Source organism: Hypanus sabinus, chromosome 2, assembly GCF_030144855.1.
Source record: "Hypanus sabinus isolate sHypSab1 chromosome 2, sHypSab1.hap1, whole genome shotgun sequence".
Lineage (NCBI taxonomy): Eukaryota > Metazoa > Chordata > Chondrichthyes > Myliobatiformes > Dasyatidae > Hypanus > Hypanus sabinus.
Window position 1 is genome coordinate 70,808,656 of NC_082707.1, and position 903,429 is coordinate 71,712,084.

At 40.3% G+C, this 903,429-nt stretch overlaps 4 protein-coding genes, 1 long non-coding RNA gene and 1 other non-coding gene across 8 annotated transcripts; 2 read left to right on the forward strand and 4 right to left on the reverse strand.

Annotated features, from left to right (window-relative positions):
* Positions 1–76,477: 76,477 nt before the first annotated feature.
* LOC132403577 (general transcription factor II-I repeat domain-containing protein 2A-like) lies at positions 76,478–87,500 on the reverse strand. Its single transcript, XM_059986996.1, has 2 exons — positions 86,647–87,500; positions 76,478–76,851 (listed from the first exon to the last, which is right to left on the reverse strand). The coding sequence occupies exons 1-2, from the start codon at positions 87,407–87,409 to the stop codon at positions 76,478–76,480; spliced, it is 1,137 nt and encodes a 378-aa protein (XP_059842979.1). The 5' UTR covers positions 87,410–87,500.
* Positions 87,501–101,104: 13,604 nt separating this feature from the next.
* LOC132404877 (retinol-binding protein 2-like) lies at positions 101,105–158,841 on the reverse strand. Its single transcript, XM_059989442.1, has 5 exons — positions 158,702–158,841; positions 143,767–143,853; positions 108,679–108,857; positions 102,894–102,995; positions 101,105–101,238 (listed from the first exon to the last, which is right to left on the reverse strand). The coding sequence occupies exons 2-5, from the start codon at positions 143,837–143,839 to the stop codon at positions 101,188–101,190; spliced, it is 405 nt and encodes a 134-aa protein (XP_059845425.1). The 5' UTR covers positions 143,840–143,853; positions 158,702–158,841; the 3' UTR covers positions 101,105–101,187.
* A 1,887-nt stretch (positions 158,842–160,728) lies between these two features.
* On the reverse strand, positions 160,729–175,085 carry rbp1.1 (retinol binding protein 1, cellular, tandem duplicate 1). Its single transcript, XM_059989449.1, has 4 exons — positions 175,013–175,085; positions 172,502–172,680; positions 165,520–165,621; positions 160,729–160,858 (listed from the first exon to the last, which is right to left on the reverse strand). The coding sequence occupies exons 1-4, from the start codon at positions 175,083–175,085 to the stop codon at positions 160,805–160,807; spliced, it is 408 nt and encodes a 135-aa protein (XP_059845432.1). The 3' UTR covers positions 160,729–160,804.
* Positions 175,086–270,291: 95,206 nt separating this feature from the next.
* Positions 270,292–293,029, reverse strand: LOC132404889 (uncharacterized). 2 transcript variants are annotated; one of them, XR_009515699.1, is made up of 4 exons: positions 292,212–293,029; positions 272,844–272,949; positions 272,604–272,660; positions 270,292–271,197 (listed from the first exon to the last, which is right to left on the reverse strand). It is a non-coding gene; the product is annotated as an uncharacterized LOC132404889 (long non-coding RNA). The 2 variants fall into 2 exon arrangements; XR_009515698.1 differs by having other exon boundaries at positions 272,604–272,949.
* Positions 293,030–348,455: 55,426 nt separating this feature from the next.
* On the forward strand, positions 348,456–886,039 carry clstn2a (calsyntenin 2a). Of its 2 annotated transcripts, XM_059948013.1 has the most exons (18): positions 348,456–348,722; positions 479,762–479,797; positions 610,843–610,965; positions 769,664–769,859; positions 772,081–772,289; positions 774,412–774,561; positions 776,904–777,089; positions 791,825–792,082; positions 795,074–795,195; positions 820,958–821,120; positions 850,874–851,040; positions 851,457–851,605; positions 855,576–855,784; positions 860,705–860,875; positions 861,603–861,748; positions 861,945–862,077; positions 873,211–873,395; positions 883,552–886,039. In XM_059948013.1, the coding sequence occupies exons 1-18, from the start codon at positions 348,641–348,643 to the stop codon at positions 883,744–883,746; spliced, it is 2,880 nt and encodes a 959-aa protein (XP_059803996.1). In that variant the 5' UTR covers positions 348,456–348,640; the 3' UTR covers positions 883,747–886,039. The 2 variants fall into 2 exon arrangements, with proteins under 2 accessions (XP_059803996.1, XP_059804000.1); XM_059948017.1 differs by lacking the exons at positions 348,456–348,722; positions 479,762–479,797; positions 610,843–610,965 and adding an exon at positions 671,656–672,028.
* Positions 802,880–802,986, forward strand: LOC132390638 (U6 spliceosomal RNA). The gene has a single exon (XR_009510958.1). It is a non-coding gene; the product is annotated as a U6 spliceosomal RNA (small nuclear RNA).
* Positions 886,040–903,429: the final 17,390 nt, after the last annotated feature.

Here is a 903,429-nt window from a genome sequence, read left to right on the forward strand (position 1 = left end):
TAAAAATACTGATTTATATACAGATCAATACATTACAACTGTTTTTTGAGGTAATAAGAGAATGCAGAATAAAGAGTTACAGAGAAACTGCAATGTGGGAAGGCAGTAAGGTACAAGGTCATAAAGAGAACATTTAGTTCTAAATGTTGCTGTATTATGTTCACAGTACAGCAAAGCTCATTTCAGCTGGTTTGGTTGAAGCAGCCACACATCTAAGCAAACAATATGGTTTCCAGCTATTAGACTCAGCAGCACTGGTGCTCATTTCTTATTGGCAGTTCCATTTGCTTTAAAATACTGTTCAATGTGTTCAGTGTACACCGTCCAATTATCTGTTGTGCAATCAATTGCATTTATATTTCCAACGTTCCAATACTTTTTAAAATATTTATTATTATTATCACCCAGCACTCACTGTTTATGAGCCTATGGTCATACCTGTTGCTTGTTAACTTCTTCCTTTTTTCTGCCTCTTTTAACTCAAATATATCTCTCTCTCTCTCTCCTTCCAAGAAAATGTGCTGCAATTTGTTTTTAACTCAAACTTCTCCCCTTTTGAAGAAAAATGTGCTGCGCCTTTTTTTTTTTAACTCAAGTGTCTCCCCTTCTGAAGAAAAATGTGCTGTGGGGGTAGTTGTCTCAGGTTCATTTTAAAACTACCTCATCACAATTGTTCTGTTTTCTACTTCCACAAACTACTTGAAAGAAAAAACACGGGAGCTGGGATGAGTGTGCTTAAATTCTTTTTCTTTAAGTGAGGCACACACATATGAAGTGGTGGCATAATGATGTATGCCTTTCACGTACTTCTTAGATCTATAATGAAATATGTAAATGAACAAAGAATGCTTAATCAATAATTATATTTACAATATTACTCAGATATTACAGAAATATTGAATACACAACTGAGTCCTCATAAAGGAGAAGGACAAGAAGAACAGGCAAATACAAGGAGATGCCATCTCAATGGCTCTTCACTGAACCTTGGAACATCTTAACAGAAACAATGCATCAGGATTTTCTTTATCGACTACAGCTCAGCATTCAATAACATCATCCCCTCAAAACCAGACTATAAGCCTCAATACTTCCTTGTGCAATTAAACCCTCAGTTTCTTCACTTGTAGACCCCAGTCAGGTCAGATTGGGAGCAATGTTTCCTCCTGAATCTCCATCAGCACAGATGCACCACAAGGCCGTCTGCTTAGCTCCCTGCTCTAATCCTATATACTTATGATTATATGGCTAAGCATAGCTCCACTGCCATATTCAATTATGCTGATAGCACCTCTGTTGTAGACCGAATCAAAGGTGGTGATGAATCAGTTTATAGGAGGCAGATTGAGAGCCTGGCTGAATGGTACCACAGCAACAATCTCTTTATCAATGTCAGCAGGACCAACGAACTTGTCAGTGACTTCAGGAGAAGGAAACTTCAGGGATGGAGAGGTTCAGTAACTTTAAGCTCCTTGGTGTTATTTTGGAGGCCCTGTTCTGGGCCCAGCACATTAGTGCAATTACAAAGAAAGCACAGAAGTGCACGTAGTTCCTTGGGAGTTTGCGAAGATTCAGCATTACATCTAAAACTTTGACAAACTTCTAGAGATGTGTGATGGAAGGTATATTTACTGGCTGCATCACAGCCTGGTATGAAAATGAAAAGTCCTACAAAAAAATAGTGGATACGGTCTCGTCCATCACGGGTAAAGTCCTTCCTACCATCGAGCACATCTACACAGAGTGGTCTCTCAGGAAAGCAGCATCCATCATCAGAGACCCCCCACCATCCAGATCATGCACTGTTCTTGCTGCTGCCATCAGGAAGAAGGTACAGGAGCTTCAGGGCTCACACCACCAGATTCAGGAACAGTTATAATTCCTCAATGATCAGGCTCTTGAACAAAGGGGATAACTGCACTCAACTTCATTAAAATATTCCCAAAACCTATGGACTCACTTTCAAGGACTGTTCCTTTATGTTCTGAATATTTATCGCCCAGTTGCTTCTTATTATTTCTTTTTGTATTTGCACAGTTTGGTGTCTTTTCCACACTGGTTGAATGCCCAAGTTGGTGTAGTCTTTCGTTGATTCTATTATGGCTATTATTCTATGATTAATTTATTGAGTATTGAGTATTAATTTGTTGAGCAAGATAATGTATAAGGTGACATAATAAATTTACTTTGAACTTTGAGATAGCATTGGGTCTCTTAAAGAACATTAAAGTGATTAAGTCCCCGGGAATTGATAGGATATACATTAGGTTATTAAGAGAGGCAAGAGACAAGATTGCTAGAACCTTGGCCAATATCTCAGATGACTGCCAAGTAGCTAATGTTGTTCTATTACTCAAGAACAGAAACAGTTATAATCCCAGAAACTGTCACAACCACGGATTCGGCAGCGCAGCAGATTTGGCAAATGTGCTTGTCAATATGCACATGTCAGCTAATTATTATTTCAATGTGATAGAATTTAACTGTATTCGTTCTGTCATAGTGTTTGTCGATACTTGAACCCAGGACACAGCAACACCTCGCTGCCTGCATTCTGCCTTGCTTGAGAAATTGCACTGTTGAGTCAACCATATCTGAGGACTAGCGACATTTGTTTAATTCTTAGTTCCTCTTTTCACCCACAGTGTAGGCTTTGGTTTCTATTTGAGAGTTTTAGTTAACGGCCCTGTTTGGCCTAGCATTTATTTTTTTCTTTTCCCTTTAACACTAGAGTCTGTGATCTATCGACCTGCTTCAGTGTCTCTCACTCCACACTTGGGCCATATCTGAACCTGGTGACAGGAACACTAGATAAGTGAGCCATATGTCAGTGGTTGGGAAGTTATTGGAAAGGATGCCTATGGATAGAATTTATGAGCAATTGGAAAACTATGGCCTTATTATAGGATATCAGAATAGCTTTGTGCAGGGCAAGTCATGTCTAACCAACTTGATCGTATTTTTTCAATATTGGTAAGGAGGATGATCAATTAAGGTCAATATGTGCATGTCTACATGGATTTTAGTAAAGCATTTGACAAGATCCCTCATCGGAGGCTCATCCAGAAACTAAAAGATGTATGGGATCCACTCTGAATCGATCACTTGGATTCAGAATCAGTTTACCCATAGAAGACAGAAGGTAATGGTCGATTCTGGCTGGAGATCTGTTACAAACAGTTCTCTGCAGGGATCCATACTCAGACTGATGCATGCATTATACATAAATAACCTGGATGAAAATGTAGATGGGTAGGTTAGTAAGTTTGCAAATGACACAAAGATTGGCAGTGTCGTGGATACAGCAAGATATAGATCTGGTGCAGATATGAGCAGACAAATTGCAGATGAAGTTTAACCTGGCCAAACATGAAATGTTGCACCTTGGGAGATTAAATGTGAAGAGACAGTACTCTGTTACCAGCAAGGCCCTTAACAGTGCTGAAGAGCAGAGGGATCTTGGGGTCCCTGAAAATGGTGACACAATGTGACAGGGTGATAAAGAAGGCATATGGCATGACTGTCTTTATTTGTGGAGGAATTGATTTCAAGAGTTGAGAAGGTATGATGCAGCTTTATATAACTAGTTGAGCTGCATCTGGCGTATTCCATACAATTCTGGTCACGCCATTATAGGTATGAGGTGGAGCCTTTTGCAGAGGGTGCAGGAGAGTTTATCAGGGTGATGCACGGTTTGGAGGGCATGGAAGGAGAGGTTGGGGAGGCAGAGACAGAGAGGAGATCTGACAGAGCTTTATAAGATAATGAGAGACATACATAGAGTAGACAACCAGTATCTTCTTCTCAGGGTTGAGATGTTTAATACCAGAGGTCGTGCAGTTAAGCTGAGAAGGAGTAAGTTCAAAGCAGCTGTACAGGGCAAGTTCTCTGCACAGTGAATGGTGGATATTCGCATTGCCCTGCCTAGGATGTATGTAGAGTGAACTTCTTACACAAACACCACTTACCTTCAGTGAAATATGTCCATTGAACTGTGATCAGGTTATTTTTGAGCAAGTATAACAAGCCTACTGCAAAGAATTGGATATATCCACAGTCAGGAGAAGTCAAATCAAACATTTTATCTGAATTAATTGAGTATTTGAAATGTTTCCAATTGTTCTTAAGTGTTTTGTTTTTAAATTAATATAATCATTTTAATAACAAGTGCTTTGACGCTTTTTAACAAGCTCCTGTGACTCTGGACTCAGCCCAACACTGCCATGGACTTCACCATCATCCAGCCTGTCCTCCGGATCACAGCAGATTGGCGATGCTGATCCAGAGGTATACAGCCCTTGATCTCAGTTCAGCTGATGCCCTTCCCTCTGTGCTGCCCCTGCTGTAACCACGCTTCTCCAAATTAGAACAATACAATTTGACATTGTGTTGCAAACAAAATGTTAAACTCATCAAAATTGCACCTCGAGATTCCAATAACGTGATTCCAAAATAGCTGAAATGCTGTGAAGGAGAAATATTATATTGTGGGTTCCCAATAGTATTCTCTTTGCTGCTGTGGAATTACTTTCCAATTTTTGCTCCCCATGTAGATACTGATTTTCACCAATACTTGCATTTATCAGTGACGTGCTCACCTCCTCTTTGTAAATCCAATGTTCTGTTGATCACGGTCTGTAAGTCTAAAGGAATAAGTCTAATCTAGTCAATGAACTGAATTGAGTTTTTTTTGTGTTTAACATGAAATATAAATATGTGAGAGATACATATGCTAAGTCCTTCTACAGAGGACAAGGAGGAGGTCTGGCGCCTGGTCATTGGTGTGTGGACACGCTCTGGTGCTCGTGAACCAGATGCCCCAGCTATGGGTAAATAGTCCCACTGCCTTTTGGGCAGCCTCAGGAAAGACAAAAGGCTACGGGAGTAAACCCAAACAGCAAATTTGGAGTGGAGCCCTTAGGTGCTGGATATCATTGAACATCCTTCAGCCATTGAACATCATTGCAGCTCCTGCAGCCTGCAGCCAAACGTACTGGTTCATAAGCTTTTCTTTGGACTACAGTGGTGAGGCCGAGAGGGGAATCTTGACAACTGAACACCTCAGGATCTCTATACATTTCACCCAGGTTGTGATGATGGTTATCATCACCCATCGTCCTTCGGAACAGACTAATGCCAACCTCAGCCACATATGTTAAGACCACAGGTGACTGTTGTTATGTATGCTCACACTGACTAACACAAAACAAAGTGCTAGTGGGGAATGTGGCTTGTTTCTAACATGTTTTAGTCCTTTGTGATATTCAGCATCCTCCCAGAATTGCATTGAAGTGCCAACCTGAATTACATGATCAAACTATCAAAGTGAAACTCAAGCCCATGACATTGCAATTCAGAAGTGAGAGGTGATATTGCAGATGGATTTTCAGAAAGAGGAGGGATAGCATCTGGATGGACGAGCGGCCTCTTGTGCCACACCAAGATGAAGAAGAGGGTCATGGAAAGAGATACCATCTAGGCCTCCATAAAATTAATCTTCTGTCGTTCTTCAAAAAGTAGCTTTTGTTGGAACAGAGTTTTAGAGATTGCCATGTGAGCCAAATGATGATTGATGTCATTAGCTGCTTGTGTGAATCAGGGAAGTAACAGATTATAGTGAAAGTAGTGTCAAGCTTGAGTTTATTGTCATATGCACACATACATTTTGCATATGCGAAATGGAAAACTTAATTGCAGCAGTGTCACAGGCACATTATCATCATTTTAGCAGCAATCCAAGAAAAGTGTAAATTAGCCATAAATTATACACAATGTTTACAATAAAGGTACCATTAGACAAAAAAAAAACATGCTATGCTGTGATGGTGATTAGGGTAGTACAGGATAGTTGAAAGGTAGTAGCTGTACTTGAACCTGGTGGTGAGGGACATCAAGCATCTGTACTTGATGCCAAGTGGCAGCTGTGAGAAGGTGGCATGGTCCGGATGATAGAGGTTGCCTCATGTAGATACACAGTGAGGGATGTGCTCATGAGTCCCCTACTCTCTGCAGCTTTGATGATAGAGGTTGCCTCATGTAGATACACGGTGAGGGATGTGCTCATGAGTCCCCTACTCTCTGCAGCTTTGATGATAGAGGTTGCCTCATGTAGATACACGGTGAGGGATGTGCTCATGAGTCCCCTACTCTCTGCAGCTTTGATGATAGAGGTTGCCTCATGTAGATACACGGTGAGGGATGTGCTCATGAGTCCCCTACTCTCTGCAGCTTTGATGATAGAGGTTGCCTCATGTAGATACACGGTGAGGGATGTGCTCATGAGTCCCCTACTCTCTGCAGCTTTGATGATAGAGGTTGCCTCATGTAGATACACGGTGAGGGATGTGCTCATGAGTCCCCTACTCTCTGCAGCTTTGATGATAGAGGTTGCCTCATGTAGATACACGGTGAGGGATGTGCTCATGAGTCCCCTACTCTCTGCAGCTTTGATGATAGAGGTTGCCTCATGTAGATACACGGTGAGGGATGTGCTCATGAGTCCCCTACTCTCTGCAGCTTTGATGATAGAGGTTGCCTCATGTAGATACACGGTCAGGGATGTGCTCATGAGTCCCCTACTCTCTGCAGCTTTGATGATAGAGGTTGCCTCATGTAGATACACGGTGAGGGATGTGCTCATGAGTCCCCTACTCTCTGCAGCTTTGATGATAGAGGTTGCCTCATGTAGATACACGGTGAGGGATGTGCTCATGAGTCCCCTACTCTCTGCAGCTTTGTTGCACATTCAAGTTGCCATAGCAGCCCGTGATGCAAACAGTCAGGATACATTCAAGACTACATCTAGAGAAGTTTTAGAGTATTAGGTGACATTTTGAATCTCCTTAACCCTCTAAGGAAGTAGTGACATTGGAGTGTGTTCCTGCAGTTGCATCTGTTCATCGAAGATGTCACTTTCACTTCCGTGATTGATGTAATTTCACCTGGAGGTGACCAGTAACCTAATTTGCTCTGGATTTTGGACCGCACCTCACTGGAAAACATTTGTCACCATAAAGGTTGTGGCAACCTCTTAAAGGAGACCAAGACCTCCCTAATTTGCTTTCATGACCCTGGGTTCTCTTCAGGTAGGTTTCCAGTGGTCACTTTGTCCTGAAATGTGTTCAGTTGTGAAGTGCTCAGTGTGGTAAAGGCACCTACAAGTAATACTTAAATCATGAAACTGCCTCCAGATGCAATGTATCTTGGTAATATTAATAACTGAAATTCCCACCAAAAATAATTGGAGCATACTAAATATCTATCCAAAATATGATATTGTGGCAACCCACTTCCCAGCGCACTCGAACCGGCTCGCAAAGTGGCATGCACCGGCATTGAGGCCGGTACCAAAGAGGGCGCCAAGCCTTCTACACCAGCAAGGGGAAAAGCCCGCATGCGGGATGGGACTGTGAATATTCCTGCCCGGTGAGGGCGGGAACAGGAAGGCTTTAAAGCGAGGCCACGAAGTTGGAATAAATCACTTTTTTGCAACTGCAACTCACCGACTGCGTGTCATTATTTCAGCGCTGCGTGTAGCACACCGCGACAATTGGTGACCCCGACGGCCCAAACGATATTTGGACCGGAGATGAATGACACCGCGTCTGTTCATGCAGTTTTGTTAAAACTACCAAGCTTCTGGACGCTGCGACCTCACCTATGGTTCCAGCAAGCAGAGGCCAAATTCCACATTTGGCAGATAACCTCGGATGCCACACGTTACTACTACGTGGTGAGCTCCCTCGACCAGGAGACAGCTGCCCGGGTTGAGGAGTTCATACAGTCGCCCCTAGAGGACGGCAAATACAGAGAATTCAAAGCCCTGCTCATAAGGACTTTCGGACTCTCATGCCGTGAGCGAGCTGCCTGTTTACTGCACCTGGATGGTTTGGGGTTCAGACTGCCATTGGCTTTGATGAACGAGATGCTGTCCCTGGCCAGAGGACACAAGCCCTGTCTCATGTTTGAGCAGGCGTTCCTGGAGCAGCTGCCCGAGGACATACACCTGCTGCTTCCCCTGGAAGGTGGCGGCCCGGGCAGAAGTGCTGTGGAAAGCCAAGAAGGAGAGTGGGGCATCCGTCGCACAGATCACCAGGCCACGCTCCCAGCAGCAAACCAGACCAGGCCCGGCCGCAGAGCCTGCTAACCCCAGAAGCAGGGGTAGGGAGACCAACGAACAATGGTGCTTCTACCACCAGAGGTGGGGCGCAGAAGCCCGCCGCTGTAGCCGGCCCTGCAAGTTCCCGGGAAACGTCAGGGCCAGCCGCCGCTGATGGCTAGGATAGCCTCCTGTATGTCTGGGACAAGCAGTCAGGACACTGCCTTTTGGTCTACACCGGTGCTGAGATCAGTGTCTTACCTCCAACGAGTTACGACACCCACAACAGAGAACCGGGTCCCACCCTGAGGGCCAAGAACAGCAGCACAGTAAGGACCTATGGCACCCGTACGGTGCGGCTACAGTTCAGCTCCAGCCAGCTCACGTGGGGCTTCACACTGGCCGCCGTAGCCCAACCGCTCCTGGGAGCGGATTTTTTGCGGGCTCACAGCCTACTGGTCGACCTGCAAGGTAAGAGACTGGTCCACGCCGAGACCTTTCAAACATTCTCCCTGGGTGAAGCCCAGTTGCCAGCCCCTCACCTCGACTCCATCACGCTGTCCGACAACAACTTCACCAGAGTCCTGGCGGATTTCCCATCGGTTCTGACACCACAGTTCAGGGCAGCCATGCCCAGAAACGGCGTTCAGCACCACATCCCGACACAGGGACCACCCCTCCACGCCCGTGCTCGAAGGCTTCCCCTGGACAAGCTCCGGCTGGCGAAGGAGGAGTTCAAGAGGATGGAGGAATTGGGGATCATACGGCGGTCCGACAGCCCATGGGCCTCCCCCCCTGCACATGGTGCCCAAAGCAACAGGGGGCTGGAGACCATGCAGCGTTTACCGCAGGCTGAAAGAGGCTACAACACTGGACCACTACCCTGTGCCGCACATTCAGGACTTTGCAGTAAACCTGCACGGCACACGGATCTTCTCCAAGGTAGACCTTGTCCGGGGATACCATCAAATCCCGATGCATCCAGACAACTTCCCCAAAACGACACTCATCACCGCTTTTGGCCTTTTCGAGTTCCTCTGCGTGCTGTTCGGCCTGAAGAATGCCGTACAGACGTTCCAGCGGTTAATGGACGCGGTGGGATGCAACCTGGACTTCGCTTTCATCTATTTGGACAACATCCTCATAGCTAACAGTAGTTGTCAGGAGCATCTGTCCCACCTCCATCAACTCTACGCCCAACTGAGTGAATACGGTCTTACAATCAACCCCGCCAAATGCCAGTTCGGGCTCAACACCATCGACTTCCTGGGCCACAGGATCACTACAGATGGGGCAACCCCTCTGCCCGCTAAGGTAGACGCAGTCTGCCATTTCCCCCGACCCAACACAATCAAAGGCCTTCAGGAATTCGTGGGTATGGTGAATTTCTACCACCGCTTCCTCTCCTCAGCAGCCCGAATTATGCGCCCCCTGTTCGCCCTGATGTTGGGTAAGGGCAAGGTCATTACCTGGGATGAGGAGTCCGCCTCCGCTTTCATTAAAACCAAAGAAGCCTTGGCAAACGCCGCGATGCTAGTGCACCCCAGAATTGACGTCCCTACCGCCCTCACAGTGGACGCATCCAACACGGCAGTCGGTGGAGTGCTGGAACAACTCATCAAGGGTCGCTGGCAACCCCTGGCGTTCTTCAGCAAACACCTGCGACCACCCGAGCTCAAATACAGTGCTTTCAACCGGGAACTGTTGGCGCTCTACCTGGCAATCCGGCATTTCAGGTACTTCTTAGAAGATAGGCCCTTCACCGCGTTCACGGATCACAAACCGCTTACCTTTGCGTTCACTAAAGCATCCGATACCTGGTCGTCCCGCCAGCAGCGCCATCTGTCCTACATCTCTGAATACACGACGGATGACCGGCACGTCTCGGGTAAGGACAATGTCGTGGCGGACGCCCTCTCCCGCCCAAACATCCAAGCCCTGTCCCAGGGGGTAGACTATGAGGCGCTGGCGGAGGCGCAGCAGGCAGATGAGGAGATCCCTAGTTACAGAACTGCAGTCTCCGGTTTGCAGCTCCAGGACCTCCCCGTAGGCGCAGGTGAGAGGACCCTACTCTGTGACATCACCACCGGCCAACCCCGCCCCATCGTCCTGGCAGCCTGGCAGCGGCGCGTTTTTGACTCCATTCACAATTTAGCTCACCCCTCCATCAGGACAACCGTCCGGAACAACAAGTTCATTTGGCACGGACTCCGCAAGCAGGTCAGTGAATGGGCCAAAACGTGCATGCACTGCCAAACAGCCAAGGTGCAGCGGCACACCAAAGCCCTGCCGCAGCAGTTCCACCCCACCCACCAGCGTTTCGACCACATTCATGTGGATATCGTGGGCCCCCTGCCAGTGTCGCGAGGAGCGCGGTACCTCCTAACTATCGTGGACCAGTTCACAAGATGGCCAGAGGCGGTCACGCTCACCGACACCACCTCCGAATCTTGTGCCCGGGCACTGATCGCAACCTGGGTATCTCGCTTTGGTGTACTGGCCCACATTACCTCCAATAGAGGCACCCAGTTCACCTCCAACCTGTGGTCAGCTATGGCCAGCCTTTTGGGGACACAGCTGCACCACACAACTGCCTACCACCCACAGTCAAACAGAGTAGTGGAGTGTTTCCACCGTCAGCTGAAGTTGGCTCTCATGGCCCGCCTCAAAGGGCCTAACTGGGTGGACGAGCTTCCCTGGGTCCTGCTCGGAATCCGCACGGCACCCAAAGAGGATCTGCACACCTCGTCGGCTGAGTTGGTGTACGGCGCACCCCTGGTCGTCCCTGGGGAGTTCATACCAGCCCCAAGGGGGTAAGGGGAAGAACCCGCAGCAGTCCTGGACAGACTACATGAGAGGCTGGGTAACCTGGCCCCTATACCCACTTCGCAGCATGGACAGAACCTGACCTGCGTACCCAAAGACCTGCAGAACTGGAAGTTTGTTTTTGTATGACGGGGCAGTCACCAGACACCGCTACAACGGCCCTATGAGGGGCCGTTTATGGTGATCAGAAACAACAGGTCCACATGTGGACTTGGCGCAGCCAGTCGAGATTCAGGCACTGCGGCACAGAGGCAGACCTCCCAAACAGAGACCAACCCAGACTGAAGACAGTGGGGGGTGTATCGCCGGTTCTGGGAGGGGTTATGTGGCGACCCACTTCCCAGCGCACTCCAACCGCCTCACAAAGTGGCGCGCGCTGGCATTGAGGCCGGTCCCAAAAAGGGCGCCAGGCTTTCTTCACCAGCAAGGGGAAAAGCCTGCATGCGGGACTGGACTGTGAATATGCGTCCCTACAGCATTCCCGCCCAGGGAGGGCAAGAACAGGAAGGTTTTAAAGCGAGGCCGCGAAGTTGGAATAAATCTCTTTTTTGCAACTGCAACTCACCGACTATGTGTTGTTATTTCAGCGCTGCGTGTGGCACACAGAATATATTACTTTGAAGAATAAGATTTAACATTCTCTCTGATTGTAACAAATGCATTTTCTCCTGATATATCTCCTCATTTAAGAAAATTATTTTCTGTGAAACAGTTGGGACATTTCCTTCATAATTGAACTGTATGTGACTATTTCTGTAGACTCACAATGTACAGGAAACACTGAAGGCTTGCCAGTAAGAATTGCTCAGAGCTGCTAGTTGATGTACTACCACTGTCAACCAGGAAGGGGATCTGTTTTCCAGTGCATTCTGAATTATGCAGCTGCAGTCCACCAAAACACTGCTGATACTGTACATTATCAAATAGAAGTAAAGGTTAGCTCTGGGTTACATTTTATTCTCACCTATTTGTGCCTTGGTAGAGATAAGTAATCATGCTGGTTATTGGTTTTAAAATATTTAGAACTGGTAAACAAATTCCCATGTTATATTTGAATTAGTTAGCAGTTCAAATTTACTTAAAGTCTTTCTTGTTTGCTCATTTTTAATTCAAATTAACCAATGCATATGATCAAGTTCCTCTTACATTCTTCTTTCAAAATTAGGTCCATGGAAGTCGACTGATCTCAATTTTAGAAATGTGTGCCTACTTACTGTATACAACTAAGGTTTTAATCCAATGCCATCTTAAATTTGTCTTCAACTTTTAAAGAAAGATCTAACTGACCTCTTTAATGTCCTCATAGAGGGATTGGAAGTGGAAAGAGGAAGCAATTTCACATTCCTGGGTGTCAATATCTCCGAGGATCTTTACTAGACTCAACAACATCAGCTATATTTTGTTAGGAGTTTGAAGTTATTTGGCATGTCACCAAAGATGCTCACAAATTTCTACATATGTACTGTGGAGGGCATTCTGACTGGCTGCAACACCATCTAGTACGGGGTGGAAGGGGAGCTGCTACTGCAAATGATCAAAATAAGGAGCAAAGAGATGTAAACTTAGTCATCTCCATCATGGGCACTAGACTCCATAGTATCCAGGACATCTTTGAGGAGTGATGCCTTAAAAAGGTGGCATCCATCATTAAGGACCCCCATCACACAGGTCATTCCTAGTTGTCACTGCTAGCATCAGGTAGGAGGTACAGAAGCCTGAAGGCACACAGTCAGGGATTCAGGAACAGCTTCTTCGCCTCTGCCATCTGATTTCTGAGTGGTCATTGAATCTGTGAACACTACCTCACTACTTTTTTTATTTCCAGAGATGCAGATTGCACAATGATTCTAACAGTGTTAGAGTAAGAGAAAATAAAACACCATATAATCTGGGGTAACCTGAATATATATCCCTAGAGAAAAAAATATTTGGGTTTTGGGATATTTGGGATACAGTTACATCCTGTGCATTTTTGTTTCCTGCTATTACAGTGAATTGTTTTATTAATTGGTTGTACCTACTTCTCCATCCATCCACCACAGTCTAAAACGTTTCACCTCTGCTCCAGGGTTTACAGGAATCTACTCTAAAGAATCTAAAATTTGAACTCATATTTGAGATCACCTTTATCTGGTTTCCAGATCAAGACCTCAGATGTCTTCAATCCCTTTGTTTCAATGTTGATTATGCTGGCCATCATTTACCCCGTTAACAAACCTGCACATGTGATTTATCCAACTCTACCTTCTGATTTAATTGGCAAAGGGTCCAAGTGAAACAACAAACAAAACTTATGGCACTGAGCTATTTTTATCTGTATGTAGAATATATGCTGAGGGAAATATGACTTTAAATCTGTTAAATGTTTTGAACAGTCAGATGAAAATTCAACAGAGGGATTATGATTCAGATGTGCTGCTTTTGAGTGACAAATAATTCAAGTGCATCAGCAGGACAGCAAAGCCAAGGAGAAGAAGATCAAAAGATCAAAAGGAAACTTGCATGACAATAACATGATGGAAACAAAAACTCATTTTCTTTCTCCACAGTTGCTGCATGCCCTGCTGAGCATTTCCAGCAATTTCTGTTTTTTATTTCATATTTCCAGCATCTGCAGTTTCTTTAATATTCAATGAAAACAGCAGGACTGGATGCAATCACTCTCCCATGATGAAAAGTTTTCAGAATTATTATGCATAAGAGTAAAACTGAACTTCACATAAAAGAAAATGGTGAATAATCTGCATAAAACAGATATGTTTAAATTCTTTTATCTAGGAATTTAACATAGAGACAACAAAATACTGTGTCAAGTAACAATTTGCCCCATTCAGTTTGTTCTGGTGTTTGTAATCTTTACAAACCTCCTTCCACGTTATTTTTCAACATACTTTTCTAATCCATCTTCTCCCTTATGCGGAAGTATTTTCCTTTTAAAATCTCTGATGTAGTAGGTTTTACATTCTAACCACTTTGGCAAAAATCTGGGTTTATAAATATTGGTAGCTTTTATCTATGGGTTCTTCCACATGGAAATGCTTCCCCCACGTTTTCTCAATCCAACCATTGCTTAATTTTAAAGAAATATATTATGTCACTTCTCCTTTCACCATTGTGCTCAGTAATTCACGTGCAACCTGACCTTAGTCCTTTGTAAGTCTATCACAGAAATATATAATAGCTTCTAATTTCAATACTGAATGTATCCCTTAGTAGTACACAGCTAGCAAGTGCTTTCTCATTTGAGAACTTAAATAGATGTCACTAGCAAGGTGGCTCATTCAGTTGCTCATGAATTTGCTGTTTATTTTATGGTTTTTTACGAGATACTGTTGCTGCCCCGTGTGCTTTGCTTGAGTCAAAGTCCAATGCTCCTGTGTTGTCAGTAAAATAATCTAAATGAGGCAAGAGCAGTTTTGCCGCAGAGAAAATTATTTAGTCATCACATTAACTGAAATATTATCGATGACTCTGGAATGAGCAATGATTTTTATAATCGTTGTCATCAAGGTACTTATGATAAGAAGTTGTAATGATCATGGTTCAGTTGGTACCAGCCTCGTCATCAAGACAGATGTTCAATAGTCAGGGGAAGAGACAGGAGATTCTGTGGACATGAATGGGACACGTGACTGGTATGTTGCCTCCCCGGTGCCAGGGTCAGGAATGTCTCGAATCGCATTCACAGGGAGAGAAGCTAGATGTCATGGTACATATTGGCATAGGAAGGAAAAGCAAAGAGGTCCTGAAAACAGAATTTAGAGAGCTAGGCAGAAAGCTGAGAAGAAGGACCTCCAGGGTAGTAATTTCTGGATTGTTGACTGTGTCACACGCCGGGATGGTTTGACAGATTAATGCGTGGCAGAGAAGCTGGTATAGGAGGCAGGGCTTCAGGCTCTTGGATCATTGTGATCACTTCCGGGGTGGGGGGGGGGGGGGGGTATGACCTGTACTAAAGGGACAGGCTGCACCTGAAACTGAGGTTGACAAATATTCTCACAGGCTGGTTTGGTAGAGCTGGGGAGGGTTTAAACTAATTTGTCAGGGGGATGGGAACCAGAGTAAAGGGACTCAGGATAGGACGGATGGTTAAAAAAAAGTAAAGATAGCGTGCAGTCAGACTGTCAGAAAGGGTAGACAGATAATACGACAAAATTGCAGCCAGCAGATTGGATATCAGGGCATCAGGGATGCAGGATCAAAAAGATGAGCAAACACTGTGCTCGAAGTGTCATATCTCAATGCATGGAGTATAAGAAATAACGTGGTTGATCTTGTTGCACTTTTACAGATTGTCTGGTATGATGTTGTGGCCATTACTGTATCATGGCTGAAGGATGGTTGTAGTTGGGAGCTGAATGTCCAAAGTTATATGTTATATCGGAGGGAGGTAGGCAGAGGGGGTGGCGTGGCTCTGCTGGTAAAGAATGGCATCAAATCCATAGAGAGATGTGACATAAGATCACAAGGTGTTAAATCCCTGTGGGTGGAGTTAAGAAACTGCGAGGGTAAAAGGACTCTGATGGCAGTTATATACAGGCTTCCCAATAGTAGCTGAGATGTGGTGGCATCTGTTAGTCTCGCAAGACCATGGATCTGCGCCTGGAATGGTTTCCAGGTGGCAGGCCTGGGCAAGGTTGTATGGAAGATCAGCAGTTGCCCATGCAGCAAGTCTCCCCTCTCCATGACACCGATGTTGGCCAAGGGAAGGGCAAGGGACGATACAGCTTGGCACCGGTGACATCGCAGGAGTTGCCAGAACGAGGGTGAAGGCAACATCGGACTGCCTTCAGGACTCCAGCTCCGGATTTGTCCTCAGGGTTTACTCCTGAAGCCTTTCCCATAAGTGGGTATGGCCGCAAGGCAGCGGAGGTTTGAAATCAGAGTTTTCCCTCTCTTAGATGGACTGCCTTCCCAGGCTGTCAGGCTCCACCTACCCAATGTGGATCCTGCTGGGGTGTGGACAGATTACAAGAGGAAATAGAAAAGGTATGTCAAAGGGCAATATTATGATAGTCATGGGAGATTTCAGCATGACGGTTGATTGGGAAAATCAGGTTGGTAATGAATCTCAAGTGAGTTTGTTGAATGCCTATGAGATGGCTTTTTAGAGCTGTCTGTTGTTGAGCCTATTAGGGGATCAGCTATTCTAAATTGGCTGTTATGTAATGAATCAGATGTGATAAGGGAGCTTAAGGTAAAAGAACCCTGCGGAGAAAGTGATCACAAAATGATTAGGTTCAACTTGAAATCTGATAGGGAGAAAGTAAAGTCGGACATAGCAATATTTCAGTGCAGTAAAAGGAATTACAGTGTTATAAAAAAGGAGTTCGAAGTAAATTGGAAGGAGAATTTGGTAGCAGAGCAGCAACGGTGTGAGTTTCTTGGAAAAGTGAGGGAGGTGCAGGACAGATGTATTCCAAAAATGAAGAAATACTCAAATGGCAACATAGTACAACCATGGCTAACAAAGGAAGTCAAAGCAAATGTAAAAGCAACAGAGTCCATACAACAAAGCAAAAATTTGCAGGAAGGTAGAGGATTGGGAAGCTTTTAAAAAGCTACAGAGAACAAAGAAAATAATCATTAGAAGGGAAAAAGTGAAATATGAAAGCAAGCTAGCAAACAATATGAAAGTGGATAGTAAAATCTTTTTCAAGTATGCAAAAAGTAAAAGAGAGATGAGAGTGGATATAGGACTGCTAGAAAATGAGGCCAGAGAAATAATAACTGGGGACAAGGAGATGGCAGATGAACTAAATGAGTATTTTGTATCAACCTTCGCTGTGGAAGACACCAGCAGTGTGCCAGATATTGAAGGGTGTGAGAGAAGAGAAGTGAGTACAGTTACTATTGCAAGAGAGAAGGTGCTCAAAAATCTGAAAGACTTAGAGTACATAAGTCACCCGGACCAGACGAACTGCAACTTTGGGTTCTGAAAGATGTAGCAGTAGAGATTGTGGAGACATTGCTAATCATCTTTTAAAATTATTGGACTCTGGCATGGTGCCAGAGGAATGGAAAATTGCAAATACCACTCCACTCTTTGAGAAAGGAGGAAGGCAGCAGAGTGGAAATTTTAGATCAGTTAGCCTGATCTCAGTGGTTGGGAAGATGTTGGATTCAATTGTTAACGATGAGATTATGGAGTACTTTGTGACACAGGACAAAATAGGGCAAAATCAGCAGGGTTTCCTTAGGGAAAAATCTTGCCTAATAAACCTGTTTGAATTCTTTGAGGCGGTGATAAATAGCATAGGTAAGGGGGATACGGTGGATATTGTGCATTTGGATTTTCAGAAGGCCGTATATAAGGTGCCACACATGAGGCTGCTTGCCAAGTTAAGAGCCCGTGGTTTTACAGGAAAATTACTGGCATGATTAGAGCATTGGCTGATTGGTAGGAAGCAGTAAGTGGAAATAAAAGGATCCTTGTCTGGTTCGTTGCCGGTGAGTTAAGGTGTTCCACGGGGTCCATGTTGGGACCACATCTTTTTATGCTTTATATCAATGATTTAGATGATGGAATAGATGGCTTTGCTGCCAAGTTTGCAAATGATATGAAAATTGGTGGAATGGCAGTGTTGAGGAAACAGGTAGACTGCAGAAGGACTTAGATAAATTAGGAGAATGAAAAAGAAAGCGGCAAATGAAATACAATGTTGGAAAATGCATGGTCATCCACTTTGATAGTAGAAATACATGTGCAGCCTATTTTCTACTTGGAGAGAAAATCCAAAAATCTGAGATGCAGAGGGACTTGGGAGTCATTGTGCAGAACACCATAAAGGTTAGCTTGCAGGTTGAGTCAATGGGAGGAAGGCAGATGGATGTTAGCATTCATTTCTAGAGGTCTCAAATAACAGAGCAGGGATGTGGTGCTGAGGCTTTATAAGGCACTGGTGAGGCCTGGCCTTAAGTATTGTGAACAGTTTTGGGCTCCTCACTGAAGAAATGATGTACTGGTATTGGAGAGGGTTCAGAGGAGGTTCGCAAGGATGATTCCAGGAATGAAAGGGTTATCATGCAAGAAAAGTTTGGTATTTCTAGGGCTGTACTCACTAGAATTAAGAAGAATGAGCGGGGGGCGGGGGGGGATCTCATTGAAATCTTTCAAATGTTGGAAGGCCTAGAGAGAGTAGAGGTGGAAAGGATGATTCCCATGGTGGGGGAGCCCAGGACAAAGGGCGCAGCCTCAGGATAGGGGGTGTTTATTTAAAAGAGAGATGTGAGAAATTTCTTCAGCTAGAGTGTGGTGAATTTGTGGAATTTGTTACCACAGGCAGCTCAGTTTGTCCGGGCCCTACAGACACTCATGCGGGCCTGTGGTTGCTGGGGGCTGATGGACGAGCAGCATGCGGAGCTCCTGGTAAGAGATGCCTTCGTCACAGGGATCAGGTTAGTGTATGTGTGCCAGCGGCTGCTGGAACATGCCGATCTTACCTTATGTTCGGCAATTAAGCTGGCCGACACTCTGGAGGCCGCTCTGCACAACACTGATGCTCTCCAGGTGCGCGATCTCCCGCCGGCCTCGTGGACGCCGCAGACCCCGCAACCAGCCAGCGAATCGACCACGGCTGCTGCCAGTCACAAGACCACAAAGTATTACTTCTGCGGACTTGAGAAGCACCCCCGAAAATGCTGCCTGGCCCAAGAAGCTACCTGCTCCAGCTGCAGAAAGAAGGGCCACTTTGCCAAGGCCTGTAAGTCCAAACTGCGAGCAGAGTCGAGCAGCGCCACGTGCAAGGCATGGGGGCGGCCATCTTGGTTGGTGCCACCTGGCACTGCCTATGACCCACGGGTGCTTACCGGGCACCCTACTGCGCCGGACCAAGATGGCAATTCAACTCTGGCCTCTGTGACCCTTGACCAAAGCGCCCCACACCAGTTTGCAAGGTCAATGATGGACATCCTGGTGGAGGGGCACAGGACTAGCTGCCTGTTTGACATGGGCAGCACTGAGAGTTTTATTCACCCGGACACGGTGCAACGCTGCGGACTTGTGACACGACCAGTAAGCCAAAGGGTCACTATGGCTTCTAGGTCGCATACAACAGACATCCAGGGGAGTTGTGTCGCGACACTAGTGATGCAGGACACAGAATATCGGGACTTTGCGTTACTGGTGATGCCTCAACTGTGTGCCCCTGTGCTATTGGGGCTGGACTTCCAGAGCCACCTAAAAACTGTGACAATGGAGTATGATGGGCCCCTCCCATCAATCACTGTCAGAAATCCCCAGTTCTGTGGGAATTCGTCATATACCCCGCTACTGACCACATGCACACATCAACCTGCACATCCAACCCAGCACCATGCCAACATTCGCACTACGGACACCACTTGATCCCCCCCCCCCCCCCCCCCACCGCTGTTCACCAACCTGACCCCTGACTGTAAACCTGTGGCAACTAAAAGCAGGAGGTACAGCGTGGGGGACAGGGCCTTCATTCAGTCAGAGGTGCAGCGGCTGCTCAGGGTGGGGATCATTGAGCCAAGCACAAGTCCTTGGAGGGCCCAGGTGGTCATTGTTCGGAACAGGCAGAAAAATAGGATGGTTGTGGACTATAGCCAGACCAACAATAGGTTCACGCAGCTTGACGCGTACCCCCTACCCCGCATCGCGGATATGGTCAACCAGATAGCTCAGTACAAGGTGTACTTGACCATAGACCTGAAATCCGCTTACCATCAGCTCCCCATCTGCCCGGAGGACCGCCCCTACACCATCTTCGAGGCGGGCGGCAGGCTCTATCACTTCCTGTGCATCCCCTTCAGTGTCACGAATGGTGTTGCAATATCTTTTAATGCAAACACTTGGGGGATGAAATTCATTAACCGTTCCATCCCGGTTTCATCTCTCAGTCAGGCAAGCAGAATAGAATGTGAAAATATTAGAATGGGAATCTACTCTCAGCTTGTAGTTAGTGATTCCTACACACCTATATTAGCGCTGGAGGAAAGAGAATCATTCCAAACACATCTCAGTGAATACGATGCAGATTTTTCACATGCTTATTCTTTTAATGCAGGCATCACTCCCAATTTGTGCTCTCTACATAAGACATAAACCCCAGTGTTCAGTGTCTGTGACCCTCAGCAGAATCACAATTTTAGAAGTGACAAGTACAAGTTAAAACTAGACTTCAGTACATAAAGCCAACCTACATCTCTTTATGGGCAGTTGCAGGGTGGGACTTTCAAGTATAGTACAATGTTATGGAACATGAGTCCTGATCCTGCACTCAAAGAATAGCATACAGAGAAAACAGACGTAGCTTTGTGCATAGGGTTTGCATTGAACGAGCAAGTGAGAGAAGATGCAGTATGTGCAGAGCTGATTGCATGAGCTTTGACTCCTTGCATGAAGTGATTATAAGTACAATGATCTTACATCTATGATCAATGTCAGTGAATGTATCTTCAGAGACCTTAACCTCATCCCAGTGATAACTTCAGTGTATGTGAAAAAGTTGTACTGTAATGCTTCAATAAATGCAAGTGACAAGAGTAATTACTAAAAAGTCAGGAGAACAGCTGAGCCAAAACATTTCATCACTGTGGATGAAACTGCTACTGGATGATAGACATTGAGGAAGATCACCACATTCTTCTTAGGCACCAGCATAATTGAAATAGGCGGGTGTTATGACACACACCCAACAATGCCAGATTCTGGGGTTTAGACGCTTTAACTCTGTGGTATATGGATAGCTGGCATGGCCCATTTGAAGACCCAGGCTCACCTCACTAATTGGCGATCATGTCTTGGTGCCAGGATTTTAATATTTAAAGACCATCTGAACTGAGGTTTGGTGATCAATCATCAGCTTAACTTTGAATTCTTGTCTGGAGTCTACTTTAGAATCTTGCCTTTGTTTCAGTCTCATATCGTATCTCGATTCTACTCTCAGATACTCCAGCCCCATGGGTCCTTACTATCCTCACCTAGGCCTCTTGTCACAGGACGACTGAGCCTAATATGGACCCAGCAGTGTATCAGAGGCAGCCACAATGAGAAAACTTCAAGACAGAGCCAGGAGGTACATGGTTTGCAGGTCACCACGCACCAACTGCCAATAGGAGGAAGCCAGCATCGCTCAGGTGAGTCAGTCCATCTTGTGGAAAGAGATTTGGTGGTGACCTGGGCCCTTATCATGGCTTCCACACTCAGTGATTATTAGTGTTTTGAAATCCAGCTGTCCCAGTTCTCTACAGAGCATGGGAAGGTGTCCTTCATCAGGAGTGTCCTGGCCTGGGCCACCATGTATTGCAAGTGGAAGTTGGAGATCTCCCAGGATTTGGAGACATTCATGGCTGCCATGAAGATGGCGTTCCATATCCAGCTGCAGCAAACAGAGCCTCGGACCGTCTGACGAAGGTGTGTTAGGGCAGTTAGTCAGCAGCCGACTACGCTACCGAGTTTCAGACTTTGGCCGAGGACAGCGGCTGGAACAGGGAGGCCTGGGCCATCCATAACACTGCAGACTCTGAGGCGAACTAAAGGAGTCCCTTGCCTTGTGAGAGCTGTTGGAGGACTCAGAGGCTCTGCTCAATCGGTCCATCCGCCTCAATAATCACCTGGTGGATCGAAAGTGGCATACTTCAGGAGGACAAAGATGGCAAGCCTGAGCTTGGCCTCAACGCATCGTCATTCCACTTCCTGACCTTGGACAATGACCAACCCGTCTGCTGCTCAAGATCCTGTCCAGCCCCTGCAAATCGGTTGCACAAGACTCTCCGCTGATGAGAGGCCCTGGCTTCAGAGTTAGGACTGCTCCTGTTACTGCAGGTCACCTACAGGCCGAATATCCAAAGCTGCAGCTGCTAGGATCGTCCAGATTCGGGGGACCGTGACGATAGCAGCCACTTCCCCCAAAACTACCGACTCTGGTGTCACGCTGAAGGCTGCGAAACCGGCGAATGCTGTTATGGGCAGCTGGTAATTTCCTGGATGTGGGAACCTCCCGTTGGCTCTGCAGGAGTTGAGCCAGCCGATGTCCACAACTGCCCTTGGTGGTCATCCTCTTGTTTCTGGGCAGAACCTGAAGCATACATCAGTTTTGCAGGTAGAGGAACATGTCGAGAACATTTGTTTCTATATTCTCGATTCTCCTCACATACCCCTGATCCTCGGGCACCCTTGGCTGTCCCAGCATAACCCTTCTGTGAACTGGAAGGAAGGGAGTATCATTGCATGGTCTAGTCAATGCAAGAGGGAATGTTTTTGGCTTGGTGTTCTGACCCTTAGACTCTCCTGAAAAATGGCCGATGAGGAAGCAGACTTATGTTCGGGGTAACCTAGAGCCTTTGGGAGACTCAGTCCTGACTCCAGGAGCAAGCAAGCCAGCTCCTGTCAACAGGACCATATGAGTCCCGACCCAGTTTAATCAAGGATGCACTGGAACAAGTGAGGAAGGGTGTCTGGTTCAGGAGCAAGCCAAGAAGGTGCCCAAGCAGCCTGGAGCTCTAGCAGCCAAGCCTATGTGATCCAATTTCCAGCTCCCGTCAAAGGGAAAAGCTCCTAAACGTAAATCCTTGGAGCCTAGTCCCAGGAACACAAAGACCATTTGTAGTGCCTTGTTGCTGTTGCCTGACGATACAGATCATGATTTGAGACTCTGATTTGGTCTGTTTCAACAAGAACCAATAGAGCAGACTCTGATGTGTGCTGAATCACCCCACCCCCGCTACCTAAGGAGCCCCAGGAGTCGTCCTTGGAAGGGTGTTTGTGGGTAGTTGCAACACACAAGTCAGTTAAAATCCCTTCTGTCTACAAGGATTTGGAAGAAGTCTTTAGCAAGGAAAAGGCCTGAATTCTCCCAACACACTTTACCTACAACTGTGCAATAGATCTACTGTCTGGTACTTGTCCTCCATGGGGTTGAGTGTACATGCCCTCAGGCCCAGAGAGAGGCGCTAAGGAGGAGAGGCACTAAAGAAAGCTCTTGCCATGGGATTCATTCAGCTCTCTACCTCACCAGCCAGCACAGACTTCTTCTTCACACAGAAAAGGGACGGGAGCCTGCAGCTATGCATTGATTACAGAGAGTGAATCACATCATGTTTAAGAATCATTACCTCCTTCCATTCATGAACACTGTCTTTGGGATTCTCCAAGGGGCAAGAGTGTTCTTGAAACTCGACTTGTGGAGTGTGTACAATCTGGTCTCGTAAAGGAGGGCAACGAGTGGAAAACTGAAATCAAAAACTGACAAGACACTGAGTACGTGGTCATGTCCTTCAATGCTGCAAATGGACCTGCAATTTTCCAGGCCTTTATAAATGATATGCTCCAGGATGATCTCCATAAGTATGCCTTCATCTACTTGGATGATATCCTAATCTTCTCGAAGTCCATGGAGGAGCGTTTTGCTCACATCACAGATTTCTTAAACAAACTTGTAGATCATGGGCTTTATGCCAAGCTGGAGAAATCTGAATTTCATGTAAACACTGTTTCATTTTTGAGTTCTATCATCTCTAATGACAATCTCAAGACGAACCCTACTAAGTCAGAGAATGACAACACCCATCCAATATGAAACAAATCCAACAATTCCTGGGATTTGCCTACTTTTACAGGAAGTTCCTCAGGAACCCCAGCTCAGTGGCAGCTCCACTGACAGCACTAAGAGACCCACTGGCCCTTTTGTTTGGACTACCATAGTGAAGACTGTTTTTCGCAGAGCTCAAATAATGGCTCACGACAGCTCCCGTTTTGGTTTCACCTACCCTGGACCTTCCCTTCATCGTGGAGTTTGACATCTCAGATGTTAGAGTGGGTGCAGTGTTGTCTTAACAGGCCCCTTCGGACAATAAACTGCATCTGCGTGCATTCACCAGATGGCTATCCCCTGTAGAAGTGAACTATGACATTGGGAATAGAGAGCTGCTTGCAGCCAAGTTGGAGGAATGGTCTTATTGGCTTAAGGGGGCCAAGGACCCTTTTATTGCATGGACAGACCACAAGAGCCTAGCTTATATTCAGGAGACCAGGAGACTGAATTCCAGGCAGGCCAGGTGGTTTCTTTTCTTTAACCGCTTCAATTTCATCCTGACCTATCGACCAACGTCAAGGAATCAGAAACCAGATGCCTTGTCTCGTCAGTTCAATGAACCCAATCAGTAGAAGCATCTGACCACCATTTTGTCACAAGCTAAGATGATATCGCCAGTTCATTGAGGAATTGATGCACTTGTTTGCAAGGCCCAGGCTCAAGGGGAGATTCCTCAGAATGATCCTCGCAAGTTCTGTCAGGTCTCAGATACCTCAGTGGGGACCTGTATCAAGAAAGACCGCTCACCCAGGCATTGACAGGACCCTTGAGTTCATTAAGAGAAGATGCTGGTGGCATGGAATGGTGAGAGACATCCAACGATTCACGTAGGCATGTGGAGTGTGCGCCCAGAATAAGGAGACCTGCACTCAACCTCAAGGGCGCCTTCAACCTCGACCTTTTCCAGACAGACCATGTGTGCACATCTCCAAAGACTTTATCACCAGTCTTCCACCCTCCAAGTCATCATGGTAAATGTAGATTGTTTTATGAAGGGTTGCAATTTCATTGCCTGGGACAAATTACCATCGGTGGGGGAGATGGCTGAAATTGTCCCTCACCAGGTCTTCAGGATCCATGGATTTCTGGTGGAAATTGTTTTGGAAAGCAGACCTCAATTCATGTCACATTTCTGGAGGTATACTGGGGGAACAGAGAGTCTTTCCTCTGGTTTCACCCACAGTCCAATGGCCAGACGTTGTGGACGAACCAGGATATGGAACGAATTCTAAGATGCCTGGCCTCAGTAAAAACATATCAGTGGTGTTACCATTTGAGGAGAGCAGAGGTCACCCACAACACTTTACAGCATTCTGCTCATGGGACATCCCTGTTGAAATGCCACCACTCTTCCCTGAGTAGGAGGCCAAGGTTGGGGTTCTGGTGGTCGAAGATCTCAGCCAACTCTGCAAGGAAAAATGGATTAGGGTAAGGGAGATTTTGTCAGCCTTTACTCAGAAGGCTGAAACAAAGGCTAACGACAAAAGAACACAGGAGCCAGCTTTGCAGCCTGGGCAACTGGTCTGACTGTCTACTCTAGATTTGCCTCTCTGGGTGGAGTCCAGGCAGTTGGCACCCAAGTTCATTGGACCTTTCAAGGTTCCAAAGTAAGTAAACCTGGCAGCTTACACCTTGCAGCTCCCCAAGACCTTCAAGATCAATTTCGCCTTCCGCATTTCCAAATTAGAACCTGTGAACACCAGTCCACTACCTCCAAGACCATCAGTCCCACTACCACCCAGGATTGTTGATGGGGAACAGGTCTTCACAATAAAAAGAATGTTGGATTCACAAACTGGGGTGTTCAACAATACCTCATGGACTGGGAAGGATTTGGACCCAAGGAACGGTGCTAGAGTTTCTGAAAGGGATATCTTGGATCACAAAAAAGATTCCAGAGTTAAATGGCTTGTCATATGAAGAGCATTTGATGGCTCTGGGCCTATATTGATGGGAATTTAGACAATTGAGGGGTGACCTCATTGAAACCCATCAAATGGTGAAAGGCCTTGATAGAATGGATGTGGGGAGGACGTTTCTTATGGTGGGAGAGTCTAAGACCAGAGGACACAGCCTCAGAACAGAGGGCCATTCTTTTAGAATGAAGATGAGGGGGAAATTCTTTAGACAGAGGGTGATGAATCTGTGGAACTCCTTGCTGCAGACACCCGTGGAGGCCACAATCCTATGTATGTTTAAAGCAGAGATTAATAGGTTCTTGATTGTTCATGGCATGAAGGGATATGGGGGAACACAAGAGATTGGGCTGAGAGGAAAAATGGATCAACCATGATGAAATTACAGAGCAAACTCGATGGGACAAAAGGCCTAAATTTGCTCCTATATTTTATAGTCTTATGATCAAATAGTCAGCACCTTTATGCACAGAAACACATTGTATTCAATAAAAGTTAATTTCTTGTTTCACAAAATTCCTATGTGATTCAAGTAGGCTGAAATTATATTTGTGTTCAGCTTGAAGCTGTCTATCATATGCACAAAATAATTTTGAAGAACCAACACTTTTGAAAAAAATTGATGTGCAAAGAATATAGTTGGAAGTTTAGCTTACTCAGGAACAATTCTTTGATTCCTACAAGATTTAGCTGCTATTTTAGAAAGCTTAACTTGGCAGAAAAGGTCCCATGCCTTGGGCAGTGAATATTGATCATTGCGTTAAATGAGAAATGTCATATTTTTAAACAGTCACCTTAATATTAAATTCTTCATACAGAAGAAGGGTCACATCCTGAAATGTCAACTATTTATTCATTTCCACAGATGGTGCCTGGCCTGCCAAGTTACTCCAACATTTTGTATGTGAAACTCTCTCTACTTTCACTATGTCGGAAAACCCAGGATCTCATACATTTCGATGGCTCTCTGTCATTCTTCTAAACTCCACAGGCACAAATCTAAATTGTCCAACATTTTATCATAAGTCAACCTGCCCTTTCAGTTTTGAAAACTTCTCTGAACTGCTTCCAAAACATTTACATCCTCCATAAATGAGATAAACACTAATCTCAGGACTCCAGATCTGGACTCGCCAACCCTTTCCACAACTGAAGCTTAACCTCCCTATCTGTACATTGAGATCTTCAAACAGTAAACAGTAGCATATGTTATTTTTCAAATCCCTTGCTGTATGTGCATGCATACTAGCTTTTTGTGCATCATGAGCCAAGAAACCAAGGTCCCTCTGCCTTTCTGTATTCTATAATTTCTCACCATTTAGGTAATATGTTTCATGATTATATTTTGCTTACCAGAATAGAGAATTTTACACCTTACCATATTAAATTCAGTTTTCTAGGTTTTAGTTCATTCTGTCTCCCTTTGTAACCAACTTTATTTCTTCTTCACAACTGATTTCCCTTCTTATTTCTATGTCATCAGTAAATATTGCTTCATAGAGGGAGCAGAGCTATGATGATGTAATGGGCTATGATGGATAGGCTAAGTGACTACCTATATGGTGCCAAGTTTGAGGTGAAGACAGACAACAACAAATTAACTTATTTCCTGACCTTGGCATAATTGGATGCCGCAGGCCATTGGTAGTTGGTGGCGTTGTCTGCCTATGAATTCAGCCTATAGTACCGGCCGATGTGTTGTCCCAATATGCACATGAAGGGTTGGACAGGGATGGAGTGTGGAAGAGTGTTCCTGCCCCTGGAGTCAATGCCATGTGCCAGTTTTCCTTCACAGCGAAAGCAGAGGGAAGGCAAGAGCAGAATTGAGCGGTAGATCATTTGGGAACTTACGCTGATGCCATTCCACAAACTTACTGCAACCTTTGAAGACAAAGCAGTTTCCAGAGTTGAACCCTGGACATGTGGCAACTGCTCAGCGAGATGACCCATATATTGGTACTGTTTGGTCAGCAGTTGCGAACGGGGACATGGCCCAAGCAGACAAGATGAAACACTCTGTGCTGTCTCTACCATTGAGAGAATGGCCCAGGTTGGAGTTGAAGAACCAGATCATATACCAGGTCATGTCACCACTGGACTGGCCTCGACATTCCCTATTGGTTCTGCCCGGGAAGTATCAGAGGATTGTGTTGAAGTCACCTCACAGCCATTCTGGCTATTTGAGGGTTGACAATACCTATGGATTGGTCAGAGATCGGTTCTACTGGCTCTGAATGGAGCCAAGGCCAAAGAGTACTGCAAGTCGTGCACTTGATGTATACGGAGGAAGACACTGCTACAAAGGTCGTTCCGTTGTCTCACTTGACCTGGTGTGTATGGATTTCCTGTCAACAGAGCCAGATGCCAGTGACATGGCAAGTGTCTTGGTCATTATGGATTGCTACTCCAGAAATGCACAAGCCTTCCCTACAGAGGATCAGCGGGCACCCACTGTGGCTGAAGCATTATGGGAGAAGTATTTAATGTATCATGGCCTCCCCAGATGGATAGATAGCGATCAGGGACGGGATTTTGAGAGTCGGCTCATACATGAGTTACTAAGTATACTTGGAGTTGAGAAGTCGAGGAATACACCTTATCACCCGTGGGGCGATCCCCAGCACAAGAGGTTCAATTGGACCTTGCTATGCATGATCAGAACCTTGGAGATCAGCAAAAAGTGGAGTCAACATATTGGACGTCTGGTCTACTGCTATAACTGGACACAGAATGAAATTACTGGATACTTGCCATATTATCTGATGTTTGGGCATGAGGCAAGGTTGCCCATTGACCTCTGTTTTGGTACTGGTGAGGAAGATCTACCGCAGAAGACTTATCTGAAGTATGTATCTGAAATGAGAAGGGAGCTGAAAAAGGTTTAAGAGTTAGCTGAGATCTCAGCTACTAAGCAGAATCAAGGAAATAAGAGGAGGAATGATCAAAAGGTTAGATTCTCCCAGGAGACCCAATCCTCATTAAAAATTTGGGGCTACCTGGGAAGCATAAGTTGGCTGACTGTGGGTGTTACACCCTATGTAGTTCAAAGTCAGATGCCAAAGGTACCAGTTTTCTGGGTGAAACTAATGGATGGGAAAGGGCCTGTCAAGATTTTCCATTCAAACCACCTTCTACCTCTGGGACAAAAGTGCTTGTTCACCCGGAGCCTGACCTCAAACTTACACATTATAAGCGGACTCCATGGCAACATGGGGAGACTGAAGGACTAGCAACAGGAAAGATTAGACTGGTCCTTGTCCCTGAATGGCATACGGACTCGGAGGATGAGGCGATGGGGGTGTGGTATATGTTGCCTTTCGCTAACTCCCGACTAGTTGAGGAAGAGATTCCCAACCCTTCTCACACTGAGGCAGGTGGAATGGGGTGGAGGGGCTGGTAAACTAGCAGTGGACAGGCAGGCATACAGCTGCACCATTAAGGGGAGATAGATTCTAAAGTATTTTAGAATGAAACTGAGCTCAGCCAAGTGGCAGAGGGACTTGTGTAATAGACCGGGGGAGGCCTTGCTATGTAGACCAGAACAATCCCAAGGATTGTCTGAAACTGAAGCCGTAGGTGACGGGATACAAGGTATCAAAGAGTCAGGAGACGCCCAGATAGGCTGGACTATGTAGTACCAAGGGAACAGAGTGTTACAACTATCCCCTATTGAGATATGTCACTATTTACAAATGGAATAGATGTTCTGACGTCACAAAATTCCTTTGAAAACAGTGTTATTCATGATGAGATGACAAATTATTTACTAGTCATGAGGACATGACTATTTTGGTGTGGGGAATGTGTCATGCCCTGGTTCATATTTTTACTGTTATGCTGTATGTATTTTATTTAGCTGTTCTGTTAGAGCATTCTGCTCTGCTGTCAGCCATTTTGGGTTATTATTGAAGATAAGGGATGATGAGGAATGTGTGCCATCTAATTAGGATGGTAGAATTAGGGCGAAGTTTTCTAGGTGAGGGATACTAAGGTTGGTCTTGGGGTTTTCTTTTGGTTTGGTGGGAGATGAAGAGAGAAGACACTGGGGAGAACCAGTTGTAGGATACGACGCGGTGGGCGACCCGTTTGTTCGAGATGGATTGCGAGTGACGTTTGGAAGATGGCATGTGCTTTCATGCTGACGGAGGGCCCGGCATGTAAGTGACAGAGAAGTTCAAGATGAGCTTCAACTTTTGCCCATTTGAGTGTTTAATTAAAATGGGCTCTTTTCTATTTGTTTTTCTTTACTAACCCTTCAGTTAAGTTAAGATTCACAAGTGTATTGTCTGTAATTTTGTGGCAATAAGTTGTAATAGGGTAGCAAATTACACAGAATATATGCAAACCGGGGTTTGGGGTGGAAGAACAGTCTCAGTCTCATGAGTTTGGAGGGACCCAAGAGTGTTTTCCCGAGACTTACGCAGCCAAGGAAAGCAGGGGGTTTCATATTTATGTAGAAACTCCTACTACGCATTTTAACTTTCCTAGCAGGCATTATTTCTAATTTGTATCTCCTAAGCAGGAAACTGAGCATTTTTCATTAGCAAAACATTTAAGGACAGGAGGAGCAGGACAGATGGCATCCTGAGCTATTATAAAATTTTGCCCGATATCTGAAAGCCAGATGGAGACTGTGATTGTTTAAAGTCAGTCCATTAAATGGCCAGAAGCCAGAAAGATCAGAACATTTCGAAATTAGCCGAAGAATTGAGACAACAGCTGTGGAAAGTGAAACAGTATTAATACTTCAGCATGATGAACTTTAATCAGAACAGGACCGTAGAAGAAAATAAGACTATAAGACATAAGAGCAGAATTAGGCCATTCAGCCCATTAAGTCTCCACGACCATTCTATCATGGTTGATCCATTATCCCTCTCAACTTCATCTCCTGTTTTCTCCCCATAACATTTGACACCCTTACTAATGAAGAAACTATTAACCTATTAAATAACCTATTAACTATTAACTATTAACCTATTAAATAACCTATTAACTATTAACTATTAAATATAGCCAATGACTTGGCCTCCATAGTCATCCATGGCATTTGTGATCACTGCCCAGGTCTGGGGGACCTTTTTGCTAAGCTCAGCTTTCCAACAGCAGCTGACACTTCTGGAGATCGATGAGTCATTTTTGTGTAGCTTAAACTTGTTATCAATATTCTTTGTTCAGCTTCTTGCTATAAACGGGAACCACTCTTCAGTTTTTAATGTAAATTACAACCAATAACAGTCTGAACTTAACAAGACAGATTTACAGACAAATAGCACTATCTATAGAGCACAGACTACTGGCCCACAGCACAGAGATAACTACTCAAGAGATGCAGTGTAAGACACTGAGGTTATCTTAATTGGGCTGGTATCAAATCAGACAACACAGAAGTGGGCAGAGTTAAGATGGTGCCAAGAGGCTGGCTTTTCAAGCTCATCTACAGAAAAGGCTTAAATCCCTCTGTGTAACATCTCTGTTTTTCTTTTTTCAAGGTGGTTGGGTTTCTATCGAGGCTCTGATCTGTAAGTGGCACTCAAACTCTGGTTTATTTTTGCTGGGTAAGTTCTCGTTCCTGAAACGCATTAGCCGGCTGTTTTCTGACATTCTCCAGGCATGGCTTGGAAGATGGTGCCTCTGGTGCAGCCCTGTGGACACCTGATTCCAGGCCGGTTTTGCCAACTGAGGCAGTAAGAGAGATGGAACATCAGGCGGATGTATGGATTGAGATAATTGTAGTTGAGCAGTTGCAAACTCTCTCTCTCTTTCTCTCAATGGGAGGAGAGTTTGCTGTCGATTCTCGGGTCAGGATTCTCAGAATAAAAAACAACATTGCAGACTGTAACACCATAACAGCAACTGTTAGTCTCCCCTTTCATTGTAAAAGTGTGAAATTGGGTGATATCTCTCTGTCCCTTGTTAGTGAGTGAGACGGGGGGGGGGGGTGTGTGTGAGAGAGAGAGAGAGTGTTTGTGGGATGTTGAACTGTCGGGTAAACAGGAGTTTTTGTTGACTGCAGGTCCTGGTCTCTCTTTGAGTGCTTTGCTGTTGCTGGATAGGTGGTGGGTGCAGATGTGTTTTGCTGAACGGAGGAGCAGGGCTTTGGGGTTCAAATTTTTATCTGTCATTCATTCTTTCTGGGTTCCTTTTTTTGTGGATGTGTGCAAAGACAAAAATCACATGTATGTGATAGAATCATTTAGTACATCAAATAGCTGATCTATTAATAATTGCAAGATTTGTGTACTCAGAGTCAGCATTCACAGCAATAATTTTGAGTGTCAGGGATATCTGTCCCCAGAAGTTTTTAGATCATCTATGTGAAAAGTTACCTGAAAAAACATGTATGTGAAGTCACCAAGCTGCAAAAGTGTAGTATAAATATAAGAGAGTAGCCAGGCTTGTAAGGAAAGATAAAGGAACATCAAGAAGAACGACAGAAAGATGGGGTGAACTACAATCCATTCCTCTGTCTTTGATTTTTGCAATGGACTCATTTGTCTGCAACTTATTGTAATGTCATTTTAGCTTATAGAAATCATTTGTAAGTTGGAAATCTTCTACAAGATATAAATTCTCTGTGAATTTTAAATGCATTTTAATAATTTTATCTAAATGTATGTTTCTCACTAAAAAAAATGAACTCTGTTAGCTGGAGTTACTTCCTTCTTGGTAGGGAGAAGAACCAACCACTGAAATAGTTGGTGTTGCAGCTAAACTCACCATGGAAGATAAAGATAGAAGTAAATTAGCTTTTGAAGAGTAGGTAACTATAGTACAACCTACCTTTTGTGAGGTTACCCATAACTATTTATTTCATATAGGGCTTCATTTCTTATTTTGAATTTGGAGCTTCGCAGTCCGCAAACTCAATATCATCACACAACAAATTTCACAGATTTGCCGCCCTCTGGCTAAAGAAATTCCTCCTCATCTCTGTTCTAAAGGGACCTCCTTCTCTTCTGAGGCTGTGCCTTCTTGTCATAGACTCACCCACTATATGTTACATCCACACTCCCAATGAGCTCCCTCTTCATTCTTCTAAATTCTAGTGAATACAAGCCCAGAACCATTAAATTCTCCTCATACATTAACTTTTTCATTCCCAGGATCATTCTCATGAACCTCCTCTGTACCCTCTTCAATTCTAGCACATCCTTTCTTAGATAATGGGCCAAAACTGCTCATAATACACCAAGAGTGGTCTTACCAGTTTCAGTATTACAACCCTGCTTTTATATTCTAGCTGTTTTGCATTTGCCTTCCTTGCCAAGTTAACATTTATCGAATCTTGCACAAGGATCCTCAAGTCCCTTTGCACCTCTGATTTCAGAATTTTCTCTCCATTTAGAAAGTTGTCCATGCCTTTATTCTTTCTATCAAAGTGCATGACTATACAATTTCCTACTGTGTATTCCATCTGCTAATTTTTGCTAATTCTCTTAATTGGTCAAGTCCTTCTGCAGACTCCTTGCTTTCTCAACACTACCTGCTCCTCCACCTGTCTTTGTATCATCTGCAAACTTGGCCACAAAGCCACCAATTCTGTCATCCAAATATTGACATATAACATGAAGAGAAGTGATCTCAACACCAACTCCTGTAGAACCCTACTAGTTACCAGCAGCCAACCAGAGAAGGCCTCCTTTATTCCCATTCTTCCCCTCCTACCAGTAGCCATTCTTCTATCCATGCTAGTATCTTTCCAGCAATGCCATGGGGTCTTACCATGCTTAGTAGCATTAAGTGTGGCACCTTGTCAAAGGCCTTTTGAAAATCCAAGTAAGCAATATCCACTGACAAACCTTTATCAATCCTGCTTGTTATTTCCTCAAAGAATTTCAACAGATTTGTCACACAAGGTTCCCCCTTAAGAAAACCATGATAACCTATTTATCATGTGCCTTCAAGTACCTAGAAACTTCATCCTTAATAATGGACCCTTTCATCTTGCTGATCAATGAATTAAGGCTAACTGGATTCCCTTCTTAAAGAGTGGAATGAGTGGAATAAATTTGCAATTTTCCCCAGCTTCTGGAAGTATTCCAGAATCTAGTGATTTTTGAAATATCACTAGTAATGTTTCCACAATCTCTTCGGCTATCTGTGTCAATAACCTTGGGGTGTAGTCCATCTGGTCCAGGTGACTTATCTTCCTCCAGACCTTACAGTTGGCACAGATACCTCTTAAATTTATGAGGATATCTGCCTTCATAGTCTTCTGGAACAGTGTGTTTCAGACTTCAAGCATTCTCAGACTGTAAAATAAATCCTCCTTTCTAAGCCTCTTACTGCTCACTTAAGCCTATGCTCATGCATCTTCAACATCACTGTGAGGGAAAAATGTTTCTTATTATGTCTATAATTGATTCTCAGAGTTTTGTACACCTCTGTCAGGTCAGCCTCAGCCTCCTCTACTTCACAGAAAACAAACTCAGGCTATCCAGTCCCTCCAGGCAACGTTCAGGCCAGACTTCTCTGTACTCTCTCTTGTGTAATCACTTCCTTCCTATAGCATGGCAACTGGAACTGCTCCAATATTCCAGCTGTGGCCTAACCGATGTTTTATAAATGTATAGCAAGGCTTCTCTGCTCTTATATTCTATGTCTTGCTAAAGAAGAAAAGCATCCCCTATAGTTTCATTGCCACCCTATCTGCTTTCCCACATTTGGGGATCCTTCAACATTTACACCAAGGCCCCTTTGTCCTTTAATACTCCCTTGGGCCCTAACCTTTATGATGTATATCCTATTATTATTTGACCCTTTAAACTGCATCAGCTCACACTTGTTAGAAGTGAAAACAGTGCAGAAGTAAAAGATTAGCTATGTTCTTTTAGAATGATAAAGCTGAATAGATCACTTCTTCCATTTAATATTATCAAGTTGCTCCTCTTTTTCCTGACGTTTCATATTCCTTGTGATTTGAATATTTTAAGTCTGTCTTGGCCTCAATGAATTGCAAAAAGATAGTATGTTACAATAAGGTAGTGTATGAATTGCATGCTGAGTGTTTACTATTTTGCAAGATATCCACATTTCTGTATGATTGCATTGAAATCAAAATGACACAGATTACTAAATTCTGAAAATTAATAAGAAACATTGTGGACTTGAATTAAAATGCCTCTTGAAGTCTTTTAATGATATGAATGAATTCAATTCTATTTGAAGAACCACACAGTTAATTAACAACTCTTGCATCCCTATCTAAAACAAGTAGGAGGTAGCAAGTTATGCTAAAGGAAGAGCTTGGAAAGACTTTGATAAGAAAACATACAACCATGCACAATAAGGTTGAAAATGCAAGCATAAAGACGACAGAAGCAGAGTTTTCAGCCACTGACATAGATTCATTAGGTATGGGCAATGGGATTTCAGCAGTCCCAATAGCTTTCCAGTTGACTAATCAGTTTTCCATTTGCACTGCTCCCTTCATAGCAGGACTCAATTATGAACGAAACAGACATTTTATGACAATCAAATAATAAAAGAATTGACAATCTATAATCATGTTATCATTGCAGAACTTAATAAAATGTTCATACCCAACAGTCTTCTAGCACAGTAATAACAAATGTTTCTAATCACTAAAACCTAATTAAAGTGCGTAGTGGCTGGAATATCCATCTTCAACATTTGGAAGTTACACTGCAATGGACTGTGGAAGCATTAAGCTCTCTATAGATTTCTTAAGAGTATTTGACAACTCTCAATGACAAGCTTCTTATAGCTCTCAGCTAATTTGGTTCTTGTATCTATACCATGCCCTAGTTACTGACAAAACTGACAATTCAATGCAAATGAAGAGCAAGGCAAATGGGCTTTGGACAGGATTACTTCATGTCATAAACTTTATCATTTTTTTGCCCTTGGATCTGTAAATCTAAGTTATCACCCAATAAGCTTTCAGTATCTCATAATATTAGCTAATTAATAAGTTCGCTGCTATATAATATAAATCATTAGTGTGATGTTGTGATTCTGAAAATGTATTCTCATTGTATGATTCTCATTGTATTTCTGATGCTTCTATCCTTCTTTAGAAGTCTCCTTGTCTCTCTTAGGACTGGTCTCTTCTTAGTTGGGAAATTCTCTATATTTATTCTCTTTTTGACATAATTGTTAGAAGAAAAAAGTGATTGGGAGGAGTGTGTAACCTGAAAAGCAAGAGTGTAATGACAGCAAACCAGATCCTTTTACAGATAGAGAATCCTGTGCTTAAATTGGAGGATTGTAGTGTGATGGATTTCCACTTCCTGGCCCATGGGCCCCTTGGTATTTTGCAAAGCTTGCTTTCTAAGTGCAGCAGTCGCCACTTGTGAGATAAAACATATGTAAGCAAACTTCCAATTAAAAGTTTTTTTTTTAACTTTTTGTCTTAAATAGGGCTGGCTGATAGTGCTAAAGATGGGTTAGTTGGTTTACAGAGATAGTGTGTAGTCAGATTGCTAGCAAAGTAAGACAGATGACAGGGCAAAATTGCTGTGAACAGGATGAGCTGTAATGTAAGAGGGAAAAAATCGAAAAGGGTGATGAATACAGCACTGGGGCTGCTCTCTTTGAATGACGCATTATACAGAATAAAGTAGATGTAGCATAGTTAAAGACTGGTAGGTATGACGTTGTGGCTGAATCATAGCTGAAAAAAGATTATAGCTGGCACCTTAACGCCCAAGGATATGCATCATATTGAAAGGACAGGCAGGTATGCCAAGGGGGTGATGTGGCTCTGTTGGTAAAAAAAAATCAAATCATTAGAAAGAAGTGGTATAAGATCAGAAAGTGTAGAATCATTATGGGTAGAGCTAAGAAACTGTAAGGGTAAAAATACCCTGATGGATGTTGCATGCAGTCCACCAAACAGTAGGGAAGATGTAGTCTACAGATTACAACGGGAGATAGAGAATACACATCAAAAGGAAATGTTATGATAGTCATGGGGGATTTCATTAAGCAGGTAGATTGGGAAAATCAGATTTGTGCTGGAGCCCAAGAGTGGTAATTTGTAGAATGCCGGAGTTGACTTTTTTTTTGGTAATGATGGATAACCATATAACCATATAACAATCACAGCACGGAAACAGGCCATCTTGGCCCTCCTAGTCCGTGCCGAACCCTTAATCTCACCTAGTCCCACCTACCCGCACTCAGCCCATAACCCTCCACTCCTTTCCTGTCCATATACCTATCCAATTTTACCTTAAATGACACAACTGAACTGGCCTCTACTACTTCTACAGGAAGCTCATTCCACACAGCTATCACTCTTTGAGTAAAGAAATACCCCCTCGTGTTTCCCTTAAACTTCTGCCCCCTAACTCTCAAATCATGTCCTCTAGTTTGAATCTCCCCTACTCTCAATGGAAACAGCCTGTTCACGTCAACTCTATCTATCCCTCTCAAAATTTTAAATACCTCGATCAAATCCCCCCTCAACCTTCTATGCTCCAATGAATAGAGACCTAACTTGTTCAACCTTTCTTTGTAACTTAATTGCTGAAGCCCAGGTAACATCCTAGTAAATCGTCTCTGCACTCTCTCTTTTTAGAGCAACTTGTGGTTGATCTCGCTAGGGGCTCAGCTATTATGGATTGGGTATTGTGCAATGAACTAGAACTGATTAGAGAGTTTAAGGTAAAGGAATCCTTAGGACAAGTTATCATGATATGATTGAATTCTCCCTGAAATTTGAGAAGGAGAAGGAAAAGTTTTACAGCATAGTAAAAGGAATTACAAAGGCACAAGAAAGGAGCTGGCCAAAATTGATTGGGAGGGAACACTAGCAGGGAGGAAAGCACAGCAGCAATTTCTGGAATTTCTGGGAGAAATTCGGAAGGTGAAGGATAGATACATCCCAAAGAAGCAGTAGTCTGAATGCATGATGAAGTATCCGCGGCTGACAAGAAAAGTCAACATAAAAGCCAAAGACAGGGCATATAATAAAGCAAAAATTACTAGAAGATTACTATAAGATTGAGAAGCTTTTAAAAACTAGAAGAAGACAACTAAAAAAATCACTAAGAAGGAAAAGAATGGAATATGAAGGTAAGCTAGCTAATAATATTAAGGGGGAGAGAAAAAGTTTCTTCAGATATATAAAGTGTAAAATTTTTAAGGCCTTCTGATGGGGGAACAGAAGAGTATAGGAACTGAACATCCATTATAAAAATAAGGTAGTCAGGGTATTAAAAGTTAGTGAGGAGGTCGTGAGCATTTAAGTTCGAAGGAACTGAACTAAGGGGGACAGATTGGAGTCAAGGTATGAGGATGCGAGTTCAGTGGCAAAATGCTATGCCTCAAATAACTTAACCCTACTTTAGAACAATCTTACAATGGTATTCTGTACACTTATTGCAATAAGGCTATTGTAAGGGGACAAAGCAATTATGATACAAATAGCTTGTGGCTTTGAAAAGTGATGGCAAATTATTTTACAAGGTAGCACCTTAAGGTGGGAATACGTTCCTAAGTCCTGTGAGTTACAATCCTTGCCTGTCACAGAAGATGCAGGACCATCTTCTCCATGACCACATGAATAAGAAAAGTGATGATCATGTTAATAGGATTATGTTATAGACAACCCAACAGTTCGCAGGATTTAAAAGATAAATTTGTAGAGAGATCACAGACTGTTGCAAGAAACAAAAGGTTGTGGTAGTAGGTGATATTAACTTTCCACATATTGACTGGGACTCCCATACTGTAAAAGGGCTGGATGAGAAAGAGGTTGTCAAATGTGTTCAGTCGAGTTTCCTTAATCACTACAGAAAAGTCTCAACTAGAGTGAGTGTGATACAAGATCTCCTGTTAGGGAATGAGACAGGGCAAGTGACAGGAGCTTGTGTGGAGGAACACTTTGCACCTAGTGATCATAATGCCATTAGTTTCAATATCATTATGGAAAAGGATAGGCCTGGTCCTCAGGCCCATAGTCTAAATTGGAGAAAGGCCGATTTTGATGGTATCAGAAAGATTTTGGCATGAGTCAGCCGCTGATTGTAAGGAGCTTTTACACTTACCCTGCGACTGTCTGAATTTTTTCCGGGTGCTCTGGTTTTCTCCCACAGTCCAAACGCTTACTAGTTGGTAGGTTATTGGTGATTGGAAATTGTCCTGTGATTAGGCTCAGGTTAAATCAGGGATTGTTGGGTGGTACGGTTTGAGGGGCCAGAGGGGCCTATTCTGTGCAGTACCTCAATAATAAAGAAATAAAAGTGTGGATCGGGACAGACTGTTTTTTGGTAATTGGGACGCCTACATAAGTAAAGATTTGAGAGTACACAGATTTTAAGTTCCTGTCAGAATAAAAGACAAGGTTAACAGGTTTAGCGAACCTTGGTCTTTGAGAGGTATTGAGGCCCTGGTAAAGAAAAAGAAGGTAAAGAGCAGGTATGAACAGGCAGGAACAAATGAGGTACTTAAGGAGTATAAAACACAAGAGAACACTTCAGCAGGAAATCAGGAGGACTAAAAGAAGACGAGGTTGTTCTAGCTGACAAGATGAAGCAGAATCCTAAGGGATTCTGATCCTAAGAGCAAAAGGATAGCAAGGGACAAAATTGGTCCTCTGGAAGATCAGAGTGGTCATCTATGTCTGGAGCTGACAGAGATGGGGGAGAAGTTGCTGATTTTTTGCATCTGTATTTACTTGGTAGATGACCCAGAGTCTATAGAATTGAGGGAATGAAGCAGCAAGGTTTTGGACATAATGCAGATTACAGAGGAGGGGGTCTTTGCTGTCTTGTGGCAAATTAGGCTCAATAAATTTATTTATTTGTTTATTTAGAGACGTATAGTTCAGAGCAATCTCTTCTAGCTGTGCTGCCCAGCAATCCCCTAATTTCAATCCTAGCCTAATCACAGGACAATTTATAATGACCAATGACCCTACCAACCGGTATATCTTTGGATTGCAGGAGGAATGTGTAGCATCCAGCAGAAACCCATGGGATCCCAGGGAGAACATACAAATTCCTTACAGGCAGCGGTAGGAATTGAACCCAGGTCACCGGTACTGTAAGGTGTTGTGCTAAGTAGTACAATACCGTGCCGTCCCAGGACCTGACAATATGTTCGCTTGGAACCTGTGATAGGCTAGTACAAAATGTAGGGGCCAAAGCAGATATATTTAAAAGATCGTTAGCCATGGGTGAGGTGCCAGATGATTGGAGGATAGCTGATGTTTTCCTTTGTTTAAGAAATGCTAGAAATAGGAAAGCCATAGGAAAGTATTTTAGGGGACTGGCTACATAAATATTTGGGTAGACATGGACCGATTTGGTTAGCCAACATGACTTTGTGTGTGGTAGATTGTGTCTAACCAATCTTATAGTGTTTTTCAAAGAATTTATCAGGAAAGTTGATGAAGACAAGGCAGTGGATATTGTCTACATGGACTTTAACAAGATCTTACATGGGAGGTTGGTCAAGAAGGTTCAGTGGCTTGGCATTCAAGATGAATAGGATTAGACATTGGTTTTGTGGGAGAAGCCAGAGAGGTATTAGATGGTTGCTTCTCTGACTGGAGGCATGGGGCTAGTGGTGTGCCACCTTCATCACTGCTGGGTTTTGATGCTATTTATCATCTATATCAATGATCTGGATGATGATGTGGTGAACTGAATCAGCAAATTTGCTGACAACAAGATTGGGAACGTAGTGGAGAGCGAGGAGGGCTTTCAAAGATTGCAGTGGGATCTGGATCAGCTGGAAAAATAAGCTGAAGAATGGCAGATGGAATTTAATACAGAGAAGTATGAGGTATTGCACTTTGGGAGTACAAACATGGTGAGTGGTTGTTGCACTGAGGGGTGCAGTAGAACAGAGGGATCTGAGAAAACAGATCCATTATTTCTTGAAGGAGATGTCACAGGCAGATAGGGCCGTAAAGAAAGCTTTTGTCACATTGGCCTTCATAAATCAAAGTACTGAGTACAGGAGTTGGGATGTTATGTTGAAATTGTTTAAGGAATTGGTGGGGCCTAATTTGGAGTGTTGTGTGTAGCTTTGGTCACCTACCTACAGGGAAGACATAAATAAGATTGAAAGATTGCAGATAAAATTGATAAGGTTGTTGCCAGGACTTGAGGACCTGAGTTACAGGGGAAAAGTTATATAGGTGGGACTTAACAGGACTTATGGGGTTGAGTGGGATCTGGGATCAGCCATGATGAAATGGTGGAACCTACTTGAAGCTCCTATTTCTTATGGTCTTTATTCCCTAGAATGTAGAAGGGGAGATTTAATAGAGGTATACAAATTTATGAGCAGTAAACATTGGGTAAATGCAAGCAGGTTTTTTTCATTGAAGTTGGGTGAGAGAACAACTAGAGGTTAAGAGAGAAAGGTGAAATGCTTAAGGGCAACTTGAGGGAGAACTTCTTCACAGAGAGTGAGAGTGTGGAAGGAATTGCCAGTGAAAGTGGTGGTGTGGGTTTAATTTCAAAGTTTAAGAGAAATTTGGATAGATACATGGAGAAGGGTGTTGAGAGCTGTGGTCCAGGTGCAGGTTGATGAGACTAGACAGTTTACTGGTTTGGCATGGACTAGATGGGCTGGAGGACTTGTTTCTGTGCTGTATTGTTCTATGACTCTATGACTATGCACCCTAATATACCATGACATCCTTCAGAGAAGTATTTTTAAAAATCCATTCAGAATGATGAATTAATTCAATTATAATCCCTGCTCCTGATTATAAAATAAAATTATTATCAGAAAGTGAATTCAAACCTCTTAGTTGCAAGCGCATCCTTTAGGGAATCATACTGCTCAATTGCAGAGGCTTAATCCCTAGAATTATGTCTAAAGCAAGTAAATACAATTAAGCTAATCTTGATATGTACTGACTCAAATTAATGTTAGGAATACTGTAGAAAGAAATCTCCCATTTGGTCAACAACCAGATGGAGAACACACAGAGGTAAACTGCTTCTGCATTTGTCCACATGGAAGAATATTTATGAATTATTATTGACTAGACCAATAGTTGAGGTGTTACATGTCCTGGGACTTACTGCAGGCCACTTATGCAGCCATGGTAATAAACTAAATAATAAACAAGTAAAACAAGCTGTTGGGATGGACTTTACTATGATAAAGGTGGCCAGGGTTTTGGTAGTAACTAAATAATAAATAAGAAATAATCAGGATGATGTTTTATGAATTCTCTTTGATACTACTTAGGAGCCAGAAGGTAATGTTGCAGCTATATAGGACCCTGGTCAGACCCCACTTGGAGTACTGTACTCAGTTCTGGTTGCCTCACTACAGGAAGGATGAGGAAAGGATGCAAAGGAGATTTACCTGGATTGGGGGGCATACCTTATGAGAATAGGTTGAGTGAACTCAGCCTTTTTTCCTTGGAGCAATGGAGGATGAGAAGTGACCCAATAGAGGTGTATAAGATGTTGAGAGGCATTGATCATGTGGATAGGCAGAAGCTTTTTCTCAGGGCTGAAATGGTTGCCACAAAAGGACACAGATTTAAGGTGCTTGGGAGCAGGTGCAGAGGAGATATCAGGGGTAAGTTTTTTACTCAGAGACTGGTGAGTGCATGGAATGGGCTGCCGGCAACGGTGGTGGAGGTGGATACGATAGGGTCTTTTAAGAGATTTTTGGATAGGTACATGGAGCTTAGAAAAACAGAGGGCTATAGGTAAGCCTAGTAATTTCTAGGGTAGGGACATGTGTGGCACAGCCTTGTGGGCAGAAGGGCCTGTATTGTGCTGTAGGTTTTCTATGTTTCTGTGTTTCTACTTCTAAAGGCATTCCAACATAGCACAAATATGAAGCTGATGGTGAAGGTAAGGTTTAAGTATGCTGCTCTAAAAATACATCCTGCTCACAAACAGGACACACTGATTCAAGAAGGCCAACAAGATTCGGACATAGTCATGATGACAGACAAGCTGCTCATGTGAAATTAGCTATGTTATACTTTTGACCTTACATGTTGAATGATTGTAAGCAATTCACTGCAAATGGTGAAGAATATCTGGCCCTTTTACAAAAGTTCAGTAACAGGACAGCCTCCTATAAGACAAACAAAACCAACTGCACAAATGCAGGTGCAGAACTTAATTAAATAAACCTATTTCTGTCATTCTAAGGCAAGCTAGTCTATTGGAAACTGAATACGTATATTCTTGTGATAATTGACCTTTGTCTAGGATTACACATGGCTCATCTCCATAACTTCTTGTAGTGCAACCACAACTGGCACAGCACTCCAAAACTCGATACTCCCATATGCTGGCACTCCTTCTTGTATACATGCTGACCAAGGATCTTCTTTCAGTAGAAAAGGCTATCAAGACTTGTGTGAGCAAACAGGCAAACAAGCGGAATAGACCACTCAATTCTAGACCCAATTAAGTAGCATGGTTGAATGAAGGAATCGAGAGATTCTGCAGGCTTGGCAAATCTGGTCTACTTTAGAGGCAAAGTAAGCTACACTTGTTCCTGAAGTGCCAGGTGTGCAAATAGAAGTACACAAGAATGTTACACGTTAGTTCTTAATGTAAAATGTCCACCAACAGTAAATACACCCTAATCACTAACTCAAGCTGGCCATAATGTACACTCAATAGACAATAGACAATAGGTGCAGAATTAGACCATTCGGCCCCTCGAGTCTGCACTGCCATTCCGAGATCATGGCTGATCATTCAATACCCAGTCCCTGCTTTGTCCCCATATCCCTTGATTCCTCTATTCATCAGATATCTATCTAGCTCCTTCTTGAAAGCATCCAGAGAATTGGCCTCCACCGTCTTCCGAGGCAGTGCATTCCACACCTCCACAACTCTCTGGGAGAAGAAGCTCTTCCTCAACTCTGTTTTAAATAACTGACCTCTTATTCTCAAATATTCTTATTCTTATTCTCTTATTCTTCAAGGAATTGAGAGAGTTTATGGGAATTTAAGAGAAAGCTAGATAGTTTGGAGACCACAGAAAAGGGACTGGATCCAAGAAAAATGATTCCAATCCCAGTTTCCATCCTAGCTGATAACTTCTTGTCTCATTATCCAGGTTACAAATGACGGAACTGGTAATAGAGCCTGGAAGGAAAAACAAGACTGTAAGTAAAATTGTCTCGATAGATCACATCAAATCTTTCCCAGCAGGATATAATCCCCTCCCCAGAATGAGTGGAACCCTTATATTAGTTTGGTACATGGGTCCAGCATGGAACTCTTATAGCCCTATAGAAGTTGGAGGGGCGGGGGGTGGTGGTGTTGTCTAATTACAAGACCAAACACATGTAGATCTAAAAAGCAACTAGAAAATTCCTGTTCGCTTGAGGATGATCTCATGGATACATTGCCAAGAATGCATTGTTGTTTTCAAAGTACGACAAACTCCAAGAAGAAATGCTGCTTTTAGACCATAAGACATAGGAACAGAATTAGGCCTTTTGGCCCATCGAGCCATTTCAAAATGGCTGATTTAATAGACCTCTCAATCACATGTCTTCTTCCTGTATCCCTTCGGGATCAGTCAATAATCTATCAACCTCTGCCTTAAATATACATAAAGACTAGGCCTCCCTGCAGCAAGACTTCCACAGATTCACTACTCTCTGGCAAAAGAAATTCCTACTCATCTATGTTATAAAAGGACACCCTGATCAAGGTCTCCAATCTATCAAGGTCTTGAATTATTTGATGGGTTTCAATAAGGTCATCCCATATTCATCTGAATTCCAATGAATACAGGCCCAGAGCCATCAGATTTTCTTCATTCAATCCTGGAATCATTTTTGTGAACCTTCTTTGAATATTCTTTCTAAGATAAGGAACCCAAAACTACTGACAATACTCCAACTGGTGCCTCACTGGTGCTTTATAAAGTATCAACATTACATCATTCCTTTTATATTATAGTCCTCTTGAAATGATTGCTAGCATCATATTTGCCCTCATCACCATAGGCTTATCCTGTAAATTAACCTTGAAGGAATCCTGCACAAGGAATTGAAGGTGCCTCAGTTTTTCGTATTTTATCTCCTTTTAGAAAATAGTCAATCCTTTCATGTCTTCTACAAAGTGTAAGGCAACACTACACTCCATCTACCATTTTATTTTCCCATTCTCTTACATATGTCTGCCCTCTACTTCCTCAAATCTACCTGTTCCTCTCCCATCTTCATATCATCTGCAAACTTTGCTTCAAAGTCATCAATTCCAACATCCAATTCTTTGACATATGCTGTAAAAAGAACTGGTCCCAACACAAGTCCCTGTGGAACAGCACTAGTCTCTGGCAGCCAGCCAGAAAAGGCTCCCTTTATTCCCACTCTTTGCCTCCTGTCAATCACACACTGCTTTAACTATGCTGGAATCTTTTCTGTAATACCATGGGCTTCTAGCTTGCTAAGCAACCTCATGGGTGGTATTTTGTAAAAGGCCTTCTGAAAATCCAAGTACTGTACACAACATCAATAGATTCTCCTTTTTCTACCTGCTTGTTATTTCTTCAAAGAATTCTACCAGATTTGTTAGGCTGGATTTTCGTATTTCATCCTGATCTTCTTAATGACCTTTTTAGTTGTCTTCTGTTGGTTTTTAAAAGCTTCCCAATCCTCTCACTTTGCACTAATTTTAGCTCTACTATATGCCCCCTCTTTGGGTTTTGCTGTATTTTTCTTTTCATATTTGTGCTTATAATAATATTGTTCACTTCTGCTTTACTTAACATTTGTTTTTAAACAGATGAAGTTGCACTTACTAAGAAAATTGTCTCATCTAGCTCAGACACCCCTAGGACTTAATGACTCAATGAATATTAGATTAAAGGGATCTGTAAACAAGGATGACTCTAAATATCACTGAATTCCGCTTACCTCTTGGTCTGATGATTAACAGTATCCTAGCAAAATGGAAAGATTCCCCCCTAGATATTAAAGGTAGACTAATGGAGGAGTCCCTTGACATAGATCTTTCTGCTCTTGAGGAAAAGTAGACATTGTCATGACATTGAATGATCCCACTCGTGGAAACAGGACATTGAAATCAATAGACTAGAACATTATGAAAGACCTAATTTTTAATAAAGACTTCTACATTGGACAGATACCTTATTGCATTTTCCCTTTATTGCCAACATGTATGACATACTTACTATGAAGATGTTACATGTTCCATTTCTCAAATTATGGCCATTATTCCACTCCATTGTTCAATGTCATGTTAACAGGACAATTATATGCTTTTCTGGGTTATGTTCTAAATGGGTCAGTGAAGCCTTGATCTGGTTTTTGCTTGAGAAGATAAGATGGAAAGATGCATTGAAGCAGAAGCAAAAATAAAATGTTTTTTTTTTCTCCCTGGTCAAATAAAACTGATAAATCCAAGCAATACACACAACATGCTGGAGGAACTCAGCAAGCCAGGCAGCATCTATGGAAAAGAGTACAGTCAAAGCTTTGGTCTGAGCCCCTTCAGCAGGACTGGAGAGAATAAAAAAGAGAAGTAGAGTTAAAAGGTGGGGGTAGGTAGGGCAGGAAGAAAAGCAAAGTAATAGGTGAAGCCAGGAGAGGGAGGGGTGAAGTAAAGAGCTGGGGAGTTGATTGGTGAAAAAGATACAGGTCTGGAGAAGGTGGAATCTAATGGGAAAGGCCATGGAAGAAAGAAAAGGGGACAGAAGCAGCAGAGGGAGGTGATGGGCAGGCAAGCAGATAAGGTGAGAGAGGGAAAAGGGAATGGGGAATGGGGAATGGTTCTATTATGATTTCTTTGAAAATAGAGATGTTTTCCTAAGACCTCGGAGGTTTACAAAGTGTTATATGGTTCCAAGATAGAACTGTTTGAAAGTAATTTACTCAGTATTTGTGTATGAACAGACATTGCGCATCTGACACTCCTACAATGCAACACATAGGACCACTACGTCTATTAATATTGCTATTTGTGTTATATTTAATGTTAGCTACTTTGGAATAATTGTATATATGGTTGATAAAATCCCATGCTTCATTTTCTGGGAAAATACAAAAGTTGGGAAGATATGTCAATTCTTCTCAGTTTTGTGCAATCCTTAACAAAGTAAACGGACAAGACCTGAACAGTTAGACCAAGAGTTCAGAATCACTAAAAGAGGAAGAAACTTATACAGATGGTATGGTTGGTATCAGACTGTTAAGTTACAGCACACCAATAGGTACTCACTCCCTTGTGAACGACTTAACCAATCCTTATGTTCTGACATCTGTTACACTTTGTAACTCCAAAACATAAAGCTAATTAAAGACAAAAACACAGAAACATATCTCATTTCATTTTTTCTTTAAGTAAGGCACACACATATGACCTTGTAGTATCATCATATATGCAATTTGCTTTTTTAAAAACTTATAACCTGTAACAAATTATTTAAATGAACAGGAATGCTTTATCAAACAATATATTTACAAGAGAGTCTTGACGAAGGGTCTCAGCCTGAAACGTTGACGGTATTTTTTTCCATAGATGCTACCTGGCCTGTTAAGTTCCTACAGCATTTTGTGTGTGTTGCCAATATATTTACAATATTACTCAAATACCACTGAGATATTAAATATAAAACACTCCTCCCTGCTTAGCTATAAACTCCAAATCAATATAGAATGCATCTCAACAATATACATACACAGTTTACTATTTAATTCAAATACTAGACAGACATCCAGAACATAGTAAATTTTAAATTGTCCCATTCAGGCCTAAAGATTTAATTGCTGTGGAGATTTTCTTACTTTTGTGAGATACTGTCTTTCCTGACAAGGAGGTTCACTTTGCTTGGCAAGTGATACTTGTGGCTGTGAAACAATCTCAGGTGCTTGAGGCTCCTGCATAGTGGTTGTTAGAATTGACTTGGGGACTGCAGGAGGTGGTTCTGACAGCTCTAGAGACTTTTATTTTCTAACAATTGATTCTCCTCTCTTCAACTAATTGATACATTGTCTCCAGGTGATACCAGTTGCCATCTCCACTCTATAGGAGAGAGGTCCAATTCTGTCCTTAATTTTGCCGAGCGCCCACTTTTGATCTCCTCTCTAGTCCATCACCAGGACTGCTTGTCCAGGAGTGAAACATCAAGCCTCTTGAATTGAGGAGCCTTCAATTTGTCTCAGCTGTTTGCCCTGCATACTCCTTCTGAGATTGGGTTTGAGAAGATCCAAGTGTGAGTGGAAGGGACAACCCATGAACGGCATAGATGATGAGTTGTTGGTTGTGGAATGTACTACATTGTAATATGCAAGGAGGAAATTGGCAAGCTTCCGATTCAATGTCAATGCAGTATGTTCTGTTGATACTGTTCAAAATGCATTCTTTAGACGTTGGATAAACCCTTCTGCCAAGCCACTTTTAGCTTGATGGCATGATGCAGATGTAATAGGTTTCATTACAATAATTTTCACAAATGACTGAAACTGTTCTGCAACAAAGTTGGTCCATTGTTCTGGATCTGTGTTCTGGATCAACAGTCCTTGAGAAGAGGCTTCTTAACACATCATCGATGTGCAAGGCTCTAGTGCAGGTTATTGAGAATCCTTATGACCACTTTGTAGCTGCATCCACTACTACTAAGAAATTTGTGCCCATGAATGGCCCGACAAAATTGACACGAATTCTCTGCCAGACCAATGCAGACCTTTCCCAGGTATGTAGAGGTGCTCATCTTGGCAGCTTCTGGACGTGTTGCATCCCAGCAGTACATGCCAAGTCACATTGAGCCAGCATTGTGCATATCCAAGTTGCTGAGCCATTTGATTGGAGATCCATCCACCATTTGCATCCCACATCCACTTTAAAAGAGTCAACTGAAAGCAAATTAAAAAGGTACTGGATAATGCCACAGCAGTGCTTTTGGATGGCACAGGAAAACACAAATATATCAAAGGTAAATTTGTCTTAAATGCAAATCCCACACCCAATTTTTTCAAAGCCTGTCTGTGAGCTAGGCTGCATGGACATGAAGGCTGAAGGAATTCGTGCCAAGGTTGAGTGGAGCCCATGGGCAATGTCAGTGGATGCAATAGCCAAAAAGAATGGGTCTGTCAGGATCTTTGCTGATTTTAAAGTCACCATCAATTTAGTACTGAAAGCAGATCAATAACCTTTTTCCCAGGACAGAGGATGTCTTTGCAAACCTTTCTGAAAGAACACACTTCAACAAAACAGACAGCTGAGGCTTACTTGCAGATGGAGATGGAAGAAAGTCCAAAGGTTTTCTCACCATGAACACTCACATAAGGTTTTACTGCTGTAATAGGATTATTTTTGAAGCAACATCTGCACCTGCACTCTTGCAGAAAGCTGTGGGCCAGATGCTGCAAGGTTGCCCAGGCCTTCAGTATTACCTGGATGACATCACTGTTACAGATACAGATGACAAGGTCATCTCCAAAATCTCAAGACAATGTAAAAAAAAAAGATGTAAAATAAGATTCTGGGCTTCGAGCACAACGTTTCAAGTGTGAGTTTTTTAATGCAAGCATCACTTAATGTGGTTGCAATGACACACAAGAATTGTACAAGTGTAATGAGAAAATTCAAGCAGTGGTGGATGTCCCTAAACCAAAGGACGTGTCACAGTTTTGTCAATTACTACAACAGATTAGTGCCATTGCACCAGTGAATTTGTCCTTTTCTGTTTTTTTTTAACTCAGTTATCTCTGTTGCCTTTACTGAAGATGCACATGCTGTGCTGCATTTTTTTTAACTTGAACCGCTCCCTGTGCTTCGTTAGATAGGTAGTCATCTTGTGTTCATTTAAATCTTACTAATTGCCACTGATATGCTTTGTAACTCCAAAACAAAGCTAATTAACTGTGAAGACAGAGAGCAGGAAATAATGTGTCTAGTTTTGTTTTTACTTTAAGCCCGTATGATGTGTTATATAAATTCACTTCTATTTACATATAAACAATAATGAATTATTTAAGTGAACAAGAATGCTTAATCAAACAGTATATTTACAATGGCACTCAGATATTAAATACAAAACAACATCTTTTTCTAGGGAGCCAGGTTTAGGCAGAACCTTCAGCAGGAGAACTGTACTTTTCCTTACTTTTGTAAATAATTCATTTTTACTTATTTTATTATATTGTGAAATCATATAATTGAAGGATATAATTTTCTGTAACTAAGTTATAACATTACTAAGCCTTAGGCAAAAAAGGCAGCAATGCACAATCAGTAATTTGTTTAGAAGACTTGTTTTCAGGAAAGCTGAGTAAAATCATGAACTTCATTAAAAGAAATATGAACTCCCCATGAAAGAAATTAACTACCTTTAGCTTATTGAGAGAGATTGCCAGTTGACCTGATGAACTAATAGCGACAGAGACAGCGAATCGAACTTGCATTAAGGAAATGGCAAGAACTGTTTTAGGGAAGAAGATTTTAAAGATGTACTCATAATAATTTGTAATATAGACATTGACATGTCATTGCCGTGTCTTTATGGAAAATTATAATGGTAATGTTTTCATGAGGCGTGGAAGTGTGTGCAGTTGCGTCTGAGGAAATGAGCACTCTAAAGAGAAAACATACAGAACCCCTACAGGGAGAAGTGCTCAATGAGTTCTTTGAGCACCAGATCAGAGGGAGCCTTTTGAGGACCTGTAAACCTACAGAAACAGATAGAAGAGAAATAGTCTATTCCCAGGAAGACTTTTGGCAGGAGTCTTGATCTCAAAGCTGTTGTCCATAGGAAGAAGCTGGGTCATAAATCTTAACTTAGCAAGAGAGCTGTGTGATGGATATTCCCTTCTTGGCCAGTGGGATTTTGTAAAGATTACTTTCTAAGCACAGGAGCTGCCATTTGTAAGATAACATGGTTGTAAGTAAACTTTCAAATAATGGTTTCTTTAACTTTTGATCATACATAAATGGGAGTCAGTCTTCAGTTTTTAAAACGTTAATGGAAAGCATTAATTGTAATCAGTTCGAAGTCAAAACAAAGTTTTTGATGCTGCATGGCCTGCTGAATTCCACCAGCATTTTGTGTGTGTTGCTTGAATTTCCAGCATCTGCAGATTTCCTCCTGTTTGCTATTACTTTTAGAGTAGCTTTGTGTATGCTCTGTCTGTTGTACCAAATGCTAGCTCACAACAGCAGCTTTATTGCTGCTCAAGAGTAGTGTATAAGGCAATGGGTTGTTTAATTTGTCTTTTATAAACAGACCATCTGAGTATAATTTGCCTAGTTCAAAGAAGCTTGCAGACCAAATAGATAATATTGTTTAGTAGATCAAATAAGTGATCCATTAATGTCAAGGAAATTCACTTTACAGCATTTGCTTGTGTGGTGAACTATGTGCCTGTCGGGACACGCCCCTGCTGACTGCTCCTGTGGCTCCTCCCACAGGCCCCTGTATAAAGGAGACCTGCGGCCTGACGCTCGGCCTCAGTCTCCAGGACCTTGTATGATAGACACTCACTCCTGGTTCCTTCTTCCAGTCAATAAAAGCCGATATCTCGCCTACGTCTCAGTGTGAGTTATTGATGGTGCATCAATTTTATTGACTGGAAGTTTTAAAACATGGAACCCGTTTTGCGTCCGGACCGGTTGGATTTGGACCCTCAAGACCCTGACGCAGCTCTCGCTTTTGAACACTGGCTTGCATGCTTCCAATCGTACTTGGCGGAGCTTCGTGCGACTGAACCCGCCGTTATGCACAGAATCCTACTCTCGAGGGTCTCCTCCAAAGTTTACTCCTTTATCCGGGACCTGCCGACCTACGAAGGGGCACTGGACGCCCTCAAACGACAGTACCTGCGGCCGGTGAACACCGTCTACGCAAGACATCGCTTAGCTACCCGGCAACAGCGGCCTGGCGAATCGTGCGCTGAGTTTCTCCGAGCACTACAGACACTCGTCCGAGCTTGTGACTGCAAGACGCTCACGGCAGAACAGCATGCGGAGCTGCTGGTGCGAGACGCCTTTGTGACGGGACTGAGGTCAGTGTACATGCGCCAGCGGCTGCTGGAGAACTCGGATCTTACCTTAAGCTCGGCGATAGAGAAGGCCAACGCTCTAGAAGCTGCGCGGCATAACGCCGACGCTGTCCAGTCGCGCGATTCCCCGCCGGTTTCGTGGACGCCTCAGACCCCGCCACCGCCGGCTCCCGGGAGCGAATTCGCCAACGCCGCCGCCAGTCGCCATTCCACGAGCTCCCCGACCCAGACCACGGCTGTGGCCCGTAAGAAACTCGGGCCTTGTTATTTCTGTGGCCAAAAGAAACATCCTCGACAACGCTGTCCAGCGCGAGAAGCGACCTGCTCCAGCTGCGGAAAGCGGGGCCACTTCGCCAAGGTCTGTAAGTCTCAACCTCGAGCGGAGTGCAGCGCTGCGGGTGAAACGTGGAGGCCGCCATCTTGCATGCCGGGATGTGGGCGGCCATCTTTGTCGACGTCAGCACGCCCCGCCCCCGATCCTCGGATGCTGGCCGGGTACCCCGACGGCGATCCAACTCTGGCCACTGTGACTCTCGACCAAAGCGCCCCACACCAGCTTGCAAGGTCCATGATGGACATCCAGGTGCAGGGGCATTGGACTGGATGCCTGTTTGACACGGGCAGCACTGGGAGTTTTATTCACCCGGACACAGTGCAACGCTGCGGACTTGCTACGCGGCCGGTCAGTCGGAGGTTCCATTTGGCCTCTGGGTCGCAGTCCGCAGACATCCGGGCGGGTTGTGTAGCGACTTTGGTGGTGCAAGGCACAGTATATCGGGACTTTGAACTGCTGGTCATGCCTAATCTGTGTGCACCTGTGCTATTGGGGCTGGACTTCCAGAGCCATCTCGAAAGTGTGACTATGGTATACGACGGGCCCCTCCCACCACTCACTGTCAAGAATCCTCAGTTTTGTGGGACTTCTTCACATACCCCGCTACTGACCACACACACACACGGACACACACATCCCATCCAGAACCAGGCCAACAGCTGCGCTACCGACACTTGCAGCCTCTCCACTCTCAAGATCCCTCCCCCACCGCTGTTCGCCAACCTGACCCCCGACTGTAAACCTGTGGCAACCAAAAGCAGGAGGTACAGCGCGGGGGACCGGGCCTTCATTCGGTCGGAGGTGCAGCGGCTGCTCAGGGAGGGGATCATTGAGCCGAGCACAAGCCCTTGGAGGGCCCAGGTGGTTGTTGTTCGGACTGGGCAGAAAAATAGGATGGTGGTGGACTATAGTCAAACCATCAATAGGTTTACGCAGCTTGACGCATACCCCCTACCCCGCATCGCGGATATGGTCAACCAGATTGCTCAGTATAAGGTGTACTCGACTATAGATCTGAAATCCGCTTATCACCAGCTCCCCATCTGCCCAGAGGACCGCCCCTACACCGCCTTCGAGGCGGGCGGCCGGCTCTATCACTTCCTGCGCGTCCCTTTCGGTGTCACGAATGGTGTCTCTGTCTTCCAGAGGGAAATGGACCGGATGGTGGACCAGTACCAACTGCAGGCCACATTTCCCTATCTGGATAACATCACCATCTGTGGTCATGACAGGCCAGATCACGACGCCAACCTCCAACGGTTTCTCCAAGTGGCCGCAGCTCTGAACCTTACTTATAACAGGGACAAGTGTGTTTTTGGTACCACCCGCCTTGCTATACTTGGGTATGTCGTGGAAAACGGGGTTATTGGGCCTGATCCCGAACGTATGCGCCCCCTGTTAGAGCTCCCTCTTCCCACCACTCTCAAGGCCCTCAGACGGTGCCTGGGGTTTTTTTCCTATTACGCCCAATGGGTCCCCCATTACGCAGACAAGGCTCGCCCCCTGGTCAAGTCTACCTCGTTTCCCCTCTCTGCTGAGGCCTGCGCGGCCTTCAACTGCATTAAAGCGGACATTGCCAAAGCTACGATGCATGCAGTGGACGAGACCGCTCCCTTCCAAGTGGAGTGTGATGCCTCCGATTTCGCTCTGGCTGCTACCCTTAATCAGGAAGGCAGACCAGTAGCATTCTTTTCTCGCACCCTCCAAGGCTCTGAAATTCGGCACTCCGCGGTGGAGAAAGAAGCCCAGGCCATAGTGGAGGCTGTTAGGCACTGGAGGCACTATCTTGCTGGCAAAAGATTCACTGTGCTGACCGACCAGCGCTCGGTTGCGTTCCTGTTCAGCAACCAACAGCGGGGCAAGATCAAAAATGATAAGATTTTGCGGTGGAGGATAGAACTCTCCACCTACACCTATGATATCCTGTACCGGCCTGGCAGTCTCAATGAGCCCCCTGATGCCCTATCCCGGGGAACATGTGCTAGCACACAGCTCGACCAGCTGTACGCCCTTCATGCTCAACTTTGCCATCCGGGGGTCACCCGATTTTACCATTTTGTGAAAGCTCGGAACCTGCCGTACTCCCTGGAGGACATCAGGACGATGACCAGGGACTGCCAAATTTGTGCCGAGTGCAAACCGCACTTCTACTGTCCTGACACGGCACAACTTGTCAAGGCCACCCGCCCTTTTGAACGCCTGAGTGTTGACTTTAAGGGCCCCCTTCCCTCCACTGACCGCAATGTCTATTTTCTCAGTGTTATTGACGAGTTCTCACGGTTCCCCTTTGCCATCCCCTGCCCCGACACCACTGCCACGTCCGTCATAAAAGCCCTGCGCCAGCTCTTCACTCTGTTCGGGTATCCCTGCTATATCCACAGTGATAGAGGGTCCTCCTTTATGAGTGAAGAGCTGCGCCAGTACTTGCTAGCTAGGGGCATTGCTACCAGTCGGACCACGAGTTATAATCCCCGGGGTAATGGCCAGGTAGAGCGGGAGAATGCCACAGTGTGGAAGGCCACACTTTTAGCCCTCAAGTCCAAAGGGTTGCCGGTCTCTCGATGGCAGGAGGTCCTCCCTGAGGCACTGCACTCTATCCGCTCTCTGTTATGTACGTCCACCAATGCCACCCCTCACGAACGCCTATTCTCTTTTCCCAGGAAGTCTGTCACTGGGACCACCCTACCAGTTTGGCTGACGTCCCCGGGGCCAGTGCTGCTCCGGAAACATGTGAGGAGCAATAAATACTCCCCGCTGGTGGAGAGGGTTCACCTTCTCCATGCGAACCCCCAGTATGCTTACGTGGTCTTACCTGATGGGCGGGAGGACACGGTCTCCATCCGCGACCTGGCACCCGCAGGTGCAGCAGACCACTACCCTGAAGGCTCTCCGGTAACTGTGAACCCTGCACCAGAGGTGACACCGTACGCACCAGGCCCTACACAGACTCCTCACGACACTTGTATACCGGGCGTTTCGTACGCGTTTATACCAGGCGCCTCGCACATGCATGAGGGATCACCGGCGCCTAGTGGGCAAGAACACGCGCAACCCCCGTCCCCTGTGCAATCGCCAATGTTGCCGGCACCTATGGGGTCACAGCCGGTGCTACGTAGATCGCAGCGACAGATTCGACCGCCTGATCGGCTTGACTTGTAAGAACCTTCGCTACATGAGGACTTTTTCAAACGAAGGGGGGGTGAATGTGGTGAACTATGTGCCTGTCGGGACACGCCCCTGCTGACTGCTCCTGTGGCTCCTCCCACAGGCCCCTGTATAAAGGAGACCTGCGGCCTGACGCTCGGCCTCAGTCTCCAGGACCTTGTATGATAGACACTCACTCCTGGTTCCTTCTTCCAGTCAATAAAAGCCGATATCTCGCCTACGTCTCAGTGTGAGTTATTGATGGTGCATCAGCTTGTAACTTCAAGATTATTTTAGATCATTTGTATTAAAAATGGCTTTTGAGGAAATATTGTATGTGTGTGAAGTCACCCAAGTGGATGAATAGTATAAATACAGAGAGCAGTTCAGGCTTATCAGCAATGTGTAAGGAACATCAAGAAACAATGGAAGAATCACGAGGTGAACTAGAGAACATTCCTCTGGCTTTGATTTCTGTGAAAGATGATTTAATTGTCTGAAACTCTTTGGTTCAGTATGTTTTTTTTAGTTTATAGAAATTATGCCTGTGTTTTGGAAAACCTTTATGCTTTGTGTATTGGAAATTCTTTGTGGTTTGTGTTTTAACAATGAGTTGTGATTTGGAGATGTTTAAGATAGAAATCCTCTGCGAGAATTAAATGTGTTTTAGGAGTGTTGTTTGGATGTAAATGTGTGAATAATCTGAAAATAAATGAACTGTGTTTTAAACTACTTTGTTAGTTGGAACTATCTTCTCCTTGGTAGAGAAAGGAGAACGTGGTGAATTACATATACCTGTCTGGACATGCCCCCCCTGCTGACTGTTCCTGTGGCTCCTCCCACAGACCCCTGTATAAAGGCGATTGGAGGCACTGCTCCTCCCTCAGGATGTTGTGTGGTGGTCGCTTGCTGCTAATCGTGGTCTCTTGCAGCTAATAAAAGCCTATTGTTCGCCTCCAGTCTCCAAGAGTTATTGATGATGCATCAATTTAATTAGCTGCAATTTTAAAACATAGAGAGCAATTTACGACCAGACAAATTGGACATTGATCCGCAATCTCCTGAAGCAGCCATTGCTTTTGATCTCTGACTTGCATGCTTCCAATCGTACCTGGAAGAGATTCGCGTGACTAAGTCTGCTATCATGCACAGAGTTTTCCTCTCCAGGGTCAGTCCGTGGGTTTTCTCCCTAATGAGGGATCTGCCGACCTACCAAGGGGCACTGGATGCCCTCAAAAGTCAGTACCTGCGGCTGGTGAACACCGTCTACGCAAGACATTGCATAGCGATGCGGCGGCAGCGGGCCGGAGAGTCGAGCGCTGAGTTTGCCTGGGCCCTACAGACACTCATGCGACTGCAGGGGACTGACGGCGGAACAGCATGCGGAGCTGCTCGTACGAGATGCCTTCGTTACGGGGATCAGGTCAATGTACGTGCGCCGGCGGCTGCTGGAAAATGCCGCTTACCTTACAGTCGGTGATCGAGCTGGCCAACACACTGGTGGCTGCTCTGCACAATGCTGACGCTGTCCAGCTGCACGATCTCCCGCCAGTCCCATGGACACTGCAGACCCCCACCACCCACCGGCGAATTGACCACAGCTGCTGCCACGCACTAGTCTGTGCAGTGTTGCTCCTGTGGACTCGAAAAGCACCCCCGAAAACACTGCCCAGTCTGAGAAGCTACCTGCTCCAGCTGCGGAAAGAAGGGCCACTTCGCCAAGGCCTGTAAGTCCAAACCACGAGCGGGGTCGAGCAGCGCCACGTGCGAGGCATAGGGGTCACCATTTTGGATGCCGCCATCTTGCCTGCCCGCCTCGTGTGAGGCATGGGGCAGCCATCTTTGTTGGCGCCACCTTGCCCTGCCTCCGACCCACAGGTGCTTTCTGGACACCAAGATAGCGGTTCAACTCTGGCCTCCATAACCCTCGACCAAAGTGCTCCACGCCAGCTTGCAAGATCAATGATGGACATCATGATGGAGGAGCACAGGACTAGCTGCCTGTTTGACATGGGCAGCACTGAGAGTTTTATTCACCCAGACACGGTGCAATGCTGCGGACTCATGACACAGCCGGTAAGCCAGACGGTCATCATGGCTTCTGGGTCGCATTCCACAGACATCCGGGGTGGTTGTGTAGTGACATCGGTGGTGCAGGGCACAGAATATCGGGACTTTGTGTTACTGGTGATGCCTCAACTGTGCGCGCCTGTGCTATTGGGGCTCGACTTCCAGAGTCACCTGAAAAATGTGACTATGGAGTATGACGGGCCCCTCCCACCAATCACTGTCAGAAATCCTCAGTTTTGTGGGGTTTCATCATATACCCCACTACTGACCACACACACACACACACCAACCCACACATCCCACCCAGCTCCATGCCAACAGCCGCGCTACTGACACCACTTACAGCCTCTCCACCCTCAAGATCCCTCCCCCACTGCTGTTCACCAACCGGACCCCCGACTGTAAATCTGTGGCAACTAAAAGCAGGAGGTACAGCGTGGGGGACAGGGCCTTCATTAAATCGGAGGTGCAGTGGCTGCTCAGGGAGGGGATCATTGAGCCAAGCACAAGTCCTTGGAGGGCCCAGGTGGTCATTGTTCAGACAGGACAGAACAATAGGATGATCGTGGACTATAGCCAGATCATCAATAGGTTCACGCAGCTTGGCGCGTACCCCATACCCCGCATCGCGGATATGGTCAACCAGATAGCTCAGTACAAGGTGTACTTGACCATAGAACTGAAATCCGCTTACCATCAGCTCCTCTTTAGCCTGGTGGACCACCGCTACACGGCCTTCGAGGCAGGCAGCAGGCTCTATCACTTCCTGCGCATCCCCTTCAGTGTCACGAATGGTGTTTCTGTCTTCCAGAGGGAAATGGACCAGATGGTGGACCGGTGCCAACTGAAGGCCACGTTCCCATATCTGGATAACATCACCATCTGCAGTCACGACTGGCAGGATCACGACACCAACCTCCAACGATTTTTCCAAGCAGCCAAAGCACTTAACCTCACCTATAACAGGGACAAGTGTGTGTTCGGAACCACCCGACTTGATATTCTTGGGTATGTCGTGGAGAATGGGGCATTGGCCCTGACCCCGACCGTATGCGCCCCCTGTTAGAACTCCCTCTTCCCACCACCCTCAGAGCCCTCAGACGGTGCCTGTGCTTCTTTTCCTATTATGCCCAATGGGTCCCCCATTACAAGACAAGGCCTGCCCCCTGGTCAAGTCTACCACTTTTTCCCTCTCTGCCAAGGCCTGCGCGGCCTTCAGCTGCATTAAAGGGGACATTGCCAAAGCAAAGATGCATGCGGTGGATGAGACCATTCCCTTCCAAGTAGAGAGTGACGCCTCCAACTTCACGCTGGCTGCTACCCTCAATCAGGCAGGAAGGCCAGTAGCATTCTTCTCTCGTACCCTTCAAGGCCCTGAAATTCGGCACTCCGCGGTGGAGAAAGAAGCCCAGGCCATAGTGGAAGCTACTAAGCACTGGAGGCACTATCTCACTGGCAAAAGGTTCACCTTGCTGATCGACCAGTGCTCAGTTGCATTCATGTTTAGCAACCAACAGCGGGGCAAAATCAAAAATGATACAATTTTGCGGTGGAGAATGGAACTCTCCACCTACAACTGTGATATCCTGTACCAGCCTGGAAGGCTCAATGAGCCCCCTGATGCCCTATTCCGGGGAGCGTGTGCCAGCGTGCAGTTCGACAGGCTATACGCCCTTCATGCAGATCTTTGCCACCTGGGGGTCACCCGATTTTACCATTTCGTGAAAGTCCGGAACCTGCCGTACTCCCTTGAGGACATCAGGACGATGACCAGGGACTGCCAAGTCTACACGGAGTGCAAACCACACTTCTACCGTCCTGAAGAGGCACATCTTATCAAAGCCACCCGCCCCTTTGAGTGACTGAGTGTCGACTTTAAGGGCCCCCTTCCCTCCACCGACCGCAATGTCTACTTTCTCAACATAATTGATGAGTACTCGCGGTTCCCCTTTGCCATCCCCTGCCCCGACACCACTGCCACGTCCGTCATAAAAGCCTGTGCCAGCTCTTCACTCTGTTTGAATATCCCTGCTATATCTACAGTGATAGAGGGTCCTCCTTTATGAGTGATGAGCTGCACCAGTACCTGCTGGCTAGAGGTATTGCTACTCGTAGGACCACGAGCTATAATCCCCGGGGAAATGGACAGGTGGCGAGGGAGAATGCCACAGTTTGGAAGGCCTTAGGTCAAAGGGACTGCCGGTCTCTCACTGGCAGGAGGTCCTCCCCGAGGCACTCCACTCCATCCGCTCCCTGTTATGTACATCCACCAATGCCACCCCTCACGAGCGCCTATTCTCTTTTCCCAGGAAGTCTGCCACTGGGACCACCCTACCAGCTTGGCTGACGTCCCCAGGGCCAGTGCTGCTCTGGAAACATGCGAAGAGCAATAAATACTCCCCGATGATAGAGAGGGTTCACCGACTTCATGCGAACCACCAGTATGCCTACGTGGTCTTATCTGATGGGCGGGAGGACACGGTCTCCGTCCGCGACCTGGCACCTGCTGGAGTAGCGGACCACTACCCCGAACACCTCACGGTGACTATGAATCCCATACCCACCGGGGTGTATACCCACAAGACACAGCGTACACCAAGCCCTACACAGACTCCTCACGGCACTCCCATACTGGGCGCCTCACACGTGCATGAGGGATCACTGACGCCTAATGGGCTGACACCTCAAGTCAGGCCGGAACCAGCACAACCACCGTCACTGGTGCAATCACCACCGGCACTGGTGCTACGTAAATCGCAGCGACAGATTCGACCGCCTGATAGACTTAACCTGTAAATATACTTGTAAGAAACTTCGCCCCATGGGGACCCTCTTTTAAAACAAAGGGGAGGTGAATGTGGTGAACTACATATACCTGTCTGGACACGCCCCCCTCCTGCTGACTGCTCCTGTGGCTCCTCCCACAGACCCCAGTATAAAGGTGGTTGGAGGCACTGCTCCTCCCTCAGTCTCCAGGATGTTGTGTGGTGGTCTCTTGCAGCTAATAAAAGCCTATTGTTCGCCTCCCATCTCCGAGAGTTATTGATGGTGCATCAGAGACCCACTGCTCAAATAGTAGGTACTGGCAGCTAAAATCTCCATGTAGAATAAATGGGAAGTGAACTAGTCTTTGAAGATAGGATAATTAGAGAATACTCCCCCTTTAGTGAGAGTGTTTGTGGCTAATTACTATATCTGATAGGGCATAAGGTCTTCATTTGAGTTTAGAACTTCATGGTCAGCAAGCACAGTACTATCACAGGAGTTTCGCACTGTCACCACACTTGCTATCTGCTGCACATCACCAGAGGGACTCTGCCATGCATTCATGTAATTCAAATCTCTGCACGCATTTTTCTTCTAACAGGAGCTTTGGAATCTTTGCCCACTGTCAATAGTCTATCTTTTTTGTAATTTGCTCAACTGAATTGTTCTTTAACTCCTGTAACATCTTTAAGTAGTGCATTTGTGATGATAGCCATTGCAGTAGACTTTGTACTCCAGACTTCTTACAGGTATATCTGATATGATGATTGCAATGCTTTCATGAACTCTGACAATTTATTGATAGTGGAGTGAAGCAAGCATGAAATAGCTTATCTAAGGTAACAGGCATTATCAGATTTTCTATAAACATTTCTATATAATCAAAAATTGAAAAATACAAAAACAGTAATTAAATTTTATCATCTTATCAGTAACCTCAAAGGTCATAAACAAATAAGTGAAGTTAATGACATGAAGAGTCATCAACTAATATCATGGATGGTCTGGTTTCCAGATTACAAAAAATAAATCCAGGCTTTGGAAAAGGCAAATAAAAAGGCTTGCAAGGATGATATCAGAAAAGAAGAAAGATTGCAACTATTAGAGCAGATGGGGCATTCCAGGACGTGTTACCTTGAGGATTAGATGGCTGAGAGAAGACTTGTTGACCAGGTTTAATGGGATATTTGTGGGGAAAGTGTTTCTCCTTCCTGAATAATTCAAATCTAAGATTTGGGCATTAAAATGTAGATAGTAGCTAAAAACTAGTAATATGCATTATAAAAAGTTCAAAAAAAAAATACCCTATCCAGAAAGTAATTGTTGTGCTTTCTTTTTATTTCTTCATTTTCTTTTTTTTTCAGAATTCATTTTCAGGATCAGAACATCAATAAGAAGCCCATCATTACTGGATATGCAGAATTTCCCTTCAGAAACTGATAGTGGGCCATCTTCTTGAACTATTGCAATCTTTTTGATGAACATGGTAGGGGATGGAATTGCAAGACTTGCTGAGGAGGGTGTGTGACTTGGAGGGGAATCTGCAGGGGGGCGTGTTCTCCAAGGTTTGGTACCTTTGTCCTTTTTGGTGGGGGAAGTCTGTTTCGGAAAATGCTCTCTGAGAGCCTAGATGACCAACTACTATTGATTTTATTAGCAATGTACAAACTTCAGTTACTGAGATCCAGTGGTGGGGGAATGAATGTTTGGAATGGTGAGAAGGGTTCAGACAAGTGGGCTACTTTGTTCTGGATCATGTCAAACTTCTTGGACGTAGTGACATGAACATTCATTTTTCTTTGTGGAGATAGAAAGACTTTGGAATGTAATGGAAAATATACCAAAGCATGGAATATCTAGGCCAATAGTATGAATACTGGATTAATCAGACTAAATTATTCGAGTGTTCAGGAGATGTGGCAATAAGCATACAAGCACAACAAAGTAACTTAAGTCTAATTTATTTTCCTAAAACAGCGCAAATAAACTGCACAAAATACTACATAGCAAGTCACAAGGATTTCCTGGGTTATGGTTTCTTCACCACTTGATTATTGTTGTTAGGGGGGACACTGATTTCTGACTCATGAAACAACCCCTGAGACTCCATTACTCATTGTGATCCCATTCTCGGTGAAGTCCAAATAAAATCCAAAAAGTAGCCCAATATATCTACAAGCTTCAAGAGCAGAGAGACAGACAATTCTTTGTTCTTGTCCATCAACACAGTCTGGTTACTTTTATTCAAACAATACCTATTAGGACAATATTCAGCATACCCTCATAGATCAATTACACATTTTAATGGTTACTCCTCATCACCTCAGAGCCCACAACATCCCTTAATCTCTCAGTATCTGGACCCTATCCAGAAAGTAATTTTTGTGCTTTCTTTTTATTTGTTCATTTTCTTTTTTTTTCAGAATTCATTTTCAGGAACAGAACATCAATACGAAGCCCATCATTACTGGATATGCAGAATTTCCCTTCAGAAACTGATAGTGGGCCATCTTCTTGAACCACTGCAATCTTTCTGATGAACATGGTAGGGGATGGAATTTTCCTTGGACTTACAAAATACATTAATGTTTACATATAAGCAATAAACCTGAGAAGAAAGGATCCATCAATCCAGCTATCAAAACACTTGTCAAACCTTCTGTGTTTACTTACTATTAGTTATTTAGTCTCTAACAAACCTACAAACTTCATGAGCTATGAGTCAGAAAGAGCTAAATTGTCATTCAACCTGACAGACATTCAGTCATTATTTACAAATCTTATGTGCTACAAATGCAATCAAAGTAAAGCTAAACAAGTGTATTTGGGTTAAAGGAATAGAAGAACTTACTTAATGATTAACGATGTCCGTTAGGAAAAAAGCTGATATGGTGTACATAATCAGTCAGAATCAGAATCTAAATCAGGTTTATTATCACTTCCTAATAATTTTTACTAGATTATATGCTCTCCCTTTTGCTTTATGCTGTTTTTACCTTCCTTTATTGGCCAGTTGTTTCATCCTTTCTTTAGAATACCCCTCCATTTTTGAATTGTACCTTTCCTGTGCCTTCTGAATTGCTTCCAGAAACTCCAGCCATTGCCGTTTTTCCATCATCCCTGCTAGTGTCCCCTTCCAATCAATTTTGTAGCTTCTCTCTCATGCCTCATAAATTCCCTTTACTTAACTGTAATACTGATACATCTAATTTCAGTTTCTCCTTCAGAAAATGCATGGTGAATTCTATCATATTATGATCATTGTCTCCTTTACTGTAAACTCCTGAATCAAATTGGGATCATTGCATAACACCCAGTTAAGATTTGCTGTTCCCATAAGTAGGGCTCTAAAAAGCCAGCTTGAAAACATTCTACAAATTTGATATCTTCTGATCATATGTCACCTCTTCCTAAGGATTTGGTTTCATTTTTACCAGCGATGCCACTCTATCTCCACTGTCCAGCTGCCCATCCTGTTGATACAATATGTACCCTTGGACGTTAAGCTCTCAACTGCAAACTTCTCTCAGCCGTGACTCAGTGATGTCCACAGCATCATGCCTGCCAAGCTCTAACTTTGCTATAAAATCTAACCTTATATGGTATACAGTGTCCATTCAAATACGACACCTTAAGTAATGCGGTCATCACCCTTTTCAATTCTGCCCCCCGTTAAATTTTAACTCATCCCACTGACTGCAATTTTGCTCTATCATCAGCCTGTCCTCCCTCACAGTCTCACTACACACTGCATCAATTTATATATCAACTGCCCCATCCTCAGTTCCCATCCCCCTGACAAATTAGTTTGAACCCTCTCCAACAACCACAGCAGACCTGCCCATGAGAATACTGGTTCCCCTCATACGTTGTGTTTAGGTGTAACCTGTCCTTTCTGTACATGTCACATATTCCCAAGAAAAGATCCAATGACCCAGAAATCTGAAACCCTGCCCCCTGCATCAATTCTTCAGCAATGCATTCATCTGCCAAATTATCCTTTTTTTTAACCCTCACTGATACACAGCACAGCAGCAATCCAGAGATAACAATCCTGGAGATTCTGTATTTCAGCTTTCTACCTAACTCCCTCTATTCTCTTTTCAGGACCTCCTCCATCTTCCTGCCTTTGTCGTTGGTACCAACATTTACCAGGATTTCCGGCTGTTCTCTAACTCCATTTAGAAAGCTGTGGACCTGATCCAAGACATCCTTGACCCTGCTACCTGGGAGGCAACTTACCATCTTGGTGTTTCTTTCACATCCAAAGAATCTGCTGTCTGCTCCTCTAACTATGGAGCCCCCTACCCGCACTGGACTCCTCTGCTCTCTCCTTCCCTACCGAGCCATAGAGGCAGACTCGTGTCATAGATCAAGTTTCTGTGGCTTTACTCTGATAGATCATCCCTCCCAACAGAATCCAAGGTTGTATACTTATTATTGAGGGGAACTCTACGCTGGCTGACTATACCCTTTCCTTCTTATGATAATCATCCAGGTACCAACCTCCTGCAACTTAGGGAGGATTTAAATTATTATCTCTCTGTAGCTCCTATCTATCACCTCCTTATTTTCCCATGTAAGCCGAAGTTCACCCATCTGCATCTCAGTGCACTTTGTACAGATATTGTTATCAGGGAGACTGGGAGGTTTCACAACATTCCCACATCTTACACAAGGAAGATACGACTAACTCTGGACCCATTTTCAGTGCACTAGCTATGTACTAACAGAGAAAAAAACTTACTAGAAACTTAATTAGAGCTTCCACCTGTGCTTACCCAAGCCAGTTCTCACATAAGCCTGTTGGCCAAACCCTAACCACTCTAACACTGCCCACTCACACAATGGGCACTCCCACAGTGGCTGGTCCACTTCACCCTTTTGAGTGCCTAACAGATCACCGTGATTGAAGTCCACTGCAAAGTCCTGAAAGCACTTGAGCTCTTTATTAAGCCTCACACTTCATCACCAACAAGCAAACCCTCACACTGATTGCACACCATCAAAAATTTAGATGTATCGATATGTTGGGCCCAAGATAGATCCTCAGAGAAGTTGACAACCAAGATCTTTAAACTGTTCACCCTTTCCACTTCTTTTCCCTCGATGAGGACTAGTGTGTGTTCTGTTGACTTCTCTTTCCTGAAGTCCACAATTCCTTAGTCTTACTGACATTGAGTGCAAGATTGTTGCTGCAACATCACTCAATCAACTGATCTATCTCAGTCCAGTATGCCTCCTCATCACCATCTGAAAATCCGAAATTAGCTGTTCCTAAAATGTGGGTCTTCAACCTCCTGTACCTCACCCTGATGGCAGTAATGAGAAGTCCTGAATGGTGATGGACCTTACTGAACCCTTCTTTAGGTCCAGCCTCTTGAAAATGTCCTTGTTGGTGGGGAGGCTTGTGTTTATGATAGAGCTGACTGTGGTCACAACCCTCTGGAGCCTCTTTCCGTCCTATACATACAGGTAATGATGCAATCAGTCAGGATGCTATCCATGGTATGTCTGTGAAAAATTTGCTAGAACCTTTGGTGACTTAACAAACCTTCTCAAATTCCTAATTAAGCAGAACTGCAGTCATGTCTTCTTCATGATTGCATTAATGTGTTGGGACTAAAATAGGTTTTCTGAGATGTTGATGCCCAGGAACTTGAAGCTTCTCAACCTTGATCTCCTTAAGTTCGTAATGAAACGAGGTTGGATCAATCAAGGCAAATATCCTGTTCCTCTGTTGTAACACTTATGCCATCTTATTAAATGACTAAGTTAATATACTCGTATTTATTGACATGTAAAGCTGAAGTCAATAGCAATCATGGAGTAAATGCTCCTTTAGCTGAGAAAGCTCTGAAAAAGTTGACCTAAATAATTAACAAACAATGAACAGAGTATTTTCACACCTGGACCTTTCCCTATTCATGGCTTTGACTATATAAATCTCTCTTATTTGGATTCCAATCCAATCACTACCAAATATGATACGCTGCACATTGGGAATTCAAATTTGAATTAAGATACAGATTCAAGTTTATTTGTCTTGTGTGCATCAAAATACACTGTACAGTGAAATGTGTCAATTTTATTAACAACCAACATATTCAAGAATGTGCTGTTGGCTGTCCATAAGTGTCACTATACACTTTGGTGCCAACATAGCATGCACACAGTATCCAACAAAACAACACAAGCATTAAAAAGAGCAATAACAACAGTATAAGACAACAAATGCTAAAAAAAAATACCCCTCTCACTTTCTCAACCATTCATCCACACACTTCTAACCCTAGGTCAGGCTGCCTTTGGGCCTCCAGTCCTCAGCCCCGTACACTGACTCACCGATCATGGATTTGATCTTCAGGCCTCGACCTCAAGACCTACCAATCATGGGGTGACCACCAGACTGCATGGACCTCTGGCCCCAGTGACTTTGGAGTAAGGAGCATCACCAATTCTCATGACTCCTGTCTGTACAAGCATCTGACCCAGGGCAAGTTTGTCAACAGGCTGCATGGCTCACAAATATCTGCTGAGCAAATCCGAACAACAAGATGTTCACCAACCCAGATTATGCTGATGAAGGTAACCTGGTAGACACGTTGCTTGGAAAATTTCCCCTTTGGCTCTTGAGGAAATATGGTCTGCCTCAGGAATTGCTGCTGCAGTTCTATACTGCAGTCATTGAGTCTGTCCTGTGCACCTCCATCACTGTGTGGTTTGGAGCCGCCACCAAGCAGGATAGAACCAGACTACAGCGCACAGTGAGGACTGCCGAGCGCATCATTGGAGCCTCCCTGCCCTCTATTGTGGACCTGTGCTCTTCCAGGTTGAAGAAGAGGGCGGGGAACATCATAAAGGACTCCTTCCATCCTGCGCACGGACTGTTTGAACTGCTTCCGTCTGGTAGGCGCTTCAGATCCCTCCAGACTAAGACTAATAGGCACTGGAGAAGTTTTTTCCCTACTGCAGTCACTTTGCTGAACAGTTAACTGCCGCTTAACTGTCGGCTAACTATTACTTGGATTGCACTACTTGTATGTATAATCTATATTTTCATTTATATTTATCATTATTATTGTTATGAGCAGAGAGACAACACCTGCCGGAAGTAAATTCCTTGTCTGTGCACAGGTACTTGGCGATTAAAGTCTGATTCTGATACGAGGGGTGATTGATAAGTTTGTGGCCTAAGGTAGAAGGAGTCAATTTTAGAAAACCTAGCACATTTATTTTTCAACATAGTCCCCTCCTACATTTACACATTTAGTCCAGCAATCGTGGTGCATACGGTTCTTGGACCTCCCGAAAGTGTCCACAGCAGGGGTGATTGATAAGTTTGTGGCCTAAGGTAGAAGGAGGTGAGTTATACAGCTCTCGTTACATGTACATTCAGGTCAACTCTTTGAGTGATTATGCAGAAAGTTTGAAGTTGATACCTCATCTCCTTCTACTGTAGGCCATGAACTTATCAATTACCTGATGAGTTATTAACTGATGTGTTATTAACTTCAATCTTTCTGCATAATCTCTCAAAGAGTTGAACTGTACGTGCATGTAGCAAGAGCTGTATAGCTCATCTCCTTCTATCTTAGGCCATTAACTTATCAATCACCCCATGCTGTGGACATTTTCTGGAGGTCCAAGATCCATATGCTCCATGACCGCTGGACTAAATGTGGGAGGGGACTATGTTGAAAAGTAATTGTACTAGCTTTTCTAAAATTGACTCCTTCTACCTTAGGCCACAAACTTATCAATCACCCCTTGTATGTAAATTCAGTTAAAGCCTGACAGCTTCACTCAAAAACAGATACAGAGCAAAATGTCAAAGTGGTAAAGTCATTCACTTCCCTTGGCTGCGACCTATAGCATACTAGCAGTAAGGCAGAAATGGATAAAAATGAATATCTGTTGTGCGTGGCTGCATTAAAAACTTCAATCAATACATCTGGTCATCCAGTTTCACCTCAGCAATAAAGATCAGCATGTACAACATGCACATCCTTTTGGTTTTGTTGTTCAAGGGCCAGGTCAATGATAGTGCCTCTGAGCAGAAATCAGTATGCTTTCAACTTATAGTGTCTGTGACAAATAAAGCTGATTCACTTCAAAGAGCACATCACAAGCACAGAATTTCATCAGCAAATGGTGTGCCTGGCAGTGTCTGGAACAGTCAGGGATTTGGACACAGTGTCTGATGATCACCCTAGAGCCCTGTACAGTATTACCATAATCCCGCCATAAGAGTAGAGCTACCCAGAGGGCAAAATATAGTTAATACGGGCACACACAATTGAGGCTGCCTCCACAACACTATACTGCGAAGAAAGAGTTGCCTGACTCTATTGGGAATATTATGTTGTGGAATCATACTGGGCAGGAAGATAAGACGAGACAATAAGATCCGCTTTGGTTATTCCATAAGACATTGGAACCTTAATGCAATTCGGCCTCAGGTTCCACCATTTGATTATGGCTGATCCATTTCCCTCTCAATCCAATTCTTCACCATTCTTCCCATAATCTTCCATGCCCTAACATCGAAAATCTGTTAATAACTGCCTTAAATACTCTCAATACCCCACAGATGCCTATGGTAAAACAAATTCTACATATTCACCACCATCTGGTTAAAGATATTCTTCCTCATCTCTGTTCTAAATGGACATCCCTTTATCCTGATGTTATGCCCTCTGGTCCTAGCCTTCTCCACTACAGGAAACATCCTCTCCACATACGTATATTCTTTTGAGGTCTTTCAGCATTTGATAGGTTTCAATGTGATTTCCCCAATTTTCTAAATTCCAGTAGATACAGGCACCAAGTGGCCAAATTCTCCTCATATAATTACGTTATTCAGCCTTTCAATCCCGAAATCATTTTCGCAGAACTCCTTTGAACCCTCTCCAATATCTACACATTTTTTCTTAGACATGGAGCCCAAAACTGCCTCACCAGTGACTTATAAAGCCTTAGCATTCCACCTTTATTTTTATATTCTAGGCCTCTCTAAATGAAAATATGGCAAGATGGAACTTGATTCCTTTTTTTCAGTCGCAGTTCAAGGATTGAGTCTATTAAAATGAATATACTGCCCAGACTGTTATATCTCTTTCAGATCCTACCAATAGAGATTAATCAAAATCAATTCAATGAATGGAACAAGATGTTATCAAGGTATATTTGGCAGGGTAAAAGGCCTAGAGTTCATCTCAAAACTTTGCAATTAGCAAAGGAAAAGGGAGGATGGGGATTACCTTCTCTTAGAGATTATTATTTTGCAGCACAGTTGAGAGCTGTGATGTGGTGGTGCAACCCATCATATGACGCGCAATGAAAAAACATTGAGGAGCGGGTACTTCCCATCCCCATACAAGCAATTTTGGCTGATAACAACCTGCAAAGGTACATAAATATTATTGATAACCCATGGGTGAAATTGACGCTTAAAATATGGAAAACTACTATAAAAGAATATAATCTAGAGGGAAATATTGCAATTCTTAAATGGTGTGCATATGACTCGGATTTCACACCAAATAAATTGGATGCTAGATTTAAGGACTGGACAGCTAAAGGAATAAAAGTTCTTTGCAACATAATGAAAGAAGGAACACTGTTCAGTTTTGAAATGCTTAAAGAGAAACACTTCTTAGAAAAACAAGATTTTTATCGGTATTTACAGATGCAACAATACGTCAATAAGACGCTTGAAAATGTAACCAAGGCAAGTACATGCTTGATAGAGCTATTTAGAAAAGCATATAATTCAGATAACGGTAGTAGAATCATTTCAAGCATGTATAAGGGTTTGTCAAATTTTAAAACACATTCGACTTCATACATTAAAACAAAATGGGAGAAGGAAGGAGGGATAATTATATCTGAGGAAGAATGGACTTTATTCTTCATTATTTCCTCATTCTTAGAATGAGGAAGAATCTGAGGAAGTAAGGAGGTATCAACGGAAGTGTACCAGTTCACAGAAATGGAGGGAGTTTGGATGGAAAAACTTGATAAGATATTTTATTACTCCCCCCAAGCTTTTTTTATTTTATCTAAAAAGTCTTGTCTAGAATCAATCAACAAGTTATAGATACCGGTAATAGAACCATTAACAAAAGGTTTTACATTTAAAAGATCGTCCAGTAAATTTTCATCAGGACCTATAAGAAATGTAGTTAATTGGAAACGTAAGCAATCTCTAATTTGAAGGTATCTGTAAAAATGTGTTTTTGGGAGTGCAAATTTAATTGACAATTGGTCAAATGAAGCAAGAGATCCTGAGATAAACAGGTCCCAAAAGCACTTAACACCTAGTACATCCCAATCTTTAAAGACTTTGTCAGTCATGGAAGGGATAAAAAATAATTAAGGAGAATGGGAGATGATAATGAAAAACTCACTAAACCAAAACATTTCCTAAATTGAGACCAAATCCTTAAAGTTTACTTAACAATTATGTTATCTGTTATTTTATTTGCTGAAAAAGAAGAGTATGATCCAAGAAGAGAGACAATAGAGGAATTTTTTACAGAATTAACTTCTAAGGAGACCTATGATAAAACTTTTTAGATAAAAAAAAAAGCTTGGGAGGATGACCTAAATTGTCAGATTTCTGATGACAGATGGAATAAAATTCTTAAATGGGTTAATAAATCATCTCTCTGTGCTCATCATTCTCTTCTACAATTTAAACTGGTTCATAGAGCTTACATTTCTAAACAGAAGCTGTCCAGTTTTTATCCGAATGTTTCTCCACTTTGTAATAAATGCAACTCTATTGATGCCTCTTTAATTCATATGTTTTCGTTTTGCCCTAAAATTGAAAAGTTTTGGCGGGAAGTATTCCATACCTTCTCACAACTTTTTAGGGTCCAATTTGACCCAAATCCTCTTACTGCCTTGTTTGGTTTTATTGCAAATGAAGATATAACTTTAAATACTCCTAACCTACAGGTTTTAGTTTTTACCTCTCTTTTGGCAAGAAGAGCAATCTTGCTTAAATGGAGGGAGTCTACCCCTCCTACACATCTTCAATGGCTACGTGATATTATGTCTTATTTAAATTTAGAAAAGATCCGCTGCTCAGTCTTAAATTCAAAACAATCTTTTTATGATATCTGGGGACCTTTCCTAAATTACTTTTCCAATTTATAAAGTTTAACAGTGCACAGACTTTTATATATATTTTTATCTTCTCTTCTTAAGTGAATATGTTTTTTATCTAATTATCCATTATCATCCATCAGCTTTTTCTTTGGTAGTTGGTAGGGGGTTGACTTTTTTTTTAAATATAAAAAATTTCTTTTATGATGTATGACCTATCTCTAAATTTTTGATTACAGAGTGGTATACCTTTATGTGTTATGTTATGACATTTTGATCAATTTTATTACAATATATGAATGTACACAAGTTATGTTGAGATGTATCTATGTGTTGCACTCTGTAAATCTTGTTTTTTTCTTCTGAATAAAAATATTGTAAAAAGAAAAAAATATTTTATTACACCCTCTCAGAAATCCCATTATGATAGAATTGTGGAAATCAAAATGCAAATTATTATCATATTTTTTGGGACTGCTCTGTTATCAAAGACTATTGGAGGGGAATACACAATGTCCTATATCTTTAAATGTGAAATACCCTTAGAGAGTAAGATCATATATTTTGGATACAAACCTCAAGAATGGTTGAAAAGAGATAAATATTTAAAGAATATACTGTTGGTGGCTGGTAAAAAGACTCTTACTAGGAAATGGTTATCACAGGAGAGCCCAACTTTGAATGCATGGATGGAAATTACAATGGACATTTACAAAATGGAGAAGATAACAGCATCTGTTAATCATAAGCTGGAACAATTTGATTCATACTGGGAAAAATGGTTTAAGTACATAATGCCTCATAGGCCTGACTTTATTCTCACAAATCAATGAATCTGTTGTAAAAAAAAATCACATCCTACTTGTACATAGTTTTTTCTTTTGCTTGTTTTTTCTTTCCACTCTTTTCTATAAGTGTATACCTCAGATAAGTACTTTGTGGAGATTTGTGACATATATGATTATATGATATATATGTACAATGTCTGAAATACATTATGGACTTATACTTATGGAAATGTTTGTTTGATGATGAACCTCAATAAAAAAAATTGCAAAAAAAAGAATGCTAGCATACATTTTCTTGCTGATCACTGACTCAACCTGCAAGTTAACCTTCAAGGACTATCAAGTCTCTTTGCACTTCGGGTTTTTAAAACTTTCTCCCTGTTTAGAAAATAGTATAAGCTTTTATTCCTTCTACCAAAGTGCATGACCATACACTTCCTGACTCTGTGTTCCATATGCCACTTCTTTGGCCACTCTCCTTCTGCAGCCTCCCTGCTTCAGCATGACTTGTCCCACCATCTGGCATACTGCTAGTGTCATCCACAGTAAAGACTGAAGCAAAATACTTATTTAGTTCATCCACTATTTCCTTGCCCCCCATTACTACCTCTCCAGCATCATGTTCCAGCAGTTGATATCTACTCTCAGCGCTATTTTACTAATTATATATCTGAAAAAAAATTTGGTATCCTCTTTGTTATTATGGGCTGGTGTACTATCATATTTCATCTTTTGGCTGCTCATGGATTTTTTAGTTGCCTTCTGTTGGTTTTAAAAACTTCCCAATCCTCTAACTCCCCACTAATTTTTGCTCTATTATATGCCCTCTGTATTTATGTTGGCTTTGACAAACATTGTCAGCCATGGTTGTGTCATCCTACCTTTAGAATACTTCTTCTTTGGGATGTATCTGTCCTGCAACTACCGAATTGCTCCCAGAACCTGCAGCTTTTGCTGCTCTGCTGTCATCCCCACCAGTGTTCACTTCCAATCAACTTTGGCCAACTCCCCTCTCATACCTCTGTAATCCCCTTACTCCACTGTAACACAGATACACCAGACTCCTCCCTCTCAAATTGCCAGGTGAATTCTATCATATTACGATTATGGCTCCTGAAGCTCCCTTTATCTTAAGCTCCATATTCAAATCTGGTTCATTACAAAGCACCCAGTCCAATATAATTGATCCCCAAGAGGGCTTAACCACAAGCTCCTCTAAAAAAAAAGCAATCTACAAATTCTCTCTCTTGGGATCCAAAATCAGCTCAACCTGATTTTCCCAATCGACCTACATATTGAAATTCCCCATGACTACTGTAGCCCATTTAAAATTATATCCCACATCCTGTCTACCATTCAGGGGTCTGTATACAACTCCCATCTTTTTACCCTTGCAGTTTCTTGACTCTACCCACAGCAATTCTATATCTTCCAATCCTATGTCACATCTATCTAAGGATTTTATTTTATTACCAATTGAGCCATGCCACCCCTCTGCCTACCCGCCTGTCCATTCAATACAATGTGCATGCTTGGATGTTAAGCTCCCAACTATGATCTTTCTTCAGCCACAACTCAGTGATGTCCACAGTGTCATACCTGCCAATCCTTAACTGCAGTACCAGATCATCTACCTTAACATGCATACTGTGTGCATTCAAATATAACACCTTCAATCCCGTATTCATCACCTTTTTCAATGTTGTCCCCGTTTCACTGCAACTAATTGCACTGACTGCAATTTTGCCCTATCATCTGCCTGTTCCTCCTGACTACCTCACTGCCCCTGCTTGTATACCAACTGTCTCATCCTCATCCCTATCACTCAGTTTCACATTTGCCTGACAAATTAGTTTATACCTTTCCCAACAGTTCTAGCAAACTTGCCACAATGATAGTGGTTCCTCCTTGAATACAGGTATAACACAAAGGTTTTGAAAAGGTCATACCTTCCCCAGAAGAGATCCCAATGACCCAGAAATCTGAAATCCTGTGTCCTACACCATTTCCTTAGCCATACATTCATCTGCCAAGTTATACTTCTCTTACCCTCACTGGTGCATGGCAGAAGCAGCAATCCAGAGATTATTACCCTGGTAGTCCTGCTTTTCAGCTTTCTATCTAGCTTTCTAAATTCCCTCTTGAGAACCACCTCCCTATGTCATTGTGTCAATATGTACCAAGACTTATTGTCCTTATTGTCTTTCATCCGCTGTTTAAGAAGGGCACCAAGGACAAACAAGGAAATTAAAGGCCAATAAACCTCATATTAGTGTTAAGGAAATTATTGGAGAAGATTCTGATGATAAGATTTACACATTTAGAAAAGTATAGATTTATTATTGATTTTTGGTGGCATCGGCATGAGGAGTGTGTGTTGGAGACAGAGCCCTAAGGAAGTCAGGTGAGAGAAGATAAAAGAAGCAGATTTGGGGAAGGGCACTCTTTTTGGGCTGCACAGGCATGGAAAGTATCAGTTGCAAATAAAAGCAGGGGAGGCTCAAGTGGAGTGGCCATTGCTAGAGTGTGTCTGTGATAGAAGGTGAAGGCTTTGTCAAGAACAGGCGGAGACACAGTTAAGGAGAGGTAAGCCTATTTCTTTTTTTTTTGGTATAGAGTAGTCAGCATGGAATGTTCCTCCTGTCAGACATGGGAATTCAGGATACTTGCCGATTTGCCCAATGATTAAATCTGTGGGAAGTGCACCCAACTGACCAGGTCAAGGAGTTGGAGCTGGAGTCAGATGTACTCAGGATCATTCAGGAGGCTGAAGATATTATAGTTGAGACTTTTGAGGAAGCGGTCACTGCCAGATTACAGGCTTTGGACATTAGCTGGGCGACCACCAGGAGAGGTAAGGGAAGCAAGAAGTCTGAGCAGGGTTCCCCTGTGGCCATTACCCTCAGCAACAAGAATATCTGCTGGGGGAATGACCCATCAGTTCACCACAGAAGCTTCCAGGCTAATGGCACTGTGGCCCACTCTGAAGCTCAACAGGGAAGGGTAAAATCAGGCAGTGTAGCAGTTACAGGGGACTCAGTAGTTAATGGGACAGAAAAGAAATTCAGAGGCTTCAAAAGAAGCACCAGGGTGGTCTGTTGTCTCCTGGGTGCTGGGATCCATAATGTATCACAGCGGCTGCAGGATATCTTCAAGGAGGAGGGTACCAGCCAGAGATACAGCCATCGGTCCTTGTTGGCAGAAAAGGGGAAGAGGTCCTACACAGTGAGCATATAGAGTTAGGAAAGAGACTGAAGAGAAGGACCTCCATGGTTGTAATTTCTGGCCTACACCCTGTGCCGTAGGCTGATAGCACGGATGAATGAGTGGCTACAGAGTTGGTGCAGGGGGCAGAGTTTCAAGTTCTTGGATCATTGCAACTTTTTCTGGGGAAGGGGTGACCCGTACAAGAGGGACAGGTTGCACCTGAACTCAAGGGGAACCAACATCATGGCTGTGAGGTTTGCTGATGCTACTCAGGAGAGTTTAAACCAGTCTTGCAGGGCATTGGGAACTGGAGCCCCAGGTCAGTAATGAAAGGATCAGATGTCAAGGGAGTTTTTAAAATGCACAATCAAAATAACAGGTATAATGGGTCAGATAGTTTGAAGTGTGTATATTTTAATGCTTGGAGTATTATGGATAAGTGTAATGAACTTAGAGCATAGAACAGTACATGGAACTACAATGTTATGGCCATTACTGAGACTTGGTTGAGAGAGGGGCTGGAATCAGTGATTAATGTACCATGTTTTTGAAGTTTTAGAAAAGGTAGAAGAGGGGTAAAAGAGGGGTTGGATTTGCATTTTTAATCAGGGACAATATCACTGCTGCACTCAGAGGAGATATAATGGAGGGATTAAACATTTGGGTGGAACTCAGGAATAGGAAGAGAGCAATCACACTGATGGGATTGTACTACAGATCCCAGATTCCCACAGGGACATTGAGGAGCAGATATGTCATCAGATTAAGAAATGTGTAAAAATAATAGGGTTGCTGCCATGGGGGATTTCTTCTTCCCAAATGTAAACAGTGATCTTCTTAGTGTAAGGGATTTAGATGGGGCTAAATTTGTTAAGTGAATCCAGGAAGATTTCTTAAATCAATATGTAGATGGTCCAATGAATGGAGGGGCTGTAGTGGACCCGGTGTAGGATAATGAGCCTGCCCAGGTGACTAACCTTTCAGTGGGTGAACAGTTAGGGATAGTGACCACAACTCCTTAACTTTCAGGATAGCTCTTGATAAGGATAGGCATGGTCCTTGTGGGAGTGTTTTAAATTGAATAGGGCAAAGTAAGTTGTGGGCAGGTTGTGAGGGCAGGAGAGAGGAAAGAGATGGAATAATAGAGCCACAGGGATAAGGGAAAATAGCAGGAGGAAAAGAGGGAAGTCTCCCACCTCCAGAGACAGGGTATCTACCGACATCCTTTACAAACCCACTGGTCCCACTGCTATTTTGCCAACACCTCTTACTGTCACTTACAAAGATTCTATTTCCTTCTCTCAGTTTCTCCATCTTCACTGCTCTTGATATCATGATGGGACTTTCCATTCTAGCACATTCTGTTGTTTCAGAAAGCGGTGTTTCCCCACTCCTGCTACCAATGCAGCTATCAACTTCATCTCCTGAAATTTCTTGCATGTTTGCCCTCTCACCATTCCCCCCTCCCTCACATTACTGAGATAAGATTCCCTTAGATGCTGCCTGAATGTTGAGTTCCTCCAGTATTTTGTCTATATTGATAAGGTTCCCACATTCCCAACTACCACCTCACTAGCCTTCCAATCCAACTCATCATTCTCAGCAAGTTTTGCCATCCCCAATGGGGTTCCACTACCAAGCACATTTCCCCCTCCTTTTCTCTGCTTTCTGTAGGTAATACTTTCTCCATGACTCTCTTGTCCACTCATCCTTCCCCATCGATCACTCTCCAGGCATTTATCCCTACAACCATGTTAACTGTTACACTTGCCCCTGCACCTGCTCCCTCACCACTATTCAGGGCTCCAAACAGTTCTTCCAGATGAGGCAGTGCTTCATATGAAAAGCCATTGGTGTAATTTATTGTATTTGGTGCTTCTAGTGTGGCACCCTTGATATCAGTAAGACTCGACACAGATTGGAGGGGTACTTTGTGAAGCACGTTCATCCCATTTGCTGCAAACTGCAGTATCTCACAGTGGCCAAACATTTTAATTCCTGCACTGACTAGTCTGTCCATAGCTTCCTCCAGATGCATATTGGAATAAGAGGCCATATTCTCTTTCGACAGTCTCCAAACTGTTGGCATCAACATCAATTTCTCTAATTTCCAGTAATCACTCCCCTCTTGATCCACTATTCCTTCTCCCCAACACCCCAGGAACCACCATTTTCCCTAATCCCTGTTTTCCTGATATCCATCATCTGCACTTTCACCCGTGTCTCTGTGGAGGAAGATCTAAGATCAGAGTTTCCATACTTAGACACTTGGCACTGAAAGCCACCCAAGATGGAGAACTTAAGGACTACTGAGAGGCTGGATGTGGAGAAGTGTAGATATCTGATATGACTCGGGGCCAGATGCAGGGAATGGTAAGTCTATAGGAGGGAATGAAAGCAAGTGTGAGTAATCTAAATATAGATGCTTTGTTTAACCGTCACCCAATGGAAGTCATTAAACAAACAGCTGATGTTAAACAAGACATACAAGTTAGGGTACAGGCAATGACCTGAAATTTATACAATGAAGAGAATTTATTGCAACAAGTCATCCTAGAGAAACTTGATGAGAACATAATCTCAGGCAAGAGCAGAGGTGGGTGAAATAATAGAGGTGGTCTAACTGAAAGTGTAAACACAAGAGATTCTCTGGAAATCCAGATCAACACACACAAAAAGAAACCTGGAGGAACTTAGCAGGTCAGACAGCATCTATGGAGAGGCACAAACAGTCAAAAATTTGGGTCATGTTTATTTCTCTTCATGGATGCGGCCTGGCCTGCTAAGTTCCTCTAGCATTGTGTGTGTATTGCTTGGAATTCCGGCACCAGAAGATTTTCTCTTGTTTGTAATGTATAAATGGACATGGGAGTAGCAAGCATGCATGCAATAACTGATGCTTTGTCATTGGATGATTTTGTTGTAGACTGCATATAGATGAGAATTGGAATTTGGTCAAGGATAGATTCTGGAGGGATAGCGACATAAGTACAAGTGAATCTAAAGATATAATTGGATTAATAAAGTATTGGACAAAGCAGAATCTGTACCACACAGCAAGACAACATTGGGAGTCAGCATTTTTGTAAAATATATCAGCACCTATTATGCCTGTTTCCTTTAATGATCTGCAAGAATCATCCACAATAAATTCATTCACCAAAGAATTATCGACATGTGAGTCTCACATCTGTTATTTTGAAATTCCTTGCATCCATAATTAAGGACTGAATATCTTGAAGCTTTTCAGCTGCACTCTGAGATCCAGCATGAAGTTTTAAGGGTAAGTGACAGGTGACAATCCTGATTGATTTAAAAAAAAATATATATATATGAAGATTTTTGATTAAATACCTCGGAAGAGATTGTCAGCTAAATTTGCTTATAAAACTGTAGGGAAATTATTGACATGCTTCAAAAATTGGCTGAGTGACAAAAGACAAAATTTAGTGATAACTGTCAGTTATTTTAATTAACAACATATGACAATTGACCTTTCAATGCAACCTGTGGTCTGGGCTCATCTAATCACAATATTTATTAATAACCTAGATGATGAACTAGAAAATCCATAAATAAGTTTGCTAATGATGAAAGACAGAAATAGAAGATGGATACATAAATATATCGGTTGATATCAATGTCTTTGTTTTGCCTTCTCCATAATTACTTCTATCTCATTTGTTGTCTCCCTATTTCCTGTTGAGATATTGATAGCATCCTCTTTGCTTATAAAAGCAAAGTGCTAATTAAATATTTCTGCCTTGCTTTTGCCTCTATACATAAATTACTTTCTTGGTCCCTAAGTAGCTCCTCAATTGCCTTAATTAATGTTCACATGCCTATGGAAGGCTTATGTATTTCCTGATTATATTAGCCATGACTTATTCAGACATTCACTCTTTACTTATCAATTTCCCTTTCACCTTTACTTGTAGCTCACTATAGACATCCTGATTCTCATCTGAGTTATTTATCAGATATGAACTTTAAATATCCATTTCTTGGCATCACTACATTCTCTACCAAATTTGTCATCCAGAGAGCTCGTGTTTTGTTTTCCCTTTTTACCTTGGGATTTTCCATTATTAGCTCATTGAAGCTAGCCCTCCTCCAATAAAGATTGACTCTTCCTCTTCTACTTCATAGTCTAAAAGTTACAGTATGACGATTATGGTTCCTCACTGACATTTGCTCCACTTGGGCAATTTCATTTTCCAGGACAAGATTAAACAATGTCTCCTTCCTTGTTAAGCTAAAATGTACTGATTAAAGAGGTTCTGTTGACCACTCTTCAGGAATTCCTCCCATTCACTTCTATTGACCATAACAATATCATATCAACACTGGAGTAATTGAAGTTCCAGTCTTTATGATTCCCCTGCAGATATGCCCCTCTATCTCTGTCTCAGTATCTTGTGAGCTCTAGGATACCCCTAGTTATGTGTTTCTTAATTCTTATTCCCAGTCAGCTTGATTTGTCCTCGTCCAACCTAGGAGAGTTACACTCTGTAACTTTACTAGTACTTCATCCCACCCCTATTAATGTTTTCTGTGTTTTCTGAACATCTGGTATTCATTAATGTACTCTACATGGTCTTCCTTGCCTGTTTTAAAAACAATGTTGCAGGCACTTCTTGTTTTCATGAGGAATAATCTCATTTGTGGTGTACCCAGTGGGATATAGATGGCCAGTCGTAGTTTTCATCTTGAGTTCCCAGCTGCATGGATTTAGTGGTCAGCCAATGAGGAACAAGAAAGGCAGAACTCACTGGATGCTATTCTTTTTGAGTTCCTGTTATATATACAACATCACCAACAGGCAGCACAGTCAATAATCCTCCTGATCCAGGGTTGAGTGCAGCATTGATGAATGAATCACTTTCAATGACAGTGAGCAGTCAATAGATAGAGGTGTGCTGCTAGATTCAAATGCATACAGAAGTAAATAATTTGAGTTTGAACATGATGATTTCAATGTAGATTTAGAGAAATGCCACCTATTTACAATCTAAATATTAGTCATTAACCTGACAATAATGTACATTTTTTAAATTGTTGTAGCCTATCAAGTGGATAGGTTTACTTCATTTTAATCCTTCACGTTACTGCCAAAAACATTACTCAACAATTGCCTATGATTTGTTTTATTTTCCAGTATCATTATTGGCTTTGTATCTTCTTCAAAAGGATGTGATATTGAATCCTTACACGGGTCCATTGTGTTACATTATGAACAAATTATAGAAATGATGTCATAGTAATTTAGGGCAGACTTTTGCTCTTTCACCCTCATCGTGTAAACTACGATAATCATTCACACCAGGATGCATCACCAAGGAAATAATCTTCGTAAGTTTAATCTGTGTTTCCAGGTAGAATAAGAACTATTTGTCCTCTGCCATCATTGTGAAGAACTTAAATCAATATGAGTCAGTTCAAAGCCATCATCCAGCCATTAAGGTTCACTTATCTGGCTATTGTAATTTGCTACATTTTCGTCATGACAGTTGACTTAATATAAAATAAACCAGTGTTACAAGGTGTGAGCTGCTAAGCAAATAAATCAAAACTTCTGATTTTATATCAGTTTCCACTATTTGAGTAAAAGCCATCCATCATCAAATTATGAATGACAGATTTTGCTATAAACTAGAAGAAGTGTACAACTTCACCCCATTAAGCAATTCCATTCATATTTGTTCAATTTGGCAGGACCATCTACTATCCTGCATGATGGTTAGATAATTCAATGAATCATATAATCATTCCAGTGCAGAAGGAGACCTTCATTTTGTAAGAGCAATCGCAATGCAATAAAACTCCAATAATCTGACTGCTCTAGTCTTTGATAATACCAGTCCTGCAGAATTTTCAGACAGTTGAATATTATTTCCATTCATATTCCAACGCACCTTTAATTTACTCATTTTAGCTGTTAAAACTATTATAATTTTTTTTTCTGGTAAGTCAGCTTGATTTAAAGGGAGGACAGAAATAGAATCCCAGTGATTCTGAAGGTACAAGGGAGCATAGGTAACCTGGCCTTGGTGAGACAGAGCATGAAACACTGGAATTTCAGAACAAATACAATTATTGAAGTTTTATTGTGAACTTAATCTTTTGCTCTTTTTCCCTCCCCTTCATTTCTTCTTCAAGGGTTAATGATTTCTGATATTGGAGGTGCATGTATCTTGTGTCCTATTAGGTTATCTCCACCCTGAATATCTCTCCCAATGCCCAAGAAAAACACATAGTAATAGATCAATCAAACTTTCCTGATAAGGATTGATGCTTGAGAATTTCTGATATGTGAGAGAATGCAAAGAAAACATCTTGCTCCCAACTTTGAACCTACTGTATGATTTATGCACACAATACCCAGGACGGTGCATTGCAATGACATTCCCTCACAATCTTTGTAAAACCGGAAGGTAGCACCACTTCAATGCATATTTTTTATGTTAAACATTTTTTGGCCTATTTTTGACATATATGCAGTTACATAAGCTTTCACAATCCAGACATAAGAAATGTCATTATTCAAAAAGGCAATAGTAATCAAAGTACTGTTCTTTGTTATAACAATCAATCTGCTGAAATAATTCAGTGGGTTGCGTTTGTTGCTCCAAATTCCAGCATTTGCAGTCCCTTGTGTGTCATGGTTTTAGTTTTAGTTTTCTGCTTATACACAGGAAAATGTCAGCAGCCTTCTGCAAAAATCAGGACCAATGTAAGTAAAGGGAATACTTAGACTATTGAGTGGTGAAGAGTCCAAGGCCTTGTATTTCACAAAAAAGCAAATGTAACATGAAGAAAAACTATTTGACTTAGGTAACTAAGTCATTAGGATCTGACATACTTATAGAATCACAATGACAGAAGCTTGAGAAAGAAGCCTCTGCCATTGACCAAAATGACAGTAACTTTAACCAGGCTGAATACATACATATTCATCATTGGATTTATATTCATTAAAACTGTAAAGTTGACCAGAAGCAAGATCCAACCCATCAATTTCTATTTAATTTGCTCACATTTTAAATTCCATCTGTAAATCTTTCTGTCTGACTGTCTCTTTTTACTCTTTTACAATGCCTTCTTGCAATCTGTCTCTGACCATCCTTTGGTTATCTGTCCCTCCATTTCAGTTGCTTGATGTAAAACTTTGTTTGATATAACTGTTGTAAAACTATATGGGATACTTTCTAGGATAATGATGGAAAATAACTATATGCTCTTTTTAGAATATTGAATGTTATGAGAAGCTGAGTGCTCCAATTGTTCAACAATATCTGATGAAATGGCAACGTTGGACAGCTGAGTTGGAAGCCTACATGAGACTTACTCATCCTTCCAAATTCCAAAATGTAATAGTTTTTGAAAATGTTGATCTAAAAATTTGAACTATTCTTTATCATATCCTATAAATGTTCCCAATGCAAGCTACAATAGGTAAATAACTTGGCAAACTTGTAATGTTGGCTGAAATCTTTCACAGTCTCAAATGTTTTTTGGCTCCATCAGTAGAAGTAAAATATGCTACTGAAGAAAACTTGATTTGAATTTCTTGATTCCCTGCCTCTGAAAATAGACTGACCAAAATACAAATTATCTCTGCCTTTGGCTTACTACTTTACTATCTGGTGTGGCATCTCATGTCACAAAGTAATGTGCAGATGAGAATGCAATTAATGGCATAGTGTGTTGCGGGGAAACTTGTAATTCTAGCAAAAAGATGCACTGTTTCTGATAAGAGGAACAATGTTGTTTGTTCCCTTTGAATATTGACCTATTTAATGCAACAGTGATAGCAAACTGGAATGCTGTGGCCTGAATGAAACCCAATGCATACAAAATGTATTATAAAAGGCATCAACAGAACCCTGATAGTGTCTTTCACCTGAAATGTTAACTCTATTTTTCACTATCCAGAGATCCTGCTAGACATTTTGAATAGTTCTTCTATTTTCTGGTTACATTTTCAATTTACAGCATCTACATTTTACGATACTTTCACCGAGACAGCCACTGGCATTGAGATTACTTTCCTGATGTGGAGCTCAGTTTAGACTCTTGCAGGCAGCAGACTTCAGTGGAGATGTGATTAAGGAAGTGTAAATACTGTGCTTCACTGAGGCTCATGATGAACAATTCTTCTCTGAATAATCTATTCCAAAACTAGGATCCCACTTTGAACTATTTTACCCTTCCCATCCCCCATCACACTGACCCTTTGTCTTCAAGCCACTTACACCGTCTATTCTCCCAGTACTTCTCCAAAGAAAATCCTTACTAATGCACACAAGTCTGAGAGACATTGGTTTGTACAAATGCCTTGAAGTTGGCACAATTTCCCTCAGTAATTGAAACAATATTCCTCTTAGACCTGCAGCCTGAAACAACTGTAGCAAGCACTGAAAAATTATAACCACAGTGGGAACAAAACAGCCAGCGTCTGTCCATTAGATAACACAAATTCCTTAAGTTGTGTTGTTGAGCAGATCTTTCCTGCTGCTGAATGTCACCAGCAGGGAAGGTTAAGCGAGTTCATTAGCTAGAGCTTTGAGTTCAAAAATGGTAGTGACAGCGCCAGATCAGTGTTGCACTCTGAATAACACTGTGATCTATCTAGTATGCTTCTAATTGGTATATATTGTAAGTGTGTATGTTAATGCATTCACATAATGTGTCTTCTGGTGCTATTTCACCACAAGCCAGTTCATACAACAGGCACCAGTGTTGTTAATTTATTTTTACTAATCACCCATTGTTATCCAGATAGAAGATACATAAAATCATGAGGCCTCAATAAAAAGAAATTACTACAATTTTCATGCATGTGGAAACTTCAATGGACTGTCAAATTTGATCTCATCTGTCAGAATATTTAATCAAGGGATTCAGAATGGGTTATTACTTTCAGAAAGTCTTTTTCAACTGTGATACAGGCAAGAACTTTTCTTGATCTAGGTCCAAGGTACCAAAACTATTAACTGTATTAACATTAAATTCCATACTTCCTCTTCAGAGCTGTTACTTATACATATAATTACAAGTTACTTAAAACATGCTAGGAGAAGAAATCTTTAAGCAGAACTCAACCTTGTCATAGGGCTTAGAGGCTTGAATGACCTGGAAAGCTACGTTGGCTGGAGTAAGAGCCTTGTGGTTTGGCTCTAGGTAGGGTCACCCATGCTAAACAGGTCAAATGGTAAAGGCCAGACTAAGAGTGCTCCATCGGTCCTCCAGGTTTGAGGGTTCAGCTCAGGGCTAACAACACTGACTGGTCAAAAAAATTGCTGCAGAAGCAGCATTGAAGAATCCTTCTATGTCTCTGTGCAACGGTATGGACAAACAGAGGTGGAGGACCTTCATTGCTGCCTTAAGTACCAGCGGTGTAGTGGGCAGTACGTAAGTAAGGAGAAAAATCCCAGAAGATAATCCCCGTCATAGAAAAAAAAAGTGAACTAATGACTCTGCCTTTGATCAGTTTCTATGTCCTAAGCCATGATTAGGTGTTCATCATCTATTCTAATCTAAAACTAAACAGTATCAAAGACAAAATATTTTAGATGCTAGTAATGCAGAAAATAAACAGAAGATGCCAATAATACTTAGCAGGATAGGCAGTAACCGTAAAAAGACTAACAAAATTATACAGTTGATCTTGTCATTAAATGTCATCAGTTCAATGGTGAATTATATCCTATTAAGTGCCAATGCATTTAAGATTACTGTGTATGTGCATGCAATTGCAGAGGTCATGTGCTTGTTGACAGATTTCAGCTGGTTAACCTATCAGCACACTCCTTTGCTGGTCTCCACATGGAGGCCAATGTCAGAAAACAAATTCACTAAGATCTCACAGCACTTAGTCAGGGGAATCAGGTCACAGTCTCTGTGCCAGGCTAAACTTAGTGCACCATCCCTGAGCCCATTAATTACAATGAAGATTTTATCCTGTGAGGAGGAAAGATAAGTTATATTTTAATCATTTATGTGTGCAGTAGTGTTTTTTTTAATTATTTAAGTGTTTTAAAAGATTTTATATTGCTTTAGCAATATTTTTAGAAAAGTAATGTCTTCCTTCAATTTAATAGATTTGATTGCCTCTGGCATTCGATTGGGTGCCATGGAAGCATAATGGTTAGCGCTGTGCTATTGCAGCTCAGAGCCTTCTGCAGTTCAGAGCTCAATTCCAGCACCATCCTGCAATGGATTTGTACAGTACATTCTCCCCAGGGAATGGGTAGGTTTTCCCCGGCTATTCCGGTTTCCTCTCACAGTCCAACCATGTTCTGGTTAGTAGATTAATTGGTCATTGTGAATTGTCCCGTGATTAGGTTAGAGTTAATTTGGGGTTGCTATGACATTGTGCTTCAAAGGGCTGTAAGGGTCTACTCCACACTGCATTGCTAAATTAAAACGAATAAATAACTCTGACGGATTGCAGAGATGGTGGTGGGGGAGGAGGGCTTGGGAAAATTGTCTTATCATCTGTCTTAGACTTTTTCATCAGTTTTTGGGAAGGGCATGTTCTGATGAATAGATTTTTAAAATGCCCTCCAGTTCCTTGGCTTACCCTTGGCATATTTTAAAATGTATAATTTAAGTGAGCTTACCAATCTTTATCCAGTAGCCTTGCTTTGACTCTTTTTCAGTTACTTTTTGTACTTTATACAATTTTACTGGATATTTAACAAAATCTTGCTCCTAATATTTGCCATACTCTTCTTTCTGTGATACATTACTTGAAATTTCTTTGTAATTGACAATGCACTAACTTGGCACTGTGATTCAGAAGGCAGTCTAGCCCAGGGGTGGGCAAACTTTTTGACTTGTGGGCCACAAAGGGTTCTAAAATTTGACAGGGGGGCCGGACCAGGAGCAGATGGACGGAGCGTTTTGGTAATACACCTCATAAGAGAAAATAAAATATCATGGGATATGTAGAAAACATGTGCTTTAATTTCAATTGAAAATGAACAAATGCATTACAACAAAATATCTGTCTTTGAAGTCCCATGGTATTTAGCTATTTATTGAAATGACTTTTAAAACACTGAAAATTAAATGAATAAAACACAGCTTTTTTAAATAGTAACAGTTATTATTTTAAAGCACTGAAAATTCTGTTATCCTTCAAGATATTATCATCATCACTCTCCTCCTGACTGTCTTTATTTCAAAAATGGTAGGAGATGCAGGTCTACTTGTCCTGCTCCTTCTTATTCAATTGTCCCCTGTGCCAAAACTCAACAACAACCTGCACAATGACAGAACAATGAGAGCGCGCCAGTATGCGGAGCGCGTTTTTTATTTTGAGAACGTACGTGCACCTGCGCACTACTCATGTCCATCACTTAACAGAAATGACATGTAACATGTAAGGCTTATTGAAAAAAATATTTTCAAATGCATTTTTTACATAACACAACGAAGAAACTTATTTTTAATTTCAGTGGGAACAGTGTTGTTGGTCTCCCTTTTTAGCCAGCGCATCAAAGTCTGGATTTAGTTTTGTTGTGGCGATTCTCAGGATGGATCTGAGGTGTTGGTCAGTTAACTTGGATCTGTGGCTGGCTTTGTTGATGTTCATGACGCTGAACGCCTGTTCACACAAACAGGTCGAGCCGAACAACGCCAGCATTTTCTGTGCCGTCCTCCGGAGGTTTGGAAACACCTCTTTACCAAGTGAAGCATAAAAGTCATTCAGTTTAAGAGAGTTGAACTTCTCTTTTAAGACGGGGTCAGACTGAAGGTTGATCAGTTCCAGCTGTAGCTCCTCTGGTGCTGTTTCAGGATCTTGTGACAGGGGACAGGCCACCAACTGAAGTGACTTGTCAATTTTTTCAAAATCAGAAAAGCGACGGCAGAATTCTCTGTGCAGCGCATCCAGTGACTCGCTGTATTTTTGCACATTTGCGCCGGCCTCTTCCAGCGTGGCTAGTGTGGGAAAATGAGTGAATAACTTATTCGAAATTTGCCTGGAGAAAAAAGCCAGCTTGGATTTAAAGGCTTTCACGTTTGTGTACATGTCATGCACAAACTGATCCTTCCCCTGTAGCTTCACGTTCAGTTCATTCATGTGTGAAAATATATCCACAGCAAACGCAAAGTCACAAAGCCAGCTCTTGTTGCTCAGCTCAGGAAATTCGCCGGCCTTCCTCAGTAACTCCAAAAATGCACCGATCTCCTCTTTGAGCTCCCATACTCGTTGAAACACTTTGCCCAAACTTAACCAGCGGACACGGGAGTGATAAAGTAGGTCCTGGTGATCCGCATCAGTTTCCTCCAGGAACGTGATGAACTGACGGTGCTGAAGTCCCCTTGCACGTATAAAGTTGACAAGTTTTACGACAGGATTCACAACATGATTCAGCTGTAATACCGATTTACATAGAGGTTCCTGGTGGATGATGCAGTGAAGGAAAATAACATCCTGGTCAGGATTTTCATCTTTCACTTTATTCTGTATTCTCCTCAGCAGGCCGACATTTTTCCCCGTCAAATTAGGAGATCCATCTGTGGTGACGTTGATAAGTTTACTCCAAGGGAGCTTCATATTTTCGATGACAGCAGACACCCAGTCATACAAGTCCTCTCCCCGTGTTTTTCCTTTCAGAGACTCCATTGTCAAAAACTCCTCTGTTATTCCAAAAGTATTGTTAATTCCTCGGATAAAAATGAGGAGCTGAGCAGTGTCTTTTACATCGTTGCTTTCATCCAGTGCTAATGAATATAACGTGAACGACTCTGCCTTTTTATTTAAGTCGCTGGTTATATCTTCATCTATCAGTTCCACACGGCGAGTCACTGTTCTGCATGATAAACTGATTTTTTCAAATTTGTCTTTGCTCTCCGGACACAACACACCTGCTGTCTCCACCATACATTCTTTTAAAAACTCGCCTTCAGACAGAGGCTTGCTGGCCTTTGCTAATTTGAATGACAGCATAAAACTCGCCTTGGTACTTGACTCATGAATGGCAGTTTGACGGTGAAAAAAATTTTGTTGAGCCTGTAAATTAGCTGCCAACCTCTGAGCATTAGCTTCCCGTTCTTTCGTTGACTGGTCGCTAGCATAGTTGGCATGTTTTGTGGCAAAGTGACGGCTGATATTATATTCTTTAAAAACTGCCACAGTCTCTTGGCATATCAGGCATACAGCAGTTGATCGGTGTTCAGTAAAAAGATATTTAGTTGTCCACTCCTTGTTAAACACCCGACATTCTCTATCCACTTTTCTTTTCTTAGCTCCACTCATCATTACAGAAGGGGTGAGAGGTTGTAGCAGTGTGCTACACGCAGCGCTAAAATTATGACACGGAGTCGGTAACTGCAGTCGAAGGAAAAAACTTTATTCGAAATCCCCAGCCTCACTTTTAAGCATCCCTCAACCTGCCCCCCATGGCGCAGAGGCTCCAAAGCTCTGTGCTCGCAAATCCCCACAGGCTATTTCCCTTAGCCAGAACGCTGGCTAATTGTGAGCCGGTTCGGATGTGCCAGGAAATGGGTCGTCACAAGATTACAAAGTAAAACGCAAATGTGGAGTAATACGCTGCACCTCAACAAAGGTCAATGTATATAGAGTGTGTCATCTATTGGGAAAACGCCAGAATTGCGGGGAAAAAAACGTTAACAAGTTTTATTAATATAATTTCATCAAGTTCTGCGGGCTGGATTAAAAAGCTTAACAGGCTTCATATGGCCTGCGGGCCGTAGTTTGCCCATGCCTGGTCTAGCCCATTAAATTAACTGTTTCTATGGTCAGGGACAAGAGGGTGTGACTGTGAGTGAGGCAGGTAGGGGGATCCAAGGGGTAGTGCTGGAGGAGAATCTGCCCTTGACTTTGTCCAATAGTTCTGATTTTTGCTCCCTGTGCAGGTAAAATTGGTGGCTGTTAAAATAATGAGTAGCTTAACAATGACGTTATGGTTTAGGGAGCCATTTAAGAGGGAGGAGAGAAGAGAAATGTAGTTGTAATTGAGAAAAAGACTTAATGCACTTAATGCTTTGTTATGGGGATTAAGCGTCCCCAAGGCTCTGTTACTTGCTTAGTGCTTGAGTTTGGAGCATCTTATATAACTTGCAGAGGAATTTAGAGTGGGAGGGGAAAAATAAACATGAGTGTCCTGTGGGGGGGGGGTGGTGTTGGCTTATTCTGATCATCCTGATAATTGAAAGTTATTTCAGTTGTGATTGCTTAGAAACTGCTACTGCTTTTATAATTAGATAGCAGCCTGGTGTCACTTTCAAGTATCCTGGGTATGTAGAGAGAAAGTGTGGGAGGTTCTGTCTCTCTTCTTTTGTTTAAGGCAATAACCATTGGGAGGTATGCACTTTTAACTATGTATGTTTGTTGAATATTCAGCTTTGTAGTGTCTGTAACTTGGGGAATATGGATGTGTGGTTGTATTATCACTGTTTGTAAATAAATGACTAATATAGTTATTTGAAATCAATGCATTTTCTCTCACTTGCAAGATCTACAAACCTGATTCAACATTACATTTAGTACTGCTTTGAGCAGCGTCTGGCTTTTTGAGCAAAAATGCATTTCTCTAAAAGGTTTTTTTGAAAAGGTAGGTGCCTCCATTTGAGAGATGCAGAATCTGAGGTTAGGCAGATAATAGTGAGGGCTTTGGAAGTCTCGCTAACCAACTGATGGTTTATGGAATGCTAGACCTGTTAGATTTAGCCAGGGTTGAAGTAAGACACCACATTGTTTCCATACTTAAATTGTTGGGTTTTTCCAGGAAAAAGAATAGTCAGCAGGATGCTTTCTGAATGTTTACAGCAGTTATAGGACATCAGTATAAAACAATAGGAAGTCTTAGGAATGAATGGAAAATCTCTGTCAGCTCAATATTATTCTGAGAGATTCGCCATTGTAGGCGAATTAGCAGAATTGGCAGAGTAGGGCTTCAAATATAAAGGATACAATTATGCAGAGAGCTTGTCAACTATTGAAGCTACAGCACTTAGATGCTGCACGACAAGTTGGTTAGCAGCCCGCCCCTGTTAAAGTTCGAGCCATGATGAGGTGGGCCAGTGATTCTGCTGTGGGGCTGGGGGAAGGGGATGTCTGGTGGATAATGAAAAGAGGGAGAGAGGGCAGTGCAGACACCTTGAAATCTTAGCTCTGTTCCTTGCTTTGTCTTTTGTGTTCAAATCAGTTACTTAGTTTCCTATGTATATCTAGTTAGTTACTTTGTTTTTTGGGGATTTTTATTTTGTTAATCTGTTACATGTCTATTGTGCTTTGTTACATTTCCCCATGCAATCGATTTTAGGGATGACTCACTTTTCATACTGCCCACGTGAAATTTAAGTTGAAATTTGGTAGAAATTTATGCAACGTTATTCCAGATATGAGATGCCCACAATTCAGAGGGAATTGAGCACTTGGGGAGTAATTTCAGTAGTTCTGTTGTTTCTGTGTTTTCAAAATATCAGGTGACTAATCAAGGGCAAGTGCATTTGTATCTCCCTGCATTAGAGAATGGCAAAGTGGTGGATGCTGACTTGTGGTGGGAGATCCTGTGATACATTCCTGGGGATATCATTTGAATGTTCACATTGGATAATTTCATATTTCTGAAGTTGTATGAATTTCTATATGATGGAAGAGATACCTCTGATATTAATCCCTTTGATGATATCCAGCTTTTTAAGTTTGGGCATTCTGTTTTGGGGGAGCAGGGAGGGAGTGGTATATTCTTGTCAACCTCAACACAATGTATGTTAACAGCTTTAAGGGATTTGAGCCTTAATAACCCTGGTGGATTAAGTGCTTTAAGGGCTGGTATTTCCCTACTTACCATTTGTTTAATTGGAAGGTGGAGAATATTTGTGATTTCCCCACCTGATAGAGAGTGTTGGTGTAGATGACATGTTGAGTACAGGTACAATGTACAAGGTGGATGGCAAATGTGAGTAGAAAATGGTTGTCTCTACGTCAAATGGTGTTGTAAATGTGGGCACATGTTGGACACTGAATGGCACTTACTGAATAAGTAGTACCTAGTCTGTGGTTTCCACAGGTGGTGCAGTTGACATGTGGTACCATACATATGCCACCCAGTGCCCTGGAAGAACACCTTGCTAATGCTCATTGGTAAGAGGGCTATTACAAAGGAAGAAAGGTTTTTAATGATAGCCTTTCTCAGCATGGTATGGTCAGATTGTCACAAGAACTGATTTTAATAGCCTTGAAAAACCTGCTCACAAAGGAAGGTGACACTTGTACTGTTATTGGTCAAGAACACTTCAACTAAAGTCCAGGTGTGTCAGGTAACACCATGCACCTCAGAATCAGTGTATAAGATTAAGTGGGGTCCAGCTCATAAACTATTACACTCTGGGGTGGGTCTGGTGGCTTTTTGGTAAATTTAGCTGCCTGGTGTTCAGTTTCAAATATCCTAGGTATATAGAGAACACATATGGGAGGTTCTGTCTCCTTTTGTATAAGGCAAGTGGTACACATAGCCATTGGAAAGGTATGCTTTGTATGCATTTTAGCTATGTATGTTCGTTGAATATTCAGCTTTGTAGTATCTGTATCTTGGGAAACATGAATGTTTGGTTGAATTTTTACTCTTTGTAAATAAATGACTAATATATTTATTCAAAGTCAGTGTGCTTCCTGTCTCAGTTGTCAGATCTGTGAATCTGATTCAATAGTACAAGAAGAAATTCTGCAGATACTGGAAAATGGGGAACAGAAGAAGAGGAGAGGAGGAGGGATTTTTCTTTACCAGAAAGAGAAGTAAGTATTTATGCCATCAGACAGAAAATAATCTGCCATTCCTCCACCCTAAGGGTGGCTTTGTTGTGGCAGAAGAGGAGGCTATGGACTGACATGTCACGGCTTCCACATCCAGCAGATCATTCTTCACAACTTTCACCGTCTTCAAAGGGATCCTACCAACAAAAATATCTTATATGAATAGTTACATGAACAGAAAACCCAAGCAGAGAGACATGCTAAAGTGAAGCATAGAGGTTTCACAGCAGGAGAGAGAGTACTTGTCTGGAATTACATCTTCAGAACAACGTAAATACCTGTGAATTTGGTGGCATGAAGTAGTCCTGTGTTGTGCACAGCAGAAACTAGTAATGGCATCTGGCGAATGCATGTTGATCAGCTGTTGCCTACTTCTGAGGCTACTGAAAACCAACACAAACTGACCAGGCTAGATCTTGTTGTAGAAATGGGACTGGATTCTCAGACAATGACAGAACCTCCATTAAGACAAAATGACACAATCAGTGCTTTCTAAAGTGTCTTCTACTGAAAATGCAGTACCCAGGCTAAGATCTATACATACACCACCCAGAGATAGCCTCACAGGAACATGGAGCAGAATGATTCCTAGGATTTTGTGTGGGAATAGAGGCAGCCTACCCCCTCTCCATAGCTTAGAAAAATTATTTTTGTTGTTAGTTGAATTTGATAATTACTCTATTGAATGTTAATAGTTCAGCTGCTCGTCCGTGTATGGGAGTGGGGAAAATACTTTAAAATAAAGGGGAGGGATATGATATACGTACTCATGTATATTTTAACCCTTACAGATTGCTGTCAAGCTTCCTTGTATGTTTTGTACTGAATTTAATGTAAAAGGGCATTCTGGGGAGATGATTTATAGGCAAAATAAACAGCACCACATTTGTTCCTTACCTCTCCATCTCTTGGGTGTGATATTCACGGTCACCCAGCTTCCCAGTGTCACACACACAACACAAGAATCATTGGGGACTTCAATATACAAATAGACTAGGAAAATCAGATTTGCACCGGATCCCAAGAGAAAGAATTTGGAGAATGCCTACAATATGTTTTTTTTTAGAGGAGATTGTTGTTGAGCCCACTAGAGATAAGACAATTGCTGTTCTGCAATTGAGAAATTAAGGTAAAGGAACCCTTTGGAGGCAGTGATCACAAAATGATAGAATTCACCCTGCAGTTTGAGAAGGAGAAATTAAAATAAGATGTATCAATATTACAGTGGAATAAAGGAAACTACAGAGGCATGACTAAGGAACAGGCCAAAGATGGTTGGAAGGAGACACTAGCAGAGATGATGGTGGAGCAGTAATGGCAGGAATTACTGCAAGCATTTTGGAAGCTACAGGATAGATACATCCCAAAGATGAAGAAGTATTCTAAGGAGAAGATGAGGCAACCATGGCTGACAATGAAAGTCAAAGACAACATAAAAGCAAAGAGAAGGCTTAGAATATAGCAAAAATTACAGAAGTTACAGGATTCAGAAACTTTTAAAAGTCAACAGAAAGCAACTAAAGAAGCCATAAGGAGAGAAAAGATAAAATATGAAGGTAAGCTAGCCAATAATATAAAAGCTTTTGCAGATGTAGAAAAAGCAAGAGAAGTAAGCGTGGACTCTGACTGGTTGAAAATAATGCTGGAGAGGTAGTAATGGGAAATAATGAAATGGCGGTTGGACTAAATAAGTATTTTAGATCAGTCTTAATTGTGGAATGCACTAGTAGTATAGCAGAAATTTGAGAGAGCAAGATCAGAAATTATAGTAGGAGAAGGTCCTTGGGAAGTGGGAAGGTCTGAAGCTGGATGTCGATAAATCACCGGTACCAGATGGATCACAAACGCAGGGTTCTGAAAGAGTAACTGAAAGGATTGTAGAGGTGTCAGTCGTGATCTTTCAAGAGTCACTAAATTCCAGAATGGTTCCAGAGGACTGGAAAAATCGTAAATATAAATCCACTCTTTAAGAAGGGCAAGATGTGAAAGACAAGAATTTATAGGCCAGTTAACCCAAATAAGGGGTTGGTAAGATTTAACAGTCCAGTTTTGGGGCACCTAGAGGCACATGATAAAATATTTTGGAGTCAGCTTGGCTTCTTTAAAGGGAAATCTTGCCTGACAGATCTGTTGGAATTCTTTCAAGATGTAGCAAGCACGTTAGACAAAGAAGTGTCAGTGGATGTAGTTTATTTGTACTTCTGAAGTCCTTTGGCCTCACATTAACTACTAAACAAGATAGAAGCCCTTGGTATTATGGGAAAGGTAGTATTGTAGCGGTGTGCTACACACAGCGCTAAAATTACGACACGGAGTCGGTAACTGCAGTCGAAGGAAAAAACTTTATTCGAAATCCTCAGCCTCACTTTTAAGCCTCCCTCAACCTGCCCCCCCATGGCGCAGAGGCTCCAAAGCTCTGTGCTTGCAAACCCCCGTAGGCTATCTAATTGTGAGCCGGTTCGGATGTGCCAGGAAATGGGTCGCCACAGTATCATAGACTGAAGATTGGCTGATGGGCAGAAGGCAATGAGTGGGAATGAATGGGTGCTTTTCACTTGTCTTCCAATGACTAGTGGTGTTCCATGGGGGTCGTGTTGGGACCACTACCTTTCATGTTATATGTAAATGATTTGGGTGACAAAACAGATGGCTTCAGATGGTACAAAGATACTTGGAGGGGTAGGTAGTATTGAGGAATCAGGGAGTCTGCAGAAGGACTTGAGTAGGTTGGGAAAATGGCCAGAGAAGAGTCAGATGGAGTATAGTGCAGGGAAGTAAATGGTCATATACCATGGTAGAAGGAATAGAGGCAGAAATTACTGTGTTTTATAAATAGAGAGAGAATTATGAAAAGGTGCAGAGTTGGAATACTGTGAGCAGTTTTGAAACCCATTTCTGAGGAAGGATGTGCTGGCTTTGAAGAGGGACAAGACAAAGTTTATGAGAATGATGCTAGAGATGAGAGGGTTAACATATGTAACACCCTGGGAAAGGTTTCACTGCTAATATAATGATTTTTCTGTAGAAGCAGTGTTTGGGTTATGGTTAGGTATAATGGGTGCTTTGGAATGTGAGCTGTCCAATGAGGGGAATGTATTTTGTGCCTTGCGCCTGACACTGGGGTGATTTGGGTTTTTGTTTGGTGGGAGATGAAGGGAGAAGCCGGAGGGAGAGATTATAGTACTCAACCCAGAGTGGTCCGACGAAGACAAGGAGATTGAAGGGAGAGTGGCGAAGGGAAAACCATGAACTCCAACTTGTGTACATTAGACAGTTTCATTAAAATGGGCCCTTTCCGTTTTTAGCATTTTCTTTACAAATTCTTTAGCCAAATTGAGAATTATAAGTGTAAATTGTGTAATTGTATATGGTCTGTTGTCTATTATTTCATGGTACTGATTTGTAACAGGGTAACACATCACACAGCATCTAGCAAATCTTACCTCAATCTCCCACGTTTGACGGGCCCAGAGATTGTCTTCCCTAGACTTACACACCCAACAGAACCTGAGAGTTTCACATATCCGGATCATTTGATGTTTCTAGGTTTAGCAGGATTGAACCCTACTAAATATGTTACACTTGGGTAGAGTGGATATGGACAAGATACTTCCAGTAGTGGGAGAGTCTAGAACCAGTGGGCCTAGCCTAAGAATAAAAGTTTGTTGCTTTAGAACAGAGATGAGGAGGAATATATTTAGCTAGAAGGTGGTGAATCTGTAGAATTCATTGCCACAGAAGGCTGCAGTGGACATTATTAGGTTTCCTTAAAACGAAGCTTGGTAAGTTCTTGATTAGTAAGGGTGTCAAAGGTTATGAGGAGAAGTCAGGAGAATAGGGTTGAGAGGGAAAAACGAATCAGCCATAATCAAATGGAGGAGCAAATTTGATGGAACAGATGGCCTAATTTTGCTCCTATGTCTTCTGATCTAACTTTAGTCATTTGCTTTTACTTGTTAAAGAAGTTTACTTACTTCATATCTGAACTTTTTCTTCCCAGAAAGCCATTTACTGCACTGTAACCAACCTATACTGTAATCACTATATTCTGTCTATCTCTGCTATAAAACTCTGAAATAATATTTGTTTTAATTTCCTGTGTTTACCTCAAACATTTTCTGGCTTCCAAAGGGACATCCAAATTAGGGGCAGGAGTAGGCGGCCTGGGGAATAGAAGGTGGGAACTTGAAGAAGTAATTTTGCTCTGCCTAGCAGAGGAAATGAGGGAAGGGCTACGGGAAATAGATGAGATGAAACCAAGAGAGCCATAAATCATGTAGAAAAAGTGTTAGAAACATTTGGCAGGTAGCCAGTGGAAACAAAATAAACAGTAAATAGGAATAGATCATGGAAAAATGTTAACAGGCTACATTTAAAGGCACTATATGTATGTCAAAATGTTCACAGTAAGTGCAAGAATGTAATGGAAAAGTGACATTAAGGGCTATAAATGGATATGATCTACTAGTCTTTAGAGAAATGTGGCTGCAGCGTGACCAAATCTGGGAATTAGATGTTCTAAGATTACATATTTAAGCAATACAGGCAGGAAAAACGATGAGGAGGGAAAGTACTAGAGACCTTTTTAAGAAGGAATTGCATCAGGATGATATAGGAAGGGTCTTGGAATATTGGAAAATGATAGAGAATTGTACTGTCCTTGATGTGATGGAGGTAGGAGACAGTATGGAGCAAAAAAATTTGTGAGCAGTTGTCTGTGGGTTTCTTAATGGTAATTATGATGCAAGACACAATATAAATATCATGGAATGGAATAATGTCATAATCATGAGGGACTTTAATTCACAAATAAACTAGACAAATCAAGCTCATTTTAATGATGCAGGAATGAATTCTTGGTATGAACATGAGATCGAATCCTAGATCAGAATGTTAACGAATTGACTAAGGAAGATGATGTTTTAGACCATAAGGCAGAGGAACAGAATTAGGTGATCCGGCCCATCGAATCTGCTCCGCCATTCAATCATGGCTAATCTTTTTTTCTTTTCATCCTCAACCCCAGTTCCCAGCCTTCTCCCTGTAACCTCTACCACCATGTCCAATAATGAATCTATCAATTTCTACCTTAAATACACCCAATGACCTGGACTCCACAAATTCACCGCACTTTAGCTAAAGAAATTTTTACACATCTCTATTCTGAAAGGACACCACTCTGTCCTGAGGCTGTGCCTTCTTGTCCGAGGCTCCCCTACCATGGAAAACATCCTTTCCCCATCTACTCTGTCTAGGCCTTTCAATATTTGGAAGTTTTCAATAAAATTCCCCCTCATCCTTCTGAATTCCAGTGAGTTCAGACACATAGTCATCAAACTTTCCTCGTATGGTACCCTTTTCATTCCTGGAATCAGCCTTGTGAACCTCCTCTGGACCTTCTCCAAAGCCAGCACATCTTTTCTAAGATGAGGAGCCCAAAACTGTTCACAATACTCAAGGTGAAGCCTCACCAGTTCCTTATAAATCCTCAGCATCACATCTTTGCTCTTGTATTCTGGACCTCTTGAAATGAATGCAAACATGGCATTTACCTTCCTCACCGCTGATCAACCTGCAAGTTAACCTTTAATGTATTCTACACAAGGACTCCCAAGTCCCTTTGCATCTCAGAATTTTGGATTTTCTTCCTGTTTAGAAAATAGTCTACACATTTATTTTTACTACTGAAGTGCATGACCATGCATGCATTTTCCAATATCGTATTTAATTTACCACTTTCTTGCCCATTCTCCAAATCTGTCTAAGTCTCTCTGCAGCTTACCTGTTTCCTCAACACTACCTGCCCCTCCACCAATCTTTGTGTCACCTGAAAACTTGGCAACAAAGCCATCTACCCATCATCTAAATCATTTACATACAGCATAAAAAATGTGGTCCCAACATCGACCCCTGTGGAACACCATTAGTCACTGGCATCCAACCAGACAAGGATCCTTTTATTCCCACTTGCTGCCTCCTACCAATCAGCTAATACTCTAACCATATTAGTAACTTTCCTGTAATACCATGGGCTCTTAACCTGGTATGCAGCCTCATGTGTGGCACCCTGTTAAAGGCCTTCTGAAAGTCCAAATATACAACATCCACTGCATCCCCTTTATCTATCATAATCTCCTCTCAGAATTCCAATAGGTTTGTCAGGCAGGATTATCCCTGAGGAAACCATGCTGACTTTGTACTATCTTGTCCTGTGTCACCAAGTATTCCATAACAATTGATTCTAACATCTTCTAACCACTGAGGTCAAGCTAACTGGTCTATAATTTCTTTTCTGCTGCCATCCTCCTTTCTTAAAGACTGGAGTGACATTTGCATGTTTTAAATTTAATACTGTAGAAAAAGAAAGGATTAATTAGTTGAAATTCGAAGCTTTATTTGAAAGTAAAGTAGTGATTCAATTATCAAAGGAAGCAATGAAGTATGGAAGCAGTTTGGCTTTAGTAGACCAGGAAACTACAAACTTCCTTAAGAGTAGGAAGAGACAATCTATTCCCTCAATCCTTCTCCACCATTCAATAGGATCATAACTGGTCTGGAATTCTTAGATCAAATTTCCTGCCTTTCCCACCTAACCCTTGATTTGCTTACATATTGGAAACCTGTCTATCCCAACATTAAATATATCTGAGGAACCTGCCTCCACAGCACTCCAAGACAAAGTGTTCCAATGACTCACAATCCTCTGAGGTACGACATTGTTGTTCTTCTTAACTTGAAATGGTACCTCCTTATTGTGGGACCATGCTCTCTGGTTCTGTGTCCTCCCATAAGAAGAAACGTTCTCTCAGAATTTAAGGGACATTAATAAACTGAAGGGGCTGAAATTTGAAATTGAAACAGAAAATGCTAGAGTTTCAACTAAGTGACAAAAAATGCCACCTGTCCCCTAATTATTGAATCCCTGATTCCCAATTTTCTCTCATTGTTGTTAGTCTACAACAGCTGAGATATTAGAAGTGTTAGATTTTTGGGTCTGGTTGCACTTTTCTGAGTATGAAGATTAAAGATTAGCAATGAACAATATGACGCATATAAAGTGCTGGAGGATCTCAACATCTATAGAGGGGCATGACCAGTCAACATTTCAGTCTGAGGCACTTCAGCAGAACTCATGTCTTGGTCTGAAACATTCTCTGTTCCTATGCCTTCACAGATGCTGCCTAACCTGCTGATCCCCTCCAGCATTTTGCATGTGTCAATCCAGATTTCCAACATCTGCAGACTCTGTTGTGTTTCTAATGAACAATGCTAGGGCATATTCTAGAGATGTGGTATATAGCAATTACTAATTTAAACAGCAAACAGTTGTCAAATCTGAATGCGGACTGTGGATTGAATTTAAATTGCAGATCTGTACAGTGGTCTTCCTGGAGCTGCAGGCTGGGGTTGTTTGCAAACCAGGAAACACACATTCACTTGAGATATCTGGATATGCATGAATGTATCTAGAGAGACATTCAGTCTAGGGTGTCTGGAGTGTGGGTGTGACGATGGAGGTGTTATTAAATTTTAGTTAATTCAAAGGAATAATTGTGGCTATATTGTAACTGTAGAATTGTCCTGCTGTCACCTTTGATCTTTAATATATAAAAATATCAAGTAATGTTGGGCCAGGCAAGCCTTTTCTTCTAAAAGTGTCTTGAGTATAATGCCTGCTGCTTGGTTAGCTGAATGAAGACTTCTATGTCCACCAGCTTCAGTGTGTCTCTGGTGACTTCCTTCACTGTCACAACTAGCAACAGAGTATTTGCCTTCCTGCTACTTCTAAGTACCTTCTCCCTCCCAGTGAACTCTGTGAACTCTGAAGCTGCAGCGGGTGTGCCTTTCTAACCAGAAAGTCCTCAGCTTCAGAAGTGAGTCACTGTGAGGAGTGAGAGGAGCAAGCTGGATGACACTACACTGCGGAATAAAAAAAGATGCCTGAGTAAGTAGGTTTCTGGCCAAGTATGTGATGCGAATAACACACATAAAATGCTTGAGGAACTCAGCAGGATAGGCAGTATCCATAGAAAAGAGTAAACATTGATGTTTTGGGCCGAGACCCCTCATCAAGACAGATAAAGGGTCTCGGCCTAAAACATCAACTGTTCCTCTTTTCCAAGGTGCTGCCTGGCCTGCTGAGTTCCTCCAGCATTTTGTGCGTGTTGCGTGGATTTCCAGCATCCATAGATTTTCTCCTGTTTGTACTGATGCAAGTAATAGAGCTGGTTGAGAGAAAGCTTTACATTGTGTATTGGGCTGACAGTGCAAAATAAACCAGCACAGATGTACATAGTGATAACTCATTGGCCTCAAGGGCAGAGAAATGTACCACATCATAAAACCCTCAAATGAGACCCTGAAGAATGCATTAAATGCATCACAAGCACATTGCTACCTACTCACAAATTAATCAGTAGACTGTTGTTTTATTTCCAGAATCAGGATGCGAGAATTTTCTGATACTCCCTTAACAGAGCTAAGGCTGTGAGCAATGACCTGCAGCATTGCAGATTTGTGAAACTAGCTTACTTGAGATCAAGTTTTTTTTTTGTATTGTGATTATGAGATCTTCGTTCCCCTGGCTCAGCTGGCTCTGCCAACAACTGTGCTGTGGGTTCAGCCTTGCCGCAGACATTCCCTTCATTCCCTCCATTTCTCTCACTTTTCTGCAATTTAATTTTTATTTTTGATCCCTAACAGTTTCCATTTCTGATGAAAGTTTGTCGATCTGAAATCTTAACTCTGGTTCTCTCTCTACATGTGCTGCCTGACATGTGGCTATTTTCTCTGTTTATTTCAGATTTCCAGGATCTGTATGCTTCTGATTTTCAAATGAGATCTTAGCTCTGCTTTTCATTCCACACCTATGCTGATCTTTTCCAGCCCTTCCTGTTTTAAAATAAATATTTTTGATGGGAACCATGCTCAGTAAGAGTGATATTCCTGAGGTAAAAGAATGTTGGTAGAACTGAGAGATTGTTATGGTTTGCTAGTGTTCAATATGCATAAAATAAGCTAAGTTTTTGTTTTATTGACTATGTTCCTGAGCTATTTTTCCAGTTGGTCAGAAAAAAAACAAATGGTTGTACTTATTGCTTTTGTTGTGAATTATTATAATACCATACCGTCTTACCTAGTATTAAATGTTTAATAATCATGCAACCTCAGCATAAAATTAGAAATCCAGAAGTCGTAAAATATCTTTTCCTTCCTGAGTTCTCTTATGCAATGTTTAATCCCTTTGCCTTGAAAGAAAGAAGATTTATTTTTCTCTCTGAGAGGTCTGATGGAGCTTTCCTCTGAGGAAAAGCCAAAGAAAGAAGTGTTTGCCTTAGGCAAATACGGATGAATCTGAGTCCTGGTGATGCATTATTGACAGTAAAACATTAAAGATAATACGCTGTCCCTTTGGAAACAACCACTGGGAGCTAAAGATAGAAGGTTCCTAATGTAATGCTTTTATTCTACATGATGTGCAATACAAATACATTTACTGTAAATTAAATCACTATTCATTCTCTAAGGACAAACACTTTTATTGTGATACCACAGCACACATTCAGTGATGCTGAGCATAGAAATGCCACATATAAGAACCATTTAAGTCCACATTCAACTGTTTACTTTTTCTTGAAAACTTGATGGCAGACCTGGTCATTGCACGTTAGTTCCTGCAAGGAAAGAAAAATAAATTAAAATATAATTATCACACATGACTGGAATAGCTAATTCACAGGATCGGGGTTGGTTCAGAACACCATATGATAGATTTCAATCTGAGCAAGGTATTGTTTGACTGCTTGTGCAAACGCCGTACGTTCCTTTAGGAGAGAACAGTAAGTAAAAGAAAATCCAAAGATACAGTATAACCTACAAAACAAAATTTACAGAATTACTCTTAGCACATAGTTTGGGCAATTGGCTAAACAAGGAGACAAGAAGTTCTAGTTGAAGACTGGGTGGAACAAAACTTAGGAGTTGGGGGGGGGGGGTTGTAAAGCATCAGAAGGGCTCAGAAGACTCTTGTGAGTGGGATTTGTGTGAACCTAAGCAGCCGAGGCAAAGTTGCTTTCTGGGACCTAAAGAAATGCCCCTACTGCTTCAAAAATGCAAAGTAATCACTGATATTCTTGGACTGATGACCCTGGCCAGAGATGACCCCATTCAGCCAGTTGCACCATCACTAGGGTCCAATGTGGTTAAAAGAACATAACTCCTTCTGTCTCGATAAAACTTGTTTGCCCAGTTGAGAAAGTGCTGTTGGAGTAAGGCTGAAATTGTACAGTGGGAAATTAACTAAATTTACCACTTACTGTATATTTTAAGTCCCTGCCCAATTTTTGTTAGGAAGTGTGTTTTTTTTTCACTTTCACATTTTCCACGTCATTACCATTGACACTCTGGCCATTTTCATCTTGCAAGCCCTTTTAATAAACACACCAAAGCCCACCATGCCAGCTCACATTTAAAATCTGCAAGCAATTGCCACACCATTTATGGGCACTTAAGCCAGCTGCAGAACAAACTTGGCTACTGTCCTCTAGTAAAATACTTTAACAAGACTCATTCCTGTACTTTTCTCATAGCCTACGTATCTCCTTCCTTTTGGCATACAGCCACCAAATGATATGTCAATTAATGCTAAAATTACAATGATCTTATACTATCACTTTAGTGACATGTAATAAAAAAAATACTGTAACCAAAAGAGTCATTATGGCTGGACTGAAATATAGTGCACAAGTTTAATTCTATTAATCTGATTTTTTATATTAAAGTCACACTTGTGCTAAAAAGGAAATTCACTTCAGCTTCTAGGAGTGTTTGACATGAAGCAGTAGAGGGTGCTGGTAAGAGGGTGGTAAGAATGGTTGGTGAAGATATCCAGGCAAAACTAGCAAGGCTGATTTTTTTTACATTGCAAGTCTCTTCATTGTTCTTAAAATATGGTGTTGGGCTTCCAGATGAAACCATGTTTGCCAAGTGATCCACTGTTGTGTCAACTGCAATCAAGTCTAAATGAAATTCATAGTCCCAACGAACACTTACTTAACTAATGAAATGGAGGTACTACATCAAAAAAAGAAGCAGAAAGCAGAACTGCGGCATTGCATTCTTTACATACACGTGCAGGCAACAGCACGTTGTGTCACCCAGTTGTGTTTTATACTCAGACTAAAAGGTTGGGACGTTAATATGAAAGCAATTATTCATACAGATTTCATCATATTATCAGTTTTTATTGTCAATTAGATCCCAGATTTCACTTAAATAATTATTAATCACATTATTGGCACAGCTTAAATGAGGGCACAGTGTGACCTACCAGGTGTAGTTCATCACCCTCAATCCATTGCTTCCAGCCTCTGTTGGGCTTCTCACCCTTCTGAACGCAGACCATCTTGTCCCCATCCCATTGCACCAGTGTCTGCAGACAAACACATAGACTTGTCATGAACTTGACCAATGAACTTGATTGCTTACTATAACTAGGCAATCCAAGCGAGATAGGCCAGGGTTTAAAATGAACCATCTAACCTCAGATGGATTAACACAATTGACCACTTTCTTCCTGGGGATCAGCCAGGTTGTCTGTTCCTGCCTGATTAGTATCCTTCAGTGCAACCAAGCACCTGATCATTGGTGAGGATTTGAACAGAATCAGATCTGATGTCCTCCATTCAAGTAGTCCTTGATCATTTATCTAGCTCCCTCTGATACTTTGGCTATTTAGATGGAGACAGAGCAGTCATGAGACCATACCTCATCATCCCTAGAGCAAAGCCCAAGAAATTATCTATCAAAATATTCAGATTTCTGAATGATATAAAACTAATCTAATTCAATCCATTATTAACTTGGCTCAGGATATCATTTACTGCAATACCATTAAAGTGATGCAAACATAACTTTACTTGGTCAGAAAAATTCATGTTAGTTTCTAGATATTGATATATAAAATATTGGTAATGATCAAATCATTGAATATGTTTGGAATTAGTTTTGTCATCCCCATTAAAAAGCCAAGAGGTAATGTTACAGCTATATAGACCCTGATCAGACCCCACTTGAAGTACTGTGCTCAGTTCTGGTCACCTCACTACAGGAAGGATGTGGAAACTATAGAAAGGCTGCAGAGGAGATTTACAAGGATGTTGCCTGGATTGGGGAGCATGCCTTATGTGAACTTGGCCTTTAAGAGGCATTGATTGTGTGGATTAGGAACATACAGAAACGTTAAAAAAAAATAGAAAACCTACAGTATAATACAGGCCCTTCAGCCCACAAAGCTTTGCTGAACATGTCCTTACCTTAGAAATTACTTAGGGTTACCCATAGCCCTCTATTTTTCTAAGCTCCATGTACCTATCCAGGAGTCTCTTAAAAGACCCTATTGTATTCGCCCCTACCACCATCACCAGCCCATTCCACACACTCACCACTTTGTGTAAAAAAAAACTTACCTCTGACAACTCCTCTGTGTCTGCTTCCAAGCACCTGAAAACCATGCCCCTTAGTGCTAGCTATTTCAGCCCTAGGGAAAAAGCCTCTGACAATCTACACGATCCATGCCTTTCATCATCTTATACATGGAGAACCTTATCAAATGCCTTGTTGAAATATATATACACCACATTTACTGTTCTACCTTCATCAACATGTTTAGTCACATCCTTAAAAAACTCAATCAGCCTCATAAGGCACAACCTACCTTTGTCAAAGCCATGCTGACTATTCCTAATCATATTATGCCTCTCCAAGTGTTCATAAATCCTGCCTCTCAGGATCTTCTCCATCAACTTACCATCCACTGAAGTAAGACTCACTGGTCTATAGTTCCCTGGGCTATCTCTACTCCCTTTCATGAATAAGGGAACAACATCCACAACCCTCCAATCCTCTAGATTCTCTCCCATCCACATTGATGAGGCAAAGATCATTGCCAGAGGCTCAGCAATCTCCTCCCTTCCCTCCCACAGTAGCCTGGGGTACACCTTATCTGGTCCCTGTGACTTATCCAACTTGATGCTTTCCAAAAGCTCCAGCACATCCTCTTCCTTAATATCTACATGCTCAAGCTTTTCAGTCCACTGTAAGTCATCCCTACAATCACGAAGATCCTTTTCCGTAGTGAATACTGAAGCAAAATATTCATTAAGTACTTCTGCTATCTCCTACTGTTCTATACACACTTTTTTACTGCGACACTTGATTGGTCCTATTCTCTCATGTCTTAGATGCTATTTACATATTCTCTCACGCTCTTCACATATTTGTAGAATGCCTTGGTGTTTTCCTTAATCCTGTCTGCCAAGGTCTTCTCATGGCCCCTTCTGGCTCTCCTAATTTCATTCTTAAAATCCTTCCTGCTAGCCTTATAATCTTTTAAGTCTCTATCATTATAAAGTTTTTTGAACCTTTCGTAAGCTTTTCTTTTCTACTTGACCAGATTTAAAACAGCCTTTGTACACCATTGTCTGAGGCTTTTTACCAGGGCTGAAATGGCTAACATGGGCACAGTTTTAAGGTGCTTGGAAGTATGTACAGAGGAGTTGTCAGGGTTAAGTTCTTTTACACCGAGCATGGTAGAATGGGTTGCCAACGACAAGGGTGGAGGCGGAAATGATAGGGTCTTTTAAGAGACTCCTGGTTGTGTACATAGAGCTTAGAAAAATAGAGGGCTATGGGTAACCCTAGATAACTTCTAAAGTAATTATATGTTTGGCACAGCATTGTGGGCTTAAGGGCTTGTATTATGCTGTAGGTTTTTGATGTTTCTATATTTCTATGTTTCTAAAAAAGAATTTGGTTTGATACTGAATGGGTAGAGAACCTGTTCATTTAGGTCCTCAATCATAGTGGTTCTTTTACATGCCCCTGCATTTATGTACATGACATCTTCTGCATTGGATTGGGTTTTTGGCAATTCTGAAGCACAGAAATGGAATATGAAAGGCACCATATTGACCAAGTTACTCTATCAAAGTAATATGTCATTTGCACTGGGTGCATACACACTGAAGGGAAAAGATTGTAACTACTTACATTACTAGAAAACATTAAAAGAATTAAAGAAGTATAAGATGATATGAATTCTGCATTAGTCGTTAACAGACTCTTGCAGAGTCTGAAAAGCAACTATAACCACTGCTGATGTTCCCAATGTGCCAGTGGGGTCCTGCCATAGATAGGCATGGCATGTATGGAAACTATATATTCCTGGAATAATCTTGGAATGTTTACGTTTGACCAAACTGCTATCAAGGGATAAGTGCTCTATTGGGAATTATACCTCATATGGAGTTGAAGACTGGAGAATTTTATCAATCTCTCAGCTGACATTTTTTTTTTGGTTTTCAATATTTATCTAAAATTGGTAAATTGGTTTATTATTGTCTCGTATAGTGAGGTATAGAGAAAAACTTCATTTTGCATGCATTCATGCAGATAATTTCATCACTTCAGTATATTGAGATAGTACAGATAAAATAATAACAGAATGTAAAATAAAGTGTTCCAGTTACAGAGAAATTGCAAGTCAGGCAGACAATAAGGTGTAAGGCCATGACAAAGTAGATTGCAAGTTCCATAAGATCATAAGACCAAAATATATAGCAGTAGAATTTTGCCATTCAGCCCATGGAGTCTGCTCCTCTAGTCTATCATAGTTGATTTATTACCCCTCTCAACCTCACTCTTCTGTCTTCTCCGCATAACCTTTGATGACCTGAAAAATCAAGAATCTATCAACTTCCTCCTTTAATATACCCAATGATTTGGCCAGCACAATTGTCTGTGGTAATGAATTCCACAGATTCACCACCCTAAGGCGAAAGAAAGTTTTCCTCATCTCTTTTCCAAATGGATGTCCCTCCGTTCTGAGGCTGTGTCTTCTGGTCCTAGACTATCCCACTGTTGGAAACATTCTCTCCACATCCACTCTATCTAGGCCTTTCAATATTTGATAGGTTTCAATGAGATCCTCCCTCAATCCTCGAAACTCTAGCAAGTATAGTCCCAGAGCTCCTCATATGTTAACCCTTTCATTCATGAGATTATTCTTGTGAACATCCTCTCCAATGCCAGCACAGCTTTTCTTGGGTTACTGGCCCAAAACTGCTGACAGTACTCCACACTGTCTAACCAATGCCTTATAAAGCCACAGCATTACATTCTTGCTTGAGGGATGTCCATTTAGAACAGAGATGAGATCAAGAATTCATTCTTATCATTTTCTGTTTGGGGAAATGGTGGCCAAGCAGTATCCTCATACAACTCCAAAGAAATGTACAATTAAAAATAGGCTTAATCTGACAATGTCTGGACTTTGACTGATTTCTGACAGGATTTTCAACAACTGTAGAAGTTCTGAGAGTATTTAAACCAATCCAGGTCCCCCAAAATTTTGCTGTTTAAAGTATGACCTTTATGGCATCCTCAAATACAGGTGATGGAACTGCTTTGTCCATGTAGCTCACAATCATGAACAATATTAACTCAGAGGCAGCAGGATCATTCCAGTTTGCTACCAATTTCTGCTGTATTTGACTAGTGCACACTGCTACTTTCAGGATTTACCCAAGCACCATGCTCCAAATGAAAAGGGAAGTGGTGGAGCAGGCACAGGGATTTCCCACCACTGTAATCTATTTAAAATTCAGGCATTTATTGAATGCATTCATAGAGTATTACTAAATATTCCACACAGAACTCCATGACAGCCTCCTCCCAAAAACACGTGACTATAACCCTAGTTATTTCCAAAACCCCCTTCACAAACGATGTGCCTCATATGGGTACTGTTCTTCTCTACCAAAATACAAAAATGCCAGAAATTCCATGGAGCAACCATGGAAAGAAAAACAGAGCTAACACTGTTAAGTTGGAACGCTCTCATCTGAATCTTCTGAAACATTAACTTCAACCCGTCCTCTTTCCAGAGATGATGCCCAACCCGCTAAATGTTCCCAAAATTTCCTGATTTTGTTTCAGATTTCCAGCAGGCTTTTGTTTCAATTTTAATTTTGCAGTCGCTCTCTACAGAAGGACTGAGTTTAAATGGTCACTCTCCTCATTGCTGATGGAGGATACTTCTGAAATTCTGAGATTCATGTGATTCTTGGTGTGGACTGTAGTCTCCTTCAGTTTTCCATATTATCTTTCTTATTGCTGATTGGTGGGTTGGGGGTTTGGGGTTTGAGGGTCTGATAGTCCTTGTTGCCATTTTCTGAGTGGGCGATAAATGAGATTTTTTGTGTGAGGGAGGGGTTGGGGATTTAGGGTCTGAGGTTTTTCCGTACGGGTGGTCTGTTAGTTTTTGTGTGCAAGGAAGTGTATTGGGGGTTTGATGCACTTGTCACTGTTTCTTTTTGCAAGGGATGGGATTGACGGTGTTGGGGGTTTGGGGTTTGATGTTCTAGCTGTCGTTTTAAGGGTGAGCGATCTGTCAGTATTTGTGTGAGGGAAGTTTTTTGTTTCTTTTTCCTTTTTTTGTGGGCTTGTAGTCTTTTCCTTTCTTACGACTACTTCCATGGCTATTTGGAGAAGACAAATCACAGAGTTGTATTCTGCATACATGCATTGATAACAAAATGAAACTTTAAAACTTTGAACCTTTCTCCAGCCAGAGAGTTTCCTTTGATATTTTAGGAACACATTCCTTTCCTACCTGTGTATCTGTAGCAACAATTCTTAAAATGGTACAATTTCCTAATTATCAGAATTTGAAATATCAGAATGTCTCCTTAAAGTTTTTTTGATGCAACCACAGTTGCAGGTTTAAGTGCTGGCCCCAATAAGATCTTGCAAAAATTAATTTCTATATTGTCTGGGGAATGCAATGCATCAGTGTTACATGAGGATGCTGTTCTGGAAACCAGCCAGTTGAAATCCTCATGGGACATTGAAAGCAAATTCCTAGGAATTAATTTGGACACTCCACAGTACAAACAGCTGATTGAAAGATAAATTAATGGCAGCCTGGAAACTGGCCATGCAACCTTTCTTTTAGTTTCATGGTGGTAGGCCAAGCAAATTAAGTGCAGAATGCAGCAAGAAAAACACAGAGGCATGGAAATATCTCAGTGAAAAAGAAATCGACATGCACTTACCTTTACCACTCTATTATCTAATCCTTTTGTGTGTTCCTCAAATTCTTCTCCAATTTTGAAATCCACGTTGTAGTTTCTGAATGTACTTAGAGTTTTAGTGAAAAAGCTGTCCCCTTCCTGCTTGATTTCTTTTGTTTGAGTGAGATGAATTGCAATCTTTCTGGTGGCAAAATCTATGTCTGCATCGAGGAGAAGAGAGTCAATTCAGCATGAAAATTCTGAAGAGTTTTTGTTACAGTTTAATTTAAGCTCATTGTCTGCTTGAAATGTTATTGCTTGTTATCAGGATGAAGCATTTATATCTGAGCTTTAAACCTAGTGATGACATTATATACAAATAGGAATGACATTTCAGGCCTGCAGAGCTAAGTTTTTTTCTCCTGAGGGAAGTGATTAAGATTGTATTTTGTGAGAACATTATTACACAGTTGAGGTCCCTTCAGCATGATATGACAGTTACAGCTGGAAAATTGCAGTTAATATTTGTTTCAATTTATCTGTGAGCTTTTCGATAGGAAGCATTTTTGCCTAGCCTGACTCTATGATTGGTTCCATGCATGTCTATACCATGAAATTTACAGTGAAGTGGTTGTGTTTAAGGCCTTAGCTGATATTACATTGAAGAGTGTCACCAGCAGATGTCAGACAATTGGCAATAATGAAAAAAAAACAACTGTCTTATATGCTGAAGGTTGTTATTCAATCATACTTGGTAGTCTAATTGAAGACTATAATAATTGGGAATCTTGTGCCTCTGGGCTATAATTATGATTGTGTGCAACTGTCTACTAACTAACCTACTGCTGTTGGTACAGCAGAACTAGAAGCATGCTGTGCTGATTGACATTTGAGCTGCAGAAACACATAAACATAACAAGATACAAATTGTTACCCTGAATCCATACAAAGAAATTTACCTGATGGCCAAGACGTTATAATAAAAAATATTCCCAAACCTCAGTTGCTTCTGAATAATTTTCAAACCACTTGGTTTAAAAGAAGTCAAAAACTCAGAAGTATTTTATTAAATAAAACAAATAAAACTGATAAATTATTACAAAACAGAAGTCCAAGCTACATTAGATATTAAGATTAAAGTATGTGCTGCATAGATTGGGAAACTGAATATCAAAGTCTTTAGTCTTGTCCGTAATTGTTTTATATCTAGAGTTTTATTTTTCATTTTGAAAATTTTGGTCTAATCAATGTCTTGTGCCAGTTAATTATATTTTGGTAATGCATGATGCTTTCAGGAATTAACAATTAGGTAAGAATAAAGAATCTGACCTCGGCTTGTCATTTCTTATTAGGAAATTCTATGGCAAGTCTATCTCACGGCAGAATAAATCATGATCACTTCTGGTTCAGTTGTCAGTAAAATCAAAAGCACAGAAATCCATTGCCTAATTACTGAGCAAAGGCTCTCCAGACATTGCCCTTCACATCAATGCCATTGCTGTAATTTTGCATGCTTGCTCTGAGTGCTTTAAATACACAGTAAAATATTATTGTCTCACCGTGTTTCCTCATGCAAAATTGGTTGATTCCTTCTCTTTGTATATTTAGCTTCATTATGAAAAGATTTGCTCAGTGAACTAATGGGCAGAAATATAATTTACTGGCTAGAAGCAGGAAGGCTTTTGGGTACAGGAGATATGAAATTCTCTTTAATTTTTTTCAGAATTAATTCAGTCATATCCAGTAATATATAATTTCCAAGTTCCTGGACTGATTAGGCTAAGCTTCCAGCATGACAATGCATGCAATCCCATTTCAGACCTACAATTTGACATCTTGCTGCAAAGTATTATATTAAAAGGACACAGAAGCTGACTGCACCTGAAAGGAAGAGAGAGGACTAGGCAGCAAATAAGTTAACTCTGTCCCATGATTCAGTGATGCATCTCTGGATATTGTCATGCTATGAGATATAAGACCCCCAGGCAGTGCTTTTTCTTCTCTTTTGATAGTAGCTTGTCAGTGCCACAAAGTAGGCATCGAAGGCTGCTTCATGAATGTACTTCCTCCTTCTGAACTCAGCATTGCAAGAAGTTTATTGACCTCATCAGATCAGGAAAGGTAATTGTTGTGTATTTAATATTTCAGCAAGATCTGAGCATTTTTGTATATATATTGTTAGATTAAGCATGTTTGTTTATTTAAATAATTCATTATGAGTTTTATGTATAAATATGTGAATTGCATATATCATCACACTTCCACATGACATGTGTGCACCTCAGTTAAAGTAAACCTGGTTAGACCCACATTTTGGATTCCTTTGAAATAGTTTAATGTGTTGAACTTTAAAAAAAATAACAGTAATCACAGCAACCAGTCACCTACATCTACTGTGTGCACAACCCCCCTCCTCACACCCTGCTCTTTTATCTCGACTCTGGCACATGGCTCCTCACATTCACTTCTTTGTTAATTGCTAATCACTCTTCATTGATGCACTTGGTCACATCTGCCATTGCTCGGTGACATTTGACTTCATCACTTTGCAATCTTTTGATTCTTCCTCATAATCATCATCCACAAATATCCTACATTCACTCAGCATATGCACATGCTCACTTAATATCAATCCCATCTTCACTGGGATAACAGCCTCAACCATTTGATGCCCCACCGTTAGGAGCAGTTTACTGTTTTCAGAGAAGTGTGGGAGGACCATGAAATGTTGATGATGAGTGTGGAATTAGCACTCTGATCAATGTCTCTCAGATCCTTTCTCACCGGTTACTCTCTCCCCCCTCAGTCAGAATCCTACGTCCTGTTGAGTATCTTGAGACCCTGCACGGCTGCATTTGCTGTTTCAGGTCAAAACCCTGCATCAAGTTGCTCTTAATGATGACAATGATCATCAAATGCCTGTTACACTGCTGGCATTTAGAATAGCAATGCAGGTCCTCGATCTCTGTCTGTCCTGAACCATCTTCTCTATTGTGTCCCAGGTGTGGTTCAAGGTCCTCACTTCTACCTCTACTGTACAGAGCCCGGTTGTCTTTGGTGTTCTGCCTTTCGTTCAGGGGTCCAATGAAGTGCTTCATTGATGATGGAGTTGTCCTCTCTTCTCATATCTTAGCAGTGTTCAGGGCTTCCTTCATCGTGCCAGTAGCTTCCTCTTGGTTTTTACCATTGTCAGTCATATAAATCCCCGTGGAGACTCAGGAATACTGTCGCACAAATATAGGATTCTTCATTGCTGATTCTGTGACATTTTTTTTCTCTTTTAATCAGTCAGGGTAGTTAGCCCTGAGCTGAACCCCCAAACCTGGAGAGTCAGTGGACCCTTCTTAGTCTGACCTCTACCCTTTGACCTGTTTGACATGGGTGACCCTACCAAGAGTCAAAGCTCAAGGCCCTGACTTCAGACAACACTGCTGCCAGGTAATTGAGGCAGTTGAGTCTCCAAACCCTGTGACCAGGCTGTGGTCCTCTTGGAGGGGTTCTTAATGAGCAACTACTATAATGGAATTGCTTGGGTATTTCTTAACTGCAGTCTTATAGGCTTAGGTTTCAGCAAGTTAATAAGTTGTTTCCAGTATTCAATATGTAATCAGCTTTTGTGGATACAAAGTCCCACCTGTTCCAAAAAATAGCCAACCAGCCCTTAAAATCCTAACCCACCATACATACTATAGTTCTTTCCAACCAGGTACTGTATGCTGATGTAACCTTCAGCTAAGCTGCGCTGATGATTTATCACTGCTGCGTAGTCTTTTTTTTGATGTTTGAAACAGTAACTTCCATCTGTCACCAGCAGTGTCCACTTCAGTACGCTAATAAATTTACCTCTGACCATGAGGTGCTAGGACAGTTCCTTGAATTGTTGGAGAAATGGTGATGATTCAGCACAGAGATATTGTTGTCACAGTGCTGAGGATTGATTAAAAAATGCAAAGAAAATGAGATCAAAGGCATTTCATGATTTAATCTTTTTTCTTTACTCTCCTAAGGTCATTGATTCTTTATTAGTGTGCAGTTCCAGATAAATACAAAAGGCTTTCTTCATTCTGTCTGTGTAAATATTTTCTCAATCATACTTCGTGAAAACATAAGAAATAAAAGTAGGATTAGACAATTCTGCCCCTTGTGTCTGACTTTTCATTTAGTGAAATCTTTAGACTAAGTGTTAAGGCTGATTTATACTTCTGCATAGGCTTTATGCCATAGCCTACGCAATTGGCCTACGCTGTTGTGTGTATTGTGCATTGGTGTGTCTGTGTCACTGCCAAAACGCTAGTTGGCGGTGGGGTTTCTATGCCACTGTGTTGAGTTTCTTTGTGTACTTCAAACAATGGCGACTGAAACTGAGTGCATCATGTTGGAGATGGAGCTAATAAATGATGAACAAGAGTTACTTTTATTGAAATTACTACAACGCAGAAAAGAGAGAAGACATCGGAGGAGATGGTGTGTACGACCATTGAACAGATTCAGGCATCAGGAAGGTGAATTTTCTGTGCTTGTCTGGCCACTGAGAGACATGGACGAGGAAATACATTTCAAATATTGGTGGAGAAGAAGAAGCAACCGGAAATGGGTAGGAGGAAATGCGATGCTACCAGGCGGGTCAATCACAGTTGTTGTGGTGCATAGTTACATTTTTGGGGAGATGCACGTCAGCCTACGGCATAGGGTATGCAGCTATACCGTACCTATGGCGCAGATTCAATGCAGAAGTATAACTTTGCCTTTAATTTCATGCACTAACTCTTTTTTCCCTTGCTGAAGAGGCAGGAACAGGGGCCAACAAAAACAGTGGACAAACTTAACAAGTATTCTGTGTCAGTCTTCACTGTGAAAGATGCCAGCAGTGTGCCAGAAATTCAAGAGTTTCAAGGGACAGAAGTGAGCGCAGTTATTATTACCAAGGAGAAGGTGCTTGGGAAGTTGAAAAGGCTGAAGGTAGATAAGTCTACAGCCCAAGGTTCTGAAAAAGATAAATGAAAAGATTGTGGAGGCATTAGTAATGAACTGTCAAGAATCATCAGATTCTGTAATTGTTCCTGAGGACAGGAAAATTGTAAATGCCACTTCACTCTAGTGGCTTTTCTTTCCCACATGTTGAGGCTGCTTAACAAACTACAAGTCCATAGTATTGTAGGAAAGATTCTAGCATGGAATAAGCAGTGTCTGATTGGCAGGAGGCAAACAGTGGGAATAAAGAGAGCCTTTTCTGGTGACTAGTGGTGTTCCACTGGGGTCTCTCTTGGGACCGATTCTTTTTACGTTATATGACCATGATTTGGATCACGGCATTGATAGGTTTATTGCAAAGTTTGCAGATGATATGAAGATAGGTAAAGGGGCAGGTAGATTTGAGAAAATAGGGAGGCTACAGAAGGACTTAGACAGATATGGAGAATGGGCAAAGAAGTGGCAGATGGAATACAGTGTCAGAAAGTATATGGACATGCACTTTGGTAGAAGACAGTAAAGGATTGATTATTTTCTAAATGGAGAGAAAATATGAAAATCTGAGGTGCAAAGGGAGTTGGGAGTCCTTGTGCGGGATTCCCTGAAGGTTAATTTGCAGTTTGACTGTGGTGAGGAAGGCAAATGCGATGTATGCAGTCATTTCAAAAGAGTACTAGAACATAAAAGCAAGGATGCAATGTTCAGACTTTATAAGGAACTGTTGAGGCCTTACTTGAAATATTGTGAGTAATTCTGTGCCTGTTACCTTAGAAAGGATGCGCTGAAAATCCTGGAGAGGGATCAAAGGAGGTTCATGAAAATAATTCCGGGATTAAATGGCTTGTCATATGAAGAGCATTTGATGGTTCTGGGTCTGTATTCACTGGAATTCAGAAGAATGAGGGTTGACCGCACTGAAACCTATTGAATGGTGAAAAGCCTTGAAAGAGTGGATGTGGAGAGGATGAAGATCTTTGTCAAAAGCGCCACACATGAGGCTACTTAGCAAGATATGAGCTGATGGTGGAACATGAAAGATACTAGCATGGATAGAGGACTGGCTCACCAGCGGGAGACAAAGACTGGGAATAAAGGGGGCATTTCTAGTTGGCTGCCAGTCATTAGTGGTGTTTTGCAGCGGTCAGCGTTGGGACAGCTTCTTTTCATGTAATATGTTAATGACATGGATGAAAAGAATGATGGTATTGAGGCCAGGTTTGCAGATGATACAATTATATGTGGAGGGGCAGGTAGTGTTACAAAAGCAGGAAGTCTGTAGAAGAACTTAGACAGATTAGGAGAACTAGAAAAGCAGTGGCAGATAGAATATAGCCGAGGAAGTGTATGGTCATGCACTTTAGTGGAAGGAATAGGCATAGGCTGTTTTCTAAATGAGGAGAAGATTCAGAAATCATAGATGAAAGGGAAATTGGGAGTCCTCAGGGATAATTACATAGAAACATAGAAAACTTACAACACAATACAGGCCCTTCATCCCACAAAACTGTGCCGAACATGTCCTTACCTGAGAAATTACCTAGGGTTACCCATAGTTCTCTATTTTTCTGAGCTCCATGTACCTGCCCAAGAATCTCTTAAAAGACCCTATCATATATGCTTCCACCACTGTCGCTGGCAGGCCATTCCACGCACTCACCACTCTCTGCATAAAAACAAACTTAACCCTGACATCTCCTCTGTACCTACTTCCAAACACCTTAAAACTGTGCCCTCTCATGCTAGCCATTTCAGACCTGGGAAAAAGCTTCTGCTTATCCACACGGTCAATACCTCTCATCATCTTATACACCTCTATCAGGTCACCTCTCATCCTCTGTTGCTCTAAGGAAAAAAGGCCGAGTTCACACAACCTATTCTCATAAGCAACTTTGAGTGTCCTATGGACTCAGACCTCAGGATCCCTTTGATCTTCCACACTGCAAAGAGTCTTACCACTAATACGAAATTCTGACATCATATTTGACCTACCAAAATGATCCACCTCACATGCACATGGAGTTTAGAAAAACAGAGGGCTGTGGGTAACCCTAGGTAATTTCTAAGGTAAAGACATGTTCAGCACAGCTTTGTGGGCCGAAGGGCTGTATTATGCTGTAGGTTTTCTATTTTTTTATGTTTCTCTATGTTTCTAATCCACACGATCAATGCCTCTTAAAGGCCAAGTTCACATAAGGCATGCTCCCCAATCCAGGCAACATCCTTGTAAATCTTCTCTGCACCCTTTCTATGGTTTCCACATCCTTCCTGTAGTGAGACAACCAGAACTGAGCACAGTACTTCAAGTGGGGTCCAACCAGGGTCCTATATAGCTACAACATTACCTCTCAGAAACTCAATTCCATGATTGATGAAGGTCAATACACCGTATGCCTTCTTAACCACAGAGTCAACCTGGTGATGCTAACATTACCTGACAGTTAACTTGCAGGTTGAGTCACTGGTAAGGAAGGCAAAAGCTATGTTAGCACTCATTTTGAGAGGATTAGGATATAAGAAACAAGGATGCAATGCTGAGGCTTTATAATGCATTGGTTATACCACACTTGGAGTACTTTGAGCAGTTTTGGGCTCCTTATCAAAGAATTGATGTGCAGGCATTGGAAAGGGTCCAGAGGAGGTTCATGAGAGTGATACCAGGAATGAGAGGGTTAACATATGAGGAGTGTTTGGTGTAAAGGCTCTGGGACTGTTCTTGCTGGAGTTTAGAAGAATAATGGGAGAATCTTATGAAACCTATCAATTATTAAAATGTCTAGATAACATAGACATGGAGAGGATGTTTCTGAAAGTGGGGGAGTCAAGGACAAGTCGGCACAGCCTTGGTATAGAAGAATGTCCCTTTAAAACAGAGATGACGAGCAAGTTCTTTAGCCAGATGGAGGTGACTCTGTGGAATTCATTGCCACTGATGGCTATGTGGGTCAAGTCATTGGATATATTTAAAGCACAATTTGATAGGTTCTTGATTATTCTGGGTGTCAAATGTTACAGGGAGAAGGCTGGAAAATGGGACTGGGAGGGAAAATGTATCAGCTGTGAAGCAGCCATGGTGGAGCAGGCTCATTCGGCTAAATGGCCTAATTCTGCTCCAGTGTCTTATGGTTATTTGGTCTTATGACCTGATTCGCTTTATATACCTGAATTTATATTCAATGAACCCAATTTTTGGACGGAGATGATCATGTCAGGTTACCCATTCAGAATAATTTGTTTTACAGATGTATCCTATCCTGTTGTTATGGAGTACAGGTAGCCAGTACTTCCCTTCTTTAACTTAATAACTGTATAAGGACAAAATACTAAACAATCATCAGACTGTAAATCACATTATTACAAAATGTTGTGCATCTAAGGGGAGTTTTACAGATCCTAGCAGTAACAACCATAGCAATAAATACTTGCATTTTAAGAAAAACATCTTAAGAACTGATTTGCTGATGATATAACTGTTGATGGCAAGATCTCAGATTGTGACATGGAGGACTGAGATAGATTGGCTGGTTGAGTAGTGTTACAAAAATAACTTTGCACTAAACGTCAGTAAGACAAATTGACTATGGACTTCAGGAAGGGCAAGTTGAGAGAACACATACCAGTTTCATTGAGGAGGCAGCATTGGAAAGGGTGAGCAGTTTCAAGTTCCTGGGTCTCAACATCTCAGAGGATCAACCCTGGGCTCAACATATTGATACAATTACAAAGAAGGCATACCAGGAGCTCTGCTTTGTTAGGAATTGGAGGAGATTTGGTATGTTACCAAAGCCTATAGATGCAAATTTCTACAGACATACCATGGAGATCATTCTGACTGGTTGCATCACCATCTGGTAAGAAGGCAACAATTCACAGGATCTGTAAAAAAACAGCTGCAGAATTTGTAGGCTGAGCCATCATGGGCACTAGTTTCCCCTCCATCAAGGACATCTTCGGAAAGGGATGCTTCTAGAAGGTGGCATGCACCATGAAGAACCCTTACCATCTCGTTTCATTGCTCTTTTTTCATTGCTACTGTCAGAAAGGAGGTACAGGAGCCTAAGAGGACTCATTCAACATTTTGAGAAAGTTTTTTTCCTTTATGCTGTTAGATTTCTGAATGGTCCATAAATTTCTGAGCACTACCTCTCTACATTGCTGTCATTTTGCACTATATATTTTTTAAATTATATATTATCATTGTAAATTTATTTTTTTTTATGTATTACACTCTACTGCCACTGCAAAGCATTCTCCCCTTGACCGCGTGTGTTTCCTCTGGGTTCTCCAGTTTTCTCCTACAGTCCAAAGACGTAAAGGTTGGTAGGTTAATTGGTCATTGTAAATTGTCCTGTACTAGGGTTAAATCGGGGGTTGCGGAGCAGCGTAGCTCGAAGATACGGAAAGACCTATTCCATGCTCTATCTCAAAAAAATAAAAAAATCATGACAAATGTCAGTGATAAAGTACCTGATTCTGAGTCTGATTGTGCCATTCAACATTAAAAATACACCCTCTAAAGGTAAATAATAGAAATATTTTGATCCTTAAAAGACTGATAATTTGTGAAATGTACTTTAATGGGGTAAATTGTTAAGCTCTGTTCTGAATTCGTTGCCCCTCAGCAGACAATTTGCATTCAGCTTTCTGTTGTTAACGGTGTTTTTATTTTTGGCCCGTTTATTAATACAAGGAATTGCACACTTAAAATTTTGCTAGCAGTGAGAAAGGCAGAGGAGAGCAAAGCAAAATAAAGAGAGGAAAGGGTGAAGCAAAGTGATTGCTGTAAAGAACTTTTAACTTTGGAAATCAATTTTCTATAATTTACAAACAGAACAATATATAACACTGAAAGGAAAAATCTTCCTATCCAAAATTCCAGCATATGTGGACTTCCTCATGTCTATGATCTCCATGGCCTTTATATCTGCCAATAATACCCACAAGATGATTTTTACCTTTATGAATCTGAGAAGTTGAACAGAGTTTGAAGGACAACTTTCCATAGAAATCTTGAATTTTCACAGAAAGCAAATTAAGACATGCATTTAAAATAAGATGATGCCAGGTCTACTATAGATCTGGCATTATCAGCATTTCCATTGATTCTTTCCTAATTACTTCAATTTCCAGAAGAAAAAACGGCTAAAACAATGAAGTTATTCATCATTTCTGCCTGACTCCTTCTGTAATTGAATGAAATTCTGTATTACCCAAAAAAGTCACAGCTTGTGCTTTTCTGCTACTGCCATACACTCTCCTTTCATTGTCTCAGATATTGCTACCTTCAACAGGGTAAAGATTCATATAAAATTCAGGGCAAAGAAAATATGGATATCCACATCTCCACATTTATCTGGACATCATCTTCTTCCTTTTCTGAGAAAAGCCAGTCACTGCATTTGATCTATTCAAACTCCTAATCTTTGAGCTACTTGAATACAGGATGTGTATTATAACTTTAAAGGGAAATATAGCAAAAACTGAAGTGCCAGACTGAAATTTGGACCAGTTATGACAACTTTGAAAGAAAACAGTGTAGTTGGGTAATGGCTACACAACCACAAGGCTGGGCACTCTTTGCACAGGTGGACAAAATCACAAGTATGGCTGCTTGGAGGTAATTTATATTATACTGCATTCAGTGTTGAATTTTACTTCTATATATTTTCCTGAGCTTTATCCCTACCAAGAGATGCATCTTCTAGATGTAACTGATGCTGAATTGGTTCCATGTATAGCATATTGTACACATGACAGCACTTAAGGCCTGAATTGCACTGGTTGCTAAACTGGTGAGAAAATTACCTCATTTAACTGAAGGACACTTAGTAAGCAGATTGGGTGGTCAACATGTATCATTAATTAGAACTAGCAGCTGCTAAATTGTAGCTCAATGTTCCAATTAGTATCTTCTTTTAATCTTTTATCGCTGAACATATTTTAGCAGTTGGAAGAACATGACTCCATCCTTCTCCCCTCCAGCACTATTTAAAGCAACCTTCAATTTGGTTGTCTGTCAATTTCCAATGCCTAATGTTCCAATTTGACCATATACTTTTCACTGGTTATATAAGTTACACAAAGGACTGAATTTGAAGAGTTTGAACTCTATTTCAAGGTCATGCTCAACCCAGACATGCATGCATTAATAGGTATTCCTTTCATATTAGACTCCTTCTTCATAAGACATTTACCTCTTCTACTTATCACCTGCCAGCTTGTAATCTTCCTCCTCCTTCAATCCCTTCCCTCCACCTACTTATTCTGGCTCTTACCTCCTTCCTTTCCATTCCTACTAAGGGGTCTCAGCCTGAAATTTTGACTCTTCATTTTCCTCCATTGATACTGCCTAACCTGCAGAGTTCCTCCAGCAGTTTCTGTGTGTTGCTTAATAGGTATGTATTCCCTTTGATGTAGAGTAAACTGGGAGACTTGTTAGAATGCATGTAGGTGAAGACAATGTTTCTACAAGTTTCTGAGAAGATTCTAAAATGTCAAAAGCAATAGAGCTTTCAGTTCAAGATGGTGCTACCATACCTGTGTGACAGCTCACTGGTACTTTAAAATACAAGAAATTTGACTAAAAATATTACTAATAAGACCTTTTCTGAAGTAAATTGTAGTAAATAATCACCACAAACAACGAAGAGGTGAGCAAAGGTGAAGTGAATTCAAGGATGAACCATGCTGGTACATTGCAGAATCGATGCAGATGGAGTGTGTCACTTAGAGAGGAGAAGTTGAGGTAGAGGAGTTCCAATGCAATGAAACTGGCCTGGGTACGAGGCTGAATCGCACTGAGTGATGAGCCAATTTAGAGAAACTGAGAGCACTTCGGTTGGTTGGTGAAATCTGGGCCTGGAGCGAGTCACTGGGGCAACATGTTTTAGGCCCGAAGCCTTTCACTGCAATGGTGCCTGGATCCTGGTGTGAGGTACGATGCACTGTTTGGACAATTTAAACAATCTACTGAAAAGACAGGGCTTCAGGATCGGAAGTGAGAGTTGATTTTGCTCACTCTCCTGTGTTGTTTGCTCCTTCTCCATGGCGCTGAGGCTTTGAAGACTGCCCCTGGCTGCTGTACTCTGTGCCCGCTAATATGATGGACTGATACCAAGGCTTTGAGCCTACTCTGGGCTGCACCAGGGTTTGGATCTATGGACTCATTTTGGTTGGGAATGTTGATGCTTGCTTCAATTACTTGCATGATTTGTGGCTTTTTTCCCTTTCTCTGCACATTGGGTGTAGGTCTTTTTTTTAATTGGGTTCTTTTGGGTTTCTTGCTTTGTGGCTGCCTGTAAGCAAACAAATCTCAAGTTTGCATAATTTATATGTTCTTTAGTAATAAATGTACTTTTGAACTTTGAAGTCCTGAGCTATAACTGTACACAATCTCAGCTATTTTACTGGTGAAGGGTTCTGTTGGAACTTTATAGATCCTAAATATTAAGTCTCTTACTCTGCTTCTGCATATGTTTCTTGACCTGTGAATTATTGATTTATTTAGGGATGCAGTGCAGAAAAGGCCCTCCTGGCCCTTTGAGCCGCGCAGCCAGCAACCCACCTATTTAACTCTCATCTCACACGGGACGATTTACAATGACCAAATACCCTACTAACCAGTACACCTTTGGACAGCAGAAGAAAGCTGGAGAACCCGTAGGAAACCCATACATTCCACCGGGAGTACATGCAAACTCCTCTCTGAATTCTGAACAATGCCTCAAGCTGTAATAGAGTCATTCTAACTGCTACCTTAACTGCAAAAACAATTTCAACTGCTAGGTAATAAGAACAATCTATGTCGTGATTGCACTGTCTGGTTTCACAAGCTCTTTGTGAATTTAGTAACTGTGATTTTAGTTTCTGAGTTTATTACCCTTGACTCTAACAATAAAACTCAGTTGTTTTGCTCCATGATACTTTAAATATCACTAATGCTCTAGTGATCCAATCTAACCAAGAAATTTAACTGTTGCAGTTAGAATAACTAGTGTTGCACCAACAGAATATTGCAATGACTAAGTATAAACCTGCTTTGCACACCGTACTGGGAAAGTCAGAACCAGCTGTTAATCTTTCACCAGCTGAGAAAGATTATTTTGTGTACACAAGTAGAACTTCTCTGGTGTCTGGCTCACCTGCACCAGGGGCGGTGTAACACACACAATCGCTCCTAGTACTATTTTGTCGCACATCCTAAGTAACTAATACAGTTCAGTGCTGGAAGAACCTGCTTTACATAAAACTGAATGTCCAAAAGTAACATTTTTAAAGGAGTGTGAGGTATTACTTCCACAGTTATATCCAAAACAATTCTCAAGTAGACAGGTTCAGGCTGGAAGACCAGTCATGTGATCTTATTACAATTAACTGGGAAAGAAAGAAAATGGTAGCATAAGTGATGAATTCTTAAAATATTAATTCTTAGAACTTTTTCTCAGCAGTTTATAACAATTATAGTGAGGGAAATTCAGGAAGCTAGTTAGATAGGCAAAAAAAATATGTTTGGAAAAGCATTAGCATTGTTGATGATAATGCAGTTGTTATGAAAAAATAGGAAGGTAGGCAAGAATAAAATTTCTAAAATGCAGTGAGTCCATTTCACTAGGCTAAGATTTAACAATGCCAAAGTTGATAGCTTAAAGAATATCAATAAATATTTTTAGTGAAATCAAGGAAATGCCAATGATATTTAAATGCATGAAGTACAATGGGGGACTATTAGTGACCAAGAAGAATATCTGTGCATGGTGACAGAAAAAGGGGCATGACTCCGAGTTCTGTACTTCAATCATCTTCAAAAGGTATGGATGATGCAGACGCTGCACCTAAGGAGTAAATATAAAATGCAGGTACAGTATGACAGATGTAAAGGGAGAAAATATTAATGATCTCTGTGAAATTAAATGTTTTGTTTCATTTTGTTTATTCATTTTTCAAGATGAAAATGCCAATGGCAAAACCAACATTTATTGCCCATCTTTAACTAAGCTTGCAACAATTTTTTACATTGTTCTGTTCCAAAACATAGGAGTTATCATTCCACAAAACAGTTTTTAGGTGATCTCAGAGGCCAACACATTTCTGTGGACCCAGCGTCAGACGTAGTCTGGATTAGCTGAGGATAGCTTTCTCAAATAAGGACTTTTGATGAATCAAATGATTTTTGTTAACCTCATACCAGTATTTCCCAGTCATGAGCTAGCCGATGCTGCTATTTAAAAGAAAAGCTCTCAATCATCCTTAACTGAGTTTAAAATCCCATGGTTGTCAGGGTGGGGTTTGAGTTTTCAGCTCAGGATACTTAGTCCATGCCTTTGAGTTACAATCCAGTAATTTAGCCACCTCATGATGAAATCGTAATTTGTGGATGAGGGGTTAATAGAAATGAAAGTATGGTAGACATCTAGCCAGCATTCCAGGGGACTGACACAAGTCAGGAATGTGCAAAAATTCTCTCCACTTGCCTAAATGGATGCAGTGTCAACAAAATCCAAGACAAAAGCTTCTCATTTTTAATGGAACCTCATCCGCCATCTTAAACATTCATTCCCTTCACCACTAGTGCACAGTGAGTCAGTGTGTACTATGCATAAATCCACTACATTTGCTTTCTTCTGCCTTGTTACCTGTACAAAGGCAGCCCTTTGGGAACACCATCACTTGCAGATTCCTCTCCAAGTGATACAACTTTTATCAGTATGTGATACTTGCATTGTTGTTAAGTGTGTGACCTATTAGTGGTCCTGCATCCATGACCTCAAGTTGGCTCCTGCCTTGGACCATTCTGTTTTGTCCTCCCACTGTCTTGTATTTACCTGCCTGGCATGCCTTCTGGTTTCCTGTCAATAAAGAACAGTTCACATTCTTTATCTTCTTCACCAAAGTGCCAGCTTAAAGCAATGAATCCCTCTCTCTCCCAAGATGTGCCTTTCTTTGATGGTACTCAGTATGATTTCCACAATATATTCCACCCCCTTTAGGAAATGCAGGTTGTTTTAAAAGTACTATTAGCCACTCAACAGCTGTTTAGTACACAATGTTAATCTAAACAAGTAGCTAACATGAACTTCTGATTCTGCTGCCTTTGCCATCAATAGGCAGAATCTAAGCACAACACTATTTCCAATGTCAGGTACTACACCCCATGGTTCACAAGGTAAAGACAATGTGTAACTGACCCAGATGGAAAATAAAGATTCTTCAGGCAATTGAAGTTTTACAATTGTCCTCAGTAATCAGGTATGAAGAGACAAAAGAGAAGCAAGATTTCCATTTCAGATGTCCTTGCTAAAAAGAAACGATTAAAGACTTCCCATGATCAAATCACTAAAATTCTTAATAGTGTAGAAGCAGAGAAGGTATAGCTGGTATGCACAGAACCACACTCAGAGAGACTTCTTCTGGCTAACCTGAAGGGAATAAATTGGTGAGAAGATGCCTCTTTGACTGGAATACAAATCACTATCTTTGAAGACTGTGTGGATTAGATTTTAAAATTAAGATTCAATTAATGTGTTCTTGTGCATGAGCAAACCACTCTTAATCCAGTAAATAAAATGCTGAGAAAATCAGTTATAGCAGTTATCCTATTGCTTTAATTTTCCTGGCAGAAATATTGTACTCATTTCAATATTAGTTGCTCTTGGACCTCCAAGATGAAGTACAATGCATTCAAATTTAACGTGATGCCAATTTCAACCACAAATGCCTTGTGGAATAGGTTTGCAGCAGCATTAGTTCAGATGGATTTCACTCCCTTTTGGCTGTAAAGGATGCCAAGTCTTCTTTCAAAATTTTGTTTCTCAGAGTGGATTCCTCTGGCTTTAATTAAAAAAAGTAAAGCTGTAATATTTCAACTACATGCAAATCAAAGAAACACAAGTACCCCAGTTTCTCTGCAGCTGAAACCTTGATCAATGATATTATTTCCTTTTAATTGGACTCCTCTGATCACCTTCCCATCTGATACATTCCATAAACTCAAAATCATCCAAAGGTTCGATGATACTTTCTAAAATCACACCAAATTTCACGCACCATTTGACTCTTTGCTTGATGATATAAAGCAATGAATCAATTGTAAAATCTACCTCCATGTTTGCAAATCTTTTTAATGGCCTCACCTCTTTCTGCCTCTGTAATCTTCAACAGCAATGCAAGCCTTCAGGTCTGAGAACTCCTCCAGTTCTTGCATATCATTGGTACCAATAACATCATCGACACTTGCCAAGTTCCCTTGGTGAAGCTTTTATCCTCTCTGCCTTCAAGATACTCCTTAAATCTTATCTCTATAGCCACTTTTGGTCACATCTTCTGAATGGAGTCAGTATTAAATTTTATCTCATAATATCGTAGTGAGATGTTTGAGCTGTTTTACTGCATTAAGAGTAAATACTGAATGCAAGTTGCTCTTTGTTATAAATAAACTGAATAAATGGTAAAGTGCCTCATTTTAAGAAGAGAATCAATAGCAGTTGGGGTAAGGCAGATTGGATGGATTATTGTTATTCTTAAATCAACACTGACTCTGATTTAAAGTGCTAAGAGCTACAGTGATGTAAGTGCCATCATTTATCGAGGGCTAAACAAGATAATACTGTGTTAGATATGGAAACATGCAATACCAAATGTTTCCCCGGTCATTCCAAGTGTATCTCGTGACTTAGTAAATTCTGTTATTTCTAAATGCAATTTTTTATCTTGTTGATTGTTCAGACCATGTCTACAAGCACAGTGACCAATTTATTAGGTAGACCTGTACATATACAAATATCTAATCAACCAATTGTGTGGCAGCAACTCAAAGCATGAAAACATGCAGAGGTTTAGTTGTTGCTCTGACCAAACATCAGAATGGGGAAGGAAGTGATTTTGACCACGGAATAATTGTTGGTGGTTTGAGTATCTCAAAAATTGCTAATCTCCTGGGAGTTTCACATTCAACACTCTCTAGAATTTATGGAGAACAATGCAAAAAAAAAACAACAAAGCAAAATCCAGTGAGCGGCAGTTCTGTGGGTGAAAACCTTGTTAATGAGAGGTCAGAGGAGAATGGCCAAACAGGTTCAAGCTGACAGGAAGGCAGCAATAACTCAAATAATGTTACAACAGTGGTATGCAGAGAGCAACTCTGAATGTACAACACTTTGAACCTTGAATGGATGGACTACAGAAAACCACAAACATATACTCAGAGGCCACTTTATTAGGTACAGAATAAAGAGGCCATTGAGCCTATAAACTGTACTGTTAAATTTCCCAGGAATCTAACTTCAAAAGAATTAAATGTTAAATATTGATCTTGAGAAATGTTCTGTGATTAATAAAATAGCCACTGATTCTGCAAAGGTACAGTTGACTTTCAGCTTCATATTTATAAGAGATTTTATTTTCAGTTTGCACAGTGCCAATATTGCTAATAGTCCAATGCTCCAAACTTTCAGCCATGTGCCAACAACCTATCATGATTTTTCATCTTGAGAATCTTTGCAAGGTTAACTAACAATGTGGTAGTTATAATCTGCATTTTCCCTCCATTATTAAAAATAGTTCAAACTAAAGGTTTGCTGACATGAGTTTCCTTGACAGCCCCACTACTTCAGGATTAAGTGTAGAGAGTATCCTGACTGGTTGCATCACAGCCTGGTATGGAAACACCAATGCCAGGAACAGAAATGTTTGCAAGAGTTGGTTGATAGAGTACAGTCCATCACAAGCAAAGCCCTCATCATCAGTGAGCGTGATTACAGGGAGTGCTGCCACAGAAAAATCAGCATCCATCAACAAGAACTACCCCCAACCATCCAGGCCATGCTATTCTCTTGGTGCTGCCATTAGGAAGAAGGTACAGGAGCCACCAGGATCAGGAACAGTTACTACCCCTCAACCATCAGGCTCCTGAGCCAGTGTGAATAACTTCACTCATCCCAACACTGAACTGACTGCACAAGCCATGGATTCACTTTCAAGAACTCTACAACTCATGTTCTCAGTATTATCTATTTACGTTTTAAAGTTTATTATTTGCCAGTTCTGTCCTCTTTTGCACATTGGTTGTCTTTGTTATGTATGGTTTTTCATGAACTCCATTGTAATTTTTTTAAATTTTCCTGTAAGTGCTTGAGAGAAAATAAATGTCAGGATAGTATATGGTGACATATATGTATATTGTTAAGACATTTACTTTCAACTTTGAACTTTGATTTTGCATTGATTTACATAACGTATGAGAGAGGCTTACACATAAAGGGTAAGAGGTGGATAGATATGCTGTTTTGAGTGCAATCAGCCCCAAGGGTAAAAACTGCTTAAACATTTACACATTTTTTTTTGCTTATCACCAAATGTAGGAATAAGCTAGGAATGTCAAATGAGCCAGGAATGAGCATAATTAAACAAAATTTTAGAATGCAAACATGAGGAAATCTGCAGAAGCTGGAAATTCAAGCAACACACACAAAAATGCTGGTGGAACACAGCAGACCAGGCAGCATCTATAGGGAGAAGCGCTGTCGACGTTTCGGGCTGATTCCCTTCGTCAGGACTAACTGAAAAGGAAAGATAGTAAGAGATTTGAAAGTAGTGGGGGGCGGGGGAAGTGCAAAATGATAGGAGAAGACTGGAGGGGGTGGGGTGAAGCTGAGAGCCGGAGAGGTGATTGGCAAAAGGGATACAGAGCTGGAGAAGGGAAAGGGTCATGGGATGGGAGGCTTAGGGAGAAAGAAAGGGGAAGGAGAGCACCAGAGGGAGATGGAGAACAGTCAGAGTGATGGCCAGACAGAGAGAGAGAAAAAAAAGAGGAGAGGGGGAAAAAACTAAATATGTCAGGGATGGGGTAAGGAGGGGCATTAACGGAAGTTAGAGAAGTCAATGTTCATGCCATCAGGTTGGAGGCTACCCAGCCGGTATATAAAGTGTTGTTCCTCCAACCTGAGTGTGGCTTCATCTTGACAGTAGAGGAGGCCATGGATAGACATATCAGAATAGGAATAGGATGTGGAATTGAAATGCATGGCCACTGGGAGATCTTGCTTTCTCTGGCAGACAGAGCGTAGGTGTTTAGCGAAATGGTCTCCCAGACTTCTTTTTTTCAATTTTTCTTTGAAAACTATTAAAATATTTGAAATAGCTTGGTACTGTTTAATTACAAATGGTTGAAAATAGGTACAGTGAAAAAAATAACTGTATTGATGTTCACTGGAATTTATCCACTTAAATATGTGATGTATTTAGTCCCAATGCCCAATTGTGAACCCCCAAAATTGATTAAATTTACCTTTAAAAATTGTTGGCTAGTTTTTCCCCATTTTGGTGAGTGAAAGTGGGGCCTACATGAATGCATTGGCAGTTGGCTGTGGAGACTGCAATGGCCTCATTGATCCTATAAGACAACTTTGGCAGCAGGTTGTAACCTTAAAGCATCCTCTCCATGAAAGACACATCAACTATACAAGAGGCTGCTGTGGAGTAAAAGAAAAGCAAAACTGGCTGGTGGGCATAAGTCTACTCTGTTTTATAAAACTATATTTTGTTCATAAAATTTTGAAGTACAATGAAACCGTGGTGGTCCAACACCCTCAGGACTTTGATGTCCTGGACAAGCAGATATTCCAGACGGTTGGATATCATTTCTACTTCTACTCAAACACACTTTTAATTTACTTCTATTTTGATGTTATATAGTTGTAGAATGAATTTTCAAGCTAAGCAGGTTAGGTTAAGGGGAACATGGTAATGAAGTCCAGTGAGTCTGAAATGTACATGGTAACAAAGCCCAGTAACTTTCAAAGGAGAGTGGGAATGGGAACCCAGGAATGAAGGAACCATGGCTATCAAGATATGGAAAACAGAACTAGGTGACCAGATATTAGTCAATCGGGATTTCCAAACAATAGGATGATGAATTATCAGGATGTGTAATGCATTTCATACATTTTCATATGTCAGCATTCTCAGTACAAGCCATGTCAATCCACTGACTTATGCCATCAGCATGCTATTGACTTTTCCTTTACAGACAATGTGTTTCAGTGTGTTCCTCAGCATGTGGTCCTGGAATTTGGAAATGTTTTGACATGGACTGATGCATAAACAACATGATTCAGGCAGTCCAGAGGGTGCCTTGAGCTGATAATGCTCTTATTTATCACACTATACAGCCTGGTGCTACACATCTCTGCATGATGAATCTCGATAATAAACACTGCACCATTTCCAGATCAATGTTCCAGAAAGAGATAGCTGGCTGTCTCATTCCCACGTTGCTGCTCTGATGGCAGCAGAAGGAGCAATGAGGCTCTGGCTGTACACAAAAGATCTGATGAGAAAGACCGATCTCATCATCAGTCAAACAGATTATAAGTTCTTTCATTGATGCTTCAAAGGAGGTTCAGGAAAATGATTCCAGGGTTAAACGACTTGTCATATGAAGAGTATTTGATGGCTCTGGGCCTATATTCACTAGAATTCAGAAGAATGAGCAGTAACCTCATTGAAATCTATCGACAACTGAAAGGCCTTGATAGAGTGCATGTGGAGATGATGTTTCCTGTGGTGGGAGCATCTAAGGCCAGAGGACGCAGCCTCAGATAGAGAGGCACTCTTTTAAAATGGAGATGACAAGGAATTTCTTTAGCCAGAGGATGGTGAATCTGTGGAATTCTGTTTCCACAGGCTGCTGTGGGAGCCAAGTCTTTATATATATTTGAGGCAGAGGTTGATAGATTCTTGATTGGTCAGAGTATGAAGAGATACGGGCAGAAGGTAGGAGATTGGGGCTGAGAAAAAATTGCATCAGCTATGATGAAATGGCAGAGCAGACCCAATGGGCCAAATGGCCTAATTCAACTCTAATATCTTATGGTCTTATGATGTATTGTACTTCCAGCTTAAAATGGCACTACCAAAGATGTGCAACAGCTCACTTGCAAATCATAAGGCAAGACATTCGACTAAAAACATTACTTATAACATCTTTTGTGAAGCAAATTGCTGCAGACAGTGAGGAGGCAGGTGGAGGCGAGGTTGGTTCGGGGGATGAGCCGTGAGGGGGTACTGCAAGGTGCAATGTGATTGAGCCCCAGATGGAGATGGAATTTGTAATGCTACTGGAGATGGAGTGAGCGATTTGGAGAGGAGTTGACACGGGTAATTTTCAACACCCATTCACCCAGCCTGGCTGTGAGGTTGCATCGTTTTAAGCACCAAGCTAATTTGGTGAAATCAAGAACAGCTTCAGGCTGGGTGGCCCAGGTGTATTGGGGTGCCTGGATCCAAGTCCTGCAACGTGGCACTACTGGTTGCTTGCACAATTTAAACACTGGCACAGATAGGCTGGAAGCCTGAGTGTCGGGTACGGAGGTGAGGTTTGGGCTGATTTTGCTTAATCTGGCACCGAAGTTTATTCCTTTCTCCTCAGCGCCAAGGCTGTGAACTGATCAGGCTGCTGCTCATTTCTGCTCCACTGGTGTGAAAAATGGCAACCAAAGCTTGATCTGGGCCTACTTTGGCTGCTCTGAGAGTGGATCTGGAAACACAGTCTGGTTCGGGATGCTGTTGGCTTGCTTGTATTGTTTACATGATGTGTGTTTTTTTCTCTCTCTCTCTCACACACACACACACATGAAACATCGTCTCCACATGCACACTATCAAGGCCTTTCAGTAGTCAATAGATTTCAAAGAGGTTACTGCCCATTCTTCTGAATTCTAGTGAATATAGGCCCAGAGCCATCAAAAATTCTTCATATGACATTTAACCCTGGAATCATTTTCCTGAACCTCCTTTGAAACATCAATGAAAGAATTTATAATCTGTTTGACTGATGATGAGATCGGTTTTTCTCATCAGATCTTTTGTGTTTTTGGTCTTTTTTTAAATTGGGTTATTAGAGTTTCTGGCTTTGTAGTTGCCTATAAGCAGTCAAATTTCAAGGTGTATAATTTTTCCATTCTTTGATAATAAATGTGCTTTGAATTTGAATTCAATTGAAATGACTTTGACAATCTATTTGGAGAATTATCCAACTATCTCCTTTTCATACAGGGTCTTGAGCATCCTGTACAAAGCACAGCCTGATTTACTAGTAGAAAAAGGTTGCTTCTGCACAATGGTCAGGTGACGCAGTGCAAACGACTGAAAGGAACATTCACTGGCCATGTTGCCTGACCCATCTCTCACTGCATCTCAGCACATGTTGGTAATTGTAACCCCAAGTTCTGAGCACAACATGAATTGGACACACACAAGGACAGCCAGCAGGACAAAGGCCACAGTGGCTGCATTTCTTCCTTCCCCACCCTCCATCTCTTTTCTGCAGATGTACACATATTGTCTCAGGCAACGTGATCCATTTTCCATCAATAGGTCAGATGGGAGATAGATCCAATAGCAGCACAGCATGAGCAGGGCATGGGTGGGGCACATCAGCAATGCTGAGGGCATTCCTTCTCATAACTGAAATGAAGCATCACTTTCACAATCCCCAGACCCAATTCACCCTGGATGTACCATCCTCTAGCTATTTAATGTCCTGTCTCCTCTAAACAGTATTCCTGGCCCCAATCTGATGTTTAAGGGAACAAAGAACATTTCTAAGGAGCACAAAAAGGTAAGAGGTAGACACAGGATTATACCATTCAGCTCTTTAACCCTGCTTCACCATTCAACAAGATCATGACTGAACTCTAGCTCAATAGCTTTTTCCTGCATGTTAGACATATTCATTGATTCTTCTAATATCCAGAAGCCCATCAGTCTTGATTTTGATCGCAGTCAAGAACTAATTCTTCACACCACTCTGAGACTACATCTTGAGTCAGTTTACCATGTATATCCAGTCAGTTGTGATCTATTGAGAATGCTTTGTACCATTGACAGTTGACCAATGAGATCATAGTATGTAATAACCTCCTTTACAACTTTAGGCCGGCACGGTAGCACAGCAGTTAGCGTGATGCTATTACCGCATCACTGACCTGAGTTCAATTCCTGCCACTATTTGTGAGCAGTTTGCATGTTTTTCCTGTGATCACATAGGTCTCCTCTTTGAGCTTTCGTTCCCTGCCGCGTTCCAAAGATGTACAGGTTAGTAAGATTACTAGTCAATTGGGTATAATTGGGTGGTGCAGGCTCATGGGTAGGAAGGGCCTGTTACTTTGCTGTATCTCAATAAAATAAAATGGAATGGATTCAGTACTCCAGAGGTGTACTAAGGAGATGGTACAGCCTTGTGTGATAGCAGCCTGCAAAGGGGATGCACCAACTGCAATTTCAGTGTTTTTGTTTTTGGTTGTATCTTTATTTATTTCTGAATAATTTATTGACAAAAATTGACTTTATTTTCAAAGTAGCAGGCTATTTGTTGAATTTTATACTCAGTTTTCTTTAAATTCAATTCTGCTTTAGTAGCAGCTGCACAATCTCCTCTGTTTCCAAAGTCTGGTTATGCTAGCCTTGGTATATACGTATTTTTGTACTATATGCCAGGTGCTGCTGTACAGCAGGTTTAACACTACTCTGTTGGACTGAATTGCAAGGCACAGATGCACCACAAGGATGCATGTTTATCCCCCTGCTCTGCTTGCTTTACACCTCTGACTGAACAGCTAAGTACAGATTCAACGGCATTTTTAAGTTTGTAGATGAAACGACCATTGTTGGCCAAGTCAAAGATAGTGATGAATTGACATATAGGAGGGAGATTGAAAATCTGGTTGAATGGTGCCACAACAACAAACTCTCATTCAATGGCAGCAAACCTAAAGAGCAGATTATTGACTACAGGAGGAAGAAATTGGAGGCCAGTCTTTCATTAGGGTATTGGCAGTGCAGAGGGTCAGTAACTTTAAAGTCCTTGGTGTTATCATGTCAGGGGATCTGTCCTGGGTCCACAACATAAGTACTATCACAAACAAGGCATGATAGCCCCTCTAATTTCTTAGACACTTCTGCAGAGTCAGTATTGACAAGGTATGGCCAGGTATGGAAACTCCAAAGCCTGAGAATGGAAATGTCTCCAAAGACTGATGGATACAGCCCCACTTCATCACATTTGAAGTTATCCTCACCATTGAGCACATCTACAAGGAGAACTGCCACAAAAAAGGCAGCATCTATCATCAAGGACCCCCACCATCCAGACCATGCTCTACTCTTGTTGCTGCCATCAAGGAGGAGCCCTGGGCCTCAAACCACCAGGTTCAGGAACAGTTATTGCTCTTCAACCATCAAGCTCCTGAACCAGTGTGGACTCTACAACTCATGTTCTCAGTATTATTTGTTTATTTATGTATTTATTACAGTTTCTCCTTCTTTTGCTCATGGGCTGTTTTTGTTTGCAATTTTTCATTGTCTCTATTGTATTTTTTGCTTTTACTGTAAACAACTGCAAGAAATGAATCTCAAAGTAGTTTATGGTGCAGTATATGTAATTTGATATTTAACTAACCTTGAATTTTGAACTTTTATTTTATTATTCAGTATAATCTAACAATGCTAACATTGAACTTTTATTTGTTTCTTTCCCTTGTACTTATCCAATTACTGTATGGGGTGTCTGTTGTCCATTCATCATAGTTCAATGTGGAAGAAACCTACACCTGATTCACTAAAAAAAGAAAAATGAATTTAATCCCTCAGATCAAGCAAATCTACATGTCAAAATGCACTAATATTAGAATGTACAGTTCAGTCCATTAAGGAGAGCTGCATTGTGGTTGGTTTAAAATAAATAAAGCATATATAAGTAAATTGATTGACAGCATACTCTTACATTGTTTCAATGACAATATTCATCAGTGAATACCTCAACTTCAATACTCTTTCACTGCATGTTCTTAGCAAAGTATAGTCTAGTTATTTGTACAATTGTCATTTGATACGCACTATTATTCAGAGAGAGAGAAACTCACAAGCCTTATTAAGTGACTAAATTACTTGGTTTGCTGTATTAGTCTTGAAAGAAACAGGTTTGTGGAAAACCTCAGAGAACTACAGGGTAGAATTGTGTTGACATTGTCAGTTGGAAACATGCATAGGATAAATCAGAAATAAATGACTGATTATAAATTCTGATTTAAATTAACGCCATCCTGCTTTGAAGTTTGACATTTTTTTTTCTGGAGCATGTACTTCAGAGCAGTGGGAATCATACAGCCAGCAGCAACCCCAGAATAATTTATCAGACTTGCTAACACTGTCTGCTGGGGAAGCATTTATTTCATTTAATAAGCTTGCTGGCCAGCCTTAGCAAATCCAGCAATTTATTCATATCTTAAGGTACAATAGCTCAAAAAATCTCACTAAAGGTTTTGTCCTATTTCTTTCCCAGCCACATTTGCTGAAATCATCTGTGATTAAAGTGAATGTCTTACTTGCCTAGGAAAGACGGCAGACGTTCATCAGATTAAATGTTAATCATTATTTTACTAAATCAATAGCAAATTCTGTCAGTTCTGGGATGGAGTTATGGTTATAAAATTTCATTGAACGTCAGGAAGGTCTTCAATAGATCCCCCACCTAGAACCCACGGTAATTCTGTGGCATAAGACCGCAATCTTTATATTAAGTGATTGGGTAGAATCAGTGGAACGATAAACAGACCTACCATTTGTTCTGCTATTGCCTGACTTGCTGGCATTTTCTGTTTTTGTTTCAGATTTCTCACTTCTGTTGTTTGTCAAGAATTTTGTGTTTAGTGATTATTTGGAAGTGGGCAGTTATAGAGAAACTAATGGAGTTATGGGATGAGGTGAAGTTGGTGGGTGTGCAGCAGTCATCATGTGGGGATTGGTTACAAAGTTGGGGCAATGTTTACTAGCAGCTCCTCTAGGCCTATAACTAGGACCAAAAGACTTTAGATATAGGAGCAAAATTAGGCCATTCACTCATTAATTATGTTCTGCCATTCAACCATTGTTTAAGTTTAAGTTTAGTCAACCCCATCCTCCTGCCTTCTCTGCGTACCACTATCTTCTGTGAGAGATATAACCGAGGATGCACCAGGTTATTCAGTGTATAATCATGAGCTTTGGGTCTATGTGTAACTCATGTTCCTACTATTCCACAAATGGATCAACGTCATCAGAACTAGGCTCAAAATACTAAAAATGACTCTCTGAACTCCTTTTTTGTACTTAACCTGTTTATATTCTGCTTATAACTTAACTCTTTGTTTATGCTTTTGGATACTTTCTAACATTTCTTCCATTGTCTCCTTATCAATTTTCATCTCATTATGTCTACGTGGATAACTCCAGGTCATTTTGTCTGCATGAAGTAAAAGGCTTCTTTAGTGGCCAAATTATAAATGTCGGTTTAACATGGTGGGTTACAGTTAATTCTAACAACACATTTTACACTTAAAAATAGATACTAGCTCATATTATTTAGACTCTTCTAGCTGAAATATAGCCTCATTAAGGTTGCCGTAACCATGTATTCATCACATTGAATACTTGACGCCCAGCTCAGTTATAATTGGAAGGAGGGCTTTTAATCTCGTTGGGGAGGCACCCCTATATGGATGTGGAATATTGCCATGCTTGGTCACAGCAATTCCTCGCAGGTTGAGCACCTAGCAGTTTCTTTTCTTGCTCATATTTGGGCTGTCCAAGCTCTATAGATGTCTGCTCAAGACTGGGTCTCCCAAAAGTAATTTTATCTCCTCTATAACCCTTAGATGTTCAGATATTTAATTCAATTGGCACAAAAAACAGAAAATATTTCCCTGTTTTACATTCACTTAACATATTGCTGTTCTGTAAGTGTGGGCTCTCTCTGTTGGTAGTGGGTAGAACCCACAATGTAGCAATGAGATGATATCCTGTGTACCTTATCCTGACGCACCAGAGTGGAAGTGATTGTGTAAAGTGGGTTACTTCACTCATGTTTCATTTCTAAAATGCCCCCAATATAGTTGTATGCTGGATGCAAAGATCTTTCCTATATTTTCCATATTGCTATGACTTAATTATGACCTTATTTGCATGATTATTATTAAGGTAGTTTAATATGAAATTCCCTTCTCACTATTAAGTGGATAACGATTGCAAAAATTTGTGACCTGCCACTGATTGTTCAAATTTGCCCTTTAATCAGCGATTTAGGCACAGTTCACTTTAGTCTGTCCCAGAATTCCCTGGATGGAAAGGTTCTCATTAAACAAGAATTTTTATTTGTAGATGAAGTGAAATCACCCTCTTTTACTTTTGATCAGATTTCCTTGGCTACTGTTCAGTGTGCTACATTTCAAATTGCAATTTATATAATGTTAATTTTCATATTAATGAGAAGGTCAAATTATTATTTTATGAGGAATAAAGGGAAATGACATTAATGGTGAAAAAATTAAACATATTCTTAATAATTGCTCTCAGAGGTCACTCGACCTTGCAGCGGTAAAAAAAAACTTCAGAGTAATTTGGCTTATGAAGGAAGCCAATCCGTTACTCCAATATTTGTTTATTTCCATGGTGACCATAGTAAAGGATTACGGTTCAAGGCCATACTTCATATTGGCAACTCAATACTGGGATATTCAGACTGTAGTCATTATAGATGTGACATTGAAATAGGAAAACACTAATCTCCACTTTGATCCAATGCTTCCCACAGATCTCAACCAAATGATATGGGGATGAGACATCACATGAGACCTGATGTGTTAACTTGTGTGCTAACCCAACTCTAAAGATGCTATGGAAAAATAATAGACATCTTCGTGCAATAAAAATAAAATAACTGCATATGCTGGGAAGATAAAATGAAAACAAAATAGCTGGAAACACTCAGTACATTGGACTAGATTGGCAAAAAGAGATGCAAAGTCAATGCTTCATGTTGAAAAAAGTTCATCAGAAGTCATGAAAGATCTTCATTGTTTCCACTTCTGACAAGGCACTTTCAACCTGAAATCTGTACTCTGTTTCTCTTTCCGTCGGTGCTGTGTGACCTGCTGAATGGCTCTAACTGGGTAAATGTTCATGCATAAGCTCAGAAAACAGTCTTCAAACCACATGTATGGTGTTAAATCAAATTGCTACAACATTACATGATATTGTGAACTTTCCCATCAGTGCAATCAAATTTAGTACACTGAGATAATAGACAATAGACAATAGGTGCAGAAGTAGACCATTCGGCCCCTCGAGTCTGCACCGCCATTCTGAGATCATGGCTGATCATTCACTATCAATACCCAGTCCCTGCCTTGTCCCCATATCCCTTGATTCCCCTATCCATCAGATATCTATCTAGCTCCTTCTTGAAAGCATCCAGAGAATTGGCCTCCACCGTCTTCCGAGGCAGTGCATTCCACACCTCCACAACTCTCTGGGAGAAGAAGCTCTTCCTCAACTCTGTTTTAAATAACTGACCTCTTATTCTCAATCCATGCCCTCTGGTACTGGACTCTCCCAACATCTGGAACATATTTCCTGCCTCAATCCTATCAAATCCTTTAATTATCTTAAATGTTTCAATCAGATCCCCTCTCAATCTCCTCAATTCCAGTGTGTACAAGCCCAATCTCTCCAATCTCTCTGCGTAAGACAGCCCTGCCATCCCAGGAATCAACCTAGTGAATCTACGCTGCACTTCCTCAATTGCCAGAATGTCCTTCCTTAAACCTGGAGACCAAAACTGTACACAATATTCCAGGTGTGGTCTCACCAGGGCCCTGTACAAATGCAAAAGGACATCCTTGCTCTTGTACTCAATTCCCCTTGTAACAAAGGCCAACATTCCATTTGCCCTCTTCACTGCCTGTTGCACTTGCTCATTCACCTTCATTGACTGGTGAACTAGGACTCCTAGGTCTCTTTGCATTTCTCCCTTACCTAACTCTACACCGTTCAGACAATACTCTGCCCTCTTGTTCCTGCTTCCAAAGTGGATAACTTCACATTTATTCACATTGAATGACATCTGCCAAGTATCTGCTCACTCACCCAGCCTATCCAAGTCTCCCTGTATTCTCCTAACGTCCTCTTCGCATGTCACACTGCCACCCAGTTTAGTATCGTCAGCAAACTTGCTGATATAGTTTTCAATGCCCTCTTCTAAATCGTTGACATAAATTGTAAAGAGCTGTGGTCCCAATACAGAGCCCTGTGGTACCCCACTAGTCACCTCCAGCCAGTCCGAGAAACACCCATTCACTGCTACCCTTTGCTTTCTATCTGCCAACCAGTTTCCTATCCATGTTGAAACCCTGCCCCCAATGCCATGAGCTCTGATTTTACTCACCAATCTCCTATGTGGCACCTTATCGAATGCCTTCTGAAAATCTAGGTACACAACATCCACTGGCTTACCCTCGTCTAACATCCTTGTTACACCCTCAAAAAACTCCAACAGATTAGTCAAGCATGATTTGCCCTTGGTAAATCCATGCTGGCTCGGCCTAATCCTATTTCTGCCATCAAGATGTGCCACTGTTTCGTCCTTAATAATGGACTCAAGCATCTTCCCCACGACTGACGTTAGGCTAACAGCGATAGTTCTCCGTTTTTTCCTTCCCTCCCTTCTTGAAAAGTGGGATAACATTAGCCACTCTCCAATCTTCAGGAACTGATCCTGAATCTAAGGAACATTGGAAAATGATTACCAATGCATCCGCAATTTCCTGAGCCACCTCTTTTAGAACCCTTGGATGCAGACCATCTGGACCCGGGGATTTATTAGCCTTCAGTCCTACCAGTCTACTCATCACAGTTTCTTTCCTAACGTCAATCTGTCTCAATTCCTCTGATATCTTATGACCCTGGCCCATCCATACATCTGGGAGATTGCTTGTGTCCTCCCTGGTGAAGACAGATCTAAAGTACACATTAAATTCTGTTGCCATTTCCCTGTTTCCCATAACAATTTCTCCCAATTCATTCTTCAAGGAGCCAACATTGTTCTTAACTATCTTCTTTCTCTTCACATAGCTAAAAAAAACTTTTGCTATCCCCTTTTATATTCCTGGCTAGACTGAGCTCATACCTGATTTTTTTCTCTCCGTATTGCTTTTTTTAGTTAAGATCTGCTGTTCCTTAAAACTTTCCCAATCATCTGTATTCCCACTCATCTTAGCCCTGTCATACTTCTTTTTCTTTAATGCTATACAATCTCTGACTTCCTTTGTCAACCACTGTGGCCCCTTCCCCCTCTTTGAATCCTTCCTTCTCATTGGAATGAACTGCTTTTGCATCTTTTGTATTATGCCCAAGAATATCTGCCACTGCTGATCCACTGTCTTTCCTGCCAGGGCATCTGCCCATTTAACTTTGGCCAGCTCTTCCCTCATGGCTCCGTAGTCTCCTTTATTTAATTGCAACACTGACACCTCTGATCTGCCCTTATCCCTCTCAAATTGTAGATAAAAACTTATCATGTTATGATCACTTCTTTTTAATGGCTCCTTTACTTCAAGATCACTTATCAATTCCTGTTCATTACACATCACCAAGTCCAAAATAGCCTCATTCCTGGTTGGCTCAAGCACAAGCTGTTCCAAAAATACATCCCTTAGACACTCCACAAACTCCCTATCCTGGGGTCCAGCACCTACCTGATTCTCCCAGTTCACCTGCATGTTGAAATCTCCCATAACGACTGCATTACCTTTAGCACATGCCAATGTTAACTCCCTAATCAACTTGTACCCAATATCCACGCTACTGTTTGGGGGCCTGTACACAACACCCATTAGGGTCTTTTTATCCTTACTGTTCCTCAGCTCAATCCACACAGACTCTACTTTCCCTGTTCCCAAGTCACCTCTTGCTGAATCTCATTCCTCACCAACAGGGCCACCCCACCCCCTCTTCCCATATTTCTGTCTCTACGATAGCACGTATACCCTGGTACACTCAATTCCCAGGCCTGATCCCCTTGCAGCCATGTCTCCGTTATCCCAACAATATCGTAGTTCCCCATTTTCATCTGAGCTTCAAGCTCATCTGTCTTATTTCTGACACTATGCGCATTCAAGTATAGAATTCTTAGCCCATTCCTCCTCTCTTTGCTTAAAACACTGTCTACTGTACCTAACCCAGCTCCTTGAACTTCCATCGGGCTAATTGCACCCTGAATTTTGATGACCTTCTCAAGATCACACAAACCTTCTACACATTTAATCCCATGCTCCTTCTGACCAACCTTCTGGATCTGGATCCCTGCCCCCTGCACATCTAGTTTAACCCCCCCCCCCCCCCCCCGAGCAGCACTGGCAAACACTCCTGCAAGAATGTTAATACCCCTCCGGTTCAGATGTAGACCGTCCCTTCGAAACAGATCCCAATGTCCCTGGAACAAAGACCAATTGTCCAGAAACCTGAACCCTTCCTTCCTGCACCATGCTCTCAGCCTCGTATTAATGTGCATAATTATTCTATTCTTCACCTCACTTGCACGTGGCACAGGTAGCAATCCCGAGAGTGTCACCCTGGAGGTCCTGCCTTCAGCTTCACTCCTAACTCCCTGAACTCTCTAAGCAGGACCCCCTCACTCACCTTACCTACATCATTGGTCCCTACATGGACCACTACATCTGGGTTCATGCCCTCGTTCTCAAGAATAGCCTGCACCTGATCTGAGATGCCCCGGATCCTGGCACCAGGGAGGCAACATACCATCTGAGACTCCCAATCTGCCCCACAAAATCTCCTATCTGCCCCCCTAACTATAGAATCCCCTAAAACTATCGCTCTCTTCTCTCGTTGAGGGTTCAACCTCTGTGCCAGGGGCAGGACCACTACAACTCATTCCTGGTAAGTCATCCCCATCAACAGTATCCAGTACGGTATACTTATTGTTAATGGGAATGGTCTTGATAATGAGTCTACATATCACATGAGAAAAAAAGCAAGTTATGAATCATAAAAATAGGATCTATTGATTAATCTTGAATAGATCTTGACAATTATGGGCTCATATTTCAAGGGGTATAACCATTGATTAAATAAAGACAGAATTGTTGTTTTGTTATATCATTATAGGGAAGACATGTAGCAAATACCGGTACAACATTTTGGAAAATGGTTTATTCATGTATTTTCAATCCTTATAAGCTGAAATCAGGTTGAGAACTCCTTTACTAACTAACAACTTGTCACTGTTGACACAAATTATCACACCTCCACATACATGCAATCTTCACAGCCCACTTCTCCTGTGAAATAGGCCTGCTGCCACTGATGCTTCTAAAGGGCTTAACATGCTCAAAATATAATGTACATTACAGCATGGGAGAAATGAGCATGGAGAAAAGGAACTCACCATGTCCCTTTTCAAATAATGATCTGATTCCACTTCTGCTCAGTGTTCATTGCAGACAAAAGATGAAAAAGTACGATCGATTTACTTAAAAATATACATTTGATTGAGCAATTTATTGTCATTAGAGAACATTTAGGAGATGAAGCAGTAGTTAGTGAATATCTTTTGCATTGTTGTTATAATGTCAAGTCTATCAATACAACTTGGCTCCCTGTTTGAAATCAGTTAATCCGGAGAGAAAAACAATGCAAAATGGGGCATTTTAGTCAATAGAAGCATTGTGTGTATTCAGAATGAATTCTCTTCTCAAATAAGCATAGGTTAACACTTTTAATTTGCTTTAAAAACAGCTTATTTTCATTATGGGAAACTGTTAGAATTATTTGCATTCAGCGCACACAAAATGCCGGAGGAAGCCAGCAGTGGTCTCAGCCCAAAACGTCCACTGTACTTTTTTCCATAGATGCCGCCTGGCCTGCTAAGATCCCCCAGCACTTTGTGTGTGTTGCTCAGATTTCCAGCATCTGCAGATGTTCTCTTGTTTGTGATTAAATCATTTGCATTTATATTCTGATGGGTTAGGACGAACATTGACTAATCAATTTAGGCATGTTACAAGCTGGACATGAAGTTGAATGGTTAGCCCAAAAATCTGCAAAGGCAACCTGAAGTGGTGCCTTAACACGGACACAGCCTTGTATTAATGACTGTTCAAGTTTAGAATCAGAAGTAGGTTTAATATCAATGGCACATATATATCATGAAACTTGCTGTTTTGCAATGACAGTACAGTGCAATATATAATAAAAAGTGTGAATTATAGCGAATATATATAAAAAAAAGAAAATTGAATGAGTAAGTAGTGCAGAAAGAGAGGGTAAAATATTGAGGTAGCCTTCATGGATTCATTATTCAGAAATCTGATAGAGGAGGGAAAGAAGAAGAAGAATTTTGAGTGTGCATCTTCAAGCTCCTGTACCTCCTCCTTAGCAATGAGAAGAGGGCATGTCCTGGATGATGGGGTCCTTAAAATCGGATGTTGCATTTTTAAGATACCCTGGATGCTAGGGAGCTGGTGCTCATCATGGAGTTGGCAGAGTTTACAGCTTTTTCTGATCCTGTGCAGTGGCCCCTCCATACCAGATGGTGGTGCGATCATTTAGAATGCTCTCCACAGTACATCCGTAGAAATTTTCAAGTGTCTTTGGTGACAAACTAATTCTTCTCAAACTTTTAATGAAATATAGCTGTTGTCATGCATTCTTGTAATTGCATCAATATGTTGGGCTCAGGATCAATCCTCAGAGATGTTGACACCCAGAAACTTGAAACTGCTCACTCTTTGCACTTCTGATCCCTCAATAAAGACTGGTATGTGTTCCCTCAACTTCTCTTTCCTAAAGTCCACTATCAATTCCTTGGTCTTACTGATGTTAAATGTAAGGATTTTGCTGGAACACCATCAATCAGCTGATCTATCTTGTTCCTGTATACCTCCTCATCACCAGCTGAAATTCTGCCTGCAACAGCTGTGTCATTGTTAAATGTATTGATGGCATTTGAGCTGTGCCTAGCCAGACATTTGTGAGTGCAGAGAGAGTAGATGAGTGAACTAAGCAAGCATCCCTGAGGTTAATGCTATATCATGCAAAACAACAGAGTAACAGATCTTCAGAAACCAACAAAAAAATCAGATAAAGTTAAAACTGGATCCACGTTATGGGGGCACAGTAATGATTTTAGCCTTTTTAGGTTATTCAGGCCAGGACTTCCCGATTATTTTGTATTTCATTAATTAATTATACTGTAAGAATTTCTTTTTATTTAAAAAATGTTAACATTATATTTGTACTTTCAACAGATTAAACACACCATCACTTGCAAAATGTTTAGTTCAGCATTAGTATTTCCTCATCTACCACACCTTGAAGCTTTACACTTCTGCCACAATTCTCAAAGATAACAAACTTATCTATCTACAGACAAGAGAAAATCTGCAGATGCTGGAAATCTGAGCAACACAACAAAATGCTGGAGGAACTCAGCGGACAAGGTAGCACCGATGGAAAAGAGTACAGTCGACATTTTGGGCCGAGACCCTTCAACAGAACTGGAGAAAAAAAGATGAGGAATAGATTTAAAAGGTGAGGGGATGGGGCTATCTAACTACCTTGCCACAGATCCATTTCTTAAATTTCATCACATCTAACTCCCCACCTTTATTGCAGGCACAGTTGCACTTCCTCTAACCTCAAAACAATAATGTTCCCTTTTCCCTTCATTTTCATCAGGATCACATTCTTCCCCCTCAAGCAGAAATTACTTGCAGTCTGAACTCAAGCATCAGTGAAAAGGAAAGCATATTCTCACTCCGCAGAGGGCTGTGTATGGATTTGTTTACCAAATGTTAAGAATTGAACTATATTAATTCGGTGTTGTGTTAATATTTTGTCAGAATATCTTTTACTTGGCTGGAAAACACAGAAAGCAACGCACACCAGCATGTTTCAACAAACAGTAAGTGATATAAATAATATATAGATGCATAATCTCAAATCCAATTTAAACACTAACAAACATATTACAGAAACCAAATAACATACTTGCTATTATATGTGTTACCTTACAAAATTACAAACCATTATCCCTCCACTTGCATGGGTAGGCTATCAAATACATTGGGTGTAGCAAAAACTAAGGGAACTTTTATTATAGGCATTAAACAAAGTTGGTGTCAGTCATCACTTATCTTCACACGCAGGTCCCAGGTTATCCTACCCCTTTTTTATAATAGCTTATATCTTACAGTTCCATTACTACGTGCACGTTCCTTATGCAGGAAAATAAAAAAATCATTTCCAATAAATGATTATAGAGCAGTTAAAACTTACCCAGAGCTTTCATGTAACCCTCAAAATTCTTATTTTCTGTCATCTCCCATGTACCATTGTAATCTGCAGGCATTTTGTCAGTATTCCCTCAAAAAAAGAGATTCAAGGAAAAGAAATTTTTCAGAGGATCTACTTGTAAGCTATAGTATGTGCTCTTGCTCTTATATTGTTCATAGTTTTATCATGAAAGTCCATAGTTCAACAGATTAGATAATATTATCACATAAAATAGTGACAAGACTTTTACCTATTGCATAATCTTTTTTAGTCTTTGATTAAATAGCAAATTCATTAACTAGCCCTACTAACAAAGGCAGGCCTAAAAATTAAATCTGAAGAGTTGTTTTGTTATCAGCAGTTAGAATTTGTAATGGTTCTATGAGGAAGGACTACAATTTAAGACACTCCTACCATTGCACACTGAAGGTCTGGAATCTGTGTAAAACTCTTTCAGACATTGCTCATGGAATTTTGATGACAAGTAAAGTAGGCTGACTTAATGTAAATCTTGTCAGCAAGTACAAAGAAATGTCTTGCACCATGAATGTTGACATTTGAATCCACAGTGTCATGTATTTGCAAATTTTGTTAAAAAAAACTTTTCTGGAAAAGAAAATACAATCCAGTGCTGTATTTACAACTTAGCAGAGGCTCTTTATTTAAGAACAAGAAAATGCATCCTCCTTTTCTTGAACAGCAGGCAGCACACAGCACATGAATTGGCCAAGTTAACAAGCTTTCCTTGAGCTCAGAGACTGAGGATAACAAATAAATCAAGATGAATGTGAAGAAGAAATGCAGCCACATCAGAAAATGACAGGGCTCTTTTAACTTTGAGGTGGCTTGCTGCATCTGCCATATATCAGCTGCTGCGCTAGAACTGCAGGGTGGCATTTGTTGGGGAGAATTTACCCACTGAATCCTGGGCTCCTCAGTCCTCTTATTACTGGGGAAGGCAGTTACAACATGCAGGTGAGACAAGTGGGAACAGTGCAAGCAGCCTTCAGGTTCTTCAAGAAGAGATTTAGGTGATCAGTCAGATCAACTTTAGAGAGGTTTTAATGTACTGCAGTCTCCACATTTTCACAAAAGTAAGGGCCAATACTTGACTGTTACTTGGCAGCACTGGAGGATTTGGCAGAAGAAGAGCAAGGCGGGCAGCATTCTAAAGACACACTCTGAGGTGCTGATAGGACATGCCTATGTACACCTGGGAATACACTCTACAGAACATAGGCCCAAAGAGACAAGCACAGCCCAAGTCTGATAAGACCTTTCCCATATTCAGATATGGCAACATGTCACAAACCATCCAACAATTTCTTCTTAGAAAATAAACAACATTACTAAAGCCTAGCCTGCACAGTTAGCATCCTGGGTGCCTGCAATGAATGGGAAACTACCCGAATCTGATGATAAAATATCTTGTCACAGGACATGTCCTGCCGACCAATGCTTTCTGCTTTCCTCTACGAGAGCAGTCTGAAACACACAGAGCGAAGCATCACATATGGCTGACAGTGGCAGCCTCTGTCATCAGCACCCACTTCCTTCCAACATGTGTTTAAATTGGCATCCTCAAAGCCATTGCTAGTATTGGAACAGCCTCCATGTCTACAGGGTAAAGTAAAACACTGCAACCAGCTCATTGTTTACAACTTCAAGGTGGATTACAAGCATATGTCATTTCTGATTCAGAAATATGCATTTGCGTATAATGCTAATGATAGGATTCTTTGCAGTGTGGAGGATCAGAGGGATCTTGGGATTCACATCCATAGATCTGTCAAAGTTGATGGGCAAATTGATAAGGTGTTGAAGAATATTGGGCTTTCATGGGGGGGGGGGAATTGAGTCCAAGAGCTACAAGCTAATGGTGTGTGCGCATGCGCGCATGCTAGCCCTTAACTCCTGGTGGAGGAGTCGGGCACTGTCATGACAAGCGTTTTACACCAATCTCTTTGGTGATTGCTTATCATACAGTGTGTCTTGGGCATCTGAAACCTGCCAGAGCCCATCCCTCTCCAGGATTTTTTGGAGCTGGCTGGATTCGAACTCAGGATGCCACTACGCCACCAGCTAATGTTGTAGGTCTATAAATCACTGCTTGGATAACACCTGGGTATTGTGTTCAGATTTGGTTTCCTCAATATAGGAAAGATGTAGAGGAGGTTTTCCAAAATGTTGTCTGGATTAACAACAATGTCTTAAGTGAGAAGAGGTTGAGTAAGCTTAGGCTTTTCTAATTGGAGAAAAAGAAAATGAGTGGTGACTTGAAAGAGGTGGATTTGTCGATAAGAGGCAATGATAGGGTGGGCAGCCAGACACCTCCTCCCAGGGGAACTGGCTAATAAAAGAGGATGTAATTTTAAAGTGATTGGTGGAAAGAACAGGGACAATGTCAGAGATAGTTTTTTTCACAGAGTAGTAGGCCTGCCAGGTCTCATGGTAGAGACAGATGTATTAGGGACATATAAGAGATGCTTAAAAAGGCACATGGATTAAATAAAAAGTGAAGGGTTACGTGGAAAGGAAGTATCAGATTGATCTTAGAGTAGGTAGACAACATCATGGACTGATGGATTTGTACCATGCTGTATTGAGGAATGATCTCAACAACTCTGGGTCCAGCTGATCCAGTTTCAGACATCTCATCATCAGTAGCTGGTTGATGGGCAATAGAAAAGAAGTGCTGAGGCGAAGGAGGTCAGGAGTAGGGCAGTTTAATTGCAATGAGGACCGAGCATGCACCACGGTCAGTTGCATCTTTAGCTGTTGAGCAAGATCCTGAAATTCCAACCTAAAGCCTTTCTTCCACTATATTTTGTTTTCTCACTTTGACACTCCTTAAAAAATACACTTTTGACCAAGTTTATGACCATTTCATTTTGGTAATGCTCCTGTGAATATTTTTGGGTGATTTTACAATGCTGACAGTGCACTATCAATGTAAGTAGATGTGGAAGGATGTATGAAACTTCCTGTTCTCCAATCCTTTGATTACACCTTCCCTCCCAATTCTGGTGAGTTGAAGTGAATTGGAAGAAATTGACTGGATTTTTTTGATGAGGAGGGCTTCATTACTCTGTTCAGAAGTGCACTGAAGATTTAGATCTACTGCAGGTAGATCTTGAGAAGAGAAGCTGCAGAAAGGATTCAGCATTTTGGCAATAACTGGCTCAACAGGTCTTGTTGCTGAAGATTGCAGAAGACTGCACCTTCATGGCTAAAGGTAAATCGAGTCCAGGTTCACCTTTGATTTAAACCCTATGGGTTGGATACAGCTTCCGCCAGCAGCTTCCACATACCCCTCCCCTCCCTCCACTACAGCTGTTCTTCCTGAATGTTGAAGCTGGTGCTGGTCATTGAGTGTCTCACTCTCGTCATCCCATCTAAAGTGGATATAATAGCACTTGCAATAAGTTCTTCGTGCTTAGTCATGGTACATAAAACAAAACACATCAGAATTAAAAAGCTGGAAGCTAGAATTTCTCCCAGCAGACCAAACAGCAGAACCGGTCTCATATCCTTATTGTTCACTATAGTGGCTCTTCAATTAATCCTTCCAGAGTCTTTGAAACCAACATAAACACAATTTTATATACAGCAAGTGCACTATTGTGATTTTGAATTCCTGTCACACTGCAGACCTGATGGCAACATTGTGCTCAAAATTTCCATGTATTCCAGAGGGCTCGACATTGGTTCTATTGGGCACCCTGGTTGATTAAACAAAGATCTGAGCAGAAAATGGAAGTCAGCAGGACATCTGTGGGAACAAAAGCTAAATACTCAAAGCAATTTTTGTAGCAGTTCCAGCTCCGTGCTTGTTGGTTAGACTGGGTTAAACTCACTCTTCTAGAACTGCTTATTTCAATATAAAGAGAATAAACATATTCATCTTGAGCATATGAATTGATGTTTGGTTCTTATTGGGCACTATTGCCTTATGTGCAATAAATCTTCCCTTTTCAATTTGATTTTCTCGTGAAAAACTAGTCTACAAACATCTATATTAACTAAAACGTACTACCACATGGTTAGTTCCTTGAGATCCATATATCAAGAGATTTTCTTTAAGTCCTAGGAAACTTTTAAACTATACAAGTTATATTAGAATTTGTAGGGAAAAATAGATAACTGGGGATTAAATTGAAGATTAATTTGTAACATCATGACAAAATCTTGTTTACCAATGCCGTAAAGACTATTGTACAATGCAAGAATTCCATTTACGTAAGCATCGATTTTACTCATGAAACTGCTAGATATTTTAGTCCCATTTTGGGTTAAATACATGTAGACATTACAACACTATCAACATATCAATTTATTGTTCTAAATGTGACATATTTTACTGATACAATAAAAACTTAGCAGCAATATGCCATACAATACCTTAAAACTTCTCTACCATGAATGCCATTAGAGCTCTTCAACATTAATCCACTTTTCTGCCATATCCTCATGTACCTTGTTTATACCTACTGCTCTCATTTGTAAACCCAGTAACAAAGTATCACAGCTGGAGCTTCCCAAAAGTTTAAAAGACTCTAAGTGAACAAATTTTGCATCATTTTGGTCCTGGCTGTAACTTAATAGGCTTATGGATAGGTGCAACCAGAAATCTTTAATGGTACTGAGTGAATGTGCATCATTGAGGTTCTGTGAGGACTTCAGAAAGGGTAAGTCAAGAGAACACAAACAGTCCTCACAGGGGGGGTCAGGAGTAGAGACAGGAGTGAAATATACCAGCTAGTTGAGTGGTGACACTCAATGTCAGGAAGGCCAAAGAGCTGATTGTGGACTTCAGAAAGAGTAAGACAAGGGAACACACACTAATCCTCATGGAGGGATCAGAATTGGACAGAGTGAGCAACTTCAAGTTCCCAAGTGTTAATATATTTGAGGACCTAATCTGGCCCTAACATATCAATGCATCTATAAAGAAGGCAAGGCAGTGGTTATATTTCATAAGGAGTTTGAGGGAATTTGGTATGTCACCTAAAACTGTTGAAAATTTCTGCAGATGTACCATGGAGAGCATTCCTAACAGCTGTATTACTGTCTGGTATGGAGGTTATTGTACAGGGTCTAAGTAAACTGCAGCGAATTTTAAAATTAGTCACTTCCATCATGGGTACTAGACTCAGTAGTATCAAAAACATCTTCAATGAACGGTGCCTCAAGAAAGTGGTTCTTCCTTAACGATCCATATCACCCAAGACATGACCTCTTCACATTGTTACTGTCAGAAAGGAGGTACAGAAACCTGAAGGCACACACTTAGCATTCAGGAACAGCTTCTTCCCCTCTACCATCAGATTTCTGAATGGACATTGAATCCACAAACACTATCTCACTATTTATTTTATTTCTGTATTTGTACTACTTATTTAATTGAACTATTTGATATACTTATATATTCTTACTGTAATTCACATTTTATTCTATACTATCAAGTAATGCATTGTACTGTTGCTGCAAAGTTAACAAATGTCATGACAAATGCCGACAATATTAAACCCAATTCCGATAAACCTTCATCTTCTTGCTTTTCAAGAAGCTCAAACTATGAGAGCTTCAAGGAGTGGAAACATTCACTGTATTGTAGTGGTGTGCTACACGCAGCGCTAAAATAACAACACGGAGTTGGTAAACTGCAGTTAAAGAAGATTTTATTCGAACTTCGCGGCTTTGCTTTAAAGCCTCTCTGATCCCGCCCTCCCCGGGCGCGGATGCTGTAGGGGGCACATATTCACAGACCTGCGCGAGCTTTTCCCTTTGTTCGTGAAGCAGACCTGGTGCCCTTTTGGGACTGGCCTTTATGGCGGCGCGCTGGCTATTTGTGAGCCGGTTCGAGTGCGCTAGGAAGTGGGTCGCCACATAACCCCCCCCCCACAGAACCGGCGATACACCCCTCAATGTCCACAGTCTGGGCTGGACCCTGTTTGGGAGGTCGGCCCCTGCGCTGCGGTGCCGGGAAATTGACCGGTTGCGCCATGTCCACATGGGCTGGTTTGAGGTGGTCCACCGTGAAAACCTCCTCTCTCCCCCCAACATCCAGCATGAATGTGGACCCATTGTTCCTGAGCACCGTAAATGGCCCCTCGTAGGGCCGTTGCAGCGGTGGCCGATGCCCGCCCCTTTGTACAAACACAAACTTACAGTTCTGCAGGTCTCTGGGTACGCAGGTCGGGTTCTGCCCATGCTGCGAAGTGGGTATGGGGGCCAGGTTGCCGAGCCTCTCGCGTAGTCTGCCCAGGACTGCTGCGGGTTCTTCGTCGTGCCCCCTTGGGGCTGGTATGAACTCCCCAGGGACAACCAGGTGTGCGCCATACACCAACTCGGCTGACGAGGCGTGCAGATCGTCTTTGGGCGCCGTGCGGATGCCAAGTAGGACCCAGGGAAGCTCGTCGACCCAGGGAAGCTCGTCCACCCAGTTAGCTCCTCGCAGGTGGGCCATGAGAGCGGACTTTAGGTGACGGTGGAAACGCTCCACCAGGCCATTCGACTGTGGGTGGTGGGCAGTTGTGTGGTGCAGCTGTGTCCCCAAAAGGCTGGCCATAGCTGACCACAGGCTGGAGGTGAACTGGGCACCTCTGTCGGGAGGTAATGTGGGCCGGTACACCAAAGCAGGACACCCAGGTGGCGATCAGTGCCCGGGCACAAGATTTGGAGGTGGTGTCGGTGAGCGGGATCGCCTCTGGTCATCTTGTGAACTGATCCACGATAGTCAGGAGTTGCCGCGCTCCACACGACACTGGCAGGGGGCCCACGGTATCCACTTGAATGTGGTCGAAATGCCGGTGGGTGGGGTGGAACTGCTGCAGCAGAGCTTTGGTGTGCCGCTGCACCTTGGCCGTCTGGCAGTGCATGCACGTTTTGGCCCATTCACTGACCTGCTTGCGGAGACCGTGACAAACAAACCCGCTGGAGACCATCTGGACAGTTGTCCTGATGGAGGGGTGCGCTAAGTTATGAATGGAGTCGAAAACACGGCGCCGCCAGTATGCCGGGACAACGGGACGGGGCTGGCCGGTGGCGATGTCACAGAGTAGGGTCCTCTCACCTGGGCCTACGGGGAGGTCCTGGAGCTGCAAACCGGAGACTGCGGTTCTGTAACTCGGGATCTCCTCGTCTGCCTGCTGCGCCTCTGCCAGCGCCTCAAAGTCTACCCCTTGGGAAAGGGCATGAATGTTAGGGTGAGAGAGTGCATCCACCACGACATTGTCCTTACCCGAGACGTGCCGGACATCCGTTGTGTATTCAGAGATGTAGGACAGATGGCGCCACTGGCGGGATGACCAGAGGTCGGACACCTTCGTGAACGTAAAGGTAAGCGGCTTGTGGTCCGTGAACGCGGTGAAGGGCCTACCTTCCAAGAAGTACCTGAAATGCCGGATTGCCAGGTATAGCGCCAACAGTTCCCGGTCGAAAGCACTGTATTTGAGCTCGGGCGGTCACAGGTGTTTGCTGAAAAACGCCAGGGGTTGCCAGCGACCCGCGATGAGTTGCTCCAGTACCCCACTGTCTGCCGTGTTGGATGCGTCCACTGTGAGGGCGGTAGGGACGTCCATTCTGGGGTGCACTAGCATTGCGGCGTCAGCCAAAGCTTCCTTCGTTTGAACGAAAGCGGCGGCGGACTCCTCGTCCCAGGTAATGTCCTTGCCCGGACCCGACATCAGGGCGAACAGGGGGCGCAAGATTCAGGCAGCTGAAGGTAGGAAGCGGTGGTAGAAATTGACCATACCCACGAATTCCTGAAGGCCTTTGATTGTGGTGGGTCGGGGAAAATGGCAGACTGCGTCTACCTTAGCGGGCAGAGGGGTTGCCCCGTCTTTAGTAATCCTGTGGCCCAGGAAGTCGATGGTGTCAAGCCCAAACTGGCATTTGGCTGGGTTGATTGTTAGACCGTACTCACTCAGTCGGGCATAGAGTTGACGGAGGTGGGACAGATGCTCCTGACGACTGCTGCTGGCTATGAGGATGTCATCCAAATAGATGAAAGCGAAGTGCAGGTCGTGTCCCACCCCGTCCATTAACCGCTGGATCGTCTGTGCGGCATTCTTCAGGCCGAACGGCATGCGGAGGAACTCGAAAAGGCCGAACGGGATGATGAGTGCCGTTTTGGGGACGTCGTCCAGATGCATCGGGATTTGATGGTATCCCCGGAAAAGGTCTACCTTGGAGAAGATCCGTGCTCCATGCAGGTGTGCTGCAAAGTCCTGAATGTGCGGCACAGGGTAGCGGTCCGGTGTGGTAGCCTCGTTCAGCCTGTGGTAGTCGCCGCACGGTCTCCAGCCTCCCGTCGCTTTGGGCACCATGTGCAGGGGGGAGGCCCATGGGCTGTCGGACCGCCGGATGATCCCCAATTCCTCCATCCTCTTGAACTCCTCCTTCACCAGTCGGAGCTTGTCCGGGGGAAGCGGGCGTGGAGGGGTGGTCCCTGGGTCGGGATGTGGTGCTGTACGCCGTGTCGGGGCATGGCTGCCGTGAACTGCAGTGCCAGAACCGATGAGAAATCCGCCAGGACCCTGGTGAAGTCGTTGTCGGACAGCGTGATGGAGTCGAGGTGAGGGGCTGGCAACTGGGCTTCACCCAGGGAGAACGTTTGAAAGGTCTCGGCGTGGACCAGTCTCTTCCTGGGCAGGTCGACCAGTAGGCTGTGAGCCTGCAAAAAATCCGCACCCGGAAGCGGTTGGGCTACGGAGGCCAGTGTGAAGTCCCATGTGAACTGGCTGGAGCCGAACTGTAGTTGCACCATACGGGTGCCATAGGTCCTTACTGTACTGCCGTTCACGGCCCTCAGGAGGGAACCCTGTGCCCTTTTGCGGGTGTTGTAACTCGTCGGAGGTAAGACGCTGATCTCAGCACTGGTGTCGACCAAAAAACAGCATCCCGACCACTTGTCCCACACATACAGGAGGCTATCCCGATGGCCAGCCGCCGTAGCCATCAGTGGCAGCTGGCCCTGGCATTTCCCGGGAACTTGCAGGGTGGGCTACAGTGGCAGGCTTCTGCGCCCCACCGCTGGTGGTAGAAGCACCATTGTTCGTTGGTCTCCTCACTCCGACCTCTAGGGTTAGCGGGCTCTGTGGCCGGGCCGGGTCTGGTTTGCTGCTGGGAGCGTGACCTGGTGATCTGTGCGACAGACGCCACACTCTCCTTCTTGGCTTTCCACAGCAAGTCCGCCTGGGCTGCCACCTTCTGGGGATCGCTGAAATCCGCGTCAGATAGCAGCAGGCGTATGTCCTCTGGCATCTGCTCCAGGAATGCCTGCTCAAACATAAGGGAGGGCTTGTGTCCTCCGGCCAGAGACAACATCTCATTCATTAAAGCCGATGGAGGTCTGTCCCCCAAACCATCCAGGTGCAGTAAACGGGCAGCCCGCTCGCGGCGTGAAAGTCCAAAAGTCCTTATGAGCAGGCTTTGAATTCCGTGTACTTGCGGTCCGCTGGGGGAGACTGTACGAACTCCGCAACCTGGACCGCTGTGTCCTGGTCAAGGGAGCTCACAACATAGTAGTAGCGGGTGTCTTCTGAGGTTATCTGCCGAATGTGGAATTGGGCTTCTGCTTGCTGGAACCATAGGTGAGGTCGCAGCGTCCAGAAGCTTGGCAGTTTCAACAAAACCACATGAACAAGTGCAGCGTCGTTCATCTCTGGTCCAAATATCATTTGGACCGTCAGGGTCACCAATTGTAGCGGTGTGCTACACGCAGCACTAAAATAATGACACAGAGTCGGTAAACTGCAGTTAAAGAAGATTTTATTCGAACTTCGTGGCTTCGCTTTAAAGCCTCCCTGATCCCGCCCTCCCCGGGCGCGGATGCTGTAGGGGGCATGTATTCACAGTCCCACGCGAGCTTTTCCCTTTGCTGGTGAAGCAGACCTGGCACCCCTTTGGGACTGGCCTTTATGCCGGCGCGCTGGCTATTTGTGAGCCGGTTCGAGTGCGCTAGGAAGTGGGTCGCCACAGTATCCTTATTTTTAAATAATTCTCCAGTTCTAGGTTCCCATACAAGATGATGAATTCTCTCCACATCTACCATGTCAAGACCCTCAGAATATTACAGGTTTCAGTCACGTAAATTTTGATTTTTCAAAACTCCAGCACATGCAGTCTGGGCCTTTCCAATCATTCTTTTTAACATAACCTATTCATTCCAGGTTTTAGTCTAATAAATATGTTTCCAACATATTTGTTTAAATGAAGAGACCAATAGTCATATACCATATTCCAGTTGAGCTCTTACCAGTATGCTATATGACTGCAGTATAACCTACCAACTTTTGTATTTAATTCTCCTTGCAATAAAAAGTGAAATTCTATTAGTGTGGTGAACCACATATACCTGTCTGGACATGCCCCCCCTGCTGACTGCTCCTGTGGCTCCTCCCACAGACCCCTGTATAAAGGCGATTGGAGGCACTGCTCCTCCCTCAGTCTCCAGGATGTTGTATGGTGATCTCTTGCTGCTGACTGCTCTCTTCCAGCGAATAAAAGCCTATATCTCACCTCATGTCTCTGAGAGTTATTGATGGAGCATCAATTTTATTTGCTGGAAGTTTTAAAACATGGAGAGTATTTTACGTCCAGAAAAATTGGACTTGGACCCTTAAGCTCCAGAAGCAGCTCTTGCCTTTGAACTCTGGCTTGCATGCTTCCATTCAAACTTGGAAGAGATTCTCGTGACTGAGCCTGCCACAAGCACAAAATCCTCCTTTCCAGAGTCAGCCCGAAAGTATTCTCCCTTATCAGGGACCTGCCGAACTACCAAGGGGCACTGGACACCCTCAAAAGAAAGTACCTGTGGCCGGTAAACACCGTCTATGCAAGACATCGCTTAGCGACGCTGCGGCAGCAGACCGGAGAGTCAATGCTGAGTTTGCCCAGGCCCTACAGACACTCATGCAGGCCTGTGACTGCAAGGGACTGATGGCAGAACAGCATGCAGAGTTCCTGGTACGAGATGCCTTCGTTACGGGGATCAGGTCAGTGTACGTGCGCCAGCGGCTGCTGGAAAACGCCGATCTTACCTTACGTTCGGCGATCGAGATGGCCAACACACTGGAGGCTGCTCTGCACAACGCTGACACTGACGCGGGTTCCCGCCAGTCCCATGGACGCTGCAGACCCTGCCACTCGCGAGTCCGTGCAGTGTTACTTCTGCAGACTCGAAACACACTCCTGAAAATGCTGCCCAGTCGGAGAAGCTACCTGCTCCAGCTACAGAAAGAAGGGCCATTTCGCCAAGGTCTGTAAGTCTGAACCACGAGCGGGGTCGAGCAGTGCCGTGTGTGAGGCATGGGGGCTGCCTTATTGGTTGCCGCCATCTTGCCTGCCTGCCTCGTGCAAGACATGGGGGTGGCCATCTTTGTTGGCGCCACCTCTCCCTGCCTCCGACCCATGGGTGCTTACCGGACACCAAGATGGCGATTCAACTCTGGCCTCCGTAACCCTCCACCAAAGCACCCCACAACAGCTTGCAAGGTCAATGATAGACATTCTGGTGGAGGGGCACAGGACTAGCTACCTGTTTGACACGGGCAGCACTGAGAGTTTTATTCACCTGGACACGGTGCAACGCTGCAGACTCATGACACAGCCCGTAAGCCAGAGGGTCGCCATGGCTTCTGGGTCGCATTCCACAGACATCAGGCGGGGTTGTATAGTGACATTGATGGTGCAGGACACAGAATATTGGGACTTTGTGCTACTGGTCATGCCTCAACTGTGCGCACCTGTGCTATTGGGGCTGGACTTCCAGAGCCACCTACAAAGTGTGACAATGGCATATGACAGGCCCCTCCCACCAATTACTGTCAGGAATCCTCAGTTTTGTAAGGCTTCATCATATACCCCACTACTGACCAGACACACACACCGACCCGCACATCCCACCCAGCACCATGCCAACAGCCGCGCTACTGACACCACTTGCAGCCTCTCCACCCTCAAGATCCCTCCCCCACCACTGTTCACCAAACTGACAGCCAACTGTAAACCGGTGGCAACTAAAAGCAGGAGGTACAGCGCGGGGGACAGGGCCTTCATTCAGTCAGAGGTGCAGCGGCCGCTCAGGGAGGGGATCATTGAGCCAAGCACAAGTCCTTGGAGGGCCCAGGTGGTTGTTGTTCGGACCGGGCAGAAAAATAGGATGGTCGTGGACTATAGCCAGACCATCAATAGGTTCACGCAGCTTGACGCATACCCCCTACCCCGCATCGCGGATATGGTCAACCAGATAGCTCAGTACAAGGTGTACTCGACCATAGATCTGAAATCTGCTTACCACCAGCTCCCCATCCGCCTGGAGGACCACCCTTACACCACCTTCGAGGCGGGTAGCAGGCTCTATCACTTCCTGCGTGTCCCCTTCAGTGTCACGAATGGTGTTTCTGTCTTCCAGAGGGAAATGGACCGGATGGTGGACCAGTGCCAACTGAAGGCCACATTTCCCTATCTGGATAACATCACCATCTGCGGTCACGACTGGCCGGATCACAATGCCAACCTCCAATGATTTTTCCAAGTGGCCAAAGCCCTGAACCTTACTTATAATAGGGACAAATGTGTGCTTGGAACCACCCGACTGGCTATCCTTCGGTATATCGTGGAGAACGGGGTCATTGGCCCTGATCCTGACCATATGCGCCCCCTGTTAGAACTCCCTCTTCCCACCACCCTCAGAACCCTCAGACGGTGCCTGGGCTTCTTTTCCTATTACGCCCAATGGGTCCCTCCTGGTCAAGTCCACTACATCTCCCCTCTCTGCCGAGGCCTGCGCGGCCTTCAGCCACATTAAAGGGGACATTGCCAAAGCAGCGATGCATGTGGTGGACGAGACCATTCCCTTCCAAGTAGAGAGTGACGCCTCTGACTTCATGCTGGCTGCTACCCTCAATCAGGCAGGCAGGCCAGTAGCATTCTTCTCTCGTATCCTTCAAGGCCCTGAAATTCGGCACTCTGCGGTGAAGAAAGAAGCCCAGGCCATAGTGGAAGCTATTAGGCACTGGAGGCACTATCTCACCGGCAAAAGGTTCACCTTGCTGACCGACTAGCGCTCAATTGCATTCATGTTTAGCAACCAACAGTGGGGCAAAATCAAAAATGATAAAATTTTGTGGTGGAGAATAGAACTTTCCACCTACAACTATGACATCCTGTACTGGCCTGGAAGGCTCAATGAGCCCCCTGATGCCCTATCCCGGGGAGCGTGTGCCAGCGCACAGCTCAACCAGCTATATGCCCTCCATGCAGATTTTTGCCACCCAGGGGTCACCTGATTTTACCATTTTGTGAAAGCCCGGAACCTGCTGTACTCCCTTGAGGACATCAGGACGATGACCAGGGACTGCCAAGTCTGCGCTGAGTGCAAACTGCACTTCTACCGTCCTGAACAGGTGCATCTTACCAAGGCCACCCGCCCCTTTGAGCGACTGAGTGTTGACTTTAAGGGCCCCCTTCCCTCCACCGACCACAATGTCTACTTTCTCAACATTATCGACGAGTACTCGCGGTTCCCCTTTGCAATCCCCTGCCCCGACACCACTGCCACGTCCGTCATAAAAGCCCTGTGCCAGCTCTTCACTCTGTTCGGATATCCCTGCTATATCCACAGTGACAGAGGGTCCTCCTTTATGAGTGATGAGCTGCGCCAGTACCTGCTGGCTAGAGGTATTGCTACTAGTAGGACCACGAGTTATAATCCCCGGGGAAATGGACAGGTGGAGAGGGAGAATGCCACTGTGTGGAAGGCCACACTTTTAGCCCTTAAGTCAAAGGGGTTGCCGGTCTCTCACTGGCAGGAGGTCCTCCCTGAGGCACTCCACTCTATCCGCTCTCTGTTATGTATGTCCACCAATGCCACCCCTTATGAGCAACTCTTTTCTCTTCCCACGGTCTGCCACTGGGACCACCCTACCGGCTTGGCTGACGTCCCCAGGGCCAGTGCTGCTCCGGAAACATGCGTGGAGCAATAAATACTCCCCGCTGGTCGAGAGGGTTCAACTAATACATGCTAACCCCCAGTATGCCTACGTGGTCTTACCTGATGGGCGGGAGGACATGGTCTCCGTCTGCGACCTGGCACCCGCAGGAGCAGCAGACCACTACCCTGAATACTCCACGGTAACTATGAACCCCGTACCCACCAAGGTGTATACCCACCTGATACCGCGCACACCAAGCCCTACACAGACTCCTCACGACACTCCCATACCGGGCGCCTCGCACACGCATGAGGGATTACTGACGCCTAATGGGCCGGCACCTCAAGTCAGGCCGGAACCAGCACAACCACCATCTCTGGTGCAATCACCACCGGCACCGGTGCTACGTAGATCGCAGCGACAGATTCGACCACCTGATAGACTTAACCTGTAAGTATACTTTTAACCTGTAAATATACTTGTAAGAAACTTCGCCTCATGTGGACTCTCTTTTAAAACAAAAGGGGAGTGTGAATGTGGTGAACTACATATACCTGTCTGGACACCCCCCCCCCCCCCCCCGCTGACTGCTCCTGTGGCTCCTCCCACAGACCCCGGTATAAAGGTGATTGGAGGCACTGCTCCTCCCTCAGTCTCCAGGATGTTGTATGGTGATCTCTTGCTGTTGACTGCTATCTTCCAGCGAATAAAAGCCTATCTCTCACCTCATGTCTCCGAGAGTTATTGATGGTGCATCAATTAGGTTTCCTAATTTTTTTTTTTTGTTTTACTGAAAGGGCCCTTTTGGAATACTATTTCAAAGAGAGGCTGCCATGCGGTACCCCAACTGTTTTGCAGATTTCTGTATATGGGATCATTGTTAAGCTTCTAACTACAAGATTGAGAAGGATACAGTTTTGCAACATCAAAGATAATATCTAGTTACTGGAACAGCATTTGGTAATCAAAAGAAAAGAAACTGGATTAGTTTCCATTACCTGCTATCAATATAGTTCAGTAGTTAGTCAGGTTGCCATGAGTGCAGAAGCAAAAAAGAAATATAGAGGCTCCCTTGATTTGGATTACTTTGATCATTGCCGATTGAAGGAAGGAAATTTTGACATAGCCACGTTGCCAACAGTGGTAGAAAAGCAAAGCCAAAGTTCAGTTCAACAAAAATGACTGCAGTAAATGTGTAACTTCTGCGGACTTTAAACCAAGCGGTATTGAGTTCCGCCATTAATTCTTGCATAAATAGAAATACATTTTTTGTGATAGTTTTAAACAGGGTTTTGAAGAAAGCAACTTCAATAAATTAATTTACTTGTCATATGGGTTCACTACAAACCCCTTTGTATTTAAACAGATCCATCAAAACACTTATATCAATTCACTTAATATCACTTATTGTTTTCCAAAAGTTTTTATCAAATGGGAATAATATTTGACTACAAATAGATGTGCAGATCTGGTTTAAGCATGAAATTTCATTGCACTAAGCCATTTTCTGTCTTTATATACAATTCCCATTTCATCAAATTATTTCAATATGCAATTCCAATCAAAGAATAAAATATTCCCCAGTTATTCACAATTGCAGATTTTAATTGACTAGAACCAAGTTTACCATTCATGCAGATCAGACCAGATTTAATTTTATGTCTTCTGTCAATAGTAGGGCCCCTGAAAATCCATTCAGAGGGTTCAATGTGGATTTTAGTGCTACTGCAGGATAGCCTCATTCAGTTTTAATCTTCTACCAGTAGACTTCAATTTGCTTCAATGCATAGCTGAACTTCTCCGCAATGTTACTTCGTGTTTGCCACAGTTTTATCGCCAGCAATGTTGGAAAGCAAATAATTCCAAACTATTAATTCACTCTTGGGATCGACATGATGTGATGTGGTTTGCAAGTAAGATTTTTGTTACTCCTGTGCGTACATGTACTTGTGCCTATGACATTAAACTCAAACCTGACTTCGATAGAATAAAGACCTTGCATCATTTCTGCCCTGTATTTACTTTTACTCAAATTTACCAATTCAAAAAGCTCATTCGAAAAGACAAAAGCATGCATTGTTTTGAAAGCTTATTACTAACATGTTCCCTGCAAGGCTGGTGATATTTTGTTCTACTCCTCGTCCCTTCTATACTTGTACATAATACAATATAATAACCTTGCTTTTCCTTCTGAGACCACAATTAATATAATGTTTTGTGGTGGATTATAAAATTAGTGGCTTGAAGCATATTTGGCAGTGATCACAAAATGCAAATACAATGAAGGTTTTTGAAGAGCTATCTACAGAAAGATGAAATTTTATGATTCAGTTGGATTAAGGCATAATTCCATATATTAGTCTCTAAATGACTAAAAATAATTCTGAGCAAGTATTATATTACCTTGATATGGACTGTAGCAACATTCAATAAGTTCAAAATTCAGGTGCTGAACTAATGCTATTGAAATATGCTGACCAGTAACATACAGTATATTTAATTACAATGTATTTATCTTGTAAGGTTAAAGTCACAGAAATAGGGGAATTCCAACTCTAAGGATAAAGTGCACTGCATTGGCACATAGGGGTGAAGATCATGTTTCCCAATAATGTAATTCTAGTAAATGATCTACATTAACTGGAACAGAGTGAGGAGAACAACACCAAGGTATAGGAAAAATATTGAATGAGATAGAAAAGGAAGGATATAAAAAGTGATAGAAATAGAGAAAAGAAGACAAAAGAAAATAACGAAAGGTCATACAGCACGGAAAAATAGCTGCAACTACAAACTTACTGAGCTGGTTGCTGTCAGTGAGCTGCTAGCTATAGAAGGACAAAATTAGATTCAAAATACATACAGTGCTAAGTCATCAATCAAAGAGAAATACTGTAGGAAATGACTCTACTGGTGCAAAAATTTATTTGAGTGATTTGTACTCAATATCTCATTTTTTGTAACATTTGAACAGGTATAAGATTATTGTTTCCACTGACAATATCAACAGACTTAGCCTTTAGAATTTAGGTCTCTGAGGTGTTGAGGTCTCTGGTTTAAGGCAAAATTTCCTCTTTCATTTTTGCCTCTGGTCAAGTTCTTCATTCCACTTTCTTAAAGACTTGTTTGCTTATGACACCTTCAACGCGTAGCTCCTGGAAAGAAAACAGAGCAGAAGAGAAAATAAAAAGGTCAAATTAATTGAGGCACAAGAGACTACAGAAGCTGGGATCTGGAACAATGAACAGAATGCCAGAGGAACTCAGCAAGTCAGGCAACATCTGTGGAGGGGAATGGACTGTCAAATTTTTGGGTCAGTCCGTATGAAGAGTTTCAACCTGAAATGTCAGCTGATCATTTCCCCCCAGAGATGCTGTCTGACCCAGTGAGTTCCTCCAGTTTTTTGTTTGCTGCTGTAGTTGAACTAATTGATTTCTTTGAGGATTAATAAAGCATATTTGGAAGATCTTCTAATATAGAATATTGATGGTGCTTTTTAATTCCATTATTTTAGGCTGTTTCATTGGTGCCCAAGAGGATGAATACATTGCCTGATGCCCTTATGAAGAGAATTCGGGATTCATAATTTGTGCAAAGATCAAAGTAAATGTACGATTATTGAAGTATAGATATGTCACCCTGAGATTCATTTGCTTGCAGGCATTCACAGTAGAACATGGAAATACAATAGAATCAATAAAAACTTACGCATAAACAAGGACTAACAACCAATGTGCAGACAGACAAACCGTGAAAATATAAATAAATAAATAAATTCTATGAACATGAGCTCTAGAGTTCTTGAAAATTAGTCCATAGATAGTGGAATCTGTTCAGAGTTGAGCTGAATGAATTTATCCCTGCTGGTTCAGGGGTCTTTTGGTTGAAGGGCAATAACTGTTCCTGAACTTCCTGGTGTGGGACCCAAGGCTCCTGACCCTCCTTCCTGATGACAGCAGCCAGAAGAAAGCATTGCATGGATGGCAGGGGTCTTTGATGATGGGTGATGCTTTCTTGCACAGCACGACTTGCAGATGTGCTCAGTGATGGGACGGGCTGTTCCTGTGATGGTCTGGGCTGTATCCATCACTTTTTGTAAGCTTTCCCGTTCTTGAGCATCCGTGTTTCTACACCAGGCTGCGATGCATTGCAATCCATTGTTAGTAGCAAATAGAGTAGTGAAAACAGAAACTAAGTGAGTTGGGACTTTGACAAATGACTTAATGAGGGAACAGTATGATAACAATAGAATCCAGTTATATTCATACAGTTTAGATGGGTCATAGCTTTGTTTCCAGCTCTCTGCTTAATAATTTAATTACAACAAGCTATATTTCCCTTTTCCCTGGGATGAGGAAAGATAAAGAAGATATAATGAGCCTGTGTACTTGCTCCTAATCTTAATCCAGTTATTCCGGGATACTACATCGATAGGCACTTGGTGAATAAAGATTTAGTCTCAAATTATGTATATTTTGAAACTAATTAATAACTCCTTGATATGGCATCATATAAATGTCAGAAATATCTACTAGTGTTAGGGACAGGGCAAAAAATGTAAAAAAATTAAATGTATTTTTGAATATCAAACATAAAGGTCAATAAAATGTTTATGGATACAAATTTTAAAATTGGTATATCTGGCTCCAGTTTTAATTTCAGTCATGATTTAGATGAATGGCTAATAAGTAGTCCTGACGAAGGGTCTGGGCCCGAAACGTCGACAGTGCTTCTCCTTATAGATGCTGCCTGGCCTGCTGTGTTCCACCAGCATTTTGTGTGTGTTGTTTGAATTTCCAGCATCTGCAGATTTCCTCGTGTTGGCTAATAAGGTGAACTGGATATTCATCTGCTACTCCAGAAATAACATCTGATCTTATTCATAATCCTTTCACTGAATTTAATTTGGAAAAAATTGTAAGAAATCACTTAGGTTATCCTACTGTCACTGTACTCTTCAACAATATATAAACATTCAACTTGCTTAGATTAATTTTCAGGATCTGATAACTGTTGCCAAGGCCAATGTTTTATTTCCCCTCCCTATTTGCCTTTCGGACTTCTTAGCAGTAAGGCCACAGTTAGTCTGTGGGGGCAGCAACATCTCTAGTCCCACTAGGCTGAGCACTGCTGCTTCCAGGGTTTGTGTGCCCCGGCCATTGCTGTTCAGGTTGCTGATGCATGACTGTGTCACAGGATTCAGGCCAATCGTGTCATTAAGTTTGCAGATGGCGCAACATTGGCTGTTCTCATCAACAACAATGATGAAGTGGAGTACACTGATGAAGTGGAGCAACTGGTGGATTGGTGTGAGAAGAACAACGTGGAGAAAACCAAAGGAATCATTGTGGACTTCAGGAAGTTGCAAGCCAATCACCCCCTCTGCGAATACATGTCTCCTCTGTAGAGAGAGTTAAATGCATCAAATTCCTGGGAGTTCATATCATGGGTGACTTCACCTGGTCTCTCAAAAACACCTCACTGCGCAAGAAGGTACAGCAGTGCCTCCATTTCCAAAGGAGATTGAGGCAAGTAAGGCTTCCCCCCCCAGCCCCCCATCTTAACTGAATTGTACAGGAGCACTATTGAGAATGTCCTGACAAACTTCATCTCCATCTGGCTTGGGAGCAGCCAAGCATCGAACCAGAAGCCCCTACAAAAGACAGGGAGAATGGCTCCCTACCGTCCATTGGGAACAGTTATCAAGAGTGCAGCATACCCAGTGCCATTAGTATTATCAAGGTTCCCACCCATCCATCCAGCGTCCCCTTTGACTTTCTACCATCAGACAGGAGACCACAATGCATATAAACAAGAACAATCTGGATGAGAAACAGTCTTTTCCCTCAGGTCATTAGGATCCTGAACTCCCTGCCCATTGCATTTGAAGTGTCACCAGTTAATCTGTTCTGTACTTTACAATATTTAATTTATGCACCTTACCATGCATATTCATGTGTAATTCATTTGTAGGTTTTATCCTTACTTTCCTAAACTTTTGTGTTATGTGCACTATTGTGCTTTACACCCTGGTTCGGAGAAACGTTGTCTGATTTGACGATATGCATGTATATAATTAAATGATAATAAACTTGATTGGGGAAAGTGAACATCTTGAACATCTGTAGTCTTTCTGCTGAAAGTATTCCCACAATACCTCTGGGGGTTGCACAATTTAGCCTCAACAATAATGAAAAACTGACAATATACAGATCTAGACAGGGAGGTGAATAGCTAGTAGGGAACTTCAAGGTGATGGTGTTCTTATATGCTTGTTGTCCTTGACCTCACCCCAGCATAACCTGGCCTCTCACCTGCTTTTGTAGCCATGGTAATTTTGTGGCTGCTCTAGATGAGTTTCTGTTCAGTAGTATCCTACATAAGATACTGATGAACCATTAAATATTGAGGGTACGTGGTTAGATTGTCTCTAGGCGGAAGTGGTAACTTCTTGTTATTTTTGTGGCATGAGAATTACTTGCTTCTAATTAGCTTGAGTTTGCACAGGTCTCTAAGGAATTATGAATGGAATGGAATCATCAGTCAATATCTAAACATCCCCACCTCTGAGTTCCTGATGAAAGGAAGGCAAAGGATGAGGCAGACGAGGATGTTTGGCCTAAGGCACTGTTCTGAGGAAGCACTGAGAGATATCCCTGGCAGAGACGATTGATCTGGTATAGTCACAAACATCTTCCTGTATTCAGATAAGATTCAGATTCATTTATTTATCACATGTACATTGCAACATACAATGTTTGTGTTAACAACGAATGTAAGCTAAGGATGTGTTGTGGGCAGCTGCAAGAGTCACCCCACATTCTGGCACTAACTGAACATGGCCACAATATTCAGCAGAATAACAGTAACAAAACAACAGCAGCAAAAATGCCCATTTCCACTCTACCATCTACCCTCCCACTTGGTCATACACACAGACAGTTCTCCGACCCCAGGATAGGCCACCTCCGGCACCTTTGTTATGCAAACACTGACACCAGCCATTGGAATGTTTTCTCCTTTGATATCTATTGACCTACTGGGTTCCATCCACAATTCCATCTACCTATTTTACTTGAGAGCTACATTGTCAGGCAAACACAATATTGTGGCTGAGGCTTAATAAGAGATTGAACATCTAGATGTAAAGGAGAACCATTCTAGCTTTAGATAAGTGACCATGCTCTTTACTAATAGTTAGTTCAAATTCAGCAGTGGGAGTTGTTGGTAGCTTTCCTACTCAGAAGTAACGATTGATTTTAACTGCTGATTCAGGGAGTTTAGGACAAGTGGGTGCAGTTAAAGTTGCCCTTTCATGCTGTTTTTTCCAAGGTCCCATTAATATTAGGGGTTTTTAAACTAGGAAATGTTTAAGATTACAACTTGTTCAAAAACATTTGACCATTTGCCAGATCCAAGACATTTCTCTTGAACTTACTAATTTATAAAGACAAAAATACTTATTTTCTGCTTCACGAACAGCCATTATGATGAATTAATGTGATTAGAATTCTGTATCAATCTTAAATTCCTATTGAAAAATTATAAAAATAGGGAGATTATAAAAATGGCTTTATTTGTAATATTTAGTGTTGACAGACAAGACATCTGTTCCCTTTACTGGCAATGATGAATTTATGTACAGTAATAACTCTTAGGCTCTCAACATAAAAGGAAAAATGATCTGCCAATTATTTTTCTGCAGCTCGAAACACTAACAAGGTTATTTTATAGTTGAGTGTGCTATATTCAAAATTGTAAAATTTCAAACTCTTTGAAAATACAAATAGTCTACAAATACCAATTAGTTGCGTACCAGGTGTAGCTCATCACCCTCTATCCAGTGAGTCCAACCGCGACCTTCTTTCTCTCCTTTTTGTACACACACAAGTCTATCTCCATCCCAACTCACGGTAGTCTAAGAAAATAAAATCAAATGCATGGAATAAAAATAAGATAGGTTGCACATTGAGATGATTCAAATGCTGGCCAAAAGAGAGACATTTTTCTTCTTATTAATTTATTCCATTATGGATTCTGCATGCATTTATATCACTAATTACAAAATCATGAATCATAATCTGCTGAAGTACCCAGTATTTTAATTCAGCTAATAATCAAACAACATTTTCACAATGTTAAAACAGCTACAGTGGAACTCCAGTAAATGAATGAATCTTGAAAAATTAATTAGGTACTTAAATACTCCCTTTGTTCCAAGCAGTCATTTGTAAATATTTTCCAGATGTTCTTAACTTTATCTGGATTTTCTATCTTTTATCTCATTCCAACAACAAAGCACATTTTAATGATACTTAAACAATCATTATCATGGAATGTAACATTCTGAGTTTTGTACTGGCAATAAATGATTAATAATAAATCATTGAAATTCAATTTCCACACAACTCAAATGCTTATAATTGTAAGAGGCATGTGAACAAAAGCTTTTTACCCAACCATATGATTGTAGAACTTAGGACCAGCTTTATCAATTTAAAAAGAGGGATTTGGTTGATACAATCCACAAAGTTAATCTCTTCGTAACCTGGTGGCTCCAGGTTTATCTGTCAGATGTTCTAACAAAAGGCCAACATCTGAAATGTTAACTCAGTTCCTTTTTTCATGGGCACTGCCTAGATGTTGAATATTTTAGAATGTGTTCTGCGTTTTTAATTTCTAATGTCCCTTGATATTTTTCCAGACTTTTTGAATAGTTGAAGTGTTCCTGTGGGAGGGAAGGAAAAATCCTTTCTTAATGCAAACTCAGATTTCAGGAAATGTTCAAAATCTGAAATTAATGGGATAATCTGATAAGACACAAGAAAGTTGTAAACTTTGTCGGTTCGTCGTGGGCACTTCATTCCCCACCATCCAGGACTTCAAGGAGCAATGTCTCAAAAAGTTGGCATCCATCATTAAGGACCCTCATCGCCTTGGACACCCCTCGTCTCTTCTCATCAGGGAGGAGGTATAGGAGGTACAGGAGCCTGAAAGCACACACTCAACAATTCAGAAACAGCTTCTTCCCCTCTGCCATCTGACTTCTGAATGGACATTAAACCCATGAACTCTACCTCACTATTGTATTTGTACACACACACACACACACACACACACACACACACACACATATATATATATATAAAACTGCAATTCACAGTTTTTATTATTATTTATTGCAATATACTGCTGCCACATAACAACAAATTTCATCACCTATGCCAGTTATATTAAACCTGATTCTGATTTTGACTGGGATAGAAATAGATAATTAACGCAGTTGCAGGAAAATAATATTTGTCCATGATGGAGTCACAGTTCCTTGGGGGAATGTGCAGCTGTGGAATATGTCTGCCTTCAGCATAATCTCACTGAATCTGAGCCTTTTCTGCTTATTGCTGACTGACCTCCAGAAATGAAAAAACATCTAAAGCCATCCGTGCCAGAAGGGTGATTTATTAGCATTGTTTGGATGCCATATTCAGCACCTACAATTCATTACAATCAATGGACCAAAATTTCAAGCAAAATACAACATGTATACATTACCATATTTATTAAATATTGAGGGCAAATTATAGCCCCAGGTTGCCTCACTGCCCAGCATCCTACACCTTAATGAGAAGCAGCATCACCTAATCAATTTTAAAATACAAGCTAAGTTAAAAGCTATTACACAGTACTTTCACACATAACAAATCCAGCAATAGTAACTGATATTAGTTGATAAATTATTAGCTTAGTGAAATGACAGCAGTATTCCGTCACCAGTTCAGCACATGCGTACAATTACAACTGCAACCATTGGTTTACAGGAGCTTGTATGAAATTTAAAAATACTGCTGATGCTGGAAATGATAGATATATGCAGCAACTCAGGTAACAAAAAAAAACAGAGATAATGTTCCAGAGATAATGAACCTTTGTCAGAATTACACAATCCCTTTCTCAATCTTACCAATTCCAATACTTTATTTCAGTTACTTCTGAAAAAGACAAAAAATTGCAACCAATTTTCAAACAGCAGGTTTCTCCTAACAACAATTAAACAAATAGACTGGACGAAGCTGCAGAAGATCATGAACACAGGCCAGCAGATCACACAAACCAATCTTCCATCCTTGGACTCACTTTACATCGCACGCTGTCAGAGCAGTGCTGCCAGGATAATCAAGAACACGACCCACCCAGCCAAAACATGTTTTGTCCCTCTTCCCTCTGGGAGAAGGTTCCGGAGCTTGAAGACTCATAAGGCCAGATTTGGGAACAGCTTCTTTCCAACTGTGATAAGACTGCTGAACAGATCCTGACCCGGATCTAGGCCATACCTTCCAAATATCCGGACCTGACTTGCACTACCTTACTTTTTATTTTCTATTTATGATTTATAATTTAAATTTTTATTATATTTACTATTGATTTGTACTTCAGAGAGCACAAAGTGCAGAATCAAATATCGCTGTGATGATTGTACGCTGTAGTATCAATTGTTTGGTGACAATAAAGTAATAATCTAATCCTTTGAACTGCTGTAACTTAATCACTTAAATGTAGGCAGGAACACTGGTCTTTGAAAACTGCCAGTGGATATTTGTGAGAAGATTCAGTTTCAGATGTAGTGACAATACAGCACACAATCAGAACGATACAGGAGTGCCAGATGGTGTGCTGAATGGCTTAACTCAGCTTCTCTGTCTTAAGATATTGTACTGTATGCTTAAGCTCTTTCACCCTTCAGCTTTAAAAAACTTTATTCACTACCTTTCTGAAAGTTTGTTGATAACAGCAGAATATGAGAAAAAAGGACACTGAGGACCTAATGAATGGTCTCAGCCCAAAATGTTGACTGTTCATTTTCCTTCATAGATGGTTCCTCCAGCAGATCTGAATTGAGATTAGATAGGTGGGAACCATGGTTGATGTGGATTCAATGGACCGAAGGGCCTGTATCCATGCTGAATTGCTCTATAATTCTGAGCAATTTAAAGAACTTAATGACTGAAACTCAATATCCAAATTCTAGTGCCAAAGGCATAGATTGGCATACATTAACATGACTCATGTGAAAGAGGACATAAAGACACCATTACACATCATAAATCATTACATTAAATTTTATACACATCTATCAATCAAATAAAATTCTCACATAATTACAAGCTTGTCTAGTGTAGCAGATGCAAAATATAACTTGTTAACAGTAGAATGCAGAATTTTTGGATATTTCTATTTAACTCTGCACCTGCCCTTGTTTAAAACATCAGTACTATCTGCACATAATCATTATTGAAAAGAATTAGAAATGGAATCAGAAATAAAAAGTAAAAGACAATGTGTTGGAAACACTTAACAAGTTGTGTAGTGCATGTGGAAGAATGTATAGTTATTGCTTTGGGATCAGGAACTTTTATCAAAACTTTATCTGAGAAATCTGAGAAGTTGGTGGGGGTCAAACATGGATGTTATGTCCTCGCTGTCTACATTCAGTCAAAATGCAAACCAGGTCAGTATGTACGGAAAGCAAGCTGTTACCCATGCAGTAGGCTCCCCCTCTCCACCCAGCTGATGAATCCAAGGGAACATCAAAGACCAATTCAGTTTGGTACCAGCAATGTCACAGTAGTTGCCAGTCAGCATTGAACTCAACATAGCTCTGCTTTCGGGACTCTAGGTCTGGATATTTTCTTGGTTGTACTCCCAAAGCCTTCTTCTTGAGTGAGTATAGCCACGAGGCAGTGGAGGTTTGAGATCAGAGTTTTCCTTCTCCTAGATGAGCTACCAACCACAGCTAACAAGCGCCATCTGCTGAAGCGACTGGTTTTATTGTACCAGTAATCCACCTTTGTCCCTTCTCCTTTCATTGGAAATAGCTCCGCTAGGCTTTGTAGCTAAAACACATGTGAAGGTCAGTAGCTGGACTAGGTAGTCAGAGGCTATTTGAGATGCATGCCATTTAATAGGTAGTGGAAGCTCATCCCCACTGACATCCCCCACCCCTTACCCCTGGCTATGACAGAGTTATGGAGCCAAAACACTGTCTACTCTATCAATTTCCCTCATTCTGTAACCTTAACTTGCTAAATTTCAAGGAGAAAAAATACTGAGTTGGTGCAATCTCATACTTCAAATCTCAGAGTCCAGGACCTATCATGTTGTTTTCTCTTCGATGTATCTTTTCTATTACATGGTGCCTTTTCTGAAAGTAACCTTTCTACTTTTCCATGATATTTTCATAGCCTTGTAGCTTGTTCCTTCCTTTTGTTTGAGGGCACTGTTTTCAGCTTTACATTGATTAGAGACAAGTATGAATTGTCATTTATTTTTGTGTGTGAACTCAATGTCTATTCCCCATAAAAAAGTATTTTCTGCAGTTTGCCCATTTATTTAAAATATATTTGCAATATTTTGCTTTCATCTGCTCTCATTGATGTCCGTCTTTGTATATTGAATAAACTTAGCACCTTATTTCATCATCTGAATTGTTTCTCAATGAGGTGATACCACAGCTCCAGTTTGAGGAATTATCCATTTTTTGCTGTTTTCTAATTCCTACACCAATGTTGGAATGTGAAACTTATTTCAACAAGTAAATGGATTATGGATTCACAGAAGGCTACAAAGCAAGTGTTGGTAAGTGGGATTAACGTATATGAGGGGTGATTGATAAGTACGTGGCCTAAGGTAGAGGGAGTCAATTTTAGAAAACCTAGCACGTTTATTTTTCAATATAGTCCCCTCCTACATTTACACACTTAGTCCAACGGTTGTGGAGCATTCAGATCTTGAACCTCCAGAAAGTGTCAACATTCGGGGTGATTGATAAGTTCATGGCCCAAAGTAGAAGGAGATGAGTTTTACAGCTCTCGTTACGTGCACGTGCAGTTCAACTCGTTGAGTGATTATGCAGAAAGTTTGAAGTTAATACCTCATCCGTTAATAACTCATCAGGGGTGATTAATAAGTTCGTGGCCTAAGTTAGAAGGAGATGAGTTATTAACTTCAAACTTTCTGAATAATCACTCAAAGAGTTGAACTGCATGTGCATGTATCAAGAGCTGTATAACTCATATCTTTCTACCTTTGCCCATTTGCAATTTTTCCCAATTTACGCCAGGTCATTTCTATCTTATCTGGTTGAAGTTAACTCTGTGTAAAACTTACATTGGCTAATATTCGCCATTTTCTCTTTTGAATGCAATATGGAATCTGATCATATTACTCCTTGAAGAATGTTTTGCTTTATTAACTTGTTAGCAATATTTGTCTCATTATTCATTGTTAAACCAAATATTGCCTGTCACTCTGTTTTTACAGAAAATTATGCTGAATGCCCAACACACCACTATTAGCTACTCAGCACATCCCAACACGCATGGAAGTTTAAGTCCCTAAATATAATGATTCCAACTTGCCATATGCCCCCGTACTTTCAACAGTAATACATCCTGCCACTTCAAACTTCTGCCAAGGGTCCAGATATATCTTGTATTTTTCTAGTTCTTACTTCCATCATTGTATGCTTAGCTCTCAATATATCTTCTTTTTTATTGACATTAAAGGTACCTTTAATGACCAAAATAGTCATTATTCCTCTCCATTTTCCTTTCCTTGTTTCCCAGTTGTTTCCCAGGTCCTGACCTAGTTTTAGCTGTATCTAGATATCAGCTACAGAGCCACATAGTTAAATCTGTGCTAGTAATTATTTCTGTTTCTTACCATATACATGCTAAACCTGCTCTAGTATTTTCCCCTCACATATGCCTTACTTCTTCTTATTTAATTCCCTTAAAGAATCCCCTTACTGAAAGATGGGATTGTGCTCATGCAAAAGTCAGCGCTGCTGTCTCACAGCTCCAGATGCCCAGCTTTGACTCTAACCTCATGTTTTTTCCATGAGTGTGTCTCTGTCAGATGCTCTGGTTTCCTCCTACATCCCAAACATGTGTGGATAGATTATTTTGTTGCTTTACATGATCCCTTGATGTAGATTGATGGTAAAAGGAATCAAAGGTGAGTTGATGGGCATGTGCAAGAGAGGGTACTGTAAAGGGTTAATCTTGATGCTTGTTGAATGTCTCAGCACCACAGCAGCCTTGAATGTAACAGAGCTGGCTTTGATTTTGACTGTGGGAACAGCATGAAAGTTAGCTGAACACAGGGATGGAACTCAGCTAGAGCGATAACTGGTGATGAAAGGTTCTAATTCGGTGGTTTGAGATGGTGCTATGTTTTGGCCCACCTACTGCAACAATTCATATCAGTGTGAAGGGTATCAAGGGGCTTGGGCTAGTTCATCAAGGCCACTTTGGTGGGATGGTCATGAACCAGCGCTGTAGATCAGGAGGCCTGCTTCAATGACAGGGGCCCATGCATACCTGGATAGGTATTTTAATGATTGCTCTGGTCTGTCCTTATAAATGTAGTTTTGTAGTTTTAAGTAGATAATTGGTGTTGGGAGTTTTTGTCTCATCAAGTTCGATCTGAGAATCTATTGTTTTAACAAACAGAGTGATATAGAGAGGCTGTGAAAAGCAATTGAATTAATGGAATTACTCCTCTGGGAGCCATCATGGGCCAAATGGCCTCTCCTGTGTCAAAAAATCCTCTTTCAGTTTTCCCCTTTTCTCCAGAGATTCAACCAAAATGTCATTGTCTACATGGCACTAATTGGCCAGTGCTTAATTCTCGCAACCTTTCTAATATTTATTCACAATAATTAGCTGCAAATCCATCCTGATCAGGAGCTTAACAAGATCCTCTTAGACCACATGATACCATGACTGCACAATGCTTACCATACATTTGCGATCGTCTATTCCAGATAAATCCTCAGGAAACTCCTTGCCAATATCGAATTCCATGATATAATTACGGAGGCTGCTGATGGTTTTAATGACCATGTGGTCTCCCTTATGAGTAATATCTTTGTCCGCTTTCAGCAACACTGCAATTTTCCTCAAAGCAATGTTAACATCTGTAGCCAAAGAAAACATTGTTTGTACTGAACCAGAGCAAGATGGCACTCTTTATTTTTCTTCTTTTTTTATTCATAATGCAAGGTGAAAATTAGTTTAACATGAAAAGATTAATTAACACTTAATAAACATTCTCGTGTATTGTATTTTATCTGGTCTTAATGCAATCACATTCATTGACTGTACTGTATCTCTGGCCATCAGTGTAAAAATGACAGAAATATCCACTTCAGATAAATATCAGGATCTACGATCCAGCATTGCTATTAACTTAATGTTCTGCACTCCCTTAGAGCCATGGAGTCATAGAGTAATAAAACATGGAAATGGGCCCTTCTGCCCAAATTGTTCTTGCCGATCATAGCATCCTCCCTGCTAACCCCAATGGCCCACATTCATCCCTTAACTCTCCAAGCCCCTCTCCTCCATGTACCTAAACAAAAGGCTCTTAAATGTTGTAATTGTACCTGCTTCAAACACTTCCTCTGGCACCTGTTCCAAGTTCTCACTGTCTTCTGGGTGAAGAGGTTGCCTCTCAGGATTTTTAAGTCTCTCCCCTCTCATTTTGAATCTAGACATCTTTCCAATGCCTTTCCCCTGTCTTATATACAACCCTCCAGGGGTGTCCTCACCAACAACTTGTATAACTACAATATAACATCCCAACTCCTAAAAATAATGCCCTGACTGATGAAGACCAGCATGCTGAAAGCTTTCTTTACACTCTGCCTTCGTGCACAGCTGCTTTCACCCAACTGTGCACTCGTACTACCAGGTTCCCCCCTACCACAACACTCATCAGTGTACCCTTCACTGTACGTCCGACTCTGGCTTTACTGTCCAAAATACATCACCTCACTCTCACCCAAGTTGAAATCCATTTGCCATTCCTCAGCCCAAGTCCCTCACCAATCACAATCTCTTTGCAATTCATTGTAACCTGCCTCGCTATCAACAACATCCCTAATTTAGTATCCTCAGCAAACTTGCTAATTCACTTGCTAAATCCGAGTAAATTCACATCCAAATCATTTACATAAAAAGAGATCCCAACATTAACCTCTCTGTCACCCCACAAGTTACAGATTCCCAGTCACAGAATTGACGCTCAGTCATCAATCCCTGTTTCCTATCACCAAGCCGATTCTGAATCCAACTCCTGTGTTCAATTCGAATCCCATGCAGTCTAAATTTCCAGATCAGCCTGCTATGCGAGACCTTGTCAAAGGCCTTACATATGCCCCATAGACAACATCTATCCCTTAGTTACTTCTCTGGAAATCTTCAACAGATTCATCAAATGTGGCTACCCATGGGCAAAACCGCGCTGATTATTTTGACCATCCAAATGACGGTAGATTTCATCCCCCAGAATTCCCCCCAATAAGTTACCTACACTTGGAATCAGGCTCACCAACATATAGTTCCCTGCCCTATCCTTGCTACACTTCTTGAACAATGGAAGACATAGCCACTTTCTAGTCTTCTGGAGCTTTGCTGGTGATTAATGATGAAGCAAATCTCTCTGCAAGTGCCTCCACAATTTCTTCCCTGGCTCATGTGAGATATAGGCATAGACTTGTTTAGGGATGAGAGTGTGCCCACCTTAATGTCCTTCAATACTACCGATACCTCTTCCTTTCTAATATGCACATGATCTAAGATCTCGCTATCTGTTACACTCATTTATTTGGTATCTGAGTTAGTTTTCTTAATAAACAAAGAAGAGAAATAGACATTAGAAGTCTTAGCTATCTCCTGTGGCTCCATACATAGGTAACCCTGATGGCCCTTAGGAGGACCTGGTCTCTCCTTGGTCATCTTTTACTGATAATATAACTGAAGAACTGCTTGGAATTATCTTTAACCCTGCCCATCAAATCTATCTCACACCATTGTTTTCCTCTTGATTTACCTCATAAGCCTGATCTTAAATATTCTATATTTGTTGAGGGATTTATTGGTATCCAACTGCCTATATTCAATATATGCTTTCAATTTTTTACCTTACCAGAGCCTTGATATCTCTCATCAGCCAGTGTTCATGAATTAACATTGTAATTTCACTACCTTGGCATGTTTTAAAACACTTTGCGAACAATGAAATATTTTTTAATTGGTTTACCAAAACTTTTATGAAATGCCATCAAAAACCTCCTTCTAAAAATGTAAACCTCACTTAAATTGGTAATTAGGAGCACTCACGTTATGAACAAGCTTACACACTATTGAAAAATTACAATGATTTCAAATGAATCATATTGTTAATTCTATAAGGATCAGTTTAATTTACCAAGTACAAGACTTCAAACTTCTGACTAAAATCCTTACCTAGTGCTTTCAGGTACTCCTCAAAATTCTCATTGGCTATCATTTTCCAGTATCCGCTGTAATCAATTGGCATCTCCAACTCTTTAGAAACAGACGGCGATTTAAGTTAGACTTCACTTTGCAGGTCCGTCTTCTCTGTGTTCAAAAACTTGCAGCAACTGTTGCCACTGACCTATATTAATTTGTTTAAGAATGAGAGCTGTTTGATCCGATTATTTGGAAAATGCTAGAATGAATGCTCAGAACAGGCTAAGAAATCTCTTTAGCTGAAATCAGTTGCATTTATTAAATATCTGTCTTTTATGGTCTTCATATTTTAAAACAAACTGAGTACATACCTTGATTACCTACCCCCACTCCCCTTGAAAGCAGTAGGTTTTAAATGTTATTTAATTAAGAATTCCAGATGGTCTGCAAAATCATAAAAGTGTGACACAACAACAAAACAAAATGAGAGCCAATCGAAGATGTTTCTGTTGAGTTGGCAGGCTCTTCCATTTCACTGTCAACAAGTCTAATTTAAGTACATTAAGTATATTTCCTTTAATTTACATGTTAATTTCTGATTGTAATTTTCATGCAGAAAAAGGGGATTTGAACAATTTGTCCTCTTTACTCACAGTTTATGATTGTAAAGTTAACTAACCTGAAATGGAGCTCAGATTGTAAATTAGCAAATTGCAAAGTGTTGCCCAATTTGCATACTCTAATTTATAATTTTCTTTCTAAAGTATGCAAATTATGGTAATATTATGGAAATAGGTTTTGCTTTGTTTAACTTATAAAGAGCTTTCATTTTAAAACTTCTCATCTACAGTACCTCGATACTATCAGACTGACGAAAAAAATATTGTCAAAGTTTTTTCCCTCTTAATAACTCAAGCCTCATTTGTTATATCTTGGCAAATCTTTACTGCATTCTTTGTCCATTGATCTTACTCAGAAGGCCCACAATGAACAAATTAACACAGAAATTAGAAGCAGTCACTCAAATCCTTGAGCTTGTCCTGCTTTTGAAATGGATCATAGATAATCAGTAATAATAACTACATGTATCCATAATCCTTAAAACCATTATGAAATTTTATTATTTCCAGTTTTAGTTTTCTCAACAGAACATTTTGCACCAATACAGCATTGCACACAATACGAATGAAGATACATATATTGTGTTTTTAATTATTAGAGCTACAGATTGACATTGAGGGTAAATTTAATCAGAACAGGAAATTATAGACCAGTGAGTCTTACTTCAGTGGCTGGTAAATTGATGGAGAAGATCCTCAGAGGCAGGATTTATGAACAGTCAGAGAGGTATAATATGATTAGGAATAGTCAGCATGGCTTTGTCAAAGGCAGGTCATGCCTTAAGAGCATGTTTGAATTTTCTGAGGATGTGACTAAACACATTGATGAAGGTAGAGCAGTAGATGTAGTGTATATGGATTTCGGCAAGGCATTTGATATGGTACCCATGCAAGGCTTATTGAGAAAGTAAGGAGGAATGGGATCCAAGGGGACGTTACTTTGTTGATCCAGAACTGGCTTGCTCAAGAAGGCAAAGTGTGGTTGGAGACATGTCATATTCTGCATGGAGGTCGGTGACTAGTGGTGTGTCTCAGGGGTCTGTTCTTGGACCGCTATTCTTCGTGATTTTTATAAATGACCTGGATGAGGAAGTGGAGGGATTGGTTAGTAAGTTTGCTGATGACACAAAGTTCGGGGGTGTTGTGGATAGTGTGGAGGACTGTCAGAAGTTACAATGGGACATTGATAGGATGCAAAATTGGGCAGATGGAGTTCAACCCAGATAAGTGTGAGGTGGTGCATTTTAGTAGGTAAAATATATATGGCCAAATACAGTATTAATGGTAAGAGTCTTGGCAGTTTAGAGGATCAGAGGGATCTTGGGAGCCAAGTCCATAGGACACTCAAAGCTGCTGAGCAGGTTGACTCTGTAGTTAAGAAGGTATATGGTGCATTAGTCTTCATCAACCATGGGATTGGGTTTAAGAGTTGAGAGGTAATGTTGCAGCTATTTAGGACCCTGGTCAGACACCACTTGGAGTACTGTGTTCATTTCTGGTTGCTTCACTACAGGACGGACGTGGAAACCATAGGAAGGGTGCAGAGGAGGTCAACAAGGATGTTGCCTGGATTGGGGTGCATGCCTTATGAGAACAGGTTGAGCGAACTTGGCCTTTTCTCCTTGGAGCAATGGAGGATGAGAGGTGACCTGATAGAGGTGTACAAGATAATGAGAGGCATTGATAGTGTTGATAGTCAGAGGCTTTCTCTCAGGACTGAGGTGGCTAGCACACGAGGATACAGTTTTAAGGTGCTTGGAAGTAGGTAAAGAGGAGGTGTCGGGGTAAGTTATTTTACGCAGAGAGTGGTGAGTGTTTGGAATGGGCTGCCGGCAGCGTCGGTGGAGGCAGAAACAATAAGGTCTTTTAAGAAACTCCTGGATAGGTACACGGAGCTTAGAAAAATAGAGGGCTATGGGTAAGCCTAGGTAGTTCTATGGTAAGGACATATTCGATATAGCTTTGTGGGCTGACAGGCCTGTGCTGTGCTGTAGGTTTTCTATGTTTCTAATTGGTGCTTCAGTTGTGAAAACCATTTTTACAAATTTGCTCCTCAATGCCTTGATCTGCATTTTTGCTAATATTACGAGGAGCTGAGGAAATATACATTAATGTATTCAAGTTTCTTGGCAGAACTGTACACAAACAGTAACTAATATAAGTGAAAGGACTGAGGCAACTAGCCAGGTGACTGACCTTTCAGCAAGTGAACAATGAGGGAATTGTGATCACAACTTCTTAAGTTTTAAGATAGCTATAATAAGGGCAAGTATGGAACTTGCAGTAGTGTCTTAACTTGGATCAGGGCAAATTGTGAGAGCATTAGGCAGGAACTAGGATTAATCGGTGACAGCTTGTTATGTTCATGGCACTAGGAAGTTGTGTGACCGTGAATAACACACACGAGAGATGGAGAGGTGAGGGCCAAATGTGCCATTGTTTATTTTGTATGCAGATTCATCTACCCAGAATGCCCTTTCATATTATGTTCAGTACGTAACCCAGAAGAAAGATTGACAGCAAACCTTAAGGGTCAAAATATGCATGAATACATAACATGGGTGCTTTGGTGGAAGGTGTTAGAAATCTAACTACACAGAGTAGAGAACATTAATGTTCCGGTAAGGAGGAGGGACAAGGATGGCAAGGTAAGAGAACCTTGGGTGTCAACTGTGGTGGTGAATTAAATCAAGAAGTAAAAGGAAAAGTACATAAGACTTAGGAAACTAAAATCAAACAGAATTTTTGTAGATCATAAAGAAGCCAAAAAAGAACTCTAGAAAGTAATTAGGAATGCCAGGAAAGGCCAGGAAATGTCCTTGGCAAGTTGGATTACAGAGAATCCCAAGGCATTCTGTACATACAACAAGAGCAAGAGGATAACTGGGGAGAGGGTGCGGCCACAGAAAGATAAAGGAGGGAGAATTTGCTTGGACGTGGAGGATGTTGGTGAGGTTTTAATGTGTACTTTACAACAGTACTTAACATAGAGAAGGGCATGGAGAACTGGGAGATAAGTGCCTAGTATATTAATCTGCTAGGGCATTTCGAGATAATCAGGAGATAACTTTGGGTCTCTTTAAAGTGCATTAAGGTGGATATGTCCTCAGGGCCTGATGCAATATATATATCAGGTTATTGAGAGATGCAAGAGAAGAAACTGCTGAGGCCCTCACCAATATCTTTGTGTCCTCCCTTGCTGCTGGTGAATAGCTAATGTTGGCCCATTATTCAAGAAGGGAATCAGGGATAATCCTGGAAACCAAAGACCAGTGAATCTCACATCAGTAATAGATAGTTGTCTGGATATAAATTTTAGGGATAGCATTTATAAGTATTTGGAAAAGCATGGGCTAATGGTAAGACAGCTAACGTGGCTTTGCACAGGGCAAGTTGTGTCTTATTGAATTCTAGGACATCTGCTGTTTGTGATGCATGTAAATGACCGGGATGAAAATGTAGATGGGTACGTTAGTAAGTCTGCAGATGATATGAAGATTGGTATTTAAACCATGGTAAAGAATACAATAGGATATATATCAGTTGTAGATATGGGCAGAAAAAAGGCAGATGGAATTTAACCTGGCCAATTGTGAAGTGTTGCATCTTGGTAGGTTAAATCTGAAGAGACAGTGCATTGTTAAGGGCAAGATCCTTAACAGTGGTGATGAGCAGAGAGATCATAGGGGCCAAGTTCATAGCTCCCTGGAAATGTCTGCACAGGTTGATATGGTGGCAAAGAAAAGCATTTGAAATGCTTAACCTTACTTGTGGAGGCATTGAGTTCAAATGTCAGAAAGTTATGTGGCAGTTTTATAAAACTCTAGTTGGGCCGCATCTGGAATATTGCATACAGTTCTGGTCACCCCAGTATGGGAAGGATGTCAAACTTTGGAGAGAGTGCAGAGGAGGTTCACCAGGATTTTGCCTGGATCGGAGAGCATGCGCTATAATGAGAAGCTGGACAAACTTAGGTTGTTTTCTCTGAAATGGCAAAGGCTGAGGGGAGATCAGATAGAAGTCTATAAGGTTAGGAGAGGCACAGATAGAGTACACAGAAAATATCTTGTACCAAAAGTTGAAATAACTAATACCAGAGGTCATGCATTTAAGGTGAAGTGGGTTATTTCAAAGGAGATGTGAGGAGCAGGGTTTTTTTTTTGAGAGTGGTGGGTGCCTGGAATGCGCTGTCTGGGGTGGTGGTAGAGGCAGAAACATTCGAGATTTTAAATAACTTTTAGATAAACACATGAATGTAAGGAATATGGCATAGATATGGACGTTTTCTAGGCAGAAGTGACTAGATTAGATAGTCATAGATAGAAAGATGGATACTTCATTGATCCCAAAGGAAATTACTATATCACAGTTACATTAAGACAGACAGACATACTTTATTGATCCCGAGGGAAATTGGGTTTCATTACAGTTGCATCAGCCAAGAATAGAGTAAAAATATAGCAAAATAAAAACCAGAAATAATTAAATAATAATAAGTAAATTATGCCAAGTGTGAATAAATCCAGGACCAGCCTATTGGCGCAGGATGCCTGACACTCTGAGGGAAGATTGTAAAGTTTGATGGCCACAGGCAGGAATGACTTCCTTTGATGCTCAGTGTTGCATCTTGGTGGAATGAGTCTCTGGATGAATGTACTCCTGTGCCTAACCAGTACATTATGGAGTGGATGGGAGACATTGTCGAAGATGGCATGCAACTTGGACAGCATCCTCTTTTCAGACACCACTGTCAGAGAGTCCAGTTCCACCCCCACAACATCCCTGGCCTTGCGAATGAGTTTGTTAATTCTGTTGGCATCTGCTACCCTCAGCCTGCTGTCCCAGCACACAACATGATAGCACTGGCCACCACAGATTTGTAGAACATCCTCAGCATCATCCGGCAGATGTTAAAGGACCTCAGTCTCCTCAGGAAATAGAGTGGGAAAGAATAGAGAATAGGAAAGTGCACAGATATAGTAGTAGAAGAGAAGTAAGAAAGAATAAAATATGTTACCACAAACAGTCTAACGGGAAGGAGTCATCACTTTCCCAGCTATAGATTGACTCATTATAGACCCTCATGGCAGAGGGTAAGAATGACCTCATATAACACTTTTTGGAGCTGTGCAGTTGTCTTAGTCTATTTCTGAAAGTTCAGCCAAGGTGGCATGCATAGGATGAGAAACATTATCCAGAATTACCAAGATTTTCTGTAGAGCCCTTTGTTCTAACATAGCTTGCCTTGTGTCCAGTTTGACGCCTATAACAGAGCCAGCCTTTCTAATCAGTTTATTGAGCCCATTGGCTTTACCTGTGTTGATTTACTTACTCCAGGACACCAAGGGTTACTTATTTAATTGATTCAGCACAACATTGTGTGCCAAAGCAACACACACAAAATGCTGGAGGAACTCAGCAGGCCAGGCAGCATCTATGGAAAAGAGTAAACCGTCAATGTTTCAGGCCGAGGCTCTTCATCAAGAGGTCCAATTAAATAAGTTCCTCCAGCATTTTGTGAGTATTACTTTGATATCCAGTATCGGTAGATATTCTCTCAATTGTGGACTGAAGGGCTTGACTCCTATGTGGTACTCTTCTATGTTTGTGTTCTATGCATTTCTATTGCTTGTTTGTTCTTAGGATGTTCCAGCTATTTTGGAGAATCAACAAGATATAATATAGTGTGCATTTTATTTTCACTTTTATCTTAGTCATTTGGATTCAGAACAGATCATCACAGCAAACAATTTTGACCTATCTGCAGTTAATGAGTTTCACAAACAACTGGCTTTGTTCAAAGCATTCAGACTCCAGCATATCTGCACATTCTTGGAGACGTTTTTCCATTACATCAAAGTTTCTGATCCATGGGACAGAGAGCTCAATAGTCTTTCTCATCAAATCTATTTTTGTTGTCACCCCAATGTCCAAAAGGCAGATATGATGACCTGACAGAATTTGACTCCTACTTGTTGATCTAGATGAAGGTATGATTTATTATCCTTCAGCTGGGCATCTAGTTATTGTGAAAGTACCCTGAAGGGGAGTTTGAATAGGACTCCATCCAGAAAGTTCAATCACTGTTTGCAAATCCATATATGATTTTGCTGTTGGCTGATCTCTGCAAAAGAAGTCATTTACATTTTCAATGCTTTCAAAGTGGTCTTGGTCAGTGACTATTCAGGACAATGGGAAGCCCGATTTCACTGTGCTCAACTGTATTCTTTCTTTTTGTCATTTTGCCATTTTTTTGCACTGTAAATGTTTTTCACCTCTGGCACGTCATAAGCAGCTTTGCACTGAACGTGTAATTGTGGCCTGCTGTCTGATTTTTAAAGTCCTCACCTTCATAAGGGCACACGACCATCATCAAAACCCATCATGCGACATCAACACAACATGAAAACAATTATAGCAATTATCCAGCCCAAAACTCCAGAAGTTGCAACCCTTAGCAAAATCAAAGTTACCCCTGTCAAATACTTGCAGTGAGTGAGTAGAGCAGAGGCTGTTGGAAACAATGAAGTCGGAACCTGGAGAAATGGCAATTGAAGATGCTTGGGCAATGGCACATTCTTCCTTATATAAGAGGCTAACAGAAGAGGAGAAAAGGGGTCAGTCCCACAAGAGTCCTCTGCGAGCCACATTCTTACATCTGTCTGTTCAAAGAGTCAGCAAGTCACCTCCTGCCAGTGTATAGCCATACACACTAGTAGAAATGAAGGGATTATTGTTGCAAACTTTTTATCCAAGAGATCATTTGAGGGGGCAGTGACTAATGCCTCATAGTTGGAATTTACAGCTGGATACATGAGAATTGCTCCAGGTAGCGTAGACATGCAGATCTGGCCTGACTTCTGGCTTGACAAACGATGCATGAGTAACAGATAACACCATCATAGTGCAAAAGAGCTTCAATGTCAACCCAGAGATCTTCAAACCAATTGAAAACTCTATCATTCCCTTAACATGCAGATGCTGTGTGAGCATTCAAATGCTCAATTTATGTGTATGGAACCAATTATGACTTTTTAATCCTAAGGCATTTTGGTGTTGTGAAATTGCTGCTAATTACAAAATGCTGCATTTTTGAAGAACATGGACGTCCAGACCCAAGCAGAACTAGCATGGAAACAAGTTATTAAGAAGACAAAATGAATGTTAGCCTTTGTTTATAGAAACAAATAAAACTGGAGCTATTGGAAATGAAACAAAAAAGGAAAATGCTGGAAGAACCCATCCAGGCAGGCAGCATCTGTGGTAGGAGAACCAGTTCATGCTTAAGGTCAGGGATCCCATCTCAGAAATCAAATGAGGATGTCTTGTACATGGCTCTGATGAAACAACAGTTGGGCAACATTAACTGCTGCTGTTTTAGTTTCTTATTTAGAGAAGAATAAACCTTGCCTTTTAGGTAGTTCAGAGAAAGTTCAACCTGAAATACAGGTTGTGCTGTGTGAAAAGCTTGCACATTTAGGCCAGTACTCTAAATATGAACTTCTGAGAGGCTTGTTAGGACAGATACCGAGACTTGTGAAGGAATTAAGCACTTAGGAATGCTTCTTTGGAACAAAGACTGTTCATTCAGGAGGAAGCTCTTCTCTCAGGGAAATGAATCTTTGGAATTCCCTAACCCAGAGAGTTTGGAGACTGAATAATTATATTCATGGCCACAAAAGGGAGAATTTTGGATCAGATTTTGGAGTCAACATGTATGGAAAATAGGCAATGAATTGAATCTGCAACCAAGATTGGACTAGCCATTCTGTTATTGAATGGGGGACCAAATTCAACAGGTCATTTGTCCTGCTCCTGCTTTTCTAATGTCGGGGGAGGGATGAGGGAGTAGGGAGCGGTAATCAAATTCTTAGAGCATAGGATTGGAAGAGTCCTTGTGGATAGAATTAAGAAACTGCAAGGATAAAAAGATCCTGATGGGCGTTCTATACAGGCTTCTAAATGGAAACCCAGATGTGGGATACAAATTATGATAGGAGATAGAAAAGGAATGTAAAATGGGCAATCTTATGTCAGAAATGGGGGAAATTCAATAAGCAGGTAGATTGGAAACATCATGCTGGTACTGACCCCAAAAGATGGGATTTGTAGAATGTCTATGAGGTGGATTTTGAGAGTAGCCTGTGGTTGAGCCCATTAGGCAAATGGCAATTCTGGATTGGGTGTTGTGAAATGAACCAGATTTGATTAGGGAGCTGAAGTTAAAGGAACTCTTAGGAGGCAGTGATTATACTATGATAGAATTAACCATGCAGTTTGAGAGAGAGAAGATGAAATCAGATGTATCAGTATTACATTGGAGTAAAGGGAATTGCAGGAGCATGAGTGAGGATTTGATTGGAAGGGGACACTAGCAGGAATGATGGCAGAATTGCAATGGCTGGAGTTTCGCAGGGCAATTGAGAAGGTGCAGGATAGAGACATCCCAGACATGAAGAAGTATTGTGAAAAGAGATTGAGGCAACCATGGTTGCCGGGTGAGGTCAAAGACAGTATAAAAGCAAACGATAGAGCATATAATATAGCAAAAATTAGTGGGAAGGTAGAAGATTGGAAAGCTTTAAAAACCAACCGAAGGCAACTAAATAGCCATGAAGAGAGAAAAGATGAAATATGAAAGTAAGAAAGGCAATAATATCAAAGAGGATACCAAAACTTTTTTTCCAAATATATAAAGAATAAAAATGAGATAAGTGTAGATATCAGACCTCTGGAAAATGATGCTGGAAGGGTAGCAATTGGGGACAAAGAAATGGCAAATAAAATTAATAAGTCTTTTGTATTAGTCTTCACAATAGAAGACCCTAGCAATATACCAGAAATTCAGGAGATTCAAGAGACAGAAGAGAGTTTTACTGCTATTTATAAAGAGAAAGTGGACAGGAAGCTGAAATGTCTGAAGGTCACCTACACCAGATGAACTACATCCCAGAGTTCTGAAAAAGGTAACTGAAAAGATTGTGGAATCACTAGTAATAATCTTTCACGAATCCAGAGAACTGGAAAATTGCAAATGCCACTCAAGTCTTTAAGAAAGGAGGAAGGCAGAAGAAAGGAAATAATAGGCCAGTTAGCCTGACTTCAGTGGTTGGCAAGATGTTGAAATCCATTATTTAATGTGAGGTTTTGGGGTAACTGAAGGCACATGATAAAACAGGCTAAAGTCAGTATGCTTTCCTTAAGGGGAAATCTTGACTGACAAATCTGTTGGAATTCATTGATGAAGTAACAGACAAGATAGACATATATGAGTCTGGATTTCTACTTGGATTTTCAGAAGGTCTTTGACAAGGTGCCACACAAGAGGCTGCTTAACAAGTTAAGAGTCTATGGTATTACAGAAAAGATAGCAGCATGGATAGAATATTGGCTAACTGGCAGGTGGCTAAGAGTGGGAATAAAGGGAGCTTTTTCTGGTTGGCTACCAATGGTTAGTGGTGTTCCACAGGTAAGCTGGGACTGCTTCTTTCCACATTGTATGTCAATGATTTGGATGATATACTTAATGGCCTTGTGGCCAGATTTTCAAACAATACAGAGATAAGGTGGAGAGGCTATAGCACTGAGGAAGCAGGGATTCAGCAGAAGGAATTGGACAGATTGGGAGATAGAATATGTTCATACACTTTGGTAGAAGGAATAAAGGCAGAGATTATTTTCTAAATGGGGAGAAAATTCAAAAATCAATGGTGCAAAGGAACTTGGGAGTCCTTATGCAGAATTCCCTAAATGTTAACTTGCTGGTTGAGTTGGTGGTAAGGATGGCAAATGCAATGTTAGCATTCATTTCGACTGTTAGCATAGAATATAAGAGCAAGGACATAATGCTGAGGCTTTATAAGGCATTGATCAGACTGCATGGAGTATTATGAGCAGTTTTGAGTCCTATTAAACATTGAAAATTCAGGATGGATGGATGTTGGGGGGGATATTGCTTATAATGAGTGAGTCTAGGACCAGAGGGCACAGACTCAGATTAGAGGGATGTCCAATTAGAACAGAGATAAGGAGGAATTTATTTAGGCCAATGGTAGTGAGTCTGTGGAATTCATCGTCACTGGCAACTGGAAGCCCAAGTCAATGAGTATATTTAAAGCAGGGGTTGATAGTCTCATGATCGGTCTAAGCATCAACAGGAGAAAGCAAATAAGAAGGATAATAAATCAAACATGGTGGAATAGAAGAGCAGACTTGATTGGCTGAATGGCATAATTCTACTCCCATGTCTTATGATCTAAGTACTTAAACATGCAATGAGTGGTAGAGGTTTGGAAATTTAAAAAAAAACATATAGAAATATTCTACATTTTCAAAAGTTCTGACAATCAGTGAAGTTGGTGTGGTGAGCTGTCTATGATATCTCTTTTAACAGCTTCCTTCCCCATGATGCTATTGCGTCAAGGTTTTGTCACTCTGCATGTGTTGCTATTAGCAGATGGAGACAACTTCTTTATGCAAGGTTTAGAGGCAAATCTCTTGAGGCAACTAAAGCAAATATAGGTGCTTCACTACTAATCAAAAATCCTTTTGCAGTTGGACATTCTCTCTGAATGCCATCAAATAGGAAATTTAGTGGCATAAGTAAGAAAAGACAATATATTTCTGAATCTCATGGTCAAATCCGTAGTGCAGGTAACTGTATTTTCCAGTTTCACTGATCCACAGCTTAAAGCAGTCTAGAATTTAGACAAGTGTAGGACTGGTTGCATCACATTTGTTCTGCGGCTCTTCTTTCTACCCGTTTCTCTGTAGTCAGTATTGAGACAAGACTCTCTAATTGGACCCAATGGATTTTAATTGACTGCCTAGATAAAAATAGAGAAGAAATTTGAATTAAAATGCAACGTAGTTTCTTCAACACCTTCATGACATTGCTTTTTATCATGAATAACAATGTATTTGTTGACCTCACAAATTGAATTACTTTATGATAATTATCTCTTTCATCATTTAGCATTTACTATCATGCTGCTTTGGGATTTTAGTAGCTGTAAGATTTAATTAATATTCTTCTTCCTTTCTGCAGTATAAATATTGTGCTATGCAGTTTACTCATTGACATTTTCCGGGAGCAGATATTCTACACCATTTCCTTTCTGCAAAGCATGGTGTGCCTCGCTATGTAAATGTTGTGTTTATATTTAAAGATGATTTCAGACTCATAAATAAATCCCTGCAGGTCTACATCCCTGCAGCTAATACATACCAGAGCAAATTTCTCAACGATTTCTTCAATGTGTTCTTCCTTCCACAGATTAGAAATGTGAAGCGTTTTCAAAACATCTGCTCCACAAAGTAATTTAAACCTTGTACAACTACAGGGCGATAAGCACAATATTCAACTCATCAATGAATGTGTCAAATGCGTGTGATGAAAAGCTTTATCTGGAAGCCAATCTGTTAAAGGCTGATAAGCAGATTCTATTATAACACAGTATATTATACAACACTATGAAACAAATAAAAGCAACGATTAATGTATGTGGTTAATGATTTCACCAAGGCTTCTTGGGAGCTGAGTTATCACAATGTTCTCAATGTGTAACAATTCCTTAAGAGATCAATGAACGGAAAATGACGTGATTTTTTTTGGATGGGTTACTTAAGTTGTGGAGTGGGTCATTTCTACAGAAGTGTGTCCCCTATCCACCCAGTCTCCTCAGCTTCACTGGGCGCTTCTGCCAAAAATATCAGTGTAAAGCCGCATATATGGAGTGTCTGGTACATTGCAAATAAAGTGAATAAGCCATCTAACTTATCTTCCATCAACTGTGTCAGAAAAGCATCAAATTCTTGAGCTCCTGCAGCACCTCACCTGACCAGAGGCAATAGAGGGCCAGGTACCTTTGGAGGACCAACGCTGGATTCAATTGGGAACCTTCTAATTTCAGTCCTTCCTGGAGAATTTTGCCAGGCAGCAGAGAGGCTGCTAGCCAAAGTACGCTACAGCAAACTGCCACTCTCTTAGATCCCATCCTACAGAAATTGCTCTGGCCCTGTAGTCTGCTGAGGTTAATGGAGTTCCTGCAGCTCCAAAAATTCCCACAGAAAATAGAAGCTGGTGCATGAGTGAATTAGACGGGTGAGAAATATATAAAGATATCCATTCAGCATTGGACAACTGAGTTAGATGGAGGTAGTTACTCAGCCAATTCAGATTGTGTTACCATATTAAGAGATTGTAGGTAACATCCTATTCAACTCTCTATACCTGTCCTTGACTTATATCACCTAATAGATTAGTAAAAGACACTACAACAACAACCAGTGTGTGCAGAAAACATGTAAAACAGTTCTTCACTTTTGGAAGCATACAGAAATCATAATGAAAGTCTTTCAACTTTTGAAAATTTAAAACACACCGAACTCCCAACCAGTGAAACACTTTATTTATGCAAAGACGAAGACACTGAAAACTTCAGATCTCTTTCTCGGAGTGTTAGAAATGACAAACTTTGTAACTGTAATGAAGATATGTTCGCATTAGCCACTGTAATATATTCTCTTGATTCAACAGTGACTAAAGGGACTGCTGCAGGTTAGTCCAAAAGAACCATTTTAATCCAGGTACATAGCCTTTAAATTGCAATTATTACTGATTGAGCCTTGTTTACAACATCACATACATCCTCAGCAAAAGCTTTTTAATTTTATCCATCACCTGCCCGATTTTCCTTCATCCTGGAATATCTGAACCTCATCCTACTGTGCTCCCACTAAGTATTTGTCTGTCATCTACAGCTCATGATCCTTACCCCAAATTGATGTTCACACTTCAAGCACAAGATTACGGACAAACATTGTTTATACCCCATGCAAAACATGGGCTTCATGGATGGTAAAATATCAAACCAGTTGTTTAGGATTGCATCCCTTCAGCATGTCTAAGTCAAGAATTGAAGTGGACTAGGCCTTGGTTTGGATGCTCCAGTCCTGATTGTTTTTCCACTGCGACTTCCATTATTTGACTTTTTTTACACCCTCCCCACTGTCCCCAATCCACTGTGTACTTTTGAATGATACTTCACCATCAAACCCTAGAAGTGATTACAGAAGCTAGACCAATGACAGGCTTTGGCCCAAAATATTGACTGTAAATGAAAGGCAACCAGAAGAAAAAATCATGGTTCAGCAGAGAGTAGAAAATAGACTAGCAGCAGAAATACTGCACAAAGACTGTCTCTGGCCCACTCAGCCCGAATTCATTTATTTATTCAAGTCGGGTCTCCTCGCATATTTTCTTATTAAATTTATCATCATAATCCTCCATTCCAGTCTGATATTTTACTTATATTGCTTCCTTTTAAATACATTTATGCTGTTCACCAGAACCACCTCTTGGACATCAGAAAAATTAATCTATTCTCAGCATGAGGAATTGGTGTCCTGATATGCACTGGACATGACTGAGCACAACTGTGCATGAGCATGCACCTTTATCTGTTGGCATTCTAAAGTTTAGGAGCAATACAATGATCTTCACAACCCTTGTATTAAGTATTGATAGCATTCTGATAAAAATTTTAATATGTAACACACAAGTACCACAAGTTATGTGATGGATAAGACCCAGAGAAAGATTTAGAAAATTCGTCAAAACCTTTCATAATGTCATACACCTCAATTACATCACTATCTGCTACTTTTTGTTTCAACAGAAAAGCATCACAATCTGCTTATCCATTCCTCAAAAAGTTTTAACCTCGCTTCTCCTGCATCATTCAAGTGAATCTTCTTTACAGCCTCTCAAACAGATTGAAGAAACTGCATCATATTGTTACTTAAGAAATGCCTGTGTAGAGAATTTCATGATGGTTTCCACATAGAAATTTTTAGTAAGAGATCTTCACAGTATGTTCTAATATAAAATTGTTGTTTGATTTTTTTTCTCTCTCAAGTTGCAATCAAAATTGACTGTATGAAGTGGGTCAAGGAAATATGACCATCAAGCTATGCAGTGTTAGTGTGTTAGCTCTTAAAACATCCTCAAGAAAGTAAAGCTAAAATAATTGTTTACAAAACACTTTGTCTTAACACTATCTCAAACACTTTACAAACTAAACTATGGTTTGGAGCAATTGCTGTTTGTTACACAACATTCTGCACAATCAATACACCCATAAAATTAATAAACAGATCAGGAAAGAGAATAATGCTGGGCCAAAATTTATTCTTCTTCAGATAATCCTACAGGATGGTGAGTGTTCACTTGAGCCGGTAAATTAAGGACATTTCTCCTGGATTACAAACTCATCTAAAGGAAAAAGTACTTAATAAGACTGGAAGGGCAGCTCAGCATATAAACACAGATTCTAGGGGAATAAATAAAATCAGGAGATGCTAGAAACTGTAGTGGATGAGACAGCTGGAGATGAAGGGTTTCTTTCGGCAGTTTCTACCTGATCTGCTAGCTGTTTCATCTTCTGATTTCATTTCAAGTTTTCATAATCTGCAGTACTTCCTGCTTTTGTGCTTGAGTCACATCCTTCTTTTAGAGGTTGGTGAGGGTGGGAGAGAGAGAAAGGATTATTAGAGACAGAAAGAGAGAAACAAAGACAGAGAAAGAGAAGAATCCTACTTTGTATTCAAGCAAGTACCCAGAAGGAAGGAAGGAGAACCAAAGAGGACCCTCTACTTATCCATGGATAACTATTTACAGTACAGAACAACATTAGTAAAATTCTGACAGCAAATTCATGCTCACTGCTCAGACAAGGAATATCCATGACATCAGATGTGCTGCCTGTGCAGGAAAGGAGAAATGGCAGAAGGTACTGGAGGCACAAAAAAGGGCACAGTTGAGACTTCATCCATAGGAAATGCTATGGGGAAGGTGGTATTGTAAAATAACTTGATAATGATGCATGAACAAACAATTTGCTGAAGGAAGTCAGAGTTGACTGAATCTGTGAAAGGAACTGCCAACATTTTAGGTCACAATGCTACATCAGGACTGAGAGTCGAAAGATGAGATGACCACTGTACTCTACCCCTTCTCCCCTCCACTCCCCTTCCTGGTACAATCTGCTTGTTATCTTTCTATGAGGTTTGAGGTTGCATAAACAGTTACTTGTGGAAGAGAGATATGGCAGATTTAAGAAGTGAGTGGGCCCCGTTGAAACTTTCTGTAGAGTTTGAGATCTCATGGGTTATTAAGCAATTGGCAAGGCCCAATAGAAAGATGTTAGGTTTAAGCAGAGCATCCGTTGTCACAGTGGGCCTGGGTAGGACGGTGGGTGAGTGGGTAGGTCCCTACACCCATCCCTCCCTTCCTTCCTCCCTACCTTCTTTCTTTCCCAGTTACAGCAGAAGCAATGACAATCAGAATAATGAAGTGGTGCTCTTCTGGGATGTGGGAAGACAGGGAGGCCTTCCGTATCCCTGATGACAGCACCTACGAGAAGTACATCCAGCTTCTTACAGGCTGTGTTAGGGAACTGGAGCTGGAACTGGAAGACCTTCAGCTCATTTGGAAGATGGGGGGGCTGATTCACAGGAAACAGAGAGAAGTAGTTAAACTTAATTTGCATCACACAGGCAACTGGGTGACTGTCAAGAGAGGAAAGGGGATTAGCATCCAGTGCAGGACAACCTGTGGCCATAACACTCATTAACAAGTATAGTGATTTGGATATTATCAGGGTGGGGAGAAAGCCTAGCAGAGGCAAGCCACAGCATTCGAGGCTCTGACACTGAATCTGTTTCACTGACACAGAAGGTAAGGGGAGAAAAGAGGTGAGCATTATTGATAATGGGTTAATTGGTTAGGGGAAAAGGCAGGAGGTCCTGTGATCAGAATGGGATTGCCAGATGATGTGATGACTCCTAGGTGCCAGACTCAGGGACTTCTTGGACTGAGTCCACAGCATTGTTAAGTAGGAGGGTGAGCATCCAGAGGTCATGGTTGATGACAGTAACAATGACAATGACAGGAAAAGTGATGACGTCCTGAAAAGTGAGTTCAAGGAATTAAGAGCTAACTTAATGGATAGGACATCTAGAGTTGTGATTTCAGGATTGCTCCCTATGCCACATGTTAGTGAGGCTAGGAATAGGAAGATAATACTGTTTATTACATGACTAAGGAGATTGTGCAGATGGGAGGGCTTCAGATGTTTGCATCATTGGTCTTCCTCCTTCCAGGGAAGTTGGGACGTACAAATGGGACAGTTTGCACCTGAATTGAAGAGGACCAAAGTTTTGTTAATGCTGCTCTGGGGTCGGAGTGGGGGGTGTTGTTGGGAGGGTGGGTGGTTCAACTACACTCTGGAAAAAATCCAGAGTGCCAGGGCAGCTAGTGGAGTAGTTGTGCGGAAGCATATTGCTCAGCCTACATAGAAAGACAGGAAGTGAAAGGTTGAACATTGTGAGACTAATGTTCTGAGTTGCATATTTTTCAATGGAGGAGTATAGTAGGCAATTCTGTCAGCTCAATGTTCTGGAGTTGCTTTGTTTTAGATAGAGGGGAAGGTTTTAAAGGGGAAGGGTTGGTTTTATTCATCAGGGAAAATATCATGATAGTACTCAGACAGAACAGACTGGAGAGCCCATCTACTGAGGCTATATGGGTGGAACTGAGAAACAGGAAAGGAATGATCAGAGTCAGTGGGATTTAGAGGAGCAAATCTCTAGAGAGATAGCAGGCAGTTGCAAGATAAAAAGGTAATAGTAAGTGATTTTAACTTTCTAAGTATTGACTGGAAGTCCCAGACTTGAAAAGGACTAAATTGCATTTAGTTTGTCAAATGTCTTCAAGAAAGTTTCCTTAAAAAATATAGAAGTAACAAATAGAGAGAGTTCCATGCCATGCCTGGACCACATTTCAGGAAGTCTGATCACCTGGCTGTCCTCTTCCTACCTGCATATAGGCAGAGTCTAAACAGCAAGGTTCCAAGAGCAAGGACAACGAAGAGGGGCTTGCAGGAAGTAGATGCGTGGCTATGGTATTGCTTCGAGTTGGTGGACTGGACCATGTTCATGAACTTATTGAAAAGGATTTGAATGAATATAGCACGGCTGTCATTATAAAAATGAACAGGTCCTCAAAAAATCATTCAGAGTCTGACTTAACCAGAATCCCGAGATGAACCATAAGATCCACAACCTGCTGAGGTCCAGTGGCATTTAGGTCTGATGACCAAGTTAAATATCAGAGGTCCTAAAACGATCTACAGAAAGGCTTCTCGGATGTGAAGTTGCAATTCGGCAACAAACTTGAATTACTGTACGATGCCCAGCACCTGCGGCAGGTAAAGGTTACACAGGCAGAAAAGGAAGGGGTGGCCACTAGACAGTCAAGCAGTAGGCAGGTAGTGCAGGAGTCCCCTGAGGTCATCTCCCTCCTAAACAGATATACTGTTTTGGATACTGTTGGGGGAGATGTCTCATCAGGGGAAGGCAGCAGCAGCCGAGTTCATTGCACCATGGGTGGCTCTGAGGCACAGGAGGGAAGGAAAAGGAGTGAGAGAGCTATAGTGATAGGGGATTCGATTGTAAGGGGAATAGATAGGCGCTTCTGCGGCTGCAAACGAGACGCCAGGATGGTATGTTGCCTCCCTGGTGCAAGGGTCAAGGATGTCTCTGAGCAGCTGCAGGACATTCTGGAATGGGAGGGTGAACAGCCAGTGGTCGTGGTGCACATAGGTACCAAAGGTATAGGGAAAAAACGGGATGAGGTCCTACAAGGTGAATTCAGGGAGTTAGGAGATAAACTAAAAAGTAGGATCACAAAGGTAATAATCTCTGGATTACTACCAGTGCCACGTGCTAGTCAGAGTAAAAATAGGAGGATATTTCAGTTGAATACGTGCCTTGAAAAATGGTGCAAGGGGGAGGGATTCAAATTTCTGGGGCATTGGAACCAGTTCTGGGGGAGGTGGGACTGGTATAAACAGGACGGTCTGCACCTGGGCTGGACTGGAACCAATGTCCTACGGGGAGCGTTTGCTACTGCTGTTCAGGAGGCTTTAAACTAATGTGGCAGGGGGATGGGAACAAGTGCAGAGAGACAGAGGGTGTAAAATGAGGGTAGAAGCAAAAAGTAGTAAGGTGAAGAGTAAAAGTGGCAGACAGGCAAATCCAGGGCAAAATGCAAAAAGAGTCACTTTTCAACATAATTGTATAAGGGCTAAGAGTGTTGTAAAAACAAGCCTGAAGGCTTTGTGTGTCAATGCAAGGAGCATTCGTAACAAGGTGGATGAATTGAATGTGCAGATAGTTATTAATGAATATGATATAGTTGGGATCACAGAGACATGGCTCCAGGGTGACCAAGGATGGGAGCTCAACATCCAGGGATATTCAATATTCAGGAGGGATAGACAGGAAAGAAAAGGAGGTGGGGTAGCATTGCTGGTTAGAGAGGAGATTAACACAATAGAAAGGAAGGACATTAGCCTGGAGGATGTGGAATCGATATGGATAGAGCTGCATAACACTAAGGGGCAGAAAACGCTGGTGGGAGTTGTGTACAGGCCACCTAACAGTAGTAGTGAGTTTGGGGATGGCATAAAACAGGAAATTAGAAATGTGTGCAATAAAGGAACAGTAGTTATAATGGGTGACTTCAATCTACATATAGATTTGGTGAATCAAATTGGTAAGGGTGTTGAGGAAGAGGATTTCTTGGAATGTATGTGGGATGGTTTTCTGAACCAACATGTCGAGGAACCAACTATAGAGCAGGCCATTCTAGATTGGGTATTGAGCAATGAGGAAGGGTTAGTTAGCAATCTTGTCATGCGAGGCCCTTTGGGTAAGAGCGACCATAATATGGTGGAATTCTTCATTAAGATGGAGAGTGACATAGTTAATTCAGAAACAAAGGTTCCGAACTTAAAGAAGGGTAACTTTGAAGGTATGAGACATGAATTAGCTAAGATAGACTGGCAAATGATACTTCAAGAGTTGACGGTGGATATGCAATGGCAAGCATTTAAAGATCGCATGGATGAACTACAACAATTGTTCATCCCAGTTTGGCAAAAGAATAAACCAGGGAAGGTAGTGCACCCGTGGCTGACAAGGGAAATTAGAGATAGTATCAAGTCCAAAGAAGAAACATAAAAATTAGCCAAAAAAAGCGGCACACCTGAGGACTGGGAGAAATTCAGAGACCAGCAGAGGAGGACAAAGGGCTTAATTAGGAAAGGGAAAAAAGATTATTAGAGAAAGCTGGCAGGGAACATAAAAACTGATTGTAAAAGCTTTTACAGATATGTGAAAAGAAAAAGATTGGTCAAAACAAATGTAGGCCCTTTACAGTCAGAAACAGGTGAATTGATCATAGGGAACAAGGACATGGCAGACCAATTGAATAACTACTTTGGTTCTGTCTTCACTAAGGAGGATATAAATAATCTTCCAGAAATAGTAGGGGACCGAGGGCCTAGTGAGATGGAGGAACTGAGGGAAATACATGTTAGTAGGGAAGTGGTGTTAGGTAAATTGAAGGAATTAAACACAGATAAATCCCTAGGGCCAGATGGTTTGCATCCCAGAGTGCTTAAGGAAGTAGCCCAAGAAATAGTGGATGTATTAGTGATAAATTTTCATAACTCCTTAGATTCTGGATTAGTTCCTGAGGATTCGAGGGTGGCTAATGTAACCCCACTTTTTAAAAAAGGAGGGAGAGAAAAACCGGCAAATTATAGACCGGTGAGTCTGACATCGGTGGTGGGGAAAATGCTAGAGTCAGTTATCAAAGATGTGATAACAGCACGTTTGGAAAAAGGTGAAATCATCGGACAAAGTCAGCATGGATTTGTGAAAGGAAGATCATGTCTGACGAATCTTGTAGAATTTTTTGAAGATGTAACTAGTAGAGTGGATAGGGGAGAGCCAGTGGATGTGGTATATTTAGATTTTCAAAAGGCTTTTGACAAGGTCCCACACAGGAGATTAGTGTGCAAACTTAAAGCATACGGTATTGGAGGTATGGTATTGATGTGGATAGAGAATTGGTTGGCAGACAGGAAGCAAAGAGTGGGAGTAAACAGGACCTTTTCAGAATGGCAGGCAGTGACTAGTAGGGTACTGCAAGGCTCAGTGCTGGGACCCCAGTTGTTTACAATATATATTAATGATTTAGACGAGGGAATTAAATGCAGCATCTCCAAGTTTGCGGATGACACGAAGCTGGGTGGCGGTGTTAGCTGTGAGGAGGATGTTAAGAGGATGCAGGGTGACTTGGATAGGTTAGGTGAGTGGGCAAATTCATGGCAGATGCAATTTAATGTGAATAAATGTGAGGTTATCCACTTCGGTTGTAAGAACAGGAAAACAGATTATTATCTGAATGGTAGCCGAATAGGAAAAGGGGAGGTGCAATGAGGCCTGGGTGTCATTGTACAACAGTCATTGAAGGTGGGCATGCAGTAACAGCAGGCAGTGAAAAAGGCAAATGGTATGTTGGCATTCATAGCAAAAGGATTTGAGTGCAGGAGCAGGGAGGTTCCACTGCAGTTGTACAAGGCCTTGGTGAGACCGCACCTAGAGTATTGTGTGCAGTTTTGGTCCCCTAATCTGAGGAAAGACATTCTTGCCATAGAGGGAGTACAAAGAAGGTTCATGGGATGGCAGGACTTTCATATGAAGAAAGACTGGATCGACTAGGCTTATACTCACTGGAATTTAGAAGATTGAGGGGGGATCTTATTGAAACGCATAAAATTCTAAAGGGATTGGACAGGCTAGATACAGGAAGATTGTTTCTGATGTTGGGGAAGTCCAGAACAAGGGGTCACAGTTTAAGTCTAAAGGGGAAGCCTTTTAGGACTGAGATGAGGAAAAACTTCTTCACACAGAGAGTGGTGAATCTGTGGAATTCTCTGCCACAGGAAACAGTTGAGGCCGGTTCATTAGCTATATTTAAGAGGAAGTTAGATATGGCCCTTGTGACTAAAAGGATCAGGGGGTATGGGGAGAAAGCAGGTACAGGTTTCTGAGTTGGATGATCAGCCATGATCGTACTGAATGGTGGTGCAGGCTCAAAGGGCCAAATGGCCTACTCCTGCACCTATTTTCTATGTTTCTATGTTTCTATGACTTGAGTAATACCCTACAAAGTGAAACCAAGCAACACAGGTGGCAACGTTATTTCTCCCAGATGAGCTCAATGCCTTTGATGCTCACTTTGACCGTCAACAGTATGAGGCAACTTCATGAACTCCCACAGCCCCCGATGACCCTGTGATTTCAGTCTCTGAGGCTGTTGTGAGAGCATCCTTCAGGAGAGTGAAGCTACAGAAAGAATCTGGCCCAGACGGGGTGCCTGGTCGAGTGAGAAAGATTGGTGCTGATCAACTGGCTGGAGTGTTCCAACCTCTCGATTCAGCAATCTGAAGTACCCACCTGCTTCAGGAAACCTTCAATTAACCCAGTGCCTAAAGAGCAATATGGTAACCTGCCTCAATGACTATTGTCAGCAGCATTTGCATCCACTGCAATGAAGTGCTTTGAGAGGATGGTTATGAAACATTTCTACTCCTGCCCGAGAAGTGACTTGGAGCCTCTTCAATTTGCCACGGGTCAATCGCAGGTACCATTTCATTGGCTCTTCACTCAACCCCGGGATTGTACGAGGCCTATCAGCGGTGTCAACAGAGCTCTACCAAGAGACATTTCTCACAGGTCAGTGGCGGTTATCTAGACAGGGAGCTTCGAGAGCGTTTGTCCATTGTATGTGGCCTAACAGTGATGTCAACAGAGCTCTATGAATTAAATAAAAGTACAGAAGGGATAAGCGAAGCGGCCATTGTCGAGGCAACCATTGTACGGGAGTAGGCCAGAGGCGAGAGTAGAAGCATCAAGCTTTGGCTCAAAGGAGGCTTCAGCTCGGAAGAGGCGTCGGCTCTGTGTGGAGCATCTGTTAAGGTTTCCTTTTTGTATTTTTCTCCCTCTCTTACTGTACTAATTAAATGGCTGTAGTGTGCTCTTCATGCTGGATGTTGGAGTCTCCTAGCGAACTATATCTGCATTAAGTGCATCCGGCTGCAGCTCCTTGAAGACCATGTTAGGGATCTGGAGCAGCAAATGGATAACCTTCGGCTTGTATGGGAGACCGAGGATATACTTGATCAAAGTTACAGGGAACTAGTCACCCCAAAGGTACGGGAGGCGAGTAGCTTGGTAACTGTCAGGAGAAATGGAAATAGGCAGTTAGAGCAGAGCACCCCTCTGGCCATTTCCTTCAAAAACAAGTATACTGCTTTGGATACTTTTGTGGGGGATGACCTCCCAGGAGAATGCCACAGCGACTGGGTTACAGACACCGAGCATGGGTCCGTGATGCAGAAGGGAAAGAGAGCAGAAGGGAGTGGTAGTGACAGGGCACTCAATAGTGAGGGGAACAGACAGGAGATTCTGTGGATGTGAATGAGGCACCTGGATGGTATGTTGACTCCCAGGTGCCAAGGTCAGGGATGTCTCAGATAGTGTCCACAACATTTTGGAGAGGGATGGGGAACAGCCAGATATCTTGGTACATATTGGTACCAATGACATAGGAAGGAAAAGCAATGAGGTCCTGAAAAGTGAATTTAAAGAGTTAGGTAGAAAGCTGAGAAGCAGGATAGTAGTTTCTGGATTGCTGCCTGTGCCACTTGCTGGTGAGGGTAAAAAACAGGATGATTTGGCAGATAAATGCGTGGCTGAGAAGCTGGTGCCAGGGGCAGGACTTCAGGTTCTTTGATAATTGGGATCTCTTCTGGGGGAGGTATGACCTGCTCAAAAGTGACGGGTTGCACCTGAACCCAAGTGGAAGCAATGTTCTCGCGGGTAGGTTTGTTAGAGCTGTTGGAGAGAATTTTAATTAACTTGGCAGGGGGATGGGAACTGGAGTGAAGGGACTCAGGATAGGACGGATGGTAAAAAAGTAAAGATAGTGTGCAGTCGATTGTCAGGAAGTGTAGGCAGGCGATGGGCCTTAGTTGCAGCCAACAGGCTCAGTATCAAATCATTAGGGATGCAGAGTTAGAAAGGACAACAAATACAGTACTTAAGGTGTATCTGAGTGCATGTAGTATCAGAAATAAGGTGGATAATCTTGTTGCAGTATTGCAGATTGCCAGGAATGATGTTGTGGTCATCACTGAATTGTGGCTGAAGGATGGTTGTAGTTGGGAGCTGAATGTCCAATGTTACACATTATAATGGAGGAATAGGAAGGTAGGCAGTGGGAGTGGTGTGGCTCTACTGGAAAAGAATGGCATCAAATCAGTAGAAAGAGGTGACTTTGTCCTTGTGGGTTGAGTTAAGAAACTGCAAGGGTACAAGGATGTTGATGGCAGTTATATACAGGCCTCCCAACAGTGGCTGGGAGGTGGAGCACAGATTACAGCAGGAAGTAGAAAAGGTGAGTCAAAAAGGCAATGCTCGTCATGGGAGATTTTAACATGCTTCTTCTTTGGCTGTCCATCGATTTTCAATGATAACTGAGGCCTGGGCAAGGTTGTATGGAAGATCTGCAGTTGCCCATGCTGCAAGTCTCCTCGCTCCATGCCACCGATGTTGACCAAGGGAAGGGCATTAGGACCTATACAAGTTGGCACCGGTGTCGTTACCAAGCAATGTGTGGTTAAGTGCCTTGCTCAAGGATACAACACGCTGTCTCAGCTATGGCATGAACTAGCGACCTTCAGGTCACTAGATGGATGCCTTATCCACTTGGCCACGCGCCACACAACATGTGGTTAATTGGGAAAATCAGATAGGTAATGGATCTCAAGAGTGTGAGTTTGTTGAGTGCCTAAGTGATAGCTTTTTAGAGTAGTTTGTTGTTGAGCCTACTAGGGGATCATCTATACTGGATTGGGTGTTATGCAAAAGGGAAATTAGGGAACTTTAGGGAAAAGATCCCTTAGGCACCAGTGATCACAATATAATTGTGTTCAACTTGAAATTTGATAGTAAGAAAGAAAAGTCTGATATAGCAGTATTTCAATGGAATAAGGGAATTACAATGGTGTGAGAGAGGAGTTGGCCAAAGTAATTGGAGGGAGCTGCTGGCAGCGATGTCAGCAGAGCAGCAACAGTGTGCATTTTTGGGAAGAATAAGAAAGGTGCAAAACATGTGTATTCCAAAAATAAAGAAATGCTCAAAAGGTAAAATAGTACAACTGTGGCTGACAAGGGAAGTCAAAGGTATTGTAAAAGCAAAAGAAAGGGCATTCAACAAAGCAAACATTAGTGGGAAGATAGAGTATTAGGAAGCTTAAAAAAAACCTTCAGAGAGGAACTAAAAAAATAATTAGAAGGGAACAGATGAAATATGAAAGCAAGCTAGCAAATAGTATCAAGGTGGGTAGTAAAAGTTTTTTGAAGTATGCTAAAAATAAAAGAGAAATGAGAGTGGACATAGGACTGCTAGACAATGAGGCAGGAGAAATAATAACAGGGAACAAGGAGACAGCTGCTGAATTAAATGAGTATTTTATATCAGTCTTCACTGTGGAAGACACTACTGTAGCAGTATGCCTGAGTTTGTAGTGTGTGAAGGAAGAGAAGTGGGTACAGTTTCTGTTACAGGAGAGAAGGTGCTCAAAAAGATGAGTGACCTAAAGGTACGTAAGTCGCCCGGACCAGAGGAACTGCACCCTCGGGTTCTGAAAGATGTAGTGTTAGAGATTGTGGTAGCTTTAGAAATGATCTATCAAAAATCATTGGACTCTGACATGGTGCCAGAAGACTGGAAGATTGCAAATGTTATTCCAGTATTTAAGAAAGGAGGAAGGCAGCAGAAAGGAAATTATAGACCAGTTAGCCTGACCTCAATGGTTGGGAAGATGATGGGGTCAATTGTTAAGGATGAGGTGATGGAGTACTTGGTGACACAGGACAAAATATTACAAAGTCAGCATGGTTTCCTTCAGCGAAAATACTGCCTAAGAAACCTGTGGGAATTCTTTGAGGGGATTATAAGCAGGATAGATAAAGGGGATGTAGTGGATGTTGTATATTTGGATTTTCAGAAGGCCTTTGACAAGGTGCCACACATGAGGCTGCTTACCATGTTAAGAGCCCATGGTGTTACAGGAACATTATGAGCATTGGCTGATTGGCAGGAGGCAGCGAGTGAGAGTAAAAGGATCTTTTTCTGGTTGGCTGCCGGTGACTAGTGGTGTTCCACAGGGGTCGGTGTTGAGTCCACTTCTTTTTATGCTGTAGATAAATAATTTAGATGATGGAATAGTGGCTTTGTGGTTTACAGATGATACGAAGATTGGTAGAGGGACATGTAGTATTATGGAAAAAGGTAGGCTGCAGAAGGACTTAGACAGATTAGGAGAAAAGGCAAGAAAGTGGCAAATGGAATACAATGTTGGAAAATGCATGGTCATGCACTTCGGTAGTAGAAATAAATGTGAGGACTATTTTCTAAACGGGGAGAAAATCCAGACATCTGCAGAGGGATCTGGGAGTCCTTGTGCAGAACACTCTGGAAGTTAACTTGCATGTTGAGTCAGTGGTGAGGAAGGCAAATGACATGTTAGCATTCATTTCAAGAGCTCTAGAATAAAAGAGCAAGGATGTGATGCTGAGGATCATAAGGCACAGGTGAGGCCCCAGTTTGATTATTGTGAGCCACATCTTAGAAAAGATGTGCTGGCATTGGAGAGGGTCCAGAGGAGGTTCACAAGGATGATTCCAGGAATGAAAGTGTTATCTTACGAGGAACGTTTGATGGCTCTAGGTCTGTACCCGCTAGAATTCAGATGGATGAGGGGGGATCTCATTGAAACCTTTCAAATGTTAAAAGGCCTAGACAGAGTAGATGCTGAAAGGATGTTTCCCATGGTGGGAGAGTCTAGGACAAGAGGGCATAGCCTAAGGTTAGAGGGTGCCCTTTCAAAACAGTGATGTGGAGAAATTTCTTTAGCCAAAGGGTGGTGAATTTGTGGAATTTATTGCCATATGCAGCTGTGGAAGCCAGGTCGTTGGTTGTATTTAAGGCAGAGATTGATAGGTTCTTGATTTGACATGGCATCAAGGGTTAGCAAATTATAGGAAAGATGTCAACAAAATAGAGAGAGTATAGAGGAGATTTACTGGAATGTCACCTGGGTTTCAGCACCTAAGTTACAGAGAAAGGTTGAACAAGTTAGGTCTTTATTCTTTGGAGCGTAGAAATTTGAGGGAGGACTTGGTACAGGTATTTAAAATTATGAGGGGGATAGATAGAGTTGTCGTGGATAGACTTTTTCCATTGAGAGTAGGGGAGATTCAAACAAGAGGACATGAGTTGAGAGTTAAGGGGCAAAAGTTTATGGGTAACATGAAGGGAAACTTCTTTACTCAGCGAGTGGTAGCTGTGTGGGACAAGCTTCCAGTAGAAGTGGTAGAGGCAGGTTCGATTTTGTCATTTAAAAAAACATTGGATAGGTAAATGGACAGGAAAGGAATGGAGAGTTATGGGCTGAGTGCAGGTAGGTGGGATTAGGTGAGAGTAAGTATTCGGCACGGACTAGAAAGGCTGAGATGGCCTGTTCCCGTGTTGTAATGGTTATATGGTTATATATGGTTATGGGGAGAAGGCCGGGAACTGGGATTGAGGAGGAGAAAGGGAAAACGGGTCCACCAAGATTGAATGGTGGAGCAGACTTAATGGGCCAGATGGCCTAATTCTGCTCCTATGTCTTATGGACATCTGGACAGCAAAGATGCAGTCAAATCTTTACATTAACTAGAGCTCAGCATTCAATACTGCCATGCCCTCAAAACTAATCAATATGCTTCTAGACCTAGACCTCAATGTCTCCTTGTGGACTTGGATCCTTGATTTCCTCACTTGCAGACCCCAGTCAGTTTGGATTGGCAACAACATCTCCATGATCTCCATCAGCACAGGTACACCACAAGGCAGTGAGCTTAACCTCCTGTTCTACTCACAATTATGACTGTGAGACTAAGCACAGCTCCAATGCCATACATAAGTTTGCTGACGACACCACTGTCGTTGGCTGAATCAAAAGTGAATCAGCATATAGGTGGGAGATTGAAAGTCTGGCCGAGTGGTGCCAGAAAGACAACCTCTCACTCAGTGTCAGCAAAATTAAACAGATGTTTATTGACTTCAGAGGAGAATATTGGAAGTCCATGAGCTAGTACTTTTTGGAAGATCAGATGTGGAGAGGGTCAGCAACTTTAAATTCTTTGGTGTTATCATTTAAGAGGATCTATTCTGGCTTCTGCATGTAAGTGCCATTATGAAGAAAGCACGGCAGCACTTCTGTTTTCTTAGAAGTTTGCGAAGATTCAGCATGCTATCTAAAACTTTGACAGACTTCTGTAGTTGTGTGACGGAGTGTATATTCAGTGGCTGTATCACAGCCTGGTATGGGAATGCCAATGCCCTTCTACGGAAAAGCCTACAAAAAGCAATGGATACAGCCCAGTCTATCACAGGTAAAGCCCTCCCCACCAATGAGCTCAACTATATGGAGCAGCCTTACAAGAAAGCAATATCCAATATTGAGCACTCCCAACATCCAAGCCATGTTCTCTTCTCACTGCTGCTATCAGGAAGAAAGCGCAGGATTCAGGAACAGTTATTACCCCTCAACCATTTTGAACCAGAGGGGATAACTTCACTCAACTTCATCCATCGTGGATAAATTATTGGAGAGTATTCCAAGTGACTGGATAAATATAAGTATTTGGATATACAGGGCCTGATTAGAGATAGTCAACAAGGCTTGGTGTGCAGTAGGTTGTATCTAAGGTATCATATAAAGTTTTTTCTAGGAGTTTACCAGGAAAGTTGATGGAAGAAAGGCAATGGACATTCCTACATGGACAAAGCAAGGCCTTTGATGATTTCCGACATGTGAGGCTTGTCCAGAAGGGTCAGTCATCTGGCATTCAGGATGATGTGGTAAATTGGATTCAACGTTGGTTTAGTGGGAGAAGCCAAAGAGTGGTAGTAGATAGTTGCTCCTCTGGTTGGAAGCATGTGACTAGTTGTGTGCCACAGAGATCAGTGCTGGATCTGTTGTTGTTTGTCATCTATATTAATGATTTGTATGAGAATGATGTGGTAAACTGCAATAGCAAATTTGTGGATGACACCATGACTGGAAAAATAGTGGACAACAAAAAAGCCTAATGAAGCTTGCAGCAGGACCTGGACCTGCTGGTGAAATAGGCAGAAAATAGTAGATTGAATTTAATGCAGACAAATGACAGGTGTTGCACTTTGCGAAGACAAGCCAGGGTAGGACTTACATAGTGGATGGTAGGGCACTGAGGAGCGCAGTAGAACAGTGGGATTTGGGAGGTCAGATCCATAAGACCTTGAAGGTGGAATCACAGGTAAATAGGGTCATAAAGGAGAGCTTTTGGCACATTGGCCTTTACATATTGGAGTACTAAGTACAGGTGTTCTATTGCTATTACATAATAATAATAACTATTATTATTTAATTGTTGTTATTTATTGTTATTATTTAACTTATTATGTTTTAATTATTTATGGTATTATATTGCCATATTTCTTCACTATTCTTGGTGCGGCTGTAATGAAACCCAAGTTCCCTCGGGATCAATAAAGTATGTCTGTCTGTCTGTCTGTCTATCTATCTGTTATGTCGACATCATAGACGATGTCGGTAAGGGAAAATTTGGAGTATTGTGTGCAATTTTGGACATCTACATGCAGATGTGTACAAAGAAAATTTAAAAGAATTTTGTCGAGACCTAATGGCCTGTGTTATATGGAAATGTTGAATGGGTTAGGACTGTATTCTCTGGAGCGTAGGTGGATGATGGGAGATTTGGAAGGGATGTACAAAATTATGAGAGGTATAGACAGGGTAAATGCAAGCAGGCTTTTTGCACTAAGATTGGGTGAGAGTAGAAATAGAAGTCATAGCTTAAGTGTGAAGTGTGAAATTTTTAAGGGGAATATGAGGGGAAACATCTTCACTTGAAGGGTGCTGTGAGTGTAGAACGAACTGCCAGTGGAATAGTAAGAAGTGTCTGAGCTAAAGCTGCCATGCAAGTGGATTTGATGAGTTAGTTTAAATAACTGAAATAGTTTTTCCAAGGTTTACATCTCTTTGTTTATCTTAATGTTTAGCAGCAAAACTAAATGCAAACTTATTAAAGAGCAGAGCACCTATAAAGTCTTTGGATTGCAGAAGATTAGACTGTTCGAGGAAATCCATTGTAGTGGTTTCTAATGGACCATTCAAATAAGATAATATAACAAGCCCTGCACTGATTTCATTTAACCGCACTACAATATGTTTTGTTCAATTTTTGTCTTCTTTGAGAATATATCTGGAAGATAATTAAGTGGAAGTTATGGTTGCTACCTATGCTTGATCAAGTGACAGCTGCAGGTGGTATAGATAGTAAGGAAATTTGACTAAGACTACAGCCATGATATGAACTGCATTTATTTTGATGCAATTAATTTGATAAGCAAGACAGAGGATTACAGGGCATGGATTGCTTTGTGGGACTGTAATATTATGGCTGAGGGAGGACAGAACTGGCAGCTCAATGTTCCAGATTACAGACGTGACAGGCACGATAGAAGTGGAAGTAAGTGATTTCCAACACCATCACACTGAGTACGGGAGCCCCCCAGGGCTGTGTGCTCAGTCCACAGCTGTTCACTCTGCTGACCCATGACTGTGCTGCAACACACAGCTCGAACCACATCATCAAGTTCACAGATGACACGACGGTGGTGGGTCTCATCAGCAAGAACGACAAGTCAGCTTACAGAGAGGAGGTGCGGAGGCTAACGGACTGGTGCAGAGTCCAGAACCTGCCTCTGAATGTGAACAAAACAAAAAGAGATGTTTGTTGACTTCTGGAGGGCACTGAGCAACCACTCCCTGCTGAACATCGACGGCTCCTCGGTAGAGATCGTTAACAGCACCAAATTTCTTGGTGTTCACCTGGCGGAGAAACTCACCTGGTCCCTCAACACCAGCTCCATAGCGAAGAAAGCTCAGCAGCGTCTCTACTTTCTGTGAAGGCTGAGGAAAGTCCATCTCCCACTTCCCCCATCCTCATCACATTCTACAGTGGTTGTATTGAGAGCATCCTGAGCAACTGCATCACTGCCTGGTTCGGAAATTGCACCACCTCGGATCCCAAGACCTTGCAGCGGATAGTGAGATCAGCTGAGAAGATCATCGGAGTATCTCTTCCCACCATCACAGATATTTACACTACATGCTGCATCCACAAAGGAAACAGCATTATGAAGGACCCCACACACTCCTCAAACAAACTCTTCTCCCTCCTGCCACCTGAGAAAAGGCACCGAAGTATTTGGGCTCTCATGACCAGACTACGTAACAGTTTCTTCCCCCAAGCCATCAGACTCCTCAATACCGAGAGTCTGGACTGACACCAACCTACTGCCCTCTACTGTGCCTATTGTCCTGTTTATTATTTACTGTAATGCTTGCACTGTTTTGTGCACTTTATGCAGTCCTGTGTAGGTCTGAAGTCTGGTGTAGTTTTTTCTGTGTTGTTTTTATGTAGTTCAGTGTTGTTTTTGTACTGTTTCATGTAGCACCATGGTCCTGAAAATGTGTACTGTACCAGCAGTTTTGGTCGAAATGACAATAAAAGGTGACTTGACTTGACTTGACTTGTCTTGAAAGCTGCATGTTTGAACAGGGAGAACATCAGAGCAGTACTTAGGGAGGACACTCTTACGTGCATGTCCAGTGAAAGTATATGGGTGGAACTTGGAAATAAGAAGGGGATGATCAACTTGAAGGGATTGTATTGCAGAAATTAGAGCAGGGAACAGGTGGCAGATAGCTGTAAGAATATCAGGATTGTAATAGTAAGTGATTTTTCTTCCTTCATATTGACTAGGACTGCTTTAGTGCAAAAGGATTGAATGGGATGGCATTTGTAAAATGTGTCCAAGAAAGTTTTCTTAAACACTGCATAGATTACCCTAGAGGAGTCTGAACTGAATCTCATTTTGGAAATTGAGGCAAGCCAAGTGTCTAAGTTGTCAGTTGAGGAACCATTTGGGACCAATGACCATAATTCTAGTAAATTTTAAAATAGTTGTGGAAAAAGAAAGAAATGGTCCAGAAAGTTCTAAATTAGAGCAAGATAAACTTTGAAAACACTAGATTTGCAACAAAGATTGATTGGGGGAGGCTGTTAGCATGTGATGGAACATCAATAAAGTGGAAGGCTTTAAAGTGTTAGATAGGGAGAATTTAGGGCTAGGGTCTTTGAGCTAGACTGATGGTCAAGGCTGGCAGAATTCAGGGATATGTGGATAATAAGGGATATTGAGACATTGCCAAAGTTAGGCATATGTCAGGTATCTGCAACTGGAATCAAACAAATCTCTTGAAAAGTATAAGAGATATAAAGGCACTCTTTAGAAAAGAATCAGATGAGCAAGTAGGGGACATGAGATAGCTTTGGCCAATAAAATGAAAGAGAATTCTAAGATATTCTTCATGTAAAGAGCAAAAGGCGAACTAGAGAGTGAGTTTAAGATCAATGTGGTCATTATCACGTGGAGCTACAGGAAATGGAGGAGTTGTTAAATAATCATTGTTAATAAATAATAATTTTTATCTGCATTTATTATTGGGAAGGTCATGCAGGCTAAGGAATTAAGGGTGTGGATTAGTGGTGTATTGGAATATGCCCACATTACAAAAAAAAAAGGTGCTGGTGGTTCTGAGGCATATTAAGGTGAATAAATCCCCAGACCCTGATTGTCTATTCAAGGAAATAAATTGCAGGCACCCTGGCAGGAATTTTTGCAACATTTCTACTCATGTGTGAGGCACCAGAAGACAAGAGGATGGCAAATGCTATACCCTATTTAGACATCTGTAAGGACAAGCCAGGGAATCACAGACCCATGAACCAAGCATCAGTCATGGGAAAGTTACTGGAGAGGATTCTTAGGGATAGGATCTACCAGTATTTGGAAAGGAAGGAATGATTATCAATTGTCAGTGTGGTTTTGTGCATAAGAAATCATGTCTCACAAATTTGATTGAGGTTTTTGAAGAAGCAATGAAGAGGAGTAACGAGAGCGGGGCAGTGGACTTTTTCTGTTTGCACATTAATATTATCTTTGACAAGGTCCTACATGGTAGACTCATTGAAAGGTTAGTTCACAAGGCATCCAGGGTGAGCTTGTTAACTGAATACAAAATTGGCTTAGTGGAAATAGTCATAGGGTAGTAATGGAGAACTGTTTTTCAGGTTGTTACAGTGAAATGTGGCAGGATCGGTGCTAAGTCCACTGTTGTTTGGATGACACTGTTGTCTGTGGATGACATTAAATTGGTGGTGTAGTGGAAAGTAAAGAAATTTATCTGAGATTACAACAGGATCTAGATGAACTGTGGAAGTGGGCCAAGGAAACACAACTCGTTTGGTATTGCCTTTTAATCAGTTAAATCAGTTAGGACTTGATCAGAAAATGGTTGAAATAAGTAGTGAGACCACAATTGATAGAGGCAGATACTCCCACAACATTTAAGAAGCATCGAGATAAAACCTTCAATCACTGGGTAGAGAATGGACCAAATTTAGGAATATGGGATTGGATTTAATGGAAGAGGTGGGCCAACGAGTCCAATTCTGTACTCTATGATTTTGTAACTCTACTTCAGTCTGTATATTATACCAGGTGCTAGTACTCAGAAATATCATTTTCAGATTATATTTTCCTACATTATGTGCAAAAATATCTAACTTCACAATGTTGATCTAGTGCATCATTAGACCTACTAACCAATACATCTTTGTAATGAGGGAGGAAACTGGAGCATACAGAGGAAACCCATGTCTACCCCTCATTTCTTCTGGATGAGCAAGGACCTCAACTGAGAGACATTTCACAGCACAGAATGGATCCCAACCATCAAGAAGGCCCTGACACACTTAGAAAACTATTGAAATAATGCTATCTGATTGTAAAATTAGATTAGGTCACCATGGTAACGAAGAAGTTAGCATAATGCTGTTGCAGCTCAGGACATTTGAGTTCGGAGTTCAGTCTATAAGGATTTTGTAAGTCCACCCCATTAACACATGGGCTTCTCCAGATGCTCCAGTTTCCAAAGACACACTGGTTAACAGGTTAATTGGTCATAGTAAATTGGCCTGTGATTAGGCTAGGGATAAATAAGAGTGTTGCTGGATGGTGCGGCACAACTTGAACTACGACAGTATTGTCACAAAACAAAGTAAGTGAAGCTCACATCAATAAAATGATGGATCTAGTTGCTGGCTAGGTTTCCTGTTCTGATAACTTACTTTTTCTTTACAAAACTACAGACAGCTAACTTTTAAAACCAATTTACTAATGTGCTGTAAATACAGAAATTAATCTCTGGCCAGCTCTGGAAATTCAACTGCAACATGATCTTTTTCTCAGTTATAAATAAAGTACAGAAAATGATCGTGGAAATCAAAGCACTCAAATGCAGAAATGTGTGACCTGGAAAGTAATTTGCTCCTCATGTGAATACAGATGGAATACAGTGTTGGGAAATGTATGGTCATGCACTTTGATAGAAGGAACAAAAGCAAAGATTTGTTTCTAAATGGACAGAAAATTCAAAAATCTGTTGTGCAAGGGACTTGGGAGTCCTTGTGCAGGATTCCCTAAAAGTTAACTTGCAAGTTGAGTTGACTGTCAGGAAGGTAAATGGGTAATCAGTTTTCCCCTTCAATCAGACGAATGATTGCTTTTGTAACATTAATGGCCAGAAGGTCTATATTACAAAATTGGAAAGAAGTAAATCCTCCTACCACGTTTCAGTGGCTTTCTCAAACTATTTCTTATCTGAGCCTGGAAAAAATTAGAAGCACTATTTTTGACTCATCAATTAAATTTGAAGAAACTTGGAGACTGTTTATTCGACATTTTCATATGAATTAATTTGGCCTTTTCCAGACCTTCTTTCTGCTTATTCATGTTCAGGTATGGAGTTCTGGAGTTTTTTTGACACTATCATATACTTGTAAGCTATTACTATTGCCCATGTTAGTTTAGTTTAGTGTTTTATTTTTCTTAATATATACTTTTTTCACATATTTTCAAATTTTTTCTTCTTTTAATGGTTATTTTTGTTTTTTTTCATATGTAATCATATGGACTTGATTGATTAAGGTATTTTTTTCTGCTGATGTTTAATAGGATATTGTTATCTTATTATCAACGTGACTTCAAGTCCATTGTATTCATAATTTACTCATTATTATGTTATGTTTTTTTATATGTATATATGAAAATCAATAAAAAAATTGAATAAGAAAGAAAAGGAAGGTAAATGTAATATAATGTATATAGAAATGAGACATTTCTTTGAACCAGGGTGTAAAGCACACAAATCACATAACACACATTAACTTATGAAAGTAAGGATAAAATCTACTGATAAAGTATACAAAAATAACAAACTAGGTGCATTATAAGGAACGAAACAGCAGTGACACTTGGAATACTATGTAGCCAGGCGTTCAGAAGCCTAATGGCCTGGGGGGGGGGGGTGGGGTCATCCTGACCATTCTTGTTCTTATGCATTGTAGTCTCCAGACTGATGGTAGAAAGTCAAAGAGGATGCTGGATGGATGAGTACTATCCTTAATAATATTAAGGGCCCTGTGTATGCAGTGCTCCTGATAAGTGTCCCTAATGGATGGTAGGATGTCCCTTATGAATCTCTCCACTGTTCTCACAGTCCTTTGTAGAGACTTCTGGTCTGATGCTTGACTGTTCTCATACCAGATGGAGATGCAACTTGTCAGGATTCTCTCAATGGTGGTCCTGCAAAACGCAATTAAGATAGGGGGTGGAAGCTTTGCTTGCCTCAATCTTCTTGAGAAGTGGAGGATATAAGAGTATGGATGTAATACTGAGGCCTTTTAAGATGCTGATCAGACTTCACTTGGAGTACTGTGAGCAGTTCTGAGCTCCTTATCTAAAAAAAAAGTAAGGTGCTGAAATTGGAGAGGGTTCAGAAGAGATTCACAAGAATGACTCCAGAAATGAAAGGGTTATTCTATGGAGAGCAATTTTCAGTTGCCATCTAGACCTGTGACAGTGTGAACTCTTATCTGATTTCCCTTTGGATCATCTCTGCCATAATAGGGATAGTTTCAACTTGCAATAGGGAGAATACATGAAGAGGAGTATCCTCTTTTGTAAATTTTTCAGATCTTTCTTTTTCCAAGGGAAAATGGAACAATCCATCAGCATTTCCTTGATTAATTATTCTCATGAATTCAATTTGTGCTCTAGAGACAGAGTCCATCTCTGCATTTATGCTGCTACTATTAGAAGAACCCTCTTCTGTGGATTGAAAATGGACCCTAGTGGTCGATGATCAGCAATGAGGGCAAACGCGCTCTCAAAAAGTACTGGTTGAAATATTTTACACCCCAAATCAGACTCAAGTCCTCTTTGTCAATATGTGCATAGTTTTTCTCTGCAGCAGTTGGGGAACATGATGCAAAGGCCATAGGGCATTCACTTCTATCACTCATAACATGCGATATGGCTGCACCTATACCATAAGGTAAAGCATCACAGGCAAGCTACACTGGAAGAAATGGATCAGCATGTGTGTGTACAGTGTCTGGTGCCACCATTTCCTTAGACTTTTAGAAATCTACCTCCTACTGCTTTGTCCATTGCCATTTCTTCCCAATCTGTAATAATGAGTTCAAGGGGTTGAGTATAGGTTTGGCAGGAACCTTTTATAGTAGTTAACAAATCTTGTAAAGGACTGCAACTGTGATATTTCCTTTGAACATCCATCACTGCTTGAATTTTCTCAGCACACTTGCATAAAGCTTGTGCATCGATGCTGTGACCACAGTAAGTGATGCTTGGTTTAAAGCATTCACACTTGTGTTGTGCTCTGAGCCAATAATCTTACAATCTTTTTAACACTGTCTTGAGATTTTGAAGATGTTCTTTGTCATCCTCACTGGTAACAATGATGTTATCCAGGTAACACTGAGTGCCTGGGCACCTGGTCCATATTTCCTGCCAGAGTGCAGGTGCAGATGCCTCTCCAAAATTAAGTTTATTATAGCAATAAAGCCCTTTGTGAGTGTTTATGGTGAGAAACACTTTGGGATTCTTCTTCCATCTCCATCTGTAGGTCGGACTCAGCCAAGTCCACTTTGCTGAAGTGCTTTCTCTAGAATGATTTGCAAAGACATCCTCTATCCTGGGTGGAGAGATTGATCTACTTTCAATACTGGGTTGGTGGTGGCTTTAAAATCACCACTTTGTAAAACTTAGGTGTGGCATTTTCATTTAACACTATTTTTCCCATGATATGTTTGAGTATTCCAATGTCATCCCTGAACATTGTAGTAGCATCATCCAGTACCTTTCTTAATTCATGACTGTGAAGATTTGTAACTCCAAAACATAAAACTAATCAAAAGATTATTTTGATTATTTGGTAAACTTCTTTTTTTCTTTTAGTGAGGGCACACACCTATTACACGGTGGCATGATGCCATTTATGTACTTTTACATATAACCTGTAATGTGTTAGGTAAACAACAAAGAATGCTTAATCAAACAATATATTTAAAATATTACTCAAATATTAATTACTGAAATGTAAATACACAATAATCAATCAAACCTTCTGTCTGAATATGAACAGATACACTTTGCCATTTGTAGTTTCAACATTTCTTTGTCCTTTTCCAATTTATTTCAAATGTTTTAAAATGGCTTTCTGATCATTTTTAAATAATTTTGTTTTTAATATGTTTAAATAATGCTTTTGAGTTTTTAAGTAATAACAGAGAAATTACTACAGACAGCTATAATTTGCCCTCTAATTAAAGTCTAAGAATCTACATGGCTAGATTAAAAGACTCCAGACTAGTGAACATTTACAAGTATTAAATTTCTCAATTGCTACTGAAAAATAGCACAAGTAAAAAGAGAAAATGTACAAAGAGAAAAAGCAAACATATAAAACTTATGGAAAACACAAAAAAATGAGAACCATGGTAACTGGCCATAGCTTAATAAAATCTGTGACAACAAGAAACATGACAACTGAATCAAAGACAGTCAAGTTCTAAAGATAAGGCCAAACTAATATTTTATCAACATAAAGAAATGAATGCACTGATTGGAGATACAGTGTCAAGGACAGGAAAACAGAAAGGTAAGAAATATTAATGTTATTTTGCTGGCCTATCATGGGAATCATAGTCATAGTCAAATGATTGCAGGTCTGATACATATGGTTGTTCTGAGGCATTCTTAGGAATAAAATGGGACAAAATAAAATAACTGATATCAGACATAAATGAAATGAAATCTGTAATGACTCTCTAAGACAATTATCCGAATAAGAAATGGTCCAACAATAAAATGTGACAATGATTATTTTGGATCATTTTGTATCACTGGGTATTTTTGGATTAAAATAATCCTTATACCTTTACCCAATTTCCTGATCAGGATGCATGGAACATTATTTCCAGAACAATGTTCATTTCTATGAAGCATTACAAGGGGAATATGGGCCATGCTGCCTAAGGTTTGACCACTTTTTGGCAATGCTTGGACAACTTGGCCTTCCCATGGCAGCACTGGATGGAAATATCTAGCAGGCAAGTTAAAAACTAACCTTCACACTACAGAAAGTGGACACTATTTCCCTACCCTCTTAATACACTACAAAATACACAGATCCCAGTTCTAAATTTCCAGTCTTAGAAACATAGAAACATAGAAAATAGGTGCAGGTGTAGGCCATTCGGCCCTTCGAGCCTGCAACGCCATTCAGTATGATCATGGCTGATCATCCAACTCAGAACCCTGTACCTGCTTTTTCTCCATACCCCCTGATCCCTTTAGCCACAAGGGCCACATCTAATTTCCTCTTAAATATAGCCTATGAACTGGTCTCAGCTGTTTCCTGTGGCAGAGAATTCCACAGATTCACCACTCTCTGTGTGAAGAAGTTTTTCCTCATCTCAGTCCTGAAAGGCTTCCCCTTTACCCTTAAACTGTGACCCCTCATTCTGGACTTCCCCAACATCTGAAACAATCTTCCTGCATCTAGCCTGTCCAATCCCTTTAGAATTTTATACATTTCAATAAGATCCCCCCTCAAACTTCTAAATTCCAGTGAGTATAAGCCTAGTCGATCCAGTCTTTCTTCATATGAAAGTCCTGCCATCCCATGAACCTTCTTTGTACTCCCTCTATGGCAAGAATGTCTTTCTTCAGATTAGGGGACCAAAACTGCACACAATACTCTAGGTGCAGTCTCACCAAGGCCTTGTACAACTGCAGTAGAACCTCCCTGCTCCTGTACTCAAATCCTTTTGCTATGAACGCCAACATACCATTTGCCTTTTTCACCGCCTGCTGTACCTGCATGCCCACCTTCAATGACTGGTGTACAATGACACCCAGGTCTCGTTGCACCTCCCCTTTTCCTAATCGGCCACCGTTCAAATAATAATCTGTTTTCCTGTTCTTGCAACCAAAGTGGATAACCTCATATCTATCCACATTAAATTGCATCTGCCATGAATTTGCCCACTCACCTAATCTATCCAAGTCTTGTGATTGTATATTGTAGGTTTGTCATTGCTCCCATCTGAAAAGCAAGCTTGATTCCTCCTCTGAAACAGACCATACAACCAAACTTCTCCAGACACCACAAGAGAACCAGCTGACAATGTGGTGCTGAAATGAATATCATCTGTTACATGATCTTAGCTTCAGGTGGCATTACAGTTTTCAATAATGAGTCAGAGATCTAACAATCACTGGGCTCATGAAAAAATTCTTTGTGAACTTTCATTTGTAAGAATCCTTAACATTAATTGATTGAGGATACATGTTGCTGTTTGTCCCTGTTATCAAAGAGAGTGCTGATAGTCTTTGACAGATAGCTGCTATTCATAGACATTGGGTCAAACCTAGCTTAAAGATGCATTCAGTTTTAAGACCAGCTTTTTCTCTGCAAGGACAGTGCAGTGGTACTCCTAACAGCATTGTCATGAACACTGAAAACAATGTCAAGTAGTGATGGCTCACTCACCTCCTGCTGAATTCTAGCTGACAGCATTGTCATTCAGGCGCAGGTACTGGGTCACTGCTAAAAATCATTCTTGATTGAAGATATCAGGTATGGCAGCATAATTATTAAGTTACTGGACCAGTAGGCAGAGGCTTAAATAATTCAGCTGAAGGCATAACCTTGAATCCAACCAATGGTAATAACAGATCAACATTTTTCATTTCTTCTTCTATTGATTTTAATTTTGCAGTGCTGATTCCCGACCCTGTAATCAATTCCAGTTGTAGAACCCTCTCAGGTTCTCTATGGTCCGCAGTATAGGCTTTTGTGTTCCTCACTTCCTTTATTTCATTCAAGATAGCCATTGATTTGGACTTCTATCCCCATGCACAGGAATTCCTCCATTATTGTATTCATTCTCCTCCATCCTCAAGGCATCTTTTAAAATCTATTTTTTCTGATCTTGCTGTTGGCACCTTGTTCACATTTTAAATTTGCACCTGTGAAGAACTTAGGTGACAGCTTTGGAAAAATGTACCTAGAATTTATCTTATCATTTTAATCCAATTATATACACCAGAGTGCTTTGACATTTATTTTCTGTGGACATACATGCTTTGGCATTTGCCACAGGCAAAGTTACTTGGCTGCTTTTTTACTTGCCAAGTGGTGAGTATTCAACTTTTCAAATCTCCTTCTGCTAATTTGTGAGCCCAAGACACATTTTATAAGACTCAACAGCTTATGGACAAGTGCCATTCACAAACCAAAAATTAATGACTACTTCATAGTGAATATTGTATCAATTCAATTAAATTAGCAATCAAAAGACCAACTAAACTAATCCCTTCAACCTACACAATGTCCATATCCATCCATTTCCTTCACATTCATCTGTCTATCTAAACACCGATTAAAAGTATCTAATGTATCTGCTTCACCCACCACTGCGCCCATCACTTTGTGCAAAAAAATTTGCCTCTCACATCTCCTTTTAGCTTACCTCCCCACACTTTAAATGCATGCCCTCTGGTATTAGACATTTCAACCCTGGGAAAAAGTTATTGTCTGCCCACTCAATTTATGCCTCTCATAATCTTATAAACCTTTGTTCAGATTTTTCCTCTGCACTACCACTCCTGATAAAACAAACCAAGTTTGCCAAAACTCACACTATTGTATGTGCCCTCTAATCCAGGCAGCATCCTGGGAAAACTCTTCTGCACCCTCTCCAAAGCTTCAACATCCTTCATGTACGCAATACTCCAGATGCAACCTAACTGGAGATTTATAAAGCAGCAACATAATCTCCGGACTTTTAAGCTCAATACCTCAACTAATATGCCATATGCCTTCTTGGCCACCCTAGCAAACTGCGTAGCTATGTTCAGGGAGCTACGAACTTGGACCCCAAGATCCCTCTGCTCATCAACAGTGATAAGGAACTTGCCCTTAACAATGCAATGTCTTTTCACATTAAACATACTAAGGTGTGTCACTTCATATTTAGCTAGGTTAAACACCACATGCCATTTCTCTGCCCCTTTCTGCAATTGATTCATATCTCAAGGTCTTAGCTATCAGCAATAACACCAATCTTTGTATCATCTGCATACTTACTAACCCACCTATCTATATTTTCATCCTGATCATTTATACACATCACCAACAGCAGGCATCCTATTAAAAATCCCTGCAGAACACCACTAACTACAGACCTTCAGCTAGGATAAGTCCCATCTGCCACTAACCTTTGTCTTCTATGGGCAAGCCAGTTCTGAATCCAAACAACCAGTTCACTACAGATAACATGCATCTTAATCTTCTGGATGAGCCTCCCATGAGGGACCTTGTCAAATGCCTTACTAAGTTTAATGTATATAACATCCACAGCTGTACTTTCATCAATCATTTTCATCACCTCATCAAAAAACTCAGTCAAGTTAGTAAGACATGATTTCCCTCACATAAAGCCAAGCTGGCTCTCCCTAATTAGGGAATGGTTTTCCAAATGCTCATAAATCCTATCCATAAGAATTCTCTCTAGCAACTTCCCTACCACTGATGTGAAACTCACTGATCTACAGTTTCTTGGATTATCCCTGGTTCCTTTCTTGATTGATGGAACAACATTAGCTACTTACCAGTCCTCTGGGACCTCACCTCTGCTTGAGAAAACATGAAGAGCCTCTCTCAATAACTTCACAACTTATCCACCATAATGCTCTTTAAGAGACCTAATACTATCTCCTCCTTTACCTAAAAATGCCCTCGCATATCCATACTCTCAGCACTAATCTTCCTATCCTCCATACCCTTCTCCTGAGTAAATACTGATGTAAAGTACTCATTAAGGACCACACATACATCCTTTGCATCCAAGCCAATTTGATCCCTTTATCCTTGAGTGGTCCTTCCCTCTCCCTAGTTCTGCTCTTGCTCTTGTATATATCAAATTCCTTGGGATTCACTTTAATCCTCCTTGCCAAGAACTTTACATGGCTTCTCCGGGCTTTCCTAATTCCCTTCTTGAGTTCTTTTCTCACTTCTTTATAATCCTCAAGGGCTCCGTTTGATTGTAGCTTCATAAGCTTTACATACTTTTCCTTTTTCTTCTTGACTAAATTCATCACCTCTCTCAATTTGGTTACCTTGCCATCCTTGTAATTTCTGTGCAGTTGATCATTAAGCACCCTCCAGGTAGTAGATGTAGACTTTCCAACACAGCTGTTTCCAATTAATTCTCCCCATTTTCTGTTAACATTCTTGTAATTTGTCCTGCTCCAATTTAATACTCTTCTGCAAGGTCCATACTTACTCTTCTCTATAGCTATCTTAAAACTTAAGGAGTTGTGGTCACTGTTCCTAACTGCTCACCCATTGAATGGTCCATGAACCTGGCCAGGCTCACTACACAACAACACGTCCAGTATAGCCCGTCTTTTTGGTGGACTATCTACATATTGATTTAAGAAAAACTCCAGAATGTACCTAACAAATTCTACCCCTTCTATACTTCTTGCACAAAGAAGATCCCAGTTTATATTATGGAAGTTGATGTCCTCCATGACAACAACCCTATTGTTATTACACCTTTCCTTAATCTGTCGGCATTCTATTCCTCAATGTCTTGGTAGGTATTCGGGGATCTGTAGTACAATCCCATCAGAGTGATTACACCTTTCCTATTTTTAAGTTATAAAATTATAGACTCAGTGGACAGGCCTTCCAATTATGTCCCCTTGGAGTGCAGCTGCAATATTGTCCCTGATAAGTAGTGTAATCCCCCACCCCTTTTGCTTTCCTCTCTATCTTTTCTAAAACATCAAAACCTTGGGACATTAAGTGCCCATTCCTGTACCTCTCTCAGTTAAGTCTATGTAATGGCCACAGCATCATAGTTTCACGCATTGATCCATGTTCCAAGTTCATCATCTTTACCCATAATACTCCTAGCATTAAAATACTCACACTTCACACTATCTGTCCTATCATATCTATTACTTTGCTCCTGCCTGTTTTTACTGGCACTGGTAGCTACTTTCCTCCCCATCCTTCCACTTTCTGACCTGGTGCTCTGCTTCCCATCCCCCCCAAACCAGTTTAAGACCTTCTGATTAGCACAATTGATCCTCCTGGCCAGGATATTGTCTCCCCTCTGGTTTCTGTTCAATAGCAGCTCTGTTTTGAAATGTTATAATTTGATTTGTTAGTTGTACAAAAAACCTTGAGAAGTGTTGATGAACATTTCAGATGATAATTACAACATTTTCTTGAGCAGAAGTCAATGTGAAATAGACTAAGCACATGTTGAACTCAGATTAACCAAAAGGTAAGAGATAGGCCACTAATTGTTGAGCACATAGTGTAAAGATCTGCTGTATGGTTTAGATTCAGTAAAGCAGTAGACTGACTACAACAGTAGAAAAATTAGTCTGCTTTAAATTATTTATTATTCATCATTATTTATTGAAAACTTCATTCTTCAGTGAAAAGCCGGTTGGTAAATGTGCTACATATGTCTTTGAGATTGAGTTTGAGCTTGAAGACAGAATCAGGACTGCTTTTTATTTGAATAGACAAAGTAATTCAAAACATTTGGGAGCTAAGTAATACTTTAGTAGCAATGATTATCGTGAAATGGAAAATGGAGAGATATTAATTTCATATATTAGGAACATTTGTGTATTAACTGATTTCACTGACTTACCACAATGCATCTTACATTATTAACTAGACTACATATGGTTAGAAAGGCACTAAAGTATAGCTGAAAATTTAAAAATAGGCTGGAAAATTGAACAGGCAGTAAAACTCGACATAGTTTAAATAATTGAAAGCAGAGCACAGTGTGGTTATTTGCTGAAGCTTGTCATCTGCACTGGAAGGAACATTAGCTTGCCACAGAAATTCATTCAAGTTAGCTGAAGCTTCAAGACAAATGTAAGCAAAAGACACAATCTGCAAGTTGTCTCCACAAAGTCTATATCTTGATGATACTAAGTACCAATTGCTGCATGATAGTATACTAGTATACATGATAGTATACAATTACTATCACCCATTATATAAGGAACGGCAGAAAAAGTGATGGCAGTGCATATCAGAAGTAGGCAGACCTTCATATCAACATTAGGCAACAGTGATTTAACACCAAGGCTGCATAATGAACCTCAATAATACTGTGCATGCCACTTATCCCGCTGTATAAACAACCCATTGTTTAGTATTAGCAGCAAAGGTGACATCATCGTCACTTGCCAGCTTATTTGAGACTGGTTGAAATAAAGGTTGAGTTAGCCTTTTGCTCAACATTGGATGTTCTGTTGATCTAAACTGGTGGATTTTTCAGAATGAGTACACTTGAGTATTGAACCTGACCTCAGGTACTGTCTGTGTGCAACTTTGCATATTCTCCCTATGGTTGCATAGATTTTATCCATTCCCTGGTTTTCTCCCACATCCCAAAGCCCCTGTAGATTGGTAGGTATAATAGCTATTATAAATAGTTCCTAATGTGTATGATGAATGGTGCAATCTGTTGGAAGTTGTTCTGAATATGAGGAGAATGGCCTGCTTCTATGCTGTCTATTGTGAATCTGCAACTGTGCAAGATGAAGACTGAAAATGAGTAAAGTGTGGGCAAAATTCTGTTGGGTTATAGCCCAGAAAATTGAATAAAAGGATGAAAAATTGCATAGCAGTGGTACTATTCAGCATGGGGATTTAGAGAGTATCTTTATCTTCAATTCAACTCAGTATGCTGCTAAGAATGAGGGGATGATACTTTACTATGGATTCATGTTAAATGTGGCTGCCACGGACTAGGGCTTGAACTGTATTGCCAATGGCTACAGAGGTCAGAACGCTGTTAGGATGGCTCTGCACACTGTCACATGGAATGGTGGGGGTGAGAGGGGATGATAAATGTTTCGCACAGTGGAACAGAAGAAATCATAATTTTTTGCCTTGAATGCTGCAGGCAGATGGCTAAACTTTTGCTGCCCAGTGTTGCTGATTGCATTCACATTTTGCATATTTGAACATACAACTTCAAACAGATGCAATTACTTCTACTTCTTAACATGGAGATGGTCAGTAACATAACCAGAATATTAAAATGGTCACTGTTCAGTACCCTACCATAAGCAGAAATGGAGTATTTTGACCAATTTAATGTCTCCTTCATCTTTGAGTCACTACACTAGGCCAAAAGGATGGTTACTGTCAGACAACGGCTGTACTGTCTTCCTGCTTTCCTCTCCAGTGAAAAAGCCTCATATAAAAACAGCATGTGGCTGCAACAGAAGCAGTGCTACCATTAGCATCTGCCTTTCTGAAAGAAATTTCTTTTGCTTGGATTGCCCTGTGGTGCCTTGGAGAATACAGAGGAGTGAATTTTCCTTTTTCATGGCATCCTTTTGCAGCCTGCCAAGAGTGAGAATTCAAATCAGAAGCCAACAGTTGCAGAGTGAGCATAAAGGGGAACTTGGTGATGGGGGGGGGGGGGTTGGATTGGAAGAAAAAGATGGCAGTATATTGTAGAAAAGGAAGACGAGAGGAGACAACATTCAGATTGTCTTTTTAGCCCGGCTGTCATAGACGGACAGATTGCACTGCCATTTCAAGGATCATTTCCCTTTCCTCTGCTGCTGATCAGTTTGGTATCCATACCCAGAATGGTAAATTATAACCAAATCTCCTTTCTAATGTACAGTATCAGCTATCTACTTGTGTGCCACTCTTCTGCATGTCACTATCTATTCTACAGTTTCTTTTCAGAACGTTTGTAAAAGGTCATTGAGCTTGTTGTAAGAGTGCAACCACATCCTGGCTCTGTGAACAGAGTACAGGTGCAATCTCCTCTCAGAGAACAGAGTGTAGGAACTTCAGATATAGAGGATAGTGGAAAGAGTATTATGTGGTGAACTACATATACCTGTCTGGACACGCACCCTGCTGACTACTCCTGAGGCTCCTCCCACTGACCCTGGTATAAAGGCGATTGAGGCCTGAGCCCGGCCTCTCAGTCTCCAGGCTGTAGTATGGTGGTCAACTACTGCTTGTTCCTTCTTCCAGTCAATAAAAGCCGATATCTCGCCTTTACGTCTCAGAGTGAGTTATTGATGGTGCATCAGTATAAGAACCCTTTTCTCCTCACCATCTTGTCCACTAAAGAATCCAATGCTGCATCAGAAATCTGGATGAGCCATAATCATGACAAGTTCCCAAAGCTCCATTGACTGTGCTGAGCAAAGACATCCTCAAAAGTAGCAGGCAGATATTGATCAGTGCTGTCTAACTTCAATTACAGCGAGCCACACATAAAACTGATCTCACTCAAGAATCTCAGGTAATATAGTTAGTATTGACAGATCACTTAAATCAGAGTCACGAACACTATGTGCATCCTATAAGGCCATAAGATATAGTAGCAGAATAAGGCAATTCGGCCCATTGACTCAACCTGAAAGTTAATCTTTATGAAATCCTGCACTAGGACTCCTAAGTCCATTGGCACTTCCAATTTCTGCTCCCAATTTAGAAAATAGTTGGCTTCTTTATTCCTTCTATCAAGTGCACGGCTATACACTGCATTCCGCCTGCTATTTTGTTCACCATTCTATTCATCTGTCTAAGTCCTTCTGCAGACTCCCAGCTTCCTCATCACTACCTGCCCCTCCACCTATCTTTGTATCATCTGCAGATTTGACCACAGATCCTACATCTGTGCTCACTCATTCTCATGTGGAAATACTTCAGCAATCTGGTGAACAATAGGTGTTACAATATTCTATCTCCGAGTTGTTGGAAATTTTGCAGCTGATGCACCATCAATAAATCACTCTGAGACGTAAAGGCGAGACATCGGCTTTTATTGACTGGAAGAAGGAACCAGCAGTGAGTGGCCACCATACTACATCCTGGAGACTGAGAGGTCTGGCCCAGGCTAAGATCGCCTTTATACAGGGGTCTGTGGGAGGAGCCAAAGGAGCAGTCAGCAGGGGGCGCGTCCAGACAGGCACATGTAGTTCACCACAACAGCATTTCATTATTAACAATGGAAATATGAGTGCTCATCCCTGTAAGTTCATGAAAATACTACTTAGTGTTTTTAAATAACAGAATTTCCTTAATGTGGACATTAATGCTTTTGCAATGTTTTTGTTTTCACTGTTCTGGATAGGGAACAGCAATTTGTACTTGGGGGCCACTTTGTCAGAAGTTGTAAAAACACAGATTTATTGAGAAAGATTTGTGAAATTAAATATCTTTAATGGATATTTTCCTCCTTTTCCATTGTTTTAAAATCATATTGAAGTTTTTCTTCACTATTTATTTACATAAATTTATATTCTCCTGTTTTCCTTTCCCTAATCTTTAAATCTCCAAATCACTTTTTCAAAATTCAAAGTATATTAATTATCAATGTATGTATTCCTTATACAACCATGAGATTTGTCTTCTTACAGATAGCCACAAAACAAAGAAACCTAAAAGAACCCCTTTTAAAAAAGACCATCATGCACCCGAAGTGCAGAGAAAAGAACCCAAATCGTGCACAGAGTAAAAGTAAGCAAATAGCATTCAGAATTGAAGTTTGCTGAGGAGAGCCTGTCCACAGACACAAAGCCACAGCTTCAGTTTAGTGCAGAATAGAGTAAATGTTGCAGAGCAGCAGACTGAACTGGCCCATCCGTCACCTCTGGCCACCGCACCCTGACCTTTTCAATCTGGCCCAGCGCTGAAATTTTCAACTATATACCAGATGCCCTTTTATCCCTATCAGCTTGGACTTTTAGCAGCTTATGCTTTGGTACCTTCTTGATTTAAAGAAGAAAATAATATAACTCACAAGGCGAGGTCAAGCAATCTTGAGCTCATGTTTGCTCAGAGAAAAAAATATCAATATTCCATCAAAATGTGTTAACTGTAGTTCTCATCAGTAGAAAACTAAATTGTTACAACCAGGTCTTGCACCAGTGATTTTAGCACACACTTCAGTGTGAAAAGTGAGATCCATGTTTCTACCTCTCATTCAGTAATGTCAGCTACTGCTTTATCAATTATTGATTTTGACATTCGATATTGATAGCCTTATTTTAATCAAAGATATTGACTAATATGGTGCAAAATACATGCATGTACAATTAGGTCGCATATCAGGAATCAGAGAATGTCAATGGCCTCCATTTGTATTCCATTCATGCAAGTCTGGTCTGAAAAGATGAAACCATAATCAAATCTTCAGTGTATGGTTAAATTTGATAACTATTCCTGTTAATTGTGTAACTGATCCTCGTTGGGACTCAAAACCGCTCTCTACATTTGGATCTTGGACTTCTTGATGGAAAGAACCAGTCAGAGCAAATTGGCAACTACATCTTAGGCTCCATCATACTGAGCTCTGGTGCCCCCAAGGATTTGTGTTCAGTCTGCCACTGTTCACACTGCTGACTCAGGACTGTAGCGCCAGATCCAGCTCAAACAGTATCATCAAGTTTGCAGGTGGTACTACAGTGGTTGACCTCAACAGCAACAATGATGAGCTGGAATATTGAGAGAAGGTAGAGAGGCTTTTCAAGCGGTGTGAAAACAACAACCTGAGTCTCAACGTGGATGAAACAAGAGAGATGACCAGTCTCCATTGCACAACAAGGGCTCTGCCCTGGAGAGAGTGAGGATCACAAATCTCCTTGGTATGCAGATAAAGGATATCTAACCTCTTCTCAATAGTCAAGAAGGCACAACAGAATTCTTTGAGGCTTTGTATTCCACACAGAATTCTATCAACAAGCACATCAAAATGAACCCAGTTTAAATCCCACTTCAGCATCAAGTCATCAATCCAGAGTCAAGAGCCATTTCACACCTGATCGCACGCATCAGTCAATGAGGACGACATTAACATAACGGTCAACTAACTCAACCTGGACAACAATTATCACCTAACTGGATTTTAATGAACCAGTAATGGATCACATAATTGGTAACCAATAGAAATGGCACATATACCCACACACACAAAAACAGACTAATCACAGGACACAAAAAAGATGAACAATTACCAACATTTCATTCGAAGATGCACTGATGATGTTGCCTAGCTGGGTAATGAAAAATCTGCAAGCTAAAAAACCAGTTCAGCGAGCTACTCAACAACAGCAATGTCCACACTTTCTGGGGAGACTCCCCAGCCCCATTCTAACAACTTTCTACAGGAGCACCACTGAGAGTTCTGTCTGGTTGCATCAGCGCGTGGTATGGAAGCCGCAAGGCATCGGATTGCAAGACACTACAGAGAATAATAAAAACTGGCAAGAGATTCACCAGGGTTTCCCTCCTCCTTATTTGTGACATTTACTGTGAGTGTTGTATATGACAGACCTGAAGATTTGTTGAGGATCCCTGTCACAATATCCTTGACCCACTACCATTAGGAAGGAGGTACAGGAACATCAGGACTGAGAGTGCCAGACTGGGCAACAGCTTCTTCTCTCAGGCAGTGAGACTAATGAATACCCTGCCACCACCGACATCTCATCACTGGAATAGTGAGCTGTTCACATTTCTGTTTACTATTTTACTGTTAACCTATGCTGTACACTCTATGCACTTTGAATTATATTTTATTAACTTACTTGTTGTAATATTTTGTTTTATGTATTGTATATGATATATGTTTTGTAAATGCACTGTGACCTTGAGCAACTTTGTTATGTTTGGTTGTAGAAATGTCTTCGGCACACACATATAGCTAGGGTGCTTAAGACTTTGCACAGTACTGTAGACATTTTATGTAATGCACTGTACTACTGCTGCTGCTGCAAAAAAAACAAATTTCATGAAATACGTGAGTGATGATAAACGTGATTCAGACATGGGTAACTATTGTGGAATGATAGTGGAAGGGGGCTGGGAGAGGTGAATCATGGCTGGAAAAAGGGGAAGGAAGAGGAGCAGGAGCAGGAAGCACCAGAGACTCATTTGGTAATGATCAATAAACTAACTGGAATCAAATGACCTTGCCTGGTGTCTCAGGGTTGGGTATGTCTGCAACTGTGCCACCCCCTGCCCCTGGCACTCCCTCTCTGCCACCTGACCCACACCCATCCTGTGGCACTCCACCCTCACTGGTCCCAACATCCCTTGCTCCTGCCAGATTTAGAAATTCACTCTCCGTTCCACATCAACAAATACAGTACTGTACAAAAATCCCTAGCTATATACATATACTTGCTTCAGACTTTAGCACAGTACGAGATGTACAGTCAGATGACAATAAATTTCAACTTGAACAAAATAGTTCCTATCATTGACTAAGATGGATCAATCAATGACTGGTAAATACAAACTCCACATCATTCCCATTCAAAATGTGATCATTAACAAATAGCAGAAAATGAAGAACTAAAATCTGTCTTTAGAAAACTGATTCAGTTCTAGTTTCTCATGGAAGTTTTACCACCTTTCCCCTCTGAACATGTTTAATGCTCTCTGGCAATCACATCTGAATACCTTAGTAACATAACATATCAGTAACCAAACTGAAGCCTTAGTCAAATGGGTATTTACCCTTTCCAGTCCTGATGAAGGGTCTTGGCCCAAAATATTGACTGTTTACTCTTTTCCATACATGCTGCCAGGCCTACTGATTTCCTCCAGCATTTTGTGTGTATGACATTTACTTCTTTGTTGTGTTTAGTTCAGCAAGGGGGTGCCCTTATAGTTTTCACCTGTGATTCGGAAAACCACATACTGAATTTTGTTTTTCATTCAAGAAATGCATCAACTTTTAGTTTCGATAAAAGTGCGACTAAATCAACAGTTATAATAAGAGCAATAACAAATTGGTTCTGGGTTGACTTCTATTATTTCTGCAACAATACATTTTATTTCCTTCCCATCACTTCTGACATCTTCTGTTTTTAATCTTCTTTTCTTATTTATTTTACCAGCTTTAACAAAAAAAAATCAAGCCTACTAATAACACACACAAAAAGCTGGTGGAACACAGCAGGCCAGGCAGCATCTATACGAGAAGCACTGTTGACATTTCGGGCCGAGACCCTTCGTGCTGCCTGGCCTGCTGTGTTCCACCAGCATTTTGTGTGTGTTGTTTGAATTTCCAGCATCTGCAGATTTCCTCGTGTTAAGCCTACTAATAAGCTTGATTGACACTTTCATCAAATTACCTTTATTTAGAACGTTAGTTGAAACAAAACTAATTTTCTGTTCTGCATTTCATTAATAATAACAAAAACCTGGATTTTATGACCAGGGGCCCATTGACCATACTTACCCACTCATCCAAATATACTTACCACTCATCCACTCATCCAAATATAGTTCAGCACATCTTGGGCCAAAGTGCTTGTTCTTGTGCTATACTGTCCACTCTGGCAAAGCCCTCAGTTGCAGCAGGACCTTCGAAGACATAATGGAATGAGAATCCACAGAACACTTCAGAAAGCCTTTTAGCAACTGGCATTGTCCAGATCCAACTCTGACACTTAGAAAAACTTTACAACTAAAATACAAAATTGGTTTTTGAAAAATTCAAAAAACATCAAACGATTCAGAAATAATTAAAATGGAACTTGATTCATTTTATTTTCTCTCCCATAACCCTACATCGCCAATGGAATCTAGGCTTGCAGATCCTGCACTAGGCGCAACCTTGCAGAAGATCAGAGCGTAGATTTCCCAGTATCATTACTGGATATCTCAAAGAGATCCAGCTCTGTCACTGGGCTTCACAGGGAGTGCAGGCAGCACATGACCTGTCAGCAGTCAACCATAAGTTTTGTAACTTCCCTTTAGTGCTGCAATGCTAAAGCTATTGGCACTTAAGGGAGTGCATATTTGACAGCAAAATCCAAACTAATATATATATTACCTTTCCAAAATGGACTTAGAACAAAGAACAGTACAACAACCCCTTTCACCCACAGTACCTGTGCTAAACACAAGGTATAGATAGGAGCAGAATTAGGCCATTTGGCCCATCAAATCTGCTTCACCATTTCATCATGGCTAATCCATTTTCCCTCTTAGCCCCAGCCTCCTGCCTTCTCCCTATATCCCTTCATGCCCTAACCAATTAAGAATTTATCAGCCTCTGCCTTAAATATATCCAATGATTTGGCCTCCACATCCACATGTGACAATGAATTCCACAGATTCACTACGCTCTGGTTAAAGGTAATGCCAAGTTAAACTAAATTTCTTCTTGTCTGCACATAATTCATATCCCTCCATTCCTGCTTCCACTGCAGTTCAAGGTGCTTGCTACTCTGTGAAAAAAACTTGCTCTCCACACCTTCTTCAAATGTTCTCTTTTCAACTCAAATGCATGTCTTCTAGATGAACTTACTAACATTCCACCTATGCAAAAGCCAAGTTTTATTTCCTTTAATAATATTTAGAATTGATGTCATACTGCTCATGTCTAGCTTTAAAAAACAATTATTCCATGATTAATTTAATTCATGGGGAAATTTTGTCTTTATACGCCATATGATGTCCTATTTATAAGCAGAAAATATCCATGGGAATAAGCCATGGTAACTTACAACATAGTAAATCATCCCAAGTTACCAAAGTAGAAAAATATGCAACAGAATAAAATTCTGGGCAGGTGACAGAAGGATTGGTCTCTGAGGGATTTTATGGAATGTTTTAACGGATGGAGAGAATTCCAGAGTTTAGGTCATGGGCACAATTGGTAGAGTAATTAAAATATTCAGGCGCATTATCAGTTTTTATTTGACACTGTCGGAATTCTATTTTTCTGATGACAGGCAGCGGATTACTCTAATGGTAATTCTAATACCCTCTTTTGTTTGCAAACAGTGTCATCAGTTAAACAAAGTGATAAAGCCTTTGGCTAATTATGGAAGCAACTATATTTCTCTTCGCCTCCGAAGAATTCTGTTTTAAATGGCTTGTTCTCTTGGTGCACTGCCAAAGTAAAGCATCCGACAGATATCTCAAGGCTGCACGCGATTGATTATTCACACCTTCAGTTGCACTGCTCCTGTCACTGTTTGTTTCAAATTCTCCATGTGCCATAGAAACTCGAATAAGGTTGCCCCAAAGCTTTCCTGCTTGGTACTAATTCAGCAACTCTTTGAACCTCTGAGCCAATAAAACTTTAATTTGCATTTGGATCAAAACTTGGTTCTGCAGTTCCAGTTTTCTCATTCAAAATAAAAAAAGCAGCTCATAAAATATAATTACTAAGCACATGCAAGCAAATGTGTTTATCACCTCATTCAAAGGCCGGGATTCCAATCTAGTGTCTGCACCAACACCACCAGCCAGAAAAAATAGTTTACTCAGCTTATCAGTACATTAATAATCAGAAAATCAAGGAACAAATCATAAAACATTTAAATTCTAGCTCCATATGGAACATCATGTTTGTCCGATGTGCAGGGTAGATTCATTGTGGCATTATAGTCAAAATTTAACTGCCATTTTTAAAATGGCAATGCAGCAATGCTGGAAATGTTACAAATTTCCATTCTATAATTGTACAGTCCTGATCCAGAAACAAAAACATTCCAATTACATGAGTGCTCATTATTGAATATAATTAAATGTCACTCCTGAATAAAGTATCACTTCAGTTTTGACATGTCCTCGTGGAGTGTTGCTATTGGAATGAGTCATGAGAGTCAACATTCTTCCAGAACTGACATTTTCTCCTAGGTTAGGTGCTGAGTTTCTCATGCTGCTGGACTGCGCAGATCAAACAAAAAGGTTCTGAATTCATACCAAGCCTTTCACAATCTCAGACCTTTTAAACCATGAAAGAAGAATGCTGAGCAGTGGTTCAACATCAACCTCCGCAGGAGAAAAAACATTGAAGATAGAGTAACACTGGACTAATTCAACTTAATCAGAACATATAACAGAACAGAACAGGGTCCTCGGCACACGATGTTATGCAAACCTACTTACATACTCCAAGATAAATCTAACACTTCCCTCCCACACAGCCCTCCAGTTTACTTTCATCTACTTGCCTAACTAAGACTCTTGAATATCCCTAATGTAACTGTCCCTAACACACCCGATGGCAGTGCATTTCATGCACTCACCACTCTGTAAAAAACGTATCTCTCACATCTCCTTATACTTTTCTTCAATCGTCTTAGAATTATGCCTTCTCATCTTAGCCATTTCCAGCCCGAGGAAAAGGTTTTGGCTGTCCTCTCCATCTTTGCCTGTTATCTTATACATCCCTATCTATCAAGTTTCCGCTCATCCTCCTTCACTCCAAAGAGAAAAAGCAGAGCTCTGTCAACCTTTTCCCATAAGACATGCTTCCTAATCTTGATAAATCTTTGTTGGACTCTCTCTAAGTCTTCTACACCTTTCCTATAATGAGACCAACGGCATTGAACACAATACTTCAGGTTTGGTCTAAATGTAGTTCTATAGATCTACAATATTAATGCTCACTCTTAAACATAGTCCCCCATCTAATGAAGGCCACCACTCCTTATGCCTTCTTAATCTCCCTATCAACCTGCATGGCAACTTTGAACGTTCTTGGCATGGACCCCAAGATCCCTCCTCCACTCTACAAAATATTCTGCTATTAACCCTGTACTCTGTCTTTAAGTTTAACCTTACAAAGTGTATCACTCTACACTTTACACCATCTGCCACTTCTCAGCCCAGCTCCGCATCCTATCAATGTCTGTAGATGCTTTTGACAACCTTCTACACTATCGACAACACCACCAACCTTTGTGTCATCTGCAAACTCATTAACCCATACTTCCACTTCCCGAGCCAAGCTATTTTTAAAAGCCAAAAAGATCATCCTACCATCCTTTTCCTGCCTCAATGAGATAAACTGATCTGGAACCACATGCAAGCAATTCTTAAAAAACAGTTCAGATAAGTATTTCCCTGAATGTATCTGTTACCAATTTATGGTCCCAAGTTCCAGCCAAATAACATCATAAATCACCCTCCTCCATTAAATAATTTTCCATTCCATTTGCTCCTATCCCTGTCTAAGGCTGTGGAAAAGGTTAGGGTCACTGAAATGCTCACACTGTGACAAGAATGGCTTGGACTCAAATGCTGGAGTATCTGAGGCTAAGATCGAGACACGGTTTCAAACTGGATCAAGAATCGGAGCATAAAACAAACACGAGACAAAATCACGAGTAGGCTTATGATTGAACACCGATCCTTGTTCAGGTGCTCCTTAAACACTCCATTCTTGGCACCCAAAACGTGGTTGCCAATTAGCAGGGGAGTTCTGTATCTTTTAGAGGCCGCACCAGCTATTCGTACTCTGGGGATTTAGAGTGTCTGAAGCTGGCATGGATGGGTGTGGGTCCTAACAGGAACCCCTGCTCTAAGGCTGACTCCTGAGGCCCTGGCACCTCAGAAAGATGATGATTGTAGTCTTGAATGAGAGCCAGAGCCAAGATGCCCCTTTCAGGAACCCAGCCACCTCTCCTCCGGTCCCAGTCTTTCCCAGTCCATAAGATATTACCAAATGCCTCATATAGCATGCAAGTCCAAAATTCATTTCACAGTGAAAACAGTCTATTCTCCATCAACAAGCCTGGGTGTCGGCGGGCTGATGATGGGCTAACGGGCTGGTGTTCACAAGCTTTAACCTGGAAACATGGAAAGTGGGATTGACCTTGTGGATTTTGGGGAGCTGCAAGGTTAGGCCATTGGGTTTACTTTCCTGAGAATCCTGAAGAGCCTAATAAACTTGGGCTCCAATTTCCAGGACTCCACTTGGAGTGGCAAATCCTGAGTTGACAGCCAAACCTGTTGCCCAGGCTGCAAAACTGGTCCCTGTATTCTCTTGCAGGTAGCCTTTATTTCAGCCTTTTGGGTGGAGGCTCACAAAATCTCCCTTGCCCTAGTTCATCTCTCCTTGCAACATCGGACAAGATCTTCAGCCTCAGGAACCCTAACCTCTGCCCCCTGCTCAGGGAAGAGTATTGGAGGAGAATACCCAAATTGGCATTCGAAAGGAGACATCCCATGAGCTGAATGCCATAAAGTGTTGTGGGCAACCTCTGCTCACATCAGCTGACTGTACTATTGGTCTGGTCTTTCACAAGCCAGGCATCTTTGGGTACATTCCATATATTGGTTCACCTGCTCTGTCTGGATGTTGGACTGCAGGTGAAGCCCAGAGGAAAGACTTCCTGTTGCTCCAATCAGTTTGCAAAACACTCTCCAAAAACGTGATGCAAATTGCAGACTGCTATCCAACTCAACATTCACTGGAAAACTGTGGATCCTAAATACCTGCTGCAGGACAATCTTGGCTGTCTCCTCCACAGACACAAGTCTGCCCAAGGCAAAGTATTTACAGGCCTTCAAAAAATGACCCACAATTACCATAATAACGGTCTGCCCCTTGGAAGGAGGATTCCAGTGAGATGTGAGCCCAAGGTTTTTCTGGAATAGGCAGAGGGTGAAGGTCCTTGAGGGTATGTGCAGGGGTTCTTGTTCCAGGCACACACCTCGCATGCCAACACATATTGACAGATCTTCCTCGCCACTCCAGGCCACCAATATCTTCTCTTATTGAACAGAGGGTTCTGGCAATCCCTGGGTGAGATGTCAATCTTGATACATATCCCCCATTGAAGAACCAGAGACTGTATAGGACTAGGAATGAACAGACTACCCGAAGGGTTGTTCTGAGGAATCTCCCCTTGCATCTAGGCCTTGCAAACAAGTGTGTTGATTCCCCCAATGAATTGGCGCTATCACCTCTGCTTCAGGCAAAATGATGGTATGCTGCTTTTCTCGTTCAGGTTCATCAAACTGACAGGACAAGGCATCTGTCTTCTGGTTCTTAGATCCTGGTCAATAAGTCAGGATGAAACTAAAATGGTTAAAGAAAAGAGAATACCTGGCCTGCCTGGAATTTAGTCTCTTGGTTTCCTGAACATAAGTCATTGTTATCTTCTGTCCATATGATAAAAGAGTTTTTGTCCCCCTTGAGCCAGTGACACCGTTCCTCCAGAGCCAACTTGACCACGAAAGTTCTCTATTCTCAATGTTGTAATTCACCTCTAACAGAGAAAGTCGCCTGGAAAAGAACACCCACATGTACAGTCTGTTGTCCGAAGGTGTCCATTGAGACAACACTGCACCCGCTACTACATCCAAGGCATCCACTTCAATGACAAAGGGAAGGTCTGGGTTAGGTGTAACCAAAATGGGGGCTGTCATGAACCTATGCTTGAGCTCTGCAGAAGTAGCTGCCATCTTGGTAGTCCAAACAAAACGGCCCATGGATTTCTTGGTTAATGCCATCAGTGGACTCACTCCTGAGCTGAAGTTCTTGATAAACTTTTGATAAAAGTTGACAAATCCCAGGAACCATTGGAGTTGCTTCACACTGGATGATTATGGCCAATCTCTGACTACCTGGGTCTTAATAGGGTCCATCATGAGATTGCCTTTAGAAGTAATGCAGCCCAAAAGAGAAATAGTGGTTAGACTTCTCCAGCTTGATGTAAAGTCCATGATCAAGCAGCCTCTTTAGGATGTCGCTTCGATGAGCAATGAGGATATTAGGATGTCTTCTAAGTATACAAAGGCATACTGATGGAGAGCATCCCAGAGATCACCATTTATAAGGGCCTGGAAAACTGCTGGCATGATCAAAAGGCTGAAGGGTATGACCACGGACTCATAGTACCCTGTCAGTGTTTTAAATGGCATCTTCCACTCATCACCCTCCTTTATGTGAACCTGGTTGTATGCATTCCACAAGTCTAGCTTCGAGAATACTCTTGCACCTTGGAGAAACTTGCATGTTGAGGATTGGAAAGGGGGAACAATTCTTGACCATTTCACGATTCATCCTTGTATATTCAATGCAAGGCTGCAGACTCCCATTCTTCTGTACGAAAAAGAAACCAGCTTGGGAGGTTGAGGGCTGAATGAATTCCAGGGAAAGAACTTTCTAAATATACTCCCACTTCTCTCTGGTCCTCAGAGCATGAATAATTAACCCCATAGAGGACAGGTATTTGGCAGTAGATCTATTGCACAGTCATAGGGTCAGTGCAGTGGAAGAGTCGAGACCTTTCCCATACTGAAAACCTCTTCCGAATCCTTGTAGACAGAAGAGATTTCTATTGGCTTGGGTGTCACAATTACCCTTGAACCTTCCTCTGAGGTTGACTCCTGAGATTCCATTGGTAGCGGGGGCACTTCGTCTGATCCCAGAGCCTCCCCCAAAGGTCCATAAGAGTCTTTAGTGAAAACAGAAGCAAAATCACAGTCCAAGTTCTCGTTCATCTCCTCAAACATCAGCAGTGAGGTGCAACAAATGGTCCTTCTGCTCCTGGGACCAGGTTCCAAGGATCTCCACTTTGGAACCTTCCCCTTGAATGGTACTTGGCAACTGGAGCCCTTTACCTTTCCTACTAGAGTTCCACATTGCTTGGGCACTTCTTGGTTTACTCTTGATCTTGAGCTCTCATTCCAGTGCACCCCCGACTGGACTGTGTCAGGACTCATACAGGGCTAATTGGCTGGAGCCAACTTATCTTCCCTTGAAGGCAGGACTGAGTTTCCTGAAGGCTCCATGTGTTACCCTCAGCAGAAGTCTGTCCCCTCATTGGCTGCTGGTCTCAGGAGAGTCTGGGAGGTCAGAATACCAAGCAAAAAATAAACCCTCTTACAATTGCTGGGCCAAGCAGTGATTCTTCCTTTCCCTCCAGTCCACAGGTGGGTTATGCTGAGACAGCCAAAGATATGCAGGCTTCTGGGGTATGAGTGGAGAAACTAATGTCTTCCATATGATCCCCTATTCTCATCTGCAACACCTCAGTCTGTTGCTGGATCTGACTGGAACCTAGTGGGTGACTGTCCAAGACACTTGAGGCAAGGACGAACTCAATTCTTGCAGCTGTATGTTGAACCAACAGGCAGTTCCTCTATCCAGAAAATTACCTGCTGTCCCAGAGTCCACAAAAGCCCTCAGCTGCCTCAGGTTTTTACCCCAGGTAAACTCTGCCTTCAGCACAAAACCAGATTCTGTGGGGTTTGGAATAGTGGCTACTATCCCCACAACATTTGGACAGTCTCAGCAGTTCCCTGGGTGACTGCAGCCATGGACACTCAGCCTGCAGGTGGCCTGCTTCCCCACAGCGAAAGCAGCAGCCTTGACTCCGGCACTGGGACCTCTCATCAACAGACTCTAGGGCAACCAATCTGCATTGGTTCAACTGGATCTTGAGCAGGTGACAGGCTGATCATGATCCTAAGTTGCAGAAATTGGACAATGAAGGGAGTCAAGGCTAAGGCTAGCCTTCCTCAACCTCATGATAGAGTCCCATTGATACTCTGCCAAATGATTATCGAGATGGATGGAATAGTTGATGAGAAACTTTAAGTTCTCTTCTGGCTCTCGGAAGTTGAGGGCATCCTTCAGTTTATCTTGGAGCCTGTGGCTGTGGAGCTGTGGAGCCATGGCCAAGGCTTTCCCCTTCCAACCATTCGCCTGGGCCAAGGCCTGAAATTCAATCACGTGACCTCCACCCCCCACCCTCTGTCAAACCTTCATCTGGTCTGAGGCTCAGCCTTCTCCAGTGGGGTGATGAAACATGTCCCTCATGGCGGCCATGATTCCTCCAATCCAAGCAAACCTCTGACCTGCATTCGCAATGAAAGTCACCCTTCTGTGATCCAATGGAAACCAGGATGGCTGGAGCTCAAACTCTAGGGAGCACTGGATGAGGAAGTTGTGGCAGGAAGCCAAGTTACCATTGAGTCTCCAGGGTTGGATGATGTACTGGCTTCAGAGTGGGACCAGCTGGTTCTCCCATATAGCTCTGGCCTCCTCCTTGCAAAAGTTGACCAATTGTTGCCTGGAGGTCATGTATCTCCAGGCTCTGTAGGGAAATATCTTTGCTATGGCAGATGAAAGGCACTGATACCCCACTGGATCTATATTGGATCAATCATACTGTGAAGAGTCTGTGATGAAAATGGCTTGGACCCAAATGCGGGAGTATCGGAGGCTAGGGTCAAGACACAGCTTCAAACTAGATCAAACAAACACTAGGCAAAATCACGAGTAGGCTTACAATTGAGCTCTGAACCTCAGTTCAGCTGCTCCTTAAATGCTCAACCCTTGGTGCCCAAAACATGATTGCGGTTTAGCGGGACTGTCCTGACTCTTTAAAGGAACCATACCAGCTATCCGTACTCCAAAGAGTTAGAACGTCTAAACCTCAGAAGCTGGTGCAGAGGGGTGAGTGTTGTAACACATGCACCAAGAGATCTGTCAACTGACTCGGTTTAATTGCGTAGCATCAGATCAAATATGACCTGTCCTCTAGTCGGCCTGTCTACATATTATGACAGAAATCCTTCCTAGACTCATCTAAGAAATTCCTTTTGCACCCAAAATCTGTCAATCAATATTAGGGAAGTTGAAGTCACCTATGACAACAGCCCTGTTATTTATATACCTTTCCAAGATCTGCTACCCAATCTGCTCTATTAATGCCTGTTGTTATTGAAGGGGCTATAGAATACTCCTAATAGAGAAATTACTCCCTTCCTGTTTCTGATTTCAACCCACACTCAGTAAATTATCCCTCTACAACATTCTCCCTTTCTGTAGCTTTGAGACTACCCCTTGTTAGCAATGTCATACCCCCTCCCTTTACCTCCTGCTCTGACCCTTTTGAAACATCAAACCTCCGGAACATCCAGCAGTCATTCCTGCAATTCTGATAGCCAAGGCACTTACAGCCAGACTTCATTGTTCCATGTACTGATCTATGCTCAAAGTTCAACACACTTGTTCCTGATACAAATTAAAATAGACACATTTCAACTAAACCAGCTGACTGCAATTACTGCCTATTATTCCTCAGTCTCTCCAAACATTGCATCTACCTTTATATCAACTGCTCCATCTTCTAATCGAATCCTCTCATTCCCATTTACCTGCCAATCTACAAACTTTGTAGTTTAAACCTGCCTCCCATGGACCTAGCAAACCTACCCTCAAGGACATTGGTCCTCCTTACATTAGGACATAATCTATCACTTTTGTGAAGGTTATACTTTCCATAGAAGAGGTTGCAGTGATCCACAAATCTGAAACCTTGCCACCCTGCATCAATTCTTCAGCCACATATTCATCTGCCATATCATCTTATTCTTACTCTCAATGGCACGTGGCACAGGCAGCGATCCAGAGATTACCACCTGTGAGGTCCTGCTTTTTAGTTTCTGACTTAGCTCCCCATAATCACTCTACAAGTCTTAATCCTTTCTCCCACCTATGTCATTGTACCAATGTGTATCATGACTTCTGGCTGCTCACCCTTTGCCTGAAGAATGTTGTGGACCCAATATGAGATGTACCTGGCCCTGGCATCAGGGAGTCTCTTTTATGCTCACTGAATCTCTTATCTGTTCCTCTAACTAACCAAAATACCATAAGATATAAAAGCAGAGTTACACTATTCAGCCCATCGAGCCTGCTCTGCCTTTCTATCATGGCTGATTTATTATCCTTCTCTACTCCATTCTCTTGCCTTCTCCACATATTCTTTGATGCCCTTACAAATCAAGAACCTACCAATCTCCATTTTATATATACCCAATGAGTTGGCCCTTACAGCCTCTGTGGCAATGAGTTTCACAGATTCACCATCATCTGAATAAAGAAATTCCTCCTTACCTGTGTTCTAAAGGTACGCCCTTCTATTTTGAGGCTGTACCCATTGGTCATAGAATCCCCCACTATAGGAAATATCCTCTCCATGTCCACTCTATCTAGGCCTTTCAATATTTGATAGGCTTCAATGAGATGGCCTCCTCATTCTTCTAAACTTCAGCAAGTACAGGTTCAGAGCCAACAAATACTCTTATCTTATTCTTCTCATTCTTGGGATCATTCTTGTGACCCTCCTCTGGACACTTTCCAACCTCAGCACATACTTTGTTAGAAATGGAGCCCAAGTGTGGCCTGAGCAATGCCTTATAAAAGCATTACATTACATCCTTGCTTTTATATTCTAGTCCTCATGGAGTGAATGGTAATATTGTATTGGTCTTCTTTACCACTGACTCAATCTGCAAATTAACTTCTAGGGAATCCTGCACAAGGACTCCCAAATCAACTTGTACCTTTGATTTCTGAATTTGTTCACTGTTTAGAAAATAGTCTAGGCCTTTAATCCTTCTACCAAAGCTCATGACCATGCAATTCCCTACATTGTATTCCATCTGCCAATTCCCTACATTGTATTCCATCTGCCACTTCTTTGTCCATTCTCCTAATTAGTCTATATCCTTCTGCAGACTCCCTGCTTCCTCAACACTATCTGTCCCTCCACCTATCATTATATCATCTGCAAACCTGGTCATAAAGCCATCAATTCCATCTTCCAAATCATTGACCTATAACATGGAAAGAAGTTGTCCCAATGTTGACCCTTGTGCAACACCATGAGTCAATCAGAAAAGCCCCCCTTTATTCCCATTATTTGCTTCCTGCCAGTCAGCTAGTCTCCTATCCATGCCTGGATCCTTCCTGTAATACCATGGGTTCCTTGCAATACCCACAGAAATGCTGGAGGAGCTCAGCAGGCCAGGCAGCATCTATGGAAAAAAGTACAGCTGACATTTCAGACTGTGACCCTTCAGCAGGACAGGGGAAAAAAAAAGATGAGGGGTAGATTTAAAAAGTGGGGGAGGGGAGAGAGAATCACATGGTGATAGGTAAAACTGGGAAGGGGGGAAGGATGAAGTAAAGAGCTGGGATGTAGATTGGTGAAAATGATACAATGCTGGAGAAGGGGGAGAGCAATAGGAGAGAACAGGAGGACATGGAAGGAAGAATAAGGGGGAGGAGCACCAGAGGGAGGTGCTGGGCAGGCAAGGAGATAAGGAGAGAGAGGGAAGAGCGGTGGGGACTGGTGAAGCTGTGGGCAGGGGTAGGGGTAATTACTGGAAGTTTGAGAAATCGATGTTCATGCCATCAGTTTGGAGGCTACCCGGATGGAATATAATGTGTTGTTCCATCAACTTGAGTGTGGCCTTATCGCGACAGTAGAGGAGGCCATGGATAGACATATCAGAATGGGACTGGGAAGTGGAATTAAAATGGGTGGTCACTGGGAGATACTGCTTCCTCTGGCAGACAGAGCGTAGGTGCTCAGTGAAATGATCTTCCAATCCGCATCGGGTTTCTCTGATGTACAGGAGGCCACACCAGGAGCACCGGACATTGTATATGGCCCCAACATACTCACCCATGAGGTGTCGCCTCACCTGGAAGAACTGTTTTGGACCCTGATTGGTAGAGAGGAAGGAACCATGAGTTCCTTTCTTGTTTAACAGCCTCATATGCAGTACCTTGTGAAAGGCCTTCTAAAAATTCAAGTAAACAACATCCTCTACTCTCCTTTACCTGTACTGCATGTTATTTCCTCAAAGAATTCCAACAGACTAGACAGTCAAGGTATCTTTGTCAGGAACCCATGCTGAATTAATCTTTTTTTTATCATGAGCCTGTCATATTACACCTGTCAGTTTATAACTGCACTACAAGATCAACTTCCTTATTCCATTTACTGCATGCATTCAAATATAATACTTACAGTCCTGCATTCATCGACCTTTTCAATTTTGCCTCTATGTTACCATCAATTAATATTCTTAACATATTTGGAACTGTTTAAAATTTATTCTGGACACTTTTGTATCCTCTCCTACATACTACATTAATATCACCCTTCTCTTCTCCTCCCTTCCCTTCTGAGCCACAGAGCCATACTCCGTGCCAGGGGCCTGGTAGGGCATTCATATCAACAGTCTTCAAAGTGGTTTTGAGTGGAATAGACACAGCGGTACTCTGTGCCGATTGCCTGTTTTCCTTCCCTCTTCTGACAGTCACCCAGATATCTCCTTACATTCCTGTGTGATTGCATTCCTGTAGCTCTTCTTGATCAACTCCATATTCTTCCAAATAATCCATAGGTGATTCATCTCCTGCTCCAGATCCCTAAAATGGTTTGCAACGATTTGCAACCTGATGTACTTTTTCACAGATACAGCATTTAGGAATCATGGAGATCTTCCAGACCTTCCACATGATGCAAAAGGGCCACACCACTGCCTTTGGATTTGTTTGTGGTTCTCCAGCTGAGCACCGATAAAGAAAGAAACAGAAGCTCAACAGTAACTTCAACTTAGTCTCAGGATCTTCTTCCTGAAGCCTCTTGAGTCAAAGCCTCAGTTTCCCACTCTAATTCTCTCTGCTCACCCTATGGCCACTCTGACTGAACCTAACTTCATTTTGTTGACTCTTGTTAATTACCTAATAACCCAAATGATAGACTATGTTGAGATACAAGGGATATAAAAGAGACACAAAAAGAGATACAAGGTATAGAAAATGAAGTATAAGGGTGAGCTTCAAAATTAAATCTAATTTTTCTCCCCTCCCATCATAGAAGCTGGTAATCCTAAATGTTAATATTTTAAGGACCACAAGTATTCTGCCCAAGTTGGCATCCAAGGTCATCCGTTAAATCTATATTAACAGAACTGTAATTAAATCTATAATGCTGCATTTTATATTTCTTGGGCACCAGTTCCATGTCTTTCTCCCTAAACCATCTATGTCTAAACTAGATCCTTCACAACCTTGTTATTATATGTTCTGTAATGATGGGCTCCAAACTCATGTCTGTTTCATCACAAAGAATATCTCCTCTATGACATCCTCCCCAGGATCACACTTCACTACTGCTGGAAATCTCAGTCATGACTTTGTTATCCCTTGGTTTGTTCCCCAGTCACTCTCTCACCCTCATTAATATTTCTTTCTCATTAACTTGAGATCACACAACATTCTCCTTACCATGCACTGCCTTGAGTTTCCTCTTCTCGTACACTGTCTCACACAAAATTCCATTCATTCATCATTGTTTTACTTTCTGACCTTCAATGACAACATGTAGGGCAACATTATATTCTTAAATTCTCCTCTTTATTTTCAGTTCCTTTCCTAGGGTTGTCTTCTATTACCATAAACAAGAATCCACCGCAATTTCTGCTCTCCTCCTATTCTGGCTTCTTTAAACTCCTGCTCCCCAATCCTAAAACAATCTCTAATAGTAGTAGGAGTTCACTTCTAGGGATTGTACTTTCCTACTGAAGGAGAAACCATTGCATAATTCCCTTCCTATATATGTCCTCTCTACCTCTCAGTCTCTCATCTTCTTATGGACATTTTTAAACCTTTCTCCTTGCCAAGATTTCTGGTCATTTTCCCATTATGCATAATGCATATGGTGTCAAACTTGTTAACATTCCTGTGAAAAGACTTGGAATATCTTAGTACATAGAAAGCACTATATATACTAGAGCAAGTCATTGCTCTGCCTAGGGTGCAAATTCAAAGAAGTGAAATTATGGGCATATGAGAGAGAATGTAGTAAGTGGAGTGGTGGGACTGATAGGAATGCTCTGAAATTTTCCATAGACTTGTTGGGCAAAATGGCCTCCTCCTATGTTGTAAGAAAACACAAGGATATGAAAAAAAATGTGAGATTGACTTTCCATGTGCCATTAATTAGGCTAACACTTGTGGATTAATTCCATTTCTGAGGACAAAAGAAGGATAATGAGCCTTAAAGGGATGTACTACAGGGAACCGAAGATAGTTGTAAAGATACACTGTGTAATTGATCTTTTCACAGTGAAACATGGGAGATTGAGAGGAGAATCCAATAAAATGAAGGTCATCGCTTTAAGACAGAGCAAGCTGTTAGATAACCTCATTCTCACAAAGGGTTCATAGAACACATATTACAATAAAACCAATAACTATTTGGAAAGTTTAAAACGGAATTACATTAGTGTTTGATAAAAACATCATTCAAGGATGCTAGGGTACATAGGTTAAGGTTACATAGCTTAGCCTGAGGAGGTAGTAGGTATTAGCAGATCATTGTCATGGTCATTCAGCACAGAAATAGGCCTTGTGGACCCCCCAGGCCCAGGCTAACCCATAAATGGCAATCCTATTTTTCCTCTTGCACCCTCAACAACGGTATAAACACACACACACCGGCACATCGATCCATTACACTGGGAGTAGTTTACAGTAGCCAATTAAGCTAACAACCAGCTCATCTTCAGCAATTGAGAAGCGATCTAGTGAACCCTGGAACGATCCATTGTTTGCAGGGAAATGTGCAACCTCCAGACAGACAGTACCTAGGGTCGGGATTGAACCCATCTCTCTGGAGCGGTGAGACAGCACCACTAATTGTGATGTTGCTTTGCTGTCCATACTGCCACTTCTATGGTTTCATTGTCTGGATTAACAGGAACATTACACATTGAAAATGCCCAGGAAGGGCTCGAAGAATCTATTTTTAGAAACTGGTTACTTCTGGTTTCCAAGTACTAGTATTTCATACCCTACTTTTGTTGTAGCTTAATTTCAAGTTTAATTTTTTTATTATGTTTGTACAACAGAAAAGCTCAGAAAACTTCAAAATAACTACTGCTTAAGCCTCATCACTGCAATGCACTGCAGTAACTACTACAAATGTCAACAATGCATGCTTGAATCAAATATGTACATAACATTAGAATGAGCAAGCCATTATATGCTGAGATCTACGTAAAATTGCTATTCAGCCACTGTTGGAGTTTCTACGTTGTATCAGACTTACAGGTCTGAATGTTAATATTCAGTTGTTAAATTTCAGAGACCGTCACCTATTCTAATGTGCTTCTCCCTTTATAAAACTAAAGCACAGTCTGTCATAATGCATATAAATTAATCTGGAAGAGTCAAAATATATACTGGAAAGTGGAAATGCAAATCGTTGTGAAGTTGTTGATAAATGAAGTATAACTGCTATTTTCTGAGATCTCAGGCAATAATTTCCTATACTATTTTATTGTGGATTGATCTGTAACTAAACCAGCTAAATGAAAGCACAGCACAATTCCAATATAAAAGAGGGTGAAGTGTGCACTTTTCCTCAACACTATAAAAACCCCCACCACTGTTCTTGCTAACTCTCCTAAGTTTCTGCTATTATCCATTCAGACATCTGCAAGCTCACTAAGCAATATAATACTTCGCTCCCACCAATCCTTTCTTCCTATATCTGTAATTTTCTGGGGAAAATATGCCCTTAATGACTTTGCAGACCACTGAAGTCATGAAACTGAGTTCGTGTCATGCATTGAATGTTTCCCCAAAACTTAGAATCACTTAGCTTTTAGTTGATTAATTCTCTGAGTGTTCTTGAAGCAAGTTTTCAGATTTTAATTTTGTTCATCTCATCCATCTTTGTAGCAGTATGAAAAAGTAAATATTATTTTCAACCCATTTAGCACTTCTTAAGTTCTTCTGAGAAGTATTGTTTTAAAAAAGACAGCAGCATTGTAGTAAGTAAATCATAATTGGGATGGATACATCTGACATCTGAACTCCAGCTCTGAAATCATAACCTTTTAAAGAAGTTTCATTTGGTAAGTAATTAATAGAAATGTCAAAGTCATAATAATCCCTGACCTCATTCAACTTTGCCGATCGAACCTGATCTCACTACTTAGGTAATTTCCTTTTGTGCTTTACCATCATAATGATATCAAAATGGCCATGAGGTGCCATAAGTGATACAGCAGAAAAGAAACATAACTCATTGTAAATTTGGTGATTCCAAAACTATGCTTTGTTTCATTGATCCTTCTATACATTGTATAAAATGGAGGAAAACTCAAAATCCAGCACAGCTTTGGTCTCAGCTGTTCTACATTGTTGGATATGAGACTTATAAGAGAATTGCAGGAATGTGATCTCTCATACTGTGCTTGTTTCCCCATGCAATATTGCTTTTATTTACCAAGAAGAAAGACAAATAATTCTGCACATCTCCTTAAATTGAGCTGCATGCACAGCTCAGGGGAATTTACTCATATATTTTCCATAACATTTACTTCAGGATTTTTTATTTTATTATTTTTTATTTATTTAGAAATACGTTGTGGAACAGGATTTTCCAGCCAAACAAGCCACACAGCCCAGCAATCCCCCTAATTAAACCCAGCACAAACAAGAGAAAATCCCCAGAGGCTGGAAATCCAAGCAACACACACAAAATATATTTAACCCAGAGAAGAGTTGGATAATGCATTTGTGGAAGTGAAAAAAGACAAGGAAAAATATAATAAATGTCAGGTTGTAGAGTGGTGTTGAGGAACTAAAGGATCTTCAAATATGTGTCAACCATATCCAAAAATGGTAGGAAATGTTCTAAAGGTTGTTAAATAGACAAACAAGATATTTTCTTTTATTAGGCAAAGATAAAAGCAAGAAGTTATGTAAGAAATGTGTACACCTTGTGTTGGACTATAGCAAATGTACCATGCACAATTTTGGTCACATTATGAAAGAAATGCGATTACACTGGAGGTTCAAAGATAGGATTGTCTTTTTCCAAAGCTGCATTTATTCCCCAAGATATTTCTGTTTTTTCTCCCTTGCTGATCACTTTGAAATAGATGACTGGAGACTAGGACAATAATGGAAAGCATGCTTGCACATCTTCACTCAGTGACCACACGTACCTACTAGAGTGATCACTGAGTGTACATTTCTGCTCTTCCACTGCTGTAGCCTACCCACTTCAAGGTTCGACTTGTTGTGTATTCAAAGATGCTCTTCTGCACACCTTTATCGTAACACATGATTATTTGAGTAACTGTTGCCTTCCTGTCAGCTTGGACCAGTCTAACCATTCTCCACTTCTAACCTCTCTCAGTCACAAGGCATTTTCATCCACAGAACTGCTGAAGTGAAGAGCTGGGAAGTTGATTGGTGGAAAAGCTACAAGTCTGGAGAAGGGGGACACTAATAGGAGATGACAGAAGGCAATTGGACTTCCAGTAATGACACCCCTCCCTCCCTTTACCATTCGTCATCGCCTTTTCCCTCTTTCACCTTATCTCCTTGCCTGCACTCTCTGGTGCTTCCCCCCCCCCCCTTTTCTTTCTTTCATGGCCTTCTGCCCGCTCCCTTTAGATACTCCCTTCTCCAGCCCTGTATCCCCTTCACTAATCAGCTTCCCAGCTATTTATTTCACCTCTCCCCCCTCCAAGTTTAACCTATCACCTCAAGTTTCTTCCTGTCCTCAGCCCACCTTCTAACTCTGACTCCACATCTTTTTCTCTCCTGTTCTGATGAGGGATCTCCGCCCAAAACTTTGATTATACTCTTTTCCATGCATACTTCCTGGCCAGCTGAGTTCTTCCAGCATATTGCGTGTGTTACTTAACTCTAGCATTGTCACAGGACAATTTACTGTGACCAATTAACCAACTAACCAGTCTGTCTCTGGACTGTAAAATGAAACTGGAGTACATAGAGGAAACCCACATGCTTCACAGGAAGGATGTATAAGTTTCTTACAGACAGAGTCAGAATTTAAATCCAAACTCCAATGTCCAAGCTGTTATAATGTCGGGCTTACCACTATGCTACTGTGGTGCCCATATTCTAATGATAAATTGCAAGCATGCTCTTGCTGTCTAGCACCCATCCCCGCTGAAATGCTCACACATCTTGAATGAAACTGAAGATCTCATGCATAAGGAATGTGTCTACAAATTGACACACCAACACAAACACAGCTTGTGGACAAGAATGCACATGAAATATCTATCCTAATTAATGTTTTTTTTTCCATTTTTTTCAGGTATCCTTTATAAAAATGAGCCTCCATATGGGCGGACATGTAAACATATCAATTTATCTAAATTAAACCTGGTTCCCTGAATGTACAAATAAATCACACCTGTATTTGAATAAAATTTCCCCTCTATTTAAACTGTAGAAGTGTAGGTCCCAATTCAGTATCAACCATCACACTTGAGGTTTGGAACATAATAATGAGTCAAAAAGAGCAAATTTATCTTCTTGCACTGTTGAGTATTGCCATTAAATGTAAATACCACAACGTGATTACTTTACCTTTTGGACAGGAACAGTACTGCATATTGACTCCACTTATTGAAAATGAAAAACCAACCAAGTGTAACTTTGACATTAACATTAGAAACAAAACACTCAATAGAATGGGAAAAGATCTACTAAAAAGCAAAAACTAACCATCACTGCACGAACAACAAATACTTAAATGTTAAAATCAAATCATCAAATTGTGAATTATGAGAGAAGAAGTCTATTATCATTGCTAGTTTCTCATCTCTTCACACTAAGCTTTCAGTATGATCCTGCAGGTAAGTCAAAGTAGCCTGGTGTTCAAGGCATATTGCAATCGCTGCTCTGCAGAAAACATCTCAAGATTTCATCATGATGCTTCATAGAACACAAGAACACAACAACACAAGAACAAAAAGGTGCTGGGAGTGAATACGAAAACAGAAAATGCAGGAAAGTTATAGCAGTCTGCAGCTATGAAAGAAAAAGAGATCAGTCAATATTTTGAATATAACATCATTTTCTCACTATCTTTTTATCCAATTCTATTGGGGAAAAAATCCTATCATTCAGTTTTGAGTTCTGACAGTGTTAGATCTAAATCATCTGTCTGTTTCTTATCTTTATAAATGTTCGCTGACCTCCTGTGCATTTATTATGCTTCTTGCTTTTGTGAAAAGTGGATGGTTAGTTCATAGAGAAGTCATTTTTATCCATCACTGAACTCATGTTACAGGATATGAGCTAGACAGCTCCCTACTGCTGATCACTTGGTTATGAATTGCACACTTAGGTAACGTAACTTATTAAAATTGGTTGGCAAGTGCTTAGGGCTGGAAATCACCAGGGAAATATAATACTTGTACCTCTGGCTTCACATAATTTTTTTAACCAAAGGGAAAAAAGACTTTTCACTGCCTCTATGGACGACAGCAGTAGATAATAGTTTTCAAGTGGCCTTTGCTCTGGTGTTTACAGACAGTACCATCACCACATTGATGATGAACAGCACAGACTGGTTAGTTATGCTTGATGTGATATTTTGCTTCTATGTTTATGATCATGTTCTTCTTGTAATGCTGTATAACTGAAGCATTCAAAAGATGGACATTGCAAAAACTTGTCTCTGGAGATTACACAGGGAGGGATTGGCTACATTATAAGATTCTCATGGGTAAATAAAGGAGAATGTTTAAGAAAAATAAAGTATGGATGATTCACAAGGGACTTAGAGATATACACCAATTCTCCTTATCGCTAGTTTGTTCTGAAAGCAGTACTCCATCACAAAACAAATTCAATATTCTTTGCTAGGAATCTTTTCATCAACCTCCAAGGTTATCTGAAGCTCCCTGTTTGTGTTATCACTGCACAGAGAAAAACAAAAGCTTTATGCCTCCTTAATTACAAAAATTGTGATAATGTTGCTGCCATTACTGTGGAACACCATAAAGCATCTATGTTCATACTTACTTCCCTATTTCTATATGTCTGTCCAAACAACTGTAAGATTTATCAGGTCATCATCATCATCATCGTGTGCCATACTCTGCCAGAGCCTCGGCGACCACTTTCTTCCACTGCAATCTGTCGGCGGTCAAACCTCTTGCATCTCTGGTGGTGAAGCTGGTCCACTTCTTGATATTGTCGATCCATTTTGTCCCCAGTCTGTCTCGGGAGTGGCTTCCATCTACTCTGCCTTCAAGCACAGTGCGTTCCAGTGTGTCATCAGTTCTTGAAATGTGTCCAAAGTAACAAAGTTTCCTCTGGATAACGGTTTCCTGAAGTATTGGTTTCGTGCCATTCTTTTCTAGGATTAAATTATTGGATCTCCTTTCAATGTATAATACCCTGAGAATCCGTCTGTATGTCCACATCTCAAATGCTGTCAACTTCTTTTCATAAGCTGCTTTTAGGGACCATGTTTCACAGCCATATAGGGTTACTGGCCAGACAAGGCTCTTGAAGAGGCGTATCTTGGTGTCAGTGGTCACAGATTTATCTTTCCACATGTTCCAGAGTTTGCTAGTTCTTGTGCGTGCCATTGCTGGCCTTGGCCTTATCTTCTTGCTGCATTCATTTGTGTCATTTAGTTCTGCACCAAGGTAGATAAAGGAGGGCACTTGTCCAAACTTGCCATTTCCATTGTAGATGTCAGCTTGAATTGCAGTTTTGCTTATCACCGTAACTTTGGTCTTTTTGCCATTTATCAGCAATCCGAATTCAGCAGAGACTCTTGAAACATTATTGAGTAGTGCTGGTCAGTCTTCTTCTGTTGTGGCTAGCAGGGCTATGTCATCTGCTTATCTGTTTATCAGGTAGCAAACACTAAAATTTCTTTTATAAATAGAACATAGTTCAGATTCCGTGAAGTCAGAAATATTCTCTTCAGCATACAACTACAACTTTTGGGGCACAGACTCCATTTTGGTGTATAAGGATAATTTAACATCATGAAAAGCACGATAAAATTGCATTTTTCGCCAAAGTCATGGTTTACATAATTGATAATGAAACTGCAATCAAAATTCTCCTCTGGCTGTAAAGAGTTGCATTCCCCAGTTGCTATTGAACTGTAGACGATGAATGTTCTGAAGATCGTGATGATTTTTCATTTGCAGATCCTTGTATAATAGAATACACAAATAAAGGTCTTGACAGAGGCTTGTATTCTGTGGCTGGAATAGTGGCAAAACATCTCCAACATTACTATCATTAGACTGGAAAGCAATTGCAAATTTCTGGAGTTTGCATATGGTTAATTGGACATTAAAATTCAGAAGCTTCATTCACAGGGTGCATCATAAGTCTTCACAAAAGGAAATTCATTATATTTTAACTTTCTGAGTTATTTTTGTGTAAACCCTCGAAATACAAGTCCTTTAGAAAGAAGCACAATTGAAATTTTTACAGTGTACCCAGCCATTGTTATAGCTGAACATCTCACCAGCTCTCCAAAGCTGATCTTATGTAGTCCAATTACCTGAAGATAAATATTTCAAAGTTCCTGTTGAAAATAATTGAATTTTTAAAAAAATCAATGAGTTTTCAATTTCTATCTGAATCTCATGTGTGGTTCCATTTTATTGAATTTCTTCTTAGATAATTAAAGATGTTCACATTTCAGTATGACTAATGCTTAACCTGATTGATATCATCAATGTTGTTTGATGCTGACTCTGATGAAGGGAAAATCCAAGATTGCCATTGAGTGTCATTTTGGAGTCAAAGGAATCCTTAATATTTCAATGAAAATAAGCCTTGCTAGTCGGGTTAGTTGGGCTAGTTAGGTGGAGGTTATATCAGGATGAGAGGTGAGAAAGCTTAAATATTTGTCACTTCCTATATTTCATGTTATTTTAAAATTGGACAAATTTGGATTTGAACTCACATCTATGAATTATTAACCCATTTCTCATTCAGTACTATAACCACTGCAGAACTGCTGTAACCCATGTAAAACCAGTTCTGTAATGCCATCTGCATCGGACACTACCTTAACCCTCTATATTGCCTGGTTATAACCATATAACAATTACAACACGGAAACAGGCCATCTTGGCCCTTCTAGTCCGTGCCGACGCTTACACTCACCTTGTCCCACTGACCTGCACTCAGTCCATAACCCTCCATTCCTTTCCTGTCCATATACCTATCCAATTTTACTTTAAATGACAATACCGAACCTGCCTCTACCATTTCTACTGGAAGCTCATTCCACACACAGTTACTACTCACTGAGTAAAGAAATTCCCCCTCATGTTACCCTTAAACTTTTGCCCCCTAACTCTCAAATCATGTCCTCTTGTTTGAATCTCCCTTAGTCTCAATGGAAAAAGCCTATCCACGTCAACTCGATCTATCCCCCTCATTATTTTAGTTTAGGTTTAGGTTAGTTCCTTACATCTGTATTATCATTTCCATCAGTCCCAATCCCAGTTGAAACCACTTCCACACCTTCATGCCTTCATCTGTCCAAGCATCAGTTGTCAAGGACGCACCTTACCAGCCCCTGGACGTCCCTAGAAAAAGATAAATCACCTATCCAGGACACAAATGTCAGACCCTTATCTCATATTCCCCCAGATCACCAATCACAACTGCTTTGAAAGTTGTGGGATGTCAATTTAATTTTATAACGGAGCTTTGCTGCTTGATGCTAATACCTCAGGAATATGCAAGCCAGATCAGCTAATACTGTAAAACATACATAAACTGGTCCTCTGCAGAACCTGAAATCATTATTCAAAGTTTATGATAGAAAGCGTTACAAAGAAACATTTTTTGATGGCTAAATAGGTTGACATAATGGTATCAACCTTCCATTTAGAAAAAGATTCAGAAGCTGGTCAATGTATAAAATATTACCAATCTTCGACATTATGATAACATTTTCACTTTATGTTTGGCATGTACGGCCCTACAACATACAAAGGCAGGGTAAGTTACCACTGCACAAAGGGCGCAGAATTAAAATGGACATTCCTGCCAAATGGTAACCATGGGGATTAGATTGATATTTATGCTGGGGGTGTGAATTAATAATGTTGCAGTGAACATGTTGGAATTCCCAAAGGGCAACTACTTACTTTACAGAAAAATAATTTATCATAATTTATGGTAACTCTGCTTCTATGGAACTCCAGGGTTCACTGCTGTGTAGCATCTCCATTTCTAATTCTTTAGAGAAGAGGGGGGTGGGCGAGATACAACTACCTAAAGTCAGCATTGCTAATAATTTTTTTGAAATTGGAATTATGAAATTTGGAAAGACGATTTCATAATGTGCAGAAAGAAAATGGTCAGAAAGTGATTAATATTTCAACTAGAAATATGAGCTTACCAGCTATCTGGAGAGTAGAAGCATAGATGGACACTGATTTAGAACTTTTCAGTCTTCAAGATGAATTCCCAGGAATGAGAATGACAAATCTATACTTCCAAAATCTATACCTACAATGATTGTTCACCTTTTGAACAATAAACACTGTTATGTTATAATGAAATATGATTTTTGTAACTTTATATTAATTCTCATGATTTTCAGGTTTTATCTCCTCTTCATAGGTAAAACTTAGACATTAAATAAATATATTTTTTAAATGCTGATAAACAGAAAACTTGAGTAATATCAATAAAAGTACTGGGAATGGCAAGCAGATAACTATCCATAGGGAATAAATGTTATCATATTAATCTAATACCATTAGCAAAATATACCTGAAAGATTGTTCAGCTATCCACTGAATGCCCAGTGGCATTAAAGTTTAAAGGTGATTGTTTTACATCAAACAATTGAAAGTAATAGGGTGTACTACATTAGAATCATTACAACAAACAGAATGAGAGGTAAATTTGAGCACCTTTTCTTAATGATTGAAGAATAATCCAACAGAGGCTTTTAAAATTCCGACAGGTTTTAAACAACACAGCAGAGATACAGAAACGTTGGCATGAATTGATTGGGTCAAATGTTTGTACAATGCAAATGATTTGATTGGGTTTAAACCGCTTTATCTTAATACCTAAAAGGTGGCAATTTGGACTGCAGTATTATTCTTTTAAATAGTTCAAGCCTGAGAAAAAGTTTACAGGTTTAGAAATGATGCAAGGAGGAAAGTTAACAGAAACATGACAAAACTGAAGTAGGGAAATGGGAGGCACTGAATTGCAGTGTGCTCAAATAACACATCTGATCACTGATAAAATTCCATTAATTTCCCACACATAAAACATTAAAACTGATGATGGAATTTGGACAAAGCCTTCCACAACATTTTGAGGAGAAGTGAAGGATGAGCATGAAATGTTCCCTTTGCTAGTGGCACTTCCATCACTGGAAGATTAAAAACATAAATTAACAGTATATTCTTTGTTTCCGTCTGGATTGGGATCATTATTTCCAGGAGGAAAGATCAGTTCAATGAATGAAATATTCAACTTCTTTGCTAAAGGCCTTTTAAAAGTTATTTTCCAATTAAAGTCACAATGAATAAGGATTAAATGCCAATGATGCCTATTGACACTTGATTTACTTTTCCATTGACCAATGGACCTGTGTTAATAGAAAACTGAGCTTTTAAATTCTACATATCCGCCAGGAGTACATTTAAACTCTGCAATAATGCTCATGATGAAAGAAGGCACACCCTCACTTCACGTTTAGGATGTACTGTAGATCTGATCCACCTGTCAAATGAAACAAACAAACACTGTGTAACAGATCAACACACACAAAATGCTGAAGGAACTCAACAGGTCAGAGAGATCTATGAAAATGAATAAACAGTCCATGTTTCGGGCTGAGACCCTTCATCAATTACAGTTCTGACAAAGGGTCTCAGTCTGAAATGTTGACTTTTTATTCATTTCCACAGTTAATGCCTGACCTGCTGATTTCCTTCAGCATTTTGTACATGTTGCTCTTGCTCTCCAGCATCTGCAGAATCTTTTGTGCTGTGGACAGATTTTATAGTACAATTATGTCATCTTAGTCTTATTGTTACTGAGTCTTTGCAATATCATTTGTTGACCATTTACAATCATGGTTTTGGTCTTGAGCCTGAAACCACTGACTATCGTTTGACCACGTAGTCTTAATAATACTTTACATAACTCTGACACCAAGCTCCTATGAACTACTATTCAACTCAGAAGAATTTGCTAATTAAGCTTCTTCAGTTGAAAATTTAACACGAACATATGTGCATTATACTCAGTCTTACAACTAATGAGGTCTTTCCATAAAATTCAGCCCTGGGAATTAATGCATATAGCAGCCCAGATCATATACTTTTAGTCACTCATAAGTTATTAATTGTTTCTTTTTTTTGAAAATTAAATTAATTGCAAGCATCCTGATGAGAAATTCAATGGGTACCAGTATTCTGAGCTTGGCAGCCAAATACAACTTTACAGAGAAAAGAAAACTCTCAGTTGCCATAATTTCTTGCCATTACATATCAAACATTGGTGAGATATTGTGGTGAGCTACATATACCTGTCTGGACATGCCCCCCCCCCCCCCCACTGCTGACTGCTCCTGTGGCTCCTCCCACAGACCCCTGTATAAAGGCAATTGGTGACACTGCTCCTCCCTCCGTCTCCAGGATGTTGTGTGGTGGTCTCTTGCTGCTGGCGGTGCTTTCTTCCAGCCAATAAAAGTCTACCTTGACTCATGACTCCAAGAGTTATTGATGGTGCATCAGATATTTCCCATTTATTATGGGCCTTGGGTGGTATTTCATAATGTGAGACAATAGTCAAATCAGGACAGCAAACCACCTTTCCTGAAGAACACAGGTGAATAAAATGGATTATTACAAAAATTTAATTCTCAATATGTTCTTGTTGCAAAATTACTAATGACTTAGTTTATTTTCACAATTGGTCATAATGAGGTTCAGACCCACAGCCACTGAAGGTATGAGTCCCAGACCCTAACTATTCACTGCCATACCCTATATATGTAAAGTAGTTTCAGGGTGTTCAGGACTAGAGCAGATCTTGGAAACCATGTTGAAGACATGATCTTTGTCATCGTTAAGAAATCCAAGTAAAACCATAGACCACAGAAATCTACAACAACATAATAGGCCCTTTGGCCCACAATGTTGTGTCCACAATGTAACCTACTCTAGAAACTGCCCAGAATTATCCAAGCCCATAGCCCTCTATTTTTCTAAACTCCATGTACCTATTTAAGAGTCTCTTAAAAAACCCTATTGTGTTTACCTCCACCACCATTGCCGGCAGCCCATTCCACACACCTACTGCTCTCTGTGCAAAAAACTTACCTCTGACATCCCCCCCTTGTACCTACTTCCAAGCACCTTAAAATTATATCCCCTCGTGTTAGCCATTTTAGCCCCGGGAAATAGCCTCTGACTATCCACACAATCAATGCCCCTCATCTTCTTAATCTTATTCACCTCTACCAGGTCATCTCTCATCCTTCTCCACTCCAAGAAGAGAAGCCCAAGTTCCCTTAACCTATTCTTATAAGGCATGTTCTCCAGTCCAGGCAACATCACTGCAAATCTCCTCTGCACTCTCTCCATAGTATTCACATCCTTCCTGTTGTGAGGTGAACAGAACTGAACACAATCTCGACCAATGGCCTACTCTTGTGCCAAAACGGGCCACTGTGTATAAAAGAAAGATGTGGTATTAGCGCGTAAAACAGCCCTGTATCATTATTAATCATAGAGCAGCCAGAATAGCATGCATACAAAATGCAGCACAGCATTAGTCTCTTCTGGGCTGTCATCTCTCATCAGACAAATACAAACTTACAATAAGTCATGAAATAATCAGTTAATTGCCATCTACTCTACACCCTCTGATTAAGGAGCACTCTCAGTCAGTTTTCACATGTCCATATTCATTTTAAAAAGCAGCATCACTTTCAATTGAATCTCCTTGAAATAACATAAGACATGTTCAATATTTCATTTTGCCTTGTGGCCATTTTAAAACCACACCTATTACAGTATCACTTAAAGCTACAAAAACACTTTCCCTTTTGACGAAGATGATCTCTGGCAAGTTCAAATGTGTGAATATGTGTATTTGATGGTGATAAAGAAGTCACCAGTGACTGATACAACTAGAGTTCCGTTAATCGTTTTAGCAAGCAATGGTGTAGTGGATTCACCATCATCAGAATTAAAGCTTAAAGGAAAGAAAATAGAGTAATTGAATTAATAGGATTCACTTAATCCAAATGGTTCTCAAGATGATTCAGAGTATGAAATTTAACATGGGAAGACATGCAAAATAAGAAAAAAAATATACAGCAAGTTTAGGATAAAATATAAAATATCCACAGATAGGGTGGTGTGAATATAAGCAGATTATAATGATTTCACCTGCAGTAGTGATGGGTAATGGAGATGTTATGGGTCTTGAATGTTTTTAAATTCTGCAGGAATCAAAGCATTTATTCACAATTCTAGAATTCAGATTGTAAACATTAGTTATATATTACTTTCAAATAGTCATCAAATCTTGCCTTAAGAATAGAAATAGACATAGAAAATAGGTGCAGGAGTAGGCCATTTGGCTCTTTGAGCCTGCACTGCCATTCAGTATGATCATGGCTGATCATCCAACTCAGAAACCTGTACCTGCTTTCTCTCCATACCCCCTGATCCTTTTAGTCACAAGTGCCATATCGAACTTCCTCTTAAATATAGCCAATGAACCGGCCTCAACTGTTTCCTGTGGCAGAGAATTCCACAGATTCACCACTCTCTGTGTGAAGAAGTTTTTCCTCATCTCAGTCCTAAAAGGCTTCCCCTTTAGACTTAAACTGTGACCCCCTCGTTCTGGACTTCCCCAACATCAGAAACAATCTTCCTGCATCTAGCCTGTCCAATCCATTTAGAATTTTATACGTTTCAATAAGATCCCCCCTCAATCTTCTAAATTCCAGTGAGTATAAGCCTAGTCGATCCAGTCTTTCTTGATATGAAAGTCCTGCCATCCCTGAACCTTCTTTGTACTCCCTCTATGGCAAGAATGTCTTTCCTAAGATTAGGGGACCAAAACTGCACACAATACTCTAGGTGCGGTCTCACCAAGGCCTTGTACAACTGCAGTAGAACCTCCCTGCTCCTGTACTCAAATCCTTTTGCTATGAATGCCAACATACCATTTGCCTTTTTCATCGCCTGCTGTTACTGCATGCCCACCTTCAATGACTGTTGTACAATGACACCCAGGTCTCGTTGCACCTCCCCTTTTCCTAATTGGCTACCATTCAGATAATAATCAGTTTTCCTGTTCTTGCAACCAAAGTGGATAACCTCATACTTATCCACATTAAATTGCATCTGCCATGAATTTGCCCACTCACCTAACCTATCCAAGTCACCCTGCATCCTCTTAACATCCTCCTCACAGCTAACACCGCCACCCAGCTTCGTGTCATCCGCAAACTTGGAGATGCTGCATTTAATTCCCTCGTCTAAATCATTAATATATATATTGTAAACAACTGGGGTCCCAGCACTGAGCCTTGCAGTACCCTACTAGTCACTGCCTGCCATTCTGAAAAGGTCCTGTTTACTCCCACTCTTTGCTTCCTGTCTGCCAACCAATTCTCTATCCACATCAATACCATACCTCCAATACCGTGTGCTTTAAGTTTGCACACTAATCTCCTGTGTGGGACCTTGTCAAAAGCCTTTTGAAAATCTAAATATACCACATCCACTGGCTCTCCCCTATCTACTCTACTAGTTACATCTTCAAAAAATTCTATAAGATTCGTCAGACATGATTTTCCTTTCACAAATGCATTCTGACTTTGTCCGATGATTTCACCTCTTTCCAAAAGTGCTGTTATCACATCTTTGATAACCGACTCTAGCATTTTCCCCACCACATATGTCAGACTAACAGGTCTATAATTCCCCGGTTTCTCTCTCCCTCCTTTTTTAAAACATGGGGTTACATTAGCCACCCTCCAATCCTCAGGAACTAATCCAGAATCTAAGGAGTTTTGAAAAATTATCACTAATGCATCCACTATTTCTTGGGCTACTTCCTTAAGCACTCTGGGATGCAGACCATCTGGCCCTGGGGATTTATCTGCCTTTAATCCCTTCAATTTACCTAACACCACTTCCCTACCAACATATATTTCCCTCAGTTCCTCCATCTCATTGGACCCTTGGTCCCTTACTATTTCCAGAAGATTATTTATGTCCTCCTTAGTGAAGACAGAACCAAAGTAGTTATTCAATAGGTCTGCCATGTCTTTCTTCCCTATGATCAATTCACCTGTTTCTGACTGTAAAAGGACCTACATTTGTCTTGACCAATCTTTTTCTTTTCACATATCTATAAAAGCTTTTACAGTCAGTTCTTATGTTCCCTGCCAGCTATATCTCTCATAATCTTTTTTACCTTTCCTAATTAAGCCCTTTGTCCTCCTCTGCTGGTCTCTGAATTTCTCCCAGTCCTCAGGTGTGCTGCTTTTTTCTTGCTAATTTATATGTTTCTTCTTTGGACTTGATACTATCTCTAATTTCCCTTGTCAGCCACGGGTGCACTACCTTCCCTGGTTTATTCTTTTGCCAAACTGGGATGAACAATTGTTGTAGTTCATCCATGCGATCTTTAAATGCTTGCCATTGCATATCCACCGTCAACTCTTGAAGTATCATTTGCCAGTCTATCTTAGCTAATTCATGTCTCATACCTTCAAAGTTACCCTTCTTTAAGTTCAGAACCTTTGTTTCTGAATTAACTATGTCACTCTCCATCTTAATGAAGAATTCCACCATATTATGGTCACTCTTACCCAAGGGGCCTCGCACGACAAGATTGCTAACTAACCCTTCCTCATTGCTCAATACCCAATCTAGAATGGCCTGCTCTATAGTTGGTTCCTCAACATGTTTGTTCAGAAAACCATCCCACATACATTCCAAGAAATCCTCTTCCTCAGCACCCTTACCAATTTGGTTTATCCAATCTATATGTAGATTGAAGTCACCCATTATAACTACTGTTCCTTTATTGCACGCATTTCTAACTTCCTGTTTAATGCCATCCCCAACCTCACTACTACAGTTAGGTGGCCCGTACACAACTCCCACCAGCATTTTCTGCCCCTTAGTGTTATGCAGCTCTACCCATATCGATTCCATATCCTCCAGGCTTATGTCCTTCCTTTCTATTGTGTTAATCTCCGCTCTAACCAGCAAAGCTACCCCACCTCCTTTTTTTTCCGGTCTATCCTTCCTGAATACTGAATATTCCTGGTTGTTGAGCTCCCATCCTTGGTCACCCTGGAGCCATGTCTCTGTGATCCCAACTATATCATATTCATTAATAACTATCTGCACATTCAATTCATCCACCTTGTTACGAATGCTCCTTGCATTGACACACAAAGCCTTCAGGCTTGTTTTTACAACACTCTTAGCCCTTATACAATTATGTTGAAAAGTGACTCTTTTTGCATTTTGCCCTGGATTTGCCTGTCTGCCACTTTTACTCTTCACCTTACTACTTTTTGCTTCTACCCTCATTTTACACCCTCTGTCTCTCTGCACTTGTTCCCATCCCCCTGCCACATTAGTTTAAAGCCTCCTGAACAGCAGTAGCAAACGCTCCCCCTAGGACATTGGTTCCAGTCCAGCCCAGGTGCAGACCATCCTGTTTATACCGATCCCACCTCCCCCAGAACTGGTTCCAATGCCCCAGATATTTGAATCCCTCCATTTTTGCACCATTTTTCAAGCCATGTATTCAATTGAAATATCCTCCTATTTCTACTCTGACTAGCACATGGCACTGGTAGTAATCCAGAGATTATTACCTTTGTGGTCCTACTTTTTAGTTTATCTCCTAACTCCCTAAATTCACCTTGTAGGACCTCATCTCGTTTTTTACCTATATCGTTGCTACCTATGTGCACCACGATCACTGGCTGTTCACCCTCCCATTCCAGAATGTCCTGCAGCCGCTCAGAGACATCCTTGACCCTTGCACCAGGGAGGCAACATACCATCCTGGCGTCTCATTTGCGGCTGCAGAAACGCCTATCTATTCCCCTTACAATTGGATCCCCCATCTCTATAGCTCTCCCACTCCTTTTCCTTCCCTCCTGTGCCGCAGAGCCACCCATGGTGCAATGAACTCGGCTGCTGCTGCCTTCCCCTGATGAGACATCTCCCCCAACAGTATCCAAAACAGTATATCTGTTTAGGAGGGAGATGACCCAGGGGCTCCTGCACTACCTGCCTACTGCTATGCTGTCTAGTGGCCACCCCTTCCTTTTCTGCCTGTGTAGCCTTTACCTGCGGTGTGGCCAACTCACTGAATATGCTATTCACGACTTTCTCAGCATCGTGGATGCTCCAGTTTTATATATATAAAAGTCAAACAGAAAGCAGAATCAGAATCAGGTTTATTATCACCGCATGTCGTGAAATTTCTTAACTTAGCAGCAGCAAGTCAATGCAATACAAAGTACAGAAGGGAAAAAAATCAATCAATTTAAGTATATATCTATTAAATAGATTAAAAATCAGGCAAAAGCAGAAATAATATATATTAAAACAGTGAGGAAGTGTTCATGGGTTAAATGTCCATTTTGGAATCGGATAGCAGAAGGGAAGAAGCTGTTTCTGAATCACTGAGTGTGTGCCTTCAGGCTTCTGTACCTCCTACCTGATGGTAACAGTGAGAAAAGGGCACACCCTGGGTATTGGGGGTCCTTAATAATGGACGTTGCCTTTTTGAGACTCTGCTCCTTGAAGATGTGATTTATGGATTTGGTTGGGTGAGGGAATTTGCTGGCTTCTGTGACACCTCAGCTGATTTGTTGATAGTAGCTTGAGTTGGTGGTCCTAGTTTTAGGCAAGAGCAAAGTTTGAGTATGAGAGCTGATATAATCCTGTATGTGGAGGTTAACTGGAAATTCAAGAATGTGCCTTTGGATTCAGATTGTTTTGTTGTCTTGGGGAAGTCATGTCTGGAATGAAGGGAAAATATGTGCTGGTTAAAGTGGGGGGGGGGAGTAGGGTGTCAGAGACGCGTCAGTTTTATGGGCTGGGTTTTGTGAAGGGGAGAATGTTTGAAACATGTTCATGGTAGTTAATCTAAAATTGTCAGTGTTTTTGTATGTATTCACTTTGTAGAACCCATAGAACTGCACAGCCTATAGAACCCACTAAAGGTGTATATGATCCCACTGTCAAACTTTTTAAGCTCCTATGCAGGGGTTCCCAACCTTTTTTTATGCCATGGACCCCTATCATAACTGAGGGGTCCGTGGACCCCTGATTTAGAGTAATTTGAGCAAGTTCAGAGAAATCAACATATTATTGGCTACTGAAATAACTCTATTTTTTAAATGATAGGTAAAGGGAACGTGTACCTTTAGGTAAGTCCCAAACCACTACCCTCATTCTTGAGTCTAGGTTGTCAATATTAATATGAATCAGAATCAGAATCAGATTTATTATCACTGGCATATGTCATGAAATTCGTTAAATTGGTAGCAGCAGTTCAATGCAATACAAAATATGGAAGAAGAAAAATAAAATTAATAATAAAAAATAAATAAATAAGTAACAGTATATGTATATTGAATAGATTAAAAATTGTGCAAAAACAGAAATAATATATATTAAAAAAGTGAAGTAATGCTCATGTCCATTTGGGAATCGGATGGCAGGGGGGAAGAAGCTGTTCCTGAATCTCTGAGTGTGTGCCTTCAGGCTTCTGTGCCTCCTACCTGATGGTAACAGTGAGAAGGGGGCATGCCCTGGGTGCTGGAGGTCATTAATAATGGACGCTGCCTTTCTGAGACACCGTTCCCTGAAGATATCTTGGGTACTTTGTAGGTCCATGATGGAGTAGACTAAAATTGTGACCCTCTGCAGCTTCTTTCAGTCCTGTGCAGTAGTCCCCCATACCAGACAGTGATGCCGCCTGTCAGAATGCTCTCCACGGTACCTCTATAGGAGTTTTGGAGTGCTTTTGTTGACATACCAAATCTCTTCAAACTCCTAATAAAGTATAGATGCTGCCTTGCCTTTTTTGTAGCTGCATCAATGTGCTGGGACCAGGTTAGATTCTCAGAGATCTTGACACTTAGGAACTTGAAACTGGTCACTCTCTCCACTTCTGATCCCTTACGAGGATTGGTATGTGTTCCTTCGTTTTACCCTTCCTGAAGTCCACAATCAGCTCTTTTGTCTTACTGACGTTGAGTGCAAGGTTGTTGCTGTGACACTATTCCATTAGTTGGTATATCTCACGCCTGTATGCCCTTTCGTCTCCATCTGAGATTCTACCAACAATGGTTGTATCATCAGCAAATTTATAGATGGTATTTGAGCTATGCCTAACCACACAGTCATGGGTGTGGAGAGAGGAGAGCAGTGGGCTAAGCACACACCCCTGAGGTGTACCAGTGTTGATCGTCAGCGAGGAGGAGGTACTATCACCAATTCGCACAGATTGTGGTCTTCCGGTTAGGATCCAATTGTAGAGGGAGGTACAGAGGTCCAGGTTCTATAACTTATCACTCAGGATTGTGGGAATGACAGTGTTAAATGCTGAGCTATAGAAGATGAACAGCATCCTGACATAGGTATTTATATTCTCCAGGTGGTCTAAGGCCTTGTGAAGAGCCATTGAGATTGCGTCTGCCATTGACCTATTGTGGCAATAGGCAAATTGCAATGGGTCCAGGTACTTGCTGAGGCAAGAGTTCAGTCTAGTCATGACCAAACTCTCAAAGCATTTCATCATTGTCGATGTGAATGCTACTGGGTGATAGTCATTAAGGCAGCTCACATTATTCTTCTTAGGCACTATTCAATACAAGAAAAAACCCTTCAATGTTCTTCATGCTTTCATCCATTTTGACAAAGGTATTCTAGGATGCACTATTTAAAACCATCTAATAACAACAACAAGTTATCATTTAAATTTTAAATACCAGCATAATGCAATGTAAGAATGATATCCCAGGAGTGTCCCATGATTGGCACTTCTGGGACAACATGGCCTAATTTTTCCACAAGAAATGACTACAATTGATGCAAGCACGATAGGGAAAAGATCAGTTGAATTTCCACAGTGACAAGGGGAAAGGTTGTTAAGGCATTTTTTACTTCCACAGTGATGTGAGGAAAGGTTGTTAAGGTATTACTTTCTGGGGAAAAGTAGATTCGCCTTCACTAAAATAAACTGTGCTATGCATTCAAATTTATGCTGTGTGTAGGTAAAGCAATTCAGGGAGCATCAACAGGGAGTAGCTTCCTCTCAGCCAAGCACCACAGGGGGAAGAAGTGGGGGAGGCAGACGGTGAAAATAGTGGTCATTGTAGGAAAACATTTGTGCAATACAACATCAACTGTTCAGTGAAGAGGATTGCTGAAATTTTGCTTTATTAATGCTTTCAGCGACTGTTTCAGCAGGTGGGCTAAAAGTCCTCTTGGTGCTGCCAAAATCATTTTCTGTTGCTAAAACTGTGAGATCCCTACTGCCAGTCAGAACTGGCCAATTTTAAGCCCCGGGGCACAGTGGCGTAACGGTTCGTGTCAAACCTTCCAGCTCCAACAATTGGGTTCAATGTTGGCCACTGTCTATAATTCTCCCCGCAACCACATGTGTTTCTTCCAGGTGCTCCAGTTTCCTCCAGCCTTCCAAAGACCAATGGGTTAGGGTTAGTGAGTTGTGGGCATGTTATTTTGGCACTGGAAGCATGACAACACACGGCTGCCCCCAGCATATTCTCAGACTGTGCCGGTCATTGACACAAACAGCATACTTCATTGTGTTCTTTGGTGTTTCAATGTACTGAACATTTGACAAATAAAGCTAATCTCGGATCTTAATTTTAATGACTCTTCCCTTGCTGTTTGAGCTTATAAGTGTATTGTTATGCCTCTCACACTCACTTCTGGCTTTCAGGTTTGTGTGTTCAAGTCTCACCACGGAGACTCAAACATAATGGAAGTTGATATTTCAGTGCATGATTGAGAGAGTGCTGCAATGCCAGAGGTGCTGTCATTCTTATGAAATACTAAAGTGAATTCTTGTCCTTTCTCAAGGGAAATTTAAAATCTCATGACACTGCTTGTAGAAGAGCATGAACATTTTCCTTGGTACTATAGCCAATATTAATCCCTAAATCATTCTCACCTAAAAGAAATGTTATCTAATTTCTTCAGTGTTTTTTTGTTGCTTTCCCCCATTACAACAATGCTAGCAATTTAGAAGTGTTCTGTCATTGCAAAGAGTGAAATGAAGAGTACTTCATTCCTTTGATGTTTTACTGAGGTGTATATGCCAGAAATGATCCTTTATGTTTTGAGTTCTTTTAACTGGCATAACTAACAATACTCGGTATGAAAAGACCTTCTCAGAAGTTCTGGTTCTGAATTAGACAAGTAATCCTTATGACATGCTTGAGAAATGGCAGATGGAACTTAACCCAGATAAATGTGAGGCATTGCACCTTACAAGGACAAGATCCTTAACAGTGTTGCTGAGCAGAGACGTATTGGAATCCAAGTTCACAGCTCCTTGAAAATGGCTCCACAAGTCGATAAGGTGGTTAAGAAGAATTATGGAATGCTTGCTTTTATCCGTTGAGGCACTGAGTTCAAAAGTCAGGAGATAATGATGCAAGTTTATAAAATTCTGGTCAGGCCTCATCTGGAGTATTGCATGCAGTTCTGGTCGCCCATAATAGGAAGGATGTTGAGGCTTTGGAGAGGCTGCAGAGAAGTTTATCAGGATGCTGCCTGGTTTGGAGGGTGAGCACTATCATGAGAGGCTGGACAAACTGGGGTTGCCTTCTCTGAAGCTTCGGAGGATGTGGGGAAATCTGACAGAGGTTTACAAGATTATGAAAGACACAGATAGAGTGGACAGAGAGTATCTGTTTCCCAGGGGTGATTGTCTCATACCAGAAGGCATGCATTGAAGGGTGAAGGGGGTAGGTTTAAAGGGGATGTGAGGGGTTAGTTTTTTACTCAGAGAGTGGTGGGTGCTTGGAATGCGCTGCCTGGTGTGGTGGTAGAAGCAAATACATTAGAGCCTTTTAAGAGATGCTTGGATAGGCACATGGATGTAAGGAAGATGAAGGGATGTGGATATTGTGTAGGTCAGAGGGATTAGTGTTTTGGTGTTTTTGATTTGCTATTTAGGGTTTCAGCCCACATATTGTACTGTATTCTTTGATGTTCTATGTTCATTCTGCCAGTCACTCACATACAAGGAACAACTACCAATGGGAAATTAAACTACCAATCCTCCATAAGATTGTAACCACACCTTTTTGTAAATGTAAACAGAACTTCACTTTGTCCTTCAGCTCCTTATAAAAACCAACAGCATTTCTGCTTTCTGTGCTGATGCTTGCATCTGCTAGTTGTTATTGCAGATGAATTAAAAACATTTCCAAGAAAGAAGGAAAGAAATATTAAGTTGGGATAAAAAGACGTTCTGATAATATCGCCAAATACTGTAAAAGCATTAGCTGGGAGAAGATCTAAAATCGACATGGTCATTTACATAGGGGGTACAGTGATGCAGATTGGAGAGTTACTGTCTCACTGTGCCTGTGTCCTGCATTCCATCCTGATCTCTTGTGCTGTCTGTACGTATGTTGTCTCAATGGCCATCAAGGTTTCCTCTGGATAATCTAATTTTCTCCAGAATCTCAAGAACATCTGGTTTGGTAGGATAATTAACCATTGTAAGTCATACCTACTGCCTGGGTAAATGTTAGCTTCTGTGCAGAGTCGATCAAGGATTTAGGCTACGTCCACACTAGTCCGGATAATTTTGAAAACGCTGGTTTCGCGAAAAAACGATAGGCGTCCACACCAAGCATTTTTGAAAATACCTCTGTCCACATTAAAATGGGTATTTGGGCAAATCTCCTCCTACTGGGCATGCGCAGGACACATCTACAGAAAACAAGTGACATGTTTGATGTCGAATCTCGCTGTGAAAGTGTGCATTAGTGCAGTTACAGACTAGAAAGACTTAAAAGGAAATTGCAAACAACGGACAGCTGTTGGCTCTTGCGCAGGAGGACTTAAAACTAAAAAAAAGCAAATACTGGAGCGTATGGAGGCAACAAACAGGGAGTTCATGGACAGTATGACCCGGCTAATGATAAACTTTGAAAAACTGACTAACTCTGTTGCATTAATAAAGCCCTTGTTAAATGTGTAAAACATGCCTTCATCAGTGTTATCTTGTATTTCCATACAATGTTACATTAGGCTGTTACACATCTATTGTCAGAGAAGTACTTGCACAAATAGGTAAACCACCCTCATTCAAGCAAGGACAGAAAACAGGGCAAAATGAGTATACTTATTTATTCAGTAAGTTATGGGTCAAAGTATTTGGTGAGTACATTTCTAACTTTTATAACTTCAGTCTCGCTGTCTGTTCTGAAACTGTTAGGGTGTGTGGGGTGTTGCATTCAAGAAAACAGTGAAATGCTGCACTGCCGTCACCATCTGTTCCGGCACGTCATGACAGCGTTTTTAGAAATCTACAGTTACTACACCCACCTTACTCTGGCCAATCAGTATTTTCAAATTTACACACTCTGGAGGGTGTTTTAGAAAAGCTCCATTTTCAGGGGAGGAAAATGCTGTTTCAATATGGGCGGAGGGTCAAAACAAAGAGAAAAAAGCTTCGGTTACAGATTTATCCAGTCTAGTGTGAATGTAGCCTTAAAGAAATTAGGCCTCAGGGAAAATCAGCAGGAAAACAGGATTTCTTTGAATTTACATTAACTCACATGGCAAAATGGCCTTCTATATTGTAAGGAAGTTTGGGAATTGAATAAGATGAAAGACAAGTCATATATTCGAAGTGTTCTAATTATTTTAGGGACATGCAGTTAGGTATTTTTCAAACAGCAAGATGACAGATTGACAAGGAAAGTGGCTGGTTAATCAATGTTCTTACTAAGGGAGCAATGATAATTGTGACAAGTTTTCATCTGGAATTAGAACTCATCACCTGGGCTGTATAAAAAAGTCTTGGTGGATCATCATGTCCAACAACACAATCCAAAGGCCAGACCCAAGACAAGAATCCTTAACCTACAACAAATGAAATGGTTAAGGAGTTCTAATGAAATGGTTAAGGAGTTCTCAAGCTAAATTTTCTCTATACAGACAAGTGAATGAAAGTGGACTGTAGGTGAGATTAGATTTCCAGTTTGCCTCCCTGATGAGAGTCCTGTTCTACACTACATTCAATAAGCTGCCAAATTCAGCTGAGCTCATGTTTTAGTTCAGTGTTATTACAGTATCAGACATAAGCAAATGTAATAAGAAATAAATGAAGGCACTGAAAGGCCATGAAAGGATGATTGTAAACATCACTCTGAAATCTACTGCTCCACTAATTTAACAGACACATTTTATTTAAACTGATTCAGATTTGAGCTAATCTTGCAGTATGAACTTCCAAAAGGAATCGATAAATGTTCATGTACTTTTCCCACAGGATAATTTCAAAGTTTATATTTATTAAAACTTGAGAAATTGCAGCTATTATCAAAGGACTTACAGTTACTTTTCTGTTTCATTTGTAGCTAACACTGGTAGCTCAGATGCATGAGGTCTGGGAGCCAGAAGGTCTTTTGCTTTGAATATGAGATCTCTGAGGACCTAACCCAGTTCAAACATATTGATGCAGCTGTAAAGAAGGCAAGATAGTGACTATACTCCATCTCACCAGAATCTTAAACCTCCCTCCCACACCAACCATCTTCAAGCTGCCCTAACCACAAGCTGCTACATGCCCTGCCTTCAGCCACTAGTTGAAAATGCAGTCCCCCAACTGTTCAACTCCAAGCCATACTCCTCAGCACACCAACTGGCTATTACCCTCAAGCCCAAACCACCATTTCTCCCACAACCTCATGCTTTAGTAGTATAGCCCCACCAACCACTCCCTACCTATTCTCTTTCACCAATTTCCGTTTGCCCACCAGTATCCCCAGCTCCATCACGTCACTCTGCACCCACAGCTCCCTTTATTCCTCTCATGGACCCACCAATTCATTGACCTTTGCAGCATAGTTCCCCTTATTGCACCTAACCCTTCCTTCCTGGGCACCCACAATGTTACCTTTCCTTCCTGTCTGGGTTGCCAGTGTCTGCTCCATCTTCCAGATGCCCTCCAACATCCTTCCCATTCCCCTCACATTCCCTCCTCCTCCATCTCCCTTCCCCTTCACCCCCTCCCCTTCCCCTCCCCACTCCCTTACCTCTCTCCCCTCTTCCCCTCGACATCTGTTTACCCTTCCCAGAAGCCATCCATCACCTCTCCCCTCCCGTACCTGCTCTATCACCTTTCCCTCCTAGACATTCCCTCCTCACCACCCCCTCCTCCCCAGGATACCCTCTAACTACCCTCAGCATTCTTCCTCAGCCCTCTGCTGGTGAGGTAGTAATAGGGGACAAAGAAATAACAGATAAATTTAATGGGTACTTTGCATCTGTCTTCGTTCCGTAAGACACTAGCAGTGTGCCAGAGGTCCGTAAGTTTCAGGGAGCAGGAGTGAGTCCCATTGCTATTACAAAGGAAAAAGTGCTAGGCAAACTCAAAGGCCTTAAGGTGGATAAATCACATGGACCAGATGGACTACTTCCCAAAGTCCTGAGAGAGGTTGCTGAGGAGGTAACGGATGTATTGATCATGATCTTTCAAGAGTCACCTGATTCTGGCATGGTCCCAGAGGAATGGAAGATTGTAAATGTCACTCCACTCTTTAAGAAGGGAGGAAAGCAAAGGAAAGGAAATTATGGGCTAGTTTGCCTAACCTCAGTGGTTGGGGAAGTGTTGGAGTTATAAAATAATCCAAGAGATTTAATGAATCAGAAATTGGTTGCAAAATGAGGGAAGCCCATTTAGCTCATCAACTCCATACCTAGTCCATGTTAAAGCTACCCAGCTTTATTCTTTATATCAGATACATTTATAACTCCTTTCCAATTACTCAATTGAACTAACTCCTATAGCATGTTTCAGACATCACCCACTTGCAAGTGAGCAAAAGGAGCACTGGTAATAGAGTGCCAGGGAGCAAATCTTGCATGGGAAATGAAGTCCCATCGAGCTTGAAAGGTGTGGAAACACAGTTGCATTGAATTTAAGTGGAGCAGAAAAGGCAGTCCAAGTGAGCAAATATGGGATGTGAACACAGTTTAAAGGCAATATGGGAAAATGACCATCACTGAAAATGGAAATAAAGTAACATTGAATTTAAAATGGCCATGAAAATATCAAAGGTTTTATTTGGGGGTGAGGGATCAAGGGACATGCAGTCCCCGTGAGTAAAGGAACTGTGGGAAACCAAGTCCCTTTTCTCAGCATTCAGAAAAGCATTGCTGATGAATAAACAGAGAGCAGGAAAGAAATTTGCTGTGATAAAACATAGAATAAGAAGAGCACCAAGCAAACAGTTAGTGAATTTAAATGAGTTATCAAATCACTTCTTTTATTTATTGAGATTCAGTGTGGGATAGGTTCTTCTAGGCCTTCAAGCAACACTGTCTAGCATTCCCCCGACGTAATCCTAGCTTAATCGTGGAACAACTTACAATGACAAATTAACCTACCAACCGATAGGTCTTTGGACTTTGATAGGAAGCCAGAGACCCTGAAGTAAAACCCATACAATCACAGGGGGAAACGTACGACTCAGACTCAGAATCAGAATCTGGTGTTATATCATTGGTGTATGTCGTAAAATTTGTTAACTTTACAGCGACAGTACAATGAAATACATGATAAATAAATGTAGCAAAAAATGTAATTACAGCATGCATTTATATATAATAGTTAAAATTAGTGCAAAAAAAACAGAAAATAGTACAAAAAAAGTAGTGAGGTAGTGTTCATGGGTTCAGTGCCTATTTAGAAATCGGATGGCAGAGGGGAAGAAGCTTTTCCTGAATTGTTGAGTGTGTGCTTTTAGGTTTTTGTACCTCCTTCCCGATGGTAACAATGAGAAGAGGTGGTCCTGGGTGACGGGGGTCCTTAATGATGGACACTGCCTTCCTAAGGCACCGCTCTTTGAAGATGTCTTGGATACAACAGAGGCTGGTACCCTTGATGGGCTGACTAATTTTATATGTTTCTCTAACTTACTACCACCTTGTGCCCACAGGCAACTCCTTACAGGCAGCAGTGGGAACTGAACCCAGGTCATCTGTTGTGTCTGTACACAACTACATACATATTAAATAAAAGCACGCACATGGGAGATGGCTTTAACTATTAACATTGCAGTAGAAGATAGAGAACAATGTGCATATGTAGACAACAGATCAATACATTGTGCTAAGGAGGGGAGGGGGGTCATTGCTTTAAAAGAAATAGATGCATACATTATGTTTCCTCCCCTTTTAGATTAATTCAACATAAAACAGTACATGTCCAAAATATTCAATTTCCCTTTCACTGCTCATAATCCAAATATGTAAACATGCTTTCAAAATAACAGTCCATAACTAACTTCACAGTTCTAAAGATTCAGACTTTTGAGTGGCACTCTGTTTCTTTCAGGATAGCACCTCTGGACCTGTGGAGTGGCATCAGGTTTGGCATATGTCTTATCAACAACAATATTCTTGTCGCACCTCTGCACCTATGGAGTGGTAGCAGGTTTGGTAGGTGTCTTCTCTAAGGCAACGTTCTCAGTTTCCCATGTCATGTTGCTGTCAGTGACATCATCACTGAGAGACAAGTCGGGTGACTGTAATGTGTCCACTTTGCTGGATGTGCTTGACTTAGGTGTGTTCTTTGGTTGAGCATCCAGTATCTGGTCTGCATGACGTCTCCATGTCTGATCTCCAAAACCCACTGTGCACCTCAGTACTCCATTTCTTGGAGCTATCTTACCGGGTGTTGACTTGTCTTCTCAATAATCACACGCTAAGACTTCCTATCCAATCTCGAAGCTCCTTGTTGCTTCACTTAGCAACCGGCTGAACTTTTTATTCTGCACTTCCATCTGTCGATCTGGTCTCAGGTGGTCTATGCAAGATCTCAGATTACTGTTAGTGAACAGCTTTTCAGGTATTTGATTTGTTGTTGCATGAACAGAGTTCCAATACACAAAAAGGAAATTGTCCACCTTGTGCTGTAGAGAAATGTCCTCCTTATCCATCACTTTAATGGACTTCTTGGTTTGGATAAACCTTTCAGCTAACCCAATCATTGCTTGGTGGTGAAGAGCTGACTCGAAATGACTGATGCCCTTTTTCTTCCTGAACAGTTGGAATTCTTCTGACATGTATTATGGTCCAAGGTCACTCACAATTTGTCCAGATAAGCCATATCTGGTGAAGATAGTCCTCAGCGATGACTTCATTGGTATAACCTCCAGCCATTTCGAATGAGCATCCACATCAGGAACATGGGAGTCCATCAATGAAGACGGCCATTCCCATGGGTGAAACGGTGCCCGAGGGGATGCATTTCGAACCTCTTAGCATCCCGAACAGCTTATGGCTAAGTTTTCAATCTGTTTATCTATTCAGCCAGCACACATAGCTCCGGGCTCCTCACCTTTACTGTACCCTGGTGTCCTTCATGCAGATTTTCTAACACTCTGATGCACAGTTTAAAGGCAACCACAACACAAGATCCACACATCAGCGTTCTTTGACATACCAACAGTTGGTCTTGTCTCTCTGAGAACTCTGGAAGCATAGGGTTACCATGAGTTGGCCATCTTTACATGGTGATTTCATAGACTTCTGACAATGTCGGGTCATTCCTTGTTTTCCTTTGTATTTCAGAATTTGTTACTGGCAACTGGTTTATCAATGCAGTGTGAAACACTTCTGTTGGTCACAGTATGAAGAATTTTCTTCTTCAGTTGCCAATAGTGGAAGATGTGTCAAGCCATTACCATCGCTGTGTTGTTTGGTACCTTTGAACTCTATGTCATAAGAGTGGGCTCCTTAGAACAGTGCCCAACATCGTAAACAGGCAGTAGCCATCACTGGAATTCCATTCCTCAGGTTGATGATCTGTCACTAGCGTAAATTTTTGTCTATAGAGGTACTGTTCAAACTTCTTTATTCCCAATACTAGACTAAGGGCCTCTCAGTCAATCTATGCATAGTTAAACTCTATGCTCATCAGTGATCTTGAAGCAAACACAATTGGGAGTTCAGATCCAACTCTTATAATGTGTAACAACATGTCTCCAAAGCCAAAAGGGGACGCATTGCATGCCAGTCTGATTGGCAGGGATGCGTCATAATGGTTGAGCAGTTCATCAGATATTATTAGTCTCTGTGTTTTCTTGAATACTATTTCTCATCTTTCTGAGCATTCCCACTTTGTTCCCATCTGTAACAGTGCGTTCACTGGATGCAGCACTGTAACAAAGTTTAGGAGAATCCGGTGGTAGAAGTTTACAAGGCCAAGGTATGACCTGAATTGTGACACACTTTTCAGTTTGGGTAGCGCTGCTTCAATCTTCTGTTGTGACTGAAGTAAGCCATGCTTGTCAATGACATGCCCACAACATTTCTCTTTCTTTGCACACAGACCATACTCACTCAGCTTGGTCAGCACTTTACCAAGGTTCTGGAGGTGCTCTTCATCATTTTTGCCAGTCACAATGATTTTGTCAACGTAACGTTGTCTTCCTGAGATATCTTCTAGCGCTTGGTCCATTTCTCTTTGCAAAATTGCTGGAGCTGATGTGAGGCTAAAGTTTGTACTCGAACAGTCCCTTGTGAGTGTTGATTGTGAGGAACTTTCTGCTTGACTCCTCAATCTCCATTTTCAGATGCGCCTGTAACAAGTCAATCTTTGAAAACTTCTCCCCACCTGCCAAAGATGCAAAACTGTGTTTTATTCGTGGCAGGGGATACTGCACAGAACGCAATACCGGGTTGATGCTCACCTTGAAATCCCCACATATGCGAATGGCTCCAGCCTTCCCTTTCTTGATCACTGGGACAATGAGTACAGCCCAATTCCTGCAGATAACCTTGGAGAGAACTCCAGATGCCTCCAAGCTCTGTAGTTCAGTATTCACTTTCGGATGTAGTGCATAACGCACTGGATGCACTTTGTGGAACCCTGGTGTTGCTGCTTCATTCAATTCAATTCTGGCCTTCATGCCTTTGAGTTTACCGATCCCCTTCTCAAGCACCTTCTCATTAGCATTAAGCAGCTGTGACAGTCTCTGGTTAGTGCTATGGTTTGGTCTACTGTTGCCTGTTGATGCCACACCCAGTGCCTTGATTGAGTGCTGGTCTAGTTGGATTTCTTCTCAATCATCCACGTCCGAAAAGCATTGGCCCTCAACTTTTCAATATATAAAGCTCTAATTGCTGCATTTGGCCTCCATACATCATATTCACCTTCAGTTTGCCTTTGGGAGACACTTTTTCACCTGTGTATGTCTTTAGCATCACTGAGGTCTTCTCTAGTGGTACAACATCTTAGAAAGCAATCTGTTGTAGTCAGCCCCTGGAAGTATAGACAAACCTGACCCTGTATCAAGCTCCATTTTCAGTTTTAAGCCAAACACATCTATTGTGATCCATATTATATTGTGATCTGCTTCTGTAATACTATGCTGTTCTATGTAGGCATGACAGTTCACCTTTGTTAGATTCTATGTTGTCTGATTCTGTCTTACATTTGGTAACTCTATGAATTTGTTTAGTTTTGTGATTGAGACTTTTCACTCAGTTGTGCTTTCTGTCTGCCTTGCACACTCTCTCTGTGTGACCTTGTCTGCGACATTTTTCTGCAGACATTTCCTTCGACCAACGGTCACTTGCATTGAGGGAGGATTTTCCACATCAATAACATCTTTTGCTTTTTGCACCATTTAGGGACATTTTGTGCATTTCACCTTCTAACCTCCTTTTCTGTAGTTCTGCTGCATTCTCTAACAATATTGTAAAGGTCAGTGCCCATTCTAAGGTTATGTCTCTTTCTACCAGTAGCCTCGTTTGAGTTCTTTAACTATGCATACCACAAACTAACATGTCCCTTGATATATCAGAAAGTCCAGCTCTAACATCACAGCACAAGCAGAATTTGCACAGTTCTGCAATTATTCAGAAAGGCCCTCATCTTTTGTCAGGTTCCTTTTGTAAAATCTAAATCTCAGCTATTGCCAGTGGTTTAAGGCTCAAGTGATTTTGGAAAATTGTAACAATTTCGTCCAACGTCTTGCTTGCTGGCTTTGCAGATGTTACTAAGGTGTGTAAGAGACTGTATGTTCTTGGGCCCATTAAGCTAAGAAGTTTGGGAGCCTTCTTTTGCTCCTCCACATTGTTTGCATTACAATACAGTTCAATCCTCTCGACATACAACTCACAACCTTCACTAATGCTATCAAATTTGTCATCTTTCCTGACTGAAGCCATTGCCACATTATTTTCACTTTAAGTTCAGCGTGCATTTCACTGTTAGTCATGGGTCCTTCAGGTTTCTTGTGCTGTTTAACTCTCACTCTTTTGTCCTGTAATTGCTGTTGCAGTTTGTGATACTTTCTGACATTCAGGCTCACACTCATCTCCAATTTGTTGTATCTATACACATATTAAGTAAAAGCAGACATTGCAGCGAGAGAGAGAGAGAGAGAACAATGCACATGCATCAATGCATCGTGGTAAGGAAGAGATCCGTACATTACATCACCTGTACTGTAGATAGATAGATAGATAGATAGATACTTTATTCATCCCCAAGAGGAAATTCAACATTTTTCCAGTGTCCCATACACTTATTGTAGCAAAACTAATTACATACAGTATTTAACTCAGTATAAATATGATTTGCATCTAAAATCACCCTCCCAAAAAGCATTAATAAATAGCTTTTAAAAAGCATTGTAAAGCATTGTGCTAACTGCTACATACCATGCTGTTGGTTAAAGAAGTGCAAGAAGCAGAGTCCCAATGAGTGAATGTATTTGGCTGAAATAAGATACGAACAATGCTTTTTAAAAAATTTCATTTGAGGTAAGCAAAACAAGAAACTGTTACAAGAAATTACTTGTAATAGCCATTTAAGTACATTCTTTACCTGTTAATTGAATTAATCCAAGTAAGTAAAGACATGGTAGGTCTCATCAGAACCAAGCAATGGGTATTCCATACCTTGAGAGAATTTCGGAGATAAGGACATGCCATCAGCTGGAAAAGCTCAAGATCTTGATTTTGGAGCTTGAGAAGCAGCTGGTGTTACTGTGGTCCATCTGTGAGACTAAGTGAAGTGTGAATAGGTTGTAGTTGCTCTGCATTTCAAGAGAATATACTGTAGGCAGAGAGGGAGCATATGACCTGACTACCAAGGAAGATCTGGCAGGTACTATATTTCAGGAGACCCTTGTGGACACCTTGCTGTTTAACCAGTATCAAAGAGAAAATGCAGCCAGAGTTGAGACCATTGCACTACAGCTGTTTCAGCAGTGTGGGAGGAAAAGAGAAAGGTCACCGAGGGCAATACTTAAGGGGGATTCCACTTTAGGAGGAGGAGAACTAGTAGGTTGTCTCTGCAGAAACATAAAAACGTAGAAAACCTACAGGCCCTTCAGCCCACAAAATTGTGCCAAACATGTCCCTACCTTCGAAATTGCTATGCTTACCCATAGCCCTCTATTTTTCTAAGCTCCATGTACCAATCCAAAAGTCTCTTAAAAGACCCTATCGTATCCGCCTCCACCACCGTTGCTGGCAGCCGATTCCACGCACTCACCACTCTCTGAGTAAAAAACTTACCCCTGACATCTCCTTTGTACCTCTGCAAATAATCTCATACTTGTATATGTAATTCCAGAAAATCTACCGCCTACCTATGGTTGAGGATATCACCAGGTACTGCTGTAAACTTTGAAGTAAGTGATGAGCAAAGGGCCATTCTCTGAATTGGAAGCAATAACAAAGGTAGAAAAAAAAGAGGAGAGATCTTGCAGACAGATTTTTAAATTTGGCAGAGGAAATAGTAAGCAGGATCTCACCGTATTACTCCCTCTGAGGATAACATATGGCTTCAGAAATGCTTCAGAAATCCTGGAAAATAGGGATCATTTCTGGGGCAGGTAGGAGCTCTGCAGGCTGAATAAATTGTACTCCAACAGAACTGGCATTTATATTTTAATGAGGAGTTGTGCCAGTATTGTGGAGAGATGTTTGAACTAATTTGATCGAGGTAGGTAGAAGAAGATGGAACTGAAAAAGGAGAGCAGGCATAAAAAGAATTGGGAAAGATAAATACACCAGGATATTTTGTATATATAGAATATATAATAGGACTCAGCTAAGATAACGTAGGAAATCCTTTTCAGGTTTATAGGAGGTGTATTTAAATCCAAAAAACATTTAACAAGGTTGATAACTCAAAAAAACCATCTGGAATTATTATTATGTTTTGGCTAAAAAAGAGACCTATCCAAAAAAACAGGTTTGGAATGTTTTCTAAGCATGCTGGACACAGATGCTCGGGAACAAAAGGAAATTATAGAAAGGTATGGTAGTAATGATTTAAAAGAAGATCACAGTGGCAGAACAGGGAGATGTACTGGAAAGACTAAGGACATAATCTTCTTAGAATAGAGAAAGAAAATCGGGATGTGATTATACAGCTGGGTTAATGTACAGAGTGCCAAGCAGTGGGAAAGATGTTGAGGAACAGTTTTGCAGGGAAGTGATGTAGTTGTGCAAAAAGTCATATCATGATGATGGGAGATTTCAACCATCTGAAAAGAGACTAGGGTAGCAATAACCTAAAAGGCATAGAGGGATGAGACTTTCTGAAGTAGGTTTAGAAGAACCTTCTTGATCAGTGTATTTTGGACATGATCAGGATGGAGGCATTGCAGGCCTTGGTTATAGGAGATGAGACTGGCCAACTGGTTCTGACAAAAGGTCATCAACCCAATGTATTGGTTGTTTCTCTTTGCACAGTTGCTGCGTGACCTGTTGAGATTTTCCAGATTTTTCTTTTGTTTTATTTCATATTTCCAGCATCTGCAGTCTTTTTTAATTTCTAAAGAAATTATGGACTGGACCCCATCATGTTCAGTTTCCCATTAAATTCTGTGCCTGCTACAGGATGGCAAAGGCAGAAGTAAAATTACTTAGACATAGATGTAATTCAGAATCACTTTTTAGCTATTTCAACACTATTATTCATTTTTCTTTTTGATGTGCAATATTTCCTCATTTCTACATTACATTTAAATTCCAATTATGCAGCTGGCTAACTGTTTAGCCTATTCTTTAGTTTATCAATGGCCTCATTTTATTTCACTGCACCAATAGATCAGTAAAATTTGAAAGTCTAAATTGCCATTACCTCCAGAATCTAAATTAGGTATAAAATTTTGGCCAGAAGAAACTACAGTCTGATTAAGGACAGGGGAAGAGTCAAGCAAGTTGTCTTTGTTTTCCCCCATTTTGTAGACTCTAAACTGATTCTTGCTCTTGGATAATCTAATCAGAGCAACTGAATGTGGACACAGGGAGCTTCAGGTAATGTTCTGCTAAACCTGGAAACATTCTCAAACAAGCAGCCATTTGTTATGTAAAGGACACGGACTCTGAACTGATTCTTGACTCTGGGATGATTTAATCAGAGCAATAAACCTGAGACCATTCTCAGAGGAGTAGCTACTTGTTATGGAAAATGCCAGACCTACCAAGGAGGCAATCTGTAATCTTGTTAGACTCTGTCTGAGTTGCCTCATTCAACTGGTTTGGGCCTATTGAGTGGAAAGGCACAAATGCACAAGACTGGGTTGGGCAGAGCCATGAAACAATGTTGGTTGTAGCCCTGTACAATGACCAGTAAGAAGGTAACCCAGGTAGGTCAGGTGACCTTGAGCCAATGGGATGGCGATCCAATGGTTCAATTGATGAGGAACGGTATAAGACTCAGGAGCTTCAAATACGCGGGGGTGACAACTCTCCAGCAGCCAGAGACCAACCATCATGGATAAGGAGGATGCCACAGACATGTAGAGATCAGGACTCCAATGATACGTGGAGATCGGGACCCCAATGACACATGGAGATCGGGACCCCAATGACACGTGGTGATCAGGACCCCAATGACACATGGAGATCGGGACCCCAATGACACGTGGTGATCAGGACCCCAATGACACATGGAGATCGGGGCCAGTGTAATACCTTTTCTCTTCATTGACTGTTCATGGAGTATCAGGGTTTCTAGCAGGGAGCACACAGGTGGATAAGATTGTGAACCCATGTTGAAATAATAAAAGTTACTTGTCAGTAAATACAGATTCTCTGTACCTCACTGATCATTCTTTCAAGTGGCAATTCTTGTAACAAAATCAAAAACAGTACAGATCCCAACCCTGGGACACCAAAACATGACGTTGTTCCTCTGACCAGGATGTCCGTTTATCTATCCTTCACTCATTTTTGAAAATTCATATGATGGCCTTGAGTCCTTACCGTTTAATTAGTATTCATTCATGTGGAACTTTAATAAATGGCTTTTGAAAGTCTGTATGTTGACTGCTGTTAACTAGATTGTTGTACAGATTAGCCGCAGGTTTATTTTAATCAGTGGAATTGTAGTGAAACCAATTGATACATGGAAACCTGTTTCTCTTGTTTGTCATCTTTTCCAAGAGAGCATATGTCTAATTCAGTGCTGTTGTACATTGATTGTCAGTGCCCTTGCAATTTCCCTTTTTAAACTCTCGCTAGATTCTGGAAGTAAATTCAACATTTTTGATACATTTAAAGCAAATGATACCTTGCATTAATCCCCAGCACCTTTAAAAATGTTTATATTTTGACATGCTTACACTTCTTACTGTCATTTCTCCCACTATACAGTATCATGAGAATATTTTCCATTACATTTCTCCTCAGCACGTTGTTTTATTTTCAGGTCTCATGGCCTTTGATAGCATGTTCTTGCAAATAATTATAGAATACTACAACACAAAAGGAGAATGTTTGATTTATCACACCTATCCCAGCTCCTTGCTAGAATTATCTGGTCTCCACGTAAACCTTTGCAAATTCTTCATCCTTATTCCAAACTCCTTTTGGAATTGGAATTGCTTTATTACTGTCACACGTACCAAGGTACAGGGAAAAGCTCATCTTGCAACCTATTGATACAGATCAATTCATTACACAGTGTTTCATGGTAAAACAAGATGAAACAAAGCCGAATGAAAACAAAGTACAACAGAAATAAAAAGTGCAGTGCAGGTAGAAAATAAGGTAGGTTGCATGGACAAGAGTTCATCTTAATTTACTAAGGAATCATTCAATAGGAGGAGGAGCTTAGGAGACAGCGGCACCTAACGGCGACTCCTTTGCATGCATCTTCAGAAGCAGCTCTATTTCTATCTTTAATGTCTCTATTTTTCTCTTTCAGGGTTCTTTTGAAGACCCTGACCTGGAGTTACCAGCTGACTGGTTCTTTGTGGGAATGGGACCCACTCTTGGTGTCTCATGACTGGCCGCTATTCGATATAGCAAGGACGCGGCCTAGAAGATTAGCATGCTTTCAGGGTTCAGTGCTTTTGTGGCTCTGGAGGTGGGCGGACTCAAGGTCGGTGCCTCTGCAGGAAATTGGTGTGTCATGGAAGACGGAACATCGAAAGCAGCAAGCTGGCTGCTGGCTGCGTGCCTAGAGACCCGAGGTCTTTGGGCACAGGGCTTGGAAAAAGCGATGCAACGGACTTTTAACATCGTAAATCAGCCAGTTGTTTATTATGTCTCCCCTCTCACTGTGAAATGGAGACACCTCTTTTTCCCTTATTAGAGAGGGAGTGAGCCTGTGGTATGTTGAATTACTGGGTGAATAAGTAGTCTTTGGGGTACTGCAACTCTGTGTTTTTATTGATGCTTTGCTGCACGCTTCAGTGCTTGGTAGGGGGGGGCGCCAATGCTTTTTTTTTGCTGGTGGGGGAGGAGGGGATTGTTGCTATGCTGCAGCTTACACGTGGGGGGGAGCTGGAGGGGACTTTTGGGTTCAAATATTTAACTATCATTAACTGTCATTCATTCTTTGGGGCACTCCTCTGTATTCATGGATGGCTGCGAAGATAAAGAATGTCAGGATGTATATTGTATACATTTCTCTGACATTAAATATACCTCTGAAACCAATAGTCTTATAACAGCAGGGTGAAATCTGCCCTTGAGCCTGGTGGTGTGTGGTTTCAGTCCTGAATACTCTGCATAATGGCAGAGGGGTGAAGAGAGGGGGACGGGGTGGATTCTTTGATTATGCTGGCTGCTTTACTGAGATAGCGAGAAGTATAGTCATGAGCTCATAGAGGGGAGTTTGTATTCTGTGATGTGCTGAGCAGTGTTCCAGAGTCTCTGAAGTCTCTCGCAAAGCAGTGGCCATTCCAAGCTACTATGCATCCAAACAGAATGCTTTCTATGGTATATTGATAAAAATGGGTGAAGGTCAATGGGAACATGTCAAATTTCTTCAACTTCTTGAGGAAGTAGAGGCATTGGTAAACTTTCTTGGTCATGGGTATCTACATTTGAAAGTTACTGTTGGAATTGCTTCCACTCACAATCTACAGACTCACTTTCAAGGACTCGTTATAACTCATGCTGTCAGTATTATTTTTATTTGAACAGCTTGTCCTCTTTTGCACAATGGTTCTCTATCAGTCTTTGCCTGCTTATGTATAGTTTTCCATAAAATTCGATTGTATTTCCCTTTTTCTCTAAATGTCTGCAATAAAATGAATCAAGGTAGTATATAATCACATATCTGTACTTCGATAATAAATTTACTTTGAACTTTGACCATCTTCAAGAAGCACAATCCTTGCCATATACAAATTGTTTCCTCATGCTTCCTCTGATTCCTTTGTGAATCTTCTTGAATCTGTGATAACACATCTTTCAACCACTGCATATGATTTCTATTTATATATGCTATTAAAAGTCCACCTTTATTTTGAATGCCTCTTTCAAATTTCCTGCTAATTTACTCTGCTTTCAGGACAGCAACCCAGCGTCTACAGTCGTTCCACATAATTTATCTCTGGTACTATTCCAATAAATTGCTTTTCTAAATAAGAATATAAGAAATAAAAATAAAGAGTAATAAAGAATAATAAATAAAGACTATAAGAAAAGTAGGCAATCTGATTCATCGAGCTTGCTCTGCCAATCAGTAAGATCATAGCTGATCTGGCCATGCACTCAGCTCCACCTTTTCCCGATACAATGCAAAAATCCTGTCTGTGTCTGACATGTAAAATACATGTTGCTAATGAGATAGCCTCTACTACTACCCTAGGCAAAAAATTCCACAGCTTCATCACTCACTGGAAAATGCAGTTTCACTCATCTGTGTGCTAGATCTAATCTTTTGAATCTTGAGGTTATGTCTCTTAGTTTGAAAAACACCTACAGTACCAATGGAAACAGCTTTCCCTCTTCTCCCTTATCTATCCTTCGTCAGACTTCATCAGTCTTTCGGGTCTCGGCCCGAAACATCAACAGTGCTTCTCCCTATAGATGCTGCCTGGCCTGCTGTGTTCCACCAGCATTTTGTGTGTGTTGTTGTTTGAATTTCCAGCATCTGCAGATTTCCTCGTGTTAACGCCTCCCTCAACTTGTTTTAGTCTCCTTTGTTTAAGCATACTGGTTTTAGATCAAACTATTGCACCCTGCATTTGTATGAGAAATTTAATCAAACTATGATGACTCCTTCCAAGATGATCTCTAACAACTAGATTGTTTATTTTGCTTGTCTCATTGCACGGTACAAGATCTAACATGGTAGCTTCCCTTGTAGTTTCAATAACTGTGATATATATCCATTCCTTAGTTTTCTGCTAAGCTTCTTTCCCAAATAGTAGCATAGTAGCTGCCATTTGAAAGGTCACAAACAGATCTAAGTAACTCCAACTAACAGTTTGCTTGATTTCTGGTCATAAAAGGATGCCAATCTTCAGTTCTTAAAATGTAAATAAAGAGCAGTAATCAGCTCGAAGTTAGACCATAAGACATAGGAGCAGAATAAGGCCATTTGACCCATTGAGTCTGATCTGCTATTCAATCATGGCCGATCCTTTTTTTCTCCTCCTCAACCCCGGTTCCCAGCCTTCTCCCTGTAACGTTTGATGCCTTGTCCAGTCAAGAAACTAACAATCTCTGCCTTAAATACACCCAATGACTCAGCCTCCACAGCTGCATGTGGCAACAAATTCCACAAATTCACCACCCTTCGGCTAAAGAAATTTCTCTTCATCTCTGTTTTGAAAGGACGCCCCTCTATCCTAAGGCTGTGCCTTCTTGTCCTAGACTTTCCCACCATGGGAAACCTCCTTTCCATATCTATTCTGTCTAGGCCTTTCAACATTTGAAAGGTTTCAATGAGATCTCCCCTCATCCACCTGAATTCCTGTGAGTACAGACCCAGAGCTATCAAACGTTCCTCATATGATAACCATTCATTCCTGGAATTTCCCTTGGACTCTCTCCAATGCCAGCTCATCTTTTATAAGATGAGGGGCCCAAACTGTTCACCAGTGCCTTATAAAACCTCATTATCGCATCCTTGCTCTTGTATTCTAGAGCTCTTGAAATTAATGCTAACATGGCATTTGCCTTCCTCAACACCGACTCGACCTACAAGTTAATCTTTAGATTGTTCTGCACAAGGACTCCCACGTATCTCTGTATCTCAGATTCCTGGATTTTTTCCCCGTTTAGAAAATAGTCCACACATTTATTTCTACTACCAAAGTGCATGTCCATGCATTTTCCAACATTGCATTTCTCTTGCCACTATCATGCACATTCTCCTAATCTATCTAAGTCTTTCTGTATCCTACCTGTTTCATCAACACTACCTGCCCCTCCACCAATCTTCATACCATTAAGGCCCTCTATTCCATCATCTAAATCATTGATATACAGCATAAAAAGAAGTGGTCCCAACACTGACCTCTGCAGAACACTACTAGTCACTGGCAGCCAACCAGAAAAGGATCCTTTTATTCTCACTCACTGCCTCCTACCAATCAACCAATGTTTGTAACTTTCCTGTAATACTAAGCTTTTAACTTGGTATGTAGCCTCATGTGTGGCACCTTGTCAAAGGCCTTCTGAAAGTCCAAATATACAACATCCACTGAATTTCCTTTATCTATTTTACTTGTAATCTCCGCAAAGAATTCCAACAGGTTCGTCAGGCAGGATTTTCCCTGAAGGAAAACATGCTGACTTTGTACTATTTTGTCCTGTGTCACCAAGTACTCCATCACCTTATCCTTAACAATTAACTCTAACATCTTCCCATTGAAGTCAGGCTAATTAGTCTATAATTTCCTTTCTGCTGCCTTCCTCCTTCCGTTCTTAAAGAGTGGAGTGACATTTGCAGTTTTCCAGTCCTCTGGCACCATGCCAGTGTCTAATTATTTTTGAAAGATCATTTCTAATGCCAGCACAATCTCTAACACTACATCTTTCAGAACACTCAGGTGTTCTAAGTTAAAAACACAGCTTTGCGAACAAGCTTTGTAAGTTGAAGATGCTCTATCTGTGCAGAAGCAAATGACTAATACTGCTCCTGCTTTACTGCTGGAAATATTGCAGCAGAAGACAATGGATTGTTTAACTTATGTTGTTTCAAACAGACAAGCTGACTCTTAAGTTGCTTAGTTCAAGGAAGCTTGCAGAACAGATGGGTAATATCCTTTAGCATATCAATAACTGATGGTTTATAGTTGACACTTATAGAAAGATTTATAGCATTAATGGTAGCTAGCTAAGATCTTTATCTCCAAAAATGCTTTTAGGCTATTTGTGCTAAAAGGATATCTGAGGAAATACCTTACATGTATGAAGTCACATAAGTGGTAGAAAAAGTGTATAAATGTAGAGAGCATTTCAGGCTTATTAGGAATCAGGTTAGGAACATCAAGAATAGTAGAAGAAATACAGGGCAAATGAGAATCTATTCCTCCAGCTTTGATTTCCGAGACATACAGTTCATTTGTCAATGACTCTTGGATATGTCTTTTTAGTTTACAGGGATTGTACCCATGTTTTGGAAATCCTTTGCATTTAAAAATACTTTGTATTTTGAAAATGGATTGAGTTTTGGAAATGGTTTGTGTTTTGAAAATGATTTGTGTTTTGGAAATGGTTTGTAATTTGGAAGTGTTTTATAATGTTTCAAGATTCAAGATAATGATTTAATGATTCAAGGTAAGATAGAAATATGATTTGAATTCAGAAATATTTAAAATAGAAATTCTCTGTGAGTTTTAAATGTGTTTTAAGAAGTTAGTTTGGATTTAAGTATATTTCACTGAAAATATATGAACTGTGTTTTAAACTATTTTGTATCTTCTCCTTGCTATCGAGAGGGGTTCCACCAGTCAAATAGAGGGTGCTGTCAGGAGAGCTTGCTGTGAAGAATAAGCAGGGAAGTAATTTAGGCTTTGAAGTTAGGGTGGTTTAGTGACTTGTGCTTATTTGGTGTATATCTAATAGGACTTAATGCCTTTGTCCAACTTTAGATCTTTGTAGCCAGCAAATGCCATCACGTAACATATTATTCAAGAAAGCTATCATGGAAACCTTTTAAGGTATCCTCTTCAAGACTGCCTCAAACAATTTGATTCACCCAATCCTGTACCGGTCAAACTCCTCATGGCCACTGCCATTCCATTCTTATACGTGTCAGATATCTGTTTGGTTTATTGCCTGTGCCATCATAATATGGCCTTTGGACCACTCACACCAGTGATTTTTGTGTTCCTTTACTATTCCTAACCTCTACTCAGATGGATTAAACATTCTGCTCCTTAGATCTTACATCATCTCTCACTATCATCTGATCTTGGAACTATGCTTGATGGTTCCATTGATGTTCAGGAGGGATGAAGCCATTTGCTCCAGTCCAAGTCAATATTCATGTTCAACTCAAGCCTTCTGTCACTGCACAGCTAAAGTGTTGGTCAGACCATACTTGGATTATCACATTTTGATATGGGAAATTTTTAGGTTTATATCAATGGAATGATATGCTGGCATTGGAGAGGAACCAAATGATCCAGAATGAGGCCAGGGTTAACATATGAGGAGCATTGATGGCTCTAGACCTGTATTTGCTGTAGTTTAGAAGGTTGGGGTGGGTGGGGGAATATCATTGAAACCTAACTAATATTGAAAGGCCTGGATAAAATGGACCTGGAGAAGATGTTTCTAGTTTCCAGTTGTGGGAGAGTCAATGACCAGAGGGTACAGCCTCAGAATAAAAGGATGACCCTTTAGAACAGAGATGAGCAGGAAGGAGTTGCCTGAGCCAGTGGGTGGTGAATCATTGGAATTCATTGCCACAGAAAGCTGTAATTTTCAAGTCTTTGGATGGATCTATTTAACTGAAGGTTGATTGATAGGTTCTTGATTGGTAAGGATGTTAAAGGTAGTGAGGAGAAGACAGGAGAATAGGGTTGAAATGAATTACTGTATTAATCATGATTGAATAGTGGATCAGTTTAGATGGGCCATGTGGCCTAATTCTGCTTTTAGGTCTAATGGACTTATATCTATCAGCCTAACTCTTGAATCCTTTTTCTACTTTATACTTGTCCAGCTTTTGCCTAAGTACATCTATACCCCTTGCTTCAACTACTCCCCGTGACAGCAATTCCGAAGTCTTTGGGTAATGAACTTTTGCTGCATTACTAATTAGAGTTTATAACGACTGTCTTATATTGATGACCTCAGGAAACATTCACTCTATATTAAGTCCATCAAAACCTTATCCTCTATTTCAAAGCGTATCTTTCAAAAGAAGCTCAGCTCTCCCAGGTAAGACACAGACTTATGTGTACCGCTTATTAGCCCAGGAAGTACAGAGGAACAATTTGTCACTCTGTGCTGCTGCTAGTCAGCAGGAGGAGTTCAACAGCAGAGCTTAGTCACGATGGGCGCCCTGAATGTTTTGTCATTAAAAGTAGTTTATTAATCCCATGAGAATCCCATGGGTTTGGAAATTGGTCATACTTATCTTCATTACTCCAAGTTTGTGTGGTGAACTACATATACCTGTCTGGACACGCCTCCTGCTGACTGTTCCTGTGGCTCCTCCCACAGACCCCTGTATAAAGGTGATTGAGGCCTAAACCCGGCCTCTCAGTCTCCAGGATGTCGTATGGTGGTCAACCACTGCTTGTTCCTTCTTCCAGTCAATAAAAGCCAATATCTTGCCTTTACGTCTCAGAGTGAGTTATTGATGGTGCATCAGTTTGCTAATGATTAATTGGGTGAGTTCACACTATGGAGGAAGGTTCTTAGCCTGGACATTAGAATAGAAAAGGTTCTTCTTGTCCTTTATCTACATTATTTTAATATTTTATGTTTTTTTTCTATTGGTTTGAGATTTTAATTCTATTACTTACTTTGGAATTAAAGCAAATTTAATCCTTTTTATATGTCATTGAGTATCAGGCATTTAAAAACTGTAAGTAAAAAGTACCTCTCACTGGGCTTTCCTGTCAATGGCTCTCAGACTATTCCAGCATCAGAATCGCAGCAAAATAAAAGTCTACTCACAAGTGAAGCTTTGCTGCCTCTCCCTGCACATCAGTAGGTATGGAGAATCACTCAATTGGCCCATTGAAGGTAAGTGTGGGGGAACCAGAAGTTCAAAGTAAATTTATCATCAAAGTACATATTTGTCAGCATATACTATCTTGAGATTCATTTTCCTGAAGGCAGTCACAGTAGAACAAAGAAACACAGTAGAACTAATGAAAAACTACACACAAAGACTAACAACCAATGTGAAAAAGAACACAAATTGTCCAAATACAAAAGAATAATATTAATAAATTAGTTAGTAAATAAATAATACAGAGAACATGAATTGTAGAGTCTTTGAAAGTGAGTCCATAGGTTGTGGATTCAGTTCAGAGTTGAGGTGAGTGAAATTATCCAAACTGGTTCAGGAGCCTGATGGTTGAGGGGTAATAACTGTTCCTGAACCTGGTGGAGTGGGACCTAAGGCTCCTGTACCTCCTTTCTGAAGGCAGCAGTGAGAAGATAACATGGCTTGGATGGTGAACGGTTCTTAATGATGAATGCTCCTTATAGATGTGCTCAGAGGAGGGGAAGTCGAATAGTGGATGAAATGAAGTTTGACCCAATATCTCTTTGTAATTTTGTTCATCCACCCTCACTACTTTAGTTGCTGTTTATCTCTAAGCAAGGAGTAAACTTGGATATGTGGCTTTACCTGCAATCATTTTAACTGTAAATAATGGAGAAAATAGTTAGATACAGCTTGTCCAATTGTTTATTATCCCTTCTCTTTATCAACAACCCTCAACCAGTGCCTCATCAGGTCACTACACCAGAATCAGAATAAGATGTAATATCACTGGCATATGTTGTGAGATTTGTTGTCTTTGTGGCAATAGCACAATGCAATACATAGAGACATAATATGAAGTACAGTAAGTATATATGTATTAAATAGTTAAATTAAGTAAGTAGAGCAAAATAAAAATAAAGTAGTGAAATTGTGTTCTTGGGTTCAATGTCCATTCAGAAATTGGATGGCAGAGGGGAAGAAGCTGTTCCTGAATCACTGAGCGTGTGTCTTTAGGCTTCTGCACCTCCTTCCTGATGGTAGCAATGAAAACGGGGCATTCCCTGAGTGGTCGGGCATACTAAATCTCCTCAAACTCCTAAAGAAATATAGGCACTGTCAATTCCATGTGATCTTATTGAATATCTTCCCAATCCACACAAGCAGCAGCCTTATATTTTAGGCCCTACTAAGTCAATTATATTAACACCATGCCTCTAAACTGATGCTGATTTTCTCTGATTAACCAAATATTTCATACGTGTTGGCCATTCTATCTGTAAATATTGACTATAGCAATTTCCCAGAATAGACATCAAGCTAATGGATCCATAAATCTGACTTTCATCACTTATATTCTTTAGGCAGCTATAAGATGTGTGCAATCTAATAAATGACTTCAATTGAGTGAATAATATTTTACCACCACTAAGTAAGCTTTCTAATACCCCAATATGCATTGCATGTATCAACTCTTATGCTGAGCAACTTGGCTTGTTGGGTTGAGTAAAATGAACCCTTTTCTTAAAATAAATGTCCTTTCCTTGAGCATTCTTTAAAGTACATTTGTTCTCTGCCTTCTGTTAATGTCATAGTTGGTGTTTATTTTTAGTTTATTAAATTGGATAACATTTTAAAGCACAGGCACAGAGATTACAGCCTGTACTATTGATTAAAATGCAGTAATGTCTTCTACTTTTACTTAGCTTCTCATTTCAATGATTGCAACAGACAACGTTTGCTTTGTTTTCTACTTACTGTTTGCACGTATCAGTGTGCCAAATATTATGCATTATTATGTATTTTGAGCAGATTAAACAGATTAGCTTGATTTGTCACATGTACATCGAAGCATACAGTGAAATGTGTAATTTTCATCAAGTCAAATTGAGTATTGTGCTGGGCAACTCACAGGTGTCACTACATTTCCTGTGCCGACATAGCAGTCCCCACACTCACTAATCCTAATCTGCATGTCTGTAAAATGTGGGATGAAAGTGCAGCAACTGGAGGAAACTCACATGGTCACGGGGAGAACATAAAAAACTCCTGACAGACAGAGCTGGGAACCAAAGCATGATCAATAATCACTGGCTTATTTATTTATTAAAATAAATAAATCTATTTGAAACTAGCTAGACTTCTTAAAGGGAAGATGCAGAATGGAGATGTATGCTGTTGAGTGGGGGGAGGGGGTTCTCAACCTGGGGTCCACGGACCCATCAGTTAATGGTAGGGGTCCAGGGCATTAAAAAGTTTGTAAACCCCTGCTGTAGACTCTGTAGTCCAAGAGGCACTCGAGATGCAAATACAGAGGACATTAAGAACAGCAGGTAAAATTAATCTCAGGAATTTAGCACTAATAATCTAGGTAGAATGAGGCTATGGTTCTTCATGAATAGCCAAGGTCAATATATCTCAAGTGCCACATTTTATGAATAAAGACACCAATTTCAGTCTTCACTATTCCCTGCATAAAAACACTTATATTTTCACAGGGATCTCTATTAACTGAGATTATACTCAATAGTTATGAGACTTGCTTCTATGTTGCATTCCTTGCACTGCAGCACAACACCTCAAATCACAACAGCCCTCACTGGCACTCTTACTAGCTACAGAAAAAGCAGGTGTACAGTAGGAAAAAGCAGGAATTAATGAAATGGGGGGGGGGGGGGGGGGAAACAAGTCTGAGTGCACTTAACCATTGATACCTCGGCATCTGCTGTAGGGAAGAGGAACATTGCTGACATAAGTATGCAATTATGAAAAATTGTGACAAAAACAAGGAGAAATGCTTCAGGTATCAAACTTGCAAATGGTTGTTGTCGTCTATAAATAATGCTTGTTGAGAGTCTTCATGCTATTTAATATTGGCTGTGCAAGGTTAAGGGTAGGATGGTGAGGCACAGAGTTCACTCCTTTTGACCCTGCATTCCATTTTGTTCATAATCAGGCTAATTTTTGCTGTCTCCCCCATATATCCATTTAACTGATTTGGGATCACTACTTAATGATCATCATATGCCTTTTTACTTGATTCAGGAAGAATTTGAACCATCATTCTTTTTCTTCCAAAAATGCTCTCTGTTTGTATTATTTGACAACTAACTGTCGGCTATTTCAAAAGATCTTTAATTTAATCATTTCACAAATATTGGAAAAGCTGTTAATATTTGTATTTCTCATCCTTGAGAAGCAATGCAGTGTGGCAGAAATGTTTGTAGAAAGTCTAAATCACTGAGTTTCAAATAAACAACATGCAATGTGCTCTTCCTGTCTGTCCTTTATTCACTGTTATCTTCTTTAGCTTCATTTCACCATTCTTTGCCTACTATTTCCAACTTGTATGTTACCCTAAACAAGAATCCTCTGCAGCCATCATTTCCCTGTGACCTACATACTGTGAACAAGCTGTTCCCTGTGGCTTTCAGGCTCATTTTTCTTCTTTCAGAATTATGTTTTCTTCTGTGGCATTAAACGGTGACTAGAATCAATTTATTGCAAGAATCTCATGGATATTCTTTATGCATTTCTTAGCAATCTTTTTTTTCTCTGTGATATGTACAATCTGTACAATAACCCTTGTTTACTCACTATGAAGAATTTAAACAATAGCTGGGTATGGTGGACCCTGGCCCTATTTCCCAGTATTTTTAAAAGTCTACAGGTTATTGACCTATCATTGCTTTTTCATCAAAAGCCTCGATATCACCAGCAAACTGATTCATATTGTTGGATATGGTAAGTGCCTTTATTTAATGCCAAATGCTTTATTTTCATGCAAACATTTTATTTTAACAGCCTTATTTTGAACAACAGATTGCATGTATGTAGCGACATTAAGTTTAGGAAATTAAAAGGTGAAAGACTTCAGGAATGGCCCAAATTGGTGGGTAGCTAACCCCTCAGAGAGGCTGCATGCAAATTAGAAATGCGGAAGAGCAGAGAATAGATACAGTATTTGGAAATGGGTAGGGTGTTCACCAGATCTAATTGTGTGGGAGGAAGAAGAGGAACATGTCAAGAGAAACACTTTCTACAAATAAGGGTCCACCACCAGACATATCTTCTCCCTTTTCAGCATTTCCTTCTTGATTCTCAGGTCTTCCCTTCTGTCCCTAACAACCTCTACCCATCTAATGGCATATTCCTGCACAACTGCACAAGATGCAAAACATACGATTTCACTTCTTCCTTTTGCATCATCCAGGGACCGAGAACAGTCTTTCCAGGTGAAGCAGCAATTCTCTTGCACTTCTTCCAATTTTGTGTACTGCATTCAGTCCCTTCGATGTGGTTTCTTCTGTGCTCGAGAACCCAACTTCCAATGGGGCCACAGTTTTAAGAAGCATCTGTGTTCAATCTGCAGGGACCACTTGGAATATCCCGTTGCTTGCTATTTCAAATCTCCATCCCATTCCCACTTTGACCAATCTGTTTAGAGATACAAGACCTGGTGCAAGTTTGGGGAACAACAGCTCATCTTCCTTCTGGGCATGTTACTGATTTCTGAGCTCAACGTGGAACTCTACAGTTTCAGATAATTCTCTTTCTCACAAAATCAAAAATAGCTTCACCCATATGTTATATTGTCGCAGTTCCCCTATGCATTATCACAGCCTGATTTGCTGCACATGTTTTACAGACCTGCATTTTGCAATATTTTCCATTTCGTTGCCTGGATCATCACTGTGGATGCTGCTATCAACTTCAAGTCAACTACAAACCAATCCCGGCCTTAGCCTTTCACAGATGATTCCTATATCCTACCCATTGCTCCCTAACATACCATCTCCACAATCCCGCCCCACTTTCTCTGCACTTAAAACTAATTTGTCTTTCCCTTTTTTCCACTTCTAATGAAAGTCATTCAATTTGAAACGTTGGACCGTGGAAGGAATTTCAGTCTTTCCCTCTAGATGCCCTTCCTTTTGTGTAACCAATGGAGGCTTCATTATCATGAATTTCCACTCAAAGTTTGCTGACTCTCTCTCCTCTCCCTTCTTGTTTTTTGTCCTTCATGCAGCCTTCCATATGTAAAAGGGAGCCAAGCAACCAATCAGGTTAGCTTTTGATTAGGAAACATGTTTAAAGTCAATAGGCACCTGGAGTAGAACCTTAATATGTTTCTGGAAATCATTCCCTCATCTGCAGGGCCAGTTTTCTCCAGTTAAGTATTTTCTATAGCATTATGTCATTATCTATGCTGCTAAGTTTTCGACTTTCCTGCTTCAACTAAATATTCAACCATAGAAAAGTGCACTTCAATTGGAAAGTTACCATTAGAGTTATAATAAATGTTGCTCATGGATGAAGATTGGCAGACCAGAAAAAATATGTTTAGGTTGCAAAATGTCAATATCAATTCATTCAGTTTATTAATCTCTCAAAGAAAGGCCATTGCATTTGATTGACTGCCTGTGTGCAGATCTCTCTTTCCAGTATGATTTAATAGATGATTAAATCAGTAGCAGTTTAATGATTTCTGATTTGAGGCAAATGTACAGATTGTTTCTGAAGAAACAAAGAGCCAAAAGTTGTAACATACTTGAAATAATATATTAAATCATTGCTGACCAGGGAACCATCTCCAGCTTTTTGCAAGGCTATGGACAGAATATTCTGTCTTGTTCAAGGCCTAAGGTGAAGTGTGCACTTGAATAAGGTTTGCATGCCTAACCACCGACAGGTCCTGCCATTAGAAAGAGTGGAGCTTACTGTGTGATGAGATAATGCAGAGAAAGAAGATTAAAGCAAAGTCAAGGTTGGTGATGGGGATAGGAAATTGAGGAGAGGGAAGGAGAATTGGGGAAAGAAAGAGGATGATTTAGAGAGAGAAAAAGTGGGATTGAGAGGAAAGGGAATAGTGATTTGGTATAGAGGGGGGTAAAGGGGATTTGAGGAAGATTGAAGGACAGGAGTCAACAAAGAGAGGAATGAAAGAAAGAGGGAGTGAAAGGGTTGGAGAAAGAAAGAATGAGAGGAGGAAGAGAGAAGGATTGAGAAAAGTTTTGAAAAATGAGTAGTTGAGAGTGAGGAGAGATGAGAGAGGGATTATGGGAGAAGTGTGGAGAAGTGAAGACCATAGTCGAGCTTACTGTCATATGTACAAGTACACGTGCCTGCATGGGTGTAGAGAAAAATTACTTGCAGTAACATGGTGTCAAATACACAACATACACATGAAAAACAGAATTAAGCAATTACCAGAAAGAGTACCATTAGAAAAACAGAAAAACAAAGTCTGTTCTAGTACAAAGAGATCATGGTGTTGCAAATGTGTAGTAATCAGGGTTTTGCCAGTTGATTCAAGAAATGAATGGTTGAAAGGAAGTTGCTGTTCTTGAACCAACAGTGTGGGACTATAGGCTTCAGTACCTCTTGCCTGATGATAACTGTGAAAAGATGGCATGGCCCAGATTCAGGGGATCTTTACCAAATGTTGCCTTCTTGAGGGAGAAAAGGTGGGAGAATAGAAAGGAAAGTAGGATTGGAGTGGGTGAGAGAGACAGCCAGACAGACAATAAGTGGGAGAGGGAATATTAGGAAGAAGAGGGAATAAGTGGAATGATGCACAGTGAGAGGTTTGAGGTGGGCGAGATAGGGAAAGAGAGGATAAAGAGTTAGTGTGCAAGATGATCATGGTGGGAACAGCGCCAGTTACCAATCTGTGATGGAGAAGATGGCTACTGGAGAATGTTTGAATGGGGCGTGGAATTAGGCGTAGGGGAAATCAGAGAGAAGTCAAAATGATCAAGCATCAGGTTTGAATGACATCAAGGCAGTGCTCAAATCTCTTTGGTTCAGGACTGCCTCACAATGGGAGGGCTGTGTTTGTTTTACAGATCTCAACTGGATAGTAAGTATTTGTGGGTGTTCCAAGAAGCACTGACAAGCGTTTAGTATCCCTGAGTTCTCACAGCAGGCTCCATTGGTATTCCCATCAAGTCCATGGGGAGCCCCAGACAAAAATCCAGAACTGTGTTACAAGCATGCTCACAATCAATAGAGATTTGGATGAAATTCTATCTGGTAGTTCATAAACGAATGAAGATTTATCTTAGAATTTCCAGGCCTGATTATTTGATTAACACTCTATTTGGGTATTAATTCATATTAAACAAATACAAGCCTGAATGCACGTCATTGTGTAAGTATTGCTAAGGAAGAATTTTTTTAATAATGGGCTTCAAAAAAACGATTCTCTTATAATAGGTATAGTATATGCAAGAATACTATACTGCACTACCTTAGCTGTTTGGTAATTTCCTAGTTAAATTCATCCCAATCTGTTGTTGTATTTCAGCTTCCCTCAGGCAAACTCTTTGAAGTACTTCAGTTTCTATGATTTTGCTACACATATTTTATCGCTTTCTATAAATTTTCAAGGATTAGATAACTCATGAGAAAAGGGGGAAACAAAATGGAAAATGGAAACCAAAATCAGAGCTCAATAAAATAAATTGATTAAGTTTTCATATGCATAGAGTATATACATATATGAATGAGTAAATAGGTCTTATTCTGGCTGGAGGTCTCTGACAAGTGGCGTTCTGCAGGGCCTCATATGGGGATCTCTGCTGTTCATATATATAAATTGTTGGGTATTTAATATATCAGTATATATCTGAGTAATATTGTAAATGCTAAATATTGTTTGACTAACCATTCTTTATTGTTTAAAAGATTATGGCTATATGTACTAAGTATATGAATTGCATACATTATGAGGCTACCATGTATTACGTGTGTGGCTCACTTAAAGTAAAAACAAACCTGGACTTACATTTCGCAAGCCCATACTTCTTTCAATTGGTTTAAAGTTTTGGAGTTACAAAACAACAGTGACAGTGAGGTATTTTTGAAATGAACCTGAGATGACTACTTACCTGTCAACTGCAGCAAGACACAGTCGAGTATAAAACAGCAGCACAGCACATACATCTTCGGGAATGGACAAGAGACTGTTGAGTTAAAAAAGGAAGATAATGGAAGAATTCATGAGTTCATAAACAGTGAGTACCAAATGATAATAATCATAAAAAATAAAGAGCAGAAATGGCTGGCTACATCAAAATGATTGACACCACAGATAAATGGATATCCATGTAAAATGGATTGAGCAGAATTTTAAAGCAAATGGAATAGCCAATGAGAAAGAAGTACCATTTTTGCTGAGAGCATTGGATTAAAGACATACAGTTCACTTATGTGTTTGACTACTCCTATCAAATCAGCCAAAATAAATTTTGCTGATAATGTGAGAGTAACGCAGGATCATCTAGAACTGAAACCATTGTTGTTTGTGCAATGAATTAGGTTTCATAAGCAGAATCAATAGGAAGAGAAGTCCATTTTAGTATATGTGTTGCTGAATTGAGGAAGTTGTTTGAGCATTGTTAGTTCAGTAATGGGCTTAATGATGCACATAAACATCACTTAGTTTGTGGAATCTTACAGGAAAGCACTTGAAAAATGGCTCCTAATTGAAGCACAACTTAAATTTAAGAGAACAGTTGAAATGGCTGTAACAATGGAAACACAGACACAATACAGATGCAGTCAGGAATGAAAGAGGGCATAAACAAAATTGTAACTTCTAAATGTAAACTGGTTGCAGCAGAGGCTCCCATGCACCAGGCTAATGCAGGTTTAAAGGTGAATCTAACAAAAAATGCACTGAAACAGGACACATACAAAGAGTATGTCAGGCAGACAAAAATAAATAGACTGCACAGGGAAGGTGAAAAGTCAAGTTGAAGTTTCCAAAAGAGCACTTATCTGAATACTGTTGATGAAATATCCAGAAATGATGAGAGTGACACTGTACTGTGCAGCCTAACTTGGATTGATTAATCCATCCTCCCATCCTCCAATTGCGTGCCACATCCCCTGCAATAGTCAATTGAAAGTGAATTAGGAAAGGTGCTAGATAGCATTTGAATATTCAAATATATCAAGGGTTAAATAGTGTTAAATGAAAATGCCTAACCTAAGTTTTGCAAAGCCCATCCAATTCCTTTAAAAATCTGTGATAAAGTAGCCTGTGAGCTGGATCACATGGTGGCTAAAGGAATTCTTTCCAAAGTTGAGTGAAGTCCATGGGCATTGCCCATGGTCCCAGTAGCCAAGAAGAATGGATCTGTCTGGATCTGTGGTGATTTTAAGATCACCATCAATCTACACTGAAAGTAGATCAATGCCCTCTACCTAGGATAGAGGATATCTTCACAAACCTCTCTGGGAGAGAAAAACAGTTCAGCAAACTTGATTTAGCTGAGGCCTAGATGGAAATTGCAGAGGTGTCCAAAGTGTTTCTCATCATAAACACTCACAAAGGGTATTATCACTATAATAGGCTTATTTTTGGAGTAGCATCTGCACCTGGACTCTGGCAGAAATCTATGAACCACGTGCTCCAAGGCTGTCCAGGCATTCAGAGTTACCTGGATGACATTATTGTTACCAGTAAGGAAGACAAAGAACATCTCTAAAGTCTCATGGCAGCATTAAAAAGATTAGAAGATTATGAGAGCACAACAGAACAAGCACAAATTGTTTAATCCAGGCATTACCTACTGTGGTCGCACTATCAACACTCAAGAATTACATTTATGTGTTGTGAAGGTTCAGGCAGTGGTGGATGCCCCAAGCTCAAAGGATGAGTCACAGTTGCAGTCCTGTACAGGATTTGTTAAGTTGTTTGCCAACCATGCTCCTTGAATTCATTACTGCAGACCGTGAAGAAATAGCAATGGGCAAAGCAGTGTGAGATGGTTTTCAAAAAGGTAAAGGAAACGGTGATGTCAGACACTGTACTCACACATTATAATCCACATCGTCCAGTGAACTTGCCTGTGATGCCTCACCTTATGGTGTAGGTGCATTCATGTCACACGTTTCAGTGATGGAAATGAGCACCCCATATTTTTTCATTACATTCCCTCAGTGCTGTGGAGAAAAATTACACACATTAATAGAGTCGTTGAGTCTGGTTTAGGGTGTATCTAGGTCTTGTATGGGACAGACATTACCCTCATTTCTGATAATCAACCCCTTGTGTCCATGTTAAATCCACAGAAGTGTGTTCCATCAACAACAGCAACACAAATGCAGAGATGGACTCTCTTTCTTGGAGGACACACTTACAAGATTGAGTTTAAGAGTTTGACTAATCATGGAAATACTGATGGATTGTCACATTTACCAAAGGAAAAAGAAATACCTGAAAAAATTGCAAAAGAGGACACTCTTCTTGATGTATTCCCATAACACTGGTCGAATATCTCCTTATTACGGCAGATATGATCCAGAGGGAAACCAGAAGAGTCCCCATACTATCTCATATTTACATGGCCACCCAAAATGGCTGGAATATGCCACAGAATCTCCTGTTCCCTGATTTCTACCTTACCCTTTATGGAGGTTGCATTATGTAGGGATTGAGTGTTCTTGTACCACCCAAGCTGAGATCTAAATTGTTGAAGGAACTACAAGCTGGTCAGCTAGGCTTGCCTAAAATGAAAGTGTTGGCTCATAGCTTTGCCTGGTGGTTTGGGCTAGATCAGCAGATCAATCAGCTTGCCGTGCACTGTGTGGGATTTGAACATGTCCAGAAGTTGCCAAGAGCTCTCCATCTGTCTGAATAGCCTGCATCGCCCTGAAAGAGGATTTATGTTGATTTTGCCTGATCATTCATGGGCACGTTTCTTGGTAGTAGTAGATGCAACTGTAAAATGGTCAGAGGTGTCTCCAATAGCCTCCACAACAGCCTCGCACACTGTTGATGTGCTCAGAAACCTCTTTGCAATGTCTGGTGTTGCAGAACACTTTGTCAGTGACTATAGACACAGTTTCTGATGGAACAGTTTCAGTCATTCCTGAAAAAGAATGGAATAAGACATCATGCATCTGCACCATATCACCCAGCTACAAATGGCTTGGTGGAGAGGTTCGTCCAGAGTCTAAAGATCACACTGCAAGCAATGTCAGCAGAACACACTGCATTAACACTAAATCAGAAACTCACCAATTTCCTCCTTGCCTATCATAATGTAGCACACTCCATAAACAACAACTCACTGTTCCTGGGTCATCCCTTGTGTTCAGGCTTGGATCTCCTCAAACCCAATCTCAGAGGGAGTAGACAAGACAAACAGCTGAAACAAATTGAGGGTTTCTCAAACAAGGAGTTTTGGTGTTTCATCCTTGGATAAGCAGTCCTGGCAAGGGAATGCAGGTGTGATCAAAAGAGAATACTTGGAAAGATTAAGGACAGAAATGGAAAATTCTCCTACACAGTGAAAATTGCATCTGATATTATCTGGAGATGAGACATTGATCAGTTGAGGAGAGCAGTGGCAAATGTTAGGGAAGAAAATGGCCAGAACTTTCTGCACTTCCTGCAGTCCCAGAGTCACTCCTACAACCACCACGGAGTTGGCCTCAGAACCTGAGATAGTTTCACAGCCAGAAGTTTCACCCTTCAAGAAGAGTGATGACCCCTTGTCATGAAAGACGTTATCCCACAAGAGGAAGAAAGCCTCTACAGTGATTAAATCTTTGGGCCTGAATGGGACGATTACAAAATGTACTATGCTGTGGATGTCTATATAGTATTTGTATTATATTGTATACTGTATATAGCGTATGTATATAAGTTGAAATGCATCCTGTATTTAGTTGGAGTTTATGGCTGAGCAAGGAGATTTGTGTATTTAATATATCACTAATATTTAAGTAATTTTGTGCATACTGTAGATTGTTTAATTAAGAATTTTTAATTGCTTTAATGATCCATTATGGTTATATGTACTAAATATGTAATTTGCCTTCATCATGACTCTGCCACCTGAGACTTGTGTGCCTTGCTTAAAGTAAAAATGAAGTTAGACTCACATTTTGGACTCCCATCTTTTCTTTTCAATTAGTTTACTGTTTTGGAGTTTAAAAACACATAAATGACCTTTGCTCGTCTTTGTTGTTCAAGGAATTGAGCTCAAGTGTTGGGAATATATGTTGCAGTTTTACAAAACTCTGGTTAGGCCACATCTGGAGCATTGCATTCAGTCCTGGTCACTCCATTATAGGAAGAATGTGGACACCAACTATTATTTCCTGTGCTCCAGAAGAAATGTTGTGGAAATGAAGAGATCCAGAATTGTGAACCCAGAACTAGGGATTTGTTATGTGAATCATCTAAACAGAGTAGTAAACATTTTGGTGAGAACAAGAACCGGGATCTAAAGTAATGAATGTGTACAGTAACCAAGGGCAACACCACATGAATAAGCAACTAATCAAAATATTGCAGCAGATCTATTGATAATAAAATTAACAAATGACATATTTTTAATGTTAAGAGGTTCAATTTGTATTAAATAAAATTTCAGAGTAAGTTCTATTTCTATAATAAATAAGACAAGGTTAAACCCACTGAATGAGATCTGATAAATATAAGGACTTAAACAAAATGAAAGAGCAAATGAAGCTCGTTGCCTGGCATTCACTGAAATACCTAAATTCTTACTTGTTCCGGATAACTACATAAATTGTGTTTTCACATTTCTTAAACACTGGTTCAGGGCACCTGTGGTGGAAGAGTAGCTGGATTTATTACAGGATTTATGGAGGAATCAAGATTTGCTGGAGTGCTTGTTCCAAGAAACAGTCATGACTCATGAGCTGTTACAGAGAATTCAGGAAAAAAATGCATTTGGCTGTTTGCTACATTAGGAAGAGGCAATGAGATAGAGATTAGTCAAGAAATCATTGAATAGAAAAGTTATGTAAACCTGTATTGTACCTTGATTAGATGACATTTCATATATTAATCGTAAATTCATTCTTGGTCTCTAAATTACAAAAGGGAAGTAGAGATGCTGGAAAGGGCACACAGAAAATTTTTAAGGAATGCCTGAAATGTGAGATTATGTGTAACAGGAAGTAATGAAGAGATTGAGTCCCTTATTTTCCTTGAGTAAAAAACCTAGTGCCTTTACAATTGAGAATTTGATAGACTACATGCAAAAAGAATGTTTCCACTTTTGGGAAATAGAGATACTAGAGCCACTAAGGAACTCAAAAGGGAATTGGGAACATGTTTTTTTTTTATACAAAGAATTGTGAGAATGTTAAATTTGCTACCAAGAGAATGGGTAAAGCAAAGAGCATAGATACATTTAAGGAGAAGTTGGAGGCAAATGAGAAAGAAGGGAATAGAGAATTATGCTGATGGAATTATATGAGGAATGACAGCAGGAGACTATTTAGATGCTGGCTTTGACTGGTTAGATTCTGCAAGCTCTTATAAAGTAACATTCTATCACTTCTTTATTCAATTATTCAGAAATTCTGATGATTCTGTATTTGCCTCACTGGATGCACTCATTCTACACACCATTTAAAACACTGGCGATCTGGTTCTTGCATTTGCTTTAAACTCAGTAGGGTGCACACTCCCTTTAAGTTTGGAATAAAAGGATATTATTTTCAAATATTATTTGGAATAATATTGAATAGTCTGGAAAATCTGCCAGTTCTGCCAGTATTATATATAAATAATGCTGAGTACATGCATTATAGATTCCTTGAAAGTGAGCCCATATAAGTTGTTGAATCAGTTCAGTATTGAGGTGAATGAAGTTATCCACTCTGGTTTATGAGCCTGAGGGTAATAACTGTTCCTGATCCTGGTGGTATGGGACCTAAGGCTCCTGTACCTTCCTCTCAATGGCAGCAAGAAGAGAGCATGGTGTGGATAGTGGGTGGGGGTCCTTGATGATGAATGCTGCTTTCTTGTGGCAACACTCCTTGTGCTCAATAATGGGGAGGGATTTTCCTGTGATGACCTAGGCCAGAGGTGGCCAACCTTTTACATTCCATGCATCAATTTTTTCACATGAGTTCAGATGTGCCATACAAGACTTGTATCCCAATTCAATTCTAGTAAAAATGTTAATATAGACATATTTATCATTTTTACATGATATATTGATTTAATATAAAAACAAAATAAACATTATCTACCTTAATGAGACTTTTAATATATTTTGTCTTATTTTGATTTCTTCCTTTTTCTTAATTACATATTCTTTCCATAACTCAGACCCAAGCACTAGCTTCAGTTTTCCTTCTATTTCAGTCTGATGTGTTTTGTAGTGTCTATTAAGATCATGTATTCTATTATGTGAGAAAGTGTTTTCACAAACAATGCACAATGGTTTTCCTGATGGACCTGTTATAAATAAGAACTCATTTTCCCACTGTTCATTGAATTCACACTTGTTATCACTTTCTGCTTTTCTTTTGCTCATTTTCTTTTGCACTGTGATGGGTAACTGATGGGTAACAAAAGTCCTTCTTTCCTAGTTTAACTCATTGAACATTTTTTTTAAATTGAGAACAGATTAGTGTGAAAAAAGATAACATTTGCCAGAAGGTGTGCACAAAATAATAAAATCCCTAAAAATAATTGTTAAGTTTTAGATTCACTCTCAGTAAAACCCATTTCTAACTCTAAGCTGCTTGAATTCCTGTTACAGATTTTTTTTCTACAAATCAGTTTTTGGTTAATACTTTTTGCATGAGTAGGTTTACTTTTTTTTATTATTGTCACTGGGGTGCAATGCACCACTTCTGATCATCCAATGCGCCACTTTTGGCACATGTGCCATAGGTTGGCCATCCCTGGCCTATGCTGTATCCACTACTGCAAAAATATAAAGGTAAGCATAAATAGTTGGACCAAAGGGAAACATACAGATTCTCTCCTAAGGCTTATTGCTGGGGTTTCTGCTCCTTTTTAATATTAATAACCTGGACTTAAGTTTGAAAATAACATGAAATTTATAATTATAGGATATCCTAGGAATTTTAGTGAAAAACTTTTGTAGGGCATATGGTCTTGTGAAACAGCAGATGTACAACAGATGAAACTGAGTAAAGCAAGGAGATTTATTTCTGTAAGAAATCAGAAGCATATTTTAAATAAGTGATCTTATTTTGAAAAATCCATAGGAGCAGAGATCAGTGGGTGCATATAAACTGTCTTAAATGTGCCTGGCCATGTTCATAATATCTATGGAACCTTTATTTTTACTAATAGAACTAGAGAATACAGGAAGTACTCATGATACTTTCACAAAGTAACTGCAGTCTGGTAACCAGTCCTGTATGCCATACATTGATGAGACTTAGCATAGTAGTTTATCACTTAGTATTACCGCTTCACTCCTTGAAGGATGCAAGTTCGATTCTGTCATGAATGCTGGGGTTTGCATGTTACCAAGTGGATTTCTGCAGTATGCTCTGATCCCCTTCCACATTCCAAAGATGTTGGTGGGTTAACTAGTGACTGATTTCTCCATCATATAGCAAATTATCAAAAAGAAACAAGAATGGAAGCTGGCAGGCAGGTGAGAAAGGACAAGATGCAGGTCCACAGAGGAATAAAAGCAGGGGGTGTGGTGGGGGTGATGAGATTGCTTAGCTTGGAGCCAGCACACATTTGAAAGCCTGAAAAGCCATTTTCAGTGTCATGATAGTTTTGTGACATATGATAGCTCAGGACATGGCAAAAGGTGCAGTAGAGGTTATCTGAGAAGTTCCAGCAATGAGAACTTTTATTTATGTGGGAAAGAAAGCTACAGAAATAGTGACAAAGAAGGGAAAGAATGCTTTAAATAGGAGTGTTCAAAATCCTGAAGTGGATTGATAGCAAAATGAAGATAAAAGTTTTACCAGTGATTGAAGGGGGCATGAGGGGGAAAATGATGCATTACATTGCTGTGATCTGGACTATGTTAGAAGCAGATTCAAAAATTACTACATTAAAAAGAAATGCAAGGCCATGGAAAAGAGCTGGAGAGTAGAACAATGGATATTCATAAAACTGGAACCAGTATAATGGACCTAATGTCCTCTTCATGCACTCCATTAAACTTAAGTATAGAATCAATAAAAAAATCAGAATCAGAATCAGACTTTAATCGCCAAGTACCTGTGCACATACAAGGAATTTACTTCCGGCAGATGTTGTCTCTCTGCTCATAACAATAATAATGATAAATATAAATGAAAATATAGATTATACAAACAGGTAGTGCAATCCAAGTAATAGTTAGCCGACAGTTAACCAGCAGTTAACTGTTCAGCAAAGTGACCGCAGTAGGGAAAAAACTTCTCCAGTGCCTATTAGTCTCAGTCTGGAGGGATCTGAAGCGCCTACCAGACGGAAGCAGTTCAAACAGTCCGTGCGCAGGATGGAAGGAGTCCTTTATGATGTTCCCCGCCCTCTTCTTCAACCTGGAAGAGTACAGGTCTACAATGGTATCTTCCAGCTAAGAGTAGAAGAGGCACCCAGAATCAGATATTATTGATGCCTATCGGTGAATAATATTTGCCTTATTTGATTAAGTAGATGTTGTCTAGCTCAGGGCATTATCTAAATGAGCAGTGATTCTAATTGTTTTGATTGAATCAGTTACTGCAGAATTTCCATCCAAGCTTTTTGTTGACTTAATCACCAGATCAACTTAACACCAGTAGAAGTCTTTAACCAACTATTTGCTTCATATTTTTGTTATAGTTATTAACATATAGTTATTTTTGTACATTCTTCTTGCAGGAAACCACTGGATTTGACCGCTACTAAAAGTCAGAAGAAGTAGACGATGACAGCTTAGCAAATTAGAAGCTAAGGGGTTGGTGGGGTTAACAATTAGGGGATTATGGCAAGACTGTGGGATAATGGGTACAAGTAGAGACATCTTTACAGAAAACAGTACACAAAACTGTTAGATTGATGGGAGAAAGGGGTAAAACAAGAAGGAAAGTAATTTTCTTACCTTGACTTAGAATTGAGCATACTATGCATAATTATTTGTATATCTTATTGGAAAACATCACTGTGCATTGTCCAGGTTTTGTCATCATTATGAACCGGTTGAACACATTCTATTACAGTGAGAAGCATATAAGGTTGAAAGAAATCAAATGCAGGCTTCACTACTATTTTTGGGGGTTGACAGTTTTCATTTAAAAACTTTATTAAGTTATGGAAGTGACTTTGATTTAATTCACGATATTGTCTTTCACTATTTACAATCTACTGGGCTTTTTAGGGTTACTTAGTTTTCATTTGCTAAAGAACCAGTAAAGGCTTTATTTCCTAACTCTCTACACCACACTCCAGTCCAGTTGTATTAATGCAGTCCAGTGGCAGCCACCGTTAAAAGTCAGAAGACGAAGAAGATGAGCACTGGATTCAGTGAGATTCCTGTGCACTTTTATGGCAATCTGACACCGTATGCAGTCAGCATCATGTTGGCTCACTTCTACTGAGAACAGTTAGAAAGGAGGCAGAAAGTGGCTGCTGAAATCCAGAGCATCCAGTGATTCTCAGTACTTCAGAAAATGTGGGGAAGGAAGTTCCCTGATGGTTCTTGTGGTAGGGTAGAAAGGGAAATGAACTATGGCATAATTTTTTTCAAGGGGATTGAATGAACATGCACTGCTCAATCCAAAGCTGATCACTATTACATTCATCATTGGATTTAAATAAACATTAATAACTATAAAATCTTCATTATATTTATGTTGGCATTGCTGCCAAGGGCAGCATTGATTGCTTATCCCTAACTCCCTTGAGAAACTGATGGCACTTTTCCTCACTGCAGCTTTGCATTTCTTTGGGGATAGGAGCTCCCATAGCACAGTACCCAGCAGAACTTGTGGTGAGTAGCCTCTGGCAATGCATTTCAAAGTCAGAGTAACATACGGTAATGTTGCTGATGCACCTTCTGCCCTTGTCCTGACGTGGTGGTAGTATTCACAGGACTTGATGTTGCAATATCTATGATGAGTAAAAACATTGTATGTGGAGAAAGCACAGAGTCTGGTCATTGTATCCAATGATTGGAGAAAATGAACAGTTATTGTGATTGATGGGGTGCCCATCAAATCAACTGCTTTGTGTGGGATGGTATCCAGCTTCTTAAAAATTGGTGGTGCTGCACTCATCCTGGCAAGTAGAGAGTGTTCCTTCATACTCCAACATTGCAGATGGTGGAGAGGCCATGGTATGTGATGTGATTAGTCCCTTGTCACCGGATACCCAGCCTCTGATCTCCAGTTATAGTTACAGTATTGAGTTTCTAGTGAATGCTTACCCCTTATTTGGCTTAGTCTTTTGCATGGTATACTGTAGTTTTATATCGTCCTTTTTATGTTTGTCTGGTGCGTATCATAGCAAGCTCCTCTCCACGACTCATGGCGACGGCAGGCACTTGCTGATCCAGGAAGTTGCACAATTTAGTGGTGTAGATTGCAATTGTTGTTGGTAGTTCACTGCCCGTCTGATGCATCATTTTCAACTGCAGGGTCTGTTCTGAACTTTTCCTATTTAGTACATTTGTAGTATCATCAATGTGAAAATGAGTCCTTATTTTTACCAGGTCAGCATAGGCATGGTGGGCCAAAGGGCCTGCTTCTTTGCTGTATGATAAAGGCTCTACAGCCGTCACTTCTTCCAAAGACATTGTGAACAAATTTATCTGCTGGAGGCAGATTAGTGAGGATAAGGATAAGAACTTAAAATAAGAAACAGGAAGTTTCTTGCACTTTAGGCAAGTAACTGGACATTGTAACCATCCACAGCTATAGTTCCATTTGGGCAGGCATTGTTAAACCCCCTCCCTTCCACCACCATCACAATGATGCCCCAGCATAAGAACACAAACAATTTCAATTTAATCAAACCCTGTGCAGCTCTCACAGTTTGAGCCTAGCTTGAATTACAACAACTGCAGTACTCGATATCCAGCCTAAAATCGTGGAGTCATAGAAGTACAATCCTTGAACCACCAAGTCCACATCAGCTATTAACCATCAACCCCATTCTGACTCCCTCCACATTCTTATCAGCTTTGCCCAGATTCCACCAATAACCCATGCAATAGAGCAATTTGCAACAGCCTATTGATCTACCAACCCACATCTCTGGGACGGGTGAGAAAACCAGAGCATTTGGAGGAAGCCCACACAGTCATAGGGAAAGGTAAAAAGTCCACACAAACAAAACTGAGATCATGATTGAACCCAAGTGTTTCTTAGCACTGTGAAGTGGCTCTATCAGCTCTGTCATTGTACTGTCCTCGTTTGAGCAAAACCTTTCTGAGATTTTGACATTTAACCAAACATTTTTTTTGAAATGGGGAATCCTGTTCTGCTGGTGGCTGATGTTATGTATCCAGAACATTTTATATTATTGATGGCAGAGTCAACCCTGGGAAAAGCCAGTTGGCTGCTTTCCATGCACTTTGAATCCAGTGGTTGTAGAAATGTAAGCAGGAACACCAGCATCTCCATTTACAGATCTCCCTCTCCCATCGTAGAGTGCCCTCCTGCATCAAACAGCCACCATTGTTCCTATACCTAAAAAGACAAAGGTAACATGTCTGAATGACTGACGTCCTATTGCACTCATCTCAATAATAAGCAAATGCTTTGAGAGTCTGGTTAAGGACTATACCTGCAGCATGCAACCATCCTACCCCACCCCCCGACTGGACCCCCTCCAATTTACCTACCAACACAGCTGATCAACAGATGATGCAATAGCCACAGATCTTCCCACTGTCTTCAAACCCGGAGAAGAGGGGTGCTAATGTGAGAGTGCTGTTCTAGGACTACAGTACAACATTCAACATCATAATTCCCTCCAGGCTCGACAAGAAGCTCAGAGACCTCAGCTTTCACCCTGCCTTGTGTAGCTGGATCCTGAACTTCCCGACAGATCGCCGGCAGGTGGTAAGAGTGGGGTCCCTCACCTCTACCCCTCTGATCCTCAACACAGGTGCCCCAGGGCTGTGTCCTAAGTCCCCTTCTTTACACTCTGTATGTCTATGACTGTGTTGCCACCCACACTTCCAATCTGCCAATTAAATTTGCTGCTGATACTACACTAATTGGACTAATCTCAAATAATAATGAAGCAACCCACAGAGAAGAAGTCATCAGCCTGACACAGTGGTGTCAAGAAAACAACCTCTCTCTCAATGTCGCAAAATAAAGGAGCTGATTGTGGACTACAGGAGGAATGGATACAGGCTAACACCTATAGACATCAATGGATCTGGGGTTGAGAGTGTGAACAAATTTAAGTTCCTCGGCATAAACATCACTGAAGATCTCACGTGGTCTGTAAATACCGGCTGTGTGGTGAAAAGGGCACAACAGCGCCTCTTTCACCTCAGATCACAAGACAAAGGAGCAGAAGTAGGCCATTTGGCCTATCATGTCTGCTCCGGCACTCCACCATGAGCTAAACTATTCTCCCATCCAGTTCCAATTTCTGGCTTTTTCCCCATATTCCTTGGTACCCTTACTAATTAGATACCTATCAATCTCCTCGTTAAACGGCCTCAATGATTGGGCCTCCACAGCTGTATGTGGCAACGAATTCCATAAATCTATGACCCTCTGGCTAAAAAAAAATTCTCCTCATCTCTGTTTTAAATGGGTACCCTCTAAATCTAAGACTGTGACCTCTTGTCCTGGACTCACCCACCAAGGGAAACAGCCTTTCCACATCTACTCTGTCCACCCCTTTCAACATACAATCCCTTCATGGTTGAAGATGTTTGGTATGGGCCTCCAAATCCCAAGAACTTTCTACAGGGGCACAACTGAGAACATCCTGACTGGCTGCATCACTACCTGGTGAGGGAGCTGTACTTCCCTCAATCGCAGGATTCTGCAGAGAGGTATTTGTATTTCTGTATAATATTGACTGTCCTGTTGTACATAATCTTTATTATAAATTACTATAAACTGTACTTTGCACATTTTGACAGAGATGTAATGTAAAAGATTTTTGCTCCATGTATTTGAAGGATGTTAGTAATAAAGTCAATTCAGTTAATTCAATAATCAATCAAAAGCAATAAAAATTATGTTTGATCAAGATCATTAGCAGAGATACAGAGAACCAGGAAAGAACAACTTGATATAAAGTCAAATGAACATTGAGTTAAAATTAATGTGCCTCACACATATCATCACAGAAACCTATCTGTTTTGTTGAGATTGGAGCACAGACTGAGGTTATATTTGTGATTCAATGAAGGTTGAATAAGGACCTCTACTGAAGTAAGAACAGGTTGAATTTGAAAAGTAACTGGAATTATAAAAAGTATTATATAATAATATTGCTAACCTGATAATTTATCTAGATGTTTCATTTTAAAAGAAGAAATAATGTAAAACTTTGTAAAACATTGCTGCACCATAAGATAACAAATTTCACAAGGTATGCCAATGATTTTTTTCCAGAACATCTGCAATCACAGTGTGAACAGTCAGTTTAAAAAACTAATTGCCCAAGCAGAAAATTTATCCTTGGAGCACCATTATCCATAGATATGTGGTCAGTCACATTAGGTCACCAAGATTCAGCAAACAAAAATATTTGCTTCAGTGCTATCTATTTTTGAGTGATATATATGCCTTAAGAGCTCCAAAATTTAGTCCGCAGCATGTACGCAGATTTCTGATAAATTGCACTAGACATTATATTGGTGAGGGTGGTTTCAGGAAGGAGGAGTGGGAACAGAGTAAATATGTGTCAGAAATTTGCAGAGCAGGATAATGAGATCAATCTGTATATATTGATGATTTAAGACAATGCTGTAGATCAGTATTCCATTACTGCCCTCACTTGAGCTCACATGGGAGATCTTACACTAATCAGCAGGAAGGAATCACCCATTAGTGATATTACAAAGCAGTCATCAGTCATTTTGGGAAGTTGCTGATTGTTTCTGTAGCTAGCACAATTTTATAAGTGTTTCTCGGATTCTGTGAAATTGCTAAAATCTATGTGGAGTCTATAATGAAATGACCTTTTCCTGACTTCAAAGACTTCATGAAAAGGGTCAAGCTGTTGAAAAAGAGAAGTGGACAGGAAAAAAATTGTAGATGACAACATTTACTTAGGATCTCAGAAAGCCGCTCTCCCACTTCAGTCTCAATAGGGGAAAAAAGACTAGATTATACTCAATGTGACCCATCCCTTGTGTTTGCCCCCTGCGCTACCCCATGCCACACACTATCCTTCAAATAGCCCTGAATCTCTCTGTGACCTCTCGGCCATTGCTGCATGAGCAGACAATTTTTCATCAGGTTCTATCTCTAGTGCATCCCTGGGAATCATTGACAGATCTACTTATCAATAGCATTTAAATCAATTCAATTGGAAAAGAGAAAAGCTGATAAAATAAGTACATTAAAGTATGCTGAATTACTTTAACTTAATTAATAATATAAATAAACGGAGAAATAAACTTCTAAGTTTAACAAAATCTTTTGAATGAATATAGCCTCATTTAATGTATTATATCTGGCCCACAGCTCTGAACTTTGCAGAATGTTCCTAGACTGAACCGAGAGTCTTGGGGCAGAACAAGAAGTCAGCAACATCATCTGAACTCAGTGTAGGAAACATCTGCCTTCCGTAAGTATGAATCCTTAGTTATAACTGCTATCTGCTACATGTACAACTGCAACCTTAGAACAGGGCAAAGATTTTAAAGTAGATTTTAAAGTAAGGCAAATGAACTGTTATATACAGTACCTTACTCATTTTAGGCTAGAAGGAAGAGATGTAAAGGGGACCTTTGGAATAAGTTTTCAACTCAGAAGTCAGTGAATGTATAGAAGAAGCTGTCAGTAAAAGTGGTAGAAGTGGCTAGCCTTACATATGGAGCTCGAGGAATGGACAATGTACTAAACAAATGATTGCATTGGTGTTTGCTAAGGAGAAGAACACAGTGAGATCAGGAAGGAATATACCGATATATTTTTATGATTATATACTGATATATAATATACTGATAAGTATTTATTTAACCAGGAGGATCTATTAGGTCTCTTGAAGAAGATGGAGAAGTCCAAGTCCCAAAGACCCAATGGTATCTATCCCAGGTTCTTGGAAAAGTCAAGAGAGGAGATTGCTGGGGCTTTGTATCCTTTTAAGCCAAGTGCAAAGTCCCAACTAGTATTGCTTCACTGTTTAAAATTCAAAGTAAATGTTATTATCAACGTACATATATATCACCTTATACAAACCTGAGATTCATTTTCTTGTAGGCATACTTAATAAATCTAGAGAATAATAACCATAACAGCATCAATGATGGGCAATTGAAGTTACCCCCTTTGCCTCAAGAGCCTGATGGTTGAGTGGTCGTAACTGTTCCTGGTGGTGTGAGCCTATCTTTCCTGGACCTTCTTCCTGATGGAAGCAGTAAGAAGAGAGCATATCCTGGGCAGTGGGAGTTCCTGATGATGGATGCTGCTTTCCTGTGACAGTGTTTTATGTAGATATGCTCAGTGGTAGGGAGGGCTTTATCCGAGACGTACTGGGCCATATTCACTACTTATTGTAGGAATTTTCATTACAGGCTTTGATACTGCCATACCAGACTATAATACACTATTTGTACTATATATCCCGATAAGATACACTCTTTAGTCCAGGCAGCATCCTGGTACTTCAATGCCCTCTCTAAAGCTTCCCTTTCCTTCCTCAAATGAGGTGGCTAGAACTGATCATAATATTCCAAGTATAGTCTCGCCAGAGCAACTTTGAGGGTTCCAGTGTTGTGAACTCCCAGATCCCTCTGTTCCTCCCATACTGTTAAGAATCCTGCCTTTAACCCTATACTGTGCCTTCAAATTCAACCCTCCAAAGTGAATTACTTCACACTTTTCTGGAATGAATTCTATCTGCCACTTCTCAGCCCAGCTCTGCATCCTGTCAATGTTCCACTGGAACCTACGACAACCTTCCACATTATTCATAATTCCAGCAATCTTCATGTCATCTGCAATCTTACTAACCCAAATTTCCACTTCCTCATCCAAGTCATTTCTAAATTTCGCAAAGAACAGTGGTCCCAGAACAGATCCCTATGGCACCCCTCCTGACCTCCTGGACCCTGACACTGACCTCCTGGTAGCATACAATCTATCTACTACCACCCGCTGGGTTCTATGAGCAAATTAATTCAGTATCCACACATCCAAGTTTCCTGGACCCCATGCTTCCCGATGTCTGAATGAGCCAACAAAGGAAACATATCAAACACCTTGCATGCATGATGGCATCCGTCAATCTTGCAGGACCATGGATCTGTGCCTGTAAAGTCCTGCTTCAGTCTGTGTTGGCAGAGCAGCATCTGTTGTGGCTGAAGAGGGCCACACGGGAGTGACAGTCTCAGCTGCAGCGACCGCACTTGAAGGCGCTGTCCTCCGGTGTGGTCTTGGTGCTGTTTTCTTGGCGAGTGCACTTTTCTTCAGCAGCAAACCTCAGCTTCTCTTCTCTTTTTAGACCTCTGCATAGTTCCAGCCTCCAGCGAGAGTGATCACTTGCAATATCCTCCCACCTCTCGACGTTCATGTTCAGTGACTTCATGTCTCTCTTGCAGACATCAACGAAGATGGGGCTGCCCATATGCTCTCTAGCTGGAGGCCAGTTCCCTGTACAGCAGGTCTTTCGGGATCCTCCCGTCTGACATGCGGTGTTTGTGGCCCAGCCAGTGGAGATGGCGTTGCTGGAGCAGGGTTAAGAGGCTGGGTATCTGGGCTTGGGCCAGGACCTCATCGTTGGTGACTCAGTCAGTCCACTTGATATCCAGGATGCGTCTCAAGCTGTGAAGGTGTAATGCGTTGAGACGCCGCTCTTGCCTGGAGTAGGGGATCCAGGTCTCACTGCCGTAAAGCAGTGTGCTGAGGATGCAGGCCCTGTAGACTGCAATCTTAGTGTGCATCATCAGCTTTCTGTTCTCCCAGACTCTGTTTGTCAGCCTGGCGAATGTTGAGGCTGCTCATCCGATCTGTCTGTTGATCTCGGGGTCTAGGGAGAGACTGTCCGTGATGGTGGAGCCAAGGTATGTAGACTCGTCCTGGCTGAGGCTGAAGACCAAGGTTTGTGAAGTACTCATCGGGGGCGTGTTGTTTGCAGATGACGCGGCACTGGCAACACACTCTGAAGAGCAACTGCAATGCCTCATGGACAGCTTCTCATGAGCCTGTCAGGACTTCAGCTTGACCATCAGCCTGAAGAAGACCACTGTGTTGAGCACCCCCCTGCCATTACTATCAAACACTTTATTAAAATCCATGTACACCACATTCATCCTCTACCTTCATCAATGTGCCTTGTCACATCCTCAAAGAATCCATTCAGGCTTGTGAGGCATGACCTGCCCCTCACAATGACATGTTGACTATCACTTATTAAACTATGCTTCTCTAAACACTTGAAAATTATGTCCCTGAGACTCTTCTTTAATAATTTGCCCAGCACTGAAGTAAGACTCACTGATCTATAATACCCAAAGTTATCCCTACTCCATTTCTTGAACAGAAAAATAACTTTTGACAACCTCCAATCATCTGGTTCTACTCCTGTAGCCAGTGAGGAGATGAGGACCATCACCAAAGGCACAGCAATTTCTTCCCTTGCTTTGCAGCGTTACCTGGGGTATATGTCATCCAGCCCCAGGGACTTATCTATACTAATATATGTAAGATGCCATTGTGTTTTCTTCATTTAGCAGCTTCATTTCAATTCTCAGAGCAAAATAGAGGCTAAATTCCAGGTGACTAAGATTTTAGTCCAGTGACTTATCCACTATGCTACCATGCCACAAGTTATTCCATCAAGTGTCATTTGGTAGCATCTACACTGAACAACCAGCTAAATCCTGAACTACCAGACTGGATCTACAAAACATAGTGAGAGAGCCAATGCATAGAAAGATAATTTTGACCTCATCCTCACCAATTTATCTTTTTGCAGTATTTTTGGTTTTAAAATTTACTGATATTGAATGATAGAATCATGGAGTGCTATAGCACAGAAATAGGCCCGTCAGCCCACACCAAAAGGTTTTTCTGTCTAGTCCCTTCTACCTGCATCCAGACCATAACCCTCCATACCTCTCCTATTCAAAACTATCTTAAATGTTGCAATTGAATGTGCATCCACCTCTTTTCACTGGCAATTCATCCCACACTCATACCACCCTCCAAGTGAAAACATTCTCTTGCCTTTCACCCTACCTCTATCACTTCAAGTTTCTGTCTCATCTGACCTCAGTGGGAAAAACATGCATGCATTTACCATGTTTATACTTTTAGACATGTTCCTATAAGATGTCCCCTTACTTTCCCACATTCTACTTATTTACAGTCGACCCTCCTTATCCGCGAGGGATTGGTTCCGGGACCCCTCGCGGATGCCTAAATCTTGGATGCTCAAGTCCCTTATTCAACCTGTTTCTTTTTTTAAAAACATATTTTTATTAAATTTTTAAGAGAATTACATACAATGAATAGAATAATAGAGTAATGAAAATTAATATTAGCCCTCCCCCTCTCCTTAACTCTTCCCCCCTTAACATCCCTGTCTAAAAAAAAGAAAAAAGAAAAAAAAGAAAGAAAGGAGAATTGCCTGGATATCGGAGGATCCCCGTATGCAGCATGGAGTTCAAAATAACTTTAGTATATATCTTTATTTTTTCCCCAAATAACTAATAATTTTATCTTCAAAGGACCTATATATTTAATCCTATCTTTTGTAGATAGGGGTGCCAAATTTTCAAAAATGTATCATATTCATTTCTTAAATTATATGTAATTTTTTCAAGTGGAATGCAGCTATATATTTCATTATTCCAACGGTCCATAGTTAAGTATGAATCTGATTTCCAAGTAACTGCAATAGCTTTTTTGGCTACTGCCAATGCAATTTTTATAAATTTTTTCTGATATTTATTCAATTTAGGTTTTGGTATTATCCCTTCAATATCGTCTAATAAAAATAATGTTGGGCTATGTGGAAGTTGTATTCCAATAATCTGTTCCAGTCAAAGTCTTAGATATATCCAAAAAGGTTGAATTTTAAAACAAGACCAAGTAGAGTGCAAATAAGTACCAATTTCTTGATTACATCAGAAACATTGGTCAGATAAATTTGGGTTTAATCTATTTATTTTTTGTGGTATAATATATAATTGATGTAAAAAATTGTATTGTACTAATCTAAGTCAGACATTTACTGTATTTGTCATACTATCAAGCCATAGTCTTGACCAATTTTTTTCATCAATTTTAATATTCAAATCAGTTTCCCATTTTTGTCTTGAATTATGAATTCCTGGTTTAATTGTCTGTTTTTGAATCAAATTATACATACAAGATGTAAATTTTTTAATTTTTCCTTTTTGATTTGAAGTTTCTATTTCATTAGGTTTTGGCACTAACATTGTTTGACCCAGTTTATCTCTTAAATAGGCCTTTAATTGAAAATAACAGAAAAGAGTGTTATTTGATATTTTATATTTATTCTTTAATTGTTCAAACGACATCAATATACCTCCTTCAAAACAGTCACCTATATATCTGATCTCTTTTTGAAACCAGGTTCAACCTGTTTCAATGCGGTGGACCTTAGGACTCTAAATCCGCAGTGTTTCTGTTCACAAAAATAATCACGATCGCGATTGAAAGTAAATTGGAAATAACAGAGCGATCAGAAAGAGGTGAAACGCCATCGGACACTGTAAAAGCATTAGGCTACGCCGGTCAACGATCAGAACTATTTTAAAGGATAACATGAGAAAGGCCCTACCCCGATGAAAGCTACAATTATTACTAAGCAACGCAGTGGTTTAATTATTGGATTTTGGGGTTTTGAGTTTTTGAACCTCCACATCAACCCGGAGATCAACAGATCAACACATCAACAGGTGGAGAGTGCACTTGAAAGCGATGTGTCAGTGGATCAACCCGAACCCGGCGCTGAAACATACATACTTAAGCGTTTTATATGCTTAGCAAGATAAAATATACACTATATACTAAGACAAATATTTGACTATCTGACACTAAATAATACCAGATATACCCGTTCTGAATTACTTAGTAAGAGAGCTTCCAATTTTTTTCGATCCCATCCACGATAACCGACGCACATCCTCCAGTATACTTTAAATCATCTCTAGATTACTTATAATACTTAATACATTGTAAATGCTATGTAAAATACTTGTTATACTGCATTGTTTAGGGAATAATGACAAGAAAAAAAAGTCTGTACATGCTCGAACAACAAGTGCCAGAAGAGCACTTCTGGGTTTTCGCGATTCGTGGTTGGTTGAATTCGCGGAATAGGAGGGTTGACTGTATTCTCAAAAATGTCTTTCTATAATGAAGGCAAACTTGGCATGTTATGCAGCATGATTACTGTGCTAAATGGGATATATTCAGTACTGACTTGTCAACTCAAAACAGCTCCAGTGGCAGCACCGGAATCATACATATATAAACAATCTGTTCACTCACTCCATTATTACTATCGAGCCAGAGGGTCAATCTCATAAGTGTAGAAGGACATGTCAGCAAATGCATCAGCTAAACATAAGAATGAGGTGTTAATGTGACAAAAAAGTGATATAGGACCATATGCATGCTAAACAGTATAAGTGCCAAGCACTCAGCGAAGTTCAGTGACTTGGCAACCAACAGATTAAATCAAAACCCTGCAGTCTAGTCATGAATGGTGTAGGACCGATATACTGTTAAAGAGAAGAGAAATCTCAAAAAAGAACATCAATGATGGTGAAGCTCAGCAGATGAAAAAAAGACAAAGACAAGATTGAAACATCTATAGTTATCTTTAGCTAGATATATTGAATGGAGAACCTCTCTCAGGCACTTTCAGAATGTCCTCTTTCACAGAAATCAGTATTCCAACTCACTTAATTTACAGTAACGGAGAGCAGAAATAACTGGGTGTACAAAATGTAGCAAAAGCCATACTAGTACTTTCAGCAAAAGCAAAAGCTATGAAATCTAGCCATCAATGTGGAAGACTGCCCAGGTATCTATATGTTCACAAGCAGTGTATATGTAATTACCACCTGTCAGTGAACTCTCAATCATCGGCAAAATGATGACAGTATTCAAAGTTCAAAGTAAGTTTATTATCAAAGTACATATGTCACCATATACCACCCTGAGACTCATTTTCTTGCAGGCATTCACAGTACAACAAGGAAATACAATAGAATCAATGAAAAACTGCACTCAAAGAAGGACAACCAACTAATGTGCAAAAGGAGGCAAGTTGTGTAAATACAACTAATAATAATGAATAGCAAGCACAACAATAGTACTGAGAACATTAGTTGTAGCGTCTTTGGATGCAAGTTCATATGTTGTGAAATCATCATGGTTTTGAGGTGAGTGAACTTAACCATGCTGATTCAGGAGCCTGGTGGCTAAAGGGTAATAACTGTTCCTGAGCATGGTGGTGTGGGGCCCAAGGCTTGCATTGTCCCATTCAGGCCTTCCTGATGACAGCAGCAAGAAGAGAGCATGGCCTGGATGGTGGCGTTGGGGTCTTTGATGATGGATGTTGCTCCATGGAGGGGAGGGTTTTTCCTGTGATGGAGCGGGCTGTATCCATCAGTTTTTGTAGGGTTTTCCATTCTTGGGCATTGGCGTTTTCTTGCCAAGATGCAACCAGTCTTGGCACTCTCCATTGTGCATCTATAGAAGTTTGTTAAAGTTTTTGATGAATACCGAATCTGTGCAAACTTCTACGTAAGTTGAGGCTGTGCTATTCCTTCTTTGTCCAGCCCTTATGTGCTGGTCCCCAACAGATCCTCTGAAGTGATAATACAAAGGAACTTAAAGTTACTGACTTTCTCCACCTCTGATCCCCTAATGAGGACTTGACCTTCAGATTCTTCCTCCTGTAATCAATAATCAACTCTTTGGTTTTACTGACATAGAATGAGAGGTTGTTGTTATGGCACCACCTAACCAGACTTTCAATCTCTCTCCTATATGTTGATTCATCACCACTCCTGATTTGGCCAACAACTGTGGTGTTGTCTGCAAATATGGCATTGGAACTGCATCGAGCTTCACAGTCATAAATATAAAGCAACTAAACCTGGGGACTAAGCACACAGTTGTGTGGTACTTCTGTGCTGATGGTTATTGCAGAGAGGATGTTGTTGTCAATCTGAACTGACTGGGGTCTGCAAGTGAGGAATTTGAGGATCCAGTTACACAAGGAGGTATTGAAGTCTAAGTCTTGGAGCTTATTCATTAGTTTTGAGGGGATGTTACTGTTGAAAGATGAGCTGTAGTTAATGAAAAGCATTCTGATGTATGCATCTTCACCATACAGATGTTCCAAAGCTAAATGAAGAGCCAATGAAATGGCATCTGATGTTGAGCTGTTGTGAAGGCAGACAAATTCACACCTCAGGCAGGAGTTGATATGCTTCATGACCAACCTCTCAAAGCACCAGTGCTATCAAATAGCACTTATTCACCAATAATCTGCTCACTGGTGTACAGTTTACATTTTGCCAAATTCATGTGTCATGTTTTGTAACTCTAGAAAGAAAAACATGGGAACAGGAAAACGTGCTTAGTTTTCTTTCTTTATTGAGGCACTCACATATGTCTTGGTGGCATAATGACGTATGCCATTCACATACTTCTTTCATATAACCCATAATGAATTATCTAAAAAATGCTTAGTCAAACAATGGGCACCAGCGGCGGATGATCAGTAATGAAGGAAGACACTCTCCCATACAGGTACTGGTAGAAATGTTTTACAGCCTAAACCAGACTCAAGGCCTCTATGTCAATCTGTATGTAAATTTTCTCTGCAGTGGTAAAGGGAACATGATGCTAAGACTATCATTTGATTCTTAATTCTGGAATTCACTGGCCAACTGCACTGCAGAGTTGTTTTCATCTCAAAACAGTGGCTTACATGAAAGGTGGCCCTTTGAAAGCTACACTGTCCACTTGTTAAAATCTTCTTTCTAATGGATCGCACAGGCTTAGTCTTACTTATAAATCTGAAATCGAATTTCAATTGGGACACTCCTCAACAATTTGGGCTGTACAATACATGTTGGCTTCACTCCTGCTGACACCTCATAAATGCACAATAAAAATGTTGGGTTTTGTTTCGAGCTCGCACACTGAAATATTACAGGTGTCTTAGTAGTAAACCAACTTGCTCATCAAGAATGACTTTCTCATGCAATATTATCCTTAAAATACAAAATTAATAAAATTTACATTTTTGCTTAATAAACATGTATTTTATAAATGCAGCATAATATTAATATTAAGTGAAATCTTATTCATATTTGTGTTACCTATAAGGTCTACCAAAGCAATATTTATTTTCTAATTTAACTACAATATCTGAAACAATGCAGATAATTCTGCATTAGAGTAGAAAATGTTGGAAACACTTTAATGTCTAGCAGCATCTGAGGAAATAGGATTAACGTTTTAGGTCAAAGACCCAAATCAGAATTGACAAAAAAGAAAAAACACTGTTGCAGAAAGGGTAAGGTTTGGTGTGGGAAGGACAAGAAGATTTCCTCTGCAGGTTGAGGCATGGGTGGCTGCACCCAAAGGCATTTGAAGGATTCTTGGATTGATAGGTTAATGAGGATGGTTACAGTGAATGAATGCAAATGAAGAAATTTGTGAATACTTTACACTACCACAGGAAGTTCATAAAGCATCAGTGTTTTATGAAATGTTCAAACGCTCTGTGTGTGAACCGTGTAACAATCTCAAAGCAGTATGGCAGAAGGATCTTGGAAGTGATATTGAAGATATCAAATGTTTTATCAAATGTGGATAGACATATTAGGGAAGTGAGAGGAAAATTTATTCAGCATAAGATAGTACATAGATATTATTGGACACCAACTAGACTCTACAAAATGAGGATTCTTGATAATTATTTATGCTGGAAATGTAAAAATGAGGTGGGCACATATTTTCACATGATTTGGGTGTGTTCCATGGTTCGTCCATTTTGGTGTAAAGTTCTTGATTTGTTGGGGAATTGGTCGGGTCCTACACTGCCCTTATGCCCACGGCTTTGTCTCCTGGGTGATAGGACAATGGTACCTAATGTAAACACTGACAGATTTACTATTTTAAAGGTGGGTCTCATCACAGCTGCAAGAATTATATTGTAAAACTGGAAAAAACCCAGATGTCCCACTGTGAGGGAATGGACTGAGGAGATGGTTAAGATTTCATCATACGAACACATGTTGGGAAGAATTACCAGTGAGGGAAAAGTGCAAGACACATGGGTTTAATTTTGGTTCTATGTTAATTTAAACAAATTATAAGTTTTTTTCTGTTTCTTAGTGTTATATGTTTTCCTGTCAAGGGATGGCTGTGTAAATATGCTGTACTGTATCTGCTCTATGATATGCTGTGCTGCTTTGTAAAATAAGAATAAATAATAATAAAAATTTGAATTATAAAAAAATAAATAAAAGCTATGAAATACAGAGGTGCGAGAATTGTCCTGCAGGTCAGAGTTTAATAATATAGAGAGAAACGGTGACTTAATAATCCAATTGGATATACCACTGCAGAACAAGCCAGTTATTAGAGAGCTACATCCTAATATTTATTGTATCCTGCAAAAATGCGAAATACCATATTCCTTTAAATTTATGTTATCATTTATCAATTCTGTTGCTCTTTAAGATGGTTCTTCCTCCATGTTCTTCCCATATCTGCCAATGCTTGTATGATCTGAAGAATACAGGATCTTATTTTTTTATTTCATGTAATTAATATAATCCTGAATAGTCAACTAAAACTATAACTTTAACTGGGTTTAAATTTAATTACTTTTGAATGAACCTAAATTCATTAGTATTTTGGATTATCTAACAATTTTTAACAATGTCCCCCATTTCAAAAAATAACATTGTTTTGCCGATTCAGAAACCATTTAAGGATGTAAAAGTCAGTGTTATTTGGTAAACAGTTTTTTTATATATTAACTTCCAGTGTTAAGCCGACAATCCTAGATGGATTTTATGGTTTGTATTTGAAGAAGTTTATACAAAAAAGAGAAGAGTTGCTTCAAATAATTGTAATTGGGCAATGAGTCTAATAATCCTTGTTCAAGCCATAAATTACTTAATGATCTTTTACAAAAAAGTGCGAAATTGGCAATAGCAATTTGTAATTGGCTGCAATTGCACATTTAGAAAATTTGAATAGACTTTGAAATCAGTGTACATTAAGTGAGATAGAAACAACATATGCCTTTCCTCATATATATGGCATTATTCACTCAAATACTTTTGCAAAAAAAATATTTAAATTAATGTTTAGATTGATCTCATTAACTGCTTTAAGTGATCATCAGCTTGTTTTAAAAGACTTTATATTTTAAGAATTTATATGCTGTGAGATTTTGCTTCACTGAGAGTACACATTATATTTTTTATGTGTTTGTGGAGAAGTTTGAGTTCTTACATTGTTGTACATTATATTGAAAGATGGTTAGTGACGAAGTTGTATCAAGTGTCTCGGGATCTGACTGGGGTTGCGTACGAAGGGTTTGTTTGTACCTTGCCCAAGTCATCTTGTGCTACTTGCAGAATATGATTTGCAGAAATGTGGCCTCTTCTTGGCATGTTCTGCACTCAATATACCCAATTTCTTTCATTTGTTGGTGCAGAGCAAATGAAGGAAAGGGGGTATATTGAGGACAGATATTTAAAAGTGTGAGAGATCCAGGGGTGGAGAAATGGTCACAGTGCCACAGTTTTCCATGTACTAGCATAAATGGTCATTGGTCTGAAATTGGTGGTGTGGAGGTGGGAAATGATGGGGTGTAGTGTCTAACGGAGTTATTGAATTTGGAGATTGAAGGGCTGAGTGAGGATTATGAAAATGAGAAAAGAAAATTCAGATAAGAAAACTAGGTACTGTACTTGAATGAGATTCCCAATGCACAGACTCTAATTGTGAATGTCATTCATTTAGAACAGAGATAAGGAGAAATTCCCTTAGCCAGGAGATGGTGAACCTGGGGAATTCATTGCCACAGATGGCTGTGCAGGCCAAATCAGTGAATATACTTAAGGTGGAGATTTATGAATTCTTGAGTAATCAGGGCATCAAAATTTGCAGGGAGAAGGCAAGATAATTGGTTTAAAAGGGATCATAAATCATAGAAAACATAGAAAACCTACAGCACAATAGAGGCCCTTTGGCCCTCAAAGTTGTGCTGAACATGTCCCTACCTTAGAAATTACTAGGCTTACCCATAGCCATCTATTTTTCTACGCTCTGTGTACCTATCCAAAAATCACTTAAAAGACCCTATCATATCTGCCTCTACCACCATTGCTGGCAGCCCATTCCACACACTCACCACTCTCTGAGTAAAAAACTTACCCCTGACATCTCCTCTGTACCTACTCCCCAGCACCTTAAACCTGTGTCCTCTTGTGACATCCATTTCAGCCCTGGGAAAAAGCCTCTGACTATCCACACAATCGATGCCTCTCATCATCTTATACACCTCTATCAGGTCACCTCTCATCCTTCACCACTCCAAGGAGAAAAGACCGAGTTCACTCAATCTATTCTCATTTGCATGCTCCCCAATCCAGTCAACATCCTTGTAAATCTCCTCTGCACCCCTTCGATGGTTTCCACATCCTTCTGTAGTGAGGCGACCAGAACTGAGCACAGTACTTCAAGTGGGATCTGACCAGGGTCCTATATAGTTGCAATATTACCTCTCGGCTCCTAAATTCAATTCCGCGACTGATGAAGGCCAATATACCACATATCTTCTTAACCACAGAGTCAATCTGTACATCTGCTTTAAGCAGATCCAGTGGACTCGGACCTCAAGATCCCTCTGATCCTTCACACTGCCAAGAGTCTTACCATTAATACTATATTCTGCTATTCTATTTCACCTACCAAAATGAACCACTTCACAGTTATCTGGGTTGAAATCCATCTGCCACTTCTCAGCCCAGTTTTGCATCCTATCAATGTCCTGCTGTAACCTCTAACAGCCCTCCACACTATCCACAACACCTCTAACCTTAGTGTCATCAGCAAACTTACTAACCCATCCCTCCACTTCCTCATCCAGGTCATTTATGAAAATCACAAAGAGTAAGGGTCCCAGAAAGAGATCCCTGAGCCACACCTCTGTTCACTGACCTCCTTGCAGAATATGACCCATATACAACTGCTCTTTGCCTTCTGTGGACAAGCCAGTTCTGGATCCACAAAGCAATGTCCCCTTCGATCCCATGCCTCCTTACTTTCTCAATAAGCCTTTCATGGGGTACCTTTTCAAATGTCTTGCTGAAATCCATATACACTACACCTACTGTTCTTCCTTCATCAATGTGTTTAGTCACATCCTCAGAAAATTCAAACAAGCTCTTAAGGCATGACCTGCCCTTGACAAAGCCACCATGACTATACCTAATCATATTATACCTCTCCAAATGTTCATAAATCCTACCTCTCAGGATCTTCTCCATCAACTTACCAACCACTGATGTAAGACTCACTGGTCTATAATTTCCTAGGCTATCTCTACTCCTTTTCTTGAATAAAGGCACAACATTCATAACCCTCCAATCATCCAGAGCCTATGATGATGCAAAGATCATCGCCAGAGACTCAGCAATGACCTCTCTTGTCACCCACAGTAGCCTGGGGTACATCTCATCTGGTCCCAGCGACATATCCAACTTGATGCTTTCCAAAAGCTCCAGCACATCTTCTTTCTTAATATCTACATGCTCAAGCTTTTCGGTCTGCAGCGAGTCATCACTACAATCACCAAGATCCTTTTCCATAGTGAATACTGAAGCAAAGTATTCATTAAGTTCCTCTGCTATTTCCTCCGGTTCCATGCACACTTTCCCTCTGTCACACTTGATAGGTCCTATTGTTTCACATCTTATCCTCTTCCTCTTCACATACTTGTAGAATGCCTTGGGGTTTTTCCTAATCCTGCCCACCAAGGCCTTCTCATGGCCTTTTCTGGCTCTCCTAATTTCTCTCTTAAGCTCCTTCCTGTTAGCCTTATAATCTTCTAGATCTCTAACAATGCCTAGCTCGTTGAAACTTCTGTAAGGTTTTCTTTTCTTCTTGACTAGATTTATTACAGCCTTTGTACACCACGGTTCCTGTACCCTACCATAAGTTCCCTGTCTAATTGGAATGTACCTATGCAGAGCTCCACACAAATATCCCCTGAACATTTGCCACATTTCTTCCGTACTCTTCCCTGAGAACATCTGTTTCCAGTTTAAACTTCCAATTTCCTGCCTGATAGCCTCATAGCTTCCCTTATTCCAATTAAATACTTTTCTAACTTGTCTGTTCCTATCTCTCTCCAATGTTATTGTAAAGGAGATAGAATTATGATCACTATATCCAAAATGCTCTCCCACTAAGAGATCTGACACCTGACCAGGTTCATTTCCCAATACCAAATCAAGTACAGCCTCTCCTCTTGTAGGCCTATCTATATACTGTGTCAGGAAACCTTCCTGAACACACCTAACAAACTCCACCCCATCTAAACTCCTTGCTCTAGGGAGATGCCAATCGATATTTAGGAAATTAAAATCTCCCATTACAACAACTCTGTTATTATTATACCTTTCCAGTATACGTTTCCCTATCTGCTCCTCGATATCCCTGGGCGGCCTATAAAAAACACCCAGTAAAGTTATTGACTTCTTCCTGTTCCTAATCTCCACTCACAGAGACTTCGTAGACAATCCCTCCATGGTGTTCACCTTTTCTGCAGCCGTGACAATATCTCTGATCAACAGTGCCACGCCCCACCTCTTTTGCACCCTTCCCTGTCCTTTCTGAAACATCTAAAGCCTGGCACTCTATGCAGCCATTCCCGTCCCTGTGCCATCCAAATCTCTGTAATGGCTACCACATCATATCTCCAAGTACTGATCCATACTCTAAGCTCATCCGCTTTGTTCACAACACTCCTTGCGTTAAAATAGACACATCTCAAAACTTTGGTCTGAGCGCGTCCCTTCTCTATCACCTATCCATCCTCCCTCACGCACTCTCCAAGCTTTCTCTATTTGTGAGCCAGCCGCCTCTTCTCCAATCTCTTCAATTTGGTTCCCACCCCCCAACAATTCTAGTTTAAACTCTCCCCAGTAGCCTTAGTGAACCTCCCCACCAGGATATTGGTTCCCTTCCGATTCAAGTGCAACCCGTCCTTCTTGTACAGGTCACACTTACCCCTAAAGAGGTCCCAATGATCCAGGTCTGAATCCCTGTCTCTTGCTCTAATCCCTTAGCTACTCATTTATCCTCCACGTCATTCTATTCCTATTCTCACTGTCACGTGGCACAGGCAGTAATCTCAAGATTACTACCTTTGCAGTCCTGCTTCTCAGCTTCCTTCCTAACTACCTGGTGTCTTTTTTCAGGACCTCTTCCCTTTTCCTACCTATGTCATTGGTACCAATATGTGCCACAACCTCTGGCTGTTCTCCCTTCCACTGCAGGATATGTTGGATGGAATCTGAAAAAATCCTGGACCCTGGCACTTGGGAGGCAAACTACCATCCGAGTGTTTTTCCTACATCCACAGGATCACCTGTCTGAACTCCTAACTATAGTCCCCTATCACTACTACCTTCCTCTTCCCTTCCCTACCCTTCTGAGCCACAGGGTCAGACTCTGTGCCAGATGCGTGACCACTGTTGCTTCCCCCACGTAGACTGTCCTCCCCAACAGTACTCAAACAGGAGTACTTATTGTCAAGGGGTACAGCTACAGGGGTACTCTCTAGTACCTGACCCTTCCCCTTCCCTCTCCTGATGGTTACCCACTTGTCTGTCACCCGTGGTTCCGGGATCAGCCATGTTGAGCAGACCTGGAGGAGCAAATGTCCTAATTCTGCTCATGTGTCTTGTGTCCTATGTCCTCTTTAAAGCTCACAGTAAATCCTCTAAGTGGTACTCAGAAATGCATTATACAATGTTAGACATGATTGTGCATGTTGGAATCACCTATGCATAAAGCCTAGAGTGATGGACATATCTGAATGAAAATAAAAGCTTTTGTACAGCTTACTCAAAGACCTTGATTATTATTGGTGTATTGTTTTTCAATAAAATTACAATGCCTAACATTGCAAAACAGTCTAGTTTCTAGGCCTTTGAAAGGATGAAGTTTGCTTCTGTCTTGAAGCATGATATTTTGGGAGAGTATTATTCCTAAGCACTGGTTATGGTTTCCTGTTTGTGAATCTAGTGGCCTTTTCACTGTTGCCTTGCAAATTTTTCTTCACTCTACATATGTAACTATCTCTTGAACATAATGTTTGGACCTGCCAAGCTAATGATGCTCTACAGATTTAAACCACAAACTACATAAAAAAGATGCTGCAAAGATTTCCTCATGTAACTTTTAATTCTCTTCTTTATTTTACACCTGTAACCTCTTATCTTTGACACTCTACTCAAGGGAACAATCTCACATTATCTTCTCTGTTCAGACCCCTCGTAATTTTACATTCTTCAATCAAGTGTTGCCTCAGCTCCAAAATGTTGTCCAGACTCTCTAATCCATCTTTTTAAATGTTGTCTCTCTTCTCTGGAACAATGCTTGTAAATCTTTTCTGCACCTTGTCAATACCTTCACATCCTTCCCACAATGTTGTGACTGGAATTTAAGACAGTATTCCATTTGAGACCAAACCATTTCTTTTTGTAAATGAAGATTCAGCATAACTTCCCTTCTTTTATAATTCATGCCTCTATTGATAAAGCTCAGTATTAGTTACTGACTGCCAATTACACCATTTGTGTTTAGGGCAGCAAGGAAGGTCCTCCATATTTACCTGGCCTTGGGCGTCTTCTCTATTGTGCACAACGTGTGGTTAGGGTCCTGACGAAGGGTCTCAGCCCAAAACGTCAACTGTACCTCTCCCTATAGATGCTGTCTGGCCTGCTGCGTTCCACCAGCATTTTGTGTGCGTTGCTTGAATTTCCAGCATCTGCAGATTTCCTCGCGTGTGGTTAGGGTCCTCATTTCTGCCTCTGTGGAACAGTGCCAAGTTGTCTTCGGTCTCCTTCATTTCCTCTTTCCTCTGCCCTCTAGGGACCAGTGAAGTACTGTTTTGTTGATGGAACTGGCCTCTCCTCTCATCACATGCCCAATTCATCTCCAATTTTTCCGCATTTTGATTGTTACCATGTTCTCTTGTTGACACTGACGGAGTCAAAATCAGAATCAGAATCAGGTTTATTATCATCGGCTTATGTTGTGAAATTTGTTAACTTTGCAGGTGTAGTACAATACAATACATGATATTTGAATTACAGTAAGTATGTATAGCAAATAGTTAAATAACTAGTGTAAAAACATAAATTAAAAAATAGTGAGGTGGTGTTGATGGGTTCAATGTCCTTTCAGGAATTGGATGGCAGAGGGGAAGAAGCTGTTCCTGAATCACTGAGTGTCGGCCTTCGGGCTCCTGTACCTCCTGCCTGATGGTAACAGTGAGAAGAGGGCTGACTAATTTTACAACTTTCTGCAGTTATTTTAATCCTGTGCAGTAGCACACACCTCCCCTCACCCCACCCCCATCAGTAGTGGACGATGATGCAGCAAGTCAGAATGCTCTCCATGGTACATCTGTAGAAATATTTGAATGTTTTAGATGGCATTACAAATCTCATCAAACTCCTAATAAAATATAGCCACTGTCTTGCCTTCTATATAGCTGCATCGATTTGCTGGATCAGTTTAGGTCCTCTGAGATATTAACAACCAGGAACTTGAAATTACTCACTTTCTCCACTTCTGCTTCCTGTATAAGGATTGGTGTGTTCACTTGTTTTACCCTTTTTGAAGTCCACAATCAGCTGTTTGATCAGTACAGTGCAAGGTTGTTGTGGTGACAATTCTCAACTAACAGGTATACTTTGCTCTTGTATGCCTTCTCTTCACCATCTGAGATTCTGCCAACAATGCTTCTATCATCACCAAATCTACAGATAGCATTTAAGGGCATGTTTGGAGATTTTTCTTGGCCAGGAGATACAGGTTAAACAATATTGCCAACATCACACAGCCTTGCCTGGCTCCTGTCTTGACTTCAAAGCTCTAGTTGCCGTCTCTAACTGTGCAAGTGAAGTTAGCATAGAAACTATGGATGAGTGGGAAGATTTTGGAAGGGATCTCCAATGATCTGAGAAATCGTCAGAGGCTCTCCCTGTGTCTGTTGTCAAAAGCCTTTACAAATTCCATGAGATTTACATATTGTTGTCTCTGCCACTTTGTGCACTGCCCTATGATGTGAAGATGTGGTCAGCGCAGCCTCTGTTCTTCCTGAAGCCAGCCTGCTCCTTCCTCAAGCACATATCAACAACATTTGTATTCCATTGTGCAATGACTTTGGCAAGAATCTTGCTGGACACTAACAAACCTGTGCCACACCAGTTGTTGCAATCACTTAGCACTCCTTTCTTGGAGATCCTAACAATGACTCCCTTTGTCTATTCCTGGGGTAGTCGTGTCTGCTTCCATATCATAGTAAACAGTGGTTTCAGGATGGCTGCTGCAAATTTTGGTGCAACTTTGAACAGTTTGGCATTCAAACTGTTCTGTAGCTTTGCTGTTCTTTAGAGATTTAATCACAGCAATAATCTCTTCATTCTTTTTTTTTAAACTTTTTTTATTGCATTTTTAAATGGTTACAAAGTATGAAAAAAACAATGTATATAACCCTTACCCCCTCCCCTTAACCCCTCCCCCCTAACTGCCCTATAGAAAAAAGAAAGAAAGAAAGAAAGAAAGAAAGAAAGAAAGAAAGAAAGAAAGAAAGAAAGAAAGAAAGAAAGAAAGAAAGAAAGAAAGAAAGAAAGAAAGAAAGAAAGAAAGAAAGAAAGAAAGAATGCCTGGTTGTTGGAAGATCTCCACATGCTCCATGGAATTCGTAACAACTTTAATATGTATATTTATTTCTTTCCCCTAATAACCAATTGTTTCATCTTCAGAGCATCTATATATTTAATCCTGTCTTTTGTAAATAAGGGCTCCAAATTTTCAGAAATGTTTCATATTTATCTCTTAAATTATAAGTAATTTTTTCTAATGGAATACAACCATAGATTTCTTTCTTCCAAGAATCTATACTTAAATGTGTATCCGATTTCCAAGTAACTGCAATAGCTTTTTTGGCTACTGCCAGTGCAATTTTTATAAATTCTTTCTGATACTTATTTAGTTTGAGTTTCGGTTATATCCCTTCAATATCACCTAGTAAAAATAATATTGGATTATGAGGAAGTTGTGTTCCTGTAATTTGTTCCAGTAAAAGTCTTAAATTTGTCCAAAAAGGTTGAATTTTAGAGCAAGACCATGTCGAATGTAAAAAAGTACCAGTTTCCTGGTTACATCAGAAACACTGATCCGATAAATTTGGATTTAATTTTTTTATTTTTTGTGGTGTAATATATAATTGATGTAGAAAATTATACTGCACTAATCTTAACCGAACATTTATTGTATTTGTCATACTATCAAGACATAGTCTTGACCAATTTGTTTCTTCAATTTTAATATTCAAATAAAAAATTTGACAATGTATAATTAAATATCTTCCTGCCGAATCAATTAATACATTTTGTATTTTAATTGGTAAATTTTTATTAACCAAAATTGCAACTCCTCTTGCCTTTGAGTTAAATGAAGCTGCAATAACATTTCCAACCCAGTCTCTTTTTAATTTCTGATGTTCTATATCCGTTAAATGAGTTTCTTGTAAGAAAGCTATATCTATTTTCATTTTTTTAATGTATGTTAAAATTCTTTTTCTTTTTATTGGTCCATTAAGCCCATTAACATTAAAACAAAAAATTCAATAAATTAGTCATTATTTTTATTTATGTTACTCCAATCTATAATAATACCTAATCCTTCAACTTTCATTGTATCCTGGGAAATCTTTTTAAAAGTCTCCATGTTGCTATGTGTGTCCCCACCAATCATCCAGGCAAAAGAATAGAAGAAAAATAGAAAATAAAGAAAAAAACAAAATACCCCCCTACTAACGTTGTGAAAGAAAGGAAACACAACGTTACCCCCCTCTATTGTACGGGTCATGGCAATCGCCATGATTACACACGTGAATCCCGTAGTAACCGATTCAAAGCTCCCCAGCCCCCCCGCAACATAAAAAATATACATATAAAAAAACATACTATTCTCAATTAATATTTCTAAAATATTACTTTTCTCCCTTATATCGTCCTTAAATGTCCATCAGTTCCATTTGCTTTCTCTGTCTTCGTCTTTAACCATTACATTTAGAAATCTCTACTTTTAATTAACGAAGAGATGAAAGTTTTTGTGCAAACACCTCCGCATCTTGATAATCAGAAAAAAATCTTTTTCCTTCCTCCAAAAAAATTATCAGTGTTGTTGGGTGACGCATTAAAAACTTATAACCTTTTTCCCACAAAACATTTTTAACTGGATTAAATTCTTTCTTTCTCTTCAAAAGGTTATAACTTATATCAGGATAAAAAAGAACTGGTTTCTCAGCTATCATCAACGGACCTTTTCTTCTTTTAGCACCTTGGGCAGCCGCCCTCAAAATCTTTTCTTTATCCTGGTATCTTAAACATCTTATCAAAATTGATCGCGGATTTTGATCATCTTGAGATCTTGGTCTTAAGGCTCTGTGCACCCTTTCAATCTCAATTAAAGTTTCTTCTCCCATTTCCAATTTTTCAGGAATCCATTTTTGAAAAAAAATTTATTGGGTCTTCTCCTTCGGTACCTTCTTTAAGTCCAACAATTTTAATATTATTGCATCTACTAAAATTTTCAAGTTTATCAATTTTTCCCACGAGTTGTTTTCTTTCTGATGTCCAGGCATCATTATCATCTTCCATCCTCTTCATTCTTCCCTCCATTTCTTCCATTTTGACGTCCAAATCTGTAATTTTCTTTTCCATTTTTTCCTGTTTCTTTGTCATTTTATCAAACATAGCCTCCATATTTGTTATTTTTTCTGTAATTACTTTTTGGTTACTTTTAATTACTTTTAATGCATTTAATTTTTCTAATTTATGCATTATTTGCCTCAAAATCTTTTTTGTATTTTCAGAGGAACTTTCATCTTGATCTCCATCTTCGTCTGATTTTTCCAGAGAGTCTGTCTCTCTCTCAGACTCACTTTCACTGTCGGTTTCAGTCGTTGCTGGGTTTTGTAGTTCTGGTTGCTCTCTTTTGCGCATGCTCATTCCTTTACGCTTGCGCAGTTCTCGTTGATCTTTCCCTTTAGAAATGGCCGATGCTGCCGCAGTCTCCTTTTCTGTTTCTGTTTCTGTGTGTTGTACCTGAGTCCGCGGTTCTTCGGTAGATGTAGGCCTTGATTCTGTTCCAACTTGAGCGGTCTTCGCGGTAGCAGTTTTCTTCGTCCTCTGTTTATGAGGCATAGCTTAAAACAATCCAGAGTAGTTTATAAGTAACCTTAAAAAAGTATTAATTAACTTTTCTTCACTTAAACATTAATTTATTAACTTTTTTATGGGAGGGCTGGATTCCAGCGTCTCGATCCTACGTCATCACGTGACGTCCCCCCCAATCTCTTCATTCTTGTATGGATCTGTGTTAATATCATGGTCCTCTGCTATTTCTTGATATTAGGTTCTTAATTGGTTGTGTTCTCCAAAATATCACTCACAGTATTGCTGGATCTGGCCTGTAACTTACTACATGCCAATTTTGAAATCTTGTTTACATTTCCCTAGTCACTTTGATTGGCAACTTCTTCAACCTCCACTGCAAGGTCTTTCACGTAGACTCTCTTCTCCTTTCTTATGAATCTCTTCACTTTCTTGTTAACTTCAGTATATTCTATTTGCAGTTTCACCTTAAGCACATTGAATTTGCATCTTGTACTTTCTTCTTAGTTTTACACTTTTCTTCTAAAGCTCTGTTTCCCTCTGATTCATTCTTTATTCTTCTTTCCAGCTTTATATCCTAGACAAGCCTTGCTGCTCTACTTAAAGACTGAGGTATCCATTTCCTCATTGTGTCGATCTTGTCAGCTGGCACATCCTCTTCAAAGTCTTTCAAGGCCTGAAATCTATTCTTAAGCTGAATGGTAAATGCAGATCTCATACTGATGGCCTTGAGATTCTCAATATCAAAAAGTCTTTGCACATGCATTCTGATCTTAGTGCTTCTTAACATCATTTTCATCACTGCAACAACAAGGAGGTGATCACTCCTGTAACTCGATATAGTGAATGGTTAACTGCTTCTCATCTTGCCTTGGAACTTTCAGTGATCCACAGTGGAGCTATGTCCTTCGCACTTCGCTCAACCCAGGAACATCTGGACAGCAAAAATGCATACACCAGGACACTCTTTATCAACCACAGCTTGGCATTCAATACCATCATTCCCTCAATGAGCTTCAAAACTTTGGCCTCAATACTTCCTTGTGCAATTAAATCATTGAATCCTCACTTGCAGACCCCATTCAGTTTGGATTGGCAACAATATCTCCTCCACAATCTCTGTCAACGCAAGTACACTACATGGCTCTGTGCTTAATTCCCTGCTCTACTTACTTTACACTTGTGACTGTGTGGCTGAGCACAGCTTCAATGCCATATTTAAGTTTGCAGATGACAACACTGTCGTAGGCTAAATCAAAGGTGATGAATCAGCATATAGGAAGGAGATTGAAAGTCGGGTTGAGAGGTGCTGTAACAACAACCTCTCACACAATGTCAGCCAGACCAAGGAGCTGATTACAGACTTTAGGAGAAGGAAACTAAGGTCCATGATCAGAGGATCAGCGGTGGAGAGGGTTAGCAACTTTAAATTCCTAGATGTTATTATTTGGGAGGATCTGTCCTGGGCTCAGCACATAAGTGTAATTGTGAAGAAAGCACGGTAACTCCTCTACTTCCTTAGGAGTATGTGGAGATTCAGCATGACATCAAAAACATTGACAAACTTCTATAGACAGGTAGTGGAGAGTATATTGACTGGCTGAGTGGAAAATCCTACAAAAAGTAGTGGATACAGCCCAGTCCATCACAGGTAAAGCCCTCCCAAACACGGAGAAGATCTACATAAAATGCTGTTGCAGGAATGCAACAATAATTATCAGGGGCCCATCACACAGGACGTGCTCTCTCCTTGCTGCAAGAGATTTACACCACCAGCTTCACAAACAGTTATTACCCTGCCACCATCAGGGTCTTTAGCCAAAGTGGAGGGATAACTTCCTTCACCTTCAAATGCCCTATCATTGAAATATTCCCTCAACCTATGGATTCACTTTCAAGAACTTAGCAATAATTACTCCTGTTTGGGTTCTGTTGTGGGGGGTGGGGGGGGGGGACCTAACTGGAGAAAATAACAGTGTCCGCGCATCTAGCACAGAGTCCGGCCCTGTAGCCCTTCAATCCTTGAAGGGTAGGGAAAGGAAGAGGATGGCAGCAGTGAGAGGGAAGTCTATAGTTAGGGGGTCAGACAGGTGATTCTGTGGATGCAAGAAAGAAACACAGATGGTAGCTTGCCTCCCAGGTGCTGGGATCTAGGATGTTTCTGATCATGTTCATGATATCCTGAGGTGGAAATGTGAACAGCCAAAGGTCATGGTACATATTGGTACCAACGACACAGGTAGGAAAAGGGAGGAGGTCCTGAAAACAGGTGACAGGGATTTAAGAAAGCTGTTGAGAAGAAGGACCTCAAAGATAGTAATCTCGGGATTACTGCCTGTGCCACGCAACTGTGAGTATAAGAATAGAGAGAGGTGAAGGATAAATGCATGACTGAGGGATTGGAGCAGGGGGCAGGGATTCAGATTTCTGGATCATTGGGACCTCTTTTGGGCAGGCAACACAATTGCAATAAGGATGGGTTGCACTTGAATCTGACGGGGTCCAATTTCCTGGCAGGGAGGTTTGCTGAGGCTATTGGGGAGAATTTAAACTAGAATTGCAGGGGGGTGGGAACCAAACTGAAGAGACGGAAGAAGAGTCGGTTGGCTCTCAAATAGAGAAAGCTTAGAGACAGTGCGGGAGGGAGGATAGGCAGGTGATAGAGAAGGGATGTGCTCGACTGATGTTTGAGAAGTGTCTATTTTAATGCAAGGAGTATCATGAATAAAGTGGATGAGCTTAGAGAGTGGATCAGTACTTGGAGCTATGATGTTGTGGCCATTACAGAAACATGGATGGCTCAGGGGCAGGAATAGCTACTTAGAGTGCTAGGCTTTAGATGCTTCAGAAAGGACAGGGAGGGGGGCAAAAGAGGTGGGGGCGTGGCACTGCTAATCAGAGATAGTGTCACTGCTGCAGAAAAGGAGGAAGACAAGGAGGGATTGTCTACTGAGTCTCTGTGGGTGGAAGTTAGAAACAGGAAGGGGTCAATAACTCTACTGGGTGTTTCTTATAGACCACTTAATAGTAACAGAGATATTGAGAAGCAGATAGGGAGACCAGTTCAGGAATAGTGCAATAATAACAGGGTTGTCGTGATGGGAGATTTTAATTTCCCCAATATTGATTGGCATCTCCGTAGAGGCAGGGGTTTAGATGGGGTGGGGTATGTTAGATGTGTTCAGGAAGGTTTCTTGACACAGTATGTAGATAAGCCTACAGGAGGAGAGGCTGTACTTGATCTGGTATTGGGAAATGAACCTGGTCAGGTGTCAGGTCTCTCAGTGGGTGAGCATTTTGGAGATAATGATCACAATTCTATCTCCTTTACTATAGCATTGGAGAGGGATGAGAGCAGAAAATGTTTAGGAAAATGTTTAATTGGAGTAAGGGGAAATATGATGCTGTCAGGCAGGGAAGCATAAATTGGGAGCAAGTATTCTCAGGGAAATGTACGGCAGAAATGTGGCAAATGTTCAGGTGATATTTGCATGATGTTCTGCATTGGTACGTTCCAGTGAGACAGGGAAAGGATGGTAGGGTACATGTATCATAGTGTACAAAGGCTGTTGAAAATCTAGTCAAGAAGAAAAGAAAAGCTTATGAAAGTTTCAAAAAACTAGGTAATGATAGAGATTTAAAAAATTATAAGGCTAGTAGGAAGTAGCTTAAGGATGAAATTAGGAGAGGCAGAACAGGCCATGAGAAGGCCTTGGTGGACAGGATTAAGGAAAACCCCAAGACATTCTACAAGTATGTGAAGAGCAAAAGGACAAGACATAAAAGAATAGGACCAAACAAGTGTGTCAGTGGAAGTGTGTGTATGGAACTGGAGGAGACAGCGGAGGTACTTAATGAATACTTTACTTCAGTATTCACTATGGAAAAGGACCTTGGCGATTGTAGGGATGACTTTTCGTGACTGAAAAGCTTGAACATATCAACATTAAGAAAGAGGATGTGCTGGAACTTTTGGAAAGCATCAAGTTGGATAAGTCACCGGGAACAGGCAAGATATATCCCAGGCTACTGTGGGAGGTGAGGGAGGAGACTGCTGACCTTTTGGCAATGATCTTTGTAGCATCAATGGGGACAGGAGAGGTTCCAGAGTATTGGAGGGTTGCAGATGTTGTTCCCTCATTCAAGAAAGGGAGTAGAGATAGCCAGGAATTTATAGACCAGTGAGTCTTATTTTGGTGGTTGGTAAGTTGATGGACAAGATCCTGAGGGGCCGGGTTTATGAACATTTGGAGAGGCATAATATGATTAGGAATAGTCAACATGGCTTTGTCAAAGGCAGGTCATGCCTTAAGAGCCTGTCTGAATTTTCTGAGGATGTGACTAAACACATTGATGAAAGCAGAGCAGTAGATGTAGTGTATATGGATTTCAGCAAGGCATTTGATAAGGTACCCCATGCAAGGCTTATTGAGAAAGTAAGGAGGCATGGGATCCAAGGGGACATTGCTTTGTGGATCCAGAACTGTCTTGCCCACAGAAGGAAAATGGGGTTGTAGATAGGTCATATTCTGCAAGGAGGTCAGTGACCAGTGGTGTGCCTCAGGGATCTGTTCTGGGACCCCTTCTCTTTGTGATTTTCATAAATGACCTGGATGAGGTAGTGGAAGGATGGGTTAGTAAATTTGCTGATGACACAAAGGTTGGGGGTGTTGTGGATAGTGTGGAGGGCTGTCAGAGGTTACAACGGGACATTGATAAGATTTAAAACTAGGCTGAGAAGTGGCAGATGGAGTTCAATCCAGATAAGTGTGAGGTGGTTCAATTTGGTAGGTCAAATATGATGGCCGAATATAGTATTAATGGTAAGACTCTTGGCAGTGTGGAGGATCAATGGGATCTTGGGGTCTGAGTCCATAGGTCACTCAAAGCTGCTTATGAGAATAGGTTGAGTAAACTTGGCCTTTTCTCCTTCAAGCGACAGAGGTGACCTGATAGAGGTGAACAAGATGATGACTGGCATTGATTGTGTGGCTAGTTAGGGGTTTGTTCCCAGGGCTGAAATGGCCAACATGAGAGGGCACAGTTTTAAGGTGCTTGGAGGTAGGTACAGAGGAGATGTCAGGCATAAGTTTTTTTATGTAGACAGTGGTGAGTGTGTGGAGTGGACTGCCAGCAACACTGGTGGATGCAGATACAATATAGTCTTTTACGTGACTCTTGGATAGGTACATGGAGCTTAGAAAAATAGAGGGCTCTGGTAACCCTAGATATTTTCTAAAGTAAGTATAGTTTTGGCACAGCATTGTGGGCCAAAAGGCCTGTATTGGTCTGTAGGGTTTCTAAGTTTTCATTAAGCTTTTTATAGTAATTTTTGGTCCATTAATGCACAGAGAGATGTACTGAAACAGTATGAAAATGAGAGAAAAGCAACTTTATGCTCTGTTTGTGTTATTTGAGGAAGTATCTATAGTTTTGGGCATGGAAATTTAGCTTTTCATAGCATTCACAACTCAAATTTTAGCTAGAGCATTAAACTGTAGAAGCAAGTAACATGCTATCCTTAGTCCCTCTACTGGAAATTTCAGTTGCAGCTTGTTACCTAGCTGAAAATAGTTACATGAAGATTGAAGCTAAACCCTATTCTGGACAACCTGTTTTCTCAACCCATCCTAGTTTCTCCACCTGCTCAATCCTAAGAAAATTTGTAACCTATAGTATGTTTACTTCTATATTTTACTTCTTTCACATTCTGTAGTGATTACATCTGAGGGTATTTGTTAAGTGGTTTTTAAAATCATTGCAGAGCCACAGCTATTTTTCTTTCAACACAACATGATAGTGTCAGTGCAAGTGTAGTATTTTTCAAGAAGTGATGATGTTCCGTTTCAGTTTGAGAGAGTATTTTTGGTGATTTCTGCTCACGAAGTGTCTTAGGATCAAATTGTTGAAGCAATCATCTTCCAATTGTGTGCTTTGCTTAAGCACCTTGTTTGGTTTTGGTTCCATAGTTCAGGAAAGATACAGTGGATTTGGAAGGTTTTTAAATTTACAAAACAATTATTGCATTTAAATTATTAACTTACCAGGTCAAGTTGCATAAATCTGCTGGACTCTCCTTGAATATGAATGATCAAATATGATGTGGTTGGTGTGTAAATAATAGTAAAGCAGGATCAGCAGGTTCAGAATCAGAATTAGGTTTATATCACCAGCGTGCAGTGGCGTATCTAAGGTATGGCAGGTATGGTATGTGCCCTGGGCGCCACTGAACTGTTTCTATTAAAGTCAGACAAGCCATCCTCGGATAGTGAAAAAAGAATTTTCTTCAGATGTCTTTGATTATCATGGGTGAGAAGCATGAGGATGGCCTTATTTGAGAGCATTGTGTAAGAAGACAATGAAACGTTTCTTCATGACGAAGAAGGAAAGTGGAGCTGAAATATGGAAGAGATGAAGTTGGAGGCAGAGGAAGCCAAGAAGTCAAGCAAGTTCTTTATGCCCTTCCTTGAAAAGCCCGGAACAAGTAGTTCGACACGTTCCATGGAGTCGTCTGCACCTGCTACAAGTTTGTTAGAATACGAAGGTGGATCTAAAAAGTCTACATTTTGTATCTGCTGTCTTCTCTATTCCCAGTAAGACCATCAATCCTCATTGGAGCAGAATAGTGGATTCAACCAGTGGAAAGCACCTGAAAGGATCAGAGTTCATGAAAATGCCAAGAATCTTTGGGAATGCTTCACACAGTTGAAAGAAATGGAAAGAAATTTAGCTGGAAACAGAGGAGATATTGATGCGATATTTCAGTCACAGATTGAGAAAGAAAAGCAGAAGTGGTGTGATACCTTGATGAGAATCCTTCACTGCATAAAATTCCTTGCAACTCAGATCCTGGCTTTGTGAGGACACAGGGAGTCACTTCAGCTGGACGCTGACTCCAATGTGGGAAATTTCCTTGGCTTACTGAAACTACTGGCCATCTTTGACCCTGTCATAAAAGAACACCTCATTCATTTGGAAAGTCATCCTGGATCCACATCTTATCTTTCACTGGGTGTCCAGAATGAATTCATCCACATGATGGCATCCACTGTTCACCAGAGTTTACTGAGAAGTGTTTGTAAAGTCAAGTACTATGGTCTCATGTTCGACTCAACTCCTGATCAGGCACAGCGTGAGCAGATGTCAGAAGCAGTGAGGAATATGGAAGTTGATTTTGAGAGGAAAACGGTCCATGTTAGTGAGTCCTTCCTTGGTTTTATCCAGATAAACCAGAAGGATGCTGAGAGCTTGGTTGAAGACATCTTGAAACAGCTAGGGAAGGATAAAAGGGAGCTACAAGATTGTCGGTCACAGTGCTACGACAACGCTGCTGTGATGGCTTGTCACAGAAGTGGTGTTCGTGAAAAAATAAGTGAGAAAAACAACCTGGCAGTGCTTGTGAATTGCAACAATCATTCACTCAACTTGGTGGTTGTACATGCAGCCAAGCAGGCTACGATGATGGTCACGTTTTTGGGAACCATCGAAGCTCTCGACATGTTTTTCTCTCATTCAACACAGCACTGGGAAAAACTCAAAAATGTTGTGCCTATGGTTGTTAAGTCAGAGTCCTAAACCAGGTGGAGTGCAAGGACAGAAGCAGTGAAGCTCATCAACAAGTACCTTGAGGAGATACTTCAAGTTCTCAAGGACAAGATAGACAATGAAAACAAGACCAGTGAAACGAGAAGTGATGCAAGGAAGCTGTACAACTGCATTCTGAGTTACAATTTTCTCATTTTGCTAGGATTTTGGAACTAAGTACTCATTTGCATTGACCGTATTCAAAAGAGGCTGCAGGATCCTAGCATGAACTTCCATGATGCTGCCGTGGATTTAAAAGCCCTCTGCGATCATTTTTGTGATGGAAAAAAAAGTGTTGGTCAGTGAGTTACTTGAAGAAGGAGTCGGTCTCTGTCAAGAATGGAATATTGAAGTTGAAAGACGTCAAAGACGAAAGAAACAAATGTCTGATGGGAACTCGAGAGACGTTGGGTTAGCAGCTAAAGAGCAACTGGAAAGTATCATAAAGGGAACACTCGACCATCTTCACAGAGAAGTGGATAAAAGGTTTGCTTGTTTGCACGACACTGACGCCAAGTTGGGGTTTCCTTCTCAATGTTGAGGGACTGTGTTACAGCACCGACAGTAACGACCTAAAGAAGAAGTGTAAAAATTTGGGCGAATTGTACAGCTCTGATGTTGATGGACAGCAGCTATATGAAGAAATTTTGGATTGCAGAATGTTGCTATCAAGGCAGGTCAACATGAAAATATCAAGACCTGAAGAGCTTCTTGAATTTATTGTTCAGTATGGAGATGAGAGCGTTTTCCCCAATCTTCACATTGCGATTCAGGTAATGCTAACCATCACAGTTTCCATCGCCAGCTGTGAGAGATCATTCAGCAAGTTAAAACTAATACTTTCGTATTTGGGAGCCTCCATGGGTCAAGGCAGACTCTGTGATCTTGCTCTGCTGAGTGTAGAAAGAGAAGAAACTGAAAAAAACTGACATCATAGACCAACTTGCATCAGTGAAAGCAAGGAAGGTGCAGTTATAATTTTCATGTAGTGCCATAATTTGTTAATTAAAAGATTAATGAGCTTGACTTGTATTATTGAGCTGATATTATGGTAAAGTTATCTAAAAGATGGGTGTCAGATGTTTCAGGGGTCAGGGGTGCAATTTCAGTGCTTGCTATAGGCACTATTTTCCATACATATGCCCCTGCTGGCATGTTTTGTGAAACTTGTTAACTTATTACTTTGTTAATCTGTTTAATACAGAGAAGGAATATACTCCAATAGGGATATCAATAATGAAGGGAGAAGATAATGGAATTCAATAATGGGAAGTGACCAGTGAGTTGGTGGGCCAGTGAAGGAGTGGAGACTTGAGGCTTTGACTTGAGAGGCTTCAACGAGAAGAGGCTGAGGACGAGCTTCACTCCAAGTAAGGTAAGGCTGGGAAAGTTCCTTTCAAAAGAGAAAGTTTCAAAAGTTGAGGCAAGTATTAGGTAGGTCATGGCAGCTGAGATCGGCCCTGTGGTTTGTTCAGCCTGCAGCATGTGGGAAATCAGGGATACTTCCAGTGTCCCTGACGACTATGTGTGCAGGAAGTGTGAACAAATGCAGCTTCTGGCAGAACGCATTGGGCGTCTGGAGCTGCGAATGGATTCATACCGGAGCATCCATGATGCCGAGAAAGTCGTGAATAGCACGTTCAGTGAGTTGGCCACACCGCAGGTAAAGGCTACACAGGCAGAAAGGGAAGGGGTGGCCACTAGACAGTGTAGCAGTAGGCAGGTAGTGCAGGAGTCCCCTGGGTCATCTCCCTCCTAAACAGATATAGTGTTTTGGATACTGTTGGGGGCGATGTCTCATCAGGGGAAGGCAGCAGCAGCCGAGTTCATTGCACCATGGGTAGCTCTGCGGCACAGGAGGGAAGGAAAAGGAGTGGGAGAGCTATAGTGATAGGGGATTCGATTGTAAGGGGAACAGATAGGCGTTTCTGCGGCCTATCATTTCTGCAAACGAGACTCCAGGATGGTATGTTGCCTCCCTGGTGCAAGGGTCAAGGATGTCTCTGAGTGGCTGCAGGACATTCTGGAATGGGAGGGTTAACAGCCAGTGGTCGTGGTGCACATAGGTACCAAAGATATAGGTAAAAAATGGGATGAGGTCCTACAAGGTGAATTTAGGGAGTTAGGAGATAAACTAAAAAGTAGAACCACAAAGGTAATAATCTCTGGATTACTACCAGTGCCACGTGCTAGTCAGAGTAGAAATAGAAGGATATTTCAGTTGAATACGTGGCTTGAAAAATAGTTCAAGGGGGAGGGATTCAAATTTCTGAGGCATTGGAACCAGTTCTGGGGGAGGTGGGACCAGTAAAAAACAGGACGGTCTGCACCTGGGCTGGACTGGAACCAATGTCCTGGGGGGAGTTTTTGCTACTGCTGTTCAGGAGGCTTTAAACTAATGTGGCAGGGGGATGGGAACAAGTGCAGAGAGACAGAGGGGTGTAAAATGAGGTAGAAGCAAAAAGTAGTAAGGTTAAAAGTAAAAGTGGCAGGCAAAGCCAGAGCAAAAAGCAAAAAGAGCCACTTTTCAACATAATTGTATAAGGGCTAAGAGTGTTGTAAAAACAAGCCTGAAGGCTTTGTGTGTTAATGCAAGGAGCATTCGTAACAAGGTGGATGAATTGAATGTGCAGATAGTTATTAATGAATATGATATAGTTGGGATCACAGAGACATGGCTCCAGGGTGACCAAGGATGGGAACTCAACATCCAGGGATATTCAATATTCAGGAGGGATAGACAGGAAAGAAAAGGAGGTGGGGTAGCATTGCTGGTTAGAGAGGAGATTAATGCAATAGAAAGGAAGGACATTAGCCTAGAGGATGTGGAATCGATATGGGTAGAGCTGCATAACACTAAGGGGCAGAAAACGCTGGTGGTAGTTGTGTACCGGACACCTAACAGTAGTAATGAGGTTGGGGATGGCATTAAATAGGAAATTAGAAATGCGTGCAACAAAGGAACAGTAGTTATAATGGGTGACTTCAGTTTACATATAGATTGGGTGAACCAATTTGGTAAGGGTGCTGAGGAAGAGGATTTCTTGGAATGTATGCGGGATGGTTTTCTGAACCAACATGTCGAGGAACCAATTAGAGAGCAGGCCATTCTAGATTGGGTATTAAGCAATGAGGAAGAGTTAGTTAGCAATTTTGGGAAGGTAGTGCATCCGTGGCTGACAAGGGAAATTTGGGTTAGTATCAAGACCAAAGAAGAAACATATAAATTAGCCAGAAAAAGCGGCACACCTGAGGACTGGGAGAAATTCAGAGAACAGCAGAAGAGGACAAAGGGCTTAATTAGGAAAGGGAAAAAAGATTATGAGAGAAAGCTGGCAGGGAACATAAAAACTGACTGTAAAAACTTTTATAGATATGTGAAAAGAAAAAGACTGGTCAAGACAAATGTAGGTCCTTTACAGTCAGAAACAGGTGAATTGATCATAGGGAACAAAGACATGGCAGACCAATTGAATAACTACTTTGGTTCTGTCTTCACTAAGGAGGACATAAAAAATCTTCCGGAAATAGTAAGTGACCAAGGGTTTAGTGAGATGGAGGAACTGAGGGAAATACATGTTAGTAGGGAAGTGGTGTTAGGTAAATTGAAGGGATTAAAGGCAGATAAATCCCCAGGGCCAGATGGTCTGCATCCCGGAGTGCTTAAGGAAGTAGCCCAAGAAATAGTGGATGCATTAGTGATAATTTTTCAAAACTCCTTAGATTCTGGATTAGTTCCTGAGGTTTGGAGGGTGGCTAATGTAACCCCACTTTTTAAAAAAGGAGGGAGAGAGAAACCGGGGAATTATAGACCTGTTAGTCTGACATCAGTGGTGGGGAAGATGCTAGAGTCTGTTATCAAAGATGTGATAACAGTACATTTGGAAAGCGGTGAAATCATCGGACAAAGTCAGTATGGATTTGTGAAAGGAAAATCATGTCTGATGAATCTTATAGAATTTTTTGAAGATGTAACTGGTAGAGTGGATAGGGGAGAGCCAGTGGATGTGGTATATTTAGATTTTCAAAAGGCTTTTGATAAGGTCCCACACAGGAGATTAGTGTGCAAACTTAAAGCACACGGTATTGGGGGTATGGTATTGATGTGGATAGAGAATTGGTTGGCAGACAGGAAGCAAAGAGTGGGAGTAATCGGGACCTTTTCAGAATGGCAGGCAGTGATTAGTGGGGTACCTCAAGGCTTAGTGCTTGGACCCCAGTTGTTTACAAGATATATTAATGATTTAGACAAGGGAATTAAATGCAGCATCTCCAAGTTTGTGGATGAAACGAAGCTGGGTGGCGGTGTTAGCTGTGAGGAGGATGCTAAGAGAATGCAGGGTGACTTGGATAGGTTAGGTGAGTGGGCAAATTCATGGCAGATGCAATTTAATGTGGATAAATGTGAGGTTCTCCACTTTGGTTGCAAAAACAGGAAAACAGATTATTATCTGAACGGTGGCCGATTAGTAAAAGGGGAGGAGCAACGGGACTTGGGTGTCATTGTACACCAGTCATTGAAGGTGGGCATGCAGGTACAGCAGGCGGTGAAAAAGGCAAATGGTATGTTGGCATTCATAGCAAAAGGATTTGAGTACAGGAGCAGGGAGGTTCTACTGCAGTTGTACAAGGCCTTGGTGAGACTGCACCTAGAGTATTGTGTGCAGTTTTGGTCCCCTAATCTTAGGAAAGACATTCTTGCCATAGAGCGAGTACAAAGAAGGTTCATGGGATGGCAGGACTTTCATATCAAGAAAGACTGGATCGACTAGGCTTATACTCACTGGCATTTAGAAGATTGAGGGGGGATCTTCTTGAAACATATAAAATTCTGAAGGGATTGGACAGGCTAGATGCAGTAAGATTGTTACCGATGTTGGGGAAGTCCAGAATGAGGGGTCACAGTTTAAGGATAAAGGGGAATCCTTTTAGGAACGTGATGAGGAAAAACTTCTTCACACAGAGAGTGGTGAATCTGTGGAATTCTCTGCCACAGGAAACAGTTGAGGCCGGTTCATTGGCTATATTTAAGAGGAAGTTAGATGTGGCCCTTGTGGCTAAAGGGATCAGGGGTATGGAGAGAAAGCAGATACAGGTTTCTGAGTTGGATGATCAGCCATGATCATACTGAATGGTGGTTCAGGCTCAAAGGGCCGAATGGCCTACACCTGCACCTATTTTCTATGTTTCTATGTTTCTAAGATCCTAATATTAGAGAAATAGCAAACAGGAGCCCAGCCGTTGATTCTAGGTTTCCCATTCCGTATTATCATCTTTTTTTTAAAACTTTTTTTATTGTATTTCAAGTAGTTACAAAATAAAAGTGGAAAAAAATTATATTACCCATCCCCCCCTCCCCTTAACCCCTCCCCCCTGGCATCCCTATAGAAAAAAAAGAGAAATAAATAAAGAAAAAAAGAGAAAGAAGGAGTGCCTGGATATTGGAAGATCCCCACATGCTCCATGGAGTTCGTAATAACTTTAGTATATATATTTATTTCTTTCCCCAAATAACCAATTATTTCATCTTCGGAGCACCTATATATTTAATCCTGTCTTTTGTAAATAAGGGCGCCAAATTTTCAAAAATGTTTCATATTTATCTCTTAAATTATAAGTAATTTTTTCAAGTGGAATACAGCTATAAATTTCTTTCTTCCAACGATCTATACTTAAATATGTATCCGATTTCCAAATAACTGCAATAGCCTTTTTGGCTACTGCCAGTACAATTTTTATAAATTTTTTCTGATATTTATTCAATTTGGGTATCGGTTTTATCCCTTCAATATCACCTAATAAAAATAATATTGGATTATGTGGAAGTTGTATTCCAATAATTTGTTCCAATAAAAAAGGTTGAATTTTAGAACAAGACCTATTAGAATGTAAAGAAGTACCAATTTCTTGGTTACATCAGAAACACTGATCGGATAAATTTTGGTTTAATTTATTTATTTTTTGTGGTGTAATATATAATTGATGTAAAAAGTTATATTGCACTAATCTTAACCAGACATTTATTGTATTTGTCATACTCTCAAGACGTATTGACCAATTTTTTTCTTCAATTTTAATATTCAAGTCACTTTCCCATTTTTGTCTTGACTTATGGACTCCTTGTTTAATTGCCTGTTTTTGAATCAAATTATACATACAAGAAATGAATTTTTTAATCTTTCCTTTTGGAATTAAAGTTTCTATTTCATTAGATTTCGGCAATAACGTTGTTTGACCTAATTTTTCTCTTAAATAAGCCCTTAGTTGAAAGTAACAAAAAAGAGTGTTGTATGATACTTTATATTTATTCTTTAATTGATCAAATGACATTAATGTACCTCCTTCAAAACAATTACCTATATATCTAATCCCTTTTTGAAACCAATTATATAAAAGTTGATTATCCATTGTAAAAGGAATAAGTCTATTTTGAACTAAAGATCTCTTTGCTAATAAGGATTTCTTTATCTCATCATCAACACTTATCTTATTCCATAAGTCATTCAAATGTTTTAATATAGGAGATTCTTTCTTTTCCCGTATCCATTTAGATTCCCATTTATATATAAAATCTTCTGGTATATTTTCTCCTATTTTATCTAGTTCTATTCTAATCCATGCCGGTTTATCTTTCTCAAAAAAAGATGCAATAAAGCTAAGTTGATTTGCTTTATAATAATTCTTAAAATTTGGAAGTTGTAACCCTCCTAGATCAAATTTCCACATCATCATCTTCATTGCATGCATCACTTGGAAATCCAAACCTAGTCCACTCAAAGTGTTTCTTTACAGGACAAAATCCTTAACCCAGAACCAGTCAGGTGAACCATTAAGTATATCCTTATTTAAGTTAAGGAAATTAAAACTATACTTTGGAGATAGTTTCACTTAGGTCCAATCTAATTGGTAGTAGAACAGCTTTTACAAAAGTTAAATAAAGGATGAATTTGCATCTTGACGTGATTCAGTACAGAACACTTAGCTTGGCTGCAGTTTCAAAAACATTATAGCTAGATATTTTTTTGATGCAACATTTAAAATTAACTTGATAATGCAAAGAACAACACTGAAAATGTAATATTGCTATTAGCAATCCAGACACTTGCCGCTGAGATTATTTGTAGCGTGTATCCCATAACAGTGACATGTTGGCATTGAGCCAGATGTTCCCAATCTCCCCTACAGGGATCACTTAATGTTCATTTTTTCCACTTGGATCCTAAATCAGAATTATTTTCTCAGTATTGTACATGCAAATGAAATCCATGTGCATGGCTACTGATGGATGACTGATGTCTTGCTCATTGACAATTGCAGCCTCTATATAATCATTTATTAATGAAATTATATTTCAGAGAAGATAAAGCAGATGTAGTATTATAATATCACTGTTTTGACAATGAGAAGGTATTAGTCATTGCCAACAACTTGCGATTGCTACTTTGCTCTATACAGATGGTGAAAACATGTTCAAAATTTGCTACAGAAGCCAGCAGTCTGAAATCTGACAAATGTTTAAAATATACTTTACAGAAGCTCTTACAACACAATGGACAGATAGACCAGTGTTTGAAGCAGACTTTAAAAAACCTCCATTGTATTCTCTCATATATCTACATTGATGAAATTTATTAGAATGTGTATTCTGAAATGCCTTTAGTAGAGAATTGCTTGCTTCTCTACTGAATGCCTTCTGTAGAAAAGCAAGCAGAGCCTATAATTTCATGGGAAATTGTACAATGAAAGAGAATATAATGAATTAATGGTCAAAAGAACTGTCGATTTTAATTAATGACCGTAACTTGATCAAATGAGACAAGCAGAGATGGTAAAACAGACATTAATTTTGTGCTAACATGCAAGAGGGGCTGCATGTTGGGTTTAAAGATGTGCATTCACTTGTGAGAAAATCTTTTGGGAAAATAGACAAGTCTTAAAATCCCATTCTAGGACAACCTATCTTGTCTACAGTATGTCTTTTTGCAAATTGATCCAGTCATGAGACAAAAGGGTTAAATTATGCTCATAGTGTAAGGAAACTGAACAAGAAGAGACAATTGCTTCATAATTGCACTTGCCTAGAAATTGTACTTTACTTTTTTTGGTATCCTAATAAATTGTTAATTGTTGTATCAATGTAAAATCAGGTCTAATCCAAAATATGATGAAAATAGCAGCAATCAAGTAAGATGTGATTTTAGTATGATATGGGAGAGAGAGAGAGAGAGAGAGAGAGAGAGAGAGAGAGAGAGAGAGAGAGAGAGAGAGAGAGAGAGAGAGAGAGAGAGAGAGAGAGAGAGAGAGAGAGAGAGAGAGAGAGAGAGAGAGAGAGAGAGATACTCACTAAGCACGCCATAGAGACAGCACCAAGGTTTCATGCTCTTGGAGAGAGCCCATATACAATGGGCAATACCAGAAAAATAATCATGTTGTTATTAGATAATTTAGGTGGCTTCTGTTAGCATTATAAATTGATCTTCATTGTCATACTAGCAGACATTAAGACACAAGCACACATGCATTTCCTCTTTCTTATATTCTTCAAAATCTGTTAGCTTGAGCATGGTGAGTGCACCTTGGATGATCTGAACATTTTTTTTGGATATTTGAGCTTGGAAACTGTCCCAGTCTGAGCCAGGTAACACAATGGAATCTGCTTTGCTTTTGTAACTTCCTGTTTATGTGTTGTACATTGACATTATTAGATGCATTTCCAATATTAGGAAAAGGCCAAAAGAGCTTGTGTGTATTTTATCCAGAAGTGCCCAGACCAATGTAATGATTGGTGCAATTTCATCTCAACATAATTAAAAACATGATTCATATGAGGTTATATAGATATTGAAATACACAACTCAAGAAAATCATTGCCATGCAACTTAATTCTGAGTCAATAATGTCAGAATTTTAAAAATGTAGAAAAATGTAATGTTGCAGATCTTCCATTGGTTGGTTAGATACTCACTGGTTGTTTGCCTTTAAACAAGATTTTCTTTCAGAAGGCTCCAGGGTGCAGGCATCCTTATGGTGTTACATTAAGGGCAGTCTGCAAAATCCAATATTCTGGGAAGATTGATCCTGCATTCTCGCTGTCTGTCAAAATTCTGAATTAATCCTAAATCATTATTAAAGATTTTAATATTCACAATAAGAGAACTAGCTTTTAAAAGATTGGTTTAATTATTGATTTGTACAATTGCAACATAACTTCCCAACTCTTGTACTCAATGCTTAGGCCAATGAAGGTAAATGTGACAAATATCTTCCTTACCATTTTCCTGTGTTCCCATTTTCAGAGAATTATATATTTGTACCTCTAGGTCTATCTGTTCAACAAATTTCCCCAGGCCCCTGCCTTTCAACTTTTAGTCTCTATGCATTACAACTAGATCAATATACTGTAAGTAGCAACTACAAACTACTTCAGGCTACATCTTTGTGGTGAACTATGTGCCTGTCTGGACACGCTCCCTTCTGACTGCTCCTGTGGCTCCTCCCACAGGCCCCTGGCGATCGAGGTCTGATCCTCTGCCTCATTCTCCAGGATGTAATATGATGGTCACTTACTGCTGGTTCCTTCTTCAGTCAATAAAAGCCGATATCTCGCCTTACGTCTCAGAGTGAGTTATTGATGGTGCATCAATCTTAAATCATCTTAAAAAAATTGTTTTCCTTCATGTATTTTCAATCAGTTTTCATTGCTTCATTGAGCACCTCCGCATCATCCACCATAAGTGAGACATCTTAGTGGGCAACCATTTTCATTCCAATTCCAATTCCCATTCCTGAATTGATGTGTCAATCCATGACCTCCTCTTTTGTCAAGAATAGGCTATCCTCAAGGTATAGAAGCAACACCTAATATTCTGTCTGGGTTGTCTCCAATCTGATCGCATAAATATCAATTTCTCCCTTTAGTAAACATGTTCCTCCAGCATTTTGCACGCGTTACTTTGTATCCTGACGAAGGGTCTCGGCCTGAGATGTCGACAGTGCTTCTCCTTATAGATGCTGCCTGGCCTGCTGTGTTCTACCAGCATTTTGTGTGTGTTGTTGTTTGCTTTGTATCCAACTGTTTTAGTACAACTGAAACAATCCTATATTTCTGACAAAGTAGAAAACTGCCCACTTAAGAACTTTTCACACAGACCAGAACAAATCAAATTTGGCGAATTAGCATCCATTAGATTGTCCTCATCATCAGAGTGGTACCAATTGTCACCTCATTAACAAAAATGAAATGTTCACAGTTGCTAGGTTTGGATTCTATCGCTCAGCTCTGGACACACTTGGTGAAATACAGACTGAAGAGCTGAATTCCAATGATGAGCCAAGAATGACCTCACCACTGTTTGACAACAAGGCAACATTTTGAGTGAATGTGGAATCAAGCAGCACAAATGTAATGGGTATCAAATGGAGAAGTCATCAGCTGGAATCACGTCATCCACGTAGAATTGGTGCAAGATTTCTTTAAGGACTATCTTAACCTAACCGTCTTCAGCTTCAACGGTAATATTGTCACCAATGTAATGCCAGAAGTGGAGCTGGTGGTTGCATAGTGTTCATGTTCATTTTAATTTGCCATTCTTCAGGTTATTGAACTGAGAAAATAGGAGTGTGTTTTTTGGTCCTCTGAGACTTTTCCACTATTCAATATATTTGTGGTGATCATCTATCTCAATGTCATATTTACACTTCATTCCTATATCCTCCATTGCCTTTTGCATATGGAAATATATTCAGCTCATTCTAATATATATTCAGTAACAGTCTCCAGAGCTGTCTGCAATACAGAATTGTAGGTAGCCCACCCTAGAGTAAAGAAATGCCGTCTCATCCCAGACATACATCTCCTGTTGAGACTGTGAACCATTGTTCCAAAAACCTCAGCCAAGGGAAATATTCTTCCCGCATCTGGTGTGTCTGGCTCTGTCATAACTTTGTATGTTGCAATTAGATCACTCGTTCTAAATACCAGTGATATCAAACTTAGTCATCTAAGTCTTGATGCCCCATTTGATCCAAAACATCAACATTTTCTGACACCCCGTCTCCCCCACTTATGTTGCTTGGCCCATTGAGCTCACGCAGCAGAGTTATTGTCACTAGTCAAGTTATTCTCTCATCCTAAAGCAGTGCTATCCTAAAATCAGTCTGGTGAATGATTGTTGTACTCCTGTTAGGTATATTTTAAGTAAGAAGGCTTAAATAATAAGACAATATGGTCTCACAAAGATCCTGATAACTGTAGCAAGGCACCAGTGTTTCTCTATTTAAATCCTGTTCATATGAATATCATCGCACCGTTGATCTATTAACTGTTTATTATACCATATTGCTTGCTTTCTGAGATTATTGTACAAGAACACTTTGTATCTTTGTATGAAATACTTCTCACTCTAATGACATGTAAATAATGTACTGCATCTTTGTTCTTCCTCATTGTATGTTTATTGACATTATTACTGTATTTGTGTGTGTATGCCCACCTTGTCAATCTAAGTGTCCTTGAAGCCTCTTTGTATCCTTGTTTCAATTCATCATCTCAACTGCAAACTGGTTCCTTCTCTCAAATCATTGATTAATATTGTGAATAGCCAAAGCCAAAGCACCAAAACCCATTAATTACAGACTCCCATCTCAATATATTTATTCCTTTTCTTTGTTTCCTAGTGATCAACCAATTTTCATTCCAGGGCATACATTAGCCCCAAAGCTCTGTGCTTTAATTTTGTATTCTGAACATTTATGTGGGGTTTTAATCAAATGTTCTGAGAAGAATGTATACTGTACCTACTGCTTCATCATTTGTTCTGCTAAACTAAATAAAGTCTTCAGTAGATTTTTCAAAATTTAAATTAATTTTCAAAATTTAAAATGTAAAATTCACCTTCCCCATATGCAACAAGATTAGAATAAGATCCAGGTTGGAACTGGTTAGTAACACATAGCAGTAGTATCTCACAAGTCGATTGGCCATCATCAACAAGAGAGATTAACTACCATCCATTAGCTTTTCCATTAGATAAATGATACAACATTAAGAGCGTGGTGGGAAGGAGGTTGTTCACTGGGAGTGGTATCACCTCTGACCAAAAGGTTAATTGAATCAGATGTAAATATTTTAGCTGCAAGATCAAGACAGAGGCAGGATATTCTGCAGCAAATGATACATCATTTAGTTCTCAAAGCCACAGACGAGTCAGGAATGTGTGTGTGAAATACTACTGTCCCGTTTGTCTAAATAAGTACTACTCCAACACCGAACGGGGTAATCACCCGCCTTCCTAAACCATTCATTCACCTCATCTGTCGGACATCATATTTACAGCTGTGGCCCTGATACGATGAAGTGTAGCAGGCAATCGAGACTTCTTCCACAAATCACGATTGCTGAAAATGATAAGCGGACCAAGCATTTGGAAACAGCATCATCCGCTGTTCCTCTCCAAATAATGCACCAACCTGACTTGCAAGTACAATGTCGATTCTTCATTGCTGACAAATCCGTGAATGCACTGGTCGGCAACTCACGGGCTATAATGGTTCTAGATGGTGTCTCACCATCGCCGCAAGAATGATAAGAACTTTGAAAGGCCCTGAATGAATGAAAGTAGTCGAGAACCCGCTGGGACTCCTAGTCACTCCTAAAACTTCATTGGTCTGGAGCTAGTTTGTTAGCACATTGCGTTCTTCTGAAGTCTTTCTAATGATGTACTCGGGAAGAGGCTCTGTGAAAATGTAAATTGCTGTAGCCTAGTCTTCGTTGTTGAAAATGAATACTCTTCTCGGGAGCATTATAATTACAATTTCTCGGTTAGAACAGATTAATATTTAGCGTCGGGGATGCAGCCCAGTGTAGCAAAGCTGGGTCTCAACGCTCTCCAACTTCAAACTTATATCTGTACAGGAAATAGTCTGTGTGACAAGGAACGGAAGATTAATGCAGGGTTGATTCGGAGTTATTATAGACTTGAAGGCGAAGGAAGTAACAGAGAACAGGTTAGGATGTAGAAGTAAAGCTGCAAGGGGTTTGGGGAGTGCGGTAAATTAGGAGACACCGACTGCCCTATCGACTAGGAGTGACAGGAGTTTGGAACTTGATGCTACCAATGAATATGCATGAACCTCCAGCTCTCTTCTCCGTGACGTCGCCGTGGTCCCGGGCTGCGCTGTGCTGTGCTTCGCTCTGCCTTTAATACAGCGGGTACTGGCTGGTTTTTAACATCGGCCGGCGCTGAGTTCTTGCTGATAACCTTAAACCAGCGTCCGTCTCCATATCGATTCAGCGTCAGATAAGGATCGTGAAGAAAAGGGGGGGAAAGTATCAACGAGTGACGGTCATGCAGCTGAGAATATCGTGCGCCCAGAAAAGCTCGTTTATTTTGGTGACCGCCTGGCTTTGCAGCGTCCTTGCAACCAGAGGTGGGTTAGTAAAACTCCCGGTCAGCGGGCACCGGGCAAGACCCTCGGTCGTGCTGGTATAGCCAAGACAACTCGGCACGAAAGAGTGCACCGTAACCTTGCAAATATTGATTTGCTGTTAATTAAAAAAAAACACTGACGATAGCAGTAGCGATAATATCCGAGACGACTTGGTAGACATACTTTAGTTTAATTGTAGGGTTGCTAAGTCCCCGCTATGAAACTCTATGGGTGATATTTTATTACAAGGTTTGCTACCCGGAAACGTTCAAACTTACGTAATGCGCGTTATTGTATGTTACAATCTGGCATGATGGACTAATCAGTCTCTTCCCGTGAACTCTTGCACAGAAGGGGATTATGAACATAAGCGCATTTCAGGTTGTTGTACATTGACACAGGGTGCTCGCCGGTTTCCCGGGACGAGATGAGCTCTCACCCGCACAGCAACTTAAAATGCCTCTTCGCAAGCCGCGTTCCTCTTTCAATAAGTAGAACATCGGGTTATTTGGAGAGTAAATAAACAAAACGTTGTTTGCGATTAAAATGCAAAAATAAAACCATCAGGCGCTTGTGAGATTGTTGCGGCACTGTGTACAAAACGCGGCAGCGGATCTTGTGCCCGTCATTTGGGATAATGAATCTTCCTCGGATATTGATTATTTTCTCGGGCTGTTAAAATACCTGTGAGACTGATTTGACGAGAGCGTTTTTTTGGTCACATATGTTACAGTCACATTAGTTTTCCCCCAAGCCCTTAACACTATACCGGACACCCAAAGGGCAAAACAGTGAACAGCGTGTAGAGACTTGTCAGAGTTTAAATCTGTGTATGCTGAGAATTGCAAGGTGTATACTTGAAGTTGTATAGGTTGCATAAATAATACTAAACGCTGAGGACGGCGTCACTGTCATTGTGAAAAAGAGGAATGTATGGGTTAATTGGCGCATTTCCCGAGCCCCCCAGCTCTGCGCATCTCTAACTTTGGTTATCAGGGTGCTACAGGTAGACGCGAATATTTGCTTCAGCGGGGCACCTTAACCTGCAGTGGGATGTGAAAAGTGTGAGAAATAACGCGTGTACATGGGAAATATTGGGGAATTTAGCACAATCGGGTGTACGGGTCTAGCGCCGCCACGACCCACAAGTATTGAACTGCGCACTTCCGTGTAGAAAATGCCAGAATAGGAGTTGAAAGTGGCAAGGATTGTCTTAAATTACTCCGAACCCTTCAGCTTTCTATTGCGCCTTGGAAAGAAAGGACAGTGAGCTAGCTTGACTAATGGGCTTCGCGCTGCATTAGTTTTCAATCACTTGCTCAAAAGAAAAGCAAGTAAAGGACGACAGGACCTGGTGATAATGTGCATGACATTCACTTGTACGCGTAATATTCATTGAACCATCTCAATTTGACGTGAATTAACAAAATCTGGCACTTCAGTGTGGTCTGGATTGACTTCAGCGCCCCTCCAGGAACCTTGAGGACATTCTTGCGCCAGAAGCCTACTGTACAATAAGTGCCGTGTTAGGGAGAACATTGAGAAGTCAGTTTAGCTTTTGGAAACGACGGACTCTACCAAAAATTCAGCTCTCTCGCCCACAGATTATTTTTATGTTCAAAGCTAGCCGTTTTTAAAGGAAGATAATTATCCTACAGTCTTGTTTCTCCTTGTGTATGCGCGCGCGCATCTGAGTGAATGAATTTTCACGATGCAATTTTCCACAATTTGCTTAATGTATATTTTACTTCAGTGGTTGTCTTTGAACTTCAAGACAGTTCTGCTTAATAACATTAATGCGAAACTACTTCGATTTGCATAAATATATGATTGGCGTAGTGAGGTGGCAGATATGAAGTTTAACAGCGAGAGGCTGAGTTGAACTTGCACACCATTACGGTTACAATGGACAGCATCAGGATGACCACAAAACCTGGCATAGCAGCTGCACCAGTCATTTTATTGATGCATGATTTATGCACGACCTTTGAAAACTGTACAGACGAAACATAGGTGCATAAATCCCAGCTAAGAGAGCGCAGTCATACAATGCGGGTTTAATGTTCGAAATACAATGGACCATTTGGTTTTATGTTTCAAAGTTTTATTTCACTTCGCTTTAAACGCGCCAGATTGGGGGCGATATATAAAAACAATCTGACGGTCGACTGAATTTTTCCTTTAAGTTTCCCATTTTTCTGCTGAAGATTTACGAAGTGATCGTAAATCAGAAACAAGGCGGAATTCATCACATGGGCTATTAAACTCTGCTGGTACGTGAGAGAGAGAATCTGTGCAGACTCCCACTGGGTCACGGGACTCTATTTACAACAGTAAGCAATTAATGAGACGAAGGTCCGCTGCCTTCTGAGATGCCATTCCTTCGGATTTAACAATGGGATATTTTGGTTAAAGTTTAAACATTGGACAGTTTCACGAAGGTATTGCTCTCGAGGGTTAATGCAGTGAAGGTTTCTGTTTTGTTGATTCGGGTTATAATTATTGATGACCTTCCACTGTGAGATAGATGGCGCGCGCCCGTTCTAGTGAAGATGCAATTTAATGTCTTGAACGGGGGAAAAAAAGACGAGAAAAGGCAACCTGAATTTCTGAGACAAACGGTGAGCCACGGCAACACGCAAACCGCTGAAAAATCTGCCTAATGGCTACTCCAAAAGCGACAGGGTAATGAGTATGACCCGGGAAGTAGTTCATTTAATTTTGAATGCATGTGGATGATTAAAGATTCGGTGGTATTTCGAATTCCACCTCCCGCCCCGCCTCCTTCTGTCTCCCGCGGTGTTCATTGCCGTCAGCTGCATTATAAATAACAGCCTTGGGCTTGTGCATTATTGTCTGAAACTATATAGAGGAGGCTGTTCCACATGGCTCACCCTTGCTTCAGGTTAAGATCTTCTGTACTATTTTCTCTGACTGTAAAAAGCTCAGAGGGACATCGGTGCTGCTTGCACGGGAGGTGTCACCACTAGGCTCCACCCAGTCCAGATGAAAGTCGAAATTTAAAACTTGGACGGGCCCTTACCTTGCATAGCTGCTGCCTGACCCGCATGTGCTGCGCTGCTGCAGTGGTGCAGGAAGGTGCTCGCCAGATCGCACTGTCTTTTGCCCATCCCGACACATAAAGGACACGCTCCCTACGAAGTGCCATCTCCAATCGAAGTGCAGGGACCTCAACACCCATTGACAAGAAAAAAACGAGATGGAATGTGGAACGTCATTCTCCAATGTGGCCTCCATCAATTACAAATGTCCTCACTTTCCCAGGTGCATACTCTGAATTCTGTCATGGCTGTTTGCCAAGGAAAATAACCAAAAGTGTTCTTAAAATCCTTTTTGAAATAGTTGGACGTTCCACCAACTGATGGAAACCCTTGGGCTCAGTTCCCTCATGTAGGAAACGATTTGACAGGACTTATCCACCTGCTCCCTGGTGCATTCTTCTGCTGTTTTGGTGGCAGAGTTTGTAGGTCTTGCATTAGTCCCATTAGATTTTCAGAAGCCTCCAAAATTGGAGTAAAGACAGTTTAATGCCCAAAAGGACTGCTTCAGAGCCAGAATTCCATCCCATGCAAAATGACAAGGCCATATACATATCATTGTGCGTTGACATGACATTGAAAGCTATTGAGAATGCCTCAGTAAGTGAATGGCAGGAGCCACCCAATCAATATTTTAATCAAGATTTTAACCGCATCTTTGGATTTCAGATTTTTATTAGGGAATGATTCACTCACTTTTAGTTTCCTTGCCCCAGAGTATAATAATTTGTGACATACCCATTAGAGTGTATTTCAAAGACCTTGTTGATAATCACTTGTGAAGATAACCCTCTGAGTTGTGTAGCAACAATGGTAACTTGTTGAATAGCAGCAAAAGTTACTGTAAATAAAATTCTGCAGATGTTGGACATCTGAAGTAAAAACAGAAAATGTATGAACTTGACAGGTCATCTGTTGCAGAATTATCAAGTAATATTCCAGATCAATGGCCCTTCATTGGAAGCAAAAATATAATACTAGGTAAACATATACTGCACTTCAAGAGGAGCTCTGTAAATGGCTTATAACAGCATTGGTTTGTTTGTGAACCTGATGCTAGATACAGGCTAAGAGTTTAAGTAATCTGGGACTTAAAGTAATTCAGTTCAATTAACTTCATGTCTCTCCGCTGAATGCCATTTGACCTGAAACATGATCTTATTTCTCTTTCCACATATGTTGCTTCTCCTGTTAAGTGTTTTGGCATTCACGCAATAGTAAATAGTACTTAGTACAAACTATCTAAGAGCCAAAGGGTTTTGGCCTGAATCGTCGACTGTACTCTTTTCCTAGATGCTGCCTGGCCTGCTGAGTTCCTCCGGGATTTTGTGTGTGTTGCTTGGATTTCCAGCATCTGAGGATTTTCTGTTGTTTATCTAAGAGCTTGTCCTGAACATACACAAACAAAACTTGAGTCACACAAAGAAAAGTGATTGTGGTTGACCATAATTCTGATTAATATATCTTGAAGGTAGGTAGGTAGAGGGGTTTTAGGAGAGAACATGTAGAATGCCATAAATCAGGCATACCCAACTATTTTACCTTGCATCTCTGATTTCGTACTGCAGTGTTTCAGTTCATTTAAGGAATGGGTGATTGAATTAATATCACCAAAAGTTCATAATCATCAAGGTGAAAATAAACTCCATAGATCTTAAATGGCTATTTCCATTACTGTCTATGCTGCCGATAGAATGAAATCTTTGATAAATTGCACGGCAAAAAACATCAGGATAACAACTAAAGAATAGCCATTTGTGAACCTCCAGGACTAAATAAGATAGATCAACAATTGTTCAACTTATCTTCAAGGGCTGGATAATCAAGGCTATGTTGCAGTTGGTTCTTGGTTCAATACCTGAGCAATCCTAGGATAACCATCTCTTGTTCAAAATTGCTATTGGCCTACTATAATTATTTCATACTTTTAGTGTGCCATTAGTTCATGTTATCAACTGAAATTGCTTTTCCTCACAACTTTGCTGAAAATCCTCACTGTTAAATATTTTATGATTCTTTATAATCAGACAAGTTGTAAATCAACTTTGCTTTTTATGTAAACTAGCTCTGTCTTTACAGTAAAATAATTGTAGCATTAGGTAAGCTAGATAAGTTTACTAAAAATCACATGAACACTTTCCTCAGCATACCACGATCTTTTCTTTGAAGATCTGACCTCATATGAGAAGTCTACATTTCATATAAAGATAATGGAAACCCTATAGAGTCAACCAGAGCAGATATTTGGTTGCTGAAATTCAACGCGCAGTTTTGTTACATATGTTTAATTATCATGTTCATTGTACCTTCATTATTTAGCTTTGGAAGAATATAATAACATATAAATGAGAAATGTAAACAGAAAACTGGATCACTCTCTGCTTTTCAATTCCTCTTTCAGTACACTTCTAAAAACCAATGTTGTCCAACAGTTTTTCAGTCATTTGCCCTTATATTTTGTCATCTGCCACTACATTCTTTTTTTTTTGAGAATGTTCCTGTGAAACACCTTGTTCTGCAACATAAAAGACTGTGTAAATGTAAGATGTTGTAAATAAGCTCCTAAATATTGAAAAGGTTATTATCTAAATTAGTAGTCATGTAGATTTTCACAGGTATGAGATGAATGACAATCTGTCGTTGAGAATACAGTCGGCAAAGTTAACATTATTATGTGATTATCTGAAATATTTTATTTACTGTGGAGGTTAGAAACATTTTAAACATTTGAAGTATTAATGGACTTATTCTTCCCAGCTCCTCACCCAACAATTAGAATGTTATATTATAATTTACAACACATGTAGACAAGTATTTATTTTTATATTTTTTAACTATATTATTTCCTGGGTTAGATCATTAACTAAACAGAATGGTCATATATACAGACAGCTTTTCAGAATAAATGTATTGGGTTGAACTGGTTGCCATATTCCGAAGATTTCATACATTTGCTGGACAAAACAAAGTTAAGCTACCATAATTGGGAAGAACTGACAAGTACATTGATAACACGGATGGTGTGAAGATTTGTATACAAGCAAGATTGATGCTTTAGATACAGTTGGCAGGGGCCAAGAAGGACTAGAATTAGCAAAAGTGATAACAGCCTGGATAATTAGGAGAATTAGATCATTGTGAGACCCAAATGATAACTTGTGTCCCATCATTTAAAACTACCTAGGTTAATCCACTTAATGTAGTTTTATTGGATTTCAAATAGATCAAGGTAAAAAAAATGGAGTGATCAGACTTGACAATTTTAAAAAGCTGGATCAGAGAAGATGGGGTTGCTCTGCCAAGAGTAAAGAAGGTTGCAAGGTTACTTGATTGAGATGTCATCAAAAAGGAATTCAATTAGTTCTGGAGAGATGATGATCTGCAGGTTGTGGGATGAGAACAGGGGCAGGGAGCTGATAGGTTTGTTCTATTCAGAGGTGACATGCCAAAAATCTGTCCTCTATGCTATAGCCTCATTGTGTCAGGGAAATCCCAGCTGAGCCCAGTAACATTGTGGAGAAGAATTTTCAAAATGGTTTACACATACAGTAGAGACTATAGGATGACCATGATAACCTTACTTGAATTCAGCTAATGGGGTTTTGGCTTTGAGATGAGGGGGAGGGATGATGTAGATGGCATAGTGCGGGTATGGTTGGAGGCTGCAAAATCTCATTGTCATAGGATCAGTAGTGGTGGGTCCATTGAAACCTCTGAAGTTGGAATTTTAAGACAATCCAGAACTATTAGTTTGGACATAAATTGCTCCCGAACATTAGGAAGCAGAAAAGCCATCTTACAGATGTCAACCACAATCAAATTCGCAAGCCTGGCTTGCGTTATTAAAAAATAAAAGATTCTGATTGAAATAGTCAAGATGATTTTGTTGCAATATGCACAAGTCTGTGTATGTGTAGAACATACTTGAAGCAGCATTATAGACACACAACAGTCAGATGAAAGAAACATAAATTAAACATAAATTATATAAGAAAATACCAGGATTAGAAGCAGAAAATAGAGCCAAGTTCCTCATAATACAAAGTAGTCATAGCTGAGGTAATGATTAGTGTTGTGCAGATAGTTCAAGAACCAGCTGGTTGAAGGGAAATACAGATAGCTTTTCTTAAATCTGGTGGAGTGGGAAACAATAACAAACACAATCTCTGGAAAATATGTGTTGTATCTCTGGGCAGCATACAGCCTGTATTCTGAAGGGAAACATGAAGTAAGGGCCAGATTTGAATCTTACAGGGTAATTTATTAACAGTGGTGGGAACAACAAGACATGATCCAATGGCAGTGCTCTGGGGGAGTGAAATTCTGTACCATGTAAATGATGTTCTAAATGTGACTCTTCAAATGAAAGCAACACTAACCTGGGATAATTACATGTATGGATAGTGTGAAAGCTAGCTGTGGTAATTGTATGGTACCATGTCATTCAACAATTTTCATAAAGGCACAATGATGAATAGGATTGTAGCTGTATTGTTTTCTGGAAGGGAGAATAAAACTGGATATTTTCAATGGTTTAAGGTAAGAGAGCAAGAGAACAAAAGTTCAGATAAGATCTTAGAGCATTTCCTTTTGCCTCTGGATTCATAGACAACATGCTACAAAGCCTGAGGCAGGTGCCAGGCAAGAAGTTCGACAATTTCCTTTGCAAGTCTTAGAAACACAGAGAGTAAATGAAAATTCAAGTAAATAGATGTAAGTTTAGGTGACTAACCTCTTCTGGGAGATGGGCAGAAAGCTTTGATTGGGAAGGAGAAATTTGTGATCTCTGTAGATACAGTGAGAATGCAGGAAGCCACAAGTAGACTGATTAAAACACAGATTCCCAAACTATTCATTCAGCAAACCTTTGGGATCAGAATTAGGTTTGATGCAGTTAGACAGCAGAAACAAAATAATGAAAAGCTGACTGTAAGAAAACTCTCCAGCATTTGCCAGTAGTCATTAGTTGACAGGTAAATTCTCCAGTATCCAGATCTAGATTACATGGTAAGCTTAATCAGTGGGAAAAGATACTGAAATCAGAGGTATAAATGTAGAATGGAAATGCCCAAAGGTGGAATAAAAGTATGAATGTAAAGAAACAAATCAGAATTCCTCTGCCATTGATGATGATTGAGAGTTTGAGGACATATTGGATATTGGACCAATTCATCTTCATAGGGTGACTGGATATGACAGCTCCTAGAGAAATGAAGTTCTCAGTAGAGCAAAGGCACCATCATCAATCTCAAGCTAATACTGGATACAGGAACACAAAGTAATGGTATGCCACTCAGATTATCCCTAAATTTATTCCCTGGAAAAAGAGAAGTATCGATTTGCTAACTGAACCAGCAGATTAAGTGATAACACCAAGAACAAAGGCTATGTGCTATTTATGTGCCTCTAATAAGAAACAGAATAGACCTAATTTGTGGACCCAGACTGTCATGTTGAAACATTTGAGTGCTTTGCATCTCACTTTACTGTGAACTTCCAAGTGAAACTGGTGAAAATACCCATTGTATGAAGTACTAACGCCATTGAAAAGAAAGATCAAAACAGGAAATCCAATAGACAGCAGAAAGGGAAGCAAGTTGAAGCTTTGGGACACTCATTTGTAGAGGGAGAACTGAATGGATGTTGAATAATCCATCCAGACCTAGAGACTTGAATTAAGAGGAGCTACTCCCTAACTCTGGAAGAAATCAAACTATAGGTGACAGAGGACAATGCTTGCAACAAATGTGATATCAAAAACAGTTAATGGAATGTGAAGTCTGAAGAAAGTCCATTGTTGATTTTATATAGCACATTGTCATTTGTATGATACACATTTTAAACATCTAAATTTGGTTTTGGGGTAAGCCAGTACATGTTTCAGCAAAAGTAGACAAACTGTAGAATATATAGGAAACATAGATGTACAGACAATATCCTAATCTATGGAATGGATGACAGCCCAAAATTGTCATCTCCAAGAGTTGATAGATAAAGAACAGAGAAGTTTGGTTTGAGCTCAGTCCTGTGAATACAGGAAAGCTCAGGAAAGAGATAGAACAGAGTTAAATCCATCCCAGAAATATGTATTTATTTATTTAGAGATATAGTACAGCACAGAACAGGCTCTTCTGCCCCAACAAGCTGCACTGCCTAGCAAACAAATTATTTAACCCCAAGCAATCACAGGATAATTTATAATGACCAATTAACCAAAGAACAAGAAAGAACTGCAGCTGATCCAAACTCTAAATGTTTTTGTTCCTAACTTGTCAGAACCTACCATACGTGTGTGAGCACTAAAGAAAGAAGATGACAAATACTAGTATAAACTATCATTTGATGTATGTTGAGGTTCTGTGGATTGATACAGTAGTAGGCAGTTGTTGATCCCAGGGGATCATGGGTTTGTGCCTCTGGTTGACTGTGTCCTCTCCAGGGCACAAGCCTGGGTGGGAAGATTTGAAGAACTGGCTATGAAGCCCATGCAGCGGGTTCCCCCTCTCCACATCACTGATGTTGTCCAAGGGAAGGGCAAGTGCCGATACAGCTTGGTACCGGTGTCGCCACAGGCGTTGTTAGAGTGAAGTACAACATCAAATTGCCTCAAGGACCCCGGCTCCAGATTTCTTCCTTGGGGTTTACTCCCGAAGCCTTTCCCATGGGTGGGTATAGCTGCAAGGCAGCGGAGGTTTAAAATCAGAGGTTTCCTTTTCTTAGGCGGGCTGCCACACAAGGCTGATGAACCCTACCTGTTTGAAGCAAGTAGTTTTGAGGCGCCAATGGTCCACCTTTACCCTTTCCCTTGTCAGTAGAAACAGTTCTGTTGGACTTAGTAGAGCTAAGCCATACCTAAAGGCCAAGTGTTGGAATTGGTTGTCAGAGGCTGTTAGAGATGCACGCCATTTTGAGCACTTTATAGGTAGTGGGAGCTTATGCCCTCTACCACCCCTGGCTATGACAACCTTAGGGCAACTGATACTGATGAAGCCTCAATTAAATGCAGGTAATACCTAGTTGGCTTGTTGATAGCTTTGCATCCAAAGCACTCTCACCATCAGAAATAAAAGTTCTGCACATATCAATATAGAAGGAAATTTTGTAGTAGAAAGTGATTATCAACCTCTAGAGCAAATCCAGAGGAAAAGCCTGCACAGCACATCAGCAAGACTGCAGAAATTACTCTTAGGTCTGAGAGTTGTGATTACACTGCAGTACAAACCAGGAAAATAAATAGGAGTTACCACCAACATATCTTTCACCACAGGAGATATTTATGATGAGAGATCTTGATGAGAAAATACATTATTGAGTAAAAGTGACTAAGATCAGAAACTGCCAAGGATGAGAAGATATAGACACTTTCTTAGCAAGTGATTCAGTGAAGAAGTGAAGAGGCAAGTGCAGCAGCAATGTTATTATTGATTAATCATAGATTACGGATGATTATTCCAAGCTCCTATTCTGTGATGACTTCTTACTGGAAAATAATTTTACTTGCTGGAACCAGAGTATTCATTCCCAAAGAGAATCACTGTGGAACAAGCTTGATGGCCAGATAGGTGAAATGTCTTCTGCGAGTGAAAACTGGATCAGTTGTATCCTGGGTGGACATCATCTGAGGTAGGGCAAGGATGTTGTCAATATGTCGTGAACATCAGAAGTACAGCAATTCACTGCTGAACTAACAGTGGGTGTTGACTATTACCACATAAATCAGGTGGATGGAAGAATTGAGAGTTTCAACAATTGCTAAATTAGTGCTGTTTCCTGAGCATGCGATTCCCAAGCAACTGGTGTGTGAACATGAAATGCAAATTGCTTCTCGAGATCCAGATGAGGAGGGAGAAGGATATGGATCCCTCATCTTGACCTTACCCTAATAATATCATGGGGATATAGTTCCATTGACAGACGTGTCCAAGAAGTTAAAAGGGACTCTTATCTAATTAAGGGAGTTGAAGGAGAATCTAAATCTTATATAATTTGACTCTGGTCAATATTAAGACCATATTATTTGCTATTCAGTGGCAGAGAATATAAGGCAAATTTGGCAAACAATATACACAAAACGAAGCAGCAAGGCAATGGCAATCTAACCCGCAAATAAAGTCAGACTTCAGTAACTATGCCAATCACTACTGGTGTTGTTGAGAGGGCAAATGCAGGTTCTAGTTATGAAACTCAGGAATTAACTTAATGAGCAAGTTGATACCCCATATCATTGTAACCAATAGGAAGTCAGCAGTTAAGAGAGAATCTATTCTGGCCTGAAAGGGAACTGATAAAATAGAGTATTAGTAGCAGCAGCACCGTCAACATTGCTACAAAAGGAGTGACAGGCAGTGCATCACTGACATGACACACCAGTTCATCACCGTGAGAGAGATGACTTTATGCTTGCATAGAATATGAATGCAACCTCTTACCAGCTAAGCAATAATAATGTAGACAAATAATCGTATATCTCATGTTCAAAAGACATGTACAAGTTAAGTTTTAAGGAAACAGACTGAAAATTAAAGGAAACATAATGTTATATTATTGTACAAGCCTACTATTTGTATTTTTTACCATCATTCTCCTGCACACTATATTCTGGATGGGAGAACAAGTGGCTCTCAGAATAATATCGGTGTCCTCTGAAATTTGAGCCATAGGAAGCAACTAGATCTGGGAAGTCCATGAGGGTTGAGTTGGTGATCAGTAATTGAAAGATTTTTTTGCCTTTGTTGGATTATTTGGGTTGAGAGAGTTCACTTGCTTTCCACTGGATTGATACTGTTCTTGTGTAATATGTTAACCAACAAGAATGGTGAGAATCTCCCAAATCCACATTGTATACTTTCTTGGATTTAAGCTCCTTCATTAAAACTTGAATATTCTGAATGCATATTGAACAGCCCGAGTATGGCTTTGCCCACAGAAACATGAGCAATGTAACCTCTTATTCATTTGAATATCAGCACCCATGCTGTTTACCTGTGGCTTAACTTTGGCCTGAGTCGACATAGCAGTAGTAACCCACAGAAGCATACAGAGTCATAGACAACTACAGCACAGAAATGGGCCATTTAGCCTGTTTAGTCCATACTGGCCTGGTTTATGGCCTAGTACCATTTATCTGAACTAGACCATATTTCTCCATACTCCTCTCATCCAAGTACCTATCCATACCTCCCTTCATTGTTACAATTGAACCAGCACCTATCACTTCCGCTAGCAGTGTGTTCCACACTTGCACCACTCTCTCAGTGAAGAAAATCCCCCTCAGATTCCCCTTAACTATTTTGCCTTTCACCTTAAACCTATGATCTCTAGTTCTAGTCTCACACAATCAGAGGGCACAAAAAACTTTCAAACATTCGTCCTACCTGACCCTCATCATTTTGTCTACCCCTATACAAACACCCCTTATTCTTCTTCGCTCCAGGGAATAAAGTCCTAACCTATTCAACCTTTTTCCCTGTAACTCAGAGTCGTGGCAACAGCTGTATACATTTTCCCTGCACGCCTTCAAACTTATTGATATCATTTCTGTAGGTCGGTAGCCAGAGCTGCACACAATAGATAAATTGTACTTGGCTCTTAATTCTGCAAAAATAAAGTCAATTCTGAATTGAGTAAAGAGATGGGGAGAAAGTTACCAGCGACCAGTGGATTATATCATTTCCTCAAGGGTAATTTAATCCCTAAGTGTGCAATTTCAGACTTATTCACCGTCCCCGCCACAAAGTCCGCTGGGTTTTACTTTTTCTTACTACCTCAGCACATTAGGATTTCTCTCTTAGTTTTCTGATTTGGGATCTATCTTCCTTCATAGGGCAGAACTTCAGAATCGCTTGTCTGGCCTTTCAACTTGTGAAGTTCTCCTGCAGAATCCATGAATTACTCTTTATACCTGAAACCTAATTTGCAAACAAGGAATAGCAAATCTTAAAAGATAACAATACTTTGCTTGCTTATTCATTGAAGCATACTGTTTTGTTTATTTTGCAATTAAATATTTCTGAATAATAATCAAGAATCATATTTCATCTGTTTCTCTGATTATCATTTTAATGGAAATTATTATTTAATAATCAAATCAGGGTTATTGTAAGTATCCATAAAGCTGAAGGTGCTCATACATGAAAGAGATGGTAATATCCATTCAGAATAAAACATTTATTTATGAAAGTATCTGATGAATGATGTGGCCTTCATAGCCTGTTAGTGCTTCATTGGATGCTTTTCAAGATTATAGAGTTACAGGTTGGAGATGTTGACTTCCTATTACCATAAAAACATTTTTAATAAAATTTTGTATTATTTCTCTTTGTTTAAATAATGGACAGGAAATAGTTATGACAACAAAAGTTGATTTGAACAGCACAAAGATATCTGAATGCTCTTTATTTTGCACAGCTCAATTCACAACTACTTCTTTTAATCATCAGTAGAATAATAATTTATGACATGAAATGTTTTTGCTATACCAGTGCCTTGAAGTCAGTGAAATATCTTTGAAATCTAATGTAGGTGACCATGGCTGGTACCTTCAGTAAGCCTGATGTCACATGAAGCAACATAAAACTCATGTGATCTATTCATGTGATGGAAGTTGCATGTGGCCTCAGCATGGCAAAATTTTTTGATGTCCTTTAATATCATGCGATCTTTTGAGCCTGCAAAGGCAAATGAGGAGTCAGCGTTCATCTGAAAGAAAGCACAGATAATGTGGAATTCTGTCATTACTGCTTTCATTTTAATTCATTATATACTCATTATATTCAAATTCGAAAGAGAGACTGAGGCAATGTGGCCAAAAGCTTCAGGAATTCTGGTTATACTTTCTGTTTCCCATGCATGTTAAAAAGCTTGCTTAATTAATCCCACTCTTTTCATTCACTGCTCTTGAATTTAAAGTTTTCTTTATGTATCTTGTTTAATATTCTCTGAGTCTACCCTCAGTGACCACTTTATTAGGGACAAGGTTATTAGGAACTATCTGTACCTAATAAACTGGGCATTGGGTGTATGTTTGTGGTCTTTTCCTGCTGTAGCCCATCAACTTCAAGGTTTGACGTGTTGTGCATTCTTAGATGCTCCTCGGCACTCCACTGTTGGCAATGCATATTTATTTGAGTTACTGCTGCCTCCCAGTCAGCTTGAACCGGTCTGGTCACTCCATTCTGATCTCTCATTAACAAGGCATGCTCACTCACAGAGCTGCTGCTGACTGGATGTTTTTTTTATTGTTTTTCACACCATACTCTCTAAACTCGAGAGACTGTGATGCATGAAATTTCCCAGAGATCAGTAGTTTCTGAGTTACTCAAACCACCCTCTGTGGCAACAAAAAACATTCCACTGTCAAAGTTACTTAGATCACATTTCTCCCCCGTTCTAATGTTTGGTCTGAGTAACAACTGAACCTCTGGACCACGTCTGCATGGTTTTATGCATTGAGTTCCTGCCATATGATTAGCTGATTAGGTATTTTCACTGGTGTATAGGTGTACCTGTACTGAGTTTATGCTCATATTTATCATCAATGTTAACATTTTGCGCATTGAAAAAATTATATCATGTTTCAGAAATGAAACAGTCAATGCAGGAAATACTCAGCAGATTAGGAGTTAATGTTTCAGGTTGGTAAATTCATCAGAACAGCTTAAAGGTTGTTTCCTCATCTGTTAACTGTGTTTCTGTCTTCCCAAATGTTGTCTGATCATTTAGGTATTTGCAATGCTTTCTTTTTTTATTTCTGATTTTGATTGAAATCTTAACCCTATTAATTTCAAAGTTTTTTAACATTCTATTTGAAACATGAGATACAGTATTTTGCCATTGTTGTTACTAAGAACTATTTTAGTTTAAGCAAGTAAGGAACAAGTTTTTCTGAGTCAGCGAGCTATTAAGCATGATTTGATAATACTGTAAATGTGTTTAAAATCTTTTTGCTTAATAGCACCCTATCAGCCCTGCAGTGTCTTAAATAATGAGCAGAGACCCACCTCCAGAATTGTCTTGCTCTCTAAGAATAAGTGTGGCAATTTGAGTTCATGTCTTTTGTGTTCATTGAAAAAAGGCAGAGAGAATTACTTGCATGGAAAAATTATTTACTTTAAAGTCAGAATTTAATGTTTTGGTTACAATTCTGAGATGGACAATTATTGGAAAACATTTGAAAGAAAAACAGATTAAAAAAAAATTACAAATGCCTTACTGCAGAAACCACTCCAGAAATTTAAATTGCTTTTGGAGACCTTCATACTTGTATAACCACTTCTCATTCTTTCTCTCTTTTCTGCATTGTTCCATTGTGTTTGGAACAAATGGTTCGGTATGCCACTTAAAATCAGGGACATATTTAACCTGACCAGATCTGACAGGTGAATTGGTACCAGTTTTTCCATTGAAAGGCAGTTGGTGTCATGATTGTTTTCCAGCATTCAAAACACATTTTAATATTATACAGAATATTTTAATACCATTTTATACATTTGAGCATTTTCAATGTCCCCAAGGTCTCATTCGACCTATTACGTTGTGATTTCGAATCTACATTTGTTCCAGCAATGCCTCAATTTTTACATGCATACTTTTATTTTTAAGTCAGTCCATCGCTTCCTTTCACAGTAAACTTTTGGAGTCTTCCAAGAACATTATGATAGTCTGAACATACCAAGTGTCCTTCACTCTGTCTCTGAGTTTTGCCTTTAGTTGTTTAGACAGAGACATCTGAAAATTCATCCCATAGTCACTCTCCCTATCTTAGTTTTCTCTATTCAGTTGGTCCTTAAAGCCTACTACTTTGAATAAACTGAGGTTATCCATCCTAATATTTACTGTTGTTGCACAGTGTCACTTAGTCTGGTGATGGTCATGTGTAAATCCTTGAAATATAAAACTGTTCAAGGTGCCACTGGTGATAAGGTGAACTCTGAAGATGGGCAAATAATCAGTATTAGAACCAATAGCAAGTTGAAATGAAGAAGAAAATTCATGGTTAACGGACTACACTCAGAGGCACTTTATTAGGTATAATGATATGTCTTCAAATTTTTAATCAGCAAATCAGTACATAAATACTCAAGAGATTCTGTTGTTTTTCAGACCAAACATCAGAATGGGGAAGAAATATGATCAAAGTGACTTTGACTGTGAAATGATTGTTGGTGCCAGACGGGATGGCTTGAGTATCTCAAAAACTGCTGACCTCCTGAGATTTTCATGCCTAATGGTCTCTAGAGTTTACAAAGAATGGTGCGAAAAACAAAATAAAAATTCAGTGAGCAGCAGTCCTATGGGTGAAAATGCCTTGTTGCTGAAGAAGGTCACTGGAGAATAGCCAAACTAGTTCAAGCTGATACCAAGGCAAGAGTAAGTCAAATAACTACACGATACAACAGTGGTGTGCAGAGAAGCACCTCTGAATGCACAACATGTCGAACCTTGAAGTGGATGCGTTACAGCAGCATAAGACTATGAACATACACTCAGTGGCCACTTTATTAGGTACTTCCCATACTTAATGAGGTGGCTACTAATTGTTGCACTAGAGAATGTTGAGTAGCTTTATTTTTAAATGGATACTCAGAATGCATCTCTCAATGCAAGCATTTAAAACAATTCACTTAGGTGTAACACACAAAACATTCTGGAGGGCCTCAGCAGCTCAAAAAGCATCCAAGATGAGGAATAAACAATCGATGTTTTGGGTGGAGACCTGAGGTGTAAAACAGATTCTGATTCAGATTAGATTATTGTATATACACCAGAGTGCAATAAAACACTGCTCGTGTGATGCTCACAGGGTGAACAATGTACACACATGCATGCATGCATGCATGCTCGCTCTCTCTCTCTCTCTCTCTCTCTCTCTCTCTCTGTCTCTCACACACACACACTTTATAGTGTCAACGACTTGACTTTGCCAATATTTAAAACTGCATCATTCAGCACTCAATACAATTAATACATTGTGCTTCTTTTGAAGTAGGTAATTAATCAGCTGGATTCCATACCTCTTAATTTCAAACAGATGTCAAATATGACCCCCTGATGTTTGCTGTTGACAATTGATGTGACTAGTCTGTGTTATTATTAAATTACAGCTGGTGTAAGTGAGTTTTACTAATTTAGAATCTCATTCAATCATTACATTTTGTTTTTTCTAACCATCTGGATGGCAAGCAAGGAGACAGAGCCATATATAAGGGTCAGTATCTGTTGAGTTTGTGATCATTTGGTAGAGCATCTGTTCAGTTTATTTACAGGTATTCCATTGCCACTAACCAGATATATGACAAATACTTTAAAAGTTCCTGAATTAAATTAAATAGAAATTTGGCCTTCAAATGTGCCAGTAACTGCATTTGAATCAGGGGTCATTCACTAGAGGACTAGTAACACTGGCGGACCAAGAGCCAAGAGGAAGGCCTCTGGTGTTACTGAAAAGAAGCGATACACTTTTGTAGCTGATAATGTGCCTTCTGCAATCCGATTTGATTTTCAGGGTATTGGGAAGGCAGTGGGCAGAAGGGGAAAGAGAGAGGCGACCGGAGGCCTTCAGTAGAGGCCCAAGGAAAAAGACAAGAGATGGTATTCTGTGAATGAGGATGGAGCCGGGGGTGGGGAGGCGGTAAGAGAATGAAGGTGATCAAGCTGGTGGCTGGTGGGTTATGTGAAAATTGTGGTTTTTGTCAGTGTGTTCAGCCTTAGGCTGCGATTTGGGGTAGGTAGTAAGATCAAGGATTCAATGCCTGAACAACCAGGAGTGGGTTGTTTAGCACCTTGTGGCAGGAGAAGCTTGAAAGGCTTACATTAGAGTGGTCGTGTTGACAGTGCTGATTATTATTAAGTGTACAAATATGAATTTTACCAAAAACAACCATGGAATAAGTTAAGAAATGACCAGAAATATTTGTGGTTCCTTTTATTTCTGGGATAAACTGATTTCTGTCATCCAATGCTAATAAAAAATAAACATACTTCTAGGTAAACATACTTATCAAAAGAAAAAAGCCATCTTGGTTAATATGAATTAGCAGCCTGGATGGGTATTTTGAAGTTTGTGGATAGCATTAATTTTATAAATGCAGTAAGAGGAGGGGATGGTAATTGGCATCAAAAAGACATGGACTGCTGGACTGAACAGGCATGTATGGAAGGGAACTTCAAAGGTATAAGAAACTACATGAGGAGATTGATGTTTTTCTCTTTAAAGCAGGCAAGTGTTTTAGATCATGAACAGGTTTGATATAGTAAAAAGAAAAGGAGAAATGTGAAGACACAATGAAGAAATATTTATAGTGTACTTGGTATCCTTCATCTGGAAATTTGAACAAAACAAATTTAAAAGATGCCTTTAGAGGACAACTGGACAGATACTGGAAAGAAACTTGAGAAAGGGCAAGCAAGCACAATAACTTGATAAATATACTGAAGAGCTTGCAGAGGAAATGTGAATATGTTGCATTCTTCTCTGCAATGTCATTTGCTATGGTTGCATGATAATGCTTAGGGACATTTGGATTTCTGTGAGTATTTGCAAATATGTGTTTGGGGATAATAAGCCCCAATTGGCATGCATGCTTGGAAATAATAAGCCCTCATGGTTATCAAATTCCCTCCATTTCATCTGCCCATGAATAATTACAAGCTTGAAATCTAATTAAAAGGGCCATATGTTATTCAAAAAGCTGACTATATTCACAAATTTAATTTGTATCTCATGAGACATTTACCACATTGAAATTGCTACCAAATATGTTTGAGGTTATAACATAGGTGTAGGGAAAATCATCCATCAGTGGAGGGAGTAATTATCGCAAGTTTCATGCCTTTGTTTGCTGAGATCCATAGTTAAAGTTTAGCAAAATGAAATACTATGCTGATGGTAGGCATATTAAGTGTTGTTCCACAATACAAGATTATTAAGCCACATTAAGGTAAATACAATTTTCAGTGGATGGAAATTGATTGCAATTTATTTTAGAAATAAAGATGATTTCAATTGTTTTGGTAACTGCTGTTTGATATGTATGATATTTAATTGTCACGATAAAGGTCAGCATTTAAAGATGAACACTCAGAAACACACTTTCAGTTGCATGAGGAAGCTGCATAATGTTTGGAGAATTAATATAAAAGAAACAGAGGATGCATGAAATATGGGTTCAAAAATCACTCGAAGGAAGAAAAGCAGAGAGCATGTTCAGTATTATCAACCCTTTGTTAAACCACACCTAAAGGTAATCTACACCGCTATAGACTGCCCTAGGCATGATAGAACTGTACACTGACTGACCAGCGCTTTATAAAGTGGAGTATATCTCTCCTGGCCTTATATTAATGCACCAAGTAATGAAGACAGGTGACCTATATGGTATCTATACTACTTAGCATTAGAGGTTAGGAAAAATCATATTTATATGATTGGTTTAACTGAGCTTCTGGTTAATGATGAATCCCTAATGGTTGATAGTGGAATACTTGATGATGCTTGATAAACTCATTAAATACATAGGGTAGCTGAAAAAACTTGCCTGGCTAGAAATCGGCATTGCTAATCACTTTTGTGGTTCAAATATTCTTTCCTTTTATTAATTAATGCCCAAATACTCTTTATTGTGTATGAGGGCATGGGTTGCTTCATTCACTGAAATATATTTTAGATGTATTAACTTAATTTAAATTTTAAGTGAAGAGATGGTGCTACTTTTTCCTGGGGAGACTAAAAGTAGTATCCATAGTATAATTGAGTCCCAAATAAAACCTTTGCAAATTCACATGAGACTTCTTTATCTAGACAACAGTTAAAATCTGGAATCATTTCTCAAAGAGTGGTTGAGATAAAAAGCATGGATTTATGGAAGGTAAATATATCCACGAGAGAGAAGGAGAAAGAAGTATGTTCGATAAATTTGGGTAAGCAATGGTGAGAGGAAATATTGTAGATACCCAACATGAACACCATCAGAAACCATGTTTCTGTACTCCAGGTGATCCTGTGTAAACTATTGATGATGTTTAAGTATCCAAAAATGTTTAATTTTATGATACTCAAAATAAAGAATGTTAAAGAATGAAACCTTTTTCTATATAGTGTGGGCTGTATTAACAACATGCACAGCATGTGGTACAGATCAAGTACCGTTGACTTTTTCATACAGTCTTCCAAAAATCTGTCTTCATAGAGCACAGTATAGTAGAGTAAGAAGATTGATTCATTCACAAAGATGCTACAGGTATGTATTGAAGTCATTTGATGCAGGTTTCCAAACTCCTCTCCTCTGGACAGATTATTAGCTCATCCAATAATTATCCTGTTTCATTCCAGAAACAAACCATCTTCATCCTGATAAGATATTTTGATGGTTCGACAATGCTCCTCTAAGATATTTTTGGCTAATCTTGTCTACTTCCTGATAAAAATTACTAATTAAGCAAACTACCTGCATTTTGAAAAGAGTTGCGTGAATGGCAATTAATGTACGAAGGAAAATTTGAGTTATGAGAATTACCTGTTACCCATCATACTTAATTGCAAAGATTGCCCAATCTTCACAACTACAAGGAGTAAATTAATGAACTTTCAGGATAATTTTTAATAATATTTCTACAGTCTAGGCAGCAAAGAAAAATGTTGTTAGCTAAAGGACTATGTTAATGACACTGTGAATAATGTTCCTGTTATTACCATTAATGGATATCCACTGAGATAAGTATGTTTTAACACTGGCCTGTTTGACGTGATGGAAAGGAGTTCTTTCTGTTCATTTGAAGGAGATGGTTTAAAAGGGTGGTACTTTGCAAATAAATAATTTAAGAACAGTAAGTCTTTCCAGTATGTTCTGCCGTTGATAAAGATTGAGGGTGATGTCCACTTTTCCCCACCATCTGCATTCTTTTAATGACCAAGAATCTGCTGATTTCAGCCTTGAATGTTTGAAACAAGTGAGTATTCTCAGCTCACAAGTAGAGAGTTTTAAAAATTCACAAGGCTTTGAGTGAAGTAGAATAAAATAGCCTTGCTTCAGATTGAAATAGATCTCTTCATTTTGAGAGGTTAATGATTTAGGCCATGACCGTCCATTTCAAATAAAGAGTTTTGCTTTTGCGCCACTTTAAAACTTGCTCCTGAACTTCATGAAAAGATGCATAAAAATGTTTAATAGTTTGTTAATTAATTAGACACCTGCACTCTTAAATTGCTTGCATTATGATATAATCTGTTGTATTGAAACTTTAGATGGTAAGAATTAGAGGCCGTAGACCACACTACAACTTGAGGTTGCTTCACTATTTAATACTATGGCTGGTCTGGTTATTGGTTTCAAAGTTATTTTGTATGATTACCATAGCACTCAATTCCCTGTTGTCCAAAAAATCTATCAGTCGTGGCTTTGAATGTAATGATTCAGTCCTCACACTTTCCCGGAATAGAAAATTTCAGTGATTCTCAACTTTTGAAGAGAAAGAAGTCCACTTCATCTCAGTCTCTTAGTGTGAAAATGCCCTCTAGGGAAACATTCTGAGAGGATCATATCTGTTAAGCCCCCTCACAATTTTATGTCTGTCAGTACAATAATTTCTCATCCATTTGAACTCTAGAAAGTAAGGCCCAATTGACTCAAATTTTCCTCAAATGGAAACTATTTTATCCCAGGAGTAAATCTGGTCAACTATCTCTTTGTTGTTTCCAAGGCAACTGTAAATTCATTTAAGTGAAGAACCTAAGACTGTGCCAGTGCTGCAGGTGCAGTCTTGCCGTTATAGTTGCATTTCTTTCCCACTTTTTTGTGTCATCTTTGCAATAAAGCTGACATTCCATTTCCTTTTTAATTGTTTCTTGTACTTGCATAATCACTTTCTGGTTTTCTTATGAGGCCATTCAAAGTTCTCTGAATGCCAGCATTTAAATAAAATTCTGCTAAGCAATTTCTCCTACCGAAGTGGATAACCTCATTAACATTTATGATTGTCATGTTGTATTATTCAATCAGGTTTTCAGGTCCAGGAAGTGAGACAGTAAATGCACTGACTTTGAATTGAATATTAGTAATTTATTTACGAACAGTAGCGTTCGACCAAAAATTCATGTTCCTCAAGTTACTGACACTACAAAGCTGAATATTCAATAAACATACCTACATTCAACAAACATACTTAGTTAAAAGTGCATGCAGAGCATACCTTCCAATTGTCACATGCATCCTTGCCTTAAACAAAGGAAGAAGAGAGCAAGTCCCTTCCATGTGCTATTTTATATACCCAGGATATTTGAAACTGGTCACCAGGCAGCTTTCCAATGGGAACAGCAGCTGCAGTTTCTAAACTAACCAATCACAACAGAAGTGAATTTCGATGATCAGCATAAGGCACGCTACCACAGGATACGTGCACCAAGATATAATACAAAAATGTTTGTGCTGTTTAGGCAGATCATGCCATACAAAAGTACATTGAGATAGCAAAAAAGAAGGAAGTAATACAGAAGACAGTTTTACAACTACAGAGAAAGTTCAGTGCAGTTAGACAAAGTACAACGAGGTTGTTCAGAAGATGAAGAATTAAGCTTTAACGTATGATGAAATAATCTGTTTTTCTTTTGTGTAATTTTTTCAGACCTCCACACAATTGACTTTGTGTCTGATCTATTACCACATGGATTAATAAACATATCTTCTCTTCATTGAATTTACACCTGATAGATGAATCACTGTATTGTATTCAGAAATGATGTGCAAGTACTGTATTTTTATCATTATGTTTGGGTGAGTTTACCAAAAAAAAAAATTCACTGTACAACAACATATCTGCCAGTGAAGGAGTACTGAAATTTGGAATTATCTTGCATTGTGTTCATTATATCAACTGCACTGGGAGTCATGTTTGTCTATTGTCATTTTCATAAGAGCTAGGTCATATATTTGCTTTAATCATGGAAGATCTATTAAAATCAACTTAATACTTAATATCATTGGCAGTTGTCATAGTTGCATACATCAGTTGATTAAAATCTAGAATGACCTTGAACTTAAGAGTTAATATTGTTTTTGATCAGATATGATCTACCCCAGTCTAAGCTGTGTACGTTTATCTGTTTGTCTGTGTGCACATATTTGCTACTGTACATAAATCTGCAGGTTAAAAATAAACATATTATGGATTTGTTTTAAAACATGTCTTTCACTAAGACTTGCAAATTGAAATTATAGATCTACAGGATATCTATTTAATCCTCGTCATCTGATCTGAGTATGTATGGTTTTTTAAAATCCAAATATTATGACTTTCAACTTGCTCTCTTATAAGTAAGCAGTTTTACTTAGAGGCAGTGACAAGGGATCACTGTAGGTCAACACTGAAGGTGGGAGAAAATACTAAGAATGCCTATTCTCTGTTATGCTCAAGAACAAAGAAATGTTGTGTTGCTTCTGCTAGAATTTAACCAAAATCATGGAAGTAACTGGGGATACAATTTTAAGACATTTAATAAATAATAGTAAGTGCAATGATGTAAAATTTTCATGTACTGTAATAATATTAAATCATATTGGGCACCACAGTATTGTGGCAGTTAGCCTGACACAATTACAGCCTTGGGTATCACAGAGTTTGGAGTTTAATTCCAGCACCATTTTATAAGGAGTCTCTGTATGTACTCCCCATGGAATGTGTGTTTTTCCTCTAGGTGGTCTGGTTTCCTCTCACAGTCCAAAGACGTATCAGGTTGATTAATTGGTCATTGTAAATTGTCCCATGATTAGGTTAGGGTAAATCAGGGTTGAGGGTTTGCTGGGCTGACACGGATCGAAGGATCAGAAGGGCATATTCCATACCATATTGCTAAATAAATAAATAAGTCAGAAACAGGATCTTAAAAGACAACTCCACCAAGGTTGGCATTCAGTTTTTCAGCAACATAGCACAGGCATTTCTCTGAAATGGGTGTTAATAATTCAGCATTGATAGAATATTTTGAATTGCTCACTGCATAGTAGTATCTGTTAATTTATCACAGAATATGGATGGCCACAAAAATAATACTATTGCTGTTAGACAAATTTAATTGCATGATTTGTATTTGCATGATTTGTTAGACTGTCCAGATAAAACAGGCCCAAGCTTAATGCATTTAAAGCAAAATAAAAGCATCCCATTTTGCCACAACTTCTCAATTTCTGTAATCAGTAACTAAGTATTTCTCATTAAGCAGTAGACAGCAAATTTGTGACTCTGTAATGCTGTAGTTATATTATTAAGTGAATATTTCTTTGCTCCATTGGACTACAAATTATTTGGCATTGATATCTGGTAATCTATTTATTAATCCATTTACTTGTATTAATATTTAAAAGAAAATGTAGCTAGTCTTCATGGTGAGTGAACTAATGAAGAATCCTCTCCCACCCCACCAACTTCAAGCTATGTACAAGATATAGAAATTGGTCAACTTGAAAATGTGACAGTAGTGTTGAAAGTTAGATTGCAAAAAGTAACTAATGTGAAACCAATTTGCCAGACGGTAATACCAAATATTGGAATACAGCCATTTAAACTGTATCATTCTGCTCTTATTAACTCTTGCTACTGAATCACATTCTTACAGGAATTATCAATGGCAATATATAACACCAGTTATAGTAAAAGCATTAATAATCCACTTTGGTGTTAGCCTGGCAGACTTTCTGGACTATTGGATGTTACCTATCCACCTTTACAGTTATAGAGAGAGAGCACAGAAACAGGTTCACATCCACCAGGTATTTTTACTTTAGTCCCATGCTAACCTGCTTTATTCTCCCCATGTACACACCAAATCACCAGATTTTACCATTCATCTGGATCGGGAGTTCTCAAAAATGTTAATGCCATGGAGCCTTACCATTAACTGAGGGGTCTGTGGACCCCAGGTTGGGAACCCTTGATCGAGACATTAGAGGCAACTTGCAGTGACACACTTCTGGTTTGCTGGAGGAAATTGAAGTACTCAAGAACACCACTCAGTCATGGAATACATGTGAACTTGACATTGGAGTTAAGGACTGAATCTAGACCAGTGGTGATGTGAGGCAGTAGCTCTACCAGTTGTGCCACTGCCACACACATACATTTATGGTAGATGTTATAAAGTATTAACTTTCTGTTGAACCTGATCATTGGGAAGGGGCATAAGAAATATCGCCTGGTAAGCCAGACGCTGAGCCATCAAGATTTTTGAATAGTTGGACAGTAGATTATTTGACTTTGACGTGTATTGATTGATTTTAATTTTTGTGTTGTGTCACAGAATGTGTTGATTTGGGATATGGTAATAAGTATACAATGTTGTGTTAATGACAGTGTCACCAAATTAGACCTTAACAATTTTTTTTTTCTGGAACACCCAATCACTGGCAATAGGATGCTTAGCATCTATATCTTCCACCAACACTTTCTGCCCCTGATCCAAAATCTGGGAAGCTTTTTACTTCTTATTGATAGAGGACCTCTTGGCTCCAATAAAAACCTAGTAGTCACTCTTTCCCCATTTTCAGCAAGGTCTGAGGACCTATGCAGTGACGATCACCGCCAATGCCGTCTGTGAAACACACCACCCTTTTAGAGATGATCAGCTTTGGGCACCTTGAACCAATGCTTGCTGCTTAGGAAGTTATAGTGATTCACAAAGCCATGTGGTTATTGCTAAAAGTGGAGCAGGCATCCTGTTGTTTTGTTGTGTGCCACCTGTCTTGGTGCAAATGGGCATGGTCTAATGACACATTATCATTACCGATATTCACGTTCCCACTTTTGTTGAAGGCTTTGGGACCAGATAGCATCCAAGTACCAATGCCATGGGTAATGTGAATGCAGGTAAATGCCCACATCCCAGCAGGTAAATTTAAAATAATCGTAGAGTCATACAGTCATGAATAAAACCATTTAGTCTGTATGCCACCACCAGTTAAAGCAGTGCACTCTCATTTCACATCCCAAGACTTGGACTCGAACAGATGAAATGTGGATTCAAGTATTTTTTTAAGTGCTGTATCTCGCTGTCTTAAGGCTCTTGAATGGACTTCTTGGATGTTGAAGGTGTGTCTTTGCCCTCACAGTCTACCTCATCATTACCTTGGCATTTTACTGTTTACCTGAACCGCAGGCTGTCTGTAGCTATAATACTATATTCAGCATTCTAATACTGGTTTCCCTTCACGCTGACTCAACAAACATCTGTATGGATGTCCAATAAAACACTTCTTATTGCATCTTGGCACACGTTACAATAATAAACTAATACTATTACTATAATCTTTCCAGCTTCAATCACCCATTTTGACAATGCGTTCCTGACTCCCACCACCCCATTGGGTAAATATATTCTGCTCATTTCCTTTCAATCCTTTCAAGAAATTAACTTAAATAAATGTTCCTTGACTATTGAGAGTGCAGAATTTTTCCCACAAAGTCTGTATAGGCTTTTCATAATCTTGTATACCCAGTGTAATCTCTCCATATTTCTTGTCTTCCGAAGAAGACAACCCCAACCTATCCAGTCTTTACAGGTATCTAAACTTGGCAGCATCTTTGTAAATCCTCAGTATATATCTCAATTGCCATCATTTTCTGCAATCCTGTGACCAGAACTTTAATTTATTCTTAAACATAGTCTAGAATTTCGCACAAATCTAGCACATTCTCTCAGCTCTTGTATGATATGCTTTGGCAAATGAAAAGATCTTGTGTGCTTTTATAATCAACTGATCAACAAAAACTGCATCACATTAATTTTAATGCATTTTAAGCTTTTAACATTTTCCTGATGTTACATTAGCACTTTTGGTCTTGCTCTATAAACCCAGTAACTGAACTGTCGGAAGATGAAGTTTTGAGATTCATTTTCTGTGAATTCAAAGTTGGTATTAGGTTATCAATTTTCAAGAAAAAATTGCAGCAATTTGTTTTATCCACAGAATGATGAAATATACCATCTACACTGCTTTCCTCATCTCCCCCACAAAGCCCCAATGCTAAATCATCTGTTTTGTGCTAATTGGAACTTTAAAAGAAGATAACTTAATATTTAATGAGCTGCAATTTATGTATACAAGGAACATTTCAGACATTGGAATCTTTCAAATTGCCTCAAAAGATTGAATTGAGGATATTTTGTTTTTAGGCAGAATTAGGTTAAATTTGTGACTGGAAAGTTGATGTTTCAACAGAAAAGGTTGATATTTGTTACTATCCCTATTCTGGTAAGTGTCTTAAATACCTTGTTTCTCTCTTTTGGCTGAACATGAGGTGTAGAGCAGCCACCCACTGGCAAGCTACCACACCATTTATTTTCAGTTGAATTAAAGCTATCTCTCTATTTTTGTCTTTGCTTTACTTATCTTCAGCACAGTCTCCCTAGCGACAGAAGATTAGAAATTTTGGTTGTCTGCTTTCATACTCCATTGCTAAATTTGATGCAGATGCTGGTTTAATGAATGTGTTAATCTATTTATTTCACATAATGCATTTGTGAGTTTCGAGTAATCCTGTCCAGCAATTATACATGAGATTCACCTTCTGAAAATTCTGGTACAGGCTTTGTTTTTTTTCCATGGAGGGCCAACAATGGTTTCTACACTTTGTAGTACCTGGGATGCAACTAAATCCTCTGCCTATTAAACTACAGAAAATATCAATTTTTGTTCTGCTGATACTTTGGTGACATTTTTTTGTATTAAATTTTAAGTCATCAAAGTAATTACAGGTTCTGACATGAGGCAGCTCTGTGGGATTTTTTCGCTTTTGTTCAGCTGTCCATCTTTCTCCTTTTCCTTCCAGCCTTCTCCAACTTCTGCAGCAATATCTGTCCTTCAGTCTTTCGTCCCTTTCTAATCAACATTTTGTACCTTCCGACCTTTAGTACCCCATTTACACACCTCACTTGCCCTTCAGCCTCCCGTTTCTACCTCCTTTTAACCTTCCCTCCTCTAATCCTCTCTTCCCTCCAATCTTCTTGTACTTTCAGCTATAACTGGTCGCTCCTTCTTTGCCTAATTATGGCAAACCTGGAAGTGGAAGCTACTTGAAAAAAAGAGTAAAAGAAATGTTTAAGTCCTGTATGTGAAATGCCTGTCAAGAACGAGGTCTTTTGCATTGGGGAAGACAAGCGGATCTGCCAAGCCCATCAGTGCCTGCCAGAAGGCAGTTGTCTCCCCTAGGAATAAGGAAATCTACAGAAGGCAGCAATGTAGAAAAGAAGTTAGTGATCTCAAGGTTTGCCTAATTGATCTGTATAAGCTACTCACTTATAAAAGCACTCTTATACACATATGACATGCACATACACATTCATACACTTACAGATAGTCACACGTGCACACACAGTGTTACATACAAACCGTCCAAATATCCCACTAACTCCTTTAAAACCTCCCACCCTGCTTCCTTGAATGTTAAAGGTGTACTTTCTACAACTTCACACAAATTTCAGAACTCACCAAGGTCCAGATTATGAAAAGTTTAGTGGTTCTATTGAGTTAAAGACAGTTGTTGGAGAGAGGTACCACACTGGAGAGAGGGGTGTTGTGGTGTGGAGAGGAAGGAGGGAGGTCTCCTGTGAATTCAGAATTCAGTTAATCACCAGGGATGGGGATAACTATCCTCCTCCAAATGGTGAGAGTGCCCATAAAGGAGAGCAGAGATCACCTCTTCTTAGGCAGAGGTTGGCTTGCAATAATGCAACAATGCTTACAAATAAAGATTAATTGTGACTTCTAAACACTGTTTTTTATCAACAGGTGCCACCTTTGCTACCTCCTGTGGTGTGGTAACACCTCAAAGGAGTTTTGGTACATCAGCGCTTCTTCAAAAAGTGCAATATCTTTTTTGTTTTGTTTCCTCAAACCATTTCTATATTGCAAAATTTGCAGCTCACCACACATCAGCAAACTCTCCCAACATCCTACCAGCAAATAAATATTCCCTCTTTTTCCTCTTTTCTTTAGTTGAGGAGGAGGTGGTACCTCTAGCATTTGATTCTGACAGTGATGCTGACATCCCATGAGATCAGGTAGTAATTAGCTTCAGTCATCTGACTTCATGGGCTCCCTTTAAAACTTCAGACATTTGCTGCAGTTTCGCACAGGAAGACTGTGAACATACCCACTCTGCACATAGGATTGCGTGGCAGTGGGTGAAAATAGAACGGCATACTCGAATTTCTAGGCTGATCTCTTTGTTTCTTTGACTCTCTCATAAACCTTTCCACAGTCACTCTTCTGAGCCATCTTTTACTTGCACTAAAAATGTTTTAAGGCATCAGGTTTCTTTTCATTTGTGCTTGTTGCTGGTCACCCATTTCCTTTTATCTTATACCTCCTTTAGTGCTGTCTATTTCATTCCTCTATTCAGGACACTTAGAGCAGCTGATGTGTAAAAAGGGCCTAGAGGATCATTAAGGACCCCAACCACAAATTGTTTCAGCTGCTTCTGTCTGGCAAACAATACCGCAGCATTAAGACCAAGACCAACAGGCTCTGGGACAGCTACTTTCACCAGACCATCTGATTTAGCAATACACATTGATCTGACTGTACATACATTCACACAACACAGTTACCTAAACAATCTTAGTATTTGGACAATATCCTCCCACATTTTAACCACTGCAATGGTTCAAGAGGCAGTCATCACTACCTTCTCAAGGGCAACTAAGGATGGGCAATAAATGCTGGCTTAGCTGGCAACCCTCACATTCTGTAAATAAATAAAAATTCCCTTCCTTACTGGTTGTACTTGCAACGGATATGCAACATAAAGATTTTAACTCCCTCATGTTGTGAGATGGATGTAAAAAGTAAAATTCTAAATCAAGTCCTATTTGTAATATCTCCGGCTTTCTACAAATGAATTATACTTGGCACATTAATTCTAATGCTATCTCCACGTCTGTTGTTCTGGGTTTCCAGCACTTTACCTTGTACATCCAGTCTTTGCAGTTTCTTGTCATTGGTTTCCCTGGTCAGCTTGCCTGCTGTGACTTGAAGCCTTTGGGGCTGGTAGTCTGAAATCACAAATCAATATGGTTAACATGATTTACAAGACCTGTGGTCCTTCTAGAGATTTTATCTTCTGAAGAATATTTTGCTAACTCTTCCAGTGGTAGTTGTGTACTTCTTACAGCATGAAGCACCTGTTTCGTGATAAAATCATGTTAATTCCTTTAAGCTCTACTAATACTTGTATCTGGTTCTGCGTAAAAGCAATAGATTAGCAGAGACCTGACTTTGTACTGGTGAACAATTTACATAGTTTTCCAGTATATGCACTAACTTGTAGAATCTGCAATGTGTTAATAATCAATATTGTAAAGAAAATCATTTGGTGAAATTTTCTACCAATTTGCTACAAGGGCATCAAAGCACACAGTCTAGTTCAGATTGAGATGATTCATGAACTCACACCAGACCTATTAAATTGAACTTGCTCCCCATTCATTCTGGGAATAAGAGAAGATTTTTTGAAAGTTCCTTCTTGACAAGTGGGAGTTAACTATTGATATGTAGGGATTTTGTGGTGGTTATGGTATGAGCAAGACTTCCAAATTATCAAGATCATGAAGGGAAATGGAACTAAGGAATAGGTGGAAAGGTACCGATGGCTGTTGGAGAGGGGGCTGACCTTGTTACAGAAAGTGCACTGGCCAACCTAGACACACCTGCATTAGAAAGAGCTGTTAAGAGTTTCTCTTAATTGGGATTGTAAAGCATTCTGCACTCATTTAAAGGAGATAACATTTATTTGATGTGAGATTTGCTTAACAGTATTTAAATAAAAACCACTGCATGTGCCCTTCCCTTTCAAACATATTTCAGCCATCCATCTGGAAGACTGGAGTAATCCTAATGAGGGTACAATTGAGGGTCACTACAACTAGTTCAGATCATTGAGGATGCATGTCCTTGATAACACAGTTAGAGATTGACTGACTTCTGAAGGTTCTGTGCTAAGTGTTTTGTGTGCCCATTTTACCCAAGAAGAATATTTAATGTAAATCTGAAATTAAATGTTGTTCTAAAAGGATTTCTCTTTACGGATGAAGCTAATCTGCTTGCTGAATGTGAAACATGCTGTGAGAATGGTTTTGTTTATGCATTTGGGTAATCAGCAAAACCATGCAGACTTGTTTAGATTAGCTGGAGGAGGTGTAGAGAGAGTGGAATGCATATAGGTGACAGAATGCAAACCAGAGTTGTCCAGGTAACAATTTTGAAAACAGCAGTTAGAGGCAGGGAAAAGGAATCATATTTAAACAAGGATAAAAAAAAACCTTTCTGGAGAGAAGGAAAGGGTTTAATCTCTGAAAATTGTGAGTTCAGTATTAAGAGATACAATATGCCCAGAGAGAGGATGAGGTGCTTACTTTGACCATTATTGGAACATTTTTAGTGAATTGAATTGAATGATCTTTATTGTCATTATACATAGGTATAATGAAACTCTGTTTAACTTCCTCTTAGGCAATTAAATAAAGTGGTAGATAAAAACAAACCAGTAATAAAAAAAACAGTATTAAAGCAGTATTAAATGTATGTTGTACTTGGTGCCCATAATGTGGTCTTCTCCTCTTTGGAGAAAACAAATGTAGATTGGTTAGCTGTTTTGTGGATTATCTCAATTTAGTCTGCAATGACAGTGAGCTTTCAATTATCTGTCATTTTAATTCTCCATCCCACTCCCATCCTTTCCTCTCATTCTTCAACCTCCTACAAAACCCAAGCTTGAACAATAGCACCTCACTTTCTGTCCGAGCATATTGTCGCCTTAAAGGTATATTATGAGTTTAACAATTTCAAGTAACCAACTCTTGTCTCTTTGCATAGATGTGTTGGACCATTCTGTTTCAACTTTTTTCATTTTCTGACTCTAGCTGCTGGTTTTTAAGGTACCTGTCAATTGACAACATCAGTCCACACTGTATCACAGATATTCCCTCAGCTCTTTCCTCAGTATTCTCTTGAATTTATGACAAGCTTATTCCAATGAAGGGTACTTGCCCTGAAATATTGTTCATCTCTATTTTTCACCTCACTGATCTGACTTGACATTTTGAATGCTTGTATCATTTTTTTGTTTTTGATTAAGATTTTCCACATGACGTATTTCATTCACAAGTAAGCCTCAAATAAAAAGAATCAGAGCATGAATATACTGCAATTGGATTCACTTTTTAAATGTTGTAGGCTAAAGCAATGTTTCTCCTTGTATTTTACAAATTAGCTGTAAAGCAAAACATCCTTTTGTATAGTTGCTTGAATAGCTTTATAGACAACTTTTTGTTTACCTCACCATATTAAGGCAGTTAATATCACTCACTTCTGCATTACTGGGAAACTTACAAATCTATACAAAAGCAATAGATTCATGATGTGATTAAAGTTGACATGAATGCCCATGTGCATACATCTGATAACTGTTCAGGGTCAGAACATAATAGCTATTGCATTGCCTATTCGGTCTAACATGTCTTATTTTGTACACAACGTAATACAGCTGCAAAATTTTGGAGCATAATTTGCTACAAGATGCCAAATGGCACTTAAGGGACACATGGTGCCAACAAAAAAAATTAATCTTGGCTTGTTGAGATTCAGAGATTATTAAATGAGTGGAGAGTACTCCTTGGTTCTTCATTGTATTGGCAGCTGCTTGACTTGTGATGCTGATCATGCAAATAGACATTATGAGCTGAGTAAGTTATTCTGCTGCAATAGGCTGACAGGGAACTATTAATTGATTCAGAGCACAACATTGTGTATAACCTTGCCTAAAACAAACACAGCTGGCAATATCATACTCACTCCAAGATATAAATTTAGCCATGACAGAACTTTTTAGCCAAGGTTACCAAGAGTCAAGTTTGCCAAAGTAATAACTTTTTTTTCATTGTTTGTCTTAGTGCTTGCAGTGTGCAGTTTATAATGAAGGAGAAAGAACATTCTGATGCAGGATTTCAACTACTTGTCTGCTCAGGGTGAATTTGTGCTCTCTTTTGCAGAGATAGACAACTGAGTTGCCCAAGGTGTAAAAGCAAATAATGCCAGTACTCAAGGTATATGTCAGGTAGCATAAAACTTCCTGCAGGCAAAAAAAGTAAATGAAGCATGAGAATAAATATTCAAGGAGTGAAAGGAATCAGTCTTCCCAACTGGAAGGCATTTTGTGAGGCTAGTGGTGGTCATTTTGCACCTGTTTAGGGTTGTTTTAATTGCATCAAGGTTTTGCCACTGGGTTTCAGAATGGACTTCTGCATCTCCTTGATAATTCATTTGTTATTCTTTTGAAGTGAAATTGTTAGGTGTGAAAAACTGAAATTTCTTCTTCACAGCTTAGTAAACCATTTTTATTTTCCATGTTTGCACTGAAGGTTTTCTGCTTCCCTTGTTCCAATGTTATTAATCCATAAGAAAGGAAGTCATAACCGATCAACTGCTGAGCAAAACAGTTCTCCTCCAATCAACTCACTTCCATCTCCACTGATCCTACTTGACCTGCTGCATGCTGCCAGCGTTTTCTATTTTGTTTTAGATTTCCAGTGTCTGTGGTTTTTTGTTTTGCATCGTATACCCTGTAGTCATAACTTGTTAGTAGTAAGGGGTCTGTAGCAATTCTCCTTGGTTGAGTTCGTTCTCAGTAGAGGCAACCATAGCTGTTTGTATCAATCACTTTAGACTGCTCTTACATTCATTTTCTAGCCATTGTATCCTGAGCTGACGGAATCCTGCAGTGACTAGTGGGATTAGGCAAGGGTCAGTGCTGGGACCCCAGTTGTTTACAATATATATTAATGATTTAGACGAGGGAATTAAATGCAGCTTCTCCAAGTTTGCAGATGACATGAAGCTGGGCAGCAGTGTTAGCTGTGAGGAGGATGCTAAGAGGATGCAGGGTGACTTGGATAGGTTAGGTGAGTGGGCAAATTCATGGCAGATGCAATCTAATATGGATAAATGTGAGGTTATCCACTTTGGTTGTAAGAACAGGAAAACAGATTATTATCTGAACGGTGGCCGATTAGGAAAAGGGGAGGTGCAACAAGACCTGGGTGTCATTGTACACCAGTCATTGAAGGTGGGTATGCAGGTACAGCAGGCGGTGAAACAGGCAAATGGTATGTTGGCGTTCATAGCAAAAGGATTTGAGTGCAGGAGCAGGGAGGTTCTACTGCAGTTGTACAAGGCCTTGGTGAGACTGCACCTAAAGTATTGTGTGCAGTTTTGGTCCCCTAATCTGAGGAAAGACATTCTTGCCATAGAGGGAGTACAAAGAAGGTTGATGGGATGGCAGGGCTTTCATATGAAGAAAGACTGGATCAACTAGGCTTGTACTCACTGGAATTTAGAAGATTGAAGAGGGATCTTATTGAAACGTATAAAATTCTAAAGGGATTGGATAGGCTAGATGCAGGAAGATTGTTTCTGATGTTGGGGAAGTCCAGAACGAGGAGTTGCAGTTTTGAGGATAAAGGGGAAGCCTTTTAGGTCCAAGATGAGGAAAAACTTCTTCACACAGATAGTAGTGAATCTGTGGAATTCTCTGCCACAGGAAACAGTTGAGGCCGGTTCATTGGCTATATTTAAGAGGAAGTTAGATATGGCCCTTGTGGCTAAAGGGATCAGGGAGTATGGAGAGAAAGCAGGTACAGGGTTCTGAGTTGGATGATCAGCCATGATCATACTGAATGGCGGTGCAGGCTCGAAGGGCCAAATGGCCTACTCCTGCATCTATTTTCTATGTTTCTAAACCTGGGAAGAGTCATTTTGTTATCAGCTGTGCAAGAATATTGAATCTGTATGGATGATTTATAATAACATATAAAACTCCAGAAACCTAAAAAGTATGAGAACATTTTAATCATTGTTATTATCACTGCAATGGATGTGATCTGCAGACTTTATTTTCTTAATTTTCCTGTCCATTTCAGACAATGTATTTCTAAGGTCAGCCTCTCATACTTTTTTAATCCACTACTTTTACTTTTTGTAACAAAGCCAGTATGAACTGATTTGGGTTTAAAATCATGGTTGATCCAGGTCAGTAAAGGGCTGAGCATAGCCCAGGTGTGTGGACCATTTCTTACTCAATGTGTATATTGACATTTACGCATGTGCATCCCAGAAAGATTTGTGCCCTTTTGAATTATCAGTCTTCTTTCATTATGCAATAGTATGGCAGTTTGGTTTAGCAATTTATTGGTAGATAAAAATTTAGCTTTCTTTAATTTAATCTCACTGTTGTTACATTCAGAAGTGTATATTGGTGAATAATGAGTAATAGTCATTTGGACGCTGTTTGAAAGAAGATGTTATGCTTTGCTTGGATATCCCCATTTTATAAAGTCTCTTTATACATTTGCTTCCTTTAATTGTGTACAAAACATGCTTAGTATTCACCATAATTAGTTGAAGAATTCAAAAGTTGCAAGCTGTGAAGATGAGAAAGGGAAGAAGGCACTTGGTGAAAGTGTAGAACAGGGTGTAACACACAGGCAGTCTTTTCCAATTTTTGCTTCTATTAAGTCAAAAAAAAGACTTTAGGGCACTTCTGTGAGTGGCTGACAGTTATTATCTTGTACAGACTATTGTCTTAAGTAGAGTTATATAGCGCAAAAACAGGCTGTGCAGCACACCATGTCCATTCCCCCAATCAAGTGTTCATAAACTAATCCCATTGCGGCACCTTCTGTGCCTTGGCAGGTCTAGTGCTTCCCTGCTTACTTATGAAGTATTACTGGGCAGTGTTCTCTATTGGAAACTCTGGCTAAAAAGAAATCCTTTAACCTTCTCTAACTCTTCATCTTAAATTCATGCTGGCTGGTTTTAGATGTCTCTTATGGGGTAAAATTTCTCACTATCCACCTATCTATGTATCTCATAATTTTGTATACTTCTGTCAGCTTTCTCCTTCAGATTCTTCCTCTGCCAAGAAAAACAATCACAACACTTTAGTCACTTCTCATAATTGAAATGTTTCATCACAGGCAACATTGTGACCACTGTAGGCAGATCTCATCACCGCACAACAGCAGGGATAAAATTGTACTTTAGAAGGACACCTTCTAAAGTACAATTTTATCCCTGCTGTTGTGCGGTGATGAGATCTGCCTACAGTGGTCCGTCCAGCTGTGGCCTAACAAAAGTCTTATAACGTTGTACTACGATGTCCATACTCTTATATTCTGTTCCCTGGCTCACGAAGGCCAATATTCTCTATGTGTTTTTCATGATCTTAGCTATCTTTGCTGCCGTCTTTAAGGATCTGTGGGCTTGTACACTGTGGTCTGTCCTGTTCTTCACTGCTCCCTTCAGTTCTACCATTCATAATGTATATGTTACCTTTATTAGACCTCCTAAGATGTGTCTCCTAAAAGTTGCTCCCTTTCACTCTGCAATCCTTATTTTCTTTTTTGCAAGGTTTTGTAAAGCTATTTCTTATGGTTATATACTCTAATTACATTGGTAATCTGTTGTTTGACTCCAATTTTGACTGCAACCTATTATCCTCCCTATAATCCCGTCAGCTCCTCCCAGTCTGTGCCACTCACCTGTAAACCAGGGGTATTTTACAGTTGGCAGATAGACTACCAGTTTTGCACATTGTTGGGGTGTGGGTGCAAATTGGTGTACCCGGGAGCAATCCATGTAATTACAGTGAGAATATGCAAACTCAGCACCAGAGGTTAAGTTTGAAGCTTAACCACTGAGGTTGTCTTCTTCTAATACAGTTTTATTTGTACTGCTACTTGTAAAAAGTAGTTTTGTCTTTTCAGTACCTTAGAGTGATGGAATTAGCATGTATTTCTGCAACTATAAAGCAACTTATTCTGTCACCAAATAATCCCATGGGTGAGTTATGATTTGGCTTTTTGCAACATGAAGCATAATGTATCTAATCTAAATTACTGTAAGTGTCTGCATCCAACTGGAAACTTTACTAGATTGTTCAAATGAATCACCGAAGGGTGTCTGCTGCTGTCACTAAGTGAAGAATTTGCTGCCTCTGGATGAACAGTTTTAATTTTTTGCTTTGAGAAATGTTAGGTGACCAACTATAAACAGAAAATACACAAGAGAATATGTAGTTGAAATACAGAAACCTGTGCTGATCAGTGTAGAGATTTATTTATGAAGACATTTAGTGAATATTGGAATATTTTAATACTCAGTGCACTACTTACTATATGTGATTTGCAAGATGGAGTGCAGCAAAGCAGCAAAAAAAAACATTGCAAGTCTTGTTTTGAGATAAGCTTTGCTCTCCAGCCAAAAAGAACAAATTTTGACACATTTTCCAGACATTTCATGAGGCTTTCTTCTTACTTCTAATTATGGTCTTGCCCTGTTAGTCAGCTGACCCTTGAGGTCCGACTGCATGCCAGCTCAAACTAACTACACCCCTTCAGATACCAACTTCACTTCACATCACGGAAACTGGCATAAGCACCGGCCTGATGAACCTATAAGGCTCGGGGCAGACTTTAACTAACTTAACCAGGATACCAACTTCCCTCCTCCTTCCGCCTCACCAAACATAAAGCCAATTGTGCAATGAATGGGAAGCCGTTGAATGTGTAAGGTTTGTAAAGTTGCAGACATGTCTTTGAATTATTGCGCATTAGAATTTTGCTGCAGTGTGTCTTTGCAAAAATGGATGTGTTGCATGTAATGCATTTTGAACTGCTCAAGACACTGAAGAATTTATAGGTATTTATCTCAAAATAATTTATTGTTCCTTGTGGAATGAGAAAATATTTCAAAGGCTATGTCTTGCATGACATAGATGTTCAGATGTGGGCCATGGTTAGTTTGAGTTTATAGGTCAGAAGGAAGAAGAAGGTCAATGCATTGGAACCAGGATCTAATTGAATGCTATAAGGTGGAGATCTGCCATACCTGGCAAGATGAAACTGATTACACTCAGTAGATAAAATGAAGCAGTGGTGGATGGTTCTTTCAAAAGATCATTATAATCAGATTTGAGGAATAAAGTGAGGCAAATTGATTGGCTTTCTTTTAATGAGACAAGTGTGGATGTAGAGATGATGATTCCAATAGTGGGGGAGTCTAAAATCAGTGGACTCAGCCTCAGAATAGAATGGTATCCTTTTAGAACAGAGATGAGGAAACATTTCTTCAGCCTTAGAGTGGTGAACCTGTGGAACTCATTGCCACAGGTGGCTGTGGAGGCCAAGTCATTAGGTATATTTAGGTAGAGGTTGACAGATCCTTGATTATGGGCATGAAGGGATGAAGGGGGAAGGTAAGATATTGGGGCTGAGAGGGAAAATGGATCAGCCATGATGAAATGTCAGAGCAGTCTCAGTGAGCCAAATGGCGTAATTCTACCCCCATATCTTATGGTCTTAAGGTCTTATAAGCAAAGTATCATTTAGGACACAAAGTAAATGTCATAACAGTTATGATGCTGTACTTTAAAGTAAGTCTGGAAAGAGCAGCTGTTTGGGCCAGGAGGACTGTAATTGAAGCTCTCCTTGAATAATGTAGCAATTGATATTCTGATTGACAGAAGTTAGGAGCAGAGATGAAGTTAGTTTGAAATGTTTTGAGCTGATCAAAATAACAAATGTCACTGGCAGGGCTTTCACCAAGGATACTAGCATGGAAAACATGATCAGTCCAAGTAGCATCTGCCACATTTTAAGAAAGGGCGAGCTGAGGTTTTAAAATCACAACTAATTTCATTGGTATAGATGGAAGGCTGAAAATTATGCATTATTGAAACATGGTGAAGGAAGATAGAATTTATGATTTACAGCCCTGAATTATATTTCTAAGTATAATCTTTGTTATAATGTTGGATAATCAGCTTTGGAGATGGTCACAGTATGATTGAGTGCTTACAAGCATTCCCCCTCCCAGCCCTTACCCCTGCAAGTGGCCTAAGTGCTACACCTGCCAATACACCTTGTCCTTCACCTCCATTCAGGGCCCCAGGCAGGCCCTCCTACATAGTGTATCTCTTCACCTAGGGTTGTCTATTGTATCTGGTGCTCCCGAAGCAGCGGCCTCTACATTGGTGAGACCCATCATGAATTGGGGAACTGCTTTGTTGAGCGCCTCCACTCCATCCTCCACAAGTGAAACATCCCAGAGGCCAAACATTTTAATTCCGATTCTCATTCTTGCTCCAACGTATCAGTCCATGGCCTTCTCTTGTGCCAAGATGAGGCCTCCCTCAGTGAGGAGGAGCAACACCATCTGGGTGGCCTCCAACCTAATGGCATAAATATTGATTCCTCCTTCCAGGAAACAAATTTCTCTCCCCATTCCTTCCTCTATTCCTCTCTGTGACCTTTTACCTCTTCCCACTGATGTGTTTCTTCCCCTTGGGACCCCCCCTCCTTCCCTTTCTCCTATGGTCCACTATATTTTTATTCTGGCATCTTCAGCCTTCTGAGTCTGAAGAATGGTCTTGGCTTAAAATATCATGCAGTCATAGAGACATAAAGCACAGAAAAGAACGACCCATTGGCATATTTAGTCCATGCTAATACCAGTTAAACTGCCTACTTCCATCAACCTGCACCACACTATAGCCCTCCTTACCCCTGCTATCTGGGTACCTTTCCAAACTTCTCTTAAATGTTGAAACTGAGCTCACATCCACCACTGTTGGCAGCTCATTCCACGCACTCATAGCCCTCCAAGTGTAAAAGTTTTCCCTCATGTTCACCTTTCACCCATGACCTCTGATTGTACCCAACCTCAGTGGAAAATGCCTGCTTGCATTATCCCTATGTATACCCCTCATAATTTTGTAAATCTCTATCAATTTTTTCCCGAATCCTTTACATTCTAAGGAAAACAGTCCTAACCTATTCAATCTTTCCTTATAACTCAGGTCCTCCAGACCCGGCAACATACTTGTAAATTTTCTCTGCACTCTTTCAACCTTGTTTACATCTTTCCTGCAGGTAGGTGATTAAAACTGCACACAATACTCCTAATTAGGCCTCACCAATGTCTTAAACAACTTCAACATAACATCCTATCTCCTGTACTCAATACATTCATTTATGAAGGCCAATGTGCTAAAAGCTTTCTTTATGACATATGTCATCTGTCAATTCATTTCCATAAATGCTGCCTGAACAGCTGAGTTCCTCCAGCATTTTGAGTGTGTTGCTTTGGATTTCCAGTATCTGCAGACTTCATCGTGTTTAAAGTAATAAAGGAACCACTTGGTCATTTGTTTCTAGATTGGCTTTAGATACTGCTTTCCAATCAGTTCCATTGACCCTTTATTTCTCCGCAGCACAACACTGATTAATATTCCTTCAGAGATTATAAATGGCACAACAGAAATAATATGACAGCACCAGCAACCCAAGTTCCATTCCTCTGCTGTTGATAAGGAGTCTATACGTTCACCCCATGATCACTTGGGTTTCCTTTGGGTGCAGCGGATTTCTCAAACATTCCAAAGATGTATGGGTCAGTAGGTTAATTGGTCACATGCGTGTACTTGGGTAGCCTGAGCTCGTTGGTCTGGAAGTCCCCATTACTTCTATACCTCTAAATAAATAAATTCATTCAGTTACTTAGAAGTCTCTGCTGGATTCATGTCCTCCACATTTCCAGACTGTGGACTCCAGATCGATCAGAACAATTTGTCGATTGTGTATATGTACAAGTACTTGACATTAGTGTCCTGTGCTTATTGACTCATTGAAATGGAAGTAGATTTTCCTGATATAGTGTGAACTCATCTCTGCACCATCTCTGAATAATCTCAGATTTCAAACTCTAATCACCCCTCCTTGCATCCCTTGTCTGAAGTCCCCTTCCAGTGATTCCCTTCATGCACTTAACAAATCTTAGCATCTCCTAAAGATCAGGCTTAGAATTAAACAAAATTGGGTCTGAACGGACTTTCATAAAGGCTTCATATAACTTCATTGCTTGTGCACACCTTTCCCTCTGTTAAAAAGCTAAGGCGCTTTGATGTTACCTTCACAATTTTCTCAATTTGTTTTGCTGTCCTTCAAGACTTGAGTGCATAAATCCTCAGCAACCCCTATACTTGTAAGACACACAAGAATATCTAATTACGTTTGTACAGCCTCTCCTCATACTTCTTAACTAAAGGTGGATTATAGAAATTTAATAGAATGTGTGCAAAATAGTAGAAATTTACTTGAAGCAGAAACGCAAAAAGATAATTAAAAGCTGAATTATAATCTTAAAAAACCTTATTAGATTCACTATGTGTGACACACTTTAAATGGGCAGAGTATTGCCTACACCTTTGACATGTACAAGGGAAACTGCATATTTACTTTAAATTATCTAGGTTGTACTATGCATACTGATTGTTGAACTCAATCATGGATAGTGAACTCTGTTGGTTCTCATCATTTGTTTTTGAGTATTCTGAAATATTTTTGCACTATTTACATATACCAGGGACCTACTGTGGAATTTGTTAAGCTGGAGAAGCAAATTTTGGTAATCACGTTCCAAAGATCAGGGAGACCTACTGGTCAATCAAATTTTGTCCAAGTGCTGAAGATGAAAACCTTCATCAAAGCTGCAATATAATTGGCAAAACAAGAGAGAATCTGCAGATGCTGGAAATCCAAGCAACACACAAAAATGCTAAAAAAAAACTCAACAGGCCTGGCAGCATCTATGGAAAAAAGTACAGTCCACATTTCAGGCCGAGACACTTCGGGAGGACTGGAGGTGGTGGTGTACCTGACACTGGGCCATGATTGTTCTCTGTTGTGATCTTTGGTGCAGTCCTCTGCTAAGTTCTACATTGCAGCACATTGGTGGGGTGTAGACCAGTATAGAGCTTTTACAGCATTAGGAAAGGACTGCATGTGTATTTTGGCCTTCACGGCCGATGAAGTTCCCAGGCTATCAGAGCTGTCGCTGAAATTGAAAGTTTGTGAATATCTTTTGGTTTTGCATTAATTCAGATATTTGAGAGCCATATGAGTTCTGTAAGGTTGTTACAGCCAAGGGTCGTAATGGGGACAAGCTCCCACTTATCTATTAAATGCTCCCAATGGTGTGTGCCTCAGTTAGTCTCTGACAACCAAGTTCAGATCCTGTCCTTTAAGTGTGGCTTAGCCACTAAACCTGACAGAGCCATTTTTGCTGACGGGAGAAGGGGCAAAGGGAAGTTACTGGCACCTGCTTCAGGCAGGTGGGGCTCAATAGACGTGGTTGGCAGCTCATCTAGGAGAAGGAAAACTCTGATTTCAAACCTCAGCTGCCTTGCAGCTATACCCACTCATGCGGAAGGCTTCGGGAGTAAACCCTGAGGGAAAAATCTGGATCTGGAGTCCCTAAGAATCAGAATCAGAGTCAGAATCAGAATCTTTTATTATCACCAAGTCTGAGGACACACACAGGGAATTTGATGCCGGTTTCCCTGAGCTCTCTCTGTACAGAATTAAAAGCAAACAAAACAATAGTGCAAATAATCATAAACTATATACAATGAGGTCCATCTCATTGAATGTACAGGTGGACTTGATTTATAATAGACTAAAATTCAAGTGTTCATAAGACTGATGGCATATGGAAAGAAACTGTTCTTGTACCTATTTGTCCTGGCAGACAGTGATCTAAAGCGCCTACCAGAAGGAAGGAGTTGGAACAGGTGATGTCCAGGGTGTGATGGGTCTACAATAATGCTGCTTGCTCGCTTCCTGACTCCAGATGCATATAAACATCTAGAGTCAGGAAGGCAGTGTTACATTGAGTTTAGGGTTGACTACCAACTCTTATGACACTACTGGTACCAAACTGTATTGATCTCTGCCATTCCTTTGGGTTCGTCAGATGCGTGGAGAGGAGGAGCTTGCTACACAGGCAACAGTTTGCTCTCCATATCGTACTGCCCAGGCTTGTGTATCTAGACAGCTAGGATGCAATCTCCATGGTCAATTCTGTCCAAAGGAGGCCCTTACCTCATAGGAAATAAAAATAAATGTTTTCTAAATTAGCGCATTATGAAACAGACACATACTAAAACAAAATTTAAAAATGCCTCTTGCAATAGATTTCTCTAATTTAATGGGACTGCCGTGTTTGCAGTAGGAGAGCTGAAAATACTACAGAAATTTGTGCTGCCTGGTTGGGCTGCCATGAGGAATTTATCTGTGTATGTTAGAGTGGCTTATGTGACAAGCATCAAAGCAAAAGGTGCAAGTCCTGCCTTAAGGACCACCCCCACCGCAGTTGCTTCCACAGCATTGGATTCTGATGCTGTTAATCCAATGTTCTTCTGGAAGTCAGGACAGAGGCATAAAACTTGTTGATTCAATGGAACAAAGGAAACTGAAAATGGACAGTAACAGGGCAGAAACTAGTTGTGGAAGAGAGAGAAGATGCACTGATGGCAGTGTCACATTGTTAGCTGCTTTTATACCCCATAGATGAGAAACATGCCATTCAAATTCATGGCTATGAGTTAACCAATCAGATAGTCCCTATTCAAATAATGCAATACCAAGAGAACTTTACAGAATTTGTAAAGAATTGTAATCACTAGGGGCACACTGATAAACTACATATACATGGTGTAGCCACTAGGAAGCATACCAAACAGTTCCATGTATGTCAGTAGTTATAAAAAATGCCAGCAGGCATAAATTGTTAAACAAAAAAAAAGACAATTAAATTGCCTAATCCAACAATACTCCTTTGATTCTAAATCACATATAGAATCATCACATCTGAAAATTCAGAGGTAGCAAAAAATATTTCTGTTAAGTATAAAATAATGAAAAACTGCCTCAGTATTATCAAAGGTATATACAGTATTCTTCAAAGTATTCATGGGATTTTGTCACGGTTAGGTAGATCAGTAGCCACACTTTCATGAGTTTGAACTATTCTATTAAAGATAGCCATTAAACAAGTAAAACAGATATAAATTATGATAAGGCATATTAGTACACATTGTTAGCAGAAGGAATTAGCTAAACTATGATGACAATTAATATTAGAATACATTTCATAATGTCCAGTAGCTTTATCAACTTGTTTGAAGCCTTCTGGCTGGTTAGTGATTTGCTGATTGAGGCCCAGCAGCGTAGGCACTTTGTCAGAGGTTACAAGCCGGTTAATCACAACAGTTGTCCTTGCCGGGTACTACTTCAGCTTGCTTGTAGTGCTTGGCATGTACCCACTTACTTTACCTTCTACCTCCACTGCTGAGTTAGTAATTAACAGCACTTGATAAGGACCCTCCCATCGAGGTCCCAGTGGTTCCTTAATATACCTCCCAAAATAAATTGAAAGTGGACAGTAACCAGAGTGGAGGCTAATAGCAAAAGGGAGAGAAGAAGTAAAAAGATAGCAGAGCAGCATGGTCAGCTCTTTTTATACCCCATAGTTAAAAAAAAATTCCATTCAAACTTGTAGGTAAGAGTTAACCAATCAGATAGCCCTGTTCATATAATGCAGCACCAGAGAAGCTTCCAGCATTCTTCAGAACATTACAAAAAACTGTAGTAACTGGGGACATACTGAACAACAGCATACTGTGGCATGAGGAAACAAACAGTTACACGTACACTATATAAGTTAGTATGTAAAAAATACTAGCAGGTAATCCCAGTGGTTCCTTAATCAGGATCCATTCATCGGGAATCAAAATATGTCCTTCTGATAGATCACTGCAGGCAGCAGAAACCTGCAGAGAAGCAGACTGGACAGCTTGGGTTAATTTCACACAATAGTTAATTTAACTGTCTCCCCTAATGGTTTTTGCAGCCTCTCTGAGATTGAGTGCTCCTGGCAGGGACATAGATGGCACCTCAAATGGACTTAATATTTTCTTGTTTGGGGTTTCTCTGATGCTACACAAGAGTCATAGGCCATGGTATGCCTTCTTGCCTTCTTCATGTTACTTAGTCAGTCATTGGTTGATGGTTCCATTCATTTGTTGACTTCTCCTGATGACTCAGGATGATGTGGACAATGAAAAGACCACTCAATGTTCATTAGTTGACATAGGTCCAGACAAACACTCCCAGTGAAATGTGTCCCTTGGTCAGAGTCAATGTAACATGGCAATCCCCATCTAGGAATATAGTTCTTAATCAGAATTTTTTGCTCTGTGTGTGGCAGTAGCCATCCTTGTTGGAATAGCTTCCATCCATCTTGAAAACTTGTCCACTATTAGCAGAGCATCCCAGTACTGTTGACACTTTGGCAAAGTTATATTGTCCACTTGAAAGTGTTAAAATGGACCAGGTGTGGTAGGAACACTTAATTGTGGTAGCTTTTCCATTGCTCCAGGATTCATTTTTCGGCATGTCATGTAACTTTCAAGTGTTTGTCATGCTTGTGCCCTGAACTTTGGATTCCACCACCATTGTGTCGATCATCTTTTCCACTCCATTGTGTCCTAGGGAGTGTGTCTTCTGTGTCAGGTAAGGAAGCAGTGTAACTGGAGCTACAATGTCTGTGACTAGTGCCATATCTCCATGCTCCATCACTGCTTAACTTCCCACTATTCTCCATCCACAACCACTTTTCCTGGTTAGAGCATTCAGGTTGTATCTTTTGATAATCTTGTATGTTCATCTGTGAGACAGTGTTCAACTTTGTTTTCATAATTCCAGTTAACAGGTTCAATGCACATTTACTTGGAATTTCTTCTTCTTTTGTTTCCTTTGCTGTGTTGCTCTTTCTGCAATTTCATCTGTGAATACACTCCCACAGCTTTCCATTGTAGCCATTTGGAGTGGCTTTTACATTTTAGTACAGCAACTTCTGATGGCAATTGTATGACATCCATCATTTCTTGTACTAGTTGGCCATTCTTGATTGAGGTTCCTCTTCAGCTAAAGATACCCTCATCAGCTCCGTAAGTTTCCAAAATCATGAATAATTGCAAAGGTATATCGAGAATCAGTGTAGATATTAGCTGATCTTCCTCCTGCCAACTTACAGGCTTCAAAGCTTTTAAATCTGCCCTTTGCGCAGAGTTACCAGCAGCCATGCTTCCTGATGCCAGCACTTCAGGTCCAGAAATAATGGCCCACCTGGCTATTCAAATTCTTCTCTCAATTGTTGAGGAGCCATCAGTGTATAGTATCATATTTGGGTTCCACAAAAACATTTCTTTGTAATAATTTGCATCCTCATGGCAGGTTATTGGTTCAGCACAGTATTGGTCATCAGAATCTTCAATGTCTAACAGTAACAGTGTAGCTGGGTCACACATAATGCTAGAAACAGCCATGATTACCAGATAGGTTGACTGCACTGCCCATAAATGTATGCCCCAACCTCCTGCTACATTATGCAATTTAACAGAGTAATAACCAACAGGACACGTAGGTCTCCATGTTCTTGAGTTCAGATTGCCATCAGGTAGTATGCTTCTCAATCAATGGAGGTGCACTGTACAATGTCACCTTTAAAGTTTGAAACGCTTTCAGTTGTTCTTCATTAAGAGTCACGGGGTCATCTGAGCACTTACTGCCCTTCAGCAGATTGTTGAGCAATTTCAGTGCATGAGTCAACCCTGGCTCAGTTGTTGTTGTGCAAACCCAGAAATAACCAGAGTGGCTGGTCTGTTATAGGTGGCTTTGCTGACTTAACAACTTTTGCATGATCCTCAGTGGTTTCCCAAGGAAATTTTCTATCCCAAGAAAATTACTTCTTGTTGCAATTGTACCTTGTGTCACTTAACTTTGTGACCTTTGGAGGATAGATAATCAAGCAAATAAAGCACACCATGTTCAAGTTGGTCTGCAGCTTTGGATGCAATCAGAACATCATCCACATATTGTATGATGGTTGAATCAATGGCTGGTAAGTCCCACAGATGTTGTCTCAAAGCCAGTCGGACTGTTGTAGAGCCCTTGTGTTAGATTCATGCACTGGTGTTGTTCATTAACTGTAAAAGCCAACCATGGTTGTCATTCAGACACCAGTGGCACTGACCAGACCCACTATCCATATCAATATGGGTAAACCACTTGTGTAAGCGGTTCAGAGCTTTAGGAATGCTTGATGGATCTGCCGCCAAAGAGGCTGGACTGTCAATGTATTGATTAGCTATCCAGTAATCACTGTTGGTCTTCAGGTACCATTCACTTTCTTACAAGCCAGAATGGACTATTAGATGGGCTGTGAATCTTAACCAAATTCCCTCGCTCCTCCAGTTGGTTGACAAAATATTCTACTCTGAGGTTACTGCTTGGTACAAAATGGTATCTTTCCAGCAAACTCAATAGGATTCATTTCCAGCAGGTCACATAGTTTATTTTTTGACCATGTGGAATGATTGGTGAATTCAGATTTGGCCAACTGCATAAGATTCCAAACCCTCTACCCTTTACCCTCTACCAATTCGGGGGTGGAGTTTAAAGCTTAAAAAAATCCTTTCCAAGAGGAGTTTGTGAGACATCTCTTACCCAGAAATGTGCTTCTTGTAGTTGAGGATCAAGTTGTACCTTGACTGGTTTGCTTTTGGTTATTATACATGGTAGGCCAGAACCTGCATCTTATAAGAATTCAGCATTCTCATTTTCAATAAGTTAACATCTAATTTTTGCTCTTTCAAGGTAAGCAAGAACTGCAGGGAAGGGCCTAGTTATTATCTTGTCCATGACGGTGCATGCATTATATCTAACATTTTTTCTTGAAAATCATGCTGTCAAATCAGAATTTTCTGTACTTTGAGAAGCAAGGGATTCTGGTTGTAGTCCTACCAAATTTCACTGGAGAAAGCCAGCTTCTATTTACCCATTGTATACCCCTCATAATTTTGTATACCTTTATCAGGTCTCTGTCTTCTATGTTCTAAGAAATAAAAGGTTCAAAGGTTCACTTGTTATCAAAGCATGTATCAATATACAACTTGAAATTTGTATTCTCCAGGTGACCACAAAAACAAAGGAAGAATGAATCATTCTGAGAGAAACATCAAACCCACCCCCCCTGTACAAAAATGAATGACATTCTGATCATCAAGCACACTCCTCCACACACAAAATGGAACAGGAACATTGGTCCCCAAAAAGTAACCCTCCCTCACACTGATAATTAACAGAACATTAACCCCAAATGCCCTCCCCTCGCACAACAAAACGGAAAGGAATGGGTGATAAAGAACACAGAATATGTAAACCATTAGTCTGAAAAAGCCCACAGTCCTTAAACGCAATAGTCCAATCCATAAACGCAGAAACACAATACCATCCTGCACCATCATTGACATTGATTGAAAGAGAAGAGAAGGACAGTACACAAGGCAGAAAGGCTTACCCGCCTGTCACAGACAGCCTCACAGCGACAGGCTACTCAAAAGGAAGGCACCCGGTGTCGAAACTCTTGCTCACTTCCACATTCGCCTCGATGTTTCAGTCTGCTTCGAAGCTTTAATCGGTGAATACTGGACACTTTAAATGATGAAATGAAGTCGAACATTGACTTGTACCCCATTCCAAAGTTCCTTCACAATGAGGCCATCCCAGTGCACGCTCGCTTCCTGGAATCTTCTTGGAGACAGCGAAGAGCTAGATCATGCAAATGTTCTTCAAGCTGTAAATTGCAGGCTCTAACTCCAACAGTCGTGGGAACATACTTAAGGTGAAAAACAAATGTAAAAGAAGTAAAATGAATATTTTTGTGAGTTATCAGGAAGATGTCGACCTAGATGTTGTATGCTGGCGTCATCTTGACCAGATAAAAGTCATAACATATTCAACCTTTTCTTGTTACTCAGGTCCTCCAGACCCAGCAATATCCTTTCAAATTTTCTGTGTACTCTTTCAAACTTATTTACATCTTTCCTGTAGGTGGGTGACCATGATAATCCAGAAAAGGCCTGAACAATGTCTTCTATATCTTCAGCGTAGCATCCCATCTCCTGTACTCCAGTACTTTGATGGCCAATGTGCCGAAGTTTTCATCAACACCCTATCTACCTGTTACAAACAAGAAAAAAGATCTACAGATGTTGGAAATCTGAGCAGCAACCACAAAATGATGGAGGAACTCAGCAGGCCAGGCGGCATCTATGGAAAAGAGTATAGTTGATGTTTCAGGCCATAATGATTCAGCAGGACAGCAGGAATATCTACTTGTTATGCCACTATCAATGAATTATGGACCTGTATTCCCAGATCACTTGGTTCTACCATATTCCTCGGTCCCTACTGTTCACTGTGTAAGACCTACCCTGGCTGGTCCTACAGAAGTACGCCTTACACTTGTCTGCAATGAATTCTTTCTGCAATTTTTCCAACTGATCCAGATCCCTCTACAAGCCATGGTAGCCTTCCTCGATGTACACTATATCCTCAATTTTTGTATCACCTGCAAATTTACTGATCCAGTTAACCACACTCATCCAGATCGTTCACATAGTTGACAAACAACAACGGACCCAGAACTGATCCCTATGGCACAGCACTCATCACAGGTCTCCAGTCAGAGAGGCAACCATCTACTATCACAGTCTCTGGCTTCTCCCACAAAGCCAACGTGTAATCTAATTTACTACCTCATCTTGAATGCTGAGTGACTGAACCTTCTTGACCAATTTCTCCTGGTGGGACCTTGTCAAATGCCTTGCTAAAGTCTATGTCGACAACATCCTTGCCGTCATCCAAAAAACTCGAGATTGGTTAGACAAGATCTACCACAACAAAGCCATGTGGACAGCCCTTAACCATGTCATGTCTACTACGCAAGTACGTATATATCTGGTCCCTTAAAATATCTTCCAATAACTTTCCCACACTGAGGTCAGTCTCACCGGCCTATAATTTTCTGGTTTATGCTTAGAGCCTTTCTTAAACAGCAGAACAGCATTGGCTATCCGCCAATCCTCTGGTACTTCTCCTGTCACCAAGGATGATTTAAATATCCCTATTAGGGCACTTAACTCTTGCAGGATTTCAGGGGACACCTTGTCAAGCCTGGGGATTTATCCCTCCTGATTTGCCACAGGGTAGCAAGCACCTCCTCCTCTGTAATCTGTTCAGGGTCGGTGAAGTTGATGTTGTTTTGCCTTACTTCTATAGACTCTGTGTCCATCTCCTGAGTGAAAGCAGATGCAAAAGAATTATTTAAAATCTCCCCCATCTCTTTTGACTCTACACATGGATTTCCATTCTGATCTTACAGAGGACCAAGTTTATCCTTTGAAATCCTTTTGCTCAAAACATATCTGTAGAATCCCTTAGGGCAACTTCATACCTTATTTAGCCCTCCTGATTTCTTCCATAAGCGTCTCTTGCATTTCTTGTACTCCATAAGCATCTCATTTGTTCCTACCTGCCTCTACCTCTAGGCACCTTTTTTTTAATAACTAGGGCTTCAATATCTTGAAAACTAAGTTTCTCTTATACAAGCTACCTTTATCTTTTATTCTGACAATTATATGAAAGCTTTGTACTCTCATTAATTTCACTTTTGAAGGCCCCCCACTTATCAAGTACTCCTTTGCCGGAAGACAGCCTGGCCCAATCCACAGTTGCCAGATCATTTCTGATAGCATCAAAATTGGCCTTTCTCCAATTTAGAATCTCAACCCATGGACCAGACCTCTTTTCATATATTTACTTCAAAACTAATGGCATTGTGGTCAATGGATGCAAAGTGTTCCCCTACACAAACTTTTGTTATTTGCCCTGTCTCATTCCCTAATAGCGGATCAAACATTGCTTACTCACTTGTTAGGACTTCCACATACTGATTAAGGAAACTTCCCTGAACACATTTGAGAAACTCTGTCCCATCTGATCTTTTATTGTATGGCAGTCCCAGTCAATATGTAGAAAGTTAAAATCACCAACTGTATCTACCTTATGCTTCTTGCAACTATCTGTAATCTCTCTACAAATTTGTTCCCCTAAATTGCTAAGACTGTTGGGTGGTCTGTAATATAGCCCCATTGATGTGGTCATACCTTTCTTATTTCTCATTTCCACTCACAATGCCTCACTAGTTCTCCAGTCTGTCCTGATGGAGCACTGCCATGATATTTTCCCCAACTAATAATAACACCTCTCCTCTTTTAATCCCTTTCGCTCTGTCACATCTAAGGCAATGGAACCCCGGAATACTGAGCTGCCAGTTCTGCCCCCTCCTGCAGCCAAGTCTCATTATGTCATAATTGCAGGTATTGATCCATGCCGTAAGTTCATTTGTCTTTCTTACGATACTTCTTGCATTGAAATATACGCAGCTAAGGACACTGGTCACACCATGTGCAACCTTTTGATTCCTGACTTTGAAGCCTGACCAGCATCTGTCTCCACAACCTCTCCTCTGTCTGTTCAGGCACTCTGGTTCCCATCCGCCAAATGTTGTGTCTGTAATTCATCTTGTCTCTTCTTTCCTGAATTGATGAGTTATTTACTTGCTTAGTTAACTCACAAATTTGATTCTCAAGCTGACAGTATGTTGGCTTAAGCTGTTCTTCTGACCCAGTGCGTTTATGCTTTTTTAACTACTTTAAAATTGCTGTCACGGGGGTGGTCTTTTTTGCTTGAAGTTATTTTCTGGATCTTATTCCATAGTTGCACATATTATATAAGAGCTATATTTCATTAGACTCAACATCAATGGTATATTTTGTCTGGAGTTTTTCAGTAAATGTATCAAACTGGAATGTTTTAATCAAATAAGACCTCAAACCCTCAGTTATCTGTTCACATGTAATGGGAGATTCTGTAATTGGTTTCGGGAAATTGGCCATTGTCACAATTCCATCTCATTACACTTAATTCGTACATACTTTGACTGTGATCTCGGAGTATTAATAGGTTGTCCTGCAACCCAAAGTTTACTCAATTACTCCCCTAACCTGTACGTATTGTGCCCCATGGCTTGTAAGTATTTAATTTCTTTCACACTCCACCGGTTTACACATATTCATGCTCCATCACTTATGCATATTTGATTATCTTTGTGCTCCTCCGGCTTTTCAGATCAGTTTCTTTTTCAACATAACAACTTTTCAAAATCATCTTCTCAATTCTACTTCCATCCAATGATGCATTGAAGCCAGGACTAGGTTTTCTTTCAGACAATTTGTAATTAGAAGAAACTCTTATCTCACTTGTTGCATGCTGAATAAGTTACACTTCCTTTGTGATTCTTCCAAACCCTTAAGTCTTCGCAACTATCCTGCTGACTATGCCAACTTATTGGATTTTGATGTTTTTAATCCAAGGTTCTTTTGGAAGTTGGGAAAGAGGCATAAAGCTTGTTGCTTCCTGATCATTTTACTAAGTGTTAGTAGAACAAAGAAAATTGAAAACAAGCAGTAACCTTAGCAGAGTTTTCAAACAATCCTTTAGCTTTCCATTTCCTTCTTTGTAGAAGTGTAAGATTTTGGTCAACTTAATAACTACAGGTACTTTGGGAATTATGAAACTACTATTTAACATGCCATAAATTTAGAATTCATAGAGTACACTGTCACAAAAAATAAGTTATTGACCCTTTTATTAATCTTTGGATCAATCTTTTTCTTCGGTATTCATTTATTTTTGAAATGTGGATGAATGCCTCTGTTAGATTACTGAGCAATGCATACATTAGGAATATGCAGGGTATTTCTTTATTAATGTTGAATTACCTTCCAGCCTTCTAAGTCAAATGATGCATCCTGGAACAGACTGGATCTTCAGTGCACACCATATCTCAGGCTTCAGCTAATTTTGTAATCCATTAGTCAAGTCTGTAGCCTTTTAACCAGCAGCTTAATTTCAATTTGATTGAAATTAATAACTACATTAGTGCAAACCATTTCCATTTCTTTTGAAAGAAATTCTTTGAAGGAAGTGCAAAATCTGTAAATTCATTTCTTTTACAAATAATTTAATGAAGAACAATCCACAGTGATAATGTTGAATGAACTGGAAAATTGATAACTTAGAGGCCATTAAAAGGTGGCTTCTTTTTTCTTTCCTTTCTTTTCATAATATCAAACAACTTTTAAAAGGCAGTTGTGGACAATACATGGATTGAAGGAGCAAATGCAGACAAGTGTGTCTAGTTTGGATGGGCATCTTGGTTAGTATGGGCCATTTGGGCTGAAGGGCCTGCTTCCTGCTTAATAACTCTATGATAACTTTAAAGATAATTTAAGGAAGACTACTCAAATGTCACATTCTTTCTGTAAATAAAGTAATATGATACAACTCATAATAGAAATGAAGCAAAGGGTGAGCATATTACTGTGGACCTTTTACTTTAACACACTGCAGATAGGAAGATTTCATAGTATGTTATACAATGGGATCAGCAGTTGAGCATTCAGTAATTTGGTGAGAAAATGCCACAAGAAAATATAACTGGGTATTCAGTGCTGTGATGCAGACAAATTAAGATAATTTTGAAATATTAACATGAAGACTGTCAGCTGTTGAGGAGTTTAGGATGTTGTGATGATGCTTTTAAATGGGTTGAGCTATTACGTGAGTTCCAGTTCTGGTGCCATCTTCAGTTTAGTATTTAATTCATACCCCTGCCCCACAACCATCTCACTAAAATTGGATTGCTTTTATCTTAGATGTAATAATATTTTGAAATGTTTTTGCTTTCTAGTGTGCCAGAGCATTAGCAGCCAGCTGGTATGATCCATCTGAGAAAAATACTTATGACTGAAGAATAATCTGAAATAGACAATGCTTTATACTCAATGTGGTTTAAAGAAGAATTTCCTTTAACAGATTGAACCTGGCAGATTTGTAAGTGAACAGTACCAACCTTGTACTCGAGTACAGACTGAAGCTTTAAATGTTTCTTCCATTTAATTTGCTTTGAGCTTTATTGGTAGATTCAATTGAGAAGACTGAATTGTATTAACTTAAATTGAGCCTTGTGCTGTCATAGCAAGCAGCTCTGCAGCATTTCTGATATCTCTAGAATTTAATTTCTGTGCGTTCGACACTTTGGGGGCTATGCATCAAAATAAAACTGCCATCAGCAAATAAAGTTTTTTAAATTGTGTGAAGGAGGCATGGTAATTAACTTAGACAAATAATAATTGCAGTGAGAGTGTTGAAATTATGTTATTGCCAGGAGGCCTGAAGATATGTTGGTCACAGTATAAATTTGAATCTATTGTAAAAATCTGCAATTCCGACAAAAGCTAATGTCCCTATTCAATTGACTTTCTTCCTTCAGGCCTTCATTTCATTCCATTGAGTGGTAAAATTATTGTCTCCTATTTAGTTCATAAGTCATAGGAGCAGAAACAGGCCATTCAGCCCATCAAGTCTGCTCCATCATTCCATCATGGCTGATTTATTATGCATATCAATCCTGTTTGCCTGTCTTCTCCTCATAACCTTTGACACCCTTATTAATCAAGAACCTATCAACCTCCTCTATACATTTACACAATGACTTGGCCTCCACAGCTGTCTGTTGCAAATAATTCCACAGATTTGCCATCCCCTGGTTAAATAAATTCCTCCTTATCTCTGCCCTACGGGAAGGCCTTCTGAAGCTGTGGTCTCTATTCCTAGGCTCCCCAACTATAGGAAACATCCTCTTTATATTCACTCTATCTAGACTTTTGTATATTTGATATGCTTCAATGAGATCCTTCCTCATTCTTCTACACTCCAGTGAGTACAGGCCCAGAGCCATCAAACATTCTTCATACATTAACCCTTTTATTCTCCGGAATATTCATTGGGCCTTCTCCAGTGACAGATTCTTCTTAGGGAAGGGGTCCAAAACTACTCATAATACTCCATGTGCAGTTGAGATATCTGAGTGGATGAAGAGATGGATCTACCCTTTTTGATTCTTCCAAAAATGTTGTTGATTTCTTTGCAAGCAAATGCATTTGTCATCCTAGAGCAGGCAGAGTGATGCTCAGAATGGGTGTTGGAGCAGGATCCTAACATTCATTTCATTTGTGGGCCTATCTGTAAATTGCTGTGGCACTTTTGGGTGCTATTATTATACTTTACATTTACACATTGTAAAATATGCTGCTCTGGATTGAGGCTGAGCCTGAATGTTCACAGGGGAGATGGGTAGATGTGATAATGAGAGGAAAAAAAGCCCTGTGGATGCAATTGAGTGTAAGTTGCCAAGGAAGGTAGGGTGTGCTGAGTTTTGGAGGGTGCATATCTTCCATAATGATTAGGTGGAAGATCATTGATTAGGTGGAAATAGGAGTCGGGTATAGTGTTCGGATAAGAATGAAGGGTTGGAAGGAAGGGTTGCAGTGAGGTACATGTGGAGTAGTAATCATGCGTTCATCACAGAATCGGTGTTTCAGAATCTCAGGGACTGGATGAAGTGAAGGTTCAGCAGCATCAGAAATTCAGTTTGGGAGCCCTGAGCAGACAGAGGATTATGACTCACTCCATTCTCTCCGCACCCAATCCTCACCCACTTTGCCTTTGTTTGATTCTGTACTTGATTAAACCAGTACCATCTGAAACATTATGGTGTTGATGAAAGATTATTAAACAAAAATGTTAACTATCTCTTTGCAGCTATTTCCTGACTTGTTGAATGTTTCCTGTATTTTCTTTCCCTAACAGTAATAAACTAACTTGCTTATATCCTGTTTTGATTATGTATTTGAATTTCAATCAATTTTATTCACATTTTTAATGCTGTTAATATACAGTAAATTACTTCCACAACTTAAGGATTTTGACATTGACTGTTGGACAGGTATACAGGACCGGAATGTGTCACCACACAGATATCAACAGCTAGCAGTATCCCACGGAACCACCATCAACACAATATGGTCTCTTTTCTTTGCACAGGTGTTGACAGATTCCAAAATACTTGTATTTTGCTTGGCTTTTATTTTTCCATTACTCAAGATATTTTTTATTGTGAGTTACACTGTGCTTTCAGAATTAATCTCAAAGTCTGTCAGTTCCAGTTATTTGTTAGAGGATGCTGAGAAAGTTTCTCGCTGATGAAGAGGAAACTTCCATACAGAGTGAGGGGGTATAGACAACTTACCCTTGGATGTTCGATGCAATTATCTTTAAAATGACAGCTTGAATCATGATGGTTGTCTCAGAATGATATGAGGCTTGGAAGTTAAAGAGAGGAAGAAAAATAATTTGAAAGAAAATAGTGGAAAGATATTGCAGTGTTATTAACATGAAAATCAATGCCCACTTTCCTATTGGAAACAAAAACCTCGACCTGAAATCCAATAAAGATGTGAACTATTTAATACGTGCTGGATTAGAGAGGTGACTAGTTTCAGTTGGAGATGAGAGTTGACAGGACGGTAAATTGCATTTTAATGAAAAGACTTTGTGCAATAAATCCACCTCTAATACGTGTTATGCTGCTGAAAGGCCAACCTAAAGTCACCAGAGCCTAGCTGTGCTGGGTCTATTGTGTATTCTATTATGGCAGAGATGTTATGTTTGGATAAACTGAACACAGTTATCCATGGGCAAGTTAAAACATCAACATTTGGGTCACAGCAATGGGATCTTAAAAGTATAAAACCCTTCATGGAACTGAACCAATGTTGGAGAAATTGCCAAGTATATTTGGTAATCAGGATGATATGTTCAGAAGGTTTGTTAACTTTGTTTGAAGTGTTGCCACTTGTATATTAATTTAGTGAAATAGATATGATTGTAATATAAATCAGATTTACAAAGTCATGTTGCAGTATGGATGCCAAGTGGAGTATGCTACTGGAAAGTAAATAAGCATGCATCTGTATCACTAGTGGATGCTTCTTTGGGGCTACATTTGCACATTGAATCTGTCAGAATTGTCTACAAATTGTGTTGATGTCACACTAGTGTGGACACATGCAAATGTCTACTGGAAGTATGCAGGACAGGCACATCATGATGTTAATCAGAATGTAGCACTGATTTGAAACCAGTATTTTCATTATGGGGCTCAACTATTAAGATAAAGTCCCATTTTAACCTTATACAGTTGAATACATATGAAGCATCAAAAAAGATTGCCCTTCAGGGAACTTCAAAGGAATCATCAGCTCTTTTAGGTTTGTTGCTGGTAGACTTCTTCTGGCTGTTGGCACAATTCTACATGTTTGTTGTTTACTATTCTTGCTTCAAGCAGATGAAGTCTTCAGGGAACAGTATGGCTGATGCTGAAGAACCATTTGCTCACTTCAGGGTTTCTGCACAAACAATTTGCCCCAAGGCAGGTGTGCATTTTTGAGTATTCCAGGCAGCATGGCTGGGAGAATGAGGAGAGAACATGTGGAGCAGGTCAAGTTGCTGAAAATCAGCGGAGAAGGACCTTGATGACATTGAGCGTCCTGGTGCAATTTTCAAACTTGAACTTTGGGAAGGAATATTGAAACATCCACATTTCAATAAACTTTGCACTTTCTGTAGTCAAAGGGGCAAAATCTGAGTGGGTTTGAACATGGCTGTGGTTGGTGGGTGGCTGAATATTCACCGTTCCATGAGGGTGGTCAATGAAGCCCTTTGTTCAAAGAATTATAAATTCATACAGTTTAGAAACAGGCCCTTCAGCCAACTGAGTCCATGTAGCACTCTTATGAACCCAAGACTAATTATGTTTTCATTCACTCCACCTTCCCTTCAATTTCCTCCAGATTCTACTGCTCATCTTCATGCTAAGAGTTGTTGGAGTAAATCCATACTGTCGCAGGAGAATTTCTTGAATTCCATATGCACAGTGCCCCAGTTCAAGGTCAAGCCCCATTTGCTGGAGCTGTGAACAGCAGCTCTCTCAGCTATGCCTCTGAGCTATGCTTAGAAAATTGATTATCTTAACCCTTTCATCAAATTCCAGAATCTGCAACCCTTTGCTATCTCCACTTACCACCTTCCACCCTCTGCCTCTACCTTCACACACATATTCCCCAACTAGTTCAAATGGCCATTGTCACTCACTTCGCCTGGTTCTGCCCATCGCCTGCCAGGTCCTGCCTCATCCCTCCCTCTCCTCTATACTGTCTATCTCTTCTCTCTGCTCTCAGTCCTGTTGCAGGGTCTTGGCCCAAAATTCTCGACTATCCTCGTCCCACCACAGATGCTGCCTGATCTGTTGCATTCCTCCAGCAGTTTGTTTTTTGCTTCTGACATCATTCATTTATTGTTGATGGAGAAGAATAGGTGAAGAGACTGCATGGTTTTGGAAAGACTGGCGTATTCTCCAGAGTGCAGCTGGCTGCATGTTCCTCACCTTTCCTTGTACCAGAGACGAAAATAATTCCATTCCCCAGGTTTAGTGCAACCACAACCAGTCAGATGTACCTTCTACCCTGTAATAGGACTATTGAGCGGACGTATTTTATGAGAAGATGGACTCTTGATCTCACAATCTAATTTATTGTGGCCTTGCAGCTTGATGCCTGCCTGCATGGCATGTACATTGTACCCGTAACGCTATATTTTGCGTTTTGCTATTGTTTCCCTTTGATACTACCTCAATGTAGTGATGCAATGAAATGATCTTTGTGGGTAGCGTGCAAAACAGTTGTTCACTGTACCTTGGTACTGGTGACTGTAGCAGGCCAATAAACAATCTGACTTTGTCCCAGGACATCAAGCCAAAAAATGAAGCAAGATGTTTTCACAGGTCTCAAATCTATTGGGGAACAGTGGGCATGCAGTGCTCAAAACATGCATGGGTAGAGCACTGATAAGCCCAAAACTCTTATCCAGTTCCTGAGATGCTGTGAAGGAGTTCTCCATCAATCTTCCCATTGGTTAAGTGTATGTATGTGACTTCACAAGTGTATGTATGTATGTGTTTACTATTCCTTACTACCATTCGTACACTGGACTGAAGAGAAAGGTAAGTGAAATTTGGCCAATCCCATTCTGTGATGAAGTTGTTGTCACTGCTCTCAGTAAATGCAGCCTCTGTTTCCTATTGATCAGCTGTTTCCAGTTTATCCTGTCAATGAGAGTTGAACAAAGTGGCTGGAACACTGGTTACCTTTGTTGAATAACTGGCAGCAGATGAGAATTTTGGGTGTGAAGTTTTAAACAATTCACGTGTCTGGTGGAATTATGAATGTTTAATGCAAGTGCTGATTGGTAGAGGATTTTGATGGATTATAATGGCACACTGAGTGATAGAGTTATGCCATTGGTTGGAAATGGTAATTGATACTACATTCACTGCCCCTAAGCTCTTTGAAATTCTTGAAGTACAACATCCAGATCTTTGTGCCTTGTCTCCTGGCACTGGCCACCAGAATCTTCTTCTGCAGTCTCTGGGGGAATATCAGGAGTGCACTCAGCCACCTTGTGAACATTTCTTGACATCTTCACCTTCCTCCTTAGTGAAGTGCAGCATCCAAAAAAACATAGTGGAGCCTGTGCTTTTTGATCTTGCACCCTGAATTCTTTGGCAAGACACAGCCAACTTGGTGATGGCTCTTTCGATTCAAGATGTGCAGTCTAATTTGAAACAGTACATCTACCATAAACTGATTCTAACTGCTCATTAAATTGGCTTCTTTTCTTACTGGGTACATAAGCATCTGATCAGTTCAGTTAACAATGTGAGGATGCTGATACTTTTGCTATAAACAGGTTATTGCCTGCGGTCATGCAATAAAATTTTTGCATGTTTTGTGAGATCATCAAATCTACCTGCTTTGATTTTAACTAATTGTTCAAATGACATTTTGACAAAGCAAAACTCTATGCAATATCTTCAGTACAGTTATCTTTGTAGATGTAATGGAAATATGCAATGAATCTGAGAAGATAAACCACTGACATGAAATTTGTAGCAATTTGTTTTAATATTTTCATCACTCCTGGATAGATGCAATTTACCCTGAAACATTTCTTTGGATGAAGTGTCTTTGTCAACATTTCAATTCTGGACAATATAGTGATGAGGGTCTTCAGTGACATTTCTTCAGTGCATTCCTTCTGTAATTATGTATTAAACTGAACAGTGTATGGGTTAACTGTAATTTTAGCAATATTATTAGGAACTCAAATGAAAAGCTGTCAGTGGAATCTAATAGAAGATTAAATCTGACTTGGCCTGCTCATAAATTGAATATGGGAAGATGTCATGCAGCACAAATCCATGACTGAACATCAGTTGTCAGGCATTTACTGGCATTGTGCTAGTGTAAAAGAAAAATCTTCGACAGGGTAATAAATTGACCTTGTGAGAAAAGGCTGGGGGCACTCAATTGACCTGCAGGAAGAAATCTTCAATCTTATTCCAGCAGGTATAACTATATTGGAACATTTTGAGTGTGTTGATGAGAATTTAGAAGTATGTTTGTTTATCAGTAAAGTTGTAAGAAGATCCTAATAGGGTGCAGAAAAGATAAATAAGCAATACTGAATGGGTGTTGAGCCATGCGGCTGGTTGGAACTTTAACTTCTAGTCTGCTTTGTTAGCAAATTTCTTTCGCATTTCCCCCTCCCCCCACTACTTTCAAATCTCTTGCTGTCTTTCCTTTCGGTTAGTCCTGATGAAGGGTCTCGGCCTGAAACGTCGACAGTGCTTCTCCCTATAGATGCTGCCTAGCCTGCTGTGTTCTACCAGCATTTTGTGTGTGTTGTTGTTTGAATTTCCAGCATCTGCAGATTTCCTTGTGTTAGCAAATTTCTTGCAAGGTGCGGATGAGCAAAATTAACTCAATCTTAAGTGGCTGCAGTATCCAGTGCTAAGAAAATAGAAAAGGGTAGTGGCCAGTTTTTCATCATCATTCAATAAAATGCTGGTCAAAAAAGTCTCCCTCAAATGAAGATTGTACGCTTTGTGCAGTGCCAGGTAATATGTGATTTTCTTTTCCGCTTTTCTCGGTCCTATACGTGTATAAAACGCCCTAATTCTGGGTATATAGAGGGCACAGTACCTGGTGTGATATCAGCTACAAACATAAATGACATACAGTCATCCACATTAGGAGGAAGGGCACATGGTCTCAATCCTATTTTGCTTTTTCATTATCCCAACTATGCAGTCCACAAAGTTCAAAGGAAATTTATTATCAGAATACGTAAATGTCATAATATACTACCCTGAGATTCATTTTCTTGCAGGCATTCACAGCAGATACAAAGAAACATACTAGGATCAATGAAAAACTGCATGCAAACATAGACGTCAAACACCAACGTGCATAAGAAAGCAAACTGTGCAATTACAAAATACAAATAATATTGGGAACTTGAGTTGCAGAGCCCTTGAAGTTGAGTCCATAATTTGTAGAATAGTACAGTGTTGAGTTAATTATTCACACTGTCTCTGGAGCCTAATAGTTGAAGGGTAGTAACTGTTCCTGAGGCTGGTGGTGTGGGACCTAAGTCTTATGCTGGCACCTCAGTGACCTTTCACCCATTGGTTATCACAAATCTTATCTATCTCAGCTTCAGATAATTCAATGACTCTGCTTCCACTGGCCCTTTTAAGGTTCAAAGATCCAATTTAACATCAGAGAAATGTATACAATATACATCCTGAAATGCTTTTTCTTCACAAACATCCATGAAAACAGAAAAGTGCCCCAAAGAATGAATGACAGTTAAATGTGAGAACCCTAAATCCACCCCCCATTCCCCCCCACATGTAAATGGCAGCAAGCAGAAATCTCCCCTCCCCCACTGGCAAAAAAAAGCGAGCATCAGCACCACCACCGAGCGCAAGCGTGAGCAAGGCAACAGCAAAGACACAGACTTGCAGATACCCCAAAGACTTCGCATTTCATCCAGCATTCAGCAAACCACAGGTTCTCTCTCTCCCTAAGAATGGAGAGGGAGGTATCTCCCATTTTCACAACGAGCAGGAGACATATCAACAACCCGCCAGTTTACGATGTTAAAAGTCCATTTTATAGCTTTTTATGAGCTCTGTGCCTGAAGGTCGCAAAGATTTCGGGTCTTTGGGCCCACAGTGAAAGATTTTCTGGCCTCTCCGATGACACGTGAGTCTCCTGCCATGACACCAAACCTCGATTTGCCCGTCTCCAGAGCCCCAAGATCTTAGGCTTCCGAATATGAGTGAGGCTCTCAGGCTGAACCCTTGGTATGTCGGATAATGGCCAGTCCTGAAGATATTACAGATGGAAATAGAGCTATTTCTGATGATGCAAGCAAAGAAGTCTCTGTTAACTCTGCCTCCACATCTGGTTGCCAAGGAAGAAAAGTTCCAAAGACTTGTAACCCTACACAGAAGAACTGTTACCCCTTATTTGTCTTAATTTTGATTGTAAACTCTAGTTCTAAATTCTCTCACAACATGTTCTCTACATTTACCTTATTATGATTCATTCATATCTTTTAACTTTTAATCAAAAGACCTTTCACCTGTCTCTTCTCTACTAATTTCTCTTCTTAGGGTCACCAGCCCATATCAGGCACCAGAGTTTCTCCAGCTTTCTGTGTGTGCTGCCTCAGATTTCCACCATTGTACCTTTAAATCCATTGCATTTCGGTAAAACTGATATTTGTTTCCCTTTGGCTAATTGATTTGCTTTAAAATGCTGCTCAACTTGCTCAATCGCGATCCTCCTTTCAGCCTTCTGGAGCGGGTCCTATCCAAGCACATTGAAGAATGCCTGTCCAGGCTACATAGTTGTGTGCAACTCCTCAGGCTTTGTGCGTCACTTTATTTTGCAACAAATTCTTGACAGAATATCTGTTAGCCAACTGTAAATTATCCTTTAGTTTGCCTTTGGAGGCATCATTCAGTAGTTCTTGGGCACTTTAGGTTGAGTCCAAAAATACTGTTACATTTTGCTTTCTTTTTTGCCTCTCAGTCCAGTACAATGCGAACTCTCACTCTGCTAAAGAAAAGTCCCAAGAATAGCAACCACACCAGATACTGGCAGACTTTCATTGGAATAAATGGCAGCATGAATTACCCTCTTCCATAAATAAAGACATTCTGGTTATGTATTAATTTCACTTCCCTTTAATTATTCTGTGAATGACATTCATTTCATAAGATTAGTGCTTCTTCATCTCTTGGAAAAAAAAACAAATACAGCATGTTGAATATATAACTGGCATCTGGATAATTCCTGCTTCTAGTTCTATAATAAGGTTACTGTACATGTCTGGATATACGATTAGCAGATTTCTAAATTAAGGATCATCTAAGTTGACCAGCCCATTTTATATGCATGACTTCACATTTTTTCCAAAATGTATTTAGCTCTTGTTTTTAATAAGTGGCTGTGCACTGCCTAGTGAGGAATATCTATCTTGGGAAAATTATGAACAAGTTTCACTTGTTCGGTAGTCAGTGCTAAGAGGACAACTCCCAAACTGGGCTGATGGATGGATTGCTGAACAGAAAGTTGCCCTTCTCACAAATGATGTCCAGGCAGGTTCCCTGTTGAATTAAACTGGAGCATATTGATGTGGTTTCCTGAAGATGATATCTGACAGGGATCTGATCAGGAAAAGATCTGATCAGGGATCAGGAAAAATCTGACCTCATTGCCAATATCAGTTCAGGAGGTGGGTTATTGGGCATTGAAGGTGAAGATGCCTCTCTGAATTGAGGATGTAATAGAAAAAGGAGTAGGTTAATGACAAGCAAAGGAGCTGCAAATGCTGGGAACCTGAAATAAAAACAAAAACTGCAGGAAACTCTGAGCAGGCCAGTAGCACCTGTGGAAAACAAAATATGAACAAATGTTTCAGGTCCAAGACCCCGCTTCAGAACTAGAAGGGAGAGAGAAAAAACAAGTTGGTTTTTGCTAACTACACCACTGCTTAAAAGAGCAGAAAAATCTTTCACAGTTCTAACAAAGGAATTTGGACTTGAAGCATTATCCATTTCCTTTCCAAATATGTTGTATGAGCTACTAAGTGTATCTGGCACTTTCTGTTCTTTTTCTTTTAAGCCTTAAGCAAATTTGGAGATGCAAGTAAGATGCTTATCAATGTGCACTGCTGTCGCCATGACCTCCTGAAAGTAAAAATAGTATCAAACTAATTAAATAACAACATGAATAAGAACTCAACCAATACTGCAGTGAAACAGCTCCATCTGTTTACATTTGCTAACTCCCTTAACTTGTAGTTGCTTGCTCTTTCCAGATTTAACACCTCACTTTCTACTACTGCTAGAATCATGGTGATAACTTAGATTAAAGTATGTATTTCAACAAATCAATAGGCATGAAATAGAGGTATTTATAGCTATTTTCTATTCTCTTCGTTGAAAGGAACATTATCTGCTATTTCACAATGACATTCCATTATACCAAGAACAAGCAAAGTAGTAACCTACTGCTAAAATGTAATTGTAACTTATTTCATGGTCAACATTCCAAGTGAGTTCTACTTTTTATTAAATATATTATTTTGCAGCCTAAATTTTCTGGTTAATTAATGGCTTTCTCCATTGACCCTGGTGAAAGAGCCTCTGCAACATTGCTTTTGTTTCCCTCATGTGACATCCTAACAGGTGCCAGCAAAGAAGGGTTTGTTTTATTTGACAAGCGATGTCACAAAAGTATTCTGAAAGGCCAATCAGAATAAGAACGTCTCTCATATAGCAAAAATAAATCCCAAACTACTTTCATGTTTTATTAATTTTGCAGGAAGTGAAACACAGACTGGGAATAAATACTGAAATATCAGCGAAATTAAAAATGAAAAATAAAGACCATCATCTGCAAAATGAACAGTTTAAATTAGGTTTTAATGGCCAAACATGTTACTCAGTAGTTGCTAAAAGTTAGTTTGCAGTTTATAATCACTTGCATTTATTCAACATTTTTAATTGTTTATACAAGGAAATTTGTGTTTAAGAAGTTAAAAATATTCTCTAATCATTGCTTCTCTGGTGTTTGCATTTGTGTGTTTGACATTAGCTTGATAATTTAGCACATTCTATTCTCCTGCCAGTTCTATGACCATTTCTAACATAAAAATGTCATTCCTGCCTATGTTTGACATTTAGTAACACAGAAACAGCCCATCTAGTCTGTGCCAGCCTGGTCAATGGTCAAAAGATAATGGGTGCATAGGTACTTTACCATCTGCTGGTTTCCTTCTAAACCACAGAGTATCTCCATTTTCATGTCATTTGTGCTAAATCCTGAAATCCATTATGTAACAGCAGATAATTTTACCCTATAGACACATGGAAGGCAGCTTGTCCCATTGTACCATTAGGCATTTAGGGGTTCTCATTAAGTGCGGGTCTATGCCATTATTGCCCCGTACTCCTGACTGAAGGGAAAGGTAGTGATATCCATGGAAAACCCGATACCACGAAGAGTAGACACTGGTTTTCCTGTTTGCAGGTGGCAGGAGTTGCTCTTTGTATAACTGTGTTGGTGAAGCTGAAAGTATTGGCAACATTGCAATTTCAGAGAGACTTTAAAAATAGAAGCCCTCTTTGTTTTCAAAACCTCTAATCATGTGATTGTTTAATTTTGTAGTTTAGATTGCACCTCTTTGTTAAATCATAAACATTCTTCTCCAAGTGTTGCATTTATCTTCTTTCTTTAGTAACATTACAAACTCCCAAAGCCAATGAAGTATTTTTGAAGAGCCAATTCTGTTTATTATAAAAGGTACAGCAGACAGTTTTCACTTAACTCCCACAAGCCCAATGTGATATTGGCTTGATAAACTGTTTTAGTAATTGTTTAGAAACACAACCGTTGGCCAAGGCACCTGGAATAATAACCCTGATATGGAATTTTTATGTTCATCTTGCAGAATATGTGGGCTTGGCATAATGATTCATTGGGAAGTCTATGCCTTCAAATGCTTCTTTAGGTCAGCCCTCAAGTTATCAAAGATTTTGCTGCTGCAGTATCTGGAGTTGGTCTAGAAACCTGAAAAATGTAACTCAGGAGTAATAACTACCTGCCATGGTCTGGTGCATGTGAGTTAACACATTGATCTAAGATTGAGGTTGCTACATTTTTTAAGTAAATATTTATGATCTTTTCATTTGACAATGATAGTATAACAAAACCCTGCAAATTTTTAAAGGATGTTTAAAATGTTCACCATTCAAAGTGTAGTGAAGCAATACGTAGTTTTCTAAAACCTTCCACTCTGTTGTAATCAACATACATAAAATGCCGACGGAAATCAACAGGTCAGACAGCAACGATGGAAGTGGATAAACAGTTGATGTTTGGGGCCGAGATCCTTTATCAATAGACAATAGGTGCAGAAGTAGACCATTCGGCCCTTCGAGCCTGCACCACCGTTCTGAGATTGTGGCTGATCATCTACTATCAATACCCGGTTCCTGCCTTGTCCCCATATCCCTTGATTCCCTTATCCATAAGATACCTATCTAGCTCCTTCTTGAAAGCATCCAGAGAATTGGCCTCCACTGCCTTCTGAGGCAATGCATTCCAGACCCCCACACCTCTCTGGGAGAAGGTTTTTCCTTAACTCTGTCCTAAATGACCTACCCCTTATTCTCAAACCATGCCCTCTGGTACTGGACTCTCCCAGCATCTGGAACATATTTCCTGCCTCTATCTTGTCCAATCCCTTCTTATATCCAATCTTATATGTTGCAATCAGATGCCCTCTCAATCTCCTTAATTCCAGCATGTACAAGCCCAGTCTTTCTAACCTCTCTGCGTAAGACAGTCCAGACATCCCAGGAATTAACCTCGTGAATCTGCGCTGCACTTTCCTGTACAGCCAGGATGTCCTTCCTTAACCCTGGAGACCAAAACTGTACACAGTACTCCAGGTGTAGTCTCACCAGGGCCCTGTACAAATGCAAAAGGATTTCCTTGCTCTTGTACTCAATTCCCTTTGTAATAAAGGCCAACATTCCATTAGCTTTCTTCACTGTCTGCTGCACCTGCTCATTCACCTTCAGTGACTGATGAACAAGGACTCCGAGATCTCTTTGTATTTCTCCCTTACCTAACTCTACACTGTTCAGATAATAATCTGCCTTCCTGTTCTTACTCCCAAAGTGGATAACCTCATACTTATTCACATTAAACGTCATCTGCCAAGTATCTGCCCACTCACCCAGCCTATCCAAGTCACCCTGAATTCTCCTAACATCCTCATCACATGTCACACTGCCACCCAGCTTAGCATCATCAGCAAACTTGCTGATGTTATTCTCAATGCCTTCATTGAAATTGTTGATGTAAATTGTAAACATCTGTGGTCCCAATACCGAGCCCTGTGGCACCCCACTAGTCACCACCTGCCATTCCGAGAAACACCCATTCACCGTTACCCTTTGCTTTCTATCTGCCAACCAGTTTTCTATCCATGTCAATATCTTCCCCCCAATGCCATGAGCTCTGATTTTACCCATCAATCTCCTATGTGGGTCTGAGAAGGAAGGGGTAAGAAGGCAGGATAAGAAGGTGGGGGAAGGGCAGTAGGAAAAGTTGGAAGGTGATAGGCGAAGTCAGTTGGGTAGGGGAGGGGAGATGAAGTAAGAAGTTAGATGGTAAATGGAAAAGGCAAAGGACTGGAGAGGAAGGAATGTGACTGGAGAGGAGAGTGGTAATGGGAGAAAGGGAAGAAGGAGAGGCACCAGGGGCAGGTGATAAGCAGGTGAGGAGAAGAGATAAGAAACCAAGTGGGGAAATGAAGGAGAGGGAAGGAGGAAGAGAAAACATTGCTGAAAGTTGGAAAAATTGATGTTCGTGCCTTCAGGTTGGAGGCTGCCTTGACAGAGTATGAAGTTGTTGCTCCTCTAACCTGAGAATGGCCTCGTCATGGCAGAGGAGGCGGCCATGGACCAACATGTCAGAATGAGAATGCAGATGAGAATTGAAATGGTTGGCCACCAGGAAATTCTGCTTTTTGCTGAATTCTGATCTCAGGTGTATTGCATTGAAACTGTGCTTTGGCAGGGTATGTTTTTTCCAGAGTTATCAAGAGAATGAACCATCACTAGGCTCATTCATGTGTTGTAACAACTAGGTCAGAAGAAAAATTGCTAGATACTAAGAAAAACTTATTTAAATTGTTGCATCTATTTAAAGCAATCTTCTTGATGTTTGTGCATGTGAGAATTCTTGAAGTAAAGGGACCGGGACATTTTTTAACAGTACTTTATAAAAGGACTGCAAATAATCACATGAACTACAAAAGGTGAGCAAACTTTGAACCATTAAACATTTTTCAACAATATCCTGAACTTTATTGATACCTTTCAAGTTTTGAATATTCAGGAAACCACATTAAAACTGCCCTGCTGTGTGTTTAACTGATAAAGTCTTGAAGTGTAGGATGTTAAGAGATTTAAAATGGAAAGTGAATTTCTGTTGGGCTTTTGCCTTAAATCTTAATCTTGTATGCTCTTAAGAGTTGTACCATGAAGGTAATTGATAACTCAAGTGTTTACAAATGCACAGAATAGACGTGGAACAATCATTTGAAATAAAAGTAGGTTTTTCAACACTATCTTTAGAACTTGAAGAAGGCCTCCATGCAACCGGATTTGCTCTCCACTTGGCCTTGGATCACCTGGATAATAGTAATAGCTGTGTCAGGCTGGTGTTAATTGACTACAACTCAGCATTCAACACAAACATGCCCTCATGCAACTCAGGACATGCTCTCTTCTCATTATTGCTATCAAGGAGACAGTAGAGGAAGCTGAAGACGCACATTCAATGTTTCAGGAATAGCTTCTTGTCCCCTCTGCAACCAGATTTATGAATGGATGACGAACCCCTGAAAACGAACCTGAGTATTTCTTTTACCTTTCTTCTGGGACTACTTACTTAATTTATATATATATATGTGTGTATTTATGTATTTATTGTAATTTATAGATTTTATAGTTATATATTGCAATATGCTGCTGCCGCAAAACATCAAATTTCACAACTTATACCAGTGATTTTAAACCTGATCCTCGTTCTGAAGTGTGAGAGGATTAAAAAATGCATCAGAAAGTGCATTGTTTAATTAAAATTTGCTATTTTTGATTTTGACCTCAGAATTGTACTTAAACAATGTAATTGTCTGTAGTTTATTTGTGTAATTACTTTGGTGAAATACATCATTCTTTAGCAAGCAAGTAATAGATTACAAATTATAAATTGCCATCTGGCATGTACAAAAATAGTATAAAGTTGAAAAGCTGAACTCTTAATATTAATCTTAATGGGCTTTGAACACATATCAAAAGTGTCTTCCATCACAGGTGAATGCCTTTAATTAGACTGTGTGCTTAAAGGAAAATCTAAGGCACTTACTGCACATTATGCTAATATGTGGTAAACGCCTTAGTTGGCAAAGCAATAGAAATACAATGGTCTGGCTCAGAGAAAAGTGGTAGCTTACCAATTAGCCATAGAGAACAAGTACCTTGCATGGCCATAACCAAGGGTCCTTCAGTGTTAAACTTAAACTAAACTTTATTATAAAAGTATACACGTTCCCATGTACAATCTTGAGATTCAATTTTTGCATTTATTTACAAAAATCTTAACATAACTAAGATGACAAACAATGTGCAAAAGAAGACAAAGTAAAAATATGCAAATAAAAAAATAATATGATTAAAATAATAAATATAATAATAAAATAATAAATAATAATAAAGATGAATTGTTAAAAGTCTTTGAAAGTGAGTCTGTAGGCTGAGTTGTGGTGAGTAAAATAATCCAGACTGGTTCAGGAGCTTGATGGTTAAAATGTGTTAAATGTTCCTGAACCTGGTGGGGTGGAGTCTAAGGTTTCTGTATCTCCTGCCTGATAGTAGCAGCAAGAAAAGAGAAAGGTCAAGGTTGAACTGGGATAGCTGGAACTACCTTCTGCATCTGCCACTTTCATATAGGGCAGTGATGTGGGACACACCAGGATGTGGCCACAGAAGTGAATTGAGGTTTGCGATGTAAAGCTGGTGATGAATTAAATGATACCATCAGACAATCGGCTTTCCATAGAAATGATTTTCAAAGAATTCAAAATAAATTCTCTCATTAGCTCAGTGCAATCTCTTTAATCATTAAGTTTGGTCTCAGCTATGATATAACTCAAAATTATTGTAGGCAGCTGTTATGACTGACGATGCCCAGGGCCTGATTCTGCATGGTTTGGATTTGTGGCCCAAAGCAAATTAAACCAATGATAAATCTTCCTAAATGGTTAAATTTAGAGCTTGTGAACATTGAGCCATACATCTGGAATACCAAATTACTCATTTTTAGGTTGACTGCTGTGAGAAACTGAAGCAAGAAATACCAAGGTAGAAACATAGAAAATAGGTGCAGGAGTAGGCCATTTGGCCCTTCGAGCCTGCACCGCTGTTCAGTATGATCATGGCTGATCATCCAACTCAGAACCCTGTACTTGCTTTCTTTACATACCCCCGATCCCCTTAGCCACAAGGGCCATATCTAACTCCCTCTTACATATAGCCAATGAACTGACTTCAACTGTTTCCTGTGGCAGAGCATTCCACAGATTCACCACTCTCTGTGTGAAGAAATTTTTCCTCATCTCGGTCCTAAAAGGCTTCCCCTTTATCCTCAAAACTGCGACTCCTCGTTCTGGACTTCCCCAACATCAGAAACAATCTTCCTGCATCTAGCCTATCCAATCCCTTTAGAATCTTATACGTTTCAATAAGATCCCTCTTCAATCTTCTAAATTCCAGTGAGTATAAGCCTAGTCGATCCAGTCTTTCTTCATATGAAAGTCCTGCCATCTCAGGAATCAATCTGGTGAACCTTCTTTGTACTCCCTCTATGGCAGAAAATGTCTTTCCTCAGATTAGGGGACCAAATCTGTACACAATACTCCAACTGTGGTCTCACCAAGGCCTTGTACAACTGCAGTAGAAACTCCCTGCTCCTGTACTCGAATCCTCTTGCTATGAATGCCAACATACTATTTGCCTTTTTCACCGCCTGCTGTACCTGCATGCCGACTTTCAATGACTGGTGTACAATGACACCCAGGTCTCATTGCACCTCCCCTTTTCCTAATCGGCCACCATTCAGATAATAATCTGTTTTCCTGTTCTGGCAACCAAAGTGGATAACCTCACATTTATCCATATTAGATTGCATCTGCCATGAATTTGCTCACTCACCTAACCTATCCAAGTCACCAGAAGGCATTTGATAAAGTGCACCATCAAAAGTTATTGCAGAAAAACAAAGCTTATGGTGTTGGAAGTAACATTTTGGCATTGATAGACTGGTGAGCAAGAAGTAGAAGAGGCACAAGTTGGTCTTTTATCTAGCAGTCAAATGTAACATGTGTTGTAGCATCATGTTCGGCCTACATCTCTATAAATGATAATAGTTACACAACATATGATTGCTAAATTTGCAGATGACACTAACAAATGTGGTCAAGTTAACTGTGAGGAGAATGTATTTGTGAATATCAATGCAGATAGGTGAAATGTGTGGGCAAAAATCTGGCAAATGAAGAATAATGTGGGAACATTCAAAATTGTCCCACATTTTGGCAGCAAAATAAGGGACAAGTATCTTCTCAATCATGAGAGTGCTGAGCTTTCTGAGGAATCTGTGTGCATGATTTATATAAAAAAAGCAAGTAATTAGGAAAGCTAACAGAATAATATTTATTGTAAAGGGAATTGAATTTAAGCGTTGAAGGTTATGTTCTATTGAATGAGGGCATTGTTGAGATAGCTGGAGCACTGTGCATAATATTGTATCTTTATTTAAGGAAGGTTGTTAATAGATTAGAATCAATTCAGACAAGGTCTACGAGACTAAAGCTTTCTTTATATTTCCTTCCCAGTGTCGTTATTGAAATAAGTATGTAATTTTGTCCTAGAAATCAAAAGGAAATGAACAAGGATGGACATCAAATTTCTACTTTATTTTTACAGCAGCAAGGCATGGCTAAACACATGTTATTATATTTTGAATGATGTATTCAATTAACAGTACAGGAAATAACAGGAAATAATAATAATGTTACTTAATTGAAAGCAATGAAAGTGTAATTATTATTTAAAGCAAGTTTAGATTTGTATTTATTTGTACCATTGTTTCAAATGGGTGGTAGTATTTTTAATAAAAGATAAACTAACACAAATATAAGTTGTTTAATGAAAAAGTCTGAGCTACTTTACATCACAGTAATTGTGAATAATTAAATGTTTACCATTCTGAATATAAAAACAGGTTTCAAGACCAGGTTTGTTGGATGGCTAAGGTTATTATACAGTAGTTATAACCAGTGAGTCATTATGCTGTGAAGTACATTTTCCTATAAAGTTGGCATCCAAGACCATTCCTCTAAATGGTTATGACCATTTGGCAATAGACACTGGCAGACTGTAAAGACTAGATTTTGAGGACACTGAAAATTTTGAGCATTGCATACAAATTGCTGGAAGAAGTCAATGAAGTCAGACAACATTTATGGAGGGGAATAAACAGTCAACTGGATGAAGGTGACATGGACCTTAAGTGGGGAAAATAGTTCTAACACTAAAGAAGCAAATTAAACTAATGTAAGGAACCAAATAATCCATGTATTTTAATCATAACTATAATTAGAGTTTTGGAAATTATTTCAAAGTATTACTTCACACAGCTGTAGCTATGTCCTCAACAGACTGCATTTTTATTTATTTTTATCCTGCTGCTTTAGATATCATCTTGTTTGTGAGGTCAGCTGGTTTAACTGTAGCTGCAAAGCACAAACAGTCCAACTATGTATGTGAAAACTGTAAGGTTTGCTTCTTGGAATGTCTAAAGGCAAATCTCTTGCTTAATTATTTGGCCTCTTTGCACTACTTTATGGAGTGGGGCCATCAAACTCTGTAACAAATCCCAACCTAATGTTCAGTTATAGAATGGGGCCCTTGCTGCTAATTTTGGTGGTCCTCCTTTTCCTGACCGGAATATGGGGCACTCATCCAACTGTGAATTTGCTAGATGCCACTGTTTCCAACATGCCATTGACTTAGTGTTCATACAAGTATTTCTCAGTCAATACCTATGGTATGCCTGGATTCTCTAGATTATTATGGTGTCATTCAAAGCTGAGGTTATAGAGTTGTATAGCATGGAGAGATGTCCTTCAGTGAGCCAGTCCATACCAACCATCCAACAGGCTATCTTAAACTAATTCTATCTTTTTACCACTACATTCCCTTTACCTCTCCCCTGACTCTATCACTTGCCTACATACCACAAACAATTTATAGTGACTGGTGGATTGACATGTCTCCATATCTTTAGCATGTGATAGGAAAATGGAGCACCTGGGGAATGCAGTCACAGACATGACATGCAAACCCCACATATGCAGCACCTGAGGTCAGAGTTCAATCCACGCAGATACATAGATAGGTAGATACTTTATTGATCCGAGATAACATTTCAGTGTCATAGTAGCATTACAAGTGCACAGATATACAAATTTTAAATGAGAAGTAAGAAAGAATGAAAAATAAGTTACCTCAAACAGTCTGAGAGGAGGGAGTCATCACTTCCCTGGCTAGAGGTTGACTCATATAGAGCCTAATGGCCAAGGGTGAGAATGACCTCATATAATGCTCTTTGGAGCAATGCAGTTGTCTTAGTCTGTTACAGAAAGTGCTCCTCTGTTCAACCAGGGTGGCATGTAGAGGATGAGAAACATTGTCCAAAATTGCCAGGTTTTTCCAAAGGGTCCTTTGTTCTACCACAGCCTCCAGTGTGTCCAGTTTGATGCCTGTAACAGGGCCAGCCTTTCAAATCAGTTTATTGAGTGTGTTAACATCACCCGCGTTGATACCATTGCCCTATCACACCACTGCATGGAAGATTGTACTGGCGTCAAAAGAATTGTAGAACATGTGAAGAAGAGGCCTGCATACTCCAAAGGACCTCAGTCTCCTCAGGAAGTAAAAGCGACTCTGACCCTTCTTGTACACAGCCTCTGTGTTGGTGCTCCACTCAAGTCTGTCATCCAGGTGCACCCCCAGGTACTTGTAGGTCCTCACCACATCCATGTCCACACTATCAACAGTAATAGAGCAGTGCAGGTGTAGTCTTCCTAAAGTCCATCTCTTTTGTCTTACTGACGTTGAGCTACAGATGATTCAGTTGCACCATTTGACAAAGTCCTCCACCAGGGCCCTGTGTTCATCCTCCCGTCCTCCCTTTATACAATCAACTATTGCTGAGTCATCAGAGCATTTCTGTAGATGACATGACTTGATGTTGTATAGACTGGAACTGTGAGACAGTAGCTCTACAAAACCCCATCACATTCACAGCCTCACCTCATTCTGTTAATTTAGATTTTTCTATTTTCTGATTAGCCTTTGTTGTACCTCCAGTAGCTTTCTGTTCCATTACCCAGTATAATAGCTCATTTAATAAAGATTAAATAAAGTTGCCTAGAAAATCAAAGGGCACAGTCAAGAAACTGCTAAAGTGCACCATATAATAGATTTTATTGTACATAATTATTAAGTTGAAGCAGTTGTATCCTTACTAGTATATCGTTCTAGACCAGTATTTAATCAATAGTCCAACAGTATTCATTAGTCTAATTTGGAATTGAGAGCTTTTCAATTATGTGATACTGTCAGTTATAACAATGCTGCAGATTACAGTGAATTAACAATAAATGGTAGAATTAGTAAAATGTAAAGAAATTCTGATAAAGATCAAAGGTGTTGGAACTTTTTTGCATTTCACATTGATGTGAGTTGTTCTGTAGTGAGAAGCACTATACATTCAGAGAACACTGTAACCACACAAGATGAGTTGTTTGCTAAATTGCTGTCTTCCATTGGCTTACCATCTCTAGGAAGGAAGGATGGGAAATTTATGCTGAAAAGAGTGCAGATATTTACAGCTCTGGACTCTCCTATGATGAAGGAGCAACAGTCTCAGGTGTGGCAACAGTTCAATGGTTTTAAGCAGCACCTATGAAGATACTGTTAAAGGAAGTCAGAAAGGTCAGTCTGTGAATGTCCACGTGGAGCTAGTACATGTAATTTGGAAGGAAGAAGCAAGTGCACATTTTTTAGTTAATTGTTTCTGACTTCAGAAAAGGTCAAGGCCATCACTTAATGGCCATTCCTAATACCCCCTGAACTGAGTGACTTGTTAGGTTATTTTGGAGGGTATTTAGGATTCAACTATGTTCATGGGCCAGCAGTCCCATACAGAGAATCATGTAAGAGTAGAAGATTTCTCCCCAAAGAGAATTGGTGAATAAGATGGACCATAGAACTGTGCAGTACAAGAACAGTCCCTTTGGCCCACAGCGTCTGTGCCGGGTACAGTATCAATCTGAAGTAATCCCATCTGCCCGAGCAAGGTCCATATCATGCTATTCCAGGCAGGTCAAATGTGGAATAGATGTTCCATCTAAGATCCCCTCCTGAGATCTTCACCATCATGGAAGCCAGTTTTTAATGGTAATCTGATAGATTTGTACTTTTCAATATAAATCAGCGCTTGAACCTTTTCCAGGTGTAATAACTAAATTTAAATTCTGTGGATACCAAGGAGGAACTGGGTTCTTCCTATGATCCCATAGGTTACCAGGCCAGTACTTTTCCATGGGGGCCACAGGAATATGAAATTTGGGGCAGAAGTATTGGAAAATATATGGGATTTTATCAAACTGACAAAATTAATGAAGTGAGACCTCAATCTATTTCAGATTTGCTGAGGTGCTTTTACATAGTATTGTCTCATGCTATGTAAACTGTAGTATATAATTTTACTTACCTTATTTCCACGGTTAGCTAAGGGCCTTCCAGTATCTCGCAAGATGAGGTTAGCAACTCTATGACTATCGGATGTAGTCGAGATAAGAGCCACTTCTTTTCCTTGAACTGTTGTTATAATAACCTCATTAGCAACGCCACCACAGTATTTAACCCTTGGGGAAACAACATTTCCACTTGCCAGGTATTTATAAGAGGCCCACTGCTACTGTCTGAGGGTGAAGATACAGCAGATTTTATTTGTATAGTACCTTTAAGGGAGCAAAAAAATCTCAACTACCGCAAGGATTTTATCATTTCTCTTTTAATGATGCTGAGCCAACTGAGGTAAAAGAGTAGCTGATCAAGAGGTTATGGAGAAGATATTTTAAACAACATTTCCAAGAGTGAAGAGAGGTAGAGATTTCCAAGGATGTTCAGTAATGCAGAAGCAGAGGAGATCTCTTGGCCAATGAAATTGTAGAGATACAGTGAAAATAGGGATGAGAACTTTCAAATGGTTGTGTTGATTAATAAAAAACACAGTGAGGATGATAGGGGTAACTCCACTTTTGATCTCTACCAGAAGGAAGGAAGACCAGGAGTGGCTTGGAATAGTCAAGTTCCAGCAATACACTCAATGCTCACTTTATTAGGTACGCCTGCACTCCAGATCATTCATGCCAAACATGTCGCAGCAAATCAATGCAAAGTCAGGAGGATCAGCGGTTGTTCAGACAAAACATCAGAATGGGGAAAAATGTAATCTAAGTGACTTTGACCATGGAATCATAGTTGGTGCTAGATGGGGTGGTTTGAGTATCTCAAGAACTGCTGATCTCCTGGGATTTTCATGCTTAATGATATCTTACGTTTACAAAGAATGATGCAGAATATAAAGCAAATAACAATCCACAGAGTGGCAGTTATGTGGGCAAAAATGTCTTGTTAATGAGAGAGGTCAGAGGGGAGTGGCCATGATGGATCAAGCTGACAGGTGATAGTATCTCAAATAACCATGTATTACAACAGTGCTGTAGAAAGGAGCAGAAGAAGAACATCTCTGAACAGACAGCAGGTCAAACCTTGAAGTGGATGGTCTACAGAGCAGAAGACCACAAACATACCTTCATTGGCCACTTGATCAGGTACAGGAGGTATCTACTGAAGTGACCACTGAATGTAGGAAATGAGAGTTTCAGCTGCAGATGAGTTGAGGCAGTGATGTAGGTAGACATTAATCTGAAGGTGGAACTGCTGTTGGCTCGGAAGCTAAAATTGCTTGTGGAAATGAGCGTTAGGGACCTGAAAAGCAAGCTACTTTGTGGAGTAGAGGAAACTACTGCTGTCAGTAGCTTGAGAGTATGGGATCTCAGCTTTTTTAAGCTCTATTGTTAAGAATGTTTAAAAATGATTATGAAGTACAGATTGAATGGGGATACTGTCTCAATGCATGTAGCTGGTTGGTTGAAGAGCCCACAGCATGTTGCACAAAGTATCTCATAATGCTTTGTGAATATGACAAGAAGCAAATAAGAACTTTTCAGATCAATAATAGCCACCAGAGTCTCTGTGAATACAAATAGCAGAACAGCACCGTCAATTCAGAGGAGCTGATCTGAAATAATGGGACAGAAATGTCATCATATGATAACACTTTTCGGCCTGTATCAGCTGGTTCTAAACAAAGGCTGCAAACATCACAGTCAGTCGTGAGACTCCAGTTCTGTCTCATTTTAAATCCTTGCAGGAGTGAATGCCAGACGTATAAATACAGTACTCCTGCTATTACTAATGTAATCTGCCAAATTCTAATTCCTGTGGGGGTATCAGCTACCATGCAGTAACAGTCCCTGGGTCTCTGAAGCCAAAAGGGTTCTTTCTAATCTGCCGATCTGTCTCATTCAGCGCAAGCCTCTGCCATTTACTCATTCACCTCTAATTTATAATTCAGAAATAAAACTACTCACAGTAGGATATGCATAGTCAGTGTGCTAAGCAATTCTTTGAGCAAAACTAATTAAAATAACAACCAAGAATTGTCCCTTTGTTTTCAGTTCTTTACAGATTGCCCTGCAGAAAAATAGATGTAACACTGTTTCCACATTTTAAGGATTTTTTTATATATAGTATATAGTTTTAAGGGTGGAAAACCTGGGGAAATGGTCAAAAGGATTGTTTGCACCCAATAAAATGCCTACCATTTTCAGCAGACCTTGAAGGGGTTTACAATTCCGTAGGAAGAAAATGCAGTTACAATATTTTGGTGCAAATTTAGGAGAGTAGTTTAAAGATCTTAATATTCTCCTCTTATTACCATAATTGTCCTAAAATTGATAGTAACACAAGAAATTTATCTCATTGAGATTAAATTAGACATGGGATATTCTTATCTGCTCGGTCTTCAGTAGTCGGGGGGATTATACTGATCCATTACAAGCTGTATATATTTGACTATATCCATTTTTAACCTAGGCACTTTAAATGTCTCATTGGAATTCAGACCAGCTGTAAAAACAGAGCACTATTGTGAATTTAGCAATAATAGTTGAGATGAGCCAGGTTAAATTAATTTGTGGAGCATTAAATTTATTAAAAAAGGTAAAATTTTGCATAATTGAATTTGCATCATGCCAGAATTTAGAAATTGTCATAATGAGATCCCATTATATAAATTGCTTCGTTTTTTTACAGGACAGCTGTCCATGTTTGTTATGATGTGCTTTAATTTTGTAACTGTATCATCACAGAAATTCATAATTATAACTTTGCTGTTTTATAACCAGCTCTATTCTTAAATCAGTACAAATGTTAAGTGTTATTGCACTGCTAAAGGAGTGAATGGGACTTCTATAGAACTGTCATGTATGGTCCCATGTACACCTAGATTGTGATTGATTCTTCTATAGCTGTTCCTGGCTGCTTGAACAAAGATAATGGAAAAAGACATCTTTTCAATTGAATGGTGGTACGTTAATAAAATAGTAAACCAAGGTATGGGAATTCTGTTGACTACAATTTAGGTGCAACTAGATTTAATCTCTTCAGTGTTAGGATGTTGTTATTTCACCATTGTGATCAGTAGATGACAAACCTTGGCACAATTCCAAGCTAGCTACTGTATGTAAAGAATGTGTTTTTGCTGCTAAAGATATCCAGCCCAGTCCTGCTTCTAAAAAGACACACAAAAGCTCAGCCCTAAGATCAGAAAAGTGACAATTTTTCATTGTGAATGAGAAGATGAGCACTGAGCAATTGTTTGGCCTATTGTGTCCTTTTTATTAATACATTCATTTTTAAAATTCTGCCATTCTTCTTGTGGATGTTGCTGGGAGCCCATAATTTACTGATCATCTTATTTGCCCTTTAAGGTGGAAGAAGACATTTTCTAAGCTGTTACAAATCATCCGGTAATGGTCATTGTACAGTTCCACTGGTTAGGAAGTTCAAGTGACCATGAAGGAATGTTGATGTATTTCCAAGTCAGTCTAGTGAAAAGTCATAAAGAAGCAAGAAGAGGAACACCTATTAATCATGTCTTCCCCTTCATTATCTGATATGAACTATAAATTTAGCATAAACCAGAATAAGGAGTCTACATCTAAAATTGAATACTACACTTGGTTAGTGAGCTAAATGTAGTCCGTGTAGAAACAAATGAAACTCCTGCTGTGGTGAGTTTCATCTAGAACCATGCCATAAAAGGGACTTGCCTGATCCAGTTTAATACAGCTGGTGTTTGGTTGGGAGCAATCATAGATCAGCATTAGCCACTGCTGATGGTGGACCTCCCCCCGCCATCAGCAGGACAACAGAACAGACTTTATGGCTGCCGTGGAGAAGAGAGGTCAAAAGGAAAAGGGAGAAAACTCAGATTTTTACTCAGATGGTCATAAGCCAGCTATTAGTACTCCAAGTTGAGTTGGCGGTTATGAACCACCAATATTGGTGGGTTTGGACTGCATGTAAGCCAGGTAAAAATGATCCTCACTCCCTGAAGGACATTACTGTACCACATAGGATGTATGAAAATCATATATTATGCTTCATGAGAAAAGGCTTTTCAGGTATGTTGTTTTCTTTATATTCATTCTTGCAACTTTGGTGACTATATAATGACCTCATTTATTGTCCATTCATACTTGAGAGTGAAGATAGTCCTCCTCAAGCTGCTGGCTGGTCTGTAATTGAACCAGGCATGAATTAAAGTATGATAATCATATATTTTCACCAAACTGCACCATGACTTCCACAGTGGAACACTACAGGGATAGATGAAATTTCGCTCATTGTAATTGTTGGTACTATAAACAATCCTGGACATAGACTGTGTCTGCCACTGTCTTCTGAACGTAGATAATCCAAATCTAATTGGAACAACAACAGGCTGAATCAAAGCAATTATTTAAAAATCATAGTCTATAAGTTAATTGAACATAATTCTCTGCATTTTATCCTGAGTAATACTTTAAAGAGAACTTTGCTGAACTGGCATATTTTACTTGTTGCATGCCAGTTACAAAAAAATCCTTCCCTGGTGCCAAGGGGTAGAGCAAATTACATATGGAGATTCTTTGCCATTTGAAAGTGAGAATAATCATTTTGGAATCATCAACCATGCAGTTTAAAATCCAACACGCAGAAATATTTTTCTGCATTGATATACATCCATCTGTAAGCCTTGGATTTTAGATTGCCTACAACTTGTGATCCTTACTTTTGATTGACTTGCTTCTAGGCAAGTGAAATGGCTGAAAATATTATGCAAGTATACTGCCACATCAGTGGTGGCTCTGGGAATCATTTTCCCTCACAGTTGCAACACAATTTCTATCTATCAAAATAATACACAGTAAACATTTTTGAATAGAAAATGTGCAGAATTCCTGCATATATGTATATGTACAGGTGTATGATTACAAATTGGAATTAAGAATGCAATTTACTGTTCATTGATTGAACATCACAAAATTAAAGAGGATTTATGAGATTGGGAATGAACTGGCCAATATGCTGCCCACTAAACACAGTCTTATAATTGTCCTGTGAAATGAACTTGTGAACAGAAGGTGACCTCTGGGTAAATGAATTCCAGTTCCTTAGCAATCAATAAATATTAATATGAAAGTACTTGTAAATTAGAAGAAGATGTAACTGTTGAAAATGAATCTGCTGCACATTCTTTTTCTCAGGCTTTCGTGTCTTGTAAACTGACTTCAACAATTGTTTGTTAAGACCATATGAGCATTGCAGAATAGTAACTGAGGACAGTAGCAGAGATGAGATCTAGTGCACAGAAAACAGTACAACCATTAAACAGCATGTAAAGAAGATTTGGTTTATATGATTTTGTGTCTGTACTTCAAATGTACCTGAGTTTTCTGTAAAGACCTTCGGACACCCCAAGGCTGTGAACAAACACTCTGCACTGAAAGTTGTTCTCCCATATTAGCACATTGGTATTTAGTATAGTTACATGTACCAAGAAACAGTGAAAAGCTCATTTTACACACTGTTCATACAAATCAAGTCATTGCATGGTGCACTAAGGTACAGCAGAACAAGGTAAACCAGTAACAGTGCAGAATAAAGTGTAAACATTGCAACAGTGCAGTGCAGGAACCAATAAAGTGCAAGGTCATAATGAGGTAGATTGTGAAGACAACATTTCCACTTATTGTACAAAAGGTCTATTCAAGAGTTTAGAGGCTGTCCTTGAACCGGGTGGTACATGCTTCAAGGCTTTTGTGCCTTTTGCCTCATGGGAGAGGAGAGAAGAGAGAGTGGGTAAGGTTTTCAATTGTATTGGCTGCTCTACTGAGGCATTGAGAAGTATTGATAGAGTCTATAGAAGGGAAACTGTTTTCTGTGATGTGCTAACCTGTGTCTACAACCCTCTGCAGTTTATAGCAGTCATGTGCAGAGAAGTTGACCTATTAAGCTGTTACACATCCACATAGAATGCTTCCTGTGGTACATTGATAAAGATGGGTTAGGGTCAATGGGAACATACCAAACTTCTGTAGCCTCCTGAGGAAGTAGTAGCATTGGTGAACTTTCTTAACCGTGGTTTGATCAGGACAAGGTTTTGGTGATGTTCACTCCTCAGAACATGAAGCTCTGAATCCTCACAACCTCAACACCATTGAGGTAGACAGCAGTTTGTGCACCATCTCCCTGTCCTGTAGTCAATGCCCAACTTTTTTATTTGGCTGACGTTGTGGGAAGAGTTGTTGCCATGACACCATATTACAAAGCCCCCTCTCTACTTCCTGTCCTCCATCTCGTTGTTATTTGAGATACAACCGACTAGTGGTATTATCTGCAAACATGTAGATTTTGGAGCAGAATATGGCCACATGGTTGTGAATGTCGAAGGATTAGAGTGGGGAGCTGAGGACACATCCTTATGGAGCAACAATGTTTAGAATCATCATGGCTGTGGTGTTTCTAACTAGCCTTATTGACTGTGGTCTGTTAGTCAAGAGATCAAGGATCCAGTTGCAAAGGGAAGCATTTACTCCCAGGGTCTGGAGTTTGGTGATAAGATTGCTTGGAATTATAGTATTGAAAGCAGAGCTGTAGTCAATAAACAGTAATCTGATGTAGGTGTCTTTACTGTCCAGATGCTCGATAGTGAGGTGTAGGGCCAGGAAGATGGAGTTTGCTGTAGACCTGATTTGGTGGTAGGTGACTTAAAATGGGCCAAGGATGTCTGGAAGGCAGCAGTTGATGCATACCAAGATCGGCCTTTTGAAGCAATCTATAATGGTAAATGACAAAGCCACTGAGCAGTGGTTGTTACGGCACATTATCTTATTTATCTTGTGTATGGCATGTTATTGGTTGGTTTAAAGCAGGAGGGAACCCACAACCAGAAGCAGGGAGAGGTTAAAAATGTTGGGAAATTAGATTTATTGTCAATATTGCAGTTGTAAGCATAGAAGATGGATTCAATATCTTTGACATTTTTTTAGTCTTAAGTATTCATTTAGTCCACCTTAAATACTGCTTAGTAAGAATATTAACAGATATGAACATATAGTTCTAATAAGTTTTGGGTAATGAATAATAATAAGCTGATGAAGCAGCTCACTTAGGTTATGATCTGCACTTATTCCAGTCAGTTATTACTAAAATATACACATTTGTTATTCATGCATGAATATAGTTTTAATGCTTTTGGCTAGTCTATGCCCAGGGACTATTATGCACATATTGGTTTCAGTTTAATCGGGCCATTGGTACATTTATTGAACATTAGGAAAATAATTAAAATACGGTACGCTCTTGTTGGAACAATAAGATCCAGAATAGAATAAAGGAATTCTTTCCAGTCCACATAACTAAATAAATCACATGGACTTCGAAAGTGTGCACACAATGGCCAGCATGTAGTCTTGAAGCTACAAAGATGGTGTGTATTTGACAGTAGTCGTAGAAATGACAGCACCCAGTGGAGAAATAACACGAGTTCAATGCCATTATGTTCTTGTGATGGTAAAAGTCAGGGGCAGTAAATGTCAGAAATCTTGGATGTTGAGGTTGATTGAAGATTGTAGAAAGAGCAAAAGGAGGTGTATAACAAGTATAGGGAACTAATAACGGGTGGGAGGGGCATCAAGAGTGTAAAATGTGTAGGGAGATGCTTAAGAAGTAAATTAGAAGAGGTAAGAGGATTAATGAAAAATCACTGGCACATATGATTGAGGTCGATCTGAAAGCATTAAGAGCAGAAGAATATCCAGGGGAAATGTAGAACCATTGGTGACATTCAGTATGTAAAGTCAGAAATCATAGGTGAGGTCAGAAGTGAATATTTTTTATCAGTATTCACAAAGGAAACAGATAAACAGACTTTGGAGTTGGAGGAACAAACAAGATGCTGGAGGAACTCAGTGGGTCAGGCAGCATCTCTGGAGGATATTGGACATTTGATAATATGGTTCAAGACTTAGTGCAAGAGTTGATGGATGTTTAATAGAGATCTCCATAAATAACGAGGAGGATAAAAATGGATAAGTCCCAGAAGCAGATAGACTTCGTCCCAGGCTGCTGCTACACGAGGCAAGGAAAAAGATTACTGGAGCTCTGGCTGAGATACTTAAAACTGGCCAAAAGTAAGATATCATATGACTGCAGCAAAAATATGTGTCTCCCTTTTTCAAGAAAGCTTGCAGAGAAAAGTCTAGTAACTGTGAGCTTACATCAGTGGAAGGAAAGATACTGGAAAAATTCTGGGGGAGAGGATTAATGATCACTTAGAAAGGCAGAGACTAATCAGAGACAATCAACAGAGCTTTGTCAAGGGCTGATCTTGTCTGATCAATGTCACTGAAGATAATAAAATACATTGGTGTGAATAAGGTGGTAGATGTGATAATGCTGGAGAGGGTGCAGAGGAAATTCACCAAGATGCTAGCCAGTTGTGAGGAGAAATTGGAAAGGCTGGGTCAATTTTTCTTAGGTTAAGAAGCATGCGCTCAGAGGTCATTTACACCCACTCGTTAATGCAATTATCTAATTATCCATACACATGACAGAAACTCAATGCATAAAAGCATGCAGACATTGTCAAGAGGTTCAGTTGTTGTTCAAACCAAATATTGGAATGGTGAAGAAATGTTATGCATGTGACTTTGACTGTGGAATGATTGTTGGTGCCAGATGGGGTGGTTTGAGTATCTCAGAGACTGCTATCTCCGGAGATTTTCTATGCATAACAGTCTCTAGAGTTTTTGGACAATGATCTGAAAAACAAAAGAAATTAAAACACATATAGTGAGCAGCAGTTCTGTGGACAAAAAGGCCTTGTTGATCTAAGAGGTCAGAGGAGAATGGCCAGACTGGTTCACGCTGACAGGAAGTTGTTAGTAACTCAAATAAGCATGGTGCAACAGTGTTGTGCAGATGAGCATCTGTAAGTGCACAGCATGTTGTGCCTTGAAATAGATGGCTGCAGCAGCAGAAGATCACAAATGTACAGAGACCACTTTATTAGGTACAGGAGGTAGGTAATAAACTGGCCACTGAGTGTATAAAATAACGTGTGGTATAGGTCGGGTAGATTGCTGGAAACCTTTCTCCATATCAGGGCTAGAGACAGTAAAACTAGAAGACATAGATGTCATGTAAGGGGGCCTTCTTCACCTGGTGAATGGAAGCACTGCCTGAGAGTGCGGCTGAAGCTTAGTCACAAACTGTGTTTAAAAAATGTCCAGATAAGCACTTGACTCAATGAGCATAGAGGTCTATAGACCAAGGATGGGCAACAGGATTGATACAGAAAGATGCTCACTGGTCAGTGTGAACAATTTGAGGAAAATAACTTGGTTCCATGCTGTGTGATTCTATGATTCTCTGGGATGGTTATTGGTGTTTTTAAGCTGCGATGAAGGATTCAACAGTGCGGGTTGGACTTTGAAATAAATGAACACTGAGGATATTCAATTTAAGTGACTTCATTATGTCACTTTCCCATTCTGGGATTTTTTTTTCCGTGCAGGTTATAAATATAAAATGACACAATCTATTAAAGCAGTAAACTTTAATTTAGTCCCAAGGTACATATGACATCATGAGCAACACACACAAAATGCTGGAGGAACTCAGCAGGTCAGGCAGTGTCTATGGAAAGGAATAATATAACTCTAGATTTAGAGCAACGGTGGAATCTCTTGTGTATATGACAACATGATCAATTCAAGTAGCTTACAGATGTCATTGAAACATACAGATTAAATAACATCATTATATACACAGAATATTCTGTCACTTATAAACAATAATCATACTTCAATGTAAGTTTCTGTAATCACATAGACCGAGTTCTGCTGCAGATCTGTGCATACCCACATGCAATATTTTTTCTTGAGTAACATTTTTTTCAAAATAAAAGCATTTTAATCTGATTTAAAAGCAATTGACTAGTATTTGCTGAGCTACAGAATAAATTATCAGCTGTAAACTCGATTGCCTAGAAAATAGATTTTTTATGATTTTGTTTACAAGAGAAATACTGAAGGCAAGGTAAATTACAGGAAGTCCCTCTTGTTCTTTCTGGGATAATGCATAGAGGAGCATAAATGTGGACACTGTCAACTACTGTGTGTACTGCATGTCTAATCCCAATGGGGTTTTCATCCATGTCTGGACTTTCCATGGACAGAGCAAGCAACTCACACAGCTGCAGTTGTGCTCTATTCTTCTGTGACCTGCCTCATTGTTGCTGAACTCGTTTAACCCCGGTTAGCATTGTGCCTTTTAAATAATGTGCTCATCTGCTCTGCTTTGGCCCATCAGCATAACTGCCCTCTACAAGTGGAACCGCAAGCCAGTCCCTTTTCCAAGTTCCCTGTACACAAGCTTCCAACCTCCTAATCTGTCCTATCCCAATGCAGATGATCACCACATAACTCCAGTGCAGAAGCCTTGCCTCCCATCCACCATCCGTCCTGAACAAAATCCTGGCTGAAATCGGTTTTGTTTTTCTGGCCAAAAGGCTAGATTGATCCCTGCCCAAAGTCTCTGATTCTCTAAAACCCGGCACCAGACCCTCCTTCCCCACCCCCTACTCACTTCACCTTGCAGACAAATCCTAATCTAACTCAAGCTTCTTGGTGTGCTCCATAGTGTAAAACATGCAAAGCAAAGGTGTATACAAGGATAAGGACCCATAAACAGCATATAGTATTTTGGAACTTGCTCACCACCAAATTATCTAGTGGTCAGCCCTCAAACAGAATACCACAAATTGATGAATTGGTAAGTCTAAACAGGTAGCTTTTGAGTTTTTACAATTACCTTAATCTATCTTTTCTATTAGTTGTTTGAAGTTGTCCAAAAACTAATCATGGTTATGATTTGCAGCAATGTGAGGCCAGTATCTGGTGTTTCATTGAAACCTTTGACCTTGAAGTTCTGTAGGATAGTGCAAAATTTAAATGTGCAATGCAGTAGAAGTTTGCAGGAAAACTGGTTACAAAGCATGATTAGGAACTTGGTGTTTGCTTCACAATATTCACCATTTTCCTTCAGACCTGCCTGAGCTGGTAACATGGGGACACCTTTACTTGTAGCTGATAGTTAGAGCTTGAATGGGAATTTCTTACATGACATTCATTTACCACTTAAGGGTGGCAAGGGGCACTCGTAGAATTAAAGGTTCATGTGGTCTGTCTAACGCACAAGAAAAATCTTTGTTTATTTATTGAGATCCATCATTTATTGAGGGCCCTTCCTGCCCCTCAAGTCTATCAATTCCCTGATTTAGTCCTAGCCTAATGACAGGACAATTTGCAATGACTAATTAACCTACCAACTGGTACATTTTGGACTGTGGGAGGAAACACACACAGTCATGGGGAGAATGTAGAAGCTCATAACAGGCAGCGGCAGGAATTAAACCTGGGCTGCTGATACTGTATAGCGGTAGTGCTAACCACTACGCTACCATGCAGTCCTGTGTTGGACTAAGGTCACCCTTTGAGAATGCTGGGGCTTCGCTGCTTCACGCTGCATGAGTCCAGTGTAAAAGCTCCTGCTTCACCAATTAATCACAATTGTACAGTCCTTCAGAAGTAGAAGAAACTGAGTCATACATCGTTGAGATATACAAACAAATGAAAATTCTGTTTTTTGTTGAGAGTGGATTTCAAATAGACCTGAAACAGTGATAGCCAAGCGATATACATAGAGTGAACAAGGGACAGGGATGGTCACGCTGAAGAAGCAATTAACCAAGGAATAACTCCATAGGCATAAACACAGAATTAGGCCATTCAGTCTTTCAAGATCCTTTGCCATTTGATCATGGCTGTTTTATTTTCTCTCTCAACGCCATTCACCTGTCTCTTCCCTATAACTTTTGACGTCTTTACTAATTAATACCTATCAACCTCAGCTTTAAAGTACCCACAGATACGGATTTCACACCATCTGTGGCCAATTATCTCCACAGATTTCTATCCCTCTGGCTAAAGAAATTTCACCTCATCTCTAAATGGACTTCCTTCTATTCTGAGGCTGTGCCCTCTGGTACTAGAATCTCCTACTACTGGGAACATCCACTGCACTTTCACACTGTCTAGGTGTTTCAATACTCGATAGGCTTCAATGAGATTTCCCCTCATTCTGATAAACTCCAGTGAGCACAGGCCCAGAGACACTAACTGCTGGGGAATATGCAGCCGCAGCTGTCGAGAGGTGAAGCCAAGAGGGCGGGGATGTTGGAAATGGACCAGCCAGAGTAAAGGGATTGTCAGTTATCTTCACTTTTCCCGGTCTGTATACGAGTAGGGGGAAATGAGGCAGAGTGGTCGTGGACAGCATGGAAGCAGACCTAAAGGTAATACGGTTCAGGTGGACCTGAAGGGGCCAATCCAAAGTTCAGCTCAAGCAAATCTGAAATGGTGGTGGATTTGTGGACCGTGTAGGGTGAATCAGCAGCACAACACAAAGGGGCAACTAACCAAGCAAGTGTCCACAGGGAGAGCAGTGTGATTTGAAATGGATCGAGAGAAAGAAGAGTTTGGCACAACATTGAGGGTTGAAAGGCTTGTTCTTGTGCTGTGCTGCTCAGTGTTGTGGAAGAAGGCTGCAATACCTGCTTCAGAGCACTCTGTCCGCATAGGTCCCAAGCCAGGAGTCTCATAGTTGCATTCTAATTAACTTATCCCTCAATGCAGCTCTGTCCCGGGTTGCCCAGCTGGACCGAGGCACTGGCAACATTAATCCCTCTTCCTACCCTCAATGGTTGATCATGGTGCCCCATCACTCCTTGTCTTCCTGTTCTCAGTTGGCCTTGTAACATGGGTCAAGCAGAAAAGAAATTTTCTTGACCCCAGCAACTCTGTGAGCCTCATTTACCATGCTATTTCAGATACTGTAGAACTTAAAGACTCATTAGTTTGCTGTTTACATTCTCATGGGCTGCGCTGTCATGTCACCTTGGGGAAATTTGTTTAAAAATAGAAAATAAAATTATATAAAAAAATGTATGTGAATTATGCAAATCATGGCTTCTACCTGGAATAAGGATTTACACACCAATCTGAGTTGGAAGATTAATCCTTATGTCACCTTTCAGATTTGGAATGCCAACAATTAATTCCTTTGCAAGGAATGTTTGAAGAAAATAGGGGACTATGGGAGAACAATTCCATTCGGGAATTGAGGACTGGAGCATGATGAATGTAGCTGGGCTATGTGGTTACACTTTTAATGAGTTTAAATTCTAAATTGTGTCGATTGTTTCTTCTGGTTTCCGCACTCAGTGGAACCCTAACCCTTACTCCCACAAGGTAGTTTTTCTCACTTTCCTTCGTAGGTTATATATTTGTACTGTCTACCTTCGTCTTTCCCATTCTGCCTATCCACTATCCAGCCTGCCTTCAGAAAGCAGTTAATTGCTACATTTCTTTCCAGCACATGTCAATTTTAGTTTTACCCTGTTGCTATTTTGTTCTTGCTTTAACATCATTACTACTGGCCACACCAAGAATATTTGTTGGTGTACTTCTCAACTTCTCACTCTGTTTCACCACAGAACCAAGAGCTGAAAATTTCAATGCTAGCAATGAGCAGCATGATTACCTTCTTTTGACGTTTTCCTCATCATTTTCTTCATTCTATACATTATATTTTTAATTTTTCTTCTTTCTTGCTGCTTCTGTTACATTATTTCCATTCAGTGTTCATTGTATCAGGTGCAATGGGTGGAGGGAGGGAATGGGCCTTCAAGAAAGCAGAGACTGGGAAGATGCAGGTCTTTGAGTGCAATAATATACATTTGCATATGCAGCCAAGGATTTTCTGCTGTCTTGGATCCTAGGAATTCTACTCCACACTTTGATTTTCCAGTGTGGTCGCTGGAGTTGCAAACAGGCAGCCAATCTTAATCTGGCACCAGTTTTGATCTATGACAAGTCACACATTGCCTGGAGTATTGTTGGGTGGTGTGTCCAGTTCTGAATACTGTATTGCTGATGGACCAGATAAATTCAGAATTTGGTCACCTATTTGCTGAGAAAGAAAATGTGGAGGTGAGCAGGCTTGCACTTGTACAAGTGAAATCTGATGGCATTATTTGAAAGGAAATGAAAATCTTTCAGTATGGGAATGGGCAGAGCAGATGGCTCTGATATCCTGTTAGTAAGCTGTCATTTTGATTGAATGGCACCAGCTGAATTGAAATCTCTGATTTAGTCATGTGTCTAGTGAGAGCAGTGGAGGAAAGGAAATAATTGTAGCAGCATTGCTGGATAAATTGGATTCATTTTCAAAATTTAACTCGATAAATTTTGTATCTATATGCTCACGATGGCTGTAGGCACTGTTATCAGAATTGTATCTCATTGAATTGTTTCCAAATAGAATATGATTAGAGAGAACACAAAGAATTAAACCCTGCAATGAGGAAGAGCAATTGATTTCACAGAGACAATCAACATGCGGATTACATCTCTCTCTCTCTCTCTCCCCCCCCCCCCTCCCTCTCCCTCTCTTTCGCACATACACACACACGCCAGTTAAAAAAAACCTGCTAATTGACAGTCAAAAGTCAAGATGACAATGACATAAGTGGAAGAAATTGAACCCGCCGTTGGGGATGTAATAGAGGTATTGAGTCTTTCACAGGAGAACTCCTACATGATTGTTCAAGTTTCCATTCACGTACATCAATCACCGGTCCTGTTTGTTGTATATTGCTGTGCCTTTGTTTCCTAGATTTCACACACCTCTCTCAAAGAAATTAGTAGGCACTTCTGAAGCAATATTATGAGAGAATTTAAAACCTTGTTCTGTAGAATCCTTGCAGTGGCAGTTGGAAGATTTGTTATGTTAACTGTCCTGAGATCCTGCTTATGCAATGGATTAAATGCTTCCTCCACAGTGCACTAAGTGGGGGAAAAATCCACCTGTCAGTCATTTAAACAAGTGAAGATGGGCTCACTGAGTTTTGTAATCCTCTTCAAATTCAGTCTGTATTCCCTGAGGACAGATGCGATCTACACAGTGTGAAACTGTTACATGTAAGACTTACAAAAGAAATGTACATATCATGTTATTAAAAGCTATACTATCCTGTAACTGCAACTTACAAGGCAGTATGCTATTTTTCTGACTGGGTTTAGAGTCAGAAAAGTGATATGTTCCCTTGTGACCTGCAATTACAGGATAGTATATTCTACAATATTTAATGCGATATGAAGATTTCTTTGAAATTCTTACTATATATAAATGGTTGCCTCATTATGGGAAAGAAGTGGGAGCTTTAAAGAAGATGTAGAGAAAATTTACCAGGATGCTACCTGGATTAGAGACCATACTTTATGAGGATTGATTGAGCAAGTTGACACCTTTCAATGGGAGGGAAGTAGCTTGAGAGACAACTTGATAGAGGTATATGAGTTGATAAGAGGCATAGATCGAGTGGATAGCCAGAGACTTTTTCCCAGGGCTGAAATGCTAATAAGAGGATGCATAGTTTTAAGGTGATTAGAGGAAAGTATAGAGGGGATGTCAGAGATAAGCATTTTACACAGACAGTGTTGGTGAGTAGGGTTTCCTTCCAGGGTTGTAGTTGAGGCAGATACATTAGGGACATGTAAGAAACTCTGAGATGGGCACACGGATATAGAAAAATGAAGGGCTATGTTAGAGGGAGTGGTTAGATGGTTCTTAGAGTAGGTTTAAAGGTCAGCACAAGATCATGTGCTGAACAGCCTGTAATGTGCTGCAGTGATCTATGCAGTGACTCATGTTAATTGTTATTTATCAATTACATCACTGTGCAAATAAATCTGAGATTTATCTCCATTATAAATAATGGAGACACGGAGAGATAGCTGCCTTCAAATTACAAACACATTTGTGATGAAAATACGTATTTGATGAATTGCATATTTGCATTGCATTGTCAGCCTTTTTGCCCTTCCATCTGGTGCTGCTTCCTCCTCCATCTGCCTATCACCCCTCCTCAGTTGGATCCACTTACCACTTGCTGGCTCCACCCCATCCCTCCACCTTTTTACTACTGGTGATCTACCCTCAAACATTTACTCCAAAAGAATGGTTTGGACTGTCCATTTCCCTCTGTAGAAGCTGCTTGACCAACTGAGTTTTCTCAGCGTTTTTGTGTTGCTCCAGACTCCAGCCTTATGACAGCAATGAAATTTTGCCGATTGTAACCAATATATTATTAGCATGTGATGGATCAGTTATTAAATGTTCCAATATGACTTCTTGTCATATTGTTGATGTACCTCTCACTCTGTTCCCTGGCTACAACACTACAGAAACAAGAGCTGAATATGCCATTGCTAGCAATGAACACTGGGATTACCTTACTTTGACATTTTTCTCATCATTTTCTTCTTTCTGTACATTCTATTTTTCAATTTTCTTCTTTCTCACTGCTTCTACCACATCCTTTCCATTCAGTGTTCATTGCATCAGGTACAATGGACAAAGGGAGAGAATAGGCCTTCAAAGAAGCAGAGACTGGGAGAATGCAGACTATTCAATAATGCATTTGGATGCACAGCCAAAGATTTTCTGCTGTACTGAATCCTGGGAATTCCTGTTGTATTGTTAAGAGGAAAATAATGCTTTCCATACAAGACAAAGCACTTAAGTTTATGTGGGGCTAACAGTGTTTTTTATATTAAATCTGCAAGTATACAACTTCTGTTCCCTTTGTACATATACCTTCAGAGCATAAGATAGAAGAGCAGAAGTAGGCCATTCAGCCCATCGAGTCTGCTCCATCATTCAGTCATGGGATTGATACCTTCGTATCAATACATCCCAATGTGAAATCTTTTGAGTATCATGACACTGATAAAGGGAATCAACAACATCATAAACTCGGTAGGAGTTACTGAGAAACAGGGATCTATTTGGCTAAATGCATAGAAATTGATCTGAGTTGTTAAAGATGTATAGCAAAGTCATTGTGACCACACCCATGACTACAGATTATGATTAACTCCCTACTGCAAAATTTATTTCTGCTCCTGAGCTTTAAATGCTAATAATTTCTTATTGCAGAAAGGGTAAGGATAAATTGGCAATTCAGGGGCTGGACCCAGTTATGCTCTGCGTGGTTGAGAGAGGGGCAGATGCAGGGAGACACACTGGAGCCTGGGGCAGGAGGGGGAGCAGAGAGGTCGAAAATTCTGCTGGCAAATCAAAACTTGCAGGACTCTTGAGATCGGAACCACAGCAGGTTAGGTGGATAGAGATTGGAACATCATTATGGTGAGGTACTGGGAAAGAGGGACCCCAAGAAGAGACAAAAATCCAGTCAAGCCAGATTCTATACTATAAATAAGCATTTTCCCAACATGTGTAGGACGAAGAAAATACTGTGTTATGTGTCAGAATTTCCAAACTGTAATTCTCTGATAGTATGGATAAACAAAGTGAAGTTAAAAAATCAAATCAAAGTAAACTTTTTATCGGAGTCCATATATGTCACCATAGACAACCCTGAGATTAATTTTCTTGTGGGCATACACAATAAATACAAGAAACACAATAGCATCAATAAAAGTTGGAACCAACAGCAAAAAACAACAAATTATGCAAATATGAAGTGGAAAATAAATAAATATATAATCAATTTTGAGAACATGAGAGGAAGAGTCCTTGAAAGTGAATCCATAGGTTGTGGGAACAGATCAGTGATGGAGTGTGTGTAGTTATCCACTCTGGTTCAAGATTCTGATGGTTGAAGGGTAATAACTGTTCCTGAACCTGGTGGGTGCAAAGTTGGATCACTCTAAGCGCTGAGCCAATTTGGAGAGATTGAGAATGGCTTTGACCAGGCCGGTGAAATCTAGACCTAGATGGAATCGCTGAGATGCATGGTCTGGGCCCGATGTGATTCGCTGCACTGGGGCCCGGGTCTTGATGAACTGTTTGGATAATTTAAATGCCATTCCAAATCAACTGGCAAGGCAGGGTGTTGGGATCAGAGGCAAGAGTTGGGCCAACTTTACTCACTCTCCCATGATGTTTACTTCTATTTAAGCTATGAAACTGCCCCTGACTGCTGTTCTTTGTGACAGTAAGCTTCATGCTGATTTGCACTGCGAGTATGATGAACTGAATACTGAGCCTTTGTGCCTATTTTGGGTTGCTCTGGGGATTTGGATCTAAGGACTCAATTTGGTTTAGAATGCTTTGCTCACTTCTATTGTTTGCGTGATTTGTGTTTTTTTCTCTTTCTCTATGCATTGGAGTTTGAATCTTTGGTTTGGGTCCTAAGGCTCCTGGACCTTCTGCCTGAAGACACCAGCAAGAAGTGAGCATGCCCTAGATGGTGGGGGTCCCTGATGATGGATGTAGGGTGCTAGTTAAAAAGAAAATTTTAAGTAGTAGCCTAAGTGTAAATAAAAACAAGAGTTAAAAACATATCTGGGTGAAACTAGGTTTCTATAGTAGCATCTTCATGTTAGCAAATGCTATAGAACAGAATAAGTATTGATTCTTGAGGATGAAAAGCCAGATAGGAAACTTAAAGTTCTCTGAACTTAACGGAAAATGCTGCCACTGGAATTTCCTTTCTTTTTAGTGTTAAAGAATGTGGGAATAAATATATTCTTACTGCAAGTTTTATCATTGCACATTTAATGGACACACCAAAATGTTTTATGATCTACAATAGATATATATATATGACTGAACTCAATAACCTAGTTTGATTATATCTGGATAATAAAATTGACTTTGATCTTTGTTGCCTTAAGTGCAATCAATTTCTTTTTCATGAGCTTTGAATACAGCTTTGTTTTGTTCAAGTATTATACAGTGGTTTCACTTCAGTTGAGGACATTTATCTATTAATTATTTCCTGAGTGTTGCAGTTTGTCTAAAACATGCCAGATATATCAATGTGTACATGTGGCTGCTACATGAGCAGATTGAAAATATCTAAAGGTTAATTTTGCAAACATAAACAAGGCTAACTAAATAGTAACATCAGGCAGACGGTGAAGAAATACCCTTGGCCAATAAAACCATGTTTGATACCATAAGTATTATTATTAGGTAGTGAGATGGACTTAACAGCACCATTTTCCTTTGGGTGAGTGGGTTTAGTTGTTCATCAGTTGGAGGGGCCCAGAACAAAATATTCATTCACATGCTACCCACACCTTGTTCAGAGTCATTGGCACATCAGCTGCATGCATTCTGAATCAATTCCTCTCCTTATTGAATTAGTAAAAGGTTTTGTTGCTGTTTCCCATCCATCAGAGGTATGTAAATAAATCTCTGTCCACTTTCTCAAACTATAGCTGCACATTAAGTGAACCATAGCCATCCCGCTCCCACATTCCAGATTGAGTCAAACCTGTGCCCCACAGTGAGTAAAATAATTTATTTTCATTGGAAGTGTGCAGCTTCTGGGAGAATGTTCTTGTTATGGCCAGGTATTTCATTTTTCCAATTGGATGTCCTGAGTGGACACATTTAATTAATTCAATACATTTTAGCTTCCACTAAGATAGAAATCTGGTCAACCAGCTTAATAACCCTGGATCCTCTCTGGCTATTTAAAATCTCTAAACGTTTTACTACATATAATACCTGCTTATACACTGGTCTACAATATGATAGGAAGCATAGAAAGAGTGGACAGCCAGCATCTTTTTACCAGAGTGGCAATGGCTAAAATCAGATGATATCCTTTTACGGTGTTTGGAGGAAAGCTATTGGGAGTTGTCAAAAGTTATTTGTTTTCATACAAAGGAAGGTAAGTTTCGAGAATGTACTTTTAAGGTAGTGGTAGAAATTGACACATTGAGAACACTTAAGAGACTCTTAGATCATAACATGGCTAATCGGAACCGGAAGGACAGGTTAGGCTAACCTTGAAGGAGTTTAAATGGTTGGCACAACATTGTGGGCAAAACTGTATTATTCTATTCTTTGTACTGATTGTTGCATTTTGAGAAACAACAAAGTCACCAGCTAACAAAGCGAAGCCATGCTTAAAGTAGTAGACCATTAACTCAGTAAAACCAAAATTAATTTGTCTACCCATGTGTACATACCAAGGTCCTCTGGAGGCCAACTGCTTTTATTGAGGGAAATTTAATATTTCCTTAACAGTTGGCCTAAAGATGATCTTTCATCAGCCTTGAAGTCAAAAGACAGCAATAGAAAATGCCTGGTTTATTCTGTTTCTCAAGAAAATATTTGGTTTCCAATTATATCAGTTAGCACAACGCTATTACAGCCCAGGGCGTTCCAAAGCTTGGAGCTCAATTCTGGCGCTATGTATAAGGAGTCTTTACCTTCTCTCTGTGGAATGGATGAGTTCTCCCCAGGTGCCTCTGGTTTTCTCCCACAGTTCAAAGATGTACTGGTTAAGTTAATTCATCATTACAAATTGTCCCATATTTAGGTTAGAGTTAATTGGGTTTGTTGGGGATGCTGGGATGGTGTGGTTCAAAGGGCCAGAAAAGCCTACTCCGCACTGTATTGCAAAATAAATAATTAAAATATTAGGCCTTGTAGAACAATTCCTTCCGAACCTCTTGCCTACCCTATTCATTCCTTTGAATCAGCACTGCAACCCTAAGCAGATCCTCACACTCTACTGATCCTTCTGTGACACAAAATGGCAGGAATTATTGTCAGCCAGTCATTTTTATGTCAAGGAATAAAACAGGGAGTTAAACAGGGAGTTGAACAAGGAGCTGGAAAGCAATGCCCTTGGCTTAGTTATGATCTGGATGGAAAGAAAAATCTGCCTTTGTCAAGATCATTTCCCTGCTGGAAATTGTCCATGATTTGTACAGTCTCCACTCCACCAGAGACAGGTACAGCACTCTGATGAGGGGAGGCAAATAGAGGGGGATACGTTTTACTTGGTCTTGCTTTCTGGATATTTCAAATTATGTCCAAAGCTATGAGTGAATGTTGCCTTTTGCATAAAAAGATATCAGAAGGTAAGAATTAACGTGTAAACTTCTCTTTCAATCACCCTACATGACTCATTAAACAAGTGACCCTATTTCTTCCTGGATGCTCACAGAGAGGCCCCCCACCGCTCGTGACTCAAGCACAAGGAGAAACCTTGTTAGACCTAGATCAATGCTACTTGGTATCCCTGCTAATACTTAAAGCCTTGCTTATTTAGTGCACTTCTTCCTCTTGTTAAGTTCATATATCACAAGCATAGCTTCCACAAGCTCTCTGCTGCATATTCTGAGCATGGCCATCATATTCAGCAGTGTGAGATTGTTTGCAGTACAACCAGTTTTACAATTGCAGAGGAACTACCCAACTTGGTGCTTATTGTGGTTGCTCACTGGATTGAAGTGTATATCAAAGTAAGTGGCCTAAGGCAACCCTGAAGGATGGGGCACTCACTCCATCCCCAGTACAAGTTTGGACCTGCCAAGTAACCAGAATATATCTCTGCAATGCATATCTCCTGTAAGCTTTCAATCAAAATATATAATGTTTTACTGAACTTACATGCAAATATACTGAATGACTTACGTGCAATTGTTCTTTTTTTTTCAATTTCACAGATCTTATATAAATAATCAGCCCCTTAATTTATGACGAGTGAATATTGATTTTGGTTCCCTTAATTACTCTGCGTAGACTTCAGTGGAATTTGCTGTGGTAATATTTTCTAGACATAATAATCGGTCAATGGAGAGAATTTAACATCTCCATATATTCCCTTGATCGGCAAACAGTGCATTGCCATAAAAATGCAGAGAAAAACAATGCCTTTGTATAAAGTTGCACTTTTTTGACCATGGGGTTGTATTGATATTGTTAATCAATACAGTTGTCAGCACAATTTTTTTTACAATTGTATTACACAAAGCTGTTGCCTACCCAGGATGTGGATTTAAATAGATGTTGCCTGTTCTTTCTTGTATAACCTGAAAGGGACTAATTAAGCATGTATTGTAATCCTTGAAATCAAGTGTTACTGATCTGCTCTATTAAGTCGAAGTACCACTAAGGCTTTGATAATATATTTCTGCAATAAATCGTGCTGTATTAAATTATGCAGTTGATGGGTTTGAAATTACAATGACTAATTTTTATTTTCATAGTTACACTGGCAGCCATTTTGATTAACTATATCATTGCTATTCTGTAAAGTGTATGACTGGAAACACTCCATATATCTGGATTGTAGGTGCTATTAATTACCTTTCCTTTATAAAACAGTATCCATCACCAGTAAGAACATCCTTGCAGTATACATTATATGAGAGATTCTTGTTCAGTGGTTTATTGTAAGAATATTACAGGGGTGTGGAAAGGGGAGAATGCTGTTTTGGGTTAGGTTTATGCTAATTAGAATGCTGCTTTAGAAAATGCAAACACACTTACTGTGGTTGATTAACTTCACTTCTTCAAATCACCAAATATGAAAAATAACCTTTTTAAGAGGTATGGCGAATCAAAAATTTTTATGTCACATATACTGAAGAGTAGAAACGTATTTCTGTGGATGAAATTAACTAGAATGAGAAGGTATAGGACAAATGACAGAAAATTATCTAGAAAAATGTTTATAATTTGACTTTCAAAGGTTACAGCAGAAATATAATTGCCCTATTATGTGAAATTTACAGTTAGATCATACATTGTATGCTGGCCTTAAATGATTGTAAAACATGTTGTTTGAAAAGATTTTTCTAAACATTGTTCATATTTCCTTCTACAAGTTTTGGTCTTCATGTTTGTAAGATACATATTTTAGACACGTTATTGCTACCATGATCTGTTATGACTCCTGAATATTAACATTGGCTGTTTTATTTGTGATCATGTTAATATAATTATATAGTAAATGTAATTCTTTTTAATGAAATGTTGGGAGATTGGTGTTAAGTGCATATATAGTTACACTACAGTGGTATGTTGAATATCATTATACCAATAAATAAAATTATGTTGATGGGAGGCCCATAAAGACCAAAAAGATGGATAAGAGTAGTTAACATCGTAAATAAGAGTGAAATACACACAGTTTTTAAAAATTCAGCCATGATAAAAAGTTGTTCTGAATAAAGCTTCATTCTAGGTTCATCACAGGTGCTTGATGTGTGTGTGTGTGTGTTCCACTCTGTATTTTGCATTACAGCGCCAATATTATTTCCTTATTGCTATCAAGGTGGATTATACTGGAGCTGCTGGCTGGCTGTCTGTGATACCTGTTCATTCCATATCTGAATGTAGTAGGCCACTGAGCTGGGCAATTCCAGAAGCTGTCCGTCAACAATTGAGTTGAATCCTGTTAATTGGACCAGGCTCAACGATGTCAACAGATGAAAGACAAGGCCATACTGAGGGATACTCTGCCCCAGAAATGCTTGGTGGTCTTTGATAACTTCTTGGTTGTCAATATTAAAAAAAAAGTAGAAAGATGATTTAAAGTTTACATCATTAAAAGTTTTCATAAAATGATATTTAAAATAGGAACAAAATTTTAAAAAATCAAAATAACTCAGACACTTACTTGTATTGCTTTGCTATTGGAATATGTAGTCTGAATTGTGGTCATATGTGCCAGTATGTGCTTGTTTCATGTTACTGCTGGGTTTGACATGAGCTAAGCCATAAAAGGCTGGCTCCTGCAAAATTGTCATCTCCATTCAAATCAATGAACAAAATCTGACTGAAGGGCAAAAGCACTTACATAAGCAAGTATATTTATTAAAACCCTGCTCGTTGATCTGATCCAATACAAAGCATAAGTAACTTATTTCTACTGTAGCAAAGTGACTATATTATTCTTGGAGGTAAGTTATTGAGAAGCTGCTGTTTCTCCATTGATTTTCTTTGAATGAATTTTTTGTAAAAAGAAAAGGCTGGATTATCATTATAGTCCTTTTATTTGTGGGAGTTTCCTGTTCACTTAATCATAATGCTAAATGATTGAATCTGGTTACAATACACAGTTAGAGTAGGAATTGATGTATTAGTGTCACGTGTACCACAATACAGTGAAACACTTAATTTTGTATGCCATCCATGCAGATCATTTCAAAACATAAGTACTTCGAGGTAGTACAAAGGAAAAGCAATAATAAAATGCAAAATAAAACACAAGTGCATGTAAAAACACTCATTATGTCCTTACAGCAGTGAATAGTGCTCATTATGTAGTGAGTGCAGTGGGTGGGTTGAAGATCTGAGGTAACTAGCTGATAGCATTTCATCTTAGATATTTAATGCAAAACTAGTTTGTGATGCTTTCATTTCTGTCACAAATAACATCAGTGGAAGATAAGGTTAAATACAATTTTATTTGTTTCTATTTTGTTGGCATTGTGAATAAAGCTGTATTTATTGACATCAGTGGTTTCCCTTCCCTACCTTTGTGGCAATTGGTTTTTTGATGTCACAAGAACTGAGATACAATAAAAAGCTTCTGAATGAATGCTATCCAGAGAGATTATTCTGTAAATAAATACATTGAGATGGTACAAAAGAGAAAAAAAACAATCAGGATGCAGAATATCATTACAGATAAAGTACAGTGCAGGTAAACAACAAGCAAGAGCAATGATGAGGTAGATTGTATGGTCTAGAGTTCATCTTTAACATATAACATCATATAGCATCAGGATAGAAGCTGTCCTTCAGCCCAGTTTTCAGGCTTTTGTAATGTCTGCCCCATGGAGGGGGGAGGGGATAAAAAGAGAATGTTCGATATGGGTGGAGCCTTTGTTTATGTTGACTGCTTTACTGAGGTGAAGTACTGAGGTACTCCACTCTGTGGAGTGGATGCTGTTTTTGTGAAGGGATTAGCTATATTCACAAATCTCTGCAGTTCCTTGGTCAGAGCAATTGCCATGCCAGCCCAAGATGCTTTATCTTATGTGTTGCATGTGTGCTTTCTTGGCCTTGATATCAACGTGGCTGGAGCAGGGCAGAGTAATGGTGATGTTTATACCTCAGAACCCTTTCCACCTCATTACCATTGATACTTACACAGCCAAGTGGTCTGCCCTGCTTTCTGAATTCAATAATCAGCTGTTTTGTTCTCTGTCATTGAGGGAAAGGTTGTTCTGATGACACCATGCCACTCCACCTTTTCTCCTGTACCCTATCTCCTCATTATTTGATATCTGACCCACCGTGGTTGTGTCATTTGTGAATTTTTACCTAGTTGCTTAACTTATTAATTCTAGTTCCAGCTGAGCCATTTTACAGAGAGATTGAATAACCAAAATATTCAATGACAATTTGTAAAATACCTTGCTACTAGTCATATAGCCTGTTATAAATATTTGTGGGACAGCCAAAGTTTTTACATGATGGCATTAGCTGAAAAAGGGTAGAAGAAGAACTATAGTAGTTGCTGAAATAGGAGTCAACCTTTCTGGACACATCAGGCTATGTTTCAGTCCGCAGGTGGCAGATCGACTAATCCAATGTTCTCTGAGGCTTGCGTTCTTGAGCTTTCCAGGCAGTTGGGATTACAGTTACGTATTGATATGCAATCCATCCCTGATCCAGTGATGCCGAACTGAATCATATGTTTTACCGTCTAGAACTGAATTTGCTTGTCTACTCAGAAACTCATATCTTAAAGTAATTGTTGGGTAGAATCCTATTGGACTCTTGTCCTAAGACAGCACACCCAGTCCAAAAAAAAACTAAAACACTTGGCTGATCTACGAGGAAGTCATGGTGCTTCTTACTAGCAGTCAGTTTATTATGATGATGTTAGCTGTTTAAATAGTTAACGTGCTTTCTTCTGGGGTACTTTTCTAAAGTAATATCCAAAAAAAAGTAGTTACAAAGAATATTGGATGACATAAACTGTTCATATGGCATTTTAGTACACTTACAATATTAAATGAAATATTTATTGTGTAACTGCCCTGACAATGAATTCCAACCTTTATTGTACTGTACAAGTAAAAGAATGAGAGAACTTTGACAAGAAAATGCATAGGTAGCTTAGAGTTGCATTTTAAATATATTGTTAAATTTACATAAATGCAGAACTGAATTAATGTTTCTATGGATTAATTCTAATGAATTTGTTTAACTCTTGCTTGACTAAAAAATCTATCACTTTTGCAATCTTCTCTTTTTTTATTGGAAGGAGCACACTGAAGGCCAATTGAAAACAGGTTTGTTCCAAAAATTAACACCATTATTTACCATCTTAATTCCAGAAACTTTCCATTTACAAGTATCAATGGTGTTGTATTAGCTTTCATCTGCTTCAAGTTTAGATGAATGTCATGCATTTGTTGCAAACTTTGTTGAATGCTGGAAGTTGCACAAACATTCACCTACAACCAGTTTGGTAGAGGGATGGGAAGCTAAGGATGGGGCAGTTGATACACAACCAGACGTAGTGTGTAATGAGACTGTGAGGAAGAACAGGCAGATAATAGGGCAAGACTACAGTCAGTGAGAAGGGTTGAAACGTAATAGAGAACCAAACTCAAAAAGGGTGATGAATACAGAATTAAAGGTGATATTTTTGAATGGACACAGTGTATGAAATAAGGTAGACTATTTTGTAGCATGGTTAGAGATTGGAAGGTATGATGCAGTGGGCATCACTGAATTGTGCTTGAAAGATCATACTTAGGAGCTTAACATCCAAGGTACACATTGTATTGAAAGAATAGTCAAGTAGGCAGAGGGGTGTGGGTTACCACTATTGTTAAAAAAAAACTGGTATCAAATCTTTAGAAAGAGGTGACTTAGGATCAGAAGATGCAGAATCCTTGTGGGTAGAGTTAAGAAGGTGCAAGAGAAGAGAGTTTTATACAGGCCTCCAAACAGTAGCTGATATGTTGGCTACAAATTACAGTGGGAGATAGAAAAGCATGTAAAAAGGGCAGTCGTTGTGATAGACATAGGGGAATTCAATATGCAGGTAGATTGGGAAAATCAGGTTGGTGCTGGATCCCAAGCAAGGGAATCTGTAGAATGTCTATGAGATTTTAGAGCAGCTTGTTGTTAAGCCCACGAGGGAACAACAATCTGGATTTTTCTGTAATGAACCAGATTTGATTAGGGAACTTAAGGTAAAGGAACCTGGGGAAGCAGAAATCATAATTTGATAGAATTCTTCCTGCAGTTTGAGGATAAAGTAAAATCAGATGTAGCAGTATTACAGTGGAGTAAAGTGAATTACAGAGACATGAGAGAGGAGCTAGCCAAAATTGATTGGATGGAGACACTAGCAGGGATGATGGCAAAGCAGCAGTAGCTGGAATATTTGGGTGCAATTAGGAAGACACAGGAAAGGTAGATCCCAAAGATGAAGATGTATTCTAAAGGATGAGGCAACCATGACTGACAAGGAAGTCAAAAAAAAACCATAAAAACAAAAAGAAGAAGGCATATAATATTGCAAAAGTCAGTCAGAAGACACAGAATTGGGAAGCTTTTAAAAACCACCAGAAGGCAACTAAAAAAGAGGATGAAATATGTAGGTAAGCTAGCTACTAATATAAAAGAGGGTGCAGTTTTTTTTAGCTATATAAAGAGCAAAAGAGAAACAAGTGGATATCAGAATACTGGAAAATGATGCTGGAGAGATAGTAATGCAGAGAGACACTAGCAGAATGCCAGAACTGCAGGAGTATCAGGGGACAGAAGTAAGTGTTGTTGCCATTACTAAGGAGAAGGTGCTTGTGAAGCTAATCAGCTTGAAAATAAATAAGTCACCTGGAACAGATGGACTACATCCCAGGGTTCTGAAAGAGGTAGCTGAAGAGATTGTGGAGGCATTAGTAATGACCTGTTAAGAATCACAGGATTCTACAATAGTTTCAGAGGACTGGAAAATTGCAAATGTCACTCCACTCTTTAAGAACAGAGGAAAGCAAAAAAAATGACATAACAGGCCAGCTATGCTGAAATCAATGGATGAAGAAATGTTGCAGTCTATTATTCAGAATGAGGTTTTGGGGTAGGTGGAGGCACATGACAAGTCAGCCAATGTCAGCATTGTTTCCTTAAGGGGAAACCTTGCCTGGCAAATCTGTTGGAATTCTTTGAGGAAATAGTAGGCAGGGGTAGACAATGGGGAATTGATGAATATTGTTTATTTGGATTTTCAGAAGGCCTTTGACAAGGTGCCATACCTAAGACTACTTTACAAAACAAGGACTTATTTTATTACAAGAAAGTTACTAGCATAGATAGAAGGCTGGCTGACTGGCAGGAGGCAAAGAGTCGGAATACAGAGGGATTATTCTGGTCGGCTGTCGGCGACTAGTGGTGTACCTCCGGGTTGGTGTTGGAACCGCTTCTTTTCATGTTATATGTCAATGATTTGGATAACAGAATTAATGGCTTTGTGGGCAAATTTGCAGATGATAGGAAGGTAGATGGAAGGGCAGTTAGTGCTGATAAAGTTGGGTATCTACGGAAGGTCTTAGACAGATTGGGAGAATGGGCAAAGAAGTGACAGATGGAATATAGTGTAGGGAAGTATATGGTAAAGCAGTTAGTAGAAGGAATAAAAGCTTGGACTATTTTCTAAATAGGAAGAAAATTCAAAATTGGAAGTGTAAAGGGACTTGGGAGTCCTCATGCAGGATTCCCTGCAGGTTAACTTGCAGGTTGAGTCTATGGTGAGGAAGGCAAATGCAATGTTAGCATTCATTTCAAGAGGACTGGAATACAAAAGCAAGGATGTAATTCTGAGCACAAACAGGAGAAGATCTGCAGGTGCTGGAACTCCAAGCAACGCACACAGAATGCTGAAGGAACTCAGCAGGCTGGGCAGCATCTGTGGAAAAGAGGACTGGAGAAAAAAGATGAGGAGTCAGAGTAAGAAGGTTGGGGAAATAGAGGAAAGAAACACAAGATGATAGATGAAACTGCCTTTACAAGGCATTGGTTAGAGCACATAGAGTATTGTGAGCAGGTTTGAGCCCCAAGTTTAAGAAAAGATGTGCTGGCATTGGAAAAGGTCCAGAGGAGGCTTACGAGAATTATCGCAGGATTGCAAGTGTTTGATGGGTCTGGAATTGTACCTACTGGAGTTTAGAAGAATGAGGGGTGATCTCATTGAAACCTATCGAATTTTGAAAGTCCTAAATAGAAGAGTATGTTTCAAATAATGGAGTTTAGGCTGAATGGACACAGCCTTAAAATTGAGGGACATCCTTTTACAACACAGATGAGGAAAAATTTCATCAGTCAGAGGGTGAAGAATCTGTGGAATTTATTATGCAGACTGCTGTGGAAGCCAAGTCACTAGATATGTTTAAGGTGAGGGTTGATAGGTTCTGATTAATTAGGGTGTCAAAGTTAAGGGGAGAGGACAGGAGAATGGGGTTAAGTGGGATAATAAATCTGCCATAATGAAAAGGTGGGGCATATTTGATGAGCTGAATAGCCTAATTCTGCTCCTTTTTTCTTCTGGTCTTATATTCTTCAAATTGAAAAAACAATGATGGACAGACAGGAAAGCATAGGCGGTGGTGTGGCTCTATTGGTAAGAGATGGAATTACATCTTTAGAAAGAGGTGACGTAGGGACAGAGAATGTTAAATCTCTGTGAGTGGAGTTAAGAAATGGCAAGGGTAAAGTAACCATTATGGGAATCATATATAGGCCTCCAAACAGTAGACAAGACGAAGGGTTCAGATTGCCAAGGGAGCTGGAAAAGGCTCGTAATGAGGGTAATGATGCAATAGTAACGGGGACTTCATTATGCAGGGGATTGGGAAAATCAGGTTGGTGTTGGATCGTAAGAGGGAATGCCTACAAGATGGCATGTTGAGTGCCTATGAGATGGCTTTTGAGAGCATCTTGAGCTTGAGCCTGCTCAGGAAAAGGCTTTCTTAGAATGGGTGTTGTGTACTACCCAATTCTTATTAGGGAGCTGAATGTAAAGGAACCCTTAGCAGGCAGGGATCATAATATGATTGAAGTCGTACTGAAATTTGAGAGGGGGAAGCCCTAACTCACATGTATCAGTATTACAGTGGAATAAAGGGAATTACAGAGACATGAGAGAGGAGCTTACCCAGGTGGATTGGAGGAGGATACTGGTAGGGATGATGATAGAGCAGAGGTGGCTGAAGTTTCTGGGAATAGTTCACAAGGCACTGGATAGATATGTCTTACAGAAGAAGAAGTTCTCAAATGGCAGGTCTGGGCATCCGTGGCTGACAAGGGAAGTTAGGGACTGAATAAAAGCCAAGGAAAGGGCATATAAGTTGGATGATTGGGAAGCTTTTATAATCCAACAAAAAGCAACTAAAAAAAAGCTATAAGAAGGAAAAAGATAAAACATGAGGGCAGATTAGCCAAAAATATAAAGCAGGATACCGAGAGTTTTCTCAGTTATATAAAGAGCAAAAAGGAGGTGAGAGTTGATACTGGAGAATGATGCTGGTGAGGTAGTAATGGGGGACAAAGAAATGGAAGATGAACTTAATGGGTACTTTGCATCTGCCTTCACTGTGGAATTCACTAGCAGTGTGCCAGATGTTCGTGAGTGTCAGGGAGCAGGAGTGAGTGCCATTGCTATTACAAAGGAAGAGTGCTAGGCAAGCTCGAAGGTCTTAAGGTGGAAGTCACTTGGGCCAGATGGACTATATCCCGGAGGCCTGACAGAGGTTGCTGAAGACATAACAGATGCATTGGTCATGATTTTCAAGGATCACTTGATTTTGGCATGATCACATGATTCTGGCAGAGGATTGGAAGATTGCAAAACTCTATAAGAAGGGAGGAAGGCAAAAGAAAGGAAATTATAGGCCAGTTTCCCTGAACTTAGTGGTTGGGAAAGTGTTGAAGTATATTATTAAGTATGAGGTTTTGAGGTACTTGGAGACTAATGATAAAATAAGTCAAAATCAGCATCATTTCTGTAAAGGGAAATCTTTCCTGACAAATCTGTTAATTTCTTTGAGGAAAATACAAGCAAGGTAGACAAAGGAGAAACAATGGATGTCATTTACTTGGATTTTCAGAAGGCTTTTGATAAGATGCCACACATGGGGCTGCGGAACAAGATAAAATCCTATGACATTACAGGAAAGATACTTGAACAGATTGTGGAATGGCTGACAGTCAGGAGGAGGTGAGTTGGAATGGCCTTTTCTAGTTTGCTGCCTGTAATTAGTGGTGTTCCTTAGGGGTCCAAATTGGGACCACTGCTTTTCACATTGTTTGCCAATGACTTCGTAATGCACTTTGGTAAAAGGAACAATAGTGCGGAGTATTATCTATATAGGGAGAAGGTTCAAACATCAGAGATGCAGAAGGATTGGAGAGTTCTAGTACAAGACTCCCAGGTTGACCCTGTGGTAAAGAAGGCAAATGCAATGTTGGCATTCATTTTATAGAATAGAACTTGGAGTATTGTCAACAGTTTTGTCCCACATAATCTCAGAAAGGATGTGTTGTCATTGGAGAGAATCCAGAGGAAGTTCACAAGGATTATTCAGAGAATGAAGGGGTTAACATATGAGGAGCGTTTGGCAGCTTTGGGCCTGTACTCATTGGAATTTCCCAGCTTTGGCCTGTACTCATTGGAATTTAGAAGAATGTGTGGGGATCTCATTGAAACCTACCAAATATTGAAAGGACTAGATTGGGCAGATGTGGAGAAGATGTTTCTTATGGTGGGGGTATCCAGACTAGAGGGCACAGCCTCAAAATTGAGAGGTGACATTTCAGTACAGAAGTAAGGGGGGATTTTTTTAGCCAGAGAGTAGTAAAGCTGTGGAAGGATTTGTAACAGATTGCGGTGGAGGCCAAGTCCATGCATATATTTAAGGCATATGTTGCTCATTTCCTGATTGGTCAGGGTGTCAAAGAATATGGAGAGAAGGCAGGTATATGGGGTTGAGTGGGATCCGGGATCAGCCATGATGGAATGGTGGAGCAGACTCGATGGGGTGATTGGCCTAAATCTGCTCCTATGTCTTATGGTCTTATGGTGTGACAGTTTAAAAGAAATCACTAAACGTTACTCTGGTACAATACAATTTAACTCAACAGGTCATTAGACCCACACAAATGCCTGGGAAATTTGTTTATTGATAACTGCAAACTGGTATCTGACTGCACTGTTGAACAAAAACAAAGTAGGAAGGAGAAATTGATGTCTGAGAAACTTCATCTAACACATTACCACCAGTTAATTATTCTTTCTATAATTATCTTGTCCTTTGAATTACTGACCCATAATTTTCCAAAGGCAATTTATACATTTGTGACATTTTAACTTAAGGATGAAAATTGTTAGTTGAATGTTTTCAAGATGATTTATAAAAGCAAATATGGGGGATTGCCTTGCTGTCAGTTATTCAAATTGTGCAATGAATAATTAATTAGACAGCTTTCACCTTGCTGATCTAATTTAGTTGTGGTATGAAAGAGCACAACAAAAGAGGAAATGTCATTGCTCATTTTTCTCATAAAAAGAATGATTTGCATTTATATGGCCCTTTATGGATGTACCACAGTTCTCTCCAACTAATGGAATGCTTTTGAAGTGTTAGCACTATTACAGTTAAGGAAATGCATCTCTACTCTGCACACAGTAAGATCTAACAAGCATTAAAATAACATAGATCAAATAATTTGTTTGGTGATGATGGCGGAGAGAGAAATTTTTGGCAGAATCCAAAAAGCAAAAATGCTATACTTTCCAGTGCCACTTAGTGAAGGATATTTCCAATAGCACACTGCACAAAATAGAAGCCACAACTGTAATAAAATATGCCTTGGGGAAGTTTGCAAAAATACCTTTGAAAAAAGTGATTGATGTGTATTCAGAATCTGTGAAAGAGAACTGAAACGATTGAAGGCTGAGTTGGAAGTAATGCAGGAATGGTTGGAGGAATGTTGTCTGGGTAATGTTCACGGACTTCCTCTTCATTCCTACCCACTCTTACCATTTTTTTCACAGCCCACCCCTTCATTCCGGTGTCTTCCCACTTAATTTGTTTTCAAACATATTTGATTCCTATTGGACAGTATTATTTTTAAACAAACTCAGCTCACGAGCTTTTTAGTCTGCATTAATGATAGAAGAAATCCACATATTTAATAATGAAACAAATAGATAAATTGAGAGGCTTGAACTGAACGATTAAAATTTCAGTGTGTCGCTAATGGATTCAGAGAGTTATGGCTGTGCAAAGTATTCACATCTTTGCTAATAACGTGTTGTAATGCATGTTAATGGAACAATCAAATCATATCAAATCAGCAAATGTACGTATTCCTCTAATAAAGTCATAACCCCTACTCACATGCATGATGCATTCACATTCAGAGCTTTTTACTGTTCCTCGCTACTTCCAACATACTTAATGTTAGCCCTCGGGTGGTGAGGATGCTCTTTTGAATCAAATTACTTCATTTCTGTGTTTAAGGAAAGCTCCTGGTAATGCATTCTGACAGTAGTCGTACAGTCTCTGTTCGGTTAAAAACATTATTTAACTTAACATACTGTGGCATTGTTTCCAGAGCTTTTAGCAGAGCTCTCATTCAATGGTAATGGATTTTGGCTCTGTATGTTGCTGCAGGAACAGAACTCAAACAAAAAATTGTGTATTGACATTCCTATTTTTAATGTGACCATTGACTTCCAGTGAAATATGGACGAACAATTCAAAAGGACTAAAGGGAGTACTTAAGGACATTTTTAAATATACTCCATCATCACCCTAGGTTAAAGCCTAGGAGCTGAAAAGTTCCTTTAGTAATGTTCACCAGTTGATTATCAAATATCAAATCACGAATGTGTTGTAGAAATTTTCAGCACTGAGGGAGGTTGTTTAGTTAATTATGACTATACTAGTTCAATATCTCACTCCTGTATTTAGAATGAAGTTGACATAATTCCTGGCCCATAACTAACTCTAGAATTCCCTTTTAAATATGTTTTTTGGAATTAAGTTGATGCATCAAGGACATTTTCAAAAGGTGATTCCTCAAGAATGTGGCATCCCCTATTGAGGACCGGCATGGCTCGAAACATGCCCTCTTCTTAGGATGTACTGGAGCCTGAAGACATACACTGTGTCTTAGGAACAGCTTCCTCCCTTCTACCACCAGATTCCTGAACAGTCAATGAATGCATAAACTCCTCTTTTGCACTATTTATTTATTTTTTATTGTAACAGGATCATTTTTATGTACTGTGCTGCTGCCATAAAACAAAAAATTAATGACACACGTCAGTGACAATAAACTTGATTCTGATTTTGATTAATTTTATATACACATTTACATAACTCTTACTGAATGAATAAGGTTCTTCCCTTCTCGGCATTGGAGCATTATCTAACAATTTTAAATCCATGACCCACTCATGAAACCAAGGAGATTTTCTCTTCTTTATCTAACGGGACTTCTTGATGATTACTATCAGATCTTCTTTTATCCTTCTGCATTCCAAGGAGAATAGCTGTAACTTTTTCAACGTCTCATTACTGATGTCCCTAATCAGTTATAATATACTGATAATCTTTTTCAGTGCATGAAAACCATTTTTTTCTTGGACTAATAGTTATGCTTAATCACAATCCTCAGGTTGAGGTTTAATCATTTCCAGCATGTTCTTGCCCAGGAATTCTAGTCCTACTAGACAAGACAAGAAAGACAAACCAAGAAAGCTGTGGAACTAGGCAATCAAAGAGCATTTGCCTCTATTGCAAGCTTGATTGTGCCCTAGGGTGCAAACGAGCAGGCAGTATGCATGTTCAAGATTCAAAATTGGTCATAGGTCCAGTCATGGAGGTTTATAACAACTGGCAGATAGTCAAAGTGTGGGGGAAGAAGAATACAAGCACAGATGCATGGTTAGGGGAAGAAGTTTCAGGGATCAGAGCTGTTGGAGTCTATTGCACATGGATGTTGGTTTTTGTGGATAAAGGGGTCAGATGATGTCATCCAATGTACAAGTGTCTGGTTGAATCTCAAGTAACTTAGCATAGATGGAAACAGTTTTTGGTGTGTGTGTGTGTGTGTGTGTGTGTGTGTGTGTAGGTGGAGGGGTTGATTTGTAATTGCATCAAGATGAATAAAGACATTCTGCATATATTTATAAACCTATTTAAATGTATATGGACTGTTTTTCCATTTTCCAGCAATTTCCCCGCCACCTTCCAGAATACATGTATTAGCAGCAATGTTTATCTTCTTACCTCACTTTTCGAAGTTGTGCCATTGATAATGGATGAGCTGTCAAAATTAGACTCTCCAAAGTGTATCTGCGCTGAACTTTTATTGTCAATTTCTGCCAGTTAGACAATCCCTCCTCTATCAACTGGAGCTTTGTCACTATCCTCAGTATTATCTATTGCATTGTAGAGTTTTGCATCATCAGCTGTTCCCTAAAAATGGCAGAGACTAATGTACCAAATCCTGACCTTGAGGAAAAAGAACAATACAAACAGCCTCCTGGACTGAAAAAAATCATTCTCTCAGTGCCATCAATAAGTTGTTTCTATGTTTATTATCTGCATGCTTCTTAATTAGGTTCTTGTGGCATTTCATTTGATGCCTCCTGCAAGTTCAGACATTGATCTACTATAATTTCAAGGTCAAACTCGATTGCATCATTCATTTTGCTGTAGTATAACAATAACAGCAGCTGGGGAGAGGAGATAGAAGTTGTTACACATTGCTTAGTTTTGCTAAAACAGCATAGTGGATCACTGAAAGTTACTTGTGAAAAAGAAGTGTATAGAGTGAAAAATTGAGTTGTGATAGTCATGAACAGCTTACTGGGTTTTCCTGTGCTATGTAACAATTCCAATACATCATTTGTTTCTGATGTATTATATGTGGTTAGTAGATGTTACAATGCAATGCAGCAGGTGCTGTCTTTATTGGAAGCTTTTAAAAGACATCCCTTCTTCTTCATAGGAAGTTCCCTGGGAAGATGATGAGGCCAATGTGGAGACCATCAGCTGTTCCACATTTGGGGCAATGAGTGCCTGATGTGGCAGGTGGACAGAAAGATAGGTACCATGAGGTGATATTCACAAGGTAAATTCCTGGGATGTCTGGACTGTCTTATGCAGAAAGGTTAGAGAGACTGGGCTTGTACACACTGGAATTAAGGAGGTTGAGAGGGGATCTGATTGAAACATATAAGATTATTAAGGGATTGGACAAGATAGAGGCAGGAAATATGTTCCAGATGCTGGGAGAGTCCAGTACCAGAGGGCATAGTTTGAGAATAAGGGGTAGGTCATTTAGGACAGAGTTAAGGAAAAACTTCTTCTCCCAGAGTTGTGGGGGTCTGGAATGCACTGCCTTGGAAGGTAGTGGAGGCCAATTCTCTGGATGCTTTCAAGAAGGAGCTAGATAGGTATCTTATGGATAGGGGAACCAAGGGATATGGGGACAAGGCAGGAACAGGGTATTGATAGTAATTGATCAGCCATGATCTCAAAATGGCGGTGCAGGCTCGAAGGGCCGAATGGTCTACTTCTGCACTTATTGTCTATTGGCTATTGATATGCGTCTTTCACTGTTTACCTTTGGCTCCTGAAGCATGGCTTTGATATCAATACCCTCAAACAATCGTACTTCACTTTTTGAGTGGCCAAGGATTTGCAAGAGTCAGTTGGGCACATATTATTTTTGTCAAGGAGGCTTTAAAAACATCCTTGAATCTTCTATTCAGCCTGATTGGTAATCCCTTGTCTGTTTTGGGTGGCCGACTGATAAGTATTGAAGCCTGATCAACCAAGCCAGCCGAGTGTAATTAAGTTATCAGTACAAGAAAAACCTGCATTCTACCCAATATCATTGATCTTTCATTTTCCTTGAGGATGCTTCCTTCCTCAAGCATCTACTCATATTTCTCTTCAGCCTTCCTTCTGTCTCTTTGCTAATGCCCCAATTACTTCCCCTTTCTCCATTTTCTTGATCCCACTCCAAATGTCCTCTTAGCCCTCCATCTCCCTTTCCAATCCTTGTTCCTTTCCCATCTACCATTCAATTAATTCCAGTGATCTACTTCCTATCTCTCTTAGTCTTTCAAATAAACCAACCATTCTACCCCATGATCACTGTGCTGTCCTGTCCTCCCTCCATTTGTGGTCAAAATTTCTGTGCACCTGCTCCATTCTACCAAGCATAATACTCTTTCTTCAGCCTCTCTTTAACATGCAACAGCAGCCATGGAGAAATTCTTACACCACCCCCCCACCTCACCCCACAACAACTTAAAGATCTTGACTGAACCTGCAGTTGCAATAATATTTTACTTGTAGTAGAATATGAATAAGAAAAAAATGACTTGAAAAGTGATAGATAAGTGTACACTCATCTTACACTCCACATATGCCCCCCCCCCAAACTGATTGTGTTAATTATTTCTTAAAATTGAATATCACAAGAACATTAGATATTAGGTTTAAGCTTGTATGCCTGTGCATGGTTGAATTTTCTCTTTTCATTTTAATAAAAGTTTACAAGCTCAATTCTAATGCAAATTGATTTGTGTACATGTTCTAGGTAAACTGAGCCTATTCTAAATGTGGAAAAAATAGTCAGCAAATGATTAATTTTGACCCAAGTGTGTCAGTTACTTTTTTGATCCGTCATTTAGTCATCAAGTTACCTTTAAATTCCCAAATGACGAGAAGTCAATTAATCCTTCTCCACATTTCCAATTATTGCTGTTGAATTAGCTGGTGGGTAATATTGGAGAGCAAGCTGAAATGATGTGCTCTGAGTATGTACTTAACCTCTGAACATGATCTCTAATTGATACCACAACTGACACATTTGTTTGTATGGATTTTCACAGAGAGAATTGGCTAAATTAGTAAATTACTTGATTAAAACATTTTAACTCGTAAATCACTGACAATTCCAGGGAAATTACAATTACTGGAACGATTACTGCTTTCAATTGGCTAAGGGAGTAGGATAACCTCTCTACAAATGTTATGGCATAATATCATTTCAATATCATGGTTAGATTTTACAGTATTTGACTATACATAAAACATAAAACTAAATGTCCGACCTAGAAAGCATTTTTAGTTTTTACTTCCGATTTTGGCACCTGCAGAATTTATTATAGATTTAAAACATCCAATCAAAAAATGACATAAAATCACGAAGTCAGTCCCTGTGTTATGTTACTCATCTTCTCTTGTATGCTATTTCAATCAAACCTAGTTAATTTTACTAATTTTAGTAATTCTACTAATTATAAGAAATGGAGCACCAATCTGAGCCAATCAATTTTCTCTTGGATGGGTTATGTTAAAAAATATTACATCCCCATCTTTCTTTTTTCAAGTCAGTCCTATTTAATTTTTTTCTTACATTAATGCAGATATTAATATAGTGGGGCTGTAAAACTTCTGAAGTAAAGGAGATTCAGATATCTGATTCAAATTTGCCTGTTTCAAACTTCAGATGAAATTAATTGTTAAAATGTTCCTCCAAGCTTTAATTGACTTGAACCCAACTCTAAATGCTGATTTTGCAACCTTTTGAATTATGTACAAGGACAATTAATCAGGTCATGTCAGATGTCAGTCTCTAAGGCAACCTTTCACATCAAACGATGGAGGATATCCTTTGTTAGCCCTTAATGGATCATACGGCACAAAAAAAAACATTGGATATTCAAACACAAGGAAATCTGCAGATGTTGGAAATTCAAACAACACACACAAAATGCTGGTGGAACACAGCAGGCCTGTCAGCATCTATAAAGAGAAGAACTGTCGACGTTTTGGGCCGAGACCCTTCGTCAGGACTATCTGAAAGGAAAGATACTAAGAGACTTGGAAGTAGTGAGGGGAGGGGGGAATGCGTAATGATAGGAGAAGACTGGAGAGGGTGAGATGAAGCTAAGAGCTGGAAAGGTGATTGGCGAAAGTGATACAGGGCTGAAAAAGGGAAAGGATCATGGGATGGGAGGCTTCATGGGGGGGAGAACCAGAGGGAGATGGAGAACAGGCAGAGTGATGGGCAGAGAGAGAGAAAAAATAACAAACAACTAAATATTGTCAGGGATGGGGTAAGAAGGGGAGGAGGGGCATTACAGACAGACATACTTTATTGATCCCGAGAGTTTTGTTACAGCCACACCAACCAAGAATAGTGAAGAAATATAGCAATATAAAACCATAAATAATTAAATAATTATATGTTAATCATGCCCAGTGGAAACAAGTCCAGGACCAGCCTATTGGCTCAGGGTATCTGACACTTCTAGGGAGGAGTTGTAAAGTTTGATGGCCACAGGTCAAGTTACGGAAGTTAGAGAAGTCAATGTTCATGCCATCAGGTTGGAAGCTACCCAGCTGGTATATAAGGTGTTGTTCCTCCAACCTGAGTTTGGATTCATTTTGACAGTAGAGAAGGCCGTGGATAGACATGTCAGAATGGGAATGGGACACAGAATTAAAATGTGTGGCCACTGGGAGATCCTGCCTTCTCTGGCGGACCGAGCGTAGGTGTTCAGTGAAACGGTCTCCCAGTCGGCGTCGGGTCTCACCAATATATAAAAGGCCACACCGGGAGCACCGGACGCAGTATACCACACCAGCCGACTCACAGGTGAAGTGTTGCCTCACCTGGAAGGACTGTCTGGGGCCCTGAATGGTGGTGAGGGGGGAAGTGTAAGGGCAGGTGTAGCACTTGTTCCACATACAAGGATAAGTGCCAAGAGGGAGATTGGTGGGAAGGGATGGGGGGGACGAGTGGACAAGGGAGTTGCATAGGGAGCGATCCCTGCGGAAAGCAGAAAGAGAGGGGAAGGGAAAGATGTGCTTGATAGTGGGATCCCGTTGGAGGTGGTGAAAGGTATGGAGAATTACACGTTGGACCTGGAGGCTGGTGGCGTGGTAGGTGAGGACAAGGGGAACCCTATCACGAGTGGGGTGGCGGGCGGATGGGGTGAGGGCAGATGTGCAGGAAATGGGAGAGATGCGTTTGAGAGCAGAGTTGATGGTGGAAGAAGGGAAGCCGCTTTGTTTTAAAAAGGAAGACATCTCCTTCATCCTGGAATGAAAAGCCTCATCCTGAGAGCAGATGTGGTGGAGATGGAGGAATTGTGAGAAGGGGATAGCATTTTTGCAAGAGACAGGGTGGGAAGAGGAATAGTCCAGGTAGCTGTGAGAGTCTGTAGGCTTATAGTAGATATCAGTAGATAAGCCATCTCCAGAGATGGAGACAGAAGGATCAAGAAAGGGGAGAGAGGTGTCGGAAATGAACCAGGTAAATTTGAGGGCAGGGTGAACGTTGGATATCATTGGATATACAGCTTTTCTTGCAAAAAGATCATTTGTAGGGTAGATTGATAAAAGTCTTTGTTTAAAATAATATCTTGAAATGCAAAATAATGAACTGAAAGCCATCACAATATATTTAAGAAAAGCTTTTAATAGTGACCCCAACTTCACTGGGAGTTTGCTGAGAGCTAGTTAGTATTTTTCCTGATTAATACTTTGAATATATGATTCTAATTTCTTTCCCTTTTGATAGTTTGATGAACAGTCTCGGATTGTGTGTTAAGAAACAGCCTTGGCTTGAATGTGTTACCTTATTCCTCAAGGTCATTGTACCAGGTGGATTCTAATTTCACGCTCCAGAACCCCATTAGTGAAGAAGTAATGAGCATTTAGGTTAAAAAAAGCTGGAAAAATATTATTCAGTCTCTAATAAGAAACATGGCAGTACTTACAAGATAAGATGTATGAGCCATGAGTACTAATGGGATACAATTTGTGGAATAGAATGTTATATTACAATTGCTCAACTCTGAGGGAACTGGATATAAAACACGTGGAGATTTTACTAGGATGCTTGAGTAACCAGTCACAGCAATTCTGGCTTACCTGTGAAGTAAATGGGCATTCAGATGTTAGTATATTGACTGTCTTTGCCTTAATGTTTCCAGTGGCCTTGTGTAATACTACATTGAATTATCCTTATCCACAAAGTGACATTTGATTCAAGAAGATTAAGCCAGGAGTTGAGGTCTCATTTTTTTTTTCAGTTTGCTTCTTTTGCACCAAAGGAGCTTCCAAGATGCTGGAGAAAGTGCAGATGAGATTCACCAGGTTGTAGACTGGACTGGAGGCTTTAGTTATGGAGGTAGATTGAAAATTCATGGTGGGCTTCTTTTCCCTGGACCACAGGAGGCTGAGGAGGAGATGAACTGATAGAGGTATATAAACCTGTGAGAGGCATAAATGGTCAGAATCTATTTCTCATGGTAAAGGCTTCAAACACAGAAGTGTGTAGGATTAAAAGTGAGTAGAAGGAAATTTAAAGGAATTTGTGGGGAAAGTTCTTAAAAACTGAGAATGCCTGGTAATTGGAGCTTGCTGCAAGAGATAGTGGAACTGGATACGATCACTAATTTTTAGGGACAGACGCTTGAATCCGCGAGGCATGGAATATGTCGACCTAATGCGGCCAAGTGAGATTATTGTAGATGTGCAAAAAGGTTAGTATCTTGAGGCTGCTTAAAAGATGTTCAGTTCTATACAGAGTGGTAGCTATTGCTTCAACATAGTATAGTTTTTGCTGGTTTTGGACACCACAGTTAGCACAGCGGTTAGCGTGTTACTGCTTGCAACTCGGGACATCAGAGTTCAATTCCAATGTCTTTTGTAAGGAGTTTGTATGATACATGCTCCCTATGGAACAGGTGGGTTTCCTTCCAGAGTCCACAGATGTACTGGTAGTAGGATACATGGTCATTGTAAATTGTCCCATGACTAGGCTCAGGATAAAATGGAGGTTGCTGATGGCAAGCTTCAAAGGATGGAAGGGTTTATTCTGTGTAGCATCTCCTAATAAATAAATAAATACATAAATGTTGTATGCAATATTTAAAGATAACATTGGAGATGTTCAAATTGTGCAGAGTTCATGAAAGTTTTAAGAAATGGCAGCAATGTGAGTTTCTCACTAATTTAAATTTAAAACAGACACATGGATTGGTTCTATTCCACTGCCACAAGCAACAATCTCAGTCAACTGGATGAACAATATGTATCAAATTCAGTGTAATTTTAACTGCTATGGAAGCGTTAAATTGTGAATTTTTGATTGAGTCGACTTGAACAAATCTGATATGCTTTATGCTGATATGCTGGAAAATCGATGTTTCATATCAATGATACGCTGTTACATGTCAACAGTAAGAAAGAGGATGTGATTGAACTTCTGAAAAACATTAGGACAGACAGGTTGTACACCTTGTTACTAGAGGAAGCAAAGGAAGAGATCACTGTGCCTTTGGCAATGCTCCTTGCATCCTAGCCATAGGAGTAGTGCCAGAGAATTGGAAGGTGACAAATGTTATTCTTTTGTTCAAGAATGGTAATGGGGGTAATCCAGGTAATTATAAACCTGTGAGTCTTACGTCAAACTGTTGGAAAGCATTCTTAGCGACAGGATTTATGAGTATTTGGAAAAACCTAATCTGATTAGGGATAGTCAGCATGGTTTTGTGAGGGGCAGGTCAAGCCTCGTGAGCCTGATTGAATTCTTTGAGGAAGTGTTAAAAGATATTGATAAAGGTACAACAGTGTATGTGGTGTATATGCATGTCAGTAAGGCACTTGACAAAATTCCCCAAGGTAGGCTCATTCAGAAATTTAGGAGGCATGGGAGCAAGGGAAATTTAGCTACGTGAATTCAGAATTGTTTTAGCCACAGAAAGAAGAGGTTGGTTGTCGATGGAACTTATTCTGCTTGGAGGCCATGACCAGAGGTGTTCCAGAGGGATCTCTGCTCTTTGTGATTTTTATGAATGATTTTGATGGGGAAGTGGGAGGGTGAATTAGTAAGTTTTCAGATGGCATGAAGGTTTGGAAGTTAATAACAGATATTGATAAAGATGAAGAGCTGGGCTGAGAAGTGACTATAGTATTTGATCTGGAAAAGTGTGAATTGATTCACTTGGTAGATTGAACTTGAAGGCAGAGTACAGGGCTAATGGCAGGAATCTTAGCACTGTGGATGAAAAGGGAAATGTTGGGGTTCACATCTATAGATCCCTCAAAGTTGCCACATATTGATAGAGTGGTTATGAAGACATATGTGTTGGTCTTCATTAGTTGGGGGACTGAGTTCAAGAGTCATGGAGGAAACTTACAGCTCTATAAAACTCTGGTTAGACCACACTTGGAATATTGTGGTCAGTTCTGGTCACCTCATTATAGGAAGGATATGGAAACTTTCATGAGGGTGCAGAGGAGTTTTACCAGGATGGTCCCTGGGTTAGAGAACATGTCTTATGAGGATAGGTTGGTTGAATGAGTTTGGGATTTTCTCTTTGGATTAAAGGACTATGAGAGGTGACTTGATAGAGATGTATATGATGATAAGTGGCATAGACTGAGTGGACCACCAGAGACCTTTTCCAAAGGCAGATATTGCTATTTAATAATAAGGCTATTTCAGAAGCATACAAACTCATGTTAAGTTTGCAACTTATGTTTCCAAACTAACTAGTACCTCTCTTGATTTGCAGACAGTACAATTACCAACAGATCATGAATTAACAGCCAATTGCTGAAATTCCTGATGTGTCCACAGAGTTGAAAAATTTTGCGTAGTCAAAGCCTGACTGGGTGATGCTTGATCATTGGAACTACCATGACGTTGCTCTTTACATATTCAATAGAGTGATGAATCTTTTGTACTTGCATGTGTTTTTTGACAAATTCTATGACTTGACGGTGTAGACAAATTGCCTAGAGGCTTTACAGATGTTAAAGTACTTCTACAGTATGTGACATAACAAAGAGAGTTGGAACCAAGTAAATGTCTAAATACTTACACTGTATTATGATCACTCTATTCTGTCAGCATGAGGTGTCTGTCCAATGTTTGCATGTTTTTCTGGCCTTGTGATCTAGTGTATTGAAGAAGGTTTCGGCTGACATTCCCCAATGCTTATCTGTGAATGGAGCTCCTTTGAAAAACTGTGTAATAGTCTGGAAAATTAGGGAAAAGCTGGATGCTTACAAATGAACTCTTTGTAGCAACGGGCAGCAGACATGTTGAGACATTCAAACCATGGACTTTGAGGGTTGAAGCATGATGCTTACAGAATCATAGAGTCATAGAAAAGTACAGCCCAGAAACAGGCTCTTTGACCCATCTATTCTGTGCCAAACCATTTGAACTATCTACTCCCATCGACCATAGCCCTCCATAACTGCCTCCATCCATGTACCTGTTCAAACTTCTCTTAAATGGTGAAATCAAGTTTGCATGCATCACATATGCTGGTAGCTCATTCCACACTATTATGACTCTCCGAGTGAAGAAGATTCCCCTCATGTTCCCCTTAAAATGTTCACCTTTCACCCTAAACCCATGACCTCTGGTTGTAGTCCCACCCAAACTCAGTAGAATACACCTGCTTGTATTAACCCTATTTATATCCCTCATAATGTGGTATACTCCTATCAAATCTTCCCTTCATCTTCCATGGTTCCAAGGAATAAAGTCCTAACCTATTCAATCTTTCTTTATAACTCAAGTCCTCCAATGTTACTGTTGTATGTTGAAGCAGAAATTTGTGAAATTTTTCCCAGAACTTTGGGCTGGATCTGGTGCCATGTTTCACATTTACAGTTAACGGCTGGCTAGTTTTAGTACACTCTGGCTCCCGCATGTAGACGTACTGGAGTATATTGTGAGCTGAAGGTTATCATGCTGCCCCAGGATTCACTGGATATACTTTGTAGCTGGCCCCTCAGATTTACACGAGCCATAAATAAAACCAACATTTGAGGGAGAAAAACAGAAGTAGTTGCTCAGGTCCTATCATTAGAACTGGTAAAACAGTTGAAAATAACAGTTTTTTAAAGTCATAGAGAGGAAGTGGGTTGGAAAAAAAGAATGAAATGTCTGTGACAAGATGCGAACTAAACAATACATAAGAGGTGTTGGCGCTCACTGAGAGAGGGTAGCAAAGACACGTTAACTGCAGTTGACCTGTATGAATGTGCAGTAAATAGCAGAGGATTGAGGATAAAATATACTATGATTGAAATGGGAGATATGGTATATTACAGCTTTCTGAAAAATAAGAAATAGAAGAGAATGGTGAAATACCCAGTAGATTAGGGAGTACCTGTGGTAAGAGACAAACTAAATTAACTTGACAGTTTGATGAATTTACCTTGGAACTAGCCAGGCCCCATTCATTAATCTTTCTAATTGAAATTTTTAGCTGCTTTAGTTTATTTTTCTACATTTCTCAATACATTTGTCATTAATTAATGAATGATTGCTATGCTTTCAAAATTTTACTTGGATTTAAATGTGTGAAATTGTATTTTCTTTAATTTTATCAAGTTCAATTGTTTTTAAAAGTCGTAGATTTTCCAATCAATTGGTGGGGTTAAAAAAGAAGCAAGCCAGTACAAACTGCCTGAAGGATGTTTGGCTCCTCAGGATGCGACATCTGGGACCCTGATTGGCACTCGTGGCCTGCTTGCCACTTGTGGGTGGGTTGCAGAACTGCTTCTTAAGGTCATCAAGAGCTGTGCAGCCACTGAGGACTGGTGCAGCAAAACTGCTAAGTCCAGGTGTTGTGTCAGATCAGGCAGGATGGGAACCAAGACACACGAGACAGCAAATGCTGGAATCTGGAGCACCAAGCAATCTGCTGGCCGAACTCAGTGGGCCAAGCAGCATCTGTGAGAGGAAAGCGACCGCTGACATCTCAGGTTGAGAGCTTAGATCAACAGTGAACCGATAGTTTTTTTGAGCTTTGGGGTTAGTACTATAGTTTGTACCAGTGAGTGATGCTTATTCCACAACATTACACTGCTCAACGTGACTGACGTTCCTTTGGCCACAGATTCTTGGGGGGGAAAAGATTGATTCTTAAGGACAACAAACAATTAACCAAAGATAAAAATTAGCTTTATGTGTCACATGCACATGTGTATATCAAAACATACAGTTGAAATATGTTGCTTGTGTCAGATCAAATCAGCAAGGGTTGTGCTGGATAGCCCACAAGTATTGCCACACTTCAAACACCAACAGAGCATGCTCATATCTCACAAACCCTAACTGTATATCTTTGGAAAATGGGAGGAAATCAAAGCACCAGGAGGAAATACACATGGTCATGGGAAGAATGTGTAACTCCTTACAGATACTAGTGGGAAATGAACCCAGATCTTAAAGTGGTCCTGTAACAGCATTAAGCTACCACTATGTTACCAGTTCAGACTTTAACAGAATCTCTCTCTGAGTGATAATGGTTAGAACTGAGGAATATGAAATACATGTTCTTGGAGGAAACACCTGTAGATTTGCAGCAATATTGCTTAATCAATGTCTACATGTAGCTATTTGTATTTTCTTCCCAAGTAACCCTGCGTAAAAGCTCACAATAAAATGCCTGTTTCAGCAGCTTTGATTGGTTAATCAATAAGGATTGTGGCAAATGATTCATCCAATGGGTGGTCACATAATATGCCTGCCAAAACAAATTAGTGACACTGGCTGATTGTGGCACAGTGGTCCAGTTTAGTAGACTTTAATCCTGTCTTCAGTTGCTGTCTTTGTGGAGTTTACTCTTAGTGCTCCAGTTTCACGCAATGCCCTGAAGATATGTGGTTTGGTAGGTTAATAAGCCAGCATAAATTTCCTTGAGTATGTAGGTGAGTGATAGAATCAACGGAACAGAGGGCAAGAATAATAAAAAGAGATTCATGTTGAATTAAAGTAAATGGCTGGTTGTCAATTGGTACGGACTCAATGGACTCAGAAGGTCCTGTTTCTGTATTGTGAGGCTCTATGATTCATGATGTATGTAAGACATTTGTTACAAAGTTATTGGTTCAGCACAGACTAGATGGGCTGAATGACCTGTTTCTGTGTTGTACTTTTCTGTGACTCTATTACAGTTCTTAATGGGCATTTTTAATCAATGAAAGCAGATTACCACAGACAGGTGAACACTCATGAAAGCTAGGATCAAGCATGTGTGAAGTGTGAAATCTGATGAGAGCCCCATGTTCCCTGAACTGCTAAGGTTGAACAATGGGTATCATTGGAAGAGATGTTGTCATTTACTAAGGCAAATTGAATGCCTACTTGTCAATTAGACTTCTTGTAAGAGCAATCGCTGTTCCTTACTTATTGCTAGCTAGGCATGAAAGCATTGTGGTTAAATTAAAAGCTTCTGGTTGAAATCCCATCATAGCCATTAAATAAATCTGGGTTAGATATCTAGTATCAGTTAATAGCAACTACAAAACCATTGGATTGTGATAAAAAAATATTGTGCTGTTCATTAATGTACTTCACAGCAGTACAATCTGTTAATTTGTACAGTGAGTCAGGTACACATTAATTGTTAATTGCTTTCTCAATTTGTGACAAGAGAGATGGGCAATAAATTGTAACTCTGCCAATAATGTCCATTTCGATGAATATAAAACATTTAAAACAAATATTTAAGTCTAACTGCTGATTGCAAGTACTAAGCTACTGTTAGCTTTAGATTTTCCAGGTCATTGAGTCGGTGGTTAACGGCCAGTGAGGGCACACACAATTAATTGGGAGTATGCAGACTTGATGCTGTCAGGGAGTAATCTGGCCAATGTTGCGATGGAGTGGGTGGAAATGGTGTTAGTGGGAATAAATTGGGAGAGCAGGTACAATTAAAAGTTAAGAATAGAGCAAGATTAAAAATCTGAGAGGGGGATAGCTAATATAAAGTGGTGAGAGGGATGGGTGGGGCAAGAGATCACAAGCAATGGGTGGATCCAAGGACGAGGGGTGAAGGGAGTCAAGTGGGGAGGGAAAGCGATAGTGACAGAGGGTGGGATCCGATAAGTTGTGCTGAAGAGCGTGAAAATGATAAGAATGGAAGGTGATGAGTGAACGAGAGGGATGGGAGGTAGGAGTACAATTGGCAATAGTCTCCTTTGTGATAAGATTGTTCTAAGAGGAAAGTTGCTTGAGCAGTTGATGGAACAGTTAGTTAAGCTCATCTCTGGGAAAAGATTCATGAAAGTAGTAAATAGATGTATGGTGAAAAAAATACTTGTAGAAACAAGAACTCATAATCAAGGGAAAGGCAATATCATATGAAAATACTGAACAGATGTTGCATGATGCGATGTCATAAGAATTCAAGGTCATAAGTAATAGAAGCAGGAGTAGGCCTTTCACCCCCTGTTCTGACCATGTTCTGCCATTTAATATGTTCATTTTATGCTCTTTTACTTTAATGTCACTTATCTACACTAATCCTATACAGCATCCTTTTGGTTCCTTGATATCAAAATATCTTCCAGTCTCTTTTTAAAATACTTAGGGATTGAGCCTCCACAATCTCTGGGTAGAAAATTCCAAAGGTTCATTGGCTTTATAGTAAAGAAAGCTCTCCTCGTCTCTACTATGAATAGCACACTCCTTTGAAACTGGTTCTAGACCCCAGGGGAAACGTATGCCTGATCAAGCACTACGTGATATTGACACTTGATTAACTCTCATGACAATACATCTCATTCAGATATGTCAGCCAGAGGATGGAGACCTACTCCAAAGCAGCAATTGGTCCTCTCTTCGTACCATGTTACAAGGCTCAATCCTCTCCCCACGTTTCTGAGTCTGTCTTGAGTTGCTAGTCAGAGTGGTAATGAGGATTATGAAACTGAGAGCTTTGCTCAAAGGTGAACTTTAACTTAGTGAAAACTGGCCACCTCAGACTGATCTGAGCAAACAAAAGGCAGTGGGCTGAGTTTTTGGGTCTTTTCTTAAAGGAAACATTACCCAAAATTCAGATTAATGCCAGTGTTTCTACACTATCTCTTGGGCCCAGATTCTGAAAAATTTTCATAGATTTATAGAACTAGTTCAAGGGAGAAGGTAGTTTGGCCTTAATACTATAACCTTTGACCCAACAGTTGAGATCTGTGAGATCTTCTTACGATTCTGAAATGGATTCTTCTGAGCGGTGAACTCTGCCATTCTGATGCCTTCCATTATTGGCCCTCTGACCTTTTCACAAAGGTCACAACTCCATTTTGTAGCTCTCAATGAGGCATCAAAGACCAGTTTTTTAAAAAATTCAGATTTATATTGGCTGCAGTGTTTGCTTCATGATTAGGTCATTATAATGCACAAATGTGGCTGCGATGAGAGGTTCAGCAGGGTCACAGCCTCAGGGAAGAACCTGTCCTGTGCCTGCTGGTGCGGGAGTGAAGACTCCTATAGTGCCTACCAGGGTAAAAAGTCCATGGTTAGGGTGAGATGCATCCTTGATAATGCTTTTTGCCCTGCTCAGGCAGCGTTTATGGTAGATGTTCTCAGTGATCAAGGGAGTCAGAGCAATGGTTACAAGACTGCTTTGAATCAGTCCATTTTCAGGGGTCCATCTGTGGATCTTAATGAACATACCACAGACATCACTGACTTCATCAAGACCTGTGTCGATATGTGTATGTCTTGAGTCTTTGAAAATATACCAAGTCTTCCCAAACTAGAAGCCCTGGGTGAACCAGGAGATTCACAGTCTGTTGAAGGCTAGGTCTGTGCGGTTCAAGACCAGTGATCCAGAATGCGTCAAGTAGTCCAGGTACAACCTATGACAGGTCATTGTGAGAAGCAAGATGGCAATTCCATGTGAAGTTGGAGACTTGTTGTATGTGTGTCAGCTCTGACAGGGCTTGCATGCCATTACTTCCTAAAAGTCAAAACCAAATAGTGTAAATGGCAGTGATACTTCACTCTCAAGTGAACTCAATTCCTTTTAGTGTGCTTTGGAAGGGAGAATAACACTAAATCTGTGAAATTCCTCATAGCATCTGGCAACACTGTGATCTTGGTTTCAGGGGCTGAGATCAGAACATTCACTGAGAATGTGAACCCTTGCAAAGCAACAGGTGATGATGGTTTACCTAGCATTGTACTGAAAATCTATGCAGACAACTAGCTGCAGTGTTCAAGCATTTCTTCAGCCACTCACTGCAGTGGTCTAAGGTTTGCATCTGCTTCAAAAGGACAACAATCATACCAGTGCCCGAGAAGAGTAGGGGAATTATCTCAATGACTATCACTTAGTAGCATTCATATTTAGTGTGATGGAGTGCTCTGAGAGGTTGGTCATGGCTTGGATTAGAATTCCTGATCAGAGACCTAGAACTGCTCAACTTTCCTATCACTACAACAGGTCCACAGCAGATGATGCAATTTCACTGGCTCTCCACTTAGCCTTGGAGCACCAAGATAACAGCAACAAGTACATCAAGCTACTGTTTTATTGATTACAGTTCAGTGTTCAACACCATTGTCCCCACAGTAGTAATCAGCATGCATCATATCCTAGACTGTTGTACCTTCTTCTGCAAATGAATGTTCGATTTCCTTATCGGGGAGACTGCAGTCAGTTCAGATAGGTAGTAACAACTCTTCACTGATAATCAACATAGGCACACTCAAAGAATATACACTTAGCCCAGTTGTACCATAGAGAGCGTTCTGACAGGCTGCATCACTGTCTGGTATGGAGGGCTACTGCACAGGACCGAAAGAAGCTGCAGAAGGTTGTAAATCTAGTCATCTCCATCTTGGGTACTAGCCTACAAAGTACCCAAGACCTCTTCAGGGAGTGGTGTCTCAGGGAGTCAGCATCCATTATTAAGGTCCTCAGCATCCAGGGCATGCCCTTTTCTCACTGTTACCATCAGGTAAGAGGTACAAAAGCCTAAAGGCACACACTCAGTGATTCAGGAACAGCTTCTTCCCCTCTGCCATCCGATTCCTAAATGGACATTGAATCTTTAGAAACTACCTCACTTTTTTTAAATATACAGTATTTCTGTTTTTACATGTTTTTTATTTATTCAATATAGGTAATTGATTTACTTGTTTATTTATTACTTTTTAGTTTTATTTTTCTCTGCTAGATTGTGTATTGCATTGAACTACTGCTGCTTAGTTAGAAAATTTCATGCCAGTGATAATAAACCTGATTCTGATTCTGCTCTATTGTCTCTACACTCATGACTCAGTGTCCAGGCACGGCAGAAACACCATCTACACATTTGCCAATCACACTACTTTTGTTGGCAGAATCCCAGATGGCAACAAAGAGGTGTACAGGAATGAGAGAGATTGGCTGGTTGAGTGGTGTCACAACAACAAACTTGTACTCAGTGTCACTAAGACCAAAAAATTGGTTGTGAACTTAAGCAAGATGAAGTCAGAACACACACCGGATCTCATTGAGGAGTCAGTAGTGAAGTTCCTGGGTGGCAGCATTTCAGAAGACCGATCCTGGGCCCTACACATTGATGCAACCACAAAGAAGGCATGGCAATGTCTTTTTCTTCATTAGAAGCTTAAGAAGATTTTGTATGTCACCAAAGGCTATCAAATTTCTACAGATGTATTGTGAAGAATGTTCTGACTGATTGCATTATAGCCTAGTATGGGGGGGGCTCCAATGCATTAAATCGCAAGAGGCTGAAGAGCGTTCTTGATTCAACCAGTCCCATCACAACACAACCCTCCGGACATCTTCAAGAGTTGAGCCTGAAGAAGACAGTATCCATCATGAAAGACACTTAGGCTCTTTTCATGTTGTTACCATTGGGATGTGATACAGGAATCTGAAGACAAACATTTAAAGTTTTAAGAACAACATCTTGCCCTCTAACATCAAATTTCTGAACATTCCATGAACACTATCTTGTTATTCATTTTTTACACTATTTTTTGTATCTTATAATAAATGTTATGTCTTGCACTGTACTGCTTCTATAAAACAGCAAATTTAATGATACACTGATAATAAACCTGACTCTGATTCTGATTGTGGTCTGACTTTTTTTTCATTACTCTGTATCCCTTGCTGTATACCCTTTTACTGACCAACAGTAGCATTGAAAACTAAGATTAATCAATAACTTTTGATTTGGTGTTGTTTTGCAACAGGCCACTGCATCTTGCAAGCACAGTAAAATTTAAGAGTGGCTCCATTTCAAATTACACCCTTGGGTTTCCCAAGCTTTACAAAGTGCATTCCATAATATATTTTTTTCTGATTTTGCAGTAGTATATTACATGATATTGTTGCCTGACACCTTCTCTTTAGAAGGGCCTCTGTTAATTCCTCAGGTCTATGCTGTGTGTCTTCTCCTCTGACGGGCAGGCTTTCCTTCAGTGCTTGTGACAATTAGGTCCAGCAGATCTTTTGAAGTAAATTTCCTACACAGCTTGGTACTTTAACTCACTGAACTCATAGTGCTAATCAATTATTGCTTTGTATGTACACTGCATCAGAAGTCAGCCCCAGGCATACAATATCTGGTTAGCCCTTTCTTGAGTTTCAAGGTTTTGGGGATGTTGAAGATCTATGGTATTTTAATTTTAATGTAATTCTTATACAATGTAATTGGTTGCTGGATGATGATGTATTATGAAGTGTGTAATGAGTTTTGTTTTTCATTGCTAAGTTGCAACCATTATGCGTTTTAGTTGACCTCTTGTATATCCTTTGTACTCTTCACAATTAAAGTAGTTTAGCAGATTTAATCAGCTTTATTAAGACTTTGGCTTTTTTTTTCTTTAATTATACCTTTCAAGTACATTAACTGCATTAGGCTGACATGAATATCATTAGGGTTCCAGAATTTGCTTTTCTGCCTCATACATGCAGGAAGTGAAAGTGGTCTTAGTGAAACTAGGCATTACTGCCCATATATTTTAAAATTCCAACCATGAAACATGGACGCTCAGAAGGAAATAAGAATTATCCCAATTGGCAAATGTTAACGTAAACACAACAAATGCATGCTAGGACACTGCAGAGTACATAATACTAATTTGAATGCTAGTATTCCAACAAATACCCCCTCTCAAGCATGCACAGCCGGAAAACCATTGAGTAACAGGAAGAAATCCCCACGAGTGCAAATTAAAGGGATTATCATCTACTTACTGTTTTAATGCTGAAGGATTTCTTTCTGTTCTTTCTGCAAATTTACAAAATAGGCATGGTTTTCTGTAGCTGGGAACCTCTTTGGGAAATACAAGCCTAGTGTAGAATTAGTTACTGAAGGCTTTAAAGACTCTGCACATAATTGTTGCTTGCAGAATTTGGGTGCCCCCTTTGAAGGGAAAGGAGATTCAGCAGATAGCATATGGATCCACATTAAATGCTGAAAGTAGGATGAGTTTGATGGGACTGTTAGCAGATTATTATATTTGCGCAGAGTACTTGGGGAGAAATTTGGCTAGTTGATCCTTAGTGCAGACCAGAATGTGAGGATATCTACACTCCCAAGGCATTATTGCCTGAAATCTGCCAAATACAAGGCGAAACTTAGAGCATGGCAAGACTATTTGCCAATTGCTGCGTGACAATGATTGTGTGTCTTTGGCTGCAGAGCTGGGGATAGTATTTGCAATACCTCTATTGCGTAAAGGAAATCTTGGACGTACCCTGTTAAAGGGGTGCAAACTCCATTTAACTTGTTCCAGATACACGCTAGCTCACAGATTAACAAAATAATGAATCTCCCCATTGCAGAGTGCCTTAAGGCAGACATATATCTTAATGACTCTTATTCTGCATGATACACTCAGTGGCCATTACACTCATTAATGTTATACCTGTACTGTTATTGCATGAATGAAGTCACTGGGAAAAAAGTACTGGAAATTATGAAGCAGCCCCTTTATTCAACAGAACAAGCTATAGCAGGCATCATATTGAGACCCCTTTCAGTGGAAGAAGATCTGGCTGGCCCAATGTTACCTGTGTGTACTAATCCTTAAAGGACAATTTCATATTTACAATATATCCACAATATTTTCTTTGAAACCACACATAAACTTCACACCTCCCGATTTGCACCCACACCACAGATATCTAAATGAATTTTAAACAGTATTGTCTGGTCTGTGATTCAAGGCTTTTAGGGACCCATTGTACAGAGTTGCATTTTAAATTTAATCTACAGTCTATTCTCAGGTTTGAAGATTGGAGGCTGAAGTTATTTGCTATATGTGCTAAACCCAAAAATTGCTCTAACATGTACATCTACTTGTTAATGCAAATATCTAATCAGCCAACCATGTGGCAGCAACTCCATGGATAAAAGCATGCAGACATGATCAGGAGTTTCAGTTGTTGTTCAAACCAAATATAAGAATGGGAAGAAATATGATCTAAGTCGCTTTAACTGTGGAATGATTGTTGGTGCCAGATGGGGTGGTTTGATTATCTCACAAACTGCTGACCTCCTAGAATTTTCACTCATAGTCTCTAGAGTTTACAGAGAATGGTGCAAAAGATCTGGTGAGTGACAGTTCTGTGGGGGAAAATGGCTTGTTAATGAGAGAGTTCAGAGGCGAATGACCAGACTGGTTCAAGTGACCATTACTTGAAGGTAACAATATCTCAAATAACCTTGCATTACTACAGTAGCATGCAGAAGAAAATCTCTGAACACCTAAAACATCAAATCATGACATCGATGGGTTGCAGTAGCAGAAGAGCACACTGGGTTCCACTTCTGTACCTAATAAAGTTGCCACTGAATGTATCAGAACTGAGGGTTTACATTCATTAGTGCCTAAACTGTGAATGACAACAAGCAGCTCATTTTGCATGTTATTGCCTGGTCTCGTGGCTGCATTCAACATGTCTTTATTAGCAGCATTTTATTGAGCTAGTTTCATTTGAGCCAACAAAACAAATCAAAGCATTGATAGCAGACAACAAAGTCCTGGAGTCAATATCAAGGTCGCAGCTTTGGGGAGCAAATCACAGACAAAGCCATGTTCAGAAGAAAATGATGAGGCTGTGAAAGAGAAAGGCGCTTTTTACTATTATATGCCATTTCAAAATAGGAATGAGTTAAATGCCAACATGTATATGAGGGTAAAGATTGGTTTAAATAATCAGATCATTTTCAAGGCTTCTAATATCAATAGTTTTCATTCTGACAATAGACAACTTTGTATAGGAACTAAAGCATGTGGACATGCTTGTCTTGTTCTTCTTTGGAGTCTGGTTACACCCTGACATGTATTGTTCTGTGACTGAAATGTAAATGTATCAATGAGCTTGGCACTGTGTCTGGTTGACTTCTTTAAGTGGATTGCAGAGCTTGTGAAAATTCTCAGTAATAAGGTGACTAGTATTCACACGTTTCAATATAACCAGGGGAAAATACTTGAGTCCTATTCTACAGATATCTGTGAAAAGTACCATATAATCAGTTGAAATGTCATCTCTTTCAGGTGATAATATCTATGAAAAAATCATTTTAGCTTTGTTCTTCAAGAACAGATTTTTATGAATACAGTTTATTTAGTCAAAATAAATTCCTCATTTTAACATTGTGCTTTTCTTTTCCCTATGCAGGGCACAGTGATGGGATTAACCACAAATACAAAAGAGGTAACTTACTTTAACAAGCTTTCAAATGTGATGAAACAAATTACAGTATGTCTATGGAAACATTTTCAACATCATAATTATTTAATATTCCATGTTTCTGGCAGTTTGTGTCCTGGAGCAATGCTAGGGGTGAATTTTAATTAGCTGTTTTTTTTTGCCATAGATGTTCTGGTTTAAATGTGTGCAAAAGGCCATGTCCTCACAATATGATTATTGAGGAATTCCAATCCGTGGTGCCTCATTTCTTATATTCCTGATTGTTTCCTTAGTGACTGCTGATCACAGAATTTAGCCTTGCCTTTCAGAGCAAGATCTGATGGCCATATTCCTCCACTTATACATAGTTATAACGTCTAGTATGGCTAGTCACAGCAAGCTAGATTTCTCATCAATAACTATGATATGTATTATTTTAGTCCTGCATTATACCCCAAGCCATGTCGTTCAGATGATAATTAGTGAAACCCATAGAAAGCATGAGAATTAGTAAGTTCTTATCAATCTTCTGGTGTTTTTACCAGGCTTAGTTCCTATCTAGTTTCCAAAACATCCCCTATGCAATCATTGTTGTAATCATCATCCAGTTTATAAAATACTTTTTTTATGTTTGCTGGAACAAATTTAGATACTACTAAATATGATTAACATTAAATTGTTGATTAACTCCCTTACTTATTTTCACAGACAGTGAAATATTTTGAAAGCTTAATTAACTGTTTTATGTTGCTCTTTAATTGCAGAGAAAAAATGCTTATTTTTCTGGACTTGTGAAGCATATAAAATATTGTTTGAGGACATTAATTGTTGCTTTAAGATTGTCACATCTTTAAGGATTGAGTCATTTGGCTAATAACTCTTCTAACAATAAAATCGGGGCAGTCTGTCAAGAGCACTTGAATAAACTACACAAACTTGTATGAACACCTTGTGCCTCACCTTCAATAGTCTGCACACTTTGCAGTTGATATTGTTGGATGTTCAAAAATCATTAAGCACATATACTTTACACAGTTTATACAAAGAACCTATGAAAACCAAGCTGCAGATAATGTGTCCTTCTTTTACCATGAACGTGAGAATATAATGCAAAGCATGATCAAGCTAACTTCTAAAAATGTTGCCAAATGTGTGATGATCATCCTGAGTTGTTTTTAAACAAATTTTAAATGTTTGAACATTATAACTTGATTACATAAATCTGTTTATTGATGCTGTATATTTATTGCCATCATAATTTAAGAGCAACTTAGATTAGTTAGTACATATGATATTCAAATTTGCTCTAAAAATTGTAAGTATGTAAGTATCCAGACAGATACGCGCTGCTTGCTATTAACATACTGTATTTAAGAATGCAGTGATTTTGCTGCATTTAAGGGGAAAAGGTCTACTGTTATTCTATTTCATGGATTTCATAAAAAAAATGAACATCATGGGAATAGACTCTCAATCTGTATGAGTACACATGACGAGCCGGAATTTTGTACATCTACTAACATACAGGTTGATTTATTGCAAATGATGACGTATTGGAGAGTGGCTGGTAAAATTTGAGTTCTTGCTTGAAAGTTGCCTGTATGGTGATGCAGCAAGGTAACACTGGGTGTTATATAAAACAGATTAAAGTTTTATCATGGAAGATTTTGCAAAATTGAATTTTAAATGAAGGCCCGAAACGTCGACTGTGTTTCTTCCTATAGATGCTGCCTGGCCTGCTGTGTTCCACCAGCATTTTGTGTGTGTTGCAGTCTATAACTGAAGGGTGATCACTGTCTGTAGGCTAAAACTTAACATAGAACATAGAACATTACAGTACAGGAACAGGCCCTTCAGGCCAGACTAATTACATTAGTTATTAAATGGCAAACTAAACTAATCTTTTCTGCCTGCACAATGCCTGTACCTTTCTATTTTCTCACATTCTTGTGCCTATCTAAACATCTTGTAAAAGTCTGTAATGTATGTTCCTCTACCACCTTCCCAGGCAGTGCATTCCAGATATCCAGCATTCTCTGAGTGAAAAACTTGTCGCTCACATCTCCCTTGAAGTGACCTCCCTCACCTTAACTGCATGCCATCTGATATAAGATATTTCAATCCTGAGAAAATGATATTCCCTGCCTACTCTCTCTATGCCTCTCATAATCTTACAAACCTCTATCAGATCTCCCCTCAGCTTTTGATACTCTAGAGAAAACAACCCAAGTTAGTCCAATCTCTTGTCATACCTCAAAGAACGGTGATCCAGGCAACATCCTGGTAAACCTCTTCTGCACCCTCTCCAAAGCCTCGACGTTCTTCCTACAATGGGGTGACCAGAACTCTAGATGCGGCATAACTAGAGCTTTATGAAGCTGAAATATAACTTCCTGACTCTTTAATTTAATACCTCGACTACTAAAGCTCAAGCGTGACATATGTCTTCTTAACACCCTATCAACCTATGTAGCCGCTTTCAGGGAGTGATGAACTTGGACCAGAAGATCCCTCTGCTGATCAACACTGTTAACGATCTTGCCCTTCACAATATACTATCTCTTTTCATTTGCTCTACTGATGCGCAATATTTCACGTTTGTCTGTGTTAAACTCAATTTGCCTTTATTCTGCATTTATATCCCATCACATTCTTTTTCAGTCTTCTACACTATTCACAATGCCATCAATCTTCATATCATCTGCAAACTTAGTAACCTGCCCATCTTCATTTTCATTTAGGTCATTTATATATGTCACAAACAGCAGAGGTTCCAGTATTCCTGCAAAACACCACTATTAACAGACCTTCAGCTAGAATACCCTCTGTCTTTGTTCTGTAAAGGTAAAGGGGGAACACTTACTTGGATATTGAGGATGGGGCTGAGTTCCTTTATAACTACATCAATATTTACCGGGGACAAAGATGCTGAGGATAAGGAAATTATTGCTGACCATATTGTTATGCTAGGCCATTTGCAGGTAAAGAAGGAGGAAGTGTTGGGTCTCTTAAAGAGCGTTAAGGTCGATAAGTCGTGAGGCCCTGATAGGATATATCCCAGGTTATTAAAAGAGGCAAGAGAAGAGATTGCTTGGACTATGACTATTAACCGCAAGTTCTCTCTGGACAAAGACAAGGTCCCAGAGGACTGATGAATATCTAATGTTGTTCTATTATTCAAGATGGGAACAAAGCATAATCCTTTAAGTAGGGTACATCAAGTCATACAAACCATTTTACAAGTTGACGTGCATGACTAATGGAAGATAGCACTGTAGATGTTGTCTACATGCATATTAGTAAGGCATTTGACAAGGGGTCTCATGGCATGCTCATCCAGAAGAGTAAACTGCATGGGATTCATGGTGAATTGTCCGTTTGGATTCAGAGCTCGCTTGCCTATAGAAGATAGACAGCAGTGCTCAAAGGGACTTTTCTAGCTGGAGGTGAAGTGATGAATATTGAAGTGATTTTATTCAAATCTGTAATTGGTTGCCATTGTTTGTAACTGACACCATTGACCCAACTCCTGAAGCTTAGCAAAGATTGCTGACATTCATAGCTGATACCAAAGTGAATTTCAGAAAATTCCTGATTATAACAAAATATCAGACAATAAAGTAATGATTTGCATTAAGTAATTGGATCTTATTATAATCAGGTATTTAATATGGAAAGAAACATTTACTAACATTAATAGAAAGCCAGTTAGGTAGCTCATTATCATATCTCTCAGGAATATCTCAAAGTCTGCACACATTGTGAACAAATTTTGTATTTAATTTATTATGTGGAGAAAGTATTTCAAAAATGATACTTAAATAACATTTTGAACAACTAATTGAAAATTCAGAATTTTGATAGACTTTTCACAATAAAAGCAGCACACGGTAAAATTTTATTTCAGCAATAATGAAGAGCATATTATTCTTAAATTGTTCACTACCCTGAATATCTACAGACTGTAGTTTTGTTTATTTAAACAACAAAAAAGCTTTTAAACTCTTGGCATGGTAGAAGGAGCACCAGCTATCTAAGCTTTGGACTTGTTCCTGAACAACATTAGACTGATGGACTACAGATAGACATCAGATGAAGATGGGACAAAAGTGAGCACCTTTCTAGGTTCCAAGATGCATTGTATCCATGGTGAACTGGCCCTTTGGATTCAGAGAGGTATTCATTGATGACTACATTGGTGCTGCTTCATGCAGCCAAGCTGAGCTCATCAATTTCATTAACTTTGCTCCCAGCTTTCACCCTGCCCTTAAATTCAGTTGGTCCATTTCTGACACCTCTCTTTCTTTTCTTGATCTCTCTGGAGACAGATTGTCTACCAATATCTTTTATAAACCCAGCGGTTACCACTGCTATCTCGACTATACTTGTTTGCAACCTGTCTCCTGAAAAAATACCATTCCCTTTTCTCAGTTCTTTTATCTCCACTACATCTGTTCCCAGTATAAAGCTTCCCTTGCCAGAATATCAGAGATGTCTTCTTTCTTCAAAGAACAAGGTTTCCCTTTCTCCAGCATTGACGCTACCCTCACCCTTCCCGGACATTCACTTTCACCTCAGCTTCTTGCTGCCTTAACACAGATAGAGCTCCTCTTGTCCTCAGCTACTCCTCCTTGAGACTCTGCATCCAACACATTATTCTTCGCAACTTCAGCCATCTTCAAAAGGACTCTACGACAAAATACGCCTTTATCTCCAACCACCACCCCCCATGCAACTTTCTGCCTTCCATAAGAATCACTCCCTCTGTGATTCCCTTGTCCATTCTTCTCTCCCCACTTCTTTCACTCATGGTACTTAACTCTGCAGGCAGCCAAAATGCTATACCTGTCCAATCACCTCCTCTCACACCTCTATTCAGGACCCCAAACAGATCTTCTAGCTGAGGCTACACTTCTTCCGTGAATCTTTTGGGTTGTCTACTGTATCTGGTGCTCCTGATGCAGCCTCCTCTATGTTAGTAAGATCCGACATAGATTGGGGGACTGCTTTGTTGAGCACCTCAGCTCAATACTGATGAAGGATCTTGGCCTGAAACATCGACTGTTTATTCAGTTGCATACATGCTACCTGACCTGCTGAATTCCTCCAGCATGGGGTATACTTGTTGCTGAGCGTAATAGCCAGAGGGGAACCCTGCAGTAACTACTTCCTCCCTTTACTTCTCCTGTCAGCACACATCTACTTTCTGAAGCTTGCACTCTAGGTGTAAAAATCTCATCTATGTGGTTTTCAGCCTCCCAGAAGGAGCCAATTGGATCCAGCTCCAGCTCCAGTTCCTTGACTTTGTCTATCAGGAGCAGAAGTTGTAATCATCCTGTAGATATAGTCATCAGAGAGATTGTTAGGTACCCTGAAAATCCTTCATCTTACAGGAGAAGCATTCCATTGCCTTTAACTACCATCCTGCCTGCACTTGCTATATCTTTGGCTCAAACTTTTTAAGCCTAAATTCTAGAATCAACTAATTGATCCAAATGACTCAGCACCTTTAACTTCTGACTTTTTTTTACTGAAGCTTTTTGAGCTGAAGCCTGTTAAGCCAAAGCCAGACCATTCTAACATAGGCCCACTCCAACAATGACCACCCCATTTATACCTCGCTTCTTTTTATTTACCCAAGCAATCTTCCCACTCCACAGTCAAGTCTTAGCTAACCTCGGTTGCTTATTAAACCTGGTGCCTACTGTCTTACAAGGAGCTGCCTCCAACTCACTCTGTGAACACTCCCTCTGCAGACATCCCCACAGGCACTGGTTGCTTTTTAAACCTGGTGCATATAGTCACAAAGAACTCCAAATGCAATGGAGTGAAATTGGTCATTTGGCCCTCAAGCCTGACCTGCCAATTAATAAGTCTGTGGCTGTTCTGACTTTAACTGCAATTCTGTATTTCATTTCACCAAAAATAATTTTATACCACTTACATTTCAAGTTTCTGTCTACCTCTGCGTTTAAAGTATCTAGGAACTCTGGTTCTTCCATGGATCAAGGCAGAATTTCAAAGATTCATAACCATCATGGAAACAAAAATTGTCTCACTACTGCCATAAGTGGACAAGCAAATGCATAGCAATGGTTATTTCTACGTTCTCTTACAAGGGGAACATCCTGTCCACATTCACCTTGCCAAGACCTCTCTGAATTTTATGGTCCGATTCAGCCTTGCCTTACTCTTCTAAATTACAGTGTATGTAAACCTTGTCTGTCAACCTTTCCTTGTGTTTATTTAGAGACACATCTTAAAGCTGCTTTCACTGTAAATCATTCTTCCTTGAGTAAGGAGGTACTGTATACATGTACTCCAGATGTGGTTTCACCAGTGCCCTATTTAACATCAGCATAATCTCCCTACATTTTATTCAATAAAAAAATACCATTCTGCAAGCTTCCCTAATTGTGTGCAGTATCTGATTGCTAACTTTCTGTAAATTACACACAGGAGAACCAAATCCCACAGTATCATGAAATCTAGTTGTGTACTGTATACATAATTATGTTCTTCCAGTAATTTTCATTCCAAAATACAGAATTTCTCATTTTCCCACATGATAATCATTTGTCAGATGATTGCCCACTCAATACATATCAATATCACTCCAGAGCCTCTTGTGTTTTCTTCATATCTTACTTTCCTATCATTGTACTGATACCAAATTTAACAACTGTACCTTTGGTGCTTTCATTATTCTATTCATGGAAATTGTGATGAAATAAAGGCTCATGTATCAACTTGTGTGCTACAGCACTTAATGCCTTATCAATCAAAATAATGCCTATTCTGTGTTTCCAGTTACCAGCCAATCTTCAGTCCACTGCAATATGTAATCTCCAGTACTATCAGGTGTTTTTACAATAAGTTTTGATGTTGTACCTAATCAACAGGCATTTGCGCATCCCATAGCATCCACAGCATATATTAATTCACCAAGAGTACAATAAATTGGCCAAATATTATTTCCATTTTGCTAAATTATATCTGCATAATTTTCAGAAAATTGCAGGAGCTGAGAAACTTGGGAGGATAAATTCTTAAAGGTATGATGAAGTGAGAGGAATTTTAATAGGCACATAGTATCTCTGCCTTTTGTACTCCATGCCTGTGATAAAGCCAAGGAAATTAAATCTCAATAAAATACTAGATAGCTCTCAGTGGGAGTATACAGCTCAATTCTAAGCACTCCTCTTTAGGATGTACATCAGTGCTTTAGGGATGATTCAGCCGAGAATCATTGATATGGAGTCAGTGTAGGATGAAAGAATTAACTTGCATGGTGAGAACAGAGAAGATATAATTGTTCTGTCTGTGACTAAGGAAAAAGTGTTGCTAGCGATGATCAAAATCAGGGCGAATTGTGAAAGACTAAAATAAGGAGAAACTGTTCACTTTGACAGAAGTGTCAGTAACCAGCGGGCTTAGATTTAAGGTTGATCAGTTTAGCTTTTACATGAAAACAGTACACCATCAACCTTGTAGAGTGCTGTCCTCTTTCAGTGCTTATCTGCAATCATATTTGTCAGGAATTATTTGCCTTTGGATGAACCCCTTCAACGATGATATGCAGTACTTCTTATATTTCAAGTTCTTACTGCTACCAAGTTACCTTTCATAAAATAAATTCCATTTTATAATTTTATGTGTATAAACTTATTAGTCACATTTCAGCTATTCTAAATCCACTGTGGACATTGTAAAATGCCTTTAGCACTGCTCTGTTTTTTTTCTTTTATTCAACTTACCCTGTTTGAATTTCTGGGACGGAAGGGATATCTCAGATAAAGGTTCTCTTCAGACTCTATTACTAGAATCAAAAAATTACCTTGTTTTGACATTTCATTATTCTGTGTCAAGATTATTTACCATTTAATAAGAGCTGATGTATCCACAATTAATATGTCGATACTGTATTCCTGTTGCGGAGTGGAACATCTATTTTATAACAACTGAGAAATCCTCTGTTTTCAAAGAATGAGGTTTCCCTTCCACAACCATGGATGCTGCTTTCACCTTCATCTCCTTAAATTCCCACTCATCTACACTCACCCCATCCTGTTGCCATCATAACAGGAATAGGGTTCCCCTTATCCTTACCTGCTACCACACGAGCCCCCATATACACCACATCATTCTCCATAATTTCCACTGCCTCTAGTGGGAACTTACCACTAAGCTTGTCTTCCCACCCCACTCCCTACTTCACTCTCCACTGGGCTCTATACATGTCTTCCTTGACTATTTGTCCCTCTACACTGATCTTCCTCGTGGCACTTAACTCTGTAAGTGTGCAAAGTGCTGCACCTGGCCCTATACTTATTCCTTTCACCACCATTCATGGCCCCAAACCTTCCTTCCAGGTGAGGCAGCGCTTTACCTGTGAATCGGTGAATCGTGATGTAGATTGGGGAACCGCACTATCACACGCCTTTGTAGGCACTATCTCCCAGTAGCAACATATTTCAATTCAATTCTGCATTTCCATTCTGACATACCAGTCCAAGGCCTCCATTACTGCCAAGATGAAACCAAACTCAGTTTGGAGGAGAAAAAGTCAAATACTGTCTTGGTAGCATCCAACCTGATGGCAAGAACATCAATATCTCCAATTTCCATTAACTTTATGCCCCTCCCTCCTTCTCTCTTTTCCCCGTTCCCTCCCCAATCTTGTTACCCTCTCAACCCTTTTCTTCTCACCTGTCTATTACCTCCTTCTGGACCCCTACTTCCCTTTTATTCATGGTCTTCTATTAGATTTCATGTTCTTCAGCCACTTACCTCTTGCACTGCCCCCTCCCAGCTTCATACTTCATATTCCACATAAAACCATCTTCTCCCTCATCTGGTCTCACCTATCATCTGCCAGCTGGTATTGCTTCCCCTCATCCCTGCATCTTATTGTGTTCTGCCCACTTCGTTTCCTGTACATCCAGCCTGTAACAGGCAGTTATTCCACTCCATAGATGTTGTTCTACCTGCTGAGTTAGACCATAAGGTCATAAGATAGAAGAGCAGGGGGTACAGACGCCTGAAGGCAGACACTCAGTGATTCAGGAACAGCTTCTGCCAATTTCTAATTGAACCCATGAGCACTACCTCACTGCTATTTTATTTCTGGTTTTATTTTGCACTAGTTATTTTAACAAGAATATTTAGACATATATATACTTGATGTAATTCAAGTTTTTTTTTCTATATACTTATTTATCATGTATGTTATTGTTCTGCTGCCACTAAGTTAACAAATTTTACGACATATGCCAATGATATTAAACCTGAATATGATTTTGATTTTCCAGTCCTCTTGAAATGAATGCTAACATTTCATTTGTGTTCCTCACCACAGAATCAGCCTGCAAAATATCTATAAGGGAATCCTGTACAAGGACTCCCAAGTCCCTCTCTTCCTCCGTTTTTGTATTTTCTCTCCATTTAGAAAATAATCAATCCTTTAATTTCTTCTACCAAAGTGCATGACATACACTTCCTGACACTATATGCTATCTGCCATTTCTTTGCCTATTGTCCTAACCTGTAAGTCCTTCTATAGCCTCTCTACTCCCTCAAAACTACCTGCTCCTCCACCTATCTTCATATTGCCTGCGAACTTTGTAACAAAACCATCATTTTATCATCAAAATCATACACGTGTAATGTAAAAAGAATCAGTCCCAACACAGACCCCTGTGGAACATCACTAGTCACTGACAGCCAACTAGAAAAGATTCCTTTTATTTCCACTCTTTGCCTCCTGCCAATCAGCCACTGTTTTATCCATGCTAGAATCTTTCCTGTAATACCATGGGCTTGTAGCTTGTTAAGTAGTCTCGTGTGTCTCATCCTGTCAAAGGACTTCTGTAAATCCGAGTAAACAACATTAACCAATTCTGTTTTTGTCTACTCTGCTTGTTAGTTCTTCAAAGAATTCCAACAGATTTTTCAGGAAAACCATCCTGACTAAGGCCTATTTGGTCATGTGCCTCTAAGTACCCAGAAACTGCATTAATTGACTTCAACATCTTCCCAACCATTGATATCAGACTAACTGGCCTATAATTTTCCAGTCTTCCAGAACCATTTCAGAATCTAGTGATTCTTGAAAGATCCTTACTAATGCCTCCACAAACTCTTCAGCCATCTCGTTCAGAAGCCTGGGGTGTAGACCCTCTGGTCCAGGTGACTAATCTACCTTCAGTCCTTTCAGTTTGCCAAGAACCTTCTCTCTAGTAATGGTAACTTCACACACTTCATGACTCCTGACAGCTAGGAGTTCTGCTGTACTTCTAGTGTCTTCCACAGTGAAGACTGATGCAAAATACTTATTTAGTTATGCCTGCAGTTTCTTATTATTACCTTTCCAGCTCATTTTCTAGTGGTCTGATATCCACTCACCTCTCTCTGACACTTTGCTTATCTGAAGAAACTTTTGTTATCCTTTTAATATAATTGGCTAGCTTATTTTTGTAATCCATCTTTACCCTCTTAATCATTTTTAGTTGTCTTTTATTAGTTTTAAAAGCTTCACTATCCTCTAACTTTACACTACCTTTTGTTCTATTATGTGCCCTCATTTTGGCTTTTGTGTTGGCTTTACTTCTCTTGTTCACAGTGGTTGTGTCATCTTGCCTTTAGAATTCTTCTTTCTCTTTGGGATGTATATATCATGTGCTTTCTAAATTGCTTACAGAAATCCCAACCTTTGCTGTTCTGCCATCATCCCAACCAGTGTCCTTTTCCAATCAAATCTGGCCAACTGCTGTCTTATGCCTCCATAACTCCCCTTAGTCATCTGACATATTGATACATCTCTCTATAGCTTCTCCCTTTCAAAATTTCAGGGTGAATTTGATCACAATATGATCATTTTCTCAACAGGGTTCTTTTACCTTAAGGCATAGGTGTCAAACTCAAGGCCCGCGGGCCATATCCGGCCCGGCGTACAATTATATCAGGCCCGCGAGATCATTTTAGATAGATCTATTATTTTAATTATTAATGGCCTGGCGATATGAAGCCTATGATTGTAAGTTAATACCAATCATAAAAATAATGCTTGCTCAGCAGTCTTCTTCATAAGAAACGGAATTTGTGAAGTGAAACACTTTGTAGTTATAGCAGAGACTGAGACACATGAGAACAGGCTGAAAAAACGGAGGCAATGAAAGCTGCGTTCGCACGCGCCCGACTGATCCGGCCTGCATGAAGCTGCATTTTGCCCAATCCGGCCCGTGACCTAAAATGAGTTTGACACCCCTGCCTTAAGGTCTCGAATTAATTCTGGTTCATTGCACAACACCCAATCCAGAATATCTGATCCCTTAGTGAACTGAATCATGAGCTGCTCTAAAAAGCCACCTCATAGGCACTAGAAATTCTCTCTCCTGGGATCCAGCAGCAACCTGATTTTCCCAAGCTACCTGCATATTGAAGTCCCCTAAGACTACTGTAGCATTGCCCTTTTAGCATACATTTTCTATCTCCCATTGTAACAGATAGACCACATCCTTCCTCTGTTTGGGGGTCAGTGTCCAACTCCTATCAGGTTCTATATACCCTTACAGTGCCTTAGCTCTATCTACAAAGATTCAATATCTTCAGACCCTGTGTCACCTCTTTCCAATGATTTGATTTCATTTTTTACCAATGGAACAACACCACCCCCTCTGCCTTCTGTCTGCCCTTTATATACAATGTGTATCCATGGACATTAAGTTCCCAGATATAATCTTCTTTCAGTCATGATTCAGTGATGCCTACATCATTCATGCCAGTCTGTAACTGTGGTACAAGTTCACTTACCTTATTCTGAATACTGCACGCATTCAAATATAACACCTTCAGTCCTGTATCCACTCTTTTCATGTCTCCACCTTTTACATTGCAGCTCATCCTTTTGACTGACATTTTGTCCACTCAACAGCCTCTCCTTACTACACATTGCCTCTGTTTGTAAACCAGCTACCTCATCTTCAGCTCTATCATCCACCTTTCCTAGGATACATTTTGCATTGAAATATGTGCAGTCAGGACACTAGTCATACCACGGTCAATCTTTTGATTCCTAACTTTGTCTAAGGTCTTACCAACATCTAGCTTCCACAAACTCTCCACTAACTGTTCTGATACTCTGGTTTCCATTCCCCTGCAACTCTAATTTAATCCCCACCATGCAGCATTAACAAACCTTCCTGCTAGTATAGTTGTCCACCTCCAGTTCAGGTGCAAACCGTCCCTTCTGTACAGGCTCCACCTTCCCTGGAGGAGAGCCCAATTATTCAAAATTCTTATGCCCTCTTTTCTACATGAACTACACGAGGGTCTGCCCTTTAACTTAGCACTTAACTCCCTAAACTCCCTTTGCCGAGCCTAATCACACGTCCTACCCAAGTCATTGGTACCTATGTGGACATGACTACTGGCTGTTTACCCTCCCACTTAAGAATACTGAAGAGTTGATCCAAGATATCCCAGACCCTGGCACCCAGGAGCAAACATACCATCTGAGAATCTCGTTCTCACCCACAGAACCTCCTGTCCGTTCCCCTAACTAATCCCTTCTCACCACAGCATGCTCCTTCTCCCCCTTCCATTCTGAGTCACAGAGGCAGCCTCGGTGCCAGAGAGCCAATCACTGTGACTTTCCTCCATTAGGTCATTCTCCCTGACAGCATCGGATTTCATATAGCTGATGTTGAGGATGGCTACAGTAGAACTACTAGGCCCTTAACCCCCTTCCCTTTCGTGACTCACACAGTTCCCTGTCTCCTGCATCTTGAGTGTCACTACCTCTCTGTATGTCTTATCTGTTACACATTCAGCCTCCTGAATGATCCAGAATTCACCCAGTTCATGCTCCAACTTCTTAATGTGGTTTGATAGAGCTGCAGCTGGATGCATTTTTCACAGTTGTAGTCACCAGAGACACTGAATGTCTCCCTGCTTTCCCACATCCCACAAGAGGAGCATTCAGCTATCCTGCCTGGCATCTCTACTGTCCCTGTCAGATGCTGAGCATACATATAGGAAGGGAAGGAAAAAATAACTTAATCTGGAATTTTTCTTCTCTTTGCTTTCTCTGACTGAAGCCTCTCTTCACTGAAGCTTCAAAGAGCTAAAGCCTCAAGATCAGCACAGACGATGGCTGCTGGGCTTGCCTCTGCCTTCTTTTAATTTGCCATTGCTAATCAAACCCAAACATCGATTGGTCACTGATCGAAGCTTTTTTCCACTGTAGGGACTCGCTGCTGCCTTTTCTACTTGGGCAGTGGACCTAATTAGAATCCCCTCCTCTCTAAACTTCCGATGTCTGGATTGATCACTGTTCCTCCAGCATTTTGAATGCATTGCTCATTGTGTTCTTTTCTGTTTTTTTACCAATACCTTGTACAATATTGACTCTGAGGGTCAGTTAGAAGACATCAGGTGAAGTGTCCGTGTTTCCTGTGCTTCTCAAAAACAGGAGTAGTGTGTAAGCCTCCTGAATGAGTGCAGCTCCAAAGATATCTTGAGATATTGAACACTGTCACAGAACGGCCTTACCTATTGGTCTTCCATGCATCATTGCTTCTCCACCCTCTGGGATACACTATGTGGAGATGCAACATGGCAGCTTGCCTCCTCTTCTTAGGTAGCACATCCTAAATCCCCAAACAAGAAAAATAAGTGTATCATTTGCATGGGAACTCCGGCAGTTGCAAGGTTTTCTTCAAATCTCAGAATCCTTCATCTTCACTTCGTCAATTGAGGAACTTACTGTCTTAAAGCACCATATAAATACATCACTACATTACAATATTTGAAGTAGGTGGCCCAGAGAGCACTTTCTCAAGGCAGATAGGGATAAATATTAAGTAAATATTTGTAGTGGTGTTCTACACGCAGCGCTGAAATAACGACACGTAGTTGATGAGCTACAGTTGCAAAAGAGATTTATTCAAATTCGCGGCCTTGCTTTAAAGCCTTCCTGATCCTGCCCTCCCCGGGCGGGAATACTATAGGGGGCATGTATTCACAGTCCCGTCCCGCGCGCGGGCTTTTCCCCTTGCTGGTGAAGCAGACTTGGTGCCCTTTTTGGGACTGGCCTGAATGCCGGCGCGTGCCACTTTGTGAGCCGGTTCGAGTGCGCTGGGAAGTGGGTCGCCACATAACCACCTCCCCCCCAGAACCGGCGATACACTCCCCCAATGTCCTCAGTCTGGGTCGGACTCTGTTTGGGAGGTCTGACTCTGCGCCATGGTGCCGGAATCTCGACCGGCTGCGCCACGTCCACATGGGCCGGTTTGAGTCGGTCCACCGTGAAAACCTCCTCTCTCCCCCCAGTGTCCAGCACGAGTGTGGACCTGTTGTTTCTGATCACCGTAAACGGCCCCTCATAGGGCCGTTGTAGCGGTGTCCGGTGTCCGCCCCGTTGTACAAAAATGAACTTACAGTTTAGCAGGTCTTTGGGTACGCAGGTTGGGTTCTGCCCATGCTGCGAAGTTGTATGGGGGCCAGGTTACCGAGTCTCTCGCGTAGTCTGCCCAGGACTGCTGCGGGTTCTTCCTCTTGCCCCCTTGGGGCTGGTATGAACTCCCCTGGGACGACCAGGGGTGCACTGTACACCAACTCGGCCGACAAGGTGTGCCGAACTTCTTTGGGCACCATGCAGATTCTGAGCAGGACCCAGGGGAGCTCGTCCACCCAGTTAGGCCCTGTGAGGCGGGCCTTGAGAGCCGACTTCAGATGACGGTGGAAACACTCCACCAGGCCGTTCGACTGTGGGTGGTAGGTAGTTGTGTGGTGCAGCTGTGTCCCCAAAAGGCTGGCCATAGCTGACCAGAGGCTGGAGGTGAACTGGGCGCCTCTGTCGGGAGGTAATGTGGGCCGGTACACCAAAGCGGGACACCCAGGTGGTGATCAGTGCCCGGGCGCAAGATTCAGAGGTGGTGTCGGTGAGCAGGATCGCCTCTGGCCATCTTGTGAACTGGTCCATGATAGTCAGGAGGAGCCGCGCTCCACAATACACTGGCAGGGGGCCCACGATATCCACATGAATGTGGTCAAAACGCCAGTGAGTGGGGTGGAACTGCTGCGGCAGAGCTTTGGTGTGCCGCTGTACCTTGGCCGTCTGGCAGTGCATGCACGTTCTGGCCCATTCACTGACCTGCTTGCAGAGTCCGTTTCAAACGAACCTGTTGGAGACCATCCGGACGGTTGACCTGATGGAGGGGTGCGCTAAGTTGTGAATGGAGCTGAAAACGCGCCACCGCCAGGTTGCCGGGACGATGGGGCGGGGTTGGCCGGTGGTGACGTCACAGAGTAGGTTCTTCTCACCTGGGCCTACAGGAAGGTCCTGGAGCTGCAAACCAGAGACTGCAGTCCTGTAACTAGGGATCTCCTCATCTGCCTGCTGCGCCTCCGCCAGCGCTTCATAGTCTACCCCCCGGGACAGGACTTGGATATTAGGGTGGGAGAGGGTGTCCGCCACAACATTGTCCTTTCCCGAGACGTGCCGGACATCCGTCGTGTATTCGGAGATGTAGGACAGATGTCAATGCTGGCGGGACGACCAGGGGTCAGATGCCTTCGTGAACGCAAAGGTAAGTGGTTTGTGGTCCGTGAACACGGTGAAGGGCCGACCTCCCAAGAAATACCTGAAATGCCGGATTGCCAGGTATAACAGTTCCCGGTTGAAAGCACTGTATTTGAGCTCGGGTGGTTGCAGGTGTTTGCTGAAAAATGCCAGGGGTTGCCAGCGACCTTCGATGAGTTGTTCCAGCACTCCACCGACTGCCGTGTTAGATGCGTCCACTGTGAGGGCGGTAGGGACGTCCGTTCTGGGGTGCACTATCATCGCGGCGTTTGCCAAGGCTTCTTTGGTTTTAATGAAAGTGGCAGCGGACTCCGCGTCCCAGGTAATGTCCTTGCCCTTACCCGACATCAGGGCGAACATGATTCGGGCAGCTGAAGGGAGTAAGCTGTGATAGAAATTTACCATACCCACAAATTCCTGAAGGCCTTTGATTGTGTTGGGTCGGGGGAAATGGCGGACTGCGTCTACCTTAGCGGGCAGAGGGATTGCCCCGTCTTTAGTAATCCTGTGGCCTAGGAAGTCGATGGTGTCGAGCCCAACCTGTCATTTGGCCAGGTTGATTGTCAGGCCGTATTCACTCAGTCGGGCATAGAGTTGACGGAGGTGGGACAGATGCTCCTGACGACTGCTGCTGGCTATGAGGATATCATCCAAATAGATGAAAGTGAAGTCCAGGTCTCGTCCCACTGCGTCCATTAACCGCTGAAACATCTGTGCGGCATTCTTCAGGCCGAACGGCATGCGGAGGAACTCGAAAAGGCCAAACGGAGTGATGAGAGCCGTTTTGGGGACATCGTCCAGATGCATTGGGATTTAACGGAATCCCCGGACGAGGTCTACCTTGGAGAAGATCCGTGCGCCATGCAGGTTTGCTGCAAAGTCCTGAATATGCAGCACAGGGTAGCGGTCCCTGTTGTAGCCTCGTTCAGCCTGCAGTAATCGCCTCATGGTCTCCAGCCCCCTGTTGCTTCAGGCACCATGTGCAGGGGGGAGGCCCATGGGCTGTCGGACCGCCGGATGATCCCCAATTCCTCCATCCTTTTGAACTCCTCCTTTGCCAGTCGGAGCCTGTCCGGGGGAAGCCTTCGAGCATGGGCGTGGAGGGGTGGTCCCTGTGTCAGGATGTGGTGCTGTACGCCGTGTCTGGGCATGGCTGCTGTGAACTGTGATGCCAGAACCGATGGGAAATCCGCCAGGACCCTGGTGAAGTCGTTGTCGGACAGCGTGATGGAGCCTAGGTGTGGGGCCGGCAACTGGGCTGCACCCAGGGAGAATGTTTGAAAGGTCTCGGCGTGGACCAGTCTCTTACCTTGCAGGTCGACCAGTAGGCTGTGAGCCCACAAAAACTCCGCTCCCAGGAGCGGTTGGGCTACGGCGGCCAGTGTGAAGTTCCATGTGAACCGGCTGGAGCCGAAATGTAGCTGCACCGTATGGGTGCCATATGTCCTTACTGTGCTGCCGTTCGTGGCCCTCAGGGTGGGACCCGGTGCCCTGTTGAGGGTGTCGTAATTCGTCGGAGATAAGACGCTGATCTCGGCTCCGGTGTCGACCAAAAAGCAGCGTCCCGACCAATTGTCCCACACATACAGGAGGCTATCCCAATGGCCAGCCGCCATAGCCATCAGCAGTGGCTAGTCCTGGCATTTCCCGGGAACTTGCAGGGCAGGCGACAACGGCAGGCTTCTGCGCCCCACCTGGTGGTAGAAGCACCATTGTTCGTTGGTCTCCTCACCCCTGCCTCTGGGGTTAGCGGGCTCTGCGGCCGGGCCTGGTCTGGTTTGCCGCTAGGAGTGTGGCCTGGTGATCTGTGCGACGGACGCCCCGCTCCCCTTCTTGGCGTTCCACAGCAAGTCCGCCCAGGCTGCTACCTTCCGAGGGTCGCTGAAATCTGCGTCGGACAGCAGCAGGCGTATGTCCTCGGGCAGCTGCTCCAGGAATGCCTGCCCAAACATGAGACAGGGCTTGTGTCCTCTGGCCAGGGACAGCATCTCGTTCATCAAAGCCGATGGCAGTCTGTCCCCCAAACCATCCAGGTGCAGTAAGCGGGCAGCTCACTCGCACCATGAGAGTCTGAAAGTCCATATGAGCAAGGCTTTGAATTCCGTGTATTTGCCGTCCGCTGGGGGAGACTGTATGAACTCCTCAACCTGGGCCGCTGTTTCCTGGTCGAGGGAGCTCACCACGTAGTAGTAACGTGTGTCCTCCGAGGTTATCTGCTGAACGTGGAATTGGGTTTCTACTTGCTGGAACCATAGGTGACGTTGCAGCGTCCAGAAGCTTGGCAGTTTTAACGAAACCGCATGAACAGATGCGGCTTCGGTCATCTTCGGCCCAAGTATCATTTGGGTCGTCGGGGTGACCAGTTGTAGCCATGTGCTACACACAGCGCTGAAATAACAACACGTAATCGATGAGCTGCAGTTGCAAAAGAGATTTATTCAAACTTCGCGGCCTCACTTTAAAGCCTTCCTGATCCCACCCTCCCCGGGCGGGAAACTGTAGGGGGCGTGTATTCACAGTCCCGTCCCACGCGCGGGCTTTTCCCCTTGCTGGTGAAGCAGACTTGGCGTCCTCTTTTGGACCGGCCTCAATGCCGGCGCGTGCCGATTAGTGAGCCGGTTCGAGTGCGCTGGGAAGTGGGTCGCCACATGTTGTCATATGTACAAACGTGTACATGAATAGAAAAAAAATACATATTATTACATTCAGATCCATTTCAAAACTTCAAAGAAAAATAACAAATATGAAAATATTCATCTTAATTCTCTTAATGTGGCTAACAATATTTCCTAATATTTACATTTTCACTTTTTTAGAAAAGAAGACAGTGTGTCACACAAATTGCTCTATCAAAGAATATCCTGAGCAAACTTTTTTTTTAGAATTTAAAGACCATTTAATCTTACTTACTTTGGAAAGTTTCAGGTAATATTAGTAATCGATCAGTTGTGCAGCTGACCTCAGTGACTTGAAAAATAGTTGTTGGAAGAACGCAAGAGTATTCAATATATTTACAAACTGGCTTTCTCTTTAAAGGGTATAAAATTAGGACATCACAGGCTGGGAATCAAACTTAGAATTCCCTGATTGATAGAAGTTACTAGCTCACCATCATCCACTCCACAACTAATAACTAACTCATAGATATTCAGTATTTGCTTCGTGGGTCGAAGCTTTTCTTCTGCCTGTGCATCCGCATTGTTCTCTCTCTCTCTCTCTCCCTCTCTCCCTCTCTCTCTCTCTCTCTCTCTCTCCCTCTCTCTCTCTTTCTCTCCCTCCCTCCCTCCCTCCCTCCCTCTCTCTCTCTCCCTCTCTCCCTCCCTCTCTCTCTCTCTCTCTCTCTCTCTCTCTCTCTCTCTCTCTCTCTCTCTCTCTCTCTCTCTCTCTCTCTCCCCCTCTCTCCCTCTCTCCCTCTCCCCCTCTCTCCCTCTCTCCTTCTCTCTCTCTCTCCCTCTCTCTCTCGTGAATACACCGGTTAAAGCCATCACCCACATGCATGCTTTTATTTAATTGATATGTAGTTGTGCACAGATACAACAGTCAATTCAGTTGCTTTTGCATGCTCTGTAACCACACAAGTCAAATGGCAAAAATTCTGTAAAGAATAACATTAACATATAATCACAGAACAAGGGGCAGAAGTGGGCCATCTATCCCATCGAACCAGTTCTGCTATACAGTACAATAAGGATTAGTACAGCTGATCATTCAGATTCTGTGCCCTGGTTCTGTATTCTCCTTATATCTCTTCCACCCTTCAGACATTAGTTTTATATTCACCTCCTTGAAAATATTTAGGCATTTGGCCTCAACTGCCTTTGGATGGACTTTCTTATCCTTAGGAACATCTTTTCTTCATCTCGTCTGCCCACTTCTGTCAGAGTTGTAAAAGTTTGAATGAGATCGCTCATATTCTATTAAACTCTGGTGAATATAAGTCTATTAATTGCACATTTATTCATAGATTTTCTCTGCTACCCAGGCATCATTTTGGAAAACCTTTCTGGTGCACCTGATTGTAGTAAGGCATCCCTATTGTCCACTCCATTCACCTGGCAATGAAAGCCAATATGCCCTTTCCCTTTTTCACCTGTATGCTCACTTTCATCGGTGCTGGAGAACAAGCTGCATTTCCCTCTTTCCTAATCTCCTGTCATTCATGCAAAAATCTGCTTTCCTGGTTTGGTGGATCATTTCTATTTTATCCACAATGCATTGCAACTGTCATGTATTTTCCCTCTCACTCAACCTGTCCAAGCCACTGTAGGGCCTCTCTGCATCGGTTATATAGCACTGAGGACTGCATCATCTGCAAGTCTGTAAATAATATATTTATTTTCCAAATGTAGGTCTCTAATATAGTGAAAAGCTAGAGTCCATACACTGAAATCTGAAGAGCCCCACTTGTCACTGTGTACCATGTGGGAAAAGAGCCTGCTATTCTTACTTTCTGTTCTTGTCTATCAATCAGCTCTCTCACCAATCCTATTTGCTTTAATTCTGTATGCAATTCTCTTATGTGTAAGTCTTTTAAACACTTTCTAAAAGCCAACACATGCTACATCAGTGTCCTCCCTATCTATTCTATAAATTACCCCTTCATAAAATTCCATATTATGCTCAACAGGTAAGCTGATGATGATTTGACTTCCTGAATTTTGTGAGATTGTATTTAAAACTAAAATCTACTGAACAAATTAAATAGCAATTATATTAGAAATGCAAGACTTGGTGAGATAAGGGGCAACAGAGAGTACAAAGGAGCAGCTTCCATTTTGACAAACTCCTTAGTAAAATGCTTCAGATAAAGCTGATGACTCAAAGAAAGCATTGTTTGACCGAGTATCTGTTCTGAATAACGGCCATTACAAAGAACGCTGCTTCTAAGACTTTTAATAACATCAATCCATTTGCATGTTTGGATTTTAAGATTTTTATCTGGTTTATAGATCAAATTGTGCAGTTAAATTATTTCTCTGAAAGCTGCATGCCAATTCTTTTGAAGCAATGCAAAAATTAATTATAATGGAGTGTGAATTTGACATGACTTAAGCTATCGCCAAATCCAAGGTTTCATCTGTTTTATATAATAAAACTTAATAGCATTTTATTGTTGCAGACTTGAAAACATTTGAAGTGAGCTCACGTGACACATTTTGAGAGGATGGAGGAGGTGGTCCTGGAAACATGTTTCTCTAAATAACATTAGTCTATCGATTATTAACAGCTCTGCTAAATTTATAATTAATCACCGCCTACTATCTTGCTGCCAGTCCCACAGCTGTTGTTTCTGTATCCTTGCTCTTGCAGCTTTTATAACTCTAAGTTTCTATCCATCTGCTCTTTAGCAAGATTGATGACTTATTTGGTTCTCTGTTCTGTTTCAAATCATGTCATTGACACTACTGAAGAGTCTCTCTCCATTCTTACATGACTACCACTTATCCCACTTTATTTTCCAAACCTCTGGTGTAGCAATGATTCCATAATAGACATTATACTTCCCTATAATCCCATTAAAGGAAATATTTATAATTCTCTTTATAAATGCGCAGAATGAATTATGAAAACTCAGCCAAATCATAAATACTAATGATTTGTAAAATTTAGAATGGGTTTAAGTTCCAAAGTCATGAACTTTGTGATCTGACTATATAATGGATAAAAGGAATAAATATAAGAACATAATTTGTTTATTTTTTATTGACATACAGTGCAGAATTGGCCTTCCCAGCCCTTCAAGCCATGCTGCCCAGCAATCTCCCAATTTAATCTTATCTTAATCATGGGACAATTTACAATGACCAATTAACCGACTAATTACTAATAAGAAAATCAAACCCCCCACAATCTTATTCGGAGAAAAAATTCGATGATCTTCACCTCTGGGTGAAAAATTTTTCTCATTGTCCAATTTCTTATGAAAGGCCAGTCTCTTATTTTGAGACTACTACCTTTATTCTAGGTATCCCAACCTGCAATTCATAAATGCATTTACTCTTTAAAATCTTGAGAAAAAAATATGTTCCCATGAGATCACCTCTCACTCTTTTTGAGCTCTAAAGAGCACAAACCTAGTCTACTTCCTCTTTCCCCATGCATAGTCTTGTCATTTCAGGAATCAACATGGTGGGCCACCATTCCTCTGCCTCTCTTTCCACAAATGATCTTCCTTGGGGGGGGTGGATTTCAGACATGCAGACAATCATCATGATGTAGACTCACCACAATTCTTGATATTTGGAGAAATTCTATTTTTATGCTCAAATGCTCTTGGAGTAAAGACCAGCATGTCGTTTTGCTTCCTATTTGTTTGTTGTCCAAAGTCTCTCAACATGAAACATTAACTGTCTATTTCTGTCTACAAATGTTGTCTGAGCTCCTAAGTTCCTCCAGCAGTTTAGTTTTTGCTCCAGTTTTCAATCTCTGCACTTTTGTGTGTCCTGCTTGGTGAATCTCTGTGTTAGCTTTTCAGTCAAATTCAGTCATTTCAATTCAGTGATAGTTCCCTGTGAACATCAAAATCATTCAATCTCCCTCCACTTGAAAAATACATGACCTTCTTATATTTTTCTATCAAAGTGGATCACCTCAATTTTTCCATCTATCTTAGCCTTTTCAATTCATTTAGCATATCTATTTGTTTAGAATCTTTCCTGAATTCTCCTTACAAACTACACTGACATTTGGCTTTTTGTAGCTTCAACAATCTATTACACACATTTCACTCATGCAAATTATTATTTATAGTTCATGAATAACTGGGGCCACAACATTGAGTCTTCTGAGGTCCACTGGTCACAATCCAACTTATGCTGTGTCTTAAGCTTAGTCTTAAACTTCCTTTGTCCTTGCTGATCCTCAATCCATGCATTTTATTAATATTATGTACTCTAATTTTTAGTTTATTGTTCTGTTTTGTGACACACTATTGAAGACTTTCATCAAATCCAAATATACCAAATAAACTGTATTATCCTTCTGCAAGCTGTTAGTCACAACCTCAGTTCCAACAGATCAGTCAAAGCAGTTTACCATTTTGTAAATTCAAAAGAATCCGCAGATATTGAATATCTTGAGCAACACATATAAAATGCTCCTGACGTTCCATTATGTGAATCTATTTTGACTGATCATTCCTATTATTACTTTTCAATCTATGTCATTGACAATAGAATCCAGCATTTTATCTACAATGGATATCAAGTGAACTGATCAATTGTTCCCTTCTTCCTCTCTCATTCCTACCCTAAGTAATAGGATTACAACCACTACCTTCCAATCTGTGGAAATGTTCCAAAACCCCTGCCTTCATAGATCAGTTCCTGGATCATTATCAGACTTCAGTCCTGTTAATTTCTCCAGCATTAGTTTTCTATAAATGCTGATTTACTCTGGCTCCTCATTTACCCTAAACTATGCCCCACCACTCTGCTTTGGACATGTTCTGTGCCTCCCATAAAGATGGGCACAAAGCATGTATTGGTACTTTTTTTTTGCTATTTCATTAATCCCCAATATGCTTTCTTCTCTCGCTATCTGTGGCAGAGCCTCATTGACTTCTCCATTTTACTTACCAACAGAAGATTTTACATTCTACTTTTACATTTTATCTGTAGAATGAATTTCATGGCCTCATATTCCCTTTCAATGCCTTGATCTTCCTTTGTGAATTCTTAAACTTTTCCAATCCCCAGGCTTACTGCATTAATTTGGCAGCATTATAAATTTTCTCTTTGATATAATAATACTTTTGACTTTGCTTGATAGCTGTAGCTGGATCAAATTCCTTTTTTACACTAAAAGGACAAATGTTATCTGTGAACAATATATTAATTTTAAAAAATAATCATCAATGGTTTACTCTCATACCTTTGAGTTTAGTTCCCTAATCCAACACAGGCAACTTACGCTTCATGCTTTCATGGTTTGCTTTAGAAGGCACTCATTCCTGATTAAACAGAATCACTTCCAGTCTTTGTGTAGACTTCTGTTATATTTATGATCATCATATCACCATTGCTTCAAGGGTCCTTAATCACTAGATCATCAACCCAATACATAATGCTAAATGGGGAATCAATAATCTTCTTCACCAGTTTGCTTCCCAATATAATGATCCAACAAACCATCTTCTATATTCTCTGTAATTTAATTCTGCACATTATCACTGTTCATTTGATAAACACCTTTTATCTGCAAATTGAAGTCCTCCATGAGCATTATATTACCCTTGTTGCATGCATCTCCACCATCAGATTGACGTATGCTATACCCTGCATTATCCATACTGGTTGGGTGCTTTTGTACAACATCTGAGGATGGTTTCTATTCCTATCCATTTCTTTGTTCCCACATACTGCAGGTGCAACACTTCACCTGCCTTGCCATGCTTGTCATAGCATAGTTATTTTATTTAATCAATATATTTTATTCTGTCACCATCCCCCTTTCATCTGTAAAATGCCTTGCACAAAGAAGTCGTCATGGACACTGCCATCAGTGTGTCATGTGCTGAAAGCACTCTATCAGAGAAATAACCTCGATCTGGACAACTATTGAGATAAAACACACAAAATGCTGGTGGAACACAGCAAGCCAGGCAGCATCTATAAAGAGAAGCATTGTCAACGAAGGGTCACGGCCTGAAACGTCGTCAGTGCTTCTCCTTATAGATGCTGCCTGGCCTGCTGTGTTCCACCAGCATTTTGTGTGCATCGCTTGAATTTCCACCATCTGCAGATTTCCTCATGTTAACTATTGAGATAAAATAGGTTAAGTAGAAATCCCACCAATCAACAATTTGAGGAAGAAACAGCAACTTTAAAAATACTCAATCACTGAGTAAGAAGAGAGGCCATAAAAATTCAATGTTTGATAGGCATCATCTTTGCTATTCATGGCCCCTCCCCATCCTTGCTCTGTTTTCTCTGTCACAACATCATCAGCAGGAAACACAACATCAATTTCAATATGACACTCAGGTGTACCCCCACCATATGACTCCTATTCTGTCTCTAGATCATCAGATTTGTTGTCCAACACTTAAGGCAGAATGCCCAGAAATTTCTTTCAGATAAATAGTGGGACACCATCATCATTTTTGACTCCCATCACAATATATGCTCCTGACTGATCGCTCCAAAACAGCCTGTGTCACATTTAAACCTGCAGTAAGTTCTGGACCATATATTTGTACCCTCAGTAAGATAATTTACTTCCCCACAATGCTGCTCAATTCTTAATCAGCATCAGTTCTCATACTGCTCATACCTCCCTTTATGTATTTGCCAGCTCTAGATGTTTCAAAGGGACGCTGAGTAGAATACTTAAGTTCTTCATACACTTGAAGTTATCCAGAATTCACCTGGTTAAGAGTGTACCATTATTCAAATGATTACCTAAGTCATTCAGGGACTTGGACAATATTATTCTTTTCATATATCTTTGTTTTTCTGCTGTCATAATTGTATGTACTACATGTGTGCTGCGTCTGACTGTTGGTACTCTATTTTACACCTTAGCCCCAGAGATACACTGTTTTGTTTGGCTGTAATTGTCATTATGGTTGAATGACAATTAAATTTGAACTTGAAGTGATCTTTGCTATCTGGATGTTATATTATGAAATCAAACCATTGATTAAGTGTATAGATGAATAACTTCTAAGGATTCCTTACTTTAAGCCCAAATCATGATTTATTCTGTCATATGACAATTAGAAAGCTCTACAATATTATTCCACTCTTTCTTCTGGGTATCTTCTTCAGCATGAGTAGAACAAAATGTTTTGGATTTGTCACGGTGGAAAATATTGAAATTGGAAGTTATTTTCTGTCATTGAACAACTTGAACTAATAGAACAATTTTTGTTGCACTACAGAGATAACAATTATATAAAATATAGATTCACATTAATATACAGAACAATCATGTACTATGCAGTTAAGATCTTTCGAATACCACTGATTTGAAAGGGTAATGATGGTTGTTGATGGAAGAATATTGACTACAACAGTGGAAATCCCATGCAACTGATCATTGAATGGTGTAATTGCTGCTTGAGTCTGTGCAGAATCTGGCAGGTTCATAGAAAGGCAGCATGCCTAACAACATTACAGTTCATCAGTGTTGCACTTAAGTGTCAATATAATAACATACTGAAGCTGCACTGTGAACGAAACGGGGGAGAAAAGAAAACCTACACAAACACGCAATAAAGGATAGTGCTATGTAGAACGATTTTTAACAAAATAGGTCACATTTTCAAATCGTCGCTGTCAGCCACAACGAGAGAGATCTTAGAGATAACTTGTTATGTGGCTTCTTTATGTACTGCCATTAGAAGAGGGTCTGAATTAGACAAGGTGTGCTTTAATAGGGAAATATTTAGATAAATGGGATTTTTTAAAAAGGCTGCAAAACAACCAAAATGTTAGAGCATGGCACTGAAAGAAATTCCTAACTTTTGAATAGAAAACAAATCTTTGCCTTGCATTTATTTTTTTCTCGAATCTGGAAACAAACATTAGTTACTTAATTGGTTAGTTTAGTCAATAGAATTCATGCTCAGTCTTCTGTAATAATGCTGCGAGACTGAAAAGACTGGTATTTCCTGCTTTCTTCCACACATGCTGTTTTAGAAAAAAAGCAATGTGACTTATTCATGACTTTAGCCTTCCCAGTACATCTGGGCATTAAAAAAATCCTATCAATCTGAAGGCAGCCTTGTTGAATGCTTAGGAATCAAACATAGGCACTGGACATTCTCATCTTTCATCAATAAATTTAATAGAATTTTACCAGATCAGTTTCTCCCTCAGAAGAGATCAGATTGCAGACTTGCCTCCCACATCCAGCATTTTGCAAAATAGTTCATACAACTAGATATGGAAATGTGAATCTTTGGGCTAAGCAAGGCAAGATATGACAAGCCATTAACATCCTACGGGGAAGAATTGCAGGGACCAGAAACTTAATTAGAATTCCACATGAACAGAGGCGGAAAAAGCATGCCAGAGGCTGTACACTCTGTGAAGAATGCTACATTTCCTGATTCCTCAGAGCATTTCCAATACCCACATTGCACTTACCGAGAGTGAGAGAATATTCTGTACATGGCGTGCATGCAACTCCATAAAAAGATCATGAAGTTTAACATGATCTAAGCGAAAACGACTGCTTAATCAGCACCTATGCAACATAAAAAAAGGATTGATTACCCTCTGACACAAGTGATGTATGTTAAGATCTTAAGACATAGGAGCAGAATTGGGTCATTCAGCTCATTGACTCTGCTCTTCCATTTCATCATGGCTAGCTTACTGTCCCTCTCAAACCCATTCTCCTGCCTTCTTCATGAAACCTTTGATGCCAGTTAACCTCTGTCTTAAATATATCCAATGAATTCCACAGATTCACCATCCTCTGGCCTAAGAATTTTTTCCTGATCTCTATTCTAAATGGATGTCCCTCGATTCTGAAGCTGTGCCCTCTGGTCCTAAAGTCCCCCACTATAGTGAGCATCCTCTCCACATCCACTTTATTGAGACCTTTCAATATTCAATAGGTTGCATTGAAGTCCCCCTCATCGTTTAGCAAGTGCAAGTCCAGGGCTTTCCAATGCTGCTGTTATGTTAAATCTTTTTATTTTTGGGATCATTCCTGTGAACCTCCTCTGGACCCTCCAATACTAGCATGATCTAAGGGGCCAAAACTACTCACTATACTCCTCGTGCCAGCTGACCAAGGTCTTACAAAGCTTAAGCGTTACATCCTTCCAGTCCTCTCGAAATGAACGCTAACATTGCATTTGCCTTCCTTACCACCAACTCAACCTGCAAGTGAAGCTTTAGGGAATCCTGCACAAGTCTCTCTGTACCTCTAATTTTTGAACTATTTCCCCACTTAGAAAATAGTCCATGCCTTTAGTCCTTCTGCCAAAGAGCATGACCTTGCACTTGCCTGCATTATATTCCATCTGCCACATCTTTGCCCATTCCCACAATTTTCTAAGTCCTTCTGCAGACATCCTGCTTCCTCAACATTACCTGCTCCTCCACCTATCTTCATATCATCCTCAAATGTAGCCACAGAGTCAATAATCCCTTCAATGAAATCATTGATATACAATGTGAAAAGAAACAGTCCTAACACCAACCCCGTGGTACACTACTAGTCACTGGCAGCTAACCAAAAAAAGTTCCCTTTATTCCTACATGTTGCCTCCTGCCAGTTAGCCAATCTTCTATCCATGCTAGTAACTTTACTATAATACCATGGGCTTTTATCTTCTTATATTGGAACTACGCACCAATGTTTCTGCCACCTATTTAGTTTCTGTCTGCCTGTCTGCTTTGTATTTTGTGCTGTGTGTTTTATTATGAGTAACGGTAATTTGCCTCATGGGTTTTGGGCATAGTAGAAGTAAATAAATATAGTCACATATTCACCTTTTGTATCATTAGTTTAGTTAGAGACTTAGTAGGGGACAGATATTTTTTGATGATCACTTATTATGTTAATTCTGCAAACTTTGTCGACATCACTATTTTTGACTGTTCGCCTTGGTCGCTTATCTTTACTGGTGTCATAATAAAGGATCAGTCTACTTGTTTCAACTTGGAACTTGGTTGTGTTTGATAGCACAGCACCCAGTGTTAATTCCTTCACTCAGTCTCTCAGCAGTTTTGGTCTGTTCTTCAAATAGCCGCTCCAGTTTCTTTGCAGCAATTCCCAGTTGGGGAAGGAGTAGACTGTTTAGCCCTTTAAATTTGCTCCGATGTTCAGGAAAATCATGGCCAACCTTGCACCTTAACTTCACATACTATGCCATTATCCTTTAGTTCCTTCAGGAGCCAAAAATTTATTAATTCTTATCTTAGTGTCATAAGTGATATGGCACCGGAACAACCCTTTGGTCCAACTCATCCATGCTGATCATGGTGCAAACAAATTAGTTTCATTTGCCTGCATTTGGCCTATATCCCTCTAAATACCTTCCATCCATGTATGCAAATGTATTTTAAATGGTGTTACTGTACCTGTCTCAAATGCCTTCTCTGGCAGTTCATTCTATTCCTGCATGAAGAACTTGCCCTGCAGTAAGGAATTCTGAGAGGCACACACAAAATCCTGCAGTAATTCAGCAGATCCGGCAGCATCGATGAAAATGAATAAACAGTCAACATTTCAAGCCAGTACCCTTCATCAGGACTGGAAATGATGGGGAAAAACCAGAATTTTTTTAAAAAAAGGAAGAAGGACAAGCAAGAAGATAATAGGCGAAGCCAGTTGGGTTGGAAAGGTAGACACCTGGAGAAGAAGGAAAGTGGACCATTGGAGAAAAGGAATAAGGGGAGGCACCAGGAGGAGGTGACAGGCAGGGTATGAAAGAAGAAGGAAGGGGGAGGAGCAAAGCAAAAAAATTACCAGAAAGAGAAATCAATGTTCATGAATCAAGTTGGAGGCTACCTAGATGGAATATGAGTGTTGCTCTTCCACCCTGAGCTTGGCCTCATCGTGGCAGAAGAGCAGGCCATGAACCGAATGGGGGCAGGAATTTAAATGGTTCCCATTGGGAAATTCCGCTTTTGGTGGATGGAGTGGAGGTGCTCAACAAAGCAGTCCCCCAATTTACATCGGGTCTCACGAATGTAGAGGATTTCAAATTGACATTTGCAACTCTTTAAATTAAGACATTTTACCGGACCTCAGTCTAAAATGGACATACATTTTTACAATCCAGTTGTTTATTCAAAAATCTTGGAGAACTACAGCAAACTTAAATGATTTAGTTACATCCTAATTTATTTTTCTTGATCAAGAGAGAAAATATTTCCTGTCTATTTAGTCACTCCTCATAGCACAAGCCTGTCTTCTCAGAACTCACTTGTTCAATCTATGTATGTCCTTTCCTAGGCTCATTGCATCCTTCTTACCACTTACTGAAACAGTTAGCATTTTGCCATCTATCTTGGGTGATGTGCATATCTTTGTTAATCTAAATAATTGGCATAGTGCAGGAGTTCTGAACCTGGGGTCCACCGACCCCTTGGTTAATGGGAGGGGTACATGGCATAAAAAAGGTTGGGAACTCTTGGCATAGAGTATAAATAGCCATGAATGAGTAAGGATTTTGCTGCATTCCATTATGTACATTAAGCCAAAAATATTCTGCTTACTTCTGTGCTGTTTTCTAGTCATTAAGCAAATAGTATTTTTTTTCTCTGACATAATATCACCAGTCCAGTGGAGCCTGCTCTTATAGCTTGTGTACACCTAGTTTGATACTTTTCAAAAGTCTAATTGCACAACATCCACTAGCTCACATGTGACCATTCCTCAATAACAATCTCCATCCAACAAGGTTAAGAATTTCTGTTCTGAATTATTGATGAAGGATCTCAGCCTGAAACATCAACTTCATTGACCATTATACACTCTGCCTGACCTGCTGAGTTCCTCAAGATTCCCAGCATCTGCAGAATTTGTTCCATTGAGGAATTTCTGTTGCTTTGTTACAACCCTCCTATTTTCCCTCAACTGGCATCAGATAAATCTGCCTTTAGCTCTGTGCTTTCTTTCACGCAAGAATAAAATCAAAGTAATAAATAAGCCCAAAGACTCTAACAATAAATCAAGGACAACACAACATCATCCAACACACGCCCACTATTCCTATTTGGGGAAAATGTTCCCAGTTTTTTACATGGGACAAAATTTAAGGAATCTGGGCCTAACATTTGCTTTTAAATCGAAGCAAGAGGCGGAGAGGGAAGAGGTAAAAGAAGCTCAGAGAGAAGCTTTTTTTTTAAACTGATCAGGGCAAAGCGGCTAGACTGCACAGGCGCATGACGTAGCGCGCCAAAGGTTTAAAAGAAAGACCGCCATATACAACGACCATCATCATAGCGGCCATTGTCGAAGTGGACTGAGGCAGAGTGGGACGGCTTTGGCTCAATCAGGCTTCAGAGAGAACAGGCAGAGGTGAGGTTGAACGGGGCACAACTGCGCAAGCGCGTGACAGTAAGCCTCTGAGATCAGTGGGGGATTTAAATAGCGAGCAGAGGCTGAGTACGAGCTTCACTTCAGGTGAAGTAAAGCCAGGTAAGCTCCTTTAATTAATCTAATTAGCTTAGGAGTAGTTAATGGAGACAGCAGTTAGGGCAGTTGAGTGCTCCGTTTGCAGTATGTGGGAAGTCAGTGCGAGCACAGTTGTCCCTGATGACTACACCTGCAAAAGGTGCATGCAGCTGTAGCTCCTGACAAACCATGTTAGGGAACTGGATGAGCTTCGGATCATTCGGAAGGAAAAGGCAGAAATAGACAGGAGTTTCAGGGAGATAGTCACCCCTAGGAGTCAGGAGACATGTAGTTGGGTGACTGTCAGGAGAGGGAAGGGGAATAGACAGGAAGAGCAGAGCACACCTGAGGCCATTCCCAACAACAATACGTATACTGTTTTAGATGCTGTTGGTGGGGATAAGTTGCAGTGGTTGCGTCTCTGGCACCAAGACTGGACACTCAGCTCAGAAGGGAAGGAGGAAAAAGAGGAGAGCAGTAGTGATAGGAGATTTGATAGTTAGGGGGACAGATAGGAGGTTCTGTGGAAGAGATGGAGAATCCCGGATGGTCTGTTGCCTCCCTGGTGCCAGGGTCCGCGATATTTCAGATCGAGTTCTCAGTGTTCTCAAGAGGAAGGGTGAGCAGGAAGGATGTTGTGGTCCATGTAGGGACCAATGACGTGGTTAGGAAGAGTGAGGAAGTCCTGAACGGTGAGTTTAGGGAGCTAGGTGCCAAGTTAAAGGACAGGACCTACAGGATAGCAATCTCAGGATTGCTACCAGTGCCACATGTAGGTGGGTTTAGAAATAGTAAGATAGGGCAGATCAACATGTGGCTGACGACATGGTGCAGGAGGAAGGGCTTCAGATTTATAGATAATTGGGCAGTTTTCCAGGGAAGGTGGGACCTGTTCCGGCGAGACGGTTTACATCTGAACTGGAGGGGGACAAATGTTCTTGCAGGTAGGTTTGCTAGAGAGGCTCCAGTGGATTTATACTAGATACAACCGGGGAGGGGAACCAGAGCGTAGGAACAGATGTTTGGGAGAAGGAAGAAAAAGAAGACAGTAAAGTGCTTTGTACTGTTAGAGATAAACAGAGAGGAAGAGGTGGAGAATTTCTTAAATGTATTTATTTTAATGCCAGGAGCATTGTAAGAAAGGTGGATGAGCTTAGAGTATGGATTGATACCTGGAAATATAATGTTGTAGCTATTAGTGAAACATGATTGCAGGAGGGGTTTAATTGGAAAACTAAATATTCCTGGATTTTGTTACTTCAGGTGTGATAGAATCGGAGGGACAAGAGGGGGAGGTGTTGCGTTGCTTGTCAGAGAAAATATTACAGCGGTGCTCTCACAGAATAGATTAGAGGGCTCATCTAAGGAGACTATTTGGGTGGAATTGAGGAATGGGAAAGGTGTAGTAACACTTATAGGGGTGTATTATAGACCACCTAATGTGGAGCAAAAATTGGAGGAGCAAATTTGAAAGGAGATAGCAGATATTTGTAGTAAACACAGGGTTGTGATTGTGGGAGATTTTAATTTTCCACACATAGACTGGGAAGCCCATTCTGTAAAAGGGCTGGATGGTTTGGAGTTTGTAAAATGTGTGCAGAATAGTTTTTTGCAGCAATACATAGAGGTACCAAATAAAGAAGGGGCAGTGTTGGATCTTCTGTTAGGGAATGAAATAGGTCAGGTGATGGAGGTATGTGTTGGGGAGCAGTTCGGGTCCAATGATAACAATGCCATTAGTTTCGATATAGTTATGGAGAAGGATAGATCTGGACCCAGGGTTGTGATTTTTGATTGGAAAAAGGCTAACTTTGAGGAGATGCAAAAGGTTTTTGAAAGAGTGGATTGGGACAATTTGTTATAAGGGAAGGGTGTAATAGAGAAATGGAGGTCATTTAAAGGTGAAATTTTGAGGGTACAGAATCTTTATGTTCCTGTTAGTTTGAAAGGAAAGGTTAAAAGTTTCAGAGAGCCATTGTTTTCAAGGGATATTGGGAACTTGGTTAGGAAAAAGAGAGATACCTACAATAAATATAGGCAGCATGGAGTAAATGAGGTGCTCAAGGAATATAAAGAATGTAAGAAGAATCTTAAGAAAGAAATTAGAAAAGCTAAAAGAAGATATGAAGTTGCTTTAGCAAGTAAGGTGAAAATAAATCCGAAGAGTTGTTACAGTTATATTAATAGCAAAAAGATAGTGAGGGATAAAATTGGTCCCTTAGAGAATCAGAGTGGACAGCTATGTGTGGAGCTGAAAGAGATGGGGAAGATTTTGAACAATTTATTTTCTTCGGCATTCGCTAAGGAGAAGGATATTTAATTCTGTAAGGTAAGGGAAACAAGTAGGGAAGTTATAGAAAATATGACAATTAAAGAGGAAGTAATGGCGCTTTTAAGGAATATAAAAGTGGATAAATCTCTGGGTCCTGACAGGATATTCCCTAGGACCTTGAGGGAAGTTAGTATAGAAATAGCAGGGGCTCTGACAGAAATATTTCAAATGTCATTAGAAATGGGGATGGTGCCAGAGGATTGGCATATTGCTCATATGGTTCCATTGTTTAAAAAGGATTCTAAGAGTAAACCTAGCAATTATAGGCCTGTCAGTTTGACATCAGTGGTGGGTAAATTAATGGAAAGTATTCTTAGAGATGGTATATATAATTATCTGGATACAGTGTCTGGTTAGGAACAGTCAGCATGGATTTGTGTGTGGAAGGTCATGTTTGACAAATCTCACTGAATTTTTTTGAAGAGGTTACGAGGAAATTTGACAAGGGTAAAGCAGTGGATGTTGTCTATATGGACTTCAGTAAGGCCTTTGACAAGGTTCCGCACCACAGAAGATTAGTTAGGAAGGTTCAATCGTTAGGTATTAATATTGAAGTAGTAAAATGGATTCAACAGTGGCTGGATGGGAGATGCCAGAGAGTAGTGGTGGATAACTGTTTGTTAGGTTGGAGGCCGGTGACTAGTGGTGTGCCTCAGGGATCTGTACTGGGTCCAATGTTGTTTGTCATATACATTAATGATCTGGATGATGGGGTGGTAAATTGGATTAGTAAGTATGCAGATGATACTAGGATAGGTGGCGTTGTGGATAATGAAGTAGGTTTTCAAAGCTTGCAGAGAGATTTAGGCCAGTTAGAAGAGTGGGCTGAACAATGGCAGATGGAGTTTAATGCTGATAAGTGTGAGGTGCTACATTTTGGTAGGAATAATCCAAATAAGACATACATGGTAAATGGTAGGGCATTGAAGAATGCAGTAGAACAGAGTGATCTGGGAATAATGGTGCATATTTCCCTGAAGGTGGAATCTCATGTGGATAGGGTGGTGAAGAAAGCTCTTGGTATGCTGGTCTTTATAAATCAGAGCATTGAGTATAAGAGTTGGGATGTAATGTTAAAATTGTACAAGGCATTGGTAAGCCCGAATTTGGAGCATCGTGTACAGTTCTGGTCACCGACTTATAGGAAAGATGTCAACAAAATAGAGAGAGTACAGAGAAGATTTACTAGAATGTTACCTGGGTTTCAGCACCTAAATTACAGGGAAAGGTTGAACAAGTTAGGTCTTTAATCTTTGGAGTGTAGAAGGTTGAGGGGGACTTAATAGAGGTATTTACAATTATAAGGGGTCTAGATAGATTTGACATGGATAGGCTTTTTCCATTGATAGTAGGGGGGATTCAAACAAGAGGACATGAGTTGAGAGTTAACCATATAACAATATAACCATATAACAATCACAGCACGGAAACAGGCCATCTTGGCCCTCCTAGTCCGTGCCGAACCCTTAATCTCACCTAGTCCCACCTACCCGCACTCAGCCCATAACCCTCCACTCCTTTCCTGTCCATATACCTATCCAATTTTACCTTAAATGACACAACTGAACTGGCCTCTACTACTTCTACAGGAAGCTCATTCCACACAGCTATCACTCTTTGAGTAAAGAAATACCCCCTCGTGTTTCCCTTAAACTTCTACCCCCTAACTCTCAAATCATGTCCTCTAGTTTGAATCTCCCCTACTCTCAATGGAAACAGCCTGTTCACGTCAACTCTATCTATCCCTCTCAAAATTTTAAATACCTCGATCAAATCCCCCCTCAACCTTCTACGCTCCAATGAATACAGACCTAACTTGTTCAACCTTTCTCTGTAACTTAATTGCTGAAACCCAGGTAACATCCTAGTAAATCGTCTCTGCACTCTCTCTAATTTATTGATATCTTTCCTATAATTCGGTGACCAGAACTGCACACAATATTCCAAATTTGGCCCTACCAATGCCTTGTACAACTTTAGCATTACATCCCAACTTCTGTACTCAATGCTTTGATTTATAAAGGCCAGCGTTCCAAAAGCCCTCTTCACCACCCTATCTACATGAGACTCCACTTTCAGGGAACTATGCACAGTTATTCCTAGATCTCTCTGTTCCTCTGCATTCCTCAATGCCCTACCATTTACTCTGTATGTTCTATTTGGATTATTCCTGCCAAAATGTAGAACCTCACACTTCTCAGCATTAAACTCCATCTGCCAACGTTCAGCCCATTCTTCTAACCGGCATAAATCTCCCTGCAAGCTTTGAAAATCCACCTCATTATCCACAACACCTCCTACCTTAGTATCATCGGCATACTTACTAATCCAATTTACCACTCCATCATCCAGATCATTTATGTATATTACAAACAACATTGGGCCCAAAACAGATCCCTGAGGCACCCCTCTAGTCACCAGCCTCCATCCCGATAAACAATTATCCACCACTACTCTCTGGCATCTCCCATCTAGCCACTGTTGAATCCATTTTATTACTCCAGCATTAATACCTAACGACTGAACCTTCTTAACTAACCTTCCATGTGGAACTTTGTCAAAGGCTTTGCTGAAGTCCATATAGACTACATCCACCACCTTACCCTCATCAACATTCCTCGTAACTTCTTCAAAAAATTCAATAAGGTTTGTCAAACATGACCTTCCACGCACAAATCCATGCTGGCTACTTCTAATCAGATCCCGTCTATCCAGATAATTATAAATACTATCTCTAAGAATACTTTCCATTAATTTACCCACCACTGATGTCAAACTGACAGGTCTATAATTGCTAGGCTTCCTTCTAGAACCCTTTTTAAACAATGGAACCACATGAGCAATACGCCAATCCTCCGGCACAATCCCCGTTTCTAATGACATATTAAAGATCTCCGTCAGAGCTCCTGCTATTTCTACACAAACTTCCCTCAAGGTCCTGGGGAATATCTTGTCAGGACCCAGAGATTTATCCACTTTTAAATTTCTTAAAAGCGCCAGTACCTCCACCTCTTTAATTGTCATAGGTTCCATAACTTCCTTACTTGTTTCCCACACCTTAGACAATTCAATATCCTTCTCCTTAGTGAATACCGAAGAGAAGAAATCATTCAAAATCTCTCCCATCTCCTTCAGTTCCACACATAGCTGACCACTCTGATTCTCTAAGGGGCCAATTTTATCCCTCACTATCCTCTTGCTTTTAATATAACTGTAGAAACCTTTCGGATTTACTTTCACCTTATTTGCCAAACCAACCTCGTATTTTCTTTTAGCTTTTCTAATCTCTTTCTTAAGATTCCTTTTACATTCTTTATATTCCTCGAGCAATTCCTTTACTCCATGCTGCCTATATCTATTGTAGACATCCCTCTTTTTCTGAACCAAATTTCTAATATCCCTTGAAAACCATGGTGCTCTCAAACCTTTAACCTTTCCTTTCACCCTAACAGGAACATAAAGATTCTGTACCCTCATAATTTCACCCTTAAATGACCTCCATTTCTCTATTACATCCTTCCCATAAAACAACTTGACCCAATCCACTTTCTCTATATCCCTTCGCATCCCCTCAAAGTTAGCCTTTCTCCAATCAAAAATCTCAACTCTAGGTCCAGTCCTGTCCTTCTCCATAATTATATTGAAGCTAATGCTATTGTGATCACTGGACCCGAAGTGCTCCCCAACACATACATCTGTCAGCTGACCTATCGCATTCCCTAACAGGAGATCCAACACTGCCCCATCTCTAGTCGGTACTTCTATGTATTGTTGCAAAAAACTATCCTGCACACATTTCACAAACTCTAAACCATCCAGCCCTTTTACAGAATGAGCTTCCCAGTCTACGTGTGGAAAATTAAATACCCCACAATCACCACCTTGTGTTTACTACAAATATCTGCTATCTCCTTACACATTTGCTCTTCCAACTCACGCGCCCCATTAGGTGGCCTATAATACACTCCTATCAGTGTTACTGCACCTTTCCCATTCTTCAATTCCACCCAAATGGCCTCCCTAGAGGAGCTTTCTAATCTATCCTTCCAAAGCACCGCCATAAGATTTTCTCGGACAAGCAATGCAACACCTCCTCCTCTGGCCCCTCCTACTCTATCACACCTGAAGCAACTAAATCCAGGAATATTTAGTTGCCAATCACACCCTTCCTGCAACTATGTTTCACTAATAGCTACAACATCATAATTCCAGGTATCAATCCACGCTTTAAGCTCATCCACCTTTCTTACAATGCTCCTAGCATTAAAATAGATACATTTAAGATACTCTCCATCTCCTCTTCTCTTTCCATCCCTAACAATGCATTCAAATTTATTATCCTTTTCTTTCTTCTCCCCTATATCTTCGGGCTGAGCGCATCCCTTCTCCATCACCTGCCTTTCCTCCCTCACACACTGTCTATTTACTTGCTCCACTGGTGAACTAACCTCCTCTCCCATAGTCTCCTCAAATAGTCTCCCGCCCCCCCATCTTACTAGTTTAAAGTTCGCCCTGTAGCCCTAGCAAACCTCCCCGCTAGGATATTGGTCCCCTCATGATTCAAGTGTAACCCGTCCTTCTTGAACAGGTCACTCCTGCCCCAGAAGAGGTCCCAATGATCCAGAAACTTGAATCCCTGCCCCCTGCTCCAATCCAACAGCCACGCATTCATCCTCCACCTAATTCTATTCCTACTCTCACTGTCGCGTGGCACAGGCAGTAATCCCGAGATTACTACCTTTGCGGTCCTTCTTCTTAACTGCCTTCCTAACTCTCTATACTCTCGTTTCAGGACCTCTTCCCCTTTCCTTCCTATGTCATTGGTACCTACATGTACCACGACCTCTGGCTCTTCACCCTCCCACTTCAGGATATCTTGGATGCGATCAGAAACGTCCCGAACCCTGGCACCAGGGAGGCAAGTTACCATCCAGGACTCCCGGTCACCTCCACAGAAACGCCTGTCTGAGCCCCTGACTATTGAGTCCCCTATTACTATGGACCTCTTTCTTCTAACCCTACCCTTCTGAGCTACAGGGCCGTCCTCTGTGCCGGAGGCTCGGCCACTGTCACTCCCACCAGGTAGGCTGTCCCCCCCCAACAGTACTCAAACATGAGTACTTATTTTCAAGGGGTACAGCCACTGGGGTACTCTCTAGTACCTGCCTCTTCCCCTTCCTGACTGTAACCCACCTATCTGCCTCCCGTGGTCCCAGAGTGACCACCTGCCTGTAACTCCTCTCTATCACCTCCTCACTCTCCCTGACCAGGCGAAGGTCATCAAGCTGCAGCTCCAGTTCCCTAACTCGGACCCTCAGGAGCTGCAGTTCGGCGCACCTGGTGCAGATGCGGACGTCCGGGAGGCTCGGAGACTCCAGGATCTCCCACATCCGACACCGAGAACAACAAGCTGCCCTCACACTCATACCTCCCAAATAACTGAAAATACAAGAACTAAAAGATAAGCCTACTGTGCCCTCTTCCGCCTAAGCCCTCTGTGCCCAAGCCCTACACTCTGCGCCCGGCTCACTCCGCTGCCCGCAAACGAAGCTGCCCGCTTCTTAAGGCGGCGTTCTTTATATATCTTCCCTCCTTCCCGGGCCTCCTTCACGCGCCTGCGCAGTCCCGCCTCTCATAACTCTGATCTGAGAAGCAATTGGACAATTTGGAAATGGCCGCCACTGCACTTCCTCTCAAGCCTCGCTGTCCTCTTCCAAAAGAAGGGGACAAAAGTTAGGGGCAAAAGTTTAAGGGTAACATGGGGAGGAATTTCTTTACTCAGAGAGTGGTAGCTGTGTGGAATGAGCTTCCAGTAGAAGTGGTAGAGGCAGGTTTGGTATTGTCATTTAAAGCAAAATTGGATAGGTATATGGACAGGAAAGGAATGGAGGGTTATGGGCTGAGTGCGGGCCAGTGGGACTAGGTGAGAGTAAGCATTCGGCACGGACTAGAAGGGCCGAGATGGCCTGTTTCCGTGCTGTAGTTGTTAACTGGTTATATAACAGTATTGTGGAATTATTCAATTTCCTGAGAGTGAATTGGGATAAAGCTGCCCTTGCATCCTGTGGAATTTTTTTTTTGTATATAAAGTTGTGGTCTTTCCCTTTGGAGAAATGGAACATTATCTATTCCTTTGTTGCCACATCTGGCAATGTGTCATCTCTGCGTAGGAAATGCCGTTTTGAGGCAAGTTACACGTAGTCCATTAGGATGCTGCATGTTCGAAAAGAATTGCTGAAAAGCAAGAAGACTTCAGCAGCTGGCGTGGGCGAGACTAGCTTGATTTGTTCTGTAGATCTGAGAAATGTGTAAAAGATAAACTAATTCCTCTGGCGGATGAATCTGTTGCTAGAAGACACAGATTGAAGGTAACCAAAACAAGTAGAAAAGGGAAATAGTGACAAGTTCTTCAGTATTGTAGTACAATGGATTTTGGTTAATTGGGGCAGCTGCTTATTTGGGACAACTCTTAAATACCAAAAACTAATTGAAAAATAGCTGGGTTACCCTTTGTTTATTTGGGACACTAGATCACTTGATTGCGGCAGGAGACTTGCCAAATAGTTTCTAACAAATATTAGACATGTGCACTTGTATGGTCGTTAGACTGTACACCTTGTTTGGAGCAAACAATTTTTAAATAGCATCAGTTGCGAGTGCTTGTGTTCAAAAAGCAGTGATTTTTGTCACTGAGAGTTGACAAGAAATAAGCAGTAATACAATTCAGAACTGTTTTGCTCACTGTAGTTTCAAACATTTAGCCAGAAACAGACAGGAGTGAAAATGATATTATTTCACTACTTCAACAAGTTAGAACTACAAAGAATTTTGTAGTTATCAACAATCATCTTGAATGTTAAAATGAAAATGAAGATTTGGAAAATGCAATCATCGATAGTATTGTGTGAGGGGAGTCCATTATCTAAATTAGGGGTCTGCACTGATATGGTTCATTTACAGTCATCAAAAGAACAGAGCAGTATACAAGTATACTGGATTAATTCCTCTGTCAATAACAATTAGGAACTAATACATAGTTTGATAATGATAGTATTCTAATTTTTTTCTGTATTTCATTAAATGCATAATCTCTTATTCAGTTAAATGATAGTTTGTCCTTTTTTATACCTTTTTAACTATTTCCATGAAACTGAGGCTATTTAGGCCAAAATGTACAGCTCCTGATGTGTCCCAATTAATCAAAATCTGTGGTATATCAACAGAATAGCAACTAGTCAGTTGCAATTCTCAGAAATACTGTTTACAAGAAAAATTGGGGAAAATTAAGAGAGTTGGATTAATTTCATAGTCTTTTCAAGGAGTTCGTGTAGGTGACCAAAGTTGAATGGCTTCCAGGTCTGTAAAAATCAATACATGCTTTGTATATGTTGGCTCCATGAATTGATTTAACCTATTAAAATTATTACATTACATTTGTTTTTTAATCCAAAGTGTATTCTTAGTAAAGACATTGAGAATTCCCTTGGGAGTTCTTGTGGTCATCCTTTGCACATTAAGCAAAATGTTTAACTACATTATTTTAAATTGTTGTTTAAGCCAATTGGCAAAACTGGACTGAACTTAACCTCTTAAGGACATTCCTGAATATTTTAAACTTATAATGTTTTGTGCCATAAAAGTATTTGCATTCAACCATGATTTGCAGTCAAAAATCACTAAGACTAATATTGTTTGCTTCTGGTGTAGCTTTAAATGGACATCAGATTAATAGTTAAGCTCAATTGCCAAATATTTTCTGTCCATTTTTGTCTCCCACCTCCTAATTAAGCTTCCCATCTGACTCATTTAAATAGAAAGACATGTAGATACTTCATTTGCATACCAGTTACAACCAAAGCTCAAATTGAGTGAATTTCAATGTAGATATTACTTCATGTCACAATTGGAAGTATTAACTACTACCTGTTAACATTATTGCAACAAGACAAAAAAGATTGCAAATATTTGTATCTTTTTCACCAAGGTTTCAGTTCTTGTTAAATACTTCAGCTAATTATATGAAATCTGAAGATGCTAAACATGTGTAATCTGTTACTAGATAGTTTTTTGTTGTACAGTAGATTCCAGTTAAATGGGGCACACTGGGCCCAATATATTTTGGTCCAATTAAGTGGCTGCCCCAATTAGCAGAACCAGCTAGAAGGTATAAAAAAGACAAACTATTGTTTGAAGAATTAATCCAGTGTACCTCTATGCTACCATGTTCTTTTGTTGACTGTAAATGAACAAAATCACTGCTGATTGCTAGTGTAGAAAATGGACTGCCTTTATACACTGCTTTTTGACAATTTCCCTCCCCATCCTCATTTTCCCTCCCCATCCTCATTTTCATTTTAACATTCGAGGTGATTGTTGATACCTTCAAATTCTTTGCAGTTCCTAACTTGTTGAAGTTGTGAAATTGTTTCATGAGTGGCTGGCCCAATTAATTGGAATCCGCTATATTTTCTTTTGAACTTCTACTTTTGGGCTATCTTGTGCAACTGATATCAGCTTGGTTTTGCTGACATGGAATACACTGTCCATGACAATGAAAGCTGATGATTGGCCCAGTACTTATTATTAATTCTGTAATCTACAAAAGCCAAGCAAGTGAGTGCAATCCAATAAGATTATTATTTTGGCTTGACAACATTGATCTTGTATGATAATTTCTTGATGCTTTAAAGCCCAAGGGTGGATAATAAAATCACAAAGAAGTATTTCAATCAAACAAAATTTCTTTATTCATGAGTTGAGGCAGCAAAAAATGTGATTAATTGATAAGGAATAATGCCAATATTAGTGCAGCAATTGAAATACAAGTTCCTTTATTACTGTATCACTATTAGTCGCAATAAATATATCCAAACAAACATTTCCAAAATACACAGCAAATTATTTAGCATATTTTTTATGCTGGTTATAATTATTTGGGATTCTTTTAAAACTAATCTAAATTGGTAATAACTTCCCAGAGGTAATTAGTAATTGGAATTTCTTAAAGTGTTTATAACTGGGGGTAAAAATCTACTGCTTTAAACAATTGAAATAAAATGTGTATAATTTAAACCAAAATAAATGTGTATTATTGAAGTAAGCATTATCCTGGTCTTTATATGCCATGAAATTCATATATTCAAAGCAATGGTGTAATTTTTTAATCTCACAGATTTGCACCATTCATTTTGTATGGCTTCATGCATTCAGAGAGCTACAGGGTTGTTCAAGCCAAGAAAGGTTTCAATTTCATGTTTAGAGGGCATATTGATTTTTCCAACATCTATCCTATGTCATAGATAAAGATTTTTCATTAGGTAAAAAGTATTATCCCCTCCCATGAAGCTACCAGAAAAGTTAGTAGCCCTTGATTATAACCAATCATGCTCTCTCCTTCCTCGTAGGCTTTGTCGAGGTCGCCTTTAGTGCTGTTCTTTTAAATAAAGAAGTTGAGATATTTGGCAATAATTACAATGCCTTGGAATTTACACTTAGAATAAAGTAGAGATGATATAGGTATCACGAGTCTATCTTTAAATAGCGGAGTGACAACTCAGTTGGGCGCTGCCATGTCACATAAAATAAAGTGCTCTATTCCAGGCCTGTCCCTGCATTAGGGAGAAACAACAGATAAAAAAGAGTAACGAGTCTCTGTATGCATTAAAGCTGTTTCTGTGAGGCAAACTTATGCTAAATATATTTTCTGTATAAAGAGGCGATAAATATCCATGCTATATTCATGCCTGTATATGCAATGAATAAATGTAATGTCTCTATTCATCTGCATTGCTGAATACTCTGTGTTGCTTATGAGAAAACAGACCTGATTTTAACTCACATTGCCACTTTAGGGAGCTATAGACTTTGACCTCAAAGATGTCTTTGTGCGCTGATGCTCACAAGAGTCCTACCATTCACTGCATACTTTCTTCTTACATTTCATCTCCAAAATACAACTCCTTTCACTTGACTGAATTAAATACCATGTGTCATTTCATGAAGTACAGTATATGCCCATCTGGTCTATATCCTGCTGAACCGTTTGAAAATCTTCCTGGTTATATTATAGATTATTTACCTCCATCATGGCCAAACGATTAGAAGAGTTTCTACCCATTCTGATACGTAAGGTTTTATGCACAACGCCGAACACAAGACAATATATGAAGGACATTTCACATTATGGATCATATACAAAGAAATAAAATCGAAGCAATAGTGATAAGCGTGGATGCTGAAAAGGCATTTGATTCGGTTAATTGGAATTTTCTTTACAGAGTTTAACATAGATTTGGTTTCCAAGACACAATTATTAAAACTATACAGACACTATATGACAACCCAACTGCTAGGATTAAAATCAATGAATATTTATCAAATAGTCTTACCCTAGAAAGGGGCACGAGACAGGGTTGTGCATGGTCACCGCTACTCTTTGCATTATATCTGGAACCATTAGCTCAATACATCAGAAAAAATGAAGATATCAGGGGAATTACTATTAAAGGGACAGAGCATAAATTGGCTTGTTACGTGGATGACATTTTGATCTGTTTAGGGCAACCAACATACTCTTTACCTAAGTTGATGCAATCCTTTGAACAATATGGTCAATTATCAGGATACAAGATCAACATAGATAAAACCCAATTATTTTCATACAACTATAGCCCACCAAGAGAAATTGAAAGTAGATATCCCTGGGCATGGCAAACAGAGTCTTTCAAATATTTGGGCATCATTATGCCAAAAGATTTGGCAAAATTACCAGAATGGAATTTATCAGCTTTTATATAAAAAGGGGGATAATGTAAAATTAAATGTGAAAAGCCCTTAGAGAGTAAGACCATATATTTTGGGTATATACCTGAAGAATGGTTGAAAAGAGATAAATATTTAATGAATATACTGTTGGTGGCTGGTAAAAAGACTCTTACTAGGAAATGGTTATCACAGGAGAGCCCAACTTTAAATACATGGATGGAAATTACAATGGACATTTACAAAATGGAGAAGATAACAGCATCTGTTAATCATAAGCTGGAACAATTTGATTCATACTGGGAAAAATGGTTTAACTACATAATGCCTCATAGGCGTGATTTTATTCTCACAAGTCAATGAATATGTTGTAAAAAAAAATTACTCCCTACTTGTACATAGTTTTTTTTCCCTTTTGCATGTTTTTTTCTTTCCACTCTTTTCTATAAGTGTATACCTCAGATAAATACTATGTGGAGATTTATGACATATATGATTATATGATATATATGTACAATGTCTAAAATACATCTTACGGAAATGTTTGTTTGATGATGAACTTCAATAAAAAAAATAAATTACAAGAAAAAGAAAATCTTCCTCACTATCCACAACTCAAGCAATTTTTTTGCTTCATCTCCAAACTTAAATCAGCCCACCAACAGTCTTGCCCAAATAATTTATATACATCACGAACAACAGAATAACACTGATACTAACACTGATACTTGTAGAATACTACTGATCATGGACCACCAGGCATACCACTGCCCTCTGTCTCCTATGGCTAGTATGAATCTCGTCCACCAAATATCCATGGATGCCATGTGCCGTAATCTTTTGGATCAGTCTTACCATGAGGGACCTCATCAAAAGCTTAACTAAAGTTCATGTACTAAACTTCCATTGACCAACCCTCATCAATCATCTTTGTTATCTTCTTAAAAAGCTGCCAAATCTGTAAGACTTAGCCTGTCCTGCACAAAACCATGCTGACTATCCATATTAAGTGCATACTTTTTCTAGATGTGAGTAGATCCTATTCCTAAAAATCTTCTCTAATCATTTTCCTTCCACTGATATAAAGCTCACCAGTCTGTGATTACCTGGTGTGTCTCTATTTCCCTTTTGTGAAATAACATGGACTATTGTCCAGTTATCTGGGAACTAATCTTTGACTAAAGAGGATACAAAGATCTCTGACATGAACCCAGCGATTTCCATTTTGTCCCTTTAAAAATGCTGGGATAGGTGACATCAGACCCTGTGGGCTTCTAATAATGAGATTACTAATACCATCTCCTTCTCAATATTATCATGGCCTGGAATATCGACACACTGATCTTGTTATCCACCATACCCTGGTCCTTGGTTTATTTGAATGTGAAGTACTCATTTAGTACCTTAACAATTTCTTCTGGCACCAGGAATAAATTCCTTTCTTTTTCCTTACCCTCTCGCTAGTTACCCCTTTGCTTTCAATTTATATATAAAATGCCTTGAGATTCTTTTTAATGATGCACTTCCGGAACATTTTGCAGCCCCTTTATCCCGCCTGATTTCAGCTTCAATTTTTCTCCTTTTTTAAAATTTTCCTCAAAAGCCCTGATGGATTTCACTTTCTTAAACCTTCATACCCAACCCCTCTGTTCAGGGGGTATATCCTCAGATGTATATCTGCACTTAAAAGACAAAGGATACTCTTTGATGATAACAATGTGCACATTTTGGACGGAGAGGACAGGTAGTTTGAAAGAAGGGTTAAAGAAGCCATCTTTGAAAAACTGGAAAACCCATCCCTGAACAGAGGGGGTGGGTTATTTACAATGCAGTCCTAACACCTCAACCCCATCGACTTTACACAATTGACAGCTCCATTGATGCAAGGATAAGACTAATAGCCCTCTCATAACCTCTACGACTTTTAACAAACCTCATTTGATTGCTATACCTTTAAACAACTCAGCTTATAAACTGGAAAACTACCCAGCATTGATTAGAACTGAAGAAGCCTTTGGATGAGTGGCAAAATGTCTTCTAGACAACACGGCCAGTCCAGTTGCCTTGATTTACTATTGCTTGATTTAATCACTACTTTCCCCTCAACCACAATGTTGGATTAATATCACTATTGTTCTTCTGAATCTCAAGAATATCTCACACTTCTTTCACCACCTTCCTTGCTGAATTCAGCAAACTTCCATGTTCTTCCTGGTGTGTATGTCTCAGCCTTGCAGACCAATTCCTTTCAGCAACTCACACCACATATCATGTGCAGAGTCTTTCTGCCACACTCTCCTTGTTTAACATTGTGTGCATTTCTTTGACATTCGGCAGAACCACTGTGCTGCAGTTCTACATCTCATTACCTCCAAAAACACACAAGCAGATGCCATACGAGGCAGAGGAGCAAAACAGTGGAAGAATTCTTGTAACATTGCCGCAATGTTAGCACAATGGTCTCGGCAGATCCCTGAAATGTCATTACAGTCTGGAGAAGAGCATCCACATATATTTTGTTGTCCTTTGTTCACTACAAAAAATACATCATTATTTCAATCTGTGTTTATGAGACAGCTATTTATAATGGCTGGCCACTACCTACTATCCTACTGTGTCTCTTTTCCCTTAATTGCAGGAGGATTTATTCCTGGAAGCCTCAGGAAAGTAAATTCCTTCTGGGGCTGCAATGATATTGCTGCTTTGCACTATCAAAGGGAGGGTTCAACACGTCTGGTGTCTTGCACAAGTGGACAGGAATGAGAAGATTAAAGTGTGCTTGGCATTGATAAGGTGCCCTCTCAGCTCTGCTGAGGAAGATAAACGCTGAGTGTATGTTCTGATGTCTGGTCTCTACATGCACAGAGAAGGCTCCTGGCATTACATGATGGTGATACGGTGTATTAGAGTGTCAGCTGGCTGGAAATGGTCCAGCACAAACACAATGGAGAAATGAATGGCACCACTTCATGTCATGAGTGTGCTTGCAAATATGTCGGGGTTGTCACATTTAAGAGTTAGTATTAACTTCATTAGACTTTTTTAAAATGAAGTTTCCACCTGCCTGTAATGAACATTCCCCGATCAACAGCAAAGCAAAGGCAAAACAAAGCAGGAATGTGATGCAACTTTTAACTGCTGTTTCTTACCACACATTTTACATGCTGTTTGTGTAGAGATTGGGTTAACATGCTGGCTAATGTACTGTGTTTAGATGCTAATGAAATGGAAATACACAGGGACTCTCTAATACCTTTGCAAAGCTGCTTAGCTGGTAATTACAAAGTAAATCTGTCTCATTTCTCACAGATACCTATATTATGCAATTTTAGCTCAAAAGCAATACAACAGGCAAACCTGCAGGACATTTGCATTGGTTGCTTTTCAAAAGACTCAATCTTCTGTCACTATCTGAAATGAGTATATGCACAAATTATCTATTAGTAGTACAGTTGGTCCTTTGCAAGAGGATGACATCACTGCATTAATAGCCTGTTTGAAAATTGTGAAGTGTTTCAGACAGCTGCAGGCTTCAGACAATCACAGCCAAAGGAATAGTAGGAAATTTGTTATTCCTATGACAGCAGATCACCGGCTAGAATGATTTGCGAACATCCTTGAGGGAAGTTAGTATTTCATTTAAATGGCAACTCCAAGGTGTTCGATTAATTTGTTAACAGCTCTCATAAAGGCCAGGGAAAAGCTGTAGGGAAAGGAGACCAAGAACCATGTGAAACACAATGGTGTGGATGACTCTTGATCTGTCAGCACACAGAGAAGTTGTTGCAATACAACTAGTTTCTGGTTGTTTCTTTAAATAAAGTACTATTCATAAAACTATGAAGGGTCTCGGCCCGAAACGTCGACATTGCTTCTCCCTATAGATGCTGCCTAGCCTGCTGTGTTCTACCAGCATTTTGTGTGTGTTGTTGTTTGAATTTCCAGCATCTGCAGATTTCCTCGTGTTTGCTCTTTAGATTCATAAAACTAAATTTATTTCAGATATTTTATCCAACTTTTCCTGAATCTGTTTAAGCAGACTTTTGAATTAAATTCAGCAATTGCAAGTCCACGTAAATAACTGGGTTCTTCAGCATTCCCTGATAGATTAAGTTGGCAGCTGCAAATGGTTGATGGGGCAGCAGATGTTTTAAGTGCAACTTCCTTGAACAGCTGAGTTATCTCAGGTCAGTATTTCCAGACCTTCTGCTGGGTACAGATACAGGCTGCCTCAATGACAAAAACTACCTGCACAGTCAAATATATTTTTGGAGTGTAGCGGCATGGTTGTGTTTCTGAGCTTGAGAACAAAGGATTAGAACTATTTTCAAGAAATTGGTCATTTGGAAAAAATGCTGGAGATCAGTGTAAAAAATACTATTATGTCCTTTAAGACAAAGTTAAAGTCAGATTCTAAACGATAGCTCTTGTAAATATGAACTGGATGGAACCAGGGTCATCTCTGAAGGGATGAAATTATACTTACTGAATTAATGAAGATTTATTTTAAATATAGAAGGACCAATTGGCACAGAAATCAATACTGCATTGTATTATGTTTAATATTTCATGAGGTCAATAATCAGTTATGAAGATTAATTTGGTCAGAGCCACCCTGTTATTCTTGATTTGAGCTTAAATTATCACCTCAGCCTGTTAATTTAGACTACCTAGTTGCAGCAGAGTGCAGTTCAAAGCAATGAAGGCAAAATGGGGAGTGATTAATTGGTAAACTGCTTCACAAGAATATTATGAAGATCATGGAATATATCCTGGAACAAATTATGTGCACTACGGATGGAAAGTTATTATTTGCTAAACCAAAGTTCTCAGTATATCACAAAATACAGCAATTTAAAAAGTTGGATGAAACTCAAGAGAAAATACTGGAAATACTCAGTGGATCAGGCAGCATCTGTGGAACGAAACACAAAGTGAACATCTATTGTCTAATTATGACACAAAACTTTAACTCTGTTCTTTTTTCACATTTGGCACCTGACCATCTGACTATATTGAGTTTTTTTTTGTTTTTCAGTTTTCTAGTCTTTTCAGATTGTTTTTATTTTTAATAAAATTTGAATTAAATTGTTAATCAAAATATACAGTACATATTCCACATTAGTAATTCAGAGATTCCTTACTAGATTAGAAAAAAAATACATGTGTGCCTTTCTTGAGCATAAGTTGGGCTTAACAAATATTTTCTGCAGGTTTTGAAGTATTTGCATTCATTTCTGGATCAAGAAAAAATTGGGCTTGGCAATTCCAATCATGATGCACCTCTTCACACACGGACAACATCAAAATTGACCTGCAGACAGAAACTAGAACAAACTTTTTATTCTTTTTATTTTTATTTCATTCACAAGAAAACAAGGAGCAAACCACATAGCCTTAGGTATCATGCATGATTTAAAAGGTTCCAGCTGGGACACTGATTTTATTGATGCCATGGTAGCATAGAGGTCAGTGTGACACTATTGCAGCTCGAGGCATCAGAGTTCAGAGTGCAACCCTGACATCATCTGCAAGGAGGCTATTGTTTCCTTGCTGTGGAATGCATGAGTTTTCACCAGGTGTTTTGGTTTCCTCCCACAGTCCGAAGATGTACCATTTAATAGGTTAATTAGTCATTGTAAATTGTTCGGTAATTAGGCTAGGGTTAAATCGAGGGTTGTTTTAGACAGCTTAGCTCAAAGGGCCTGAAGAGCCCATTCCACACTGCATCTCAGTAAATAAATAGATTTAAGAGATAGAAATACGCACTCGGCCCCTTGTGTCTACTCCCTACTATACAATCATCCCTCATGATTTAACCTGGTGCTGCTTTCCTGCACTAATCATACATCTTTTGATTCCCTTGGTAAATAAACATTTACAAATGTCTTCCTTGACTATACTAAAACACTGAAGCCTTACAGTCCTCTATGTTAGATAATTCCAAAGATTTACTACAGTCTGTGAAATTTCTTCTCATCCTTGTCTAAATTTACAATTTTTTTTTCATGTGGAAATATCACTTGGTTCTTGACGTCCCAGCCAGTGGAAACATCAACACAGAATCTGCCCTGTCAAACCCATAAAGAACTTTGTGTATTTTTTCAGAGGGGCTTCCCATACTGGTTTCTGTGTGCTACCCTTTGGCAGACAGGCAGGACAAATAAAGACAGCAGTGCTTGTACGCTTCAATGCAAGATGGTCCAATTTCCATCAAGAGAAATTGTTCTTGCAGTGGTTGTTTGCAATGTCATCATCTGACTGTACCACTTAACCCTCCCTCTCTTTCAGCCCTCCCTCTCCTATTGGCCTCCTCACTCGTAGCCTTTTTTTATGAAGGGTGCACTTTAACAGCGCAAACCAAATTTTGTTTTACCAAATTATAAAAGTTTATTCACATCACATATACACAAGGTGCAGACAGTCAAAATTTACAAGGCAGTAAGTATACTTAAATTAAAATATGGTTTCTACCATCTATAAAACAGCCAATACCCTGGGGGGGGGCACCGATCTCCAATGTTCCCATTGTGTCCATCGTGACCGCGTACCTCCTCTTCAAGGACAGCCGAGCATGAATGTGTCCTCGGAAAAGGGGCAGGCAGTCACCCGGGCAGTGCCCTCCACTTTCTGCCACCTGGACCTGTGAATGGTATCTTGGCCAGGCCCAGGACCAAGCTCACCAGGAGATCCTCCTCCTGCCCCACCCACTTCTGAACTGGGTGCACATATATGAGGAGCGCAGCCAGAACCTCAGCAGTCGCCCCTGGAGAAACTCAAAGATTTGCTGCAACCTCTCACGCTCTGCGTACGCGTGCTACACTGACTCCTCCCGCCCACAGAATAGACAGCTGGATGGGGTGTCAGTGAACCTGCTCAAGAACCTGTTGTACGGTACTTCCCGATGCAACACTTCCAACCCAGATCCCAATGTACAGGGGAAGAACCCCTGCATAAAGAGACCTCCACTGGGGCCTCTTCCACTACCAGATGGTAACATGGACTGCCTAGGCAACCAACTTTCCAGCAGGCCGTATCTGAAAGAGATTGCCGCTGTGAGCTCAGTTTGGTGCTGCCATCTGGAATGGACTGAGTCTTCTGCTTATAAATGGGATAAAACATTACAGCCATTTTATTTTTTGAAAGTTGTTATCACAAGTTTGTGTATTTTGGACAAAATGTCATATCATTTAATATACCAAAAATGCATGAAATGAAGTTTTAGGTATTGCTTTCTGCAACAGCATGAATTTTTCATGGTATTCACATTAGTATTTAACAATGGTTTTGTCAAATAGCCTACAATGTAGTAGGATAATAAACTTAAGAAATCTTGTGTTTTATTTTACAAACAGGCTAATCAGTCTTTTATACATGATCTGCTGTTCAGTTGGAACAAGCCTGTCTGCAAACTTCACCTTTCTGCCTCTGTTCCACGACTGACCCTTCAACGTCTTTTTCTCCTCAGTTTTTGGAAAATAAAGATCATTAATGTTTATGTCTCATGGAGCTTGAGCTGTCAATTTAACCAACTATGAGAATCTCTCAAGGGTTGGAGACTGAGATATTCACTACAATAGAGCAATAGCAATGAAAAAGAAAATGATCAGCTGAATAATTGATATATTGATGTTATATGTCTCTGAGCATATTTCTTTTGAGGATAAGTTTCTTTGTCAATAGAAAATAATAATAGGAAAAGAAAATTTCCTGGATGGATGAATAGTTCCCTACAATTAAGATCCTTTTCTGTACTATAAAATGATTAAAGCAAGGAATGTCAAAATAAAAGTTCACCTCACCTGAGACATAACTCTATATTAACTCATCTGAAGCATTTGTGCCAACCTGTGTTCCACTTCACAGATTTTCTGTCATTAACACTAATTGGAAGAATCTTTGTCCCATTTGTATCAAGCTAGCATGAAATACAGAAAATTTAAATTGATTCAGTTTATAAAATGATGGAGAGATACTGTACAAAAAGAAACCTTTCAGCCCATCAGTTTCATGCTGACCAACAACCTTCCATTTAATTATTAATCCTATGTTAATTCCTTGAACTTAATACTCCCCGCCTTCATCAAATCCTCCCAGATTCTATACCGTTCACTTATACGCTCAGAGCAATTTACATTGGTAAATTAATCTACAACTTGCATGTCTGTGGGATGTAAAAGGAAAATAGAGCATCCAGACCAAATTGACATTGTCACTGAATCAGAATCAGGTTTATTATCACTGGCATATGATGTGAAAGACTTTAAATTAGTAGCAGCAGTTCAATGCAATTATAATATAGAAGAAAAAATATAATAATAATATAGTATACTATAATAATAGTATACATATAATGAATAGATTAAAAATCATGTTAAAAAACAAATAATACATATTTTTAAAAAGTGAGGTCGCGTCTAAGAGTTCAATGTCCATTTAGAAATCGGATGTCAGAGGGAAAGAAGCCGTTCCTGAATCGCTGAGTGTGTGTCTTCAGGCTTCTGTAGCTCCTACCTAATAGTAACAGTGAGAAAAGGGCACACCCTGGGTGCTGGAGGTCCTTAATAATGGACACTTAATAATGGAGAGAACTACACACAACATCTGAGGTAGGATTGAGCCCATGTTTCTGGCACTGAGATACAGTATCTCGGCTAGCCATGTCAATGTGCAAACTGTTAATTTCCTAAATAATATGCGCCTTAGCTTTGTAAATTAATGATTTAAAAACAATAAAAGGTAGGTGTTGGAATGTTGTTGACAATGAGTTCATTGAAGTGTGACTCGCACTGACCTTCCTGCCGTTAGTCCAGTCAAAATTACTCCATATCCTTCCAAAATTTGTTCCATTTTGCCATAAATTCCTTGTGACTTCTACTCCATGGTTAGTATTGCACTCAATCTGTTTTTACTAATCACAGCTTGGCAGAATTAATGAGTTTATTCAGCAAATGGTTAAGCCATATAGTGAGTGATATTTCTGTTTTGCACTCAGAAATTCCTCAGCTGGCCTTTCCTGTGTTTGCTGATCTCAACCGAAGTTGCAAGGGAATACAGCAATAGATCTCAGTCCCCTCCGTTAGCAAGGTAAAAGTGGATGGAATTCTTGCCTCTTGGTTGGGAGATCCTTATTTCAAAAGCTTGACTAACTAAGAGCCAACCTGTTTCAGTCTGAGGTCCCCTGAAATCAAATAGATTTCTGTCATATCTTAAGAATAGCTACATTTGGGCAGATGCGGCTCATTAGCTAAGGTTGGCAGCTCATCGAGAAGAAGGAAAACTCTAATCTCAAATCTCCACTGCTTTGTGGCTATATCCACTCATGGGGAAGGCTTCCAGAGTAACCCCTGAGGAAAAATCTGGAGCTGGAGTCCCTAAGGCAGTCCTAAACTGAGTTCAAAACTGTCTGACAACCCCTGTGGCACCACTGAGTCGGTCTGTGCCATTCCTTTGGATTCATCAACTGCGAGAAGAGAGGGAGTCTGCTCCATAGGTAATGGCTTGCTCTTCAAATCGTATTGTACTGGCTTGGGTATCATGTATGACAGCTAGGATGCAACAGCCCCGTACTTTAGCAACTGGCAGAGATGAAATTGTTCTTCAGTTAAGGACTGTTTTGAGGGTGAAGAGAAATTTAATTGGGAGAACTCAACACCAACCCAGAGCCCTGCTAAACAGAGCTTACAGTCTCATAGTGGCATCGATAGCACAGTTCTGAAATTCCAAAATTCAGTGACATTTGACTGCAAGAGGGTCACACAGAGGCAATTTCCCTCCTATGTGTCCTCACAGAAAGTGATTTGCACCCAAAATGCACTACCTGGAGATTTAGTGGAGAAAGGTTCTTTCACGATGCTCAAAAGGAGAACTGTGTAAAGAAAGCCATTGGAATGTCTATGGGGAAGCTGTTTCAAGGTGTTGGGGTAGGGAAGAATGAAAGAGTGAACTATTTGGGTGCTCTTGCAAAGAACTGGCATGAACATGGTGCTCTGAATGCACTCCTGTTCTCAACTTTTCTTTGATTCTATAAATACTAGTATTTCCAGCATACAGGATTTTCCTGAAGATTCAAAGAGGTAAATTTTCACTTCTGGGTCAATGCTGTGAGCAAATCACAGGAGTATCTTAAAAGCTTTTGTGGAGTTGGAATGTTGTTTTGAAGCCTCTTGGAACACTGCCCACAAGAGAACTGAATGTCACATTAAGTCATTTCACAAGATTAAATGTCCATCACAATTAAGGTACTGCACAAAATACTAATTTAAGTAGTACTGACAGATATGGAGAAAATATATAAGTATATCAGAGGTAGGCTTCCCAGATTATCATGAAAATTGAATGCCTGGTACCACTGTTTCTCTGATGGATATCAAGGCTTTCTTTATAGCTTATGTAAAATGAATTGGTTTACATTTACCCATTCTTCTCATTTATAAAAATCACAAGAGCAAAGGTCCCAGCACTGATCCTTACAGAAAACCACTAGTCATGGACACCAGGCAGAACATCTTCATCTACTACCACCCTCTGCCATCGGTGGGCAATCAGTACAGCCAGCTTTCCATGGATCCATGCCTGCTGACATTCTGAATGAGCTTACCAAGGAGAAACTTGTTGAAAGCCTCACTAAAATCTTGTAACACCACATTCACTGTTCTACCTTCATCAATTTGTTTTGGCATTTACTTGAAAAAGTCAATCAGGCTCATAAGGCACAACCTCACAAAGCCATGCTTTGTATCCCTAATGCTTCTCCAAATGCTTGTGAATCCTGTCTCTATGATTCCTCTTCAATATTTTTGCCCACCATTGATGTAAGACTCATTATTCTGTAATTCTTTGGATTATCCCTGTTGCCTTTCTTGAGCAAAGGAATAACATTTGCCATCCTCCGATCTTCTGCTACTTCTGTGACCAGTGAGCTAACAAAGATTATCACCAACGTCACAGCAGTCTTTTTCTTCATTTCCTGTAGTAACCTGGATATATCCTGTTTGACTCCGGGGACTTGACTATCCTTACAGTTTTCAAAGGTTCCAACACAGCCTTTTCCTTAACCTAACCTGTTCCAGCACATTAGCCTCACATTCATCAATGTCCCTCTCACTGGTGATTACTGAAGCAAAGTATTCAATAAGTCCCTCACATACATCCTCTGATGCCAGGTACGTTTCCTCTTTTATCCCTGATCAGTCCTACCCTCACTCTAGCATCAGGACCCACACAACCAGGGTCAGGGACAGTTATTAGCCCTCAGCATCAGGGTGATGAACCAGAGGGAATAACTTCACATGCCACATCACTGAACTGTTTCCACGTCCAATGGACTCACTTTCATGGATTCCTCATCTCATGCTCTTGATATTGATTGTATATATTTTATTATTATTATTATTATTATTATTATTACTACTACTATTATTTCTTTATTTAATTCTGTTTGTATTTGCACAGTTTGTTGTCTTTTGCACACTGGTTGCTTGTCTGTCCTGCTGAGTGTGGGCTCTGTTCTGTTTATTATACTTTCTGTGAATGCCCACAAGAAAATGAAACTCAGGATTGTATATGATGACATATATGTACTTTGATTATGAATTACCTTTGAACTTTGAACCTGTTCTTCACATATGTGTAGAATGCTTTGGGGTTTTCCCTGATTTTGCTCAAGGCCTTCTCATGTCCTCTTTGAGCTCTCCTAAATCCCTTTTTAAATTACTTCCTGAAAACTTATCCATGCTCTAAGTCTGTCACCCTTGTTCCTGATGCTTTCACATTAAACAAACCTCAATCCATCAACTGACTGCATTTATGCCCTATCCACTGCCTGTCCTTTCTCACAGTCTCTCTACATGTTGCATCTACCTTTACATCAACTGCTTCCTTATCTGAACTATCACCCCGGTTTCCATCCCCTGCCAACCTAGTTTAGACACTCTGCTATAGCTCTAACAAACTTTACCAAAAACAACCTTGGTGCCTCTCAAATTTAGATTAATCATATCCCCTTTGTATAGGTCATATCGCACCTTCCCTAGAAGAAAAACAAATAATCCACATATTTGAAGCCCCACACCCTGTACAAATGCTTCAGCCACATGTTCATTTGTCCAATCGTTTTATTCTTACTGGCACATAGTACAGGAATTAATACCGAGATGACTATCCTTGAGGTACTGCTCTTTACCTTCTTTTGTAGCTTCCTATGTTCGCTCTTCAGGACCTCATCCCTTTTCCTAGCTATGTCATTGCTAACAATATGTACCATAACTTCTAGCTGCTGTCCTTCCCCTTAAGAATGCCATGGACTCAGTCTGAGACATCCCTGACCCAGGCATCTGGGAGGTCATACACCATCTGGGAGGCAATATACCATCTAGGAGTCTCACATCTAACAGCCTGTTGTTTCTTCCTGTAAGTATTGATCTCCCCCATCACCACTACACTCCTCTTCTCCCCACTTGCCTTCAGAGCCACAGAATCAGTGACAGAGCCACTGGTCTCTGTGGCTTTCCTCTTAGGGGCCCCACCCCCAACATTATCCAAAGTGGCATACTCGTTACTGAGGGAACCATTCCCTTTCTCTCTCCTGACAGTCACCCAGCTACCTGCCTCTTGCAACTTGGGTGTAACAACTGTACCTCCAGTAGTTCCTATCAATCAACCTCATTCTCCCAATGACCCATTGATCATCCAGCTCCAGTTCCCTAACACAGTCTGCTAAGAGCTGCAGCTGGATGTACTTCTTGCCAGTATAGTCATCAGAGACACTGGAGGTTACCCCGACTTTCGTTTGAGACCACCGCTCTGAGTTGCATGCTCACTGCTCGACCTCTTCTTTTTCCCAAAGCCTCTTCTTGCTGAAGCCTGTTCAGCCATGGGCCGTGTTTCCCACTCTAACCCATCCACTCACTCTAATTGTCACGCCCACAATGACCACTCTGCTTAAACCAAACTTCTTTTTATGAGCCCAAGTGAAACTCACCAACAACAAGACTTGTCCCTTTCAGTGATTCCTGCTCTCACACAGACCTTGCTCTTGCTCGAGGTCATGATCTTCCAAAGGCACATGTATGAAAGGAAAGGGTTAGATTGATCTTGGAGTAGGTTCAAAGGTTGGTGCAGCATCAGGGTCAATGTGCCTGTACTGTGCGATACTCTCCGATGTTCTGTGGATATTGCTGGAAAATTCTAGCACTCCTGTGCTAGCAGTTCTCAGCACAAGCATTATTCATTTTCTGTGAGGGTCCTGCCTGAACTTGCCGAGCTCATTTGGTCATTTCCCAGTTGCATGCCACTGTTGGTTTCCCCATTCATTGGAGAGTTTGAACTTTGATGGTCCACAGAATTCAGGCTGGGAAATCTAGCCTTAAAACCCATGCTATGTTTGACTTGATGGTTTGTGAAGGAAATTAAAGAAAATAGAAGCTCTTTTTACAATTACTTATATTTGCTTAAACTTCTGAATTTAAAAAATGGTGAGTAGTTTTAATTTGTCTCATTTTATTGAGAAAAGGTGTTTAATATTAAATAATGTTTTAATATTTCTGGTGGTCAGAACAGCATGGCCAGCAAAGGTTAATAAAAATACCAGAAGGGTGTTGTTTGAGAGCACTGAGCATGTGCACAGTTCTATATAGTAATTCCTGTGACACTCCCGGCCTACTGATGCTTCACAGTACAAAAGGTACATTAGGCTGGAATAGTGTGCAGGTGGTGGTGCAGTTATAGAATGATTACTCTTTGTTAAAGCTTGTAATTCCAAAACAAAAAACTACTTGAAAGCAAAAACATGGAGCTGGGATTATATGTCTTAGTTTTGCCTTTACTTTAAGCGAGGTGCGTACGTATGACATGGTGGCATGATGCCATTCACGTGCTTTTACATACAAAATGTAATCAATTATTTAATCAAACAAGAATGTTTAATCAAACAATATTACTCAAGTATTATGAAAAGATTAAATTCACAACACCCCCCCCCCCCACAGCAGAGTAAATTTTAAATTGTCTCTTTCAGGCCTAAATGTTTAATCACTGTGGAGGATTTGTCACTCTTGTGGGATAATGTCTTTCCTGACTAGGGTTTGGGGGAGGTCACTCCTTGGCAGGTGAGACGAGTAGCTGTGAAAAATCTCAGGTCTGGGGCCTCCCCTGTGGTGGTTGTAGGAGTAGATTGGAGCTGTAGGAAGTGGTTCTGATAATCTGGACACCTTTCTTCCGGATGGATTGACATCCCGAACAGTAAATGGCAAGCTTCGCTGAACTATGTGGATGATAATATGTGAGTACAGTATCTGACATCAGCATTTCCTTTAACTTTCAGAAAGACACATCATACTGCTTTGTCCATTGCTACTTCTTCAGGATCTGCAGTAATAAGTTCAGGGGTGGACCACAGTAGCCATGTTTGGGAGGAATCTGCTATAGTAATTGACAAATCCTAAAAAGGATTGTAATTGTGACACATCCTTTGGCCTTGGGGCATCCACCACTGCTTGAATTTTCTCAGCACACTTGTGAAATCCTTGTGTGTCAATAATGTGACCACAGTAAGTAAAGCTTAGTTTAAAGAATTTGTTGCATCATGCTCTGAGCCCATAATCTTCTAATCTTTTCAACACTGTTTTGAGATTTTGGAGATGTTCCTTGTCATCCTTACCGGTAACAAAACTGTCATCCGTGTAACACTGAGTGCCTGGGCTAGCCTGCAGCACCTTGTCCATAGCTTTCAGCTAGAATGCAAGTGCAAATCCTCCTCCAAAAATAAGCCTATCATAGCAATAAAACCCTTTCCAAGATTCATTTATTATCAAAGTATCTATGCAGTATACAATTCTGAGATTCTTCTTCTCCAGATAGCCATGAAACAAAAAACCATGGAAGTAGGTTCAAAGGGAAACAGCAAACCCACCACCCCTGCACAAAAATAAGAATGGTAACACAATCCCCTCCCCCTACACAAAAATGCAACAAGAACATCGACCCCCAAAACCCCTTTCCCCTGCATAAAGTAGAAGAACTTCAGCCTCCAAATCTCCCGCTCCCACACAAAAAAACTAACCAAAATGCAATAAGAACATCAACCCCCAAAACCACTTTCCCCTGCATAAAATACAAGAACTTCAGCCTCCAATTCCCCTGCTCCCACACAAAACAACTAACCAAAATGCAACAATATCAATGCCCAAACCCCTCCCTGCACAAAAAATGCAATAAAAGCAATGACCCTCAAATCCCCCTCCCCTTGCACAAAAAACAATGAGAAAGAATGAGCAACAGTACAGAACATAAAAACCATAGAACTGAAAAACCATACACCCTTTGTGAGTGATGATGGTGAGAAACACTTTAGACTGTCTTCCATCTTCAGCTGTAGGTAGGCCTTAGCAAAGTCCACTTTGCTGAAGTGTTTCCCTCCAGAAAGGTTTGCAAAGATATCCACAATTCTGGGCAGAGGGTATTGATTGACTTTCATTACTGGGTTGAAGGTGATCTTAAAATCACCTCAGATCCTGACAGATCCATTCTTACTGACTACTGGGACCACTGGCTTTGCCTGCGACTCCACTCCACCTTGATTCATTAGCCTCCATGTATCTGATTCAGTGGCTATTCTTTCACAGACAGTATTAGGAACCGGACGGGTTTTGTAAATCTTGGGTGTTGCATTTTAATTTAACTTACCATTGATCTGTTTGAGTTCTCCAATACCATCCTTGAACTCAATTGTGGCATCATACAGTCCCTTTCTTAACTTGCTTTCAGTTTACCTTATTGCAAGGGATGTGACATGCAAATGGCGTATGGATCTCCAGGCAGGTTGTAGTCATCTCAAAAAATCATGACTCCACAATACTGGCCCTCCTATTCTAACCACATACAAGCCCAATGAGCCTTGTTAGTTGTTTTATTTCACTGTAACAAATGTTATTCCCACAGAAATTATCTTTTTTCTGGTATAATTTCTGAGTTGGCTATCTGCAGGCTTTGGTTTAGTATCTTTGAAATGCTATTCAAGCTCATTTGTGAAATGACTGAAACAGTCAAGCCAGTGTCCAAATCCATTTTAATTAATTTGCCATTCACTTCTGGTGTACGCCATATTGCTTTTCTGTGTTAGTTTTCCCATTGTAAATCTTGAGGCTACTCAGTCCTGTGTCACTCTCATCATTAGTGCTCTTTTTAAAACTACAACTTTTTTTTTCTCTTCACTATTTATTTTTGCCTACCTGACATGCTTTTTGTATGTGTCCTACTTTGCTGTACCTTTAAACCAGCATTGATCTGGTATGTGTGAGCAACTGCCACGCCCGTAGATTTGCTCAGCCAAGTAGATTTCTGTTTAGACATTGCAGTTTTGTTCACTCTCACTTTCATTCCTGACTGCAACTCAGTTGCATATCTCACTGCTGTTTCCATTGATACAGTGATTTCAACTAATCTTTTAAATAAAAGTTGTGTTTCAATTAGGAGCTATTTTTGAATAGATTCCCCAAATTAACTGATCTGTCATTGTCTCATTAAGCCCAATGCTGAATTTACAATGCTTGTACAATCTCTTCAATTAAGCTACATAAGATGAAATGGAATTCCCTTTTGATTCCTCTTATTCTGTAATCAACAAAGTTATCTGTTCTAAGTGTTCCTTTAGTACTTTCATGATATCAGCAAAGCTCACTTCAGCTGTTTTGGTTGGAGCAGTTAAACTTCTAAGAAAACTGTTTGCCTTTAAACACAAGGCACTCAGTAAAACTAATACTCGCTTCACACTGGGTGTTTCATTTGCTTCAGAATTCTGCTCAATTCACAGTTATCTGTCGTACAATCAAATGTATCTATCTTTTTGATGTAACAAACTATTTCTGCTTTTTTTTACAAAAAGCAGATTATTGTCGTCCAGTATTCACTGTTTATAAAACCATGAATTTATCCATTTTCTGCTTTTATTCAGTCAAATGTCTTTGTTCCTTCCCGTAGAAGAATATTCTGCACTACGTTTTTACTCAACAGTTTCAACCTACTTTATTTTTGACTCAACCGTCTCACTGTGCTTTTTAAAAATTTGCACATCTTGCTGTGCTTCAACAAGTAGCTAGTTCTCGGGTTTGATTAAATCTTCCTTGTCACCATTATTATGTTTTAAAGCAAATCATGGAGCTGGGAATGTGTGTCTTAGTTTTGTTTTTGGTTTAAGAGAGGCACACACATATGATGTGATGGTATGATGACGTATGTCATTATCTTAATTTTACATAATTATTTAAAAGCAAGAATGCTTAATCGAACAGTGTACTTACAGTATTACAGAAATAGTGCTGAAATATTAAATACTCAACACTCCTGCTTAATGCAGAGTCCATCACAACTAATATGGCTTTACGTGTACAGTCGCCTTTCCTCTGCAGCCTTTGGCATTTCAGAGGCAGTTAAAGAAAATGTTTGGTTTGGCTGAAAAACCACTCTGCTGAGTTAGGTACAGTGAGTCAGATTAGTGTCATGGAGGGTTGGTCGTGGGTATGGTCATAGTGTTCAGGTGGGGACTTCAAGGGGTAGGTCATAAAATTTGAGCAGTAAATTCTAGGTGTGCTAAGGGTCAGGGACATGATCAAGTGATGGGGTGTGTTTGAGATATCATTAGGCGAGGGGAAGAGGGATTTGGTGGTGAGGGCTGAAATGTTATGATTGGGTGATGACAATGGACTTGTGGGAATGCGCTTTGGTTAACGTGCAGTGGCAGTGGTAGCAGAGGGGTGAGGAACAAGTGATGTAAAAAATTGATACGTCTGCTGCCTTTGGAGGAGGGAAAGAAGCAGTTGGGATGGTGAAAGCACGGAGTGAGCTGGGAAGGACACCTGGTACATTGTATTCAGTGCCTGTGGGCCTGGTCAGGGTACTCACCTTTAAGCATGCAGAAGCAAACTTCACCTCTCTTACTGAACTGTGGGATGTAATCATTCAGATAAATTTTGCAAAGTGATATTGAGCACACCGAGGCTCAACGATTGTCATCACAACAGAGGAAAGGGAACAAATTTAACAGACTGACCAACCACTTAGCATGTCTTCAGGTAACATTGCCTTTCATAATGTATGAATGGTTGTGCCAAGGCTCACTCAATCATTGTTCTGTAAGGAAAAACAACAAATGAAGTGCAGCGAAGCTCAGAGAGGGAAGACGTGTTTCGATTTTGTGGTGTTTTATCACTGTAACTTAGTCATGCATATACTGTTGTTAATATATCCACTTTAAGAACTCCCATCTATTTTCCTTTGGGAACACTCTGTGTGGGTTGGTCTATGGATCAGGCAAAGCAATTAAGGAGTAACCATGCCTTCTTTTTATGGAGCACCATGCTGTGTGTTTTAATCACCATTATCTGAATTTGCATTACAAACCGAAGATTGCTGAAGTGAAACTATGATAATTGTTTCTCATGATCCCATCTCTCATCACCAAAATTCTAACGTAATCCTCAAAGGCCTGAGTCTTGCACGTAATCCCTTGGTTAACATGTTGATAGCATGGGATGTGGGGAGGAGGTGACGGCAGAGAAGTAAGTATATTTGCTAATGATTATAGATCCAGATTTGTGCACAAGTTGATGCTGTCAAGAGAATGTAATGTACCTAAAGATACAGCTGTCATAAGTGAGGCATGAATTATTATTTTTAATATTTGTTTCTGTTGGGCATTTTTTGCCTTTGCTTGGCAAAGTATGTTGGTTGTTTTAAAAAATGATTTTTAGCAAATGAGGCAACTTTTGATTTTTTAATAAACAGCAACTGAATAATAATGACATCCAGACCCCAAGCCATGTATTGCATCCCCACCTTGTACTACTCTGGGTCTCTCACCTCCACCTGTCAAATTGCCTGAATCACTCCACTGATTAGAAGATTCGCCTTTACTGCTGTATTACATGATGTTGTCAACAGATTGAAGCGTGTCTCTGGAGAGTGAGTTATGGAAAAATGCTCCGATTTTTGTTAATCTCTTTTCCTTATGGCACACTTTTGATAAAAATGAAAGCTTTTTGAAAACTTTGATAGCATATGACTTGGGAAGTAAAAATATTTGTATCCAATTTGGGAAGGACCCTGTTGATGCTGACACTTTGGGTTGATTGCGATCTATACCTACAGTCTGGAAATGTCTTCATGTGGACAGAATCATATTTCACGATAAACACAAGAGATTCAGCAGATGCTGGAAATCACAAAATGCTGGAGGAACTCAGCAGGTTGGACAGCATCTATGGGGAGGAATAAACAGTTGGAGTTTTGGGCCAAGACCATTTATCATGTTTAATGAATTGCTTTTTGCTTCATTCATCATTGAACCTTGGAATTATTAGGGTGGTATCTGGTTCAGCAAGTTTGTACGAGCTCCAAGCAATGCAATCCCATTCACTAATCCTTATCTCTAACCTTATAAATTATTTTACTTGAAAAACCTATCAGCTTCCCTTTTGAAGACACTGATTTCTTCCACTTCCTGTCAACTAATAAACTGCTACATTTTTAAGAAGTTTCAAATGTGATTCTAATGCCTATGAAACCATATGTCAATGTTAAACTATGATTTGAAGAATGGCTGGGAAAGGTGTAGGAGCCATTCATTTATTCTCTATTGACTTTGTATTCTGTGTTGTAGGCTTATTATATTTACTATGATAATTACTCACATGAGTGGGTGGTGGTAAATGCGAAGCGAATAAGTTTGTAGCTTGGGATTGGTGGAGGTTGTATCTTTGCTGACCACTGAGATACCACTCAATAACATTTAATTGTATGTTTGCTAATTGCTAATAGAGGATTGACTAAAGGGTTTGACTCTTTGGAACAAACATTTCATTGGAGCTGGAGGCACATTACACAAGTATAACAACTCCGCAGGGTCGCAGGTGAGCGGCAATTGTTAAATTTTCTTTTTGGAATGGTTTTGCCACTACAAGGGGTCATGTGTTCCCTGCAATAGTGGACTACCTGGAAATCCTAGCAAATCCAAGGAAAGAGGCAACAGTAGGAACCATCAACTATTTGGTCATTGGTAACATTACATGCACTCAAGCTGAAGGGCCCAGGTAACTGGACATTTCATATTTTAAAAATGGAAAATGTGCTGCTTGAGCATTTCTTCATTTGGAGGCTAAGCTTGGATGGTGGTAGCAGGAAGTGAAGTGAAATTGGGTCAGGGAGGTGTGAGTATGTGAAAAAGAGGCCAGCTTGTTGATCGTGGTGAGGGGGGGCGTAGGGGCGTTGCATAATTGTGAATGGGCAATTGGAAAATTGGTATCAGGAAGTGCTCAGAAGAATTCTCACAATAACATGGATCTCCCTGGAAATAATTGTGAATGCATTTCACAAGAACAAAATAAATCTTCTGTTGCATAAAACTTAGAGAATACATTGTGTGATTGCATGTCCAGGCAACCATCTCTACAACAAAAATAGACTTGGGATTTCTGCACATGAATGGAAAATGTTATCTTATTTTTTCTGAACAAAATATACAGAGTGAAACATTGAGAATGCACAAGTACAATAATGTTATGATGCAAAAATGTTTGCTGGTGCAGCCTTGCTGCTTAAACAACATAATTACAGAGCCAAGGGGCTTGGAGTTTGGAAGTTGGGCGTGTCTAGAATTGTTGTAAAAGTTGACAGTACTTCCTCTCTCCCTGCCTCTGAAGCAGAAGATGTACCTTGCATCATGTTTTAATTCTTACTTGGTTTCCATATGGTTTATATTGTTCAGAGAACAGAATCGAGGTATTAGGTATTCTGGAGTGTGTTTTACTTTACTTCGACAAAATGTAAATAAGGTTCTGCTTGCCTTGAATTAACCAACAAAGAATACAGCATACTGAAGGAAATTTACAGATGATGTAGTTAAATTGTTCTAGTTTCTAGCTCTGTGTTAGTGTACCAAGCTTATTACGTAGTTTCATCATGGTCGCTCTGTATATTGTGTATTTCTTTTAAAAAGCAAGATAATCTCCTGTATATTTAACAAGCAGTTATCATGTATTTCCTTGTTCATTCATTGGATCTAGGCAGTGTTACTAAGGTCTAATAAACAGAACAGAAGAAGTTAGAAGAACCCAGCAATTAACTAACAGTTAACATTTCTGCTTGATGAAAAAGGATACAGTGCTTTACTGGCATATATGATGAATAAATTCTTCTTGGGCTTCCAGCCAGCTCCAGGTATTGATTATAACCAACATTTTGATGATAGACTCCACCATCTTCATCAGGGATCATTGAAATGTAATTGAAAGTTTGCCATTAAAACGTCAGTTATGGTTAATACCTATACCTGGCTGGTAGTCCGAGAAGTGTCGATTCATTATTTCTACTTGATATTTGTATCAGAAAACTGATCATTAACTTTCCTTCCCTTCATTGCTAAGGATTATTGGTTAAACAACATTTTAACCCCTGTATTTTTCTGTGTGGCAAGGTACCGCTATAGTGATTTAAGGAGAGGCGTGTTCTAGGAACTTACCCCAAGTACAATAAATGAACAGTGACTGTGTTTCCAAATTAGAATAATGCATGGGCTGGAAGGAAACCCTTATGTGATGGTTTCCCTAGGCATCTGAATCACTTTTTGCTAAATGACAGAAGCTGCAGGTTTGAGGGGCACAGTTGAAGAGTTGTTTTCAATGGGCTACAGCAATGCAGTTTGTATTCTTTTGGAAATCTCTAGAATGGCAAGAGCAAAACGTGAAGCTGAAACTCCAGTCAGTGTTCTACATTCATTGTTGGAGTCCAGTAAATCGAGATGCTAAATGCTTTAGCTCTGCTTTTTCAGCTGCACAATTTTTGCATAACAAATGCTGTCTGCCAATAAATTTCAGCGTTATTTTGACAAGGATGAGGAGTCCTAAATAGCCACTTAAGAAGTAGATACTAAGAAGAACAGTTGTGAAAAATCATACATTTCATTATATTGTGGTAACATTAAGAGCTGGTGTGTATGCATATACTTTAGCACCTTCAGTATTTTCTAGCAAATTACATTAGAGTGGGATAGTAGGCAACTATAGAAATATTAATCTGAATAGGTTGCTTTCACGATGACTTCTGTATGCCCAACTGTTCGAACACAGTACTTGCAGACTTCTCTTGAGCTTTTCAATTTTCGTAATCTAATCTGTTTACTCCAATGGTAATTTCAAATCATACCTGATATGCTGGGCAAATGTATTTTTTTGTATTGCATACTGTCAGAATCAGAATCAGTTTTAATATCATTGGCATATCATGAAATTTGTTGTTTTGTGGCAGCAGTACAGAGCAATACATAATAAAAATACAAATTACACGAAATACGTCTATAAAAATAAATTAAATAAATAGTGCAAAAAGATAGCAAAAAAAGTGTGGTAGTGAACATAAATTCATTGTCCATTCATAAATCTGACGGTGGAGGGGAAGACAATGTTCCTGAAATGTTCAGTGTGTGCCTTTAGGTCTCTGTACCTTCTCCTTAATGGTAGCAATGAGAAGAGGGCATGTCCTGGGTGACGAAAGTTCTTAATGATGGATGCCACCTTTACGAAGCATTATCTTTTGAAGATGTCCTCGATGCCTTATAACTTTCAACTTTATAATTTAGAACATTTTATAATTCTCAACAAAAAAACTGTTTTAATCTGCAGTTGCAAAAGATGTAACCATTTTGGCCTTTGTTTTTAATTCTTCATTCGCTTCATATTATTGATTGTGAGCTAGTCATCAACATTAGAATTGAAGGGTTTTTTCGGTATGGTAACAAAGATTATTTTAATCAATTTTCTGCACGTGATTATATATTTTGAGTCTAAATGCCTGACAGTATATCATGAAAACACTGCCATCAAAATGAAATTCTTCACATATTCTCCCTGGTTACAGCATGGTTCCATTCATGAGAAATGTTTGTAACCCAAACAGTTTGCAAGGCAGAAAGTAGCCACTTGGCAAATTATTCATATAAAAACATATGCCTGCCTAGGGCAATGTGTAATTAAACCTGGGCTTTTAATTCAACCATTCAGATGTTGCAGCGAACCAAGTTCCCATGTGGCAGAAGATGCCTGCAGCCCCTCAGCAGCTTGTAAATTTATACAGACAGTCTCCCAAGCACTCATTTGTATGTAAAGGTTGTGCATAAATTGGGTGTTCATAACTTGGAGGGGACCTGAACTCTGATTATGTAGATATTTAGAATAGGTTTTCTAATTATGATTAGAGTAAGGCTCGGATATAGCCAGAAAGATGTTAATCTCAAATAACAACAAAATATTATGCAGAAAGCCTCTGATGTTAATTTTTCCCGTAATCTTAGAATGTCTTTGAGATAGAGTATAATGTTCTGTGTATTTACTGTTGTGTGATTTTTGTTTGCATTGTCATGGAGCTTGCAATAAAATGTAAATCCTACCAATACCTTTGTGTTAACAAGTCCCAGTTCAGGATTTGTTCAGATATATTTCTGCTTGAACTTTTGGGTCATCCGTTCCTGAGCTTCTATCAAAGTTAAGATCCTTTTTGTTCTTTTAGCACAGCTATTCAAAGTACAGCTTTTGAACCAAAGGCAGTGTGTACAAGCTCACAGGTTTCTGCTGTTAACTGATGTTTGTGGTATGCAGATTAAATGTTTAAACTTTCATCTAAGAATAAAAGGGTAACAAGTAGTAGAGAACAGCTGGATTAATTCATCAAATCTATGCCCGTTGAATATTTCAATGCCATGCTACCGTTGATATCTAGTTCTGCAGATTTTCATCTATTTTTTTGCTATAACTGTTTATGATGTTGCTGATATTTATTTGTTTTGTTGTTTTTAGTGAAGAAATTGTTTGTATTGTCAATTGCCAGGTTCTTACTCCTTGCAGAATTATATACAGTACATGTGACAAAAAGAGATGTATTTCTGCTATATCAATTACAGCTTGGCATACCATCATCCCCTTGAAATTAATCAGTAAACTCCAAGACCTGGGCCTGAATACCCCCTAGTGTAATTAGATCCTTAATCTCCTCACTTGTAGACCACCGTCAGTTTGGATTGGCAACAACTTGTCCTCCATATGTCCATCAGCAGAGGAGCACCAAAAGGATGTATGTATGCTTAGCTTCTTGTTCTACTCACTTTACACTTATGACTGTATGGCTAGGTACAGCTCCAACACCATATTCAAGTTTGCTGATGACACCACCATTGTCAGCCCTATCAAAGGTGCTGATGAAACAACATACGGGTTAAAATTCATGAGAGGGAAACCAAAAGTCCATGAGCCAGTACTCATCAGAGGATCAGAGGTAGAGAGAGTCAGCAGCTTTAAATTCCTGGGTGTCACCATTTCAGAAGATCTGTCCTGGACCCCATCATGTAAATACAATTCCAAAGAAAGCACGATGGCCTCTTCTTCCTTAAGGGTCTGCGGAGATTTGGTATGTCATCAAAGCCTTGACAAACTTCAATAGATGTGTAGTGGAAAATGTGTTGACTGGCTGCATGATGGCTTGGTATGGAAACACCAATGCCTTTGAGCAGAAAATCCTACAACAGGTAGTCAATTTAGTCAAGTACATCACAGGTTAAGCCCTCCCAACCACTGAGCTCATCAACATAGTTCTATTGTAGTTATTGAGATGTTCCCATAACCAATGATCTCACTTTAAGGACTTATATCTTGTTATGTAATGCTCTCATTATTTATTGCTATCAATTATATTTGCATTTGCACAGTTTGTTGTCTTCTAAGCTCTTGTTCTCTTAATGATCCTTTATACAGTTACTATTTTATAGATTTGCTGAGTACGCCCACTGGAAAAAGAATCTCACGGTTTTGGGTGGTGACGTGTACGTACTTTTGAAAATTTATTATCAAAAGTAGATACATGTCACCACCCAAAACCATGAGATTCTTTTTCTTGTGGGCATAATCAGCAAACTTTTGAAAGATTTACTCACATGGTACAAACCCTAAGTTTCATGTGGGTTAGAAAGAATTAACACTGAAGTTCAATACACTGGAGGGAAATGGAATTCATACAGGGCTTAATTTATGGCGGCCAAGCCATGACTGAGTTCTGTTTTAAATCTGAGACATTATGTTGCCAATTGGAGACATAGACGGACATAAAAATTGATATGCAAATGTGAATATCAAGAGAAGCAGTTGCATACTCCTACGATGTGGAAAGAGCTACAGCTTCTATTCCTGGTCTGCCATTGCAGGTGATTCTCCTGCAATAATTACACAGATAAGAATGGAATCAGACAAATGCAATGCAATGGAAAGAAGCCAAGGATTTTCACGATGTGCATCAAAAGGAGGCATCACCTTTAGGAGAGCTGAGTTAGAATTGGGAAGTGCCCCTTAGAATGTTCTATGTCTGGAACCAAGCCTAACACACAATGACCTAGTTCAAAAGGAAGCTCTCTGCAAGAACAGTATCCTAGCCTTAAAATACCTCATTCATTCTCTACTGGACCTTCATTCCTTACCTGTCACTAAATTTTTAAAGATGGAAATTTTCTGCCTCTAAGACAGGGATTCCCAACCATTTTATCTCGTGGACCCCTACCATTCACCAAGGGGTCTGTGGACCCCAGGTTGGTAACACGTGCTAGAAGTTCAATTAGATTGCCCTTACATAAGCCAATATGGCCTCTTTTTTGATTCTGTATTCAGCATGTAACACCAGACTGGTCTGCAACTGGATCCTTTGACAATTGATACATTGCCATCCCAGTTTCCCATAAAAGATTTCTATTCCTTATGATCTAGATTTCGCCAAGCTTTTACACATTATGTCAAACTGATTGAAAATAAATAAAATATTTTAGTTTTCAATTGGAATGGAGGATAAAACAATGGAAGAATTTTATCAAATTAATGTAATTCACTGTCTTGCTTGGAAAACAATGCAATGAACAAAGATATGTCATTTCAGAATTGTCACCATGTCAGACAGAACAGATCGATTAGCAACTCTTTGTTATTAAAAAGCTTGTTTCTGTTTTAAAATGAACAACTTTTGAGAATCACACTGAAATATTGTGGTTTCTTTCAGTGGAATAACTCAAATTTTCTCTGAAAACACTCTTGGAAAAATGGTTATTCTGCTAACTTTAGTGATACTTTTAATGTGGATGTCACATTAAAATGCCTCCCTTAACTGGTCCTGTGCTAAGCATCATTGTAATAGTGGATCAGGTGTCACATATGGGCCAGGTGACAGTCATCTACTCTGAAGGACGTGACTGAACCTGATGTTTATCCCAGTCTATCCCTGGTTATGAACAGCAGCCAAACAGATCATTTGCTCCTATTCAGTTTACTTGATAGTGAATTCTGTTAACCATCGCTCTCAAAATTACTATTTCAATTAGCTTTGACTGTAGTATTTTGGTTATAAATGAGGCATAATGTGGACACAATATTATTAATGATAAATTGTAAATGTTCATTTTCAAATATCAAGTCCAAATATCACGTGTGTGCACCTGTGTGTGTGTGTGTGTGTGTGTGTGTGTGTGTGTGTGTGTGTGTGTGTGAGATAGAGAGAGAGAGAAAGAATTTCCTTTTCCCCTCTTGCAATATGTACAATGTTGAAATGTTGCTGCTGTATAATTGAAGAACTATTAACTGATTTGAAACCTTCTCTGCCTGTGGCTCTTATTAGCATTGACTTTCTGAATGTGCTTAAGATAGAGGTAATTGGAAGAATTTATCTCATGTTCAGAATGTTACCTGCAGATACTTGCATGTCCAAGGTCAAATGTATTCTTCCTTCTAAGGTGATAAGCTTTGTCTTTGAATCTCCAGGTTGATGTTAACTCTCAGATTTCTGTCTTAATAAAAATGTATAGACAACATTTCCCCTTTGTATCCTTTTCGTGGTATATTTATAAGAGAAAATTAGTGATTTTCAGAATTTGGAATTTCTAATTATTAAAGTATTACAGTTTCAGACCTAATTGCTCTGCACTTTAGAAATCAATAACCTTAAATGCATAATTTTAGCAGAAGATGTTAATTGGTTTTACTGTTGAGTTAAGAAGCAGTAGCTATACTGGCTGTTAAATTTTAACGGACTTTAAGCTATGGAATTAAGAAATGAGTTATGGAATTGATTTGTGTAGTACAATGTCCTCCATGATACGTCAGAGAGGCACTCTTTGAACAACCTACCACATCAAGTCTCTGTGGAATTCTGTATTCTTTGTTAATATATTTCTGTAATCGAAATTTAATTCGACACAGGAAGTGCTTGTAATACTCTTTATATATGATGTCAAAGATAAAGTTTATTGAGCTGAAACATTGACCCTCTCTTTTTCACCACAGATATTGCCATACCTGTTGAGTATTTCCCAAATTTGCTGTCAACATTTGAAATTTGTAGTATCTGCAGTATTCTTTCAAAAAAGCCCCACATAATTGTAGAACACTTTCTATACTGTGTATGGAATCCCATGTTGAAGCATTGATCCAACATGTAGTAGCGATTGCACTTCAGAAATAATTCATTGAAACGTTGTGAAATAGAACATAGGTATGTCCTTTTGTCTGAGTTTAATATATATTGAAACTCTTCCCATGTGTGAAATAAGTTCTGTAAAGCTAAGGAAACTTACAGAAATGAAGAATGCTAGAAATACTCAGCTGACCGGTTAGCATCCATGGAAAGAGAAACAGAGTTCATGTTTCAGGCCAAAGCCCCTTCATCCACACTGGGAAAGGGTCCTGGCAGTATAACTTTATCTAATACCTTTCGTAATCTCAGAGAAAGAGAAAGATATTTGTTAGGGATAACTTCCCTCTTTTTCAAAGGGTCTGCTTTGTCAATCCCTGACAATTTAACATCTCAGCATTTTCAAGTGCAGCACACCCTGAGCACCAGAATCGAGATGCAGCATTTTGTTCTCAGCTCAATGATGAAGAATTTTAATCCCTGACCTCCAGACTTGGAGGTGAAATTATTATCACTGAACAATTGTAATTCATGTTTAATTACTGTTGATTATTTATAGATGACTTACATCAAGATATACATAGCTAAGACACAGCATTTATTCTAAGCTTATTAATTTTGAGAAGGATTGTGGAGGTCCAACCAAACGATCTGCAAGTGACAAAATTGACTGATGTCATCAGGATTTGCTTCAACTTCCTGATGACACTGGGCAGCAAATTCTTTCAAAAGTGTTGCTTCTTCATATTTTTTTGTAGTTATGTTAGATGGCTTGAAGCTAAATATAAGTATGATTTCAGATTACTTTTATCACTTAACAATTTGGAGAAGCAAGAAATTAATTTTTACTGAATATAATGCATTTTAATTGCATAACGGTGCTGACACTTAGCAAAAGTTCAATTAAGCGAACAATGATCTGTTGATGATTTTTGTTTGTACTCAGTGTCTGAGGCTTCTCGTTTAAATGTTCAACAATAGTCAGCCAGCATTGATGGATTCCTGTTTTTCTACAACTGCAATGTCCTGGTGAAATCTTTCACCATGTTCATTACTGACAGAGCCAGGATTTGTAGGGAAGAATTCTAAGTGGGAATGCAGAAAATGTACTTTTAATGACATGTTGCACTTCATGGTTTTGTATGCTTGAAGCATGTTGTCAATCAGCTGTCCGTAACTTGGGGCTTTGTAGTTGCCAAGAAAATTCTCTGCAACTTCCTTGAATGCCTTCTGTGCTATTTTCTCTGGTCTCACTAGAAGTTATTCAAATTGCCTATCATTGGTGACGTATTTGATTTGTGGAAGAAAAATGTCTTCCTTAATCTTAGCATCAGTCATTCCAGGAAATATGTCTGTCTCAAATATCAAAATTGGTCATGGTCAGCTTGGTGCCTGTGACAGCAGATTCTATCCTTGCGGTCTTGAACCCAGTAATTCTGCATTTGCCTTTGACAAACCTAAGTCTCTGACCAGGTCATTTCACTCAGATTGAGTCATCAGATGACATAGAGGGTTCAAAATCTGTATCAGTATCAGTGTCATTTTCCATTCTTGGCTTGTGCATTATGGCATCTTCCTGGGCCTCCTCTAGACTCCATGTCTCTGGAGGCTTCAGTACTGGAAGACCGTCAACATAAGGCACAGGCCTGATGGCTGAAGGGAGGGAGATTGGGATACTCAGTGGATTTCTTGTTTTAGGCAGAGAAACCAGACACATTGGTCAGACAGAAGTAGCAGTCTATCACATGATCCTTCTGATATCGCCAAATCATCCGGATAGCAAATGGCATTGTCTTCCGTGTACGTCTGAGCCAAGCTCTAGGATCAACAGCATATGTTGCGTAACAAATGTGAGGAGCCCAGGTTTTGTGTTGGTCATCAATTTTACACCCAAAGTAAAGCTCATAGGCTTTCTTATTAAGAGAATTAGTCAACTTTTTTTTATTAGTTTTTTAATACATTTTCTACATAACTACAGATTTAAAAAAAACCCAGATCAAAATGAACATTGATACAGTGCAAAAATAAGCATACAATGACAATATGATACAAAGAAAGATAATTGAAAAAACACCCAAATTGAAGACAATTAAAATTAGTATCCTCCCCAAGCCCCACAACACAAAACAACTCCAGACCAACCACAACACAATATAGAGAATATAAGTCAGGACAATCAAACCCCCAAATTGTGAATACACTTAGCATCAGAGGATAATAATGCCTACTACCAAAAGAAAAAGGAGCTGGAAGCAAGGGACTGAAAAAAAAAACCTTAGTTAAGAGGAAGGTTATGAAAGTACTCAATAAAAGGTCCCCAGACCTTATGGAACTTTAGATCCGAATTAAGAACTGAATAATGAATTTTTTCGAGGTCCAAGCAGGCCATAATATCATTAAGCCATTGAGCATGCGTGGGCGGGGCAACCTCTCCATCTAAGGAGGATTAAACGTCTAGCCAGGAGAGAGGCAAAAGATAATATTCGACACTTGGTCGAACTCAGACGTAAATCTGTCTCACCCCAGAAACCGAACAAAGCAATTAAAGGATTTGGTTCTAGGTGGTGATTCAGAATATACGATAACGTTATGAAGACATCGTTCCAAAATTTCTCCAAGCTAGGACAAAACCAGTACATATGAATGAGAGAGGCTTCGCCACTTTTGCATTTATCACAAAGCAGACTAATGTTAGGGTAAAATCAAGACAATCTAGATTTAGACATATGGGCTCTATGAACAATCTTAAACTGTAAAAGGCAATGGTGAGCACAAAGAGAGGTTGAATTAACCGATTTGAGAATCGAGTCCCAAATCTCATCAGATAAGGAGGTATTTAAATCCTGCTCCCATGCCATTTTAATTTTATCCACAGGGGCACGTCGTAAGGCTGCTAATTTATCTTGAATAATTGATATTAAACCTTTACCTAGAGGATTAATGGAAAGAAATAAGTCCATAGCAATTTTCTCAGGCATTTCAGGAAAGTTAGGAATTAAAGGAACAATAAAGTGTCTAATTTGGAGATATCTAAAAAAATTAGCATTGGGCAGATTGAACTCAGCAGAGAGCTGTTGAAAAGAAGCGAAACGATTATCAATAAAAAGATCTTCAAAATGTCTAATGCCCTTTCTATACCAATCATGGAATGCTGAGTCATACGTAGTAGGTAAAAAAAGGTGATTATGTACGACAGTGCTGGAGACGGAAAAACCATGGAAACCATAGAATTTCCTAAACTGAGCCCATATACGTAAAGTGTGTCTAACAAGAGGATTAGCTATTAATCTGGACAAACTACTAGGGAGTGCAGAGCCAAGAAGTGCAGAGATAGATAATTCTTTAGTGGAGCTCAACTCCATTGCCACCCAATTAGGGCACTCAGGTTGGCTATGAGAAAAAGACCAAAAGGTAGCACAACGTATATTGGCTGCCCAATAATATAAACGAAAGTTAGGTAAAGCCATGCCACCCTCATTTTTAGGTTTTTAGAGATAGACTTTATTAAATCTAGAGCGCTTATTCTTCCACAAATATGACAAAATAATAGAGTCTACGGAATCAAAAAAAGATTTAGAAATAAAAACTGGGATTGATTGAAATAAGTATAAAAGTTTAGGGAGAACATACATTTTAACAACATTAATACGACCTACCAAAGACATAGATAGAGGTGACCATTGTGCCAGACTCTGTTTTATAGTATATGAAAGATTGGCAAAATTTTCACGAAAGAGAGCTTTAAACTTCCTTGTGACTGTAATCCCAAGATAGGTAAATTGATAATGGACCATTTTAAAAGGGAGATCACGAAATGTTAATTCTTGTGCTTCTTTATTAATTGGGAAAAGTTCTCTCTTATGTAAATTAAGTTTATAGCCAGAGATCTGGCTAAACTGGTCAAGAAGAGAAAACATTGGAGGTAAGGATGTAGATGGATTTGAGAGAAAGAGTAATAAGTCATCAGCATAAAGAGAAACTTTCTGCTGAACACCCACTCTCCAAATCCCGGTCAATTCAGGACAATTTCGAAATGCTATCGCCAAAGGTTCTATAGCCAAATCAAAGAGAAAGGAACTTAAAGGGCATCCCTGATGGGTGCCACGTTTAAGGTTAAATAATTGGGATTCTGAAAATTAGTTAGAACAGAGGCAGTTGGACACAAATACAGCAATTTGATCCAAGAGATAAAACTTTGACCGAAGCCAAATTTTTCTAAGACTGCAAAAAGGTAGTTCCACTCTATACGATCAAATGCGTTCTCCGCATTGAGGGAAATAACACATTCAGGAATCCCAGTTGGAGGTGAATATAAAATATTAAATAAACGCCAGATGTTAAAAAAAGGAAGACGGTTTTTAATAAAACCTGTTTGGTCATCAGAAGTAATAGAGGGATTAACAGTTTCTAATCTATAAGCCAAAACTTTAGCCAAGATTTTAACATCAACATTAAGCAAAGAAATCGAGGAACACTCTGTTGGGTATTTACCCTTTTTTAATAAAAGAATAATAGATGCCTCATTAAAAGAGGGTGGCAATTTGCTGTAATTAAATGAATCAGATAATACTGAGAGTAACTGAGGAGAAAGAAGTGAAGAGAATGATTTATAAAATTCTACGGGGAACCCATCAGGTCCAGGAGATTTCCTAGAGGACAGTGCAGAAATTGCAAAAGATATTTCTTCTGATGATATAGGCACATTAAGTTTGGCTTTAAAATCAGATGAAAGCAAAGGAATATTCAGATTATTTAAAAAATGATCAACAGAGATATTGTCATTCAAAGATTCAGAGGAATAAAGTCGAGAATAGAAATTTTTAAATGCGTCATTAATTTCTAAGAGATCCGGTGTAAAGTCTCCGTTCTCCTTCAGGATCTTTGTAATATGTTGTTTGGCTTTGGAACGCCTCAGCTGATTGGCTAGAAATTTACCAGATTTGTCACCATGAATGTAAAAGCGACTCTTACTTTCGAGAAGTTGGCGTTCGACAGGTTGAGTAGACAGAAGATTAAATTTAGTTTGGAGTTCAACACGCTTCTTGTATAGTTCAGGATTCTTAGTTTGAGCAGACAGTTGATCCAATTCTTTAATCTGGTTAATGAGGTCTAATTGATCTGCACAGGACTTTCTATTAAGATTTGCTGTATAGGAGATTATTTGACCCCTCAGATATGCTTTCATGGCATCCCAGACAATCTGGGATGACACTTCAGGTGATGTATTGCTGTTAAAATAAAAGGTTATCTGACCCTTAATAAATTTTAGAAAATCATCATCTGATAATAAAGTCGAATCAAACTGCCAGTGTTTATTCCTCTGAGCGAGACCAGGAAAGTTTAAAGAGAGAGTAATTGGGGCATGGTCAGAAATCAGTATACTCTGATAATCACAAGAATAGACAAATGGAATGAGTTGGTTATCTAGTAAGAAGTAGTCAATTCTAGTAAAGGTATGGTGAACATGTGAAAAAAAAAGAATAATCTCTCTCAGTAGGATGAAGGAAACGCCATATATCAGAGATACCATGATTAGAGAGAAATGATTGGATAGCTGAGGCAGATTTAGTAGGTGGTCTAGTAATAGAGGACGATCGATCCAAATTAGGATCTAACCAACAGTTGAAGTCACCACCCAGTATAAGAAAATATGAGTTTAAGTCTGGTAGTGAGGAAAAAAAACATTCAAAAAAATTAACATCATCAAAGTTGGGGGCATACAGGTTTGCCAGTTCAACTTTAGTATTATATAGTTTACCAGAAACAACAATAAAATGGCCATTTGTATCAGATATCTTATTATGGAGTTCAAAGGGAATATTTGAGTTAATAAGGATGGAGAACCCCCCCCCCCCCAACTTTAGTGGCAAAGGATGAATGAAAATGCTGACCCGTCCACTTTGACAAAAGCCGGGAGTTATCAAAACAACGAATCTGAGTTTCTTGAAGGAAAGCAATGGCAGCTTTGAGTTGTTTAATATGTGAGAGTACCTTCCTTCTTTTAACAGGATGATTCAATCCCTTTACATTCCAGCTCACAAATTTAAGTGTACTAGCCATTATCAATTATTAATGCATAGAAGGCAGCAGGTATATAAAAAGTCAAGCAGTACAATAATAGTCTGGGAGCAGAAATGTAAACATAGATTCATAGAATCAAAACATAAATATGTCCTGAGTAACAAAGGAAAGCAATAAAAACATTGAGTGATGTTAGAACTGGAAAATCCACCCCACCCACGCAACCCAAAACTAGATGGCTACCAAAAAAGCAGCTAGCTCTACCAAAAAAATTAACCCAAATATAACTTCCAGATATGTGTCATTAACAACAGTTCCGTATAAATACTATAGCAAATGGTAACTAGTTTATGCACTAGAAAACATAATTACAAATGAGAACAGCTTCTGCAGAAGTATCAAACTTAATACAAAGAAGATCAGAAGAATACCAAAACTAACCTACCCACAAAAAATTATAGAAGATTAAAAGAAGAGAAAAAAAAGGGAGGGAGAAAAGGAGGAAATTATAGATTCGAGGAGAGTACTTATCAACCATTTACAGAAAAAAAAGCAGCAAAACTTAAACTGTGAATCAACCAACAGGGAGGCCTTCAATAAAAACTCCAAACCTCCAAAACAAGTTAGAGTCAATTGTAGAACTCTATAGATAAAGTTATACAAGAATAAAATAGATTACTCAAGTACAATCTATCCGTCCACAGGGAAACATGAAGCACAGAATATCTATTTAGAAAAAACACACCAAGTCCAGGGAGAGATTGCCTACAGCCCTTAGAGTTTCAATAGATAATGTCTAAGTTATTCAAGTAAAATCTGAGTCCGGAAAAAGTAATTTTACTACGAGAGGTACTTGTCCACCATTTTAGGAGGTGCGACCGGGTTCTGAAGAAGACTAGGTAGCCGGAAGACTTCCAACAAATGCCTCAGCCTCCTTCACTGACTTAAACCACTTATATGCTCCAGTAGCAAGCGTAATTCGGAGGTCTACTAGATTACGAAGGCTGTGTCTAGGTCTACGATCAAAAAGCACATTCATTACACCTTTAAACTCAGCACGCATCCTCAGAATTTGGGGGGAAAATCCTCCACAAAACGAATGAATGAATTTTGAAAAGCAAAAGTACCTCTGCGGTATGCCTCCATAATCAAACGGTTTTTCACCTGGTATTGATGAAAGCACAAAATTACCAGCCGTGGGTGGGAACCCAGAGTTACGCAGGGAACGTAGACCCTGTGTGTCCTTTCAAGCTCAGGTGGATTCGGAAGAAATTCTTTCCCAAAAATCTCACAGAGGAAATTGGAAAAAAACTTCACGAGGGAACCTTGTTCGGTGGCCTCTGGCAAACCAATAATTCGTAAATTGCAACGTCTGCTCCGGTTTTCAAGATCCACCATTTTGGAAAAGAGTTTACTATTCTTCTCCTCTAGGCTGGAACAGAGGGTCTCAAGGTATTGGACACGGCATTTTTAATCTTCAGAGGTCGAGTCGATGCGAGATAAATGCTCAGCATGTTCATCCACTCTAGCATTGATCCGATCCAATTTGGCATCCAGCTGGTTGAAAGAAGTTCTAAATTCCTTTAAAATATCGTCACGATGTTGTTCCAGAACAGCGAGAACCTCAGTCAGCAGAGCTGTAGCTTCCTTTTTCCCGGATTTAGAACTTTTGGTAGACATTATAAGATAGATGTGTTCACAGGCAAGTAAAAGAGACCTAATAAAATTCCTAACTAACGTTTAAAAATGGAGACATATAGTGCAAAGATAGGGAGAATTACGAAGCAAAAGTTCGGAACAGCTAAGCAATCGTCATCTTACCGGAAGTCCTGTCAAGTCAACTTTTATTGTCATTTCAACCATGACTGCTGGTACAGTGCATAGTGAAAATGAGACAACGTTTTCAGGACCATGGTGTTACATGACACAGTACAAAAAACTAGACTGAACTACGTAAAAAAAAAACACAGAGAAAGCTACACTAGACCACAGCCCTACACTGGACTGCATAAAGTGCACAAAAACAGTACCAGCATTACAATAAATAATAAACAGGACAGTAGGGCAAGGTGTCAGTCCAGGCTTCGGGTATTGAGGAGTCTGATAGCTTGGGGGAAGAAACTGTTACATAGTCTGGTTGTGAGAGCCCAAATGCTTCGGAGCCTTTTCCCAGACGGCAGGAGGGAGAAGAGTTTGTATGAGGGGTGCATGGGGTCCTTCATAATGCTGTTTCCTTTGTGGATGCAGCGTGTATTGTAAATGTCCGTGATGGTGGGAAGAGAGACCCCGATGATCTTCTCAGCTGACCTCACTACCCGCTGCAGGGTCTTACGATCTGAGATGATGCAATTTCCAAACCAGGCAGTGATGCAGCTGCTCAGGATACTCTCAATACAACCCCTGTAGTATGTGATGAGGATGGGGGGTGGGAGATGGACTTTCCTCAGCCTTCGCAAAAAGTAGAGATGCTGCTGTGCTTTCTTTGCTATGGAGCTGGTGTTGAGGAACCAGGTGAGATTCTCTGTCAGGTGAACACCAAGAAATTTGGTGCTCTTTACGATCTCTACTGCGGAGTCGTCGATGTTCAGCGGGGAGTGGTTGCTCCGTGCCCGCCTGAAGTCAACAACCATCTCTTTTGTTTTCTTCACAATAAGATACAGGTTGTTGGCTTTGTACCAGTCCATTAGCCGCTGCACCTCCTCTCTGTAAGCTGACTCGTCGTTCTTGCTGATGAGACCCACCAAGGTCATGTCATCGGCGAACTTGATGATGTGGCTCGAGCTATGTGTTGCAGCACAGTCATGGGTCAGCAGAGTGAACAGCAGTGGACTGAGTACACAGCCCTGGGGAGCCCCCGTGCTCAGTGTGATGGTGTTGGAGATGCTGCTCCCGATCCGGACTGACTGAGGTCTCCCAGTCAGGAAGTCTAGGATCCAGTTACAGAGGGAGGAGTTCAGGCCCAGTAGGCTCAGCTTTCCAATCAGTTTCTGAGCGATGATTATGTTGAATGCTGAACTGAAGTCTATGAACAGCATCCGAATGTATGTGTCTTTTTTGTCCAGGTGGGTTAGGGCCAGGCGGAGGGTGGTGGCAATGGTGTCATCTGTTGAGCAGATGGGGCAGTACGCAAACTGCAGGGGGTCCAGTGAGGGGGGCAGCAGAGTCTTGATATGCCTCACGACAAGCCTCTCGAAACACTTCATGATGATGGATGTAAGTGCAACGGGACGGTAGTCATTTAGGCAGGACACTGAAGACTTCTTCAGCACAGGGACGATGGTGACGGCCTTGAAGCATGTTGGAATGGTGGCGCTGCTCAGGGAGATGTTGAAAATGTCTGGAGAACATCTGCTAGCTGGTCTGTACATCCTCTGAGCAATCTACCAGGAATGTTGTCTGGTCCAGCAGCCTTTCGTGGGTTGACCCTGCACAGGGTTCTTCTCACATCGGCCAAGGTGAGACACAGCACCTGGTCATTCGTAGGAGGGGTGGACTTCCTCACCACCACGTCATTTTCCGCCTCAAACTGGGCATAGAAGTTATTCAGCACATCTGGGAGGGAGGCATCACCTGCAAAGTCAGGTGATGTTGTCCTGTAATTGTTGATGTCCTGAATGCCCTTCCACATGCACCGCCATGTTCTGCCTTTGAGACTCTCCACAATACAGTAAGTATTACAGCTGTTGCAAGATTGGCAAAATAGTTTGCTATTGAAATACTCCTGAAATATACAACTACCTTATTATAATGAATACACAAAATTTCCTATGCGCATAGAGCATGCACATCATTGTGATTGTGAAGTGATATATATGTAAATGCAATGCATAGCGTGATGCTTTTGTAGCCTTTCAAAAACCTGTTCTGTCATGCAGTATCTGCCCTACCCGAGCATGCCTGGACAAAATAGAAAACTTTTCAGTTTATATTGTGGGCAACATTTTAATTGATTAGAATAATGTATTGAAATAATGAAGGGTACCTCGTTAAAACAGTTAGAGTGCAAACTTCTCTGGAACCAAATCACAGAGAAATTATATAGTCACCCAAAGCAGAAAAAACAGCACCCAAAGCAAAGCCGTTTGGCCCAACTCATCCAATCTAACCAAGGTGCCCATCTAACCTTGCTGCATCAGCCTATGTTTGACCCACATCCCTATAAATCTTTTCTACCCTGGAACCTGTACAAATGTATTTTACTTGTTGTTGGTTGAACCTTCCTCAACCCCTTCCCTTTCTTCCTTTCATTGATTTCAGGAATGCAGAGGAAATAATGTAGAGAAAAAAAATATGGGTTTAACCTGATGGCAAGGTACGGTGGCTGCTGGAAATTGGAAATAACAGCAAACATAAGGAAGTACCCAGCAAATCAGATCGTTTCTATGGACCGGGTTAACGTTTCAGTCAATGACCTTTCATCAGCTGATGGGTTTATCTTCTGATCACTTCTGGGGAATTATGGTTTGCTGGAAAATATATTGAGATTAGTCTTTCTGATATTTCATGGTAGGGATTAGCTGTTACTGCTGCTGTGCAAGTGTTGTTTTCATTTGTGAAATATTAACATAAAGGAGCTGGGAAAGGATCAGCAGAGCTTTTGGAATTAATGATGTTTATTTAACAATATTTCTTTTAATTAGGCAGGCTTAAAGATTGATAATGTTGCAGAGAAAGGATCCTGATAAATTCTCTGGAGGAACATCTATTTTTATAAAAAAACATATGAACCTAGGTAACTCATAAATAATACATTTTTGTTAACAAGAAGGCATTCCAGTAACCCAAAGGCTGATGATTCTGGATGATGTATATCCCTGAGGGAGGCATTGTACAGATCTAGGCATGGTGCAGTTTGGCTAATGTGGAAGAAGGGAAAATCAAAACTTTCTACAAGAACAATTAGTGAGAGTCAGCCACCTGGTCCTTGTTGTAATTCAAATATTACTGTTGATGTATTCAAGTATGATCTGAGCATGATTCTGATCTCAGAATTCAGGTCCAAACAAATAAATCTGTTTTATGTTCACTTCATTGCACAGAATTCTTGATTCCAAGCTTAGCATTTAAAGGTCAGCCCAGGCTTAAAATGCCTTGGAGTATTTGATTTTAAATGCCTGGTTTATTGAAAGTAGTTTGCCATCTTTGTCTGGAATCTTACAAAGGTTTTAATTACTTTTTATGAAATGCAGGAACTTGCTTCCTATGATTTTTATTGTTCCTTTCGACTAAAATTCATAAACATGATGAAATAAATTGAAAGATTCAGACTAGGTTTGGAGATAAAATTGGTAAATCCCCCAGCTTTTTACTGGACTATAAGATACCAGGTTGCATTGTAATGATTGTAGATGCAACACCAGGATAGAGAGCAAATATATATCCCGATAAGGTGCTGAGACCAACTATTGAGCTGAACTTCACTATGAAGTTCAGGCTGCTACCAGCATATTTTAAAGCTTGACCCAGTCCCTAATTTAGGAAAGAGTTAATTCTTGTTTACTATTTCATAGATACATAAGTAAATCTAAGCTAGCACCTGAAAGATAATGCAATGTGCAATGGAGCTTCTGCAGCCTGGTTAACTTGGACAAGCAGAAGTAGTATTTGGTTTGGAAACAATGAATACCTGCAGATTGATGATTAGGAGGGTACAGCTGAGATTGATCTTGGGGCTGCAAAGTATATTAAGATGCAGCACTCAGCTAAGGTTGACAACGGTAACAAAATAGAAGCGGAAATGCATAGTGGAAATAAACAGGTCACTTGTATGAAGATTACAAAGCGTAGGAAGATGAGTGAAAATATGCACAATGGTATTTAATCAGGAAAATTGCAAGGTTCAAATGCTGAATGTAAGATAAACAGAGGACATCAAACAATGGTGAACAGTAGACAGTAATACAAGAGAGGTACCACTCATACAAACTCTTCTCCCTCCTGCCATCTGGGAAAAGGCACCAAAGCATTTGGGCTCTCACGACCAGACTATGTAACAATTTCTTCCCCCAAGCCATCAGACTCCTCAATACCCAGAGTCTGGACTGACACCAACCTACTGCCCTCTACCGCGCCTATTGTCTTGTTTATTATTTATTGTAATGCCTGCACTGTTTTGTGTACTTTATGCAGTCCTAGGTAGGTCTGTAGTCTAGTGTAGTTTTTTCTGTGTTGTTTTTATGTAGTTCAATGTAGTTTTTGTATTGTTTCGTGTAGCACCATGATCCTGAAAAACGTTGTCTTGTTTTTACTGTGTACTGTACCAGCAGTTATGGTCGAAATGACAATGAAAAGTGACTTGACTTGACTTGATGATTTATTTTCTCCTTAAAAACTATCAGAAAATGTATAGGGGCACAGAATATTATGTTAAAAGCTTGAGAGACAGAAGACATTTCTCAAAATGTGAAATTTTAATACTGTAATCTTTGCCTCTAGTATTGCTAACAATCTCTGTTTGTGAAGAGAAATGCAGCTAAAAATTAACTGTAATATAGGTCTTTTGTCCTGTCCTTTATCAAGTGCAAATCATCTCTTGAAGACATTCCTAAATATGTTTCTGTGAGGGACCTTGTTGCTCTTACCAGGTTGTGCACTGATAACCTACATGAGGGCAGATAGAGAGCAAAGTTGCTTTCATAAATTTATCTTGGATATACAGCATATAACTGCCCAGATTAACAGCCTATTGCAGAAACCTCCTGAAGTAATCCAGTCTGAAAAGGGTCACAGAGCAAAATGTTGACTCTTTCTCTTTCCATGCTGAATGACCTGCTGAGATTTTCCAACACTTTCTGCTTCTGTTTTGAATTTCTGGCACCGGTGCCATATGTGATTTTTATTATTAGTACGCCTTATTGGTCACAAGACCAGCCAAACATGGACACTTGGCATTAGCCAGCAACTGGGCTCGGTGCTTGGACATAATGTTCATCTACTGCTCAGTAGCCTCAGAAGGCAGAATAGTGCAACTGCCTCATGTGCCAACAACCAAGATTCAGTTCTAGCTGCGGGTTTGGTCTTTGTTCCCCCAGTGCTCCAGTTTCCACCTTTGTCCCAAAAATGTGAAGGTTGGTAGGTTAAGTGCCATTGTAAGTTATTCCTAGCGTGTAGCTGAGTGTCACAGTCTGTGGAGAGTTGATGGGAACTAAGGGTGAATAAAATGAGCCAGATAGGTGGTAAGGACTTGATGGGCTGCAGAGCCTGTTTCCATACTGATCTATGACCTAAATACTGTGGGAGGCGGTGTATTGGCCTTCATCAATCATGGAATTGAATTTAGGAGCTGAGAAGTAATGTTGCAGCTATATAGGACCCTGGTCAGACCCCACTTGGAGTACTGTGCTCAGTTCTGGTTGCCTCACTACAGGAAGGAAGTGGAAGCCATAGAAAGGGTGCAGAGGAAGTTTACAAGGATGTTGCCTGGATTGGGGAGCATGCCTTATGAGAATAGTGAACTCAGCCTTTTCTCCTTGGAGCGACGGAGGATAAGAGGTGACCTGATAGAGATGTATAAGATGATGAGAGGCATTGATAACGTGGATAGTCAGAAGATTTTTCCCAAGGCTGAAATGGTTGCCACAAGAGGACACAGGTTTAAGGTGCTGGGGAGTAAGTAATGAGGAGATGTCAGGGGTAAGTTTTTACTCAGAGTGGTGAGTGTGTGGAATGGCTGCTGGCAATGGTGGTGGAGGCGGATAGGATAGGGTGTTTGAAGAGATTTTTGGATAGGTACATGGAGCATAGAAAAATAGAGGTCTATGGGTAAGCCTAGTAATCTCTAAAGTAGGGACATATTCGGCACAACTTTGTGGGCCGAAGGCCCTGTATTGTGCTGTAGGTTTTCCATGTTTCTATGTTTCTAAATGCCAGAAGTTCAGCTATGCACGCAACATTACCTTACTGATCAAAGCAACAATGCCAGAGATATGTTCATTGGTGACATAATCACTGAAAAGCTTTCTGCAGACGAGGTGCCTTTGTTCCATTGTGCCAGTGTGCCAGCTGAACAAGGAGACTAACTACCAGGTTTCCTTATGCTGAAGCCACTTTTCCCATGAGCTTCATCTAGGATAATCAGGCAGCAATGTACATATGGTTCTCACATACCAGCTTTGTCTAACTAATTGCTCCAGAATGTAAAAGCTCCCCCCACCCGCAAGCACAACCCAATCAAAGAAAGAAGAGGCCGTATTTTGACCCCTTGACAAGGTGCACCACGGAAGATCTAGTAGCAGATTTCAGTGCTGGACGCCCCAGTTCAGACTCGGGTATGGATATGCTCTTTAACTTGCATGAAATTCCAGTTAAGCCCTGTTTTCATAAATGAGGTGTGTTTTTTTTAATATAAGTACATGCTACACAGTAGTTGCAAGCATAGACTGCAAGTTGACTGATGTTACTGCACACATGCCTTGGTGGATTGCATGCAGAATCCAAAATTCCGAGTCAAATTGTGTGGAGGAAATAGAGTCACATTTGGCAATTGAGTTCGCAGTTCAAGTTAATCATGTAGTATGATTTAAAAAAATACAAATACTTCATTTTTATACCAAATGAATGCATAATCTTCATCTAGGATTCATTCTTTGATCCATATCCAAATAACATGGGACATCGTTTCAGCAAACTTGCAAGTAAATCTGGTTGCAGCTTGCCGCAGTGTGATACATCAAAGATCCAAATTAATATTGAATGAGAGCTTTCTTTCTTTTACAATTGCAAAAAAAAACTATGATTAAATTTATAGTTTCTTTAGACAAACATTGAATTGACTTCAAGGAATTTTCAGCACATGGATATCAATTCCGCCAGCTGTGCTGAAGATGAATAAGTGTTTCTTTGAAAAGATAGTCTGATATCCTGGGTTTTTAATGATGAATGCTTACTGTTTTGAGCGTTAATAATATTAAGATTTATACACAAACTCATATTTGCTAAAAATACCACAAGGCACATCTCTTATTAGATTGATAAACAAGAGAAAGTCTGAAGATGCAGGAAATCCAAAACGACACAAAGTGTTGGAAGAACTCAGGAGGTCAGGCAGGATCTTTGGAAATGAATAGATAGTCAACATTTTGAGCTGAGACACTCCTGCAGGACTGAGAAGGGAGGGTGAAGGTGCCAGAATAAAAAGGTAGGGGGAGGGGAATGGGGCTAGCTGGAAAGTGATAGGTGAAGCCATTTTAGTGGGAAATGTAAAGGGCTGGGGAAAAAAAGGAATCTGATAGGAAAGGAGAGTGGAGCATAGGAGAAAGGAGAGGGGAGTAGGCCCGGGGGAAGTAGTAGGCAGATGAAAAGAAGTAAAAGGTCAGAGTGGGGAATAGGAAGAGAGGAATTTGTTTACCAGATGGAGAGATGAATATTCAATCCATTAGGTTGGATGGCAGTATTCATGCCACCCAGCTGGTAGTGCTCTTCCAGCCTGAGGGTGGCCTCATCTTGACAGAAGAGGAGGCCACAGACCGATACGTAACGAGAATGGGAATCGGAATTAAAATGTTTGACCACTAGGAAGTCCTGCTTGTGGTGGATGGAGCAAAGTGGTCTCCCAATATAGATGGATCTCACCAATGCAGAGGAGGCCACATAGGGAGCACTGGACACAATAGACAACTCCCAACAGATTTACAGGTGAAGTGTTGCCTCACCTGGAAGGACTGCCTGGGGCCCTGAATGGAGGCCAGGCAGGAGGTGTTTGGATAGGAGTAGCACTTAGCCCACTTGCTTGGGTTGGTGCTGGGAGGGAGATTAGCAAGGAGAGATGAATGGACAAGGGATTCGTGGAGGGAGCAAGCCCTGTGGAAAGCAGGGGCTGGGGCGAACAGTAAAGATATGTTTAGTGGTAGGGTCACTTTGGAGATGGTGGAAGTTGCAGAGGACAATGTATTGGATGCAGAGGCTGAAGGGGTGGTAGGCAAGAACAAGAACTCTATCATTTTAAGGCTGCACAAAGATGGAGTGTGTGGATGTATGGGAAATCGAAGAGATGCGGCTGAGGGCTGCATTAATAATGGGGAGAGGGAAATCCTTTTTCTTACAGAAGGAGGACATATTTTATGTCCTGGAATATAAAGCCACATTCTGGGAACAGAGGCAGTGGATGTGAAGAAACTGAAAAAAGGGAATAGCATTTTTAAGGAGATAGGTTGGGAAGAGGTATATTCAAGATAACCATGGCAATCAGTAGGTTCATAAAAGATGTTGGTTGATAGTTTGTCTCCAGAGATGGAGACAGAGAGATCAAGAAAGGGAGGGAGGTATTAGAGATAGACTAACTGAAGTTAAAGGCAGGGTGAAAGTTCGAGGCAAAGTTGATAAAATTGATGAGCCCAGATTAGGTGCATGAAGCAGTGCCAATGCAGTCATCAATGTAGTTGAGGAGGAGTTGGGGAGTATAACAGGGGAAGGCTTCAAACATGGACTCTTCTACGTAACCAATGAAGAAGCAGGCATGGCTGGGAGTGCAAGTGGTTACCCTTCGAGTTCGGAGAAAGTGGGAGCGACTGAAGGAAAATTTGTTCAGGGTGAGGATCAGTTATGCCAGACGGAGGAGTGTGGTTGTGGAGGAGTATTGGTTGTTTCTTTTGTCAAGAAAGAAGCAGAGAGCTGAACATCCATGGTGAAGGTGAGGCAATCAGGGCCAGACAATTGAAAGTTACTGAGGAGATCAAAGGTGTGAGAAGTGGCACAGATGCAGATGGACAGGGATTGAACCAAAGGGAGAGAATGGAATTGAGGTATGAGGACACAGGTTCAGTGGAGTAAGAGCTAGAAGAAACAATATGCCTACTCAGACATTCCAGTTTGTGGATCTTGGGTAGGAGGTGCATTAGAACATAAGGAATAAGAACAGGAGTAGGCCATCTGGCCCATCGAGCCTGCTCCACCATTCAGTAAGATCACGTCTGATCTGGCCATGGACTCATCTCCACCTACCTGCCTTTTCCCCATATTCCTTAATTCCCCTACTATGCAAAAATCTATCCAACCTTGACTTAAATACATTTACTGAGGCAGCCTTCAATGCTTCATTGGGCAGAGAATTCCACAGATTCACCACTCTCTGGGAAAAGCAGTTCCTCCTCATCTCCATCCTAAATCTACTCCCCCAAATCTTGAGGCTATGACACCCAGTTCTAGTGTCACCTACCAGTGGAAACCACTTCCCTGCCTCTCTTATTTATCCCTTTCATAATTTTATATGTTTCTATAAGATCTCCTCTCATCCTCCTGAATTCCAGTAAGTAGAGTCCCAGGCAACTCAATCTCTCCTCATAGTCTAACCCCCTCATCTCTGGAATCAACTTGGTGAACCTCCTTTGTACCACCTCAAAAGCCAGTATATCCTTCCTCAAGTAAAGAGGCCAGAATCACATAGTACTCCAGGTATCCTGTATAGTTGCAGCATAACGCCCCCGCTCTCAAATTCAATCACTCTAGCAATGAAGGCCAACATTCCATTTGCCTTGATAGCCTGCTGCACCTGCAAACCAACCTTTTTGCAATTCATGCACAGGCACTCCCAAGTCCTTCTGCACAGCAGCAAGCTGCAATCTTTTACCATTTAAATAATAATCTGATCTTTCATTTTTCATTCTGAAGTGGATAACCTTGCATTTACCAACATCTGCCTGACCCTTGCCCTCTCACTTAATCTATCTATATCTTTCTTCAGAATCTCCATATCCTCTGCATAATTTGCTTTTTCACTCAATTTAGTGTCACAGCAAACTTAGATACACTACACTTAGTCCCCTCTTCCAGATCGTTAAACGTGACGGTACAAGTGAGCAGTGTGGTGTAAAGTAACGTTAAGTATTGTGACAGTGGATGGGAGTTCTCCAGAGTGGATGAAGACAGCGATGGTGTCAGAGACAGTTTTTGAATCTCTGGAGCGTGGTGATCTTTAAGGGATAGGTATGAAGAGGTGTCTGAGAGCTGCTACCTAGCCTCAGCAAGGTAGAGGGCAGTGCGCCACACTACAACACTCTCCCCTTTGTCTGTGGGTTTGATGGTAAAGTTGGGATTGGTGCAGAGAGAGTGGAGGGCACTGCATTCAGAGTGGGTAAGATTGGAGGAGATGAGAGAAGTGTTGAAGTCAAGAACCGTCTTGTCTTGTCGGCAATTCAAGATAAAAAGATCCAGAGCAGGCGGAGAAGGATCGAAGACAGCAGAGTGTGGAATCCTAGCCAAATTAGTGGGCTTGGAGACAGAGGTGACAGAAGAACAGCTTGATGCCGTGGCAGGCACAGAACTCACTGAGGTGAGGGTGGAGGGGGGCAAAGGTGAGACTCTTACTGAGGACAGAACATCCTGCCTCAAGGAAGAGATGGTTGGAGGGAATGGTGAAGACATGGCAATGACTAGGGCTGGAATCGGTGGGGGGAAGAGCGCTGCTGGTGTCAGAGGGAAGAGGAGGGTTCAGGTGTTCAGGGAACCTGTGGTGCGAGAAAGTTGGAGGTTCTAAGGACCCTAGAGATGATGGTGGGGCCTGAGAGACATGGGTTGCAGAATGGTGGTGGAGGAAAGGGAGACTGGGGGGATCCAGTGGCACTGTGTAAAGTCTTGGCCTGGAAGTGCTGGTGGTCTAGGCTGGAGCCAGAGCTGCAGGCCGTGCAATTAGTCTAAAGGTTTCCGGGGTCATAGGAACTGGTATTGATGGGAATGGAATCCAGGTTCTAGATCAGTGGTTCCCAACCTTTTTTTGGCCATGCTCCACCTAATCACCTCTAATATCCTGATGCCCCCTGTGGTGATATATAATTCTTATTATTCAAAAAGTGAACTCCTATCCACCTGGAGGAAGCCTAAAAGACCATTAACTTGGTTTAAACAAGCTTCCAAAGAATATGGCATTCATGAAAGAGAAAAATAAAAGAACCAAAGGACTGTTAAAATTCTGAGGAAGAAATTACTAAGAAATTGTAAAAAAAAGAACATTAAATGATATTAAAATAATAATAATAAATAAATAAAACAATGCCGATTCGTTTCTGCAGCACACAAAGACAGATACACTGTTTGAAAGAGATGACGCAATGCACACACCTTCACACCCCCAAGAACCGAAAGCTACTGCAAAAAGCAGCATTGGCGCGACCTCGTACGAGTTTCTTACGCGTTTGGACTTGTTCATTCGCTCCTTCCTACATTAGTCAATTCATTAATTTAATTATGAAAGCCATCCTCAGTAATGATGGTGATACACTATATATACAGTACATACGCAATTACACATGTACATACACACAAGTATTTTTATGTATGCATACTGTATATACACATATGTATTAGCTCGCACACACACTCATACACACACAGACTTACTAGAAAAAATTCACTGTTAATAACTCATTCTCAAATTGCCCCCCTTAAAAATCAAATTACCCCCCCTGTGGGGCGTACGCCCCACATTGGGAACCACTGTTCTAGATCCATTCAGGGTCTGATGGAGTTTTAGATGAGAGACTGGTATTGGACTTGCTGCAGTTACTTTTGCTAATTAAATATCCTGCTATACACATTTGCATTTGAAGAATAACCTTTGGAAGAGGTACTTCAGGCAAAAATCCCCTGTTTGATATGATTGATGGCTTCTGGATAGAGTGGAGAAAATAGTTAAAGCAATTTACAGATTTGTGTGTAGTGTGGCTTTTTATAGGCATCATGCACATTACTAATTTACCCAGAGGCCTGACTTTGGTATTAAATAAATGAAAGTAAAATTCAAAAATATGAAAATTGTTTTGAATATCTCTCAATGCATCATTCCTGACTCACTGCTCTAAGAATTGTTCTCTAAATTCCAGTTTCACACTTATAAGAAAAAAAACATGAAAGGATTCTTCCAGTAATTATTTGATCCCTCAGATATTTAAACTAAGTATAATTTTACTCACACAGAACCCGAAATGAAACAGAATGTGGAAAATAAGTTCAGCCTTGTTTTAACCTACTTTTCTGAACAAAAGGAAGCCAAAATACAGACAGGTTGGATGCAAACAAATTTATAGTTTTTGTTTGAAAGTTCATCTGTAATTTTTTTTATCCTTCTGACCCTTGGGTATAGAATTCAAACATGGCTGACTGATGGAGAGTTCTACAATTGTTTGGGTTGGAGTTATGTCTGTATGCATCAAAGAGTGTTTGAGAATTAGCTATAAAATGTTAAAATTGTAATATTACTGGAGGGATTTCTGTTAGAAGAATTGCCCTTTTTGGGATTTCAGTATGCTGTTTTATATTCAAGATGAATATAATCCTTGTGAGGATGTGCCTTTATGGCTTGTAGCTACTTTGTGCAAGTTTTCTTTTCAAAAGAATTAATTTAGTTTCTAGTTTGTTGAAATGAACGTTTGTTTAGATGAAGCGGGAACGGAAGGCAAGTGCAGCCACAGGTACGAGCCTTACTTCCCACAATAAAATGTGTCCTCTGATAAAATTATGAATATGCTATTGACCTCTCCTGGTATCGTAAGTTTAAAGTTCCAGTGCATGTCCCTGACACTAAGTAGGTGTTGCACGAACTGTTTAATGACGAGTCCAGTGTCATTTAAGGGGTGGCTTCTGGAGGATTGTTTGATTAATAGAAGTCTGTCTTCCAAGCTGATTCTTTATGAGGTTGTTCTTCTGATTCAACTTTCGAGGACACTCATTGTGAAGAGCAGGAATCAAAATAAGCAAGTCATGAGAATTCAAGCGATTGGGTGGGTTATCCTTGCTTATTCATGATTTACCACCAATGAAATTGTAATCTCTAGATTTTGCAGTCAGTGATGAAGCTCTTGTGCTGCGCACTGAGATCTAGTGATCACTGAGGCTTTAATTTGCTTCTTTAGTATTGTCATTCACTTCAAGCAGATACCTGAGGAGAAACTTGATAGGGAAAGGACTAAGAAGGTTTTCAAGAAGAAGATCAGTGGGTTCAATCCAAATTCAGTGGTATTGTGGAAATGAGCTGTGGAGACAGGAGACTGACGCAGGCAGGCAAGGGCAATCACTGGGGATGAGAAGGTAATCCACAAACGTGTCAGAAGAAAGATCAGTACTTGGATGGCTTAGCATCGGCTCATGTAGGAATGTGCCTTACCCTTAACTCAAAGTTCACCCCCAGATTTCAGTTAAAACCTGCTGCAATGTTTAGTTCCTGTGCCACTTGGGAATAGCAGATGATGTCAGCCTTAAAATGTCAACATATTTAAAGTGATTGGACTTACAAAAAGTTTATTTGAGCAGTACATTCAACACTGCCTGAAAGAAAGCGTTTTGTCTTGTAAATAAATTCTCCATCCTTTTCAATGGGACACATCCAATTTTACGCCCTCACAGTGTTGATAGTTGCCATGTTTTTAAACCACAGGGACTTATAGAATAGAATGGTACTTGAAAATATCTTGTCATGTTGTAAAACATACAAAAAGCTGGAGGAACTCAATGGGTCAGGCATTTCCCTATGAAGGGAAATGCCCAGTCTACATTTTGCAATGAAACCCTTTGTAGAGGATTTTTTAAAACAGGATTTCCCAACCTGGGGTCCACGGACCCCTTGCTTAAGGGATTACTGCATGTCATTGAAAAGTTTGGGAACCATTGCTTTTAAAAAAATGATGAGGTTTGGTTTAGTGCAGAGAGCAGTGTGTTTAATGTGGTGAGTTAAGAATAGGTGAGGGGATTCATAAAGTCAAGATGGTTGATGGCCCACTGGCATCAATCTGATATCCTGATGAAGGGTCTTGGCCTAAAGCATTGCCTGTTCATTTCCTTCCATAGATGGTGCCTGGCCTGCTGAGTTTCTCCAGCATTTTGTATTCTGCCACCTTGTCACCTGTATTTTCATGTAGATCTGATCCAATGTATGCCAAGTCTTGCCTTTTAATTACAAAGATAATGTAAAAAGGTTCCATGATAGAACAACTGTACTGCACAGAACAATCTCTGGATTTACAGCAAATTAGAACTAGATTCACAAATGACAACAAATATTGGTTGGAGTCACATAGAATCTAATGCTGATTGAGACCTAGAACAGAGAACATGGAATATTTCAGCACAGTACAGGTCCTGTGGCCCATGATTTTGTGTTGAACTTTTAACCCTTCCTCCCACATAGACCTTTATACTTAAATCATCCATATGTCTGTCTAAGAATCTCTTAAATGTCCCTAATCTGTCTGCCTCCACACTAGTCTATAAGCATGCCCCAAACATCCACCATAGTACGTGTAAGAAAAAAAAAACTTGCCTCTGATTTTCACCCTATACTTACATCCAGTCATCTAAAAATTATGACCCTCATATTAGCCATTTTCACCTGGGAAAAAGTCTCTAGCTGTCCACTCACTCTATGCCTCTCATCGTCTTGTATATCTCCATAAAGCCACCTCTCATCCTCTAACTTACTCAACCTTCTATCCCCACTATACAGAGAGGGAAGTAGAAGTGGAGGAGTTATGCTACAAATCAGAGATAATGTCACAGCTGCTGCACTTAGAGGAGAGATAATGGAGGGCTTGTCCACTTAGTCTGTATAGGTAGAACTCAAAAATAGGAAGATTGCAATGACTCTGATGAGATTGTACTACAGATTCCCGCTATAGACACTGGGACATTCAGGAACAGATATGCAAGCAGATTAAGGAAAGGTGTAAAAACAATAGGACTGTTGACATGGGGGAAATCAACTTCCCTAATATAAACTGTGGTCTGATATGTGGAGGGTGTTTAAAGTTCAACTGCACAGAATACAGGACAAGCTTGTTCCAGTAAGAAGAAACAACAGGGATGGCAAGGTAAGAGAACTCTGGGTGTCGAGAGAGGTGATGAATTCAGTCAAGAAAATAAAGAAAAGGTATGCAAAGCTTCTGAAGCTGGAATCAAACAAAGCCCTTGATGATAATAAGTAAGTCAGAAAAGGACTAGGAAAGCCAGAAGGGGCCATGAAATGTCCTTGACAAATAGGATTAAAGAGAATCCCTAGGCATCAAGAACAAGAGGAAAATTAGGGAATGGGATCACTCAAGGATAAAGGAGTGTTTTGGGATTTTCTTGGATGCGGAGGATAGGGGTGAGGTCCTTAGTGAGTATATCATTCCACGGCCAAAGTCACTTGGATCACATTTCTTCTCCATTCTGATATTTGTTCTGAGTAACAGCTGAACTGCTTTTATGCATTGAGTTGCTGCCTCATGATTGGCTGATTAGATGTTTGCATTAACGAGCAGGTGTACAAGTGTACTAATAACATGGCCATTGAGTACATACTGATGAATTAGTATGTCCAGGACAATTAGTTTATACTGTTGAAGTAAATCAAGGTCTGCTTTTATTACACAAGACTGTGGAATTTATATTTGTAGTTTACTAACCTTATTTCACAATCTGCTCCAATCAGAGTCTAAGCCTCCATCTTATGGGAATGTAATAACTCAAATTGCTTTTGAATTACTTAGGATGCCATTATTTTGACCATTCTGTTAATTCCTTCTGTAAAACCTGTTGACAACAGTTGTGAATTCCTGGCATGGTGGAGGAGTAATTTGTGCAATGAAGTAATTTATACTGTGGGATGAGCAGGCAACTAAAATTATGAAGCACTGGTAGCTGGTAATTTACTTTTTTTCCCATGAGTTTGGTTGACAGTATTTGATGGAGGGAATAAAACTGTCACGAGTAAACTGAAGGCCAGCATATTGAATGCAATCAGTGGTATTTAAAATATAAATGCAGACTTATACACCTGTGATTGAACAACATGAATAGTGCCATGTTGGAAGAACAAAGCAAAAGCATTATTTGCTCTGACTGAAGCCTGAAAAATGCATGGTTTACTCTGAATACAGTAGGAGTGACATTTGAAAGCAGAGCTGTGAAAACAATAGACTCTGATGTGCTATCATTCCACCATACGGTCACATGATATATAGAAAAGCACAACAGAGGAATTAGGTGCAGTTCCACAGATATACTGTGGAGAACATTCTAACTGGCTGCATTTTCGTCTAGTATGGGGGTGGGGGTGGGCTGTACTGCACAGGATTGAAATAAGGTGCAGAGCATTGTAAACTTATTCAGCTCCATCATGGACACTAGCCTCTGTAGTATCCAGGACATCTTCAAGGAGTGGTGTCTCAAATAGGCAGCATCCATCATGAAGGGCCCCCTTCACCCAGGTCAAGCCATGTTCTCATTGCTACCATCAGGAAGGAGGTACAGAAGTCTGAAGGCACACACTCAGTGATTCAGGAACAGCTACTTACCCACTGTCATCTGACTTCTGAATTGACATTGAACCCACAAACGCTACTTCACTAATTCCTTATTTTTATTTTTGCACTACTTATTTAATTTAACAAGTTAATATATAGACGTATCATAATTCAGGTTTTCTTGTCTATTATGATGTATTGCATTGTACTGCTGCTGCAAAGACAAATGAATTTCATGAAATACCTGTATGCCAGTGATACTAAACCTGAATCTGATTCTAAAAGAATTTCAGAGAAAAACAAATACTATGCACTTATCCACAATGAAAATTTTATTTATCCATTTTCCACTTTCCAAATCCTAACATTATTTGTTGCCCTGATAGTGTCAGATTTTCACAGTGCAACGGTTTAATAACCACGGACTTTTCCAAGTTTGATTACGTGAACTGAGAAATGATTAGATACAGACAAGTGACTTGTGTTATTTGCAGTAATAATGAAGAACTCCTTGTTTATGGTAATATGTATCACATTTAACATGTTCAAAGTTATTGACAGGTAACATGACAAGTTGGGCCAAACAGTCACCTTTTATGCTGCTTCACTGCTACACCCGTCTTTTAGACACTCTGTTTGTTTTGCTTTTGTGCTTAGTAAATCATGACTAATTGGAATCATTTGGGCATTGCACAATTCCTGTCAATTAGCAAACTGAACTGCCTGAACTTGAACAGGTGTTACACAACAGACAAAAGATTCAACGGACCGTCGAGGGTTAACAGATTTTTTCTTTGCCAAGCCTTCTAATTATCATAGCTGAATGTTGCTGAATTCATATTGTACCAAATAGAAGCATAAAAGGTAATTAAGATACCAGTGAGCATACTTGTATGGAAGTAATTAGTACTTATTTATCTTGAGATGGTTACTAGGTGGTATCATTTAAATGATAAAGGAGCATGAAAAGCAGAAATGAATTGAAATGAGTATAAGCCCTCTTCAAAGGTAGATTTTGATTAATCCAAATTCATCTTGTTGTAATACCTAGTTCTATTCATGAAGTTTTCAAATTATTGTTATAATGCATAAAGGAAATGGCGGCTGTTCTGTGACATGAAACAATGAGAAATACATACAAATTGATTCGACAAGCCAAGTGCTAAATGGAAAGTTCAGGAATCAATTTAAGTTTGCGGATTGCTTGCCAAGATTCCACTATTCATGCTATTCTGAACTGAGAATGACTGACCGTTTTCATTGCTGCAAAATCACAAGGTCACTAAAGAGAAGAAACTGCTTCTTGTATTTCTGAAATTAAATGGCGTTGGTCCTGAAAAACGAACACGTTCAGGATTATGCCTAACCAAAGAATAATTGTGCCCCTTTACAGGTTTTCAGGATGTTTTCTGTAGTATCCATGTTGTTGAGTGCAACTTGCCTTAGGATAAAGCCAATATTTATGAGTGGGTCCTCACAAGCAACCCCACCAAACCCTCTCACCTTGTAGACACCCACGTTCAGTTTAATCAACTTGCTTTCCTCATCTGCTGAGCTCATCCAACAAACTTCCCTCATTGCAACTCTCTCCATTAACCCTCAACACCTCAACCTACCTCAGCAACTCTCTGCTGTCATTCTCTCTCTCCTCCTCAGCAAACCCTGCCCTCATCACACCTCTTTGCCACTCCCACCAACGCTGTCATCCCCTTTATCCTCTCACCTCATTGTGTCAACCTTCCTAAACCCTCCATCATTGCTTCCACCCTGAGCGATCCTCTACCTTCATTGCATCTAGCTCACTTCAATAAGTATTTCCCCTCATTGCAACACTGTCACACCCATATCTCGTATCATTGCAACACTCTTGTCTCCTTACAAATTTTCTTTCTTTATCAAAACCTACTCCATCTCCAACAATTCTCTCTCCTTAATGTGGTTTGCTCTCTTATCAGAAACACTGTTGCTCATGGCTACCCAGCAATTCTGCCCCAGCAGCAATCCCTTTTACACCCTCAACTCCATCACTTGCACCACCTGGCTGACTCCCTCTGCCCACTCGTGATAGTAGCAGTTAATGAAGAAATGATCCTTGTTTGCATTTACGAACATTTTGAATTACATCTTTTACTTAAGACCATGCCTGGGATGGAAATTGGAAAACAACTGCAATTGCTGGAACTCAGAAATAAAAACAGAAAATGGCCAAATCACTGAGCAGATGAGGCAGCGTACATGGAAGAGAAACAGAATGAAGATTTCAAGTCAAAGATTCTTCCTCAGCAACATTAACTCTTGTTTCCACAGATGCTGCCTGAGTCTCCAGCATTTTTTGTTTTTTATATAATACTTTGGAATGAATTTTTGATGAAAAATTACATCAATCTCAATGTAACAGCAATGCACCTTTCTGGGTATAATGGAACATATTTTTGTGAATTTGTGTGATTATTTCTGGTTATATTTACGTGTAGATTTATGATTGTTAATACTTTGTATTTCTAATATAGTTTGATTAAAAAAAATGGAAAGACTAAAAAAAAGTTATCCTTCCATCATTTCATTCTAATAAACAGGAATCTGATTTGATTGCAAAAGAGCAATAAGTAGCTGATTAACTTTACAAAATATTGCTTTGAGATTCATTTTCAGGAAATGCAATATAATCTTGATAAAAAGGAGAGCTGAAGCTTATTGCCTAGTTAGTCTTCATTTAGTTGATTATAAGCTGCAGGAATATGAAAAAAAAATTATTAAGCACTTGAAGAAAAATATATTGAAAAGGGTCAGTGAGCACTTCCAAATATTTGACGGTGCATGATAAACCTTATAGAAATCTTTAAAATTAACAGACAGAAGTCAAAGTAAATGCAATGAATACCATTCATAGAGATTTTCAAAATGTATTTTGAATCATGATTTATGTGGAGCATGCTTACATAGACTGAAATGTAAGTGATAAACAGTATGTGATATTAAGACTGGGGAGTTGCACTTTATAGAGGATATAAATATGATCTGGAAATGGAAATGTGGTCACAGAGCAACACTGAAGTGCTCTGTCAATTTGTAGACAACATAAAAAACTGAAAATTTTATAACCAAAGTCTTTGAGATTATGTAAGCATGAAATTGACCATCTGTTAAGGTAGTCTTATTATGTTAGAAGTAAGGTTACAAATAGAAAAAAAAATCTTATTTGTTTAGCTTGTAAGTAAGCAGATGAGTGGAGGGCTGCAGGTATTTCAGTTATTAAGCATGGTAGTTCAGGTAACTTAACCTGCAAGTTGTAGGTGTAATCTCTGGTTTTGTACTTGGAGGCACAAAATACAAAGGGAAGAGCTTTTTAATACAGTAAATGTTGGTATATTAAATTAAGATTTTGGATGAAAAAGCAATAATTATGTTAGAACTGTAGCAAAAGCAATGTAGTTATAATGGCAGACTTTCGTTTCTTGCCAAAGTACGAAAAAGGGGAACTTGATAGAGGCAGTGGATGATTAAAGTGGTTTTGCTCGTTACATTTACATTCCGTTGATCAGTGATCTAATAAAATTTTTGACAGTATCCAGAAGTCAAATTTGATAACATATAATAGAAATCATGACTTGATAAACATTTTTATGAGTACTGGTGATCAGAATATGGAATTCTGTGTAATGGCAGTTGGAGAATTCAGAAATGAATACTTGGAAATTTAAATAACTGCATCTATAGTGAAACAGATTTGTCAAGAATTAAAACTTTGTTAAGTTTGATATGTTGAATGTAATAATATGTAATACAGCAGTTCCTTATAGTTACTCATGGAAATGAATTCCACCTTTGCTATAATTAAGACATACTGATCCATCCAGAACATCTTGTACACGCTGCTGTAATAGTGCTTTCAAATCTTAGACCATATGACCATATAGCAGCAGAATTATGCCATTTGACCAATCGAGTCTGCTCCACCATTTCATCATGGCTGATCCAATTTTCCTCTCAGCCCCAATCTCCTGCGTTCTTACCGTATCCTTTCATGAGCCCTGACCAACCAAGAATCTATCAACCTCTGCTTTAAGTATATAAATATCCTCCTCATCTCTGCTCTAAAAAGACACTTCTCTATTCTTAAAATCGTCCAGCAGAGGAAACATCTCCACATCCACTCTATCAAGGCCTTGATAGGTTTTGATGTGGTCACCCCTCATTCTTCTGCATTCTGGTGAATATAAGCCCAGAGCCATCAAACACTCTTCATTAGACAAGCTATTCAATCCTGGAATCATTTTTGTAAACTTCCTCCACTTTCAGCATATCCTTTCTAAGACAAAGGGCCCAAAATGGCTGATAATACTCTAAGTGAGGTCTCTCTAGTGCTCGATAAATTCTCAACATTACATCCTTGCTTTTATATTCTAGTCCTCTAATCTTCTCACTCATTTGCTTAGAAATTTTCTTTATTGAGGCATTAATATGCTAAAGAGCAGGATGATGAATTCTGAATTAGAAATTCAGTTCAATGGTTTCAATAGAATGAATTTAGAGACAAAGTGCAATGCCCTGATGCTGCCATCATTTAGCGTTATTGATCAGGGAGCAATCTCTAGGAAGTTATCCCGAGGTATGAGCTAAAGTTTTGGGAAAAAAGGCTCTCTTTTTTTGAATTGACTGCAACTACATTAGGGGCTAATCTTTAGTGATGCTTCAATGATAGAATATTGTTCTTCCGACTCTTTTTTTTCCCTTTATTGTCTTCCAATCAATTCTTGGGATATTGAAAAAACATGGACAGTTCAAGGAATTCTCAAGCAGTATGAGATATGTATGCAGAATTGAAAATACACTTGGACTAAGATGTTAACTATCCTGTGCTATCACCAGTGGGTCATCAGTTGATCTGCCACCTGTCTTCAGGAGTTTCGGCCCGCTTATGATCAAGACTCCCTCAAGGTGGTGGGCCAGCAGTGTTGAAGCACCACCTCCCACTGGTGAGCTTAAAAGCTTGGCATCTGCCTCTATCAGAGTTGTTGGTTGTTTCAATCCAACAGATAGTCTCCTCTTCAGATGTCTATGCAACTACTGAAGGGTTTGCATAATCCACTGGTAACAAAGTCGCATCATTTTTAACTTAAAATCAGCGCAAGTAAGACTTCTGCTTTTTTTGATTTGCAAAAGGCTATACCAGCTTGTACTTGGAGGACAATGCTTATTTATTATATCTGGCTCAACTTTAGCTTGTTGAAAGGATGCATAATTATAAAGGTGAGGCAGCTGTATCACAATTAATTACATACCAAATGTGGAGAGACATTTTTACACCAATGGACAACAGTATACTTGAGATAGCAATCAAGATGTAAAAGTAAAGGAAATTAAAGGGGAAGAATGTTTTTAAAGATCAAAATACTATTCACACAATGCTCATTTCTACAGTGTAATGAAGTGAAGCATGTAAGAAATTCAAATGCTATTTATAATAACTGCTTCTATTGTGTTTTTTAACATTCAATCAGTTATAACATTTACTAATTTGAACTTAGATAAGGCTAAAATTTGTATGGTTCAGAAAAAGAATGCAGAATTGTTACAACAGATATTTGACATTCCAGATCAGTGCTCCCAGATACTAATAAGTACAGAAGTGTTGTAGTGAAGTGGAAAAGCTTAGCTTGTTCTGGTAATGCATTGCTGGACAAGAACGTCTTCCCAGAATACAGAATAAAGTAAAATGCTGTAAATGCTGAACTGCACTGGTCAAGACTGAACCAATGAACAACACTTCCTCCGGCACTGTCTTCCAGACAGTCTACAGAACTGTTAATTTAGTTTTTTTGTGGGGGTGGGGTTGATGCTTCTCCTTGAACAACTCCTGTGGTTTTCTTTGTTTCTTGGCTATCTGGAGAAGACAAGTCTCAGAGTTGTATACTGCATACATACTTTGATAATAAGTGAACCTTTGATTTTTCCAGCATCCCCATCATTTTACTGCTGGATTTCAGGAATATGGTAGTTCTTTGTGTTTGGGATTGCTAGTGTTTTACCCTGTTTTTTGTAACTTCATTGAAATGTTTTACAACTGCTTTTACATTATTTGAACTTTGAAATTTAATATTTTTCAGAAGTTGCCCTGTCAATTTTAGGAAGTGCTAGTGGCTGTTCACCATTGATGTAAATATGTGAATTTGTACATTTATTGCTCCACTCTTTTGTACCTGGACATGTCAAATTGATGCAACCACCTGTACAACACCCCACTTTGCAAACTTAAATAATCTCCTATTTAAAACAGTTAGGCATGCTTCTCCCTTGTTTGTATCACATTCTGAAAATTGCCCTAAGTAAAACTTATGTATTAATTCTCAATGAAAGTGCCACCACCTCTGGAATTTTCAACCATAATTTGCCAACTTTTCTGGAACTATGCAGATGGCAGTTGAATATTTTCCATTACTTTTACAAATAACTTACTTTCCTTAACTCTATTTTCTCTTCTGAATGGTATGGTGACCTGTCTATGTCGAGGAAACACTTCACGTAACTTTCTCATTTGATCACAAAGTGCCTTCTGTTGGTACTAACAATTTTGAAGTCACTTAACAAGTTTCTGTCTCAGCCATTTTCTCTTTATTTCAAAAAACTATCTATTTATGGTATAATACCACTTTTAGTGTCTCACATTAGAGGAACAGAAATTTGTGTATACCGGTATATCTAATTATTCTTTGGCAAGATTTATTTGTCTGTGCACAGCATGATTGTGCCTTTGTTTCTTTAACAAGGAAATGGGCAACTTAAAGTTCCAGACACAAGAGATTGTACAGATGCTGGAAATCTTGAGCAACACCCATAAAATGTTGGAGAAAGTCAGCAAATCAGGCAACGTCAATGGAGGGAAATAAACAGTCAACACTTCAGGCAAGATCCTTCTCTGGAGTTCAGGAGAATGAGGGGGGACCTCATAGAAACATTCCAGATGTTAAAAAGCCTGAACAGGTTAGATATGGCAAAGTTATTTCCCATGGTACGGGAGTCCAGGACAAGGGGGCATGACTTCAGGATTGAAGGATGTCCATTTACAACAGAGATGCAGCAAAATTACTTTATTTAGAAGGTGGTAAATCTGTGGAATTTGTTGTCACAAACGGTTGCGGAGGCCAAGTCATTGAGTGCATTTAAGGCAGAGATAGACAGGTTCTTGATTAGTCGGGGCATCAAATCAGGGGAGTGGAGATGACTGGATCAGCCCATGATTGAATGCCGGAGCAACCTGGATGGGCCAAATGGCCTATTTCTGCTCCTATATCTTATGGTCTTATGGTGTCTCGGCCTGAAACATTGACTGTTTATTTCCCTCCATAGTTGCCGCATGACTAGCTGAGTTCCTCCAGCATTTTGTGTGTGCTCCAACCCAAAGTTCTTTCTTATTCATTACTCTCTTTACTTCATCCCTGTTCTAAGGCCATGTTTTGGATAGATTATTGATTTCTTCCACAATGTAAATGACATAGGTTATTTTTGACAATAGGATTTGAGTGGCAGTGTTCAGGGGCATTGGGGTTGTTTCGGCAAGTTGATGTTATGTTAGATTTATGGAAAAAGCACGAGTATCTAAGGAAACTGGAGCAAGAGTAAGTTGCTCACCTCCATGTGCCTGCCCACAGTACAATATGATGTCTGATCTTCCTGAATCGTTTTTTTTCTCTACCAAAACCCTGATCTGCTAAAGATATATCTAATATCTCTTTAAATAATCTAGCCTGAAAAATTCTCTAGGTAGAGAACTTATTAGAGTCTCCATTCTCAGTGATAAGTTTCTACCCACCCGAGTTGTGAGTTACCAGTCCCTAATCTTGTAGCTTCGTTGCACTGTTTGAAATCCTCTCTCCAGTGGAAATGTCTGGACACCTACCCTATCATGCACCATTAGGATCTTGTACATTTCAGTAAAATCAACCCTCACTCACACAAAAGAATTTAGAAACATAGAAACATAGAAAACCTACAGTAAAATACAGGCCCTTCGGCCCACAATGCTGTTCCGAACATGTACTTACCTGAGAAATTACCTAGGGTTACCCATAGCCCTCTATTTTTCTGAGCTCCATATACCTGTCCAAGAGTCTTTTAAAAGACCCTATTGAATCCACTTCCACCACCATTGCCAGCAGTCCGTTCCACGCACTCACCACTCTATGTGACAAAAAACTTACCCCTGACGTCTCCTCTATACCTACTTCCAAACACATTAACACTGTGCCCTTTTGTGTTAACCATTTCAGCCCTTGGAAAAAGCCTGTGGCTATCCACAAAATGAATACCTCTCATCATCTTATACACCACAATCAGGTAACCTTTCATCCTCTGTCGCTCCAAGGAGAAAAGACTGACTTCACTCAACCTATTCTTATAAGGCATGCTCCCCAATCAGGCAAAACATCCTTGTAAATCTCCTCTGCACCCTTTCTATGGTTTCCACATCCTTCCTGTAGTGAGGTGTCCAGAATTGAGTACAGTACTCTAAGTGGAGTCTGTCCAGAGTCCTATATTGTTGCAACATTATCTCTCGGCTCTTAAACTCAATTCCATGATTGATGAAGGCCAATACACTGTATGTCTTCTTAACCACAGAGTCAACCTGCATAGTAGCTTTGAGTGTCCTATGGACTCGGACCCCAAGATCCCTCTGAGCTTCCATTCTACCAAGAATCTTACTATTAATACAATATTCTGCCATCATATTTGACCTACCAAAATGAACCACCTCACACTTATCTGGGTTGAATTCCACCTGCCACTTCTCAGCCCAGTTTTGCATCCTACCAATGTCTCACTGTAACCTCTGGCAGCCCTTCACACTATCCACAACACCCCCAACCTTTGTGTCATCAGCAAATTTACTAACCCATCCCTCCACTTCCTCATCCAGATCATTCATAAAAATCACAAAGAGAAGAGCTCCCAGAACCTGGGGCACACACTGGTTACAGACCCCCATGTAGGATATGACCTGTCTACAACCATTCTTTGCCTTCTATGGGCATGCCAGTTCTGGATTCACAAAGCAGGGCCCCCTTGGATCTCAATAAGTCTTGCATGGGGTACCTTATCAAATGCCTTGCTGAAATCCATATACACTACATCTACTGCTCTACCTTCATCAATGTGTTTAATCACATCCTCAAGAGATTCAATCAGGCTTGTAAGGCACGACCTGCCTTTGACAAAGCCATGCTGACTATTCCTAATCATATTATGTCTGTCCTTATGTTCTTAAATCTTGCCTTTCATGATCTTCTCCATCAACTTACCAACCTCTGAAGTGAAACTCACTGGTCTATAATTTCCTGGAATATCTCTACTTCCTTTCTTGAATAAGGGAACAATATCTGCAACCCTCCAATGCTTCAGAAACTCTCCCATCCCCATTGATGATGTAAAGATCATTGCCAGAGTTTCAACAATCTCCTCCCTCGACTCCCACAGTAGCCTGGGATACATCTCATCCGGTCCCGGTGACTTATTCAACTTGATGCTTTCCAGAAGCTTCAGCACATCCTCTTTCTTAATGTCTATATCTTCGAGCTTTACAGTACACTGCAAATCATCTCTACAATCACCAAGATCCTTTTCCTTAGTGAATACTGAAGTAAGGTATTCATTAAGTACCTCTGCTATTTCCTCCGGTTCCAATCACACTTTCCCACTGTCACACTTGATAGGTCCTATTCTTCCACATCTTTTCCTGTTGCTCTTCACATACTTGTAGAATGCCTTGGGGTTTTCCTTAATCCTGCTGGCCAAGGCCATCTCATGGCCCCTTCTGGCTCTCCTAATTTCATTATTAAGCTCCTTCCTGCTAGCCTTATAATTTTCTAGATCTCTGTCGTTACCTATTTCTATCATTAGGTCTCTCTCACTTAGCTTCAAATGAACTTTATATCCTTCATTCAGGGTTACTTAAAATGTCTGACTTGCAGATAAATATATTCAGACATTTGTATACCTGGTGGAATGGTCTTATTGTTGATCTGGTTTCAGAAAGAAGTAGCTATTATGGAGTGTCAGCTCTGAATGTGGAAAATGGGTATAAGATTTTTATAAGATAGGTTTTTGCTTTGGGATAAGCAGAGTTTCCAGAAGTTTGGAATATGGAGCAATCTCAGATGGCAACAACAGGGATGTAGATCAGCTGGTTGACAGGTGTCAGAATAACAATCTCTTACCCAATATCAACAAGATCAAGGAATTAATTGATTGTGGGCTTCAAGGAGGGCCTGCACCAGTCCTCATTAAAGGGTTAGGTGTGGAAAGGGTGAAAGCTACAAGTTCCTGGGTGGCAACATCTTAGAGGATCTATCCTGGGCCAACTTATTGATGCAATTGCAGAGGAGGCATGTCATTCTTTTGGTGATGTTTCATTAGGAGTCTGGGGAGATTTGAGACATCACCATAGACTCTTCCAAGTTGCTACTGATATACGGTGGAGAGCATTCTGACGGGTTGCATCAGAGTCTGGTGCAGAGCCTCCAATGCAGAGAATCGCATGAGGCCGCAGAGGGTTGCATACACAGCCAGTCCCATCACAGGCACAGCCCTCTGCTGCAAAGTGACAAATTTCACGACACAATGTCTGTGACAAGAGGAAAGCATGTTGTTCCTCTGGGTAAATACAAGTCATTAGCATGAGAAAAGGCAAGTAGTTTTCAGTTGTTGAGAGAGTGGGGAGGGATGGATAGGCAGAAGGAAATACCCCTGATAGTGTCTGACCAGGATTGCCAGGGAATTTAGATTTTAGAGAGAAAGTGAAATTAATGCAAACAAAAGGAGATGCAAAAGCTGTTAAATGTAGATTTTTGGAGGTATCCCAAATACCCAGCTGATCAGTTGCTGTTACACATGGTACTCTGCTTTGTGTTTTCATACATACAAAGTTCCTTAAGGTTGTCATAGGCTGTTTTGGCGGTGGGGTTTAGTGGGGATAAGCTCCCACTACCTATTAAATGCTCCCAATGGCATGCATCTCAAATAACCTCTGACATCTAAGTCAAGCCCCTGGCCTTCACATGTGGCTTAGCTGCAAAGCACGGTGGAACTGCTTTGACTGGCAGAAGGGGAAATAGTGAGTTACTGGCACCTTAAAACATGTTGCTCCAGACAAATGGAGCTTGTCAGCTGCGGTAGGCAGCTCACCTAGGAGAAGGAAATCACTGATTTCAAACCTTCAATGCCTTACGGTTATACACACTCATAGGGAAGGCTCGTAAACCCAGAGGGAGAAATCCGGAGCTGGAGTCACTAAGGCAGTCATACGTTGAGTTCAATGCTGACTGACAACTCCTGCGACGGCACTGGTGCCAAACTGTATCGTTCTCTGCTGTTTGTTTGTTTTTCATCACCTGCATGGAGGGGGGAGGCTGCTGCATGGGCACCAGCTTGTTCCCCATATCAACTGCTTTGGCTTTCATATCGGTTTATGTGTTGACTTTGACAGCTAGGACACAACATCTACAATCAAGCTCAATCAATGGAGGTCTATACTATTAATTCAAGCAGTATAGAATCTTCAGCTCAGATTGACTTCAAATCTTCTACATTAATTTTGAAGCAGAGATGTGAAGATTGATTAATAGCTGTGCAAATGTTTTTAATGGCAAACTAGTTACTACCAGAAGACATATTGTGTTCTTCTAGTTCCTACATTTGCTAGATTTCAGATATTTTGATATTTCCTAATCTATATTATTTTTAAAGTTGATATCATCTGTATGTATGAGTTATTATTTTGTATCTGTAATAGAGTCAAAAATAAACAACAAAACTTTTAACATTCCTATTTTGTTGCCTGTGAAAATTATTCAATGTTTGGCTCATGATTTCAATGTTGCTGGTTGCCACTAATGGCGCCATTACATTGGATAGATGCTCCAGAGGCTACAGTGATAACATATAGGGACAGGTGGTACCAGCAACATATCTATTTTCCTGTACATAAAACACAGAAACCAATTATTAAAAATTGCTAAAGAGGACCTGGTAACAAAAAGTAGTTCTGATAGTTTTACTTTGAGATATTGTACACCTTTTGCAAGAATTTCATGGATTATTTTTATATTAAATTGCATTTAAATGTTGAAATTATTATTGTTCCATTCCTTAAGGATACCAAATAAAAATACGGAATGGCAAAAGCCATGGCTGATTTTCTTTTATTGTCTTCCTAGTCTCAGAAAAGTGATGCTAAAAACCAGTTCTAAGGCTGCCTCAGCTAACTGTTGATTGAATTGAGATCTTTCTGATCTATACTGCCCACGGAGTGGAGTCACAGAGCAATCTATTATTAGTGGCTTTTCACACACTGTGAATTGCAACTTAGCAAATTAAAGCAAGATCCTGAAACTGTCTCTTCAATTTTATTCACTGAGACTGATGTTGTTGTCCTTGGAGACACCATGGCAGGTGAAACACTTCACTGCAGAATCACTCAAACAAAAGCCCATTAGTCCTTAAAGTAGTGCAACCAGAATGTGCAACCAAAGCTTTTATCATGTTGTCATTGAAAGAATGCTGAAGACCATCAAGTAATGTTCAATCTGATAGGTGAAGCATTTTCAAATACGCATTCCATGTGCAGAAGGATGGTCTTGACAACAGAATAAGACTCATTAATATAAAAAATGACGTCAACTGAAAATTTAATATGGATTTATTTTGTGGAGTAATCCAAATATTAGAGATAAAATGTAGTAAATAAGGGATATGCCATTACTTATCGATATGCCATTTTTTCCCAGGTTAACTTAAGTGATTAATGTAAATTGAAAAATGTAACGGATCTCCATGAAGTATTTGAGCTTGATAATATTACTCAGAGTACAATAATAGGATAAAATCAAATCTGATATGAACTGCATGAACCACCTCATGACTTATAATTTTTGGTAAAAATCAATGAATTATTTTTAATTTATATATCTAAATTTGTCTGTTTGCATATAATGACTGGGCTGTCTTTCTATGGAGAGAAGAACATAGAGTTGAATCAGTCCTCATTAAGGGGATTGGCAGGGCAGAGGTTGTTTTTTTTAAATTCCTGAGAGGATCTATCTTGCGACCATCACAAAGGAGTCATGACAATGCCTCTACTATTTTTGAAGTTTTCGTAGATTTGCAACGTCATATAAAACTTCGGTAAACATCTATAGATTGACAGTGGAGATTACCTTAGCTGGTTGTAACATGGCATGGAAACACAATGCCCATGAATGGAGAGCAGTTATCACAGCCCAGTCCATCATAGGCAAAGTCCTTCCCACTATTGGGCACCTTTACAAGGAGTACTGTCACAAGCAAGCAGCATCCATCAAGATTTCTTACCATGCTCTCTTCTTGCTGCTACCATCAGAAAGGAGGTATACAAGCCTTAAGTCCCACACAACCACGTTCAGGAAAAGTTATAACCCTTCAACTTTTTATCTAAACAAATCAGTGTGGATATCTTCACTTTCCTCAACTCTGAACTGATTCCACAAACTATGGACTTAATTTCAAGGACTCTACAACTCAAGTTCTCAATATTGTTTATTTTTTTAATTTTACACATTTTGTCATCTTTTACACATTGGTTGCTTGTCACTCTGTGTGTATAGTCTTTTTATTGAATCTATTATGTTTCTTTGTTCTACAATGAATGCCTGCGAGAAAATGAATGTCAAGGTAGTATATGGGGACATATACATACTTTGATAATAAATTTACTTTGAGCTGTGTGATGTCACTTATGTGTTGTTCCCAGGACACATGCTCTGATATGTTAACAGCAAGGAATTTAAAGCTACTGATCCTCTCCACCTCTGATCCCCTAATAAGGTCTCTCTCACGGACCTTGACTTCTTCTTGTAGTCCATAATTAGCTCGTTGGTTTTGCTGATGTTCAGTGAGGACTTCTGTAGTAGCCCCACTCAACCAGGATTTCAACCTCCCTCCCACATACCAGTTCATCACCTCCTTTGATTTGGCCAACAATAGTGACGTCATCAGCAAACTTAAAATACAGTATCGGAGCTGTACATTTGTAAGTGTAAATTGAGTAGAGCAGGGGGCTAAGCACACAACCCTGTAGTTAACCGGTGCTGATAATGAGTGAGGAGGAGATGTTGTTGCCAATATGTAATTCCGTTGTCTGCAAGTGAGGAAATCAAGGATCCAATTCCAAAGGGAGGTTTTGAAGGGATGAGAGTGTTGAATACTGAGCAGTTGTCAATGAGGAGTGTCCTGACATATACCTTCATTGTCCAGGTGGCTCCTGACGCACTCCTTTGTTTTGTTTTAAATCTTCTTGACTTTCTGGAGTATTAAGTGCTTGTTGTCAGCTTAGCTTCTCCTTTGTGCCTTATTGATTCATCACTGTACCTTGTTATCTATGGGGTTTCTACATCTCACAGTGCAGACATGCTTGGTGCCATGGTCTTTGCTCTGATTACCTTCCCCAGCAGAAACCGTGCCCTTTTGTATTCAGAACTGAATGCTACCTACAGAGCAAGATCCACAAAGGAGCAAGTCTCTGGAACTATATGCCTGCTTTTTTCTGCCTACGTGGCAGTCATCCATTCCCTTTGACATGCTTTGTAGTGACCACTGCTAAAAAGAGCTATCCAGGTGAAAAACAATCTTCCTGATGTCAGCTGTTAGTGTTGCTAAAGCCTCAGCTCAAACTTTGCCAGCTGATGGTACTCTTGTGCATGATTGACCAGGATACAATAGCATCCTGGAGAACCCACGTGATATAGGATATGATCTGTGGTACCTCAGGATTAATTCACAAAGCAGGATTTATAGCATTGAAAACCAAAGGCATTCGTCAGCTATCTACCAGACACCCCTTCGCATGCTGATATCACCCGAGTATGTTTTTCTGTGCCTTTCTAAGACATCACAGCTCAATTTCCAAGCTCCTTTTGTCCCCTTTGCCTCGTGTTATGTTGCTCCATCATTGCTTTAATCTCCCACTGCCTCCTGCTTGACATCATAGGCCACTATTTGTTTTCTCAGCTCCAAGAACAGTCGCTTTTCCCTCACTGCACCAACTCATCAAATTTCAAACCACCATTCCGAACTATAACCATTTCCAGTCAGTTTTTTTCACAATTTTTATTTTGAAGTAGGGCACAGAACAGGCCTTTCTGCTCCAATGAGCTGCAATGCCCAGCAACAAACTTATTTAATACTAGCCTAATCAGAGGACAATTTACAATGGCCAATTGCCCTACTAACCAATACGTCTTTGGATTGTGGGAGAAAATCAGAGCACCTGGAGGAAACCCACATGGTCACGGGGGAATGCGCAAACTTCTTAAAGATGGTGTTGGAATTGAACTCTGATGCCCTGAGCTGTAACTGTGTCAGACTAACTGCTATGCTAATGTGGCACCCAACAGTTTAGTTCATGATTCACTGGTCCAGAAGATTAATTCGCATAGGATGGACCAGGTAAGTTAACTACAACATTGCTTGATCATAAAAGACACATGATGGTCATGAAAGGGTATTTGCTTGTTTGGAAGTCTATGGCCAGTGATGTTCCATGGGGATCAATTATGGGATATACAGTAGGCAATCTGGATGAAGATGCAACAGGTCTGATTAGTAAGTTTGCAGATAGCACAAGTAAAGAAGGCTGTTGAAGATTATAGCAGAGTATCGATCAGTTACAAATTTGGCAAGGAAATGGCAGACAGGGTTTAAATTGGACACATTTGAGTTGATGCATTTTGGGTGACAAGAGTAAAATATGCAGTAGACCTTTAAAGCTTTGTTGCACAAAGTGAACTTGTGGTGCAAGTTATAGATCTCTAAAAATGGCAACACAAGTAATTAGGGTGACAAACAAGGTGAGCAGCATGCATGCCTTTGTTGGTTGAAGCATTGAGAAGAAAATTTAGCAAATAACGTGCAGGTGTATGAAACGTTGGTTGAAAGACATTTGAGATATTGTGTGCAGTTTTGGTTGCTGGTTGATAGGAGTGATTTGGAGGTTTTAGAGAGGGTGCAGAAGATACTTAGTGGGATGTGGCCAGGATTAGCTTTGAGAACTTAGATAAAACTTTGATTGTTTTCTCTGGAGTGTTAAAGGCTGAAGAGATTTGAATTGAATTGAATTTATTTAAAATCTTACATCCATCCTACATCGTGAGAGAGTAAAAATCTTTCCATTATGACTCCATTGCAATGTGCAAACGCATGAATTTAAAACTCTAATGGCTTGTGGAAAGGAGCTGTCCTGTAGCCTGTTGGTCCTGGCTTTAATGCTGTGGTACTGTTTGTCAGACTGAAGCAGCTGGAACAGTTTATGGTCAGGGTGACTGGTGTTCCTGATGATCTTCCAGGCCTCTTTTTTGAACCTGCTGCTGTAAATGTCCTCAATGGAGGGAAGTTCACATATACAGATGCGCTTGGCTGTCCGTACCACTCTCTGTGGTGCCCAGTGATCAAGGTTAGTGCAATTCCTATACCAGGTAGTGATACAGCCAGTCAGGTGTTCTCAGTGGTACCACTATAGAAGGTCTTGAGGACTTGTGGGCTCATGCTGAACTACTTCAGTTACCTGGGGTGGAAGAGACGCTGTTGTGCTTTTCTTTCTACACAGTCGGTGTGTGCAGACCAGTTGAGATCTTCGGTGGTGTGTATACCAAAGAACTTGAAACTACAGTGTCATTGATGTTGATTGGGGCGAGCCTGTCTCCATTTCTCCTGTAAGGCACAATCAACCCTTTTGTTTTTTTAGACATTGAGGGACAGGTAGTTATCATGGCAGCACTGTGTCAGGGTGTTAACCTCTCATCTGTAGGCTGTCTCATCACCACTAGAAATAAGGCCAATCAATGTTGTGGCATCTGCAAATTTGATGAGCAGATTGGAGCTGTGTGTGGTAGCACAGATGTGGGTGTAAAGGAAGTAGAGGAGGAGACTCTGGACATAATCCTGGGGGGTACCTGTGATGAGGGTCAGAGAGGCAGAGGTCAGGACACCCATCCTTGCCACCTGTCAGTGATCCGATAGGAATTCTAGGTGGGGGGCAGGCCAAGGTCTCTGAGCTTCCTGTCAAGTCTAGAGGGAATGATGGTGTTGAATGCTGAACTGTAACCTAGGAACAACATTCTAACGTGTCCAGTGCTCTTCTCCAGGTGAGTGAGGATGGTGTGTAGAGCTGTGGCTATGGCTGGTGCTGTCGCTAGGTGAATTGTAGTGGCTCCAGTATGGATGGTAGCATGCTGCAGATGTAGTCTTTAACCAACCTCTCAAAGTATTTGCTTATAATTGAGGTGAGTGAGACAGGGTGGCAACCATTCAGGCACGTTACCTTGGTTTTCATAGGTACAGGGAAAATGATGACCAGATAGAAATATTTAAAATGTTGAAAAGCATTGATTGGGAAGATGGTTGGATTCATTTTCCTAAGGTGAAAATGGCAAATACTTTATATATGTAAAGTCAGATGAGGAAAGATAAAAGGTTGTTCGAGAGACACAACTCCTACATGGAAAACGATAGGTTCCTGGATCATGTTACCACGGTTAAGATGCATTTCAACAGGCATATGTTGCACTGTTTGGCCCTATTGAAGGGTCTCAGCTGGTGTCAAACTGTTTATTCATTTCCATAGATGCTGTCTAATCTCCTGAGTTCCTCCAGTATTTTGTGTGTGCTGCTCTGGATTTCCAGCATCTGTAGAATCTCCAGTGTTTGAGCCTGTTCCTCTTCTGTGCTCTTTGTAATCCATGGAAGAACTGGAGTTTGCTTTTGCCTCTAAATTTCATTAGATTTGATTATTTTGCAAAGGCCTTAGAAAGGTCCGACACATTTTCCATCATGTACATGTTGGATTGATATAGCATGAGCAGTAGTTTTAATTAATTTTTGGACAACTATTTACAGATATATTGCCCAACTGATCACACTTACTTCAATATATCATTCCTAAACTATATTCCATTAGTGCTCTTGGAAGTCATTTCAAGAAAACTGATTTTGAATCTGAACAGGATTACTCCATACTTGACCAATCATGCATTTATCATTAGAAATATGTTTAAATCATGGATTAGTAGGTCTATTAATATTGTATGAAGGGCTGAAGGCTCATAAATTTCAAATGAATGATTCTTGATTTAATTAATTGACAAAAAAGAGGGAAACATCACTGGATGAACTTTATTAAGTGCTGTCAGCAATGTGTTGTAATCTTTGACAGGAAGATAGTAATGAGATCATTTTGGGTCAGACTAACAGTTCGACATAAAAAGCAGCATTCTTTTAACAGGATGAATGATATATATTCATCATTTTTCTACTGATTCTATTAAAAACGGCAGTGAAATAGACATACAAATTTCCAACAATTCGTCAAATTAACTTTTACCTACACAGCAATAGAAGTAACTAAACAGGATGAGATTATGAAGTTATTGAAAAACAAAGTATTCCAGAAACATCCACCATTGTCCCTGTACCTAAAAGACCAAGGTAACATGTCTGAGTGACTGGAGTCCTGTCGCACTCACCTCAGTAATAAGCAAATGCTTTGAGAGGCTGGTCAAGGATTACATCAGCAGCATGCTGCCACCCACACTGGACCCCCTACAATTTGCCTACCAACACATCTGACACAATAGCTCTACACACTGCCCTTACAAACCTGGAGAAGAGGGATGCTTATGTGAGAATACTGTTCTTGGACTACAGTTCAGCATCCAACACCAAAATTCCCTCCATGCTCAACAAGAAGCTCAGAGACCGCGACCTTCACCCTGCCTTGTGTAGCTGGATCTTGGACTTCTTGTCAGATCGTGGTAAGAGTGGGCTCCTTCACCTCTGCCCCTTTGACCCACAACAAAGGTGCCTCTCAGAACTGTGCCCGCTTCTTTACTCTCTGTATACACATAACTGTGTCGCCACCCACAGCTCCAATCGGCTAATTAAATTTGCTGATGACACTACACTGATTGGCCTAATCTCAAATAATAATGAGGCAGCCAACAGAGAAGAAGTTATCACCATGACACGGTGGTGTCAAGAAAGCAACCTTTCCCTCAATGTTACAAAAACAAAGGAGCTGATTTTAGACTACAGGAGGAATGGAGACAGGCTAGCCTCTATTGACATCAATGGATCTGGGGTTGAGAGGGTGAACAGCTTTAAGTTCCTTGGCATAAACATCACCGAGGATCTCACATGGTCTTTACACACCAGCAGTGTGGTGAAAAAGGCACAACAGCACCTCTTTCACCTCAGACAGTTGAAGAGGTTTGCTACAGGCTCCCAAATCCTAAGAACTTTCTACAGGGACACAATTGAGAACATCCTGACTGGCTGCATCACTGCCTGATATACTGCCCTCATGCGCAGGATTAAGCAGAGAGAGGTGTGGACAGCCCAGTGCATCTGTAGATATGAACTTCACACTATTCAGGACATTTACAAAGACTGGTGTGTAAAAAGGGCCTGTAGGATCATTGGAGACCCAAGTCACCCCAACCACAATCTATTCCAGCTGCTACCATTCAGGAAATGGTACCGCAGCATAAAAGCCAGGACCAACAGGCTCCGGGACAGCTTCTTCCACCAGGCCATCAGACTGATTAATTCATGCTGACACAACTGTATTTCTATGTTATATTGACTATCCTGTTGTACATAATACTTGTTATAAAGCTTTCAAAACTAAGTTTAATGTCAGAGAAGTGTGTACAATATACATCCTGAAATTAATTCTCTCTCTCTCTCTCTCTCTCTCTCTCTCTCTCTCTCTCTCTCTCTCTCTCTCTCTCTCTCTCCCTCCCTCTCTCTCTCTCCCTCTCTCTCTCTCCCTCTCTCCCTCTCTCTCTCTCTCTCTCTCTCTCCTCTCTCTCTCTCTCTCTCTCTCCCTCTCTCTCTCTCCCTCTCTCTCCCTCTCTCTCCAAGAGGGGAGACATAACAATCAACTTGCTGGTTTATGATGTTCAAAGTCTGTTTTGTTGCTTTTTCCGAGCCCTGTGCCCAAAGATCTCAGGTCTCTGATTTTCCAGCTCCCACAATGCACCAGTCCAGGACACTGACCTATAATCCACCCTTCTCCGGAGCCTCAAGATCCCAGAGGCAAGTTGAACTCTTAGGCTGCACCCTTGGCATGTCAGGTAACGGCCAGTCATGCCGCCCCAAGAGTGGGTTCCATTCCCACAAAGAACCAATGTCAGTGTGTAACTCCAGGTCAGGGTCTTCAAAAGAACCCTGAAAAGGAAAATAGAGATATTAAAGATGGACACAGAGCTGTTTCTGAAGATGCAAGCAAAGGAATCCCCGTTGACTAAGCTCCGCCCTCCAGCTATACTATAAATTGCACATTTAGATGGAGACATAATGTAAAAGATTTTTACTCCTCATGTATCTGAAGGATGTAAGTAATAAATTTGAATTCAATTCAACTCAAATGCTGGAAATACTCAGCAACACACCAAGTGCTGGAGCTCAGGCAGCATCTATGGAAATGAATAAACAGGTGACATTTTGGGCCAAGACCCTTCTTCGGGAGTGGAGAGGAAGTGGGAAGATGTCAGAATGCAAAAGGTGGGGAGAGAGGAAGGAGATGGTTTCATCTAGCACATTTTAGCTAAGTGGTTGGAAAGATAAAGAGCTAGAGAAGAAGGAATCTGACAGGAGAGTAGAGTGGACCACAGGAGAAAGTGAAGGAGGAGGGGACCCAGGGGAAGGTAATAGGCAGGTGAGAGACCAGAGTGAGGAATAGAAGAAGAGGGAAGGGTGAAGTATTCTGTTTCACCAGAAGAAGTCAATATTCATGCCATCAGGTGGATGGCTACTCAGATGGAATATATGGTGTTGATTCTCTGCCTGGAAGGTGGCCTCATCATGACACAAGAGGAGTGTATGGACTGACATGTCAGAATAGGAAAGGGAATTGAAATTAAAAAGTTTGGCCACCAGGAAATTCTGCTTTTGGCGGATAGAGTAGAGGTGCTCAACAAAGTTGTCCCTCAATTTACGGTGGGTTTCACCAGTTTAGAGGAGGCCACATCGGGAGCACCGGACACAATGTGTGCCTCTATCCTTCATTTTCCAATCAGTAAAATGAACAGATGGAAAATTGTGGTAGAATAGAATGAAATTCTTGACATAATGTGCTGGTGAATGAGGCTCCCTACTGTAAATAGGTAAACAGAGATGAAAGGATTTCAGATCTGTTGGAAAATAAGTTTACAAGCATTTAGGAAGGCAGAAAAATGAGTGCCCATGGAGAGCTTTCAACATGAAGATTTTGAAATGAGGGTGATGGATATGTCCATGAGTCAAACTCCCACAGTCATTTTCCGTCTGGACTCATATGGTATCAAGAATAGACACCGGACAAAAATATTAAAGGTTTCCAGTATTCTATAAAGAGTACTCTAATTTCATTCATATTGTCATTAAATAAGGAAAGGGAAGGAATAGATTTTTTAAAAATATAATTGGTTCAATTAGAAGAAAGAATTGGAGGGAGGAATTGGGTAATAAACCTTACACGTATTGACATGAGTCCAAGTTAGAGAACATACAGAGACACAAAATAGTGCAGATACTGGAATTGGGAGCAGAAAATTATTGTTAAAATTATATTTTCCCACAGAGCTCAGTTTTATTTACATATTAATTTTACGTTCTGTGCGGTAGCTTTTGTCTTTTCCAATCATTCAGATTATAGGTTTCTTTTATTCAGATCTTATCTGTTGCCCAAAGAATACACCTTTGTACACCATGCAATGTAATGTGTAGGAAGCAATTTGGAAATCATTATACTTGATACCTCAATTTTTAAAATTCAGCATTTTACTTTTGAAACACCTTCATGCGTACTTTAGCCCTTTGTTCAAAAGTGGATCAAAACTGTTGATTAATCTCTTCTTTCTTTTTACCCATTCCATAATATCTTTAGCTCTGCCATGCTATTCAAAATTCTTATCAATTATTACAAAAAATAACATTCACTCTTTTGACTAAACCTCCAAAAAATTGTCCTATTCTATCTCACCATTCTCCCCAGTCACCCTGCTCCATTGTACAGATAGGTATGCTGTAAAAAATCACTCTCCAAGTAGAGACAATGTTTAACTCATTTTCTTCTAACCAAGAGAGAACTGGACATCCCCAGTAACTCTAAATTCCGTTCAACACTATAAACCTAACTCAAAGCCACATCTTTATTACTACACCGTAACGTCAACTAAAATGCACTTTCCATTTGATATTTCAGATACTTAATAAAACAATACTTTTCAAGTTCTTAAAATGTACAGCATAACACTTAGGAATACAAGCAGGGAAATAAGGGAATACAGAGTTTTAAAATGAGGAAGAGAGTTTTGAAATCATAGTGCTGGTCATGTATAACAACTCCTGGGATGTTTCTTTTGAAAGTCTAGTGGGAGAACACAGTAGGATCCTAAATACAGGCTAAAGTCATGAAACTTCAGCTTCACACCAAAGAGGGAATCCATCTAACTTTATAAGAAGCATAGCATCTATGCACATCTTAAAACTAATTGTGTAGGAAGCTATGGGAGACATCCAATTTACCAGACTAGAGGAACTGTGGAGCAGGGTGTGTACAACTAAAATAAGGAGATCCAATATGCTCAGGAATTGGAGTTACAAGGCCCATACTAGAAAGCATCCAATATCCAGGTACTTTTCTAATAATAGAATCTTAACAACCCACCCCCTCTATCGCTTTCCTCTTCCAGCAAATCCTAGCCATCCCTCCTCCCCTACCGCCAACCTCTTGGCAAACATTTGGCTAAAAATTTCCTTCTGTTTAGAATCAGAACCAAAAGGTTATTAAAGTAATTCTATTTCGTTTTACTGAATTGTTCTGTGCTGTGTGTAGGATGGTGTGAGGAGAACATTAATGCATGTATCTTAGAACCCCAGAAAGCATATATATTTATTACATTTGTGCTAAATCTGAGTCACATGAACTTATAAAACTACAGTACTGTGCAAAGTCTTAGGCACATCCAGATATATATAGTTGGGTGCCTAAGATTTTGGCACAGTACTGTAATAATTTTACATCTTGCACTCCACTGCTGTCACAAACAAAAACATTGATTGCATAACATATTATGATAAACCTGATTTGATGTGCATCTCTATTGTGGGCCGAGAATGCGAAGGGGGCAGAGAGAGGGGGAATAATGAAATCCTGGTTGGTAAAAGGGGAAGGGAGAGGGGAGGGAATGGGAAGCAGCAGAGAGACATTCTGTAATGATCAATAAACTAATTGTTTGGAATCAAATGACCTTGCCTGGTGTCCCAGGCCTTGGAGTGTCTGCACCTGCTTCACGCCTCTGGCCTGGCAGTCCTTCTCTGCCAACTGTCCCACAATCCTCCCTCACCATTCCCAACACCCTTTGCTCCCACCAGATTTACAAACAAGTACTCCACTCCATGTTGACATATACAGGGTTGTGCAAAAGTCTTAAGCACCCTAGCTATATACAAGGGGTGACTGATAAGTTTGTGGCCTAAGGTAGAAAGATTCAATTTTAGAAAACCTAGCACATTTATTTTTCAACATAGTCCCCTCCTACTTTTACACACTTAGTGCAGTGGCCGTGGAGCATATGGATCCTTCTTTGTAGAAGTCGGTGTCTTGGACCTCCAGGTGGTCCACAGCAGGGATGGTTGATAAGTTTGTGGCCTAGGGTAGAAGGAAATAAGTTATACTTCTCTCATTACATGCACTTGCAGTTCAACTCTTTGGGTGATTATGCAGAAAGTTTGAATTTAATAATGCATTTCCTTCTACCTTAGGCCACAAACTTAACAATCACCCTGCTGTGGACTGCCTCTGGAGGTCCAAGACGTCGCCTTCTACAAAGAAGGGATTTGTATGCTCCTCGACCGCTGGACTAAATGTGTAAATGTAGGAGGGGACTGTTTTGAAAAATAAATGTACTAGGTTTTCTAAAATTGACTCCTTCTACCTTAGGCCACAAACTTATCAATCACCCCTCATAGAAGTGAAGTTGACTACTAGGTCAGTATGGGTGCATGAAGCAGCAGCAATGCAGTCAGCAATGTAGCAGAGGAAGATGTGGGAAACAATACCTGGAAAGGCTTGGAATATGTGTTGTTTGACATAGCCTACTCATCAAGACTGGCAGCACCTGCGATGAAAGAATCTAAGTTAACCTTTAAGATTGATGGCCTTACCTCAGAATTTGGAAAAGTTGGAAGTGAATGTTGCAGAGAGGTGGGAGAGTAAAGGGAATCTCTGACAGGGTGGAAACGAAGAGAGACTGAATGAAAATAAGTGGTACACATGCCCTTTGAAAGCAGGTAGTGTATGCTTGTCAATCAATGCTGATACATTGGGCAGAGAATTAAATATGAAACAAATCAATACATTGGAAGTGGTGGGAACAGGGCTGTGAAATGAAGTAATGCTAGAACTGTGAGATATTGTGAGATACTGCAGTTGCCAAAAGTTTGAAAGATAGAGATGCTGGAAATAGACTACAGTTAACATCTATGGAAAGGGAAAAATGGAGTTAATGTGTTGGTCTTCAATCAGAACTGTCTGTACTGATCCACATTGAAAGAGCTGGTTGTCTGAAATTGGTGAATTTCAGGTAAGGGAGGCAAGGTGCTTGCTTGGGATATTAAATAATATTTTCAAGCTTACATTGCAGTTCATTGGAATGATGAAAGAGGCTAAAGACATGGATTTCAAAGTGAGGGGAGTGTCAAAGGAACAGGTGGCAAATAGAGCAGGTGAAATTGAGAGTCAAAAATGACAACAAAAAAAAAGAGTGAGAAACACAAAATACAAAATCAAAATCCAGACGTGTTGAGTTCAGCTCAGTGTTCACTGTCTGCAGGCTGCAGACATTTCCAGATCGGACTCTGTAGTTCATGTTATGAACTGTTTCTGTTTTCTGGTCACTCCTTTTTTTTTGTTGCTATTTTGGTGACCAGAAAACAGAAACAGTTCATAACATGAACTACAGAGTCCGATCCACAAACTGCCTCAATGAAACCTTGCCCGAGACCGAGAGCTCTGGCATGATCCTCCAATATCATCAAATGAGAAGGAGAGAGAGAGAGACCATTCAAATGTAGTGATCCTCCTCTGACAGCAGTGAACAAGAGGCTGATAGACGTCCCTGAACACTTGCTCACCTTCCACTCTTGTCCTCAGTGATTTTCAATCTTCCTTGATGCTTTAATTAGTGAGATCAGCAAGAAATGGAGTCAGCAAGGGTTCATGACCTGTGTCCAGACCTCTTGGCCTCAAAGCTGCACACTTTGCTCTAAGCCTCACAGACCACCCTCGGAGACTGCAAAGTGCCAGAGCTACCAAAATGTGGAAAAATGTAAATAAAAACATACCACTAAAATGTAGATCAGAGGATCCAACTGTAACAGAACCACATTTGAAAGAAAAAGGAAACATTAAAAAAGTGAAAGAAGTAGTTCTGTGAAGGATGGAGGATGTTGCCCTTGATCATGTTGTTCACTGCTACCATTGTCTCCTGGATAAAAGAACAATTTAACTGAACTATGGTGTTCCCATTACTTCACCTTTGATATTGAAAAAAGAGGACAGGTTTAAAGGTGAAGGTGTTCAAGTGAGAATGTAGAAAAAGCCAGAAGAAGGAGGATAGTGATGGAGGGGAATTATTTGATCCTCTTTATAAAGAACCATCAAATCATCTTGTGCTATGCTGGTATATAAACTTTTGATCTCCCTGCAAAATTAAGCCATATGGGACCAGGAACATGGAAATGGCCAAAATTATTTTACAGTTCCAGATGTAACTTGAAAATGGCTGGACAATGAGCAGAAGAATAGTATTTACCTTGTTTTGCTTGTAACTGAATGGTTCTCAAAGCTTGGCTTAGAATTTGAGAAGTTACCACAACAGTGTATTCAAGCATTTAGAAGATGCTTGAAACAGATACTTGATCTCACTGAAACATACAAAATACCTGGATGATGTTTTTCTTGGCTGGAGTGTCTGGAACCATGAATCACAATCTCAGAATGAGGATTGGTAATTCATGGCAGAGCTGGAAAGATATGTCTTTATTCCAGGAGGTAGTAAATCTTTAGAATTTTCCACACCGGTAGACCATGAAGTGAGCATATTTGAGATGTAAATACATCTATGTATTTAAACATTGAGGGCATCAAGTGTGTTATGATTTGTAGCTTCCAGACATCAAAGTAATTCAAAAGAAAATAAAGGTGTTTGAAATGTGAGTCTTAGTTCATGTTCTTTTACTTTAAGCAACAAAGTGATTAATACTTACTCAAACAATATATTTGCAGAACTACTGAAATTTTAAATACAGAGGACTCTTCACTGCTTAGCTATAAACTCCAACTAAATATTCAAGATTCAAATACATTTATTATCAAAGAATTCATAAATTATACAACTTGTTACAGGTAGCCACAAAGCAAGAAACCCTAAAGAACCCAATTAAAGAAAAAAAAGAATAAAAATAAAAGGACAACTCCTGATAACGTAAGAGAAAGAAAAAATTAACTAAAAATCATTGCAAACAATTGAAGCAAACAACAGCATTCTGGACCAAAATTGAGTCCTCAGATCCGAACCCTGCATAGGCCCAAAGCCTCATTTGTCAGTTCATCATACTAGTAGGCGCATTGCACAGCAGCCAAGGCAGTCTTCATAACCTCAGCACCATGGAGATGAACATTGTGGAGAACAAGCAAATCGACTCGTACCTCCAATCCCAACACACTGCCTTTTCAGTCTATCTGGGCCTGTGTTTAAATTAACCCAACAATGGAACAGCAAAAGGCTCTGGTTCCCTGGAGTGAAGAGTGAAGATTGCAAAGAACTAACAATCTTGGCTCTCACCTCTGATCTGGGTCGACGTTTAAGTTGTCTAAACAGTAATTCGTACTTCGTACTAAAACCCAGCTGCAGCAAAAGACTCCAGGCCTAAACCACATCACCCAGTGACTTACTCCAGGCGTTGCTTTCGTCATCCAGTCTGAAGCTGCTCTCACGTTCTTCAAATCAGCTTGGCACCCAGAGCAGTTCAAGCTCGCACCTGGGCCAGTGGAATGAGCACCGTATCTTCTCTGTCCTGACATCATTTCGGCACCCAGAGCAATCCAGCCTCATTCCTGGGCCAGCTGTATGGACATTGGAACTCCATTTGCAATGATTTTGCAATGCATCACCTTGTCTTGCCATTGCTTGCCCCTTCACTGTTTGTGATAATAATTTAACACTATCTACCTCAGAAAAGGTATTTTTAGTGCTGTACTTTGTCAGATTACTAAGCCTTTTGACTACCAGAAGGTATTGCACATGTTTGGTAGCATCATCTTAACAGGAAGAATAGAAAATGCATCTCAACTATATACAAAGTATGCTATATTATACAACTACTATGTAGACATTCACACTATAGTAAGTTTTAAATTATTCCATTCAGCCCCAAAGATTCAATTGCTGTAGAGGATTTCTTATCCTTGTGAAATTTTGTGCTCATGTTAATCTTTTTAACACTGGCTTGAGCTCTTGGAGATGTTCCTTATCATCCTGACCAGTAACAATGAGGTCACCCTCAATGAGAGGTAATGTTGCAGCTATATAGGACTGTGGTCAGACCCCACTTGGAGTACTGTGCTCAATTCTGGTTGCCTCACTACAGGAAGGACGTGGAAACTATAGAAAGGGTACAGAGGAGACTTACAAGGATGTTCCCTGGATTGGGGAGCATGCCACATGAGAATAGGTTGATTGAACCTAACCTTTTCTCCTTGGAGCGACGGAGGATGAGAGGTGATCTGATAGAGGTGTACAAATTGATAAGAGGCATTGATCGTGTGAATAGTCAGAAGTTGAAATGGCTAGCATGAGAGGACATAGTTTTAAGGTGCTTGGAAGAAGGTACAGAGGAGATGTCAGGGGTACGTTTTTTACACAGAGAGTGGTGAGTATGTGGAATGAACTGCTGGTGATGGTGGAGGTGGAAACAATAGGGTCTTTTAAGAGACTGCTGGTTGGATACATGGAGCTCAGGAAAGTAGAGGGCTATGGGTAAGCCTAGGTAGTTCTAAGATAAGGACATGTTCATCACAGCTTTGTGGGCCGAAGAGCCTGTATTGTGCTGTAGGTTTTCTGTGTTTCACCAAGGTAATATCGAGTGCTTGGCCAGCCTTACAGCACCTAGTCCATAGATTTCTGCCAAACTACAGGTGTAAATGCTCTTCCAAAAATAAAACTATTCTAGTGATAAAGCCCTTTGTCAATATTTATGATGAGAAACACTTCGGATTCCTCTTCCATGTCCATCTGTAGGTAGGCCTCAGCTAAGTCCACTTTGCTGAAGTGTTTCCTTCCGGAAAGGTTTGCAAAGATATTCACTATCCTGGACAGAGAGTGTCGATCTGCTCTCAGTGCTGAGATGATGGTGACCTTAAAATCACCACAGCTAATGAAAGACCTATTCTTCTTGGCCACTGGTTCCACTAACATTCCCTATGGGCTCCACTCAGCCTTGAAAAGAATTCCTTCAGCTTCCATGTGATTTACCTCACTGGCTACTCTATCATAGATGGTATAGGGAACTAAACAGGCTTTACCAAACTTGGGTGTGGCATATTGTTTTAACACTATTTTACCCTTGATCTGTTTGAATATTCCAATATCATTCTTGAACACTGCTTTGGGATCATCCAGGACCTTTCTTAAAGCATTTCAGTTGACTCTATTGCAGGTGATGTGACATGCAAATGGTGGATGGATCCCTAATCAAGTTGTAGTTGGCTCAACCAATCACGCCCCACAATACTGGCCCTCCTGTTTTTAGAACATAGAAATCTACAGCATATTACAAGTCCGTTGGCCTACAATCTCATGCTGACCAAGTAACCTACTCTAGAAACTGCCTGGAATTACCCTACCACATAGCCCTTTATCTTTCTAAGCTCCGTGTACCTATCTAAGAGTCTCTTAGAGACCCTATTATATTCACCTCCATCACCATTGCCAGCAATGCATTCCACATCCCCACCACTCTCTGTGTGGAAAAACAAACTCCTTTTCATAATCAAGCCCATTGTGGCTTGTTGGTTGTCGTAAATTCAAGAATGTCATTACACATGAGTTATCTTTTTTTCCAGTACAGTATAAGTTCTTAGTTGGATATCTGCAGGCTATATGTTTAGTATCTTTGAAATGCCTCTCAAATTCATTTTGTGGATTGACTGAAACAGCCAAACCAATGTCCAATTCCATTTTAATAAATTTTCTGCTTACTTCTGGTATAAACCATATTACTTATCTATTGTTAGTTTTCACATGTAAATCTTAAGGCTACCTATTCCTGTGTTTATCTCATTCTTATCAAATTTTTCATCAACAGCATACAGATTAGTGCTCTTTTTGAAATTACAACTTGAGTGCTTCCTTTTTCTGTTCTCTCTCTGCCCAAAACGATCTTTGTTTGTATCATACTATGTTTCATTTTCTGCAAGTTTCACCCTGAAACTTGTATTTATCTGGTGTATGTGAGCCTCTGCTACAATGGGAATACAATTTGATTGGCCAGGTCAGTTTATGTTTAGAAGTTGCAATATTGTTATGCTCATTTTCATTCCTAACTGCAGCTCAATTGTGTCTATGTCTGCTGTTTGCAGTGATACAGCTATTTCAACTGCCCTTTTAAATGAAATTTCTGCTTTGGTTAGGATCCATTCTTGAATGATTTTTTGTAAGATTGCAAAACTAAGTGATCTCTCCTGCATCATTAAGCCCATCATTGAACTGATAATGCTCAGTAAATCCCTTCTGAAATGGAGTTCCCTTCTTTTCAATTACGCATATGAAACCTAAAGCATTCTACAATCAACAGTGGTTTCAGTTCCAAGTATTGTTTTGGTTGGAGCAGTAAAGCACCAAAGCAAAATATATGCTTTTAAAACCAATGCACTCAGTAAAATTGCTACTCATTTCTCATTGTCTATTCAATTTGCTTCAAAGTACTGTTTCAATTACCTCAGTAAACATGAGCCAGTCACCCAGGGAGCAATTGAACACATCTATCTTCCCAATGTAGCCAGCCATATCTGATTATTATCACCCAAACCTCATTGTATATGAACCTGTGAATTCTTCCATTTATTAAACTCAACTGTGTTTTCTCTTTCCCTCTGAAGAACACATTCTACACAGCTTTTTAAAACTTGAACAGTCTCCCAGAAGGGGGAAATTCTAGACTGCTGATGAGACGGGGTTTTAGAGCAACTCATGATTGAGCCAACTAGATAATTAACCACTCTGGATTGGGTGTTGTGCAATGAACCCGAATGGCTTAGAGAGCTCAAGGTAAAAGAGCCACAAGGGAGAGTGCTCCTAATAAGATCAAATACAACATGAAATTTGAGAAGGAGAAACTGAAGTCAGATGTATCAGTATTACAGTGGAGTAAAGGGAATTACAGAGGCATGAGAGTAGGAGTTGGCCACAACTGATCGGAAAAAAACACTGGCAGGGATGACAGCAGAGCAGCAATGACTAGAATTTATGGAAGCAATTCATAAGGCTTAAGATATATACATTACAATGAGGAGGTAGTATTCTAAAGGCAAAATGACAGAACCATGGCTAACAAGAGTAGTCAAACTCAAAACAAAAACCAGAGAGGGTATATAATAGAGCAAAAATTACTGGGAAGTTAGAGGATTGAGATTTTAAAAATCAACAGAAGACAACTAAAAAAGTCTTTAAGAAGATAAAGATGGTATACACAAGTAAGTTAGCCAATAATATTAAAAAGCACACGCGAAGTTTCTTATGATGCATAAAGTGTATACAAGAGGCAAGAGGGTAGATCAGACCACTAGAAAATGATGCTGGAGATGTTGTAATGGGTGACAATGAAATGGCAGACAAGCTAAATATGTATTTAGCATCAATCTTCACTGTGGACTGACATTCACAGAATGCTGGAAGTTCTCTAAGGTACTTGGAAGTCTGTGATGAGGAATGAAAATGCGATGTTTACACTTATTTCAAGAGGACTAGAATATAAAAGCCAGGATGTAATGTTAGGACTTTATAAAGCACTGATGAGGACTCACAGAGTATTGTGAGCAGATTTGGGCCTCTTAGAAAGGATGCACTGAAATTGGAGAGGGTTCAAAGGAGGTTCAAAAAATGACTTATATGGCTTGTCAAATGAAGAGTGATGACTCTGTGCATGTATTCATGAGAATTCAGGAGAATGAGGGGTGACCTCATTGAAACCAATCAAATGGTAAAAGGACTTGATAGAGTGGCTGTGGAGAGGATGTTTCCCATGGTGGGAGAGTCAAAGACCAGAGTATACAGCCTCAGAATAGAGGGGCTTTTTTTCAGAATGGAGATGAGGAGGAATTTTTTCAGCCAGAGAGTGGTGAATCTATGGAATACACAGGCAGTTGTGGAGGCCAAGTCTTTATGTATATTTAAGGCAGAGGTTGATTGATTCTTGATTGGTCGGGGCATGAAGAAGTATAGGGACAGGCAGGGGATTGGGACTGAGAGATTGGATCAGCCATGATGAAATGGCAGAGCAGATTCGATGGGCCAAATGGCCTATTTCTGCTCCTATGTCTTAAGGTCTTATGGTCTTATCTCACTGCTCTTCAACAATTTGGTAGTTGTACTTGGTTCATTTTAAAAATACCTCATCACCACTGTGATACTTACAAATTTCAGAACCTTAATGTAATTCACAGGAAAACAAAGAGTCTGAAATGTGAGGATTGGTTTGGATTCTTTATTTTAAGCAAGGAGTCTGCTTATGATGTGATAGCATAATGACGTATGCAATTCACATATTTTTAAATATAACCAGAATGCATTATTTAAACAAACAAGGAATGCATAATCAAACAATATATTTATAATATTATTCAAATATTACTGAAATATTAAATACATGACAAAGGAATATGTAGTTAATGCAGGAAGATGATGTGGAAGTAAAATGTCAGCCATGATTTTATTAAATTGTGGAGCAGGAACAAGAGAGCTACTAACCTTCAAATGCTTTAAGTCACCTCATTATATGTTTCCATTCTACAATTCCAACATGGTATGAAAGGTATCAATTATTCTCCAGTTCAAGATATTATCATATCCGTGGCAAAAGATGATAATGCTATAAATGACATTGTTATCCTGGGATCTAGAATACCTCAGGTGCATTATAATTACAGCCATGTCGCATTTGTTTTAGTTTGTTAAATGATCTCTAGATGCCAAAGTATTAATTAATTAATAAGTTGTGTGGAAATGAATTTATTATCAAATTTAAGACAGTAATCTCAGACAGCAACTTCTGGGATAATTATCACAGTTCAATAGTTACAGTATTTTTATATAACTTGTACTAAATGAAATGGAGGAGGGAGGGGTGGCATATAGTAGAGGGTTATGGAGGAATTGTTAATAATTTTGTTTGTAAAGATGCAAAGATCCTCTTCACGTTGAATATTTTGCTTTTGCCATTAGTTCAAAGCGAGGCTTTGTTTTAATGTCAGCAGCTTGAATGGTAACTTAAAGAGCTTACTATATGTAGCCCTACATTTCGAGTTTATATGTTGATTTAATTTCAGAGTAGTGTAAAGTGGTTGTGAAAACATCAGCTTCTGAAGTATGGATTATGAGCACATGTTGTGCAGTAGTGTTGTATTTGATGGTAAATAAAAATTCTAAAAATAATTGGGAATATGAAAGATTGTGAAATGTCTGGAATTTGGTGGCTTCTAAATATTGATTCTGACAAGCTCATTATGGAGCTTCATGCATCAATTATTAATTAGTGGTAATGGGCATACAGTCAGAGGGGAACGGTCCCTTCGAGCAATATGCTACTTGTATGAGTTCCAAGTTCACTCGTCTATATTTTGGCAGGGGCACAGTTTGCTAATCCTGACTGATCAACAGGCTAAATACGGGTATTTAATTGTTCAACTTGCCATATTTCTCCAATTTGGATTACTCATTAGTCATAACTAAACAAATCAAGATAATTTACCTTGGAGAAAATGGCAATTAAATTCACAGTTGGGATTACAGTGAATTGGCCACTTGTACTCAGAATTGGCTTACCCACAGAAGACAGAGGGTAATAGTTTATGGGATTTATTCTCGCTGGAGGTCTGTCACTGGTAGTGGTCCACAGAGATCTGTACTGGGACCTTTGCTGATTGTGATATATATAAATAACCTGGATGGGTTAGAAATGTTTGCAGTCAATACAAAGATTGGTGGTGCTGTGTATACTGTAGAAGATGATGAAAGGATACAGTGGAATCAAGATTATTTGCACATATGGGTAGAGAAATGACAGATGGTGTTTAGCCCAGCCAAATGTGAGGTGTTGCACTTTGGGGGATCAAATGTAAAGAGATAGTATACTGTTAATAGCAAGACACTACAGTGTTGATGTGTGGAAGGATCTTGGGGTCCAAACCTATAGCTCCCTGGAAGCAGCTACACAGGTTGCTAGGGTGGTAAAGAAGCCATATGACAGCTTGTCTTTAGTTAGGGAACAGAGTTCAAGAATTGGGAAGCTATGCTGCAATTTTATAGAACTCTAGTTAAGCTACATCTTGAATATTATATTCATATTTGTTAGCCCCTTTCTAGGAAGGATGTGGATGGTTTGGAGAGAGTGCAGAAGATTCTCCTTGGATTAGAGGGTATGTGCAGTAAGGCATGTTGGACAAACTTGGGTTGCTTTCTGCGAAGCAGACGAGGCTGAGGGGAGAGTTATGATAGAGGTTATAAAATTATGAGAGATATAGATAAAATAAACATGCTGTATCTTTTATTCCTAGGGTTTAAAATGTCTAATTCTAGAAAGCATTTAAGGTGAGAGGGTGTATGTTCAAAAGCTACGTGAAGAGCAAATTTTTTTACACAGTGAGTGGTGGATGGCTGGGGTGGTAGAGGCACATATGATAGAGGACACTTGAATAGGCCCATAAATGTGCTGGGAATGCATGGATGTGGACATGTAGGCGGTTTAAGATGGCACCGCTGAAGGCATACAACGGCTTACTGTAGTTCAAAAGGTAAGAGATTCAACATTACTTATAGCACCTTTTCTGAAGCAAATTGTGGTGAACTATGGCAGCTGACATTGGGAGGCAGGCAGAGGTGAAGCTGGTTCAGGGGATGAATCATGCCGGGGCACTATAAGGCATGACATGTTCAACCTGGGGTCACAGGCAAAGTTGGTATTGCTGTCGGAGGTGGAGTGAGCGATGAGGAGGGGAGTCGATGTGGAAGAGTTTCAGTGGCTGTCCACCTAACCCAGGTGCGAAGTTGGATCACTCCCAGTGCTGAACTGATTTGGTGAGATCAGGAACGGCTTCGGATTGGGTGGCCCACGCCTATCGTGACACCTGCATCCAAGTCCCAGAGTGAGGCACTGTCTGGTGTTCAGACAGTTTAAGCGCCGGGCTACATAGACTGGAAGCATGAGTGTTGGGACCAGAGGTGAGGGTCGGGCTGATTTTGCATGCCCTCCCATGAATGTTCATTCTTCTCTCCTTGTTGCTGCAACTGATCTGGCTGCTGTGCATTTTTGCCTTGCTGGTGTAATGAACTGGGACCGAGGCTTGGGCCTACTCTGGCTGCTTGAGGAGCAGATCTGGAGACTTGCTCTGGTTCAAAATCCTGTTGGCTTGCTTCTATTCTTTGCATAATTTATTTTTTTTATTCTTTCTCTGTACAGTTGTTTTTGGGCTTTCATTTTTTTAATTGGTTTATTCATGTTTCTAGCTTTGTGGATGTCTGTAAGCAGACAAATTTCAAGGTGTATAATTTATACATACTTTAACAATAAATGTTCTTTGAATCTTTATGTAGTTGGGCATTTGATTACTAATTTAATTAATTAAGTACAATATTGTCGGCTGAAGGATCTGCTCCTGTGCTATATTCTTTGAAATTAAGAAATTGAATTGATCGCACACTCAATGTTGAAAATCCATGATATGAGGGAATCTGAAATACATAATCCAATTATAGTGCTCATTCAGTACAATATACTGTAATTGGAAGATAAAAAATATAGATGCTAGAAATCTGACAAAAGACAGAAAATGTTAGACATACTGCATGAGCTATGGTAAAAGTTTATGGCTGGAAGTGTTATCTCTGTTTCCTTCTCCACAGCTATTGCTTGTCCTGCTGAGTCTTTCAGCTTTTTTCCTTATATAACACAATGTCAGATACTCCCAGATGCTGTGCCATTATTGTTGACGATGCTGTGTTCAATGTTCTGAACAATTCCAAAGCAAGCAACTCAATGTAGAAAGCTCCCACTGAGAGATCAGAGGAAATGAAGTTGGATAAAGGAAAAAAAGAGTACAGTTTTGCTATTTTATGGCTGTTCATTCCTTGTATCCTGTCAAAATAATTGTTGAGTACTTTTAAGGATTAATTTTGTGCTACTTAATTCTGGCATATCTTCTAAAAAAATCGCTCTAGTCAGATTCGTAACTGACACCGCTTGTTGGAAATATCTTTTTCAGTAAACAAGCACAAGCCCTGGATCGAGACATCTTACCATGGAGTGATAACGGAGAACAATGACACGGTTTTTCTGGACCCACCGCTGGTTGCGCTGGATAAGGATGCACCAGTGCCCTATGCCGGTGAGTTGATATATGCTATTAGTCATCCCAAAGGTTGTGGCTTGTGCAAATCTTGTAATATTTCATTATGTCTGTGAGACTGTGAAGTTAATGACTGCTTTCACTTTTTCCAACTTTAGTTTGAAAGAAACAAATTGATTTCCAGCTGTTTTAAATGTCCACGCTAAATAAAAAAGAATGTTTTTGAAAAAACATTGTGGTATAGAAATTTGTTTGTGGAAACAACAGTCTTTGCGTTCAAATATATGTATCTGCATGTGGAGGATTACTGAAAGGCCTTTGGTTCAATCCCCTTGCAATAGTGGTAACGATAGCATTAGAGTAGTTATTACAAAAGACATGATTTATGCCAGTGCATGGAGATGGCTGTCTGATTCTAACTTAACAATAATTTGATAATAGGAAGAATAATTACAATTGCCGATTGCATCAATAATAATTTACACCGTTAGCAGGTTTACTGATACTTTGACTTCTGGGTCATTAGACTACATTAGTCTTACAGAACCTTATAATTCTGAATGAGAGTACAATCCTCTATCTCGGAACAATACTAATGGAAATTTCTATTGATGCCAGTAGTCACTAAGTATCTGTCAGTTTACAGGTTCATGCCTTCACATAAGCTTAATGAATGAGCATTTTTGTATTGAACTCTGAATTGGAGACTGTGACTTCTAGGTATATTCAAACAGTATTGATGCCCAGTTGTATTTTTGACCCTTAATCGTTGGTATATTTTAACATTTAAAGGCAGGTGATTTAAGCATTCATTTCATTTCCCATCTGCTTGCTTCAGTTAATGAATGCTTATTTATAACATTAAGAAAAAATGAGGATCTCTTAACTTATTTTGCTTTGAAAGAGAACTGATGAAATAATATTATCTATTCTTTTTCAATAATGAATTGTAGTTTTAGAGAAAACTAAACATGAAGTACTTTTGCTGAGTAATTTATGTTGAATTTCTGATAGTTGGCTTTTGCCATCAAGGCACTAGCAAGTAAACCATTTGTTGCTTTAATACTTGACCCTTCCAGTGGTTCTTGCTAGTACATGTTTTTCCCTTCTCTCTTTTTGCAAGCATGACTTTCATTGGTTTCAGATTTGTCTGAAGGATTTGTTAGGTCTGTCTGATACTGTGAATATGATGCAAACTGACTATTTTGCTTAAGTTATTGATGCACCATCAAGAACTCTGAGACGTGGGTTAAGGTAGGCTTTTATTGGCTGGCAGAAAGCACAAGCAGCACATGACCACCACACAACACCCTGGAGACTGAGGAAGGGTCTGTGCCTCCAATCGTCTTTATATTGGGGTCTGTGGGAGGAGCCTCAGGAGCAGTCAGCAGGGGGGCGTGTCCACCACAGTTATGCAATCTTTCTGTATTTTCAGAAAGGAAAAACCTAACAATAAAGAATGTAGCAGTATGATTTTAAAACTTAACACAAAGAAGTTGTGAGATGTGCTGTTAAGCAGTTGCACCTTTATACTGGAAAAAGGAAAATTTCATAGGAATAATTTGGAGTTTTTTAACTTGCTTTTCTCACTCACATACAGAATCCTCATGTTGCACTTAAAATTAAGCATGTATTTAATTTCTTTATTTATATGAGCATTTTTATCACCAAATTAAGTGCTACATGTAGCAAATCAAATACGTTTAAACTATACATGTAAATATATTAAAATTCAGTATTTATAATAACACCGACTTAGCTATATTAATGTTGGTACTTAGAATATAGAGGCTAAAAAAAAACCAGGAGTAAAAAAATGCAAATGTTGGGATCTGAATCTAGCAACCTCTGTGGAGAGAGAAGCAGGGTTAACATTTAAAGTCAGCAGCCTTTCATTAGTTAGAAGTTAAGCAAGTTTTTAGTTTAGGAGAGGTGAAAATAGATCTGCTATGATGAAGCCTTTGCTGTGTAATTATTCTCCATTCGATCACAGCATTGCTTTTGTTTTCTCCACCTTTTCCTTTGCAGCTTAGAACAATAGTTTGATAGTTCCATTTAACATGTTTGGTTTCTAAGATTTCCTAGTTCTAATGAAAGATTATCAGCCTGACCTACTAAGTATGTGTCAGTTTCTGTTCATACTCTGCCCATTATCCAAATGGAAATAGAACAATGCTCTATAAATACCTGAGAAAGAAGTAAGTTTTTTCCATTAGCTTTATGCATTAGAAGATCTCTCCAAGTTATTTTTATCAGTCTTAATACCCTACTCATATTTAATTGCACTAATTGAATTTAATTGATCAAATTGTACTTGATGCAACCCACCACCTGTAAAATATTATAGATAATTCTAGGGCATTTCATTGGGCTTTTGGATCCAGAAGTTATTCAATAAGGTGTAGTGGGGCTTCAGTTTGCATAATTTCCTCACGCATTTGAATAAAATGGTGAATCCCAGCAAGATTAGGCTTTGCCATTGGATTCGCTGTAAAGTCCAGCATTGTAGCAACAGACATGGGTCAGTAAGTCCAAGACTTTCAACAGCAAAATGACCAAATGCTTGCAATTCACTCTAGAAATGCCAACCACCTCTAGTTTGATGTAAACTTGCAAAGAAGAGTTTAAACCATGACAATACACTTGCATGCACTCGATGCCGGCAACCGATGATGAATTTCCAATCCAAAAGACGTATACAAGAAGCATTAGACAAGATCATTGAAAAATCAGTTGCCACATTCTCGAAACTATGAGGTTGGCTAGGAAGGAGTAGGTGTTCAGTTGGCTAGAGTAGTTGTTGGTTGTAGGGAGAAGAAAACCTATTTGAAAAGTATAAACCCTTAGCAATAAATAGGGATATCAGACTCCTTTAAACAAAACTAGTCCAGGACAACTTTTTAAGGCATAGCAATATGTTGCAGATGTTTTAACCATTCTCCTCAGTTGGAACAGATCAGCCCAACTGGGAAAGTAATAAAGATTTCCAAACCAAGGATAATTTTATTGGACATTGAAGTGGAGCCATTCTTACTGAAGATATAAGGAAGAAACTTAAGGGTTAAATTTTCCACTTGAGTGCAGTTGTTAAATCTGGAATATTTTTCTTTCTTTGAGAAGTATTATATTCCTTAAGTTGTACCTGAAGCTTTTGTGTATCCGCACAATACCTACATCAGCAAAGAGTTTGTGAAATTTAATGCTGCTTCCAAAATAGATTGTCGTTATAAAACAATATTCTAAGAAATATTCATTTATTTATTTAGAAGTGATGATACTTCTTTCAGTTCATTGCATAAAAAAACATTTTAATCAGTGTCAGTTACCACCTGTGAATAATTTGATGTTGATTCACTGAAAATGTTTCTGAAGAACTTGTTAAATTATGCTCTAGTTAGCTTGGGGTAGAGAACTAGCATTGTAGTAAATATTAGAAAGAACAAACCTTTTCACAATGTACTTGCACTCAAAAGTTTTGTTTAAATTTTCAGGGAGTTTTGAAAGATCCACAGATGAGCTCAGTGGCTTAATTTCTCCCGGATGATTAAACTGAACTTGGGACATAGTGAATTTTCTAACAAGCTGGCAAAACCCTGCTGATCTTTAACAAAATATTCCATACGGAACTACTTGCCATCTACTGCTTGTTCTTCAACTCTGCCACCAGCTTTGCAGTCAGCTGGGTTGATTGGTGTAAATAGTGTTGAGTTGTGAGATAAGAGTAGTTATTTCAATGTGTCTAAATTCTCAATATAGTTACTCACTTCATTACTGGTAACTAATTCTATCATTAGAAGTAACTATTTAATTGGGGGTGAGCAATTACAATGTTATGAACCAGGTATATAGGGGCGTAATTTGGAAGCAGTTGTTCACAGGGAAATATGCAGACGTGTAGAAGTTGCTTTGGGACTACTTGCATAGGGTTCCGAACAGGTTTCTCCCATGAGACAGGGAAAGTATGATAGGGTAAAAGAACTGTGGCTGACAAGAGAGAAGGTACATTTATTCAAGAAGAAGGAAGCATACTTAAAGTTTAGAAACTGAAATATAGACAGGAATCTTAAGGATTATAAGGTAGCCAGGAAGGAGTGTAAATAAGAAAGCTAAGAAACATCAGAAGCCCTTGGTGAGCAGGATTAATAAAAACTACAAGGTGTTCTAAATGCACATGAAGAATAGGAGGCTGAGCAGAGTGAGGGTATGTATAGACCTTAGAAGCAAGATGGGGAGTATCACTCCAGTGGGGCTCTATTATAGAACTCTCAAAAGTCAACAGAAACTTGCGGAACAGGTACATAGAGAAATTGCTCATAGATGTAAGAATAACAGGGTTGTATTAGTGGGAGATTTTAATTACCCAGTTATTGACTGGGCCACACAGTGGTAAGGGCCTGGATGAGGTGGAATTTGTGAAATATGTCCAGTAGAGTTTCCTGATTCAATATATAAAGGGCTTACATGGAAGAGTGCAGTACTGGACATCCTCTTGGGGAATGAGGCAGGGTAAGTAACTGAAATAGAAGTCAGAGAGCACACTTCGGCGAGAGAGAGAGAGAGAGAGAGAGAGAGAGAACAGGACACATAAAAGAATGAGGGACAAATTTATAGTTATATTTAGAATTATGAGCAGCAAAGTTAAGTGAATGGTAACAATCTTTTCTTCAGGATAGGGAAGCCTAAAACTAGGGGCATAATTTAGGTTGAAAGGAGAAATATTTGAAAGGGACCTGAGGTGTAACATTTTCACGCAGAGTGTGATGAGTATGTGGAACAAGCTGCTAGTGGAAATGGTTGAGACAGAAACAATGATGAGAGACACTTTTGTTTTCTGGGGAATTTATAAGGATTAGATTGACCCTGGTGAGTATTCTCAATTTGAACTTGTGATAGAGGGCACACCATAAGTAAAGCAACTGAAAACTGTGGGACAAAGCTTGATAAATGTGAAATGTTCCTGTGTAGCTGAAACAGGCTGGGATCGGACCCTATAAACAATATATTGGTTATGTTCACATGGCTTGATTTCCACAAAGGCTATGCAAGGATCACTCCTATGAATACTATTATGAATTCAGAGTCCAATGTTCCCAAGACTACTCCCTCCCATAACAACCAATGTACAGTTAATTTATTGAGTCTATCTAGCCAAAGGGACAGCACGTAACTAGTCCTGTTGGTGGAAGTTTATTGGTTGAAAGTTACTTATTCTAAATATAATTAGAACAGACTTTGTCCTTCAGATATCCCTATGCTAGTGACAAGCTCTTCGCACTGCCTTTGTATTTGTTGAATTTCTTGCAAGATGGTCAATCCAGTTTTATTTCTATGATAATGCTGATGTTATTCAAGTAGGTGAATTGTGAGGCTATATCAGTAGGATTTTGACTGTCAATCACATCCCTCTGTTTCTATAACAAAGCTGGCCAGATTAGATAAGGACATGAATTTCCTTTCCTAAAAATCATTGTTTTTTATAATTTCCTTGTATTCAATGTCACTGATGTTGGCCTTTTTGATTCCACATCTTTATTAAATGAGAAAATTACATTCCCCAGCTTTTGAACATGTATATTAGAATTATTAGTTTGAATGTCTTTACCAGTTCAGTCAAATAACCACAACATTACTATCACTGTGATTACCTAAATACATATAAAAATGCAAAGGAAACAATTTGATCATAAACATCACAGCAGTAAACTATCATCCTTTCTGGGCCTATACATTTCATAGCAGCACTTAATGGTAAGTGACTCGGAACAGGGTCCAGCAGTTATTTGCCCCCCCCCCCTTTTATCAGCGGACACAAAAGGCATTCTAAGTTAATTTGTCGTTGTCCTCACTTAGCACCAGGTAATGAATGATTTGAAATTTTAGTGATCTCTCTGTTTTATCACACCAAGTCATATTTATATTAAATAAACCTTCTAGAGAACTGCAGCAGTATATATTTTTGTATTAAATTATATTGCTTTAACTAATTATATACTGACAGACCTCCAAATTATTTTCTCTATTTTTTAAGAGGGCAGGCAGGTTGAATCTCAACTGATTTATTTTGAGCTGTTCAATAAGAATATGATATAATCACATAAATAGGAGTGAAATTAGATTGTTGAAAATTATTTTAAGTCAATATCCCCATTTTGAAACAAAGAATATTTTTCTTTCTTTTGCTTACTAAACTTTCTAAAAATCCCCAATCACTTGCCACCTAGAAAATCACTTAAACAAAAATTGCATATTAACACAGGAATGCTTACAGTAGTCCAACTGAGAATACAGCACTGCAGAGCAAATATGAGGATTCGGAATGACCACTTTGGGTGCACCTGAATCATTAATTCATGCTTTTTATGTGCGAGTAGAAATGTTGCACCTGGAATTAGCAAGCTGACAAAAAACATTAATGTGTATGTATTTGTATATGAACTGTACAGTAACTGACCCTGAAGTAATTTTATTTTTTGGTTCAGTTGCAAGCAGAGTCTTTGTTCTGTGAAATGCTGCTTGGTTCAAGAAAGAATCAGGTCTATTATTTGCGGGGTTACTTGTTCAGACTACAGATGAGGCAAAACAGTAATCACATCAGCATTTGATTAATGCAGAAAAAGAACCCTGGAGGGTATGAGTAAAGCAGAGCTAAGGACTCTGCTATAATAATAAGTCATTATCCTTTCATTTAATATTTTGCATTTTTGAGATAGGAAATGATAAATAGGGAAAAACATATTCTTTCCCATATCATTTAAAATGCTTATTGTTTTAAATTACAGCATTAAATCAGTTGGTGTTCTTTAAAATTGCAGATGTTCTCTGTTTATCTTTGTTGCATTGTAATATTGTGATGAGGTGTATAATTTTGTAATATTGTGTTGAGAAGTGTATAATTTCTCAATGGAACCAGGTTCTTCTCTGATTCCCAAGCAAACTGATCAGGACAATATCAATTTCAGTTAAGCTTTTAATTTCCCCAAGATGAATGTAATTGAATCATCCAACTAGCCCAATGGTTGCATGGACGTGGAGTTCCTGCTGCACTTACAAACTAGAAAGGTCCTTGGTTTGTAACTAGGACCATTGTCATTCAGGGTCAATCTGAAACATCATTAGAAGACAGTATATTGTTTTTATGTCAGCTTCCTGCCTCAGGTTTCTGAAATATTGTTAATACATCAAGCATGTCTGGTTTTCTGACATAGCAATAATAGCAAGAACCACATTCATTTAAGTGCTGCAATTTTTTCTCAAACAGATGTGAAATGCAGCTTTTCAAAGGTCCACCTGAATTTGTTCAGGGTGAGATCTGCCAAACTGAGTAAATGCATCTTTTTGACGTCAATCACCATCTGAAGAAAAGTCTTAAGACAGTTTCAAAATACAATGTTCAGAGAGAATCAGAGTACTTCAGTAGAATATGGCTGATTTAACAAGGGGATAACAAGGGGACAAGAGAATTTTATTGAAAACTTTAAGAAATGGGTCAAGCCCTTATTAGATTTTTAGACAAGGTCACTGCCATCCTGCCTCGCCTCTCCTCCTTCCACCCCACCCCCTATACCAAAGAAATACAGCTTCAATAAAGACATGCATTATGTCTTTTTACAGATTTCACAATTGTATGAAATGTGCATTTGTTGAATTATACTGACGGTGCACAAACTGAGAAGTTCAGACTTCTTGAATTGATTTTTGTTGAATAAACATTAAAATTTTATTTTGATAAAAGGAATGGCAATTTAAATTTGAAAAAAAAATAGTGCAGGTACTGCAAAATTTATAATTAAAGCAAAAAATGCTGCAGTGACTCAGTAGGTCAGGCCACATCTATGGAAAAAGAAACAATTAACATTTCAGGCCATTGAACTTTCATTAGAATTCAGAAAGAGAGAGAAGCATATTATGTTGCAGGGAAAGTTGAGGTGGAATGGATGGGGGGGGGGGGGAGATGGAGGGAATTTCTGTGACAGGATGAAGCCAGGGTTGTCCTAGTGATAAATTATAGAGTTCCTCTTATGAAATAATTTCAGGAGAAGTTAGTGGTTGATGAAGCAAGCAGTGCTTTGTAATATAGTACATTGCAAATAAGTGCTGTAGGATATTCTCTGAAGATCAGGCTAAGCTGATAAAGAAAGGAATGTTGAACTTGCATTGTAGGTGGATATCACAGCAACAATGGTCAGCAATCATACAGATAGAGAAAGCAGTTTTCTGAAGTGGGGTAACTTGATATTGAGGCTAATCGTTGTGACATGTCCAGAGAGAAAATGGGTTACTACTCAAGTTTATTCTGGACCTCATTTTAACAGGCAAGAAGTTGCACACAAGTTGGATTAACAATTAAAATGCAAGGCAGTCGAAATCCCAGGATCACCTCTGTTCACTAAACACAGATGTTTCGCAGAATGCCCATACTCTCTGCATTTGTTTTTTTCACAGTAGAGAGGACTATGTTATGAATGTAGTACAGCAAATTAGAAGTGAGTCATATTTCACAACAAAACGATGCTTAGGTCTCTGGATGGTGAGAAGAGGTAAGAAGGCAAGTATTATATCTCTAGTAGTTCATAAGAGAGAACAAGCGGGTCTCTTTAAAAAAAAAGTGGAATGGATGTGGCTCAAATGAAATAAAAAACACAAAATGCTGGCAGAACTCAGCAGGCCGGACAACGTCAATGGGAGGAGGTAATAACGATGTGGCTCATCTCAGATCTTGTTGGAGCTGTCTAACATTGCAAAATAGTCCCTTGAATGTGGATTGTGGCGTGGAATGTGAGGATAATGTGAATTTAGTAGGACCAGGTATGCAAAAAAGGTGCAGGTAATAGATAAGACACAAGAGATTCTGCAGGTGCTGAAAATCTTTAGCAAGCCACAAAATTCTGGAGGAATTTCCTTTCTGATGAAGGACCTCGACTATAAAGATCAACTGTACCTCTCCTTCCCTAGATGCTGCCTGATCTGCTGAGTTCCTTCACCTTTGAATGAATCTCAAGGTAGTATATGGTGAGATAAAGGTACTTGGATAATAAATTTACTTTGAACTTTTTGTGCGTTTTGTCACTTGAGAAGTCAGTCCCCTATGACAGAGAGAAGCCACCATTTAGGAAAATTATATTTCAAGGATGCTTCTGTGGAAAATCTCATATAAAGTCAAATACAAGAGAAGCAGAGGAATTGAAGAATGGAATGTAGTCTGTACAGAAAGGTATTGTATGAGAGGAAGTATCGGATAACTGTGGAAATTTGTGTGGCTGGTCAATCATCTGAAATGAAGACCAAGAACTTTGGAAAGGGAAGGAAAGATTCAGATGTGAACTACGTGAAGATGACAGTAAGATGAAAATTCACAACAAAAGTAATGAAACTTTTGAGTTCTATATGAGTTCAGGAAGCAGCACCCACACAGTCATTGATGTTCTGTAAAAAGAGCTGAGGGAAGATACACAAGTAGGACTGAAACAAAGACTGTTTGGCAGTATCTCACAAAAAGTTATCTGAGTGCTCATGGCTGCAACATTAATCTGGAGCAAATGGACACAGAGAAACTATCGGGGAATAATTATGAGCAGGAGACGATCAGAGACTGATTCTGAACAGAGAACTGTCAGGAACTGGTTCTGAACTGATTGAAATGGGGACTCCTCTTTTTCCCTTATTAGGGAGAGAGAGAGCATGTGGTATGTTGAATAGCAGGTGAATGAGTAGTCTTTGCAGTACTGCAAATCTGTGTCTTTATTGATGCTTGGGGGTTTCGATGCTTTTCTTGCTGGTGGGGGGATTCTTGACTTGCTGCTGCTTGTGCATTGTTGGGGGGAGCTGAGGGTGCTTAGGGATTCTAACATTAACTGTCTTTCATTCTTCGGGGTACTCCTCTGTTTTCGTGGATGTTTGGGAAGAAACAGAATTTCAGGATGTATATTGTATTGAATTCTCTGAATTTAAATGAACCAATTGAAATCTATGGAACAGGATACTACCAGACACTGATTCTGAACAAGAGCCAAATAATGTTAAGGTTCTTGTTGTTACAAGTGGTACTAGCAATAAACTCTCAAGATAGTGTGCTTGTATAGTAGATCCTTTCATTTTCAATTCTGAAAAACCCATGGGGATCCAGGGATGCACTGCAGTATCAATGATCTGTGTAACATTGACCCAGGAAAGTCTTTAGTTGCAGTGTTAAATTACTCCAATAGTCTTTCTGACAAAGAGATCACTTTGTTTTGTGTCAAAGTACCTTGACAAGATTTACTAATTGGATTTACATGAGCTGTTCCCTGTTTATGTGAAGGATACTTGGACTTCTACAACAGCCTATTGCCCTGTCTTGAGAGTAAAGATAAAGTGCTGTGATGCAGTTACATTCTGTAAGAAGCATATAACTTCAGCAGATGTTCAACCATTATTTTTCCCTGATTTATTAAAAAAAAAACTCCAAACTATGTGTAGTAAAATTTGAGGCTATTTGATGCATTAAAAAATTATACAGAGAATGATAAAAGCTTCAACGATTTTATTAGAATATTAAAGTTTTTTATGCACTTCAGTAGTGATTGGTGGATAATGGGATCTTGTGACTCATTCAGGAAAACTCTTAATGGTACCATATTCACCCAACACATAAGTTGTAACATGGGAATTGGAACAGGCATCTTGGCCTTCATCCATATTGTGTGCTGGTTTGCTAGCACTTCATGCATTGTTTGTCCTTTACTTGAATCCTGTTATCTTTTTTGAACATCCTTTCTTATTCCATTTATGGAAAACTACAGTTTTAAAATGTAATTTATGAACGAAGCCTTGAATCTTTATTTTGGCCCAGCCCCAAACAAATCCCCATGCCAGTGGCTCTGAAAAGTAGTATAAAATGGAAGCCAGAGTGTATTAATCTCCTGGGCAATGAGACAATAAATTGTAATCTCGAGAAGCATTTGGCTTGCTTGTTTTGGCGTCACGGTCAGGGCAATGGTTACAACTGTAAATATGTGTTCATGACAAGGTACCAACTCACTAGGGTAAGTACTTCAGAATGAGTGAGACCCCTCCAGAAAGAATAATTAGCAAATTAAAACCCAGTTGGAGTTGGTTTATTGTTGTCACATGTACCAAGACACTGAAAAGATTGTCTTGCATACTGTTCATGGAGACTAAATCATTACAGAGTGCATTATTGAAATTTAATGTCAAGACATGCATTTTCTAAAACTCTTCTTTCTTTCATCAAGAAACACGGAATGTGGAAGGACTTTGGAGTGTTTGACATTTGGGTATTCCAGACTGGTCAGTGATGGTGGATTTTCTGCCACTTCCTAATGATTGTCCCTGCTTATGCAGGTTCAGCTGTGTAACTTGTCCATGCCCTGATGACCCATGCCATGGGCTGGGTCCTCCAATACTTACCCACTACATTGCGTCAGCAGAAGTTGATAGTGTAGGTTCTACACTATGAACATCAGGCTGACGCATTGATAGCTGGACACCAGCAGAGACGAAAGTTCAGAAAGATGAGTGGAACTTTGGTTTGGCAACCAGATCAGCCACAATGGTCATCTAGTCCTATGCACCATTTCTTCTCTGCTTGCTCTTTCTTAAATTTACTTGAGTTTGGGAATCTGGACATCACTGCTTAGACTAGCATTCATTACTTATTCTTTTTTGCTTACTAAGAAAGCAGTGATGAGCTATCTACAGATAAGTGACATGCCAGACCATTTTTAAAAGCATAAAGAGCTACTTGCATGCTGAGATTTGAATTATGTGTTAGACTGGGAGGCTTTGGCTCAACAGGCTTAAGCAAGCACAGGTGGATCTTCTAAGTCAGATTCAGATTCAGATTCAGTTTATTGTCATTTAGAAACCACAAATGCAATGCAGTTAAAAAATGAGACAACGTTCCTCCAGAATGATATCACAAACACATATGACAAAACAGACTACACCGGAAAATCCATGTAACATTTGGCAATCCCCAATCCAGAGTCCGGAGAGGCTGCTACCATCTAGCGCGTTCCCCGGAAAGGAGCTCCAAATCCACCAGACAAATCAAGACCAAAAACTAAAGCTATAAGACCTGCACAAAACCACATAGTTACAACAGTGCAAACAATAGCATAATTGATAAAAAAAAACAGACTATGGGCACAGTAAAAATAGTCCAAGATGTTAAAGGACTGTAAGTTCAAAAGAAATCTCCACAGTTTCCACAAGTCCCCAGGGTCCCGACAGACTCGCCATCCCACGCCGGCGGCAGAAGGGAATACCCCTGCTATGGGCTTCCAAGGCGCCGCCCGACTCAGCCTCGCAGACGCAGCACACAATGGAAGCTCCGTCGAACCCAGCCTCGCAGGCGCAGCACACACCGAAAGCGACCTGAGTCCGTTGAAAGGACTCCGAGTCCGTCGAACCTCCGAGCCGATGACCATCCCCTCCAGCACAGTTTCTCCGAGCACCATCCTCTGCCAAGCATATTAAGATGGCCCTGCCGACCCCGAGGACTGGGGATCTGTTCTTCCCAGCAGAGTCCCGGACCTCACAGCAGCAGCAGCAACGAAGGAGGTCTTCCTGGAATTTCCCAATGTTTCTCCGTGCTTCCACGTCCGTTTTCAATTGATTATGACTGCTCACGGCACCCCGCTTCACAAATAACAGATAATCAGTTCCGGAGTGGCCACTGCAAGCTGTGTCGTGCCGCCATCTTGGATTAAATTTCCAGTGGGTTTGTTTTTATCTTTCTTTGTCTATTAGTGGGTAGCCAGTGTGCTAAGAATGGATCCAGAATTAGTGGACTGTATTTCTTGTGAAATATGGGAACTCTGGGAGACTTCCAGCCTCCATGATAACTATGTCTGCACAATGTGCATTGAGCTGTTGCACCTTATAGGCTGTGTTAAGGAACTGGAGCTGCAGCTCGATGATCGATGGGGGAATGAGGTGATAGATATGAGCAGCAGGGTGGTAATCACCCTCAAATATGCAGGATGTAGGTACCTGGGTGAATGTCAGGAGAGGGAAAGTGAACATGCAGCCGGTGCAGAGTTCCCCGTGCAGCAGTTCTGCTCAATCATAAGTATACCTCTTCGAAACTGTTTCAGAGGATGACCTACCAGGTCCCTGGCACCACACCTGGCTCAGAGGCTCAGAGAGAAGGAGGAAGAAGGGTAGTGATAGGAGATTCCATAGTTACAGCAGAAAACATGTTCTATGGACATGGAAGAGACAGCTGGATGGTATTTTGCCTCCTAGGTACCAGGGTAACAATATCTCAGATCAGGTCCACAGTATTCTAAATGAAGGTGCTGAGCAGCCTCTATTCTGTTGGTTTGAGATAACGTATTAAGAAAGAAACTCTTTTATTGGTTGATAAGATTAAAGAAATTGATAAGAAATATTTGATTGCTCCTAGTAAGGAGCTTTACAAACAAAGGGTTGAGATTCAAATGGAACACAGTTTATTACTTACATCTTCGATTGAAAATCAATTAATGAAAACCAGAAGTGATTTTTATATACATAGTGATAAATCAGGTAAACTGTTAGCTAACCAATTGAAGAATAATTCGGTAAAACATCAAATTATTAAGATCTGTCAACAGAATGGTGGACTGACAGTTAATCATGATGAAACAAACAATTCTTTTCAAGATTTTTATACCTCCCTGTATCATTCTGAATTTCTTCATGATCAGAATACCATGCATGATTTTTTAGGGATATTGAATTTTCCAAAATTATCATCTGAAGAATTTTTAATATTAGAAACTCCTATTGCGGATGCAGAAATTAAAGATGTTATTTCCTCTATGGATTCCGGAAAAGCACCAGGTCCAGATGGGTATACAGTGGAATTTTTAAAGTTTTTTTCCTCTACTCTTTCTCCTTGGTTATGCAGGATTTTTGAAGGAGCAATTAGACCAGGTAAACTACCACAATATTTTTATAGAGCTTCCATTTCTTTAATATTGAAAAAAGATAAAGACCCTACTGACTGTGCATCCTATAGACCAATATCCTTATTGAATGTAGATTCCAAGATCTTTTCCAAGTTACTGACAACCAGGCTGGAGAAGGTATTACCTCAAAGTATCTCGGAGGATCAAACTGGTTTTATTAAAAATCGCTATTCTTTTTTCAATATTAGGAGATTATTGAATATTGTTTATACTCCTTCACGCAGCACCACAGAGTGTGTCAATTCATTAGATGCGGAGAAAACAATTGACAGAGTTGAATGGCCATATTTATTTACTGTGCTTGAGAAGTTTAATTTTAGTCCGACATTTATATCCTGGACTAAATTGATACATCATACTCCAGTAGCCTCGGTTTTTACTAACAATCAAAGATCTCACTTTTTTTCGTTTATTTCAGGGTACCAGGCAAGGCTGTCCTCTTAGTCCATTATTATTTGATATTGCTCTGGAATCTTTAGCAATTGCTATTAGAGAATCACCTAACATTTTTGGCATTACTCGCGGGATGGATATACATAAGTTATCATTATACGCAGATGACTTGGTGTTATACATTTCTGATCCTGAGAAATCTATTCCTGCAGTTATATCATTGTTGGCTTAGTTTAGTAATTTTTCTGGGTATAAATTGAATCTTAATAAGAGTGAATTGTTCCCCTTAAATAGACAGGTTCCAATTTATGGAAATTTACCTTTTAAATTAGTTAATAAGTTTTGTATACATAGGGGTTAAAATTATAAAATATCATAAGGATTTATTTAAGGTTAATTTTTTACCCTTAATTGATCAGATTAAATGTTTGTTTACTAAATGGTCACCATTGTCTTCATCTCTGATAGGTCAGATTAATGCCATTAAGATGATTATTTTACCCAAGTTCTTATATATATTTCAAGCAGTTCCAATTTTTATTCTGAAATCCTTTTTTTGACAATGTTGATTCAAAATTTTCCTCATATATATGGCAGAATAAAAATCCTAGATTAGGTAAAAGATATTTACAGAAGTCAAAAAAGGAAGGTGGATTGGCATTGCCTAATTTTAGATTTTATTATTGGTCAATTAATAAAATTAATTTGGATTTATCTCCTACCCCTCATTGTGTAAATCTGGAAACTAAATCTGTACAAGGATTTTCATTGGGTTCTATTTTAGGGACTTCTGTTCCCTTTGCTCTTTCTAAAATGCATAAACGAATTGACAATCCGATAGTTAAGCACACTTGACATATATGGTTTCAATTTCGGAAATTTTTTGGGTTGAATCAATTTGTTTTAACAATTCCTATTGTATCCAATTTCTTTTGTCATCCCTCTATTCTATAGACCAAGCTTATTTAGCTTGGAAGACTAAAGGTGTACTACGATTTTCTGATTTACTTTTGGATAATTGTTTTATGTCTTTTGAACAAGTGTCTAATAAATATAATTTGCCTAGTTCTCATTTTTTTAGATATTTACAGATTAGGAATTTTTAAAGACTGTACTTCCTACCTTTCCAAATCTAGATTCTTCGGGTATTTTGGAGAAATTGTTAGAACTAAATCCTTTTCAGAAAGATGTAATATCAAATGTTTACAATATAATTAAGAAAATGCGTTCAGAGGCCTTTTATACGATTAAGAATGATTGGGAAGGAGAATTTAACTTTATTATCCCTATTGAGAATTGTGATAAAATTCTTCAAATAGTTAATTTATCCTCTATACGTGCTAAACATTCATTGATACAGTTTAAAGTTGTGCACAGGGCTCATATGTCCAAGGATAAATTGGCTCATTTTTATTCCCACATAAATCCTATATGTGACAGATGTCATTCTGAGATAGCTTCTCTAACTCATATGTTTCGGTCATGTCTGCCTTTGAAAAAATATTGGAAAGACATTTTCAATATTATTTCCAGGGTATTGAACATTGATTTACAACCTCATCCTATTACTGCAATTTTTGGTTTACCAATGATGGAGTCAATTCATTTATCTTCTTCTGCTTTTCGGATGATTGCATTTCTTACATTAATGGCTAGAAGATCTGTTTTGTTGAATTGGAAATAAATTAATCCCCCTAGAAATTAACCCGAAAAATTGGTTTTCACAGACTATGTTATGTCTAAATTTGGAAAAAATTGTAAGTATCATATATGACCCTTCTATTAAATTTGAAAAGACTTGGAGACCATTTATTCAATATTTCCACATGATGTAATTTCACCTTGTTCCAATCCTATTTGTTTTTCCGGTTTTGATTTTATATATATATATGTTGAGAGGATCAGAGTTGGTGACACTGATGATTCTTTGTCTTTTTATAGATACTATAAACAGCCCATTTTTTTTCCTTTTTTCCTTTTTTTTCTTTATTAGTTAGTGGTTAGTTTGTTAGATTAGTTTTTCTTGGGGTAATAATACTTTTTCCTCTTTTTCTCTTTTCTGTTTTTATTTCAACATGATATACATAGTTTTTTTGTTTTGTTTATATGATATTTGTATTATTCATGATTTGGGAAGACTTAACTATATTGTACTTATTGCTTGTCTATCCTTTTATGTTCATTTTAATTTTGTAATCCCAATAACTATGTATTAATCTTATCATGTTGATATTAATAAAGAGATTGAAAAAGAAAAGAAAGAAAGCTTTTGAGGAAGTTATAAGGCAATTTAATGAAGGCAAGGCAGTGAATGGTGTCTTCATGTACGTTAGCAAGGCATTTTACAAGGCTTCGCATGGGAGGTAGGTTAAGAAGTTTCAGTCGCTCAGCATTCAAGATGAGGTAATAATTTGGATTAGACAATGGCTTTGTGGGAGAAGGCAGAGAGTGGACTAGTGGACTGCCACAGAGATCAGTGCTGATTCTCTTGTTGTTTGTCATCTATATCAATGATCTGGATGATAATGTGGTTAAATGGATCAGCAAATTTGTGGATTACACCAGGAATGGGGATGTAGTGGACAGTAGGGAAGTCCATCATGGCTTGCAGCTGGATCTGGACCAGCTGGTAAAATGGACTGAGAAATGGCAGATGGAATTTACTGCAGACAAGTGCGAGGTGTTGCACTTCATTAGGACCAACCGGGATAGAGTGTGGTAGAACAAAGAAATTTGAGAATACAGGTCCATAATTCATTAAAAATGGTGTCATAGGTCGATAAGGGCCGTAAAGAAATGTTTTGGCACATTGGCCTTTTAAGACACTGGTGAGGCCTAATTTAGAGTATTGTGCGCAGTTTTGGTCACCTACCTACAGGAAAGATATAAATAAGGTTGAAAGCGTACAACCAAGGATGTTGCCAGGTCTGAAGGACCTGTGTTATAAGGAAGGGTTGACTAGGTTAGGACCTTATCCCTTGGAATGTTGAAGATTGAGAGGAGATTTGATAGAGGTAAACAAAATTATGAGGGGTATAAATTGGCAGGCTTTTTCCCCTGATGTTTGGTGGAACTACAACTAGAGATGTTAAGAGTGAAAGGTGAACATGAGGGGAAACTTCCTCAGTTAGGGGGTCATTAAAGTGTGGAATGAGCTGCCAGCACAAGTGGGTGCATGCAAGCTTTATTTCAACGTTTAAGAGAAGTTTAGATAGGTACATGGATGGTAGGGGTATGGAGGGCTATGGTCCCAGTGCAGGTCGATGGGAGTACGCAGTTTAAATGATTTAGCATGGACTGTTTCTGTGCTGTACTTTTCTATAACTCTGACTCTAGGGAGCTAGGTAGAAAGCCGAATAGCAGGATCTCCAGGATAATAATCTCTGGATTCCTGCCTGTGCCATGTGCCAGTGAGGGTGAGAACAGGTGGATTTGGCAGATGAATACTTGGCTGAGGAATTGATGCAGGGGGCTGGGCTTCAGATTTCTGGACTTTTGAGATGTCTTCTTGGGAAGGTATGACCTGTAGAAAAAGAATGGTTACACCTGAAACTGAGAGGAATCGATAGCCTTGCAGATAGGTTTGCTAGAGCTGTTGGGAATAGGTTAAACTAATTTGCAGGGGGATGGGAACTGGTGTGATAGGTCTGAGAATGCAGTGTGCAGTGAGACAATGAGGAAGAACAGGCAGATGATTGGGCAAAATTGCAATCTGTGGGCTTTGGAGTAAAACATGGGGGCAAAATTGAAAAAGGTGGTGAGTACAGGACTGAAGGTGTTATATTTGAGTGCACACAGTATATGGAATAAGCAGGTAATCTTGTACCACATTTAGAGATCAATAGCTATGATGTGGGCATCACCTAGTCATGGCTGAAAGAAGATGATAGTTGGGAGCTTAACATCCAAGGATCCGGAGGGGCCACTGCACAGGGTCCAACAAAGCTGCAGAAAGTTGAAAACTCAGACAGCTTCATCATGCGCACTAGTCTGCTCAGCATCCAGGACATCCTCAGAAAGCGATGCCTCAAAAAGGTGGCATCCTTCAGTCAGGACCCCCGACTTGCCTTCTTCTCATTGCTGCCATCAAGGAGTGGGTACAGGAGCCTATTTTAACAACATTTTAGCAACATCTTCATCCCCTTTGTGGATTTCTGAATGGACAATAAACCTACCCCACTATTTTTTCAGTTTGAGATTTACCTACAGTTCCTCACGACTTATTTTTTGCTCTCTTTTTATACTAATTTATTTTTAATATACATTTCTTATTGTAATTTTTAGTTTTTTATTATGTATTGCACTGTACTGCTGCTACCAAACATGTATTTCATGACATATGCCAGTGATATTAAACCCAGTTCTGATGATGAAGTGGAATTGATCTAATAATTCTCCTATGTCTTATGGTCTTATGAAAGTGATTTCAAACACCAACTTGCTCTGAACTCCATTCAGCTTTGAATTAAACACTTGATAGAGGTGGAAAGAGGAGCAAATTGATGTTTCAATGAATATTAGGATAATTTCAAAATTCAAAGTACATTTATTATCGAAGTGTATATATACATCATACAATGTTGAGATTTGGCATCTTACAGGCAGCCGCAAAACAAAGGAACCCAAACAAAACCATTCAGAAAAAGACTGTCAAACACCCAATGTGCAGAGAGAAAAAAATATTCGTGCCAACAATAAAAGCAAGCAAACAGTGTTCTGAACTGAAGTCCATCCAAAGGCACAAAGCCATAGCCTTAGTTCTGCGCAGAGTCAAGTAAATGTTGCAGAGCAACGAGCTGAACTGGTCCATCCTTTGCCTCCGGCCCCAACACCCTGAGCTTTTCAATCTAGCCCGGCACTTAAATCATTGCCCAAACATCGGTTTCTGTTACTTCGATACGTTCTGAGAGTTTTGAGGCAAAGATGGTGCCACTAGGTGACAGCAGTAGAGTAACCTTTCTGTTCTTCTTTGCATTGATAATCACAAAATAACTACTGTGTCATTATAACAATTTGAACACCACAGTGTAATTTTTATTGCCTATTCATAAAAATAATACCTTAAGTTATTCTCAAGAATGTATTCATTTACCTGCAATATCGCAGATAAGGCCCTCATTTAATGTCCTTTATTAACAAGTTCCAAAATGGACAGGCACCTCACAATGCAATTAAGAGTGTATTGCATTTCAATTAAGTGTATTGCATTTATCACACACTTAAACCAGATTAAATAATGATATTGCACTTCCTTCCCTAAAGAACAATATGAGTCAGACCGATTTTATGACCATTTCATTGTTGCCATTACTGATAGTAGATTTTTAAATTCCTAATTAGCTCAGTTGCTTGAATTTAAATTCTCCACCTGCCTTGGTGGGAATCAAGCTTATCTTTCAGGATCAATAGTCTAGACATGTGTTAATCCAGTATATTAACTGTTGTGCACTGTAGCCTGACTCTATTCTTTGACTCAATTAGATATTCTGAATATAAAAAGAATACTAATAGATGAAAAAATATGGTTGGAATGTTAATTAGTACATATTCTTGAAATTCTAAATGTTTGGAGAATATATATTCTTTATTTTTGTTTCAGTTCACTGACAATCTTCTTGGACAAAATCAAGGAGCTAGATATATAGCTCCAAATATGGAGTGTTGCTGCATTATTGAAAATCTGGAAAACCCAGATACAGCAATTTTTCACGGGTTACTGAGTGACTCCTGTCAGATAGCCTACTCCTTTCTTTCTTCCCTGTAGCACTTTTTTTGTGATGTCACCTCCATGTGATGTCACCAGTCATACAACAAACTATTTGTAGTGAGATCTTCATAATTATTGGTCCAAAATATTGCATTTCTTATTTACTCACAGAATAAAGGTTGTCCTAACTTCACTTTTTTCTCCAATCATGCTATTTAGCAAGCCGGCACTTGACTGCCGTCTATGTCATTTTTTGAGATCTGTAAATCCCTATGGCGCTAGATAAAATCCTATATGTGCCCTAATTGCTTTTTTCATTAAGATTAGGGACACAATCACTCTTTGATTCCTGGCATCAGTGTCATTCCATCTCCTCCATATCTCACAGGTTGATGCTCGCTGCTCCTGTAGGAAGGTAACCCACAGTACAAACTCATGGAGAGAAGACTTGTAGGAACAGTGCAGAAGTGATACAGGCATTTCTCTGTACTGCTGTCTTCTATAAAGTGCAGGCATTCAGAGAGTGCAGTTATATCCTTGCATAGTACTGCTTGGTAACTTCCTGCAATGTTTTACTGTGGCTCTATAGAGGCTTTCCATGTAGAAAGAACAGCCTCTGGCAAGCACAGAATATCATTAGTCTGTCCACATACACTATTGAGAATGTGCTCCCCCTCTTGCTCACCCCTCCTCCACCTAATATTCACCAGATCTATTCATTCATTAGCAACAATCCAAATAAGCTGAAAAGAGTAGCCAATAGAGTAAAGTTCTTATTAGCTGGACTTGCTCACTAGTCTGGAACGTGTTCAGAGTTCAAGCCAGAGTTTATGGTCCAGAATACAGAGAGTGAGCTGCATGTGCTATTGATTGCCAGTGGTTCAGGATGTGGGGTTGGTGTGTAGCCTGTGCCAGAGTCAAAATTAGTTGCACATTTCCTTCTCCCTTTAAATTCACTGAGTTCACTGGAAAGTGTAATATTCTCCTGAATAACATGTTCAAAAAAAGTGAAATAGATGTGTGTTTGGGTTGTAATAGGACATCCAATAGTTCAACCAAGTCTGGATTAAGAGTTTTATAATTTTGTGAAAAACTCCTTTAGGAGATGACTACATAGATGATATTTGTATTACCTGTAATCCATCCTAGGCATTAAAGAGAGAAACTAGAGATTATGCCTAGCATAAGACAGCTACTTTTATACCTAGAGATAAGAAAAAAATCTATTTATATCTACAGATTGTAATAAACCAATTAAAATACTTATTTTGTACTGCAGTAAAATTTAACCTTAATGCAGTACAAAGATGTTTCCAGAATTATACGTTGCATTGCTTCCAGGTGCATATTAAACTGTTATTGCATATAAAGGCTGTTTAAAATACAAGCAGATTATTAATTGTTAAACTGAAAAGAAAATGACAAGAAAACAGTCGGATCCTAGACTTAAATGTTCTGATCCAACGCGTGCTAAAACTGACATTCAGCTTTCAGGCAGCAAAACATAAGGGAAATTAACAAAGTGTGTTATTCTTACAACTCTGGTACAATGTCAACAATTTGTCAACAAGTTTCTCTGTTAGCTAATGTCTCAGTCAGTTTATGCAGTCAGTTCTTGAGCAGTAATGAAACTCAAAGAAAGTCTGAAGTAAATTTATCATCAAAGTATATATATACCACCATGTACTTGCTACTTTGTGATACATTTTCTTGCAGGCATACACATTAGAACAAAGAAATAAAATAGAATCAATGAAAAACTACACACAAAGACTGGCAAACAGCTAACGTGAGAAAGAAGACAATCTGTGTAAATACAAAGACAAACAGATAAATAAATAATACTGTGAAGATGAGATGTAGAATCATTGAAAGTGAGTTCACAGGTTGTGGAATCAGATCAGAGTTGAAGTACCTGAAGTTATACACACTGGTTCAGGTGTCTAATGGTTGAATAGTAATAACTGTTACTGAAACTGGTAACAGTAAAAGTGAGTCTGTAGGTTGTAGAATCAGATCAGAGTTGAATTAAATGTAGTTATCCATGCCTGTTCAAAAACCTGGTGATTACAGGACAATAACTGTTCCTGAACCTGGTGGTATGAGACCTAAGGCTCCTGTACCCCCTGCCCAATGGTAGTTGCAAGAAGGGAGCATCGCATGGATTGTGGGAGTCCTTAATGATGATGCTTGTGGCAATGATGGGGAGGCTTGTGGTAGACTGGGCTGTATCCACCATTTTTGGTAGACTTTTCAGATCTTGTGCATTGGTGATTCCATACCAGACCATGATGCCACCAGTTAGTATACTCTCCACTGTGCATCTGTAGAAGTTTGTTAACGTTTTTGTTGACATGTCAAATCTATGCAAACTTCTAAGATGGTAGAGGTGCTGTTGTGCCATCTTTGTGAGCTGGTTCCTGGACAGATCCTTTGTTATGATGACTCCAACGAATGTAAAGCTTGGTGCTGTGTTAATCAATCCTGGTCAACATTAATTTAGGGTGGCCTAGTATACTTAAGCATCATGGGAGTGAGTGTGGTAGGTAATACAAATGAAACTACTTGCATGTAGATGTCAGGAAAGAATAAATTCTGGCTTTGTTTTGTCGCTTCTCTGATTAGACAGCCTGCCAATATATGCATGATTGTTTTAAATCTGTAATGTTAACTTTGTCTTGCCTGACCTGCTGTTTCCAGCATTTTTCTGTTTGTATTTGAGATTAACAGCATCTGCCATTTCTTTTATGAATTACATTACTTGGGGCATAGTTGAGAAAGAAGGGGAGAGGAAACTATTGATGGAAAAATAATAATTGAAGAAATAATTTTCAGTATATAATGGTACTTTGATTAGAATGAAGTTGAAGCTCCAATTAAAAGTGTCATGTCACACACAATATGTTAGTTCAACTGCAGCACCTAATTTTCTTTACTCTATTATGGTTTAATTGACATAGACACTGCACCATAATCAAATGTCAATTTTTTATATATAAATCAATGCCAGACTTGGGTGACATTACTATACACAGAACCTCACACCGCTTCAGCTGAAATCTTCCCATTTATGGAACTGTGTTCGGTACCCACTAATGTGAAAGACTGATACTGAGTCTTTGGGACTACTCCAGGCTGTTCTGCGGTTCGGATCTAAGGACTCATTTTGGTTTGGAATGTTGTTGATCGCTTCTATTGTTTGCATGATTTGTGGTTCCCCCCCTCCCCCCCCCAACTCCTTTGCGTATTGGGTGTTGGTCTATTTTTTTAAATTGACTTCTTTAGACTTTCTTGCTTTGTGACTGTAAGCGAACAAATCTCAAGGTTATATAATTTGTACATTTTTGATAATAAATGTACTTTGAATTTGAGCTTGAATTTGAAGTTGTGCAAACACAGAACTGCTTGATTTGCTCTATTTCAGGCATTAATCGAAAGAGATTTTAAATCCTTAAAGGGCAGTGATATGAATACAATTCATCCGGTAATTTTACATATCTCAACATATTGATGCCATTGAATGGTAGGTGGCAATCCAACTTTTGTCAAGTTCATTTAAGCAGCTGTTGTTTTCCACTCTCACAATCCTTTTCATACTAATATCTTCTGACCCTGCTGGTAATTGTTTGCACAAACCTTTTGCTAGGACTGAGCAAACTCAAGTACAGATGACTCAGAGCTGAAAATGGAAATTGTTACATTTTTAAGTGACAAAACCTGTAATTGCATTTTTCTGAGCAAAAGTCAGAAATTAGTCTGAAGAATGGAAAGGCTAATGAATATTTAAGACTTCCTACTGAGAGCTTGATTTCTGTAATTAGTTCTTTGCTGCAAAAAATTTAGATGCCTAATATTGACAAACATTTGCAGCAATATTTTACTGCATTGTCTTTGATTCGCATTTGATTGTATTTACGTTCTGTGTATTAATTGTGTTGTAATTATCATATGTATCTTATGAGTGAATACGTGTCTGTTTATATCACTTGATTTGTTTCCATGGACTAAAGCAAAAGGTTTCAAAAATCATATGCTTGTATTTTGTTGACTTTTGCCACAGAGGGATGACATAAACTTCCTCTCTCCTTGTGGTGTTCACCCACCTATGCTCTTCAATTGCAATTTGGAGGACTGGCCAAGCCAGACCTTCCTGGGTTCAATTCCCGATGCTGCCTGTAAAGAAATTGTACATTCTCCCCATGATTGAGTGGGTTTCCTCCAGGTGCTCTGGTCCCACAGTCCAAAGATGTACTGGTTGGTAGTATAAATGGTCATTGTAAATTGTCCTGTGATTAGGCTAGCATTAAATTGGTGGGTTGCTGTGCAGTATGGCTTGAAGGGCCTAATCTGTGCTGTATCTCAATAAGTAAATATATCAAATATCTTCCCATCACAAGGAAATCTGCAGATGCTGGAAATTCAAACAACACACACGAAATGCTGGTGGAACACAGCAGGTCAGGTAGCATCTATAAGGAGAAGCACTGTCGACGTTTCGGGCCGAGACCCTTCGTCAGGACTAACTGAAGAGAAAGATACTAAGAGATTTGAAAGTAGTGGGGGCAGGGGGAAATGTGAAATGATAGGAGAAGACCGGAGGGGGTGGGATGAAGCTAAGAGCTGGAAAGGTGATTGGCCAAAGTGATACAGAGCTGGAGAAGGGAAAGGATCATGGGACGGGAGGCCTAGTGAGAAAGGAAGGGGGAGGGGAGCACCAATGGGAAATGGAGAACAGGCAGAGTGATGGGCAGAGAGAGAGAGAAAAAACAAACAACTAATCATGTCAGGGATGGGGTAAGAAGGGGAGGAGGGGCATTAACGAAAGTTAGAGAAGTCAATGTTCATGCCATCAGGTTGGAGGCTACCCAGCCAGTACATAAGGTGTTGTTCCTCCAACCTGAGTGGGGCTTCATCTTGACGGACAAATATCTTCCTGTGTTGGGACATGGGCATTAAACAACTAGTGCTCTGGTGTCCTTCAGTTTACCTCCAACTTTCACATTTCAATGTGCATAGACTAGAATAGAGCTAACCCATTAACTTCTGTTTAATTTGCTGACTAGGATAAGCACTCACTAGTGTGATACACATTTGAGAACATTGAAAGCACTGCTGAGAAAACTGGCAATGAATCGTAAGATCCCAACCTGGCAAAGTCGGCTGATAAGACAATTTGACATTAAATGGTAATTTTGCTCCCAACACTAAATTCAGTTCTATCTTTTATAGTACCATAACTTGTTCAGCTTTGACTCTTCTTGCTATCGTTGTTATTTTTATAATTGCAAAACTGCAGTCATGATTTCTTGCTTGAATAGATAAGATTCATGAAGTGATGGAGCTGATGCCACTTAATTACATGACTGATAATGGAATAAGCTGCTTAATGTCTTGGAAACTGAGAAATCAAATTATATTCCTATAAATAACAGCAGCACAGAAAATTTTCACAAAGAAACCTGTAATGTTGCACAATTTGTTCATGTAATCACACTGATAATAAGCAAATCCATTTTGAATTATTTTCAGGAACTTTGTTCAACATGCCCTAGCAAATTATTTGTACATTATTTGCTTTCAGGTTGGATCTGTTGCCAATGGTGCCTTTTGGCCTACATTTTCGGCTTCCCTGCTGTCTCTCATTTCCTGAGATCCTGGATTTATATTAACCTTCTTCTCTAAATTTTAGGTGTATACGCAATTTTAGGCACCTTGTAGGTACACTGTTACTGTTTCTGGATCAATAATCTATCATTTCAAAATTTAATTTTAGAATTTGTGATAATAAGATTCATATACATTTAATTAATGTAATTTCTGAAATGAAAGCAAACTTGGGCAGAATTTGTTATCTTGCACCAAAATCAGATCGAAACATAGAAACCCTACAGCACAGTACAGGCCCTCTTGTCTTCTGTGGACAAGACAGTTCTGGATTCACAAAGCAATGTCCCCTTCGATCCTTTGCCTTCTTACTTTCTCAATAACCCTTGCATGGAGTACCTTATCAATTGCCTTGCTGAAATCTGTAGACACTACATTTACTGCTACATCAAGGAAGCGATGGACAATGAAACTCAGGAACAGTCAGGACCAGAGAAAGATTCTGCTGTAATGGAAATTGGGAGTTTGGGTAGAGAATTAAAGAATAAGGGCCAAGGGAGAGATGGGGAAATGGGATTGGAAACGGTGATGAAGAATAGCAACAAGAGTATATGATGAAGAAGGGAAGTCAAAGGGAGAAATGGGAATCATAAGTTCAAGGAGAATTGAAGAATAGGGATCAGAGGGAAATATGGAAAATAGGGTCTTGTGGCACGATAGAGAATTTGGCCTCAGAGGAGAGTTGCTCAATCAGAATCCAGGAGGTGGTATGTTATAGGGGTTTGGGCGGTTGGGCATTCATGGGGGATTAGAAGTTGTGAGTGTATGAGAAAAATCATGAATAATGGACAAGCAATTGGGACTGATATGAGGATACGGATGTGGATGAGAATGGATCAGGTTTCCCCACAGAGCTGTGGGCAACTGTGTAGTGAGTAGAAACAGAGCTGAGAGATGAGCTCTGTTAAAGGGCAGTGTGAAAGGGTGTATGCATGGGTAAGTGAGTCAGGTGAGAACCCACCCCTGGCTTTGCTTGCAGCAACTAAGTGGAAAAAATTGACAAAGATTGTTTAACTGAAGCCCAAAAGATGGCACCAAGATGATGACTTGGTTGTGGTTGACTTCAGAGACTTAAGGACAAGAATCTAAAACAACGATCTGGAGGAGTGGTGAGGAAAAGTTGCTGAGGTGGATGTGCTTTTTGTCCTGAGAGTACAGCGAGTCTCTTTGATGACTTTAAGAGATGAGAAAGTGCAGAGTCAACCCTGATTATCACACCAGTATTTCTCCCAATAATTGCACTCACTGGCCACTTTATTAAGTGCACCTGTACACATGCCCATGAATGCAACCTAATCAGCCAATCATGTGGCAGTAACTCAATGCATGTGAGCATGCAAAAAATGGTCAAGAGAGTCAGCTGTTCAGACCAAGCATCAGAATGGAGAATAAATGTGATTTCAGTGATTCTATCCATGAAATGATTATTTCTGCCAGGTAGGATGGTTTGAGTATCTCTGAAACTGCTGATCTTCAGGAATCTTCACACATAACAGTGTGCAAAAAACAGACATTTATGAGCAGCTTTTTTGTGAGCAAAGATACCTTGTTAATGAGAGAGGTCAGAGGAGAATAGCTAGGATGGTTCAAGCTGACAGGAAGGTGACAACAACTCAAATAACCACACAAATTACAACAGGGCTCCAAATGGTCATCACTAATAGCCTCTGACAACCAAGTCTAAATCTTGGCCTTCAGGTGTGGCTTAGGCCCGGTGGAACTGTTTCTACTGACATGAGAAGGGGCAAAGGCGCACCATTGACTCCTACTTCGGGCAGGTGGGGCTCATCAGCCTTGGATTGCAGCACAGCTAGGAGAAGGAAATCTCTGAGTTTAAATGTCCGCTTTTAAAAGGCTTCAGGAGTAAACCCCAAGAAAGAAATCCGGAGCCAGGGTCCCTAAGGCATTTGATGTTGTTTACAACTTCTCTCTGGCAACCTCTGCGATGATATTGTTGCCAAGCTGTATCGATGCTTGCCCTTCCCTTGGTCTACATCAGTGACGTGGCGAGGTGGATGGACGACAGCCGGTTCAAGTTTTCCCGCACAGTCCTCCAGAGGCACATACCCATGATGCCCTGGGATCGATGGCTGCCTGCTACAACAGTGGTGTGTATAAGAACATTACTGAATGCAGAGCACACCAAACCTTGAAGTGGATGGGTGATCGCCAGCAGAAGACCAGGAACATAGAGTTACTGGCCACTTTGATAAATACAGGAGTATTTAATAAAGTGGCCATTGAGTATACAACACTATAACTAATTGTTCATCACACTGTTGTTGGAGGATGTTGTGTTATCCACATTACAAAGGTAGCTGTATTTCAGAGGTATTTCACTGGTTTAAAGTACACTTTGACACCCTGAAAGCATAAAGTTCTGTAACAAAGCTAGTCCTGTCATGTTTTCAAAAACAAAAAAAATCAAACAAAAAAAAAATGCTATCCCCTTCTCACAATTCCTCTGTCTCCGCTGCATCTGCTCTCAGAATGAGGCTTTTCATTCCAGAATGAAGGAGATGTCTTCCTTTTTTTAAAAAAGGGGCTTCCCTTCTTCCACCATCAACTCCGCTCTCAAACGCATCTCTCCCATTTCCCGTACATCTTGCCCTCACCCCATCTGTCCACCAGCCCACTCGGGATAGGGTCCCCCTCGTTCTCACCTACCACCCCACCAGCCTCCGGATCCAATGTATAATTCTCCGTAACTTCCGCCACCTCCAACGGGATCCCACTGCCAATCACATCTTTCCCTCCCCCCCCCCTTTTTTCCTTTCCACAGGTATCACTCCCTTGTCCATTCGTCCCCCCCATCCCTTCCTACCGATCTCCCTCCTGGCACTTATCTTTGCATGTGGAACAAGTGCTACACCTTCCCTTACACTTCCTCCCTCACCACCATTCAGGGCCCCAGACAGTCCTTCCAGGTGAGGGGACACTTCACCTGTGAGTCGGCTGGTGTGGTATACTGCATCCGGTGCTCCCGGTGTGGCCTTTTATATATTGGTGAGACCCGACGCAGGCTGGGAGACCGTTTTGCCAAACACCTACGCTCTGTTCGCCAGAGAAAGCAGGATCTCCCAGTGGCCACACATTTTAATTCCACGTCCCATTCCCATTCTGATATGTCTATCCATGGCCTCTACTGTCAAGATGAAGCCACGCTCAGGTTGGAGGAACAACACCTTATATACTAGCTGGGTAGCCTCCAACCTGATGGCATGAACATTGACTTCTCTAACTTCCAGTAATGCCCCTCCTCCCCTTCTTACCCCATCCCTGACATATTTAGTTCTTTTTCCCTCTCTTTTTTTTGCTTTCTCTCTCTGCGCATCACTCTGCCTGTTCACCATCTCCCTCTGGTGCTCCCCTCCCCCTTTCTTTCTCCTTAGGCCTCCTGTCCCATGATCCTTTCCCTTCTCTACCTCTGTATCCCTTTTGCCAATCACCTTTCTGGCTCTCAGCTTTACCCCACCCCCTCCGGTCTTCTCGTATCATTTCGCATTTTCCGCTCCCCCTCCTACTTTCAAATCTCTTACTATCTTTCCTTTCAGTTAGTCCTGATGAAAGGTCTCGGCCCGAAATGTCAATAGTGCTTCTCCCTATAAATGCTGCCTGACCTACTGCGTGTGTTCCACCAGCATTTTGTGTGTGTTGCTTGAATTTCCAGCATATGCAGATTTCCTCGTGTTTGCCTTAAAAATCGTTGGTTCTAGCAGCACTCAAGAATCCAGCTTGCTGACCATTATTCTGGAATTCTGGTCCAGTGTTGGATAAAGAGCAGGCTTACCCAAACAATTCTGTTGCACTATTTGAGAGAAGGGTGCTGAATTCTCTAGCTAATCAACATATGTGTATTTAACTGGTTAATTATCTCATTTGATGCAGATTTAGCCATGAATGGGGGGGAAGTGGTGACTACGTTTCTGAAGTAATTTCCTGGCTTTAATGCATTTTAAACTATATCCTCAGGGCTTGTTAGGTGCAATATGTTTGCAAATTATATTTATTCCATTCAGCTGTGGAAGTTATTAAATCTGAGGCTGGCCTTGACTTATGTAACATGCAATTTACAACCAGACTATGAACAGGATTTGGAATTTTGGCTAATTAAATTTAGAGTAGATGTTTACCCATGCCATAAACACGATAGTTTTATTGTCTTTGGGAATGTATTGCAAACTGCTTCAAGAGAGGGTTCAGCAATATAAATTCAGTGATGCCACATATTGTTTCCACATACTGTAATAATGTAATAAGTTTTTTCCCCCATTCCCCTGAGTAATTCCTTTTTGCAAATAATGACACTTAATCAAAAATAAGCCGAGAATGCTGGTCCTGCCCAGGTAATGCTGGCCTTCAACTCTGTTTATGCTGCATCCAATCTCCAAATCAGGCCAAAGAACCAGATTGCCAGAAGGAGCTGTGTTTCATTTCTGTTATCATTCACAAACCAATAAGCTTGCAAATGGGTTGTGTCATTCTCTGATTTGATAACGCTCTCTGCTTGCAAGCCAGGACATGTACAGTTGTTTTAATTTGAATCTGCTTGCTGAATAATTTACCCTGCAGTGGAAAAGGAACTTTCATAAAAGCATAGATAGTGTATAAATTACATTTTGACATTTTATTTTTTCTGGACACTGCCCCATTGAGTGAGAGAGAGACTATCAATCATGACCTGCCCACTAAGCTCACCTAGGTAGATAAACTGAGCCTGAGTCATTCAGGCAATCGCCCACTGACTGGTGGATAACGTTAACATTGCCAACAGCCCAGCATCTCCCAATGTGTTTTAGCAAAAACATTCTCATTAAGAGGGTTCACTGTCTTTATGACAGCAGCTCCTGTAGATAATAATGGGCTTGAATATAAGATAGGCTGGAGTTTCACTTTTGTATTGAAATTGAGATGTTGACGATCATAAGTTCCTCATTGTCTTGTTGAAAAAAATGACAGGTAATTATTAACGTGTCTGTGCACTTCATATAATTTATAGAAGACAAGCCATTACAGCTATATATTTTTCCTGCAAAGATAACAGATTTTCTTGTAATTTCTTACAATAGTTTAAATCATATCACACATGATTGTGGAATTCTACTGTAACATTCATGAAAGCTGGACAGTAAAGTCAGTGACGATGAAGTATTAACCCATCAAACCAATGAGGCTACACTCAAGTTGGAGATGGAACACGTTATATTCTGTCTGGGTAGCCTCCAACCTGATGTCATGGACATTAATTTTCTCGCGCTTCCGGTAATTGTTTTTAGCTGGAAAAGTTCACCTCTTCCCCCCCTCCCAGTTTTACACAGCACCTGCCACCTGGTATGTCTTCCTCCCCTCGCCCCACCTTCTTATTCTAACCCAGTCTTTTTGTCTAGTCCTGATGAAGGGTCTCGGCCCGAAACATCAACTGTTTACTCCTTTCCATAGATGCTGCCTGGCCTGCTGAGTTCCTCCAGCATCTTGTGTGTGTTGCTCGGATTTCCAGCACCTGCAGATTTTTCTGTCTTTATTAGCCTACCCTGCTCAGATTAATGAAGAACAGATTGACAGTTATAGGGGTGTGATTGAAATTACTGATATATTAATTAAACTGGTTTGCATTTAAAAGCTGTTTCAGAATGTGACTTGCCTTAACTACTTAGCATGCATGAAAGCAGGCCTGAGGAATGAAATAAATCTGTTGGGTAAATGAAAAAGAAGAAAAACCAACCCTGCTTCCCTGACTTGGAATTTCTGGCAGTTGTGTCATCTGTTCTTTCTGCTGAGGGAGTTCTCCACCATCATCTGGAGCCCAAGTACATTTCAGCCTGAGCTGACAATGGAGGTGGTAAAGGCCATAAAGTTCCTCAGGGATGTGTTTAGGTCACTGCCTTAATCTCTCTGCACCCATGATTGTGTGGCAAGGCTCTGCTCAAGTACCATCTATAAATTTGTTGACAACACAGCTATGGTTGGCAGAACTTCAGATGATGAGGAGAAGGCATACAGGAGCTAGCTAGATCAGCTAGCTGAGTGGTGTTGCAGCAACAACCTTGCACTCACCCTCAGTAAGACCAAAGAATTGATTGCAGATTCCAGAAAGAGTAGAACAAGGGAACAAACATCAGTTCTCATAGCGGGATCAGAACTGGAAAGGATGAGCAATTTCAAGTTCCTGAGTGTCAACATCGCTGAGGATTTATCCTGGACCCAACATATTGATGCAGATACAAGGAAGACACAACAGTGGCTATCTTTCATTTGGAGTTTGGAGAGTTCTGGTAAGCCATCAAAGGCACTTACAAATTTCTACAAGTGTACTGGGGAGAGAGTTCTGATTGGATGCATCAACATCTGGTATGGGGGAGCCCTGCAGAGGATCAAAATAAGCTGCAGAAAGTCATAACCTCATTCAGTTCCACCATGGTCACTACTCTCCCCATCATCCAGGACATTTCTGAGGAGCATTCCCTCAAGAAGACAAATCCACCATGAAGGATTCCATCACTCAGGACTGGTCTTCTTCTCATTGCTACTATCAGGGAGGAAGTACAGGAGCCTGAAGGCACAACACTCAACAATTCAAGAATAGCTTCTTCCTCTTTGCCATCAGATTTCTGAGTGAACATTAAACCCATGAACACTACTTCACTACTTTTCTTCTACTTTTACACTATTTATTTAATTTTACTTATATATACATGTTTACAGTTTTTTACAGTTATTATTCTTGCAATGTACTCCTGCTGCATAACAACAAATTTCAACAACTTCATCTAGATACACTCAGCCTATATGGTTGAGTGTGTGCCTTTGAGAACCAAGTCTTCCCATTCAGAAGCCCTAGATGAGCACAGTCTGCTGAGGCCTGAATCTGTGGTGTTCTAGACAAGCAATCCAGTAGCCTACAGGAGTCCAGGTATGACCAATGGAATGATAGTGAAACAATAGCTCCAAGCAAAGCTCGAGAGAGACTTGGATGCAAGTCAGGTGTGGCAAGGTTTGTATGCCTTTACTTCTAATAAGTCGAAACCTAATAGCATAAATGGCCGTGATGCTTCATTTCTCAATTAGCTCAATCCTTTATGCAGGCCTGTGTGAATACCATAGCATCTGATGAAATGATGATCTCTGTCCATACATTCCTTCAACAAGGTGAACCCTCACAAGGTACCTGGCTCCAATGCACAGGATTGCAAAGGGCTGTAGTGTGTTGTAGACTCAGCCAGCTCCATCATGGGCATTGTCCGCCCCATCTTTAAGAAGCAGTGCCTCAAGAAGACAGCATCCATCATTAAGGACCTTCACTATCCTGTCCATGCCTTGTTCTCATTACTCACATCAGGGAGGAGATACAGGAGCCTAAAGACCCATACACAAGGTTTAACAAACAGCATCTTTCTCTCCACCACCAGATGTCTAAATGTACCATAAACCCATGACATTTATCTTCTGTGCATTATTTATTTATTTTTGCAATTTATAGGTTTTCAAGTCTTTGTACTGCCCTGCTGTCTCAAAGCAGTGCTTTTCATACCATATATCAGTGATGATAAAACTGGAAGTTATTCTTCGAGTGAGTAATGGGAGAAAAAGAATTGTCTTTCCTTATTTTTTGGTTTACCTCCAAATCTATATCCCTTACTTTTAATTAATTTCAACCATGACGGTAGTAAGAGCGCAGCAGTTGTACAAACAAACTGGGTATAAGGAAGGGGCACTCAGTCAAGTTCTCCTATACATAGATTATGCAGCAACTCTGCTAAACGTATGCACGTGCGCTTGCAAAGGAGGCTTAGCAGAGGTCCATAACTTGTCTGATTTGGTAAGTTACAGTCACAACTAATCAATTTGCTATAAAAATAATTATTGAAAAAGTAAATGCAAATAATTTTTGAGAATGTTACATTCCCTGATGCTGGTAACTTCTCAAGCTAAAAAGAAAAATTAATATAATTAAAGATTGAAATCTCTTCTTTGACATTGCAGTTTCTGATTTTGGACATGTCTGCTGTGCTTGCTCCTTTTCCTTACATTTTCTTAATACAATGGCGTATTTTTGGGAAGACAGAATAGGGTAGACATGCACAAAGAACAGCAGGAGCTCAGGGAATACTGAGGAAATGAAAGGTCTCAATGTAAAAATCCACAGGTCCCTGAAGTGAAGTAGAAGAGAATAGAGTAGAAGAGCATGAAGTTGGGGTACAAATATATAAAATACTAGTTAGGCCACAGCTGGCATACAGTTTTCGTTACCATCTTATACCAAAGGGGTGTTTTCACTGCAAGTGGTGCAGAGGACATAGGTAATTTTGTCACACGTAGTGTCATAAAGTGTAAATCTTAGTTTTGCAAACCATCCATGCCTGATCATTTCAAAAACCTGAGTATTTTGAGACAGTTCAGGGGAAAACTGATAATAGAATGCAGATTCACTGGGATCAAGCTTCTCAGTACATGGATATATTGTTTATTTCCCTGCAGTGGAGGTAGAAGAGGGTTGCAAAGCTATGAGGGGCATAAGATAGTAGCAAACTAATTTAGAGCAGAGGTTTGTGGAACTGCAGTGCATTTGTTTAGAGAAAGGAATAAAGAGGTTTAGATGGAATACAATGAAGACCGTTTTCACTCAGAAGGTGGTTGAAGTGTAGAGCGCATTGCCTGAATGGGTGGTAAAGTCAGATACTTTCTCAATATTTAATAAGTATCTAGACAAGGACTTGAATTACAAAAGCATAGAAGGCTGTGGACGAAGTGCCAGTAAAGGGGATTCGAACTGAAAAGGTCTTGATGTTTGGTGTGGGCACGTTTGGCCAATTGGCTTGTTTCTCTGCTGAGTGATTCTGTGACTATTTTTCGTACTTGGATTTTTTTTTGTAATGAGGTTATTGAACTAACATTGCAGCTGTTGATGTGTTATAGCTTTATAATAAGTAAATTTACCTAGTCAGAAAGCCAGGAGGCATGGGATACAGGGAAACTTGGTTGTGTGGATTTAGAATTGGCTTGCTCACAGAAAGCAGAAGATGATGGTAGATGGAGTGTACTCTGTCTGGATGTTCATAACTAGTAGTGTTCCACAAGGATCTGTTCTGTAACTCCTACTCTTCGTGGTTTTTATAAATTACATAGATAATGAAATGGAAGGATGCGTCAGTAACTTTTTAGATGTCATGAAAGTTGGTGGTGTTGTGATAGTATAGAATGTTGTAGGTTACATCGAGACATTGATTGGATGCAAAACTGGGCTGAAAAGTGGCAGATGGAATTCAATCTGGAGAAGAATGAGGTGATGTACTTTGGAAGGTTGAAACTTAAGGCAGAGTACAAAGTTAATAGTAAAATTCTTAGCAGTGTGGAGGAACAGAGGGATCTTGAGGTCCACGATCAGAGACCCTTCAAAATTGCTGTGTAAGTTAATAAGGTGGTTAAGAAGGCATATAGCATGTTGGCCTTCATTAGTTGGGGGATTGAGTTCAAGAGTTGCAAGATAATGTTGCTGCTCTATAATCCTCTGGTTAGACTTCACTTGGAGTATTATGTTTGGTTCTGATGCATCATTGCAAGTAGGATGTGGAAGCTTTAGAGAGGGTGCAGAGAACATTTACCAAGATGTTGGCTGGATTAGGAAGCATGTTCTATGAGGATAGATCGAGCAAGCTCTTGGAGCAAAGGACGATGTGAGCTGACTTGATAGTGATGTATAAGTTAAGAGGCATAGTTATGGTGGATAGGCAGCCCCTTTTTTTTTCTCAGGGCAGAAAGCCGAATAGAAAGGCCATAATTTTAAGGTGACTGGAGAAAAATATGGGGGGGTGGGGGATGTTAGAGGTAGGTATTTTACACAGAGAGTAGTAATTGAATGGAACACGGTGCCAGTGGTTGGGGTGGTAAAGGCAGATATACTAGGGACATTTAAGAGACTCTTAGCACTCTATTTTTCTTTAATCTATGTGCCTATGCAGGAGGGAAGGGCGAGGCTGATCTTGGAGTAGGTTGAGATATCAGCACAATCGTATGGGTTGAAGGGCCTCGACTATGCTGTACTGTTCTGTGTTCTATGTTCTATCTGCCTAGATTTTATGGAATACTTACTGGATTAATATTAAATGTAGTTATAGCCAAAGGAATAACCTCATGTCCTCTTACAATCGCCTTCACTAGCATTTGAAAGTTAGATTAATTTTGCAAAAAGAATTTAATTCTGAAAATTTGCATGTCCTTTGAATGGAGACATACTCAGCTGGGGAGTAACCTAGTGTTATATTTCACGAAGATACCATCATTGGCTCCTGAATTATTCTGAGCTCTTTGATTTCAGTCAAAGGGATGATGGAATAAAATAGTTCTCCTGGAAGGTTCTCAATCCTGATTGATTTCACCTGGGGTTACTGGTACAAGTGAGATTGTTTCCTACCAAGCCAGCCAACACGACTGATTAACCAATCTATTCTCACAGTTAAAGAGAAATTCATATGTTAAATGTTTAAGATTTTTATTACACAATCACATAGCATTTGAGCCAAGTGGAGTGAGGATCAAATTTAATGAGTCCTTCAGACTTTGATAGTGAATCCTGCAACTTATATTTGATTTGCAAAGATGTAACCAAGCCAATTTTGTTCATACCCAAGGTATTAAATCTATTGAAACTGGATTTCTTACCCAATTGAACAAATTCAGAGAGTAAGCAAAATATCTTAAGTACTTACAGAAATATTTTTTACTGGATGTCCTTAAGTGGCTCAGCAGAAGTATTTACTTGAATCAATGCAAAAGTACTCAACCAATTGTGAAATTGTGATCATGAGGCCTTTGGAACAAATTGTAACCTGCCCTTGGCAAAAATTACAGTTACTCAAACTTCAACAAGTCATTTTAGAAGTAACCTACCCATTTTAGTGTCTTGCATGCCTTATGTTGTGCTTATTTCAAACACCAAAATCATTTTTTTATTTTTTGAGATACAGCACGATAACAGACTCACGAGCCCACACCTCCGAATTACACCCATGTGACCTATTACCCCGCTTCTGGAAGTCTTCTGGAATGTGTGAGGAAACCAGAGCACCCGAAGAAAGCTAATACAGTCAATGGGGGAACGTACAACCTCCTTACCGACAGCAGTAGAATTGAACCTGGGTTGCTGGCACCATAATAGTCACACGAACCACTACGCTGCCATGCCAACCCAGTCTGCTGATATTTGCTTTAGCTTTAATACAATTATTTGCATCAGGCAGAAGAAAATGCTGTAAATTTAAGGAAGTTTAAAAGACTGGGATGAATTTTCTAAAACCAAAACCAGCATTAATGCTGGGAGTTAACTACCTATTTCTGCAGTAAGCCTGCTTTGGTCTAAGTAAGTAATGGCATATTCCACCAACTCTTGTGTCTTTTGGTGTCCACTGGGGTAATGAGACTATCTGCTGATTACCCAGCTCCTGAACTAGAAATCTGCCCATAATCTGTACCAAGTTAAATCTGAGGGAGTAAGGCCCCCATTCACCAGAAAGGGAGAAAGACAAATAGCTGGATTTTTAATGTGAACCTGAACATAAAAAACACAAGAACATGAGAAGAGAAGCCGACAATGTGGCCTGCAAGCCTCTATGCCTGTTCACTGGCTCAGCTGTCCCAATCTGAATTTAGCTTCTGTGTCAGTACTCCATTGTGTTTAGTTCTGCCCACTTTAAATCCTCCCCACCTCAGCCTACCCCAGCACCTAATTATCTAGATCCCACAGTCCTCCAGGGATGAAAATCAATGCCTATCACCCAGTAGCACATACATCCACCGTGATGAAATGGTTTGAGATGTTGATGATGAAGCAAATCAACCTCTGAGGAGTGATTTGAATCCATTGCAATTTGTCTACTGCCACGACAGGTCAACAGCAGATGCCCTGTCTTTGGAACTTCACTCAACACTGGAACATCTGGACAGCAAAGATGCATACATCAAGATGCTCTTCATTGACCACAGTTCTGCATTCAACATTATCATCTCCACAAAACTAATCAATAAACTCAAAGGCCAAGACCTTAATACCTCCTTCTGCAACAGGATCCTTGATTTCCATACTTGCAGACCCCAATCAGTTTGAGTTGGGAACAACATCTCCTCTGCAATCACCATCAGCGTAGGTGTACCACAAGGCTGTGTGCTTAGCTTGTTTTATACTAACTGTGAAGATAAGTATGGCTCCAGTGCCATATTTAAGTTTGCTGATGACACCACTGCTGTGATCACATCAAAGGTGGCAACAAATAAGGATTAATCTGGCTGAGTGGTGCCTCAAGGATCACTTCTCATTCAAATCAGCAAAAACTAAAGGGATGATTACTGACTACAGGAGGTGTAAATTGGAGGTCTGTGCGGGGACCGCATCAGGGGATCAGAGGTGGAGAGAGACGTCAACTTTAAATTTCTCAGTGTTACTGTTTCAGAGAATCTGTCCTGGGGCCTAGCCATTATAAAGAAAGCACAGCAGTGCCTCTGCTTTCTTAGAAGTTTGCGCAGATTTGTCATGTCATCTAAATCCTTGATAAATTTCTATAGATGTATGGCGGAGAGTATACTGACTGGATGTATCATGGCGTAGAATGGAAACAGCAATGTCATTGAAAGGAAAGACCTACAAAAAGTAGTGGATACAGACCAGTACTTCACAGGCAAAGTCCTTCCCAGTATCGAGCATATTGACAAGGAGTGCTGTTGCAGGAAAGCAGCCATCATCAGGGATTCCTAGCATTCAAGCCATGCTCTCTTTGTGCTGCTGCCATCAGGAAGGAGGTCCAGGAGCCTCAAATCCCACATCACCATGCTCAGGGACAGTATACCTCTCAAACACCAGCTCTTGAATCAGAGGGGACAACTTCACTCACCCAATACTGAATTGATTCCACAACCTATAGACTTTCTTTTAAGGTCTCTACAGCTTGTGTTCTCAATATTTAATGCTTATTTCTTTTTCCCTTTTTTATGTATTTGCACAATTTGTTAAGTTTTGCACCTCGGTTGTTTGTCTATCTCTGTTGTGTGTGGTTTTTCATTGACTCGAATATGTGACTGTCTAATAACTATGAAACCCCACAAGAAAATGAATCAGGGTGGTGTATGGTGAAATATAGGTCATTTGATAATGGCAGCTCTGTGAATATTGCAGAGTTAATGATATTTATTATTCAGAAATACTGATTAACCTCTCTGACAGCTTTAGCCTGTAATTTCAGCATTACATCAACTCTCGGCCTTTTGGATAAGGTCAAGTACAATATCATGGTGGAAGAGAGACTTGTCTCTATCAATGGGCTGATAAGAGAACCTGCTGACATAGCGGTGGATTCTCATACTGATTAGGAAATCAATCTAACATCCTTTTTCGGCAATTGGCACCGAGTTAGAATAGCTGCGGCTGCCAGCGCATCGACTGGAAGACCTTGGATCTGAAGTACCATCAGCTTGGCAGTGACGAGTCTCAGTGTGAGGGGGACTCCTTCAACAGGGACTCCTTCAAATGGAGGGCTCTGCTTGAATGCTGCAAGTTTGAGGTGAAGGATGTCCATTGAGTCCAAGACTTCGGTGGCTTTTTCAACGTAACCTTCAAGTACGCAGTGGGATGGCTGAAGTTCCTGCAGAGTTTCTGAGAGAAGGGGAATGAGGGGCTGCTGTTGCTGCTGAAAGTGTGGCCACTTTTCACTATCCCCCTCCCAAAGGAGCATGTGATCACAGTGCACATGTTCAATCAACATGCGCCCGCCCATTGCGGTCATCCTCGCCTTCCTTGCCTGTTTACATCAAGGGTGCAGGAAGCTGTGTGGATATCAAAAATATGTTCAGGACCTGGACAATCAAACACCCGGTGAAGGTCAAGTGACGGTGGACTCAGATGGCTTAATTATGCACTTGTCCTCGGCTTGTAGCGGTGGAGGTGAACCGTGGTTACATAAGGAGGAGTCCATCCATGGTGGAGGGGAGGGCAGAGGGCCAAGAAAAAGAAAGGCAGGTGGTGAAGAGGAAGAAGCCTCAGAAAAAAAAAACCTAGAGACAACGGGCTGCTAAAAATAAAATAAGCAGGAAGAATGGGACAGGGCAGCAAACAGACGCCAGCAACCTTTCCTCATTGTAGGATGAAGCAAATGAGTGAAACTGGCAGCACAGGCAGTGGAAGTGCCAACAGGAAAAGGAAATACGGAACGCAGAAATAACGGCTGCAGAAGGAATTCTGCTGACCAGCCTCCCCCTGCCCCATCAGCTCCAAGATGGGTTTGCCCCATTACCATGCAACATCGCGGTCAGCTGGACATTGCTGGGATACTTGCCCTTCATGGGAAAGTTCTTCTGTCCCAATAGCTTTGATCACAAATCATTCAGGCAGTGGTCAGCACAGAATGTTCTGCAGGAGGAGGACTCGAAGTTGAAAGTATGTCTGAGATCAAAGTATGTATATATTATACAGCCTTGAGATTCCTCTCCTTGCAGGCAGCTACAAAACAAAGAAACACAAACAAAACCATTAACAAAAGGGGCCATCAAACATCCAATGTGCAGAGAGAGGAAAAAAATGTGCAAACAAAAATTAAAGTAAGCAAATAGCATTCAGAACAGAAGTGAGTCCATAGACAGAAAACATGGGACAGGCCACAGCTTCGGCCTCAGTTCAGTGCAGAGCCAAGTAAAAGTCGTGGAGTCCTCAGACACAGAGCCCAGAGCAGCACATTGGGTGGTTTCATCTGCAGACTGTCCAAACTATCTGGCAGAATTCCTCATCGCCAGGCCCCTCACCAAGTGGCACCAAGACTTAGCCTGGCTAGCAGTTAACAGGGTCCTCCCAGTCAGATCCTCCTGCATGCCTGAAGCCCATGGTATGACTGTACTGGGGAAAAGACAGTAGCTCACCTCTTTGCAGATTGCGGGTTTATGAGAAGGGCATAGAGAAACCTTAAAGGGCCTGTGTCTTGGTACCTCACGGTGAAAGACACTCTCTAGATTACCAATGCATTAATAGCAATGCTGCAGACTAACACAATTCCATCTTTCAGGAATATGTGCTGTGGAATGCACTGCAAACATCACAAGAAACCGATGAGGAAGGACCACAGTGTAGGGTTCTTCTACTACTGGAGAGGGAGGGGCCAGATTGGAGAAAGGAGCCTTTGAATTATTATTGTAGCAGTCTACCCCCAGAGAGTGCCACATGGTTGGTAGCAGTGCTATTGATGTCTACCCACAAGCTACAAGCCCATGGTATTACAGGAAAGATTTGAGCAGTGGATAAAGCAGTGGCCAATTGGCAGGAGGCAATGAGTGGGAATAAAGGGAGCCTTTTCTGTTTGGCTGCTGGTGACCTGTAGTGTTCCACAGGAGTCTGTGTTGGGACAAATTCTTTTTACGTTATATGTCAAGGATTTGGATGATAGAATTGATGGCTTTGTTGCAAAGCTTGCAGATGATATGAAGATAAGTGAAGGGATTGGTAGTTTTGAGGAAGCAGAGAGGCTACCGAAAGATTTGGACAGATTAACAGAAAAAGCAGGTAAATGGCAGATGGAGAACAGTGTAGAGAAGTGTATGGTCCTGCACTTTGGAAGAAGAAATGAAAGAGTTGACTATTTTCTAAATGGAGAGAAAATTTAAAAAAAACTGAAGTGCAAATGGACTTGGGCATGCTGTGCAGGATTCCCTGAAGGTTAATTTGCAGGTTTAGTCTGTGGTGAGGAAGAGAAATGTGATGTTAGCATTCATTTTAAGAGGACTAGAATATGAAAGCAAGGAGAAAATGTTGAGACTACTTTATAAAGCACTGATGAGACCTGACCAGTTCTGAGCTGATTATATTTGAAAGAAGGTGCTGAAACTAGAGGGTTCAAAGGAAGTTCACAAAAATGATTCCAAGATCGAATACCTTGTCATATGAAGAGCTTTTGATGGCTCTGGTCTTGTATTCACTAGAATTCAGAAGGATGAAGGGTAACTCACTGCAACCTATCAAATAGTGAAAGGCCTTGATAGAGTGGATGTGCAAAAGATGCTTCCTATGGTGGGACAGTCTAAGACCAGAAAACACAGCCTCATAATAGAGGGATGTCCTTTTACAAATGGAGATGAGGAGGAACTTCTTTAGCTAGAGAGTGCTGAATCTGTGGAAGTCTTTGCCACAAGCAGCTGTGAAGGTCAAGTCTTTGTATATTTAAGGCAGAGGTTGATAGGTTCTTGATTGGTCGGGGCATGAAGTGTTGTGGGGAGAAAGTGGGAGATTGGGGCTGAGAGGAAAATTGGATCAGCCAAGATGAAATGGTAGAGCAAACTCAATGACCAAATAGCCTAATTCTGCTCCTATATCTTATGGTACAAATGCAAAGGAACAGTAGGGAAAGCATTGACTGAGAATGCAAAGAACAGTGCATTCATGTAAATTTTAAAAATTATGAATAAAATTTATTTCAAAAAAAAATTTGGTTTCAGAGCCAAGTTAGTTCAAAGGAAGTCTGCATCAAAGCATCAAAAATGTCAGGAATTAATTTTAATTTTCTAAGAACTACAATCAGAACATCAAAGAAAGGAAATGGTCCTCATGTGGAACTGGGTTCATCATAGGTAAGTTATTTTCATAAGTACCTGATATTATATTGCACCAGAGATTTAATCTGCTGAACCTTTATATGCAATATTGCATTTCTTACTCTGATTGTGACATATTTGAGTTTTGCTTTAATTTTCATATTTTATATTTTCATAGTTTAATAACATTCTCTGTTATTAAGAATCTTTACCAACAATCACATGAAGAGAAATGTTGTCCATAAATAGACTTGCAGTGTCAGATTTGCTCTAGCCTCTAGTTCATTTGCATTGTTATCCTACCATTTGGTTCTTATTGCTGATAAATAATGACCGATAGGAACTCGTTGCCTGAGAACATAGCAGTGGTAAATGTTCTTGCAGTAAATAACGAACAGCTGGACAAGTGCATTAGTTGTCAAGGCATAGTAGGCCATGGACCAAGTGCTGCAATTAGTATAGTTCATGTTTAATTATCATTGAACCACACACAAATATAGCCAAATGAAACAGCATTCCTCTGGGGCCAACTTGCAAGCATGTTACCAATAGCACATAGCATATATGGTTATGATTGCTGAAAAACATATATTCACAAATAAATAAATAATATAGCCCAAGTCCCTGAGTACCATAACTAGATTGTTGCGAAGTTGTCCTGGTCCAGCTTGTTTTTTCATCAATTGAACACCGGAGGGCAGCACTGATGGGAAGGAATACCCCCCAACCCAGTACAGATTCCAGTTCCCCACAAAGGACTCTGCTGTCTTCCGTGCCACCTCCGGTGTCTCCTCTATTGGACATCTGCAACAAGCAACCCTGCAGCGAAGGCCTAGTCCTTACCACAACCAAGGCAACACAGCTTCTTGACCATCGGTCACGCTGATAAACTAGTGAACTGGGATTGCAGTATTCTACATTACCACTGTCCAACAGGGTCTTGCAATCACAGCAAAAACATCATTCACATCATGCTCCTTCTCTTCATCTCAGCATAATAATGGTGTGCAACAGGTCCAGATGACAACAGAGCAATGGTATGCAATAAGTCCAGCTCCATCACTATCAAAAACTTTGCTGATGGGAGTGTCCTGCAGTACTTGATGGTCTTAGCATCCAGCAATGACTTGCATTTGTGAAAAAGAAGCAAAAGGCAAACAATGACAATTTTGATTAGACCCAGAGTGGCCACAGTTTCCAAGCGTGTCAGTCATTATCTTACTGAAAGTTAAGTTGGTACCAACATGGAGGGATGAAGGGCCTTTCTGGCATATTACTGAACTCTAACTCCAAAGAAAAGGCAATGTTAGTCTGTATCAAAGGCATAGATTTGCTGCCAATTCTTCTGCATAATTAAGATTAGGAATGATCATGTTACCTGGGAAAAGGTGCTGTGCCCAAAGGTTATTGGAGCATGGGGTTCCTCCACCCATTCCCCCATCAATGCCAACATCCTCAAAAGCCTGCCAGTTTTTGTAGATCTATGTGGTCATTTTTCTGGTCATCAAATTGTGGTTACCAATTTCTTGGTGTTCACCAGGTAGAGTATCTCACCTGGTCCCTCAACACCAGCTCCATAGCAAAGAAAGGCCAACGGCATCTCTACTTTCTGCGAAGGCTGAGGAAAGTCTATCTCCCACCCCCCATCCTCATCATATTCTACAGGGGTTGTATTGACAGCATCCTGAGCAGCTGCATCACTGCCTGTTTTGGAAATTGCACCATCTCAGATCGCCAGACTCTGCAGCGGATAGTGAGGTCAGCTGAGAAGATCATTGGGGTCTCTCTTCCCACCACTACAGACACTTACACCACATGCTGCATCCGCAAGGCAAACAGCATTATGAAGGACCCCACACACCCCTCATACAAACTCTTCTCCCTCCTGCCATCTGGGAAAAGGCACCAAAGCATTCGGGCTCTCACGACCAGACTATGTAACAGTTTCTTCCCCCAAGCCATCAGACTCCTCAATATCCAGAGTCTGGACTGACACCAACCACCAACTTACTGTCCTCTACTGTGCATATTGTCTTGTTTATTATTTATTGTAATCTGTAGTCTAGTATAGTTTTTTCTGTGTTGTTTTTACGTAGTTTGGTGTAGTTTTGTGTTGTTTCATGTAGCACCACGCTCCTGAAAAATGTTGTCTCGTTTTTACTGTGTACTGTACCAGCAGTTGTGGTCGAAATGACAATAAAAAGTGACTTTACTTGACTATCAGATAACCAGTTTAAATTCAGTGCTGTACTGTTTGTGGATGAGTTGCTGCAAACTGAACTATCCATGAATCCACGAGCACTACTTCATTATTCCCTTTTCACTCTATTGATTGTAGGGTCTTCAGTGTTAAATTAGTCAAAAGTGCAGATTTAAAGCTTAATTCAGGAGAGTTGGCTGGGGAGCAGAGTAGACAGAAGTGGGGAGAAACAATGCCTTTTAAAACAAGGAAGCAGTAAAATGCATTTCAAGGTGCTGCAGAGAATTAAGTGTCAATAAGCAAATCAAATATCTACCGAGAGAAAGAGGTTTTCAGCTTAATGTCAAACTGCAGCAGGACAGTGATGCAGTCGGAGGTGCTCACATGGTGTTTTTTCACTCTCATGCCTTGTCACTGTTGTGGTGATTCGCGTCTTTGTTCTTCACCTAAATGGAAGGAGGAGGATAAGCAAGATTAGTCGTGATATGGTCCAGTTGCAAGGAGTTAAGGGGAGGCTGCTTGCACTTTTCATCGATTGGGGTTCTGGTGCTTTCCTTTGATTACCACAAGGGGATCCAGCTCCATCTGTTCCTGTTGCTGCCTGAACCAACTGCTGGTTATAATTGCGATCAGCTTTGGATTGCTTGCTTTAAAAACTCAGCACCAAAGCAGCATGTGGAGCTATTTTAAATGTATGTTTTGTTTTACAGTGGTGCATGATTAACATGTTGAATAAGAACACTGCGGTTTGCATCTTAATTAATTGCACACATTAATGGTGATTTAAATGACAGTATTAATAACTCTGTTTAAAAAAAAACAGCTCAGATCACTCTAGCAGCAAACAAGTTAGAAAATGAGATCAAACAGACATATAATCTCAACAAGCTCTGCAGGGTAAAATGTGAAGGATTCCACTGGGATCAATACAAAAATCGCAGAGACCTTAAACAGAAGATGGAACAGCAAATAAAGATTTGGAGTAAAACAATAAAAAAAACTGCTGTGCCAAATCATTCAATGCTTCAAATAATAGCAATAATACTTTCTCGACAAGAACAGCGATCACCGAGGAGGTAACACCGATATTAAATGCTTACTATTTGTGTTTATGGATGAGGATGAAACAGTGAACGTCAGCTTACCATATCCTGCATGGGAAGGTATGCCCTCACCAAGCAAACATGTGGTGAGACAGATCAAGTAGATGAATACAAATGGATCATATGAAGTTAATTTGTTGGACACACCATCTGAGCTGAACACAAAAGCACCAGGCAGAAGGAAATATGGTGGAAAATAAGAAGTCCCAAAATACGTGCCAAGTTTAATTCACTTGTAAATGTCCTGTATTCACTAAAAGGATTAAGGAAAATATGGGTGTATGTAATCAGCTTAAAAAACCTTCACAGTCAAAGTATTCCTTGACATACTCTGCTCTCACAGATACAGCATCATTTGTCAAGAACTACAGTATGCATTTTCATTGCAAGGCATTACACTGGCATCATCAAAGTACACTTGACATTGAAATGAACAAGGACATATTAGGACAGGTGACTAATTGCTTAAAGGGGGAAGTAGATTTGGAAAGGCTGAACAGTTTGAGGACACTTGAAGGCACTGTTGCCAATAATGGAAGAATTAAGGTTCTAACGTTTAACTGTCATTCATTTTTTGGGGGCACTCCTCTGCTTTCGTGGATGGCTGCGAAGAAAAGGAATTCCAGGATATATATTGTATACATTTCTCTTACACTAGATGTACGTATTGAACCTATTGAATTGAAGTTAGGAAGGATACCAAACCAGAAATGGATGGTGTTAGAATCTACGCTTTGCTTAATGGGGAGCTGGTATGGATCGGGAGACATTGAATGGGATGCAAATCATTCCATTGTGGGCAGAAGAATTTTGGATATCCTCAAGGTCATTGAGAATAGAATGAAGGCAGCATTGGAATAGTTAAGTCTAGAGGGACATCGGTGAGGATTTTGATAGGAGCTCAATTGAGAGAAGAGTCAGGCAAAATCGATATTGAAAAGGGCTTTTTTAGTGTGTTAGAGCTACATAGCTCATCTGTGGTTCAACTTCAAGCTAATTCTAAAGGATTGGGTAGCTTGTGAAGAAGAGTTCAGTCTTCAGTCTTCCTTATATTTATTCAGAAGACATTTCTGCCATTCACTGCTGAGTGGTCTGTTCATTTTGATGTGATGAAGGGTTCAAGAGATCTGGTGCTGAGATATAGCTAGATGTCATCAGCATATAATTAGAAACTGCCTCTGAACATATACTTAATATGTCATGGATGTAAATTAAATCTGATCAGTCTCTTTTCAGTTACTTCCTTAGGAGTTTGTGAAGATTTGGCATGACATCTAAAACCTTGACAAACCTCTCTAGTTGTGTGGTGGAGAGCATATTGACGGGGTGCATCACAACCTGGTATGGAAACACCAATGCCCTCCAAATCCTCCCAAAAATCCCCCCAAAAGTAGTAGGTACAACCCAATCCATCATGGGTAATGCTCCCCCACCACCACTGAACACATCTACATGGAACATTGTCACAGGAAAGCAGCATCCATCAACAGGGACCCCCACCACCCGGATCATGCTCACCTCTTGTTGCTGCCATCAGGAAGAAGGTTCAGGAACCTCAGGACTCACAGCATCTGGCTCAGGAAGAATGATTATCCCTCAACCATCAGACTCTTGAACCAACAGGGATAAATGCACATAACTTCATTTGCCCCATCACTGAAATATTCTCATGACCTATGGACTCACTTTCAAGGACTCTTCATGTTCTCAATATTTATTGTTTATTTATTTATTATTATTAATTCTTTATTTTTGTATTTGCAGTTTGGCGTCTTTTGCACACTGGTTAAGTGTGCAGACTTTCATTGATTCTACTATTATTATTCTACTATGGATTTATTGAGTATGCCCACAAGAAAATGAATGTCGGGGTTGTATACAGTAACCTGTATGTACTGTGATAATCAACTTATCTTGAACTTTGAATTTCAAACTTTGCATTTTATAACAAAAATCAACTCACAGAACTAGCCACAAAGTAACAACAATATTTAATACAAATCATCTACTTTTAAGATTGAGCATGATTGGGTCATATTTAGCAACTGTAGAGATGATGCAGCGGATTATATTGCATTAATATACACCTGTTATTGCCGTACTTGTATTTACATTGATCATTAATTGTGTAGTCACTGTACAAGGTAAAGGGAAAACTGTTTTGCAAACATTGTTAGTCATGACTGAAATACAGAACAAGACTCACTGATTCACTGGATGATAAATGCACCTTGTCTGTCATTACGCTCCAGTCAAATACAATGGAGAATCTCAATCTGTGAAATTGACAAATGATATTTTATTTTGAAATTTTGTTTAGATGTTATTCTTTATTAATTTATATAACCATATAACAATTACAGCACAGAAACAGGCCATCTCAGCCCTTCTAGTCTGTGCCAAATGTGGATTAGTGTGGATTTTAATTACATTTTCATAACTTTAAAATTATTGGTATTCTGAAGCAAGAACGGAGAATGCTAGAGGCATGTCAAACTTAAGATGCTGCAGAATGCAGGTAGACCAAAATTAATTTTGAATATTTAATTTTTACAGAACAATTAATTTATAGAACCCCCACATTATGGCAGCTTGTGCATTAGGAATCTAACCTTATGGAATTCACAAAACATTCCCAAAACATCTGGGATACAAAATAAAAATTTTCTCTTCTGGTATTTATGTGAAAAAGTTAACTAAGTACATAAACATGTATTTATTTTCAGCTTATGTTTATTGATACATACACGAATGACGCAGTTCTGTGTTATGGAAAGTCATGGTGCGGATAGTTTTCTCAGAGTGCAACCCCTCTCCATAAAGCAGTGATCACTTTTTATATTGAAAATCTCATTCATAACATTATTCTCTCTTGGAATGCCTTTGTTTAAATCTGCCAGCTCAGTGAGAGAACAATTAGAAATTAACAATTATGTGATTTAATTGTGGTAAGTTTTCATTTGACACCAACCCATAGATGCTGCTGAAGATATAAGTATGATTTGCCCTTGCATTTTAAGCTGAAACAAACTTGGCTGAAAGAGCTGTCAGAAGTAAGTTCAACAAGGGAAACCAGATACTCAAAATATATGATTGACATACATCCTTAAACATTGATGTTAAAGAACTGGTGGTATAGCCCGGTTCCTCTCAAGCAAACCCCACCCCATCATTGAGCACTGCTGCAAGAAAGCAGCATCCATTATCAAGGACGGCCATCATCCAGCCCATGATCTCTTCTTGCTACTACCATTGGGCAAGCGTTACAGTACCCTTAGGTCCATCATCAGCAGGTTCAAGAATAGTTATTACCCTACAACCATCAGGCTCCTGAATCAGTGTGAATAAGTTCAGTCACTTTAACTCTGAACTGTATCCATAGCTTGTAAACTCATTTTCAAAGGCTGTCCAGCTCATGTTCTCAGAATTATTTATTTACTTTTTGTTTACTATTTGCATGATTTGTCTTCTTTTGTACATTGTTTTTTGTCAGACTTAGTTAAGTATTGAGAAATTCTATTGTATTTATTTTTTCTGTATAAGCCTGCTAGAAAATGAATCTTAAGGTTGAACTTTGAACTATAAGCCCAGGAAGGAATGAAGTTAATTAACATTGATAAATCCAGTATTAGTCAGAGGAAATTAAGAGAAGATAAAAAAAGTTTGTATTAAAAGTGAGAATGAACAACAAAGTATTTTTCTAAGTTTGGAAATTTCAAAACCTGAAGACATGATTCTTGCAGTTGTAGGAGTTTGTGTAGCTCAGAGTGATTATCTATCAGTCACTAGAGGTTACCAAAAAGGGATCATATATTTCTGAGACGTGTGAATTTCTGTGATCTGCTGCTTTAGTGAAAATAATTGTGAGACAATGCATCTGACCCACAGCTTTTGGGATTGGTGTTTCCTGTAAATGTTCAGCTGCTTTCCAGGTGTGGATTCTGTATTATTTATCCTTAATGAACAGCATTTTTAGCCTCATACATTTCAGATTCTAGCCATTGTGGACTTCCATTGGTTGCCAATGCACAGTACAAATTGACTACTTACAGCTGAAATATTAAAATATTAGAAATGAAACTATATACTTTGTTATTACTTCCACTAACATCCTGTTGTGAGTTCATTATGAAAATGCATTTTATATCAATTAAATGGCATGACCTCATTAGTGCCGAAGTCATAGAAAACTATAGCACAGAAACTATGAGTCTAAATAAGAAAATAGCACAGAGAAGTTTAAATGTGATGAAATATTTGAAATTGGCACTTCAACAATTTTGTTCCTTCTGAAATATGTATAATATTGGTGAATAATTAATGTACATATCTAGTTTTGAAATGCTAATTCAAACTTATGATCATCCTTAAATCCTTTGTGGTTCATTGTTGTGGTATGAAATTCAGAGCAGTAGATTTATATATTAGCTCAATGGTTGAAGCAGATACAATTACAGCATTAAACAGAATTTTGCAAAGTTGCTTGTGGAGGAAAGGAAAAGAAGGATACAGAGTTAATCCTAGCAAAATGGGGTTGGTATTGATAGACATGATGATGATCATGGACAACAAACCAAGGAACCTATTTCTGTGATCTACAATACTGTTTCTCTTCATACAGTTGAGTTTCTAACAACATACTTATTTTATTTTTGCTTAGAACACCCTCTAGTAGCACGTTCTAAGTAAGTCATCATTTTTTCAGTGCCTTATGATTAACTGGACACTGAAATTATGCTCTTCACTCCCCAAGATTGGTCATATATCAGAATTTTTCTGGACACTGCTGCATCTATAGTGAATCTTTCCCACATTTCTTGTGCTTCTTCAGACTATTGAGAAATAATTAGGAAGCTGACATTCATTTGCAGTGAATGTCTCATGGTTTGAACGAGACATGGTATTTGAATAATGAAATAGAATACAGGTACTCCAAAATTTACACAGATAGAAATAACCCTACGATGTTACATTCACCATCAGTACTTGGTGAATTATGCATTTGTTTCCACTCTCTGTGTATTTACTTTCACAGGATATGGACATTGCAGACCAGGATATTTTTTTACTGTGCATACCTGATTGTGCTTGAAGTGAGTGTCTTGCTCAGTCATTTAGAGGACAGTTTTGACTGAATTGCTTTGTTATGGAACTTTAGTCATGTATTGGTAATGATGGAAAATTATGTTGCTTACTTTTTGGAATGACCTTTAGTGGACCAATTAATTTATTGAGGGTAATTTGCAATGTATATTTTGTTAACTTTTGTTAACTTATATTAACTTATATTCTGGATATTCATCCAAGTAGTTTGTTTTCCCTCAAGAAGGGAACATCGTGCCAACCCTTAATGCAAGTAACCGTGCTACTTGTTGGTGTATGAATTGAAATCGGAGGCCAAGCTTCCTTTTAATGCCCCATATGACTGGTTTATCCTTTTGACTGTTAACCCTGTCAGTTTAAGTACTTTCTTAAGCATGTGCAATTGCACTAAAATTAATAACCTAATTATCTCAGCCTAAAGAAGATTGTGACCATGGAACAAGATTTGTTCAGAGTAGCTAACAGCTGATGCGATCCTCAAAATCGTGCAATTTCTGGCAACTAATGCAGATATAAGAGAGGGTAATTTTCTTTCATAACATTTGTCTCCACTATATTTTAAATAACAAAACAGGATGATACAAATGAACTAGATTATAAAACTGGTGTGCAGGACAATGTTCATTTAATCTACTTGTAGATCATTTCAGTGGCTCAAGAATTGTACAGCTAATGGATATTTGTCACCCTACTTCAGTTTCAGTTTGGTGACTAATACTATGAGCCTGTGCATGTATACTGCAAGTTGTGCCAATTGTCATAGTGGCAAAGCATTACCAATGATGGTGCTAACAGCTGAGAGTATCCAAACAAGCATATTTCAGTCATTCAGTGCTGGTAATTAACGATTAATACTTCTCCCATTGGTCGTGTTTAAAAATGAGCAATTAATTTCAGAATGGTTGCTAATTTATGCTGGCTGTTGCTTTAATCAAGTAAAAATTTGTTACTTTCTGGACTTCTGATAAATGTTGTACAAATGTGTTGCATGTTGACCAATGTTTTAAATTTAAATATCCCATTATATACTCTATTTTAAAAGGGCAGCAAAATGGAAAAGGATGTGGTGCAGCTCTGGTGAATGAAGAGTGAAATAAAGTGCTCACCCAGACTATAGTCTTGAAATAGAACAGAATGTCACAATAGTTAGGATCGGGATGAGCGGTAATTAAAAAGGAAAGAACCCACTGGTGGATGTAACTTGTAGTCCTATTGTAACACCTACACAATAAGAGAAGGTATTAATCAAAGGTAATACAATGGTCATGAGGAGCTTTAATTTTTATGTACAATGGCAAAATCCAACTGACTGAAATAATTAGGAAGATGAGTTCATGGGATATACAGTATTCAGGACAGTTTCCTAAAACAATGCATTATAAAACCAATAGGGGAATGGACTATTTCTGACCTTTTCTTCTACAAACGTATAATAAGATGAATTTTATAAGTAATTTCACAGTAAGGATGCCCTGGGGAGAAATTATCATAGGACTTTAGATTCATTTTCTTAAGGCCATAGTGCAGTCTATGCAGGAGACTTATAAAATAAAACCACTAAAAAAGTAAAACATCCAATTTTGGCCAAGGTGCAGTGGAAAATTAGATTTGGAGTACTGGCAGTGAACAAGCAATGGCAAATGTTTAAATAAATAATCTGTAATACATGATAAGTATACATACATTCCATCGAGAGTAAAATTGCCATATGAAAAATGATCTGAATGTGGTTTTGTAAGGGGTGATGGGGATCATTCAACTGAAGAAAAGGCTTATAAATTTTCTAAACAAGGTTTATGATTCTTCTAAGCAGAGCAGTTTCAGGAATCAGCAAAAGATGTCTATAGGTTAAATGAGGAGGAAGAGAAAACTAGCTGGAAATATATAGTAAGTCTTTAGAAATTCAACAGCAATATAAAAAAAAGCAAAAAAATGTAGTTTCAGCAGTTAATATAAATCCTTAGAGGCATGAACAGCAGAAATTACAGTGCAGAATAAAAATGCAGCAGCCTCATTGTTCTTGTAGTACTTCAGAGCCTGTGATAAATTCTATATGTATTTTTCATGCATTTTGTCCCGTCTCTGCAGCAAGACTGAATCACTGCACCTCCTGGACTTCCTGTCCTGCAATTCCATTCCATCCTCCACCACAGTTAGTGCTGAAATAGAATACTGTTTTCCTTCCTTCCAGATGTCCTGTTTGTCTGCAACTTAAAATTAACTTGCTTTTATATTTTCTAATGTTTGTTAAGGGTCTTCAACCTAAATTTCCACTCAGTGACTACTTTATTAGGTATGGGAATGGAACCCAGTGTGGGGCTCTGCTTCTCTCACCCATCCGCTTCAAGGTTTTCCATGTTGTGCATTCAAAGATGCTCTTCTGCGCACTACTGTTGTAGCACGTGGTTACTTAAGTTACTGGTGCCTTCCTGTCAGCTTGAACCAGTCTAGCCATTCTCCTGTGAAGTCTCTCATTAACAAGGTGTTTTCACCCACAGAACTGCCACGCACAGCATTTTTTTTTTAGTTTTTTTGCACCATCCTCTGCAAACTGAGTAGTGAATCTGTGGAATGCTCTGCCATAGACTGCGGTAAAAGACAAGTCCGTGTGTATATTTAAGGCAGAAGTTGATCACTTCCTGATCTGTTAGGACATCAAAGGATATGGTGAGAAGGCAGGTGTATGGGGTCGAGTGGGTATTGAATCAGCCATGATGGAATGGCATAGTAGACTCGATGGGCTGCATGGTCTAATTCTGTTCCTATGTCTTTGCGTCTTATAGTCTAACTCTAGAGACTGTTGTGCGTAAAAAGCATAAGAAATCAGCAGTTTCTGAGATACTCAACTCTCCCTGTCTGGGACCAATAATCATTTTGCAGTCTAAGTTACTTAGATCAGATTTTTTTTCCCCCATTCTGCTGTATGGTCTGAACAACGACTGAAGCTCTTGACCATGTCTGCATGCTTTTATGTATTGAGTTACTGCCACCTGATTGGCTGATTAGATATTTGCATTAATGAGCAGGTATACTTCCCTTTCCACAGATGCTGCCTGACCTGCCAACTGTATCCAGCCCGTTCTGTTTTTATTTCAAACTTACAGCTTTTGGTTCTCCAGAAGTAGTTTTGTATTGTTATTATGATGGGTGGAGTCTTATTTGTATGCAGATATGTGGATTTAAGGGCAATTGATAACATACCAAACAAAACATCACTACGTACTAAAAAAAAATGAGATGGGTAACTATATCAGCATAGGAGAGTATTAGAAAAAGATTCAAAGTACATTTATTATCAAAGTATGTATGCTGTAAACAACCCTGAGATTCATCTTCCTGCAGACAGCCAAGAAACAGCATGAAATCCGTTCAAAGAAAACATCAAGCACTCAATGCGCAAAGCAAAGAACAAATTGCACAAACAGGAAAAAATGAGTGGAAGATGCAGGATATAAAACATTCAACCATCAAAACTGTCTATGAATGTTCATAAAGTTCAGTTCAATTTAAAACTGTGTCATTTATTGAAACAGAGTAATTTTCAATTCTATCTTTCAAGAAGTCAGGGTTCTTAATATGTGAACTATCTGAAGGATAGCTGCTAGATTGTCAGTGTTCAGAATCCCTGTTAATGAATTGGAGTGAGTCCAACACTGTAGATGAGACAAGATCAGATGAACAATATGAACAGCGGACAATAGAGACATGAACTGGTTAAATTTCAGTTAAATGAGCAAATGAGAAAGGTAGTGCTGTTTACATGGATTTTAGTGAGGTGTTTTACAAAGTCTGTCATGGGAGGCTAATCCAGAAGATCAAAATGCATGGGATTCACTGCGAATTGGCTGTTTGGATTCAGAGCTCGTTCGTGCATAAAAGACAGATGGTAGTGGTTGAAGGGACTTATCCAAGCTGGAGCTCTGTAATTAGTAATGTTCTGCACGGATCTGTGCTGGGGCCTCTGCTATTTGTGATGTATTTAAATGACCTGGATCTATAATTTCCTGGGTTATCTCTACTCCCTTTCTTAAACAAGGGAACAACATTTGCAACCCTCCAATCCTCCGGTACTTCTCCCATTACTATTGATGACTCAAAGATCATCGCCAGAGGCTCAGCAATCTCCTCCTTCACTTCCCACAGTAGCCTGGAGTATATCTCATCTGGTCCCAGTAACTGATCTAACTCAATGCTTTTCAAAAGCTCCAGCACATCCTCTTTCTTAAAGTCTATATGCTCAAGTGTTTCAGTCCACTGTAAGTCATCCCCACAATTGACATGGTCTTTTTCCCTGGTGAATACTGAAGCAAAGTATTCATTAATACCTCTGTCTCCATGCACATTTTTCCACTATCGCACCTGATTGGTCCTATTCTCACATGGCTCATCCTCTTGCTCTTCACATACTTGTAGAATGCCTTGGGGTTTTCCTTAATCCTGCTCACCAAAGCCTTCTCATGGCCTCTTCTAGCTCTCCTAATTCCATTCTTAAACTCCTTGCTAGCAACCTTGTAATTTTCTAGAGCTCTAACAGTACCTAGTTTCTTGAACCTTTTGTAAGGTTTTCTTTACTTCTTAACTAGATTTTCTACAATTTTGTACACCCATGGTTCTTTAACTCTATAGTCCTTTCCATGCCTCGATGGAACATACCTAGAACATAAATGTTCTCTGAACATTTGCCACATTTCTGCCTTTTAATTCGATGAGAACAACTGCTCCCAATTTATGCTTCCAAGTTCCTGCCTAACAGTATCATATTTCCCCCTACCCCAATTAAATGTTTTCCCAAATTGTCTGCTCCTATCCCTCTCCAGTGCTATGGAGAAGGAGATAGAGTTGTGGTCACTAACTCCAAAATGATCTCCCACCAAGAGATCTGACACCTGACCACGTTCATTTCCCAATACCAGATCAAGTTTAGCCTCTCCTCTAGTTGGCTTATCTACATATTGCACCAGGAAACCTTCCTGAACACACCTAACAAATTCCATCTCACCTAAACACATTGCGCTAAGGAGATGCCAGTCAATATTAGGAAAGTTAAAATTTCCCATCACAACAACCCTATTATTATTGCACTGCTCCAGAATCTGCTCCCCTGTCTGCTCCTCAATATCCCTGTTACTACTGGGTAGTCTATAAAAAAGCACCCAGTAGAGTTACTACCCCTTTCCTGTTTCTGACTTCCACCCACACTGATTCAGTAGACAATCCCTCCATGACATTCTCCTTTTCTGCAGCTATGACACTGTCCCTAATTAGCAATGCCTCTTTTGCAACCTTCCCTGTTCTTTTTGAAACATCTAAAGCCTGGCTCACTCATGTGTGTACTTCTGGCCCTGTACATAGGTAATTTGAAGTCAATATATGTGGATTCACAAGATTGATTCTTTGTATGAACAGGTTGGCCCATGAGGGGAGATTAAGATTAATGTACAATTAGAGTTTTGAAGAATCAGAGTTGATCTCACTTAAGCATAAAGGATTTTGAAAAAGGCTGACATTGCTAATGCTAAGAGCCTGTTTTTTTTTTACTGTGTTGTATTGAGAATTAGTGCATAATTTCAGGATAAAGAATCAGCATTTAGGACTAAGATGAGGAGAATACCCTTTCTTTTGTAAATCTTAGTATTTATTTTCCCCATCAAAATGAGGATGCTCAGTTGTCAAGTATATTGGAGCATGAGATTGGTAGATCTTTGAACACTGTCAGAATTAAGGAAGAAGGGGATCACTTGGAAAGTAGAGCTGAGGCACTGAACAAGCTATATTATTGAATTATAGTGCCAGATCTTCTGGCCAACTAAGGCCAACTCCTGCTTTTGTTCAGAATTTGCTTAAGCAACTGATCTTTAATGAAGGAGTCTGCAGATGGCTGGGCCCAGGTTCCCCTCACTTGAGGCAATGGCTCAGAGTTAGTCTTTCTGTACAACCAACCGTGTTTCTATTTATTACACTACAATCAAACTGTTACCCCTTTTTAAGCTCTGGAGTCAGGGGCTCAGCTGCAATAACCTGTGCACCTGACTTAGACGCCACTTGTCGTCCAGCTTCAGTTACCTTCTAGAGTTAATCACATTTTAAAGCGATTGGCACCTAGTTTGCTGTCATTAGACTTTGTAATTATTCAGGAGGAAAGAGTTTGGTCTACTCTGATCCAAGCCCACAGAATTATAAATTATTTGAAACCTACTACATGCAGTTGTGTCCTATTGTGCTGAATTTGTTAGCCAGGTTCTAAATCACTTGGCATTTCACTCTCACATTTTTCTTGCTCCATACCTTTGGCCTTTGTTAATACTTTTTGTCGTTCGTAGCTTGAGGATAATACCTCACATTGGATTCCACCTACATCAGGCAAACAGCCACTTGTAACTTATGTAAGTGGTTGTACTTTGTCTATAAAACTGGATGCTCTTTGTTGACCTAACTGACTATATGGAAGCATTGCTATCAAGCCTAATCCTTTAAGTCTTGTTATTCCCGATGTCCTTACACAATCACTGACACACTACTGCAGAAATCTTGACTGATGTTTTTTCCTGACTATGTGCAGCTCTCTATGACCAGTGTAAGTACTGTTCCTGAAACGTTTCTTCTGAAGGAAATAGAATTTGGGATAGAAAAAGTGTTAGATGAGGCTACAGATGCTGTGTGACCCACTGAATTCCTCCAGCATCTTGTTCATTGCTCATCTGTCTGTCTTTGTACCACACTAGTATTTCTGCATTTTTCAAAGATTAAAATCTTCCTTTTCACTTAAGGGATGATCAGCCAGACCTGTATGTGTTTCCCTACTTCCACGGCGCAAAGCATAAATTGATTAAGCACAGTATAATTGATTGTAATTTCCTTTCCACTTCCTTCTGCATCTGCTTGCCACCAGCTTGTTGCTGCATTAAATCCTAGGTAAGATCTAGCAGCAATATTTCAAGTAGGTGAAATATAGCACAGTTTTTTCAAATTCTGCACTGATTTAAATAAAAGTTCTGCACAATACATCTGTTGGATTCAAGTGCATATTATTATTTTTGTATTTTTTTGTATTATTGCATATTTGTTTTGCTTCAGAATATAATCATGGTAATTAAACTTGGAATTGATAAGAGTTCAAGAAAATTCAATCTTAATGTGGACTACAAAAGAGAATACACCTCCTTCTGCACAATTTAATTTCACAGTTAGTGATTCTCCATATTTAAATGTAGTATAAAACAGCACTGCGGAGTGTACAAAATGCCTGAAGAAATGTGGTATCAACTAGTCCTGGATAATCTTACTGAAGTATTTTCTTTTGCAAGAAGACTACCCAATTCATCAAACATTGTAGGTCTTAACATTGTTTTCATACACCTGTTTGAAAGTGTTAAAGTCTTCGTAATATTCAAGGAATGGGGTTAACATTTACTCTAGTTTCTGAGAACTGATTCTAACTGACCTATGACACATCCTGGCTCACATCAAAATCTGTTCCTCCATTGTAGTATTGAAAACTCTTTGCCCATAACCTCATGGTAAATAGGTTAGGAATGAATAGGACTTTAAAGTTGCTCAGTAACAGTGCAGTATAATACTGTCTGGCTATACTGAATGTACCTCATCCTTGAAGGTAATTATCCTCTTGCTGTCAGTAGCCTGTGTATTTATCAATTCACTTCATTTTATGCCAGGTGTTTCATATTAAAATTATATGTACCCAAATGTATTCTCATATCAATTAATGCAGCTTTTTTTTTGCTGTAGGACTTTTCATGTTGTATTGAAAGCTCATTGAGTGTCAGGGAGCTGAGGCAGTGCTTAGTGCAGGCAGATAACAGAAGAAGATTTTCCCCCCTGAATTTGTCTTCCTCTTATGGTGTGACATGAATACATATGAATGAGGTAACTGTTGGTCTAGTTAGCTAATATATGAATATGAGAGAGAGGTTAATGCTTTGGCTGCCACCTCTCAGTAGAATCATTACCCCAGATCTATTGCTGTGACTTTCTTTTTCTAGAATTGATAAAACAAACTTGGGCTTCTGCAGTTTTTCTTTCTGTCTCTGCAACATTATATGTAATCAGTAATAAAATGAGAAATTAAGGCCCAGTGAATTGAAATGGTTGTATGTGTAAAAGTTCCTGGTGGGAACATGTATATTTATGACACTGCATATAGCTATGCACAGATAGTTATGAGAAGCTTATAAGGTGTCCTATACTTAGCTTGAATGTCCAGAATCCATTGCACATTTATTCTATTGAAATATTAAATTATAAATTATTTAGTATGAGCAATAAATTGCCATTTCAAATAAAAATTTGATACATACATTTGATCAAAGGTGTCTTTAAGGATAGCAGATAATGATACAAAATATTAAAAATGTGATGGTGAATAAACTTGGCAAAGAATTCAGGATGTCATTATTACAGCAAATGAGAAAAAAACAAGATCATTCTAAATATGTTTTGCACCTCTGAGGCTGAAAGGATCTCTGTAGGTTTGACCTAGCATGATGGTCTTCTTTTAGGTTCGGGGCACTGTGGGCATCACTGGTATAGGAATTGTCTTATTATTTTCTCTGATATAAAGTGAAGAGCTTTGGGTTGACATGCCATCCAGACAGATCATGGCATACATAATAACACTGAGGTAGTAAAAAGAAAACTGAATGCAGATTTCAGTTACAGAGAAAATACAGTACTGGTAGACAAATAAATTAAGGGCCAAGATGAAGTATGTTTGGAGATCAGGAGCATGTGAGAGGTCTGCTGAAAAGCCTTATCGAGGAATAGAAGCTGTCTTTGATCCTGGAGCATTTTGCTTTCTTGCTTTTATATGTTCTGGCTGATGAGAGAGGGGATAAGAGGAAATCACCTAAGTGGGAGAGGTCCTTGATTATGTTGACTGCTTTCCATAGGCATAGCAAGTGCAGATGGAGGGGAGATTTCATGATGTACTAGGACACACAACTCTGCAATTTCTTGCAATCTTGGGCAGAGCAGTTCCATCCAAGATTGTAATGAATCAGGTGCTTTCCATAATGTATATATAAAATATGTTAAGAGTCATCACTAAATGAAAATTAGTGCAAAGAATGGTGCGACTACTGTCAAACATTCAAATCCATGTTTAGAAGGTATTCCCATCAAATGTAGAGTGAAAAGCTGTAGATACTGTAAGTCTAAAACAGGAACAGAAATTCCTGATAGCATTCAGTAGGTTAGGCAGCATCTGTGGAGAAACGTTTCAGGTCAGGAGTACTTAATCAGAATCGGCATATTAAGTTGAAGGGGAGGGGTATTGGTGAAGAAACAAAAGGAATGTCTCTGAAACTGTATATACCAATGTTGTCAAGGTAACAGTCACACATTGTTTTAATTCTTCGCCTCCCACTCTGATCCCTCTGTCTTAAGTCTTCTGCATTGCAACAAGAAATTCAAGTTGAGTCGATAGTCAGTATCTCATCCTTGGAGTACATTGAAACACTCAGGACTTAACGTCAAATTTAACAATCTCATGTAACCTCTCTTCTTGCCCCCCTCTCTGCAGTGTGGTTCTAATTCTCAATTTCAAATTATTGCTTGATTTTCTGCCCCTAACTGCTGTCTTGTGAAGGACTTGTTACCTGGACATTCCCTCTGTTCTCTTTGCCACTCACCAATTCAGCAACTTAAAGCACGCTTGTTTTCTCCTTTTTTCTGTTCTTCACTGAAGATGTCACCTCACTTTCTTTCATCAGTGATGCTGCCTGACCTGCGAAGGGCTTCCGGCACTTACATTTTTCTTTACAAATAAAAACAGTGCTATTTATTATGTATTGAAATTGAAAATTTTGATCTGGTGGCAACAAAAAAACTGTGAACAACTGCACCAAATCATGAAATGCCCCTGTTCTGCCCTTCAGGCAATTCATTTATTTTCTATGTGATTAAACACATTCAGCCTTTATTTTAATTAGCAGTTCTGGTATGTATTAGGTCATGTGCAACCAGGAAGTAGTAAGTATAAACATCAACTGGTTAGTAGTAGGCCAAAGGTTTATGTTGGGAGCAAAAGGAACTTCTAGCCAAGGGCCTCCTATTGTTTCACCAGCAGAAGCATTGCCTTTTCACTTCTTATTCACTATACCATGATATGGAATCTGCAATAAACACAACAAACTAGGAGGCTATACCCTGGCTTTCATGTCATTTTTGTTGGAGTTTGGCTGACGGTCTAGTTGATCTTGCAACACCTCAGTGAGGACAGTACAGCCCTCACCAGAACAAAAACATTATCCCAAGGATCGGAGAAACAAAGGAAATGCCATGGATATCTTAAGGAAGAAAGCAATATTTAAGGAGCACTGAAATGAGAGAAATGGAGAGGTGTTTTGAAAAGGAAATGTAGAGCTTCAGTCTGTTACTGGAATGTGTACATATCCAAAAGACTAAGGTAGGTGAAGTACTGATTCAGAGTAGTGTATTGACATTTACGTCAGAATGCACAGAAATTCATGAAGTTCACAGTGTTAACATGCCTGTTAATACTAAATACAACAATGAGCACAGATCTGCGAAGTGGTGTACAGATATTAATGTGATCTGAGGTAAAGCAAAAAGAAATGCTGAATAATAGAAAACTCTGAGGTACAATGAAGAGTCTGAGAAAAAGGCAGCATCACTGGGAAGGGGATATGAATACCATAAGACATAGGAGCAGAATAAGGCCATTAAGCCCATCGAGTCTGCTCTATCTTTTTATTATAGCTGATCCACTTTTCCTCTCAGCACCAATCTCCTGCCTTCTACCGTATCCCTTCATGCCCAGACCAATCAAGAATCTGTTTACCTCTGCCTTAAATATACATAGAACCAGCCTCGACTGTTGCCTAAGACAAGGAGTTCCACACATCAGCATTAACTATACATGAAGATTTTGCCACCACAGCTGCCTGTGTCAAAGAATTCCACGGATACACCATCCTCTGGCTAAAGAAAATCCTCTTCATCTCCGTTCTAAAAGGATGCCCCTCTTTTCTATGTCCTCTGGTCTCTGACTCCACCACCATAGGAAACATCCTCTCCACATCCACTCTAAAGAGGTGATTGGTTCAGAAGTCTGAGAACAGAGGGGATGAAGTTGTTCTTAAGCCTAATGTCAGGGCTTTTAAGCTCCATATCTTCTCCCAGAAGGTACAAAAAGGGAAGGTGGAATGGCCTGGATGGCAGACATCTTTGACAATATTTCCTAGCTTTCCTGAAGCAATGTACCCGGAAGATGAAAAAGATGGAATGAAGTGATGGGTCTGTGATGAACTGGGCAATGTTAATCACTTGAAGGATTCTGAGGTGATTAGAGTTAAAGAATGTTAGACACATGGAAGAATTAGAAAAGAAGAATTTTAATATAGAGGTTTATGATTGTCACGTATACAGTGATAGTGTGAAAAGCTTTGTTTTGTTTGCCATTTAGACAGGTCAGTCCAAACATCGAAGTAGTACAAAAGTGAAATGCAATAATAGACTGAACATTATAGTGTTCCATTTAGGCAAGGATTTCAACAAGGTAGATTGTGAGATCAAGTGTTCAAGGTGTTGGTTAATCAGAAAACAATATTGTACAGCAAGTCCATTGATGAAGAGTGTTGGGTCAATTGATATGGGCAGAAGAATTCTTGGATGGACACAGACTTATGGAGATTCAAGTGAAAGAAGCCAGCCAGAAGTGTAATTGAATTGTCAAATGTGAGCTTCACAAGAGTTGGCCTTATGAGTTACTGGTCAAGCTAGAGTGAGTGAGATGTTGGGCCATGAGTAGACATTTTGGTGCAATGCAATCTGCTGTTGCAGATGAATGCTATCTCTGATTCTTATCAATTTTGTAATGGATTGATTCATCAGTGACAATGCAACTTTTGAGTGCGAGGTCATATACGTCCTTTATCGGCAAAATTTAATTTGGCGTCTACCCCAGCAGCTCTGTCTAAGATTTTGGTATTATTGCTACTAAACCATAGGTGAAGGGGGCTATTAATGTCCTTCACTAAGGGTACCCCATGTTACTCTTGGTGCTTAATTTAGGTGATATTGAATATAGGGGAACTGGTTCAACACCTGAGCATGAATGGGGTGGGTGGGATGCAAAAGCTGCTAATAATCATGTTTGGTCTTTGATTTGATGTTGTGAGGAATCACATCATCCAGAGCCAACTGTGAGGATGTGCAGTGCCGAGCTCCACCAAGCGCAGGATGTCAGAGACGTATCTCAGAGGTTTTATCGTGGGCCCAATATATTGATACAATCACGAAGAACACACACCAGCAGTTACACGTTGTTGGGAATTTGAGGAGATTTGGTATGTTAGCAAAGACTCTGGTAAATTTCTGCATTGTACCATTCTAACTATTTGCATGACCAGTTGGCATGGAGGCTCCAATGCAAGGGATTGAAGAGGCTATAGAGGGTTGTAGACCAGCCAGCTCCATCATGGGCACAAGTGTCCCCATCGTTGAGGACATCTTCAAAAGGCAGAGCCTCAGGAAGGTCATCCATCTTTAGGGACCTTTGCCATCTGGGGCATGCCCTATTCACATAGGAATCATCAGAGAGGAGGTACAGAAGCCTGCAGATGCACATTCAACATTTTAGGAACAACTTTTCCTGCCCCGTCAAATATCTGAATGGTTCATTAACCCATGAACACTACCTCACTATTTGATTTTGCACTATTTATTTATTTTACTTTTTACTGAAACATACAGTAATATTTAATGTCCTGCACTTACTGCTGCCACAAAACAACAAATTTCACAACATACGACAGTGATGGTAAGCCTGATTCTGAACCATAATCCTTAAGGTTCAACCTTTCTCCAGTGTATACATCTAAAGCTCCAGTGTACATCTGTCAACCTCCTTTACTCACTCAGCCATGTGCCTGAGGATAGGAATGCAGGAGTATGGATTTATTTTCTGAAAGCTTTCAATCTGCTAGTTCGACAATTTTTTGAAGTTGTTTCCCACAGGAGTCCCGATTTTGATAAAACTGACAACAAAATGTTAGTGAAGCAGAATCAAATGAACTAGTTATCCATTTGCCTTTGAATCTATGACCTGGATTGATGCTGGTTGCTCCATCTGTTTTATATGTACAAAGAAGTGACATATAATGACATAATTGGATGGTTTGCAGAGTGTTTATGATATGTTGCCCCATGTAAGTCCAATAAGGTAACCAATGGTAGATTTACTTTTAAAGAACGATCTGCTATATAGTATTTGAAAAGTTGAGACAGAAATTAATTCTTGCTTATATGTGCTAAATACACTATATAAAAGTGAGTGCAAGTTTTATTCTTTTGCTGAGACGTAGTTACTTAAGGAATGAATTTGGATGCAAGAATTCATGTGCATTCATTGCCATCAAGCACATAACATGTCCAAAAGAAGATGAGCGTTCTTGCTTCTTCTGACTTTGCTGCCTCAAACTGGAGTACAAACCAGAATCAGTTTGTAACAGCTCAATATTGTGACCACACTTGTAGCCATATTTAGTATAAAAGATCTATTCCTACTGTATTGTCAAAGCTAAAGTGATCTGGATTTGATTGGCGGAGTTGTTGGAGGGTCTCCTACGAGTCATCCTTTTGTGATAGGGTAAGAAGTTGCTTCAATAAAGTGAGAATTATGGTGGTGATTTCATTCCAAGTGACACTGAACTTTTGTGAAACTTCCTTGCCAGAGGCATCGAAAACATTAAGGTCTGTGGTTGTTACTGTAGTTCAGAAGATCTCACTTTAGTCAGCCAAATATTCCCAGGCACAATAACGAGAAGCACAGGCACAAAAGCAGGCTTTTCAGGTCCAAGCATACAGTGAACCTCAACCTATAAAATGTAATGCACATTCTTCCTCTCAGTCAGAGCATTCCAGCATCGATTGAGAAAAATTTATCATGTAACACTTAAAAAACTATTTTCCTTAAATAGGAGTCAGTACCAAATCTATGTTTCATCGCCTCAGTTGAGCAATCATTAAAAGTAGATGTTACACGTGTAGTCCATCTGCAGGAATTTTCATGGGACAGGGGGTGAAAAGAAATGCACAATGTCCGAGCTTAATCATACCGTTTGGCACTGCATGAATACTCACCCACTTTGGTTCAGAGAGTTTGGATTCATAAATTTAGCCTTTCCCTCTCTTTCTCACTGTACCTCCAAGTGCAGGAGCTCTGGGGCCTATGGAATTACTGTTGCCTGGCTGAGACCAGCTGATCACAAGGTTTTGAACCTTGTTGCTGTATGATTTTAATGATTTTGCATCACCACCACCATCTGTAGTGGGAAGTCCTGCAGTTTTTTTCATCAGAAAATAATTTTCCTCTTGAAGTCACAAGCACCTATCTGCAATTTTATCACAGTGTTCTCTGATACTGTGGTCACAGTAATCTCTTTCTGGAAGCTACTCAGTGATAAAACAGATGGTGGAAATGGGCTCTGAGCCTGCATGTTATAAAAGATTACATTGCTAGGTGGTAATTGCTGTTCATAACTCTTTCTCTAGATTCAGTTAGAGTGGAAAATGCAATTATAGGAATCAGTTTTATTTACAGTACAGCCCAGCAATCTTTTCACTTCACACAAGCTCTTTAATTTTTTTTTTAATCGGTCTCCTTAGTTCTGGGTCTTTAGGGTTGTGCTGAAAGGACCCATTGACATTCACGAAACATTGCATTTCTGCTTTCAACTCGAGTGACAATTTTATATGCTTCTCGAGTAATTCCTCTTTATTATAGTTTGCAATCTGCCAATATCGGAAAGATAAGAATTCAATCAGAAGTTTAGAACAAATTAGTTTTGTATGAATATTGCCCATTATATTTTGGATGAACTACTGCCTTAGGTAATAAATGTAACTGAGAGGATTGGTGATGGATATAATAAACTGTGCTTACTAAGTACCGTGCAGTGAAAAAGCAAACTGCATCCATTGACAGGTGCTGTATTAAGTCATAATTAAATTGAGTGTAATCTGTTGGGAGATTTGTACGTGGGAAGAACTTGTGTTTGTGGCTCTGAAGTGGTATTACCCATTTATACATGTTGGAGCATTTGCTGGAAATATGTTACAAAATCGTCATGGAATTGTGAGGAAGTGAACTGATTCAGCTGTAGGCACAGCTATGTTTTGGGCTTGTAATTTCAAATCCTGGACAGATGATCCAGAGACAGGAATCCAACTTCAGCCATATCAATTCAGGTAATTAAATTTGGATAATTAAACAAATCTGTAATGCTAAGTTAACATCAATAATGGTTAGCATGATATTACTGGAATGTTTTCAAAAACTAATTATTTTAGGGAAGGAAATATGCCACTGTTGTCTGGATTTGGTCCTGGTAAACTCTTTAACTATAATAGTCCTTTAAAATGGTCTACAAGGCTTCAAGGTTTACAATAAATTGCAGCATCTTTCCAGTCTGATAACCTGGGTGTTCAACCTTGTCCACAGCTTTAGACCTTTATGGAGACAACATCTACATTCGTCCACAATCCAATTAATATTTGCAGACAATGGGGAGAGAAATGGCTATAGCAATGGAGACAGTTACTTCTGTACTTGCATCAGAAAAGGTAACAAAAGTAAAGAAGAGCTGAAATCATTAGCATAGCCTTTTATACAAACGTTTTTGGACTGAAATGAAAAAAAAAGCTAGTATGGAACTATATCATGTAAGTTTGCAAGATTAGTAGCTTTCTTGCAAATACTTATACTCGACCTGAAACTGCAGATGCCTTGAAAACTTCACATTGCATGCTTCAAAATTCAAGGTTTAAAGTATATAAAAATTATACAACCTTGAGATTCTTCTCCTCACAGGCAACCACAAAACAAGAAACCCGAAAGACCTCATTTAAAAAAAAGGCTAACATATGCACAATGCGCAGAGAGAAGAAAACATAAGTAGAGCAAAAAATAAAAGCAAGCAACCGCATTCAGAAGTAAAGTGAGTCCATAGACACGAAGCCTGGAGCAGCCGGAGTAGGCCCACAGCCTCAGCTTCAGTTCATCACACAGCAAAGCAAAGCGGAGCTCACAGACACAAAGCTTGGGGCAGCTGGAGAAGGCCACAGTTTCAGCCTTAGCTGAGGAGTAAACATCGCAGAGCAGTGAGCAAAACTGGCCTAACCCTCGCCTCCAGTCCTGACACCCCACCTTTTCAATCTATTCAGCCTGGCCGTTGACCAAAACTCTCAAATGGAAAATGAAGCCTACACTGCGGCTGAAAAGGACAACTAGGAGTAAAACGAATACCGCAAGTCTTCACAGTCAGTTGACTCGACATCTAATTTCTAAGGCAAGGCAGAATATAGGCAGTGAAGTGTTGCTGTGTCCAAGTCTCGACGAATAATACAACAGAATGAATGGAGTTAAGTGCTATCACAATGAAATAGCAATTAGCTGGCCCGTACATATTCGTGAGTGCAATTGCCGTATCTGCTGCGCTCTCGAATCCCTGCTTGTGACAGAGACCACCTGTCCAGGCACAGTCCCTGAGTTGCCACAGATCTGTGTCCGCTGGAAGTCCAAGATGAGGGACTTGTCCAAGTTGTCCTTCAGTGATGGTGGTAGATAAGTGCCATGGTGTTCGCTGCCAATATCAGAGCCAAAGACTTCCATGTAGAGACAGAAATAAGTGCTTTTACAGAGATAGCTCCACCAAGTGACTCCGTGGGATGAATCCTTATCAAAATGAGGACCCTCCGATTGGAGCTAATCAGGCATCTGTTTCAAGAATAAAACTAAAACAGAATCTCTGAGCCTATCAAAATAAATTTAGCAAACTTTAACAGAAAGCACCAGGAAACTGCATTACAAAGAGCGAGTCGCTCAAGAAAAACACAAGGAACCCTTAAACCATTAATAACTGTTGTTAAGCAACAATGAACCAATTCAGGTGCTCTAAAAACCTCAGAGCCCAGTGCTCTCTGATGCCCTTCACAGGCCTGAAGTAGTCACTACCGGACCCCCCCCCCCCCCAATAGCTGAGATCCAGGGATGACTCGAGAGACCTGGTGTGGTAAACCATGTATACCTGTCTGGACACGCCCCTCTGCTGACTGCTCCTGTGGCTCCTCCCACAGACCCCTGGATAAAGGCAATTGTGTTACTGCTCCTCCTACAGTCCAGGGCGGTCATCCGGCATGGACGTGCTCCGTTTTACTGCTAATAAAAGCCTTTCAGTATTTCCAGTCTTTTGGAGTTATTGATAGTGCATCACCTGGTGAACTTGAGAGAGAGGGATAGGGAACTCGAGAGGCAGGGAGATCTGGGGATGCAGAGAGACTGAGCGACCAGGGAACCTCGAGTGAGATCAGGAAACCTCGGCAGAGCCGAAAGAGTGGCATGGAAGTCCAAGAGGGGGAGGACATTGAAAAACCTAAACACATTGAATAAGCCTTGGAAACGATCGAAAAAATAAAAACCTTGGGAACGTAGAGAAAAAGGTCCTTGGGAAACTTGACAATATGAAACTTGAAACCTGAAACCTAAAGAAGGAACCTTTTCAAATCTTGCTCACAGTGTTTAATCTTTCGCAATATTTTCCAAAGTCAATTAAGATATACTCTCAATTTTACAGATCAAGACAGCACAGACAGGTTTCTTTCATTGCTAAGCTAGTTGGTTCTCTGTAGATCTGTTTAATTCACTACATGAAAGTTCAATTTTTCCAGTCTGTACCATGACTTTCATCAGGTTAAAAATACTGTTGATAGGGTTAATTTACTTGTGTATTCACACACTGCAGCTAGGGATCAGCTTTTGGAATAGGGCCCTTCCAGAATTTACACTATTGACTTGAATGATGATTTGTTGAACCAATTGATAAGCTTGCTTAAAGCACTCATTTGTTATGCAAACCTGAGTCACAGGACCACAAAGATGGGAACCTGGGTTCTTGTGACTTGAAAAGCTTGGAATGGATACTGAAGAAACTCAATGTAGACTGGAGAAGCTCGGAATGTAGCGTCAGGGCATGCACTGAGAATGAAGGCACCCTCTCCTCAAGCCACCAATGTCAAAATGTCACTGGTCAAACTTTGCTGGGCCCATTACTTGGCAAGATCCTTCTGTCTTGATGGAGACAGAAACAAGAGTTTATACATAGGAATTACAATGGAGCATTGTTGCCTTGACGAATCATCCGGACCAGTGAATTTCACGGCCAGGGTCAGCTGCTCTCTTTCTGCTGGGTCCATCTTTATGTGGTCGAAACTTGCCGCCACCAGGTTTGATATGGCCCAAGTGCGGGGTGGGAGACACTGAAGCAAGTCAATAGTTCACAGACTTTACGGCAAACAGTGTTAAAGGAAAAGAAAACAATAAACACTAGGCCAACAGGGCCGGTAACTAAAAGTCTCAAGTGGAAAACGAAGCCGATGCTGAAAAGTGTTTTTCAGTTTTCAGTGGCTGAAAAGAACAACTCAGAATAAAATGAATACCGCTAGTCTTCAGAGTCAGTGGATTCAACAGTCCAATTTCTCAGGCAAGGCAGAATACAGGCAGCGAAGCATTGTTGTGTCCAAGTCTCGACAAATACTACCATGGAATGAATGGAGTTAAATACTATCGCAATGAAATAATAATTAGCTGACATGTGCATATTCACAAGTGCAATTGCCGTATCTACTGCACTGCCAAATCCATGGTTGTGACAGCCTTGAACTCACTCTGACTTTACGTCGCACCTACATGCCTCAAATCACAAGGCAGCTTTGCCTTCACTGCCCTCTTCATTGTTTGTGGTGATTGTTTAACACAATTTTCCACAGAAAAGATGTTATTAATACTTAATTGAATTTAGGTTTCAATAAGTACATTTAGCGTCAGAGAAATGCATACAATATACATCCTGAAATAGTTTTTCTTCTCAAACATCGATGAAAACAGAGGAGAGCCTCAAAAAATGAATGATAGTTAAATGTTAGAACCTCAAAGCCTCCCCCAAACTCCCCACACCCACACACAAGCAGCAGCAAAGCACTGACCCCCTCACCCCCACACCAGCAAAAAAGCATCGGCATCCCCCCACCAAGCACACAAGTGTGCAGCAAAGCGTCAATAAAGACACAGACTTACAGTACCCCAAAGACTACTAGTTCACCAGTTCGTTCTCTCTCTCTCCCTCCCTCCCCCTAATAAGGGAAGAAGAGGTTCCCTGTTTCACAGCAAGAGGGGAGATATAACAAAACAACTCACTGATTTATGGTATTAAATGTCTGCTACGTCACTTTACCCGAGGTCAGTGCCTCTGGGCACACTGCCAACAGCAAGCAAGCTGCTTCTGATCTTCCTTGTTCTCCTGCGATGCAGGCTTGAATCTGCCATCTCCAGAGCTACAAAAATCCGGCAGCCTGAAGGCAAGCTAGCCTGCCAGGCCGCGTCCTTGGCATATCGAAAAGCAGCCTGCTGTGAGGCCCTGAGAACGGGTCCCCTTCCCACACAGAACCAAAGTCAGAGTGTAACTTTTGGTCAGGACATTCAAATGAACCTTGAAAGGCAAAAAAAAAGAGAGATATCAAAGATAGAAATAAAGTTGTTTCTAAAGATGCAAGCAAATGAGTTGTGATTTAGCACCATCATCACTCAGCTCTGCCTCTTCTTTCTTGCTTTATGAACCACCAGCAAGCTGTCGCCCATCTTCAGTAGCACCATCTTAAACTGGAAGCTTCACATCCAATTAAAAAGTGGAACCACAGGGCACACTTGCAGCTATCTGAACTCAAGACTATCTGAGTCAAAGCACACAGGGCTAGATGTCAGATGCACAAGTCCAGCTGCATGTGCATGTGGCTCTGTGCAGAGCAGTTAATGGAAGTTACTTCAGAGAAAGGGATTATGAAAGGGATTACTATGATTACTTGAACTTTGCTACGATAATTCCAGAGTCCATTAAGTTTCACCAGTTCCTGGAAACTCTGATCCACTCTGGAGGTTACTCGGGAAGTTGCTGAGAAATTGGTGGTTGAAGATAGGTGATAGAACCTAGGTGTGTGAGGAAGGGCAAGAATTTGAACATCTTGGAGCTTGATCGATGAGCTTATGAGAAACAGGGCACAATAATTGGATTAGGTATAGCCAGACCATTCAATAGCAATCAGGAAAGGGGAAGGGGAGATCAGTTAATGGAAGAGGCAGAAAGAGAAAAGGGGACAGTATCAATAATAAAGAGCCAAGTGCTGGGAAAGCAAATATCCTATAGAGTACATTGCGAGTACTCCTTACTCCATGTAGCTTGCCTGCTAGGGCGAGGGTGAGCACCCAGAAGTCATGGTACGTATGGGAAATAATGACATAGATAAATTAATGATTTGGTGATGGAATAGATAGCTTTGTTGCCAAGTTTGTAGATGATACAAAGATTGGTGGAGGGGCAGGTAATGTTAGGAAACAGGTAGGCTGCAGAATGACAGACAGATTAGGAGAGTGGGCAAGGAAATGGCAAATTAAATACAATGTTGGAAAATGCATGGTCGTGTAGTAGATATAAATGTGCAGACTATTTTCTAAATGGGGAGAAAGTCCAAAAATCCAGGATACAAAGGGGTTTCTGACTCCTTGTGCAGAACACCCAAAAGGACAACTGCAGGCTGAGTCAGCGGTGAGGAAGGCAAATGCAATGTTAACATTCATTTCAAGAGGTCTTGAATACTAGTACAGGGATGTGATGCTGAGTCTTTATAAGGCATTGGTGAGGCCTCACCTTGAGTACTATGAACAATTTTGGGCTCCTCATCTAAGAATAGATGTGCTGGCTTTGGAGAGGGTCCAGAGGCAGTTCATAAGGATGATTCTGGGAATGAAATGGTTGTCATATGAGAAATGTTTGATGGCTCTGGGTCTGTACTGGCTGAAATTTAGAAAGATGCAGGGGATCTCATTGAAACTTTTCAAATGTTGAAAAACCTAGACATAATAGATGTGGAAAGGATGTTTCCCATGTGGGGGAGTCTAAGACAAGAGGGCACAGCCTTAGGGTAGAGGGGCGTCCATTTAAAACAGAGATGCGGAGAAATTTCTTTAACCAGAGGGTGGTGAATTCATGGAATTTGTTAGCAAAGGCAGCTGTGGAGATTAGGTCATTAGGTGTATTTAAGACAGAGATTAATGTGTTCTTGATTGGACACAGCATCAAAGGTTACAGGGAATGGGATTGCGGAGGGCAAAAAAGGATTATCCATAATTGAATGGCAGAGCAGACTCAACGGGCCACATGGCCTAATTCTGCTCCAATGTTTTATGGCCTATGGTCTTATGGAAAAGGGAGGAGATCTTGAAGAGAGAACATGTTGGGTAAAAGAAGCTGAAAAGCAGAACCTCCAGAGTAGTAATCTCTGGATTGCTGTCTGTCCCATGTGCCAGTGAGGGTAGGAATAGGATGATTTGGCAGATAAATGCATTGCTGAGGAATTGGGAACAGGGTTTCAGATTTCTGGATCATTGAGATCTCTTCTGGGGAAGGTATGACCTATACAAAAAGGGTGTATTATACCTGAACCCAAGGAGGAACAATATCCATGGGCAGATTTGGTTTGCTATAGCTTCCGGGGAGGGTTTAAACTAATTTGGCAGGGGGATGGAAACTGGAGTGATAGGACTGAGGATGGGGGGGGGGGGGGTTGTTGGTATATAAGTTGATGCAATGTGTAGTAAGATCATGAGGAAGAACAGGCAGATGATAGGGCAAAATATAGTCAGTGGGATGCATTGAAGTGTAACTTGGGGGCAAAATTGAAAAGGGTAATACGTAGAAGACTGATGACATATTTAAATGCGCATGGTATGAGGCAAATAATCTTGCAGCACAGTTAAAGATTGGCAGATATAAGTTGAGCTGTGACTGGAAGAAGATCATAGTTGGGAACTTATCATCCTTGGATAAATATTTTATTGCAAGGACAGGCAGGTAGGCAGAAGGGGAGGGGTGGCTGTGATAGTAAATTAAATCAAATCGTTAGTGGTGGAGTCTAGGATCAGTGGGCACAGCCACAGAATAAAGGGATGTCCATTTAGAACAGAAATGAGTAAGAATATCTTTAGTCAGAAGATCTTTAGTGAAAATGTGGAATGCATTGCCACAGATGGCTGTGGAGGCCAAGTCATTGAACCAGAGGGTGATAGGTTCTTGTTTTGTCTGGGTGTCACAGGTTATGGGGAGAAGGTGGGAGTATAGGGTTGAGAGGGACAAACAGTCAGCCATGATGGAAAGGTGAAGCAGACTCAATGGACCAAATTGCCTAATTCTGCTCCTATGTCTTATGGTCTTCTGGAATCCCACCACTGAGTAGAGATGATGATGTCATTGATCTGTGACTTAGGTCTGGAGCTCTTCTGTCTTTTGCAGGAGTCGTACCTATCACCTAAATCATGAAGGTTAAGATCTGAGGAAGTAGGAATTTCACTGACACCTGAAATTCCTGCTTCCTTAAATGTTAAATTAATGATTTGGGTGATGGGCGAGTCACCTGCAAAAGGCAGAAGGGCTCCCATATTCTCATGCCCAGCCATTGTAGTGAAAACCAAAATTGAGTTAACCCAGATGTTCCACTGTGAGGGAATGGACTGGGGAAATGGTTAAGGTTTCATCATATGAACGCATGTTGGGAAGAATTACCAGTGAGGGAAAAGTGCAAGACACGTGGGATTAATTTTGGTTGTATGTTAATTTAAAATTAAATTAGAGGGTTTTTTTCTGTTTCTTAGTTTTATATATTTTCCTGTCATGGGATGGCTGTGTAAATATGCTGTACTGTATCTGCTCTATGATATGCTGTGCTGCTTTGTAAAATAAGAATAAATAATAAGAAGAATTTGAATTACAAAAAAAATTGAGTTGAGGGATCCAAAACCATAATAGTTGAAGATAACCTCTAGGTCAGAAGGCACAGTTAGCCTCCATGGTTATCTGCTCAAGTAATCCCTGCAAATTGATAATGAATCCCTGTACATACTCACTTTATATTTTGTGCACTTTTTGTGTTACTTATTTTAATTATATATAATCGGAATGTTGCTTGGCATTACTATTTTGCCAAGCCTTGGCATTTGATAGAAGAGTCTTTTTTTAAGACATTCATTGGCTATTGATTACAGATAGTGTTCTACAATCCTTAGCACTCATGGATAACACCCTACGGATTGTTGCCAGCATGCAGTAGACCTGCAGGTTTTGCATGCAGGTGCTAATGAAGTCCTCTCAAACATGTACTCTGCAAAGGAGTGTGTGAGAACTCAGGGAAAATTAGGATTTGGGCTTTCAGTGACAGATTCTCTGAATGTTGACAAACTTCGCAAAACGTTGGTAATGATTCTTTAATGGGCTGCAAGTTATAAGAATTTTTGTTTTCTGTTTTCACTATTCCGAAGGATCAAATTAGATTATGTCAAGGTGGGCTTTATTCCTCCAAGTGTTTACATTGAAAAAGATTATTGGACTTAGTACTGAGACAGCAAGGGGTAGGAGATGAGGGAAAGAGCAGTACTGGTTATTCAATAATTTATTAGGTTGTTTGATACTGAGGAATTCAACTAGATGCTCATCTTGAATCAAAACAAGAACTGGTCCATTCTGGTTTTAAACTGAAACATGAGTTTTGGCAATATTCAATGTAAATTGTAGTCAGATACACTCAGTGTCCACTGTATTAGGTACACCTGTACACCTGTTTGTTAATGCAAACATCTGATCAGCCAGTCATGTACTAGCAACACTATTCATAAAAGCATGCAGACAGGGTCAAAAGGTTTGTTGTTCAGACCAAATATCTAGAATGGGGAAGAATTGTGAGTCTAATTCTAAGTGACTTTGATTGTGGAATGACTGCTGGTGCCAGACAGGGTGTTTTGAGTATCTCAAAAACTGCTAATCTCTGAGGAATTTCACATAGTGCAATCCCAAAAGTTTACAGAGAATGGTGCAAAAAAAAACATCCATAGAATGACAGTTTTGTTGGTGTTAATGAGAGAGGCCAAAGAGAGGCAGAGTGGTTCAAGTTGACAGGAAAGTGATGGTCACGCATTGCAACACTGGTATGCAGAACAACACTCGGAGTGCATAACACGTCAAACCTTTAAGTGGATGGGCTACAGCAGCAGAAAACCACAAAACATGCACTCAATGACATGGAGGAGAGATGCAGGAGATCCCTAATCAAGTGGCCACTGAGTGTCTAGTCGTTATTTTGTTAAATGTGAGGTAATTAGAAAATAAAGCCACCTACCATTATTTTGGCAATATCATTGCAAATATAGAAATCTATGCATTTTAGATTGTAGAATTCTAACGAGCAGTTTGTATTTTGCATGTAAATGTAGAAAATATTGGTGGTGATGAAACAGGATAATTTTGGTGGATATTCTTTTAGTAATCTGTGTACGTTATTTTCTTCTTAATTACTTTTTAAACCAACCAGACTTTGTTAAATTAGTGGAGGAAATAGTCAACACCAGTAACACAGGTTTTACCTGGACATAGCTGAAGGACACATTTGTTAATCCGTCCAAAGAAACCCTTTTGGTTGTTGTTTTTGAAAGGTTCCAAAGTTAAAGCTGAAAGTTAAAACCCTGGAAAACAATCACAGTGATTGTGTGTGCTCTCATTTCAGAAAAGAACTTCAACAGCATTTTTCAAACTCTCTCCATGACCTCTGAGTGAGATTGCCAGCTGAGCCAAGTTTTGGTAGCTTTGTTCTTAAATTGTTTGAAGCTGTTCGAACTCATATTGAATAGGATCTTTACAATTGATGGGAGAGGAAATGAATGTCCTTTAAGTCTTGGTTGGATTCATTTCTTCAACTCATATACCTGACCCTTCCATTATGCCCTTTTTGATTAATAATAAAATACCTTCAGGAATCACTGTGCAGTATGTGAGAAGTATCAATTATTGTTTTCATATGCCTTTGTTACTTCACTGGAAGCTTTATTTCATTGAGCTGGCAGGGACTTTGAACATGACAATAATTGATATATAGTGGTATATACAGTACTGTGCTAAAGTCTAGGGCACCTAAGATTTTTGCACAGTACTGTAGTAATTTTATGTATTGCACTGTTCTGCTGCCACAAAAAAAAACATATTTCATGATATATGTGAGTGATGATAAACCTGATTCTGATATGGGTCTCTATTGTGGACTGAGAGTGGGAGGGGGCAGGGAGAAGGGAGCGAGGGGGAAGGGAGAGGGGAGCGAGTGGGAAGCATCAGAGAGACATTCTGTAATGATCAATAAACCAATTGTTTGGAATCAAACGACACAGCCTGGTGTCTCAGGGCTGGGTGTGTCTGCACTCATGCTACCCCTTGCATCTGGCCCTCCTTCTCTGCCACATGTCCCACAACCCTCCTGGAGCACTGCACTAACGGCATTCCCAACATTCTTTGCACGTTGACAAATACTGTACTGTGCAAAACTCTTAAGCACGCTAGCTCTATATATTTATATATATGTCTCAGACATTAGCACAGTACTGTAATTTGTGTTACGTTTTAGCTTACTTTACAATGGCAGTGGAAAGTTTTCCTTGTTTGAAATAGGGTAAAAATAAAACAGTCATTTTTTTTAAGGTAAGCAGTCTGTTGAAATGCTGCTTGAAAGGCTATTTCTCAACAATGTAGTGTTGGTTGAAAATTTGAGTAATTGATTAACAATTTTTATTTTCGTAATTATATATCTGACATTAAGACAATGTAGTAATAAAATTGTAAAGAATACCCCACTTTCATAATTTGCAGCTATTATCATTTTTCTGGCAATACGAATTCTCATTCTACTTATTCCAACAAAACCATCAGTTCTTGTTAGTGAATAAAAACTGCATTTTCATCATTATATTTAGTTTATCAGGAATAGGTATGGGAGTGTTGTTCATGGTGTTGTTATTGAAGAGGGGATTAAAATATTAAAATATTTGTTGTTTTAGTTTCCAATGGAACTCAGATACAAATTTAATTGCTTTTGTGACTGATAATATTTTTGTTAAAGTCATATACATATTTTCAAAATTTGCACTGTAAATAGTGTATGAATTGTCAGGTAATCAGGCTATGGACTAATAAAATGGTCACACCATAGAAATAGGGTATTGGGTCCTTTATGCCCTACAGACTTACTACCATGGATAAAACCAGTCTTCCTTTATGTCTTTCTCTATCCAACTCATACTATAAGAAAACTTATTCTGTATAAATGATAATGTAAAACTTTTAAAAAAAATACACAACCTTATAGTGAGCGGTTTACAATTTGAATGGTGTTGAAGGGATTTTTGTGTCCTACTCACATACTATTCAGGAACAAATGTTAACCAAATAGCTATCATTTCAACAATTGTCCGCAGAAAGGAGATTGGGGAGGCAAATTCATGCCTTGCACACACTGAATAGTTTGTGCACAGAATACCCAAAACTGCCAATTGCACATTACACAAAGCTTTGCCAGCTACCATGTATTCACCCGTTGATCAAATTACTTAATTACTATCTATCTTAATTACCATCTATAGGAGCTTATTGTGTATGCACCTGCCACTGGGTTATCAACTTAACCACAATAACAACACACTTTAAAACATAAGTCAAAGCTTGTATGGAAGACTGATGGATGCCAAATAAATGTCTTTCCTTTTTCTTTCAAGTGCATCTCTGTGCTGCATGTATTCTGCTATTGTAGTTCATGGTAATAAATTATGAGTGATAGGCCCTATTACATTCCTTTAGTTAAATACATTTGACACATATAATGGGCTTAAGAAGTCAGTCTTAAACTGGGCAGAATTGTCATCCTATAATTTTATCTGAAAGGTGAAGGGGTGAATTTTGATTTGAATTCTCTTCTTTTCTTCCACTTCTCCCTAACAAACTTCCAGATGCAGTCAACGATACCTCTTTCAAATTCTGCTCCCTCAGTGAGACCTTAAATTAAGTATTTCAGTCCACTGTTGATCATGGGATCATCACATGAGACCAGTGAGATTCATGAATGTACAAGTATGGGTTGATAACCAAAATTGAGAGCCCTGAATTGTTTATACTAATGTGACCAAATATAACTTCCATTCTACTGTTAGGGCATATTTTAGAGTTAGGGTATATAATAAGTACTAATTTCACCAGCAACTAATCTTCGGATTTGAATGTGAATTACAGAGTGAATTTCAGACGCAGCTCAGAAGAATTAGACCTCAGATGTCTGCATATGCATGAATGCAGCCTACAGTCCATGGAGATTAACATTAATTTGGGGGTGTCTGGAGTGGGGGTATGAAGAAGGAGTTGTGCGAGAACTATGTATTTCAAAGGAAGCATTGTAGATACGTTATATTATAGAATTGTGCTACTGTTAAATTTGATATTTAGCATACAAAAATATCATGTAATATTGGGTTAAGTATGCCTCTTCTTACAAGAATGTCTCAATGTGATGTCTGTTGTTAATTTTTGTTGAATAAAATACTTCCATATCCACTAACTTTCAGTGTCTCTCTGATGACTTTGCTCACATCACAATACTACCATAATAAAAACAGAAAAAAAAATATTCAGCAGCTCAGGCAACATTTGTGGAAAGAGAAAAAGTGGTTGCATATCTGATTATAGTCAAACTTGTTGCTATATGCACAGGTACAATGAAAATGCTGCTTGCAACAACATCACAGGAACATCACAACATGTAGGCAGCATTTACAAAAAAAACAAAGCATAATTCATGCACAATTTTTAAAAGACTGCTTATCAGAATTCAGAGGTAAGAAGAAGGGTCAAGAAGTCTATATCAAGCTGCAGATAGGGCGGAGGAGTTATGGTGTTAAGGCAAAGGGAAAACATGTGATGTGGCGAGGCCAGAGTTACTCTGGGGATCAACCATAAAGTATTTTATCAAATGGTATTCATCATCCACACTGTCAGTCTGTGTCAGGACAGTTAACAGGCTCTGTGTTTGCCAGAGGTGCAAAAAAGATTTCAAAGCTTGGTAAACAGGATAAGTGTGAATTTATTTAGGGAAAGAAAATAAAATTTAATGTTTCGGATGGCCCAAATTTGACCAATTGTGACATGAGAGAGTGGTGATGCTTAGAAGAATGGATTTGGAATCAACTTGGGAGAAGTACAGTGATGAAGAGCATTAGCCAGATAGATTGGATGCGGCGTGACCACAGAGGAGTTTCTCAGCTATAAGTTAAGTGTGCATCCACTGGAGACAAGGGAACTTATTAAAGATGAAATGATACGTGATCAAATGTTGGTGTAAAAGTTTATCGCTACAGCAGTTTTAGCACTAGGAGATCATGGAACAGACTAGAGCCTTCCAGTTAGCAGCACAATGTGAATTACCTTTAAACTCTAGGCATGAAATGAAACTTCTGTGTGGAATACTCAGCATGTTAAGCAACTACAGGGAAGAGAAAGGAAAAAGTAGAACTGGAATTGCTCTTCAGAAAGCTTGGACTGTGATGTTGTGAATCCAGTTTGAAATAACTTATGTGTTCAAAAATTGTGGCATCTACCCAAAGCATGTGTTCTTAATCCAAAATAGAATTAAGAGATTCTTAATTAAGAGAATGAGGAGAATTTGGAAACTCTGCAACAGGACATTGTTTCCTTTCCTTCCACAGTTGCTGCTTGACTCTTGAGCTCCTTCAGCAGATTGTTTTGTTTGTTGTTCCATATTCCAGTCTATGCTGTTCTTGTGTGTCTAGAATTAAGTTTGCTGTTCATAGCATTTTTCAGCAAAGATGCATTCTGCAAATTGCTGTATCTCGAACTAATGCAGTACATTGAAAAATTGCTCATGTCTACATCAAACATTAACAGTTGGCTTAAAGTTAGGTTTTTTTAAAGTGATATAACTCTGATATGGACTTAAATCAGTGGTTGTGTTCCCTCTGAAGCTAACTTAAGAGCTGTATATGCAAATTAAATATGGTAAATTTTATTGGATTGTGCAACAGTCTGATCCGTCTGGAGTTGCCAATTCTGTTTCGGCTTTTATGACGAGCAGTAGGTCCATCAAGTTTGTTTTTATTTTCTTTTTGCCTTGTCTCTCTTGTATAGAAGTGCTGATCCATCCATGCCAATGTAGAGATGTAGCTACCCAAGAGCTTGATTAAGAAAACAGAACCCCCAAAACAGCCTGCAGCTCAGCAGATAAGTCATGTCAACAAAGTTGAAAGGCTTGACAATTATGCCACATTTTTCACAAACACAAGATGCTCCACAGTTCTTGATTAATAAAAGATCTGGAGTCAGCATGGACAAGTTAGATCCAAGGCTCTGTTTCCATGCTGTATGGCACTGTGATTACAGTTGTAAATTGGAAAGGCCAGTAATTAACTTATCATCACAGGGTTGTGATACAAGAAATGAAGTGATGAGCACCTAATTTTGTTTGGTTATATTGAGGGAGGAATTAATGTTGACTAGGGTTCAAGGAGAATTTTCTCTATGCGTTTGTGCATTAAAGGGCACACAAGAATCCCATAAAATGTGGCATCATTGATACTACAATCAGGTGTCAACCCAGATTACTCTGAAAGATCTAGACTGGGATTTGAACTCGACACTTTTTGACTGGGAGACATGTCTAATAACTATAAGCAGCTGGGTGGGCAACTAATCTGTTTTTGGTGGCATTTTCTGGTGGCAAAATATTAGCCATCCAAAACTCTATCCATCTTCAGATACTGCTCCCAGATTTTTAAAATGGAGCTAGAATAGCAAATAGAAGACATTCCTTTCAAACAGTGCTCTATCACGGTTGCACGACAGAGAAGCCAGACCTGTTTTCAGTTTGAGATCAGTTCAGATTTAGTCAGGTATGGCATGTGAATTATGACATTAGTTTGATCCAAGGAGGTTGTGGGAGAAGTTTTGTATTCATGTGTTTTCATGTTAATGAAGGTTTGTTTGGTTTTTCATCTCTGTTCCATTGTTGTAGATCTGAGGTGGGGAGGAAGTTAAAATTATATGTCTTTTTGTCTACTATTCACAGTCAACAGAATTTCTCTCTTGCATCTTAGTAATCATCTCCTTTTCACAATATATTTCTTTTATTTATGAAACTGTTACTTACTTAATTATATGATTGTCCTGTTGAGTCAACCATCTTGTTACATGCTTTTGAAGTAGATTATTATCTAAGATATGATTAAGAGCTGCAGACACCATTGCTCAGAAGTTGTACTGAAAGCACTCATGGACTGAATCCAAGATAATTGGTAAGTGCCTGCTGAGCAGACAATAACATTCTAAATAATCATTATTTATTCTTAATTGCAAATATTCTCAATTAAGCAAGTAATTCATTATCTAGAATTCAAACAATTTCTGAAATCAAGCAAGCTGTCTTTTTGTTAAATTGAGTATTTATTTATTATTGGCACAGATTGAATGGCCAATATTCTGCAATTTTCCTGTGAAAAGTTTTGCTTTTTTCAGGGAGGGGGGTGATTTATTTTGTGTGCCCTCCAGAATGTGTCTCAGTTTCTGAGTGGTTTGTAAAAGAAAGAGATCATTACCATAAAAAGGAACGTGCAAGTGCATTTGTGTGGCCTCCATTGGTTGTGGTTGACCACGGGTACTGCACCTTTGGCAGTCACTGGTTTGTTGAGCAGCATTGACTGTGGATATTGAGGCCGATCCTGGAATGATCCTGGCCTATCTGCCACAGTTGCTGCATGTGTAGGGCGTTGTGGAATTGCTGTCCGCTATGCTCTCCGTTTAGCTCTCCACTCCACAAACTGACTCAGGATCACTCTTTCACCTTGCTCTAGGTGTTGCTGAAGAGTACCTGGCCATTTGTTGCGGTCATCTGCCGTATCGTCCCAGCACTCTGTGGTGATTTTTAAGGCTTTCATGTTGCACTTGCACTGGTCCTTGAAGTGAAGCTGGGGTCTACCAAAGTTCCTCTTGCCTGTTGCTAGTTCTCCATAGAGGATGTCCTTTGGTAGTCTATCATCCTTCATACGATGGATGTGGCCCAGCCATTGCAGTCTGTGTTGTCTTAAAAGCATGAACATTGTGGGAAGTCCAGTACGGGAGAGGACCTCTGAGCTTGGGACATTAAATTACTGTAAATAGGGATTCATTCTTGACTGGACATGGTATTAAAGGTTACAGGGAAAAGTCCAGGAACTGGGGTTGAGGAGGAGAAAATAAAAAAGATCAGCCATGATTGAATGGCGGAGCAGACACGATGGGCCAGATGGCCAAATTCTGCACCTAAGTACAGCTTCATCAAAGGGGCAAAACAATCCATCTAATTGAGACCCCCTCCTACAGATTTAATAATAATTCCTTTCATCACTCTGCAAACTGGCTGGAGTACCTTCACACTGCATTTACTGTGCAGATGCAGCTGATAGCACCTCCCATATCTGTGAGCTGAACCAGACACATGGCAATATCATCAAGTGCTGTATATTAATATCGTCAAACTGTGTATTATACTGTTTTGGCAGTAAATTGCCTTTTCAACTCACTATTACATCTAAACCCTGGAAGTCCACACAGAATGGTACCATAAATATATCATCAGATCTTTCCCTCCTCACAAATCTACGTCTTCAAGTTTTGGACTGTGAAAAACATCTCTGCTCATTCAACCTTTCTTTGACCCTCGTGATTGTATATATCTTTATAAGGGTATCCCTTAGCCTCCTACACTCCAGGCTATGATCAATGTTTTATTCAGCTGCAGCATAACATCCCCAGTCTTACAATCAATGCCTCAGCCTATGAAGGCAAGCACACTGAATGCCTTCTTCATTATCCTATCCACCCTTGTCACCATTTTCAAGGAGGGATGAATTTGTACCCAATGTCCCTCTGCACATCAACACTCCTGGGGTCCCTTCCATTTACTGTATATGTCTTGTTAGCATCTGACTTCCAAAAATGCATTTCCTCATCCTTATAGAACCATAGAACATTACAGCGCAGAAAAAGGCCTTTTGGCCCTTCTTGGCTGTGCCAAACTATTTTTCTGCCTAGTCCCACTGACCTGCACCTGGACCATATCCCTCCATACACCGCTCATCCATGTACCTGCCCAAGTATTTCTTAAATGTTATAAGTGAGCCTGCATTTACCACTTCATCTGGCAGCTCATTCCACACCTCACCACTCTCTGTGTGAAGAAGCCCCCCCTTAATGTTCCCTCTAAATTTTTCCCCCTTCACCCTTAACCCATGTTCTCTGGTTTTTTCCTCCCCTAACCTCAGTGGAAAAAGCCAGCTTTCATTCACTCTATCTATACCCATCATAATTTTATATACCTCTATCAAATCTCCCCTCACTCTTCTACGCTCCAGGGAATAAAGTCCTAACCTATACAACCTTTCTCTGTAACGCAGTTTCTCAAGTCCCGGCCACATCCTTATAAGCCTTCTCTGCACCCTTTCAACCTTATTAATATCCTTCATGTAATTTGGAGACCAAAACTGCACTCAATACTCCAAATTCAGCCTCACCAATGCCTTATACAACCTCACCATAACATTCCAACTCTTATACTCAATACTTTGATTTATAAAGGCCAATTTATAAATAGCTCTCTTTACAACACCATCTACCTGTGACACCACTTTTAGGGAATTTTGTATGTGTATTCCTAGATCACTCTGTTCTATTGCACTCCTCAGTGCCCTACCATTTACCTTGTATGTATGTTATACCTTTGTTTGTCCTTCCAAAGTGAAATACCTCACACTTGCCTGTATTAAACTCCATCTGCCATTTTTCCAGCTGGTCCAAATCCCTCTGCAAGCTTTGAAAACCTTCCCCACTGTCCACTACAACTCCAATCTTTGTATCATCAGCAAATTTGCTGATGCAATTTACCACATTATCATCCATCAACCTGGCCTCCACAGCTGCATATGGCAACGTATTCCATAAACTCACCACCCTTTGGCTAAAGAAAATTTTTGGCACCTCTGTTTTGAAAAGGTGCCCCTCTATCCTGAAGCTATGCTCTCTTGTCCTAGACTCTCCCAACATGAGAAACATCCTTTCCACATCTACTCTGTCTAGACCTTCCAACATTTGAAAGGTTTCCATGAGATCCCCTCTTATCCTTCTGAATTCCAGTGAGTACAGATCCAGGGCCATCAAATGTTCCTCCTATGATAACCCTTTCATTCCTGGAATCATCCTTGTGAACCTCCTCTGGATCATCTCCAGAGCCAGCACTTCTTTTCTAAGATGAGGGGCCCAAAACTGTTCACTGCACTCAAGGTGAAGCCTCGCCAGTACCTAATAAAGCCTCAGCATCACATCCTTGTTTTTGTATTCTAGAACTCTTGAAATGAATGCTAACATGGCATTTACCTTCCTCACCACCAACTCTACCTGCAAGTTCACCTTTAGGGTGTTCTGCACAAGGACTCCCAAGTCACTTTGCATCTCAGATTTCTGGATTTTCTCCCTGTTTAGAAAATAGCCTGCCATTTATTTCTACTACCAAAATGCATGACCATGCATTTTCCAACATTATATTTCATTTGCCACTTTCTTGCCCATTTTCCTGATCTTGTCTGTGCCCTTCTGCATCCTACCTTTTTCCTCAGCACTACCTGTCCCTCCACCAACCCTTGTATCATCTGCAAACTTGGCAACAAAGCCATCTATTCCATCACCTAAATCACTTATATACAGCATAAAAAGAAGTGGTCCCAAAACCGACCTCTGTGGAACACCACTAGTCACAGGCAGCCAACCAGAAAAGGATCCTTTTATTCCCATTTGCTGCCTCCTACCAATCGGTCAATGCTCTAACCGTGTTAGTAACTTTCCTGTAATACCATGGGCTTTTAACTTGCTAAGCAGCCTCATGTGTGGCACTTTGTCCAAAAAGTGAAAGTCCAAATATACAACTTCCCTCACATCCCCTTTATCTATCCTACTTGTAAACTCCTCAAAGTACCACAACATAGCCTCTGATCTACTCTTGTACTCATAAAGTTTTCATGGCTGATTTAGTTGAATTTCTGGTGACTCTCAGGGTGGGTGATGCAGCAATGGTAATGCCATTGAATTTGAAGATCGGTAGCTCAAATTCTAGAAGTGGTCACTGTCTGGCACTTTTGTGACATAAATGTTTTTTGCTAATGATCAAATTATGGCTGAATATTGTCTTAGCCCTGCTCTGTGCAGATGTGGATGGATTTTTTTATGATGAGGAATTATGAAAGTAAATTATGCAATGATCAGAAAACGTCCCCAATTCTAATTTTATGATGGAAGCTGAGCATGGACTCTGACCCAGGAGTCTCTTGCACCAGTGCCTTGGGACTGAAATGATTGACTTCCAGTAACCATAATACTTTCCATTCTGCGAGCATGATTCCAACCACAAGTGTTTTTACCTCTGTTCCCACAGATTCCTGTTTTATTAGTGCTCCTTAATGTCACACCCAGCCAACTACTGCCTTCATGTCAAGCTAAGTATTTATTTATTTAGCAATAGAGGAATAAGCTGTTCTGACCCTTCAAACCACACCATCCTAGCAACAGCTTAAACCTTAGCCTAATCACGGGACAATTTACAATAGCCAATTAACCTACTAACTTGTGCATCTTTGGACTATGGGATGAAACTAGAGGACCCAGAGAAAACCCACACATTCCATGGGGAGGATTACACCCTAAGCTGTAACAGCATTGTTCTAACCGTGCCATTACCATGGTGCCCACCTCTCAACACTCCTGTGGAATTCATCTCTCCTGTTCGTGCCTGGACCAGAGGTTTTCCTGGAGAAGGTGGTACTCATGAAATATAAGTTGGCTACCAGTAAACAGATTATTGGAATAGAAATTCATACCTCTACCTCTATTTATAGTAGAAATGACATTTGAAATGAACATCAAAGACAACTTACATAATTTTCATCGAGAGTGCCGTCATGGTTAAGCATTTCTTGAAAGTATTCTCTCCATTGGTCATTGATATCCTTCTGATCCTTCAGCAGGTTCTTCCCATCTTTTGAGTGCAAGAGATTTAATCTTAAGTAATTTGGACTATAGACTGCCTTGGTGGCACCAGAGTCTGCAAGTCTTTGGGTTTCTAGAGCTTTCTCTGTCCACCAAGAATTCTTTAGCTCCCTCATTGTGCAATAGTTCTGGAATAAGCTTCTCTTTTGGCCTTGTTGCTAATATTATTCTCCCAGGCAGAAAAGGCTTTCCTTTTCTTTGAGCTAAGTTCTATTTCTATGTCATTATCATCAAACCAATCTTGGAGTTTTCTGGATTTGTAACCAAGGATACTTTTGAGGTACTGAGGATAGTGGGTTTAAACACACCCAAACGTTCTTTGCTATCCTCCGGATATTCCTATTGGAAGTTATCCCCAAATGAGATCTGAAGGTGCTGTTGGGTGGAGTGTCAAGCAAGCTCTCAAGTTTAATCATGCCCTGGCCTGCCTCTTATGAAACCTGTTCTTTTTCATGAGCCCAATGGACATGGTGGAGTGAATCAGACGACGATCTGCAGAGCAGTCATCTGTGTCAATCATGGTCCTTGTGATCTTCACATCACGGTGGTCGGGGATTTTTAGATCGGGGTGTTGCCAAAATGTTTTAAAATTATTTTTAAGTGGAAGAAAGTGTTTGTTATGATAAGATTGTGCTCAGCGAAGTAATACTCCATCCGAGCTGGTCTTGCCAATGCCTTCCTTTCTCATAGAACTCTTCCAAAGTCTGAAGTCCCGACAAACCCTAGCATCGAAGTCCCCTGAGAGAATTATCTTATCCTCCTTTGGGACGCTCAACAGTGTCATGTCTAGGCAGGCATAGAAGGCATCATACTCATAGGAGCCCAGAGCTGGTGCAATAGCACCGAAGACCATTGTCATCTATTTGTTGGCAAGCACCAAGCAGATCTTCATGAGTCCTTTTGTTCACATGTCTAATGCTAAGCTCTCAAAGCAGGAACTCGACTCTGATGAGTAGGTATGATTACTAAGGCTATGATGAAAATGTCTCAGCGATACTCATGAAGTATAAAATCTTCACTGAGTTGGAGTCATAGAGCACTACGGCACAAAACAAGCCTGTTCACTCATCTAGTCCTTGCTAGCATTGTTTTCTGCCTAGTTCCATCTACCTCCACCTGGGCCATAGCTCTCCATACCTCTCTCACACTGGCAGCTCACTCCACCATTTACCACCTTCTGAGTGTAAAAGATCCCCCTCAAATTCCCTTGAAATAGTTCACCTTTCACCATAGACTAGTTCTAGTCTCACCCACTCTGAGGGGAGCAAGCAGGCATGTATGCATTCACATCTATACCCCTCATTATTTTGTACATTTCTATAAGATCTTCCCTCATTCTGCTGCGCTCTCAGGAATAAATTCCCAACCTATTCAGCGTATCCCTGTAACTCAGGTCCTCAACTCCCAGCGACATCTTACGGGAATCTCCAGCTAATGACTGCTCAAAATGGAGAAGGAGAATTCAGGATGGCACTAAGAACCCATGTCCCCTTGTCAGGACCACACAGAACCCTGGTATGAACAGGAGAAGGATCAGATAAATCCCAAATCACTTACCACCCATCCATCGCCTCAAAAACCTGCTACATCACCTATTGGGCAGAGGGTACAGGACACACATTGACCTCATTAGCAACACCAGAATCTCCAGAGCAGGAGTGGAAGCAAGGTATCCTCTGCTTGGAGGGACTGCCTTAGAAGAAGTGAAGATACTGTACTTGCAACAGTAGGAGAGTGGCTGTCAGCCACGGAAACTATTCAGATTAGATAAATTGTGCTTCAGTGCCATCAATGTAAAATTAAAAGACAGCACTTCAGCCTTATTCTTCTTACATCTGAACCCATCCATTTGCAGTACGGCTTCCTCTAGAGGAGCTCCAGATCTACAAGTTCTTGCACTTCTAGAACATCAGGAAGATACATAGTTGAGAAGTATGTATGACCAGCACTGTAGAACTTTATCTTAACTTTTAAGTTTCTGTATAGATTAATTGCACCAACAAAGGGGTAGATACTTTATGACTGAGAGAATGACCAGAGAGAATGCAGACAGAAGCATGGAGTCATTTTGCATGGATATGACCCTTCGGCCTGACTCATCTAGGCTGATGGCTATCGAACAAACTGTGGAAGAGGGAAAGGTTGAGGGTTCTGCTTGCAGGAGGCCAAACCTATCCAGGGATTTCAGAGAGTAATTCTCTCTTCTGAACTCTTCAGCCTGTCAGCAAGTAACAGCATAAATGCATTCTTAACAACATCCACAACCTCCAAACACATAGTGGACTGCATTTCCATGGACGTTGTGGTCATGGTATTTTATGCATCTGGCTCTTCTCAGCAGGAGGGCTAAACATACAACAGATCCCAGCTTTCTGGTTTGCTAGTATCAGTGGAACAGCAGGCTGCTCAGGCTGTAGGCAGAGGTGCTCAATGACTCACCACGAGTCACTGAGCTAACCTCCAAGTTATATGCCGTGACAGTACTTGAACTGGTGGGTGAGAGCGTTAAGGCAAGGGGTGTTGTTTTATTATCAATGTTTTTTTTGTTGGCCATTTCTTGACAATCTGAAAGAGAAAAGGCAAAAATAGACTGAAGAGGAGTAAATGATAGGAACAGATGCAAGCTTATAGTTTGCACTTGCATACAGAAAAAAAATTGGAGTGGGAGAGTAGTTTGATGTTAAGGAACTGTCATCTTAAGCACTTGCGTCTGGCTATGAGCTCAGCAGCAAATGCTTTATTTACGGCAAGAAGTGATGCACTTCTTCCGCGTCATGCAGCTGTTCCTGTCCCTGTTGGGTCTGCTGCCATCTCCAGTTATGCATCATTTTATTCTGCAAGAGCAAAGGAAGCAAGTCAGTGTCAGTTGTGCAAGTGTTTTAGTGATGTGCCTGAATGAATAATTATAGTACTTTTGAAAGCTAACAGTAGATGTGGCTGTAAGGTTTGGTGCAAAGCTAAGTGCATGAGGATAAGCTGAAATTATGCATGTTAGATGACCTCCAGGTTGATGGCAATGATTGTGTCCAGGGGCATTTAAATCTGGTGCATTTGGTGGCAGAATTTCAAGATGCACTTGCTGACCTTGGACTTGCACATCATTGAAATTCTGCACCCACAGCCTAAATAATTTGCCATGGCTATCAACAGTGATTGGCCTCACTTAGTTTGGAATATGCTGGCAGTTTACAAATTGAACTTCTCTACCTCCTTACTCCTGACCTCGAGTGAAAATGTCAAAAAATTTTGAGGGCCACTCTCTTCTGCATGTCCACTGCTCAAGGAATCAGAAGTGGAAAAAAAAGCTCCCAGCAGCTGCATTGAAATTTCCTTTTAATAGGAGCAGTGTGGTTTGACTGTAAGTGGTGTTAGCGTTAGTTGATATTGGGCTGTCACACTGGTTGTTGCCGACAGGCAATCATTTTATATGCAAACTGACATGTTGCCTATATTGAAGGAAAGAAACAGGGGCTCATTCTGCATCAAGATGCCTCTGCCTGTCCAAGACTATAAATACTTGCTCCTTAATGGAGCCATATCAGGAAGGAGGGAGTGTGACAGGGGACAGCACTGTTAAGGCTATTGCTGTTGTTTAGATTAATTATCTCCAATGTCAGGTATACTAGCATGTAACATGATAGTCCCTGCCAATTTAATGCAACAATTTTCACCTAAATGGAAGAAATACTTGTACTATAAATATTAGTTTTCGTAATACACAATCTATTGTATGTCACCATATCTTGCATTTTTAATCTTGTTTGTAAAAGCAGTTATTACTTCATAAATTTCATTTATAATCAGAATTTTTATGACTTTGTAAAATAGCTGCTTGATTACCTAATTCACAAGATACGTGTGAAATTACTTCAACAAAATAATATGTACTTTTCTTCCAGTTGGTGACAAGGTCTTTCATAAATGCAAATTGAAATGGGGAAGTTTCTTAATTAGAAGCCTTTCTGCGTGACCCAAGGCAGTCCGGATATTCACCCACAGCCTTATTTTGGCTCAGTCAATGATATATTTTAATGTTTCTAAATGTCTTTTATTTACTTATGAATATCTCAATTATCAAGTAGATTTTCAGCACTAAAGCAAAGAATAAGTCATGTGACTGAATCCCAATTCTGCTTCTCTCAACCGGATAAAACAAGGGATTGGAATAACTTTGAAAGGGGAATAAAACTATATGAAATATAATTGAGCTTGAATTTTTCCATGCTCTTATATATGTCATGACAATATGAGATTAAGATAACCATGGAGCAGTTTAGTCAGAAATTGCTGACATTGTTACCGCGGAGATGACCAGGACTCTCAGTGACATTTTGAGCAAGTGATTCAGCTACTGGGCAAGATACAATTTAATTTATCAAGCAGTTTATATTAAGAACCCTGACAACCGTCTCATTTGCTTGTACTTTGTATATGAATTCGTTATGGGGATTTGCCTTCCTGAATGCAGCGAAAATGTTAGTTTTTAAATAAAATACAGAATTTCAATTTTAATGGGCTATAGTGAATTCAGTGAATTATTTCAAAGGCGCTCCAGCATTAAGGTAGCATATGATAACCTAACTGAGGTGAATTTGCTAGATCCAGCTTCCAAATTATATAAAGGATTATCTTTATTGGTGATCTGCATTGATTCTCTGATTTAATTTTCATATAAGAAAATAATACCTCAAACTTTAGATACAACACTGAGTCACGTCATCTGCGGAAATTCTCTGATGACTCAGCAATAGTTGGGTGTATAAAGGGAGGATGAACATAGGGCCCTGGTGGAGGACTTTGTCAAATGGTGCAAGTTGAATCATTTGCAGCTCAGCATCAATAAGACAAAGGAGATGGTGATGGACTTTAGGCAGACTAAACCTGCAATGCTCCCAGTTACTCTTCATGGTGACAACATAGACTTGGTGAGGACCTACAAGTACCTGGGGGTGCACCTGGATGACAGGCTTGATTGGAGCACCAACACAGAGGCTGTGTACAAGAAGGGCCAGTGTGGTCTCTACTTCCTGAGGAGACTGAGGTTCATTGGAATATACAGGCCTCTCCTTCATATAGTCTGCTGTCACCAGTACAATCTTCTCTGCAGTGGTGTGCTGGGGCAATGGGATCTACACGTGTAGTGCCAACTAGCTCAATAAACTGATTAGAAAGGCTGACTCTGTTATAGGAGTCAAACTGGACACACCGGAGGCTGTGGTAGAACAAAGGACCCTACAGAACATTCTGTCAATTCTCAACGATGTTTCTCACCCTCTTCCTGCCACCCTGGCTGAACAGAGGAGCACTTTTAGCAATAGACTCAGACAATTGCGAAGCTCCAGAGAGAGCTATATGAGATCATTCTTACTCTCAGCCATTAGGCTCTATAATGTGTCAACCTAACGCTGGGAGTGATGACCTCCTCCTGTTAGATTGTTGGAGGTAACTTATTTTGTTATTCTTTCTTACTTCTCTTCTAATACTTGTATATCTGTGCACTTGTAATGCTACTGTGACACAGGGATTTCCTTTGGGAATCAATAAAGTATCTATCTATCTATCTAATTCCACCTTACTGATAGTTGTTTCTGAAGTGGCATCTTATTTGACTGCGTTCAGTGGAAGGACGTAGAGCGTGCAACAGTACAGGTGTTGTGCTGACATTTTAACCTACTCCAAGATCAATCTAATGTTCCCACCAATATAGCCCTCCATATTTCTTTTATCCATGTCCCTAGCTTTAATCTCCCTAATATATCTGCCGCTACTACCACCCCTAGCAGTGCGTTCCATGTATTTACCATTCTCTGTGTAAATAAAAAACGTATCTCTGACATATTCCCTATACTTTCCTCCATCCACAGTACAATTACTCCCCTTCATATTAGTCCTTTCTGCCCAGGGAGAAAAGGTGCCAGCCGTGCACTCTATCTATCTCTCTTATCATCTTGTATACTTCTAGCAAGAGAGCTCTCATGCTCTTTCACTCCAAAGTGAAAAGACTCCTGTAGCTTGCTCAACCCCTTCTCATAAGACATGCTGTTCAGGCAGCATCCAGGTAAATCTCTTCAGTACCTTCTCTAAATCTTCCACATCCTTCCTATAATGTTAAAGAAAAGCTTAATTTGTCACATGTTACATCGAAATACACAGCAAAGTATGTTGTTTGTATCAATGGACAGCGCAGTCTGAGATGTGCTGGGGATAGCCAGTAAGTATTGCCATGCTTCCAGCATCAATATAGCATACCCTTCACTTACTAATCCTAACCCATATGTTTTTGGAATGTGGGAGAAAACCAGAGCACCCAGGAGAAACCAGAGCACCCAGCGGAAACCCATGCTGTCATGGGGAGAACATACAAACTCCTAACAGGATTGGACCTGTATGCCATTCTCATTGTTGCTGATGACAACAGTTAAGTAATAGATAACTTTTATTTTAATAATTGAGTTTAGTTAATTGCTTTTAAATGCATCTGGTGAACTTACATCTTATATAATTACTTTAATTTTACAGCTTAAAAAATGTTTTTGTTATTAGTGATATTCCAAGTTTTCACAACAGCTGCTTGCCCAGGAGTAGACATAACAAGCTCAGAACTTGTTCTGCCTGATATTTGAATGGGTCCTGTTCTGAGTCCTTTGCGTAATTGCCAGTTAACTTCCCAGCAAGCACCCAAACTGTGCATTCCCAGCATACTTACTCATCTTGCTGCAAGGCCTACCGTATACAAAATGCACTGCAGTTTTTGATTTATATAGCTGTGGCTGTAGGAGATGATCAAGTGAATAGAGAAACAATTATTCAAGGTCTCTAATATGCAATGAGATGAATGTACCCATCTTAGAAAAATTGGCCTGGGTGAGCAAGGATGAAGAGAAGGTACCCATCTGTATGCTGCAGAGTAAGAAGCTGGTATTGGATAACATGAACCCAAAGACCTGGAGGCTCCTCGGGTATATATCAATGACCAGGTGGGAATGGAGTGAAGAAATATCATAATTGGAGGATATTCGGGCGGTCTCAGCTATTGGAATATTTTGGCAATGGCCGGAGATTTGAGAATCGAGAGAGAGAGAGAGAGAAAGAGAAAGATCAGGGATCAGTTGGGAGTTTCAGTAGAAGACAAAAAGAATTTGGTGAAAGTGAAGATCATAGCTTTCTGGACCTTGAAAAATTAGAAATGTACTCACCAAATACTTTGACCCATAACTTACTGAATAAATAAGTATACTCACTTTGCCCTGTTTTCTGTCCTTGCTTGTATGAAGGTGGTTTGCGTATTTATGCAAGTACTTCTCTGACAATAGATGTGTAACAGCCTAATGTAACATTGTATGGAAATACAAGATAACACTGATGCAGACATGTTTTATACATTTAACAAGGTGCTTTATTAATGCAATAGAGTTAGTCAGCTTTTCAATGTTCATCATCAGCGGGGTCATACTGCCCGTGAACTCCGTCGGTTGCTTCCATACGCTTCAGTATTTGTTTTGTTTTACTTTTAAGTCTCCTGCATGAGAGCCAACAGTTGCCCGTTGTTTAAGTTTTTCTAGTCTGCAACTGAACAAACGCGCACTTTCACGGCGAGAATCGACACCGAACATGTCGCTTGTTTTCGGTAGATGTGTCCTGCGCATGCACAGTAGGAGGAGATTCGCCAAAATCTCCGTTTCAATGTGGACAGAGATACTTTTAAAAACGCATAGTGTGGACACCTATCGCTTTTACGCAAAACCGGTGTTTTCAAAATTATCCGGTCTAGTGTGGATGTAGCCTTAGTAAATACTTTTGAGCCAGCTATGCCTCAGACATTTTGTGTGTGAGAGCTTTGCCTTCAGATATTGTGTGGGTTGGTGATAGGAACAGCCTTCGCCCACATTCAACACCAATGCTTAATGCCAGTGGTTGAGACTAGGAACAATAACTGCATAGTCTGTTTCCCTGCAGCAGCTACACATGAGAAATGACTCACTTGCAGCTCTTGTTACTAGCAAACTCCAGAAAATAGTAAACATCTAGTGATCTTTAATTTAAATTAGATCAGACCTTTAACCTCCAGGTAAAAGTCTGCTCTTATACTCAAAATGTATCCTGTTTCCGAAGTGCCTATTCATATTAACATTGGAGCAGCAGGATAATTTGTGCATTACCAGTGATTGATGTTACTGCTGCGTACCCAGCAGTCTCTATGCCTAAGCATACTATAGTACAATTTACCATAGTGTACTATGTAATGAAATGAAAGTGATAATTACTTCCATCAATTAATTTTCAGTTCTAAAATTACCACCTTGTGTTATGCCGTATAAAATCACTGGTCCCTTAACTATTTAACAGGAACCAGTGGACCATGACCAGGGCAGAATCTTACAATCTCAGATGCAGGATTCCAATTCCAATATGAGACAACAGTTTGTGCATCAATGCACTTTGCTTGAGAAATGAACTATAGCTGAAAAGGAAAGTGCAACATTCAAAAATGGTTTGTAATTCTCGTAGTTTGTATGTGGCCAAACTGCAACCAGATAAACATCTGATATTTCCCTTTTGGTAGGGTGGATTTAACGGCTGAAGAAATTCAGTTGTATTTATCAGAAGCCAGTATAAACTGTCCTTTCTGACAATGATTGAAATTGAATCAGGAAGCTATCTAAGTTTGTTCAATAATAATGAAAAGTGTTTGTAGTTTTCATATGTTTCAATTTCCCTTTTTTATATTTAAATTTCTCATTCAAAAGCAATTGAGGCACAAACTGTGGTCTGATGTATAAAAACACAGAGAAAGTTCTTCTCTACAACTTCAAGTACTGTTATCTTTTAAGATTGGGGTACTTACAGGAATGAGATAGACATGCAATTTTAAAAAATCAAGAAATGTCACAAATTCATTCAAATACATCACACTGGATTAAAAAGAAAGAGCTGTACTCCAGAGTTTGAGACAAGTGCTGCTAAATAAATGCACAAGTGGTATAAATTAATATGTTGTTTGGATTTTGACAAAATTGTTTTATTCAGATCATTTGTAGATGTTTTCAACAAGACTGGCATCTTGCCATTATTGGCAATGCTTTCTAGGTCATTAGCTGACAAGGTCATTGACTTGTCTATTTAAATCATCATCATCAAGCGGCAGTGAATTATGAAGCTGAGTTCCAACTATTTTCTATGGCTCAGTGAACATCTTTTTATAACTAACTGCAAAACTATTTTATCACAGCAGCTGAGATTGCCTGGTTAAACCTTCGACATTGCATTAAATAACTGCTTAGGAAATAAATCCAAGATAAATTTTGCAAAATGCTCTCATCTTTGTAAAAGTACTGTGGAACCTGCTTCTATCATATTAAAATGCACGATGTGGAGCAGACTAGCATTTTTTGAAAAATAAAAGCAAAATACTGAAAATACAGGGAAACTGGAATAAAACAATTAAAATACTTATCAGATGAGGCAGCATCTGTGGAAGTAGATGCAGAGCTCACGTTTCCATCCCTGATAAATGTCACCAACCAGAAATTTTAATTCACTTTGTCTTGATGAATAGTTACAGTATTTTCTGTGTTTATTAATGTCAATTTTGTAGCTTCATTACAATTCATGTGGAAAAACAATCCTACTAAAATGACATTGCCTGCTGGCTGACTTAAAATGCAGTAACAAGATAATATACTGAGCTTCAACATCATTATTTAAACCTGGATTTTTTTTTTTTAATTTAAGCTCCTGAAGCAGAATAAATATTTTGACTTTTTTTGTTTAATTTTGGAACGTCAATGTTAAAATTCTGTGTTGTGTGCATTTATTGCTAAGAACATTCAGAGAAGTGTTGCAGCTTGCAAATGAAAGAGTGTGAGGAGAATATTGTGGTACCTGATTTCTTAGGCACAGCTAAATATTGTTGTGGCGGAACCACAAACAAATAGTTGTTTAACTGTCATTCAAAAACCAGCTCAGGAAATCTAGATGTAGAGTAAGTTTAGAAAGAGCCAAAAAGACAACTAGGGAAAGAAACATTGGTTTACATAGCTTATAGGTGCTAAAGCTATGATTATGAATGTAATTTGTGAAATTATAGATGAATGTAATATGATTAATAAAATAATCAAGTACATCATTATTCTTCAATTCAATTAAATCAAGTTTAATTATCATTCAAACCATACATGGATATAGCTGAATGACGCAGCATTCCTCTGGGGCCAAAACATACACCTGCATTCAAAATAGCAAGAAAAGAAAGAAAAACAAGGTTGCATAAGAAAACAAGACCCTGGGTGACAAGTCCCACAAATTGATGGTTCCTGTCATTCCACTGATGGAACACTGGAGGGCAGCACTAATGGAGAGGCCTCCCAATCCCAACTGAACACAGCTCCATGTTACAGAGGCCTCTGGCGCCTCCTCACCTGGACTGCAAAAGCAAGTTACCATGGCTTGAGGCCTAGTCATCACTACAGCCGAGGCTACATTGCTACCTCGCCACCAAACAAGGGGAACAGGCCTGTGGTAATCAATATCCAACAGGGTCTTATGATCACAAGAGAAAGGTCTAAGAGTAACTCATGACGTCCCTGCATGCCATCTTTGCGCAGAGTAGCAGGCACCCGGGTCACCTCCTCTGAACCGAGTCCAACTCCTCCTGCATCCAGCTGCTTGCACTCCCCGTCTCCAAACTGCCAGCCAGCTCCTCTGAACAGTGAGCAGCTCACTGATGTGGTAGACCTGCTGTACTATATAATCTCATGATCATAAAAAAAAACACACTTAAGAAAGAAATGAACACCTTTGGTTGGCCCCCATATCTTAACTTAGACCGGGCTAAACAAATTTGTATAAATAATGCACCTGAATAATAGGCTTGACATAAAAGCAAGGATGTAATGCAAAGACTTTATATGGCATTGGTCAGATATTGTGAGCAGTTTTCGATCCAATATCTAAAAAAAAGATGTGCTGGCATTGGAGAGTATCCAGAGATCCTGGGAATGAAAAGGTTAATGCTGTACATGAGGACCATTTGTTGGTGGTGGGCCTCTACCCAGTGTAGTTTAGAAGAATTCAAGGGATCTCTTTGAAATAGCAAATATTGAAAGGCCTAGATAGATTGGACATGGGGAATATGTTTGAAATAGTAAGAGTCTATGATCAGAGCAAGCAGTCTCAAAACAGAAGGATGTTCCTTTAGAACGGAGATGAGGAGGAATTTGTTGAGCTAGAGGGTGGTAAATCTGTGTAGTTCATTGCCATAGATGGCTGTGGATATTGGGTATATTTAAAGCAGAGGTTGATAGGTTCTTGATTAATAAGGGTATCAAAGGTTATTGGGAGAAGCCAGGAGAATGGGGTTCAAAGGGAAAATAAATCAGCCATAATTGAATGGTGCAGCAAGCTGGATGGACAAGTGGCCTAATTCTATTCCTTGTTTTATGGTGTCACAGTGTATAGCTTTCCACATCAATAAATTAAGCAATCTACTGAGACAATTTTTTTTAAAATCTAGCACAACAAGACAAGGCTAACTTAAAGTAAAGCAGTCTCTGGGTGTGTGATCATAATACCAAAAATAAATTATATTTAAGTATAAAGCAAACTGGGGCAAAACATCCTTGAGTTTTGTATCTTAGTAGAGAAATTGTCAGGGTAGGATGTTTTCCAGGCAGGGTCACAATTTCAGAAGATTACGTTGGCTAGTTAGGACTGATATAAGAATATCCCTCTTTCAAAAGGAATGTGAATCTCTGGAATTTTCCATCCCAGTGGCCTGTAAATGCTCAAATGGTGAATATATTCATGGCAGAGATTGATAGATTTGTGAATGCTGATTCCATGAATGATAGTAATTGTGCAGAATTTACTGAGGTGGAAGATCAGCTCTGACATTGAATGGCAATACATTTATGAAGAGTTGAATAATGCACTCCTATGTTTAATTCTTTTGCTTTTATTGGAATCAACAAATCTTCCCAAATTTATCAAGGACAAAAAAAATGTCAATTTGACACAAGCAGTCCAGCACTCTAACAGTTATCCAAACTGTTGAAGTTCATTGACCCGAAATATTAACTCTGTTTCTCTCTGCACAACCTGATGAGCATTCGCATCACTTTTCATTTTTGTTTTATTACTCTGACAACCATTTTTAGTATATAGACTCTCTTGGATATCCAAAATATATATTTTTTTATAGTTCCAGTTCTCAGGTCGCATTGTAGGAAATAGTTATTATTTGGAGGATAAAAAATTTTCGCAGCATGTTTAAAATCCATTAAACCATTCTCACCCCAAGCTTTGCTCCCCTGATTTAAATCAAAGTAATATTGTAGATTTATTTTTTCAATTATTTTCAAACCAGACTCTTCACTCACACTTTCTTTTTTACTGTGTGGATGCTTTCTTTGAAAATTCTATTAGCCTGGTTGCACCTTAAAATATCCAGCTGCTTAATGGAATCAGTGCTGGCACTACGAATACTGAGCAGCTCCATTAGTCAATCTTAATTAGTAATGTATGATGGTTCGATGGTATTCTAAGACACAAATTGATCTGTTCTCTAGAACTGTGCAAGAACAGGAAGGAGGTTTAATTTGTTCCTCTTCCATACTATATGCTAATCAATTGGAACTAATCATTTACCAGTTTTAGAAGAGGTGATGTAGGTGGACTGGGCCATTTAAAAATCAAAAATTGTGATATGCATTCCATCTTGCTACAGACATATGCTTGTCAGTAGTGGATTGTACACCAGTCCTCAGTCTTGCATTTGAGATTTCTTTATGAATTCAAAAATTTGTACCAGATGGGAAAGCAATGGCAGCACTCTCACAAAGACCCAGTGACCTCTATGCTGAAGTCATTCCTTTTTCAGTTTGTAGTGCTGGCAGGAAAAAGGGATCAGAATGATCTCTGACATTTAGCTGCAAGTCACCAAGATTACTGAGGAACCAATCACATGGAGGGAATTCTCCATACAACAACTTAGAAAGCAAAATCTACAATTGTTAATAAACTTTTGAAACTTTGTGGACAGTTATCAACTGCAGGCATAGATGTCATTAAAAACTGAAGCATTCATTTTTAAAAATATCACATTTAAAAATATTTTTGTTCTGGAATTATATTGCACAGATGAAGTTTGCAAATAAGCAATTATAAATTAGGGTGCCATTAAAATCTCATCTACAACTCATTTATTAAAAGGGAAAGCTTTTCTAATATATTGTATAGCAAGGCTCTGTCAAATACAATTTAAATTCTTATCAATTCACAAATTAGCACACAGATATTAATATTTTTTTTTCAGTGGCTTAATCCAAATGCGCTATCATTATAGTTTCGATTGAAATCTTTGATCAGTTCACTGGATAATGGTCAATCTTGACTTTCGTTTCAATGGCTTTTATTCCTGACTCCAACTGGATCTCCCTGGAGCACACTAATAAGTTTTTATTCAGTATTACCATTCTACAGTCTGTTAAGTTAAATGAATGCAATTTAATTTTACAGTCTCTGTAACCATCCTCTGGAGTATTGGGGGTGTTTCTTATTGTGATGGATGGTATGTTTTATTATCAACCCAACAACCCTTTCTACTGAAATATGCATTGTTTATTCTGTGGAAGTGTTAACGCTTTCAAGGTTCATTTTATTGCCATGAGGATACATAATTTCATATATTCACAACACAAACTATTGAAAACATAGCCAGGAAAGGAAATACTCATGGGTGCAGCTTTCATTTAGGTAAGAAATGTGGTATTATTACACTTTATACTATGTTAGTATTTCTCTGTAGTCGTATTCATATTTATTTTTGAATGTTTTATTGCTGTTACATGGAGTGTATCATATTCTTGAATCATAAATATTAAAGTAGCATAGGTTAACTGGAGTATATACTTAAGTTTTTCTCAGAATTACTTCATTTTAAAATTTGTTAGAGCAAAAGCCTAGTGTTTATAGTTTACTTCAGTATTCAATATGTTGTATTGTGTATGACTCTGCTTGGCTCTGAAAAAGCTGAATGTATATACAATCAAATCCAATAACCAGGATTACATGCCAAACACCTTTAACATCTGCTTTTTTATAATTTACTGTTATAAAAATCAAAAGTCTGCAACTGAGTAGTTGTGCTAGGAAAAACTATTACTTTTCATATTTTTACAGTCCTATCACAGAACATAAAGTGAAACAAAACAGTGAACAGTATTTGTGTAGGACCTTTCTTGACTCTTAGTTCTCCCTGTACTATGTAGCCAATAAAATATTTTTAAATGTGGTCACTATTAGAGGAAACAACATGCTTAAACATGGACAGACTCCCAAGATGAGAGATTAACCAGATCATCTTTATTTTGTGATGCTGATTGCCTCAAAGTGTTCACTCACATTTGCCTGAGCATCAGAGTCATTGAGTAATACAGCACGGATCAGGCCATTTGGCCCAAGTTCAAGTGTAATTATTATCTAACCATATATGAATACAGCCAAATGAGCCGTGTTTCTCTAGGGCCAAGATGCAAAACATACACAGCACCACACAGCACAAAGTACTCATAAACACATTCAAGACAGCACACCAAAAAAAATTTTATACACACACACACACACACACACACACACACACACACACACACACACACACACACACACACACACACACACACACACACACACACACACACACACACACACACACACACCACCCTCCAGCCCCTGAGCAATGTGTCTCGTGTCTCGCAAATTGATGGTACAGCTTCTGTGGTCAGCAGAGCAACACTTGCATGCAGTCCAGCTTGTCGTTGTTATTCCACCCATCGCACACTGGAAGGCAGCACTAATGGAGAGACCACTCCCCAAACAAACAAGGATGCCACACTACACGTCCTCTGGCATCTTCTCTCCTGGACCGTAGCGGCAGGCAAGTCCCCAGCTTGAGGCCTAGTGTTCATTACAACTGAGGCCATGCAGCTTCCATGCTGTCTGTCGCACCAACATACAAGGGAAACTGGCCTGCAGCATCTAATAGTAACACCCAATCGCAAGAGTAACATCCAAGACAATCAACCACTATTACACTACACTCTACCTTCATGCAACAACTCTGATGCCTTCGATGCCTTCCTGTAGCAGGCAGCAAGTCCATCTCCTCCACCAACAAGATGGTGTAGACCTGCAGTCCCTGAAGTCCAGCATTGTCTTATGATGATAAAAAAGAGATTTAAAAAGACAAAAGCACCTTTAGTTGCCCCCCCAAGAAACTACAGCGTGCAAAGGTGCCACTATCTTACCAGAAGTACCAGCTGGTCCATGTTGACCAAAGCATCCTCCCTACTGGTCCCATATTCCTAAGTTTTGCCCATAACCCTCCATGTACTTATCAGATTTCCTCCTAGCTTGTATTTGTACTCTCCTCAACCTCTGCCTCTGGCAACTCATTCCTCTATATCATTATCCTCTATATAATGATATAGAGGATACTCTGTGCCTTCTGGGTCTCTATCTCTCAGGTCATGTCGAAATTTCTCACCTCCTATGTTTTACCTCAGCCTTCTAGTTTTGGCCTGCCTAGCCCTGGGGCAAAGACTATGACAATTTATCTTATCCATCCCCAACATAATTTTATAAACCAATATGAATTCACCCTGACGAAGGGTCTTAGCCTGAAACGTTGACAGTGCTTCTCCTTATAGATGTTGCCTGGCCTGCTGTGTTCCACCAGCATTTTGTGTGTGTTGTTTGAGTTCACCCTTCATTGGGCTGAGCTCCAGGGTACGAATGTCCACCATAGCCTGTCTCCTTCTATATCACAGACCTCCTAGTTCAGGCAACATCCACCTAAATCTCTTCTGCACCCTCTCTAGCATGATAATACCTTTTTTATAACTGGATGTCCTGAACTGTACACAATACTCCTCCACATGCAGTCTCACCACATCAACATATATAATTGCAACATAATGTCCGTTCTTCGAAATTAGTGGATTAGTTCTGTACATTGCTGTGTTCATTTAACTGTAAATGAAAAAAATCAGCAAAGGCACTTAGTGCAAATAATGGACTGCATTTATACAATGCTTTTGACGATTGTCGATACCTTCAAATTCTTTGTAGTTCCGAACTTTTTGAAGTAGTGAGATGGTGTCATTTTCCCTCCCAGCCATTTCTGACACCTCCAAGGCTGCATGTTTGAAACAGCAGTGAGCAAAAACAGTTCTGAATTGTCTTACTCCTTATTTCTTACGAACTATCTGTGACAAAAAAAAATCACTGCCTTTTGAACACAAACACATGTAACTGATGCTGTTTAAAAAGTATTTGCTCTAAGCACGGAGACCTGTCTAACGACCACACAAGTGCATGCAACTGACTGACACTAGATAGAAACTGTTAGGTAATAGACTCCTGTCTCAATTAACTGGCACAGGGTTCCAAATAAATGAAGGGGATTATGGCTATTTCCTCAATTTTTGCTCTTTAAGAGTTGTCCTATGTAAGCGAAAAAAGCTTTGTGGGCTGAAGGGCCTGTATTGTGCTGTAGGCTTTCTATGTTTCTAAGTAAGTGATTGTTCCTGTTGACCAGAGGCTCAATAATCTGGAATCCACTGTAGTGCTTAAAAAGATTTTTTATTAGAAATCATGAATCTTTTCTTGTTACTTATCCTCTTTTGCAACAAATATTGTCTTGAATATTTATAGCACTGTATCATTGTTTCTGTGCTGCCATCAATCCTCTTAACCGTCTAGTCAATTTAACATGTTGTGGCTTTTGCGATACTTATAAAGAAAGACAGCAAATAATGGAATTTAACTAATTTGAATTATGCGTCCAAGGTTGTGTCCTTGTGAGTTGCATTGGTGTATTCCATCAAACTAAGGGGCTGCTTTGAAATTTAAGTGCATGTGTTCATTAAATTGAATGTTTAGATTCACTGGTACTGACAGATCTGTACTCATGAGGTAATTGGTTCAAAGAAAAAAAGATGGCCTTTTCAAATCTCAAAATTAAATCCACTGATTAGGAAATGTAAGCAGCAATTAATCTGAACCTCTTGCTTTCAGGATCTGGTTTGCAATGATTCAAAAGCCAGAGCAGCTTAAATACTTAAAAATTATATGTATCCACAATTCTAGTTTTAAAAAGATCTGTCCTACATGTATCTATTTTCTCCTCTTTACTTTGATATCGCATACACAAAATTTTGGATTTCAATCACAGTAAAATGAAGATGTGAAAAATTAAAGCCTATTAGTTGAAATATGGGAGAACTTTCTACAAAGAGTAAAAAGAAGAATTGCGGTTGTCTTTCTTATAAATGTTGACATTGTTCTTGGCAGCAATAATTTGCACTTATACAGTGTAGTAAAATTTCTCAAGGCACCGACCCAGTTTGAATGTAAGTATGATTTAAATTAGTTCAATCTGTTAAAAGTTCAACCTGTACAGCTGAAAAATTATTCTCTCTATTTAAGTTTGATTCTATTTATGTCAGTGGAACTCCAATCACAGGGTGTGTTGGGGAGAGGTGTAGAGACACTGTAATGTAATGGTTAGTGCTATCACTTTACAACACCAGTCATCACAGATTGGGGTTTACTTCTTATTGCTGTCTGTAAGGAGTTTGTACGTTCTCCCCAAGAATGTGTTTCCTCCTGGTGCTTCCAGTTTCTCCCACACGCTAAAGATATGCGATTATGGTTAGTGAGTTCTGGACATTCTGTGTTGACAATGCAAACGTAGCAACGCTTGCGGACTGCCCCCAACTAATCCTTAGACTGTGTTGGTCATTGGCGCAAAACAACAAATTTTGCTGCGTGTTGCAATATACATGTGACAAATAAAGCTAATCTTTTATCTTTACGTTAAGCGAATCATAGTACAATATTGCATGAATGTAGACCCTTCACCCCAACGAGTCCATGCCTGTGCCCACCCAGCTGGTCCCAATTTCTTGCCTTTGGCCCATATCTCCCTAAGCCCCAACCATCCTTGAACCTATCCAGATCTTTGTAAGTGATAATATTCTACCTGTTTCAAACACTTCTTCTAGTAACTCATTCCATATATCCACCACCCTCTGCATATAAAACATTGTCCTTCAGGTCTCTTTTAAATCTCTCTCCTCACACCCTAAATCTATGTGCTCTCCATCCTACCCAAAGAAAATGACTGTTACCATCCACCATAGCTATACCTCTCATAATCTTAAAATATTTCTTTAAGGTCACCCTTTATTAAGGCTAGAATAAAGACCTACGCTGGCCAACCTTTCCTTATAACTCAAGTCCTGACAATATCCTGTAACTCTTCCTGTACTATTTTCAGCTTAACCGCATCTTTTCTATAATAAGCAGATTAAAACTTCACATCATACTCCAACCGAAGCCTCACTAATGACAGACCACTGTGACATGATGCCACAGCTCCTATAATCAGTGCCCCGATTGATAAAGGCCTCCTTTTCAACACCCTATCCACCTGTGATGCCACTTTCAATGAACTATGCTCTTATACTCCTTGGCCCTCTGTTTCATTGCACTCCCTCATGCCATTTGACTCTTTCCTTTCTAACAGGCTCTCCCAACCAACCTCGGCTACATCCTGCCTAATTGTCATATGGGGGTATGGCTTATTTGCCAGTCAAAAGCCGCTCCTGCTATGTCAATTGTTGATTGGCCAGTTTAAAAACTACAGCCGCTCTTCCCATTGGTCGGCTTGTGTGCCATGGCACCTTGTGTCCAGTTTCAAGCACCACGGGGGGTATAAAGAATAGCATGTGTAGGAGGTTTGCTCTCACTCTCCTTTATCTCTAAAGAATGCCACACAGAACCATTGGGTAGGTATTCTCCAGTTGCACTTTTTGCTAAATCTCTGTTGAATATTTAGTTCTGCAGTTTGTGTAACTTGGGGAAACTTAAATATTTGGTCGAACTTTTTACTGTTTGTAAATATCCATAGCCAGTGTTTTCTCCCTCACTCATCAAATCCATGAATCTGCTTCAATGTTACATGAATTCCCTCAAAATTATTCTTGCTCCAGTTTAGGAACCTAACCTGTGAAACTGTCCTATCCTTTTCCATCACTAACTTAATGAATTACGGTCACTAGAGCCAAAGTGCTCCCTCACTTCCACTTTAGTTATTGCCCTGTCTCATTCTCTAAGAGAAGGTCCTGTGTTGCACCTTCCTGAGTAGGACCCTTTGTATATGGACTCAGGACACCTTCCAGACAATTTCACTAAATCCACTCAGTCCAGTCAACTGTGGATGGTTCACACGTAACCAGGGAAATTGAAACTTCCCACTAATACAGCCCATTATTCTTACAACTCTGAGCAATTTTTCTACACACCTGTTCCCCAAGTTCCCAGTGACTACTGGGTGGCCTCTAAAGCGGTGTCCTAGAGTGACCCTCCCCTTCTTGTTCATATGTCCTTCCCCAAATGTCCTGACTGGACTTTCCCCAAGAATGTTATCTCTTAGTAATGCCTTTATGATTTCCCGTATCAAAAGGGCTGCATCCCCTCCTTGCTTATCTACCCATTTGTTTCATCTGTATCCTAAACAATGAGCTGACAGCCCTTCCCTTGTGTTAGCCATGTTTCTAATATGTCTGTTACACCCCAGTCAACAGAGCCAAACCATGCTTTGAGTTTGTCTGTTTTACATATAAATCGTAATGCATTGAAACCAATTCAGTTTAACTGAGTACTCCTTTCCCTGCCCTTACTGTGCCCATGGCTATCCAGATTACTAGGCTTGCTCTTGCTGCTGTTTTATCCCATGCTCCTGCTCAAAGTCTCATGCTCCAAGCAATCTAGTTTAAACCCTCCCGTGTAGCACTAGCAAATTTCGCTGAAAGGATATGTTCCCTCTCTGTGCAACCCATCCCTCACACACAGATTCCTCTACCCCAGAAGAAATCCCAATGGACCATGAATCTGAATTCTTGTCCTCTATGACAAGCACTCAACCACTGATTAATCCAGGCTATTGTACTTGTTACCTCATTGGCATGTTCCATCAGGAGTAGAAGAGATCACTATCCTCAAGTTCTTGCCCCTTAAATTCTTACCGAATTCCCTATACTCATTCAGCTGACTTCTTCCCTTCTTGTGCCCATGTCATTTGTAACAACATCTATAATGGTCTCTAGCTAATCATCTTTTCTCTTGAGTATTTTCTGCAGCAGTTCAGAGACATCCTTGACGTTGATACCTGGGAACCACTGGAGCAACACTCCATCCTAGTCTTTTCTGCAGCCACATAATTTCCTATCTATCTCCTTCAACATTCACATGTACCATATATAACCAAGGATCAATCTATTCTTCATACAGTCATTACAGTGTATATTGGATATTTTTGCTTAAAAGGCAATAGTAGACTGGTAATTATGCTCCACAGGAAAAGCTATACCATATGTAAAAAGTTTTACTTGTTTCCAGCTGCTATTGAAGTAAATGAAAATTGAGCATAAGTTGTTTCCAGCTGCTATTGAAGTAAATGAAAATTGAGCATTGGTTGTTTGCCTATTGAGAATGAACTTAAGTGAAATAAGCAGAAAACTACAAAGATATAGGTCATGAATATAAAAAGACTAAGTAGTCTTCCTCTATCTTTCTCACCTTAATTTTAAGTGTGAATTACTGACTAACAAAACAAGTCACTCTGCCATCCCAAAAGGTGATGGGAGCAGCACAGAGAGGGGGTTTCTCAAAAGTCGGTGGCACACATTGAGAAGGAGAGCTTTGTGGGTATTTCCATGTCACTCTGGTGGTCCAATCAGTAGCAGGAGCAGCACAGAGAGGACGGTTCTTGCAGGTCAGTGGCGTTTTTTAAAAGGAGAGCTTCATGGGCGTTTGGTGTCATTCTGGTGTCCCGATCAATGGTGGGAGCAATGCAGAGAAGAGCAAATAAAAGTATTGAATGGACAAGCAGAGCAGCCATTGTTGGGAGTAGGCCAGTGGTAAGAGGGGGAGTGTCAGGCTTTGCCTCAAAGGAGGCTTCTGCTTGGAAGAGATGTTGAGTCTGGGTAGGTTGCCTGGGTTGGTTTCTGTTAAGTTTCCCTTTTATCCTTACTGTGTCAGTGGTACTTAGTGTAGTTGAAATGGTCATTGTGTGTTCTTTGTGCCGGATGTGGAGTCCTAGGAGACCCAGAGTCTCCCGGGGAACTGCATCTGCATGAAGTGCATCCGGCTGCAGCTCCTTGAAGACCGTATTAGGGATCAGGAGAAGCAGCTGGATGACCTTCCGCTTGTACGGGAGAGTGACAAGAACATCAATCAGACTTACAGGGAAGTAGTCACCTCTGAGTTTCAGGAGGCAGATAGCTGTGTGACAGTCAGGAGAAGGAACAGGACAGTGAATAGGCAGTTAGCACAGAGCACCCCAGTGACCCTTCCCTCAATAAAAAGATACCGTTTCGGACTCTGCTGTAGGGGATGACTTCCCAGGGGAATGCCTCGGAGACCAGGTTACTGGCACCAAGCAAGGTCCGTGGTGCAGAATGGAAAGAGAGAGAAGTTGGGAGTGGTAGTGATCGGGGACTCAATGGTCAGAGGAACAGACAGGAGATTCTGTGGACATGAATGGGACATCCGGATGGTATGTTGCGTCTCAGCTGCCAGGGTGAGGGACATCTCAGATCACATCCACAGCATTTTGGAGAGGGAGGGAGAGCAGCCAGTTGTCTTGGTATATATTGATATCAGTGACATAGGAAGAAAAGGTAAACAGGTCCTAAAGAGAGAACTTAGAGAGCAAGCAGAAAGCTGAGAAGCAGGACCTCCAGGGTAGTAGTTTCTGGATTGCTACCTGTTCCACTTGTCAGTGAGGGTAGAAACAGGATGATTTGGCAGATAAATGCATGGCTGAGAAGCTGGTGCAGGGGGCAATGCTTCAGGTTCTTGGGTCATTGGGATATCTTCTGGGGGAGGGATGACTTGTACAAAAGGGACTGTTTGCACCTGAACCCAAGGGGAACCGATGTTCTCACAGGCAGACTTGGTAGAGCTGTTGAAGAGGATTTAAGCTAATTTGGCAGGGGGATGGGAATTGGAGTGAAGGGACTCTGGATAGGACAGTAAAAAAGCAAAGCTGGTGTGCAGTTAGACTGTTAGGAAGGGTAGGCAAATGATAGGACAAAATGCAGCCAGCAGGGTGAGTATCAGTGCATTGGGGATGCAGAATCAAAAAAGGGTGGCAAATACAGTACTCAGTGTTATATCTGAATGCACAGAGTACGGGAAATACGGATGATCTTGTTGCACTTTCACAGATTGTCAGGTTTGATGTTGTGGCCATCACTGAATCATGACTGAAAGATGGTTGTAGTTGGGAGCTGAATGTCCAAAGTTATACATTGTATCAGAGGGATAGGAAGGTAGGCAGGAGGGGTGGCGTGGCTCTGCTGGTAAAGAATGACATTAAATCTTTAGAAAGATGTAACACAGGGTTGGAAGATGTTGAATCCTTGTAGGTTGAGTTAAGAAACTGCAACGGTAAAAGGACCCTGATTGCAGTTACATACAGGCCTCTAAACAGTAGCAGCAATGTGGACTGCAGATTACAATGCAAAATAGAAAAAGCATATCAAAAGGTCATGGGAGATTTTAACATGCAGGTTGATTGGGAAAATTAAGTTGGTAATTGATCTCAAGGGAGTGAATTTGTTGAATGCCCTCTAGATGGCTTTTTAGAGCAGTTTGTCATTGAGCCTACTAGGGGATAGTTCAGACTTTAATGCTAGGCCAAACGAGGCCATTAACTAAAACTCTCAAATGGAAAATGAAGCCTACCTACACTGTGGCTGAAAGGAACAAATATAAAATGAATACCACTCGTCTTCAGAGTCAGTTGACTCGACAGTCCAATTTCTCAGGCAAAGCCGAATGCAAACAGGCAGGGAAGCAATGCTGTGCTGGGTCCCAGTCTCGACAAGCACTGCCACAAAAAGAATAGAGTTAAATACTATTACATTGAAATAATAATTAGCTGACATGTGCATATTCACAAGTGTAATTGCCCTATCTGCTCCACTGCCAAATCCGTGTGTAACACTCACCCAACAGGCTGGTATATGTCTAGGGGAAAAGAAGATCCAGCCACATTCCACCCCCACCTCCCTTACATGCAGGTGCTGTGGGAATCAAGTTTATGCCGTGCGCACACACACCATATCAAATTCACACCAGATACTGTTATGAAATACACTTTAAAGAGTTTACTAAAACTAAAAGAGTACTAGGCAATACAATATATATAAAAGAAAAGAAAAAAACAAAAGGCGCCAACTTATCAAAGTTCAGTCAGTTTAGTGCACATCGTTGGAGCTCAACCATCGAACCATTTGACCCCTCGTCACTTTCCTCCGACCTCCACGTCATCGCACCTGGGACCACCCCTGGTGGTCGACCGAGCAGTGCAGCGCACGTCCACCTTCCTCGGCGTCTTCCTCCCGACTCCCCTGAAAAGACCGTGAAACCCCCAAGCTCCCAGCCTCACAAGACAAAATAACATTCCCCATTGGTTAACAAATGAATACAATCCTCATATCAGCAAGTCTAAAGCTAAACAACTGCGAGAGAAACACTTATCAAAGAAGCATTCCTACTCTTAACAAGCCAAAGAAGCCATTTTGAGTAACATACACAGGATATTGTACATTTCCCTCAGCCTTCACGGTGATAGCAAACTGACACTTGCTGGTGGGGGGAGAATGTACGATGTCCTGTGTATGTTACATACACTGTGACAAAGGAAGGCAAGTGCAATGTTAGCATTCATTTCAAGAGGTTGAGAATACAAGAGCAGGTGAGGCTTTATAAGGTACTGGTGAGGCCTCACCTTGAGTATTGTGAACAATTTTGGGCTCCTTAACTAAGTTAAAGATGTGCTGGGATTGGAGAGGGTTCAGAAGAGGTTCACAAGGATGATTCCAGGAATGAAAGGGTTATTGTACAAGGAACATTTGATGACTCTGCACCTGTACTCCCTAGAATTTTTAAGAGGGGGGGAAATCTCATTGAAAGCTTTTGAATGTTGAAAGGCCTAGACAGAGTGGATGTGGAAAGGATGTTTCCCATGGTAGGAAAGTCTAGGACAAGAGGGCACAGCCTCAAGATAGAGGGGCATCCATTTAAAATAGTAATGTGGAGAAATTTCTTTAGTCAGATGGTGATGAATTTGTGGAATGTGTTACCAGTAGCAACTGGTAAGGTTGTTAGGTATATTTAAGGCAGGGATGGACTGGTTCTTAATTGGACATGGCATCAAAGGTTCTGGGGAGAAGGCCAGGGATTGAGGCTGAGGAGGGAAAAAAAAGAGTCAACCATGACTAAATGATAGAGTACTGTATGTTTTATGGTCAATGGTCTTATAGACAAGTTGCAAATATTTTCAGCTTAGATATTCTTGTATGTAATTCATGGGAACTTTGATTATGGTGTAACCTTAATCAAAGAGCTTATCCTAAAAAGAAATGCAGCTTTCATAAATCAATGTATAAAATAAATATGTGAAGATAATTAAGAATAATGTTTATGCAATGAAGGATAAATTTGGCTCCGGGTACAACTCCATAATGCCTCTTTTATGAAATACTTTCTGCTCACTTAGTTCCCATTTTTGATTAGCAGTTTCCTTTAGTAACTGGTTGGGTTCATTGATTATTCACTTGACTAAATAGAAATTAAATTGAACCTATTGTGTGTAACAGTTCTGTAAACTTCAATAAATTTGTTTCATTGCACATATTTGGCAAAGAACAGTGAAGTCCAGTTTAGATTAAAACATGCTTTGAGCAATTTGTTAGGGAAAAAAACATTTTTATAGAATGCTAAATGTATTTATGATGTGTGTGGCATCTGTTAGTCTCGTGAGACCATGGATCTGTGTCCTCTCCAGGGCGCAGGCCTGGGCAAGGTTGTATGGAAGATCAGCAGTTGCCCAAGCAGCAAGTCTCCCCTCTCCACATCACCGATGTTGTCCAAGGGAAGGGCAAAGGCCGATACAGCTTGGTACCAGTGACGTCACAGGAGTTGCCAAAGTGAGGTTGAAGGCAACGACGGACTTCCTTAGGGACTCCAGCTCCAGATTTGTCCTCAGGGTTTACTCCCTAAGCCTTTCCCATGAGTGGGTATGGCCGCAAGGCAGCGGAGGTTTGAAATCAGAGTTTCCCCTCTCTTAGGTGAACTGCCTTCCCAGGCTGACGAGTTCCAACTACCCGAAGCATTGGTTTTAAGGTGCCAGGACCCGCCTTCGCCCCTTCTTCTGTCAGTTGAAACAGTTTCACCGGTCTTAGAGGCTAAGCCACACGAGAAGGCCAGGAGTTGAACTTGGCTCCAAGGTTGTCAAGCCGAGGAGTGGTAGTGGGGACAAGTTCCCACTACCTAAAAGTGCTCCTCACGGCATGCGCCTCAAATAGCCTCTGACAACCAAGTCCAAAGTTATAATGTAGTTATATAAATACAGTATTTAAATTTATTTATAATATCTCAACTGCTTCTCCATTTTCCCTCCCCACAATTATCTCTCGCCCTTATGTGTCCAACAATACATGCTGTTACACTCAGGGTGTTAGGTGGCTCTTCACCCAAGTGTCTAAACTTCTGTATCAACATTCTGAACATACCATTAATGTAATTTGAATATGAAATATACCCAGCCTTGCAGCACAGCATAAATGAGGTTTACCTCGAAGTAATTGTAGTGCAACAGCAGGGCAGAGATCAGATATGCGTCCTGTGCACAACGGATTCTGAATTTCTCCATAGCAGTAGAATCTGTCCACAGAACTTCTGAAAAGGCACTGTTCAGACCAGAGTCTTGCATTGAGAGGCTGAGGGAACAAAGTTTAAAAAAAAATAAGAGAGGAAGAGAGAGAGAACACAAGGGTGGCAGGTTAATTGGTCATTGTAAGTTGTCCGGTGATCAGGCTGGGTTAAATCAGGGGATGCAGGGCAGCCTGTCTCAAAGGGCCAGGAGGAACTATTCCACCCCATATCTCAATAACATAAAAGTAAAATCTGAGGAATAAAGAGGCTGTGTTAGATTGAAGAACAGGGAGCAGTGCTACGAACTTTTCTGATCTGTCTCTGATTCAATAATAAACATGCTATATCTTACACCTGTAATTAAGCTTCATGAATATTAAATGATTTGTTATCAGTTGTTTACAGGGATTTAGCAAAAGAATCAGAAAACAATCCAACAGGAGAATTTATCAGACACTATAGTTTGTGACCTATTGCAACATGATTGTAGTCAGTGATGCTTCAGCAGCTCACTTGGGAATGTAGTTCATTTTTCACCTATTTCCTGAGTACAAGCAGAATTCAATTGCTACAATTAATCTTAGTTATTTGCTTGCATCTTTTGTATACAATACTTTTCAACAACCTGTTTACCTTTCATCTGGCAAATGTAGATAATTTAGGTCTCTGAGAGTATCAGGAATCCACTATCTCTTGTTATCATGTATATTTAATTTATTTAAAAAGTGGGATTTTTTTTCAAGCCCTTTTCTCACTGTTACCATCAGGTAGGAGGTACAGAAGCCTGAAGGCACACACTCAGTGATTCAGGAACAACTTCTTCCCCTCTGCCATCCGATCTCTAAATGGGTATTGAAGCCGTGAACACTATCTCACTTTTTAATTATATGTTATTTCTGCTTTTTGCACGATTTAAATCTATTCAATATCCATATTACTCCAAGTTGATTTATTTATTTATTTCGTCTTCTATACCATTTATTGCATTGAACTGCTGCTGCTAAGTTAACAAATTTCACAACACATGCCAGTGATAATAAACCTGATTCTGATTCTGATGTGGAAAACCAACACTTAAAGTCTCTATCTGGACTTGTTACAGAAGGAACAGTAAAGGTTTGTCCTTTCCCAACATTTTTTTGTTTGTCAGCTCAGCCATACACCACTTTCGTGTATAATATAAACCTCAATTGATTTTATGCATTGTTTAATAAACAAAAGATGTTGGAAATATTGGGGAAGAAATACCAGAAATTAGGTACAAAATTGGAATGACTCATTATTGGAAACCTCTGAATTAGGTGTTGTAATTATTTGTAATATAGTAAGTCAAATGAGGGCACTTTCTCAAGTTTAAATCAAGATTCAATAGAACAGTGCAAGAAGTTACAGACAGAATGTGACAGAGAATATAAGTGATAAGCAATTGAAATTTCAGGATCAATCGTGGTTGTGGGAGAAGGTATTTTTGAAAAATTATGGTCAATCCGGAGGAAGAGATGTTCTGATTCTTCATATAAGTGGCCCAAGAAGATGTGATCACTGAGTACCCGCTGCTGCAGAGCAGGTGAGCAACGTGGAAGCGTTTACAGCTTGGCGTCCAGGCTCGGCTGCGGCCTGGCCTCTCCTGTCGGTGCTGCCCTCCCGTGTTTGAACAGTGGAATGACAGGCTGGATTGTGTGCGTCTGCACACTGCTGGGAGATTGCCGGACATTGTCATTCTGGGTCTTAGGCATTTTTTTTTGAGTGAATACGCTTCTTTGCTTGCTATTTTGATTATGCTACTCATTATTTTTGGAATGTTTGCTTGCTCTTTTGAATGTTTTGCACCTTGGCCCCAGAGGAACACTGTCTTGTTCAGCTGTACCTATATACATCTTGATTGATAATTAAACTTGTTTTGAATTTGATTTGATTTGAATACAACAAAGACTGGTAGATTATTGATGCTGAGTTAATCAAAGGACATGGGTGAGAATTGGAAAGTGGTGTTAAGGTAAAATATCAACCATGGTCTTCTTGAATAATGCAGCAAGTACATGGGACTGCATGGCCTAAGTGGTATAGCAAGTGCAAGGAAGTACAGGTAAGTTTCTGCATCCAGCAGATGAATGTTTCAGTCCCAGTGTTACAGGGGAGGAGGGAGTATAAGGTCAAGTATAGATTCCCCTGTAACTACATGGGGAAGTGCCACGATAAGCAGAGTGGGTGGACATGGAATCATATTTGGTGTTCTCACCAGGACCTCTTGATAATGTTGTATCTGTAAAATGTGTCCACAAATGTCTGTTTTATATGTTAATTTAGAAATCCATCAATGATTGATTCTGCTGTTGGAATCTAAAATATTAATGCTTTCTCCACTAACTTTCCTTTTGCACAAACTTAAGTGTCCAGGCTTTTGACAGTTTGGATGTCCACAAGATAAAACACTTTAATGGACAATGCGTGCACAAAATCAAAAATGGTTGTCTGCGCTTGAATGAAGCCTACTTTAAATGCCATGAATATTGGTGGCATTTCAAAGATGACAATCAACATTGTTGTACCACAGGGATGCGTGCCTAGCCCACTGCTCTGCTCTCTCTACACCCATGACTGAGTGGCTAGGTATTGCTCAAATGCCATCTATAAATTTGCTGATAATACAACCATTTTTAACAGAATGTCAGATGGTGACGAAAGGGGTTACAGGAGCGAGATATACCAGTTAGTTGAGTGGTGTCATTGCAACAACCTTGCACTCAACATCAGTAAGAGCTGATTGTGGTCTTCAGAAAGGGTAAGATATGGGAACACAATCCAACAATTCCAAGTTCCTGAGTGTCGGTATCTCTGAGGACCTAACCTGGACACAACATATTGATGCAGCTATAAAGAAGGAAAAACAGTGGCTATACTTCATGAGGAGTATGAGGAGATTTGGTTTGTCAACTAAAACACTCAAAATCTTCTACAAATATACCATGAAGAGCATTATGATTGGCTGCATCACCGTCTAGAGTGAGGGTCAGGGGGCTACTGCTCAGGATCGAAGTAAGTTGGAGAAACTTGTAAAATTAATCATCTCCATCATGGTTACTAGCTTCCGTAATATCCAAGGCATCTTCAAGGAGCGGTGCCTCAGAAAAGTAGCGTCCATCATTAAGGACTCCCACCACCCAGGACATGCCCTCTTCTCACCGTTACCATTGGGAAGAGGGTACAGAAGCCTGAAGGCACACACTCAGTGATTCAGGAACAGCTTCTTCCCTCTCTGCCATTTGACTTCTGGATGGATTTTGAACCCATGAACACTACCTCACTACTTTTTTTTTTATTTCTATTGTTTTTGCACTGCTTATTTTAACTTATTTTAGACATATATATATATACTTACTGTCATTCAGGGTTTATTTATCTATACTTAGAAACATGGAAAACCTACAGCACAAACCAGGCCTTTATGCCCACAAAGTTGTGCTGAACATGGCTTTACCTTAGAAATTAGTAGGGTTACTCATAGCCCTCTATTTTTCAAAGCTCCATGCACCTATCAAAAAGTCTTCACCACCATTGTCAGCAGCCCATTCCATGCACTCACCACTCTCTGACTAAAAAACTTACCCCTGACACCTCCTCTGTACCTACTCCCCAGCAACTTAAACCTGTGCCCTCTTGTGGTAGCCATTTCAGCCCTGGGAAAAAGCCTCTGACTATCTGCATGATCAATGCCTCTCATCATCTTATACACCTCTATCTGGTCACCTCTCATCCTCTGTCGCTCCAAAGAGAAAAGACCGAGTTCACTCAACCTGTTTATTTATCATGTATTTCATTGCACTGCTGCCATAAAGTTAAATTTCATGATATATGCCGGTGATAATAAGCCCGTTTCTGATTCTTATGTTATTTAGAATTTGCATAATTAGTCAGTTTACCATACATAATATGGAAGGAACCCTCTATCCTGCAGTGTATCAAATGAGATACCACACAAAGTGATCTGTTAACTCAAAACTAGGTGTCCATGAGATGGACTATCATCAATGGAGAAGTACACTACCATAGTCTGTAGTCCTATGATCTGTAGTCCTATGATCCTCGCTCTACCATTAGCAAAAAGTTAGATTGTCAACCCTGGTACAATGAGAAGCACAGAATGGCAAATACTGAACCTCCCCCAACCCCCAGCTTGAGGAATTCTGGTTTCATCACTCTCCAAGCAAAGACATTTTCCAAATCTTAGTGCTAAGAAGGCTACTCCTTTTTTTCTGAAACTATACCTATAATGCTAGTTTCTTCAGCCAAGCGAGACATCCTCCTTGTATGTAGCCTGTTGAGCTCCTTATAATTTTGTAGGTTTTATTGATGTTTCCTCTGATTCTTCAGAAATACAGATAACTACAATCCCATTTTCTTGAACTCTCTTCACATGGAAAACCTGCCATTCCTGGAATCTTCACTGCATTCTTTCAAAAACAGATAGCTCCTTCCTTGGGTAGCAAGAGCAGTATTGTACTCAGCAGTCAATATGTGGCCTCACCAAGATCCTGTGCAATTGGAGTAAAATATCTTTCCCCTTACCTTCATCATAAAGGCTAATGTTCTATATTGGTATTCTAATCATGTGCTGTTACTGCTGATTGGTCCACAGCGACTTGTACACAAGTGCAGCTAAATCGTTTTGAACTTCAACATTACCCAAGTACTTGCTTTTTAATCAATATTCTGATTACAGTTGTGTGCATTAATGTGTATGACCTAACATTTTTCCACATGTGATTCTATCTGCTGTGCTCTCACCCTCTCATTCAGTCAGTGTTCATTTGAAGACACTTCCCATCATCCTTCATGTTCATAATTACACTGGGATAAGTATCAGTGGCCTTGCTAACTATGGCATTTTCTCTCCTCAGTCAAATCATTGTAATAGATTGTGAATCCCTTGTGTCTTGGATTCCTTGATGTCTGGTGTCCCACTAGTCACAGTCAGTCAGCCTAAATTGGATCCAATTGTTTCCACTCTTGGCTTCCTGTCCAGTAACCAATTCTCAATCATTTCAGTAAATTATCTCTGGTTCCTAGTGCTCTAACTTTATTGACCAATCTCCTGTGGGGAAACACCTTGAAAGCCTACTTTACTTGTCGCAGACTCAAAAAACTCCAGCGATCTATGATTTTCTTTTCATAAGTCTGTGTTGACTTTTCTAAATCCTATTATTCTTTTCAAAATGCTTTTTTATTAAATCTCATGATTGATTCTAACGTTTGGATACATCTTGTCATCTTCAGCAAGCGAGCTGCATCAGCTTTCTGAATTATAATAGAAACAATCGAAAATGTTACTCATTGACTCTGCAATAGGCAAGCTAGAGAGGTACCCCCATGACTTCCACATGCTGAGCTCTTCACCACAATTAGCCCATTAAACCAAAGTATTGCAGAAGTCGAGGGGCTTTATAGGGAAAGTCTTTATAGGGAAACAAGGTTATGCCTATGAAGTCCACTACCACACTTCCATCTGGCTATTTTTATAAGATCTGTGAAGTAGCTTTATACGGCTTCTTTTGGGAGAAATAATAGCATCTATTACTGAATTGTGCTGATATGCCCATATAAAAAATATATCCAATTAAAGTATTTGAGACCAGCAGCTAATACAACCCATCAGCATCTGTACCAATTACTATTCTCTGCCAGTCTCTGAATTATGATTATCACTTGTTAATTGGAAAACTCTGCTACTAGTCCACTGTCCAAACTGTTTTGATTTGTCTCACCTTGGTGGCATTTGAATTAATCTTCCAGTCATTTAAAGCTGTAAACTTGCCTTTATGGTTCAGATGATTTGAAAGCTAGATTGCCTCTTTGTGGCAATACACTCATTCAGATTGCCTCATCTTAGCTATCTTTTCTTATGAATGGTTTCAGAAATAATGAGCAGTGGAATGCAGCGCCATTCCAAAATGGTTTGTTTTTCTGTGTAGCTGTACACTCAGTGATTCCTGATCAAATATTATATCGTGGTATTGGTACGAATCTTTGCAGAGTGATGATGAAAATTCTGATACAGTTTTTTTAAAAATGCTTTTTCTTATATATTGGATAAACACTTGTTGGTGACATTAATCAAGTAAAGCCATTAGCAAAGAACAATAGGGAAACTAAACTTATATTGTGCTATTGATGGCGCCAGTGAATCTGCTGTCACAGGCAACTTTCTCCAGACGGTCCACAAAATTTCACATCTTTTATATCTTCTTTTCCTTGCAAATGTGGTTCTGCTGCTGCTGGAGCCTGTGATCTACACTTTGGTGGTACGTTTTCAGGTCAATTGAGCAATCTGGCACTTTGCTGTCTCTGAGGGTGTCCTGAGAGGTGTGTGGTCTTGACGCCAAGAAGCCTGGAGATGGGGCGCGAGCCCATGATCAACTCCTCAAGATGAGTGTGTAAGGAGAGCAAGTATTCAGCATCAACTATCAGCCTCTCACTCGCTGCTGCCCGAGGAAGGTGACTGTGTGTGGCAGTCTCTCTCTCCCTTGATGCTGTCAGAGGACGGTACCAAAGTTCTTGGTCTGTGGTTTGTGGATCGGACTAACAAACACTGAGCTGAACGGAATAAGGGACTTCTTTGATTTTGTGTTTTACTTTCTGAGATTTTGCTCATTCTTTCGCATGATTTTGGGTTTTTTTTTGTGTGGATGTTGATGTTTCTCTTTGGGTTTTCTGGTTTTCTTTGTTTCCTGGCTGTCTGCAGAGAAGATGAACCTCAGGGTTGTATACAGCATACAGTACATACTTTGATAATAAATATACTTGGAGTGAATAATGCAGCAACACTTGAAGAAAAGTGCTGCAGAATGATCTCAGTCATCACTCAGTGCACCGAGTGAAACATGCTGCAACACTGGACTTTAGAGTCCTGGATAGGAATCAGTGTGAATCAGACAGGAAAGCAAGCTCTCTTTGTAGGAAAATCCTTAAATACTTTGTTCTTCCAGTAACTGGTGCAGGAGGCATCAATTCATTCAGTACATGCCATGATGAATCAGATTTCCAAAACTGATTCAGTTGAGTCTTTCTACTCTTAGAGTAGATGGGCCCTCCTGTCCAAATTATTGAGGTACAGTATACTCTTTTAAATAATGGTCTTTCAATCACTCCCTCTTTTCCTACTATAATGGCCAAAGAATTTTTAGAGATGAGGATACCTGATCCTGAGTTAGCCCTGACGAAGGGTCTTAGCCCGAAGCGTCAACAGCGCTTCTCCTTATAGATGCTGCCTGGCCTGCTGTGTTCCACCAGCATTTTGTGTGTGTTGTTGTTTGAATTTCCAGCATCTGCAGATTTCCTCGTGTTTGCTCCTGAGTATTAAGTTAGTTGCTGTTCACTTCAGGTCATCCAAAGATATAAAATATTTCCAGCAGCTGTTTTCATTGGCAACCACTGCTTTAAGAGCTCCATCCATGGATGGAAAATCATACACAGAGCTCCAAGAATTATATATGATTAATGTGCTCTAATATGTAAAACGTCTGTGAATGGGACTTCGCAGCAAACAATAACTTGTACCTTCTGTTACCCCAAAAGATATACTCCCCGGCAACCCTGGGAAATCTGTGCAGTTTTAAGGTGATAATCTTTACATTGTTTTTTATTCATTAAGATGTTCATACTAAAGGGATAATGGGAAATCTTGCAGTAAGAATGAAATTTCCTTAAAAGTGAATTCCCTTAGTTGGATCAAGAAAAAACACTTGCCGATTTGTTGCAACACAGCTGGGAACTTCAATGTGGAATGATTGATTGTTGTGTGCATTGGTTCTACAATATCTTGTTCCTGAAGCATTGAGGAAAACAAATTAATCCACTTTTAAACTTTCAAAGCATAGTGAGTAAAGTTTTATGTGCACCTTTAAGAATTGTGTGTTATGTGGTATGGGTCCTGATGCACCATTGTACCAGAAACTGCCATTAATCAAGGATATTTCTACCTTTAATAAAGGATATTCTTTTGATACCTATAGCTCTGTTATTTGTTTTTGTTAACAACCAAAAATAAAAGCCATTATATTATCATTAGTTTGGGGTGTTAATGCTTGAGGGAGCAGAAGAGCAATTGGGCAATTTGAAAAAAAAATGAGAACAAAGTTCACTCAGTGAAGCAGAGATAATAGCAAGCAGTGGATGTGACAGATACTTCGGCATGCTCAAAGCACAACTAGACTAATATATTTGCTCTTTACTTAAACAAAGGAATTATTTTGAGGGTGAGTGATAACTTCAGAACCCTAGGGACTTCATCATATGTGAAAATAAAGGAGGGTAATGCTATGCTGGCGTTAAACTGGGGATGTGTAAGAAATTAGTGAGGTTACTGGCAATGTCATTTACAAGAATGCAGTGAAAATCTTGAATGGATGTTTCAATCTGACATTGAAAGAGATTTTTGAGGTCTGTTTGATACTTGCAGCTATGGAAGAAAGATAACAGTTGTTGAGACAATGGGAGTAAAAACAGTGCAGATTTCAGACCTATTTCGATAAGGCATTATGGACCACCTTGAACATGTTGTAGATCAGCAAGTGAGAGATTTAAGATAAAACCATAATTGTGAAGCTGGACTTGCATTTGAGAAAATTTGCAGAATAGCTGCCAGTTTGGAATAGATTTAAAATATGAGATAGTTAGGTAGTTTTACCACTTCCCTGTTCTCAGCTGCAAGCAGGGAACAAGCCCACAAATAAAGTAATTGTGGCCTCAGCATCTTTGGAGCTACTTGGATGCCACAAGAGGGATCAACAAAAAAACAGCAAGCCACATAAATGCAAAAGATGAGAAGGTTGCACGTTATCGAGGGTCAAAGATCAAGAATCGACTATATTTGCTGGATATGTTATCATGTCTTAGGAATTTCCTGTGGCACAACATGAAGAAAAACAGCATCCAACAATTGTAAAGAATAAAGAGTTGTATAAAAATCAAGTTAGAGGTGAAAATACAAACATGGAATGAATGGGCATATATACATATATCCCAACATGTACTTACAATGTAAACAGCATTATAAAAATGGTTCAAAGTGTTCAGAATACAGTACAGTTACTGGGGTAATATAGAGGGTGGTGGAGGTGCTATCTAGAATGGTTAATCAGATTAATTGCTTGTGGAAAGAAATTTGTAAGAGTGCATGAATATTTCTTCATAGTCAAAACAATTACTGAAGCCATTTCTCATTTGAATTTGCTGTTCAGGAGTTTGGCAGTGAGGGCTGGCTGCACGTTCCTTTCATCATGTCCGTTAGTGAAGTAGGATGGAAACCACCAATCACAGAGAATTAGACCAGACTGAGGTGTCTCAGAGGAGCATGAAAGGCAGTCCTGCAGTCTAAGTGAGAGGTGACAATTCAAGAGTGACTTAACAGTTTCTGAACAGTCACGAACTTCAGTGTGAAACAGTGGAGGAATTTGTGATGTATCTGAGTAAAATGGGAGAGAGCCAGTTCAGCAGGATTTCAGGAAAATGGCTGCAAAGTCACAAGAGTTCAGAAACAAGGTAAGAAGCTGAGGGTTCAGCACAGTGTGCTACAGACAGTACTAGTATGGAAGGAGGTACTAAAGTGTGATATTTCAGCTCAGAGGTAGTTTTGCAGCTCTGAACATCCTTTATGATATGGATTTACTCACATCAGCCCATTACAATTCCAACAGTGTGCAGTGAGACGGAGTGTGCAGTCATGGCAGAGTGAAAAGCATGGAAAGGGGAAGGCAGAGGAGATGGCCACATCACCTTGAAAGAGAAAAATGAAAGAGGAAGTGTCTTCTGCCAAAACAGGGATTCTGAGTGCATAAAAGAAAACAACACAGCATGCAAGCAAAGGCAGAGAGAATGGAGAGTGACAAAAAGCAGCCGAAACAGACACTATGTGACTGAGTCAATGGTGATGTACTGATAAAACACTATATAATGCTTTAACTGGTATAGAAGGCAATAAGAGGCCTGAGTCTTTATGAACTATATGGTGTTTGGAATGCAAATGATGCTAGGAAGTGGTGGGTAAGAATGCATTATGAAGACAACCTTGTTAATAGAACATTTGCAATACAGGATGCAATACCATTTGTGTATGAATCAATCTGGAGGAGTGATCCATTGGAATTAATGGGTTGTCAGGCAGAGCATCCAGTCTGGAATTCAGAGGGCAAAGAGATAAGTGGTTGAGCAAATATTTAATTGGTTTTAGTTACAGCTGCATTTGTGTAGTTAACTCAAGTGTAGTTTTATATTTGCAAACAATATGCTTCAGTTTATTACACTTAGTAAGGAGAAACAATGTTGAGCAATGCTAAGAAGTGAATGCTCTACGAAAGTAGGACTTTTGATATAATATCGTACAGATCCTGCTGTTGGTTATATGTTTGTGGCCTTCAGTAAAAAGTATTCTATTGGTAGCTCTATTCAGTCTTTTTCCCTTCCATGCAAAGATTCTAAGTAAACAGCAGATATAGCACAACATTAGCAATTTCAATAAGAGTTGTTGAGATAAATCTTGTGACACAACTATTGTGCAGGAATATTAGAAATGACATTTTATATAAGCATACTGACAGTGGCCACTTTATTATGTACTTCTGTGCACCTGCTTGTTAATTCGAGTATCTAATCTAATGTGTAGCTGCAATTCAATGAATAAACGCATGCAGACATGGTCAAGCAGTTCACTTGTAAAGACCAAATATCAAAATGGTGAAGCGATGTATCTAAGTTGCTTGGACTGTAGAATGATGGTTGGTGGCAGGCAGGGTGGTTTACGTATCTCAGAAACTGCTGATCTCCTGGGATTTTCGCATACAATAGTCTCTAGAGCTTGCAGAGAATGGTGCAAACAAAACAATAAGAATAATAGTCCAGAGAGCAGCTGTTGTGTGGGCAAAAGCACCTTGTTAATGAGAGAAGTTGGAGGAGACCGGCCAGACTGCTTCAAGCTGACAGGCAGGCAATAGTAACTCAAATAACCATATATCACAACTGTGGTGTGCAGAAGAGCAAAAAATAGTTGAAAGTTAGAGGATTGGGAAGCTTTTAAAAACCAACAGGCAACTAAAAATTCATTAAGAAGCTAAAGATTTAATGCAAAAGTATGCTAGCCAATGATATTAAAGAGGATACCAAAAGTTTCTTCAGATACATTAAAGCGTAAAAGAGGGGTGAGAGTGGATATTGGACCACAGGAAAACAATGCTGGAGAGGTCGTAATGGGGGATGACAAAATGACTGGCAAACTGAATAAGTATTTTGCATCAGTCTTACCTGTGGAAGACTCTAGAGGTATGGTGGAAGTTCTGTGTGTCAGCGGCATGAAGTGGGTGAAATTACCATAACTAGAGAGTAGGTTCTTGGGAAACTGAAATGTCTAAAGGTAGATAAGTCACCTGGACCAGACGGTGTACAACCTAGAGTTCTGAAAGAGGTGGCGGAAGAGATCATGGAGACATTGTTAATGATCTTTCTACAATCTCTAGATTCTGGAATGGTTCAAGATTGGAAAATTGCAAATGTCACTCCACTCTTCAAGAAGGTAGAAAGGTAGAAGAAAGGAAACTATGGCCCAGTTAGTCTGACCTCAGTGGTTGGGAAGATGTTGGAGTCGATTATTAAGAATGATGTCTCAGGATACATGATAAAACAGGCCGTAGACAGCATGGTTTCCTCAAAGAAAAATATTCCCTGACGAATCTGTTGGATTTCTTTGAAGCTGTAACAAGGATAGACAAAGGAGAATTGTATGATGTTTTAGTTCTTGGATTTTCAGAAGGCCTTTGACAAGGTTCCACACATGAGGCTTTTTAACAAGCTATAAGCCCATATTATTACAGGAAAGATTCTAGCATGGATAAAGCAGAGGGTGATTGGCAGGAGGCAGAGTTGGAATTTAGGGAATCTTTTTGGCTGGCTGCCAGACACTGGTAGTATTGAATTGAATCGACTTTATTTCTTACATCCTTCGCATACACAAGGAGTAAAAATCTTTACATTACATCTCCATCTAAATATGCAATGTGTAATGATAGTAATTTTCAATAATTTATAATAAATATAACTGTCAATGTAGCATAGAAATACACTCAAATCAGTGTGAATTAATCAGTCTGACGGCCTGGTGGAAGAAGTTGTCCCGGAGCCTGTTGGTTCTGGCTTTTATGCTGCGGTACCACTTCCGGATGGCAGTAGCTGAAATAGATTGTGTTTGGGGTGACTCAGGTTCCCAATGATCATTCTGGCCCTTTTCTCACACCTAACTTTGTAAATGTCCTGAATCATGGGAAGTTCACAACTACAGATGCACTGGACTGTCTGTACCACTCACTGCAGAACCCTGCATTTAAGGGAGGTACAGTTCCCATGCCAGGCAGTGATGCAGCCAGTCAGGATACTCTCAACTGTGCCCCTGTAGAAAGTCCTTAGGATTTGGGAGCCCATAACGAACTTCCTCAACCGTCTGAGGTGAAAGAGGCGCTGTTGTGCCTTTTTCACCACACAGCTGGTGTGTACAGACCACGTGAGGTCAATGGCGATGTGGATGCTGAGGAACTTGAAGCTGTTTACCCTCTCAACCCCAGATCCATTGATGTCAATAAGGGCTAGCCCATCTCCATTCCTCCTGCAATCCACAACCAGCTCCTTTGTTTTTGCAACATTGAGGGAGAGGTTGTTTTCTTGACACCACTCTGTCAGAGAGATGACTTCTTCCCTGTAGGCCACCTCGTGATTGTTTGAGATTAGGCCAATCAGTGTAGTGTCATCAACAAAATTAATTAGCAGATTAGAGCTGTGGGTGGCGACACAGTTATGTGTATACAGAGAGTAAAGTAGGGGACTTAGGAGGGGCACCTGTGTTGAGGGTCAGAGGTTTAGAGGTGAGGGAGCCCACTTTACCACCTGTCGGTAACTAGTCCAGATTCTAGCTGCACAGAGCTGGGTCAAGGCTGAGGTTTCTGAGCTTCTTATCGAGCCTGGAGGGAATTCTGGTGTTGAATGCTGAACTGTAGACCAAGAACAGCATTCTCACATAAGCATCCCTCTTCTCCAGATCTGTAAGGACAGTGTGAAGAGCTGTGGCTGTTGCATTATCTGTCCGTCGGTTGTGTCAGTAGGTGAATTGTAGGGGGATCCATTGTGGATGGCAACATGCTAGAGATGCAGTCCTTGACCAGCATCTCAAAGCATTTGCTTATTATTGAGGTGAGTTTGACAGGACACCAGTCATTCAGACATGTTATCTTGGTCGTTTTAGATACAGGGACAATGGTGGATGTTTTGAAGCAGGAGGGCACTCTACATTGAGAGAGGGAGTGATTAAAAATGTCTGCAAACACACTGCCAGTGTGCCGTGGACATCCTGAGTACCCATCCTGGGATACCATCCGGTCGCGCAGCCTTGTGACTGTCCACACGTTGGAAACACCTGCCTACCTAAGCCTCAGAGATGACCAAGCTGCAGGTCGCATCAATGGTTCTCCTTGGGGATTGGTGTTGGTGATATCAAACGCAGCATAAAAAAGATTTAACTCATCGGGGAGAGAGGCAGCAATGTTGGAAACACCACTGCATTTAGCTTTGCAGTCTGGACAGTGTGCAGATCTTGCCATAAGCTGCTTGTGTTGTTGGGTGTGGTGTGGAATTCTTTGCCACTTTTTTTGGAGGCCAAATCTTTACGTATATTTAAGGCAGAGGTTGATAGTTTCTTGATTGTTCAGGGTACGAAAGGAATAAGGAGAGAAAGCAGGGGATTAGGGCTGAGAAGAAAATGGATTCAGCCATGATGTAATGACAGAGCAGACTCGATGGGTCAAATAGTCTAATTCTGCTCCTATATCTTATGGTCTGATGAAGTATAAGCCTTTTTGTGATGCACTTCTCCCCAACTTGACAGTAGGAAGAATAGGATAAGTGGCAAAATCAAGATGATTGAAGATATATTAGCAGCTGTCAATGATTGGCTTAAGGAAGTATGAGTAGTCAATAGGAGGAGGCTTACTGGATTGGAGTATGGAAGATGAGACAAGGGGTCAATGGTATTGGATGATAAATCCTGGCCACCAAAGAAATAGACATGGAGGCAGAGATACAGGAAGAAGAGTTCAACATTAGGTCAGGTCCAGAATTCATTAAGGAACAGACATGTGTTCCAAAGCTGCCACTGACGACTCAAAGTGTAGGAGATAGGAGGGGATTTGTAGAGAATCTGTTCCCAGGATGATGTTTTCCTTTCCAGGACATCAGAATGTCCTCCTTCTTCAAAAAATGGGGCTTCCCTTCCTCTGCCATTGATGATGCCCTCACCTGCATCTCTTCCATTTCCCAAACACTCACGCTCACACCTTAATAGTGATAGAGTTCCTCTTCTTCCCAGGAGCTTCGGTATTCAACATACCTTTCTCCGCAACTTCTGCCATCTCCATTAAACACATTTTACCTCACTCTCTTCCTCCCTCCCCCTGTGCTCCCTCTATGATTCCCTTGTCCATTCATTCCTCCACACTAATCTTCCTCCTGGCACTCATTCCTGCAAGTGACCAAAGTGTCAATTGACCTGCTCCCTCACCTCCATTCATGGCCACAAACAGTCCTTCTAGGTGAGCAACACCTCACCTACGAATCTGCTGGGATCATCTACTGTTGTGAATTGGGTGACCTCTCTGTCGAGCTCCTCTGTTTGCAACAAGTGGAACTTCCTGCTACCCAGACATTTTAATTCCCATCCCCATTCCAACCTATCAGTCCATGGCCTCCTCTTGTGCCACGATAAGGCCACCCTCAGGTGGAAGAGCAACACCCAATATTCCGTCTGGGTAGTCTCCAACCTGATGGCATGAATATCAATTTCTCCCAGTAAAAACAAAATTCTCCCCTTCCCCTCTTCTTCTATTCCACATTTTGGCCTCTTACCTCTTCTCACCTGCCTATCATCTCCCACTGGTGCCCCTCCTCTTTCCCTTTCTCCCGTGGTCCAATTCTATGGGATTCCTACCTCTCCTGCCCTTCACCTTTCTTACCCTCCTGACTTCACCTACCAACTTTTAGCTATCCTCCTTCCTTTCACCCCATCTTCTTATTCTGGTGTCATCTCCCTTCCTTTCCAGTCCTGAGGAAGGGTCTCGACACTGAACATCAATTGGTTGTTTAGTTCAATGGATGCTACCTGACCTGCTGAGTTCTAGCATTTTGTGTATATAGTTTTGGATTTCAAACATCTGCAGAATTTCTCCTGTTCGTTGAGTACTATCCCTCGGACACAAGGATGAGCATATGTTTCTTGTGCCTGACACTCTATCCCATTCTGACCTGTCTGCCTTCAGCCTCCTCCATGGCTGCAGTGAGGTGCATTGTAAACAAGGGGAACAAAACATATCTTTTGCTAGGCACTTTCCAAACTCCTGATTGAACATTGAATTTTCTAGTTTCAGATAAACTGCTCTCCTATGGTTGTCTATTATCCTGCTTCTGCTTATATGCCTTTCTTAGCTAATTTCCATAAAATTCCTAGTTAGTGGTCAGTGCTCATGCACCATATTACAAGCTCCATCTTAACTAAACTCCATTTTGTCTCTAGCCTTGAACCTTGCTTCCCTGCCTCTCATTGCTCTGCTTTCCAAATAGACGCCCCTCCACTCAGTTTTATTAATTGTTAGTTAATTGATATAATCTAGTTAATTGGGCTTTTCTTTCACATACACTGTTTGACAGGTTGATTTCTTCCAGCATTTCTGCTTTTACACCCAGAACAAGATGAGGTGGATTTTTGGATTTCCCCCAAAAATATGTTAAGTTTTCCATTTTTCTTCAGAGTATTACAATAATACATAGCTGTCCATTTGCGTAGCTTTGTCTTGATGGTAATAACATGATGTCTGAGGTATACTTTATCCTGTTGTTATTGAGTGAATTTTAGCAGGACTTTACAAATACTGAGAACATTGGAACTCGTCCATTTGAACTACCTAAAGGTAGTGGATGGTGAGTCAATTGAAATTCATAACACAGAGATAGATAGCTTCCTGGTTAGGATGAATATTAAAGGATGTGAAGTAACTGGAGACAAGGTATAGAACAGCCGTGATTAAATTATCTAGTGGGACATGTTAGGTGGGAGGGAGTGCTGGTGTTCTCTTTGTCTTGTTGGATGGGCATATTCATTCGCTCATTTCTGCTGGGAAATACTTAAGATCTATCTGACTTTCTGCCTATCATTTTCAAGCACTCACCAAGTTGGATTGATAAGGAAAAAGAATATGAATGAGCATCAGGAATGAAGTAATAATTGCTTAACCCTTGATGGTTATACTTTTTGCTCAAACCGAATGTTTAATTACAATTAAAATTCTGTTCATAAATGTCTCAATTTATGCTAAAGTAAAGGTTATAAAAAGTTGTGTCTAATTCTGAGGGCTTAAGTGTATAAATCATAAAGAGTCTGGACTGATTTTTACCTGTTAATTTTCAACAGATTTCTTTTACTTCTGCTTTGCCACAGAACAGTCATAGGAAGATGTATACATAATCCTACAAATGGTGTTTTCTGATTGTAGGAGGGTGGGAGATGTTGGAAATAATTGGTAGTTCAGCAGTGAAGAAAATAGTGTTGCCAGTATCTTGTGCACGTTACAGCCTTTTATCTGATCCAATGCATTTCCTTCGCCGTCTTCAAACTTCAACCTGCCTTTCAGATGCCAACTAATTTGCTTTGCAAATATACTTCTCTAATGTTTCATTAATTCCCATTTTACAGATCATCGATGTTTTTGGAGGATTTATTTATATGAAGCTGTTTTTGTCAGGAATATTCATTTGGATTGCCTTAACTGAAGGCAATGGTGCCTGACTATACATGCTACTGTGCAGATAATGAACCAAATAGCATTTCTTCATCTTGTGGGAAATGGTTTATTCCTCTGTGTCTCATTTACTTTTAAAATGAGACACTAAACTGAGAAAACCTCTGTCTTGCTGAATCAAAGGAACTCTAGGTCTTTATTTTTACCATGTGTACTATTTACTCTGTGAGTTTTATGTGAGCAAAGAATTTAATTTAACCCTGGTGTATATGACAATAATCTAATCTGTACCTTCTCAAATGAATGCAAAAAAAAATGCATGACATTATTCAAGGAAGACTAAAGATATATTGTAGCATTCTGGTAAATATTCATCACTTACCAACACCATTCGAAGCAGATTATCCAACTCATCTATCTCATTGTTGTTTGTAGAACTTTTCTCTGCACAAACAGGTTGTCATATTTGCTTGTGCAAGTGATGACATTTCACAACTAGTTAATTGGTTGTGATGTCCTTTAGTATAACTTAGAATGCAGAAGTTACCACTGGAAGAATATTAATACATGTTCTACTGTATTTCTTCCTATAATAGAAAGGGAGGAGATTTTTCAGACAGGATGATAATAAAGCAAAATGTTATAAGACACTTCAGTAGAATGTTGCCAAAGAACTTTTTGGAGATAATAAAGCTATGAACAAAAGATTGGTCAATGAGATATAAGTATGTTAAAAAATTGAAAGAACGGTAGAGTTAAGTACAAATGAAATTTTTAGGGGAACTCCCAGAGCTTGATTCATTGGCAAATGAAGTCATGTTACCAATGATAGTGAAATTAAAAAAGCAGATGATCAGTAAGTCAGAAATGGAAGGAGAGATGATATAAATGGAGCTTATATTATCATTTAAGACCAGAAGTTATAGTTAAACAAAGCAATAGAGTTGAATATCTACTTGCAACTTTTTGTGACCTTTCAAATGGCAGCTGTTATTTAGAAAGCAAGATTAGCAAACAGACAAGAAAGAAAAAGAGACCTACTGGCCAAGAAGGGAATATCCATCACACATTTTCTTGTGAGCAATCTCAGTAAATACAGAGATACTAATAATAATAATAATAATAGTAGTAATAATAATAAATAAGCAATGAGTATCAAGAACATGAGATGACAAGTCCTTGAAAGTGAGTCTATTATTGTGAAAACAGTTCAGTGTTGGGATGAGTGAAGTTACCCCTCTGGTTCAAGATCCTGATGGCTGATGGGTAATAACTATTGATGAACCTGGTACTGTGGGTCCTGTGGCTCCTGTACTTTCTGCCTGATGTCAGCAGTGAGAAGAGAGTGTGGCTTGGGTGGTGTATGTCCTTGATGATGGATGCTACTTTCCTGCAACAGAACTCCACGTTAATGTGCTCAGTGGTAGAGAGGGCTTTACTTGTGATAAATTAGGCCATATCCATTACTTGTTGTCAGCTTTTCCATTCAAGGGCATTGGTGTTTCCATACCAGGCCATGATGCAACCAGTCAATATACTTCCACTGCACATACATATAGAGAAGTCTGTCCAAATTTTAGATGACATGCTGAATCTTCGTAAACTTCTAAGAAAGTAGAGATATTGCTGTTCTTTCTTTGTAATGGCACTTACAAGCTGGACCCAGGACAGGTCCCCTGAACTGATTCATCACCACCTTTGCTTTGACCCACCACAGTGGTGCCATCAGCAAACATAAATATAGCATTGGGGTTATACTTAGCCTCACAATCATAAGTGTGTGTAGGCCTCCGTTAGTCTCAATAGACCATGGATTTGCGCCTTGGAAAGTTTCCAGGGCGCTATCCTGGGCAAGGTTGTATGGAAGATCAGCAGTTTCCAAAGCTGCAAGTCTCCCCTCTTCACACCACCGATGTTGTCCAAGGGAAGGGCATTAGGACCCATACAGTTTGGCAATGGTGTCATCGCAGAGCAACGTGTGGTTAAGTGCTTTGCTCAAGGACACACACACAGCCTCAACCAAGGCTCGAACTAGCGACCTTCAGATCACTAGACGAACATCTTAACCACTTGGCACTGGCCAACACAGTCATAAGTATAAAGCAGGTAGAGTGGGGGAAGGGGGAAATAAGTCAGGGATAGATATGAAAACAAAGATAAATATTTCAAAGTCAAGGCATAGCTTGCTAAGCAAACAGTTTAGTTAGTGAACATGGGGGTGTTGGGTTACAATATTTTCTGAGAATTAGGACCTCAGGTTTACAGAGCATAGAATGAGGGAGGCTAGCCTTGAGTGATTTGAGTATTTCAAGCCTAGTGTCAATAAAGACATTGACATACTACAAGGCATTTCGCTGTATTCAAGTTTTGATGTACATGTGACAAGTAGAGCTAATACTCCTCAATATGGCTTGGTGCACCAAAGGGCACCCTGAAGCTATTCTTGATATAATTTCCAATAATGTAAAGTTGCCAAGAATTTTATGAAAGGTTGTAACAGTAATGCTCTTAATAACAGGTGAATGTAGATAATGTTAACATCTTTTCTCATGAATCTTTGCTCCATGTACATCAACTGGCCAAATTAAAAAGAATTGTACTTTAGAGATTAATTTGCAACCAATTCACACTATACTCGATCCACTAATTCACCCAATAAGCATAACCTTAACCCTGCAAGTTTCAGTCCCACTGTTTATTAGACTGAACCATGTATAATAAATCAGGAGAGATCTGTTGTGAATTTACTAAGAATTGTTCCTAAATTCAATGGTTGATGTTCCTTGTGTAACAGTAGTCTCCATGCAACAGGGTCATTTTAAGGATTGTCATAAAGTGCTGACCTGTTTTGCTTTGTGCTTCAAAATATGTTAAACTGGATTGTCATCCTCTCCAGCTGTCAAAGTAGTCAGATTCCGAGATGAATAAAGAAACCTTAGCAGGCAATTTGACACCTGATTTCAATTATGTTCCTTAATATTAAAGGATGTAAAATTCAATGTTTAACAGAATCGGGAATTTTTTTTTTGGATCTACTATTGTACTAAGTTAAAAAATCCTCAGCAATTACACATTTCAAAGCTGTGCATACCCACGATTGTAAGTTCATGTCCAGAAGAGTTAATTGAGTATCAGTCAGGAGTTTGTAACCCTGGTGACTGGAGTTCTGCTTACTTTCTTTCTCTTTCCTCCACATGTTTTTCTCATCACCCAGTGTTTTCTTGAAGCTGTGCTATTACTTTGAGATGGCATTTAACACCCAAGTCATTGGGTGTATCTAAAGCTTTTGAACTGTAACGTGTAATTAGTTCAAAAATGTTCAAGACTATCTTAAAATATTGTTTAAAGAATTATTAAAACCTGTTAAGTAATTTATGTTTATGTTCTCAATCCACTCCTCTTCTAATAGCCTTGAAACTGCTGGTGAAGCGAATGGCTAAAAGACTATGTGGGACAGTTTGAAAGACTTTACATTATCTGCACTTGGAAAGCATTTCAACAGTACAGGATTAGTTGAAGCCAGAAGATACACAGTGCTGTCACCCGGGAAGATCTCTGTTGTCCAGGCCCACTCTTTAAGAAGGTTCTGTAGGGGAGACAAAACAATTAGACTGGAAATGACTGGGTAATTCCTCTGTCAATCAAGATTATGACCACCTTGCAGAACCTTAGTGAGATTGATTTTACGCCTATAATTTATGTGTGCCAATCCATGGCTCGCTGTTATTTATTTCTGGAAAATTGCCCTTATTTTAATGGTGTAGTTGTAAATAGTTTCTTTTGTTCTCTACGCAGATTCTTTAATGAGTAAATGGGTATTTTGCTGCAATTAATTGGGAAACACAGTGTTTGCAGTTTATACTCTGAGTTAGCAATGCCTAGAATGTTTGTTGTTCTACAGTGTGACAAAGAGACTTGAGTTTTTTCACCTTTTAAAAGCCTATGTTGTTTATGAAAATCATTAAAAAAATATAATGATGCAGTAAACAAGAAATAAGAACAGACAATCTGGGAGCAGACAGCACATGAAACAAATTCTGTGTAAACTGAAACATTTAATATTTCAGGTACTGAACCTTTTATCAGAACCTAATGAGAACACAGAACCACTTTAGATTTTGATATATTTGAGCATATTTGAAAGAAAATAAGGTGCATAAGTTTGACTTAGAATAATGGGCAAAAGAAACAAAAGCCTGGGTGGAGCAAAACTTCACTGGGTAGTCAAATCACTTGGATTCTTAGAAGAATGCTTCATTAGATCTTGTCCATTTGCTGAAGCATGTTACTAGCTTTTGTCAATTTGTTGAAGTGTTTCATCGGGTTTTGTCCATTTGTTGAAGAGTTTCATTGGTTTTTGTCCATTTGTTGGAGTGTTTCATTGGGTTTTGTCCATTTGTTGAAGAGTTTCATTGGGTTTTGTCCATTTGTTGAAGTGCTTTTGTGGTGCGCAGGCGCAGTAGAATTGGTAGAGTCATGCTGCAGTCAGGGACCTTCAGTTCATATAGGAATACGAGGAGGTGATAGAAGCTACAGGGAGGTAGTCACACCTAAGTTGCAGGAGATCAGTAAAGGGGTGACTGTCAGGAGATAAAAGGGATATGGACAGCCAGTACAGGATAACCTGTGGTTATTCCCCTCAATAATAAATATACTGCTTTGTATACTGTTGATGGTGACAACCTATTGGGGGTGTGGAAAGCTGCAGCAACCAGGACTCTGGCACTGTGGCTCAGAAGGGACGGGGAAAGAAGAGAAGTGATAGGGATTCCATAGTCAGTAGAGTAGACTTAGGATTCTCTGGATGTGATAGAGACACCAGGATGGTCTGTTATCTCCCGAGTGCCAGGGTCAGGGACATCTTGGATCAGTCCATGAGATTCTAGAGGGGGAGTGTGAGCAGCCAGAAGCCCTGGTACATATAGACACCAATGACATGGGTAGGAAAAGCAAGGAAGTCCTGAAGAGAGAACTTAGGGAGTTAGGTTTGTGTTGGTTGTCTGTCGTTTCCAACGATGCATAACCTGTGCAGGGGGAGATTTATAGTGAAAAGTCGTTGCTCTGGGACACTTCCATTCTCATGGCCTGAATAATCTTGGTCCAACGGGACAAAAAGTTGTCACAACTGCTGACTTCTCTGGCTGCAGTGGATAGCTATGACACCTTCTGTGCCTCGTCATGCCCTTTGCTCTCTACGAAGCATTGCAGGACCACCTTCTAGGCCGTTGGATCTTGTAGTTAATCTTAGCTGCCCGGTCCACCAGAACTGGCTTCACATGCTGGGGTAGGCATGTTCCTATCTCACTGGGGTTGGAGGTTCCTGGCTACCCTCACCTGGTTTAGCCCACCTGTCGTAGCAGTGCACTTGGGTATGGCCACTGTCGCATGCAAACAGTTACATGGAGCCACAGGTGAGATTGCGAGGTAGGTGGGGACAAATGTGGATAAGCTGCCCCTGGGCAGAGCAGGACAACCCTGCTACTACAGGTGCTACCCCTCCACGGACAGCCCATACATCCCAGGGATCTAAAAGCAGCACCTTCAGGGTAGCAGGATTGGTGTCTGTACCATGCGTCAATGGGCAAGAAAGGAAGATTTGGCAGGTAAATGCATGGCTGAGAAACTGGTGCAGGGGGAAGGGTTTCAGATTTCTAGACGATTGGGATCTCTTCTGGGCAAAGTATGACCTATACAAAAGGGATGGGTTGCACATGAACCAGAGGGGGACAAATACCCTTTCTGGCAGGTATGTTAGAACTCTTGGGGAGGGTTTAAACTAATTTTTTAGAGCAGCTTGTGGCTGAGCACACAAGGTAATCAGCTGTTCTGGATTGGATGCTGTGTAGTGAACTGGATGTGATTAGGGAGCTTAAGGTAAAGGAACCCTAAGAAGACAGTGATCATAATATGATAGGATCCACCCTGCAATCTGAGAGTGAGAAGCTAAAGTTAGACATATCAGTGTTATACTGGAGTAAAGGGAATTACAGAGGCATGATGGAGGATCTGGCCAACCTTGAGTGGAAAGGAGCACGAGCAGGGATGATGGCAGAGCAGCAGTGGCTGGAGTTTCAGGGTGAAATTAAGAAGGTGCAGGACAGGTACATCTCAAAGGAGTAGTAGTAGACTTCTGGTCAAGACAGCGATGGACTAGTCGCTAAAAACTTTCGCTCTGCTCTATTTCTTATTTCCGCATTCCTTCTCTCCCCTTTTTATCCAAACTGTTAAACTTTTTATTCTCCTTCCCACCTGTGAATACTCCTGCTCTACAATTACCTCAAAGAGTTCCAAACCCAGGCAAAAAGACGTTCCAGTGGCTGGCCCTTCAGGTAAAAACATTATCTTGATATTGGATAAACACTGTGAGGAGATAATTGCTGAACTTAAGTCCTCTTTCAGTTCGTTGGAATCGAAATTGGATCAAATTCATTCCAAAGTGGAGAATCATGCCCAACGTTTATCAAGTCTCAAGCTTGTTACGCAAGATTTGGGCCAACGCGTTAACAAGCAGGATAACGTTAGTTCCTGCTTGCATGATAATAGTAACAAGCTAACAGCAAAAGTTACCGACCTGGAAAGCTGAACCAGACGTCAGAACCTATGTATCTTGGGCCTGCCGGAGTCTATCGAACGTGGATGTCCCACTGAATTTTTCTGCACTCTGCTACGTGAGATTGTCGGGAAGGATATACTTTCGAATCCGCCCAAGGTAGATAGAGCTCACCGTTCCTTAGGACCTAAACCAGCTTCATGACACAGATGGTGCCCAGTCATTTCATGATTTCATCATTACCAGATTAAAAATCTCCTGGTCGGGGAAGCTCAGCAGAGAAAGAATTTAGAGTACAAGGGCCAATTGACTCATATTGTTGAGGATTATGCTCCTCAAGTTTTGACTCTACGAGCTGAGTATAGAGAAGTAATTAAGAAGCTATTTAATTGTGCATTCAGGCCTTCTCTTCAGTTTCTGCCACAACTTCGAATTACGGTACTCTTCCCAGTGGAGACAAGTAGCGGTTAAATTCGGTTGCAGAAGCTCAGAAATTTATCGATAGCCTCCCTATTAATTTGATTTCTTCCGATTTGATCCAATTAGCTAGATTGGCGGAGAAACATTAATTTTTTTTCTGTTTTCTTCTGTGACTTTTTTTATTCAGTGAAATTTTTTTACAGTATTTCGTGGGTGGGTCATTGCATAAAGTCTGTCTACTTGTTTTTATCTTTCTTTTTCTAAATACTAGTTTTATCCTTTTTTTGGATTATTACTTTGTGTCATGCTTAATAAATTTTGGAGGAATTGCTCTATTTCTCACAATGTATAATGTTAGTCTGGAGTGCTAAAAGTTTTCTGTTTTTTTAAAATTGATAAAAGATGGAGTTGATGATGATGCCACGAGACAGAAAGTTCAATTATGATGTGACTTCTTTTTGAAGGGCTTGCTGCTGTTTATCGGTAGCTGTCTTGCTGTGGGTTGGGAGGTGGTGGGAGGGAACTCTAATGCCAATATCATTCATAGAACCTATAGATATTTTTGTTATTCAGGAGGTATTTTTGTCCTGTTTTTCTTTGTTTTATACTTTTTTTCCCAGAGCTGTTATTCGAATTTCTGACATTGCTTATGCCTATTATCCAGTATCCTTTTTAAAGGACAATGGTTAGTGTGTTGAATTTTGTGAGCTGAAATGTTAAGGGATTGAACCATCCTATTAAAAGAAGGAAGGTGTTTTCGCATCTTAAACAGCTTAATGCAGCAATTGCTTTTTTGCAAGAAACACATGTTTGAAGAAACAAATGTTCCCTTTGAGCTCTATAACAAAGTATCAAATACAAATGGTCTTTTTATCATTTTCTCGGGGAGATTATATAATACATTGGTAGTGTTGGCTAACTTATATGCTCCTAACTTGGAAGGTGAGGAGTTTTTTGATCATTTCTTCTTTCTATTGCCTGAGTTGAGTTCATATTCTCTCATATTGGGTGGTGACTTTAACTGTTGATTAGATCCAGTTTTGGATCGACTGTCTTCTATTCCCAGACTACCAAGAAAATCTGCTTCATTAATTCAGTCCTTTCTTTCCAAGTATGGTATCTCCGATGTATGGCATTTTCACCACCCAAATGAGTGAGATTTTTTTTTCACATGTTCATCACACTTCTACTAGAATTGAGAATCAATTGATCACATCCGTCCATTCTTATGACTATCAGAGTATAATGATTTCAGATCATGCTCTAGTCACCCCATCTATAATTCTTCCTGGTTCTCCACAAATAAGTAATCATTGGCGTTTTAATTCAACCTTACTGTCAGATAATGATTTTGTAAAATTCATGGAGGACCAGATAATTTAAGTACTAACATATCATCTGAAACTTCCTGTCTGGTTGTTTGGGACGCTATGAAAGCATACCTAAGGGGGGGTTCAAGTAATTTCATACTCTGTGAATTTGCAAAGTAGGATCTATAAAGAGTGATTAGATCTGGTCAATCAAATCAAAGAAACAGACCAACTATATGCCCAAACCAAAAATCTAGAGCTATATAAGAAATGAGTGGAACTTCAAACTAAGTTTAACCTTATTTCCACTCACCCAATTGAACGCCAACTTTTGAAAAGTAAGATTCATTTTTATATTAATGGTAATAAATCTGGTAAATTTTTAGTCAACCAACTAAGACACTTCAAAGCTAAACAACACATTACAAAAAATTTGAATGAGAAATGGGAATATTTGCTTGAATCATTCTGAAATCAATGACATATTTTTATTCCTGACTCTATACTTCCAAATCTTTAAATGATAACATTTCAGCTGAGAATTTCTTAAATAGTCTAAATATTCCTACTCTTTCTCCTGATCTCAAAGCGAAACCGAATGAGCCAATATCACTAGAGGAAATATTCTCAGCCATTTCTATACAGCAGACTGGTAAATCTCCTGGCTTCTCTGTAGAATTCTATAAATCATTTTCCTCATTGCTTTCACCTCAATCAATCTCTTTGCTAAACGTTGTTAAAATTTTGGCTTATGTTTTGGCCCGTAGATTGGAGAACATTCTACCCTTAATTGTTTCTGAAGACCAAACTGGTTTTATTAAAAATTGTCTCCCTTTTTTCAATATACAGCACCTATTTAATATCTTATACTCACCTTCAGCTGGGATTCCTGAATGTGTCATTTTTTTTTTAGATTCGGAGAAAGTGTTTGATAATGTGGAGTGGAAATATCTCTTGGCAGTTTTAGAAAAATTTGATCTTGAACAAAGTTATGTTACGTGGACTAAATTGTTATACTCCCATCCCACTGCCTCTGTCTTGACTAACTCACAGCAATCCCAACCTTTCAATCTTAACCATTGTACCCAGCAAGGGTGCCCTTTAAGTCCCTTACTTTTTGATCTGGCCATAGAGCCATTGGTGATTGCATTTCATGGCTGCGCTGATCTGATGGGGATTTGGAGGAGGGTGTTGAGCACAAATTCTCTCTTTATGCTGATGATCTTTTACTTTTTATATCAAATCCAACTACTTCCCTACCTCCAATGTTTTCACTCCTTAACAAATTTAGCCAATTTTTCGGATACAAACGTAATTTACATAAGAGTGAACTCTTTACAATAAAGAGAGAAGCACAAATATTAGAGTTTAAAGTAGTAAATAATCAATTTACATTGACATTACAATTGGCATTACAGTAGCAAGGAACTATAAGCGTCTTTTTGGAGAAAATTTTACTAATCTCTTAAATCATATAAAACAGAGTCTAGTACAGTGGTCACCCCTGTCCATGTCCATGATGGGTCGAATTAAAGTTGTTAAAATGTATATCTTCCTAAATTTTCATCCTTCTTTCAATCTTTACCAATTTTTATTTCTAAAGCTTTCTGCGACTCATTAGAATCAATTATTTCATCCTATTTATGGAAGGGTAAACATCCCAGATTAAATAAAGCTCACGTTCAAAAATCTAAAAGTGTAGGGGGTAGGGCCTTGCCCAATTTCCGCTTACATTACTGGGCAGTCAACATAGGCTGTCTTATCTTTTGGTCTTAATTTCATAATCAATCTGATTGCCCAATGTGGGTGGCAATGGAGTTGAACTCTAATAAGAATTTCTCCATCTCCGCACTTCTTGGATTCGCACTTCCTTGCCATCCACCTAAACCAATTGTTAATCCTGTTAATCAGGCACAATTTGAGAATATGGGCTCAGTTTAGAAAGTATAATGGTCTTTACGGTTTCTCTCTCTCTAGTCCTTTCTTACATAATCATCGCTCTCAGCCTTCTATGCACCATTTAGCATTTCAAGTCTGGCACAGAAAGAGCATTAGGTGCTTTGAAGATCTTTTTATAGAAAATTGTTTTGCATCTTTTGAACAACTGTCTGTAAGGTTCAACCTACCCAACACTCACTTCTTTAGATATCTCCAAATTAGACATTTTATCAACCCTTGAATATCAAACTTCCCTGAGGTACCAGATAAAAATGATGTTGACTTGTTTCTTCACATGAATCCATTGTGTAAAGGTTTAATATCTACTATTCAAGATAAGTTAGCAACATTGAGGCAAGCCCCCCTTGACAAAATTAAAACTGCCTGGGAGCAAGATTTAAATTTTTCTCTGTCTGATGATGTATGGGATTCAATTCTCAAGTCAGTTAATTCAACTTCTTTATGTGCTTGCCATTGCCTGTTACAGTTTAAAGTCGTACCCACGCCTCATATGTCTAAATTATCGCATATCTATCCAGACATTTGTCCCTCTTGCGACAAGTGTAAAGGGGGAGAGGCTTCCCTTATTTGTTGGACTTGCCCTGACTTGGAGAAATACTGGAGAGATGTCTTTCTAACTTTATCCCATATACTTAATTACTATTTGGAACCTAATCCTCTGATTGCTCTTTTCGGCACTTCGGAAGAGATTGACACGTATCTGTGTCAAAAAAGCAAAAGGGAGGACATATAATAGAGCAGAAAACTAGACGAAGCTCAGAGGTTTGGGAAACATTTAAAATCCAATGGAAGGCAACTAAAAAAGCCATGGGGGGGTGTCGAGGAGGGGAGGTGAAATATGAAGGTAAGCTAGCCAATAATATCAAAGAGGTTACCAAAAGTTTCTTTCAGTGAGTAAAAGAGAGCTGAGAGAGATATTGGGCCACTGTATAATTACACTGAGAAGGTGGTAATGAGGTCAAAGAAATGGTGGAAGAACAGAATAAGCATTTTGTGTCAGTCTTCACTGTTGAAGACATTCCGGAGAACTCAAAAATTGCAAATGTCACTTCACTGTTCAAGAACTGTGAAGAATTTGTGGTTCAGTTAGCCCGACCTCTGTGTTTGGAAAGATGTTGGAGTCAATTGTTGAGGATGGTGGTTTTGAGGTACTGTAGCGGTGTGCTACACGCAGCGCTAAAATTACGACACGGAGTCGGTAACTGCAGTCGAAGGAAAAAACTTTATTCGAAAACTTCAGCCTCACTTTTAAGCCTCTGTCAACCGGCCCCCCATGGCGAAGAGGCTCCAAAGCTCTGTGCTCGCAAACCCCCGTAGGCTATCTAATTGTGAGTCGGTTCGAATACGCTAGGAAATGAGCCGCCACATAACCCCCCCCCCCAGAACCGGCGATACACCCCCCAATGTCCACAGCCTGGGCCAGAACCTGCTTGGGAGGTCGGCCTCTGCGCCGAGGCGCCGGAAACTCGGTCGGTTGCGCCAGGTCCACATGGGCCGGCTTGAGGCGGTCCACCGTGAAAACCTCCTCCTTCCCCCCAACGTCCAGCACGAACGTGGACCCGTTGTTCCGGAGCACCGTAAACGGCCCCTCGTATGGCCGCTGCAGCGGTGGCCGATGCCCGCCCCTTCGTACAAACACAAACTTACAGTTCCGTAGGTCTTTGGGTACGCAGGTCGGGTGCCGCCCATGCTGTGAAGTGGGTATGGGGGCCAGGTTACCGAGCTTCTCGCGAAGTCTGCCCAGGACTGCAGCGGGTTCTTCCTCTTGCCCCCTCGGGGCTGGTAGGAACTCCCCGGGGATGGCCAGGGGCGCGCCGTATACCAACTCGGCCGACGAGGCGTGCAGGTCGTCCTTGGGCGCTGTGCGGATGCCGAGAAGGACCCAGGGAAGCTCGTCCGCCCAGTTGGCTCCTCGCAGGCGGGCCATGAGGGCCGACTTCAGGTGACGGTGGAAACGCTCCACTAGCCCGTTCGACTGTGGGTGGTAGGCAGTGGTGTGGTGCAGCTGAGTCCCCAAAAGGCTGGCCATAGCTGACCACAGGCTGGAGGTGAACTGGGCGCCTCTGTCGGAGGTAATGTGGGCTGGTACACCAAAGCGGGATATCCAGGTGGCGATCAGGGCTCGGGCGCAAGATTCGGAGGTGGTGTCGGTGAGCGGGACCGCCTCTGGCCATCTTGTGAACCGGTCCACGATAGTCAGGAGGTAACGCGCTCTGCGCGACACTGGCAGGGGGCCCACGATATCCACATGAATGTGGTCGAAACGCCGGTGGGCGGGATGGAACTGCTGCGGTGGGGCTTTGGTGTGCCGCTGAACCTTGGCTGTCTGGCAGTGCATGCACGTTCTGGCCCATTCACTGACCTGTTTGCGGAGTCCGTGCCAAACGAACCTGCTGGAAACCATCCGGACAGTTGTCCGGATGGAGGGATGCGCCAAGTTATGAATGGAGTCGAAAACATGTCGCCGCCAGGCTGCGGGGACGACCGGACGGGGCCGGCCGGTGGCGACGTCACAGAGTAGGGTCCTCTCACCTGGGCCCACGGGGAGGTCCTGGAGCTGCAAACCAGAGACTGCAGTCCTGTAACTCGGAATCTCCTCATCTACCTGCTGTGCCTCTGCCAGTGCCTCAAAGTCTACCCCTTGGGAAAGGGCATGAACGGTAGGGCGAGAGAGCGCATCCGCCACGACATTGTCCTTACCCGAGACGTGCCGGACATCCGTTGTGTATTCAGAGATGTAGGACAGGTGGCGTTGCTGGTGGGATGACCAGGGGTCGGATGCTTTCGTAAACGCAAAGGTAAGCGGTTTGTGGTCCGTGAACGCGGTGAAGGGCCGACCTTCTAGGAAGTACCTGAAATGCCGGATTGCCAGGTAGAGCGCCAACAGTTCCCGGTCAAAAGCACTGTACTTGAGCTCGGGTGGCCGCAGGTGTTTGCTGAAAAACGCCAGGGGTTGCCAGCGACCTGCGATGAGCTGCTCCAGCACCCCACCGACTGTCGTGTTTGATGCGTCCACTGTGAGGGCGGTAGGGGTGTCCATTCTGGGATGTACTAGCATTGCGGCGTCAGCCAAAGCTTCCTTCGTTTGAACGAAAGCGGCGGCGGACTCCTCGTCCCAGGTAAGGTCCTTGCTCGGACCCGACATCAGGGCGAACAGGGGGCGCATGATCCGGGCAGCTGAAGGGAGGAAGCGGCGGTAGAAATTGACCATACCTACGAATTCCTGAAGGCCTTTGATCGTGGTGGGTCGGGGGAAGTGGCGGACCGCATCTACCTTAGCGGGCAGAGGGGTTGCCCCGTCTTTAGTAATCCTGTGGCCCAGGAAGTCAATGGTATCAAGTCTGAACTGGCATTTGGCAGGGTTGATTGTAAGACCGTACTCACTCAGTCGGGCGCAGAGTTGACGGAGGTGGGACAGATGCTCCTGACGACTGCCGCTGGCTATGAGGATGTCATCCAAATAGATGAACGCGAAGTCCAGGTCCCGTCCCACTGCGTCCATTAACCGCTGGAACGTCTGTGCGGCATTCTTCAGGCCGAACGGCATGCGGAGGAACTCGAAGAGGCCAAACGGGGTGATGAGAGCCGTTTTGGGGACGTCGTCAGGATGCATCGGGATTTGATGGTACCCTCGGACAAGGTCGACCTTGGAGAAGATCCGGGCGCCGTGCAGGTTTGCCGCAAAGTCCTGAATGTGCGGCACAGGGTAGCGGTCCGGTGTGGTAGCCTCGTTCAGCCTGCGGTAGTCGCCGCACGGTCTCCAGCCCCCCGTCGCTTTGGGCACCATGTGCAGGGGGGAAGCCCAGGGGCTGTCGGACCGCCGGATGATCCCCAATTCCTCCATTCTCTGGAACTCCTCCTTCGCCAGTCGGAGCTTGTCCGGGGGAAGCCGCCGAGCACGGGCATGGAGGGGTGGTCCCTGTGTCGGGATGTGGTGCTGTACGCCGTGCCTGGGCATGGCTGCTGTGAACTGCGGTGCCAGAACCGATGGGAACTCCGCCAGGACCCTGGTGAAGTCGTTGTCGGACAGCGTGATGGAGCCGAGGTGAGGGGCTGGCAACTGGGCCGCGCCCAGGGAGAACGTCTGAAAGGTCTCGGCGTGTACCAGTCTCTTCCTGGGCAGGTCAACCAGCAGGCTGTGAGCTCGCAAAAAATCCGCACCCAGAAGCGGTTGGGCTACGGCGGCCAGTGTGATGTCCCACGTGAACTGGCTGGGGCCGAACAGTAGCTGCACCTGACGGGTGCCATAGGTCCTTACTGTGCTGCCATTCACGGCCCTCAGGGGGGGACCCGGTGCCCTGCTGCGGGTGTCGTAACTCGTCGGAGGTAAAACGCTGATCTCAGCCCCAGTATCGACCAAAAACCGGCGTCCCGACCTTCTATCCCACACATACAGGAGGCTATCCCGATGGCCAGCCGTCGTAGCCATCAGCGGCGGCTGGCCCTGGCGTTTCCCGGGAACTTGCAGGGCGGGCGGCAACGGCGGGCTTCTGCGCCCCACCGCTGGTGGTAGAAGCACCAGTGTTCATTGGGCCGGGGGTTAGTGGGCTCTGCGGCCGGGCCTGGACTGGTTTGCTGCCGGGAGCGTGGCTGGGAGATCTGCGCGATGGACGCCCCGCTCACCTTTTTGGCGTTCCACAGCAAGTCCGCCCGGGCTGCCACCTTCCGGGGGTCACTGAAATCCGCGTCGGACAGCAGCAGGCGTATGTCCTCGGGCAGCTGCTCCAGGAATGCCTGCTCAAACATGAGGCCTGTGTGTCCCTCGGCCAGAGACAACATCTCATTCATTAAAGCCGATGGAGGTCTGTCGCCCAAGCCATCCAGGTGCAGTAAACGGGCAGCCCGCTCGCGCCGTGAGAGTCCGAAAGTCCTGAGGAGCAGGGCTTTGAATTCCGTGTACTTGCCGTCTGCCGGGGGCGACTGTACGAACTCCGCGACCTGGGCAGCTGTGTCCTGGTCGAGGGAGCCCACCACGTAGTAGTAGCGGGTGTCTTCTGAGGTGATCCGGCGAACGTGGAATTGGGCTTCGGCTTGCTGGAACCATAGGTCCGGGCGCTGTGTCCAGAAACCCGGCAGTTTCAACGAAACCGCATGAACAGAGGCGGCGTCGGTCATTTCTGGTCCAAAAATCGTTTGGACCGTCGGGGTCACCAATTGTAGCTGTGTGCTACACGCAGCGCTAAAATTACAACACGGAGTCGGTAACTGCAGTCGAAGGAAAAAACTTCATTCGAAAACTTCAGCCTCACTTTTAAACCTCTGTCAACCGGCCCCCCATGGCGAAGAGGCTCCAAAGCTCTGTGCTCGCAAACCCCCGTAGGCTATCTAATTGTGAGTCGGTTCGAATACGCTAGGAAATGAGCCGCCACAGTACTTGGAGACACATGATAAAACAGGCTAATGTCAGCATGGTTTCTTTAAGGAAAAATCTTGCTTGACAAATCTGTTGGAATTTGTTGAGGAAATAACAAGCAAGATAAACAAAGGAAAATCAGTAGATGTGTATTTAGATTTTCTGAAGGCCTTGAAAAGGTGCTGCAGATGTGGCCTCCTAACAAAGTCCCATGGATTTAAAGAAAATACACTATCATGGATAGAGCATTGGTTGACTGGCAGAAGGCAAAATATGGGAATAACGGGAGCCTTTTCTGATTGGCAGCTGGTGACTAATGGTGTTCTGCAGGGACCAGCATTGGGACTGTTTATTTTTACATTGTATATCAATGATTTGGATGATGAAATTAATGGCTTTGTGGCCAAATTTGAGGTGATACAAAGATAGGTTGAGGGCAGCTCATAATGAAGAAGCAAGGAGATTGCAGAAGGACTTTGGTAGACTTAGGAGAATGGGCAAAGAAGTGACAGATGGAATATAGTGCCAGGAAGTGTGTAGTCATGCACTATGGTAGAAGGAATAAAAGCATAGATTATTTTCTGAATGGGGAGAAAATTTGAAAATCCAAGAAGCAAAGGGACTTGGGAGTCCTCATGTAGGTTTCCCTAAAGTTTAATTTGCAGGTTGAGTCAGTGGTGAGGAAGGCAAATGCAAAGTTCACATCCATTTTGAGAGGACTAGAATATAAAAGCAATGATGTAGTGCTGATGGTTTATAAGGCACCAGAGAGACCTCACTTGGAGTATTGTAAGCAGCTTTGAGCCCCTTATTTAAGAACAGATACCCTGACACTGGAGATGGTTCAGAGAAGATCACGAAAATGATTCTTGGAATGAAAGGCTTATCATATGAGGAGCAATTGAAGGCTCTGGTTCCACAGAATAGTCATGAGTCTGAGATTAAGAGGGAAATGGATCAGCCATGATGAAATGGCAGAGCAGACTCAATGGGCTAATGGGCTAATTCTGCTTCTATGATTTACGGTCTTATGGTAGATTAAGTTAATATAAATTAAAATTTCCCTCTTGATCAAGCAGATAGACAAGGCAAACATGCAACAAAATTCTAGGACTTATTCCAGATGATCTGTACTGAGCTGACGTTAATGGCCTATAACATTTTTTTTTCAGTTTTGAAATTTGAACATTAATTTGATCGGGTAAATAAGCCGACTTGATGTCAAAAGGCGGTGAATCTTATCTCACCTCTGGTATTCAGCTATTTGGTCCAAGGCTTAATGATCCCTGGAGCTGGGTAGTGCTGACAGAACTGAATCTGCCAAGCTGGGCATTGATGAGCAGTTATTGAAGATACATGCTCTTTGAAAATACTGTCAATAGCGCCTTGCATTACTTTGCTAGTGATTAAGTGTTAATTGATTGGTCAGTAATTCCAAATTCTATTTGTTCTGCTTTTAACAGACAGAGCATTCCTGGGATAGTTGCCATTCCATTGTGTTGGGTGCATATAACTATGCTACAATAGTTACACAGGTACCAATGTAATTCTGAAGAGCAAGGCTTAATTATAACAGTCAGGCTGCTGTCTTGGCCCATGGCTCATCTAGAACTGTCAGATGTTTTCTGATTAAAGAGGAGGAAGTGCTGGCACTTTAAAGGAATATAAAAAATGGATAAATCTTCAAGTCCTGACAGGATATTCCCTAGGACCTTGAGAGAAGTTAGTGTAGAAATAGCAGGGATCTGACAGAAATATTTCAAATGTCCTTAGAAACAGGAACGGTGCTGGAGGATTGATGTATTTCTCATGTTGTTCCATTGGTTAAAAAGGGTTCTGAGAGTAAACCTATCAATTATAGGCCTGTAAGTTTACATCAGTGGTAGGTAAATTAATGGAAAGTATTCTTAGAGATGGTATATATAATTATCTGATAGACAGGGTCTGATTAGGAACAGTCAACATGGATTAGTGTGTGAAAGGTCATGTTTGACAAATCTTACTGAATTTTTTGAAGAGCTTATGAGGAAAGTTGACGAGGGTAAAGCACTAGATGTTGTCTATATGGACTTCAGTAAGGCCTTTGACAAGGTTCCACATGGAAGGTTAGTTAGGAAGGTTCAATCTTTAGGTGTTAATATTGAAGTAGTAAAATGGATTCAACAGTGGCTGGATGGGAGATGCCAGAGAGTAGTGGTGGATAACTGTTTGTCAGGTTGGAGGCCGGTGACTAGTGGTGTGCCTCAGGGATCTGTACTGGATCCAATGTTGTTTGTTATATACATTAATGATCTGGATGATGGTGTGGTAAATTGGAATAGTAAGTATATAGATGATATGAAGGTAGGTGGCATTGTGGATAATGAAGTAGGTTTTCAAGGCTAGCAGAGAGATTTAGGACAGTTAGAAGAGTGGGCTGAAAGGTGGCAGATGGAATTTAATGTTGATAAGTGTGAGGTGCTACATTTTGGTAGGAATAATCAAAATAGGACGTACATGGTAAATGGTAGGGCATTGAAGAATGCAGTAGAACAGAGTGATCTGGGAATAATGGTGCATATTTCCCTGAAGGTGGAATCTCATGTGGATAGGGTGGAGAAGAAAGCTTTTGTATGCTGGCCTTTATAAATCAGAGTATTGAGTATAGGAGTTGGGATGTAATGTTATAATTGTACAAGGCATTGGTAAGGCCAAATTTGGAGTATTGTGTACATTTCTGGTCACCGAATTATAGGAAAGATGTCAAGAAAATAGAGAGAATGCAGAGGAGATTTACTAGAATGTTACCTGGGTTTAAGCATCTAAGAAAAAGGTTGAACAAGTTAGGTCTTTATTCTTTGGAGTGTGGAAGGTTGAGGGGGGACTTGATAGAGGTATTTAAAATTATGAGGGGGATAGATAGAGTTGACATTGATAGACTTTTTCCATTGAGAGTAGGGGAGATTCAAACAAGAGGACATGAGTTGAGAGTTAGGGGGCAAAAGTTTAGGGGTAACATGAGGGGGAACTTCTTTACTCAGAGAGTGGTAGCTGTGTGGAATGAGCTTCCAGTAGAAGTGGTAAAGGTAGGTTCGATATTGTCATTTAAAGTAAAATTGGATAGATATATGGACAGGAAAAGAATGGATGGTTATGGGCTGAGTGCAGGTCGGTGGGACTAAGTGATAGTAAGCGTGGACTAGAAGGGCTGAGATGGCCTGTTTCCATGCTGTAATTGTTATATGGTTATATGATATCATCTGAAGTGAATTAAATTGGATAAGTCTGACCTCTGGGATGGCGGGACCTCTGATACAAGTTCAACTATACCTTATTTTGTACTTCTACCTAAACATGGTCATTTACTGGATTGCCACAAAACTTCACAAGGATCTTGCCACTGACATAGATATATTAAAATGCTAAATTCAGTAAAAAAAATAACAAAGTAACAAAGTAATAAATATTTGACTTACAAATTGCAAATCATTAGGCAACTTTTTCTTCAATAAGTGAGTGGCGGTTATCTTCCTTCTCCAATTTTTAAGTTTTAATTTCTCACCACTCTTCCTTCCTCTTTCCTAAGGCAGCATTTAATAGCAGTTGTGGAACTGCCCTTGTACAGATGGCAGTAGCAGGTCTCTGTTGTTTTTTTCCAGATTGCCCATTAATCCTACTTTCTCTGAGGCTAAAGAAATCCAGCATGTCCCCCACCAATTTTTATCGATGCACCACAGAGAACATTCCGCCTGGATGCATAATTCCTTAGTAGGGCAAAAGCTTTGTATATGACCACATGAAACTGCAGAGAGTTGTGAGCACAGCTCAGTGCATTACATCACAGGATCCAGCCACGCCTCTATGGGCTCTGTCTATACCTCTTGCTGCTTTAATAAAGCAGCCAGCAAAATCAAAGACCCCTTCCCACTCCAGACATTCTCTCTGCCCCCCTTCTCCTCCCACTGGGCAGAAGATACATAAACCTTACCACCAGGATCAAGGACAACTTCTATCCCTCTGTTATCAGACTTTTGAATGGACCTCTCACAGTCTATATTGTTGAGATCTTGTTCTTTATCGTTTACCTGAAATGCACTTTTTCAGTAGCTGTTACTCTTTATTCTGCATTATTATTGTTTTACATAAATTTAGCTCAATGCAACATGTAGCAATTCGATCAATATAAACAATATGCATTAGACTTCTTTCACTGTACCTTGGTACATGTGAAAATAATAAACTAACACCAGCACCTGTTTTTTGTGTGTCAGGCTATTGGACAAAGAACCATATTGAATTATATCAGCTCAACTCATGCATAATTCCAGTGGGTGATGGTAATTGACATTGGGGAAATCTTGAAGTTGTTCATCTAATTAAACAGATTGATTGAAACTGGCTTAAATTCTGTTGTAAATTGAACCTCTAATTCTGCCGTATACAATAACCACTTTGTTTTAAACATCAATTGGACTATTATAGAAAATAATATTTATCTGAGTTGTATATTCCTTTTTATGTATGCTTTTTAATAGCAGTTGATCATAAATGTAAATGAGGCAGTTTTTTTCCATTCTGTCTTTTCTCCTGTATTATAAACACTGGTTCGCTTTTGTGTGAAGTTCTACAAAGCTTGTTTAAAGGTGTAACATTCTTTGATTTGAGTAACTGAAACAAAGGATCATAGGAGCACCATTACACCATTCGGCCCATCGAGCCTGCTCCACCATTCAATCATGGCTCATTTACTTTCCCTCTTTTCCTGCCTTCTCCCTGTAATCTTTGATGCTCTTACTAATCCACAATCTATTAACCTCCACTTTAAATATACCCAATGACATGGCCTCCCCACCTGTCTGTAGAAATAAATTCTACATATTCATCACCTTTTCTCTTCATCATTGTTCTAAAATTATGTCCTTCTATACTGAGGCTATGGCCTCTGGTTCTAGACTCACCCACAATTTGAAATGTTCTTTCAATGCCCGCTCTATATAGTCCTTTTAATATTCGGTGCATTTCAGTGAGAGATCCCCACTCATTCTTCTAACTTCGGCAACTATAAGCCCAAAGACATTAAATGTTGCTCAGACATTGACTCTGTCATTCAGAATTCAGGATTGCATAATGTCATTTGCAGTTCACAAGTATAATGCAAAATAAAATAATTGTTTCCATGGATCCAACGCAGCACAAACAAAACCACAAGAAGATAAAGAGCACAGTAAATATAAATACATAAGTTAGTTTATTCATAAATTAATTGTATGCACATAAAGTGATACTTGATAAAGATCAAAGTTCAAAGTAAATCTATTAACAAAGTACATATATGTCACTATATACAAGCTGAGATTAATTTACTTGCAGGCATTCCTGTTCCTGAACCTGATGGTCTGAGTCCTGAGGCTCTTGTACCTTCTTACTGATGGCAGCAGCGTGAAGAGAGCTTGTCCCTGGTGGTGAGGGCCCGGATGATGGATGCTGTTTTCTGGCGACAACACTCCGTGTATACATGCTCAGTGGTGGAGAGGGTTTTACCCATAATGGACTGGGCCGTATCCACAACTTTTTGTAGGATTCCCCATTTAAGGACATTGGTGTTTCCTTTGGTTGTGATGCAGCCTGTCAATATACTCTCTGCCACATATCTACAGAAGTTTGTTAAAGTTTTAGATGTCATGCTGAATCTTTGCAAGCTTCTAAGGAAGTAGAGGCACTGTCATGGTTTCCTCATAACTGTACTTACGTGCTGTATATAAGCTGAACAGGGATGGGTTAGTAGGTGGTGGTATTGATCAGACTTACAGCTTGTTCAAAATACTTCATATGTGCTCAATCGAATGCCTTATAAAGCCTTAGCATTACATCCTTATTTTTATATTCTGTTTCCTCTTGAAATGAATGCTAACATTGCATTTGTCTTCCTCACCACTGACTCAACCTGTAAGTTAACCTCTCGAGAATTCTGCATGAGGACTCTCAAGTCCCTTTATACCTTTGATTTTTGAATTTTCTCTCCATTTAGAAAATAAACTGTGTCTTTATCCCTTCTACCAAAATGCATGACATTACACTTCCTGCACTGTATTCCATCTGCCGCTTCTTTGCCCATTTTCCCAACCTGTCTAAGTCCTTCTGGAGACTCCCTGCTTCCTCAACACTACCGCCCATCCACCTATCTTTGTATCATCTGCAAATGTGAAACATGGTCCCAACACCAACCCCTGCAGAACACCACTAGTCACTGGCAGCCAGCCAGAAAAGTCACCTTTATTCCCACTCTTTGTATCCTGCCAATCATCAATAGCCTATCCAGGCTAATATCTTTCTTTGTATTGAGCTTGTATCTTGTTTAGCAGTGTGGCACCTTGTCAAAGACCTTCGGAAAATCCAGGTAAACAATGTTCACTGACTTTCCTTTGTAAACCTACCTGTTATTTTTCAAAGAATTCCAACAGATTTGAAAGGCAAGATTTCCCCTGAATGAAACCACGCTGACATTGGCCTATATTATCATGTGCCTCCACATACCCCAAAACCTCATCCTTAACAATGGATTCTAATACCTTGCTAACCACTGATATCTGCCCAACAGACCTATAATTTCCCATCTTTCAGAGTAGAGTGACATTTATGATTTTACAGTCTTCTGGAAACATTCCAGAATCTTGTAATTCTTGATAGATCACTACTACTGTCTCCACAGTCTCTTCTGCAACCTTCTTAAGTACCCTGAAATGAAGTCCATCTGGTCCATGAGAGTTATATACTCTCAGACTTCTCAGCTCCCCTTAGAAATAGCAACTACTCTCACTTATGCCCCCCGAGACATGTGAATTTCTGCATGCTTGCTGGTATCTTCCACTGAGAAAGCAGCTCTAAAATATGTATTCCGTTTGTCCACCATTTCTTTGTTCCCCATTACTACCTCTCCAGTGTCATTTTCCAGCAGTCCAATGACCATTTCCGTCTCTCTTTTATTCCTTATACATCTGAAGAAAATTCCGGTATCCACTTTTACATTCTTTCTTAGTTTACCTTCTCTCCCCTTTTTGCTTTTTTATTTGTTTTAATCTGGCTTTTAAAACCCACAGAATCCTCTACCTTTCCACTAAATTTTGCTGTATTATATGCCCTCAGTTGTGGATAACTCAAGGATCTTTCTGAGCACAATGGGCCTAAGGTTAATTCCATCTTTCCCAGTGCTTTGGATGATCATAACAGACAGCTAGCTCTTTGCAACACTTGAATATCTGCTATCTTGCCTGGCACTTTTCACAGCCAACTACACCAAAAAAACAGTTGTATTTTTAGTGACAGTGAAATCATTCTTTTTGCATACTAGCTGTCTTCTTTGTCTACAAAAAACATTTACTCTAATTGATAGATTTGTTTTATGTAATGCTCCTCAGCTCCTCACTGTGAACAATATTATGAGGTGTTATATAAATTCAATTTTCTATCTACAATAACTAATGGAATATATGATTTCATTACCCTTTTCCATTCAGATATATACAGTACATATAGATTTTTCATTTATCATCTTCACGCAAATAGTCACAGATGTTGGCTTCTAATTGATAGCCATGGGATTTTATCAGGCTGCATTGGTGATACATTTCATTTTGTTTGAGACTGTTCTGATTATTATAATTTAATGAGATCTCCAACTGTCTGATCCCTTTGCAGTCAGCTGGTTTAATGTGTTTCATTGTGACTGTCTTTAAAAAGAAATTAAGTGCAGATGCATGACACTAACTCCAGTAAACTAAAGTAAATAAAGCAAATAACAAAATATTGTAGTATAATCTCTCAGGATTTGACAGACGTTTCCCTAGTCTAATGTTCCTTAGATAGCAGGTTGCTAAGGTACAAAGTACAAGCAGAGAATTCAAATGAAATTCTTCATCTCCCAGAGGTACTAAGAAGCAAGGGGATGGTTGCATTTGTGTTAGACAAAAATACAACTGAAAGGCAATCTATGAAAAAGGGACCAATACTGTTAAAGCAACAATCATGTAAGGAGTCAAGCTCTTAAACCTGCGTTTAACCTTTTCTCTAGTATTCTTTTATCCTATACAGGTGTATATTCCAAAACTGCAAAACATCCACACTAGTTAAGACTCTGTGAATGTCATTTTGGCTTTTTGCCACTGAAGCATTAAAGAGAATGGAAACCTGCAAAGAAAATATAATCAAGACTTATCTAGTAATAGCATTAGCATTATTTTTCAGTTAAGTTATCCCTTCTGTGGGTTGACACGATTATGAAAAAGCAGAATTGTTGAACGTTGTCACCGTGTACCAATACAATGGTAAAATGTATCAGCATGATTGCAGTGTTCATAAAAATTAGCAGTACACTGTAGCTTGCTGGATATGATCTATTGCTGAGTATGTTTTGTGCATAATTGCTATATTATTAAATCTGAAACAATTAATAATATGGATGAGAACATAATTCAGCTAAGAATTCAGAAGCTCTTTATTATATTTCTCCCTTTTCATAAAATGTTGTGCAAAGTTTACCCAAAAGAAGCTTGTATTCCATGTTGGTTTTTAGATATCTCCATGCTCCCAGCAGTTCAACAATGCCATTTAAAAAGCTACCATCAATGGGAAAATCAGATCAGTTAACCCAACTATTCCCTGATGTATCTTCAGTTCTTAAGTTTTGAGGAAACTTGAAGGTTCTTTTTTCTCTAATAATAAGTATCCTGCAAGAAAATATATTGCTTAACCTAGTGAAAATGTTGAAAATGAACTATTGTCTTCTCTTCGTATTTCATCATTTCCAATTGTTTCTAATGTGATGGATATTGACTTTCCAGGGCCCAAGAGGCCTATTGCTAACCTCAGCTTTCAACAGCATGACTTTTCCAAAGAGTCAGCTTTGTCTGTGACAAAATTAAACTTTTAACCAATATTCTTCGCTCAGCTTCTTCTTGGAAACAAGAACTAGTCTTCAGTTCTTAATGCAAATTGCAAGCAATAATCAGTCTGAAGTTAAAAGGACAGTTTTGCATACTGAACTATCTATAGAGCACAGGCTGCTGGCTCAAGCAATATGGTTTACAAAGTGAAATGACCACGGGATGTCTGTCTGCATGTGCTAAGCATTACACAATGAGGTAATGTTCATTGGCCTACATCAAAACAGACAACTACAACTAAATTATTTGCGTCATTGTGGTAGAAATCAGGAATGGCTCCAGGAAAGTCTTATTTTGTCACTTTGCACATCAAACATGGTCAGGGGTATTTGTGTACTCAGAGGGTTAACCCTCACATCATCCCTTTTGTGTGTCTGTTATTCTGACCCCAGAAGCTTTTAAACCATCTGTGTGAATTACTATGTTCCACCAAAAGTATCTGAAAAACATTGCTTGCAAGTAATGTCAACTAGGAGCAAACCAGTATAAATATTAGAAAGCATTAGGAATTGTAAAGAATGACAAGGAGAATGGCAGAATGACAGGGTGACAGAGAGAAGAACTAGAATTTGTTCCTCTACCTTCAGTTTCTGTGGTGGATAACTTGTTCAACTGCAACTCATTGGTATATTCCTTTAGTTCATAGGATTTTTACCTGTGTTTGGAATTCTTCGTAGTTTATAAATTTTTATGAAGTTGGAAAAATTTAATAAATCAGAAATCTTCTGTGAGTTTTAAATGTTTTTATTTAAGTTCAAATGTGTACCTTTAAAAATAAGATAAACTGTGTTAAAACTATCTTGTTAGCCAGAACTATCTCATTCTTGGTACACAACATTGCAGGGACTAAACAGGGAAGTAAGCTAGACTTTGAAGAGAAGGTTAATAAGGTATAAGCTCCTTATAGTAAGAGTGCCTGTAGATATCTATATTGGATAGGACTTAAAATCATTTGGAGTTAGAGGGCTTTGCCAACAATACTATCAGGCTAGACAACACCTTTAAAAAAAGCAAAATAAGCAATAAGCAAAACAATCTATTTTGGCTTGAAGTCCATTCATTTGGTGTAGATTTTGCAGGGAAAAGCCAACAGTTCTGTTGAAAAGTGGTGATGAGTAATTCAGTTATGGTAATCCTCTACCAGCTTAAGTGGGGAACCACTTTAAAAACTTGAAACAAGTTAAAACCTGGTGGAGGGACATGTTTTCTATTCATTTGAAAGCAGAGGAATGGGTGTACAAGTTAAGTTTTGATTTCTATGAGGCTTTAGTTTATTTACAGTAAATGTTCTCAGTGTTTCAGAAAATTTGCAAATGTTTTGCACTTGTAATGTTTTACTTTTTAATGTTTCAATAATTTGAATATTTTGTATAAAGATTTGAATGTCAGAAGCATGCAGAATGCTTTGGCAAGTTCGACAGGCAACTCAGCTGCAGGCATTGACTCACTGTCAATGCCTGTTTCATCAATTCAGTTGCTGAAGTTGATTTTGCCCACCACTTGGCAAGAATTAATGAGAAGCCTGTAATGTAGGTCTGCTGAGCTTAGAACTGGCTATTGCCTCATTGGTTTCACAAGGTCTGCAAAGTCAGGAATAGACTACAAGTGTCTCATTACTGATTGAAAATTCTGGTTCATTGTTTACTTTATGGAGTGAAGGGATATATTCCTTCCAGTTCCCATTCTTTATGTAGTTCACCCATACCTACTGCTGCTTATTAACTAACTTCAGTTTCCAGTAAGGCTTGATTTTAAATTCCTCTGGAGCTCTCCAAGTTTTTTCCTATGTAATTTTCTCTTTCATTACAACTACCTGCAGCATTTGCTTTAGTCTACTTCTGGCACCTTGACTACTCTTAAATATAATTGTAATCCTAACAAGGGTGTTACCTTCAGTTGACAAGGAGGTTGCTGCTGGAATTACCTCCTTAAATCCCTCTATAAATATTTGTTCTGTCTTTAATGGGTATTTCTTTAACCACATTCTTTAATGTGGAGTTATGTCAAATTGTGTTTGATAACCTGCTGGAATATATTACCATGGTGGAACACTGATTCATCAACTACAGGTGGATTGTAGGTGATAATGAAGAGTGGATTTCTTTGCCAGTATTTGATCCAACACTACAAGACTTCATTGGGTCTCAGCTTAATGCAGAGGACTCCATGTTCTCCTCTATTCTGCTTATATCACCACCATATCACGTGAGTCTGTCCTATTAGGAGAACAAACTTTGTAATGGATTTTATACAAAGTTTCAATTTCAAACACTGACATTTCCTTTCCTCCCACAGATGTTGCTCAACCCATTGAGTTCCTCCAGCAGAATGTTTATTGTTTGTGATGAAGTTGTTTGATACCTTGTCTATAATGTGCAATTCAATTATTCCTACTATATCAAGCTATTGCTTGACTAGATTATAGGAAACCATCCTAACTTATCAACAAGTATTCACCCACCGGCCACGGCTTGACCTTTCCCTCACCAACCCACTAGTGGTAGAGGCACCCACATACACGTACAGTTCAAATATTGATAGGAATAACCACTGCGCTATCCTCATGCCCTTGACATCATCCAATACATCATGAAGATTTTAGAAGATAATTTTGCCATGTCTGAATTCCATGATTTATTTGATCATCTGTATGACTTGACTTGGTTTTTAAGCTGTCACTAAAGCAACTTAAGATGTGAGGAATTGGGTGCCTGAAGCAAAACCATTACAAGCTTAAAGCTATATTTCAGATTACTGTGACTAAATTACTTGCAATTAGGAATTGTAGAAACATTTGTAACCATGAAGTCTTTATGAATTTATAACTTTTATAAAATATGACAAAATGGAACCTGTTTGATCCCGAAGTGCTCTGCTGGTTTGCTCGTGTATGCTTTTTTCAATGGCAGGATGTGTGTTGACAGCAGAGAAAAACAGGACTCAGCTGCCGTGGGGGGCGGGGGTGCAAGATGGAGAACACTCAAGGCCAGATTGGCTCATTAAAGACAGATATAACTCATTTAAAACAGATGCAGATAAGAAAGACATGCAATTAAGGTATGGAAAGACCTCAAAGGCATGATGGTGATGAATTACTGGACCCTAAATGTATCAAAATCTGTTTAGAGCTGCAAGATTGAAGTTACCTACCAATAACTTTATCTATGGAGATAGACTTTCCCTTGCAAGTAATAAACGTGTATATAGTTTGATCCACTCTAAGTTTGTTGTAGTCTGTTACTGTATATTACAAGACCAAGCTGAATGGAACCATCCTAAATATTCATTCTCCCTATCATTGGCAGCAGTGACTACATTGTGTAGTGTCTACAAAACTGCTGTTTTTCATCTGGTTTAGATCGACAACTACTTCCAAGTGCATGACCTCTGAACAATGAAAAGCAAGGGTAGCAGGCACATGGGAATACTGCCACCTCCTGTGGACTTCCCTCCCCGTTTTCCACCATCCTGGAACACTCTCTCCAACACTGCCCTGTAGTACCTTTATCAGAGGTACTACAGTGCTCACCACCACCTTCTCAAGGGGAATTTGGAATGGTTAATCATTCTTGCAATGCTCGCATCCAGACAAGTGAGTGATTTTTTTAAGCTTAAGGCTATCCTTTCTTATCAAGATTCAACATGGAGTGTCTGTGTGTGGTGTAAGACCAATCAGATCTCAGTTAAAGCAGTAGTATTCAGACCCAGCGCAACAGTCACTCTTCATGGAAGGACTGAGTTCGTGCAGCTGCTGTCCTCAATGCTACCAAGAGGGTGTTTTCTAAATTCTGATATTTATGTGATTACTGGACAGTAGTTTAAATTGGTCTCCTTCATTTTTCAGTGTTTTTTTTCTCATTGCTGATTGGTGGGTGGGCAAGGAAGGGGTTGGGGATTTGGGTCCGGTGTTCTTATTGGTGTTTTTCTGTATGGACAATCTGTTAGCTTTCTCGCGAGCGATGGGGTTGGCGATTTGAGGGTGGATTGGGGTTTGATGTTATTCTCACTGCTTGTTAGTGAGGGAGGGAGTTGGGTTTGGGATTTTTGATGTTGTAGCTGCCATTTTCCAGGTCTGTAGACTGTAAGCTTTTATGCAAGGAGGAGTTTGGGGTTTGATGTTCTAGCTGCCATTTTCTGGGTGGGCAATCTGTTAGTTTTTTGTATGAGGGAATGTGTGGGTGTTCTGGGGCTTGCAAGTTTTGTTTATTGTTCATGCATGGGGGGGGCAGGAGTGACGTCTTTTCTTTCAACAACACCCATAGTCATTCTGTATTTCATGAGTATTTGGAGAAGGCAAATATCAGACTTGTACATGCACACATTGACAATAAAATGAACCTTTGAACCTCCAAACAAATGAAATGCCACACAGGCTGGGAATCTGAAATAAAAAGAGACAATGCTTTAACCACTCAACAGCTTGGACGGTATCTGTGGAAAGAGAATCAAAGGTAATGTTTCAAGCTGAAGATCCTTCATCAGAATTGGGAAGGAAACAAAATGGATTCCATAGCTAGCAAGCTTTATATCTGAACTCTTCACATACAGAGAACTTTAGTGAGGCAGACTACTCTTTCTAATGGGGACTCTGAAGGAGGCACACTTCGGCTTCCCTCCGTTCCTTTTACTTCTTTTACCCGTAATCACCCTTAACTGCCTTATTTATACCTACACTAAAGGTGTTTATATTGCAGATATATTCTCTGAGCCTTGATTTTAGTTTGTTGGAAATGTATACCAAAGCATGAGAAGCTAAAGACGGGAAAGATTCTAACGGCAATGGAAAAAAAAGATGGTGACGCTAAACTATCTAAGCAAGCCTCTCTAACTTTGGGTGCAATTTCGAAGCTTCTAGATGATAAACTAGATGAAAAACTAGCGGCAAAAGTCAGCCAAAAATTCTACTCGCTTGAAGGAATTTTAAAGATGGTTGAAGACAGTACTCTTACTAATGATAAACATGTTGTAAAAGTTTGGTTTTTTGTCTAACGTCACAAATTAATGCATTAGTCACCTACCTCATGTGATATATGGTTTATCCAGATGTGGGCATTAATTCTGTTGATTAATAAAGTTTAATAAATGACATCTTTGGCACCCTTTACATTTAATATCCTGCTGATGCTATTTTAACATTTTTAAATAATTGTTGATGAAACATAAAGCAGAATACGCAGGGTTTTCTTGAACTACATGAATTCTTAATTTCTTAGTTTTCTTTGTAACAGTAGTGTGCGATGGAGATGGAAACAGCAAAATTCAGCTGTAATGTTAAATGAAAAATGAAGCTGTCATTGCAGTCAGTTTGACTAATCCTAATATTCTCTTTGTGCTGAGAAAACAAAAGGAGTTCAGCCTAGACAGTAAAAAGCATCTCCAAGAGGCACATTGAGATAAATGGGATAAAGATCCAATCACGCTTCAGGTGAAGAGCAAACACATCTGTGTATCTCAAGAATGTCCTGTGTGAGCAGTTTTCAGAAACAATGCTTATAAGGTCAAAGTACCACATATATCCTCTGAACAAACTAGACATTTAGTGTACTAAAATGTATAGTGAATGTTACATTCAAGACAGAATTCCAGATTTGCTGTAATTTATTTTTGTACCTGAACCATATTTAATTAAAATCAGCATATTTGCAAAGCTTTTGGATTTCTATTGGGGTGGGAGATGGAGAGAAATTTGAGGATTATTTTGGAAGACCGTGAAAAAATGTTATGTTCCTATGAAATGATCATCAGGCATTATTAGGATCTTATCAAAAAAAGCTCAGGTAAGTTCTCACTTGATTTTCACCTGTTTGAAAGCAAATTACTGAAATACGATAAAGTGGCCATTACTGTAAGTCATTTTTGGGCTGCTAATTTTCATTTATACTATGCATGGTTACAAACTGATGTATAATTTTTTTGTTCCAGGTGAAATTTGTGCTTTCAAGATTCACAGTCAGGATGTGCCTTTTGAAGCTGTGGTGTTAAACAAGACATCTGGGGAAGGTTTGCTGCAGGCAAAAAGTCCAATCAACTGTGAGCTTCAGAAAGAATACACATTCATCATTCAAGCATATGACTGTGGAGCCAGACCTAGTGGAACTTACTGGAAAAAATCACACAAGTGAGTAACTTCCCCTGATATAGTTGGGCTCAGTTGTTACTTAGAAACATAGAAAACCTAGAGCACAATACAAGCCCTTTTGCCCACAAAGTTGTGCCGAACATGTCCCTACCTTAGAAATTACTGGGCTTACATATAGCCGTCTATTTTTCTAAGCTCCATGTACCTAACCAAAAGTCTCATAAAAGACCCTATCGTATCCACCTCCACCACCGTTGCCGGCAACCCATTCCACGCACTCACGACTCTCTCCTCTGTAGCTACTCCCCAGCACTTTAAACCTGCGTCCTCTTATGGCAAACATTTCAGCCCTGGGAAAAAAGCCTCTGACTATCCACATGATCAATGCCTCTCATCATCTTGTACACCACTATCAGGTCGCCTCTCATCCTCCGTCGCTCCAAGGAGAATAGGACGAGTTCACTCAACCTATTCTCATAAGGCATGCTCCCCAATCCAGGCAACATCCTTGTAAATTGCCTCTGCACCCTTTCTGTGACTTCCACATCCTTCCTGTAGTGAAGCGACCAGAACTGAGCACAGTACTCCAAGTGAGGTCTGACCAGGGACCTATATAGCTGCAACATTACCTCTCAGCTTCTAAATTAAATTCCATGACTGATGAAGGCCAATACACTGTACGCCTTCTTAACCACAGAGTCAAACTGTGCAGCTGCTTTGAGTGTCCTATAGACTCGGACCCCAAGATCCCTCAGATCCTCCACACTGCCAAGAGTCTTACCTTTAATACTATGTACTGCCATCATATTTGGCCTACCAAAATAAACCACCTCACACTTATCTGCGTTCAACTCCGTCTGCCACTTGTCAGCCCAGTTGTGAGACGGAATTGAGGCACAGAATATACTGATAGGAAATGGCCTGGAAATGTGTCCTATTTTCACTTAAACATTGCAATCTTCCAGTGACGTATTTCATATTTTATATCAATGCCAAATTTTATCGATCTCAAATGACATTCTGAGAGCCTTAAATGAAATTAAATTTCAGTGACTGTTCCAAATAGACAATGTTTAATTAGCAACTCACTTTACATCCATTAGTTAAATAACAATGATCAGCACTGTTAAAGGACATCAACGTAGAGTGCTTAATGCCAACATTAAGTTTAGATTCCCTCCCTGAGGCCCATGGACCCTCGTTTAATTGTGGGGATCCATCACATTAAAAAACTCTGAGAATCCCCTAGTTTAGAAAGACATTGAATAGTTCACTAATTAAAATTTCACACTTTACAATACAATTCACTTGCATTCAGGAGCTTTGAATCTATCGTTTGAATCTGCATCCATAAAAATATTACATGGAAAATTAATGCTCCTTGTAAACAAAAATAAGGCAAGGCTTTTCCCTCTTTAATGTATATCCTGATGCATAGTGCTTCAATGATGTTTTGCTCTGGAGGAATGATTGAATCTGCTATTTTGAGAGAACTAATATATGTGTAGATTCTGTAGAGTAATCATTGCAAAGTTAATGTTTAATTTACTCGTTCCTCCACAAATGGTGAAGAGCCTGCTCAGTAGTTTCAGTAGTTTCAGTTTCATCCAATTCTTAACTGTGTAGAGCCAGGTCCAGCATCTATTTCTAACAAGCACCACATAACATAAAAATGTTAAGATAGATCGATAGTCATTTGCAGTTGTTCAACTGATGGATGTGGATAATTCTTTGAGCCCATGGCATCATTAATTGATAGTTACCATAATTTTTTTTCACTATCTGGAAAAAAAAAGCTTGAAATGCTCATTCAATCTTCATTTGCCAGTTTCTCCATTCTGCTTAGACTCTGCTGATTTCATTGATGGCAGTTAGTGAAAGTGTAAAACAAATTGGAATACTTAAATATAAACAGTTGCGAAGAGCATTATCTGCTCTGTAGAATATTCCAACTCCACTTCCTCTAAAAGCTTTGCTCCAAAATGCTTAATGATCTCACCAGAGCAGATCAAAGCAAATAGTATTTCTGTTTGTTAAATTATTCTAGCCCCTTAAGATGCTGTTTTCTTGCAATTGTTTGTAAACAAATATTCCATAAACATTTTGAATTTTCTCAATTGCTTTATGGAAAATACTTGTCAACTATATATGTGCATTTATTGTAACTGTACAGATATAATAGAAGCATCATAATAATATTTGTGTTAGTTGGAATATTGCTTATTTACAGAGCACTAAAGTTGATGCCATCTTTTTCTAGGGCAGTGGTACACATTCAGGTGAATGATGTCAATGAATATGCACCAATGTTCAAAGAGACGGTGTACAAAGGTGTGATCACAGAAGGGAAGCTGTACGATAACATACTGCAGGTGGAAGCAGTGGATGAGGATTGCTCTCCTCAATACAGCCAGATTTGTAATTATGAAATTGTTACACCTGATGTACCCTTTGCAGTTGATAGAAATGGTGAGTTCAAACAGAATGAAGTTGGGTTAATTTAGCACTAATTTACAAATAATTTAATCAATATTTATCAGCTTTACTCGAATGTTCATGTTACGGTTTTTGCCCCACCTCAGCATCCCACAACAAATGGTGAAAGGCCTAGAAACGATAAAAAAGGACAGAACTAGTAGTCAATTAGACAACACAAAATGCTGGGGGAACACAGTGATGCACCATCAATAACTCACTCTGAGATGTAAAGGCGAGATATCGGCTTTTATTGACGGGAAGAATGAACAAGCAGTGCGTGACCACCATACTACATCCTGGAGGCTGAGAGGCCGGGCTCAGTCCTCAATCGCCTTTATACAGGGGTCTGTGGGAGAAGCCACAGGAGCAGTCAGCAGGGGGTGTGTCCAGACAGGTATATGTAGTTCACCACATACAGCAGGCCAGGCAGCATCTATAGGGAGGAGCACTGTCAACGTTTCGGGCCAAGACCCTTCGTCAGGACATGTCAGTTAGACATGTTGTGGTTGATGAGAGAAGGACAGCAAAGATTTACAAATCACATCTAACTAATGATAGTGTTTTTTAATGAAGGAGATTGAATTGATCTATTACAAATAAAATTCCAAAAAAGTACCATGATGACACAATAGAGTTGAGATCACAGTTAAAGGTCATAGAATAAATTAAGCTGCAGGAGTATAGATCAGAAAGTTGGTAAAGATGATTAATGAAAGGTTTTATTCTTGGAAGGGAGGAAGCAAAGTTTGGAGTTTGTTACTAGGACAAATTACATTCTTAAAATATTGCCAATGTTTTAAACATTTGGAACAGGGCTTTATTTCCAAAAAAAAATGATAAGTCAAGACATCAGGTGTAAATGGATAAAACAAAGCACAGCAGTAGTGGGTGGGTGGAGTGGGCATATTGCCTAGATGGAAGGAGAAATGTCATGGATTAAACATCTTCAAGATGAAGGCGGAATTATCACATCTTGGAAAAGTGGCAGATTAAAAAAAAGTTGAGGGCATTGCAGTCAAATCCATCCCCCATACATGTATTAATGGCTGTCTTCTTGAATCTTCCCACAGTTCTATCAGGGATTTAAAGAGTTGAAATCCAGTGACGAGCATATATTGAAGATATATTTCCCAGTTCAATAAAAGTTTGATTTTGTTTCACAGAGGCATTGAGTCATACTACATGGAAACCCAGCTTTTGCCTGATTGGTCCATGCCACACAAGGTCCCCAACTGAGCTAGTCCACTTTCACTCATTTGATCCCTGTCCGTCTAGCTATTTCTTACCCATGTACCTGTTCAAATGCCTGTGAAATGCAGTTAACATACCTGCCTCAAGCACTTCTTCTTGCAGCTTACTTTATATACTGACCAAGATCTGGGTGAAAAGTTGCCGTTCAGTTTCTCGTTAAAGCTCTCTCTCCTCACCCTAAACATATGCCATCTACTTCGTGATTCCACAACCCTGGGAAAAAGTCTGAGTGTATCCACCCTATCTATGACCATCACAATTTTATGCAGCCTTTCAGATCGCCCCTCATTCTCCTCTGCTCTGATGATTAAAGTCCCAAACTGCTCAGGTTTTCTTCATACCTTAGTCCCTTGAGGCCTGACAACATTGTCGTAAATCTCCTTTGTGCTCTTGGGTAGAACCTGCAGATACAAGTGTGTCCAAGCGCCTAGTATCCAGTGGTGGTTGAGCACCGGGGTTTGGGATGTGCTATCAGAATATTCTATGTAAGTGCCAAGTTTTTATTTGATGGCGTTTAGGATGGGGGTATGTGCAATCAAGTGTGAAAGAACATTGCACTTTCAATTAAATCCTAGATTCACGAGAGCCTAGTTTTCTCACAAATTAAATTTAACACATCTGGTATGCAGGTTATTTGCAAATTTATGATGAGTTTCTCAACTAGTATTTTGTAAATATGAGGTAACAAACACAACAAGGGAATTACTAGTTCATTGCTTAATTGGCATATATTTCTTTCCTGACTTAAAATAATACGTTCAGAATTTTAAATTGTAGCATAAAGTTAGGATTATATTTGAAAAATGATGAACTGTTAATATTTATTCTATTATACGAACAATAATTCCATTGGTTTTACCAGGTATTATTAGGAACACAGAGAAATTGAGCTATGACAATGAACACCAATACAAGTTCATGGTGACAGCGTATGATTGTGGCCAAAAGGAAGCGTCAGAAGATGTATTAGTTCACATTGAAATTAAGCCAGTTTGCAAGCCTGGCTGGCAAGGTAAGACTTTTAAAGTGTTTTGCCATTATTCACACTGCATTCAAATGAAGAAAAATACTTGTGGACAGAAATGTGACTGAAAATAAAAGGAAATCTATTTCTGCCAGAGGCTATAATCATGTTTTTGAGGCACTGTCAACTGGGTTAACATTATTTTGAGCAATGAACTGCTCATTAGCACAACTCTTATTGAAATTGACCACAACTATTAAGAAAAAGTAAGCACTATGCAAGAAATTGAATTTGCTGGACATCTGAAATAAAAACAGAAGGGGCTGCAAATTACACAGACAGTGTCTGTGGTGGAACAAATAATTGACAGCGGTCTTCAAAGACCTTTCATTGGAGCCAGAAAAACATAGAAATCACATATTTAAAATTGCAGAGAATGAATGTGATGGAAAAAATTAAAGAATTTTCTATTATCGGATAAAGACAAATAGAGGATGAATTACTCAAATGGTAAAAATACTGGCTGAGAGATAGTCATGAATGTTTGATAATTGAAATTATCGTTTATGTTTATATTATAGAATGGTCTGACAGGATTTATTTTCAGTTGATTCATTATTAATTGGAGTGTGTCTAGTCATGCTTTTTATTTGTGGAGGCAGTCAGCAAGACTAAAATCCTACAATGAATTGTTCACCTATGGTACTTTCTTCCTAATTTATCAATTATTGGCATTTACAGTGTAATAAACAAACATGTAAAATATAGACTGTAAATCAATGTTTCAGTCTTTAGTTTATTGCTTTCTATTGCAGATGAATGTCGTTTGCAGTCTCCATTCTGGGCACTGGACAGAATGTTCTCTGAGGATTTCTCTCAGAGGCTTTTAAACTACATAGATTTCCCTTTATTCTTGTATTATATTCTTCACATTACGTGCATAATATCATTTTGCATCATATGGAATGCTATAATTTGAGGGAAATTGATTACCTAATCAAGTCCGTTATCCCCAAAGCTCCCCTTCATTGTGGCTAAAGGGGATGACTGTATTTTACTTTAAGGAGATAAAAGGATGAATACATGAAAAAGAATTTAGCGTGACAGTTCAGAAACACTTGAAACGTTTCAGTAAAATCATTTGAGTTTCTTCTCATTGGGAAGTTGGGCTCATTTACATCCACTCAATTTTGAACATAAGTAGTTCATTTACAGATTATTGATCAAAGCAACAAACCCAAACTAAAATATATGAGCGAATAGTTTGAAATTCTCATGTGATGAAGGGTCATAATGCAGTGTCTTGGCCTGAAATGTCATCCTTTTATTCCTCTCCATAGATGCTGCTGAGTTCCTCCGTCAATTTGTGTGTGTTATTCTGAAATTCTTATATGCATGGTCCCAGAGAAATCTTAACCACAATGGCAGTCCGCTAAAATGAATAAGATGTTATTTTTCAAAGAAAATTGGAACTTAAGTTTTTAGACTTTATTTTTAATTTTATGTAAAAATGAGTTGGAGCCCTATTTTTTTCAGAATATTTTTACAACTACAGTTTAAAAATGACTATAACTGTTTGACTTCAAGTATTAATAATATTGCAGTATTTCATTTTAATGCAGTATGAAGTGATACATTTTGGGAGCACTAATGAGGCTAGGGATATGCACCATGAATGATAAAGTCTTGGGGAATATCAAGGAACAGAGGAACTTTAGAGTACGTCGATAGATCCTCCATGGTGGCAGTATGGATAATTAACTTGGTTAGCAAGGCATATGAGATTCTGTCTTTCATTAATCAAGACATTGTGTACAGAAGCAAGTCCGGTATGCTCCAATTTTATAAAGCCTTGGTCAGACCTTAGAATCTGACCAAGAAGCAGTCCAGTTATGAGGTGACTCTGGAGAAGTTATGTCTGTTCTCCCTGGAGTGGAGGAGGTTAAGAAGGAATATAAAAGAATAAGGGCAGACTGCATGACACTTCTCCCAGTATTAAAGGCAGATAAAACTGATGGGCATAAGTTTAAGGTAAAGATGATTGATATGAGGGAGATCATCTTCACCCAGAGAGCAATAACTGCATGGAATGTACTGCCTGAGAGAATGGTTGAAGTTGGGTCACTGACAGTATTTAAAGGGAGATTCAATAAGCTCTTGAATTTCTTTGGCATAGGGGCCAAGTGTTAGGTGAATGGATTAATACAGTCCGATGCCCACCTGTCACCATGAACAAGTTTGGTTAAATAGCTTATGGCCTTGCTGTATTATTTTATGATCTCAAGTTACTATTACTTATAAATCATTTGGATTAATTTTACAAAAGGGTAACATTATTTTGTTAGATTTATTAAAATGCGAGAAAACTCAAGTTATCTTCTTTTTAACAGGCTGGAATAAACGTGTTGAATATAAGTCTGGCTCTGGCAGTAAAGTATTGCTTCCCAGAATCCACCTGGAGACCTGTGGGGAACCCGTATCTTCTGTGCAGACCACAATAGAACTTCAGACCAGCCACATTGGAAAGGGATGTGATCGGGACACATATTCTGAGAAATCCTTACAAAAATTATGCGGTATGTGACAAATTAACTACAATGTTGACCAGAAGTGTCTCCAGTCCTTTCATACTTCATCCCCAGCCCCGTTCTTAAATTTTTTACATGCTAATCAACAAAACACCGGCTGGACACCACATTGTGATATACAGATAAGAGCAAATCAGCAGATGCTGAAAATCAAGGCAGCACACACAAAATGCTGGAGGAACTCAGCAAGCCAGGCAGCATCTATGGAAAAGAGTAAACAGTCAACATTGATTGTGACATACAGTGGCACCATGTGATATAATTTTCTTGCCTTAAAAATTCTAGGTTCATGGGCATACATTTTCATGTTTCTTTAATGCCCCTGGTTATCTGACATTCAAGTCATTCGCAGTCGAAACTACAGTTAGCAAAAGGAGAACTGCACAACTCATGTCAACCATACACACTCCTCTATTGTAGAAAGAAGCTTTGTTATTTTTCCTTACTGTTCTAATATGATTTTTAACATATCATTTCATCTGCTGGGATATTTTTACTAACAGTGCTCCCAGATGCAGGATATAGGGGGAAATATAGACTTACATTCACCAGTATATATTAACATACTTCCATAAATTTTAGTCACATCCTGTGTGTCAGAGCTGAAAATGGAATGCTTTCTTTTTATTGTCATCTAGAGACAGCATTAGTATTTTTCCCAGAGATCTTGGTTAAAGATGCAAGCTTGAATTCCCACCATTTGCAGCAGAATGCCGCCTTTTAAAGTGCATCTCATAAATAGATTGATATGGATCCTTTCATATCTCACCAACAATCCTTAATCACTCTCTGAAACAGTATGCAGACTTATTCTGAATTTGCTGAATTATTGTGCCTTCATAGCACATATCTGAAAAGCACTTAATTGAATTGCTCCAATCATGATTTATTTCAGTCCTTTATAGATAGAGATATTGTCCTGTCTAAAGAATGAAATGTTAGAATTCCAACCACATCAAAAGGGTTTCCAAGCATGCCTCATCAGACAAATGGCACAGATGTGTTTAGAAATATACACTCATTAACCAGTAGGTTAATATACTGTACTGTAGCGATGTGCTACACACAGTGCTGAAATAACGACACGCAGTTGGTAAGTCGTTTCGAGACTAGTTTATTCAAACTGCGGCGCTGGCATTTAATCCCTAGCGCCTGCCCTCTCCAGGTGGAAATGACATCAGAGGTGCATTACCAAAGACTCCCCTCACGCGCAGGCTATTTGTGAGCCAGTTCGCCTGCGCAGAAAGTGGGTTCCCACAAGCCCACCCCAGAACCGATGATACACCCCCCCAATGTCCACAGTCTGGATCAGCCTCTGTTTGGGAGGTCTGCCTCTGCGCCGCGGTGCCTGAACCTCGACCGGCTGCGTCAAGTCCACATGGGCTGGTTTGAGTCAGTCCACCGTGAAAACCTCTCTCCCCCCAATGTCCAGAACGTATGTGGACCTGTTGTTGTTGATCAACTTGAACGGCCCCTCATACGGCCACTGTAGCGGTGCCTGGTGTCCGCCCCTTCGTACAAATGCAAACTTACAGTTCTGCAGGTCTTTGGGTACATGGGTTGGGGTCCGTCTGTGCTGTGAAATCGGTACGGGTGCCAGGTTGCTGAGCCTTTCGCGTAGTCTGTCCAGGACAGCTGCGGGTTCGTCCTCTTGCCCCCATTGGGGCTGGTATGAACTCTCCCGGGACAGCCAGGGGTGCGCCGTACACCAACTTGGCCAACGAGGCGTGCAGATCTTCTTCGGGTGCTGTACGAATTCCAAGCAGGACCCAGGGAAGCTCGTCCACCCAGTTAGGTCCTCTCAGGCGGGTGATGAGAGCCGACTTCAAGTGACGGTGGAAACGTTCCACTAGTCCGTTCGACTGTGCGTGGTAGGCAGTTGTGTGGTGTAGCTGCATTCCCAACAGGCTGGCCACAGCCAACCACAGGCTGGAGGTAAACTGGGCACCTCTGTCAGAGGTAATGTGGGCCGGTACCCCGAAGCGTGCTACCCAGGTTGCGATCAGTGCTTGGGCACAGGAATAGGCAGATGTGTTGGTGAGCGGGACCGCCTCTGGCCACCTCGTGAACCGGTCTACCATAGTTAGAAGGTACCGCGCTCCTCGGGACACTGGTAGGGGGCCCATGATATCCACATGAATGTGGTCGAACCTCCAGTGGGTGGGTTCGAACTGCTGCGGCGGGGCTTTAGTGTGCCACTGCACCTTGGCTGTTTGGCACTGCGCAAACGTTCTGGCCCATTCATTGACCTGCTTGCGAAATCCGTATGGAGTCAAAAACTCACCGCCTCCAGGCTGCCGGGACGATGGGGCGAGGTTGGCCGGTAGCCACGTCGCACAGGAGGGTCCTCTCACCTGGGCCTATGAGAAAGTCCTGCAGCTGCAAACCCGAGACTGCAGTCCTGTAGCTGGGCATCTCGTCGTCTGCCTGCTGTGCCTCCGCCAGTGCTGCATACTCCACCCCCAGGGACAGGGCCTGGACAGCTGGTCCGCCACGATGTTGTCCTTTCCCGAGACATGCTGGATGTCCGTCGTGTACTCGGAGATGTAGGACAGATGTCGCTGCTGGCGAGCCGACCAGGGATTGGACACCTTCGTGAACGCGAAGGTCAATGTTTTGTGGTCCGTGAAAGCAGTGAACGGCCTGCCTTCTAAGAAGTACCTGAAATGCCGGATTGCCTGATACAGTGCCAACAGCTCCCGGTTGAAAGCACTGTACTTGAGTTCAGGTGGTCATAGGTGCTTGCTGAAGAACGCCAAGGGTTGCCAGCGCCCCTCGATGAGCTGCTGCAGCACCTCACCGACTGCTGTGTCAGATGCATCCACCATGAGGGCGGTCGGAACATCTGTTCTGGGGAGCACCAGCATCGCGGCATCTGCCAAGGCTTCCTTGGCTTTAACGAAAGCGGCCGCGGCCTCCTTGACCCAAGTAATGTCCTTCCCTTTACCCGACATCAGGGTGTACAAAGGGCGCATGATATGGGCTGCTGAGGGGAGGAAACAGAGGTAGAAGTTCACCATACCAACGAACTCCTGTAGGCCTTTGACCGTGTTGTGCCGGGCAAAGTGGCGGATCGCGTCTGCCTTGGCGGACAGAGGTGTTGCCCCGTCTTTGGTAATCCTGTGGCCCAGGAAGTCGATGGTATCGAGACCAAACTGGCATTTGGCCAGGTTGATTGTGAGGCCAAAATCACTCAGGCAGGAGTCGAGCTGGTGGAGGTGGGGCAGATGCTCCTGACGACAACTGCTGGCTATAAGGATGTCGTCCAAATAGATGAACACAAAGTCCAGGTCGCATTCCACCACATCCATTAGCCGCTGGAACGACTGTGCGGCATTCTTCAGGCTGAACGGCATTCGGAGGAACTCAAACAGGCCAAACGGGGTGATGAGTGCTGTTTTGGGGATGTCTTCAGGGTGCACCGTGATTTGATGGTATCCCCGGACAAGGTCAACTTTGGAAAATATTCTTGCCCCATGCAGGTTTGCTGCAAAGTCCTTTATGTGCAGCATGGGCTAACGGTCTGAAGTTGTAGCCTTGTTCAGTCTGCAGTAGTCACTGCATTGTCTCCAACCCCCGGCTGCTTTGGGCACTATGTGCAGGGGGGAGGCCCATGGGCTGTCGGATCTCTGTACAATCCCCAATTCCTCCATCCTCTTGAACTCCTCCTTCGCCAGGCGGAGCTTTTCTGGGGGGAGCCTTCATGTGTGGGCGTGGAGAGGTGGTCCCTGGGTCGGGATGTGGTGCTGTATTCCGTGTCTGGGCATGGCTGCCGTGAACTGCGGTGCCAGAATTGATGGAAGGTCCACCAGGATTCTGGTGAATTCATTGTCCGACAGCGTGATGGAGTCCAGGTGTGGGGCCGGCAACTTGGCTTCACCCAGGCAGAACGTCTGGAAAGTCTCGGCATGTACTAGTCTTTTCCCTTGCAAGTTGACCAGTAGGCTGTGAGCTCACAAGAAGTCCGCCCCCAGGAGTGGTTGGGCCACGGCGGCCAGTGTGAAGTCCCACGTGAACCGGCTGGCGCCGAACTGCAGCTGCACTGTGCGGGTGCCATAGGTCCGTATCGTGCTGCCGTTTGCGGCCCTCAGGGTGGGTCCTGGCTTCCTGTTGTGGGTGTCGTACCCCGTCAGGGGCAAGACACTGATTTCCGCTCCGGTGTCGACCAAGAAGCGGTGTCCCGACTGTTTGACCCAGATATACAAGAGGCTGTCCTGGTAGCCAGGCACCATAGTCATTAGCGGCAGCTGGCCCTGACCCTGGCCCTTGCAGTGCGGGCGACAATGGCGGGCTTTTGTGCCCCACCGCTGGTGGTAGAAACACCACTGTTCACTGGTCTCCTCACTCCTGCCTCTATGTTGTGTGCACCCCCCTGCCAAGCCTGGTCTGGTTCGCTGTTGTTCGCGTGGCCTGATAATCTGACCGACGGACGCCAAGCTCTCCCTCTTGGCTTTCCACAGCACGTCTGCCCGGGCTGCCACCTTCCGGGGGTCACTGAAATCTGCGACGGCCAGCAGCAGATATATGTCCTCGGGCAGTTGCTCTATGAATGCTTACTCGAACATGAGGCAGGGCTTGTGTCCGTCAGCCAGGGCCAGTGTCATCCAATGCCCACACTTTTGAAAGTCCAATAACCTGACTGTACTTCTACTCCCAGCTTATAGGTAGCACCAGTGCTGAGGACCAATAAGATATAATCAAGGGAGTTTACAGGACTCCTTTGAGTCGGTGGACTGGACTATATGCCCAAGTTGTCACCAACATCATCAAGACCTTTGTGGATAGTGTGTGCCTTCAGTCTTTGATGAACCAGAACATTTGTAGTCTGCTGAAGGCCTATTCCGTGACATTCAAAACCAGTGATTTTGAAATACAGAAAAGTCTAGATATGCATATGGAAGGTGAGAAGACAATTCTGATTGAGGTTAGAAAATGAATCAGATGCATGGCAGTTCTGTCAGAGTTTGCAGGCCATTACTTTCTAAAACTGAAACCTAATATCATGGATGTCTGTGATGATTCATTCCCAGATTAGCTCAACACCTTTTATGCACGCTTTCAAAGAGAAAGACTACCCCTGTGCGAATCCCTGCAACATTTGGTGACCCTGTGATCTCTGTCTTGGAGGCCGACGTCAGATCATCTTTCAAGAGTGTGAACCCTCGGAAGGCACCAGACTGGTGGATCTGGTAGGGCACTGAAAACCTGCACCAACCAAGTGGTGGGAACATTCAAGGCCATCTTCATTCCCACCTGCTTCAAAAGGACGACAATCATACCAATAAGCAGAATGACCTGCCTCAATGGTTATCACCCAGTGGCACTTACATATACTGTAATGAAGTGCTTTGAGAGGTTGGTCATGATTTGAGTCAACTCCTGCCTAAGTAAGGACCAGGATCCATCACAATTTGCCTATTGCCATGATATGACTACAGTTGATGAAATCTCACTGGCTTTGGATCACCTTGGCGATACATCAGGATACTGTTTATTGATTACAACTCAGCATTCATCACAATTACAAATGCAATTCTAATCAACAAGCTCCAAATCCTGGATCTCTGTACATCCCTCTGCAACTGGATCCCTGACTTCACCATCTGGAGACCACAAACTGAATGGATCTGAAATAACATCTCCTCTTCTCTGACAATCAGCACTGTCGCACCCTCAGGGGTGTGTGCTTAGCCCACTGCTCTAATCTCTACACCTGTAACTGTGTGGCTAGGCACAGCTCAAACACCATCTATAAATTTGCCGAAGACACAACTGTTGTTGCAAAATTTCAGATATTGATGGGTCAGCATACAGGAGTGAGAGAGATCAGCTGGTTGAGAGATGTCACAGCAATGAATTTGCACTCACATCACTAAGACCAAGGAAATGATTTTGGACTTCAGGAAGCAGAATTGGAAGGAACACACAACAGTCCTCATTGACGGATCAGAAGTGGAAAGGATTTCCAAGTTTCTAAGTATCATTATATCTGAGGATCTGTCCTGGGCCAACATATTGATGCAATTGCAAAGAAGGTATGACGGTGGCTGAATTTCATCAGGAGTTTGAGGAGAATTGGTATGTCACCAGACACTCGTTAATTTCTGCAGATATAAAATAGAGAGCATTCTGGCTGGTATGGAGGGGCCACTGCACAGGATCGGAAAAGGCTACAGAAAGTTGTAAACTCAGACAGCTCTATCATGGACACCAGCCTCCCCAGTAGCCAGGATACCTTCTAAAGGTGATGCCTCAAAAAAATGACATCTGTCATTAAGGACCCCCATCACCCAAGACATGCCCCTCTTTCATTGCTACCAACAAGGAGGAGATACAGGAGCCTGAAGACACACACTTTCACATGTTTCAGGAACAGATTTTCTCCTCTGCCATCAGATTTCTGAACGGATAATGAACTCATGTATTTTTTCCTTTCTTCTTGCATTACTTACTTAGCTTATTTAATTTATAGTTTTTATAATTGTGCATTGCAAAACTACAATTTTCACCATTACCATATTGTGCAAAAGCCGTAGACACATATATATTGCTCAGGTGTCTAAGACGTTTGCATTATACAGTAGTAATTTTGTGTATTATACTGGCCTGCTGCAAAAAAAAAAGCAAATTTCATGACATGTGGGTGATGATAAACAAATGACCTTGTCTGGTGTCTCAAGGCTGGGCATACCTGCATCCATGCCACCCTCTGCCATCTCAGCATCTCTCTGTCACCTGTCCCATCCTGCGATGCTCAACTCTTGCCATTCTCAACTACCTTTGCTCCCATCAGACTCGCTTTCTGCTCTACTTTGACAAATACAGCACTATGCAAAGGTCTCAGGCACCCTAGCTACCTATATGTGCCTAAGACTATTGTACAGAACTGTATGCCAGTGATATTAAACCTGATTCTGATTCTGTATGGAAAAGAGGAGCCACTGCACAGGATCAGAAAGTTGTAAATTGAACTAGCCTCCCAAGTATCAAGAACACCTTCAAAAGGCCAATACACAAGAGGGTGGCATCCATCATTGAGGTCTCCATTACCCTGGACCCACCCACTTCTCATTGCTACCATCGAGGAGAAGGTACAGGAGCCTGAAAACGTACACACAATGTTTCAGGAATGGCTCCTTCCCCTCTGCCATATTTTTCTGAACCCATGAACACTACCTCACTATTCTTTTCACTTTTCTGCACTACTTAATTTAATTTTTATATGTATTTCTTATTGTAATTTGTAGTTTTTTTTATTATTATGCATTGCAATGTACTGCAGCCACAAAACAACAAATTTCATGAGATGCCAGTGATATTAAATCCAATTCTGATTCTGATTCTGGTGCAGGCATTTCTTATTAAGCCAACTCACCTCAATCCATGCCAGAGGTCAAGGAACTATCCATTGGGTGCACATATCATGCAGGCAGCTTGCTAGCTCCAGGATGTCATTAGGCAAGTCCCACACAGTATTCAGGCCAGATGCTGTCCACACCTCACACTCCGTCCAGTTGTTTGACTTTCAGCATTTGTATTGTGTTCACTTGAAATGGTTGCCTGTCTTCTTTTCAAGTGATTATGGGAACTAAGGTTGTAACATATAAAATATTTGAGATGTAGCTTGCTTTCAAGCCTGCCGGGGGAAAAACATATTAATATTTTATAAGGAAAAAACAATTTAGAACCTCTGTAATTGAATAAATGATGATCCCAGAAAAGCAGAGGTTATTACAACTTATGTTCCAAGAATACAGTAAGTCTGTACTTGTTAATATTTAATTTAATATATCTATCAATCTGAGTATTGTAATAAATTATATAATTCTTTCACCTTGAACCACAGCAAATATTTAACTTCCAAAACAAGAAGTGAAAAGCTAATGATAAAAAAAAACCTGCAGATGCTGGAAACCTGACATGCGATGGACGTGCAGGAGACCCTCTGCAGACCAGCCAATGCCATAATTAACTGGATATGACTGAGGGCAACTGTATCATCTAGACAATTTTCATCTGCAGTTTGTTCCCTCTGTTCTCTTGACACCTTCCTACCCTGCAGCTTAGACACTTGTGTGCTTATTTTTCCAGTTCTGATGAAATATTGTTGACCTTAAACATTAACTGTGCCTTTCTTCACAGATGCTCCCTGGCCAGTTGTGTATATGGAGCATTTCCTGTTGTTATTTCAAAATGAACATTTTGCTTCATATACTAATGTTGCTGTTTTATAATGAGAAAATATGTGGTGGAGTTATTTACCATTACAATACTAAGACCTGAACAAAAACATTGATATAAAATACTGGGGATTTGTCATCATGGGAAGTCAAATGTGGAAAGCAGAGAGTGCTGAGCACGCAGGAATATCTCTATGACAGTACCTGGGCTAATGGCAATCTGCTGGTACCTTATATCTTATCAATGCAGCCCTGCGGCATTTATGCTTCCTGCTAACAAGTCCTATCATGCTCTCAGGCAGTTTTGCGATTGTGACCTGACATACTGGTTTCCATTTATTACCATTCATATCCTGTGTTAGAAAAGGGTCCAATGACATGGAATGCAATTAATTAGGATGACATTAAGTTGTCTGCAAATTTGAATTGCTACGGAAGTCAACATAAAGTGCAGTGGAATTCTGCATGAAAAATTGTTTCTGTGTTGGTTATGTTTTTGAGACTCATTGACATGAAGGGAACAGACTGCATAAGCATATTGTATCAGTTACGTTTACACACATATCTTGGCTGAATGCTACATTGGAATGCCAATGTGTGGCAGTTTGTAGGTATTCACATTTTCAAGCATTCAGGATTCTGAAAAGAGTTGACATTTTAAAGTAAAGAAGTGCAGATGCTAGAAAATTTTAAATAAACCCAGAAATAGATGGAAGCACTCAACTGGAATGTGGGAGCAAACCAAAGCACCTGGTGGAAACCCATGCAGTCATGGGGAGAACATGCAAACTCCTTACAGAGAAGAGTGGGAATCAAACCTCAATTGGTGATCACTGGTGCTGTAAAGCAATTGTGATAACTGCTATGCTACCATACCTCTTATCTCTGTTACCCTGACTCAAGTCAAGAAGTGTTGCACCTTGATACTGACTGGGAGGCTGACCTTTCCAAATCCCTTTTTTGTAATACTGTGCAATACAGAGTGTTATTGTGGATCCTCGACCAAAATGCATACATTCTTACCAAATTTCCAAGCCAATATTTTTAGCAGTTCTTCCACCACTACCCACACATCCAGTATTAACAAGTGTAAAATGTTCAAGTGCGATTACAGATCTCTGGGACAAAGTGTGGGTCTGTGCTGAGAAGGGTGGAGGTGGTAGTTAAGATGCAGAAAAAAAATCAGGTGGTGAGTAATTAGGTTGAAGAAAAATTATATAATAAACCATGGAAAAAGCAATTGAGTTTGAATAGAGTAACAGCAACAGTAATCACAGGAAAATACATGAATGCCTACTGGCACAAATGTCAGTCAATCAAAGTTCGGGGTTTCAAGGCTGACACAATGATATGAGCAAATCACCATAAAACTTACTGTATGTCCTGTGTAGATTAAAAGTTTGGTTCAACGTGAAATATAAATGTTCTGAAGGCACATAATTGTGCACTAGATTTTGTTTTTATGATGTGAGCTGATTGTTGAGATAATGTGGTGTGGTTATTGCATTTTTAACCTTATGCATGAATAAACCACAATATTTTCAGTTTATTATATATCAGTTCAGTCAGTTATGACCCAAGGTCCTGAGTAAACATAATCCAGCTTTAATCCATTCTAACTATATGCATCAACCATAACAATTTATTTCTCTGTCTATTGGGCAAGGATTTGTTACAGGTCCCTTTAATCAGTTCCAAACACAAGACTGCCTGTGATTTAGATCACCACTGGATTCACCTCAAAATAAGCAACATCATGTATGTATATATACACGCTCCTTACTCTCTCCCTTCCCCTTTTCCCAACCATAATTCCCATCACATATGTTTCCAATATTCATATTAGTAATATAATGTGTATATTTCCTATTTAAGGTGGCGCTACCAAAGATGAGCGACAGCTTACTGGTAAATCATAAGGCAAGAGATTAGACTAAAAACGTTGCTTATGGCATCTTTCCTGAAGCATATTGTGGTAAACCATCACCGCAGTCAGTGAGGAGGCCAGGTTAGTTCGGAGGTTGAGCCACGCTGGGGCATTGCGATGCACAACATGTTTGAACTGCTGGGGAAACAGACAGAGTTTGTATCAATGCCGGAGATGGAGTGAGCAATTTGAAGAGGAGTTGATGCGGAAGAGATTCGAAGCCCATCTGCTGAACCAGGTTGCGAGGTTGGATTGTTCCAAGCACTGAGCCAATTTGGTAAGATCAAGAATGGCTTTGGGCTGGGCAGCCCAAACGTATCATGGCCCAGAGGTCAGGGTCCCAGAACATGACACTGCTCAGTGCTTGGACAATGTAAATGTCAACCCAGATAGACTGGAAGCCCAAGGGTGAGGATCAGAGGTGAGTGCCGGGCTAGTTCTGCTCACTGTCCCACGAATGTTCATTACTCACACCGTGGCGCCAGGGCTGTGAAATGACCCAGCTGCTGTGTGCTTCTGCTCCATGATGTACTGGGGACCAGATTTGGGACTATTCTGGCTGCTTTGGGAGTGGACCTGGGACTTAGTCTGGGTCAGGCTGTTGTTCTGCTTGTGTGTGTGTGTGTGTGTGTGTGTGTGTGTGTGTGTGTGTGTGTGTGTGTGTGTGTGTGTGTGTGTTTGTGTTGATTCTCTCTCTTTCCCTGCACAGTGGTTTTTGGTCTTTTTAAAAATAGGGTTTTCAGTTTTCTTGTTTTGTGGCTGCCTGTAAGCAGACAAATCTCAAGGTCTATAATTCACACATTCTTTGATAATAAATGTGCTTTGAACTATGTATGAATATGTAGATGTATGTACAATGGGCCACAGCTAACCGGGCCACCAGTTAATCGGGGCAGCTGCTTATTTGGGACAACTCCTAAAAAAACAAAAATTAATTGAGAAAATTATTTGGGAGATTACACTGCTTAACTGGGGCAGGTGACTGTGCCGAACAGGTTCTAACGAGCATCAGTGTTCATTGAGTGGCCGTTAGACACTACACCATGTTCAGAGGGAACAGATTTTAAATAGCATAAATTACATGTGTTTATGTTCAAAAAGCAGTGTTTTTTTGTCACGGACAATTGGCAAAAAATAAGCTGAAAGATGATTCCAAGCTGTTTTGCTCACTGCAGTTCCACTATTCTGGCTTGAAGATGCCAGGAGCAGCTGGGAGCTGGAAGTGAAACCATTTCTCTAATTGAATTGAATTGATTTGAATTGACTTTATTACTTACATCCTTCATATACATGAGGAATAAAAATCTTTACGTTACATCTCCATCTAAATGTGCAATGGGCAATTTATAGTAATTTTAATAAATAGTATGTACAACAGGATTGCCAATACACCATAAAAATACAGTTCTGTCAACATGAGTTAATCAGTCTGATGGCCTGGTGGAAGAAGCTGTCCCGGAGCCTGTTGGTCTTGGCTTTCATGCTGTGGTACCGTTTCCCTGATGGTAGCAGCTGGAACAGTTCATGGTTGGGGTGACTCGGTTCCCCAATAATCTTTCAGGCCCTTTTTACACAGCTGTATTTGTAAATATCCGGAATAGTGGGAAGTTCACATCTGCAGATGTGTTGGGCTGTCTGCACCACTCTCTGCAGAGTCCGGTGATTGGGGTCAGTACAGTTCCCATACCAGGCAGTGATGCAGCTTGTCAGGATGCTGATTTGGGAGCCCACACCAAACTTCTTCAATTGTCTGAGGTGAAAGAGTTGCTGTTGTGCCTTTTTCATCACACTGCCTTTATGTACAGACCACGTGAAATCATCGGTGATGTTTGTGCTGAGGAACTTAAAGCTGTTCACCCTCTCAACCCCAGATCCACTGATGTCAGTAGGGGTGAGCCTGTCTCCATTCCTCCTGTAGTCTATAGCCAGCTACTTTGTTTTTGTGACATTGAGAGAAAGGTTGTTTTCTTGACACCGCTGTATTAGGGTGATGACTTTTTCACTGTCAGCTGCCTCAATATTATTTGAAATTAGGCCAATTAATGTTGTGTCATCAGCAAAGTTAATTAGCAGATTGGAGCTGTGTGTGGCGATACAGTCATGGATATACAGAGAGTAAAGGAGCGGGCCTAGGACACAGCCCTGAAGGGTGGAGGGGCCGAGGTGAGCAATCGCACTCTTACCACCTGCCACTGATCTGATAGGAAGTCCAGGATCCAGCTACACAAGGCAGGGTGAAGGATGAGGTCTCTGAGCTTCTTGTCGAGCGTGGAGGAAATAATGGTGTAGAATTCTGAACTGTAGTCCAAGAACAGCATTGTCACATAAGCATCCTTCTTCTCCGGGTTGTGTCGGTAGGTGAATTGTAGGGGGTCCAGTGTGGATGGTAGCACGCTACAAATGTAGTCCTTGATCAGCCTCTCAAAGCATTTGCGTATTATTGAGGTGAGTTCTACAGACATGTTACCTTAGTCTTTTTAGGTACCAGAACAATGGTAGATGTTTTGAAACAGGAGGGCACTCTGCACTGGGAGAGGGAGAGATTAAAAATGTCTGTAAACACACCTGCCAGTTGTGCCGTGCACATCTTGTGTACCTGCCCTGGGATGCCGTCTGGTCCCACTGTCCACTCATTGGAAACACCTGTATACTTCAGCCCCAGAGATAACCAAGCTGCAGGTCGCATCAGCTGTTGTTCTCTTCAGGAGCTCAGTGTTAGTGTGCAGACCTTGCCGGTGGAGAGCTGTGTCTGAATCCTGCCCTACTATTGTTCGCTGCTTTGATGACTTTACGCAGATCATAGCTGCATTTCCTGAGTTCCTGTTGGTCACCAGCAATGTAATCTCTGTGTCACGCAGTAAGTGATGCTCACATGGAACTGTTGATCCAGGGTTTCTGGTTCGGATAGACCCTGACAATTTCTGGGGGACAACATCCTCAATGCACTTCCAGAAGAAACTTGTGATGCCTTCCGTGAACTGGGAGACATCCTCATCGTGGAAGACATTCCAGTCGACGTCATCAAAGCAGCTGCGTAGCATGGAGGCTGATTGGTCAGACCAATCGTGGACGGTTTTAACTATGGCTGCCTCTTATTTCAGCTTCTGCCTGTATTTTAGCAGCAGCAAAATAGAGGAGTGATCTGAGTTTCCAAAAGGAGGGTGAAGGAGCGCTTTGTAAGCATTGCAGAAGGGAGAGTAGCAATGGTCAAGTATGCTGTCTCCTTATGTGCTCACCTGGGTGTGTTTAGAAATCTTTGGAGAGACTTTAGTCAGTGTCGCTAGATTAAAGTCTCCGGCAGCGATGAAAGCAGCCTCCGGGTGTGCAGTCGCCAGGGTGCTGATGGTCTCGTACAGTTCCTTGAGAGCCAGGTCAGTATCAGCCTGTGGTGGAACATACACAGCCATGAACTCCCTAGGCAGCCAGTAAGGTCTACACAGTAGCACAAGTTAGCTCCTTACTTCAACAAGTTAGGAGCTACGAAGTATTTGAAAGTCTCAACAATCATCTTTAATATTACAATGAAATGGAGATTTGGAAAATGCAGTCTTCAATAGCATTATATAAAGGTAGTCCATTATCTGTTCTAGGCGTCTGTGCTAATTTTGTTTATTGCATTCACCGGATGAATTCCTCTGTCAATAACTATTGGGAACTAATACACAGTTTTATAGTACCGTAGATCTATTGGTAGTGTTCCAATTTGTTCTATATTTCATTTAAATACACAATTTATGCTCAGTTTGGTGTCTTTATACCTTTTTAACTATTTCCATGAAACTTCAGCTAATTGGAGCAATTACTCCAGCAAAATACAATTTGTTAAATGTATCACGTAAAGAGCTACAGTTTGATACCCTGCTGTTGAGCTAATCATGGAGTGGCATCAAAAACAATCTAGATGGAGGAGATGAGCAAAGAACAAAGTTCTTCTCACTCTCTGCTGACTCTCATTGAAAATCCTCATCAAGACAGTAAAAGCATTGTAATTTGGGGGATGAGTGGGCTGATAAATTAATACTTTTCTAGAAATGGTTGTATGCCTATGATTTAAATGCATGTCTTAAACCAACTTCAGGGCTACAATTAAGGTGAAATTTTAAGTATTAACTATTTAGCCTTTATCTATTGTTATTATTCCAATTCAGCGATTTTCAATGCAGAAACATTTTACAGTCTTCACATTACCTTGGCAATGTAAAATTCCAGCAATCTAAAAATTCAGGTGCTTATTCTACTAGCTACTTATTCTACTAATATGTTCAATGATTTGAGCATTACAATTCTGTTTATGACAACATTTGGCATGGTTTTCATAGTGAATGCAAATATAACATCTGAATTCAACGTAAATTGTGCATGCACAAAAGTATAGGAAATACTATTAATTTTATTATCTCAATATTTTGTTCTGTGTACTCTAATTTTCCATTGCAATTTTATTATTACATCTTATGTAATATTTTCTGCCCATTAGTCTACAAATTAAATCATGGAAAATTAAATTACTGGGATTTACAGTCAACTTATAGAACATATATTCATCAAGGCAAGCACATTAATTTTATATTGGCCACTGATTGGTTACATTTCTTTATTTTCTCTTCAATCTGCAGGTGCTTCTTCAGAGAGCATTGATTTACTCCCAGCACCCTATGGTTTATCAAATTGGACCTCCAGTCTTGTGATGGACAGTGGGCATGACAGTGACTTGATCTTTAAATTTGACGGCAAACATGCTGCAAAGATTCCTGATGGGGTGATGCCCAAGAATCTCTCCGATCAATTTACCATCGCAACATGGATGAAGCATGGACCCAGTTCAGGAGTGAGAGCAGAGAAGGAAACCATTCTCTGCAATTCAGATAAAACAGGTGGAATGTGTGTGATTCAAGCTAACTGTCTTGTCAATTGCTGAATGTCAATCCAATATTTTATTTATAGAGATGATGATTTATGTCAGATGATGTTGAACTTACCTAAAACCTGGCCTGAAGTTTATTTTCTAAATCTGTAGTGAACAAAAACTGCCATTTTTTTTAGGTAAGTTCAATTTGTTCCCTAATCAAATAGTTGTAGAAACATGCTGGATTATGCCCTTTTTTAAAGTTAAAAATAAAAATTATAGCACCTCAATGTCCAAATTAAAATCATATACTGGACAACAAATCTTTTCATAAGTGTTGCTTCCTCTGATTTTTTTTGTTTATGATAGGCTGCTCGAAGCTGAACACAAATATAATTTCAGACTACTTGTATCATAGGAATTTGGAGAAATTAACTTTTATTGAATATAATAAAATATGTTTAATTGCTAAATGGTGCAGAAGCTTTGCAGTAGTTCAACTAAGCTGAAAGTGTTTTGTTGATGATTTTCCTTTATATGCAGTGTCTGAGGTTTCTCACTTAAATGTCCAACAATAATCAGCCAATTTTGATGGATTCCAGTTACCCTGATACCATTTTTCCATGACTGCAATGTCCTGGTGAAACATTTCACCATACTCATCACTGACAGTGCCAAGATTTGCAGGGAAGAAGCCTAAATGGAAATGCAGGAAATGAATATTTAGTGATAAGTTGTACTTCATGCTTTTGTATGCTTGAGGCATGTTGTCAACCAGCTGCACAGAGTTTGGTGCTCTGTAGTTGCTGAGAAGATTATCAGCAACATCCTTGAATGCTTTCCATGCAATTTTCTCTGATCCTAATAGAAAGTCTTTGTCATTGATGAATACAAAAATGCCTTCCTTAACTTGTAATTATGAATTGAAATAACAAATATAGGCAATTTCAAAACAATGCTGTGGGATCGGGAAATTTCATGATAAATTTCATGATCATCAGCGCAAAATCCATAAGGTGCCCCAAACGTATTCAGGAAGTAAAATCATTGTTGTCCAGTGATATCAATCCCCATCAGAACAAAGAACACCTGAGTTACCAGTATTGAACAATGCTTGGACATGACTCTGAATCCAACTTACTGAATTAACTCCTGATGCAATAAAAAAATCATGTGCATGATTTAATTTGGGGTTTTTCATGCAACATCTATTGCTTCTCATTTTTGTTTTTAACTGTAGTGTTAGAGCATCTCTTGTATTGATTCTTCCTGACAGCTTCCGATATTTTTTTAAAAGTGCACGGGCTAATTGCTTGTGAGCTCTGTATATACAATACTGTATATTGTTAAGCTTTTGTAAAGGTTCAGAATGTGAGAGGAATGTTAGTCAGCAGCCATTTACATTACAGATATGTCAACCTTGTTGTAAATTGACTAGCACGATCGTTTAGACTAGTGATACTTGCAGCACAGTTGCTGACAGCAGTTAGTTGCTTCAGTGTTTAATTTTAACATATCAGCAATACTACATTGCGTGTTTAATACAAATTACTGTTAACACAGTGGCAACAAATTTGGTCCTCAACATAATTTGTAAAATCTCTGAGCCTAAAGAAAATGGAAGCTTTCTCCACAAAATATTAATGGTTTTGGAACGGTCTGTTCCATTTTCTTCACGATCAGTTAACCCAAAATAAGCAGCCAACATTACAATACTCTGTTTCAGCCACCATGTTCAACCTTGTGATCGATCACAGCCTAAACAAAGCATGAATTTTACACAATTAATGCTATGATGATCAAGTTATTTTGTGCCTTTTCCATTAATTACTTTTAGTATGCAATCTACTGCCGTGTATTTGCTCAACATTGATTATGTCTTTCACTCGCCCGTGTCCCATAGTTAAGGAATTTCCTTCTCAAACTGAAATGTTGATAGAATTAAAATGTTTACATTATGTTGATTCACTTTCAAGATTTAGTGCTGAGTCCAATAAGTCCACGTGTAGCACATTCAAAGTCAAGATAGTGCAATAGAAAATGAAAATACAGGAAATATTGAGCAGGTCATGCAATATCTGTGGAAAGAAAAATAATTTAATAATTCATCTTGATGGCCTTTCATTGGAACTGGAGTAACTAAGGTATTGGGCTGGAAAGTTTGCTCTGGTTTACTCTTTGAACTTCCTCCCCATACGATTCCCAGAACTGCAATTTTGTGACCCTCATTCTCGTAATGCCCTCCAACTCTGCTGCTGGAGCCATGGTGATACTGAAAAGTGCACTGCCAGTAAACCTCTCTGATAATCATCCACATTGAAGGCAATCACAATAGATTTAATTCCATCAAAAAGAAAAAAAAATAAACAGCAGTTGGATTAAATTAAATATTTAAAATAATATGTTTGGTGCATTGAAGTCACAAATAATTATAAATATTAAATAAGTAAACAGACCACAACTACACTTGAAAGTCAAAAACAATTCAGATTTTAAAAGCCTGAAATATAAACAGTAAATGTAGAAGCACTAAACTTATTCTTTCCCCTTTCATTTCTGACAGGAAATACTGTACTAATCCTGCTTCTCTTTCCACAAGCTGATCTGCTGGGTGTTTCTAGGACTTTTACAGCAATATTACTTATTGCACTTAGCTTTTTACTTAAAGCCGGTGACTCCATTCAAATGAATCAGGTGGTGCTGTTGAGGAGCTGGATGTGAATTATATCTGTCCCCTCAGCTCAGTATGGTTGAGCCCTGTCACTGGAGCTGACAATGCTAGTACTGGATGTTCAGCTTGTTTCTGACTTCTACATTGCAGTGGCAGATGTGGATGTCAAGGGCAAGTTGAGCTCACATTGCAGGCAGTTGGCAGTTCCCTGTGGAACTGCTAGTTTACAGTCTCGCTGAGCATTTAGAGCGCTTTCCAGTTTAGGTTCCAGTATCTATTGGACAGTATAAGGGGAATAATAATGATTCTTGCAGGATTCTTGTTAACCAATGCCATTTTTGCCATCAGAAATGAATCGCCACCATTACGCACTGTACGTCCACAATTGCCGGCTGGTGTTCTTGCTTCGTAGAGATTTTGACCAAGTTGACACATTTCGTCCAGCTGAATTCCATTGGAAACTGGAACAGGTGGGTCAGACTTCAGATCAGTCATTAGTGGAGCTAATTGGAAGAAGTTGTATTGTAAATTTTTAATACTTTGATTAAAATAACCTTTTGTGTAGCCACTATTCAGCTATTCAGCTGCTATGTTATTGGGAGTTGAGTGTGTGTGTGTGTGTGTGTGTGTGTGTGTGTGTGTGTGTGTGTGTGTGTGTGTGTGTGTGTGTGTGTGTGTGTGTGTGTGTGTGTGTCCAATCACAAAAAAAATGATAGTTGAAACCAGGAGAGGAGAGGTAAAGAGAGGCTGCTGTGATGCCAACAGTCACTCTGAATGAGCTGCAAAAATCAGTGGTTGCAACTGGCAATAAAATTCATGGCTCCACAATCCCCAAGGCCTTACCCAAAAAGGGCGTTTATGGAAAAAGTGGCAAAGAGGAAGCCCTGGCTAAGAAAAGAAGCATATCCTTGCTCGTAAAGATTTTGCCTTACTTAGAAGATTCTTATGGTCGGATGAGATTAAAGTGGAACTTCTTGGCCTCTCCACCAAGCATTATGTGTGGCATAAATGTAATACTGTATATAGGCCAGGTAACACCATGCCATCTGTAGAGTATGGAGGAGGTAGCATTGTGCTATTGGGATGCTTTTTAGCAGCAGGGACTGGATATTTGGTCAGAATTGATGGGAAGATGAATGCTGCTACATTCAGTGAGGTCCTGAATTAAAAACCTTCTAGCCTCTGCCAGAAATCTTAACTGGGAAGGAGGTTCATCTTTCAGCAGGACTAGAACCCAAAGCACACTGCCAAAGCAAGCTTGGAGTGGCTTCAAATGAAGAAAATTGATGTCCTTGAGTGGCTTAACCCAATCAAACATCTCTGGCAAGACTTCTAGATTACTGTCCACTGCTGGGCCCCAACTAACCTGGCACAGCTTGAGTAATTTTGCAAGGAGAAATTTGCAAATCTTGATTCATCATGATGTGCAAAGCTAATAGAGACATATCTGAATAGACTACTGGCTGTATTAGCTGTCAGAGGTGGTTCAACTAAGTGTTCAGCAAAGGGGGATGAATACTTTTGAACTGCTGACATTTCAGTCATTAAATCTTTAGGTTTTCATGTTTACAAATTTCCCTGTTTTTTGTGCTCTACTGTGAAAGAAGCATATGATTCTCAAATAAAAATTCTCAGCTGATTTGACCAAAATTCGCGATAGTAATACTCATTTAAAGGGTTGGGGGCTGAATACTTTTACAAGACACTGTGTGTGTGCGTGTCCATGTTTTGTAGCTGTGTATATGCTGTGTATAGGTGTATATGGCTGTTGATGCATTTTGCACGCCTGATTATGTGTTGTGATCAGATGTGTTTGCTTTATGTAGGTGTATGTATGTTGTATGTAAGTTCATTTGATGTGTATATGTATTATATGCATGTTTGTGTGTGTGCACATGTGTATGTTGCTGTGTAATGTATGTATACATGCATTCATGTTTGTACACCTGTTAGCTAATTCCAAAGCCTTCATTTAGTTTCCAGTTTAATGCATTTTTGGCAAGCTGTTGCATGGATCAGTGGATGAAGCTTTAAACTTCTATTCTGTGTTAGTTTCAGAAATGATTTTTTATCTATTTTCCTTAAATCTGGTCCATCACAGTGTACTGTTTCCCAGCCGGACGGAGCTTCAAATGATCTTTTCCCCCAGGTGGCTACTCGTACTATGCATGATTTCAAAGCTCCAAGATGATTCTAGATCCTGGATTGAATCGTTCTTTCATTATCCTGTAATTAAATTGCATTTTGTCTATCCACTGTCAAACACATTATGATAGAACAAGTGAGATCATAAGATCAATCATATATATGTTTCTGTTCCATCCTATTTTCTAACAGAATATTGTTACCTCAACAATTGTGCCTGCACTTGTTTCTTTTAAGACCGTTGTTTTTGTGCATAATTGTTCAGTGGTGAAGTGCCCATTTAGCCCACAATTCCAGAGCTTCTCCTTTGGAAGTGTTAGAAACTTTATCACATTTCCTGTTCGTTCCCCATACCCGGACAAAATTTTCCTTCTCATTTAGAAAGATTGCCATTAAGTAATTAAAAGTGGCATAATGTGCTATGTACGAAGATTGAAAATTGAAGTGATTTAAGAAAGAGATATAAGGGATGTAAATAGAGTAAGAATATTTTTGAGCACAAGAGATCCTGCAAATGCTGAAAATATATATTTTATGGCTCCCTTCATTTGAGCACTCTGATTAAGATCGTTTTGCAACTCCTAAAATAGCTGCTTTATGTGCATGGTTTTTTTTTACTTATTTTCCATTTATCTAGGTGCTGTGCCTCAGGCTGGCTATGCACTGTGAACAGAATAGTTACTCTAAATTCATGAGCTTTTAGATAAATCAAAAATCATTATTTTATGATAACAACCAGTACTTTATCTGATGAGCACCATTTTGAATAAGCATTTGTTTAGCTCCGGTATCTCCATGATTTTATTTCATTAGCAGCTGATCATGAAGATAGACTGGAGCTCCAGCAGACGATGGGGTCAGTTCTCACACTAATTGTCAGAAGTTGATACAAAATGAAAATCATCCAGTGTAATATTTTATATAGTATAATTTTTCCAAGGTTCTAATAAATAGGTGCACCAATCACAGGTGGGCAGAGGGAAGGGTGGCAGGGACAGCAGATAGCCATTTCCCAGAGTGATGTGGCCTTGCCTTTTCACCTGATAATTAAGTCAGTCAAGCACTGGATGTTTTTTTTTACAGCTTCAGGTATCACCTAAAACAAATTCCTTGTTTGCAAGAAATTCGTGGAGTAAACATGGCAATGCTCACAATGCTATGTTCCCTTTTGGAATATTGCAGGGGAACTTAGACAACTTCGACCCAAAAGCTGCCATCATTTGGGCACCTAATTTTTAAAACTGTGATATGGACTGGTACTATTATCAGTTGTCCCATACCTACTGTCAACCCTGTGGGCCTTACTCTTCCCTTTAAATCAGCACTCCCCCACTACCAACATCTCACAATCGCAATCCCAGCGCCAAACCCTGCAGAACAATGTTCGAACCCTCTGTTTTCAAGTGCACCAAGCATGCCTGCCACTTCCTCTTTCGTTCTAGGCTTTGATCAACAAAATTCCCTTCTGTTGCCCTCCTCTACTCTGTCTCCTCAGTACATGCTTTCAATTACAAATACAGCATTGATCATTAGTTTTGCTGAAAGCCTTTGATATTGAGAAATGTTCAAGTCTGCAGTGGAGTGTGATCCTCTGAATTGGTTGTTTGGTCAAGAATTTCTAGGTGTTTTATTTAAGTTTGTCTTTTTTTGCATACAAATTCCACTGCTTCTTCAGTTGGGGGGGGAGGGGTGTCCAAAATTTCATCATAGTCCCTGATTTAATATATATGTGAGGGCTCCACCTTCTCCTAGTAGTTGAACTAAAAGCATGATGAATTGGATCTAGGGCAGAAATATAACTGAAACACTTATTTTTCACTAACTTTAATGTGGCTACCAGCATATTACATCTTTCGTCTTAAAGAATGGCAGTAACACGACTATTGCCTCCATCCTCCCATTATGTGTCTAAGAACTGTGTTTCAGATTTAGTTCACAGGCAACACAGACCAGATTGCTCTGACTCCAGTTTCCCTTAAATATGTTGTCGGGGTGGAATTTAGAGCAACAGGGGCAGAGTGAACGAAACTATACCATGTAAGATATCTCAATTCTGGTCAAAAGTTGAAGAAAGCACTGTGATTCTGCCTTCTGTGACTGGGAGTGCAGAGGGAGAAATTGTTTCTCAGAAACAAAAGTACCAGCTTTGTTCATCTGAGAGTTCCAGTCAATGACATCATTGCTCTAAGCAAAAGCATTATGAGGTAAGGAAAGATCTCACAGGATTGTGGCATGTGTGCAGGGATATAATTGCATCCAACTGCACTGATTCCCTCAGTCAACTAATCAGCTGATACTCATTTGGACAGACTCTGACATGAAACAGGCTCACTTGGACAGAGTCCCCAAGAGAGGCAACAGTCATGTGGCCATTTACCTTGCTGTCTTCAGTATAGAAGCAATGTAAATTGTTGATCATAGAAAGAGATGCAGTGCTCTAAAACAAAAGTTAACATGATAGCCAAAACCGGTTTTTATTTTTGTTTACATTCTGTGAAAGATGCTTTCAGATCACCCTAACACAATGTTATGGCTGTAGTCTCCTTTGGTAAAGTAGCAATAAATTGTTACCTATTTGTTTCTTTTCAGCAAAAGGTTTTGAATGAATTGGCTGTTGATAGATCTTAGCAACAGCTCAGCTACCGTTAAACTTGTGTCACACTTACATACACTTCTTCCCTTGGACCTTGCATGCTGTTCATAAGCAAATTTGTCATTCGGGATTCGAGTTGGAACTGGGGACTTGGGCAGTGATAGAGAAGGGAGGAGAATAGAGAGCTGGCAACTGGAGCCCATTGCGTATAGCAGGAAGCCATGAAAGGATTAGAACTAGAGGGAGGGTCAACTAATAGAGGATTAAAGCCTTGGTGGGGAGGGGTCTAGATTGGGCATTCAGAATTATAGGAGGAGTAGAATCTTGAATGTCATTGTGACACATCAGTGGGGAGATCAGAAAGAGTGGGTGGGCAGATTAGTTGGATCAAGGACATGAATTTGTTGGTTGGGGTGGGTTTGAGAGTAGGGGTGATGCCTGAAACATGGAAGAGATGAAGTCTTACTGTAGTGGAACTCTGTTCCAGTACAGTGTGATGGAAACATGGTGTCTGTCAAATAACAATGAGGAGTGGAATCAGTTCATTGCTTCTGATGTGGGCTTCATTGGAGATGCAAGAACTTCTAGACTGGTCTAAAGTGAACTTACAGAAATGTAACACTGAAATAGGAAGCACTTTGTCATTGAATTTCTTTGCCAGTTTAATACATAAATATGGTTTCTATTAGAGCTGTCTCAGAATAACAAAGTGTGAACAGTTATTTACATACAAGCAGAGATCACATAACAATTAAATTATAGCAACTGAAGAATTTAGATTTAGATATGAAATTAAATAAATTAAAATACAAAAACAGGCATCAATAAAGTATATGTGAAACTATTGAATACTTGTAAAATCTCAGTTGAATCTCTGTTTACCTTGCAAGGGGATGCTGTTATCCCTATTTAGACTGAGCAGTGTATTTCATCATACCCACATCAATGAGGATGTCTTACTTATCCTAAATTATGAAGAGTGACTATAATTATCTATAGAGACTATGCCTCTTCAAGCTGATGCCAGTGAACAACACAGCCAATGGTAATGTCCTGCAAACAGTTCACAGCACTACTTATTTCACGTCTATTTCTTCTTTCAAATATGATTTTCATTATTTCTGAACCACATTAAATTGAATACTACTGGACAGTTGGCTTGATGTTTGACACCCTATGAGTTGTTGGCTCTCTGTAACAGCACAATTTGGTCTTTTTTTTCCATGGGTTCCATGGTGTTTCTTTGGTTCATGGTTGCCTGTGGGAGGACAAATCTCGGCGTTGCATTCTGTATACATACTTCAATAATAAATGCACTTTGAATCTTTGTATTTATAAATATCGTAATTATTTTAAAACCCAGTTTTCTCCTTCAAAAGAATAATACTATTTAATATAACCATTGGCAACAAACTTGAATATCTGCATGACATGTATCAGACTGCAAGCTTCTAAATGATAAAACCACCCTCAGCAGGCATTTCCTTTCTCTGTTGTAGTAAAATTTAGCACCTCCTTGCAGTGAACTGGTCCAACTGAGTGGAGGAACACTGGGAAATGCATTAACTTAACATAATGCGTTAAAACAAACAGTACATATTAAAACTCAGAAGTCCTCTTTTTTCTGGAAAAATAGTTTTATAACTATCTTTTATATTAACTATTCTAGGAAGATCATGACATAGAAAATATAAACTATAAATTTAGTGTGGCCCATAAATTGAAATGTTTTGGATGCCCTGTATATAATTCTCCTTTTGATCATAATATTAACAGATACTCCATGGAAAATATTTGCTTGTGAGCAATTTAAATTTATGCTTCAGTTCCCAAAAAAAACTTCAATCTTCTAAAACGTAATTAACTACAGATCGGTGGAATACTTGAAGGCAATAGAAACTTCCTCGGATAAAATTCTTAATTCTGTTCTGAACCAATATTTTTTCTATTAAAATTGCTTTCACTTTTAATCTCATCGTTGGAACATCATTCCAATTTTCTCTCAAGTGCTTGATGCCATCTTAAAAACAAATATCTCTATTCAAATTGTACTGCTTGGTTTATTATTCCATTGGTTAAAGGAGCCAGTAATGATTAATTATTCACATCTTTGATAATTGTGGGATTACCACAGCAATTGATTTAAAATCTGAATCCTATGTGAGGTGTTAAAGGACTTTTGTTGGGCCATACCTGAATCAGGCTCATATTGTCATAAGCTGTGTCCCCACCGGAGTTAGATTCAGAGCACAAAATTGTCTTGAATCCAAGATATAATAAGGCGACTGCAGTTCAGAGGACTCAGATAGAGAGATTAAATCATGGAGTTGATCCAACAGGCAAGCACAGCACAGGTAAACAACTGGTTCTGACTAATGTAAGGCACAAGAGATCGATCCTAAGGAAAAGCAAGCATTTTAATACCAATAAAAAACACGCGCAATTAACATTCTGAAAGAAAATCTGTTACCACATCATGAAATGAATGAGCTTGAATTCACAGAAATTTAAAAGAAATCTAGGCTTTTATTCATGTAAAACCATCATGTGTTAAATGCAATTAAAATAATTATTGAGAATTGGAAGACTTGATTAGAGATTGTTAATGCTGATAAAGAAGTGACTGGCCTCTTTCTTCTTTTCCCTCTGTAAAGGTTTTGCTATTTAATGATTATGTAAATGAGACATAAGGAGAAACTAATGATAGTGAAACGTGTATAAATAATTTTGTGAATAATTGCTTGAGGTTTTAAATTTATTGCAGTTCTGTGAGCTACATCTTGGAAATAGCAAGTTTTATTCTAATACAGTGAATTAAATTTGATTGAAATTCATTAAATTTAGTGAAAGATTTTATCTATGGCATGTCAATTACATCTTTAAAAAATAAAATCTCATTAGTGGGAAAAAAACAGAATGTTAAAGGGTATTATGCTGATGAGTCAAACTATTGACATAATGATAATTCTGTCTTGTGAAGAGCCTGCATAATTTTAAACAATAATAGCAATCCAACATGTGACTATTACAGTGAAAACTTCTATTTAAATTTATCAAAAAGGAATAATGGGTTAATTTAGTGGAGGAATTATAATACAATTCTTACCGATAATGCCAATTTAATTGCTTCTATTCATTAATTTTAAATGTAAAAATAGCTGTAGTGTGAAATATTTTTAACTCCAGCCAAAATTATCCAAAGAATTTTACAAACAAAGCTTTAATAATTTCACTGCTGGAGGCTGATTAAGTCAACAGCTTCTGAGGTTGATCTAATTTGATATCTAATGAGTATATATTACAACAAGATTAGTTCACTAGGATATTTTATATTGATATGAAAAGTTACATTAACAAAAGAGAATTAAAGTAGTTATTGCAAATAATAAAAACATGGTATATGTTTTAAAGAACTAGTGCTCGCTTCGGCAGCACATATACTAAAATTGGAACGATACAGAGAAGATTAGCATGGCTCCTGCGCAAGGATGACACGCAAATTCGTGAAGCGTTCCATATTTTTTTTAAAAAACTAATCTGTCCAAGCTGATTTTATCTCATAAAATTTGACACTATCTGGATATATGTTTAAAGGCTTGAGCAATGAGGTAGAGGAATAGGGAGGCAGAGTAGATTAGGCGAGAATTTCACAGGTTTCACAAATTTCAACATTTCAAAGTTCCAAAGTGTATTTATTATCAAAAGATATATAAATTATAAAGACCTTGAGATTTGTTTGCTTACAGGCAGTTGCAAAGCAAGGAACTGAGAGAACCCAATTCAAAAATTTAGAGCATTGTTAGCTAAAGACTGAGTTACCAGTGTGAAGCAATAAATACCAGGAGCTTTAAATGGCTGGCACTTGAGGAATGCAAAGGTTTTGAGGTCTGTATGGATGATGAAGGTTAGAGGTTGGAAGAGTTCATGCTGTCGTCAGATTTGAAAACAGAGTTGGGTATCTTATAATCAGTGTTTCAGAGTCAGCTCTATTATCACTGACATAAGTAGTGAATTGTGTTTTTTTTGTGTGGCAGCAATTCAGAGCAAATCAAAAATTACTGAAGTTACAAAATTAGATAAATTTTGAAAAAGACGAATAATGGGATAGTGCTCACGGGTTCATCGACAGTTCAGATATTTGATGTCAGAGGAGCAGGAGCTGTTCCAAAAATGTTGGCTGTAGGTCTTTATGCAGTTGTACCTCCTCCCCGAAGACTGAAGATTATTTTATGTCATTTTCCAGTAGACATGTAAAGGAGAATGAATAATTATTACTCTGGCTCCAATGCAGAACAAAAAGAACACAGAAGGATAAGGAACACAATCATCATTTTAAAAAAGCAGCATAAATATAAATGCGTGAATTAGGTTATATGCATTGATTGATTGTCTGTCCATAATGAGACACAAAATGATTAAATAGTGGTACTGGGGAGTGTGGAAGGGTGATTTTCTCAGTGGAGGTGTTGATCAGCCTTACTGCTTGGGGAAAGTCACTGTTTTTGAGTCTGGTGGTCTTGACATGGATGCTAGCCTCCTCCCTGCGTAGAAGTGGGACAAGCAGTCCATAAGCAGGGTGAGTGGGATCTTTCCTTCATGATATTACTGACCTGTGTGTGTGTGTGAGATATTTGTCCATGATTACAGGTTGGCTGGTGCTGGTGATGCACTGGGCAGCTTTGACTACCTGTTGCAGAGCCTTCCTGTCTACCTCCATGCAGTTTCCAGACTATCCAATGATGCAGCTTATCGGGATGCTCTATCTTGCACATCTGTAGAATAATGCAAGTATAGATGTGCGTGGTGCAGCTCTCTTCAGCCTCCTCAGAAAGTAAAAGCATTGGTAAGCTTTCCTGATTGGGTAGAATGTGTTCTGGGACCATACAATTTTGTGCAAGAGGTTCTGCTCACAATTTTCAGAGCCTTGCTGCTAATGTAGAGGTAGTAATGAGAATAAGGCATGCCAGACCTGGATGGTGAGGGTCTTTTAATGATGAGTGCCACCTTCTTGAAGCACCGCTTCTTAAAAATGTCCACAATTGTGAAGGGCTTTATGCCCATGATGAAGCTGACTGAGTCTACAACTCTCTGTAGTCTCTTTGGATCCTCCATAATGGATCCTCCTTACTGGACAGTGATGCAACCAGTCAGAATAGTCTCCACTGTACATCTGTATAAATTTTCTAAAGTCCTTGGTGGCATATCAAATTTCCTCAAACTCCTCATGAACTGGAGCCACCGGCTTCTTCAAGCTTACAGTGTGTTGAACCCAGAATAGATCCTCCAAGATGTTGACAACTAGCAAATCTCATGATAGCCTTTTGTCAGCCATACCTGGACTTCTTGTAGGATTCTGGATCAACAGATCTATCCTTCAGCAGACTGAAAATCTCCAGTTGATCCAGAGCTTCTGGTTTGGATATGTTCATTATGTTCTCAAAGGCACACACTCTTCCATCCAGACCTAGATGAAGTTGATGATGGCTGAGGCCTACTTATTCAGATATGAAGGTAAATTCCCCAAATATGGCCCAGTCCAAGAATTCAAAGCAGTCCTATAAACATTCCCCCATGTCCCTTGACCATACTTTTGCGGTCCTTATTACTGGTGCTGTGGTCCTCAGTGTCATCCTTTAGGACAAGAGTGAAAGTACAATCAGGTGATTGAATTTGCTGAAGTGCAGCAGTGGGATGGCACGATAAATGTTCTTGAAGTTGGTGTAACAGTGATCAAGTATGTTGACTCCTCTGGTACTGAAGTGACACGTCAGAGACTTCTTCGAGCTATTCTGGTTGATGCCACCACGAGAATCAGGAAGACACCAGGGCGTAGTGTCTCATGACAGCTGATCATGGTGCTCAGCTCCACTATTTTCAGCTTGGCAGATACAACAGACAACACTTAACTTCCAGATTGTCTAGGCTAGGGGAATAGGTCCAAAAACCACTATTGAAAAAAAAGATAGGGATGGGTAAATAGGACTTGGTGTTAGTCTATCAATAGTTTTAACATGAACCAAGAATTTAGAGGACAGCTCAAAGTTAGCTCAAACTTCCAGACAATAATAAACATTTAAGCTTCAGTAATTGCAGTCAGAAGCCCAGAAGTCATCACTGGCTTTTGAGATCTGATTTACCACAACGCTCTTCTTTCAGACTGTGCTCACCAATGTGAGCAATGCTGCCAAATGCATGTTTATTTTATGGTGTTCTAAGGAAATGCAGCAGACCTTCTGGTTGTTTACAAACTTGAGCATTTTCATGATTTGTGAGGCCACTGAACTGAAGTAGCATGCAGGCTGGACCACAAATAACATATTTGCTCCTCTGATGGATAACAGTTAAAACATCTGAAATCTCTGCGTTAGATAATCAACTAACGACTCTAGTCCCTTGCAGTACTAGACTTGAAAACCCAACCTTTATACTTCAGCTTCACATTATTTCTTAACTTCAAGTTGGCACTTGGAGACCATACATACAAAACAGTTCATTAGCTTAGCAAAATTTGATGCATACAACATGAAAGCAGGGGCATTATTTAAAACTTTATAAAACGTTCTCTTGGCACCAAAAGTTACTGCATCCCAATTTGTCCAATACACTTTAGGATGGATGTGAAGGTCCTCGAGAGGCAGGAGAATTGTTGCACAAATGATGGATTTCAGATACAAAGTTAGACTGGAGAAGATTGGGTTGTTATCCTTTCAGCAAAAAAGATTGACGGGAAAGCTGAGTGAGGTTTACAAGATCATGATTGGGTTTCACTGGGGTAAATAGAGAGAAGCTGTTCCCATTCGCAGGTGGCTTAAGAATGAGAGACACATTTAAAGTGAAAGGCAAAGATGCAAGGGGGATGTTTCAAAGATTTCTTGGGTCAAACAACATGGAAATGTGGCCCCTTGGTACACTGTGCCTGTGCTGGTCACCAAACGATTATTTACACTAATCTTAGTTGATTCTCTCCACATTCCCATTGAAAGCCCCCAGATTTCAACACTTACCCGTGCACTAGGGGAAATTCACAATTGATTTATCTACTTGTGTCTGTATTTTGATGTGAGGGGAAAATGTAACTCCACAGGAAACCTGTGATATCACCGGGAGAAAGTGTAAACTCTAGACATAAGCAACAGACATGAGGATTGAACCCAGATTGCTAGAGGTGTGAAGCAGAAGTTCTGAAAGTCATACCACGTTGCTGTATGATGCATTTATTAAAATGTGTGGAGAAACATTTCTTACCTGGAATGTGGCTATTATCTAGAACCCATTGTCTCCAATGATAGTAGAAGCAGGAAAAGAAATAGGATAGTTTTTTGAGAGAGAATAATGTTGGACTACAGGAAAGAGAAGGGTCATAAGAAAAATTGAATTGCTTCAAAGCAGCTGTCATGAACTCCATGAACCAAATGGCCTTCTGTGTCACATAGATTCTGTTTTATGTATTATTCCTGGAGAGGCAGTCAATGCGTAACTGAATAAAAAGAAACTGGATAAATGTGAGACCATCTGGGAAACACTGCATATTCAGTTCAGATTAGTGTACTGTTGCTCCTCTTAATATAGTCATTGTAAAATTAATTATTGGACAGAGTGTTTGCACTTCTGATAGAAAGACAGTCTGATTGTGTGTGTGGATGTCTGGTATCAGTGAATCAGAGCGAATACCTAAAATGGCACCGAAATTCTTCACAAATCAGTTCTTGAAATAATGTGTTTGGCAAAAATGAGATATATTACTCTGATAAGCAGTTGTTATTTATGTAGTGAACTGACAGCACAAAGTGAGGTGGAATATAATATTCTGACAAACTACAGTATTGTGGATGCACAAATGTGACTATATTTGGGATTTATATACGCGTATAAATGTGCAAGTTGTGAACTTAGTAGTTGTGCACTTGACTAGTGAAAGGCTCTGCATAGGAGCAATAAAGTATGAAGTTAGGCCAATTCCCCAATTACAGTAGAGTACCCAGTGAAAGTATCTGTGCCATGTGCTTCCCTTTTGATTTGACCCTCTCCTACCATCTTCATATCTTTTATGAAAAACTGAACTTTTACAGTATAAATACATACTGCAGAGTAGATGGGCATGAAGAGTTTCATGCTTGGCACCATTGTACTCAACCATAGATAACAGATCTTTGGGATGTTTGATAATAATCAGAACCTGGAAAGAACATTGGTCACTGAAATAAAGTGGACCTCTCTGGCTCAGCTAAATGAAGTCTGTAAGTTATAAATTATTTCAGAGTAACAATGTTTAACCGTACACACTGTTGAAACAAGTCAGAAATTAGTCATACTAATGGCTGATAAGGAAATGCTAACGGTAGATAACAATCAGGCCAATAGAAAAGTGAAAAGAAACAGCTGAATTGGTCGTTTCCCAATAGCATAGAAGATCTGTCAGTTGAAGTGTTCATATCAGATTGTCCAAGATCATATTAGACATCTGAATGTGTTTAGGTTTATGTCAGTTATTTATACAGATGTTAGAGGGTAAGGAATCAGGTTAATAAATACTCACGGTAATATATACCTTTGCCATACCATAACCTCTTTTGACCCCTTCATTACCATTGCTTGTCACACTGTTGTCCAATATCCATTCTTCAATAAGCATTACATTTTTCTAGTGAACTAATGTGAAAAACACTCTTTATTCCATTATTTGCAATCTTTATTTGAGCCACTGATTTGATTTCTTCTCCTGACTGTGGTCTGATGCTGTCAAACTGTTAATAACCAAACCATCCCTTTGTGACTGAACTACCACTTCATTTTGACTCTTGTGACATTCCCTTTGTCTGTGGCATCCTCATCTCATTTGGTGCAGAAGTCTTCATCCATAAGTTTTTCAGCTTAGCATTGTCGCAGTATTCTCCTCACCAGCCATCCAGGAAGTGGATGCACCTCATCCAGTATTCTACTGCTGATACACTAATTCCAACAAACTCACCTACCTAATCAGCAGCATATGCACATCATTTGCCAGCGATAATAATTATCCAGAGCACAGTATGAATCGGAGAAGTCTGTCATATCAGATCAATGAGTGATTGACAGGAAAAGGGGAAGTTTCTGTTGCAGAAGCTCCAGACAGTGCTAGCCTTTTTGTCTGATCAACTGTCTATTACAATATAAAGCTGAAGCACTACGCATCTACAGAAGCTGTCCAAGTTGGACAGGAGTTTGAATGATGGGCAGCTTTGGGAGTTCATGACTGATTTGTTTTGTTTGAGTAAGAATGATGTGCAAACAGACAGGCTTGGTGTTATTATTCTTTACCACAAAAGCTTGCAGTAGAGAGGTTTCCTGTGAGTACGAGGGATGGTTTAGTAGTGAGTAGCATTGTCTGATGTTGTACAGCCTTATAAGAGCAGTAAGCTCTCATCTTTGCTAATAGAGAGCCATTGGACCAAATGTCAAATCACTGTCATTGGGCTCAGTACCTTTTTACTTCCATATTTATAGGATATGGACATTGCTGATGATGTTGGTATTGAATATTCATCCTTAATTGTTCCTGAACAGAGGAGGCAGTTATCAGTTCTCCACACTAGATTCACACTTTGCTCACAATGGGCAGGAATAGCATTTTTTTTCATGGAGATATGTTGTTACATTACAGTAGTTTCATGGTTACCATTACTGAGATCAGTTTTTTTTTAAAGGTATATGCAGACTTTTGTTAAATGACTTGAATAATTTAAATGCTTGGGTGGCAGGATAGAAATACGTCTCTAACATCAGGTGACCCTTGGGCAAGGAGTGGCACCAGCACTCCGAATCCACACGGAATCAGGGTCACGTGAAGCCATGGAAGCAGCTGGTGGATGATCATGTGAGCAAACAGTGCATATCACATTTCCTGGTTATGCAACCAAGAGAGGTCACCTATCATGTAAAGACACTGCCCAGAAGAAAAATCTGTAGAAAAATGTGCAAAGAACAATCATGGTCAAAGACCATGATTGCCCACATCTTACAACACCACACATAATGACAATAATGATGAAGTGAATTTAAATGCCATGGAGAGATCTGAGTACACGACCATGGATCAATGTTCCAAAACTTCACCTGGTAGTCCAGTAACTTAACCAATAGATTCTAAGCTAGAAATGATGAGACCATCATTGTTGTCCCTGGCCCTGATCTGTGCTGACATCTGTTTATATATGTGCTAGAACAAATAGTGGTCTTGGCAGTGATGCCTCAATTCAGATCAATAATTTTACCTACACCTAAGACCTTGGCTTAAACAAAAATTATTGGGCACAGAAAGGTAGTTTGCAAATTACCACGCACTGATAGCTTGTAAATGAGAAATAATGTGAATAAAGGAAGAACAACAAAAGAACAACTTTGGTTTAGTTATTTAATTACATTCAAGGCTGGAAGTACCTACGGCAAAGAAGAAATCTGGTTAAATAAGTAGTTAATTGGTTGGAAATGTGTACATTTAAAATTCATTTGCAAAAATAACTAATCTTTCATCAAAGTACCCAAAGGAGAGAGTAAAGCTCAAATTACATTTCCTATCAAAATATGTATACTATATACAACCTTGAGATTCATTTCCTTACTGGCAGCCACAAAACAAAGAAATGCAATGAACCCATTAAAGAAGACCATCAAACACCTAATGTGCAAAAACAAGAACAAATCGTGCAAACAATAAAAATAAGCAAGCAACATTCAGAACAGAAATTCATGAAAGTGAGTTGACAGCCACAAAGCCATTCATCACTGCAGCCAATCCAGGAGCCTGTTTGTTGCAGGCCACAGCTGAGAGATGAGTAAACTTTGCTGAGCAGCAAGCTGAACACTGGCCTGCCCATTGCCCATGGTCTTTTTGATCTGGCCTTGCACTTAAATTGGCAAAACATTTCTCTCAGATCCAGGGCCTGCCATTTCAATATACTCTCAGGCCTGGACTCTTCTGTCTCACTTCTGGCTCAGCACATAAATCGGTTAGACATCGGCACATTCTTCATTTTCAGTCCTGGGTCCCGCCACCTTAACTCTGCCTCTCCTCAGGTCTGCCGCCTTGTCTCAGCTCCATCTGATCCAGCGATAGCCAATCATTGGCTTATTCCTCACTCTCGGGCCAGGGCCCAGCTCTAAGGTTTGGCCTGTATTAAGCTGAATTATGTCTTTGTTTTGATAATGTTTATAATAATTTTCACAAGTTCTATGTCCTAGGAGCATAATAAATGTTAAGCATTGTGACAAATCTCACTGTATCCCATTATTTCGCTCTTGCCTCATTTTGATGTTAGGCTAACATTTTGATAGGAAAATTGAATGTCACGTGCTAACAGACAGGAGAACTTTACTTGCTCAGGCACAAAATAATGTTGGAAATAATTAGAGATTGTGCCTTTAATTGTACAGCTTTTTTTTTCATTTTGGTGTAAACACAATTTTCTGAGAGAGCTGCGTTTATACTTTTCTCTAGAAGATTTATATGTAGAATATACAATTCATATCTCATGCAAATTGAGGAGCTCACTGTGGGAGTTCTAAGAGGTGTATAAATTGCAAAGAGCACATTTCCTGTTGCCATTTCCCCTAATTTTCAAGAAATTTGTGAAAGGCATATAAAATCATTTTCCACTTTAATGAGCAACGCTGTGCAACATCATAGTGAAGTATGATCCTGTGCTTAGTAATATTGTCCTTTCATCAGTCAGAAACAAAAGAGCAAAACAGGTAGAAATTCATCCTCCACTCTACATAGTAAATCTGCAGTTTGGCAAGACGTGCTGGCTGAACTCTGCTTCTAGAGGTTCACCCCCATCGTATCAGGAGAACTTCTCCCACTCGTATTAAATCATTCATGGTATAAACATCAAAAAGAAACAAACCATGTAATATTTATGCATACATTCTATTTATGTGTGAACTGTTACATTTATTTTCCACGTACAAGCTAAGATAGCTTCCAACAAAAAAAAGATGTGTTTCCTAGAGTGGATTTTTTTCTCTTGTGTTCATGTTAACGGCCAAATAATAAATGCTAAGGTGAAAGTTCACCAGTTTTAGTTATACCTTTTTTTATAAACTAGCCTTCTTGTCTTCAGGCTGTTTAATTCCGCAGTATACCACAATTACCCAACTTCTCATGCTCCTTTTGGCCAACCCTTCTGTTCTACTTGCTGCACCACTTTTTTGATCTGATACTGTCCATTTAAATGCTCACATCTAATCTAGTCTTTTCTGTTTCAGTAAGTGCTATTGATGCTGTCTTGTCCTTGGATGTAATGTCTTGTTTCTGCTCATTGTTCTGAGTGCCTCATGGCCATCGAGCAGTTATCAGCAACACTCATTCACCTCAGACACACTGTTAAAGGAAATAGATCCCATCATCTGTTCAACTGCTTCTCAGCCTGAATGGAAATGAGACAGAACATTTTTAATTTGCATACATAATGCAAACTATTCTCAAAATGATTTAATATATCTGATTTTCCCTGGAGCTGTTAAGTATATTACTTGGTATGAAGAGCAATTGAAATATATCTACAACTATTTTTGTCAATAATTTAATATAATTTTCATTCTATTTTGTCTTGCCCCTGGAGCAAGCATAGCATCAAAATGCTTTTATGTGTAATTTGCAGATTATTAGATTATTAAAAGAGGTTTTTTTTTATTTGGATTTCAATTTATCTATTCTAAAGGACTAAAAACAAGAGAATCTTCCCATGCAGTGTAAGGTGCAGGCATATTGTGTGTTACCTTATCTTTCTGCAAAGTTGTACAACATAAAAATAAACTTTCAACCTGGGTATTAAATAATTTGGGTTCTTCTATTTTGGTATTCCAAGATATGTGGGCTACAAGGTCAGGTGTTGTTCTGTAGTGTTGACTGATTGTGCAAAGCTGGAAAGGTGCGTTATATAACTGCACTTAATGGCCTGGACTGTGAAATACACAGTCTACCAAAACCTGCTGATTCTACTGTGAACATACCAGCAGATTCTTGAGTGTGGATGTCATTGGGGTAGGTGGTGGTGGCCCTGTCATCATGCTTCGAGGGCCACATGAATCTGCTGTTTACTTTTCAATGTGTTTCACTTATGCAAGTGAAAAATTGATTGCATCTTCGAATAACTGCAGTCGCAACAAGGTAAGCAATCACAGGTTGTCAGTAACATTGACGATGATGTACTGCTCAGCGAGCAGCAAAATCACTTGAGATCCTGAAAGCTCTCTGTTGGGAAGCTGTTGGACAAGTGCACTGTCTAAAGATGCTGCGTGGCTCTTATTGTGGCTTGTAATCTATTTGCTTTCCAGACCTGAGCCTTCGTATTCTCATTATTTGTCAACCAGCAGTTTCTTTCACCAGTGAGCTCCCTGGCTGCATATTCCGGCAAAGTTTGAATCACATGGCTATATTTAATTTCCAGCCCAGTTCTTCTGCCAAACACTTATTTGTTCAATGACCTTACAAAAGGCATTTGTTTCATGTTTTAGTTATATTATTGCAAGAATAAGCAGGTGCAATAATGTAATTATGGCGTCTCCACTATGGTGATAAAACATTTTCAAGTAAATTGCAAGATCAGAGAAGAACTCAACCCAACAATAATATAATTGAAATATTATATTATATTATATAGCCTCCCCTGAGGCCAGGGGAGAAAAAAAACCCAGGACATGGGCTAAGGGTGAAAGGGGAAAAGTTTAAAGGGAACATTGTGGGGGGGGGGGGCTTCTTCACACAGAGAATGGTGAGAGTGTGGAATGAGCTGCCAGATGAAGTGATAAATGCGGGCTCACTTTTAACATTTAAGAATAACTTGGACAGGTGCATGGATGAGAGGTGTATGGAGGGATATGGTTCAGGTGCAGGTCAGTGGGACTAGGCAGAAAAATGGTTCAGCACAGCCAAGAAGGGCCAAAAGGCCTGTTTCTGTGCTGTAATGTTCAATAGTTCTATATTAAACAAGTGCAACTATACATGTGTACTAATGGTACCATGCACCAGAACACTATATGCTGTGTAAAAACACATATTCTATAACTTGCAGCACTTGGTGATTAATTTCAAACCAATGACAGTGAGAGCCACTGATTTGAATCTTAAAATACAATTAAGAAACAAACAGTGGGAAGAACAAGATGGGCTAGTGAATACATTTCCCTACCACGTGGAATAATGTGAATACTGATGAAAGAATTATCAAAATAAAAAAAAAGACAGCAGGAACATATGGAGATTGTGCATCTGGAGTGCGTGAAAGATGGCTGCCATAATTGCATTGCTGTAACCTTTGATGAAAGGGAGGCTGTCAGGACTTTTGTGGATGAATCTGGAAGATCGAGTCAACATGTAAACTGACATTCAACAGTTTGCTAAATGAGAAAGAAGGTCAGCTCCTCCTTTATGGAAAATGAAGGATCGGATGTTCTCAGTGGTTGGGAAATAAGTAACTCAGAGAACAGAAATCCTGACAAGATATTCAAAACATTCAGCATGCATCTTGTTCTGAAGTCAAACCCCTGGATCTCTAGATACACGTTCTAAGACTTGAGGAAATTTCCTTTTATGGTTTAGAAACACAGCTAGTAAATGTAAATTGAAGGAAATGGATGAACAGTTCATGGCCCAGAAAGGCAGAAAGCTTTGTTGGTGAAGAAGTTCACGATAGTATGTGCTCTAGACACGGCCAGAACACAGAAAGCTGTTCTGATTAAGACACTGACCATTCAACTGCCCTCACATCCAGCCTCCAGGAATTGGAATCAGAGTTGATGCAGTTCCCTGACAGAAAGAAAACAATGAGAACTTAACTGGAATAAACTTGCACAGCATCTGCCAATAAGTCACCAGATCCGCAGAAAAAGAACTTCCCTGGATATGGACCAAGCTGCATATTTAACTGTGACCATTGGGAGAAATACTGGGAGAAGGCATGGAGCCTCAGAGTGTTATCTTGCCAATAACACCCATGCACCATCAATTTGTGGGACATGTTACTCAGAGAATTGGGCTATAAATAAATATAAATATAAACATATATATATATATATATATATATATATACACACACACACACACACACACACACACATAAATACATGTATGTATGTATTTGTGTATATGTATGTGTGTCTGCGCGCACTGTACGTGCCTGTCGGTACTGTGTTACTGTGTTTTGCACCTTGGCCCCAGAGGAACACTGTTTTGCTTGGCTATATTCATGGGTGTTCATGTATGCATGAATGATGATTAAACTTGAACAAAACAGAAAGAGGAAGATGAAAGACCAGGGTGTGAACATACACGAAAAAGCCGACGTAAAATTAGAGAAAATAATTATTCACACTAGGAGTTATGAGGGGATGTTTAAAAGAGAAGTGTGAAGCAGGGAAAGTGGCAATTGCCCTCAGCCTGGTGCTAGAGGAAGTGGTGGAATAATGTTTAACAGATATTCAGATTATGACAGAAAGTGGGTGGATATGGATCACGTGCAAGCTGATGGAAATAGTTTGATGGTCAGCACATACATTGTGAATGAAAGGGCCTGTTCCTTTGCTTTACGGTACTACCCTCTATGCTTAATTTGCCTTGTAATATGAAAGTAAATATAATGTGGACACAGCTTTGAGTTTTAAAGTGTAATTAAGAAACAGAGTTCCATGAATGCAAGACATAATAATTTTTATTTGCTTGTAGATCATAATACCAAATAGCCTGTTCAGTTTATCATCAAACAGCTTGAGCTTTACCAATAAGAAGCTTGCACCAACGACAGGACAGTGATCACCATGTAGCTTAATTTCAATTACAATATTTTAAAGAGGGTTTTATATTGTTGTAAAAGAGGAAATGTGAAACGAATAGGTGCATTGTAGTTTAACAAGAGGCATTTTTCCCCGGTTAAGAATCCTAAACAAAGGAATGGATTCTCCAGTGGGGTGAGAGAGGCATTTCCCTGCAAGACTTGTCTCCATCTGAAGTCCAATGAGAGAAGGCAGAGTGCAGGAGTGACTCTGCCCATCAGTATGTCCAGACTTGCAGAAAATGTGCCAATTTCTGAAACTTGTATCCATGCGAACAGCGGATTACTCTTCAGAAGCCTTAGCGTCACCCAGCAGGGTTTGAAATGTTGCTTCATGTTGCTGCTGAGGTGCAGTTGAGTGTACCTGAAATAAAAACACAAATCTGGAATTTTCAGCTTGCCAGTTTCCACCTTTGATAATAAGTTGTGTGCATATTCCATTAATCTTTCATTGACAAATTGGGAGGGAGAAAAGAAAAAAGAATGAGATAGTCAAGGTTTAAGTTGATACTGAAAAGAGAAATAGGGAGGAAATGTAAAAAGCAATGTCTTAGTAGATGCAGGGCACATGGTACTAAACATCATAAAATACTGTAAGATAATAGAAGAAACAAAGTACTGGGGTGCCTTTTTCATGTCACATCATAATTCTTGGACAGTTGAAAATCTGTCCACTTAGTTAAATCTTGTACTCTTTCTAGGGGAACTTCTTATTCATACTCTGTGAGCAGTCATGCATTAATCATGACTGTCAACTTTCTCTGGTCTATTGATCATTTCCTCACCCACCCATTCAACAATGGACACGATTGTCCATGTAGTTGTCTATCACAAACCTCAAATGCTTGTTGATCTGCTAGTAGTTCTCCTCAGTGTGTTCACATAACCATTGAACATTTGTGCTTCCTGACCTTTGGGATTAAGCCAAGTGCTTTCTAACCTCATAAGTTAATTTAACTCCCCTCCATTGCTGGCAGTAAGGTGTCAATTTCATTTACTTGGATAAAGCATTTAAACAGCTGTGCAAATCCTGATTGTTAGAAATAATTCCACAGAATCAGAAAGGGCATTCCCTTGAGAAATACTAGTTGATTGATTGTTTATATAAATGAGCATTAGAAATTTTTAATTTTAAATTAAAAGCAAAGTCACCTGGGTTTTCTTCAAATGTAAGTAATGTTTCAATGCAGTCATTCTTATTTTTCTCATGCAAATCTGATCAGTTAAAGCTGAGTATTCTCAGTTATTAATGAAAAAATAATATACATAATCCTAAATAAAAGTGTGCTGTTGTGACTTTGAATGAGTCACATGGAGTACAAACACTGTAGATGTAAGAGGTCTTCATTCCACCCAAGCTGGTATTCGGGGGAGACTTAATGGAAGACTCTTTCATGGGTGAATTTCTCAGTGGAATTCAGAGTACTACTGTATATTTATACTCATAAGAATAAAGATAACAACAGGTGATTGAACATAGTTTCAATTGTTACAGTAGCATGGTTTACTTCAACATTCTGAGTGTAGTCAAATGATTCCATCGAATTTTATGTCTGCGATGAGAGCAGGTCTTCGAATAACAAGACACCTCTGAATATTCAAACACATTGGTTAGGACAAAGTAATTCCTGAAATTGGTCTAGAAGCTTCTGAGGACAGTGACCCCAGGCATTCAAAGTTAGTGTTATGAGAGGCAAATCTATGCGTACACAATAACCCAATTGTTGGCTGCTTAGTTCAAAGATGTCTTTGGCTAAGCATTAAATGATTGGTTTTGATATAGACCATAACACATAGGAGCAGAATTAGGCCATTTAGCCCATTGAGTCTGCTCTGCCAGTCATGGCTGACTCTTCTGTACCCTCCTCAGCCCCACTCCCTAGCCTTCTCTCCTTAAAATTTGATGCCATGTTCAATGAAGAACCTATCAAGCTCTGCCTTAAATATACCTAACGACCTGGCCTCCACAGCTGCCTTTGGTAATAAATTCCACAAAATTCACCACCCTCTGGATAAAGAAATTCCTTTGCACCTCTGTTTTAAATGGATGCTAGTCTATCCTGAGGCTGTGCACTCATGTCCTAGACTCCCGCACTATAGGAAATATTCTTTTCACATCTAGGCCTTTCAACACTTGAAACGTTTCAATGAGATCCTCTCTCATCCTTCTAAATTCCAGGTCACATTATAGGGTAATTAGCCTAGCAGCATTGCCTTTACGTTTGACCAATGCATATGAGAATGTCTTATGATTATGTCAGTTTATAAACCATACCACTTAAGTGGCCACCTACTGTCAGCCTGCAGCCAGATGTCTTCAGATGGTGCTTATTCATGCAGCTTTGCTTTTAATTTCACCATTGATTACTGCTTTCAGTGTACATTTTAAAATAGTTCCTGGAGACTGGTTGTCATTTATATTAATGAGTACTATATCTTAAACTTCATACTTTGACGATGGTTACTTCACCTAACGCCTGCAATGATTTGTTACTGTAATCACCAACTTTAAAATTCATTTTCCAAAGCAAATTAGCACTGTTGCTAATCACCACCAATGCATTGAACTTACTCGTGCAATGGTATTAAACTCAATGAATCAGAGCTTGCCCCTTCATATTATGCACCAATAAGGCACAGGATTTTTTTAAATATTCTTCAGAAGCTCTTGGACTGAGAAATTAAGTAATTAGAATGTATTTTAAGCAAATCTAGTGAAGGTTTGTTCTGTTTTAAAATATGTACTGATGGAATGAAAAATAGAGCGGTTTTCTAAGGGCAATCAGTTCACATCTTTGAACAATGATAAAATTCTGGTGACTACATCTGCATTGAACAGAATCATTTACTATATTTTCTCAGTCCCTACATGTAGGAATTTTAAATTGAAAAGAAATCAAAATAAAATTAAATACATTCATGAATTCAACATTTAAATACAGCTATCAGTTCTTTCAGATATTATTATATTTTTAAGCAGATACTGGCTTATTAATTTTTTATTGTAATCAAATTTCAGTCAGATCTTCCCTGCATTTACCAAGAACAGAGAAGAATGTGCAATCTCTATTAAATTATTCAAAATTCATAGTAGTTATAATATGCAATAAGTGTCACAATATTTTAATATAATCTATTTTGCACAGCCAATAATGGTGTTATTAAGCACTGAGAGGAAGTTTGGTGTTGAATGATCTAGCATTCAAGTTAGATAATAGAATTTTTGAATTACTTGAGAAGTAAAATCTGCAGATGATAGAAATCTGAACAGAAACCAGAAAATGCCGGGAAAAAAATCATCAGGTCAGGCAGTATTTTTGAGTAAAAATAAACATGTGAGGTCAGTGATCTCTAACTGGATCTAGAAATGTGAGGAATAAGCTGCAGACTGGAGAAAGAGTGGTAGAAAGTAAAAAGGGAATAAATGTGATAGGATAGAGTCTAACTCATGCAGTCTTTGAGAGGAAAATTAATACTTGTCCATTGTAGCTCATCTTTCTGGAGGAATGAAAATTGGGAAAATGAATAAGGGCACTAGAGGGAAGAACACTGAAACCTAGATAAAGAATGTAGAATTGCTGGAAATCTAAAATAAAATTGAAAACTGCAAACACTCAGCAAATAATGTAGGATCTGTGGAAAGTGAAAAAAATAATAACTTCATTCCCCCAGGTAACATCCAGCTTCATAGCTTTCCAACCCTGCATGATCCATAAGTAAGAAAGTCCTGGAAAACACATTGTTTCAGTCTGCTCTTATCCCACCAAATGTATTTGTTCCTGCCTTACTTCTCTTCAGTTTCTTCCCTTCAACATCCCTGGCACCTCTGCTGCTTCTTATCCCCTTTTCCCAGGCAGCTCATTCTCATCCTCTACATTTCTAGGATGGATCGATGACTTGAATTCTCTTGAATTGAAGCCCATCCAGTTACTCTCCACCACTAAACTCCTAGTTGAATTTGTTCTCACATTGAAAATGTTTTCCTATAAATCCACTCACCCTCCACAAGTAGCTGATGCAACAATGGGAGTTTGTGTTCACGGAAGCTCATTGTGATATATACAGAATATTCCTGAAACAACTGGTTCTCCTGTACACTGCTGATTGTGTTGTTGCTGCTTCCTACACTATTACATTAGTTTTGCAACCAGATCCCACCTTCCTCCTATTTTGACTACTTTGCCCTTCGTGACTTCCTTACATCCATCTCAACCAGTGCCTATACAAAGCCTATGGACTTCCACAGCTATCACCCTTACTCTTACCCCCACCCTGCTTCCAAAAAAGATTCAATTCCATTCTCCCAGTTTCCCTATCTCATGTGCTGATGTTGAGACTTTCCTCAGAAATGCTTACCTTCCTCTCTCTTTTCCCTCCATGAGGGAACACTCAGATAGATCCCCTCCATCTTCCACATCTCTCCTCACACGCTTTCTCCCAGCCCAAGCATAGCTGTGGTTTTCTTACTCCTATGTTGCAACCATAGCCCCATATTCCACAGCTGATCAGAATCATGTTTATTATCACTGATATTGTCAAAAAATGTGTTGTTTTGTGGCAGCGTTTCAATGTAAAATCATAAAATTACTATAAATTACAAGGTGAGCATATAAAGCTACCTCAGTGAGACTCCACCACCAAGCACCTCTCACACCCTGCCCATCTCTCTTAATTTATGCAAACTATTTCATTTGCAAACCTCTGTCTGAATCATGTATCTTCTCCAAATGGTTCCCTTCTCCCTTGTATTTTCTCATTCAGCCACAGAAGGTGCAGCCCGTGCCATTTCATCTCTTTCCTTCACATGCTCAAGACTTGGACAATCCTGTTAAGTTAAGTACCCTCTTCCTTGCACAGCTGCCAGTTAGGTGTTCATGATGCAGTGAAACTGAATGAAGGTCAGGAAACCACTTTGCCGAACATCTCCTTTTGACTACCACAGTGATCCTGAGCTTCCAGTCACACGTTACTTTACTTCCCCACCGGATTCTTACACTTTGACCCCATTTACTAATCCAATGATTCCCAATGTAAACATGAAGAACAACACTTCATCTTCCATCTAAGCATCTTGTAGCCATTGGGATTCAATATAGAATTCAATTATTACCATTACCCAGAAATTAGAAATGGTTGATTCTGATGTAACATCATTCAACTGTAACAGTTCAGTTTTTCCTCTCTCCATAGGATGTTACTGGATCTTCTGTGTATTTCCAGAATTACTGTTGCTTTCAAATTTCCAGCAACTGTTGCATCTTCATCTCACAGTTAGATCTTTTTTTACTTTCTATTGACTTCATTCATATACTTGTATTTGCTACCCTCCAAATCAACTATGATCTATAAGCATTGATATTGCTCTCTTAGATGGTACTGAAAGCAGATGTGTCATCAGGACAACCTAGGTCTTCATCCTATCATATACATTCCCTTAGATCTCTTCAACCTTTCCTCTTATTCCAAACTAAAACCCACTTGATTTATCACTTTTCCAGTTCTGATGAAGGATCATCAAGTGAAGTTTTAACTCTGTTCCTCACTGTAAAAATGCAGCCCGACTTGCTGATATTGCATCATTTTCTTTTTTTACAATCAAATTATTTGTTGATCTTCTGCAAAACAGGAAGATCAAATGTACATGTGTGTTTTGACAGGAAATAAATCTGAAGTCTTTCTCCTTTCCAGATCTGCGACAAGGAATGGCACTATTACGTTATTAATGTTGAGTTTCCTGTAGTAACATTGTACGTGGATGGAGTGATTTATGACCCCTACCTGGTGACAGATGACTGGCCCATCCACCCGTCACACATTGATATGCAGCTAACTGTTGGAGCTTGTTGGCAGGGTAAGGTCATTAACTGTGGAGAACAAGTGAATGTTTGGTAGATGCTGTGATTTCAAGAGAGATTCATATTTTCACATAGCTGTACCAGCTTACTGCAACACATATTTAAATACAAAACAGCTGTTTTCTAAAATAATTGAAATGATTCATTTCTCCTGTTTTTTTTAGTTCACCATGGTCCATTTGTGTTATATAATTGACTGTTCCTTTAGGACTGTTTTATTAATGATTATATAAGAACATTGACAAACAAAGGTTTCCTATTGTAAACATATCTCGATTAAGTTTTGGTTGCCTGAATCTTCCTGATTCTAACTATTTACAAAATATGCAACAGTCTGCAAATGAAATGATGCTAATCAGAAGTGATATTCCTCTGCATGAAAAATTGAATAATAATGGTACCGGTTAAACCAGGTCCCAGCAATGACATCCAGCATCCTACTTAAGTGGTGAATGGTGATGCTTAGTTTAATTGATTCAAAAGTAAATTGTTGCTGATTCAATAAATCTAAAACAAAACTAAAAGCCTGTTAACATTCAACAGGCCAAACAGCATTCATGATGTGAATATAGTGACTGTTTCAGGTCAATAACTATTTCTCAGAACTTTCATCCTGAACCATTTACCCCATGGTCACATTTATGGTTTAACCAGTTCTTCCCTCTACCCTATTCAGGACTTTGACTATTTGTTGCCCCCTGAGTATGCTTTTACTTAGTTTAACAAGCTACCTTCACCTCAAGATTCAATCCTGTAGTGCAGATTTTTACACCAGAGAGCCCTCGCACACCATGTACTGAAGGAAACTACTTCCTCCGAGAGCTTGAAGGAGCTAATATTGATCTGTTTTGTTGGGCTATTTTGTCACAAGTTTCTGATTCTTTAGAAATTCTGGCCTTTTATCTTTATATGTTTACAGATAGGCATCAAATCCAAACCTAAAATATTTTTTTCTCTATATAACATTTACTGCCTGAATTAACAAATGTGTCCAGTATTTAATTCTTAATTAAATTGTATTTACCCCTGTGATAAATTTTAACACTCTCCATTCCATTCTCTTTGAGATTACTTAAAGTTTCAGAGAAGTAATTATCAAATTGATTGGTGTATATGTTTGAAAACAGCACCAAACAGAAAGAGTTAGGATGTGTCAAATAGTGTATTCCTTGTAACTTTAAGTGTTAGTAAAATTCTACAGAAGTAACATTTTTGTTTCCCATTCTCTGCTAGTACCAATCATCGCCCTTAGCTGAATGTAAACAATTATTCAAATTCGGGAGTGTTTTTATTTTTTGAGAGAAAAATAACGATTATTTGGGATGAATAGATTGTATTGACTTATAAAGTCTGTTGCTTAAATTTTCAGGAAGTAGTATGTAAACTTTTTGAAGCTTTACTGATACAAATTGTGGCTGCCTATAAGCAGACAAATTTCAAAGTGTATAGTGTATACATTTTTGATAATAATTCTGCTTTGTATCTTTGAATCACTTTTTTAAATGGATATCCAGATATTATCTGACTGGTATTTTATTTTTCACTAGATGAATTAACCAGTGTTGTATTTTAAATAGACTGGACAATGATCAGACTATTGATTAGTACTTTCAAATATTGTGAGATTCCATCCATGTTTAATTTATGATTATTTTCCCCAAAAAAAGTCCTATTTATATATCTGCGCTCTATTGGGGAAGATTGTCATATGTTTTTATTTTGTTTTATTGTTGACCATATTTATTGCATATCATTTCACACCATCACTTTTATGTTAAGTGTATTTAAATATCATATGAGACTGAGTGCTACTGGAATGACAGAATCCAGCTACAGCGTTCATTTTAGACCTTCATTTTTATGATCATTTAAATCAGTAGAATAGACTTCACAAATTATGCTTCAGCCTGCTCTGGGGGCTAATTGATTGAACTTTTATTCGGAAGATTTCATGTTTTCTTATTTACACTTTAACTAATTGGTTGAATGATTAATGTAAATGAAGGAAAGTGTTGCCATAGTAACAGATAGCTAATCAGCAATAGAGGTCATTTCTAATAGCTGTTGGACTGTAAAGAAGCCATTTTTGAAGAAAACATTCAAGATCTGCTGAATCTTAGATAACGTACAGCTTCAGTTATGGAGGAGGATATTACTAGCTTATTATCTTTATTGCACTATGTATAACTACATGCTGAAATTTGGAGTAGACCTTTAGGGCTATAATTAAATTAAGATTTTTATGTTTAATCTGTGGGATTGTTAAAGATTTACCAGGTGGAGTGGATGTACACTCCAGCTAACAATAAACAAAGGCACGTTCCTGGGTCTAGTCTTGAAATGTTAAATCTGAAAACAGTATCCTGTCAAACCCCCACCAATCCCTGCTTCTCCTTCCAGCCAAAATTAAAACGACCTAGTGCAGAAATGGTGAAGATGAAGAAGCCTTTAGAATACTATAACATATAATTATGTACAATTACAGCCATCAGAAATATCTACCAGGGCTATAAGATGTAAAAAGAGAAATAGTCAGTCAACATGCAAACAGGCCCGTTGGCCCTCTGGAGCTATAGAGATCGTCCAGCACCCTTTTACAGTAATCCTACAGTAATCCCAGTTTTAGTCTCTCCACATTCTTATCAGCTCCCTTTTGTTTAACCTACCCAGCTGCATGTCTCTGGGATGTAGAAGATAACAGAGAAAACTCACAGAGTCGCACAAAGACTTTGAAAACTCAACACAGAGAGCAGGAGAGGTTAAGAATAAACCCAGTTCACAGGAGCTGAGAGACAATGACTCTACTACCTGAACCACTCTGTCACTCACAGTACATTCCTTATTATTTGGGCATCAATTATAACTGGATGTGTAGTACCATCCCTGATGTGACCTCTTGATTGTGCGCCACTGTGCATGCTTTTGGAATTAACCTCATGCTCTTAAGATAAGGAGGGATAAAAAATGAAAAATCACCAAGATTCCCTTTGTGATTACTTTGTTTATGGATGAGGTAATACGGGCGCTTTGGGAGAATTTGTGACTGGAGAGCATGATCATATCACTTGAACAAGAAATGGAGGAATAGTATCCCTCATGAAACTAACAAATAAGTGAGTAGAAAAATGGGTGAAGATATTCCAATGTAAACAAGCAGAAGATACTTACCTTCAGAAGGGTGAAATTAATTAAATATAATTTATGTAAGGCATTAACTTCGATTTCCATTCTACCTGATGAACATAAATCAAGCAAGCAATCTCTGTGGTTCAATAGCTCATTAATGGCAAGAGAGAATCCTAATAAACAATAAAAATAGCAATAATTAACATAACAATTTCATACATTTAACCAAATAATAAGTATAAAACATATAGATGTTCATGTAAAATACGTACAACTTAAATATGGAAATACATCCACTTTCATCATCTTTCTAAACCTCACTGGCTGATTTTTTTTTGGGATAAGTATTGATTGTTAGCTAATTAAAGAAATGTCACACATGTGCAGGAATATCGAATTTAGAAACAATTCAGTCAAGAGTCAATTACTACATGAAACTTCTTCAAATAATGAGCCTCACTGCAATTTGTTATGTCTCTCTATTACTGTCACAAATCACCAGTGCTCTTAAGTCATCTAAGTCGAGAATTTTTTTCCATTAGATGCTATTGTATTTATTAGAAAAATTGGGTCACCTGGGGGGCATGAATTCCATAACCACTTAACTCTGATTTAATCAGGTTGCTGTCTGCAGAATGTTGTTTGATTGTTGATGTCTGTTATGCTGATCCACCACTGCAGTTAAAATCCCTGCAAACAGATGTTATTGAACATAAATTCTATTTAAGGGTTGTTTTAGTCATACAGCTACAGAACTGGTTGAAATAAATATGTGCATTTTTGTACAAACATTAACAGTATCAGCTAATGTTTTATTCTCACAGTATTACATTTAGCAAAACATTGGTTCTGCTCACTTTAATATCTGTCATAGTAAGATATGACATTTGGTTAAACAAGATTTGTTTTGTAACAAGCTGTTAGCAAAAAAAACAAATATAATTTGCAACTTTATGAATATTTCTGAATTCTCCCAATACAGTGAAGTGACACAGAGATTTATGCAGTCTGTAATCTATGTAACACACTCATCTTGACATAATATTATTTCAGGCAAACATTTGACAGTGTTCTACAACTAGATGCCCAGCCAGGGAGAAAAGAATAGAAAATAAATCTCTGAGATCCATCAACAAAGTTGAGAATGATAATTAATCTGCATCATCAAATGGTAGGCACAGCTAGGATAAGGTGGATGATGCTGACATGTCAGCAGGCTTGCAACTTTGTAATGATTTCCCATTCAGAACAAAGATTTGGAAATCTACTCATTGCAGGAAAAAAGTCAAAGGAGTACAACATGACCAGAAATGGGAGTATATTTGCAAGAGTATGTTGAGGTACAGATGATTGGATTAACAGGTCATAGATGAGGAGTGGATAAAGGAGCAACTTGCATTGTCAGTTCTACAGTTGATAAATCAATGAAAATATAAGATATTTATAATTCTCAATCACTTTACCAGGAGATGGCACGTTTGTTTTGAATGAGACACAAGTCCTATGAAAGTAATGCACACTTGAGGTTCAAGATGTCACTTATGATAGAAGAGGCCTTGCAACAGAATTAAAACATATGCAAAGGAGTTTCATCCCCAAGCTCCTGCTATTGTAGAGCAGAAATGGTGAGGGAAATGATTTAGGGAAAGATTAGATGAGGAACGGAGAGGAATGCAAGGAAGGGATGTTTTGAGTGAGTGAGGATTGAAGATGGATTGGGAAAATTGAACATTGAAGATGAACAGTGACCAGTCGAGCAGGGAACAGGAAATCATAATGATGCTCCTAATTAGGTCAGCAAGAAGTAGATGTGGGAATTTGGATACTGCTATTCACAATGAAAAGTTAAAGAAAATGGATGGAAAACCTACATGGAAAAAGTTGGATGCCTCAGACTCCCTGCAGTGCTCAAGGTTAAGGACGGGCACTCTAACTAATCCAAAAGAAGACTAAAGCTTGCTTCAGAGTTTGAGCTCTGTACTAATTGTTGGCCTCATTAGGTCATACTAATGCTGTCTGTTGTTACTGCACTTGCTCACTGACACATCATAAGTAGATGAATCAGACTAGAAGTGCATAGGATGGTTTCTGGAGCACTACATGGATTTGTTGATCAAATCCTTATTTTTAACATAACAGAACTTCTGAAAGATGAACAATGGAGCATATAGAATTCATAGGGAACTGCTTATCCCTGGTTTTTGGAAAGTCAGTCCGAAAAGTGGAATTATGCAATGAGAATAGAGTACTGAATGGTACTGCAGTGTTGGGGAAGTTAGGAAGGGGAGGAGTTGTAAGTAGTCTTGTTTGAGAGTTATTGGGTACTACATTGCCATATTAATATTACTAGAGGCAAGGGTAACATGTAAAAGGTGATAGGTCACTACTGAAGCCAAACATTGGCAATTGGACTAGCTTGGCTGACCATTTTGGTCGGCATGAGCCTGTAAGGGGAAGGGTCTATTTCTTGTGCTGAAGCGCTCTGTAAGGTCACTCCGTAGCATCAGTTGTTTGGATCTGTGACTTATAATGGCAGCTGAGTCACTCATGCATATCTGTGGCATGCCAATGACTTCAAACACATCACTTCTAGACGGTGCATGTCAGCTGTGAATAGGTAGTATAGGCAGTGGCTCACAACGCCAGAGCCCGTGATTCCGTCCTGATCTCCTGGTGCTGTCTGTGTGGAGTTTGGACACTTTAGCAGTCAGGAAACAGCAAAAGATAACACTTTCTACCTTTCATCCAAAAATATATTCTTCACTGACACCTAACAGCGTAGTAATGTGTAAAGAATCTTTCAAGATTCAAAATTCAAGGTTTTTTTATTGTAATTCTTCAGTACACAATTGTATCGGAGAAATAAATGAGTGTTACTCTGGATCCTATAAAACATAAAAAATACACAATAAGCATAAAGAACACAATAAAGAAGAGAAAAATACAATAAGTAACTTGATTGAAATCTCCTGCAATTATGAAAGAACTATCTGGGTGTTCTTCTGTAGCGAGCTGATGATACTATAAAGCTCTCCAGTGCAACCTTTTTCCACTCAATGGGCCAAAATACTAAAATTAAAACAAACATTGCTGGAAATACTCAACATCAGTGAGGAGAGAAATAGGTCATGTTTCAGGCTTGTGACCTTTCGTATGAACATTTTCTTAGCCATGTGAGATAAAATAACAAATGGCTTATTCCATCTAATGACCTTTAACAAAGCAGTAGATCTTCTTGTAGCCATTTGAAATAAGCTCAGCATTCTGACACCAGCAAAGCAGTCTGGTTGATTTCAAGACACATTCTTCCAAATTCAAACAAAGTTCAAAGAAAATTTATTATCAAAGTACATACATGTCACCACTTACAACCCTGAGATTCATTTCCTTGTGGGCATACTCAATAAATAACTAAACAGAATCAATGAAAGACTGTCCAACTTGGGCATTCAACCAGAATGCAGAAGACACCAAACTGCAAATACAAAACAAAGAAGCAAAAATAATAAATAAATAAGCAAAAAAACATTGAGAACTTGAGATGAAATGTCCTTGAATGTGAGTCTAATGGTTGTGGGAATATTTCAGTGATGGGGCGAGAGAAGTTATCCCCTGATTGTTCCTGAACCTGGTGGTATGAGTCCTGAGGCTTCTGTACCTTCTTCCTGATGGCAGCAGCAAAAAGAGGACTTGTCCTATGTGGTAGGGATCCCTGATGATGGATGGATGGATGATGATCAATGGCTAGGAGGACTTTACCTGTGATGGACTGGGTCATATCCACTACGTTTTGGAGGATTTTTCATTCAAGGGTATTAGTGTTTCCATATCAGGCTGTGATGCACACAGTCAATATACTCCTCATCAATCAACAGAAGTTTGTCAAAGTTTTAGATGTCATGCCAAATCTCCGCAAACTCCTAAGGAAGTAGAGGTGCTGGCATGCTTTCTTCGTAATTACTCCTACAGTACATGCTGGGTCATTGGCACGTTCTTGAATTCTTGCTGCCGATTGCAGCAATTTAAATTTGAATCTGTGCAAATGTTTTGTTTGTTAAAGGACACCCCTTGCACATAACTGAATTACAGAAAAAATACCCACTGCGGAACAAAAACAGCAAAAATCAGGAATGTGGTAGTACTTTTGTTTGCCCTGGAAGTTCCCAGATTGTTATTACAGCTGTGGCAAGATTAGTGGTTCCAAGGGAGATGGGGTTAATGAACCAATTTTAAACTAGACTACAAATTGGCTGCATACTTCTGGCCAGCAGTAGCAATTAATCGAAGTGTTTCCGCCTGGGATCTAGTCACCACTGAAGTCCCTCAGGAATCTGTTGTGGCTGTCTTGAATAAAGATATTAAATGAGTAGTTTTTAAGATAGCTGTTGAAAGTGACATGACTCGGGGTGTGAGAAATGTAGAAACCAAAAAGTGCAGGCTAATTATACAATGCAGATATAATGGTCATTGAGATATGATAGGTGCCCTTTAGGATGGATAAATGCAGAGTACTGACATTTCCAATTGCATACTTATAGGCAGATGGGTGCCATCCATGGTAACCAACTTGCAGCGAGAGAAGCTTGTCAGCTCATCATGTCTGTGCTGACTTTAATAAAGCTATCCAATTAATTACACTGCCTGCTCCTGTTCAGTGTATTTTTTTTCTTTGTCAGATATTTATTCAGTTCATTTCTGCTTGCACCAAACTTTCAGGCAATGGATAAGCATGACCATCACCAGAGAGAAGGTTTCATTCCATTCTTCCAAAAAGAATGACTTTCCGAAGAAACTATTTCACTGCAAATTACGACTGATAGTTATGAGTTATTGATGTTTCAGACTTCAAGGTCTCTTTATTGCATTTGATGCAAAAGAAGGTATTTTGCAAGTTAGAGGATGTTTCACAGCATAGGTCTACCGTAAAGGGCCTGAAAGACCACTTATTTCTTTCTTTGCATGTTCCCTTATTTTATACGATTCAGGGCCTTTCTTATCCATGTAACTCCACATTGTAATACTAAAAATTTCAAAATTCCCTAAATTTAGAAATACAGTAAATCATACTACTGGTGACTTGGAACCTTGATAATTTGGCACCTGACTTATTGATTAATGTTTATTGTGCTCTGTTTTCACTCACTGGGGCTCCAATTCATACATTCCCATTCCACTCACTGTGGCCCACGTTTTCTTTTGACTTCTCTGAGCCCCAGTTCCCTCTTTCCATTTCGATTTACCAGGACTGCAACGCCCACATTCCTGTTCAACTCATCCAGATCCTGATTTCCATGCTTCCCTTAGTCTCATCTAGGTCCCAGATCCCACATTCCCTTTGAACTCATTGGAAACCCAGTTCACCCAGGATTCAATTTTTGCATTCCCATAAATTATCTAATTCACTGGAAAATTTATTAAACTGCTGTGTAACAGCTTAACATTAATTAAAAGTTTGTGGGATATTAATAGAATTAACTTCCAATAGTAAATAGTCCAATAAATCTTGTTGAACAAAGTCCTGAGTCTTCTGAAGCATTAAGTTGTACTGTAGACAGTTCACAATAGTTTGAATTCTGACGCCATCTAATGTTAGTAAGTAGCAACGTGCAGATTTTGTTCAGTGAATTCGAAGTACAGACAAGTTTGCAAATTAAGAAAAGCATTTATGATTTATAGCATTAAAAGCATTTAATTTTTCAGTGTTTTCTTGTTTCAAAGTCACATCGTTAATGATTACATAGCACCAAAAAAGATTTAAAGAGAACAGGGTACAAGTACTTGTCTTAGTCTCACCATCGCTGCCTTTTCAAAATAGAATCACGTTTAATATCTCTGGCATATTTCGTGAACTGTGTTGCTTTATGGCTCAGTACAGTGCAATACATAATAATAAAAAACTATAAATAAAAATAAGAATATATATATAAAATTTAAATTAAATACATAGTGCAAAAATAGAGCAAAAAATAGTGCGGTAGTGTACGTGAGTTCATTCTCCATTCAGAAATCTGATGGAAAAAGGGAAGAAGTGTTTCCTAAAATGCTGGGTGTATATATATTAAGGCTTTTATAACTCCTACTTGAAGATAACAATGAGGAGGGCATGTCCTGGCTGACCCTTTCCACTGCTAATTCCTTGGTGAGGACTGATGTGTGTTCCCTCGACTTCCCCTTCCTGAAGTCCATAATCGATTCTGTGGTCTTACTGACATGAATTGCCAGGTTGTTGCAATGTTTCTAAATCAGCTGATCTATCTCACTCCTGTATGTCTCCTTGTCACTATTTGAAATTCATCCAACGTTAGTTGTGTCATTGTCAGATTTATAGAGAGCATTTGAGTTGTGTGGAGCCACACAGTTGTGGATGTAGAGAGAGTAGAGTAGTGGGTTAAGTCCACATCCTTGAGGTGCGTCAGTGTTGCTTGTCAGCGAGAAGGAGGTAATATTTCTAATCTGCACTGACTGTGGGCTCCTGACAGAAAGTCAAAGATCCAGAAGCCAATGGAGGTACAAAGGTTTAGGCTTTGGACCTTGTTGATTAGTACTGAGGGCATGACGTGGTTGAATGCTGGGCTATAATAAAAAACAGCAGCATGATATAGGTATTGCTGTCATCCAGATGATCGGAGGCTGAGTGGAGAGCCAGTGAGAATCCTTTCACCATATACCAATTGTGACAATAGGCAAATAGTAGGGATCCAGGACCTTGCTTAGGCAGGAGTTGATTCTGGCCATGAACTCTCAAAGCATTTCACCACAGAAGATGTGAGTGCAACTGGGCAATAGATGTTGAGGCAGCTCATCCGCCTCTTCTTGGCACTGGTATGATTGTCACCATTTTGAAACAGGTGGGAGGCTCCAGCTGCAGCAGTGAGAGATTGAAGATGTCCTTGAAAACTCCCGACAATTGGTTGGCACAGGTTTTCAGAGCCCTACCAGGTACACCATCAGGGCCAGTTCACCCTTTTAAAAGATGTTCAGGTGTCAGTCTCCAAAACAGAGATCACAGAGTCACCAAGCAGCAGGGATTCGCACAGGGGTAGTTTTATTCTCCCTTCAAAGCATGCATAAAAGACAGTGAGTGAAGGTTCACAGCCATTCATGATGTTAGGTTTTGCCTTGTAGAAAGCAATGGCCTGCAAATCCTGGCAGAGAACTAACAATTGAGTCTCTAACTTCAACTAGAATTGTTTTCTTGCTCTTAAACTAGCTTCACTTAAGTCATACCCGGATTTTGTGTATAGTTCTGGATCACCAGTCTTGAATGCCATAGAGCTAGCCCACAGCAGACTATGAATCTCCTGATTCATCCACAACTTTTGATTAAGATATGTCCGGTATGCTCTCAAAGGCACACCCCCATCCACACAGAATTTGATGAAGTCAGTGAAAACTGTGGCATATTCATTCAGATTCAGATTATAAATCCTAGAATACTGTCCAGTCCGCTGACTCAAAGCAGTCCTGTAAGCACTCCTCTGCCTCCTTTCACCATACCTTCTTGGTCCTCAACACTGATGCTACAGTCCTCAGTCTCTGCGTGTACGCCAGGAGCAGAGGTGCAGTCAGGTGATCGAACTTTCCAAAGTGCAGGAGTAGGATGGCACGGTAAGCATTCTTGATGGTGGTATAATAGTGGTCAAATATGTTGATCCCTTTGGTTCCGCGGGTGATATGTTGGTTGTAGTTGGTCGGAGACTTTGTCAAGCTGACCTGGTTGAAAATCCGGCAATGATAGGGAAAACATCAGGTTTCACTGTTTTCTGCCTGCTCATTGCAGTGCTCAGCTCCTCCAGTGTCGGCCTGATGTTGGCCAGGGGTGGAATGTACACTGCTAACACAGTAATAGTGGAAAACTCTCTCAGTAGATTAAATAGATGGCACTTGACCCACTAGATGCTCCAGGTCAGGAAAGCAGGACTGAGACAGAACCACCATGTCCGTGCACCACGATGAGTGGATCGTGAAGCATACGATGCCACTAAAAGACTTAGCTGTCTTGTCGTTACAGTGGATGATGAAACACGCGGGCTGCCACACTGCATCCAAAATGGTGGGGGACAGCCTTGTTTCCATGCAGCTGAGTACAGAGCAGTCCCTGATGCCCCTCTGGTACTACAATCTTGCTCTGATTGGTCTTGTTTTTTAGTTTTATTCACAAGGACTGTTCATTCACCAGCAGGATAGTGGGGAATGAGGGATCTAAGGGCTCTGCATTTCAATCATTCTTGGAGACCAGCATGCTTTGCTGATTTCCCTTTTCTTAAAGGGGAACTGCACTCGCAACACATGTCTGCAGTCCAAGGTCGGCCAATCTTTAAGGATCACTAGATTTTTTAAAGGTTTTAAAACCATGTCGCTTATTGAAGTGTCCGTGACCGTGTCTTTGGATTTCAGCTAAAAATGAATATTTAATAATTCCGTTCAGAGCTGCCTACAAATAATCACCTCTTGTCAATGCCATCTTAGGAGTATAGTGTTTTGTAGCTATGTGGCCTCCATGCAGCCTTTATTGGTCAGGGAGTCATAGAACACTACATGCAATCGATGCCAAATTGTTATTCTGCCTAATCCTATTGACCCACAGTGGACCATCATCTCCACATCTCTACTCTCCATGTATTTATTCAAATTTCTATTAAGTATTGCAATTGAACTCGCTTTCAGCACTTCCTCTGGCAGCTCATTCCACACTCTCATCACCTTCTGGTGAAGAAGTTCCCCCTCAAGTTCACATTAATCATTTCACCTTTCACCCTTAACCCATGACCTCTAATACAAGTCTCACCCAAACTCAGTAGCAAAAGCCTGCATGCTTTACCCTATCTATACCACTGATAATTTGATATGCCTCTTTCAAACCTCCACTCATTCTCTGACACCTCAGGGAGTAAATTTTCCAATGCTTCAGGGTTACAGTTATGAATTTCCAGTTTAAGATGGTGCTATTGAAGATTTAAAATGGCTTACTAGTAAATCATAAGGCAAGAGATTCGACTAAAAATATTACTACCAAGATAATTTCTGAGGAGAATTGTGGCAACAATTCACAGTAGTGAGGAGGCAGGTGGAGACGAGTCTGGTACAGGGAATGAACCATGCTGGGGCAATGTGTGGCACAACCTGTTCAAGCAGGGGTAGCAGATGGAGTTCGTATTGCTACTGGAGGTGGAGTGAATGGTTTGGAAAGGACTCGATGCGGAAGAGTTTCAATGCCCATTTACCTAACCCAGGTGTGAGATTGGATCATTCCCAGCGCCACGCCAAGTTGGTGAGATCAGAAGTGGCATTGCAAGCATATCAAGATGCCAGGAGCCAGTTCTTAGAATGTGGCAATCAGCATTTGGATAATTTAAATGCTGGCCCAGATAGATGGAAGTGAGAGTCAGGCTGATTTCACTCACTGTCCCACAAATGTTTATTCCTTTCTTCATGGTACCGAGTCCGTGAACTGATCCGGCTGCTGTTTCTGCCCCACTGGAGTGATGAACTGGGCATCATGCTTGGGCCTACTCCAAATGCTGTAGGAGTGGATCTGGGACTCAGTCTGGTTCAGGATGCTGTTGGCTTGCTTCTATTGCTTGCATGTGATGCACTATCAATAACTCCAAAAGACTGGAAGTAGAGTAAATACTGAAAAGCTTTTACTAGCAGTAAAATGGACCACGTCCATGCTGGATGACCGTCCTGGACTGTGGGAGGAGCAGTGACACAATTGCCTTTATACAGGGGTCTGTGGGAGGAGCCACAGGAGCAGTCAGCAGAGCGGCGTGTCCAGACAGATATACATGGTTTACCACAGCATGATGCATGTGTGTTCTTTTTTTTCTCACTCTCTCTCTCTCTTTCTCTGTGCTGTGGTTTTATGCCTTTTTAGGTTATTCAGACCCCTTGCTTTGTGGTTCCCTGTGAGCAGACAAATTTCAAGGTATATAATTTATGCAATCTTTGATAATAAATGTGCTTGGAATCTTGAATCTTTGAATCTATTCAACCTTCCCCTATAACTCAGATCCTCAAGTTCTGGCAATCTCCTTGAAAACCTTCCCTGTATTATTTCAATCGCATTGATAAATTTCTTGTAGAAAGGTGACCAGAACTGAACACAATACTCCAGATTTGCTCTCACTAATGTCTTACATAACTTTCAAGGAAGTAGGTATATGCACTCCCAGGTTCCTCTGTTCTAGCATAATTTTCAGTGCCCCATCATTTACTGTGTATGCCTTACCCTGGTTTATTCTCCTAAGGTACAATACCTCACACTTCTCTGCATTACATTCTCAGCCCATTTTTGCAGCTTGTTCAGATCATACTACAAGTTTGGACAGGCTTCCTCACTATCCACTCCCTCCTCAGTCTTGGTGTCATTTGCAGATTTGTTGATCCACTTTAGCACTACCTCATCCTGATTGCCAAATGACTGAACCTTATTGACTAGCCTCCTATACAGAGCTCTGTCAAAGGCTTTGCTAAAGTCCATGTAGACAACATCTATCCCCTTTCCTTCATCATCTTTCCTTTAAGAATCATTACATAATTGGTAATGGTGATTAAAAAGAAATTACAGCTTCTTTTAAATTAAGTCTTTTGCTCAAAGTAACACAGAGTGACTTCTGGAAACCTCACTGTCCATCCTTCCTCCCAGCGCCACATAATGTAGACACAATCCACGTTTAAGAGGTGTAGACTAACTTTAAGTGACCACCAGCCATATTGTGTGCAATCTATGAGCAATGTGATTCTTAGAGCATCTGTCACAAAATTTGGATGCTATCTCTATCAGAAACAGTTGTCAGAATCTCTTGCCTCCTGCCAGCATCTACAGAAATTAACACTCTTTGTTTTTGAGATTAAAAGGAATATAATTGAAATGATATTATAACACTGGCATAATAAGTGTGGAATTATATTTCATTCAATTAACGTTCAAAAAGGACATCTGTAGTTGTTCTACAGATACAACAACAGCATAAACTACTTCTGTTTTAAAATGGATCCAGAGTGCAATACTAGAGAAAGTATCATATTTTCATGAGTATTCCACTTTTCTATTTCTCCTTGTGCTATGATTTTGCTGGAACCTTCTAAATGAGATGTGCATTTTAATAAACAAGCTAGTATTTGATTCAACACATACAAAATGCTGGCGGAACTCAGCGGGTCAGGCAGCATCTATGGAAATGAAACAGTTGACGTTGCGGGCCGAGACCCTTCTTCAGGACCGGAAAGGAAGGGGGAAGACATCAGAATAAAAAGGTGGGGGGTGTGAGGGAAGGAGGACAGCTAGAAGACAATAGATGAATCCAGGTGGATAGGAAAGGTAAAGGGCTGGAGAGGAAGGAGTCTGATAGGAAAGGAGAGTGGACCATGAGAGAAAGAGAACATGCAGGGGCACCAGGGCAAGGTGATAAGCAATTAAGAAATTATAAGAGGCCAGAGTGGGAAATAGAAGAAGAGTGAAGGGTGGGTAGGATTTTTTTTAACAGAAGGCCATCAAGATGGAAGCTACACAGATTTGAATATCATGGGTTGAAATTAAAATGGTTGGCCACTGGGAAATTACGCTTTTGGTACATGTTCAATTTCCACCTATGTAGCTTCCAGTCTGATGGCATGATCATTGATTTCTCCTTTTGATGAAAAGATGCCCCTCCTCGTCCTCTTTCTCCCATGCTCCACTCTCCTCTCCTATCACATTCCTTCCTCTCCAGCTCTTTACCTTTTCCACCCACCTGGCTCCATCTATCATCTTCTCACTATCCTCCTTCCCCCTCCACCCACCCTTTTATACTGGCATCTTCCCCCTTCCTTTTCATTCCTGATGAAGGGTCACTGCCCAATAAGTCCACCGTTTATTCATTTTCACAGCTGCTGCCTGACTGGTTTGAGTTCCTTCAGTAGTTTGTATGTATTGCTTTGGATTTCCAGCATCTGCAGAACTTCCTGTGTTTGGTATTTGATTCAGTCATTTAATTTTGCAATTAAAATTGTTTTAATATACTCATATTAAATTATAAAATTATTAGTGTTAGCATTGCATGATTACATGCTTTTGAATCTCCAGTTTTTCTTTAGTTTTATCAGTATGAGATAATTTTGAAATCAAGCTAAGGAATTTCTGGGACTGAAAGTCTAAGCATTTCCCTAAAGGTTTAGCCATTTGTGTTTCAGAGCTGCTTGGATGATAATGTGTCCATATATGATCATGATTATTCATGGAAACTTGTTTCTTCTTTGAAAGTTTCCAGTGATAACCATGATCATATATATACAAACATATTGCCATTCAAGCAGCTCTGAAGCACAAATGGTGTTGCTCAAGGTTACTAGCCAGGAAAAGTTCAAGATCTTTTTCTGACAAGAAACACTTTTAAAGTACGAGTAAGATTTATTTCATTTATATATCATTAAATCTGATGTATATGTTCTTAATCTATTTATTTTTTGTTCAGTCGTTAAAATGATGTATAATAATTATGCCTCAAATCTAAAAAGCCAGTTTGTATTCCATTCAAATCAATGGACTGAAAAAGATTCAGTTTCCATAACGGGAAGATAACCTGGTCATTGCCCAACCACTGATATTAGGTAAAACTCCTCTAGAGATAGTCAGCTATTGTCACAGTCAGAGAAACCAGCTGCATATGAGCCATCGCCAGTCAGTTTATCAGAAGCATTATGAAATGAGAAACAAAACAAAAATCCTGTCTATCTACTCCAAGATTGAAGTTGATATTAAAGATCTCTTTAAAAGAAAGCAGTGAGCTCTCCTAGCAAACATTACCTCTCTGACTGTCAAAATTAACAATTAACTGATCATTCATCCATCTGTTTGTAGGCTTTTATTGTGAGCTTCTGCCCACATAGGCGCAGCAGACAGCATCATTCATTGTGAGGCAAATTGTGACTTTGTACAAGTGAGGAGATAAATACCAGTAGGATATTTCTCTGAAGAATTGAATTATAATCTTTATGTCTGACTCTGGTGAAAACTGAAATAGATACTTGTTGGAGCTACATATTTTTGAAACTAAATGGCCCTTTCCTGGCTTTTGTGCTCAGCTGAAAAGGACAGCATGCACAGCTGATCTTAAAGAAAGATGTCCATGCCGACTTGAGATGTCTGTGCAACACAAAATAAAAATGCTGGAGGAACTCAGTAGGCCAGGCAGCATCTTTGGAAAAGAGTAAACAGTCCACATTACACTTCATCAGAACTGGAGTAAAAAGATGAGAAGTCCCAGTAAAAAGGTGGGGGTGAGGGGAGGAAGAAATACAAGGTGGTGGGTGATAGGTGAAACTGGGAGATGGGGAGGGATAATGTAAAGAGCTGGGAAGTCAATTATTGAAAGAGATAAATGGCTCGAGAAGGGGGAATCTGATGGGAGAGGACAGAACACCATGGAAGAAAGGGAAGGGGGAGGAGCAGCAACAGTAGGTGATGGGCAGGTAAGGAGATAAAGTGAGAGAGGGAAATGGGAATGGGCAATGATGAGGCCATTACCGGAAGTTTGAGAAAGCAGTGTTCATGCTATCAGGTTGGAGGTCACCCAGACAGAATATAAGGTGTTGCTCCTCCACCCTGAGGATGGCCTCATCAGTGCAGTAGAGGAGGCCATGGACTGATATGTCAGGATGGGAATGGGAGGTAACGTTAAAATTGGTGGTCACTGAGAGATACCACTTTTTCTGGTGGACAGAGCGTAGGTGCTCAGCAAAGCAGTCTGAGTTGGGTCACATCAGTTAGAGGAGATAACCCCAGCAGAATCACAGGTGAAGTGTCACCTCCCCTGTAAGGACAATTTAGTTCAATAAGTGGTAGTGAGGGAGGAGGTGTAGGGGCAGGTGTAGAACTTGTTCCGCTTTCAAGGATAAGTGCCAGAAGAGAGATCAGTGGGAGGGATGAATGGACAAGGGAGTTGCGTAGGGATTGATCCCTGCTGTAGACAGAAAGTGAGGTGGAGGAAAAGATGTGCTTGGGGGTGGGATCCCGTAGGAGGTGGTGGAAGTTACTGAGAAATATGTGCTGGACTTGGAGGCTGGTGTGGTGGACTATCAGTACAAGAAGAACCCTATCCCTGGTGGGGTGGCAGGAGGATGGGATGAGGGCAGGTGTGTGCGAAATGGAAAAGATGCAGGTGAGGGCAGCATTGATGGTGGAGGAAGGGAAGCCCCTTTCTTGGAAGAAGGAGGCCACCTCCTTAGCTCTGGGATGAAAAGCCTCATCTTAAGAGCATTTGTGGTGGAGACAGAGCAATTGAGAGATGGGGATGGCATTTTTACAAGTGACAGGGTGGGAAGAGGTATAGTCCAGGTAGCTGTGCGAATCAGTGAGTTTATAAAATATATCAGAAGATAAGCTGCCTCCAGAGATAGAGACAGGGAGATTGAGAAAGAGGAGGGAGGTCACAAACAAGAGAAAATCTGCAGATGCTGGAAATCCACGCAGCACACACAAAATGCTGGAGGCACTCAGCAGGCCAGGGAACATCTATGCAAAAGAGTACATTCAATGTTTTGGGTCGAGTCCCTTCAGCAAGCCTGGAGAAAAAAGGTGAGGATGCAGAGTCACAAGGTGAGGGAGGGGAGGGAGAAACAGTCGATAGGTGAAACCAGGAGGGGGAGGGGTGAAACAAAGAGTTGGAAAGTCGATTGGTGAAAGAGATACAGGGTTGGAGAAAGGAGAAATCTAATAGGAGAGGACAGAAGGCCCTGGAAGAAAGAAAAGCGGGGGTGGGGGGGTGGAGGAGAACCAGAGATCCAGAGATGGGCAGGCAAGGAGGAAAGGTGAGAGAGGGAAAAGGGGATGGAGAATGGTGAAGTGGGGGGGGGGGAGGGTGGTCAGTTACCAGAATTTTGAGAAATCAATGTTCATGCCATCAGGTCGGTAGCTACCCAGATGGTATATCAGGTGTTGTCCTCCAACCTCAGAGTAGCCTCATCGCGGCAGTAGAGTTGGCCAAGGGTAGACATATTCAGAATGGGAACGGGAATTGGAAGTAAAATGGGTGACCACTGGGAAATCCAGCTTTTTTTAGTGAACAGAGCATAGGTGCTCAGTGAAGCAGTCTCCCAATCTATGTCGGGTCTCACCGATATACAGGAGGTCACACCAAGAGCACTGGATACGGTAGATGGCCCCAGTAAACTCATAGGTGAAATGTCGCCTCATCTGGAAGGACTGTCTGGGGCCTCTGTGGTATGGACAAGCCTGTTTTTTTCTATATTACCAGCAGGCTTTAGATTAAGATCTTTAAGTTTCCGTAGCTTTTTAAGAGGGATTAAAGAATTTTAATAGACAAGGAAGGAAAAAGTGCCATAATTGTCTAACATATTTAGTGTGAAATATGGGGTTAAAATACAATAGGACAAGGAAAGAACCCAAAAATGTTATCAAATATATAGAATATGTTAAAAAGTAATTACTTGTCGTAATTTGGAACTCTTCTAAAAGAATATTACGAATGAATCACAACACACAAACACAGTTCCACCTTTCCCACTCTGCCACTTGCAAGGATGCTGTTCTGTTCTGTGGGTTCTTCTGCCTCTGCTGCTTCTGTTCCCATGACATAGTTTTCCTTTCCAGGACGTCTGAGATGCCCTCTTTTCTCAGAAAGTGAAGTTTTCAGGTTTTCTCCCCACAGCTATTGAAACAGTCCCCATCTACATCTCTTCTGTTTCCTACACGACAGTCCTCATGATGTTCTCTGCTTCCCCTCCCCTGATATGACCTATTTGAATTCCCTTTGTCCTTACCCTCCACCCATGAACTTCCATGTCCAATAAATCCACAATTTCTGCCACCTCTAATGTGATCCCACCACCAGGCACATTTTGCACTCCCCTTCCCTCCCCACTTTCCGCAGGGATTACGTTCTCTGTGACTCCCTTGTCTACTTGTCCTGCCTCCCCAGGTGCACATCCTTGCAGCTGTATTATCTTACCTGGCCCAATAACCCTTCTCTTTCCCCTCCCAAACCTTTTCTCAATCTCTCCATTATCCACAGCTTCCTCCCTTTGTTTACTCTCCTCACTACCTTCACTTTATTCCATGGTCCATTGTCCTATCAGGTTCCACCTTCTTCATCCCTTTGTCACTACCACCTATCAACTCCCAGCTTTTACCATTGATGCACCATCAATAACTCTCTCTGAGACGTAAAGGCGAGATATCGGCTTTTATTGACTGGAAGAAGGAACAAGCAGTGGTTGACCAGCATACTACATCCTGGAGACAGAGAGGCTGGGCTCAGGCCTCAATCGCCTTTATACCGGGGTCTGTGGGAGGAGCCACAGGAGCAGTCAGCAGGGGGCATGTCCAGACAGGTATATGTAGTTCACCACAACCATCATGGCCACTACACCCCTCTCCCTCTTTCACCTGGATCCACCTCTCAATGGTCCACTCTTTTTCCATCCCTTTCCCTCAGCTTTTTATATTGACCATCTCCCTTCTTTCATTCCTGGCCTGAAGAAGAATTCTCAACCTTAAGAGTCACCTGTCCATATATGCTCTCTAACCCAAGTTTTTCTGGCTTATTGTGTGGTGTTCCAGACTTCAACATCTGTGGTATCTCTTGTGAACCACACAATTAGTTTTCTTCTAGGAAGAATTATAATTTTGTGTATGATAAATAAAACTGATTTGCTGTATCATGCAATCTTCATTGCATGAAGATCCCATTCAGGTATTTTATAATCTATCCAGTCTGTAAAATGCTCTGTTCTGCAGAATGTACTGGACTTGATGTGCTTCATGTAATCCAAGTAGCAAAAGTATTTCGGAGGGCAAGGATCACTGATACGTGATAGGCCGTAGGTATGAGCCACTTTTGAAAAACCCTTCTATTACCCTTCTCCTCAATTTACCAAAGGTTGTGCTGACATATTTAAGACAATGCTAAATCTTATTACAGACATCAACCTTTGCAAAAAGGTGCCTCACACAATGTGGGAAATAGACCAAATTTTCCAGAGTCTTGGCATAAATCCTCATTGGCAGAGGGTACTGTGGTGCAAGGGTGGCATGTTGGTGGAGAATCTTTGTCTTGCAGATGCTAAGTGTGAAGCGTATCCTTTAGAATACTTCAGTGAAGCACTCAATGACGGCTTGGAGCTTGGCATTAGAAATGTACCACCAATGTTGTGTCCCCTAAATCCTCCTAGAGAAAGAATAATCGACCAATTTTACCCGACATCACCAGCAGTGAGGCCACAGTACTTGCCCAGTACTAGACTCCTGAAACGATCGATATATTCTGAACCTTATCATGGGAAGTAATTACCAAGTGGGCAGAGAAAAATAATCAAAGATGTTGCAGAGCCTCTTTGAAGAAATACAACACTGACTCCTGACAATCAGAGTAGAAGAGGAGAATTCAAGATGTGCAGAGCACATTAAGCTATTCATTGGGAGCATACAAATGTCAAGAACTGAACTTTATCTCATTAAATACCCACCTAGTCCCAGGGGCACCTTTTGCCCCACTTGAGAAAGAATGTATGGTTTCCACATTGACCTCTTCAGCCACCTCAGAACCTGCAAAACTGGAGGGAGAAAGCTATCATAATCCCAAGGAACTGCAGAAAGGATAGGAAATAAGAAGAGGGAAATAGAGGAGGAGCAGCAGTAAGAAGAGAAGTAAGATTGGAACCAGCTAATCTGGTTTACCTGTTATTGAACTACAGAGTCCCTCTCCATTGTCCTGGTCTTGGCCTGGGATCTCCCTCACTGCTGCCCTAGGCAAAGGTTCTCCCTGAATAACCAAGCTTTTACTGCATCTGACATTATTGTTCATTCATTAACTTTGTTTGATTAAGGTTGATGCAGCGGACTACAAAATAACACCGCCTATAAAAGAAAATTGAGTTCCTGACAGCAGCTTCAAGATTTCATATTAGAATGCAGGAATTCCAGAATTACTAACATTTGTAATAATGTCACATGAGTGAATATGGAAAGATTTGCTAAAATTGACAACCATAATCTGGCCTGTTCCCAAACCATAGGGTCTTCTGTTTGTTCTGGTGAAAATAACTCTTAAAGAATAGAAATGTCTTGAGCATTTAAAAATCACTATATAAAATCACTCTCTATGACTGTGTGGCTAGGCATAGCTCAAATATCATCTATAAATTTGCTGGCGATACAACCATTATTAGCAGAATCTCAGGTAGAGACAAAAGGAGGGACAGGAGTGAGATACACCAACTAGTGGAATAGTGCTGCAGCAACAACCTGACACTCAACATCAGGAAGACAAAAGAACTGATTGTTGACTTCTGGAAGGGTAAGACAAAGAAACACTTATGAATCCTCATAGAGAGATCAGAAGTGAAGAGAGTGAACAGTTTCAAGTTCCTTGATGAAAACATCGCTGAGGATCTAACCTGTTCCCAGCATATCGATGTAGTTATAAAGAAGGCAAGACAGCAGCTATACTTTATTAGGAGTTTGAAGAGATTTGGCTTGTCAACAAATACACTCAAAGACTTCTATAATTGTACTGTGGAGAGCATTCTGACAGGCTGCATCACTGTCTGGTATGGAGGGGCTACTGCACAGGACCAAAAGAAGCTGCAGAAGGTTATAAATCTAGTCAACTCTATCTTGAGTACTAGCCTACAAAGTACCCAGAACATCTTCAAGGAGCAGTGTCTCTGAAAGGCAGCATCCATTATTAAGGACCTCTAGTACCCAGGGCATGCCCTTATCTCACTGTTGCCATCAAGTAGGAGATACAGAAGCCTGAAGGCACACACTCAGTGATTCAGGAACAGCGTCTTCCGCTCCAATTCCTAAACGGACATTGAATCTTTGGACATTACCTCACTTTTTTTTAAAATATGCAATATTTCTGTTTTTGCACTTTTTAAAAATCTGTTTAATATATGTAATTGATTTAATTCTTTATTTATTATTATTATTTGATTTATATTTTTCTCTGCTGCTAAGTTAACAAATTTCACATCACATGCCAGTGATAATAAAACTGATTCTGACTCAAATAAGTCATTATATATAAATACATTTAATGTATTATAAGCTACAATAAATTAACTTGAGCTGTGCGCACAAATTGCTTGATGAACTCAGAAGGAAACAAACAATTGACATTTTGAGCCTAGTCCCTTTAACAGGACTGGAAAGAAAGGTGACAGAAGCCATAATGAGAAAGCAAGGGGAGGGGAAGGAGTATAAGCTGGCAGGTGATAGGTGAGACCAGGTTCGGGGGAAGGTGGGATGGTTGGGTGAGGGGGAGGATGTGAGAAGCTACAGGTAAAAGGTGGAAGAGGGTAAGGACTGAAGAAGAAAGAATCTGATAGGAGGACAGCAGAGATGAGGTTAGGAACTGGGGGTTCCGTCCCTCTATACCACTGTCCCCTTCTGTCAAATTTTAAGTACACATAAAACGTACAATCATTTTCATTTGGCTGAACTTGAAAAAGTATAACTTACGGTCAATATTAACTGAACTGAACTTAATTTAACACTGATGTCTAATTCCTTTCATTTATTGACGTGTGATGAGTTTTAAATGGGCCATTGTCATAGATATTAAAGAACAATAACTTTCTTTTACAGGTAATTTTCTTTTACCAGACATGGCAAGGTCCCACAGACAATCTATTTCTGAGGGATGTTTGAGGGATAAACACTGATAAAACATACTGTTGCTTATGTGAATAGTGCCATGGGATCTTTTTACAAACATTTGGGGTCATGTGTAGGGTCTTTATCTCACATCACAGCTGAATAACAGCTGCTTCGGAAGAGCACCTCCATCATGACACTGTATTGAAGTGTCAGCCAATTTAAATACGCAGATCTCTGGGGTGTAGTTTCATCCAGCAGACAGCTTGTATGATGAGGGCTGATTCATTGTATATCTTCAAAGGAAACGGTGCATCGTTCTGAGGCCATAAAAGTGGCAGGCACCATGTAATAAGTAGTGTGGTCTGGACCGTTTTAACCATCATAATTGTGGTCAGTTAGGAATATTCCAGGTATTTTCCTCCATTTTTTTTAACCTAGATCATTGTCAGTCTCACAAGAGTGGCTAAGTAGATATCTAATCTTGATGCATAAGATGTAACAAAGATGTAAGATATAATAGGCAGTCTGTGTAGTCCAGTGACCTTTACTTGTATGTTATTTGCACACATTCACATGCAGTCCATTGCCATTGGACTAAGAGGCAAACATAACCCCGGAACTACCAGGATTTAGAATTAGTGCAAAAAAAATGAAGATCAAGAGCTTTGGTCAATATATAGAGGGGCCTACTAGACAGAGTGCAACTCTGGACCTTCCCCTGGGGAATGAAGTTATGCAACTGGTAAAATGTCTGTCAGCAAGCATTTCGGGTCCATTTTTAAATAGTTCTGGAGAGGATACAGGTGATTCACAGTAAAGTGTGAACTGGGACAAACCCAGATTCTAGGCTGGATCTTACAGTGATTGACTGGGTGAAATTGTTTGTGGGGAAAGGAGTATCCACCAAGTGGGAAGCCTTTAAAAGTGTGATGTTAAGACCTCAGTACCAGCATGTCCTTATTAGTGTGGAGGACAAGGCTGGCAGGTTCAGGGACTACTGGATGATAAAAGGTATTGAGGCCAGTTAGTAAAAAGGAAAGCCAACATACCAAGTAATTAACTGGGAACTAGTGAATTTTTTGATGAATACAAGGTGTAGGAGTAAATAGAGAGAGAAATTAGGAAGGCAAAAAGGGGCTATCAGAAGGATCTGATGGGCAAGGTGAAGTAAAATCCCAAGAAGTCCTGTAGGAGTAAAAGGTTACAGAGTAAATGGTTAAAGGGTAAAAGGTTAGCTGAGGAAAGAATAGTTCTCCTAAAGATCAACAAAGTCACCTTTGTGTGGAAGCAAAGAAAATGAGTGAGATTAGGATTTTGGAAATTACGATGTAATTATAGGCAGCACTTTGAGTATTGTGTACAGTTTTCATCATCCTGTTACAGGAAAGATGTTACTAAACTAAGAAAGACTTTATTCCCTGGTACATAGGAAATTGAAGGGTGACCTAATGGATCATGAGGGAAATGGACAAGATAAAAGGATATAGCCTTTGTCCCAGGTTTAAGCATAGAGATGAGAAGCTCAAGGACAGTTTCTTCACATAATGGAGTTGCATTTTAGAATGAGCTGCTATAGGTATTGCAAATGCAAGAAGATGTGCAGATGCTGGAAATCTAAGCAACACACACACAATGCTGAAGGAACTCAGCAGGCCAGGCAGCATCTATGGAAAGGAGTAAACAGTCATTGTTTTGGGCTGAGATCCTGCATCAGGCTCATGAAGGGTCTCGGTCCAAAGCATTGACTATTTAGTCTTTTCCGTAGATGCTAACTGGCCTGCTGACTTTCTCCAGCATCTTGTGTGTGTTGCAATATATATTGGGTGGGGTAGACATCTTAGTAACGTTTAAAAGTCATCTAGATAAGTATATAGATAGGAGAGGTTCAGAGGACTATGGGCCAAACACGGGCAGGTGGAACTTACTCACTGTGCAACACCGCTGGCATGGCCAAGTTGGGCTGAAGGGCCTGTTTCTATGCTGTATAACTCTGACCATTCCATCCCATGGAAACCTGAATGAATTAGTTTTGAGTTAGAGTTACACAAGACAGAAATAGACCCTTTAGCTTATCTTTCCACTTGCAACCAAGGTGTCTTCCTGAGCTAATCACATCCACCTACATTTGGCCTATATCTCTCAAATATTTTCCAGTTCATGTACTGTACTTGTCCAAGTGTCTTTTAGATATCTTTCCAAATAAACTAGATACAAGGAAGTGCTTAAGTGTAACAAGTAAAAGGACAAGTAACTTGACAAAGAGATGAATTTTGACTATGGAGTTTGAATTTTCATTTGATTGCCATTTTTGCACAGGAGATTGATATCCTTGTTGCTGTTGGTGCAATTTGTTTTCTTGCATTTTGGGAGATGGGGGTTGATGTTTTTCTTTGAATGAGTTGCATGGTTTTCTTTGTTTCATGGCTGTCTGGGGAGAAGATGAATCTCAAGGCTGTATACTTTGATAATAAGTGTAATTTGAATTCTTTTAATATACATTAAATATATGCTACTATATTGTGTGTAAGTCAGGATGGTTGTATTTGGATTAATTGATTCTTTTCATAGTCGTGAAAACAGTGTTTTCTTTTTCTGTTACTTTGTCACCATTTTGGGTGTTTATGTAACTGTTCTAAATATTGTATTATTTGGTAATACTGTGGTGAGCCACTTCCCAGCGCACTTGAACCGGCTCATAAAGCGACGCGCACCTGCATTGCGGCCGATCCCAAGTCTGCTTCACCAGCAAGGGGAAAAGCCCGCGCGCGGAACAGGACTGTGAATACGCACCCCCTACAGCATTCCTGCCCGGGGAGGGCGGGATCAGGAAGGCTTTAAAGTGAGGCCACAAAGTTTGAATAAACCTCTTTTGTAACTGCAGCTCACCGACTCCGTGTCGTTATTGCAGTGCTGCATGTAGCACACTGCTACAATTGGTGACCCCAATGGACTGGAGATGAATGACGCTGCATCTGTTCATGCAGTTTCATTAAAACTGCCAAGCTTCTGGACGCTGCGACCTCACCTATTGTTCCAGCAGGCAGAAGCCCAATTCCACATTTGGCAGATAACCTCAGATGCCACACGTTACTACTACGTGGTGAGCTCCCTCGACCAGGAGACAGCGGCCCAGGTTGAGGAGTTCATACAGTCACCCCCAGAGGGCCGCAAATACACGGAATTCAAAGCCCTGCTCATAAGGACTTCCGGACTCTCATAGCGCGAGCGAGCTGCCGACTTACTGCACCTGGATGGTTGGGAGACAGGCCACCGTCAGCTTTGATGAACGAGATGCTGGCCGTAGGACACAAGCCCTGCCTCATGTTTGAGCAGGCGTTCCTGGAGCAGCTGCCCAAGGACATACGCCTGCTGCTGTCCAACGCGGATTTCAGCGACCCCCGGAAGGTGGCAGCCCGGGCGGACTTGCTGTGGAATGTCAAGAAGGAGAGTGGGGTGTCCATTGCACAGATCACCAGGCCATGCTCCCAGCAGCAAACCAGACCAGGCCCCGCCATAGAGCCCGCTAACCCCAGAGGCAGGGGTGAGGAGACCAACGAACAATGGTGCTTCTACCTCCAGCGGTGGGGTGTAGAAGCCTGCCACTGTAGCCCACCCTGCAAGTTCCCGGGAAATGCCAGGGCCAGCCGCTGCTGATGGCTACGGCGGCTGGCCATCGGGATAGCCTCCTGTATGTCTGGGACAAACAGTTGGGACGCCGCTTTTTGGTTGACACCAGAGCCCAGATCAGCGTCTTACCTCCGATGAGTTACGACACCCACAACAGAGAACCGGGTCCCACCCTGAGGGCCACAAACGGTAGCACAGTAAGGACCTACGGCACCCATACGGTGCGGCTACAGTTCAGCTCCAGCCGGTTCATGTGGGACTTCACTCTGGCCGCCGTAGCCCAACCGCTCCTGGGAGCGGATTTTTTGCGAGCTCACAGCCTACTGGTCGACCTGCCAAGGAAGAGACTGGTCCATGCAGAGACCTTTCAAATATTCTCCCTGGGTGCAGCCCAGTTGCCGGCCCCACACCTAGACTCCATCACGCTGTCCGACAACGACTTCACCAGAATCCTGGCGGATTTCCCATCGGTTCTGGCATCACAGTTCATGGTAGCCATGCCCAGACACGGCGTTCAGCACCACATCCCGACACAGGGACCACCACTCCATGCCCATGCTCGAAGGCTTCCCCTGGACAAGCTCCGGCTGGCGAAGGAGGAGTACAAGAGGATGGAGGAATTGGGGATCATATGGTGGTCTGACAACCCATGGGCCTCCCCCCTGCACATGGTGCCTGAAGCAACAGGGGGCTGGAGACCATGCGGTGACTACCACAGGCTGAACAAGGCTACAACACCAGACTGCCACCCTGTGCTGCACATTCAGGACTTTGAAGCAAACCTGTACAGTGCACAGATCTTCTCCAAGGTAGACCTCGTCCAGGGATACCATCAAATCCCGATGCATCTGGACGACATCCCCAAAACAGCACTCATCATCTCCGTTTGGCTTTTTCGAGTTCCTCCGCATGCCGTTCGGCCTGAAGAATGCTGCACAGACATCTCAGCTGTTAATGGACACGGTGGACGCAACCTGGACTTCGCTTTCATCTATTTGAACGACATCCTCATAGCCAGCAGCAGTCATCAGGAGCATCTGTCCCACCTCTGTCAACTCTACCTCCAACTGAATGAATACGACTTAACAAACAACCCGGCCAAATGCCAGTTCAGGCTCGACACCATCGACTTCCTGGGCCACAGGATTACTAAAGACGGGGCAACCCCTCTGCCCGCCAAGGTAGACGCGGTCTGCCATTTCGCCCGACCCAACACAATCGAGGGTCGCTGGCAGCTCCTGGTGTTTTTCAGCAAACACCTACAACCCCCCCCGAGCTCAAATACAGTGCTTTCAACCAGGAACTGTTGGCGCTATACCTGACAATCTGGCATTTCAGGTACCTCTTAAAAGGTAGGCCCTCCACCGCATTCACGGACCACAAACCACTTACCTTTGCGTTCACAAAAGCATCCAACCCCTGGTCGTCCCACCAGCAGCGACATCTGTCCTACATCTCCGAATACACGACGGATGACCGGCATGTCTCGGGAAAGGACAATGTTGTGGCGGACGCCCTCGCCTGCCCTAACATCCAAGCCCTGTCCCAGTGAGTAGACTATGAAGCGCTGGCGGAGGCGCAGCAGACAGACGAGGAGATCCCTAGTTACAGGACTGCAGTCTCCGGTTTGCAGCTCCAGGACCTCCCTGTAGGCCCAGGTGAGAAGACCCTACTCTGTGACATCGCCACCGGCCAACCCCGCCCCGTCGTTCCGGCAGCCTGGCGGCGGCACATTTTCAACTCCATTCACAACATAGCACACTCCTCCATCAGGACAACCATCTGGATGGTAGCCAACAGGTTCGTTTGGCATGGACTCTGCAAGCAGGTCAGTGAATGGGCCAGAACATGCATGCACTGCCAAACAGCCAAGGTGCAGCGGCACACCAAAGCCCTGCCACAGCAGTTCCACCCCACCCACCGGCGTTTCGACCACATTCATGTGGATATCGTGGGCCCCCTGCTAGTGTTGCAAGGAGTGCAGCACCTCCTCACTATCGTGGACCGGTTCACCAGATGGCCAGAGCCAATCCCGCTCACCGACACCACCTCCGAATCCTGCGCCCGGGCACTGATTGCCACTTGAGTATCTCGCTTTGGTGTACAGGCCCACATTACCTCCGACAGAGGCACTCAGTTCACCTCCAGCATGTGGTCAGCTATGGCCAGCCTTTTGGGGACACAGCTACACCACACAACTGCCTACCACCCACAGTCGAACAGACTAGTGGAGCATTTCCACCGTCACCTGAAGTCGGCTCTCATGGCCCGCCTCAAAGGGCCTAACTGGGTGGACGAGCTCCCCGGGTCCTGCTCAGAATCCGCACGGCGCCCAAAGAGTTGGTGTACGGCGCACCTATGGTCATCCCAGAAGAGTTCATAACAGCCCCAACGGGGCAAGAGGAAGAACCCGCAGCAATCCTGGGCAGACTACACGAGAGGCTCGGTAACCTGGCCCCCATACCCACTTCGCAGAATGGGCAAAACCTGGCATGTGTACCCAAAGACCTGCAAAACTGTAAATTCATTTTTGTACGACGGGACAGACATTGGACACCGCTACAGCGGCCCTAAGAGGGGCCATTTATGGTGATCAGAAACAAAGGGTCTACATTCGTGCTGGACATTGGGGGGAAGAGGAGGTTTTCACGGTGGACCGACTCAAACCGGCCCATTTGGACTTGGCGCAGCCGGTTGAGATTCAGGCACCACGGTGCAGAGGCAGACCTCCCAAACAGACTGTGGACATTGGGGGGTATACTGCCGGTTCTGGGGGGGGGGGCGGTTATGTGGTGACCCACTTCCCAGCGCACTCAAAGCAGCTCACAAAGCGGCGCGCGCCGGCATTGAGGCAGGTCCCAAAGAGGGCGCCAAGTCTGCTTCACCAGCAAGGGGAAAGGCCTGCGCACGTGATGGGACTGTGAATACACGCCCCCTACAGCATTCTGGCCCAGGGAGGGTGGGATCAGGAAGGCTTTAAAGCGAGGTCGCGGTTTGAATAAACCTCTTTTGCAACTGCAGCTCACTGACTCCGTGTCATTATTGCAGCGCTGCGTGTAGCACACCACTACAATGCATTAATAATCATCTACTACAGGACTATTTCAGTAGAATTAAGAAATGTCGCAATTGTTCTAAATAAATCACAGACATTGAGCAAAATAACACTAGGAAGAACCACTTAATGTAATGGTCAGCATTTTAAGCTGAAGAAGTAAGAAGGCTTTAAAAAAGCGTACGAGACAAATATGTTCAGTCTAAAACTTGAGCTAATGGCAAGAAGTTCTTATCCATGGCAAAGGTAGTAAGGCATTAGTTATTGAGAAAGAAAATCAAGCTTTAATTACATTTGCATTTAATCAACATTAATTATTTTAATTCTTTTAACTTCAGGTGGGGAAATTTTGAAGCCTCAGTTTGCCCAGTTTTTCCATGGTAGCCTTGCAGGTTTATCTATTCGTCCAGGCAAGATTGAGAGTCAGAAAGTTATCTCCTGCTTGCAGACCTGCAAAGAAGGTTTGGATATTAATTCCTTGGAGAGCCTTGGCAAAGAAATCAAGGTGAGGGATTACAGTGACTCATTTCTATGCTGATAGAAATGTTTCTATTAATTTTCATCATTGATCACTAAAGGTTAGTGTTTGCAGAATAATTTTGATAATAGTAAGTGCTGGGAGCACTGAAAAATATAATTATGTTGTTCGTATTGACAAATAATGACTTTATATTAATTTGCATTTAAAAGGTATTTTTGTAAAACTCTTCCATATTTCAAACTATGTCAACTTTAATAATTCAAGCACCAGCTTGTTTGCAGAGTTATACAAAATCATTCCAAGTTCACAGAGACTCTGGGTGAAACCAACAATTGTCCTATTTTGTGTAATACCTAGTTACAAATGGAAATTTTACTTCATTGATTATAACTCTTAAGGATTATACACAGTAATAAATTAATTTTGTTTTCTTTTGGTAGTTTCACTTTAATCCTGCCCAGTCAATCTTGGTCATGGAAGGGGATGACATTGACACCATAAATCGAGCAATGCAGTCAGTAGCATATATTAACTCAAGACAATTTCCAACTCCTGGTATTCGACGCTACGCACTATCCAGCCAAGTGCAGTAAGTTACTTGTAAACTGTACTCAAGATCGGCTTTGTTTTAGTCAGGGTCATTCAGCAAAGGCCATTTTGAGAGCCATCCTCTCATCCACACAAAATTAGGATGTATCCTTCTTTGTAACATGTCCTTGTGCTAAACCAACCTGATAACACATCATACTCAGCTCCATATTGTGCATTGAGGCGGGATTAGTTAATTATTTCAAAGCCCCTAAAATCATTATATAAATGAATTTTACAATTTTACAATATAATTAAAGACTGTACTTAAAGACAAAGTATATAATTGAGCAAATGAATGTGGCAGGGCGGAAGGTTACCTTAGTATGAAGAACAACTAGGAAAAGGATTAAGGAAGGGAAAAACTGAAGACGATGATAAAGCTAGCTGTAAGTATGCAAGCAAATTATACGAATTTCTGAAGATATTTAAAGTGAGCATTGGTCAAACAGAAAGTGAGTGAGGAATTGATATTAGAAAACAAGAAAATAGCAGCTGAAGCAATAATATGTTTTGTATTAATTTTTATCTTGAAGTTTGCAATTAAAATTGCAGAAATAGTTGTAAATCAGGAAGAGGAAGGGAGAGAGAAACATTGGGAAATTGTAATCACCAGGGAGATGGCACAGAAGAAGTTCTTGGAGCTTTGGTCTACCAATCCTTGGATACTGATCTGACTAATGAGATATTTGATGCAATAGTTTTAACTTTCCAAATTGCACTAAATTTAGTGATGGTTGGAGGAGAGTATATGTAGTTCCTTGATTTAAAAAGTAAGATAGAAAGCAAATTTTTTATACAAGTAAAATTAGTGCTTATCGTGTGAAAAATGTCAACAGTTATTATTAAAGATGTTAAAGAAGGTCAATTGGAAAATTTCACGTAGTTAAGCACAGTCAAGTTTTGTGAAAGGGAAATAATATTTTATCAATTTATTGGAGTTATTTGAAGAACTAGGTGCTATGGGTTAAGGAGAACTGATGAATGTCCTACTTTTAGATTTCCAAAAGGCACTTGATAAAGTGCTTCAACACAGGTCGTTGCACAAGGCATTAGTTATACCATTTTAGCATAAATAGAAGATTGGCTGTCTAACAAGAAACACGGTGTAAGCAGAAACGGAACATCTGCTAAAAAGATATAACAACTGGTATTCCACAGGGATCAGTGATAAAGCTCAAGTTTTTACAGTTTATATAAATGGCTTCAATCAAGGTACTGAAGATTTGGTTTTCAATTTTGCTGATAATACAAAAGCAGGTAGGAAAGTGTGTTGTGAAAAGAGCTTAAATGCATTACAATGCAGAATTGTTAAATTAGCAGAGAAAGCTCTGAAAATGGAATAATGTGTAAGGAATTGAGAAATTGTTCATTTTAGGAGGAAAAACAAAAAAAAGAACTATAATATATTAGTTTTGAAACATCACAGAGCTCCGATCTGGATGTCTTAGTGTATGATTTGCAGAAGACTAGTATACAGATACAACAAGTAATTAGGGAAGCCAGCAAGACATCATTCTCTATCCTTTATTGCCCGGACAATTGAGGTTATACTGTTGCAAATTAGGGCATTGGTGAGACCTTATCTAGACAATATCGGACCCCTGTTTAAGGAATGATGCTAATGTGCTGAAGTGGTTTCTTGCACAGACTGCCATGCAGAAATAAGGTTACAATCTGATAAACCAGAGTAGTTTTGAATGGCCAAGTAATCTACTCCTAGATTTAAATGTGACTTTCTAATTAAGATTTATTCTGGTTCTTATCATGGATTTCAATAATTTTCTCGCCACTGATATTAAGCTAATTGGCTTGCAATTGGTACTATGTTAACAGCTCTTCAAGTCTTGACAAGATCTCCTAAATCCAGAAAGGAATGAATAATTTTCTCCCTTGATTCTTTACACCCTGTGATATCTTTTATCTGGGTTTGGTGACTTATCTATTTATAAAGATGATAAACCTCTTTATAACTCCTCTTTCATTGTGTTTATCTCTTCTAATTTTTCCATAACACTGGGTTCTTGCTCTGTTGTGAAGACTGTCATAAAATATTGGTATTGGTTTATCGGTATTAGATCATTATTCTCATCCTGGCTATAGGTAAATAGCCCCACCACCTCATGGGCAGCCTTGGGAGAGACAAAGGCTATGGGATTAACCCCTAATCCAGAGTGGAAGCCCTAAAGCAGCTGGACATCATTGAACATCTTTCTGGCACTCCTGTAGCCAACTGGTGCCAAATGCAATGCTTCATATTCTTTCTTTTGGACTACACTGGTGAGGCTGAGAGAAGAATCTTGATGACTGGGCATCTCAGGATCTCCGTACCTTCTGCCTAGGCTTGTGGTGATGATGATCATCACCTATTGTCCTTCGAGACAGATGGATGCCAATGATAACATTGCACATTTACCAAGATACAGTGAGGAGCTTGTCCTGTATACTGTTTACAAAAATCAAACCATTACACAGTGCATTGAACTAAAATAAGATAAAGCAAAAGCAAAGCAGTGGAAGTATAAAAGCTACTGAAAAGTGCAGTGCAGGTATCTGACATGCAAAATCGTAACAAGGTAGATTACGAGGACAAGAGTGCACCCTATTGTACAAAAGGGCCTTTTGAGAGTCTGATAATAGTGGCAGAGAAGATATCCCTGTGCTTGGCAGGAAATGCTTCCAAGCTTTTGCATCTTCTGCCTGATGGGAAAAGGAAGGAGATAATGTTTGGGGTGGGTGGGATCTTTGATTTATGTTGGCTGTCTTACTAGGCAATAGGTCGTGGAGACAGAGGGGAAGCCATAGAGGGGAAGCTGGTTCCTGAAAAGTGCTCAGCTGTGCACACAACTCTCTGCAGTTTGTTGTGGTCATCTGCAGAGCGGTTGTTAATTCAAGCCATTATGCCTCCAAACCGAATCCATCAATAAAAATTGTTAAGTGTTAACCAGGCATTACAAATTCCTTGAGCGTCCTGAGGAAGTAGAGTTGTTGTTGAACTTTCTTGGTTGTGGCATCAATGTGGTTAGACCAGCACAGGCTATTGGTGATTCTCACACCTGGGATCTTGAAGATTTCAACCCCCTCAACCTCAGTAGCAACTAAGTAGACAGGAGCTTGTGTCTCCCACATTTTTTTGAAGTCAATGACCAGCTCATTTTCTAGAGAAATGTGACCCTTACCCACAACCATCCACAAGTTACCTTTTTGTTACAATAGGTCCCATTCCACTTAGTATTTGCTTGTTTTTTATAGATTTATGAGACATCTTTGGATTGTATTTGCCAAGATCTTTCATGTAGTGTACTTCCTTTGCTTTCCTAGTTTCTCTTTGAATAAATTAGTTACACTTTATCAGGTTTCCCAAGGCTAAATGCCTGATGTTTCCCAGAATGCTTCTCTTTTGTGCCTTATCTTCTTACCTGGGGATTGTCTGAAACCCCTTTTGAAATGTCTGTCTTGCTCTGACTGTGACTTACCTCCAAGTAGTCTGTCCATGTTTGGCAAATCAGTTCTGCCTGGCTTTGAGTTTGAAATATTGCCATCTGTCTACTGATAAAGGAAATCTATTGGTTACAAATTTCATGGTGAAAGTAATACTAAAAGAAAATAATGTAAAAGCAAAGCTTTGCTTTCTCCATTGCTAACTTAAACCAGTGCCATTTTATTGTTAAGCTCATGCATGTAATCAAAAAATGAGATCCCGGAAAACGATAAATCTTTGTCACATTCATTTCCCTGGAAATGGAAAAGTACAGAAACCTGCATATAAAAGATTTCAAAGGAGTAAATGAGTTGGGAAAATGTGCCTCCAGATTAATAACCATGATACCATGATAATTGGAAAGATTTTTATCTCAAGATCATCACTGCTGTGCGAAGCAACTATTTATAAATATAATCGATTTCTCCAGTGACTCATGCTTTGACTGTAACATAGCCAATGTTCGCTGAGATTTTGCTTATCTCCTAAGGTGTTTCGGTGAGGACACTTGCATCAACGTCCCAGGTATCGATGGTTACATAGTGGTCCTTCAACCTGTTGAACCAAAGATTACCATTAGTGGATTGGATCATTTTTCCAGACCGGCATCAGAGTTCGAAAGCAACAGAGGCGTGGTTCTATTTCCTGGCCTCAGGATCATGAGCACTGTTAGAAGAGGGGGACGTGAGGATGGCAAAGGTTGGTTGATTTTACATTTTAGTAACAGAACTATGTCAAAGAAGGGAGGCAAAATTTTCCCAACAAGGTGGAAAATTTGAAAAAATCTATTAAACCAACTGAATAGCCCTGAAACACTAGCACAGGTTTTCTTAAATTCAAATTTTAACAAACCTCAACTTACAAACTTCAGTCATTTAATAATAATTTTCTGATACTTAAATTTCCTAGTTATAACACATTAAAGATACAACATAAATGAAATGTAATGTTATTTTAGGATTGTTCTCTTATATCTATTTTCTTTTAATATAATTCAAAGAACTGGAAGTTGCCAATCTTTGGTCCAAACAGATATTGAAGCAGCAATTCAAACTCGAGGATTATTGACTATAGATTCTCTGGGGATTTGTGTCAATTGGAAGGTGAATTAGATTTCAATATCACTTTTTATTTGTGATACCTGTTTGCCCTTCTGTTTTATCCCATTCTTCTCAGCGTCTAGTATTCCACTCTGACTTTCTTTCCCTGAGGAAGGCCAAGTTCTCAAAGGATCAGCAACCCTCCCAAGCAGATGATTAAGAATTATCTGAGACTAATCCTGGGTTGAATTGTAAATTAAATAACACACTAAAGGAAGTAAAATCCTCCACATAGGCAAAGTGAGAGAGGAAATAAATAACCTGTCTCCTTACTTTAACATAAGAAATACAAGCAAACTGGCATATAAAAAGACCAAAGTATGAATATTAAAGTAATTGACTTATGCTATTGGTATGAGAAAAGGAGAGAATCAGTGTTATCATTAGCAAAGAGACTATTTTTAACATCTTAATTGTTAACTACTATTGAACAAATGTACATAGTTAACAATTAAGATGTTAAAAATAGCATCAGATAAAAGCTTACAGTTGCCCGAGTGCCCTGGCCAATATTTATCCTTGATTTCATGGTACAAATCTACTCTCCAATGTCTAGTGTCTTTGATGTGTGCTAATTAAGCTGTACTGTGTAAGTCAGGAGAGAGCTGGAACCATGCTCCTTTACTGATATTAATCAAGCCCAATGCTGGTTCTTGATCTTACTGAGCTAAATGACCAGTCCATGTTCTTTACTACAACATCATTCATTTCATTGATTCTGCTCACTTTCATTACAGAGGTAAGTTCAGGTAAGGAAAATTTTACACATTTTTCTGAAGCATAATATCTTTGTTTCTAATTAAATTACTATAGTTCAGTGTATTTTAAACAAATCTATTACCCTTTATTGTGAATTACTTTATAATTTGAAAGAAAACATTTACATCCATGGCTGGTTGGATAGGGCAGGGCATGCCATATTATCTCATCAGCAAATTAATCTTTGAGCTAGTTGGTGAAATTATTCCTCCTGTAGTGATGGTAATCACTGTTGATTGTTGAGTCCAGTGGGATGCCTTCGTGTGAAGGACCAATACAAATATATCTTCTTTCTTTTGGTAAGTGTTTTAATTTTGCCCTTGATAGGCTGATACAGAACTTAGAAAGTGTGTGTGGGTCGGCACAGTATGCAGACAAAGATAATGTTATGCACTTGAGGTATAAAATGAAATGACTATTGTTACGTAACCCGTAGCTGGTGTTTGACCAGCAGAGAAAGAAGAATCCGTTGGAGTCTGGTGGTACTGTATTTAAAGGTGTTTATTAATAAAATTAAGCAAAACCATATCAATAATGCAAATATACATATAACACAAGATAGCAGTAATAAACCTAAAAGTGTAGGAATAATAATAATAAGCAATAATAAACAAGCTCTATCGATGTCTCGGGGTAAATGAATTGTCATAGAATATAAAGTTCAGTTCAGTTCATGAGTGCTGAGGTAGTTATGTTGTATTGTAATCGTTGGAGAGAGAGAGAGAGAGAGAGAGAGAGAGAGAGAGAGATGTAACAGCTAGGGCAGCCAAACCTTCCTTTGCTTTCTTAGTCCATCGTATCGTTGTGGTCTTTCAGTTATGAACTCTCTGGTCTTCAGCCAGACTGTTCTTCTGTGGTGGACTTGTCACTCTGGCATGAGTGGACACACACACAAGTCCCCACCGGCCCTGCTGTAATACTGTGAGCTTTACTGACCGATCTCCTGGTTCGGTCCCCGAAGCCCCCACCTTTCTTGTGGGTTCCAACACTCAGTCAGTGGCATGTTTGGAGGGTGTCTCTCCAGACCTGTCTTTTTATCCCTACTAACGGGGTCTCAGCTATCCATCAATCCTGAATGACTGTGTCCATCAAATCAGGCCACTCCTACAGTCCACTGAGGAATGTTATTGAGCAAACTATTGTCCTTGCAGCGAAACAGTAAATAATTCAAAAGGAGTCACAATACAGTTAATCAGCAAACTCTCTCTCTCTCTCTCTTATCTGTTGCAGATGTTCTTGCCTGTTTTTCGTCTCTCTTTCTCATGGTCAGCATAGCAACAGTAATAGTTTGTGGTTCTCGGGGGGGATAATTAACTCTGTACCCCATTGTCCATCAGGTCTGTTCATCATCCATAACACTATAATGTGGGTTATGAAACATAGCCATCATTAGTATCGCTCTGGCAGAGAAATGGTATGAGTTATTCCACCCAAATGGATATATTTAAGCTTAATGTGAAATTCCATCCAACCAGCCTGGGTAAGAACTGAAGAGACAACCAACTGAAAAAAAAACAATTTGCTGTCCAAGGAGAGGCTGGTATTTTGGGACTTTTATACTGCTTAAGCACCTATCAGATGAAATATAACATATGTGATACTGGCATTGCTGTTTAAGGTGATACCTTTTAGAATTATATCATTTGATTTATGTGATATAATTGCTGTTCAAATTCTATGTTTGCCTCTGTGGAAAAGGCCCAAATAAGAAACTGTCCTCTCATCATAAGCTCTTTCATTTCACAAAGTATGTTGATGTTAATTAGTCACTATATTTCAGCAACTTAGTGAGAAATACTGAGAGAATATGCCAAGAAATATAGTGCAGTTAAAGAACTCCACAGTAGAGCAAGTAGAGAAAGCTGGGCCACTGGATTTTCCAGTGAAAGTTGTTGCCTAAAAAATGCAGACCATGGAAAGAAGTGTTCACAGTGAATATTTATCTGGATATGGCAAATAAATTTGAAAGCATTATTGCGGCACATTGGTTACAAGGAGAAAGGTATGAATCAAACTATAAAGCCATCAAATGAGGCTTTCAGAATTCCCTTTCCCAGAAGCTCACTCGGTAGCTTATTCAATACAGAAATTGGCAGTTTTGAGATTTTGGGAAAATAGGGTTAGGGACAAAGGTGGCAATGAGGTAAATGATCAGCCATGATCATAGTGAATGACAGCGAGGATCTAGACCCACTGCATTTTGTTTATTGCCACAACTGAGCTACAGCAGAAACAATCTTACTGGCTCTCCAATCAACCTTGGATTACCCGGACAATAATAATACCTATGTCAGACAACTGTTTATTAACTGCAGCTCAGTGTTTAACACAATCATCCCTGAGTTCTAATCAATAAGCTGCAAATGCTGGGCCTCTATACTTCCCTCTGCAACTGGATCCTTGACTTCCTCACCAGGAGGGCACAATCTGTGCAGATTGGAAATGATATATCCTCCTCTCTGACAAATAATAGTGGTGCACCTCAAATTTGCCTGCTTAGCCCACAGCTCTACTTTCTTTACACCCACAATTGTGCGACTATGCACAGCTCAAATGGCATCTGTAAATTTTCTGACAACGCAATTATTATTGGCAGAATATCAGATGGTGACGTGGAGGTGTACAGGAGCAAGATAGATTAGCTGGTTGAGTGGTGTCACAACAACCACCTTGCACTCAACGGCAGTAAGACCAAGGAATTGTTTGTGGAAGGGGAAGTTGGTGGAACACACACCAGTTCTCATCAAGGGATCAACAGTGGAAAGGATGAGTTGTTTCAAGTTGAAGATCTGAAGATCTATCCTGAGCCCAACATATTGATGCAATTGCAAAGCAAAGAAGGCTATATTTTTTTAGGAGTTTGAGGAGAATTGATGCATCACCAAAGACACCCGCAGTTTACTACAGATGTACAGTGGAGAGCATTCTAACTGGTTGTAGCACTGTCTGATATGAAGGGCCCTTTGCACAGAAACAGAAAAAGCTGCAGAAAGTTGTGAACCCAGACAACTCCATCATGGGCACTAGCCTCCCCAGCATCCAGGACACCTTCAATAGGCAAAGCAGCAAAACAGTGGCACCCATCTTTAAGGACCCCCATCACCTAGGAAATGCCTTCTTCTCATTGCTGCCATGAAGGAGAAGGTACACCAGAAGGCACACAACTAACGCTTCAGGAATAGCTCCTTCCCCTCTGCCATAAGATTCCTGAGTGGGCAATGAACCCATGAACATGTCCTCACTATTTTTCCTCTCATCTTTCACTACTTTTTTAATTTTTAATGTTTTTAGTTTTATTGTAATTTAATCATTTTACTACTCATTTACTGTATATTGCTGCCTCAAAGCAAAATAAAAATTCTCACCACATGATAGTGATATTAAACCTAATTCTGATTCTGATTCATCATTAAAATAGGGTTCTAGCATATGCAATTTCAGTTGCTGCTGTTTTGGGGATTCTAGCATGTAAGTTGCTCCAATTTCTGTCTCCCTTTTCTAGCCACTGAATGAAATTATGTTCTGATATTATAAGTTTTTTTTATTTAATGAAGTACTTTGTTGCAGGTTTGAGAATGCCAACTACTTTCCGACATCTAGTGAGATAATGGGGTTCATCAGCTATGACCCAAATCAGAGATTAAGTGAAATGTCTTAACTTTTTGTGGCAAATATAAGATTTCTGTTTTAGTGTGATTTCATTTTTGATGTGAGATTGATTTGTGTTCACCAGCATTTTTTAAAAATATTCGTTTTGCAGCCCGTCATCCTGGTGGACCTGAAGAAATTGTTCACAACCTGGATTACTGTGATATTTTGGTCACAGGAGATGAATTAAATTCTGAAACTGAATGTCTGGAACTAGAACCAATTGAGTTGCATGGGAAACATCTTGAATTCACTAATTCCACTGCAGGGATGTCAATTTACGGTAACTGCCAAATCTTGTATATTCATTTATTTGTAGTTCAAAATTGACTTATTTCATTTATTAAGTTGACCAACATTTAACAGCATTTGTTGGTTTGACACACTGACTTTATTAAAAATATTCCATAATAATATTAGTTATTTTAGTTGTTTTTTTAAAAAAAAATTTATTTAATGTGACAGCTCAGAGTAAGCCCTTAAGGCCATTCAAGCTGTGCCACCTGGTAACTGTTGATTTATCAATAGCCTAATCACAGAATAACTTACAATGAGCAATTAACCAACCAACCAGTACACTTTTGGAATGTGAGAAGAAACCACAGAGCTCAGACAAAACCTACGCAGTCATGGGGACAACATACAAACTCTGCAGGCAATGGCAGGAATTCTTTTATAGCAAAGCACAAAGTCCATATGACCAATGTAATAGGATTGTTGTTATAGATCATCAGGAACATAAACTGCTGCAATTAATATACAATCATTATACAACTATATGTTTTAGTTTCAAAGAACATGAAAATAAGCAAGTTATTCTGATAAAAGGCTGGGAAGTACAATATGCTAAAATGAAAGAATGTAGTGCAAATTATAATAGAATTTGTGACACTCTTCAAGTCCATGATTTTCTCCCCCACAGTTCTAGAAAATATTAGTTGGCACTTATGTACATCGTGATGAACAAGGCCTCCTTCTACCTGACAGTTGTAACCTGTGCTTTTTGTTAGGTGTGGACACCATGGCAAACTATGAGCATGTGCTTCGCAAACTCCGATATCGCCACTGGGAAACTGCGTCCATTTTTGGCCGAAAGTTTAGGCTGACATGCTCAGAACTCAATGGGCGTTACACAAGCAATGAATTTAACTTAGAGGTGAGAAGAAAAGACAGCTCTGGTATACATATTGAGAGGGTTGATGTATTATGGTCAGAAAGCAGAGTTGCTCAATGCATGATTGCTATATGTAATTTACTTGGTAAGCAATAGTGCATTCACACTGTCACAGCTCAGGACTGTGAGAATTGATTTGACAGGATGATTATTGACCACCTTGCTTTCCTTTGTCTAGGTGAACGTTCTTCACAACATTAATCTTATGGACCATGTTAATCATGTGGTTGTTCAGCCTCAGTTTCTCCAGTCTATCCATCATTCGCTGCCCGATCTCCCAGGTCACAACCTTAATACTGCTCATAACTCAGGTAACAGAGCAACTTGCTTGAAAAGAACAGACAAAGTGAGTAACTTTGTTATTAAAAAATGGGAATGTTAATATTTACAGGCTAACGTTATCATGACACAAAAAATTAGCTCCGTAGCAGTCTATTTGAACTGTCTCTGATGTCCACATTGACAAATTCACCACTCTGATAGCTGGTTTGCTATGCCGCTATCATCTGTTGTTGAAATAGATTGCTGTCTTCTTTGATTTTACAGCAGTGTAGTACATTAACTGGCAATCGAATCTTTTGGCATAAAGGGTGCCAATTCCTGCCATGTTACAAAACTTATTCAATTAATTTATGACTGCATTGCCGATGTTTCCTCAGCTTCTATTACCCTTTCTTTCTGCACAAGGATCACTATTGATGTGGAAGGGAGTTAGAAACATCAAAGGTTCAAAAGTTCATTTTATTATCAAAGTAAGTTTGCAGAGTACCACTCTGAGATTTGTCTTCTCCAGATAGCCATAGAACACAAAAACACAGAAACAGTTGAAAGAAAGACGTCAATTTCCCCCCCCACCCCAGATAAAAAGAAACAAAAACTCTCAAACACCAACCTCCCCTCCCCCAAACCCTGTTGGAAGCGTCAATGAAGAGAGGCTTCACTCAGGGAAAGGAAATCTGAAGTTTTTTCCTTTTCTTCTTTATATCTGCTCAGCTAGATAAAGACAACAGGCAAAATACCACAATGCTCCTTTTACAGGATGTGGCAAGGCAGGGAAATGCCCACTATCCCCAACACTACAAATGTGAGGGGTGCTTCCTACTTCCACTTCTAACAAACTGCATTAAGGAGTTGGAAGTGGAACTGGATGAACTTCTGGATGCATTCAGGAGGCTGAAGGGGGTGATAGGACAAATTGAGAGGTAGTTACACCCGAAGTGCAAGACACAGGACACTGGGTGACTGGAAGGAGAAAGGGGCTAAGGAGCCAGTGCAGAGCACCCCTGTGGATTCCCCTCAACAACAGGTATATTACTTTGGATACTGTCAGGGGAGTGGGAGATGACATAACAGAGGAAAGTCACAGTGGTCAGCTCTGGCACTGAGTCTGTCTCTGTGAATCAGATCGGAAGTGGGAAGAAGAGGCACCATGTGGTGAAAAGGGATTCATTAGGGGAACAGACAGGAGGTTCCGTGGGTCAGAATGAGATTCCCAGATGGGATGTTGCCTTCTGGGTGCCAAAGCCTGGGATATCTCAAATCAAGTCCTTAGTGTTCTTAAGTGGGAGGATGAACAGACGGAAGACATGGTCCATGTAGCTACCAATGACATAGATAGGACAAGTGAAAAGTTTCTACACAGGGAGTTCACAGAGTTAGGTGCTAAGTTAAACGGCAGGACCTCCAGGGTTGTGATCTCAGGATTGCTACCCATGCCACGTGATAGTGAGGCAAGGACTAGGAAGATCATACAATTTAACACGTGGCTAAGGAGTTGGTGTAGAAGGGAGAGCATAAGACTTTTTGATCATTGGTCTCTTTTACAGGGAAGATGGGATGTGTACGGAAGGGACAGATTGCAACTGAACAGGAGGATGACTAATAACCTAGCAGGAAGGGTTATTAATTCTACATGGTGGGGTTCAGACTAGAGCTATGGGGATGGGAACTTGAGTGCCAGAACAGTTAGTGGAAAGGTTGTGGAGGCAGATGTTGGTAAGATCTCAGACAAAGTTAGGAATCAAAAGGTTGAGCATGGTGCAATAAAATCAAAAAAGGTTGCACGCAGTATATGGAAAAAGGAAGATGACTTTGCAACACAGTTGCAGATTGGCAGATATGATGTAAGCATCAATGAATCATGGCTGAAAGATTATAGCTGGAAACATAATGTCCGAGGATACACATTGTACCAAAAGGACAGGCAGGAAGGCAGAGGGGGTGGTATTGCTCTGTTGGTAAAACAGGAAATCAAATCATTAGAAAGAGGCAACATAGGGTCAGAAGGTGGTGAATCAATGTGGATAGAGCTAAGGAACTGCACGGGTAAAAAGACTGATGGGAGGTGTATACAGTCCCACCAAACAGTAGAAAGGATGTGGCCTACAAATTACAATGGGAGTTAGAAAATGCAAGCTGAAAAGGCAATGTTACAATAGTCAGGGGGACTTCAATATACAGGGAAACAGGTTGGAGCTGAATTACAGGAGGGGGATTTTCTAGAGTGCCTAAAAGATGGCTTTTAAGAGCAGCTCATGGTTTAGCCCACTAGAGGATCAGATATTCTGGTTTGGGCAATGAACCATAATTGATTAGGCAACCTAAGGTAAAGGAATCTTTTGGGGCAAGTGATCATAATGTGATTGAATTCACCCTGAAATTCAATAAGGAGAAGCTAAAGTTAGATGTCTCAGTATTAGAGTGGAGTTGGTCAAAGTTGATTGGAAAAGAACACTGGCAGTGATAATGGCAGAACAGCAATGGCTGGAATTTCTGGAAGCAACTTGAAAGACATGGAATATTAACATCCCAAAGAGGAAGAAGTATTCTAAAGAAAAGATCATACAATCATGGCTAACAAGAGAAGTCAAAGCCAACAAAAAAGCTAAAGAGAGGGCATATAATAAAGTAAAGATTAATGGGAAGTTAGAGGATTGGGAAGCTTTTAAAAACCAATAGAAGGCAACTAAAAAGTCATTACGAAGGTAAAGATGGAGCACAAAAGTAAGCTAGACAATAATATCAAAGAGGATACCAAAAGTTTCATCAGATACATGAAGTGTATAAGAGAGGTGAGAGTGGATATCAGACAGCTAGAAAATAATACTGGTGAGGCAGTAATGTGGGAACGACAAAACAGCAGATGATCTGAATAATATTTTCCATCAGTCTTCACTGTGGAAAACACCAGCAGTATGGTGGATGTCCCAGGTGTTAAGAGGCATACAGTATGTTAAGTTACCATAACTAGACTGAAGATTCTTGGGAAACTGGAGGAATGATGGTAGTTAAGTCACCTGGACCAGGCGGTGTGCACCCCAAAGTTCTGAAAGAGGTAGCTGAAGAGATCATAGGGGCATTAGTAATAATATTTCTAGAATCATTAGATTCCCTAATGGTTCCTGAAGACTGGAAAATTGTAAATGTCACTCCACTCTTCAAAAAGGGAGAGAGGCAGAAGAAAGAAAATTATAGACCAGTTATTCTGATCACAATGGTTGGGAAGGTGTTGAAGTTTATGGTTAAAGATGCAGTTTGGAGTACTTGGAGACAGATGATAAAAAATGCCATTATCAGCATAGTTTCCTCAAGGGAAAATCCTTCCTGACCGATCTGTTGGAATTCTTTGAAGGTATAACATGCAGGATAGACAAAGGAGAATCAGTTGATGTTGTGTGCTTGGATTTTCAGAAGACCTTTGACAAGGTGCCATGCATGAGGCTGCTTAACAAGCTACAAGCCCATAGCATTACAGTAAAGATTCTAGCATGGATAAAACAGTAACTGATTAGCAGGAGGGGAAGAGTGAAAATAAAGGGAGGCTTTTCTGGATGGCTGCTAATGACTAGTAATGTTCCATAGTGGTCCTTGTTGGGACCAATACTTTTTTCTGTTATATGTCAATGATTTAGGTGATGGAATTGGTGGCTTTGTTACAAAGTTTGCAGATGATATGAAGGGTAGTTTTGATAAAGTAGAGAGGCTACAGAAGGACTTAGACAGATTAGGAGAAAGGGCAAAGAAGTGGCAGGTGGAATACAGTCTTGGGAAGTATATGGTCATGCAATTTGGTAGAAGAAATGAAAAGGCTGACTATTTTGTAAATGGAGAGAAAATACAATAATCTGAGGTGCAAAGGGACTTGTAAGTCCTTGTGCAGGATTCCCTAAAGTTTAACTTGCAGGTTGAGTTTGTGACGAGGAAGGCAAATGCAATGTTAGCATTCATTTCAAGTAGACTCAAATATCAAAGCAATGATGTAATGTTGAAACTTTATAAAGTACTGGTGAGGCCTGATTTGTATTGTAAGCAGGTTTATATCCCTTATCTAAGAAAGGATGTGCTGAAACTGGAGAGGGTTCAAAGGTAGTTCATGAAATGATTCCAGGATTGAATGGGTTGTCATATAGATCAGGGCTTGTATTCACTAGAGTTCAGAAGAATCAATGGTGACCTTATTGAAACCTATCAAGTGGTGAAAGGCCTTGATAGACTAGATGTGTGGAGAGGATGTTTCCTATGGTGGGAGAGTCTTAGACCAGATGGCACAGCCTCAGAATAGAGGGATGTCCTTTTTGAACAAGTTAAGGAAGACATTCATTAGTCAGAGTGTGGTGAATATGTGGAATTCTTTGCCACAGGAAATTGCAGAGGCCACGTCTTTATGCTTATTTAAGACAGAGGATGATACATTCTTGATTGGTCAGGGCACGAAGAGATACCATGAGAAGGCAAGAGATTGGGCTAAGAGGGAAAATGGATCATCCACGATGAAATGGCAGAACAGACTCAATGGGCCAAATGGCCAAATTCTGCTCCTATGTCTTGTGGTCTTTTGGTCTAACCCCTCCCCCACAAAAGCTAACATCACCCACATGGAGAAACAACAACAAAAACATCATACAAATATAGCTGTATTCACAAGGTTACTCTTACCTCACTATTCCCAAGTTCAATAACAAAATGAGTAGCAGAGAGTGATGCTTATCATTCTGACAATACACGTTGTTCTCTTGCCTTTCAAGATGATTCTCATAGTCCCGCAGCACAGACTGTTAAAATTCACAAGTTGGAGGCCAAACTGACAAAATATTTAATGAAATAAAACCACTAAGTTAAAAGAAGTAAAACTTCATGCATTCTACAATAATAATCTGTGCTACCTGGAATAATAGTTTCCCCCAAATTGTTTCCCTGTGTTCACCATTTTCCCCTTATAACTGCATGGTAAAGCAGAGGGAAGGCTGCTCCTCATGGAGGAAGCAGAAAATGACCCAAAGGTCAACTGCGAGCAGCTTTCAACTGGATGACCAACTGAGAATAGATCAAGTGACACTAGGATAACCAATTCCGGGAAACATCTGAGGGACAGACTGTTGATCCACAGAGCCTACAAATCCTAACCCTAAATAATGGAAGAAAATTGCAGGCTATATATGGATCTGCTGTCAATACCAGTCATGTTGCACGAGGTGGAAGCATCTGAACTTAGGCAGTTCAACTGTTAAAAAGATGGCATCTAATTCCATGGACTCTCAGTTTGAAGATGAAGGACCAACCAACCGTAATTAGGTTATGGATGACTTTTGAAATTGTTGCCTCCATGACAATTCAAAATTATACTATTTGGAAAATAGTCATATTTTTCTCAAGTTCTATAACATGATATGTTAGTTCTTAGTCACTCACTCTGTTTTCAATCTTCTCATCTCTTAAGCCATCTGCGCTCACCTTCTCACTAATAGTATCATTTCCTACACCTACAACGCCAGTTTAGCCAACTACTAGCCTCCAATGTTGTCTGATAGTCCGCAGAAGCAGGCTGTTTGGTCCACCAAGTCCAGACCAAATATCACCACTCCCATTTACTCTGATACTAAGTGTGTCCTTCTGCTCAGGGTCATGCCAATTCAACCAGCCCCATCCCACCCACCCAGATTCTCCAACACACACACACCACATGATAAAAGGGCAATTTATAGTGACTACCTGCGTGCCTTTGGGTTGTAGCAGGAAACTGGAAGACCAGGAAGAAACCTATAGTGTCACAAGGAAAACTTGAAAAATCCAGCACCTGGATTTATCCTGTGTCTTTGGACCTACAAGCCAGTCGTTTCACCTGCTGCACCACAGCAGCCCTTGATCTACCAATGACTTCTTCTGTCCTTCCCTCGTCATACCCCTTGCCTCAGTAAAATTTAGCATTTCACATTTGTCATTCCCCTCCAAATTCCTAGAATAAATTATCTAACCCCAGATCCATACTCATTGTCTCTCCACTCCATTTCTCCAACTGAATTTCCAAAAAAAGTTTGAACGTTACTAATTATAAATAATGGTACCCTGATGCCATCTGCTTCCACATCATTCTGACTGACATAGTTGACCACAACAATTTTCTCTCCCAATTCTTTCTGCCTTTGTCATGGCAAGTGAGAGGATATTCAGTGGAAAAATATCAAAAGTAAAGCTGCAGTGCTGGAGACCTATAATGGAAACAAGAAGTGCTGAAAATACTCAACAGATCAGGCTTTCAACCCAAAACATCAGCAGTTTCCCAATCTGCATGTTTGGTTGACCTCCTGAGTATTTTCTATTTTTTATTTGTATTAGCAAAGCCTACTCTCCTGATTCCATCCTTGTATGCCCCAATGTATCCAGAGAGTTACTGCAGTGGCTTTTCTTTCTTGACAAGCGTTAGGTCATTATCTTTTGAGCGGATCAACAACAAGCTGGCAAGAAATTCAGGGCTCTATCAGGTTTCATCGGCACTGCAATTCATCAGTCTCTGCCTCCCAGGTTTCTCACCTTTTTGAAATAAATCTAGTTGCTTGTTAAATATTCAGCACAGGATAAGCAGAAATATTCTCTAATTTTATTTTGGTTAAAAGTTGAACATATTGCAATAATAACAGGCTTTCCAAATCATCATCTCCCTCTCCTTGGCAACTTTCATGCTCGAGTCCTTTATCATTTCTGTACTCCGTCAATTTTATCCACTATAATATAACAGATTTTCATTATTTGACAAGTGGTGATTGAACTTAGATAATAAACTGTATAAAACTCTACCTCTCTTTCCTGTTTTATAATACTCCTTAAAATTTACTTCAGATATCTCTTTGTGTGTCGTGATATCAAATGTAGTTTGATAGTTCTCTTCTGAAGTGTCTTAGGATGCCTAACTAAAGTAAGCCACTTTATAAATACGAGTTTTCATTATAATTGCTCACTTAAAAAGAAACTAAAATAAAGAGCTGAATGTGTATTTAAAAATCTAATTATCCTGTACAATTGCGCAACATGATAAAATAGTCAGAAATTAGGTTGTCATTTGTCAGGTACTGAATAATCTTTTGCTGCCCAAGTCCACCAAGGTAAAAACAATTTAGGAAGTCTCAGTATCTGCAATATTGTGGATACTTGTGAATGGTGATGTGACAGTCATTTTCAGTGGTAAATGTAATATATAGTTAACAGTCCCAAAAATGATTGCAAAATTGCAGGTATAATTTGAGTCATATATTTCACAATTCTAAAAGACTGTCGCACTGTAAATCAGAGAATTGTAAATTGTACCATTTCCTCTCTTTAAATTGTGAATCTTTGTAATATATGACATCAAAATTTTACTTTGTACTGTCTTTTATTGAGCTTGTAATTCAAGTTCCTTAAGATCTTTCCTCGGTTCATTCCAAAAGGGCCTAGTAATTATAATTCTTTTTTCTGAAACCCTTGAAGATTTGTGTGAAACAAGCCTGACTGTTTGTTATATGGCTTTTAGCCTTTCATATCCATAGAAATCATCCCTGTCAGGCAGATAACTGGTGATAAACATCCTATCCCCATTTTAACTAGGTTTATACAAAGAAAAGGCAAGTGAAATATTTAATCTGCTTCAAAGAAGAGTAGCGGGGAACTTTTCTCCAGCCTGTTTCCAAATCTTCAAAGATTACTTTTGAAAATGGTCAAAAGACACTGTCCATAGCGGGGGTACTCCCTTCTGCTGCCTGCATGGGATGATGAGTCTATCGGGACCCTGAGGAATTGTGGAAACTGTGTGGTGGTTTCTTTCGAACTTATAGTCTTTTAACATCTTTGGACTATTTTTACCGTGGCCACGGTCTGTTTTTTAATCAAATTATGGTATTGTTTGCACTGTTGTAATTATGTGTTGTAGCTATGTGGTTTTGTGCAGGTCTTGTAGCTTTAGTTTTTGGTCTTGTTTTGTCTGGTGGATTTGGAGCTCCTTTCTGGGAAATGCACTAAGATGGTAGCACGATATTAATATGCAGCAGTCTCTCTGGACTCTGGATTGGGGATTGCCAAATGTTATGTGGATTTTCTGGTGTAGTCTATTTTGTCATGTGCTTTGTTGATATCATTCTGGAGGAACGTTGTCTCATTTTTTAACTGCATTGCATTTGTGGTTTTTAAATGACAATAAACTGAATCTGAATCACCATTCTCATTTTGGCAACCCATCCTTGCAAGTGTTTACAAAGAGATACTGCATCCTCCTCCCAAACAACCCCATCCCATCAAGGGATCATGCCATCAGTCAATTTTCCCCTCCCTTTAAACACTTATACTATGTCACTTATGCTAGTACCTAAGAAGAGCATGGTAACCTGCCTCAATGACTATTGTCCAGTACCACTTGCATCCACAGTGATGAAGTGTTTTGAGAGGTTGGTGATGAAACATATCAACTCCTGCCTGAGAAGCAACTTCAATCCACTCCAATTTGCCTCCTGGTGCAATAGGTCCACAGCAGTTACCATCTCATTGGCTCTTCAGTTAATCCTGAAAAATCTGGATAACAAAGACACACACATTAGGGTGCTCATTATCAACTATACCTCAGCATTCAATACCATCTTCCCCTCAGAACTAATCAGTAAGCTTCAAGACCTTGGCCTCAATACCTCCCTGTGCAATATGATCCTTGATTTCCTCACTTGCAGATTCCAGTCAATTCTGATTGGCACTTATGAATGTGTGGTGAAGCAGAGCTCCAGTGCCATATTCAAGTTTTCTGATGACACCAATGTTGTAGGCTGAATCAAAGGTGGTGATGAATTAGCATATAGGAGGGACATTGAAAAGTTGGCAGAGTGGTGCCACCACGACAAACTCTTACTCAATATCAGCAAGATCAAGGTGCTGATTATTGACTTAAGGAGGAGGAAACCAGAGGTTCATGAGCCAGTTCTCATTGGAAGATCAGATGTGGTGAGGGTCAGCAACTTTAAATTCCTCAATGTTATCATTTCAGAGGACCAGTTAGTACAATTATGAAGAAAGCATATCAGTACTTCTACTTCCTTAGGAGCTTGCAAAGATTCAGCATAACATCTAAAACTTTGTCAAACTTCCATAGATGTGTGATGGCAAGTATATTGACTGACTGAATCACAGACTGGTATGGAAACACCAATGCCCTTGAATGAAAAACCCTACAAAAAGTAGCGGATGCAGTCCGGTCCATCATGGAGAAAGCCTCATTGAGCATATCTACACAGAGCATTGCCGCAGCATTCATCATCAGGGACTCCCACCGCCTAAGCTATGCTCTCTTCTCACTGCTGCCATCAGGAAGATGGTACGGGAGCCTTAGGACTCACATCACTTTTCAGGAGTAATGATTACCCCTCAATCATTAGGCTCTTGAAACAAAGGGCATAACTCCTCTCAACTTCTTTGCCTATCACTGAAATGATCCTACAACCTATAGACTCACTTTCAAGGACTCAACTGGCTGAATGGCCTAGTTGTCATCCTATGTCTTATGGTGTTATGGACTCTTCATCTCATGTTCTCAATATTTATTGCTTATTTATTATTATTATTATTATTATTATTATTATTATTATTATTATTATTGTTGTTGTTGTTGTTGTTGTTGTTGTTGTTGTTGTTGTTGTTATTTCTTTTTTTTGTATTTGCACAATTTGTTGTCATTTGCACACTGGTTGAATGCCCAAGTTGGTGTGGTCTTTCATTGATTCTGTTTTGGATTGGTTGAGTATGCCCACAGAAAAATGAATATCAGGTTTGTATATGGTGACATATATGTACTTTGATAATAAATGTGCTTTGAACTTTGAATATCCCTTTAATCAATATTCTCCTTTAATCAATCCGTACCATGCCCCCTTTGTTTTGCACTGCCCTTTTATCCTTCACTCCTCTTTGTTTCCTCCTCCTCCTCTCCCTTTTTCTTACTTTGCTCATGACTTATAGCATGAGTTTCTCTAAACATTTATATTACTGCATTGCAACAAACTGTAATCTTTTCAAATATCTAATTTGTCTATCCATTAACAAAATAATGTTATGATATTGATTTTTCTGCTATACATCTCACTTAATTCACTGTTTAACAATTAAGATAGTCTTTGTGCATGTTTTGCAAAAGAGCCTGCAATATTTGATATCTAATCCAGTTTTTTTAAAAATTATTTTTAATAAGCACTTCCATTTATTCTTTGAAATTACAATGCCTTAAAGCACTTCACAGTCAAAGAAGCACACTTTGTTAGTTCTTTCGTGATACTGCTGTCACTTGGTATTCATGCTCAGGTGTCCTCCTGTTCACTTATCTTGTGCATACACGTGGTATATCTGCCTGTTTCTCACCTCACTCCCATCATTCACAGTCATTCTTACTCAACCTCGCACACTTGCTCCTAGTCCTTTCTAAACGCTTCTACAAATCAAGTGGAAATCCTGTGCACAGCAACTTTTTACACTTTGGGGGGTTTAATGTATTTTTGTTGAGTTAGAAAATTTGATGGATTTAATAATGCAGAATTAATTAGAATGGCTGATCTTTCCTGGAAAATTCCCCTGTTTGCTTTTGCATGAACCACGCTCAGATCACCACGGTTGAGACTAAAGAGGGATTACAGAAAATCACCACATATTTGATAGATTAGTGGATAGCAAACAACAACAGCACAGTACCAGCATTACCACAATACATGCTGCGTAAGTTGCTTACCACATAAGCAGGTAAAGTAGATTTTAAGAGGAAACTAATCCTAAATTCCTTAGGTTTACTACCTTGTGGGATTTACCCAGAACCAAATTTCAGTGAGAGAGAGAGAGTTTGTCCAAGTTAAATGCAAGGATGGAATTGCATGGGATGTTGGTTTGAAAATTAGCAATTGTCTCATGTGTTAACCTAGTAGTGCACAGTTACAGTATATATTTTATAATTCATTATGAATATTTGAATTATAAGCCAGACCTCTTTTATCTCTTGCTTATGAAATGACATAGTTATCAAAGCCAGTTCCTACTAAAAAAGCGTGACTGTCTTCCTTCAAACCAAATGCAAGTTATCAACTGATTTAAGATTACAGCTTCTTCAAGTTTAAAGTTTTACATTTTTTCTTTTCTTTTCATTCTCTATAACTAAGTTTTTTTTTTATTTTTAGCTATTCCAAGTGCTGCAACTATCGTCATAGTTGTGTGTATTAGCTTCCTAGTCTTGATAATTGTTCTGGGGGTCTTCAGGATCCGAACAGCCTTCCAGCGCACCAGTCGTGAAAACGAGAGTGGGAAAGAAAATGAAATGGATTGGGATGACTCTGCTCTCACCATCACCGTTAATCCAATGGAGGTGAGTCATTTAAAATGATAGCTTAAAAATATTTACATGCAAATTTAATCACATTCTGAAGATGGTGCTTGGGAGGCCATAAGACTATAAGTTATAGGAGCAGAATTAGGCCATTTGGTCTATCCTATTTCTCTGTTATTTCACTGTGACTGATCTATTTCCCATCTCAGCTCTAATCACATACCTTCTCCCCATATCCCTTCATGCTGTGACTAAACAAGAATCTATCAAACTTTCCCTTAAATATACCCCATGACTTGGCCTCCAGACCCACCTGTGGCAACAATTTCCACAGATTCACCTCTCTCACTCCTCATCATCATTAAAGGTCACCCCTCTATTCTGAGACTGAGTCTTCTGGTCTTGGACTATCTCACCATAGGAAACATCCTCTCCACATCCACTCTATTGAGGCTTCTCAGCATTCGATTGGTCACCCCTCATTCCTCTGAATTCCAGTGAGTACAGGCCCAGAGCCATCAAATGTTTTGCATATGACAAGCCTTTCAGACACAGAATCATTTTTGTGAACTTCCTCTGAACCCTCTCCAATGTTAGCACATCTGTTCTTAGATAAGTGGCCCAAAACTGCTCACAATACTCCAAGTGAGGCCTCACCAGTGCTTTGTAAAGACTCAACATCACGTCCTTGCTTTTATACTCCAGTGCTCTTGAAATGAATGTTAACATTGCGTTTGTCTTCCTCACCACTGATCCAGCCTGCAACTTACCCTTTAGGGGATCCTGCACAAAGAATCACTAGTTCCTTTGCATCTCAGATTTTTGAATTTTCTCTCCACTTAGAAAATTGTCTGCCCTTTGTTTCTTCTATCAAAGTGCATGACCTTACACTTCCTAACACTGTATTCCACCTACCGCTTCTCTGCCCACTCTCTCAATCTGTCTAAATCCTTCTGTAGCCTCTCTACTTCCTCAAACCTATCTGCCCCTCCACCTACCTTTGTATCATCTGCAAACTTTGCCACAAAGCAATGAATTCTGTTATCCAAGTCATTAACATACAATGTAAAAAGAAGTGGTCCCAACACAGACCCCTGTGGAACAACCCTGGTCAACGGCAGCCAACAAGAAAAGGCTTCCTATATTCCCACTCTCGGCCTCCTGCCGAACAGCCATTGCTTTATCCATGCTACTATCTTTCCTGCAATACCACAGACTCTTAATTTGTTTAGCAGCCTCATGTGAGGCACCTTGTTAAAGGGCTCTGAAAATCCAAGTACAGAACATTCACTGATTCTCCTTTACCTATCCTGTTTGTTATTTTCTCAAAGATTTATCGGGCAAGATTTTCCCTTAAATAAACCACACTGACTATGGCATTTTTTATTATTTGCCTCCAAGTACCCTGAAAACACATCGTTAACAATCAACTCCAACATCTTCCCAACCATTGAGGTCAGGCTAACTGATGTATAATATCTTTTCTTCTGTCTCTCTCCCATCTTGAAGAGTGGAGTGTCATTTACAATTTTTCGTTCCTGCGGAACTATGCCAGAATCAAATGATTATAGAAAGATCATTACTAATGCCTTCTTAATCTCTTCATCCACCTCTTTCAGAACCCTAGGGCGTATACCATCTGCTCCAGGTGACCTATCAACCTTCAGACCTTTATGTTTCCCAACAGCCTTCTCCCTAGAAATGGCAACTTCACACACTTCTGCCCCCTGACACTCCTGATACTGCTGGTGTATTCCACAGGAAGACTGGTGCAAAGTATTTATTCAGTTTGCCCACTCCTTCCTTGTTCCCCCATTACCACCTTTCAAACATAATTTCTCAGTGAACCAATATCCTCTCTTTTACACTTTATGTATCTGAAGCAACATTTGGTATCCTCTCTAATATTGTAGGCTAGCTTCCCTTCGTATAGCATCTTTTCCATCCTAATTACTTTTTTAGTTGCCTTCTGTAAATTTTTAAAAGCTTGCCAATCCTCTAACTTCCTACTAATTTTTGCCCTCTCTTTAGCTTTTATGTTGGCTTTGACTTCTCTTGTTAGCCACAGTTGTGTCATCTTGCCTTTAGAATACTTCTTTCTCTTTGGGATGTATATATCCCGCAATGCATTACTTAGCAGGGACCAAACAAAACTACTAACAATTCTACTAAATAATATTTTTTTCGAGACAGTGATCACTGTTACCTGCACCTTCCCTCTGGGAAGTATAATTTTAAACCATCCATACAAGCTGGAGTTTTTGTGATATCCTGAAATATTCCACAAACTGGTCTCTCAGAATAGCAGGTACAGCTGCGCCAGCCATTGCTGGAGCAGACTTGGGGACAGACTGAAGCGGTGGGTCCTAGGCCCAAGAGTGGATAGCAAACCAATATTTGACTGATTTAAACATCAAGGCAGATTAGAAAGATTAAGGCATGGAGACTGAAGGCGGAGGATGAACTGGTGTTCAGCTTACTACTATGGGAGGCTTTACTCACCTCAGTGCTGAACTGATTCTGCCCCTGTGGCCTGCAGCCATCAGCACTTGTCTCAGCACTGAAATTGGCTCTGCCGCTACTGGCTGCAGCTGTTGTACTCTTGGACCGATTGCAGCGTTGAACTGGCTACATGGCTGTGGCCTTACCTTCAGGGGCTCTGCGTTTCGTGTTCTGTGGATTGGATTTATGATGTCATTGTGACAAGGCGTTTTATCGTGAATTCTATTGTGCTTCTTTGTTTTGTGACCGCATACATGAAGAGGAATCTCAAGGTTGTATATGGTGTTCATACTTTGATAATAAATGTACTTCCAACTTTGAGGATTTGAACATAACGTGCTCTGTTTCGGTGATAAGAAACTGAAAACAGAGTTAGCCCGGAGTAAATAAAGTTTGTAGCAATTTCCAGGTGATGTCACACTCATTTTCAAATTTAGCCAAGCCGTTCTATTTGTCAGTTTTGTAGCCCTGGTGCAATTGTGCAATTTCCATATCAGGAATGCCGTGATGATGTCATCGTTCATGTGGTGTTCCTTGTAAAACTTTGCAGGGCAAGTGGACAATGTTGATCTGCCACCTACACTAATGTTGTTTTAGTAGGCCCTTTAAAAATTCTAAGCAAATGTACTGAGAGAACAGGGAAGTAAATGAAAACAATAAAAGAAAGCTGATTCTAGTAATCTGAAGTGAAAATAGTGAACACTGGAAACACTCAGCAATAATAACAATATTAATATATGTACCATTGTGAAGTACGAAGTATTAATGAGGCCATCACTGCTAAACCAACAGTACATTAGTATAGCTGAAATAATCTGAATGGCAGTGTATCCAGGTTATATTTTTATAAGTCAAGAACAAATGACAATCAACTTTAAGTATTCCAATAATGTTTTAAAAGCATCTGTTGACTCACAGATATACTTGCCATAAAATATACTGAGATAGCTAAACTCATTCATGAGCTGTGTAAAAATAAACTGAAAAGCCAAAAGGAAATTTAAATATTGTTTGACTGACTTACAGTAATCAAAACCTAATGATAGTGGTTTAAATTTTAGTAAGAAACTTGTAACCAAGTGAAACTGTCGAGGTGTTAGGTAATTTTACTGCCAAGTACAGTTCAAAGTTCCTTCAGCTTGCAATACTATCCCTCACATTAAGTATAACCCCAATTTTAAAAGAACGCACCCCAATGCTGCAGGGCCATTGAAGTCCTACTGGATTAATATGATGTATCTCCATGTCATAAGTACCGCCAGGATGAAGATAATCATACAGAGGACAGTGATGAGTGAAGAACGGAGAGAACAATCCCTCCTATATTTTTGAATAGTCAAATGAATAATAATTAGAATAGAAATAAGTCTCCATTTGTGATTTAAAAAATGCATATTGGGTTAACACGAGGAAATCTGCAGATGCTGGAAATTCAAACAACAACACACACAAAATGCTGGTCGAACACAGCAGGCCAGGCAGCATCTATAGGAGAAGCACTGTCAACGTTTTGGGCCGAGACCCTTCATCAGACTAACTGAAAGGAGAGATACTAAGAGATTTGAAAGTAGTGGGGGGAGGGGGAAATGCGAAATGATAGGAGAAGACCGGAGGGGGTAGGATGAAGCTAAGAGCTGGAAAGGTGATTGGTGAAAGTGATACAGAGCTGGAGAAGGGAGAGGATCATGGGACGGGAGGCCACAGGAGAAAGAAGGTGGGGGGAGCTCCAGAGGGAGATGGAGAACAGGAAGGGTGATGGGCAGAGAGAGAGGAAAAAAAAACAAACAACTAAATATGTCAGGGATGGGGTAAGAAGGGCAGGAGGGGCAGTAATGGAAGTTAAAGAAATCAATGTTCATGCCATCAGGTTGGAGGCTACCCAGCCGGTATATAAGGTGTTGTTCCTCCAACCTGAGTGTGGATTCATCTTGACAGTAGAGGAGGCCAAGGATAAACATATCAGAATGGGAATGGGACGCGGAATTAAAATGTGTGGCCACTGGGAGATCCTGCTTTCTCTGGCATAGGTGTTCAGCGAAACATATTGGGTTAATTGTTACTCCACATATCACCAGCTTCCAGTTAATTGGAACTATAATCATTGATAATTAGGAAACTAGTTAATTGATATATGTCCAAATCCCCATGACTAAAATTAGCTTATTTATATTAAGCATTTGCTGATGGTAATTTCTTTTCAGTTGTTTCTAACATTCACTGGTGCAGTAGTTTAAAATTAACCACATGTGATTAGTGAAAGATTTTTTCCCCACTCCATGCCACAATAAAATTGCATTGATATTTATTTTACACAGTTAATTCACAGAAGCCACATTCTGTGATATAGCATGGAAATGCATCTGTAATATGGGAGTGGAGTAAATTACTTAAAATAAATTAGGAATGAACATGTTGATGCATTCTCTAAAAGTAGATTTGCAAGCTTATCACATTAAAACATATTTGAAATGATGAGTCCAATGTTTTCATACAGATAAAACAAATTATTAGCTAATTAATAGTTAATAGGATGGCAGCAGACAGTTCACAAAAGTACTTCTTCTTTTAAATATACTTCTACAACTAATCACTCTGCGATTAGAGCCCATAATTTACATTTTGATATTGTACTTTTGGGATAACTGAACCATCTGCTGCCTTTACTGTCTCCGAGGGAATTCGACATGACTGAGAATGGATTGTGTGTCCTAATGGAGGAGCGTGAACCCAGGCGAATGATGGTGATCAGCACCGTCTGCCTGTATTAAACTGGTCTCGTTCTACCTGTTGCTCGCTGCTGCTGGAGGAAGGGGCTTGAAATGGACCGGTTTCTCTCTCCCTTTCTCTTTCTTGCTCACTACTGCCAGGGGAAGGTGCAGGAGTCTTGAGTCCTGGGCAAAGTTTTGTTATGAACCCCGTAACTGGGTCACTTACCAGCAAAGATAGAGACGTCCGTTGAAGTCTGATGATACTACTTTTAGCAGTATTTATTAGTAAAAATACACAAAAATAATATCAATGCAAATATACAGATAATATACGTCGTCAATACTAAATCTAAAAGTGTGGGTATAATAATAATCAATAAGAAATAAGCTCTATCGTTGTCTAGGGGGATAATGTATTGTCTGATAGAAATATAAAGTTCACTGCAGTTCCACAAGCTGCCGTCTTTTGGTTGTCGCTGTGTTGCACTTTGTCGGCATATTCATCTGTGAACCTAACAAATTCAGATATGGACTTATTCGGCTTCTCGTTCAAATACATCCGGATATCATCCGAAACACAACCTTTAAATTCCTCAATCAGAATTAACTCCCTGAGACGCCGAAAATCTTCTTCCACCATTTCTGCTGCACACCAATGATCCAAGAGCACACCCTTCTCATAGGCAAACTCTGCATACATCTGATTCCACCCTTTCGTTAAATTTCTGAACTTTTGTCTATAGGACTCAGGTACCAATTCATAGGCCTGAAGAATGGCCTCTTTAACTCCCTCATAATTCTCAGACTCCTCCTCCTCCATGGACAACGCCGCATATGCCCGTTGTGCCTCCCCTTTTAACACACTTTGTAACAACGCCACCCACTGATCTCTGGGCCACTTCTGACTCACTCCACCTTTTCAAAATGCAAGAAATAACTATCAACATCTGTCTCCTCGAATGGAGGTACTAACCTAAACTCCCTACTAACATTAAACCACTCCTCTCGGTCTGGCCCTTGAGCTCTTCGCTCTTGCCTTAACTTCTCCAGGTCCATCTCATGTTGCCTCTGTTTCTCCTTCTCCCTTTGGTTTTCAGCTCTTTCCCTCTCCTTTTCAGCTCTTTCCTTCTACTTTTCAGCTGCTTCCAGCTGTTTTAACTTAATTTCATGCTCCCTCTGCTTTTCAGCTCTTTCCTGCTCCCTTTTCAGCTCTAACTCCTTTAGCTGGAGCTCATACTCCCTTTACCTCTGTTCCGCATCCAGCCTCAATTTCTCCAACTCTAACTGAGCCGTCCCACTAGCTGGTACCTTGTCAGGGATATTTTCCAATACCTCAGCCGAAAACACATTCTTCACAATATAATACTGAGTTATGGCCCTCCGCACCTCCCGCTTTTACATTGACAACCTCACCTCTGCGAGATTTAGTCCTTTAGCAATATTTATCAAGTCCGACTTTGTGGCAGCCTCTAGCGCCTCCAGAGTCGGGTTTTTATAAATTTGGCTATGTCCATCTTTGCTGGTTTCCCATCTGGTTACCCGCACAACCCAATCCAAGTTTGGACTTAAAAGCCCGATTTACTGGCCCTCCAATTTGGTATCAAATCCCGGACGAGCCCCCATGTTGTTATGAACCCCATAACTGGGTCACATCCCAGCAAAGATAGAGACATCTGTTGAAATCTGATGATACTATTTTTAGCAGTATTTATTAGTAAAAATACACAAAAATAATATCAATGTAAATATACAGATAATATACATCATCAATACTAAATCTAAAAGTGCGGGTATAATAATAATCAATAAGAAATAGCTCTATCATTGTGTAGGGGATAATGTATTGTCGGATAGAAATATAAAGTTCACTGCAGTTCCACAAGCTACCGTCTTTTGGTTGTCGCTCTGTTGCACTTTGTTGGAGAGAGAGAGAGAGAGAGAGAGAGAGAGAGAGAGAGAGAGAGAGAGAGAGAGAGAGAGAGAGAGAGAGAGAGAGATAATGAGAACATATACCGCTACGGGTTTTTCCAACCTTCCTTTATGATTTCTATCCATAAGGTGTCTCATTGCCGTGGCCATTCAAGTGTGGCCTCTCCTTTAGCTAAACCGTTCTTCCGTGGTGAGCCCGCCACCCAGGCAAGGGAAGGACACACACGAGCCCCCACCAGCTTTCACTATAAAATGCTATCACAGGATCCCTAGCGTTTCTCCTGGTGCGTCTAAAGGGGTTGTTCCCCAGACCCCTCTTTTATCCTTACTCACGGGGTCTCAGATGTCAATCAGGTTGGGATGATGCAATCCCTCACCCAGATAACTCTGGTTGTCCCCTGAGGAGCTTCAATGAATAGTACAGTACTCCATACACAATTCCGTCTCCAAGAGACAATGGCCGTTATCAGTGGCTCCGTTCCGCTGATGTCAGGACACATTCCAAACCTTGTGTATTCTGGGTGTCTCTCTCTCACTTCCTGGGTCCTAGACCCGAAATAAAAGCGATCTTGCGATTCTCAAAAAGGAGGGGGTGACTTTGTACCCTTCGGCCCCTCAGAGTTGCTTCACATTCATAACAGTTTAATCGATGCAGTTTGTGGATTGGTCTCTGCATTTCATGTTATTTATGTTACTGGTTTCTGATTACTCATTTTTGATTGGTATTTTGTGGGATTTTGATCAGAATGGACTGGCTGTGCAGTCTGCAGTCAATGAATGACACAGCACTAAATTGAAATGAACTAAACTAAACTGAACATTCCTGGGCTGTTTCAACATGTCTGTGGTTTAATGTTTAATATTCCGTGTGTTATTTGCTTGTTTTTTTCCCATTTGTGCGATTTGTTTTTCTTTTGCTTACAGGGTGTTTGATGTTTTGTGGTCGCCTGCGGGAAGACAAATCTCAGCATTCTACACTGCAGACATACTTTGATAATAAATGTACTTTGACTTTGACTTTGAGATCAAAATGTGCAGTCAGAATATTGATCAGCATTCACTGGTACAAGCAGTGCAAATCCAAGAACAGATTTAGGAATATGCACTTGCACAATCAAGAGCAGGAATCCAAAATAAGCAGGCATCCATATCCAAGAGCTTAAGCTGATTGCTAACTTTTTGAATAATAAAAATTCTAAAAGTGTAATGCTTTGTTGCAATATGGTGTGGTTTTGTTTACGATGGTGTACTGAATTACAGCCATTACTTAACAACTTCACTGGCCCTGAAAGCTAGAGTTCAGATGCATGAATTTTCTGATTAAAAGAAATCTCATAGATTTAAAATATTTAATATTGAAGATTGTTTGTGCTTAAGATTTTTACCTTAATTGCATGTATATGTTCTGATCTTTGTGTAGCTGCGTGCAATACTGAAAAGTTTCTTGAAAATTGGTGCTAGTTTCTAGTTTGTGATTTCTGTTAATTATTTAATGGAATTGGCTTCTTAGTTTGTTTGATAGGTTGAATGTCCTTGAACTAACATGTGGCAAAAATGTTATTGCAGAGGCTGAAATCCATCCTAAAATGAGCAATCGACATTTGTGTCAGGGTTCTTTCAAGTTCAGCGCATTGTTGCCTTACACTGACAACTAATTCTAAGCCATTAAAAACAGTTTATCCTTTTCCTCTAGGTATCACTAGAAATCTTCAATGACTCTTAGGTTGAACAACTAAGTGGCTTGCTAGGACATTGCAGAAAGCATGTAAGAATTGAGGACTTAATGTTGCTATGGTCCTGGAGAAACTTCTGTAATTGATCAATGCAAGGATGGCAGATTTTCTCTCCTGATAGCAATCCCAATAGAGTACCATCTTTTAAATGAGATCCCCCACTTCCCTAGAATGCCTTTGAAAACTTTTAACAGCAAATAAGTCTGAACCATGGTTTTGCCATTTGTCAAAGATCCAAGGGTAATTTAACAGTTCTTAAATGTATCTGTCAGAGTTTGTTAATTACTATCAGATTGGAAACAAATAAAAATATTTTAAACAAACTCTGAATTCACCTGAAAAGTTATAATCAAAACTATGAAACTAAAGCAGAAGATCTTTTAAAAAGTAATTTGCCTTCTCTTTTACCTCCTAATTTGTGGCAACAATCTGCATTGAAGTCAGAAGGTTCTGACGCTCTGAGTGCAACATGGTTGATGGTCCCAAAGGTTATTTCCCTAATGTAAATCCTAGGGAACTTCAGCAGGACAGAGATTGTCAGTAGAATCCTATGTGCCGTCCAGTAGCAGCACAAATTGACAGTTTTGAATTTCTGAATTTGTCTAAGTCTTTTATATTTGCCAGGACATATGTGGAAGATACAGCTTTACTTCTCTTTGAACAGGCATATACATCCAGTAGCCACTTTATTAGGTACCTCCTGTATCTAATAAATTGGCCACTGAGTGTATTTCTGTATGCCCATCCACTTAAATGTTTAATGCGTTGTGCATTCAGCGATGCTGCTCTGCACATTACTGTTGTAACACGTGGTTATTTGATTCACTGCCGCCTTCCTGTCAGCTTGAACCAGTCTGACCATTCTGCTTTGACTTCTCATTAACAAGGCATTTTTACTCACCAAACTGCCGCTCACTGGATGGTTTCTTCTGTTTTCCGCATCAGTCTCTGCAAACTCTAGAGATCGTTGTGTGTGAAAATCCCAGGAGGTCAGCAGTTTCTGAGATAACCACTTGGCACCAGAAATCATTCTATGGTCAAAATTACTTAGATCACAATTCTTGCTCATTCTGATGTTTGGTCTGAACAACAACTGAATCTCATGACCATGCTTTTATGTATTAAGATTTTTGTATTAATGAGCAAGTGTATCTAATAAACTGGCCATTAAATGTATATGAAATTGGTAAGGGACATTACATACCCTACACATGAAATCTGTTTGAGTAGAATTTGCAATTTTTCACTGACAGGACATAATTTACTGAACATTTCCACAAGCTTAACTAAAGTACCTGTTCTCCTGTTCATTATTTTGTTCAGAACTATGAAGACCTTGCGCACAGTGAGCAGGAGAGTGAAGAAGAGGAGGAGGAGGAGGAAGGTGAGGAGGATGACATTACAAGTGCTGATTCAGAGGAGAGCGAGGAAGAGGAAGAAGCCGAGCATGAGGAAGATCAGCAAAATGTTACCAGGAGGGAACAGCTAGAATGGGATGATTCAACACTTCCCTATTAAAGGCTGCAGATCTCATAAATCACAAATGAGATTTTGATGTCCAGCAAAGTGGTATAATCAGAATTATTTAGAATACTGTTGATGGTGAGTAGGGTATGAAGAACTTCTGAGTTGTTCACCAAATTATTAAGTGATTTGCAGTGGCATATCTGGGTCCAAGAGTTGACATTAGTTATATTGCCTGTATTTATTTTGTTATATCTGGGTGTTCATTGTGTGGTTACCCGAATGTTCTATCTTTGCACCAAGAACTATTAACTTTGTGAAATCATGTATCAGTATCTGTAATTTGAATTTTTCTGAAGTACTTTATTTATTTATTTGAAATAAAAATAAACTTTCTCTGATGGGTCATGCTGAAATAGGGCAAAGAGAGAAAGTTAAAAATGAAAAGACAAATTTTATATTTCATGATGTAAATACCATGTTTAAATTAAGCAAAAGAAAGCAGTTGCTCAGATTATGTCTGCTCTAAGGTTTTATGTTGAGAAGAAGATTAAATAATGTTTAATTTGCATAACCTTTGAATCACAAACATGGTTTTTCCTCCAGTGACATCTCCACTGAGATGCAAATAAACCATTGCTTGAGATAGCAGACTTTCTTTATTAAGTTTAACAAGACATATTTTTCACAAAGAAAGTGCTGGACACATGTTTCATTTACAGGAGAGTGTAAACATATTTAATCTAAGGAAGTGATAAAGTGTTTGTTTGACATATTTTATAAGTTCAAGTAAAAACTTTACCAAGTAGCTACTTTTTCTTGTAACGTGCAAGGGTTAATCTCTTAACCTGATGATTTACATGAAGAAGAGCTAGAGTTGGATAATGATTGATAATATAATAATTTCATTATTTCCCAAAATTCAATAAAAGAAAAAGTCCTAAACCAACTTTTTTCACTTTGAAAATGAAGTTTAGTATCAAAACCTTCTATAGCATACAATAGAACTTTGACTCCACACACTCAGCCAAAGGGACCTGATTCTGTGTTAAGTTTTGATTGCTTATGTATTTAAAAAGTTTTTAGGCTTGATTTGGTTTGTATTCAGATATGGTCATGCCAGGATCAGGCTGCGTTTAAAACTTAATATCTGGTCAAATCTGTGCCTTGCACTCTCCAAATTCAGTTGTATAATTTGAGCATCCATTTTATTAAGAACTGTGGATCTGACTTTTGTAACTTTGTTGCCAGTCCACCACATTTTATGGTTGCTTTGATGATGCATGACATTAAAGAATTGATTTTGACAGATTCCAGAATCTGAGCTTTATAGCACTGTTAAGCTAATAAGCAGAAAAGTAACTAAAGCATTGGGATAAAATATCAGAGAGGCTCAAGTAACCTTACCAAGCAAGTTGAGCTTTGACTTATTTTTTAACTTCATCTGTTCTCATTCCAGCCGTTTACATGTTGATCAATGCATTGTCCTTTTTCTCTTTACATTGCTGTTCTCATTAAGCTTAGGAAATATTGCAAATGAATTTTCTTTGTTACAATCTGATTTCTTTGACACCAGGATCATTTAAATCTATGAAATATATATAGAATTATAATTGTTTAATTACTGAAGCAAAAGTTGAAGCATTAAACTGGAAAGTTAAGTCAATATAGATAATTGGAATCAGAAATATATCATAACTTATTATTTCCCATTTAGTTCGCTGGATTGAAGAATATGAGTTAGCATGTTTTGCACATTCTATGAAGTGTGTGTTTGTAGTTTTGTCAAATATATTCAATGTACATAATCAAGAATCACCTTGGTCATTGTTCATTGATATTACTGAAGGTTTCATCTTGTGATTTATTTTTCTAAGTCCCAGAACGTTAAGTGTCACATGACTCTGAAAGAATAATTCATTGTTTGTCAGTAAACACTGTAACTTTAGCCGATACTGTTGAAATTAATGTTCAGTAGAGAACATAAGGGAGAAAAGGATGTTGATTATAAATCCTCCAACAACACTACAAATTGTAGTAGAGATAAAAATGTTAACTTTTAAATGGCAATTATACATTAATTTACACCAAGGAACAGCTGCTATTCATGGAGGCAAATTTGGTTTATTGCTGTACTGGTAAAACAGTCTGTCAAATATCTTCTTATTACCTGGGAGATCTTTTGCTCTCGCGATTATGCTGGCTCTCAGAGCATTCCCGTCAATCGCATTTCCCTATGATCCCACATGTCCCATCAACACCCACCTGATTCTCCCACGGCCCACCAATGCTACTTTACATCAGCCAATTAACCCACCTACTGTTGTTTCTTAGAACATAGAGGAGAGAGAGAGGGTCCTGGGTACCGAGTGGGGGGGGGGGGTGGGGGGAGTTGCGGAAGGCAGTAACCCATAAAGTCATAGGAACAATATGCAAAACTTACTATAAGTTAGCATTAAACTCATGTCTCTAGAGCTTTTCAGTGGCAATACCAACTACAGCACCACCATGCTACTGTTCTATTCTTTTGTAGTCCCTCAGGATTGAGATAACATTCCAGTTCCATGGTTTCAAGGTGGATCCATAGACTGTCACAGATGGCACAAGGGATGCTTGACAAAGCAGCTAGGTGGATAATATGTGTCCTTTTGCTGAGCTCAATTAAAGTTTTATGCTAAGAATGTTGGCCTGGGAGAAGACATTGACATTGATACACCTCTCCTGCCAATGAAATGCAGGATTTGTGGAGACAGTAGTGGAGTTTTTTTTTTCAAGTGCTCACTTTTGAAACATACAGGAGGGCAGAGACTCAATGTTTCTTAATAGATCTCATGCTTGACATCAGTCTTGCAAGTATTGATATTCAGCACAGTTTTTTTTTGGTTGGTTACAAATAAAATAAGATAAAATAAATATTCTAGGGCCTCTAAGTGGATCTAGATTGTGTGACAGGACAGTGTGTACAATAAGGGCAGATTGGTCGAAGACCTGTATCTTCTTGGTGTTTGGTGCCAGATGATTTTAGACCTCAGTGCGTAAGTATCTATCTTATTTAAATCTGTGACTGAGGATAGAAAAACCTTAGCGTTGGAGTGGAGTCAATAAAAAGCAAGCTGTGCAGGTCAGGCAGCATCCAGGGAGGGAAATGAACAATCAATGTTTACGGACAAAACCTTAATTGATCTGAAAGATGGAGAGGAGACAGCCAATATGAAAAAGGAGGAGGGAAGAGGTAGAGCAGGTCCAGCAAGTGGATAACTGGATCCAATTAAAGTGGGGGGGGGGAGAGTGGGAATGATGTCTGAAGCCAGGAAGTGATAGATGAAGGTGGTAATGGGCTCAGGATGATTGAATCTAGTAGGAGACAATGGTAGAGAATAGAGTATAGGAAGAGAAGTGGGAAGGAGAGCTGGTGGAAGAAATCTATACTGATGAGCAGATGGAGAGGGTAGAGAAGAGTAAAGATCAAGCTGAATCAAGTAATTTTACTTGCAGACTGAAACCGTGATAACTGCTAAAGAGTAACTTAATGTAAACTATTTTGAGACAGCTTTATTAATCTTTTTCTAATTATTGCCAAGCATCTGTGAAATGATGCATTTACCAAATTATTACTTTAATTGCACAGGACTTCATATTAATTTAGTTCTCTATAAGTTTACTGTAATTAGTGAGTAGTGTCACCACAGAAGTACCTTGAAATGAAACAGTTACAGGAATAGAAAGCAAGACTTTTGTTAATAGTTCAGTAAATAGAGAAAGTTGCATAAGAGCCATTAAAGTACTGAGAAAGTTTAGTAGTATATATTATTCTGTGTAAGAGAAAGGTAGTTTATTCACTTTGAACTAAAGAGAGAGTAATATTTTCTAAAAGGTGTGTAACAGTTGAGGAGAAAAGTTATTACAGAGTCCAAGAAATCTTTGAAGGCTCAAAGGAAGGTAGAAAATAATCTGAAAGATAAAATATTAGCATTTATCAATAGAGCCGTGATACAAAATGGAAATCACACATAATATAAGAGTCTGTGCTGTGCTTTGCAATATCTGGGAGAACTGCGCTCACTTCTGACAGTTGCACACAGAAAGCAGTCACTGGAGCCACAAGGGGTGCAGCACAAGTTTACGACGAATGGTATCAGCAAAGGAGTCAAATTGTAAAGACAGTCGCGTCAACTTTGTGTCTTTCCTTGAGCAGAAAAGATTAGAATGTTTAAGGTGGTTACAGGAGGCCATGAGGTTGATGGAGAGAAATGTTAGCCCTGTTTATTTCAACAGTATGTGTTTATAGCAAAACTTTGATTAGAATGAAATGTGATAACCACAACTTTTGGGCTTTTAGAGAAATTTAATTGATCTTGTCTCTGGGTGTCATGTTTTTCTTTCTGATGCTGCTTTAAATTTATCTGAGTAACCATCCTGACAATTTTCACAGACAGTTCCATTCTGGAATCCCCCTCGGATAATGCCTTATGCTGGTGTACTGTATCGTAAGTAACCACCATCCCAAACCCACTGGTCTACACAACTGATTCCCCCGGGCCCTGCCTATCTCTGCCACTTCACTAGTTCGCCTTGCAACCTAAGGTTCAGAACCACTTACGCACAACTAGCCACCAACATAATTAGGCACACATATCAAAACATTATGAGAAGGATGAGATAGAATTGAGGAGCAGTGCAAACATTGTAACAGCTCTGTCTATGTGTCAAGGACAGCCGGAGTTTCATAAGCAGCACGCCAACTCGAGGTTTGGACTGTGTGGCAAACAGCATGGCTAACCCAGCCAGTGTGGGCTCTGGAGAGTATTACAGTCATACTGTGTGGGTTGAGTGGTTCCAAGGGTGAGTGCAGTGGCAAATGACCTGAACAAAGCTCATAACTGTGTAGGTATTGAAAATGGGGTGCTCTCAATACCCCTAACAGTGCAGGAAAGTAATGAATAAAAATTTTGGCCATTAATCTGAGTGCCTGTACGACAGGAAAACATTGCACACTCTGGCATGACGTTGTCTGGTTGGTGGGGAGAAAAGTACAGATCTGGCTACTCAGATCTTACTGAATATATTGGAAATTCTGGTGTATGATCAAATGTGTGAATCATTATGTTCATACAAAGATAATAGTACAGTGGTTAGTGGTAATTTTGTAAATACACAGGCACAGAATGATGCTGTTATAGAAGCACAGGAAGGTCATTCTTAAGAGTACCTCAATCACAAACCACCAGAATTTGGTGAGAACTGCAAAGCTTGGAGCTTGGAGACGGAAGCATTCAAAGAAGATTGTTAATAAACTATGCTGTCACGTGGAAAGATTTGCCACGTTGATGTTTGTCTAGACTTTGTGCTGTGGTGCTGCATGACAGATATATTAAGTACAAAGAATTTCACATTTGGTCTTGTCATTACATAAATGCTTAAGAAGATAGTTCAATGCACGGTTCTAATATAATCATGGCTTGTAGTCATAGAACTATGCCCACGCTAATAGATTCAAATCAGAGGCCAAAGAGTGTGGTGAGTCAGGGACAAATGTGGAAGGACCAAGTAAAGCAAGCTTTGAGTAAATTAGAACAGAATGCAGTTATAGAAAAGAACATTTAGTGACAAACAATACCAACTGTAATTGTCCCAAAGCAGAGGATTCCAAAGTGACAATGAGCCAAACAGTTGACAATGAATATTCCAACTTATTGATCCATGGCCTCCTCTACTGCCACAGGCTCAGGTTGGAGAAGCAGCACCTCATACCCCATCTGGATAGCCTCTGACCAGATGGCATGAACATTAATTTCCCTAATTTTCAGTAATTTCTCCCCTTGTCCCCTTCCTTCTTGTTTCTATTCCCCATTCTAGCTCCCCTCTCACCCTTCCCTTCTTAGCTGCCCATCACTTTCCTCTGGTGCCCCTCCTAGTTCTCTTCCTCCCATGGTGCACTCTTCTCTCCTATCAAAATTCCTTTTGCTTCAGCCCTTTACCTCTTCCACCTATCACCCCCCAGCTTCTTACTTTATCCTCCTACCCCACTCACCCACCTTCCCCCACACCTGGATTCACCTATCACCTGCCAGCTTGTACTCCTTCCCCTCCACCCACCATCTTATTCTGGTTTCCTCCGCCTTCGTCTCCAGTCCTGCTGAAGAGTCTTGGACAAAAATGTTGACTGTTTATTCCTCTTCATGCTGAGCTCCTCCAGCAATGTGTGTGTGTGTGTTCCTCAAGATTTCCAGCATTGCAGAATCTCTGGTGTTTATGATGAAGAGTACTCTGTCTGCTGAGTTGGTAGGAGCCAAGCTAGGTCTGCCAAATGCACGTTTAGATAACTGTAGACAAGGAAATATTTTACAACTAGTGTTCACAAGCATCCTATACAAATTACCTTTTGATGTGAAATTAATAATGAAGGCTTATCATACCATGGTTGGCATGGTAATAGAAGATATAGATCATTATCATGGCAATCAAGTACAAATAGCCATTAATACAGAGGAGAATCTCGAAACATTGGGAATTATCAGGCATCTATGCAGTACAAACCTCAAATGAAACTAATGTAACTTATCTTGGATTGAAAGTCTGTGTAGTAGATGGCAACAATCAAAAAACACTGACAAACACAAGGATGCTCAAGGGGGAAAAAAAAAGACAGTATTGAGCAATTCTTAATTCAACTATAGAAGAACACCATGGTCCATGGCAGGTTATATTGCTGCATAGAAGATTCAGAATGAATGACTGAGCTTTGATCTTAAGGATAATGAAAAATTTTAATAGTTAAGGACAAAATCAAAGTTGTGGTGGGGGGGGTCACTTTAAACAGCTTGATAACATTTGTTTGTAAACATAAAGCACTTATAAAATTGGGAAAGGGATGTTGGAGGAATAGCTGAACTGTGTGGTTCAGGAGATTAAATTGGACATACACACATAAATCCCAAATGATGAATGTGAATGGAGAATACAGTGGAGTATGTGATGCACCATCAATAACTCTCAGAGACAGGAGGCAAAAGATAGGCTTTTATTAGCTGCAAACGTGACCACAACATCTTGAAGACTGAGGGAGGAGCAGTACCTCCAATCGCCTTTATACAGGGGTCTGTGGGAGGAGCCACAGGAGCAGTCAGCAGAGGGGCATGTCCAGACAGGTATACACATAGCTTACCACAGTATGTTTCAGAAGCTCATCCAATGGAGACTGAAAGAAATGACACAGGTTCCATGGAAGTGATTCAAGATGCAAAACTCAAGTCAAGAAGTGGATTCAACAGTGACTATACCTGTTACCTTAAGAAGATGAAAAATACCATGGAAGCCAGTGAGGAGGTTACTTCTGGAAATAATATGAATATGTGAAACACTCTTTCCAAAAAAAAAACAGGGAGAAAATTGTAGCTAAAGTAAAAGGATATTTGAGATATGGGATGATATGCAGCAGCGGAGACGGGTCGGAATTAATGAGTGAATATTTCTCCATTTTGCACAACTTCTTCTAAGTGATTCACAGTATGATACACATATATCACAGCCATTATCCCTGTCCTTTTTCACCAAACCCAACTCAAATTCTTGTGCCTCAGGTACTAATAGGATTCATAGCATCAGCTCTGTCCTGTCCCATTCCTGCACCAAGTGTGCTCTGCGAAGCCCATGTAGTCTATCTCTAATTTCTTGGCTTGTAGATATTAGTGAGGAAGTCAATGAAAGGAATAAATTTAAAATTAGAGCTAGGCTATGTTAGAGATTATGGTAAAGATCTTCTTCACAAAGGGTAATGGAAATCTTGAATTCCATCCCACCACAAAATGTTAGGCCGCTTCAATAGACAGATGCAGAATGGAGACAAACATTTTTGTTTGAGAGCTGTATTAAATGACAAGAAATTAGGATGTGGATAGCATTGATCTAATCAAGTGGAGTCAAATAACCCATCCCTAAGATTCAGCTGTGGATGTCGTCAATGTAGTTTTGTATCTTGGAATACATGTCAATAATTTGCACAGGATTTGTGCACCATTTGTCTAATGAACAACAGTTTCTGTTCCTCAGTATAGTACTCCAGAGGTTGAAATGAAACTGGGACACTGAAGATACACAAAGTATCACAACTGACAGCTGACAATCTTTACTCAGTATCCAATAAACTTTGATATAAAAGTTATGATAGGATGTTGTGATGCTATAATTGACAATTAAAGTACCTTCTTTGTGCTGCTTTAAAGAGATAACTATGGATTTAAAGTTGAATCAGTATTGTTTTTAGTGCTGGTTATACATGTTAGAAACAATCAATTCTTATATAGAAACAGCTTTTTGCATTTCTTTCATTTAATTAAAGTTTTAGATCACTTGCTCCAGTATATCTGCATCTGCCACTTTATGCACACAACCTATTCCTGAAGCAACTGCTTTAAAAATCAGATGCAATGACAACATAGTCTTGAGTAAGCACAATCCTAAAACCAAACCCCAGACTGAGGGGAAGAAATGAACAGATTTACTTGTTTTTCACTAATCAAATACCAATTGATTACATCAGTACTTCACTAAAGCTAAATCAAATAATTGTTGCTTGTGTGTACTTCGTGTATATGCAGAAAAAAATGATTTCTTGATACTGCTGTTATAGCTTCCTAGTATTGTGCCTGTTGTCATTTTATGTTTATTTTTTAGCAGCTTGAGATTTGCCATCCTGTACAGCATAAAATGGATGCCTGTTATTGTACTGCTGCAGTTTTCTATGCTAAAATAAATTTGTGAAAAATATCTGACTTGTCATCAACATTGCCTGCAAGTATCACTCTATAGATCTGACAAGAAGTGTCCCAGAGACTGCCAGATCTTAGTTTCCCCTTTTTTTGTAAAATCCCTCTAGTGACTACACAATTTATCAAATGTAGAGCAAAGTGACTAAAAAATGCCAAAGAGGCTACAGTCATAGCACACCGGTAGTTGAACAAAAAACTGTAAAGTGCGAATAAGTTTGAAATAAAAATATTCACCCAGATTTGTTTTTGTTTTTTTTTTGCACAAGGGCAGTGTGTGAACAATGGTTTCTGCTGATATTTAACTGTTGATTAAAATGGAATGAGAATTGATGTTCAAATGCTGGCAAAGAAGAAAGGATTTTGAAAAGAAAAAGGTACTGTTCTACAGTAATCTGACAGCCAGTGCATCCCTTTACTGCAAGTGAAAATAGGGTAGCTAATACTGAGAATAATAACAATTTTTAAATTTTACTCTCAACTATAGTTAGCTATTTTTATACTCTATTTTGCTCTCAGTTGATGTTTTACAACTGTTTGGATAGCTGAAATTCACCTTTACAGGATCCACAAACCACTACCCAAAACTGAGATATGGAATATAATTCACTCTCAAGGAACTTATGCCAAAAAGTGGAAATATAAATAACTCTTTCTTTCTGCTCATGTTTCTTGATGCATAGGAAGATGATGCAACTTTCTGTTATGGAAAATCACAATATGAACCTTTCTATAGTGAAGTGCCTTCCTCTAATGTGGGGGTCACCAATAAAATTAAAACAACACCAGCAAATTCAGAAATAGAGTTGATAAGCTAATAAGGATTTATGAGGCTTTTTGTACTGTCAGTTCTGCAGAATAATTCTCCCACACAATTTGCAGATTTTTTGTTGAATTTAATGGATTTTACATTGATTATGACTACAACATGAAAACAGGATATTCAGCCCATCAATGCCACACTGACAAAAATATTAATATTTTTAAATATGTTACATTAAACCTATCCTCCACACATTCCCATCAACTTTCCCCAGATTCTACCATACATCTAGAGGCAATTTTGAAAGGCAAATTACCCTACTAACCAACATTTCTTTGGGATGTGCGAGGAAACTAGGGCAACCAGATGAAACCCACAAGGTTGTAGGAGGAAGACACAGTCAATGGAGGTCAAGATCAAATCTGGGTTGCTGAAACTGTGAAGCAAGCAGCTGTGCTAACTGCTTGACAGTATCTCAGTGGCCGCAATCCAATAAAACTATTGGGGAGAAAACTTCCAACTAAATGCTTATGTAATTAGTCTTTTTCAATTGAACTTTATATAGTAGTGGGAAAGTTCAGACCCAAGGATGTAACCTTAAAGCCGAAGGGCAAAGGAGAAAAATATATTCACACAAATGGATGAGTGGAATTAGCTCCAAGCAAAAGTTATAGAAACAATCCAATAAATCAAACTCTGTGTGGAAATGAGACGGTGTCCAGCAGCTGCGGACGGGAGAAGAGTGTAGAGAAGGTGAGAGGGAATTGAAACTAGTTTGTGTTAAGTGGAGGCATCTCCAAACAACAATGTAAAAATTATCAGAAATACATTAAAATGCCACTTAAACTTCTCATCTAATACAACTTACTATGGTTCACCTTGCTACTAATGACATGGATAGAGTGGTCCTGAGATTTGAATTTTGTGATTTAAGTAGTAGATTGAAAGTTGGAGTTCTGAAAGTTGTAATCCCTGCATTCGATCTGGTGCTCTGTGTGTGAGAATGCAGAAATAGAAGCTTAGGTCAGATGAACATGTAGCTGAAGACGTGGTGCAAGAGGGAAGTTTTTAGATTTCTGGATCACATAGACCAGTTCTGGACCTGTGCAAGATTACATCTAAACCTGATTGGTTGAAAATCCTTCAGAAAGCTTTCTAGTTGGGAAAAATGTTCAAACTAACTAGGTAGGGGAATATAACACCAAATAGGAGGAAGATTAAAAAATAAGATAATCAGCCAAATATAGAGAAAAAATTAACTCAATTTACTAGGAAGGCCTTACACAGGCTTGACATGACACATAGTAGAACTGTAAGACTGCATAGCAGTGATTTTAATACAAAGAGTGATAAACGGACAGATGAGCTGAAAGCATTGGTTAACACATATTATTTTTATTTAGTGTTTCTGGTCCTTCAGGCTGTGTCACCCCAGCAGCTTGCGACAACCTTGGTTTAACCTTAATCAAATCAGGGGACAATTTACAATGACCACTTAACCTACTGGTTTCATCTTTGGACTGTGGGAGGAAACACACACATTTCGCAGGGAGGACCAACAGAGACACTTCACAGAAGAGGCCAGAACTGAACTCCGAACTCTGTTGCCCTGAACTGTAATAGTGTTATGCTAACCGCAATGCTACTGAGGTGCCACATATATATTATGATATTGTTAATATGAAAGGCAAGATGGAAAGGACAAACTTCTCAAAATTCCAGTGTATATAATTTTAGTAAAAAGTAAAGGAGGTAGTGGTATTATTAATCAATGAGTCCATTATCACAGTAAGGAGGGATATCCTCAAAAGTTCTTCAAATTATGCCCTGTGGGTGCATATTAGAATTTTTTAAAATGGGGGTGGAGCAATCACTGTTTGAGTGGCTGTAGTACACCCCCACCCCAACCCCAGCAATTACTGGGAGACTGGGCTACAGATACATTAGCAAGTCACAAAAAAAAAAGAATTAGATAATGATAGTAGGAAATTTCAACTGCCACACTAGTAGCTGGGTTTGCCTTAGTGTGAAAGACAGAGAGCACAGTATTTTTTATAGTGTTCCCAGGAGTTAGAACATAGATTGCCCTACTAGAGAAGGCATATTACTGGATCTAATCTACGGGAATGTAGCTGGGTAAAAATGAGTAGTAACTAGAGTGCACTTCAACAAGAGCAACCATAATGCTACGTTTTAAGGATGTTATGGAAAACGCTGAACTATGCAATGCAGCAAAGGACAAGGAGAAGATGGAAATTGTGTCCTGAATTCAGAAAAAAGCTAATTTCAATAGCATAAGCCAGGACCTAGCAAAAGTAGAGTGGGAACACATACTAGAAGAAGTCTGCATGAAACTAGTGGGAAATCATCCAAAAATAAAAGAGAACATCTAGGTACAATGGGTTCCTGAAATATTGAGAGGCAAGGCGAAAGAACCTGTGTCAATTGATACCAAGGCTTTGAAAAAGTAGAATTAGAATCAGGCTTAATATCATCTGCAAGTGAAATTTGTTAACTTTATGGCAGTAGCACAATGAAATACATGATTAGTAAATATAGAGGGAAAAAAACTAAGTTAATTTCAGAATTTATTATATATACAGTATATGTATAATAATAAAGTTAAAATGAGTAGTGCAAAAATCAGAAATAAAAAAGAGAGGTCATGTTCATGAGTTCAATGTCCATTTAGAAAGGCAAAGGCAGAGGGGAAGAAGCTGTTGCTGAATCGCTGAGTGTGGGCATTCAGGCTACTGTTCCTCTGTCCTGATGGTAGCAATGAGAACAAGGCATGTCCTGTGTGGTGGGGATCCTTAATGATGCATGCCGCCTATCTGAGACATTGATCCTTGAAGATGCCTTGGATACTATAGAGGCTGGTACCCATGATAGAGCTGTGGAGCTGACTAATTTTACAACTTTCTGCAACTTACTTTTATCTTGTGTAGTAGCAACCCCCCACCCCCCACCCTCCATATCAGATGGCAAGGCAGCCAATCAGAATTCTCTCCACGGTAGAAGCTTTCGAGTGTTTTCGTGAACAAACCCAATTTTCTCAAACTTATAATGAAATATATTCACTGTGTTGCCTTATATATAACTGCATCCAGGTTAGGTCATCAGAGATATTGACACACAGGAACTTGAAATTGCTCACTCTCTCAACTTCAGTTCTATCCAGACAAGTGTGAGGTGATGCATTTTGGAAGGACAAACCAGAAGACTGAGTACAGGATTAATGGTCAGTTACTTAAGAGTGTGGATGAACAAAAGGAGCTTGGGGTTCAAATCCATACATCCCGCAAGGTCACTGCACAGGTTGATAGGGTAGTTAAGAAGGCCTATGGGATGCTAGGATTCATTAATAGGGGGATTGAGTTCAAGAGTAGAGAGGTCATGTTGCAACTCTACAAATGTCTGGTGAGAATGCACTTAGAGTATTGTGTTCAATTTTGGTCACCTCATTATAGGAAGGATGTGGAAGCTATGGAGAGGGTGCAAAGGAGATTTACCAAGATGCTGCCTGGTTTGGAGAATAAGTCATATGAAGCAAGGTTAGCAGAGCTGGGACTTTTCTCTTTGGAGCGTAGAAGAATGAGAGGGGACTTGATAGAGGTTTACAAGATTATGAGAGGCATAGATAGGGTGGATAGTCAGTACCTGTTTCCCAGGGCACCAATAGCAAACACCAGAGGGCATATGTACAAAATTAAGGGAGGGAAGTTTAGGGGAGACATCGGGGTAAGTTTATTTTTACACAGAGGGTTGTGAATGCCTGGAATGACTTGCCAGGGATGGTGGTGGAGGCTAAAACATTAGGGGTATTTAAGAACCTCTTGGACAGGCACATGGATGAAAGAAAAATGGAGGGTTATGGGGTAGTGTGGGTTTAGTACTTTTTTAAGGATTATATGGGTCAGCAAAACATGGAGGGCTGAAAGGCCTGTACTGTGCTGTAGTGTTCTATGGTTCTGAACCCTCTTTGAAGATTGGATTGTGTTCCTTTATCTTACCCTTTCCAAAGTCCACAATCAGCTCTTCGGTCTTGCTGACATTGAGTGCAAGGTTGTTGCAATGACACCACTCAACTAATTTGTATATGTCACTCCGGTACGCCCTTTTGTCACCACCTGAAATTCTGCCAACAATGGCTGTATCATCAGCAAATTTACAGATGCCATTTGAGCTATGCCTAGCCATACAGTCATTGGTGTAGAGAGAGTAGAGCAGTGGGCTAAGCACACATCCCTGTGGTGCACTAGTGTTGATGTTGTGGACTGTTGTGCACTAATGGAGTTGTTGTTTCCAATCCGCACAGATGGGGTCTACTGGTTACGAAGTCGAGGATCCAATTGCACAGAGAGGTACAGATTCTGTACCTTTTCGATGACTGTAGGAGTGATTGTGTTAAATGCTGCGCTATAGCCAAAAAGTAACAGCAAAAACAGCATAGGTATTTGTACTGTCTAGGAGATCCAAGGCTGTGTGGAGAGCCATTGAGATTATGTCAGCTGTAAACCTATTGTGGTGATAGACAAATTGCATTGGGTCCAGGTCCTTCCTGAGACAGGTGTTGATTCTAGCCATGACCAACCTCTCATAGCATTTCATCACCATAGATGAAGAGTGCAACTGGATGATTGCCGTGAAGGCAGCTCACACTGCTCTTCTTGGGCACTGGTATAATTGCTGACCATTTGAAGCAGATGTGGGCTTCCAACTGTAGCAGCGAGAGATTGAAAATGTCCTTGAATAACCCCACAATAACTTATGAGAGCTGAAAACAGGAGGGGCCTACAGAAATATAAAAGTGTGTAAGGAGTTAAACTATAATTAAGAGGCAGAGTAGTAGCACAACATAGTACTGACAGGCAAGATTAAGGAGAACAAAGATCTATTTTGAACATTAAGAGCAAGAAGGCAACCAAGGAAAGAGTGGGGACCATTGGAGACCAAAGTACCAAACTATACCAGAAGCCAAAGGATAAGACAAGATCTTAAATGATTACTTCTCATCTGCATTGACAATGCAGAAGCATATTATGATTGGGGAACTTAGGGAAGGGGATAGTGGAATTGCAGATCAAAATGCCATTGAAAAGGTGGAAACATGTGAAGAATTAAAAAGATCTAATGCCTTTCCAGTGTATATGACAAATAAACTCTTCCAGCCGGGTACAGGTATCAATTATTACTGACATATTATAGAAACATAGAAAGTTGAGCCGAACAAGTCCCTGCCTTAGAAATTACTAGGGTTACCTATAGCCCTCTATTTTTCTAAGCTCCATGTACCTATCCAAAAGTCTCTTAAAAGACTCAGTCATATCTTCCTCCACCACCATTGCTGGCTGCCCATTCCATGCACTCACCACTCTGCATAAAAAAATTTACCCCTGACATCTCCTCTGTACCTACTTCAAAGCACCTTAAACCTGTGCCCACTTGAGACAGCCATTTCAGCCGTAGGGAAAAGCCTCTGACTATCCACACGATCAATGCCTCTCATCATCTTATACACCTCTATCAGGTCACCTCTCATCCCCCTCCGTCACTCCAAGGAGAAAAGACCAAGTTCACTCAACCTATTCTCATAAGGTATGCCCCCCAATCCAGGTAAATCTCCTCTGCACCCTTTCCTCATCCTTCCTGTAGTGAGGCAACCAGAACTGAGTACAGTACTCCAAGTGGGGTCTGACTAGGGTCCTATGTAGCTGCAACTTTACCTCTCGGCTCAATTCCATGATGTTCCAAGGAGTGACTGGGGCTGAACCCAAGTGCAGGACACAAACACAGAAAGAGGGTTGCACAGTCGCGAACGTGGAACAGATAACCAGGGGAGTCTTGATCCACAGATGAGGTTTTCGTAGAATATCTAGAGACGGGTGCTGAACTTAGAACTAATGGTCCCGAGTAACACACAGGAATCGACCAATGAACTGACAACCCATGGTTGTGACGCCTGAGTTCTTATCCTGCAATCTCTAATGGAAAACAGGTGTGCTGTAATTAAGTGAACTAGCAGCAATTAGGAATCTAACGACTGGAATTAAGGTATAATCAAGGAGATAGGAGCGAGATGGGGGACAGCCAGACAGGACCATGACAGTACAAACATGCTGGATGAACTCAGCAGGTCAAGGGGCTGACAGAAACCAGCTTTAGTTGGGAAACATGAAATGTAGGATGAATGTGCATAGATTTAGGCAGCTTGCGTCGAAAAGCCATGGGGTTGATAATATTCTCAATCTCAAAAGGTCCCGGGAAATGAGGGGCGAGCTTCTTGGGCTCGTTCTTGAGAGGAATGTCTTTAGACGAGAGCCAGACCTTCTGCCCAGGTCGATACTCAGGTGCAGGAGTCCACTGGTGATCGGCAATCCTCTGGTTGCGGTCGGCTGAGCGGAGCAGGACCGTGCATGTGTGTTCCCAGACCTTGCATCTCAGTGGATATGGGCCTGAACAGGAGGCACCGCAATATCCTCTTCCTGAGTGGGAAACAGCAGGGTTGTTAACCAAGACAGCATTCAAAAGGAGGTCATCTGGTGGCGGTGCTGACCAGAGAGTTCTGGGTGTACTCTAGCTACAAAAGGTGGTTGTTCCAGGTAGACGGGTTGCTGGCTGTTATGCAACGTAGTACAACCTTCAAATCTTGGTTGACCCGTTCCATTTGACCATTTGTCTGTGAATGAAAGCTGGACGACAGGCCAATTGAGGCACCCAGGGCTCGACAGAAGGATCTTCAGACTTGCGAAACATATTGGGGACCCCGGTCAGAGATAATGTCCAAAGGAATTCTCTGAAGGCGGAAGATGTGGTGGATGAGAAGGTCTGCGGTCTTCTGAGCAGAAAGGAGTTTAGGGAGGGCTACAAAGTGCACAGTCTTGGAGAAACAGTCCACCACAATAAGTACGGCAGTATTCCCATGTGAAGGGGGTACTCCTGTGACAAAAACCATTGCTGTGTGTGACCAAGGACGACTAGAGACAGGTAGGGGGCAAAGTAATCCAGCAGGTGGCCGGTGGGATGCTTTTCCATGGGCACAAACGGAACATGCAGAGACGATGGAACGGGTATCAGCATCCATGGAAGGCCACCAAAAGTGTCTTTTCAGAAGATGCAGTGTCTAATCACTCCCGGGATGGCAGGCAAAACGAGACGTGTGCCCCCACTGGAGAACATGAGATTGAATGGAATCAGGCACAAAAAGGCGATTAGTAGGTCCATTGCCAGGGTCAGGTTCAGCCCATTGGGCCTCTTTTACTCTGGCCTTAATTTCCCAGATGAGAGCTGCCACCACACAGGATGGTGGGAGGATGGTCTCCGGGCAGAAGAGGTCTTCCTCGGAATTGTATTGATGAGAGAGCACTTCAGGTTTCGCATTCTTGGACCCCAGTCGATAGGTGAGAGTAAACCTGAACTGGCCAAAAAATAATGCCCAACGGGCTTGGCGGGAGTTTAGGCATTACTGTCATGGTCCCATCTGGCTGTCCACCATCTCGCTCCCATTTCCTTGATCATGCCTTAATTCCAGTTCATTCTGTTACAAGGTGTAACCAGGGGCAACCCCAAGTGCAGGACACGGAGACAGGGTTGAGAGGTGCTTGCACAGTCATGAACATGGAACAGATAACCGGGAAGGCTTGACCTGGAGGTGAGGTTATCGAAACATAGAAAACCTACAACACAATACAGGCCCTTCAGCCCACAAAGTTCCCACAAAGTCGAGCACATCCCTACCTTAGAAAGGACTAGGCTTATCTGTAGCCCTCTATTTTACTAAGCTCCATGTAGCTATCTAAAAGTCTCTTAAAAGACCCTATCATATCTGCCTCCACCACTGTTGCCGGCAGCCCATTCCACGTACTCACCACTCTGTTAAAAACTTACCCATCATCCTCTCTGTACCCACTCACTAGCACCTTAAATCTGTGTCCTCTAGTGGCAACCATTTCAGCCCTGGGAAAAAGCCTTTGATTATCCACATGAGCGATGAGGCTCATCATCTTGTACACCTCTATCAGATCACCTCTCATCTTCCGTCACTCCAAGGAGAAAAGGCACTCAAAGGATTCTCACAAGGCATGCTCATCAATCCAGACAACATCCTTGTAAAACTCCTCTGCACTGTTTCTATGGCTTCCAGATCCTTCCTGTAGTGAGGCGAGCAGAACTGAGCACAGTATGCCAAGTGAGGTCTGACCAGGGCTCTATATAGCTGCAACATTACCCCTCGGTTCCTAAATTCAATTCCACAATTGATAAAGGACAATACACCATACGCCTTCTTAACCATAGTGTCAACCTGCGCAGCTGTTTTGAGCATCCAATGGACTTGGACCCCAAGATCTCTATGATCCTCCAACTGATGATGCAAAGATCATAGCCAGAGGCTCAGCAATCTCCTCCCTTGCTTCTTACAGTAGCCTGGGGTACATCTCATCCAGTCCCGGCAACTTATCCAACTTGATGCTTTCCAAAAGCTCCAGCACATCTTCTTTCTTAATATCTATATGCTCACACTTTTCAGTCTGCTGCAAGTCATCACTAAGATCCTTTTCCATAGTGAATACTGAAGTAAATATTCATTAAGTACCTCTGCTATTTCCTTGGATTTCATACACACTTTCCCACTGTCACATTCGATAGGTACTATTCTATCACATCTTATCCTCTTGCTCTTCACATACTTGTAGAATGCCTTGGGGGTTTCCTTAATCCTGTCCACCAAGGCCTTCTCATGGCCCCTTCTGGCTCTCCTAACTTCCTTTTTAAGCTCCTTCCTAGTAGCCTTGTAATCTTCTAGATCTCTAACATTACCTAGCTCTCTGAACCTTTTTGTAAGGTTTACTTTTCTTCTTGACTAGATTTATTACAGCCTTTGTGCACTACGGTTCCTGTACCCTACCATAACTTCCCTCTCTCATTGGAACATACCTATACAGAACTCCACACAAATATCCCCTGAACATTTGCCATATTTCTTCCCTCTTTTTCCCTGAGAACATCTGTTTCCAATTTAAGCCTCTAATTTCCTGCCTGATAGTCTCATAATTCCCCTTACTCCAATTAAACACTTTTCTAACTTGTCTGTTCCTATCTCTCTCCAATGTTATTGTAAAGGAGATAGAATTGTGATCACCATCTCCAAAATGCTCTCCCACTAAGAGATCTGACACCTGACCAGGTTCATTTCCCAATACCCAATCAAGTACAGCCTCTCCTCTTGTAGGCTTATCTACATACTGTGTCAAGAAACCTTCCTGAACACACCTAACAAACTCCACCCCATCTAAACCCCTTGCTCTAGGGAGATGTCAATCAATATTTGGGAAATTAAAATCTCCCATCACGACAACTCTGTTATTATTACACATTTCTAGTATCTGTTTCCCTATCTGCTCCTCGATATCCCTGTTACTATTGGGTGGCCTATAAAAAACACCCAGTAAAGTTATTGACCCCTTCCTGTTCCTAACCTCCACCCACAGAGACTCAGTAGACAATCCCTCCATGGCGTACACCTTTTCTGCAGCCATGACACTATCTCTGATCAACAGTGCCACGTCCCCACTCCTTTTGCCTCCCTCCCTGTCCTTTCTGAAACATCTAAAACCCAGCACTTGAAGTAACCAATCCTGTCCCTGAGCCATCCAAGTCTCTGTAATAGCCACCACATCATATCTCCAAGTACTGATCCATGCTCTAAGCTCATCCGCTTTGTTCACAACACACCTTGCATTAAAATAGACACATCTCAAGCCTTTGCTAGCACCTGCCTATCCTTCTTCTCGCTCTGTGTCTACAAGCTTTCTCTATTTGTGAGCTAACCTCCTCTTCCCCGGTCTCTTCAGTTCATTTCCTACCCCCCAACAATTCTACTTTAAACTCTTCCCAGTAGCCTTAGCAAACCTCCCCACCAGAATATTGGTCCCCCTGAGATTCAAGTGCAACCCATCCTTTTTGTACAGGTCACACCTGCCCCAAAAGAGGTCCCAATGATCCAGAAATCTGAATCCCTGCCTCCTGCTCCAATCCCTCAACCACACATTTATCCTCCACCTCATCCGATTCCTATTCTCACTGTTGCATGGCACAAGCAGTAATCCCAAGATTGCTACCATTGTGGTCCTGCTTCTCAACTTCCTTTCTAACTCCTTGTAGTCTTTTTTCAGGACCTCTTCCATTTTCTTACCTATGTCATCGGTACCT

Bases quoted from the DNA above. Each gene is read 5' to 3' on its own strand.
- clstn2a (XM_059948013.1), top strand. From the start codon at position 348,641: ATGCAGCTGAGAATATCGTGCGCCCAGAAAAGCTCGTTTATTTTGGTG. The intron at 769,860-772,080 runs GTGAGTAACTTC...ATCTTTTTCTAG, and splicing joins TACTGGAAAAAATCACACAA to GGCAGTGGTACACATTCAGG. The intron at 860,876-861,602 runs GTAACTGCCAAA...GCTTTTTGTTAG, and splicing joins TGCAGGGATGTCAATTTACG to GTGTGGACACCATGGCAAAC.
- LOC132403577 (XM_059986996.1), bottom strand. From the start codon at position 87,409: ATGGAGTCTCTGAAAGGAAAAACACGGGGAGAGGACTTGTATGACTGG. The intron at 76,852-86,646 runs GTCGCTTTTCTG...TGATGCCAACAG, and splicing joins GCTGCACAGAGAATTCTGCC to TTTGGAGACTGTCGAAAGAG.
- rbp1.1 (XM_059989449.1), bottom strand. From the start codon at position 175,085: ATGCCAATTGATTACAGCGGATACTGGAAAATGATAGCCAATGAGAAT. The intron at 165,622-172,501 runs GTAAGCATTGTG...TTATTTTCTTAG, and splicing joins TAGACGATCGCAAATGTATG to ACTACCGTGAGTTGGGATGG. The intron at 160,859-165,519 runs GTACGCAACTAA...TTTTCTTTCCAG, and splicing joins AGGGTGATGAGCTACACCTG to GAGCTACGCGTTGAAGGTGT.
- LOC132404877 (XM_059989442.1), bottom strand. From the start codon at position 143,839: ATGCCTGCAGATTACAATGGTACATGGGAGATGACAGAAAATAAGAAT. The intron at 108,858-143,766 runs GTAAGTTTTAAC...TCCTCGATGCAG, and splicing joins GGGTTACATGAAAGCTCTGG to ACATAGATTTTGCCACCAGA. The intron at 101,239-102,893 runs GTAGGTCACACT...CTTTCCTTGCAG, and splicing joins AGGGTGATGAACTACACCTG to GAACTAACGTGCAATGACCA.